This window comes from Dipodomys merriami, unplaced genomic scaffold, assembly GCF_024711535.1.
Source record: "Dipodomys merriami isolate MVZ:Mamm:240054 unplaced genomic scaffold, mDipMer1.0.p SCAF_4, whole genome shotgun sequence".
Taxonomy (NCBI): Eukaryota; Metazoa; Chordata; class Mammalia; order Rodentia; family Heteromyidae; genus Dipodomys; species Dipodomys merriami.
In genome coordinates this window covers 63,833,241-64,947,219 of record NW_027205603.1, presented here as the reverse complement: position 1 = coordinate 64,947,219, position 1,113,979 = coordinate 63,833,241, and the positions used below count along the sequence as shown (strand labels likewise).

At 38.0% G+C, this 1,113,979-nt stretch overlaps 10 protein-coding genes, 1 long non-coding RNA gene, 1 other non-coding gene and 2 pseudogenes across 26 annotated transcripts; 8 read left to right on the top strand and 6 right to left on the bottom strand.

The window, feature by feature from the left end:
* Positions 1–3,755: 3,755 nt before the first annotated feature.
* LOC138806155 (putative uncharacterized protein NEXN-AS1) lies at positions 3,756–17,902 on the bottom strand. Its single transcript, XM_069991707.1, has 4 exons — positions 17,814–17,902; positions 17,686–17,693; positions 4,489–4,687; positions 3,756–4,218 (listed from the first exon to the last, which is right to left on the bottom strand). Exons 1-4 carry the CDS (start codon positions 17,900–17,902, stop codon positions 3,756–3,758), a joined length of 759 nt encoding a protein of 252 aa, XP_069847808.1.
* A 1,402-nt stretch (positions 17,903–19,304) lies between these two features.
* On the top strand, positions 19,305–28,158 carry Ankrd46 (ankyrin repeat domain 46). The gene is made up of 3 exons (XM_069991148.1): positions 19,305–19,615; positions 20,720–20,878; positions 25,870–28,158. Exons 1-3 carry the CDS (start codon positions 19,305–19,307, stop codon positions 26,084–26,086), a joined length of 687 nt encoding a protein of 228 aa, XP_069847249.1. The 3' UTR covers positions 26,087–28,158.
* A 176,234-nt stretch (positions 28,159–204,392) lies between these two features.
* On the top strand, positions 204,393–252,922 carry Rnf19a (ring finger protein 19A, RBR E3 ubiquitin protein ligase). The gene is made up of 10 exons (XM_069991147.1): positions 204,393–204,640; positions 216,499–217,265; positions 229,540–229,748; positions 236,926–237,070; positions 237,672–237,834; positions 241,893–242,007; positions 242,674–242,835; positions 247,222–247,435; positions 249,381–249,524; positions 250,718–252,922. The coding sequence occupies exons 2-10, from the start codon at positions 216,670–216,672 to the stop codon at positions 251,406–251,408; spliced, it is 2,439 nt and encodes an 812-aa protein (XP_069847248.1). The 5' UTR covers positions 204,393–204,640; positions 216,499–216,669; the 3' UTR covers positions 251,409–252,922.
* A 7,264-nt stretch (positions 252,923–260,186) lies between these two features.
* On the bottom strand, positions 260,187–322,237 carry Spag1 (sperm associated antigen 1). Of its 2 annotated transcripts, XM_069991144.1 has the most exons (19): positions 322,222–322,237; positions 318,590–318,731; positions 315,994–316,153; positions 313,415–313,543; positions 307,318–307,382; positions 305,008–305,117; positions 302,659–302,764; positions 298,742–298,872; positions 297,476–297,582; positions 290,184–290,343; positions 285,292–285,648; positions 284,855–284,954; positions 279,586–279,738; positions 273,595–273,761; positions 272,258–272,390; positions 269,773–269,899; positions 263,000–263,164; positions 261,225–261,593; positions 260,187–261,123 (listed from the first exon to the last, which is right to left on the bottom strand). In XM_069991144.1, the coding sequence occupies exons 2-19, from the start codon at positions 318,727–318,729 to the stop codon at positions 260,992–260,994; spliced, it is 2,811 nt and encodes a 936-aa protein (XP_069847245.1). In that variant the 5' UTR covers positions 318,730–318,731; positions 322,222–322,237; the 3' UTR covers positions 260,187–260,991. The 2 variants fall into 2 exon arrangements, with proteins under 2 accessions (XP_069847245.1, XP_069847246.1); XM_069991145.1 differs by lacking the exons at positions 305,008–305,117; positions 318,590–318,731; positions 322,222–322,237 and having other exon boundaries at positions 315,994–316,080.
* A 2,125-nt stretch (positions 322,238–324,362) lies between these two features.
* On the bottom strand, positions 324,363–327,910 carry Polr2k (RNA polymerase II, I and III subunit K). Its single transcript, XM_069991143.1, has 5 exons — positions 327,773–327,910; positions 326,834–326,938; positions 326,440–326,509; positions 326,027–326,119; positions 324,363–324,621 (listed from the first exon to the last, which is right to left on the bottom strand). The coding sequence occupies exons 1-5, from the start codon at positions 327,803–327,805 to the stop codon at positions 324,599–324,601; spliced, it is 324 nt and encodes a 107-aa protein (XP_069847244.1). The 5' UTR covers positions 327,806–327,910; the 3' UTR covers positions 324,363–324,598.
* A 2,313-nt stretch (positions 327,911–330,223) lies between these two features.
* On the top strand, positions 330,224–453,493 carry LOC138805896 (regulator of G-protein signaling 22-like). Of its 7 annotated transcripts, XM_069991139.1 has the most exons (31): positions 330,260–330,622; positions 333,146–333,205; positions 334,583–334,610; positions 337,898–338,000; positions 344,149–344,352; positions 367,946–368,008; positions 379,992–380,213; positions 381,825–381,910; positions 382,467–382,635; positions 385,471–385,588; positions 387,944–388,550; positions 389,812–389,973; positions 391,573–391,747; positions 397,195–397,325; positions 401,776–401,890; positions 404,379–404,504; positions 405,374–405,475; positions 422,791–422,985; positions 425,738–425,830; positions 427,015–427,187; positions 428,081–428,243; positions 431,244–431,402; positions 433,248–433,316; positions 436,605–436,766; positions 440,053–440,232; positions 444,891–445,046; positions 449,581–449,670; positions 452,210–452,303; positions 452,420–452,514; positions 452,617–452,661; positions 453,414–453,493. In XM_069991139.1, the coding sequence occupies exons 2-30, from the start codon at positions 333,163–333,165 to the stop codon at positions 452,635–452,637; spliced, it is 4,104 nt and encodes a 1,367-aa protein (XP_069847240.1). In that variant the 5' UTR covers positions 330,260–330,622; positions 333,146–333,162; the 3' UTR covers positions 452,638–452,661; positions 453,414–453,493. The 7 variants fall into 7 exon arrangements, with proteins under 7 accessions (XP_069847239.1, XP_069847236.1, XP_069847238.1 ...); XM_069991135.1 differs by having other exon boundaries at positions 330,225–330,622; positions 333,146–334,610; XM_069991137.1 differs by having other exon boundaries at positions 330,227–330,622; positions 333,146–334,610; positions 452,420–452,503.
* Positions 423,821–423,927, top strand: LOC138806412 (U6 spliceosomal RNA). Its single transcript, XR_011365855.1, has one exon. It is a non-coding gene; the product is annotated as a U6 spliceosomal RNA (small nuclear RNA).
* LOC138806395 (small nucleolar RNA SNORA40) lies at positions 447,541–447,652 on the bottom strand (annotated as a pseudogene).
* A 27,076-nt stretch (positions 453,494–480,569) lies between the features above and the next one.
* Cox6c (cytochrome c oxidase subunit 6C) lies at positions 480,570–487,379 on the top strand. Its single transcript, XM_069991134.1, has 4 exons — positions 480,570–480,671; positions 481,565–481,691; positions 485,072–485,200; positions 487,280–487,379. Exons 2-3 carry the CDS (start codon positions 481,578–481,580, stop codon positions 485,183–485,185), a joined length of 228 nt encoding a protein of 75 aa, XP_069847235.1. The 5' UTR covers positions 480,570–480,671; positions 481,565–481,577; the 3' UTR covers positions 485,186–485,200; positions 487,280–487,379.
* An 822-nt stretch (positions 487,380–488,201) lies between these two features.
* On the bottom strand, positions 488,202–1,003,779 carry Vps13b (vacuolar protein sorting 13 homolog B). Of its 4 annotated transcripts, none has more exons than XM_069991130.1 (62): positions 1,003,308–1,003,779; positions 1,002,726–1,002,901; positions 996,529–996,672; positions 983,452–983,572; positions 975,294–975,461; positions 970,393–970,574; positions 965,773–965,947; positions 963,817–964,085; positions 952,124–952,219; positions 951,577–951,699; positions 950,964–951,101; positions 949,473–949,560; positions 944,240–944,431; positions 937,482–937,651; positions 937,184–937,378; positions 936,154–936,278; positions 920,570–920,751; positions 866,120–866,254; positions 864,623–864,796; positions 812,737–812,846; positions 806,283–806,430; positions 798,624–798,751; positions 790,087–790,321; positions 773,728–773,948; positions 764,656–764,859; positions 750,348–750,519; positions 749,733–749,847; positions 747,648–747,789; positions 744,352–744,760; positions 735,611–735,722; positions 714,039–714,242; positions 709,036–709,162; positions 705,552–705,695; positions 660,117–660,804; positions 644,964–645,101; positions 631,423–631,830; positions 613,564–613,766; positions 610,976–611,183; positions 610,538–610,722; positions 578,804–579,000; positions 576,190–576,371; positions 574,484–574,833; positions 569,385–569,546; positions 547,743–547,898; positions 539,541–539,804; positions 538,848–538,931; positions 538,494–538,669; positions 535,820–535,990; positions 535,285–535,486; positions 534,027–534,215; positions 530,494–530,640; positions 528,210–528,493; positions 527,126–527,253; positions 526,565–526,764; positions 514,913–515,031; positions 509,768–510,573; positions 505,321–505,497; positions 502,838–503,008; positions 495,891–496,067; positions 493,904–494,006; positions 493,037–493,286; positions 488,202–489,651 (listed from the first exon to the last, which is right to left on the bottom strand). In XM_069991130.1, exons 2-62 carry the CDS (start codon positions 1,002,870–1,002,872, stop codon positions 489,403–489,405), a joined length of 12,069 nt encoding a protein of 4,022 aa, XP_069847231.1. In that variant the 5' UTR covers positions 1,002,873–1,002,901; positions 1,003,308–1,003,779; the 3' UTR covers positions 488,202–489,402. The 4 variants fall into 4 exon arrangements, with proteins under 4 accessions (XP_069847231.1, XP_069847233.1, XP_069847232.1 ...); XM_069991132.1 differs by having other exon boundaries at positions 806,283–806,427; XM_069991131.1 differs by lacking the exon at positions 1,003,308–1,003,779 and adding an exon at positions 1,003,085–1,003,209.
* On the top strand, positions 771,664–772,054 carry LOC138806303 (large ribosomal subunit protein eL42). The gene has a single exon (XM_069991820.1). It carries the CDS (start codon positions 771,694–771,696, stop codon positions 772,012–772,014), a length of 321 nt encoding a protein of 106 aa, XP_069847921.1. The 5' UTR covers positions 771,664–771,693; the 3' UTR covers positions 772,015–772,054.
* On the top strand, positions 924,019–925,358 carry LOC138805527 (heterogeneous nuclear ribonucleoproteins A2/B1-like; annotated as a pseudogene).
* Positions 1,003,780–1,047,781: 44,002 nt separating the features above from the next.
* Positions 1,047,782–1,051,920, top strand: LOC138806302 (uncharacterized). Its single transcript, XR_011365773.1, has 3 exons — positions 1,047,782–1,048,036; positions 1,048,474–1,048,619; positions 1,051,770–1,051,920. It is a non-coding gene; the product is annotated as an uncharacterized lncRNA (long non-coding RNA).
* A 15,457-nt stretch (positions 1,051,921–1,067,377) lies between these two features.
* Positions 1,067,378–1,075,151, bottom strand: Osr2 (odd-skipped related transciption factor 2). Of its 5 annotated transcripts, none has more exons than XM_069991815.1 (4): positions 1,074,785–1,075,151; positions 1,070,050–1,070,845; positions 1,068,745–1,068,844; positions 1,067,378–1,067,959 (listed from the first exon to the last, which is right to left on the bottom strand). In XM_069991815.1, exons 2-4 carry the CDS (start codon positions 1,070,703–1,070,705, stop codon positions 1,067,777–1,067,779), a joined length of 939 nt encoding a protein of 312 aa, XP_069847916.1. In that variant the 5' UTR covers positions 1,070,706–1,070,845; positions 1,074,785–1,075,151; the 3' UTR covers positions 1,067,378–1,067,776. The 5 variants fall into 5 exon arrangements, with proteins under 5 accessions (XP_069847916.1, XP_069847917.1, XP_069847918.1 ...); XM_069991816.1 differs by having other exon boundaries at positions 1,067,378–1,067,877; XM_069991817.1 differs by having other exon boundaries at positions 1,070,050–1,070,630.
* Positions 1,075,152–1,113,979: the final 38,828 nt, after the last annotated feature.

Genomic DNA, 1,113,979 nt, shown 5'->3' with positions numbered 1-1,113,979 from the left:
ATGCAGCCATTGTGGAAATGCAGGGGATTCAGTGATGTACATCGACCCTCTGACATCACTGTTCACATGACTTCATATTGTCTCCTCTATCTAGAATACTTCCCTTGTTCCCTGAACAATTGACTTCTCTGATTATATACACACATATTTAAAGTGACAACCAAATTGTCTGTCCTTGTGGCATTCTTTCTCTTTAAAACTCTTCTGGTTGTAATCCAGTAACTCTCTCTACTGGAATCTCATGAGTAGAACTGGAGACCAAATAGATTTTTGATGAAGACAAAAACAGCAGATTTACCTGAAGAGAAGAAAGCATAAGCTTCAAGGCCCCTGCAAAAGGCTAGATAATAGTCCCTTAAAGATGTTCATGCCCTAGGACCAGGCAGGGGCATGCATGCCTATAACCTCAGCTATGCTGGAGGCAGAAATTGGGAGGATGGTAGTTTGAGGCCAACAGGACAAAAAAGTTAGCAAGATCCCATCTCAATCAATAAGCTAGACATGGTGGTGGTCATCTGTCCTTCCAGCCACACAGGAGGCTTAGATAGAAGGATTAACTGTCTGAGATCAGCATCAGAATAAAACATGAAATTCTATTCAGAAAATAACTAGACCAAAAGGATCTGAGGGTATGACCCAAGTGGTCAAGTTTCTACATAGCAAGAATGAGGCCTCAAATTCAGACTCTAGTATCACCTCCAAAAAAAAAAAGTCCATGAAATCCCAGAACCAGTGGATTTGTTAGTCAGCATGGCAAAGGGGCTTTGCAAATATGATTAAGTAAAGGTGTTGAGAATGAGAGAGTACTCTGAATTACCCACGTAGGTCCCCTGTGAGGCCTTACAGGGAGAAGAGTCAAAGTTAGAGAAGATGCACAGATGGAAGGCAGAGTCCAGAGAAGAGAAATGGGCCCTGCAGCTCCACTGGGAGATGGAGGAAGGCTCTCAGCCAGGTGATACAGGAGACCTTCAGAAGCTCGATTCTCCTGAGAGCCTCTAGAAAGAACACAGCACTTTGTCCATTTGGATTGTAGCCCAGTGGAAAGATTGTGGGCTTCTGATCTAACCAGTAACATAAATACGTTTTAAGTCATTAGAATTGTGGCAGAAACTAATGTACAGTCTTCTCTGAACACATCCCTTTCAAGATTCTCAGTGGGACTCCAGAAATGTGTTCACAGAACCATAATTTTTGTAAACTTTGCACAATTAAATATTTCAATTAGCACTAAGTGAAACTCATTTTGTGTGAGCAGCATTGGGTGGCTACAGGCAGAAAAGTAGTTGGAGATACTTTGGTTTACATTCTTGTGGCCCACCGTCACTTCCAGGCAGCTGCAAGATGTTGCTTGAGTGTAAAATATCATTTCCTTGAAGACCCCTAGGGTCCACTGGGTTCAAGTCCCCAGGGAAGGGAGAGCAGTCACAGACTGGGTGTCATGCAGTCACCCCCCCTTCATCTCATCAGAGAAGAAATAAGTGTCCTCACAGTTCATGATGTTTTCAGATTGGACAAACGCAGTCATTCATGAAGTAGAGATAAATTTAAATATAACAATGAATAGACTCTCCGGTTATTTGATAAGCCCACTAAGAAAGAATGAACATATTATATGCACACACTGGGGTAAAGTTGCAGCCGTTTACTGGTACCAGAGAAGATCATCTAAACTCAGTACCCACCTCCAAGAAGGCATTAATGACAAACTGAAAGAGTGCCATGGCTTCAGAATGATATTTATGATATATCACCAACCATGAAAATGTGCGATGCTCTAAGGTATTTATTTATGTATTTAGTGCTGGTGATCAAACCTGGTTCTTTTGCATTGCAGATAAGTGTTCTACCATACTTAGCCAAGTCCCCAGCTTGCCCTGAGTGGTTAGGATTCTTCTGAGAAAGAAATATGGTACACACAGACTGGGCACCGGTGGCTCAGGCCTGTAATCCTAGCTACTCAGGAGCCTGAGATCTGAGGATCGAGGTTCAGAGCAAGCCCTGGCAGGAAAGTCTGTGAGACTTTTATCTCTAAGCACCAGAAAACTGGAGGTGCACCACCTCAAAGTAGTAGAGCACTAGTCTTGAGCTGAAGAGCTCAGGGACAGTGCCCAGGAGCTCAGGGACAGTTCCCAGGCCGAGTTCAACCCCCACAACCAACAGAGAAAAAAAAAAAGGATAAAAGAAATATGGTACACAAAAATGGAGGGACAAACAGAGAGCAAAATGCAGCAGTGGTATTCTGTAGACACTTTCTTGAAAATGAACTATACAACTTGTGTGGGGACAGGAGGGTATGATGATTCCCCCAAAAGAATATAAAATGTGAAATTAGAAACAGAACAAAATGATTATTAAAAATAGGGCCAAACTTAAAAGGCAGGATCTCCCTGTAGAAAACAAACAAACAAACTCAAGGCTAGTCATTAAAAGGAAAAATTCCAAAGATAAAGGCTGGAAGTAAATTAGTGAGTTAAACAGCAAGTTAGTGGAATTCAGGAAGGAGTAGTAAAACAATCAGTATCAGTCATGGGGACTCTCCAGGCCAGGGGCGACACAGAAGGTATAGTGATCTGAATAACCAGAATCAAGCCTGACCTCTGCAGAATCTGAGAAATGGGTGAGAGGGAAATCAAGCATAATTACTAAATTCCTGCTAACTGCACAATTCTTGCTCTGTACCCCCAGCTGGCTTGCTCTTGCCTATTGCCCAAAAACCACCTACGTGTGGCTTGTGTCCTTAAGTACCCATTAGATGTGCATATTGGGGGCTGCATTCTTAAGATCTACAAGCTGGATGCAGAAGCCACTGTGTGACAATAAAGCCTCCTAGCCTAATTGACCGAGTGTTGGGGTGTCTTGTTGGGAAACCAGGGTACTACAGAGGGAAAAACTGGGAAGGAGCAAGGGAAGAGGTGACATTATCCTGCCTAATGCAACTGTAACCTTCCTATATATTACTTTTATAATAACAAAGAGAAAAACAAAACAACAACAAAAAATATGGAAGAGGTTTCCTCAAGCTTGACCATCATCCTAACACCTACAGGACATTGTCAAGAGCAAGCTAGTGACGGTAGATGGTCCCTGAAAGGGTGGGCCCCAGGCATCCTGGAGAGTGACTTGGTTGGGTGAATGGTGCTAAAACTCAGGGAGAAATGGGTCCAATGCCATGGTGGTGAGGCGGAGTCATGTTGGCTCTAGGACCCTACTAGATAAACTAATAAAACATTTTGCATGAAAGAAATAATTTAGTAAATGGACTTCTGACTTCATGTTTAATTGTGGCTCTGTGTGTGAGAGATACAGAGACTGACACAGACAGACAGATAGTTAGTAAGCCTGGGAATTTCACAAAGCCAGCTGTGAACTATAGTGTGTTTTTAAAAGAAAAAACCCAGGGTCATATTTCAAAGCAGTCAGCCAATCTTGCTTTTGCAAATGTGGGTTTGGATTCCATGAACACCTGCAGCTATTAATTGATGCTTAATAGCATCTAATAAAACGGTCCTTGTCCTTTGAAGCTTCCACTTAGCGGAAGGGATGGGCCGGATATTTAGACAGAGAGGTGGAAGTGTAAAATCCTCGGGGTGTGTGTGTGGGGTGGGGTGCAGATCACATAAACTCTGTCTGTCTGGGTGGTCTGCAGTTGGGTGAATTCAGAGCAGGCCAAGCCGCGGGGCGGGCCTCCCATCTGCAGGGGGCGCTCGGACTCCGCGGGGCTCGGCCGCTCTGGCCCGGCGGAGGTCCCGCCTGCCTCAGTGGTCCTCCCCACCAGCGGTCGCTGAGGAGCCGCCGCCGCCCGCCGCTTGGGTCGCAGGTACTTGGGCCGGGGCGGAGGGCAGCACCTGGGCGGGAGCCGCTGACGCCTCGCACCTGCCCTGAGGGCCGTGACGGCCTGCGGAGCCCGGCCTGGGGCTGAGGCCGAGGATGCGACGCCGGCGCCGGCACCTGGGCAGGCCGGCCGGCGCGGGCCCGAGGGGGCGTCCTGGCGGCGGGGGCGGGGGCTCCGGGCCGGGGAGGGAGGCCAGGAGGCCGGGCCTTTTCAGAACGAAGCGACGCTGTCCGCGGGGCGGCGCCGGTGGGAAGCCCCGCGCGACCCCAGCTCGACCTCTCCCCGGGAGGACGGGGCGCGCGGACGCGTTCGCGCCGTCGGCGTCGTCAGCTGGGCAGAACCTGCGCGTCAGGAGCCCACCTGTGCGGCAGACGTGGCCCGTGGCGCTGGGGGGCGTCCATTCCACGAGGCCTTCCTTGGGGGGTGCTGGGCCTCCGTGCTGTCCCCGAGCCGTTTCCGCTCCAGGCTGGGCCACAGCTCCATCCCTCACCCCCCCTTTTTTTTTTTTTTTTGCTGGTTAATTGGAGAGGAGTCTCTTGGCCTTACCTGCCCGGACTGGCTTCGATCCACAAATCTCAGCCCCCTGAGTCGCTAGGATTACAGGCGTGAGGCCCTGGCGTGAGGCCCGGCCACCACCTAGGCCTTTTGGTTTTAACCTGCAGTGCGGGGAAGAAGCCAGCCGCGTTCTCCCCACGTTTCCCAGCGAGGAGCTCAAGGAAAAGGTCTTTAGGTTTTCTGCAGAACCGTCTGGCTGCACGGCGTTGAGAGTTGACTGCAGATCATCAGGAGGTAAAAATCGAGTAGTAACCCATCTCTTCAGAACATGGGTGTCCAGGAGCTTCTTAAAGAGCTGTACTGTGGGGTGGTGAGGATATTTATGACAGGGTCAACTGTCTGCAGTGTGTATTTCCTATCAGACATTTGCCAACTGATTTAAAATGCTTGCAACTGTATTTGACTCTTGGCACAACCTTGATAAGTACCATCTCAATTTACATATAAGGAAACTTAGGCACAAAGAGTCTCGGTTGGCCAAGGTCAGTTTGGCAAAGGATAGTGGGATGTTAGCCTCAGTAAGATTTTTGTTTCATTTTGGTTTGTAGTCCACTAATTTCTCTCAGAGTTAGTGTCGTGGCAATATGTGAAAGCCCTGTTCTAAGCATCTTTTTAGTTTAAAAGGAGTTTAGTGAGAAAAATGTTTGCTCATTAAGGATTATAGTGATAATAAAATTAAGCATGTAGGAGATACTACATTGAGTACATTATGATTTGAAATAAATGAATGTTTGGTTAACACATTTCATTGGTTTTATGTGTTTCTGGACCCATTTTAGTGAGTTTGCTTTGCCTTTTCAAGATTATGGTAACAGTGCCAAAAGGTATCCAAGATTTTCCAAGACTGTAAGTTAATGTTTACAGGAGGTAGGAAAGTCATCCTGCAATCATGATGAGGTAGATGTAGGGCATGTTATTTAGCACAAATTGAATTACTTTACTATGAAAGATAAGAGATTTTCACAGTTTCTGACACTATTAGAATGGAAATTGTTATTTACCATTGTGGAAAGAGGTTGGATATAATATGGTTCCAATTCTCCTAGCCTTTTTTGGATTTAAGGGTTTGCCTATTCAACTAGGGTCTGGTGGTTCATCCCTGTAACTGTAGCTACTCAAGAGGCTAAGATCTGAGGAGCCAGGTCAGGCAGACAATCTCTTTGAAGACTCTTTGAAGAGTCTTTGGAGACTCTTCAAATAACCAGCAAAAAGCTGAAAGTAGAGTGTGGCTCAAGTGGTACAACATCAGCCACAGGCAAAAAAAGTCAAGAATGAGTGCCAAAAAAGCAAAGAACAATGAATTTACATATTCAGTTGAGCATGGCTCAAGCAAACAGCTGAAAGAAGAGTATGGCTCAAGTGGTAGGGCACCAGCCGTGAGCAAAAAAGCCAAGGGTGAGTACCAAAAAACCACGAAAAGACAAGAGAGAGGGATTACATATTCATCAGAGTATGGTGGCTCAAGCCTGTAACCCTGGCTTTCTGGGAGGCAGAGATTGGAACCTGCAACCTGTGCATAACAGTTTGAAAGACTATTTTAAACAATGGCTGAATACTGTGGCACATGCCTGTTACCTCCCGTGACATGAGGCAGTGCAAATGGGTCAGTTGCAACCCAGACTGACCTGGTACAGGCAGTACCCTAGTCCAAAAATAACCAGTGCAGGCTGGGAAGGTGGCTCAGTGGTAGAGTGCTTGCCTTGCATGCATGAGACCTTGGGTTCGATTCTTCAGCACCACATAAGCAGAAAAAGCCAGAAGTGCCGCTGTGGCTCAAGTGGTAGAGTGCTAGTCTTGAGCTGAAGAGCTCAGGGACAGCGCCCAGGCCCAGAGTTCAGGCCTCATAACTGACAAAAAAAAAAAAGGCTAAGGGTGTGGCTGTAATGATAGAGTGCCTGCCTTGCAAGCAAAAAACCAGAGTTTAATCTTCAACACTGACAATACCCACAAAAATTTACCTATACAGTATTCATTCAACAAGTATGTAAATGCACAGATTGTCTTTTATGCTCAGGTGCTGTTCTAAGTGACCAAAACAAAGTCCTTGTCTTTTAGGGAAAACATGGGCACCATAAACAAAATAAAATATTACAGTTAAAATATAGCCAGCTAGGTGGTAATGATTACTGAGAAATAAAAACAAAGCAGTGAGGGGGCCAGGAATGAGGGAAGGAGCAGAACACGTAAGTGAAACTGGCAGAGTGCTGGACAGCCATGCAGCCATCAAGAATAGGGCTGAAGCCCAGAAACTACCAGTCCGAGCAGAGAGAGGGAATGAGGTTAGACACCTCAGGGCCCTAGTAAAGCTGTTGAGTTTTACTCCAAATGAGGACAGAGGTCATCAGGGGATTTGAGCAGAGAAACAAAGAGATCTGACTTCATGTTTTTGAAGGATCACATGACTGCAGTGTTCAGAATTGACTGGAAGGGCAAAGATGAAAGCAGAGAGACAGGTAGGAGGTTGGTGCCGTAATCAAGTGTGATGATGGTGGCTCAGACAGGTGCTAGAAATGGAGGTACCATCATCACTCCCTCACAAGACCCCCAGTGCATGCCCGAACCCTGTAATAGTACATAACCTGTGTATAGTACACTATGCTTTTCCTTATATACACAGACCTAGGACAAAACTTACTTTACAAATTAGGCCCAGAGATGAATAGCAACAATAAGAACTGTTCTTTATAATAGTACATGTTATGTGACTATTATCTCTCTTAATACATCTTCTACTGTACTTAACCTTCTTGCAGTGGAAGCAGATACTTCAGAGCCTACACGATGAGGTAAAGACCTGAACATAAACACCACAGTGCTGGTCCTGCCACACTTGGTCACTTGATCTGACAACCAAGAAGGCTACTAACTGCCTAAAAGGCTAGTAGCAGAGAGGATACACAGGACAAAGAAGTGATTCACGTCTAAGTTAGAACAGAGCTAGATAGCTTGAGATTACATCACCCTGTTCAGACTGGCACACATTCTAAAACTTTCTACAACTTTCCATTTAATATTTTGACCAGTATTGACCATCGGTGACTGGGGACTACTGCAGTAAAACCAGGATTACTGTAATATTCTAGGTATAGCTAACAAATTCACTGGTGAATTAAATATGAAATGTAAGAAAGAAGGAAAGAATGAAGTGTGAAGGTACTGGTAGCTCATGTCTGTAATCTTGGCTACTTGGGAGGCTGAGATCCATGTAGGGTCACAATTTGAAGCCAGCCCAGGCAGAAAAGTCTGAGACCTCATATCTGAAGTAACTAGAAGAAAGCCAGGCTGGTGGCATGGCTCATGTTGTAGAAAAACAGCCAAACAAGCAAGCCCAGTAATCACAAAGTCCTGAGTTCAAACCAAGATAGCAAAAAAAAAAAAAAAGAGTAAAATGTGACTACTGCTTTTGGCCTGAGTTATGAGAAGGATATAGTTGCTATTCACAGAAATGTCCACTAAGGTATAATTAAAAACCAAAATTTGGTTCTGACAAGACAGAAAATAATTGGTATAGAAGGATATCATATTGGATGATGATATTTTAGATCTACTTGAATTAGCACCACTGAAGGAGACATACTAAAATACAGTGGTTAATTAATTAATTCTGGTCCTGGGGCTTGAACTCTGGGCTTGGGTGTTGTCCCTGAACTCCTTGTGCTCATGACTAGCACTCTACCATTTGAGCCACAGCACCACTTCTGGCTCATTCAGTGATTAATTGGAAATAAGAGTATCATAGTTGGGCTCTGGTGGCTCACGCTTGCAATCCTAACTACTCAGGAGGCTGAGATCTGAGCATCACGGTCCAAAGCCAGTCCCAGTCCAAAGCCAGTCCCGGCAGGAAAGTCCATGAGACTCTTATTTCCAGTTAACCACCAGAAAACCAGAAGTGGCACTGTGGCTCAAAGTGATAGAGCACTAGCCTTGAGCTGACGAGCTGAGGGACAGTGCCTAGGCCCAGAGTTCAAGCCCCACAACTGAAAAAAAAAAAAAAAAAAAAAAAAAGAGTATCCCAGGCTGACTTTGAACAGCAATCCTCAGATCTTAGCCTCCTGTGTAACTAGAGTGTGTTTCTGGCACCAGCATGGTAACTGCAAATACATCCATTGAACCTAGGTTTGTCTTTGCTTTCCTATCTGTCATTTTATAATTCACCATGCACTTCAGGTTATATAGAACTTCTAAAAAAAATAGACATTTTACCATGTTATTTCCAGTGCCTTAGTGTTTGTCATAAAGCAAATGGCAAAATATTAACTAGTTTTGAGATTGAGAATAAGAATTAGAGGGAAAAATTAGGTTAATCAAAACTAGCAAGCAGTTTTTTCTTTTTCTTTTTCTTTCTTTTTTTTTTTTGTTGGTCGTGGGGCTTGAACTAAGCAAGCAGTTTTTTATTGATAGTGTTCAGAACAAACCCAAACAACTATTTGCTGGAAAGACATTTTCTGCAGAACAGCAAGAGTGAAAGAGCCATGTTGCTGTTAGAGCTTAAGATCCTTAGTCACTGTTCCCACAATGGCTGGGTAGATCTCTGAGCAGTTTGTAGAAACAGTTTCATGGGCTAGTACCAGTGGTTCATGCCTGCCATCCTACCTACTCAGGAGGCTAAGATCAGGGACCTGATTTCAAATCAGACAGGGCAAGGAAGTCCATGAAACTCAATTCTAGTTAGCTACCAAAACATCAGAAGAAGTGGAGCTGTGGTTGGGCATCAGCATTGAGTGATAGAGCTAAGGGACAGTGCCCAGGCCCTGACTGAGTTCAAGCTCTATTACTGGAACAAAAAAGAAAATAAGACAGTTCCTTAGCAGGCGGACAGATTTGTCACCCTGTGCTCCTATTTCTGAAAGATTCACCAGACTCCGAATATGTAGACATAAATGGAGCTGACTTGTCTATCTGCCATTTTAGTAGGAGAGGCTGTGTGTAGGAGCCAGCCCTCATTCATAACTCATATTATACTGAAGAAGCAATTAGTTGTGCTAGTTCAGCTCTGCCTTAGAATATTGACATTTCCCTCTCATCCCATCACTGAGAGGCAGCAAGAGGAAAGTTCTAGCTTTCCCCTTCCCAATATGCAAGTTCTACCTGTAACCCTTATTTTTATCCTTATAGGCTGGGCTAGGAAACTACAGGGGGGAAATCTGTTCATTTCCTCCAACCTAGAGCCATTTCTAAGCATATACTCCCTGTCCTTGGGTGTCAGAAGGTACTCCTCCCAAGTAGTTTACCAAAATAGATTACCCAGATCCCAAAGCAGGAAAAGAGCCAAAGGTTCCCTTAAAGCATCAAATACTCCTTGGCTCTTAGATATGAAGCCATTTATTCCCTTGCCTCAGAGTTATTTAATTTTTCCTGTCTAGTGGGGAAAAAGGAAATACCGAATACTCCATTGGTGAGCCATTCTTCCATTGCTCTGTCATTTTGTATACATGCCATTTAAAAAGGACATTTGATTAAACTGGTCTTTCATTAGCTCTTGGGTTGTTACTGTATGTACTCCTTGCTTACTAGGACTTCTAGAGGTTGGAGTAGGATCTGAGTTCATTAAGGACATCTAAGGAGTTCCTGAATTTTAAGAGTCTCTGTAGGCATAAATGTAATAGTAGACTAGAGTGATTGTGCAGTTTCCAAAGCACAGACACAACTCAGAGAAGTCTACTAGATCCTCTCTGAGGTGTGTGGTCCAGGAGGAAGACTGTCACTCTATATCACTAGAGTGGATTCTTGGCCCAACGGATGCTCTACATTAAAGCCCCATGTAGCACACAGTGTAAAATGTGGAAGGAGACCCATTATAGTAGAGCTGTGAGGATTAAACCATTACATTGAAAGTGATGTATGTTACATTCTCACCACAGGTCAGGACTAGGAATAAACTGAAGTGACAGTTCTCCGATTCTCTGGGCTAGACTATGATCCTAGATGGCATGAATAGCTCTACGATTTTCATGAAAGCCTTTTCTTTAAAAACAAAGCTATTTTGTGGACAGTTTAGAAAATAAGGAATATTTTGCAGATATTTTGCTCCTAATTTATTTTGGGCCTTGAGAGCTTGTTTGGAGGTTCTAGCAGAGGAACGCAGCTACTTGTATACCCTTGACCGAAGACCAGTCCTCCTCTATTGAGAATGGTCATCCCATTAGACCAAGCGCACAACTTTGGGAAGGACACACATGGAGCCGTATGGGAGGAAGGGGACACCCGCCTAGCCAGCCAGATCAGTAGAATCAACCCTGGAGATCAATGGGGTGACAGATGTTGCAGCCAAATCACCCTCACATCCTGCTCTTTTATTTTGAAACAAGATTGAACAAATAAATATGCTCTAAAATTAAGCTTTTTAAGATGGGATCTAATGAGGTTTAGATTTCAGAATAGGCCTGGAATCACATTTGTGCCATTAATTTTCTTTTTAAACTTTTTTTTTCCCCCTTTGCTATTCTGGGGTTTGGAATTCAAGGTCTTGCCCTTGCAAGGCAGGCTCTCCTACTTGAGCCACTCCTCTACCTTTTTGCTTTTAGTTCGTCTCAATAGGGTCTTCCTGTTGCCGGGAATATGGCTTAGTGGTAGAGTGCTTGCCTAGCATGCATCTAGCATGCATGAAGCTCTAGGTTTGATTCCTCAGTACCACATAAACAGAGAAAGCTGGAAGTAGTGCCATGGCTTAAATGGTAGAGTGCTAGCCTTGAGCAAAAAGAAGCCCAGGGACAGTGCTGCCCAAGCCTGAGTTCAAGCCCCAGACCCTCCTCCTCCCACCCCCCACCCCCAAAATAGGGCCTTGTATTTATGCTCTGGGACTGCTTGGACCAGGACTTTATATTTGCTTAAGTTTCCCATATAGCTAGGATGATGATATGTGCCACTGTGCCCAGATTTTTGTTGGTTGAGATGGGGTCTTCCATACTGCTCAGGCTGGCCAGGAGACACAATCTTCCCACTCTGTACTTCCCGAGTTGCAGGGATTACAAGTGTAAGCCGCTATACCTGGCTGATGAACATTTTTTTTGTGTGTGTCTGGTCGTGGGGCCTGAACTCTGGGCCTGGGCGCTGTCCCTCAGCTCTTCAGCTCAAGGCTAGTGCTTTACCACTTGAGCCACAGCGCCACTTCTGGCTTTTTTCTTTTTGCTTTTGTGGTGCTGAGGAATCGAACCCAGGGCCTCATGCATGCAAGGCAAGTGTTCTACCACTGAGCCACCTTCCCAGTGCTGATGACCATTTTTTAAAGGAGAAATTAAACTTTATTTCAACTTTGAATTCCAAATAGTCATAGAATTATGATATTAAGGAACTGAAATGAAGCAAAGAAACTACAGAGGCACTCTTGCTGTATACCTTTACCAGATGCTAAAGTTGCACTATAAGAAATAGGGCCACATGGTGGTGCTATTGTGCCATATGAACGTTGTTGTAGCGAAAACAAATAGTTGTGTTATTTGTTTTAAAATCAGGTAACATTGTCACTTATGTGTACTGAAAAGACTGACACAGCAGTGTTCATGTAATATTTTCATTATATAGTTATAGGTTATAAACTGGAAATTTCTTAGGGAGAAAACTTTTTGCTAAGAATTTAAAATATGGCCAAATTACATATAAAGACTCTGTAAGATAATGAAAAATATTAGAATAAAAATAAAACATCCTAAGCAACCAGTATTACTTTTGTGAATAATTTTGATTTATTTTAGGCCAATATCTTTTTTTTCTTTTGTGCTGGTATTGGGGCTTGAACTCAGGACCTCTTGCTTGGCTTTTTTGTTCAAGGCTGATCCCACTCTTACACTTCCTGGAATGGCTTTGAACCTTGATCTTCAGATTTCAGTCTCCTGAATAGCTAGGATTTTAGGCATGAGCCATTGGCACTCAGCATTAAATGTTTTTCCTAAAAGTTGAATTATAGGTAGACTATGATTCAAACAAGTAATAGCTCAGTAATATAAATATTTCCAGAAATATATCAGGCATCCTTGTTTTGGGTCTTATATTTTCTAACCTAGAAAGAAAACAGATGAGGATTTTCTTGTTAACCCAGAAGTAAGAAATATTTGAAAATAACAAGTCCAGGAATTTAGTCACTTCCTGTGAAGTAAGAAGACATTTCTAAACATTTTATTGTTTTCCCACAAAAGTTTGCCTTGTATGAGATGATTAGAGTCGCCTCTGCATGTGTGTGCTGGATTTGTTTCCTCTAAAGTAAGAAACACAACCAGAATTTATTGTTTTTCTGAAGCTTAAAAAGTTCATTTTAAATGAAATGCTTATAATCAGTTAAGTTGCAATGTGAACACTAGATTAATATTTCCCCTAATTTCCTTTTATGAAAGCTTTGCTAAAGTAATTCATTGTGTATAAAAGAATCCTAAGAAACAAACAGTAATTCAGTTTTCTTACTCATCTAGTGAAGATAGTTTTTGTTTTTGTTGTTTAGTTTCAGTGAGGATGAAGAATTGCAGGAATTCAGTAAATTTAGTAAATATAAGTATTATGCACCTCATATTGTAGCACTTATGTGCCTAACAGGAGAAAAATAAACATGAATTTGTTCTTTTCATTAAACTTAGTTCTTTAAGAACATCTACTAAGAAATATCTGATTAACCTAGTTTAATTGGCACATGCACTTACACATAATCAACTGGGCTTTTAAAAAATCACTCAGTTATTCACATATTTCAAATTAGCTTTCTTTACTGTGTTAAAGAAGTTTTAAACTGTTAATTAATTGGTAGCCTTGCATTGAAGAAATCACAAAATTAAGAATTTTGAGCACAACCAAATTAGACTCATCATATTGGAAAGAGCACAAAATATGAACTCCCTACAAATTGAGATATAGAGTAAAAATGTATCAGGGTTGTGAATCATGATTTATCTCAGATTTGCTCTTGTTGAACTTGTATTGTTTTTAGCATTGGAAGTAATGTTTAGAAGATTCTATTTAAAATCTTCCAAGGCTCATCGCAATTCTGGGGTATCCTGAAAGGATGTTATTCGCACGTCCTTTTTTAATTTTCTTGTACTTTCAAAAATAGGACAGCTGTTTTCCTTTTTTAAGAACCCCAAATAACAATTTGTATATTTTGCCGTTATTTAGGACAGTTCACTCAAAAGATTAGAAATTTGAACCTTAGCCATATGATTGATAGAAATTGACTTCACAGGCCCCTCTAATTCAATATTCCAAAAAGTAAGTAACTAAAGATGTTAAATCAAGCTTAGTTTGAGATGAACTATAGACTCAAATTTTGGAACTTTTATAGAAAACTTTTATAGGAAGTTTTAAAGAATGCACTGTGTCACGATGGTTGACAAAAGGAAACTGTTGACCTGTCAGGAGTCCTGAGGAACAGGAGGCCAAGTTTCCTGGCCACTCAGCATATCGGCCACATCTGCTTACATCCAATACCTGAGAACCTGCTAGGATATTCAGAAAGGGGAAGAAGAGAAAGGAAGAAAACATGTGCACAAATGTTTGTAGAAGCTTAAATGTAAGAACTGGAGACAGCCAGATGTCCTCTAGTAAGTGAACTATTAAACAGCCAACATCCATGTGATGGATTACTACCCAGAAATAGAAAGGGACAAATAATTGATCTAAAAGCCTGGATGAATCTCTGAAGAGTTGTGCTGAATGGAACAGGCCAATCCTTTGCAAAGGCTCTGTGTAGGGTACCATATTGTCTATTTATGCATCATTCTTGAAGTGCCAGAACTTGAGAAATAGAAGACAGAGTAATGATTTCAGGTGTTGGGAGAGGGTAAGAGGCAAGTAGAACAGCTGTGACAAAAATGTCCTGTATCTTCGCTGTGTCCATGTCAAGATCCTGACTGTAATGTACTAGAAATTTGCAACATGTTACCATTTGGGGGAAACTAAGTAAAGTCCTCAGGACCTTTCTATATTTTATCTTACATGTGAATCTACAGTGATCTAAAGAAATAAAAGGTTCACATGATATTCAGTATATACTCTGTGCAAATGAACTATATAATTTGTGGATAGAGACAGAGGGGAAAACTGGAAAGCAAAGGAAGGGCTGACATTGTCCAAAAATGAAATGTACTTATTACTTGACTATGCAACACCTTAATAACAAATTATATTAAATAAGTAAAAGGTTTACTTAAAAATCTCTAGTTCTTTTTATCCCTTGAACAATAGTTAATACACATTCTGAGTTTTATTTACTTCATGACTTGGGAAAGTTTAGATTTTTAGTGATCAAGATCTGATGGAGGTTGTGGAAATTTCTTTTGACTTAGTTTCTAATTTAGTCTAATGCATTTGTATAATATTAAATAAGAAGGAATTACAGAATTCTGTAATTTGATCAAGTGTGTTTTGTGACCAGGCCTCTGCATATCAAAAGAAAAGGGCAGAAGCATAGTTTTTCTTGTGGAAAGCAGAACATTAGGAATATGTCATTATTAGGAATACATGGGGATGTAACTATACGGTATCCGTACTCATGTCCAAATACAAAGGAGAGCTTTTCATTATGTGAATTCTGTTGGCCTTCACATAACCCCTTCGCTCTCTTTTTAACATTGAAATTGAGGCCATTTCATGTTGCCCTAGCTGTAAAGACTCGCTATGGTGGTCAGGGTAAGAGGTGGACAAGGACTCTCCTTTAGATAAACTCAGAATATTTGTCCAAGAACATTGAATTTAGAGAATCCATGATGAGAAGTTTGTCTAGATTGCTGTTACAGAACCAGGAGGCAGCTGAGGAGAGGTGTTTTATGTGCCATCACGTCTTTGCCTTAGGCACTGGTTCAGTTGTGGGCATAGACCTTAACATCCAGTGTCTCAGCCACCCCCCCACCCTCTCCCCCAGGTCCAGTGTAGCCCCAGAGCTCCCTAGGGTGCCTCATAAGGTGCCAGTAGTCATTTCCCTGTGTAAACTAAATGTATTTGATAACTGACAATGAATGACCAGTAAAAGGTCAACATGCATCTCAACCTGACCATGAATTTTAGAGTTTGTACTTTATATCCCACTCCTTAGCGTGGCACATTTGAGGCAGGCACACAGTAAATGTTTGTTTAATGACTTAGTGTTGCTTTGTTGTGACTCATGCTTCCTGGTGTGACCTCTTTGCACAGTGCCTCCAGACAAGAGTCGAGTGGGTGTGCAGGGTGTTCTTGTGGTCTCCAGGGCATAAAGGGCCAACCCACGTGGGCCCCATAGGTGCGTGAGCCTGGGGTGACAGACACACTGTGTAGGAGTGACACGGGCGAGGTGGAGAAAACTACAACTAGATTGGGCCTGATTTTCTTCCACACTGAAAAGATAGGGGAGAGATTTAAGTATTTGTGTTCCAGACAGATTAGAAACATTTTTATTTAAACAAATCCTCTTTTGTTTTAATATAAGTTATGGCTGATTTTGGCACCAACCCTCCTCATTTTTGTCTTTTCTTTGTCTTTCCTTCCTTCCTCCCTCTCCCCCTCCCCCTTTCCCTCTCCCCATGTTCCTCCCCTTCTCTTTCCCCCTCCCTCTCCCTCCTTCCATTATTTGCCAACACTGGAGCTTGAACTCATGGCCTTATGCTCTTGCTTGGCTTTTTCACACATGGCCAGTTCTCTACAACTTGAGCCATGCCTCCAATTCCCAGTATTTTATTTCTAAAAATGCTTTTGTGAGAGGCTGGGGGTGTGATTCCATAGTAAAGCACTTGAATAGCATGTGGAAGGCCCTGGGTTTGATCTCTACCACTGCTCAATAAATAAATACAATAAAATGCTTTCGTAGACTAATTTGGCGGCGGGCCTCCATGTACCTTGTGAAGAATTATGCATTGGGAATTCCAAACAGTGACTGAAAATGATCTTCAGAGCCTTGTTTGTTCCTTACTGGTGGCACATAATTTGGCTCTTTACTTCCCTCCTGCTGCTCCTGCTTTGCCATTTGTGGCTCATATCAAGCCCTCTGCTCTCTTCACGATCACAAGTCACTTCCTTGGCCTAGGTGTCTAGAGACCGCGCACAGGCCCCACTGGCCTGCCCTGTGTAACAGAACAGCTCGTTCTTTACGCCACACCTTGGTTGTAACTGATTTTTTTTAAATTGTAGATCCTTGCTGGTACATTACTGGATATTTTTGTTGCACCTTGTTAAGAATTGAGCTGGCTGGCTGAGTGACCACTGAAGTGCAAAGATCTAATCTTGCAGCCCACGTGAGTATTTGCTACTGTGGACTCCTCAGTGTGGGAGACTTACAGCTTTGATGGAGAGGAGTTCCGTCTGCCACTGTGCTCATTAAATGTGGGGTGAGGTTGGCAGTTCCTCAAGGACAGAGAAACTGACAAGATTTACCACACATACTCTCACTCAATAAGCAGACAAGAAAGGCTTGTGGTCATACTGAGCTGACATTTACAAAATCCCAGTCGGCCAACCACAAGAATTCTTACAGCACTTGAATAAAAACTTCAAGAAGGCTGCTTTTTAATGTCTCTTCTTACGGAATCTAGAATCTATTCTAATTACAAAATCACTTGGTATGTGGTATTTTATTTTTTTAAATGTTGTCCCTTTTTTGGTGCAATCCAGTGAATACTATAGTGGAACATAAGGAGATTATCCTCAAGAAAAGTTCTTAACTGATTTATTGAGGTGAGTTTTGTTGTTGTTTTTTCCTTCTAGTACTGAGAGCTCTTGCTTGCTCACAGCTGGCGTTCTACTACTTGAGCCACCTGGCTTCTTTTTTTTTTTTTCTGGTCTTGGGACTTGAACTGAGGGCCTAGGTACTGTCCCTGAGCCTCTGTGTTCAAGGCTAGTGCTGTACCACTTGAGCCACAGCTCGACTTCCAGCTTTTCTGAGTAGTTTATTGGCGATAAGAGGCCCACAGACTTCTTGCCCAGGCTGACTTCAAAGTGCGATCCTCATGTATCAGCCTCCTGAGTAGCTAGGATGACAGGTGTGAGCCATAAACATTTGACAACCATCTGGTTTTTTTGCTGGTTAATTGGAGATAAGAATCTCATGGGCTTTTCAGCCCAAGATAGCTCCAAAACACAATCTTTAAAATTTTACCCTCCCAAGTAGATAGGATAATAGGTGTGAACCACCAGCACCAGGGAATAATTAGAGATTTATTATTATTATTATTATTATTATTATTATTATTATTATTTTTAATCTAGATCCAGGTATGAGAGAACATGCCTGTCATCTAGCAGTTGGAAGGCTGCAGCAGGAGGATCATGAGTTTGAGGCCAGTTGATGTTACATAGGGAGACCCTGTTACAAAGCAATCATTATTTAATTGAGAATCTACACTTTATTTTACCTTGACCTCTGTAATTGGTAATTAGGGGCATGATTTACTTCACATGGGATTGGCCTGAACAGCTCCTGCTCACCCTTCACTTCCACTGAGCCATAATGTGCTCTGCGTCCCTCACAGGCCATCCCTACCTGCTGCTGTTCGAGATCAGCTTCTCATCTGTTCTTGCGTAGACTGTACCACCGACCTGCTGTTGGATGTCTCCTGTCCAACCCTCCATATTGCCTCACATCTTTCTAATTGACTAATGGGATCATCCATGTCCTTGGCTTAAAATCCTACAGTGACCTTCACTGAAATTCCAGAATAATAAACTTTACCTTGCTCAGAGGATTCATAAAAAGCCTCTATTAAATGTCTGGCTCAGAACAGGCCCTCAGAATATGCAACACCCCTCCTCCCCCAACCTGAGAATCCATGACAGTAGCAGAGAGAGCTCTGGTGTGAGGCAGTCCAGGGCTAGAGGCCTAAGACTGTGGTGTAAAATCAGACTGAAAAGAGAAAGGACCCCAGAGCATTGCAGTCTCTGGAGCCATGGTTCTGCTTTCTTGAATCCCATGGAAGTTAGGCATAAGAATATTAGTCCAACACCCAATTCCATTAATGTTCCAGAAAGAAGACCACTTAAAAAGCTAAGCTGACTTGCCTGCCTGTGACTAAGCTTTTTTAACCTTAGAGTCAGAGAGGCAGCCTATAAATGCATCAATCTCTCCCTGTCCCTTTGTGTTTGCTCTTCCGTTTCCTAGTGAGAATTCCTGTAACAGGCTTTACCTTTTTCTTAAATGAACCGAGGGGAAGAATATCAGAGCTTTTGTTTGCACATTGGTAAAACAGAATGTCCTGAGGCACACTAGTGGCCAGAAGTATAGTGAAAGGGATAAAGATGAACACATGAGCAGGAGAGGTGGAGTATACAGTGCACACCATTGTCCTGTTCCGGACCCCAAGCAGACCTCTTCCTCATCTCACAGTCTGCAGACAGTGGGAGTCTGCCAAAAATCATATATTGGGATGAACATAAAAGAATAGGGTTAATACTATAAAAAAGAAGAATTAACATTGATTTAATGATATTTCCCATTTTTAAAATTCAGTTTACTTTTTTCTTTTTACAAAATCCTATTGAGTGTCAAATAAGGCAGGTGATATGTGCAGGTAGTTTCAGTTGCCATATGGAATATCTCAAATATGAGAAGAAGCAAATAAATCAAAGAAAATTACTTTGTATTAAAATTTGAATGTCTGCCAGCAGTAGCATTTACACACACACACACACACACTCACAAACCCACACCACAAACAGTTCTTTAAAGATTGTATATCCTGTCTTCTGATAGTGTAATAAACTTAAGTCTCTCAATCTTTTTACATAAGATGAAATAAAATAGTTTTATAGCATTTTAATCTTGACCCAACAGATGTGAAGAAAATAAAATATTTTAATGGAAAATAAAATGTAATTGATAACTTCGCTATTATTCCTGTTTAGGAAGGTAATTTATTATAGAGGAATAAGAAATAGAACTTTTCTTGTTTACTTCATTGTCTTGGCTTCCTTTGGCTTAATCAGATCTTACCTTATATTTTTATTACAGGTTTATTTCCCCCACTGCGTCACAGCAATGTCCTACGTTTTTGTAAATGATTCTTCTCAGACTAATGTGCCCTTGCTACAAGCCTGTATTGATGGTGACTTTAACTACTCCAAGCGGCTTTTGGAAAGTGGCTTTGACCCAAATATTCGTGATAGCAGGGGCAGGACAGGCCTTCACCTCGCCGCAGCCCGGGGGAATGTAGACATCTGCCAGCTGCTGCATAAATTTGGTGCTGATCTGCTGGCCACAGATTATCAGGGAAACACAGCTCTTCACCTCTGTGGCCATGTGGATACCATACAGTTTTTAGTTTCCAATGGACTGAAAATTGATATTTGGTAAGTTCTTTGTCGATTTTGAAATCTAGGTCTTTCTTCTCATTAGTCTTTCATTCCGTGATCTAATCTCAGAGACTACTCATTGTTTCCTCATTGATCAATTGAAATGACAAGTTCAGAAAGGCGTGGAAGACAGTGAAATCTTGTTAGGTGAGTGCAGGAGCTAGAGGCTGACTTCCAGATCTATGCTGAGGTAGTGCAATTCTTTCCTATAAGAATAGTAACTAGTTTAGTGTGAGACAATAAAGAAACAAAGAACTAACATTTGTTGAAAATATACTTCAAGCTAGACCATGCTTACTTACGTTAGTTTATTTTATTCACACAGTAAATAGCTTTTGCTATAGTTGTTGTCTTTATTTTGTGCATGAGATCTTTGAGAAAGAAGTCACACAGTTAATAAAGGACAGAGCTAGAGTTTGAACCTGGTTTCACTGACTCCAGAGTTTGTGTGCCTTCTGCCACATAACAGGCCAATGGCATAATTTCTCTGGGGTCCAAAGTCCTTTATTGACTAAACAGTGTGAGGAAGTCATGGGGTTTTTTTGTTTGATTTGGTGAGATCCAATTTCTTGAAAAATGTCACGCTACCTTTAAAATTGAGCTCAACCTATAAACAGCAGTTATATATTGCCTGGTTTATTGTCTCTAATGCACCTGAGTCTGAAAAAGAAAGTAAAAGATTTGACTATTACAGGATAGAATGGGGCAGAAATTGACTGTAGGACTTGATATGAGGGGTTTTGTCCTGTTATGAATGCTAAGTAGCTAGGTAAACCGAAGCAATTTTCTTTTAAATTCTTAGATTTCTTTATTAAAGAGGGAATCTAGAACTAGATTTCTCTAATTAATCTCCATGATGGTCTTATTTTCCTTGCTTGCTATTATTTATTCATTCTTTGACCTTTTATTTTCTTTTTCCTTGTCCCTGGAAAGAAAAGAAATACATTAATTCAGAAGTCAGCTTCTGGCTTGATTTTTGGCTCTGCTTCTACTTCTCGTTTTGTGCTATTGGTCCCATCCTCTCTGCTGAGATCTACACTAACAAGTATAATTGCTGTACACCTGCATCGTGACCTCTTTATGTTTGTGTTTGTTTTTAAGCAATCATCAAGGCGCTACCCCTTTAGTTCTGGCGAAGCGCAGGGGCGTGAATAAAGATGTTATCCGATTGTTAGAGTCCCTGGAAGAGCAGGAGGTAAAAGGATTTAACAGAGGAACTCACTCAAAACTGGAGACTATGCAAACAGCTGAGAGTGAAAGGTACTCAAGATACTATTTTTAAGGGTATACATACATGAATTTTTATTTTAAAATGAAAATACTCATTTTCAGAATATTCTAGATTAAATATATTCAAAATGTAAACCCACTTAAGAGTGAGATATCATCTTATTCATGGTAGACTAATTGTTAGAACATAGACAAAAATAACAAATGCTGGCAAAATATAGAAGTAAAAATCTTTTAAACATTGTGGGATTAAAGATTACTAAGTCCATTATAGAGAATTACTAAGTCCATTATAGAGAACTTACTCAAAACGGAAATTAGATATATGATACAGCAAACTCATATCTGAGTATATACCCCAAGAAAATGAAATAAAAATATCAAAGAAATAACTACATACCCTTGTTTACTACTTACTACATTATTGTAAATGGTTGAGACATATATATTCTTCTGGGTTTTTTCCCCTTTACACCACTGTATTCTTTTTTAAATATGTATTTTTTTATTGTAAAGATACTGTATAGAGGGGTTAGTTACATGAGTAAGGTAATGAGTACATTTCCTACATTGTTACCCCCTCCTTTGTTTTTCCCCTACCATCCCTTTCCTCCCCACCTCTCCAACTCCTATCCTCCACCCAAAATTGTAAAGTTCATTTTTAACATTGTGTCTTGTTCAAGATACTATTTTTGAAGGGGCAGGCCACTAAGTACTTGAATATTTTGTGGTTACCTTGGAAACTTTTTATTCCTTTGTTCTTAAGTGCAAGGTTTTGATACTGTCTTTGAATTCCATTAAAGGTCTCTAGGGTTCCAGATTACAGTTGGGAAACTATCGACAGAAGTACTGTGTGAGCCCAGGCACGTAGTACTGTTAGTCTTCCGCTGTACAGCAGGAGAGGGAGTTACCCTCTGAATATGAGGGAAGGGACAGTGCTTGAGAAGTTTAAGTACAGGTCACAGAAAAAATGGAATTTCAGAAAAGGAGGGAAATGAATGAGAAATCAGATAATACTAGCAAGATGGAAAAGGTGGTTGCAAGGGTAGAAAACTGTAGTGTTGGGAAATAAACACAAGAGGGGAAGCTAAGAGTACCATATGAGTGAAATCACTCATTGAAAATGACTTTCACATCAAGTTGAACTAGTGAAATTTAGGCTCTAAATATTTTATCACTTTCATCTGGAAGCAGCAGAAAAAACACTTCAGAGGGCTCCAGAAAGGTGCCAGCTATCTTTTCTCCTGGCTTCTCTGGCTCAACAGGTAAAGTCAGTAGGGCTGACCTAGTTTGTCATAGCATAGAATTTGGTGGCCTGCCATGGACTTTCAGCCTCCAAGTTATGCAGTGAGATGAGAAGCATGATGTACTTACCGTGAATAGTAGAATATAGACGAAAGAAACAAGGACCCACATGAGCTGTTAATCAAGCATCGGGGAGATCAGGACTCAGATTTAGGATCACGTAGACCACTGGGATGGTTAGTTCTGTGAGTTTGAAATGGAATGGCTTTTATAGCTCACCTTTCATCCGATTCCTTTGTTCTGGTGAGAGCCTTCCTTCTTCATGTGCTGGTTGGTGTATTCCTGAGCACTAAGCTTAGGGCTTGAGCCGGCTCCCCTTCAAGCTTAGATTTGTTTTGCTTAGCTACTTTAAAGCACTTATATTATCTTAAGCAGATGGAAGGGTTTTACTCTAAAATGGTGCACTCTTCTTAGGACTTAGGATTGGGAGCTGGCAAATACATGAAGTAAATAGAAGTCAGACTCATCCGCAAACCTTTCCTCCCACCTGTGTACATCAGGCTTCTGACCAACAGTCAGAGAGCCACAAGCAGTTGAACATCTTGGAGTTAACTCTTCTTCGTAAAGACTATGCTCCTTCAAAACAACTTGTTTTCATCTTTCTATCGAATTATGTGAACTTAAGTTTTGTGTTTATGTGTGTGTACACTTGTTCTCAGGTACTTATGCTCTTACCTCAGCCTTTTTACTCATGATTGGCCCTTTGCCACTTGAACTATCCCTCAAATTCTGGCTTTTTCTTAGGTAATTGAGGATAAGAGTCTTACAGATTTGTCAGCTTGGGCTGGTTTCACACCACCTCAGTCCTCAAATATCAACCTCCTGAGTAGCTAGTATCACAGGTGTGAGCCAATGACAGTCAGCTACTCTAAGCCTCCTTTTTGTTTGAACTATGAAAAATGTCCAAGAATGTGTTTTTTCTTAGTGTAGTTTGGAGACTTACTTTGTTAGTAGCCAGTTTCTTGATCCCTCTTTTATCAGAAATATACTTTTGCTATGTTTCAGTCATGTTTACTTATTAGCTAAAAAGTGACTCCTTGTTTGAGTAGTCCAGTATCAAGTATTTATTATTCCTACTTTTTTCCCACATACTTATCATTTCACTTCAACATGAAATTTTTTTTGCTTATAGCTTTGTATGAAGCTACTTCTTCAAAAATTCAATTACTAGAGTTGGAGATCTGGCTCAGGTGGTAGAGGTAGGGTGTTAATTAGCCACTGAACGAAAGTATCAGACATGGAGTTTGGTTCTGGTCTTGGACAAAAAATAAAATAGATTATTAATACATCTATTACCTGGTTTTCTGATCTTGATGTTACCCGTTAGTGTCATGGTTCAGCATAGTAGATGATGCTTAAATTAAATTTAAAGACATCTTTAAGAAAACCCAAACCAAATGGATTATCACTTCACAGATGGTAGGATAGCTGTAATCCAAAAGATAGGATGAGAATGTGGCTCGGTCATGGAGCCTTTGCCTGACATGCATGAGGCTCTGAATTTAATCCCCAGCATTGCAAGTGGAAAAAAACAACAAAACAATGACAAAAAAGACAGATAGCAAGACCCTCAACCATTGCTGGAGGATATAATGCAGTGCAGCCATTTTGGAAAATAGCCTGACATTTCCTCCAAAGGTTACACATGGAGCCACCATCTGACCTACAATTTTATTTCTAGGTACACACCAAACAAAACTGAAACACTGTGTTCACATGAAGACTTCTGCCCAGATGTTCACAGGACCATTGTTCATATAGTCCAAATGTGGAAACTGCCCAAATGTCCATCAGCTAATGAAAGAATTGACAATTATTCCACCTTAAAAGGGCTGAAATACTGATGGATATTGAAAACATGCCACATGAGAGAAGCCAGTCTCAAAATGCCACACAACTGTGCTTATGAAGGTCCAGAGTAGGCAAATTGAGAGACAAAGTAGATATAGAGGTTTCTGGTGGTGGGGGGGATGCATGGGGCAGAGGAGTGCCTTATGGTATAGACTTTCTTATAAGAAATGATAAAAGTGTGTTGGAATTAGTGGAGCTGGCTTACAACTTTATGATCACTAAAACCCACTACATTTCATAGTATAGAAAGATCAGTTTTATGACATGGATCATATCCGTAAAACAAGTAGAGCAAAAACCATAAAGGGTTTGGTTAGCACATGGAATGGCTTAACTGTGTGACGGGCTTTTATAGAGCAGAAGATAAGGCAAGGTCTTCAATGTATGAGCTACAATGCTTTCCTTAGAATTCCCTAAGTTGTAGCATAATTTCTGTGTGAAAAATATTTCCCCACTCCTGCATGTTATCTTAAGTTTAATTTAGCTTTTTAAAAAAATTATGTCGACATGGGATGATAAAGACAGTGAGGATAATACAGGTTTAATACACACACCCAGAAGCACCCCCACCACTACCTCTAAACCGGAGTGAGCTGTGCCCTGAACAATAGGAAGTGTTTTACTGGATGAAATTGCTGTCCAGAATTTTGATTAGCAGAGCTCATAAAGCTCCTAGAGAATGCTTGCGGAATTCTTGTTTTATACCTATCATCTGAGTGTAATGAGAGCATGTCAGCATTGCAGAGTCAGTACATTTCATACAGCTCAAAAGAAACCTGTCTTGCACCCCCGTATTCACTTACCATCTATCTTATTCTGGACTTTTCTATATTATTGTATATTGCCACATTATTCTCTTACTCAGAATAGACATTTTTTAGTGTGAAAAGAACATGGATGTTAATTTCATTGTGCACACCGAGGGTTGGCGGAAAATGAAGAGGTTTCAGAAGGGTGGTTAATGAGCTTGTATAACCAATGGATAGTTGATACATATGATTATGGTCTTTGTGGCTTTAATTTAAATGATACCCTATTGTTGGACCTGCCTGTTGTGACATAACTGAGTGCTAATCCCTTAAGGCTTCCAGTCTATGACCATGTGTCCTTCCAAATACCGAAGTCAGACATCTTATTTGTCTCTTTCTGGTGGTTATAATTCTATTGATAATATTCGGAAAACCAAAATCATCATCTTATAATGTTTATACTACTATATTTTCAGCTAGATTCAATCTTTATGCAGAAAAGAAATAACTCATTCTGAATTATTGTATAACAGAAATAAAGCCAGTAGGGGAAAACTCTTTAGAATTCTCAATGTCTAGACCAGTCCATGTGTACAATGAATGAGGAATAAGCTTCCACTATACTTAAAGAATCCCTCAGATTATTAAACTTATAAAAATTCCTCTTTTACTTCTACATTTTTTAATGATTTCTAAAATGTACAGCTGTTTTCATTTATATAAATTCTTGAATTTTATTTTGAATCTCCTAAGTTTAAAATAAAATATATTTGGCTTAGTATATTGACAGAAACTGCTCATTTGACCTATTTTAAAACTTCTGTGTGGAGCTTCTTGAGTACCATTTTTAATTCTAATTTGACTGCTGGATACTAAATGAGGGTCCATCATTATTATGGTTTTATCAGTTTATTGTTTAAGGTAGATTGTCCCATTACCTGTGGATCTCTAAATGGGCACCTAGGTGAGTGAGAGCATCATTATAAGCCAATTTTCTTCTTGTAAGTGTTGCATTGTAAGATCAGCCTTTTCTAAGTAATATAACGGCTCTCGTTTCATGGTTTTGAAGTGGTAAAGTATGCCTTTTCATGTCCTTCTCTTCTCTCTCTCCTACAGTGCCATGGAAAGCCATTCTCTACTCAACCCCAACCTACAACAAGGTGAAGGAGTTCTTTCCAGCTTTCGAACCACATGGCAGGAGTTTGTAGAGGATCTGGGCTTCTGGAGGGTCTTGCTTTTGATCTTTGTCATTGCATTGCTGTCTCTGGGCATTGCTTACTATGTTAGTGGGGTGCTGCCCTTTGTGGAAAACCAGCCTGAACTGGTACATTGAAGGAGTTCATGGGAGATGAAGAAAAGACCTGTTTCCTGGCTCCCAAAATTAGTTCTGTTTCTCAGAATTTTTCTTAGTTTAAGGCAGTGAGGACTGTACATTTTTGTTTTTGCATTTTTATTTACTATGACCCTGTGTAAAAGAGGGTTGTTCATTTGAACTTCAAGTGTGAGTCAAGTTTATAGTCAAGTATACTGCATCCTCATGTTACCTCTGGAGGAAAGTTCCCCGTAGCCTTGCTTGATGTAATCGTAGTAACCAGTAGCTGAAGAGTAGTGACCATACCCTAATGTAGGACCAGTTGACATACCCAAAAAACAAGAGTTTCTTGGATGATTCAGGTTTGGTTTTAGTTTTGTTCAATTTTTGCAAGAACCTCTTTTCTCTTTATTTACTTTCTATATAGCAAATTAGTATCATTAAACTATTTGGTTTGTTCTAATATTAATAATTTAATTAAATATTTCTTTTTGTCAGTTGTGGAGCTTGAACTCAGAGCCTGGGCACTGTCCCTGAGCTTTTTTCTTGCTCCAGTCTAGCGCTCTACCATTTTGAGCGACCATGCCACTTCTGGTTTTCAATTGGAGATAAGAGTTTCACAGACTTTCCTGCCTGGGCTGACTTCATACTTAGATCCTCAAATCTCAACCTTCTGAGTAGCTAAAATTACAGGCACGAGCCACTGGTGCCCGGCAATCATTTAATGTTCTAATATTTTCGAATTGATGCACAAACCCTTTGAAAATAAGCTATTTTTTGTAGTTTTAGGGTAATTTTGACTTGTTGCAAACTGCTTTGTTAGTATCTGTGAAAAATCAGCTGAGAAGTTTGCTTCAGTCACTTCTCCATTTCCCCTTGTGTTTATTTTAGAGGCATCCTATTCATCAAAAATAGTCAGGAATATACTTTTTGTACTGAATAATTTGCAGGGAAAAATCATTCTGATATTTAACCGTCAGCTTAATTCTTCAGTACTATTGCAGTTCAAGAATCAGTTCTCTAAGCTGGCTGTGTTGTCACAGCTTCATCTTATTTATTTCATGTGCAGCCCTGCTGAGAGGCTGGAAGAGCTTCTGCCCATGCATATTAGTAATCTTTGACAGCAGGAGTGGTTGAAGTGTTTTTGAGCTACCTGCCTGAGCAGCACTGTGCTGGGTATCATAAACTCTACAAATGGTAACATTATGTAAGTTGGAATCTGGCCCCAAACTGTACTGCAGCTCTCAGCAGTGTGCTTGAAGGCCTTTTTGTTAATGACTCTATCATGTATAAATAGTGTTCTTAGGTTATTAGAAAAGAATATTTAAACTTAATAATTGTTCGTTGAATAAAGTCTGAAAATTAGAGTGAAATTTTGTGTTTTTTTAGAACAAAGTCATCTAACCCACTGCTAATAGGTTTGTTGCTAGAATTAGAAATCATAGAGTACAAGTGGTATTTCTGTGATTCTTTTTTGCTTCTTGATCTTTTTCTCCTTTGTATCTAGTGTCTGATACTGAGGCTTTTTTCTTCCATGTGGTTTTATTGTATCTTAAAGAGATGTTTTAAGGTATCTGACTAACTGCTTCAGGGTCAGCTTGCATAGTCTTGCTTTTAGGTTAAATGCACAAAATCAATCATGCTTGGTGTGAATACAGAATGAATAAGTGAATAAACAAATATATATGGTTTTAGAGTGGAGAACACTGGGACAGAAGTTCAAAGTACACTTTGTAATTAGCTTTGTAAATCTAAACAGATGCATGATTGGCCATTTTTTAAAGATTAGTTTTTTCTTTAAATTCTTTTTTTTTGGGGGGGGGTCCAGTCATGGGGTCTGAACTCGGCCTGGGCGCTGTCCCTCAGCTCTTCAGCTCAAGGCTAGCGCTCTACCACTTTGAGCCACAGCGCTACTTCCAGCTTTTTTCTTTTTGCTTATGTGGTGCTGAGGAATCGAACCCAGGGCCTCATATGCCTACAAGGCAAGTGCTCTACCACTGAGCCACCTTCCCTAAATTCTCATTTCTTTGTATTTTATTCTCTGCATGCATCATTCAGTAATATCACCAATAAATGTATTTATAAATCCTGAATCACAATCTATTTCCTTAGTGTATTTTTTGATGGTACTAGGATTTGAACTCAGGGCCTTGTATACTTGCTAGTAAGGTACTCTACCACTTGAGTATGCTACCAGCTAGCCCTTTTTTTGCTCTGGTTATTTTTGAGATAGGTTCTCAGCCTTTGCCCTGATTGGCCTATACCACAAACCTACTTATACTTCTCACTGTAGCTAGGATGATAGCAATGCATCACTCCGCCTGGATTTTTCTACTGAGATGAGGGCTGATGAATTGGAGCCATCTCAGCCTCCCCATCTTAGTCACGATGCCTACCTGTTGGCTGAAGATGCGGTCTCACAAACTTTTTGCCCAGGCCTATCTAGGAGCAACTGCTGCTCAACAACTAGAATTATAGTTCTGAGCCACTGCTACCTGGCTCTTAATGCCTTTTAATTTCAGGATTTATAATGGATTACAGTTGACTATTTTTTTTAAAAAAATCCAACTTTGATGTAATAGATACACAGATTTGCATGTATGAGTGCCTCACAAATACTGTGAACCTAATTTGGGTGAATTGTTTTTGTAGATTTAAAAGTGCCACCAAGTATTGTGGTTAAGCACCTCCCAATTAGGCAAGTCACTAACAAGCCTCTCTCATTGCATCCTTGCATGGCCTAGGGCATGCCTGTCCCTATTTTATAAAATGCGAAAACTGACATGGGCTCAGGGAGGGATCAGTGACTCATCACACACGTAGGCTGAGGAGGGGTGTTTTCAGGTCGAGGCTCTCCCCCCAGTTACGTTTGCTCTTTCCTCCCTCCCCGCTGTTTGTCACGAAATTGTCCGTGGTACTCTTATCTAGAGCTTCGCCAGCTGCCTTCTCAGCAGGCGTTACTGAATCTTCCATTCCTGTCCCGATGGTCTTTCCTCTTCCTTTATTGCACCATGTTTACACATTTCCCTTTAGTAGAACCCTTCAAGTTCAAGCTCAAACCCTGGCATGCTCAGACCTTCCCTAGTTGATTGTGGACTGCCCCCTTGTTTCTGCCACTTTATACAAACTCTTGATTCTATTCATTTTACAGTTCTTGATGTGTTTCTGTACAAGCTTGTAATTTATTTGTCTCTAATGAGAAGCTTCATGAAAGCAGGGCCTTAGCGTCTATTTTTACAGTTGCAACTATCTGTCAAAAGTGCATCGTGTACGCTCTTTGGACATAAACACTGATAACATCACTTGCTTACCTGTGACTGCATTTTAAAAGTTTCAGATTAAATAGCTTTTTGCTTTCATGTATTGTCCCCTGGCCAGCTGCATGGGTGCATGTGTGTTGGTCTATGTCACACAGCGTGTTGGCCATTCGGTGGATAAACGGTTTAGGCTGGTACCATGTTGCTCCTTTTTTAAGTCACACACAGGTTTCTACCAGCATCTCCTGCCTCAACTTTCCGCTCAGTGTAGAAGCCCAGGAGCAATAGCCACCTTTTCTTGTTACTTCAGTTTTGGTTTTTGTTTAAAATTGGCCTCTGCCTTTGACTTGTGACATTTTTTTTATATATGTATCAAAGTACTTACAGCTGCAGGAAACAATTCCAAATCAAAGCAGCTTCAACCACAGAAAATGTATCAGTTTATGTCATTGAAGTCCAATAGTAAGGTAGAGACTCTAAGGGTGTACTCCAAGGACTTTAGTGTTTCCAGGCTTTGGACTCTGCCATCCTGTCATCTGCATTTCCCACCTAGTTCTGAAAATGTTCAGGCATTATATCCACATAAAACCATGTAAAGAAGAATCCATTTCCCCAGGAGGCTTTGCTGTGAAACCTCTAGCAAAACTTTTGTTGGCATTACATTACGTACCATTTCTCAACCACCCAGTTCTGTGGACCAGTTGGCTTAGGCCAGGATTGCAGGGTTAGTGAGCTAGTTATTGGTGGGGGTGGTAGCGTTCATGACTACTTGGACCGGTGGTTTTGAAAGTAATTGGCAGTAGGCAGAGATCATAGATGTTTTATGTCCCACAGCACTTGGAGACAGCTCAGTACAACAAAGAATTGTTCCTCATCCCACATGATTCTTGAGTGTTCTGCTGGACATTCATGTATTAAGAAAAAAAATTCACCAGGCTCCAGTGGCTCATGCCTGCAATCCTAGCTAATTAGGCAGAGACTGGAAGGATTACTGTTCCAGGTCAGTCCTGGCAGAAAAAATTGGGGAGACTCAAAAATTACCAGCAAAAATATGGCTGGAGACATGTCTAAAGTGATAGAGCACCAACCTATCAAGTGTGAGGATCTGAGTTCAAACTCCAGTACTGCCAAAAAAGAAAAAAACCTTTTGCAGTTATCTAAAACTAATCTCCAATTTACTTTTTTTTTTTTTTTTGACCAGTCCTGAGGCTTGAACTCAGGCTATCCCTGAGCTTCTTTTGCTCAAGGCTAGTGCTCTATAACTTGAGCCACAGCTCCACTTGCAGCTTTTTTGGTAATTTGTGGGAGATAAGAGTCTCACAGACTTTTCTGTCTTAGCTTGCTTTGAACCGTGATCTTCAGATCTCCACCTCTAGAGTAGCTAGGATTATAGACATGAGCCACCGGCGCCTGGCTCCATGTTGCATTTTAAAACAAGATAAGTTTTGGTATAATTTTAATGTACCATGAATTTTCTAAGAGTAAAAGCACCAGATAGTTAAGGAAAGAGTTCAAGAATTCTATCTGTTTTAATCAGTTGCAATCCTATTAATGGTAAGTAAGTCACCACATCACTGTATTACAGGCATGGATAACTTTTTCTGACACAGTACCTAAGCATTCACAACGTGTAATACACATGTCCCTTTTTCTGCCTATATATCACATGCTTTGTGTGAAATCATCATATTGATTTCAAAAATGACCCTCTCTTTTATCTGGGTCCCATGCTTATCTTATTTAGTCATCATGGTGTCCTTTACCAAGTAGTTTACCTTGGAGGCTATACCAGGAAATAGTTTTCCCCAAAGTTAATAGAACACTGAGAGGAAAGAGGCCAGCATCTGGTTAAACTGCCCTTTAAGATTGTTCAGGCTGCACCCCATTCCTTTGTGTCTTAGAGTGGATTCCAATCAAGTTTTCTAGGAGGATGTTGGTCTTGCCATGGATACCTTTCCTTGGCATCCCTCAAAGTACACAGGTCATCCTGGACTTCCTACATCACAACTGACAGCCACAGCCCAAGTCCCAGTGGTCACCATTCACCACACTCAAGGACTGTGATCTGGAGTTTCTCTTTACCTAGAATTCATCCAAAACTTAGCTGATAACACTATTTAGAGATGCTGCTTGGAGAATATGAAAATTAGCATCGTCCAATAAAAACTTGCAGTGGCAGTATTTTCTATCTGTGCTGCTCAGTGTAGTAGTCACTTACCACTTTTGGCCATTAAAATGAAATACAAGTTCAATTTTTTATTCACATTAATCACATTTTTAGTGATTAGTAGCTATCAGTGGCAATTGTATGAGATAGTATAGAAGAACATTTCCATTTTGCAAAAAGTTCTATTGATCTTTAAGAAAGAAAAGAGAAGGAAGAGGGAAAAGGGGAAGGAGGGAGAAAGAACAAGGGAGGGAGGGAAATTCATTGACCTTTTACAATTGGAAACAGTACTTTGTTGCCTCCTATTCGAAATGCAATTATGGTTTCAAGTTCAGTTTGCCTTCTTTATGTGTCTTTCTTTGTTCCAAAAAAGAATTTAAATTCAGCTGAACAAGCAGGTATTCTAAACTGTGGAAATCAAATATCCTTGGTTATTCTAACATACTGATGAATCATTTGAGTAAGTAAGCCTGGAAAATACACATTAACAAAGTTATTGTAATCATGGAATTTTAGGGTTAGAGGGACATTAGAAATTACACATGAGGCAGGGAAGGGACCAAGAGGAAATGAACGCATGTGGCCCCACAGTTAAGAAAAGAACATTGTTTGGATCCAGACTTAGTCCATCACAATTCCCTTTTCCATGCTGTGCTTTCCATATTTCATTTGTCCCTTCCCAATAAACGGTTCTAAATACTAAAGTATTAAGTATCTGGTATTAGCTACATAAAGGTAGACTTCCATGCCATTTGTTTTCTGGGTACTGTAATAGCCTGGAGGACTTTTTTCCCAAACTGATAGCCTTAAAAGCCATGGATATAGATTTCTCCATTTATAGATTTCTCCCATTTATCAGTAGTAGACTCACCACAAACCTGTCATCTCTTGATAAGCAGTTTGAGGGGGAGGGGAGGAGGTACTGGGGCTTGAACTCAGACCTTGGGTGCTGTCCTTGAGATTTTTTTTGCTGAAGCCTAGTGCACTACCACTTACACCACAGCTGCACTTCCAGCCTTTTGGTGGTGGCAATATGGGTCTTATGGATGGTCCCTGTCTGGGCTGGCTTTGAACCGCAATTCTCAGATCTCAGCCTCTTAGCCAGTGCCTGACTCCTTAAGCAATTTCTCTTAAACATTTCTGAAAATCCATATTACTTTCTCTACATAACACATTCCACCATGGAAATGTTTTAGAGAATGCTAAGCAGACATCTCCAGAGTTTCCTATAATGCAGAGATACTGATTCATCCCCATGCTGTTTGTCCTGTGTGTCCTCCCCACATCTTTACAAGCTTCTTCCCAAAGTCAATGAATGAGATACTACTGGAGACAGAATAACCCACAACCAAGGTAAAACTCCCTACATCTGTTTAGAAATCATATTTCAAGGTGGTCAATAGATTTGCCATCTTTTTGTCTCACAAAGATGGATGATTAGCCGGGTGCCACTGTTGGCTTATTCCTAGAAGCCTAGCTACTCAGGAAGTAGAGATCTGAAGATTGAGGTTCCAAATTTAGCCAGGGTAGGAAAAGTCCACGAAACTCTTACCTCTAACCAGTAAAAAAGCAGAAGTGGAGCTGTGGCTCACATGGTTGAGCACTTGCCTTGAGCAAAGTAAGCTTAGAAACATGCTCAGGTCCTGAGCTCAAGCCCCAGGACCAGCACCCAAAAAAGGGGGGGAGGGCTGGGAAGTTGGCTCAGTGGTAGAGTGTTTGCCTCACATGCATGAGGCCCTGGGTTCGATTCCTCAGCACCACATAGGCAGAAAAAGCTCTGTGGCTCAAGTGATAGAGTGACCTGAAGAGCTGAGGGACAGCGCCCAGGCCCAGAGTTCAAGCCCCATGACCGAAAAAAAAAAAATTATTGTTTTGCTGTTGTTAATCTAGGTTAGGTTTTATATTCTTTTTTCTTTTTTCTTTTTTTTTTGTCTACATTAGTTTAAGGATCAATTTAAAAGCAATCTCTTTCCAAGGGAAATTCTGACTTGAAATTCATGGCAAGTATGACTTCTATTTTGAATATACATATATATATATATATATATATACATATAAATACATATAAATCATTTACTGAAATCATTATAAAATAATGTATGTATGTATTATTTTATGAGTAGATGTAGGTCAGCAAATTTCAATTGTTTTCCTTTCTTATTCACAATATCCCTTTACATGTGTTTAATATTTCATGATCTGCAAATTTAGCTCTGCAGAATATTATGTGTTTGTGCCAATAAGCCCAATCCTCTGTGAAACTCAAGAGTTATTGTCAGCCTAATCCTAATACCAATTGCAAATATTTAGAAATGTGGCATTGCTGCGTTAGTTATTTCCACCTATCATTGGGCTTGGAGAAGGTTGTTTTCTGACATAATCATTTGCTCTCTTTCTTGGACGTCTATTTCTGAATTTGCAGAGCCTGGGTCAGAGTTGTGTATACTGTGTCTCACTGAGATTTCAGCTCCTACGAAGTAAAAATAAGTTTTGAAATAGTTTCTAGGTCCCTGGCAGAGAAAACTGGCAAAGACCATAACTTAGTTTGGATAGTTCTGGTCAGTAAAATGCCATCAGCACAGGATGTTCTTTGAGATTGTGATTCAAGTTTAAGAAAAATAAAATGTTGGGATCCCCAGACATCACCCTAGCCCAGAAAGCCCTTCTGTGTCCTTACTCTAAGCATAGGCATGGGCAAGTCTCTTACGTTAGTAGATCTCCTGACTCAGAAGGAGAGGCCTGTATAACCAGAGATCACCTCCAGGTTTCACCTGTTGAATAATCTGCAGTTTATTTTTTTTTATTTTGGGATTTCCAATTTTAGATGAGACAGCTGTGGGTATGTGCAGAACATGCAGACTCAATGCGAACAGTTCCCAGCTTTACCTGATGTGAACCCACCTTGGTCAAATAGTGGTCAGGTTTCTGAACTTCTGTTTTCATGTGTAAAACAGAGAGTATACTGACCTCCCAGATTCATTAAACTTAATAAAAATAACTACTTTACTTCAGCCCTACAAAGAGCTATAATTATATAAGCTGTTATTATCCCCATAAAGAAAATGAGTCAAGTTTTTCAAACCAGAATCTGTTTAACTCTGGTGATCTTGTGCTTAACCCTCTGCATGAGACCTCATCTGAACGCACCTGGCCCATGGATAGGAACCCAGTGTATGTTTACCTCTCTCTGCCACAACAGGTTTAATGGACTGAACTCTGGCTTTTTATGCTTAACTCTCTACATGCTACAAATCTCTGACCTGTTGAGGAAATTTTACTAACTGCTCTATTATTTACAAACTCTGTGGCCTTTTAAGGGCCCACAGAACCTTTTAGGTGCCATTTCCTTAACTAGATCAGTTTTTCCTTACAAAAAAAAGCCATAGCTCAGAGATCAAGTGACTGAAAGAAAATTCCTGAACTCTAGTCAGGTGCTTGTGGCTCATGCCTATAACCCTAATACTCAGGAAGCTGAGATCTGAGGATCAGGTTTGAGGCCAGTCCAAGCAGACAAATCCCAGAGACTTTTATCTCCAATTAATTAGCCAGAAGTAGAACTGTGGCTCAAATGATAGAGGGCCAGCTTTGAGTGAAAAGGCTAAGGGACAGTGACCAGACCCTGACTTCAAGCCCCAATACTGTCACACACACACAAAAATTCCCAACTCATAACCCCAATCTCATGTTTACATTGAGCAAGGAAGTGTATACCTTTTTAATCAACTGTGAAGTTTTAAAATGCGGTATGCGGCTGGTAGAGTGGCTCGAGAGCACCTGCCTAGCAAGCATGAGACACTGAGTTCAAACCGAAGTACTGCCATAGAAGACTGAATGCTCACCCTGTCAGACCAGAGAGGATGATTCACTTGAGTTCCCTCAGAGATAATCCAGGTGTCCATGTCACATTTGCTACAATGGTCGTCTAATAGAATCAAGCATAGCACTAGCAGAACAAGTGAGAATATTGGAAGCTGGAATTTCCTTTGTGGTTGAATTTTTTTCTGTCTAGTAGGATTTATTTCTTCATATATATATATATTCATATATATACATATATATGTACATATATATGTATATGTATATATACATATATATATATACATATATATATATATATGTATATATATGGTCAGTCATGGAGCTTGAACTCAATACCTGGGTGCTGTCCCTGAGCTTTTTTGCTCAAGGCTCACACTCTACCACTTTGAGCCACAGCACCACTTTTAGTTTTCTGGTGGTTTATTGGAGATAAGAGTCTCACAGACTTTGCTGCCCTGGCTGGCTTTAAAGCAGCGATCCTCAGATCTCAGCCTCCTGAGTAGCTAGGATTACAGATGTGATTTACCGGCACCTTGCAAGAATCATCCTGTCTTGATGAACTCAGGACCCTATTTGTCCTTGGACATCTATCTGCAGTGGCTGAATCTGAACATCTACGAAGTTGGTGAGCTTGAGGCGTCTGTGGTGGTGGCTGGGCCTCAGCTTGCTCACATTCTAGGTCATCTTGTGGCCCTTGTTGAGGTCTGTGTCCCAGGGCCAATGCAGAGCTGTGGCTGCTGCGGTGGACAACAGGGATCTCCCTCTTTTGTTCTTTCTTTTTTTCCTTCCTACCCTTTTCCCCTGGTGCTGGAACTTGGGCTGAAACTCAGGGCCTAGGCACTGTCCCTTAGCTTCTTTTTGCTCAAGGCTAGCACTCTACCACTTGTAGCTCTACTACTTGAGCTACAGCGCCACTTCTGGTTTTCTGGTGTTTTATTGGAGATGAGAGTCTCACGGACATTCTTGCTTGGGCTGGCTTTGAACCATGATCCTCAGATCTCAGCCTTCTGAGTAGCTAGGATTACAGGCATGAGCCACCGGCACCTGGCCCTTCATAATTTTTATATGGCGATACTATAAGATATGAGAGCTGTGGTGACCTCAGCTTGCCACATGATAATATTTTAATAGCTGAGCTAAGATGCCCACCATAATTGTTATGATCTTCAGAAAGTATGTGTTGGTCACATGAAATGGAAATACATTACATCCTCAATCAACCCACTTTCAGTCTTTGTCAGGTCACCTATGGAATTCCCATTCTGGAAGTAGCAGCTTTAGTCCCCAAAACAGAGTTGCTGCTTGACACATCCTAGTCTTGAGCTATAGTTGGAAGAGAGACTTCTTCAGAGGTGACCAGTTACCTGTTCCCTTCCTGCCCCTTACTCAAAGAAGGCTATAAGAGAGTTGAGAGTAAGACATCCTCGCTCTCAACAACTGTTATCATCCTTTTACAGATAAAATCACCTGACCATTATTAGAATATAGTTTCTGTGTCTGCATGTGTGTGTGTGTGAGTGCATGCACTTTCACCAGTATTGGAGCTTGAACTCAGAACCTCATGTTCTCTCTTGTTCTCTACCACTTAATTAAGCCACTCTTCCACTTGTGACTTTTTGTTGGTTAATTGGAGACAAGAGTTGTTTGGATTTGTCTGCCCAGGCTAGCTTTGAACCAAGATCCTTGGACTTCAGCCTCTTAAGTACCAAGGATTATAGGCATGAGCCAGTGGCGCCACCCAGAATATAGCTTCCAGTAAATTAGAAAGTTCATGCTTAGTAGAAAGAAATAATTCCAATTCCAGGGTTCTGTGGCTGAGTCCCTTTTTTCCTGCTGATCGAAATTCTTTGTCTTTAATAGAATCCCAATGACTCAGACAGCAGCCCAAGTTTAGTCTATTGGTTTACAGCTGCTCAAATACCATTCCCAGATGTGGAATAAATATAGACAATCAACTTAATTCACTGTCAGCCTTTTGGAAAAGATGTCATTTTTGTTGGTCATTGGATTTGGGTAAATAAGAGTGTCAACATAGTGCTTCCGAGTTAACAGAATAAGAGAACCAATAAGATAAGTGCTCACGTTTAGCCCTCAAGGAAACACACACACACAGACACACAGACACACACACACACATACACACGCACCCTTACCTCAGTCTATTGTCTTATTTACAAGACCTGTGTGAAAACACACACACACACACACCCTTACCTCAGTCTATTGTCTTATTTACAAGACCTGTGTGAAAACACACACACACACACACACACACACACACACTTACCTCAGTCTGTTGTCTTATTTACAAGACCTGTGTGAAAACCAAGCACAGGAGGCACTTTTCACAGACACTGCACTTGGGTCTTGGGTCAGAACGCATAGGCTTTGGAGTCAGACGAGCCTGAATCTGGATATCAAGCCTCCAGTTACTGATAGAGTGGCACTGGGCAGGTTGCTTCAGGCTCATTATCTGTTAAATGGGAGTATCAGTGTTCACTAGATCAACTGAGATCTAGTGTATGAAACAGTCAGTGAGTTACACTAATAATTAGTTCTCTGCTTGGAACACCACTAGTTAGAACACTGGCATTTATTTGTAGGACAGGACAACTTCTGTTCTATAGTAGATCAGGCCTATAAATCCTGGCTGATTGAGCTCCCAGGTGGCCTTAGCTCTTCTTTGAGTTTCCATTAAATACTTAAATACTGTAATCATTAGCTCAAGAGAACATTAAACACAATCCCTGCTAGCCTTCCCAAATCTTCCTTGCCAAGTACTTATGAGCAGGTCCAGAACCCTTTACTGTTGAAGTCGAGAGAGAGAGCTGAGGGTAGGAGGAGGGTAAGTAAGCTTGTGCTTTCTACTTGTATCTGTCTTACCTGATTCTGGCATATCTCTGCAGGATAGCAGGATTGGTTCTTACCAGAAGCTGAGCTAGGCAAGACAGAAGCTGAACCCAGGCCATGTGACCTCCAGGTCAGTGTTGTCTGTACCTGGCTGCTGTCACTGGATCCTTACAGGCTGAGAGGTGAGGGGCGCTAAACTCGTCATTGGGACATGGGGTGGACTTCTGCCACAGAGCATCATCTCCAGCTCTGCAGGTGTTGGAGAGGAAGCAGAGGGACCTCCCTCGCAGTGCTGCCCTGCAGGTGGCTGCACCTGCTGTCCACCTCACTTGTTTTCCTGGTCCTACTCTGCCCAGGCAGAATGCCAGCTCCACAAGGCAGATCACACTCATTTGATCTTAAACAAAAGGCTAGATGGTGTCTGAAATGACAGCTCCCAGGCAAGTGATGTCATGCTGTTTTGTTTGTCTCCAAGGACAGTGGGGATCCAATTTCAGTTGCGAAGAAAATGATCTGGGGGGGAAAAAGGTTACTTCATTTGGAAAATTCCGCAAAGCTATAAATACAGCATGCAGCCAATGGAAGCACACTGGGCCAGAGGATGGCTCTGGGGTAGAGGCAGAGAACTCTGTCCATGGAGGCTGACCCCCGTCACCACCCTACCCAACCCCTACCAGAACACCTTGGCCTGCTTTTCCCAGCAGATGGATTATATGTATGGTTCTGGCAAGATCTGGAACATTCCCTCTCCCTGAGGAGCCTGTCCATAATTAAGTCTGAAGATGTGTTTTCCCTGGTTCTCATCCTAACTTGGCTCTGGCCCACAGTCCACCCCTGGAACAGCACCATGAGCAACCACTGCCATTTCTCACTCCCTGTCCAGCCCTGCCATCTCTCACAGATACTTTTTTGTTTTGCTTATTCCTTTCTCCTCACTGCCCCACCCTACCCCCTCCTACACAATGACAAAGAGGCAGAAACTAGAGGGTAAATTCTATCATACTTTTCATGAGAAACTCAAGAGGACAACGCCAAGCCCAGATCTTTTTTTCTTTTTCGTTTTTTTTTTTTTTTTTTCAGTTGTGGGGCTTGAGCTCAGGACCTGGGCACTGTCCCTGAGCTCTTTTGCTCAAGGCTAGTGCTCTACTACTTGAGCCACAGCACCACTTCCAGTTTTTGAGTTGTTAATTGGAGATAAGAGTCTCACAGGAACTTTTCTGCACAAGCTGGCTTTGAACCGCAGTTCTCAGATCTCAGCCTCTTAAGTAGCTAAGATTATAGGCACAAGCCATCAGCACCGGGCTACACTATTATTTATGTATGTGAGAGCTCACCAAAAGCATGATCCAAGGAGGCAGAAAGCTGGGCTAGCATTCCATCTTAACTGCTGGTAGGGACAGAAAGGCACTGCTGAGAAAACAAATGACTTCTGAAAAGAGGGTCCTTAGGAGACTAGGAAGTGTGATTGTTTTATGACAATGTCCATTTAGATGACTTCTTATCTAGGTGCTAACACGTATGAAGACATCTCTGGCTATAACTCCAGGGGAAGGGATGTATGATTGCCGAATTCTTTGGGCAAGAAGATCAGTAAAAGTCTCTCTGCCTGCTGACTGCCAAATATCTTCAGCCCAAAAGAATCCTATGGCACTGGGGCACATGCTGACCCCTTCAGGTGCAGCAGGCCTACCCTGCAGAAGCCTCCAGGAGACCAGCAGCAGCTATGTTACAGGTCTGAGCCCACTTGTTCCCCCTTCCCTGTGCCTGGCTCTGTGAGGCTGGGTAGGTGACCCTCCACATCTCATGCTAAGTGGGAACGTGGAGAAGGGAAGCTGAGCTGGCCGTGTTTATCTCTCAATCATCCTTCTAACCCAGTTCCTGATGGCGTGATGTGAGAGCTGCGCGCATGGATGCCTGTGCACCAAATAGAGGAGGGGTTCTGCCCTGGGCTGAGGCGCACTGGATGATATGAGCATAAAAATAAAACTAAAAGCATTTTTTAAAGTACCATCAAGCCAGGAAGTTAAATCCTGAAGGGCTTTTATCTTAATGGATTTTGACTGTCTCAATATTACTTGAAATAAAGAAGCAGTCAGTTGGATTTAGGAAACATGGATTTACAAGGCCTTGGGATTTGATTTCTAGATGTGAGCATGTAATTCAAACCACTTGGGTCACCTGAATTTTCTAGTAGTCACATTAAAAGAGTCACAGATGAACTTAATTTTAGTTGTGTTTTATTTAATACAAGATAATCAAGAAATGGTATCATGTCAACATGTAGCTAGTATTAAAACCTGTTTTGCTTTCTTTTTTGCATTGTCTTTAAATGCTTCCTCTTTGTGCATCTCAATTCAGAGTGGCTACATTTCAAGGGCTCAGTGGCCACATGTTGCTAATGTTTATTTATATGCTGGACAGTGCAATTGTAGAGCCAAACCATCCACATGAGTACTCCTGGAATGCACATGAATCACAGGGTGGTGTCTCAGAATACAGCTACAGCCTGGCCAGCCAAAGGCCCCATAGGGTACCAAAAAACATCCTAAAGCAGTCACCTCTTCCATATCCACCTGTTCTTAGTTGTCTCTTGGATCAGTTGGAACCAAACCTGGGCTTAGAGGCTAGTGGTGGGAAGTTTGTTCCCTCCTGCTGAGACATCATGAATGCTACCAGGCTGTCCTAGGACTTGGCATACATCCAGGAACAGAGCAGATTGCTTAGTGAACAAAATAGACCAGCAAACTGAACAATATACTATAAGATGGTGCAGGCTATGCAAGTCAAGACAAGGTAAGACTGAGCCGTACTAGGGGAAATTTATATTAAATTGCACTTAAGGTCAGAACTGATTAACACCTCCCCTCCCCCTGCAAGCAGGTGTAGGTGTGACCCAGCAGAAGCCCTTGGTACTCAAAGCAGAGACAGCTCTCTCTCACTCTTGAGCACTTACATCTTGTACCTCCTCAGCCCCTCATCCACTGGATTTGAGTGCAGAATGTGGAATCACAAGGCTGAGGAAGAGACCAGATTTTCCTTTGAATGGGAAAGGGCTGGATACCTGTCTCAGGGAGCTGGGGCAGCTGGGTTCCTCTGGTGGGAACTGCGGGGGCTGAGGGTCCATGGGGGAGGATTCAGGGGAAGGAAGTAGCAGATGGAAATCCTTGGCTCCAACTCAGAATCCAGAACAGCAGGCCCTGTGTTTCTCCTGTCTCGTTGGTGGGAGGATAGAACTAAGAGGACATGGTCCAGGCTCTGGCCCCAGCCTGGGGCTCCAGGCAGAGGAAAGTCTGAATACCAGGACATGAGACTCAGGTTAAGAAACTCAGACCTGCTGTAAAAGTGGCAGTAGGGATTCCTGGAAAAAATAGATACTGTGTGGGGCTTTGGCCACTATATCCGGCCTCCACTCCCACTCCCATCCATAGTCCCAAATCTCCTTGAGTGTGTGTGTGTGTGTGTGTGTGTGTGTGTGTGTGTGTGTGTGTGTGTGTGAGAGAGAGAGAGAGAGAGAGAGAGAGAGAGAGAGAGAGAGAGAGAGAGAGACAGAGCATGCACATGCATACATGCATGCATGCTTGCTTGCTTGCATGCTGGTACTGGGGCTTGACCTCAAAGCCTGGGCGCTATCCCTGAGCTTTTTTCCCCTGGCATTCTACCACTAGAGCCACAGTTCCACTTCCATCTATTTTGGTGGTTAAATGGAGACAAGAGTCTCATAGACCTTTCTGTCCAGGTTGGCTTCAAAGCACGATTCTCAGATCTCAGCCTGGCAAGTAGCTAGGATTACAGATGTGAGCCACTTTCACCTTGCCCAGACACCTATCTGATCTCCAGCTGGGGAACTCTGGCCCGAGCAGACCAACTCAGTGGAGAGTGGCTGTGCGGAGGTGGCATATCCTGGCATGGAGATGGTCTCCAGGCATGTATTTTGCAGAAGCCAGTGTCTACGCAAATGTATATATTTGTATATGAATCAATCCACACCTCACAGGGACAACAGCAAAACTGTCACCACTGAAAGGAAGGAGGTAAATTCCCTCCCATTCAGAGAAAGACCTCTCACTTCTCACCCGGCTGCCCACGGGTTTCTCATCGAGATAGTAAGGCATTGTACAAGGAAAGGAACTTACCATGCGGAAATCCCCACTTCCTCCAGAGAACAGCGGGTGCAGTGTTAACCTTGCTGAGCAAAAGAGTGCCCCTCCCCCACACGCCCCTAGCAGCAGCTTTGCTGAAGACCCAAACTCTGAGCCCAAATCTGAAAAGTGACCTAGAACAGCATCTCCCTATTCTGACATCAACTCTTTAAGTTTTCAGCTTTTCTGCCTCCCTGTTTGTCAGCTTACATGGAACAGGCCTGGTCCATCATGGTCTCTCCAGAGGGACCTTAGGGCTGGGCCATGACCCAGGCCCATTCAGTTCCATTACTTTAGCAGGTGAGCCGGATGGGAGTGTGCAGGGCAGACTCAAGTCTCCTGTCTGAGCAAAGCTGATGCTAAAGACAATGGTAGCTTCCTGAATGCAACCCAGGGGCTCCTGGGTCCAGCTGGTCTTTGTAGTTACAAGCAAATTCTTTTCTTTCCATTCCCTCCCTCTCTCCTTTTCATTCCTTCATTCTTCTGTTAAATACAATTTATAGGAAGTTGCTAATTTGAGTTGAAACCCTGTCCTAGAAGAGACCAAACCAAATGCTAAATTCCATGTCACCAACCTAAAAACCAACTTGTTTATGTAACCTTCTGAGAACCCAGTCAAGAGAGATAATGGCCAAATCCCCAAATAGGCTAGGTTTAGCTGACAGGGTAAGGGAATCCCCTCTGCTTCAGTCCTAATGAGGAAAGTAACCCACGGGGCCTGAGCTAAGCTGTGTGCTTTTTGTTTTGGTTCTACTTCAGCCCTCTTTGCCTATAAAGGAGACCTCTGTTCAGGTCATCGCAACACAAATTTTAGAAATCTGAACACTCTCTCTCTCTCTCTCTCTCTCTCTCTCTCTCTCTCTCTCTCTCTCTCTCTCTCTCTCTCTCTCTCTCTCTCTGGCTTTGAACTTGGGGCCTTGTACTTGCTAGGCAGGCACTCTGCCTTCTCCATTCTCCTTTCTTTTGTCTTTCCTCCTTCCCTCCCTCCCTTCCTTCCTCCATTTCTTCCTTCCTTACTTTCTTCCCTCTTCCTTCCTACCCTTCCTCTCTCCCTCCCTCTCTTCCTCTCTTCTGTTTATTGTGCCTAAAGACAGATTGGATTTTGTTTTTGCCTTTTGCACTAAAATTGTTCCAACAAATACCCTAGTGACACTGTCACCTCCTGTGCCTATACGTCCCCCAACACTCTCAAATGTTGGCATGCCGCAAGGCTATTGAATCATCCCAACCCACAGCCTCTTTTGTTCCCTCAAGTATAAAATAAGAACATTTTAAAAAATTAAATACATGTATGTTTCTGTTATGTAAGTTATACAAATATTTATTTTTAAATTAGAGAAAGGAAAAGTGACTCAGAAGCCTTTTGTAAGCCTGTTAAATTATTTCCCAACAAATGTTTCTCCATAATATTTACAAAGTAATAAACTCCCATGCATACAAAATGCATGCTGCTTTATTACCATCATCATCATGGTTGTCGTCATCCATTGGGCATTGTCGTCATTAGCAGTTCTCTCCCTCCCCCCTCTCGCTCTCTGGTTTTTCTCTCTCTCCTCCATTTTCAGCAGCTTCTCCACCCACTGGGGGTGGGTAGGGAAATAGAAATGGAGGTGCTCTGAGATAGGAACTAAGTAAACACCTCAATGTAAGTTCCCTAGTTAGGTGGAACACTGATTGCAGTTAACTATTCTCATGTGGTTTCCAACCACCTGGACTTGGTTATTTTTGGTGTTTGTACTGATGCCTGAGCCCATGCCAGAGATTCTGACTCAGTCAAGGGGGTTCCAACAAGCTTATCTTTCAGAGTAGCTCCCAAGCCCCAGCCTGACCAGTCCCAGTGTGAAGAAATAATTTACTGCTCAGAGTGAAGTAAGCACATTCAAGTCTGAGAAGCCCAGATAGGTAATTCCTAACTTTCCATGTAAAAATCATTTACTAAATACCAAGCCACGCACCTGCTGTTGGCCGGAAGCCTACATGTTTCTTTTTTTTTTTTTTTTTTTTGGGTCCGGTTGTGGGGCCTGAACTCTGGGCCTGGGCGCTGTCCCTCAGCTCTTCAGCTCAAGGCTAGCACTCTACCACTTGAGCCACAGCGCCACTTCCGGCTTTTTCCTTTTTGCTTATGTGGTGCTGAGGAATCGAACCCAGGGCCTCATGCATGCAAGGCAAGCGCTCTACCACTGAGCCACCTTCCCAGCCCAGCCTACATGTTTCTTGAGTCCCAGCTTCCATCGAGTCTGTGAGCCACAGCTTCATCCCTAAGACTGTGGGAACCCCCCGGGCAGTCAGCCACACCGGAGAGACCAGGTTCTTCCACCGTCCTTTATGTGATCAGGGTGGAAGGTGGGCTGCTGGGAGCTGTAGCCTTCACAGTTTAGTTTTGTACTGAGTGAATGCTGGGGACTATATTAAGGGATTCAATACTCAAGAGAACAAAACATGGTTTCTGAGCTCAAAATAAACAAATGCTACATAGCCCGTGAGAGAATGAGAGTGGAGAAAGGTACAGGCTACCCCAGGAGCATACACAATCTGAGGAACTGGGGAGAAACCCTGGAAGCAGCCAGGTAGGGACAGGTAAGCAAAGAAAGGTGGGGAGAGCATCTTTGCAAAAGGAACAGAGAGGCAAAGGTACTGTATTTGGACTGCAGTGAAGAATGGGCTGGAGATGGAGGCGTGGTCCGGGCAGGACAACTCTACTGAAAGCAGAATGTGAAGCCTCAGGTAGGTCCTCACACCTATTATGGAGACAGCACAGGGCCCCCGTCACAGGTCAGCACAGCCCCATAACCATAAGTGGGATAGCTGTTGGGACAAGATTGAAGAGTTTCAATCAGTGGGGAAAAAATCTAAGTAGAACTGCTTGGTTTCTCTGGTTTCTCATTGTTTCACTTAAACATAGCACCTTTGGTGGGCACTTCTCCAAGGTCAGCACATAAATACCTAGCAACCCAGAGGTCCTATCAGTAGCTCTTATACTTGGAGCTATATATTTGCCTAAGGCCAGGATGATGGATTGGTTTGAGTTGTTAATAATGGAGAGCCCAAATAGCAATGATTTAAATAAAATAAAGGCATTATTTTCTTGGAAAACCACTCAAGGTTTATACGATGGCCCCATGATCAAAGTTAGGCCCTTGTGGCATTCTAGCCACTTCCACGAGAGCTTTGCTATTTAAGCTGGGAGCAGGGGTGCCACTAGGAACTTGTTAGAATACAGGATGGGTGCCATTCCAGCACTATGGAACCATGATCTGCATTTTAACAAATCCCTATAGTTGAACAAATTGGCCCTGGTACTTATTAAGGTGAAGGAGGCATACAGCATCTAACCATGGCCCATTTCAGTAAAAGGGTATTTGAAAGGATTTGATTAGATCCATTCAAGGAGTATCCAAGGAGAGGAGAATTTGCTCTGAGTTAGTTGCTCTCAGGAAACAGTTCCATGATAGGATGTCGTAGTAAATCTCATCATTCTGAAGGCAATCAGATCAAGGCTGAAGTTGTAGGAGGCAGCAGCAGGAGATAGTTAATGTTTTGTGATTGTGTTTTTGCCTGTGCTTAGACAAAGTTATGAACTGGTCTGTTTCTACTTCCTTTGTCACAGTTGCAGAGTGACCTTGTCTGGTGGTGGTTTGCAAAGCTTATGTTCAGCACAATAACCAGGCAAGTTTCTAAAGAGGCTAAAAAGTGGCAGGCCAATTCCCCAGTGACAGGGTCAGGTAGCTTTCCTGATTGAGAGTCAATGTTTTAATTTTTTTTTTTACTTCCTTTTTCAAGATCCTTCCTGGTTCAATATAGTTGCGAGAGCTCTAGCAAGTACATTAATGTTGGATGTGGATAATAGAAAGCACATTTCCCAGATTCCTTTCAAAAGCTTCTAGGAATACTTCTCCCCACACCCACAACAACTTGCATTTATACCTTACTGGCTGTTCCTAGTTTTCAGATAATTGAGAAATAGTCTTTTAGTTGGATGTATTTGCTGCCATTTTCCAAAAAATAAAAATGAAAAAAAAAGCAATACTTTTGGTAAGGCCGAAAGGGAAATTGGGTATAGGGCAGGCAATTGACAATCACTAAGATAAGAAAGTCAAGGTTCAGGAATGGGGAAATTCCCAGTCCTTACAAGCTGCTAAGATTTTATCTGTTTTTCCTTATCAGCACTTAACATTCCTACAACTACAAACATTCTTGTGAGGTAGAACCTGCTTCTCAGGTATTCCGGACATGGGCGGGGACTCAGGAGAGATATAAATACAAAAGCCTGTGGGGCCCCACAACTGTGGATGGGACAGCTATCGATCAGAAAAGGTGGTGACCGGAAGAGCTGGCCTGCTTTTTCTGGGTTTGTTTTACCCTTAAGGTTCCGGGTGGAAGGAGCACTCCTGAGAGCAATGTGGTCAGTGCGAGCTGGCCATGGTTATCTGTTCCACAGCCCAGGACTGCGGCTGGTCTCTACCTGGTATATAGAACACCCAATTCCATGGCTTCTTCCACCCACCCATGCCACACACAGCCCAGCAGTGCCTCGTTCCCTTCACTGTGCCACCATCCTCCAAGAGCTTCCAAATGGACACCCCACAGGCACCTGGCTCCCTGCCTGGTTCAAATGCATTTACTGAACACTCTCTGGATACCCAGGTCCTGTGCTGATGATGAAAATTCTCTCACTGGCCGAACTCTGCACAGGGTGGGGCCTGTGCACTCTTCTCCAAGGAGGCCTGAGGTTTGGGTTTCCATACTCAGATCTGCATTGCCCAGTTTTAATAAGCATCTTGCCAAGTCAGTGCCAGAGCACCCACCACCTGCAGTATCACTCCTGTAGGTGATGTCTATCAAATTGAGACGATGGAGCCCCATTGGGTGGCTTTAGTCACACAACTCCCCTCTCCCTCAAGTTCCTTCTCAGCAACTTCCCCTGTGGATTCATGATCCACGTCCTAACATGCAGCACCTGGGCAGGTGGCAATGCAGCAGAGGCAGCAATGTATCTCTGATCTCTAACCCTCCTGTAAGATGCTTACAGAAGAATTTTCTGACCTTCAGAACAGGCTTCAGAACACCTCCTCCCTGGACCCAGAGCAAAGGCATGAAGAAACAGACCCAAAGAAGAAGAATCTGGACAAAAGGCCTAGTTCATTACCATGAGGTCATTCTTTTCTGACCTCCACTTATACCCCCACAAAACTGTCCATAAATTTATTTGACTTTTTTGTTTCTTTGATCTCCATTTCTGAAGGTTACTGTATCATTATAAAATTTGCATGAAGTTAATTTGTGTTCTTTTGTTAATCTGTTTTTGTTGTTGTTAGTTTTTTGGTTCTTTTCCTTTTCCCTCTTTTTTGGCCTAGGAGATTCACTTGTGGACCTTAGGATGGATGAGAGAAGCAGTTCTACAGACAGTGGTTTCCAGCCTGCTCTGCAGCAGGAGGAAAGCACTTTGTGGCTTCAGTCCCGCACCCTCCCTTGCCACTGAGTGTCCCCCACCAAGGGGTTGAACTCCCCCACATCTCCTCATTAAATGAGGGTACTGATGCCTGACCAAGGGGCTCCTTGGAGGAAATGAAACTCCACATACAAATCCCCAGCTGGGGAAGACACAGTGGAGTATGCAGCGGGGACTTCACAAATGTCAGTGTGGCTGGATCTCTGTCTTCACGGTGGAGTAGGCATGAGGGCACTTGGTTCAACTTTTTGTGAGTTTGTTGTCACCATAAGGCCTCCTACGTGGGGTCCCTGTGCTGAGCTCTGGGTTCTGGGCCTGACATTCTACTGGGCTATGTTCCCTATGGTCCCTGAAGAGCCCTGATTTACAGGAGAAGAAACTGGCTGTGGAGGTTGAGTAAATAGCTCAAGGTCACAGAGGTGCTAAGAAGGAGAGAGAGAAGGTTTGTCCTAAGTGTGTAATGTCCCTGACACAGTGGGGCCTTGGCCCAGTGAGCGAACTAGGCCACTCAGAGTCTGGAACCCAGCTTTGTCATTTTCTACCTAGAGGGCAGAAAGGCCACCTCCTATTGCCCATGTAAGGGTTGGGGTAGGGCAGAAGAGACTAAAGGATGAAAGTTTAAAAATAATCATTTACATGACAGTCAATTACATTTTAAATGTAAGCTTAAAAAGAAAAAAGTATGACTAAGGAAAGTGTTCTCTTTCACCAATTTATGTCTATTTCCCCGAATTCAGACAACTCGAGTGTAAGAAAGCGTTCAGAGCTGTGGCAAGAGCACAAAACTCATTACGGAGAATCATTCTTTTGAGTTGATGAGGATTTTCTAGAAGTCACATGTTTTCACTTTCGCCTACTAAAATCAAAACTTACATCCAGCGCTTTATAAAGCAGGCACCAGGCTGGGCCCACTGCCCTGGGGAAGTTCAGGCTGGCTAGCCAGCTCCAGGCCTGCTCTCAGACCTGAACTCATTTGGAAAGAGAGAGGGGTTGCAAAAGACCAACCGGAAACAATCTATGTCAGTCACGGTTTCCACTCACTTTTGGCTTGGGGGTTGTGGCAGCTCTCAGAGCTCGGTGAGGAGGAGGGCAAAACCAGAGGGAAATGGTTTCAGGGATGATACTCCTGTCATACCTGCATCGCTGCCCTCCGGGCCCTGCACAGATGCTGCAGGAGTCGCCTGCAAGGGGCATGTGCCATGCTCTTTGAGCGTTCTGCAACAGCTGCTTTTGCCGTGGTGGATGTGCCTGTGGCCAGGCCCTCGGCAACCTGGCCACCAAATGAGTGGGCTTGTGTTTCCACTCCCTGAATTCAGAGAAGGCCAGACTGAGGGCATGTGTGTGCATGTGTACATATTTTGGGGGGAAAAGATTTGCATAGCACAGATTCCACTACGGACAAACAGGAAGTCTCAGAACCCAAGCCTTTTGCTTTCGATCTGAATCAGCAGCCACTTTCTTCTCATGGGGAAGAGATGACAATCACTTGGTCCACGACCAGGAAGACAGGTGAACAGCACAGGTGCTTGGAAGGCACCTTCTCCCAGAAGGGCTTCTGGGCTGCCCAGCCCAACCCTCTCACTCCATCGGGCATGACTTTTGCCTGCCCCACTGCTTCAGGTGTTTCCAGAAATGCTTGGATCGCAGCCTTCCACACATCAGCAAAACAGTCTTCAGCCAGTCAACATATGTGACACTAATGCCAGAAAGGAGGCCCAGCCAGGAGCCTTGCAGGGTCCCACCCCCTAGTTCTTTGCCAAGACTTGTGTCACAAAGAGGCACTGCAGAGTAGATAGAACCCAGCCCTACATTTGACAGATTCCTACAAATAGAGGGACAGGCTTTGAGATACTTGAGTTTCAGTTCCAGCCTCATGAGTCCTGGCTCTGAGATCTTGGGGTTGCTTATATAACTTATCCAAGACTTCATTTCCTTATCTGCAAAATGGAAACGGGAAGACTATCTTCCTGCAGATCTACTGGGGATGGTAAATGCGGCTGGGGCATAGCATGGAGCACTATGTCTGGCTCACAGGATGTGAACCAGTCTTACATCACCTCTTCCTCTACCCTGCATCTTCCCACCCCAGCCGCTGCCAGGACCCCCATGAGGGCTAGCACCTGCTTGAGCCATACAAAGGCTTCCTAATTCACATAAATAACAAATAGATGTTCCTGGTTTATAGTTGGAGCTAAAGAAAAATACAGCTATACAAGTATAAGTGTATGTGTGAGCAGTGGGCCAAACATGCCCCTTTTGAAATGTTCAGAAGCAAGGACAGAATGATCACAAACATCACGGACTTGGAAGCAGTGTGATCTGGTTTGTCTTCTAGCTCTGCATTGGCCTAGCACTTTAGCTTCTCTTGGTCTTGCTGTCTTCATCTGTAAAATGGACATCACGGGAACCCACCTGAACTGGTTGTCTTAGATTTAAAGGAGATGAGCAGTGAAACTATGTCCATGTGTCATAACCATGTGGAGAATGTAGCAGAGGAATTCCTGCCTCCACACCCCCTCTGGACCTCAGGTGACTGTCCACAGACTTTGTTTCTTCTTCCAAAGGGACAAGTCATGGACTGATGCCCCATTTCTCTTGCTTTCTTTTTCCAGTGGAATCCCTCTAGTGGTGGTTATGTTGTTGAAGTGCCTGTGTCCCTACCCCATGGACTCCCATCCAGGACAGTGAGTTCCTCCCGCTGGCCCCACCCTGCCTTCACGGAGTATGGGACACCAGAGACTGGTCTTGGTTTGAGGAAGGCAGCCTGCTTGTCCAGATACTGATTCTCCTCGTGTCTCTGCCTGAGTCTGGCTCAGCCTGTCCTGCAAATGAGCTTAGGATGCTGTGGAAACACAGGCCGGTACAGAGGTCAGTGTGGGAGGAGCTCTGTCACTTACAAGGTAGTAGATAACTAACTCTGCTAACTTCACTTGGCAAGGTGTGTGGTGCCTGGCAATGCTGTAAATCTTCCAACACATCAGCCACTATTTGTAGTGTTTTCACGTGGAGCCCACATCATTCAGTTCCTAGTCCAGGGCCCAGTGGAGGGATGTTCTGAGAAGGAGGTAACTCAAAAGAGATTTGGGTTTGTTCTCCTGGATGCTAAGGTTCACCTCCCCTTCTTGTCTCTCTGTGCTCACTACAAAATCACAAAAATTCTTGGAATGGAAGGTAGCGGGGAGTGTGGTCTCATGGGTCCAACATGAAGCAGTAGAATCCTACATTACCTGAGGATGGAAGCTGTTTTCCCCACGAACACTCTGCAAATCTTTAGCACTCCATGTGAGAACCAAATACGTAATATCCCAGTCACAGAGCGCCTGTGTACAGTACCAGCTAAGTGGCATGAAGCTACCACAGCATACAATGGGCCCCTGGGGATGTCACTATGCATGCAGTATTGGACAGGTTCTGTCAGGGTCCCAAGGTTCTTTTTCTCCTGCTGCTGCTACTCCTTGGACCAGTTCTTGAAGAAGGCTTCTCTGGACCCCCAGGGATGGAGGAACCATAGGCTCTGCCTCAGTTCTGCTTCTGCATCCCAGCAATGCAAAGGCCAGAACTGTTAAGGACACTAGACTCACTGGACCGAGATCCTAGGTCACCTCTGTCCCTAGGCAGAGCCTGCTGGAGTCCAAATCTGCTGAGGCAGGCCAGCTGGTCACGCTGCCTGGGCCATGGCAGGCTGCTCACCCCCATTGTGATGATGAAAAGCGGCCATCTCTCTCCTGAGGCCACGGCAGAACTAGCAGCCAGACCACGCAGCTGTGACTCCTCCCTGGGCATCGCATACAGGTGGTAGCCCCACTGGAAGCCACCCAATGAGGTCTCTTCACTGGCCTGAAAAATGCCACTAAGTGACTGCTGCCCATCCAAGCCAGATGACAGGGCACACACCAAGATGGCATTTGCTGGTGTCTGCTTTTTCAGCAAATATGTCTGTTTGTTTTCTCATTTTGGACCTGTAGTCTTTGTGAACAGAAGCCAGCAGGAAACCACCGAAGCTCATTGGGGCATCTTTCTATGTTGTGATGAGAAGACTGCTGGTTCTTGTCTATAAATGATGTTCGCTCTCTGTCAGGAATTTAAACAAACATGCTGCCTTTTGTTTATTCCTTGTCAAAACTTCTGGGGAAGGGATGATAGCGATGTATGTCATATTCAGTAAGCATTAATTACTACAATGATTATTTATTATCATTAAGCATTGCAAGCACTGTCTTATAACTAGTATTGCATGTATTTCCTCCAGGGTCCTCTGATGGAGTAAGAACTGCTATCATCTGTTGCACAGATGACTAGGGGGACCCTGTCACCCCCAACTGGATTGCTGCCTCTGGTGTGTGAGCTTCCTTCTTGCTCATTCCTGTGTCCTGTGTTAGCCCTGCTTTGTCTCCCACATGGGCAGGCAAAGGCCAGGGCTGCTGGTGACCTTTATCTGACATATTGGACAGCAGAATTAGCCTTCAGTATGCAAACCCACCTGGCTTCCTGGCAGCTGGAAATTCTGGGATTGGGCATTCAACCAGCTTCGTATCCTGGGCCTCTGCAGCCATTGCAGATTCAAGTTAACACTCCCATTAGCACAAATCAGGATGACTTAATGTGTGTGTGCTTGTGCAGTCCATGTTACAACTGATGAGCCAAGAGTAAAAACAGTTCTGTGAACTAAACTCTGTGGTTTATCTTGAGACTCACCCATGGTGGTATTTTGTTCCAGGTATAATGGCATGTATTCACTGCCTGGATATCACCAAGTTCCTGGTACTACATTGTTGCATTTCTGAATTCTGTGTGCTTCATTTCTTTATCTTCCCTAACTGGTGTTGTTCTTCCTGAATTACTTTTTCCTCTTGTTAACATGCTAACTTGGGAAATCACACTATTCATATTTTATTAACAGAGCAGGGGGCAGTGTCCTAAAAATCCTATACATAGACACGCCTCTTTCCAATCAGTAGGTGCTTTTACCACCTGAAAATAATGCAGGTAAGATGTTTTAGTAGCTTGATAGCTCATCTTCTTTTTTTCTTTTTATCATAAAGTAACATTTCATTATATAGATGTACCACTATTTATCCACTCTGCTACTGAAGGCAAACTTGGTTGCTTCTATATTTTGGCAATTTATGAATGAAGCTTCTGCCGACATTTTTTGTGAAGACATGCTTTCAATTTGTTTGGATAGAATCAAGGAGTTTGGTTGCTGGAGTGTATGGTAACCCCATGTTTGGCTCTACAAATAGTTACTTTAAACTTAATTTTATTAAGGGTAGTTTGTGTTTTAATGTGATTGCTTGTTCTAGGGCTTGTTCTAACCCTCTCAATCACATATTTACAAAGGCCTAACAGCCTAGCATTTCCTCCAGTCCCTTCCTCTCAGCTCTTCTCTCCTCCCCAGTTCCTAACTGTGGCCACATCTGCTCACAGACCGTCTAATTTAAGATTCTATGCAAACCTCACAGTCTACACCTTCTCCAAGATGGGAGAGTCATTGCCTGGGGTTTAAAGCCAATTGAGTTCTGGTTCTTGCAGAGTCAACACCAAGATCTCATTTACATCAGGCTAAATATCAATGAAACTTTAAAATAAGATTTTGGACTAATCCTTGAATATAATTAAACTCATTGTATATATATGATCAGAGCCCAGAATTTTAATATATTTTCTTTCTCTTGTCCAAATGCTGTTTTTCTACTGAATTACTTTCTCCTTTTCTCAGCATACATACCTCTGACCTGGAAAATCACATTTATGTTTTATTAAAAGAGCTGAGAGGGTTGGGAATGTGGCTTAGTGGTAGAGTGCTTGCCTATCATATATGCAGCCCTGGGCTAGATCCCCCAGTACTACATAAACAGAAAAAAAGCCAGAAGTGGTTCTGTGGCTCATGTGGTAGAGTACTAGCCTTGAGCAAAAGAAGCTCAGGGACAGTGCTCCGGTCCTGAGTTCAAGCCCCGGGACTGGCAAAAAGAGTGTGTGTAGGGGGGTAGGGAACAAGACTTGTCTTTGTAATACCTAAGAAAAAAATTAATTGAATGAATGCTTTAGAGAGAAATTACATAAAAATATCATGATAAAACTCATTATTTTGTACAATTAATATATGCTATTGAAAATCACCAGAGAGAGTGAGAGCGAAGAGCGAGAGCGAGAGCGAGAAGAGAGACAGACAGACAGACAGACAGACAGACAGACAGACAGAGACAGAGAGAGACAGAGAGGAGAGACTAGTATCTTGTCCCCCGCCCCCTTTGGTTTGACAGTGCTCATGTATGTAAAGGTCTGTTACTTCCCTAGATCTTAGAATCTTGGGGAATATACTAAGTGCATATAATAAGGGGTGTGTCCTGGGATTTTTGACTCTCCTCCTGTGCAGAGGTAAGCCTGCTGCAACTCTCATGTCCTCTATGTGTCACTCTTTGGGCCCTCCCTGCTCCCTACACAACTGAGGCCCTCTGCATTCACAGGGTACTGTCACCATGGTCCTTCCATCATTTCTTTGCCTTGGTTCCCAGGTCCTGTACTATTCTGTATGGTGCCAATCTTGTTGGATTCTCCATTCTTACCAAGCTCCTCATGGGAAAGCCATTGTTGTTGGCTCCTCTGGTGCCCACCATTGAAGGAAAAGACCCAAGACTCCAGAGTACCTTTTGAACAACGCAGCACATTCTGAGTCTCCTTGTCACATAGATGTGGTCCATGAAGGGCCCTGCTTAGGGAGGCTATCCTTCCACCTCAGAGGAGGGACAGCCCATCCTTCCCTGCGTTGTCCTGAGCCTTGCCTAAGCTCCCAGCTCCTCTTCACCTTCCTTCTCAGGACCCTTGGGTTGAGCTCTCATGAAGACCAGGTTTCTGCAGACCTCCTTCCCAATCCAGAGTTGCCATGGTGGGCATGGTAAGTCGGTTCTGCTTAGCTTATAGTAGACTATACCACAGTAAAAATCAGTCCCAAAGTGCACTGACTGGTCACAAAAGAGGTAGGTTTGTTTGTTTTGTTTTTCATATTTTTAGTTGATGTGACATTGCAGGATGGACATTCTAGTTCGCAGGTAGTTATACACTGTGTGCCAGTTCACTGACCTGAGTTACTTCCAGCTGTGGCACCATCATCTCTCCAAAGCCTCAGAGTGGAAGAGGAGCAAGAATGTAGACTAGGTTTGCTACTGTCCCAAAGAATCCTCACTCAGCATTGGCTGGAATTCAGTCTTGTGGTCCACCTCTAACTGCAAGAGGGGTTAGAGAATATTGGCTAGCTTTGTCTGACTCAACAAGAAGTGGAGAGTAAGTTTTAATGCCAAGCCTACAGCTTCTGCCTCAGATACCATTCCTTTCCCTAATTCTACCTCTCTTTACCTCCTATCTATTCCATTTGTCACCCTTGCAATGTCACGTACTGGGAATTTTATAAATCCAGGTTTAGCAAAATCAAGAGATAACCACTTTCTGCTTCTAAGAAGTTGGTAATAGAATCTGCTTGTCCAAGAGTAATCATTGCTGCCTTAGAAATGTGTGCCATGCCCCACCACAGATGAATGGATCCAAAAATTGTGGTATCTATACACAATGGAATATTATGCAGCCATTAGAAATGACAAAATAATGGCATTTGCAGGGAAATGGATGGAGCTAGACGAAATCATGTTGAGCAAGGTAAGCCAAGAGCAAAGAGACAAACGGTACATAGTCTCCCTGATAAGTGGATATTAAATCCAAAATGTTAGGTGATATGACAAAATTAACAGGACTTAAGAAACAAAGGACTTCCACTCATCTGGTCAAATCACTACGAAATAACCCCATGCTACTGATCACATGTATGGTATATATGTGTACACCGGAGGGGAACCAGGAAGATGACAAAGAACTAGAGGGAATCAGGGAAAAACATACAACAGTGGGACCCATCGGCTGCACTGGACATTGACCAAAATGAACTAAGCAATTTAATGGCAGTGATGGAAGGGAAGGAACAAGTGGGAAAGAGGGAACAGCTGATGCTATGCAAAACAAAAGAAATGTACATACCACCCAATGTGGAAGAAATAACTGTATTGCAAAGCTCATAGAACTCATAAATGTTATAGACCACGATAGACAATTTGCTCCAGGAAAGTTAGAATGTGTTTGTGACTATCACTATCCCACAATACTGTGAAATTTGGGAAACTATGTAACCACTTAATCACAATAAAAAATTTGAAAAAAAAAAAAAGAGAAAGAAATGTGTGCCAAAGTGGTGCTGTGGCTCAAGTGGCAGAGCATAAGCCTTGAGCTGAAGAGCTGAGGGACATTGCCCAGGCCCAGAGTTCAAGCTCCATGGCCGACAAAAACACGACAAAACAAAATTAAAAAAAATACACAGTGATGCCCAAGGGAAGGGGTAACAATGCTCAACAAGAAATGTACTCATTGCCTTACTCATGTAAATGTAACCCCTCTTTTCAAAAAATAAAATAAATGTGTACCACATTCTGACACTGAGCTGCATTAGTGTTCTTGGAGTTTTTATTTGCTTTAAAAATGTATTGTACATGCTGTTATTCATTATGGCCAGGCCTCACTGATGCATACCAGTTCCAAGGGAAATAAGAGCCAAGCATTACCAAGCATCTCCCCTGAGCACAAATACATCTCAGAACTTCCAGCTCAGTATCAGTCTTGTGATATAAACCTTTGGATATGCTGTTTGGATCCCATAACACATTTGCCTTAATGATAATAGCATTAGACTTGTGGGACAGCCCTTGCCCTGAGGATCCTGGGGCCTCCACCCCTACCCCAGATGCGACTGGTCCTGTCCATCTGTCAAGAAACAAGAGAAGCCCAGTTGATTTAGGGGGGGGGCATTGTATATTTGTTAATTGCCTTGTGAAATAATGGGGTACTATGGGTTTGGAGATGGGGAAGAGAAAGGAAAAGAGGGATCAAAGGTGGCATCCCTAGAACGTGCATGCTGGTCTACAGCAGTGGCTGTCTGTTTGGAGTGCAAGATTCTGCATTTTTTGTCTCTTCAGGTTCTCTCTTTCTAATTATTCTAATTCTGAGTGTTCCCCCAATAGATTCTGTTACCACCCCGCTCCCAATACTTTGTTCCTTACAGAACTCATCCTGTCTTGTAATTCTTGTGATTACTTTTATATCTAGGTTTCCCAAATCAATGTTGCCTACCTCATACTCCCTGTTTCTAGGTGGGCAAAGTCCAGTGAGATGCCTCCAGGACCATAACCCATGATCACATCAGATACAGTGTGTCCAAAACCAAACCAAACTGTGACATTCACCCTGGGTTCCCAGTGTTTCCATGGCGACATCTTCTTATTCCCAGAAAGCTGGTGTGGCTTGACCAAGTCTTGCTGTGGGCTGGACCCATGGACTTGTGACACTCATTCCAACACATGGAATGCATCTTTCCTTCTCACCTACTGACTGTTGCTCACATGTAGTCGCTGATGTGTTTTGTCCTCTCATGCTGCCTCTTGTGTTCTCCTCTCCTCCATTCCTACTGCTGCATCCGGCATGGACTGCCATGTCATTGGCCCCACACCCCAAATGTTATCCCACACCAGCTTCCTCACAAGTTTAATTTCATCATCCCACAGGAGGGTTGTTTCTTGAGAAAGGATCCTAAGAAAGAGATGACAGCTGTCTGGCTGAGGCATGTGGGAGCCTGAGCAATGGTGATTGCTAAAGAAAGGGGAAGAGGCCAGGAGGACAGCTGTGCTGACAGGCTGTGTGGAGAAGAGCCGTTGATAGCCACATCAATCATGGTAGTCACAATGGCCTCAAAGTCAGGCTGAATCCTGGCTGTCTCTCTCACTGTTTAAAGGCATGATATGGTGGGAGGCTATGACACCAGAAACTCCTCGGCAGCGGTGGCATATGTCATGATATGGCAGTTATTTCCACTGGAGTTTCCCATCCTTTTGGCTGCAATCCAGTCTCCTTGATTTAGTAGACAAGACCCTTTGTAATCTACCTTATCCATCTTCCCTCTATGAACCTGGGACTCTAGTCACCAATGGAAACTTCCCGAGCACTTCATCTCTATCTATCTGTCCTGCTTGGTTTCTGAGCTGATCCTGACCACTGCTGCTACTAAGACATTAGGACTCCTCTGTCCTGTTTTAAGTGTCCAGAGCTATTATTGCTATAGGCTTCCTTGAGTCTTCTGAGTTACAGCCATTTCCCCCCTTCTCCTTTGGAGAAGCCTCTGTGACAAAATATTTGAGAAAAATAAAAGAAATAAGATTTATTTTGGCTCCTGGTTTCAGAGTTTCAATCCATGGTTGTTTGGCTCCATTGGTCACAGGCCTGTGACAAGGCAGAAATATCATAGCAGAAGGGCATGTGGAGGAAAGCTACTTACCTCATGATAACCAGGAAGCAGAGAGAGACAGAGAGGGAGAAGATGTGTCATTTAGAGGGAAACTCCAACTAGGCCCATTTTTCTACTTTCCACCCCACCCCTGCAATAATGTCCACAAAATGGTGCATTCTTCAGTGGATTATTAATCCATTAGGTCAGAGTCCTCAGGATCTAAATACCTCTCAATGATTGGTCCACTAGCCAAGGACCATGTGCTCAACCCAAAAGCCTTTTGCCGGGGGTACTTCATATACAAACCATAATAGGAATGGACTTCAGCTTTGGCCTTCCCCTTAAGAATTCACTTTGACCCCAAAACCAGGCCCACAGATAACAGTTGCACTTTGGCTCTCTTTGGCCAGCTTCTGGCCAGAACTTGGTTCAACAAAGCTGTGCCCACAGCAGCTGAATCTTGGCTCTTAGTGGAGATTATACCCTCCCACCCCCAGTGAAATGCTGTTTACTCAAAAACTAGACTGTCAGCATCCCAGCCTTGCTTCTGAGCCTTTCTACCTCCTTCAGGTTCTCTTGCCACATTTACCACCCAGATCTATCCTGATCAGGCCCAGTGTTCTGCAGTTAGCCCAGTGCCTCGCTTCTGCTGTCGACACCCCTCTCCCAGGGCTTAGGACCTTGCTGATGCTGACGTATGTCTTTGTATTCCATCTCCCACATCCTTGGAGGTTTCCTGCCTGTGACTCTACTTCAAGCTCTCTGTAAGAACCTCCTACTGACACTCCTGACCCCAGATTGGGCCCACATGGGTCCCTAGTACCTGGACTGTTTTCTGTACGCAGAGATCTGAGGAGCTGGGTCCCTACGGGTGCCTCTCTTCTCTTCCCTGGCCTCTTCCTCCATCAGACCCTTTTTCTTGCCCTTCCCTGGTCCTCACCAGCCAAGGAACTCCTGAGTGCTGCCTAGCCAGGAGCACACAGGTTGGGAGGGCCACTCTGGTCTAACTTTCCTTATTGTTTCCCTGTCTGGAATTCCCATCTGTTCCTCTCTGCTTAGACTCATCTTACCCTCCAAGGCTGGGTTTATCAGCATATGCACCTCTGATGAGCTGGCTGTGGATTTCTTGAGTCCCATCTGCGCAGTTCTGTCAGGTTGGGGTTGCTATTATCAGTCCCAGATGAATAGACCTGAAGCAGTTTTTCAGCAGCATAAAACTGCTAGGATTCAAAGGGAATAGAATCAAATGACGTGGCTTCATCATGCCAAAGGAGTGAACTGCCTCTTCTGATTAGTTCACAGAAGCTTTTGACCACAGAGGGGTTTCACCTTGTCCCTGCAATGGTGGAAGATGAGTCTTGTGACTGTGGCAAAAATAAAAGAATGTGTAGGGTTAGGATGGGTGGGAATGTTGAAAGGGGTGACATTGATCAAGATATATTCATAAACTGCTTTGTTAAATGGAAACTCTTTTGTACAACTACTTAAAGATCATTTTAAACCGAAGAATTAATTAATTAAAATTTAAAATAGTCACTTCCTTTGTTTTGTGGATATAATGTGGCTTTAAGAGGCTTGGATAAAATTTTGACCCCAGATGTTTCTAGAGGAAAAGTTTCTCCAATGTGAATCTGGGACCACTCATACCAGAGCCACCAATGTTACTTGTTAAAATGTAAATTACTAGGCTGGGTGCTGTGGTTCATGTCTGTAATCCAAGCTACTCTTGAGGCAGTAATTGGGAGGATAGTGGTTTGAGGCCAGAAGAGACAAAAGCTATCAAGAGACAAAAAAAGCTCTCAACCAATAAGCTGGGTATGGTGCTTGAACCTGTGATCCCAGATATACCAGAGACATAGATAGGCTTGCTGTCCATCCAAGGCTGGCCACGGGCAAAAGTGTGAGACCCTATCTGAAAAATAACAGAAGCCAAAAGAGGCTAGAGCGTGGCTCAAGTGGTAAAGCACATACTTCACAAGTGAGAGACCTTGTGTTCAAAACCCCAGTATTGCCATAATAAAATTGATTCCCAATCTCTCAACAGACCTACTGAGCTAGAACCCCAGAAGGTGGAGCCTTTGTCCTCATCAGATACTGTCTTATTGGTCCAGGTGTGGTCACTGTTTAGCACAGCAGCAAGCCCTGGGGGTCCTGGGGCCCTGTGCCTCAGAAGCAGAGGTCTGATGGGCCCAGCACAGGGCTCCAGGCCAGAGAGTTCATGAATGGCTTGGGCAATTTGTTGCGTACCATTTTGCCTAAGAGGGCATTCTGTAAATATGTGCTGAGCTGAATTGGTAACCTTGAGGGCAGGGCCTTTTCCCCCACTATTTCTTTGGGGTTACCTACTAGCTCACCAAATAATCAGCCCCTGATCATTCCCAGAATGCATCTACAAAAGGAAAAGGAGGCAGACGCTTTAGTTAATGCCCATCCTGTCCTCTCCTCGGTCATTTCTAGAGGAAGAAGCTGTTTGGTTCTGTTCACAGCTCACAGATCCTCAGCTGGGCTGAGGTGCCCTTGGCATGACTCAGGAAAGGCAGACCTCAGAGCAGGTGAATTTCCTGAGAAAGATCCCATATCAATGCAACCACGAAGTTAACCTTGAAGTCAGACAGACACATCTTCTACAACTTGGGGTTTTGTTCTTGGAATAAGAATCACGTTACAGTCCTTCCTGTGCTTCCTGAGCGGCTGGCAAACTATCCAAGAGGTTCTGACAGGAGAGGCCAGGCCTTATGAAAGGTCACAGATACATCTTAACATTATGATTGGCAGTTCCCTGTTGTCCTGCTTCTGGGGGGATCCTGGAAGCTCCTGACCTATGCTGGCCCTCAGAACCTCTAGCTTCCAGTTCAGAAGGGGACTAGGGTCTCAACCACTACCTCTCAACTTCTCCAGCATCTGGCACAGAGCATGCTTATAAACGTCAGCAGGAATGAAGGTATTCCTTCTGGCTCACATGTCTAGATGGAAAGGCCCTGATGCTGTGGACACAGAGGTCCCATACTCAAGGTAATATAAAAGCCAGAATAGATTAGGGCTACAGCAGTATATGCTGGATGGACCAGATCACATTGAACCCTAGTGCTATGTCCCTTAAGATTGGACTCTAGAACTTTGTAAGGTGTTCCACAGACAATCAGCTCCACTATTCCTCTGGACACATTCATTGCTTGCTTCAACTTCCCTATTGTCCTGACCATGGCCCTTGGGTACAAGAGTTTGGAGTCCAACTTTGCTGTATCTTCCTGGTGGTCTGTGGCTGGCTCTCTAGACATTGATTAACTTTTCAGGGAAACACAATCATTAGTGAAATTCCATCCACCTATCAAGAAAATATAAACATAAGCAAACATTAACCCAGATCCATGGCTTGACAAGTGCCAGCTGCCCTGGTGCACACTGGCAGTGCCTATTTGCCCTTCTGTCCAGATAGCCGCTTGGTGAAAGGAAATGAACCTCACAGTAACGAACTTTCAGTCTATGGCCACATGTTTGGAACATGACCCCTGGAATGTGGACTTAGGCATCACCGAGGTTTATGAATCGGCAAGAAACACAAACACTCATACCTCCCAAGGCTATAGTCTATCACAAGCTATGTGTGTTTATACCTGACATGGCTAAACTGTTGAAATTATTTACACAAAAACTTGCAAGCCACTGGAACGTTCATGCAGGCAAGGGAATGCAGTCTCCCTGAGCTGAGAGTTGGGCTAAGGAGAAATTCTGCTCAGAACATTTTTTGGCCACAAGCTTGGACATTTTCTGGGGTGTCCTCTTGCTGTGTGGTTGAGGTAGAGTGGGTGGAGGAGGTTTCTGTGAATTTCTGTTGGATAGTAAAGGGTGGAAACAGGCTGGGTCATCTAGTCAACCCTCAAGAGCATGCATGCCATTGAGACTGGAAATGCCAGGGTGATATGGAACTAACTCTTACATGAAGTCCCCTGGGCTACCTCCACTCTGTTTAGGTGTCTAACTGCTGGTGATTAGACATTCTGGAATTTGCCATCAAAGGCCTGGTGCCACTCCCTTTCTGCAGAGTTTTGGATTGGATCCTTTCTATATACTTTCAAGGATGTTCTCTCCCATATTTCTCCAAGAAGCTTCTTCTATTCTCCCTGCCTCCTATCCTCCCTGCTCTGCACCTGGAAACTTCTCCTCACTCTGTCACTTCCTGCACTAGAGTCTTGTGCACACCAGCATCATGAGCAGAGGAGAAAGGTCTCCAAAAGGATAAGAACCAGGGCTGGGAAGGTGGCTCAGTGGTAGAGCGCTTCCCTTGCATGCATGAGGCCCTGGGTTCGATTCCTCAGCACCACATAAGCACAAAGAAAAAAGCTGGGAGTGGCACTGTGGCTCAAGTGATAGAGTGCTAGCCTTGAGCTGAAGAGCTGAGGGACAGCACCCAGGCCCAGAGTTCAAGCCCCATGACCAGACGCCCCCCCCCAAAAAAGGATAAGAACCATACGGTTGCATGTGGCGTGCCACATAATTAGTGTTGCTTATAAAACTTGAATTTGTCTTCTCTGTCGACAAGCCTCACTTGACAGGCATTTTAGGGTCACTCTTACATGAACTTTGAGTCAGATAGACTAGGTTAGTGTTGGTTGTATAATTAATCAACAGTAGGCCATTGAGCAAGCCAGTCTACCTTGCTCCTTGGTCTCCTATCTGTAAAACGAAGTAACAATGATACTTAACCTTCCAGAGTTATTATAAGAATGAAATGAGATCATGCATGGAAAAGGCTTAACAATGCCTGTGTGTATACCAGGCCATCAATAAACATCAGCTATTGTTGTTATTGACAATGATAAGATTGTAGGTAAAAGAACAACACACAGAAACTTTGACTAGAAAATGCTGGCAAATCAACCACTATATGTACACTTCATCCTGCTTTCAGAGTAGATGGAGATGGATGAAGAAGGTTTCCAAGTGTACCTGGGCAGTATAGCCATATAGGGTTGGGATTCTGGAACCCTAATCCTAAAGGCCTGAGTCTGTACATAAAGTCAGGAGGCGGATCATATCTTGAACCTCTATTATTTCATTGTAAATCTAGCCTGACATATTTCAATCTATACTGTTTCAAGGGAGTTTTCCCCAGAAAGGGGCTGAACCATCAAATTTCATAGTTTAAGACTGGAAAAAACTATATAAAGAGCATGTGAATCAGGGAAGAGCTTTGACTCACTGAGCCAGCAGCTTGATGGGGTCAAAAGCTACTTCCCATATGTCTCAAGCCAGAGCCTTCAAAGCAAAAACTATTTAGGAAGGAACCATCCAGGGCTGAGGTAACTACAAACAGATCCAACTGGTTTTTGTGGTGGGCCGTATTTATTTAACATTATATCCAGATGTCTAGATGGTAAGACACATACCATTAGGGTCAAACAGTGTTTATAAAATTCTTAGTTGAATTCCACACTGCGTTAGGGGCTGGGAAAAATAAAATTGAAACCAAATAGTAGGTCTCATTCTTGAAAGGCAGGGCTGATCATATGTTCCCCATCTCCCTCCCCCAAAAAGGTAAGAAACTGACATACTGAAATCATATAAACAAGAAGGACTTTCCCAATGTTCTCAGCTGTCTTCCAGCAGCAGAAAAATGCTGTCATAAACATGGCAAAGTAATCAGAGGTGTTGTTAAGGTCTGATTTCCTGGGGAGCTGAGGGTAAGGATCCCCACTTGCCCCTGCTATTCCTCCCTCCCCAGGAGCAGGTGGCTGGTTTCCATGGCCAAGCAGTAAATGAGTTTCCATTCCCTTCTATGAGCATGGGAGGTGAGCACTCCACTCCCCCAGAAAACTACGCAGGCCATGCTGGCCTGCCTTTTCCTGGCCTTTGTGTGAAACACACATTTATATCCATTATTTAAGGATGACTTCCTGTTCTGGCAAAGAAGTAACTTTTTTTTTTAAAGTACTGATGTTGGCTATTACCTCAAGTTTGTATTTTTAGGTTTGACTTTGGGTAGCAGGATAGAACAGAAAGGAGACCAAGCTACCCTTCAATATCAAATCAGCTCAGGCTAACATTCACTTCGCTTCTAGGCGGTGCTTTCATGAATTGTTCTAAGAAATGAACTGTCTTCATGATTATTCTTGCAAAAAGGAAAAGAAAGTGAAGATAAGAAACTTTCAGATAGAAACTTCTATCAGCGACTCATTTGTATCAAAGTCCAACTGTCATTTGGGCCACAGAACACTGACAAAAAGGCTTTCTACGAACATCATGTTCACATGCTTACCTGGTCTGAAAATCCATTTATTCTGTTCATTATCAAAGAACTCCATGGCTGAGGAACATATGTTATCTTTAAAGTATTTTATAAACTTGATTCTTACTTTGATAGATAGTGGGTAAAAGAATTAGAAACTAGAAAGAGAAATCTACCTCACTATCATTTCCTACCTGTGTTTGAATTACTCAGGTGAACTTTCTTCAGCAAAATGAAGATAAGTCTGAAATAGCTAAAGTGACTGTGACAAAGTTTTTCCTGCTGATACATTAAAGCAAATCATCAAATATGAAACTTTTACCACTAAAGTATCTTGGCAATGTATAACTTTTGGCTAAAAGATAAAATTTACATTCTATTGAATGAGAGAATTGAATGAGAGAATTTTCTAGAGATAACTGAGTTGTTTTTTTTAAGTTGCATTTGGTGGGTCACTAGTGGCTCACACCTGTAATCCCAACTACTCAGAAGGCTGAGATCTGAGGATCTGGGTTTGAGGCCAGTCTGGAAAGGAAAGTCTGTGAGACTCATGTCCAATTAATCATCAAAAGGACAAAAGTGGAGCGGTGGTTCAAGTAGTAAAATGCTAGCTTTGAACAAAAGCTCAGGGTATCCAGGTCAAGTTTAAACCCTAAGACCAGAACAACAACAACAAAAAGTTGTATCTGTAGCTAGGCATAGTAACACTCAACCATAATCATAGCAATAGGGAGGCTGAGGTAGGATTGTGAGTTTGAGGCCAACCTGCACTATAAGGTGAGGTTTTTATATCAAGAAAAATATTGCATTGTGCTGTTTAAGGTGTAGGAGTATCTAGTCCTTGGGCTGGGATATAGCTCAGTGGCAAAGCATTTGACTAGCAAGTTCAATGTCCTAGGTTCAATCCCCAGTACTAGAAAAGAAAAGGCAGAAGAAAAAGAATTATCATGTGATCAAAGGACACCTCTCCATTTTGTTCCCTATCCCACAGTACCAGGCAAGAGAGAGATGCCATCCCAAAACTGAGCACCTTCCCCCCCCCAACCCCTTCAGCTTGTTCTCAAGGGGCAGAAGCTTTGTAACAGGGCCACCCATTCAATAGGACTCAAGATGTAGTGGTCCACAGTGGCAGCATTAGTGGCCTCCAGGCTGTGGCACCTTTCTGGGTGGTTGGCCCTGAACCAAGCCATGAAGTTCTTTGGTAGGGCTGCTGGTCTTTCCCATTCCTCTCTGTATATCTTTCCCCATAGCATCTCTCTGGGAAAAGACCACAGTAAATACCTCTTTACCTTAGAATTCTGCAGCATTTGGAGGCCCCTCGGTGTTCTGGGACCTGTGGCAGAGATTTAGCATTGGGGAATGCTCCTAGGAACCAGCAAGAGAACTGGTACCAGAATCCAGTTCCAGTGCTAGGACCAACTTCTCCATTCCCTGCTTCTCTCCCACCACACAGAGGGCCTCTGGCTCAAGGATGTTTGCATTTTAAGACTGTGGCAAGCTGGTCACCCTTGAGCTGTCATGATAACAATTGCTGAGAATAAGCTCAGTGTTTCCCAGGATGTCACACGCTGGGAATGGTCCAGTGAGCAGCGGGGCAGCCTTGCACCTGCGCCTTCAGGATACCTGACACCCTCGGGCCACAGCCAGAGGAAGTCAGTCTGTGGCTTGGAAGTGTCGCCCCTCAGAGGCGACAGTGAGAAGGCTTGTCACTGACCCTTGGGGATATGCTAGACTTTCTGTCCTATTGGCCAATCTTATTTTCAATTCCCAATCCTCTCAGTTAGCAAAATGTGTACTAGAGGAGGACCATCTATAGGATTTCAAGCATCCCCCTTTCTAAACAAGTGATTGAGTACAACAGTCCTTAAAGCTCTTTCTAGCCAAGCCAGGAGAGTCCCTGAGGAGGAGGTACTCTGGCTGAAGAGCCACTTGCAAACACATCACGAAGGAAGGTTCCATCAGGGCTTCGAAGCTTGTAGGCTGGGAACTCATCTGAATTCTAATGAGAGCCTGAAATGGGGCCAACAGTCACGACTTTGACACCAACAGCTGAGATGCTCAGATGACAGCACTGGTTTATTTATTGCATTAGGAGAAGCCATTCCCAGACTCCGTGGGCACAGGCATAGCAGTCTCATGCTGCTCAGCTCTCTCTACCATTCAACAGCCAGCGGAGCTAAGAGCAAAGCCCAGGGCTGCCATGGCCTTGGGACAAACTGGCCTGCTGCCCTCAGCGTCCTCACTGCCATCACCCAGTGAACTAATGCTGCAAGGAATAATAGCTTTTAAAAAAATAATATTTTTTTTTAGATAAAAGTCTAGCCAAGCCGTCTAGACTGGCCTCGACCTCTTGAACATGAAGATTATTGGTAGGTGCTACCAGATCCAAATAAGCTTTGAATCTGATCATAAATGTTCATGTATGCAAAATTATATATGGCTCTCTTAAAGCTGTGGGCTACATAGTCCTACCCCATAAATTAAGATGAATCAGTCCATGTAAAACATTGGCAAGACCTCATCTTGACAAATAAGCTGGGCACACATCTGTAATCTCAGCTATATGGAATGCATTGGTAAGAACAGGTCAGGTCAGACAAAAAGCACAGGATCTGCTTTCCTAACAAATATGAGGCCCTGAGTTTAAAACAAAACAACAACAAAAATAAACAACATAGTACATGACAGTCCACCTAAAGAAAGGCAATGTGAAATAACTTAAGTCCTTTTATTTGTACTTCTTGGCCATCACAAAAGGCATACGCTTGTCTGTTGGTGCCTACAAGGGGTGATGCCAGAATGCCTCCTACTCCTTGCACACACTGAAAGCCAAGAAGGTTTAAGTCTTCATATAAAATAGCATATTAAATGCAACCTACTTACCCCTTCCCATATACTTTAAAATGTGGAGATTACTTGAAAGACTTAATACAATATAAATGCTATGTCAATAACAGTTATACTGAATGGCTTAGGGAATAAAGACAAGGCCCCTCCCCCCCCAAAAAGAGAAAAAAAGCCCGTACATGTTCAGTATGAATGTCATTTTTGCTCTTGAATGATTTCAGTCTGGGGGTGGTTGAACCTGTTAGAGGCTCAACCTGTGGGTATAGGGGGTGACTCTACACCCCAGCTCATTGACCTGCTTCTTCCTTCCATTTGCAACTTCTTACCCCACAAATGCTCTGGCTCCTTCCTGCATTCTGACAACTTGAGGGAATTCTTTCAGTACTAGTTTAAGTGTGGCTTGTTCTTCTACCTCCTTGGATTTCTGCATCATCAAAGCTCTTGAGAGCTGAGGTAGCAACACAGAACCCTGGGGAGAGGCAGAAGGTCAGCACTCATATGGTAGGACAGCTGCTCAGAAGCAAGACCAAATAGCCACAGAAGCAGATAGATGATCAGCCAACATACATGCAAATTATCATCTTTTGAATGCACTCGCAGTATCACTTGAAAACCATATGCTTAGAAATGTCTAATTTTGATGTAGCACCTCATGTAAAGAATAGAAGGCAGTGTTTGGGACACAGGTAGAAGAAACAGTAATTTCTAGGAAAGAAAGCTCTGTGGGTTATTGAGCATTACTGATGTGAAGAAAGAAAAGGAGAATGGTAATGACTGACTAGTCGGTCTGCATATGTCATACTGAAGTGGGCCCAGGAAGTAATACTGAAAATTAATATTAATGTTTACCATATCAATTATGTGCCAGATCTGTTACACAGGATGTTCTGTTTATTCCCCAGAACAACTCTGTGAGGGGATCTCTGACTCTTAGACAGTGGGTTTCAAGTGGGTTTAAATGGGTTTAAACCATTTTCTTAAGGATCTCGGCTTGTCCTTAATGACAGAGTTGGGATTTGAACCTGAACACTGACTCAAAGACTGTGCTTTTTTTCTTCTACCCATGCTGACAGCCTCCTCACAAGGAGAGGCTCCATTTGTGAGGGTGGAGAGAGACACACAGAGGAAACAAGACCACAGAGAATGTGGGTGGGGCGGGTGCTCTCTACACAAAGAGAGGAACTGGGAAAACATCGCTGTGCTGACGCGCTGCTGGGGGCCCATTTTGGTCAACGTAGGCTAACTGCTGTGCTGAATAACCCTACAGCTAAACCCAGAAGCTTAGTTCTTATGGACATAAACTCAGACATTCCTCAGGCAGCCTTTCCCTCCCCCTCCCCCTTCCTTGCCCTCACTCCCACACTGGATTCCTCCTCCACACAGTGAGTCAGAGATCCGGGCCCCTGTCCCTTAGGTGACATAAGGTGGGGGAGAAATGTTGGTCACTTGGCTACTGAATCCCAAAATAATATCACTTAGGCTTAATTTTAATGAGGGTTAAGGAGAAATGATGAGTTAAAGGGAAAATATAGTTCCTGGCTAATCAACTGCTTCTAAATAGCATCTACTCCGGAGATGAAGAGTCAATTAGACATTTCTATCACGAGCACATTAGAGAAGGAGAAAGGGTCACACACACACACACACACACACACACACACACACACACACACACACACAGAGGCCACATGATAGACATGATAGAGACAGAAGATACATAACAGATAGGCAAACGCTGGTGAGTGGCACACAAATTTCAGGCTATAGAGGTGGCATTAGAAAGGAAAAGCTCCAAAGGTTTAGTCTGGGTGTCCTCTTCTTAAAGTGGATCCTGGAGATCCAGTCTATTCCCCAGACCTTATAGAGAGCCCTAGCCTACAGCTCAGTGTCTCACTGAATCTGATCCCAAGTTCAGCCCTACAAAAGACCTGTTCTCTGAGGACCAGACCATCCTTCCTATGGCTTTTAGAATTAGTTATGTCTGGTCACAGGACTTCCTGAGGTTTTTTAAAAAGCTGACTGCAGGGAGTTCAGGCAAGAAGTATTGAGTCCCAGGGTTATAATTTGCAGACTACAGATATTTAAAGTAAGAACAAGAATAAGCGTGGCTGTCTGAATAGAAAGAGGGCCAGAAAAAAGGGTGGATAGATTCTGAGGGAAATAAAAACCAACAACAACAACAACAAAAAAAACCCAGGCTGTTCTCTGAATCATATTTCAAATTCCAAGTTTTATGTTTGTCTTTTTCCAAATTGTTATTAATTATGGATTGTGTGTCCCTTGGAAATTTGTTAATAGTATTAGTTTTGGAATGGAATTTCCTGCTCCTTTTCCATATGTGGATATTTATTTAGTCAGCTGGTTTTCATTTCTTAGTGTATGTTCCATGGTCCAGCTAAAGGATAATGGGCCGAGATGTCTCCAAGAAAACTCAAATGAATACAGGACATTGATTCCTGTTTTTCAGGAGTGGATGGAGAAAGAATTGGTCTATTGGGATCAACCTGGCCCCTCCTTAGGAAAATGTCCCTAAATGGAAATCATAGTGAATTTTAAAACAGTTAAGCTGCACATTTTCTGAAGGGCCAGTTCCTCTGGAACTCTGATGCTCTGGACTGGGAAACTTGGTCTGTAACTCTTCTCCAAAATACTTTTCAGAGGAAAACTACAAGATTTCCCCCGCTTTGTTTTCCAGATGAAGAAGCAAAATGGAAAGACCATCATGTCTCCCATAGGAAGGAGAACATAGATCTCCCCTTTTCCTGGACAACCTCACCTTTGTGTAGCCACTTTCCCCATTGCTCAGACAATAGGACTGCAGGGCAGGCTTGCAACCATCAAGTTGCTATTAGACAACTTTGAGGACGAGTGTATGAGTTTCTCTTTGGCATCGCTGTTCCTGTCCTTGTATTCTAAACAAACCAGTGAGAAGCCTCTTGAAAGCCAACTCTGACCTTCCTGTGTGTACCTACCTGCCTGCTCTCCTTTACCAGGAACCCCCCCATATCTCTCAGGCCAGTACCCCAGTTTCCTCGATTATCTTCCCAAGGCTACCACAGCCTCTCCAGTCTACCTTCCCCGCCTCTCTCTGCATAAGCACAGCCAGCCTGAGGGTGTGGGTTTAGTCCAAGTGGTCTCAGAGCCCAGACCTATGCGTGCTTTAGCCCAGATGTGGTCTGTGTGGGCCAGACCAGTGGCTGCAGTAAGTAGGCCAGTGGCACACAGCTGAGGCCAGCATGACGGAGGTCATGACCTGGATGCAGGATGGCTGGATCTCAGCCTGAGTTGGTGTCAGCGCAGCTGTAAGACAGACCCAGATGTGCTGTCATGGGCAGTGGCACTCTGGATAGGAAGTCAGAGACCATGATCAAGAGCAGGTGGTGGCATCTAGAGAGGACCTCATGCTGCAACATAGCATGGTGTGTGGTAGTGCACAGCAGGTGCACATGCTCAAGCAGAGGGCAGTCTACTGGGAAGAGACCAACACGCCAGAGGTAACCTTGCTTTGGAATAACCATTCTCACAGTGATGCCTTCAGTCCCATGACACCCAATGCACTGCAGAGAGATGCTCAAGAAAGTCATGACTCCACTTGTGTGGAGGCCCGTGACCTAATCACTGCCCAACATTGTTGCATGGAGGAATTAAGAAGCATCGCCATAAGTTTTGCTGGAGCCAACCCCCAATGGAAGCCAGGCAGGAGGTTAACACAGTGATAGGCAAAGCTTGCCTAGTACTCAGCCTCTCCTGATGTTCTGAGCCTTTTGCAACATGAACTCACCATGCTGTAGGGTTACCATCTTCAGCTCAGCATGCAGCTGAAGCAGAAACTCAAAGAATGTTCCTCCCTTCTCCCAGCCATCACAGAAGTGACTGAGCTGCTATTTGAACCCAAGCAGTCATAAGTTGCAAGTTTTGTCAAGCTCCGAGCTCAGTGTTGAAGTTTAAGAGGCTTGAGATGGAGGGTGGACAGGAAGGGGACTCAGCAAAAGGTAAGGTCAGAGGGCCACCTGTGGAATGTCAGGCTGAACAGAAGAATGAGAAGATGTTCAGACAGAGCAAGTGGGAGATCAAAGTTTAAACCAGTCCAGCTCTCAGCTTCATTGCCTGTTCTTCCAGGAAGTCTTCTTTGATCATGAAGGATTGAATCAGGTGGTCCTTCTCTTCCGTGTGTCTCCCCGCATGTGGACCAGACGCTAATGACACTGAACTGAAATTAAACTTGCTTACTCTCCCCATTGTGGGCCCAGAGGTGAGTGTGATCTGTGCAGCTTTCTGTCCTCCAAACCTGGTATCCAACCTAACATAGAGTAGGTCTTAGTAGCCATTCTTGAGTGAGTGAATGGAACAAAAAGCTCAAACATATCTGAGCAGCAATAACTCTACCTCTAGTCCAAATACTTCAATTCTCACAGCAGTGAATCCAACTGGGAAAAGGCTGACCCTGTTGTTATTCCTACTCCATACCTGAGTGACTGGGGGTAATGGATCTGGAGGGGTCTGTGGAGATTAAAAAAAAAAAACAACACACCTAGACCACAGCAGCGCCTAAAGGATGGGTTGTGGATGCACAAGCGCATGCGCACACACGTCTCTACCACTGGCAGCCCAGATCTTGTCAGTCCCTGGAGAATGAGACTTAACTCTACAAAGCACCTGGGTATGAAACTAGAAAACTGGGGAGCAGACCAGGAGGAGGTTTCAGTGAGAGCCCTGACCCCCACCCATCTTGTCTAAAGAGGGATCCCAGTCATGGGGCTTGAACTTGGGGCCTGGGCGCTGTCCCTGAGCCCTTTCACCCAAGGCTAGCACTCTACCACTTTGAGCTACAGCACTACTTCTGGTTTTGTCATGGTGAATTAGAGATAAGAGTCTCATGGACTTTCTGGCACTGGCTGACTTTGAACCACTATCCTCAGATCTCAGCTTCCTGAGTAGTTAGGATTACAGACATGAGCCCCCAGCCCCTGGTTCCACGGAAACTCTTTGGGTTTTGTGGGGGATTTTTTGTTGTTATTGTTGTTTGGTTTGTCATAGGGCTTGAACTCTGGGCCTGGGCGCTATTTCTCAGCTCTTCAGAGGTAGGCTAGTGCTCTACCACTTGAGCCACAGCACCATTTCCAGTTTTCTGGTGGTTAATTGGAGATGAATCTCATGGACTTTCCTGCCTGGGCTGGCTTTGAACCTCGATCCTCAGATCTCAGCCTCCTGAGCAGTTAGGAGTACAGGCGTGAGCCACCAGTGCCCAGCTCCACAAAAACTTTTAACTAATAAGTTTTCTTCCCAATAAGGCAAGGACTCTAAGGTCACCTGCCCATCACCATGGGGCCATCTCTAGGGCCCTCTTGGAGGGAGCTGCTCTTTCAGGGGACACCCTAGAAGAAGCTTCAGGGGAATTCCAAGCCCCACCGACTGCCTGCAATCAGAACTTGGCTTCTCCAACAGTTGCTCAAGAACACTGGCATGCAGACTGGGAGGCTCAGCACAAAATGCCTTGATCTGCTTCGTTTTCTTTCCCTAGTGCTGTGGGCCCAGCCAACCCTCAGGACTTAAAAATGTGCCTGATTGCCTAAGCAGGAAACAGGCAGGCCAAGATGTAAGAGGCATGGGCCCAAAGTGTAAAATCAATGTATAATCTTAACAGGCTCAAGGTCATTTTGTTGTTGTTGTTTAATTTGCAGCTCCCTGGCGCCTAACTACTTCTATCCATCAAAGCCAGGCAAAGCCCCAGTTGCCGCTGGGGCCTTGGGCATGATTGCTAGACTTCATCCACTTCACTGGGAACACGCTGGGCTTGAGACTTGAATCTCTGACCTATACTCACACTTCCTTTCCTGGATGGAAGGCACAGCAAGAAACTCAGGTCAATAGCCAGGGTGCCGATGGAGGTTCAGGTGACACTGGTTACCTAAAATGAAGGACTGCCTGCTAATCTATTTACTGGAAAATGCAGATCATGGAACGTTCCAGGCAGCCCACAAAACTTTTCCACACTGAAATTGCTAGTGTGGGATATATGAAAAAATATAGCCAAAGGTTGGCTGAGGCTGTCTATGTGGACTGAGTTTGGTGAACGCATGGCCTGTCTTCATAATCCTTGACCCAGAGTTCTTGGTCCATCCAGTCAGGCTGTAGATCCACCTGTGTTGTCAACTGCCTTCTTGACAGGACCTGAGGACAGTGGGGCAGGCTGCCATTCAGAAAACTTAGAGCCCAGCCCCAGTTCTACTTCCAAGACCTCAGCAAGACACTGAATTAAGTAAATGAAAGAGGTTTAAAGCAAGTGGCAAAGCACAGGACAGCGTGCTGGCTATTTGGCTAGTGTTTTTCATCTCTAAACCTCCCTCTGCTCAGGCTTGCAGGGACTGATCCCCTGCTAACCACCATCCTCCCTTGCCAGCTGGCACTTATGACACCCTGAGCAATAGTAGCAGGACTAGAGTGCTAAGTTAGGCAAAGTTGCGCCAGTGTGAAAGTCATGGATGGGAAGCCCAACTCTCAGGTCTGGGACCTGGCCCTGGAACAAGCCCCTGCCATGCCTGCAAGACTAAATGCTGTCTCTGTCTATAAGTACAAATGTGAGCCTAGTTCATCCACATATGCAGAATCCCTTCCTAAATATTCCAAGATAGTTGTTTTAATGAGCTAAGTCTTTTCCCTTCTCCAAGAGCAATAGACAAGTAATCTTTAATGACTGAAGGAGTATTCAGGGTTTGTTATGTTGAACAATGTATCTTAGGGAAATGGGAATGGGAGTCTTAGCTTTCTATCCCTAATGCTGGTGAGCCTTGGCTGAATGAAAGGGAGACAAAATGATCCACATGGCCCAGATTTATTGTTTTTGATGCTGTTTATACACCTACATCTAATTTGGACTGACCAGCCTGAAGATGGGAAGATAAACCAAAGGAGAAATGAGCAGCCAGCAGAGGTGGGCTTAGAAGCAAGAATGAAAAAAGAATGTAAATTGCTGACGGGAAAAGAAAAGTCCAGAACTGTTCACCAGAAGCAATCAGCAATTCACGTGGCCTTGTCATCTTCAGCTCCAGTGAAATTATGATTCCATCTGGCTGAAGGAAAAACAAAATCTATAGTGTTTAATGATTTTGTTCCCTTAATAACACTAAGTGAACAAACAACGTCTTTAGCTCTGCTTGGAGCACAGCACAAACCATTCTAATGGGGGTGGTGTTTAAACATAAACTCCCTCTGATTCACCTCTGCCTCACTCACCTCAGACCTACTGCTGTAACCTGTATTGACGTACCAAATGCTAAGCCATTAAGCTGTTGCTATTCTGCTCAGAGGCATCTTAGCTACACAGCCACAAAATCGAGTGTCTGTTTTCTACCTAAGGACTACTTCAGGCTAGCCAGAGCTCACAGATGGCAGCTCAGGGGACAGAACAGGCAATTGGTTATTTTTCCTAACTCTGCAAGAAAAAACCATAGACACAAACACTGTAGTATTCTGAAACATTTCTTACCTTGCACTGCTTAATGTGTGATTTAGAAATAAACTCTTTCTGTTAGGAATGCTACATTAAATTTCTCAGAGTTGCCTTAAGGGAGTATGTAGTCTGGTTAGCTTAAACAACAGACATTTATTTTTTCATAATTCTGGACCTGGAGGCTGGAAATCGAACATCTATGTGTAGGCCCTGTTGTTTTCTTTTGGGCTCTCTCTCCTTGGCTTGTGGGTGTTTACATCATTCTGTGTTTCCACAAGGCCTTCTGTCAATGTATGTCTCTGTCCCACTCTCCTCATCTAAGAAAGACACTAACTCTATGAAGTTAGGGCCTCTCCCCACTAACCTTATTTTACCTTTCTTACCTCTTCAACAAAATAAATCACGTTCTAAGGCCATGGAGTTTTGGACTTCCACATATTTACTTTGAGGGTCAAGGTACAATTTAGCCCATAATAAGCTTACAGTGATGACAATTGCAATGATAGCTAACATTTTCTGAAGACTTGCTATGTATTTGGAATTGGATTAAATACTCAGCCTGAAAACTGTCCTATGCTGGGCACATGTGGACTCCTAGCTACTTGAGAGCGTGAATGGGGAGAATCACAGTTCCTGACCAGCCTGGGGAAACAGCATGACACTCAATCTAAAAACAAGAAAATAACTCAAGCAAACAGGGCAGAGCTCAGATGGTAGAGCATTTGTCTAACAAGTTTGAGGCTCTGAGTTCAAGTCTTAGCTCAGAACAAAAAACCTAACCCAATAGAGTAGGTAGCACCATCCTCTCCTTATATAGATTAGTGATGAAAGCTTTCAGAGGTTCAGTGGCTGGTCTGTGGCTATACAACTATGAAGAAGAGGGCTGGAAATACAAAGAATGGTATAATGTGAGCCCACGTCTGTCCAACTCTAAAGCGAATCCGGGCATTAGAGGATCCTGCAGCTATTTCCTTTCCCAGCAAATTAATAACAGCAACGCACTCAACACAAATCCATTGAGGATAATGAGGAAAAATAACTTCAGAAAAAATGCCTTAGATAACTCAAAATTTAAAGCCTGAATATGCTATGCGACCTGTTGGGTGATACCTACTTTTGAAATTAGGCAGCGCTTTTTTTTTTTTTTTTTTTTTTTTTGCTGGTCATGGAGCTTGAACTCTGGGCCTGGGCACTGTTCTGAGCTCTTCAGCTCAAGGCTAGCACTTTACCACTTGAGCCATAGCACCCACTTCCAGCTTCTTCTGTGTATGTGGTACTGAGGAATGGAACCCAGGGCCTCATGCATGCAAGGCAAGCACTCTACCACTGAGCCACCTTCCCAGCCCCTAGGCGGCGCTTTTTTAAAGACAAGACTAAGGAAAAAGAAAAGCAATGAATAATTAATCCTTATTTATTGATGTTCTTGGCACTGCTTTAGAAAAACAATGATGATGATCCATTCTCGAGAAAACTCCAGATCTAAAGAACACATTATGTACTATGAAATCGGAACTTTACCCAAAGACTGGAACATGAGGTAAACTGAATAGGTTAAAAAAAATCATCAAATGAGCTGGTGGCTCATGCCTGTAATCCTAGCTACTCAGGAGACTAAGAGCTGAGGATCGCAGTTCAAAACCAGCCCGGGCAGGAAAATCTGTGGGACTCTTAATCTCCAATAAACCACTAGAAAACCGGAAGTGGCACTGTGGCTAAAGCGGTAGCGTGCTCGCCTTGAGCTGAAGAGCTGAGGGACAACACCCAGGCCCAGAGTTCAAGCCCCACAACCGACAAAAAAAAAAAAAATCATCAAATGCTTGTTTTTCTCTACCTTAAACATAAAATTACATTGTTTATTTGATTGAAAAGACCTATGACAAGATTATCTGATCTAATTTCTTCATTTTCCTTAGCTATATGAAAAATTCCTATTTATTTGAAAGTTTATCAAGAGCTAATTGTGTCACTTTTCATTTAGTGTTATTTTACTTGCCTGTCCTTTCCTCTCTACCCTTGTTACTCCATGCACTCTAGCCAGATAATCTTAAAAGGAAAAATATGTACAACTATGATTTGAAATAATTCTTGAATTAATATTCTCTAAAAATCCAGATAAACATGAACTGACATTCTCTGACATACTAGAAGGACCCAACAAATGTGGTTTGTGTTTAAATTAGTGGTTAGCCATAGTCCTTCAACCAGTATAGCAACAGATGTGTCATTATTATCACAGAAAGGTGTACTTCCATGCTGGGAGCTGGTGGCTCACACCTGTAATCACAGCTACTCAAGAGTCTGCGATCTGAGGATCTCAGTTCACAGCCAGCTCAGGCAAGAAAGTGTGAGACTCCTATCTCCAATTAAGCACCCCAAAAAGCCAGAAATCAAGCTGTGGTTCAAGTGGTAGAACAACAGCCTTGGGCAAAATAGCTCAGGGACAGTTTTCAGGACTGAGTTCAAGCCCCAGGACCAGCACGTATGCACATGCATGCATGCATGCACGCACGCACACACACACACACACACACACACACACACACACACACACACACACACACACACACTATAAATGTACTTCCAATATCTTCCATACATGATTTTTTGAAAGTTACAATGAAATGCCAGCTGGAAAGGTTCAGATTATGGCATTAAAGAGGCAGTATTATAAAATCAATCATCTACTTTATATATACTCTGCTTAAAAAACACTTTATAGGCATAAATTGACATTAACCTGCTAACCTTGAATTTAATCATAGAGCGTCTCAAAACAACTAGAGAAAAATCTGAATCTACTTATCATTGACATTATACCGAACACCTAATGCATAGTAGCTAATAAAAATCATTGATAGTGATTGAAGTCACTAGCGGCTACACTGAGAAATGAATGAATGTCAATCAACAAATTCTCCAAGGCCAAGGAGTTTCTTTATCATAAAAGGCAATGCTACTTTAAAAAATCAGAAGTAATGCAAAGCAGGGCCAATGTCAACAGTGGACGTCTCGCAGAAAAACACAGGTTCACCACTGTAATAACAAAAATACCAGACCAGGCCCAGTTTGTACTGGTAGTACTGGTAGGGGAAGGAGGTGAGCTACCTCAGCTGAGCCCCTGGGGAATGCTGCATGCCCCCCCCCAGCAACCTCATCTTCCTCAGGCACATTCTCATCTCTAGGCTCCTTCTCTCTTACCTCAATTTGTCCCTCTATGTCTGCGATTCCCAAACACTCACTGTATTTACTTTTCCCACAGCACTTGGGATTAACTTCCTATCCCCTCATTGCCACACTATAAGCAATAGGAAGACAATTAGCAAACTTGTCGTTAACTCTTCTAGTTACAAAGTCTACTACAGCAGTCATTGCATAATTGTTTTTTTCAAAAATAGATAATTATGTTTAGTTGCCTTTGTTTTTAAATTTGTAGGTGATGTCCAATCCTTCCAATCTGTTGTTTAAAAGAACACATCTTTGTGTTTATATGTGATTTCTTTCCTGGTAATAAAACATTCCTAATGTCTAAGTTGATTTTCTCAAAATGCATTCTCTTTGTTGATAAAAGGATCAGGTAGTTTAATGAATATCAACCTGGCTTGTCATAATAAGTCTAATTAGAGTATAATTAGACATTTTTAAATAATCTTGAGCAATCAACTCTCTATAGTATCTAACGAAACATTCACGACCAACAAGTAAGTGTTCTTTGTGATTTTTTTTTTTTTGAAGAAGAGGGTTTTTTTTTTTGGAGAAGCTTACTGAGCAATTAGTCTGGTATCCTCCTATATGACTCAGATTTCAGGAGCAGTATGACAGAGTGAGAGCAAGACTGTCATCTGGAAGTCCCCAAAATGGATACTTGTGGTCAACCTATCTCAAAACTCCACAGTGTGGCGTAGATCTGTTGCTAGGCAACCCTGATGATGGGACCCATGATTATGCCTCAACAAAGCTCTTGGCCAGCCCGAATAAACAACCCTGCTGCTTTAAGCAAACAAAAAGCTGTCAACAGAACATTTTCACTTAGCTCTGGAAATTATTTTCAGCATTGGAAGGTACACATTGCTCTCTTGCTAAGAAGAATCTTCTACTTAAAATAAGACAGATGTACTTTAAAGATAGGAGACCACAGACCATCTGACTCTCAAGGCTAAATGTTCAGAAAATAGGATTATCATTTTGTGTTTGAGTATTTGTTTTTCTCATGCTTAAGTAAGGAATACTGAATGCAAGTGTCTACATTTTCATATATGCCATCCACAATGCAATTCTGTTTTCCTGGGGCATTAGCTTCCTGGGTTTCTGTTAAACAAGAGACCTATTTGCATCTACTTACCCTAAAAGAGATGCACTTCTCAAATAGCTGCTTTTAACTTAGAACCATGCTCAGAACTTAAAACCCTAACTCTGTACCAGAGCATTAAGAGGGAAAGATAGAAGTGAGACACCATGATCAAACCTTTTCCATGCTTTCTTTTCTCCACCAACATCCTAAGGAATAGGTTGCCTATTTAAACCAATGAATTGTCACATTGTCAGGGCTTCCATAGCTGTTGAGTAATTCTCCAAGAAGTCTAGAAGCTCTAATTCTTCATCTTCTCTCTGTCTCTGACACAAACACCATATCTTTTCTCTGTCTCTGACACACACACACCACTTTTTCTGTCTTTGAGTCTGTATTTCTTAATGATGTTTTTCATAAAATAAGTCTGAATTTTCTGTTACTTAGATGGAATTCAGGTCTACTGAGGATTAGGAAGTAGCTCAGTAAACACCTGTCATAGTGTTGTGTGGTAATTTAAAAATAAGACCATAATTCTTTGATACAGCTTTTTTTAAAAAGCTAAATGGCCATTCCCCCTTCTTCTTGAGTATAGCTAAATGTAGTGACTTGTTTCCAATGACTAGAATGTTGTTAAGATGATACTCCAAAATTAAGTCATAAAATTGGAAACTTCTTCCTCGATTACTCTGGGATCAGTTGCTATGGAGGAAGCCAATTGCCATGTTATCAGGGCACTCTAGAAATCTGAGGGAGATGGCCTAAGTAGAGTAGCACTGAACTTTGTGCCAAGGGCTACTGTCAAATTGCCAGTCATGTGAATAATACATATTAGGAATTAATCTAGCCCCACTCAAGCCTTCAGGTAATTGTGGTCCCACCTAACATTTTGAGTATAACTTCATAAGAGGTTCTGAGCTAAAGCTATCCAAACAATCCCCATACTCTTGACCCATAGAGGTTGGGAGAAATAGTAAATATGTGTTGTAGTTTCAAGCAATTAAGGTTCAGGATTATTCAGTACAGAGCAATAGGTACACATTATCGCCTCTTCCTTCTGTGCCCCAAACAAACAACACCAGTGAATTATGGAGTCATAGCTCCTGAGCATGAACTTGATTCTATGAACTTCACCTGTTATATTAGGAAGCTACCAAAAGAGATGAAATGCAGCACAGATCTAAAGGGCCAACTGCAACACTCAACCAAACGTGTTAGGTGACTCTAATTGTCAATGCAGATTAACTTTAGCAGCAATATCTATGTTAGTCATTTTGCACAGGTAAAAGCGTGGCTTATGGGGGCTGGTTCTTTTACTTGACTCTGGTTTGTTTTCTATAACTTTTTAACTTATTCCATAAAGTAAATGCCAAGTATCATCTTCTTCAAGAATTCAAAGTGGGCTTTGTGTCAGATCCCCAGGTCACGACAATAAAGAGATAAAAAACAATGTCACTACCAAACTATAGCTTGGAGTAATATCAGCAAAATGACAGTGTATCCGGCTCCAGGCTCAAACTCCCAAGAAAACACCAAAGAACAAGCAGAAACTGTCAGAACTCTGGAAAACAGCCACAGGTTTATAGCAACCACATGAAGGCAGAGTCAAGAGAAAGTAAGGGATGGTAAGGGGAAACAAAGGAGGAGGCAACAATGCTTGATAAGAAATGTGCTCATTACCTTGCTCATGTAATTGTAACCCCTCTGTATGGTATTTTCACAATAAAAAAAAAAACGAAAAAAAGAGAGAAAGTAAGGTAGGAATGCTATTAGAAGGTGGGCTATTAGAAGGTAGCAGGTACAGGTCACAGGGGAGCATTCCTTTGAAGGGTGTATCTTGTCTCTTGCCCTTCCTGCCTCACTGGCTACTTCTGGGTCACCATGAAGTAAGCTGTTCTCATTTGCTGTGTGTCTTTGCCTTAATGTTTCAGGCTGTCCTCAGATGTACAGCAATGGAGTCAGCAGATCCTAAACTGAAACCATGAGCATATTTCTCTCTCTCTCTCTCTCTCTCTCTCTCTCTCTCTCTCTCTCTCTCTCTCTCTCTCTCTCTCTCTCTCTCTCTCTCTCTCACTCATATCTATCTATATATTTTCTCCCTTGAGTAGCTTTTCTCAGATATTTGGTCACAGCAATGACACAAAACTAAACACAGCTGAAAAGTAACACAGCTGATAAACAACAACTGAGGAAATTTATTACCACTCCACCAGCTCTACAAGAATTGCTAAAGGGACTTCTTCAGCTTGAAATGAAACATGAGATACTATGAAAAAATAAAGATCATCCCACAAAGAAGTTGGACCCTTACTTTATACTATATACCAAAAAAAACAAAAAACAAAAAAAACCCTCAAAATGGATCAAAGCTCTAAGCTTAGGAGTTAAAAGTATAAAAGTTTTCAGAGAAAACAATGGGAAAATTTTTTATGACATTGTATTTGGCCACAATTTTATGGGCAGAACTCCAAAAACACAGGCAATAAAAAATAGAAAAATGGAGCTTAAAAATTAAGAACATTTGTGTTGCAAAGGACACTCTCAGGGAAATAAAAATAGAAAATGTCCACAAGTCATTTTTATAAGAAATTAATGTCCAGAATACATATAGAACTCCAATAACAATAACAACAAAATTGAAAAATTATAAAAGATTAAATAAATATTTCCCCAAAGAAGGTACACAAGTGGCCAACAAACATGAAAATATGCTCACTATCTTTAGTTTGGTAAATGAGAATCTAAATCTCGATGAGATACAAGTTCACATCCACTGGAATCACTATAATAATTTTTAAAAAGCAGATAATAGTTGGGTGCTGGTGGCTCACGCCTGTAATCCTAGCTTCTCAGGAGGCTAAGATCTGAGGATCATGGTTCAAAGCCAGGCAGGAAAGTCTGTGAGACTCCTATCTCCAAGAAACCACCAGAAAACTGGAAGTGGCACTGTGGCTCAAGTGGTAGAGCACTTGCCTTGAGCTGAAGACCTGAGGGACTGCGCCCAGGCCCAGAGTTCAAGCCCCACGACTGACAAAAAAAAAAATAGCCCACATATTTTGCTGGTAGGTGTGTAAATATACAATGCATTTTATTTACAGAAAAACCTTGTTTTCCCAATAATGGACCCCTTCTTTGAGCTATTTTGAATAGTGATGCAGTCAATATTGGTGCCAAGTATCTCTTTGAGTTCTGTCATTAATTATTTGGGACATATATTTCTTGGTGTAATTGTTGGGTTACAAGGTAATCCTGTTTGTGACTTTTTGAGGTACTACCAAACTATTTTCCATGGTAGCTGAAGCCTACTGTTGAGATACAAGAAAGAATGAAGTTTGAACACAAACTACCACATGGATGAACCTTGAAAATAGTATGCTAAATGAAATAAGCAAAACCCAAAGGATAAGTCTCATAAGATTCTTATTGCATGAAATATCCCAAATAGGTGAATTTATTTGGACAGGAAGTCAATTAAGATTGTCAGTGGCTAAAGACAGGAGAATGGGAAGTGAGTCCTTGATAGTTACAGAGCTTCTTTGAGAGGTGATAAAATGTTTTGAAATATAATACAGAGAGATGGTTACATATTAACAGTGTCAATAACACTACAGAATTGTATACTGAAAATGGTTAAATGATACATTTTATGTTATAGGTGTTTTAGCATGATTATTAAAATGAATAGATGTTTTAGCATGATTTTAGCATGATTATTAAAATGAATTTTCCAAAGAGTAGAGCTGGTACAACACTAGCCTAGCATGAGAGGGGCCCTGAGTTCAAGCCAGAAACAATGAAAAAAACATCAGAAGTCCATTTTCAGTGTCTGATGCCTCGAAATTTCAGCCTCAGGATCAAGACTGAGATTTGGGTGATGTTAGTTTTGTGCAGGCAGGAAAGCTCATGAGATTTCCTTCTCAACAGAGAGCTTGCTGCAGTGGCTCATGCCTGCTATCCTAACTACTATGGGAAGCCCAGATCCCAGCCCAGGCATGTGCCAAAGTTGGAAGGGAGATTAGTTAAAAAATAACCAGCAGAAAAAGTATAGAGGCATGGTTCCAGAAGCCTTGTTTTCAAACACCAGTGTTACCAAAAAGAGAGCGAGAGAAGGGCAATTGCTTGTTTTACCCAATTACATCCTAGGCACCAGAGCATTGATTGGTCAGAATTAGGTTAAAGATAACTATTTGACATGACCATTGACTAAGGCCACAAAGAAAACCTGATAGACGAAAACAAGACAGTCATTTATCTATCAACCAACTAGTCAGCCGCAACCCCCTCCCCCTGCCCCACCTCCCAGAATACCTTGCCCCTGCCAGGTCCAGTTCCCAGGCTATCTGACTATGCAGTAATAAATCTAAGTTACTTTCTCCTTGGTAGAGCTAACATCCCTTAGAGAGATGGCTCAGGTGTGCTCAGGTGGTATTACCTGTACCTCCTGTACAACACATGTTTCTCTTCTTTTCTCCTTACAAGGTAGATGCCTTGATAGGTGACTACACCAATACACCACTAACTGCTTCCCATTTTTTAGTGCCTCGCTCTTCAGAGAGCCAGTAATAACTCCTGAGAACAGAGATGGGGAAGATCCATTCTTCTTCCTCACATACACTTTGTTATAAGATGGACTGAGTGCAGTTCTCAAAGTTTAATAGATTTTAGAACATGGCTTTTCCATTTGGTCACTCCCTCCTCTCTTCTTTGGCATGGAGACTCAGGGAACAAAGCAAAAGAATTGGCGGAGGGGGCAGTCTATGTGACTAGCATAGTACTTGGGGTTCAGAAACATCTGTCCTCCCTAGTTTTTTTTAATGTATTTATTTATTTATATTTTTAAAAATATTTTTATTGTTGTTATAAAGGTGATGTACAGAGGGGTAACAGTTACATAAGTCAGGTAAAGAGTACATTTCTCTTCTAGTTCCTCCCCAATTTTAATCCACTGCTCTTGATAAAACTTGGGGACTTCACTCTCTTCCTTTGGCACAAATTCTGTCCTAGAAGAGCCTCAATCATCATGGCAAATAGCCACTGTAGTCCAGCCCCTCCACATTCCAGATTTGCAGGGTATCCTGCTGATTATTAATCTCTAAGTACCATGTGCAGAAATGAAAGCTTTCAGATAGGCACATTTCCCTTTTTTTAGATGAAAAAAAAATCTTATGATAGTCATGACCCCTGCATGTTTTGGAAATTTATTAATGTACCAAAAATTATGTATGATTAAGACTTGCCCTCAATCTTGTTGCTTATTACTTCATGTAACCCTCTTCATAATCCAGTGAGGAAGACTTGTCTGTGGTCCAGACAAAGATAGCTGAGCTTAAAAAAGGTTAATGACCTTGTCCAAGAATACCCACAAGAAATGGATTTGCCCCGAAAGAGTCAGAGCTCCTTCCATTGGCATACTACTATGCTATCGTTAAGGCAGGAAAGAGTTAACCCCCAAAGCTGGTGGGGGCCAGTTATTTTGTGTTTTCTAAATTCTACAATGGTTGTTGTTTTTGCTATTTTAATCTATCTCACCAGTCCTAGGGTTTTTCCAACTTTCTTATACCTGGGGGCTTACAAGTTTCTCTGAATCATGGGTATTAAGGCCCACAAGGAAACCCCTAATTTATCTTTGTGATGAATTCCTTCCCTAGATCATTTAGAATCTTCTTAGGTTCCCATTAGTGTTTGTGTGAATCACTTACAAAAAAAGTGCTAGGTTTCTTCTGCTAGTGAGATATGTTGGCTTTGGGTATACCCAGTCAAGAGCTTCAGAAATGCTCTACCTTATGTATTTTCTTCCACAGTCTTCAAAGTCCCCTGCTAAGATGAGAAGGAAAAGATGGTTTTCCATTTAAAAGTCACCCTCCAAAGTTGATTTCTCTTGCCTGTGTCAAATTCACAGCGTCACCAAGAGAAAAAGGCAGCCCTCGCAGCTTCAGGTTGAATACACACCCACCCACTCCTTCCGCAACACTGCACCCGTCTCTGACTAATCTTCACCTTATTGATGACTCACACACAAAGCTGCTCAATGCAGACCTACTGCCTCTACAACTCGAGTTCTCGTCTACTACCAGGGCCACCACTTTCCATCCCACATCCTGCTTCTTTCTCCCTCCCTTCTCAGGGCTTAGACAGGCTAGCACACTGGGGATAGCATCTCCAGATCCTCTCAATAAGAGTCACTGGTGCCAAAAGACAGTAGGGTAAATGGTGCAGAACAAGGGCCTTGGAATTAGATAGGCCATGAGACAGGAAATAGGTTTGGGTTCCTTTACTTACAGGCTATACAGCCGTAGAGATGTTCATTAATTTTTCCTACCCTTGCTTTTCTCATCTCTAAAATGTCAGTGTAACTACTTCAAGAGGATTGAATAATGTGGGACAGAAGAAACCTGTAGCATCTAGAAGGTACCTTGTAGGAAGTAATGATTATTGTCACTAGTATCATCATTATTAAATATTCCAAGACTCAAAAGCTCTCAGAAGCATTGGTAGTAAGCAACCTCAGACTTGTACCCAATGATCTGTTTCTGCTCCTCTGTACCCCATCCCCTTCACTCACTCTGTCCAGAAAATGGCTAGAGTACACCACACCTGACTTGGTGACTTGGTACTGGAGCTTAGAATCCTCTCCTCTCCCAATACACCCTTTCCCCTTTGTTTGGCCATCTCCCAAGGAAGCCTAGTGGAGCCAGTCTACACCGGACTAACTTCCCTCTTAATTTTTTCAAATGCCATGGCCGTTTGGCATACTCTCCGCAATTACAAATACGTCACTATAGTTGTTTAAATATTATTAGATATCTACTGTAAGCTCCATGATGATTGGAGTTGTATGGACTGTGGTGACCTTGTTGCCTAGGAATTGGCTTGGTACATATGTGAACAAATGAGGGGAAAGAAGGAAGGAAGGAAAAAAGGAAAGAAGGAAAGAGGGTGTGAGGGAGGAAAGGAAAGAGAAAGGAAGGAAAAGGGGGAAAAGAGAAACTGATTTGGGTTTCTGTATGGACCATCTCAGTCATACCATTCTATGCCTCGTCTTAGTGCAGAGAACTCAACTTCTGCATCTACCTGCCTGCATCGCTTGAGACTTGATTTTAGGTCCCAGCCAGCTTTGTGGAGCCCAACACTGGACCAAACTCCTCTCAATCCTTTCTTGGAGGAGTAGATGTTTTCTCTGTACCCACCAGGCCCTGCCTGAGGTCCTGCCAGACATGAGCTTAACTTTGTGAATTCTTGGTCCTGAACTAGGCTCCATAACTGACTACATTAAACACACAGGTCCCCCCTGATGTAGGGCCCAGGTTTCTCTGGTGCTGAGTGACCAAAATCCCAGAAGGCCTCAGGAGACACCACAGGAGACAGGGGCAGGCTACCATTGGTATTTCTAGGATGGTCTTAGTGTGGTGTCCTGGAATTATTTCTCACCAGCTTCCCACAGAATATCATAGGAACATGACATTTCTACAAACTGTTTAAAGAACTAATTTAAGTTTTGTTTAAATACTACTTTTCCATGAGGTTTCTTACTTGCTTAAGGTCTACCTAACACAACCACATTAAATAGCCCGATACTATCACCCTTGACCCCTCCCAATACATACATATTTAAATCTTTCCCTGCCTGTGCTAATCACCAGGTATAAGTGTTCCTGTGGGAAAATGCTCACCCAGATCCAATCCACCCACATTGAGAATCCACTGAGAATCTTGGGATTCTCAGTCTAGAATGGAAGCCCTGGTTTCTGTTCCCATTCTCTGACATATCAAGAAAGTGATGAAGGAAGCAAGGAATTCTGAAGGATTACCTGCATCCATGGAAATGTCTATTTCACTAGTGTTGGAGGAGCCAGGTGCTTTCTAGGAAAACATACCCTGTGAGTTTGCCCAGCTCAGAGCTAAGTTGTCAGGGGTGATAGGTAGGGAAAAATCAGAGAAGCCAGGAGAAGCCCACGTTACCCTCAATAAAAGAAGCTGAAGGAGATACAGCTGAAGGATTCTTCTGTGTTGGGAGAGCCTGTGTGGCTCCCACACAGATGTGAGCAAGGAGGAAGCAGCCACAGTCAAGTGAAACTGTTCTGTGAAATGCTATATGCCCTCCTCCTTGCATTCCTTGGAGAGCTTTCAGTAAACTCAGCTCTGCTTCTTAACCTGTGTGGAGTTTTTCGTTCTGCAAGGTGACAGGTGCAGGGTTTCTCTCAGTGGGTGCAGGGCAAATAAGCAGACTCCCAAGGAATTACAGCTCGTGTGTGTGTGTGTGTGTGTGTGTGTGTGTGCGCGCGCGCGCGCGCGTGCGCACGCGCGTGTGTGCTCGTTTCTTTGTTTGTCTGAAGGCGTGGTGGTTCTTTTTTTTTTTATTTAATTTTATTTTATTTGAGAACATACTGTACAGAGGGGTTACAATTACATGGGCAGGATAATGCATACATTTCTTACCAAGCATTGCAGCCTCCTCCTTTGTTTACCCTTCACCTCCCTTCCCAGCCTCCCCCCGTGGTGGTTCTTTACTAGCACAAAGACTAAAGATGTAAAATATGATTGATCAAGATGGGGAATAAAATGTTACGTAGAGTGACACTAGGTGAGTACTATTTCTCCTTACTTTTTTCAAATTCGGACTAAACTAAGGAATGACAAGTAATGAGCTAGGGCCAGGGGAAGACCTTGGAGACAAAGGAGAATCCTGGTGTTTGCCAACCCATGTCATTTATCTATGGGCTTTGCTGTTCCCGGCTGCAAGGCTCAACAGGAAAAGCCTAAGAGATCCAGCAGTTCTGAAAAAAAAAATGTTCCTCTGTGCCCGAGGGGTCAGGGGGCACCGGCCTTCGTGGGAGAGCGCCGAGGACCAGCCGCCTCGCCCTGTGGGTTGCATTCCATCCTCACACTTATAATTTAATTCAAGACACTGTAGCTCCAAGCCAAGAGCAACAGCTTGTGATTTGTGGGTGTCAAACCTGCCAGAAAATGGCCAGAGTGTTATAGGCAAACAGATGGGAGGGGAAGGCACTCCTAGGCTGTGGTGGAGGAGGAAGGCTGAGGGCCTCTTCCATTTTGGAGCATGTGGCTTTCTCTGCTGAGAACGGATACCCAACCAAACCAGGAAAAGTCTGAGTTTACAAGGCCTCCCAGCCTGAAGGTCAACCATAGTCATGTTAAAAATAAACTCCGTGACTATAATCCTTGCTGAGCATGTGCATTTGTGGCCTTGGATCATAGACATTGGCTGTGGCTAAGAGTTGGATTCACCAAAAATAGTGATTCAAGCATCTGGGAATCATATTGGGAAGGAAGAGCGAAGTTTAATGTGGCACTCTCTTGCTGTGTCCTTCTTCAGAAGACCAAGCAAATCAACTCAGCCCTTGTTACTTTCATTCAATACAAGGTTATTGAGGACCCTTTATGTGCAGAACCTTAAGACGTAAGTGTGAATGAGCTAGACACAGGCCCTGCTCTCAAAGATGATGACGTCTTGTTGAGTGTCTTCTATTTTCACGGGACTGTTCTAATAAGCCACTAAGTAAATGGATCACTTAAAATAACAGATTTATTTTTTTCCTTTCAAATAGTTTTGGAGTCAAGAAGTTTGAAATCTTGTTGCTGGGCAATTCTTGGCATGCCTCCATCTTGCATTTCTGTTTGTGTGCCCAAATGTCCCTCTTTAAATATACAGGTTGTTGGACTTAGGACCCACCCAAATCCAGTATGACTTCATCTTTATTGTTTCTGTCCAAGAAAAGGGGGTGTGTGATATTCTGAGGTTTCTGGTGAACATCAGCACAGGTGTCAATTGGTGGACCTATAACCCCACAAGTAAATGGATATGAGGCTGAATTATATGGCAATAGTTAATCTGAATGTTTACTGAATATTTCTGTATCTATGCTCCTCCTTACTGGTACACCAGGTCAAGACATACCACAGCAGGAAAGAAGATGGAAAGAAATACCCCTCAGGATCCTTCAGGAAGATGCTGGGGAAATGTGGTTTGCTGAGGCTGCAACTAGAGAATCCAGGCCTCGTTTCCGGAGAGCATGCAAAGACACTGGGACAATAAGAACAAGGAAGTAGAGAGAAGGAAGGGTCTCCACAAAGGGAAGGGAAAGGGTTTGGAGGGGCTGTCCTGGAGTGGGCCACTTCCTAACACACACACACACACACACACACACACACACACACACACACACTAGCATATTTAGGATGCCTGTCAAGGTTCCTAGGTACTGGTCACTCCCTCTGTGGAGAGGGGGCAGTAGATGGAATTGAACAAAACCAAAGGGATTTTCTTCTGAGCTGGGACCATGGTAGAGACCACCACCCCTGTGCTATGTCATGGGGGATAGTAATAAGACAAACACGTATACTGGCTGGAAGTAACAGGGAGAGGGGGAACTTCCACTGAGGCTGAGGAAGGAGGAGTTCCCTGAAGAAGTGATGGCTGATGGGTGATGTGCAGAGGGACAAGGTGGGGGCACTTGAAAGCAAAGGGAACAGAGCTGGCAGGTCTCAAATGGGAATCTGGAAGAGAAATCAACATTATGGAATTATTGCATCTGGTGTGTGTGTGTGTGTGTGTGTGTGTGTGTGTGTGTGTGTGTGTGTGTGTGTGTGTGTGTGTGTGTGTGTGTGTGTGTGTGTGTGTGTGTGTAGGGTCAGGGTCTGGATAAAGAAGAGCCACGTGAAAATAGAGAATAACAACAATGACTCAGTAGATGGAAATAAGAGAAGCGTTTATTTATTTGGGGTCTCTTCCAGATAGTCATGTGGAAAATCTCCTTTGGCTGTTGAGTGGTTAGATCTGTCCCAGGGAGAAATCAGGACTTCTGACATTAATGTAGGAGTTCTGTCAGGGGAACTCACAAGGGGTTCATGCCTCAAAATCTGTAAACCAGAGAGGAGAGAGTGATAGGTTTTAGTTTTAGTAAGATGTAGACATTTTCTCCTAAAAACAGAAGCAAATTCATTGCAACAGTATTGGAAATTAATCTCAGCAACAAGGGTAAAAATGGAAATATTTGCACAGGGAAATGTACTAGAAACACATCTCTCTGTCAATATAAATGCTGCAAAACAGTGTTTCCTAGCTGAAAGTTTCCATTATGTGAACAGTCAATTTGGTCCCTCTAACCCCCCCCCCATTATCAGCAACCCTGAGACCAGCACCCTTGTCAGCCTGTGTACATTCTTTAGCTATTTCTATGAGACAAATGTCCATAAAATCAAATGGTTTTTATTTCATTGTCTTTTGATCATTGTTACCCTCCAAAACAGTTGGGCCTCTTCATGAAGCTGCAGGTGTGGTTGGATTATGAAGGGCACTCAGGGAAGTTCCTGCCCATTCCCTACCCTGCCCAGAGAGTGGGGCAAATCCTTGGAGCTGGGGGGTGAGGGTGGCAGAGAATAGTCTCAAAGGACAGTGCACAAGTCTGAATGTGGAGTTTTTAAGCACCAGGATGTTCCCAGGAGTGACATCAGAAGCAGAGCTGGTCTGCTTAGGAAAGTCAGGGCTACCAGATGAATGGCACTTACCTTACCAAAGCATGTGGCCTGCACCCAGAGGTCCAAGGTGAGAGAGGGCTATCTTAGTCAATATACCATCTTTCAGAGTCTCTTGGCCTCAATGATTTCTTAGTTCAGTCTCTTTGGAAGGGCAGCGACTTAGCACCATGTTGGAGACAGTCAGCATCATACAGGTGCAATCTGACTGCACTTCACCTTGGCCTCTGACACCCCAGTGTAGGAGGAAACAGAAACCTGTTTGGAGCTCAGCCAGTGTCCTGAGACACTTGAAGTACCTCCTTGTGATCTAGGGCAAGGCCAGTTGGATTATGCATCTTTGTAATAGCCTTGCTACAGCTCTCTATGCCTCCAATACATGGGACCCTGCTTCTTAGCAAAGCATTCATTTCTATGTTGTGTTAAGCTTTTCTTTGTAGAGAATCTAGACTAAACGTTCTCATTTGTGACCTGAGGAAAATGCACAAACCCTCATGTTCTCATCTCCAAAATAGAGGAAAATAGGAGCATTGACTGTGGTAGGTGGCCTAATAGTCCCCTCATATCATCCATATCCTAAGCCTTGGAATTTGTAAATGTGTGACTTTCATGGCAAAGGGAAATCAGAGTTGCAGGTGAAATTAAAGTTGTTAGCTGATCTGAAAATAGGAAGATTATCCTGGATACTGGCCCCCATGTATCAAAGACTTCTTAAAAGTGTGGGTGTGAAGTCAGTTAGATTAGAAAGATAGCGATGGGACCACAGAAGAAAGACCTAAATAGATGTAACGCTGCTGCCTTTGAAGATCCCATAAACCAAGGAATGTGGGCAGCCTCTGAAAGATAGAAACAGGCCCCAAACAAATTCTCCCATAGAGCTTCCAGAAAGGAATCGACCCTGCTGACACCTTGTTTTTAGCGTAGTGAGGCTTGTGCCAGACTTCTGACTGTAATAATACTTATATGTTATTTTAAACTACTGAGTTTATGGTAATTTGTTTTACCAACAATGGAAAAAGAATATAGCTACCTCATGGTCTACTGTGACAATTTTATGAGATAATATGTTTAAAGTACTGAACTCAAGGTCTAGCACATAGGAAATAAGTTATTACTGATGTTACTATTTTGGCAATACTCTGAGAATGCTTGCCTAACACAAGGTGCAGACACCTGGAGTCCCACCTCTAGTGATTCAGAAGTCTGGGAATGGGAAGGAAAATTACAGCCTTGAAGAGTTACCCACATGATCTTCCTGTTCAGCTACGCCTTTGATCCAAAATGATAACATGGTGGACAGGAGTATTATCATCTGACCCCATCTGTCAGCCCTAAGTCAGGCTGCTCAGGCACCTGAAATAGCAGCCACATTTCTTGATCAAAAGATACTTGTACCTGCCAGATTGATCTTTGTGTCTGGCAGCCTCATTAATGGTGACAGTTTAAAGGCCTCATTCTACCTTGAACACATAAAGATACTGTTTCCTTTAAGGCATCATCAACTTACCAGGCAGGCCATGTTCTCCAGGTGGCATTCTTGGACCAACAATATCAGCCCACCTTGAACTTGTTGGAAATGCACAGTCCCTGCGCCATACCATCCCTATAGTCAAAACTTCTGGGGGCAGGGGCCAGCAAGCTGCCTTTTCCCAGGATTTCCAGGGGATCCTTTGTACCTGGCCTTTGTCCTGGGGGGACTTTGTCCAAATGCGGGGGGCGGTGGGGTTAGCCCTTTTCAATGGGCCATTCAGTATCTTGTCTATTCTTATCACCCCCTGGGGATGGCTACACAGAATATATGGCTTATTAATTTAGCAAGTAAAATGGAGTATTTATGGTATTCCAGGTATTGGACCAAAAGATAGGAAGAATTCTGAAGAAGTCAGGAGGGACCTGACCTCGTGGGGCTAATAGAGAGGACAGACATTGAGCAGCCCATGGCCAGTGACCTTGCAAGGTAGGGCTTGCAGCTGTAACCCAATGCTGCTGAATCATTCATTGGCATGGAGATTCCCTGGAGCTTGTGAAGGTACAGTTTCTGCTTCAGGGACATCATGGGCTCCATCATGGAGGTCACTGGTAGTTGCCCCACACTGAGCAGCACCACTGCAAACCTCCTTGGGTAATTCTGTGTCCGTAACCCATAGTTACAAGACCTAGTGGCAAGAACTATTTTCCCCACTGCAGGTGAAAAACAAACAAGCAAACAACCCAATGTCCTATTAAGTGTTCTATTAAGGCTTACCATCCCCACCCCCAGCTCCTTGGACCTCTCCCACTTTATCAAGAAGCACAGCAGGGGCCAGGGACAGAGGTGGCTCACTGATTAACTTCTGAATCTGTTTTATCACAGAACCAGAGCTCTCCTGCACCCACCCTTGCTACGTGAGAGACTGCAGGTTGGTTCCTCCTTGGGTCCAGAACTGTGATAAGAAAATGTGAAGTTGCAAGGCCTCAAGGTCTAACACGTTCTCCTGCCAGCACTGCATGAAAAGTAAGACACACTCCCACCTCACTGAAGGGGAGAGAAATAATAGTGGATGTCTGCAGCTCCCCTCACCCCACACCTATTTTAAACATAAAGGTCTTCCATTCTCTTACAGCCAAGGGGAAATGGGAAGCTGGCATTTCTTGGCTTCTTTCCAGTCCAGGCATCTGGAATCTATTGGACGTGTTCAAACAGTTACCCTCCACTGAGCTAGGCGGGTTAGGGGAAAGTGGGTGTTATATTCATGAACATTCTGTCCCCTTTTTGGCCTCCCACCTCAAGGTAAGGGATGCCTCTCCAAGGCTACTTTTACCTCTGACACTCTGGCTGTGGTTCTGTTTCATGTCCACACTGGGCTTTCTCAAAACTCCTGAAAGTGATAAGATTTGACCCTCAGAATGCTGAGGCAGGAGAGCTGTGAGTTCAAGACCAGCCTGAGGTACATAATGAAACTCTCAAAAAAAAAGTTCCTTTTGGAGACTCTACCCCAACATCAAATTGAATATATGTTTGGACAATTAACTAAAGATAACACAAATATAATTTTTTTTCAATTAATGTTTTTTTTAATATTTTATTTTATTTTATTTGAGAACATACTGTACAGAGGGGTTACAATTACATGGGCAGGATAATGCATACATTTCTTACCAAGCATTGCAGCCTCCTCCTTTGTTTACCCTTCACCTCCCTTCCCAGCCTCTCCCCTCCCCCCCACCCAATCATACCCCCCTCCCCCCCCACTCCGACATTGTAAAGCTGGTTTTGACATGACATTTTGTACTTCTCATTGTTGCAACAGGTCCACCTGAATCCTTAAACGACTTGTTTGTCCCCATCTCCTCCACATGTTATACTGACATCAAATATAGTGAAAGCGGGGGTTACACTGTGGGGGAGGGACATACAAAGCAACAAAGAAATAATCTTATAAATGCGTTAGAAACACATGCATGAAAGAAACGAAAACATTAAAATACATATTTAAGGGTTCGTTTTCCTAACATCACATTATCTGACCTTTTCCACTTGACTCATACCTATACTAGATATTGCAAATAAGGGAAACCATGGGACCTATGCTTCTTTGGGCCTGGCTTACTTCACTTAATATAATTTTTTCCAAGCCTTTCCATTTCCTAACAAATGGGGAAATGTCATTCTTTCTGATGAAGGCATAGAATTCCATTGTGTATATATACCACATTTTCTTGATCCATTCATCTACTGAGGGGCATCTGGGTTGGTTCCATATCTTAGCTATGGTAAATAATGCTGTAATAAACATAGTTGTGCTGGTAGCTTTAGTGTGGTCTTGTTTGTAGACATTTGGGTAAATGCCCAAAAGTGGGATTGCTGGATCATAGGGGAGATCTATGTGAAGTCTTTTGAGGAACCTCCATACTGCTTTCCAAAGTGGTTGAACAAGTTTACATTCCCACCAACAATGAAGTAAGGTTCCTTTCTGTCCACATCCCCTCCAGCATCTGTTGTTGTTAGAGTTCTTGATTTTTGCTGTTCTAACTGGAGTGAGGTGATATCTCAATGTTGTTTTGATTTGCATTTCTTTTATGGCTAGAGATGTTGAACATTTCTTCATGTGTCTATTGGCCATCCTTCTTTCTTCTTCAGAGAAGTTTCTCTTTAAGTCTTTCGCCCACTTATTTATTGGGCAGTTGTTTCTTTGAGGATTTGTTGTTGGGTGGTTTAATTTTTTGAGTTCCAAGTATATTTTAGATATGAGACCCTTGTCCGTTGTATGGCTAGTAAAGATCTTCTCCCAATCGGTGGGCTTTCTATTGATCTTGCTAGCTATGTCATTTGCCCTGCAGAAGCTCTGCAACCATATGCAATCCCATTTGTCCAACCTTTCTTTGATTTGTTGTGTTTCCGGGTCTCTATTCAGAAAATTTCGGCCTGAGCCAAGGAGACCTAGGGTTTCTCCTATTCCATCCTGTAATGTTTTCAGAGTGTCTGCTTTGAGTTCAAGGTCTTTGATCCATTTGGAGTTGATTCTGGTGCAGGGTGATATATAAGGATCTAGCTTTAGTTTTCTACATGTAGTTAACCAATTTTGCCAGTACCATTTACTGAAGAGGCTGTCTTTCTTCCATTCTATTGTTTTAGCTTCCTTATCGAAGATTAGATGGCTATAGGTCTGTAGGTTCATTTCTGGGTTTTCAATTCTATTCCATTGGTCCTGAGGTCTGTTCTTATGCCAATACCAAGCTGTTTTGATTACTATGGCTTTATAGTAGAGTTTGAAATTTGGTATTGATATTCCTCCAGCAGTGTTCTTTCCGTTGAGGAGCGTTTTTGCTATTCGGGGTCTTTTATTGTTCCATATGAATTTTTGGATTGCCTCTTCTATTTCCTTGAAGAATGAGGGTGGAATTTTGATAGGTATCGCATTGAATTTGTAGATAGCCTTGGGAAGTATTGCCATTTTCACGATGTTAATCTTGCCAATCCAGAAGCATGGGAGGTTTTGCCATTTTTTAAGTTCTGTGTTGATACAAATATAATTTTAAAAGATTTTTTAAAAACCAATCACATATTATGTAGTAAGCAGTTAATTGGCCAATGTGAGCAAGTAAAATTTGTTCATATTCTGGCTGTAAAAACTGTGGTATGACTTTTATAATTCTGCTTTTGACATAATTCGCCTACAATGAGTATATTTAATTTGTGATGGGCTGTGATTTTTCTGTGATCACTATGCAAGCTAGAAAAATCTTTGCAAAGTAAGAAAAAAGCAAGTCTTATTGTTTTTAAGCATCATGAATTTTTTATGAACTCCCAACTTATTCATGAAATTAACATGCCATTTTTACAAATCAGACCTACTTTAATTTCAGTCATGCAGTTTTCTTTTCTTACTTTGGAGCTCCCTACATTTTTTTTTAGGAGGACTTTCAACATTACTGTAGGCCCAAGAGGGCATTAAAAGGCTACACAGGCCTTGGCTGGGTGGTGAAGAGACAGTGAGACACGGCCAGGGTGGGCACCTGAGAGAGCATGTTCCAGCTTTAGCAGTCTTCACAGCACTTTGCTTCCTTCCTGCATTTTCTTACCTCCTGGGATCCAATTTCAGCCAAGAATCGGGTTGCTATGGTGATGGGGAATGTCAAGCTGGGGAAAACTAGGCAGAAACATCAGGTCCATGGGCTTTGTTCAAACTGACTAAATTTTAATTACAAAAAGTGTGGTGAGCTGTGGGGAAAGGGAGTAGAATTATGCTGAGTGGAGAAGGTGTGTGTGTGTGTGTGTGTGTGTGTGTGTGTGTGTGTGTGTGTGTGTGTGTGTTAGAGAGAGAGAGAGAGAGAGAGAGAGAGAGAGAGAGAGAGAAAGAGAGAGAGAGAGAGAGAGAGAGAGAGAGAGAGCATGCACCATATGTGACCAGGAAAGTCTCAAATGCCTCTACTCTTCATAGCTCCATATCAGGTGACCCTGATATAATATAAGGCAGACAAATCTCTGTGCCTGCCTTTCATTCATATGCTAGGACAATAGCAATAATGTCTGCCTCCCATAACAGCTGCAAAACTGAACTACTGCAGAATATTATATTCCTGTATCTGTATACATGCTTGTGTTTATTGAATTCTATCAAAATAATAGATATTATTTTATAATTGAAAGCATATAGTATGATGGGACTCCAATCCGCAGGGAGAAAAGGCTTTGAGGATGATGCCAGTACATCTTAAGGCCCCCAGACTATGTAGCTCACATACAGAGCCAGTGGCAAACATAATGGAGAAGACAGTCTCTAGAGGTAAGGTAATCAGACTGTATTTGTAAGCCACCAAAGAAATCTCAAGTCAAGTGTCCATGCTGTAAGCAAAGGCATTGATTAGAAGAAAATGTTTGGGGTTTGAGATTCTCCTAACTGGCATGTACCTAAGTAGCATCCCCACTCACGCCCACCAGAGACCTCTACAGATGCTGGCATCCAGATAGGGAGTAGAGGGAAATGACTGGAGAGTTATTATGATCTAGGCTTGGAAGTGACAGGAATTTCTTCCATCCTTACCTCATACATTAGCCAGAACCAGTCATGCCATTTCTGAGTGTTAGAGACTGAGAAATGGATCCAGCCAGAGTCCAGCGAAAACCAGCCAGCAACAACTAAAATGGGCAATTTTGATGCACAATTGTGTTGAAAAAAAAACCAGCAAAAAAAAATACAACCAACTTCTATCCTGGGGTGAAAAGGAAAGAAATTGAAGCATTAAAAAAAAAACAACCACCTAAAGAAAGACACAGAGGAAGCAAAGAAAATGATGTGTTCTAGTGAAAGAGAGGCTGCAGTTTCCATGGACTGTCCCGCACGCAGTGTGGGTGCCAACTTACCCTTCCAGGTCCTCCCACTTCACCTTGTCCAGGCCTCTGTTCCCCACCTATCCCACTCCTGTGTTCTGTGGTCTGCTTCCAGACAAGGATTTCCACTTACTCATCTCCGAATCCCAACTGCCTGACACAGCACTTATAGCCTAATGGAGTAATTACTCGTTGATTTCAGTTAAATAAGAGCTAAATGGAAAAGAAGAAATGAGGACTGAGAAGTAAGGTCTCCATGGCTAAGAATTCAGCTTTTGCCTCTGAGTAGCTAGATGACCTTGGACAGGTCCCTTAACCTACCAGTGTCTTGGTTTCCTTGTTTGTAAAATAGAATTCATAATTGCATTGACCTGAAATGCTTGTTGTGAGGGTTTGTGAGTCATGAAAGTCAATGTGCTTAGAAGAGTGCCTCATTCATCATAGGTCTGAGGAAGTATTGTGGCTATTTTTGTTAAAAGACAGTAAGAATGCTACCATTGAGAGGTGGCAGATGGCAGAAATGAGCAAGCACACAAGAAGCTCCCACTGCCCACAGAATTGTGTAAGTTGAGGGGAAGGGAGAAAGATGTCTGCGATAGGTAAATTTTCCCATGTATCTTGCCCAAAGACTTCAAAGTAAGTAAACATCAGAGGGTGACATTTAACATGGAACTTCACCATGCTAGCCCTGTGCAGGCTGGGACAGGAAATGGGGGGGGGGGAGGGTTGAGGGAGGAGGAAGAGGAGGAATAGAGTAGGAATTAATTTCTCAAGCTATCAGAGATTTACTTGATATCTGACACTGGCCTCAAGCAACAAATGATGGCATTTTTGCTGTAAAGCTCATAATTTTTAAAAGATATATTGTGGTAGGTAGCTGCATGGTAAAACTTTAATGATTCGGAGGAGATCATGATGTTTTAGGGGGGAAAACCCAAAGGCCCTGCATGATAAAACTAAGAGGGTGAGAGTGCAATGAATGTCTGCTTCAGCACCCAAAGTTTAGTTTCTTGCTCATGGAAATGAAACAGGCCACTATTAAGGACACCAAGATTGAGGGCCTAACCTGGATGCTACCTCTCTTTCTGTACTAGTACCCCTCTCAGAAAACTCAAATGTAATGAAATTGAGGGAAATCCATGTAGCCTGCTCTCCAAGAGAGCCTGGGGTAGTGGTGGATTCAGACTCTTGGGGAACTCAAGGATCCCACCCTTCTGCTGTTAAGCCCCCTAAATTTCCAGTCTTGCCTGTGGCCTTGCAGCGGCACTGTTATCCCAGCATCAGAAAACGGTCCCAGGTGTCTGCTCAGCTTCCTTTGAGGCAAATCTGAGCTATTGGTGACATGGCACACAGTGGAGAGAAAAGTCCTTCATTAAAGAAAGTAGTCCACCAAGTCACACCTACCTCCTTGCCAGCACCAACAATGCCATCATCAGATAACCAGTCAAAGTGACTGCTATCCTGACATACAACCCCAAGACTCTTCTACCATGGACTCTGATGAATGAAAGTGACCTTAGAAATCTATGAGTCTGAGGAGAGGGACTGAGTATTTTGGAGGACGAAGGAGTCAGTATATAGCATCTTGGAGAGGGGTGAAATGGAGCCCAGAGTTGCCCAAATCTAACCTCACATCTCCATTCTGCAACTCTCTGATACCACTAGGATGACACACTGTTCATGATCTCAATCTCTTGGGAATTCCATCTCATCTTTTTTTTTTAAGTACTAGTTCTGGGGCTTGAACTGAGGGCCTTGGTGCTGTGCCTTAGCTTTTTGCTCAAAACCGGTGCCCTACCACTTGAGCCACAGCTACACTTCCAGCGTTTTAGAGATAAGAATCTCATGGACTTTCCTGCCTTGGGCTGGCTTTGAACCATGATCCTTACATCTCAGTGTCCTGATTAGGTAGGATTATAGATTTGAGCCCTGGCCTCTACATCATCTCTCACCGTTTCCTGTTCACTACCTGATAGTTGCTATGGCCCCTGGAGGGTGCTAAGCTCTCCTGACCCTTGCCTAGCTCTGCCTGAAAACTGTTCCTGTTATTTCTCACAGAACCTTTCCCTAGGGTTCCTCTTTTATTAGAGGAAGGATATTTTCACCATCAGAAGGAATCTTGCTATCTTGGAAGGCATTGTACCCAGCCAGCCAGAAGGTGTAGGCTCCACTGAAACAGATGTTGAATGAAGGGACTTGTTTGAAGTTGGTTGGGCAAGCCCCGTAACTTGGTTCCCGGCAGGATGAGACCAGGTGAGTGGGCTGAGTTTCTATTAAAGTCTCCTCATTAGGTTCCAGTTTTGGTGAAACTGTATTTGCAGGCACAAATGAGTGTATTTGACACTCTGATTCATGCTCTTGATTAACCCATGGACCACATGTGAAGGATCCACGGAAGAACCTGACCTGCTGTCACTGTTCATTTCCTCCAGCCTTAGGGACAGTGGGAGCCATGGTAGTCAGAAATTGTAAGAAAGTGGACTTGTGAACATGGTCAGGAAGTTTTATTTTTAGGATTAGAGTGATCCTTGACTAATACCTCTATTGTTCTATTGCATTGGGAGTCCAAATTAAAGCCTGAGAATTGAAGAGTGAAATGAGCATAAGAAAGCAACTTAACCCCACATAGAGAAGTGTTTCCCTCTCTTTGGACCTAGAAGGGCCTCCTGTCATTTATTCTCTGGAAGTAGAAGGGGGATCTGCCTCCCCAGGGAAGAAAATGCAAACAAGGCTGGGAGTGTAGCTCAGTGGTTGAATGCTTGTGTGACATGCATAAATGCTGATTCTCAGCACTGTAAAAACAAAACAAAACAACACAGATGATCCTGGTATAAGATGTATGACACTCAGGATGATTCTCTTACAAGTTCTGCAACATTAAGATCACAGTAAGCCTGATGAAAGGAACTATAACAGGTACCAAGAGGAGCCCAAACCACACAGAATTTTTATAATGCTTTTATTTTTCATATATGTGAATATATTAGAATAAGAATATATGAGAAGATTTCTCTGTGATTATTTGTGAAAGACAGGGAGTAATTTTGTGGGGGTTTTTTTCCTTAGCTGATTTTTTTTGTGACACTGGCGTTTGAACTGAGGGCCTTCTACTTTCTAGGCAGGCATTCTACCACTTGAGTCATGACTCCAGCCCTTTCTGGTTTTGTTGTTTTTTGGGGGGTAAGGTTCTCGTTTTTGTCAGGGGCAGCCTAGACTATGATCCTCATATCTACACCTCTCACGTAGCTGGGATTACAAATTCATACCATCACATCCAGCTTATTGGTTGAGATAGCGTCTCACTAATTTTTCTTGGGCTGGACTCAGTACTGCTGACCTCTGCTTCCAAGTAGCTAAGATGAGAGTATGAGCCACCATATTAGGCCTTTAGCTGAAAAAAAAATTAAGTTTTTTTTAACGGACATACTTTACTTTTGTTAAAAAAAAAAAAATTTATGTTTTGTGGAGATGGGGATTAGAACCCAGAGCCTCACATGTGCTCACTGAGTGCCACCAAAGTATACTCTTATCCAATTAAAGAAAAAATTAACAAAATATCATAGAATTACAGGATTGGAAAAATTATTCAAAGTGCATGTGTATATAAGGGTATATTTATGATTTTTTTGATTGCATTTGAAAATGTATTTCATCAAAGTCACTTTGCATGCATTTTCAATCTACAGGATATTATTCTAACATGTGAACAATACAATAGCTACTAAAATACTGTAGTTTGACTTTTACTTGTGTAAAAGTCATGAACATGAGAACATACATGTTCCCTCAATGCAAGTTTAGATTTCATAGCAATGGGAAGCCACTGACAAATTTTAAGCAGCTGAATGACAAAATCAAGTTTTGATTTGGGAAAGATCTTGTGACTCAACATGGAAATCCATGGTTGGGGTGAGATGGAATGGAGGCAAACTGAGCTAGGGTTCAAACTATACTCTTCTAACCTCCTGCCACAGAAATCCACACTTCTGATTCTTGCCTTCCTTCAAAGTTTTGAGCACAATGGAAATTTTGAGGCCCAACGTTCCCATTTTACTGATAGTCAAATAGGGCTTAGAGCTTTAAGTGACTTTTAAGATCATATAAAGAGTAGTAAAGCTTTGTATTCAAACATAAGGCTTCTGATTTTAGTGTTATGTTCTTTCCTATAATTAAATCTTTAGATATGTATCACTGTGTTAAATTGAAGAGGGGCTTATCATTTTGCGTAGAGGGGATTCTTGGTGACGGTGGAATAATGGTGGTAGTGTATATAGAGGTGGTGGAGATGACAGTGGGGATGATGGAGATGGTGGTGTGGTACTGGTGAGGCTAGTGAAGGTGGTTGTAGTAGTGAAGGTGTGGTGGTGATGGTGGTAATGGCGGTGGTATGAGGGTGGTGATAGTGGTGATATGGTAATAGTGGTGTGACAGTGTTGGGGCAATGGTGGTAGAGGTTCTGGTGATGATGGTGGTAATAGTGAGAATGGCGATGGTGGTGGTAGTGATATGATAATAATGGTGATGGTGTTGGGTGTAATAATGGTGGTGATTCTTTACGAAGAAAGCATTTCACCAACTATGAGCTTATTTGATTTTAAAATAACTAAAAAACAGCGGCCATAACTTATTATCAAGTAAGGTATCATGAGAGAGGTCTTATTTACATTTTTTCATTTAATGGCGATCACAGTCTTATGCGGTTGGTATCATTATTTTTTCCCATTTTAAACCCGAAGAGCCTGTGTCTGGGGGAGGTAAACTGTCTGTCACTTACACACATAAGGAAGCTGGGATGAGAGCTCATTTCACCTGTGAAATTTTATTGACTTATTTTTTCCAGGATTAATCATTCCGACAAGACCTTCTTCCAGCAGGCAGTCTGATCAAACTGCCAGAGGGAGGCTGGTTGCTGACCTGCCCAGGTCCATGTCTGTTGAGAAGTTGGCCAGTCCTTCCAAAGATGCCGTTACTATTACACAACCACAAGACAGAGAAGAGCTCCACACAACAGTCTCCAGGAATAAAAAGCAATGCAGATCCTGTGGACCTTATTATTAAGAATGCCATCTTCCTCAAAGATGACTAGCACATGAGCTATCACAGGAACAGAACTATCTTTCAACCTTGAAATTTTCTAAACACTGATTGCATCTCACAAGCTTCTATTGGAGGTGCAGGCAACAGCAATCATGGGCTGACAAGACTGTCCACTGCAATTGTGCTTCCAAAAATGGGCCAGCAAATACTCATTGTTATGTTGTTTGAATGTGAATCTTATTTGGACCAACTGTCTCTGGTTGGGGTATATAAATGCAGATGACCACTAATTTACATGATTAGTTTATGGGAGAAATTCGTGACACCGGGAGGAATAAAAGTCATATTTGTTTTTATTTCCTTGCCCATCAAATCCTAAGTTTTGTAGTCTAAAAACTACTGTGCCTGAGACATTTGTCCTCCTATCAGAATGAGATGGATAGAAAAGTATGATGATTGCCAAAAGTACTGTCAAATGAGGAAAAGAGGTCCCTTCTCCAGAAGTAAAGCAAAATAAAACGCAAACTCATTCAATGAAGGAGACAGGACCTCCTCAAGGAGTTGTCTATATTTCAAGTTAATCCTTTTTACAAACTAGAAATTGGTTTTGCTGTCTATGGCAAAGAATTTTCTCACTCTAGCTCACCCTCCTGTCCTCCAGGTCATAATTTAAATGTGCCTTCTTCATAGTACCCTCCCTAACATTACACATTACACACTTCCCCCCATACTACCTGTGTCTCTTTCCTGCTTTTTAGCTTCCTAACAATTGCTGCTGCTGTTTTGCCTATTCTATATACTATTTATGTATCTTTTAGTGGTTATTTCCCCCATTCAAACATAAACTGTATGAGAGGAGTGATTGTTCCTTTTTTGTTCTCCTGTTTTCTTAAATGAACAGTGTCTGGCACATAGTTGGCTCTGAATATTTGTTGAACAGATGAAGGGATGAATAAATGAGTAATTGCATTTCTTCAATATAGTGGAGAACTTAGCCAGAGTGTTAGAGGAAACACATCATTTGTTTAATCTCTAATATCAACTAGATACAGAATAAGTGGGTTTCATGTCTAAGAGAGAACATGGAGGTATTATTTTTAAACAAGTTGTACCTGTTTGCTCTAGAGCGTGAAGACAGAATTCATCCTGGAAAGCAAGATCCTCTGCTGAAAGACACTTGGCTGTGCAAAAATGAGGTGAAGATGAGGTGAGTTTGCTTTTCATAAATGAAGTAACATCTTGACTATAACTTCCGTAAGCAGAATTTTGGGTTGCTTCTCTGAAGGGATTGTCAGGCTTTTTTCCCCCTAACAATCATAAAATACAGAAGTTTTGGTCTGAGTGGAGTGGGGAGGAATTTTAGATCTGAGAGTGAAAACAGAGTTGAGAAAGAACTTGGTTCTGAAGAAAGAACCCCCAGTCTGCAGGCCAACTGGTGACCAAAAAGAAAGACCACCCATGAGGCAGTCCTTCTAATGGGGGTACAACTGAGACCCCCACAGTGATACTGGAGATCTACTTTTAAGTTGTCCAGGAATGTGCCTAGTCCTTCAATGAATCTGTCATAGATGGCTGTTTGATAGGCAGCTACTCTCTGGATAGCTACACTATTAAAATATCAAGGATTTCCCCATTCTAAGCTGGGTACCAGTAGCTCACACCTGTAATCTGGCTCCTCAGAAGACTGAGATCTGAGGATCATGATTCAATGCCAACCCAGGCAGAAAAGTCCCTGAGGCCCTATAGTTAACCACCAAAATGCTGGACTAGAGAGAAGCCTCAAGTGATAGAGTTCCAACCATGAACAAAAAAGCCAAGTAAGGTGTGAGGTCCAGAGTTCAAGTTTTAGCAGCACACACACACACACACACACACACACACACACACACACACACACACACAAATGAAGGTATTTCATACTAATTAGCAAATAACTTCTGTGCTGAGGCCTTTTCTCCTAGTTCTCTCATCATGACCTTGAGGACCCTCAGCCCATACCAGGACCCTTTCCCCTCCGAATCAATGGAAGCCTTACCTCTACCACAGCAGGGCCCATCCAGACTCATGCTTATTCCCTGGACCATCAGTTGTCACATATTTACTCTCAACTGTTTTGCTGTATACATGGCAGCTTGGTTTGGAAGGCAAAGGTGTGAGAGTAGGGGATAAAGGAGGAGGTTGTATGCACAGTTGAGATGAAGTGGGGCAGAGAGAGGGTAGGAGCATGAAAAAGACTGAGGGAAGCAATAGACAGAGGAGAAAATGTGGTGGCTGCTTGGTGGGATTGATAAGCACCATCCAGAACATCTTTTGAGCCATCTGGAAGACACCGATGTCCTGCAGTCATGTAGAGCAAGGGGTTCAGGCTATGAACTTGGGATATTAAAAGAAATGAGCTGGCAGAGTGCTGAGGAACTCGGAGCTGTGAGATTATGTATTAGGCAGACAGAAAGAAAACATGCCCTTCCCACTGAGGACCTGCTAATTCTGATAGATTCCGTTTGATCCCAAAGAATAGCTTGTGTTCACAGAGAACAGGCTGACAGAAGACAGCATAATTCCCTTTGTGTTAAATCAGATGTTCAGCTACACAGGGGGTATGCACACGCTGGCCCCCCCATACCCACTTCAAAATCTGGCACATTCCACAGGCATGAGCATCTAGGGAGGAACATGGGGCACCTGCTGCGTTTATTGGGCTCCCTGCTCAGTCCTTTTCCTGTTTTCTGCGTATCAGAGAAATTTCAGGGAAACTATGAAGCAGAAAGGAAAGCAACCATTCCCTTCCTTCCTTCCTTCCTTCCTTCCTTCCTACCTTCCTTCCTTCCTTCCTTTCTTTCTTTCTTTCTTTCTTTCTTTCTTTCTTTCTTTCTTTCTTTCTTTCTTTCTTTCTTTCTTTCTTTCTTTCTTTCTTTCTTTCTTTGTTATTGGTTGTGGGGCTTGAACTCTGTGCCTGGGCACTGTCCCTCAGCTCTTCAGCTCAAGGCTAGCACTCTGCCACTTGAGCCACAGCATCACTTCCAATTTTCTGAGTGGCTTATTGGAGATAAGAATCTCACAGACTTATCTGCCCCATCTGGCTTTGAACCGTGATCCTCAGATCTCAGCTTCCTGAGTAGCTAGGATTACAGGTGTGAGCCGTTGGCGCCTGGCTAAAGCAACCATTTTTCAAGAGGCCCCAGGCAAGCATTGGTGGGGGCTGAGGTCTGATATCATCTTTTCTTTGTGACTCCCATTTTCTGGGACCTCTTCATCCTAGAGCCTTCTAACTTCCCAGTGTCAACTTGGTCTTTCCTCTTCTGTTCACACTTGCCTTTTGAGCTTTGTTGAACAGATTTACAGCTCACTTACTGACAACATGGTGAGACCCTGCTCCGAGCTTACCAAAGGGAGAAATACCCAAGAAGCTGGGAAATGAAAATGGATTCAAGACCATTGAAGTCCATGAAGAAGAAGTGGGCTGCCCTACAGGATGGTGCTAAGGATCCAGGAAATGCAGACATTCCCTATAGATAATTCTCTCATGTTTGCTCTTTCCTTTTTGTTGCTCCCCATCACATCCTCTATCTCTAAAGCGTATTCCCTGCTTCATCAGAGTCTCCCACAAACTGTCCAGATGCTCTGTGGGGGTGTATTCTGTTCTGCAGAATATAGAGCATATTTTCTGCAGGCCATACTCCCCTCATGCTTAATCTCCGAACAAAGTCCAGACACTTGGGGCAGACCACAAGATGGAATATGCAGAGTGGAAGTACAATGAATGAGAATTCTTATGCTAGAACAATATTTTCAACCTAGCAGGGACCCATGAAGTACCTTCCGATGATGTCCATTCATCGTCAGCATTGCACAAGTATGTAAGGAAGGCCCACACGACCCTGCAGGTCAAGCCCTGTCATAGGGGATGAAACCCAGCCATTGACAAAAAATAAGCAGCAAAATGCTTTACCCTTATGCATATTCTGGCAGGAGAAAATCATGAGGAAATAAATGTAGAATGTGTTATAGGGTGGTAAATGCACATAGGAAAGCAGTATGGTTTGTGAGGGCAGTCATCACAAAGACCCATAAAGTAGTTAAAACAACAGAAATGTTACCTTGGAGACTGGGCATGATAGAGCTCTCTTGCTATCTCAGCCCCTCCAGGGACAGAGGTAGGGAGATCAGGTTCAAGGTCAGCCTTGGCAAAAGTACAAGACCTTATCTGGAAAACAAACTAAGAGCAAAAGTTGCAGGAATATGGCTCAAATGGTAGAGTGCCTGCCTACTATGTGGAAGGCCCTGAGTTCAAATCTCCACACTGCCAAAAAATAAGCTGAAATTCTGAAATCAAAGAGTTAGTAGAATTGGCTTTTTCTCTCCTTGGCTTGTAGATATCTGTCTTCTTCCTGTGTAAGTGGATCAGATGTTACTTATCATGAAAGTTTACACACACAGTTAAAAGTTGAAAACAAGCAAAACCCACATTTACCGTTCCCTTTTTGCTTGTTTGTTTTCTTCTTTTGGTTGTTTTATTTATGGCTAGAGTGCATATTTTGAAGAGATTCCAGGATCATCTCATTTCAGACTTAAACACAGATCTCCAAAAATGATGTTTTCCTCATACAACTGTAATATCATTACCCTACCTATCAAAATTAACAGAAATTCTCAGTTACTGTTTAATGCCAAAGTGTGGTCAATTTTTTTCAATTATTCAAAATTATTTTCACAATTATTTGTACCAATCAAGCTCTAAACAATATGTTCCTTTCTTGTGCTTGGCTGTTCCATCTTACCTCATCGCTAAATCTCTTTGAACCTAGAAGAGCCCTCTAGGCATTTTTCTTACTAGTTAACTTGGAGGAGCCCAGTTAATTTCTCCAAAATAACCCACATCTTATTTTTCACTGATGCCTTTAATGTGACAATTTAGCATGTTCATTTTCCCCATCTTCTCTAAAAGTAATGGTTTGGTTCAGGTTCAATTGTTCCCCAAGCATGCTTCATTTATTGTCTTGTACTGCATCATATCTGGAGACACAGAGCCTCTGGGTGCATTTTTTGTCAGGCTAAGATGAAACAGTAATTTCACATAAGTGAGAACCTGATCTCTCTGTTGTAAAATTCTTCATCAACAAGAGCATAGGATGTTTATCTTTATCCTCCATTGATAACTAACTACCTGTTCTCCTTCCTCATGGAGGGGGGAGCTACAAAATGATTCTTTTCTAATATTATCACTTCCTATTATTCAGAGAGAAATTTCAAACTCTAATCAAACTGTATTGATTCAACTTCTAATCAGCTGTATTTTAAATGACATAAGGCAATGGTCCATGCTTGGTTTTAGGTCACTGAAGAACAAATGATATTGCTCATGACAGTCTGGTGGAGACTCTAAAGTCATCTCATGAAAGATGCTTACCTTTGTTGTATGTGTGTGGTGCTGGAGATGGAACCTGGGACTTCATGCATGCTCTTTCCTACTTTCAATCTACTACCAAGCTACTGGGCTACACTTCCGTTCCCAGAGGCTTACTTTTTTTGGGGGGAGGGGTGCCAATCCTGGGGCTTCAACTTAGGGCCTGGACTCTGTCCTTGATCTATTGTGCTCAAAGTTAGTGATCTACCAGTTGAGACACAGCTCCACTTTCAGCTTTCTAGTGATTAATAGGAGATATGAGAATCATAAACTTTCCTGCCCAGATTGACTTCAAACTGCAATCCTCAGATTTCAGTCTTCTGAGTAGCTAGGATTACAGGTGTGAGCCACTAATGTCTTTCTTCTTCCCAGTAGTGGAGATTCAACCTAGGGTGTCAAGCATGCTAAGAAAGTACTCTACCACTGAGCTCCCCTAGCCCAAATCCAGGTGGGTCTCAAAGCACATCTGGAGTGAATCAGACTGTCTAATAATAATAGCTACTAGTTATACAGGTCTTCCAATGTTCTAAATGATGGGCTAAGCTCTTGACACATATTTGTTTCCCATCTACTTATGGGGACTCAAGTCCAATCCTACCCCTTTGAGAGTCCAGCCAAGAACCTGTATCGCAGGTAATAAAGGGCCTGTCAAACAAGCCCAGCCCAGCCTCCTAGTACACAGTATCAGTGAGCTGCCCTAGTCTCCTAAAGTAATCTCCCCACTCCCCAGCCACCCAGGAGAGCACTCAGCCCCCACTGCTTGGAGACCTGTGACAGTAGTCTGCATTGTGTTCCATTTTCTGTGTCATGAACCAAAGAACACAAAATCCTGGCAATACAGCTGACAGGCAGGCGTGTCTCATTCTGAGTTGACAGATTTCATGTCTGTGTCAGCCTGTCTTTCCTTTTTTAGGAATCATCACGGCTCTAGTTTTTCCTTCTAGATAATACATACACATCCATCCCATGCCTTGAGCCAGATATTTGTGGCTACCCAAACCCCACTCTCCCCCACATTCTTTTATAGTCTCTGAGTCATCATCCTCACACAAGCCCCAAGCTACCCCACCTGATGAGGCCTCCTTTCTGGCTTCTTGCCAAGGCTGCTCTTCTCCTGTGTTCATGTTCTTTAGCATCCTCCACCCCCATCCCTTTCCCTTGTGTTCTGTTCTGCTCTTGCTCTGCCACCCACTCAGGCAGAGCTCAAGAGCTGTGAAAAAATGAGCAGAGCTTAGAAAATGGGAGGGGGTGCCACCTGGAAACCCTTCATGCCAAGTTTAGGGCAGCCCCTGTTAGGCAAGCAATAAAGAAATGGCAATTTACGCAATTTAGAAGCAAACAGGCCTTTGATCTGGAGAGGCTGTCTAATAAAAAGCACACTCGTGCCAGGGAGGGGAGTAGGCTCCAGGGAGGAGAGCCCGCCTGCTGCAGCCCAGAAAAGGCCGCCTGGCTGCCCTGCCTCTCATAAAAGCAGCTGGAGGCAGAGAGAATGAGCAGAAAATCGCCTGGTGGATGCAAGATTAAATTTTATGCTTTTGTGTCTGGTGAATGTTCACTTCCAGGGGGTCTACTCTGGGCTCAGCTGCAGGAAGGCAGAAAGTCAGAGCATCAGTTATTGCCTGCCGCCTGGGCGATGGATCAAAAGGGCCAATAAGAGACATTTGATAGCAGCACTCCATCACTGGAATGGTGTCCAAGGATGAGATTGGAGACTGGTTGTCATCAGGAAAAACAAAAACAAAAACAAAAACAACCTTTATCAGCCTGATGGCCACATGAGCCAACTTTCCCTCTCTTCCACGTGGGGTGGTTCGGACAAAGCTAGGTCATTGCCATTCATGCGTGTGCTTCAGGGACCACGTTAGCAATGGAATTGCCTGAGCTTCACAGAAAATGCAGACTGTAGGGTCTAACAACAAAGCTAGTGGGTCACTTTGCATTTTAACTGCTACTATCCTGTGGAATTCTGGGTCACTGGCTGAGTGTGTGTGTGTGTGTGTGTGTGTGTGTGTGTGTGTGTGTGTGTGTGTGTGTGTGCGTGCGCGCGCGTGCATGTGCACGCATGCATGCAAGCACACAAGCAGGGTGGGGGAGCTCCAGACCTCCCTCTAGCTTGAGAGGATACAGGTGCAATAAGGAGACAGAAGAAAGAGGTCACAAACATGGAGGCACAGCCACTTTCTTCTGTGGGCCACAAATAGAGAAAGTGCCTGTGAGTCACACAGCCACTCTTCTTGCCTATGGGGAACTTTCAGCACTGAGTCATACCCCTCATTCCGTTCTAAGTCCCACCAGATCCCTCCTTCCTCCTTTCAGCCAGGCAAAACTCCAGAGTACGTATAATAGATTCCACTCTTTAACTGTGCAAAACTGCCTCTTCTCTTCCACTGGTCACAAACCAGGTCTGTCGAGCATTCATGGAACCTCTGAGTGCATTGAAATAAGCGGGTCCAGCCCTCTCTGGAGGTGCTGAGAGCAGAGCTGTCTTCAGCTCTCTGGGATCAGTCAGTTTTAACTACCAGGACTCCTAGCAAGTTTCCCCAGTGGGCAGCATTTACTGCTTCCTATATCATCCCCCAACCTCCATGCCACATGCTGAAAGCAGAGAAAGATTCTATTACAAAATTTACTTGAAAGGAAATCCTTCCAAGTTGTCTTTTTTTAAATCTTGCAAGTATTTTGAGAATGTATGTGCTGTGGCGACCAGGCAGGGTGTCTACCTCAGCATCATTAAAAGAAAAAAGTCCTCAGCTTTAGGAAGGTGGGAAGAAGAGCATATCCAGGAAAGGATGGGTTTCTCCCTGCAACAAATGACTGTGGCACGTTCACCCCCCATGGCACTGAGCCTGGCCTAGCACCAGGTCCTTCAGCCCTGTCTACCCACCACCCCTCCTACCCCCCGCTTTGCTTTGGGGAAGCCATCAAGATGGGAGTGTTCACTTCTTTGGGCAAAGCTGTGTTGAACTGGCTCTTTTAAAGTTGATAATAAGAAACTTGTGTACCCGTTGATCTTCAAGTAGCTGCTAACTCACTAAATGTGGTCATTTTCAAGTATTAGGTATTTATAGAGTTTGACAGAAAATTGAGTGTGTCCTAGGAAATGATGTTGAGGGCATGAATTTCCCCAGCCAGAATAGTGCTGGCCATATTGAAGAATGCAGGAGTTTTATGTTTATGTGTGATCATTTCAGTCTAGGAAATGGGCTGGAACGAGATGGCAATGGAGGAAAGAGAGGACATGTTTAACATGCAGGAGGGCCCCAGGAAGTACCATGACTCAGACGAGGTCTGGACTGCTGATACATTTGAACCTACAGAAAGAAACATGGAGGACCAGGCATGGTACTGCACACCTGTAGTCCAGCTACCTGGAAGGCAGAGTCAGTAGAATCTTGGTTCAAAGCTAGACTGCAAAAAAGTTAAGAGTTGCCAGGTACCAGTGGTTCACACCTGTAATTCTAGCTACTCAAGAAGCTGAGATCTGAGGATTATGGTCAAAGCCATCCTAGGCAGAGAAGTCTGTGAGTCTCATCTCCAATTAACCACCAGAAAAATGGAAATAGAGCTGTGGCTCAAAGTGGTGGAGCGCTAGCCTTGAGCAAAAAAAAAAAAAACCCTCAGGAATAGCACCCAGGCCCTGAGTTCAAGCCCCATGACTAACACCACCAACAACAAAAGAACTAAAGGACTATAGGCATGGATCTAAGTGCTGGAGTACTTTCCTTGCAAGAATTTCAAGGCCATGAGTTCAAATCTCAGTATCATAAAATAAGAGAGATGTGGAGACAGGTTACAGGCACCAAAAAGAGGCTGATAAGCACCCCAGATAACAGCCATCGATCAGGTCACATCTGATCATCTCTGCTGAGCCAAGTGTCAGAGCCCTCATCCTCCATCTCTTCTTCCTATAAAAAAAGGTTTCCCAGATGGGGACTTAGGATAGCAAAGCCTGTGCCTGCACCTGCTTTTAACTAGTGTGGATAGATACACATTCCTTCCTTTAAAAGGATAGCTTTTTAGAGACATTCCTGTTTCTGCAGGCAGAGCCTCTGTATAATCAATTCAAATTATGCTAGAGAAATCTATTTGGCCGTAGCTGTTTTGACTTCCCTGGTAAGCACTGTGGAAGTGTCGGTGGGCAAAGGAGAAAAGGAATGAATAAACAGCAGGCCTGCAGGCATCAGTGTTTCAGAGGACTGCAAGATGGTGCCAGCACCCCGAAAGACTCTGCATAACCAAATATGAATTGAGAGTGAAAACAGAACAATGAAGATTTGGGGGAGAGTGAACCCCTAACAGTTCTCAGTTACCTTGGCTTGCCAACCTTGTAGTGAGTGTCTTCTTCTATTGCTAGGGATTTAAGCTGGAGTCAGGAGTCACAGGCCAGGTATAGATCAGAGTGTGCTGAAAGGAGAGGGGAGCAAGATGGACAGGCTGTGCGTTGCTGCCCCAAGCTCAACAATACCACACAGTTGATCCCACCATGAAACAAGGGGCCATCAGTGGTCACTCACTGAGCCAGGACAGCAGGTAGAAGGGAATGGAGACCAAGTGCAGTCCACTAGCCATACAAGGGTGAAGCTCACTGGCAACTCCTACTGCCCTGTCAAGGTTCACTTCAGCACACAGCTGGTCCACCAGTCAAGCCTGGGTAATAAATAATATGTAAGTTGATTTTTGTCTGTATCATTTAGGAAAGAGTTTTACCAGCTGTCTCAACCCTGATCCCCTCCAATTGTTCTGTGTTATTTCCTGTCTCACTTACCACCTTCCAACTTGCTAATGATGTATCTATTTATACCAGTTCATAATTGATTTATTATCTCTGCTTCTACACTGGAGAATGTAAGTTCTACAAGGTCAAATAGTTTTACATACCTGATATATCCTGAGAATAGTATCTGACATGTCTGTAAGTACCTTATAAAGTACTGCATAAATATTTGTAGGCTATAAGAGTACTCTGAAGAGCATATTCTTTATGGCTGTTGCTCAGAGACTTTTGGGATTGTGTTTTAGGAGCAATGCAATTACATGTTGGACATGGGGGAACACAGAGCCCTGTGATTCTGACTTTGTATTCAAGAATAACCTGGGGGAGAGAGGGTAGGCCAATGAAGTGAAGAGGCAGGGGAGAATCATAATATTCAATGCATAATCTAAGAAACTAAGAAAATTGAAGGGAGGGGATGGCCTGGAAGGGATGAAGGAGAATGAGGAAAGGGGTGCAAGATGCATTGGACATTGGACTTACAAACTGAGTTGTTGAATGGTAACTCCTTTGTACCACTACTTAAAGATGATGATGATGATGATGATGATGATGATGATGATGATGATGATGATGATTTAAAAAACATCCAGGGATCTTGTTAAAAATGTGATTCTTGGGCTGGGAAGGTGGCTCAGTGGTAGAGCGCTTGCCTTGCATGCTCAAGACCCTGGGTTCGATTCCTCAGCACCACATAAGAAAAAAGAAAAAAGCCGGAAGTGGCACTGTGGCTCAAGTGGCAGAGCGCTAGCCTTGAGCTGAAGAGCTGAGGGACAGCGCCCAGGCCCAGAGTTCAGGCCCCACGACTGGACCCAAAAGAAAAAAACAAAAAAAAAATGTGATTCTTGGCCCCCTAACCCAGATTCATATTCAGTAGGTCTGGAAAGAGCCCACGAATGCACTTCAAAACAAATAAAAACAACAGCAACAAAAAGTCTGTAACTGTTGGTTTTGAGGTAGGTGACCCAGGACACATACTTTAGGAAACACTGACAGAATTGGAAACAGTAGCTTAGTTACAAGCTGATGAGCCACGGAGCTGGGGTAGACCGGGCTCTTCCCACCTCCAAGCAGCACATTTTCCATTCACAGTCTCTCTTAATATATGTTTATAAGCTCTGCACGTATGCTTGTTACCATGGGAACCTGATGAAATCCTACCATCGTAGCTGGGCTTGACGGCACAGGTTGATCGCTATCTTTAGAAAACTTCTGCTTCACATTTTATTCTGGCGCTTATTGCCTCTATTTTTCCTGTAGATTTTTTTCTTTTAAATTTTTTAATACGTTTTGTGATGCACTGATGTCATAATCATTTGTCAGGAGGGAACTCGCTGTGAGCCAGGAACTTGGTCAACAATGTATATGTGGATTATGGGTTGTATTGAAAAGAGATGGGGAAGTTATACTGGGAAAACTATGGAATAATGTAGTATGATTTAATGCTGGAGAAAATCTCCAGGGAGCATGTTAACTGATTAGAAATCAGTGCGCAGAAATTTCTAAGTCTGAATGAATGAATGAATAAAGTAAGTTTGCTTAAAGATATTGTAATAAGGAAATGAATAAAATTTTATCGAGTATGAATTGTCTAATGAAGAACACAGTATCCTTAGAAGGAATGTATTGAGGGTGGGTGTTTAATCCCAAAGTGTATGCTCAAAGAAGAAAGTTAATTGATAAGCTATTTTCCAAGAGAAGTCCTTGAAAAGAAAACTATATTATAGGTTAAATAACCTTTATCTAAAAATTAGAAAATCAAAATATTCTCTAAGCTCCAAAACTTTGGGGGCACCAACATGATATCATGAATGAAAAAGTCTACATCCAAACTTTGTGTTTTATGTATAAAATTATTTAAAATATTGTGAAAATTACCTCAAAGGTAGGTTTAAGATTTATATGAAACATGAATTTGGTGTTTGGACTTTGATCCTCATGGTCAAGCCTTTTTAGTGTATGTACTCACATATATACATGCAATATATAATATATAATTATATATACTATATAATATGATGTAATAATTCTCAAATCTGAAACACTTGGGGCCCCAAGCATTTCTGACATGTGTACATGGTACTTATTGTGTGTCAGGCTGCGCTTGAAGTTTTATATATCATCTCACTGGATCTTCATATCAATGTTTGAAGTTGTGTACTAGTGTCCCCAGAACAGAGAAGTTAAGTCAGTTGTCTAAATTTGAGCTAGGATTTGGTCTGAGCTATTTGGGTCCTGAGTCTCTACTTTTAACCAGCCACTACTTTTCAGCACATCTGAAATACGAGGCAAGACTTTGATTTCTGGAGCATTGCCAGGGAGGTTGATGAACCATTTCAAAATGGTAGTTATCACCCGTCTGAATTACTTGACAGTTTGGCAGAGGTGAGTGTCAGGAGGCCAGGGAGACATATGCATCAGGTGGAATGCCGATTATAGGACCTAAATTCTCTCCTTTTTGAAGTATTCAGAAATCTACCATGTTTACTCTGGCCTTTTCCAAGTGAACTCTTTTCTGCAGAAGGTCCTGGAAGCATTCAACAAATGCTTCCTGAGCTTCTACTAGGACTTGGGATATAACTGTGAATGGAACAGATTGCTGGGTTAACAAAAGTAGGCTAGCAAATTGAACAGTGTACTTCAAGGTGGTGCAGGCTATGCAAACCAGTGAAACCAGGGCAAGGTAAGACAATAAATAAGAAGTGCTGGGGTGGGGTAGTCTACATTAAATTTTAAGGTTAGAACTGAGAGACCCCTGGAAGCAGGTGTTATGTGGAGCCATCAACAGAAGTCCTCAGAACTCAAAAGCAGAGGCCCCTCTCTCTCTGTCTCTCTCTGTCTCTCTGTCTGACTCTGTCTCTGTCTCTGTCTCTGTCTCTGTCTCTCTCTCTCTCTCTCTCTCTCTCTCTCTCTCTCTCTCTCTCTCTCTCTCTCACACACACACACACACACACACACACACACACACACACACTTCCAGGAAGGCTATTGGAAGGCAGCATAGAGTAAGCCTCTGGGTGAAGAAGAGGAGGAGCTCCAGAAAGGCTGAACCTGTGAATCTAGAGGGGAAGGAGGCCACTACTACTACAGGACTATCAGTATTTCATTGAGTCCTTCTTAGAGCATTAGTCTTTTCCATGTGCCCTCTCAATGTGGTCGGACACAAGCCTGCACTAGAAACAGGATGTTCTGGGAGAAAGGCTCAATGCAGCCAAGACCCTCTCCAACTCTTTGCCACTCTCTCCCTAGACTTGAGAAGAGAATAACATTCAAAGTCTCATGTGACTGTAGGTTTTTTGGTACCCAGAGCAAAGTCTGAGGCTATTTCAGTTACACAGAAAACACATTAAAAATAAATGTTTCTGCCTATTTTACCATGCAAATCATGTTTCCTAATCCTTTTCAGTCTATGCATATTTCATACATTCTTCAGGGAAATGAATATACCTTGGTAAACAGTCATTTCAATGTCCTTCAGACCCAAACTGTATACTGCCATGATCTCTCATCTGGGGGACTATTTCTGGCTTGTCACATTTGACATGCCATCATCCTAGCCCATTGCTCACAATCATCTGCCATGAACTGGCGAGCAGCAACTCTGGATCCTTCCCATGGTTACTTGTGCACTTTGGGCACAAATAATAGGGTTTCTTTATTGTTTTTCTAAGTTCTCAGTTTACTTTGAAAAAGCAAGATTGATTTTCTCACACAGCATGACACTGAGGCTTTGGGAAGGGGCTGGGTATGGGAAATGCATCACTATAATAAAGGGGTTTATTGAACTTGGTGGTTTCCAGGGCTGTGCTTCATGTTGGTGTTAACAGTGGTCATATGGGGTTTTGGAGGGCCAGGTTTGGTGCTAGACAAGAGTCAGGGAACCAGCATCCTCTTGGGCCTCTGCCCTCTGTGACCTCTACATTCTGTGGATGCTTGATTTCGGCCTCCTTGCCTCATTTCTCACTTTCTCAAGTGACCTCTTAAGCTAAAGTCCATGGTTCAGAGGGACATTGCCCAGACTGAAAACTCCAGTTCACCCCCAGTGATTCTCACCCCCAGTGACCTGTGAATTACTTTCAGACCAAAGAAATACTCAGACTTCAAGAGTTGTGGAGGAACCAGGTCATTTGTGCCACCCCCTAAATTCCTGTCAAGACACCCCCCTTTATGGTAGCATCATCACCCACATCATCAAAATTATCCCCCACCCCCAGTTTCTTTCTCTTTCTCCTCTCTCCTTGACTAGATTAATGAATACCAAAGTGACTTGCATGTGTTTTGGCTAATGTCGCTGCTTGATTTCACCTTGATCTTTTCATTCCTGCATTTGTCTAGGTTGCTAATCCTTAGCTGGGCTCAGATTCTTGTATTCTTGCCACTCAGCCACCCCCTCAACATCACTAATGCCCATGTGTGATGCCCTATTTTGGAAACAATGCTGCAAGCAACATCCTCAGGCTTTGTCATTCTGTTCCACGGTGGCCCAGCCAAAGACTCCTATCTCCCTCCCATTCACCCAAACAACAGACGCTTTCAGATCCTCCCATGAACACTGTGTTTCACCAGCCATCACTCAGTCATTTTAGTGATAAGCAGGGTTGACAGATTTAGCAAGGAAAACAACAGCCAACTAATCAATTTTCAATTTGTGATAAGCAATGACTAAATTCTCACTATATGTCCCCAGCAGCATTTGGAACATGCTTTGTGATTTAAAAAAATTAGTCACTATTTATTTGCATTTCAAAATGGCTGGATGTCCTCTATTTTATCTGACAACTGACTTTCCAAACCACACAATAACAGGCAACTTACTGACTTAGGTAACTGAGAAGTTAGAGGCTGCAGCAGCTCTAGGATGGCTCAACATGGAAGTCAGAATGATGTCACAAGAACAAGATTTCAGCTTTCTCCTCTGCCCAGGCCGCACTCCTCTGGGTTGGCTACATTTAAAGAGAGGGTTCAGTCCTGAAGCCACATAGTGAACGTTCCATCTCATTGTTTTTAATATTCTGGTGTGTTTTTTAAAGTGTTTGTCTCTTCCTCCCCCCCAAAGGCTCCACAGAACTTTTAAGATTCACTCCAAATGGATCAGCTTTGGTTACTTACTGACTGCTAAGCTCAACCTTGAGGCTAAGGAAATAAGATGACATTCAGGCCAGGGTGGTTGCCCACCACTGGGGTAATTGAGGCACCCCCCTCCCCCGCCCTGAGCACGTGGAAGGAGAGAGGCCACACGTGATGGCCAGAAAGGCAGGCAATGCACATTCTCCACTCAGGCTAAGCTACCAAAGGCACTGGGGCAGCCTTGGTAGTTTCTCTGGCCTCGAGAGAAGGCACAATGTTGGAGAAATGAAGTACAATGCCTAGAAAGAAGTAAGTAGCTTAGGAAGTGCCATCCAGCAGCTGCCATCATTTTGCCTATAGCTTGTGGATTCACTCTCCCTGGCCCCTTTCCTGTTGCCTGGCTTCTCAGCATGTGCCTCGTTTGTAGCAACCTGGGAGACTGTTTATCCATGCAGCCGAGATTCAACAGTTATTTCTTAATACTGATAAAAGAGGTTTGTAAAATGGTCAATGACCTAGAGATGTGTGATCCACCAGATGGCTTTTCTGTGTATCTGTCTGTTTGAAGGGGCAAATAGCCTAGAACAATGTTAATGTTTAACCCATCTTATTCATGTGCTTCAAGTATTTTTCAATGATACTGTCTAAAGGTTTTAAAAACTCACTACCTCCATTTCAAATGGAGAAAAAATAAAAAAAAATTAGGTCCCCAGCATGATAGTGTATACCTATAATCCCAGCTGTTCAAGAGACAGTAGGAGGATCAGACAGAGGTAAGCCTGAGTTTAAGTGTGATACACGCACAATCTGAAAAACAAACAAAGCAAAAGGACTGTAAGCATGAGTCGACTGATAGCAGCTGCCTAGCAAGCAGATGAATCCACAGGACCATCAGAAAAAATATTTAAAGACTAAAGGCCTAAGACATAAAAGCTTATCTCTCTTTCCAATAGAAAGAAAAGTGTACAGGGAGATATTTGAGATGAAGTAGAGTTATCGGAGGACGATCCTTCTCACTGCTCTTTCATTCTTACACAGACTATTGTAGGGCTTCAGATGACTGCTCGAGTTCCAGCCACTAAATCTACATCATAGCTCACAGAAAGGAGGGGAGAGCAAAGCATATATTTTGCCTTCTAAGGACATTTCCTTACATTTATACATTCTATTGGACAGGACTTAATTATATATTCATATAGATCTGCAAAGGAGCTGGGAAATTCAGACTAGTAACCTTTGCCCTCTTGAAAATTGGGGGTTTTGTAAAAAATAACCAGAAAGGATAGATGTTAGGGACAAATAGAAATCTTGGCACCACAGATAATTATAAAACTTTATATTGCATTGAGAGTGAAATATTGAAATGTTTTCACAAGAAAGATTTTTTAAAAGACATAGAATAGAGATATCAGACATAAACTAATGAACATTTAGACCTGAGCATTTTATATTTCAAATTTTCTTCTAATATGTTACATCATATCATTGTGACCAATGTCTATGTCTTACTTTAATTATACTGGATATAAACATTACCGTATTTGGCCATAATTTATTTATTTGTAGTTTCAAATATTTGTTTGATATTCATTTAGCATCTTTTTAAACCATGGAAGAAGGGAACAGTATGAAGTCACAATGGCAAAATGTTGATGAGCATTGCATTGGTGAATTCTTTACAATTGTTGAAGTTAGTTGTTGTATTATCTCTATTTTGAAAAGACTTCTTTATGCCTATATTACAGTTTCCTAACTTTTCTTTTTGTAGTCAGATAAAGGAATAAAGGAAGACAGAAGAAATTTCTTCCATCTTCCTCTTGAGCAAAATAAGTTTCATTCACAAGACAGATCTCATCTAAGACTGCTTTGTTTAAGCACAGTGGTGCTATATTCGTTTGGGAGGGTGGGTTTCAATTTATGACTCTAATCTTTCATAATTTTACTTTGTAAAAGAGTCATTGTCTGTAGAGAGGCATTGCACAAAATTCTTTCTTTCCCCTAGACCTAGACCCCTGATCTCCAACATATATTGAGAATCTATTCAGAGTGGTTCTGGGGTGAACAGAGGAGGAGTCTGCTGCTGGGATTCCTTTGGGAGACGTGAGACCATGGCAGGATGCTGAGAGAGCTGTGTGCAGCATATCCACTCTACAAAACATACTCAGGGAATAGAATGGCTATGAAACAATGCATCTAAAGATGTCTTCTTCATCAAAAGCAACTTGAATGTATGCAGACTATGACCCCACTTACATAAATTACAGAGATGCTTTAAAATGAATGGAATTTACAAATGTTAATACATTCCATGAAGCTTAAATGGTACTATAACTTGACTACAAATTCCTCAGTTTTAATCACAGAAATGTGATATTTAATGAAGAAAAGCCGTTCAAGGATCTCATACAAGGTAAGTTATTATGTAACCTGCTGTTCAAGTTCATGGAAAACAATTTTTTAAAAAGATGATGACTTACATAAATCGTCAAATAAGCCACTTTGGATACAGCCATTGCTGTACTTTCTATGCCACAGATATTTTTTTTTTTTTTTCGGTCGTGGGGCCTGAACTCTGGGCCTGGGCGCTGTCTCTCAGCTCTTCAGCTCAAGGCTAGCGCTCTACCACTTGAGCCACCACGCCACTTCCGGCTTTTTTTCTTTTTGCTTATGTGGTGCTGAGGAATCGAACCCAGGGCCTCAGGCATGCAAGGCAAGCACTCTACCACTGAGCCACCTTCCCAGCCCGCCACAGATATTTTTGAATGAATGAGTTATTCAGTCAGATTTAGTGACACCACTTGGAATCTAGTCTGTCTTAGATTGGCCACAAAGTAACCAAGGGCTGTAGGCACTTTACTGGAACCTCCCTGGGGTTTCTTCTTCTTCTTTTTTTTTTAATCCATGAAAACCAAGGGTTTCAAATGTTATTTACACATCAACATTTGTTCAAATAAATATAGTACTATTTGAAATGCAACATATAGGAGGGAACTAACTAGAAGTATGTGTGTGCATGTGTGTAGGTATGTGAGAGAGGGAAAGAAATAGAGAGAGGGAGAGAGAGGAGAGAGAGTATGTGTATGTGTGTGCATGTGTGTATGCACATTTGCACTCGTGTGTATTGCATGACTGGTCTATGATCTTGGTCCATTCCCATTCTCAAGTTCCCACCTAGAGTTACCTTCTCCAAAGAACAGTGTGGCACCTACTAATCTGGAGAAGACTGGGGCCATTTCTACCTCTCCCATGGAATGATCTTGTTATTGCAAGTCATGCAGCCATAGAACACTCACTGAGGAAATGTCAATAAACAAAACAAAACAAAAACCTTTAGTCTATCTACAGGAAGAGAAGGCTTAAAAATGGGACATTTTGATCATATTTGATAGTGTCTGTGAGGCCAGAAACAAAAAACTGAACAGGTTACCCCCCCACCCCCATTCTCTTTTAGATTAGCTTCCTAGACAGAGAGAATATAAATGAGCTTAGGTCCAGAGTCAGGCTTTCCAGAAGAATCCATGGGAGCAATATAACCAGGAAAAGAGATTGGCTTTTCTCATTCTTCTCTGTTTAATGCTTTCAGCCACTGTCTCAAAGGGAACTCTGTGTCTGCTCACATACAGCCTGACCTACTGGTAATAGATGTGGTTGTGACAGGAGCAGGAACATATTTCCCCAATGTGAAACCTCAAGTACATTTTCCATCATCTGTAACAAACCAACACTAGTTCAGGGTGGATGCTTTTCTTGCTCACTGATGGGCACTACCTCAAGGAAAACCTGAGGCTCACGCCTATAATCCTAGCTACTCAGTAGGCTAAGACCTGAGGTTCACAGTTCAAAGCTAGCCTGAGCAGAAAAAGTCCCCATGAGACTCTTATCTCCAATTAACCACTCAAAAACCAGAAGTGGTGCTGGGGCTCAAAGTGGCAGAGCACTAGCCTTGAATGAAAGAGCTCAGGGACAGTGCTCAGACCCTGAGTTCAAGCCCCATGACTGACAAATCAAACAACAACCACAAACAGCTGAAGCCTCCACCAGCAAGAGCCAGTAGGATCTTGTAGGAACTGCTTATGGGTCTTGGCTATAATGCCATTTTGTTTAGACAAGGCTTCCCTGAGATACAAGTACACATTACTCTGAGAAATGCTCCAAAAACTAGAGCCTTCTCAGTCTTATGACTTACACCTCAGCCAAAACCACCTCCATAACACTCAGCCACGAACTTTACTGGTCAAGATCTTGCGTTAGTACAAAACCACACACCATCTGGAAACAGCCTTGAGAAACTCACACAGTGAAAGCTCCAGCTCCCCCGACCAAAACATTACCTTCCTAGAGCCAAGCAACCCACAACTGATCACTTTCTCAACCCTTACAGCTTTCCTGGAAAGGAGACTGAGAAATAAGTAGGTGAGGACTGCAAAACAAGACAACGCGGAAGGTCTCCACTGAGGCCTGGCTTCCCATCTTGTACTTAATAAACAAAGCCAGCAACTTCTCTGTACCAGCTTATTTCTCTAGCCTGGGGGAAGAAACCATGGTCAACAATGTGCATTTTATAGACACAAATTCCAAACCACAGAACATTTAATTTTTTTCCTCCACATAGCCCTTGGTGTTGAAAGACGATATTTGTCTCTCAAAAGGGCATTTATATCCTTCATTGGAGCTTCTAGCAGGAAGGGAGCTGATTTTCCAATGGATCTGTATTTACTAAGATGTTTGTCATGATCATCTTGTCCTCTGAGCTTGATCGCATCAGCTCTTGTCCTTTCTGGTGGTAGTACGAAGTCATTGGTAGGCAGCTAGTTACACAGGAAAGCTCTTATTTAGATTGGGTTAAAGTCTTTGAACACTTAAGCTTTCCCATGTCTTTGCCCAAATTCCTGAGGTTGGAGTTTCCCAGCTAGTCTAGGTCTAGTCTATGTCAACTAGAAATGCTTCCAGTCACCCAAAAGGGCCTCTTTGAAATATTGTGTCATCTGGCTGGAAGGCCACATTGACAGTCTGATCCATATTTTGTTATGATATATGATATACATGTGAACACTGAAAGGAAATGCCTCAAGATTGCTAACTAGTGTCTTTCTCGGGAGGGTCAAAGTCTGGATGATTTTTTTTCTTCCTGATTTTGAACTTTCCAGAATTTCTGCAATAAACAAACATTGCTCTCCTAGAAAAAAAACAGTGTGTGTATGTGTGTATGTGTGCCTGTGCGCGTGTGTATGTGTAGTTTGATATGGTTTAATCAACAGTTTATTCTTTGGAGAGGTCAAGCTCCCAACACCTAGACTGTTTACTGAATTTTCTAGACATTCTTAGCTGCCATCTTCCTGTTATGCAGAATATTCTATCAACTTCCTGCTTTATGAGAGTTATGAAGATAGCTTGAAAACATTGTCAAATTTTTCAATTTCTCAAATGTTCACATTAGTTAATAGAACCAGTTGAAAATGGTGGGAGCCTAAGCCAGTAGCAATTCTTAAAAATGTTATCTTTATAAATGCTTATGTTAAATTGGTTCTAAAATATGCTAATCATTGTAGATGATTGTTCTTAATACTTTCATACATTTTTTTTCTTCCACTGAGTCAATGCTGAAAGTTATCATACTGGGCATATATTTACAGGGTAGGGAGGGGAACACCAAGAACATGACTCTGAAATTCTGGGCCTCGCAGGTTTCTCTTCCTGTTGTCTAGGCTGGATCTTAAATGACACTCTCACTACACCCATGGAGACAGGAAAGGACCTGCATGATTTTGTTCCTTTTAACTCAATGGAAAAGTTTATTTAAATAAGCTGTCTAAATATCTATCATTGTGCACAGATTCTGGCTGTTCAGAGATCAATAAAATGGTTTGGAGACAAAATATGAACAAATAATCAAGGCATAACTTGCAGAATCCTTTGATAGATCCAAGCTAAGATTAGCCAACAATATCTCAGAAAGATAAGGGGAAAAACACAGCAGAGGGAACCCTGGGCAGCCTTCACAGGGCATTCCTGGGTTCTTCTAGCTGTTGAGTTATGAACCTTGACTTCTAGAAGCAATTGGCTCAGACCCCGAAGCAAGTTGTACCACTTACTTGCTGTAAGCAACAACAACAACAAAAACAAAAAAAAAAACTTTTGAAAGCTTATCAAGCTTTAGTTAGGCCTACCTTCTTAACAGGGACACTGACAGAATGATTTGAAATAAGGTCAAGACCTTAGCCTCCGTGAGCACTCCTGAGGGCCAATGAAATGACCACAGGGACCTCCTTCCTGCTGCTGCATGCTGACACCACGCCCCGCAGACCCTGGAGTACATTGTAATCCCTAGAAAGGAGAATTTCACTTGAATAGGGAGCCACTCCTGCAGGATGGATGGAGGAGGGAGTGGATGGCTCCAAACTCTTATCTGCTTCTTCTGGGCACAGCCTGAAGAGGAAGAGGCTGAGATCAATGAGGGCACGGTTTTGAGCACTGCTGCTCAGGAATGGAAGGTACCTGACTTCTGCCTCTGTTGCAAACGAGGCAAGAGCAGGGGCAAAGCACACATTGCCAGGGGCATTACTAAGGCCAAGTGTACCATTTCGTTCATCACCTTCATCTCATCTGGACATCTACCCCCTCTTAGTGGTTGTGTTATTGGTGTCTCAGGAGATCCACATGGCATCCTGTGAGGTGTGTAGGAAGCAAGCTTCCTGAGACAGACACTGCAGATGCTGATGTAAACAAAGCTACCACAGACTGAACTTTATCTAATCACCACTAAAGGCTATTTGCCCAATACTTGCTTACACAGTTGTCTCAATGAGACAGAGCTGTGTCAAGATCCTGGAAATCCTCTAAAAGGCACTGAGAGTACACTATGTGGACTTGAAGTACTTAAGCCAATATATTTTATTCCCAAGGCCTGGCTTAGACCATTGTGACTTTCCTGCATGGAGCAGAGATTCCATGTTTCCTCTGGGATGTGAGTGACTTTTATCTCATTGTCTCACAATGGTGATCACTGATAGCAACAGCTCAGTTTTGACTGGGTCCTAGTTTTCCTCCCTGATTCTCTATAATACCTCATCTATCCCTATAGCAAGATTTACAATCTGATGCAGAGAGGATGATTGTTAGCCCCAATTCTAAGGATAAAAAAGATTGACCATAAGTCCCAATACTAGAAATGAAGAAACAAATTTGTAACTCAAATTTAAGGTAGACCAGGTGTAGCTCAATTTTATGTTTGAGGACAGAATCCTTTAGTGACTAAAGTGTACTTGATAGTTAACTGGAAAGAAATTCTTTGGAAAATCCACAAACATGTTCAAAAGTAAAAATATGTTATTTTTTCCCATTTCTAGAAAAACAAATCTGGAAACTTATTTTTGTCATGAGACTGGTGACACATAAAGCACTTTTAAAAAGTGAGATCCAGCCAGGTTCCCGTAGCTTGCACCTGTAATCCTAGCCAGTTAGGAGGCTGAGATCTGAGGACAGAGGCCAGGCCAGCCAGACAAATCTAAGAGACTCTTTTTTTTTGGGGGGGGGGGGGGGAGGTCCAGTTGTGGAGCCTGAACTCTGGGCCTGGGCACTGTTCCTCAGCTCTTCAGCTCAAGGCTAGTGCTCTACCACTTGAGCCACAGCACCACTTCCGGCTTTTTTTTTCCTGCTTATGTGGTGCTGAGGAATCGAACCCAGGGCCTCATGCATGAAAGGCAAGCGCTCTACCACTGAGCCACCTTCCCAGCCCAGAGACTCTTTTCTCTAATTAACCAGTGAAAAACCAGAAATGGAGATGTGGCTCAAGTGGTAGAGCACTAGCCTTGAGTAAAAAAGCTAACAGAGAGTATGAGTCCCTGAGTTCAAGCCCCAGTATTAGCACCAAAACACAAACAACAACAAAAATCCTGAGATTTTAATACTCACATTATTTCTCTCCTACTTTCGAGGCCTCATCTCAGCTTATTGACCAAGAGTGGAAACCAATCTGGGATGTTATCATTAAGAGTTCTGCTGGATCCAAAAACACTTAAAATGTTTTAAAGAAGTGGATTCTTTCCCAGGAATATCCATTAGGGCATTTCAGAAGAGATGGATTTGGGCACTTTAGGACATCCAGGCCCACCCTAATGATAAAGAGCAGCTCACAGTGAGTTGGGGCAGACAATCTCAGAGGCACAGCCAGGAAACCAAGACTCTGGAAAGTGAAAAGACTTCAAAAAACAAGAATTGAATTTCCATCTGGATATTTCAAAGTTTATTTTTGTAAAATAAATTTGGAAAAAAATGTGTTTTCATAATGTCCTCCTTCATGTAAATAGGGAAAGATAAAAACATAATTTTTTTACCATATGAATATAAATAGGGAAAAGGGCTGGGGTGATATCACAGGAGATAGAATACTTGTCAAGCAAAGGTAAAACCCTGAATTCAACCCAAATACCACAAAAATAAAAATATTTCATATTTTCATATTTTTTGTGACTAAGGACTATGTTTATTAGGTTTAAAAACTGGGTATTCATCAGAATTTTTTCCATTAGAGTTATTATCTTTTCTATAAGACATCCACAATGCTTGGCTATTAGCCAGTTGTTATGAAATCTATGTGCTTGTTATTGTTTTCTACTATTCAATTATGGAGGTATGCATACATGAAGAGGTTGTCTTTGGTTCCTAAACCCTTATCTGTTTTATCCCCACTGGATCCTAATAGAGTGTAACCTTGGAATAAGTGCGCAAGTTTTCCTCAGCATTTCAGAAATCATAGACACAAGTATCAAATCCCCTAAACAAAAACAATGATAAAGAGGCAGACACAGGAACAGACAAAACAAAAATATGACAGGGTATCAGAAGACGATGTGGGCAGACATTCTCTAAATCTTTTGCAAGCCAAAGAAAAGGGAGGCCTTTTTTTCTAATTTGCTTTATTTTTGTTTTAGAGGTGATATATGGAGGGGTTACATTTACATACATCAGATAATATGTGTATTTCCTTTTGCAAAGTGTCATCTATTCCCTCATTCTCTCTCATTCCCTCCTTCCCATCTCTACCCACAAGCTGCATAAATCACCTTCATCAATGTCCAGTGTGCTCCATTGTTGCACTTTTTCACCCTTTTTCTCTCTTTCTGTGCCCTTCTCCCACTCTCCCAAAGATGTGCACATGAATACACCATATATAAGGTAGAGAACATAAAGTCATCAGAAAAAGAAAAAAATTAAGAAAAACTCTTTATTACCATATCTTTGGAGTTCATTTCAGTATGTTTATTATTTTGTATATGTATGAAGAGGTGCTTGGATATTTCATCTTTGTGATTCTCCAAAGGGAGATCTTTTATTACTCTAATTTTCATCTCCTTCCCTCCAGTCCTTCTCCTCCTATGCCTGCTCCTCTTCCTTTACTTCCTCCTCCTCGTTTTCTTTTTGGTGGTACATAGGATTGAACCAAGAATGTGGCTTAAGTCATAGAGCACTTGCCTACCATGAACCACTTAAGTCATGCCCTTGTGCCCCAGTCCTTTAGTTTTATCTTCTTTGGGGACTAGGTCTAAATAATTTTGCCCAAGATGGCCTCCTCCCACCTCCATCTCCCTGATTATGATATTTTCTAGTACTGATGGGTCTAAATTGATTCATTCATACAGTTTTGTTTCTTTTTTGACTAAGGACTATGTTTGTAAGATGCCTGTCTGACATAGTGATGGAGGAAGGGAAGGGGAAGGTAAAGATTCAAGAGTCGGGAGCCCCAAACAAATAGAGAACAGGAGCACATATTATCTAGATGTTGGCCATCTGACCAAGCAGATGTGCATGGACCAGAAGAAGAAATCTTGCATTTTTTGTAGTCACTTGGGCAGAGGTGAAGGTTAGAAAGGAACATGTTTTAGAAGAGCATGCACGACAGTACAAGGTCTTGGGCTAGTTGTCATGGAATCGAGTCCTGTCAATTCCTAAGAGCTGAAACCAAGCTTCCTTAAGTGTTCTACTGCTTCCCATATCTCATCTGCACCATTGGGATCATAGCACTTCCTGCCTTGCTGACTCAGACTCCATATTATGTTTCATATTATGCTTGAGTTCATCTCAGAACAAACTGAAAACGCAAGTAATATCCTTCCTATTCTATAGATAGAGACATTGAAGTCAGGTGCTGGTGGCTCACGCCTGTAATCCTGGCTGCTCAGGAGGCTGAGAGCTGAGGATCACAGTTCAAATCCAGCCTAGGCAGGAAAGTCTGTGAGACTCTTATCTCCAATTACCTACCAGAAAATTGGAAGTGGTACTGTGGTTCAAAGTGGTAGAGTGTAGAGCACTAGATTTGAGCAAAAAGAGCTCAGGGACAGCACCTAGGCCCTGAGTTCAAGTCCCAGAACTGCCAAAAAGAAACATTGAGCCTCAGAAAGTTAAGAAAAATTGATCAGATGTATACAGGTAAGTAGCCCATCTAGAAAGTATCACATCTATGTATGTTTGCCCCCAAACTGTATTAAACATCATGGTTGCCCCCAGCCTACTTGGGCTGCTATTTTATAAACTTCTGTAATGTAGTTTAGAACATTGCAGTTCTAATCAATATTATTGCTGAGAAAATTATTCCTCGCTCTAAAAAGATTTAACTACCTCATCCAAAATTAATCAGCAATATTAGACAAATGTTTTATACATCTGAAACTGAGTCACTCCAGAGTCCCTTAGCAGAAAGCCCTATCTGAGTATAGCTGGAGAAAGGAAAACATTTCTTTCTTCCTTCCTACACTCTTTGACTGGACAGGAAGGGCCAGCAAATGCACAGATGCCTCTCAGCACAGACACAAAGCCCAGTGCAGTGTCTTTCCTGAGCTGGCAGTGATCTGCTGGTTCCATCACCAAGTAGTCATGTTCTCTCCCAGGCTTGCCTTCCCAGCCTCAAAGCTCTCCGGAAGCTGGGAGCAGGACTTTCCTTACCAATAGCATTCAAGGCAGGAAGCAGATTTTCCTTCAGGCTGTCCTGTTCTGCTTCCTGGTCATGCAAGAAGGCGAGTAAAGAACAAACAAGAACAAAAACACTGATTAGAAAAAAACACAACAAGCAGTAGTGTTGAGATAGCATCATGATTTAAAATCTGAGTTCAAAAGAAGTCAAGCCCTGGTACTTGTGTTTAAATGATATATCTAAGAATTCATTGCAATACATGGTCAAGAAGGATGATGCCTTTATGGTTTTTCAGAGTTCTATAGTTTAGATCACACATCCATACATGGCATAAAGTAAAGGCACTCCATTGCATGTGATTATATACTTGTCCCAGAGTAAAACCTTGGCTGAAAGCACCAGTGTCCTCCACCTCCCTTGACTGTCTAAGAAACCTAGTCAAAAAACATTTGACAAGCCAGGCAGGGTAGTGCATGAATATACTTTCAGCGCTCAGGTGGATGAAGTAGGAAGATCTTGAGCTTGAGGGCGTCCTGGACTTCATATGAGTTCAAGAGCAGCATGGGTGAGATCTTGTCTCAGAAATAAAAACAATTAACTATAAATGTTAAGAGTTGTTTCTAGGGGCTGAGGAATTCTGATATATTCCTATAATCCCAGCTACTCAAAAGGGAGATTCACAGGGTTCTGGTTCAAGACCAGCCCAAGCAAAACACTAGTGAGATCCTCTCTCACCACATCCTGACATGGTAGTTTGAATTTGCAATCCCAGCTATTTAGGAGGCTTGTGTCTGAGGCTAGCCTCTGGCAAAAGTACAAGGCCCTATCTAAAAATAAAGCCAAAAAGTGGTGGTAGAGGGAGGAGTTTGGCCAAGTGATAGAGTATCTGCCTAGACAGCACAAGACCCTGAGCTCAACCCCCAGAACCAGAATTTTAAAAAGGAGTTTATTTCTAGGACTCTCAGTTCTATTATATTTATCTATGTGCCTATTCTAATGCCAGCAGAACATTGCTATTACATTGCACCTTTGTAGTACAATTTGGAATTGGAAAAAATGGAACACTTCCATCTTTTCTTTTCAAAATTGTTTTGGCCCTTCAGGTCCCTTTGAATTAGCATATGAATTTTAGGACCAGACTGACATTATCTTCAAAAAGGCAACTAGGAATTTGATAGAATTTGTATTAAATAATCAATTGGTAGTATTCAATATATTTGTGGGTTTTGTTTTTGTTTTTGTTTTGGGTAGATGCTCATAAACAGAGATATTTGGGAGGTAGAGATAAGAGGATAAGAATCTTAGAACAGCCTGAGCAAAAGTGTGAAACCCTATCTGAAAACAAACTAAAGCAAAACAGGCTGGGGTATAGAGCACTTACCAACCGGTGTGAGGTCCTGAGTTCAATCCTAAGTATTTCTGAAAAATTGAATAAAATAATTGTATAGTTTTTTGTTATATAAATGCTCTTTTGATCTAATCAATTGGTGAACTTAAGTTCCCGAGATTTTATGTTAGCTTGTTATACTGGAAATCCCATTAAACTTGAATATTTCATTACAATATGTGTCATATTACTTTGAATCTCCATAGGAATGGGAAATCACTGTAGGTCATTGTTTTTGGAAGCAATTTGATTATTTGGAATGGTTTGGAGTCAAGTATGATGTTTCAGGGATGGCAATGGTTGGTCTGGGTAATGCTTTTTTTTTCAAGACTGAAGTGTTCCATACCACTCAATAATGGTGTTGTTATAACATTTCCTGTCAGAATGTATGCGCTTAAATGAGAATTGTACTATGAAGAAGTCCTGGACCAGAGAATTTATCTACGTATGAAATGATAAGCTAAGAAAATTCTGAGTCTTGTTTCTGCCTATGATAAGAATTGTCTCCTCCTTCCCCTCCCTCACTCCCAGCCCACCTTCCAAGCTTGACACTACTGATATTCTGGGCTAGATAATTCATTGCTATTACAGCCAGCACATTTGTTACAGATATTTAACATCATTCCTGGTATTTCCCCACTAGATTACAGTCCCACCACAATCAAAAATGCCTCCCATGTTTCCTAACATGCTCCAGCCGTCAAAATCATCCTTTAACAGCAATGAGTTCTTGGGCCTTCTTGCTCCAAGAAATAGGCTTTGTTGCTGCTGTTGTTTGCCAGTCCTGGGGCTTGGCCTCAGCCTGAGTGCTTACTGTCCCAGAGCTTCTTTTGCTCAATGTTAGCACTCTACCACTTGAGTCACAGAGCCACTTCCAGCTTTTGCTGAGTAGTTTTTTGGAGATGAGTCTCACTGACATTCCTGCCTAGGCTGGCTTTCAACTGTGATGCTCAGATCTCAGCCTCTTGAGTAGCTAGGATTACAGGTATGAGCCACCCGCTCTTAGCTAAGAAATAGTTTGGTTTTGGTTTTGTTGTTGTTGTTGTTTATTTTCAAACATCTAGGCTAAAGATCTAAATGGCAAAGGCAGATCAGGTTGATGAGATGTGAAAAAAACGCAATTGATATAGATATGAGATATATGCCATTTTCCTATTTATTGTGAGATAAGAAAGAAAACAAGTGTGATTAATAGAAGCAGTGAATGGTCACCCTCAGTTTAAGGAGCAGTAAGGGTCGGTTAAGATTATGGTGAAGAACCACCTCACAGGAGAAGCCACTAGTCCATTTCAGCCAGCACTGTTCTTTGGGGCATGTGGCCTCGTAGCCAGACATTTTGATTTTGAAAGGTGGGGGAGGAAGAGAATCAAAAACTCAGATTTTGTTTGTGAAGCTTCCCAGTTTTTAATACACTGTCATTTCATTCAGCATGTTTAAAGCCTTGCCTCTGACCATGTGCCTGACCATGCCTCGCGTTTGCCATTCCTGGTTGAGACACAGAATTTGGATGCCCTGAGGGAACCAAATTCAGAAGCTATGAGAAAAAGAAAGAGAAAGTCTGGTGTTCCCCAAAGCACATAGACTCCCCCAAACTGGGCTCTGCAGAGGTGGGGTCCATCCCCTCCCACATGGTGTGGCTGCAGGATATCTGGGGATGGGGAGAATCAGTGAAAGTCTCTGCAGTCAAGTTCGATGCAGAAATTATGGATGTCATGAGTCCTGGCCTTCACAGGAGCAAAGTAGCTCTGCCAATGAGCATCCTGATTCTGACCAAGGTTGATTCAAGACCAGAGATCTTTTCTCAGGTTTCCTGGATAGCACCAACTTTCTGATTCTCACGATATCTTAGCAGAGAAGGAAGAACTGTCACTTCTAGTACCAGCCTCCTGTAATCTTGACTGTGTGGTATAATCAAGATTGGATAACCCATGTAGCCTGCTGTCATCTTGGCTCTAAGTTGTTCTAGAACAGTTCAGTCCAGACAATGGAGATAAGTTTTATCCTTAATTCTAGGGCCAGTTAACTGACATTTGAAGTATCTGAACTAGGATTGACACTACAAGGGAGTTTTTTACCCTTTAAAACACTCTAATAAAAACTCATATTTCCTTTGTCTCAGAACATCACAGGCTTTGTTAATTGGCAGAATGGATGTGGAAAAGGGTTGCTCTTTGGAGAAATGATTGGTGAGCAAACTGTGGACCACCTAGAAATATATAGAGGCTTGCTGCGTTGTGCCTTTGCATGTACCCTCCAACATTGCACCCACCACAGGACTTTTCCCTGCTTTGGTCACATCATTGGAGACACCAAGCAGGTTATCTGACTCATAAAAGATCACCAGGTCCACCTCAGGGGAAACTTCCAGGCTAGCTACTTTCAAATGTCTTAAAGTCAGAAATCAGATTTTCAGCAAGCCTGAAAAATGAAATCTATGCCTGTTTTTGTACCTGCTTGGTCATCAGTGCCAGGGCATGAAATCCATTCATTGTAAGGAGAAAGTGTGATTGTGGCTGTCATTTGCTTTCACCGTCAAAGATTGTTAATAGCTACCAAGAAGGATCAGTAGTTGAAAATCTCCAAACTGCAATCAGTTCATCACATCTGCCAACCCTGATCAGTGGAGGAAGAGTCAGATTTCATTTGGTTTTGAAAATTAAGAGAACATGATACTTCTTTCACCTGCAATGCCCATGATCATAGTGATTACGCCCTTATTCCAGGGACCTTGTCCATGCTAACACTTGGAGGTTCTCCTTACCGTCATTGCTGAACGGTGTCACCATTCCATTGCCTCAGCTCTTCTCTATAGTAGTTCCTCACTGAAACACTTATGCATACGTGGTTGTGCTCACCCTCCCCCACTTTCCCACACTAGGCTTTAAAGATGCACTAACACACTCAGCTCATGTTTTTCCCTTTTCTTTAAATCTAAAAAAAAAAAAAAAGACTAGAGATAAAGTAGCCTTCCTGCCCTAAATAAGTTTCTCCTAAAGATGATCTTTCTGCCTTAGATAAACATAGCCTAATAAGAAAGTGAGCCTCTGCCCTAAACAAATACGTCCTAAAAGGAAACACCTGGCAGATTTTCAAGCATATATCAACTACGTAAGCTAAAGACACTCCCTGGCCTCTGAGAATCTCAAAATTACCAGTTCTAAGGACATAAACTGCAATGCAAGAAGGTTTGTCACAACAAGTGAGTAATCCTCCAGGTGGTCAAAAGGAAGAAGCTTGCTCAAAGATAAGGACCCACAGACCCCTAGACAAACTTAATCTTGTAAATATGCCAGACACAAAAGATGGCATTTCTCCAGCCAAATGGGATATGCTTGGCTTCCTGCTTTGCTGAGTACAACTTCTATAAACTTACTTCTTGCCAAATGACTCTCATCCTCAAACTGTTTTCTGTGATGACTTCACAAACTTGGTCAGCATCTGTGCCACAAACCAGCCACCCCATGTCACAAGCTAAGAACTCCAGACTTCCCTACTTTAAAACTGGCCCTTGCTTTAGGAACTCACTTTCTCTGAGCTAATGTTCTACTAGCCTCATGAGGATAAGAGATGGGAATTACATTCTAAGCCACTGACTTTATCATCTGGCCAGATAGAAATACATGCAAACATCCAGTCTGTAACACAAACCAGAATATGACTATGTCCCAGTGAGACAAGTACCATGTGAGGAGAGCTCTGACTGATGGGAGTAAGGCTTCATGGGGAGCCTGTGGCCAGCTGTGGGGAATGAGATGTTTGGTGGAGAATGAGGAGAATGCTCCACGTATAAGTCCCAGAGGCAGGAAGCTCCAGTATGTGCAGGGAAAACAGAAAGAAGACTTGGAACCCTTCCAACCACAGTTTGTAGCTGAGATGAAGGAATTCTGCTACATGGTTTAGTGGGAGACAAAACCCAGTCCTGTAGCCATGCCTTAAGCAGCAGCCAAAACTCAAAATCCCACAAAGACCCCATGGCCTAGTGGAGCCTTATTTGTGATGGTCTTGAATGGCAATCCAGGGACTCTGGGCTTTGTTCTGTAGCCAGTGGGAATCTTTGAGGATTTTTGAGGTTTGAGAGCTTTAGAAAATAACGTGAATAAGAAAAATAATAACACAATGGATTTGAACACCCTTTCCTTTGTTTTTTTCCTCTGCTTCAGAAATATTCTTCCGCATTCACAAAGGCCTCCAAAAGGTAACTTTTTCTATCAATCAATTGTATAACAGTTGGGTGGATCCAGCTCAGATCAGATGCAGATCTGTATTCTCAGACTAAAACTCTCCATGTTCAGGATTTGTGACATTATACTTCTGAATGGAATATATGCACTATTTGCTGAATGTTTGGATAAAGGGGGAAAGAGAACAAGAACACACACACACACACATACACACACACACACACACACACACACACACACACACACACACACACACACACACACACAGGACAGCACAGCACAATCTAAGAGTGAAGAAGGAACTCATGTTTCACCTTGATTTTATTTGCTTGATTTTTTGAGACAAGCCTGTATCCCAGGCTGACCTTGAACTCACAATCCTTACTTCTCAGCCTCCTGAGACCTAGGATTATATGTATTTACCACCATTTCTGGAATCTTCTTGATTTCTTAAACATTCTCCATCTTTCCACTTATAACAAGAGAAAAAAAGATAAAATTAAGACAGCAGTAGATAATTTATCCAAGTAAGTTCTAGATCATGAGCAATTATATCAACCAAACTTTACCCTTGCATACTCTTGCCATTATACCTGGTTTGATGTTAAGATAACATTTACACCCCCAAAAAAGAAGATAACAGTTACCCAATAGTCCTATGTGGAAATATTTGGCTTTAAGAATCCATTAAGAAGAGATTAACGAAAGTCTTGGAAAAAAATTATATTTAATTAAGTAAGCCAGGCCCAAGGAAATATAGGCCCCATGGTTTCCCTTATCTGCAATAACTATATATGTCTAGGACAAGCAGAAAAAGTGAAAAGCTATGTACATATGACCATATAAGATGATGCCAAGCGAAATGAATCCCAAGATCGGAACACAGAGGTTTTATTTTTGTTGCTGTTGTTTTTAATGTAGTTATAATGTACTACGTGATTTTTTTTTGTTTCTCTTGTGTGTTCTCCTGTGGTATAACCCTTGTTTTCACTGTATTTGATTCTGGTGCCCTGCATCGTGTATATACATGTTTCTAATTTGGGGAGGGGAAGGGAAATAACAAAATGCTGAAACAAGGATAGACGTCACTCATTGTAACAATGAGAAGTACAAGATACTATGTTGAAAAAAAAACTTTACTACTTGGTGGGGGGAGGAGTTGAGGAGGTGAGGAGGGAAGGGATGGTAGGGGAAAAACAGAGGAGGGAGTAACAATGCTTGATAGGAAATGTACTCATTACTTTACGCATGTAACTGTAACCCCTCTGCACAGTATCTTTACAATAAAAAATATACATTAAAAAAAGAGATTAATGAAGTGTAAATGCTGCCAGCAAGCCACCCTGGTGGTATCTACCCACTGCCATTGGACAGTCAACATTGGTACATTGACACCAGCCATGCCCTTCCTATTCTTTATGCTTTTACCTGACTCCAGTCCATAGATGCTCACATTTTCAGCTTCCCTGGAAGTTAAAAAAGATCATATGACAGTTATACATAGAAAGTTTTTGCTTTTCTGATGAAAGAAGGAAAAGTTGACATTGTGACCTCCTTTTCTCGTCTTTGAAGATGGTATGGTGCCTGGAGCTACAAGCAGACTTCTTGTAACCATCATTGTTACAATACCATTTATTGTTACAATAAAGAAAGTCCAAAAGAACTTCAAAGATGTTCATATTAACATTGTATCATTGAGCTGATGAATAAACTCCATTGACTGCCTGTTTCTAGCTTTCATGTTGTTTTAGAGATATAAACCTTTATTCATTGAAGTTGCCTTTAGTTTGGTTTCTGTATCTCAACTAATGCAACCAATTATGGAAAATTTTTTATTACTCATGCATCCTCTAATTTAGTAAGATGTATCTACTATGTGTGTGTGTGTGTGTGTGTGTGTGTGTGTGTGTGTGTGTGTGTGTGTGTGTGTGTGTGTGTGTGTGTGTGTACCAGTCCTGGGTCTTGAACTCAGAATCTGGGTGTTATCCCTAATCCTTTTTTGCTCAAGGCTTGCACTCTACCCTTTGGCTTCTTTTTCTGGTTAAGTGGAGATTAGAATTTTATAGACTTTCCTGTCTGGGCTGACTTCGAACTATAATCCTCAGATACCAGCTGCCTGAGTACCTAGGATTACAGGTATGAGACTTGGGTGACTGACTCAATCTATTGATTTTAATCTACCATTTCTCTCTTTTCCCTCTCCTGTGTATGTCAGTACTGTCTGAAGCCTGCTTTTTTTTTTTTTTAATCTCCATGATCGTATCATGGAAACTTAATTGTTTTACATTTGGGGAAAATACTAAATTCATTTTCAAAGAAATACATTTGTACTTTTCATTTTCAAAATCTAATCTATATCACTCTATGTAGATAGAAGTGTTTCCTTGGGCAACTGCCACCCACACATGGTAGGACCCGTTGATGTGGGAGAAGGAAAGGGAAACTGTGACTGTGTCTCAAAGTACAAAGCCATTGGATGACAGACCAGATTGTGCATGAAGACAATACTTAAAAAGAAAACCATAACCTTTAGCAAACTCAACTGTCAAGACCAGAGTATGAAATAACTACCACAGAAAACATGGGAGACTTTTTGTCAATCTTTAGTACACTAACTCACCTTAATATACTAGAGAGAAAAAGAAATATATGCTTTTAATATTGTTGTTTTTAAAAATCAATTCCTTACAATATGCTTTCAGTCTCTTTAGTTGTGGTTGAGCAATGGACATTGCTTTGGTCTGTCAAAGATAGGGTCCATCATATCTTGTAGTTTCCTGTTTATGAGGATGTTGAGGAAATATTCCTGGCTGCCCATCGAACTTGAATATTTATATCTGGGTAATAAGCTTATTTTTATCTCATGGATATGGCCAATAGGCCACTGATTTTTGTTTAAACAACAAAAGAAGTTATCTAAAAAGGCACACAAGTCTCATAACATTTGTTTTTTACTTCAGAAAAGAATAAGTTGGTCAGGTTCTCACTTGATGCCTAAAAGTGTAAAGGAACAATAATACATTCTTGCCATCTCTCAGTGTTTCTAGCATTGACATTAGTGTTAACTAACATCATGTCCACTTTCATATTTTTCATTGTTATTACTAGTTTAAAAGGTGCTCACTAAAATGACAAGAAATAGAGTTTAAGTTTAATTAGGATAAACCAATAATATAAAAAATATACTGGGGGTGGAGATAGGAGGGCAGGGATGGTAAGGGAAACAAAGGAGGAGGCTACAATGCTTGATAAGAAATGTACTCATTATCTTGCCCCTGTAATTGTAACCCCTCTGAACAGTATTTTCACAATAAAAAAATTCTTTAAAATAAAAAGAAGAACCTTGCTCATGTAATTGTAACCCCTCTGTATGGTATTTTCACAATAAAAACAACTTATTAATAATAAAAATATATGCTTGCTTTCATATAACAACTGAATTTTATTTTCTACTCAGAGTAATCAAGTCTAAAATGGGAATTCCTGATCAGCCTATAGCTCCTTGAAAATCAGGTCTCTGTCATCTTGAATCTGTAGCTTTCAAGATAACTCTATTTCTCTGCACTAAGCCTAATAGAAGAGGGAGGGCCATGGAGGGTAGAGCGTTTGTTAGTGTTTCCTATATTTCATTGGCTCACACTCAGTCACATGTCCCACAGTAACTGCAAGGGAAGCTGGATTAAGTCTAGCTCTGTGCCCAAGAAGTGGAGGAAAGTTTTGATGAAGACCTAGCCAATCTCTTCAACAATGAAAGAGATAATAAAGTATAAGAAAATCTGTTTTACAATCTAAAGAAGAATGGAAAATTCAATTAACAAAAAGATAGGCTATACAACCAAGGTAAACGCTACAGAGTTTTATTCACTTAAAGCATGTGTTTAAAAGTGAAAGATACTATGATTTAAAAAAATAGGATAAGGGTGAAAGTTTAAAGTTACTCTGAGGACAGATACTTGTGGTGACACAACAGGCAGAAGCTCAGATAAAGCCATCCTGGAAAAACTCCCAGTATTTCATATCTAACTGATAATCAGTGTAGCAGTTCCAACTAACTCAAGCTAGTCTGAAATGACTTCCTGCTTCCCGTGACAGGTAAAAGTGACTTTCCATGGAAAAGGTAAAGAAAACAGATACTGAAAGCAGTCTAACTCATTGGATTATGACTTGTTATGTTATGTCTTAGTCAGGAAAATGAACCCTTAGATGTGTATTTTAAGGTTTTTTTCTTTCATGCATGTGTTTCTAACGCATTTATAAGATTAGCTCTTTGTTGCTTTGTATGTCCCTACCCCACAGTATAACCCTTGCTTTCACTATATTTGATGTCAGTATAACTTGAGGAGGAGATGGGGAAAAACCAGTTGTTTAAGGATACAGGTGGACCTGTTGCAACAATGAGAAGTACAAGTTGTCATGTCCAAAACAAGCTTTACAACGTCGGTGGGGGGGGGGGGGGGAGAAGGGGGGGAAGGAGAAGGATTGGGATTGGGGGGGAGGGGGGAGGCTGGGAATGTATGTGAAGGGTAAACACAGGAGGAGGCTGCAATGCTTGGTAAGAAATGTACGCAAAATTGTAACTCCTCTGTACAGTATGTTCACAAATAAAATAAAATTAAATTTAAAAAAAAAAGAAGTAAGTTTGTTAGACGTTCTGATCAGTTTGACTTAAAAAGTTTGAGCCGGGCGCCGGTGGCTCACACCCGTAATCCTAGCTACTCTGGAGGCTGCGATCTGAGGATCACGGTTCAAAGACAGACTGGGCAGGAAAGTCCCTGAGACTCTTATCTCCAATAAACCACTAGAAAACCAGAAGTGGCGCTGTGGCTCAAGTGGTAGAGCACTCGCCTTGAGCTGAAGAGTGCAGGGACAGCACCCAGGCCCGGAGTTCAAGCCCCATGACCAACCAAAAAAAAAAAAAAAAAAAGTGTGAAATGTTTCAGAGAATCTAACATGGTCACCTTGTGGTTTCATTCTAAATTAATAAATTGAATGGTCAAGAAAACTTAATTTACTCCAGGCACCAGTGGCTCATGCCTGTAAGGCTAGCTAGGAGGCTAGGAGGCTGAGCTCTGAAGGTTATATTTAGAATCTAGCTTGAACTGACAAAACTAAGAGACTCTTATTTCCAGTTATCTAGGCAAAGGATAGTATAGCTTAAGTGGTAGAGTGCCAGTTTTGAGCACAACAGCTAGGCAAGATCACCAGCCCCAGTATCAGCACAAAAGGGGAGAGGAGGAATGTAACATTGATAAGTTCCTTTTATTATTGGAGTTAATTGAGATATAGAAAGGTTTTTCTTTCTAGGTTTATGTATTTTGCCACATTAGCCATTGGATTTGTAAAAACAGTTGCAACTATCTTAGAAATTTAGCTCCAGATATCTGTTGCACTGTTCCCTCTGCATCATAGCATGGATGGATGCTCTTCTCTTGAAATGCCAATCCTCACCTTGCCTGTGAAACTTCTCCATATCTTTCAAGACTCATCTCAATATTATGTGGATTTCTCTCCTTTCCTTTGATAGGAAAAACTATCAATAATGCTGTGTGCCTCTCACTTGAGATTCTATTTTATGGTACCACTGTATTATTTTTATAATTTTATTCCTGCCTTACACATAGCAAGTTGTGTGCAAAACAGAAACTCTGCTTATTCATAAATATAATCTCTACTGCCCTATTCAAGTCTTACTTAAGACACACACTTAATGATTTGTGGAACTGAATGAACATCAGAGCAATACCAACGAAACTCATTAATGATCAGCTCATTTGAGATCTTACTGCTCAATGTCTCCCATATCCTGAAATTATTGAAACAAAGCCCTTGGCAGTTGTTGAGGTCAAGCAGAGATACTATCTTGTATATTTGTTGTCTCTTACTAAATGTTTGATCTTTAATATCAGGAATTATGTTTGGAACTTACTGTTAATTTCCTTTCCTCTCTCCAAATTCCTCCCCTCAGCTCATAACCAGTAATTATTAGCTCAATATCACACTCACTGAATTACTTTTAATACTCCATTATTTAATTTAATTTAATTTAATTTTGTTTTTCTTTGTTTTTGGTCAGTTGTGGGGCTTGAACTCAGGGCCTAGGCACTGTCCCTGAGCTTTTACACTCAAGGCTAGTGCTCTACCACTTTGTGCCACAGTGCCACTTCCTATTTTATTTTATTTTATTTTAAAAAGTATCTTTAACTTTCCCAGCTCTCTCTCTTTCACAACTCTTTTTCCCAGCTCTCTCTTCTCTTTCCCAGCTCTCTTCTCTTTCCCAGCTTTTTCCCAGCTCCCTCTCTTTCTCAGCTCTCTTTCCCAGGCCTTTCCCAGGCACATGGAGGGCCAACATGGCCTGGTGCCAGCCAAAACGATGAATAAACCTACCCCTTACCTGAATACCATGTGCGTGGTGCTGTTCTTACTCGATCTACCTCTTTTTAAAAACCTAACATAAATGGTGCTGTTTGAACCCAGGAAAGGCTTAAAGTCAGGATAGGTGGGATTCCTCTCCGTTTTTTTCCCTCTTTTTTCTTTTTTTGTTTGTTTTTCCCTTTTTTGCTCTGAGGAATATCCACAGTTCTGACAGCCTTTTACGAATCGGTCTGTCTGCTGCGGACACAGCGCATTGATACCATTGCTGGCCTTCATATCCACGTCCACACCACTTCTCTACTCTGGTGAATGAAACTATTCTCTACGGCTCTCTGTTGCTCAGTCTCTGTCCAGACGTAGCCCACACCAGAGAGCTCCTCGGGCCTTTAGCTGAAAAGCTGGTCACCTCTGAAGCCGAGGATGCTTGGCTTTGGGGGCTTGGCCATTTCTCTCTAGAGGGCTCTGGGGGAAGTCAGGACACCACTTCTGCCTGGTCAGCTCTACTTCACTCACCAGACTGACTCTCCTACTCATTTAATGTGGTGCTGCGAATCATGCCCGAGCGGTGAAACCCCTTTGAAATGCCTCCTGTGCTCCCTGGAAAGCCAGAGAGCCTAATTTTATGCCATTCTCAGATGTAGACAGTTTTTGCCACTGCAATGGTAAAAGGTCAGAAGTCTATTTACTTTCAGGCTCTCTTTGCTCTCTCTCTCTCTGCCATTCATGTCCAACTTTCCCTATCTCTCCCTTTCTCTTTTCTACAACATTTTGGCTTGTGCCCTGAAGAATGCGGTGCAGGCTGGGTCTCAGGGACCCCCCTTTAGGTTCCCTCTCAAAGGCTAGCCAATGTAGGCTTCATCTATTTGTTCAGGGTTTCTTTGCATTCTTTCAGAAATTCGCCATCTTGAGTTTGCCATCTTGGCCACATGGTGGGTTAAGGGTTTGGCCCCATCTGGCCCTTTACCTTCCACCAAGCTTACTACTCCCTCCATTTATTCTAAGGTGCCTTGCTAACAAGTTGCTCTTTTCACAGGCCCTGGTAAATGAGGCCCAACCATGTGATGTGCTTTGTTAGCAAAGATGTCTAAACATTGTCAAAAATTTTAGGTTTTGAGTTTTTCCTTTTTTGCTTTTTGTTGTGTATTTTGGTACTGACTACGTGACTCTAAAATATTGGGCATCTAATGAGTTTTTTCATTTGAGAATATTTGTTGGCAATTTTTGATAAGGACCAGGCAAACTCTACTTATTCTATTTGATCTCCTTGTTGCTTTAATTGGAAATAACAAAGGGTTTTTTTTTTTGGCAAAGTTTGCAGTTCAAAGCCAGCCCAGGCCGAAAAATCCCTAAGTCTACATCTCCCAACTAACCTGCAAAGAGCCAGGCTGGAAGCATGGCTCAAGACTCTTATCTCTAACCAGCCAAACACTGGAAGTGGTACTGCAACTCAGTGTGGTAGAGCACTAGCCTTGAGCAGAAGTGCTCAGGAACAGTGCCCAGGCCTTGAGTTCAAACTTCCATGAATACTAACTGGGAAAAGCCATCCCAGCAATGGGTACCTAGACTCAGCCAGTCTGGGGAACAAGGGACTATGGAAAGAAGTAAGAGGAGATGATGTCATATCAGCAACTTTGTGCCTGCCCTTTCAATATTAACCAGAGCTGGGAGGTCAATAGAAGTAAGAAGCCTGCCCATCTAGTGTCCACAGGAATTTATAGTCTTGCCTTTGTTACCTGACTTCTCTACTAATCACCAGATGTCAGAAGTAGCTAGGGACATTTCTACCAACATTTTTCAGCCCCAAGTCCTTCCTCTTGCTATTTATTTGCTCTCTAGTATTTTTCAGCCCCTCAATGCCTCATGAGACTTCTCCAGACTTCATCTAAGGACTCGCGCCACCAAGGCACAGCTGCTGCTCACTGTCTTCTCTGGGAGGGGACCAAATTCCAGCCTTTTACCCTTAACGTTGACGCCCCTTGTCAGCAGGAAGTAGCCAGAGAGAATCTGAGCTCTATTTCATGATTATTAAAAGGCTGGAATGTAAGGTCCGCTCCTGGATGGCTAGCAGACTGCACCCCCTTGCAGTAAAGTCTCCACCCAGTACCTGCGCTACCTAGGCAACTGGGACACCTGGAAGAGGTCACATCTGCATCTGCTGAGGTCACATCTGAATTTGATGTGACACCTTTGGCCACACCTTTCTCTGCCCATACCCTAGATAAGGCCTAGCCCAGGCCCAGATGCTCTCTTTCCCAACTCTTTTTCCCTTCTCCCTCTCTTTCCAAGCTCTCTTTCCCAGGCCTTTCCCAGGTGCTTGGAGGGCCAACATGGCCTGGTGCCAGCCAGAATGATGAATAAACCTACCCCTTACCTGAAAAAAAATTAAAATATTATATTTTTAAAAAGTATCTTTAAGCACTTGTACAAAGGGATTTCAATCCAACATGTCAGCTTATGAGCACAATCATTCTCATAACATCCCCCCTTCATCATTCTCCCCCATTCCTCCCAATCCCACCCATCCCTTCTCAAATACTTCTTGAAGTAATGAATGGATAAAATCACGTTTTCTTTTCCAAACATTAGTTTTTCTTTTCCATTTTCAGGGCTACTATTTGGTCAGATGCTGCTCATTTCTTTGTTCTATTGCTTAAGCCTCGTTCATCAAAGATTACTCCAGCTCTTCCCAGAGCTCTCAGAACCCCAATAACCAGGGAAAAATTAAGTAATCCAGTCTTCCTTTAGTCTCCATATAATAAAATGTTGGTGAGATTCTATAAAGCTCCAGGGTCTGATTTTTTAATTATTAAGTAGTTGTACAAAGGGTTTATAATTCCATATCAGGTTATGAGTACAATGCTTCTTGATCAAGTCACCTCTTCCTTCATTCCCCCCCCCATCCCAATTAACCCCCTCCCTTCCCTACTGTCAAGTTACCTTTTTTACATAATGTACATTGAATATAATGGCTGCATTTGCTTACCCTTCCTCCTTCCATTTGTGTGCTTCTCCCCTTATTCTTAAAGGGTGTGAATACAGCATAGAGCTTTTAGATATTTGCATGGATTTTTTTTTCCTTGCTAGCAGGCCAACAAGTATGATGCTCTGAGGTCAGCACTCCAAGATAAGGAAAGTTTCCATAGCAAGTCAAGGTTTGTTCTTGCCTTTGGTTTTTTTGTTGTTGTTTTTTTTTTTTTTTAGTAGGAATTTATCCTATCACTTTCCAAATTGGAATTAAGGCTGATTAACATCTGTTCATGGTCAGATTTCCAGCTCACAAAACATCCTTAGGGAATAGGGAGTTGGGAATGGTGCCCAGATCAGCTGCTTCTGCAGAAGGCTCTGGAGTTGAGAGACTTCCCATCAGTAATGCTAAATGGGAGGATTTCTGTTCTAAAGATCCCACTGTTTCCAAACACAGCTTTCTCTGTGTCCTCACTCTGGTAGCCCTCTTTGATGATATATTGTCCAATTCCACACAGTGGATGCACATCCTAGAATATAGTCTCATTACTTTAAAAGCCTCCCATGAACTATTGCAGACTTTGTAACTCCCATCAGAATTACACTTTTTTGCATTAAGTTTTTTAATTATCTGGAAGTCATTGTACAAAGCAGAATTACTTTTTATTTTCATTTTTCAATCCAGACCAACCAAGCCTCCTTCACCTAATTTTTTTCTGTCACTGAGGAATAAAGGATCCACTCTCTAGGTCTGTGAATCATGCCTGCATTCAGGCAAGGCTACACTTCACACAGGCTTGGGATTCAAATGGTGATCCTCCCCTGGTTTCTTCTCACATAAATTCCCCTCATCCCCTGCCCCACTCTTGTTTTTGAACTGTGTTAGTCAGCTTACTGGTATTGTACCAAATACCCGAGCTAGATCAACTTATGAAGAGGAAAGGTTTGTTTTGACTCACAGTCTTAACATTTCTGTCAGTTGAGTGTTGTCAACTGAGAGCGTGACAGCACATCACAATAGGGGAAGATTGTGTGGAGGAATAAGATGCTCACCCCTTGGTGGCCAGGAAGTGAAAAGAGGAAGAAAGAGAGACTGGAGTCCCACAAGCCCCTTCAAGGTCTTGGAAAAGTTCTACTACCTCCCAATAGTGCCAAACAAAGAACCAAGACTAACATATGAGCTTTTAGACATTCCAGATGTCAATTACAGAATGAACCTCCAGTCAGCATCCCTGATCTCCCTGTCCTCTTACTCTTCTGCTTTTGCAGTTCTAAAGACCACTTCACAGCAGGCATTCAACCTGCATCAAATCACAGTAAGACCAAGGTGCCAACCCTCAAGAGAAGGGGCTTACAATTTCTCCCTCTACTTCTCTCTCTCTCTCTCTCTCTTTCTCTCTCCCTCTCTCTCTCTCTCTCTCTCTCTCTCTCTCTCTCTCTCTCTCTCTCTCTCTCTCTCTCTCTCTCTCTGTATCCCTTCTTTCCTTCCTTCCCTCTTTTTTTGAGATAGGACCTCACTGTTGCACAGGGCTGATCTGGATGATTGTCCTCCTATTTTATGCTTCCCTCATTACTGGAACAAGAGGCACATGCTATCATACCCAGATTTCACTGTTGAGTTAGGATCTTGCAAACGTTCTACCTGAGTTAGAACTGTAGTACTCTTGATCGGAGCCTCTTAACTAGCTAAGATTACATGCATGAATCACCAGAGCTGAGATTCCCTTTTTCTTTTTTATATACTTGGTATTTCCCCAATTGTTTGTCTACATGTGTGTAACATTTTCTGGGAATGGCCATGTTTATCAAGGATGAGGGTTACACACATGGTCCTAGTATTATTGAGCAGGCAAAAGATGCTCAGATGAATGCTCATCAGAGGAAAATGTATTTCTCTCATACCTTTTCCATACTCTGACAATTTTGTGCTCATGATGCCTTAATTGGATTTTTTTTCTTATATACTGCTGGAGAGTTCAGAGAAAGAGAGAGGAGTCCACTTTATTGCTTTGAAAAAAATGAAACCTGGGTTGAGAGCATATGAACCACTCCTATTTAAATTACTTAAATGCAATTTTCCAATTGTCTTTCATAATTAGCTGGTAAATTTTAAAAAAGGTCCACCATCAGGAATGAGATTACTGGAATATCAGTTGTCCTAAGAAAACCAAGGCAGAGCAGATAGGAAAAACACTATGAAAATACAAATCTGTAGAAGGTTGTATTTGCTTCGCTTTCCTCTCCCCTTCTTTCCCCAGCCCAAATACTACCTCAAGTTGATTCCCTATCTCTGACTCAGGACAGGGATGTCTTTACTCTCCTCTAGAAGATAATAATGACACCTTGGAAAGTCTATCATTATGAGCCACATCCTTGCCACAATTCTTCCCCATGGGGACCTTTTCAGGAAATATTGTCATTATGATCAGCCTTGAGCACTAGGCTAACATTTGGGCCTTGTTATGCTTCAAAAGTGACTCTCTTCTTTTTGATTTTGAGTTCCTTTACCAAAAAAAAAGCCTCTTCTCACACACACAACATAAGGTGGAAACCATTCCTGATTAATTCTTCAGGGCCTTTCCCCATCAATGGCAGAACCACACGGGAGGGACAAGGAGCCATCCAGGATGCCCACCCACCCATTCCCAAGTGAGAACTAACAGTTCAGTGTTCTCACTTTCCAGGCTAGGTACCATGACAATCACTTTACATGCACCATGTCATTTATTTTTCCCAGTAACTACAAGGGAAATACTGGAGCCTAGTTCAAACCTGGGCAACTTGCCTCATCACCCTGGCACGGAAACCTGCTTTTTCAAACAACCCTGAGCAAACTGGAAGGCAAGAGGCCAGTGTCACATGTGGAACATTTAGACCCCAAAGGAACGATTTCTTCCTGAATTGCTTTCAGATATTTTGATTTTGTGGGAGGTGTTTCCCAAGGCCACAAAGAATATGGGGGAGAAAAATGAGATCAGCTTCTTCTAAAAGAAACTCGTGAGGAATAAATGACTCTCAGTTAGGCTCAACATCCTGGCAGGAAACATCTAACACTGCCTGCAGCGAGCACAAGGGACTTAAGAGGGAAGAAGTGCTCGTCTTTGTCTGTCATTTGGTTTCCTGTTTTGCTCTTTTAAAATCTGCATCTATAAAAAATGCTTGTAGCAAAAGTTTTGTCTTCCTTTGTTTTGTTCTTGTCTTTTCCCAAAGATAAGGTTTGTATCGATCAGTAAGCAGCCCGGGACTGGCATGGAATCCACCAACTTACATGGTCTAACCTGGAGCCCGTTTTGTGCCTTCTCACATGCTCCCCGCCGTGCCCCAGCTGATTCCTGTGGCATTCAGTAAAGTTTGCTTGTGTAGATGCCTCAATCTCTACCAGACCCTCAGCTCCCTGGAGACAGGAACTATGTCTGACTCCTCTGTTTACCCTGGTGTTTCCATAGCGCCCAGCCCACAGCTGCCACTCAGGAAACTAATCGAATCAATGAGCAATGGAGTGATCGCTGACTGCTGCAGGCGATCAGTGCTGAGTGAGTCTCTACATAAGGACAAACAGCAAGCCACTGGCTTACACCCACATCTCATTTAATGCCCAGGACCCTACTGGGCAGGTCCACCTATTCCTCAGTTTCAGATGATAGAATAGGCTCAGGGAGCTCTGTGAGTCACCCAGCATCATACATATAGTAAACACTTGGCACCAGGAGTCAAGCCCAAGTATTCCTTCCCAGTATACCTTTGCCTTCTCCTTTAAATTTGGCAGAAGAGAGCAGTCAGCTACTCAGAGGGTTGCTGATCTTTACAGGTTCTGGCCAGTTTTCCAAAGCTGACTCCTATTTGGCCTGGGAAACCTTATTTGGGTTGACTGCAGCAGAATGAGGCTATGGAGACAGAAATGGCCCTGATTTTCTGAGATCTCTTAGAAGAGGCAGGATGGAGTAGGAAAAGAAGGAGGTTGGGAATCAGCCAGGCCCGGGTTGAATCCTGGTCCTGTCAGCTGTATGACAAACACAGCACCCAATAGTTTGGTGTGTCTTCTAGAAGTCATTTCTACATAAAATTAGTAAGTCGGATATTGCAGGTGGGGCGCCTGGCACCCAGTGAGTACTTCATCCAGGGTAGTGTTTTGAATGTAAGGAGGCATCTGTGCTGCTGCTGCTGCTGCTGCTGTGTCAGTGACCTCTTCCCATTTTAGCAAGCCCAAAGCACTGTGCAAAGCTGTCACTTCATGCTGGGATTCCCTTTAGGTAGAGGGAATCCCTCTACTAGGCCTCATCTACCTGGCTGACAAGAATCTCCACAGGACACCTACCCTGAACTCCTTCAGCCCTGCTGTCTGGTATGTCTGTTGCTTCTTTATTTGGTGGTCATTTAGTTGGTTGATAATAAGTGAGATCAGAGATCCACAATGACCTATAAGCTACATGAAACTTCCTGATCCCATTTTTATGGCTCACAAAATATGAATTTTTTTACATTTTTACATAATTGAAAGTTTAAAAATACTATTTTATAACAGATGGAAATTACACAATTATATAAAAATCAAAATTCAGTGTTATGTAGAGGGTTAAATTTCTTATTATCATTAGTATTAATATTTGTACAGTACAGGATTTTGAGCTCAGAACCTCATGATTGCTAGGATGAAGCAATGCCTCCAGCCCTTAAATGAGGTTTTATTGGAACACATTCATTTACATATCATCTACATCTGCTTTCTTATGACAATGACAGTGCTGTGTATTTACAGTAAAGATCTACAGAACAAAAAGCATACATAATTCCTATTTAGCCTTTTAAGAAGAAAACTTTGCCAACCCCAGAACAAGCAAATAAGAGAAGATTCTTCTCACAGAATTACCCTGCCAGGCCCCTCACCCTTTCCCCTTTTTTGTCCCATTGCCAAATATAGTTTTAAGTCAGAAATTCTTTGGGGAGGTGGGCATGGTGGTATAGAACTATAGCACACAGTGGGGAGCTAGAGATGGCTTGCAGTCCGAAGCCTCCTGGGAAAAAGGAAGAGACCCAACTTGAAACACAAGTTAAGAAAAAAAAGGACTGAGTATGTCTCAAGTGATAGAGCACAAGACTCTGACTTAAGTCCCCCCATGTTGAAAAAAGATATTCTTTTGGATTAACAAACTGTAAATTCTTCTAGTGAACTTTGCAGGTGCAAATCATTCCTCACACTTCATTTTCATTTGGTTTAATCACACCTTGACCCAGAAAGGAAAAGGAGGGAGATGGAAGAAAGTATGGAAAGGGAAAAAAACCATGAAAGAAGAGAAAAAGGGAGGCAATGGGAAACAGGCAAAATCATAAGTAAACAAATAAGCAAGTTCATTTAAAAAAACCCTCAAAACAGGAAAAGATTCACAGAAATCTACAGATACTCTTGCCATTAATACAATCAGATCATCCCTTTCTCCAGAAAAAGTGTCACCGTTTTGACAGAATGGCAGCAGAAGACAATAGCATCTGCTAACCATGGCTGATCAAGCAATTATTATTGAAAAATGTTTTACATATTTACTCAACTTTAGGAACTGACCAGTAACAATGATGAACCCAAACCTCTCAGTAAACTTTATTTGTCTTGGTAAAGTAAGCTTAAAGGGCTAGAAACATCTAAAAGTAGTTGATGCTGGGCATGGAGGAACATGTTTGTAATCCCAGCTGAGGTGGGAGGATTGGGAGTCTGGGGCCATTTTGAGTTATATAATAAGACCTTGTCTCAAAGAAAGAAATAAGCAAAGAAACCTCTGAATTCGTTGGTGAAGAAAGAAAAATCTGTTTAGTATTTAATCTGTAATGCTGAAAGACTTAAAACCAGGAAAGTACTAGGAGAAATAATAAAAAGATAAAGATGCTTATTTTAACAATAAAAATTAAAAGTCTGCCTTTTCACTTGATTAACATAGGACTTATTTTATTGATAGAAAGAAAAGTCCCAGTGGTGATAATACAAGACTTGGAGGAAAAAAAAAAGAAAACTTTTGTGTCTCGGGCCCTCACAGCAATATTTATAGATTCAGAAATAGGGGTTGGTAAAATACCAGAATAAGCCTAGCAAACCATTCCTCCATTTTAAGACAAGGAACAGAGATGAAGACCACAAGAGCCCCAGTGTTTGCCTGAGACAAGTCCCAATGGACTTATTTTTAAGTATGCTCTTGATCCAGAAGAGAGATTTGATGCAGGCAGCACTCACCAAGGGATGTGAAAAGTGGGAAACTCAGAAGAACAAACTGCAGAGCAGTAAGAGCAAAGGAAGGATGAAATATTTGCAAAGCTGTCTGTACTCTCATTCATTTACTGATTCCATGTTTCTGTCTCTCCGGTTTCAGGGAGTTGACCTTTCACATGCAGAGTTTACACATAACTTTTGTACAAAGGGACCTCCAATGGTTTACCAGTTCTCCACAGGTCTTTGCCACAAATTAGATAACAAAAGGGTAAAATTATCAAGAGATCATGCTAACCAGCACTCCTCACAACTGTCAAGGTAATGAAAAACAAAGCAAGGCTTAGAAATTGTCACAGCCAAAGGAAGCCTATGAAGGTTAAATGTTAAGTGGTCTCCTAGATGGGACCCTGAGATAGAAAAGAGATATTAGGTAAACACTGAAGAGAGCTAAATAAAGCACTGGTTAATAACACTGAAGCATTCATTGGGACAAATATGCCATACTCATACAAGGTACTGCTATGGGGAGATGAGGAATCATAATGTAGAACAATGTGCCAAGCTTTGTAAATGTTCTCTAAATTTAAAAGGGGGCTGGAATATAGCTCAGGGATTCGCTATAGTTCCAGTGGCAAAGCACTTGCCTAGCAAGTGCAATGTTCTGGCTTCAATTCCCAGTACCAAAAAAGAAAAGACAAAAAAAATTACAGTTAAAAAAATCTCAAAACTAAAAGTAGGCTAGGAATATAGTTCAGTGGGTGAAGTCTTTGATGTGCATAAGGCCCTGATTTGAACCCTAGCCTCACCCCCAAACTATTCTTTGTGGGAGGCATTGGTCCAAGTTGCTGTTATCCACAATGAATAAATTTAGTTTAGTAGTTGAATGCATAGCATGATAACTATAGTTAATACTATAACACAGGTCATTGAAAATTTGTCAGATAGTATATTTCAGGTATTCTTACCATCCTAACATGAAAGGGAGTGGAAGGAGATAGAGGAAGGGAGGACAGGAAAGAAGGGAACGGAAGAAGAAAAGCCAGGCACCAGTGGCTCATGCCTGCAATCCTAACTACTCGGGTGACTGAGTTCTGAAAATAGTGGTTTGAAGCCAGCCTGGGTAGGAAAGTCCATGAGACCCTTTATCTCCAATTAAACACACAAAAAAAGCTGTACCATCCTAGCTTTGAGCAGAAAAGCTTAGGGACAGCACTATGGCCCTGAGTTCAAGCCCTAGGGCTGGCAAAGGAAAAGAAGCTGTAAGGAGAAGGTTATATATTAATCTGCTTGACTGTAGCAATTATTTCAGTATGTATATCAAAATACTGTGTTGTATACTTATAATTAAATCTTTATAATTCAATACTGTGCTTAATATATATAATTAAACCTTCCAATTTAAAGACTCATTCATTCAGGAAACATTTAGTGAGTGCCTACGTATCTGTCAGGGCTGTGCCAATAGCCACACATGGAACCTGGCACATGGAGCGCCTGATGCCCAGCCAGTCAGTAGCATCACTTCAACTAAAGCTAAGGAAGCAATGACCACATTCCCAGCCAGTCAGTCGCATCACTTCAACTAAAGCTAAGGAATAAACAGCCACATCAGTGTTTACCAAAACAAAGTTCACTGTGAAATATCATCAGTGTTAAGGTTTTTTTTTATAAGGTAAAAAGGGGGAATAAAGAGAAGGGTCTTGGGTTGTAAAACATTCAGAAAAAGTAGACTGAAACAAGTTGTGATGCTGTATATTACTGGATCCATCTGTCTTTGCTATGCTTTGGTACACTATGACCATCCAGAAGGAGCTGTAGAGAACAGCATTTTTCTAAGCTTATATGATTATGAAGAGTTTTCAGTACTTTGGCTATGTTTCCCTGGAAGATACTTGGGAACCTTTTTTTTTTTTTTTTCTGGTTGTGGGGCTTGAACTCTGGGTCTGGGCGTTGTCCCTCAGCTCTTCAGCTCAAGGTGAGCACTCTACCACTTGAGCCACAGCACCACTTCTGGTTTTCTGAATCGTTTATTGGAGATAAGAGTCTCACAGACTTTCCTGCCCAGGCTGTCTTTGAACTGCGACCTCAGATCTCAGCCTCCTGAGTAGCTAGGATTACAGGTGTGAGCCACTGGTGCCCAGCTTGGGAAACTTTTTTTTGTCAGTTGTGGGGCCTGAACTCTGGGCTTGGGCACTGTCCCTCAGCTCTTCAGTTCAACGCTAGCACCCTACCACTTGAGCCATAGCACCACTTCTGTTTTTCTTTTTTTTTTTTGCTTATGTGGTGCTGAGGAATCTAACCCAGGGCCTCATAAATGCAAGGCAAGCATTCTACCACTGAGCCACCTTCCCAGTCCCCTTGGGAAACTTTAATTTAAAAAAAAAGTGCTGTGCTTTAGTACTGGCCCCAAACACAGTTTCAGTAGATAGGTAAAGTCTTCAACATGCTATTTTGATATATATCAAAATGATTCTTATGGTCAATAAAATTAGTGTATTCATATTCTTCTCAAGATTATCTTTTTTTTTTCTGGTGGTGTGGTAGTAAAAGCACCTGAAAGAGGTAGTACTGGAGGAAAGGCCTAATAAAATAAAGTGCAAAGAAATACAATGGAAACAACTGAATTTACCATTGCTGCTTTTTACAGCTGATTACTTGGTTGCTTCAGGAATCTCAGAAACAAGAAATTCTGCCAAATTAATTGCTGACAAAGTCTCATTTGATGTCCAGCTCCTCAAACAAGAGCTTAATGGACTGCACATCTTATTTAATATAAATGAGCAAGAAAACTATTAGGCTCACTTGAGGTCTTCATTGCTCAACAAAAGGCCCTTTTGAAAGCCCTTTGAAAAGTTACACAACTTTGGGGTTGAACAATGAATATTGGGTAGAGATTAGTTAATTCAGAGATGACCATACCCTCCTTATCCTGAAGAACAAAGACAATTCAGTTTGCAAATAAATGAAGACACTTGAGCCACTCTTGAATGGCTGGAAAATTTAGAAGCCATATATGAGAAATTGCACATTTTATTCCTTTTGACATGCAGCTTCTCAAGTCTAAATTGCATTTTGATTTAATCATTTTGGAAAATCGTAGCTCTTCTGCTGAGATTAAAATATCAGTCTCAGAACAGGCAGGGTTGTCTTGAAAATTTGTTTCAAAATAAAGCAAATGACAAGGAATGTGTTGGAATATTGACAACACAGCTTTGTATGGGACACAAGGAGAATTTTTTATCAACCACTGACTACTTTCAACACAATTTCTTGAGGAACTGGAAAAAATCTTGCTTGATATTCATTTAAAGTAACAGAGAAATAATTATTGAGAATACAGAAGACCTGTGAGAGAAAGAAGACAGGCTTTGGCAGGTAACTGATCAAAAGAATTGCAATTCTAAATTCATCCCTTCAAAGCCAAGTAATCTTGAGCAAGTTACTTTTGGAAGCACTTCTTTCTCATCTAAAATGAGGTTAATATCAGCTTTTGTTAAAAGGAGGTTCTAAAGTGCCAGCCTCCGGTGGTTCATACCTACAATCTTAACTACTTGGGAGGCTGAGAACTGGAGGATCTTGGTTTGAGGTAAGACTTGGCAGAAAAGTTCAAAGACCCTTCTCAACCCACAGCTGGACATGTGGGTACACTGTTGTCATCCTAAGCTATGTTGAGAGACTGAGACTGGTAGGAACATGGTTCAAAGAATTCAACTCCACAAGACCCCCATCTCATTGGAAGAAGCTCATTGTAGTGGGGCATGCCTGTCATCCACCTATTACAAGAAACCTACAATAGGTAGATTTTTTCCAGGTATGTACCTGAGGAGGAAGCAAAACTGTATCTCAAAAATAACTAGCACAAAAAAAAAGAAGTGTAGCTCTTTGGTAGAGTGCCAGCCTGTAAAATGCAAAGCACTGAGTTCAAATCCCAGTATTTCCAAAAAAAGGTGCTTATAAGTAATAGAGACATTTGCAAAGTGTCCTTTAAGAACTACTAGACACACACTAACACAAGTACTGGCAGAGTTGTACTGTATCTCAGTAAATGGTTATTGTAATAACTGTGCAATTGCCAATCTTAAAAGGAAGTTGTAGCAAGGTATGAGCAAATGTTGGAATGTCACCATAAGAAAATTTCACACAGTTTATAAGAAATAGAGGAAGAAAAATAATTAAGGCAGCTAAAAGTAAATGCTTTATAGAATGAATAGCTTTATTTGCATCAACAGAAAGGAAGTGAAACCAAGACACTTCTCTCCTTTCAATATAATTACATTCAGTTACAATAGTTCTGCTAAAGTCAAGTTTGTGAGGACTACCCAGAAATAATCAGAGCAAAGTCTTCCAAAACTAGTAAATTCTTAGACTCCATTGAGAAAACCATTGGCCATTAGGAATGAATAAGGAGGGCTGAGAATGTGGCTTAGTGGTAGAGTTTTTGCCTAGCATGCATGAAGCCCTGGGTTTGATTCCTCAGTACCACATAAATAGAAAAAGCCAGAAGTGGCACTGTGGCCCAAGTGGTAGAATGCCAGCCTTGAGCAAAAGAAGCTCAGGGACAGTGCTCAGGGTCTGAGCACAAGCCCCAGGACTAGCAAAATTAATTAATTAATTAATTGAGGAGGAAGAGGAGGAGGAGAAGGAGGAGCAGGAGCAGGAGGAGGAGGGGGAGGGGGAGGGGAAGTGGGGGAGGGGGAGGAGAAGAAAAGAAAGAAAAATTAACAAGGAAATGTTTCCCAAAGTTCATTGTGGATGCTACTCAGAAACAAGGTCCCTGAGCCACCATGGTGCCAGGACTATAACCAAGAAGAAAACAAGTGCCCCTGGGCTGGGATGTAGCTCAATGGTAAAGCGCTTGCCTAGCAAGTGCAACGTCCTGGGTTCGATTCCCAGTACCAAAAAAGAAAAGACAAAAAATATACAGTTTAAAAAACAAACAAACAAAAAAACAAACAAACAAACAAACAAAAGAAACCGAGTGCCCATTAGTACATGGCACTGTAAGATGGCAGTAGAGGAAGGAACTTTGCCTTTGAAGGGAGGTCACTTTAACCAATATATGGCATAATAGTCTTTGCCTCCATTCTACTGAGACCAAGAAATAGCTCTGAAAATATAATCATCGTGAACCAGCGGGCAAACAAGTTAAAAAGAATTTAACAGTGTCCTTGTATAGCTTGAAGTCTGATAAGATTTTAAACATCATAGATAATGGGGGGGGGGGGAACTCCTAATTGCTCATATTTGGATAGGTGAAGAAATTAGATCAAAAGGATTGCCAGCTGTGGTCCCGGGACAGAATGTAGCTAAACTTAAAAACTGGCAAGATATACACATTCAAATGGCTACCATGTATCTACTCACATAGTTTGAAACATTTACAAATTATATTGGCTTTCTACTTGCTTCTGAAACAAAGTACCAGGACCTTCGTGATTTGTACAATACAAATGTATTATTTGAAGGTCAAAAGTCCAAAAAGGACCTCACTGGGCTAACATCACAGAACGTTAGCAGGGCTGTGTCCCTTACACAAGCTAGGATTAGACCCATGTTCTCTGTCTTTTCCAACTTCTAGAGACTGCCCTTATCTTGAAACACGGTCACCTTCCCCATCTCCAAAATCAGAAGCAGCAGGTCAACTGTCTCCTATCACATCACTTTAGCCAAATTTCTGTTGACACACCCCCTTCTCTAACTCTGACTACTGTTCTGCCACAATCTCATATTTAAAGAACCCTTTTGACTGTATCACCCAAATGGATGATTCAGGGAAAAAAGCCCTATCTTGAAGTCAGCTAATTAACATTTCCCTCTCTTAGATGTCCCATATTTAATAGGCCCAGGGATTAGGACATGAACATCATTGGGAGAGACATTATTCTGCCTGTCACACAAATTAAGAACTTAAAGACAACATCATTACTTGCTCTCAAACCACTGCAAAACAACTAGCATTTGAAACACTGATAATCAATTATATGAAATACATCAAATGTTTATGTCAAGTGTCTAAGGTTTAATGTTTCAAATGTTCGAGACAGTTTATGTAGATAAAGATAGGTAATTCTCTGGAAGCTAATCCTTATTCAATAAATTTAATGTCTTAAGAAATCAGGTTAACATTTTCTTCTTTCTTTTCTTTTCCCTTTTTCTTTTTCTTCCTTTTCTTCCTTCCTTCTCCTCCTCTCCCCCCAGTACTAGGGATTGAACTCAAGTACTCACCTCTGCTAAGCAAGTGCTCTTCCACTTGAACCATACCTGCAGTCCAGTTTAACATTTTTCAGATGGGTCATTTATCTTTTAACAACTCAAGAATGTTTTCACATGGCTTAGTTTCCATTGTATGTTCTCAGCAACAGCACAATTATATACAATGAAACCACAGCAAACATCAGTCATTACATCTTAGTGTTGGTGTGTGTCTATGAGCTGCTTTCAAAGATGTGGACAAGGAAAGGTAACAGATGAATTACGGGTCTTCTTTTATCTCTCTTCCAGCCCCAGGTCTCAGTTTCATCACTGTCTTTCCAACACATTCCTCACATCTGTTCTGTACTCCACCACCTCTGTGCCTCAGCACACACCACCTAGACCCACAGAGACATCATCTACTCCCAGCCTGACCTCCACCCCCATTACCCCGACAAACATATTCCTTTTTTTTCTTTAGCTCTCCACAGAACCCACTTAATTCCAGGATATTCTGATCAATTACCTTGTAATTATTCACTTGATAAGTTCATTCAGTTCATAGCCATTACTTTAGAACAAAAACTACATACCAAACATGCCAAAATAACCTCTAAAGGATTATTTCCTTGAAACAGTTTTCTAATTTTGACAATGATCATGTATATTTCCATGGCAACTATGCCTCATTCTCTCTCTTGTTACTAAATAGGAATATATCTGGGTGATCATGAATACTCTAAGACATAAAACTAGCACTAGGTTGTTTTTATTTGGGGGAGCGGGGGATGATACCAGGGTTTGAACTCCAGGCCTTGTGCTTGCCAGGCAGGTGCTCTACCACTGGAGACATATTTCCAACCCTTTTTTAAAATTATTTTTAAAAATAAAGACTTGAATTTTTATGCCCTGACCGGCTTGGATCACGATCCTCCTATTTAGGTTTCCCATGTTACTGGAATGATAGGTGTCTGCCGCCTTGCGTTTTATTGGTTGAGATGGGAATTTTAGAAAATATGTGCCTTGAGTGGGCTGACTTTGAACCTCAATCCTTCCCATCTCTACCTCCCAAGTAACTAGGATTACAGGCATGAGCTACCATGGTTGGCCAGTACTTAACAATTTCTTGCTAACCTACTGAGAGGCTGAGACTACAAGAGGCTGGGACAGCTATTCTTAGCTACACCTCAGAAAACAAAAGTGAACATACTCTATTTCACGTTTCTGAGCCACTCTAATCCACCTGAATTTTGATCCATCTGCCTTCTTCCTCCATTTCCTCTCCAATATGACCATGCATATTTACCTACAAGAAGTAATCATGTAGCCCATTCAACTTTTGCCAAAGGCAGAAGCACTTGGTCCCCAAATCCTAATGCATCACCTACAAGGCTGCTCATTAACTGAGTTGAGCTGAAATCTCAGATACAGTGGACAAGGAGAAAATACTGGAGCTATCTTGGGAAGCCATAACTTGAAGGTCTTGTGTCCTCATCTTAAGATGGAAATGCTGGAACTAGCCTGCAAAGGTTCCTGTGAGGATGAAAGAAGAGATTGCATAAGAAGGTGCTTTAAACCACAAAAGCTTACAAAAAGTATTGAAGAGCCACCTCTTCAGCTTTTCTCTGGTTCACTTACTGCCTTTGAAGAAGTACCATGAAGCCTTTCTAAAACTAATTCCACACTAATTATTCAGAACTTCAGTCTGTCCTTTTGATAGTAGAATTTTAAGTCAAAATTCACAAAAGAAAACCATCACTTTGTAATCAGTTATACCTCAACCTCCTGAAATTTTCCTTCCTTCTCAGAAGTCTAATGAAGCTCTACCGTAGAAGATCATGTGTGAACTTAATTTGCCCACTCCAAGGGATTTTCTTCCTTGGTAGTCCATGAATCCTGTAAGAATATTGACTATTTTCTTTCTCCAGTCCTGTGACATAGCAACAACTCCACAGATACCTTCCCAATACGATGCCTATACTTCTTCCTTCTACCTCCTGATTGCAGCACTTCCCAATGTAATGCCTGACATTTTCCTCTTTCCCTCCCTATTCTTCCCTTGTAGACTGACCCCACTTGTGACATCAGTAGATGAGCTTCACTTTAGCTTTAGACCTAATCTCTTCCTGGACTGTTGCATGCTCCCACACAGGCAGCCTATCAGCAAATAGATATTTTCACGTCTAAAACAAAACTTACCATTTCTCCTTCAGACTGGCTCTTCTTTCTGCTTTTTCTTTCCGTATCCCCCGTTCATAGTTACACATTTCTGGCAGTTCTCTTTTGCAATATCTTGTCTTGTCCAAGTACTAATTACTTCATAGAGAGCTATCATACTAGCTTGGCAAGTATTTTGGATACCAAATGAGTTTTTCACATTTGTAAGCTTTGACTTGTAATTAAATTATATAATAGCTTTCAACTTGGTGGAAAATTTCTCAGTTACAAATTTCTGGTAAGCATTTTGTATAATGTCTAGGAAGGAGTGTTTGAGTTTACTATTTGACAATAAAAAAAAGCACAATAGGTGTATCTCAGACCAACTAATTGAGGATATTTGGTGTGTATGTGTGTGTGTGTATGTATGAGTTTTATTGGTACAGTTTTGCCAGTTTGGCAAACTCTGCTCAATCCAAATTGATCCTTCCTTCAAAGTAAGTCACTAGATAGCCAAGTTTTTAAGATAGGGTTTTCTCTACTTCTAAGTGTCTGGGGACCAGGGAGCTTCCTCAACAATTGATGCCCATCTTCCTCTCTTACCTACACACCCAAATACCCCTGCCTAGTGAACACATGAACCCCCACTGAATGTTTCTTTTTTTTCTGTCATGCATAACCTAATTATTTTCTCTTCTGTGTTGCTGCAACACCTTCCACTTGTCACTATTGCTATCAAATCCCTGCCTTCTGCCCTAGTGAGAAGAAATACACCTGTAGTGACATTTAGGGACTATAACTTAGAGTATCTCCAAAGAATATAGAATGCAGTCATATGGTCATTTTAAGTCTGGGGGGGTTGTACTATCTGTATTTTAACATTTGCCACTTTTTATAGCCAAAAAGGTAAATCATACCGCCTCTCTTTATTGCTGAATGTGTCTGGTAGGTGATGTCATCCCATCTCAATGTCTCCCACCCTTAGTGCCCTATCCTGACCTCAAGATGTCTCACCATTCTTGATGGAAAGGCCAGGCCAGGCCTTCAACCCTGCCTGAAATTGGGTGAGGCTTCTTTTCACAGTCATGTTATTTGACTTGGGGTACCATGTTTTCCTCTCCTTGAAGGGAAAAATTTACTCCACTCCCTCTCAAATTAACTCCGTGACTCTCCCATCTACTGCTTCTTCTGTTTACCAAGAGGACTTTCCTAAGCTCAGTGAGCAAATTCAGCCCGTCACATTGGCCCCTCCTGCTTTTAACATTTCTCATTACAGTTGCACAAAAAGCTTTGCTAACAAAATCATGACAAAAGAAAAATGTCCCAGTTCTCAAATTCATTTGCTCTAGTAGGTCTCTCCAGCAAGCTGACTCTGTTTAAATAGGGATGTCTTTCTATGATGTATATTCTTCAACTACTAGTCCATCATAGTCAATACCCTTGTGCTGGCTTTTCATTTAAAATTGCAATCCTAGCTGCCAAACAACAAGGATATTGAGAAATAATTTATCAGGCAGCAACAAAGGAGGCTCCTAGGAAGGTTAGAGGACCAATCCAGAAAGAAGAAAGGACTGTACACAGACTTGCCCCACTTCCAGAGCTGTCTGAATCAGAATAGACAAGCACAAAACTGGGAACTAGGACACTGACAGGACTAGTCTCCTTCCATATTAATTCACAAAAAAATATTTATGCCCCAGTTACCACTGGAAACATTTTCTTATATTGGGACCTATGAATCCTATGGCCTAGTTTTCAGTTTAACCTCTCCTACCTGGCCTGCAAGGCTCCTCATTCAAATGGACATGAAGTAATTCTATTTTATTCCAAGCAGAAGTGGTCTTTCAGGACCAGTTCTGAGTACAAACCAGGACTAGCTGGTGGCTCACGCCTGTAATCCTAGCTACTCAGGAGGCTGAGATCTGAAGATCGTGGTTCAAAGTCAGCCCGGGCAGGAAGGACCGTGAGACTCTTATCTCCAATAAACCACCAGAAAACCGGAAGTGGTGCTGTAGCTCAAGTGGTAGAGCGCTCGCCTTGAGCTGAAGAGCTGAGGGACAGCGCTCAGGCCCAGAGTTCAAGCCCCATGACCGACAAAAAAAAAAAAAAAAAAAGAAAAAGAAATATATCTCTGGCTGGCTTTGAACTGTGATCTTCAAATCTCATTCTCCTGAATAGCTAATATATGCATGAGCCACTGGTGCCTGCCGTTTCATAGTTTGGGGTACAGTATTTCTGCTTTTCCAACCAAAATATAACTTTCTTGGATATAGTCAATGTGAACTGTCATGCTTATTGCTTTGGCACATAGCATTGTAGTTGACTAAATGAATGATTAAATGAGCCCTACGACTCTAGGCAACTCATGAAGTTATTTATATGAGTGAGGGTTCTCCAGAGATACTGAACCAATAGGAGTGAGAGGAAGGTGGGAGGAAAGGAGGGATGGAGAAAAAGAAAATGTAATTGGCTGACATGAATATGGAGGCTGAGGAGGCTGAACCAGCCAAAATTGGAAGCTGGAGAACCAGGGAGGTTCTCCCAGGAACCAGTGTCTGAAGCAAGAGCAGGTGGACTGCAGCTCAACAACTAAGACAATTCACTGTTCCTATGCCTCTTTGTTCTACTCAGGCCCCCTGTGGATTACAGTTGCCCACCTACATTAGTGAGGGTGATTATCTTTACTCAGCACCATTTCTTCTGTAAACACCCTCATAGACAGACCCAGAAATATTTTACCACCTAGATAGGCATTTGTTGCCCAGTTAAGCTGACACATAAAATTCACCATCACTGCGACTATTTTTCTTAGGTTCTATCCAGCTCAAAGCTACTAGAGTACATAAATTCTATTACTTATATTTTATTTAATCCTTCTCCTGGGGTAGGACAGAGTTGCCTTTGAAGGTCTGCTATCATTCCTTTGTACCTCCTCTGCTCATGATTCTCTGTACATCCTGAATATGTTTAATAATTATTCTCTTATAGTAGATAGATAGGTAGATAGATAGGTAGATAGATTGATTGATACTCTAGAAAACCCCACTAATATATTCTAGAAAGCATATGCCAGAGTTGGAGGTGTGGCTCAGTTGGTAGAGTGCTAACCAATGAACAAATGCATCAGGTACCAAGTTCCAGTCCCAGTCTTAGACCTAAAGAAAAGATATAGAAAGCCTACCTCTACACAGGTTATTAAGCATGATTAATTTCACTTTAACAGTGGATAATGATATCAGAGCTTTGAAAATTATTCTTTCTAATTTTTAACATAATAGTATAAGTTTTATAATATCAAAAATTAATATTAGATTATTTCCTAAGACTTCTATTTCTCTTTTCATATCTTCAACTTAAGAACCTGTTGTTTTTAACAATGTAACATGTTACTGTAAACAATTTCATAAAATTTTCACAAGACTGTTAAGATCTTCCCCATTAAAAGATTACTTATTTCATGTTTGATATTGTCCAACATATAAAAATCATAGTATTTCTCTAGAAATTTTATTGACATTAATGATCCAGATATATTCTCTAAGAATGTAAGAGGGTAACAGATTTTTGTTTCCATTGATTTCCTGGAATCTAATTGCAAATCTTGGGTGATTTTGGATCAAAGTGTAATGTCATCAAATGGATGGGTAGCTTAGATACTGCTGTTGTCACAAATAATAAATTCACTTATTCCAAGAATTAAGGTAATGCCTTTTGTAATTCAGAGTAAAGTAAAAATAGAGGCATACTAAATACACAAATTAATTATAAAATCATATTATAGCATACTTCTAAATACAAAATTATAAGAAGCTAAACAGACCACCTCTCCTACATAAAAATTAGTATGGTAAATAACCATAATAAATTAGGATTTCATTTGACTTCACAGAATACATGGTGCAGAACAAATATCTCTGCTCTGGCAATTCACAATTATACTCCCAAATAACATTCTCAATCCTCTCTCATTGTTCATTATGTGAATATACCCTTAGCTTTTCAGAGAATGCTTGACAACAGTTTAAGCAAATGTATTGAAACTAGAACACAAATATGGGTTAATAAAATACTTATTAATATAACTCATCTTCTTGAATTCTAGACAAGTATTTGCTCCAAATCTTATTTGATAAAATAAATGAATTGTACCAATTTGTTACCAAATACAATTCCTGTGAGGCTTTCTTATTCCTGAGAACAAGTGGAGAAAAACTCTTGGTTTATTGAACAGAATGATGAAATCACATGATGGCAAAATTATAGGAAGCAAGCAAATGGTAAAGATACATGGGTAAGAAAGGTTATGAGTTTTCACCATGCAACTGAACTATAAAGGAAAATTCTCTCAGGAACCCCCATGAGTCACTTTGTTCAACAGCAGTGATTTACTTTCTGTTCAGTAGGGATTTAAAGTTTAGGGGTAGAGAGAGTTTTATGATCTATGGCTCTCAGCATCAGTTACGACTGGAGAAAGGCTGTTGATAGAATAATTCTGACTCAGATAATAAGATCCTTAGCTTCTAATAGCATCTAATAGCTTCACAGGAAATTTTAGGATGGAAGCCAGCCAGCAAACCCATCTTCATTTTCTCTTTCCTTATAGTTGGCACAAACAGTAGACATTTATTTCTCTTCAAAAATAATTCTCCTTAAAATTTTTAATGGCCGTATTTCATAGGACAGTCCAGCATACATTTCAGACTGGGTGAAAAGTTTTAAAATAACTACACTTCTTGCTGGCTTATTCCATTCTATCCTTGTCTTTGTTGTGTCATGCTGGGCAGTGTCATGACTACAGAGGGTGAAGGAAGTGTAGGAGAGAAATCTGGATCAATATGGAGAAGGGTCTGGTGTGCCAAATGAAAAACAGGCAATAGCAAGCCACAGATATTCTCCAATTAGGAGTAGGGCATGATCCGATCAGGTGACTCTATCTGGAAATAAAAATCATTCTGGTGACAATATTGAGGACTGATTGGAAAGAAAGAACAATGAACTTGGCATTATCACCTGGAAGGTTCTAGAAATAGACGGAAGGTAAAAAAGCAAAATACCTCTGGAGATGGAGAAGAAAACAGGTTCAGCTCTTAGTCACCAGGTCCTGTTCTTTATCTCTCTGAAACTTCTTTACTGCTTTAGTCAGATGTCTCCATGATGTTCTTTATAGCATTTATGTTTTCCTCAAGTCCAGGTTCCAGTCCTGAATCACATATTGTATTTGCTTTTGTTTGTTTGTTTGTTTGTTTCTCTCTCTCTCTCTCTCTCTCTCTCTCTCTCTCTCTCTCTCTCTCTCTCTCTCTCTCTCTCTCTCTCTCTCTTTCTCTCTCTCTCTCTCTCTTTCTCTCTCTCTTTCTCTCTCTCTCTCTCTCTTTCTCTCTCTCTTTCTCTCTTTCTTTCTTTCTTTCTCTCTTTCTTTCTTTCTTTCTTTCTTTCTTTCTTTCTTTCTTTCTTTCTTTCTTTCTTTCTTTCTTTCTTTCTTTCTTTCTTTCTTTCCTTCTTTCTTTCCTTCTTTCTTTTTTGTCAGTCATGGGGCTTGAATTCTGGGCCTGGGCACTAACCCTCAGCTCTTCAGCTCAAGGCGAGTACTCTACCACTTGAGCCAGAACACCACTTCCGGTTTTCTGAGTGGTTTATTGGAGATAAGAGTCTCTCAGACTTTCCTGCCCAGGCTGGCTTTGAACCGAAATCCTCAGATCTCAGCCCCCTGAGTAGCTAGGATTACAGGGTGAGCCACTGGAACCTGGCTGATTATGTTTCTTTAGTCTAGAATATGTTTCTTTAGTCTAGAATAATTCAACTTTTCATTATCTTTCATGACACTGACATTTTTGAAAAGCAGAAATCCATTGTTTTATATTGTTTCTTATCTGATGTTTTCTTGTGATTATTTTCAGATTGTGCATTTCTAGAGGGAACAGCACATAAGTCTTTGGGTCCTTTTTAGGGTCACATCTGGCAGCTACAAGAAGCCCCCCTGCTCCTCACTGGCTATGTTAATCTTGCTTATCCAATCAGGAAGTCCTCTAGTTTCTCCTCTGTACAGTTAATATCTCCCCCTTTTCTCTATCAACAAACAAACTGGAGAAATAACTATAAGACCACATAAATATTCTGCTCTTAAAGGAAAGAAATGTAATCATCTCCTGATGTGGAAGAAGTAATTTGTATTGTCAAAGCTCATAGAATTCAAACTTTATAGATCATGACAATGACAATTTGCCTTGTGAAGGTTAAAATGTGTTTGTGACTTTAACTAAGTATCACTATTCCACAATACTGTGAAATATGTGAAATTTATGTAATCACCTAATCTAAATTTTTTTAAAAAGTGAGAGAAAGGATGGGTTAGGAGTGAGGGGTAACCATGTTGTTAGACACCTTGTACTCATATACTGTTTTGTAGAATGGGAACTTCTTTGTGCAACTACTTAAAGATATAATAATAAAAAATGTAAAAAAATATTCTGCTCTTTAAGAAGCTTTTCTCCTTAGATTAGCATTCTCTAAAGATTCTTATCTAAGTTAATCATTACCATAGAGGTTTTCCAAACCTACCATCTCCCAAATTCCCATTTTAAACACATAACCAAAACAGTAGCAGCCCATCGATACCCAGTTACCTCCCCAAAGTTTTAGCTCTACCTCCCCAAAGTTTTAGCTCTTGATACTGTTGCACTGGGAATTAAATTTCTAAAACATGAGCTTTGGGAGACACATTCAAACCATTCCATAATCTAAAATAAGCTACCATATGTCCCAGGCTATTTGTAGTTTTCGTACTAAATTCTAATAGAAGTGTCTGTGAGACTTTCAAGAAATTTATTTAAAAGCATAAAGTTCAGATATGGTATGCACACTTGTAACCCAGGCATTTGGGAGGGTGAGACAGGATGATTCAAAATATAAGGTTAGCCTACACTACATATTGAGACCTAGTATCAAAAACAAGCAATTAGCTTGGCAGGATGGTAAACATTTGCAATTTTAGCTATGGGAGGTAGAGGTAGGAGAATCACTGGCTGCATAGCAGACTGACAAATACTGATAAGCAACAAGGGCTGGGAGCTTGACTCAAGTGCTAGGCCCTGAATATAAACTCCAGTATCAAAGAAGAAAAAAAAAGCATTCAAGAGGAGAAAAGGAGAAGCACTCTTTTCCCAGACTAGAAAGAACATGATAAAAGAAAAGAAAAGGCCCTAAGAGACAGTGAAAGTGTTCTGGATAACTAAAAACCAGAGTGACCAGTACAAAGTTGGTGAAAAATCAAAGAAGAAGACAGAGTAGTGCCTCTAAAATCAAGAAAAGGAAGAAATTGAAGGAAAACAGAATGAACAACTTAAGTACTAAAAGCATATTAAATGAAATAAGAGCTGAACAGACGCCATTAAATTTTGCCATGAAGAGATCTTTGGCAGCTCACCAACAGGAATTTAATTAAAATGGAGGGGGAAAAATCCCTGAACTTCAGCAAATTAAGAGATAAACAGAAGATACACAAAAATTGCTAGAAAAGGAAAGGAATAGGATTAGACTATAATTAATTCTCAGACTGTACATTAAAGGCAAACTATCTTGCTTAGCTTTAATATCTAGTGATGAATGTAGGCTTGACACAGTAAACAATGAATAAATATCAGCTGCATGAAAAGTAGACAGAAAATAAAACCCTCCTGTGGAGACTTCATGCTCAAGTAAATAACTGGATAGAGTAGAATGCTAGAGTAGAATGCATGGTTGAGGGATGGGTTTATTTTTCATATACAAGTTTATGTTTATTATTATTATAATAGACTATTTTAATCATCTTCAAAAGTTCCTTTTCATCCCCTTCCTTTAACTCCAGTCCCTGGCAACCACTGATTTGATTTCTGTTCCTACAGCTCTGACTTTTTCTAAATGTTATGTAAATGACATTCAAATAGGAATCTGTTTGACAACCAAACCAGAGCCTTTTGTTCTTGGTTTATTTCATTTTGCATGATGCTTTTGAGATTTATCCAACTTGTTTGTTACATGTAGTAATTCCTTACTTTGGATTGGTAAGATATATTCCATTGCGTGGTGAGGTAAAAATTTGTCTGTTTCTCAGTTACAGTATTTGGATTGTTTCTAGTTTGAGACAATTATAAGTGAATTGCATACAGGTCTTTGTATGAGCATACCTTTTCATTTCTCTTAGTAAATCTTTGGAGGTAAGGTTGCTAGTATAAGAAACCTTATCAAACAATTCCCCAAGTGGTATGCCAGTTTGTATGACATCAGTGTGTAAGGTTCCTGTTGCTTTACATTTTCTCACAAATTTTATATTGTCTGATTTTTCTATAAGTTTAACTACTGTTATATGAGTACAGATTGTCACTGACTTACAATAATTCAACTTATGATTTTTTCACATTCAGTAGAAACGGGACTTTGAATTCTGAAGTTTGGTCTTCCGGGCTGGTAAAAATGTGGTGTGACAATTCTCTGATGATGCTGAGATAGGGCAGGGTGCCACAACTACACTCAGTTACATGACCACAAGGAAATCCACCATTCTGTACTGTGTGACATTCCTGGAGTTTTCTGGATATACTAAAGCATTGGGTATCCTGTACTTTATTATAAAATGATTTTGTGTGTTTAAATACTTTTGCCCAACAGTAAGCAAATGCAAGTGTTCTAAGAATATTTGAGGTAGGTTTGGCTAAGTTATGGCATTTGATAGGTTAGGTATGTTAAATCCACTTACACTATTTTGTTGGAATATAATCCCAGTGATCTATCATTGTAGTTTTGACTTCCATTTCAAACTGCATTTGCTTTGTGCTAATTACATTGAGCATTCTTTCTGTGTTTGTCTGTAACTTATATTTCTTCTTTGGTATAGTATACATTCATATCTTTTGCTCATGTTAAACACTGCATTGTTTGAATCATGAAAATCTTTATATATTTGGGACTAAAATACTTCACCAGATTTTTTTTCTGCATTTTCCTCCAAGTCTGTGGCTTGTCTTCTCATTTTCTCATGTCTTTTGAAGAACAGAGTCTTAAGTTTTGATGGAGTTGATTCTGTGCATTTTTTCTTGTGTTTCATCCTTTAACATTCTATTGAAGAAATCTTTGAAGAAATCTTTTATACTTTGTGTATAGGTCTTTGGGATAGTTTGAATTATGTTTTGATGTAATGATTGTAGAAGAGAATAATTAAAGTTAGAGAGAACAACTGAAGATAAGCAGTGTAGCATGATTGCCAAAGCAGAAGAAGATTGAAACAGGGATTCATGATGACAGAAATTAATCCCTTCTCCCATTAAAATAAAAAGGAAGCCGGGCACCAGTGGCTCACGCCTGTAATCTTAGCTACTCAGGAGGCTGAGATCTGAGGATCTCGGTTCAAAGCCAGCCCGAGCAGGAAAGTCCGTGAAACTCTTATCTCCAATAAACCACCAGAAAACCGGAAGTGGAGCTGTGGCTCAAGTGGTAGAGTGCTAGCCTTGAGCAAAAGAAGCTCAGGGACAGCGTCCAGGCCCTGAGTTCAATTCCCAGGACTGGCAAAAAAAAAAAATACAATATAAGCTAAATGATGTTAAGCTAAATGACAAATCCGAGAACCTTGAATTTATAATTGGTCCAATTGCTCAGTTATTGATCAATTGCTTAGTTATTGATCAATATCACTACAGAAGTGATGAAGACCAACAGAGGAAGGGCTTGGCAGAGGACAAAGCGGATGAATTCATTTTGAGGTAGATAAGAAGTTAAAATCATGATTAGGCAAAAAAGTGAGAAGCTGGGTGCTAATGGTTCATGCCTATAATCCTAGCTTTTCAGGAGGGGATCCAAAGATTGTGGTTCAAAGCTAGCCAGGGTAGGAAAATCTGTAAGATTCCAATAAACTACCAAAAAGCCAGAAGTGAAGCTGTAGGTCAAGTAATAGAGTGCTAGCCTTGAGCAAGAAAAGCCCTGGCCCTAAATTCAAGCCCTAGGATGGGCACACAAGAAAGAATGAGGCTGGGAAAGCCTGATAGGTTGAAACAAGAAAAGGCAATGGGAACTAGAGGTCTGGATTAAATTGAAGAGCAAACCTCAAATCCAATAATTATTCTATACATCTAGTTCATATATATCCTCCACATATATGGGGAGAGAAATGGCTTATCTAAATAAAAGTGACCTAAATGACAGAGGTTTGTTTGGGCTTTGGCTTTTGTCCATTTTTGTGTTTCTTCCATAACAAGAAGACTAGAAGTAGTAAGTTCTGGGGACGGTTAAGTAAATAGCACAACTACATCTAGATTCTCAGATAGTATTTCTGCTATTGCCTTGATTTACACACAATTAGAAAATGGCTATCAGGACCCCAAACATTTTATGTTTTGTAATGGTCATATTCAAAGGTAAGAAAGGAGAAAAGTGGTTCTCCCTTTTTTTGTGTCACTCTCTTATGAAGAAAAGAGATCTTTCTAGAAGTCTTCTTACTAGATTTTTCCCAGTTCCCATATGACTGAGTCATATGCTCATACTACATTTTATGGAAGATTAAAAAAGCAAGTTTCTAGTTTTTCTGGCTGTGTCTTACTAGAGTAGATGACAGCTTTGCCAGCAAGGACAGAGGTCCACTGTTGGCATATCATGTTTTTAGAACACTTGCATGACCTTAATATGACAAAAACCTGAAACCAAGAAAGGTACTTCAGATAAAATTCCTTGTCTTCCAGATAGGTCATACCTTAGTCACATGACTTGTCATGTTCATGTCTAGAGCTAGAAGTATAACTCGGTGGCAAAGTCTTTCCCTAACACATTCAAGGTTCTAAGTTCTATCCCAAGCACCAAGGAGGGAAGGAAGGAAGGAAGGAAGGAAGGAAGGAAGGAAGGAAGGAAGGAAGGAAGGAAGGAAGGAAATAGGTCATTCTTGAAACAGCTACTTTTCTTTTTTTTTTTTGTCGGTCATGCGCCTGAACTCTGGGCTTGGGTGCTGTCCCTCAGCTCTTCAGCTCAAAGCTAGCACTCTACCACTTGAACCACAGCGCCATTTCCAGCTTTTTGTTGAGGAATATGGTGTTGAGGAATCTCACCCAGGGCCTCATGAATGCAAGGCAAGCCCCCTACCACTAAGCTACCTTCCCAGCCTGAAACAGCTACTTTTAATGTGGCAAGATAAGTTATAGAGGTAAGACTGTGGATCAATGCCCATGTAATTGTAACCCCTCTGTACAGTATTTTCACACACACACAAAAAAAAAGAATGTGGATCAACAGGGCTACAGAGATGTGTAGGTGTCTCACCCAGCTAAATAATCTGGGCACCAATGACTCATGCCTGTAATACTAGCTACCCAGGAGGCTGAGATCTGAGGATTTCAGTTTGAAGCCAGCCAGGGAAGAAAAGTCCATGAAACTCTTATCTCCAATAAACTATTCAGAGAAGGCTGGAAGTGGCACTGTGACTTAAGTGGTAGAGCATTAGCCTTGTGCACAAAGAGGCTCGGGGTTAGCACCCAGGCCCAGAGTTCAAGCCCCAGGATCAGCAGTAAAAACAAGAGCTAAATAAAGTAGCAAGAAGGGTAAAATTAATTCTGTAGACAATGGGGGCTATTGCAGATGCTTAAGAAGCAAATTGATTAATATATATAATTTTAATATAAATCATTTTTAATATAAATCACTTTAAATTGACCATCTGACTGGAGGCTATTTGTAGAGACAGATAAATGAGACTTTTGGATGGTTATAATTAAAGAGTAGGAGCACAGATGTGGGCAATGGCAGTAAGAAGGAAAAGAAGATGATGAATTCAGAAAACACTTCAGAGGTAATGCAAGGAAAGAATCCTAAAAAAATACTAGCAAAAGATGCTATGCTGTTTAACCCCAGGGAAGTTTTGCTCCAGAGAATGCTCTCACTGGCTGTTCCCCCTCCAAGCACATGGTTTTTGTCTTTAAAAGCTTGATGCAAGCTTGATTCTTGGCTGCAGGTGTTTGAGACAGGAGCCCACCTGCAGTCACTGGCTTTCTAATAAAAACTCCCAAATTGAAAAAAAAAATACTAGCAAAGGATTCCAAACTTTATAAAATGCTACACGTAAGCTGAACTTTGGGATACAGGTCAAGGAAGGATTGTGCTGCAGTTAGCATATATTTCCCCTAATGACAATGAGAGCCATGTTCTGCTAACCGCAGTAACAGTGAGAGCAGTCTATGAAAGCAGAAAGTCATTTTTCCATAGAGCATAGTAAAACTACCATTTGTTTTACCATAGTAAAAATTATCTTTTTAAGTACCTATATGTATCACTTACTGTGCTCATATGTCATGGGTTTTTTTCCAACCAAGAATAATTTTCCCATTTGTCACATGTGGAAAACAAAGTACATTAACATGAAATAATTTGCCAGAGTTATCTTCATGAAGTTCAAAGTTTGAACTTCCTGAGTTCAAAGCCCTTCGCCTAATGGAGAATATGATGAAAATGTACAAACTTTCTTTTAACTAGTTACTAGAATATTTGCCTTTTCAAGATAGCAAAACTTCTCAATCTTTTCCTTTGGTTTTAAAAATGTCTTCTATCTTTCTGACTATTATACATACAAATACAGTGAAATTATTCCTAAACGAAAACAATTTCAGCCATAAGCTTTTCATGTACTTGACTTCCTGGACAATCATGTGTTAAATGATATTCCTAAATTGTCTTCATATGCTAAACTTGGATCTTCTGTATTTCAGCTAAGCCCAAGTATTTGAGGTTAATGAGTAGAGCTACCTGTAAGCAATAGATGTCCATATTTCTCTGCCTCACACAGTTTGGGCAACTATTTGATATTTTTTATTTTTTATTTTATTTTTTTGTCAGTTGTAGGGCTGAACTCTGGGCCTGGGTGCTGTCCCTCAGCTCTTCAGCTCAAGGCTAGTGCTCTACCACTTGAGCCACAGCACCACTTCCGGCTTTTTCTGCTTATGTGGTGCTGACGAATCGAACCCAATGCCTCATGCATGCAAAGCAAGCACTCTACCACTGAGCCACTTTCCCAGCCCACTGTCTGATGTTTTGAGGGTGCATTTTGCCATTATTTACATAGTACAAACAGAATTGGTTTTTATAAAATTAACACAAGTGCAACAGGAAGTAGAGAATCTTTAGTCTCCTCAGATACTGTTTAGATGGAAAGTGGCCAATTTTTGTTCTGCTGTGATGAAAAATGAATATGGATCTAGAACTATATTGTCAAATTTATTCCTAAAGAAATTACATAAATATATACACATACAGCTATGTGTGCATCAACATGTGTGTATGTATGTATGTATTTTATATGTTCATGCATTTTTCCTTCAAAAGTTCATGTGCTAGAAACTTAGTTCCTAATATGGAGAATTAATGACTGTTAAGAGGTGAGGCCTAGTGGAAAGTTAGTAGGTCACAGGGATTTCACCTCATGCATGGATTAATACTATCTTATGGAGAGGGTTAGGTCTTGCACAATCAGATTAGTTCCTGAGAAATAGACATTACAAAAGAGATAACTTGGCCCCTCCATACTCGCTTGCTTTCTCCTGCTACAGGACAGGTTGTGTGGGCACTCTCTCCCTGTCTCCCTCTCACTTCTAGGCACTTTGAATGAGCGTGTTTTAAAAGCTAAATCATTGTACTACTTTTGGATATTTAGAGTATCTAAAATTGACAGGTACTAAAGTAGGAACTATCAGGTTTGCCAAAAGGAGACCTCCACATGGTTAAAGCAGAAAAGAGTTTATTGTGTGGAGCAAACTGCTGGCCCACACAAGAGAGAAGAAAAAAAAGGGGGCTGTTCTCCCAGGCAGACCTAACATTCCAGTCTTTTGATAGTTATAAAGAGGCTCTGACTCTGCTGACAAGGGGCATCGGGTTTAGGGGTAAAAGATGGAGATGTCTGGTCTAGGAAAAGGCAGCAGTAACAGTTCTTTGGTGGTGCATGCAGGTATGGATGAAATTTGAAAGAAGTCTATGAGGCAGGGGCTGAACAATAACAAAAATATTGGTAGAGGGCACACAAACAGCAGAAGGAAGGGCAGCCATCCATTCAGGGTGGAAAAGAAAACCCTGGATGACTTGGCTAGTGTTCCAGGTAGTTCTGGGGTTGGTGGATCATGTCCCTAACTACTTCTGACTGATTAATATCTGGTGACTGGGTATGGAAGAGCATGGTAGACTGTTTAAGAGTAGCTATCAGAAGGTAGGGCTGGATGGGGCTGGGAAATTGATTTAGTGCTAGAGTGCTTGCCTAGCCTGCATGAAGCCCTGGATTCAATTCCTTGGTACTACATAAACAGAAAAAGCCAGATATAGCACTGTGGCTCAAGTAGTAGAGTGCTAGTCTTGCACTAAAAAAGCTCAGGGACAGTGCCCCAGGACTATCAAGAAGAAGAAACAAGCCACAGCAGCAACTGGGGCTGGAATGGAGTGCTTAAAGGCCAGGTAGAAGGCCTTGAACACTTACTGTGACTACGCTATAGATGTCTGGTCTATAGAATATGGATGGGTGACCCATAGCAGGTAATAGTTAGAAGGTAGACAAGTATGAATATTAGATAGGCATGCTTATTAACTATTTTCTTTTTTATATTTTTATTGTAAAAATACTGTACAAAGGGGTTACAGTTACATGAGTGAGGTAATGAGTACACTTCCTGTCGAGCATTGTTACCTGCTCCTTTGTTTTCCTCTTACCATCCCTTCCCTCCCCACTCCCTCACTTTTCCCTCTCCCCTCCTGAAGCTGTAAAGTTCATTTTCAACATAGTGTCTTGTACATCTCATTGTTACAATGGGTCAACCTCTAGCCTTATTTCAGCGTTTTGTTTTTTCCCTTTCCCTCCCCAAATTAGAAAAATGTATATACAAGATGCAGGACACCCGAATCAAATACAGTGAAAACAGGGGTTATACAATGGGGGAAGAACATACAAAAGAAACAAAAAGAATCACATAGCACATTATAAGTACATTAAAAATAACAACAACAAAGATGAAACCTCTTGTGTCCCTATCTTGGGGTTCATTTCATTTAGCATCATCTTGATGGTCATATATACATAGCTTTTGACCTTTTCTGCTTGTCTCAGACATATACTAGTTATTGCAAATAAGGGAAAACATGGGACCTATGTTTCTTTAGGCCTGGCCTACTTCACTTAATATGAATTTTTCCAAGTCTTTCTATTTCCTAACAAATGGGGCAGTGTCATTATTTCTGATGGAGGCATAGAATTCATAGATAGATAGATAGATAGGTAGGTAGGTAGGTAGATAGATAGATAGATAGATAGATAGATAGATAGATAGATAGATAGATAGATAGATAGATAGATAGATAATGTATATATCACATTTTCTTGATCCATTCATCTACCAAAAGGCATCTGGTTTGGTTCCATATCTTAGCTATGGTGATAGCTGGTAGGTTTAGTATGGCCTTGTTTGTGATCCTTTGGATAAATGCCCAAAAGTGGGAATGCTGGGTCATAGTTGTGCTGGTAGGTTTAGTATGGCCTTGTTTGTGATCCTTTGGATAAATGCCCAAAAGTGGGAATGCTGGGTCATAGGGGAGCTCTATATGGAGTTTTTGAGGAACCTCCATACTGCTTTCCAAAGTGGTTGAACTAGTTTACACTCCCACTAACAATGCAGTAGGGTTCCCTTTTGGCCACATCCCCTCCAGCATCTGTTGTTATTAGAGTTCTTAGTTATAGTCATTCTAACTGGGGTCAGGTGGAATCTCAATGTTGTTTTGATTTGCATTTCTTTTACTAGAGAAGTTGAGCATTTCTTCATGTGTCTATTCACCATTCTTATTTCCTCTTCAGAGAAATCTCTCTTTAAGTCTTTAGCCCACTTACAAATCGAGCAGTTGTTTCTTTGAGGATTTGTGGTTGGGGGATTTAATTTTTTGCGTTCCAGGTATATTTTAGATATGAGACCCTTGTCCATTGTATGGCTAGTGAAGATCTTCTCCAAATATGTGAACTTTCTATTGATCTTGATAGCTACATCCTTTGCCATGCAGAAGCTCTGCAGTTTCATGCAATCCCATTTGTCCAAACTTTCATTGATTCGTTGTGTTTCTGGGTGTCTAATAAGAAAATTTTGGCCTGTGCCAAGGAGTCCTATAGTTTCTCCTATTCTTTCCTGTAATGTTTTCAGGGTGTCTGCTTTTATTTCAAGGTCTTTGATCCATTTGGAATTGATTCTGGTACAGGGTGATAAATATGGATCTAGCTTTAGTTTTCTACAGGTGTTTAACTAGTTTTGCCAGTACCATTTACTGAAGAGGCTGTCTTTCTTCCATTCTATTATTTTTAGCCCCCCTATCAAAGATTAGGTGGCTATAGGTCTGTGGGTTCATTTCTGGGTCTTCAGTTCTATTCCATTGGTCCTGAGGTCTGTTCTTGTGCCAGTACCAAGCTATTTTGATTACTATCGCTTTGTAGTAGAGTTTGAAATTTGTATTTATATTCCTCCAGCACTGTTCTTTCTGCTCTTGTTTTTGCTATTCAGGGTCTTTTATTGTTATAAACTATTTTCTTTTAATCTCCCAGCTCTGGTTAGTTTTGAAAGGATAACTGCAAAGTAACTATTTAGGATCTGACACCATCCCCTCTTATTCCTCTCCATGATCCTTCATTGCTAGGACTAGCTTTGTCCTAGGTGCTCATTGCCAGGGTGGCTTGTCCTATTTGGTGTTTTTGGTAGTAGCTGGGATGGCATGTCCTAGTTGGCTGATGGCATGACCCACATTGGAGGGGGCAGAGTGACAGATCAAATCAGAGTGACAGTTTTATGCCATAAGACCATTTTTAAGTTTCCAATTAAAGCAACAAGGAGATCAATAGAAATAGTTTTAAAGCAGGGCTTACCTGGGTATTAGAAGTTTGACCAATAAATACTTGTAAGAGTTATTTGTCCCTCTGTGGATCTGACTAAATGCTGCAGAGGATAAAATCTTTCATTACAACCCGGTCACTGGAGGCTTATGCCTGTAATCCAAGCTACACATGAGGCTGAGATCTGAGTATCACAGTTTAAAACAGCTTGGGCAGGAAATTCCCCCTGAGACTTATCTCTAATTAACCACCAGAAAACCAGAAGTGGCTCTATGGCTCAATGTAATAGAGTGTTTTCCTTGAGCTGAAGAGCTCAGGGACAGCACCCAAGGCCTAGAGTTCAATCACTACTACTGACCAAAACAAAACAAACAAACAAAAAAAACCCTTTAATTACAAAACTGTCTGCTATTGGGTTTTAAAACAGCAACTAATTAAACATGTGTATTTTCTTAATTTTAACTAAATATAGCACTTTAGGATATTAATTGAGATCACTGTTACTAAGTCAAACCTTCATGCTCTGTATCCAAGGCAACTCACCTCCTTGGGAAACAGACATCAGACAGCAAAAATAGAGTTTTTCTTTGAAAGACCTTGATATAAGCACATTACTTAAGTGAACTTTGGTAGTCTTAATTTTCCCTTTTCTCCACTTTCAAACAGATTAGAACAATTCTTCTCAAATTCTTCTCTTCTCAAACAATTCTTCTCAAACAAATTCTTCTCTTCTCTTTTTATCTTTTAGATAAAAAGCTACTCTCTACTAACATCTCCTTTTTGCTCCATACTCCCTTTGCTTTTACTCACATTTAAAATAACCCTTAGAAAAACCTCTTAACTAAAGTTCCTCTTTAATGCAATGTTATAATCCTTTGAAACAGTTGGTAATGCTGACATCGGATAACTTTATTTGTAGGTCAACTTGTTTTTGTTTTTGTTTTTGTTGTTGTTTTTTTTATTGGTTGTTCTTGGGGCTTGAGCTCTGGGCCTGGGTGCTGTCCCTGAGTTCTTCAGCTTTAGGCCAGGGCACTACCACTTGAGCCACAGCACCACTTCTGGTTTGCTGCCTCAGCTAACTTTGAACCGCAATCCTCAGATCTCAACCTCCTGAGTAGCTAGGATTATAGGTCTGAGCCACAAGCACCCGGCTTGTAGTTCAAGTTTAACACTGCCCATTTTTTTAACCTTGGCTGCTGGTCATAAGCAGCACATTTACTAGCTACAATTCAAGTTAAAAGTAAATAATTTCAGGGAATATCAATACCAAAAATATCAGAAGCACCTTAGTTTTGTAGAAAAGAACTTTTCTCATACCATGATGACAGTGTTATGTATTAAAATGCTGTTATTTTAAACACATTCACACATGCACTCACACACTTGTACACAAAAGCTTTAGGCGCTTAGATTTAAAAATGAAAATGAAAATCAGCTGTAGGGGCTGGGAAGGTAGCTTGGTGGTAGAGTGCTTGCCTTGCTTTCATGAGGCCCTGGGTTTGAGTCCTCAGCAACACATATGCAGAAAAAGCCAGAAGTGGTGTTGTGACTCAAGTGGTAGATCTCTAGCCTTGAGCTGAAGAGCTGAGGAACAGCACCCAGGCCCAGAGTTCAGGCCCCAAGACAGCCAAATAAATAAATAAGCTGTACGTTTTCTGGAATTCCAATGGCAAAAGACATTTTGCACATTGCATGATAGAACCACATGATCAATGCTAGAAAAACAGGCAACACCAAGAAAAATGCAAGGCAAAACTCAAGGCACAAAACTTTTGTCAATAACAAACAAAATTTCTTATGAATAACCAAGACCTAGATAGCCCAAGAACAGAGTATGTTTAGACATCTTTGCTAGCAAAGCACATTAGATGGGTGGACCTGTTTCCAGAGCCTGGGAAGAGAGGTGGCAACTTTGTTAGCAAGGCACATTAGCACATGGATTGATCATTGAATACTTCCTGGATGGGTAGAGGCTTAAGCTTGTTGAAAGGTTTGGGTGGTTGGAGGCTAAACCCTTGTAATCCACCATGTGGCCAAGATGACAAATTTCTGAGCAAGTTATGATGGTAAGAAAACTTGGTGGAGCTTTATTAAGTAAGCAAGCGGATAAACAGACCAAAAGCAAACAGACAAGAATAAAGGAAGGGGCATACTCTAACAGAGTATGGGTGCTCTCAAGGAGAGACAGGGAGAGATGGACAGTTTTAGCTAAGAGAACTCAAGCCCAGGATGGCTAGCCTTTAAGAAAGAACCTAGAGGGGGTCCCTGGGATGCAGTGTGTATATCATTCTCAAGGGCACAAACCAAAGGGCTGTTGGCTATAATGGAGGCAATCCAATGGCAAATGATCTCCAATCTGGAGGTCATGAGAGAGACAGACAGACAGAAAGAGACAGAGAGACTGAACTTCAGAGAGACTGAACTTCAAGACAACAAAGTTACCTTTCTAGAGGAGATGGCTGGGAGACAAAGGTGAAGGTCAACAGATGGACTTTGCTTAGAGACAGAGAGGACAAGAAAAGAAAGGTGTCTGGGGTCCCTCTGGTGTGGTACCACATCGAAAAGACAGAGGGCCCGTAGGCAGAAGTCACTCACCAGACATAAAGAGGAGATGGTCTTGTGGATGCGGAGCCAGCAACTGTAAAGGGGAGAAGCCTGAGGGGAGGGGAGGAGGGAGGTAGGAGGCTGACTGACCCTCAGAGAGAGAAGAGGAGAGGATCCAGAGATTCCTACGAGTATCCCCTCCCGGGTTTTCAGCACTAGGTGTAAAAGCAGACTGCCACGTGGTTCAGGTAGAAAAGTTTATTGTGTGGATAGCAAACTGCCGGCCCATAGGAGACAGAAATAAAAAGGGGGCTGTTCTCCCGGGCAGACCTAACAGGAACATCAGTTGTCTACTTTAGCAATCAGATAAACACACTTTGGATTCTACTTTTTATTAGCATCTGCAGATTAATAAACAGCAAATGTAATTATCTTCTTAAAAGCCATTTCTTTTTTAAATAGGCTCCATCATACTTAACCAATCATAATATACAATGAGTATTAAAGGACTAATTTTCTCTTTTCACTGTGTGTGTATATGTGTGTGTGTGCATGTTCCTGTGTGCATATGTGGGATGCTGGGAATTAAACCTACAGCCTTGAATACTAAGCAAAATCTCTACCTCTGAGATCATTCCCAGCCCTGATCTTCTAGAGAACACTGGATATTATTCTTTTTAGGAATAGTTTCATTAGAGATACAAATGTAAAATTATTTCAATCTTAATAATCAGAGTCTGGCACATTTAGAAAAGACTAAAAGTAAAGAAATATATTGAATTTCAAGTAGTGTATGTGATTTCCTACTCTTAGGGACATGGTCAAATATTTTCTTAGACCGTGGTAGACCTCAATCCATAACTCTTAATTTATCATAAATAATTAGGCAGTCATTTGTTATATCATAATGTGTATGTATGGATGGGCCTTAGAGTTAAAAAAAACAAAGCAAGATCAGACTGAAAGTTCACAGAGTTTATAGTGAGAATCTGTGGATTTTGAAACACTAATATACCACATTTAGTTGATATTATCTCTCCATCTCCCAAATCCTATGGATAAAGTAAGGAAAAAGTGTCATACAAAATACAAGATTTAGAAGGAGATGATTTCAGCTTTTATTTGGTACAGATATATGACTACAGAATGAGTCTGTTTTCTAGCTACAAACATTACTAAATTCAGAACATTAATTTTAAGTTCAATCATGTATTAGAAAATATTCTGTGAAACTGTTTACTACCAAATGCTACTACAAATAGGGAAACATTTAATTTGCAATTTATTAAAGGTTTTTTAGTAGAACTTTCTTGTCATGGTTTAGGAGAAACGTTTTGCCTAATACTGAATATTTATGATGGCTAACCTTGACTGTCAACTTGACAGTCAAGATGCCTAGGAGATTAGTAAAGCACACTTCCTGGATATCCACAAGGACATTTCCAGAAACAATTGATCTAGGGGACATCAACTGAGGAAGGAGGTAGGAAAGCCCTGTCCCAAATGAAGTCAGCGGTTGCAGGCTTTCTCCCTCCCCCCTCCCCTCCCCTCTCTCTCCCTGCTCACAGTGGCCATGGGATGAGCAGCATCCTCTGCCACACTCTCTTAGCACTGAGATGTTCTGCTTCACCATAGGCCCATTGCAACAGAGCTGACTGACCACAGACTGAAACTTTGAAATCTGGAGTGGAACCAAAATGAATCTTCTCATTTTAAGTTGTTCATGTTAAGTGTTTTGTCACAGTAAGGAAAAGTTGACTAGAACAGTATCTTTAAAGAAAATTAATAACAAATTCGTCCACATGTCGTTGAAGAAAAGGAATCATGATAGAAAGGAGTAAATGAGGGCTGGGAAGGTGGCTCAGTGGTAGAGTGCTTGCCTTGCATGCATGAAGCCCTGGGTTCGATTCCTCAGCACCACATAAGCAAAAAGAAAAAAGCCGGTAGTGACGCTATGGCTCAAGTGGTAGAGCGCTAGCTTTGAGCTGAAGAGCTGAGGGACAGCGCCCAGGCCCAGAGTTCAGGCCCCACGACCGGACCCCCCCCCAAAAAAAAGGAGTAAATGAACAAATCACCCCTATATTTACAAAGATTTTTTTGGTCAAGACAGAATCTCTGTGTAGATGAAATGTGAAGTTTAGAATGGTTTTTCATTGAAATGTCAAAAATGGCTCCTAACTATGTTAATACAAATAAAGTCTTTATGATGTTTTGTTTTAATAAGGACTAAGGGTTCACAAACAAAACTGAATGATGAGAAATGACAGAAAAGAAGTGAAGGGACAAATTGCCTTTAATATTTTTTTGTGTTTTTACATGAACAAAAACAAAGATAATTATTGATTAGGCTAGATAATCAAATACCAGATAATCACAGGTAATAGCATCAACGATTTTCTTTATTTTTAGCAGGGACTTCAGATACTGAAGAATGACACAGAAGATGAGAAGAAAATATGTAATAAGGGCTGGGAATGTGGCTCAGTGGTAGAGTGCTTGCCTTGCATGCATGAAGCCCTATAGGTTCGATTCCTCAGTACCACAGAAACAGAAAAAGCCAGAAGTGTCACTATGGCTCAAGTGGTAGAGCGCTAGCCTTGAGCCAAAGCTCAGGAACAGTGCCCAGGCCCTAAGTTCAAGCCCCAGAACTGGAAAAAAAAAACATACAATAATACATCACCTATCACAACTCAAACATTTAGAAGTTACACATTGGTCAAATTTCCAGCTATCTTTCCTGCCAGAAACTGCCCTGAAATTCTGCCTACCTATAGATTGAAAGGTCATTCCTTATTATTAGGGTCCTGCACTGCTATCTGACCAGTTAATCTGACCAGGGACAGACATTACACTCAAATTAAGTCAGAGACAGATTCTCTCAAAGACATGGTGGCTGAAGTCAGATGGTATTGACTTCGAAATTGCAAGGTTATTCAGATTTATCCAGTCCAATAATGTGCCAGGCCAAAGCTATGTGTCAGCCCATGCTATGAGGGAGATATAGAAGTGCAGAATAGACCAGCAAAAGGCAAATGGAACAAATATGAAATAGGGCAAAGAGAGGTTAGGAAAACAAGCAGAGATTAGAGATAATGAGAAAGAGGCAGCTAACTAATCATACTTTCTTCAGTTGTGTTCTACTTTCTATTTACTACTACTACTCCTACTACTAAGAGGTTTCAGTCAACATGTTGGTTTCTCAGTAAAATGACTTTTAGGATTTTTTTTTTTTTTTGCCAGTCTTCAGGCTTGAACTCAGGTCCTGGGTGCTGTCCCTGAGTCTCTTTGTGCTCAAGGCTAGTGTTCTACCACTTGAGCCACAGTGGTACTTCCAGTTTTTCTGAGTAGTTTACTGGAAATAAGAGTTTCACAGATTTTTCTGCCTGGGCTGGCTTTGAACCACAAGCCTCAGATCTCAACCCCCTGAGTAGCTAGGATTACAGATGTGAACCACCAATGCCCAGCTGGAAATTTTAAAATTGATCTCTTTCCCTTGCTTGTGCTGGCTCCAGTGTGTTTTGATTCCTTAGAACCAAAAGATACTTTAGGAAGACATTCGCCACTTGGATTATAGCCAAAGGCTAAAGAGTAATCAAGCTGAGCTGTACAATTGTATTTTCAAAATACTACATATGAGACCTCTCATGACACCAAAAATCCTTTTATTATTTAATTTTTATAACACCAATATTGAGATAATTTATGTACTAGAAAAATCTACCTTTCTCTCATTGCTGTTTACTTTTAATTTTTTAATCTCATCATGCTTCTGGATCCAATGTCCAAGCCAATGAACAGATTTGTTAATAAAGAGTGTGGCCAGCTGAGGCAAGCACACTACAACAATAAAAGTGATAGTTGGCAGCCTAGTACAGAGGAAACAAAAACTATAAATAGGAGCACAGTAATTCCAAGGAGAAAAAGCAATCTGGGGTCATTTAGAGTGCTTTTCTAAGACGCTTGTGATTCTGAGGAACTGCTCAAATTGCATCTCATGTTAGGGGAAGGCTTTATAAGTAAGAAAGAAAACGGATCTCTGCCCCCACCAGGCCTCATGGGAAACCTAAGCAAGGCCAAAGCACCAAGCCTTGATAAGAACAGGAGCTTCATCAGCCAGACCTCAGGAAGACCAGGACTTCATCGGGAATCCAAGGTTACCCCAGACTTAGCTAAGTGGCAGCTCTTGACCTATTTCAACATGCAAACTCATTATGTTTGGCCTGTTGGTGTCTAGAATTCCAAAGTCTCTGGGCATGGCATAAACTTGGCAGTCTTTTGTTCTTGGCCACACCCCATTACTTCCCCCACTTTCTGTTCTCTTCTCTCATTTACTTTGCCTGCCCGCTTGCAGAAGGAATTTGACTTGACCTCTGTTTCATGTTTCTTTTCTATCTCATAACTTATGTTTATGTGGTTTCTCATAACTTACATATATAGAAATATATTAGCACCCACAGCTAAAACTTGTCATTCCTACTTTCCAAGCCCAAAGAGAGAAGCTTTCCCTACTTGTTCATATAATAGGAAGCTGGCCAGCCTATGGCATAGCTGCTTTAGATCACATGTTTGTTCTGCCCAATCACTGTGACTGAGGAGTGACAAGGCCCACATGTAACACAGGTGGTCAGCTAAGGCTGAGCTTCACCTACAACTTTGCATGATATAGTTATTTATAGAGAGGCTAAGAGAAAGGCAACCACTACAAATGTCCAGTGCAGTGCTTGAGAGAGACACAATGTTATAAACTTTCCTGAAAAGGCCTTAGAGAACCAGTCTCCATCTCAATTCTCCATACAATTAGCATCTGTGATACTAGCACTGAGTCCTTTAGAAATGGTTAAATTATTCTCAATTTCTCTCTTTTAAGGGAGCAATAATGTATATATTTTGAAATAACTTCCACTGAAAATGATAAAAAGTAAAAATTGAAAGGCTATAGTACATGCTCAGAGAGTGGCGGATTCTTGGATTTTTTTCAATCTTATTTTCTTTTGAAATAGGATTAATCCTAGACAGAAAAAAATTACAACTTTTGAATGTTTTCTAATTTTAGCTCTGTCATTAATCAGCCAGAAAACTTTTTAGTGGGCTGGGAAGGTGGCTCAGTGGTAGAGTGCTTGCCTTGCATGCCTGAGGCCCTGGGTTCAATTCCCCAGCACCACATAAGCAAAAAGAAAAAAAAGCCAGAAGTGGCACTGTGGCTCAAGTGGTAGAGCACTAGCCTTGAGCTGAAGAGCTGAGGGACAGTGCCCAGGCCCAGAGTTCAGGCCCCATGACTGGACCCGAAAAAAAAACACTTTTTAGTAATTGGGCTCCACAATTATCTATAAGCTGAGAATGATAATACCTTTCTTGCAGAGTGGTCAGAGTAAATGAGAATATACAAATAAAACAATCAGAACAGATACATGGCTCATAGTTAAGTACTAAATTATTAGTATCACTGCTGCCTTTGTTGTTTTCTTATTCTATAAAAAGGGAGCTATGTACTAATGCCTTAAAAAATTATAATGCTTGCTATTTTCCTATTTGTACATAATCTCTTTTGTTCTAATCCTGTCCTACAAGTTGTTGTTCCAAACAAACAAACTGCTTAATCAGACTGCTTCACTGTATAACAATAGTGTCTCTTTTTGGAGACCTGAGCTTGTTTTTGCCTTGGAACTGGTCTGTCTAACCATTCAGTGATCTTGGTGGGGAGACAGAAAGGCAACCTTCAGAACAGCTTCCAGTGCAGACAGTTGTCAGTTTGAAAGTAAATACCTTTGAAAACTAACAAAGGCTGTAGCCAATTCCAAAGCACTGATCTACAGACAGTCTCTTTGGAGTCTCTGGCCAATTCTAGGATAACTTCCTGCCTGGAAATCAGACAGGAAAGTGCTGACTGGGTATCTGCCAAAGGGCTGGACCTGAATGGAGTAGGTGTCTGGGGAGCCATAAGAACTGTGTAGGGTACTTTAGAAAACATACCAAGACTGGTCTCAGAGTAGACCCAGGTCACACTAAGGCTCAGAGGTGGGACAGGGAACATGAAAAGACAAGCAATCCTGGTTTTTAAAGACCTCCCAGTTGCTTCTAAAGGGCTGCCTGGGTTTAACATTCACCTCCAACTCCCTTATCCCCTTCTAGGGCTTCCTTTAATTTGCTTCTGTCACTGGGAACTCAGGCAAATATGGAGGAAAGGACAGACATTGTTCTAAAACTTACCTACCATACAGCTTACCACGCCTTGTTTTCTGCTCTAAACTTTGCAGAAACTGAACAGAAGATGAGAAGATGAAAGTTAATGCTGCCTGCCTTCACAGGGCAGAGTTGGGGAGTTTAAATTAGCACAAGACATGGTTGCAGAACCATGAAGCATTAGGTTGTGGCTCTGATTAAAAACGCATGCGCTAAGAGTTCAGCTAGGGGCAAGGACAGAGTCAGCCTGAAAATGAGTAGGATTTAGGCACAAGGGAAGTATGATCAACACATTACAAGAGCAGGGAGAAGCAAGATGCTAGTGGCTCAGGCCTGTAATCCTAGCTACTCAGGAGGCTGAGATCTGAGGTTGGAGGTTCCAAGCCAGCACAGGCAGAAAAGTCCATGAGACTCTTATCTCCAATTAACCACCAGAAAACCGGAAGTGGCACTGTGGCTCAAGTGGTAGAGAGCTAGTCTTGAGCTGAAGAGCTGAGGGCCAGTGCCCAGATCCAGAGTTCAAGACCCATGACTGACTATAATAATAATAGTAATAGGAAGGAAAAAGGTAGTCATGATGAGGTACAAAGGAAGACAAGACACTAGGGTGAGACGATGTTGGACAGCCGAGAAATGCACTGAATAATGACACTAGGATGAGACCAAATTACAGAGTGTGCTAAACTGAATAATTTCAACATTGTGCAACAGAAACTAGGAAGTCACTGTAAGGTCTTAAGTAAAGATAGATGGGTTTTTAAGAAATGTGACAAAATAGTGAAAGAAACTGAACCAGATAAGAGACTGTCACCAGAAGGCCTATTTGGTCACAGTAAAAATAGATAAGCAAGAAAACTTGACTCCTAGAGATAGATTTATAGTCTTTTGTGTGTTATTTTGGTTTTTGATGTTTGGGGTTTTGTTGGTGGTGGTGGTAGTCTGGGGCCTGAACTCTGGGCCTGGGCACTGTCCTTCAGCTCTTCAGCTCCAGACTAGTGCTTTACCACTTGAACCATAGTGCCACTTCCAGGGTTTTCTGCATATATGGTGCTGAGGAATCAAACCTAGGGCCTCATGCATGCAAGGCAAGCACACTACCACTGAGCCACCTTCCCAGGCCTGGTTTTTGAGGGTTTTTTAAATGTGCAATATGTGAACATTATAAAATTGGAGAAGTCATGGACAAGTTAAAGGAAGGAGGAAAAATATGCACAATCTCTGAAACACAAGTAGCTATTTCTTTCTAGTTTTTAATATATTTTATGTAGCTGTGATCTTACTGTACAAGCAATTTTGTAACTTGCCTTTAATGTAACCATGTGAGCTTGTTCTCACATAATTTACAGTTTCAAACTTTGTTTCTTATAGCCATGTGACCTTCCTTGGTCTGAATAGGCTGTAATTTACTCATAGGAAAACAGCTTTTAATGTTCCCCTGCCGAAAACAGTACTGTGTAGCACATATCTATATATTTATCTTTGTCCACTTTGAAGATTACAGCCATAAGATGGATTCCTAGAAATGCTATTACTAAATAAAGATGAACAAATTAAAATCTCTTGCTACTTACCAAGAAATTGTTTTCCAGAAGTATTGATCCAATTTGCACTGCTTCTGAGAGAGCACAGACTAACAATACTGCTTCCCTCACTTCTTAATTTGATACAATAACAAATTAAATCAAACTTACATTTTACTATTGTGAAAGTAATTTTTTGATATATGATGGAGTGCAGGATTATAATCATACACCACACTTGCTAAGGTTAAACTTTTTTGGGAGGGGGGGGAGGCAGGTTGGTAGTGGGGCTTGAACTCTGAGCCTGGGCATTGTCCCCAGGCTCTTCAGCTCAAGGTGAACACTCTACCACTTGAGCTGCAGTGCCACTTCTGGTTTTCTGGTAGTTTATTGGAGATAAGAGTTTCATGGACCTTCCTATCTGGGCTGGCTTTGAACTGCAATCCTCAGGTCTCAGCCTCTTGAGTAGCTAGGATTACAGGCATGAGCCACTGGTGCCCGGCTAAGGTTAAACTTTGTATGTGCATATTAGACTCATCTATTTCCTAAATGGCTTGTTTAGTTTCTTTTCCTCATTATTGGAATAGTAAGAGGGAACAAAAAATTTAAACTTGGGAAGAAATAGAAGAAAGTGTGATGTTCTTAGAAAATATAAACACATTTAAGCAAAAAGAAAGCTCTTAAAAACAAAATATTAAATAGCAATCTAGAAAAAGAATTGCAACACACATTGCAGAAAGAAGCTAATTTCCATAAAATTAGCTTATAACAATCAATAAAGGTCACTAATTTTTTTTAAGTGGGTCAGAGACATGAACAAATAGTTCTAGAAAAGTAAGCAAATCAAGGGAGTTTTAAGACAAAAAGATACTAATTTCAGTCACAACAAAATGTGTAATTTAAAATGAAAATGAGATGTTTTCAGCTACAGATTTGTAAACACCAAAATGTTTAACTATATACTTGGTTTAAGAGGATGTTAGAAAACAGGTACTTTGATAGGAATGCTGATCTTATCACAAAGGACTTGCAAGATCACTGGCGACAAAAGTTAAATTAAAGAAATGAATAGGGAAAATGAACATATATGAAACACAAACTGTACAATTTAGGCGGGGAGGAGGGAGAAGGAAGGGAAAGGAGTGTAGTTGTGGAGGTGGGAGGGAAGGGAGAGTAGGGGAAAAACAAAGGAGGAGGTAACAATGCTTGATAGGAAATGTTCTCATTACCTTGCTCATGTAACTGTAACCCCTCTGTACAGTATTTTTACAATAAAAAAATTAAATTAAAATAAAATAATAAAAAAGAATATGAACATATACTTTGATTCAGCAATTCTACATCTAGAAATATATTCTACAGATAATTTAAAATGTATTTGAAAGATATACAAACTGGATAATGCTTGCAAATAATGTTTGTAAGGTATAATATTGGGAACACCCGAGGCATATTAATAGGAAATTGTTTAGGTAATATATGGTATATCTGTATACATATCAGTCAGTCAAAAGAAAAATGTACATTGTAAGTACTTAAAATTTTTCTCTATGATATATTCTTGAGTGAAAATGTATAATGCAAAGGCAAGCACTGGTTTGTTTGTTTTTTTAAAAAAAGGTGGATAGGGCTGGAAAGGATGTGTGTGTGTGTGTGTGTGTGTGTGTGTGTGTGTGTGTGTGTGTGTGTGTGTGTGTGTGTATGTTTGTGTGTGTGTACATAATGCTGTTACTGGGGCTTGAACTCTTAGATAACTACCAGGATTCTAATCTAAACAGTAGAAAAAATGAAGAAACCACAGATAAAAATGGGCAGATTAATTTGAAAAGTCTTAGAGACAAAAGCATTTCAGAATGAAAAAGATTTCTTGAAAAAAAAAATCATTTCAGCCTTAGTTGAGGACAAGCTCAGAGCCTGAGTCATTTAGTCTCTTTCACACTAGTGTGTCTACAACAAAAAATGTCAAGAGGTCTGTGGAGGGAAATGAAGCTGAAGAGGTAGGCAGGGACCTAGTTTCAATGGAAAGGAAAATGAGAGTTAGAAACTGAATGGACATACTATTCAGTTAACTTTGGCTTCAAGAAATAGTCATCAACATCCGAAGGGGAATTTATTGGCCTGTGTGATAGGGAAGTCTAGAGACTCAACAATCAGGATATTGTTTCTCCTTCCTACCCCCCACACTTGTCTTTCTGTATTAGTTTCACTCCCTTGCAGACTCTTCACACACTAGCTGCTAGCAACTCTACCTTTACCATTAATAAGTACTCTCAATAGTGCCCAATAGAGACAGTAAAAATCTTAGAACTAACTCATATTGGGTAGCTTGAGCCACATCCCCATCTCTGAAGTGATCATGGTGTGAAATATTTGTAGGCAGGCAAGCCTCATGTGACACCCACACAGCTTGTAAGCTTAATCTTATGAACCAAGAACTGAACGGAACCTTGGAGGCCAACTCTCCCAACTCTCCTATTTGAAGCCCTATCTTCACCCCCAAACACACAAATTAGGGTCCCCTACATAACTATTCAAACACTGCTTGAACATATTTGGTAATAGCTCATGGGTTCAGAAAATATTTAATTTTATTGTCATACAAATCTAACACTAAATTACCTGCTTTCCATTGAGGTATTTTTAGTTTTTAGTTTGCCCTTGGGATAAACAAACCAAAAATTGACTTCTTTCTTCACAATATTTTATGTGTTGAAAGACACTTCATTACTGTCCTGGTTTTTTCTCTAGCAGCAAAGTACAACCAATTCATTTGACCATCTATCTGGTAACATAGTTTCCAGAGTTTCTATGGATTCGTTATTCTGCTCAGGATTCATGCTGCTTTATCTGAGTCTCCAATTTAAATATATTAAGATGGAATCTTGCAGATTAAGACTTGACCTCTGCTAACTTCCTTTGGTGAGATCACTAACTCAGCTCATCTGGACACTATAGTTCGTTAATGTAACCGGGGATTTCATTGCCTGGTTTTCTTTTTCAGTGCAATAACGCAACTCACTCATTTTGAGCATGTGACCAACAAAATCCCCAGGTCCTTCTTCTCACGGATGAATGCCAAGTCAGGCCTTTGATAATTATACAAGTGGTATATTTTGAGCCAAATGCATAGTACTTCCTTTTTAAAAAAAAACATTTTATTTCTCTTCTTGTTTCTTTCAGACTATTACTCGTCCTGCCAAAATGTGACACTTTATCAACAGGTGGCACAAAGCCTGTAGACAGTGCTGTAAATCCAGGGAACCCTGCTGCATTCCATTAGCTCAATTGGTCTTTGGGCTTCTACATTAACTTTCATGCCTGATTCCTGAATAAGTCCTTCGTCATGTGTTTCAGCCTCTCCAGCCAGCAGCTCGCTGATGTGAGCTTTGACCTGTGATTTCAAGTTAGTCTTCATAAACCTTTACTCCCACTTTGTCCCAGTTCCAGTTCTGGAACAAAGACACTATAAGTTGTGCTGTAAGTTGTTCTACCCTCATCAATAGCAACTTAAAGGTAGCAGTCAGGACAGCTCTAGAAGCATTTGGAATTAGTCACACCTGCCTTGCGCTTTACAAGGTAGTGTTTTCAGAGTACTAAGTAACCAAACTGATGAGCCTTTCACCCAAATTCCAGATTGCTCAATGCCTCCCCTCACACTTTTACTAGAAGTGAAGCTCTCAGCACTGTTACCACTGCATCATCTGGGGGCCTGGTAATCTTCTGACTCCCTAAGTTTGTTTATAGAAGACCCTTTCTTTGGGGGGTATAATTTGCTACCATAGTTTGGAAATTTGGAGTTTATGAAGTAGTAGATTTGTACAACCAACTGTCATCTTGAAATACAAATACCTATATCCTCAGAAGCCTTTTCTTACCCAATGTTGAAGGCTCATGCCTATAATCCTAGCTATATTCAAGAGGCTGAGATCTGGAGGACAGCAGTTTGAAGTCAGCTGGGGCAGAAAAGTCTGTGAAACTCTTTGTCTAAAACAATCAGCAGCAGCTGGGAATGTGGCTTAGTACTTGCCTAGCATGCATGAAGCCCTGGGTTCAATTCCTCTACTTGCCTAGCATGCATGACGCCCTGGGTTCAATTCCTCAGCACCACATAAGCAGAATAAACCAGAAATGGCACTGTGGCTCAAGTGATAGTGCTAGCCTTGAGCACAGAGAGGCTCAGGGACAGTGCCCAGGCCCTGAGTTCAAGCCCCAGGATTGGCAAAAAATCATCAAAAAGCCAGTCTGGTGGTGTGGCTCCAGTGGTAGAGCACCAACAGAGTAAGTTAGCCAACTGAGTGGAAGGCTTTGAGTTCAAATCCTAGAACCGGGAACCCGGGTGGCGAGGGAGGGCGGGCAGGAAAGAGGAGTGAAACCTCTTCCCTGACACCAAGAAACAGAGGAGCATCCTGCCTGTGGTAGATAACCTTTGCCCTTTCACCCTGCCTTCTGTAACACATGCCTTTAAGACAGAAGAGTCTTACAAAAGAACAGAGCTCTCATCCTCTCACTGTGCTGTCCGACTCAGACCTCAACCATTTGCAAGGCTTCTCTGTTTGCTAGAATTGATTGCTGAGTTTCCTCACAAGACTCTACAATTGCTCATTGTCACATGGCATCAACAGCCATAAAGACATGATATATTTGTGCTTTTCACTCACATATTCTGAGTCCCTGAAGAAGAAACACTGTCTTGAGAGCAATAGCAAAGCAGAACTGTCTCAGTTGATTTCAGCAGCTTCCCAGGGCCTGTTTTGTGTGATACCCTTTTTGTATTATTTTAAAAAGAGGAACCAGATGTCTGCCTAAGGGGGAATTTCTTAACACTGCCTTTCTGAAAAATAAGATACTGAGGGACCATCCATACAGATTCCCCAACTAAAAATCATAATCAAGCACCGATGACATCACTTATGGGAAAGAGTGCTTGATGTATAAGAAGGAACTATTATAAGAAGGAATTATTGACTCTAACAGAACATTTGATAAGGATTCTTGACTACTTGCCAGCCCCAAATTAGTAAGTCAGAAAATGAAAGCAATTTTTCTTGTATTTTTCTTACCAAGATTAAGGTTAAAAACTAAAAGCCCAAGCCTGGATATATGGGACTTTTACAGAGCAAAATAGAAAGTACCTGGAAGACAACCCAAATAAAAATCATTTAAAAAGAAATAATGCTCACACATTTTCTGAGGAACTGTTCATCAGAATGTGTAATCCAAGTCCAAGAATGCCAATCTATTGGATCCCATCCTGGTCAATGAAGGATAGAACACAAATTTCAAAAGGATTAAAAATATAAAAGAGCACTCAAAAAGCTGCCAAATTGTAGAAGGTTTTTTTGGTTTTGCTTTTGGGGTTGTTTTGGTGGGTTGTGGGGCTTGAACTCTGGGCCTGGGCGCTGTTCCCCAGCTCTTCAGTTCAAGGCTAGCACTCTACCACTTGAGCCACAGCGCCACTTCTGGCTTTTTCTGTTTATGTGGTGCTGAGGAATCGAACCCAGGGCCTCATGCATGCAAGGCAAGCGCTCTACCACTGAGCAACCTTCCCAGCCCCAGAGCTACCAAATTGTAATATGATATTAGAATTTCTTTCATCAATGAGTCAAAATACAGATTTGTGTTTAATACAGAATGTTAAAAGGATATAAGATAAATAAAATACCAAGTATTTCAGAATTAAAGAAAATATTAATATCCATAAGGAAGAAGAACTTGGGAGAGGAAAGAAAATACAACTTGCATTCCCTCTGGAATAGGAAGAAAGATAAACTTGAAGAGGAGGCATAGAGACATGGCATGGAGAAAGGGCTGTGGACAAATGGCCACCTCTCCTTTCACTGGATATTTTCAGTCAAGCAGAAGTGGTGAAGGAGCTGTCGCCCTCAGTAGATTATTAGGTCTGTGAGTGCAATGTTATGCTTTAGATCAGAGTCCTCCAAAGGCCCATGTATGAAAGATAGGGTCCCATGTGGTGCTATTGGGAGATAGTGGGATGTTTAAGAGGCGTGGCCTAGTGGGAGATTCCTAGGTTAGTGGGGATATGCCTCTCCCACCTCTCCTTTCTCTCTCTTCTTGGCCATGAAATAAGCAGTTTTAATTACCAGAGACTTCCTCCATGATATGTTGTCTCACCACAGGCCCAAAGAACAGGGCCAAATAATTGTGAACTGGAACCTCCAAAACTGTGAGTCAAAAGAAAGCTTTTCTTTTTGTGAGTTCTTTATTGAAGGTATTTTGTGGTAGTAACAGAAAGCTAACACAGGCCGGGACTAGATCCATTTTGTTCCATATTGTAGTACTTACTGCCTAGCACAGTTCATGGCATAATGTCATTCTCAATTAGTACGTGTTGAATGAAAGGAGTAAAAGAGTGTGTGTGTTAACAGGTTGGAAGAGTGGGAGATGCTGGGAATGGCTATGGTAAAAAATTGTGGACTAGAATCAAAAGATATGAATAATAGGGCTGCTGTTAGGTGGTGGTATACATCGGAAGATAATTGAGTCACTCTTTTCCTGAAGTTCAAAACAAGAACAGAAAAGGCAATGAGGAAGATATTGGTTCTGACCAGCACAGTTGAATGAAAGGGATAAAAAGTTTATGCACTGGATGATTGAAATGAAGTCAAGGGACAGAGCAGTGACAGACAGGCAAGGTCATATTTCAGTATATCAGGGGACTTTAGGACACTATAGCATAGAGTTTTGTAGAAAATGGATTTGTAAACTGATAAGCATCAAATTTAAATTGAATGTGCTCAAACAGTATCTGATTTGTTTTCTCTTATAGCTTGATTAATTAAATGAATTAATAAAAGGGAGAAGGAAAACAAAGACATAGTTTATGTGTTATGGCTATTAAAATTTATGAGCTACAGTATTCAGACTTTTGTGAATGTAAAAGTATATTAATATGTGAATCTGTATTTATATAACACACACAGGTCTGGGAAGGTGACTCGTGGTAGAGTGCTTGCCTTGCATGCATGAGGCCCTGGGTTCACTTCCTCAGCACCACATAAGCAGAAAAAGCCAGAAATGGAGCTATGGCTCAAGTGGTAGAGTGCTTGTCTTGAGCTAAAGAGCTGAAGGGCAGCACCCAGGCCCAGAGTTCAGGCCCCAGGACTGACAAAAAAAAAATCTGTATTTATATAAAACACACACAAATGATTATTCCACCAGTAAATATCCACAGATATTTTTCTGCAATGTTGGAGTTAACAATGATTTAGAAATCTGTCATTTAACTAAATTGTACTCTATCTGTTATGTGTGTTCTCTGAGTTATGAGATGGGGTCAAGATCAAGTGAATATAAACTGAAGACCCAGGGCTGGGGTTGGGTGAGCTGAAGAGCTGAAGCTGGATAAAGGCCAAGTATCAAATTCCTGGCCATTGAAAGCTGAAACATCTTGTCCAGGACTTAGTTATTGAAAGGAAAGGAGACAGAAATGGCACAAACTGACCAGGATTATAGACCACAGCAATGGCCAGGTCTAATGGAGGAACAAACTAATAGGTAGAAATGAAAGCAGATACAGAATTACTACTGTGGTTTTTCCTCTTTGGATGATCTCAAAGTCAAACCCTCCTCCTCCTCCTCCTCCTCCTCCTCCTCCTCCTCCTCCTCCTCCTCCTCCTCCTCCTCCTCCTCCTCCTCCTCCTCCTCCTCCTCCTCCTCCTCTTCCTCCTCCTCCTCCTCTTCCTCCTCCTCCTTCTCTTCCTCCTCCTTCTCCTCCTCCTCCTCCTCCTCTTCTTCTTCTTCTTCTCTTCTTTTTTGTTGGTCATGGGTCTTGAACTCTGGGCCTGGGCACTATCCCTTAGCTCTTCAGCTCAAGGTAAGTGCTCTACTGCTTGAGCCACAGCACCACTTCCGGTTTTCTAGAGGTTTATTGGAGATAAGAGTCTCACGCACTTTCCTTCCCAGCCTGGCTTTGAACCGTGATCCTCAGATCTCAGCCTTCTGAGTAGCTAGGATTACAAGTGTGAGCCACCGGCACCCAGCTCAAACCCTCTTCTAAGGCTCTTATGTCTTCCAAGTGCTCTGTCTTCAAAGTCAAATGTGTTTCCCTTTGTAATATTTTTATATCTTATAAGAAAATCCTTTGGATTCATTTTCCTATTACCTCTTGTAGAAATGAAGTTTTGCATATGTGCTTTGGCTTATTTTTAAGCAAACACATCAACTTATATATTTAGTTTTCTCAGGTTGGAAATTCTTTGCTTGTGGAAAATCAGTAAGAAGACAGTAACTCAGTGTTAAATGGGGTGAGATGAGAATAGGGATTTGGAGGCCAGAGAAGGAAATGAATCTCCTCTACTCTCCTTCAAATGTCCTAAGTCTTCAAAATGTACTATTTCAAGGGAATCTATTATTTACATTAAGGAAAGCAAAACTGTCACACTGTTTTCTGATTGGGTCTATAACTCAGTAAAATATGAAGGTGATCTGGGTACCAGTGGTTCACCTGTAATCCCAGCTACTCAGGAGCCTGAGATCTGAGGATCATGGTTCAAAGCCAGCAGCAGCAGGTAGGCCTGTGAAACAATTACGTCCCATAAACTACCACAAAAAGCCAGAAGTGGAGCAGTGGCTCAAGTGGTAGAGTGCTAGTTGCCAGCAGAAAAGCTCAGATACAGTGCCCCAGCCCTGTGTGTGTGTGTGTCTGTGTCTGTGTGTGTATGTGTGTCTGTCTCTCTGTCTGTGAAAATAAAAGGCATACTTCTTTATGATCAATCATCTACGTCAGTCATCCTTGAATTTTTGTTATAGATTTGTCCTTTTGAAAATAGAATGTCTCAAGTATGGTTTCTAAATTCCCAAATGCTTACTACAGAAATATCTTGCTTCGAGTTGACATTGAGCATAAAGAAGATAACTAAGCAGAGCTCAAATGATGCATGGAACTAACATAACAAAATCTACATTGAGCTCCCTTCTCTTTGGGGATCATGGGGGATTAAAGCTGGGGGATCATGGTTCAAAGGCCAGCATGGGCATAAAAGTTCATGAACCTCCATATCAACCAATGGCTGGACCCAGTGGTGTACTCCTGTTACCCCAGGTACCAGAGAAGCATAATGGCTGGATGCAGACAGATATACCAGTCACCTCTAGTGACACAGGAAAGCAACAAGTAGTAGAATATCAGCCTGGGCAGATCTGGGCATAAAGTGATACCCAACTTTAAAAATAACCAGTGTAAAAAGGGGCTGAAGATGTAGTTTAGAGGGGTAGAGCTCCTGCCTAGCAAGCATGAGGCCCTGAGTTAAATCCCTTAAGAAAAAAACAAAACAAAACAAAGCCAGGCACAGTGTCTCATACCTGTAATCCTAGCTACTTAGGAGGCTGAGATGTAACGATAACAGTTTAAAGCCAGCCCTAGCAGGAAAGTCCATGAGACTCTTACCTCAAATTAACTCCCAAAAAGCCAGACTTAGAGGTGTGGTCAAAGTGGTAGAGCACTAGCCTTGAGCAAAAAAGCTCAGGAACAATGCTCAGGCCTTGAGTTCAAGTCCTAGAATTGGCCCAACTTTAAAAAAAATACAAAGCAAACCAAAAAATAAATTATAGTAGTAACTTTCATGTGGGGAAATTTTTTATTTAAACAAAACTATCACAAAATTGTAACTCTGTAGTTGAGATTTCCTTTCATGTCCTTGGGTTATATTGTAAAGTTTTACTTTTACCACAGGATATTAAACCCCTAGAAACAATTTGAAATTGAATACAGATCTCTGGCCCCAAAACTTCAGATACTTCTGTCTCTTGTATAGTTATCCAACTATTTAAAAATCTTATTCTCTTTGATCTTTGATAGGAATGTTGGCTTGGCATTGTCATTTTAGCTCCAAACTTATGTGTTTTTTTTTTAAACTCCCAAGTATGAATTTCAACAAGCTAATAAAGAGCTCTAAATCCCCTTTCCCTACCCAGCCCTAAATATGTCCACTGATGCATTCCCTTGCTATCTTTTTATATCACACAGACTTTCAATTAGCCATTTTAGATTCTGACCACATTTGCTAAGAAGTAACTATTCAAATGTGTCTTCCTCAAACACATTTTTAATGGAATTCCCCTGGCAAAGGTAAATGGGATTTTTTTAATTGGAACCATACTATGAACAGAATTGTTTTTGGTAATTGCCGATGAGTTTTTCTGGCTAGCATATATGGAGCCAAAGTGACAGTTCTATTGAAGAGAAAGGATGGCAGGAAAACAAGGGCGAAAGCCTTACAAAAACAAGCTTTCCTGCTCTAACTCCAGCAGGGGACATTTTCAACTTAGCTGCCTCTACTATTTTTCTCTCTCCTTATATGCCTGTTTTCTTTGTACTGTTTCAGTGTTGAGATTTTGCCAAAAATACTAAACACAATTTGAAAGGAAAACATAAAGAAAGAACTCCTAAAAAATGATACTGCTTGGAGGAATAAACCTTCCTTTTTCTGTAAAAACTTTCTATGATATGCTATCTTCAAGCAAAAGCCATTGAATCTAACATTTACCATTTACAATAACACTATTGGTAGTGTTATCATATTTATAATATTATAATACTACAATCAAATGTAATATTTATTGCACTATTATTAAGTGCCAGGCATTGTGTTAGATGCTTTATATTACTTCCCCTAATCTTCGCCTAAACCTATAAAGAAGGTATTTTATTGTCTTAATTATAAAGATGAGGAGACAGGCCTGAAGGATCTTGATATACAGGTTCTCATCTCCCTGTATTCAAACTTTTAGACTTAGCTGGGTGCCGGGGGCTCACGCCTGTAATCCTATCTACTCAGGAGGCTGAGATCTGAGAATCGAGGTTCAAAAGCCAGCCTAGGGGGCTGGGAAGGTGGCTCAGTGGTAGAGCACTTGCCTTGCATGCCTGAGGCCCTGGGTTCGATTCCTCAGCACCACATAAGCAAAAAGAAAAAAGCCGGAAGTGGTGCTGTGGCTCAAGTGGTAGAGTGCTAGCCTTGAGCTGAAGAGCTGAGGGACAGCGCCCAGACCCAGAGTTCAGGCCCCACAACCGGACCCAAAAAAAAAAAAAGCCAGCCTGGGTAGAAAAAATCCATGAGACTCTTATCTCCAATAAACCACCAGAAAACTGGAAGTGGCACTTTGTCTCAAGTGCTAGAGCACTTGCCTTGAGCTGAAGAGCTCAGGGACAGAGCCCAGACCCAGAGTTCAGGTCCCATGACTGAAAAAAAAACACCAAAATTTAGACTTGCCACTGGAAGAGTTCTGACAATCAAAATGCACACAGTTTTTCTTACCTAGTTAATGTTGACACCTATAAATATAATTATAGTATATGCTGGAGAAGAGTACAGTGTTTTCAAACTTTGAAAACAATAGATCTTCATTAAATTTGGGTCTGATAGAGCAAATCTCCTGCATATGCATAAAGGCATACATAAGAATGCTCTTTTAGCATGATGTCAGTGGCTCAGATATGTAATCCTAGCTACTAAAGAAGTTGGGATATGAGGATCATGGTTCCAAGCCTGCCCAATCAGGAAAGAAAGAGAGACTCTTATCTCCAATTAACTAGCAAAAAGTGGAGCTGTGGTTTGCCCCAGGACACACACACACACACACACACACACACACACACACACACACACACACACACACACACACAATGTCCTGACATTAAGTTCATGCCCCAGGACACACACACACACACACACACACACACACACACACCTCATTTATTTAGCAGTTTAAATGTCTGAACTAGATATCCATTTCTATTTTAAGGGTTTTCTTTCCTTTGTTTTGTTTTTAAGTTATAGAATGGTACAGGAACTATGTGAGATTATTTTGTCATTCTCTGGAAGGTTTTGTATTAAAAAAAAAAAAATACAGCCGGGCGCTGGTGGCTCACGCCTGTAATCCTAGCTACTCAGGAGGCTGAGATCTGAGGATCGCGGTTCAAAGCCAACCCCGGCAGGAGAGACCGTGAGACTCCGATCTCCAATAAACCACCAGAAAACTGGAAGTGGCGCTGTAGCTCAAGTGGTAGAGTGCTTGCCTTGAGCTGAAGAGCTGAGGGACAGCGCCCAGGCCCAGAATTCAAGCCCCACAGCCGACAAAAAAAAAAAAAAAAATACATCCACTGGGCACCTATGACTCACACCTGTAATACTAGCTACTCAAAAGGCTAAGATCTGAGTATTAAAGAATTCAAAGCCAGCCCAGACAGGAAAGTCGGTGAGACTCATATCTCCAATTAACCACCAGAAAATCAGAAGTGGTGCTGTGGCTCAAGTGGTAGAGCACTAGCTTTGAGCTGAAGAGCTCAGGGACAGTGCCCAAGCCCCATAACCGACCAAAAAAAAAAATCCACCTACCCTAAGAAAAATAAGATAGGCATATTCATGCTGGGGAAATGAAACAAAACAAGAATTACCATACAGAGTTTTAACAATGTTTTAATAAAGATTATCATTTAGTATCAGGAGTCTGGGTCCTATCTAAAGGTGTTTCACTTGTAAATTAATCTAATCTCTTGTTTGCTTTTGTTTGGAATCTTTTCACTTTGGATAATGTTGTAGTTAAAAACTCCTAAAACTAGCATTGAAGTGATATTTGTTTGTTGAGGGTATATTTTGTAAGTGAGGAATTATCCATTGTATGCACTTAAGTATAATCCCTTTCAGCTATTTAATTAGCCAACAGTACTAGTTTGTGGATATATATAGACATTATTTTATTATGTTTATATTAATATTTTATTATATTTTATGCTATATTTATAGCATACATGATATTAACATCAATTGATAATTGATGGTATGATTAAAATATTTATTGTTTATATATATACATATATGCACATATAAAACCTGCCTTCTATATATATATATGCTTATACATTTTAAACCTGCCTTGTTCAAAAAATGATAAAAGATCAATTATAAATATATCATATAGCACCAGAAATTAAATCTGAACTTGTAAAGAAATGGGAACTAAGCAGGAGTGAGGCAAGTATATAAAACACATCCTGTTACATCTTGTACATAGCCGGAAGGAGACCACGTATATAGCTCTAAGCTTCCTCACAGGCAAGGGAAATATTGTCATGTCCACAATGAGGCACTCACAAAACAAAAACAAATGTAGACAATAAAAGAGGGAAACATAACTATACCAGGTGTTAAACCACAGAAAAATATTTCCAGATATTGTCAGAGAGACTAAATATAGCAACAAGTTATGACTCTTTCTTATAAAAGCTCTGAATCTCCATTCATATCTTCTACAATACTATACAAAAGTGGATTCATTAAGAAAATTTGGAGCCAGGTTCTGGTAGCTGACATCTATAATCCTAGCTACTCAGGAGGTTGAGATCTGAGAATCTTGGTTCGAAGCCAGCTCTGACAGTAAAGTCCGTAAGATTCATCTCCAATTAACCACTAAAAAGCTGGAGGTGGAGCTGTGGCTCAAGTGGCAGAACATTAGCCTTGAACAAACAAAAAGCACAGAGAAAATGTCCAGGCCCTGAGTTCAAGCCACAAGATCAGCTTATATATGTGGGCGCGTGTGCACACACACACATTTGAAGCTAGAGGAGCCATATCATGAGATTGGGTGGGAGTAGAAGACTAATCAGTGAAAGCATAATCCTTGACATAAGTTCATTACCAGGATGGTCATGATATTTGTTGTCTAATCTAGAACCTGTGAGAGTAGAGGGGATAAGTCCCCACAACAGAGATAAGTCATGAATATCTTGAGCAACCTGGGACATAATTTTACTCTAAGTTATTGTTCCTCATCCACTGTAATTCTGCTTCATTGCAACATGTCACTGTGAACTCATCCGATCCACCATAAAATATGCCTAACTTGTTTTGCTCTAGTTATAGGGCATCCTGGGAATTTCTGGTTCAAGTCACCAGTACGGAGTGAGCTTGTCCATGACTCACTGAAGGTAACTGAGAAAGACTGGTAATTGAGTAAGAAATTTGGAACACTGGCCTGAGGATCTAATTCACATCAAGAAAAGATTAGAGGAGATGTGGTATAAATTACCTGAAGAACTTGCTTAAAACTAAATCCTAGGCTCCCCAGTCTGAAAAATAATGATTCTTTTTGGCTGAGATGGAACCCAGGTATATATTTAAGCAAGTATGCCACAAAACATAATTTTAGCTTGTACTTTGAGAAACATCACCCTAATAATTGCTTAAACATACCTTCACAAAGTCTAACCTATCTCTAAGAAAGAACAGCTTGGGCCAGCATTAGTGAAGAGTCCAATGCTGGTTCTCTCTGTGGAATGTGGGAGGTGAAGGAGAACAGAGTTCAGCCTTTAGCCACCTGGACTTTTCCATTGAAGAACCTATTCTCCATTTTGAAAAGGCCTCTCCTACTCAGATTCCCTGTATGGTACTAACAAGAAAATCACCCAAGCAGTTACATTAGTGACACAATATTAGAAATCTCAGCTGGAATAATTCCCTCTCTAGTGAGAGTTTTTTGTTTGTTTTTATCTAGTAAGAGTGGCTAACATTTATTGATGCTTTACTCCAAGCCAATCCTTTAGGCATGTACCTTTATCATTTGGTCTTGTGACCCAATAGGTGATACTATTTTTGCCTTCCATTTTATGTCTGAGCACAGTAACCAGGGATACCATGATGACTATTCACTGAGCACTGGGAACAGTGTGGTCTGTGTACATGGCACCCCCTCTAGTAATTCAGGATACCTTCATAGCCATTCACACTAGTCCTGAAATTGTGGATCCCAGAAATTCCACAACTTTCTCAGGATCCCATAACACTGAAACTCTGAAACCTCATACATAGAAAATGGAAGAAATTGTAAGAAGGAATCTCTGTGCCCCTGCTGGAAAGGGAACTGAGCCAATTTGGAAATCAGTGTTAGCAGTCACATAAAGATAAACAAGGGTGAAAGGTCAAGAAGTAGCACATTCTGTGACAAATTGTGCCAAATGAGATTCTCCAAGTCTTCTTTGATAAGAAAGGCTCAGTATGTCCTCCTCATGCCAAGTTAATGGCAATAGAGAATAAAGCCCTAAGCTGCCATTCCTGACTTCATTTTCCTGCAATGAAAACAATGCTAAGGCCAAGTTTCTTGCCTTTGTTGACCTCAGACAGAATTTATGGTACTCTGATACAGTTCTAACTGCTTGCACCTCACATTTGGCCCTTATATTAGAGTGACTTTCTATGAGTTAGTTTCTCTGTGAGGTTTATAAGTTAATTGAGGGCAGGGAGCATGTTTTACCCTATTTTTTTCTTCCAGTGCTGAAAAGGCATGTCATGTGTCTGAAGCGAGGTTGCCTGCTTTCTTCTGTTCCATAAGTGTAGGCATTAAAGCTCCCTGCCTTCAAAGCTTGGTGGGAAAGACCTACAAATAGTGATAATATAGTGCTTTGAAGAAAGAATTATAGTGGATAGAACAGGCTTTCTAAGAAGCCAGATAGGCTTGACGTAGCCAGTGAGGACCAGTAAAAATGAGTAAACAAGCCATGTACAGAAGAGGGAAGGGGACATTCTAGGCAGAGTGATACATGGGGGAGAAACCAAAATGGGGGAGAGAGAAAAGGTAGAAGAGCAGAAAAAGGAAGGATTTGTGGTGCTGGAAGCTTAGTGTGGCTAAAGAAAATTTCACTTTGTGGCATCAAAAAAGGAATTATGAGGCACGTGTGGGAGAAAGGTATGAACTCTAGAGCCAGGCTGCCTGGATTGTTCAAATCCCAGCTCTGTCACTTGCCATCTATGTAACAGAGCAAATTACCTAACCTCTGGAGCTGTAGATACTAATTTGTTAATTGGCTAACAACAAAACCTACCATTGGGAACTCATAATTAAATGGCTTAATACTAATAAATAGAACAGAGCCTATCAGGTAGCATGTACTCAATAAGGAGCACTCAATGTAATCCCATTGTTTCCTCTAGTGTCCCACTTCCCCCTTCCCCCCCCCCCCCCCCCCCGTCATGGGGTTTGAACTCTGGGCCTGGGCACTGTCCCTCAGCTCTTCAGCTCAAGGTTAGTGCTCTACCACTTGAGCCACAGTGCCACTTCTGGTTTTCTGGTGGTTTATTGAAGAGTTTCATGGCCTTTCCTACTTGGGCTGGCTTCAAACCATGATCTTCAGATCTCAGACTCCTGAGTTGCTAGGATTACAGGCATGAGCCACTGGCACCTGGCTAGTGTCCCACTTTTACTCCATTTGTTCACCTATTTCTACCTATTTCCTCCAGTGCCCTGGATCGAATGCAGGACCTTGTTTATATGGAGCAAGTGGTCTACCATTGAGCCCCAAGCCATGACTCCTTTATGGGATTCCTTCAATAGCCTAATTGGTCTTTCTGCCTCATCTCTTGGTATACCATAATTTGGAATAACCAATTGCCTATTGGTTTATGACATACCATACCAATTATTCAAAGTCACCTTCCATGACCGAGGTCTTAAATAAGCTGGCTCCCTCCTATCTTCTCTAGCCCTCCCATACTCCTGTATGCTTCAGCCTGTGTTTGCTTTGAACTTGACACATTTTTCTTGTTAGGACATTGAACTTGCTATTTCTTCTGCTTTTTCCACCCGCTAAACTTATTTGCTTCCTTCTTGCCTTGCAGAACCCAACTCAAATATCAGAGGCGTTTACCTTAGTTTGAGAGATCGAAATTAAATAACCTTCCTGATTTCTATATACTACTCTGGGAAGTTAATTTATGTTTCTTTTTTCTTTTTTCCTTCATGCCCCATCCACCATCCTCAGTTCCAGGAGAACAGACATATGGGTTGGGTTTTTGATTGATGTATTTTCAATAGCATTCGCTCATTGACACTGAAGGAATTCCAAGAGCATAGAGAAATGAGAACGCGCAAAAATGAAGGCACCAGGCTAGTTTGGGTGAGGGGGTTATTTTTCATTAATCCAGTGAGAAATCACAACATCCTAGTAGTTTTTCAACTTTGGCTATGCATTAGAATCACTCAGGGTCTTAAAACACTGATGCTGGGCACCACTCTCAGAAATTCTAATGAACCGATGTGTGTGGCCTGAGCACCAGAATTTTTTTTGGCGGGGGTTCGGGGGGGGGGGGGGGAGGATGAGCTGGGGCTTGAATTCTGCCCCATACTTGCTAGGCAGATGATTTAAAACTTGAGACAAGCTTCCAGTCCTTTTTTGCTTTGTTTCTTGTATGGATCTCACTTTTTTTCAGGCCTCCAACTGAAATCCTCTAATCTCTGCCTCCCCAGTAGCTATGATTATAGACATGAGCCACCACAGGCAGCCTGGAATATAAAAGCTCCCCCAGGAGATTCCAATGTGCACTCAAACTTGAAAACACTGCTTTAAAGATACAGGAGGATGTAGAAGAGGTAGTACAGGAGGGCATAATAAACAGTAGAGTGTGTAATAAACAGCATGTGGTAGAAGTTATAGAAATTCTTTGAGAAAAATCCAGTTTGGGGCCTGGATAATGACAGCAGCAAAATTTAAGAGAAGTAGAGAGCTGGGCATGGTGGTACATACACCCGTAATCTATTTCCCAAGAGGCTAGAGCATCCAGAGTTCAAGGCTAGCATGAGCAGTTAGCTAGACCCTATCACAAAACAAACAAAAGGCCTGGTGGTATGGCCTAAGTGGTAGAATCTTGGATCTTGGATAGGCTGAGTTCGAGACCATCTGAAAGTGATCCAGTAGAGGTGTTCAATAGTTTTTGTAGTGTTGTTGTTGTTTTAGTAGTACTAAAGTTTGAACTCAGGGCTTCACTTGCTAGGCAGGTGCTCCACTTAAGCCACACTTTTTATTTTTGAGACAGGGTCTCACTTTTTGCTAAGGCAGGTGTGGACTGCTATCCCCTACTACTTATGCTTCCTAAATGTAGATAGAATGCCAGGCACTTGTTAATGCATCCAGCTATTGGTGGAAATTGGATCTTTCTGTAGGTAACTTTTTATCCAGGCCCACTTGGAACCTCAATCCTTCCAATCTCTACTTCTGGAGTAAATACAGAGCTGCATTGCTTAATAGGTTCCTCTTGGTCTAACTGAAGAGAAGGAAATTCCTCTAGTTTCAGGAAGACAAGTAATGGGAATCTCTGGAAATTGTGACAGCTATGCAGAATACAAGAGCATTTTTGTTCTGTATTAAAACCAACCAACTTCCAAGCTCCTCATGCTGCAATGTTTAACATGATTTATTTTCAAGAATTATGTGTGAGTACTATTCCTTGTATGTAACTCACCAGTGAACTTTTGTAGGCTTAAAGTATTCCATTGATTATATCGCTGGCAGCCTTCAAGCTGTATTTAAAGCTACATTCAACACTTCTAAAATTTCCAATAAATGAAAAACATATCCACAATTGCTTCAAGGTTTGTGGTTAAAGACACTTAGACCTGAACTGCCTAGCTTATTTGGTTTTCTAATTGGTAAACATTTACTGGGTTACCAAAGATACCAACTACAGTCTGAAAAGACACAGCTCTTCAGTTTGTTCCAAATTTAAATTAGACACACTAAAATAAGGATCGAAAGGTTGATATATTTAGCTAAGTAACAGATGGCGGGTGGACATTTTGTCCAACATTTATCACATGTATTCCAAGGAAAAAACGATGTAAATCTCTGAAGGGAAACAATCTAGGAGAGAAGGGATGAGGATTAGAATGAATTTGCTATTCAACTACGAATTTATACCCAGTCCTGTGTAGGCTAAAACACCCTCCCCCCACACACATACACATTAGAAATTAGAAGATCTAAGGATGAGACAGATAAAGCTGAATTAAAGTATTTTGGAATGTATGGGATTGATTAAGGACTGAACCAATCCGAGATCTGAGGGCCATGGTTCGAAGCCAGGCGGGACAGCAAAGTCCGAGGGAGACTCTTATCTCTAAGCACCCAAAAGCCGGAAGTGGAGCTATAGTGAAAACGGTAGAGCGCTAGCACGTCGGGGCGGGGCAAACTGAGGGGCAGCGCCGGGCCGAGCTCAGGCGCCAGGACCGGCACACGCACAACAGGAAGGAAATGCGCGGACTGGGGGGCGGCCAGGGCCGGGCCAGCCCGGCTCGGCGCTCCCGGCCGCTCAATGCAGCAGGTGCGCCGCGAGAACACAAAGGAAAGAACAACTCCGGCTCCGCGAACCGCCCGGCGTCCCGCACAAGTCCGCAGGTCCCGCGATCGCCCTTCCCCTGGGCCTCGGCTCCAGACACCCCGAGCGGTCCACGGAGGAAACTCCGTCGCGGCCACCGGGGCCCCACTGTGTGGCCGGCGGCTCCGGGCGATGCTCAGACGACTGGCTGAGGCGCCGGGCGAACAGGCACCAGCGAACCGCCGAGTCCCAGAGGCGCCCGCGGCGAGCCGGGGTGGGCGTGACGCCATGACGCCAGGCACGCGGGCGGTGCGTCGGGGAGGGGCGGGGCCGAGGGCGGGGATGGGGGCAGGGAGGGAGGGGTGCGGGAGAGGGGGAGGAGACGGGGGTGTGTGGGGCGGGGGGAGAATGGCAGTTGCGGCGCTGCTTCTCCGGAGCCGCCGTCGAGCCGGAGCTGCGGAGGAGGAGGAGTTCGGGGAAGCTGCGGTGGGGACACTCGCCCTCCGCTACCCGCGCCCCAGCCGACAGGAGCCGTGGCGGGGCTGAAGGGGCCTCCTTCGCCTTTCCTCCGGCTTCTCCCTCCGCGGCGGGGACATGGGCCTGCTCGCCCGCCGCCAGGCGCCTCTGCAGCTCTGAGGAGTTAAAGGTACCACCGGCACCCGCAGGAGGTTGCGCCCGGGACGGGAGGCCAGGGGCGGCTCCCACGTCCGGACCCGAGGAGCACTGGCCGGGCACTGCCACCGCGCGTCCCCCAGGCTGGGACATGGATTCGGAACTCCCTAGGGGAGGCGCCGCTGGGTGCCCCGCGCGGGCGGCCGGTGTGAGGTGGGGCGGGGGGGGGGTCATAGGCCTCGAGCTGGGCCCGGGTCCCCCCTCTGGCTCGGGGGTCCCCCCCCCCCCGCGCTTCCCCAGGATCGCGGGCGGAGGCGGGGCGTGGGATCCGCCCCGAGCCTGGCCCTGGCCCGGCCGGCTGCTGGGCGGGCGGCGGCCCCGCTGTGTTGTGACGGGCCGAAGCCGCGCTCCCCGGAGCACTCCCCCCAGCCCGGCCCGGCCCGGCCCTACCCGGCCCGGGAAGCCGGCGGGACCCGAGGGCGGCTGCCGCGGGGAGGCGGCGGGGGCGGAGCGCATTCCTGACGGGTGAAATCGGCTCTAACGGGACGGTTTCCGGGCGTCGTTGCACGTTCGGAGCCGGGGACTTCGCCCCGCAACCCGGGCTGCCGGAGGCCCTTAGAGAAGGGAGAGCCTTGTTCCGGGGAAGAATTACCACCGTTTCCAAAGCGAAGATCGCACCCCACAGACGCACACACCGGAAAAATGGAGTAGCCTTGGGGTAGAGTACGTGTTGCTGATGGGGGTCTCTCGGGGTGTCTGACCCTGGCTTAAACCTTCTAGTTGTCCCCAGCCCTCGCCCGGCCGGCAGTGCCACTACTTGTTCCTGTCTAGTTTTTCCTCCGATCGGAATTCTACTCTGCCACCTTCCTCCTCCTCCCTCCTCACCCCCGTTTCATTAATTTGGGAAGGAAAAGTAGTTTGGGGTTGGTTCATTAGCCCCAAGATAAGCGCGGCGAGTAAAAGAGGTTCGAGGTAGTTAGGGTTCTGCATGAGAGAGAGGAAGGTTTAATTTTGGCCATCGATCCCGGGCAGAAATAGACGAGTGATGCTTTACTCGGCTTAAGATTTACTCCTCTAGGTGTTTTGTTAGGTTGATGTTAGGGAGGACCGCCCTATTTAAGTGCTGCTGCTGTTTTCAAACCCAGGTGTTGGCTGGAAAGGCTATTTTTAAGTCAACAGTAGAAGGTATAAAGCAGTCATTCCCCTGGTCCGTTGCTTCAAAATGTTTGTGATCTTTTCCATTCTACCTCTTTGTTTTGAAGAATATGGCTGTCTTTTTTTTTTGTTATTGTTGTTGATGATGATGTTTCTTTTTCTAACCTGGATACATTGACCCTTTTGAGTGTCTGAAGTCTAGCCAGTATGCTCAAGTTTTATTTTCAGTTTTGCCATTAACAACCTTAGTGCACATTTTACCACTTCTGTTTATAATTCCAGCCCTTACCAAATTTGCGTGCTTAGCCAACTCTTAACACTGAGCTGTCTGAATTGAATTAAAATGTAAATACTTTATTTAGAAAATGGCGATGACCTTATTTCCAGATGTTCTTTCCTTGCTACATGTAATTCCAGGGTAAGGATTTAGAATTAAATCTTGGGATTTAGTAAACCAAATTATGCAATAACAAAACACTTTTTTGTTACTACTGTGCCTAATGCTCTTTAAAAATTACTGTATACACTATATTTGAAGATGAATTTTATGTTTTAATGGGAAATATTTTAAGGTCTTCAAAAGACCTCAGGAAAATTACATTTGGCAATTAATGACATGTTTTTAAGTGCTGGTAAGATTAATTATTATTATTTGTTGTTGTTGGTCGTGGGGCTTGAACCCTGGGCTTGGGCACTGTCCCTCAGCTCTTCAGCTGAAGGCTAGCGCTCTACCACTTGAAGCACAGCACCACTTCTGGTTTTCTAGTGGTTTATTGGAGATAAGAATCTCACGGACTTTCCCGCTCAGGCTGGCTTTGAACCGTCATCCTCAGATCTCAGCCTCCTGAGTAGCTAGGATTCCAGGCGTGAGCCACCAGTGCCCGGCAAGATTAATTTTTAAAAATATAAGTATATTTTAGAAGTTGGAACACAACCAAATAGTGGCTGCTTTAACTATTGTCTCCTTCCAGAGATGCTTCCAGCTGACCAGTTAGAATTGATATAAAGAATTGCCCATTTTACTGTTATCCCACTACTGTCTGAATTTATTCTTCCTAAATATTACTGGCAATTTGTTAATTTTTTTGGTACTTTGGTACTGACTAAATGAAACCAGATTATTTTCTACCTAAGTGCTTTTAAAGATACTTAAGCATCTTAATGGAAAGTAAGTGAACTTCCACGTTTGAACATGGATAAAGTAATAGAGTAGCATTTTTGCAACTGTGATTACAACATATTTGGGGGTCACTTATCATTAATGAGATCAGATGAAAGTGTACACTATTTGTTATGGTGTTAGGTGAAAATGAATGTGGATAATTTGGCAAACCTTAACATTTGAAAGAGTCTCCTGTATTATGGAAGGTTCAGAATTTATCTTAAATCTTTATATGGATTTAACACAGAAAGTCTTTGATTCCCCTGACCCCAATGTATTTTTCTTTCTGGACATGGTGGTACCTTGTAATCCTAGCTGTTTTACAAGTTGAAGTGGAAGGTTGGAAATCATTTGGGGCACTTTGAGACCCTGTTTCAAAAATTATTTTTTTAATTTAAAAATATTAAGGACTGGGAAATGTAGTTTTATGAAATTTCCAAGAAGGCAAAAAAAGTTTCTGATGACATAAACATTCCTAGTCAGGTGTTTGTTTGGCACAGAGTAAACTGGTGGTATATTTTGTTATATTTACATCATAATTGGTCACTTGTATCTTCTCTACTCAGGTAATGTAGAAAATGTTAAGAGAACTGTTATTTTTTTTTTATTTTTTGATGCTACTAATAGGTGACCATTGTCAAATGCCAGCTAGTTCTTACTAAGCTATGTTGTTTAAAAAATCAATTTTTATTGTTGAGGCCCAGATAAAAATTTGGACAGTTTGGGCTGAAGGCAAAAGTGAAACTGACCTTCTAAATTTGAAGTTAAATTTCTAAATTTATATTTGATTGCATATTTCACTGTATTTGTCAAGCTAGCTCATCATAGCTAAGTAGTAATTTAATGACTGTCTGAAAGAACCTCTTATCATATATGGTGTTATTTTCACTCCATATTTAGTAAAATGTTAATCTGATTACTTACAGAAAATAGCTAAAGTTTTCATACCTTGGCAGTTTTTTTCCCTCCTACTAGGAATGACATTTCTTGTTTTTCCTCCCTCTTTTCCTTTATCAAGTCATTGTTAGCTGACAGAGATGTATCATTGAAACAACTCATGTATATAAGCACACTTGCACAGCTACAGACCAACAGATAATACCCATTTGCTAAACACATTTGTGTTTCAACTAAATTCTCAACAGCAATCATGTCTTATATCTGCTGTGAAGTGAAAAAATTAGTACATTTTTATAAAATCACTTTTAAAATAGTATTTACTGTATTGGTTTCTTTGTTGCTGTCAGTACCAGAATTATTTTTATTATTCATACTATTTTGAAGGGTATGCTATTGGCCTTACAACCATTAATAATTTTGGTCCTATTAATATTACCTGGTATTTTATTTTAAAAGTCAAATCTAAATTGGGTGGCTATAATCCTGGCTACTCAGGAAGCTGAGATCTGAGGATCAGTTTGAAACCACGTAGGCAGGAAAGTCTGTGAGACTGTTTATCTCCAATTAACGTCCAAAAAGCTGGAAGAGGAGCTGCCACTCAAGTGGTAGAGTGGTATCCTTGAGTTAAAAACGCTGAGGGACAGTGCCCAGGCCCTGCGTTCAAAGCTCCAAGACCAGCACTAATGCAAACGTGTGCACCCACACCCACAGAGTCAATTCTAGTTGTACCAGACAATTCTAGTTGTTACTTTGTCTCATTTGGGAAGGTTTTGTTATATGAAAGTCTTAGTAGCACAGAACTGATGAGGAATTGTTTTAGCCTACAAATAGAGTTGTTCATTGAATTATGAAGCAAAATCTTCCTTATAAACTACTCTTCTTTGTTTGAATTCCAAAGAAACTCCAGAACTGTTTCCTTGGTTCACAGAGCTGGTGTAGTCACCTTAAAATTATATAGTCTTCACATTTTCAAATCCAATCCCACTCTGGATACCCCAATCCCATAGTAAAAATAGCCCTGTTGTAATGTGAGTAGATAACAAGTTGTCAGTTAAAAAAGAACTTTTCTAGAAGTGAGCCAAAAGGAAGAAGCAGGAAACCAGGACAAACTATTGGGAATGTGATACAACTAGACTTTTGAATAAGTGTTATATAGCATATTAATATAAATATAACATCACAAAAATAGTCATTAGTCTTAATCTATGGATTTATGTTTTGTGATTTCTAAATCAAGTATTTATATCTGCCTCCTAAAGTGAGATAGCGTTGCAGATAATGCAAATTCTATTATCACAGGAGCATTCCTTGATTAACTGTAAAAGTTTCAACACTTGGCATAAACCTATACAATAGGTGTTGAATAAGCATTTGCTAACTAACTAAAGGATGTACAATGTAATGTATCTATTTCATAACTTTTTCTACAGCAGTACGGTCCAGTAAAAATACAATGTAAGCCACAAAGGTAAGGATTTCTTAGACTTTTAACATGCATTCGCAAGTAACTTTACATTTTTTATTCATACTAAATGGTACAATTCTAGGGATATTTTGTATGAAATGTTCCTTTCCACAGAGATTCATTTTCTTCCACCTTTTCTCCCTGTCCTTTCCTTTCCCCTCCCTGCCTTCTTTTTTTTTTAATATTAAAAAAACATTTTGCTGGGTGCCAGTGGCTCACACCTGTAGTGCTAGCTATTTAGGAGGTTGAGAGCTGAGGATCATAGTTCAAAGCCAGCACACGCAGAAATGTCCATGATATTTGTATCTCTAATAAACAACTCAGAAAAAGCTGGAAATGGCTCTGTGGCTCAAATAGTAGAATGCTAGCCTTGAGCACTAAGATGCTCAAAGACACAGTGCCTAAGCCCCAGGCCTGGCAAAAAATAAGTTGTTTTTTTTTTTTTTAATACCCATACTGGAGTTTGAATGCAGAGTCTTGAACTCTTACTTGACTTTTTTTCCTCAAGACTGGTGCTCTACCACTTGCACACTCCACTTCTGGGTTTTTGTTGGTTAATTGAAGATGAGAGTCTCACAAATTTGTTTGGCCAGGCTATCTTTAAGCCACAATCCTCAGATCTCAGCCTCCGAAAAGTGGCTAGGATTACAGGTGTGAGCCACTGGTGCCTGGTAGATTCATTGTGTTTTAATAGTATTTTTCTAAATGATCAATATGTCTTTTGAAGTGAAATACAGAATTGTATGTGCCATTTATTATACAGGAATTATTGAGTTTAATTCAAAGTCATGATACCTGTCTTCTCTCTTTTACAACTGTCCCAAAATGACTGTGCCTTACCCTTTTTCCCAATCTATAAAATAAAGGAGAATATGCTGTCCCCTTGTACATTTGAAATACTCTGAACCATTCAGATAAGATGGTTACAAAAGAAATCTTTTATTATTAGTAAGTTGCAGTGACTAGTCCCTCTGCCTTGAATGTTCTTTCACCAGATTTTCACATGGCTCTTTTACTTTGGACCTTGGTGTAAATGTCACTTTTTCAGTGAGACACATGACCATGTTTAAAACGCATTCTTGGTTTTAAAGAATTCTATTTAACTTTTTCCTACCTTCTATCAATCACCTAAAATATTTAGATGAAATATTTAGAAAATATTAAACTTTATATTAAAGCAAAGAACATTTTAGTATTAGTTATAATTACTGAATTTAAATTGTTTATGAAGAACAAGGAAAGGAGTAAGACTTTAGAATGTCAAAAAAGATGGAAAAGAATATTTTATGTAGAATCCAAGGCACAATAAAAATCATGGAAGTGAAATTATGTGTATTTTGTTAAGATAACGTTACAAATATTGGGCCTTTTTTGTGGTGGTATTGGAGTTCAGGACCTTGAACCTGCTAGGCTGGCACTCATACCACTTTAACCGTACCTTCATCCTTGCATTTTACCAGTTATTTTAGAAATGTCATCTCATAGACTTTTTTGACCTAGGTGACTTTGAACTTCAGTCTTCCAGATCTCAGCTTCCTGAGTAACTAGCATTACAAGTGTGACCCATGTACAATGGGGTAAATAAAGGATTTTTGTTGAGAGACTCAGACTTTTTTAAGTTATACTGGGGGTAGAGAGAGGGACTTTGAATGCTATGTTAAGTTGAAATTTTTCAGTTTCTGTGGGAGACCAATAGAAATTTGTAAGTAGACCTTAACAAGAGAGGCTAGGTGATTAATAAAACGCTATATAAGAAGGATGGTAGCAGAAAGAGTACAGAGAATTTGTCTCTGCCATATTTACTGTATAGATAAATCATGTACTCTGTAGATGAATGCTATCCAGTAGAACTTTCTGTGATGAAAGTATGTTCTTAAATCTGTGATGAAGGTATGTTCTAACAAATCGCTGCTGCACATATGGCCAAAGACTATTTGAAATGCATCTGAGGGACTGAAAATGAATAATTTTATGTAGCTAGTGATGATATATTGGACTGGGTATCTCTAGACTTCATTTTTTTTTTTTACAAACTATAAAGATTAAAATATTAGTGTCACCGGGTGCTGGTGGCTCACTCCTATAATCCTATCTACTAAGGCTGAGATCTGAGGATCACTGTTCAAAGCCAGCCCCCACAGGATGAGGCCCTGGGTTCAATTCCTCAGCACCACATAAGCAGAAAAAGTGGTAGAGCGCTAGCCTTGAGCTGAAGAGCTGAGGTACAGTGCCCAAGCCCAGAGTTCAAGCACCACGACCGACCAAAAAAAAAAAAAAAAAAATCCTCCCTCTTCCCCAGTCTTCTAACAAGATTGGTGCTGAGAAGAGCCAAGGGTCTGGGGCCAAGGTCTGATTGTCAGAGACTGGACTGAGGCTAGTTGTTGGTATGAATGTATGGAAGACCATTTCTGCTTCGTGTATTTCCACTGCCTTATACATTATAGCTGCATTATCTCAATAATTGTTTCACTAAATTAGTGAATGCATAACCATTTAAGTAGTAATGATTCTGTACAGTATTATTACATGCATTATATTGTCAGAGCATTTAGCCCAGTATGTATATGATTAACATGTAAAATAGTTGTTGCATGGTGTTTTTGCAGGCAATCAATATTTTTTTTAATTTATTTTTTACAAGTCCTGGGGCTCAAACTGAGGGCCTAGGCATTATCTCTGAGCTTCTTTTTGCTCAAGGCTGGCGCTCTACCACTTGAGCCACAGCACCACTTTTGGCTTTTTCTGTGTATGTTACTGAGCAATCAAACCTGGGGCTTCATGCATGCTAGGTAAGCACTCTACCATGGAGCCACATTCCCAGCCCATGCAACCAATATATTTAAGAAATGTCTTTATGTAGTTTGTGTTCAATAAATGTTGATAGTATTGAATTTGCAGTTTTAGAATTTAAAGAAAATTTCCTAGTATTGTGCAAGCCTATGAAATTTAGACCCTCATGAATCTTCTAGATAGTGGTATATGCTATTAAGCTTATAAAATTGAAGTCTGAAATATTTTTTATGAGAGGAATGGGAAATTCTGGAGATCTTTGTTTTATTTTCATATGTATTCTCTATATGAATAGTTTCAAAGAAATACATCATTGAATAGTGTGTTATAACTTGGGAAAAGTTAATGAGGAAAATATTAATTATTTGAAAATGAAAAAAAAATCTTTCCTCTTGAGAAAGTGAGAGATTCCAGGGTCTCTACAATACATCATATACAATATCCAGCTTATAATAAGCAATTACTAGGAGCATTAATAAAAGCTTATTTTTTACTCTATCCAAAAAAAAATGGTAGGTAGCAAAGTTAGCAGATAGAATTTTAAAAGCAACACTAGTATTTTAAAGACTTAAGGAGAGATAAATAACTGAACAGTTGGATAATATCAGTGAGGAAATGGAAACTAAAAAGGAATAGTTACTCTAGTAATGAGAAGTACACTGTCTAAAATGAATTTTTTCCTGGATGGATTTAACAGTAGAGTCCAGATAGCAGAAGAAAAAGTAAAACTGAAGACAGATCAGTAAAAATTTGTTAAGCTAAGAATGAGGAAAACATTACACAAAATGAACACAGAACTATTGATGTAATGAAGGGTGTTGGTGAGAATTGTGAGACATAAATACTTTTATGTCGGTTGGTACAAATTGGAAGAAAACAATTGGAAGCCCGTATCAGGGGCTGGGAAGATGGTTCAGTGGTAGAATGCTTGCCTTGCATGCGTGAGGTCCTAGGTTCGATTCCTCAGCACCACATAAGCAGAAGAAAATGGAAGTGGTGCTGTGGCTCAAGTGGTAGAGCGCTAGCCTTGAACTGAAGAGCTGAGGGACAGCGCCCAGGTTCAGACTTCAGGCCCCAAGACCAACAAAAAAATAATAAAATAAATAAATAAATAACATCAGAAGCCTGTATCATTTAGGTCATAGGAGATTAATCCACTAAGAAATTGTATCGAATCAGTGAAGATAGGGTGGAGATCATTATTCAGTAACTATGGTACAGATAACTCATAAATGGCTAATTCTTTAGAAGTCAATATTTAATCCTTTTTTTTTTTTTTTTTTTTTTTTTGCTGAACTCTGGGCCTAGCTGTAGTCCCTGAGTTTTTGTGCTATGGCTAGCATTCTGCCATTGATCCACAGCTCCACTTCTGGCTTTTTTTTTTTTTTTTTTTTGTAGTTAATTGCCTACATGAATCTGAATCACAGACTGCTAGCTTTAAACCACAATCTTCAGATCTCAGCCTCCTCTCTGAATTAAGCTGGAAAGACCAGCAGTCCCTGGTGGGTTTTTTTTGTTGTTGTTGTTGTTTGTTTGTTTGTTTTTGTTTTTCTCTTTTAAAACAAGTCTTACTATGTATTCCAAGCTGGCTTTAGACTTCCTGTGTGACCCAGATTGGCCTTGAACTCATGATTCTTCTTCCTCAGTCTCTTGAGTGCTTGAATTAAATGTGTCCATTCATACCCAGCAGATCTCTACTTTTTCCCCCATAGTACTGGAATTTGAACTTGTTAGTCAAGAACTCTACCACTTGAGCCATTCCAATAACTCTCTCTGCTTTATTTTTCAGGTAGAGTCTCATATTTTTCTCAGGCTTGCCTCAGACTATAATTGTTCCTCCCGAGTAGGATTACAGGCTTGTCACCATGCCCTCTTTATTTGTTGAGAGGAGTATCTCACCACACCAACTTGAACCCCTGCTGGCCTTAAACCATGATTCTCCAGATCTCTACCTCTTGTTTTCTTTCTTGCTGTGTGTCTGTGTTTACACGTGTGCATACATGTGTATGTTTGTACTGGGGCTTGAACTCAACCTTGTGCATTCTCTGAGCTCTTTTTGCTCAGAAGTGGTACTCTACCACTTGAGCTATACCTCCAGTTCTGGCTTTTTGCTGGTTAATTGGGGAAGGGAGTCTCGAGAAATTGTCTTCCTGGCTTAAACCTCAGACCTCAGATCTCAACTTTCTGAATAGCTACGATTACAGGTGTGAGCTTCGGTGCCTGATAGATGGATAGCCTCTTTCTTTTTCTTTTCCTTCTTTAATTTCCTTCCCTATCCTTCCATCTCTTTCTTTTCATATTGTGGTGTAACATGTATCAAAAAAGTACATTAGGAATTTGTAGATCAGTGACAACACAGAATTACCTTTGTAATTCCTCATACACATGTTAAAAAAGCTCCTATTTTACCATCACCCCAAGGTTGTGACTTCTAACATTGTAGATTAGTTCTGCCTGTTTTGAATTTTACATGAGTGACATTTTATAGCACACCTTCTTTTATGTGGCATTCGTTACTTCATATGTAGCAGTGTTTTCATTTTATGATATGCCTTAGTGCAAATATACCACAACTTGTTAATCTGCTCTACTCTTGATGGAAATGTGGGCTTTTTCTCTATTGACTATTATAACTAATACTGGTGGGAACATTGTTATATGTGCACCATCGGATACCTTCATGCATGCGTTATTAGAAAATAATATAGAAGAGAACTTCTGTACTCCTATCTAGAAGTGGTAATAAGAGTGAATGTTCATATTTGGTAGATATTCTTAACAGATTTCCAAAGTATAGATGGGCTATTTTATGTACCATTTTATATTCCTAACACCAGTATGAGAGAGTTCCCATTCTTCCATATCCTTGTGAACAACTGCAGATACCAATTTTTAAATTTTAACTATCTATTAAGTATATAGTAACTTCTCAGTGTGGCTTTAATTTTTTCTCCCTTATGACTAATGATGTTGATCATTTTCTTACAACTTTAAGTGCCTCTTAAGTCCTCTTCCCATTTTTCTGTTGGGTTTGTCTATTTTTATTGATTTGTAACTTTTTATGTATTTAGGGTACCATTCCCTTATTAGTTATATATACCATAATTCTTCTCCAAACCCTTAGTGTACTGTCCCTTACTTTTATTATAGATCAATATATCAATCTTTTCTTTTATGATTATCAATAATGTTCTGTTTAAGGACATCTTTTTATTGAAAATATTTCAGTTTCTTCTGTTTCCTAAAAGTGTCATAGTTTTATTGTTTACATTTAGATCTATGAATCACTTGGAGTTTAATGGTATTGATTTTTTTGGTATTTTAATGACACTAATGACACTTTTTCAACAGTATTTTTTACTGGAATTTATTAGTATTATTTTTTGACAGTACTGGGTTTGAACTCTGTGCTTTGCATTTGCTGAGTAGGTACTATACCTCTGTGTCACATCTTTTACCCTTTTCTGCACTGGTTTTTATGAGACAGAACCTCACTTTTTGCCGAGGCCTATGCTGTGTACTGTGTACTGTGTACTGTGTACCTCAAGCCACCTATTTTATGCTTTGTGTTATAACTGGGATGATAGGCACATGCTACCACACCTAGCTGCTTCTGTTGAGATGGAGTCTCATGGACTTTTCTACTTGAACTGACTTGGAAGTGCTATCCTCTCAATCTTAGCCTTCTACATAGCTAGGATAACAAATGTGCATCACTCCATCCAGCTATCGGTTGGATAGAGGTAGTCTCACATGTCTGCCTGGGCTATCCTTGAACTATAATCTCCCAGTCTCAGCCTCTGAAGTTTATAGGATTATAGGCACGATCCACCAGTACCTACTTTAATTTTTCAGATAGGATCTCACATTTTTGCCCAGCAAAATAAAGACTGTGATCATCTTAATTATACTTCTCCTATAGCAAGGGTAACAGATAAATATAGGATCTCACTAACTTTTTACCACAAACCTCTTGATCACCACTTCCCAAATAGCTGAGGTTACAGATGTAAGCCACTATATTTGGCCTTTGGAATTGATTTTTATACATGAGGTGAGCTATAGGTTAAACTTGTTTTATTTTCTCAAATGAAAAACCAGTCAACACTGTAATTTTTTAAGGCCATTCTCAGTACTAAGAATGCTACCTTAGTCATAATTCAAATATCATACATATGGAACATTTTTCTATCCTATGCTATGTCAGTTCAAATATAGAGAATCTTTTGTTAAGATTGAAGAATGTTCTCACTGCTATTTCAGAATTAATTTTATATTCACCTATAGGCTGTTAGTATTTTTAATCTAATGGATTAAAGAACACACTTGTTTGAAATTGCACAGAGAATTTGTTTATAAAAACATACAAACTAAAATTACAATTAAATGGTCTTGAGTTGTTTTTATTTTTGTTTTTCAGGACATCCATGATATAGTCTTCTATAAACTGAACTTTTTCAAGAATTCTCTGAGGGCGCCATGTTGGATTTTGTTACATCATGACTTAATCTGAATGCAAGAACAAGAAATAAGTTTTACTTCTAAATATAATGAAGGGCTTTGTATAACCACTGGCCCTGACTAAATTCTGATGAGCATTTTAGACATGAGTTTACATCGGCAAATGGGTTCAGATCGTGATCTTCAGTCTTCTGCTTCATCTGTGAGCTTGCCTTCAGTCAAAAAGGCACCGAAAAAAAGAAGAATTTCAATAGGCTCTCTGTTTCGGAGGAAAAAGGATACTAAACGTAAATCAAGGGAGCTAAATGGAGGGGTGGATGGAATTGCGAGTATTGAAAGTATACATTCTGAAATGTGTACTGATAAGAACTCCATTTTCTCTACAAATACCTCTTCTGACAATGGACTAACTTTGATCAGCAAACAAATTGGAGACTTTATAGAGTGCCCTTTGTGCCTTTTGCGGCATTCTAAAGACAGATTTCCTGATATAATGACCTGTCATCACAGATCTTGTGTGGATTGCTTACGACAGTATCTAAGGATAGAAATCTCTGAAAGTAGAGTGAATATTAGTTGCCCAGAGTGTACTGAACGGTTCAATCCCCATGACATTCGTTTGATACTAAGTGATGATGTCCTAATGGAAAAATATGAAGAATTTATGCTTAGACGGTGGCTTGTTGCAGATCCTGACTGTAGGTGGTGTCCAGCTCCTGATTGTGGGTAAGAAGATTTTGACTTTTCTGAGTTAATTGGTTGTTCCCTGGAGATAAGAATTTGCTTACTGTTACTGAAAAAAACAGTCTTAACATGCAAGACAACTTATTTGTTTAAAGACTAAACTGAGCATATATCATGTGAGGCACTATATTCGTTGTTAATGTCAAGAATCATAACTTGTTTTTATTTTGTCTCTTTATTCAATTCCATATTTGGAAGGAAGGAATAAGATAGTGAGAACAGGATTTACCTGTATACAATACTGAACTTTCCTGTCCAGTTGGAGAACTTTTATTTGGGACTAACAAAATGATCAGGATTATTGGTGATGGCAGTTATTTTTGGATATAAATAAATGATCCTTTTGAAAAATATCATAATTGCAGAATAATGTGCTCAAGTTTGTATATGTAAGAGTTTCTAGTCTCAAGATGTGCTACATATAGTGTTGTACTATTTCATTTACTTCAAGTTTTTAAATTATAAATACCATTTAATCACCACTAAAGTTTTTTATGTTAACATTATCCACTGTTCATAGTGCAGTTATTATGTTCATTTGTCAGAACTAAGAAAAAAGTCATATATCGTTCAGGAATAGAGAAAGCCATAAACAGTAAGACTTACTTATATAAATAAAACAAATATAAGTAAGAGCTTATGAAAACCTGGAATTTCCAGGTTATAGAGTCTCAGGCATCACTGGAATATGAATTTATCAAATTACAATTTTGGAGGCAGGCATGGTGATGCACACAGGAGGATCATGAATTTGGGGCCAGAGTAGGATACATAGGAGATTGTCTTCAAAAAAAAGAAAAATACAATTTTAGGATTCATCATCTGAATTGGATGCTTATTGATTAATAAATTTTAATATTGTATTTTATAATTTAAAATAAGGAAAGTTGTATTTCTAGTGTGTACACATAAGTCTTGGTTTTCTCTGGTATGAGTAGCACTAAAGACCTATTAAGGATTTCAGTAAAAATTTTATCAGTTATTTATGAATTCATGAATTTATTAATTATGGGTAGGACAAAGTGGGCTGTAGTGAGCTAGGTTTCCAGGGACAATGATATAACCAACCTCTAAGAAAATACTGTTCAATAATGGACAGTAAGTATCTTCAAATGATGTGATATGATTGTATTACTCTTTTTTGTGGTGTAGAGTTTGAACTCAGGGTTTTGAATTTTCTAGGCAAGTATGCAGCTAATTGAACCATAGCCTGTTGTTTGCTTTAATTATTTTAAAGAAAGGATCTCACATTTTTACCCAAATCTGGCTTTGAACCTTGATCTTCCTACCCTAGTCTCCAAGGAAGCTGGGATTCTAGATGTATGCTACCAGCTTATTGGTTGATATGAGGTCTTGCCAATGTTTTGCCTGGGCTAGCCATAAACTGTAATCTCCCTGATCTCTGTCTCTCAGGTAGTTGGGATTATAGGCCTGAATTATTCATGCTTAGCCTCTTATTCTCTCCTACCTCTCCACTACCCCAAGACCATAATTCAAACTCAGTACCTGATGCTTTTGCTCATTGGCTTGTTTTCTACCATGTGAGCCACACCTCCAACCCCCTGTTATTATTCTTTATAAACTCTTGGATGTATGATATTTCAGAAACTAATACTTTGGTGGTATTTTTGCTGGTACTGGAGTTTGAACCTGGCCTTGTGCTTACCCAACTGGCACTTTACCACTTGAGCCATGCCCCCAGGTCAGCTTTTTGCTGGTTATTTTGTAAATGGAGTCTCACAGACTTTACTGCCTATGCTATCTTTGAGCTACAGTCCTTCAGATCTCAGCCTACTGAGTAGCTAGGATTACAGATTTGAGCCCTGGATGCCCAGCTACTTTGCTATAGTTTTGAAATTTTTTCTTTCATTGAGACTTTAATTTTCAAAAGTAAAATGTTTCATTATGTTAAATATTTTGAAGAAGATAAATGTTAATGTCTAGTTAAATAGTAACTATTATGAAAACAATCAGGCTTAATATGTAAGCTTAATATGGAATTGCCCTTCATTAATTTGACTAAATTAATTTTTGATTAATTACTCTTTACTGATTTTTGGTGTTGATGGTTGTCAATAATTTTACCCACAGAGGCAGAGAAAACATGTTACACATACACATTTTTGGTTTATACTGGCTCTCTAGTTAAGAACATATATTTCATGTATTTGATCACATTGTAAGTTTTATGTTAGTATTAATGTAGAAAATATCCACTAACATTAAGCTTGTATGTGTATTTTGAAGACATTATACTAGACAAGCCTTATTTGAAGTTACAGTATTGTTTATTATGAACATGTATAAATTTTGGATTCCTATCCTATCATGTTACAAGGATTAGGATGAATTTTGTTGTTGTTGTTGTTGGGTATGAAACCCAGAGTCAGGGAAGTATTCTGCCACTAAACTTTGTACTCCACCCCTGTGAAGTTGATTTTTAATCCTACACAGTAAACTTCTCATAGCTCTCACTTATTATTCCTCATCTTCATTTCCTAAGTATCTGGTTTGGTTTGGTTTTTGTAGTACCGGAGCTTGACCTGTGGCTTTGTACATGCTAGGCAAGTGATCTATCACTCAACTCTACCTAGTCCCCATTTTAACACTCAAATATTTAATGTACCATGTGTTAGGTAGTAGAGATTTAATAACAAAAGACAAAATGGCTTGCCCTCATAACTAATTAAAACCTTTTAATATGGAAGAAGCATCCTGATGCATACTTAAAATCCCTGCACTAGGGAGAATGAGGCAAGAAGATTTAGAGTTCTGGGCCAGTGTGGGCTGCAGAGTAAGTCCCATTTCAGAAAATAGAGATAATAGGAGCAGGGAGAAAATTTTAGAACTCAAAAGAAGGACGTTTTAAATTAAAATTCCATTTACTTAAGTCTCACATTAAAAAATATTGGTAAATGCCTGAACATTACCAAATCATTCATAGAAATCTGTATCCACAGTGCTAGGACCATTACTATTTACATAGCATTTAACCTCCTTCACTGTACACATGAAAGATTTCCCCCTTCCCAGAAATGATAAGAAATTAGGAATTTTTCCTTTTTCGTTGGCCATTTTCTTTATCTGGCATTAATTTTGTTTAAACATGCCTAATACACTGTCTTAGAGTAAGAAAGACTACTGACTTAGCATGTATTGGAGATCTCTTGAGATTTCTGACCTAATACTGTTTTCATAGAAGACAGATGAAATTTGTTTAAAGGAAATTGTTTCCAAAAATTTGCCTTAAGAAAAGGCTTAGGCAGAAAGATCTGAGTGTTGTGCTATGATTTAACCAAAGTAAGAGTTTTTTGCTGGCCTGTTTGTAGGACATAGCAGTCCTTGCAGTTTCAGAGAAAACTTTCGTTATGGCTAGGAAAAAGAATAGGGTTAGGAAATTATAAGACGAGGAGAGGAGAACCTGTCTCAGATAAAAAATACCAGATTACTTTCTGCTTTGGTGCCTTCATTTGCATGTTTTAGGCAGATAACAGAAAGTTGACTTTTTAGCCAGGAGCTGGTTGGCTCACACATGTAATACCAGCTACTTAAAGTGTCTGAGATCTGAGGATCACAGTTCAAAGCTAGCCTAGTCAGAAAAGTCCATGAGACCCTTATCTCTGATTAACTAGCAAAAGCCAGGAGTACCACTGTGGCCCAAATGCTTGAGTGCCTGGCTGCCAAGCACAAGGCTCTGTGTTCAAGCTCAAGTACCAGCATATGCGCGCGCACTCTCTCTCTCTCTCTCTCTCTCTCTCTCTCTCTCTCTCTCTCTCTCTCTCTCTCTCTCTCTCTCTCTCTCCCATTTTAATTTTTCTTTTTTTTTTTGATGGGGAGTAGGGGCCATAGAGGATTTGAACTCAGGGCCTTGTGCTTAGTAGGTAGGCACTCCAGCACTTTTAAACACTTTCTTTCTTTTGTGGTTACAAATCAATTATTGAATGAACTAATCTGACTCTGTCCTTTACACAAAAACGTAAGTCCTCTTACCCTATACAAGGACATAAGAAGTTCATACTACCCTATACTTTATTTAGTGTAATATAATAAACTATAAATTACGTAGTATCAAACTGGTTTTTTAGAACATATAAATGGCATTCAGTGATAACACTAGTTGAGAAGAGGATACTGTTTTTAATGGATTAAGAAAAATGAGGCCATTAGTTTGGGATAGAATTAAAAATGTATATGTCCTGTTTTATATCTTATTCAGCAAAGAATTCCATAACTTGACAATTATTTGACATACTAGAAATACTTTTATAGGTTAACCTTTAAAATATTTGCACAGGCCAAAGACCTAACTTTTTCTCCAGAGGTGAAAAGTGTTACTTCTTACATGTACTTGGAAGAAAGTAACTAGTACTTGGAAAACAGGTCTTGTATATAAGGATCCATAATGTTTCAGTACTTGTAATTGATGATTAGTGATTCAACAGACATTCATAAAAATATTCTGAGAGTTAATGGTTTGAACTGAGTTTGTTCTTTTTTAATTTTATTTATATTTTTATTATTATCTTCAAGTAGTTGTACAAAAAAGTTCCCATTCTACAAAACAGTATATGAATATATGAATACAAAGTGTCTGACAACATTGTCACCCATCGCTCCTAACCCTGAGTTTGTTCTTACTAATTTAGTTTTCTTCCTAACCATAAAATTAGACCAGATACATTTTAACATAATTCAATTTATACTACTTATACATTATTAATTGTTATTACAATTCTTGGTATGCTTTAGGGAGTTGGTTAAGAAGTAACATTTTTCACCTTACACCCTTATTCAGAACATATTAACATATGACACAGAGACACTTATTTTTCTTTTACTATGTAGTTGACTAAAGAAAATACTTTTCTAGATATTCAGGTAAAATACCAATCCTCAATCCTAAATTTGACAGGCTTCTCCAGTTAGTCTCAGGTAGTCTGAGCATCTATAAGCTTCTCTTGCAGCTTGCAGTAAAGCTGAACAGAATGCTTCCTTTCTGAAGGATGCATATCCTAAGAGGGAATCAGGAGATGAGCTTTACTTTTTTTTTTTAATTTTACTGTAAAGGTAATGTACAGAGGGGGTTATAATTACATAAGTAAGGTAATGAGTACATTTCTTGTCTTACTTTCATCTAGATATTCCAGAGATAGTAATCAAGTTAGTCACTGCTTTTCCATTGGAATGACAGAAATTCCTGAAATAGAAGCATGAGCCTCTTGATTCTTGTATAAAACTTGACTTTTCTCATTAACTGAATCAAATAATTTTGATACTGTGGTTATATTTTCTTTGTTCTTTAAAGGTAGTCAGTTGAAAGCCTTATGCGTTTGTAAAACTTAACTTGTACTCCCGCTTAATTATTTTTTCCAGTATTGGGTTTGAACTCAAGGACTCACACTTAGTTGGCTTGCTTGCTCATAGCTGGCACTCTACTCCTTAAGTCATGACTCAAGTCTGGCATTTTAATGATTAAATGGAGAGTAGTTTCTCGGATTTTTCTTCCTAGGCTGGCATCAAACCTCTATTCTCCAGATCTCAGCCTTCTGAGTAGCTAAGATTACAGGTGTGAGCCACAGATGCATGGCTTTTTTCATTTTCTTATCAAAACATTTATTAAGACCATAATATCTTCTTAAGATTACATTTGGTTGGCTGTTTTTTCCTCCTTTCTTGTTCCTTCAAAAGGAAATTGTAGAATATACCATCCTAGTTGCTAATCCCAATTCCTCAGTGTTATCAATAGTATAATATGTAAAAGGCTAATACCCTCTCCCACAAAACAAAAATCAAGGCCAAATAAATTCAGGAAATAAAACGTTCTATTTATTGTGTTAAAAATTATTTTAGTGGAAGTGGCGCTGTAGCTCAAGTGGTAGAGTGCTCGCCTTGAGCTGAAGAGCTGAGGGACAGCGCCCAGGCCCAGAGTTCAAGCCCCACGACCGACACAAAAAATAAATAAATAAATAAAATTATTTTAGTAAGGGGGAAGAGAAAGTGATAAAGGGGGTAAGACTGATTGGAATATATTGTGAATATGTAAAAATCTAACTGTGAAACCCCCTATATAACTAATGCAAGCTGATTTAAAAATTCTTCAGCAAAATCTAGTATAAAATAGAAAATAGGCTTATTAACATTTCCATAACTTGACCATTGAATCTTTTCTTGGTACACCTCTTAATAATAATGGAAAATACTTCAAGAAAGATTGCCTTTTGCATTCTCTTCCCATTTTTCCCACTTTCTTCCTATCTCTCCTACTCCACAGCAGGGTTAAGTTTTTCAAGTAGCTGAAGCCTTTTAGCCGAAGGTATCTATCCCACTGTTTAAATACTGCCTTATTTAAATCTCACACACTTTATTTTTAAGATTATTTTACTTTTTTGAGACAGGATCTCATTGTTTTTCATTTGGCTTAATTCCTGATCTCAACTGATGGGCTTCCTGCCTCAGCCTCCCAAGAGGCTTGGACTATCTATGTATGCTACTATATCTGACTTAAATATTAATTTTTGAGATGCATCAAGCCCATATTTTGACCAAATGATGAATGGGTAGATCTTAAGGCTAAATAAAGATCTTAAGTCAGTATTAAATGTTTGACATCATAATGTAGGAATGATAATTTTCCTACACAGTCAACTATTGTTTTGCCCTGATAATTATAACTCGTATTTTAATAGTTGTATGTAAGCAGTCACTTTAATAATGTCAGTACTTTTGTTCATAGCAAAATAGGTAAATTCAGGATAAAGTTTTATAATAATGTATTTTATAAGGCAGTACACTTTTAGATACAAAGTTTGGATAAATCTGAAATCTTGTCCATTTGTAAGTCATTTTCTTTCTTTCTTTTTTAAACTTGTGCCGGTCCTGGGGCTTGAACTTAGGGTCTGGGCACTGTCCCTGAGCTGCTTTTGCTCAAGGCTAGTGTTCTACCACTTTTGCCACAGTACCACTTCTGGCTTTCCACTTCTGGAAATCATCTTAAAAGAAGGTTGGAAGTTGGTTGTGGAGAAGCGTGTTTCACATTTTCTGTTTTCTTGCCATACGGATTCCATAATTTTATGGATATTGTACCAGATTTGGGGCTATCCATGTCATGAAATTTGGAAGGTCATACTTGACAGTCTGCTTTTAATTCTCCTTGTCAGTATATGAAGAACTTGCCTAAAAGACTTTTTCTTGAAAGACATAGAGTCTAAATCATCAGTTAAAAAATTGTTAGTCCTAGCTGGGTGCCAGTGGCTCACCCCTGTAATTCTAGCTACTCAAGAAGCTGAGATCTGAAGATCACGGTTCAGGGCAGGAACATCCATGAGACTTTTATAAACTCCAATTAACCACCAGAAAACTGGAAGTGACCCTGTGGCTCAAGTGGTAGAATGCTAGCCTTGAGCTGAAGATCAGGGACAGTGCCCAAGCCCAGAGTTCAAGCCCCACAACCGATGGGCCATTGCAACAATGATGCCCACAAGACAGTATATTGGAAATGAACTTTATAACTTCGGTGGGGGGGACGGCGAGGGCGAGGAGTGAGGAAGGAAAGGGATAGTGGAGAACAAGGGAAGGGGTAACAATGCTTGAGAAGAAATGTACTCGTTGCCTTATTCATGTAACTGCAACCCCTCTGTACAGCATATTTACAATAAAATAAAATAAATTTTAAAAAATTGTTAGTCCTAGCCAAGCACTGTTGGCTCACAACTGTAATCCTAGCTATTCAGGAGACCCAGGTAAACAAAGAAAGAAGCAAACAAAAGCCAGAAGCGGAGCTGTAGCTCAAGTGGTAGAGCATTAGCCTTGAGCAAAAAAGCTCAGGGACAGTACCCAGACCCTGAACATTTCAAGCCTCAAGACTGGCGCGCGCATGCGCACACACACACACACACACACACACACACACACACACACATTGTTACACACACACACACACACACACGCACACACACAAATTGTTAACTCTTGCCAGGTGCCTGTGGGTTATGCCTATAATCTTAGTTTCTCAGTAAGCTGACATCGGAGGATTCCAATTTGAAGCCAGCCAGGACTGGAAAGCCTGTGAGATTCTTAGCTCCAGTTAACCACCAAAAAATCAGAAGTGGAGCCATGACTCAAGTGGTAGAACCATAGCCTTGAGCAAAAAAACCTCAGGGGTAGTGCCCAGGCCCTGTGCTTAAGTCCCAGGACGTGTGTGTGTGTGTGTGTGTGTGTGTGTGTGTGTGTGTGTGTGTGTGTGTGTGTGTGTGTGTGTGTGTGTGTGTGTGTGTGTGTGTGTGTGTGTGTGTGTGTGTGTGTGTGTGTGTGTGTGTGTGTGTGTGGTGTGTGTGTGTGTGTGTGTGTGTGTGTGTGTGTGTATTATTCCATGGTAAATTGAAACCCCTTTATACAAGTCCCAGAACACGTGTGTGTGTGTGTGTGTGTGTGTGTGTGTGTGTGTGTGTATTATTCCATGGTAAATTGAAACCCCTTTATACAACCACTTAAAGATCATTTTAAATATATAATAAAGACAAAAATGCTCTTGAAAATTTTGTTTAGTGATATGAACACAATCTTCTACAAAAGTTATAATTACAATATATAACTTAATTTGAATTAATCTACTTTTATAAATATATACTCAATATTTTTTTGAAATTTATTGAAAACTTTCAGTATTCATATTAACTGTATTATTTTCTTATTTATTTTAAAGCTAAATTTGAACTTAATTTGTTTTTTCAATCATCTTTAAAGATTATAGTATTTTACTCTTGTAACATAATGTACTTTTTTTTCCCCCAGTTCTGGAGCTTGAACTCAGGGCCAGGACACTATCCCTGAGCTTCTTTTGCTCAAGGCTAGTACTTTACCACTTAAGCCACAGTGCCATATCTGGCTTTTTCTGTTTATGTGGTACTGAGGGCTTCATGCATGCTAGGCAAGCACTCTACCACTAAGCCACATTCTCAGCCCATAACATGTTTTTTGTTGTTGTTGTTGTTTTTTGCCAGTCCTGGCACTTCAGCTCAGGGCCTGGGCTAGCACTCTACCACTTGAGCCACAGTGCCACTACCAGTATTTTCTGTTTATGTGGTACTGAGGAATCAAACCCATTCATGCAAGGCAAGCAGTCTACCACTAAGCCACATTCCCAGCCCACATAATGTACATTTATACTTTAGTATCTACTAAAATTGTAAAGGATTTCTACTGCCATGTCTACAATGCACACCAATACTTGTTTTTTTAAGATAATCATATTCAATCTATGTTATTGTTGTTATTATTGTATTATGTTTTTGAAACAGAGTCTCAACTCTGTTGATTAGTATGGTCTGTGGAACTCTTCATCCTCCTGCCTCAGATTTAAAAGTGCTGGAATGATTACAAGGCAGTCACTGTCAGCTGTTAAGTTTTTGATGTAAAAATGATAATAACTTTTACAATCACATAATCCTTAATGAATCACAATTACAAAAATACTAGAATTTTTATTGAAGCATTCGTTTGCTTATGAGGCCAAACTCTAAGCTAATTCTGATTTGAACTGAATACTCAGTTTATGACATTATATTTTATGTGTGGAAGACTTGGTTAAGGAGAGATTAGATTGGTGGAATTTTCATCAGCTAGCTTAAACCTCTCTCTGGCTTTGTAAATTGTGACTGTAAAGACTATACTTTAAATCATAGACATTTTAGATTCTTAACTAATAGAAAACAAAGTACAGGGTATTTTTTCTGGAATTAAAGTAAGTTATCTTAAGCTTAGCTTTAACAACTTATTTTAGTGATTTAAAATTGTGCTTAATTCTATATTGTTTAAACATGGTAGCTAATGGTAGATAATTCTATAAGAAGTGAAGTAGAATTTAAGATGAAAGTTTAAAGCGTGAAGTACCTACTTAGGGAACAGCATATCAAAAATAAAAGAACTTCCTGTCTCGTAAAAGCTTGCATAATTTTATAGATTATCTTGAAACCTGATATAATCTCAGTTACCATTATTATTCAGCTTTTAGTGCCAGTAACAAGAAGAGCCCAGAAAACTCCCGTATATTTCCAGGCAGAAGGAAATGTTTGTTGTTTTTTTTTTAAAGCAACTCTTAAATATAATTAGTACTTGTTTGTTTTCCACTTTTCTTAAAAAAACAAAACAGGAAGTGGCGTTGTGGCTCAAGTGGTAGAGCGCTAGCCTTAGGCTGAAGAGCTGAGGGGCAGCGCCCATGCCCAGAGTTCAAGCCCCATGATCCGCCCCCCCCCACACACAAACTAGAAACATTTAGAAATTCTGTAATTGAAAGTTTTTCTGCTATAGTTATACATGCAGTTATGAGAAGTAATAGATTCTGCATACTCTTCACACTGTTTGACAAAGCTGTACAACAATTTGACAGTATAATTATCACTTATATAAGAATATTGGCATAAAGTGGGGCAACAATCCCACACACCTGTAATCCTAGCTACTCAGGAGGCTGATATCTGAGGATCATGGTTCAAAGCCAGCCCGGTCAGAAAAGTCTGTGAGGCTCTTACACCACTCAGAAAATCAGAAGTGGCTCTGTGGCTCAAGTGGTAGATTGCTAGCCCTCAGTTGAAGAGCTCAAGCCCAGAGTTCAAGCCCCACGACCAACCAAAAAAAAAAAAAAAAGAACATGGGCATAGATAAAATCTAGTCATTTTATCCACATTTTCCCATTTGTACTAATTTGTGTATGGATGTGTATTATCATGTGTAGGTTTATATAACTATCACCAAAGTATCATAACAAAGATCATGTTTTTGTTTTGGTTTGGTTTTTTCCAGTCCTGGGGCTTGAACTCAGGTCTTGGGCACTATCCCTAAACTGCTTTTGCTCAAGGCTAGCATTCTACCACTTGAGCGACAGCACCACTTCTGGGTTTTTTCTGTTTATGTGGTACTGAGGAATCGAACCCAGGGCTTCATGCATGCTAGGGAAGCACTCTTCCACTAAGCCATATTTCCAGCCTGATCATGTTCTTTTGCAAGAAGATTAACTTCCTTCCAATGCTTTCCCAGCAGCCACTAATCAATTTTTGCATTTCTTAAATTTTGTCACCGAAGCATATAGTTTTAACTTTTGAGCTTGACTTTTCATTTAGCATAATTCCCCACAAGTTCATCCAAGTTACTTGTGTTAGTAATTTTTTTAATTGTTGAGCAATAGTCCATGATGTACATTTATGCACCATACTTTTATTGTTTACTTGTTAGAGGATATCTGCACTCTTTCCAGTTTGGGGATATTATGAATAAAGCTGCTAAGAATATTCATATCAAAAAACTTCTATTTCTGTAGGACAAATTCTTAACAGTTCCCTGAATTTAAATCTTAAAATTTTAAGTACCAAAAATATTGATACAAGAGAACGGGAATTGAGGCTCTCTACCATTCTTAGTCACCTTATTTGAAAGCAAAAGCACCCAATCTACTTCCCAGTTAAAGAATTTCAGTTTGTATACTTTTTGGTAGAAGACTAATACCAATGATCATTTCACCATGCAGTTTAGAAATTAAAGTGTGAAAATGACAGGGTGTCAGTGATTCACACCTGTAATTCTAACTACTTAGAAGGTTCAGTATACTGCGATCTAGGATTGTAATTCAAACTTAAAGCTACCCATGGCAGGAAAAGTCCATGAGACACTTATCTCCCATTAACCAGCAGAAAGTAGGAAATGAAGACTTAAGCCTTGAGTGAAGAAGTTAAGGGACAATGCCCACACCCTTCAAACCCTAGTACCAGCATGCACATACACACAAAGAAAAAATTAATACATAAATTACAAGGTAATCACAAAATTTATGTTAGTGCAATATGCCATTAGCTGAGAGATATATCTGATTCAGATTCATTACATTTTTAATCATTATCTTTTAATTTTTCTGATTTTAAAAATAATTGTGGAAAATAAGAAATAAATAAGAAAATTAATATTCCAACACCAGAAAGACCAAACACCAAGGCTTCTTGGTGTATATATGCTACTAAAACAATTTTAAAACATTTATAGTTGTACTTGTAAAAGTAAAATTTGAGCTTTAAGAATGCTTTAAGGTTACTTGGGTGTCTTCATTTGTGGACTGTTCATTTTTCTCTCATTTTCATATTGGTGAGATAATGTTAAGGTCTATGACGGTTTGCCTAATGCCAAAGAAAATTTCAGGAATAATACCTTTTTTACATTACTTTTAGCTCTTGTTTTATGTCACATTTTAAATCATTTTCTTTGTTCTTTCAAGATATGCTGTGATAGCATTTGGATGTGCCAGCTGTCCAAAATTAACTTGTGGGCGAGAAGGCTGTGGAACAGAGTTCTGCTACCACTGTAAGCAAATTTGGCATCCAAACCAGACCTGCGATGCCGCTCGGCAGGAGAGAGCCCAGAGTTTACGTCTAAGGACTATCCGTTCTTCATCTATTAGCTATAGTCAAGAGTCTGGAGCAGCAGGTATTTAGTTTTCTTTTTTTCTAATAAGATATCTGACACATACAGAATACCTAGTAATTTAGTGTAAAAAGGAGTATTCAATTACTCTCATCAGCTGTGCTCCCTTTGCTTTTTCTTTTTTTTTCCGATCGTGGGGCTTGAACTCTGGGCTTGGGCACTGTTCCTGCACTCTTCAGCTCAAGGCGAGTGCTCTAACGCTTGAGCCACAGTGCCACTTCCGGTTTTCTAGTGGTTTATTGGAGATAAGAGTCTCACGGACTTTTCTGCCTGGGCTGGCTTTGAACCGCAATCCTCAGATCTCAGCCTCCTGAGTAGCTGGGATTACAGGCGTGAGCCACCAGCGCCTGGCATTCCCTTTGCTTTTTAAGAAGTGTCTTATATTTTAAGTGGTTTTCTGTCGCAGGAGCACTTGTTCTTCCTGTAAGAAAGTGCTGTTAGACTGGTAAGATTTTATTGTCCTAAAAACAAAAAAATGTCATGATTATGTATAAAGATATTCAGAACCAGTTGTTTATAAAGGCATCACAGGCCAACCTTAGCAGATATTTCTAATATTAACTTTGAATCTATCACCTGTAGATTTCTCCTGGTTTTGTAAATAGCACAAATTAATTGTTTTAAAGATTTAAAACAACATTTATTTTTGGAATCATTTTTGTTTCAATATTTTTGGCAATATATTTTTTAAATTTGTTATTGTAAAGGTGACATACAGAAGGAATTACAGTTACATAAGCCATATAAAGAGTACATTTCAGCCAGAAGTGGCACTGTGGTTCAAGTGGTAGAGTGCTAGCCTTGAGCTGAAGAGCTGAGGGAAAGTGCCCAGGTCCAGAGTTCAGGCCCCACAACCGACAAAAAAAAAAAAAAAAGAGTACATTTCTTTTTATCTCTCTCTCTTTTTTGCCAGTCCTGGGGCTTGAACTCTGGGCCTGGGCATCATACCTGAGCTTCTTTTGCTCAAGGCTAGCACTCTACCACTTGAGCCATAGCACCACTTTTGGCTTTTTCTGTTTATGTGGTACTGAGGAATGGAACCCAGGGCTTCATGCATGCTGGGCAAACACTCTACCACTAAGCCATATTCCCAGCCCTACATTTCTTTTTGAACAATGTCACTCCTTCCCCTCGCTCTCCAGTTTTTCCCTCCTGTCCCCACCCACAAAATAGTTCATTTTCAACACTGTCACTGCTGCATTTGTTCATCCTTTGTCCTACCATTTCTGTGCCCTCCACTTACTTTCCTAAAGACAGATAACTGAACAAACAAGACAAAAAGTGCAGAAAACAAAAACAGGAACAAATAGAAAACAAAAACCTCTTGTTTCCACTTCTGGAATTCATTTTGATACATTTTTTTTATATGGTCAGATGCACATGGTTATCCTGCCTATGTGATCCTCTCCTAAGAATATCCTCCTTTGGTCTCTATGTGAATGCCTAGAAACCTGTATAATTTATCATGTCCCACTGTATTTTTTTTTATCCTTTTGCCATGCAGTGTGTTTACTTGGAGCTTTATAGGCCCGTTCTAGTACCACAAATGAGGGAAATCATGCAACCTGTGTTTCTTTGGTTCTGGCTTACTTTACTTAATATTATTTTTTCCAAGCCTTTCCATTTCCTTACATATGATATAATATTCTTTCTGATGGATGCATAGAATTCCATTGTGTTTTATATACACCACATTTGTTTGATCCATCTGTTCTCTGAGGGGCATTCGGTTGATTACATATCTTGGCTATGGTAAACAATGCTTCAATGAACACAGTTGTGTTGGTAGCTTTAGTGTATCCTTGTTTGTGTTCTGTTAGATAAATACCCAGGAATAAAATTGCTGGGTCAGAGAAATTTCTGTGTTTAGTCTTTTGAGGTGCCTCCATAATGTTTTCCATAGTTACTGAACAGGTTCACACACCCACCAACAATGTAGTAAAGTTCTCTTTGGCCACATCCCTGCCAACATTTGTTATTTTTAGTTTTCTTGATAATGGCCATTCTAACTGGGGTGAGGTGGGATCTCAATGTTGTTTTGATTTGCATTTATTTTATAGCCAGAGATGTTGAATATCGTGTCTATTGGCCATTCTCACTACTACTACTGAGAAGTCTCTCTTTAAATCTTTAGCACACTTATTAACTGGGTTGTTGTTTCTTTGAGTTTATTTGGGGGGGGTAATTTTTTTAACTCCAATATATTTTTGATATGAGGCCTTTGTCTAATGTATAGCTGATAATAATCTCCCATTCTGTGGATCTTCTATTTTCTGTTTATCTTGCTGTGTTCTTTGCCGTGCAGAAACTCTTCAGTTTGATAGAATCCCATTTATCCTGTCTTTGATTTGTTGTGATTCTGGATCTTTACTTAGGAAGTTTCCTCCTGTGCCTCGGAGTCCTACTGCTTTTTCCTACCCCTGCTTCCGTAATATTCTCATGGTATCTGGGCTTATATTGAGGTCTTTGATCTGTTTAGAATTGATTCTGATACAGGGTGATATGTAGGAGGTCTAGTTTCAGTTTTCTACACATGGATAGCCAATTTGCCAGCCCCATGTCTTTCTTTCAACCTGTATTTTTGACTTATCAAATATTAGGTGGTGGAGATCTGTGGGTTTGGTTCTGGGTCTTATATTCTGTTCCATTGATCCTCAAGCCTATACTTATGTCATTACCAAGTTGTTTTTATTGCTATGGCTTTGTAATAGAGTTTGAAATTTTGTATTGATAATCTTCCAACACTGATCTTCCTGCTAAGGATTGTTTTTGCTCTTTGGGGTCTTTATTATTCCAAATGAATTCTTGGATTGCTTTCTCTATGAAATACATTTTTTCTTTACTTTTTTTAAAGTACATCTCTCACATTTAATCCAGGAATAAGAATATAAATCAGACTTTAGTTAGACATTAAGAATTTTAAGGTATCTTTGGCCAGGAATTCAATATTCTTTAAATATTCAAAAAATAAATTTTCTATGAACATATCTTTCCTTGCTCATTGAAATTGCAGTGCTGGGCTGGGAAGGTGGCTCAGTGGTAGAATGCTTGTCTCCCATGCATGAAGCCCTGGGTTCGATTCCTCAGCACCACATAAGCTGAAATTGCAGTGCTTAGAAAATATTTTCCTTGATTTTGACTGGAAAAAAACTTGGAGATACAGAAATTTGTAATGAAAGTAATACATATTCCACCAGTAATATATTCTGATTTTCATATACTTGATGTGATTAGAGAAAAGGTTTTATTTAAGCTTCCTGGAAATTTTAATGTTTAATATTATATAGAGTATATCTGGATTTTCATTCTTGTTTGCTTACTAATTTGTTTCTGTTTCATAAAGATTTGAGTGAAACTCAAAGTTATTAATAATAATTTGTGGGTATGTGTTCAGAAGCAATTAACAGAGGAACAGAATATATCTGAACTATTCCCTAAAGAGTCAGCAGTAATCATTAGGTAGTTCACATAAAAGTGATATTCTCTTCTGAACTAGGATATTTATTGACCACAGGACATCAAACATATAGAGTAAAAGAGAATAGACTCTGCAGTTTGAATTCTTGGATTTAAATCTGGGATTTTCTGCTTCTTCTAATGTGGCCTAGTCTTATCTTTAAAATATAGATACTAACAAAGCTTATGTCTATTGAGTTCAACTGTTCTTAGCTCACAGTAAGTGCTTCTGGGATAAGAGACAGGCAAATGTTAGAACCAGAGTTATCTGCTGGGGATTTGAGCATGTCTCATCATTAAATTAAAAAATCATAGAGGTGGCTTTTGTTATATTTTAATGAACATTATGAACAAGTATTGGTCTTCCTCAAAGTAGTCATCATTTCAGCTCTGCTACAATGGAATGCTTTACTGGCACAACATTGAAATTCAGTAAATTCAGAGCCAGTTTAATTTGACAGTGTAGTGGGAATGACCAACAGTTCTTTTAGAGTAACAATAAGAGTATCATACCAGGTTGAATCGTGAAAATTGATTTAGAGTGAACTATATGATATTCAGAGAGATTTTTTTAAAAATAGAGTTTGGAATGCAGTTCTGAAGAACTTCCCAACTGATTTGAGCAAAATAGTATAAATATAGCCTCTCAAGATGATTATTTAATAAAATAAATTTTATTTTGAATTTGTACCATTTAAATTTTTTCCTTATAGTTTTGAAAATTTAATATAGTACATGCATTTTTGCATGTACTATAGAATTTCAAAAATCAAAGTTCAGAGTACATGATCCTGTTGTGTACACTTTTCTTTCTTTCTTTTTTCTGGGGGGGGGGGCGGGGGGTCCGGTCATGGTGCCTGAACTCTGGGCCTGGGCGCTGTCCCTCAGCTCTTCAGCTCAAGGCTAGCACTCTAACACTTGAGCCACAGCACCACTTCCAGCTTTTTTTTTCTTTTTGCTTATGTGGTGCTGAGGAATCGAACCCAGGGCCTCAGGCATGCAAGGCAAGCGCTCTACCATTGAGCCACCTTCCCCGCCCTCTTTTTTTTTTTTTTTTTTGGTCGGTTGTGGGGCCTGATCTCTGGGCCTGGGTGCTGTCCCTCAGCTCTTCAGTTCAAGGCTAGCACTCTACCACTTGAGCCACAGCACCACTTCTGGCATTTTCTGCTTATGTGATGCTGAGGAATCAAATCCAGGGCCTCATGCATGCAAGGCAAGCACTCCACCACTGAGCCACCTTCCCAGCCCGTGTGTTCACTTTTTTAATATGTAATCTATAAAAAAAAAAAAACTAAAAATTTGAACTTAGCTTCTCAAGAAAAGGGAAAAGGGAAAGAGAACTACTTGCATTATGAGACTATTTTGAAAGAATTTTTCATTATGTCATGTTCATGCTAAATTCATTTTCTAAAATTTGTCAGTTTGAAGAAAGAGACAGCAGCACACCAAACAGTCTTTCATAGATAAATATGTACACAGAATGTAAAAGTGGTTACAGCTATAAGAAGAGACCTATGAAAAATACATTGCTTATGGTGTTGATGGAGGGCCTTTACTCCTACTTCTAATTGAGATGTCAGTACTATTGAGTATAGACTGGTGTGAGGAAGCCTATCAGTTTACACACTGCTTACACATACAGGATTAGTATTTCTTTTGATATATGAAATGTTATATCAAATTTTAAAATCTTTTTATGCCCTAGTGTTCGCAAAATTTTAATACAGACTATGTTCTTTGTATCATTTAATGACTTACAATTTTTGTACATTTTATTATCTTTAAGTAGTTGCACAAAAGAGTTGCCATTGAACAAAACAGTTTATGAATACAATATATCTTGATCATTCTTACCTGTCCCTCCTCTATCCACCCCCCCCTTACTCATCTTAATTTTGTAGGATATGCGTTGGATTCTTGACTCATTCTCCCCCTCTTCATTTGTCTACCCTTTTCCCCTTGACCCCAACTCTACCCATTTCACCTACACACTTCCTATTGTTTTATTTTGTTGAACTTTAACTTTGTTTCTCTAAGGAATTATCCTGTTTGAGTTTTCCCTTGAATCTACCATATTTCAGTTAATACATTTGTATATACTTACATACCACCCACAGTTTATAAGCCAAATCTAGCTTTTACATGTAAGGGAAAACATTCTTCCTATGTCCCTCTGGGTCTGACTGACTTCACTTAACATCATTTTTTCCAGGTCTTTCCATTTTTTTTTACAAATGGAACAATATCATTCTTTCTAATAGATGAGTAATAAAATTCTGCTGTGCATATAATATCTACATTTTTTTGATTCATTTGTCCATTGAGGAGCATCTGGACTGATTCCATGCCTTGGCTATGATGAATGGCGCTGCAGTGCTGCAGTAAACATGGATGTGCTAGTGTCTTTACTGTATCTTGGTTTATAATCTTTTGGGTAAAATGCCCAGTAATGGAATTGCTGGATCATAGGGAAGTTCTATGTTTAATTTTTTGAAGAACCTCTACATTTTTTCCCAGAGTGATTAAACAAGTTTACATTTTCACCAACAGTATATTAGGGTTTCCCTTTAGCTACTTTTTTACCAGCCTCTATTATCATTTGTTTATTTAATAATGGCCATTCTAACTGAGGTGAGATTTTAAAATTTTTGTATTCTAGTTATTATCATTTGTCTTGGTCTGGCTGCTAGAGTTAGTAGTTTGCTCAAAATTTATTACATTGTTGAAACATTGTGTTGTTCTAGTTCTTAAGTTAAAATCCATTTTAGCCCTAGAAAAAAAGCACTAAGAAGACCTGAATTCACTGATAAGCACAAGTAAAATTTAGTCATAAAACTTGTAGAAGGGAAAATAGGATATAGCTTAGTGCTTAAAATATTAAAAAAAATTGGAACAAATTCATTGTTTAACATTATAAATATCTTTGCTAAACTATGAGTGCATAATTGGAAACTAAGCTACCCACTAGTAAAATAACTATAGGTTACTATTTAAATAACTGCTAAAGTTCCAAATAGTATGTAACTTACTCTATCATCAGTTCTCAAAGTTATCTATCACTTGATTATAGTTGACACCATAATTACACATTGTGTAATTTAACCATATAAGGAGCATGCACTGACATTTGAATAAATGAATAGAAAAGACAGACAGCAAATGAAAAACAGTCATGAGCTTAACTAACAATGGTTGCTTTTATGCTGAAATTGCTTTCCCTGTTTACAGTAACCCTTCGTTAATCTTTTACTTCTTGAACCCTTTATTGTGAGTATTGACTCTGCAGACTGTCATATGAAGTAAAATATAGGGAAAATCTGCTTTCTCAAGGGTATCTGAGTATTATTTTTATAGTACATATAGTTCATTTATTTAGAAGAGAAAAATGAACAGTGCTTTATATATAGTGCCTCAGAGTATACCACTTAAGAGAAAGCAGCTTTGGTATCTGGACTAGACAAATTTAGTGAAGTTCGGAATTTGCCTTGATTCTCTTTTCTTTTTTATTCTTCTGTTACTAGTTTGAAAATGTGTTTGAAAATGTTCACCTGTCTAAGAAAGGAAGAAGAGAAACTTTATATACTATTGTCAGTTAATGAATTATGCATACTAAGATTTCTTTTGTCAGTATTACAATTGATAATCTACTGAAAATTATTTTTAGATCAGTTTTATATACTTAGCAGATGTCTGTCTATTCATGATGTCTCTCTGTTTCTAATAGCTGATGATATAAAGCCATGTCCACGATGTGCTGCTTATATAATAAAGATGAATGATGGGAGCTGTAATCACATGACATGTGCTGTCTGTGGTTGTGAGTTTTGTTGGTTGTGCATGAAAGAAATCTCTGATTTACATTATCTAAGGTAAGCTTATAGCAGGTGTTACTTATAAATGCATATGATTTTATATTGCACTGTAAAAGTACTTTTCAGAAAAAAAAACTAGGCATATTTTTAAGTAGGAATTTAAAAGGATGGATTTTATTTTAGTTTCATAAATTTAAAAGTTGGTATCCAATTATTACATCAGTCATTTTGAATTTATAACTAGTCAAAATAGGAAATGGAAACTCCTATGTTTGTTTTTGTTGAAATAGAATGCTTGTATGTAATGTCCTTTGTATTACACTATGTCTTAATTTTCTCATATATGAATTTGCTTATTTAAGCCATAAACTGAAGTTATATTATAATCACATAATTGCATGCCTAAAACAGAGCTTAAGTGTGCATTTATTTAGTTTTCAGGTTTTAAGGTTTTGAGCATTATGGAGGAATAGGGATAAATTTTGAATTTCATATAGCAATATCCTATTAATTCAGTTTATAGTTAATATACTGTATGTTATCTTTTAGCTTTAGTGAATTCAAAATGCAAAAAAAAAAGTGGGAGGGGAAGAACTAAGTATAAAAAACTGAATAAAGTTTTTTACTAGTTATTTTACATTACAATTTTTCCCTTTAGTCCATCAGGTTGTACTTTTTGGGGAAAGAAACCCTGGAGCCGAAAGAAGAAAATCTTATGGCAGCTGGGAACCCTTGTTGGTGCCCCCGTAGGAATTGCTTTAATAGCTGGCATTGCTATTCCCGCAATGATTATTGGCATTCCTGTGTATGTAGGCCGGAAGGTAAAAATGCATACTTCGTTGCTAGCATGTTAGAAACCTTTTGGTTTGTCTTTTTTATTGATGGGTTTGTTGTTGTTTTGCTTATTTTTAGACAACAGTTTTTTCATTATAAAAGAACTTTCATAATTTTAGTGTTTATAATCTAATATATACATATTGATTTTATACAAAAGCAATCTGAATATAAAATCTTAAGTCTATTTGCAGTATAAAACCAACTTTGAATGGAAGGTGAATTAAGGAGGATCACAGTTCAAAGACAGCCCAAACTAATGGTAGACACTACTTCATAAGCAAGTCTGATGTTGTAATGCATGCCTGTAAACCTGGCTATTGGGGAAGTGAAGGTAATATTGCTATCTGAGTCTAGGCCAGGCAAAATATCTCAGGACCCTATCTGAAGAGTAAACTAAAACAAGAAGGTCTATAGGTGCGGCGTAAGTAGTAGAGAGGAAGAGACAAAATAACTTTTAAGCATCAAGTAATGAAGAGTATACACTTGACATTCTTCATATGGGTATATCACTGTAAAAACAGGTATATGAGATTGTTTTAAAATTACAGTTAATAACTAATTAATGCACGCCCGGAGACAGAGAATAGTTAGCCAATTCTTTAATTTTTTCCACTTTACTTGAAAGTCCTGCTATTAGTAAATATGCTTATAGTATATTCTCAGATTGTAACTAGTACTTACTATTAATTATTACTGCTCTGTGATTGCTGAATTATATTTTATTAGTAGAACAAATCTTCTTTTTGAAGAGTCAGTGGCTAGTAAGTGGATACACTCCCTTTGTCAACTACAACAAAAATGACTTGTTAGAACATTTTCGTGTTGAGTCAGAATGTTTCCCTTTCAATTATTTCCTTTTATTCTATGTCTGATTTCTAGGGACAAATTCAGTAAGGTTGATCTTCTTCTATATAATAGATAGCATTTTTTTAATTGAAGACATTTTATAGTAAAACATTTTAAATTTTTATTTGAATTTATATTATATATTCTATAATTTCCATATAATATTTAAATTTATATTATATTTATAGTAAGGCATATTTTAAAATAACAACATGTGTACTAGTTTTTTTTTAATTACTTTTAGGGGGTTGGGATGCAGCTCAGTGGTAGATCACTTGCAGAGTATGCAGCTCTGACACTACAAAAAACAAAAAACAAAACTAACTAATTCTGAGACTGATGGTAACAGATATTTGTAAGCTAAATGTTTCAGAAGATGTTTATTTGTTTGCTTATACTGGTTCTAGGACTTGAACTTAGGGTCTGGGTGTTCAGAAAATCTAAATTTAAAAAAAAATCTCCAAATAGAGACTGGATATAATTTTAATGTAATTAACCAAAACAGGGTTTTGCTGAAAACTATTTATTTGCATACTTCTAAATAGAAGTATAAATGAAATAGAAAAACTATTATACTGCACATTCTTATAAGAAGAGGTTATTTATTGCCCTGTGTTAGGTACCATACAGCTGGAAATAGAAGAATTTATTTTCCATTCTGTTCTGTGTTTAGGGATCTAAACCAGACAGGAAAACCTATTGTCAACGAATTACTAAAAAGTAGAGCCTTCATTTATAATAAAAAAAAAAAAAAGTAGGAAATGTGGCAAGAAATAGCAAAACCAAACAATTACATTGAACCAGAAATAGTGTATAATGGGATGGATCACTGTAATTGAACATTGATTTTTAAGGTACAAGCCTCCTTTACCAAGATTTTGTAGCTTTTGTGTTAGGTCTGCTTTAGTATTATTTTTCATAGGAGTACAAGTAAAAAAGAGCAAGAATTAACTTCATACTGAAGGATATGAAAAGGACTTTGAGAAGATGTTCCATTTCTGCCTCCATGAACTTTATATAGACAATTATTTCCTTGAACTACAGTCAGTAATGGGAAACAGAATTTTGACTAGGATCTAGAAATGTTCCTTGTCTCATACATGCCTAGCCCAGCACCCACCCCAGCCTGTTTCATCTTTCATACAAGACTAATAGTATTTTATAGCCTTTCAAATAACCACCAATGATCTTTTATTATGCTTTGTCTTAATATTCTTTGCAAGTAAAATACTTTATGCTAGAATATTTTTGAGGCTGTTTGGAATGTATCTTAAAACAGAGAAAAATGTTCTATATTAGCATTAGCCCTTGAAAACCTTAAGAACAAAGCTACTGCTAAGCCCCATTGGCTTATGCCTATAATCGTACCTAGTCAAGAAGCTGAGGTCTGAGGATCTCATTCAAAGCTAGGCCAGGCAGGAAAGTCCTTAAGGCTATTATCTCCAACTAACCACCAAAAAGCCAGGAATGGAGCTGTTATTCAAGTGGTAGAGGGCTACCCTTGAGTGAAAAACTTGAGTTCAGGTCCCAGAACTGACACCAAAAAACAGCTACTGAGCTATTTCCAAGTTATATAAAACCTCATAAGCCAATTTTGTGGTGATATTAAACTCTATTTGTTAATAGCAAAACTGTATAAAGATGTTAAGTACATATGCTTCTTATCTGGTAGTCATTATTCTCTCTCTCTCTCTCTCTCTCTCTCTCTCTCTCTCTCTCTCTCTCTCTCTCTCTCTCTCTCTCTCTCTCTCTCTCTCCCTCTCCCTCTCCCTCCCTCCCTCCCTCCCTCCCTCCCTCCCTCCCTCCCTCCCCTGGGCTTGAACTCAGGGCCTGGGCACTGTCCCTGAATCTCTACTACTTGAGCCAAAGTGCTGCTTCCAACTTTTTCTGGGTTGTTTATTAGAGATAAAAGTCTCATGGACTTTTCAGCCCAGGCTGGCTTTGAATCACAATCCTCAGGTCTGAGCCTCCTGAGTAACTAGGATTACAAGCATGAACCACTGGTTCCCAGCTTACTCTCTACCTCTTGAAGAAAGAATTTTGAATCATCTATGTTTGTTTCTTTGACAAAAATGTTCTTGAGAAAAACCCTAGTTGTGTATTTGTTTTATTATGCTACTTTTTTCAGTTAACTTTTTTATTGTGAAAATACTGTACAAAGGGGTTACAGTTAAATGAGCAAGGTAATGAGTACATTTCTTATCCAGCATTGTTGCCTCCTCCTTTGTTTTTCCCCTACCATCCTTTCCCTTCCCCTTCCTCAGCTACAACCCCCCCCCATTCTCCACTACTTTTTTTTTTTAATTTAATTTTATTTTATTTGAGAACATACTGTACAGAGGGGCTACAATTACATGGGCAGGATAATGCATACATTTCTTACCAAGCATTGCAGCCTCCTCCTTTGTTTACCCTTCACCTCCCTTCCCCGCCTCCCCCCTCCCCCCATCCACTACTTTTTAAGTTCAAATTTTAAAAAATTGGAGCTGGGTGTTGTTGGTTCATCCCTGTAATCCTTACTCAGTAGGCTGAGATCTGAGGATCATGGTTCGAAGCCAGAGAGGGCAGGAAAGTCCATAAGACTTACCTTCAGTTAACAGCAGAAAACCAGAACTGGCACTGTAGCACTAGCCTTGAGCAAAAATCAGAGAATCTTACATAGAAAGAAACTTATAGAGTGCTAAAGTTCCTGTTAGTGAAATAACCCACTAACAACTGTGTTGAAATAATATTCTTACTTCTTTTCTAAATACACAATTGTACTACTCAAAATTATCATTAAATAGTTGTAGAAAAGGGTTTCAATTCAACATATCAGTTTATATATACAATGCATTTTGATCAGTGCCACCCTTCCATCATTTTCCCCCTCCTCCTATTTATCCCAGTCTTACCCATCCCCTCAGGTTTCTTAGTTCCATTTTCACATATATGCATCGGGTATTATGATTATATTTTCCCACCATTCCTACTTTAACAGAAAACACAAAATCTATTGAATCACTGTCTGTACTTAAGCAAATTACTGTTAAAGGGCAAATTACTTGTGAAATAAGGCTTAAGAACAGTGATTTTACTTTGACACTCATTTGAAATTGTAAAATCAGTTTAAGTTCCTTACATATGTAGATCTGTTTAAGTATGTAATGTATTTTCTGTTTAATCTTCCACTCTTGATTTATATTTTTAATTCAAGATTCATAATCGATATGAAGGCAAGGACGTTTCAAAGCATAAGCGGAATCTGGCAATAGCAGGTGGTGTGACATTGTCTGTAATTGTGTCTCCAGTAGTAGCTGCAGTGACTGTAGGTAAGAGAATGCTTCAAAATACTGTTTGCCTCAAGTTTTATGGAGTTGTGGAAAATTTTTGTTTAGGGATTTGTTTTGTTTTTTAAGAAGTATTGATAATGAAGGTTACTTTTTAAATTTAAGGATGGTTTAAATTAGGCCAACAGAATGTCTCTTAGTGACTTTACGATTAAATATATTACAAAGTAAACTCATTACCTGACTTATAATCATAATCCTTTTGTATAACACCATAATCCTTTTATATAACACCTTTAATAATAACAATGAAATTATATTTTTAAAAAGCGTTATAGATTTAAGAAGCTAACTTCAGGGTATCAACCTCCCCCCTACTATTAGATTCTACACCTGACACTTAAAAAGAAAAGGATTTTAGGTGTTATCTTTTTATATTCCCTCTCATATGAATCAGCCAAAAGGCAGGCAGGTTGTATCCTTTCATTTGTTTGTGTCCTTTCTTTAAAGAGCTTGGTGAATCTGCTTTTGGTACATGCTTCACTTTTCTTTTCTACCTTCTCTTAAAAAGATTTCCTTAACCTTATATTTCTAAGATTTTATTTATTTTTAATACATATTTTTATTGTAAAGATATTGTACAGAGGGGTTACAGTTTCTAAGATATTATGTTTGGGGCTTATATTGACTAATTTAATTCCTCTTTAGGTATTGGTGTTCCTATAATGTTAGCTTATGTCTATGGCGTAGTTCCAATTTCACTCTGTCGAAGTGGAGGTTGTGGAGTGTCAGCAGGCAATGGAAAAGGAGTCCGGATTGAATTTGATGATGAAAATGATATAAATGTTGGTGGAACTAACACAGCTGTAGGTAAGTCCTTTAAGAAAAGGAAGAAAGTGTGCGTATTAATAGTTTGGGGGGGAGGGGACATATATACCATGCAAATCAGAATTTCTGTTGTCTTCTTTTAAGCCTAGTAGTGTTCATCCAGTATGTCAGTGAAATGAACTGTCAAGGAAGTATGTATGGATGAAAAAGAGTAGAATGATTCTAAGTGAAATCTGAAGCTTTTTATTGTTATATTTTGCTTTAACACATTGAAAATTAAGAAAGGATGTAAGGGAAAATGCAGTTAAAAGAACAGGTGTTCAATAAATCCAAAATATCTTTAGCAAAACATTATTTAAAAACTATGAGTTAGCCAGGAGCTGGTGGTTTACACCTATAATCCTAGCTTCTCAGGAGGCTGAGATCTGAGAATTGCAGTTCAAAGCCAGCCCAGGCAGGAAAGTCCATGAGGCTCTTATCTCCAATAAACAACTTAGAAAAAGCCAGAAGTGGGGCTATGGCTCAAGTGGTAGAATGCTAGACTTGAACAAAAAGAGCTCAGAGATAGATCCCAGACCCTGAGTTCAAGCCCCAGGACAGAAAAAACAAAACTATGAATTAGGACAATAATTTGCTGAAATTAAGTAGAACTTATAATTAATGTTAGAAATAGCTGAGAATGTTGAGGTGTCATGTAAGAATAAAGACACCAAATCAAAAGGAACTCACCAAGGCAAAGTTGACTTCTGCAGAAGAGTGAGCCATCAGCCAAAAGTCTGGCAAGCAAGCAGGCCTAACACAGCAGGGCCTACCCCTCTGCTCTTATTGACTGAGCTCAGGTTTACAATTTGCAAAAGGATGTGGCTTAATTAACAGCCTAAAACTAAAATTCAAGAAGCTTCTTTTTTGGGGGGGGGCGGGGGTGTTCCAGTCTTGGGTTCTGAACTCTGGGCCTGGGCGCTGTCCCTCAGCTCTTCAGCTCAAGGCTAGCGCTCTACCACTTGAGCCATAGTGCCACTTCCGGCTTTTTTCTTTTTGCTTATGTGGTGCTGAGGAATCGAACCCAGGGCCTCATGCATGCAAGGCAAGCGCTCTACCACTGAGCCACCTTCCCAGCCCTAAAATTCAAGAAGCTTCTAACTGATACCTTAAGTGCTCAGGAAAGGAGTGTATGTAACTACTCACAAGGTTAATAAAAAGGAAGCAAACCACCTTAATAGAAAAGGCACTTTTCTCACATTAAAAAGCTTTTTTTTTTTTTTTTGGTCAGTTTGGGACTTGAACTTAGGGACTGGATGCTGTCCCTGAGCCTCTTAGTGCTCAAAGCACTGTAGTGTTCTACCACTTCAGCCACAGGGCCACTTCCAGTTTTTGAATGGTTTATTGGAAATAAGAGTCTCATGGGGACTTTTCTACACAGGCTGGCATCGAACCACGATCCTCAGATCTCAGCCTCCTTAGTAGATAGGATTACAAGCATGAGCCACCCAAGCTTTATTTTTTAAAGTGCATGTTTTATATTCTAGCAGCTTTTATTCTATTTCTTTTTCTAATTTTTCAAAAATGAAATATTACCATTGATTATATTTCGTAAAGATAAAATTAGAAAATATGTAAGAAATAAGGCCCCCTTGTTTCCTTTGTTCTCTCTTTTTTTTTTTTTTGGCGGTTGTGGGGCTTGAACTCTGGGCCTGGGTGCTGTCCCTCAGCTCTTCAGCTCAAGGCGAGCGCTCTACCACTTGAGCTACAGCGCCACTTCCGGTTTTCTGGTGGTTTATTGGAGATAGGAGTCTCATGGTCTCTCCTGCCCGGGCTGGCTTTGAACCGCGATCCTCAGATCTCAGCCTCCTGAGTAGCTAGGATTACAGGCGTGAGCCACCGGCGCCCGGCTTTCCTTTGTTCTCTCTTGACCTTAATACAATCAGATTTTTGTCCCTTCTACTCCAGAATTTACCTCCACAATTCTACTAAATTAGAGGTCACCCATGGCTTCCATGTTACCAAACACAGTAGTCCATTCTAGCCTCATCTTAACAGCATACCTCATACCTAATGTGATAAACTGGATCCTCCTTGAAACACTTGTTTACTTGTCTTTCTGTAAGTGACTTCTAATCATATCTGCTAGTCATTCTTTCTAAATTTGTTTTGAAGGTTCATTTTCTTCTCCTAACCTGTTTTAGTTTCCTAGGGCCCAGTTCTCACACTTCTCCTCTTACTTATCTATATTCACTCCCTAGGTAATTTCATCTATTAATGTATAGGATCTATTAATGTATATTATATATTAGTGTGTGTGCTGTACAGTATATAGTGTATATTAATAGATTAAATAGACTGACAGCTGGGCTCATAACTGTAATTATAGCTCTTAGAAATGTGCAAGACCCCTTCCCAGCCAGTATTTGGATTCAGTGATGCACATCTGTCAAGCTACATAGGAAGTTTCAATAGGGAGAATTGTGGTTCCAGGCCAGTCTGAGTAGAGTCTGAGAGACACCATCTCACCAGAGACAGTGGGCATAATGGCACACATTTGTTATCCCAGCTATAATGAAAAGCCTACAATAGATGGATTGTGGTATAGGCACTGCAATAGCCAGTGCAAGAATGTTTTAGAGGCATGCCTCATTGGTATAAACACCTGCCTAACCAAGTACAAAGCTCTGAGCTCAAACCCTAGTACTGTAGATCACATATACAAACACAGAGATATACATACATACATACATACATACATACATACATACATACATACATATACATATACATATAGACACTGATAGCCCTATAAGTTTTTATTTAGTTTAGAACTCTCTCCTGAGCCTCAAACTTGAATATCTAACTTTTTCTTGAACCTACACTTTGATTTCAAACAAGAATTTCAAAGTTAACTTCTCCACAACCAAACTCTTTATTCTAAAACTTGTTCTTCCTTCCATTATTCTGACCTCAGTAAATAACTTCTCTTATTTGTGTTGTTTGGGTCAAAAACGTTCTCACTGTAAGGGTGATAACTCTAACTCTATCTAAATCTAATGTCAAGGGAGCAGTGTAGTAGGTACTTACTTGAAAATTATCACAACTCTGAGAGGCTATTACTACTCCCATTTTACAGATTACCCAAAGCAAAACTACAATGATATTAACTGATTGCAGACTTGTTAAATTTAGAAAATCAACCAAAATGTAGTTTCACCCAACTCAGAGTTCCCCTATTACCTTCTATTGTCTCTTCCATAAAGGGGCATGGACTAGAGAGAAGCTCCTTTTTGTTTATCACAGTCCTAGCTCCAAGAATAATGCCTGACAAATGCTAGTCATGCAATAAATGTTGCGAAAAAAGTGAAATAAAACTCTTCTATCATGACCCCCTTTCCTCCTCACACCCTATAACTGATTTATCAGCACATTCTGCTGCTTCTTTCAGTCCGTGGCAACAGGTCAACTACTTGTTACCTCTCCACTGCTTCTGCACTAATCCACACTACTATTTTCTTTCCTCTGCTATTATAATAGCCTCACAACTGATATATCACCTTTTCAGTTTCCACCCACTGTTCTGAAGTACAGCCATGGTCATACCTTGAAAACATTGGTCAGATCATGTCTTATACTAAACTTCCTCAGTGACTTCTAACTTTATTTTGAGGGAGGTCCAAAATTCTTATGGCTATGATCTGTTCCAAGTACCTCATCCTCCTCTTCTATACCATTCTCCTCTTAATTTTTGAGTATGCTAATCATGTTTCTGTTCCTAGGCTTTAAACTTAACACTTCCCTCCACATTCTCTTCGTCCAGATAATTTCTTAGCTTACTCCTTTACTTTTCCTAGATTCTCTGTAAGAGTTATCCAAGAGGCCTCCTAATCATAATATATAAAATGGTGTGCAGGCATTACATGCAGGGCTGGTCATTTCTCACTCCCTCACTTTTATTTTTCTCATAACTTATATTACCTTGAGTATATAAAATACTGACATGAATAAGTGAATCCCTCAAAACAAAGCTTACCATAAGATTTAGAATATAGTGTTATCAAGTCTTGCAATAGTTTGTAGACAATTAGAACTGTGACATATCTAGGAACCATTTTTAGCCCATTTTAATTGACCTAGAGTTACAAGCTCTTCATATGATACTTATTGAAGATTTGCCCATACTTTTCATCTAAAATCAATTAAAATTTCAATAATTTATTCAGTATAAAATTCTTTACTCTTCTGGATCTTGTTTAAAATTAGTTTCTGATCCAACTATACTTTCTGCGATACTTCCCTTTGCTCTTACCCTGTTGTTCAAACATCTTTCTGTTCCTGTGTGTTTTGAGCTTTGTTTAATAAAAAGGTCTATCTGAAATTATAAAGCTGTTAAAGAAGGGAGAAATTAAAATCATGCCTTAATTTCTTTGAATCATTTGCTTTTAGATACAACATCAGTAGCAGAAGCAAGACACAATCCTAGCATAGGAGAGGGAAGTGTTGGTGGTCTGACGGGCAGTTTGAGTGCAAGTGGAAGCCACATGGATCGAATAGGAGCCATTAGAGACAACCTGAGTGAAACGGCAAGCACCATGGCTCTGGCTGGAGCTAGTATAACGGGGAGTCTGTCAGGAAGTGCCATGGTAAACTGTTTTAACAGGTAAGAAATAGTGTGATTGTGATTTATTTGGTTTCTGCCTTATGTTAAAAAAATTTTTTAGTGAGACTTTTGACTAGAACATGTTTAGCCTCTAACAAATGAAATTTAGTTGTAGATCAGATTTGTTTTTACTGATTAAATTTCCTATCAAAATATGCTATGTTGTGGTAATAACTAAATTGAGAAATAACACTCTGCCAGTTTGTCATTACACTTGTCACATTTGATAGGAGAAATTGGTGCTGGAGCTGCTTCAGTGTACACTGAAAGTAATGCTTAGCTTAGTCCTTCATTCTGGGGTCAGAAAACGGCTGGATATTGGGAAATGAGACTTTACCTGGGCTTGGTAACAAGTGGAGTCAAGACATCCAAGAGTACATGAACTTGGGTCAGGATAATCAGTCTAGGTCCTGTGGAGTTAATGGTCACTTCTCACCAAGTCTTATACTAATACTCATATAGATAAGTAGGAGAAATTAACATGTTTTTTAATCTTCTCATGTTTCTTCTTTTTGATTCACTATGCTTCATTTCTATTAATGTTTTTATGTAAAGGGAAAACATGAATCAAAAGATAAATCAGGCCAGGTGCTGGTGGCTTACACCTGTAATCCTAGCTATTGCAGGAGGCTGAGATCTGAGGATTGCAGTTCAAAGCCAGCCTGGGCAGGAAAGACTATGAGACTCTTACCTCCCGTTAACCACTAGAAAACTGGAAGTGGCACTGTGGCTCAAGTGGTAGAGAGCTAGCCTTGAGCTGAAGAGCTGAGGGACAGTGCCCAGGACCAGAGTTCAAACCCCACAACTAACCCCTTAAAAAAAAAAAGTTAAATCAGTTGCATTTGTCTTATTTTTAGGTAGATTGTGCTTGAACAGAAACTTTTTTTTTTTTTTGGTCAGTTGTAGGGCCTGAACTCTGGGCCTGGGCACTGTCCCTCAGCTCTTCAGCTCAAGGCTAGCCCTCTACCACTTGAGCCACAGCGCCAACTCCCAGCTTTTTCTGCTTATGTGGTGCTGCGGAATCAAACTCAGGGCCTCATGCAAGGCAAGCTTTCTACCACTGAGCCATCTTCCCAGACCTTGAACAGAAACTTTTAAGTTATAATTGTTATTTGAACAGAAGTTCTTTAAGTTATAGTTGTGTATATTATTGTTTCTTAAAAGTCAGATATGGGCTGGGGACATAGGTCAGTATCTCATATGCACAAGGTCCTCTGAGTTTGATCCCTAACACTACTGAAAAAGAAAAAAAGTCAGAATGCTCTTCATAGAACCTATTTTCTGTTCCAGTTCTGGGGCTTAAACTCATGGCCTGGGCACTATCCCTGAGCTTTTTTGCTTAAGGCTAGTGCTCCACCACTTAAGGCTCTATTTCTGGGGTTTTGTTTTGTTTTGTCTTTGTCCTTGTTGTTGTGGTGCTTAATTGGAGATGAGTCTCATGGACTTTCCTGCCCAGGCTGGCTTTGAACAGCTATCCTCAGATCTCCGCCTCCTGCATAGCTAGGATTACAGGCTTGAGCCAACAGCACCAAGCTTAGAACCAATTTTAATGCAGAATTTTTTTGACTCACTGATCTGTCATGTGTAATGGTTAGTTATATATTTTGATGTTGTGTTTTGCACTGAAGCATGACAGAGTGCCACATCCTAAGTGAAAGTAGTGGAGCTTATTTAAGTTAAAAGCCCATTGTTTTATTTTTGTGGTGTTCTTTCTGCCTTACTTGGCTAATTTTTCCCATTGCTTCTGGATGACTGGAACTGACTATTCAGTGTACTACAATAGAATTTGAGTGATCAAGTAAGTAGAAACTGAAAAAAAATAATGGTATCTAAAATTAGCTTCTCACTACTAAAGTTCTTAACTGAATTATTTAACATTAACATGGCATCGCAGTACTGAATTATAAATAATTTTGGCTTTTTATCTGATACCCTCCCCTTTAAGGTTGGAAGTACAAGCAGATGTACAGAAAGAACGGTACAGTCTAAGTGGAGAATCTGGTACAGTCAGCTTGGGAACAGTTAGTGATAATGCCAGCACCAAAGCAATGGCAGGATCCATTCTGAATTCCTACATCCCAATGGACAAGTAAGGAAAACATTGTTATAAAGCCACAAGTAGTTTTGAATTAAATTTAAAGGGATTATCTTTATCACCAAGCCAAAATAAACCAGTGAATAATAGTGACCAACTGTTAAGTACTTTGGGAAAAGAAATGGTGAGATATTCAAAGTAGACAAATCTAATAGTAGATTCCTGATTGCTGGAGCTCCTGGGAGGAAAGAATGGGAACTGATTGTTACAGGGTGTAGGGTTTCTTTGGGGGATGAAAAGACTAAAAATCACTAAATTATATATGGTAAATTATATACTGGTAAATTTAATCACATTTAAATTATACTTCACCTGGGGCTGGGAATGTGGTTTAGTGGTAGAGTGCTTGCCTAGCATGCATGAAGCCCTGGGTTCCATTCCTCAGTACCACATAAACAGAAAAGGCTGGAAGTGGCACTGTGGCTCAGTGGTAGCCTTGAGCAAAAAGAAGCTCAGGGACAGTGCTCAGGCCCTGAGTTCAAGCCCCAGGATTGGCAAAATTAAACAAACAAAACTTCACCAAAGCTGTTTTTTAAAAGATGTGGGGAGAGTTTACAGGAGATACAAACATACCTGTAATCCCAGCTGTATGGGAGGTGAGATTTTCAAAAGAATTGCAGTTTGAGACCAGCCTACTCAAAATTAGACTCTATCTTAAAAAACAAGCTGGGCATGGAGCATATGCCTATAATCACAATTACATGGGAGGTAAAGGTAGGAGTGATGCAGTTCATGGCAAAGCCATGCAAACAAAGTAAAGCTCCAGACAAAATTATAAGACCCTACCTGAAAAAATTAACAAAGCACAAAAAAGTATCTAGAACAGCATAAGAAGTAATTATATCTACTACTATTTTTAAAAACTGAAGCCCTCTTCTTTCAATTAGTTTTATGTGTGAAAGCCATGCAAACAAAGTAAAGCTCCAGACAAAATTATAAGACCCTACCTGAAAAAATTAACAAAGCACAAAAAAGTATCTAGAACAGCATAAGAAGTAATTATATCTACTACTATTTTTAAAAACTGAAGCCCTCTTCTTTCAATTAGTTTTATGTGTGAATATGTTCTGACAGCTTCTATATTATAGCCTTTTGATTATTCTTTAAAAAAAAAAAAAACCTGCCCCTTTGCTATCAGCTGAATAAAACCAAAGCCAGAAATTATATTTGTTACTCCTGTGTTCCAGAGAGGGCAACAGCCTGGAAGTGCAAGTAGACATTGAGTCGAAGCCATCCAAGTTGAGACACCACAGCGGAAGCAGCAGTGTGGATGATGGCAGCACTCCCCGAAGCCATCCTGGCACTTCATCTTGCAGCCTGCCAGAAGGTAAATCCAGTGCAGCCAAATGGTCCAAAGAAGCTGCCGCAGGAAAGAAATCCAAGAGCAGCAAGTTGAGGAAAAAGGGGAACATGAAGATCAATGAGACCAGAGAGGACATGGATGCACAGCTGTTAGAACAACAAAGCACGAACTCGAGCGAATTTGAGGCTCCATCCCTCAGTGACAGTATGCCATCTGTAGCAGATTCACACTCTAGTCATTTTTCTGAATTCAGCTGTTCTGACCTTGAAAGCATGAAAACATCTTGTAGTCATGGGTCCAGTGATTATCATGCCCGCTTTGCTACTGTCAGCATTCTTCCTGAGGTAGAAAATGACCGTCTGGAAAACTCCCCCTATCAGTGTAGCATTTCTCTGCTCACCAAAACTGCTTCATGTTCAGAAGTTCCACAGCAGAATCCTATCACTGAAGAACACGGTAACGGTGGAATAAAACCTAATGCTGATCTATATTTTGGTGATTCACTAAAAGAAACAAACAACAACCACTCACATAAGACAATGGAATTAAAAGTTGCAATTCAGACTGAAATTTAGGCCTATAAATGCTGCAAAATCATTACCACTGAACAACCTTGTTTGGAGCTGGTTAACTGTATGTGACTACTTTTTCACGTTACCAGCAAAAGCCAGGTTTCATCAAAATGCAGATACCTTTTCTGTGTTCAGCAAACCATTGTGTTTCATGTGGATCTTAATCACCAAACTATGAAATGAAGGCTTTAAAGTGCATTGTTAGGAAAATAGTACATCTTAAGAGTAAAGCATGTTTTGTGTGCTCACAAAACATTCTTGATACTATAGCTGTGTATGTAGATAGAAATGTGGCTTAATTTATAATAAGTACAAAATACTAATGCAGCTCTACAGCATTCTTACAAAGAAAACTTGAGGCTTTGAGATAAGTGGTTAGTGACATTTTATTGAAACCACTAAGGGATGTTATTCAAAATAACCAGGCAGGTTACTCAATATGTGATATTCTCTGCAACATTTCTATTCATAACTGGGCTTAAATTTCATTTTCTTCATATGTAATGTGGATATATAAAGCTTGGCAGCCTATTTGCAACCATTTGGATATATAAGATACTTTGAGCAAGATTGTGGCAGTTTTTGCACAACTTTGAAATAGAAATACCTGGTACTATATATATATATATGATATATATATATATGATATATATATATGATATATATGATATATATATCATATTGTTGATGCTGTTTTAGAAGAAAAATGTAAAAGCTAATTAAATATATTGACAGCAACAAATAAATAAAACTATAAAGTCCCATTAGGTTGTAAGTATTACCAAAAAAAAAAAAACAAAGTCATCTTTTACTAAGGGGAAATTTGTACCCGTTGATTCTTGGTGCCTTTTGGGATAGTTTGGGTTTTAAGAGCCTAGTCATTGGAGGATTTTGCTGTATTGTGCACAGTGTCCTCTCTTACCACCTTGAATTATATAGAAAAATACAGGAACTAGATAAACATGAATGTGATTAATAACAATGCTGAAAAAGTATTAGCCTACCAAAGACAACTCAGGCTTTAGTAAATTTAACTTAATGTAACCTCAGTTTTAAACACATATGTATCTTTTCCAACCATAAAATCAAAGGCACCATTCCAAGCTCATATGTGCCGAGTGCAAAAGGTCTGCATATGGTTGGCTTTAGAAGTTGGCCAAAATACTACCTGTATTGTTAACTTCCTATGTAGGTCACTTATATAAAGCAGGTTAATCTCAATGACAGCAGTTAAAATGTTCCTTCTATGTTTAAGTACTACCATTATGGTGCTACTGAGCATTTTCTTTTGATTAAAAAAAGAAGAAAAAAAAAAGAAAAATGTCATGGGCTGCAGTCTACTTCCATCACCAAGTCTTTCTTTCACCAAGTCCATTAATATGCTTATAACACTAGTGCCAGTTATTTTATTTGATCATGCTTATTATGATATTTGTATATTTGTTTGCATTCCAGTTTTGTTCAATAATGAGTGTGTAAACTGCATATGTGAAATAAATGTAAATACTTTTGCTGCATTTTGATGTGTGGACAGGTATTTTTTTAAGTTTTATTTTTATAAAGGAGACACAAATCAGGTAGAGTACATTTTAGACAGGTTATTTTTGAAAGATACATTTTTTAAGGAATTTTCACTTGCTGTGTGATAATAGTCATCAGTATTACAAGCCATTAAAATTATCTTACTTCTGGCCTCAGTCACAAAGGAAGCATTTGCTGAATTTTCCAACAAATAATGTTAGAAATTCCATTTTTCATGTCTCAGTCCTGCCTTTACTGCAGAAGAAAGATACTTTGTTAAAATAATTTAATTCATAAAAGTAAGTTAGGGACTGGGGATTTAGTTCAGTGGAAGTGTGCTTGCTTATCATATGCAAGCCCCTGGGTTTGATCCCCAGCACCACACACACACACACACAGAAGTCAGTTGTTTGAATTTAAATTGCGTAAATAGGTCTATAATTAGGTTTGATATTATTGCAAAGTGCCATTTTAGCAAAAGTAAAAAGTATTTTAGAAGACTGAAAAGAATGTGTTGTAGCAATGTTAGATTATGAAGATGGAGCCTTTTAAATTCAAGCTAATAGTAACCCAACTGCTTTCATTTTTATAGCATCTATAAAATGCACAGGTGTTTTTTCTGTAGTACATAGTTAATGAAAATTAGTTAACTTCATGAAAATGTTGGCTGTCTTCTTTACATTTCTATCAAAGGCTGAAATATAAAAATGAGTTGTTAAGCCAGATGACTAATGCAGGAATATAGTAATGTGGCATCATATAAGAGACCAGTGCATTCAGTTTACCTCACCCTCTACCCTTGTCACTGCCACCTCACCTTAAAAATGGTCCACCTGGCCGGGCGCTGGTGGCTCACGCCTGTAATCCTAGCTACTCAGGAGGCTGAGATCTGAGGATCGCGGTTCAAAGCCAGCCCGGGCAGGAGAGACCGTGAGAACTCCTATCTCCAATAAACCACCAGAAAACTGGAAGTGGCGCTGTAGCTCAAGTGGTAGAGCGCTTGCCTTGAGCTGAAGAGCTGAGGGACAGCGCCCAAGCCCAGAGTTCAAGCCCCACAACCGACAAAAAGAAAAAAAAAAGAAAAAAAAATGGTCCACCTGCCAGGTACCAGTGACTCACACCTGTAATCCTAGCTACTCAGGAAGCTGAGATCTGAGGATTGCAGTATGAAGCCAGCCTAGGCAGGAAAGTCTGGGAGACTCTTATTTCCAGTTACCCAACAAAAAAAGCCAGAATTGGAGCTATGGCTTAAGGGGTAGAGTTCTAACCTTGGGCACAAAAGCTTCAGGAACAGTGCACAGGCCATGAGTTCAAGCCCCAAGACTAGTGCACATGCACACAGGCGTGCTTGTACACACACACACACACACATCCTTTCAGATGACTTCAAAAGCTCCTTCATATTTGGATCCTTCAGGTGTGAATCATATAGGATCCAAGCCAGATTTCCTTGGAGCTCAACTCTGGTCTAGACTCAAACAAGAGAATATACTGCCAGAGTATTTAAAACAAGCCTTAACTCACTGAAATTTCAAGCACTCTACCACTTGAGCCACAGCTCTACTTCTGGTTTTTTGCTGATTAATTGGAGATAATTACAGACTTTACTGCTAAGGCAAGCTTTGAACCATGATCCTCAGATCTCAGCCTCCTGAGAACCAAAATTACAGCTGTGAGCCATGGGCACCTGGCTCACTGAAATCTTTTTAAACCTGCTTTCTTCAAGGCCTGGAAGAAAAGATCACATGGTAGTGTGAGAAAAAAATACTATAATATACCCTACTGATGATTATGTAACGCAGTCTAATTGGATTCTCTTAAATGTACAAATTTTCAGCTTCAGAGTACCAAATCAGTTAAATGCCAAATGTGCATGATATATTACTTTTAATTTTGTTGGAAATTGGGGAAATGTAGACATATGTAAGATTTTCCAAAGCATATTATCTAAATACAGACTTGGATCACCAAAGAATATGTTGAAAGCCATCAGCTATTTGTTCCTATATGGCATGAGCAAAATAACTGCAGTTACATAGATTGTTTTGCTTTTCCATTCAGAATCAAGTGTGTCAAGACAGGAGACTTCAACTCCCATTTCCTGCCAAGGAATTGTTTTCTATTTCTCCCTTTTTTACTCCATTATACTAAAATCTTTATTAAAAACTTTAAAAACCCAGGCTCTAGTGGCTCATGCCTGTAATTCTAGCTACTCAGGAGGTTGTAATCCTGAAAATCACAGTTTGAAGCCAGTCCAGGTAGGAAGTCCATGAGACTATAAACTTCAGTTAACTACCAGGAAGCTGGAAGTGAAGCTATGGCTCAAGTAGTAGTAGAGTGCTGGCCTTGAGCACAAAAGCCCTGAGTTCAAGTCCTAGAACTGACAAACACACAAAAAGCTGCCCACGTTTTTATGTGGTTCCTTTTAATAATTCTCTATTGCATTTATTTTCATAACTGTGAGAAGCCACTATTAAAGGCTAATGTTGACTCCCAATGGCTGGTGTTGAATGCCAAAAATAGTATAAATTGAAAAGCTTTATTATTTGAATGCCATTGATTAATAGACATAAGTTTGCAGTTTTAAATTTAGTTGAGATAGAATCACTATACCTTCTCATGCTAGTTAGGGATTTTTGTGTTTGCTACCTATTCATTTATTCAACACAGTAATAAAGGTGATGTTGGAAATACAGTGTAATACTAAATAAATAATCTGACCTCAGAGATTGTATTACAGTTGGGAGAAAGTAAAAAAATAGGTAAACATACACATACAGCTTAATGTCAGATGATGATTGCTATGGAAATGCAAGTTGGAAGTAAGTCTGACTTTCTGGGATATTGGGAAGATATTTTCTGAGTATTAGGAAAGCTCCCTACTTTGAGAACACTTGAAGGAAAGGACCATGTAGGCATAACTTGGTGGATGAGTACTAATGAGAACTAATGGACAGTCTTGGAATTTGAAATCTAATAGGTAAGTCTGCCATCCTAGTTTCTCTTGGAGAGTATCTTCCACAAATTCACAAAAAATTAAAACTAGGAACAATCCAAATGCCTAGTGAATGTGTGTATGCCATCTTATGAATAGACGAATGAAATGTGATATGTCCCTATATATATATCCATGCATATACATACAATATGTGCCCTTTCATGACTGAATTTAGCATGTTTTAAATTTCATCACTTTGTAAATTCAGTCATAAAAGGACACATATTTTATGATATATCTTAAATATAGAGAGAAGCAAACCTGCAAAGACCTGGGTAGTATAGTGTTTGTCTAGAGCTAAGGGGATTGTGTAAAAATGAGAATGCTCATGGTATGAAGGGTTTTGGGTTGGTTGGTTGGGGTTTTTTTGGGGGGTGGGGGTTGTAGTGAAGTTTGAACTCAGCACTTTGTACTTGCTAGACAAGTGTTCTACTTCAGCCATACTCAGCCCTGGAGTTTCTTTTGAAGCGAATATTCTAAAATGTATTGTGGTTTTGTATGTACAATTCTGTGTATATACTAAAAGCCAATACATTTTACACTTTATAAATTATGTGAACTATATCTTGGTAAAATTTAATTTGTTTTTGAGATGAGCCGTTGCAAAAGCTTGTACTGAGCTGGGTGCCTGTGGCTCACCCCTGTAATCCTTGATATTCAGGAGGCTGAGATCTGAGGATCGAGATTCAAAGCCAGCCTGGGCATGTCCATGAGACTGTTATCTCCAATTAACCACCAGAAAACCAGAAGTGGCGCTGTGGCTCAAGTGGTAGAGTGCTAGTCTTGAGCTGAAGAGTTCAGGACAGTGCTCAGACACAGAGTTCAAGCCCCACGACCACCACCACCAACAACAACAACAAAGCTTGTACTAAACTTCTGTGATCATTCTGCTTTAGTCTCCTGAAAAGCTGGGACTAACCATGCTCAGCCATAGTTGATTGGGTTAGTTTTAATGACTTAGTATGTCCACAGAATTTCATGAAAAAGAATGAAAACTGCAAAGACAAAGATCACCTGTAAAAGCAGTAAAAGTGCAACTGATATTTCAATTGGCTATTATATCCTTATTTTGGTTACCTTTTCATTGTCTATTTGAAAGAGATCTTTGTATGTTGTATATTATAGCTGTTGACAGTTTGACTCATATTTTTCTTTAGCAGGCATTTTGATGTGCAGCCTTTAATTTTGAAACTTTTGTCAGTTTGGGGCTTGAACTCTGGGCCTGGGCGCTGTCCCTCAGCTTTTCACTTCAAGGCTAGTGCTCTACTGCTTGAGCCATAGCGCCGCTTCTGGTTTTCTGGTGGTTTATTGGAGATAAAGAGTCTTATAGACTTTCCTGCCCAGGCTGGCTTTGAACTGCGATCCTCAGATCTTAGTCTCCGGAGTAGCTAGGATTATAGGCATGAGCCACCAGTGTCTGGCTCTAATTCTAAAACTTTTTGTTTTGGATGTACAGAGAAATTGCAAAGGTAGTTCATAGTTCAGAATGTTTATGTATATTTGGTATATATGTGTATATATATTTTTATTACTATACATATTACATATGAAAGCTATATTGTTAACGTGCTTAATTTTTAACATCCAGGCCTTCAGGCTATAATAGTTAAGATCTCCCCTGGTCCTAAATTGTACTTAGTCTTCTAGATTTCCTATGAGACTTTTTAATATATTTCATTTGCTTTCATGTCTGGAATTTATCCTATCATTTCATCTTACAGATAAAAAGCCATTTGTGTTCAAACTATTTGTTCCTATTTTCTTTTCCTACTGACTTGAATATACTACCTCAATACTAGAATCCATTTCTAGTTTCTACCAAAGCTCAGGTAAGGTATTATTCACACATTTTTTTCTTTTATGACAGTACTAAGGTACCTTGTCTCTTAGTCTCTGCTAGCCACTAATTTACTTTTGAAATCTATAGATTTGTCCATTCTCAACATTCCATATAAATGAAATCATAAGATATGGCTTTGTTTATCCTCTTTTTCTTAATGCTTTCAAAGTCATCTATCAAACAGCAGTATCTCATTCTTCTGTGGCTGAATTATGTATTTCGACATTTGGATGGTTTCTATTCATCTGTTAGGAAAAATGCTCCTGTGTTTCTGAATTTTTGTGTAAACATTTCTTGCAGTTTTTCTATAGTGTTTTGGAATTGTTAGGCAAATGACAACTCAAGTTTTTGAGAAACTGACACACTTTTCCTAAGTAGCTGCACAATTTCATACTGGCACCAGCAATACATGTGATTTGTACTTTCTCCACATTTTTGCCATATTTTTGTCTTTTTTACTTATGTGGCTCCTAATATTTGCCCTTGTTTTAGTACAGATGTAGGCTGGAGTTAAGATTGTGTTTATTGGAACAGTCTTCTTAACCAGCTGCTTCATTACAGAAAATAGTTAGTTGGTAGTGTTTTAAAAGTAAGACTGATAAAACCTGGGTACTGGTGACTAATGCCTGTAATCTTAGCAACTTAAGAAGCTGAGAACTGATGACTGCAGTTTGAAGTCAGCCCAGGTAGAAAAGTCCATGCAATTCTTATCTCCAATTAACCAGCAAAAAGCTGGAAGTTGAATATGGCTCAAATGGTAGTGCACTGGCCTTCAAGCAAAAAGGCTAAGGAAAAGAGTGAGGCCTGAGTTCAAACCCCACTACTAGAAAAAATATTGATACATGTGGAAGGTAGTTAAATCTAGCTGAATTGAAGTTATTCCGTTAGACTTCTGTGTGGCTTGGGCCTCTGCGGTGACACCCCTGGAAGGGCAATGTTGAAATGTTTCATTCTACACCAAAGCCTTTAAATTCTCCTGAGCACTTCTCATTTACCTATTTCAAAATCTGGCTTGGATTTTAGAAAACGTTCCCCCTCCTCTTAATACCTGTGGGCCCTTGAACTTTGAAACTATGCTTTCAAAGTATCTTGTACAAAGACCTCCCATATTCCCATATTCTCAGTGTTTTACAAAGTACCTATAAGCTCAAACAAGGTAAAGGCTATCTATCTCTCCTACTGCTTTATTCAGTCATGAATAGTTTAGTTCACCCCAATGCTTGTGCCATTTAGTATTAATTACAGGCTTCTTTCGGGCTTTGGGTCATAGGTCCTTATCTTTCTGAAAAATCACAAAGCTAAGATTCTGAATGCTCTGGGCTTTTAAGGTTTCCAAGTAACTGTGAAAATACTCCCAAGAATGACTGCGAATTCAATGCTACTGTAAACTTCTCAATAGTAGGAACTTGTCTAATCTGAACTCTGGAAATGAATACTGTTTAAGGCAAAATCTTCTGATTCGTTCAGTGAACATTTATGTAGCATTTCGAAGCCTGTGCCAAACTCTGAATGTACAATAGTTTACATGTTGACTACCTTTTAAAACAAAGGGAAATTGAGAAGGGAGACATGCTAGCTATTACAAATAGGCTTGCCCAGCTGCACTTGTGGGGTTTCTTGGCTGCTGTAATGTGACTAATTTCCAGGAGATGGCACCAGAGCGCTCCAGAGCCAGCCACTTGTCTAGCCAGCCATTTGTCTGGCTATGATGTTCTTATTGGAGGGGTCAGGTGTCTCCATATGTATCTGTTATTCAAATAAATATGGTTGGTTTTAGTGTTCTTATTCTTTTCCAACAACATTGATGCAATCATTTTACTTACAGGAAAAAAGCAATTGGTCATTCGTGGCCTGATAACTGGGATACATTTTGGGAAACACATCAGGTTAAGTGACTATTGTGCAAATATTGAAGTGTACTTTCACAAACTAAGCTCCCACGTCTTAGGCAATACAATATTATGAATCATTTATATTTGTATATAAGTCATCATTTACTATTAGAAAAAGCACATGGAAAAAAGAGAAATCTGTATTTTTGTTTGAAGACTCAAGTCCCCATTCCCGACTTTAACAACAAGGAAAAAACAGTTTAGAAGAAAAACAGCAGTTTGAAAGGTACCATTTACCCTTAAATACAGTCTCTATAGTCCAGGCAGGCCTTGAACTCAGCTATGTTGCTCACTCCAGCCTTGAATTTGAAATTCTCTTGGCTTTGTAATCCTAAGGCTAGGATTACAAGCATACACCATATAACTGGCCCACCCATGATGATTTTTTAAAGTGTTCTATAATTATAAAAGACCAGAAAAAATAATGGATATCAGGATAATGAAAATGATATGATCATCTTCACTTTTAAATGAGTAAAAAAATAATTCTAAATAAAGGAATTTAGACTGCAGGAATAATTGACAATACATTGAGATTTAAATATTTTATTGTTAAGAAATACCCTCTTAACAAAGGAGCTTTCCCTTTTGCAGAAATAAATATAAAGCAGAAAACAAAAGGTGGGGATATTTAAATTTGAGAAAATAAAGGGGTAACAATTCAAACACAAATACAGGCTGGGTTTCTTTTATATAGTGACTTTATTGCTTATATAAGCAATATATAAAGGAAAGATACATTTTAAAACCTAGTAAAAAGTGGTCACAATTTTTGGCAATTTTCTTAATTATTAGGCAATACTTTATATTAGAAAAATAAGTTCCTAGCTCTAAATAAACTAATAACAGACACCAGTGTTGTGTTTCATTTTAACAGACTCCACTAACAGTATAAAATTGGATTTATGTTATCTTCATAGGATACTAAGTGATAAATAATCACTGTTAAGACTCCATTTTTCAAAAGAACTTTAAAGCAATTCATTCAAATAGCCCAAAGAAAACTGCTTAAATCAAAAATTTAACAGGTTGAGTTATTAAAAGAAAACATGTACTATAAATTAAAGTTCCACATATACTATTTAAATATAAAGATGTTGGCTCTGGTACATAAGAAATATTTACAACTAATAAAAAGAATTTGTAGAGTACATTTTTGTATATTGTAGAATATACATGTTCTGTATATAAAAATAACTAAAATGTTTTACAGCCCATACCTAAGTATCTTTTCCAAGCCAGGTTTTATCCAAGCAACTCTATTTTAATACCATCTCATTAAGCAATACTGGAACTTGTACATGCGTGGAAAAAAATCTAGCAATGATCTTGAGTTTAAAGCTCATACTGCTCTTTTAGGGACTGTACATCTTCCAAAGTAAAGTGGTTGGTTTGTGCATGTGAAAGGTCATCAAATAGCTGTTTAGTTTGCTCCTTTTGGTCTTTGCTAATTAGTGTCAACATCATCTGAAAAAAAGGAAAAAGTTACATTAGCATTAAAAACATTTTTAAAATTTTGGAAACGCTAAAAAACTCAATCTCTATTAATAAAATATGTTCCTGCTTACCTTAAACCTTTCTGCTGTGCTCAAATGCAAAAGATGCTGATACACCAAGAAGGGATCCTTCCTGATGAGGTGATTTTTCAGAGACTGAATAAGGAGGAGGAATGTATCCCCTTCAAGTTTATTACTCAGGAACATTGGCAGATCTTCTGGTGCAATGATGCCTAAAAGGTGTGCACAAGCCTCTTCATCTTTCCTAGTATTTATAGCATTTAGAACCTGACCAAATTCATAGGCGTTATTAGGCTTGGAGATGGGAAGTAGCTCAGAGCGTTCTGGAGGCCCATTACTTTCATCCCCCTTCTCATATGTCAGGCAGTCCATGGAGACCTCTGAGGTTCCTTCAGGCTCCTCTTCATTGCCTTCGCTCACCTTCACAGGGAAAAAACGTACATTGTGACCCTAAGCAACAGTCACCACATGCATCCTAAGTCATGCTTGTCAAGTAGGCATTAATAACCACAATTTCTAAATGAAAAATTTGTAGATTTTCCAATATATTACAAAGTGTATGATTTCTTTATAGACATTTATGCTATAAGAATCCAAATAGTAGGAGTAATTCTTTGAGTTTTTAAAAACCGTTTCCTCATTGAAAATGTACCAAATGTTACTTTTATGACTTTCTGCAAATAACGGTATATAAATTGAAAACATATATCAATTTTCTTTCATAAAAAATTTTTTTTGGCCAGTCCTGGGGCTTGAACTCACAAGGGCCTGGCCTCTGTCCTTGAACCTCTCTATGCTCAAGGCTAGTTATCTACCAGTTGAGCACAGCGCCACTTTTGGCTTTTTCTGCTTATGTGGTGCTGAGAAATCGAACCCAAAGCCTCATGCATGTAAGGTAAGCGCTCTGCCATTAACCCACCTTCCTGGCCCCATCCTTGTTTCCTTTTAACAGTACATTTTGATCATTCTATTTTCTACTTAAAGCATTAAAAAAAAAACTCCCTAGCTTCTCTCGCCTATTAGCCTCTTATTCTAAATGGAGATGTCAGATAAATAAGAGGCTATTCATGAATGAATATATAATGACTTGTGACCTGACATTCCTCATTAATGGCAAAGCAAAATGTTTGAGTTACTATAAATCACAAAGATAGGTTTGATCCTGAGGTAGTCGAAGGTCTCTGATGAGCTCGTATTATTTCAGAGTACTGAAAAAGCTGAGTCAATTTCAAATATCTTCATGGGGTGTGGCTTTCAAGGGGCCCTGAAACTGAAGTCAGCCCTGTCAGGATTTCCAGGTAGATCCTGAAACAAAACTGGAGGGCCAGGCTGGGAATGTGGCTTAGTAGTAAAATGCTTGCTTAGCATGCATGAAGCCCTGGGTTCGATTCCTTAGTACCACATACACAGAAAAAGGTTGCAGTGGCGCTGTGGCTCAAGCTGTAGAACACTAGCTGTGAGCAAAAGAAACTCAGGGACGGTGCCAAGGCCTTGAGTTCAAGCCCCAGGACAGACAAAAACAAAACAAAACAAGAGGGCCAAGGGCTCCCATGCACCATAAGTAGAAATAGTACAAATGAAAAGCTTACATGGAGGTGGCAGGGAAAGCAAGTAAGGTGGAGATGCTGATACCCGCTCTGTACCCACACGGAGAAATACTGGGGCCAATCATGATGGCAAAGGACAGGCTTTGTCTTTATAACTGGTTAAGTTTTGTCAATGACCATCAGAATAAACTGAATTGTGTAGAATCCATAGGAACTGCCTTTGGAATTCCGCAGATCTCCAGAAGAATATTTTCCAAAAAAATAATGAAATGTAAATACCTCTTGAATTTCAATTTTCTTTCTCTCCTTTTCTTTGCTGAATGTTGCTGTGTTGTCCTTAATACTAAGCAATCTGGTTACCTCTTCCAGTTCCATCTTTGCCTCAACAATATTTGGATCTAGTAGGAGAACTTTATTGAGGTCAGATAAGCTTTCCTGAAAATTCTGAAAGTGGGAAGACAGAATAAGACAGGGCCTAGATTAGCATGAGTGAAAAAATTGTATTGCAGGGTGATGGTTCCATTCTTACTGCAGCTGAAAGGATATCTCATAGTACAGCATAGTACATCTATCGAAAAAGCCCACTGTCCAGAGTTAGCAAGCCCAAATTTCACTCTCACAGCCATTGGTGGTTAATTGAAGATAAGAATCTCATGTAGTGGGAGAAAAGAAGGGAAGAAATGTACTCATTCCCTTACTTCTGTCACTGTAGCCCTTCTGAACATCACCTTTACAATAAAATAAAAAAAAATTAAAGAATCTCATGGACTTTGCTGCCTGAACTGGCTTTGTACCTTGATCCTCAGATCTCAGCCTCCTGAGTAGCTAGGATTACAGGCGTGAGCCACCAGCGCCCAGCAACCTTCCTTGTATTAAATGCATGATAGGCACATGTGCTGAATGAATAAATAAAAGACTTGACATCCTTTTATTAGCCTTTCATCACTAGCACAATAGTAATGAAACAAGACCCAAGCCAGGCATGATGGCTCACATGCACCTGTAGTTCCAACTACTTAAAGAGACTGAGGCAGTAGAAAAAGTTGGAGCTTAAGATATCTCTGGGCGATGAAGTGAGATGAGCTTCAGTTTTCTCATCTTTAAAATAAACAAACTAATTTTTGTGAGTTTTTACTAAAGAATTGATAAAACTATTTTAAACATATAAAGGGCTGTAGAAATGGCTACTATTATTTGAATGTTCTTGTTTTATAAAAACCAAAGTTGTTCACTGTTCAAAACAGGACATAGCAAACCTTTTTCTTCTTCCTCCTCCTCTTTTTTTTTTTTTTTTTTTTTTTTTGTGCCAGTAATGGGGCTTGAACTCAGAGCCTCAAGCTCTTACTTGTCTTTTTCGCTGAAGGCTGGTGCTCTACCCCAGTCACAGCTCTACTTCTGGCTTTTTGGAGATAGAAGTCTCACAGACTTTTCTACCCAAAGTTGGCTCTGAACTGTGATCTCAGGTCTCAGCCTTTTGAGATTACAGGGGTGAGCCACCAGCAGCTAGCAGCCTTGGATCTCACCTGAGAGTCAGACAATGCACTGGAGAAAGGGGTGGGGTGGGGGGAGAGAGGGGAAGGGTGATAAAAAAAGATGTGGCCATTGAATTTAGTATCAAAGACAAATATCACAAAATCAGTCTGCTGTGACAGGTCACATTCTATAACTACAAACTAGACCTATATTTCGATTAAGCCCAATTGTGAGGAAGCAGGGAGCTGTAGTATTTTACATAGTCGTGCTGTGGTAACAGCTGCACTGGGGCTGAGCCACAGATACACTAAACTAGGGGTTCTGTGACATTCCCAAGAGACTAGCTATCATGTCACCTCCCTTCTTCCCATCAGCAACACACCAGAGCAAGAGTGACATAATAACCTTACCTCTGGTTTGGGTTTTGGGGTTTTTGGTTGTTTGGGTGTTTTTTTAGGGGGGGAGGGGGGCTGGTGCTGGTCCTGGGGCTTGAACTCAGGGCTTGAGTACTGTCCCTGAGCTTATTTTTGCTCAAGGCTAGTGCTCTACTACACAAGCCATAGCTCTACTTCCAGTTGGTTTTTATTTTTTATTTTGTTTTTTTTAGGGGGGGGAATGGGGGTAATATTAAATAGAAGTCAGAGTCTCCAGACCTTCCTGCTTGGGCAGACTTTGAACCACAATCCTCAGATCTCAGCTAAGATTACAGGTGTGAGCCATCAGTACCTGGCTAATAAATCTGTTTTAACTTACTAAAAAGGCAAATTATTTACAAACTTAATATCCTATACACAACTCTCCACATACTACCATATAATAGTATGTATAATAAAAACTACTGTATAAGAATAATGCTTCATAATAACATAGAGCCAACTAAAAAAATAGTGGCATTCTATTCCTACCCTATCCCTAGGTGGGGAACCACAGGTGAAAGGCAAGAATCTGGCAAAAGGCAAGTTGATCAAGCGATAACAGTTAACATCCCATCCTAAGGATTTTACAGGTATTCCTTTACTCTTACAATATCCCCTATAAATATTAGCTTTTGCTGTATTAAAAGTAAGATATAAAAGCAGCAGCTTTGGGATGAGCCAGCAGCCAGGCCCAAAAGATGCATGACAGTTCAGTGTGACGTCTGAAATCAGACCTGTGAACCGCAACCTGGCAATGGAAGTCCAACACATCGTGGATCCCTTTGTTCTCAGCACTTGATGAAGTACGTCTGGAAGTGCAAACAGCATCAGGGCAAGTGAGAGGAGAGGGACCAGAACAGTAAGGGCAGGGCAGCAGAGCTGGGGCTACAGTGACAGGAAGGGCAAGCTTGTTCTTTTTGGATTTTTTTTTTTTTTGGCTAGTCCTAGGGCTTGAACTTGGGACCTGGGCGCTGTCTCTTGAGCTTCTTTTGTTCAAGGCTAGTTCTTAAGCCACAACACCACTTCTGGCTTTTTCTGAGTAGTTTATTGGCAATAAGAATCTTACAGACTTTCCTGCCCAGGCTGGCTTTGAACTACAATCATCAAGATCTCAGTCTCCTGAGTAGCGAGGATTACAGGCATGAGCCATCGGCACCCAGCTAGGGCAGGCTTGTTCTTACATAAGCTTATTATATCCCATGAGAGGAAGCACTTCTTAAAAAAAAAAAAAAAAAGAGGGCTGGGAAGGTGGCTCAGTGGTAGAGTGCTTGCCTTGCATGCATGAGGCCCTGGGTTCAATTCCTCAGCACCACATAAGCAGAAAAAGCCAGAAGTAGCGCTGTGGCTCAAGTGGTAGAGTGCTAGCCTTGAGCTGAAGAGCTGAGGGACAGTGCCCAGGCCCAGAATTCAGGCCCCACAACCAGCAAAAAAAAAATAAAAAAAGATAATTACAGTGAAAGCATGGCTGGCTCCAGCTTGCCTTGCAAGCACAAAAGCCCTGAGTTCAAACCCCAATACTGCCAAAGTAAAAAAGGAGAAATGCGAAGTTTGAGATGAATACAAAGGAGGAATCTTCCTTTGCTACTGTGAGAAAGTCAGGACCTGAAGGGAGCAGGCACACAGCAGGAAAGTAATTATTTTGTAAGGTGTTACTCTTTTTTAATCTTCTGGCTTTGGTATCATTCCCTGTTGCTGTAAATTCCTTAAGTGGATATCATGTCTCATTCACCTTTACACTAACAACCCTAGCATACAACTAGCACTCAATAGGAGAAATGTAAAAACAAAATATTTATACCTTTTCTCTTTGTTGTTGTTGTTGTTGTTGTTGGTAGTGGGGCCTGAACTCTGGGCCAGGGTGCTGTCCCTGAGCTCGTCAGCTCAAGGCTAGCACTCTACTTTTTCTGCTTATGTGGTGCTGAGGAATTGAACCCAGGGCCTCATGCATGCAAGGCAAGTGCTCTACCACTGAGCCACCTTCCCATCCCTATACCTTTTCTTTCAGTCCATATTTTTGGACACACGTACATACACACACACACTTTCTCTCTCCCTCTCTACTACTACTACTACTACTACTACTACTACTACTATACTGCTATTACTACTAACTACTAAACCAGCTTAGAAAACAAGATCTGAGAAGGCAGGACTCAACTGCAGGCAGACAGAGGCACCTGCTACCAAAGGGACCTCCCCCTCCCCCATGCCACTCCTCATTATAGTTGCTCTTTAAAAATTGACCCAGATGTGAATTCTGATGCATTTTACAAGCAGCTGTGGCCTTTGACAGGCCTGACATTAAATTCTTCTGGCACATGCCTCAGCCTACTGGACCTACTTCATTTTCTACATCAAGCTATAAAAAGTCAAACCAGAAAAACAAGATACCAGTGTCATAATCTAGTGAGTTAGGGTTACTCAAATTGGGGATTATCTTTCTACATCATAATAGAATTTCTAGAATTCATTCTAAGAAGTATACAATCCCCATCCTTTAGTAGGTACACCTTCGGCTCTTTAGTCAGCTAAACAGGTTCCAAAGGCCAATATGACGTGGAATAGCTCTAAGAGTCTGGGCACATGTAATTCATGAGTCATGCACATCCACCTTCCTTGGCTAAATCCATTTGCTTCAATAGTTGAGCAAGTCATCTGACTCAGGGTGCCACATGCCATGCCACCTACAAAATCTATACAGCTTTACAATTACTAGCACAGTCAGTAGGAGGGGAGAGGGCAGGAGATAAAGAAGGTCACAATGACACAATCTAAATACAGTGCGGCCGAATGGTTTTCTCGGGTGGTGGCATCTGTGTCCTGGTGCGGGGCTAGCTCTACTGCAGCCTAAGGGGGTCTGTGATCTAGAAAAGCCTCAGCATTCAGGGCACACATATGGTCCTCGTTTGACACAGTATACAAACAACATGACCTAAATGCTGCCCCTTCAGTGATAGACCTGGATCAAGTATCTCAAAACTAAGCAGGTCAAAACCACTCTTCCTCAGGAGCCTGTCCCCACTCCTGTGCACCCTCCATCGCCACCCTGCATCCCGCAGCCACGAGGCCTCTCCTGCCCCCAGTCACTTCCACGGCTATTTTCTGCCAACCCATCCCACACAACCTTGAATGAATTCCTGTCCTTCCATTATGATTTGAATTTTGTTTGTACCACCCCCAAATTCAAACGTGGACATTTAAACAATACCTTAGAATATAATATACTTGGGCAGAGGGTCTTGAAAGAGGTAATCAAGTTAAAATTAGCTCATTAGAGGATAGGCCCTAGTGCAATATGACTGGTATCCTTATAAGTGTTAAGTGTGGACAGGGACACATACCCAGAGGCAAGACTGTGAAGACTGTGGCCTGAGGAGAAACCAATCTGCCTCAACCTCAGACTTTGAATCTTGAGAAATGCCACCTAAATGGCCTCTCATCTTCCTACTCTATGGGAGATGCCTTTCTGATCTTTGTTCATGCCTTCCCTGAAACAACTATCATGTCATCATTTCCTTTCTCCCCCTTTGGTGGCTCCCATCACCTCCAGGATAGACCAGCCTCCTCCGCAAGGCCTCCCAACCTCAACTGGACCTGATCATCTCTCTCCATTCCCACATCCTACACACACCTGGTCTCCTACTGCAAGATACACACACAAGTCCATTAAAAAAAGTCTAAGAATATCAAAGAAGCTTTATTTATAACAGTTCCAGGCTGAACGCAAGCTAAAGGACTGTTGAATGCATGACTATAGAGACTGGTATATTTGTACAACTCAGTAATAAAAAGGAATAATCACATCCATACAGTATGGATGAATCTTATATAGTACTGACTGAAAAAACTCACAGAGTGGTCGTTTTATAATAGTACTAAAAAGCAGCAAAACTATAGTGACAAATCAGATGAATGCTTGCCTAGATGGGTGGGGAGGGTGATATTGCCAAAGGACACAGGGAACTTGCAAAAGTCAGTGATCACCACAATTACAAAGTGAGAGCACGGAAATGGAGGGACGAGGGGTGAACCAATGCAGCAATGGTACTCACTAGACACTATGTTGAAAATGAATGTTAAGACTGTGGCTGGGGATAAGAGGGAAAAACTGGAAGAGAGCGAGGAAAGGGGTGACATTGTCCAAAGAGGAATGAGCTCATTAACTGACTTAAGTAACTGTAGCCCCTCTGTACATAAACTTTTTAATGACAATGAAAAAAATAAAATTTTGACAGGAAGGGAAGAGAAGAGAATGAAGTCACAATATTCAATACATATCCAATGAAACTAGGAAAACTCAGTGGAAGACCTGGACTGGGAGAGATGGTGGAGAATGATGAAAGGCAGAGAGACACAAAGAATGATCAAGATGCAATGTATTCACAAACTGATTTATTGAATAGGAACCTCTGTACAACTATCTGTACAACTACTTTATAAAAATATACTTTTAAAAGTAAAAACATATTTTTTGTTAAATCTTAATAAGTTTTTTTAAATGTTTCAGGAAATATATTTTCCAATGTTTTCTGGGTTTCCTGATGTTGATATTTTCTACATACGTGAATACTCACTGACTAAGAGTTCCATGCAGAAAACCAGTATAAGGATAATTATGCAACACCCTCTTTCTTTGAAAAGAATGGTGCAGTTTTATTTATTATTATTGTTATTATTATTAATCTTTAGTAGTTATACAAAGAGGTTTCAATAGTTTCTTGGGGAAAAAAGTCCTTCTGTAGTCCCTCACTGACTTACTCCAGCTAAGGCTCAGGTCACTACAAGCTTCCAAATCCCTTATCTGTCTCTACCAACTGGCGCTGGATGGTCCAGGCTCCATCCAGATCCTTTCCCTCATGCCCTCTCCATTGCGTTACTTGAGGATTTTAGCAATACATTGACAAACCTTCTTGTGTGTTAAAGTAAACCAATGGTAATACACTCTCCTTAGAAGACTAGAGAATGAGTCTGAATTTTGAACTGGAACCATCTTTAAAAGTATCTGCTCCACATGTATAGTTAAGGGAGAAATTGGAAGTTGACTGAAGTTTTAGGACAGGTTGGTGTAGTGCTAGGATTTAATCAACATTCCATGATCCTGAGACTTACTTATGTGGTTTGTTCAGGGCTGAAATTTACCCAGGAAAAGGCAGATGTCCTCACCTTGAGTCCTTTCTGAGCGAGCGCTCGCCTATAGCACGCTTTCACATTATCACCATCGATGTGAAGCGCCTGGTCACAGTCCTGCTTTGCCTCTTCAAACTGGCCCAGCTTCAAGTAACAGAGAGCTCTAGCATAATACAGTAGGGAATGCAGGATTAGCAGCGCTAAAGATAGCAGTGAAAATCAAACAACTCAATAAGTCTTTTATACCACAAAAAGTGAGAATGATGTGTTGCCAAGGCTCTGGGCTGAGGAGGTGAGGAATAAAAAGCAGGACACAGACCTATGGCAGAACAGCACAGCACTATAGATGAGTTCAGAAAATCCAGCCTGGCGCCTGTGGCTCACGCCTGTAATCTTAACTATTCAGGAGGCTGAGATCTGAGGATCTTGGTTCAAAACCAGCCTGGGCAGGAAAGTCCATGAAACTATTATCTCCATTTAATCACAGAAAAAGCCAGAAGTGGCACTGTGGCTCAAGTGATAGAATGCTAGCCTTGAGCAAAAGTTGCTCAGGGACAGTGCCCAGGTCCAGAGTTCAAGCCCCAGGACTGACCAAAAAAAAAAAAAACAACAAAAACCCCTGCATGGCTGGAGTGCAGGCACGGGGCTGGGAGGACAGGCCAGATCATAAAGGTATTTGTACATCATGGCTGAGGCTGGGCTGTATTCTGAGTCTAACTGAGGTCCTCTGAAAGGTTTGTAATAGGGGCTGACATGCCCGCCGTGTCTTAGAAAGATCACTGCAGCTACAAGGTGGAGAATGAAATGAGGGAAGAACATGCAGGGGTACCGTGGAGGTATTGCAGACATCTTGCAGGAGGTGACATTGGCCCATAGCAGGAGTGATGGGGAGGGGGCAGACTGGTCATGCTGAAGGAATGTTTAGAAGATAGGCCTGTCCCAGCTTGCTGGGAGATTGAGGCCAGAGGCTGAAGTGGGGGGTCCCAACTAGAATTCAGAAGCTAGAGAGGTGGGAGGTAACATGACTAGGTAGAAATGATGCTGGGTAAGGGGCGGGATGCCATGGCCTCCAGAGCGCATGGAACAGATCAGGGCTCGAGACCTGTACCCTGAGATAACTGGAGTCAGAAAAGTCTGCAGAGAGAAGAGAGTTGCAGTCAGGGAGAAGGGAACTTAGGGAACAGTGGCCCAGAGGCTGCCCTCTGCCAGAGGCTGGAGGAGAAGGAAAGAAAAACATCTGCTACTGTCAATGATGATATTTTTTGGCAAAAAGAAGAAAAAGTTGCCACCAGAGGAAAATATGTACAAAAAACTTGGTGAGGGGCTGGGAAGGTGGCTCAGTGGTAGAGTGCTTGCCTTGCATGCCTGAGGCCCTGGGTTCGATTCCTCAGCACCACATAAGCAAAAAGAAAAAAAAGCCAGAAGTGGCGCTGTGGCTCAAGTGGTAGAGCGCTAGCCTTGAGCTGAAGAGCTGAGGGACAGCGCCCAGGCCCAGAGTTCAGTCCCCACGACCGGACCCAAAAAAAAGAAAAAAGAAAAAAAACTTGGTGAGCAATTATGTCAAGACCTTATCTGAAATATTCTCAGAAAACATCAGGAAGCTAGCCTTCATTCTTCCTGTCAAAGAGACTCTACTCATGCCTAAAAGACTCTAAATCACCACATTTTAGAGGCATCTTTCACCATTTGTGGTGAAGATGACACCAAAGCAGCATTCTAAAACGCTCTGTTCCTGTTCTTGCTGTACATTATGAAAGATGTTGGTCCTTCCCCTCAACCCCTCAGATTTTAAAAAGAAGAACATTGCCAATCAGCAGGAGTGGCTCACACCTGTAATCCTAAGTACTCAGAAGACAGAGATCAGAAGAGCTGTAGTTCAAATCCAGCAGGGTCAAGAAGCCAGGGAGATCCCATCTCAAGTAACTGAAAGCTGAATATGGTGGCACATGTCTGTCATCCCAGCTATATGGGATCAGACTGCCCCAGACATAAATTTGAGATTCTATTCGAAAAGTAAAGAAAGCAAAAAAAAGCAGAGGGTAGAACACCTGTTAGGAAGCACAAGTTCCTGAGTTTGAACCCCAGTACCACTCAAAAAAGGGGTGAGAGCATTGATCCCTAAAACACTATTTTGAAAAGCCATTGGTTCCCACTCTTGCCTGGCTTGCTATAGCAAGAGGACAGTCAGCCACAAAGTGCTGAGTGAATGCGGCACCAACTCAAGCAAAACACAGCTCACAGGAACCCGGAAACAGGTATCAGACCCTAATCCATCCCACACTTCAGCTCCCCAACCCCTCCACAGCGCCCAAGGCCCACCTCTCTCACAAAAACTCACTAGAACAACTTGCCAAATGGATTCCTAGAACCATATAAAAGAAAAAAAAGCTTTGGCAATTAAGTGTATTAATATAATTTAATTATTAATTGTACTATAATTTAATAATTGTATTAAGTATTAAAGATTATTTTTAGAATAACTGAAATTATGAACGTAAGACATATAAAATTACAAACTTGCCTGTTTGTATATATGGCACATTCTTGGTTGTTAATCTTCAAGCACTCACTGTATTTACTAAGAGCACCTTTGTAGTCCTTGTCCTTTACATACTGATTTCCTTCTTCCTTTAGGGCTTTAAACTTTGTTTCATCTATGGGAGAGAAGGAAAAAGAAGCAAGGAGGGAAAAGAGGTAAGGATGGAGAGAGAAAGAGAGAAAGAGAAGAGATAATGAATTATCTCTTCAAAATCTGAAGTACCACTTCAGTGCACAACATTTACAGAACAAATCCAAATGGAGCAAAAGCTTTATATACAGAGTAAAAGACAACATGGCTATAAGTAAAAGTAATTATATAATTGCAGCACTATCATTTTCCTTCTTTTTTGGGGGGGCAGGGGGGGTCCAGTCGTGGGGCCTGAACTCTGGGCCTGGGCGCTGTCCCTCAACTCTTCAGCTAGAGGCTAGTGCTCTACCACTTGAGCCACAGCCCCATTTCCGGCTTTTTCTGCTTATGTGGTGCTGAGGAATCGAACCCAGGGCTTCTTGCATGCAAGGCAAGCACTCTCCCACTGAGCCACCTTCCCAGCCCCAACCACTAACGTTTTTGAAGTAGAAAATAAAATATGAGAAATTATGCCATGTTATCTATAATGGCACATCTTGTTTTTAGAGATGGGAGAATCAAATAAAGCTCCAGGACACAGAGGACTACAGGAGAAGAGGTGGAGTCTCAAACATGGCTGCTCCTGTGAATTCACAAGCACCACCACAGTGATTCCTATGGCCTCAACGCAAAGCACGCTGCCTGGAACAGCATTGTGACAAGAGTACATGAGGCACTTTGTACCTTTCACTAAGCTACAGGTATAGTGGGATTGGTGTAGGAAACAGGGATCCAAGTATCTCCAGCCTCTGGCTCAGTAACTATTTCATGAATATTGTCAAGCAAACCCTAAAGCTTCAAGTGGATGCCAGCTCTGCTCCCTAATTTGCCTGCTATATATTTTAGTGTTTTACACACACCAATCTCTATCTGCTTGCTACCTCTGTCACGTGCGCAGCCTACTAGGGCACATAACATACATTATTATCTCCATTTATTCCTGAGAACTGTCTGCTAAAATATTACTCCTGTTCTCCCCTTTCCTCATATTAAGACATGGGAGGGGGAAAGCAACTTAAGAGTGGGTAAAGAAAGGGAGAAGGAGGGGAGGCATCCCAGGGGAGGGAGGGGGGGTGTCAGCCAGATCTGGTTCCAGAGTTCCAGGCTCTTCTCTGCTTTACTCAGGAAATGTGCACAGGACTCCAGAAGCCCCCGGAAATAGAGAATGGAGGTCCCCTCCCCCAACACACCTGGAATGCTTGGTGGGGGATGGCCGCTGGGCTCAACTGCTTGATCTGGGGTCATCTCTGCTGCCGGACACCAAGCTCGAAATGGCTCAGAAGTAGGCACAGTAGGAATGGGTGGCAGCTTCTCTCGCCAATTTGGTCCATCTAGTTCTATTAATATTTTTGTTATTCTAAAAAGGAAATGAGTTTTCTCTATTAATCAAGATTTGCTTTTTATACTTTTGAAGGTCAGATCAAGATAGCAGGTGCCATACCTAAGTATACTTCCTTGTAGAAAACACAGTTTTGAGCTAGTTTTGAAATTACTGTAAAAAGTTGTCTTTAATGATGTAACCATTGTCTCTTCATTGTTGTAGCTCTATTTTACTTTGAGACAGACTACTTTGCTGTGTTGTCCAGACTAGACTCCAACCAGTGCTCCTCCTGCCTCAGCATCCCAAATAGTTGGGATTAGTGGATGCATACAACCATGCCTACTAGACCATTTTCTCATCAAAAGAAAATATTAAGACCTTTTCATTGCTTTTTTATTTAAAAAATGCAATATATGCTCAATAAAATTCAATTTTTGAAGAAGTGACACATGAAATTAAAATGTAGGAGGCCTAAAAGAAACGTCCTTCATATTCTTTAATGCTTACTAAATTCATAAGGCATTCCTCTTGGGAATAATCAGAAGTCCCATGAGATTTCAATGCACCAACTGGGGGAAACTGGAGCTAACAGCAGGTGAGGACCAGCTTCTTCTTTAATCATTCCCATGTGGTTAAGCTACTCCTCCTTGGTACTTTTTCCTTTCTAAAACTGCTCATCTATTTTCTTTCATATGAATAAACATGAAAAGTAAGATACTGGAGCCTACCTCCAGAGAATTTATCCTAATGACATTTAGTAATTACCAGCATAAAACTCAGATTTATGTCCTTGATTATCCTATCATTATTATTTTAAACATATACAATGCCACACTTAGATTTAAAAACAAAATTGAATTATGTCCTGTGATGAATCTGACTTAAAACAGCATTTCCCAAGACTGAACAAGTTAACTAGTAATTAGTACAATGCATTTAGCTGACATCTATAATCTCATATACTATTTGTGTGAAATTATAGTTATATACAGACAACTTTAGTATACATACTTTCCTCCCATTTATTCAACTGAAATTTCAATGGTAAACTTTGTCTGTTATAACTATATCTCATTTTAGTGTAAAAGGGTAAATTTGAAAATTAATGTATAACCACCCATCATCACAGAAGAAAAAAGTAGATTTTGGAAAAAAAAAAAAAAAAGGAAATTTTAAACAAAACTTGTATTACCAGTAGAGAGGAAGGAAGAAGCAGCTGAAAAGAGATGATGTATTTGTTGCCAGGGAGGAAATAAGGATATGCAGGGGAATTTAACATATTAAGATTCCTGGAGAAGAAGAAAGGAATATGGTTAATGGAAGACAGAAATAAAATAAGCACAGATGTCTAAATTAAAATAAAAAGAAATTGCTGATGTCAAGTTTTCCATAATGGACTGAAATAGATGGAAAAGGAAATAAACATGGAATTCACAAAGGAATGATGAAACTTTTAAAATATTTTATCTAAAAATATAGGGCAAAACCAAAACCTCCTCATCTGCCTTATAGAATAACACACCAACAGAGACCATTCAACTACAAAATGACCATCTGTTTTTGCAGAGGGGGGAGGGCAGTACAAGGGTTTAAAACAACTCAGGGCCTCTTACTTGCTAAGTAGGAACTCTCTTACTTAAACCATGCCCTCAGCCCTAAAAATGCCTGTCTTAAAAGTTGGTATGAAAGAACTTTTTTGAGTACATATACATGATCTAATACAAACCTCAAAAAGTTGGGCTGGGAAGGTGGCTCAGTGGTAGAGTGCTTGCCTCACATGCATGAGGCCCTGGGTTCGATTCCTCAGCACCACATAAGCAAAAAAAGCCGGAAGTAGCACTGTGGCTCAAGTGGTAGAGCGCTAGCCTTGAGCTGAAGAGCTGAGAGACAGTGCCCAGGCCCAGAGTTCAGGACTCATGACTGACCAAAAAAAAAAAAAAAAACCTCAAAAAGTTAAACACAGAATTACTATGTAGTCAACAACTCTACTGCTTTGTATATAGCAAAAGGAACTGAAACAGGTATGCAAACAAACACCCATGATTCTCAGCACACTATTCACAACAGCCAGTCGAAAGTATTTATCCACTAATGAATGGACAAACATGTTGTGACATATCATGTATGTGATGGATTCAACTATAAAAATAAATGAAATGAGCAGAAAAAATCATAAACTATGCACATATGACCATATAAGATGATGCTAAACAAAATGAACCCCAAGATAGGGACACAAGAAGTTTTATCTTGTTGCTGTTGTTTTTAATGTACTTATCATATACTATGTGATTTTTTGGGGGGGGTCCGGTCGTGGGGCCTGAACTCTGGGCCTGGGTGCTGTCTGTCCCTCAGTTCTTCAGCTCAAGGCTAGCACTCTACCACTTGAGCCACAGCGCCACTTCCAGCTTTTTTTTCTTTTTGATGGGGTGCTGAGGAATCGAACCCAGGGCCTCGTGCATGCAAGGCAGGCGCTCTAGCACTGAGCCACCTTCCCAGCCCCCTATGTGATTTTTTTTTGTCAGTCATGGGGCTTGAACTCTGGGCCTGGGCGTTGTCCCTCAGCTCTTCAGCTCAAGGTGAGCGCTCTACCACTTGAGCTACGGCGCCACTTCCTTTTTGTTTCTTTTCTACGTTCTTCCCCCATGATATAACCCATTTTCCCTGTATTTGATTCTGGTGCCCTGTATCTTGTACATACATTTTACATTTTTCTAATTTGGGGAAGAGAAGGGAAATAAAATGCTGAAATAAGGATACAGGTTGACCCACTGTAACAATGAGATGTACAAGACACTAAGTTGAAAATTAACTTTACAACGTTGGTGTGGTGAGGGGAGGGGGAGTTGAGAATGTGGGGAGGGACGGGATGGTAGGGGAAAAAAACAAAGGAGGGGGTAAGAAAGCTCAATAGGAAATGTCCTCACTACCTTACTCATGTAACTGTAACCCCTCTGTACAGTATCTTTACAATAAAATACATATTAAATTTAAAAAAATAAAAATAAATGAAATACTGATACTTGCCACACCACGGATAAAGCTTGAGAGAACATTATGCTGAGTAAGTTAAACATGAAGTCACATAGTTGATGACTCTATTTATAGGAAATATCCAGAACGGATAAATCCACAGAAAACAAGATAGTGGTTGTCAAGAGTATGGGGGTTGGGGGGAGCAGAATGGGAAGCTGAATGAGGTAGAGGGTTTCCTTTGGAGTGATGAAAATGTGTTGGAATGAGGTGATTATTACACAATACTGGCTTACTAAATACCACTAAGCATAAGCAGGAAGTTGAAAAAGTAGCGTAATCGTGGTCTCAAGATACACTTTGCCCTTCATACCAGCTACTACAAACATTTAGCCTCTACTTGGTTTCCTGAATCTCCTGTGATAAGGCCATTCCTCTCTACCAGCTTCCCAGGTATCTCAGTATCTTCAGGCCTCCTGTTCTGGAGGAGATCCTGCTTTTTCTCCAATTGCCAGGCCGTGGGGCAAGCTCAAAGCAAAGTACACTCTGCTTTCCCTGTGGGAGAACACTTCAGTCAACGCATTTCCATTGAGGTACTGCAGCCAGGAAGATGGATTTACTGCAGTTCCTAACATCAAGAAGTGCCCAAGTTTGTCTGATCTGGGGAAGGGAAGGAGGATAACAAAATAGCGAGACAAAGGACGAAGGGTGAACCAATGCAACAGTGATGCTCGAAAGACACCATGTTGGAAATGAACTGTACAACTTGGCAGGGAGGGGAGTCAAGGGGGGAGGGAAAGAGGGAGAAAAGGAGGGAGGGGGGTAACAATGTTCCACAAGAAATGTACTCAATACCACACACACATGTAACTGTAACACCACTGTACATCACCTTTACAAGAAAATTAAAAAAGAAAAAAAAGTGCCCAATAAAATAGCAGGGCAAGAATGGGACAAAATGATGTGGAGAAAGGGAGAAAGTACAAACCTTATGTATGGGTAAGGCAAAGTGGCCAGGGTTATGGGGCTCTGAGTAATGGTTTAAGGTGGAGGGGTGGGAGACAGAAGAGCTGCAGAGCAGGGAAAGGCAGTGCCCACAGGAAAGCAAGTCTTCTCCAGAAGGAGTACATGGGGATTGGGCCTCAGGCACGTAGTAAGCATCAGGTAACAGGCAGCCTGGGAGGGCTGGGGGGCTGGGCAGTACCAGGGGAGACTTCCTCCTGACCCCCCCCCCCCCGTTCCATGCCACTTCACCACAGATGACCAACACAGGCAGAAATCCCCTATTTTTAAAGTGCTTGGGATTCAAAAGAGTTTCCGATTTTAGATTTTTTTCTTCAGCTTTTAGAATTATTTGCAAAGGTACAAAGAGATGACTTAGGAGGAGACTGAGTCTAAACCTGACTTGTGTCAAATATACCTTCTAAACATGGCCTAAAAGTCATCTTCTACGATACTTTTTGTGTGCCTGCTTTCTGACCATGACCTATCAACATGGGGTCAGGTGTGGAGTTTTACTCGTGGTGTAGTGCAGGCATTTCAGAGATTTCAAATTTTGGAGCACTCGAAGACTTCAGATTTTCAGAATTAGGGATGTCCAACTTGCCTATGTCTTTCTTCTCCTCAGACTGGGATCAGATAGGTTCTGCACGACTACCAAGCCGAAGCTCCAGGGAATAGCTGTCAGTTCTGCGCACACATTGGGAGCACGGGGGAAGGCAGACCATGACTTTAAAACGAATGCACATGACATACACTGCTCTCATTTTCTATCATTGTCTTAAGGTTTTCTGGGGTCCCCACTGCACCCTTCCAACACCATGCCACCACAGAGCAGCTTGACCATACCCACACGTGGCTTCGCCTCTCTTCAATCCCCAACCTCACTATCTAACACACTGTCCTACGTGGGGTAGCTGCCTAACACTGTGTTCCCTCAACTATATTCTACTTTGCTGAAAGGTGGAGATTACACATTGAACCCACACGGGCACAGCACGGCCCATAAATACTTGAGAAGTTACACTTTGACAAATGAGATCAGGAAATAGGTTGTACAACTGGGAATGTTTTATCCAACCCTATGTAATGTGTCTATGTCATTTCATCTGGAGGCAATTTATGATGTCTGCGACTTTTTTCACGTATATTCAGGTTGCTGGGGATGGAAGCCAGAACCTCGGATATGTGTGCTACCACTGGGCTACATGTCTCAGCCCTCCAGTCTGAAACTTGCAGCCTTCCCATTCTCAGGAGGTAAGTTAAGCATGATATAAATTAAGATCCAAACTCTGCTAGCCCACCATTATAAATAATACTCCCAGGTGAGGGTCTATTTCCCAAAGCCAAATAAAACATCTGAGTGGTTTCATGAAGACACTGGAACAGATATGTTTCCACCACTTACATACCCTGCAGGAAGGTTCAGCATGGCAGTTCTCACTACATTTCCAGACCTTGGCCTACACTCAGTCCTGATTTACACCATCTCTGAAAACACCTTGCTAGCAGCATAGATATTTAAGCAGCATGTGTGAGCTGCATGCATGTTAGTAAACAAAATCTACTACACAGTAATAAAAGGACCAAAAAACAAATATGGAAGTGTAAAGGTATAAAAGTTGCTTATTCTATAAGCAAATATAAAAGTATAAAAGTAGCTCACTCTGTAAGTTAACCCATAAGCTACCCCATATGATGGGCTAGTTGGAAATTAAGTTAGGGAGAGGAGAGCAGAGGTCTTAATGAGTAAAAGAAGACAGTCATTCATAAGAAATGAGTATCTGCCAACGCAGTTGCGCAGGGACCCAGTTCTTGAATGAGAGGGAAGGGGAAAAAAATGAATCCATCATAGACAATTAGATACTAACTAGCTGGTATAAATTACCTGTTAATACTGTCATTTGCTAGCTGGATGCCATAGTCTATTTGCAGCACTGTTTTGTAATCCACATACGCTTTCCCATACTGCTCTAAAGTTTCATAGGCCATTGCTCGTCGCAGGAGAGGTTTCATGGAAAATGGATGGAGCTCCAGAGCCCTACACAAAAAACAATAGTATTGCATATGATTGATCTTGGAAACCATTTTCTTTTAATTCTCAACTGATTATATATATACTGCATCACCAGATTCTCAAGTATCTACATATTGGAGATTTCATCCCAGAGACCTGGCAACACAGCAAACAGGAGAGTTAACCAAGTAACAGTGCAAAAACAAAAAAACAAAAAAAACAAAAAAACAAAAAACAGATCAAGCAATCAAGTTCATATTAGTTCCGTTGAGCCCAGTATGAAAGCAAGTTTCCAACTGGTTCATATTATTGTAAGATTAAAAGGAACATTTTTACTTGCATCCATGTATTTAAGAAGGCATCTCAGTACAGAACCACAGAAACATTTTGAAAATCACTTCTCTAGAAAGGTGTTAAAAGTACTATATGCATAAATTGTGTTTTAATGCTGTTTCATATCAGCATTTTAAATTTGGTTCATGTCCTCAATTCTGGCAAAAACTTAACCACTGTTAATTAAAATAAAACCTTGTTGTATATGATACAGCATCATTTTTGCCTTCTCTCCTTTTCCACCCTTTCTCCTTTATTTTTTCCTATCAGGGCCAACTTCGTACATTTTGTAACATGGTAATAAACATAACTCATATTTTTTCCAAAAAAGTCTCAAAATAGAACAGAAGGAGATTAAGGAACTAAACATATGCTGATTTCTTAGAAGTCATGAAATTTTGTGCGTTTGTATCTTTGGAGTGCTTTCCATATCACTGAAGATACATACAGCTTGAGGTTATATTCTGGTTTTGTTTGTTTTGGTGGTTCTAAATTTTAAACGCAGGACTTCACGCTTGCCAGACAAGCACTCTACTATTTAAGTCAATGGGCCCAGACCTTGTTTTTTTCTTTTTCTTCCTTTAGTTATTTTTCAGGTAGAATCTCATTTTGCCCAAGGCTAGCCCCAGATCTAGATCCTTTCTACCTATGCAACCCATGTAGTTGGGATTATTACAGAGGCAAGCAGCACGCACGCACACACATGCACACACATGTGCGCGCACACAAAGGTTTGCTGAGATGGGATCTAGAGAAACCTTTTGCCAGAGTTGGCCTCCAATCTCAATCCTTCCAATGTCCACCTTCTATGTAGCTGGAATGACAGGAATGCACTATCACATTCAGCCTTGAAGTAACTGTTTAGAGCTACTTTAATACTATCTGAAATAAACATGCAACCAAAAGACTATTTATAGGGCTCATGCCTGTAATCTAAACTAGTGAGGAAAACCACTTAGACTCATCTCCAATTAACCACCAAAAAGCAGGAAGTAGAGCTATGGCCCAAGAGGTAGAACACTAGCCTTGAGCAAAAAGAAAGTTTAAGGACAGTACCTAGGCCCTGAGTTCAAGGCCCTGGACGAGCAAAAAAAAAATAGACTTTATGTGTGAAAACTAATAAGCTTTTTGTTGAACAAAATGATGTGAAGAAGTAGAGAGGTCCTTCATGAAGAAACCCGTAAGAGTCCATGGCCTCTATACCTCACAGCGCACTGTCCATGTCAGAGATTGCAGGTTTGCCTTTTACTAACCTGTATAACATTAGCTGTTTATATATAATTTACTAACTTGCCTGGGTAAAAACAAGAAAGAGCAAGGGGAGAGAGGAGAGAGAGAATAGAGAGAGGAAAGAGAGGAGAGGGAGAAGAGAGAGACAGAGACAGAGACAGAGTCAGAAAGACAGAGACAAGAGAAAGAAAGAAAGAAAGAAAGAAAGAAAGAAAGAAAGAAAGAAAGAAAGAAAGAAAGAAAGAAAGAAAGAAAGAAAGAAAGAAAAGAAAAGAAAAGAAAGAAAAGAAAGAAAGAAAAGAAAGACACCAAGAGAAAGAGGAGAGTAAGAGAGAAAGAGACAGAGAGAGTGGGCAAGCTGTTACTTTCCAGGCAGCAAAGTCTCTTGCCACTCAGGTAAGTATTAATCGGTTTATCATGCAGGTGAGGTTACTCAGGTTTCTGTAACATGCAACCTGTCAGGTCTTTTGAACAGAAGCTTCCTGTAGGCCAAGTTCATTGCCTGTCCTGAGCATCATTAATTAGCCAGGTTCCCAGCCCTACATTAACACCTTGCCATGTGAGACTCAGGAAACACCTATGAGGGAGCCCTCGGAGCTGCATTCTTCCTACCTCCTACTACTCACAAGCACACAAGCACACACGCCGCCCATGAAGAAACTGAGTCACCTGCCACTCCTTCCCAGATCTCCACATCACCTTCAGCTGAGATCTGGACTCTGTACCTCAGAAATGACTCCAGGGTTGCCACTAAACTGAAGTGGCTTCATTGCTTTGGAAAACAACCAGTTTCGCTGTGCCCAAGTTATAAGCATTGTGAGTTATCTCAACAATCCCCATTTGTGTTATGCTGGCTTTTTACATTTTGTTTTCTCTCATGGGCATGTGTTACTTTGGTAATTAAAGTTCTTATGAAAATGAAGTTAAAAATCAACTAAGTCAAAGCACTAGACACTGGATGCCTGGACATCTGGATGAATTGTCACATCACGGCCTTAAAGCCAGCGTGGGTTACTGCTGAGGACAGTGTAACTACACAAATACCTCCAGATCATGCACACTTCCAATACTCAAGGTGCCCTTTATCCAACCAAAATGGCCCCAACTACATTGGGATCTAAACTTCATGAAGTGGGATGCTTAATTTTTTTGCACTTCTTAGCACAGTAAATCCAACAGTTATTGCATCTTTTTTCCCTTAATCTTGAAAATGAATATGAGATTTTGAATTTAAATTCTATTAAAGAAAAAAAATACACCCAATCATAAAAACAGACACAGACAACTTTTCAACCAGAACTTACTCAAGACCTAACAAGTCTCCCAATTTCATGGCTTCTCTGGCATTAAAATAACTTTTGAGAATCCCAACTTTGGATAACATCACCACCCTTTGGGCTCCCTGCCCATCCTGCTGGGCCTCATTTGCCTGCTATCAAGGAGACATTTAAGTAGGTCGGCCTGTGTGCAAGTCAACACTGACCAGCACAGCAAGATTCCTTGGCCCAGCACACAGCTGTTACCTAAGGATAGCTATCTAAACTGATGCCCAGCCTCCCTCTCTCACCTCCCTCCTGTCCTCTCGCCCAGAACCAACCCTACATCTAGCTTCCCTGGATATCAGCCTGCAGTCTCATCTTTTATTTCATCCCAATTGACACTGAAACACAATTTTAGCCAGAATATGATAGCTCCTTAAGCAATTTCACTTAAGGTCAAAGTAAAGCTACTTCAGTCCTAACTTTAGAGGTCTCAAGTGTTAAGATTTGTTTTTAATTCAGAGTCTTGCTAGGTGGCCCAGGCTGGCCTGGAACTCAAAATTCTCCTGCCACAACCTTCTCTGTGCTAGAATTATAGCTGTGCAGCACCATGCTCGGCTAGAGGTCTCAAGTTTATGTGATTTTGTGTGTGTGTGTGCATATGCACACGCTGCTCCTGGGCTTGAACTCAGGGCCTGGGCATAGTAACAAGATTCTTTTTCTCAAGGCTAGTACTCTACCATTTGAGCCATAGCATTACTTCCGACTTTTTCTGAGTGGCTTATTGGAGATACAAGCCTCAAGGACTTTCCTACTCAGGTTAGCTTTGAACTCTGATCCTTAGATCTCAGCCTCCTGTGTAGCTAGTATACAGACATGAGCCACCAGTGCATGGCAGAGGTCTCAAGTTTTAAGTAAGGAGTCCTGACTTCACTCAATACAGGTCCTGAAACCAGTCTGTGGATAATGTATTAGAAATAGATACTTGAGCTGTAAGACTGTTGGCTACCATCTTAATGTGCCTGATATCTAACAAGTCTTGTCAGTTAATTATAGGTAGTGGTAGAGGTTTAACAAGCTTTCAGATAAAAGGGAAAAGGAAAAGCGCCCAGATTTGTGGCAGGTGCCAGTTTTCTTGGGATCAGCACTTGTGCCACGGCAGATTTCAAACTACCAACTTGACACCAACCAGTTCATAAAGCCTAAAAAAACAGAACAAATCACTAACATGCGCCAGCATCACTGTAGATGGGATCCAGTCAAAATATAAACATGATTTGTGTTAAATATGTATATGTAAGACTAGCCAAAAAATAACCCAAGTTCCTCAAGTTTTCATTTTATACTGTAGGCACAGATCTATACAAAATTTACCCACACCAAGTAAACTGGTAATGCCAATGACAGAAATATGTTGTTAATGTAAGCTAATAAATAAATAGTTCCTCTTAGAAACAGAGTATCCACATAATTCACTGTCTGGTCTAGGGCTTCTGCAGTGTACTGGGGTGATCGTTAGGTAATTACATTAAAAAAAACAAAAAACAAACAGGAGAAAACCATGGCTGTATTAGTCACACCAGGACACAACTTCTTATTTTTTCAGAAGCACTAATAGTCACTTCTTGTCAAAGGGATTCTGTGGCAGGCTCATCACTTAATGACTAAAGAAAACAGTATGTTCTATTCATGCACCACTCACTCACCCTGTCGGGTAACTTACTGAGCACCAACAACAGTCCTGCCCTGTGAGGAGCTGAAATCCACTGCAGTGGATGGTATGAGGACCTCTAGGTGTGACCCAGTGTCATCACAGCCCTGCGGATGGCCGGGGAGCCTGAGGAGAGCAGGCAGGCAGGGATTGCTAAAGGCATTCCAGGCTTTGAGTTCAGGGTGAGCAAAGGCCTGGACAGCAGGGAGGGGAGGGGAAGGAAGTGGTCCAGAAAACTCGTTTGGGGAGCCAGCTGGTGCCAGCATCGTTTACAGTGATCTCGAAGACTATACTGAGCCATTAGGTACCCTCTGGAAAGGATCCGAGGAAAGCATGCTTCCAAGATAAGCCATTCCGGACTTACAACCGGATTAGCTTCTCTAGAAGCCCAGAATGATAAGACGGAGCAAGAATCAGGGAGGGGCAGTGCCTGCACTCTGGGGAGTGAAGCTGACAGATTTTTAATTTATCAATCAACTAACACACCTCTCCAAACTGTCTTTAAGAAGTTAGGCCCCCTAGGCAGGAAATTCAGATTATCATCAGCCCTGCCTTAGTCACTGGAAATTGTAAGGATCTCTGACAAAGCCAAAAGCCTGCAGCTTACCTGTTACAGTCTTGAATGCAATCGCCGCAGTTTCCTTCCTTTAGGTAACAGGCTGCTCTATTTGAATACAAGATACTTAGGGCATCTGCACTCTCACTTCCTAAAAATCACAATGTAATACAGTTAAAGCCAGTAGCCGAATCACAGAAATCACCCGCGGACTGCGACAGCGGTCGGGGTGGCACTGCAGTCCCGCAGCCTTGCTGGGCACTGCGGAGCCCCGCGGGTGCGCGGGGGCCCTGCCTGGGTCGCGCCGATCCTCGCCGGGGCCCTGGTCCCCGGCTGGGCCGCCCCCCCGCCCCCCGCCCCGCGAGCGAGCTGCGTTCCCGGGTGTTGCCACCGGGCTCGGGTCACCAGGTGCCCCCGGTGACCGGGAAGGCAGGCGCGGGGGTGCCCGGCAGGCCGCGGGGTGCGCAGGGCGCTCGGGGCTCACCCACCTGCGGGCTCCAGCTGCTCGATGGCCGCCGCGTACCTGCGGGCCGCCTCGGCGAACTGCCCGTTCTTGAACAGCTCGTTGCCCTGGTTCTTCAGGCCGGCGGGGTCCGCCGGGGCGCCGGGGCCGGGGTCGGGGCTGGGGAGCGCGCGGGCCCCCGCGGGGTCCCCGCCGCCCCGCCCGCTGCCCGGGTGCCCGTTGGCGTCGCCGGCGGCCGTGGAGGTCGCCCTCGGCCCGTCCCGCTCGCCCGCGCCCGGCCCCGGCGCCCGGCCCCGCCGCGGGGCGCCCCTGGCCGGCCGCCGGCCGCCCTCGCCTTTGCCCGACAGCTTCTTCTGGATGTTGCCCATGGCGCGCGGGGCCGCTGCGAGGAAGCGGATGCGGGAAGTCAGCGGCGGCATCACCCGCACCGACTACCGCGGAGGCCGTGGGCCGGCGCAGAGGGGCGGGACCGCGGGGAAACCGAGCGGCCGCCTGCCCGCCCCGGGGCGGAGCCCGGGGTTCCCCGGCCTCCCGCGCTCCCGCCCCGGCCGCCCCAGGACACCGCGCCCGCCCGGCAGCGACGCGCGGCTCGGGAGGCGGTCCCCCCACCTCCACTCACAGCAGAGCAAGGCCGGGTCACTAGAATCCAGCCCTCGTTGGTTCGCACCCGACGCCAGGGCACCTCCCCAGTTTAAAGGACCGGGTGAAACACGGGCATTAGAATGAAAACTAAAAACCAAGGTGACTTTGAATTCACAAAGTGAATGTGTCAAAGAAGTTGCATAAGATATGCACCCAGCATTTGAAAGTTAAAGAAAGTATTAAGAAGACCATTTTCCACTCCCGCCTTGTTCAAACTAAAAATCTGAATTTGTTTCCAAGATCTCAGGTATTGATAGCCTTAAGAAGGGTGCACGGTTTGGCTGCGGTTGTGTCTTGTTTTCTCCAGGGGCCTGGAGGGTGAACTCTGGGCACCCGCTGGATAGGCAAGCCCTCGACCAATTGAGCTCCACCTCCGGCCCTATTTAAGCTTTTGTTATTTTCTAGATAGAGCCTCGGGTTCAATAGGAATCACCCTCCAGCTACCACCACACCCATATCCTTTTATTTACAACTTACTACAGGCCTAAATCCTTAGACACAGCACCCCATTGATTTCATGGCAAGTAGTATCTTTCCTACTTTACCAGTCAAGAGAGACACTGGAAGACACTAAGGAATTTGTCCAAGTCCAGAGAACAAGAAGCCAGCCTAATTGGGATTTGAACTAAAGACTGAAGTATTCCTGAGCAACTTACAAGGAGAGGGAAGCAGGCTGGAACATGAAGGACCCACGAGTCTCGCTGGATAATGACTTACTCATGCCCCAATGCAGAGGGGCTGTTCAAGGGATGGCTCTCTATATAGATCAGAGGATGGCCTGAAAGTTCATGAAAGGTTTTCTGTAAATGGGTCACCCTCCAAAGGAGAAATACTCTTAAAGGATGAGAATAGAATCTCCATTGTAGATGGAAGAATGCCTAGGAATGAGAGAAACCATAAGGATCTGTTGCCCTAGAAACTGAGTGTGGTGGTAAAAAAAAAAAAAAAGAGTCAACAATAATGAATATTGAAAGAACAATAGTGGAACCTTAGGATAGTATGAGCAATCAGTAGATTTGAAAATCTCAACAAAATACTAAGAAGCTACAGTGTATTAAAAAGGATTGTGTACCTTGGTCAAGCAGGAATTCATCTCAGGTGGGAAGAGGTAGCTCCAACATAAAATATTAACAGGATAAATAAAAATGATCATAATAACTGATGCTGGGTGAAAAAAATGACAGTAGAGAGACCAATGCAGGAAGATCTAAAATTCTAGGCTACCCTTGAGCTACCTGGAGCAAGATCCCATAAAAAGAAGAGAAGGGAAGGGGGAAAAGGAGAAAGGGAAGGGAAGGATACAAGGGGGGAAGGGAGAGAGCTGTGTGGCCAAAGTGGTAGAGCATCTCCTAGCAAGTGTAAAGTCTTGAGTTCAAATCCCAGGAGGGGGAAAAGGAGAGAGGAGCAGGGAAGGGTTAGAGGTGGAAGGGGATGGAAAGGAGGAGGGGGGAGGGGAGAGGGGGAGAGGAGTGCAGAAAGAAAGGAGGCAGGAGAGAATGGGGAAGGGGAAAGAAAGGAAGGGAAAAAAAAGGAAGAGTAAACAACAAAAAGACCAACAAGCACATAAAATGATAGTCCACATAGTCATTAAGCAAATGGAAAACCAAACCAAAGGGGACACCACCTCATCACCCACTAGGATGCCTATAATGACCGAGAGAAACACAAATGTTGGGAAGAATTTGGAGAAAGTGAAACCTTCATACAAGGCTGGTGTGGTCCCTTGGGAAAACAGTCTGCAGCTACTCAAGAAGTTACACATATAGCTATCGCACAGCCCAGCAATTCTACCTTCAAGAGTACACCCCAGAAAATTTGAAACATCAGTTCATACCACTGTATATAAATGTTCACAACAACATTTGTTCTTTTGTATCCAAAAAAAAAAGAAACAATTCAAATGTCCATCAAGTGATAAAACATGGTGTTAGCCATACAATGGAATGTTTCTACATAAAAAGGAATGGAGTACTGATACATGCTGTACCATGGATGAATCTGGAGAACATTTTGCTGAGTGACAGACAACAGATACAAAAAGGTACATTTTGCATAATTCCACTATCTGTGCAAGTATATAAAAACATAGTCTCAAAATACACCTTCAGCCAGAGTACAATTATTTTTGATGAATAGCATCAGTTACATAATCTTTTTCAGAAAACAAGTGAAGGAAGTACTTCTGTTTTCTGAAAAACTCTACTGAGGCTAGCATTGTCCTAATACTAAAATCACACAAACATGGAAATAAATAAATGAATGTAAGGAAGAAAAGGAAGAAAGAAAAAGAGAGAGGGAGAAAGAGGGAGGAGGAGGAAAAAAGGAGGGAGGAAAGCAGATTGAAGTCTAGCTGGGCACTGGTAGCTAAGGCCTGTACTTCTAGCTATGCAGAAGGCTGAGAGCTGAGGATCACCATTCAAAGCCAGTCTGGACAGAAAAGTCCATGAGACTCTTAACTCCAATAAACCACTCGGAAAACCAGAAATGGTGCTGTGGCACTAGCCTTGAGCTGAAGAGCTGAGGGACAGTGCCCAGGCCCAGAGTTCAAGCCCCACAATCGACAAAAAGAAAAACAAGACTGAAGTCTATTATCTCTCATGGGCATAGATACAAAAATCTTCTACAAGGTATCAGCAAAATAAGACTCACTAATCATTTTTTTTTTTTTTTTGGTTGCCCAGAGTTCAAGCCCCATGACTGACAAAAAAAAAAAAAAAAGCCAAAACAGAGGTACATCTCAAGTAGTAGAGAGCTAGTCTTGAGCAAAAAAAGCTCAGGATCAGTGCCCAGGCCCTGCGTTCAAGCCTCAAGATTAGCACACAAAAGAAATCAAAACAACCATAGAGAAATCAAAAGCTACTTCCTAAAAGAATCTACCAAAAACCAATAAGGTCAAAGTTATGGAGGAAGACTCTATGTTAGCCCTCTGAGACTAAACAAGTAACAAAACCACTCTCCCCATTCCATCATACTCCCTCGTCACTGAAGTCAGTCAAGGGGATCAAAACAGATGCACCAAAGGGAAATGAAAAAGAGAACCATCCTTACTGGCAGACAACATAACTAAAAAAGAAACAACATAACTATAAAAGAAATTACAAATAATTTATACACAGGATCCTTGAAAGCATAAGTGAATTAGCAACGTACAAGAAAATCATGTTTCTAAAGGCTGATAATGATCAATGAATGGCATCTTTGAAAAATTTGAGAGGTAGCCTCGTTTTTAAAATGTCAAAGCTGGGATTGGGAAGGTGGCTCAGTGGTAGAGCGCTAGCCTTGCATGCATGAGGCCCTAGGTTTGATTCTTCTGCACCACACAAGCAGGAAAAGCCAAAGTGGCACTGTGGCTCAAGAGGTAGAGCGCTAGCCTTGAGCTGAAGAGCTGAGGGACAGCACCCAGGCCCAGAGTTCAGGCCCCATGACTGACAAAAAACAAAACAAAACAAAAAACAAACATAAAATGTTAAAGCTGTGGTCATTGGTAACTTATGCCTGTAATCCTAGCTATGCAAGAGGCTGAGATCTGAGGATTGTGGTTGGAAGACAGCCTGAGTTGGAAAGTCCATGAGATTCTTTTTTTTTTGGGGGGGGGGGGTGGGTGTCCAGTATGCTTAGTAACTGTCCAACAATGTATTCAATTTAAGAATATAAATGGAGCCATCTCTGGGCCCCTATTTGAGTAAAATGAAACTAATTTGTTTGTATCCAAGTGATATACAAAATCATCTGTGAGATTTAAGGAGTTAACTTGCTAATAATTGGTGCCGCACAGAAACACATTTACATTAACATGTGATATTCATGAATTCAACTGAGCACTAGAAAAAGGTTCTAGACTAAGAAGAAAAAGAAGAGTTAGGAGACTGTATTACTCTATACTGAGAAAAAGATTAATTAAATGTATTTGTAACTTGACAAGGTAAAGCTAGAAAAAGGTTAGTAAACTAACAATTCCACTATAAGTAGAAGCACGCATGGCGGTACCTTCCTGTAAACCAAGCACTTGAGAAGGTGAGGAAAGATGTTCATGAATTTAAAGCCAGTCTTGGCAACATAGGGAGTTCCAGACCAGCCTATACTACGGAAGGGAAGGAGGGAGGGAGGGAGGGAGGGAGGGAGGGAGGGAGGGAGGACGGAAGGAAGGAAGGAAGGAAGGAAGGAAGGAAGGAAGGAAGGAAGGAAGGAAGGAAGGAAGGAAGGAAGGAAATCTGGCCTAGCACATTGTATGAAACGGTAGTTTTTTGCATAACTGAAATAGAAAAGGCATTTTACTCTGATCTCCACTGCCATCTTCTTGTGTTACTCTTCTCTCCTTTCCATTATCATATTCTGAGTTTTCTACTTCTTCGATGACCATCCTTCTTCCCTTGGTCTGTGTTTTTGATGCAGGTTCAGAATTTTTCAGATCTCGTTCAACCTCAGACAAGGTTTTCTGCAACATAATCACCATACCAATAAACATGGTTTCCTTTAATGAAAAAGTGATCTTACAGATAAGAATATGCAGATGTTTTCAAGTGGAGATAACATAAGGCTCTTATGGTAGTCTAATTTCTTTTTCTTCAAAAAATTATCTGATTATAATTATACATTTACTTTTAAAAAAAGGCCTTTGGGTGACAAATACAAAAAGGAAAGAGAAAAATCTACCCCAAATCCTGCCACTCAGATAACACTACCAACATTTTGGTGATTTTTCCCATATGTTTCCATACATATAAACATATAGACGTTTAAACAAATAAAACCATGCTACACATCGTTCCCTTAAAAGTACTTGAAAGTCCTGAAATTCTTTATGCCAACTAGAATAAACATTTAGCTGGGCATTGGTGGTTCACACCTGTAATCCTAGCTTCTAAGCAGGCTGAGATCTAAGGATCAAGGTTTTTGAAGCCAGCACAGGCAAGAAAGCTCCTGAGACTCCTATCTCTGATAAACTACTCAGAAAAAGCCAAAAGTGGGGCTGGGAAGATGGCTCAGTGGTAGAGTGTTTGCCTTGCGTGCATGAGGCCCTGGGTTCGATTCCTCAGAACCACATAAGCAAAAAGAAAAAAGCCGGAAGTGGTGCTGTTGCTCAAGTGGTAGAGTGCTAGCCTTGAGCTGAAGAGCTGAGGGACAGCGCCCAGGCCCAGAGTTCAAGCCCCATGACCGGACCCTCCCAAAAAAAAGAAAAAAGAAAAAGAAAAAGCCAAAAGTGGTGCTGTGACTCAAGTTGTAGAGCACTAGCCTTGAGCAAAAAGAGGCTCAGGAACAAAATTCAGGCCCCAAGTTCAAGCCCCAGGGCTTGGCAAAAATAAATAAATAAATAAATAAATAAATAAATAAATAAATAAATAAATAAATAAATGAAAAATAGAATGTTTATATCAAACCATCCCTCCATCTTTAAAATGTTCATGAAGGATAAATGACAAGAAGTGCACATACTTAAAATGTACAAGTTGATAGGGTATTAAAATAAAACATATCTATCACTCCCCAAAGTTTCTTCCACTCCCCTACCCCTCCCTGCAACCACTGTTCTGTTGTGACAGGCTAGTTTGCATTCTAGATCTTCATATAGACAGAATCATGTTCTCGTTTCTGCCTGGCTGCTTGCACTCAGCACAATCACTTAGAACCATCTGTGCTGTTCTGTGTCTCAATAGCACATTCCGTTGCACTGTGGGTAAAGTCCATAGTGTGGATATAACATTCACCTGCCAATGGACATTTTAGACTATCCTATTTTATTATATAGTGGTTATGAGTATTCAAGAATAGGTCTTTGTATGGATATATGATTTCATTTTTCTTGTGTAAATACCTAAAAGTGGAATGGAATGACTAGAGCATATGACAGGTATATTTTATGTTTAACTTTTTATGATACTGCCAAATTATTTTCCAAACAAGTGGTCACTATTTTACATTCCCAGGAATTTCATTTCCTCCACATCTTCACCAACAATTGGTACAGTAAGTCCTTTCATCTCACTTTTGAATTTATATTTCCCTAACATTAATAACATTTGAACATCTTTTCATGTGCTTATTTTCCATCTTTATATGTCTTCTGATAAACTGTCAGATCAAATATTTTGTTTGGTCTGAAAGTGATAGAGCAATTGCCTTGCCTGTACAAGGCTTGGGTTTGATCCCGAGCACTACCAAATTATATGCATGCGAATGTGTGCATATATGCAAATGTATTTGCTTATTTCCTATTTAGCCTTTTGTTTTCTTATTAAGTTTTGACAGTTTTTGATACAAGTCTTCAGTTGATTTGCAAACATTTTCTTCAGTCTATGGCTTATCCTCCTATTCTTCTAATAGTGTCGTTCAAGAAAGCAGACCTTTTTAATCTTGATGAAGTTGAATTTATCAATTTTTTCTTTTATAGACTATATTTTCCAGGTCATATGAAGAAAATATTCATTTCAATAAAAGTCACTGGGGCTGGGAATGTGGCTTTGGTGGTAGAGTGCTTGCCTAGCATGGGTTTCATTCCTCAGTACCACAGAAAAAGAAAAAGCCAGAAGTGGAGCTGTGGCTCAAGTGGTAGAGTGCTAGCCTTGAGCAAAAGAAGCTCAGGGACAGCGCCCAGGCCTGAGTTCAAGCCCCAAGACTAGCCAAAAAAAAAAAAAAAAAAAAAAAAAAATCATGAGCTGGGCGCTGGTGGTTCACGCCTGTAATCCTAGCTACTCAGGAGGCTGAGATCTGAGGATCGCGGTTCAAAGCCAGCCCGGGCAGGAGAGACCGTGAGACTTCTATCTCAAATAAACCACCAGAAAACCGGAAGTGGCGCTGTAGCTCAAGTGGTAGAGCGCTTGCCTTGAGCTGAAGAGCTGAAGGACAGCGCCCAGGCCCAGAGTTCAAGCCCCACGACCGACAAAAAAAAAAAAAAAAAAAAAAAAAATCATGGGCTGGGAAGGTGGCTCAGTGGTAGAGTGCTTGCCTTGCATGCATGAGGCCTTGGGTTTGATACCTCAGCACCACATAAGCAGAAAAAGCCAGAAGTGGCACTATGGCTCAAGTGGTAGGCGCCATGACCAGCCAAAAACAAACAAATAAACAAAAATCACCAGGTTTTTAATTGCTGTTATAAAGGTGATATACAGAGGGGTTACAGTTATATAAGGTAATTAGTACATTTCTTTTTTCTTTTTCTTTTTTGTCAGTCCTGGGGCTTGAACTCTGGGTCTGGGCACTGTCCCTCAGCTCTTCAGCTCAAGGCTAGCACTCTACCATTTTAAGCCACAGTGCCACCCTGGCTTTTTCTGCTTATGTGGTGCTGAGGAATCAAACCCAGGGCCTCATGCATACAAGGCAAGCATTCTTACACTGAGCCACCTTCCCAGCCCCATGAGTACATTTCTTTATAGGACGATGTCAACCCTTCCTCTTGCCTTTCCCAGTTTTTTCCTCCTGTCTCAACCCACAGATTGTATAATTCATTTACAGCATAGTATCTAATGAATACTACTGCTGCATTTGTTTACCCTTTGTCCCTTCATTTCTGTATCTCCCCCCACCCCCGCCTTACCCTCTTAAAGGCAGATAAATGAACAAACAAGACAAAAAGAGGATAAAACAAAAACAGCAATGAATGGCCATGTAACAGTGGCTCAAGCCTGTAATCCTAACTACTCAAGAAGCTGAGATTTAAGGATCGTGGTTCAAAATCAGCCCAGGCAGGAAGTCAATGAGACTTATCTCCAATTAACCACCTGAAAACTAGAAACAGTGCTGTGGCTCAAGTGGTAGAGCTCTGTCCTTGATCTGAAAAGCTCAGGGACAGAGCCCAAGCCTGGAGTTTAAGCTCCTTGACCATAACAACAATAACAACAACAACAACAACAACAAAACAGCAATGAAGAGAAATTCTTTTTGTTTTTTTTCTGTTCGTGGTGCTTGAACTCAGGGCCTGGGTGCTGTCCCCTGAGCTTTTGTGCACAAGGCTAGTGTTCTACCACTTGAACCACAGCTCCATTTTCAGCTTTTTTTTTTTTGTGCTTAACTGGAGATCAGAATCTCACAGATTTTCTTGCCTTCGGATGACTTTAAACTGTAACCTCAGATCTCAGCCTCCTGAATAACTAGGAGTGTGGGCAGCCAGTGCCTGGCTTACTATGTTTTCTTCTAGAACTTTTATTTTAGGTTTTACATTAGGGTATATTATCCATTTTGAGTTCATCTTTTCATATGGTTAAGCTAAAAATGCATTTGGAGAATGCTTAAAAGTTAATATTTGAACATAAAATTATTGTTGTAAAATGAAAGTGGCTTCTCTTGTTCCAACATTTTTCTCTTATAATACTGTTACATTAACACTTAATGTCTATAAGCATCATATAAAGGACATCCAGAGAAAGTGTGATATATAAACCAGTAGGCACCGAAGTTAGTGGAAACTTAGGTACAGTTTATCAATGAAAGACAGCTGTTTACGAGCTTCTCCAATTCTGCCCATATTTTGAGTGGGGACACTGACCTAGGACTATCTTTAAGGATGTTTGTACCAAGAATAGCCTTGGGAAGCATAAGTAGCATTTCCTGTAGGGAACAGGGCAAGTATTTTGCTCTCCAGTATAATAAAGATGGTAATTCCCTCTGGAGCAGAGGTTGGGCAGATTTGCTAATAACCCATCATAAAAGATGGGGTTTTTTTTCTTTTTCTTTTTTAAATTTTATTGTAAGGATGCTGTACAGAGGGGTTACAGTTACATGAGTAAGGCAGTGAGTACATTACTTGTGGATCATTGTTAACCCTTCCCTTCCTTGTTCTCCCGCTATCTCTTCCCTCCCCTACCTTCCACACTCCTCCCCACACCCCACACCATTCTCCCCCCACCCCCCAAAGTTGTAAAGTTCATTTCCAATATAGTGTCCTGTGAGTATCCTTGTTGCAATGGGTCATCCTGTGTCCTTGTTTCAGTGTTTTGTTATTCCCCTTCCTCTCCCCAGATTAGGGTGTGTGTGTGTGTGTGTGTGTGTGTGTGTGTGTGTGTGTGTGTGTGTGTGTGTGTGTGTGTGTGTGTGTGTGTGTGTGTGTGTGTGTGTGTGTGTGTGTGTGTGTGTGTGTGTGTGTGTGTGTGTGTGTGTGTGTGTGTGTGGTGTGTGTGTCAACTCAAGGCTTGGGCACTGTCCCTGATTTTGGGGTTTTTGTTGTTGTTGTTGTTGGTCATGGGACCTGAACTCTGGGACTGGGTGCTGTACCTCAGCTCTAGCTCAGGGCTAGCACTCTACCACTTGAGACACGCTGCCACTTCCGGCTTTTTCTGCTTATGTGGTGCTGAGGAATCAAACCTAGGGCCTCATGCATGCTAGGCAAGCACTCTACTACTGAGCCACCTTCCCAGCCCCCTGAACTTGTTTTTGCTCAAGGCTAGCACTCTACCACTTGAGCCACAGTGCCACTTCCTGAAGTATAGACTCCCTAGCTATCACACAAATGTACAGAGTGGTAACATCCACCTGGGTCACTCTGCATAACTCCTCCAGTTATTGGGAACAAGGGAACTGACATGAATGTGAAGCTCATCTGTCTGACATGCCATGAGTGACCAAGTCCTTTGTGTCTGATGTAGGCTATCTGCTGTGTAACTACTTCCTTCCTTCCTTCCTTCTTTCCTTCCTTCCTTTCTTCCTTCCTTTCTTCTTTATTTTCTTTTACCTTTTTTTTGTGCTAGTCCTGGGGCTTGAACTCAAGACCTGGTACTGTTCCAAAGCTTTTGCACTCAAGTCTAGCATTCTACCTCTTCTGGAGTCACAGCTTTACTTCCCTAAGTCCCTTTCTTTTATATTTTTAGTTTTTTATTTTTTATTTTTATTATAAAGGTGATTTACAGAGTGCTTCCAGTTACATATCTCAGGTAAAGAGTACATTTTTTTTTTTTTGTCGGTCATGGGGCTTGAACTCTGGGCCTGGGCGCTGTCCCTCAGCTCTTCAGCTCAAGGCGAGCGCTCTACCACTTGAGCTACAGCGCCACTTCCGGTTTTCTGGTGGTTTATTGGAGATAGGAGTCTCACGGTCTCTCCTGCCCGGGCTGGCTTTGAACCGCGATCCTCAGATCTCAGCCTCCTGAGTAGCTAGGATTACAGGCGTGAGCCACCGGCGCCCGGCAAGAGTACATTTCTTTTTGGACAATGTCACCCTTCCCTCGTTCTCAGTTTTTCCCTCACATCCATACCCAGAAGTTGTGTAGTTCATTTTCAACCAAGTGTCTGGTGAGTACCACTGCTGCATGTTCACCCTGTCTCCCTCCCCAAAGATACATAAATGAACAAACAGAACAAAAGGAAAACTTTTGTCTTCATTTCCTGGAGTTTATTTCAATAAATATATTGTATTGATTGGATGCACATGGGCATTACATCCTCCTTGTTCGCGCTGTGTGTGAATGCCTAGAGACCTGGATAATTTATTATGCCCTGTATTTTAGATCTAGCTTCCACGTATGAGAGAAGGCATATGCCAAGGAGGGTAAAATCTTAGACTTCTCACTTACCTCTTACCACTTATCTCTACAATTTTCTTTTTGTAGTGCTTGAGATTGAATTAAGGGACTCATGCTTGCTAAGCTGATGTTTTGCAATTTGAGCCATGCTTCCAGCCATTTTTTAATTATTTTCTAGGTAGAATCTCACTTTATGCTCAGGCCTGTATTGCCATCTTCCTAGTTTGTGTGTGTGTGTGTGTGTGTGTGTGTGTGTGTGTGTGTGTGTGTGTGTGTGTGTGTGTGTGTGTGTGTGTGCTGGGACTGGGGCTTGAACTCGGGGCTGTCCTTTAGCTTTTCCTCTCAAGGTTGGCACTCTACCACTTTAGCAATACCTCCACTTCCAGCTTTTTGCTGGTTAATTGGAAATGAGTCTCATTGGCTTTCCTGTGATTTGAATTGTGATCCTCATATCTCAGCCATCTGAGTAGTGAGGATTACAGACATGAGCAATGGATGCCTAGCTTTGTGATCTTACCCTGTGTCACTATGGATGACAAGTGTGTACCACTGCACCCAGCCATTGAGTGGGACAGAGTCTTGTAAACTTATGTCCAGGTTGGCCTCAAACGACCTCCACAACAGCTTGGATTACAAGCTTCAGCCACCATGGTTGACCTTACCTCTACTCTTTAGGCCTTAATATAGAGCCCCTTAATTCATATCTGAGTTAATCCACTCAGTTGGGTAGTGTGTGCTATCAATGATGCTATACTTACCATGCTAGAAGCCAGCCAAAGCCTCTTCTATGGCCATGAAACTCATCAGTAATACCTAGAAACTTGTATGCCACTCTGCATAATAAATTGGGATTTGTTTGGAGAAAAGCAATGCTTGCAGCACTATAAGTGACAAAAATTAGCTGGCATTGAATGATAGGTTTCTACTTGGGAATACTTTATTTTTCTTAAAAGCCTGTGTTCTTTCCCATCAGAAGGATGTTCAACATTTTTTGTATCTGGAATATATCTGCATTGCAAAGCTCTGACTATCCCTTTAACATCGCTGATTTGGCAAGAATGTTACCATTGTAACGTAAATTCAGAAACAGCATTGAGAGACAAGTCCATGTTCTGTACTTACCTTGGCCAGTTCGTTATCAGGCTCAACATCTAGAACTTTAGTCAAATCTTCTAGAGCTTCCTGGAACTTGTTTTGATGCTTATACGTAGTGGCCCGACGCAGAAGAGCTGAAAATTTACCAAAATAAATGTTGGATGTTGGACAGCTGCCCTGATGGTTAGAACAGACTTTGCAAGTGGGAAAATACAAGCAGTAGGGGAGATCAGGATGGAAAACTTAAATTACCCACTTTCATTTGTTGATCCCAGGGAAAACAAACCTGTAGTAAACAAGCAAGAGAGGATATACCAGGCAGCTACCTCAGCTGCCATCCTGGCCTCGGCAGCCAGGCACACCAGCTCCTCCCAGGGCTGAGGGTTGCCATAGCAACCTTCCAAACAGATGTATGTGCCCCCCACAACACTGCAGCATTGGGAAGCTTTCCTTCTTATCATCATTCTAGAAACTTAGAAAAGCTGTATGAAAATTAATAAACTATTGACCAGCATCTAGCTTAGACTATGGCATATCCATGAAAGCTATTTATCCAATGTTCAAATGTTTAGAGACAGTATTGCAATCATGAAGTCAGTTAAGCTAAAAAATGGAGCACTTGTGTTAGATTCTTCAGTAGTTTCAGTGTATATGTTATAATTAATACTGACAATGAATCTTTCAGCCCCACCCCTTTATCCATCCTATAAAGAGAGGACTTTGTGTGATAAAATTGGTACTTTGAAAAATATCAGGCTTCTTATTTATGAGAAGAAGTTTCTATCTGAAACACCTGACCTGTTTTTAAATATAGCTGTAAGATTAACCTGCTGGTTTTCGTTTCAGCCCTCTAGGAATGCTATGGAGATCTCAAGAGCAAGCCATTCTGTGATCAATTACTCCAACTTGAGATACTGCCTACACTTTCCCATCACCATTGCTGGTCAGATTCCCAAGGGAACATGGGTCCATGCAGATGTGTTCATGATAGAACAATTGTCTGTAATGTTTTTTATTATTTGGAATGACTTGAGAGTTACAGAAAAGTTGCAAAGATAGTACGGAGAGTTCCAAGGTCCCTTCATTCAACTTCATCTAATGCTAACATTTTAATCATTCTTTCAGGATTATGAGCTAGCCCAGTACAATCAGGGACTTCAATTCCAAATAGGTGGTTGGAGCACATGTAGAAATTGGGGTTTTGCTGAAATAGCTTTATGTAAATATATTTAGTATCTACAGACAATCTAACGGGTCCTGCTGTAACTTTCAAAGTGCTCAGTGAACATTTACCCTTGATGTTTCCAGGCTCCAACTCCAAGACCTTTTCACAGTCCTGGAAAGCACTATTCCAGTTCTGCAGTTTGATTTCCGCTTGGGCTCGATTGTTATAGGCAGCCACAGTAGGAAGGGCTGAGAGGCTCCTAAAAAGAAATACTTATTGGCAACATACAGGCCCAAGATAAAATTGTAAATAAAAAAAATCATACTACATGTATGGGCTGAACAATGTCCCTCGAGAACTTAATGTTAGCTGGGTAAGTTAGTACATGACTATAATCACAGCATTTGGCAGGATAAAGCAGAAGGATCATGAGTACCATTTCAGTCTGGGCTTATATGGAACAAGGAAAGAACTTGTCTCAAAGAACAAACGAAAAAGTATATGTTGAAGTCCTGACCCCGCAGTGTCTTAGAAAATGAATATGGTTGGAGATAGGAATTTAAAAGTGGTAATGAAGTTAAAATAAAGTCACTGATGTGAGCTTTAATGCAGTAAAAACTAGCACCTGAGGGGAAATTGAAGCTACGTGCTGGTGGTTCATACCTGTAATCCTAGCTACTCAGGAGGCTGGGATCTAAGGATCATGGTTTGAAGCCAGCCTGGACAGAAAAATCCTCATGAGACTATTATCTCCAGTTAACTACTCAAAACCCGGAAGTGGAGCTGTGGTTTTAAGGGTAGAGTGCTAGCCTTGAGCACAAAGAGGCTTAGGGACAGTGCCCAAGCCCTGAATTCAAGCCCCAAACCAAAAACCAAAAGAAAAAAAAAAAGAGGAAAAATTGGAGCTCTGATGTCTGACACACCCTGTGAGCACAGGGGGAAAAGATGGTCACTTGCCAACCAAGAAGAGAAGCCTCAGAAGAAATCATCCCCACCTAGACCTGGATCTCTCAGACTTACAGCCTCCAAAAATGTGAGAGGTTGTTTTTCCTGTTTAAGCTACTCAGTTTGTAATATGTTGTGATGGCAGCCTGAGCAAAATAATATATCCTGTATCACTCAAAGTAATAAGACATAAACCTACATATAAAACTTACATTTAGGCAGATGCTTCACTAACCAGTAATAGGCTAAAGTTAATTCAGATTTTTGAAGTGATATAGAAATGAAGATATATATAAATCTCTCAACAAAACAAAACAGGTTAGTTCATATTAAATAGCAAACTTTTTTACTCCTTAGGATCAATTTCCTAGTACACACACAAAAAATGGAGTGATCAATCCCAATTAATAGCCTTTCTTCAGTTGTCAGCATGGTAACTGAAACAAATGAGTCTGCAATGTAAAAGTAGATTCTAAGATTCTAAGAAAATAATCCAAAAGTAATTTAATCAAAGAAATTCAATTGAAGGGAACAGAAGAAAGTCAGTAGGATGAAGAATATCAAAAACAATGTTGCTCCATGAAAGAGATAAGTACATGAAATGAATGAAAAGAACTTCAACATCAACCTTATTGTTGATTTGGAATGCTGTGAAATAATACCCAGATATAAGAAATACAAGGTTATCAGTGCACTGCATTTATAAAACCCACAACAGAAGATGGAAACAGGAAAGTAGTGAGCAGGATCAATTTATCAGATCATGAAAGATGAATGGGAGGAACGGCACGGCTGGGTAGAGAGATGTGCAGAACACCTGTCAGTAAACAACTGGAACAGTTGATCCTAAGCATTCCTGCCACTGTGTGCCATTGGCCAGGGACTAAGGCCTTCACCCACAGAGCTCACTTCCTCATTTCCAGGCATGGAGGAAGAATCATTGTTCTTTTCATTACACAGATGAGAAAGCAGGTGCTCGTGTTGTGCCCACAGCTAATAAATGACAGGAAAGAGAGAAAGCCAGTCTTCTATGGTTACTACCATGTCCTCCCACTTTGAGTAACATTGTCTAGATCAGGCCTCATGACAGCACTCATCTGCGCTATGACAGCTTATAACACTGAGGAAACAGGCACAGGAGATAAGGAGTCTTCCAGGGTCAGAAGGAAGCAGGTCTTTACCCCCATACCACATCATACCATACATACAACATAGAACACATATCTTTCTCCATAGACAAGAAGAGAGAAAACGATGTCAGCCCTGAACACAAGAGACTGCCCTGACTGAATGATCCATCCAGTATCTGTCCTGTGTTCCCTTAAACTGTCAAAGACAACAAAGTTCTTTTTTATTTTCTTCTTTGGTAGTACGGGGGCTTGAACTCGGGGCCTCTTATTTGCTCAAGCTGGCACTCTACTGCTAAGTTATACAGGCACTTCCGGCCTTGTTTTTCCCTGGTTATTGTCAGGGTAGAGAGAGTCTCACTTTCCCTGGGCTCACACCTGCATTTATTTAGATTATTTTAGATTCTCATAGTCACTAGGGTCTCAACACCCACCATCGCACCCAGCTTTCCTCCATAGAGGTGGAGTCTCATGGACTTTTGTGTCCAGGCTGACCTTGATCTGTCATCCTCCCAATCTCAATCTCTCATACAGCTTGGGATGACAGGTATAAACCACTACATCCATCCATGGGTTGAAAATGAGGGTCTTGAAAATGTTCCTTCCTAGGCTATGGTTGAAACTTGATCCACCCATTCCCAGCCTCCCAAGTAGCTAGCGTTACAGGGATGAGCCACAAGTGCTCAGCTATAGACAACTTCCTTAGAGACACAACCTTCGTATACCGAGTTTAATTCTAAGGTGGCATTAGTGATTCTATAAGCTCAATTTAGGAACTTCTTTTCACAGACTGTAAAAACTTCAAAAGTTCCTATCAGCACCTATTGAACCTCTGCTATGAACCAGGCCTTTTCCTGGATTCTGAGGACGTAAGGATATAAAAACAAAACAACAACAACAAAAACAAAACAAAACCAAAAATACCTGGGCAAGTATTTAGAGATGGCATTGCAGTTAGTACGGCATCAAACAAACTGTGTCTTTGACAAATGCTAGAAAGAATTGATAAGGCTGTGGTAAGAGCCTATAAACTGCAGTGCAGAGGTGTAGAGATGGATGAAGGCTGGGAGGCCAGGAAGAGTTCGACATAGAAGACAAGACAAGTTCTAAAGGATGAGTTAGAATTAAGTAGAGGCTGAAAGAGCATTCTAGGGTATAAAGGCACTGAGGAGAGGGGAGATGCTTAAGTATCAGAATGAAATAGGGCCAACAATCTGACTGCAGAACTCAAATTCTTTTTTTTTTTTGGCGTCCAGTCATAGGGCCTGAACTCTGGGACTGGGCACTGTCCCTCAGCTCTTCAGCTCAAGGCTAGCGCTCTACCACTTGAGAACTCAAATTCTTAATCTTTACGCTATGTGAGTTCTGTCAAGTTTCTTTCAGATGATTTCAGTTTTTTTTTCTGTAAAATGGGGAAGTTTAGATTCTGCTAAATACAGAGTAGAGTAGGAACTTAGAAGTCTGAGAAAAGTTTTTTTGTTTATTTTTTAATCGAGACAGTGTTAGGGATGTAGCCCAGCAAAATAAGACCTTGGTTTCACACCACACACTAGCCGAAAAAAGACAAAAAAAAGGGAAAAATGAAATATAAAAGCACAAGTGGAGCCAGGCACTGGTGGCTCACACCTGTACTTGCAGCTAATAAGGAGGCTGAGATCTGTGGGTTCAAAGTCAGCCTGGGCAGAAAAGTCTAAGGGAGAGTCTTATCACCAAAAACCCAGAAGTGGATATACAGCTCAAATCGTAGAGCACTTGTCTTGAGTGAACAAGCCAAACAATAGCGAGGACCTAAATTCAAGCCCTAGTACTGGCACCAAAGAAAAGAAAAGAAAAGAAAAGAGCACCAGTGAGTTCATGATAAATCACAAGCATAACTTAAGTGAGCCTGATAGACTACTGAGCTATGGTTCCAGCAACTAGTCCATTAGAGCTTTATTTAAATAAAAAAGTTTGAACAACAGAAGCCTGCTCACCTAGTGTAATACATCACCGCCTCTTCATAATCTTTTGAGTTGAAAGCCTCATTTCCCTTTTCCTTTTCACGAGTGGCAAGAACTCCCCTTTCCTTCTCCGTTAGGCCTAAAAATAAATATCTGATTTATAGAAACACATAACTAGATAGATAGATAGATAGATAGATAGATAGATAGATAGATAGATAGATAGATAGATAGATATAAAAAGTTCAAATCCAAGAGAGCTTTTTTTTCAGTTTCCTGAAAATCTTCACATCAGGCAATTACGTACCACTGAGCGCCACTCTCTCATACACTTCTGTGTATTATAGCTTAAGTAGAAAACAACAAACTAAACCAAAGAAATGAAAGGTTTCCTAAGCTTAGGGGTTTTTATTTTCTTTACCATTCACAACTTTTAAGAATTTCAATTTTTTAAAATTGATTTTACCGCTATCTTTTTGTTGCAAAGAAAAAAAGATAAAGGGTTAGGAATGTGGCATAGTGGTAGAGTGCTTGCCTAGCATGCATGAAATCCTCAGTTCAATTCCTCAGAATCCACATACACAGAAAAAGCTGGAGGTGGGGCTGTGGCTCAAGTGGTAGAATGCTAGCCTTGAGCAAAAGAAGCTCAGGGATAGTGCCCAGGCCCTGAGTTCAAGCCCCAGGAATGGCCAAAAAAAAAAAAAAAATGAGGAATTTGTAGGAAAGAGAAAATTGGGAAAAAATTACAGCAAGAATAATGGGTTTATACTCTTTTTCTTGGTATTTTTTTAATTTAATTTTATTTTATTTGAGAACATACTGTACAGAGGGGCTACAATTACATGGGCAGGATAATGCATACATTTCTTACCAAGCATTGCAGCTCTTTTTCTTGGTATTGTTGTTGTTGTTGGTGGTGGTGGTGGTGGTGGGACCTGAACTCTGGGTCTGGGCTCTGTCCCTCAGCTCTTTAGCTCAAGGTGAGTGCTCTACCACTTGAGACACAGCACCACTTCCAGCTTTTTCTGCTTATGTGGTGCTGAGGAATCGAACCCAGGACCTCGTGCATGCAAGGCAACCACTCTACCACTGAGCCACGCTCCCAGCCTCTGGGTTTATATCCTTAAGTCTTACATATTTGATTATTGTAACTATTATTCATATAAAAATAAATAGTTAAAGATATATGAAGTCAGGCGATGGTGGCTCACACCTATAATTCTAGCTACTCAGGAAGCTGAGATGTGATTCAAAGATCAGCTGGGGCAGGAAAGTCTGTGAGACTCTTATTGCCAATAAAGTACAAAAAAGCTGGAAGTGGAGGTGTGGCTAAAGCGGTAGAGCACTAGCCTTGAACACAAAATCTCAAGAACAGCATCTAGGACCTCATTTCAAGCCTGAGGACCAGCAGTAGGAAAAAAACAAAAGATGAAAAAGGAAAATGAATTTGTTAGAAGTGAACTTTGGTATGACCCAGCAATCCCACTTTTGGGCATTTACCCAAATGTTCACAAACAAGACCACACTAAAGCTACCAGCACAACTATGTTTATTGCAGAATTTTTTACTATAGCTAAGATATGGAACCAACCCAGATGCCCCTCAGTAGATGAATGGATCAAGAAAATGTGGTATATATACACAATGGAATTCTATGCCTCCATCAGAAAGAATGACATTGCCCCATTTGTTAGGAAATGGAAAGACTTGAAAAAAATTATATTAAGTGAAGTAAGCCAGCCCAAAGAAACATAGGTCCTATGGTTTCCCTTATTTGAAATAACTAGTATATATCTGAGTCAAGCAGAAAAGGTCAGATAAGTTGATAAGGGAACCCTAAGATATGTATTCAAATGTTATTTTCTTTCATATGATTGTTTCTAACACATTTATAAGATTATTTCTTTGTTGCTTTGTATGTCCCTCCCCCATGGTATAACCCCTGCTTTCAGTGTATTTGATGTTGGTATAATTTGTGGAGGGGAAGGGAAAAAACAAATCGTTTAAATAGGGATACAGGTGAACCCATTGCAACAATGAGATGTACAAGTCGTTATGTCGAAAACGAACTTTATAACTTTGGTGGGAAGAGGAATTGGGGGGGGGGAATGGGGAGGGTGGGAAGGGATGGGAAGGGTAAACAAAGGAGGAGGCTACAATGCTTGATAAGAAATGTACTCATTATCTTGCCCTTGTAATTGTAACCCCTCTGTACAGTATTTTCACAATAAAAAAAAATGAACTTTGGGAGAAAATCTACACTCTTCTAATGGAAATCTTACACTTATAGATGATGTTTCCTAGGTTGACAAATTTTAATATAATTAAACATGTTGCAGACTATTAATTAATCCATGATTCTTATCCATGATCCCCTCTCACCTGATATATCTAGTCTTGTCTCAATTTTAGACAAATGAGCCTTGTTGTCCACTGTAGTCTTTTCTTTGGAATCCTCGTCAATTTTTGAGCATTCCTTTTCCACATCAAATCTTAAGTGGAAGAAAAATAAAACTGAAAATATTTTTAATACAAGTAAGGAAATAAAATTTATTGCCAGGCAACCATGGCTCACATCTGTAATCTTAGCTACTCAGGAGGCTGACATTTGAGGATCATGGTTCAAAGGCAGCCCATGCTGGAAAAGCTGTGAAACTCTTATCTCAAAAAAAAAAAAATACCAGAAAAAAATGGAAGTGGCATTGTGGATCAAGAGGTAGAGTGCTAGCTTTGAGCTGAAGAGCTGAGGGACAGCACTCAGGACCAGAGTTCAAGCCCCATGACTGACAAAAAAAAGAAAATTTACTATTGCTATTCTTATATTTGTATAACAGGTTGTATATCTTACTCTTTTATGTGTGTGTGTGACAGTACTGGGTTTGAATTCACACTCTAACTCAGCTTACATAGCTAGGGCTCTATAACTTTGAGCCATACCTCCAGACTGGCATTTTGTTGGTTAATTGGAGTCTCTTGGACTTTTTGGTCTGGGCTTGCTTTGACCCATAACCCTCTGAGTCTCAGTTTCTTAAGTAACTAGGATTATAAACATGGCTTGCTTTGGTTATTTTTCAGATAGGGTCTATTCTTTTTGGCCTAGATCATTCTCAGATCATGACACCTCCTGCCTAGCTGTAATTACCGAGATAAGCCCAAGCTGCAATCCTCCTACCTTTTTCTCCCAAATATCTGAGATTATAGGCATAAGCCAGACCACAGGCTCAGTATCTCCTAATCTAAAATTCTTGATTAAGAAGTATTGGGGATTTCAGATTTTTTTTTCAGATTTTGGAGTATTTGCATAAACATGAGATACCTTGGGGATGGAACCCAAGTTAAAATACATAATTTATTTATGTTTTCTATGCCCCTTATACACATAACCTGAACATAATACTTTAAATAGTCATGTGCATGAAACAAAGTTTGATAGTATGAAATTTGAAATAGTAGGATAAAATCATTTTAGAAGTTTAAGCATTTCAGATTTCTTTTCAGAAAGTTACAGATGTTCAACCTTTATTGTACCTTTGAATATAGTCTCAAAACTTGCATCATAAGTGTGTTTTCCACATCACTTGCATCCTTTTTTGTCATTTGCATTCTTTCTTAAGAAAATATGTAATTAAGTGAGGATTTAAGTGTTAATCAGATTCAACCTGCTCCAAACAGTGTCATTAAATTGTGACTAATTTCTCTTCATTTAAAACGTTTGTACTTTTTACTTTGGACAAGTATAACAATGGTTATTTTTATAAAATAAAAATTTGGTTATTTTTTTCAAATTTCATTTTTTTTCAAATTTCATTTTTGTAAATTTTTATTTTATAACAATAACTAGTGTTATCCATATATTTACAAAATATATATTTTGACAGGTACTAGTGGCTCATGCCTGTAATCCTAGCTACTCAGGAGGCTGAGATCACAGTTCAAAGCCAGCCGGGGCAGGAAAGTTAGTGATACTTTTATCTCCAATTAACCACCAGAAAACCGGAAGTGGCACTGTGGCCACAAGTTGTAGAGTCCTAGCCTTGAGCTGAAGAGGTTGGGGACAGCGTCCAAGCCCAGAGTTCAAGCCTCGTGACTGATAAAAAGATGTAGCTGTTTTGTTCAATCAAGATAAAACTTCTTATATAAACTAGGCATGATGGTACATGCTTATAATACCAGCAATGTGGGAAGTTAAGAAGCGGCAGGATTGTAGTTCGATGAAAGCCGGGCAAGAAAGTAGGAAGACTCCATACCAACAAGCAAGCCAGGTGTGGTGGTACATGCTATAACACTACCTTCTTGAAACACAGTGGTAGGAGAATCAAAGTTTCATGCTGGGCTAGGCAAAATGTTCAAGACCATCTAAAAATTTAAGTGGGGGAGGTGTAGCCTCAGTGATAGGGATCTTCCTTACTAAGTTTGATTCCCTGAGTTCAAACACCAGACCCACTTACTTCCACATAAGTGTTTATACTACTTTTGTATTTTACTAAAAGCAATTTGGTCCACCTTTTGAGCTCTTGTTCTTGTGCTCTGTTCACAAACTCAGAGCTGATGCTCTACTTCTTGAGCCATGACTCTAGTTCCATATATTTTGTGCCAGTACTGGGTTTATAATATGTACAAAAAGTTATCATAGTATTTAATGGTGCAGAATTTTTCAGTAACAAAGATTGTATAAAGGAATATAAAACATACTTATCCCATTCTGAATAATCCCTTGGAACTTTCTTCTTAGCTGGTCTACTTTTAGAATGTTTTCCCTGAAAGAATAAAAATCATATCTTATAAGATATATTTAATCTAAAATTAGCAGGTTTTACTGTAAATGCAATGTAAACTATTGAGTCAAAATATACAAATGTCAATTGTTCAGAAAATAGATGATTTTCAGGTTATAACAACTTCAAAACTATAATACAATAATATACAACAGGTAACAGAAAGGATTTTAAATTTGTAGTTACTTCTGGGGACAGTCCAGAGGTTTTAAAATATATATAGATATATATTTATTTATTCATATATAAAATTTGAAAACTCAGTGTGATTATTAATGATTTTTTTGGCAAGTCCTGGGGCTTGAACTCAGGGCCTGGGCACCATCCCTGAGCTTCTTTTGCTCAAGGCTGGCACTCTACCACTTGAACCACAGTACCACTTCTGGCCTTTTCTGTTTATGTGGTACTGAGGCTTCATGCATGCCAGGCAAGCATTCTACCAGTAAGCCACCTTCTCAGCCCAGTGTTTTTTTTTTTTTTAAATAAGAAAAGAGAGGGCTGAGAAGATGGCTCAGTGGTAGAGCGCTTGCCTTGCATGCATGAGGCCCTGGGTTCGATTCCTCAGCACCACATAAGCAAAAAGAAAAAAGCAGGAAGTGGTGCTGTGGCTCAAGTGGTAGAGTGCTAGCCTTGAGCTGAAGAGCTGAGGGACAGTGCCCAGGCCCTGAGTTCAGGCCCCATGACCGGACCCCCAAAAAAAAGAAAAGAAAAGAAAAGAGTACTAAATAAATTCATTCTGTGTGTGTGTGTGTGGGGGGGGGGGTTGGCAGTACTGAGGCCTAAACTCAGGGACTTGGGGACTCTTCTTCTTCTTGTACTCTGTTTGCAAACTCAGAGCTGATGCTCTACCATTTGAACGATGCCTCCAGTTCCACATTTTTGTGCCAGTACTAGGGCTTGAACTCAGGGCCTGGGCACTGTCTCTAAGCTTTTTCTCCCAAGGATAGCACTCTCCTACTTTAACCACAGCTCTACTTTTGGCTTTTTGGAAATTAATTCAAGAAAAGAGTCTCTTGGATTTTCTTGCTAGGCCTGGCTTGGAACAATCCTCAGATCTCAGCCTCCTGCATGAACCACCAGTATCCAGCATCCAGTTCCTAAGTTTGCTGATTAATTGGAGATGAAGTCCCAAAGACTTTTCTACCAGGGCTGGTTAGAATTACAGGATTGAGCCACTGGCACCCAGCTCCAAATTTTTTTTTTTTTTTTTAAGCTCCAGGCATTAGAGAAACAAGAATAACTACTCTGCAGAATTAGTCACAGCTGTTTTGTTTGCAATGACAGATACCCATCTTGTATTAATTTCATTTAAAAAGAAGAAATCACTAGCTGACAAACAAGCCGAGGTACTGCCAGCTCAAGGGTTTCTTAGGCCCTTCCCCAGCTCCTCTCTCCCAAAGCCACGTACTCCCTCTGCCTGTGATTTACATCTTCCTTTAGGGCTATTTGCTTTCTCTTGTGGGAGGAGACATGGTCCTGGAAGCCTGCATTATAACCTTACAGGTTTTCTCATCAGAGTGGAAAAGACTGAATTTCTCTTCACCTCCAGTTAGGGAAATCCCAGGGAAGGGCTCTGAGTGGTTTAGAATAAAGTGCTCCATACTAGGTCCAAGATCTCCTGCTGGTGATGGGGTAGAGGAGAGGTTCTACACCAGAAGAAAATAGGAAAAATGTACATAAAATCCATTGTTGCTCATAAATAATCTCCCAGAGCAAGTAGTACTTTGTAATGCTAGACATATACTAGGGAATGGTACCTAAATTTTGCCTATCTATACAGTCTAATGAAAGAGAATAGAGTAGAATTTAGGGTAAAATGTAGTAGGCACTGATTTTTTTTTTTTTTTAACTCGGCCTGGGCACTGTCCCTCAGCTCTTCATCTCAAGGCTAGCGCTCTACACTTGAGGCACAGCACCACTTCTGGTTTTCTGGTGATTTATTGGAGATAAGTCTCATGGACTTTCCTGCGTAGGCTGGCTTTTAACTGTGATCCTCAGATCTCGGCCTCCTGAGTAGCTAGGATTACAGGAGTGAGCCCCCCGAGCCCAGTTTGCACTGATTGTCTCTAAACCATTGAAATGTCTTTGATGTCATTTAAGTTTGCCAACAGATGACTCAGCAATTCTAGTATTATGGTTTGAAGCTCCTGGTTTTCATCTTGTTTTTGGTGCAGTCCTGAGGCTTGAACTCAGGGCCTGGACACTATCCGGCTTCTGGTTTGAATGTTTGGTTCCCAACTGGTGGCCCAATTTTGGAGGGCTCTTAAAACTTTAGGAGGTTGAACCTCCTTGGAGGAAATAGGTCACTGGGGGTGGATCCCTTGGGACATCCACCTACTGGGGTCCCTTCCTGTCCTTCTCTGCTTCCTGGCTGCCATGATGTTAATGGTCTATGCAATGTGCTTCTTATGTTAGTGATGCAGTGTCTCACTACACTGACTATGGACTGAAGCCTTGGAAACTGTGAGCCAAGATCAGTAATTCCCTCTTTTAGTTGTTTATGTCAGGCCTTCTGTCACAGTGATGTAACTAATTCAACTAGCAACTCTAGAAGGCACACAGGAGTACTGTGCACTCCTTATCGCTTCCTAGGTAGTCTTCCATGCTTGCACTCTTCTTCATGCTTAGAAAGACAGGTTCTCAATGCTAAGACTGTGGTTTGGGTTAAATGTGTTTTCTAAAAAGATATAGGGAATTCTTAATTCTTGATATCCATGAATGAAACCCCATTTGGGAATAGAATCTGTGTAGAGGCAAACAAGGTAAGGTCATTAGAATGGGCCTTTGTCTAATATGACTGACATTCTTATATAAAAAAGAGAGAAGTCTGGCACTTGGGAAGACGTGGGTAGAGGCTGGAGTTAGACTACCACAAGTCAAGGAATGCTTGGCACTTCTAGAAATGAAAGAATAAAGAGGGATACTCCCTCAGGTTCCAAGGGATTATCACCTTGACAATCCCTTAAATTCAGGACATGTGGCCTCCAGCACAGGGAAAGAATACCTTTCTCTTGTCTTAAGCCTACCAGTTTGTGTACCTTTTGTTAGTAGCCCCAGAAAACTATATAGGTGGTACAACTTAGTTTTAAAAGGTACTAATTAGGGGTTCCGAGTGGGGCTCAGTGGTAGAGTGCTTGCCTTGCATGAATGAATCCCTGAGTTCAATTCCACATAAGCAGAAAAAGCTGGATGTGGTGCTGTGGCTCAAGTGGTAAAGCGCTAGCCTTGAGCTGAAGAGCTGAGGGACAGCGCCCAGGCCCAGAGTTCAGGCCCCATGACCAACAACAACAACAAAAAGGTACTAATTGAAAATGAGGAATGTTTAAATCCATATGTGGCACTCCAATATCTAATTATGACAAAGAATATTCTCTTTGAGTACGTAAAAAAAGAAGAATATGAGTTGGTTTGATTGTAATAATTATCTCACACTGCATGTATATATAACCATCAAGTTAAATATATAATTTGCACTTGTTAATTTTACTCAATAAAGAAATGTTTTTTATAAATAAAATGAATGTGCAATAAAAAGTCTCAAGATATGAATGAGGGGAGGAGTTGGGAAAGAAAGGAAAGGGATGGTAGGGGAAAAACAAAGGAGGGGGTAACAATGCTCACTAGGAAACGTACTTATTCCCTTACTCATGTAACTGTAACCCCTCTGTACACTATCTTTACAATAAAATATATATTAAAAAAAGATATGGACGAGGCACACAGAATACACTGATCAATACACTTAGCCCACAGTGTTTTCCTTGAAATAACAAATCATTCTCATTAGTCAATATGGTGCATTCTGCATACTTCCTACTGTGTCATACAAAACATTAAAAAGATATATTTGTGGGGTTCAATATTTAATAAAGTCAAGATTTTACTATTTCATCAAAATTATTTTTATACATTTTTTTTCTGTTCCTGGGACTTGAAATCAGGGCCTGGGAGTTGATTGTGCTTTTGTGCTTAAGGCTACTATTCTACCACTTGAGCAACAGGTCCACTTCCAACTTTTTTGGTTTCATGGACTCTCCTGCCTGGGTTGGCTTCAGATCATGATTCTCAGGATCTAAGTCTCCAGAGAAATTAGGATTATGAGTGTGAGCCAACAGCACCTGTCTATAGGTACCTAAGAACAAGAAATTTTCCTTGACTTTGAAAACTTTCCATACATCCCCACAATACCCCTGATCATTGTCCTAATCCACAGCAGACTATGTCAGTGTGGTGCACACTCTTTGGTGTTAGGACATTTTTATACTTCTGAAAAGTGCATTTGCATATCTTCCCCAATATTCATATATCTGATTATATAATTAAAATGTCATATCCTAACCAGCCCCTTAGCTCTTCAAGTTTTTCAAGTATGCTAATAAAATGATAGGAGGCTGTTCATTTCAAATGATCTTGTTCACTGGGCTCCAATACACCAAAATGGAATCACTCATTCTTAAGATCCCCATCGCCAAACAGGCCAATGTGCTGGCAGAAAATGCATGTCCCTAGGCTTTAACTCATATGAGGACAGTAACCTAGTGGTATCCACCTGCTTTTTAGAGTCCCTGCTTTCACTTTAAAACACTTAATATGCTGAGCACCAGTGGGTCATGTCTATAATCCTAGCTACTCAGGAGGCTAAGTTCGGAGGATCATGGTTCTTCAAAGACAGCCTGGACAGGAAAGCCTGTGTGACTCTTATCTCCATTAAAAACTACTCCCAAAAAGCTGGAAGTGGAGCTGTGGCTTAAGTAGTAGAACACTAGCTTTGAACAAAGCCCAGGCCCCAAGTTCAAGGCCTAGTACAACAACTGACACACACAAAAAGACACCTAACATAAGCCAATGACTCTGCCATGCCAGTGGAAGATCTTTCTTGGAGTATTATTTCTTGTTCATTTTTAAGGCACAGACTTTGCCCATTGTGCCCAGCTAATAAATATGAATTAATTGATTACAGCATACCTAGGCAGGAAGCAAGATCCTAACTCATAAATAACCAGCACAGGGGCTGGGACATTGGCCCAGTGGTACAGTGCTTGCCTCACATGCATGAGTCCCTGGGTTGGATTCCTCAGCACCACATAAGCAGAAAAAAGCCGGAAGTGGTGGTGTGGTTCAAGAGGTAGGGCACTAGCCTTGAGCTGAAGAGCTGAGGGCCAGCACCCAGGCCCAGAGTTCAAGACCCATGACCATAAAAACAAAAACAAAAACAAAAAAAAGCACCAAGGGGGCTAGAGGAATGACTCAGCAGTATCAAACACCCTAGCAAACATGAGGCTCTGAGTTCAAATCCCAGTTCAAAACAAAAAGGGAGCCGGGCGCGGGTGGCTCACACCTATAATCCTAGCTGAGGTCTGAGGATCACGGTTCAAAGCCAGCCTGGGCAAGGAAAGTCTGCGAGACTATTATCTCTAATAAACCACTAGAAAACTGGAAGTGGTGCTGTGGCTCAAGTGGTAGAGCACTCGCCTTGAGCTGAAGAGCTGAGGGACAGCGCCCAAGCCGAGTTCAAGCCCCACGACTGACAAAAAAACAAAAAGGGAAAAATCTAGAAAGATACCGATGGAAAAAAACAAACACAAAAGCACAATGCACTAAATACAAAAATGACACCTGTAGGGGCTTGGGAGCATTTTTTTTTTTTTACCATTTTTTAATCTGTAGGTACTTAATTAAATGAAACACATCTTCTGTATCTCAACTGGATATATATGTTTCTTGAAATTTGCGTGCACACTGATGGGGACCTTATGTGCTCATCAAAACTGGTCAGAGTAGAAGAGACTAGATAGTAAAAGGAAAAAGGGAAAAGAAGTGAAACCAGGCTTTCAAAGGCTGGTGCTGCTTCATTTCCACCTCCAGGTGATGAGACACAGCTAATTGAAAACATACATCTCCAGTTCTATTAGAGTACAACACATTGGCTACCCTGATTATAACTGAGATATCCCCTTAAAGCCACAGCTACCACCCTCCCCCAACCAACCCCAAACCATATCACAAAGGCCTACTTTGCTGACATGGGGATGGCTATTTGAGCCACGAACTGGAGGCAAATGATCTTCTTCGAAATTGGGATGTATTTCTGTGTGGTAAGAATGCATTGTATTTTCTTCATTTTTAATGTCCAACATCCAACTCTGAGAAGAATGAAGAAAAAGAAGGTAAATACATAGGTTGAAATAACCTATTGAATAATGAGACAGACTCAAGAAATATCTGTAAATCATAGTTTGCTATGAGTGACTTTTGAGGTGACAATTTGATCATGACAGGTAACACTCCACCTACTTTTTTTTTTAACTGGTGCTAGTCTTGGGGCCTGAACTAAGAGCCTGGGTGCTGTCCCTAGGCCTTTTTATTTTTTGCTCAAGGCTAGCAGTTTACCACTTGAGCTACAGCTCCATTTCTGACTTTTGTTTGTAGTTAATTGGAGATAAGAGTCATGGACTTCTCTGCCAAGGCTGGCATTGAACCATGTTCCTTAGATCTCGGCTTCCTGAGTAGCTAGGATTATTGACATGAGTCACTGATGCCCAGCTCCTACTGTTTCCTTTTAGTTGTGGAAAAATACCTATTACATAAAATTTACCTTCCATGATGGTTCATCTGGGTTGTGGATTGGATTCAATGCCTAAGAATTAGTAAAGCACACTTCTGGTGTGTCTGTGAGGAGCACTCCAGAGCTGGTTAACTAAGGAGGGAATCCTTGCTGAATGTGCATTGAGCCATCCCATAGGATGCAGGCCTGGACGAGCTAACCTCAGAGAAAAGAGGAAACCAGAACTAGAGACATTCTTTCTCCACTTCCGGGCTGCTGTAATATGAGCTGCCACCAGAAATAACTGCAGCTTTTGAATACCTGAGCCAAAATAAATCTTTCCTCCTCTAATTTTTAGTGGGCATTTTGTCACAGTGAGGAAAGACTAATTAATACACTTTCTGTAGCCATTTTTAGTGTACAATTCAGTGTTGGTAAGCATTTTTATGTTGGCTGGGTAAAATAACTCACACCTGTAATCACAGCTGCTTGGGAGCAAAGGATCAAGAGATTCACAGGTTGAGGTCAACCAAGAGACCTCTCAACTAATGAGTCAAGTATGGTGGTGCCTGTAATTCTGGCTACATGGGAGACATAGGTAGGAAGGCAGAGGTTGAGGGCAAGCTCCTGGCAAAAATTCAAGATCCCATTAGAAAAATAACTAAATCAATGAAGGACTGTGAATAATAGTAGAATGCTTGCTTAGCAAGTATGAAGCCTGGGGCTGGGAAGGTGGCTCAGTGGTAGAGTGCTTGCCTTGCATGTCTGAGGCCCTGGGTTCGATTCCTCAGCACCACATAAGCAAAAAGAAAAAAGCCGGAAGTGGCGCTGTGGCTCAAGTGGTAGAGTGCTAGCCTTGAGCTGAAGAGCTGAGGGACAGCGCCCAGGCCCCGAGTTCAGGCCCCACGACTGGACCCCCCCAAAAAAAAACAAAAAAAAAAAAAAAAAAGCAAGTATGAAGCCTGAGTTTAAGCCCCGGTACCATTCACACCCAAAAGATATTCATCATGTTGTTGTCTTATTTTTACTTGTCATGCAATGTCTTATTAACTGTGCCTTTCAGTAAGTTTTCCTGAACTTCCTACCTAGTAAGTGAAAATGCACTTCCTGGGCACACGAGCATAAAACATTTTAGTTATCTGTTCATTGTCAGTCTCTCTCCTCATACTACAAATTCCCTGGGGGCAAGACTTATGTCTTAACATCATCTTTGCAATTCTGTGTCTGGCATACATTAGGTTCTTAATAATGTTTATTAAACTGAATTATCACAGATACCAAAAAATATTGAGTAAGGTCTCTTCCTCCCTTCCTCCTCCCTCCTTTCCTTTCCTTCCTTCCTTTCTTCCTTCTTCCTGCTCTTTCTTTCTCTCCTTTCTTTCCTTCTTTCTTTCTTCCTTTCTCTTTCTTTTTTCTTTTCTTTTCTTCCTATCTCAATATCACCAGGCGCCAGTGGCTCATGCTTATAATCTTAGCTAGTCAGGAGGCTGAGATTTGAGGATCGTGGTTCAAATCCAGCCTGGGCAGGAAAGTCTGTGAGACTCTTATCTCCAATAAACCACTCACAAAACTGCAAGTGGTGCGGTGGCTCAAGTGGTAGAGCACTAGCCTTGAGCTGAAGAGCTGAGGGACAGTGCCCAGGCCCAGAGTTCAAACCACACGACTGACCAAAAAAAAAAAAAAGATGCTCAATATCATTAGTCACTGGAGATAGACAACTTAAAATCACAGTGAATCAAATCCTAGTACAAAAAAATGCCAGGGATAAGTTTGTGCCAGCAACCTAACTCCTTGGGGGACAGAGATTGAGAGGATCATGGTCAGAGGTCCATCCAGGCAGAAAAGTCTGTGAGACTCCATCTCCAATATAACCAGCAAAATCAGGAGTAAAGGTGTGACTCAAGTGGTAGAGCACCAAGCATGCTGGAGTCTCAGTTCAAAACCCAGCTCCACCAGAAAACAAAGCAATGAATACTTTCTAAGTAATCACCTCTCAGTCCTATATTGAGAAACAAGAAGCCCAGGTATCAGATAAATGTTATTCTCTACCTTTAAATCATTGTCAATTGTTTCCCATTCTTCTTTTGTAAAACTGGATGGTGTTGCTGCAGGTTTATCCTTTCTCAAAGCTCTGCTTCCAGGAGCCAAGCCTGTAAGACGCTTCTCACAAAACTCTGTAAGTTCAGGATAATATCCTTCCTCACCAGACCTTAAAAAATGTTTATAATTTCAGAGTTTACCCCTTATATAGAGCACCCTGAAGGAGCCCCAAAGTTCTATAGAGATCTCAAGGGCTACCCAAGGCTGAATGCTGGGCTTCTGGCTCCACTAGCACAATCTCCTTATGTATCTGTTAATCTATGGGGTGACATAATGATGAAAAAATTCCTAAAGAAACCAACTTCCTGGGCTGGGAATGTGACTTTGTGGCAGAGTGCTATGGAGCATGCATGAAGCCCTGGGTTCAATTCCTCAGTACCACATAAACAGAAAAGGCTGGAAGTAGTCCTGTGGCTCACATGGTAGAGTGCTAGCCTTGAGCAAAAAGTAGCTCAGGGATAGTGCCCAGGCCCTTAGTTCAAGCTCCAGGACTGGCAAGAAGAAAAGAAAACAAAGAAAAGAAGAAAGAAAGAAACCGAATTCTACAAGATTTTCCAAATTGAGCCGGGTACTAGAGCTCACGCCTGTAATCCTAGCTACTCAGGAGGCTGAGATATGAGGATTACGATTCAAAGCCAGCCTGGCCAAGAAACTCCTTGAGACTCTTATCTCCAATAAACCACTAGAAAACCAGAAGTGGCATTGTGGCTCAAGTGGTAGAGTGCTTACCTTGAGCTGAAAAGCTGAGGGACAGTGCCCAAGCCCAGAGTTCAAGCCCCATGACCAATCAAAAAAAAAAAAAAAAGATTTTCCAAATTGAATAAGTAGCATGTTCTCTCCTATATAAAAGGTATATATTCATTTTGGACATGAAGCAGTTTTATAAACACATCCTGGAAATTCAGTATTATAGATAGAGAAAAAATATGGGCTTTATTTTCAACAAGGGGTTTCTGTTCAAAGTTCAATTAAAAAGCGGAATTGGAACAAATGGCAGAGAACAATTTAGAAAAATACCCCCAAAATTCTATCACTCAAGAACTAGGATCCCTTTTTGGAGGAGCTAAATAGAGGCATCTGGTTTCTTTATTTTTAAGGAAAATAAATTGTTTCCCATCCCCATGTAAGTTTACTCTCAAAATAAAAATTCAATTTACAAGTTAAATTTTATACAACAATCCTTAGTCAACACAATATAATTTAATTATATAAGTTATTGGAACCAACATTACAATTGTGGTTTTTAAGCTCTTCAACTCCTAAGCTTCTCATTTTTTATCAGTCCTTGGCCAAATATTCATGACAATATTCTGCTGGAAAAAAATTAAAGAGGAAAATAATGACAGGGCTTTTCATCTTCCCATCCCAGAAATGATGAGGTTATAATGCCAACTCTGGGACAAAGGACAGGAGGCTAAATAGAGGTGATGAGGAGAAAAAGGTCTCGATCACCAGGAGAGGGTCAGAGGAAAGAAATACAAGAACTGCTGGGGCCACAGGAATCCTAGTGCTCCTGGAAAGGAAGCCTCATGCTCCACAGTGCATCAGCACTTTGTCCCCCAAATGAAAACAGCTCAAGGAACCCAAAAGAGGTATCTAGTTTGGTACTCTATAGGGCAGTGTTTCTCATTCAAGTGGGTTCCTTCACAGACATAGGCACAGACAGACAGACAGACAGACAGACAGACACACACACACACACACACACACACACATACATATACACACACACACACACACACACACACACATACACAAAAGCAAACCTAACAATCAGTTGGAGTATTAAAAGCACATTTCTGGGCACACCCCAGATTTCCTGAAGCAAAAATCACAGAAAAATGGCCCTCAAATATGCATTTTTAGCCACCAATATTATGCAAATGAATGTATATAATATATACATCTATTATATAGACATATATAGGATCATAAATTACATACTATTAAATATTAAAATCTATTATATATATGTTTGACATTCACCACTATGGGGCTGTACTTTAGGAAAGCCCTAATTTCTTGCCTTCAAGCCTCCCACCATTCAGACTAGCGAGATAACTAACCTTCCTCCCTGACAACTGCTTTAACACCTGTTTCACCTGGTCCTAGAAAACTGAAGGAAGGGCTGGGAATGAGGCGTGGTGGTGGAGTGCTTGCCTACCATGCATGAAGCCCTAGGTTCAGTTCCATACAGAAAAAGCCAGAAGTGACACTGTGGCTCAAGTGGCAGAGTAAAAAAGAAGCTCAGGGACAGTGCCCAGACCCTGAGTTCAAACCCCAGAACTGGCCAAAACAAACAAACAAAAAAATGAATGAAGCAGGAAAAATGTCCTCTTGGGTACTAATTGGTCTAAGTCTAATGCTGAAAGTAAACCTAGTCAGACCCTCCAAGCTAACCATAGAGTCAAAACTACTCTTTTGGAACCCACTATGGGCAAAAAAAAAATCTTAGTATTTGAAAATCTTCTCCAAAAGTTCTATTGTTATTTCAACTTTACGAAGTCAACAACATAATTAAAACAGCCATATTTTAAATGCTTACCTCAGCACACAAAGAATTTTTTCCAAGTGTTTAATGTCTGAACACTTTTCAATATATTTGAAATCCAAGTGTTCAATAGGAATTTTAAATTTTTTTGTTGTTCCAAAGCTCCACAAAGAAGGACAATCTTTGGCAGTCATGGCTGAAATATAGTACAGGAAACAGATATGAAACTCATCTATACAATAATGTTCAATTAGGATAGTGGAGATCATCTGAGTCAAGTGTTTTTTCCAAGGAGGAAGGCTCATTGTGGACTCGACACTCCCAGATAACAAGTTAACATAGGCAGACATTCCTATTCACACAATCTTCGCTTAAGCAAAGCTACAAGAAAATGACAAAGTAGATTCTACTGATCCAACTACTTTTTATCTCTTAATGTTGATTTTGAATGACCTTTGACTTTAAATGCTTATTAACATCCCAATCATCCTTTGTAGTTCAGCTCATGTATCTCTTTCCAAGCTTTTCTTTGTTTTTCCATTTCTTGTGACCACTTGCCCAGTCAGTGAACAATTCCCAGGATAATGTTCTAAAGCAATGTGCTCATACCTCATAAAACACCAACTTCAATTCTTCCTAGATTGAGAGATATTATTTTATTCATCCTCATGATTCCAAGACTAGCTAACATAGTAAGTAGGACTTTGACTTTATACCACTTAAGAAGTATTCGCTGAGTTGCATTAAGAATGAGTCCTTAGACCTTTTTCACTCTGATTACATTGCTATTAATGGTGATAAGAGTAATGGCAAATACTTATGTATTTTATTTTAGTTTTGTCGGTGTGGGGCTTGAGGTTGTAGGGCTTGAACTCAGGGCCTGGGTACTGTCCCTGAGCCTCTTTGTGCTCAAGACTAGCATTCTGCCACTTGAGCCACAGAGCCACTCCCAATTTTTGAATGATTAATTGGAGATAAGAGTCTCATGGGGACTTTCCTGCCTGTGCTGGCTTCACCATGATCCTCATATCTTAGCCTCTAGAGTAACTAGGATTATAGGCATGAGCCACCAGTGTCCGTCCGGCTACTTATGTGTGCTGGGCATCATTCTAAGTACATGTTGTACTTTACATAACTTAATGCACTTAATTCTTTCAAGTATTATGTCAGGTACTGTTTTATGCTAAGAGTAATAATAACAGTTAATATTGATGGAGATAAATTGCCATTCACCATGATTATTTCAATCCTAAAAATCGCTCTCCAGATTGGCATTAATTACTCCTAGGGTTAAAGGTATATAAAGCTCACTGGTAGAGTGTTTGCCTAGTATGCACAACACCCTGGATTCAACTCTAGCAACACTACAAATAGTAACTTCCATTTTATAAAAAAGTAAGCTAACTAGTAAACTGAGGATATAACTCTAAGGCTAACTACAAAGTCCATCTATTTTGTGTGTGTGTGTGTGTGTGTGTGTGTGTGTGTGTGTGTATGTGTGTGTATGTGCGCGCACGTGCACGCGCGCCAGTCCTGGGGCTTGAACTCAAGATCTGGTTGTTGTCCTTGAGTCTTTGTACTCAAAGCTAGTGCTCTACCACTTAAGTCACAGCTCCACTTCCCACCAGAGTCCATCCACTGAACCACCCTTTAGTGTTCTTCAAATTTCAGGTAGCAACTTGTGAATAGCAATTAGCACTGTTTTATAACAAGATAGAATTGAATTTAAACACTACCTGGCATGTACAAGTCTTATAAAGAACTCTTCAATTATTGCCTGTATGAATGGAAATTGTGTGTATAAACACATGGCTACAATGTGAAATGTATTTTATCTTGGGGGCCACTTTTTAAAAACCATCACACTAAAACCTATTCTATGATCATTTTAAAAACAAGAAGCATTAGATCTAATTCACTTAAGTATTTTTTTTTTGGGGGGGGCGGTCAGGTCGTGGGGCCTGAACTCGGCCTGGGCACTGTCCCTCAGCTCTTCAGCTCAAGGCTAGCACTCTACCACTTGAGCCACAGCGCCACTTCTTGCTTTTTTCTTTTTGCTTATGTGGTGCTGAGGAATCGAACCCAGGGCCTCTGGCATGCAAGGCAAGTGCTCTACCACTGAGCCACCTTCCCAGCCCTTAAGTATTTCTTTCAGTATCACTGCCCTCTGAGTGCCTGAGTATATAATCTGTGCAGAGGATACTCTGTCAGCTTTCCCTCCATATTTCTGCTGAGTTTGACAAGGGGTATAGAATAAAAATGACAGTTCTTTGGCTTTGAGATGATATCCAACCAAAAATTTAGATTGTGGTGTTCTCACCATGCCTGCAGGTCCCAGAACAATCAATAGCTCTCAACACAGGATAATTTGAAGAGGGTAAATTACAGGAAAGAGGGGTGAGGTGTAGCTCCATAAGGAAAGTGCTTAAGCACAAGTCCCTTCGATCAAACCTCCAACCACTACCACTACCACCACTGAAAAACTTTACATTTTTTACATTGTGGAAAAAAGAATGAGTCGCCTTGGGAAGACATTTTCCAAAGAACTAGAGAACTTTTGTGGGGCAGAATTGAGCAACTGGCAGTACTAACACAGGTTACTGTAAACTGAAACTTACCTTGCCGTTGTTGAGTTTGATTTGCATAAAGCATAATTCAGAATGTGAAATTAATATATAAATAAAATTAAGATAATCTCTTACCTATTCAAACGATATTCATTCTGAATACTCTTAAATAATTGCTCAGAGAATCCATTTTGCAAACTACTTTTTGTTTTGGGGGGGTCCGGTCGTGGGACCTGAACTCTGGGCCTGGGCGCTGTCCCTCAGCTCTTCAGCTCAAGGCTAGCACTCTACCACTTGAGCCACAGTGCCACTTCCGGCTTTTTTCTTTTTTGCTTATGTGGTGCTGAGGAATCGAACCCAGGGCCTCATGCATGCAAGGCAAGCGCTCTACCACTGAGCCACCTTCCCAGCCCCAACGAACTACTTTTTTATTTTGTATACATTTAGATTTACTAAATGTTAATTAGCAAGTTCCAAGAAGTTAGACTTCTTTTGCTCTCTTAAGGACTCTTCCATAATTCTTTGCAAAGTCTTTGTCTCTGATTAGGAAAATGTTTAGTCTTCACTGTATTTTTCTCCATCATCCTGACCCACATCCACTTTCGATATCTCCTAATCAGCTTATCAGTAATACTTTCAGTGGAAGCTACCATGGACCTGAAAACAACGTGAAAAACAGGGGCTTCTCGCGTCGTGGCACCTTCTTCCACAGCATCCACAGGGCCGAGCGCCCTCTGCAGCCGGAAAGGAAATGGCATCCTCCAGCATGGCAACGGTTACTATGTACAGCACGACCCGAGAGGACCGCTCCGCTAGGGACTGGCTCAGAAGCTCTACAAGCCAGTTTGCCGCAACTGCCACTCTTCAGACACAGGATTTGGCCAGCAGGGCTGGTGCCTCTGGCTGACCCCGCCCCAACTTCCAGCAGTCCCGGGCCATGCATTTTCTCTCCACCAACACCACCCGTGTGTTTCCCCAGATCACCAGGAAAGATGTTCATCCCTTAGCATGCCCCTTCTCATTCCAATGCTTCTCCGCCTCTGCCGTTCGCCCCTTCTCCCACAGGGATGGTAATGAAGGCACGCTGCCTCAGGCGGGCAGGTACACATCAGCACTTACCTGGTGCTCGGATCCCCACCAGGAGGAGGGCTCAGTGTGTGGGCAGGCAGAAGGGCGAGTCACCCCAGCCCATGAGGGCGGAGACTAGACACTCTGCAGCGTGATTGGCTAACCTCCACCTGCCAAACCGATGATTGGCCCCATCTTCCCTGCCCTCACGCGGACAAAAGGACCAGATGATTAGAATTGAAGGGTGTAGATTCTTTCCCTACCTTTGAGTTTTAAAGTAGATTAAAAGATTGTTGTTTCCTCCTCCTCCCTCCTCCCTCCTCTCTCCTACTATCTGAGGCTTGAACTCAGGGGCTGAGTTTTTGTACTCAAAGCTACTTCTCTACCACTTTGAACCACAGCACCACTTCCGGCTTTCTGGTAGTTAACTGGAGATGAGAGTCTCAGACTTTCCTGCCCTAGACTGGCTTTGAACCATGATTCTCAGCTCTCAGCCTCTTGAGTAGCTATGATTACAGGCGTGAGCCTTCGCCCCTTCCTCTTCAAATAAATGAAACAAGTTTCCCTCTTCTTTTATATCCATCCCACATTTTCTAGATGCTGGTTATGATCCAAATACTCCACTGTGTTGGAGATACAAAAGTGAATGAGATAAACCTAAGTGAGATAAGACACTGTAGCTCATTTATGAACACATTAATTTTAGATCAGTTTCATACTCCATTTCTTAAATGGAGAATGAGCAAAGCAAGCTTTGAGCAAGTTTATATGTAATACTACTTTTACATGGTTAAGAGTCCAGCAAATTCTTTCTCTTCTCTTTTTGCGCTTATAGCTCTACAATCTGTTTGCAGGAACTGCTGGTGACAAAAATTCTAATGCTCAATTTACAGTACTATCTCCACTGCCAGTGCTAAAAAACACTGAACTTGAATGTTCACATACATAAGACTCAAACTTTAGGCTAACTAAATTCCATGTTATGGGGAAACAGTTGTCACATCTCACTCCAGCTAGCAAACTCCTTCCAACATTATGCCCTAAATTGCAAACATTTAGCCATTGTAACTTTTCATTGTATCTCCAGTAAAGAAACCTTTTAACTATGGGGAATGATAGTAATTCCACATGCCTTCTAATTTTATTTTTACTCAGTTTTCTTCTGGTTATAATAGTGTATACATTTATATTGAACTAATAGGATAAAATAACTTGAAGGAAATATTGTAGGGAAGTGAATTTTAATTTACCACTAGATAAAATACTGCACCAAAAATGAACACCCTCATATATATAATTATATTACAAATGTATATATATGTAAGCATATATATAATATGTAAATACTTCCCATGCTCTTTCACAGCTGCTACTGTCCTGGCCCAGCCATTGGTTCAGATGACCCCCAAGTGTTTTCTCTGCTACCATCTGTCCATTTACATACAGTTCTCAAACAGCCTGAATGACTTTTTTTTTTGTCGGATGTGGGGCTTGAACTCTGGGCCTGGGCTGTGTCCCTCAGCTCTTCAGCTCAAGGCTAGAGCTCTAGCAATTGAGCCACAGTACCACTTCCGGTTTTCTGAGTGATTAATTGGAGCTAAGACTCAGACTTTCCTGCCTGGGCTGATTTTGAACTGCGATCCTCAGATCCCAGCCTCCTGAGTAGCTAGGATTACAGGCGTGAGCCACCATACCTGGCTCAGCCTGAATAACTTTTTAAGTCTTTAAATCTTGTTACTCTCCTGCTTACTGTCCAATCATCCTACAAGTGAGCTAGCCACTTTCAACTACCTCACCATTCATAAGCTTCATTCTGAAATGAAATTAAGTTCACATGCTACCCGGTTCCCCTATTACTAGCTCCTTCTCATCAGTCAACAATGATCGAGTATCCACTCCACTTTAACTTATTTGGTACACAGAAATTATTTCAGAAGAGAGGATGTATGTATACCTGTATATGCCACACATCAACTTGTTTTAACACCTCGGTCATTTTAATACCTTCTCAGTCCTCTATACTATCAGTTCTGGTTTCCTTTATTTTTCTATCAGTTTACACTAATAGCAACTACAATGGTATACTTTGTACCAAATAATGCTAGAGAGTTGACAAACAGTTGTAGACACAAACTTTGGAAGTTTCTAGAAAACTGAGTTTTAAACAAGACTTTGATGAAAAGTTTGGCTTGAAGACATAATTTTAATTGTCATTGTGAGTCAGAACACACAAGTCATATAATTGAACAAATTCTTTATACAAAGAAAGTATTGATATCTAAATACAATCTTGTTTTTAACATGAAATAAAATCATATGTACAGTTTCATACTCATAAGGAAAGTATACTAACTTAAGTTATACAACAATAAGAATTATTAATGGAGCAAAGTCAAGTAAAATGAAGATACTGCTGTATTTCCATAATTCACCGAGCATCAAATACCACCACTATTAAATTGAGTTAAGGACAAAAAAAGCACTTAAAATTATATAAAATTTATGTTTTCTGAGTCACTTTCTAATAAGTCATTCTGTTAATACAAAATGAACAAAAAAATGGAACTCACTATGACAATTGGAGATTATCTAAAAAATACACAACTTTAATTTTTACTACAATCTCGTCTGTGACACAAAAGATCAATGCTCAAGACACAGTTGAAAAGGGTTGGGAGGGATGGGGGAGAATGATGAAAGGAGAGACATCAACCAAGAAGCATTGTATTTATAAACTCATTTGTTGAGTAGTAACTCCTTTGTAAAAAAAATATTGAAGTCACATTAAAGATGATAATTTGTTGAGTTTTAAGAATTTGTTAGTTACAATGTAACAATATATTCTTGGTGTTTGCTACATTTTCCATTAGGTAGTGTATATAATATTTGTATTTCTCCTATAATTTAGTCTTTCATGAGCAGAAGGTAAGAAAATCAAGCACAGGGGCTGGGAATGTGGCTTAGTGGTAGAATACTTGCCTAGCATACGTGAAGCTCTGGGTTCAATTCCTCAGCATCACATAAACAGAAAAAGCTGGAAATGGTTCAAATGGTAAGAGTGCTAGCCTTGAACAAAAGAAACTCAGAGACAGTGACCAGGCCCTGAGTTCAGCCCAGAACTGGCCAAAAAACAAACAAGAAGTACATCCATAAATACAGATTCTCTGAAAGTGTTTTTTTTTTTTTTTTTTTTTTTGCCAGCCCTGGGGTTTGAACTCAGTGCCTGAGCGGTGTCCCTAACCTTCATTTTGCTCAAGGCTAGCATTCTACCACTAGAGGCACAGCTCCACCTTTGGATTTTTGTTTTAGTAGTGTTCATTGTTGATAAGTTTCATGGATATTCCTGCCCATTCTGGCTTTGAACCCTGATCTTCAGATCTCAACCTTCTGAGTAGCTAGGATTGCAGATGTGAGCCACCAGTGCTCACCTGAAAAATATAAATCCCAAATCAACAAATGTTTAAATTACGGCAAGACAACACACTGGTACATGAAAACACTGATTATATTTCTTCTTTCAAAGGCAGGTAAAATTAATCAGCAAAAAAAACTCCAACTGGAAGCACGGCTTAAATGGGAGAGCACCAACTGTGAACAAATGAGCCTACCAAGAGCACAAGGCCCTGAGTTTAAGCCCCAGTACTGACATTAAACAAAACTGTAATCCAGGGCTGTGGTCAGGGCCCAGGTGGAAGAATGCCTGTCTACTTCCAGGCCTTGGGTTCAAACCCCAGTATTGGCAAAAAAAAAATTTTTTTTAATCCAAGTCATTATTTTTTCAGGACTTAAGTTTGTACCAACCCAAATGTTATGCTTCATTTCCCCCTCATATTTAGAAAGTATAGTAAAAGGATACATCTTTTAGTCCTTTTCTTGTACATTATTCTGTATCCACATTCTCTGCATCTGATTGGATCTCTGGATTTTATTTCACTTTCTGTGTGACACTCTAGAAAAGAAAACACATTTTTTTCAATGCCTAAAAGGAAAATTACTTTAGCCGTATTAATTCAAGGTAACCCAAAGCACTAAAATGTACTCCATCTCTAGGATATTCTAGTATTAAATGTAAACAGTACAGAACAAAAATTGTGAGCAGTGTACTTTTTCAAGATCAAAGAAAAGTGAAGTTTAAACGAGCTTTTTTTTAAAGAATGCTAAAGTAATTCTGTCTCATAAATTGGCAGATCAGTGCTAATTGAAGGAACTTAGACGCAATGATTTCCAAAAGCTTAAGTAAAACGCTCTGGCTTTACGGGCTACTCTTACCTCCGCAGATGTAGATCATGGGCTGCTGCTTCGGGGGCTGAACGTCCTTCTGGGTGTCCATTGCGAGGCCCTGAAATCACACTCAAATACTCAGTATTTCAAAGCGGCTTTCTCACAAAACCAGAGACAATCTTAACCCCAAGTCTTTCCTAGTTTTGACCAAAATATCCGGCTAAAATCTCAAGTGTCAACGCCCCCACGTACGCAGTGCAAGGAGAAGAACTTCAGGCCGCCAAGCGCCGAGACCCTTGAAGTTCGCCGATCCCCAGCCCGGTCGCGGCGTGGCAACCGTGGCTAAGGACTTCCGGTGCGGACGTATGACGCACAACCCATATCCCCGCCCCTTCCGCCTGGTGTTTCCTCTCCTCCCGTACTCCCGCCCCCAACTCCGTACTATGCAAAGGGATAGATCCGGTTCCTGTAATCCTAGTCCAGAGGCTGAGCTTTGAGGATCGCGGTTCGTAGCCAGCCCGGGCAGGGAAGTCCGCGGGACCCTTATCTGCAATAAACCACAAAAAAGGGCCGGAACTGGAGCTGTGGCTCAAAAGGTAGAACACTAGCCTTGAAGTTAAACAAAAACAAACTCAGAGGCAGAATGCAGGCTCTTAGTTCAAGCCCAAGAATCAGCACACACACAAAAAAAAGTGAAAATGAGAGTTAGAATGAGAGGAGAGAAAGCGGGGGTGGGGGGTTGGGGAGGATGAATGAATGAATGAATAACACTTGTGGAAGATCCAAGAATGAGAACTGAAGCAGAGGTGACCAGTGGAAACCTGAACTAACAGCTGCTTAGACTGCATTGAACAAGCCACATAGAAAACACCTTATACTTTATGCATGTCCAATTATTTGATGCCTGTACTGGGGTAGTGCAGCAACTGCCTCCTGTCCCCTGGCTTCAGTTTTTTTTCTTTGTAGCCTTTTCTCCCCAGGCTCTTGTCATCTTTCTCTTCCACACCTTTTATTCATCTTAAAACAAAGGCAGCCTCACCCATTATTCCTACCCACTTCAGGGACTTGGGTAGCTCTCCCTTTCCTCCTGTCCTCCCTTTGTTCCTTGTATTCAGCCTTAAAAGAACAAAATGACCTGTTCCTTACAGATAGACTCTTCCAAAGATCAAAATTTCAAGGTGGGTCAGAACATTCTACATTGCCTTCTTTCACAACAGACACTTTACTCACACTAGAATGAGGGTAGAAAAAAAATGTATTCAAATAAAAATTCATTTTCTTTTTTATTAGTTTATATGAGTTACACAGGTGATAAGTTTTTATAAGTATTATAAATTTAAATCAAAGATGCAGGATTGATTTCTCTTGACAGGTATTGTACCTTACTAAGCAGCTTTAGTTTCCAGTTCCCCATCTGCCCCTGTAGTATTCTGAGCTTCACCTTTCATTTCCAGGAGTTCAAACTGAAGTCGACTCTCCACAGACTAGCTTGAAAGATTTAACTTAATCTTTTCAGTCTTCCTAAAAACCAATTAAAAAAAATTTCCAAGACTGTGGGTGTAGCTCCAGTAGTAGAACTGGCCTAGGGGGCAATTAATATAAAAAGAATTATCCAGAGAAACAGTAGTTTCTTGTTTCTTCCACCATACACAAAATAACACACATATTTTGTCTATTAGTCCTGTTACAAAGTACCTTTTCTCTCAAAGAAAATCGAGTAATTCAAGAGGCACAATAGGTTTATCTACAAGAAATGTCTTAGATTAAAAAATCATAGTGGCACTGTGGCTCAAGTGGTAGAGCGCTTGCCTTGAGCTGAAGAGTGTAAGGACCAGTGTCTAGAACCAGAGTTCAAGCCCCACAACCAGAAAAAAAAAATCCTTGTAGCCTGAGCTTTAGTGGCTCAAATCTGTAACCCAAGCTAATCAGGAGGCTGGGACTTGGAGGATTTCATTTTGAGCCAGCCCTGTCAGAAAGGTCCACAAAACTACATATCCAATTAATCAGCAAAATGCTGCACTAGAGGTGTGGCTCAAGGGATAGAGCACCAGCTATGAGTAAGAAAGTTATTTAAAAGCTTGAGCTCCAAGCTGTTTTAACTATAACTAATTAAAGCTCTTCTTAATGAGCCAGACTCTGCTCTTGCATATTTTTGAGTTAGAACCTCCATGTTGCCTGCCTTTTAAATTTTGCTTCTTTACTATTAAAACCTACTTCATAGTCTGGTCATTAGGAATTCAGTAGCTTTAGTTGGTCCCTCTTCTTCTCCAGTAGCATTAGTTGGTCCCGCTTCTTTTGTGTCACAGCTGTTCTGTTGTAACATTTGTTACTGTACAACAAGCCTTTACCAGAGTAACTGTGTCATACTCATCTGTGTATTCCCAGTATCTAGCCAAGTAATTAGCATGTGGTTTGAGCTTAACTGCAAGTTTGAGTTTGAATACATTGAACTTAATATATTGACTAAGGGGACCCACGTAGAAAAATGTCCTCAGAGGAGAGTGGTGGTAGTGGTTGTCACTGGAGAGTGGTGGTAGTGGTTGTCACTGGAGAGTGGTGGTAGTGGTTGTCACTGGTTTAAAAGCAATCATTCAGGTTCTGAATCATGTAAGAAAGTGGTGAGATGGGATATTTTGTTTAAAGAGAATGAGTAGAAAGAGCGGCTCTATAAGAAGACCAGGAAGAAGCCATCAGGCCAGCACGACTGTGTCTGACATATAATTTGAGCCCATCAAATGTTTTGGGGGCTGGGATGTAGCTCAGTGGCAAAGCGCTTGCCTAGCAAGTGCAACGTCCTGGGTTCGATCCCCAGTACCAAAAAAGAAAAGACAAAAATAAATAATTTTAAAAAACCTAAACAAATGTTTTGGGATGAAAATTAGTATTAAAATGATGCCATTTGGTTGTGAAGTCATGGGTGTTTGTGGTGCCTAAGAAGGGATGTTTGTAAACCATAAAGACATGCCATTCTTGTTCATTCCTAACTTTTTTCTAATTACAAGATATATACTCATTTTTAGAAATACGAAAATACAAACAGACACTAAGTAGCAAGCACCATTTTGTCCAAGCCATTCATTCATCCCTTGCAGTTTATACCCTGTGGGTACTTGTACCTTTAACCTGAGACTTGCTCTTACACCTGAAAACTTTGGAAAGTGATTAAACCACCCAGTTCTCAGAATGGCATGCATGCGCAGTGCAGGACACATTCGCCTTTAAAAACAGCTTCCAAAGTGAGTTTGGGGTGCAAGCGCTCCAGGGAGGCTACTGCAGAACCGGCGCGGTGAGCCGGAGAGCCGGGGGCGGGACCTTCCGGGAGGCGGAGAAGAGGCGGAGCAAAAGGGCAGCAAAGGGACGCGCAGAAGGCGGGGCCTTTCCGGAAGGCGGAGAAGGGGTGGGGCCAAAAGCTAGCAAAGGAGCGCGATAGGAAGCCGGGCCTTTCCGGAAGGCGGGGTGAGGGGCGGGCCCTTCAGTACGGGGGCGGAGCTAGCGGAGCTTCAACGCTGGGGTTGCTCCGGCGGGCAGTTCAAACCGAAGGAAGGGAGAGGCGGCGTCCTCACGTGAAGGTGGCGTGGGGGTTGCCTCAGCCCGCACCCCCAGGGGGCGAGGCGGGACTCCCCTGGCGGGCTTAGCTGCGGTCGCCAATCCCCTGCGGGCTCCGCCGTCTTGCCCCCCACCCACCCCCACCGGCCTCCAGGTGGGCAGGAGCTGGGCCCCAGGTGCGGCCCACTAGGCGGCCCGAGGCGCGTCTCCAGTCCCCACCACCCAGCCCTGCGTTTCCGGCTCCCGGAGCGTCGGCGACGCCGGCGGCGGCGGTCTGACCCCGGCTCAGGAGGTGCGGGAGGCCGCGCGGGCGGCGACGCACCAGAGAAACCGTTACTCGCCCGCCCACCTGGGGGGGGGGTGCGGCGCTCAGCTCCCACCGCGTCCTCACTCCCGGGTAGGGAAGGGCTCCCATTTCTAAGACTACCTGCGGAAAACCAGGATGAGAAGAGTCCTGCTGTCCGTAGAGCTGGAGGAAATGTAAAAAACGATTCAGGCCTTTGCCAAGTGTGGGGGTTAACCCAGCCTTAAAGTGACTTATGCTCAGTTTTAGCGCCCGCTGGGATCGTTCGAACGGTTTTCTCCAAGAGGTGTTTCTTTGGCATGGCTTTTAAAAAGCAAAGATGAGTTTCTTATTTGGAAGCCAACCTAACTTTGACAATTAAGAGCTCAAGATTTACTGGTGGTAAGATTTTTTTTTTCCGTTTTAGCAAAGAATATTTGATTTTTCACATAGTTGTAAAAAGTACTTCATACTCTTGAGTTTATTAAAGCCCTTGGAGATAGGCTGAGCCCTACATTCGGAGGCCTGGTTTTAAAAAAAATGATATCATAAAAGCTCGTTTGGTCCCGAAAATTAAGTTAATGGGCATTTTATGATTTTTCGTGAATACTTTTAAACCTAAGTCTTGAAGAATAAGTTTTCAGCCAGATGTCCTGAGGTAGTAGAAAGATGAAAAGGAGGCCGGCAGAGAAAACTTTTTCTTTTCTTTTTGGAGAAAGTAATGTTACAATGCCACTCCATTTTCCAAATCTTAGCATGGTGAGACACCTAGTGGTAAAAGTAGCAGAATAACATTTTAAGACGTCTAATTTTACTAAATGGAGTGAAAACTGTTACTTAACAAAAGAATCCTAAGGATTAAAGATTAATAGGCGAAGATGCCATTTAAAGACACATTAGGATGGGCTGGGATGTAGCTCAGTGGCAAAGCGCTTGCTTAGCAAGTGCAACGTCCTGGGTTCGATCCCCAGTACCAAAAAAGAAAAGACAAAAAAAAAAAAAAATAAAGACACATTAGGAAGTAGAGCTGTGGCAAAATGTGGTAGAGCACTAACCCTGGTCAAAAAAGCTTAGGAAAAGCGCCAAAGCCCTGAATTCAAGCCCAGCTATTGACAACTTTTTAAAAGACATTATATGATTAATGTTTGGAAGACAAAAATGTTTTCAAACATGAAATTTGTTGAAAGTTTGATAATCTTCACTCCTAAGCAGGTGCAGTGAACATATGTGACATATCAAAAGGGAGTACAGTGGGGCTGGGAATGTGGCTTAGTGGTAGAGTATTTGCTTAGGATGCATGAAGCCCTGGGTTCAGTTACTCAGTACCACATAAACAGATAAAGACAGAAGTGGTGCTGTGGCTCAAGAGGTAGAGTGCTAGCATTGAGCAAAAGAAGCTCAGGGACAGTGTCCAGACCTTAAGTTCAAGCCCCAGGACTGGCAAGCAAAAAAAAAAAAAAAAAGGAGTACAGGTTTGGTGCTAAACCAGAACAATGGTTCATACCTGTAATCCTAGCTACTCAGGAGGAACAGATCTAGATGACTGAAGTTCAGTTACTTTAGGCACAAAGTTAATGATATTCCTCTCTCAACCACCAGTAAGTTGGATGTAGTGATGTGTGTCTGACATCCTGACTACAAGGGAAGTGTGCATAATACTGAGTTCCAGAGAAGCCTGGGCAAAATCATGAGACCCTATCTGAAAATTAACTACAAGCAAAAGGAGCTGGGGGTGTGGCTCCAGTGGTAATGCAAGACCTTGAGTTCAAATCCTAATTCCACCAAAAATAATAAATGAATAAACAAGTGATTAGATCTTTTCTCAGTATGATGTTCTAGTAAGTAATCACTATATTTTACCATCTTTGTGTTTAGTATAGCAACTTGCTTTTGTACCATGCATATTCATTTAACTGATATAACATAGACATATGTAGATTATATTTCTATCCCATTAAAGTCATCTAAAATTTATCTTCCTAAGATCCTTTATTTTTAAGGGGGGAGAGGCTGAACTTAGGGCCTTGTACTTGCTAGGCAGACACTCTACTTCAGCTATGTCCCAGACCTTTTTGCTTTATTTTGTGAATAGCATGTTGTGATTTTGCTTAGATAGACCTAGGCCGAGATCCTCTTATTTATGCTTCCTACATAGCTGAGATGGCAGACACAAACCATTTCTCTAGAACTTTTTACTCTGGTTAGCCTGGAAGTGCAGTCCTAATGTCTGCCTTCCAGGTAGCCCCACCCATAGAATGTTTTTATACAGAAAAATTGTGTTTTTTGTCTGCAGAAAGTTTTGAAGGAAACATAATTCTCTTAGTATCCTTTGAGTAGTTGAGAGAATTATAAAGAAGAACATTAACTCTTTTTGTTTGGTTGGTTTTTTTTGGGTCCGGTCGTGGGGCCTGAACTCTGGGCCTGGGCACTGTCCCTCAACTCTTCAGCTCAAGGCGAGCGCTCTACCACTTGAGCCACAGCACCACTTCCGGCTTTTTTCTTTTTACTGATGTGGTGCTGAGGAATTGAACTCAGGGCCTCATGCATGCAAGGCAAGCGCTCTACCACTGAGCCATCTTCCCAGCCTCATTAACTCTTTTATATTAGCTTCTTTTGAGTTAAGATTCAACTCAAAAGCCAGACATGATAGTGCACAATGTAATCCCAGCAAAAAATGAAAACATTTAGGCATGATGTTTGGCTTGTGGTTACTTAGGTAATCTGAATATTTAGAATTGAAAATTTTGATTTTTGTATCAATAAATTATTTGAACTAGGATGCATATCAGTCTGTTGCTTTTTATATTTATATTTGCTTTTAAAGTAACTTTAAAATCATACAAGTTTCCATGAAATGATGTATTTTGGCATAAGGTACCTGATTATTCATTTCAAAGGAAGAACACATTTGTTTTCACATCCTAGAAACAGAGAGTTTGAAGATGTTACAGAGGCATTCAAGTCAAGATATCCCTGGATCAGGAGGTAAAGTAGACTCTCCTACTGTCAACATCAAGTGCTCCCGCCTTGAAGAACTTTCTACATCTTCCTTCCACGATAGTGGCCATCATGAGTTGTTAAAATCATACAGTTTTAATAATACATTATTTATTGAAAAGAAAGAAGAAGACCCAACCTTAATCCATGAGCAACTCAAAACTTCAATCCTAGACTTAACAAATCCCTTTGAATCTCCCACTCAAAGAAAGAAATTTGTCTTCCCTAAGAAGGAAAATAATACAACTCCAGAACTTTGTGAGACTCCTAAAGTCAGTGGGAAAAAATGTTTACTCCGGAGAAGATTGGATGTATCTTTCTCTCTTCTAAAGGGGAAATTTGGATCACAAAACAGTTCTGTAGAAAGTAGTGTAAGTCAAGGTCTCAACTTAGAAAGATATATTCCCAGCAGTGATTTTAGTTTTCCAAGGCAAAGTAATTTTAGCCCATTAGTCACTAGCACTATAAAGACAGAAGAAGTGACTTCCAGCAGTCAGAATTTAAGACTAAATTTTTCTCAGCATAAGACTTCTACAATTGATGGTTCCAAAGATGATTGTGGCCTATTTGAAGCTGAGTGTATATCCCCCATTCAGGGCAATGATTTTAAAGATTCTATCACACATGACTTTAGTGATAGCAGTCTAAGTGTTAATGATGAAAATGTGCATCCTGAACTTCTGAGCTCCTCTGGTGGTAGAACAACTTTTGAGACAGATGGGAACATATTTGTGACTCCGGTAAACCATCTTGCAAAAAACATTAACTTTAATGCAAGTCTGATTGAAGCAAGGAACAATATTTCAACACCTGAAGACAGTGGTTTTAACTCACTTAGTTTGGATAAGTCAGAAGATTCCCTGTCTGACCAGGAGGGCTCGTTTCAAGAACTACTTCAGAGGCATAAGGGAACTCTTAAATTAGGGGACACTATAAGAAAATCAAGATGTCTTGGGAGATCAAGAAGACTATCTACTCTCCGGGAGCAAGGATCCCAGTCAGAGACAGAAGAGGAAAAGCAGGTCATCCACTCCACATCTGAAGCAAGACCTGTGGCTGCTTCAAACACCTCAGAGCATCAGCTGAGCAATGACAATAAGAGTGGGGATTTGACTTTCACCTTTAAGAATCTGTCAAATACTCCAGCCTTGCAATTAGTGCAAGAGCTCTTTATGAAAAGCAAAAGGAAAAGATTTCAGCAAGTGGATGACTGTGGATTCTTAGAAGAAAGGAATGAGGGGAAGATAGCTGTATTGCAATGTGTTCTTGCAGGACTAATTGGCAAGAAGATGGGTATAGAACAATTGGATATCTTAACTGAATTGAAATATAGAAACCTAAAGCATGTTCTTTCTATGGTTTTAGATTCCTTGACTCCAGAGAGCTTATACAGGTAAGAAATAGATGTTTCTTGTGGAAAAAGTTTACTTAAAAAAATCATTTTCTAAGTTGAAAAGTTTTTCTATGACTTGAATGACTGCCTCTGCTTTTTGTTTGTTTTTATTATTTTAGTCTTTTGTTGTCTGACATTGTATATAAAAGAGTATTTAAATGATCTTCCTGATAAAGTTTGATAGTGTACTTGTTTAAAAACAAGTGTACTTCTTTAGAAACAACAGTATTGGTCTGGGAATGTGGCTTAGTGGTAGAGTGATTGCCTAGCATGAATGAAGCCCTGAGTTCGATTCCTTAGTACCACATAAACAGAAAAAGCCAGAAGTGGAGTGTGCTCAAATGGTAGAGTGCTAACCTTGAGCAAACGAAACTCAGGGACAGTGCCCAGGTCCTGAGTTCAAACCTAGGACTGGCAAAAAAAAGTAAAAAAAGAGAAAAAGAAACAACAATATTGTCTTTTTCTGGACAAAACTCTCATTATTCTCTTTTGGAAAGAGTTTCTAAGTGGTGCACTTTACATTTTCAAGAAGGTAAACTTTTTTTCCATAAGCTATGTAATGATTCATTTGAGTGCTCACATTCTGTTGTTGGGTACAAAGTGAATTAAAGTTAGCATACTTGGTCAGAAAAATAAGAAGCACAGTGGTTACTAAGAAGTGACTTCATATAATGAATACTATTAGTTAATACAAGTTCTAGAATCCAAGAAAAAAGGTTGGTTCTTGTTTTAGGGTTTGGTCTTTCCAGAGATGAAAGAAATAAATTGGTTTTATTGCTAACACAGCAGAAAAATGCAATTACTTTTGTGACTTAGAAACTGAAGAATTTGTGTTTACATATACTCCAGTAGATAAGTACTGCTGCATAAAAATAAACTAAGTCATTTATGAATATTGAAGATGGGAACTAGAATTACAAAGACCAAAACAAGAGTCTTCATGCTGGCAATACAGAGCTATTGCAGGAATATCAGAAGACAGGGCCTTCACATTGTCATGGCCAGGAAGAAGAAAAGTAATATTGGAATGAGGTTTCTGCAAATAGCTAGCTTGGTGAATATGCAGAGATTTATTAATTTCTTTTTTGATAGGAATAGAGTTTAGTTTATATAATCCTTGCTGTTTTTATGACTGCTACTTCTAAAGATCTTCACCTTTCCCCCATATATTAATGACAGACTTGTAACTTATTGCATTTGATACCTGAAAGTCCCCAGAGGTATCTAAGATAACAATATGCAGATTGGGAAATAGCCCCAGAGTTGAGTGATCTGGCAGCAAGTCATGCCAGGAGTGGGGAGTATTCTGATTTAAGGCATTTCAGAAAAGATTGGTAGATAATTCATTGGTATAATCCTAAGTGATAAACATGTTGGTGCACTTATATGTGTGTGGCTTTTTAAAAGCACTCAAATGAAAATAAGATAGCCAAGATACAGAATTTTTTTGTTGTTGTTGTTGTTGGTTGTGGGGCTTGAACTCTGGGCCTGGGTGCTGTCCCTCAGCTCTTCGGCTCAAGGCAAGCACTCTACCACTTGAGCTACAGCGCCACTTCCGGTTTTCTGGTGGTTTATTGGAGATAGGAGTCTCACAGTCTCTTCTGCCCGGGCTGGCTTTGAACCACGATCCTCAGATCTCAGCCTCCTGAGTAGCTAGGATTACAGGCGTGAGCCACCAGTGCCCGGCTTACAGAAATGTTTTTTATATATGCTGAAATACTTGAATATGGGCCAATTAAAAATTGGATTACAGTACACTGTAGAATGCTTACTTGGTATTCAGTCGTATTGCAACAATGACTTCTGCCTACTCTCCAGACTGCAGAATGTGTATTTGTGACCTTAGCAGTGCTATTCTGGTGATATGAGGGATGATGGTCAGTTAAGGTAGCTGTAGAGAATATTCAGTTGTATCATTTGTTTCTCTATAAATGAGTGATTTCTTCCCTTCTCTCTTATGACTGATATAAGGTACATGTATTGGATTAGAAAGAGGCAGTGGCAACTGAATGGCCATGGTAATATAAAAATAGTAATGTTAACAAGTGGGCCCTCCAAATGGAGTGACTTCTTCAGTCTTCTCACATTGTTCTCATTAAGTGATTTGTAAATTACAACAATTTAAAAGATCAGATTAACAGTTGAAGGATTTCTTTTTATTTAATAATATAATTGAAATTATTAATGAATAATCACTGTATGAAGATTGTTCCTTAGTCGCTTCACTGTCATAAACTTTGATGGATAAAATAGTATCTGTTATGAGCATTATTAGTTCCAATGAAGGGTACTTATTCCTATGATTTAGCAAAATAAAAATAAAAAATATGTATATATATAAACTTCAAAACCAGACTTTAAGGGGCTGGGAAGGTGGCTCAGTGGTAGAGTGCTTGCCTTGCATGCATGAGGTCATGGGTTTGATTCCTCAGTACCACATAAGCGAAAAAGAAAAGCTGGAAGTGGCTCTGTGGCTCAAGTGGTAGAGCACTAGCCTTGAGCTGAAGAGCTGAGGAAAGTGCCCAGGCCCAGAGTTCAGGGCCCATGACTGGCAAAAAAAAAAAAAAAAAAAAAAAAGACCTCAAGTCCTCAAAGGATACAGATTTATGATGCTTCACAGGTACAACTCTGCCTCCACTTCAGCATTTTGCTAGTTAACTGAAGATAACATTTTGAAAACTTTTCTGGCCAGGCTAGCTGCCTCTTGAATAGCTGGAAATATAGATGTGAGATAGTAGAGACAGGCTCAAAATTTTTAATCTTATATCTTAATAATCCAGTGGGACTCCTGTTGGTTTATATGGCTGTTTATGAAATAATTATCAAAATAATGCCAACATATATTTAATATTTTAATAGTAATAATTTTGTGCTCCTTCATTATTAATCTCTTTCATATGGTAAATAATCTAGATCAATGATATTGATCAAGTCATATTCTTAATGTAAATCTTTAGCTTAAATTTATTATCTAAAATCTTTATTATTTTTTTTGGGGGGGGAGTCCGTTCGTGGGGCCTGAACTCTGGCCTGGGCCCTGTCCCTCAGCTCTTCAGCTCAAGGCTAGCACTCTACCATTTATGCCTCAGCATCACTTCCGGCTTTTTTCTTTTTACTTATGTGGTGCTGAGGAATCAAACCCAGGGCCTCATGCATGCAAGGCAAGCACTCTACCACTGAGCCACCTTCCCAGCCCCTAAAAACAATTTTTTCTTATGAATTGTCTTACCAAAAATGACAATCTTCTTGAAATACAAACAATAAAAAGACTTATCTTTCTGTTTTAGTGTTTGGAGAGTCAGCAGAAATTGGCGTGAAATTGTTGCTCAAGATAAAAAAGCAAATCGAAGGAGGAAAATTTATATCACACAACTGAAAGCAAATTCGGAGGTAATACTTTTCTGAAATAGATTTATGTAAATATCTATTTCTATACTCCTGGCTGAGCTAATTTAGTTTTTTCACTATCATTTAGCTTTTTCCGTTTAGCAATCATTTGTTAATAATTTCTTCACTTTTTCCAAGTGCTGTTTCCACCTAGTCTTTAAAAGTGGAGTAGACTATTCTGCACCAAGGACATCTTGTTGTGTTTTTGTTGCTATAATTATGCAAAGTTGGGGCTGGAACTGTGGCTTTGTGGGAGAGTGCTTGCCTAGCATGCAAGAAACTATGGGCTCAATTCCTCAATACCATATAAACAGAAAAAGCCAGAAGTGGTGCTGTGGCTCAAGTGGTAGAATGCTCGCCTTGAGCAAAAGGAGCTCAAGGATAGTGCCCAGGCCCTCAGTTCAAGCCCCAAGCCTGGCCAAATAAAAAAAAGAAAGAAAAAAAGGAAGTAAATTATGCAAAGTTGCTGTTGATAGCATTGAATACTAATAATCTATTGATTTTCATTCATTACTAGCTAGTTTCTTAACATTTATAAAGTCCAGATTTTTTTCTTCTGCTTCTTTTTGATACTTTTTTTAGCCCCGCCCCTCTTTTTGATACTTTTTGAACTCAGGGTCTTGTCTTGATCAGCTGATGCTTTACTACTTGAGCCATATCTCCTGCCCTGTTTTTTGCTATTTTAAAGATGGAGTATAGGGAATTTTTCTGCCTGGGTATGCCTTCAAATTGCAATTCTTCGGATCCCAGTCTTCTGAATAGCTAGGATTACAGGAATGAGCCACTACTACTTGGCTGCCAGCTCAGGCTTTTGAGTGCCAATCCCATGCCAGTAACTATGCCAGTTGCTCAGATTACAATGATGGCTGTTTCTGACATGGATTTAGAGCTCATGTCATGGAGTGACACAAGTAAACAGGTAACTACAATGCAGGTGTGTTAGAGAAAGCCAATAATTTTATTGGACATTTAAAAATAATTTTTTTAAAAAAATAAACATTTTATTGGACTAATACTTGGGAATCAAAAAGAAGAGCATCTCAGCTTAGACTCAATGAAGATAGGGTAAAGTCAGCAGAGGGAACAGCATATGTAGAGCTTGGAGGTGAAGTGAATGAGCTAGGTAGAGTTGTACCTGTGAAGCATCATAAATCTGTATCCTTTGAGGACTTGAGGTCTTTTTTTTTTTTGCCAGTCATGGGCCCTGAACTCTGGGCCTGGGCACTTTCCTCAGCTCTTCAGCTCAAGGCTAGTGCTCTACCACTTGAGCCACAGCGCCACTTCTAGCTTTTCTTTTCTGCTTATGTGGTACTGAGGAATCAAACCCATGACCTCATGCATGCGAGGCAAGCACTCTACCACTGAGCCAACTTCCCAGTCCCTTAAGGTCTGGTTTTGAAGTTACAAGAAAAGTTGATGAGTTCTTCCCAGGGACACTACTTTGTGTAACGGGCATCTGATGACTAACACCCATGTTTGATTGTAGATTCACTTTTTTTCCTAAGGCATCAATAAAAGAAAATTAAAGTTTGATATCTTATTCTTGTCCTAATAAAATATTTTTAAAATATAAGTACATTTCTAATTAAATAGAAAAATTGAAATGAAGCATGACACAAACAAATGTGAACAATGAAATATAAATTGGTGGGTTTCCCATTTCAGTAATAAAAGAAATCCTGCTAACTAAAAGCTTGACTTTGAAGAAAAATTTCACTTTCTCACCTGTGATATTGCCATGACTTACTGAGTTTTTTGCTACTGCTACAGCTGCCAGCTCTAGGAACCTCTGTGAAAAAAACTGCCTTCTTAACATATCTTTTTAGAGTATTGCCCTACATTGTAGAGATAGACTTAATTTAAAAAGCCATTATTGTTAAGCAAGTGCCTTTTAATATTTAAAATTTTGGTGCCACATAATACTTAACCTCTCTAGTAAGAAATCTTGCATATTATCAACCTCTCAGCTAATTTTGGATAGAATTCCTCATGCACTAACAATCACTTTTTGGTTTCTTTTTTTTTTGGGTCCAGTCGTGGGGCCTGAACTCTGGGCCTGGGCGCTGTCCCTCAGCTCTTCAGCTCAAGGCTAGCGCTCTACCACTTGAGCCACAGTGCTACTTCTGGCTTTTTTCTTTTTGCTTATGTGGTGCTGAGGAATCGAACCCAGGGCCTCATGCATGTAAGGCAAGCGCTCTACCACTGAGCCACCTTCCCAGCCCCCACTTTTTGGTTTCTTAAAGGAGTATATTTTTTCCTTGAATTTTTTGTTTTGCTTTCTCTCGCAAACCCTTTAAAAAATAACAGGTCTATGTTTTTTAAAGTGAAATTGGACCACGAAGGTTATAACACACTCATCCATCTGTCTATTCTTGTCCCATCAAGGCAGTTCCTTTGAATTCTTTAGTTGTTTCTTGTAGCCTATACCCCCATATTTCTTTTTTATATATTTTATTGTGAAAATACTGTACAGAGGAGTTACAATTACATGGGCAAGATGAGTACATTTCTTTTTTTTTTTTTTTGGGTCCGGTTGTGGGGCCTGAACTCTGGGCCTGGGCGCTGTCCCTCAGCTCTTCAGCTCAAGGCTAGCGCTCTACCACTTGAGCCACAGCGCCACTTCCAGTTTTTCTTTTTGCTTATGTGGTGCTGAGGAATCGAACCCAGGGCCTCGAGCATGCAAGGCAAGTGCTCTACCACTGAGCCACCTTCCCAGCCCCAAGATGAGTACATTTCTTTTCAAGCATTGTAGCCTCCTCCTTTGTTTCCCCTTCCCATCCTTTCCCAGCCTCCTCCCACCTCCCCCCAATCCTCCCCCCCATATACCCCCATATTTCTAAGTAATATGCTTTGAGCACTTTTTAAAAAATCATTTTTATCTGTAAAAGGATTAGGTTTTTAGCCTTTCATCAATACTACCATCTAACTTTTTCTGTCTGAATTCCGTTCTCCCTTACTCCTCTTTTTCTGACTATATTTATACCATCAGACTTAGGAGGTGCTGACATCATTGAGACTGTATTGAGAATATTTATGACTTATATACTAACAGAATATTTTTTCCTGTGTAACTATTTTTCTGAAGTTAATAACTGTATAGTTTCTCTTTCTTTTTTCTTAGTGTTTCTCTGTAGACAGCCTGCCTGTAGCCCTTTGGCTTCTTATTCCAATATGGACAGGTTGTTTTGTGCCTAAACGATCCTAATGCATCACTATCTTAAAGTTCCTGTAAACAGAAACATTATAAAACAGAGTTGTTTGATGATTTCTCTCATCCTTGTAATAATGCCACTGAAAGTGCTAGTGAATGAAAATTAGAAAGCATAGATCAGGCACATGTAAGAGGAGCTCAGTTTTATCCCTTTGCTTTTTAAATAGAATGAGCTTTGAAATTAGAATACCACTCTTTTCCATTGGATTTCTTAATTTATGCTTCACTGTTTTTCTCATATTTTTAAAAGTAAATACCACTAAATGACTCCACTCTCACATATTTAAATCTTTTCTGGTTATATAATGACAACTGTGTTTTGAAAAATAATAGTACTTAATGAATGTGTGCCCCTTGTTATTCAATAATAGGCTTCATTGTAAGCTCCAGGAGGATTAGCCTGTTTTCCTCACTTGCCACCTATTAGGTATCCTAGAAATATTTATTAAATGAACATTTTTTCCCCTGTGGCTGAAATTGCTTCAACAACATGTCTGTTCATTTTTGGGGATGCAGACACACTACATTGAAATCCAGTGGTGTTTTCATTGGTGTTCTGTTTGTGTGCTCTTGGGTCATACGCTGTAGCCTAGGCTGCAAATCATTTACGCAAATGTAATATGAAACTGAGCGCTGGTGGCTCACACCTGTAATCCTTGTAATCCTAGCTACTCCAGAAGATCACAGTTTTGGGGGAGGGGAGTTGCAGGAAACTGTCAGACTCTTATCTCCAACAAACTACTCAGAAAAAGTCAGAAGTGACACTGTAGCTCAAGTGGTAGAGAACTAGTCTTGAGCAAAAGAAGTTCAAGAATAGCATGTAGGGGGCTGGGAAGGTGGCTCAGTGGTAGAACGCTTGCCTTGCATGCCTGAGGCCCTTGGTTCGATTCCTCAGCACCACATAAGCAAAAAGAAAAAAAGCTGGAAGTGGCGCTGTGGCTCAAGTGGTAGAGCGCTAGCCTTGAGCTGAAGAGCTGAGGGACAGCGCCCAGGCCCAGAATTCAGGCCCCACGACTGGACCGCCCCCCCCCCAAAAAAAAAGAACAGCATATAGGCCTGAGTTCAAACCCCACTGGCACAAAAAAATATAATATGAAAGATGTGTTGAATCCTTGCATTAATTTTATGAAGGCTAACATTTGTTTATTATTTTTAGGAACATATCTTTAAGCTGTTAAATAATTTTTCATGCCCAGTAACTTAATTTGCTGTACTTATCCCACTGTAACTTCCCATATTTTAGCTTTCCTTACAGTTAGAAACCAGTTTTGGAAGTTATACTATCAAGGAAGAGAAAGCACAATTACAGTTTTGGCATAAGGAAATCCATCTATTGGTTAAAAATGTAAACTTCTTTAAAAAAACTTATTTTTTCCATTATCAATCTGAACAGAATAGAAGGCTGTAAAATTACTTGTTTAAGATGTGTTTGTTTTTAATATTTTTCCAGCCTTATAAAGGTATTATTGACAAATCAAATTGCATATTTTAAAGGTATGAAAACTGATTAACATATTTCTTCACTGAGTATGTAGGAACCTAGTTCAAATGAAGGATTATTTTTGTTCCTTTTAAAATGTCATAGCTGGGGCTGGGAAGGTGGCTCTCTATCAAGTGCTTCCTTCACATGCCTGAGGCCCTGGGTTCAATTCCTCAGCACCACATAAGCAGAAAAAGCCAGAAGTGGCGCTGTGGCCCAAGTGGTAGAGCGCTAGACTACAGCTGAAGAGCTGAGGGACAGTGCTGAGGCCCAGAGTCGAAGCCCCCTGACCAACAAAAATAAATGAATAAAAATAACTAAATGAATAAAGTAAAAAAAAAATAAAACGTCAGAGCTGCCAGGTACCAGTAACTCATTTCCTGTAATCCTAGCTTCTCAGGAAGATTATAGTCTAAAGCTAGCCTGGGCAGGAAAGTCTATGAGACTCTTATCTCCAATAAACCACCAAAAAGTCGGGGCTGGGGGTTTAGCCCAGTGGAAGGGTGCCTGCCTGGCGTGCGCAAGGCCCTGGGTTCGATTCTCAGCCCTGGAAAAAAAACAACACCAAAAAGTCAAAAGTGGAGCTGTGGCTCAAGCTGTTAAAAGGTCAAGGTTGTTTAAGATTTATGTGTAAAAATGAATTAGTTCCAGCTATTTGCACAAATCAGCCAAAGACATGAGTTCTGTGGCCAACCAGTCCCATTGTTGTTCAACATATGACTAAGGTAAGAAATCTTCAAGGAATTCCATAGCAAACTTTCAAAAAATTTACCTCTTCTTAGACTTCTTTGGTGTAAAATGAATTATAAACTACAGTCTGAGCTAAATCCTGTTCATCATCTATTTTTTTTGGGGGGGGGAGGTCCGGTCATGAGGCCTGAAATCTGGGCCTGGGCACTGTCCCTCAGCTCTTCAGCTCAAGGCTAGCGCTCTACCACTTGAGCCACAGCGCCACTTCTGGCTTTTTTCTTTTTTGCTTATGTGGTGCTGAGGAATCGAACCCAGGGCCTCATGCATGCCAGGCAAGCGCGCTCTACCACTGAGCCACCTTCCCAGCCCTCATCATCTATTTCTTAAAGAAAGTTTTTCTAGGACATAGCCGCGCTCTTGAAATTACTATTTGTCCATAGCTGCTTTCTCTATAAGCCACAGATGAATAACTGCAAGTATATGGTCTGCCAAGATGAAAATATAAACTACTTGGACCTTCACAGGAAAAGCTTGCTAAACAAGGGTTATTACAATAAAAGAAGAAATAACTGAACATGCAAACTGAAAGTATAGTTATTATTGTCTTTTTATATTTCATTGACTTTTAGGTGTGAAGTAAGAAAATATTTTTCCTATAAAGAAAGAGTCCAGGAAGAATATTCTGATGGTATGAGCTTCTTGTACATCAGGAAGGTGTCCTGGAACTGTCTTCATAGTTCAGTGTTGATTTCTCTTGCCTTTTACTATAGGAGGCTGTGTTAAGTGTTGAGGATGCTGCCACTCGACTCCATCTTCTAAATCGCTCAGCTTTAAGATCAGTGCAGGCACAGGCTCAGACACCCAGTACTCAGAAAGAGCAAGTTCCAACTCTGTCTCCTTGGGGAGAAATTTTGACGCCTATAGCAAGCTCTTCAGTTACTCCCTTAAATAGTAAACAGGAAGAGTATTTTAAGGTAAGTGTTATAAGTTATTAGAAATAAAGAGTTACAGAATTTGGAATAAAGTGATTGGCTGGATGATACGGGAAGATTTAATATGTGTGCTATCACTGCAGGTTGCCAAAACACTTTTTACTGATGAAGCATTAAAGCCTTGCCCAAGGTGCCAATCCCCTGCTAAGTACCAGCCATATAAGAAAAGGGGACTGTGTAGCCGCACAGCCTGTGGTTTTGACTTTTGCGTGTTGTGTCTATGTGCTTATCATGGGTCTGAAGAATGTAGTAGAGGAACAGCAAAGCCAAGAAATAGAAAAGATGCTCTTCCAGGAAGTGCCCAGAGTAAACGGAACTTAAAACGCCTCTAAAGAGACTACCTATAAAACAAGCACACGCCCATGCAGTTTTGACTTGAAATTATGACTATTTTGAGTGCATGAAAATCTTCCCATTAATGACAGATGATGATTTTTGTTCCTATTTTATATATAATACTCTTATGTCATTATATGTTATCTTTAATGTGTTTTGAAAATTTTTGCTGTTATTTTTACCCATTTTATTAACTTGGTGTTTTAAATAAAGAATTTTCAGTGTTATCATATATATATATATGTATTTTACTGTTTTATGTAACATGCTAAATTTGTGCATTTTGTCACTCTGTGATGAAATGTTCACCAGTCATTTTCATAAAATATTTTTCTAAATAATAGTAAACAATTTGACCTTGAGAACAATTGCCTCATAGATTTAGAAAGCAAATGTTTGACTTAAATGAAATATAAATAAAATGTTTATAGTCCTGTTGATTTTACTCCATAATTTAAATCTTTCTCTTATTTAGCTTATTTTATTAAATTTTTTTGCAAATTCTTTATTGTGATTAAGTGATTACATAATTTCCAAAATTTCATAGTATTGTGGGATAGTGATGCTTAGTTAAAGTCACAAACACATTCTAACTTTCATGGGGCAAATTGTCTATTGTGGTCTATAAAATTTATGATTTCTATGAGCTTTGACTATACAGTTATTTCTTCCACATTGGGTGGTATGTACATTTCTTTCCTTTTGCATAGCATCAGCTGTTCCCTCTTTCTCGCTCATTCCCTCCCTCCCATCGCTGCCATTGAGTTGCTTAGTTCGTTTTGATCAGTGTCCAGTGCAGCTGATGGGTCCCACTGTTGTATGTTTTTCCCTGGATCCCTCTAGTTCTGTGTCCTCCTCCTAGTTTCCCTCCGGTGTGCACATATGTACCATATATGTGATCAGCAGCATGGGGTTATTTAGTAGTGATTCGACCAGATGAGTGGAGGTCCTTTGTTTCTCAAGTCTTGTTAACTTTGTTGTATCACCTTATGTTTTGGATTTAACATCCACTTATCAGGGAGACCATGTGCAATTTGTCTCTTTGCTCTTGGCTTACCTCACTCAACATGATTTCTTCTAGTTCCATCCATTTCCCTGCAAATTCCATTATTTTGTCCTTTCTAATGGCTGCATAATATTCCATTGTGTATAGATACCACAATTTTTGGATCCATTCATCTGTGGTGGGGCATCTGGGTTGTTTCCATATCCTGGCTATTGTGAACAGTGCTAGCATAATTTCTTTTAATTAATTTTTTTTTGCTTCTAGTCCTGGAGCTTGAATTTAGGGGTTGGGTACTGTCCTTGAGCTTTCGTACTCAAGGGTCATGCTCTACCACTTGAGCCACAGCTCAGTTCCAGGTTTTTTGGTCCATAACTGGAGATAAAAGTCTCACAGACTTTCCTACTCAGGCTGGCTTCAAACTGTGGTCCTTAGATTGGAACCTCATGAGTAGCTAGAATTTCAGGCATGAGCCACTGGTGCCTGGCAGAAAAACAGTTTTTTAATAAGAAATTACCAAGATAATCTATGTTATACTTGGCATAAATTTATAATGATATACCTATTTTCAAAAAATATTTGAGCTTGATGCATGTTTCATGTATGTAGATCAGCAAAAAAAGAGGTGAGTTTTATTGTTAAATGATTAAAATTGAGGAAATTTAATAGTAGTTTTCATAATTTTTGTGTTTAGGTATTGCTGTATCTGTGTTCACACTCTACAAATATTTACATATAACTCTTAATCATTTGTATTTTTTGGCAATACTGAGGCTTGAACTCATAGCTTTACCCTTGCTGGAGAAACACTTCAGACTTGGGCCACACCTCTATCCCTTTTTCCTCTAGGATCATAAACTTACCTGTTCTTTCTCTCTCTCTCTCTCTCTCTCTCTCTCTCTCTCTCTCTCTCTCTCTCTCTCTTTCCTTTCTTTCTTTCTTTCTCTCTCTCTCTTTCCTTCCTTTCTTCCTTCCTTCCTTTCTTCCTTCCTTCCTTCCTTCCTTCCTTCCTTCCTTTCCTTCCTTCCTTCCTTCCTTTCCTTCCTTCCTTCTTTCTTTCCCTTTCTTTCTTTCTTTCTTTCTTTCTTTCTTTCTTTCTTTCTTTCTTTCTTTCTTTCTTTCTTTCTTTCTTTCTTTCTTTCTTTCTTTCTCTCTTTCTTTCTTTCTTTCTTTCTTTTTCTTTCTTTCTTTCTTTCTACAGTTTTTTGTAATTAATTGAAGAGTCTTCTCACAGGCTTTCCTGCCTGGGCTGGCTTCGAACCATGACCTCCTGTTCTGAGACATCCTGAGTAATTAGGATTACAGGTGTGAACTACCTATGCCAGGCAGGATTGCCTTTTTTGTTTTTAAATTGTATCTTGAAATTTTACTCTGATCAGCCTATACTTTAATCATTCTATTTATGCCTTCTATAATGCCCACTACATGATTTTAATAAAATTATTTAACATGTTAATTAGATTCAATAGATTTGGAAAATATGTCAAATATGTTTTACTGTATGTTTAACTTTGTATACGTATATATTTGTCAGTCATGGGGCTTGAACTCTGGGCCTAGGCACTGTCCCTCAGCTCTTCAGCTCAAGGCTAGTGCTCTACCACTTGAGCTACAGCGACACTTCTGGTTTTCTGGTGGTTCATTGGAGATGAATCAGAGTCTCATGGACTTTCCTGCCTGGTCTGGCTTTGAACTGCGATCCTCAGATCTCAGCCTCCTGAGTGGCTAGGAGTATAGGCGTGAGCCACCAGCACCTGGCTGCTATAAAATTTTTATTAGTTGCTAATAGTAAATTTTAACAATTTCCTTTCTAATTTAAGAGACAAAACATGAGTATGAGCAATACATTAGTTGTATTTAATGAATTTAAATTTTGTATACTTTATGACTTACTTGAATGTTTCTAAATTTAATTTCCTGAGACATTTTCCACATCAGGATCAGTTTGGTTAATTTTTCTCACTTCAAGCTTATCATTTATTGTTCATCAGAAAAATTTGTTTTTAAGAAAATTTCAGTCCTTTGTTAAGATATAAGGTCACTTCTTTGATTTATTTAGTCCATTTACTTATGTTTGACTTTTCTGTGGCTTAATTCAAGTCAAAGTCATATCTTCATTTGATATGTGAATATTTTTTTGCAATATATGCTCTTGATTTTTTTCCTGATATAAATGCCATTGCCAAACTGACTCTTTAGATCTTCAAATTATAGGCTGGAAATGTGGCTTAGTGGTAGAGTGCTTGTCTAGCACTCATGAAACCCTGGGTTTGATTCCTCAGTACCACATACACAGAAAAAAGCTGGAAGTGGCTCTGTGGCCTTGAGCACAGAGAGGCTCAGGGATAGTGTCCAGGTTCTGAGTTCAAGCCCAGGACTGGCAGAAAAGAAAAAGAAAAAAGAAATCTTTAAAACATAGATCCTATTCTTTGATGTGGTGTGAGTTTTTAAATTTTTATTTTATTTTTTATTTTTTTATTTTATTTTTTGTCGGTCGTGGGGCTTGAACTCTGGGCCTGGGAGCTGTCCCTCAGCTCTTCAGCTCAAGGTGAGCGCTCTACCACTTGAGCTACAGCGCCACTTCCAGTTTTCTGGTGGTTTATTGGAGATAGGAGTCTCACGGTCTCTCCTGCCCGGGCTGGCTTTGAACCGCGATCCTCAGATCTCAGCCTCCTGAGTAGCTAGGATTACAGGCGTGAGCCACCAGCGCCCGGCTTTTATTTTATTTTTTTTTTATGCTAGTGCTCGAACTCAGAATCTGGACTCTGTGCTGGTCCTGGGGTTTAAACTCAGAACCTGGGCACTGTTCTTGAGCTCTTTTTGCTCAAGGTTTGTACTATACCATTTGAACTACAGCTCCACTTCAAGCTTTTTTTTTTTTTCCTTTTGGTAGTTAATTGGAGATGAGAGTCTCCCTTGGTTGGCTTCAAATCTTGATCCCCACATCTCAGCCTTCTGAGTAGCAAGGATTATAGGCGTGAGCCACCAGCACCTAGCTCTTTGATATGTTTTTAAAAATTAAATACAATATCATCTAATGTATCCCACTTAAATTTCTTAGTATCTAATGAATTTTATTGTTTTAGTATAAAATAATGTGAAAGGAAAATAAATGTTCACCTGTGAACACCATGCAACTTAACCATTGTGAGGCTTTTGGTGTTGTCTTGTGTATCCTATGCAGCCAGTGTCTTCACAGTGTGAGCACATCTATCTCTGTTGTTATCCAATGTTTTCTCTCTTGATTGAGAAAAAGTAGATTTTACCATATTTTATTTAAGAAAGAAACTATAATATGTTATTCTCTTAAAATTTTTTTACTGTAAAGGTGATGTATAGGGGAGTTACAGTTACATGTCAGATAATAAATACATTTCTTTTTGAACAGTGTCAACTTCTACCTTGTTTTCTCCCAGTTTTCCCCCTGCTGACCCCCCTCTCTCCCTCCAAAGTTCATTTGGAGTTCATTTCCAACATAATGTCTAGTGAGTATCACTGCTGAATTGGTTCACCCTTTGTCCCACTATTTCTGTGCTTCCCTTCCCCTCCCCAAATCAGATAAACTTATATACAAGACAAAGGATACAGAAATAAAAAACAGCAACAAAAGGGAATAAAACAAAGAAAAAAGAAAAAAAGAACCGCAAACATTACAATAAAAAACCTCTTGTTTCCATTTCTTGGAGTTCATTTTGATAAAAGCACCATTTTATATGATCATATACACATAGCCATTGAGCCCTTTTGATACCTTCCTAAGAATATCTTCCCTTGTTCTCATTGTGTTAATGTTTAGGGTGCTGTTTAATTATGTTCAAGTGTAATTATTTGTCTCTTACTATCCATTGACTTTACTAGTAGATTTATAGGCACATTCTAATTATTACAAATAATTTTTTTGGATATGGCTCACTTTTCTCAATATAATTTTTCCATGTCTTTCTGTTTCCTTACAAATGGGGCCAATGCTATTCTTTCTGTTGGAAGCATAGAATTCCATTGTGTATCTATACCACATTTTCTTGGTCCATTTGCCCTCTGAGGGGCATCTGAGTCGCTCCAAATCTTAGCTATGGTAAACAATACTTCAATGGACATGGTTGTGCTGGTGGCTTTAGTGTGGCCTTGTTTGTGGTCAATTAGATAAATGACCAGGAGTGGGATTGCTGAGTCATACAGAAGGTCTAAGTCATGTTTTTCTCTACTGCAGATACTCTTAACATTAGAAGCTGAAGAGTTTTATTTGTTGTTTTAAATATTTTTGGTTTTACTTGAGTTTAAGTAATTTGACCAACAAGGAATGAAGGAATCAGTATAAAGATAACATGTTTTACTGATTTTTATAACAGCATTTCCTGAAGAAAAGAGATCAGAATAGGAATTCAAAAAGTTTCTTCTTAGGCTGCGAAGGTGGCTCAGTGGTAGATTGCCCGTCTTGCCTGCATAAGGCAAGATTCTTCAGCACCACATAAGCAGAAAAAGCCATAAATGAGCACTGTGGCTTGAATGATAGAGTGCTAGCCTTGAGCTGAAGAGCTGAGGGACAGCACCCAGGCCCAGAGTTCAAGCCCCATGACTGACAAAAAAAAAAAAGTTTCTTCTTGGTAAGTTTTATATTTGTAATGGGGGCAAGATATAGATAAGTTAATGAGAAGAATAATCAGCATACACATTAAACTTCCTTAAATGCTCAAATATCCATAACATTGGCATTATTTTAATTATGAGTTATATATTGTCATAACTGACTGGAATAGTTCCCCAGGCCTACTTCCATGGCATTCCTGTCTTCTAAAAAAGCACTTCATTGTTTTAGTAATTTATTTGCTTTCTTCTCCTGAAGTTCTATGAAGTCTTAGACCATATCATGTCTGACTTAAATAATTATATCTTCAGTATCTAGCAAAGTGCCACATCAAGAAAGTGCTTGATAAATATTTATTCAATATGAGTGGATTGTTTTAGTGATACTGGTAATTTTTATCTTCATTATTTTTACACAATAATGAAGAAACAGTTTCATAGTAATTTCAATTTTTTAATGTTTGATTTCACTGATTAATGCTTCAGTGCTCCAAAAGAGTAAAAGTTAAATAATGCCTTAAATTCTATTTAAACAAATAATCAGTAACTTTGTGTGGTCTGTTCATTCTTTATCTGATTTCTTAGAACCAAAGAGGATATAATGGAAAGAGCACTAGGCTAGGAGTCAAAAAGCTTGGTTGCTGTTCTTAACTGCTTACTGCTTGTGCATTTATGCAAGTCGCACATTATTTCAAAGACTATTTCCTTGATCGATAAATGAAGTTTTAAAAACCTGATATACTGTGAATTCACTCATGAAATGATTTTTTACTATATGGCAGAATATAAATATAAAAAAAATAGCATTTGTGAATGTAGAAGATATAATTTTGATATCATTTGCTTTATCTGAATGAATCTATAAAGTCAACTTCTAACATGCTTGCAAAAAATGTTTGGCAGAAAATAATTTGACACACCATCAACTGAGCAGTTGTTATACACAGGTACAGCGGTAACTCATTTATTCTTCATGATGATTCTTTAAAGAACCTATTATCTTATTCTTTTTTCTTTTTTTTTTTTTTTTGGGTCCGGTCATGGGGCCTGAACTCTGGGCCTGGGCGCTGTCCCTCAGCTCTTCAGCTCAAGGCTAGCGCTCTACCACTTGAGTCACAGCGCCACTTCCCGCTTTTTTCTTTTTGCTTATGTGGTGCTGAGGAATCGAACCCATGGCCTCATGCATGCAAGGCAAGCGCTCTACCACTGAGCCACCTTCCCAGCCCCATCCCCCCATTATCTTATTCTTTTTGGTAAATCCAGAAACTTGAGGGCCAGAAACACAGGCAAAATGCTAGCTGAGGCATTCTTTTTTTTTTTTTTTGTCGGTCGAGGGGCCTGAACTCTGGGCCTGGGCGCTGTCCTTCAGCTCTTCAGCTCAAGGCTAGTTCTCTACCACTTGAGTCTCAGCCTCGCTTCCAGCTTTTTCTGCTTATGTGGTGCTGAGGAATCGAACCGAGGTCCTCATGCAATCAAAGCAAGCATTCTATCACTGAACCACCTTCCCAGTCCCATGAGGCATTCTTTTATCAGTACATGACAAAACTGTTAGCACACTCTGTTAAGTGAAATCAGTATGGTATACATATAATTACAACACTGTAAGTGGAAAATTGTTACTTATTTTTGCCAGTCCTGCGGCTTTGAACTCAGGGCCTGGGCACTGTCCTTGAGCTTCTTTTATTCAAGGCTGGCACTTTTACTGCTTGAACTAAAGTGCCACTTCTGGCTTTTTCTGTTTATGTGGTACTGAGTAATTGAACCCAGGGCTTCATGCATGCTAGGCAAGCACTCTACCACTAAGCCACATTCCCAGCCCCAAGACTGTTACTTAAGAAAAATTTCTTGGTTCACCAGGAAAAACCCAATTTAGAATAATGTTGCTTGAGCAGAGAAGTTCTGTAGCTTGAGAATGATTCAAACAACGTTATCACTTAAAATAAATGAGTAGTCTTATCTGGTATAGCATTGAAATGTAGAGACTGTCATTGTTCCAATCCCAAGGTCTTTATCTAAAAACACAGTGTGTAATGAGAAGAATATTACCACATTCTTGTTATTGTTCACTTCTGGTCAGTTTTTGATCATTGGGTGAGATAGAGCAGTATGAAAGATTCTTCAACATTTGATAGATATACTTGTGTTCCCAAGGAATGATTACACTTGGCATTTTATTTTCATATTTAAGGACACGAGGGAACAGAATCAGTATTGATAAAACAGAAAACCCAACGGATACTTTATCTTTTACCTATTTATAAGAAACTCTCAATCTCTGACTCTGATGGCCTGTCTCCTTGACAGCCTTTCTAACTATGGACAGAAACATTCTATTAGGTTTTTAGCTCCAAGAAAAATGTGTTTCACAATTTTATCTCCTGCCTTGGGAAAATGGCTAAAACTGTGGCAAATATAAAAGAGAAACAATAACACAATTGGATCATTTTATACTAGATTTCCAATGTGAATAGGATGTTTAAATTCATTCTAGCTGTTTAAAGATTTAATCTTCTTATGGATTTCTTAAGAATTGAATTGATATTTTGCTAGTCCTAGGGCTTGGGCACTGTCCCTGAGCTCCTTTACTACTTGAGCCATAGCATCACTTCAGCTTATTCTGACATTAATTGGCGGTAAGAGTCTCATGGACTTTACTGCCTGGGTTTTCTTCAAACCATGATCCTCAGATCTCAGCCTCATGAATAGCTAGAATTACAGGTGTGAGCCACCAGCACCTGGTTTGAATTGCTAGTTTGAAACCATTTTTTATATGTATTTGGCTTTGTATAAAGCTAAGTTTGTGTGTGTGTGTGTGTGTGTGTTGTTGTTGTTGCTTTATTTTTTGCTGGTTGTGGGGCCTGAACTCTGTGCCTGAGTGATGTCCCTCAGCTCTTCAGCTCGAGGCTAGCACTCTACCACTTGAGCCATAGCGCCACTTCCGGCTTTTTCTGCTTATGTGGTGCTGAGGAATCGAACCCAGGTCCTCATGAATGCAAGGCAAGCACTCTATCACTGAGCCACCTTCCCAGCCCCTAAAGCTAAGTTTTTCCATTACCTTTATTTATGACACAAACATTTAGTGATCATTTTTGGCATATAAAATATTACATTCCTGTTATCTATTATCTATTATCAATTTATTCTAAATTATTTCAGAATAAAATAGTGTATATATGCAATGTTTACATTTTTTTAAAAAAAGATATAATTCATAATGTTTTTGTATGGAGGAGGGTGAATATTTCAGAGACTATGCAAAAACATTCCACAAGAGGGCACCAAAGACTCACAGTGATTTGGGCCTTTAAAAAAGTAAATTTCAGGGGTGAGGGAAAAAAAGAAAAGTAAATTTCAGCAGTTATGTAATTGACATTGACATGTTGTAACACACTACCAAATAGGGAATGTGTTCCTTCATAATATGTAGGATAAATTTGGGGAATAGATACTACACAGAATTGGTAAAAAAAAAAATATTTTATCTGGATTGCAAGTATATAGTTTTCCCCAGATGCTTTCTAATAGCATACCTTGTTGGTAGGCCTTAGTTTCTGTGTTGGCCATCTGCATTTACTTGCCCAAGGGCTCTGTATTCGTGGATCCCTTATCCTAGATGATGGAGCCCATGAGAGAGATCAGTGGAGCAGTGGAAACAAATGAGTACTGGTTACAAAAATGGAGTCCTACTACCAGTGATTTCCCCCAGGCATTCTCAGTCCTGCAGCATTCACATCTTACTAGATAATGAAGAATGCCTCCCAATCCCAACAGGTGTCTTCTACTGACTTCCTGTGTAACTACCCATTTCATCTCCTGCCATATTAAATTCTATTAAAATGTAGCCAATCCTTGTTTACAGTTTATATGAATTATTGTCTGATCTCTCCAAAATGAAAATTTTACCTTCTTAGAATCTAGCAATTATTCCGTAGAGTATTTTTGACATGTCTTATTTGTACTAAGTTCTTGTTCTTCACCATCGCATCAAGGGCAACACTAGTTTTACCTCTCTACCTCCTTTAAAGTGTCTTGTACATGCTAGAGTATGCAAAAAGGATTAATTGAATTGCTGGTTTCTGTATAATAAACTTGATCCAGACCTCAGGTTCCATTATTTAGCAAGTAGCATAAAGAAACTTTTAATTAGATTGATTCATTTTTGAGAGGGCTTTATTGACACGTCTGCCTTTGCTTCAGTATTTCCACTACTTTCTGTTTCCCATCTTTTCTTGCTGTGCCTCCATCCTATGTGCCTTTGAATTTTCGGCTCAAGGGTCACCAGGGCTGATCTCCTCCCTTGTGTCCAGGGCTGGTTGTCCCACTCCTCCTTCATGCAGCTGGAGACTGGTTTGTACTGTGTTATCTCCACATGTATCAGAGCTTTGAAGTTTTCCTCCTGAGCCAGTTCCTCTGACCTTACTCTGTGAACCCAGAAGCCTTTCCTGCCATGCCTTTCCTCTGCCTAGTTTGGGTCAGGCATACACAGAGTGCAGTAGGGCAGGGAGGAGCTCACGGCTGAGTTAAATGGTTCTTCAGCATTATTTAGAAGTGAGGGGATGTCAAGACCACAGACACAAAAGTTCTCCTTTATTTTCCTATGCTGCCAGGCAACATAGGTTGCTGGCTCCCTTTTTCCATACACAAGTATTTGTGATTTGTCCTCACATTCAAGCAACGTTCCAATGCCTATGGCTAGGGCTTTTTTTTTTTTTTTTTTTTTTAACCTCCCTCTAGTGTACCAGAGTCTGCTATTCTAAGCCCACAGATACACTGAGAATGATGACTAAGATTGGTGGGATCTGAAGTCAGTGATTCCACTTTAATGTGCCTATCTTTATTTTTGGTGCTTAATTTTTACTTTGGCCAAGCAGTATAGATATAATCTCATGTTTTAAGAGCAGCCCTAATGAAGGATGTGCCATTATCATCTGTACATTTTTTTCCAGGTAAGAAATAAGGTTTAGATGAGTTTAAAAACATATCCCACCCACATTAGTATTTAAAGCTACGTTTAAAATGGTGGACGTTTGATGCTAAATATTTATTCTTAGCTTATTACCTGCTCTTGTTGTAGCTGGCCAGTTTCTGTATTATTGAGCTTTGGGTATGCTGCTCTCTATTTTATTAGAGAACTACTTGCTCCTGGTTTGGCCTCAGATAAGCAAGTGGTAAGAAATTCAAGCTATTGAACCTTTTACTTTTCTTTTTTCTTTCTAACTGGGGGATAAAATTTTGAGATCATTTATTTGACCAATAATGTTCTTTATGTTAGCATTATTTTTGTTTCCTTATCAAATAGGATCAATGTATCTAACATTTATTGAGCATGTACAATGCCAGGCTTTGTTTTAGAGACATCTAGAACAAAGAGACATCAATGGATGTTTAAAAAAAAAAAGTCCCTTAGAGCTCAAAATCATTTTTTTAAAAGGGAAAAGCGTAGGAGAAGAAAAACAGGAGATAGAGGAAGAAAAAGAAGAAAGTATTCTTGTAAAAATCACAACACCCTAGAGAAATGGTTAGAGTTTTCAAACTAGGGAAGGGTTAAAAGTGAATTATCTCAACAGAGTGTGTAAGAGAAACAAAGCAACGGAATGGGATATATTGACAATTAAGAGTAAATCTAAACCAGAAGGCCCAGATGGTAGTTATCTTGAATAAATTAAGAAATTGCCTAATGAATATATTAAACTAATTATGTTCTTCAAAAATTATGAACTGTTAAGTTAGAAAGTAGGAAAAAATGCTGTTTTCTAGTTAAATGTAATACGGATGTGGGTAGTTGTTTTACAATATAGATAAGAAGCATAATCTAACAGAAAGAAAAGATAATGATCAAAAAGAGAATGGAAATAAGTGATATGTAAATTTTATGGTTCCTGTTTCTAAATTTTCTAAATCAACCTGCAGATACTTTAGGAACAGCAAGGAAGGATGGTATCTCACACTCTTACATGTTGACCTGCCAGTAGCTCTTAGGAAAAAAATTCAAATGCACTTACCTCTAATTCTGATCCACTTATGTATAAAAATTAAAAATATAGTTTACCTATATGGAAATAAATGAAGACAACACAAATCATAGTCTATTTATTCAGAGCTTACTAGAACAGGGTAGTCAGCCCCATAGCTTGTATTTTTCAGACAGTTGTAGGCAGGTAAGAGAGCTAAAAGTAAAATCTAAACATCAGTGAATGCACATTAAAAAAACACAAGCCAGCTGCTGGTGGCTCACACCTGTAATTCTAGCTACTCAGGAGGCTACTAGCTACTCAGGGGTTCAAAGCCAGCCCAGGCAGGAAAGTCTGTGAGACTCTTCATCTCAAATTAGCCACCAGAAAACCGGAAGTGGCACTGTGGCTCAAGTGGTAGAGTGTTCACCTTGAGCTGTAAGAACTCAGGGACAGTGCCCAGCCCAGAGTTCAAGCCCCATGACTGACAAAAACAAAATAAGACAAAACACCCAAACAAAAACAAAAACCACAAACAGATACTGTTTTATGCCCAAAATGTCTAAACAATAGCAGATGATTAAAAAGCAGGTGATTAAGTATTGGCCAGGATATGAAGAAATCAAAACTTGCATGTTTTGCTAGTAAGAGGGTAAAATGGTGTAGCCAATTTGGAAACTGCTCTATCAGTTCTTCAAGAGATTAAGCAAAGTTATTTTTTGACCCACTTTTTCCTAGGTAGATACCTAAGAGAAATGAAAACATACATATATGCACAAAGATTTGTACACAAATGTTCATAGAATCATTCACTAATGGTCAAAAGTAGAAACTCAAATACCCATTGTTAACAAAATGTGATATAGCTATATAATGCAATATATGATACACCCATAAAAGGAAAGAATTACTTATCCATAATATTGATGAACCTTGAAAACATTATGCTACATGAAAAAAGCTATACATCCACAGCATGTGTGAAATGTTCAGAATAATAGAGAGGTAGCTTAATGGTTGCTTAGGGAGGGAAGAAAGGAGATAGTTAACATGCAAGCAAATGAAAGTTTTAAAATTATGCTGATGGTTGCACAATTTTGAACACATTAAAAGCCACTGAGTTCTGCACTTTAAATGGGTGAATTGAGTAACATATTCTGAATTACACACCTCAATAAAGTTGTTACAAAAAATCAGCAGTGCATAATGAATAGTTACAACCCAGGCATTTGTGTTTGTTACTGTCTTTGTGATTGTTAATTTTTAATCCTGTGGGGGGGGGGGAGAGAAAAGCCACATAACAGAGTTGCTAAAGGGCAAAAGCTTTGGGATCTGACAACCGAACAACATGTGGCTTCAACACTATCAAGCTGTGTATCTGTGTAAATTATCTCACCACTCTCTAGGTCTCCAGAGAAGTTGTAAGCTATCAAGAATACTGATCTCTTCAGGCTCTTGTTAGAGATTCCTATAAAGAGTAATGTTTAGCTGCTGTTTATGTTAAAACAGATTGACTTGTCAATATGGCTATCTCACACAGAAATGTACAACTTTTGTGAACAAAACACAGTGCAGAATAATTGCAATGGAGATGAACTCCAAGAATTCATTTAAACGAAGAGCTACTACACAGTGGTCCTCAAGAGTAGGTGTGTGGGCAGGGAAGGTGACTCAGTAGTGGAGTACTCACCTTGCATGCATGAGATTCGATTCCTCAACACCGCATAAACAGAAAAAGTCTGAAGGGGCTGGCTCAGTGGTAGGGTGCTTGCCTTGCATGCATGAGGCCCGCCCCCCCAAAAAAAGAGAGAGAAAAAGCCAGAAGTGGCGCTGTAGCTCAAGTGGGTAGATAGCTAGGCCTGAGCTGAAGAGCTGAGGGACAGCACCCAGGCCGAGTTCAAGCCCCGACCACCACCACCACTACCAACAAAAGAGTAGATGTGATATGGAGGGAGAAGGGGGGTTAAATAAAATGAACCTTTCAAATTTGTCCACTAGGGTCAGGTGAAGGGTCTGCCTTCTTGCTATTGGTCCTTTCAATATCAATATAGGATGTTGTCTGGATAGCACCCAGAGTGGTCATTTTCACAGAAAAGGCAAATCATGCTGCTTCTCTATTTAAACTCTGTCATCTACCTGTTACTCAAAATAAAAGCCAGTTTTTGCCAGGGCCACTAGGCTCCTGTGATTGATTCTCCATAGTTCTCCTTACCTCTAGCTCTCTTCTGCTTTCTTGTTTTTATTTGACTCTCTGATTTTTGTCTGCTTAAGGCTTTTGACTTTTTTCTGGGCCATATTAAAAACAACCCAAAACAACAAAAAATGACATGGCAGATGCCCTGCATTTGTGCAGTGCAGTCTCCTAATACTCCTTGCTTAAGCATTCACATACCTGTTGACCCCTAGTGGGACAGATGTGGAAGCATTGTAAGTTTTAGTAACATTGAGTTTGTGCTTAATAGACGATTCTGCTTTCAGCATGGATAATGGGTTTAGGGGGAACTCCACTTGCAGCAAAGGCCCAAAGAGAGAGAAGTTAGGGAGGTTTCACAACAGATCGGCTGGGAGCCTGCCCTGTGGTTGCTAGTGGAAGTGGAGAGGAATCCCAGCAATACTTTAAGGTAGAATGACAGGACCCAGTGCTCAAGTGAATATGGGGATTTGGAGAGGATCTTTTAGGGGGAGACTCCAGCTTTCTGGTTGAGTCGCTGGTAGGTGAAGGAGCTCACTGTGGTGATCATGAGAGTTATGTCAGAAGATGGATGCAGTTGAAGACAGAATGGGCCATGTGTGTGTCCTCTTGGAGTTTTCATTGAGCATTGCCCTTACAGCAGGCGTCGCGTTCAGGGTTGCTTTGAGGTCCAGGGAAAAGGTTAAGACTGGACATTTGAGTTATACATGGCTTTTTCTGAAAATGTACTTATTTCCCAGTTTTTGTTGTTTGTCAAATGCACCCTTCATACGTAACCTCTTCCGTTGTTAGCTTTTTCCTGTGGTGATCTCGGCTGATGTCACCTCTTCGATCCTAAAGCTTAGCCAAGGTGAAAGACCATCCGGCCTCACCCATCGGAGGGAAGACCCAGCTCCTGAAGCCCAGGGGCAGTTCCCTCGTTCCCGCTGGCGTCAGGAGCTGCGTGGGGAGGGCTGGGGAGGGCCGGGAAGGAGGCGGGGGCCGTATCCATCCAGATTCACTGTCCTTACCACCCGTTTGTTGACTGGCACCCCCTCCGTCCAGCTACCTAGGGATAATAAATGCAATGAACAAAGCCCAAGGCCCGCTGGCCGTTTCTGTCGGGCACGGTAGGAGGGAGAGCGCCAACGGGCTCCCGGTGGCCTCAGCCCGAGCCCGGCTCAGCGTTGAAGACGCCGCGTTCGGGGCCTGCAGGGGCCCCTCGTGGGGTGGGGTGGAGGAAAGCCGGGGGCGGCGGGGGAGGGCCCCCGGCTCGCCGGGACCGCCGCAGCTCGGCGCTGCGCGAGCCGGCGCCCGCATTGTTCTGGCTCCATAGCAACTCGGCCACGCGGGCGGAGGAGGGGACGGCAGCCGGGCGGCGCCGGGCGTCCGTACGGCCCGCGGGCCCGCACCGGAGGCGGCATGCCCGAGAGGCGGCTCTCCGCGGGTAGGTGCCCGCCGTCCGGGCTCGCACTCGGGGGCTCCCACCCGCCCGACCCCGGAGGAGGCCTCGGGGGCCTTGGACGAAGGCTCCCCCTGACCCAGGCCGCCGCCGCCGCCTCGCCGTGCGCCGGGCCCGCTGCAGCTGCCGTGCACGGAGCCTGGCCGCCCCGTTAACCCCTCCACCGGAGGTCCCAGCGTGCCGGCGGTGTGCACGGAACACGCCGACAGTGCGCACGGAACCCACCGACAGTGTGCAGGGAACCGACTGACCACGCAGGGAACCGACGGACAATGCAGAGAACCGATGGACAGTGTGCAGGGACAGTGTGCAGGGAACCCACAGTGTGCAGGGAACCGACAGGGCCCCAGAAATGTCCTGAGCAAGGCCAGATCACCTCATTTATCTAAGAGGAAATCGGATTCCTGTGAGATAATGTCATGTTTTATCTCGTTTCAGAGCCACCAGTTATTACTGAAGAAGACTTTGTAAGTACAATTTAGAGAGGATACTTATTTTTTCCCTTTATTAAAAAATAGCAAATATTAGATCATAGAAGAAAGCTCTGTGTTTTTCCTTGTGTTAAAATGAGTAAAAGATGTGTAGGAGGCCTTCACACACTCTTTAAAGGTACATTTTTAGGTAGGGGGCAATTGATTTATATGGTAGATTTTCATCATTGTTACCGTTCTATCAACAGATCTCACTTACTGCGTCTTCCAAACTCATGGCCTCCATGCCAGATAGGTTTATCTCCATGGTTTTGTTGTGGCAAGGCCACGTTCCAGTTCCTGGTTGCAGTAAACATTCGTAGATTGCATTAATAGTGAGTGGTTTGTGGTTCATTTACAATTACTTTATATTCTTTTCTGTACATTGTTCTCAGTTCAGGCTTCTACAGGTATTTTGTCACATATACACATCATTCTTAGGTGTGTTACCTTTAGAGTGGGTTCTGTTTTACACTCCCCCTGTCTATGTAAGGAACTCATACCAGATCCCAGACAGGAAGTAATGGTGCCTAGGCCTACTAAAGTCCCAGGAGAATTCTAGGAGCTTAGAAGCATTTTGTTGTTTACTTATGTGCTCCAGCACTTGTTCCTCCTCTTGCTGATTATGTGATTTTGCTTTTGCCTTTTGTTCAACAAAAAGAATGAATGTGTATTCAGAGAGCAGTCTTGGATGCTGAGGGTCTCAAGAAGTTAACAGTCTACCAAGGGCAGAGAGAGAGGGAAGAAAGAGAGACAGAGACAGCGACAAATACAAGAGAGAGAGGAGAGGGACAGAGAGAGACAGAGAGAGAAATAGAAAGGGAATGGAGGAGGAGGAAGAGGAGAGGAGAGAGAGGAGAGGAAAGAAGAGAGAGGAGAGGAGAGGAAAAAAGAGGAGAGGAGAGGAAAGAGAGGGAGAGAATTAGATCCATCTTTATAGACAGCTTCCAATTTCACTTTTCCAGACTGTTCTACTGCTGGGAAAGAAAGATATGAGATAAGAGATATATGAGGTATGTGGTATGTGAATGTGCGTGTGCTTCTTCTGGTTGTGTTGATAAAGGTCTGTTTCATGAGAAATTTCTTTGAGTGGTCCTAGGACTTAAGTTTAGGTTTAGCAATACACCTCTTATTGGTTGCAATTGCTACTGTTTCATTTGACCTTATCAGCAAACTCATGATAGCTGGGCAACTCTATTAGCCTGTCTTTCTTGGTTTCTTTAATATTACTATCTCCATCTCATTTTTATTCCCCTCTTCTGCTTTCTTTCTTTTCCCATGAAATTATCAATCTTGTCCAGTTTTCTGTTTTACAAGATTTCTGTAGGTGAGCTCCTCTTTGTGCCTCTAACTTCAGCCACCCCCATTTCATAAGAATTCCAAATCGACCACTTATAGCCCAGATATCACCTTTGATGCCACTTGTGCCTTTCTAGTGGATTCCTAACCATTGTCATTAGCATGCCTCTGTTTCACCCTCCCACTGAACTTCTTTTTTCCCTCTCCTACCTCTAATGCTGCTTTCCTTCACTTTCTCTTATTTTGGTTAATGATGGCACTAGCTACTCGATTACCCAAGCCAGAGCTTTTCTTCCTTTTCTATTTCCCATGTGCAAACATTTTAGAAGTTCCTTTCTTAGTAAGCTTTTTTTAGGCCCTGACATGGTGGCTTATGCCTATAATCCTAGCAATTAAAGAAACACAGATTGGGAGGATCTCAAGTCAAGGCAAGCCCAGGCAAAACATTTCTAAATACTCCAGGTGTAATTGTGCACACCTATAATCCCAGCATTGGGAAGACATAGCTAGAAGGATCATGTCTGAAGCCAGTCCTAAGCAAAAACAGGAGGCCTTATCCAAAAAATTAAGGCAGAAAGAGCCAAGGATATGGATGAGGTAATAGAGGGCCTTCCTAGCAAATGTTAGGCACCAAAGTTCAAACCTAAATCCTAGAACCTCAAAAAAAATTTTTCTTTCTACATCCTTGCAGCTACTCTCTTATTTCAAGCCCCTCTTTCTGGGCTTGTACTTTGGCAATAGTTCTCATATTCTTGTCTTCAATATTTCCTCTGCCAACTCTAAGTTTCTGTGCATCAGTTCATTAGATCACATGTGGTTGTTTTGCTCAGTCTACCTTGAGATTTTTCCTTTTCTGGTCATCCTAGCTATCAGGATTTCAAAAATAATCATATTAAGCCAGAAGTGGTGTTGTATATATTACGTCTTATAGATACCTGGAATCCCAGCTGTAGTCTCTGTAATCTCTGCCTGGAGACAGAGATAGGAGAATTGCAGTTTGAGAACACTTAGGGCAAAAGCACAGATTATTGAAAAGCAAACTAAAAGCAAAAGGATTTGGGAGCACGACTCAAGTGATAAGAGCACTTGATTAGCAAGCCTGGGGCTCTAAGTTCGATTCCTAGTAATTCCAAAATTATCTATTCATCTATCTATCTGCCCATCAGTAACTTGACTGAATAGAGCTTATATTAATAGCTAGGATTTAGTAAATGTTGACTACATACTAATATTCAATCTCAAAACAACCCTAAGAGGTGGTTATTTTTTTTACAGGTAAGGAAGTCAAAGTTCACAGAGCTTAACAACTGGACTTGAGATCCAACTGGACTTCTGTAGAGCCATTCAAACTTTTCCAGAATGTTTCATTCTTTAGCTTGCTGCCTCAATACTTTCTCTGTGATAAATACAACATCCATCCTGTTTTGGGCTTATAAAGTACTTCCACATGCCTTCTGCTCCAGCCAAACTACCCTGCTTGGCTCCTGCCTTTGCTGTCGAGTTTTGTCCCAGTTGCCCTTCCTCATCCATTTCACAATCTTGCACATTTTTCCAGGCCTAGCTCATCTCCTCCACAAAACCTTTCCAACCTAACATCATCCAGACTGCCTTGGCGCTCTGAGCAGCTTCCTTCAGAGACTAGTTTGTGACCCGACCCAAAAATTACACCCTCCACTTTGAAAAACAGTCCTCCAAATCTCAGTCTCTTGAGTTGTTAGCATTGCAGGCATGGGCCACGGCACCTGGTTAATCAGCTTTAATTTTTCTTTTTATTGTACCTGTACTAGATTTGAACTCAAGGACTTTTTACTCTTTCACTGATAGCTAGTGCTCTGCCATTAGAGCCACAGCTCCACTTTTGACTTATTGTCAGTTAACTAGAGATGAATGTCTCATGGACTTTTCTACCTGGGCTGGCTTCAAACTGCAATCCTCAGTAGTCTCCTGAGTAGCTAGGATTATAGGTGTTAGCCAGTGGTACCTGGCTTTCAACTTTTTTTTTAATGCATCTAAAAAATAAGTTATAAACATTGATATTACTCCATAATACTTCATTGAGTATCATGAGCTAATGTTCAATATCAGTTGGTTATTTTGTTGATGTAAAATGTATGTACAGTGAACTACAAATATTTTTGAAAATATCATTTGATAAATTTTGACAAATGTATGCATCTATGTAATCCAAATTTTTGTCCTCATACAAAACATTTCTATGATTCTAGAAAATTCCTTCAGGTTCCCATCCAGTTGATTTTTGCTTTCATTTCCAAGACAACTATCCTATGCTTGTCTCTCTGACCTGTGTTCATACATTTTGCTCTATACTCTGTATAGATTTTTGTATTTGTAAATATAGAATTGGAGGTCATTTGAACACATTTCAAATGCCATTTTCACGTTTCCATTGTCTCTTCTTTCTGCCAGATAATTCCTTTCCTTCCCTTGGAGAAAACTTTATATTCTAATTTTCTTGTAGTATATACTATATTCTTTCTTGGAATGTGTTTTTTTGTATTTATTTTATTTCCTCTTCCTTGTTTGTAAGATCTTTGTTGTATATCTTACATCTTCTAGAATTGTGAAGAAATTGAGCCGGGCGCCAGTGGCTCACGCTTGTAATCCTAGCTACTCAGGAGGCTGAGATCTGAGGATCACAGTTCAAAGCCAGCCCAGGCAAGGAAAGTCTGTGAGACTCTTATCTCCAATAAACCACTAGAACTGGAAATGGCATTGTGGCTCAAGTGGTAGAGCGCTTGCCTTGTGCTGAAGAGCTGAAGGATAGCACCCAAGCCCAGAGTTCAAGCCCCACGACCGACCAAAAAAAAAAAAAAAAAAAGAATTGTGAAGAAATTGTGTAACAAAATAAGCCAGCCAATTTAAACTAAACTGCCATAATTAGTGAAAGTATATAAACTATTTTGCCTAACCCTCTTTCAGTAAGAAATTTAAGAAGTTTGGACTGAAAATGGAAAAGCTGACTTCACTTTCACAGACCGCACACCTGTAATACATGAAAAACCAGGTTTCAAGAATATATTCAATTCTGAAGATGTGTCCCACCTTCCATTGCATCATTCAGCAGAGAATATGTGTTGCAAATTTTGCACTCAAGTTTACAGAATGACATAATGGAGGAACTGACTGTAACTCAATTTTCTCGATTATACCTTTCACCATCCACAGTTTGTTGGTTATTTGGAAATAATAAACCTGAGTATGGGTTATTCATTTCAAGTGTCCTAGCCATTGGATTGTGGAAAGTTAATGAGAATAACTGAGTTACTTTTTCAGATCAAAATCTTTAACATAGCTTTTCTTTTTTAAAAAAATATGACGTGCTTTGAGAATAAAGGGTTTATCAAATATTGGTTGGTTTGCAAGATTGTCTGCCTATTGATGTGACAAGGTATTTGAACACATTGCTGTAGTAACTGCAGTGAAAAATTCTCATTTAGAGAAGTTTGGGCCTACCTTCCTGCTGAAATGCCCAGAGGATTCTACACTTATTTACTGTGATGGAACTGCTCAAGCCAACGGAACTGGCAGTGTTTCATATTGAGAGAAATTAAAATACAATTCTAGAAAAGAAATATCCATTGTGATGTATTGAAATAATAAAGTAGGTCCCTATGGTTGTATGTAAGTATAAGCCTGAAGATGAGTAAATGCCAGGAACTGGCAAATCAACAAGGGGTTAGGATCAAAGGCTACTAGTGCCACATTAGAACCCATTAGCCCTTGGAAAGATGAGCTCAGAAATTGAGAGTGAACATTTGTAAACTATAGCAATTGTACAGGGTAGGTTTATTGAATTTTTTTTTTTTTTTGTCAGTTGTGGGGCTTGAACTCTGGGCCTGGGCGCTGTCCCTCAGCTCTTTAACTCAAGATTAGCACTCTACCACTTGAGCCATAGTGCCCCTTCCAGTTTTCTCGTGGTTTATTGGAGACAAGAGTCTCACGGACTTTCCTGCCTGGGCTGGCTCTGAACCACGATCCTCAAATCTTAGTTTCTCGAGTAGCTAGGATTATAGGCATGAGCCATGGGAGCCTGGTCACGTTTATTAAATTTAACAATAAAAATGGATTTGTGATGTATGTCCTTTATTTCACTTCCTAGTAATTATTCTTAGTGTTTTTCATTAAAGTTTATATTGACTAAAGAAAAAGCCCTCCCCCCCAAAAAAACCCCTCAAGCAGGTGCTTTATCATATATACTTCATTGACTTTGAGTCTCTTGGGAGTGTAAAGCATCTGGAGATGGATGTATGAGTCTGAGGGTCCTCTAGAAAATTTTGTCAATGTGGCTGGTCAAATTCCAGGGAGTATTTGGACCTACAGGTTCTATGAAATGCACATTGTACATGATGTTAAAATTAAAAATAAGGTAGGTGCCGGTGGCTCACGCCTGTAATCCTAGCTACTCCTACTACTCCTACTCAGGAGGCTGAGATCTGAGGATCACAGTTCAAAGCCAGCCCAGGCAGGAAAGTCCTTGATATTCTTATCTCCAATTAACCATGAGAAAGCCGGAAGTGGTAGAGCAGTAGAGTGCTCTACTTGAGCTGAAGAGCTGAGGGACAGCACCCAGGTCCAGAGTTCAAGCCCCACAACTGACAAAAAAAAATTTTAAAAATTAATTAATAAAAATACATATTTTACAAAAACTAAGAAGGACTGGGTGCTAGGGGCTCACAATTGTAATCCTACCCACTCAGGAGGCTGAGATCTGAGGATTGCGGTTCAAAACCATCACAAGCCAGGTTGTCCATGAGACTTTTAGCTCCAATAAACTACTCAGAAAAAGCCACAAGTGTCACTGTGGCTCAAGTGGTAGAGTACTAGCCTTAAGAAAAAGAAACTCAAGGACAGTGGGCCAAGGCCCTGAGTTTTAGCCCCAGGACCTGCACTAAAAGCAAGAGCCTAAGAAGGGATTTCCTCCCCTACTACTGTTATTTTCAAATATGTACCCTACCCTTCCCATCTTCAGACTTTTGATCCCTTAGCCAGTACTGTAAAATTTGGCTCCTCTATTGTAACGCAATGCTTTCTATTTTAGAGATACTACAAATATTTATTAAATTCAGATGTTTTCTTGTAAGAGTTAGCAGAAACTGGGTACCTCACAAAAGATAGTCCAGAGACTTAAAGTAACTTTGAAAGGTAAATAGCCTCATGGTTTGCACAGAATATCTGTCTTCTTCTGATTAGATCTTTGCCAATCAGAACTTTATTTGAGCATATATTCCTAAGGTAGTGTTAGATTTATTAAATTCTTAGTTTGTATTGTTTCCAACATTTGACATTTTTAGTAAGCCAAACCCTGTGTTGGTCAGTTGAGAGTTTTAGTTGAGTTCCTTTTATAAATCCTGTGTTTATAGTTCTCTTCTTCTGACACTGCAGTTACTTAAAATTTCTGTGAAAATATATTTTCCAAGGTAGGTATACATTTACAATAGTATGTTCTATATAGCACTATACTTTAATAATTTTTTAAAAAAATTGGCCAGTATTTGTAAAAAGGAAGTCTCCAGCCATATGGAAATAATAGCATTGTGTCATGTTGTCAACTTTTGTGTTAGATTTGCAAAACTGAAGTATAATTATGAATAACAAAATAATCACATATACTATGCAAGAGAGTGTGCTATGATGTGCTTTTGACACAATGGAAACAGTGACTAATAAAATAAGGTGTTGTATGATTTGGAAGAGAGATTTTGTTCTTGGCAGTGGCTTTTCGATTTTGCCAGTTGTAAAAGTGGCTATGCTTGTGGATGAGATAGTTATGGAAAAAATGTATACAATCTATGCTTAGAACACATACTGGCAACATTTCCTTTTACAAAAAGGAAGCAGGACTCAGATTATGAAAACTGTATCTCATTCCTAAGGGGAATGAGCAATTAAGAAGTTCATATTTTCACCTTTCTTTTAACTTCCACCAAAGTGTCTGCCTTTATTGACTTTGCCTCATTTTTATGAATACACATATCTTCCAGATATTATCTTGTGTTTGTTGAAGTTTCATTTCGGTGTTGTGCTACATTTTTCATGTGTTTGGTTTTCTGGTTAACGATGCCAGCAAAGTCTCTTATGAGTATGTTCTATTCTGTTTTCTAATTCCTTCCTTCCAGAGGCTGTATCCCTTGTGTTAGGTTTATAATGAAGATTCAAAGTTGGCTAGAAAATCTTTGAAGATCTACATGATAACACATCAATAGAAGAATTAGAGAACAATAGTCATTAAAAAACAAATCTTAGCTTGATTATAAAATTGTGATTTTATATTTTTTACAGGAAGATTGTTTGGCAACAGATGACTTCCTTGTGGACTACTTTAATGAATTCCTAAGCCTTCCAGTGAGTGTATTAGTATGTTCTATTAAATATATTATCAAATCAAAATATTATAATCACTTAAATTACCTTATAAGGCCAGGTGCCAGAGGCTCACACCTGTAAACTTAGCTACTCAGGAGACTAAGATCTGAGGATCGTGGTTCAAAGCCAGCCCAGACAGGAAAGTCCACGAGACTCTTATCTCCAATTAACCATCAGAAAACTGGGACAGGAAAGTCCACGAGACTCTTATCTCCAATTAACCATCAGAAAACTGGAAGTGGCATTGTGGCTCAAAGTGGTAGAACACTTGCCTTGAGCTGATGAGCTAAGGGACATGGCCCAGACCCAGAGTTCAAGCCCTATGAACAATCAAAAAAATTACCTTATGAGACAAATTTATCAGGAATAATATAATTTTTCTAAAAGATTGCTTGAGGAATTTTGGTAAATTTATAACTTTTTATAGAATTTTTCATTTGGAGCCGGGCACTGGTGGCTCACACCTGTAATCCTAGCTATCCAGGAGGCTGAGATCTGAGGATTGTGGTTCAAAGCCAGCCTGGGCAGGAAAAGTCTGTGAGACTCTTATCTCCAATAAACCACTAGAAAACTGGAAGTGGAGCTGTGGCTTAAGCCGTAGAGGGCTCGCCTTGAGCTGAAGAGCTGAGGGACAGCGCTCAAGCCCCATGACCTAACCCCCCCCCAAAAAAATAATTTTTCATTTGAGTTTGAATCTCATTTAGAACTGTCATCCTCTTGAATTGACATTAAAGGAGAATTTGTATTTAGAGGAATTAGGGTTTGTATTGATGACAAATAAGATTCAGAACATTGTTGTTTATATAGCATAGGTAGATGCCACTTAATAAAGTTTGTGCCTTAGCAGTGATGGCTAGAATATTAAAGAGTAGTTTGGGAAACATCAGGGTTTATAAAAGGGCTTATATTGTTGTGTTGTATATAAATTATAAGCTAATCAGAAATGGCAGTTAAGGAAAAGAAAACATTTTTATTACATGTTATAAAAACATGAAAACCTTTCTCAATAAAAGTTTTACTAGGGCCAGGCACTGAGGCCAATGATTGTAATAAAGAGTTACTTGGAGGTAGAGATTGAGAGGATTGTGGTTTGAGACTAGTACTGGCAAAAGGATAGTGAGACCCTATTTCAACCGAAAAAAGCTAGCATTTCCCAGGCATCAATGGTTCATGCCTATAATCTTAGCTACTCTGGAGGCTGAGATCTGAGGATCATGGTTGAAAAACAGCCTGGGCAAGAAAGTTTGTGAGATTCTAATCTCTAGTTAACCACCAGAAAACTGGAAGTGGCACTGTGGCTCAAGTGGTAGAGCACTAGCTTTGAGCAGAAGAGATGAGGGACAGTGCCCAGGCCCAGAGTTCAAGCTCCATATCCAACCAAAAAGAAAGCTAATCGTGGTGGCGTACATCTGTTTTCTTATCTGCGTGGGAAACATAAAATAGGAGAGTCATGGTCCAAGCTGGTCTGTACACAAACATGAAATTCTCTTTGAAAAATAATTAGAATACAATGACTTGGGCATGACTGAAACCGTAGAGCACCTACCTGGCAAATACAAAGTCCTGAGTTCAAACTCCTCCTATATTGCCATCCATTTGGAATATAAAAAAGCCATAAATAATTTTTAAAGGAGTAGACCATAAAATGTTAATCTTTTAACAGTGTCTTTTGAAGGGTGAGTACTATCCTGTACTTTCTTGCCTATTAGTTTTTGCATACACATATGTGCACATGTATGGTGATTTTTCTTTCCTAAAGAAATTATACTTTCTCTTCCATTTTGCACAGCTAAGCTGGTCATTATAAGGATTAGATTGATACCAAGCCACCTCCTCTGTTTCCAGATACAGATCTGAGGGACACTACAGGATATTCAGGATTCTTATCGGGTTTGACTCTTAACTTCCAATATTCCGTTTTTTTAAAAAACAAACAAACCTGGAAGTGCCAGATGCCATTGGCTCATACCTACAATCCTAGATAATCAGGAGACTGAAATCTAAGGATCACAGTTCAATGCCAGCTTGGGCAGAAAAGTCCATGAGACTCCTAGCTCCAATTAACTAGCAAAAATCTGGAAGTGGAGCTGTGCCTTAAGTGGTAGAGTGTTAGCTTTGAGTACAAAACTCAAGAATACAAGGATAGCCAGGCCCTGATACACAGGATACACACACACACACACACACACACACACACACACACACACACACACACACACACACTCACACACACACACTCACACACACACAATCTCAAAATTGCCAGAGCTTTTCTTTTCCAAATTATACAACCTTCTTTAGTTCTGGAAGATCCACTATTCCTCCCTAAGAAGTATATTTTGTAAATGTTTAAAAAGAAAAATCTATATATCAGTCTAAAATTTCAGTATGTCCACATTTAAATTTCAGTGTTTCAAGATTTGAAATTATCTCAAGTTGGTATGATTTGCTCCAGAAAATATATACCCTACCTTTCTTTTTCAAGTATCTATTTTAAATTATTGAAATAATATAATAGTAACAACATTTACAAAAACTATGTGAAAAATTCAGCCATAATCTTACCAACCAGTCAAAACAGGCATTACTATTTTTGTTTATTTTCTTCCAGGCTTTAGATCAAGCCGCAGTGAGATATTGTTGAACCCTATGGAGTCATGGTTCTTATTTCCCCCCAACACACACTCACAGTTTGGCTCTTTCATGCATCCCCTGCAGCCCCTCCAGGCTCTTTTCTATCTCTTCAACTCCTGTCTTTATCCCCCTTCCTCTCCTTTTATTTTTAGTTCTCTTTGTATCTACATTCATTTGCATCTACTATGTAGCCAACCTATTATTCATTCTCCATACCACTAGACAGGAAAAAGGAAAATATTGTCAAGGGCTTTCAAAAAAGAAACTGGGGCAACAGGGTACTGGTGGCTCACACCTGTAATCCTGGCTACTGAGGAGACTGAGATCGGAAGATCGTGCTTGAGAGCCAAGCCTGGGTGTGAAAATCTGTGAGACGCTTATCTCCAATTAACCACCAAAAAGCAGGAAGTGTAGCTCTGGCTCAAGTGATAGAACACTAGCCTTTATAGCCTTTAACAAAAATACTCAGGGACATGCCCAGGCTGAGTTCAAGGTCTAGAACTGGTATACACACACACACACACACACACACACACACACACACACACACACACACACACACACACACACACACACACACACACACACACACACACACACACACACACACACACACACACACACACACACACACACACACACACACAAATTAGGGGCAAAGAGAAGAAATGATGAATTCTCAAAGCAAGTATCTGGCTCAATTTTGAAACATATTTGTAATGTTTGGTTTATGAGCACTTAGTGAAGAATTAGAAGCCAGAATGGGTTTACGGAGAACAAATGTGCCAAACTAAGCTCTCTCTTTGGATAGTTATAAACTGGCATATTAGAGTATTGTAAATTTAGTGTATTATGATTTCAATAAAGAATTATAAAAATAATAAATTGAGTCATGTTACTTCCTGCTGTGCTCAAAACCCTCTCATTATACTAAAGATAAATTCCAGGATCCAATATGATCTGGCTCTTGCCATCTCATGATCTTTATTTCCCGTTTCCTTTGTTAATTCTTTTCTTAACTAGCCTTCTTCATGTTTCTGAAAAATGAGTATGCCAAGTATATTCAATGTTTTCAGCCTGGAATGTCTTCTGTAAAATATTTGTATCACTTTCCCTCTGACTTAGATCACTTCTGTTCAGAAAACCTTTCCCCAACCCTATCTAAAATAATATCCCCAACACATGCTTTGCTTATATTGCTTTTTTTTGTCCCCAAAGCCCTTATCATTATCTGTGAAATTCATTTTCAAATATTTGAACTGGTTCACTAACTATAACCAGTAGGGGTTGATTCTTAATAGCCTACAGATTGAACTCCGCATTCCTTTGTATGGAATTTAAGACCCTCTGCAATTTGGCCTCAACATAACCTTTCTAGTTTGATCTGTGGCTTCATACTCTTTATGTCACTCTGCAAACTCTTTTCAGTCTCTTCTAACCCACCTAGCCCACCTTGACCACATTTGGAGCTCCTATGTTTATCCCTAACTATGTCATAGTAACCAGGAGTAAGACAAAACTGTATTTGATTCTGGACCTTCCACTCAGTAGCCATGTGATTTTTAGAATCATCACTCACTTAAATCTTCTACTTCATTCTATATGAAAACAATGTACCTTACAAAATTGTTATGAAGTGAGGTAATACTACCAACTAGTGTTTCTTTTTCCTTTCCCTTCACTAACTAGACCATCTCATCTTTCATTCCTGAAACATAACTGGCAATCATTCTTTAATTGCATTGGTGGATGGTTGTCAATCTAGAGGATAATGTTCTGTGCTACACAAGTGTCTCATTGACTTTAAAAATTATTTTTATTAGACTTGCATGAAAAATTCTAAGAAAACCAGTATTTTTCCAGTTTAGGGTCACTCAGTAAATGGTAGGGTCCACCTAGGGCTGCTTGGCTCAGAAAGTTGATTGTCCCATTGTACTTACGGATGTCTACAAAACTAGCAACAGAGGAGGAAAGTGATAACTACTCTGGTCTCATTTTAATCCTGATATGTATTATGAAGTGAGCTAAACCAAACAAAGCTGATATATTTTTAGGGTATATTAATAGAGTTGTATGGTCAAGATCAAGAAAAGTATTAACCTAGAGCATAGAAAACATTCTGTTCTTGGTGCCATATGTTAAGAATTACTCTGCCAGGGCTGGGAAGGTGGCTCAGTGGTAGAGCACTTGCCTTACATACATGAGGCCCTGGGTTCGATTCCTCAGCACCACATAAACAACAACAACAAAAAGCCAGAAGTGGCGCTGTGACTCAAATGGTAGAGCGCTAGCCTTGAGCTGAAGAGCTGAGGGACAGCGCCCAGGCCCAGAGTTCAGGCCCACAACCGGACCCCCCCCCCAAAAAAAAAAAAGAATTGCTCTGCTAAAGCAGATTCAGGGAGCTTCAGCCTGGGAACACTCAGGAAACCATGTCAGATGAGGAAGGGTTGAAAGAAGTATAGGTGTTGAGCCTGGTGTGGGACTGGATGGCAGGGAGTAGCCTTTTGAAATAATTTGAGGACTTGATTGAGGGAGATTGGTTAACATATTATGTGAATGTAGAAGGCAGAACTGGGACCACATTTATGATTTTTAAGATAGCTTTCAAACTATAAGATGGGCTGGTTTATAAAAAGGTAAATAGCATGTGATTGGAGATATTCACATAGAGAGTAGGAAATCACCTTACAAGAATATTTTATGAGGAAGATTATCTATTTGTCCACTCGTCTGTGTCTATTATCTTTCTACCTATCTCTAGTGCAGAAATTGAACTAAGCAAAGAAATTTTGATTACTTTTTTGTTTATTGTCTGCTCAGAGTTACATTATAAATTTCTTGAGCAAACACAGATCTTTTTTTCTGCACCTCCCCTAAATTATAGAACAATTTCCCTTTTTGTTTTCACATTTTCCATGTAAGTTCCTTGAAATAACCAAAAAAGCATTCTAATCTTTTCACCTGCTTCCTCTCTTCTCCAACCTCCACCTCCCACCAGAACTATTTTCAATGTAAACTTGAGAATGTAGACATAAAATATAGGCTATCTAGATTTCTGAGGATTCAGAAAACTTTTCCACATCTGTAGTGACAAGGGATGTGGTAAAAAATGGGCTTAGGAATCGGACTTTCTGGCTTCTACTCTATTTCTTTCCATTACATGATCACACCCTTGGGACACACTGTAAGATCCAGAAACTGATGGCTGGTAGCCTGCCTCCACGTTATTTTTTGATGAGGGGAATCCAGGACAGTTGCCGTTATTATAAATGATTATGGCACTTTCCAAATCCTAGCTTTCGTAACTTCATTCTGTTTGTTCTTGTGCCAAGTTCACATTCAGATATTGTTTTCATTTGGTGTCTGGGAGGTTTTTTTTTTTTTTCCTGTCAACTCTTTATGGACAAGTGCTTGCTTATTAAGTTTTCTTCTGTGCTATAGTGTGAAAATATTTTTTCCTTTTGGTTTTGTTTTGTGTGTTTTATGCTCAGTGACTGTTGTGGGATTGAGTAGAGGAGCCCACATAGATTTAGGTTGGTCCTCTGTGGGTGGTTTCAAATGTTTGTGACATTTATAGTTTGCAGAAGCTGAAGGGGTGGCCTGTTCTATACCCTCCTTGCAAGGATAGGTATGTCATGTGTTTGCCAGGCCATGCTTAGCTATGTTCTTCTGGAATTTTACCATAACTTCTTTTTTGGGACTGATTCTCCACACTTTTTTTTAAATCTGTAAACTGTTATAATTTCTTGCAGCTTTATGAAAGAGTTATATGTTATATGGATTGTGGGATGTGAGAGAGTTGGAGGGAAGAGAGAAAGAGAGGCACGAGACAGAGGGAAAGAGGAGAGAGAAATGGGGGAAACGAGTGAGATGGGGAAAAGATATGGAGGGCTTGATAGTCCCTTGCCAAATTTCAAATAGTCAGAGATGTACAGAGATTGATTTTTAGAGGTGTTGATGGAGTTCTAGGTAACTCTTAGTATTGTTATATAGGATGTTTTGATACATCTTGTACTTCCAACATAAAACACTCAAATTACCTAACATAACTCATTTTATTAACTAAGGACATTTTCTATACATTTTATGTGGCACATTGTTCCTTCCATCTCATTGGTGGCTGCCTACTAAACAGTTACAGTTAAACATCTAAAATGACAATAAACACAGATTAAAAGAAGTTGTTATTGGTAACTGACTCGTTATATTTAACTAGTCAGATGGTTTTTATTCACTGACAAGGATGTATGTTTAAAATATAGATTTGGAGCTCAATTAGTAAAGACAGAGCTAGAGTGGAGATGAACATGTATTAAATTAACCTAGTCATTAGTTTTTAATTTAAATACTGTTCAACTAAATAATTTGGCACCCAGTAAGTTTCAGTGTAGCTGGGCTGGCAGTTTAAACACATCACTAATTATTCACAGGTTTTTTCCCTCCTCTTTTCAAAGAAATGTGGAACCAGCAATTTATTGTGGTAAAAATATTTTCATGCACTTGCTTTTTCTGTGAAAATATTTTTCGCACATGGATGACTAGTACTACAAAGTTAGCTTTCACCACCTTCAGCCAATTCATTTTAGAACATTTGGAAAATGATACCCTTGAAATAAGAAATTAAGTAAGAGAAAGGGCAGGCTGCAACATATTGAAGAGGGAGGGGTGGGTTTAGGCGCAAACTGAAGATTTTCCCCCCATCATATGATTAAAACCTGAGCATTGTTTAAATCAGCCTACTCAGCTTTGGGGAGAAAATAGTTCCTATTATTCAGTTCTGTCTCCCTCCCCCCTGTCTTTTATTTAGAAGTTTGGTGAAGGGTAAAACCAAAGGATTTGATGGTAGGAGATACTCTTCTGAAGCAGGCAACAGGAATTTACATCATAATGAAAGGGCAGGGTCTTTCTCCCAAGTTTGGAACATAGATGGACATCTGCTTATATACCATGAGTACACAGGACAGTCAGCATGAGGGAGTAGATGGAATGTGGACTTTGGAGCTTGTCTCAATGTGGATTCTCCTCTCTTTAGCTAATAATTCCTCACCATCATTCTAAAGCAATGAATCTCAACTGTTAAGTGTGCATTAGAATTAATTACAGCTTGTTAAAGTTGAGAATGCTACGCCCCATCCAGTTTCTGATTGGGGGGAAGGCCATAAGAGTTGATATGTCTTAAAAGTTCCTAGGTGATGGTGATGTGAACACTGAGACCACTGGCTCAAGAGAATGTACTGAGAGTGTGGAATGCCAGGTCTGTGTTGAACCAGTCCCGTGCCTTTCTCTTTAAGCTTGTATCTTTTCCTCTCACATATTAAAATTTAATAGTGACATTATATTTATAAATTGACATGTTGAAATGAAACCCCTCTATACAAGTACTTACATATAAGAAAAATTAAAACAATTAATGCCAGACTGTTTACAGTTCACTAAAATGTCCCATTGCAATGGCAATTTCTTTTGCTGCATTTCTTTCTCTCCCTTATCTAACTGATAAATATTCATTCTTTATCAACCAACTTCAACCTCCTACTTTCTCTATTCTTCTTCCTTAATTTCTTCTTCTCTCCCTCCTCCTCCTCCGGCCCCTCCCTGCCCTGGCAGGGATTAAGGTCTTACCTTAAGATACTTGATTCACTTTGCATACTGGTATTAGAACTAAATGACAGAGAGACATTCAATTTCAATATTGTGTAGATATCCAGTTTTCCCTGAACTACTTGTTGAAAATATTACTTTTGACAGATATTATAACTGCATAGATTTATTTCTAGATCTTTTATTCTGTTGGTCTTCATGTCTGTTTTTGTTGGCACCATGCTGTTTTCATTACTATGGTTCTGGGCTATAATTTGAAGTGGGGCATTGTGAAACCTTCAGCATTGGTAAGCCTTTGCTTCTTAAATGGTGTATAAACCGCTATAGGATGGTCCTATCTATCTTAACCTATTTCAAGTCTTTCTCCTCTGTTAAACTCTTCTATCTATAGCTATTCTAGTTTGATTCAACTGCATTGAACTTACATGAGTTACCCATAGACGCCACATTTCTGCCTCTGTGCCTTTACTAGAAAAATCTGAATTAATGAGAGTGTAGCCTTTGAAATAAAAACACTGTATGTTTGAATCTCTGCTCTCCACTAACTTCATGGAGTTGATACTTTAGCACAAGGCCTAGCATAAACTGTTCAGTACATGCACATTAGTTTTCTTATATGTGAGGCAATATAATGAAGCAGGGATGAGCTGTCTTTTGGACAAGACAGACTCATTTCTAGAGCCCTTATCTAGCACGTCATGGCTCTAAATCCATAGCTTATTACTTGGCCATCTCAAGCATTCATTTTCTGTAGAAAACTACCTTAGGAAGGTAGTGCATTTAAGGTGCCAATCACATACCCAGCCCATGGCAGATGTTCCATAAGCTAGTTATTGTCTCCTGTCATTTCTGCCAACTGTATCTGAACTAATTAATACCACAAAATAGTTATATATTCATTTTATAGGGGCTCAGAATAAATATTATAGTCTGTCTAATTTTTTTAATCTAAGTATTTTTTACTTGATTAGTAGGATATTTTTTCTTTTTCCATTGAATTGTTAGTGGACATTCATTGCTTTGGATTATCACAACTTTGTGTTCCATTGGCTACCATATTTAAGGGTAGGAGGCACAAGAAAAAGAAAGGAAAATAACAAATTAAAGGTGAAACTGGCTCACTTGTTCTGTAGATTCTCAGAACTAAAAGAAATCAGTTCCAGATGGCCATTTACATTATAGTGCTTCCTTCCCCCCCACCCTATTAATATTTGATATACATTTTCTGCCACATTTAATTTATTTCCTTTTCCCAAACCAGATAAATTTGGTCTCTGAGAGCAGTACTCTTTTATCTCTTTAGTCTAGTAGTAGTATAGTTTGGGGATATTTATGAAGTTTAGATGCCTGTTTGAGTTCCATATTTAGCAGACAGATACAGGAGACAAAAAAATCTACTTATTAAAGACAACTACACAATTTATAGATAATTATTCATACTTAATCATTGAACTCTACTTTTAATTTGGGGGCAAGTAAGTCTTAGCTCTGGGGTTTCTATGGAGATACTCATCTCAAGCTCTGTGAATTTGATTGAGTGATTGTTGGTACCAGGGCTTGAACTCAGTCTTTCTGTTCTCAGTCAACTTTTATACTCATGACTAGTGCTCTTACCACTTGAGCCATGCCTCCAATCTAACTTTTTTTGTTGGTCATGGGGCTTGAACTCTGGGCCTGAGCACTGTCCCTCAGCTCTTCAGCTCAAGACTAGAGCTCTACCACTTGAGCTACAGTGCCACTTCTGGTTTTCTGGTAGCTTATTGAAGATAAGAGTTTCTTGGCTTTTCCTGCCTGGGCTGGCTTTGAACCGTGATCCTCAGATCTCAGCTCCTGAGTAGCTAGGATTACAGGTTGGGAGCCAATGGCACCCGGCTTTCTAGCTATTTTCTTTCTTCTTTTTCTTATTTTACTCTTGGTGCCAGTCCTGGGGCTTGAACTCAGGGCCTGGGCACTGTCTCTGAGCTTTTGTGTTCAAGGCTAGTGCTCTGCCACTTGAGCCACAGCTCCACTTCCAGGTTTTTAGTGGTTAATTGGTTTCATGCGCTTCTCTACCTGAGCTGGCTTTGAACTGCAATTCTCAGATCTCAGCCTCCTGAGTAGCTAGGATTATAGGTGTGAGCCACTAGAGCCTGGATCCAGTCTAGCTTTTTATGGTGATTAATTGCAGATAAATCCTGTCCGCCTTTTTTTTTTTTATTGTCCTGGTTGGCTTAGAATGAGTAGCTATGAATACAGGCTTGACCACTGGCCTTGGCCTGTCCATGTATTTTAAATGCCTTAGAAAGGCAGACAGATTTTAGAGATTATTTCGATATATTAATTCAAATACATTTTTATATATTTCTAGCTCCATCTTACAGTGACATCCTGCCATTTATTATAACTGTCGTGTATCTAGAAATCCCTTAATAAAACTTGAAAGAAGCAATGAACACCCATAGAGAAGTGTTTGATCTTGTCTACCATTTGATTAAACATATATGAATTATATGAATGAGTGGTCTGTTCACTTGGTACTCTAAAATAAGTGAATATTTTGGAAAAGGGGCCTGATTGTGGATTAGGAACATTAACTTCTTTGTTTGATTTTCATGCTGGTATTGGAGCTTGAACTCAGGGCCTGAATACTTAACCCTTAGCTTTTTCATTCAGGGATGGCATTCTACCATTTCAGCCATGGTTCTACTTCTGGCTTTTTGCTGATTAATTGGAGATGAGAGTCTCACAGACTTTCTTATCCAGATTGGCTTTGAACTGTGAAGTTCAGTCTTCTGAGCAGATAGGTTTACAGGAGTGAGCCACTGGTGCCTAGCTCACCAATTAGGTCTTAAGCAGATTAAATGCCTAAAGGTAGGGCTGGGAAGGTAGCTCAGTGCTGGAATGCTTGCCTCACCAGCATGGGGCCCTGGGTTCGATTCCTCAGCACAACATAAGCAGAAAAAAACGGAAGTGGTGCTGTGGCTCAAGTGGTAGGGTACTAGCCTTGAGCTGAAGAGCTGATGGACAGTGCCCAGGCCCAGAGTTCAAGCCCCATGACCGACAAAAACAAAACAAAACAAAAAAGCCTACAGGTGTTCAATGATTGACCTGAAGTCAAAGATCTATTTATTAACAGACTGGAATTTATTAACAGGCTGAAGACTCCTGACTGTTGTATACTATCTAGTTAGCATTAAATAAAAGTTGGCAGCATTTAGTAATTACTGAGAAAAGCTCAGACATATTATTCTCTTGCAGTCCTTTTTGTCACAGTATGAGGAATGGTGTTGAAATAGTTTTAAATGAAGAACATATTGTGCTTAGTTTTCTCCTTTTGGGGAAAAGAAATTGTTTGCTTTCATGATTCTTGGGAATAAAGCAGATAATGGGAGTATTATTTCTTTGTTCATTCTTCCCTAGTAATCCACTTCTTCTACTGACAAGATGGTAGCATGGTTTCATAAAAACAAGGTTTATATTTTTCTCTAGATTCAAAGAATCACAGAGGTAAGATGTTTATACAAAAGAAACTTTTTCTTTAGCTTATATTGACACCTTATGGTATAAATTCACTGATGGGGAAAGAGTGATTGGATCTAACATACCTCTAGCCAAGGGATTTCAGAGCTTCTAAAAAAGAGGAAATGACTAAGCATACAAAAGTAAAAATGTGTGTGCATATATAAAATCGTCTTCCTTAGAGATAGTGGATTTGAGTTTAAAATTTCTTTCAATTATTATCTTACAGACATTTTCAGAAGCAATTAGATTTAATATGGATTATGGAGTCTTTGAAATAATTAACGAGGCCCCACAACTTTTAGAAAAACAACTGAAAAAAATTCTTCTAAACCAGCAACCTCGAAATCCCATCTATGATGTTATAAGGAAAGGAAAGAATGAGGTTAAACCTCTTCAAATGCATGTCCACAGAGAAGAGGAGACCATCAATGTCAACTACAATATTATGGTAAGAAAATATAGTTGAGTTTATATTTTGCAAAATAGAGAAAGCATCTGATGAAATTAATGTGAAAGTCCTTGGGCTTCTCTTTCCAAAGATTAGGTATATTATTGTGCTGTACTTACTACTTACTACCTTAGTTCATAATTAATAGCCAAATTGGATCTAGAAGTTTTCTTTGATTGGTTGGTGAGAACAAGTGGATGCTTTTGATGGGCCAGAGGAAACTATTATGTGCCCAGTTTTCCAACAGTAGGAGACTAGTGTCTTTGTGCCACATGGTACGCCTTTTGAACCTTTGTAAACACCATCTTACCAGATGCTATAGCATTGTTGTGTGACCACTCACTTTTCTCACTGGGATCTGCCATGATCTGTGTGTTGACTCTAATGCCACTGTCACAACACAACTCTTCATGTAGCAGTTGGTCTATGGAAGCCATGTAAATGCAGACACATTTACCTACCTGAAATATGTATTTTGTTGGTTGTTTTTACTTGTTAGTAGCATTTATCTAGGTTCTGACTTTTTTTAAATCTAGGGAAAGTGAATATAAGGAAGAAAATAGTGTCAATATTAAGGTGAATGTTTTAGGTATCTTCATAAACACTTAATAACTTTGTACTGGATGCATAACCACAGGTAAAATCTAAATTCCTTAATTTTTTTCCCTACAATGAGATTCCTGCCTACTTCTTCAACCTTCCTCCTTCCATTCCTCAGATACATCCTGAGATAAAAAATACTAGATTTTTTTTTCCCTCTACTCACGCCTGTGCCTCTACCTTGCTAGTCATGTTTTAGGTCAGATCAGGGCATGATCTATAGAAAACTCTTCTTGGTTTGGAGTCCCCAAAAACCTACACTATGATGCCTCTACTGTAGATTAACCTCGATATCTCCAGGAGAGTGCTGGGGGATGTTAAATATTTAACAAAAAAAAATCTAAAACTAGAATAGGGTCCTTCAGTGGCCTTGGTGAGCTGAGTTTTCTTGGTGATTCTCTTTCTGTTTCTGATTATTCTTTACTCATTTTATAGCAGCAAAAACACTAATGCTAGCTAGGAACCGGTGGCTCATGCTTGTAATCCTACTAACTCAGGAGGCTGAGATCTGAGGATTGAGGTTTGAAGCCAGTCCAGTCAGGAAAGTTTGTGAGACTTTTATCTTCAGTTAACCACCCAAAAGCTGGAAGTGGAGCTTTGGCTCAAGTAATAAAGTGCTAGCCTTGAGCAAAAAAGCCCAGTCTCTGAGTTGAAGTTCCAGGACTGGCATGCGCGCATGCACACACACACACACACACACACACACACACACACACACACACACACACAATACTAAAGCTGAATTCTTCCCCTGCATTTCTCCTTTTTCATAAGTTACAAAATTTTCTGAATTCAATTTGCTAATCTGTAAGTTGGTAGTGATAGTTGACCCAGAGATGGAGAGAGGTTTTAGGGGCAAGAATGCCCTGACTCATATTTGAAGCTCAGCATCGTTGTTGTCTCTTGTAGAAATAGAAGTTCCTAGTGATAGAGATCATGGTTAGGCATCAATTGTCCTGAAAGATGATTTTCTTTGACTCTCTTTTTCTTTTTTTCATTTTCTCCCAATAGTGTCTTAATCGTGAACAAGGTATCAAATGGATCAAAAAAGAAAGACTTCCAGCTTTTCTGGAAAGTGATTGCTATTTTGAATACAGGTATTGTAGTTTCATCAATATACATATTTTTCCATGTATGTTTTTCTTTCACCTAAAGCTATTTTTCTGTGATTTCTTAGCAAAATTCTATTTCAGCTATACCTCTTTCATCACTGTACTTTTAAATCTACCTTTAAATTATCTTCAAATTAAGTTACTAATATTATAATGATAGTGGTACTATCAATGATAGTGTCTATCAATGATAGTGTCTATCAATGAGTAAAGTATTTGTTAATGTGATGCCAAAAAGAATGTCAGCACAGGGCTGAGGTTTTTCTTTATGTACCATAGCTTTTAAAGTATAAGTGAGTATGTTCTCAAATTTTACCAAAGTTTAAACTTTCTTAGAATATGCATTTTTTCAATTATAATAAACTAAAAATGATTAATCAATGAATAACTATTCATTGTTACTTTAGCAGAGCCTAAGGGAATCATTCTACAGAGTTAGGAGAGAGTTGCTTACATCTACAAATTCAAACTTTAGCTTTTGTTCTCCTAAGTTCTACCATACCTAAAACTTATTATAAAATTTGTGATTTCTGAAATGCAGGTTAGCCAAACTGGTCTCACAAGTAAGATGGAGCAAGTCAGGTATGAATTTTACAATAGGTGCGAATTTTGCTCCCTGGCTCCTAAGAAAAATACCCAGTCCACAGCCTTCCCTCACTGACGAAGATGATCTGATAATTATGAAAAAGTTCTACATTTCTCTTGGTGAGGTAAAGTGTTATTATCTTTTTCATAACTTGGCACGTCAATGAAACATCATTTCAGAGGTATGAATTTCATTTGTAGCTCTTAAACAAGGAAAACAATGTAAAATACTTCTCAGACACAATTAGGAATTATTCTGTAATAGGAATATAGTTATGCTGACATATTTGCTCTGTACTGTTTCATCTGAAATACAATTAGAAGTATTATTCTCATGTCTGAAGTAACAGAAGCAAGATTGAAGAACATACTCAGAATCACCCAAGATACAAGGATAATCTGTTTTATTCCAAAATCATTGCTATTTGGGTTCAATTAATTTTGTACAGAAAGATGGCAAATTGAGTTTTCTGTGTTGTTTAGATAATTACTTAGTAGTAAAATTCATTAGAGTAATAAAAGACTATAAGATAAATTTGTCCTCTGTGATGCACAAATGTTGGGTCATACAAGTACATTTGGATAGATGTGACCTAGAGCCAATGGTCTTTCTTGGTTGTCATAGTATAGTGAAGCCGTTACCTTCACTGTACTGTGGTTCCACTCTAACTCAGAAGTCCTTGAGATCTACTCATGAAAGTCACTCCAAGGTGTCTCACAAAGAAAAGAATCTCACAAGGTGAAAGTTTTAGCAAGGATTTATTTTAGTGTGGCAAGTTTGAAGTAGAGAAAAATAGAAAAGGAGAGAGAAACATTTGCTTCTTCCCAGGCTGGAAATGGAGATAAAGACTCCACAACATATTCCTAATAGATGAGTGTATATGAAATAAGCAGTGACAAATATGTGGCCTGTATGCTGTTAGTCTTAGTCTCCATCCGTGACAGACCATCTTTCTGCTGAGCTAGGGCATGGCTCCAAATTCTTTTTAACAGAATACTGCAGACAGCTGATCAAATATGTCATACAAGAGGAAACCTCTTTTCTATCTGTATTAGAATGGATACTCTTAGATTACTTGAACTGTTTTTTCTTTTTGTTTTGTAGTTCCTAATCAGTGTGAGCAATAGGTGTTTTGATAATATTCATCAAAAGTGTTAAAATATTTTACCATTTCCATTATTTCTGCTGAATAATTTTTAGTGAGGTACTAAAGGGATTTTTTCCTTCTGTCTTATACTTTTTTTTTAAATCTGTTTTTTATTGTAAAAATACTGTACAGAGGGGTTACAGTTACATGAGCAAGGTACTGAGTACATTTCTTATCAAGCATTGTTGCCTCCTCCTTTGTTTTTTTCCCCTACTATCCCTTCCCTCCCACCTCCACAACTACACTCCCCCTCTCCCCACCCTCCTTCTTATACTTATTTTTAAGTATTATTTTTCTCTTAATTTATACCCTCTATAATTGTCAGGAATGTCATAAAAATATGTACTGATGGTTAGGACCAATAAACATGTCAAGGGAAGATCAATCCGGGGAATTAGTTCTGGCTGCTTACATGTGAAGTTAATAAAACAGTAAAAAAAAAAAAAAAAGACAATTGTGAATCTGGGAAGCAGAGTTTTGTGCTCTGCTTTGGTCAGCAATAGCCCAAGAGTTGGAGTAGAGAAGTACTTCATGGTTATGTGACATACTTCTTTCTTTGTGATCAATTAAAAAGTCTAGATTAAAATTTTCTTCCTAATATTCCTTTAGCCAATACACATTTCAGTGCAATTTTCTTTTTTCTATAAAATAATTTTCTTTTACATATTGTGTAGCATTAACTAGTGTTATAAAGGTTTATCTGTTTTGTGACTGGAGGAATACTATAAATCTTTTATTTTTAGCTTTAAGTAGTTGTACAAAGAAGTTGCCATTCAACAAAGTAGTATATGAATACAATGAATATTGATCAATGTCATCCATTTCATCATTCTCCTCCATCCCTCCTAACCTCACTCCTTCATTCGATTTTCTTAATTTTGTAAAATATTCATTGATTTTTTTTTTTTTTTTTTTTTTTTTGTCAGTCATTGGGCTTGAACTCTGGGCCTGGGCGCTGTCCCTCAGCTCTTCAGCTCAAGGCTGCCTCTCTACCACTTGAGCCACAGCACCACTTCACCACTTCCAGTTTTCTGGTGGTTAATTGGAGATAAGAATCTCACAAACTGCCGAGGGCCGGTGGCTCACACCTGTAATCCTAGCTACTCGGAAGGCTGAGATCTGAGGATCATGGTTCAAAGCCAGCCCGAGCAGGAAAGTCCATGAAACTAATCTCCAATAAACCACCAGAAAACCGGAAGTGGCGCTGTAGCTCAAGTGGTAGAGTGCTAGCCTTGAGCTGAAGAGCTGAGGGACAGCGCCCAGGCCCAGAGTTCAAGCCCCATGACCCACCCCTCCAAAACAACAACAACAACAAAAAGAATCTCACAAACTTTCCTGCCTGGGTTGGCTTTGAACTGCAATCCTCAGTTCTCAGCCTCCTAAGTAGCTAGGATTACAGGAGTGAGCCCCAGGGGCTGGCTGCATTGAATATTTTTTTCTGGTCTTGGGGCTTAAACTCAGGGCCTGGTTACTGTCCCTGTGCCTCTCTTTGCCCAAGGCTAGCGCTCTAGCACTTGAGCCTCAATGCCCACTTCCAGCTTTTTCTGTGTATGTGGTACTGAGGAGTCCAACCCAGGGCTTCACGTATGCTAGGCAAGCACTCTACCACTAAGCCACAGTCCCAGCCTGTATTGTATTTTATGAGAGTATTTCCACTCCTTTCCTCTCTTCATTCATCTGGTCTCTTCCCTTGATCCCACCATATTTCTGTTAACATACTTATGTATACTTGGCTACCACCCCAAAGTGTATATGATTTATTTTTAGATTAATTCTATCTTTTGTTAAACTAATACGACTCTTTCTCCCTAGGCCTCCTACACTCAAACAAAAGATTGGTTTTCACTAGCAAAGCAATGTCAGCAAACAGTCTCCACCTTTGCCTTACCCTGTTCTATGTCCCACAGCAAAGTCACTCCATCTGTTTCCGGTAAGCGAAAGATAGGCCAAAAATGACTTCAGAGCTCTTCTTCGAGTCCTTTGTTTGGTCTAATCTGTCAAGACAGAATAGTTGGGGAGAAAAAAAAATCATCCACATAACCCCTGACTCTATTTTGCCACCTGCTATTCTGTTCTTGACAAGAAGGTCTGCTACATGGCCGAGGCTAGCCACAAAGTCACTGTGCTCTTCTTGCCTCAACATCAGAGTGCTGAGAGTATAAGCTTGCACCACCACACTGGGCTCACTTACTACTACTCTTGGAGAAGCAACTTGATAGAGCGAAAATGAGGTGGGGTTAAAATCCCAGTGAAACATTTATTATCTCTGTGATTTTTTTGGGGGGGGTTCAGTTGTGGGGCCTGAACTCTGGGCCTGGGTGCTGTCCTTCAGCTCTTCAGCTCAAGGCTAGCACTCTACCACTTGAGCCACAGCGCCGCTCCTGGCGTTTTTTCTTTTTGCTTATGTGGTGCTGAGGAATCGAACCCAGAGCCTCAAGCATGCCAGGCAAGCGCTCTACCACTGAGCCACCTTCCCAGCCCTCTCTGTGATTTTTTTAAAAGCATTTTTCTACTTGGAGTCTCTCTCTCTCTGTCTCTCTCTCTGTCTCTCTCTCTCTCTGTCTCTCTGCTAGATATGGGGCTTGAACTCAGGGCCTAGGTGCTGTACCTGAGCTTTTTAAATTTTTTTGGTCAGTCGTGGGGCTTTAACTCAGGGCCTGGGCACCGAACTCTTAAGCTCAAGGCCAGCACTCTATCACTTACGCCACAGCACCACTTCTGGTGTTTTGGTAGTTAATTAGAGATAAGAGTCTCACAGACTGTCCTTCCTGGGCTGGCTTAGAACCACCGTATCCTCAGATCTCAGTCTTCTGAGTAGTTAGCATTACAGACATGAACCACTAGCACTTGGCTCACTGTTGTTAGTTTTTAGGTTACGTATTGATTTATTCATTGCCATTTAACAAATGCATCTCGATGTCATCACTTCAACATCCTCACCGCCCTTCCATCCACCCCTTCCCTTATATTTCTCAATTCTGTGGTATATGCAATGAATTCTTGCCTGCATTCTCTCTGTGTGCCCTCTTTATTCTTCTACTCCTCTCTCCTTGCCCCGACCCTTCCCTCTTGCAAGTACCCATTCCCTGGTACTTATTTTGTTGGGCTTTGATCTAGTCTTTTTAAAGAATTATACTATCTGCACTCTACATAGACTATATTATATTTCAGTTAATTCATTTGTAACCCCTTGCTTACCATCCAGGGTGTTTACTTGTACGTATAGAGGCCCATTTTAGCTACCACAAATGAGAGAAACCTTGCAACCTGTGTTTCTCTGGGTCTGGCTTTTTTTTTTTAATCAGTCCTAGGCCTGGAACTCAGGGCCTGGGCACTGTCTCTGAGCTTCATTTGCTCAAGGCTAGCACTCTACCACTTGAGCCACAGTGCCACTTCAAGCCTTTTCTGTTTATGTGGTACTGAGGGATCGAACCCAGGGCTTTATGCATGCTAGGCAAACACTCTATCACTGAGCCACATTCCCAGCCCCCTTACTTTGTTTTATTTAAGCTGACTATTTTGAAAAGCAGATAAACTTCTGTTTGGGAAGCTTTTATTGGTGAGTCAAGCTCTGCATTAAAACAGAAGGAACATACTAGAAATAGAAATCATCAACTATGATATTGCTAATGAAAAACATCTAAATATTACTCAGAAGATTTCAGCTTAACAGTTTTAACTCTAATCACTGTGAAAGGCATTGGGAACCTCTGGGGAAGATAAGTTTGAATGCTCTATAATTGAACCTAAATCTAAGTGATGAGGGAGAAAAAAAACCCTCCCTAATGGAAAATAGCTACATAATTGTGTCCCTTGCTTTTTCAAAATATTAAAGTAGAAGGTAGAGAGTAAAAAGCACACACAAAGAGAAAGGGTAGCAAGGTGGTGATGAGTGGAAATGCCTGCCTTGGCCTCTACTCCAGCTTCCCTCTTGTTTGGAGGATCCTGTGTCCCCTTCACAGGTTCACAAAGGCTCTCTTTTGGAGAAATTTGGTATTCCTATTTTCAATAACTGTTCAGTCATTTACCACCCATCCCTCATGCTGTGTCCAGGGAAGACAACTAATGAATCCTGGCAGTTATTTCCCTTCTGGTTCCAAATGTGTCCGCAGAATCTTTCTGAAGATAATAGTCAATGCAGTCATTCTCCACGATAAACCCATATGGCAATGCTCTAGGTAGCATCTATTATATATATATATATATATATATATATATATATACATATATATATTATAAAAATTGTATTCCTATCTAACTAATAGCATTTTATGATTTAATGCAGAAAGTTTTATCTTTGATGATGGAGTTCACCCCAGGACAAAAAATAGACCATCTAACTTAATTTCACTGGAAGAAGAAGAAGAAGGGTCTGTTTGTGTAAAAGACACTGCTTCTCAAGCTCTTCTGAGAATATACCTTGAAAAGCAACAGAGTGAGATTGAGGAACACCTGGAATTACATTTCTCAACATGTGAAGAATTTTTAAACTCCTTTGTGGTCTTTGTTTTGAATTCAGCCATTCAGAAAATTACTGGGTTAGTTTTGGAAAACCCAGACTTTATAGACTTCACCCATGTAACACAAGTGTCATTTGATGATTGTTTTGAGTCTGCCCTTTGTCAAAAGTTAGTAGGTAGAGGAGTTCCAACTACAGATGAAAACCTAGAAGACAAACTAGGAAAAATAAGTCTAAGTTCAGCAAGTGAGAGCATTGGACCTGAGAGCAGGGCTGACTGGTGTGTTTCTCACAGAACTTATGACATTGGTAATAGAAAGGAATTTGAAAGATTTAAGAAATTTATAAAGGGCACATTAGGAGAAAGGTATTGGTGGCTCTGGATGGATATCGAGAGGTTAAAAGTTCTTAAGGAGCCTGGAAGACATCAAAGGTATTTCTATTTTTTATTTCTTAATAGTTTTAAAAACAAATCATAGAATGTCTGTTTAGGTTTTTAAAGCATTGGCAAAAAGCTTAAAATAAACATAAAGGTATATAATTTATATTTTGAATGAACAATAATAATAAAGTATTTTTATAATAAATTTTGATTCTGCAAGCTTTCTGATTTTATGGCTTCTGGGTAATAATTTTAATTATTTGGGTTTGCATATTTCATTCTGTTAACTTTAGAACTGCTCAAAAATCATTCTATGTAAGCTTTGTAATATTCCAATGATATAGAACTCTGCTAGAAAAAAAATTACCTGGTATGTAACCATGCTTGCATAAGATAGACACTTATGCTAATTTAAGGACTTTTTCCTTAGTAATCTACTTGGTTAACAAATTTAATAATCTTTGGTTAGATGCCACATACCTGGATATCTGAACAAGTTTTTCTGCTAGAGCACTCCCAGGGCTTCAATGGGCTCAGATCTTCCATTAGCCAGCTCCATATGTTTTAGGTTAATGTAAGTCTAAGAATCTTAAGAGGACACTACTTTAGGAAGTTCTTACTTTTGTCTATAATTTCCTGATCTGCTTTAAAGTGGATCATTGTAATAGACTGTAATTCTCAGAGACAGGTTTGTCCTAGTTATTTTAATGATATACAAATCACAGAACTTAATAGTTACAAGATCAACCAAGTTACTAAACAGGTGATTATGATTGATCATGGGATGGTTACTACCAGGGACATTTTTTTCAAGAAACCTTAGAGTTTTTTTGAGAATCAATATTATAGTTTCTATTATTGGTATAATAAGTGAACACGAACTTAGTGGCCTAAATAAACTGTTCTGGAGGTCCAAAGGATTTAGGTAACAAGTTTACAAATTCTGAGATTAGGATGTGGGGCTTTGAAGACTACTCAGCTTAATTAGAAAACAACTTGAGAAATATTTTACCTCCACAGAGACTTAAAACTCCTATAAAGCAATGCTAATTTTGAGATAGTTTATTACTTATTTGAAACATTACTTTTTTATTGTGAAAATACCATACAGAGGGGTTACAATTACATGGGCAAGATAATGAATACATTTCTTATCAAGCATTGTTGCCTCCTCCTTTGTTTCCCCTTCCCATCCCTTCCCATCCCCGCCCCCCACCAAGTTGTAAAGTTCGTTTACAAGTCGTTATGTCGAAACATTACATTTGACTGGTGGAGTATTCTACCGTGTGTGTGCTGTGTAATTTTATTTCAGACATCTTGAGAAGATGAAAAAATGCTATCTTGTGAGCAGTGGAGAGTGCTACCTTTCTCCAGAAATCTTATCAAAACTGAAACTATTAGATGGAGCTCAGTGGACTGATGACCATTTAAAAAATATTCAAGTTGAGGTTGTAAAACCTTTACTTCTATATTGGTAAGAAAAACAATGAGAGTCAAATTTACTTCCATTTTTTTCTTATCCACCTATGAATAATGCCTTTATCTCTATATATTATCTATATGTAGACCAATCTATCTAGATCTAGATCTATCTATCTGTCTGTCTGTCTATCTATCTTTCTTTCTATCTAAATTTAAAATGAAAAGATTAATTATATCTTTGGCCTTTTCTAATATACTTATCTTTTAGATGATAAGTACATTAGATAAGTACATTTTAGATAATGATAATATTTGGGTGTCTTTAATGTGGTTGAACAGTACTTAAGTTCCCTTTTAATCTTGTGAGCACATCCTTCTATATATTACATGTTTAAACACTATCTCATAAGGTGTGTGTGTGTGTGTGTGTGTGTGTGTGTGTGTGTGTGTGTACATACATGTAGTTATAGGTGCAGGTTTATTATCTCAATAAACATTTCTTGAACAATTATAGGACAACTGCTGTGCTAATGATAAAAGGTAAAACCTAGTCATGTTAACAGGTCATAGTCTGGTGAGAGGAATGCACAAGTGAAATTAACATCCTAAAATGTGTGGTGATCCACAAGGTACACAGTGGAGGTCGCATTTCTCCTGGGAAAAGAGAATGACACCATAGGGAACACATGTGCCATTTGATGATCAGTGACTATGTACGCCCCATCTGATTTGTCATTTCTCTGCTGTAAAAATCATTGATGGCCCTAAAAGTTTTAGTATAAAGTTGAGGTTTTTGAAATTATCAAGTAAGGTAATCATACTCTGGTCCTTGCCTACTTCCCTGACATCAGCTCCCACTAGGAATTCTACATTCCTTATGCAATTTGTGTTCTTTTATATACAGTGAATTGTTCTTTTTCATGAAAATTATTTTATATTTAAGATATACAAAAAGATACAAGGTATTTCTATAGTGGTCCTATGTATACAAATTATATACATTTATTATTGTCATTGTAAAGGTGATATACTTTTAAAAATCATCACAGTACATTTTATTCTATTTTACTAGAAACGACAGTTTCTTTTAAATTTTCTTTCATCAATAGATTTACATTTCTTTTTTTTTTTTTTTTTGTCGGTCGTGGGGCTTGAACTCTGGGCCTGGGCGCTGTCCCTCAGCTCTTCAGCTCAAGGGAGTGCTCTACCACTTGAGCTACAGTGCCACTTCAGGTTTTCTGGTGGTTTATTGGAGATAGGAGTCTCACAGTCTCTCCTACCTGGGCTGGCTTTGAACCGCGATCCTCAGATCTCAGCCTCCTGAGTAGCTAGGATTACAGGTGTGAGCCACCAGCGCCCAGCTTAGATTTCCATTTCTTATCAATCAGATAATAATTTTGAATGTAATTGTATGATTTTTCCCTCTAATACATATTATCTTTTATATGAATGAAGAGGTTGCAGACAGTGACATAAAGAAAATATTTTTTAAGTGTAGGTAGCAGAAAAAGAAACAGAAATGACTAGAAATGAGGTTTAGCAAGATTGATAATTATGAGCTCAGCTATTATATTACTTACAGGCTTTGAGTTCTGATTGTCTTATTTAATCATAATATCTTTTTTTCTTAAACTTGTTTTTCCTGTGAAAGGGCACCAAGATTCTGCGTCACTCATTCAACCTCCACAAAACATGCTAGTGCTGAACTGAAATTCTGGCGCCTCCGGCAGGAGAAACCAAGGATGGATATTGACCCTTTCCCACAAATGGCAACCCTCTTGCCACTAAGACCTAAGTCTTGCATCCCACAGATACCTGACGTCCAGGTAGGGTGTAAAGTTGATGCTGTGATCTCCTATTAAGTTTATAGTTAGATGGCCATGAAAGTTCATCACTATATTTGCTTTGTTGTTGTTGTACTAATGAATTTGCTACCATACCACAGCTAGGAAAAAGAAGATCACAACTACCAATCAATGTAATCTTTTTAAAATATATGGTAATGGCACCTACCTGCTCAAAATTCAACAGTGGCTTCCTCTTCCACTCAGGATAGAATCCAGTGTTTACATAGCTGTACAGTTCCTGTCAGACTCCTGCCACTCTTCTCTTACTCTACCTCAGCTACACTAATTCTTTATGATTATTTTATTATTATTTTTATTATCTTTAAGTAGTTATACAAAAGTGGTACCATATAGCAAAGCAGTTCATGAATACAATGCATCTATTTTTTTTTGGGTCTATTATGGGGCTTGAACTCTGGGCCTGGACACTGTCCCTCAGCTCTTCAACTCAAGGTTAGTGCTCTACCACTTGAGCCACAGCACCACTTCAGGTTTTCTGGTGGTTAAGTGGACATAAAAGTCTCACAGACTTCTCTGCCTAGGCTAGCTTTGAACCACAATCCTTAGATCTCAGCTTCCTGAGTAGCTAAAATAACAGGCGTGAGCCACCGGTGCCCGGCCTTCAATGCATCTTGATCAATGTCATGTCCTTCAACATTCTCAACGCCTTCAATCTACCCCTTCCTTATTTTTCTTAATTTTTGGTATATATAATGAATTCTTGACTGCATTCTCTTCACTTTCTCCCCTTCATTAGTTTATACCTCTCCTCTTCTCCCTGCCCCTCCTCTTGGATATACTTATTTCCTGGTGTTTATTTTGTTGGGCTTTGACCAAGATGGTGATTCCTCAAAAAAAGTAAATTTTTGACCCAGCAATCCCAGCCTGGACATTTATCCAAAAGAACAGAAACAAGATTACAGTAAAGTCAGCAGTACACTAATTCTTTGCTACTCTTTGAACACATTCACACACACACACACACACACACACACACACACACACACACACACACACACACACACACACACAGAGGACTTTGAATTTGTTGTTCTCTTACTTAGAACATTTTTTCCTCCAGATATTTACCTGGGTTGCTCCTCACTTCCTTTAAGTAACTGCTCAAGTATCACTTTGGAGCACTAGCTTGACTCTTCTATATAAGCATACTTGCATAGAATAGCACACCCCTTCCATCTTTATCTGTGCCCTTTATTCTGCTCTATTTTGCTTTATTGTGTTTATGATTACCATGTAATTTACCTGCTTATTGTCCCATATTTCCTACTAGAATGTAAGGATGTTTTCTTTGGTTAATTAGTTGTCCCTATTATATATAACAGTTCCTGGCACATAGTAATAGCTTAGTAAATATATATTAAATGGATGTGTAAGAACTAGAAATAACAGAATTACAAAAAGTGATCTTCCATTACATGGGAAAGAATAAAAGGATAAAAAAGGATAAGGGAATAAATCAGAAAAGATAAAAAAGTTAATTGACTTTATATAGATTAAATAAGCAATAAATACTTTTAGAGATATAGTAACCTGCATTTAAGACCCTCATTAATCTTACTAGCCTTAAAGGCATTGCAAAATATTAATTACTATTGGCCATAGTGACATAAAACTTCTTTAAATGATAGCTCTGTGTTCAAGCTGTTTTATTCCCCAGATCTCAGCCTCCTGAGTAGCTAGCAAGATATCTTATTTTAGGACAGGAAGGTATATAATGCAATTAAAAAAATTTATTTTCTAAGTAGTGTTTTAGAGCTGGAAATACTACAGTTATTCTTGGTCTGTTTTTCTTTTAAACCTAGATTTAGATGGAGAACTTTAAAAGTGTACCAAATGCTTGTGTACCTCCATCAGAGAATCCTTATTTAGTTGTTTTTTTTTTTTTTTTTTTTGAGTCACAACTTGCTTCCTGCTTTTTTTTTTTTTTTTTTTTTTTTTTTTTTTTTTTTTTTTTTAATTTGAGAACATACTGTACAGAGGGGCTACAATTACATGGGCAGGATAATGCATACATTTCTTACCAACCATTGCAGCCTCCTCCTTTGTTTACCCTTCACCTCCCTTCCCCGCCTCCCCCCTCCCCCCACCCAATTATACCTCCCTCCCCCCCCACACCGACATTGTAAAGCTGGTTTTGACATGACATTTTGTACTTCTCATTGTTGCAACAGGTCCACGTGAATCCTTAAACGACTTGTTTGTCCCCATCTCCTCCACATGTTATACTGACATCAAATATAGTGAAAGCGGGGGTTACACTGTGGGGGAGGGACATACAAAGCAACAAAGAAATAATCTTATAAATGCGTTAGAAACACATGCATGAAAGAAACGAAAACATTAAAATACATATTTAAGGGTTCATTTTCCTAACATCACATTATCTGACCTTTTCCGCTTGACTCATACCTATACTATATATTGCAAATAAGGGAAACCATGGGACCTATGCTTCTTTGGGCCTGGCTTACTTCACTTAATATAATTTTTTCCAATCCTTTCCATTTCCTAACAAATGGGGAAATGTCATTCTTTCTGATGGAGGCATAGAATTCCATTGTGTATATATACCACATTTTCTTGATCCATTCATCTACTGAGGGGCATCTGGGTTGGTTCCATATCTTAGCTATGGTAAATAAACAAGACCACACTAAAGCTACCAGCACAACCTTATTTAGTTGTTTTGAAAAGAGTTAGGGTCCTGAAATTCAGGGAGTTGGCTTTTTGTGACAATCCTGGAGCTTGACTTGGGACCTGGGCATTGTACTTGAGCTCTTTTGCTTAAGGCTAGCATTCTACCACTTGAGCCACAGCTCTACTTCCAGCTGTGTGTGTGTGTGTGTGTATATGTGTGTGTATGTGTGTGTGTGTGTGTGTGTGTGTGTGTGTGTGTGTGTGTGTGTGTGTGTTTAATTCAAAATAAGAATTTCATGAACTTTCCTGCATGGACTGGCTTCCAACTGTGATCCTCATATCTCAGCCTCTTACATAGCTAAGATTATAGGCATAAAGCCACTGGTGCTGGACTTCCAACATTCTTAACAATGCCTGAAATTTGAGTGATGACTTATGGATGATGCACTGCTACTCAAGCTTTAGCATTACTAATGTGTCACCCAAAGACTGTGTTCAAAGAGAGATCTCTGGACTCCCCAGAGTTTGGGAATTTGGTACCTTACTGCACCAGTGGTCCTTGTCATTATTTTGACTTCTTTCTGATCTCATTTATGCCTCGTGTCCATATTGTATGCCGCTCTGCTGATTAATCTTAGTTTCTTGATTAGCAGTGTGGCCAGTGACCCAGACATAAGGTATGAAGAACCATCTTTGAGGCATCGTTCAGGGAGCATAAGCATGATATCTAACGTGGAACATTTGATAAACATTATCTAGCTGAGAGGTGAGGAAGAAGAAAAAAATAAGTGATGTGGTTAAGCAAAGGGCTTGAGTAAGTGAACAGTGCCAAAGGGAGAAATGAATTTGTGTAAACATGATGGAAACATGACTTTTCTGTGCCTTCCTCAGTTGCTCCCTATGCTGTTTTTGTCTAGCTGGGCAGTGCACCCTTAGCTCACTCCATCTCTCCTTGGTAGAAAATATTCTGAGGAATATAATTTGATGCTGGTTTACTTTTTAAATTAAAAAATAAAGAATAATGTCTATACAAAAAACATGCCTTTCCAGTACAGTCCCACCAATTGAGGCAAATGTACGCACTAGGCATTCACCATCTTAGTGATGACAGAACAGGTCCTTGGTTCTCCCTGCCTGGATCTTGTGCCATATTTTCCTCCATTGTTCATGCTCTGACTTTTCCCTTACAGCTATCACGCAAGCTTGCAAGCCCCAAGCTCTAACTTATGCTCATCTCTATACGACACTTAAAAATTAATATTTTTTAATTTAAGAATTTGTGTATGTGTATGTGATGGGGGAAGGGAGGATCCTGGGGATTGTACCCATGGCCTTATGAATTCTAAATATAAACTATCACTGAAGTATACCCCTAGCCTAAGTATACCCATAACCTAAAAAATATTGTGGTTAAAAAAAAAGTGTGAAATGTACCATCTTGACCACACCATTGTGCAGTCAAGCTCCAGAACTTTTTCATCTTATCCATTTAATCATAATCATTAAGCAACTACTCCCTTTTCCCCTTCATTCCACACCATTCTGTTGTCTCTTCCTATAGATCTGACTACTTTTGTAAGATGTATGTGTAATTGTAAGCTCAGGCTCCCGTGGTACCTCTCATTTATTGAGTGTTAACATCATGCTGTGTTCTGAATTACTAAAACAGAAAAGAGTAGGTTCCAGCTCTGAAACTAGAGAGTTATATAGAGAGCTTACTGGAATAATTAGTTTTATTTATAGAATTCTTAAGAGGCAATTAGCAGTTATAAGGTATGCAAGGAGTACATAAGATTTTTATTGTTTTTTTTCTGGATAAAAAACACCACAAATACAATTCTTACTTGTTAGCCATGTATATAATATTCCAGTGGAAGTTGAACATATTAGGAAATCTTTTTATGTTTGCTTTTCAAATTATGAAAACTACTGCAAATTCAAAAGTAGACAAATCACTTCTGAACAAGTACTTATTTTTTCTTTCTTTCTTTCTTTCTTTTTTTTTTTTTTCTGGTCGTGGGCCTGAATTCTGAGCCTGGGCGCTGTCCCTCAGCTCTTCAGCTCAAGGCTCCCTCTCTACCACTTTAGCCACAGCACCACTTCTGGCTTTTTCTGCTTATGTGGTGCTGAGGAATGGAAACCAGGCCTTATGCATGTAAGGCAAGCACTCTACCACTGAGCCACCTTCCCAGCCCCCTTAAGCTTCTTCTATGTTTTTATTTTAATGTACTCTTTTCTCTGACAATTGTTTCTTCCCCCTCTGTTTTGGACTTGTTTTGCATTTTGAATTTGAATTGTTAAATTTTGACATGAAGAAGTTTTAAGAATGGGAAACATGACAATGAAATTTAAAATATCCCCAAATGGAAGGAAGTAGTGTTCTTAGGTACAGTGTTCTTAGAGACCAACAATGTCTTTGCTTCATCCCCTTCTTTCCTCCCCCCTGCTTCTAACCATTCAAGTTATAGGAAGAATAGTTTCTACCAAGTTCACTCTCTAGGAAACAGCTAGCTTTCTGAATAGTGGAAGTCAGGACATATAAGTGTTTGTCTCTTCTCTTCTTATGATGTAAATTGCTGTTTGATTTTATTCTGCTTGTTGTAGGAAACTGGATTTAGAGAAAGATAAAATTCCCATTTTGGTCAGTGAAGTAGAAATCCTATAGTGATCACATAAATCAGAAATCAAATGCATGAGCAGAACTATGATTTATTCTTTTTTTCATTTTGCTCACTTTTTATTTAATTTATTATCTTCTTGCTTTTTAGAAAGAGGAAGTGAGTTTAACACAACCTCCAAAATCTCCCAGAAAACCAGACAGAGTAAAAACAGCAATTCATAAGTCTTGGAAGGGCGAGTCTTTGAATCCTCCTGCTAAGGATGATGGGATTGAGAAAGGGTAAGTCCAACTCTTTGTGTATTCATTGCTGTTTTGAAATGATGAGTTTTTGTTAAGAATTTAAAAATTAAATAAATACTGAAAGCAACTATACTGATTTTTCATGTAGGTTTTTATATCCCAATGATATGTATTACAGACTTAAATATACCATGCAAACACCATGTTAAGAGTAGAAATCCAACTATTACTACTTTTAAAAAGAGGCTAAGCTAATCATGGTAGTATATACCTTTAGCCCCAGCTAGTCAGAAGGCATGATTAGGAGGATTGTAGTTTGAGGCTGACCTTGGGCAAAAAAACATGAGAACTTACCTGGGGAAAAAGAAAAGGGCTGGTTAGGGCGTAGCTCCAGTGGTAAAGTATTAGATTACCAAAGGCAAGACTCCAAAGAGGAGAGAGGAGAGAGAGAGAGAGAGAGAGAGAGAGGATCACATCTAGGTGTCTCATGCACTGAGCACAACCAAAACTTCCCTGTGAAAAATGCCTTCTAATATTTACTGGGTCTATCCAAATAATATAATTTAAATATAATTCAGTATTTCTCAAGTTGGAGAACTCATGAGGACTGTCAAGAGTATTATCATCCTTTAACATAGTATATTATTTTATTAATTTATGTTTCCCTACATAGTTATCTATTATATTGTTCTGTATTTCTAATAGGATTTTTCCCTTTAAGAATGCCTTTTGTATTAACTTTGAATGAATCCTTTTTAACAATCTATTAGTTGGTATTCATTTCTTTCATTGTTGTTGTTCTAGTACTAGATGTTGAACCCAGGGACTTGCACTCTCACTTAGCTTTTTAGCTCGCTCTGTACCATTTAAGCCACATCTCAAGTCCACATTATACTTTTATTGAAATAGAACGTTATAAATATGTCATATTCAATACATTCAGTATATTAATTATATAATATAGAGTTCACGACTTAAATCATCTTTTTTTTACTTAAATCATCTTGAAATGTAGGATATGTACAATTTTTAGTATATTCTCCAAGTTGTCCAACCATCACCATTATGATTCCTGAACATTTCCTCATGCCAGGAAGAAGGTCTCACCTGCTGGCTGTTACTCACATTTGCTCCTAACACATGCCACCACTCTTCTGTTTGTACATTTGCCTCTTGTGGGTGTCACATGTGAGTTGAATCCTATAGCTTTGCAGCTTTTGTGTATGATGATTTTTTTTTTTTTTGGTAGGTCATGGGGCTTGAATCTGGGCCTGGGTAGTAGCACGCTACCACTTAAGCCACAGCACTACTTCTGGGTTTCTGGTGGTTTATTGGAGATAAGAGTCTCACGGACTTTCCTGCCCAGGCTGGCTTTGAACTGTGATCCTCAGATCTCAGCCTCCTGAGTAGCTAGGATTATAGGCATGGGCCAGCAGCATCAGGCTATATGATGATTTTTGCATATAATGTTTTAAAGGTTCTTCATGTTCTGTTCATTTTCATCCTTAATTTTTTTTTGCAGAGTATAGAATTAGACATGGGGAATTATTTTCTTTCAGTACTTTGATGATATTGTCCTATTGTTCTCTGGCTTTCAATGCTTCTGTGGAGAGATTAGCCTTCAGGCTAATTATTGTCTTTTGAAGATAATGCATTTTTTCTACTTGCTTTAGAAGTATATTTGTTTTTTTAAAATCTTTTCAGTTTTACTCTGGTGTGTTTGGGTGTGGGTTTTATTTTATGTAGCCAACCCACTGTTGTTAGACCTGTGGTTTTGAAATCTTTCATCAATTTTGCAAAGTTCTCAGCTGTTCTCATATTGTTTCTCACCGATATTTCTTCTCCTTTTATCCTAGGATGCTGATGAAATACAAGTTTGACCTTCTCAATTTATCCCCTAACAATCTGCCTTCTGTATGTCATCCTGTCACATTTGCTTTGTTCTAGATAGTCATCTTCAAGTTCACCATTTCTCTCTTTGACTGCAGTTAAGTTTGACTGCATCAAGTTGCATCTTTTGAGTTTCCCAGTTTCAATTACTATATTTCTAACTTCTTTGATTGTTCCTTGGTTCATTTGTCAAAATGTTTTATGTTTTATTTTTCAAATACTTGCTGAAACTCTTCTTTTTCTATTTCATCTCTTAGGACAGTTGGTTAAAGTCTGTGTGTGGTAATTTTAGTATCTGGAATTCCAATGTCTCTTTTCATTGTTGTATTGGCTTTTTTGTTTGTTTGGTTTTATTACCTTTCTTTGCTCTTATGTTTTATTTTTGCTCATTTTATACTAGCTTTTGTTTGAAAAACTAGAATACATCATATTTCACATTACTAGTGAGTTTACTAGTCCTTAAATATATATCCACTTTCAGTGATAAAATGATTTTGTTTCCTCACAAGCAATTAAGAAATTAAATAGAAAATACCTATTGGGTTGATGTGAGATCAATTTTTAATAATTCAAGACTAGCAGAATACTTTTATCATTTTTTTCATAAAATCATTTGTAAAGAGTAGTAGTGATGAAAGTAATTGAGAGCCAGGTGCTTGGTAGCTCATGTCTATAATCGTAGCTACCCCGAAGGCTGAGATCTGAGGATCACGATTCAGAGCCAGCCTGGGCAGGAAAGTCCATTAGACTCCATCTCCATTTAACCATCAAAAAACCATAGTAGAGTTGTGGCTCAAAGTTGTAAGACTGCTAGCCTTGAGCAAAAGAGCTCAGTGACAGTCCTCAAGTCCTGAGTTCAAGTCCTACAACTGACAAAAAACAAAAAATGATTGAGAAATTTGTCTAAAAGGAATGAAAAAAAAAAACAACAGAAAAAAAGGCTAGAGGCTTGACTAAAGCAGTAAAGCATCTGCCTAGTAGGCATAAAGCCTGAGTTCAAAACCTAGAACCATAAAAAAGAAACAAAAAAAGGAATCTAAAAGAAACTTTGGACATAAAGATGTGTAATGATTCAGAACAGTAATTAAAAGTCACTGAAGGGGGCTGGGAAGTTGGCTCAGTGGTAGAGTGCTTGCCTCTCATGCATGAGGCCCTGGGTTCGATTCATCAGCACCATATAAGCAGAAAAAGGCTGGAAGTGGTGCTGTGGCTCAAATGGTAGGGTGCTAGCCTTGAGCTGATGAGCTGAGGGACAGAGCCCAGGCCTAGAGTTTAGAGGAGAGTTTTTGTTTTGTTTTTGGTGGTACTTGGCTTTGGTGGTACTAGACCTGGTGCTTGCTAGGCCGGAATTCTACCACTCGAGTCATGCCTCCAAGCCTTTTTTGTCTTTGTTATATTTCAAATAAGATCTTGCTTTCTTCCCTGGCTGGCCTGAATAGTGATCCTCCTATTTATGCTTCCCATGTAGCTGATATGATAAGAGTGTACAACTGTGCCCAGGTTTTTATTGATTGAGGTATTGTGAACTTTTTGCCTGGTCTGGCCTCAAACCTCACTCCTCCCAATCTCAGCCTGCAAGTGGCTATGATTACAAGAATCAGCCATTGTATCCAGCTGAGATATTATTATCAAAGGCACATAGGCATTGAACCTTTGTGTTATTCCTATGTTAATTTCATTTTAAAATTATTTGTTGCTAAGTACAAGAAATATAATTTTCTATTTTTATCTTGCGTATCTTTTGTATGTTTATCTGTGCTCTAACTAAACTTACTCTAGTACTATATTAGTGGATTCCATATATTTACTGAGAATAATTACCTTAAAAAAATGGTTAAGGATGGGGAAGTGTGTCAGTGGTAGAGTGCTTGCCTAACATGCATGAGGCCCTGGGTTCAATACCTCAGTACCACATAAGCAGAAAAATCCAGAAGTGGAACTTTGGCTCAAATAGTAGGATGCTAGCCTTGAGCTGAAGAGCTGAGGGACAGCGCCCAAGCCCAGAGTTCAGGCCCCACGACTGACACACACACACACACACACACACACACACACACACACACACACACACACACACACACACACACACACACACACACACACACACACAGAAAAAAAGGTGATTTTTTTTCTTCTTGTTCTTTTTTTTGGGGGGAGGGGGGAAATCAGTTGTGGGGCTTGATTCTGGGCCTGGGTGCTGTTCCTGAGTTCTTCAGCTCAAGGCTAGTGGTCTATCACTTGAGCCACAGCTCCACTTCCAGTTTTCTGGTGGTTTATTGGAAATAAGAGTCTCACAGACTTTCCTGCCTGGGCTGGCTTCGAACCAAGTTCCTCAGTAGCTAGGATTACAGGTGTGAGCCACTGGCTACATGGTTAATTCTTTTAAATCAGGATATCTTTAATCTCTTTTCCTTGCCCAATTGCCTCAGCTAGAAGCTCCAGTAAAATGCTGTTTTGTTGATAATTTTAGGGGAAAACATCCTTTTGCCATTAAGTATAATGTTACTATTTGTTTCTCACAGATTCTCTGTCACTTTGAAGAAGTTCTTTGGTGCTTTCATTTATTTGTTGATCAATTTGTTCCATGTCTCTAATTTAGGTCAAGGTACATTTCAGAAAGAAGCAAAGTGATTCATTTAACATCATTCACTGACATTTCTGAATGTCTGAAGCCCCAGCTGGAGAGAAGATATATTTATACAGAAAAGCCTAATGTAAGTGTTTTGAAGCCTGAATAACCTTATTCTTCACATAACTGATCTTTTTCTCTGATTTTATAAAACTTGGATTGATTCATTATAGTGTTTTTTCTCTACTAAGGAGAATATTTAAATATTTCTTGCAGAAGGAATCTTACACCAAATTTCCCCGTGTTTCCTTTTCTAATATCATGTGTCTATGTCCTATAAAAATTTCTGTTTAGAAAAATACCTATAGCTAGTCACCAGTGATTTCCAGCAGTAATCCTAGCTGCTTAGAAGGTTAAGATTAGGAGGACTGAAGTTTGATGTCATTCCAGGCAGAAAAGTTTGTGACCTTTCAACAAATGGCTTGGTAAAGTGGCACATAACTGTTGGTCTAGTTGTGTGGGAAGATCACTGTTCCAGACCAGCCCCAGCAGCAAAGTCTGCAAGATGCAGTCTTAATAGAAGTTGGGCATGGTGGTACATGTCTGTCATCCCAATTATGGGATCTTAATCCAGGTGTGTGCTTAGGCAAGAAGCAAGACTTACCTCAAAAATCATCAACACAAAAAAGGTGTGGAGGCCTGGCTTGCCAGTAGAGCACTTGCCTAACAAGCTTAAGACTCAAGTTTAAACCCTCTAACTATAAAAACTGAAAACAAGAAATCAGGGCCAGTGGTTTGCACCCCTAATCTTAGCAACTTGAGAGACCAAGATTGGGAAGATTGAAGTTTGAGGCCACCATGTGTAGAAAAGTCCATTAGTCCCCTTCTCTACTGAAAACTGGGCACAGTGGATCTGCCTATTGTCCTAACTGTGAAGGGAAGCCAAAAATTATGCAGATCACTACCCACATGCACACTAGAACACAAAGCACAACCCACTCTCATAAACAACCAGTACATGGGGTTGGAGGCGTGGCCCAGGTGATAGAGCCCCAGCCAATGAGTGAAAGCATCAGAACCTGAGTTTGAATCCTGGTCCCAGACCAAACTACTACAACAAAACCCAGCACAGAAAGGACTGGAAGTGTGACTTAGTAGACTGGCTACCTTAATACTCCCCAAATCTCCCAGAAAACCATTTGTTCTGACTTGCATATAATGGTACCTCAGATACAAAATAAGATCTTCTTTTGTCCTTGTTAATATTTTTAATTTATGTTGTAATGCTGGTACTGGGACTTGAACTCAAGGCTTTTTTGCTCGCAGATGCCAAGCTACCACTTGAGGCCATGCTTCTAGTTCTGGCTTTTTGTTGTTATAGTTGGAGATAAGAGTCTCTTGTATTTGTCTGTCTAGGCTGCCTTCAAACTGTGATCCTCATTTTTCAGAGCCCTGTGTAGCCAGGATTACAGGCACGAGCCATGTGTGCCTGGCAATCTTTGTTAAATTTTAAAATAAAATTTGATGTTATGTTTTGGAAATCTAGAAACTTTGCAAAGGCAAGCTATTTCCAGAGTGCAGGGAAGATCATCATATGAATTTGATGCGGTTGTTCTAGATGAAAGTTTCACAACACGTTTCTTACAGATACGCCGCAAGTGGAAATTTCTCAGTCCCACCAGTCTCAACACCTAACTGTGGTTTTATACAATTGCTTATTTTATTCTAGGCGAATAGCTCTCCTTTTCTTCTAACTAGGATTTTTTTAAAGTTTAGAATGCTGATAGTTCAACATCATAAAAAAATCTTCAGTTCTCATTTCAGAATTTGTTAGGAGGCAGCTAAGAGAGAGGCAGAGAAGACTTCATGTCCAAGAACACAAAAGCCTTACTTGAACCCTGTTTATGCCACGCTTGTTTTAAGATTACAAAGAAATCTGAGTTCAACAAAACAACATGGAGTTCATGTGAACAGTTCAGATACCCTTTCATATTCTGGAGTCACTCTTGAACTTGGAGAAAGAGCCAGCTCTCTGTTTCAAGGATGGTATTAAGAGTTGCTAACACTGTTGGCAGAGAAGCCATAAACAGCAGATTTTATGAGAACTTATACTGCCATTTACACTCTGAAGGCCATGACCTATGTGGATGAGACTGTCCAAAGAGGGACCTCCTAGGGATAGTTAATGAGCAGCACTGAGAGGCCTTGAAGATAGCTCTTTTTATAACCCTCTTGTAGCTATAATACCAGCACCTCAAGGCTAAAATAACAGTAAATATGTAGGAAACAGGCCACCAACAGAGATTGGAAGACTCCTCAAATAGTATCACTGTGCTTGAAATGTGAAAATAATTGAGGTCAGGGAGTTGCTTTAGCATTGTTTGAAACCAGACTGATTTATTTGATAGAAGGAATAGAATGAATTCTGCTGCTATAATTGAGTTTCATAAATGAATCTTATATGATGATCAGATGCAAACAGACTGCATTAATTACATATATGGTACGAAACTAAAATAAAATAGTCTAGTAGGAAAATGACAGCCCAGCAGAATTTATGAAACTCACTTGTACAATGCTATAAAAATTACAATGTTTTTGGGAGGATAATGGACTTCTGTTTTGTTATCTAGGTTAAAAATATATCAGATGTTGGTGCCTTGGGAGGATATGACATGGAAAATTTGTTGCAATCTTTGTATGTAGAAAATAGAGCTGGATTCTTCTTTACTAAATTCTGTGAGGATTCAGGGAACAAGGTAGAAAATATTATTCCAACTCTAATATAATTCCAACTCCTTTATAATTTCACTTTATTTGAAGATACATGGTATTGAAGTAAATCAATGCTCTAGTACCTATATTTGATGCTAAAATTCCTATCTCTGGTAAAATAAAAAAAGTCTATATGTTGTGTTTAGTAAAAATTGAAAGATCTCAATTACTAATCATTCTACTAAAATTACTAAGAAAAGTAAAGTATACTAACAATAGTTTGTTTTCATGTAATTTTATATCAGCATAATTATATGTTGAATGTGCAGTTGATTTCTGTCTACGTTCTACTTTTTAATAATCCTAACAGTTACTAATCATAATCAACAGAGAACACTTATTTTCAGTGCTTTTAAAAGTTCAAGCAGTATTACTTTGACCTCAATGAGAAGTGGATAATTGTCGGAATAATTGGAGTAATAATATACATTTGCCCTTTTATACCAAAACCTTAAGATTTTCTTTTTATGCCAGAAATACTCTTTAAGTATTGATTGTGGTGCTAGGATTGAGCCAAGTTCTTTGTACATGCGAGGCAAACCTTCTACCACCAGCCTTCAATAACCATAACCATTAACTAGAATGCTTACTATTTTATGATTTTTCATTAGTTTTGAACATTTCCATTTTAATAACCAATTATACAAGCACACATGCAGAAATGTAATGTTCTAATGACGATACCCATAAATATTTTGCATATTGCCAGTTTGTGATAAAAGATCAAAACTATCTTAAATCGAACCTGATTTATGGTAACAGAAACTAAACAATTATTTATATCTGAATTTAGAGCTTTGAAGAGTTTTAATAATTGGCCAGTAATAATTTACATGCTTTTTTCCATCTGTAGTTGTGGAAGAACAGTGTGTACTTTTGGTTTGACCTCCAGGCTTATCATCAGCTGTTCTACCAAGAAACACTTCAGCCTTTTAAAGTATGCAAGCAAGCACAAGTAAGTAGTAAATAATATTGGCTTTGTGTGGTGCTCTCAGAACACCGAGAGATGAAAATTGGCCAGCCCCAAATAAGAGAAATCTGGAATTGTAGGCAAAAAGACAGCAATTAAATTGTTGCCATGGGATTGCTTTATTTAAATGTCAGCAGAATATTGTTTTATAATTTGATTTGTGGATTTTTCAGTTTTATCTGTTTTATTTGGTTTGCACTATTTTCTCTTTTCAACCAACTACTTTTTCTTTCAGTGAAGAATCTCTCTCTTTCCTTCCTCCCTCCCTTACCTCCCTTTCTCCCTCCCTTTCCTCCCTCCCTCCCTCCATCCCTTCCTCCCTCCCTCCCTTCCTTCCTTCCTTCCTTCCTTCCTTCCTTCCTCTCCTCTCCTCTCCTCGCCTTTCCTTTCCTCCTCGCTCTTTCTCTTTTTTGTTTGACTATGGGTGATCTAAAAGAGAACCCTGAGAGTAGACTCCTAGTGAATAGCTGAATGGCTGGGAGCAATGGCAGTGACCAGTGTTGTCTGAGCTTCCTGTAGACATCAGCTGTTGGCTATGCCAGGCTGCTGTATGTGTTCAGGCCCCATGTTGGTGCTTGGCTTCTGTGTTACACAGCATATGAGACAGAAACTCAAAGAGTAGAGGAGAGAACATTTCAAGACCACCCTGAAGCAAAATAGAGAAGAATTTTTTTTAAAAGCAGAGGAGGAACAGAAGATTCTTTGCAAATGGGGACACCGAGAGAGTGGCCTCTCTTGGTGGGAGGAAGGAAAGAGAACAGAATTATGACTTGAGCTGACTTATCTTTTTGGTTTTTTTATTCTTAGACTCTCTGATCTTTTATGGAGAGAGGTATCCAAGACTGGAAAACTGCTAATCACTTCTCTATCTGTTTGTTGATCGCTTAAGGGATTCTTGTAGCCCTGAATAACCCCTTCCCAGGGGGCTCCCCCCACCCAAACACTGCTGAGGAAACTAGATTCATAATTTTATTTATTATTTTATTAATCTTATTCAGGACATCAGAGCATACTGCTGGCTATCTGTTGTTCCACCACCCTGACTCTGGCACAAATAATTATGTCTTATAAATCAGTGACAGAGCTTTGTACTTTTTACCGTGAGAAATAAGGACTTCAGCTCCTACATAGCCCAGATGTCTCCATGAAATTAATCTCTAATTTACCAGTGCCATTTTCTGAGACCACACAGTTGACTGTTTTGCTTGTTAATCCTTTACCTGTAATTCACTGTTTATCCTCCTCCTTCTAACCTATTGCCCTTGTCTGCTACAGTACCATCCGTTATTTTTATTATGTTTTCACTACTACAAAGAGTATGTCTCTAAAACTCCTCAGCTGCTCAATGAAGTAGGATTTCTTTTGTTAATAATTAATCAGGCTTCCATGTACTTATAAGGAAGGACACTCTACTTGGTAGACAGAATTAATTCTTAGTTATGGTATTATTACTTGACTAGCTATAAATGGTTGTAAAACACAGGGTATAGAGAGTTTAGGTTATTCAGAAGTAGATGATTCTTTTGGGAGATTCTCACAGCCTTTAAGGTTTTTGCCCTAAGTTTTCTTTTGGTGGGAGAAGAGGAGCAATAGAGATATTTACTTTTAGGAATAAAGGGAGAAATAAGGGGAAGAAATTCATGTGAGTTTTGAATGTATTTGAAAATACATGTCCAACTATATTTACTTTAAAAAATCTTAACTGGTTTAAGTTTTAATTGTCCAATATTTCTGTGTCTCCAGATAGAGGAATTGCCTATAATATCAATAGCCTATAGGCTTTTTTCACAGCATGAAATATCATTAATTTCTTTGCAATAAAAATACCATATGTTTTCAAGGATGCATTTACAATATAGATCTTTGGATTGATAATGTTACTGGCAAGAATATAGTTAATCGACACTGCATGTTAAAGCTATTTTGGAAGCTGGGTGCCAATGACTCATGCCTGTGTTCCTAGCTACTCAGAATCCTGAGATCTGAGGAATGTGGTTCAAAGCCAGACCAGGCAGGAAAGTCCATGAGACTCTTATCACTAATAAACTACCTCCTAACAAAGCCAGAGGTGGAGCTGTGGCTAAAGTGGTAGAGCACTAGCCTTAAGCTCAAGGACAACACCCAAACCCTGAATTCAAGCCCCAAAATGGGGCACACATGTACATGCGCGCACGCACGCACACACACACACACACACACACACACACACACACGTGTGTGTGTGCTACTATTGGGTGTGGATTTAATACATTTGCCAAGTTAAAGGTTAAGATAACAAGAGTTGAATCCAAGAGACATTTTTTTCTGTGTATATACCTCAAAGTTTTATTCTCCCATGAAATATTATAGAAATATCTTATGGCAGAACAGATCGGGGAGGACCAGTAACAATGATTTAACATGACTGAAGAGTCTTGTGGTTTCATTGCAGGACCTCAAGGCAGCATAGTACATAATTTTATAGTCTTGGCAAGGAGAAAGATAATCACTGTCATTGTTTACAGAGAGATCTTTAAAAAAATCAAAACAAAAACAAAAAACAGAACTCTGTCTAGCACCAGTTTGCCAGGGGATCCTATACCACTGTAAAAATTTGAAAACTAGGTTCTACACCTTTTTTTTTAATTTGCAATTATATACTTGCTTCAGTGGAAGAGCATAGCCATAGAATTAAACAGATTCAGGCACCATTGCTTTCTCAAACAAGCCATGTGTTTAAACAGAATTCACCACTCTTCTTCTTCTTCTTTTTAATTTTTAATTTTTGGTCGGTCATAGGACTTGAACTCTGGGCCTGGGCGCTGTCCCTGAGCTCTTCAGCTCAAGGTGAGTGCCCTACCACTTGAGCCTCCGTGCCAGTTCAGGTTTCCTGATGGTTTCTTGGAGATAAGAGTCTCATGGACTTTGCTGCCAGGCTGGCTTTGAATTGTGATCCTCAGATCTCAGCCTCCTGAGTAGCTAGGATGACAGGCATAAACCACCAGCACCTGACTAGAATCCACCACTCTTTTTAAATAGTGACATATACCATATATATAATATTATATATTATATAATTATGTAATATATAAGTATATATTATGCTATATTATATATTATACTATCTATTATATATTATATATACTATATATGTAATATAGTATATAATAAAATTATATATAATATATAGTATATAATTAAATTACATTAAATAATGAAATATACTACATAGAGAGAGACAGTCACAACATTTAAAAAAATAAGAAATGGGAACTGTCCTGTTTTGCACAATTATATGCTACTGTATCAATAAACATGGTAGTTCACATTTGTACCACTACTCAGGAGACAGAGGTAAGAGAATTGTGGAATTTTTCTGCTTAGTGTTTTACTATTTTTTTCTTTCTTTCTTTTGGTGGTGGTGGTGTTAGAGTTCAATCTCAGGGCTTCATGCTTACTAAGTGGACATTCTACCACGTGAGCCACTCTGCCAGTCCCTTTTTCATTGCTTATTTTCAATACGATCTCGCTTTATGCCCTGGCTGGCCTGGACTGCTCTCCTATTTGTTCTTCCTGGTATGACAATTCTGTACACCCATGCCCAACCATTGAAGTGAAGTCTTGTAAACTTTTATGCTCCCTCCTGGCCTCTAACTGCCATACCCCAGTCTCTACCTCCAAGGAAGCAGGAATTACAGGTTAGAGCCACCAAACCCACTCTAGTTTTCATATTTTTCATATCTGTGCTGTATGTTGTAAATTTAAAAAGATCAAATCTCTTTGACCTATTTGCCAATTTGTATATTATTTCTTCGGCAGACTTAATTCTGCTGTTCAACCTCACCTACTGATCATTTTAGGAATTATATATTTTTATTGTTAAACATTATATATTCTTGGTGTTTTTTCCTTTTGTCTTTTTTCCTCATGTTTAAAATTTTTCTTTTGTATCTTTTAATTATTTTAAGCATGGTTTATAATCTGCAGCAGTGATATCTTTTCTGCATAAAAATAGCACTACAAATGATGTGGGTTAAAACAGCATGCGTTTATTATCTCCTGTTTATATGGGTCAAGATTCTGGACACAGCTTTGCTAGTCCTCAGCAAGGACACAGTCAGGGTTGGGTTAGTTTTTCATGTGGACCTCCACTGGGAAAGCATCTGCACTGGTGTTCACATGACCGGTGGCAACATTTTAGTTCCTAGCACACTGCCAAATTGAGGGCCTCCGGTTTTGGCTGGCTGTGCGCTCTGGGCCCCCTCAGAGCTGTGCCGTGTGGCCCTCTCCCCATAGCTGCTCACAACATGGCACTTCTCCAAGCCAGTCAAGGAGAGCATCACCTCGCAGAATGGGCATTACCCGTGTTAGCAGCGTGATCTCGAATGCGTAATCGCACACCTGTCATCACCATTGCTGAATTCTGCTGGTTAGCAGCAGCAGCACGTGTTATGCCCATACTGTGGGGAGAAATGATGAGAGGACACGGATAGATACCAGGAGCCACTGTGTTTACGGGGGCCACCTTGAGCCTGACTGCCACGCTAGTCAATAATTCTATGATTAGTAGTTCTTGGAAGAATTAATTATTAGTTCTGCTGACATAGTAGATTCTTTCCTTGTGTGTTTTGTAATTTTGAATTATGAGTTCTTTGAATTAGTGGGGATTTGTATGTACTTCTGCTAAACATAGTTTCAGTGCTACTTTCTTATCTTGGAAAGATGTGGAATTAGACAAGTGTGAATTTGAAAACCAAACCCACATGAGGGGAAACATGATTGCAAATTCTCAGGAAATGTATTTTTTTCCTCTTACATAGAATCCAGGCCAAGACAAGCGCCCTCGTTTTATTCCCTAGGTTAGGTGGGTATAATAAGCCTGTTGTTATGGTGTTGTTTATGAATACTAAGAAAATATGTGACTGCTTCTCCCAGAGACTTTATTTTCTGGTAGCTTTCCAGATTACTTGAGAACTCTTCCTCTATAAAAAAAATTATAGAAATACTGAATAAAACAAATATCCGTCTAAATACATGACTGAGATAGAAAAGGAACTCACTTGAGACAGAATTAAGGACTGTACTGAAAGCTAGTATGAAAAGCATGAGCTAGGAAAAGTGGTAGTGCTGTGGGAAACCGGGAACTATGGGCTCAGGAGCCTAGGCCTCAAATCCTCAAGAAGTGAAGAAGTTTCACTGAGATCCTTATAGATACAAACATCTTAAAGGGCTATGCACAAATGAAATGTAGAGTGGAAAAATATTTTTTGTATACATTAAAATATATTTTAACATTAAAATTTCAAGTACCTATTTTTCCACTGTACATTTCACTTTATGTACAACCCATAATAATTACATGTTATTTGTATAGATAAAAAGCAACTATATCTTTGACCTGTTAACCTTGTCAAGGTCACATCACTAGGGACAAAATGAGGCTCATTCATCAACAGCATTAAGAATAAGCCATCAATTCCGTAAATATTTAAATACCTAATGTGTCATGACAGAGATATCCCATGGAAGACAAGATTAACATGGGTTTTGACAGCAGGACGCTTACAGCATAGTGCAAGAGACCAGTGTTATGCAAAATCACATGCAAACAAATATAGAATTGCCAACTGATGAATTAAAAAAAAACCAAAACTAAACAAAAAGGGCTGGAATGTGGCTTAGTGGTAGAGCACTTGCCTAGCATACATGAAGCCCTGGGTTCGATTCCTCAGTACCACACAAACAGAAAAAGCTGGAAGTGGCACACTAGCCTACCACCTGGGACAGTGCCCCAGCCCTGAGTTCAAGCCCCAGGACTGGCAAACAAACAAAAACCAAACAAACAAAAGAAGAAACTACCATCTTAAAAGAGTCACAGGCATGTGCATGGGGGAGGGCGGTAAGGATGGGTGCATTTGGAAAGTCATGAAATTCTTTATTGCTTTGTGGTAAATTCCAGTGCCTTCATAATTAAGCTATTTCTTGAGTGCCAGGCTGATATTATTCAAGCTTTGTTACATTATTTGTTTTTGTTACCCGAGAGATGGTATCTCAATGGACACCCTGAATCACTGCACACAGAATCAGCAGGATTTTGGTCTCACATCCCATTTGGTTGTGTTTGCTAATGAAGTGGATTCAATAAGAACCTATACAGCACCCAGCTTTCTGGCTTATAGTACCCAGTTCTATTACTGATGTCTATGCCAGCTCTCTAAATTCAGTGACATGATTCTAAATACTATAGAATTATGAAACAAAAAAGGATCTTCAAATATCCTCTTTTAAAGCTGTTATCTTCAGAAAGGCCAACCCCTGAATGTTTCTGAATAATATCACTATGTGTGACAGTTATTTAATGTTACTGCCTTAGGTTTTGTTATAATAACAATTATTATATAAGACTCTTACAATAATCAAGATGGATATTTTTATTCCTGACAGTTGTAGGATATAGATATTATTATCCCCATTCTAGAGATTAGGAAGACATTCATTAAGTTAACAATGAACTTGGAATTAGAACCAAGTATTCTGACTCCAGACTCTACAGTATTAACTTTTAAATTGTTGCTTTACTGTTATTAATTTCCTCTTCAAAAGTATTTATTACCATGTTTAATCTTTAACTTTAATATTTGACTATATCTTTATAAACATATGTGAAATTCTACCCTCAATATTTTCCATACTAGACTTTTGAGTTCATGAAGATAACCCATTACAATGTATGTTCAGAATTGGAATGGCTTGCGAAAGATCTAACAATTACACTTTAATCATTGATTATTTGACTATAATGTAAGCCAGGTGTTTTTTTCTTCTTTCTAAAACAACTTTTTTATTTTTGTGAAAATAGTTTAATGAGCTCTTATATACCCATCACCCAAATGCATTCTGGTTTTTTAGACATTTACACCTGCATTCCAAGTTAGTTCCTAACATAGAGCTCTTAATAAATTGGCCTAGAGTAACAATGAAACCTATTCTAAATTGGTTTTTGAAACATGAACTATGAAACCAACATGATATCATCAAAACAGATAGGAGCCATTTTCTTAATGCTTTTTTTTAAATTTTATTTTCATTTTTATTTTTATTTTTTTATTGTGAGGATACCGTACAGAGGAGTTACAATTACAAGAACAAGATAATGAGTACATTTCTTATCAAGCATTGTTTCCCCTTCCCATCCCTTCCCATACTTCTCCCCTCCCCCCACCCAGCCCTCCCTCCACCCCTCACCAAAGTTGTTAAGTTCGTTTTTGACATAACGACTTGTACATCTCATTGTTGCAATGGGTCCACCTGTATCCCTAGTTAAATGATTTGGTTTTTTTTTTTCCCTTCCCCTCCAAACTATACCAACATCAACTACAGTGAAAGTATAGGTTATACTGTGGGGGAGGTACATACAAAGCAACATAGAAATCATCTTATAAATATGATAGAAACAATTGCATGAAAGGAAAAAACCAAAAAACATTTGAATACATATCTTGGGGTTCATTCCACTAACATCAACTTATCTGACCTTTTCTGCTTGACTCAGACATATACTAGTTATGGGACCTATGTTTCTTTGGGCCTGGCTTATTTCACTTAATATCATTTTTTCCATTTCCTAACAAATGGGGCAATATCATTCTTTCTGATGGAGGCATAGAATTCCATTGTGTATATATACCACATTTTCTTGATCTATTCATCTACTGAGGGGCATCTGGGTTGGTTCCTTATCTAAGCTATGGTAAATAATGCTGCAATAAACATAGTCGTGCTGGTAGCTTTAGTGTGGTCTTGTTTGTGATCATTTGGGTAAATGCCCAAAAGTGGGATTGCTGGAGTCTTTTGAGGAACCTCCTACTGCTTTCCAAAGTGGTTGAACAAGTTTACACTCCTACCAACAATGCAGTAAGGTTCCCTAGGAGCCATTTTCTAAAGACAACTAGCTTGCAGAATTTACAATGAAGATACCAGAACATCTGACAACCAAATGTTCTAGTCAAGATAAGTTGATCAGCATCCCAGAAAGAGACAACTCACAGAGGGAGATCTTGTTTGTTCTTAAACCATTGTTTTGAGATGTCTTCTCCCCTAGGCCTCTGGTCAACCTGACACATCTTGATGTAGAGAACATTCACAGGGATCATACAGTTAATGACCCCTCTTGTGACTTCAGGCAACCTGCAACATGAAAGCTTGTTTTCTGAGGTGTAGTATACCAGTTAATGTCGCATAATTTTCTCGTCGTTATTTCATGCTCCAGCTTTACATATCAAGTCTTTTGTTCTTTGTTAGCATAGATAGCTTAGATGGGTTTTTATTTGAACTAAAAATGTTAGTATAATTGTACTTTACTCTTTCAATTATTCCTTGTTCATTGATTTCTAAGAAATTACTAGAGGTTAAAACCATTAAATACTCACCTTGCTTTTGTTAAGGGATCAAACACCTATTTCTTGGATTGCCTTAGACTGCTTATCTAATTTATTTTATCGTGTACTTGATTGATTCTGCAGCAATGTCCCAAGTTAGTCTTAAAAATCTAGTCTATTTTGTCCCCTGAGTTTATAGTTTGCTTTGGGCTTTACTTAACATGTTCTGTTTCTCCCTTCCGATTTTTTGTTCTGTCCAAAATGATTCAAGTTTATTTTATTGTTTTATCCTATTGGCATTTTCCTAGGTTCTTTTGCTTTGACTTCTCCTTCACAGTGTCTGTGCCACTGGCAGAAATTGTTTGATTGTCATCACATTATCTTTTTTGTGCAATTCCATCTTGTGTTGATCTCTGCAGTAGTTTGCCTTTCAGTACCGGGATGTTGCAATCCCTAGATCTCATCTTTAAGATTCCTATTGAAAAGCCTAAGGTTCTTCACATGAAAATCCATTTTGTGGAAAAGCTCCATCTGTAATTTATTCCCTCTCGGCAAAGTTCCTCAGTAATGTGTTTTGAGCTCCTAATGGGATATGAGAAGTCATTAAAAATAATCATTTTTTCCTTCTCCAGAAAAAAAGTGTTGGATTGCTGAACTTGCTCATTATTTTCATTTTCTGCCTCACATGAACTCAGATAATAATGTTCTGTGCCCACTGGAGCTGTGAACAGTTATGAAAACAGACTTGTCTTTTTGCAGAAGTAAATATTTTGAAATTTCTGAAAGCATCCTGTATTATGGCATTTATATTCCTTTTAGAAATATCTCTAGAGACTCTTGTGCCTTTAGCTTTTTGGAGCACAAGTTCATCTCATTGTTTTATATAAATTCCAAGGATAGAGTTATTGAGCCTAGTTGAAAGGATCGCATGTTAGCTTGCTATCGGCCTTCAAGTACAGCAATATGGTTTTGTTGTTTCACAGAGTAATGACATGTGCTTTGTTGTGTTTAAGATTATCTGTGACGTGATTTGGGTTGCCTTAGGGTCCAGATATTGAATGAAGACCCAGTAATACCAATTTTATTTCTCTTTCTTTGTGCTTTCTTAAGAGGACTGATTCACTTATTAAACTTAGCTTGAATTTAACATTTAAAGTTTAGCATCACTCTTTTTTATTGTTCACAATGTAGAGACAAATTTAAAGATAAGCTTCTTGACAACCCCTCCCTCCCCCCTCCCTTATGCTCCACACCTTTAAAGTAACTATTAAAAGGAACATTACTATTCTCCCTCCCCTTTTTTTGTGCTGGTCAAGGCCTAGGTACTGTTGAGCACTCTTCATCTTGAGCCATAACTGAACTTCTAGATTTTTGCTTGTTAATTGGAGATAAGAATCTCATGAACTTTTACTGCCCAGGCTGGCTTTCAGTCTTGATCCTCAGATCTCAACCATCTGAGTAGCTAGGATTACAGGTGTGAGCCAGCACAGGGCTCTCTTTTAAACAAAAATTTTATAGATGGATGTTAATCACACAGAATTTATTTTTTAAAAACTCATTAACTGTCATATTCTGTGAATTGCTATATTCTAGCATTATGGCTTCACCTTCAGGAAATATATGAATTTAGCTAGTATCATTCACCTTTTTCCTACTTGGTTTCTCTTTCTTTAGTGATCATGATAGGAAGGGTGAACTATGTTTACCTTGTAATCAGTGATGTGGTAAATATTTAAAAGGAAGCCCCCTGAATCTGATAGCTGGGTGTAAGTGTTCTCAACATGCTTGATTTCAACCTGCCATGGTGTTGGCACTGGATGAAGAATTAGAGAGGTTCAGTAACACACCATCATGCAATATTTCCACCATACAGGTCCAACAGAGGTAAATAAAGGAAAGTTCATGAAGAATAGTAAAACAATAGAGTCATAAGGAAGCAACGAGGTCTTGAATATTCATTTTTAGTTTAAAATGTACAATTTATTTAAGCTTAACAATTGATTCACAGAATTCCTGAATATTGAATGAATTGACTCTTGAAAGCAGTGATGAGCTAACATATGGTTGATTATAGTGAGAAGAGAGAGATAATGACAAGAAAAGTATCAGTCTGATCTCCATTTAAAATTTCTGAAATATTAGAGCTGGAAACCCTGACCCACCACCTTCAGGACTGTCTGTCTTTTAGAGACTGCTTAAGAGGCCCCAGCTTACATCTACAAAGAAAACTTGCTTTGCTCTAAAATGATCAGTTCCTGTTGATTGTTTACTATGAACTTGAAGAAAATGCTTTGCATATGTCAGTAGCTGGAGGATTTTTTACAGCATCTGAAGAACTGTCTATGTCTATGAAGAACGGTGGGGTGTCTGTCTCTCTTTCCAGGTCTTTGTTGATTCTGCCCTGTCAGATCATTAGGTAGAACCCCAGCTATCTACCCATAGGTAGAAGGAAACAGCAATGGCAAGCAGGCAGCTTTTAATTTCCTATACTCCCTTGGTGAGCATCACTAGAAGAATGTGCAACATGCATATTAAGATGCCTTCTGCTATAGAAATGGTTCTAAGAAAAGTGGACTTGTTAATAGCATAAAATGCTGAAGCATGAATGTTCTTTCCCAATGTCTGGATTATTTTAATAAGCTATATTGAAAACCTATGGTTAGCCATGTGCTGGTGGCTCACGCCTGTAATCCTAGCTGCTCAGGAGGCTCAGATCTGAGGACTACGGTTCAGACAGCCCATGGAGGAAAGTCCATGAGACTCTTATCTCCAATAAACCACCAGAAAATCAGAAGTGGCGCTATGGCTCAAGTGGTAGAGTGCCAGCCTTGAGCTGAAGAGCTGAGGGACAGAGCCCAGGCCCAGAGTTCAAGCCCCACAACTGACAAAATAAAAAGAAAAGAAAAGAAAAAGAAAACCTATTGTTTAAGTTAATTTTTAAAATTAACACATAGTTGTGCATATTTATGGAGTATAGTGTGGTAACTTGATACATGTATACCTTCTATAATGAACAAAACAAGAAATTAACTGTATGATTACATTTATCATATCTTCATGGTTAGACCATTCAAAAGAAAATGTACTTAGTGGCCTCAGTTTCAATTAACTTGGTATTGTGATCTGCTAGATGTCCAATTAGCTAGTGTTAAGGTCTCATAGCACACTATAGGTTTGTCCATAGTGTACTTAGGGGCTCACTTTAAGTCATATCGTTCCAAAGTTATGTTTCTTTTCTTACTTCCAGTCATGGCCTGGTGGTGACAGCAAAACATCATGCAATCGGTGTTACCAGGCAATCATAGAAAGATCCATACACATGATCATTACAATAAATAAATCAAGGGGAAATATGCGAAACTATTTCATTAACATAACTAACAGCTGAAATGGAACATAACAAATCAACACATGTGCTACAACATTTAGTATTATACTTGACTTTGCCTTTTAAGGCTGTACAGAAATTGTTCTTGTTTTCATTGGAACACAGGCAAGTGTCAAGCTGCAGCTCATCAAAAAGCCCCTACTTATAAAAAAGCTGCCTTCCCAAGACTCTGCTCACCTTTAGCACAGGAAGAGTGCATTTCTGGCTATTTCATCTATAGAGCCAAAACCCATAGCTGCCAGTCTTTGGTTCAAAGACAAACCTAAATAGTGTAAACAGTTGTAGAAAGTATTTCATTATCATTATTATTTGCACTCTCTCTCTCTCTCTTTCTCATTCTGTGTGTGTGTGTGTGTGTGTGTGTGTGTGTGTGTGTGTGTGTGTGTGCCAGTCCTGGGGCTTGGGCCAGGGCATTCTCCCTGGCATGGCTCAAAGCTAGTACTCTCCCATTTGAACCACGCTCCACTTTTGACCTTTTTGGTAGTTAATTGGAGATGAGTCTCACAGCTTTGGTTGACTTTGAACCACGATCTTCAGAGCTCAATTTACTGAGTAGCTAGGATTATAGGCATGAGTCATTGGTGCCCAGCTGCTTTTGAAATTTAAAATATATATAATTTTATTGCTATTAATGAAGTGTTGTACAGAAGGCTTACCATTTTATAAGTAAGGTTATGAGTACTTTTTTTGGACAATGTCGCTTCTTTCTTTACTTTCCCCTTGTGATTTTGACATTTTAAAAAACAATTTCATTTCTGTAGGCCTTATGTATCAGAAAGGATTAGAAAAGATGTAAATTACAATGGTAAAGGTCATTATTTATCTCTTGAGTAGTGCAGAAAAAAGTATATTATCTTTAGAATATCTCTAATGAAGTCTCTGAAATTTCCTTGAAGAGGCATATATATAGAAACATTTTCCCTGCATATAATGAAAATCAAATAGCATTCTTTTTGTTGTTGTTATTGTTGGTCATGGGGCATGAACTCTGGGCCTGGGCACTGTCTCTGAGATATTCAGCTCAAAGCAAGCACTCTACTACTTGAGTCACAGTGCCACTGCCAGTTTTCTGGTGGTTAATTAGAGGTAAGAGTCTCATGGACTTTCCTGCCTGGGCTGGCTGTGAACAGAGATCCTCACATCTCAGCCTCCTGAATAGCTAGGATTACAGGCGTGAGTCACTGGCACCTGGCTAGCATTCATATTTTAATACCTATTAGAAAGTTGAATATTTATCAAAACATTGTTTTTTACAATTTTAGTGGAACTCTAAATTAATGCAGCTAATGATAGATTTAAAAAAAAATAAAAATAGCATTAACATATGGTCTTGTTTTACCAACTCTGGGTATATGTATATGAAGAATGTCAGTCAACATACAATAGAAATATCTGCACATTTGTGTTTATTGTGGTGTAAGTCACAATAGCAAGTTAATGTCATCAACAAATAAATTAATGGAAAAGGAAATCATGTTATTTGCGTAATAAAAGATGGAACTTTAGATCATCATGTTAAGTTAAATAAGCAGACCCAGACAAATATCACATGTTTTCTTTCATATATAGAATCTTCAGTTTTTAAATAAATCCTATACTGTATACAATTTGCAGTAATAAAAATGCCATAATGGAATATTATTTTGTACAACTGATATGTATTATTTTAAAAAAACATTTTCCCTCTCCCACCCCCTTTATGTTATTTTTGGTCTTCATTTCTTCCAATTTATTTCCCCATCCTTTTTTCCCCCTCTAATTCAGCACTTCCTCCTCTCCGAACAATATAGATCCTACATCTTTTTTCTTGCTAGTCTTGTTAAAAATCAGATAGTCTTAAGAGCTTAGTGAAAATGAACTCTAAGAATTTCAAGACCATAAAAGACTTTTTTTTTCGGGAGAGGAGTTGCTCTCCCCTCCCGTTTTTGAGAGTTGCCAAGAAAGTGAGTCACAGGCACAGGTGTAGAGGGGTGCAGGCAGGCCGCCCAGCGTGTGTTTCCTGATTACATAACCTTTGAGCGTCTCCAGGAGAGATGGAGTTCAGAGCCATGTTGTGTGCAGTGCCAGGCAGTCTGATCACAGACAGGCCATGCTTGTGTCCCTTCTGGAAATGTTTCCTGCTGGGCTGTTAAAGCATGGAAGGTTAATGTTTAAGTTGGAATCCTGTCAGCCACAGCTGTGTATGAGTGAATCTCTGCATTACTGTGAATGAGAGTGGCTGGCTGGAATATGAAGGGAGCCTTTTCACTGTTTCTCTTCACCATGAGCTGCATTGTTATTCACTCTGTGTTTGAAACTGGAAGAGCTGGGTGGCCAATAAAGCAGCAAATGACCCAGGATATTGAAACATAGATAATCAGACTGTATATATAATCTTTGTATTTCATCATTAAATCAGTTTAGTTCAATGTAGTGATTTTTAACATATTTTTGTATGTCTTTTATTGTAAAAATGCTGTGCAGGAGGGTTACAGTTAAATGAGCAAGGTAACGAGTACATTTCCTATTGAGCATTGTTGTCACCTCCTTTGTTTTCCCCCTAACATCCCTTCCCTCCCACCTCCACAACTACCCTCCCCCTCAGCCAAAGTTGTAAAGTTCATTTTCAACTTGGTGTTTTGTACATCTCACTGTTACAATGGGTTAACCTGTATCCTTTTTTAAGCATTTTGTTTTATAAAGATTTTAAGATTCAATTTTTTCTTACGTACTTATGTGTAGCTCTTGTGTTTGGTATATATAGTCATTTATCCACTTGAAGATTGACACTTGATTGTTAGAGAGATTAAAGTGCTGTATGTCAGTTGAATGCACTATAAATTTACTCTGTAGCCTGACGAGGAATTGAGAATTGAATTCTCTGTCTTTGTCTTTAAGTCCTTATCTACCTTTGTCCCCAGTGCCTTGAGGTGAGTAGTGTAAAAACTCAGTCCCTGTGGAAGTCAGTAAATATATTATTAAGGATTTTGCTTGTTATCATACTGGAGGATGATGCTTGAAGAAACAGTATTCTGATCTACTGCCAGTGAGGAAGGAAAATAAATAAGTAAATGAAAGTAGGAGGACAAATAAATTACCTGCATTTTTGTGCAATTGTCTGCCATTCAGCATTCTAGAACAAGTTCAAGGCCAAAAACAGTAACAACCAAAAGAAAAAGGAAAGAAAGAAGGAAGGAAGGAAGGAAGGAAGGAAGGAAGGAAGGAAGGAAGGAAGGAAGGAAGGAAGGAAGGATAGAAGGAAGGAAGAAGGAGTGAGAGGGAAGGGGAGGGGAAGGAAGGAGACTCAGGAGTTTGCTATGCTGGGGAATGAACCCAAGTCCTCACATATGCTTGGCACATTCTGCCACTGAGCTGCACCTTCAGCTCAAGAAACATTTTAAAATGTTAGTTTGGTAATTTTAATTTTTAGTTTCTTAATTTACCTAAATTTGATAGTTTGACTTATGTACTTTAAAGCTTAAAACTATGACAATGTTTAAGAATGGACTTGAATCTGATACAATCCCAGCTTGTTAGATTTACAAATCATTATCTCCAGTTAATTCCAAGATTAGAAAACTTTGTCACATACAGTGGGGGGGAGGGGACAATTTCACTTTAAATATTATCAAGTCATTTGGTAAATGGTTCACTTTGTAGTTTTCTTCCCAGCAGATTATGTAACAGTGTTTTAAGGAGGAAGTCTCCAGTCCTCACAATCATAAAATTCTAGATTACCTAGTTAAACAGGATATCTAAAATAACTCTTGTGTTTCCCTCCTCTGAACACTATTTTGTGCTGCTGTTCAACATTGTGCTCTTTCAAACAGTTTAAAACTGAAATCTGTGAATGAGAGTGGCTAGACATCTCTACTATATAAAACTTTAAAATAAAATGCTACTAAATTGCTTCACATGTATAAACAATTGAATGACAAAACAGATGAATAACATTGGGTAGACATTGTGGAAGATTTTTGAAGTTCTGTGTGTACCATCCATTTATTATTAGTATTTTTATTTTTGTGTGTGTGTGCGCGCGTGCGCACACACGCATGCGTGTGCCCAGGTCTAGTACTGGGACTTAAACTTGAGCCATACCTCTTCAGCTCAAGGCTAGCGCTCTACCACTTGAGCCACAGCGCCACTTCCAGCTTTTTCTGCTTATGTGGTGCTGAGGACTCGAACCCAGGGCCTCATGCATGGAAGGCAAGCACTCTAACACTGAGCCACCTTCCCAGCCCCTTGGAGCCTTTTCTACTCAGACTGATTTCAAACTTCTATCCTCACATTTTCAGCTAGGATTACAGGCTTGAGCCACCAGTGCTTAGTCATTTCCATTTATTCTTATCACCTTCTGTATACCTTCCATAGTCCAGGATGGATGGAGACATTTTAGGACAAAGAAGGACAATTAGTAAGAGTCTTAGAACTCTAATTCATTTAGGTAGGGCAATGGTCTGGTGTATACACTAGACGACCAATGACCAGATTTCCAACCCTACTGTGTTCTTGCCTCTGATTTCCACAAAGTACACACATTTTTGGTGAAGGTAAGAGAACAAGGATATTTGTAATCTCCGATTGACCATAATAATTGTATACCTTTAGCATTTTGTCATCTGTGAAAAAAAATGACCAAATGCTACTTACATGAGAAAGTAGACAAAGATAAGCAAAACTAGTTTTTATATTTCAAAAAGCTGCTTTGCCTTAAGTAGTTTACCCATATTTTCAAGAAAAAAAAGCAACATGGAGGTTCCACAAAAAATTAAACATTCAAGTACTCTATGATTCAGCAATTCTACTCCTGGGCATTTATCCCAAAGATTACAAACCAGGCTACAATAAAGCTAAGTTCATTGCAGCACTGTTCGCCATATCCAAGGTATGGAATCAGCCCAGATACTCCTCAATGGATGAATGGATCAATAAAAAATATATATATGCACACATATATAATGGAATTTTTCTCATTCATTAGAATGATATTGGATTATTTGTAAAGAAATGAAAAGACCTGAAAAAAACTATGTCAAGTGAAGTAAGTCAGGTCCAGAGAAACAAAGGGTGTATGTTTTTCCTTAGCTATAGAAGCTAAATTTGGCTTATTAACCTATAAGTAAATGCATTGGGTGGTATAGAAATGAATTAAATGCAGTAGATTCAAGAGAGAACTCTGTAATTGCTTAGAGAGACAGTCGAAGTTCAACAAAATAAACACTGGAAATGGGTACTTAAAAGGAGTGGGGTGAGGTAGACCAAAGAAGAGGAAAAGAGGAGGGAAACGCAGTCAAGAACACAACGTATATCCTACAAATTAAGAAGAGTGGGGGAAGGGTGGGTAGGGGAGGTGATGGGTGAGAATGTTGAAAGGGTGACATTGATCCCGATATAGTAAAAAACTGCTTTGTTAAATGGAAACTCCCTTGTACAACTACTTAAAGATAATCTTTAAAAATAAAAAAGCTTGTTTGCCTTTTCTCACTAGTTTACAAATGCCCTCGCTGAGGACTCTGATGGGCTAACTTCTGTGGTTTCTCCCAATCTCTCCCCCTCCCCCTCCCCCCTCTTAGTATCTTTTTGCCACCTACGTTGCGCCATCAGCCACTTTTGATATTGGACTTGAACAGGAAAAGAAAAAAGAAATTTATATGAAAATACAACCACCATTTGAAGACCTTTTTGACACAGCAGAGGAGTATATTCTTCTCATCCTGCTGGAGCCCTGGTCAAAGATGGTGAAGTCAGACCAAGTTACCTACAGAAAGGTATGATGACACTAAGGAATGGTGGGAGCTTTTCACCAGGCTGCTCACAGGAGAAACTCACAGGAGAAAAATGGAAAAAAGGTCCTCAGGCACCTGGGCTGTAGAATTAAGATTTGAGAAGATTCCACTTAAGCAAGGAAAATATTTATTTTTGTTTCTGGACAGTTTCTCTATTGTCTCCTAAAAGAAGATGTAAATCCCTGTCTTTTTTTGTTTTTGGTTCTCTGTACAAATAATGTCAGAAGAAGGAAACCCGAGTTTTGATTTTCTGTGACCCAGCAAAGTATGCCATGAAAATATACTGTTTTTGTCCTTTCCTGACATTTCTCAGCAGTAGTCTTAATGCTGATTAATGGGGAAAAAAAACCATTTCGTTTTATGCTGGGTGGGTTACAGTAAATATTACACCCATGGAAAATATAAATGCTTCCTATGTATTATGAAAGGCAATGCTCTGACTTCAGTGCTTCTATTTTAAAGTACACCCAGATGTTCAGACTGCTTGATTGGATGAAAGTTTCAGTGCTTTTTTTTTTTTTCATTCCAAAAGAGGTCATTTAAAGCCCTGGTGCTTGAATATTTTCATTATTCTTATTGCTTTGAATCACAAATTAAAACTGTCCTTGGGTATTTTTTAATGTATGCACCCTAAACATGAAGTCATTTCAGACAGAATTCTGCTGTCTATATTGCTACTCTTCTTGCATATCTACCCACCTATTTGCTGGTCACATCTTGTACCAGGAAGATAATTATATGACTAAGATAGAGTTAATACCTAAACAACTAAGAGGGGAGTTATTTTACTCGATTGTGACTGAAACAACTTACGACTGTGCTGGCTTCAGCAGCACATATGCTAAAATTGGAATGATACAGAGAAGATTAGCATGGCCCCTGCGCAAGGATGACAAGCAAATTCGTGAAGCGTTCCATATTTTAAGTGAAGTAAGCCAGGCCCAAAGAAACATAGGTCCCATAGTTTCCCTTATTTGCAATATCTAGTATATGTCTGAGTCAAGCAGAAACTGTCAGATAAGGTGATGTTAGGGAAATGAACCCTAAGATATGTATTCAAATGTTTTTTTCTTTCATGTGATTGCTTCTAACATATTTATAAGATTATTTCTTTGTTGCTATGTATGTCCCTCCCCCACAGTATAACCTGCTTTCACTGTATTTAATGTCGGTATAATTTGTGGAGAGGAAGGGGAAAAACAAACCGTTTAAATAGGGATACAGGTGGACCCATTGCAACAATGAGATGTACAAGTCGTTATGTCAAAAACGAACTTTACAACTTTGATGGGGGGACGGGGGGGGGGGGGGTGGGGGGAGAGCAGGGAGGATTGGGTGGGGGGCGGGGGGAGGATGGGAAGGGATGGGAAGGGTAAACAAAGGAGGAGGCTACAATGCTTGATAAGAAATGTACTCATCTTGCCCATGTAATTGTAACCCCTCTGTATAGTATTTTCCAATTAAAAAAAAAAACAAACTTATGACTTACTTAACTCAATGACCAAACTAGTGAGATTTTTATTCCTAAATTCTCTTTATTCTGGTAAAAGTAGTGTAATGTCTTTTTTTTTTAAAAAAAAATTTTTATTGTGAAAATACTGTACAGAGGGGTTATAATTACATGGGCAAGATAATGAGTACATTTCTTATCAAGCATTGTAGCCTCCTCCTTAGTTTCCCCTTCCCATCCCTTCCCATTGTAATGTCTTTTCTACTAATGAAATGTTCATGTGAATACACATGAAAATTTCATCCCTACCCACATAAAAAATATATTGCATTGCATAAAAGAAATGCAAAGTATATGGTATCTGCAGTGCCATTAAAGGGTTAGAATTGTAACTAACTTCCCTAGACAAATAAAAAATATTGTCATTAGCTATGATTATTATGAAAGGCTTTATTGACTATTTTTATTAGGAGGAAAAACAAATCTTTCTTAGTTCTAAAACTTCCTTAAATTCAAGGTTGAGGACTTCTCTAAAAGACCAGCTGGTTGTATCATGTAGACTTTCCCCAAAAGGATACCTAAGCAGACTAGCAGAGCCAGCTGTTAAATACAGAAAGTTCTCGAGCAGTTAGCCAGCCAAACTGGGTTTTCCTTGTAATAGAGAATTCGAGAGTGGTCTTGTTCTTCTAACAATATAAAATAATGGATTGCATATTCCAAAGACTGAGTCCTTCTATGAAGATTACTTTGATGACAGACTCCTCTTAGGTTATAGCAATAAATCCTTTTATCCTCGACTAATAACAATATGAAACCTTTTCTTGTTCTGAATGATTTTGTCCCTGAATCCAGCAGTGACTACCTTCATGACTATCATGACTGAATAGAAATTGAAAATATAATCCACATTTGGCTTATTAGTTTACATTGGGTGTCCAGAAAGAAGTGGTCATTGGTGGCAAATTATCATTACACAGAAATGTATACATTTTAATTGTATACTTTGAAGTCTGACCTTTCTACATTTAGTCTTTTTAACTAAGTTAGATTTTTTAGTTTTGCCTCCAAAAGAATCGCTGGGGGGCTGGGGGCTTAGCTCAGCGGAAGGACGCCCGCCTGGCAAGCGCAAGGCCCTGGGTTCGGTCCTCCGCCCTGGAAAAAAAAAAAAAAAAAGCTAGAAGAATCGCTGGTGCAAGCCCACTATTTTAGTCAATTGTGAATTCGTTTCTCTACTCTTTCATAGTGTATATACTATTGATGTTACAAGCATTTTCATTATTTTAGGTGGAATTGGAGCAAGAAACTCGGCAGTTAGACTCTACATACTTCAGAAAGCTACAAGCTTTGCATAAAGAGACATTTTCCAAGAAAGCTGAGGTAAGACAACTTTCTACTTACAAAAACAACCTTTTTATGCTAGAGAAGATGATCACTTTTCTACTGGTGGTGAGATCTCACATTGAGGAGATCATGTGTTTTTAATATAGGGAATAGGCAGTGTCTGTTCCTTTGCCTAGCATACCACATTTGACAGATATGTTACAGTCACACATTTAACAACAGAAAAATATTCACCAAAATGTTACAGATAGTTCTGAGTGGTAAGATTTCAGAAGACTTTTTTTTTAAACATTCTTCTTTGTACTTCTCTGAAAATTTTCTTATGCAATGAAGTTTTACAAAAACAGTATTTTAAAAACTGTAACCTTTTGTGCCTTGTGAACCCAGAAGCTATTTGTTTAACATGCCATTAATTAATATCTTGGAAAGGATATAAAAATCCGTAAGGGTAGTATGTTGAAAAGTTGGATCAAAACTTAATGAACTAAATAAAATTTATAACATTCTCTATACCCTTCTATATAAGGAAAATTCACTTTTAAATATTGGTAACTTATGATGAGACTTTTTAAAAAACAGAGAATTAATTCATTATGTAAGGAATTATCTAAGGAAGGACATTTCAAGGAGTAAGCCTATTCCTTATAAAATGTCCACAAAATATCAAAGGGCTGAAAAGTTACCTTGTACATGAGAATTACATTAAGGAATGAACTATTAGACAAGTATCCTATATGACTTTTAATTATAGGGTAATGGTTTGTGTTCATGATGTATTGTTAACAAAACTATATGTAGGTGCGTAATTCTATCTTCATTTTTGAAGATAGATATAAAGACTAGAAGACACGTATATATTTTATTATATATAATATGCTTATATATAATATGTTATCTCTGTATTGTAGTATTACATATACTTGCAATTTCTTCCTTTTTACTACAGACATATTACTGCTTTACAAGAAGTAGAATAAAATTAGTATTTTAAAACAAATGCTTTAAATGTTTGCTAAATGTTTATAAGAGGAGGGTGGGGTAAAAGGAAAGGAATTTGACATGAATTAAATCTGAGCCACCTAGATTCTTTATTTAGTTCTGCAACTGAATTGTTTAACAGTCTTAGCTTAATAGTTAATTTTTCTTGTGATTTTTCTATTTAAAATTGTAAATGATTTGTTGCATTTAAGAGATTTTTATGAAAAGTATTATGTCATTAGGGTACCACTGATGAAATTGGAACTAGTATTTTATCACTCGCTAATGTCTCTAAACAAACAGAATATTGGAATAATGTTCCTGAAGAATACAAGCATTTTACTTTTAATGATCTGCTTAACAACAAATTGGAATTTGAACATTTTCGTCAGTTTCTTGAATCTCATTCTTCAAGGTGAGAAACACATTTATTTTAAAATGTATTGCTTACTTAAAGTATTATTTTTGATACTTTACTTAGGTACTGGTTTTGATTCAGTATATTATAATCTTGCTTGGTGCTAGATATTTTTTTAAACATTGTTAGTAAAAACTCATGTGCATAATCATGTGAAATTAGTAGAATTACTTTTTTGTTGCAATGCAGTTGTTTTATAGCAACCTTCAAATGTTTTAAGTGGTTACATGATTTTTGTTGATACTTAACACTGGCTGACTTAAAACACCAGTGTACTGTTTTTATTTCCTTTTCCTACTATTTCTCTATTTTATGTTTTTTTTTTTACTAACTATAGGAAATAAATATCTCCTAGATTACTGAAAAGATTGTAATATAATGAAATAATATGAGTTTGTACAGAGTCTTGGAATTTTACATGTATCCAATATAAACTGAAATATGGTCATATTTTTTCTTTCAAGTTGACAGAAACTGGTTGACCTTTTCTAGGTAGTTTCCCCTCATTGTGATTGGGATTTTTCTAAATCTTGTCTGTTATCAAATGGACATGCTGTGTGGATCTTTTCTCATATTTGAAATTGATGGAACTAGTCCATCATTAAAGGAAGAACCCAGAGACAGCACCAATAATGATAAATTATTTTTCTGGTTCCAGTTCCTAGCCATCAGTCATTTGACTGGAATTTGGATTATAACAGAGTCAAAACTAACTGGCGGAGTATAGAATCAGAAACCACATCATACTCATTAGTTCTGATGTAAGAAGATGTGCTAACTGGCCCAGTCAGCCACTTCCTGAGTTTTGTCAAAAACAGTAATTTGTTAGTGTTAAGTAGAGTTTACAGAAATAAATAAGGGCTATATTTTTTCCTTTGTTTTTATTTTAGCATGGACCTTATGTGCTGGATAGACATTGAACAGTTTCGAAGAATAGTTTTCAAAGATCGAAATCAAAGAGAGGCAAAATCAATATACATTAAAAACAAATACCTTAATAAAAGGTATTTCTTTGGACCCAAAAGTCCAGCTTCTATATATCAGCAGAATGAGGTATCAGCATAAACCTATTTTCTACTTGAAGTCTAAATGAGAGTAATTTATTTCTTTTTGCCAATGATATGAAAGTTTCCCTTTTTCTTTTGCTTTGCTTATATGACTTAGATACTACACCTTTGTGATATTTTATTTAAGTATTCACAGTATATAAATGTGTTTAAAGTTTACTCCAGTGTAACATACATGACTTTAGAAGTAATTTATGGGAGAAAAATAAATTATTCATCTGGGTCTATATTAAGGGCAATTTCAATAAACTTGAGGGTATAATCATGGCTTTATACATATTGTGCTTGAATTAGTCACTTAGAGATATCAGACACTGTTCTAGAGATAAACAGACAAAGTCCCTTGTACCTTTCAACCATTGAACCTAATCTTCTTTCTCTTCATCTTTTAACCCTTCCCCCCCCCCCCCCCCCCCCCCCCCGCCTTTGCTTCTTAGTTACTCCCTAATGATGGGCTTCCTGTTTACAATGTCATTAATCTCAGGAACCATATTCATTAATGAGGAATGTGGGTTTGACCATTTTGTTATACCAAAGTCTTATAGCAGCTTAATTATTATTAATAACAATCATGCCATCTGATTTATAGTCCCCTATAAGCAGATTAGGATCAGCAGTAGATTTGAGAGTTCTTGTGACACTTTCATTTCATGGATTATGTTTTTTTACTACAGAGTTAAGGACTATAATTTATTTAATTTAGAGTCAAATGCATAGTATGTGATTTTTTTTTAATTTTAGGAGCTTAAAAGCACACATACCTTAAAGGCATACATTTATAAAACACAAATTTCAATGCTAAATTTAGTATATTAAAAATTCAAGAGACATTCATGAATATAACAAATCAAATAATTAAATTGTATCTCTGGCCTGGGAAGAAATAAACATTAATCTTTGGGATTAAGGGGGGAGAAGCAATCCTAGAATTAAATATTTTAAGATTATTCTAGAACTAAATGACAAAAATGCCTTCCCATTACTTGCCTGAGATACAAATCTGGGACACATTAGCAAAAGTGGCTGGGTTTTCAATAAGCACAAGTATGAAATAAACACATGGAGAGCATTTGTTTTCTGTTTGGCTTGTGCTACATTGCGTGAGGTTTCATGGTATCTGATGCTACTGTCTGAACCCTCTGGAGTGCATGCAGCATGTTGATGGGAAAACTCGCCCATCACTATGATAGCAAATGCTTGTGCTTGCTTCAGAATTTCCCACTGACTTTTTAAAAAAGATAATTTTATTGCTATTTATATTAAAGAGTTGGATTGGAGGGGTTACAATTCCATACATCAAGTAACGAATATAATCCTTCTTGAACAATGTCACCCCTTCCCACTGACACTTTTTCCTGTCATCCCTTGAGGATGTCCATATCACATTACATTTTATAAGGATTGTGCTAATTTTTTTTTAAGGATTGTGTTAATCTTAATTTCAGTTGTATAGCCAGTTTGCTCTTGTATATACCAAGGTTGCCAAGAACAATATTACTAATTATTCACTTGACTATTATTATTCTAGAGGATTGAAAATAGGACCTTTTTTTTACACAGTGTCTTTCATAGTATTTTATTAATAAGTTAAAGGAGAATTAAATGAGGGTGATTGTTCTGGTGAGCAATCTAGAAAAACTGAATAGTGTACACAGAAACAGATAGAAAACAATGATTTACAGCAGGAAACATGTATCAGTAGCTTGTTGAGGTCAGTAATTATTCAGAAAGAAGATTTGGGTCATAAAAATGTGTGTTTAAAATGCACACAAGTTGAACTACTTGACCTTTCTCTAGTTCTTGATGCCTCTATTTTCTAGTTAGAAATAGTTGGGAAAACTCTACACCACTATTCCTGCTGTCATCCCATCATCTCCATCCCAACATTAGTTGATGATGTCATATATATTTATGATAGCTAAGTCAAGGTTGTCTTTTTTTTTTGGTCAGTTGTGGGGCTTGAACTCTGGGCCTGGGTGTTGTCCCTCAGCTCTTCAGCTCAAGGCAAGCGCTCTACCACTTGAGCCACAGCACCACTTCCGGTTTTCTAGTGGTTTATTGGAGATAAGAGTCTCACAGACTTTCCTGCCTGGGCTGGCATTGAACCATGATCCTCAGATCTCAGTCTCCTGAGTAGCTAGGATTACAGGCGTGAGCCACCTGAGTAGCCACCGGTGCCCGGCTAAGGTTGTCTTTTTTTGTCCTGGGGCTTGAACTTAGAGTGTGAGATTTTTTTGCTCAACACTAGCACTCTATCACTTGAGCCGCAGCTCTACTTCAGGCTTTTTGGTTGTTAATTGAAAAGAGTCTTACAGACTGGCTTAAAACTGCAATCCTCAGATCTCAGTTTCCTGTGTAGCTAGGATTATAAGAGTGAGCAATTGGTGCCTGGCTTTCAAGGTTTTCTTTTAAGTAATTGATGCCTCATTTTCCTCACGTACAAAAACAAAAACAAAAACATGCTTTCTCCAATGGACCAATTTGATGAGAGTCATACAGAACAAAATGCTATTAAGATTACTTAGGAAAAAAAATCAATTGATTAATGCTCTCATTTTATAATTGAAGATACTGAGTCAATGAAGAAAAATGCCTTGCTTGTTATTCATGCTGGATTCCTGGGGGCCAGGATGTAGCTCAGTGGTAGAGCAATGCCTAGCATGCATAAAGCATTGGATTTCATCTGAACACGAGCTCACAAATACACAAATCCCACACCTATACTTTTCAATATTTCATAGCAAGCAAAGTCATACATCGAGAACAACTGCCACAAAACTCACAGTTTGTTGTTGTTTATGTTGGGTAAGTTGTCTGTGGTTTCTATAGACAATATAATCAGAAGATGTTATATGAGGAATGAAAATTGTGACAACTGTCAGTTACTCTGTAAATGGTGGTTTGTTTGTTTTTTGGAGTAAATGAATATTAGTGTTTCTTTAACTAAATACAAACTTGTATTTCTGGTTCACTTCTATTTTCTTAGATAATGCGTTTAAGTGGTGGCTGGGGGAAGATTCTGCATGAACAGCTGGATGCACCTGTTCTAGTTGAAGTTCAGAAACATGTCCTGAACAGGCTAGAAAACGTGTGGCTGCCATTGTTTCTTGCAAATGAACAGTTTGCAGCACGTCAAAAGATAAAGGTATATAAATGTGTAATCTTTTAATAGCAGTAGAGATGCCTATCAATCAACCAGGAAAAACATCCTGAAGAATCTACTTCTTAGAAATGGGTTTGGACAGGGAGAGGATTTTTACTTTTTACTTTGTAAAATGGGTTTTTGTTTTGCTTTTTTAAAAAAAAATTAAAACAAATATTGCATCATTCAAATGTCCCTAGTATAGCTAAAAACAGGAAAGTCTAATCCATCAGAAAACTGGTAACTTTGGATCTTAAAGACAAATGCCTTTAATGGTAACTAGGAACTAGTTGAAATGATTTCGCTTTTCAGATACAATGAAATCAATTGATCAAACACTTTGAGACCTACAGAATTGGACATATCCTTAGTCTTTTGAGCTGAATAACTTAAGGGAAAACAGAATTTTTAGCATGGAGAAAAGCTCACTTGTTTTAGGCAAAATGTTTCTGTAAATAATCTCTCAAATCTCTTTATTCCTTTTCTTTAGGGCAATTCCAGTTCTCTTTCCAAAGCCAATTACATCGACATTGGGCCTACTAATAGTATTTACCACATGTTCTCATTATGTTTACCACAGCAATTTTATTGTAACTTGTAGTTATTTCCTGACTTAGCATTCTTTGGGTGATCAGCAAAATAATCTAATTCTGGAGACCTTAAACAAAAAAACAAAAGGAGTGGTATAAACTATTATATTATGGTCTTGGAGTATCTTATACACGACACATAGGAGAAGCAGTAACACCCTAGCTTTAGATAAGATATAGGCCAGGACAGCCATGGGAACTCAGCAAGAATTCTTAGATCATTGTTCTGAGCTGTGATTATCAAGAAAACTTAATGGTGGGGCTAAAACTGATTATTACACAATCATGTCTAGCATACATAAGGCCCTGGGTTTGACCCACAGCATTTGTTTAAAAAGAAAAAAAAAGATTCTGCCCTTGTGATCCTAATCCTTCTCCTCTCGATCATTTCTATGTGTTTTGGATAAGGAAGTAGAGACTTAGCATAGATTTGGCAAGAGTTATTCTCTAAGATAAAATATTATATATTATTATATATAAGCAGAAACCCCAACAAATACAGTCATCTCTTGATGTTTATGGAGCACCTCTGTGGATACCAAAACTCTGAAGATGCTCAAATTCCTCATGTAAAATCTTATAATATTGGCATATAACCCTCTCACATCCTTCCTTCCATATATTTTAAATCATTTCAGGATAACTTGTAAAACTAATGCAATACAAATGTTGATTGAATAGCTGTTATACTGTATTGTCTATGGTATAAAGACAAGAAAAAGGTCCATGGATATTCAGAGTAGGTGCAAATTTTTATTTTAATATTTTCATCTCAGCCTGGTTGAATTCACAGATGCACCAATGGATATTGACCGTCAACGGTATCTTCTGTTTGTTTCTTTCTGCTGAATGTTTCTTTGGGGGAAAAAGTTAGTAGAGGGAAAATATGCAGCTAGAGAAGTAGAGTGCTTGCTTAATAAATGCCAGACCATTAATTTAATCTCCAATATGAAAATGGCACAAAACTCTGAGCAGTTATCAGATCACTCTAGAGTCATGTAAGTGAGCCAAAGTGAAACTGTGATGGTTAATTTGGAGCAGAGCAGTTGGGTACTAATACTGTTAGCAAATGAGGACCCTGGGTTCCAAGAATGAGTAACTCAGAGTCCTGACTCAGGGCTTCAATTTCTCTAATTCTTTTTGTGAATGGCACTCTCTTTCAGTCTAACCTACATCTCACTTTATAAGCTACAAATCAATAATTTCAAAACCCTGAACATTCTGATTAAGTGGATGAAATAATTGGTTTTGCTCTTAGATACAGATGAAAGACATAGCAGATGAGCTTTTACAACAGAAGCATGAAAGGAAAATCGGGGTCTGGAAGGCAAGTAATTATTATACTCTTCCTCTTTTAAGTTCCAGTTTGTCAAAAGTATTATTTTTCCTTTCCCTTCTTGTTCAAAGACCTTCCCTGATTTCTAAACCACCAACTGACTACCCATAGCATTCTTCCTTGGCAGATGGAATTTGAGGGAATGTGTGATTCTGTCAGAACTCTGTTCTGAAGTACTCCTTGAACTGCTCAATGGTAGAAGTGTGATTGGTCTTCATGTACATTTCTGCATCAGACTTTGATTGGATCCCCGGCTCAAAACAAAACAAAAAAAAACCCCAAACCCCAAAACATTTGTTTTGCTTATGATGGGTTTATTGAGACAAGCTGTTCTCACCAGTGTCTGGTAGCTTATTTATCACTGAGAGTGGATTACACAAAAAGAATGCACACAGCAGAATCAGCAGGTTAATTCATGTTACAACTGTTTCCTTTATTTACAATTACAGTTTAACTTTAAAAGAATTATGACTATTATTTTAATGATTATTAAAATCACTATAATATGATACTTTGCTATTTGCCTATTTTACTTTTTAACAAACATGAGGCACACAACCTTTTTTTTTTTTTTCTGAACCTACATGATGGAATGTCGTACGAGACTCAAGTAAACTCTTGCAAACTAATAAAAATAAAAATGGGCTGGGAAGGTGGCTCAGTGGTAGAGTGCTTGCCTTGTATGCATGAAGCCCTGGGTTCAATTCCTCAGCACCACATAAGCAGAAAAAGCCATTGGTGCTGTGGCTCAAATGGTAGAGCACTAGCCTTGAGCTGAAGAGCTTAGGGACAGCGCCCAGGCAGAGTTCAGGCCCCACAACCGGCAATAATAATAATAATAATAATAATAAATGTATCAGAAAGTTAGTGGAGTGCATGTAGTAGTTAGGGTATAGAGTCTATTTTGATATTTTCCTTTTGAAAGAAGTAATTTTTAATGACTTTTTAATTATTTTTTAATTGGAATACTAAATAGAATGAGCTTGTATTTTATGTTGTTGTACATTATATATTGTATTATGCTCAATTGAGTTAAATTATAGGTTTTAGTCAAATTACTAAGTTTTACTATCTTAAGAAGCAGGTCTTAAAACATTATTTGTTGAGTGGGTTTTAAATAAACATCCCAGTCTAACTTATAGTTGTTTCTATTTATAAGGCTATCATTGTAATATGGACCAGATGTTAAGGGTCTTAAGTTTTAGTCCACAGAACATGGCATGTGCCTCAATAAATAGTGATAGACATCTCGGCACTTTATCTGGGTTAATGCCACGGCACTCATCCGGACTGCGCAGAGTTGCCTTCGCTTTGCAGTTCCAACTCACTGTCACCTTGGAGGCCCTTCCCTTTCCAGGCAGAATCAGTCACTCTTGCCTTTGCGTTCCTGTAGCACTTTTGAAATAATTCCCTTAAACAGTTCTAATGGTGGTCACATATGATTTCTTTCAAGGAATTTATTTAATGCATTGTCAACAATAGATATTTTTCATGTAATTTAATCATTAGTATAATTTGTAAGTAAGTCATCTAAACTGTTGCCTTTGGAGTGATATATCCTTACAGGGTTGTATGCGAAAGTCAGCTTTGGAAAACTTCAATAAAATTGAAAGCTATTTGCTAAATTCAATAAAATCTTTTTTATGTTGTTAAATCTGAGAAGGTAAAGGAAATTGTATGGTTTTTAAATGGGCAAAGAAAAATTAAAATGGGCAAAGAATAAAAAGGAAACATTTCAAAATGGTGAAGATATAATAGGAGTAGATTACAGTACTTTTCAGTTTAGGAAAATACCACAGATACTTCTAGATTTTATGATATGTGAAACAAATCCTCAATCATTTTTTAAAAATCTATTGCTACCACTGGAGCTGTAGCTCAATGACAGAGTACTTTCCTAGCATGTGTAAGATCCTGGATTTGATTCCCAGCACCACAAAATTAATTACCACTTATATGCTTATATTATACCTATTAATAATTACTAAAACAATTTAAAGATGTTCATGTGAAAACATGATATTTCCAGGATAGAATTACAATGTAGCTTAGTAAAATTTCCATGTAAATTATATAGAATTGATTTTTTAAAACAAATTTTAAAATTGTTTAAATATTTAACTGCTTGCACTTTTTTAAACGTAGGAATGTTTTTCCATGCCTAACCTAGTACCTGTGACTGAGGCAGGAAGATGAGAAATTCAAGGATAACTTGACTGCATACTGAAATTCCCTCTCAAAATCAAATCAAATCAAATAAATAAGCCAGGTGCCAGACTATAGTCCTAGTTATTTGAAAGTCTGAGATTGGAAGGCTCACAGTTAGAGGGCAGCTGAGGCAGAAAAGTTCAGCCCAGAGCTGAGTGCAGTGATATGCACCTGTTAAACTGTGACAGAAAGCCTAAAACAGGCACATGGTAGCTCAAACCTGTAACCAGGTGGCTGGACACATGGCTCTGTGGTAAGAACATGTGCCCAGCAAGCACAGGCCTTGAGTTCAGAGCTCAGTAGTGCCATATAAAATAAATAAATAAACAAACAATAATTTCTAATAATGCAAAATTGAAAAATAAAAATAGATAAACAAAACATGAATGATAATGAGACATGAATATAAAAGGGAGGCAGTTCATCTGAGAGTCAGCAGGAGAGAGAGAGAGGAGGATGCTGAGAGGTGAAATACTGTACTTATATGTATGTGAACACAGCGTATAATGAACCTCATGAAACACTTTGAAAAGGGAGAGAGGAAGAAGGGCACTTTAGTGGATGGTGTGAACTTGCTCAAAGCACAACTATACACATAGATAGAATTGTCCCCATGAACCCCATCATAGTATTGATGTATACTAATTCAAAAGTAAAATTAAAAACAAAAATAAACAGCCCAATAGATATGTGAATCCTTATGATTTACTTTCTTTTCTTTCCAGAATTCACACATGTACTTAAAAGTCATTTTTCCCAGTGGTCCCAAACTGATCTATTAGCATTCTTAAACAATGTACTCATATGTTGTAAATTATCAGTCACTCTTTTTCTACTTTCTAAGGAAGTCTCTTTTAATTTACTTTTAAAAATTGTCATAAATAATAAAAATGACAAGAGGGAGGAGATCAGAGGGAAAAAAGCTGCCAAATTCTATTGTATTCATGCTATAAATTTCAGTGACTAACATTAAAGGGATAAAAGTTGATCATTTTAGTCTAATCAATGACTTTATTATTATTATTATTGAGAACATAGCTCATTTTCTGTATTTTTTTTTGTTTTGGACAGCCTGTGGAGAGCAAGTGGATATCTTCATCTTGTGAAATTATTGCTTTTCGTAAAGCATTATTGAATCCAATTACTTCAAGACAGTTTCAACGTTTTGTGGCTCTAAAAGGAGATTTATTAGAAAATGGAGTACTTTTTTGGCAAGAAGTACAAAAATATAAGGTATTGTATTAGAGAAAACCACTTTTGAGAAAATCTTTCATGAAAAAATGTGTATAAAATACCTTAATCTGGCCATCTTCTCTATACCAGCATTTAAGTATCAAGATGTTTATTGTCCATTTTCTAGTTACACTTACTATTTACAATGAAAAGTAAGAGTGAGCCCTAAAATGATAGTACTGAGACTTTTTTTTAACATATTAATATACATTATGTTTCTTGTTGTTTTGTGCTGGTACTGGGGCTTGAACCTAGGGCCTCATGCTCTTGCTTAGCTTTCTTGTTCACAGTATTATGCCACTTGAGCCACGCTTCTACTCTGGCATTTTGCAGGCCAATTGGAGATGAAGTATTGCATATTTATCTTCCCAGGCTAGCTTTGAATTTCAGTTCTCCAGATCTCAGCCACCTTGAGTAGCTAGGATCACAGGTGTGAGTCACTAGTGTGCAATGTAATATGCATTTTCACCAAATAAGTACCTTCCTGAAGAGATAGAATCTGTTTTATAAAAAAAAGTATGGCTTTAAATTTTTCTTTAGGTAGTTGTACCAAGGGTGCTATACAACAAAGCAGTTAATGAATGCAGTGTCACTTGATCAATGTCACACTTTTCAACATTCTCACCCACCCCATCCCACCCCACCCCTTCTCTCACTTTTCTTAATTTTTAGGTTATGTGTTGAATTTTTGTTACCATTTAACAAACTAATTTATGTATACAATACCATCTTGAACATTGCTATCCCTTCAACCACTTTACTCTCCCTTCAACTGCTTTACTCCCCTTCTTACCCACTCGTTCCCTTATTTTTCTCAGTTCTTGTCTGCATTCTACTCATATCCCCCATTCATTCTTTTACCCATCACCTCTTGTCTTCACCCCCGTTCCCCCCCCAAGTACACACTTCCTAGTACTCATTTTGTACTCATTTTTGATGTCGCCAAAAGGGAACTCTACTACACTGTTGGTGGGAGTGTAAACTTGTCAACCACTCTGGAAAGAAGAATGAAGGTTTCTCAAAAGACTAAACATAAAGCTTCCCTATGACCCAGCAATTCCACTTCTGGGCATTTACCCAACAGAGCACAAAGAGGGATACACTAAAGTCATCACCCAACCATGTTTATTGCAGCACTATTTTCTATAACCAAGACATGGAATTAGCCAAGAATGGATCTTTTGTTTGTTTTGTACCAGTACTGGGGCTTGAATTAAGGACCTTGTGCTTTTGCTTAGCTTTTCTGCTCAAGGCTGACTCTCTACAACTTTTTTCTCGTGGTTAATTTAAAAATAAGAGTCTCAGTGATTTTTTTTCTGCTCAGGCTAGCTTTGAACTTTGATCCTCAGATATCAGCCTTTTGATGCTAGGATTACAGGTATAAACCACCAATACCTGCTCTGATGAAATTAGTTTTCACTTTGTTTTCAACTCACATATCTACTAATGTACCATCCACACTTCCCCCCAAGACGAGGATTCTTTAGCCACAAAGCTATGCTGCTCCCAGTTAATAACTGTGGCAATATGCAAAGATGTGATTGGTGTTCATTGTAGTGGAGCCTTCTTCTTGACTTTCAAAAATCAGACAGATTCAGATATACAATGAAACATTGGTTACTTAATTATAATGTTTCTTTTAACTGAATATTCTTCAGTAAATAAGAAAAGTATGTCGTAGGAGAAAAATCAATGATAGAAAATATGCTTATATTTTTATTTCTTTAAACCAGGTACTAGAAAGCAGTATTATTTAATCTAAAATATATGTTCCTGTGTACATCCATAGAGAAAAAAAATTGTGAGGGCCAGGCTGAATCCTCAGGATACAACAATAATTAAAACAGTCCTCTTCTTAGAGCTTATGGTGTCAAGGGAGGGACATAGGATTGGTAAACAAGGCAGCGGTCAGCCTGGGATGAGGACCACACAGTAGAAAGCCTAGGATGCTAGGAAAATGGTAAGATGGACTTCTCTCCTAGACTGAAAGAATCACAGAAAATTTGTACTATTTGTCCTGTATATAAATTTATCTGATTTGGGGAGGGGAAAAGGAAACACAGAAAGAGTGGGACGAAGGGTGAACTAATTCAGTATACTATACTAGACACTATGTTGGAAATGAACTATACAACTTGTGAGGAGAGGTGTTGGGAGGGAAAAAAACTGGGAGAAAATGAGGGAGGGGTGACATTGTTAAAAATATATATACTCATTACCTGACTTACATAACTGCAACCCCTCTAGACATCATCTTTACAATACAAAAATAAAATAAAAAACTTACTAGAAGGAAGCTGGATGCCAGTGGATCATGCCTGTAATCCTAGCTACTTGGGAGGTTGAGATTTGAAGATCACAGTTTATAGAAAGCCTAGGTAGGAAAGTTGTGAGACTACTTCCAATAAATAGCAAAAAGCTAGGCTAGAAGCATAGCTTAAGTGGTAGAACAAGCCCAGTACCAGAACACACAGACTTGCATACAAAGTTACCTCATTTCTGTCTTAGAAATGAGGAGTTTCCAAATTTTACTATTAACTGATTTAAGAACCTATCTTTAACATAAAAATGCTATAATTCAAGCTAATCTATCTCTTTATTAAGAAAAAGGAAAAATAACCTTATATCTGTGACTTTAAAACTGGCTCATGCTAATGCAGAGCTTTTATTTTTACATTTTTTAATAGAGAGGATAGTGTGAGGCGATAGCTGAAACAATATTGATACCAAACAATCTATAAAGACACCTATTAACCACCAAGCTCACTTCTGTTGCTAGCCTTCTCAAGGAGCAGTGCACATGGGAAAACTTGTGCACACTCCTGTAGAACCCACCAGATTTAGTGCCTCAAGTCAGCATTTCTCCTACAGCCCTCAATGAGATCTGTCTACGTAACACGTATTTGCTATCCTAAGTCTTAGGAAAGTGTCCCAGAATTCTCTTGCATAGAGATTGAACCCTTTAAGGGCACAGATGGTATCTGGAGGCTCAACTCAGTGTCAGGCATGGAGCAGGTACTCAATATATAGTGATTAAGTAAATCAGAATAGGCACTAAAGCTGTTTGTTCCTTTGCGTAGGGGAAATAGGTGATCAGGATTAAGTGAAAGGTATTCTACCACATGAACCATGCCCCCAGCCCCAAATATTGTGTTTTTTAAAAGACAATCCTGACATGTCCCAGTACCTGATGTAAACCTTTATTACCTGAAACATGGACAAGCTTGGTAAAGAGTTCTAGTAATACACTAATCATTCTGTTCTGTCTTTCTCCCTTCTTATTCAGGATTTGTGCCACTCCCATTGTAGTGAGTCTGTCATCCAACAGAAGATCACAACAATCATCAACTGCTTCATTAACTCCTGTATTCCACCAGCCTTACAAATTGACATTCCCATAGAGCAAGCCCAGAAGATTATTGAACACAGGAAAGAGTTAGGGCCATATATATTCAGAGAGGCACAGGTAAGAGATCAGGACATGTGGCTACGCATATTTCAAGTGGGTTGGCAATCAAGATACTCTTTAAAAAAACTTATTCATATTTAGTAAGAGTTTAGTCCTCCAAATGCTGGGATGTATTCTGCTTCATTTAAATAATCTTTGCATATGCCATGAAAAGATAAGAAATTAGTAACTTCAATGTCATTTTGTTGATAATATGCAGCAATAAAATTAAAATGTACTTTGACTTTCAAGAATTACCATTTTTGTTTCCAGATTATTAAAAAAATATTCCAGCTAATTCTTTCTTCCTTTCCCACCATTCAGATTTCCTTTTAAAAAATCTACCACCACAAAAAAATGTGTAAAATATTTGTGTCCTAAAATTTGTATATTTTTAAAGGTTGGAATATCCACGTAGCTTATAAAATAAGTGAGAGGAGATTTAAGTACTCAATCAACACAGAGTACACAGACTCATGCAAGGAAAATCATGACTGCTGACCTGCTCAAATTACTTCTTTTTAAGATAAATAATAGCAAACATTGACTTAGTGAACATAATTTATATGCATTTTGAAAAGCCTTTTAGTGATGTTGTTCCTAAAAAATGATTAAGAAAAATAAATTATAATAGGGGCAGTAGGGAAGGCCATGTCATGAATTGATAGGAAACAGATTTAGAGTAGGATTGCCCCGGAGCATGGAACAGCATTACTCCTTAACATTCCTTTGCAAACCAGCTGTGTTCAAAGTTCCTCTAAGGGATCCAAAGTGAACTCAACATGCTACATTATTCACTAAAACAGGCAAAAATACAGAGGAATGATTGAGGATGTGCTATGAGCAATAGATAAAACATGGCGCCTATGAGCAATAGATAAAACATGGCGCCATGTAGCATCTCTTGATGAAAAGATCCAAAAGATAAGTTAGTCTCACCCCAAGCACTGATGAACTAGACTAGGACTTTACCCATCGATGTCAAAGACCTTGAGTCTGAAAGGAGATGTCTGGAACTGCCCATCCAACTGACTCTGTCACTCTTTCAGGAACTGCAGCCTCTAGTTGTAGAACTCATATTCTCTAGCATCTGACTTCACTTGATTTTCTAAAATGAAGTCCTAGCTTAAATAAAGACTTTAGAGCATCAGAAAAGACAGACTATTTAAGGATCACATCCCTCCAAATCTATTATTCTCCCTGTTTTCCTAAAGGAAACTTAGAGAATAGTGTCATTCCTACCCCTGTATACAAGACAGAGATCCTGTTTCCACCTTCATGCCTTCCACCCCCTTTATTCCCTTACTCCACTTATCAGTTCCTAATTTTTACCAATTTTTCTCCTTTTTGTGTCATTCTATCCACTTTTCTCCAGCCATTATCCACTATACCACTATCTCACTTCAGGTCTGCAACATGACTCACATGAATTACTAAAACTCCCAACTCTCTCCATATTAACTGTACACAGCGCACACTGCTTTAAAATGTGTACCTGTCACTTCTCTGCTGAAAACAATCCTTAAAACAATCAGGTATTGTTTTTTAGGTATTCCTACATACCTATGAAGCTGCATCTCTTTTTACTTCCTGCTGTCTCTCCAGGTCTCACTGAAATATCTGTAGTTCCACAGTTTTCCTCCTAAGCATTATTGTGTTTATCCGTGTCATAAGACTTATCACACGAAATTGAAAGCCACTTTCCTCTGTCTATCTCATTGCATTGTAAAGATTTTGAGGACAGGGAATGTTTCTTATTTAATTTTGTGGCCCAAATGCCTGGCAAAGGGTAGGCATTTTTGGCCACATGGATGAGTTATGTGAGATGAATGATGTGAGAAAAAAGAGTGAGATTAAATTGGAAATGAGCAAGTTGAACAAAAGAGATGAATAGTAAATGAAAAATTAGCTTTGTTTCAGTGTAGCCTCTAACTCCCACACTCACTGCCAATAGTCTAAAAACCATATTTTCACAGGTCCCTTTACACATTAAAACCATTACTCATCTGCTGGCAGTAAGCAAAGCAGTCTGTATTTATTAAAAATATTTTCTAGCTGAGCATGGTGGCTCATGCTTATAATCTTAGCTACTTGGGAGGCAGAGATCAGAAGGATTGTGGTTTGAGGCCAGCCCAAACAAAAAGTTCATGAGACTCCATCACAACCACTACCACTACCACCAGCAACAGCAGCAGCAACAACAATAATAATAGCTGGGAACAGCATGCGATCCTAAATTTAAATCCCAGTACTGAAAACAAATAAACAAACACTGAGTACAGTGGCAAGTAACTGTCATTCCAGCTATGTGGTAAGTATAAATAGAAGGATCATGAACCAGGGACAGGGCATAAAGAAACATAACACAAACGACAGGAGTTGAAGGTAGGCTTCAGTGGTAGTGTACTGGGCAGCAGGCCTTGAATTCAAATCACAGTATTGCCTTTGTTTATTGTGCAGGTTCAGGGGCTTGAACTCAAAGCCTGGGCACTGTCCCCGAGCTTTTTAGTTCAAGGCTAGTGCATACCATTGAATCACAGCTCCACTTCTGGCTTGCTGGCTTTTTGGTAAAGAATTTTACAGACTTTCTTGACTAAGCTGGCTTTGAACTATAATCCTCAGATCTCAACCTCCTGAATAGCTAGGATTACAGGTGTGAGCCTCTAGTGCTCAACTTCATTCTTTTTCCCAACCAACAATTTGGTAATGTTTTAAAGTCAGAGAGGCACAGAGTAATGTGAAGCATTTTTTGTGGTGGTGGTGGGGCTGGTATTTGAACTCAGAATCTTACTCTTGCTAGGTTGGAGCTCTACCACATGATCCAGGCTTCATATCCTGTTTCTTTTGCCAGTTATTATTGAGAATAGGGTCTCACTCTCTGTTCTGGCTATGTCTGAGCTGTAGTTTTCTGACTTTTGGCTTCCTGTTGTTTCTTGGATCACAATTATGCATCACCACCATGTCCAGCTTCCATACATGGAGATAGAGTCTTGGAGACATTCATTCCCAGGGTTGGCCTAAAACTGTAATCCTCTCAATCTCAGCCATGGGTATAGCTTTGGAGGGTAGGTGCATGGTATTGTGCAAAGCTATGGGTTCAGAAAGGACCTCAATAACTTTTCTGCCCCATCAGGCCTCAAACCCAGATCCTTCCATCCTTAACCTCCCAAGTAGCAAGGGAAATAGGCATGAGCCACAATGCCTGGCCAGGGTCATGTTTATTAATAATAGATATAACCTAAAACCCCTATTACAATTTTGGGGAGTATAGTGGTTTTATGCCTTTTATTAAAGTTCATAATAACTGCTGTGTCCACTGAACATTAGAACAGGAAATTACTTCATTCAATGTATATCAAGTAAAGGTGCATTTCATCAAACGAAGTATCTTAGGTTCTCTCCATATTCCCAAGCAGCTATAGAATTCAATAACACAACTATGTTTTGTATTTGGCCATTGTTTTATTTATTGATTTTTCAACTTGGGAAATTATCTTTAGTTAAACAAAGGAATTGCCACTTAACAAAGCAGTTTATGAATATAATACATCTTGATCAATGTCACCCCTTTCAACATTCTCACTCAGCCCTCCTTTATCCATCCCTTCCCTCACCCTTTTTAATTTTGCAGGATATACATTGGATTCTTGACTGCATTCTCCCCCTCTTCTCCAAATACAATTATTTTTAAAGGAGTGAATAATTTTAGAATTACTAATAACATTCATGCATGGAAAAGAGGGATAGTGAAGTATGCTGACTCAGGACTGTGCCTTACCACAGTGTTTCCTTAAAAACAAACAAACCAAAAAATCCCAAAATTTCTCTTTTCCCCCAAAAGTTGGCTAGTAGCCTAATGGGATGGTTCATTTTTCTTCACAGCATTAGGTAAAGGCTGTTCCTTGCTGTTGGCCTTGATCTAGTGTGGCAAATAAGTTCTAACTCCTGGAAGTAATGTACACTTCTGGAACTAATGGAAAAACTTAGCCTGGGAATTCCAGCAACCATTCTTATCTCTATAAATATCATAATTAATCATTTAACGTAAAGTATCCTCATAGAAAGCATTTGTCTAGGATACCATTCTGTGTTTTAAATGTTACTTTTCTTGCTTTCACATAAAAGAGAGATTATATCATTTTAAAGTTACTCAAGATTTATTCTTAGATCTGCAGCTTTGTTTAAGAGCTTTTCCAGAGGCAAAATGGTATTTCCTTTCTCTAAAAGAAAGGGGTAGGGGAAATGTCCCTCGATGAACTGAATACTTGGAATACTTGCATAAAACAGCAGTGTGTGGTACACCAACTAGGATGTTTTAAAAGAAAACATAAATTTCTTATTTAAAAAGACCTAATGGATTCTTTATTAATACAATCAATTGGTTAGGGAAACATGAAGAATAAGGTTACTTTTAAGTGTGTTTGGTATGTGTGTGTGTGAGAGAGAGTGTGTGTGAGTGAGTTAAAGAAAGACTTATCGTTGGTTATAAAAAAAACATTGATGATAAGCATGTGCTGAGCTAAACTGTATTGGGAAGTCTGGAGACAATAAATTGAAGGAAACATGGTGTGTATTAAAGATAGAATAGCTAATCCATTATTATAGTGAGTTAGAGTTTAAATCAGTACATTTATATAGAACTGCAATCTGAGACATATTATGCTTTTTTTACACAGATGACAATTTTTGGGGTTCTGTTTAAATATTGGCCACAGTTTTGTGAGTTTAGCAAGAATTTAACTGATGAAAAAATTATGAGTGTTTTAGAGAGAAGACAGGAATATAAACAGAAAAAGAAAACATCACTCTTCGATGAAGAGAAATTTGGAAAGGTAAGACAAGACTCGATTTGGAGCCAAGTACACTTTTTTAAAGATAGATGATATGCACTAATTTGTAGAATTGGGGCTGGGGAATTTACAGAGTAGTTAAACATATAGATTTCAGTGACATTTAAGCCTTTATTCAGAGGTTTGGGGGCACTTTTGAATTCTCAGAATTCATTTTGTAATGGCTGACCTCTGGGGGTTTCACTATGTCACATTTGGCCACACACCCCAAAGCAAGCAAGCAATGTAATGGTTAGTGGGAAGGAAAGGAATGATCATTTAGAGAAGACAGAAATCAAACATTTAAGCCCACTGCTGGGTATGGACAAGAAGTTTAGGTTTAAATAGAAGAAGAAGTCAAGGGGTAAGGAGAGCATGTCTTTAAGCAGTCCTGGTGGCACTGTGATCTGATCATTATCAGAGTTCTGGTTCTGGAAAGTGGCCTTAGGAGAGTCTTGGTGGATGGGAGGACATCTAGCTCCCATGAAGTGATCATCCTGTTTGAGGGTGATCTCATCATGGGGTCATCTGTCTGTGAACCTCTGCCATTCCTGGAATCATCAGGATAGGAAAACAACTGGAGACTTACTTCTGGGATCTAAAACAGGACGTCATAAACACTGGCAGTAGATTCCTCCATTTATCTTTGTATCTTCAGCATCGATGGGGATGGGATGGGTGTCAGCAGGTTTTACATTCTTGAATGATTAACATGCCCACAATCAGCGTGAAACACAAGTCTGACCCATTGTAAGAGAGACACAAAATGAAGGCGGAAATGTCAGGGTTTTTCCTCCTTTTAGTTATATCGTGGGCCCAAATGCTTTTTAGAAACAGCTTCTAAGCACCAGATACAATTTCTTGGGCCAAGTCTCTACTCGAGGCTTCCTTGGCTCTCTCTCCTGGGCAGCATTGGCTGCTTGCACCTGCTGCTATGATGCTCCGCCTTAGAAAGCACACTGCTGTTGTCCCACAGCCAGGGTTTTCCATCTGCCATGTGAGCGTGATGGAGAGACTCAAAAACAGCCTATGATGTATTGCAGAAGCATTTATACTTCTCCCTAGCACATGACCAGTAATTAATCACTAATAAATCAGGGATTGAATAAATAGGTAACGAATTCCTGAGTGGCATATCCAATATTAAAATTGCAGAATGACACACTGAGAATATTGGCTAGATTACTTCCATTTCTACAGAGAATCCTGGATTATGTTTATAGCACGTACCTTGTGCTTGGGCATGGAAATGTAATGTCCTTAATTGATGTTCTCATTGGTTCCTGTAACTTAACTGGCAGAGCACAGATATTGACAACTGAAAAGAAACTCTTGTAGAATGGATACTCTAAAGAAAAAATGGAATTCTACTTTGAGTACTTTTTTTTTTTAAACTCAGAGCCTCAGTATGCAGTGACCCAAACTAGCCTTATTCTTGCAGTCATCCTGCCCCTGGCTCCCAAGTGCTGGAGTCACACCTGGCTGCTTTTTGTTTGTTTGTTTGTTTGTTTTATTGGTAATACTAGGGGTTGAATTCAAGATGGATACTCTACCACTTGAGCCCTGCACCTAGCCCTTTTTGCTCTGGTTACTTTCGATTAAGTTCTCACTGTTTGCCCAGGCTGGCCTGAACTAGCTGGCCCGCCAAAGGTGGACGGACAGGCAGCTCTCACTACGTACAGCATTTTCTGTTGCTATAGGTCTTGGGAACTATTTTGCCTGCACTGGTATAGAACTGCAATCCTGATCTCAGCCTGCAGATACTTTTCATTCCTTTCCTCTTTCCCATTTCCCCTTTCCCCTTTCCTTTCCCTTTCTTTTTTCTTTCCTTCCCTTCCCTTTTCTTTCCTTTCTGTTTTTAAATGGAGTCTTACTGTTTCCCAGGCTGGTCTCAAGCTTAAGCAATCCTCTTGCCTCAGCCTCTCAAGTGGCTGAGATGATAGGTGTATGTCGCTGTAGCCAACTGCTTTTAAATACTCTTATTTTATACAATATACACACTGGCATCACTTACTAGCAACTGCAGATTTTACAAATGTCATTTATTTTAATGTGGAAAAAGTAAAGAAGACTAATGTAGTAGCGGATGCTCATTCCATGGAAAGTAAATGCTAGAAAAATGAATGTAAGAAACCAATTGTTGTTGTTGTTTGGAACATACCTGCAAAGCAATGCATTGAGTTCAACCCTCTGTACCACCAAAAACAAAAAAATGGGAAGAAAAGAACAAGAGAAAAGGAAAGGAGGGAAGGGAGGAAGGAAATGTGTTTGTAAACCATGAGATTTCTTGAGGTAATTCTGAGCATGATTCTTAACTTTGAACCTCAATTTCATATAGCAACCAATAGTGAAATTATTAATGATTTGAGAGGATTAATTGACATTATATATGCAAACTATTTTACTATATATATTTTTTTACTTTGTACATCAACTTTATTCTCAGGGCAACCTGTGTGTGTTAACAAACCCTCAAATTGCCAACTCTTATAGGAAACATATTCCTTCTTACAGGTACCAAAATCTCATATTCAGCAATGAGTTCTGAGTTGCAAAAGAGGATTTACTGTTTGCACCTGTCTGTAATTTATTACATAATTTTAAGTGCTCTTTGGGTTTTGCTTTGCTTTGTTTTATTGTTGCTGGTACCACGGTTTGAGCCATGCGTCTAGCCTGGCTTTTTGGAGATGGAGTCTCTCAGATCTTTCTGTCTGGACTGGTTTTGAACATGATCCTCTAGATACTAGTCTCCTGAGTCACTAGGATTACAGATGTGAACTCCAGCCCAGCTAGAGCTTCATATTCTGAAGGAAGTTATAGTAGGAGAAAGAATCCCATGAAAAAGTTTCACTTAGTTCAGTATCACGTACTTGATCAGTATAAAATTCATTAACAACGGATGACAATGATTTAACTAATAAAAGTTCTAAACTTTTAAATGGCAAAAATAAACAAGACTAGAAGACAAATTGGGAAACGTAATGTATGATGTAAGTTGTAAAAATAAATCTGAGGAAAGATAAACACTCTTAACAGGAATTTGGGCAAGAAGTACTAACAAGCAGTTTGCAAAAGGAATACAAATGACTAAAAACATTAAAAGGTATTTAACCTTGCTAGTAACCAAAGATATGAAGACTAGCAAAGAAGAAAATGTTGGCAAGGCCTACTTTGGGAAAAAATGTATATAAACTCATATATCATAGGAGAAAATAAGAAGTAGTACTTTCTTTTCCTTTTCCTCCCTCCCTTCCTCCCGTCCTTCCTTTCTCCCTCTCGCTCTCCCTCCCTCCTTCCCTTCCTTCTTTCCTTCCTACTTTCCTTCCTTCCTTCCTTCCTTTTTTTTTTCTTTTTCTGGGCTTGACATGTGACTTGTGCTTGCTGGACTGGCACTCTACTTCTTGAACTACTCCTCCAGTGAAGCTTTTTGCTGGTTATTTTGGAGATGGGAGATGAAATCTAAGAGACCTTTTTCCCTAGGCTGGCTTCAAACCATGATCTCTAGATGCTAGTTCAATAGCTAGAACTAAAGATTGAGCTCCACTGGTTCTTTTTAAACATCAGTTGATGACATACATTGTTTAAAATATGTGTTGTGGGACTTGAACTCTGAGCCTGGGTGCTGTCCCTCAGCTCTTCAGCTCAAGGCTAGCACTCCACCACTTGAGCCACAGCGCCACTTCCAGCTTTTTCTGTTTATGTGGTGCTGAGGAATCAAACCTAGGGCCTCATGCATGCAAGGCAAGCTTTCTACCACTGAGCCAAATTCCCAGCATGATCTTTTTTTAAAAATTGACAAACACACTTTAAGAAATTATTATAAAAGAGAAAAGTAGTACAACTACACAGAGATGTACATGCGACATCATCTATAGTAGTTTTAAAATATAGTTAGAGATGATGGAAGTTTCTCATCAGAGGCATTAGGCAGATCAGTTACAGGTAAAAAATGATGATCCAGCATTTATAAAACCATTTAACCATTGAAAGTGATTATGCAATTTCTTCATGCCATCATCCTCCAAAGGCTTTATTGCCCTCTATGTGACAAATATCACATGCTGGTGAGCAGTAAAATGCCTGCTTGCATTCCTGCTCTGTATCTCTCTACATACAACATATTTACATGAGAAAAAAAACAGATCTGAATAGAGCACATAGAGTTTAATTCAATTTGTATGAAGTTCATGCTATAAACTAGAAATGTTTATTAAAATTACAGATTATACATCTATGTATTTTTCCTAATGAGATGTCTGGAGGGATGTTTATGAAAATATTTACTGTGGTTTTTCTTGGTTGTGAGAACTTGGGAAGGACTTTAACATTCAACTTCATCATTTATCTCATTCATTTTAAAGTGCTTTTGTATTCCTCTGAAAGAAAATTAAAGATCAAAGTGATGGTGACTTGGTAAAATCTCAAATGTAGCACCCACTGTGTATTGTTTTGTATGATGCTATGATTGCCTAACTGAAAGTTTAAATTAACATAACATTATCCTTTCTTGGAATAATCTAATCTAATTTAATTATAGATTGGAGCCAAACCAAGTACCATAGCGTCTGCTCCCAAAACTGTGTTACCCAGTGAATCTAGCTTAGGTCTGCAAGCATATGGCCGACAGGTAAGCATATGAGGGAACAACTTTAACTACCTCTCTAGAGTGATGCACTTCCTGAACAACACTAGAAGTGTGCTTATTTGAAAGCAGCGCTAAACTTACAATAGAGGGATTGGAAGAGGATGTCCTTGAGCCTTTATTGGGCATTAAAATTTCAACTGACTGTGGATAATATAATCAAGAAAATTAACTCTTTGAAATACCAGAAAATTTAAGTTGTAGACATTGAAATGACAATTATATTGAAAAGGATCACTAAGCTATAATAGAACAAGATAGACTAAATAGATTCTGTATTCTTATGTTAAGGGATGACAGAAGAGTATCAAATGCTTAGTCTCAATTCCTTTTTATTTTTTTGCTTGAACTCAGGGCTTGGGCACTGTCCCTGAGCCTCTTTTGTTCAAGGCTAGCACTCTACCACTTGAGCCACAGCACCACTTTGCACTTTTTCTGTGTACATGGTATTGAGGAATCAAACCCAGGACTTCATGCGTGCTAGGCAAACACTCTACCTCTAAACCACATTCTCAATCCAAGTCTCAATTTCCTAATTCTTTGAAGTGGTCATAAAATTGCCTGATACATAACCATCAACTAGGTCATTTACAATTTTTATGTTTACATTTCTGTTAGCATACATTATCAATGCAAGGGGGGTGTTCTTTGTGATAATTCAATGGATAAATATATTTTGATTGACTCTATAGCCTCTCTTAATACTCATTCTCAAACAGTATTTGGTAGGTTTTATTTCAATAAATACATATGTACACTTAAACAAGTATACATGTGTACACATGTATATGTATATATTCATATGCATATATGTGCATTTATACACACATAATATATCTATGTGCGTCTACACATCTATATGTAGGCACATATAAATACATATGTGCTTGTATATATTTATACATTGTGTGAGTGTGTGTGCTGTGTGAGCCTGCTTACTTACCTGACAAAAAAGGAAAAAGGGAAATGATGACAATAAAGGTGCTGATGCCAACGATGATGATGATGATGATGATGATGATGATGATGAGCACACTGAGAATAATCAAGACTTAGATAGTTCAAGATTTTTGAAGAAAACTGAAATACTTGGGCATTTGATAAACAGAATAATTATTATACTATGATTATATTTATTATTATAATTTTGTACTTAAAATACACATAGTCTAGCAATTTGTAAAATAACCATATACTACCATTTACAAATGTACCTCCCTGCTATTATACGAATTTGTTTCAGGTAGATTTTGCACATTAATAAAACTGGCTGAGAGGTTCAAGTGAGAGCTTCTGCTCAGCAAATATAAGGCCCTGATATCACCACACATACACACAAAGAATTCTAATTAATCCTGCACATTAAGAATTCTAATTGCTGGGTACTGGTGGCTCACACCTGTAATCCTAGCTACTAAGGAGGCTGAGACCTGAGGACTGCAGTCTGAAGCCAGCCCAGTCAGGAAAGTCTGTGAAACTGTTGTCTATGATAAAGTGCTCAGAAAAAAAAAGCTGGAAGTGGTTCTGTGGCTCAAGTGGTAGAGCACTAGCCTTGAGCAAAAGTAACTCAGGAACACAGCTCAGGCCTTGAGTTCAAGCCCTAGGACTGGCGCTAAAGGAAGAGAGAGACAGAGACAGACAGAAAGGGAGAGAGGGAGGGAGAAAGGTAGAAAGAGAGGAAGGAAGGAAGAAAAGGAAGGAAGGAAGGAAGGAAGGAAGGAAGGAAGGAAGGAAGGAAGGAAGGGAAAGAATTCAAATTAACATGATTAATTATAATTCATCCAAATGCAAAATTATCTTCCCTTAAAAAGACTTTAATCTTTCATAAGAACCTACATTCATAAGTAAGTTTATGTAAAGCTGACTGAATAACCATCAAGACATCTGCAAAGCTTTGTGAGGACGAGTCGCTGAGGATGATGGGTGCTGCCATCCTCCCAGCTCAGTGTCTCATCAGGGTTGAGGCCAAGGATATAGGCAAAGGTACCTTCACTTCATCACATTCTTATGACAGTGGGTAAGGGAGATTGAGGATGATTTGTAGTACCCAGTTAAAGGTAAATTCAGTTTTTGAAAATCCATACTACTACAGTTTGTGTTAGGTGCACTTTTTTCCCTTTCTTTTTCTCTGGATTCAGGGCCTCTCCTTGCCAGGAGGCCCTGTACCATTGAGCCATGTCCCCACCTTTTGTTGTGCGTTGGTTATTCTTGAGAGAAGACCTTGCTTCCTACCTGGGCGTGATCTGCCTATTTTAGGCTTTCCTACTAAAATAATAGTTGGGGAGGGTTGAGAAAGAGATCCTGAGAACTTTTCTGCCCAGGCTGCCCACAAACTATGATCCTCACAGATCTTAGCCTCCCACGTAACTAGGATTAACAACATCCAGCTCAATGCACTTTTCTTTAATATGTCATATGTTAATTTTAAATTTTAAACAAAGGGACTGATAATAAGTGGTTTTACCTTCAGTTTATTTCTTGAGGGAAAAGATTCCAGAATTAACATAAGAAATTCTTCTCCTAGCCAACCTGGTGCTACTCAAAGTACATAGAAGCATTGGAACAGGAAAGAATTCTTCTTAAAATCCAAGAGGAGCTGGAAAGGAAGATGTTCACAGGTAACTTTTGCTCTTTGTATGTGCAAGCACAGTTGTTTTGTTATCTTCCATCACAGATTAATTTTATTAATTTTCTCATGATTATCTTCCTGCTTTTCTAATTTATCTTTGTGCAGGTACAACATCTCTCACAAATTTTTTGAAGTCTACTGGTTCACCTATGAATTTGAAGAAGAATGTGTCTCTCCATTCCTTCCAGAGTGAGTTTCCAGTGAGAGTCCATTTTCATTTCTATCTTTCTTATGCCTCTAACTTTCTTTCTTCTGTCAAGGACAAGCTAAGATATGTAACTGGCATCTCCTCTCTTTTCTAGAGTAACCATATGTTACTGTGATCACATCCACTTCTGATCCCCAAGGTAAGTCCTAGGCTGAGATTTGTTCAGCCCTCTGCACACATATCCTTCTACACATTCACACATCTGCACATATACTACATGTACAAGTACCCCTTCACACCCACACACACCCACACTACCCCCCCACACACACAGAGCAAATCAGTGGGCAGAAACAGCTCGCTTTCCTTCTGAGAGCTAAGCCCTCTGGACAAACAATCCCTTCCCAGAGGAATCATTGTTTGCTTCTATTCATTTATTAGCAATTATTTTCTCTCACAAAGAACATGCCAGAAGTTTTTCTAAACCTGAGGGAATGAAGATTCAAGCCAGAACTAAACTCCCACACAGATATTCATGTGCTTCTAGAGTTTTGATTGTATATTAATCTTCAAGTTTAACAAGGCCTTTCTAGTGGTGCGATGTACTGTGTGAAGCCCATTGGCAGGTACTTGAAGAAAGCCATAGAAGGTCCTTCTTAACTCCTGTATTGCAGATTAGTTTTGGATGTCTCAGAACATGTGGTTTTCTGCTTTGGGGAGGTAGACCTCAATGTTCTCAGTCTGTTCATTCGTTTTTTCCTCTCCTCTACTTTAGTCTAGACACTAGACTCTAGGCATCTCCTAATTCCCCCACCCTCTTTCTTAGACCTTATAATGACCCCAACATTTAGGATAGTGCTTTTTTGATGCCATGAAAACTATTTTATTTGTCATCATTGTTTACATTTTGTATACATGTTTATGTTTCACTCGTGTGTTTTTCTTTTACAGGAATTCTTTCACTGACACGAGAAGCTCAAGTGGTTGATTTTTATGGCCTGTATTACTCTAGAATAAAATGATTGCCATGAGCTTTTAGTGTAATGTGATATTATGCCCCTCAGTAATATTTCTTGAACATTTACTATATCTGACTAGTAGGTAAGTTCAGCAGGTGATAAGGAGATGTGAATATTCTTAATGATAAATTGATCCAAAACATAAAGGGAACAGCCTTCCAAACCAAGGCCCCTCTGGGAAAGAACTATATTGAAGCAGTGGTTCTCACACTTCTGTGTCCAGTGGACTTACCTGCGACATTGGCTGACCTCCTTCCTTACTCCACTCCCAGAAGATCTCATGCAAGTGTTCTACACATCTTTCTTTGACACACACTGTTAGGTTAGCAAGGAAGTACTTGTAAATTGCAGGAGAATTTGTGAAAAAAAAAAAAGAGAACCTTCCCATACTTGTTCCTGGAGGAAATGGAGAATGTGGAAATTACCTTAGCAGGGGCATCCATGGACCTCATACCACCAAAGACACCCAACTTTGCCAGACTAAAGTCAATGACCTTCCAGTCTTATAACATCCCATGTCTTCAAGCTGCAACTGCCATTCCAAATAGGAGTTTGACGTTTTATGTTTTGTTTTGAGAAGGGTTCTTGTGAGGTAGCTCAGGCTGGCTTAGAACTCATAATCATCCATTCTTTGCCTCTGAAATACTGGGATTACTGGTGTGCACCATCAGGCCAGGCAGGAGTTAGACATTTTAAGTGGGGAAGGTATCAGAAGACATACTTGAGAGATCATCTTCCTTGTAAATCCATGGCTTTGGAATACCTCTTGAAGTCATTGGAATGGCATATTCCCCATGCTTCCCATAGAACCCCATGGGGTTCCTGACTGGTTTCGATTCACTTCCTTGTCTTCCATCTTTCTTCATTTTGTCTTTCGTTTTTCATTTGTCTTCTATTCTTGTTTCACCACCTCTGGTTTGGAGCATTTTATGTGCTTGTATTTTTCTCCTATCAGTGCAGCAGTGATACTTCTTTTTAAAGGTATTGCTTTCCCCAGAGTTTTCAGTATACATTCCAAGTCATAGAAATTCACTTAAAAAGAGCGTGATAGCTGCTGCCAGGCGGCACATGTACTTCATACCCACGTGCTGCCAATTGCTTTGCAGTCACACTGCCACAGTCATCTCACCTACCCAGCCATAGTTCCCAAATGTTATTATTCTGAGCAAACCAGTATCTGTTAACCAAGAAGAAAAAAACAAACATATACGTATTTCTTCTCAAATTCTCTTCAGCTTCATAAATCTGAGTTTCTAACAAAATTTTTCTTCTCTCTGAAGACCTTCTTTGAACATTTCTTACTAGACAGTATACTTGAATTCCTCCCATTTTTGTTTGGCTTAGAAAGTTCTTATTTTTCCTTTCCTTTTGAAGGATCACTTCAAGATGCAGAACTTGAGGTTAGCAGGTGGTTGTTTTTGCTTGTTCAGTGCTGAAACTATTCATTCCACTCTCTCCCTGGCTACGTGTTTCTGAAGATAAGCTAAATGTTATTCTTCCAGTAAGCTTCATAATTTCTTCTGAGCTTCTTTTAATATTTTCCTTGTCTTTGATTTTCTTGCATTGGAATGTGGATTTTTGCACACTTATCCTGTTTGGTGGTGGTTTCATTTTTGGATCTATGTTTGAGGCCATTAATTTGGGAAAATTTTGTCATTATAACTGTCATTCTTCTTTCCCTTCTACTATTTCTATTACACGGATTGACGCCTTTTGTTTTTGTCTCACAGGTCATGGATATTCTACTCTTTTTCATTCATTTTCCTTTTGGCATCTAGGTTTTGGCCGTTTCCACTGATCTCTTTTCAAGCTCACTAGTTATGACCGCAGCAGTTTCTAGGCTGCTGAGCTCATCAAAGATGCTCTTATTTCTATTTTAGTAGTTTTTTAAAAAAACACTACGCATATGTTCTTGAATATTGACTGATTTTTTTTTTTTTTTTTGTCGGTCGTGGGGCTTGAACTCTGGGCCTGGGCGCTGTCCCTCAGCTCTTCAGCTCAAGGCGAGCGCTCTACCACTTGAGCTACAGCGCCACTTATTGACTGATTTTTAAGATTAAAGCCTTGACATATTAATCAGTTGTTTTAAATTTCTCACCTGATAATGTCAACATCTCTGCATATGAGTCTGCTTCCAATGCTTACTATATTTCTTCAGACTGTGTTTTGCCTTTTCACTTGGCTTGTGATTTTTTTCTTATTAAAAAAATACATAATATATCAGGTGAAGGAAACTGATAGCCCCTTAGTGTGAGGTTTTGTGTTTACCTGATATTGGGTTGGCTGTGGTGGTTGAGCCCAAATTTTTCTCTATATCCTTATGTCTTCTCTGCCGTTTGCTTGAAGCTCTTAAAGCTCATCTCCATTCAGATTTGATAGTTAGGAAATATTTCTTAGTTGCATGACTAGTTCTTTTTTTAAATTGTTATACAGAGGTGTTATAGGTATGTAAGTCAGGTAAAGAGTACATTTCTTTTTGGACAATGTCACCCCTTCCCTTGCTCTCCCCCAGGTTTCCCCCCCACACGTTGTATAGTTAATTTTCAATATAGTGTCCAGTGAGTACCACTGCTACATTTGTTTTTCCTTTGTCCCTCCATTTCTGTACCACCCCCTCCATGAGTAGTTCTGAGCGTTGTGGTGAGCCTCAGCTGGGCGGGTTGCTTGAGCTTTGGTGCAACCCTCCTTTGTTAGCCAGTAGGATCATCCCCTTTGAGGGCAGGCCTTGTTAAGAAAAACTGAGAACTCAGAGTATATTTTTAAATGGTTACTTTACTCCTCCCTCTACCAAGCAGGAGAGGCTTTTTCTCTGGTCGCCACGGAAAAACATGATAGAATTCATACAGTTTCTATCAAGGAAATGTGGGGGCTCCCCTAAGACTGGTCCCTCAGAAGTGTTCATTCTCAAACCAGCCTTCATTCAGCCTCGAGCAATTCATTATTTGTAGTTTTATGTTCCTATGACATTGGCAGTAGATGCTGGTGTGATTCTGTTTCAGCTGTCTCTCTCTCTCTAGTTCTTTTGGATCCAAGAAGAATTGTTAGTTTGGTCCAGCTTTTTCTTTTTTTGTTTTTTGTTTTTTATCAGTTGTGGGGCTTGAACTCTGGGCCTGGACGCTGTCCTCAGCTCTTCAGCTCAAGGCTAGCACTCTACCACTTGAGCCACAGTGCCACTTCTGGCTTTTTCTGTTTATGAGGTGCTGAGGAATCGAACCCAGGGCCTCATGCATGCTAGGACAAGCGCTCTACCACTGAGCCACCTTCCCAGCCCTGGTCCAGCTTTTGTTGTGAGAATGTTCATGATGACTTTACATGTTAGAATGTGGCCTGACATCTGTATTTAAAAGTCCTGAGTAGTCAGTTTTGTTCTTAAAATTTAAGGAAGGCTAAGTTATTAATTGAAGGGTTTATTTTGAAACATATTTAGTTGATGGTAATTGTTACATGATTAATATTTATATATTCATTACTGCTTTACCTTCAAAGCTTCTTAAGGCACAAACTCATCTCTATTTCTTGCTGCTAGAGGAAATTTTCTTACATTAGTGTCTTTTGATTGCAGCTCTACTGGTTTGTATATTTTTTTTTTTGGTTCTTCTCCTCTACTTCCCTCTTTATGATTGAATGATTACATTATTCCAAACCCTTATTATCTTGGATCTAGGCCTACTATACATCTCTTCTCTGGTCCGGCCGCTCTCCATCCATCTTCAGAATGATCCTTCTAAGGTTCACAGATGATGTTTCCATCTAAATGTTTATTCAGACAATTGGTAAGCCTGTTATTGTGTGTGTGTGTGTGTGTGAGAGAGAGAGAGAGAGAGAGAGAGAGAAAGGAGAGAAAGAGGAGACAGAGAGATCTTTATTAAATGTGACATACGTGTAAGGCACTCCAGTCTTGTCATATGAACATTTGGAGCATTCTTGCTCCTCTGGGATATTCTCTTACCCCAGGGTGCCAAAGGGTGACTGGCATTATTACTCCTCCTTTCTTCTACCCTGTACTCTGCTCATCATGCCATAGCAGCATTAGCTACACAGATTGTATTTTATTTACATGTTCAGCTGGGTGTCAGTGGTGACTCACGCATGTAAGTCTATCTACTCAGGAGGCTGAGATCTGAGCATCACTGAAGAGTCCATGAGACTATCATATCCAATTAACCACTCCAAAAGTAGAAGTGGCTCAAGTGGTAGAGCAGTAGCCTTGAGTACAAAGAGGCGCAGGGACAGCACCCAGGCCTTGAGTTCAAGCCCCACAACTGACAAACAAAAAAACAAAAATGAAATTCATATTTCATTAAATATTTGTTGAAAAATTAGAGAGTTATCTCCACTATAAAATCCCTAGAAGATAAAATTCACTGCCTGCCTAAAAAAACTTTCAATATAATGGCATTCACAACAATCTATCACTAGTAATTCTTAGAATTCTTAGAATTATAAATATATAGATGTGGCAATTTTATGTGAAGTACAAATCTGTGTTCTAGCCACATGATCTTTTGTACTTCTAAAAGTCCACCTGTAGGTGGTCTCCAGAGAAGAAATGAATGCTTATTAAATCACAATAACTCACTTTGGGCCGAGGTTTCTGAAGCCCGGTGTGATGAGCATTTTTAGCGGGATAATTCTTCGCCATGCAGGGCTGTCCTGGGTGGGGTGATGGTGTCCCTGGGCCTCCACACACTTATGTGCTAGCACCGCCTCACTTGTAGCGACTCAAGTTTCTTTAAATGTTTGTCAAATCATCCTTGTTGAGAACCAGTGCTTTAGACTAGGACATTTTTACTTTCATTTTTGGAAATTTCTGGTTACAATAGGAGCTATGAACAATAGTTTCATAACATTTTAAAGTTTTATACCTGTTCCTCAAAATCATACCTTCTAACCAGTGATAACTCATTGGATATAGTGAATACCTGTCTATCTGAATCATTCCTTCTCTCCTCAGAATCACCAGAAGCGGAGTGCCTGAAGGAGTTGCTCAGCCAATGTTTTCTGGATTAATAAAACTTAAATTCTTTGCTTAGTGTAGCATATATTTCAGTGTCCTTAACACTGACCTGGATATGTATAAATAAATTCTAATCATGTTCAATTTTTTTCATTTGATGTGGGTCTTGGTTTATTAAGTCTCTTAAAGAGAATAAAGCTCACTTCTAAAGAGTCATAGCTTTTAAAAAATCACACAAATTCACAGTGTCCACTTATACACTTCAAAACATGGGAAAGTTGAGCTCATTTAATTATTGTTTGAGATAAATAGATTTTGAAATAAAATTGTAAAGTAACCTCAAAGTAATTTGGCCAATTGGGTCAGATTAAGTCTTATATAGAAGTAAATTTGGTACTAAAAATACTAGTTTGTTATATTTTTTTTAAAAATGTATCTTTTATTTGCCATATAATTGAAAAATACACCACAAAACTTATGAGTTTTACATTCTTATCACATGCTCTTTAACATTATGTGAAATTTCTGCTTCAAAAATACATCAATTGGTATGTATGTTTCAGCAGAAATTGTTTCCAGGTCTGTAACTGTTGCTGCCATTCTGACTTGGGGCCATGGATTTAATCTCTTTGAAACTCAGTTTACTTATGTGTAGAGAACTCAGATTAATATTCCTAGAACGACTTCTATGAATTTATGACAGTGAAACAGTTTAATGTGTAACTGCCTCAATGAGAAATTATGTCTGTAAGTTAAATTAGAACCTTTCATCAAAAGATGAAATTTCAGTATGCATACTAATCCCTTGGCATACTTCCTGGCTTCAAACTAGTGGCATTTTTTTTTTTTTTGGTCAGTTGTGGTTTTGAACTCGGGGCCTGGATGCTTGTCCCTGAGTTTCTTTTGCTAGCACTCTACCACCTGAGCCACAGTGCCACTTCTGTGGCACTTCTGTGATTAACGGGAGATCCTCAGATCTCAGCCTCCAAGTAGCTAGGAGTCACCAGCGCCCAGCAGCACCTCCTTCATTGTTACGCTGAGATGGACTGCGAGGACCCTGCCGTCCCCACGGGTATTTGGCTGCAGGTTGTGTTGTTAGGAAATGTTCCCTGGGAGATACTAAGGTATCTCTTTAAGGTTTTTCCTTTTAAAAGACTGCGGCTGTCGGGCCCTGGCAGTTTGGCGGCTTGGACCCTTTCCTGAGCATCACCCAGCAACGCGCCCATCCGGGCAGGGCCAAGACCTAGTGGACAATGCTGCGGCCATGCAGGTGATTCCAACCCTGATGCCTAGCCACATGGCTGCAGCTGGTAAGGTCCAGGGGACAGGGTGGCCACAACCGCAGCCCCGTGGATTTCCAGGGAGCCCGGGGAGCAATCAGTGGAGCGTTCGTTCCTTCCCTGCGGCAGCCGTGGCTGCCTCAAGAATGCGCTACACATAGAGCTCCCCTATGACCCAGCAATCCCACTTCTGGGCACTTACCCAAAGGATCACAAACAAGACCACACTAAAGCTACCAGCACAACTATGTTTATCGCAGCATTATTCACCATAGCTAAGATGTGGAACCAACCCAGATGCCCCTCAGTAGATGAATGGATCAAGAAAATGTGAAAAAAAAAAAAAAAGGTCAAAAGCACTGCACATATAACCTGATGCTAAGCGAAATAAACCCCAAGGGAGAAACTCAAGAGGTTTTATCTTTCTTGCTGTTGTTTCTAATGTACTTACAATATACTGTGCGATTTGTTTCTTTTGTATGTTCTTGCCCATGGTATAACCTGTTTTCAATGTATTTGATTGTGGTACCCTGCATTTTGTATGCACATTTTTCTAATTTGGGAAGGGAAAGGGAAATAACAAAATGCTGAAATAAGGATACAGGTTGATCCATTGTAACAATGAGATGTACAGACACTATGTTGAAAATGAACTTTACAACTTGGGAAAGGAAAGGGAAGAGTTGGGGAGGTGGGAAGGGAAGGGATGGTATGGGAAAAACAAAGGAGGGTAACAATGCTCGATAGGAAATGTCCTCATTACCTTACTCATGTAATGTAACCCCTCTGTACAATATCTATCTATATACATATTTTTAAAAAAACGTTAAAGAATGTGCAATCCAACTGCAACCCCGCACCCGGAGGCTGAGGCGGGCGGTGCACTGTAAGTTCAAAGCCAGTCTGAGTAAGACCTGTCTGAAAGGAAGAAATTCCTCCCGAAGAACCCCCAGTACACTCAGGAGACTGATCCAGCCGTCCACACCCAGAGAAGACTTCAGTCCAGCCGTTGAGCGCCGTTGAAGGGTCTAGACTCAGAAACCAACCACAGCAACCACGGCTGCAGCACCTAACACGCGTTGCTGGGGGGAAACCGCTGCCGTCAGAGCCACTGCAGATCCCCGCCGCGGCTCAAGAGACTGGTGTCATAACCAGGGGGACCCAAGGATCAGCGTGGCCGTGGCCGGCTGCTGGAGGGGGCGGGGCATCACGAGGCGAGCCACACCGCTCCGCAGACCTGGCTATGGGGCGGGGCATCGAGAGGCTGACGTCACCGCCCAGTGGTCGAGCTGCCGGAGGGGCGGGGCATGCCGCCGAAGGGGGCGGAGCGTACAGCTGGAGGGGGTGGGGCGTCGAGCCCCAGGTGGTAAACTGTCAAGAAGTGATCTATCTATCTATCTATAGTGGGCAGCTTGGGGGAGGGGCATGAGCGGGTTAGACCTGTTGGAGTGGGGGAGGGGCGCAGCCTATAGATAGGCTGCAGGTTCTGAGGGGGGGTAGAGAGAGAGGGGAGATGGGAAAGAGAGAGAGAGAGACAGCAGGGAAAGCCTGCTGGAGTAGAGCAGGCCTGTGAGGGCAGGGCAAGTCTCCCCAGGGGTCACCGGGGCCTCCTTGAGGGGTCATCGGGGGGCCTCCTCCGGAGAGGCCCGTGGAGAGGCGCCCACCGGCGCAGAGCAGGGCAGGCCGGTGGAGGGCAGAGGGGCCTGCAGAGGAGGAGGAGGGGAAGGAAGGAACCGCCCTCGGAGCGTGGCAGGTTTGCAGACCCCCTAACAGGTCGGGGCTGCCCATGGAGGCTTGGTGGTGGAGGCTGCCCTGGGTTCTGGGTATGCAGCCCAGGACAAGGCCGTCCCAGGACCCCTTCTGGTGTCAATAGTGTAAATAAAATGCTTTTGTCACCTTTAGCCACGCCTCCATCGATTGTCTCGCTCTTTAGAGGTCATCATTCTGGCGAGGCCGGTTCAGATAACCTTAGAAGACCCTACGTGTAGTGACCCCAGAGCAGTCTTCATTCTGGTCAAGAAGGAAAACCTCCCCGCGCATGTGCGCGTGTGGCGGGCGTGGAGGATGCTCTTCTCACGGTCCCGGGGGCACTCTGGAGACCTGCTCCTGGGCACACGTTTCGGGGCTGCAGTCTAGGCCTCAATAAAGTCTCATTCAAGCGTTTGGTTTCCAAGACATAGAGAGACATGGTTGAGCTAGTAATAGAGAATACAGACACGGGCTGAAGAGTCCAGAGGGGCTGGGAGCAGAGACTGCAGAGACTGCCGCGTGCTTGTATTGCTATCGGGCCTGCTCGAACCATAACTGAGGCCAAGGAATGCTTTACAAGCTCAATGCAGGAGGCCAGTCCAAGGAGAGCATTCTGCGGGTCCACGAAACGTCCATCAGGGCTGGGCGCTGGTGGCTCCCGCCTGTAATCCTAGCCACTCAGGAGGCTGAGATCTGAGGATAGCGGTTCAAAACCAGTCTTGGCAGGAAAGTCCATGAGACTTTTTTTTTTTTTTTTTTTTGGGTCCAGTCATGGGGCCTGAACTCTGGGCCTGGGCGCTGTCCCTCAGCTCTTCAGCTCAAGGCTAGCGCTCTACCACTGGAGCCACAGCGCCACTTCCGGCTTTTTTCTTTTTGCTTATATGGTGCTGAGGAATCGAACCCAGGGCCTCAGGCATGCAAGGCAAGCGCTCTATCACTGAGCCACCTTCCCAGCCCATCCATGAGACTCTTATCTCCAATTAAGCACTCAGAAAACTGGAAGTGGCTTGTGGTTCAAGTGGTTTAGCGCTCACCTTGAGCTGAAGAGCTGAGGGACAGTACACAGGCCCAGAGTTCAAGCTCCATGACCAACAGACAGAAAAAAGAAAAAAAGAAAAAAGCAAGGAAGGAAGGAAAGAACGAAGGAAGGAAGGAAGGAAGGAAGGAAGGAAGAGAGGGAGGGAGGGAGGAAGAAGGGAGGGAAGGAAGGAAGGAAAAGAAGGAAGGACAAAAGAAAAAAGGAAGGAAAGGAAAGAAAACTATGATAGCGAGATAAGTGTATTTTTTCATACAATTTATTTTAAAAATCTGATAGCTCAAAACACATTTCAAAGAGTGTGCTTTTAATGGAAGTGGATTTTTTTGTCCATTAAGACTATTATGGGCAAAGCCCTTTCATGCCATATGTGTTTGAAATTCTCATCCTGCCAGAAATATAATTTTTTTCAAATCGAGAGAATTATCTCTTCTTAGAAAAATATTCTTGTACCCAGAAAAGCAATCATCTCATAGCTAAAATGTGAACTGAGACAAATGACAGGCCAAACAAGGAACAAACACATTGTCACACAGGAAGAATGTGCTTGCGTGCAAGAGCTTATGCATTACTGCTGTTGAGACAAATAATTTGATTTATCAACAAAATGTAACATACTGTGTAAAATCTTTTGTAAATGTGGGGTGTGTGCGTATTTGGAGGACGGCTCTTCTGGGTAAGACTTCGTTATTATATTTCAACGCAAAGAGAATGACTTTTAATTCAGATACAATTCAGCAAAGACCACGGTGTAATCATTATAGCCATCAGCAAACTGACTCATGCGCAGGTGGTCCAACAATTTCAAAAGCTGTTTCTGAGTTCTTGTTTGTACCCACCATTTTAAGATTACATCAGAATTAAAGCATGCAGGACTTGAACTGACTTCAAAGACTAAACTTAGACCTCTTACTAGTTGAGCTTTTTTCTTTTATTGGTTTATGTTTTCCATTTGGCTTCCATATCCTGTTCTAGCTTGATGCCCCTTCTAGAATTTCATTTACAGACCTTACAGCTTTGGTTGGTGAAACACACTAATTAATACTGTTGTGGAGGCTGAGGATTTTAGCAATCTCATGCCTCCTGCTGGGAAAAAATAGCTGCGGTTTTTTAAACCATGTCTAGCACCATATCAAACAGGGCAAAATGCATCTTACACGGACCTCTCAATGCACTCAATCAAAACATATTTAATCAAAATGCATTTAGAGAGAACTGTTGACACTCTTATCTGTTGCCAATACTATTAATCACTAAGCTCAGAATTTTCAGTGTGACAGAAATATGAGATCTATTTTTTTCAAGTAAAATAATAAAGTAAAAACGCCATTTATGAATTCTAAAAGTCTCCAAATAATTCTGAAAACAACAGCATTCTAGTTGGAAAGCAGGTAGTTTGACATGCTGTAGATCTCTAATGGCAATATTAAGTCATACTAATTTAAGGAACAGACTCCAGTTCCATAGGTTTTTGTTCTGCCTGGGAACCCTTATGGGAACAATCAACTCAGATTTGTCACTTGATGTGTGAAGAAGCTGTGACTAACTTCTTAATAAATCTAAGTTAGTGGTATGAAATATCACATTTTGGCTGAAATTTAAAAAGCCTAAAATTACTACTGTTAATTTGCCTGCCCAGCTTTTAGCAGATCTATAAGTGCTACATATCTCATGCTAAGATCAGCTTACCTGCATGCCATTTTGTACTGCCATCAGTAGATGTCAATTTAGGATGTTTTGAGCAGCATGTAGGATCCAAACTTTTAGCAAGTGTAAAACTTTGAAGGAATAAATAGGTGATTTTTATAATCCCTGTCATTTGTAGATCATGAGGTTATGATTCCATTTCCAGGCTCTTGGCTTTCTCTAACACTACTCTAATGGTAAAGAGGAAAAGACAAACCCCTCTTGAAGCCCAAAATTCATTGAACCTGGAACATAAGCCTTTTGTTATGTTCACATAACATAGCTCACTTGGCTATGTCAGTTGGCCGTCTACAAACCGAAGAAGATGGGAAGGATGCTTCGTGAATCCATGCTGTAGATTTAGCAACCTACACTGCCAAGTTCCGAGCTCTGTTTGCCAGAATCTCTTACTGTCCAAATCCTGGAGTATTTGAAAGGTTTATGTGTCCCTTGAGATCTTCTTATGAATATGATTCCCACATACTTCCAAGAACCTGGGGATCCATAATTAGCTAGTGAAAAGATAATTTATACTACATTTACCTTGAACGCTGATTGGCAGCTGTTAATATAACCCTTGTATTTTGTGCAAGCAAACACAAAAGAATGACCAGTTGGTTCCAAAACAATTTTTAAAAGTATGAGAACAAAACCTGCATGTGGCTCATGGGAGGCTATTTTCCTCATAATTTTAAGATACCTTTTCCAAGATGTCATGTACTGATTTTTCTAACATTTAATTGAAAGTTTATTTTTTTAAAAATACTTTTCTCTGACTTCTCCTTTTTTTTTTTTTTTTTTTTTGGTCAGCTTGAACTCAGGGCCTGGTGCTGTCCTGGAGATTTTTTGTGCTCAAGGCTAGTGCTCCATCACTTGCGCCACTTCTGGGTTTTGAGTGGTTAATTGGAGATAAGAGTCTCATGGGGACTTCTCTGCTCAGGCTGGCTTCAAACCGTGATACTCAGATCTCAGTCTCCTGAGTAGCTAGGATTACCGGCTTGAGCCACCAGCGCCTGTCCTCTGACTTTTACTAAAACACCACAATTTTCAGGTGCTTCAACATATGTGTCACTGATAGTGAGATTCCTATTATACTAAAGATGTGGGAGAAAGGCCTCACATGAGGCAGTGTATGTTCACATTTTCTCTTCCTTCCTTCCTTCCTTCCTTCCTTCCTTCCTTCCTTCCTTCCTTCCTTCCTTCCTTTCTTCCTTCCTTGCTTCCTTTCTTCTCCTCCTCCTCCTTCTCCTTCTTTTTTGGTGGTACCTAGACTTCAACTTACAATCTCAGTCTTGCTTGGCTGGTGTTCTACCACTTGAACTGTGGCTCTAGCCCTGCTTTTTGGCTGGTTATTTTGGGAGATGGAGTCTTGAAGACTTTTCTACCCAAGGCTGAGATCCTGAGATCCTCTGGATGGATCTAAGCCTCCTGAGCTGCAAGGATTACAGGCATGTGCTATGAGTAGTAGGCTCTTTCTCTACTTCTTATGCAAAGTGAATGACAAAACCGTGGTCACAACTAATGACATCTAGATCTTACTAACATGATGATAATACTGGTGATGCTGTTCAGATTTACTAAGTGATTTTTATATATCCTATTGTTCTATGAATATATAATGCCAGCAAAAGTTATTATTTTGAATGTGATATAACTGGATCATAAGGAGTTATTAGTCCATGCTTATAATGCTTCTGCTTATATCATAAAAACATGGTGCCTTCCACCCTTAATTCCCTCTGATTCCCAAAGACCAGCTCAGATTGTTGCTGCAGTATCAGAGAAAATTAAAATCGAATTCTTATATTAAGCAAATTGTTTTTCTCAGTTGATATTTATATTAGCATTGCCTATTTTCTGTAGGAAATAGAGTGAATAATCTCTTTAGAAGTTTGTTTTTTTCCTAAGATAGTACTTCAACTAAAGATAGATTTACTTTGAATACATGGTTTTTTTCTTGGTTAAGATGCTATTTGATAATATGATATTTATGGGTGTAGTTTAGTATTGCTAGTCAAATAAGAATTGATCAGTCTCTAATTCTCAAAGTATATGGTGAGAAAGTCAACCTTTTAAATGCAGAAGTTATTTTCTGAATAATCACTAAAATTTACTGTAATGGCATGGTTAAGTAAATATGTATGGGTATGTGTGAGATCTTACCTCCAAAATAACTAGTGAAAGACTGGGTGCTGGTGTCTTATGCTTATAATCCTAGCTACTCAGGTGGCTGAGATCTGAGGCTCACAGTTCAAAGCCAGCCTGGCTGGAAAGTCCTTGAGAGTCTTATCTCCAATTAACAACAAAGAAGCCAATGTAAGCAAGAACTCCTGAGTTCAAGCTCAAGGATATACACACAAGCTCAGGGATACACACACAAAACAGTGAAAACATCGGCGGAAGGGGTGACTCAAGTGGCAGAGCACCAGCTTAGCCAGCATGGAGGCCTGAGTTCAAACCTAGTATTGGGGGAAAAAAGAAGTTAGGTATGAAAAAGAGCCAAAAGAAGAATTCATCTGGATTGAAGAGAATTAGAGACATGGTAACTAAATATATGTGCAACCTGAATTGGATCCTAGACTTCAAATAAACATTAGAACAGCAGTTATGGAAAAGAGGAGATTCTTCAAAAAATTTAAACTGAAACTACCACATGATCTTGGAATTTAGGAGGGGGGGGGTCAACATATTGACGAAATATGTATGCACTCATTGTTTATAATAGCCAAGCTGTAGGATCAGCTTAATTCCATTGATGGATGGATGGATGAAGAAAATGTGGTATATATGTATATATACATACATTGAATAGAACACTATTCAGCCTTTAAAAAGAATGCTATCCTGTCATTTGCAACAGCACAGATAAATTTGGAAGACATTATACTAAACAAAACTAAGCTGGGCACATCATGTGATCTCCCATAGAATCTAAAAAATAGCTTTCAGAAGCAGGGTATAATGGCGGTATCTGCAGAGCTGAGAAGGGGGAAGAGATGTAAGTCCATAGGTACAAAGTTTTATTTTGAGAGGAGGAATAAGTTCTTTTTTTTATTGTGAAAATATCATACAGAAGGGTTACAATTACATGGGCAAAATAATGAGTACATTTCTTATCAAGCATTGTTGGAGAGGAGTTCTATACAGCATAGTGACTATCAGTAATAATGCATTGGACACTTGAAAATTGCTAACACAACATATCTAAAAGTTCTCCACACACAAAAAAAGTGGTATGTAAGGTAATAGCTATGTTAATTAGTTTTATCTAGTTACCTCATAATGTAGACATATTTCAAAGCATCACGTTACCCAACCCCACCCCCCTTTTTTTTGTCAGTCGTGGGGCTTGAACTCCGGGCCTGGGTGCTGTCCCTGTGCTCTTCAGCTCAAGGCGAGCGCTCTACTGCTTGAGCTACAATGCCACTTCCAGTTTTCTAGTGGTTTATTGGAAATAAGAGTCTCACAGACTTTCCTGCCTGGGCTGGCTTTGAACTGTGATCCTCAGATCTCAGCCTCCTGAGTAGCTAGGATTATAGGCGTGAGCCACCAGCGCCCAGCCACATTACCCCTTTCATATGTATACTTTTTATGTTTTATGTATCTGTTAAAAATGAACTTTTGCTGGACACCGGTAGCTTATGCCTATAATCATAGCTAGTCAGGAGGCTGAGATCTGAAGATTGTGATTGAATGCCAACCCGGGCAAGAAAGTCTGTGAGACTCTATCTCCAATTAACGACCAGAAAACTGGAAGTGGTGTTTTCACTCAAATGGGAGAGTGCTAGCCTTGAGCTGAAGAGCTGAGGGATAGCCCCGAGGCCCAAAGTTCAAGCCCCACGACCAACAAAATAAAAAGAATTTGATTTTTGTGTGTGTGCTGGTCTTGGGGCTTGAACTCAGGGCTTGGGCACTGTCCCTGAGCTTCATTTGCTTGAGTCTAGCACTCTACCACCTGAGTCACAGCTTCACTTATGGCTTTTCTGTGTGTGATTAATTACAGATAAGAGTCTCCTGGATGTTTCTTGCCTGGGCTGGCTTGAACTGTGATCCTCAGATCTCAGCCTCCTGAGTAGCTAGGATTATAGGCGTGAGCCATTGGCACTCAGCTTGAATTTGATTTTAAGTGATCACATTGTACACTATAGAGACATATAACTTAAATTCATCAGTTCAGCATGGGTAAAGCTGGGAGGGAGGTAAAAAGAACTTTATTAAGAAAATCAGTCAAATCTAAGTGGAATCTGTGGATTTGGTGAGTGTTTTGTCACTGTGAATTCACTAAGTCTGGTTTATCCTACCTGCAACTTACTTTCAAATGGTTCAAACACTGTGTGTGTGTGTGTGTGTGTGTGTGTGTGTGTGTGTGTGTTATATAAACCCTTTGAGAGGCAGAGCGATTAAGCAAATATGGCAAAATGTTAACTATTAATATGCCACCAATAAGAGGATAGTTCGGAGTTGTTTGGGCCACTCCTGTGACTTTTCTGTAAGCTTCAAAGTTAAAAGTTAAAAAGTTAAAAAAGCCTCAGAAAACTGAGGGCTAAATTTAGACATTTTAAGGCAAACCAATGTGGAGAGACTTGGCTGGCACTAGCTCTGCACCACAGGAAATACTGAGGAAGTTCTCAGGGCTGAACAGAAACGATCCCAGATGGGAGCCTGCAATGCAGGAAGAAGAAGAGAGCAGGAAATGGCAAAAGTCCTAAACTACACTCTCTCACTGGTAATTCAATATGGAGGATTAAGCACATGTGTGTAGCTACTCTGCTTCCCAACTCTCAAAAATTACTGTAAAGGCTAAAGTTATAAACCCACAAAAATAAACAGAGGGCATCAGTTGACCAGAGAAACTGGGACAAATTTCTGAAGATTGAAAATGGGTGATGGTGCCAGTACTGAATGGGGAGCAGCGAGGAAATCTCAGTGAACTGACGCGAGGTGGCTGGTAGAACGGAGGAAACGGCACAGCTCCCAAGCTCAGGGCTCAGAAATTCCAGAGCCTGCAGCAAAAGCAAAAATATGAGGCTAGAAATAGAGGAGTTCCTGCAGAGTCTGTAGGCGGAATATTCAATACAGACACCTCTCTGCACTTCAGAGAATGCCATGCTAGCTCCAAAGAAAAGCAAAGACAGGGAGACAGAGACAGAGACAGGGGCAGAGAGACAGAGGCAGAAGAGCTCACCGTTCAGTCCTCTATGCTGGGGCAGTAACCCTACATCTTGTTTTTCCCAATCCTCCTTTCTTCTTTTCCTTTACTCTGTCAACAGCACTTAGACTGCATTCTGGGAACTGGGAACTTCAAGTGTCAGCCACTGACCAGCCAGCTGGGATTCCCTGTTCTAAGGCCAGCCCAGGAGGACCGCTGCTTCCACCTCAACTCAACTGAAGCCTAAGAACTAGTCCACTGGTTTGGGACGTGTCCTCTGGAGTTCCTTGAGATGACTTAGTCATTAGGAATAACAGAGAATTATCAAAGGTCAAGGAGAGGTGCCATCCCCATTGAGAAAAACTTATGTTTTTTTTATTTTATTATTGTCACTTTAAGGGCTTTTAAATTTTATTTATTTATTGGTCAGTTGTGGGGCTTGAACTTAGAGCCTGGGAGTTGTCCTTGAGCTCTTTTGCTCGGGGCTAGCTTTATTAGTTATTGGGGTTAAGGAGCTATGTCTTATAGATCTTTATCTTTTCCTGGCACAGATACAGGGAAATAGAAACTATTCAGTAAATATATTTACAGTGAGAGGATTTTGGGGGGACAGAGGGAGTCGGTATTGAGGTTTGAATTCAGGTCCTCAAGATGGCTAGGTAATTGCATTACTAGGTGAGTCATTCTACTTGTCCCTTTCTATGCTAATTGCTTCTCAGATAGGATCTCATTTTATGCCCGGGTGGTCCTGGACTTCAATTCTCCTATTTATGCTTCCTTTTGATGTTAGAATGATGGGCATATGCCAGTGTACCCAACTATTGTGTTTTCCCAGTAGCTTGAGATACAAGAGCACCTCACAGTGCTCACCAATTAGTTGAGATGGAGTCTCATAAATTTTTACGTCTAAGCTGGCCTCAATTTGAGATCCCCTGATCTCTACTTCCCAAGTAGCTAGGATTATAGATTTGAGTCACCATGAACCAGCTGGTTTAGCTTATTCTTGAAAATGAAGTTTAAAATATCACACATGGAAAGGCTCATCCTTCATGTGCTGTAATCTAGTGCAGAGAAGGCTAAAGGCAAATGTGGAAAGGATGGTGGACAGAGGGGCTAGATCTACTCATTTTTCTGGGTCCAGTGGGTGACATGGTCCTTCCTGTAAGGTTCTCTTGGGGTCCCAAGGTTTGTTTTTGGTTTTGTTTTGTTTTATTTTGTTTTTGATCAGTCATGGGCTTGAACTCTGGACCTGGGCACTGTCTCTGAGCTCTTTTGGTATTACTTTGAGCTACAGCTCCACTTCTGATTTTCTGGCGGCTAATTGGAGATGAGTCTCACGGTCTTTCCTTCCTGTCCAGGCTGGCTTTGAACTATGATTCTCAGATCTCTGCCTCTTGAGTAGCTAAGATTACAGGTGTGAGCCACCAGGCCAACAGGCCCCAAGTTTTAAATGTGGCACACAGGCTTTAAACAGCTGTGTCTTCCTGGCGGCCACTCCCTACCTACTCTACAGATCATTTGGAAGCTGAAGATACCCGCATTTATTCCATCCAATTCATTCACCGTGTCCATATATTAAAATAAACACACTTCAAAGTAGGATACTGAGTAACTACCCAGAGACCCATTGTTTTTGCAAATCTAAGAGCCATTATCAAGTGTCTTAGATAATTTATATCTTTTGGCTTTATTGTATCCTCTTGGGAACTAAAGTATAGAATTTCCTCCCCTATCTCCTAGTTGTTTATTCTCATCTAAGAAACTTTGATTCATTTGCTCTCTGCATATTCTTAATGCAGCTGAGTTTTAACATGATTCTTTCATTTAACTTCACAAAGCTTCATTCTCCTAAGAGCCGGTATCAGGCCAGGACATCTCTATGATTGAAATCAGCCTGGTTCTGGGAAAACTGTTTCAATTACTACTGGCTCTGAAATGCCTGAAGGATCACCAGCCCTCCTCAGTATTAGTCTGAGGACATAACCTCTTGGAGTATGTAAGCAGGATCTAGGAGAAATCATTCTCCTAAAATAAACGGAAGCAGGAACTCGTTGGGCAGTGTCCCTTGGGGCTCCTGGAGCAGACCCTTTCTGTCACTGCGGACAGCAGAGCTGATGGTAAGTAGATGCTTGAAGAAGCACCAGGGGTCACAATGAGGTGTCCTTTGGGGGTAGACTTGTACTTCCAGAGGGGATCTCCACAACCCCTCATATTGTTCTAGATTCTAATACCAAAGCATTTTTTTTTCTCTACTACAGCCCTAGGTTATCTAAAAATTAGGAATCTTTGCTCATGTCATGGGATGATTGAGAAAGCAAAATGAAAACATACATGACAACGTGTTGCACACTACTAGGCACTACGTACGGTTTGCAAAGTAATAATGCAGCCACTTGGTCCCTGGAGAAGTTAGAAAACATTGCCTGGTCCACACTCAAGCTACAGTGTCCATCCATCGGCTCCTAAACACAATATTCCATCTGAAGTGGTGAAGGTATTGATGATGTCTTAGGCGTGTAAAAGTACACAAACATTTAGAGATCCCTTAGGACAGCCGCTGGACAATTCTTTTTTGTTGTTGGTTGTGGGGCTTGAACTCTGGGCCTGGGCACTGTCTCTGAGCTCTTCAGCTCAAGGCAAGCACTCTACCACTTGAACCGCAGTGCCACTTCTGGTTTTCTGGTGGTTAGTTGGAGATAAGAGTCTGACGGACTTTCGTGCCTGGGCTGGCTTTGAACTGTGATCCTCAGATTTTAGCCTCCTGAGCCACTGGTGCCTGGCTGGACAATTCTTAAAATACAACTCTATTTGAAGACTTGGGGCATCTTCACAGCTTCTTTAAAGGTTAGAGCTAGAAATGCAGCTAACCCAGAAAGTCAGGGCCTCCCCACTTCCTCTTGGCCTTCGACTTACAATATATGGTGGGGATCAATATAGTTTAGTTCCCATGCCACCTTAATATCCTCACTTTCTTTTCACGTTTTTTTGTTATTTCTATTACTCATTTTATGTCTCAACATTCATATACAGATATTCCTAAAACAGGTATCTTATTTTAAAAAAAATTCTGTGCCAGTCAGGATGCACCAAGTGGAACTGCATTAGTTAGTTTTCTTCCACTGTCACAAAATACCCAAGGAAATCAAGTTTTGTTTTTTGTTTTTTGTTTTTTTTAATTTTTTTTTTATTGTAGAGATACTATACAGAGGGTTACAGTTACATGAGTGAGGTAATGAGTACACTTCCACTTCCTCTTGAACATTGTTACCCCCTCCATTGTTTTCCCCCTACCGGAAATCAAGTTTTAAAAGAGAAGATTTACTTTTTTATTGCAACTCAGTCTGTGGTCATTTGGCCCTCTTGCTGGTGGGCCTTGGTGAGGCGGTGCATATTGTGCATATTGTGCATATTGTGCTGTTCCCAGCCAGCACAGGCTACTTGGGAAGACTTTGCTCATTGCAGTCTCTCAGACTCCATCGATCACACAGAGGACATGAGGAGTCACAAGCTTATAAAACTTCTCCTTAGAAGATACCTTGTCACTTCTACTCATATTGCATCAAGGTAAGTCAGATGACTCTTTTTATCTTTGGCAGGAGCTATAAGGGCTGGGAGTAGAACTCAGTGGTAGAACATTTGCCTACCAGTGTGACTTCCTAGGTTTAATCCTCACCACTGAAGAAAAGTACTTTTGAGGAGACAAAGGAAGACATGCAGGGGAGTAAATTCTGCTGTGTTACTGAAAGGAGAATCAGAGTGTTTGTGACACTGTGCTGATCTCGACCACATCTTCATGGGGAATGCAGAATGGCAATCCTTCAAAAATGTCTATTTATTAATACCTGAATTATACCATGTTATGTGACAAAGATTAATTCCATGTAGAATTACAGTTGTTCATCAAGTGATGTTAAAATAGCAAGCATATCCAGGTAGACCCTATGTAACCACAAGCATGGAGGTTGAAGGAGGAAGGTGAGAGGTGGAATAGGTTGGGAGCTGGCTTTGAAGGCAGAGAGGTGGCTGCTGCTGCTATGATTGGATATGCTTTGTTCTCCAGCACTCATGCACTTTGGAAGCTTGCTTCTAGAGAGGCTATCGTAAGGAATGGTGGGGCTTTTCAGAGGTAGAGCCTAATAAAAAGTCATGGGCCGAGGAATGGCTCTCAGAAAAAATTAATATAGTTCCCAGGGAGTCTAATTAGTTCTCATAAGGGAGTAGTTAGAAAGGAATAAATATGTTTCTGCACAGCCAAGGACATAGCCAACAAGCTAAAAAGAAAGCCTACACAATGGGAGATTTTTTTTGACAGCTACACATCAGACAAGGGCATAATATCCAGAAATACAGAGAACTTAAAAAATTAAAAAATTAAAAAAAATCAACAACCGACTAATGCATATCCTACTAAGGTGTGATCAGGATCATCATGGTATCACAGCACCACTAATGACAGTCTTTACAGAAGAAGGAGTACAAATGGCCAATAGACACATCTCTGGCATCAAGGAAATCAAAACAACATTGCAATTCCTGTTCGAATGGCCATTATTAAGAAAACAGATGTGGCTCAGAAGGACCCCTAATATACACTGCTGGTAGGAATGTAAACTTGTTCAACCACTCTGGAAGGCAGTATGGAGGTTCATCAAAAAATTAAACATAGGAGTACTCTGTGATCCAGCATTTATCCTAGGCATTTATCCTAAAGATTATAACCCAGGCTACAGTAAAGCCACCAGCACAAACATGTTCATTGCAGCACTATTCACCACAGTCAGGGTATGGAATCAGCTTAGATGTCCCTCAATGGAAAAATGGGCCAAGAAAACGTGGCATTTGTGCACAATGGAATTTTACTTATCCATTAGAAAAATGGTACATCCACATCATACCATTTGTAAAGAAATGGAAAGACATGAAAAAAATTGTTAAGTGAAGTAAGTCAGACCAGAGACATAGGATTAATATTTTCTCTTATATGTGGAAACTAGACTTAGCTTATAAACTTATTAGTAGATATTTGAATGATACATAATAGTATACAAATGTATTAATTGAAATAAGAACTCTAGGGAGAGCTCAAATAGTATAGTTCCTTAGAAAGGCAAAGTCAAAGTTCAGCAAAATAAACACCACAAAGTGGGTACTTGAAGGGGGTGGTATGGAGTCAAGGGAAAAGGAGTAAATGAGTGAGAAGGAGAAGAAAGTGAGAATTCAGTGAAGAATTCAATGTATATCCTACAAAATTAAGAAGAGAGAGGGAAGGGGTGGGTAGAGGAGGAATGGGTGAGAATGTTGAAAGGGGTGACGATCAATTCCTTTGTACCGCCACTTAAAGATAGCAAAAATAAATATTTAATTAAAAGAAAACAGTAACTAGACCCCTGGGTCCCGCTCTAGCCATTGTATCATCAACTGATTGGCTTCATCTGTGCTCCCACTATACATTCTCTGTTGACACAACCAAGGGGACCTCATCAAAGCTGAACTAATGCTTGTGCTATGTCCTTTTTTTACCCCTCAGATCTCAGCCTCCTGAATAACTAAGATTACAAGTGTGAACCACCAGCGCCTCTCCCTCCCCCACCCCTCTCTCTGAAAAACATTAATCTATATTGCTGATTCTTGATGTGCTCTTGCTAGGCGCCAAACAGTAAATTAATTACATACTTTACAGGAATACAAAAATAATCAAATTCTATCACCAATCTGCTCAAAATTCTCTCTGCACTTGTGGCAGGATGGAGTAGCAGACAAATATGTTGTTCATTACAAGGTAGTAGAGAGTGAAAACAACTTGCCCCTTGTATTCTGGTTTACTCCTTTAGATACCTATCCAAAATCAGATAAGTTGATGTTAGGGAAATGAGCCCTAAGATATGTATTCAAATGATTGTTTCTAACACATTTATAAGATTATTTCTTTGTTGCTTTGTATGTCCCTCCCCCATGGTATAACCCCTGCTTTCACTGTATTTGAGGTTGGTATAATTTGTGGGGGGAATGGAAAAAACAAATCGTTTAAATAGGGATACAGGTGGACCCACTCAACAATGAGATGTACAAGTTGTTATGTCGAAAAACAAACTTTACAACTTTGCAGGGGTGGGGGGGGAGGATTGGGTGGGGGGAGGATGGGAAGGGATGGGAAGGGGAAACAAAGGAGGAGGCTACAATGCTTGATAAGAAATGTACTCATTATCTTGCCCATGTAATTGTAACCCCTCTGTACAGTATTTTCACAATAAAAAAAACAAAATCTGTAAGTACATCATTATTAAACACAAACTTATCCTGACTTACTGTTTTGCATTGTCTGCGTTTTATAATGGTTTGCAAAGGTTTATAATGCAGTTTTGTAGTGGTTTGTACGTCCTTTATCTCCTTTTCCAATCCAAGCATTGCCCTCCCCCACTTCCTGAAGAAGGTGGCCTATAGAGGTCTCAATTTGCCAAGCCTTTGCTAAGGCGTAGGATGAAGGATGTTTGTGGCTCTGTGTGTGTGTGTGTGCGTGTGTGTGTGTGTGTGTGTGTGTGTGTGTGTGTGTGCATTATCTCACTTTGTTCCAAGGCCAAAGATACAAATGACTTTTAGATTGTCCCTTGTTTTGTATTATCCATGCCTCTGCCCTTCAGTAGTGCAAATAATCAAGAGTTCATTCTTGTGTAATGAATTATACAGCCAGGGCTGAGAGCCAATGTCCTTGGGCTCTGTCCTTGAAATTCTAAACCTGTCAGCTAACTAAATCTTGTTTCTTTATAAAGAACTAGTAGCAGGTATTTCATTACAGTCACTGAAGATAGACTAGGAACTAACAGGAGCCAAGAAATGCAGTCTCCCTTATAGCATGCAGAAGGTATGTAGCCCTGTCAGCACAATGATATTAGTTCATTGAGACCTGGGTCAGGCTTTTGAACTACGTTACACTAAAATAGGGAGTTTTTGTTGTTTAAAGGTAATACATGTGTGGTGATTCATTAGGAAATGAATATGCCTTACCCTTTTTTTTCTAGCCATAAAATATATGATCAAATTTGGACCAAATAACATCAGAAAAATGAGATATCAAAACAAAGTGCAAGTTTTTGGTATATGCTGTTTCACTATTACTTCCAACATGTAAATACATATGTGTATATATGTGCACATGTTACACAATTACATCCCACAGCATAATATTGGGGCCTTCCTTCTCAGCAATGGCTCATGAACATTTTCCCATGACTAAACTGTTCTAGCTGTACTGTCCAAAGCAATCACATGTGGCTATTTAGAACTGGAAATGTGGCTAAGTCTAAAGTAAGAAGCACTATAAGTAAAAAACACACAACAGATTTCAAAGATTTTTGTATGGAAAAAAGTAAACTATCTGATAAATTTTAGACTAATTATATATTGAAACAATAATATTTTGGTTTTGAAGCTCAAAGGCAGGTGCTTGTGTGAAGTCCTGGGTTCCATCCCAAGAGCCCACAAAACACACAGCAAAGCCAATAAGATTTTGGTTTTGTTGGGTTAAATATATTGTTAACAATGATTTTGTTCCTTTTTGCTTTTTAGTGTGGCTACTAGAAAATTCACATGATCTATATGGCTAGCTTTAGACTGCACAGCACTATTTTCACAAGCAAGATTTCTATATGCAAAAGGTTTCTCTCTGCACATGTTGGGACTCCGTGTGTCTCTTACTTAGGTGTACCTTTGAGAAAAGCACTAAGTTTTCTTTGAGCTGCCTCTATTGTTTCTCATATGCTGCAGCTAAGCAGTTTCATCTTCAACTGCCCTGTGTCCTCCATGGCTGTCCAGGCTCGATGCATCAGTATCAGAAAGAATCTCTCCTGCAGAAGAAATCACACTTTGGTGTGTGTGTGGTGGTGGTGGTGGGGCTGGTCATGGGGCTTGAACTCAGGGCCTGGGTGTTGTCCCTGACCTTTTTTTGCTCAAGGCTAGCTCTCTACCGCTTAAGCCACAGCTCACTTCCTGCTTTCATGGATGGTTAATTGGAGATATGAGACTCAGGTATATCCTGCTGGGGCTGGCTTTGAGCCATCATCCTCAGATCTCAGCTAAATAGCTAGGCTTACAGGTATCAGCCACTAGAGTTGGACATCTATCTATCTATCTATCTATCTATCTATCTATCTATCTATCTATCTATCTATTATCTATCTATTATCTATCTCCATAAGTCATATGTGCATATATATGTATATATGTATATATGTATATATACACATATATATCTCATCCCCTAAAAATTTCCTTAGATCTTTTTTTTTGGTCGTGGGGCTTGAACTCTGGGCATGGGTGCTCTCCCTCAGCTCTTCAACTCAAGACTAGCACTCTACCACTGGAGCCACAGTGCCACTTCTGGTTTTCTGAGTGACTTACTGGAGATAAGAATCTCATGGACTTTCTGGCCTGGGCTGGCTTTGAACTGCGATCCTCAGATCTCAGCCTCCTGAGGATTACAGGCATTAGCCACCAGTGCCTAGCTTCCTTAGATCTTTATCAACAAAAAAAAATTACAGTTACATTCTGAGAAAAGTGCCCATTCCAAGCTTTGCAATGGTCCTTATCTTCTGTTTTTCTGTAGAACACAATTTCCAGGGAAGTTTTCATATATATGCTTTGCAATGTCAGGTGGGTTTTTCTGGAGAACCTCCTGGGACTTTCTCATCAGTGGGTATTCTTTTTGTATCTGCATCTCTGAAAGCTTGTATTTTCCTTAAGTCTTAACCCTAAGATATAACTTGAACTCATTATATTTTATTGTTAAATATGAAAGTATCTGTAAAATATAGGCTAAAGAGTCAATAGATCTACCCACATGGTTTGCCAAATGCTGGAATTGTTGCTATTTCACCTTATATTGAGATGGTTTTTGTTGTTGCTGTGGTTGATCTTCGGAGGTGGTAGTGGTACTGGGGTTGGAGCCTAGAACTTCATATTTGCTAGGGAGATGTTTTATTGCTTGAGCTTTGCCTTTACTCCTTTTTGCTCTGGTTATTTTTGAGATATGGCCTTGCTTTTTTTTGTCCTAAGGCTTGACCTCAGGGCCTGGGCCTGAGTTTGGGTGTTCAAGGTTTGCACTCTACAGCAGTACCACATCTGGCTTTTGGGCAGTTAATTGGAAATAAATGTCTCACGGACTTTTCTTCCTGGGCTGGCTTTAAACTGCAATCCTCAGATCTCAGCCTCCTGAGTAACTAGGATAAGAGAGGTGAGCCACATATGCCAGGGTCTTGCTTTTTGCCTGGGTGGTCTGTACCATAATCCTTCTATTTATAATTTCTACTGTAGCTTGGATAACAAGCACATGCCAACATACCCAGCCTTTTAAGTTATTTTTTTTTTTCTATTGAGATGGAGTCTTAAGAACTTTTGACCTGGGCTACCCTGGAACCATGATCCACCCAGTCTCCATCTTCTGCATAGCTTGGGATACAGGCGGGAGCCACAGGTAGGTGCCCTGATATTAATCTTGCTTTTTAACTTTTTAGCCCTCACATTTCTAAACCCACCAAAGTACTCATTACTTTTCCTATTGATTTATATTATGATAGAAAGGACTGAAGTTTTTTTAAGGGAATATTACTGCATAATTTGTTTCAGAGTCAATTTTATTTCTTTCAGCTTTTAGTGTTATAATTTGTTATGGTGTAGGTTTGGGACATATACTGCAAGGGTGTGACTCAGGGAAGATGATTCCTCTCAGGACACTGAGAGTAGCAATATAGGAGCCAGAACAGTGGGTTCCCTACTACCTAGCAAAACAGTGACATCTTTTCCACAATTTTTAAGATAACACATTGATTTGGTGATTGTCAAGGCCAGGAGAAAAAGACACAGAGGAAAGAAGACCATTGCTTTATCTATTTATCAATTAAGGGATTCTATCTCCCACAGTTAGATATGTCCTCTGGTTGAAGATCACTTTGAAGGGGAACTGAGTTCTAACCATTGTGAATACTTACGTGAAATATAACTCCCAATAGCCTAGCCATCCTAGTTTATTTCATGGAGACATGTAGAATAAATCCAGTCTTCCCACTCATCCAGGTTTTATTCTAGAGTAACTTATATCAGACTTAAATCGAGGACTTAAATCAGATTATCAAAATCTTTTTCATCCTTGCAATATAAAAAGATCCTTCTAAACAGACTTTCTTTATGCCTACGTTACTTAACTTTTTCCATTGCTCTTACATCCATCTGATATATTTTTGTTTATTATTTGACTCACTCACCTGCATATAAGCTTCACAAGGGCAGGTTTTGAATGTCATTAATTCCTGGAAACAACACACATGGCAAGCACAGAATACACCCTGGCCTTACATTATTGCAGATCTGCAAGACCTCTTCTCCATCCCACTATAAATTTCCTTTTCCCCTCTCCCCAAAGTGATCCTTTCTAGTAGTTTCCACAGAAGTTGTAGGGTAGAGTTTTATTGACTTTACCAGTGTTCTTTGGTCAAAGGCATGGATGGCACTGTTTGGTCACTCTGGAATTATATTCTCAATTGGAGTAGGATTTGGTTTATCTATAACCACATAGCTCCCAGTGGGGAAGGGTTGATTCTTTGAAAGGCTATCAGGCACTTCTACTAGAAGGAAAGAAGAAGGGCAGAACTGGTAAAAGGACAGGGGGAGAGATACATATTCAGAATGTCTACCTACCAAGCACAATCCCATTTAATTTGCACCACAACCAAGAGAGGGTACCATGTTAGAGGCGAAAGCCGACTTAAAATCGAATTAAGACAATTTGCTAGCTAGAATGGTGCTGAGCTGAGACTCAAATCCAGTTCTATTCGGCTCTAGACCAGAACTCATGCAAACTCCTTTCTAGTTAATTTCTCTTCATTCATTCACCATGAGTTTACTGTGATTGGCTCTGCCATTTCTAAAGAGCCACTCCACTCCATCCAGAAAAGGCTCCTAGAGTCATCAAGATTTGCCACATTCTTGCACATGGTTGGGTCAATCCTTTGGTTCAGGATAATTTTTTCTGCATTTGTAGAGTACAGAAAAGTACTTTTTCCTTCACATATTAAATACCTTGAATTTCTCAATAAACTCATACTCTGTGTGAGCAAGGTTATCATTTCTAACTTATGAGAGAACTCTATCTGTGGAACTGCACAAGGTGGAGGCTGCCCAGTGTCAAGGTATTTCAACTATGACCTACAGGGCGCACACCACAAGCCTTTTGGACTTGTTCGGCTACCGTCGTCACGTGCTCGGCCCGCATCTTCCTTCTGCGCCTGCGCGCTGCGGGTCCGCAGTCCATTTCTCCGGCCGCGGGGAAGGACGTTGGTGTGGAGGTGAGGCCGGGCGGCGTTGGAGGCCGCGTTCGCGTTTCCACGGCGCCGGAGTGGCCCGGGGTGGCGGAGCGACACTACGAGACCGTCGTGGCGGAGCCTTGGGTTTCTTTCCGCCACAGCTCCCTTTCGGCCCCTCGGCGGCTTCGGGAGGGCGGGGGGCCGCGGGGGGCCGCGGGGGGCTGCGGGGGGCTGAGGCGGGCCGCGGGGGGCTGCGGGGGGCCGCGAGGGGCCGCGGGGGGCTGAGGCGGGCCGCGGGGGGCCGCGGCGGCCCTGGGCCTGGCTCGGCCGTGGGGCGTCCGGGCGCCTGCGCGCTCGCGGCCTCCCCCGGCGCCGTGCGCCCTGTCGGGTCGGTGTGACCTTGCCTGGGTCACCTAGCCGCCCTGCCTCCGCGGGGGCTTGCGGGAGCCGGGCGGGGCGGTGGCGGCGGCCTCGGCGGCAGCCCGCGGGCCTCGGCCCCCCACCCACCCCCACCGCGGGGGCCTGCCGGCGGGGACCCCCGCCCGCCCCCACCCACCCCCACCGCGGGGGCCTGCCGGCGGGGACCCCCGCCCGCCCCCACCCACCCCCACCGCGGGGGCCTGCCGGCGGGGACCCCCGCCCGCCCCCCCGCCTCGGCCGGAAACGGGCGCCGCACCGCGCTCGCACCTGTGTACGGTTGGGAAGATATTTTTGTCAGGTGTGCTCTCTGGTTGCTTGGCTGTTGCCCGGTTACCAGGTTGTTTGGAATAGTAGTTGAGCGCCGGAGAGAAGAGATGAAGTGGGTGAAGCCACCGCTCACCTTTGCTCTGTGCGCGCAGCCAGTCACTAGCTGTTAAAATGCCTCGTTATGGGTGCGAGATCTTCAGGTGTCTTACTGTGTCCTGAAACGTTCTTTTGTCTCTTTATCTATTAAGGATTGTTGCTACCATGGCTTCTGGTACATTGGCAAAACCTCAGTTGCGGGGTCTTCTGGCCAAGCGTCTGCGGATTCATATTGTTGGAGCATTCATTGTCTCTTTGGGGGTCTCAGCTCTCTATAAGGTATGTATATTAGTTTATTGTTTTGTGTTTAAGGTAATGGAGTGTGTATTTTAAAACGATTTTTAGATTAGTTAAGGAGTATTTAGGTATTGGGGCTTGAACCTGGGACCTCCAAAAAACTCCCTCTTGGGGGTGGGGGCAAGCTCTAGTAGTAGCGTTTAATCCCCTCCACAAAAAGAGGTGGAGAGCAGGAGAGGAAAGAAGGAAGGAAGGAATTCTTATCTTTCCTGAACTTCAATGGGATGGTAACTTCATGGATAGCTTACCTTCCATCTTTAGATGGAGTTGTGTCATTTTGCTAGGCCTGCCAAAACCAAAGTGGTAGATAGAATTAGATGACAGGTTTTTTTTTTTTCTCTCATAGTTCTGAATACTTGAAATCTGTAGATAGGTTTGATTTCTTCTGAGACTCTTCTTTCTACATGGTTCTTTGTAGGGTCGCCTGGCAGTGGCTTAATTTCCTCCTGAAAAAACACAACTGATACTGGACTCACTCCAAAAGCTTCATTTTAAGCATTAATTAATTTAAAGACATATTTTCAAGTAGTTATATTCTCAATATTAGAAATTCAGACTTTAACACATGAATTTTGGGAGAACAAAGTTCTTCTCTCAATAAATGGTACATAACAATGCAGAGGTGTAGGAAAAGCAGTAATTCTGTTGGGCACCTTGAAAAGTTATCTTTTTTTTTTTTTTTCTGTCGTGGGGCCTGCACTCTGGGCCTTGGCTCTGTCACTGAGCTCTTCACTCAAGGCTAGTGCTACCACTTGAGCCACAGCACCACTTTTGGTTTTCTGAGTGGTTTATTGGAGATAAGAGTCTCAGGGACTTTCCTGCCCAGGCTGGCTTTGAACCACAATCCTCAGATCTCAGCCTCCTGAGTAGCTAGGATTACAGGTGTGGAGCCACTGGCACTCAGCAGAATTCAGATTTTTTAAATTCTTCCTACTTAGAATTTTTTTGTCTATATTCTAGCTATGCTGTGAGCTTTATTAAGGGAAGTATCTTTTTTTTTTTTTTTTGTCCTGAGGCTTGAACTCAGCCTGTATGCTGTCCCTGAGCTCTTTTGGTCAAGCTAGTGCTCTACCATTTGAGTCACAGATCAGCTTTCGGGTTTTTTTGTAGTTAAATGGAGATGTGTCTCAGACTTTTCCTGCCGGGCTGGCTTCACCCTCAATCCTAAGCTCTGGTACCCAGCCATATCTTTGATTTTTATGGTGCCACCCCATTGCCTGAAACACAGATGTTTAAAGATATTTGTTGATAAGAGGGAGTATCTAAAATTCAGTAGTTCCAAGTGTTTTGGAGGAAACAAAAGGTAGGACTAAAGCTCCTTGAGAGCTTAAATATTAGATGTTGAAAGATAGAATCAAAAGTGGTTTGGGGAAAAGGATATTTTGAGTCAGAGTTCTTTATTACAGGGAGTGGAATTTGAACTTGTAAGGTTTTGGAGAATTTGGAGAGCAAAGAGGAATAACACTGAACACAAGCAGTAAATGGGTGCATGCTCTGGGACCCTTTGAAAGAGTCAGGCATAAAAATATTTTTGCCTACCGTGTAGTGAACATGAAATGAATGGAAGGAGGACTGGATGAGAGAGTAATTATTATATTCCTTGATTCTCTCATTGTCAGCGATCAAGTCTGACCTATAACTTCTTGTATGATTCTTATCACTTCTAACTGGTGGTCCCCAGACTAGATCTGTTAATTTTTTTGGGTTATCATCCTTCAATGTGTAGAAGTTTTAAAATTTGATCTACAGTAAAAATATATTCTTGCATTGTGACTCAGTTAACTTATTATATATGTGTATGTATGTATAGAGAAATTATAAATGTATATTGCATATTTACAAAACAGTTTGATGGGACAAAATATGTAATGCACTCTTAATTTCTATTTTATCTTTTTGAAGTGTTGGCTGTAGCCTTCTACATTGGTTTCTTGCCCTACTGATGAGTAGTGGATTAAATTATCATTATCCCTATCATTTATAATATAGTAGCTCTTCAGGAGTATTTGCTATTACTGAATTCCCTTTCCCATGCTTATGAGCATATAAGAAACTTTTTTAAAAGTCTCATTTCCTGGCAGATTCTTTAAAAGTATAATGACAAGTTTTGTCTGTTTCTCTAGATAGGTTAGTTGTGGTCTACAGAGCCAGCAGACTGGCATTTTGTACTAGGCTGTTATATAGATCTCAGTACTTTGTATTTTCTGTCTGTATTAAGAAATGGGATAGTGCCAGACACTTGATAGAGGGCTCTTACTGAGTTCTTCATCAAGTAGCATGATTCTACATTCTGTAATGCACACACTGATATTGATTAGCATTTGAATTATACTGTTTTCTAAAATTAGGTATTAGATTTGAGTTTGGTATATAAACCAAACAAACCCACTAAGCATTCATCAAGTTGCTTAATTCCACTTCAGTAAAAGAATCTTCATTCTTTGTTCATCTCTCCCATTTGTATGCAAAAAACAAAACCCCAGCAAGGTGAGCTCCCTCTTATCCTTTCCTTTGATGATTCTTCACTTGTAGCAGTTTCAAGACTTTCTGTCAGTGATTAGTAGTGGTCCTCTTGAGTCTATTCCATCATTTGTTGCACTGCCAACTCCTAGAACCTGTGTTGAAATGCAAATCACCCCAAATTATTATTATTTTTTGCTGGTCCTGGGGCTTGAACTCAGGGCCTGGGCTCTGTCCTGATCCTCTCTTGTGTTCAAGGATAGCACTGTACCACTTGAGCCACAGCACCACTTCCAGCTTTTTCTGAGTAGTTCGTTGGAGGTAAGAGTCTCACGGACTTCTGCTCAGGCTAGCTTTGAATGGCAATTCTCAGGTCTCAGCCTCCTAAGTAGCTAGGATTATAGTTATGAGCCACCTGTGCCAGGCTGACCCCAAACTATTTTTTTATCACATTGAAAATTTTCTTGGTCATTCAGATGTAGACACCTAACAAATCAGTGTTATATTCCTTTAAAATCCATACTGTGGCTAAAAGTGAACCTAACTGTTTTTAGTATGTCTCAACCATGAATATAGAAATACGGATTTGCTGGAGGGAAGACTACTCCCTGATGTCTTTTACCTTTTTTGGTTGTACTCTGGCTCTTACCAGTCTGTGCCTTTGTTTTACCAGACATGCATACAAACATTCCTACACACTACCCACCTAAGAAAAGGTGTTATCTGTTCATAGACAAAGAGCACCCCCACTTGCTTGTAATTTTCCATGAGACAACTTTCTTGTATCTGTATCTCCTCTTCTACCCCTTAGGAAATGCAGGGCTCTGATGAAAGAATATACATAAACATAAACTTTGTCTTTCAAATAATCTGTAAGATGTCCCTCAATGTTTCTTTTTTAGTTTGGTGTGGCTGAACCAAGAAAGAAGGCATATGCAGATTTCTACAGAAATTATGATTCCATGAGAGATTTTGAGGAGATGAGGAAGGCTGGTATCTTTCAGAGTGCAAAATGAATTTGGAACGTAAAGGTAATTGTTCTCTGTTCTCATTTGTCCTATAAATTTACATGTCATTATTACACTTTGTTTTCATCATGGAACTTGAACTCAGGGCCTGGGCACTGTCCCTGAGCTCTTTTGCTCAAGGCTAGTACTCTACCATTGTGAGCCACAGCTCTACTTCTGTTTTTTTTTTTTTTGTCGGTTGTGGGTCTTGAACTCTGGGCCTGGGCGCTGTCCCTCAGCTCTTCAGCTCAAGGCGAGCGCTCTACCACTTGAGCTACAGCGCCACTTCCGGTTTTCTGGTGATTTATTGGAGATAGGAGTCTCACGGTCTTTCTTGCCCGGGCTGGCTTTGAACCGCGATCCTCAGATCTCAGCCTCCTGAGTAGCTAGGATTACAGGCGTGAGCCACCAGCGCCCGGCTACTTCTGGTTTTTGAGTGGTTAGTTGGAGATGAGTCTTATAGGGACTCCTCTGCCCCAGCTGGCTTCAAACCACGACCCTCAGATCTCAGCCTCCTGAGTAGCTAGGATTACATTTTCTTCACTGAAGTTTTGTACCAAGTTTTTTTCTTTTTCTGCCAAAAAATGATGTGGGAAATTTTTCTGTGTTTGTGTGCTGGTACTGGATCTTTTCAGGGCCTTGCACTACTCTTACTTGGCTTTTTCTCTTACTGCTGGTTTTCTACCTCCTGAGCCATATCTAGTCATATTTTTGCAGGTTACAGACGTTTGTCTGGGCTGGCTTTGATCTCAGCTTCTAGAGTAGATAGGATTACAGGCATGAGCCATTAGAATATTAAACATTGCAGTAAATGAACATTTCTGAAATGTCTTTTATTTGTATCATTCATTTCTCTCAGTGGTATTTTGTAGTTTTCCATGTATTTGTTCATATTCTTTCATTCCTAATGTTTTGTTCTTTTTGAAATGTCATGGGACTTGAACTTCGGGCCTGGGTGCTGTCTCTGAGCTCTTCAGCTCAAGGCTAGCATCTACTACATGAGCCACAGCGCCACTTCCAGTTTTCTGATGGTTAATTGGAGATAAGAGTCTCACAGACTGTCCCTGCCTGGGCAGGCTTTGAACCGCAATCCTCAGATCTCAAGTCTCCTGAGTAGCTAGGATTATAGGCGTTAGAAACTGATTTCATTATGTTCATTTTGGCTTCTGCAACTTTGCTTTCATTTTTTTCTATGCTTTTTTTTCTTTTTTTTTTTCCAATCCCTTCTCATTTTCTGTACATTTTTGTATATGGAATTGTTAGTGTTGTTTCTTTTTCCTCTTTGGATTCCTTTTGTTTTTTTCATACTGTATTGATTAGAAGGTGGCCAGGAACAAGCACATTTGCCTTGTTTCTAATTCTAATTACAGGAAAAGTTTTCAAGTTATCTTCCTTTTGGTTTGACATAATTTATGAGCTCATCATGTTTTATATTTATTTTTTAGTACCAGTACTAAGGCTTGAGGTCAGGGCCTGTCTCTTGGCTTGTTTGCTTTTGTCTAGTGCTATACCACTTGAGCCACAGCTCCACTTTGGGCTTTTTGATGGTTAATTGGAGATAATTGTCTTGACTTTCTTGTCCTGATTTGCATGGAACTGTGATCCTCAGATCTCAGCCTCCTGAGTAGCTATTATAAGTACATTGCACTTCAGTATCTAATTGTTTTTATTATGAAAAGGTGTTTTGTCAAGATGTCTTCTCTGTATGTTTATGTGGTTTCTGTTACTGTGTTACTGTGATGCATCGTATTTTAATAGTGTGTGTTGAACCATCCTGCATTCTAGGAATTAGTTTCTTGGCCCTCAATTATAATCCATATAATACGCTATTAAATTTGGTTGCCTAGGAATCTTTACTCCCATTTTTACATGGTGAAAGTGTCTCTGCTCCTCTTCCCCCCTTTCTCCTTTATGAGTAAGGAAGAAAAAGGTAGTGTATTAGGAGCTTGAAAAGAAGCTTGGAAAATGAGTCTCCAGATCATACAGCCTGAACTGGGCTTCTGCTGGGTGAAAGTGAGTAGTCAAAGTATAGGGTTCATTAATAGGAATATATGCCAACCTCATTTTTTGTCATTAACTTAGCCCTTGTGTTTCTCTTCACAGAATTTCTTTGGATTGACCTGTGTTCCTGAACTATGAAACATAAAAATATGTGGGCTGATAAGTAGTTTCTCTTATAAATAAACAAATACTGTGGACCGAAGTCTGTTCAGTTATTCATATTGATAATTCAGGGCATTAAAAAGCATCATACTTGGTTGGAAATTTTTAAGTTACTTATAACAACATTGTAAAGATAAATTATCTCAGTATTTTTTCTTTAATATTTAGTTGCTCTGATTTTTTTTTTTCCTATTGTACTAAAGATAATTCTGGCTGCCATTGCTCCGGCTTTGAAGGAGTGTCTGGGAGCCCATATGAGGTGTCTGTACTATGGGCTTTCAGAAGGGTTAGACAGTGAGTCCAATAAAATCTGTCCTTGGGGCCTCATTTTCATTATGGGATAGCCTTGCTGTCACCAAAGATAATTAAAATGCAATTACTGAGGAGTACTTAGAATTTGCTTTGCTAAAGAGTAAAGTTTGTAGAGTTGGAATATGTAATTTAGAAAAACAAGTGCTGGAATTGAGTAATATTTGCTGATGATTCAGCAGTGTGGTAGCTTTTTTGGAATATGTTATTGCTGATATTACAGCAAGTATCAAAAGTTAGGTTTATTAACACTGGTTTTAATCACAGTCCCTTAATAAACTGTATTTTACTCTTTTTAACTCATCAGTAAGATACTTGAATCCTGGTGATAGGAACTGACTCAGTGAAAAACTTCAATGTAAAAAGCTCCTTTGGTGATGTGACCTTTAATACACTATCAGTGAAAGACACAATATAAAAAGTCCATTTAGCTGGGTGCTGGTGGCTCACACTTGTAATCCTAGCTACTCAGGAAGCAGATTTGAAGATTGTGGTTCAAAGCTAGCCCAGGCAGAAAGTATGAGACTCATCTCCAGTTACCCATCATAAAACCAGAAGTGACACTGTGGCTCAAAGTGGTAGAGTGCTAGCCTTGAGCAAAAAGAGCTCAGGGACCATGCCCTCAGTTAAAGCCCCATGACTACCCCCAGATAAAAAGTCCATTTAACAGTAGATGTTTACATAGTAATCCAGGACATTTTATTTTAAATAATTTTATAATACTTGAGAGTATGCAAAATACATAAAACATACACATACAAGAGTTAGTACATATTCACATCCTTAAAAATATCCTTGAGGTTGACCAAAAGTCACTTTCCTAAATCAAAGGCATTTTTCATATTCAGCTTGAATGTCCGTTAGCCTGTTTTTCCACTAACCACGTTATAATGGTGACATGCCAATAACCTCTGAGTTAAATCAGAGAGCTTTCATAATAGCATTTTTACCCTGACAATTGGTAGCAAAAAGTTGTAGGGCCAAATACGAATGCAGTCAGTGGGCATGTTTAAATTAATTGGACCATGAGATATTTACCAAGCATTTTAAGATCCAGTGACCTCAGATCTTTGAGTTAAACCCATTTGTAGATGCCAAATAATATTTGCCAGACGTGTTCATTGCTTTGTCAAGTCAGATATTATCATTGGGGTTCTTAATTCCTGAGATTACCTGAGCACTTCATGTCTTTTCATAGAAAAAAATGTACTATTTAGCTTGTCTACTAAGACTTTATAAAATTACCTTGACAGTTAAGAGTTAAGTTCAGTAAAATGCAGACCTTGAAGGCAATATACAAGGCAGCTATCACTCAAAGCACTGCATTGCAAATTTCAACAAATCCGAGAAGTTGAACTAAGTCCTAAGCATTTCATTTCCAGAATCTGAACCTTGGCAGATACAGGATAAGTAGTGATATCATCCCTGTTCCAGAACAGATGCATTCTAAATCTGAATCACATTTTGCTGTAGAGCTGAACAATAATAGATCCACATATTGGAAATTTGCAAGTGGCACTCTGGAGCAAAAAAAAGGAATGTTTTCTATGTGCAGTAGAAATAGAACATGTTTAAGATTTTGTTGAAAAATGGATTTTTAAAAATCCATCTTGTTTTAGGGAGAAAATTTCAGAAATGTCTAGAAAATTGGTATACTTGTAACTAGAAAAGTGTTGGCCCCATGTCCATGTTGACTTGCAACTAGCTCTGGAGTTTTTGTCTAAAAAAGCAGTAAGTAACTCCTTATACCAGATTTAGGGGAATCCTTTCCTCAGGGCTTTATTTTTCACCATGGTAAATTTACTAATAAAGACCTGAGCAAAATGTGGGTCAGCCAGATAGTTGTATGTTTTAACAGTGGAAGGGGGTGGTTCCACAGCGGTTACAGGGCATGGTACTTGAATGGAAGAGCAGCTGGGGGCCATGTGACAAGATGTCTTTGCAATGTAGTCCACAAGTCTGTTGTACTGTTGTTCTGACAGTCTCTCTCGAACTCCATCCACCTAGGGTCCAAAAATGATGACTCATTAGTTGCCAAACCTCTTATAAGGAGTCTTCTGTAACAAACTGACTTCTTTTCCTTCATACATTTGTACATTATACTTGATAACTGGTAAGTCATTTTGTCTAAAACCTTGTTATACCTTTTATTTTCCCTCTGATACATGGCAGTGACAACAGTAGTTTCAGGCCAAAAAGAGCTTTGCATGAAAATATCAGGTATAAGGACCCCACCAGTGTAACATAAAATTCCCATCTTGGAAGATGATAACATTTTACTATATTAAAATTTTTACTCTATTAAAACATCTGTATTTACCAAGAAGCCCAGGAACAGAAAATAAAGATGTCTTTTCCTGAGCTCAAATCTTAGCTAACGTTAAACTCAGCATGGTAAAAATAAAAGCTGTTAGCCTGGCTCCCAAAACCACTTTAGATAGAACTTCACTTTGACAGAAAGTGAAGAGCACCTCATTCGAACCGGTGGCTCTGGGTAGAGCATTAAAAACTATTAAAGCGTAACTTTTTCTGTCAAGATTTAAAGCCAGAGAAAATAGAAAAAGTGGGCAAAGGAAGGGGAAATTTTTATAGAAAAAAGGGAGGATGCAGAGTACATTTATGGTTCATAAAAGTCTGGCTCATCTTCAGTGGAACTCAAATGAGCTGAGATATACTACCTAGGTTCTTAAGTGAGATTTTCTGAGAAAGCACCATCAAAGGCAGTTGTAGCTATAAATTCTTCCCACTCTGAAGTCCTGTAAGCTATCTAGGGTGTAGATCAAGCAGAGGGAATTTTTCAGTGCAAGCTCCAGGTCTGAGAATTAAGTAGCCACTGACCCTGCAGTAGTTTTTACCTACTGAGTGTCTCTCAAAGGATTATAAACATTTTAATAACAGATTTTTAAGTTCTGAAGTAGTGGAATTGTAAAGAGTTACTTTATAATGTGGTATAGAGTCCAGAAACAGTGTAGTCTAGTGTCTTAAAAAGCTGAAAAAAGCCAGTGAGATAGTATAGAGATACCAAAGGGGCCTGTCTGGAGTAGGACATCCATTAAGAGTTCAGGTCTCATACTTTTGAGCTTGGGAAACAAAGGCCCCCAAGATTCACTGACAGTTGAAAGCTGTTCACTACCAGGCCAACACCAGAGCTCTGATGATATCATCTGATGGGGCCAGGATTCAGCTGGAAAGCTTTGAATACACAAAAAGGTTTAATTGCTCCTCCTGAACAGCAGCGCAGGAAACCCATGTTGTGAAAGGAGCCTGGCCAAGGAATAAATTGACCTTCTGACTCATTTTGAGCCTCTCAAAAGGGATTTCAGTAATGTGCCAGGCATATTAAGCAATTACCCCTTAAATGGCTGCATTTAACCAAGAAAAGCAAATGCTAATTTTAAAAAATTTGAAACCTGCCATATTTGAATATACTGGGTGATGTCATCTACAAATTAATTCCTTCCAAAATTCAAAGGAGCTGTGTTTCCTAGCCCTGGAGGCAAAAGCAATAAACCTGAAAGGTCATTTCATATAAAGAGCTTAAAATGCTGCTCTTGGTTCTCATTAGAAGGTAGGCTTCCTAACCACGCTTTGTCTCTGGGCTGTTTGAGAAAGCAGAATGTGGAGGAACTGTATATCTGCCACTGCCAAGTGCAGGTGTGTGGAATTAGGTGCTGCTTGTTAATGGTTGTCCTGCAGTATTACTCTTAATGTTTCCTGCCTCTGTTACAGCCATTCTTTAATCTCAACCTCCTTTCACCTCTGGATATCAGGGAAGACCAGTACTAAATTGTCCAGAGCTCTGGTGCTTCTTATAACCTGGTGATTTCATGGTCTGAGCCTTGATAACTAAGGATGCTGACTCCCACTACCATCTCAACAGCCTCTGGAGAAACAGCTTTCTTCCCCTCCAACTATGGTAATCCTCTGCACACTCTTCTTAAATGCAAAATAGGAGAGCCAAGATTGAAGACAGTGTAACAGAAAAAGATCAGTCTTCGCTTAGAACAGTTTAAGATCTAAAGCATTTCCCAAGCCAGAAAAAGAAAAATGACAGTGGCCGATATTCTTAGGGTCTTCTTGTCTTGTTAGGGACTAAGGACTAAGATAATGCTACTATCCTCTGCCAAGTCTTGTAGCTAGATCACTGCTGCTTTATTGTCAACTGGATCAGAAGATTTTTGGCAGATCTAACAAAGCCTGGACATCTGACCTCTGTTTATTCCCAGAAAGTCATCAACTCAAAGCAGCAGTGTAGTCCTGGTGCCAAGCCTCAGCATAAAGCTTGACTGATTGTGATCCAAAAAACTAAAGAAATCTTAAGAGTTGTTGTGGTTGGCTGTTTTCCATCTGCTCTCATAATTGTACCCAAACATTGGTGTGAGGGAGAAATAGGCTCTCATATCAAGAAGAAAATGAGGAAGGAAGGAATCAGGAAGGACCTGCTGGGGACAGGCTTGTGTCCTTTTCTAAGATCACTTAATCTTCAGTAGGCTCTAGCTTGCTACTAATTACCTTTGTCTTGCAATATGGAAAAAAGAGGTACATTCCATAGGTGAACAATCAGGGTCCATGGAATGGCGGTCACTTGGGAGGTAGAGGCAGAGTACCTTTTCCCATTGGTTGTACCTGCTTACTCTAGGCTAGACTGCAGGCAGCTGAGGCCATTCTGATCAGGGTTCATGTCTGACCCTTGACATTCCCCATGCTCCCCCTGAGCATACATTCCACTTGGATTGTTTGCAGGAGCCTAAGCTGTCTCCAGAAGGTACCAGACAGGAAATTACCCCCATGGAACAGGGAAAACAGTGCCACAGGATACAAAGTTGTGGGTAGGAGAGAAACCTATTCACAAACTTAGTACTCCCCAGTTCTTGTGTTGGGCATAGAGGTGAGCAGAGGGAGGATGTTAAACTCCCTGGTTTGTCAGCTTGCAAAGGTCTTGCCTTCTGCTCTTACCTTGTTTGGTTTTGTCAGCACACCCATTCTTCTGAAGCAGTTTTCTGTACCCACAGCCTCTCCCAGGTGGCATGGGGGCCAGGGAGCCTCCTTTGTGAGGTAACTGTCAAGAACTGCTGTCACGCACCTCACCCTCACTGTTTTGAAACTCCACTGTACTGTCTCTGGCACCCCCCAACACCGTAACAGCCTTGTTTGAATCATAGGACAGGTGACCCTCAGGCTGTTGGTCCTGACTACCTACTGGGCTTTCTGCACGTTTTACTTGCACAGCTTAGTGGGGTCTTCCCAGTCCCTCTGTACATTCACCCCACCTCCTCCACAATTTTCCTGTGTAGCAGCTCCCCTGGTCTCCAGCAGCCACTCCTGAGACCCATAAATGCCTGCCTGGGCAGGCAGCTTGCCCCAATCACCCTGTTTTCTGGACTGTACCTCCATATCACAGGCCACTCTTGTTTGCTTGAGTTGCACGGTGAGGATGTTGCTTTGCTTGCTGTCCTGGGCACAGTCTATCTCGGTGACAGGAAAGGCCTGCTGCTGTGTGTCCTCGCTGATGCTCACCACAAAGAGCACTTCTGTTGTCAGCAGCAAGCACCCTTCATGCTCCTGGCCGGAGCCCCTCACCAGAACCACATCCAGGGCCATGTGGAGTTCTGGTCTGCCCAGAGACTGAAGCATTTTCCTGTTTAAAAGAAGGTAAGTGAGGCCAAGAGCTAGCTATGAAGACAGCCACTTAACTTGTATACACTGATTATTGTAAGTAATCCCGTTATTTTACCTATAAATTCGAATTACTAGTTCTCTCATTGTGGTGAACAGAACCTGGTAAAGATATCTTTGAATCTATTTAGCTCTTTAAGTATTTTTCTCATTTAAAATGATAACCCTGATTAGAGCTCCAGTTCCCACAGGGAATCTGAGACCTTTCTGCAGGCCCAGGGTTCTCGACCCATGTACCAACCTTCCTTGAGGGGTCAGTGTTGAGAAGAGTTTTATTTATTTATTTATTTGTTTATTGGACATGGAGTCTCCCTGTGTAGCTCAGGCTGGATTTGAATTTGCAATCCTTCTGCTTCAGTCTTCTGAGTGTAGGGATTACAGGTGTGAGCCATCACACCCAAGCTGTAGAGAAGAGTTCTAAAGCCTTAAACCTGTGAGTAGCAGCCTTTCCTTAGTCTTCTAGTGCACTCTAGCACATCAACTTCTCCTCTTGTGCTCCCCAGAAAACATGGACTGTTAGCCTGAGAACAAGCCAGGAGCTATCACATACAAGTAAAGGAAGTGTCTTAGTGATTTTACCAGACGTATTTGACATGGCTGTTTGGAGCCTTGTCAGCATGCAGGTCACTTGGCTGATAGCGCTGTTTGGGAAGTTGAGAAAGTCCAGCTCCATGTAAAATACCTGTGGGGTAAGAGAAGTAAAGGAGCTTTACTAGTTTTCTGGGAAACAGTTTCATGCTACAGTGATGTCACCTGCTTAGAGCCATCCATAAAATGTTACAGAACAGACCCAAAAATGATCTCCTGGATGCGAATGCAGAGACAGTCATTACACATTACACTGCCGTGAACTCCAGTGATCTTATGTTAGCTACAAACTAAAATAGGAATATGCTCCAGTCCAAAAACACAAGCATTTGGAGGAAGCACAATGCTCCTGAGAGCAACTGGTCATGAACAATAGCTCACACATCATTTACAATTATGTGTTAAAAAGTCAAGATTAATAGTCAACTTCCCTGCTTACTTAATACTGTGTCACTACTTTTGTATCTATGCTATGGCTGGCCAAATTAGAAAAAAACACAGATATACATATATAGAGACACATGGTTTGCCTAGATACAATATTTAAATGGTAAGTGCCTTAATCCAGCTGTTAAATGCAATTCCATATACATTTATGAGTGCTTTTGGGGCTCTGGTTTATTGCATGCTCTCCCGGGTGCCAGCACCAAATGAGGGCACCCAGCAGCAGCCACACAGGCCTCCAAAGAGCCTCTCTAGAACCAAAGATGGTACAGCATGTATGCTTTCTGAGGGCTTGTAAATGTTTATAAATGAGGCAGAGTCATTAGACTAAGAGTTAGTGGTTTGTAAAACCTTCAGTGTGGTAATAAAAGTTTTACAAGAGTGATGGAAACCAAAAAGGCCATGTGAAGCCCGGCTCTGAGCTGCTCTTACATAAGGCAGAATCCTCAGCTCTGGGAAACACACTATTAGGGACAATGGCATTTTCAAACCATTTGTGAAATATGAGTTCTTTTTACCTCACTGGAGTCTGTAGCAAAAGGAATAGTGTTTTTATTCACAGGGAAGGCCTAAGCAGTTGATGGGGGTGAGTTACATTTTTTAAATTTTTAAGTTGTAGCTTTTCCCGTGAGGGAACATGTCATCCATGGCAGAGAGGAAAGTAGAGAGGGAGCGGGAGGGAGGTGCATCGCTCTGCCTGTGTGGTCTCTCCCAGGATGCTCTGGATGGCTGCCTGGAGTGTGCACCGTCTTCTACTCCATCCTGTTCAGACTGTCTTGATGCCCTGGTCTGGCTCCATCCTGTCAGAGCTCCTGAGCTAGAGGATGCGTGCAGTGAAATGTAAGCTGCAGATGATCTGGCCAGATGCAGACAATGCTCAGTGTGTCCTCCTGGGGTTTGAGATGCCAGCTAGTGGCCTTCCTCCTGGCCAACGTGAATAAAAGCATAGGAAGAGATGCTTCCATTCATACCACTTGTTCACATGTGCAGGGAAGGCCTGCCATGAGTGCCAGGTCTCCGCAGGACTGCTTAGGGAAGGGGCTTTTCTTGCAGACCATTTGCCTTTGCTTCCATTGCCTAAGAGACTGCCTGCCTACGGGGGAGCAGGACAGCATCTACAGGTGAAAAAGGAACTGCAACCCTGAAGAGCTATGTGCACCTGCATCCCCCACACAAAACCATCACGTACAGCCTTCTTCCTATCTTGCTTTCCAAATTGGGAAAAAGTAATCATTCTTTTCTCTGTTGCTCTCAACATCTAACTGATTACTTTTTATTGAATGCTGTGACGTGTATTCTCAGAAATATTCTGTATTAATATTAGTATGAAATTACTGAGATCAGTAACTGATTTCCTGGTTCTACAATTAAAGTATCATTCTTTGTATAAATAAATAAGCACAGGGAGACAGAAAATATTGCTCTTCATCATTTTCTCTTCACCCTTCCCTGGCTCACTGCAGGGAGCTCTGGGGAGCTGATGCAAATACATCACAAGGTCTCAGTTGGCCTGAGTGGTTTTCCACTCACTTACCATAGCCAGTCTGTGAAACAAGCTCGGCAGCTCCCCCGATGGGTTTTGTGAACACTCCCATTATTCCTTTCCCCACACCGGAGATGACACCCTTGGCCTTGTGTCCTGCTGAAGCCTGGGCCTCTGATGTTTTCTGGAAGTTCTGCATTGGCTGATCAACTATACCAGCAATTGCACCTGAAAGAGCAAAAAACTTCAATAAGGACAGAAGCTTAAAATCATCAGAAAATAAAAACTTCAATACGAATGCAGTTTTGAAAATGAATCCCTAGCCACGTGTAGTGTTATACATCTGCAATCCCAGTACTTGGGAGGTTGCCCAAGTAGAAGGATTGTAAGTTTGAGTCCAGCCCGGTAAGACTCTGCCTCTAAAATTTTAATTTAAAACAGCAGCTAACAGCTGGTTGCTGGTGGTTCCTATCTGTAATACTGGCAACTCAGTAGGTTGAGTTCTGGAAGATCAAGGTTTGAAGCAAGCCCAGGGAAATATCCAGATAACTCTCTTCAAAATAACTAGCAAAAAGCTGGGTTGGAGGCATGGCTCAAGTGGCAGAGTATCAGCTATAAGCAAGAAAGTTAAGTGAGCACCAGGCCCTGAATTCAAGCCTTAGTACTACCAAGAAACAAATAAAACAACAACAAAGAAATCCCTCTTCAAAAACAAAATAAACAACGACAAAAAAGAATCTCTGGCCTCATTATCCATTTATAAGTACCTTTAGGGCTGTTTAGGTTAAATACTCTTCATCAAAAAAAGTTAGACACAGTCTAGGATTCAATAAACTTATCAGACTGTTCTGAAGTGACACCCATGTGCCTTTCCTCAGATATAAGGAAACAGTTCAGGGAGAAGACAAGACTTAAGAGGAGAGTGTACCTGCACAATCTAATAAAAACTTGCCCAACCAGGTGTGAGAAAACCTCAAGGGAGAGCCATCTGTCCCTGCTTTTAATAATTATTTAACAATTGAGTATTGTCAATATATTAATAATTACCTAATAAGAATAATCATAGATAGTTATTATTTCAAATAGCTAATCTATCTTTCATGCTTCTAGATGCTAGGGACTGTGTGAAGCACTTTATCTATATTAGATCATTTAGCCTCATATTTTGTGAGTTGGACACCATCTTTTTATTATTTTCCAGAAGAGGACACTGAAGTGCAGAGAGGTTAAGGACTTTCCCCAAGGTTACACAGCTATTAAGTGGCTGGACCTAACTTTGAGGTTGAGATCTTAGCTACCAACTAATTCACTTATCCTGTTTCTAAAGCAGATTCTTTTATTTGCCAATTTAGAAAAACTCTTCTTTTTCACTTCAACTGAGGTCTGGCTAATTAGTCTTCAATGCTTGGCACAGCTTGCCACAAGGCCATCACACTAGAGCTTGAGGCTGGCCATGAACAGAAGATATCATGGCCACTACTAGATTCATTCTTCTTGCCCCTTTTAATTCCAGAGCCAAGGGTGAGATCTAGCGAAGTCTTGCCAGTCCTGACTTTTCTTTTCTTTTTGTCAGTTGTGGGGCTGGGTGCTGTCCCTGAACATTTCAGCTCAAAACGAGTGTTCTACCACTTGAGGCACAGCGTCACTTCTGGTTTTCTGGTGGTTAATTGGAGATAAGAGTCTCATGGACTTTCCTTGCCCAGGCTGGCTTTGAACCATAAGCCTCAGATCTCAGCCTCCTGAGTAGCTAGGATTACAGGCGTGAGCCACTGGCACCTGGCTCTGACTTTTTATATGATGTTGTGGCAGTTTCCTTAAAGTAGAAGTAAAACTTTCTTTATATTTCTGGACAGAATTACATGCTTTAAACTCAAATCTGGTAAGATTAATGAAAATGCAGTCCCCCTGGTAGAAATTATAGAACACGTCAAATCCCATTATTCTACATGCCACTAATTCAAAGTCCCTTTGGGTAAATAGATTTGCAGGACTCAGTTAATGACCTGCTAATTTTTAGCAACATTCTGAAATTGAGCAAAATCCAGTAAAACAAAAGGCTACTTCCTTCATGGATTCCAGTCAACTGGGTTTGACAGAGTCATTTAAATTTATAAATCAATAGATTAAGAAATATCGAAGGTGACAGGTCTGCTTCCCAGGCTAGAGTAATGCCATCCAAACCTTGCAAAGAAATGACAGGGGTGAGGGGAGGGAGCTGTTCCTTGCTGGCTCAGGCGGCTCTGGCTTGGGGGCTGTGGGTCACTATTTTATCCAGGAACCAGTGTTTCCCTTGGCTACAGCTCTCCTCACTTTGTCAGAGACCTAGGAGGCCTGTCAGAGGCCTGACACGCTCTCCGCCTATAAGACTAGGGAGCCACATGGGGGAGGAGGAGGCCCAGCCGTGCAATGGAGACGCAGGACTCGAGCCTTCTCTTCCAGCTATTTCATAACAGATAGCTCAAAGGGAAAAATACCAAGAACATAGCTTTAGTGCTTGCATTATCTGACTCTCTGAAGGCTTCCATGCTTTAGAGTACAAAAATAAGTAAATGATTACAAATACAACAACCGACTAAATTACTGCCAGAGTTTCTGGTAGAAATGTTTTCTCTCAAGTGTGGCTTTCATTAAAGCTATTAAAACTGAGATGGAGGCAGGTGGCTGCCTCATTTAGAATCTTCTCCTACTTCCCTTTCATGTGCCAGCCCTGATCTGAGCAAGGAGCGTGGAGCCCTGAGCAGCTGTGACATCCACACAGGGTGCTAACTTTGGTCTGCTTAAGTGCAAACAGGTATCACAGTGAAATTCCCCTTTGATCTTCCACTTTCCCCAGCCACTGGCCACACAAAGGCTCCAGTTACTAAGGCTTTGATAGATAAACTCTTGGGGCAGCCAGAAAAGTGGGAAGCCCGAGTCCTATGACAAGGTGTTAGATTCCATGAGCTGGAGAAGAAACTGTCAGGTCACATGGCTTCAGCTCAGCCCCAGACTGTGCAAAGGGGAAAAGCAGCAGCTTCTCACTGGGAACCAGGTGTCACTAGCTCCCTTTGTGCTAACAAGCTGGAGAACAGAGAGGCCAAGATTATCTAAAAGTTATTCCCTGGTCTTTGCAAGACTGCCTGGAGGGAGACAGCTCCTCGGAGGGCTTTCCGAAGGCCTCTTCCTGAGGATAATCCAGCTAAGTCCACAACGGGTAAATTATTTACTGTCATACTCAAACTCTGCTCTAAGGCTTTAAGTGGTGGAAGCTGATCCCAAGACTTGTCTGTTGGCGATGGGCCCATGGGGTGGGCGGCCACATGGAAAGGGCTGTGATGTGATGAAGCAAGGCATGGAGGGAAGAGCGCGCTGGGATCGGGAGGGGTTCTGGTGGACTCCAGACTCCAAGTGCTGAGCTGAGCTGTGGAGCCACCTTTTCTTCACCCTCAGCGCTAGGATGAGGCCTTTCTCACAGAAGCAAGGAACTGTAGTGGTTCCCTTTACCGCTCCTATGACTTGTTCCCAGCACAAGGCAGGAATGCTTGGTTACCGATCTATTTTGATGCTACTGATCAAATGGTGTGTGGTTTCATTTCAGGGTGTGTGTGTGTGTGTGTGTGTGTGTGTGTGTGTGTGTGTGTGTGTGTGTGTGTGTGTGTGTGTGTGTGTGTGTGTGTGTGTGTGTGTGTGTGTGTGTGTGTGTGTGTGTGTGTGTGTGTGTGTGTTGGTTACCGATCTATTTTGATGCTACTGATCAAATGGTGTGTGGTTTCATTTCAGGGTGTGTGTGTGTGTGTGTGTGTGTGTGTGTGTGTGTTGGTTACCGATCTATTTTGATGCTACTGATCAAATGGTGTGTGGTTTCATTTCAGGGTGTGTGTGTGTGTGTGTGTGTGTGTGTGTGTGTGTGTGTGTGTGTGTGTGTGTGTGTGTGTGTGTGTGTGTGTGTGTGTGTGTGTGTGTGTGTGTGTGTGTGTGTGTGTGTGTGTGTGTGTGTGTGTGTGTGTGTGTGTGTCCTGGGGGCTTGAACTCAGGGCCTGGGCTCTGTCCCTGAGCTGCTTCTTTGCTCAAGGCTAATGCTCTACCACTTGAGCTGTAACTGCACTTCCAGATTATTTTTTTGTAGTTTAGTGTAGCTGGGATTTACAGGTATGAGCTACTGGTGCTTAGCTGTGGGTCTTTTTTTTTTTGGTTACAATAGCAGAGGAAGAGGTGCAGGCGGGGATTCTAAGTTGCAGGTCACCACTGCAGACAATGAAACCACACAGCAGACATTCCAACTCAAAGCCAGCTTTTTTGGTCAGAAGAGATGAGCAAACTGAAAAGCAGGCACTTAATGCAAACCCAATTGCTGATGTCAGTTGTTTCAAGTGCTGTTTCTTGATATGCGTAGCAGCTCCATCTCTCACTGGAGGGGAACACCCAATCTACCTATCACAGGCCTGTCTTGTTGAATTCTGAAAGATACCCAGAGAGTGACCAGGAAATAGAGATTATGAGGCCTATGGAAATCCGAGTAGGACCTGGATTGGTGCTCTCCAGTTGTCCAGGCTCCAGGGAAGAGAAGCAAGTGTGACTATTTAAGGAAGTGGATTTGGTAAATGTGGGCAAAGTTAACGACAGTTTTGCAGGCCAAATGGTTTTCCCCCATCTTTTACTTTGGAAACAGTTATAGAGCTCATCCCAATGCCCTGGTAGCCCCTCCCAGCTGGCAAAGCTTTACCCTTGCTGACCTGGGACAGTGTGGTTGAGTTTTAGGTGCTTCACAGCAATCACACAATCCCCAAGAGAAGCATGAAACCCACAAAACCCAGACACATCCTACCCTGGAACTTTCAACTATTAGATAGATAGTCCTACCCCCTGCAGGTTTCCAGGCCAGGAGGCCCTGGGGTAGGCCCAGATTTCTGTCCTTGCCAGAGGAAGAATGCTCTGGGCAGTGACTTCATCTATGCCTTGGGGTGTCAGGATCAGGTAAGATGACATACGGAAACATGCTTTCTCAAGCCCATCGGTCAGTTTTCATATTTTTAGTAACTGGGTAATTAAAATTTCAGCCTTATAAAGGAAGAAATTGAACAAGGAGAATATCAATTTCCTTACCAGGGGTTTCAAATCATTACATAGTAATAGCTCTGAGTTAAATTTGGTATTTCATTGTGCATGGCAATTTTAAACACCATTTCCAGTGATGAATAAAATGACAATCTATACATTTCAACTTCTGCTTCTCCTTTCTTTTTCTTCCCACACATCTGGTAGCTCTGGGGCCAGGTGTTCAAATAACCCAGAGGTTCTGAGACACCGGCTTTGAACCTTTGGACAAAAGGACACTGCTCTGGTCAGGCTGGAGATACCGAGGAGTCAGAAGTACCCAGTGGTGGCAGGTATGACAGACGCCCATGGGGAAGTTATGTCACCCTCAGAACTCAAGGGTTTCTAGAAATTACCAGACTCAGAAGTACCACATGAGCTCTCAGACTCAGAACAAAGTATATGAATGATAGTCTACAATCATTAGCATTAAAAGGTCCCAAAGTACCAAAATGATGACGTGGAGGCCCCCAAGATAACCTCTTCTAGCTATAGTGATTTACTCCATTACATTAAACTAGTGCAAGAATGAGCCTGCCATGTTAAAGCGCTCTCTGTTGGAACACTAGCTGAAACCAGGCAGCACTTAAGAGTTTGTTTGCTGCCAGAATATAATGCTGACAAGTGCTGCAGGCCAGTGTGGACTCTATGCCTCACCTGGCTGCCCATCATTATTTCTGCAAACAGTATTACCAGCTCTACTTTATAAAACAGACAGCAAGGATCAGAGAAGCTAAGAGCTTGCTTGATGTCATACATACAGGACTTTGATCATCTCTTTTTGAGTCTGTCTGTATACCTGAGGAATATGGTCAACCCACTGCACCATACCACCTTTCGAAGAAGCCCACCACCTTTGAGTTGCTTGGCTAAGTTGGGAATGCTCCTCTAGATTACTCATCACTGGTCATTAGCTTCCCACTGTCCTTGGCATTAGCACATGACAGTGATGTAGACCACTGGTTGCTGTTACCTAAATAATTTCTAATAACTTAACCTGCCCTTGTAACATTTTATTGTTTCCTCTCTCAGCCTGGGCTGGCGGTGCGGGGGGCTGAGGAGCTGCAGGAGAACTTGAAGCGTTTCAGGCTCCTCTCTTCTCCCCTGTGCTCTGCACTACTTTGGTCCCTTTGATCTCTGTGAGGCTCTCCTCCCTCAGACATGGAGAAGGCAGGGTGCCAAGCAGTACAGTCTTAAATTCCTTCGCAAGCAAATAAACAAAAATGCCCTTGAAAACCCTGTGCTGCACACTCTCATCTCTGAAGCTTCCTTTTCAGATTTTTCCAGAGCAACTTCTTTTCAAACATTTGTAATACTTTGAAATAACTATAGCAATCTTCACCTCAAACTATACCATCTGGCTTCTCAACAAATAATAATTGCTCTGAGTCAGACTGATCTATATAAATAAATAAACAGAAGAAGCCAGCTCCTCACCAAAGTTTATACGCATGTGCACGTCACTGGAGAGCTGTTCAAAGGCAAGCGTCTGCAGTGTGTGGAGTAGCCGAGCCAGCGCTTCACAGAGCTGCTTCAAACAGCGAACAGTTGTCTACTGCTCTCCTGTGTGGACACCTCTGTGCTCAGAGGGTGTCCTATGCAACTATCCTTGTTTGGAGGTGTGGCAGGCTCAAGCCAAGCCAGGCTCAGGCATGGTATAGTACAGGCCAGCTTCTTCCCCCAGCAGGTCCTGGGATAGTCCCTGTCAAAGCCACACAATGGCTCTGGAAGTGGGGTCCTGACCCAGTGCCCCACAGATGTACCACAGAGGCATACCTATCCTATCCTCTCTAACCCACAGCTTTGCCTACAGAAAGGAGGTGAATTCATGGCCACCCTCCAAGAAGAAAGAGCTGCCAATCCTGGGAAGAGCCTGACCCCAACCTGCAGAGGTGGAGTGCAGAGGGAAGTGCCCAGCCCCTTACCAAGTAGGCTGATTCCCAGCCGGGATAGGCCCTGTCGCAACCCCTCGCCCAGACTCTCTGGGAGCTGTCGCCGCCACTCTTCCTGCCGGTGGAAGTGCTCTTCATCCAGTGAGAGCCGGTCCATGTTTCGGGCCAGGCTGGTGGCCAGGTTGGTGATGGAGGTCAGGGTACCTGAGGGCACAAGAGATGGGGTTGGCTTCCTTGTCACATGTCCAGTGGGCCCCGGATGTGGTCCTTGAGGGCTAGGTAGTTGGGCTGAGGAGAAAGGCGGTGGCAGCACCTTGTCCCTCCTGGACATGCCCAGTGGGGAACAATGGTGCTCTGGGGCCGGGCCATTTGCAGCAGGGCTTCAAATGAGCTTCCTCGAGTATCCTGTCACTCTTTAAGGGACTTGAGTAGGAATCTCTAACCTGAGGCTGAAAAAAATGCAGTATCTTTCCAATCAATGTATTGCCAAACTTGGTTAGTTTTGAAGTCCTCAATGAAACCCAGTTTTGAAGGCTATTAATTCGCCTGCTCTGATTTTATTTTTTATTTTTATTTTTTTCAATTTAATTTTATTTTATTTGTGAACATACTGTACAGAGGAGTTACAATTACATGGGCAGGATAATGCATACATTTCTTACCAAGCATTGCAGCCTCCTCCTTTGTTTACCCTTCACATCCCTTCCCAGCCTCCCCCCTCCCCCCCAATCCCAATCCTTCTCCTTCCCCGCCCCCCCCCCCCCCACCGACATTGTAAAGCCCGTTTTGGACCTGCTCTGATTTTAAAGGTAAAGGTTCTGTTGGATTATCGATGGATTGTAAAGCAGCATTTCCACTTTAGGAATAAATTTTGTATCCTTATTATGACTTCATTCTTATTTTTTTGAGACATAATCTTGCTGTGTAGCCCAGGCTGGCTTTGAACTTAGGATCTTGCCTCAAACTCCTGAGTGCTGGGATTATAGGTATGCACCACTATATACATCCAGCTCTGTCTTCATTTTAAATGTTTTCAGCTGATATTCTGAGGCAATAATTATTGCACCACTGAGACTACATCTACTTTTGATGTTCAGGATATTAATGAAAAAAAAAGGTGAGGACAACAAGGAAAGAAAAGCTATGGTTTTTCTAAGAAAAATAACTTCAGCCACTTGCTGAAAGCAGGCCCAACACCTCTAAATCAGCTCATTTGCTAATCAGGTATTTGGAGAATAGCAGATATTGTTCCATAGCATCTTTACTAGTGGTATGAAAAGAAACACACACACACACACACACACACACACACACACACACACACACACACACACACACACACACACACACACACACACACACACACACACACACACACACACACACACACACACACACACACACACACACACACACACACACACACACCCAAACCAACACACCAAACAAGTTAGAGAACAAGTGTAAAAGACATTCAATGAGTCAGGATGCTAAAACTACCACTGAAATTCAAGTTAGCAGGTGTTGGTTGTCGTATTTTAAAATAAAAACAAAAAGCACAGAGATTCCAGTGTCAGAAGCGAGAAAGCCGCCAGGGGCTCATCTGCGAGTCTGCAGCTCAGGCCCTGGCCTCCCGTGCTTTGGAGCAGGGGAGGGCCCTCCTCCTTGTCCCTGGAGTTTGTTTTTACTGCTCCTGCTGTTCCCTTGCCAGCCCCTTTTCTATGGATCATACATTCTCATATTTCTAGTTCAAGTTTTCTTTTAAGGCCTGCTAGAGACTCCCCCAATCTGTCCGCTTATAATGGAGTTTTGGGACTATCTACAGTACAATGCCTTTTATAGGGAAGAAGGCCTTTGCCTGTTTTCCCTGCCTCCTGCTGAGAAGAAAAGGGGACTCAGATGGCCCTTGTTAGTCCCTCAGTCCCTGCCAACCTGACCAAAACATCCAGCAAACACACAGGGATGAAACGAAAACATTCTTGTGGGAAGCAGTTTGGTCTTCCTGCCCTGTGGCCTACGTGAACCACCAGATGGCACTGTTTACGTGTCATGCTACAGCAAAACTGGCTGTTCACCTCCAAATCAGCATCCATGTCAAAATGTATCCACATCCTTCAGGAAGTTATGACAACTGTTTCTACGCTTAAAAAAAATATAGTGAGGCACCCAGTGTAGGATTTCTGATGTTTAGCAGAAATCTTGAGCACCTTTAATATTTCTGCATTTATCACATAGAATAGTGCTTGGCCAATCCTTGTTTTTCCAATAGGAGGTTTAAGATCTTAAAATTTCTGAAACATCTGCACACACTTCAGGCAAGCACCGATCTGTTTAAAACATAAGGCATTATATATGTGAGCTATGTTCCAAGTCTGACTTTTGCTGCAAGCTACCAAGACAAACAAAGTTGGAGACAATGTAAATGTATTTAAAACTTTTAACATGTTCTTTATAAATGAGGAGGATAGGAAGGAACCGAAGTTAAGGCATTATTATCACAGGAACTGAGTAGCTACCTTTAGAAATGTGCTTCACAAATGATGTTGTGCCTCTGGAAACTCCGCTCACAAAGGCTCCTGGGCCTCGAGTCAGCCCCTCGTAGGGAAGCCTGAAGAAGTCCGAGATCCCATTTCCTATGCTTCTCACCAAGCTTGCTGGGCTGCCGAGGATTTCCAGAGACCCCACCACCCAGCCTGCAAAGCACCAAGGGGAAAGGGTTACTGAAACCTGGAGTATAATACTTTCAACGTTTGTGAAAATGTGGCACCTTCCCTGCAATCCATTTTTCACAGTAGAACTGAGAACGTAATAAGTTTTTTTGGAGCAAAGTATGGGAAATAACTCATTCACTGTGAATTCATAAATAGCGAACTTTCATACTTCATAAATCAAAGTGGTCCTCTGGCAGCCTCACAAATGGCTTTAGTATGACTTCCTCGCCTGAGTTTCCTCAACTCCTATAAGAGATGCGTGTGCAGGGGACACACTCCCGCCTGCCCAGGAAGGTGCTCTCAGGGTTGCAGGTGCTGAGGCTGGGCAGGCTCTCCAGACCCCATGGGCAGCCACGCAACAGGAGTAGGAGCAGCTGCCTGCCTGGTGGGGGAGGCCAGTACTAAATGGGGTGTTGTGAAGGGGATGCAAACTTCCGACAAGGATGGAGGAGTTACTTTTAATCTTTCCCAATCCTACCAAGTTGAGTGCTTCCCTTTGGAACTGAGCTAGAGCCAGACAAATGTCTCCCCTTTAGCCCTAACTTCGGTTGTGTAAATATCAGTGACAGGGACACACTGATTAGGTTAGTGAGAGGGGAGTGTTCTGTGCCTCAGTCTCGGGAGAGTAGCTCTGGATCTGGTTTCCTATTTAAGCCGGAGCTTGCCAGGAGCTGGTCTTCTCAGCGGCCTGCACACTGTCTACTGCCTCTTGGGAATGGGGCAGTGATGCAGTCTGTAGTGGCTGCCCTTCAGGGCTGTGAGCTCAGAAGACTGCAGGGGCAGGCAAGGGCCAAAGTGAGGAGAGGAGGAATCTGAAAAGACAACTTCCTTCCCTGGGAAGGCTCTGGGGACAGTCTGGGGAGCCATGCCTCCCTCAGCAGCACGGCCTGGGAGGACAAGCCTGTGACGGAGCCTGAGGCAGGGCACCAATCCATGAAGACCACGAAGGTGTGAGTGAGTGCACAAGGCAAGCCAGGGTCATAGGGATTTCCATCAATGTGGGGCCTGTCTTTCCCCTGGAACATTAGAATGTGACACCAGGATTGAAGTCAAAGGAGAGAGTAATTGATAAGACGAATATGCAAATGGAAGGTCTGTGGAGGTGGGGCTTTAGTTCTCCCGCACCTGTGCCACAACAATATCATCATTTCTCTTCAGCTATGCCCAGGTTAATTTACGGGGAAGGCTGCCCTTGGCATGAGAGGCACAGGCGAATTCAACAGGGTGTTACCATGTGCCCAGTCTCACAGTGAGGGAGCAAAGGAAGACATCAATCGCACATCTCCACTGATGAAACACAGGAGCTAGCTTTCCATTCCAGGTTTACCTCATTCCCAGACCCCCACCTCCCACAAGCCCAGGCTGCACAGAGCAAAAGATCAAGGAGGATGCCGTTAAAGGCTGTGAATATGCTCCCTTGGAGAATAAAGAAATAGCAGAAGAGCTATTACTCTCAGCCTGGAATGGTCAAAAGTTTCCCTCCCCAGTCGGGTCTATAGCTACCATAACTTCCCATCTCTTCAAGGACTCAGTATTTGAAGATAGAAGCTGGCTTCTGCCAAGCAGAGAGACCTCTCTGTGACAAGCCTATTCAGGTGAGTGAAGGAGGAGGGGGGTGTAAAGGGAATGGTGGGGAGGACACTGGAGAAAGCTCCAGTCTCCTCATTCAGCCCCCACCCATTTCGATAGAAATTGCAGAAGAGAGGCCTTTTGTAATTCTCAGACGCATGGGACTGGGATCTCCAAAGTTATATAACCCATGGAGGCCTGAAACCACTGCCTAAAGTGAGGGCCCACTTGTGGGAGTGATAGTACATACTGAATGACACTTGAGTTAGCCAGAAAATAACAAGAAGTATCCAAGGATACTTACTCCTTGTTTACCAATTCTCCTCTAAAAACAGTCACCCCTCAGATACTAAAATCCAAGGATACTCGACACCTTGTATAAAATGGTGCAGTACTTGCATATAACCTGTGCAAATCCTCTCCTATACTTTAAATGGTCTATAGATAACTTGTAACATCTAATACAACGTAAATTCTATAATGTAAATTCTAAAAATCTTAGGAAATAATGACAAGAAGAACAGTACAAATGCAATTCTTTTTTTGGAGATATTTTCAATGTGTAATTGCTTGGATATACATATGTGGAATTCAAAGACAGAAGGCCAGCTGCATATCTTTTGCTTAGCTGTTAGGAAATGTTGTTGATAAAGACAGTCTACCTGGCTTTGTATCAAATTGAGACTTTGGAGGTAGACAAGGACCTCAGGAAATTCTCAAGCTCACATTCTTTCCTTCAAGTAGGGTTACTCATTTCTAGTTACCATTTATTTATTTTTAAAACTTCTTTAAGTGACTCACTGCAGATTTCCCTAGAAATGAGGTCAGGGTGTTTTTCTGGTCATTAGAACCAGGAAACTTCTACTGTCCAATGGGTAAAAGTTGACCCAAGTGAGTGGTGGAAGCAGTGTGCTCTCAGGCCAGTTTTCTCCCACTCTGTGCTCCGTTGCTATTCTACCTGGGGCGTGGTAGCCTCCAGCTGCCTTTCCATTTTGAGCTTCTTCAAGCACTTCTTTTTTTCAATCCATTTTAGACCAGAGGCTTTTAGGGACAGAGTTTTCCATAGGCTCTAAAAAAATTGGCCCTTTGTATTAGAATTTCTTGTCTTGGTATAGAGTGAACCTGGCACATTAAGAAGATTTTTAGGTGGATTACAAAAAATTCTAAACAGAATGTTTTTGTGAGAGCTCATTAAAAACACAACACAAAACAAAGAGATAGATCACTTTAGCGTACAGGCTGCAGGGGACACAGGTGGAGCCTCTTCTCTGGTGCATTTACCAGATGGACACTTCAAGTATCTCATGATCACCCGATGTCAATGTGAAGCTGCTTTCTTCCCTAGCCTCAGCTCAGAGCTGAGTAATGCACATGGCTGTTTCTCGTGTTAAATGCACAACGGAGAGAATACGTTTTAGAATGGTTTGTAAACATTTCATTTGAAAAGCTGATTCTTTTTTATGACGTCTTAGCAAGAGGGAAATATTTTCTTCACTGTTATGCAAGCTATCAAAATAATAGGTTTGGTAGGGCCCTGTCTCTGATAATTGTCTTTTTTTAAAATGTCTGGTTAGCTCTGTTAATTTCTATGACAATTTTGTTGTGGAAGAGATGTAATCTTACCAGTATATTACAATTACTGGCATTTGACCAATGCTACAATCTGAATCTTCAACGGTAATGCATTCAGCAAGCACAAGGTCACAAAGAGCCTTCATTATTTTCAGAAAGCCAGACTTCTGCTCTCTTTACTGGAGGGGGCCTGACAAGGCCAAACTGGGATGCTGTTCTGGGCTTGAATCATTAGGACCATGAGGAGACGATCAAGCAAGCTGCCTGATTAACCTTGGCTCAGGAACATCTGCTTCAGTGCCGAGTACTGTATTCTGAGACCAAATGGTCCTCAAGATAATCTGTAGCACAATACTTCCCATATAAGATTCTGCACACATACCAAACACTCTTTGAAGGCTTTCCCAACTAAACCGAAAACAGAAGCTTTATCACTCCCTCTGGGCCCCTGAGGAAAGCACAACCCACCTAAAAGTACTAGGGCATACCACCTATTTGGTGCCAGAAGGTGGTAAGGATGAAGGAGAGCATTCTTCCTACCTGGGCTCAAGTATGTGGAGTGGCTATGACACCAACAGCCTTCACTTTGCTGTGTGTACACTGACTCTGGAGAGGCAGAGCTTGTGCATCACATGCAGAGCACACAAGTGCTCAAATCTCTCAACGACAAGCATTTACTAGCAGTGACCACCTAGAACCAGGCTCCTTTTGGTCCCAGCAGCTGAAGGTGGGCTAATTTTCTGGCTGTGCTAGTATGTTGAGAAAGGGTCAGATGCTGAAAGTTTCTAATTTTTTTTTTGCTAAATTGAACTAAAATCTAAGTCATGCAACAGTGAAAAATATGGCAACTATTGTCAGAATATTTACCAAATGTAAAGTAAAATGTTGAGTACTTGACATAATTATATTTGCTCCTCCCCACAAGAAAACACTTTATAGATGAGGAAATGAAGATTTAAGGAGGTTTAACAACTTGCCCAAAGGGCTTAAACAAGTGGAGTCCAGACTTCCATCTAGTTTGGTTTCATTGCAAAACCCTACTTTTCAACTATTGCTTTCCATAGTTTTGGCCCAGGCACTAACTTATCATAGACCTTTAGCTTCTCCTCACCTGCTCTGAACAGAGCCCCAGCAGCGTAGTGCATGGCCAGGGCGTGGACCAGCTGTCTTGCGGTGGTGAAGATGGGTCCTCTTTCAAACACTGAGAAGGAGAGAGGAGTGTGGTCGGAGGCTATGTACAGCTTGAGGGAAGCGTGGATGCTGACAAGCAGGTTCACTGGCTGGATGACCAGCTTCCGTAGCTTCACCGGGTTCACTAAGGCCCTGGCATGCTGTCTCACCTGTAGAGGCAGCACTTGTCTCTCCCCAGAGAGCTGTGTGGCACGGCTAGCCAGTCTGCTGTGAGGAAGGTAAGTCTCAAACAAGGTTTTAATGTAGTACACAAATGTGTCCTCCACATATAACCGGGCAGGCTTCAGTTCGAAACTGAACTCATGGACATCAAGCAGGAAGCTGCTGCCATCAGTTACTGTGATGTGAAGTTTGATGAAGCAATTCTCCTTGTATTCTTCCAAATCCCTGCTGGAGACAAGGAGACTCTGCATTTTGGAACACTGAATATGTTCTGTTTTCTCTCCTTGGCAGACCAAAACAGCGAAGTGGAAATTGGACTTGTTGTAAAGCTGGTTGTCCAGCTGCAGGTCCCCACAGAAGACTTCCACAGAGTAAAGCTGGAAGAGAGTGGCCGCAGGCTCTTCCCCAGAGAGGGCACTGGCTATAGGGGCCACGTGAAGAAAAACATTGTCTAGTGTGAGCCTCAGAAGTTCAGACGATGCTCTGGGGTGAGTGAGGTCATCAGATATTGCCAGGCTCAACTGAGTGACAAACATTTTAAAGGTAATCATCTTTTCCAGAGTTCTAGAGGAGAAAAGGAAACATTATTCTCCCCAATTTTCCTTCTTTTTAAAATTACTGTCTTATTAAACACCTCCTAATAGGACATGAGATTCTCATAAGAGACAAATAAGAACTCAGCTGTCAGTACATTGTGTGTAGACAGAGCCAGCCACACTAGAAGAGTATTGGGAAATGCTCCCAATGGGACTATTACAAGTTCTTGTCATGTTTCTGTATGTGTTTCTCTTATCAACACCAGATTTTTACTCCAGAATCCCATTAGCTTTTGTCATGATGAGAACAAGACAAAAAGATGAATAAAATAACTAAGAACCTTAAATTGAAAAAGTGAGGCAAACAGAAGAAAGCTCAGCATTTGCAGCATGCTGCCTTCCCTGTGCCCCTAAGGTGTACCTCAGGATTCTGCACTCATTGCTCAAGGTCATCACTCGCGCAATGCATCCTGTTCTAGATTACTTTTCTTTTACTTGCCAATAGCTCATAAACATGCTGTTATTTTTCTCCTTTTAGATAAACCCTTATGACTCCACTTCCTTCTCTACTTAACACTCATTTCTCTGAAACCCTTTATAGAAAAATTCTGAAGCATTTGCTATACATTGTCTCCTATTCTTCTTCTCTGTTCTATGAGTGTGCTGCTATCTGAATTATATATCATAGTTTGACAAAACAACTCTTTTCAAAGTCACCAGTGACTTCCATTTGGCCAAAGCAATGATGGACTTCATTTTATGCTTACTCAAATTACTCATGACGTTTGACATTACTGGGAACTTTCTCTCCCATCACACACTAGTTTTTAACTGTCTTTTCTGAGATCTTCTCTCTGGTCACTCTTTTGCTTAGTTGTCTACATGAATCCTTCCTTCTCTTCTAGCAGACCTCTTAAGTTAATGGTCTCTAGGACTCAAGCCATGGTCCCACTTTTCTTCCCCATCACCACTGATTCTTTGGGAATCTTAGCCAGTCTCATGTCTTGAAGTACCACTACTATGTGGATGCCTAGAATTCCAATCTGCCTGTCCATATAGTCATACTGAGAAGGCTAACTGATGTCTCAAACTCAGTTGATCATGACATCTGTGTATTCAAATCTTGTTCTTACACCCTCAACTCTCACGCAGCCTTTTCTATTCAGTTAATGGTATTCATAACCTACCAACTGATCACACCAACTTTTTTTTAAATCACTCTTGATGTCTCTATTTTTAAATCTGTATCTAACATATACGGGACATCTCACTGGCTTTTCTGAAAAATATATCCCCAAATCTTCCCACCCACTTCCACTAATATTACTGTGGTCTAAGCCACCAGTATCTCTTGGATGATTACATATAACAGCCTTCAAACTGTAGGAGTGTCCTGATTGGTTGGATTTTCTTTTCTCTAGAGCCTGCTTCAACTGAACAGCCATTTATCTAAAAATTTAAGCCACAGGTTCTCTATTCCAAATGTTCTAATGATGTCCTCATTTCACTTAGAATTAAAAAGCAGGGGCTGGGAAGGTGGCTCAGTGGTAGAGTTCTTGCCTTGTGTGCATGAGGCCCTGGATTCAATTCCTCAGTACCACATAAACAAACAAACAAACAAAATTCAGAAGTGGCACTATGGCTTAAGTGCTAGAGAGCTTGCCTTGAGCTGAAGAGCTGAGGGAGAGCTCCCAGGCCCAGAGTTCAGGCCCCATGACCACCACCACCACCACCACCACCACCACCACCAACGGCAGCTCTTAACAATGGCCTATGGGCCCCTTCCAGCCCTGAGCTCCATGGCTTTATGCATTACTACTTTTACCTCCCCCACTCCACTGGCCTCTGGCCTGCCCTCCGTGATGCCAGGGCACAGGTGCATGATGTGCCCGGGTCTAGCAAACATGTCTTTCAGAAAACCACATTAATAACCACTTTCCTTTTCAAGACTATGCTCACATGCCAGATTTGTGGATTGGCTTTTTTTTTTTTTGCTGGTCCTGGGCCTTGAACTCAGGGCCTGGGCTCTGTCCCCGAGCCTCTCTGTGCTCAACGCTAGTGCTCTAGTGCTTGAGCCATAGCGCCAGTTCTGGCTTTTTCTGCTTATGTGGTACTAAGGAATCGAACCCAGGGCTTCATGCATGCTAGGCAAGCACTCTACCACTAAGCCACATTTCCAGCCTTGGATTGGCTTTCTATAAGAACTGCTTAAAAAGTCCATTCTCCCTTTTCCCAGGTTCTGTCACTTATGGCTGCTCTAACTGGGTTGTTTTATACCTGTAGCATGCTGGCAATGTACCATATCATAAAATATCCCTTTGGTTATGTTTCTTTTCTCCCCATTTCTTCCTAATCTGATAATGTCCATGAGAATGTACTCTCAAGGGCAAGAGCTTTATTGTCTTTTACTCACTGATGCAACTATGTCCTCAGAAAAGCACCTGGAATATAGTAAGCACTGAAACTATTTGTTGGATAAATGAATCAAACAAGTGCAAGTTATAGATATTTATACTGTCTTATTTCCTTTGTGGCTTGTCATGAACAATTATACCCTATGAGGAATGTTTCTAAAACTGTTGTATAGGCTTGAAGTTTATACAATTTAAATTTTAGCCTCTGATTCTGTCACACTATTAATGTTCTACATACTTTTGAGCAATAATAAAAAATTCTATCAAATGTGAGTGAAACAGCAGGCCCAAATTAATGAGTTCTTTAAAAAATGCTATTAAGAAATTAAAATACAGAAAATTATTAACTAAGCACTTATGACGCTAAATCTACCATTTATTAGCAGTCATGATTATTTCTTTTCACTTTTTTTCCTTTGGTGGTACTTTGGGGTTGAACTCAGGGCCTTACGTTTGCTAAGAAGGTGTCCTATCACTTGAACTACTTGCCAGCCTTTTAGTATTGGCTCTTTTTGAAAGGGAATCTCATTTTATGCTCAGGCCAACCAAGACTACAATCCAACTATTTGCATTTGTGATTATTCTCATAATTGGGTGTGCACCACTGCACCCAGCCATTGGCTGTGAAGGAGTATCCCAAACATGTTTTTGCCTGGGCTGGACTTGAATGGTAATCTCCTAATCCCCACCTCCCAAGTAGTTAGTATTATAGGCTTAAGCCACCATACCCTAGCTTTCTTCAACCACCTCCCCTCCTAATACTGAAGTTTGAATTCATAGCCTTGTGCTTCTTACGCAAGTGTTCTGTCACTTATTTGAGTCATGACCACATTATCTTTTGCTTTACTTATTTTTCAGGTAGGGTTCAGGATACTGTAAACTTTCGCCTGAGCTGGACTTGGGCAGTATCTTATTATTTCTCCCACTAGGAGCTGTAATTCTAGCTAACATACTCCTATCCTCCCCTCTCAGGAGACTGAAATCTGGAGGATTATGGTTCAAAGCCAGCCTGTGTAGAAAATTTCACTAGACTCCTTCTTTAGAATAATCAGCAAAAAAAGGGCTGGAGGTATGGCTTAAGTGGTAGAACACCAGTTTAGAAAACATGGAAATATGATGCTTCAAGCTCAAACTTCAGTATAGCCAAAAGAACATGACATAACCATATGTGTGCGTATATATACTGTCAATATGTACAGGTGATATATAACTATTACATATATTTTTCTGTATCTATAGTCTGCTTGCTATACTTTCTATCATAGAAATTTTCCTGTTATGTCAAAATCCTATTTTTGCAAAATGTTATTTCTGATTCTACTGACAATAGGCATTTTGGTACAATAGAATTTTGCTATTATAATTAGCAATGTTAGAAACATCCCTTTGTACATATCTATGTCCATTTCCTTACTCTTTTTTAACTCTTTAAATCTTTAAAAGTGGAATTTCTAAGCCAAAGAGATTTCAAAGCTCTTAAAACATTGATAAAGTACGTTTAAGAAAATGATACCAATTTATACTTCTATCAGGACCCCTTTGAACAAGTATTTCAAAATATATAAAAATATTTTTTTAAAAAAAGAAACAAAGGAGGAGGCTACAATGCTTGATAAGAAATGTACTCATTATCTTGCCCATGTAATTGTAACCCCTCTGTACAGTATTTTCACAATAAAAAAAAAGAAACATTGTTTTAGGCAAAAAATAATTGTATAATTTAAGATGTCTTAGTTTGTAAATCAGGTTGTCAAACTTACAACAGAAGGATGAAAAGACTGAAAAAAGATAATATATTGTATGATTTAATGCTAGTAACTAGATCTTACATATCATACATAATTAACTAGAAGCGTCAGGGTTATACAGAGGTAACAAAGAATGACAAATGATAGGCTACATATTTATAATGGTAAATCTTAACTATATTACTGGAAAAATAATTAGATATACCTGTTGCTATTGGTTAAAATAAATCCTGCTTTTCCTTCAGGGACCATAGTGATGAAGATTGTGCCACACTGATGCACAATGTCCACGTACACATAGCCAAAACCAGTGAGGAATACAACCTGCAAGGAAATATTCACAATCTCATTACACAGCACTAAGAATGCTACTGAAATGGCCAATTTTGAATATCTAAGTTCTGATTCAATACCAAAAACACTTTCTGCTTATATTTCTTTATATCCACGTGTACAGGCTATTCAGTTGACTTGAAATGAAAAAAAAATCAAATCCAGATTTTTCAATATCCAGCTGTACCGTTGTTCACAGAAGAGAAGTGATGGATGATAGGGCATGAGTATCTTCATTCTCTGCTTCTTTGGAACTGACAAATACCTCTGTATGTGCTGGAGGCCAGCCCTGGGCCAGTTTTATGTGTACATATGAATCTCCATGGGGGGAAAACACCCTAAAACTGAGGACTTGAACAGCAATGTGTGAAACATCTTCAGACTGTTGAGAGCTGACTTACTACTACAAGGGTAGCTTCACATGCTGGGCACAACTCCCCCCCCGCCCCCTCAAAGCCCATCCCTCACAAACTCATAAGAATTTTAGGTAAATTAATTTGCTTAGGGTCAAAATTGATTTTTATACCATAAGAAGATGAACTAAGACTAAAAACGAAAAACTGTTCAATGTCAGAATACAGGTGCCAGGGCAGCAGAACAGATGTCCTGTCAACATTAAATAACAATGCTGCTTACATGAATAACTATTTGAAAACAGAACAGAACTCTGTGGAAAAACAACCCCAAGAACATCATGTTCACAGCCAGGATTACCTGAAGGCAGGGGCAAGAACCTCCTGTGCTTGGGAATGTTCATTCTAATGACCTGCAAACCATTTTACTCCAAATCTGGACCTCTATTATTAGGACAGGAAATAATAGAAAAATCCCTGACAATTCTTGAAGGAAGAAACAAAGCTAGGTGCTTACTTGCCAAGTGATGAATGCATTCTAAATTTGACTAAATGAAGAACTACAGAGAGTATACATAAATGCACAGGAGAGGACCACAGACTCATGTTGAGAAATAACCCAAAGGTACTGGGCTTCTTTCTTTTGTAGTGGTTTCTCTCTTAGAAACTCTGACCATATTCAGCCTGGCCACCTGGTTGCCATCTTTGCCTCCTTCTCTCCTAAGCTTATCTGCGATTCATCTTCTAGTTCTGCTCAGTTATTGCTCTAGCCTAGGCCCTTGTCTTATCATTTCCCATTCCCTGTACCTAAAACATATTGTACTCCATACAAATCCTTACTGGAAGACTGGGATTATTCACTTGGCACAAACCTTTTTAAGGTTTAATTGTCCAGGGGGAGTTTTGAAAGAAGGCAAATTAATCTAAACTTCAAATCCATATCTGCTAGTCAAAAACCTAGACTATGGAGAGACTGCTGGGTGTACCTTTTGTCCCTGTGGACAACGAAAGAAATGGTCTTAAATCCTGGCCCATCTCCTTGTTGTCTTTCACATGTTAGAATAAAAGCTCACAACTCCAAGCCTTTGTATATGCAGCTATAAACGTAAAGGAAATCCTTGTTCGGGACTGATGGTTGGATCATTCAATCAGTTTACCCATTTTCTGATACATACTTACAGGGCCTTACCCACAAAAAAACTGGTTATCGGAGTAGATAAAAAGATATGCACCAGTTGTTCACAGCTCAAGTGGCAACAAGGCAAACTACACAAATACTGAGACAAAACTAACATTCCAGAGCAGAGGTATATACAACACTTCTCTTCTTCTGTAGTAACCACCCTCATCTCTCTGTGAGCTCCACCAAAGCAAAGGCATTTTGTCTATTTTCTTCAGTAACTATACCGAGGGCCTGGTCCTCAGGGAAGATCAGTAGGTGACTGGAATAGCCAACTTTGAACAGTGGCTGCTGTGGTGGTATCTATCTCCCCTCTCCCACAGGATTAGACTGCAGCCATGTGACTACTTTTTGCCAATGGGCTATGGGCATAATTGACACGTGATACTTTTGAGTTACAGTATAGAAGAGTCATCTTTTTGTTCCCTGCTGCAGAGAATAGGTAAGGGCTTTCTGTTTCAGATCAGACATGGGCTAAAGAACATATTGTTTCTAATAAATGAGTTGAGAGGCTGTGACAGAGTCTGTACAGGTTGAAAAGCCCCAAAATACATTTTGGACTGTAAAGGAAGCTGCTGCCTTCTATTTTTTGTACCAATGGTAGATGAATGAAATACATCAATGAGTTTTTGCATCTGAGTATACATGTTCTGTGTAGCTCCTTCCTAAATGGACATAAGAGCTTGGCTATATGACTTTCTTTAGATAACAGGGCATCAGCAAAACAACCAAAAAACCAAACCCCAAATAACTTGCTTATGGGGGTGAATAAACCTGGTCTGGCCTGCTCAAGCAGGAAAGACCACATGGCGAGAGAGTTGTCCAGAATTCCTAGCTCAATCCATTCCTCAGCCAACTCCTGCCAAATGCAGTATGTATGTAGTCCAAGATTCACCCAGCAGAAAATTCACTCACAACTTCTTAGAAGCATAAAACATTTTTTTTTGTCAGTCATGGGGCTTGAACTCTGAGCCTGGGCACTGTCTCTCAGCTCTTCAGCTCAAGGCTAGCACTCTACCGCTTGAGCTACAACACCACTTCCGGGTTTTCTGGTTTATTGGAGATAAGAGCCTCACAGTCTTTCCTGCCTGGGCTGGCTTTGAACTGCAATCCTCAGATCTCAGCCTCCTGAGTATCTAGGATTACAGGCATAAGCCACTGGCACCTGGCCTCATAAAACACTCTTAATCATTATTTTAAGTCTCTGGGTTTGGGAGTGGTTTGTTACAGTGGAGCAGATTCAAGATGGAGCACATAGCATACACAAAAACTGAACCTGGGATAATTATGATGATGATGATAGGCAGCACAACCTAGTTTAACTTTCTAAGACGGACCAAAATCATCATATTCATTATTAAAACTTTTAAATGTTAAAGTGACTAAGAATGTAACTCATATTTCCTACAGAAGCTCTCTTAAATCCAGAAAGAGGTAAAAGGAAGCAGGACAACAAAAGAATGTTTTAGTAAGGACCAGGAATGCCAGTGCTGATGCTTTAAACATGTAATCCTGCTACTCAAGATTAGAGTATCTGGACAGAGGTTTGAAGCCAGCCCACGCAGAAAAGTTCACCAAATCTCTTCTTAACTGATAACTAGGTACAGGTGGTTCATGCCTCTAATCATAAGCTCTAGGGAGAGTGTAGGCTAGATTCCAGCTCAATGGAAAAGCTAAGTGTAGTGGTAAGTGCCTGTCATCTCAGCTAGAACAGGAAGCCTAATGTAGGTGGATCTAGGTCTATGGGCAGGAAGTAAGATTATATATAAAAAACAACCAGTACAAAAAAGGGCTGGAGGTATGGCTCACAGGGTAGAGCATATGTTTAGCTAAGATTATATATAAAAAACAACCAGTACAAAAAAGGGCTGGAGGTATGGCTCACAGGGTAGAGCACATGTTTAGCAAGTATGTAGCCTGACCTCAAATCTTAGTACTATCAAAGGAAAAAAATCTCCCAGACTATCCAGCTGGGAAAAAAAAAAAAGGTAAGAACACTCCTAAAAGTAGAAACAGGCTTCACTTCTTCTACATTCATGAGAGTAGTATACAGAAAAGAATATCAAGTAGATAAGCTATGATATGAAAGAATTTCAGGCATTGTCTTTGAAGGCTGGGAAGAAGACATTTACACCTGTGCTAAGGGACTAATCCCTAACCTATAAAGGGAAGACAAAGGTAAGATGTAGCCTGGTCCCAGAGCTGATCTGCTTTAGGCATTCTAGTGGACTAGAGAGCTGCCTCTGGACTAATAATAATAAAAGTAATAATAAAACATGTTTTATTAGGTACTTTGGTAGTTGTTGTGGACACAGACTAGAGTGGACAGGTTAACTATAGAGAGATCTTTTAAGAGGCTACTGCTAAAATCTTGGATTGAGATAACGAACCAAAGGCTTGAAGACAAGTCTGGTTATGGAGCGAAGGGACAGATTCCAGGCATTTATGAGGTATTTCTGAGAGAACACAGATTTACTGGGTGTCTGGGGCAAGAGAGAACAGGAAGGTACTTGGATGCAGCAGAAAGCTTGTAAGCCAGACAATTCTGGGTGTGAATCCCAGGCCCACTAGTCCTGTGCAAGATCACCTCTCTGAGCTTCAGGTAGCATCTTCCTTTAAGGGATGTGACAGACCAGTGAAAATAGCTTTAGAGCACTTTGAAATAAAACAGGCATTCAATACAAATTTACAGTAGTATTATTTAAGCCTGTATTCTAGGGAAATTATGACGACATTAACTGAAACAGAGATTCTGGGAAAAGCTGGTTTGGGGTCTGAAAAATGATCATCTTGATTTTAGAGACACACTGAGTTTGAAATACCCATAGATCTGTCAAACTGAGATATTTGGTGGGTAGCAGGAAACAGAGATTTGGAGCTCAGAAGGGTCAGAGCCAGAGATATCTGGTAGTAATTGGGTGATAGACAGTACCTACAGTTATCAGATGAATTAGATATTCCAGAAAGAAAAAGGAGATGAATTTCTAAGGTGATTGAAGTAGAAAAGGTTGGAAATAGATGAAAAGCAAACAGTAGATATTCTGGATGTAATTTTTCCCTGTATATGATTCTGAAAGACATTTCAGAGAAATTTCCTACTCCTGAGTATCTGTGGAAACAGTTGTGATTCAACCAGAACCAACAGTAAACGCATAGGAGATTCTAGACCAGAGTACTTGCTGATGTGCAGAAGTAGGTGCCAATCTGTTGTTAATCTGTGCTGGCCTTAGAATGGGTGTGGAGGAAGCTGAGAAAAATAAGCAAGAAGCCAAAACACCTGAACCAGATATTTTCTAGATATTCACTTAGATTACAAACTTTTCTTCTATGTAAGAATTCCTGGATGGCAGCTAGAGGTATCTGAAATCCCTAGCTGTTGCTCCAAGCATTAGTGTGGAGGGTAGTCTGGGACCTGCACCAAATGGACAGATCAGACATCCAAATTCTGGTTCATCAAGGCTTGAAGTGTTTCATGACAGTTTTGTAGATGTGGAATAGGCACAGTATTGTTTAAAAGTGCCTTTCTACACATTTTCTCCTGTATTTAGATGACAGTAGAGTTTGATGTGGTACTAGCTGACTGAACCTAGTCATGGCTGAAGTGTTCAGTGATCCTCACAGTATGGAGACCTGGGATTTGTGCTGCTCAACATATTTATTAACTTCTTGGAAGAACATGTAGAATGCATACTCACCACATCTATAGATCACATAAAGCTATCATGGATACTTAATGTGTAAGATGACAGCATCACAAAAATTTTTAAGTAATTTCACAATCTATATGAAGCCAATAGCAACAAGATTTAATTTATTAGGAAAAATTGCAACATTTTGTCATTGGGCTTAAAAATCCAACTGCTTAGCAAATCATATAATAAAAAACCTGGGGGATGTGGTTGACCACAAATTCAATAACAAGAAATAGTCTGAACTTGTTAATAAAAAGCTAATTCAACCTTCTACTTTATTAATGGAACCATAGGGAGGTAATAGCTGGTTAGACCACATTTGGAATACTGCATGTAATTCCAGCTGCCAGATTTTAAAAAGGGAATATAACACACTGGTGTCTTCATGCAAGGGTAACTGTGGTGATGTGTCTGGAAATTGCATTTACTAAAGGAGTGACTCAAAGTGCCAGCATTTTTTGGCGAGAATAAGAAAACAGAGAAGATGGGGAAGCTGCCACTGTAAAAACTGTAGTGTGGGTGTACCCAATGGGAAGTAAATAATCTGAGATAATCTGGAGAATAAACAAGTGGATGCTACCAAGGGACAGTAGTGAGATCAGTGAAAACGTTTCTGGGCCTGGTATGATGACATACACCTATAATCCCAGGTATATGGAAGGTATTGATTAGGAGGATCATAGTTTCTGGCCAGCCTGGACAAAAAGTTATTGATTCCAGCTGAATGGAGTGAAAGTATTGGCAGGAAGATCATCATCTGATGCTGGCCTAGGCAAAATGCAAGACACCCTGAAAAATAAAGCAAAAGAGATTGGTCTCATGGCTCAGGTGGTAGAGTGCTTGCTTAGCAATTACAAGGCCCTGAGTTAAACCCCAGTACTTCCAAAAATAAAAATAAAAAAGCCAGTGGCTCATGCCTGTAACCCTAGCCTACAACTCAGGATGCTGAGATCAGGAGGACTGAAAAGTTTGAAGTCATCTAGGCAGAAAAATCTACATTTCCTCTTCAAAATAACCAGAAAAAAAAAAACAAGCTAAAAGTGTGACTGAAGTGGCAGAGTGCCAGTTGAGCAAGAGATCTAGCAAGTGTGAGACTCTGAGTTCAAACCCCAGCACTAATCTAAAATTTAAAAAAAAGTTTCACAAAGTCACCACTGAAATGAACTACAACTCTGACACTGGGACCTTCTAAAACAACATGTCACGGAAGGGACTCTCATACTAATTAAAGGGAGAAGTTGGAAAACTTTTCTGATCTGGTTTGATAAACTTTCAGGCAGCAGTATCTGTAGTCAAGGTAGACTTCAGAGGTCAGCGTGGTGTAGAAAAAACAAACAAGACTGGGAGATTGCATGGGCAGATTTAGGTCTCAACCTGACTCTGGATAGAAGCAAGCCATAGAAGTGAAACCTCTTTAAGCCCGAAACGTCTCAGTGGAAAATCAATATAAAAATTGTGCTATCTAGCTGGGCGCTGGTGGCTCATGCCTGTAATCCTAGCTATTCAGGAGGCTGAGATCTGAGGATCACGGTTCAAAGCCAGCCCAGGCAGAAAGTCCGTGAGACTCTTATATCCAATAAACCACCAGAAAACCGGAAGTGGTGCTCTGGCTCAAGTGTTAGAGTGCTATAGCCTTGAGCCGAAGAGCTGCGGGACAGCACCCAGGCCCAAAGTTCAAGCCCCATAACTGAAAAAAAAAAAAAAAAAAAAAAAAAGTCCCATCTAAGAAGCTTTTCAATGACCAATGGCTCTGTCTTAGTATCTATCTTACCACATTACTCCATTTATTTAGGTGGGAATTATACCTTATTTGAGAAGAAGGGTTTAGCACTTGATAGATCTTCAATAAAATGTTTTGAACAAATGAATGAAAGAATGGAAGCACTTTGTAGATGGTACTAAGCTATACACACATGAACTGGTGTCTCCTAAATACAAACACATTGAGAATAGCAGTGAGGTTGACTGTACTAAACACTTCTATTAAGAACCAAAGATCATGAGAATTAAAAACCAAAGATCATGAGAATTTACGGGTCCTTTTAGAAGGAAATTCAGCCATAATGGGATAATTAACTAATCATTCCCCTTCAGTGGCTCAGAATGTACTTTTCATAAACAATCTGATGATTTCCTGTGACTCAAGATAAAAGCCAATCCTTACAGAATACCAAGGGCTTGCTAGAGTTCTTCTCTGCCTCACAGGTCTCCTCTCTTCCTGTCTTTTATCAGACAGGACAGCCATACTGATGTGTTTTGTGCCCTAAAAAGAACATGCCCCTACTTGAGCCCTGAAACATTAACATGTTGCTTGTTCTGACTAGAAAATTCGGCCACCCTCTTTCTAGAGGCCTGTTTGTCTGTAAAGACACAGACAGATTCCAGGTCTCTCAACTAGAGACACACTTCTTTGCTCTCCAATGGCTGACTGTTCTCTCTTTCAGATGCCTGCTAATTCCTTCGCAGCTCCTGTAGTTTGCAATAATATAAGTCTCATATTATTATCATCAGGGACATAGCTCCTTCTCTCTCCAGTGATTTATATGCCTGGAGTATTATTGAGGAGTAGATGTTGGTGAGGGTCTGAAACACATCTTCCAGAGGAGGAAGTACACCATAGTCTGCAGGACATATGGCATAGAGCTCCTCAAAGATTAATGGGACCATAAGCCTCTGCTGGGTCCTCTGTCCACAGATGATAAGAGGAATGTTGGAAAGTGCACCCCTCCTGGGCTTTGAAGTATCTCTGACTACCAATGTCTGAGGAAACTTAAGAGTGAATAGGAACTCCCCAAATATAGCTTGGGAGGCAAGATGCCTATTGTAAAGAAGTGTCTAGTGATAAAAATAAGCAAGTTTTCAACCCAGTGCAGGGGAGTCCAGGAACACTTGAGAAGCTTACAGTATTTATTTTGTAAATTAACAAGACTAGGGACATTTCTCAACGCTGCACAGACCCAGCAGATTTTCAATGACCATCATATGAGCACTGCTGTGGAAATGATATGCTGGGCAGACTGTCTACTTCAAAAGCAGGCTTTCATTCCCTCCCTCTTTCCTTACTTTAGCAGATTATTCATTCTCCACTTTAAAAATAAACTCCAGGGGCTGGGACTGTGCTTGCCTAGCATGCATCAAACACTGGGTTCCATACCTCAGTACCACATAAACAGAAAAAGCCAGAAATGGTGCTGTGGCTCAAGTGGTAGAGCGCTAGCCTTGAGCAAAAGAAGCTCAGGGACAGTGCCCAAGCCCTGAGTTCAAGACCCAGAACTGGCATAAATAAACACCAGGCTACTGAGAACCAAGTCACTGAATTTCCTACCCCTATCTCTCTCCATACATCTATCTGCAGCTGTGCTCATCCTTGTCGTCTTTCCTCTGTCAGAGACATGGGAGTGACTCTTTCTTCTTGACTGACTCTATTTTTTTTTTTTTTTCCTGCTCTTGTCTGGCCCTTTCCCATTACCATGTAGAGAACTTCCTCCACACTGATCTCATTTTCTTATGGTCACATTCCTTAAAAGAACAATTTAAACTTGCCCCTCCATTCTCTCATTTCAGCTCATTCTGCACTTACAATTTCTCATCATTATCTTGATTAGTCTCTCAATGTTTCTCCTCTTCCTATCCAGCCCTCCTCTTATCATTTAGGTGCTTTTCCTCATCTATTTTGCTGCTTTATGTTTGCAAGCTGAAGTTTCTCTAGGTATCTGTGACCCTCTTGCTCTTCTTTATAGACTTTTAGCAATCTCATCTTATTTAATTACTCACCACTAAGCTATGGATAAATATGGTTAACCACTTCCAGGAATCTTGATGTAGTAGAAGATAATCTAAAGAAGTACAGTTATAAGCATGTAATCTCAGCTACTAGGGAAACAGAAGTAGAAAGATCACAAATTCAAGGTCAGACTGGACAAAGTTAAGAGAGACAATATACAAACAATACACAAGCAAAGGGGCTGTGGGCATGGCTCCAATGGTAGAGTGCTAGCTTGGCAATTGTGAATCCCTGGGTTAATCCCCAATGCTGAAAAAAAAGATAATTAAAGGTACAAATGTTATATGAACATACAGAGATGGTTACAGGGGCTTTAGCTACATCTTGAGATAAGAAAGAATATGCTGGAGGACAAGGAAAGAGAAGGGCCAAGGATTCCAGTGTCTTAGAGAATGGGTGCTGGATGCAGGAAGATTGAGATCCACCTTAGACCTTTCTCATACAGTTCATGGGAATTCTAACTTACATGACTATTATCAAACTTAGAGGAGACTGAATTTAGCACAGCTAGCACAAAATCTGGCACAGAGTGATTACTAAATGATAATCAATGCTTATTATTATTTTTAGTATGACTAATATGTGATTTATAGCATTATAACATTGGACTCTATTTCATAAGCTTATTGTGAAGACTATGTGAATGTATGTGAAATAACTTTTTAAAAGTATAGCACAATATTATTCAGGCATAAAATGACTAACTTTAAGACACATGCAGTGAGCCTTTAACATAATTTAGAAAGTAAAAAAAGCCTCAGATACAAAGGTACAAATACTTTATTATTTCTCTTATCTGAGATGCTTAGAAGTAAGCAAATTTAGTGACAGAAAGCACATAGAGTCTACTAGGATTGAGGAAGGAGAGGGTGTGTTTAGAGTTTCTGTTTAGAATAATAAAATGGATAGTGGCTATTAATGGTTTAGATTTTAAAAAATGGCTCCAAAACTTCATGTGTTGAAATCTTGGTCTGCACATGGTGGAACTATTGAGAAGTAATTGGATCTTAAGGGCACTTACTTCATGAATGGATTAACCCATTGGTAAAATAGCTCATAGCTGAACGCGTTATTAGGGGATGGGAACTACTTGGAGGAAGTAGGACACTGGGGGCTATCTTTGAAGGGTGTCCCTTCCTGCCATGATGTGAGCAGGTTTCCTTAGCCATGCCCTTCCCCCATAATGCTTCTGCTTGCCACAATTAGAGAATGGGGACAGTTCACTGTAGACTGAAACATTATTTTTTATTTAACAATTTATTATTTAAAGATAAATCTTTCTTCCTTTGAGCTAAGTTTCTCAGGTACCTTTGTCACAGAGATGGAAAACTGACTAACCTAATAGTGATGGTTAGGCAAAATTAAATATTAACAGTAAACATATTTAATGATACTGAATTGTCATTAAATTGCCATTGAAATTTACAAGTAGTAATCATTAAAATTTATAAGTAGTAAATTTTAAGTACAGCAAAAAAAATACTAGATTAATGTGCATTTTTTTTCAACAAAAGCAATACTAGTAACTCAGTGACATAGAAACCAATTTAGCTTTTTAAGATTATATTTGAAGGGTTTTATGGATTACTAGAACAGATATTTTAAAATTGTTATGCTTTCAGAACAGGGAATTAATCTAGGGTTGATATAATTATTCTAAAATCTGGACAGCTGGACTACCTTTTATATAAAGAAGTCTGACAAGTGTGTGTGTGTGTGTGTGTGTGTGTGTGTGTATGTGTGCGCGCGCACACACGTGCGCGTGTGCGCTAGTCATAGGACTTGAACTCAGGATCTGGGCCTTGTCCCTTAGATTTTTTGCTCAAGGTTAGTGCTCTGCCACTTGAGCCACAGCTCCACTTCCAGTTTTTTTTGGTGGTTAATTGGAGATTATGAATTTTATGGACTTTTTTGCTTGGGCTGTCTTCAAACACAGACCTTAGATCTCAGCCTCCTTAGCAGCTAGGATTATAGGCATGAACTACTAAGTGTAACAATTTTGTTTCACTTTTGATGTCTACTAGATTTGAAATGGTTTCATTTTTCCGAGTGCTGCTTTCTGACAGAGACAAGTTCAGCCTTAATATAATATTAATATATTTTTATGTATATTATACATATATAAATTATATATATATATATAAATATATATATATATATATATATATATAATATTAAGCTGGGTGCTGGTGGCTCACACCTGTAATCCTAGCTTCTCAGGAGGCTGAGATCTGAGTCACGGTTCAAAGCCAGCCCTGGCAGAAAAGTCTGTGAGACTCTCATCTCCAATTATCTACCAGAAAACCAGAAGTGGTGCTGTGGCTCAAGTGGTAGAGTGTTCACCTTGAACTGAAAAGTTCAGGGACAGTGCTCAGGTCCAGAGTTCAAGCCTCATGACAGGCCAAATAAATAATAATAATAATAATAATAATAATAATAATACTTAAACAATCAATGAGAATGTAGAAAAAGGAATTATTCTTTGGTTTAGCAGGAACCCATGTGGTTCACTAACCTGTGTTCCCTGACTGTTGATATCAATGGCGTCACTCCATTCAGTTGTTATTTCTTCCAGCAATTCTACTCTCAAACGAAGACTAGGAAGTAAATCTTTGGTCCTACAATCTGGATAACTGGAAATATGATGATATAGCTCATGATGAATTGAGCTCTCAAAAGGAATTTTTCTGCAATAAACTTCAAACTTTGGAGTATCTGAAATGTAAAAAATGCATATGTGAAACAGACTACTCAGAAAAGGATGCATATTCTTTTTTGTGTGTGCTGGTCTTGGGTTCATTGAACTCAAGGCTAGTACTGTACCACTTGAGCAACTTCTGGCTTTCTGGTGGCTAATTGGAGAGAAGAGCCTCATGGACTTTCCTGCCTGGGCTGCTTTGAACCATGATCCTCAGATCTCAGCTTTCTGAGTAGTTAGGATGACAGGTGTCAGCCACTGAGGCCCAGATACAAACTTTTATTTAAACATTCTTTACAGGATCACAAGGATCTACTAAATTGAGAACCTCAAGAAAGAATAGGTTTTTATATTCCTCAAATTCAGTTCCATAAATACCTTTAATATTTTCCTTTATAAGCAATGTTACTGGACATCTGTTGTGAAAAATTACTCGAGGACTGGGGTCTTCTGAGAGGGTTAAATAAATCACTCCAAAGTGTTCTTGGTATGTCAGTGCTATAGCCCTGGAACAGAATCAAATCAAATGGTAGGCATAGTTTAGAAAAAAAAATACATCTTTACTTGGGTTTGTATATTCTTAACTCTAAATATCTCCCTTTTATTATGATTCAGAAAATATTTTCCAGTAATGGAGGCTTTCTCCTTATTTATTAGTTATCATATGTGAACTGTGAGTTTATTGATTTTTAACAATAATAGTAATATGTATTTCTCTCAAAACATATAATGATAAAATTATTTCAAAGATAAAACCATAACTCAAGCAATGGGAGCAAACAATAGCTGACTTAAAACTACCTTGCCTGTTGTTCTTTTGCCTCAAACTCTTCAGACACATACGTTCCTTCCCCCCCCCCCCCCCCAACGTACTTGGTAAATCTGGATAACGAAGAACCTGAACTGCTTTTATATGGACATGTAGAGAATTTGGGTTCTTGTTCTCTTTTCATTCTAACCATATACATAATGCTTATTGCTAACTTTCACAATATGATCATACTTTACAGTATCACATTTTTCCATAAAGAGTAAAGCTGTATTACTTGTAGTTAAATAATTGCATGGGCATAAAAGAAAAATTCACTCTAAATTACACATACAGATTGTCAAAACTAACATACGTTAGCCTTTACATGTCACTATTTTACAAAAGAACTCCTAAAAATGAAGGTGAGTCCTCTCATTACAATGTACTGCTGCTACAACAGTATGAGCACCATCATTTCCCCCTAGCATAGAGGTGGAAAAGGAACAAATCTTATAAGCAGTACACTGGAACACACTATTTGTGATCATGGCATGCAACCAACTGTACACAATATCCAGAAGTCATTAGAGATAAAGGAAAGCCTAGCATTACATCTATGGCGCATTGCAGCCATCCTCCTGCTTCTTTTGGCCTGAGGATGAACACTGACTTCAACAATCAAAGAAGGGCATTCACATTTATGTCAAATACCTGGAACAGAATCCATTTTCCCTTAAGTTCCCAAAGGGCACTGCCACGCTTTGTCTGGGAAACTCTTGTTTAACTATAGCTGGTAGGCTCCAGCACTGCGAGCTGTCAGCATCTGCAGTAGGGCAAAAGCCCAGCAAGATCTGTTTCTGAAGCAGGGATACATCCCACACTGATGACCCAATGTCAGGCATGAAATCCCAACAAGGAAGAGAGCTGCATTTCATAGCAGACTGCTCCTCACCCGGGGAAATACTGAAAGTAGCACTGTCTGGAACATGAAAATACTGGAAAAAAAAAAAAGATAAGTAAGAGGGAGCATATTTACTACCACAATGCAGATGCAGGAAATTGAACTTCATATTTTTCCCTTCAATACTGGGGATGGAACCTATGGTCTCATGAATGTTTAGCAAGCTTTCTACCATTTAACTCACAACTCCAGCCCACAGTGTGTTTTTTCTGGGCATACTAATAGAGCTAGGATGTTTTAAAACACTAGGCACAGTGGCTCACACCTGTAATCCTAGCTACTCAAGAGGTAGAGGTCTAGAGACTGGAGTTTGGTGAAATCCCAAATCCATGAACAGAAAAACTGGTTTTGGGCTGCGCTTTGCCACTTACTGTTTTGTGATTTGGATTATATCCTCTCCTGTACATTGTATTTCTAACCCTCTGGCATCAGTAGTTTTGAAAATAAAGGGGTAAAATAAAAACCTTTGAACCCAGCCTTTCATTTTCAGGAGGGTCTGGAGTAGGGACAAGCAGGAAAATTACTAGAGCACATGCCAATTCTTTTGTCTCGTCCTCACCTACAATGTAGAAGGTTACTGACCTATTTCCATCTGGACAATCAATGTTTATTTTTATTGATATTTCAGTAATCCAGAATAAAATTCTGGATTTTGTAAATACCACACCGGTTTCAAGGCAAAAAATATAAAACTTTAATCCTATTTGATTATTCTACTATAATTTTTAAGACCTAAAAATATGAGACATAATAACTGCAGACAAAGGCACAGAAAGACAATACTTTCCTATATGATAGTTTGTGTGTCATTTTTTTTTTTTTTGTCGGTCTTAGGGCCTGAACTCTGGGCCTGGGTGCTGTCCCTCAGCTCTTCAGCTCAAGGCAGGTGCTCTACCACTTGAGTCACAGCGCCACTTCTGGCTTTTTTCTTTTTGCTTATGTGGTGCTGAGGAATCTAACCCAGGGCCTCATGCATGCAAGGCAAGAGCTCTACCACTGAGCCACCTTCCCAGCCACTCCTTCTTTTTTTCTAGTCAGTTATAGGGCCTGAACTCTGGGCCTGGGCGCTGTCCCTCAGCTCTTCAGCTCAAGGCTAGCACTCTACCACTTGAGCCATAGCGCCACTTCCAGCTTCTTCTGCCTATGTAGTGCTAAGGAATTAAACCCATGCATGCAAGGCAAGCGCTCTACCACTGAGCCACCTTCCCAGCCCTCCTATATGACAGTTTGATAGCATGAAACAGTAGCATTCCATTTTCTCTTAAATATAACTATTCATTTTAATTGCACAAAAAAACCAAGTAAAAAATCCTTGTGAATACTGATCAATGTATATCCTGTCACTGAGATGTCAAGATAAATGAGCTGGTACATTTTCACATTATAACTCTCATGGACATAAAGCTGGCAGACTGGGGTTCAGTTCAGTCCTAACGCTTGGTCCACTTGGCTCCTCAAGTCCTGTGGCTTCTAATTTGCATGAAAAACATCTGCCTTGCAAGCCAAAGGACTTGAGGTTTAGAGAATCTTCTAGAGTAACAAAAAGTTAATGCTAGCCAGGTGCTGGTGACGCATGCTTGTAATCCTACTCAAGAGGCTGAGGATTGAAGTCAGCCCAGGCATGAAAGTCGGTGAGACTCTTCAATTAACCACAAAAAAACCAGAAGTGGTGCTGTGGCTCAAGTGGTAGAGCACTAGCCTTGAACTGAAGAGCTGAAAGACAGCACCTAGGCCCATAGTTCAAGCCCATGACCAAAAAAAAAAAAAGGTTAATGCTAGATAATGTAAGCAGATGCAGTGGTGACAGAACTAATCTAACAATGTGTCAGGATCTGCTGCCTACTAGGATTTCTGCTCATTAATTACCTGGAGGCACTGGCCAGGCCATACATGGTTTGAATTACAGCATCTAATTACTAACACTAAATTACCTATACTGTGTTCACTTTGTTCTTTGCACTAGACCAAAAAAGTTAATTCTATTTGTTGATTTATAAAAATATAGACAAAACAACCATATTATGAATGGCTTACCTCCTTTCCAGAATGGGGATTAGAGACAGATAACTGTGGTTTATAAAATATTTGATATGGTGTATTATTGATGATTGTAGTCTTGTCTTCAATCTGAATAATTTGTATACCTTGCTGTATCATGGAGGAAATACAGAACTGACACAACTACAAGAATGAGGAAAGAAAGAGCAATTTTTACATAATGATAATGATATGTAACATATACAAATCTCTTAAATTTATTTTATCTGGTTTGTTCAGGATAGCATCAACTTTATTGTCCAGTGTACTTAACAGCCTTCCCTTTCAGTCTCAAAAATGTCTTGGCCAATGCAAGGGGACAGAATTTACTCTTCAGCAAGCCAGTTACTTTTGTTATTATTGTGTAGTGATAGAGATTTTCAGATTAGTTTGTAAATTAACTCACACAATATTTATAAAGCACTTATATGTAAGCAACTAACACATATCTTACTCAACAGGATTCAACCAAGCATATCTACTCCTCAAGTTCTTTAAACTAGTGATCTTACAAAATGCCTCTTATGAAACAAGGAGAGTTCTGACAGTTTTAAACAATGATGATGAGAACAGAGAAAAAATAATGATTGACCCTCATATACTGCAATATTGTGTTACCCACTGATTTTAAATACTTTAGCACATTACTGATTTTTGCAATCTTCTTTTCAATCTTGGTAATTTATATGTCTTCTTGTATTACAGAGGAAATACAGAGCTGAAACATCATAATACCTAATTGAAACATCATAATATCTACATAGGTAGTTATTATTGGTTCCACTGTTCAACTTGGCAAGATCTACTTGGGCTTGGGATCCATGCCGCCTGGCTCTATTGCATTGCTATTCACGACTACATTCATCATTCCATTGCCTTATTGTATTATTTGAGGAACATTAGCTCAGAGGAAATGCTACCTACCCATTTAGTAACTGGTGAGCTCAAGATAGCAGTTCTCAGAGGGTGGCCTGGGAACACATAGCGGGGGGGGGGTGGTCTCTGAGCAAGCTGGGAGTGTCATAAAGTGAAAATGATTTTTTGTTGTTGTTGGTAGTGGTGGTGGGGCTTGAACTCTGTATTTCCTCCATGATACAGGGCCTGGGCACTGTCCCTGAACTCTTTTGCTCTAGGCTAGGACACTATCACTTTGAGCTACAATTTCATTTCTGGTTTTTGAGTGGTTAATTGGAGATAAGAGTCCCACAGGGACTTTTCTTCCTGGACTGGCTTCGAACTACAATCCTCAGATCTTGGCCACCAGAGTAGAGAGGATTACAGGTATAAGCCTCCAGTGCCCTGTGCAAAAAATGTTTTAAAAACAGTAATAAGACACTATTTTTTCACTCTAATTTCCTCATGAGTGTACAGTGGACTCTCCCACAGGCAATGTAACATATCATTTAATGGCTTATGGAATATATTAAAATTCTTATATGCTTTAAACATTTCTACCTTAATTTAAAATGGTAATAACTGATAAAACTCTCAGAAATAAAAGATTTAGGTAGTCTTCAATAACTTTTAAGAGTGTAAAGGAATTCCTGAGACTCAAAAGTCTGAGTTATTACTAAAGAGCAATAGGTAAGCAGTATATTTACCAACAGCTCCTTCATTCACAAACAGTTATTAGCACTTGCTGTGGTGACTTTGTGAGGGGTTAGGGTATTGTTTCTTTGTCTGTACCTTGTAACAGACTTTCCAGGTTTTGAAGGTAGTTCTGAACTTACAACTATTCAACTTTTGGAACTCATGCTTACAGGTCATTGCTGTTTAACCCATGTTATAGTACTTTGGCCTGTAGAACATAAACATGTGTTGCTCAGACAATTTTGAGGAAATTGATACCACCTTGAATACTGAAGAAAAACTGATTTCTTGTTTTAGAGAAATTTGTTTTTTAAAAAGTGACCAAATGAGGGCTCGGAAGGTGGCTCAGTGGTAGAGCGCTTGCCTTGCATGCCTGAGGCCCTGGGTTCGATTCCTCAGCAACACATAAGCAAAAAGAAAAAAGCCGGAAGTGGAGCTATGGCTCAAGTGGTAGAGCTCTAGCCTTGAGCTGAAGAGCTGAGGGACAGCGCCCAGGCCCAGAGTTCATTCAGGCCCCACGACCGGACCCCCCCCCCAAAAAAAAAAAAAGTGACCAAATGAGCCAGGTATCATTGACTTGTCCTGTAATCCTAGCTACTTAGGAGGCTAAGGCACAAGGACTGCAGTTCAATGCCAAGGCCAGGCAGGAAAGTTCATGAGACTGTTTTTCTTGTTTTTTTGTTTTTGTCGGTTGTGGTGCCTGAACTCTGGGCCTGGGCGTTGTCCCTCAGCTCTTCAGATCAAGGCTAGCACTCTACCACTTGAGCCACAGCGCCACTTCGACAGGCATATGCTTGTGGACATACACACACACACACACACACACACACACACACACACACACACAGACACACACACACACACACACACACACGACCAAATGACTCTGAATTCTCTCAAAAGAATCTTCAGAGAGGGGCATAAAAAATCCAATTTCTTCTCAGAGTAATGTCATTGTGAATTCTACTAATCTGTGAACTATCTTTTCTTTTTCTCATTTAGGACAGCCAAAATAATGAATATAGGATATAAGAAGAACAGGAGACTTAATATTATTATACACAACTTTTTTACATACAGTTTAATATGATTGGTTACTAGATTATAATTTATTATTATTGTTGTTGGTTTTCAAAGGTTTTAGATTTATACAGACAAACATTAAAAATGAATATATCTTTTAATATATTCAGTTGTATCTAAAAAGAGCATATCTAAAATCTTATCTCTAAAACACATGAAACTGGTCCACTCTTAAAAAATGCAGTTCCCTCTTATAACAACTGACTCTGAATAAGACAATCAGTTGGTCTCCATTGTTATATTCAGGATGTCCATTTCAGAAGACTTCCCTTGCTGTAGGAATCTTTGTTTTTTCACCAAATACTTACAATGCTAGCTACTTAATATTTCCTGTTTTTTTAAAAAAAATTTTGCCAGTCATGGGGTCTGAACTCTGGGTCTGGGCGCTGTCCCTCAGCTCTTCAGCTCAAGGCTAGCACTCTACCACTTGAGCTAAAGTGCCACATCTGGCTGGTGCTGAGGAACAGAACCCAGGGCTTCATGCATGTAAGGCAAGCACTCCACCATTGAGCCACCTTCCCAGGCTCTAATATTTCCTATTTTAAAGAATCAGGACAAGTACAGTTTGTGGGTATTTTGGAGTAAGTTCATTTACATACTATAAATCAAGTGACTGCTCAGTAATCTGAAAGAAGAGTAGCTACTGGATAAATTATGTGACACAGCTTTTGTCACTAGTAAAGGGGAAAAGATCCACTGTAAAACAGAGGTCTAAGTTAAGAAATCAAGCATTTCACTGCTATAAATTACTTTGAATAAGTAATACTGAAAAGATTACAAAAGAAAAACCACACTCATTTCAACAGTTTACAAAGGTGTCATGCTATTTCCCCAGTCCACATCAACTCTGATCTTACCTTCTGATGTCCTGGGAAAGCACCAAGTCTTATTTCTGCATCAACAAATGCTTCTTCATCCAATATCACAACTTCACCATTGACTCCATCTTTCCACTTTGGAGATGTCAGGTTATGAACCAATTTAATTGCTACTGACTTGTGGACAGTGTTTGTATTTGCCCAATATATTCCAATTTGAAAAGCCTCCTGAAAAATAATTCCTCAGTTATTTTTCATAACTCTGGTATTTTTAACATCAACCTACAGGACCTTAAAATACTATGTAATAAATCTATTAAAGCAGCCAAATATCTTCCTATTTTTTTGTAATGACAATATATATTCAATCTTGGTTTCCATTGTCTTTACAACTGATTTATAACTGATATCTACATTTATAAATGGGGGAAAACACACTCAAGATGTGACTACGAAAGGCTTAAAAACTGAAAGGTTTCATCTCATTTGACAAGAGAATAATATGCAACTTTAGGTCCAAATAGGTCAACATTCCAATTCTATAAGGTAACAGCATTTGATTTTTTTTTGAAGGAAAAATGCAATTGAATAAAGATGTTTGTGGACTAAAACTAAAAAAAAAAACAACAACTCTGATACTTTGTTCTATCAGGAAAATATTTTTCTTATGATTTTTTACTCTATTTTCTTTTCCCTCCTTCCTACCCTTCCTTTGTGTTCTCTTTCTCCCTTCCTTCCTTCCTTCCTTCCTTCCTTCTTTCCTTCCTTCCTTCCTTCCTTCCTTCCTTCCTTCCTTCCTTCCTTCCTTCCTTCCTTCCTTCCTTCCTTCCTTCCTTCCTTCTTTCCTTCCTTCCTTCCTCCCTCCCTCCCTTCCCTTCCCTTCCCTTCCCTTCCCTTCCCTTCCTTCCTCTCTCCTTAGTACCATTCAGATTTCAGAGAATTTTCAGAACTGAAAAGAATATGAAGGGAGTGGATTAGGACATAATATGGCTTTGTATCCTTAACACCTTGAGAAGACAAACCCTGATATTGTCAAATGTTCTGTATGCAATGGAAATGAGAATGTAACTAGTAAAACTTACCACATTTAATGACAAATCAACCATGAATACTGCTGATGAGGAAAAAATACATCTGAAAAGTCTGAATATCAAAGAACATTCCACACCCCTTACGTATGCACCTACCAGGACAGTCCATAGATGATTCACTCTGTTAAGATCATAAAGGCAATCTCAGAATAAAATCTGGTTGTTAAGACAAAAGATTTATGTTCATTTAAAAAGTTAATTAATACCTGAAAATTAGGAGGGATAATAATTTTGCCAGCAGGAACCTGCAGAACAATCTTCTCGCCTTCAAATAGCCAGAGGTCCCACTTGGACTGATTGATAAGCAGGGCCCAGGGTAGAAGTTCTATCAACAATGTTCTAACATATGGCTTCCAGATTGACAGCTTCACTCGCATTGGGCTATCCCACTGACTCAGCTGTTCATTCCTGTTCCAAATACCACATCCAAGAGACTCGATGAAATATGATGACTTAAGTATTCATGAAATATGTTTAAGGATTCCAGACACACAGTGCTCCTGTATGATAACTCTTCATATCAGACTCATTCAATGTGCAAGCAGGAGAAAACAACTTTTCATGCACTTATGTTCTATATTATGAGTTAAAAAATACTATAAAATATACCTAACTAGATGATGAAAGATCGGAATATGCCAGATACATGTAAATCCCACCCCTTCCCACCACCATTTTACAGTATCTAGTATTCCTAATGTTTACAAGTATGTACAGAAAAAGATCACTAAGGAATGGTACCTGTCAGAATCCTTCTTGTTATAGGGCCATGTGGGGACAAGGAACTTTTCAGGCCCATAGAAATCATCAAGGATTTGATTAACTGTGCCTCCAGGGTGGATTTTAGTGGCTATTTGCCTAATAAGTGCTGTTGAAATGGGAACAGCACAATCTGAAGGATCATATTCTTCCCTAGGAAACAAAAAGAAAAAACAGATAAATTTCTAAAGTGGTCTATAATTTATTAAGAAAAATATAACTACAAATAGAATATAGATTAATACTTTTATATAAGACTGAGCCTATTTTTTGTGATTTAGGAATTTATGACACAGTTTTGGGATGCTCTGGGTGCTGACTTTTCCTTCTCATCTGTCCATGTTTGGATGAGAATTCTAGTCACATTTTCAACTACAACATAATGTGTCAATTAAATATAAATTATACACACATACACACACACACACACACACACACACACACACACACACACACACACACACACACACGGAGATATATAGTCATGGGGCTTGAACTCAGGGCCTGGGCACTATCCCTGAGCTCTTTTGCTTAAGGCTAGAGTTCTACCACTTTGAGCCATAGTGCCACTTCCAGTTTTCTGGTGGTTTACTGAAGAGTCTCACAGACTTTCTTATCCAGGCTGGCTTCAAACCACAATCCTCAGATGTCAGTCTCCTGAATAGCTAAGATTACAGGCATGAGCCACTGGCATCCAGCAAATTATATTTTTTGATTACTACTCTTGGTTCTTTTTTTTGGGTGTGTAGTATTGGGGATTACACTCAAGGGCTTATGCTTGTACTCTACCATTTGCAACAACTTGCTTTTCATATAGGATCCTGCACTAACTTTTGGCATAGACTGTCCTCAAATCACAACTCTCTTTTCTCTGCTTCTCAAGGAGCTGGAATATATAAGTGAACCACCACACCCATCTCCCCTCTTAGTAATTTCTAAGCTTAATGAGAAAGGCTGAGTTTTATGTAAATCCTTAGAAAAGAATAAGAGAATACTAGTCAGGGCAACTTAAAAGATAATTTTCTCCTAAAATAAGAAATCATACAATAAACCCCATCCATCTTTCCTCCTCTTCCAATAGTACCAGGTTTCTTTTCAATTGAATTGTTTTTAGGAAAACACAAAAATATAACGTACATAATGGGTGCTGGCAGAATTGGCTATACACATGTAGAAAACTGAAGTTAGATCCAGAATCAATGACCTTGAAGTAAGAGCAAATATCCTGAAAATATTACAGGAAGGGATAGGGCATATACTAGGGCTCCAAACACAACAAATCAAAGAAAGCCTGGATAGCTGTGATTGCATTAAACTGCAGAACTTCTGCAGGACAAAGGACATAGTTATCAAGATAAACAGAAAGCCCTCAGATTGGGAGAAGATCTTTACGAGTTATATAACAGACAAGGGCATCATATAAAAAATACACTAGAGCTAAAAAACAACAACAACAACAACAACAACAAAAACCCTAACAACAAATCCACAAAGAAAGAACTACCCCATTAATAAGTGGACTAAAGAATTAAAAAGAGACTTCTCTGAAGAGGAAATAAAAATAACCAATAGACACACGAAGAATGTTCAACATCTCTGACCATAAAAGACATGTAAATCAAAACTACATTGAGATTCCACCTCACTGCAATTAGTATCGCCATTCTCAAGACAACAAATAATAACAGATGCTGGCAGGAATGTGGCCAGAAGAAAATGATACTACACTGTTGGTGGGAATGTAAACTTGTTCAACCACCCTAGAAAGCAGTATGGAGGTTATTCTAAAGACTAAACATAAAGCTCTCCTATGATCCAGCAATCTCAATCTTAGGCATTTATCCAAATGATCACAAACAAGGCCATACTAAAGCTACCAGCACAACTATGTCCACTGCAGTATTATTTATCTAGCCAAGATATGAAATCAACCTAGATGACCCTCAGTAGATGAATGGATCAAGAAAATGTGGTATATAAAGACAAAGGAATTCTATGCTTCCATCCAAAAGAATGACATAGCCCCATTCATAAGGAAATGGAAAGATTTAGAAAAAATAATATTAAGCAAAATAAGCCAGACCCAAAGAAACACAGGCTCCATGGTTTCCCTCATTTGTACTAATTAGTATATATCTAGGACAGTCCTAGCAAAGGATCACAATAGCTCGATAGCTATGTATGTACATATGACCATATAAAAGGATGTTAATTGAAATGAACTCCAAGATATAGAAACAATGTTGTTGTTTTTTTAATGAACTGTGAGATGTTATTTCTTTTTCTTTCTTTTTTTTTTCCTTTGGTTTATCCCCTGTTGTCAATGTTTTTGATTTTGGTACCCCAGGTCTTGTATATACATTTATCTGTTTTGGGGAAGCACAGGGGAATAACAAAATGGTGAGACAAAGGACAAAGGGTGAACCAATTCAACAATGTTACACTCAAGACACTGTTGTAAATGAACTTGGTGAGATGGGGAGCTGGCGGGGATGGGAAAGTGGGAGAAAATGAGAAAGGGGGTAACACTGACAAGAAACATACTCATTACCTTACTTATGTAACTATAACCCCTGTATACATTGTGTATACATAGTGTTAAATTTAAAATATAATTAAATTAAAAATTAAATAAAAAAATATACTTAGCCAATACCTTGCTTGAAATGTTAGGTGATGTACAAGGTCAGGTTCTATGTTCTGCAGTGGTTTTTCCTGTCCTTTTCCTGGAATAATCTGTGTTTCACTCAATCCCAGACTCCTTTTCTCCAAATGTATGATAATGGGATCTGGAAGATGACTCCTCATGATAAAAAGAGGGCTGAACACAATCTATAAAAATAAAAGGACAGAACAACTTTCATATTTGCTTTGTTGCAGTATTCCAGCTGCTTGATGCTGAAACAAACTTGCAATAAATCTCTTCCTTGGGTCACTCTGACCTTAATTTATTTCAGAGCAGAAAAGGTCAGAGCCACATACCATATTTCAGGGTTGGGAAAGCACTCACCATTCGTTGTTGCACTTGAGAGTTGGGTTCCAAAGTCAAAACTGTGCACCAGACATAAATAATAGAACTGTCTGAAGCTGGCACCTGCAAATGAGATGGAAAAGGGTCCTATTAGATACTAACTAGTCTACTAATTGATCAAAATAAGACATACATTATTAGTTTGGATGATAAAAATGTTTAATGTTATATAAAAAAGCCACTCACAAAACAACTAAACAAAATCAGATTTTATCATGGCAAAAGTGGATGGCTGTTTCCATAAAGATGAAGGGTTTTGCAATGGAGAGTGGAAAAGAAGCCAGTGTGAGAGTGGAAGAGATGATTTGTTCTTTATGGGAATAAAAATGATGATGGTGAAGACTGAGGGAGAGATTAAAAAAAACTAACCATCACAAAAGTCCTCAAGTATAGAGGCTGCCACCCTGTATGTCCTGCCACCCCCCTCAGGCTTGGTATGTCAGAATCTTTTTCAAGGTTCCAGGAAGAATAGAGATGGGAGGGCAACCATTTGAGAAGCACTTTCCAAAGCTTTTCTAGATTCTTTTCAGATTTCTCCCCTTTTGTACATATTACTTAGTAATAAGATTAAAAAGTAGTATTTTAATAGACTAGGTTCTATATCAAGTAAAAAGCATATTGTGAAAATATCCCTTGCTACTACTCTCTTTGAGATTGTACCACTTCTCATACCTGAATGACAATGCTGTCCTCAGAAGCTTTGGGATCCAGGCACACATCTCTTGACCAATCTTCATCTCCTTTGGCCTTAACACACAACTCTGTCAATTCATTGTTTTCTAATATGTATGAAGGTAATTTCTGTTTTGCGGTGAGGCAGTCAAAATGTTCTCGAACTACAGCTTGACCATCTTGACCAATGTAATGCTGAACGACTTTCAGTTCTATGCTTTGAGACAAATAACTACAGATGATCTGTCTTCCACAGATGATAATCTAAAAGACAATGTAAGATTTCATCAGTTTGGGCTTTATTAACAATAAGTATATAATAATTCAGACAGACATGTTGGTGTTCATTAAAAATGTACTTAGGAAACAGAGCTTCAAGAAAATAACTCAACAATCATACTAAGTTGCAATATTCAAAGGAGATGAAGAGGCAGTGCCCAGTTAGAAGTATTGGTCAGGTGCTTGAAAGAGAAGATGGAGCTGGGGATAAAGACTTGTGGAATAAATGCAAATAGCACCAACAGAGGGGAAAGTGGAAGCTCAAACCTACAAAGTGACCAAAACTGTAGGCAGACTTAGGGTGAGAAACCATAGTAGGGCTGGAAAAAAATGTGTGTGTGTGTGTGTGTGTGTGTGTGTGTGTGTGTGTGTGTGTGTGTGTGTGTGTGTGTGTGTGTGTGTGTGTGTGTGTGTGTGTGTGTGTGTGTGTGTGTGTGTGTGTGTGTGTGTGTGTGTGTGTGTGTGTGTGTGTGTGTGTGTGTGTGTGTGTGTGTGTGTATCCATCCATCCACACACAGTCAAACCTGTGTGTTATAACTGTAACTTTTTAGGGAGATGAGGGGGACAGGAAGAAGGAAGGATAATAGAGGTAGGTGAAGGGATGAGGAAAAGAGAGCAATAGATAAGCTTAACTTGACTAAATTATAATATATTCACATATGAAATACTACTGTGAAATCCTTTTGTGAAATTAATAACACTAAAAGTAATGAAAAAAGCATTAACTGGAAAGTAAAATAGGCTCTGTTGGGGGCAGATAACAATGGGAGGAAGAGTTCCAACTGAGCAAGTGAATGAGGGTGACTATGCTCAAAGTACTTCATATGCATGTATCAAAGTAAAACAATGAAACTTGTTAAAAGGAGAGAATGAGGGACAGTGATGGTAGAGCAAGTTTAGAGTACATTGTATGCATGTATGAAAATGTAACAAAACTCTTTTTGGGTAAGTAATGCTTTAAAATATCATAAATAACAAAAGAAATGTTTCTTATATCGGTTACAATTGAAAGTGTATTTTTCCCATTTGGCCACATCCCTGCCAGCATCTCTTCTTATATACTGTTGGTGGGAATATAAACTTGTCAAACCACTCACCACAGTAGAGATTTCTCAAAAGACTAAATGTAGAGCTTCCCTATGACCCAGCAATCCCACACCTGGGCATTTATCCGATTGACCATAAACTAGGCCACTCTAAAGCCACTAGCACAACCATGTTCATTGCAGCATTGTTTACCATAATCAAAATATGGAATCAACCCAGATGCCCCTCAGTGTCATGGATCAAGAAAATGTGGCAAATATAAACAATGGCATTCTAAGCTTCCATCAGAAAGAATGATATTGCCCCATTCATAAGAAAATAGAAAGACTTGAAAAAATTTTATTAAGCAAAGTAAGCCAGACCTAAAGAAACATAGGTTGCATGGTTTCTCTCATTTGTAATAATCAGAATGTGCCTATAAATCTACAAGTAAACCAAATGGATAGTAAAAGACAAAAAATTACACTTGGACATGATACATTAAACAGGATTCTAAACATTCACACAGTGAGACCAAAGGAGGCTATTCTTTAGGAGAGGATCACAAGGGCTCAACAGCTATGTGCATATGATCATATAAAATGATGTTTATCAAAATGAACTCCAAGAAATGGAAACAAGAGGTTTTCAATGTTACTTTTTGTGTTTTTTTTTTCTTTCTGTTTTTGTCCTTTTGCCACTGGTTTTGTAATTTCCGTACCTCTTGTCTTGTATGTAAGTTTATCTGATTTGGGTAGGGGAAGGGGAAACACAGTATGGTGGGACAAAGGGTGAATTAATTCAGCAGTGATACTCACTAGACACTACGTTAAAAATAAACCATATAACTTTTTGGGGTTAGGGGTGGGGTGTCGGGAGAGAAAAAACAAAGGAAGAGGTGACACTGTTCGAAAAGAAATGTACTCAATACCTGACTTATATAACTGCATATATCTGTATATCACCTTTACAATAAATAAAGTATATTGCAAGTGTACTCTCTTATGTAGGAAACATTTTAAAAAAGTAAATCCTTCTATAACATGAATATGTATAACATACTAACATGCTGTACATATTATTTTTTTTGGGGGGGGGGGTCGGGTCATGGGGCCTGAACTCTGGGCCTGGGTGCTGTCCCTCAGCTCTTCAGCTCAAGGCTAGCGCTCCATCACTTGAGCCACAGCGCCACTTCCGGCTTTTTTCTGTTTTCTTATGTGGTGCTGAGGAATCGAACCCAGGGCCTCACGCATGCAAGGCAAGCACTCTACCACTGAGCCACCTTCCCAGCCCCCATATTATTATTTTATAATGTGAGAAATATTAAAAGTAAGAAATATAACCTAGCATTACTGGCTTATAATTGTAATCCTAGCTATTCAAGAGGTTGAGATCTTAATATTGCGGTTCAAAGCCAGCCCAGGCAGAAAAGTTTGTGAGAGTCTTACCTCCAATCAAACACCAAAAAAGCTGGAAGTAGATTTGTGGTTGAGTGCTGACCTTGAGCCCAAAAGCTCAGGGACAGCACAAGCTGTCCCCCCCCCCCCCCCGCCCGCCAAAAGAAGAAATGCAGTTTTGTAAAGCAAGCTTTATAATTTAAAGCTGAAACTATCCTAGTAGATACATTTCTATGCCATTATGACATGGTTATGCTGTACCATGATTTTTTAAATCAACTATTAGTTACACAAATAGATAAATCACTAATTTTTAATGGATTCTTTATTCATTACAAACAAATCTACTAGACTGATAGACCTCAAATTAAATGTCATTGTTGTTTTGTTTGTTTGAAGAGTGGGATTCAGCATTTTTTTAATCATTTGAATTTCTCTAGAAGGAGCACATGTATAAAACAAGCTATGCTTCATTACTATACTTTTTCCAGGAATTAGAATCTTTTAAAAACTATGCTTTCAGAAGAACAAACCACAAAAGTCAGCTAAACTAGAGTCCTAAACTGACAAGCTTTTCTTTATCATGTGCTAAGGATTACTAAACAATGTTAAATCTTACGATGTCATAGCAGCAGATAACTTTAAATAAACATTTGAAAGTGTTGAGGCAGTATTTGACTCTGTTTTTATTCTTGGTATGCCCAGGCCTAGCAATACATGTGCAGGACTTCACAACCTTTGGACCTCAGGAGATTCAGAAGAGAGTATTTGTCTTTCACAGAAACCACAGACTCTGCAGCCATCTGGGACTCACTTCATTTAGAGACAAAGATTCCCTTGGTGAATTTTTATATAGTCCCATTTTCAACTAAAAAGCCTGCTAAATAGGTTTTCCAATTTGATTAAAAAAGAAAAAGAAAATTATGAAAAGTGGCCAGGGAAGGAAGACTGCTGAGATGAAGGAAAATTCAAAATGGCTACTCATTTGAATGCTGCTCTTTCACGGTGGCAGGTTCAGAGGAGTTGTCTGCTTTTCTTCAAAGTGGCTTTTAAGTGTCTTGAATTTGAAAATTATGATTGGAATTTCAAGATTAATTTATCAGTTGAAGACAGCTACCTAATTTTTTAAAATGTAAGGTTTCTCTTTAAAACACGTTTTCAGGTTTCACACTAATTCCTCTCTTTTCCCCAAGCCACAAAGATGTGTATTGAAGATTTCCACATATGATTTTACTTAGCAGGTTTCAGAACTCTTATTAAATCAGTGCCAAGAAGAATAGTGATATTAAAGAACAACTCCAGAGCACCAGATGCACTGAAAATGATATCTTAGCCATGATTAAAAGTGTATGTATAAAGATACAAATATATATACATCCAGTGGTAAAGGTTTCTTCAATGAAGAAATGGGAAACACAAAAGCAAGTAAGTATACATGAGTGTTATATAATGTACTAAGTTCCTGGGAGATTTGGTATGTGGTCAATTTTCATTGGGGAAATGAGAGAGTACAGGAAAGGCAGAACACTCACAAACAAATATCAAGGTTGAAAAGAGCTTTAGCCAATTTTCTATCATCCGGGGGCATATTAATGCAGTTAAGGCACAATGGGGATCTGCATATACTCACCTCCTCAAATGAGCCTTGGTAATTAGGCAGCTGCAGTTTATTGCAAATTTCCAGGCCCAGGTGGAGTAGAAGGAAAAAAGCCAAGACACAAGGGAGGCAAGAATCTATGAAGCTTTTCTGAAAGCCTAGTTCCTTTCTTCCTTCCTATAACCTCACCAACTGAGGAAATCTCTCTGATGTGCTTTAACTACACCAAATCTGATTATAGGTTAAACTACCTGGCTAATGCAAATTAAATCTAATTTAAAAAGATACTTCAAACTTTTGCTTGTTTGTGTGACTGAGAAGATGGAGAGGAGAGAGGTTAAAACTTTCTGAGACATTCCTCGAACAACCTTTCTCTGACATTTGATACACTGTTGTAATGTATAATACATCATTCCTTGAAAATACATATCCATGGAAAAATGAGGCACTATCTAGTCTCACCTAAAAAGGCCATGTAGTGTTGCTCATGCCTGAGAATATTTTATTATAGTAAATCTATCTGAAGTTTATTGGACTATGACTGTAGGCTAGACACACATTAGCATTTTGTGTACACAAAATCATTTAATCCTAACTTCTTGAAGAAGGCAAAATAACTACCCTCGATAAATAGAGAAACTGATTCACAGCCAGGCACATTGCTTCTAATTCTTGCTACTTGGTAGGCAGAGATTGGAGAACTGTGCTTTGAGAAGAGCTGGAGCATTAAAGTAGTTCATGGGACTCCATCTTATAAGCCAATGACTGGGCATGGTGGTAAGCACCTGTCATTCACAGTGACAAGGGGAAGCACAGTAGAATAACCCAAGTTTAAGGTGGCCTAAACATAAAGCAAGAGCCTACTTTGAAAATAACCAAGGCAAAAAGGGCTGGAGGTGTAGCTCAAATAGTAGAGTGCCTGCCAAATAAGCTCACTTCCAAGAACTGCCAAAAAACAGATAAAGATGGAGAGGGAGATAGGGAGAGGGAAAGGGAAAAGTAGAGAGGAGAATAGGGGAAGAGAGACAGGGAGACAGAAACTGTTTTACAAAGAGGTTTATAGCTTGCTGGAAATCACATAGCTAGTAGCAAGGGAATATTGGTTGATAGGTTTGTCAGTGATCTTACCTATGACGGAAGATCCTGCAATTTTACTCATGGGTGAGTGTTCTAGAAAATCAAACGCAACAGTTGTACAAACTGGAAAAGTTTAGTTCAGAGCTATGACAACCAAAGTATGGCCCCTGGACCAGCATTACCAGTATCACTGGGAACTTTTTAGAAATGCAAACTTTCAGGACACTAGAAGAATTTTCTGTACCTGAAACTTTGGAGGTAAGGCCCAGCAGTACATGCTCCAATAAGACCTGTAGGGATTCTGATCATATTGGCTATATCCTTATGTTTATTCTTTTCTTTTAGACTTTATTTATTTTATTTTTTTACTTGTCGGTTGTGGGGCTTGAACTCTGGGCCTGGGCGTTGTCCCTCAGCTCTTCAGCTCAAGGCGAGCACTCTACCACTTGAGCCACAGCGCCACTTCCAGTTTTCTGAGTGGTTTATTGGAGATAAGAGTCTCACGTACTTTCCTGCCCGGTTGGTTTTGAACCATGATCCTCAGATCTCAGCCTCCTGAGTTGCCAGGATTACAGGTGTGAGCTACTGGCGCTTTTAGACTTTAAAAACATCATTTTTTTATTGTGGCAACTGTATATTATAAAATTTTCAGTTTTTTTTAAAGAAAAAGTTATGTTACTTTAAGTCAGGCTCAGAGAGACAAAGGGCATGTTTTCTCTCATATATAGAAGTTAGAAACCTAAAATACAAACATACAGGAAAGCATATACTGGGCCATATGCATATATCCACAATCAAACTAAAGTATAGTATCTGCAGGGGTAGATTCCCATGCTGTAACTCCTTTGAACAACTGACAGTTTAAGAAAATGATTATCAGGAAGCTGAGGAAGGAGACTTAAGGGGAGGAGGACAGAGGAATTGAGAGAAGCAGAGTGTGCAAACGTAGTCCCAATACTCAATATACAGGTGTGAAAAAGGAACTTGGAAGCTTGAGGGGATGAAGGACTGTAAAAAAAGGACTGGTAAAGTCCTCATAAAGGTTGTGTGTCCCTCACAGCTTTGGAGGACAATAAAAGCTGGTGGGAATGATGAGATTTCAAGTCGCATTTCAGAGACAACATCCTGCTAGCTGGTAGAAATAACAATAGAAAGGGCTACATGTGAGGGAATGGGCTTCTTGTTTGAACTATTCCAATAGAAGCTGAAGGATCATTTCTCAGAAATTTTAGTGGATGGAAAGGTGGATGAGGCATTTCCAACAAACCATGACTGATAGAATCAGAAAGCCAATATATATTTGTCAGGTAGGTATTTACTGAGAACTCATGCGTGTATGAGTCTGAGGGAAGTTGTGAGTCAGTGACACTTCAGTGTCTTAGGACTATACTTGAGGCTGGTCCCTTCACTAATAAGATTTACTTATCCGATGTGTGTAGTTTTGTCTATGCTATCCTACCTGCTTTGAACATTAATTCAAATTTTATACATTTTCAAAATTCTATACATTTTTTTCAAGCTGCTTAATGAAGCCTCTAAATTCCCTTCAGACTTATTGTCAGTGGCTAGATTTATTGTCTGTGGCTAGATTTACATAAATTTGCAACTTAAGAGCAAAGACTGTGTCACATACTTGGTGTCTTCCATTTTATTGTGTGTTCATCTGTAGGCAACCAGTTAGTTAAACAGAATGAACAGTTTATGGGAAAGACTTCCACACTTCTTGTCTGAATCTTCTGCTACAGTTCTCTTTTGATTTCTGTTGCAAACAACAGTGAAAACAGAGGCCAAGTCTCTGATAAGGTGTGGACCAAGAGCATCTATGCTACCGCCCTGCATCCTTTGCCTGTTGCTTCTTGCTTGTTTCTTAGCATAGGGTAATAGAAGAGTTGCTGGTTGGTGAGAGGAGTTCCAGCTTTTCAGGGACTGAGTGCTGCTCCTATTACTCAGTGCCCACAAGCTCTGGATTGACTGTCATAATCCAGGTGCAGATGTGTATGTTAAAACTCTCAGGACAAATCCAGTTTCTTTGTGTACCATGAAGCCAGTTTTCAGATTTTAATACTTCCCTTTTTTCCTTTCTACCTTATCATGTGCTCCATGTTTGAAAAACATCCCTTAGAAACCACATTTTCAGTTCTTAAGAATACACAAAAAAAGTGTCAGATACTTTTTCCCTTTTGCAGTCTTAGAACTTCAAAAACAGCCAAAAGGAAGTTTTATAAAATATATAAAAATATGTGCTGAGAGCTGAGGTTTTATATGCCAGGAGTTAGACTGCAGTGAATTTTTACTGCAGTTAATATTAACTCCTATGAAAAGAGAAGCTTGCAGGAGACCCAGGCACTCCCTTCTTCACAGGAGAGTACTGCAACACTTTCACACAGATTATTCTCATATGCAGGAGGAGAACAACTCCTGGTTATCCACTGGTGGATTATCCAGGGTCTCCACCACCCTTTGCTTCTTTTCCTTCTCAGGAAAGGCCCTTTGGCTATTTCACAGCTCATTAGCACCTCTACCAGAAGGTAGGTGGTGACAGGGAGAAGAGGTGAAACTAACATCAGTAAATTTTACTGCTCGTTAGCAGCTCTTGTAAAAGATGTGGGACAAAGGGACTGAAACTACCATCACTACCACCACCATCATCATCAGGGAGATCAACAAGCACTTGTTTAATGCTCACAGGCACAGCAGTAGTAGGCATAACTATGCATAACCATTTGTGATGTTTTCATTACCAGTTATTTACACTTCTTTTGAGTTTCATCTTCATTATGCCAAATATTTAGAAGTTGCCTCGCTCATGAACCCAACGAGACTTACCTGCTTTTGTACTCCACTGAGTTGTTGAACCTTGATGATGAGGGAAGCAGTTCGGCCCTTGTACTGAATTGTTCTAATGAATGTCCCAGCATGGTCCACACTGAAGGGCTCAGACCAACGCCAATTGCCCCAACCTTCAATACAGATGTGTAACAGCTGGACAGAAAAACAATAATCATCACAATGCCAAACATGCCAACAAAAATCTTGTTCTGAAATGAAAGTCTCATTGTTGGAAGACGCTCCTATTTGCACATCTAGCATCTGTTTTCTTTCTAACCTGTATTATTCATCCACTTCCAGCTTATTTCACCAGGCTAAGAATAGCAAATGTGCCACATACAGTCAATGTCATTTTTCAGATCACATTTTAAGCCTGGTAAAACATAATGGTCCTATGAAATGGTTAAAAGTCTGTTGAACATTTAAGAGAAGACCATTTTGTTAATTTGAAGGACAAGATTTTAAAGTGAAGTCAAAGAATGCTAGTTAGGGCTGATAATTTATTTCTTCTTATGACTAGACAGGAATTAAAGCTAATTTTTTTTACGTTAAATTGCCTTATTTTTTCTTTCAATAAAGAACATAGGCGAAGATGCAATTCACTGAACATATTCTTTTTAAGATATTGCAGTATCAAATCAAATGTTTTGATGTAAAATGTTTTGTTCTTTTCCTTTTTATTGCATTATATATTTATTGTAATGTTTACAGTTTAATCTCTTGATTTGTATTTTATTTATTCATACATTATTGCTACTGTTGGAAATACCTGGATTTCTTTTGTGGTTATTAAAATGTACTAGTTTCAATACTACCTATCAACTGAATCTGAGAAAACCAAATTACATAGGAATATAAAAAAAGCAACAACAAACAAACAAACCACCCCATAATAATTAGTACTTCTTTAGGCTTTACAGTTAAATGAAAATAATGTTCTTTATGCTTATAGGGAGAGGGAACCTTTTCTTTGCCAAGAGCCACTTGGATATTTATAACATTGTTTTCCATTCAAAATTATTAGTGTAGGCAGCTGGGCAAGAAGCATAAAAGAAGCACACATATCTGAACTATCATGTACCAAATAATTTCTTATTCTTATATAGCCCATGGGCCAAATGTTCTCCACCTCTGAAAGGAAAGAAAACTCACAAAACACTCCCAACTGACAGATTATCATAATAGATACACTAATGATTTACATGAGCACTGCCATAATAATAATGTCTTGTTGAAAGATTATTTTCTCGTTTTAGTCTTTGGAGGAACCTATGACAACATGCTCCTGTTTTAGAATTCCCAAGCTAGGTAGAACTTAAAAGAAACATAGGCTCCATGGTTTCCCTCATTTGTAATAATTAGTATATGTCTAGTATATGTCCTAGCAGAGGATCACAATAGTTCAATAGCTATGTACATATGACCATATAAGATGATGCTAATAGTAATGAACTCCAAGATATGAAAACAAGAGGTTTTTCTTTGTTGTTATTTTTAATGTACTATGTGTAATTCTTTCTTTTTTCTTTCCTTTTGGTTTATCTTCTGTTATCACTGTATTTGATTTTGGTACCCTATACTTTGTGTATGTGTTTTTCTGATTTGGGGAAGGGCAGGAGAACAACAACATGGTCAGACAAAGGACAAAGGGTAAACCAATGCAACAGCGATAATCACAAGATACTATGTTGGAAATGAACTTTACAACTTGGTTGCGGGGGTGAGGGTTCGGTGAAGGGAAAGTGGGAGAAAAACGAGGGAGGGGTAACTATGTTTGACAAGATACTCATTGCCTAACATACATAAACCCTTTGTACATTATCTTGACAATAAAATTTTAAAAAGAATAAATATCTAAAGAAAGCATTCAAAGGCTACTAATAAGATACCTTCTAAAAAAGAAAACTAGCTGATAAAAAAATAAAAAAAAACTTAGATAGCAAATATCTTAAGGGGAAAATATGCATACCCCTTATAAAATAAAAGTACCAGTGTGTCTTTGAAGTTTGAATATTAGTTACAGGAAAAAAGAAAAAACAATAGCAGTGTTTGGAACCATTTCAGTTTTTTTTTTAATAGCAGCAACTAGGAATAAAGCTGAGTGCACACACAAAACTTTAAGAAACAAAAAATGTTTACTTTGGAGAGACAGGTAGCTGGAAATGACAAAAAATTAATGAAGATCAAAAAGTAATTAAGATCATGCTATATTTTTTCTGAATATCCCAAAGAGTCTAGAGAAAGCTTTAATATCCACATGCAAAATTTTAAGTAAGGATGAGCTCACTTTTAAAAAGCTGCTTTCTATGCATAAAGTTTTTAATGATCAAATTTCACGTTTTGATAGGCAGCAATTTTTTCTAACAATCTTGGCACAGATTTTTTTTGAATTATTAAAAAAATCAGATATTGTTGGGCTTAGTTCACACAGAAAAGTTGGCAAAAATACTAATAACACTTTCTCCATGTGCATCATCAATTTATTATTTGTAATGTTTTGGTCTACTGTCAAAAAACATTTAAATATCAGCTGGTGTCCATGGCTTATGTCTATAATCCTAGCAACTCAAAAGACTATGGATTGTGGTTTCAAGTCAGCCCAGTAAGAAAAGTCCTTGAGATTCCATCTCCAGCAAAAAGTGGGACTAAAGGCAAGACTCAAGTTCCAGTTGAGCAAGATATTGGCAAACAAACAATTTAAACGTCAATTAAAAGGCAATTTAAGACATATAGCTTTTTTTGGAAATCAATTATATTCTTAAGAGAATCAAGGAGGTCCAGGAACATCTTAGGCCTCTGTCCCATGATGTAATCTACTAGGCCTGGGAAACTTGTGGCACTGGATTTGGCACCTGGATAGCAATGCCTAGATGCCCATAGACAGCATGCCCAAGTTGGAGGTACTGTTATTGTTGGACTCAATAACTACATTTCACTGCTATGGGTAATGAAAATCTCTATTTAATAACATTTTTTTTGTAGTATTGAGGATTGAACCTTGTGCTTATTAGGCACGCATTCTATCACTTGAGCTCATACTGATTTTCATTTGTAGATGGAAAGAAATGTGAAATCAGGCTTAGACTCTCTCTCTCTCTGTGTCTCTCTCTCTGTCTCTTTGTCTGTCTCTCTCTCTCTCCATAAGATGTGTGTTAGAGTATCTGATTTTACAGCAATTCCTTTCCACAATTCATCCATTACATTTTCATTTCTTAGGCCCTAAAAGGGTAGCAACATGTTGAACACCATAGAAGGAATAAGAAGGTACAATGAATTCTTTATCCCACCAGGAGTATATGATCTTCTAGGGAAAAAAAGGCAAGAGTGAATAACCAACAGGAGGTGGGGAAAGGTGCAGAGCCTTTGAAAGCCTAGTGGAGGGACAGCCTTCCTCAAGCTGCAATGATTAAGAAAGCTTCACGAACCATTGGGACTCCCCTGGGGTAGGATTTCAACTGGAACGCATGACAGTTTATTCCCATGCTAAACAAAGAATCTAGGATGCGAAAGTAGAAACCATGCTTAAGACAAAGTCAACAAAAGGAAAAATGGAAAATGATGGGAGAAAGGGTGTGGGATAAAGTCAGACAGGTAGAGCTACATGGTGGCTGGCTCTAATGATTTGTGAAGCTAAAAAATTTGTGCTCTATTCAGAAATGAATAGGTTGTCACTGAAGCCTCTGGTGAAGTGAGCATTGTGCTCAGAGAGGGTAAGACTGGTGAGTGTACTAGAAGCAATTGGGAAAGAGAAAAGCAATGGGCTTAACCCTTCTTCCTGGAATCCAGGATTTTTTTTTTTTTTTTTTTTTTTTTTTTTTGCCAGTTATAGGGGCTAAACTCTGGACCTGGGTGCTATTCCTCAGCTCTTCAGCTCAAGGTTAACATTCTACCACTTGAGCCACAATGTCACTTCTGGCTTTTTTCTGCTAATGTGGTATGGACGAATTGAACCCAGGGCCTTATGCCTGTGACGCATGTACTATACCACTGAGCCAACTTCCCAGCCTGAGTCTAGAAATTTTTATGTTGCCTTATCAGCTTACAAGTTTTCTTTCACCTCTTTTAAGCATTAGCCTTACTAACTCACTTTCTCTATCATCTTCCCATCAATTTTATTCATTTTGGCCTTTTTAACTAGTGTCTAATATTTTCTACTGGTAGGAGGAAGCAAGGAAGCAAAACAAATCTTTCTTGTTGGAATTTTTCAATGATAACCTAAAGGAATCATTAGACACAGAATATACTGGCTAAAATTGTTGGGAAGTCCCAAAAGGCTACATTATTTTTTTTCCTCAGCAGAATCTCTCCCATGTAGTTCTTCACTGGCAGCCAAAGTAAATTTGTAATTTCACTAGTGAAGACTTCAGATGGGAGCATATATAGCTTTTTACTAATTTTTTTTTCAATACAAAATAAAACTTAAAACAGAATCTGTATTCAGGGAGTTAGAAATAGGTTCTTCAGACCACCCACAGTCATGTCCAAAGAGAGAATTTTGAATTGATATATTCAGGAGGAAAGAAAAATAAAATAAAATCTTTGAAAATAGAGTACATCAATGAAGACAAAAAGATAGTTAAGTAGAAATTTGAAACTATGTCTTAATGCACAACTGATAGGTAACAAATACTTTTCTGTGAACTTTTGTATTTCATTATTCATTTAGAAACTTAGGAGTTTTTCTAACTTAATAACCAAGTAAAACTTTTCTTCACACTCATTCCCAGTTCCTTTTGCATTTTATTATAATTTACTCTATAGTGATACATGATGTTCTTTTCTTTTTTTCTCTTTTTTTCTTTTTTTTGTTTTGTAGATCATGGGTCTTGAACTCTGGGCTTGGGTACTGTCCCTGTGCTCTTCAGCTCAAGGCGAGCACTCTACCACTTGAGTCACAGTGCCACTTCCGGTTTTCTAGTGGTTTGTTGGAGATGGAGTCTCACGGACTTTCCTTCCTGGGCTGGCTTTGAACCGTGATCCTCAGATCTCAGCCTCCTGAGTAGCTAGGATTACAGGCGTGAGCCACCAGCGCTGGCTTGATACATGATTTTCTAAAGAAAAACTAAATATTTAAACAACTTCAAACGATTCCCTAATTAATTTAAATGTAAGGAAAATCATTAACAAGCAAACCAAGGAAAATAAAGTACTGAATGTATATTGGTTCATTTATATATTCACAAAAATTTTAATTATTAGTATATCAAAATTTAGGTATTGGGCTGGGAAGGTGGCTCAGTGGTGCAGCTCCTGTCTTGCATGCATGAGGTCCTGGATTCGATTCCTCAGCACCACATACACAGAAAAAGCCAGAAATGGTGCTGTGGCTCAAATGGTAGAGTACTAGCCTTTAATAAAAGCAGCTAATGGACGGCAACCAGGCCCTGAGTTCAAGCTCCAGGACTAGCAATAAATAATAAATAAATAAGTACATATATTTGTTAAATTTTAAAATCATTACTGTAAGAGTCTATGTGGAGTAGGCATTTAATAAGTTGTTAAATAACAATTAAATTTAATTAAAATAACTGAAATTAAATATTCAAAAAATTTAGTGGTAATATTTATATGTAATTTTTTTTTACAATATAAGTATTAAAATACTTAAGATATATTTCTTATTTTGAATGATCATTCACACAGGAACTATGTCTCACACAAATAATGATGTTAAACTACAAATTAATGTAATCACTTATGTCCATAATTCAAATATTTTAATATTGTTATTAAAGCATCAAGTAGCTAAAAATAAGATAGGTGAGCAGATAAATAAAAATTAAGTGTAAATATTAAAAGACAGCATAAATAATATCTGGAAAGTAAATTAAATCATTAATAAAATTGCTTGTTTGAAATGAATAACTACAAGTGATGTCACATAAGTTAGCATAAAATAAGTGAAATATGTTGCTCATTAGGACTCTTTCAAGGCAGTTAAATTTCAGGATGTGATGGGAATGTAAAATAATGCTAAGAACCTAGAAGAAAAGTTTCTACATAAATGCTAATGTGTGATGTTATTACAATCAATATTGAAACATTTTCTTGATCCATTCATCTACTAAGGGGCATCTGGGTTGGTTCCATATCTTAGCTATGGTAAATGAGGCTGCAATAAACATAGTTGTGCTGGTAGCTTAAGTATGGCCTTGTTTGTGATCATATGTGTAAATGCCCCAAAGTGGCATTACTGGGTCATAGGGGAGCTCTATGTGTAGTCTTTTGAACCTCCATACTGCTTTCCAGAGCAGTTGAACAAGTTTACACTCCTAGCAACAATGCAGTAGGGTTCCCTTTTGGCCACATCTCCAGCATCTGTTATTAGATTTCTTGACTATAGCCATTCTAACTGGGGAGAGGTGGAAACTCAATGCTGTTTTGATTTGCATTTCTTTTATGGCTATAGAAGTTGAGCATTTCTTCATATGTTTACTGGCCATTCTTATTTCCTCTTCAGAGATGTCTTTCTTTAAATCTTTAGGCCACTTAATAATCGGGTGATTGTTTTTATGGGGTTAATTCTTTTACCAAAAATTTTAGTGTCAAACAGAATTGTTTCACCAATCCTATGAATGTATTTATCCTAGGTTAATGTCATATATGTGTACATATATGTATATGTCTGTTTCAGCACTGTTTTAATAATAATAATCTGGTACTACTGAGAATTGGCCAAATAAAATACAGTAAAAATAATTACACTTAACATTTATTATATGCTTGGAAACATGCTTTTTCTTTCGCAAGTTCTAGGGATGAACTCGGGTCCTCATTCTTGCTCTGCTTTTTTGCTCAAGGAGGCACTCTACTACTTGAGCTATGTCTGGTCCAGCTTTTTCTTTTCTTTTCTTCTGTTTAATTAGAGAAAGAATCTCAAGCTATTCTGCTTACATTGGCCTTGAAACATGATCCTTACATCTTAGCTTCCTGAGTAGCTAGAATGAGGAACTGAGCAATGAGTTCCCCTCTTGAAGTGTTTTCTGGATATTTTGGAGGAGAGGAGCCTCTGGCCCATGGACCTATACAAGGCCCTGAAAATCATTTGGTACATGATAGAAATGAACATCTGCTTCTTGTTGGCTGCCTGCAACTGCTAGCCTGTATTGATAATTTTGTATACTCTGAAATGATGCTATAAATACCCAAAGGGGCCTACATAGAAAAAATATTTCATCAGGATGACAATGCTGGGGGGTAAGGAGGTTTATGATCTGAACATATACTAACTCGGAGTCTCTGTTCTCCCTGAACTCATAACATATAGTCCTCCTGAACTTTGAAATCTTTTATAGGATGAAAACAATGTTAACACTAGCAGATGACAGTTGATTTATTAAAAAACAAAACAATTAACCCTACAAAAAGGTAAATTCCATTTTTGTAAAAGAAACAAAACATACAAATGGTAGGATTTTTAACAGTGATTATCTTATGGATTCTGGGGTTATAGTTTTTAAGTTTCTGTTTTTCATGTGTTTTACGTGTGTGTGTGTGTGTGTGTGTGTGTGTGTGTGTGTGTGTGTGTGTGTGTGTGTGTGTGTGTGTGTGTGTGTGTGTGTGTGTGTGTGTGTGTGTTCATTGTGCCTTTGTGTTCTTCCATTAAGAGTATTCTGTGGCTAAAGTGGTAGAGCACTAGCCTTGACCAAAAACAGTACCCAGGTACTGTTTTATTTTTGTGTGAATACCAGTCCTGGGGTTTGAATTCAGGGCCTGGGCATTGTTGTCCCTGATTATTTTTGCTCAAGGCTAGATGGGGAAGCTTTGACTTGGACTAGGACATCTGCACTACTGGCACTTTGCTGAGGGTGACCTGAGCTTTATCACTGTAGCCTTCACAGCTCTGTGCATAAGGCCTAACTTGCTATAGTATACCATCACAGTTTAATGAATAATGATACAGTTTAATGTAATTGTATGAGGATCTTGTGTAATTTTGCAAATATTTTAGGGATCTACAGTTATCAGATATTTACCATCAAGAATGAGGCACTTCATTCATGCTAGAAATGCTCACAATAATAATGGGATAAACAGATCCTGAACAAAAATTGTGCTGCAAAATCTTATTACAGAATAAGTAAGAGAAAAACTGTTGTAGGACTCCAGTGGTGTTTTGTTGGGGGAAAATAAACATTTGATCAAAAGATTTATTTTAGTTAACTGGAGAAATAACATGAAAAGAGGTTGAAATGGAATAAAATAAGCAAAATCAGGCAACAGTTTAATTTGCCATTGACAACCTGGGACAGAGGGGTTCTTACTGTACAAAATTCACGTCTATAAAGCATACTAAGTACATTAAAACAAAGACAAGGAATAAAAGTAGCAGGCTATGGCTTCAAATTAATTGCACAAACAACTTCTGGTTACATTTATTGCAATGTTAATTTGAAAAATTAACTTTATATTATGAGCTCCTCAGTTTCCTGTCATCTAATAGTTTTGGTCATGACCCAACTGAATATTAATCCTCGGAAACAGAATCATACTGGAATAAAAATCATTGTTTTAGGTCAAGTCTCACTCTCAGCAGCCAAGAGACATGTGTATAGTTCACTGGGGATGTGGAAAGGTGAAGATCAGGGAAAGGCCACGAGTGTGGAAAAGGCAGGGTGAAGAGGCAGTGAGCTTTTAGGTCAGTAATGGGTATTTTTCCCTTGGAGCATCAATCATCAATACACACAAGGGATTGATACACGAATGAAAGTGTAACAAAGAATGTTCTTACTTGGCTATTTGAAACAAGGTTATTCATATAGTCTATCTATATACTTCAAAATGTCCAAACAGTGCATTATTTTTTTTTTTTTTTTTTTTTTTTTTGTCGGCCGTGGGGCTTGAACTCTGGGCCTGGGCGCTGTCCCTCAGCTCTTCAGCTCAAGGCGAGCGCTCTACCACTTGAGCTACAGCGCCACTTCCGGTTTTCTGGTGGTTTATTGGAGATAGGAGTCTCACAGTCTCTCCTGCCCGGGCTGGCTTTGAACTGCGATCCTCAGATCTCAGCCTCCTGAGTAGCTAGGATTACAGGCATGAGCCACCAGCGCCCGGCTAACAGTGCATTATTTTATTTCATAATATAGTTCATAATAGTCATTTAAATTTCCATGGATAAGCTACCAAATGTCATACATTTCTCGCAAACAGAATTAATCAATGCTTTAACATATCTATAACCAAGGACTATGTTTTGTAATCATTGTTTTCACAAATAATAATAAACAGAACTCTAATTTCAAGAATTTGTTCATGGACTTTCACTGAATAGGCATTAGTCTGTTTAGTCTCTGGCTGAAGTTATATACTTATAGTAAATAAGTTTAAAAAAGAGAGCAGAGCCAGGAGCTAGTGACTCATGCATATAATCCTACCTACTCAGGAGGCTTGGATACAGAGGATCGAAGTTCAAGGCCAGCCCAGGCAAAAACATCTGTAAGACTCCAGTTCAAAAACAACCAATAAAAAGTCAGGCTGGATGTATGGCTGAAGTGGTAGAGTACCAATGAGCAAAGAAGATGAGTATGAGAGACCCAGCATCATTAAACAAACAACCTTGCCACCCCCAACAATAACAATAAACAGGGTAAATAGTTATGGCATTTTTGATTTATATATTATATATTAGCTGCTAGACAATGGGATGAGTCATGGGTATTGTCTATTATTTTAATTATCTAAATCTAACTTATCTAAATGAAGGAAAGTGATTTACTTAAAAATCTTTGCAAAAAGATTTAATAAGCAAGTTGTCTCATATTAAAAATATTTTAGTTAGAAATTTTATTTATGGCTCAAAGCATTTCCATCATTAAATCAGATATACATTTACACGGTGAAAGAAAGTATGAAATGATATATAGGCTTGTTTAAATGAGGTAATTCCAACATTACATGTATCTATATAAAATTAATGTTTCTAAGAGGCATGAGTTTTCCTATAGTTAAGCAATATATAACTAAAAGCTATGAGTGATGATATTAACAGCTGATCTTAAGTTCAGAGTTGTGTGGTTATCTGTGTGTCCTTAATTCACTGCAAAGTGCTGAAAAATGAAATGTCAAAAGCCTCTGATATATATGTACATGTGTGTACAGAGAGGAGGATAATTCTTACCTTCTCTTTAAATTAATAACTAAAACAAACACCAACTTCCTCTTTGCTTGTGCTAAGAGTTCAAAGATTCTAGTGTTGTGTAGACATACTCTCCATGGTAAGACAATAGTTATCATGTACTTTGTTGGACATAAATCTTTAGCAGAGCATTTAGACCATATTTGCTGAAATAATAAAAGAATACTATAGGTGAGCAGAGAAACAGAAGCCATTAAGGTGAGTGAAGACACCATCAGATAATCATTCAGATTTGGGTAAGTATTCTGGGTTTGTGAGTCAATGGTCAGGTATTGGTTTGAAACTTGATTTTTTACTAAATATAAGCATAAATATTAGTGAAACATTCTTAAACTCTGAATTAAAATTCTCTTTCATATTGTTCTCAAATGTATCATACATTGTTTAGCAAAATTTAGTTTAATTTTGAAGATATGCCACTACATATCCTAAGAAAAAAATCAAATCATTTGAGATTGTAAATTTATTTTTCGCTATCATGGAAATTTAGACAATTATAATCCTTATCTTTAATTTTTAATTAGAGGGAAAAGAAAGAAGTCAAGTGATAGATATAAAAGAAATCCAAAATTCCTAGATATTTATTTTCATTCAACTAAACTGTCTTGCCATACTAAGAAAACATTTTTGTAAAGGTTAAACAAAGTATTTCATGGAAACTGCTGCTTCATAGTGCCTGTATAACAAGAAACATGAGCTAGCCAAAGTTGTGCAAGTTGGTTTTCCTTCCCAGTGAGGGAATGTGGTATCTAAGACCTTGTCCTAACTCATTTTATCCCCAAGTGTAAGTCAAGCAAGTCAAACATGAACTAATGCCTGAAGGGAAGTCTCTGACTCCAAAAGTATGGATTATTTCACATTTATCTTAAAATCTGCTCTCAGAGTTCTTAAAATTCACTAACTTGGCAAGTCAAGAATTATCATGAGAAATGAAATAATTTCATAACTATGAAGTCATCTAACATTCCATGCATTTGACACTCACTGGGCTTGGCCATGTCTTGGGCATTACTCTGACCTTTAAATAATAAGTTCTTCAATATCCTGGAAATAATTAAAAGCATGGAAACAGTACAATAAGCATGGCATTGTCTTTCTAATGCTTTTGTTATATAGACTCATGGAAATAGGTTATGATTAAAGACAATTATATTATGTATGCTGAGATCTTTATAACATTCTCAATCAGTATTTTCCATAACTTAAAAATAGCAAAAGAAACCCCAACCCATGCTTTAATAACCTTTCTCCAAGCACTCTGCATTAAAATTCACATTTAAAATTAATTCAGTGTAGAATCTTTATGTTTGGACATTAAGAATTCACATTTGCAGAGCAAAAGGCTTACAAAAAGGTTTTGAGTGTCTTGTAAAAAGCTTAAGGAATCTCCATTATGTTTTCTCCAGAGTTGTGTTTCAGTATCTCAAATTTATTGCCAGGAGGAGGACAGAAAGACCATTAGCAATACCAGAAGTCATTCCTCTGGCTGCTTTGCAGTTCAAATGATCTTCAGGCAACCCCTTTCATGCAGGTTTGTAGAAAACTCCAGAAATCAAGGCTTGGGAATGTAGAAAGCACCCTGCAACAATCCCATCTTAGCTATCTATTGTGAAAGACTTTAAAAATTTTGAAATAGGTCATATTGCACATGTTGTTTTTTTTTAACAAAGAAACCCTAAAATATACAGCAAAAGAAATTTCAATCTCAAGTTCTGTCTCTAATTTAAGTAGAATAAATATATCTCCCAACAGAAAACGAGGAAATTCCAAATATGCTCTTTGCATTAGATATTTAATGACCAAAATTGCTTGGGGCCCATTTACTCCTACTGGTGAGTTCAGAAAGCAGTGTAAGGTCCCATAGAGAATGTGAATTTCTTGGAATCTCTGACCTGATGAAACTAAAAATATTTTAGAGAAAGATGAAGGAACTGAGCCTACAGTCCATTTTTTTTGATGTTTTGATTGTTGTTTAAGACTAAAATAAAAAAATGCAATTGATGGCAAATGTACCACAGTAGTTCTGGGTACTGAAATGGAATCAGTGTTTACAGAATATTTTGGATTAAAATCCTTGCCAGATGGTCACAAGAAGTGTTTACCTCATTGCTCATTTCAGCTATCTTAATGTCAGCAACAATAAAAAGAAGCTTGTTACTGCCACTGGGGAGCAAAGGCATAAAATCCTTCCTCCCCAAATGGAATTGCTAGTTGCAGACAGCTGTGTCCTACACAACAATAAGATTGTGTAGAACTCAAGTAGAAATTACTTCTATCAATAGAAAAAGAGACAAAATATGTGGCATATTCACAATAAAGTATCTTTTATTTAATATTCAGTAACTGTACTTTTGGCTCATGATAAATAATAAGAACTTTAAAAGAACACAAAAGATTGAAATAGGAGAAGTTAGATATGCACATGGTCTTGAAAGTTGGTTTCATCTGAATTATACTGGTCACCTCCATCTACAGCACTTTCCTGTTTTATGAGTGACCATTAATGAGAGGCTATAGTAGGGAGGCCAAAGATGCAGAGATGAGGTGGACTAGGAGTTAGTCTTAATTAAGGTACTATTTTAAAGATATTAATATAATTTATTAATGAATAATTATTAATATTGTAACTAAGATATTATAATGAAGATATTCCTAATTAAGATTTACTGAAAATATATTAAGCTTACAAAAACCATCTGACAAAATGCAAAATTTGTGTTTATAACTTAACTACTGTTGAAACAACTAAGATTTAAAATCTTCATTCTTGAAAAAAAGCATAGTTATGAGGAATCCCCATATTTATCTATTCAGTGTACATATATTACAAGCTAGACACAGGAATACATATTGTGGAAACATCACTTCATTAAAGCTTCCTATTTCTTCTCTCCTTTTTCATTTTCAGTAAATTCCCACTATAATTCTTTCTGTGCTTCCATTCAACCTCCTACCTCAGAGTAGGAGGAAGCACTTGTGATTAATTGTGAATAGCCATAAATTCTCGGCAGCAATTCCCCTCAAGATCTAGCTCCCTATCCTATGGATTTGGCCCAAATGGGACTTGCTCTACATTGTACACTGTGGAAGAATGACTCTATGCAAGCTTAAACTTAGGTTCAAGAGCACTGCCTTTCTTCTGGTTGAGCTGGGACAGTTTTGCCTTGTGAAGAAGCTTGGGCTAGCTTACAGAAGAGGTCACATGAAAGAGAACCAAGGCACCTGGCCAACAGCCTGCCAAGTGCCAAGTAGGTTGGCCACGGACGGCCTATCAGCAAACTGCAGCCTCTGTGTGTACCCAGGTAAGATCAATAGACCAACTTCCCAGGTTAGAATCATCCACTTAAACAATGCTCCCTGAAATGCCAAACAGAAATTTTAGACATAGGCAATTATTCAAGTTTGGGGGTAATTTGCTATATAGTAATGGGTGACAGATACCGATTTTAGCATCTGTAAATGGAGTACTACTTAACAGAAGACTAAATTGAAGGAGGGCTTATAGGCCAGGAAAGTGAGTCAAAACCTGAAAGACCCAAAGACAGTGTTAGTGAATGGCAAAAAGTGCTTCAAAGAGATGGTGATGGCCTTAGTGAAGACTGTCAATGAGGAAGTAAGAAAAGTGTTACTGTAAGTGGGGGAAAGGAAATCCTTGTCATCTAGTGTCTGGAAGTTTGGCAGAACCACTGACATGAAAGCAGAAAATAGGCTTAATAAATAAACTATGTGCTCTAAGATATCCTGTCAGTGCCAAAGTACCTCCTGGCTTTTACCTGCTGCTTACATAAAAATTAGAGAGGAAGGATTGTTAGGTAAAAAGGGTCCAGGACATGCTAGTTCTTAAAGTTCCTCGCTTTATCAGGTGAAAAATGATGCTAAAATCAGTAAATTCCTTCTAGGCAAAGATCAAATCCAAGACATGGGCAGGAAAGCTGAGACTAGAGATGTCACAAAGTGTGTGATTGTAAAATTTTTGTTAAGACCATAGAAATATCTAAATTGGTGGCTCACAGAACTATTAAAAAAGAGCCCTATGTCTCATATCTAAAATGTACCTGGAACTCAAAAAATTAAATCCCCCTACAACAAATCTTCAAAGAAACAACTGCCCAATAAATAAGTGGGCTAAAGACTTAAAGAGAAACTTCTCTGAAGAGGAAAGAAGGATGGCCAATAGACACATGAAGAAATGCTCAACCTCTCTAGCCATAAAAGAAATGCAAATCAAAACAACATTGAGATACCACCTCACCCCAGTTAGAATGGCTATAATCAAGAACTCTAAAAACAACAGATGCTGGAGGGGATGTGGACAGAAGGGAACCTTACTGCATTGTTGGTGGGAGTGTAAACTTGTTCAACTACTTTGGAAAGCAGTATGGAGGTTCCTCAAAAGACTTCACATAGAACTCTCCTATGACCCAGCAATCCCACTTTTGGGCATTTACCCAAATGTTCACAAACAAGACTACACTAAAGCTACCAGCACGACTATGTTTATTGCAGCCTCATTTACCATAGCTAAGATATGGAACCAACCCAGATGCCCCTCAGTAGATGAATGGATCAAGAAAATGTGGTATATATACACAATGGAATTCTATGCCTCCATCAGAAAGAATGACATTGCCCCATTTGTGAGGAAATGGAGACTTGGAAAAATGATATTAAGTGACGTAAGCCAGCCCAAAGAAACATAGGTCCCATGGTTTCCCTTATTTGCAATAACTAGTATATGTCTGAGTCAAGCAGAAAAGGTCAGTTAAGTTGATGTTAGGGAAATGAACCCTAAGATATGTATTCAAATGTTTTTTTCTTTCAGGCGATTGTTTCTAACACATTTATAAGATTATTTCTTTGTTGCTTTGTATGTCCCTCCCCCCATGGTATAACCCCTGCTTTCACTGTATTTGATGTTGTTATAATTTGTAGAGGGGAAGGGAAAAAACAAATCATTTAAATAGGGATTCAGGTGGACCCATTGCAACAATGAGATGTACAAGTCGTTATGTCGAAAACGAACTTTACAACTTTGGGTGGGTGGAGGAGGGTTGGGTGGGGGAAACAAAGGAGGAGGCTACAATGCTTGATAAGAAATGTACTCATTATCTTGCCCATGTAATTGTAACCTCTCTGTACAGCATTTTCACAATAAAAAAAATCTAAACATGAAAAAAAAAGAGCCCTAAGACACTGAAGAGTAATATCCCTCAGCAGTGTTATCAGAATCTTGAAGTAGACAAAATCTTATCTAGAAGAGATCTGTAGGTTTGACTTTAATAGAGTGAACCTCAATAAAAATTAATGAGACCCACAATGTTGTTTAAAGAATTATAATGACAGAAATCTTGCTAACTTAGACTGAAAGAAACAAATACAAAATAAGGGCTTAAACTTCTACTAGCATAAAGCAAGCTAAGAAAATTACAAGGTGTAAATAACACTACTTTTCATAGAAAATGATGGATGACTCAGAAGCTAGAGGCTTCCCTAACAGGAAGAATACTGGATACTAATCAAGAACCCAATAATTATCTGGTTGGATTTCAGAGTTTCTGTGGACTAGTGGCACCTCTATGACTCTGTTTCATGAATAAGAATATTTATAGGAGTTATCCTATCCTTGTATCACCACTGAACCCTGTCCAATAGCAGTCGATACTGAATAAGGCTTTTAGCAGTCTCTTTTTCAGAAGTCTTATCTACTTCCACTGTTGCCAAAGTACTGATAGGTGACAGGCAATATTATTCTGTTGAGCTCCAAGATGCATACATCCATGTTTTACATCTATACATTTATATCTATATCTATATCTGTATCTATATCTACATATCTACCTGGATAGCCAGTTGGGAAGGGAAGAAAATTTTCATTATAGAAAGCCAAATTCTCCTCTAAGATGTTTATAAATATTTTTCATGAAATATCCATAATAACCTCTTCATTATTTCAAAAGAGAACTCCTTGAAAAAAAAAAAAACTATCAAATTTTCTTTTTTTGTCAGTCCTGGGGTGTGAACTCAGGACCTGGGCACTGTCCTTGAGCTTCTTTTCCTCAAGGCTAACACTCTACTACTTAAGCCATAGCACCATTTCTGCCTTTTTCTGGCTAGTTCATTGGATTTTCCTGCCTGTGTGGTTTCGAACCACAATCCTCAGATCCCAGCCGCCTGAGTAGCTAGAATTACAGGCGTGAGCCACCAGCGCATGGTGAAACTATCTAATTTTAAACAAACTTTAGGTGTGATATTCTGGTTTATGGCTTCAAGGTTTTTCTTACATATTATCCTTCCTGCACACAGAACATCCTAAAACTCAGTGTATCCAAATGCTTTAAGGATTATTCTAATGTACTTCCATCTCTAAAATGCTGTCTTGGGAGATAGCAACACTGCCAACTTGTCATGTCTAATCCTAAAGCTTCAGAATAAAATCTTGGTTATTTTACTAAATTTCCACTTACCTTACCTTTTACCAACGTTAACTTTCCTCCAGCACTTTAAAGATGAAATTCCACAATGTTTTGTCCTCCTTATAGAAAGAAATCTATACCACTGTTGTTCTCTGTGGCTAGTGTTTTCCTCTGGCTGCTTTACAAATATTCTCTGATTTGGGTTTTAGTAGTTGATTATAATATACCTGGATGTGAGTTCTTTGAATTTACCGCATTTGGAGTTTTTCTGAGGTATCTGGTTTTATGAGTTCCTATCTTGCATAAAATTTGGGAAATTTTGTGGAATTATTTAATTGCTTTTCCACATCTCTTCTCATTCTGGAATTACAATTAGTCATCTGTTGAACATTTTTAAAATCTCCAAGATGTCCCTGGGGTGGTATTCATATTATTTTAATCTTTTTTTCTTTCTTTTTCACACTGGATGATTTCTAGTGATATCTTCTGTCATGCTATATTGTATTTCCAAAATTGAATAACAAAATAGTGCAAATTTAGTAGCTTAAAATAATATATATTTACTCTCTCATGGCTTCTGTGGGTCAAGAGTCTAAGCAAGGTTCAGGTTCTTACAAGACTGCAAATGAAGTGTTGGCTCGGCTGTGTTCTCATCTTGGGAAAAAATTCTAAGCCTGCTCAGATTGTTGGCACATTTATTCTTTTTTTTTTTTTTTGGGGGGGGGGGGTCCTGTCGTGAGGCCTGAACTCTGGGCCTGAGCGCTATCCCTCAGCATTTCAGCTCAAGGCTAGCGCTCTACCATTTGAGCCACAGCGCCACTTCCGGCTTTTTTTCTTTTTGCTTATGTGGTGCTGAGGAATCGAACCCAGGGCCTCAGGCATGCAAGGCAAGTGCTCTACCACTGAGCCACCTTCCCAGCCCTGTTGGCACATTTATTCTTTGTTGCTTTATGATAAGTGCCTTAGCTTTATACTGACTAGTGCCAGAAGCCACCTTCAGGTCCAGGAGGTGCCTACAGTTCACACCCTATGACCTGCCTCACAGGCTACTCAGACCTGACAGTTTGCTTCAAGGTCAGCACAAGTATATTTGCCTATCTATATTCATACAAGTTCTAATCCTTTCTTAAGGATCTTATTGATTAAATGAGACCTTATCTCATGTTCTGTTTCTTTGATTAACTAAAATCATTTGATTTAGGACTCTATTACATCTATAAAATCATTCACCTTTAACAGATACCAAAATTAAGTTACTGGTAACCAGAATTCTCTAATTCTAAAAATACTGTGTAATTCATAAATTGTCCATGCCAAGGATTAAGAAAAACCAAGTGTGAAGTCTTACATAAAATATATAGACATTCCTATTCTAAGAGATGTATAGCAGAAGTTGATGGCTCAAGCCTTTAATTCTAGGAGCCTCTCAGGAGACGGAGAGCTAAGAACCATGGTTCAAAGCCAGCCTGGGCAGAAAAGTCTGTTTGACTCTTATCTCCAATTAATTACTAAAAACCAAGTGGAGCTGTGGCTCAAGTGGTAGAGGAGGCCAAGCCCCAGAATTGGTAAACACACATATGCATGCACAAGCACACATGTGTACTCTGTCTCTGTCTCTGTGTGTGTGTGTGTCTCTCTCTCTCACACACACAGTTGTTTAATTTTCTGGAAAGGAATGTAACTTCAACAGCTCATACACAAATCTTATTAGTTGGAGGAAGTGTCACTGAATGTGGTTTGGCTAAATCATATAAAGCTTCTCTTCATTCTTAGCTTCATATACTGTTCATCTTGGAAAAGATTCCATAAATTCGTATTTCCCTAAATTCAACTGCATAATGTAAAACACTTCATTCAAGACCAACCTTTGACTGGTTACTGCTACATTCAACATCCTGATCTGAAGTCCACAAAACTGGGATATTTATTTTTGCCAGTTCCTGGTGCTTGAATTCTGGGCCTGGACTTTTGTTCCTGAGCTCCTTTTGTTCAAGATTAGCACTCCATCACTTGAGCTACAGTGCCACTTACAGCTTTTTCTGTGACTAATTGGGGATAAGAGTCACACAGACTTTCCTGTCCAGGCCAGAGAACTGAGGTATTTAAAGGCCCTTTGTGGTGGTATATGTGATTTTGTGCAGCTGAACATAACATATTCAGTTATTCCCTAGGAAATAGTTTTCTTCTTCCTTTGTTTGTTTAGGCAAGAAATTATTGTGGAATATCCAGCATTTTAAGTAATTTTGCTTCAAAGCATGTGTCAGAAAGAATATAGGGAGTTTATGACTTCTCAGTTCTAAATGGTTTCTCAGCTTTGGGTTTCGAGAATTGGTTGTGTATGTGTTTCTTCCCCTCTTCCTGGGACTTAATGTTGTTAGCAACCTCTTGTGTGGTTCTAAGATATACTGACTACTTTGAAACTTTTCCAGGTGTCATTGACACTTTCGTGATCTCTGCAATATAAGCTACATTGTTTAGTGGAGTTATATGAACTTTAGAAATCCTCCTTGAGACTATGAATTGACTAACACCCAAGGTAGCATAAACATGCAGACAGAAATGTTCCTAAAACCAATCTTGCTGGGCAATTCAGGATATGACTTAAGAGTCTGGAAAAAGGAACGTTTTGCTCACTTGCCTATCTATGAATAGCTCCAGGTACAGCTTGAAGCTAAGTGGCTAGTTTTTTGATTCTCAGCTATAACCTCCCATTAGGACACAACAGAATCTGCAATCGTAGATGTAAGAAATTCCGTGAAGACCCTCTGGGCCTATTAAGGCTTCTGGCTTCAGAGGGTCTTAAAACACAGTTACTTTAGCACACACAGATACAGTAAAGAGGCCTGATTATCCTATCTCTGATCTAAGTTTTAGACCAAAGATTATAGCAACTATGGCTATAAAAGTTGCACCAAGAGAATGATGTTACAAATTTAAAAGAAAAGAAAAATGCTTAACAGATACCTGGGTATCTTTCCAATTTATCATTAAAAGATTTGTTAATACAATTAGGACATTGAAGACAAAGAATTAGGCCTCTGAAGATAAAGAATCCTACATTAATCTACCTTTAGACTTACATGGTCTAATGTATAAGAGATTTCTCAGCCCTTCCATAAAACTTCCAGCTATGTTATTTATTCTAATAGACAAATCACACTGCCAAAATAGGGGAGTGAGATAATGCTGTGGAAAAATAATTCTACTTACATAGAAAATTAAAGCAGTCTACTTATCTATTAAATATGAATAACAATAAATTATGTAGGGATGTTGTAAAAATAAACTAGTAATACATACAAAAAAGCCTTGGAAGTGTACCAATAGGTATAAATATGAAAGGTATAGTGAGGACAGTGGCCATGCATTCTTCTCTTTTTTTTTTTGTTGGTCATGGGGCTTGAACTCTGGGCCTGAGCACCGTTCCTCAGCTCTTCAGCTCAAGGTTAGTGCTCTACCACTTGAGCCATAGCGCCACTTCCGGTTTTCTGGTGGTTTATTGGAGATAAGAGTTTCATGGACTTTCCTGCCTGGGCTGGCTTTGAACTAAGACCCTCAGATCTCAGCCTCCTGAGTAGCTAGGATTACAGGCGTGAGCCACCGGCACCCAGCTCCATGTATTCTTCTTGTCCATTCATTTCCAGTGTCCAAGGAGCTCTACTAGCTCCACATGACTATATAAAGGGTAAAGCTTTCTCATCTTTACTTTCTGTGGGAAACCTTCAGAACATCTATATGGCTACACAGCCAGTTTTTCAGAGACTACAGATATGTGGGCTTTTTATTTTGGTCTAAATATCTGTATGCAATCAATTAGAAAAAATTATTAGAAAAATTAGAAAAAATAACAAAAGAAACTTATTTTTTAAATAAACTCTTTTAAGTATAGGGCAAACAACTTAAAAACTATATCACATGGAAAAATTTCATGAGGAAAATAAAAATAAGAGCATATGATTCACCCTAAAATAAGGCACTATCACACTGTACAAGGAACTTTTATAAGACTTTGTATTTAAAAAGATTTTTGTAGTTTCAATGTCTTATTGGATTATTTGAATTTAATAAATATATTTAAATAAGAAATATTACATTGTATGCACTTTTTCAAATTTTGTAACAGCAGTGTGGCAATTTGATTAAGAAACCAGAATCTCACTGCTGGGTAGGAGAAGAAGAAGGAAAATGGAGCCTGAGGGTATATAGCATGTTCTGAAGCTGGTCTGTAGAAAACTTTTCCACATGGAAAAGTTGCTCTCTAATCTAATGACTTTCTTTTAATCACAAGCAGAAAGTAGTTTCCTTATTAACCAGTGTTTTAGAAATACATTATTCTTGAAACTACTTCCTAGGATTTCTTTCACTCATTTAAAGGCCACATCTTTGTATTTAATTTATCCTTATATTATCCCTGCAGGGAACACCTCTCTAATTATTTCCATGTAAAATGACAGCAAAATAGGATTATACTACAACCTTTGGTATGTCTTTTCTTGGTATTCCCTTTGGCATAGTTTGTCATTGTGCTCACTGAGTCACAGACTGAGCTGTCTGCAGAGTCAGACTGAGACTTTCCTGTCTTTGCATTTCCAATGCCTAGCAGGTACCTGGTATGGAAAACAAAATAAATAGAAGAAATCCTGGACACATGAGTGAATAACAGTACCCAACACAAAATTGTTAATATATACCAAGCACTACTCTACGTACCTTAATACATATTAGTTCACTTAGTCCTTACAACTCTGAGGAACAGATACTATTTTTATTCCCATTCTCATATAAAACACTGGAGCACAAAAAGGTTAGGTTCCACAAAGCCAGGATCCAGACCTACATGCTTTGGCTCTAGAGTCTAATCTGTACCACCCCACTTACTGCTGTGCTAAGACTGAGGCTCAGCAAGAACTGCTCACTTCAGGAAAAACACAGGTGCACTGGGCTCTACCTCTGGGTTTCTGTCAGATGGAACTACATGGTGTGGTTCCTTGGGAGAGTAACACTGGAAAATAACTGGACACGGGCACACAAATGCAGAATAAATGAATTCCAACCTTAACAATTGCTGAATTTGAAAGGCTGTTTCTCAAATACCTGTGGGGATTTGTGAGAGCGCCAGCTGTACTGGTGACTATGGAGACTTGCCAGCAGAATATTTTCATCACTATCCACCTGGCCAAACCGCAGTGTCTCCTGTGTGTCATTACAGATCACAAAGTGGCTGAAGACCAACTCCTCTACCTCAGGGCATTTGTTCTGAAAGAAAAAGAACATGAAAGCCAACGTGTATCAGATTAATTGCAAGATGTTTGGCAGCTGTCTGCCCAGTGGCCATTGTTACAACCCAGAAACCCTAAAGGATCTGTTGTCATTAGCTCTGGTATACAAGGCATTTCATACTTCCAGGATAATCACATGAAAATACCTTAAAGAGATCATAAATGTTCCAAGAGTATGTTTTGACTTATACTCCAACAAAATAAATCATATGCACAGAAGAGTAAAAGAACAATGAGATCCCACAAACTTTTTACATTTCTCAAAATGAATTAACATGCCTTGAAGAATGCTTTACTGGGAAGAGTAAGTTTTGAACAGAGTACAAGAGGCTAGAATTACCATGTTCCTGGCCCTCTACACTTAACAATCAAGACCAATTACCAAAGCCACAGTTTGTACCCTACAGAAAGTAAGGATCATTTAGGTAATACATTCCCAGATCTCTTAAGGGGGAGTGTGTGTGTGTGTGTGTGTGTGTGTGTGTGTGTGTGTGTGTGTGTGTGTACATGCACACACACACACACACACACACACATAAATCTCCCTCTATTGTTAGGAGGCTGAACACACAAAACAGATCAACTCAAGAGCAAGTTTAAGTCAAGATGGTTTTCTAGAAGAATAGTGTTAGCTGAAAAACAGTAGTACCTGTGTCACCTAATAGTCATCAATTTGTTAACATCCTTAATAAATCAGCTAAGGCTCAGCAAATTAATATTATGTTCCTGTATGGATTACTCTTTCTCAACCTCATGGGCTCTCCATTATAGCAAAATACTAATGAAGTAATACAGTAATTCTAGGCTTATATTTTTATCAGTCTGGTTAGGCTACAGCCTAAAAACAATAAACATGACGTTGATATGCTGAAAGCATAGTCGAATAAATGATCAACTTCAAGATATCAGAAAAAAATAACTTGGGTAATCAGTTTGTAAAATATGGGAGATCATATATAATGAATATTCTACAAATGGCCTCTATTTCCTGACTGTGGATGTATGGCCAAACTCTATATTTTGAAGGGAGGAAGATTAAAAGGTGATACAACCCAGAAGTACAGTAATTCAAAGGACTAAGAGGTACGAAGCCAAAGAGATTATGAATGGTGTAACTGGAATCCAACTAGTATGGAGACCAGTCTTAGAATTTTATCAGGGAACAGAGAACAGAGTAATCTTTGGAAACAGAATACAGTCTTCGACATGCCAAAAACCTCTGATGTGGGAGGCAATGCTCCCTGGTGAGGATGCCATGACAGGATGCAGTCTTCCAGAGCCCTCAAGGAGTTCTAGGCCCTCTTTTTGTCATCCATTCATTGCTGCTGAATTCAACTCTTAAACAGCTGAACCTTGCTGGACAGCTAAACTAGTCACCAAAAAGAATCTGGCTGAGACCAAAGTGCTTATAACCAATTACTACTTGCTGTCTACTATAGTGCTCTCTGCTTTTACTTATTAGCCATGAGTTCGAATTTTGCTTGCTGTTGGGTTTCAGATATTCCAGTCTGACTTGGCTGCTGCCTACAGCTCTGGCTATATTTAAATCCTCTCCCCATTTGCTGAGAAAACCCTCAGCTCTTCCAACACATCCTACATCTTTTAATTCCTCCAAAATGGCAAACTGCTTCCTTTAGTGGCATCCCACTGCTAGGACCTCTTTCTTTCAACCTCTTTCCCTTTGTAGGCTATTTCCCACGTGATACTTGATATTTCCCCTTCAGACTAATTGTTAGTCTGTATCATCATTAGACTGTTGCAACAGGTATGGATCAGACTTATATTATTTACAATTTTATCTCTGGCATTCAACCTAATGCTTGACACATGAGTACTCAACAAACACTTAGGAAATAAAAACCAGGAAGATTGTTTTTGATAGTACTAAGAACTGAATCCAGGGCTTTGTATATATCAAGCAAGCACTTTACCATTGAGCTTCAATCCCAGTCAAATGAAAAAAAAAACTTACAATAACAATATATGTTTACTATACAAAAATTAGAAAATATAGGAAGAGTATTTTTAACTTTATATTTAATTGCAATTGCTATTAACATTTTGATGAATTTTCTTCAAGTAGTTTTTCTCTTCTGAATCTCCTGTTACTAAAGTCTGCTGTATCCAGTCCTATCTTAAATATCTACAAACTTTTAATCAAACGGAAATCATAGTGTATAATTACTTTTGGTGTGACTTTTCCATTTACTACTATATAATCAACTGTTCTCCTTATAAACATTTTTTCTCCTTTCCATCTATGAGTACAAATGTGAAGGAAAGGATAGGATTCCAATTATTTCCTGAGATTTAAGTAGTTAAAATAGTTACCCATCATAAGATTAAAATTCAGTTTTCATAATAAATTTGGATCAATCTCAACCCAGAAGTAAAGTTACTGGATGAGAATTGAGTATTAAAAAATTCTATTTCTTCTATTATATCTAAAAAACTGACTTTTAATAAATGATAAACATTTTAAGAAAAATGTAAATTGAAGGACACAAGGGATTTGTTTACATATTTCTAAAGACTACTCAAAGTCCTTAGGGAATTGTTTCTCTATTCTTCCTTCATCTATGGAGTTTATTGTAGCTAATAAGTGTTAATACTTCTTGGAATGTTTTATTTCATTTTTTTAAAAACCTCTCATACATAGTTAATGTATACTTAATCCCAGAATGCTTTTGAGAATCTGTAGGTAAAAGATGGCTTATTTATATTACAATTTCATGGCATGTAATACAGGCATTTGCAAATCAGTAGAAATACTGTTTTGGTATAAGGGAAGACATATGAATATAACCTTGGTTTATAAAACAATCCTTTAAAATGTTATTTTAAATAAATCTATGACATAGAATTATAAACCTAACTGGAAGTGGCATTTTGGATCCTTAAGCCTAATCCGTGGTCATCACTTATAAGAGAGAAAAAAAATTACTATAGAGAAATCAATCACTTATGAGAAATTGGTTAATTTTGAACTCATGATCCAAAGGTGAAAGACCAAATTATTTCATATCTCAAATATCTGATCTATCTATACTGGGTAAAATGACTAAAGAGGATAAACTATATTCTGATATATTAGAAGTAGTGAACTTAATAAACTATCAGCCCGTTTCAATATCAAATGTGTTACAGTTTCAAAGTAGTATACTTCATATTTACTTTAGAGTACACAGGATTAGATGCCTACACCACATTAAAACTTGGTGGCAAGTACCCTTGACATGGGAGGAAACAAGAAAATTACAGCAACAATTACAGAAGTATATCCTCTTGTGGCTCATGTTAACATTCCCAAATCCCTGTATAAATCAGAATCAACTATTCATAGAATGTACCTGTCAGCAATATGCTATGTGACATATGGCTCTACTTAATCAAATATACAATGCTTAAAAAAAAAACTCAAAATATTCCTTCAAGGCACTGTTAGCCAGTCAGTCACTCACACTGTGATGTGGTTTAAAACATTTAAATATTTATGTACTATATTTTATTTATATATATAGCTATGTATAAAAGAACTTTCTTTTTACCCTAGAAGGAAACTGATATTTTTGAAGGCCATTTTTCAGTAGTTGCTACATATGAGTCCTCTTATAATGGCCCTGATACCAAGACAAAAATATCCTAGGTTTAAATGCTCTATCAATGACTCTTTTATATTTTCTAGGTTTGTTTTCTATTAAATGCATTGTTCAAAATATGACAAAAAAACAGAAATTGGAGCCATGGGGTTTTTTTTTTTTCACATTGCTATTTGAACCAGCTGCAAAGATTTAGATCACACTAGCTCTTATTTTACGCATGTCCTTTGCAACAAGAAAACCATGGAATGCCCTTAAAAAAGACTTTTAAAATATAAAACAGATGTGTTATCTTCTTTCCTTTTGCTATTATAGTACCATGTTAGGTAATTAATTCCTTAGTCTTGCATAGGTCTTCATGCATATAAAAAACATTAAATTTTATTTCCATAAAATTGGATTCTTATAAAAATTCTTAGGTTAGAAAACTAAAACTTGTTTAAAAATTATTTATTTTATAAAATCTACTTCCACAAAATTTTTTATTCTCATAAAAGTCCCCCAAAGTCTGTTAGCTTATTCCCACAAAAATTTATAAGTTACAAAAATAAGAGTCTCCTCCTCCATTCTCTGCTGAGCATCTCAAAACAAGGTCGCTGTAGGAGGAAAACCCATTCTTTCTGGGGACTAGCCACACACATGGGTCTGCAACATGCACAAAACATGGATAAGTGTCTCAGCCCAAATAACAGCCAAACTGATGGAAATACAATAGAACATTTAAAGTAAGTAGAGAAGCAGTTCTGATTTGTTGTTAAATTGCTGAATCTATCATCATCCAAACATTTTGTCATATCAGCTTTCCCATTTAGGACAGACTTACACTTCATCTCTTTTTTGATTAAAATACTTTGTCATATGAGGTACAAATAAAATATTACTAATCAAGAGTTCCTAACTGATCCTAAAATGCATTATGCATTGCTTTTTAGTAAAGAATGGTTATTATCAGAAAGGCTCATACAGGTTCTTTATTTCTGAAAAAAAAACACTAAGTTTAATACATAGTTAAGTTGAAATTTTAGCAAAATAATGTTACTTGAAAATTTTTTCTGGGAATATGTTATTTTCCACATTAGTCATAAAAATGTGGGCACGACCTCTAATGAATGTATATAGAATCTATGTTCTCCAAAGTTCTTAAAATATATAGATCACTTTGTCAAAACAGGGAACATCTCACATACTATGGTCCCTATCAAGTCTGTATTCTTTTACATTTTGCTTGTCTTTTAACTTATAATTAGTAGTAATACATAGCACCAAATAAAAGATCACATACATCCAAATTGTAAACGTTCTGGAGTGTGCATACCTGTTGCCAAGCCTGTAGAGCAGTATTTAGAGAATGAACTACGTGCTGTCCAAAGTTTACAAACACCGAGTCCACCGTCATGGTACAATCAAGCATCTTATTCACTGCATCACTGGAAAGCTCAATTTGTCCAAAGACGCTGAAAGGTTTCACCACACTTTGCATTGTGACATTTCTACACTCTAGAAGCTTACAATCCACTTGAGCTGAGAACTGGATTTCCTGGCAGACAGAACTACTACTCCACTGTCGAAGATACATCTGTGGTTCTCTGAAGGAAATGATCATATATTCTAGTTCAGATGGCACATTTTTATCAGAAATAAATGGCTTTAGAAACTGTGGTGAAGCTGTTGAGAAAACAAATGTATTTGTTTTTGTTACTGACTTTAATATTTAGTATTTAATAAATTCAAAATTCTCGTAAAGATACTAAAATATTTGAGTTGCTATTTGATATTTACAACTGTTTTGTTCAATCAGGTCTTTTACATGTATAGTGACCAAAGGTTACTTTCACTTTGACAGACAAAAATATTTAATTACAGAAGACAGAAGAAACAACTATCTAGGTCTGCATCTACCAACAAAATTTCAACAATAACAACATGACTCAAAGGTTAGAAAGGCAGGTTTAAACACTATTTTTGCTGAAAAAGCAAGATACTGAACAGTAAGTATGCTTGGTTTTAATCTGCATTTCTTTCTCTTTTTCCATTATGTGTAGTTCAATACCTAAATTCAAAATCTGTTAACTAAACAAAGTTTGGTATAGAATATAATGCTTTAGAAATAGTTATTCAAGTAACATTAGCAAATTTATAAAAGGCCACTTTGGGTATGTTTCTATCTAAACTTGCATAAATATGATTTTTTAAAATTAATTGAGAATATGCCTATCATTCATATTTATTGAAATCAATATATATTATATAATATTCAATATTTATTTATTTAGATTATTCATTGATTATATGTAAACTTTAAAATTATATAATTTAAAATTATTGATTCAATATATATTTAATGAAATCAAGCAATATCAAACACTTTGGAGTCTATGCCACTAATATCATATATATAACAAAAACATGTGCTTCTTTAAAAAAGATAATAAACTTATATTTTTTAAGCTTTTCTTAAAACATCTCATTAGGAAGCAGGGGAAATGTCATTTAAATACCATTGGTAAATAGTGCATAAGCTCATTCAGAAATTAAATGGGAGTAGGGTGTCGGTAGCTTATGCATGTAATCCTTGCTACTTAGGAGGCTGAGATCTGAGAATCTGTTTGAAATCAGTCCTGGCAGACAAATGAGACTTTTATCTCTAATTTACCAGTAAAAATGTAGAAATGAAGGTAGGGCTCAAGTGGTGGAGCACCAGCTGTGAGTAAAAAAGTCCAGTGAGATCCCAAGTCTTGGAGTTCAAGTTTAAGTAGTAGGGAGCATCTGTGCATCCATGTTTGTGTGAGTGTGTCCATGCATGTGAACACACACACACGAACACACAAACACATACACACACACACACACACACACACACACACACACACACAGTTAAAGGGGTACTCTAGATACTTCAGAATCACTTTGCTCATTTCATAACTTCCTGAAAATAAATTAGCTGGTAAAAATTGCTAGACAGTGTCCCGAGAACACACAAAAGAAAATAGTATTAAGTCGATGATACCCTAAAAGGAATACCTGTGCCTAGTTGATCAAGGTGATGACAAAGATGGAACTCCATGTGAGTGAACTGAAAGGACATGCAAAGAGATGGGACAAACCATGGGGAAAAACAAGAGTCAACTCTAGTACAGGCGGCCAGGGCTGTTGGAGTAACAAGTTGATCACAAGTGCTTTGAGAACCAGATTCACTTGCAGAGCTATGGGGGAAAAAATAAAACAAGGTCAATAACCTAAACGTCCCCAAATCACGTAAGTACAATGACATTCTTTAAAAGCTTTTAAAGCTAGAACTCAAAACCCTGTATAGTTAATCATCAAGTGTACACAAATTCACACACATTGATATTCTTCTTAAATTCAGTTCATGTTGAATATGCCATATAGATTGCTGACAAAAAAAAATCTTTCAAAACATTCCTTAGTCATTAGGTCATATTGACTTACTTCTAACCCAATTTTCTTCCATACACACCTCACAAAACTTCTGAACAATTGGGTCTCATTAAGGCCAACACAAATCACAATGTGTCTCTGCTGCTAAAAAATTCAGTATTTTTAGTATCAATATAAACACTTCACTTTTGTTTTATTTCTTCTGATTGTCCAAACACTAATTCCCATGAGTTAATCAATATTATATACTGAATACACCAAAATATTAATTATTTTATAGTTACAGTATATGCAAAGAATGAGGATCTCACTGAAAATTACACTTCATGGGTTTTCATTTAACTTGCTTGTCCTTTTAACACTATTTTATGTAAGTGTGATTAAAATAAAAAGTGAAGGTATCAAAAGGTTAAAAAAAACAGGACAATCACAAAGTAATTTGATAAAAATATCAGATACAGAGGAATTAACCTTGTCTTGAATGCTTCTTTCAGTGATGAAAATGAACTCTTCCAAAATTAAAATCAAGAAATGATTTCTAACTTACAGATGAAAAAAATCAACTTTATTATCTATTTTATTTTTTGAGATGTCCTGATTTCTAATGAGACAATCTATAAGTAGAAAAAAATCTGGCTATCTGTTGATCCCTGTAGAATCGATGTTCTTTATTTTTATCACTATAATACGGTAACAATCAAGATCATGATGGTCTAACATATTTTCACTAATATTAGATTACCAGATAGTGTACTAGGAAGACAATTATTATTTTTAAAGAGCCCAGATGGCCATGAAATGGAGTTGATAAAGTATAAACACATTGCTACTCTTGCACATACCAATTATCATTGAAGAACTCTAAGGCTAGACCAAAATGTTAACAGGAGTTATTTCACTGTGATATGGTTACAGACGATATTATTTACTTTTCAAATGTTTTCAATAAATATATACAATTCATAAACAATAACTTTACAAGAAAAAGCATCTGCGATTTAATTAATATATCAATTCTTTATTATTTAATTTATTTGGCAGTTTTATGGGCTAAACTCAGGGCCTCACATTTGCTAGGCAGAAGTTCTACCACTTCAGCTGTACCTCCAGACCTTTTTGATTTGTATTTTTTTCAAAGAGGGTATTGTTTATTTTGTTTTGGCCCAAGATGAGCCTTGGACTGAAATCCTCCTACCTATGCTTGTTGTCTGGCTGTGATGCAGACATATTCCACTAATCCCAGCCTTCTAATTTATTTTCAATATAAAGTAGGAACCAATACGAAGTTGTACACTATGATTATAATATGTGAGGTCGTATATATATTTATATAGAAAAAAACAAAAAAGAGATTTACTTTTTATGACAAAGGCTTTTGTCTTTTTTTTTTTTTTTTTGGGTCCGGTCGTGGGGCCTGAATTCTGGGCCTGGGCGCTGTCCCTCAGCTCTTCAGCTCAAGACTAGCGCTCTACCACTTGAGCCACCGAGCCACTTCCGGCTTTTTTCTTTTTGCTTATGTGGTGCTGGGGAATCGAACCCAGGGCCTCATGCATGCAAGGCAAACGCTCTACCACTGAGCCACCTTCCCAACCCCGCTTTTGTCTTTTTTTTTTATATTTATGTTTTTTATTGTGAAAATACTGTACAGAGGGGTTACAATTACATGAGCAAGGTAATGAGTACAGTTCTTATCAAGCATTGTTTCCTCCTCCTTTGCTTTCGCTTTTGTCTTTTTTAAAGACAAAAAGATGACTTCACTTTTAATGTCCCAGGGTTACATTATATATATGATTTACTATATCAGAGTCTATTGAGGTATAGATAAATCTATTTCTATATTTTTGGATTCAGTATAATAGATTTGTTTTGCTTTCCTTTTATGTATCTTTTAAAACATTTGAGGGAAGACTTTCTGTAGCTTTTTTTTCCCCCCTTTTTTCCCCCAGGGCTGAGGACCCAACCCAGGGCCTTGCGCGCTCCGGGCAGGTGCCCTTCCACTGGGCTAAACCTCCAGCCCCTGAGGGAAGACTTTCTAAGTGAGTACTTAAAGGGCTGAAATATGAGTAAAACACAGGACTTCAAGTATACAAACTGAAAAATCTTGGTTCTCTTCTGTAGTTCAGGCACATTCAGGTACGGGACAGACAAGCTATAGGTAACTGGTAAGAGAAATTTATTTGGTAATTATTTTCTAATGCAATGTTATCATCTTTCTCATTTTTTTTTTCTGAGTTACCTTTGATCATCAGCTCCATTTTGATTATTGTTCAAGACAATTCGCCAAAGATCGGAGGATACCAGTTTCTTCTGATCATTTACAAGATTGATATCTGGCAACTGCAGATCACAAACTTTGCTTTCAGATAGACTAAATTCTCGATACGCAACAAAAACCTTCTGAAGTTCATCCCAGTATTCCAAACTACAAGGAACCTAAATTAAAATAAAGTTGTAAATGTCAACTATGCCTTGTACTTGTTGAAATACAAATTAAATTTTCACAAACATTTTAATATTAAGGCTTTTAAAGGAAAATTTGCTTATAAAATACAATGGGGTAGGATTTTTTCAAGTTATATTTACTTTGTATACCTTAAAAGACTTACTCAAAGATGTGCATGTGGTATATACCTGTAATGCTAGCCCTCAGATGCCAAGACAGGAGGACTGTGAGTTCAAAGTCAGTCTAAACTACTAGCTCAACTCTATCTCAAAACAGAAAAGAGATCCACTCAACAGCAATATATAAAAACAACCAACTTTCTATAAAAAGAAATAATTGGAACAAATTTAACAACTGTTAACTACATACGTTCCAAAGAACCAAAATGACAAAGGCTAACAAAGTGAAAGCATAAGAGGAAAGAAAGCTGGCATGTTTTTATTTTATAAAAGGAGAATATTTCTATATATTCAAAGAAACACGTGAATGGGGAATAAACTTTCAAATGATAAAAAAGGAACTTAAAGAAACAAGCTAGGATAAAAATATTAATGACAAATTAAGAGCTACTTTCCTGATAGCAGAGCTTTTGTAAATTGTTGAGAATGAACAAGTAAACATATGAAGGTATGTACACTTGCTGTAAATGAGCTACCCTTGTCAAGTTCCAAAGTCCTCAATAGTGCCAAACATCTACTGAATGCATAATAACTCCTATGGCCTTTCTGCCTAACTTTGTGTTACTTGGGGCACTGAGGACCAATGCAGCTACATTTATGCTGTTGCTGTGCTATTAGCAATGGAGTTCTTGCTTTTTTGTCCATCAGTCTTATGTCTTCTCCTAGCATCAATGAAACACTAACGTTCAAACTAACTTCAAGTGGAAATAAGTTTCTCATCTGGAAAAAGTAACTTGAACATTCAAGATTGAAAAGATAAAAGATGGACTAAAGGAGAAGAAACAAAAATGCCTAATGGTGTGATGAAACAGAGACAGGAGTTCTCAGTATTGGTAAGTAACATGTTCACAGTATGGACTTTTAGCTACCACTTCTTGAAATTCTTTTTTTTTTCTTTTCTGTTTTTGCTATCCATAGCAGAATTTTCTAGGTCATGATTTCTATATTCTCTTTCAGCCTGAAATACTGGTATATTCCTCTTTCTTTCTCATTGTCCATGCCTAAATCCTTCCCATCTGTCTAGAACCAACTCAAATGCTACCTTTCTCTGAACCTTTTCACCTCTCCAGATGGAAAAACCCTCTTTCTTTTCTGAATGCCATTAGAATGTTTTTAAGGAAACCTGTTTTTATAGCTCTTATCACTGTATACTTCATGCTATAGTTATTTCTATTCATGACATCTTCCATGGTAGAAACATTCTTTGAGGGAATGATTTCCATTTGGCTAAGCTTTGGATTTTCACAGCACGTGGCAGATTACATATAGAAAATGTTAAAAAGAATAGTTGGTGAATGAATGAATGAATAATTCACAGATGAAAGAAGGGAATCAGCTGGTATCTGGCACATTACTGATTCTCCTCAAAGAAATATAGAAGATAAAATCATAAATATTGGAATTAAACCTATTAGGACTCCAATCCTAGCTCCATTAGGCATTTAAATCTTCCAAGGATTTGAATTACAGGTCCACTTAATTTGAGGAAACTAAGATTTTTAACCTTAGATCCTATATTTCTAAAAATTAGATAACAGAGCTAATTTCTTTTTTTTTTGTGGGGGGGGGGTCAGTTGTGGGGCTTGAATTCTGGGCCTGGGTGCTGTCCCTGAGCTCTTCAGCTCAAGGCTAGTGCTCTACCACTTTTAGTCACAGGGCCACTTCCAGGATCCTGGGGTTAATTAGATATAAGAGTCTCACAGACTTTCCTGCAGGCTGGCTTTGAACCTCAATTCTCAGATCTCAACCTCCTGAGTAGCTAGGATTTCAGGCGTAAGCCACTAGCACCCAGCATCTCAAAAATTTTTGTAGGAACTCATCTTCCTAATGCTCTAAGAACAGTTCTGAAGCTTCTGTGTTATGGCTGGAAACCTCTAAGCGTTCTGTTTATTAGATTTCTTTACAATGGATTGGGCTTGTACAGAGAAAATAAACCTGGAACCTGTATATTCAGGAACACTGTAACCACAGTTCAACATTATTTTCTGCTGTGTAACTGGCTAACACTGGACCTTTATATATACTATTACTTAGGAGAAAAAGGCTGATTGCTTAGCTCCTCTTTTGACTGTAAGTTGAGCTTACCTTTTGGTTTAAGAGACTTTTTTTTGCCAGTCATGGGGCCTGAACTCTGGGCTTGGGCACTGTCCCTAAGCTCTTCAGCTCAAGACTAGTGCCACTTGAGCCACAGCGCCACTTCCAGCTTTTTCTGCTTATGTGGCGCTGAGGAATTGAACCCAGGGCCACATGCATGCAAGACAAACACTCAACCACTTAGCCACCTTCCCAGCCCCTAAGAGACTTTTTACCAAGGGTAGAAGAGATGAAAATGAGGTAAGAATGCTACAGTCACATAAGAATCTCGATGGAAGAAGCAAAGGAGGTGAGTAAAAGCATAGTAGCATACTTATTTTTTTGTGTGACATAAATAATGGAATGCTATATTCAACGTAATATTGGTGAAGATGTTATACAGAAAATAAGGTGGAAAATTGTTTCTAGCATTGTTCCCAAAATTCTACACTGCAGTTAATGTACAATAACTAATGAAAATTAGCTGTCATACTGGAAAGCTGAGTAAAACTGTAAGGAAAAAAAGTATGAACATGCTTTAATTATGAGTGCATATTAATAGTGTATACAATTAAATGTTGTTGCAGCCAGCATGTAATATTAGGAAGTCCAACCTAGGAGCCACTGTGGGAACTATTTGTTAGTTGTTAGGTAAGGGGCAAGAAAAGTTTGTGAAACTTATATCTTCAATTAACCAGCAAAATCAGGAAGTGGAAGTGTGGTTTAAGTGGTAGAATGCCAGCTTTGAGAGAGAGAGTAAACACTAAGACTGGGGAAAAGAATAATTATGCAAGTGAAAAAAAACCCAAGAAAATAAAAAATACAAAAGAAATAAATATGGAGGAAAGCCAAAAAAAACTTTTAGTTCACAACTTGTAGAAGACTCAATTGAGGTTACATACCTCAACTGGAACATTCCAGGCTACTCTGAAAACTCAGAAACAACAGAAAACTACAAAAACATATCTCAATACATTCCAGTTATGTGTTTGTCAGAACTTTATTTTATGTACCCTATTTTTATTGCTTAAGATAAAGGTATTAATACATTGGCTCCAAATGACCTCTCTGCTGAGAAAAGGTAAAATTGTATGACTGTATGTAAATTTTACAAAAGTCACACATTTATCCTTTTTTCCCATTGTAAGAATATTTGTATTCAATATTTCAAAAAAAAAAGCTAACAATGACCATAATATATTAAGATAATTTTACACAGTTGTCCATTTAAATGTACATTGGGCCATGAACTTATAAAAGAAAAGGCATATAGATATTAATCTTCATATTACCTTATTTCCACCCCTCAAAAAAGCCTTCCTAATGTCCCATTTGGGATAAAAGTCTGCTGGCCTTGTAACATAAATAATTGCTCTATGACCTTAGACAATTAGATGACTATAAGCCATACTTCTCTCATTTGTAAAATGGAAGTACTAAAACTTACATTACTTTTAGGACAAATGAAGGATTTTAGACTTTACTATCAATGATATACTTTCAAGGTATTTTAAACAATCAATGCTATAATCAAATTTATCTTTAATATATTTTTGAACTGTGGGGAATGGGGAGTAAGTATTGATAAAGTAAATCCAGTTAGGAGGTCTAAGGTAAAAATAATGATCTTGGAGTATGGCTGGGGAGAACTGGAATATTCTGTGGAAGATTCCTTAACAATTAACCACATCTGAGAAGTGAGATGGAACTGTCAAGGCTGAATCCCAGGTGGCTGATCTGAGCAACTGTGCAGATTCTGACATCACTTCCGGGAATGGATAAGTTTGTCTCTCCTGGGAGTTGATTTTATGGTGTTCATGGAGTAGAGGGGAGATGTTTGAGTTCATTTTAATCTGAGTTGGAAGCACTAAGAGCCACTCCAGTGAAACTATTGAACAAGGGTACTCAGACAGCACAGAGGGAGTTGTGTTGAATAACTACAGGGTTCGTTGTTGGGAGCATTTAGTAGGACATAACGAATGAAGTTTAGAATATTTATTTATTTATATGTGTGGGGGGGGCAGTTACTGGGGCTTGATCTCAGGGTCTCATGTTATAGTTTTTTTTTCCTCTTTCCCTCAAAGCTGGCACTCTACCACTTAAGCCACACTTCCACTTCCTGATTTTGCTGGTTAATTGAAGATAGGAGTTTCACAAACTTTTCTGCCCAGACTGGCCTTGAACCAGATCCTCAAATCTCAGTCTCCTGAGTAGTTAGGATTACAGGCTTGAGCCACTGGTGCCTGCTTGTGAGAGGGTATTTTTTTGTAAATATTAAAAATTGTTATTATAAAGGAATGTTCAGAAGGTTTACAGTTATATAAGTCAGGTAAAGAATACATTTCTTTTTGGAAAATTTCGTCATTTCCCTGGCTTGTGAGAGGGTATTTTAAAGGTTGAGTTAAGAATATAAAATTTTAAAAGGATAAGAAAACAGTGTAAGCTCCTAGATAAGGAGAATGACTAGTTGTTCGGTAAGAAGGCTTTGAAAGGCTTGTGAGACTCTAAAGGAGATTTAAGAGATAGGGATTTTGGGAAGATGACAAGATCCAGGGCTTCTATGAGAGTGAGTAGGTAGGCAGAGTGAAGGAGATCACTTGAGAGATGAGATGAACGTACAGTATTGGCTGGGTCATTCATATAGATGCTGAGGGAAATGAAAAAGGATGGAAGCTATGAGCTAAAAACTTTTGAGAATGAAAAGAGATACTCAAAAATTAGTAAAAGGCAACAACAAAGACATAATTAGATAGAAGCAGTATGAAAGAAACAGAGAGATCTGATAGGAAGGAAGAGAAGCAAAAGAGATACAAATCAGTAGGAAGGAATAAACCTTACAATTTGAGTGGTGACTACAAGCATATGTTGGAACTGACATGAAGAGATCAGAAAAATGGTTGGTTTTAAAAATAGCCTGGTGCTACTTCTTTAAATCTAGCTCTCATGCTATGGGTTCTTACATGAATATTCTTAAGGAAGTATAACCATTTCAAAAACAAACTCATAGTAGAGGGTCAATATATACTCTATTTCTTAATTAGTTTTAAACTAATGAATAGAGGTTGGGGTGTGGCTGAGGGCGAGCATTTACTAAGCATGAGGAAGGCCCTGGGTTCACTCCCCCACACTGACCCTCAATAATAATTAGTTAATAAACATAGAGGCTGAAACAAAAAACCCAATCTGTTAACAATAAGACTTCTTTTCTGGGGCTGGGAAGGTGGCTCAGTGGTAGAGCGCTTGCCTTGCATGCCTGAGGCCCTGGGTTCGATTCCTCAGCACCACATAAGCAAAAAGAAAAAAGCCTGAAGTGGTGCTGTGGTTCAAGTGGTAGAGCACTAGCCTTGAGCTGAAAAGCTGAGGGACAGTGCCTAGGCCCAGAGTTCAGGCCCCATGACTGGACCCCCTCCCCCCAAAAAAAAGACTTCTTTTCTTTAATTTATTTATTTTTGCCGGTCCTAGAGGTTGAACTCAGGTCTTGGGTGTTATCTCTGAATTTTTGCTTGAAGCTTAAGCTCTACCACTTGAGCCACAGCACCACTTCCAGCTTTTTCAGTGATTAATTGGAGATAAGAGTCTCACAAACTTTCCTGTCCTGGCTAGCTTCAAATACTCTGATCTCAGCCTCATGAGTAGCTAAGTTTACAGGTATGAGCCACTGGTGCGCAGATTAAAAAGTTCTTTTAGATACTAGTTCTTCCACTCAAATTATTTTGCCATTATGTCTTGTTGAATCAACTTTCCTTTCACTTACTAATCTTCCTTTGTCTTAGTTAGAAGTTGACATTGCTCAGCTAATCTCTACATTAGTAGTGACATAATTAAATTAAAAACATAATGTGACCATATTGTGCTTACAGCTTCATATGGTAGCAATTAATTATTCTCAAGGAAAACTATAGATTCTGTTTTATGTGATCTTTCTAAAGTAATTTTATTATGTTTAGGTTTGAAAAAGATGATGTGAATGATCCTTAGTTACACAGCTATAACTGGGGATTTATTACTAATGCCCATACTGAGTAACTTGAAGGAACAATGACTATTCCAAGAAAGTTGGGATGCCAAAAAATCATTTAGAAGGCCTCAGTATCTAGTATTTGAGTCATGGGAAGTGGGAACAAGCAAATTGGTTTCACTGGAAAACATTCCACATGTAACACATGGTACATTTCAAATCACTGTCAAGATAATATATTTTTATTACATTTTGTTTTCTTATTCATTATTTGACAGGATCTAAAAAAATTAGCCAGCCATACATAATAAACTGTACTCTAAGCATATGTAGTCTCTGCATAAGAATGTATTTTAGGTTGTATATCTGCCAGTTAGTAAGAGCACATCTATTTTTGCATTTAAAATATTATCCCACAATTTGTTCCCAGTTGATGGCTAATTTGGGAAGATTTGCATGTATTTGGCCATTTAAAAATATTTTTGGTACAAAGAATATTTTGGCACTTAATTTGTTTTTATTACTTAATAGTACTGCCAAAACTATTAGCAGGGTCACAACTGCCCATCTGTTCTCATGGATGAACAGCTCTAACTTCTTTGTGAAGAGGTTGTAGATGCTGGGCAATTACCCCTTTGTCCAGTCCTTAGTAAATCATCTAATCAAAGAATACAAGGGAAGTGTCTTTCCTGTTTATATATATATATATATATATATATATATATATATATAACTAAATGCTGGTAGGTAGCAGTAATACATCTTATCAGTTTCAACTGTCCTATCCTTTGTGTTAAAACAAAACAGGCTAGCTTACATGTAGGTCTATTTAATAAAAGCAAAGGCAGAGCTTCCATTCTGGACTTGATTATTGAAGGCTGATTAAAGGCAGGATATTTCTTATCTCTCTTGCTCCTCCCTACCACATTTCTAGTTTTCCCACCATGCCAAGTCAATGGTGATTAGAATAGAGGGAAGAGTATAGCAGCTGTGCAGAGAAGACACTACATTTACTCAGTGGAATATTTTGTCTGTAAATCCTGTGCTTCTGTGGCTTAATTATCTTCAAAGAAGGAAAAAATAGACTCATGATATATAGTTTCTAGTTCCAGTTTCTTTAAAGTGGATTTTAGGAAGCAAACTAAATGCAGAATACACTTAAAATTTTATATTTTATCTCAGCTGTTTTGTAACTTATCTGTTATTTCATACTAAGTATTTTCCCCCAATAGTTTGACTCGGTCATCTCACTGTTTTCTGGAGTTGCCAAGGTTCTATTCATATTTCTTCATTCTTTTATCTTTCTGTTATTCAGACTCAATTATCTCAACTGACTCATCTTCACTCACTGGTTCTTTCTTTGTCAAGGTAGCTACCAAGCTACCTTTAGTGAAATTTTCAGTTATTATACTTTTCAACTCTCAAATTTTATTTGTTTTTACAAATTCTAATAGGTTGAGCATCTCTAATCTGAAAACCCAAAATGCTCCACAATCTGAAATTTTCAAGTGCTGAAATTCTACCCGAGAGTGCCCATTTCACTCCTGGGTTAGGTTCCAGTAAGAATACAGGCATACAACACAGTGCCCAAAAATTAATAATACTGCATAAAATTACCTTCAGGAAATGTATACATAAATCAATTTCATGTTTAAATATGAGTTCCATTCTCAAGACAATTCATACCTATGCAAAGGTTCCTGTATCAAAAAATATCTCACATTGGAAACCTTGATTCTAAACATTTGATCAAGGGATATTCAACCTGTATTTCTCTTCATCAGTACCAGTGAGACATTATTCTTAATACCTTTCTTTAGTTCCTTTGGATGCATTAAGATTGGTAGCAAAGTGTTTAGTAACTCTCACATATGGGCTTCCTTATGGATAGTTTCTGTTGACTTTCTTTTTCTATTTATGATCCATACTTGGTTTCTCTGAATTCCATAACTTTTTGTTGAAACAATAAAATGATAATTATAAATTATTAATAAATAATGGCATTGTAAAATCCATTTTTTGCAGGGTTTACTGTCATTGCCTTTAGTTGTTATTTTGTGACACAGATGAACAAACTATAATGTTTGTAATTTTTATCATTGCTATGATGAAGATGCTGTCTGTCACATACAACGAATCACAAACAATTTGTGACATATTCAAGCCTGTCTCCAGCATGGTGATGTGGCGCTGGTGAATGATTAAGAAGTTAAGATCTATTAGTAGACACTGGGAATGTGTCGTTTTAAGGGATAAAAGGTATTTTTGTGAGGCCCTGGTTAGTTCTCACAAGGATGCAGACTGCTCTCTTCAATCTCCCAGGCTACCCATATTGAGAAGTGATCATCGGTTCCCATGTCTGCTTCTGTCATTACTATTAACCTTGATGTGACAGAGCTGAGAGGACCCTCAACAGAATGGAGCCAATGCTAGTGCTATGTCTTTGAACTTCCAAAACTGTGAGCTAAGTAACTTTCTTTTTTATATGTAGCCTTCCTCTGGTATTTTGTTACAGTAATTCAAAACTGACTAAAAGAACTGTATAGCCAACCAAGTCTCTACTTGGTTACTTAATGATTACACAGAGAGCTCTAAAGGTCTGGTAACAATAAGGCTTCAAGTCTTTGCTAACGGCCCTTTTGAGTCTGTTTAGGCATGAATTTAACTTTGTCTTGGCTTTTACTTTCTGCTTGCCTAGCTTTCTAGTAATGTAGTAGGGCTTTTAAAAAATGTCTGTGAACTTCTTATTTCTAGATTTTTCTTTTAAACATTCTGGTCAGTCTATTGTTTACACTGCTTTCTATTTCATCAAGCAATTATAATATTAACTAATTTCCTCTAATTGTTTTTAGATATACATATCCAGGGGTGAGGGTGGGGTGACTTTTTATAACACAAAGCTTTTAGTAACCATTAAATGAATAATCATTATTAAACTCTTACTTTGATCAGTAAATTTTTACCTCATTAATGAAGTAAAAGCACATATCTCCCTTAAACCATTATCAAAGGGGGTAATATGGAGAATGCAACATAAAGATCAGAGAAATAGACAGGTAGAAGAGTTCTTAATTGATGATTAGAAGACAGTTTAAGTGGATAATTGAAAAATATAAAGTGAGATCTGAGCATGAAACAGACATTTCCAGTGACTGAAAAAGACGGTGCATATATAGAAACAGGGGTGAGTGATTAATACAGATTAAACCTTTAATGAATTTTTTAAAAAAAGCAGCTTTGGCTTTGTTTCCATACGATTATGTCAGATACGATTATGTTTTTTTAAATAGAAAAACAATTTCTTTCTCTTTTTTTTTTTTGGGGGGGGGGTCCAGTCGTGGGCCTGAACTCTGGGCCTGGGTGCTGTCCCTCAGGTCTTCAACTCAAGGCTAGCGCTCTACCACTTGAGTCATAGCGCCACTTCCGGCTTTTTTTTCTTCTGCTTATGTGGTGCTGAGGAATAGAACCCAGGGCCTCATGCATACAAGGCAAATGCTCTACCACTGAGCCACCTTCCCAGCCGCAGAAAGACAATTTCTTGCAATCAGTAACTTATAATATACAGTAAGAGGAAACATACATTCATCACTTAGAACAAATGCAAACCGAATAGACATTTCAATTGCTAATAATTAAAAACAAAGTGTATTTTGACTATAGAATCTGAATATTTTCTGTTTCTACACTGTAAAAAAATCTACCATTTAATGGAAAAAATATTTTAAATCTCTAATGTTATGTTTATATTTCTTATATGTATCTGCTTTTTAGTAAGTTTTGAAGAAAGAAAAGAGTTTCTATACATCTTCAACTAATAGAAGTCATACAGGAAAAAAAAAAACCCTTATAACATTGGAACCAATTGAGAAACCACAAGTATTCAAATGCAGGAAATCATGATTTTATAACATTTTAATGTGATCTACTCTTGGGAAACAAAGTTAACCAAACTCTATTTCTGTACAGGAAATATTCCAGTGCACAGTTGTAATACATTGTGGTGAAGGGTACAGCTGCAGATTTTTCACCTGTAATGCCCCATTGGTATTGTGGCTTACTGCATTGCATCAAGACTGCCTTCCTGTCCGGAAAACTCTCTAAGTACAAACAAGACTCTAAGTCCAGATTTTATTTTCCCTTGGTATCAGAATATGGTAATTTAAGAGCCCTGAGAAACACTTTTGAGCCTTTAAAAGGAAATGTGTAACATTCTTTTATTAGGATCTATGTTTGGGCTGTTTTTTAAAAAAATTAACATATGACCCAGTTATCTTATCAACTTATCAAGCTACCAGGTTTCAAGTAAATGCAGGTGTGTAATATGACATCCTTCAAGATCATATTTTTTCTTAAAGAGAAATAATAAAAACACATTAAGAGCTTCTGCATTAAAACAAATTTAGAACAACCTTACTATTTCAGAGTTTCTTTTAATGAGATTTATATAAACTAAACTCCAAAGTAGTTTGGTTTCATCTCTAAATATTTCAGGTAGTGTGCTTATTTGTATTAAATAAAGTTAGGTGTATATGGTGCTCTTTTAAACTAAATAACAGCCAGGCAGCAGTGTCTCACACCTAATCACAGCTGCTCAGGAGACTGAAGTCTGAGGTTAGAAGCCAGCCAAGGAAGAAAAGTCTTTGAGATTCTATCTCGAATTAACCAGCAAAAAAGCTAGACAGGAGGAGTGGCTCAGGTGGTAGAACATCAGCCATGAGCAAAAAAATAAAAATAAAAAAAAATAGCGGAGAGCTTGAGGCACTGAGTCTAAGGCCAGGTACCAGTATGTGTACACACACAAATACACACATTCACATACACATTAACTTGACAGATCACAAATAACATAAAACATACTTTGAATGATATTTAATTATGTATGCACTTCACTGAACAGATACTTTTATATGTATACCATATATCATATGAAAATGTCTGCATAATATGTACTAATTAGACTGATTATTCTGAAAATATATACATATATGTTTGTGCATATATACATACACATATATGCAAGCATAATCAGCTTCTGAATAAGGGGAAGACTGAATGGTGCGGTTTGAAAAGTAATAACTTTGATTGATCTTTGGTAATTTGGATGTGTACTGAGAACAAATCTTAGAACTGCCAAATAGAATTATGTGCAAGTTCCTAAGGAATTAGACACTAATTCTGACCCCTACTTCTTTCTCTAGACAAGTCCTTCACTTTTATACCACATATACTTTTTATGGCTATCAGTATGTTTCTGTAAGTGTTTCTTAAAATGTCCTACCTTTCAAAAACACCCACTGTACCACCTCCCAGAAAAACAAAAATAAAGCCAGCCAGGCAAAAAGTTTGCAAGACTACTTCAATGGAAGAAGCTGTGCATGGTGGTGCTTTCCAGTCAGAGTAACTATGATGGGAAGTGAAAAATAGAAAAATTGTGGTCCAGGCACATGTCCAGGCATGAAGTAAGACTCTATTACTTGGTCTTCAGTCTACTCTTTCACCAGGCTTCATATTCACCAAAGAGACACTATGTGGAGCCTAGACTATAATGAATATGCAAATAGGGCCTTACTTTGTTGATGACCTTTAGCAAACATCAGAGTAATCTACTTTCTCTTTAACATTCCACTCAATCACAGTCAACACCAACTGAGCACTATTAGGCAAAAAGATAAATATCATATACTATAAACTCTCTTTGTAAGGAGTTGAAACAGAGAATGGGCTCAGTAACACAAACAGGTCTAGGGTAACATGAATATCATAATGAAGCACAGCTTTGCTAGTTTTGTTGGAGATTCATAGGTAAAAAGAGAGTTCATAAACATACAATATGTGCTTGATCTTTCAATATAAGACCTTGCCTATCTTAGAAATACTGCATCATGAAAGAATACGAAACATACCATTTAAATTAGACATTCATAGGTCTAAATGGCAAGAAATGACAATTTAACTGGCACAATTCCACTTTGTGTAAATGAATAAGATTCATTTGGATGGTACTGAATGAAAACTTAATTAAAATAGTTGTTCAAATATGATAAAGTAAACATGAATAAAGAATTAGTTCCCTAAGAAAATCATACCTATAAACAGCCACTTCCATATTGCAACCCCAAAGTAGAAGCAAAAACAGTGGATATACATGATGCATACTGTTACAAAGAAACAGGAATGAGTTTAGCATTGATCATGATTCTTGCCCAGTTTTCTCTCATGTCATGTCAAATTTTCCTGAAATAGTGACTTACAATAATTTCGTGACCATCATTCTCAATCTTATACTCCCTTAATTTGCCCTAAGAGCAACATACCAACTCACATCAAACTACAGCTCTATTCATTTAGAACTTGTTTGTCAAATTTTAGGTAACAAAGAATGCTCTCATAGTTATCTCTAATTCTGTAAAAATCATCTCTCAAGAAAATCTAAAGATAGAGAAATTATCTGGGCTAGAATGACTGGCTATTTCTTCATGAATTGTAGATAAAATTTCTGACTGTACTGACTGCCATTATTTGGTGAAACTTATGTCCTCTTAAATTGATCATCATGTAAGAAAGAATGCAATTTGAAAAAGATGAATTTTGGGAATTCTGATTTTTAAACAATTTAGTCAAATCAGTAACATACCATAGGCTAACCCAAAAGATACAGATGCCTAATTTTCTATTTAGGAATACAAAAACAGACTTAATGTGGAAAAGTTTTCTTCTAAAACTCATGGAAATTTTAAAAAAAGTGTTCAGTAGAAAACTAATAGTATGGATAGTGATAATAACAAAACAAAACAAAATTAAATTTAAAAAATGTCCAACAACCTATTCATAGTCCTTTTCACATTTCCACAGAACATCAGAACCTTCTGGGTTGTCAACCACTCCAGTACTCTTCCCCAACCTGCTGCCCATGAGAAAAAATAATTGGGGTAAATTTTGCTGAGAAAGAAAAATCCCACCTTCCTGAGCCCACAACAAAACAAAAACAAACACAACAACAATAACAACAAAAATCTCACAAAGAAAAAATTCTGCCTAATATAACCAATTCTTAAATATTTTGTACGCAATCAAAATAAGTTGCATTAATTTTAGATACTTTAGCCTAATAAAAAACAAACAAGTTTCATTTATTAATTTAAAAGATAAACATGCTATATCTTACATAATTTTCAGTATTTTAAAATATCTGATAATTCTTTTAATTCTTGATATACCAAAACTGACAGTTCCAAAGAATGGTTTTATTCCTAAGTAAAAAAATATAGGATTATAGATTCTCTAAAAGGTACAATCTGTAGCGGATCTGAAGAACTGAGCGGTGGTTGGTATTCACTTGAATGTCATGAATTATGATTTTTTCAAGAAAAGTTATGACCCTCTACCACAGGACATTGCCATACTTCAACTATATATTATAGGTTAATAGTTTGATCTTAGTATTAACTTTTTTTCCTGGCTAAAAGCCAAATTCAGGGCTTTTTTTTTTTTTTTTTTTTGGTACAATAACATATCTATTTCTAACTTCTGGCATTCTTTTCTCTTTGGATCCCATCCCTGACAGACATCTGTATTTTGTAACTTTCTTACATTCTGGCTCTGAAGCTACACTAGTTCTGGACTAACAATTCTTTTCTGTTTGAATTCATTAGTGTGAGAATCAGGACTGAAAGGACTTTGGGAGGTCATATAGACATCAGCTAGCTGCTCTGAACAAGTTAAACTCCAAACTATAAAACCAAATGGTGTTTAAAGACTTGTAGAAAATGTTTTGTGATAGTTTTTCATTTTATGAAAAGGATATTTACTGGATATTAAGGTTTTCTATAAAATGAAATATGATATGGCTTATATGTTGACTTCATTAAAGAGACATTTAACAACAAAATGAATCATTTGCTCTAATGGTACAGAATTGGGACAAGGTAAATACTAAGCTTATATGACATAAGCACTGCTCTATTGATAATACAACTACTATCGATGTCATACTTACTTAGTTTAGACTTAGTTTACTCTATCTTAATAATTTCTCAGGTAATATCTCCTCAGTTAATTTTTCATTAAAAGCAACTCCCAAGCCTGTATAACTATGTTCATTTATTTGTTATATTTCTTTTAGCAAATTAATCTCTTAGTGGTTTTCAGACCTATCAAAGTACAGTGATATATAGGATGCACAAGATTTGGGGAAGAGAAAAGTAAATAACATAGCTAAAGTGCCAATCAGACTTTCTGGCACATAGAAATTGCTCAAAAAATTAAATGAAACATTTAATATTACATTAAATATTTAAAATTAATTTTAATCTCGTTTGTCTGAAACTTCAGACAAACCTAGTGAACATCATTGCATGCTAAAACCACCACCAATTTAAAGGTTTGATGGGTGACCTGCAATGAAGGACTAGAGTGGTAATGACATTGCTGACTTCTTGTACCTACTGTTAGACAAGAAACTTTGCTAACCAAGGGATAGGACCTCTACTTGCATGGAACTTAGAATCCATTGAGGATGCCAAACAACTGAGCAAGCACAGATTACAAATGAAGAAGAACTATTCCAGGGGAAAGGCTCAATTATTATGGTTCTTTCCAGATCAAGTGTGACCTTGAAGTTGCCAACTTTACTGCTTGCTCTTTCCCCTCAAATCCTCAATATACTTTGTAGACATTATACCACTGAGCTTACAATGTTTCCAGAAATTTTCATTGTGCCTGGGCTTCTCTGACACTGGTCTTCTTTTGATCACTTCCTCTTTGATTTCTAGGTTAGTTTCTTTGGGTTTGCATAGCAAATTATCATATACTTAGTGTCTTCAAACAGCAGAAATTTTCTTTTTATAGCTCTGGAAGCCAGAAACGCAAAATTAGTGTGACAGCAGGGGCAAGCTCCTCTGAAGTCTCTAGGGAAGACTCTTTCCTTCCTTCTTCCTTATTGCTGGCAGTTCCTAATTCTTGGTGTTCCCTGGCTTATACCTGAATCATTCCAATATCTGTCTCTATCTGCTCATGGTCTTTCCCTATGTGTCTCTGTCCAAATGTCTTTGCCTTATAAAGATAGTAGTAGTTACTGGGTTATAGTCCACTCTAATTCAGTATGGCTTCATCATAACTTAATTACATTGACAAAGACTATTTCCAAATAAAGTCAGACCTTGATCTTGCAGATGGCAATAATTTGGGAAGGACACTATTTAACCCACACCTCATAATCTAGTATTTATTTGTAGATGTAGTAAATATTCTATCCTTATTTCTCTTGTGTTTGAACTCTTCACATTCTCTGAGTGACTTCCATTTTACTTGTATGACTTCAATATTAACGTCTATCAGTATGATACTCAAATGTAAAATAGAACAACTGAGTCTCTCTGAGTTGTCAGCCTATATTTTCAACTGTATGGTAGGCATTTTAATGTGATTATACTCTAAGACCTTAAATTATAAGTGGTTAGTGTAGAACTTATGATCTCTTCCATATTCCCAACTGCTCTATTTTTCCTGACATTTCCAGTTCCCATTAATGGTAGTGTTCTATCCATTTAGTCACCTAGAATAGACCCATAAAGTCATTTTTAATTTTCCTCTCCCATTACTGGTCATTTTCAGGCATTAAAATCTGTTTTTTCTGTCTCCAGATGTCTCTACATTCATTTTCTTCTTCCCATTCCAATGTCATTCTTATTTCAGAGTAATTGCAATGTGCTCAAAGCAGATCTCCATGCATTAAACTCCATGTATTCTGTAGTTGAAATTCCCTGTGTAATTGGCCATTGCTGTTGTTCAGCTCAATAACCATTTAATAGACTACACTCACGAAATAAAAGTACTTATGGAAAAAGCCAAAATATCTCAGTGGATCTTGCTTTAAGCCTACTTTTTCAAGCTCATCCATCATTTGAACTTCCTTCTCTGCATTGATTATAATACTATGTATCTTTTGTGACAATTGTTGCCAATGTACTATATTGTAAGCTTTTTGAGATGATCATTAACACCTTCCCCTCAAGTTTGTAGGACAGTAGAGTCTAAGTAAAAAAAAATAAGAACACAAAAATTACAAACCCTCAAAATGTTCTTCTACTGGGTAAGTATAACTAATGTATCAATAAAATGAAACACTATTTTACAACAAAAATATGTAACTTGGGGCTAGGAAGGTGGCTCAGTGGTAGAACGCTTGCTTTGCATGCATGAGGCCCTGGGTTCAATTCCTCAGTACCACATAAGCAAAAAGAAAAAAGCCGGAAGTGGCACTGTGCCTCAAGTGGTAGAGAGCTAGCCTTGCGCTAAAGAGCTGAGGGACAGCGCCCAGGCCCAGAGTTCAGGCCCCACAACTGGACCCAAAAAATAAAAATAAAAAAATATGTAATTTTCCATGGTACAATATGGATTAACTGAAACACTGTGCTAAATGACAGAAGCCAGTTACCAAGACCACATATTACTTGACTCCATTTACACAATAAGCGGATGTATTCAAACAGAAAATAAATATAGTCACCTAGAGCTAGGGGACAGATCAGAAAGTAAAAGCTAACTTTTAGGGCAAAAAGTTTCTTTTTCAGGATGAAAATGTTCTAAACATAATTCTGGTAAAGATTATACAACTCAATGAATATACTAAAAACTACTACACAGCCGTAACTATTTATTTATTTATTTATTTATTGTACTGAGACTTGTAACATAGGGCATGGGTGTTGAGCCACAGTTCCATTTTTACCTTTTTTGGTGGTTAACTGAAGGTAAGAGTTTCACAAACTTTCCTGCCTGGGCTTGCTTCAAACCATGCTCCTCAAATCTCTTTTATCCTGAGTAGCTGACAAGGTAGAACCACCAGCACTCAGCTCAGTTACACCTTTTATATGGGTTAACTGGATGATCTTATGTTGCATCTCAATAAAGATATTAAAAAAGTACTAACAACTGAAAAGAAACAAGATGTAGTATTTAAAGACATTGCTTCAAAATACGTAAAATAATCAAGTTTGATTTTTTTAAGTTTGATAAAAAATAACAAGGCAGATATATTTGAAAATATGACAAAATGAAAATGTCATACCAATGTCTTTGTTATAAGCATAGGTAAAGGGGGAAAATAAAATCTGAAGTTCACAGTAAAAACTCATTTGTCTTCCAACCTTCAAAACGTAAATCAGAATAAGAGGCACACTGGGTATCTGGATATGGTAAGCCTTTACTTCTGTACTAATGCCTTGTTAGTTAGTGACGTGTGAGCTATTATCTCTAATTTCAGATAGGGGAGCTAAATAAAAAGACTTTATATAATCAAAATGCAGTCACCAGCTGACCTAGGATTTGGTGGTGGAAATTTTAGCTCTGGAATCTGTGTTCTGTAAGCCTTTTTGAAGTTGCTTCTTGTTCTGTTTGTTGTTCTCATACAATGTAGTTTCTTAATGAATAATGGTTCTTATTGGAATCACATACAGGGAAATATTTCTTTTCAGTGGCTATCAATACACAGACCATCCATTCATATTTATTATTGTTTCATTTCATTTTCAAACATCCCAAACATTTTTATACTGAACAGCAAACATCAAGCACACTCTGACTGCTAAGCATAGTTCTTTGCCAAAAGAAATGTTCCCTCCTTTTATATGCAAGAGTATTTAATAGGAAGAGAAATAAGCTAATAAAATTTCTACCCACAAATAAAGTGACAGAACAAAAAATGACTCCAGTATTCTTTTACTTTGCAAATGTTTTCCATTTACTTTAAAAGCACATTTTACTGACAGATCATTCCCCACTTCTTACTCTTTTGAAGGGTAAGAAATGCTAACATTTCAAACTATTTTTTCAAAAATCTCATTTACTTCTTAAATATTTTTGTCCTTTAGCTGATCTTTCAGTAAATAAAACACATCACTGTTCCATAGACTTCATGACACATTGCATGATCAGACAGAAGTGAGTTGTAGGAATCACTTTACAACAGAGGTTGAACACAGGTCCTCAGGAGTTATGGCTATGATGCCAGCAAGGAATGTTCTTATTCTCATCTCTCTTCTTCCTTTTCTCCTCAGCAAATGAGTCCTAATACCCCTTTTATCTACATATTCCCAAATAACGCAATCCTGGACTCTGGGATGTAGGCAGCACATAGCACAGGGTGTGGGTTCTAAGAAATATTCTTAAAGGGAAGACATGTGCTTCTTTCAATCCTTCCCTTTTCCTATTGCTTGAAGCCAATGCAGCCATCTTGGACCATGAAGGAAAATTAACCATTGGAGACAGCAGAGCAGATGAAGCTAGAAGATGCCTGAACTCTCAGGACTTTGTAGAGATAACTTGCAGCCTAGGTCTACCTTCATACTGCTCTTGGGTTTGAGAGAAAATAAATTTGTTATCTTTAAGATACTGGTACTTTATATCTTTTTATCTTTTCAATATAAGCCTATTCTTAATTGATTGAGAACTGAACAGCTACATGTGTATGTCTTGTATTATTGGGATTTTTTTTGGCTAAATTTTCCTGCAAAGTTTATAGCTTACAGGAATCCAAAAATGCTTCCTGAAATTATTAAATTTTGTATTGTTTCATGCAGTTTTCTGAGAGAGGTCCATGAAAACTCAAAACCTTTTCAGATCTTTGGACCCTTTTCTCTAATGAGGACATCACTCCCTCTGGCTCAGGGTCCATCTGCAGTGCCTCACAAAGTGAACCACAATCAGCGTAACAGGTACTCCTTATTTCCACAATTGTGTAACTGCTCTTATACCTTACTTCATGGGTTATAATGAAGATAGAAGAGACATGACATATCAAATGACAAGTTTGGTGCCTTATACATACTAGGTGCTCAATAACCTTTTCCTTTCTCTCCACAGAATGGACACAGATTTACAAGCCACACTTTCAGTCCCATACTTGCCTAACTTTTCTTAGGGAAACAAGATTATTTTCCAGTTCTTCCAATGATACATAGTACTTTCTCTATTCAATATTGAATTTTTGTTCATATTGATTTTTTCACATATTCTTTGCCTCTGCTTTATCTCTTCAAATTCTACTTATCCCCTCAATGAAGCTTTGTTTTCAAAAATCCAATCAGCTGTGAAATCCCTTTCTGTAAAATGTCACAATTTATGTTATTTCCATGGCACGACACAATTGTACCTTGTTTTATGTGCTTGTTGTTCCTGAAAAGCCACCTGTAGTGTCTGCCTTATATTATCCATAGCACCTAGCCAGGTCTTTTCATCCTGTGTTTTACTGAGGTGACCTCAAAATTCACAGGCAGCACTGTTTAAGTATGTACCTAGAAAATCTTTCTTTCATACTTTTATAATACTGTGAAGACAGAATGGTTAAAAGTGTATTCAGGGAATATTCTATTTTAGATTTCCTGACCTTGTCCAAAAAAGGAGGCAATAGCTTCTGTATATAAAACACTTAGTAGTTGATCCAGCACTGTTACCCATCATTCAAAAACATTTATTATTTTGTTCATTGGGCACACACACAAATTTTTCCTTTCCTTTATTTTCTAAGAGTTTGGCTCAGCCTCCTACTTTCCCAAGGCCCTTCAGACTTCTTTTGTATTTCAAGAACAATGAATCTCATATCTGGCATTGAGAACTCCACCTAAAAATGACGGATAGGAGCAAAGCCTTCTGGGACACATTAGTACAGCTGCCAGTGGGCAGGAGGTGCTTATAAAACAAAAAGCTCAAGATTCTGGGAACATATGTGTAGCAATAAGTGAACTTCCCAACCCCTCTGAAAAGCAACACCCCAGAATACTTCCTTTTATTCTTTTTAAGCTGTGTATGAAAGAGGGAAATCATATTACATTGCAAATAACTTTCTGAAGGATTCTCTTTCTATAGTGCTACCATGTGCTAGTATGGTAAACTTTGCTTATCAGGTCCATGTGCTTTAGAATGGTAGGAAGCTTGTAAAGTCGAGTTTAAAGTAGCAAAAGTCTATTTGCTAATTTATTGGATAATATCAAGTATAACTGTCTGGAATATTCTCCACAATATGAAACAAAAACAAATCTGCTTATCTATAAGACTTAATGAAGCTTTAACTCATTCTGTGGACAAATAGTAGATAAAACATTTTTTAAAACTAAATGAAATAGCCACTAAACTACACATATTAAAACACCTCATTGTGAACCCAAGTTAAAAAAATCCAAACAACTTTTTTGCTGATATTGGGGTTTGAATTCAGGACATTGTGCTCACTTGGCTTGCATTCTCATCTGGCGTTCTTATTACTTGATCTATACCTTCAGCCTGGCTTTTTGCAATTTATTTTGGAGCTAGAATCACATGGAATTTTCTCATGGTGCCTACTTTGAGCCTCTGAATCTCAGCTTCCTAAGTAGCTAGGATTATAGGTGTGAGCTACTGGCATCCAGCTATAAAACCAAATTTTAAAACTAGGTAAGTATATGTAAAGCTCTCATACCTCACTAGAGCTGGCAACAAATACATATAGAGAATCTGTGAGATTGAATTAAAAAGGAAGCAGTGGCTGAGAAAGATACTGATTTTAAGCATACTGGAACAAGAAATCATCTCATGTGTCTTATGTGTCTTGTATGCCACAGGGCTTTGCTTAACCCATATTTTGAGGACGCTAGGGAAGGATGTTCTGAGGATTTAAAAAGTGATATTAAGCTTTTCTCCAGATGCAGATAACCTTTGATGTACATAGAGAAATAGCTTTGCCAGGTATCTATAAGGGGAAAAACTGTAAAAACTATAGCAAAAAGGAGCCTTAAAAAAAAAAAGTTTTAATCTTGTGGATGCAGGTGACTCACGCCTGTAATGCTAGCTACTCAGGAGGCTGAGATCCGAGGATCGTAGTTCAAAGCCAGCCCGGGCAGGAAAGTCTGTGAGACTCTTATCTCCAATAAAACCACCAGAAAACTGGAAGTGGCACTGTGGCTCAAGTGGTAGGGTGCTAGCCTTGAGCTGAAGAGCTAATGGACAGTGCACAGGCCCAGAGTTCAATCCCTTGACCAACACACTCCCTCCCCCCCAAAAAAAGTTTTAGTCTCTAAAGACTTTCTGCTGGCTGGGTGCTGGTGGCTCACGCCTGTAATCCTAGCTACACAGGAGGCTAAGATCTGAGGATCATGGTTCAAAGACAGCCAGGGCAGGAAAGTCCATGAGACTCTTTATCTCCAATAAATCACTAGAAAACTGGAAGTGGTGTTGTGGCTAGGCAGTAGAGTGCCTGCCTTGAGCTGAAGAGTTCAGGGACAGTGCCCAAGCCCAGAGTTCAAGCCCCATGACTGACAAAAAAAAAAAAAAAAAAAAGACTTTCTGCCAATGGTGATCCTTTCTCCAAAGCCCTATAGGAGGGCTGAAAGGAGCAGAATATTATATTGTAGAGTCAGACTGGAAAGCAGTGCTGACTTTGCACAGTCAGAAAGTATGAGTTTCATTTTTTAAAATTTATTTTTATTGTAAAGGTGATGTACCGGGGTGGGGGGTGGTGGTTACAGTTACATAAGTCTGGTAATGAGTACATTTTGAACAGTGTCCATTTTCTCCCAGTTTTTTCCCACTCGACACCCTTCCCCCACAAGTTGTATAGTTCATTTTCAACACAGTGTCTCGTGAGTATCCCTGCTACATTAGTTTACCCTTTGTCCCTCCATTTCTGTGCTTCCCCTTACCCTCCCTCAAATGGAGAAACATACATATGCATCACAAAGGCTCAACAGCTATGTGCATATGAACTCCAAGAAATGGAAGCAACAGAGCTTTTTCTTGGTCATTTTACTTTTCTCTCCTTGGTTGCTGGTTTTGATTTCTGTACTTTTTGTCTTGTATGTTAAGTTTATCCACTATATCTTAATTCCCTCTGTTTGGCTTAATTTAGTGGTGGTGGGTTTGTTACCTGCAACTTACAGAAGTGTAACTACCACAGCAGCCACTGTGTTCCTGTGAGAAAGGTCTTAAGTATCTCTTCGGGTAGAAACTCTGTCAGCAAAAGTGTTTCATTCATTCATTCATTCATGGCAATGGGGCTTGAACTCATGGCTTCAGGGCTTTCTAGACAAGTGCTCTACAGCTGTCATTCTTTTTTTTTTGGTCGGTCATGGGGCTTGAACTCTGGGCCTGAGCGCTGTCCCTCAGCTCTTCAGCTCAAGGCTAGCACTCTACCACTTGAGCTACAGCGCCACTTCCAGTTTTTCTGGTGGTTTATTGGAGATAAGAGTATCATGGACTTTCCTGCCCAGGCTGGCTTTGAACTGAGATCTTCAGATCTCAGCCTCCTGAGTAGCTAGGATTACAGGTGAGAGCTACCAGCCCATACAAGTGCTCTACAGCTAAGCCACACTTCCAGTCCTTTTTGACATCTTATTTCTACTTCCTGCCTAGGTGTGTGTCTGGACCAAGATCCACCTGTTTTATGCTTCCTATTGTAGCTGGTGTGGCAGGTATGTTCTGCTATATCCAGTTTATTTGGTTGAGATCGAGTCCTGGACTTTTCTGTCCAAAGCTAGTCTACAATTTCTGTACTAATTTCAGCCTCCCACGAAGCTAGGATGACATTCATGTACCACGGTGCCCAGCTCTGAATTGAGAAGGATTCTACATTTCTGCCTGGAACCACAGTCTTGGTACTGCTCTCAGCCTATCAATTAGCTAGAATTATATGTATGGGTCATCAGTACCCAGCTTCCATTTATTTAGGTTATACAGAACCAGAATTTCTCAAAATTATTAGGATATTGACAAACTATAAACACAAATGTCCTTAGAAAATGGGGATTTTTTGGTCTAACATAGAAGGATCCAGGTTTTTTTAATCAGTTAATAGAATGATGATGATGATGATGATGATGATGATGATGATGATGATGATAATCATAACTATTACCACTGGCTGTCTTATTAACTTACTAAGCCTTTAATACCAAAGATAGATAGATGATGCCCATTTTATTTGCTAGCTGTTGTACATATATTATCCTTTCTCTTTACAACTCTTGAAGATAATAACAGTATAGGTTTATATGGAAAGGTTTGTTACTTATTGAACTAAAGATATACCCCTTAGGAAAGTCCAGCCTGCTGGGAAATTAGGTAGTGAGGAGGGCACTGAATATGATTCAAGTTCTACCTTTTGGTCTTGTAGTGTCAAAGAATTTCAGCAGTAAAATTAGTAATCAATTTAGGAATCCTGACTCATGCTAACAAAGTTCACTGGAGCCTGATGTGTGTATATACACACATACATATATATATCTGTATATATATATATATATATGTACACACACACACACACACACACACACACATATATATATATGTACACACATACATATGCTAAATTACTAATTTACCATGAGATCTATAATCACTAAGCAGCCTGGATATGCAGATGATATTCTCTGTGGTTGGACTGCATTGGGAACCAAACTATTAGGAGTTTGTTTAGGTGGTTATGTGATTTGAAGGCTGTTCATAGAATTTGACAGCTGCTACATTCATTCCCATAAAGAGGACTTAGTTACCAGGTGAATCAGACATTTGGGCACCATTTCTTTGGAGAATGCCAGAAAGGCCTCTGTCAATAAATGTCTCTATGATCCTCCTAGTCCTCCAGAGCTGACCTGTTCTCCTTCAAAAGGAAACATTCTTTCTTATATATTGTAATGTATATACAACCTATTTGACATGTCCTTTTATTGATTGAAGGGTACTTTCAATACCCTTGAGATAATTATTTCATGATTTAATAAAGTAAAAGGATAATTTTATTTCCCTTTTCCACATTTCCCAAATGGCTGGCTCATTGTTACCTTAGTATATCATCTAAAATTATATCCTACCTTTTTACGTATAAGGGAAAGTGCTCAGGTCTGACAGGTCTGAGAGTAAGAAAGACTGGATGAAGCCTGATTACTTCATAAACTCTATGATTCAAAACAGTGAATAAACTTCTCTTGGTTTCTTCACAGGTAAAATGGGGGTGGAACATTTTTTTTATCAATTATTCTTTCAATGTGCTATCACTCACTCTTACAATCATATTATTGTCACTTTGAAAACTAACGTTCTTGGCTGAGTACCAATGGCTCATGCCTGTACTCCCAGCTGCTCAAAAGACTGAGATCTGAAGATCATGGTTTGAAATCAGCCTGGGCAAGAACATCTATGAGACTCTTATCTCCATTAACTACCAAAAAGCCAAAACTGGAGCTGTGGTTTAACTGGTAGGGCACTGCCATGAGTATAAAAGCTTAGTGATAGTGCACAGGCCCTGAGTTTAAGCCCCAGGATGAGCACAAAAACAACAAGAACAACAACCAAAAATAACCTTCTTGAATTTTGAATTAGATAAACAAGAGTGAACTGGGCACAAGTGCATTGTTTTCTTTAGTTTAGCCTCTTCCTACCAGATATAAACAAGTGACACAGCATGCTTTTCGTTTCTCTTTTTCTGTTATTCTTGTAAAGATATCTTTCACAAACTATAGTTATGGTTTATTCATCAAAATCTGTTATATTTTGAAAATTTTATATGGTAGAAATAACTTAATTTGGGGTAATTCTTATATCTGAAGGGTAACAATTAATTGGGAAAAAGAAAAAAGTATTACTAAAGTAAAATTTCATATCACATTCTTGATTAAAGAAAGCATTTTCAAGCACCAGAGGTTGTTCTTGTCCCCCTGCAATATTGTATTCTACTTGTTTTCACACTGTTTTCATTTATATTTTACACTAAATTTTCATATATCTTCACCTGGCATGTGACAACAGACCAAACTAAATATCATCTTTCCCTAAGGGAAATTAATGTAAACATCATAATGGGTTTACATAAGAATTAAAACATATATTTCCAATCTTATTACAAAAGGATGGGCTAAAAATTAATTTTATACTGACACTGGGGCTTGAGCTCAGGGCCTGGTGTTCTGGCTTAACTTCTTGCTCAAAACTTGTGAATCTTGCTCCAATCCAGCACTTTTCTAGTTATTTGGAGATACAGTCTCACAGCCTTTTCTGCCTCACAATCTTCCAGGTCTCAGCCTCCTGAGTAGGATTACAGGTGTGAGTCACTTAGACTTAACTGGACTAAAACTTTTAACTCTGGATTATGGATATTTCTAAAATGGAATCCTTAATATAGTATATATAGTAAAATATGGACAGAGGAAAGCCTTTTATATTCCACTTCCAGATATGAGGTCAGAAAGTTTTTATATTTAGGTTCATTGAAATCCTCAGCACTCCACTTAAGTTCAGTGGCATTATTTTACTATATAATTTCTAATTTTACCTTCTAGAGTAATTTTGTTCACTTAGAAGCTTAATACTATGGCTATCTTTCCCATATTCTTTATCAAGTTCCAAAATAAATTCCATAAGGTAACATGGAGATTTAGTTTATAAATATCATTAGCAATGAGATTTATTACCAAAGGTGAAATACAAACAGACAAACCTAAAGGTTCTATAGTACAATTGAACTCTATGAGGTCCATTTTTAAAAAAAATGAACTAATGGTGCTGAAGGAAAAAGCAATGTCAACTCAACTACGATTTTAGGACTTCTGCCAAAGAGATTATTTTATCTTGGTATTTAAGAAGTAAGCTTTGTTTAGGGGACAAAAGCAGACTAGGCAATGATCTCACCGAGAGTTTGTGTGCAGAAATGACATTAGACTGTGCCTTTGTGGTAGATGACACTAATGAAGGAGAGAAACCAAATTAAACTCAATTAGGCTCATAAAATAGTGATAATGTAATATTTTTGAGTAATATGAAATAGGAACATACAGTCATGTATTCATTTTTACATTCAGTATATTTACTGAGCATTTCTGTTGCATGAGGACACTGTAAAGCTCATGATAAATTAGATATGATCCTTCCTCTAGAGGCCTACAATCTAGGATGAAGTCTAGACACAGAAAAGTAAGATTAAATGTAAGGAGTTAGGTGAAAATGATCATAAAAGGTGGCCTAAATGCTTCAGATTTCTTAGGAGGGCTTAGACATGATGTCCAGGAAAACCTTCATGGAATAGACATCATTTTACCTATCTAAGATGTGGATAGAATTTCAATTCACACAAAAAAGAGAAAGAGTCAAAGAAGAGGAAGTGGAATGTTAAACAGGCTGGGTTGGAAAATGCCAAATAAGTCAGATTAAATAAAGCACCTGTCATGTGCTGTAAGGCTGTCAAAGTCAGAATGGTAAGATGATTGGGCCAATTATTCAATCCATCTGTCTTATAAGACCACTGGAAGCAAGAGAGATTGAAGGCTGGAATTGCATTTAGGAGTCTGTTTTAATAGTCTAGGCATTTGTGTAAATGGAGTAGCTATAATACCTCATTAAATTTAATATCCAAAAACAATTGTGAAAAACAGGTAACATTAACTGTAATGTTTAGTTTAAGAAACAGAAGCTCAAAGACATCAATGGGTTGCTTAAGGTTATTCTCCAAAGCCCAAGATATTTGTACAACACCATAGTGACAAAGGGCATTCATCTCATAAGCTCCCTCCATTCAGGATCAGCTGTTCAGCGTCATTGTGTCTCCAGTATAGATATACAATCACAGGACAACAGACATGTTGGTCATCCTTGAAAGCTGAAAAAGGGAGACTTTTCTATCTCCAACTACCACAAAAGCCTTCTTGTAAGACTGGGTTTCCAACATGTAGACAGTATCTCATCTGTCTCTTGATCCTCAAGAGCTAGCCCAGGGTCTGGTACTATAGGAGCATAAGAAAAAGCTGCTGATTTGAGTTAAATATGTGAATCATAATACAGGTTTATTTTCTTTCTCCAGGAGAAGCTCCAAAGAAACAAAATAGTGTACATGGTTCTAATACTGCTCCTACCACTGAGATTCATCCCAGGTACAGGGTTAAATTCTGCCTAGTCCACAGTACAGAATCAGGGCAGTTTCTTTGCCTGTTTTGCTATGCTCCTTAATCCACGATGTTCATTCTGGATCAACTTCTCTTTCAGTTGCCAGTAGCTGCAACCATGTTCTGTTACCTAGGCTAATATCTTTATTTTTGAACTTTGCTTATCTCTCTATTCCCTATTTCTCTAAAAAACTATGAAACAAGGGGCGCTGTGGCTCAAGTGGTAGAGCGCTCGCCTTGAGCTGAAGAGCGGAGGGGCAGCGCCCAGGCCTAGAGTTCAAGTCCCACGGCCAGAAAAAAAAAAAAAAAGAGAGTGAATTTTAAAGCCGGGAGCTGTTGGCTCACGCCTGTAATCCTAGCTATTCAGGAGGCTGAGATCTGAGGATCGCGGTTCAAAGCCAGCCCGGGCAGGAAAGACCGTGAGACTCATCTCCAATAAACCACCAGAAAACCGGAAGTGGCGCTGTAGCTCAAGTGGTAGAGCGCTCGCCTTGAGCTGAAGAGCTGAGGGACAGCGCCCAGGCCCAGAGTTCAAGCCCCACGATCGACAAAAAACAAAAACAAAAACAAAAACAACAAAAAAACCCTATGAAACAGGACCTGACTTTTCAAACTGTCTGCCAGACTTCTGCTTATATACCAAGTCTACTGCCTAGACCCTGGTGATTATCCCATATATGAACTAATGTAGCTGGTGTACAGTCATCCACCAGATTCCAGTTCTTCCTACTATAGCCTATGCTTCTCTAGATGAAGAGGTTTGATAACAGTCATCAAAGTTCTAAGACTCATAGGTAATACTTGCCATGTGGCAGGCACTGTTCTATGTGTTCTCTAAATACTAATGTTTGCAATCATATCAGTATACCATTGTATTGTTTTTTAAAATTTAATTTTATTGTCAAAGTAATGTACAGAGGAGTTATAGTTATATAGGTAAGGTAGTGAGTACATTTCTTGTCAAACGTTGTTACCCCATCCCTCATTTTCCTCCCACTTTCCCTCTCTCCTAATACTGCCCCAAGTTGTAAAGTTCATTTCCAACATGTTGTCTTTGTGTTGTTAAAAAAAACCCAACTGAAAGATAACTCACTTGTCTTATTGTTTTCAAACTGGCAAAGCCAGAATTTGAAAGCATTATGCTATAGTTCATTTTCCTAATAACTAAGACCTCCTCTCTCTCTTTAAAGGCAATGAGAAGAAAGAAAATATTCAGTTAGTAAATGTACTTACTATGTTATATGTTAGATGCTTCACTTAATATAATTCACATAATGATGCCACTAAAATTAGTTATTTGCTCTTTTAAACAAATACATTAACATTCATCTATAAATTTACATCTAAAATCCATTTGGAAAGAAGCTCTTACAATGATGCTAAAACTTTAATATAGAATATTTTCATTTGGATTGAAAATCTACAGATTCTATATTTAGGCAAGTAGAACTCATAGACATTACTATTTTAGTAAAAATAATCCCAGAATATGGGCAGAAAACATAATAATGAACATATTTTGTTAAGAGAGGACACAAATCTGAGAAGACTGGAGAATCTAAGAAGAGCCAGGTGCCTATGGCTCACACCTATAATTCTAGCTACTTAGGAAGCTAAGATCTGAGGATTGTGGTTCAAAGTCAGAATGGACAAGAAAGTCTGTGAGACTCTCGTCTCCAATTAATCACACCCACACACACACCCACACACACAAAGTGGAGCATGTGGTAGAACACTAGCCTAGAGCAAAAAAGCTCAGTGATAGCCACCAGGCACTGAGTTCAAGCCCCCAGACCAGCAAAAAAACCCGAAAACAAAACAAAACAAAATCCAAAGAAATAGTTAACTTCCTGGCAGTCTAAATTATTCTAAAAATTCTAAATCACTTGACAAAAATAACAACACATTTCATTTTTATTAGTTCAGAAGATAAACATGACTAAATATAAGGAAGATTTTAAATAAGAATATAATAAGCTGGGCACTGGTGGCTCACGCCTGTAATCCTAGCTACTCAGGAGGCTGAGATCCGAGGAGATAAAGAGTCTCTCGGACTTTCCTGCCCGGGGTTGGCTTTGAATGGTGATCCTCAGATCTCAGCCTCCTGAGTAGCTAGGATTATAGGCGTGAGCCACCGTGCCTGGCTACTGTGAGATTCTTATCTCCAATAAACCACCAGAAAACAGCAAGTGGCACTGTGGCTCAAGTGGTAGAACACTCCCCTTGAGCTGAAGAGCTGAGGGACAGTGCCCATGCCCAGAGTTCAAGTCCCATGACAAAAAAACCCCAAACAACAACAACAAGAATATAATAATATGCATATTAATATGCATCTTGGATTCCTCTGTTTTGTACTATTACTCTAATTTTTAAAGTGTAGAGTAGTCACTAAAAGGTTTTGGTGGGCAGCTGTATATGCCAGGATACGGGGAGATTAAGTAATTAGGAAAACAGAAGTAGCTTATTTTCTAACAGAAGAAAGAGAATAAACATAAGGAAGTAAACAAATACATAAAGATATCTTTAAAAATCAATGATAGCAGATCAGAGAGACAAACAGTGCATGTTCTCCTTGATATGTGGAAGATCTAAAATGCACCGGGATATGACAAATTATGCAGGATGCTAAATACTCACATACAGTGAGACCTAAAGAGGACAGTCTTAGGAGAGAATTACAAATGTGCAATGCCTAAGTGCCTCTTCATCTTTATAGAAAATACAAATTCAAAGACATGAAAACAAAATATTTTTTAAATTTGATTTTTCTTTTTGTGATGACTATATTCTTTACCTTATATACAGTGTATTCACATGCACATCTGTGGGAGGGTGGAAAGAGGGCACAGAATCTGAGGAAAAAGGGTGAAAAAGTGCAGCAGTGGAGTACTCTGATGAAAGTAAACTGTTCAACTTGTGGGTGGAGATGGGAGGGAGAGAATGTGAGAGAATGAGGGAACAGATGACATTGTACAAAAGGAAATATATCCATTACCTGATGCATATAAATGTAACCCCTCTGTAGATAACCTCTATAATAACAGTAATGTAAATTCTAAAAAAAAATTAATGACATCTTTGAAGAAAATAAAGCAAGAATTATAGGCATGAGCTACCAGTGCTCGGCTCCAAACATTTTTCTTTTTTTAACTTACTTTTATTGTCAAGGTGATATACAGAGGGGTTACAGTTACATATGTAAGGTAATTAGTACATTTCTTGTCGAACAGTGTTACCCCTCCCTTGTTTTTCTCCCACTTTCCCTCCCACTCGTTATAAAATTCATTTCCAACATATTGTTGTGTGTCCTTTATCTCACCATTTTGTTGTTCTCTTTCTCTTCCCCAAATCAGATAAATGTATATAGAAGACACAGGGTACCAAAATCAAATACAGTGACAACAGGGGATGAACCAAAGGTAAAGAAAGAACGAAAGAACTTGACACAGTACATTTAAAAACAACAACAACAAAGAAAAACCTCTTGTTTCCATATCTTGGAGTTCATTTTGATTAGCATCATCTTATATGGTCATATGTACATAGCTATTGAGTTATTATGATCCTCTGCTGGGACTATCCTAGACATACTAATTAGTACAAATGAGGGAAACCATGTAGTCTATGTTTCTTTGGGTCTGGCTTACTTCACTTAATATGATTTTTTCCCCAAGTCTTTCTATTTCCTTATGAATGGGGTGATGTCACCATGCACCAGAATCAATTCCAAATGGATCAAAGACCTCGAGGTAAGAATAGATACCCTGAAAACATTACAGGAAGGAATAGGAGAAACACGAGGGTTCCTTGGCACAGGTCAAAACTTTCTTAACAAAGACCCAGAAACACAACAAATCAAAGAAAGATTAGACAAAGAGGATTGCATTAAACTTCAGAGCTTCTGCAGGGCAAAGGACATAGCTAGAAAGCTAAATAGAAAGCCTGTAGATTGGGAGAAGATCTTCACTAGCCTTATAACAGACAAGGACCTCATATCTAAAATACACGTAGAGCTCAAAAAATTACCACTGCCCCAAAAAACAAATCCTTAAAAAAACAAGCACCCCATTAGCAAGTGGACCAAAGACTTAAAGAGAGACTTCTCTGAAAAGGAAATAAGAATGCTCAAAAGACACATGAAGAAATGCTCAACCTCTCTGGCCATAAAAGAAATGTAAATCAAAACAACATTAAAATTCCACCTCATCCCAGTTAGAATGTCTATAATCAAGAAAACTAATAAAAACAGATGCTGGAGGGGATGTGGCCAAAAGGGAATGTAATTACACTGTTGGTGGGAGTATAAACTTGTTCAACATTCTGGAAAGCAGTATGGAGGTTCCTCAAAAGACTAAACATTTTTATTAATAAATGATTGATGCTTAACATTCTTATTTTAAAAAGAATAGTCATTACATACCTGTAGCACATCACCTAGGTCTGCTGTGCTGATATCTGGATCCTCTGTGGTGTTGAAAGGCACAGGAGTTATTCTTACCAGGGTAAGCACTCGAGGTTCTGGATATCTCCATAACATCATCCCTGGGTTATCGTCTGTTTCATTATAAAACAAGACTTCATAGACACCAGGCAGCTTCAGAGGTTCTAACAAAGGAGAATATAATTTATGTATACTTTCAAAAGTGAACATGTTTATTGCTTAGAGCAAGAATAAAATCTAGTTTATAGTTTTTTATAACTTGAGACAAAAACAATTTAAGAATTTCTCTTAGACCAAATTGTAACATAATATTTTTGAACTGCAAATACAAGCTTTTCAAGTGATCTTTATGTGCTATCATTTAGAGGACATAAATTTGTTAACACACATATACATATACTAACAACTGGTACTTACCAGCATCTTGTATATACTGGAAGAGACCTGTTCGTAGGTCGTCTGAACTTTGCTCACTTTTAAAGTTCTGATTTTTTTCCACAGAAGATGGCATTTGAGATGCTGGTTCGCAAACTTGCACTTCAAACTTTCCCTCCTCATTAAGATATCCACTGAACAATTCATGTAGAAGAACTAAACAATTCAAATGTTCTTGACCCCAAAAGACCTTTAAAACAAAACAAAAATTTCTGGTGGTCTTTAAATACAAATATTTCTTGAGTACAATTAGGTACAATCATATCTGAATTAACAAGAAACTATAATTATGTTCAGTTTACTTAATGATAACAAACTAAAGTTCTAATATGTAATACAATAGGATATCAATTGCAGAATACATTGTGTGACTAACAATAACTTTTAAATGTTTGATTGGTGATGAAATAACACTGATATGAAGTAATATATGAATTCATTTAGCTAAAAGGACAAAAAGCATATATTAAAATCCATGATTAACAAAAGTAGATCTTCAAGGCCAAATGCTAATAAATAATCCTAAATATGAGGTCCTTTTCTTTGCACTTTTACTCTTCAGAGACAGAGACAAAGAAATCTGCTTCATGGACTTGATATTAGAAGGCTACCAGCTTCTGGGCTTAGTGAGAAAGTACAAACACACAGGATTCCTTGGCCCCTTCCTGCAATCACCACTTTATAAAGCTTTCAGAGCACAAGGGTACAAGGACATAGACTTTCTTTGAATGGAATTAAGTTTTATTTTCCTGCTATTAAGCAATATATTGTAACAGATGTATGACCAAACATATCATAATGATTAACATTAAAGGAGTAAAGTTTTTAAAAATGTGAATTTGTCTGAATATATTGAGTGAAAGCCACAAAACTACTAATTCTAGGGGAGCTAGTCAATACTGAAAAGAAAAAGACATATATGAAGGTATTAAAGAGTAATCTTATTCCTGGAAGTTTTGAATCTTTGGCCTAATTTCTACTTTCCAGAATTACAGCATTCTAGAAATCAAACAAAGAAATACAGTACTAAGTCTACTTTGAGTCTCATCAACATTATCTTTATTGGATGTTAAGAAACAATAGATGAAAAGTCTACATGGATAGTCTTACACTATACATTCTAGCCTTTCAGTTAAGGGATAGTCAGTAACTATATGATGTATGCTGTTTTTGCCTTTTTTTTGTCAGTCATGTGACTGGAACTCTAGGCCTGGATGCTGTCCCTCAGCTCTTCAGCTCAAGCCACAGGCTGTATCACTTGAGCTACAGCACCACTTCTGGTTTTTGAGTGGTTTTTATTGAAGATAAGAGCCTCATAGACTTTCCTGTCCGAGCTGCCTTTGAACCATGATCCTCAGATCTCAGCCTCTTTAGTAGCTAGGAGTATAGGCATAAACCACCAGCACCAGGCTTCTTATTGTTATTTTTAATGTGTGGTTATTCTGCTGTTTTGAAAAAGAGGTAATACAACTAATATTCTCCATAAAGCAACACACACAAAATCATATGCTTCTTATTAAATAGAAACTGAAAGTCTCAAAAGCAACGTAGAGCAATTTTGCTCTATGTTAGGATACTAGTGAAAAGTTGAGGTGATTTAGTTGAAAATAAGGAATTCACATTTAATATGCCTCCTTTATGGATGAGTTGGTCATTTCAATTTTCCATCATTGTAAATCTCATAAGCTTTCAGAATTCATATCAAGTTGGCAGGAAATCAAATCATGCAAGATTAGATTCAAATCTATATTAATGTTATAAAGAAATAAGGTGTATACTCTCACACATTCCATACTTGGCTAAAAGGCAAATTTGTAAGAGGATGTAATGTGACATAATCAGACATTATAATATCAAAGGCTTGATACCACTAAAAGGTTATTATATATTGCCAATGACACTGCTTGAGCAAGGTCAATTATTTGCAATTAGAAAATATTAAGAACAATTTGACCCAGCATTCCCATTCCTAGCTATATAGGCAGGAAATATGCTGCACAAAAACTTGCATGCAGGGGCTGGGAAGGTGACTGAGTGGTAGAGTGTTTGCCTTGCATGCATAAGGCCCTGGGTTTGATTCCTTAGTACTACATAAGCAGAAAAGGCCGGAAGTGGCACTGTGGCTCAAGTGGTAGGCTGCTAGCCTTGAGCTGAAGAGCTGAGGGGCAGCACCCAGGCCCAGACTTCAGCCCCATGACCGACCAAAACAAAACAAAACAACTTGCATGCAAATGTGCATAGCAGCATTAATCATAACAGAAAGAAGAAGATGCTAGAAAGAAGGAGATCACTCATCTGATGAATGAGTGATAAAGAAAATGTTCTAAAATTTACTGTGGTAATGATCACACAACTCTGAATATACTCATACAAAGCAATAAAGAATATTCTCAACAGATGAATTGTGTGGTATATAAATTATGCTTCAATAATATGGCTAAAATTTTAGTAATACAGCAATATGATAATACCTTTTTTTGCTACATAAAGATTTAAAATTTAGTGAGACAGTTAAAAAATAAGGGTTATTTAAAAACTTATTGGAAAAAATATGGTCAATCCCTACAGACCTGGAGTAGACCACCTCTTAAATCGATGGATATTTTTGGTATGGATTGTTCTGGGCCTGGATTGCTACTGTGTTTACACCATTTGGCCTCCAGACTGGAAGTAGCACAAAATGGCCCTATCAGACTCCGACTTCTTTCTCTGAGACTTGTTTTAAGGAGAAAATCATTTATGTCGAGTAGAAATGACACTCCAAGAATTACACCTAAGAAAGAAAAAACAGAGAGGGTGTATAATTCGTCCTTCACCAAAAAAAGTTTCGGAGGCATTATTTTTAAAGAGTGTTAACTGACTCTTTGTCAGTCTTTTTCAGTTAGCTTTCTACCAGTTTCATGCCATTTATACAGAACTCTACTCATGAAGCAGGCATACCTCATTCACATCCCTAACAAAGCAATATTTGCCAAAACATTATGACTTTTTCCATGTGTGAGCATTTAAAATTTTATGAGTAGAGGCATTTTCATTAAATTGTGCAAGTTTTTCAAGCAACTACATTAAAAACAAGAACAGCTGCTTCATTTGTCTTTTGTTAACATGATGTGAAAGGGTAATTTTCTATGATTTCTTACCATGAATATAGTACAGTATATTACTTTACTAGATACTCAAAGTTTTTGACTAGCCTATGGTAAAATTCAAATCAATCAAAATATATAACATGTGTTTTGTAAAAAAAATTTAGTTTAATCCAAACTTCACACATCATAACCACTTGAAGTTTACAAAGTCTTAAAAACAGATAGTGGCAGGTTAGATTTATGAGGAAAACTATATGCTATAGTTCAAAGTAAATATAACCAGAAAAGGAATATACTTTAAAATGAAGCTTTTCTTTTGAACTTAAAGTAAGATTGTGGATCAAAACCTTTTCATAAAAGCAACAGCACATTTAAAGATATTTAGATGGAGTTAAGAATGGTGAGTTCACTTTCCTCCCAAGAAGCTCATATTCTAAATTGTCATTGTGAATATTGAATTTCAGCAGACCACATTTGTAATGCTCAGAGCTTATTTTTCTAATGCTATTTGAGCCTTCAAAAAGATGAAAGATTAAAAAACACCTTAGACCCACAGTAAACACATGTTTTAAAGTAATACCCACATTGACTTTTCAATTCTGTGGAGATTTGAAAAGTGCATATATGTTGAATGTTCTAGAGCAGAAATAAGCTATACAACTTTTAATCCTCACAGAAGGGAGGATTGATCCTCCCATATCTGCAAAACTGCTAGCACTGATTTTTATTTTAAAAATTATGATAGAAATTCATTTTTGTCATGGAAATCAATTTGTGTCACTGAAACTTCCACTTCACTTCTACAATTAATTCAAAGGTAAGTTTCATTTAATTACAGAACAGAAGTGACCACCACCACAGATAAGCTAAAAAAAAAATCAAAACATACCTTTATTAATGGAGTCTTTCATCTATGTCATAACTCCCTACACCAGTGCATTAGAATTCCTGTTAACCATTAAATATTTGCTAAACAAAAAATACTAATTCATCCTAGAAATTATAATAATGGTATTACAAAAACAGGCTTAATTCAGTATAACTATGTAGAAAATGATAATTTTCTAGATTCCCCCCCCCACCCTTTTTTGTGCCTGTGCTTGGGCTTGAACTCATGGCCTTATATTCTTACTCAGCTTCTTTGCTCACAACTGGCACTCTACTCCGTTCTGAACCATGCCTCCAGTCCAGTATTTTGGTAGTTAATTAGAGATGGAGTGTCTAACACTTTTCTTTTGGGGCTGGCTTTGAACACAATCCTACAGATCACAGCCTTCTTAAAAGCTAAGATTACAGGCATAAACCACTAGTGCCTCTTCCTCTCCTTCCCTTCTTTCCTCCCCTTCTTCCCTTCTTTCCTCCTCTCCTCTCCTTCCTTCCTTCCTTCCTTCCTTCCTTCGTCTTTTTTGTCTTTCTTTTCTTTCTCCCTCTTTTGACCTCCCCCCTCCTTGCCCTCTCTTTTTCAGCCCTAGGGATTACAAAGCCCAGGGCTTTGTATATGCTAAGAAAACACTCTCTCTCCAGAGGCACATTTGAGCCCTTTTGTTTGAATTTTGCTTCTCAGATCATGTTTCATTGCCCACACACCTTAAACTTTTGACACTTCTCCCCCCATCTCTTCTTCTGAGAAGCTGGAATGACAGGCATGTGTCAATCATACCCAGATAAAAATTTTCTATTTTGAAATAACTTTGGATTTATATAAAAGTAGAAAAAATACTGTGTTCTCATATGCCCTTCACGTAGCTATGTGACTAGAATAGAAACAGTGCAATCATGCTGATATGCCATCTCTGTCCATTGATATATATCTGTATGTTTATATGCACACACATACACATATATATGTATGTGTATGTCTATATATACATAACACATATTACTGTTAAGTAAAGATCTTAGAGACTTTTGAATAGTCCACTTCAATTAGTCTGCAAAGCCTTTGTCAATTTGGGTTTATCTGATGCTTTCTCATGAGTAAAATAAAGTTATGTATTTTTGGCAAGGGTACCAAAACAGTAATTCTCTTAATTCATAACAATGGGGTGTGGGATGCTGTTGTTTTATTGCTTATAATATTTTATACTGTAAAGTTACTATTTTTCTTCAATAAATAATAAACTCCTTAGGGGTGTGTGTGTGTGTGTGTGTGTGTGTGTGTGTGTGTGTGTGTGTGTGTGTGTGTGTGTGTGTGTGTGTGTGTGTGTGTGTGTGTGTGTGTGTGTGTGTGTGTGTGTGTGTGTGTGTGTGAGAGAGAGAGAGAGAATATCTTTGGAGATTAAGCCAAATAGTCTAATTTTCACCAAACTTTAACCCATTCAGTTATGTGTGATAATGATGGCTTCCTATTTTTCTTATTAGAACTGTGGATCAGCTCACTTACTAGCTCTACTTCTTATTTATATTAATTTAGGATCTTAAATATTCATTTATGAGTCATAATCCAATGCTATCACTATTTACTTTGCTTCTTAAACATTACTAGAAGTAAACATTTCTGTTGCCTTTGGACACTGGTGGCCCATGCCTGTAATACTAGTTACTCAGAAGGCCAAGATCAGAGGATTGATATTCAAAGCTAGCCTGGGAGGAAAGTCTGTGACACTCTTATCTTCAATTAAACACCCAAAAAGATGGACATGGAACTGTAGCTCAAGTGGTAGAGTGCCAGCCTTGAGTAACAAAGCTGGCCTAGAGTTCAAGCCCCAGTACTAGTACTCCCCCTCCCCCACAAAAAAAAAGAAAAGAAGAAAGAAAAAAAGAAAGAAAAGAAAGAAACCCAAAACAACAACAACAAAAACAAGATATAGGGCTTCACTTGTTATCTGAAGCACACTGATAAATGAAATTACTTTTTTCATTTTATCAGCGTTTATCTATAAAATAATATTTGTAAGCATATGCTAAAAGCTGTTCTCGATAAAACTTATACATGCAAATTATTTTTACTTGTTTCTACTATATAGAAAGTACTTCAAAATACTCACAATACACTAGCTAAATTAGTTTGAGGTTTTTGTCTAAAAATCAAGAACCAAAATGATAAAATTATAGAATTGAATTTTTACTAAACAAATAAATAACTCTTGACAACCTTTGTGATCCTGTAAGCAGTACTGAACTCATGAACATTTCTTCCTTATCATACAGTTTTGTTTTTTGTTTTTATTTTTGTTTTTTGGCTTGGGCAGAGAGAAGGGAAACTGGAAATCTCAGGAGACAAAACATAGTTCTGCATTACTATAGCAAGATATCAAATATAATCAACTTATAAAAATAAAAGATTTATCTAGGCTTACACTTGGAGGTTCTAGACTGCTTAGCCTCATTCTTTTGGACCTATGGTGGGCAGCACATCATAGTGGGAGCAAATTGTGAAGCAAAACTGCTCTCCTCATAAACAACAAGCAAAGAGAATGAGCAAGAGTTTGGGAATTCATGATTCTCTTTAAAATCATGATCCTATGACTTATACACATTTCACAAGGCCATAGATCCTAAAGATCCACTGTACAATAGTGTCATGCTGGGGACTAAACCTTTAACCAACATAGACTTGGGAGATATTCAAACTATGGCAGGTAGGAGCTGCAATCTTGAGGAAAGTGGCATAGAATTAGGTAGAACTTTGGGAGTTTGGAACAAGAAGAAGGAAGCGGGCCAGCTTCAAGTGAGCAAGGAGGGCAGGAAGATGCACAAGATTCAGAGAGCTTGCAACTGAGCTACCCATGGATGGGCATGAGATTCAAGAAAAACTTTTGGGAAATAGATCTTTCTTTCTCCTTGGTCTTCAAGTTAAGAACAGGAAGGCCCTTGTCCTGCTAGAAGCTACCAGTAGAGCTTGAGGCTGATGCTAGTAACACATAAAGAGAGACCTAACGGCTTCTGCCATGCCTAACAACAGGTTTTCATCGTAACTGCTCAACCCATTTGAGGTGTTTTATGGCCACTTGAAACCCAAAGTGTGCCAAATGATTCACACCTGCCAAGATATGAGACCTGTCTCCTTCCCCCCACCTTTCTCCTAGGTCTCTCTCTCTTTTTTTTTTTTTTTTGGTGAGTTTGAACCCAGGGCCTTGCTGTGTGCTCACTAGAGAGGCATCCTCCCACCTGAGCTATGACATCAGCCCTTTGTGCTTTAGTTATTTTTAAGGTAGGGTCCATCATGAATCACCAAACCTGACTTGCTTGTTGACATGGGGTCTCTAAAATTTTACCTGAAATGTCCACATTTCCAGCTCAGGTGTTTTGCTGGTTTATTAGGGATAGATTCTTGCCAACTTTTTTGCTTGGGCTGGCTTTGAAACACCCTCCTCACGATTCAGCCTCCTGAGTAGATACTACTATTACAGGTATGATCCACTGGTCATCCAGTTGTTTTTTGATTTTTTTTTTTTCAATGCCAGTCCTGGGGCTTGAAAAGGTCTGGGTGCTGTCCCTGAGCTTTTGTGCTAAGGCTAGCACTCTAACACGAGTAATAGCTCCACTTCTGGCTTTTTGGTGGTTAATTGAAAAGTTTCACAAATTTTCCTGCCTGCACTGTCTTTGAACCGTGATACTTAGATCTCAGCTGACTGAGTAACTAGAATTAGAAGTGTGAGCTACCCCTGCTTGTTTTTTTTGTTTTTGTTTTTTTTTTAATTTTTGAAACAGCATCTCACTATGAAGCTCAGGGTGGGCTCAACTTGCAATGCTTCTATCCTGGCCTTTTCTTTTTTTCTTTTTTTTTTTTTAGGTCCGGTGGTGGGGCCTGAACTCTGGGCCTGGGCGCTGTCCCTCAGCTCTTCAGCTCAAGGCTAGTGCTCTACCACTTGAGCCACAGCACCACTTCCAGCTTTTTTTCCTGCTTATGTGGTGCTGGAATCAAACCCATGGCCTCAAGCATGCAAGGCAAGTGCTCTACCACTGAGCCACTTCCCAGCCCCTATCCTGGCCTTTCTTATGCTGGGTTTACAGGTGTTCCCCAGCCATACTCTACTCAAATTATTTCTAAGAACTTCAAATTTTGAAATAAAATTTAGATTTCAGCAAACTTAATATTTTCTACCCAGTTTTTCTTTTTTGTGATGGTCCTGGGGCTTGATTCAGAGCCTGGGTGCTGTTCCTGAGCTTTTGTACTCAAGGCTAGTGATCTGTCACTTTGAGCCACAGTTGCCACTTCCAGATTTTTGAGACTTTATATTAGAGATGAGTTTTATGAGCTTTTCTGCCCAGGTTGGCTTTGAACAACATTATCCTCAGATCTCAGCTTCCTGAGTAGACAGGATTATAGGCTTGAGCCACTTGTGCCAGGCCTCTATCCAGTTTTTCTTAATATTAATAATTTATGTACAATGAGTAAAATTGTCAACAAATACTAAATTAACATTATATACTACTACTATTTTAAAGACCTTTTTGAGTTTCATTATTTTGTGTTTAGTGTCTTTTTTCCTATACAGGGACCAACGTTGCATTTAGTAAATGTGTTTCTACTTTTTTTTAAGTGAATGCTTTCTTGCTGGTTTTTTCTATTATTGACTTCTTTCAAAAATGTGTGTTTACATTTTTTAATTTAAGCTTCGGTAAATTAATGGAAGACATTTAATTAGACTAAATGAAGTGTAGCAACACTGAGAAATAATTTCAGAAACAACTGGTGTGATAAGAAGATCTTGCTTTGTTTGCATACTGAGATACTTCTCATTGAATATAAAAACTTAGTTCAAAGAACAAATAGTTTCATGACCTTTAAAATACTTCTTCAGAAGACTAATAAATGCAAACCATTTGTTTTGGAAAACATTTACAAAATACTGCCAGCCCATCATCATCAGTATCTATTAGACTCCAAGTAGAGCTCCTGCTCTGTACATGCTGACTGAGCAAAATGCAATCTAGATCAAGCTTCTGTATATCATTAGAAGCAGTACTCCATGATGACATGTGCTAGGAAAGCATAATCAGTTCTTTTTTTTTTAATGCAGCTGGAAGTAATCTTAGGCTACTAGAAAATCAGGAAGCATATGTTAAGAAACACCCAGAAGCCAACCTGTGTTAAGAGTGAAACATTGGGATGATTCAAATAGGTACAGAGAAAAAAAAAAAAAACACTTTAAAAAGTATCGTCCATAAACAAATCAGCAGATTTTCAAAGGAACTAAAAATTTCAATTTCTTGTTCCTTCATCTAATTCAATCTGGAAAGGCTGACAATACTCCTCAATATAGTAACAACAATCTAGTCATAAAATGAGAGTCCAAATGGGTGGCCCATCCACCAGCATGTATCTCTTTTAAGAACCTTCTGACTTTTTTGGGGGGGTGGGGGGTCTGATTATAGGGCCTGAACTCTGGGCCTGGGCGCTGTCCCTCAGCTCTTCAGCTCAAGGCTAGCGCTCTACCACTTGAGCCACAGCGCTACTTCTGGCTTTTTTCTTTTTTCTTATGTGGTGCTGAGGAATCGAACCCAGGACCTCAGGCATGCAAGGCAAGCACTCTACCACTGAGCCACCTTCCCAGCCTCCTTCTGACTTTTTATATGCAGAACTTTATGGATTCTTATCCAGTCCTCACGAGGACTAAAAGTTGGATCTTTCATCTAACTCCAGCCCTATATTTTGAACATAAGAAAACAGAAAAATAACAAGAGACAAAAAGAGGAATTTTTAAAACACTAACATGGATATTCCTTATGAAAGGTTAAATATCTACCAAATTGGCCACTTATACTTGGCCCTTAACTAAGAATGAAGTATGTGTGTGTGTGTGTCTGTGTGTATGTTAAGTGTTTAAAAACATGATGCCAGAAAACAAAAACTACCAAAGGGTAACAGGATATGCTTTACCTCTTTCTTTCCCACCATTCTATGCTGTTTTTACAGTTATGCCAGTTTATTCAAATAATAAACTTGATTAAATCACCTGGCTATGATAAAAATAGATCTGCACACCCAAATGCAAACTGAAACCTGTTACAGAGGGAAATAATGGTAAACATACTTAAAAATAGCAGAAAAAGGATCTTCTGCTATACCAATTGTATTAGTTGTTTACAAAAATGGAAAATGGGTATAAACTCAATGGTCAAAGCAAAATGAGGTCAGGCATTGTACATCTGATTACAAGTGTAATCAAGACCTGACTGATTACAGTCATGGCTATGTAATCCTAGATGCTTGAAAGGCTGAGATCAGGGGGATGGTGGTACCAGGTCAGCAGGATAAAAACTTTGTAAGAACCCATCTCATCAGACATAGCTGGGTATGGAAGATATGTGTCTATAATCCCAACTACAGTGGGAGGTATAATTTATGCTGAAGTCTAGGCTGTCTGGACAAAAAATGATGCTCACCTAATCCCGAAAATAAGTGGAAGTAAAAGGAATGTAGGTATGCCTAAAGTGGTAGAACATTTACCTAGAAAGCATGAAGCCCTAAAATCAATACTGCCACTGCCAACAACAACAAAAGGAAAGCAAAATGAGTTGCTAAGTCATTTACTGCAATGGCTTAGAAACAAGTCCTAATCTATACATTCCAGGCTTGTTTTCTTTTTAGTTTGTGCTGGTATGGGGCCTTGCACTAAAGGCCTCATGCTCTCACTTGGCATTTTACCTAAGGCTGGTGCTCTACTTCTTGAGTTACTCCTTCACTTTCAGCCTTTGATGCTTAATTGGAGATATGAGTCTCATGGACTTTTCTAGCTGGCTTCAAAGTATGATCCTCACATCTCAACTTCTTGAGTAGGCAAAAGCCACCAGCACCCTCTGTAATCTAAGTTTGTAAAGACAGATATAATAGAAAGACAAATGGCCATGAGAAATTCACTCTATCTGACTAACCCTGGGCAAATAACTTTAACACCTTCATACTTTACTCTAGGAGGCATTTAAAACTAGCTTAGAGGACTTCAACCCAAGGTACCTTGACATTTACGGAATCTTATATAGTAATGATGATCTATGAGATAATTACAGTACCTTAAAGAACCTACAAGGTCATAGAGCTGATTGTAACAGGGTTGGAGATATATCAATTTTTTTTAACTTACTATGATATTACACTGGTGTTGTTACCTGTTTTAGTCTCAAATGTAAGGTATTTATATAATAGTATCTATAGGGAAAAGGGTAAAAAGGGCTCTTTGGCTGGGAAGGTGGCTCAGTGGTAGAATGCTTGCCTCATATGCATGAGGTAGGCCCTGGGTTTGATTCCTCAGAACCACATAAACAGAAAAAGCTGGACAAGTGCTAGCCTTGAGCTGCATTGCTGAGGGACAACGCCCAGGCCCAGAGGTCAAGCCCCATGGCCAGCAAAAAAAAAAAAAAACAAAAAAAAACAGCTCTTGAAAAAAAGAAAATAAAGAAAATAAAGTCATAAAGATTTATGACTTCAGCATTCAAGTGATGTGATTCTGTTGAGAAATGGAGGGAAACAAGATATGAGGATTTGTATTAACTGAGAGTACTCAGTTTGTATCAAGCAATTTGTAAGGTACTCTGTGTGATTATGTCATCTAGTCCTCCAGACAGTACTGTGGATTATTCTTGCCTTCATTTGGGAGATAAGATATGGGAGTAGATTTTGCCATAATTAGCTGGCCAATATGCTGCAGGGCTGTGATGCAGATTTTGCCAGCTTCCTTCAAGCACTACATTGTTTTATATTTTTGCAGAATTGGAAGACCTTGTACAACTACTTAAATATAAAAATAAAAAAACTTGGTTATATAGTAAATAATTAAGAGGAAGAATGAGAAAAGACAAATATTTGGATCTTCACTGATGGATTCCTAAAATATTATATTGGTTTAATTCCTTAGAGATACAAGTCATTTCTTTACATAACTTGGGGAAAGTTTTAGAAATTCAAAATGAACAATGATGGTAAAGTTTTTAAAAATGTTTGTTATATTTTCAATAAAACGTATTTTGAGAAGTTAATAATGATAGTAAAAATGCATCATGACTGCACTTTTATTATATATTATTTAAAAAGCTACCACTATTAGTTAGGTCTTAGGAATTTCATTTTCCAATTAGTAACAGGGTTTTAAATAAATGCCTCTGCCCTGTTCAATTGTACAGCTTTGGCATGTCATGTCATCATAGCCATAGATCCAGAGGACCAGCTAGAGTATAAAAGAATGTCTGAGATGTGTTTTCAGTCACTCATTACAGCCAGGGTTGCTTTGCCAGACACATTCCTAATATACAGCCTACTGGCAATATATGGATAACAGGGGAATCTACTGTGATCACAGGCGAACTAAATGCTGTCAGAAACTCAACAGAGGGGGCAAGATTTACTTCTAACCTTCTCTACTTCTATAGTCATAGGCGGGCTCTGAAAATTAATGTCCATTTCCTGGAGTACTAACCTCATAGACAGCTAAGAAAAAAACACCTGTAGGAATTAACTACTCAGGCAAGAACTTTTTCACAGTATCACTTTTCTCAGTGAGACAACTTTATGTTAATTGATAGCATTGCTGTTGCAAAGGCTCCCTTTTCTCCTGTCCAAAGAACACTGTTTAGGGCTGAGTAGGTGGCTCAGTGATAGAGTGCTTGCCTTGCATTCATGCCCTGGGTTCGATTCCCCAGCACCACATAAGCAGAAAAAGCCAGAAGTGGCGCTGTGGCTCAAGTGGTAGAGCGCTAGCCTTGAGCTGAAGAGCTAAGGGACAGTGCCCAGGCCCAGAGTTCAAGCCCCATAACTGACCAAAAAAGAAAAAAAAAACTCATAAAGAACACTGTTTAGATATAAGAATATATGAAGCTCCTATTGGTTTGTCTTTTTCTGAATGAACTTAAACCTTGAGAAATGGCTCTTTATCATATCTTTGTTAGAGCTAGAATAAAGAAGCACTGATCATTTCCCCTATCATACATAGGTTGATACACAGTGCTAATATTATAAGAAAACATTCTAAAATATATAACCTGAGGTTAGATTACATTAAGTCTGGAAATTGGTAACTAAAACTGAAAGCAAGAAAGAAACTAACAGAGACAAGATTCAAAGGTGAATTTTCATGGAACATTATAATAACTGCACTGGATTTCTCATTAGAAGGGAGCAGAATCTTACGAAGACTTCATATTCCCCAGGAGGACCATATTTATACAATTAAGAATTGTTTTTTTTTTTAAAAAAAGCTTTTCATTATTGCATGTGGACACATGTGGGCTGTGTAAAATACAGAGATGTGTAACACACGGTAAACAGAAAGTAATGATCTTAAACAGGCCAAATCCTTGAACTCGTCATTAATAAATGTCTCTCCTACATTCTGCTACCCCGGCTGCTGGGAGCCTGTTTTCTTCAAGTACTTCAAACACTGAAATCCAGGAACATTTATTATTTTAATCCATTACAGGCAGTGCTTGATTTAACTTTATTGGTTGTGGTGGTGGTAGTGGTTATAAGTGGGGGTACAGCAATGTTCTTTTACACATCGTTTCAAAGGGGCTTAATTATATTTTATAGTTTGAGCCAGGAATTCTGCTTGTTTTTTGTCTAACAAGGTTCAAATGGAGTTCAGGTCAGTGATGAATCAGAAGAAAAAGTCAGAGATGGTTATCTATCTCTCTGATGTGAGCTCATCTCCCTCTAGAAAGACTGGGCAGGTACATCATGTTCTCTACACCCAGCTCAGAAGATTGCTCTGATAGCTCAAGTTTGTTGCTTGTTAGAAAGTTTTCATTTTTCATGTAGTCTTGAAATTAATACAGCAAGGTTGCAACCCAATGGTTACCTTCTATATCTCTGGAGTTGCTATCCTAGTTTAAAAGCTTTCTGCTGAAATATAAAATAGCTACAGTAAAGCACTAGAACTAAAAATGTACCTAAACAACTATAATCATATAACAGACATTATAAGAAATGGAAAAGCCCTCTACCACAGAAAAGTGAATATATGTCACATAATAAAAGATGTAGTAGTCAGCTGTGGCTGCACAATTGTAGCATTCAGGAGATGGAAGCACAAAAGTGAATCATGTTTGGGACCAGCCTGAGCTATGCAGTAAGAATCACTCTTTAAAAAACTATATGTACATATACTATATATAATATATATTTTTATCTCCTATCCACTTTTTAGAACTTTCTATTTTGCTGTTTTTAATGTCTTGATAGTTAATCAGAATATAGAGAAAAATAATTACCAGAGGTGGAAAAAAAAATCAGTAATCTACAGGTAACCTAAAGGAGTTCCACGTCAGCTCATCAGTAGCAACTTTGAACGTTGTTATAAAGTAATAGGAGGGAATCTAACCAGGATTAATAGTAGTACTCTGTCCTGGGATGAGGGGGTATTAGATTTCACAAATTCTAGGCCATCTGTTATGCCTGCCCACATTTTACTTTTGCAAAACCATAAACATACCTCTACCTCAGGGACTATAGAAAGGTATTAGAATTCTTCTGCTTTTCATTATCACAATATTCAGTAACTCATTTCATTGTCAAGATAATCCCTTTTTACTCTTTCTTTTGCGCTTGCCAGGTATGCCAAAATGACAAATAAAATCCCAGATGTTACAGATCCAATGAGATCTCTGCTTTTCTTTGAGTGTTAGGTTTAAGCTAGTTGGGACACAGTGTCAAAAGTGACAGGACTTTGATGCCCACACCCAATATTCATTAAGGTTTGTTAGTAATTTGTATAACTTTCTACAAGCAGTACTTCCACTTCAGTCCTTAGTGGCTGCTTAAAAGTTAAGTTTGTTCTCTGGCTTTTACTGTCAGAAATTCATTTCCAGTTGTTCAAGCACTAGAGAGATGCTATTTCTTCTAAAAAATTAACAAGCATCTTTGGGGTGTTGTAAATGGCATATTATTGCAACATATTATTTTAAGAAGTCATATCTAATTGAATGTTTTATTTCCCCCAAGGCTAATGTGCATCTCTGCAGCATCCAAAGGGTATGAGGATATCTTAAGGGATTTCCCTCAGGAAACATAGTTAACTAGGAATGAAAAGCTAGAGCTCCATTTCATATCAATTAGTGATCAGGTTTCACTTTTCAGTACATGAAAAGGAATTTTAGGTTCTTTATATTTTATTAGTCTTGAATTTGGTGCACATGAGAAGATGCATTTTATATACACAGAAAATAATGTGGCAGTGCTTTCTTTCTCTCATTTTGTTTATATACAAAGATAAGTACATCTGGATGACAGCAGCAGGGCAGTGAAAGTTACTTAAACACAGTTCTTGGGACTAAATAAAAGGAGCTCAACCTACTGCTTGGTGACTGAGTGGAAAGTCCCTGATCACCTTATGAAGAGGAGGGTCCAACTTTTCTCAAAATGGCCCAGCATTTTAGAGTTTAGGCTCTTTTCCTCTGTGTCATTAACTTTTTCATATCCGAATTCCCTCTTCCCTGTTGAGGTGGAAGTTGCCAATGTAAGTATCCCAGAGGAAGAGCAAAGCAGCTTCAGCTCAGCCATTTCGTACTCTTGTTTGCTGAAATATAAGGAGCTTTGCCTAACAGAACCATAATTTACTCTGATGAAGAGCTAAAGTATTCAGTTTACTTCCTACCCTGCCTGTGGAAAGAGATGTGCCACAAACTCAGAATTTATGATTATATGCTTAGGGTTTCTACAGAATAATACTTCAAATTACACTCCCCTCCCCAAATTACATTGTGGATATCATTGATGGCTCATGCTTGTAATTCTACTCAGAAGGCAGAGATCTAAGAACCATGGTTCAAAGCCAGCCTGGGAACAAAAGTCTACAAGACTCTTCTCTAAATGACCACCAAAATGCCAGAAGTGGAGCTGTGGCTCAAGTGGTAGAGCACTAACTTTGAGCAAAACATCTCAGGGATCATGCCTAGGTCTTGAGTTTAAGTCTCAGAACCAAATCATAAAAAAAGATTTGGTAGAATGAGATGATGATGTTAATGGACAGAAAAAGAATATCATCTACCTTAAAGTATTTCAAAATATAAGACAATTTCTAGATGAGATTCATTTTGTTATTGAAAATTCACTCACAGGATTTAATGAAATATTATATATGTTAATTTAAGGATATGAGCATTACATCTACTAAAATCAGAACTTTACTCAGACACATGGGAAAACGTAAGTATTCTAGCAGAAATATGAGTTCAGTTATTGTAAGTCACTGCTACATAAGCATCTGCAGAGTGGAGTTAAAAAAAAAAGAATTAAGTCCCTTGAAATGTTCAGTGTAGGGTCGCAAAATAATACAGGAAGCTTAGAAGAACTGGAGGATTTTTTTTTTTGTTAATGGAAAACATTTAACTATTTCATTTTGTTCCACATTATGGAATCAGGTATTCTTTTAACCATTTCAGTAAATAATTTGTAAATATTTAGTTTAAAAAATTAATAAGCTGGGTGCTGTGACTCTTGCTTATAATCCTAGCTACTCAGAAGGCTAAGATCTTAGGATTTCAGTTCGATAGGCAGGAAAGTCCGTGAGACTCTTAGCTCCAATAAACTACCAAAAAGCTGGAAATAGAGCTGTGGCTCAGGTGGTAGTGTTAGCCTTGAGAAAAAGCAGCTCAGGAGCCCTACCCAGGCTGAGTTCAAGCCCCAGGACTGACACATATATACAAAAATATTAGTTAGTAAACATGAAAACATTTCAGATTATTTAAATGTATTGAAAATGTTTAGAGAAAAACATTAATGTTCTTATTCATTACTTTGTTATTCCCTTTCTTACATTTCTTAAATTTCCATAAGCTTATGAAAGTTTAGATGATAAAAAATACAATACTTAGGCAAGCTCACAGTATTTTTTTGTACCTCTGACAAGTGAGAGAACATGCCTGTAACACGGTCCCAGTGGAGTTTCTCTAAATATTACTTAGCACATAGGATTCCTCTAGCATTACAAATCTATTTCAGCCCCTAAATTAACATTCATCTGGAAAGGACCATTTTTCCCTGTTTATATAACATTGTCACATAAAGAGTGTTAAAAAAATATTTCACTAAAAATAGCTTGCGTAAGTTAGGGATTAGAGTAGTTTCTGCTGCTATAATTGTTCCTTTGTAGTTTTTTCCATGATGTTTTTTGCACAGTGTTTTTGACTATGTTTATTAAAGTCAGCACATCAAAAAGGATCAAAGAGAAAGTGAGTGAGAACCAAAGAAACCCCAACTGTGTTGTCTCATTGGGGAGCTATGCAGATTTGAATAAACAAGTGCAAATTGTTGAGGTTTTAATGAAAATTTTTCTACAATTATTTTATCTTAAGTCATTCTATACAATAACATCTGTATAGCAGATGGCTATACTGTACCAAAGCAATGCTCCCTTTTCTTTCTCTGTTTAATAGTACATCTGAGATGACTACTTTTGTCACTGTGCTCAATTTGGTCCAGCAAATAATTTGAAAAGTGCAGCTGTTGCAGATGGCCACAATAGTTATATAAACTGTAAAATCAAAGACACAGTTAAGTATTTCTGTATTAGATTCAGCCTATAAAAATCTGACATTAACCGCATCGAGCTCAAAGACGTACTATAAAAATTTGGTTGAATGCAGAATGATGTTATTTGAAAACTACAAAACGAAATATGACTACTGGTAAAAGGGTTTTGTGTATGTGGACTGGTGTTGGATATTTTAAAATCACTTATCAAAATTGTACCTATACCTGAATACATATACAACTGCCTATGTTTTATACAACCTGGAAAGTGTGTAATTTTAAGACACTTAACTACATAATGAAAATTAATGTCTGAAGCTTACATTCATTTTTATTTAAAAATAGTTTAAAAGCTATGTAAGCCAGTACCAGTGACTCAGACTGTAATCCTAGCTACTCAGGAGGCTGAGGGTTTGAAGCCATCCTGGGCAGGAAAGTCTGAGACTTTCATCTCAAATTAACCACCACAAAGCTGGAAGTGGAGCTGTGGCTCAAGTGATAAGAGTATTAACTTTGAGCAAAAAAGCTCAGGGATTGTGCCCAGGCTTTGAGTTCAAGCCCCAGGACTAGCACAGGCACACAGATGCATATGAACACAAAGCTACATAATAATCTCTTACCGTAATTTTCCTAGAAACCAGTCTTCAGTAATAACTAGAACTTGGTACAATCCTATTTGACTTAATTATGTAACTACTTTGCTAATTTTATCTTCTAAGATGTTTTGGGCATGCTGTCACATAAAGTGGAAATGTAGAAAAATATCTGGCATTTGTAATGGTCTCATAATAAAATTTTTCCTATTAAATGGCTGACTTCAATTTTTATTTAATGTAATACAAACTTTTTAGAATGTTTGTTGAATACTTCTCAGAAGGATTATACCAAGTATGTCTTAGTCAAGGCTATAGTTTTTTATTTTTGTGTTTAACTAGACCTAGAACATAACTGTATAAGAAAAAAAAGGGCATGTAGTCTTTCTAGTATGAAGAAAAGTTACAAAAAACGAATAGAAGGAATCTAAAAAGTTTGTCTGGCTCAATGCCAGAGAAAGATTTTAAATTATATTTTGGATGAAAACATTTAGCAAGGGTAGTCACCAATAGAAGTTTATAAAATATGAGTAGAAAATAATTTTTAAAGCAATGAGGATAAAAGAAAAGGACTTTGAATATAGTTTGCTTAAGTTCTTCCACTTTGAGCTCTACTTAGGGCACTCTATGCTCTAATTAAGGTACAAGGAAAAGGCATAGAAGCCAGCTCAATGCTGCCTAAGCTGCAGTTTATTCCTGGATATTTAGTAGATTCTGCAGTGTATTTCTGCAGTATATTTTGGTATTTAATGTCTTTCAGGTCCCAGGAACCTTATATTTTTCAGTTCAAACTTTAAAGATGATAAAAAACTACAGAGCTTTTTAGCTGGCTTGGTCACAAATATTTCTGGTGAGAACGAAATAAATCATCTATGCTTGGCTTAAAATTAATACTTCTCAACTATAAAGCATTTTCTTTTATCTCTTAAACTACTGTACCCAAATTGACTTTATGAAATGAAATTATATAGACTCCAGCTGCCCCTTATTTACTTGTTGATAAGCAACTAAACTGCACATAATTTTAGCATTTTATCCCCTGCACTACCTCTTTTCTTTCATGTATTTCCCTCTACAAATTAAAGTGGAAAAGATGGTTTGCTTTTACCACTTTTATTTTTAGAGCAAAATTTCTGGGATTTTCCTGTCACTTTTACAGTAGCAGTTGCTATGATTGAAAACTTTTATTTATTTATTTATTATTTATTTATTTTTTGTCGGTTGTGGGGCTTGAAGTCTGGGCTTGGGCGCTATCTCTTAGCTCTTCAGCTCAAGGTGAGTGCTCTACCGCTTGAGCCACAGGGCCACTTCCTGATTGAAAACTTTTATTTGTCACCTGTGTTGCCCTTTTCTGCCCCTCCTCCCATTCCTTATGTCCAACCCTTTCTGACAGTGTAAAAGAAGTGCCTAACAACTTACGAGTACCAGAAGAGAAAAATGTAGATGTCACTACCAGTTAGCTTCTAACCTTTCCACCCATCAATGACATTCAGTTGCAGCTGGCTAGGCCTCTTTTCTGGGCTAGGTACAGAAGCACAGTTTTTTTTTTTCCTTGCCAGGTGTTACTAACTGATAAAATGCTTCAATGGCATTCTTGCAGAGTTGAACTTTGGCTTCTGTTATACTTGATATAGCATATCTGCCACCCCAGCAATTTTTCTTTTTTAAATAAATTGTTACCAGTTATTTAATGCAGTGTATCAGAATCACCTGTAGGGCTTACTGAAATACACACTGCTGGGCTCTATGCCCAGAGTCTGACTCTTTCAGCTGGGGTGGGGTATAAGAATATGTATTACCAGTGAAGTCCCAGGTGAAACTGCTGTGGATACTGAGATCTCACTTTGAAAACTACTATTCTAATGAGTCACAAAAACCTGAAACACAAAAGTGTAGCTGTGGCTCAAGTGGTAAAGCGTTCACCTTGAGGTTAAGACTGCACCCAGGCTGAGTCCAAGCCCCATGACTGACAAAAAACAAACAAACAAAAGCCCTAAATCACCTTTGTTCCACAATAGCCCCTTGAGATAAAAAGAAGTTAGGAACTGAAAGTTATAAAGACACTGGTAGGAATATGCCTCAAGAGGTGAATAGAAGCATTTTAGAAGGGCACTGAAATAATAGGCTCAAAGGACTTGTTACAAAACTATCTGTGCCATAAGGTCACAAACCAGAAACACCCCCATCTCTAATGGCTTTTAAACCTTTCATTTCTCTTTAACATAAATCTTCAAAATAATACATTTTTCAGATGTTTAGCAACATCTGAAAAATAGATATTGCTTTGTCTTTCTCCTCTATCCTCAGCCCTACCCCTTCCCTTCGTTATCTGTAACTTACCAGGCGCTTTTTGCGCTGCTCTGACATTAAGGCTTCCACTGAGGTTGGATAGGGATGCTAACAGACATGGTTTATCAGCATGGGGGACAGTTTCCATAGAGACCACAATCTGAGTAGTGTGGACAGAAATTTTTTGAAAGCAGGAAATTGTATTCCACATGTTTTCTTGAAATGAAATCTTCTCTATTCCATAACCATGAATTTTAGGTGTAGACAATTTTCCACGGTAATATTTGGATACTGGATGCTCCTCTTTGTTCAATGTAGTATCTGACACAATTGAGGTCTCTTCACTAGGTGCAAAGCTGTGTGCATTTCTTATCTTCTTCAAAAACTGATTTATCTGATCCAGTTTGGTAAAACTCAGGTTTGCTTTCAAAGGCTTTGATATATCCAAGTTGATGTCAGCTATAAAAACAAAAAAGGCAGGAAAATTACCCGAGTGTTCTTTTAAGATATGCATTCTGAGCCAGAATGTTGTATTTCTTTTACTAACTATTCTTTTCATGTAGTTACTTGAAGAAAAGTTCTCTTTGGATCCATCAGGCTACATTATTGCTACTCACTGTGATTGTTCCTAATACATGGAGGGCTGCACACAGATATCAAGGCCATCATTTCCACTTTTGCTTCTGCTTTTCCCCTTAGGCAAAATGAAGCAGACATTACAGTTTTTACTGTTACTTACCCGAAACTGGCATTCTCTCTCCAATGGAAAAAAAAAAGGGACTTCTATTACTGGATAGAACAATGTTTGAAAAAAATACAGGTATCCATTAATCTTGATCCATCTGACTGAAGTATACTCCCTTATTATTCTCTAGGCAAGTTTATGCACAGAATGTTTGCTTCTACCTCGTGACCTGATGCTAACCTCCTTTGTCAATTTTTGCCTTCATTCTGCATTGACAGAGTAGAAACATCTCATTCAATTTAACAGAAAATTATTAAAACCTAGTTTTATTTTTAATGTGTCATGTATCAGAGGTTGTTATTATTGTTCTTTAAACTGACATTTCTGTTTTAATTTTTATATTTCATTTTATGTCATCATTTTGTAAATGTCATCTATAAGATATTAGACTACAAATGTCATAAAGGCTAGGCATGTCATACATTTTTATAACTAGTACCTAGAACACAGAGTGTATCCCATACCTACATGTCCAATAAAAGTTGGTGCTTAATAGAACCTAACAAATATTCATTTCATTGGAGATAAAAGCCTTATGGACTTTTTGGATAAGGTTGGCTTTGAACCTCTATCCTCAGACCTAAGCCTCCTGAGTAGCTAGGATTACAAGCCTGAGACACAGCACCATTAGTTCCCTGTAACTAAACGTATATTTAATACTGAAAAAGGAAAAATGAATACAAAAGTCTGTCGACCTTTCTGCTGAACTCCTATGGAATTATGAAATCCATTCATCCAAAACAATCCATTAACTCCTTTTATATATTCTGTTTCTCTCTCTCTCAGTTAATGGTTCTTTTATGGACCACATGCTCATGTCAGCAATCTGACTTTGACTCACTGAATTACCTTTTTCCCTGTCCAATACAAACATGAATATGTTTTGTCAATTTTACCTCCATGAATCCCATTTCCTTTTCTCCTATATTCCAGCCACTCCTTGTTTTCTCCTTTTCTAAGTTTTGGATATTGTTCAGCTATTACAAGGTCTTGCATTTATCTGCAGCCATTGCCTAACTCATCAGAACCCACTTCTGCCAACCAATTTATATGATACCACCAAGTTTGCTCATGTACTTAATGAACTCTTTCTGTGTCTAACTTCTAATCCTCAAGATATTACATTCTCTGTAAGAAATTAGTTCACATGTATCCCTATTTAAATGATTTGCTTTTCCTCTTCCCCTTCACTGAGATGTACAAGTTGTTACGTCAAAAATGAACTTTACAACTTTGGTGGGGAGGGGGAGGGGGTCAGGAGGATTGGGGGGTGGGGGGAGGATGGGAAGGGGAAACAAAGGAGGAGGCTACAATGCTTGATAAGAAATGTACTCATTATCTTGCCCATGTAATTGTAACCCCTCTGTACAGTATTTTCACAATTAAAAAAAAAAAAGAAATTGGCTCACAGCTTAGTCTCTCCTTGGGGGCTGGAAAGTGGAAAATCAGAGTTGAAATACAAGGCAATATTGCAATACTAGGTATTCCTTTCTAAAATATCAGGTCTACCAAGAACTGGAATTGCATGCCAGAATGAGAAAAGTCCACAAATTAAAAGTTCTAGCCTTGAGCACAAAAGCTGAGAGTGCTAAGGCCCTGAGTTCAAGCTCTAATGCTAATACACACACACACATATTCTTTGTTGGTATATAAATGACACTAAAATGTATAATCACTGTCACATCTGACATCAATAAATTTGCAAGGCTACTAAACATTAAATAATTATTACATGTTATATATTTATTATATGTTTATATATATACATATACATACATATATATATATATATATATATATATATATATATATATATATAAAATTTGCTGGGAATTTTTGGTCATACTGGTGACACACTTTTTGGTCACACTTAAGCCAAATCTCTACTTCCAGATTACTGTTGCTTAATTGGAGATGAGAGTCTTTTGTTCTTAAGCCTTAATTCCCAGACCTCAGCCTACTGATTAGCTAGAATGATATCTGTGAGCCATTGGTACCCAATTTGTACTGACACTTTTAGTACCCAGTATCAATAGATTTTCTATCCTTGAACTAGCTAGGGGCTCTTTTTTTTAGTTAAAAAAAAAAAAATCAGAGCTTTAGCCAGGAGCCAGTGGTTAACATCTGTAATCGTAGCTACTTAGGAGGCTGAGATCTGAGGATTGCGGTTCAAAGCCAGCCCGGGCAGGGAAAGTCTGTGAGACTCTTACCTCCAATAAACCCCCAGAAAACCAAAGTGGTGCTGTGGTTCATACAGTAGAACGCTCACTTTGAGCTGAAGAGCTGAGGGACAGCGCCCAAGCCCAGAGTTCAAGTGCCATGACCGACCTATCCCCCACCCCCCCCAAAAAAGTAGACCTTTCATTTGAATATTTTTCAGTCTCATAGTACAGGAAATTATTCTTAGAAACAACAAAAAAAAGTGCAAAAAAAGTTTGCCCTCTCTTTTTGTGCCAGTCATGGGACTTGAACTCAGGGGCTGGGTCTGTCCCTGAGCTTTCTAGCTTAAGGTTAGCACTCTACCACTTGAGCCGCACTTCCATTTCTGGCTTTTTGGTGGTTAATTGGAGGTGAGAGTTGAGGACTGTCCTTCTTAGGCTGGCTTTGTTTCTTGATCCTCAGAACTCAGCTTCCTGAATAGGTAGCATCACAGGTGGGAACCACCAGTGCCTGGCTAAGTTTGGCATTTTTAAACACAGAAAATAAAAATCGGGCAGTTTACATTTTTGGACCATCATAGTTTAACAAGTTGATGAAACAGAGTAACTGTCATTAAAATAAAAATATTAAAAAAATAGACTATGATTTTTTTCCATAGAGACACAATGAAAATTATATAGAATAATGCTTTGCAAGAACTAAAAACACACTGGAAAAAAACTCAAGCATCAATTTTTTTTTTTTTTTTTTGTCGGTCGTGGGGCTTGAACTCTGGGCCTGGGCGCTGTCCCTCAGCTCTTCAGCTCAAGGCGAGCGCTCTACCACTTGAGCTACAGCGCCACTTCCGGTTTTCTGGTGGTTTATTGGAGATAGGAGTCTCACGGTCTTTCCTGCCCGGGCTGGCTTTGAACCGCGATCCTCAGATCTCAGCCTCCTGAGTAGCTAGGATTACAGGCGTGCGCCACCGGCGCCTGGCTCAAGCATCAATTATTAACGTGGGTTTCATTCCAATTATTGTCAGACTCTTGTATATAAGAGTTTTATTTTTTCCAAGTCTTTCCATTTCCTAACAAATGAGGTGATTCTTTCTGATGGAGGCATAGTATTCCATTATATATATATTCATTCCACATTTTCTTGATCCATTCATCTACTGAGGGGCATCTGGGTTGGTTCCATGGTAAATAATGCAATAAACATAGTTGTGCTGGTAGCTTTAGTATGGTCTTGTTTTTGATCATTTGGGTAAATGCCTAAACGTGGGATTGCTGGGTCATAGGAGAGCTCTAAGTGGAGTCTTGAGGAACCTCCATACTACTTTCCAAAGTGGTTGAACAAGTTTACACGCCCACCAACAATGCAGTGGAGTTCCCTTCTGGCCACATCCCCTCCAGTATCTGTTATGTGAAGTAAGCCAGGCCCAAAGAAATATAGTTCCCATGGTTTCCCTTATTTTTAATAACTAGTATATGTCTGGGACAAGCAGAAAAGGTCCAGATAAGGTGACATTAAGCGAAATGAACCCGAAGATAGGGACCCAAGTGTTTTTTTCCCCTTTCTTGCTATTGTTTCTAACTTATTTATAAGGTACCATGTGATTTTTTTGTTGCTTTGTAAGTCCCTCCCCCACGGTATAACCCCTGTTTTCACTGTATTTGATGTTGCTATAATTTGGAAAGGGGAAGGGAAAAATAAAATGTTTAAATAGGGATACAGGTTGACCCACTACAACAATGAGATCTATAAGACACTATGTTGAAAAATGAACTTTACAATTGAGGTGGGGCAGGGGGAGGGGAGTGTAGTTGAGGAGGTGGGAGGGAAGGGATGGTAGGGAAAAAAACAAAGGAGGAGGCAACAATGCTTGATAAGAAATGTACACATTACCTTTCTCATGTAACCCCTCTGTAGAGTATTTTCACAATAAAAAACTTACTAAAAAAGAGTTTTAATGGTTTATAAATCCTCAATGAATTTAATAAATGGACTATTTTCAAAGTTCAGATTTTAGAAATATGCAGTAATTGAGACTCTCCCAGCTGAGTCATATTTTCTGCCACATCTAATTTCTTACCATCCCTGGAACATATTCTGTATCTTTAAGTTACCAAGTAAACCCATGACTGTCAATTGTTAGATTCTAATTACCCTTCAAAACTTTATGAACAGCTACCAGGAAACAGAATGATGGAACAACTATTGAGTTAAAAGGAGATTAGACATACACAAATTATAGTTATTTTTATGCTTCCATCACCCTAGAAGGTGACTTAAAAGTGAAAAGAAAAGAATCATTTTGCTATAATGAAATCAGAGAGGGAACTTAAGCCCCAGAGGTGATTCCCGTAAGTTTATGTTAATATACACCTTGTGGGGGACCAAACATCAGTTGGAAAACTTTCTTGAAAACTGTTCCAGCTATTTTCTTATTTAAAATGTTCCGACTTTATTTGACCCATTAGTCATCATATTACTTATATTATGATGTATTATGAAATCTTTTACCAAAAACCCAATGGGTTCAATATGGCTTAAACTCAAATCATAACTTATGAAAGAAAACTTTTTGTTAACTGTTTCTTCCTTTGGAAGTTTGTTTTCAAAAGACATTTTTAAAAAAAGGCCAGGAAGGCCTACTAGGAAAATATTCAGTGTTTACATGCATAGCTATGTATAGACACAAAAATGGTAGGATTTTCATTCCCTACCTTAGAGAGGTAAATGCAAAGAGAACAAATCTACAAGTGAATTTGATTTTCCAGATTATAATAACTTCAATAAAATTTTTTGTCCTAAGGTCATAATCCATTTTTCTCTTTGGAATTCAGACTTTTGTTACAGTATCCAAGGAAAGGTATTCATGACAAAGAACCATGAAGAATGAGTATTCTTGGGTGTAAGGGGGAAAACCTATAAAGCTGCCAAAGCAATGAGACTGGCATGTTTGGGGGAAAGACATGGCATGTCTTCCTTAATTAAGGTATACCAAGGGGAACCAAATATGTTCTGTCTGGTGTGCTGTGAGGAACTGGACACATACTATTTCATATACTGTGAGGATGCACTGGCGAGGAACTGGATGACGAGGAATTGGATACAGGCTATCCAATAAACTGTGAGAAGAAACTGGATACATGCTGTCCCATACACTGTAAGGAAGAAGCGGGTATGTCCTGTGTGCTGTGAGGAAGGATTACATGCATGGTGATAGGGGGCAATTCAATTATATGGATAGACCAACACAAGCTTTGACCTGCCAGTAGAAATTCACAATGCTTTTTAATGAGACCTGGAATTACCACTACTAGCAAAATCACTCAATACACATCTGATCAAATACTTACTTTGTAACATTGTTTTTCCAAAAGTATATGTTATAATTATAGAATTACATTAATTTTTATATGAATATATTTCAATATTTCAATTTCTAGTTCACTAGACTCCCAAATGAGGTCTCTATTCTGGGTAATGACTAAATGAGACCAAATAAAATCCCATGTCCAATACTTTTGGCAGATTTTAAAAACTGTATTTTTAAACCTCTTTTCTTTTCTGGTACTGGAAATTGAACCCAGGTTGTTGTACTTTGCTAGGCAAGCACTCTGCCACTGAGCAAGTGGCCAAGTGGCAGATTTTTGGTGCCTATGGCTTTTGTTTTGCTATTTCAATGGAGACAATGGATATAATTTTGGTAAGGGCCAAATATTATTTTGAGAAGGTTAGTGAAAAATGGTATTAAAAAGTGAAGAGATAAACGTCAACAGATTAAACAGAAATGAAAAAATATTGCTGAAGGAAATGGTATTTAGGCTAAGGAATTTAATAACAGCTTAGATTTAAGAGTGGACAGAGAAAAGGGAAGAAAGAATTCTAGACTTAAGAAGTAACCAGAGTCAATATGCAGAGAAGCCAAATTACAGAGGCTCTCATTACCAACAATAAGCAAACTGAGCATTATTAAAAATATAATTAGTTTTAAATAATACTAAACAACATTAATTAACTGGCCACTATTAGGATATACTAGAAAACTATGCCATTTTTGAAAGCATGTAAATAAAGGGAAATAAGCCTTTATCATTGTTTTGGGTGTAAAATCTTCAATGAATTTGGGCATTGAGTGTCAATAGCTGGTAAGACCATAAAAAGAGCATTACATGCTCAGACACTACGTGCCTCCTGATGGAACACAAAACTTCTTAGAAAACAGCTTTGCTCTAAAAAGAAAAAAACAAAACAAAACAAAACAAACTTGAATGGGATTAAGTCAAAACCCAATGTATTTGTTGCAAATATTGAGGGCAAGGCACCAAGGAAAGTGTTTTCTTGATGAATGGAGGGAAATGGGTGGTCAAAATTCATGAGTTAAGCAGAAGAGTCTAATATTGCAGGGTCATGGGGATACAGTTGTTAAGAAAAAAAAAGAATCTAGTTAGGGCTATCAGTAAACAGAATGAGGAAGCAATGAAGGCATACATCATCTACACCAGGGAGGTAGTAACTATATGGAGGACTTCTTCAAAGGCAAAACTGAAAGGACTGAATACAAGGGAGAATTAATCAGAGATGCTGTTATAGAATACGGCTGCTACCTCTAACAGTTTTAAAGTTTGAACACTGGGCTGAAAGCTAGCTCAATGGCAGAGCACATGGGTGGCATGCCACAAAGCTCTGAGTTCAATTCTCAGAACTAAAAAGGAAAAGAAGTGAGCATTATAGGAAGAGAATGAGTGAACAAGATGAAAGAAAAAAATGGTCTAATTTAAGGAAATTGACATAGAGAGTAAGTCAAAACTATAGCTAGACATTTGGAAATTGTTAGCATAAAAGAGATGGCTGAGGCTACAGTACAGAGATAAGACTAGAAGGCTCCCTACTGTGCCCTTGGGAAGGGCAGGGTTAGAGTATTAGGGGAAAAAGAGCAGCATGCAAAAGCAGAAGTTTGGAGAAGCCAGTTAATATTCTTTTTCTATTTCACCTTAACCTATTCCATATTCCTAGAAAGGTATCCCCCTACTCATTCTCATTCTTTTCTGTAGAGGAAAGAATTCTTCTGTCAGAATTTGGCTCTATGAAGAAGTAAAATGTCTAAGTAACTACTGCTCAACAAGGTTCACTAGTGCTGACCCTTTTTACCTGGCCACTCTGACTAGCTGCTATGATGTTTGGCTTTCTATAAAGACAAGTAACAGAGAAGTATTGTCCCCTGGAGGTATCATTGTTTGCTATAACATTAAAGAAGATTTAAGCCCCTTCATTTTATAGTGTGAGTAAGTAATTAATACAGCTTACTGATTCGGAGAGAAAAGTTGGTGTTAGAATAAGACTGTTTTCTGGATGGAGTTTATTTTAAAAAAATCAATGTGCTAAATATCATCCTTTTTTCTTTCATTTCTTCCTGTAAGACAAGTTAGGGTTGAAAAACCCAAGCTGAAATAACAAAAGCTTTCTTGTATTTTAAATACTTTGTCCATTTCAACATCAAATTTACTGTTTCATTTGGATACACCACAGAGAAAATAAACTATGATAATACAATGCTGACAAGAAAGTGAAACCCATAAATCTTAGGAATAAGATGTAACATTGATCAAGAGGCACTATATTCATAGACTGCTTTGGTGAATGACAACTACTTAAAGATAATAAAAATAAAAAAAACTTAGAAAGTGTAAAAGTCAAGGTTCTTACACTAGTTTATTCACTAGTTTTTAAATGTAGATGATAACAGACTGGTAAGGCTGAAAAACTGGATTAACATAGAGGCAGGTCTCAAGTATGGCCTAATTTTCTTTTAAAAAGGTAAAAAAGTATCAGGTCAATGTTAACAGAAATAATTTTAATTTAGCTTAAGATCTTTTCTTTCATTTTGAATGTTCTTGCCTTTAAGGAAGTGGTGCTGTGGCTAAAATGATAGCATGTTATCCTTGAGCAAAAAAGCTCAGGTCCAGCACCAGGCCCTGAGTTCAAGCTCCATGACTGGTGGGAGGGTGGGGAGAGAGGGGGAATGTTGGGCTGGGAATGTGGCTTAGCAGTAGAGTGCTTGCCTAGCATGCATGAAGCCCTGGGTTTGATTCCTCAGTACCACATAAACAAAAAAAGCCATAAGTGGTGCTATGGCTCAAGAGATAGAGCACTAGCCTTGAGCAAAAGCAGCTCAGGGACAATGTCCAGGCCCTGTGTTCAAGCTCAGACTGGCAAAAATAAAATAAAATAAAAATAAAAAATAAAAATATTAACTAGACATTGATGACTACAACAATCCTATGGTTTATATATACAATCCTAGGATTATATAATCCTAGCTTCTTAGGAGGCTGAGATTGTTGAAATCTTTTTTCTAAGACTAGCCTGGGCAGAACAAAGTTCAAGAAACTTCCTGTTCTCAGTGAGAGCTGAAAACAGAAAACCTAACAGGTGGATTTACACAGGCACACACCTGGGAAGGAAGCAAGACTCTATCTCAAAATAATAAGCAAAAATCAGGACCGAAGGTGTGGCTTAGCAATGAATGCATGGTTAGCAAGTATGAGGGCCTGACTTCAAACCCCAGAACCACCATTAAAAATACAAAACAACAACAACAAAAAATCCTCTTTATTTTCCTTCTCTGGAAAATGTTAGAAGTCTACTTGGGTTAATTTTCTCAGTTATTTTAATTCCCTTGAATTAATCACCTTTAAAATACATCTAAATTACTTCCAACTAAGTTAAAATTTAATAATAATAAGACTTTATCAAGGTAAACATTTAAAATTATATATATGATATAAACAACTTAAAATTCGTACCTTATATCCATATACACAACTAAATGGCATTATTGTAACTAAGAAATCTTTTAGTATTGTATAGCATACTTTCATTCAAATCAAAGAGGCTTGTAGAACGCCAATAATTTTGGATTGGAGTTAAAATCATTGTAATACACAAAACAGTAAGTTAACATTAAATATTAAAAATGTTCAAAATGGAAATATAACCAATTAAATTTAAATCGATTATTAAAACTAAAATGAAATAAAACCAGAAATGAAACCAGTCCAAAGTTAAAATAAATTTAGGACAATAAAAAAACTATATGGTGAATAATTTAAACAAGATGGGACTAAAGTCATTTTAAATTTATGAGAAAAGAACATCAGTGGATATGTATTTCAACTACAGACACTATGTACTTTAAAATAAATGTAGAATTGCATTTGTAACTGTTGGGATAAGCATGTTATTTAAATTATATAATCAATGAAGTATCGAAATCAATAATTTATAATAAACCAGAAATGACTTGGGAATCTTATCCTAACTTAATACTTTTTTTCATTGCGGTCATTTAAATGTCATCTCATGGCTAGAATGAAATAGTTTAACTTTTTTTGTCCATAAGGACAATGAAAAAACAAAAGATCAGGGAATAAAAATGTTTTTGCAAATGACCCTCAGTTAATTAGAAAAATCTGTACCCTTACCAGTTCTTATGTGTCAGCTCTCATTAAAAAAAAAAAATCATTTCAAAGAAAGCCTGTAGTTAACAAAACTTTAAACTGGGATCAAGTGAGCGTATTCCTACATTTCTATATGATGTCATACCAAACATTTCACAGCTGAACCTGAATTTACAAGAAGTATGAATGATTTTTCAATAGAAGAGGTATCTGATCTAATTTTTTTCTCTGTAGGCTAACTGTGCTGGGAACAGGTGGCCCTGCTTTCAATTATGGAGGGTCTAGCATGCCAGTGTGAGGCCTGGATTAGTTCACCTTCTCACGGGGAATTTTCCTCGGTTGGGAATGGATTTATTATGGCTTCACACATGGAATAGAGCTCATGTCAGCTGAGGGCAGTGACACATCATATGATTCAAATTAACCTGCTGCGGACTGTTCCGCAGGGCTTAAATTGTGTATTAAAATGACGACATTTTAAAAACAGCTTGAAAGAAACCAGGATTGCTGAACTGCAATGGTTCCAATTTGTTCCAACTAATCTATCACCTGCTGGAGATATTATTCTAGGGGGTTTCTAGTAGCTGCTGTTTTCCAGGTTTTTCCAAGCCACTGACCTTGCTAATGGGTAGAATTGTTGCCTCCCAAGGCAGGAGGTGGAGGTTGGGAGAGCTTTGACGGTGGTTTTTGTGTAGAAGTCAGAACTTAAATTTGCTTAAGGTACTACTAAATGAACAGAGGAAATAAAGAATATTCAAGAATTGTTTTTGAATTGAATTTTTTTCCTAGTGAAATGCTAACATGCAGCATTGCTGCTAAGGAGAAGTTTGTTTGTTTGTTTTTAAAAGAAAACATCCTCTAAAATATTAATCTGAAAGGCTAAATTCAAGACCTTTTACACACACATCTTTTTATAGAAAATTTAAGATTAGACAGGGATAACCACTATTTCCTCTTCTTTTTAGGTCGTAAGTTTTATTGTTACTGTAATCTAAATTCAAGAGCATGAAAAGAACAGATGGAAATACAGAACTTTAGGAGAGCTAGCAATAAGACAGTCTTTGGATGATAAATAGATGTGCATACAGATTAAAAAACGAATAGCAGAAAAGACCTTAATACTAACACTTGATGAAAACATAGCATAAAAACTAGAAGTTTCATTTATAATAGGAACTGAAGTTTGTTACTCTAGTCTCAGAATAAATTGTCTCCTAGTATCCTATTACCTAAAACCTGGGAAAAAAATTCTGAGTTGCCAAAAATACAAAATAATAAATTCATATGTCAAAAATATTTCAGTGTGTCTTGTTATTCTCATTTAACCAATCTTGTTATTTGTTATAGCTTTTTAATTTCTAAATTAATATGAGATGACAACATGGTGATGTGGTAAGAAGATGTAATTATTCTGTGGAATAGTATCTACTCTGTACTGTGCCAGACAAATTGTTTACAGTAGACAAAAGTTTCCTTTTGTCTAAAAGCAATTTTTGAACTGATTCAAAGCTGTTGGATTGGTGTTTCAGAAAAAGTTTCCACAAAGCTAATATATCACTTAAAATTAATACATCCTCAAATTCAAAGAACATAAAAGTACTGTTGGTTGAAATGTTTTGAAGAACTTCATTGTACAACATATTTGATTTTCCAGAAAAAAAAGCACCACTCTAAAAACCACTCATCTTTGTGTTATTCTCCTCGTCTCCTGTTCCCTTGAATATCTGCAGTTTGGCCATCAAAGATTGTGACTGATATTCTTAGAAAAATCATATATAATAGAAGTAATATATATGTGCATATTTGTTCATAATCTTTTACAAAAAATTTTAGTAAAAGTCATGTAAAACCTTGTTACAAATAGACTAATAGAATACACTTCACCTGTGAGCTTGTTAGAAATATACTTTCAAGCCTATGTTCTAGAGTTATTAAAATCATCATTTGCATTTTAACACATTTCACTAAAATCCTTCAAATGCAGACTCAATGAGAGAAGCACTGATAAATAATGACTTCAAATCAATTATTTAAATGTTTGAATTTTACCATTCATCCCCAATCTCCTGAAATCTAGCCTCCCCAAACAAGATAAACTTAAGCTTCTTGATATTATTATTATGTAACTATTTTAATCGTTCAAAGTAGTTACACCATGGGAATTCACCCCTGCACTTGAAGGTGATGTAAAGAATTGGATAAACGGGAAGGGAGAGTGATGGAAGGTTTGAAACAAAGCAAGATAAATTGTGTTCAAAATAGACATTTTGAACTGACACCTCTTTTTAATACAATATAGAGACAAGAAAAAATTTTCTTAAAAGTTTGACTTTCCAAGTATACTATCACTATTATTGAATGACAGGAAATCAGAAATGGTATATATGTAATTCCTAATTCTGAAAAGTATCCTAAGAAACACATAAATACAATTACTTAAAAATCATATTTCTACTAGTCATATTGATTGCTATAATTAAATGCTTCTCATTCAAATACTGATATTGTCTTAAATTTCCGTTGTTTGGTTGGCTTGAAAATACAGTGCTTAATCTTCATTGGCTTGTAAATCTCACCCTTAAGTAAAGAAATCAATGAAGTATAAACTAAAAGATAATAGCCTAGGCACACTGAAGGAATGCCAAAGGATAACAACAACAACAACAACCCCCAAAACCTCCAGTTCTGAAAATGAGAAGTAAACTTAGGCAGGCTCCAGTGGTTCACACCTGTAATTCTAGCTATTCAGGAGGCTGAATTTAAGGATGGAGGTTCCAATACAGCCAGGGCAGGAAAGTCCATGACATTCTTATCTCCAATTAATCAGAAAAAAAGCCAGAATTGGAACCGTGGTTCAAGTGGTAGAGTACCATCCTTGAACAAAAAAGGTGAGATAGACTGCCCAGGGAGAGTTCAAGACCTAGGGCTCACACACCCACATCTCTTTCACATACAAATAAATAAATCACTAAGTTGATTAATAGAAAAGATAGAAAAAATTAATTTCCAATCACCTTTTCTTCAATTGATAACCAATTTTGTCAGATTAGAGGTAATTTTTCATGCATATCCATTTGTGTTTTGATTTCTATCTTGGTCACTCTGAAGAGAATATACTTTGAGAAACCAAATGAATTATTCATTTTCGGCAATAATGTCAAAACCCACTAACAGACACCATATACATGCTCATACAGTCCCACAGAAAAATACATACTTTTGAATGATGGCTTTCTTACCTGGACCATTAAGGAAGTCTTTAATTTGTAGAGTTACAAGGGAAGGTGGAATACCACTTTTGCTGTCTATTTCTCCAGGCACTGTCTGCAACCACACAGTACTGTAATCAAGGGCTTCAGGCAGAGTCTTCCCAGGATCTGAAGCAACAAAATGAAAATTAAAAACAGAGATTACATTACCAACAACTAATTTTGGTGTTTGAGCCTGAGTTGGTCAACAAGAGAAAAACTGGTTAATTATATGGAATCATTACAGTTTCATTTATTTGTACATACAAGTACAAAAGTCTTGTACTAAAAAAAGATAAGCCATATCTGAATGAGGGATGATGATGTTTTCCAGAGTAAGCCAAAGAGGAAAAGACATTACAAGTCTAAACCCACATGATATGAATAAAGGAAAAAAATGTGTACTCTGAGCTACTTACAGATTAATGGTTGAACTGGGGGGGAGGGAGGTGGCAACAGTGGTGAGGATTGAACTCTTAGCTTCATGCTTGTTAGGCAGGAATTCTACCACTTGAGTCATAATTCTAGTCCCTTTTTGCCTTGGTTATTTCAATGTATGGTCTTGCTTTATACTTGGGTTGCCCGTGGTTGTAGTGTACACCATTTTGCCCAGCCATTGGATGAGATATAATACTGAGAATGTTTTTGTACAGGCTGGCCTCAAACTGTGATCTCCCCATCTCTACCTCCTAACTGCATAGGCCTAATAGGTGAATATTAAAAAATAACGTGATACTGGAAACAAATTAATACTGGAAACATAGGGAAGATTTGTCAGCTGAGGAAAAGGTACGTGTTTAAAGATGCATATTAGTACCACTTAAGGGTTATTTAATGTATTTCAGAGTTTTACTAATATGACATCTACTTCTTACTACTAAGCTTTGGAAGTTAACTTCAGTAGCTTTTCTGTAACATATTTTAATGATAAAAGTTGGTTAACCTTTTAGTACCTTCAATTATAACAAAATTCAGTTTTTAGTTTTTACTTTTTTCTGTTACACACACACACACACACACACACACACTTTTGGTTAACATGTATTTTTAACATTTTGTCTAATGGTGAGAATAATTTGCTTTTAATGCTTAGAAATAATAGTATTTACTAAAATAGCTCCTTAAAATAATTGCTACATATTGGCATATAATGTAGTAGGCTTCAAAAAAAAACTTCTAAAAACAGTTTTTCTTGAGTTTCATGATTGTTTTACTCTCTGTGTTTTAATGGTTTTCAAATGTCAATTTTATAGGGATGTTCTTGCCATGAAGTCCATCTATTTCTTTTTCAGTCTATTTTTAATGTGTTATTTATTTTAGGTTTTATTGACTGGACTGCTTTCAAGGATAGCATTTACATACAGTGTATAATATTCAACATATGGTTGTATACTATTACTGTCATATGTGAACTGTGCATATAAATTCTGGCTGGAATTTGTATTTCTTGACCTTATCATGTGATCCTCATGAAATTTGGCACATATGAACCTTTATGTGATTTCAAAGAAAATATTGAAAGCAATTGATTGTGACGTGAGATCTATGTGGTAAAGATCAAACACTTATGGCATTCTTCCCTTTTTACATGATCAGTGAATTTAAGCTGTGAGATAATGCATAGTAGACCTGTTACACAGAAACTCTACACTATTTTGTCTTTGAAATACAATGGCCAGTACCTGCAAAAGGATGACAGAAATCTGTTGTTGGTAGTTCAATACACAGCACGGGGGAGTTATCTAACCCATCAGGTTCTAAGTGTCTAGTTAGGGTCTCACACATTTAGATATTATCAAAAGCAATTTTATCAACTAAATGAAACTTGAGAAGACATGAAGTTTCATGAGAAGACATGAAATTTCATTTTGAAGAGAAATTTATTGCAAGAAAATAATTATTTTAAAGGGAAAACAAAGGTAATATAAGTAACAATGAACAAAGATGAATTAAAAATGAAGAGGAAATTAAAGTTGATGTAAAAACATGAACATGATGCATAAAAATTTAGCAAGTAAACTTAGAATAAGTGCAACAAAATAACAGGAATGGCATATTTCAACTTGTATAATGAGGACTGAGAAAAATTGCCAGTAGTGGAATGTGTGTGTGTGCACATGCACACATAAACATATACAAGTTATAGATGTGTAATCTATTTTCCATACTTATCTAGGATAAAGATTCTAAGTAGAGCAGTGCCTACTATGGGACTGTAAGAACATTAACTATCACATTATACATAATCAACAACAACAATATATTAGACCATTTAAAACAATATAATCACATTAAATTTCTGTCAATGGACACGATGAATAAAAGGTCAAATAAGAATGCAAAATTGCAACTGTATGACTGATAATAAAAGATATCATTAGGGGCTGGGAAGGTGGCTCAGTGGTAGAGTGCCTGCCTTGCATGCAAGACCCTGGGTTCGATTCCTCAGCACCACATAAGCAAAAAGAAAAAAAAAAGCTGGAAGTGGTGCTGTGGCTCAAGTGGGTAGAGTGCTATCCTTGAGCTGAAGAGCTGAGGGACAGTGCCCAGGCCCAGAGTTCAGGCCCCACGACCGGACCAAAAAAAAAAAAATCATTTATGCATACAAAGCTCACAGAACCAATATAGCAGATATCATAAGACTAAGATGGACAATTTTACCTGTAAGACAAAGTCTAAAAAATTTTGCAATGTCTATTCTCTAACAGTGGGTAATTTTGGAGAGTAATTTTATAATCACAGGACAAATTTTAAATGTGTGCATCATTTTGTCTATTAAATTAACTTCTAGGAATTTATTCCAAATACAAAATCAGATAATGTAAACTCTATCTTTCTCTTTCTCTGTAGAATTATTCTTTTTCTACTGGATTCTCTTACTACTTTATAGGAGCAAGCATTTCCTCTTGCTATTTTAGTTGAACTGTATTGTAATGCCTTTTGCATGTATACTTTTTATGAATGTGAAAAGATCTATTTGCTTTCACTTTATAAATTTATTACTATGTAATTATATATTCTGGTATTCCTTCCCTCTTTCCTTTTCCTGCCTGCTAAATGATAACAAAAATCATTTTCCCTCCCTCTTAACTTTCCCTCCATGCTCTTCTGGTGATACCAGGGATTCAATTTAAGTGCTAAGCCTTCTGGCTCTTGAGCTATGCCTCAGTGCTTGCTGTTGGTTTTGAGATAAGATCATGTGCTTCTGCCCAAAGTAGGCTGTAGTTTAGACTGAAAACCTCCTGATCTCCACCTCCCAAATTTGAAAAGGAATGTATTTAATAGTTATTTTTCCTGGCAGTTCCAATTTTTTATTCTTGTTCTTGCTGCTTGTTGTTGTAGTAGGTGCAAGTAACTACTGTCTTTCCTAATGATAACCTTGTCTTACGTGTCTGTTGAAATAAGGGCAATCTGAAATATTAAGTTCTATTATAACCCCTAAATTTTCTTTACAGTAGAAAATGCTTGTAAACTTGTGCTACTGAAAAAAAGACTAAATTATCCTCTTGAATAACTGTACTTCATTTTTTATTTGTTTTGGAGCTGTCTCCAAAGTGAACTCTTAGACTCAAGTAATCCTATCTCAACCTCCAGAGAAGCTGGAACATACCACCCCACCCAACTTAACTATTTCTCTATTCAGCAAGCAGGTAGCCTATCCCTCTGCTCTTGGCATTTGCCTCTCACTGTATTAATCAGATCTTGCTGCTACTTGTAATGCTCGGTAACCAACATCTTGCTCATTATTATCTAATCTGGAACTATGCCATGTTTTAATTACAAATCTTTTATGTGAATGCTAATAATCTTGATATCTATCTATCTATCTATCTATCTATCTATCTATCTATCTATCTATCTATCTATCTGTCAAACAATGGGTGTTTTCCTAAATTATCATTTGGTAGATCCAAATTTTATTAACTTGTTTTGGAGTCATTGCCTTGACTGAATTTTCTCTCTGATAATAGCACATGATTAAAATCATATACTTGTGTTATAAAATACTATAGATTGTCTCAATATTTACTTATGCCTCCATTGTATCACTTCCACCAAGTCCAGGGGATTGTGAGTTTTTTGTCAGTCGTGGGGCTTGAACTCTGGGCCTGGGCACTGTCCCTCAGCTCTTCAGCTCAAGGCAAGTGCTCTACTACTTGAGCCACGGTGCCATTTCTGGTTTTCTGGTGGTTAATTGGAGATAAGAGTCTCATGGACTTTCCTGCCCGTGCTGGCTGGCTTTGCACTGTGATCCTCAGATCTCAGCCTCCTTAGTAGCTAGGATTACAGGCATGAGCTACCAGCGCCTGGCTGTGAGTTTTTGAAAGAAGTAACAGGTTATATATTTTTGTTATAATTTTTTTCTTTTCCTTTTTTTTTTCTTGTGCTGAACTTAGGTCTGGGCCTGGGCATTGTCCCTGAACTTGTGCCCAAGGCTAGTGCTCTAATAGCTCTACTTCTGTTTTTCTGTTAATTGGAGATAAGAGTCTCATAGACTGGCTTTGAACCATGATCCTCAGATCTTAGCCTCCTGAGTAGCTAGCATTACAGGTGTGAGCCACTGGCCCCTGTACTTATTTATTTCTATAAAGGTTCCACTGAATTGTTATGTAGGTTAAGCATGCTCTAGTTCACCACAGCTAATGAGCTAGGCCAGTCTCACACTGCCACAGAACCAAGGTGGAGTCTATATCTGCTCACATTTGTCTTTGGTCTTTAGTTACACTAATGTTTCATGTTGATGAAACAGCATTTAAACAACTTGATGTATTGTTAACTAGAAGTTAATATGGTACAGTCCTAAAGAAGAGTGTTGAGAAATAGTTACTGACCTAAGACTACATTCATGAAGCTTTCTCCAGGACAAAGAAGAGTTCTCTATGGGTTTATCATGTAGGATAAAATATGGGGTAATAAAAGAAACAAAGACTTTGGAGGTAACCAGATCTGTTTATAAGTCCTCATCTTCTAAAAAAATCTCATGAATTTTATTTATGTACTTTTGATTCAAATGTTATTGATATTATTATATAACTCATTATTATTATGATGATTATTAACAAATATGAACCAAGAAATGAGCTCTTTTGGGACAACCAGCAGAAGGGTACCTCAAAACCAACAGGGCTCCTTCATGCTGCCAACACACCAACCTCTACAACTAATACTTTACAGCCAAGGCTGCACCTCATAACAGGGGATGAGAAGGGCAAGAAGAGATTTCTTGACTTGAAACTCCAGGTCTGCAGCACACAGGGAGAGGAAGATGAAGAAATTTAAGTGGCTACCAGTATATTTGAACAGAGTCACTGGCTCTGACTTTTAGAAACATGTCTACTATATCTTGCTGGAAAGAAATGGTTTCTTTTTATTTAGCAATGCTAACTAGTAATAACGTGTGAAATATCCAGTTAATGAATTATTTTTATTTTCTGTATTTTGTAAAATTCTGATCTCTACTGTTCGTTCATTTTCATGTTAAATTATAATATAGATTTTATGTATTTTAAGGAAAACAACAAGCAAGTCTGAGTCTATTCAGTGTCTTTCCATGATTTTCCCTTTTGGCTCTAAGTAAATGAAGGGAATCACACAAGACAGGACACTAATCATGTCCAAAATGAAGGCTATTAACTCCCTTTACTGCTAACAATAACAGAATTCTTGATTAACAGGTGAATAAAGTTTTATTTTTACAAAACATTTCCTATATATGATCACATTTGGAGCTCAAATTAAGCCATTAAAGCTCAAATTAAGCCATTAAAGCTCAAAGAGAAGTATTACTCTATAAATTATTAGAGACTGGGAAAATTAGAGCACCAGGAAATATAGTTTTCTGGATCAAAGAACTTAGAAATCAGTACCAAGAATAAAAGTCAAGTTTTCTGACTTCTTTTTCAATACATTTTTCCATATAACATTAATTCTCTTCTATTACTGGGTCATGTTTTCACTTTTGTGTGTGTGTGTGTGTGTGTGTGTGTGTGTGTGTGTGTGTGTGTGTGTGTGTGTGTGTGTGTGTGTGTGTGTGTGTGTGTGTGTGTGTGTGTGTGTGTGTGTGTGTGTGTGTGTGTGTGTGTGTGTGTGTGTGTGTGTGTGTGTGTGTGTGTGTGTGTGTGTGTGTGTGTGTGTGTGTGTGTGTGTGTGTGTGTGTGTGTGTGTGTGTGTAGGTGTGTGTTAGTCCTGGGGTCTGAACTCCCCTGTCCAAGATTCTTTTTTGCGGCCTAGCACTGTAGCACTTGAGCCACAGCGCCACTTCTGGCTTTTTCTGAGTAGTTTACTGGAGCTAAGAGTCTCAGTTTCCTGCCTTGGGCTGGCTCCAAAACCCGATCCTGAGATTTCAGTCTCCTGAGTAGCTAGGATTCTGGCCTGAGCCATGGGGGCACAGCTTGGGTTACTTCTTGTTTAACTTTCTCACTATTTTTCCACAGTGCAAGGCACTTCAGTATCTCTCATTTAAGACATCCATTTGCTGATGCTTGTGAAATTAATCATTGCATTTCACATTATTGACCAGCAAGCTAAAATTTCAGATAAACATTCAAGTTGTGATTATGACATTAAAGTCACAGATTAATTCTAAGCTTCTGCAGGCACATTAATACAAACTTTAATTCTAAAGAGACATGTAATTCAATCCTTTTCTTAAAGTCATGATAACACAGTAAAATTAAGAAATGATTTATGAGGTATAAAAAGCTAGTTTATGATTTTTTAACTATTGGTTTACTCAAATGCCTTTGGTACATTTTCTGTAATACTATTAATCAAGTGGGAAAAACAACCAATTATTATAACTGAATATTTTCAAACCACACACTAAATACAATTAAACTGAAATGATATATTTTTGGTAAATCATGATCACTATTTTAAAGTAGACTTAAACATATTAGCAATAGCTGAAGGCTCCTGCCTATAATCTTAGCTACTCAGGAGGCTGAGATCCAAGGATCATAGTTTGAAGTAAGCCCGGGAAGGAAAAATCCATGAAACTCTTATCTCCATCAAAACAACCAAAAACACTGGAAGTAGTGCTGTAGCATAAGTGGTAGGGTACTAGCCTGGAGCACAAAAATCTCAGGGACAGCACCCAGGCCTAGAGTTCAAGCTCCAGGACAAGAACACACACACACACACACACACACACACACACACACACACACACACACACACACACACACACACACACACACACACACACACACACACACACACACACACACACACACACACACACACACACACACACACGAAAAAAGCAATCATAATATTAGCATTCATTGAGCCTGTGCTGAACTCTTAGTTAAGAACATCATATATATAGTTTAACTCTCTAATAACCCTGGTACTAGAATATCCTGTATTATAGATAAGGAAACTGAGGCTCAGAGAAATCAAAAGTAACTTGCCAAAAATCGTATATTATAAATAGCAAGGTGGTATTAGAATTCAGGACTGATCATCTCTAAACAGGACTCCATTCCATGTTTGTCCCTCAAGTGGATCTTATATAGTATTTCTAAAACTTTAAAAATGCAGAAAACATTTCCCACAAGAGACACATCTTGGTTGTTACTGTCAAGCAAAGTATGGTATTATCTGCTTTTCTAGTATGATACTTCCAGTAAACTCTAAAGTTTGTATTTTAGTCTAGCTGTTTGAAAAATTACGATTAGATAAAGAAGTTATGGGGGAACAATTGTTTTCAACTGGTTTCTTTGTTCAATCCTAGTACACATTAATGAACAATAAGATACTGGACTAAATGTATAGTGTGGCAGTACTCCTTCACAATGGACCAGATGGCACAGTCATTTCTTCAAAAGCAAACAAAAAAGTCCTAAACAAGTAAGAAGAAAAATGACATTTTGAGGCTGCCTTGGGCTGCATAGCAAAGTTATGAGGCAATTTCAAATCTGGACTCTATTATGTTAAACAAAACAAATACCAAATTTTAAATATTTATAAACATAATTAATACGATTATGTTAAAAACAACTATATACATCTTTATTTAAATAAGAATTGCCAATTAAACAGCTGCTACATATAAAGGTGCTGGCAGAAGCACTCTTTTCTGTTAGAGGTTATTTCCAGGTGGGAAGGGCATGTATTTGAATAGTAATTAAAAAAGGAATTTAATTTGATAATTTAATCTTTAATCTGTCAAGTTTTTAAATTAAGGAAATAAAAATATAGTACTGTATGTACTTAGTTTCAGTTACAATAATTTAGGATTACTGAAAATAATTGCTATCATTTAATTTTGTTTCAGCTTTGTAGATACTGTATGGTTATAAATTTCACTTGTCACCTAGTCTAGGTAAAAGCTCACAGAATTTGTTACATATGTGTGTATGTGTGTGTGTTTGTATGTAAATATAAATAGTACACATGACTATAAGTGAGGCTGAAGCAAGAGAATTCAGTTCTAGGCCCAGATGGGCTAAATACTGAGATTGTGTGTCAGAAACCTATACAAAACCAGCCATGCCCCATGGTTTCCCTTATCTGCAATAAATAGTACGTCTAGGACAAGCAGAAAAGGTCAAAAGCTATGTACATTATGACCATATAAGATGATGCTAAGTGAAATGAACCCCAAGATAGGGACACAAGAGGGTTTACCTTTCTTGCTGTTGTTTTTAATATACTTATTATATACTATGTGATTTTTATTTGTTTCTTTTGTATGTTCTTGCCCCATGGTATAACCCCTGTTTTCACTGTATTTGATTCTGGTGCCCTGTATCTTGTATATTCAGTTTTCTAATTTGGGGAGGGGAAGGGAAATAACAAAATGCTGAAATAAGGATACAGGATGACCCATTGTAACAATGAGATGTACAAGAAACTATGTTGAAAATGAACTTTACAGCTTGGGGAGGGGGAGAGATCAGATGAGGAGGTAGGGAGGGAAGGGATGGTAAGGGAAAAACAAAGGAGGGGGTAACAATGCTAAATAGGAAATATACTCATTACCTTATTCATGTAACTATAACCCCTCTGTACAGTATCTATCTATCTATCTATCTATCTATCTATCTATCTATCTATCTAGCCATGTGCAGGTGGCTCATACCTCAAAATCCTAGCTACTAAGGAGCTCAAGATCTGAGGATTGCATTTCAAAGCCAGCCTGGGCAGAAAGTCTATAAGACTTATCTCCAATTAGCCACCAAATAAAAGCTGGAAGTGGAGCTGTGGCTCAAGGGTAGAGTATTAGCCTTGAGCTCAAAAGCTCAGAGGCAGCAATCAGGACCACTGTTCAAGCCCCCAGGATTGATACCAAAAATAAATAAATAAATAAATAAATAAATAAATAAATAAATAACCTAAACTGAAGAAAACATAGAAGGAATAAAAAGTGTTTGGACTTTTAGCTATTTAAGATAATATTAAAATTAACACTGATGTTCCAGAAAGAGAAAAGAAGTGATGTAAAAATATCAGAAGTAATAATGACAAAAGCCTCTAAATTACTAAAAAACAAAAATATAAATTACAGTCAAGAAGTTAAAAAAGTAATAAAGAGTAATTTAAAGAATCAATCCAGCTGGGTGCTGGTGACTCATGCCTGTAATCCTAGCTACTCAGAAGGCTGAGATCTGAGGATCACAGTTCAAAGCCAGCCCAGGCAGGAAAGTCAGTGAGACTCTTATCTCCAATTGAGCACCAGAAAACTGGAAGTGGCCCTGTGGCTCACGTGATAAGAGCACTGGCCTTGAGCTGAAGAGTGCAAGGACAGTGCCCAAGCCCAGAGTTCAAGCCCAATGACCTACTAAAACAAAACAAAACAAACAAAATCCAAGCCCAGACAATTCATAATCAACCTATAATAAAATAATAAAACCAAAATAATAATAATAAAACCAAAAGGGGAAAAAAACCATATATTGAGACCGTCTAGAGGAAACAACTTATCATATACATGGAATGATTATAATGAGCATGGATTTTTCATTTAAAAACCATGGAGGGCATGATGGCTCATGCCTCTATTCTCAGTTACTTATGGGGAGAATACCATGAGGACTGTAGCTCAAGGCCAACTCTGGGAAAATGTTAGCAAGAACTTCATCTTAACAAAGAAGCGAGGCGTGATAAAACATGTCTGCGATCCCAGCTATGTGGGAGGCTGGGAAAAAATGGGAGTCTCTATATGAAACACAACTTGCCTAGCAACTCCAAGTTACTAAGTTCTAACTCCAGCACCATCCCTCCCTCCCCCCACAAAAAAAATCCTGGATAGAATAACTACAACAGGATAGAAGAAACTACACTAGGTCTAAACTACTGAAAGAAATGTCAAACCAAAACTGTATGTTCAGCAAAAGTATTTTTCAAGAATGAGAGGGATAAAATGGTCTCAGATCAGGAAAACCTAAGAAAAAAATTACTTCTAGTGACCCTACTCTGAAAAAAAGTCAAATGCAAAAGACAAGTTCATCTTTTGTGTGCAGCTGGTCCTGGGGCTTAAACTCAGGGCATGGGTGCTGTCAGTGAGTTTTGTGCTCAAATCTAGCATTCTACCATCTGAGCCATGGCTCCATTGCTGGCTTTTTGGGTTAATTGGAGACTAAGGGTCTCATGGACTTTCTTGCCTGGTTTTGCTTCAGTGATTCTCAGATCTCAGCCTTCTGAATAGCTAGGATTATAGACATGAGACATTGCCACCTGGCCAAAAGCAAGTTCTTAATGCTGAAGAAAAGTAAACCAGGGGGAAATTTGGAACTAAAGCAATTTATGGAACACTGAACATGATAAGCACTTTAAAATCCAAAGGATTATTCTTTTGATCTTGTTTTTAAAAATATGTATGATTATTGAAATGATCAAATCTTTATCTAGCATTGTATATAGGTTCAATATATATGACAAAATATAGATGGGGGACAGTAAAGGATCCTATAAAATCGTATAAGGCCAGCTGGGCACCAGAACCTCATACATGTAATCTTATCTATAGTTCAAAACCAGCCTGGACAAAAATTCATAAGACTCCAGTTCAACCAATAGCTGGGTGTGTGCTTGTCTTCCTAGCTATGTGGTAAGTATAAATAGGAGGACTGTGGTCCATGGTAAGACTATTTGTAAAAGCAAAAAGGGCTCAGGGAGAGGCTCAAAAGGTAGATCAACTGTTTAGCAAATGCAAAGTGCTTTCAAACTGAAGTACCAGCAAAAATTAAAAAAGGCTGAAAGGATTGCAATGTTCCTATATTGTCCTTAAAATGATAATATTACCTCTAAATAGAAAGATTTTATGTATATTCTGGAAACTCCAGGACAACCATTGGAATATATTACAAAACTAAGCCCAAAAATAAATAAATAGAATATAGAAAATACTGAGTTGTGGCTACATTGAGAGTGCTACTAATAAAAATTTATTAGAGTGCAGTCCTCTGTAATCAAGCAGCTTTCTTTAAGTCATACAATATTTCTCATAGTGGTTTCTCAAAATTGCCATGCTAGAAAGAAATTTAATTTTATGCCAAATATTTCTATCTTTTTAGAATTATCTAAAAATTTAGCAATGAATAATGTTAATGATTAAGTGGTTCTTATCACTAAATGTCCTAAATGTCTGAATTCTAGAATTAAAATTCTTTGAGATAACTAAGTTTCTTGTGTATTAATTCTTTACACTCTTACAAATTACTCAGTAAAATCAATTAGAGATTAATTGATGAGTTAAATAAAATCTGACACACATTCTTTTCTTTTTTCTTTGGGTGCCAGTCTTGGGGCTTGAACTTAGGGCTTAGGTACTGTTCCAGAGCTTTTTTTGCTCAAGGCTAACAGTGTTACCACTTCCAGATGTTTGATGGCTAATTTGAGATAAGAGTCTCACAGTCATTGCTGCCTGGGCTAGCTTCAAACTGTGGACCCCAGATCTCAGTATCCTATATAGCTATAATTATAGGTGTAAGACACTGGCACCAACAGTATATAATCATTTTTTTGTATAATTAAGGTTTCTACATTTGAAATTTATTGTCTAAACTTAAAAGAGCCTTTTAAAGGATGATACAGACTTCTTGGTTTGCTTCATGTCCCACTTGATTTTCATATAAAGGAACATGAGCTCACTGCTCATTCATATTCATAGACATTTTATAAGCTACATTGTATGAGAATTCTTTTACAACCAAATATTTGTGATCACAACCAAACAAATCCCGTAGCACTCAAATAGCAAAGTTTGGGGGACAAATACGTCAAAAATGGCAATTATAGGCACAAGCAGATAATTTAGGTTAGAAGCACATAGAAATATAGATGCGACATGTTTCTTCTTTCATTTTTTATTTACGATGCTTTTGCCTATTTTTGTTGGCCTTTAATTAGAAGGTTAGTTTCTAAGTGATATCACACTTTACCCCTTCAATTAAAGGGCAACAATGACTGCTTTAGTTTAGCCACTTCCATCTCACTGCTGCCTCTCCTTCCTTCCAATGAATGTTCTTACCATAGCTACACATATTTTTCTCTTTTTCTTTCCCTATCAGTAAGATTACCATTTCAGGACTGTCAAAGACTATTGGAAATGAGACAGGAATTTCTTGGGGATCAATAAACTCTACATGGTCTTTCTAGATAACAAAATTGGTAATGGGACTTGGATAGTTCATCCAAGAGGATCAATTATAAAAAAAAAAAAAATTTCTCAAGTGAGTTTTTGAAAAACACTTCATTAAATTTTAATGAAATGTATTCATTCAAATATTGAAGAAACTAATCAGTTCTCTCTTAGAATGAGAAAGAAGATGTGTATCTTTAAAACAAGTCAAGGGTGATTTTTTTTTTTGGGGTCCGGTCATGGGGCCTGAACTCTGGGCCTGGGCACTGTCCCTCAGCTCTTCAGCTCAAGGCTAGCACTCTACCACTTGAGCCACAACGCCACTTCTGGCTTTTATCTTTTTGCTTATGTGGTGCTGAGGAATCGAACTCAGGGCCTCAGGCATGCAGGGCAAGTGCTCTACCACTGAGCCACCTTCCCAGGCCCCAAGGGTGATTTTTAATCTCATATTAGTGGCTTACAGATTTCAGCTCCCTGAAGCCAAAAGAGTATAGTTTAAATATTTTTTGGAAAAAGATAAATTCCAAATTAGAGAATAGTAAAAGTTCAGAATTAGAATGGTCCTTGGTGATACCTTTCTTTCTTTTTTTCCCCTTGGTGATATCTTGTATAATAATCATGTTTTCCAGATAAGGAGATAAATCCAAAGAACTCTTTAGCCTTATCAATTAATGAGATAATCAATAAAAAACATCTGCTTCCTATTTGGTAATTTTATACCATACAATAACCATAAAGCAGTAGTAGCAAACATGCATGATCTTCCTACTTACTAGGTACAATGCTCAGTACCTTAGAATTATTCATAATTCATAATTGACATACTCATATTCATAACTGACAAATATCCTGTGTCTGAGAATGTGGCTTTTGTGCTCAAGAGTAGTTAGTGCTCTTACTACTTGAGACATAGTTACAATTCTAGATTTTTTGGTGGTTACTTGGAGATAAGCACTATAGACTTTCCTGCTGGGCTGGTTTTGAAGTTACAGATTTTCCTTCTGGGCTGGTTTTGAACTACAATCTTCAGATCTCAACCTCCTAAATAGCCCCTGGTGCTGGGCACAATAACTAGTTTTAAAAGCTGAGAATATATAGACAGCATTCTTAGCAAAATGTCTTCTTTGATCTCTGCATACCAACAAATGAAAGCTTGAGAAGAGATCATAGTTGTTCATAACAGCCCATTTCCTTCCTCCTACTTTCCCTTTATTCCTACTATTTCATAGCAAGGTCATTGAAGCCACCGGCCTATAAAGTCAGTGTAGCTGAGTGAATGCAAGGAAGGGCTGAGGATTAGGATTCCATAATCTTACAACTAGTTTCAGTCAATGTTAAGATGACCTAAACAGGTATTGGATGTGGAGGTGAGACCTTAAATCATATGATATGTTCTACTATCACAGCACCATTCTCTATTTCTGAGAACATGTTTGAAGAAAGGACGCAGTGGATGCCAGAATGTTTAACAAATGACTCTTAGGACAGGAGAGATGATTGATAGCATTTGTCAATATCCATGATGAGCCCTGAAGAGAGTACTAGTAAAGAGTCTAGGGTGTGTCTCTAGGTTAACCACAGGAAGGAGACATGCCCTAAATAATAGAGCCTATAGCTCCTTTGATTCTACTTCCCTATGCTAAATTTTAACATACATATTTTCTGTCTACTGTCCAGAACAGTATAAAATAGTTCCAAATCCTAAGAATGAGTTTGTCTCATTCCCAGATAAGACCATTCTCCAAGCAAATGTTCACTACTGGTTTCCATCTGCTAGATCGATAGCAAGAAAGTGTCTGAATTATACCTGAACTCTACTTACTATATTCCTTTTCAACTACTTGAATGGTATAATTGGTTGACCCAATTATCCTCTCTAGACTTAGACTATATCTCTAATTCTACATTATTGATAAGGTCTCTCATATTTTCCTTGATCCTATTTCCACTAACCTTGTTACAACTCATATATCTTACATCTGAACATTTGCTCACTGAATATGTTACATAAAATTATTATAATATAGGATGCTCTCTGGTTATAAGAAAGATATAGATGGGCTGTAGGAGTTTAGTTGCCAATGTAATAGTTTTTTTTTGGTAGATACATAAAAAAAAATCTTTAAAAAAACCTTTAAATCATTCAGCTTTTTTTTTTAACACTTCTATATTAAAAAAGGAAATTCTTTTTCTTTTGTTTTCATTAACATAGTAGTATATCTATGGGCCATTAACATATATTTAAAAAGCTATGCTTCCTAAACACTGGAAATTATTAAGCATCTCTATAACTAAGAAAGAGTCTTTGTTTCAGTCAGCTCCCAGGTGGGGGGAGGGAAAGAATATTTAGAAGTACAGTAAGAATATTAAGGGTAAACTTTCAAACTTTACTTTAACATGATTCATCAGTGGGACATGTACTTTACATAATCTGTAGAGAAAAGAACACTTGTACAGTCTGCCAGATATCTTCTGTACAATCAATCTTGAATCTAGGGAATCAAAATGTATAACAAAGCAGTTATTCGCACTCCAATAAATTTGAAGGCTCTTACCTGTACATTTGTAATCAGAAGCTACCCCTTTAAGCACAGCATCAAAAATGGATATTTCCACTCGCTGCTTTCTGTGGTGACAACTCAGAAGCAAGGAAGGCTGGGACACAATGAAGTACAGAAATGGTTCTAGCTCCAAGTCACCATTTCCTCGTCGACCAGGCTGCCGAACAATTGTTATGCCAAGAGCTTGTCTAGCAGATGACCTTGTAGATGCACGGAGACTTTCAAGAGAAAGAACCCCTATTTTCTTCCCAGAAGGGAAAGAAGTGTTACTGCTTAAGAGATCTTCTGCTGTCACAGTGGAAATACATGCCTGATCAGGCTTAGCAGCATCTGAATCAACTTCTGGGAAATTCAATGAACTCTTGCCTGTTTTTTCACCTTCTTTCTGTTCTTGTGATTTCAATTTGGGTAAGGCTTTACAGGAATATGTCATTAGTGAGATTCTACTTGCAGTAATAAATATGTCAAAGGGAATAAAATTTAGATTTTTTACAATTGACGACTGGCGTGAGGGACGAGCAATGCGGTGCTGACTGGCACCACTGTGTGGCTCTATCTGCACTATTCTGATTTTAACGCTGTCACTGCCAATTCCACTGTCCTGGGCACCACTATACCGAGACCAGGTTTCAGCTATACCACCATCAAATGCATCCAGTTCTTTCTGTTCTTGTTTAGACATCTGTAGGAAAAACAAAGACACATTGCAAAGTAGTTACATAATGAGTGTTATTATGTAAATATGCTGTTTAAAGGAAAATTTTTAAATGAATCTAAAGTAACATAACAATGTTCATAAAGTAGGTCACTGAAAGAAAATAAAATGCCAAGAAATACTTGGGAAAAACCATCATATGTGCATTTCCTTCATTAAAATATACTTCTTTTGGGAGGGGTCATGGGGCTTGAACTCAAGGCTTGGGGGCTATCTCTGAGTTTCTGTGCTCAAGGCTAGTGCTCTACTACTTTGAGCCACAGCATTACCTCCTAAACTATACTTTTGACTATCAGAATTTCTTACTTTAGTTTGATACAGTATTTTTATTGCCTCCTCAAATAATTGCTTTGGTAAATATTCTTTACAAATAGTCTTTCAGGTAATACATTAAACTCTTTCCAAACTATATTCATCTTTGGTTGAGTTATGTTTTGTATGAGTACAGCCAATATTATATCGTTTACTCTGGTTATACAACTGATTTAAAGGTTTTTGGATAGTAGGAAAGTAGTTTTAAATTAGGAAGGACAAAGAACAATAAACTAAGATAACTGCATACCATTTCAAAAATGTTCATTTCTCCTAAAATAGAATAAATGTAAGTAACTGAGGAAAATCAATCCAGGAATTAAGTAATTAAAGCCTGTCAGGGTGGATAGATTTTTGTGTGTGTGCAACAAAGACTAGTTCTCAGTATTTTTCATTAATGACTTCCTAAGTAGAGAACAAACAAACAAACAAAAAACCTCGGTGGCAGGGGCAGTAGTAGATCCATCACCAAGGCAGCCAATCTACCAACCAGCTATTTGATATTTTCTTTACTTTTTCTTTGCAGTAATACGGGATCATCAAAATAATTATGGAAAAATCCTTAAGAATAGACAACTGCCCCTTTAATCATCTCCACTCCCACTGTATCAGTAAACACGACCATCAGTGATAATCAGCAATTTTTCCTTCCTCGGTACAGGTTCTACCCTATGAACACCCCTTTGTGTTTATAATCATACTATAGAGGCAAGTTTGTAAACCCTGTTTTTTATATGCTATTATGGTTTTTATAAATAGAAATTTTAAAGTTGCATAAAATATTATTTAATGTTGGAAATAGTATTTTTATTCCATTATAATCAGAATTCAAGTTTTCAATTTTTGCCAACCAATATATATGACAAATATATAGGAAAATCTTCTTTAGGACAGACTTCCAGAAGCAGAATTACAAAGTAAATGATAAGAAAATATTTAAAGTTGTTGAGTATTTCCAAATACCATTCTAAAAAGGCTGATGTGATTGAATAACTATTAGCAACAGAAAGATATCCTCAAAGTACTGGATAACTGGGTGATAATTTATTAGTTTCTATATTTTTTCATGCATTTTTATTATTTAAAAAGTGATGTATGGAAGTGTTACAGTTATAGATAAAAAGTATATTTCTTTTTGGACAATGTTATCCTTTCTGTCACTCTCCCCCAGGTTTTCCCTCCCATCCCTACTCACAAGCTGTATAGTTCATTTTCAACATTGTCTAGTGAATACCACTGTTGCATTTGTTTACCCTTTGTTCCACCATTTCTGTACCTCTTCTTACCCTCCCAAAGACAGATAATGAACAAACAAGACAAAAGGAAAAGAAAACAAAAACACCAACAAAGAAAGAGAAACCTCTTGTTTCCATTTCCTGGAGTTCATTTCCATAAATTTTTTATATGATCAGATGCACATAGGTATTATCTCTCTGTGATGATCATCTCCTAAGAATATCCTCCTTTGGTCTCACTGTGTGTAAATGCCTACAGACCTTCATAATTTATCATGTCCTAGTATATATATTTAACCATCCAGCGTGTTTACTTGTAAATTTAAAGGCACATTCTAGCTACCACAATGCTCTATACTCTTTCTTAATAGTCAAGGTAAAAAAAAAACATATGTTTGCTACTTGCTACTGTTACAAGCTTTGTGTCAATGGCTCATTATAAAATTATAAAAGAATATAAAATTATAAAAGAATATAAAATTATAAACAATAAATGATTAAGAAGAATGATATAGTTTTTACAAACAATATTTTTTATTAATTGATTTTACATTGATAAAGAAGGAAGACGTTGTTAAAAGAATTTAACATTAGTTATGTGAAACAAAAGAATTTAATCCTGATAGTGGAAGGTGTCATGTTTTAAATCATTGGATCTAGACTGTGCTTTTCCCCTGACTACAGCATTTCCTTGACCTTATAAGCCCTAGTTATTTGTCAAAACAAATGAAATTTTATTATTTATCAACTGAATTTTAGTTATCTACCAGAACAAATAAAACAGTCCCATGCTATTCCATATATTTTATCATTACTTTACTGTGCACTTTTCTTTTTTTTGCCTTCAGGTAATACAACATTTTGTTTATGAAATTCTTTAAATAAGTTTTTATTGTGAAAATACTGTACAGAGGGGTTACAGTTGCATAAGCAAGGTAATGAGTACATTTCTTATCAAGCATTGTTGCCTCCTCCTTTGTTTTTTCCTACCATCCCTTCCCTCCCACCTCCACAACTACACTCCCCCACACTGTGCATTTTTCTATTTTTGAAAAAGTTTACTGTAAAACAGTATTTTGTGTCCTGCTTACAATATCCACATACATCCTATGTTTACTTATATCTCTACATCATAACTATTATTTTCACTAGTGCTTGATTTCATCTCATGTCCAAAGACCAAAAGGATCACACACACAATATAACTAAAGTTGGTACAAGTGCATAATATTCATACAACTATGATATCACCTAGTAGTGCATTTCTCAAAAATACCTTCATCATTAATAATGCATGACCTCACATGTTTCAGAGTCAGACAGAACTAAAATCAAGTCTGGTAGTCTCTAATTATGTGATTTTGGACAAATTACAATTTTTTCCATGGCCTCATAATCATATGTAAAATAAGGCTAATTATTGCTAAGAGGCTGTCATGAGAATTTAGTCTACCTAGAAAAGTCAGCATAGAGCCTGTAGAAAATTCCCAATGATAGGCAGCTACTACATACCTATTTCTTTTACCAGATGCAAAACTGCCAGAGAGAATGGGACAAAGCATCCAGGTGTCCGGAGCAGTATAGGCCCTGGCACACTGAAAAGAATGTACTAATGTTGTATGATATGCTTATTTCTGATATAGTAATAAATGAAAAAAATGCATAGAAAATTAGAATTAAGATTAAAATGTAAATATATGTGGATGAAAACTTCCTCATATTGTTCCCTTTAAAGTCTTTCCCAGATGTATTTTTCGGAGACTTTCTTGATCACCATCCTTCACCTTTGTGCTGTATCCTCTTAATCTCCGTCCTTCCCTTCCTCCACTGGAGCATGAATAGGTAAGGTTGCTCAAAGTAGCCAATGAATGGTCAGATAAAAAAAATTCACCTTAGCCGGGCGCCCGTGGCTCACACCTGTAATCCTAGCTACTCAGGAGGCAGAGATCTGAGGACTGCGGTTCAAAGCAAGCCGGGGCAAGAAAGTTCGTGAGACTCTTATCTCCAATAAACCGCTAGAAAACCGGAAGTGGTGCTGTGGCTCAAGCAGTAGAGTGCTTGCCTTGAGCTGAAGAGCACAAGGACAGCGCCCAGGCCTAGAGTTCAGACCCCATGACCGACAAACCCCCTCCCCCACAAAAAAACAAAAAAACAAAAAATTCACCTTGTTAACACAGATGTCTGCAACCCTTCTAGGTATAGGTAGTCTTTTCTACTTCGATGTCTTTAAAATAACCTAGTTGTTATTATAGTATTTGTCACATTACTGTGACTCAAAGATACTGAACAACTAAAAGTTAAAATAGTGCGCTCTGTTCAAAAGGAAATGTACTCATTACCAGACTTTTCTAACTGTAACCCCTCTGTACATCATCTTTAAATAAAATTTTTAAAAATTAAAAAAAAAAGCTGGGGCTGGGAATGTGGCTTAGTGGGAGAGTGCTTGCCTAGCATGTATGAAGCTCTGGGTTCAATTCCTCAGTACCACATAAACAGAAAAAGCCGGAAGCAGTGCCATGGCTCAAGTGGTAGAGCACTAGTGGTATATATATACACACATAACAGAACTTTATGCCTCCATCAGAAAGAATGACATTGCCCCATTTATTAGTAAATGGAAAGACTTGGAAAAAATTATATTAAGTGAAGTAAGCTGGACCCAAAGAAACATAGGTCCCATGGTTTCCCTTATTTGCAATAACTAGTATATGTCTAGCACAAGCAGAAAAGGTCAAAAGTTATGTACATTATAACATGTGAAAAAGTAATATAATCAAGTATTTAAGAAGTCAAGGATTACTGCCCACATCTTGAGGCATCACCACTAAATATCTGAATGTAGTTAACGAAGAAGTCTTAGGTTGAGTTCCATGGAAAACTCAAATAAAAAATTCCCAAGTTTCCTAAACTATTTTTATTCTTTCAATTAGGAAAGTCAAGCATTGTTAACATCATAAGCATAGTGTCTATGCTCAAAATTCTTCTGATTTACAGATTTGTATTTTAAAAAAACCTAACCTCTCCTGTTTTAAAGTGAATTAAATGTTCCTATGGGTACTTACATGCATGGCAAAACAAGCCATCTGTAGAGAAAGTTAAAGAAGTTTAGTGTTATGTGTTGGATTGCTACATTAGACTCTAGTACATGTCAAACAGCATGACATTGAGATATAAATAATCAGGCAGCTATCAGCTTGGGACACATGGGTTAGACAACAACTAATTCTAGTCACACTGGGCAGAATGGAAGAAAACAAGAGTAACTCTCCCAATACTAGAAAACACAATTCTTGAAATGGGGTTGAAAGTTCGTATTTCTCCATTTTTCTAAGCACAAGTCCACTGCAGATTTATCTAGTTAACTGAATAGTATCTGGCTTACTATTGAGAAATATCTTATAATTAATTTGTGTACTGGCCCCGAAACTTGAGCACTGATTTTTAATCATTCCTTTAAGGATAACGAAATGCTCATATTATAATCACTCTGAAAATAACTGCTTTAGGATTGTCCAAGGATACTAATAATGAGTTGTCAGGAATAGCAGTAAGTTGCTTGCTATTGGTCGAGTGCAGTGTGTATCTCTGGGCCATGCTGTTATATCAGCTATCCCACTCTTTACCTAACTTATTTAAAGTGAACAATAAAAGTTTTCTTTAATTAGCTACTGGTGTGCATTAACATGATCATGATTAAACCATAAAAACCAACTGTACATTACTCTGGTCCCTTGTTCCATATGTTTTGAATTATTCTGTTTGAAAATGTACTTTGCGTCCCTTTTAAAAGTTCGACCTTCTGCTTTCAGAGAATTAAATGCATATTACTGTAGTGAAGAAGATAATGTTTCAGACCTCCAGGCATATATTAAACACACTGGCAGCACTTGAGACAAAATGCTTCACTTATTAGATACTTCCTATTCTAAACAGTGTCATCAAAGGCTAAAAACAAAATCCATATAAAAGCTGCACAATGCTTCCACACAGAACCAGTGCCAAAATCCCTGTACTTTCCAACTAATGAGGAAAGGATGTGTACTCTTAACATATGAATGTAAGATTTTCCAAGCATTCACTTTAGGAAACTAGGCTATTGATTCCATATGGGTTATGTTAAATGAAACTGTATTGGTAAAATAACCTTTAAGATATCTGGCATGATAACAATAATTAAACAATATTCAAAAGACTAAAACAAAAGGGAATTTGGTTCCACAATGGCTAATTAAAATAAAATGAAAAAACATAGCATGCCATCCATCAAGATAAATTGTTATTGTTTAAGAACTTTTTAAAATACTGTTAAAATATACTTTTAGATAAAATCTGAAAGGGCTGGAAAAATATTTGTGGCTTAAAAATGGATAGTTTGGTGAAGAAAAAAGTATAGAGCGCTGAAATTTTATGTGGAGATAACAGCTTTAAAGCCTTGAGCACAACCAGATGGTACTTAAATCAGAAGAATTCTACAGTTTCACTATCAATGGGTTTCAGTATGAGGTTTTCAATAGCTAGGAAAACATGTCAAGTTGATAGTTTACTTCTTAGATCATTTCCGTACATTTTCCCATCATGCTTTAGCAGCTATGTGGTACAGACACTAGCAACCATGGAGAGGTGCTGAAAGCTGTACTAACTAGTAGCTAGGAAACTGAAGCGAATTCCTCTTTTATTATTTTGAGATAGGTAAGTTTATTAGCTTACTCTAGAATTTAGTAAGGTCCACAGTGTCTTAGGTGTTGCAAACATCACCATACTTGAATAAGACAACAACAGTAAAGAATATATTAAAATGGTTTCTGATGATATTAATTGGATATTCTTCAGTAGCATTCTGGAATAGTGAAAGAAAGCTTGATTAAAATTTCTTATTGGTTGGGTCTGGGAAGGTGGCTCAGTGGTAGAGTGCTTGCCTTGCATGCATGAGGCCCTGGGTTTGATTCCTCAGCACCACTTCTTAAGCAGAGAAAGCCAGAAGTGGTACTGTGGATCAAGTGCTAGAGCACTAGCCTTGAGCTGAAGAGCTGAGGGACAGTGCTCAGACCCAGAATTGAGGCCCCATGACCGGCAAAATAAATAAATAAATTTCTTGTTGGATCATACCAATGTTTTATAAGCATATTCAGAAGTCATCCACATTAATAAAAATGTTGAAAATAAATGAATTTTGAAAATTTTAAAGAAAAAATCTATCTGTGCAAACCAATGGCTTATGAACTGAAAAGGACTAAAACAAATAATTTTTGCTTTAATCATCTCAAATAAAAGGAAAACCAGCATCTATTACAATAATTTAGTTTGTATTACTTGTTTAAATTGTTCTATCACCATGTACCAAAATGAACATAACCATAACTTTTTTAACCTTCTTATCAATAAATACTTATATAACAACAACATTGAAGTAATACTTCCAGCCAGCAACAGCTATACTTTAACCCTGATCAAAATATCTTGGATCTTTTTTTTTCACACTCATAAATTATAATGAGGTCAAGTGTAAAACCACAAAATCAAAGTGACAATTACCTCTGTGACATATATCCTAATTTTACTTCTGCTACTGCTAAAAGGCAGTACTGTTTCCAAACAAGTAAATGTCATATCTACCTTACAAGATCCAACACAGTAAAAATAATTGGTTAAGGTATTTTAATGGCTTTACATGTTGAAATTACAAATATGTTTATAAAGTTAAAAAAATATCTACTTCCTAAACATGTCAACTAGCTGTATCTTTTTAGGAGTTTGTGGGATCATGTGCTGGGAATGAAATTGTGTCTAGGAATCAAAGGCTTTTTACAAAGAGATGGTTTACACTGACGGTTTTATGTTGGTAGCAAACTATTATTTTAATCAAGGAAATAAGAAGTGTATATTTTATCTCAAATTTTCAATAGCATATTATACATCAAATGTTTATCACTTTATGGGTAACATTGATGTTTTTAAAAAGCATTAAAAAGAATAAATTGACTTCAGTTTTTTGAAACATTTCCTTCAGTACCACCAATCAATCTATTTAAAAGCCAAATATAAACTGCATGAACTTGGATACTATAGAACCAAGAGTGCTAAGGGGAAAAAAAAGATAAAAAGAAATATGTTCTTTTTCTGGACCAAATGTTATACAAGATGCCATTCTATATAATTGCCCCCAGTTGGATGACAAAAAAAGTTTTCACAATAGTGCTGTAATTATGCAAAAGAGCAGAACTAATGATTCCCATCATTGCTTAACAGATAGAATGCTAAAGAGTCCTGTAGTTTCAAAGGTTCTCTTTCATGAAGTTATTTTTCTAGTTCTTTGAAGCAGCAGTATGAGACCACTATTGCCTGTTAAGTACCAGTTCGAGTATTCACATTCCAAGATACTGCACTACTAAATGAAATAGAGATAGTTTAGTCAAGGTTGTATTTTACTAAAGCCTGTAAACTAATTTAAGTTGTAAATTATGAAAACAGACCAGGGCTAGTTTTAATTGATTACAATGTTTAGATCACTCTTAGTGCCTGTTTTAATATGATAAGGCAAAACAAACAAACAAAAAAGACAAGAAAAGAAAAATGTATGTTCAACAACCTACCCATATGGGTACAGGTAAATTGAAGGTCTCCCTATTGAAATTTCATTTGTTACTGAGTTTTAGACTTTTGTGCCTATCTGTCCCTTTATAATATGATGTCATGTTCTTAGCTTATATGCAGGGCTAACAGCCAGAAGTGGCGGCAGTGGCTTAAGTGGTAGAACACTAGCTTTGAGCAAAAAGATAGTGCCCAGGCCTGGAGTTCAAGGCCCAAGACCAGCATACCCCCCCACCTCCTCACCCCCCCCACAGCCCTGAAAAGAATAAGTTGTCCATTTTTGTTCAAGTATGGCTGTAATTGATTTAGATTATGTTCTAAGTTTGACATGTTTTCTGCTAGTAATGAATTCAGTTTTTAAAAAGGAAAAGTTGACACATTTTGGAAATCTTAATCAAAACTGATGTGTCTCTATCAGAAAGAACAACCTGGTTAAGAAACAGTCATGTATTAATTCTTTAGCAGTGGCTACTGTGTGTATAAGGTAACTACTCTTCATACTTATGAAATCTAAGGTTCATTCCACTGTCAATGTGGAAACCATTTTGTTCCATGGCTGCTTAAAGATTTTCAATAGGATTAAATCAACTGAAAGTCCTCATTATATCAGCCTTTACAATTGTGTCTGAGCTACAGTCTGTTTCTCATAGAATTTTACTCAAAGACTGACTAAGATTGGCTCCTCAGAGCTAGTCTGATTTTACTAGAAACAACTGTATCACATCAGCCACTCTCATAAACCTGCTTTAAGATTGAATCAGCCCTAACTGAAGCAGATGAAAGTTTACCAAGCCCATGTACTCTCTGAGAGAAGCAGAAAAGCTTGCATTTAGCTTCTCCAGCAGTGTAGAAACATACTGCTTATTAACTATTCCAGTGCATTTGTGCCTGGAAATGACGGACTTAATTTTTTCTCTCTTTTTTGAGCTGGTGCTGGGGCTTAAACTCAAGGCTAGGGTACTGTTCCTGAGGTTGTGCTCTAGGCAGCAGTATACCACTTGAGCCACAGCACCACTTCTGGTTTTTTGGTGATTAACTAGAAAGAAGAATCTAATGGGCTTTTCTGCCTGGTCTGGCTTTGAACCATGATTCTCAAATCTCAGCCTCCCAAGTAACTAGGATTACATGCATGAGTCACTAGCACTTGGCAGATGCTGAACTTGGAGAAATGTGTACTGATACACACAATTTCGTATTTGATAATATTATCTGTAAATCACATATATTCCTTTAAAGAAATTGTATAGGGAGTATGGAAATGAAGCAAGAAAACAGTATGCTTTTGAAATTATTTTCCCAATATTCAGTATAAGTTGAAAAAAATCCTGGAAATGGTTAAGTATATTCAACATTAACTATTTACTTAAAATACTGAAGTGATTTTCATTATTCAATTGTCTAGTTACTAAACTTGGTTCAGTTATCTCTAGAGTTTCTTCAAAGTAGCCCAAATTTCGGTGTTCTCTATTATCTTCCTGATTTTACTGTATTCAGAATTGAGGGTCATTTACAAATTTTATTGGCTATCTCCTTTAACTCTTGATGACAGATCAAATCCAAACTGAACTAAAGCCACATATTTTTTCTCAGTCATCTATTATCAATACCTTAAAATCTAATGATGAAAGTAATCCAGATGTTAGAAATATTTGTTTATGTCCTGCAGCCAATTCTTCTTCCATTAAAAAATCTTCCATTAGAAAAACTTGCTTTTTTCTGTTATTCCAAGAAAGCAGTCACTATGATCTTTCACACAAATGCTGAGATTGTATCAACCTCCTTCTTCAAATTTTGGAAACTTGGAAGTATTAGCTAAATCAGGTAAAAAAGTTTTGAGCCACAGCGCCACTTCTGGTTTTCTGGTGGTTAATTGGAGATAAGAGTCTCAAGGACTTTTTCTGCTGGGGCTAGCTTTAAACTGTAATCCTCAGATCTCAAACTCCTGAGTAGCTAGGATCACAGGTGTGATCCAACACCCAGCGTAACACTGTCAGTAAAATTTCATATTCTGCTATGTCTCAAGAAACACTGATAGTGGCACTGTGGCTCAAGTGGTAGAGTGTTGGCTTGAGCTGAACAGCTCAGGGACAGTGTTCAGGCCCAGAGTTCAAGTCCCACAACTGACAAAAAAAAAGAAAGGAAAGGAAGAAAGGAAGAAAGGAAGAAAGAGAGAGAGAGAGAGAGAGAGAGAGAGAGAGAGAGAGAGAGAGAGAGAGAGAGAGAGAGAGAGAGAGAGAAAGAGAGAAAGAGAGAAAGAGAAAGAAAGACTGATGTTTTAAGAACATCAATGCTTATGAAGGTATATGAAAAGTTTGGATATTTCTGATCATATAGGTCTGCTTGGATAACAATTTAAAAATTAGAAAGCAGCCAGGTACCACTGGCTCACTCCTATTATCTAAGCTACTCAGGAGCCTGAGACTGGAAGATCCTGTTTCAGGGCAGGCAGAGTCTCAAGACTCCATCTCCAATTAACCAGTAAAAGCCAGAACTGGAGGTTAAACTTAAAAGTGTAGCTAAAACAGCAGAGTGCTAGTCATGACCAAAAACGGCCAATAAGAGTGAAGGGCTTTGAGTTCAAGTCCCAATACCTGCACAAAAAAAAAAAGGAAGAAGAAAAAGGAGTAGGAAAAAAGGAAAAAAGAGGGAGGAAGAAAGAGAGAGGAGGATGGGAACAGGAGGAGGAAGAGGAAGAGAAAGAGGAAGGGGTGGGGAAAGGGAAGAAGGGGAGGAGGAGGAAGAGGAAGAAGGAGGAGATTAGATTTTTAGAAAATTTTAGAAAAAAATGGTAACTTCTAAGTCTAGAAATTCCAAAGAAGATGTCTCAAAAACTATGAATTATTCCTACAGCACTTTTAATCACGGCCTCAACTAGTATGAGATTGGAAAGCATCTCAGGAGTAAAACCCTTGCTCTCTCTGGAATGAAGGGAAAGAGTGTTCAAGGACCTTGTACTGTGCTTTTGACAAATGTTTCAGCTGCCTTTACTTTAAAACTTGAAATTCCACCTAGTATTTTTCATAGTTATTTTCATCCACATTAGAAAAGTTTTCATAAAATTGTCTAGAAGTCATTCACGTTCATTTTAGGAGTAGAGTAATTCACATTCTTCTTGAGTTTATTTTTGGTTATTGTTAAAATGACCCTTGTCCATGTCTATATGTCTCAAATACTTTTACATTTGCATGATAAATGCAGAAAAATTAAGAGTTCTCCTTCTTATGAAGAATCTAAAACAATCTGTGTGAATTAAAAATAATTTAAATCACATCTAGCATAGGATTACTAGCTAATCTTATCAGAATAGAGTGACCAAATTTACTAATAGTTTTCTAAATGATCTAGAAGTAAATGCCTTTAAAATTGTATTATTTTAAAGTTATACTGTTAATAATATTTCCAAATAGATTTGAATTTTGCAGCAAAGCTGTGATAATATTATTGGGTAAATATTCCCTGGGCTTCTTCATGTCAAAATTAAGCAAAATGTAGAATAAAATTTATCTCTACAGTTGTTGATTCATTCAACAAATCATTATTGTACATTGACTTTAGTAGGCACTATCTAGGAAGATAGTTTTAAAAAAACAGTTCTTGCTTCCATGGCATTAATGTTATAGGGAGATACTAGATAATTATATAATCCATACTGATGGAGTTGATATTGGATATTATAAAAACAGGAATCAGTAATATATAATTTTTATCTGAGCAGCTATGAGAATGTAGAAAGATTCTCTAGACTTTGGTAAGCAGGTTTTCTACCCTGATGGAATTGCAATGCTTTTATCATTTGTCCAAACTTTGCTTGTTTTGCTAAGAATTATAAATATTCACTCACTATTTGTACCCTGTGTGCGTGTGTGCGTGTGTGTGTGTGTGTGTGTGTGTGTGTGTGTGTGTGTGTGTGTGTGTGTGTGTGTGTGTGTGTGTGTGTGTGTGTGTGTGTGTGTGTGTGTGTGTGTGTGTGTGTGTGTGTGTGTGTGTGTGTGTGTGTGTGTGTGTGTGTGTGTGTGTGTGTGTGTGTGTGTGTGTGTTGCTTCTAGGGCCTGAACACAGGGACTGAGTGCTTTCCTTTAGCTTCTTTGTTCAAGGCCAGCACTCTATCACTTGAACCACAGTTGTACTCTCAGCTTTTTGGTGATAATTGGAGACAAGAGTCTCAAAGACTTTTCTGCCTAGGCAGGCTTCCAACACCTCAGGTCTCAGCCTCCTGAATAGTAAGGACTACAGGCATGAACCACCAGTGCCGTGTGTATTCACTTTGAAGGACTCCCTAATTGAAGTACGCTGTCTTTCTGCTCCCTCCAACTACATAAGTCAAACTCTTAATCAGAAAACAATTCTCCAAAACATACCATTTGAGATGGTTTTCTGGGTTGTTTATATGTTTCATTATTGGTAAATACTCAAAGATCAGGAAATATGGCTTAGATGATCCCTAGATCCCATGATCTCTAGAAAACTCAGTTAATAAGACATCAATTATTTCTTAGGAAAAAAATCTGGACCTATACATCAAGACTAATAAAACACAAAATATTTCTGAACTGAACTTATTGTGGCCTAGGTCACAATAAGATTTCTATCTTCCTTCCTCTTTTTCTTCCTCCTCCTCTTGTCTCTTCCTTTTCTCTCACTGGAATTACAAGTGCCTGGATCAATTTCTGTATTTCTAATTGCTACTTAGAAATGAATTTCTAATTCATTTCCATTTGGATGCACCATCACCAAAACCACAAACAACATATCCAAAATATCATGCATTTAAAAATGCCTTTTCCCCCAAATATTACTATGTACTTTAACACTTTATTTCCTTTTCAAAAGTCTCAGACATATTCTCATGACCTCCATCAATTACTGCTGATCATTCCTTTATTTAATTAATTGCTCTTTCTGCTTTTTTGTATTATCAGTGGCCTGTCCTATTCTACAAAAGCAAACTCTTTCACTCCTTCCTTCCTGTATCTTCCCCTCCCTCCTTCCCTTTGAAATAGGGTCTTGCTATGAGGACAAGTTGGCCTCAAAAGCACAGTTTTCCCACCTTATCTTGCAAAGTTGCTCTTACTAAAATTTCTTTCACTTGCCTTTTATTGCAATATGTCCTATTAGACTACCAAGGTAATCTCAAAATATCTTCCATGTTTACTTACAACATTTGTCCTACAAAAATGCATCCATGGGGGCTGGGAAGGTGGCTTAGTGGTAGAGTGCTTGCCTTGCATACATGAGGCCCTGGGTTCGATTCCCCAGCACCACATAAGCAAAAGGAAAAAAAGCCAGAAGTGGTGCTGTGGCTCAAGTGATTGAGCACTAGCCTTGAGCTGAAGAGCTGAGGGACAATGCCCAGGCCCAGAGTTCAGGCCCCACAACTGGACCCCCCCCCCCCCAAAAAAAAATGCATCCATGAAAACTGAACATTTGCCTGCGTTTTCCCCCTTACTTTATTACTTGCAACTAGAACAGGACTTGGTATATTTAATGATTGAATTATGAATCATTTGCAAAGTAATCATTAGTACCCTAGGTGAGGGAGTACCTATAAGGTCATTAAGCTTGGAGCCTGCCTTCTAGTTGGAGACATACTCATTTACTAAACAAATTTCCCAGATAAATGGGAACCGGGACTGAAGTCATGATCTAGACTTGTTGAAATGGCAATAGAGACCTGCAGGCTGAGAAAACTACACAAACAATTAAAAAAAAAAAAAAGACTTTCAGAGCATGAGTGAATGTGTGGGGAAAAAATGTTCCTTGTGGCTTACACGAATGTGTATCAATGGAAATAATAGGAGATGAGGCTGGAAAGGCAGGATAAAGCAAGAGGCTAGCTGGCAATTTGAAAAGCTTGGACTCTTGTGTATGTCCTTCTTTATCAAAACAGTGCTTCATAGCACTTCAGTCAACATTGCTGACAGCACTGGATAAAGCAATTTTTCAAGATCCCTGCCAGAAGAACTTTTCCTGAGAGTGAGATTCAGGCATCTGCACTTATAATAAATGCCTGATATTTCTAAAGAATGTTCAAGTTTGAGAAATACAAACTTACATTTGTTATGTACAATGAGAAAATATGAGAACTTTAAAGCAAATCCATGAAAATTGCTAAAGAAAAACTGTATTGACAAAAATGTACAGACAGGAGAGAGTGGTCATTAGAAACTAGAAATGATGATTTTGAGAATCTGAACAAATATATGAAGCAGTATGTCTCAGATAAATGGCAAGTCTTATTCTTATTTTGGTATTCAAGTTCAGAATATGGTCATGGCAGAACTCTGCCTTCTGAATAACCTAAGTACTATTTTGGGATCTCTTTTAACACAGCCCTCACTATTTTCTCTATTCAAATTCTCCCTTCTGGAACTTTATCCTCATCTTACCTTCACATTGTCATATATCTTGTCCTCCTTGCCTGGACTGTCCTTCTCTGAAAGGCTCTTTTTTTCTGCAAGGCCATCCTTTGCTCAGGCCACAGCAACTATTCTCTTGCCTACTATTCTATAGGAAATATTATAATTTATCTGTCACTTAGCATCTACTACAATTTTCATTTAATCCTTACTCTTTCTCTCTTAATTAGACCATAGGCTTCTGAGTCCAGGATCATGCCATATCCACTTTTGTAAAGTTCTGCACAAAGTAGATATACATGGCAGTTTTCTTCATATGGCAATGATGATAGTGATAAAGACAGTAACAATGATAACCTATTTCCCTGATATTCTCTAAAACAAAAGAGACAACAGTTGAGATATTTAATGTGCTACATATTTTTCTATCTGTATCATATACATTAATTCATTTAATCCTTAGAATAACTCTGTAGACACTATTATTTGCTTCATTTTAAGACAAAGAAACAGGCCCAGAAATGATAATCTGCAAAATAAAATTATACAGTAAATGGAGAGGCTGGACTTCAATAGATTTCATTTAAATCATAACTTACAGAGTCTATTTCCTAGATGTTTCTTTTAATAAGTTTTTCCTACAAATTACAAAACTTCATGCTTTTGTTGTTGTTAATGTCAATCTGTCTACTAGATGGTAAAAGAAATCCTTACAGGGATTAAGTGATTTTGTTCACTATTACACAGTGCTGGACATGGATGCTTGATTGGTAAGTGCTTTGTAATTAAATGAATAGAGGAAAAGGAATAGGATGATGAGTGAAGAAATGGATAAATCTGAATTATAAATATCTGAGTAAGAAAACGTTTTAAAAAATCACTTTAGATTCACACAGAAAGCCTTCAACACTACATTAATACACTTTGAAAGATGAAATTTAAAAAAAAAGACACCATTTGTGAGTACTGAGACCAGGTATCTCTATTATAGCAAATCACTATATTCAAGAATAGGAAGTAGGGCTTAGAATTAGAGCACTGTACTAGCAAGCTGAAGACCTGGCTAAGTTCCAAAGTTTCCACTAAGTCACACCTGTGTACAGTTATGTGGTGGGAAAACCATTTCTATTCACAGTTTGTCTTTTGCTGACCTGGAGTTAAAGTGGAATAAACTTGGCCAAACTCAAGTTCTCAATTCAATGCATCAGAATCATGCTTTATTAGAGCTGGAAGAGGTTCTGAGGATTATTGTTTCAAGAAATTTTCAAACCACTTTTTTTTTTCTTGGCCACAGTATCTTTTCTTCCGAGAAAATGCTATGGGGCAATGGGCTTGTGGTTGAGGGATGAGGAGGAGGGGAGATGCATAATCATATGTAAAACACACAACAGCAAGACTATACAGTGTATACAACTTGAGAACAACAAAGCTCACTTTCAACTATCCTTTCTATATTTCAGTCAACTATCCTTGCTATATTTATTATTATTATTGTTATTGTTGTTCTTGTTGGTGGTGGTCATGGGGGCTGAACCCTGGCCCTGGGCACTGTCCCTCAGCTCTCCAGCTCAAGACTAGTGCTCTACCACTTGAGCCACAGCACCACTTCCAGCTTTTTTTTCTGCTTATGTGGCGCTGAGGAATCGAACCCCTCATGCATGCAAAGCAAGCACCTTACCACTGAGTCAACTTCCCAGCCCTAATATTATTTTTGACTGATAAATCATAATTACAAACATTTATAGGACAGAATATGGTATTCTCATACATCTGCACAATATGGAATGATTAATTATCATTAATGATTAATTACCTTTCTTGTCTATCATTTTTTGTAGTAAGTCATTTGAAATTTACTCAGTTATTTTGGAATACATATTATTATTGACTATGTTACTTTTCTGTGAAGCAGATCTCATGTACCCTTTGATTAACTCCCCATTTCTTCTTCCCATAACTATCATTCTAGCATAACTATCATTTTATTCTCATAACTATCATTCTATTCTCTATGAGTTCACAGTTCACCTTCTTTTGATACTGGGGCTAGAATTTAGGGCCTTGTACTCTTACTTAGCTCTTTAACTCAAGGCTGGTACAATACTAATTGAGGCAAAACTCCACTGCTGTCTTTTGCTAGTTAATTGGAGATCAGTCTCTTGAATTTGTATGCCAAGGCTGGCTTCATACCTTGATTCTTAGATCTCAGCTTCCTGAGTAGCTAGGATTGTAAGCTTGAGCCACTGATGCCTGGCAAACTTGTAGATATAAGTCAGATTATTCAGTGCTAGTCATTCTGCACTTAGCTTATTTAAACCAATACAATGCATTTCAGATTTATTCATGTGTCACGAAAGGCAAGATATTCTTGCTTAGGGTTTAACACCATTCCATTATTTATAATTACAGTCATTCATATAATTTAAAGTACACACTTTATAGGGATAACATAATATGTAATCCTATTAAGGCATACAAAAGAGCAGTTTCAGCATATTCAGAGTTGTGTCACACGCCATAATCAATTTAGAAGTTCTATCATCATTAACAGTCACTTCATCTGGTCACTTTCCCAACTTCCTGTGAACTCTAGGTAACCGCTAATATTTTTATCTTCATTTTTCTAATACTGCCTCTAATATTATTAATATTCTCATTTCCCTAGCATGAAGGTTCCAGTTTTTCCATCTCCTCATTCATACTTGTTCACTGTGTTTATGGGTGCAACCACCATAATGCATATGAGGTGGTGTATCATTGATAGCCAATTATGTTGAGCAAGAGTACAATTACAGTATTACAGTAAAATGTCACATTTTTGATAACAAAAGAATCTCCCTTCCCTTGAAAGAGAGGCCTCCAGATCTAAGGCTGTAAGAAAAAAACAGGAAATTCTCTCATCTGTTTCATCACTTGCTTCTCAAGCCCAATCAGTATCTCAAATCTATCACATGCCAATAACTAATTCTGTCTCTTTCCTACACTCCCCTGGCCTAAATTCTCCATAGAATTAGAGACAGTATGGTTTGTATGGCATCTTCTGTGACTTATACTTTGGCACTCTTCTAAACATCATCAGGCCACAAACTCCATCTAAATCACATACTTTTATAAATTAAATAATTTAATGCTAAAAACTATCTAACTTACAATGACCTAATGTTTCTGTTCCAAGGAATAGATTATTTTACAGGAAAAACAAATTAGTGCTTTAACCCAAAGAACTGTGTTTGTCAGAGTACTAGAAGAAAACAAGAAACCAAATCAAACAAAGCAATCAAACCTGTACTGGCCACTATCTACAAGGCATATGAAACCAGTAACCTTTATTTGATATTGGGTCAATTAAACTCGATACCTTAAATCCAGCTATACCAAACCATACCCTGACTTCTGTGACTGCTACAAATATCTCTTACTTCTATCTTATAGGGCTCTTGTTGCTCAGTTGGCAGAATCAGCACAGTATCACCTTCTTGATAAAGTTGGAAATTCTTCACTTACAATTATTCATTAAATATATCCAACATTTATTCATTTAGTATATTGGTCCTAATTAAGCTCCAAGCACCCAGTAATTTAAGGCATGGTGAACATAATAGGGAAAAAGAAAACCAAACCAAACCCTGTCTTTGAGGAGGTATATTTTGAGAAGGTGGGAAGAAGTAATAGCTAAGTAACTTGTATGTTAGCAGATCACAGGTGCCATAAGAAAGATGAGGGGCTGGGAAGGAGGCTCAGTGGTAGAATGCTTGCCTTGCATGCATGAGGCCTGGGCTCGATTCCTCAGCACCACATAAGCAAAAAAAAAAAAAAAAAAAAAAGCCGGAAGTAGCTTGTGGCTCAAGTGGTAGGGCACTAGCCTTGAGCTGAAAAGCTGAGGGACAGCGCCCAGACCCAGAGCTCAGGCCCCACGACCGCCCACTAAATAAATAAATAAATAAATAAATAAATAAATAAATAAATAAATAAAAGGTAAGAATAGGCTATAGGAGGATCAGGAATTGTGAGAAAAGGTTTCAATTTTAAGTAAGGTAGTCATGGAAAGCTTCTAAGAGGAGACATTTGAGTAGATTTGCTGGAAAGAGTCCTTGCAGAGGTCTAGAAGCAGCAACCATACCAGGAATGGTCAAAGGAGAGCAAAGGGGCCAACAGAGAGTGTGTAGGAAGAGAGTTCAGACAGTGATGGAGGGCCTAATCTTATGAGCCTTAAAAACCATTATTGTAGGGCTGGGAAGGTGGCTCGGTGGTAGAGTGCTTGCCTTGCATGCAGGAAGCCCTGGGTTCAATTCCTCAGCACCACATAAGCAGAAAACATGGTGATGTAGCTCAAGAGGTAGAGCACTAGCCTTGAGCTGAAGAGCTAAGGGACAGTGCCCAGTCCCAGAGTTCAGGCCATGACTGACAAAATAAACAAAACAACAACAACAACAACAACAACAACAACAACAACAACAAAACAAACCCAAGCCAAAACCCAAAAAACCATCATTGTAAAAATCAGTTTTCTCTATAAGAAACTGGAAGCCTTGAGGAAAGCTTTGGAGACGACAAGGCCCAGTATTTGGAGACAGTCTAGTTTCTCATCAAATCTTAGCAAGTAAGCAGGAAAACTGCATGGGAATAATATCAAGTTTTAAGAACTATTTCTCAACTCTAGGTGACTAGAAGGCATATAGGGATCTGATAGGATCTTTCTTTCTCCAATACACTCTGAGACGCACATCACAATTGTTTATTAAGAGGAGTGCCATCTTATGTAAAGTGTGAGTTCTAAGGCTGGGAAAACTGGGACACATAGAAAACAGGGACTCAATAAAGGTCACCTTCCTGATTCTCCTATGTACAGCTTTCCCTTTCATTTCTTTAGTGCTACCTGCTATATATTTAGTAAGACCTCCTATGTGCTTCACTATCCTTATGTTACAGGCTGTTTACAAAAAAGTCAATTCAAGAAATTTTAAGGCAGAAAACTTGAGAACTTGCATTTCTCCATGAAAAAATGGAATACTGGTGACATAGGAGGAGAGTATCATTCTAGTGATTCTCCAGAAACATCATTTGCATTGAAGTCTTAAGAAGAATTTTGATTTCCATTCCCTTTCTTCCTCTTCTTCTCTGTCCTTGCCTTCTTCTCAATAGTGGGGTCTGAAACTTAGGATCCTGCATTTGCTATGCAAGTGCCCTCTCTTACTTTAATGATGCCTTCAGCACTTTTTGCTTTAGGTTATTTTTGTTGTTTTGTTTAAATTGTATTCCTTATTTAATTCCATTTCCTTTCAGTTTTTTTTTTTTTGCCACTCCTGGGGCTTGAACTTCCTTCCAATTTTGATAAGCATTTTATATATGAAGGTGGTGTATAATTTATTTACAATAGTTTTGGTAATTATTTCAGCATGCTACTTAATAGTAAATTGTTATAATACATTGAAATACATATGTCTCAAATTTTAAATATTTAAACTTATTATTTAGTACTGTTCTTTGATGTAAAATCAGCTACTTATTCAACTATGTATTTTCTATATACATAGCCTCATTTTTGAGATAATAAAAACATATGTGAAGTTTATATTTTACTATGTACGTTAAGAAATAATCTAAAGGTTATTTTTCAAGTCAAATGATCTTGAACCTAACAATTCTTAAAAGTCAGTGTACTGTGTCATTAGCATATAAAATCCTATATATGTCAGAAAGTTTGCTTTGTTTTTTATTCACTGTTCCTAATTTTTTGTTTTTGTAAAGGTAGTATACAGAGGAGTTACAGTTACATAAGCCAGGTAATAAGTACATTTCTTTTTGAACAGTGTCACCCTTTTTATGCTTTCTCCCATTCAAGCCCCATGACCGACCAAAAAAAAAAAAAATGTACTCATTATGCTTTCTCCCAGGTTTTCCCTCCTGACCACCTCCACCCCAAGTTGTATAATTCATTTTCAACATAAAGTCTAGCAAATATCATTGCTGCATTTGTTTGCCCTTTGTCTTACTATTTCTGTGCTCACCATTTACCCTCCTCAAAAAAGATAAACTTACATATAAGACAAAAGGAACAGAAAACAAAAACAGCAACAAAAACTAGGTAAACAGAAAGCCCACAGAATGGGAGAAGATTTTTACTAGTTATGCATCAGATAAGGGACTTATTTATCTAAAATATAATTAGAGCTCAAAAAAATTAACCCCCCAAAAAATAAAGCCTCAAAGAAACAACTACCCAATTAATAAAGAGCAACTTCTCAGAAGAAGTAAGAATGGCCAATAGACACATGAAGAAATGTACAAAATTTCTGACCATAAAGGAAATGCAAATCAAAACAACATTGAGATGCCACCTTACTGCAGTTAAAATGGCCATTATCAAGAAAACTAACGATAACAAATGCTGGTGGGGATGTGGCCAAAGGGAACTCTACTACAATGTAAGCTTGTTCAACCAGTCTGGAAAGTCGTATGGTGATGCCTCAAAAGACTAAACATAGAGCTTCCCTATGACCCAGCAATTCCACTCCTGGATATTTATCCAATAGACCACAAACAAGGCCACACTAAAGCTACCAGCACAACCATGTTCACCAGCACAACCATGTTCACTGCAGAATTATTTACCATAGCCATGACATGGAATCAACCCATATGCCCCCTCAATGGACAAATGAATCAAGAAAATGTGGTATATATACAAAATGGAATTCTAGTCATCCATTAGAAAGAATGATATTGTACCATTCATAAGGAAATGGAAAAACATGGAAATAATTATATTAAGTGAAATAAGCAAGACCCAAAGAACATAGGTTGCATGGTTTCCCTCATCTGTGGTACCTAGAATGTGCCTGTAAATCTACAAGTAAACACACTGGATAGTAAAAGACAAAAGAATATACCTGAACATGATAAATTATATAGGACTCTAGACATTCACAAAGTGAGACCAATGGAGTATGTTTTCTGGAGAGCTGTCCTTCAGCTTTTGTGCTCAAGGCTAGTGCTGTGGCTAACTAGCCACAGCACCACTTCCAGTTTGCTGGTGGTTAATTGGACATGAGTCTCCCAGTTTCTTGCCTGGCATGTTTTGAACCTTGATCTTCAGATGTCGACCTCCCCAGTAACTAGGATTATAGGTGTGAGCCATCAATGCCTGGCTTTTTTATCATTCTTAGAAACTTCCCTCTAATAGTCAACATGAAAAATTTCAAACTTTCAAAAATCAAAAGAATCATAGAGTAAGCATCTTTAAATTTACCACTTAGATTCTTTCATGGTTCCCTGTCCACTTGTTTTAATACTATCCAGGATGGCGCCGGGCGCCGGTAGCTCACACCTGTAATCCTAACTATTCAGGAGGCTGAGATCTGAGAATCACGGTTCAAAGCCAGCCCGGGCAGGAAGTCCATGAGACTCTTATCTACAATAAACCACTAGAAGACCGGAAGTGACGCTGTGGCTCAAGTGGTAGAGTGCTCGCCTTGAGCTGAAGAGCACAGGGATAGTGCCCAAGCCCAGAGTTCAGGCCTCACAACTGACCAAAAAAAAAAAAAAAAAAAAAAAAAAAAAAAAAAAATCAAAAACTATCCAGAATGGCATAGGCCTCAGGAAAAAAATAAACCAGACATCTTGTTTATAATTTAAAAAGAAAAAGTTTATAACAACTATTTGAGTGTTTCCTATGAGCTAAGTCTCTTACTATGTTTTACTATTTTTTTTGTTCTTTATTTTTTGGCCAGTACTGAAGCTTGAATTGAGGTCCTTGCGCTCTTGCTCAAGTCTGGTTTTCTACCACTTTCTATACACCTACCATCTCCAGCATTTTGCTAGTTAATTGGAGATAAAAGTCTAAGGATTTTTCGGTTTGGGTTGCTCCAAACCATGATCCTCAGATCTCATCCTCCTAAATAGGTAGGATTATAGGTGTGAACCATTGGTGTCTAACCATTATTATTTTTAATCCTTGCAAAATTCCCACAAAGAAACTGAGCCTTAGAGAAGAGTTAAGGAATCTATCTTTAACAAGAGTAGGCACTTCAATGCTAGTCTTTTACCAAAAGTATACCTTTTTTTTTCCCACTGTGGATCCCTTTTTATTTTTTTTTATTGTGAAAATACAGTACAGAGGGGTTACAATTACATGAGCAAAGTAATGAGTACATTTCTTATCAAGCATTGTTGCCGCCTCATTTGTATCCCCTTCCCATACCTTCCCTTCTCCCCCACCTGCCCTCCCCCGCCCCCCCCAAACAAAAGTTGTAAAGTTCGTTTTTTGACATAACGTCTTGTATATCTCACTGTTGCAATGGGTCCACCTGTATCCCTATTTAAACAATTTGTTTTTTCCCTTCCCCTCCACAAATTATACCAACATCAAATATAGTGAAACATTATTCCATAGTAAACTAAAAGTAAAAAGAAAGATAAGGCAAAACAAAATACTTGAACCAGACATCCTTGACAGGTAGTACTCTGCTCAGGTGTACTCTGCTTTACTTATCTGAGAGAAACCTCATTTTTCATAACATATTCCATCTTAGCCTTGGGTAAAGTTAGCACACACTTAGAATGCAAAGGTGCAAGGTTTAAGGTAATCTTCCTTTCCAGTAACTAATGTAATAGCCTGCTAGTTAGAATAGACACTGCTTCAATCAACAGAACTTAAACCAGGCATGAGCATGAGTTTCAAAGTGATCTACCAATTCTTGAAAAGGTTTTCTCAGGACTCCTAAGGAAGATGCTTCTTTATCCCTAGAAGATAGCTTTAGAAAGTAACTCTTGACACTATGAAGTTCAGAAATGTGGCCAGAAACTGAAGACATGGTGTTACCAGGAGGAAAACAGTCCAAAGATGGAACCAACATATAAAAGAAACCAAAGCAGAACAAGTGAAGAGCCAAGAAGCTATATTCATTTGAGACAACTCTGAATTCTCCCTTCCCTAGAGTGCAAGTTTTGAAAGCCAATATACTTCCATACTGTATAATTTACTCTGGGTTTTATCATCATAAGAAATGGCTAAGAAAACACAAAACATCACACAGAAAAAGGTAAAATTATTTCTCCTTTTTCTCTTATTCTTATTCTTTTCAGCTGTTTAGAGCATCATGCAGATAGAACAGAGTGCAGTCCTTCATGGAGTCATAATGTAAATATTGATCACACTGGAAATCAAAGCACAACTTATCAAAATTGGAAACTTTTTGGAAAATAAGGTATTAGGAAAAAACACAACAGTGGAGAGGTCATTGGTAAACTGCCATGGTTGGGAATGAGCTTTGTATCCTACAAGTGGATAGTAGAAAGGAATGGACAATACATTTCTTCTGCTGAACTGAGGCTGGCATTAATTATACACTCTTCCTTCTTTTTTTTTTTTCGTTTTTCTTTTTGTTGGTCATGGGTCTAGGGCACCGTCCCTGCGCTCTTTCACTCAAGGAGAGAGCTCTCCCACTTGAGCCACAGCACCACTTCCAGTTTTCTAGTGGTTTATTGGAGTGGTGAGGATTACAGGCATGAGCCACTGGCACCCAGCTACACTCTTCCTTCTTAAAACAATAAAGCTTAGCAGAAGCAATCAGAAAGTTGTTTATAAATTTTTCAATGTGATGGATGTTTAAGTACAGGCTCATATTGTGCTCTTGTTCCATAAAAAGTTATATGCAGCAAAGGAACTTGTGTGTTAAAAATCAATATTTTACTTACGCTGAGATCTGAGGATCAAGTTTGAAGCCAGCCCAGACTGGAAAGTTGTGAGACCCTTATCTCCAATTAACCACCCTCCATTCCCACCCCCATAGCCTTGAGCAAATAAGCTCAGAGACAGTGCCCAGTGGACAAGCACAGTAAATAAATAAATAAATAAATAAATAAATAGGATTTAATGTTTCAAAGCAGTATTGTTTGTAGTATTATTTGTATGTATCTCACAATCAAACATTTTTAGACTTAAAACAGAAACGACAGGAGAAATTATTTTTGAGATACTGAAGATATATAATTATTAACTCCGCAATTCAATCATATGAGTAGTTAAATCTTATGATTTTTCAATAGTTTTTATTTGACTGCTGGGTATAAAGTGAAAAAGAAGGCAGGGGCTAATTGACTTTCTATGGAAAATGTTAGTGCTGCTGTATAATAGTAAGGGTTATATGTCTGAAAATGAGGCTTTCAGTAAAAGAGCCTTATTCATTATATTATGATTGTCATAAATATAACTGTTTATTGACTACTTGTGTGTATCAAAAACTGTCCTGAATATTTTAGTTTCTTATTCATCTTCACCACAATCCCCACACAGACCTATGCAACTCAAAATGTTAAGAAAAGTGACAAACTGCATCTCATTCTCAGTTTATAGATGAGGCAATTGAAGTTTAAACAGTTTAGGTAAGTTGCTCTAGAATATGATTAGCAAGTTAGAAGCCCAGGATTTGAAACCAAGATTGCTAGTCTAATGAAAAAAAAAAAAAAGCAGTAAATCTAGATTGGAATCATGGCTGCAAACTGAACATTATATAATCTTGGGAAAATAACCTAAATATCTCTATGTTTTCAGTTTTGTCTTTTGAAACATGTAAATAAGAATCCTATATGTCTATATTTTATGGGAGTATAGAGAAAATACAGAAAAAAAAGGAAAATGGAGAGAATGCTTATTAAGTACTTTAGCTAACACAATTAGCTAATAATATATATGTATTATATGATATACAACAAATGAATGTCAGCATCATTGTTATTACTATTTTAGTTTCTGAGTTTGAAACTAAAATTTGAGATATAAACATGTTTTCCTCCATCCATACTCCTTCGGCAAATTTTCAATCAAGCCCATTCTCTGGAAGCATTATTTCTAGAAAGAATAAAACTTAAAAAAAAAAACATACAAAAGGCTAACAAACTTTATGGCTCATTTAAAAATATAAATTAAAGGGGCTGGGAAGGTGGCTCAGTGGTAGAGCACTTGCCTCGCATGCATGAGACCCTGGGTTCGATTCCTCAGCACCACGTAAATAGAAAAAGCCAGAAGTGGCACTGTGGGCTCAAGCAGTCGAGTGCTTGCCTTGAGCTGAAGAGCTGAGGACAGCGCCTAGGCCCAGAGTTCAGGTCCACGACCAGAAAAAAAAAAGGCTAGTAAACTTTATGGCTCATTTAAAAATATAAATTAAAGGGGCTGGGAAGGTGGCTCAGTGGTAGAGAGCATGCCTCGCATGCATGAGGCCCTGGGTTCGATTCCTTAGCACCACATAAGCAAAAAGGAAAAAAAGCCAGTAATGGCGCTGTGGCTCATGTGATAGAGCGCTTGCCTTGAGCAAAAAGAAGTTAAAGGACATTGCCCAGCCCTGTGTTCAAGCCCCAGGACTGGCAAAAAAAATTAAAGTCAGAGCATGCTAAGAGTTGATATAGAAAGCAAAATAAAACAATAACTGCTATCACAAAGACTACTTGATGATGGCTTAATAAGTAAAAGACTATTTTAGGTGACTCAATTATTCATATAATAAATATTACCACACTCAAAGTTTTAATTTTGCTTCTGCTTTTTCTGGGGGTCTTTTTGATTTTTTTTCTTAGAATAGTTATTTTTAAATGAGTATCTAACAATGAGATGATTCATGTAAGAACACAATTCATGGTAAGCAGTCATTCTGTTACTCACTATGTTCATCATGTTCACTATTACTACTATAAGTATTCAGAATTTTAAAATATTTAAGCAGGAACTTTGAAAGTCTTCACAAAAGTATAATATTTTTATATCACAAATAAGACAAAACAATTATTAGTAAAATGTATATTACTTATTTGGTATTAACTGTATTTTATATAAAAAGTTCCCTTGAAGACTTCTATATAACTAATCCATTCAACTGAACTTTTACAGCAATAAGAGGTTTTAGAACTAAGGCATATCTCATCTTAAAATATTTCTTTAAGCTGTTCAAATAATTCATTTCCCGTACAACACTGCTTAGGGGAAATTAACTTGAATTTTAGAATGTCAGCATTCATATCCAGTTTCTTAAACTGAACTTTTTTTATACCTATTTAAAAAGCCTAAAGATTACTGAAGATTATTCAATGTGACAGACAAATTAAGCCTATACTTTAGACATTTTCAAAGACATCATAATACTCCATTTACATTTTCTAGTAAAGTAGCCTCTAAGGACTTAAAGACATGGTTTCTAAGATAAACAAACTTATTGTTCATCATTAGACAAGTTAAAATGAATATCTAAAGTCCCTTCATTTTTAAAAACACGATAGAGATTACTAACTTTCTCAATTTCTTTATATTATATGACCATTGAAGGTAGTTCCAATTTTAAAAAAGAGGTCAAAACAATATTCTAACATAAAAAAATTTGTTTCCACTTAAAATGAGAAAACACTTTTCATTAATCTTAATACTTCTATAAAACATTTCTTTTTGGTTTTTTTTTTTTTTTTTTTTTGTGGCAGTACTGGAGATTGCATTTAGGTCCTGGGCCATTTCCTCATTCTACCAGGTGAGTCATAGCTCTACTTCCAGTTTTCTGGTGGTTAACTGCAGAGAAGACTCTCATGAACTTTCCTTCCCAGGCTGGCTTTGAACCATGATCTTCAGATCTCAGCCTCCTGAGTAGCTAGTTTTAAAGGTATGAACCATCAGGGCCTGACTGGAAATAGCACCAGCGAGTTTAGTGTTTGAGAACAACAACCGTCAAAGCATGAATGTTCCATAAACTTCAGGCCCCAAAATTTCACCAAGGACACCTTAATGTCAAAACTGGCTTCACAATAAATCCTAAGCCATCATTGTGATATTAGCAACATTGGCATTTCCACTGATGATACAGTAGTGATGGTAAGAAGAAGAGCATGAATAGTTTCTACCAGTAGAAACTATCTCCTGCTGCATCTATCCCTAACAATGTTTCACTGAAGAATATCTTAATGAAACAGCAAAAAGTTTTCATTTTATTTAGACTTGCCTTTTAAATGAACATCTTTTTACTATTTAGTGTGATGAAATGGAAAGTCTGCAAAAAGCATTTTTTTGTTAAAAAAGAGTAATTGTTTTTGAAAAAAGCAGATGTGCAACTCAATTATCTATAAAAGATTATTTATTAGAAACCATTTTAATTTGAAAGTAACTAGAATAATATATTTTCAGTTAGCATTTCATAAATATTTTCTCTGAAACAAAATGAACTAGTCACTTTAAAGAAAACAATATACATCATTTTTGCCAGTTGTAAAATTCAAACTTTCAAGCAAAAATATGTTTGTAGTCGTGAAGTTGATATACCTTCTTAGACTTTTCAGATGAAATTATAGTTATATTAACAAATATGAACCTTAATTTTGTATAACAAAATGGAAACACTACTTTCCCTCAAATCCCACATGGATCCAAAGACATTAATGGTTGGGGACTTTAACACACCACTTTCCCCATTAGATAGATCAACTCAGCAAAAACTCAACAGAGAGGGCTGGGAAGGTGGCTCAGTGGTAGAGCACTTGCCTTGCAAGCATGAGGCCCTGGGTTCGATTCCTCGGCACCACATAAGCAAAAAGAAAAAAGCCGGAAGTGGCGCTGTGGCTCAAGTAATAGAGTGCTAGCCTTGAGCTGAAGAGCTGAGGGGCAGCGCCCAGGTCCAGAGTTCAGGCCCCACTACTGGATCCAAAAAACAAAAAACAAAAAACAAAATAAAACAAAAAAAAACTCAACAGAGAAAACACAGATCTAAACAATTGCATAGATCAACTAGATTTAACAGACATCTACTGAATATTTCACCCAGCAGCATCAGAAAACACGTTTTTCTCAGCAGCACATGGAACATTTTCTAAAATAGACCACATGTTAGGCCACAAAGCAAACTTGTCCAAATTCAGAAACATTGAAGTTATACCTTGCACTTCTCTCAGACCACAAGGGAATAAAATTAGAACTCAACACCAAAAGCCACCAAAGAAAGTCCTGTAACACATGGAGGCTGAACAACACACTCCTGAATCACGAGTGGGTCATGGAAGAGATTAGAAAGGAAATTCAAATGTTCATGATATTCAACAAAAACAAGCACACAAATTACCAGCTCCTCTGGGGCACAGCAAAGGCAGTACTCAGGGACAAGTTTATAGCTCTGAGTTTCTACATCAACAAATTGGAAAGATCTGAAACCAACAATTTAATGAGATATCTGAACCTCCTTGAAAAAGAGCAGCAAGATAAACCCCAATCCAGTAGATGGAAAGAAATAATTAAAATTAAATCAGAATTAAATGAATTAGAATCCCCCCCAAAACATAGAAAGAATCAACAAAGAGTTGGTTCTTCAAAAAAGTTAACAAAATTGACAGACCCTTAGCAAATCTTATCAGAAAAACAAGAGAACACACCCAAATAAATAAACTCAGAGAATGGAAACATCACCACAGAAACAACAAGGATTCAGAACATTATAAGGGAATACTTCTCAAAAGTTTATGCTAATAAGTTTGAGAACTTGGCAGAAATGGACCTTTTCCTAGCAAATATTGACATGCCGAAACTAAATCAAGATGAGTGAAACCGTCTTAACAGGCCCATATTAAGCATTGAAATAGAAACAGCAATAAAAGACCTCCCATCTAAGAAAAGCCTAGGACCAGATGGCTTTACAGCGGAATTCTACAAGGCCTTCAAAGCAGAGCTCACACCAATACTCCTCCAACACTTCAATGAAATTGAAAGAGAAAGTTCACTACCGAACACATTCTATGAAGTCCTCATAACCCTCATCCCAAAACCAGGCAGGGACTCATCAAAGAAAGAGAACTATAGACCCATTTCTTTGATGAACATTGATGCAAAACTTCTCAACAAAATTCTGGGCAATTGATTTCAACAATTCATCCAAAAAATCATACACCACGATCAAACAGGATTCATTTCAGGGATGCAAAGCTGGTTCAATATATGCAAATCAATTAATATTATTCATTATGTCAACAGGAGCAAGGATAAAAACCACATGGTTATCTCAATAGATACAGAAAAAGCATTTGAGAAGATCCAACACCCCTTTATGATGAAGGTTCTAGAAAAATTAGGAATCCATGGAACATTCCTCAATACAATAAAAGCTGTATATGACAAACCTACAGCCAGCATTATACTTAATGGTGAAAACTAAAGCCATTTCCTCCTAACTCAGGAATAAGACAAGATGTCCACTCTCTCCACTTCTCTTCAATCTAGTATTAGAATGCCTAGCTACAACAATAAGACAAGATGCAAACATAAAGGGATCCAAATAGGGAAAGAAAAAGTAAAACTCTCCCTACTTAAAGATGACATGATCTTGTATTTAAAGAATCCCACAGATTCCACTTCCAAATTACTCAAGCTGATTCAAAATTTTGGCGAAGTATCAGGGTATAAAATTAACCCCCCAAAATCAATGGCTTTTCTGTATGCCAACAATGAGAACAGTGTGGCTGAAATTAGGAAAGCAACTCCATTCGTAATTGCCCCACGAAAAATAAAATACCTAGGAATTAACTTAACCAAACAAGTGAAGGACCTCTATGACGAAAACTTTGAAAACTTGAAAAAGGAAATCAAAACAGAACTTAGAAAGTGGCAAAAACTTCCATGCTCCTGGATGGGAAAGATCAACATCATGAAAATGGCAATACTTCCCAAGGCTACCTACAAATTCAATGTGATACCTATCAAAATACCAACCTCATTCTTCAAGAAAATAGAAGAGGCAATCCAAATATCCATATGAAACAATAAAAGACCCTGAATAGCAAAAACGATCCTCAACAGAAAGAACAGTGCTGGAGGAATATCAATACCAAATTTCAAACTCTACTATAAAGCCAAATAATCAAAACAGCTTGGTACTGGCACAAGAACAGACCTCAGGACCAATGGAATAGAATTGAAAACCCAGAAATGAACCCACAGACCTATAGCCATCTAATCTTTAATAAGGGAGCTAAAAAAATAGAATGGAAGAAAGACAGCCTCTTCAGTAAATGGTGCTGGCAAAATTGGTTAACTACTTGTAGAAAACTAAAGCTAGATCCTTATATATCACCCTGCACCAGAATCAACTCCAAATGAATCAAAGACCTCAGAGTCAAAGCAGACACTCTGAAAACATTACAGGATGGAATAGGAGAAACCCTAGGTCTCCTTGGCACAGGCTGAAATTTTCTTAATAGAGACCCAGAAACACAACAAATCAAAGAAAGGTTGGACAAATGGGATTGCATGAAATTGCAGAGCTTCTGCATGGCAAAGGACATAGCTAGCAAGATCAGTAGAAAGCCCACAGACTGTGAGAAGATCTTCACGAGCCATACATAGGACAAAGGTCTCATATCTAAATATACCTGGAACTCAAAAAATGACATACCCAAACAACAAATCTTCAAAGAAACAACTGCCCAATAAATAAGTGGGCTAAAGACTTAAAGAGAAACTTCTGTGAGGAGGAAAGAAGGATGTCCAATAGACACATGAAGAAATGCTCAACTTCCCTAGCCATAAAAGAAATGCAAATCAAAACAACATTGAGATACCACCTCACCCCAGTTAGAATAGCTAAAATCAAGAACTCTAATAACAACAGATGCTGGAGGGGATGTGGACAGAGGGAACCTTACTGCATTGTTGGTGGGAGTGTAAACTTGTTCAACCACTTTGGAAAGCAGTATAGAGGTTCCTCAAAAGATTTCACATAGAGCTCCCCCATGACCCAGCAATCCCACTTTTGGGCATTTACCCAAATGTTCACAAACAAGACCACACGAAAGCTACCAGCACAATTGTTTATTGTAGCATTATTTACTATAGCTAAGATCCAACCCAGATGCCCCTCAGTAGATGAATGGATCAAGAAAATGTGCTATATATACACAATGAAATTCTATGCCTCCATCAGAAAGAATGACATTGCCCCATTTGTTAGGAAATGGAAAGGCCTGGAAAAAATTATATTAAGTGAAGTAAGCCAGGCCCAAAGAAACATAGGTCCCATGGTTTCCCTTATTTGAAATATCTAGTATATGTATGAGTCAAGCAGAAAAGGTCAGATAAGGTGAAGTTGGGGAAATGAACCCTAAGATATGTATTCAAATTTTTTTTCTTTCATGTGATTGTTTCTAACAAATTTATAAGATAATTTCTTTGTTGCTTTGTATGTCCCTCTCCCACAGTATAACCCTTGCTTTCACTGTATTTGATGTCAGGATAATTTGTGGAGGGGAAGGGGAAAAACAAATCATTTAAATAGGGATACAGGTGGACTCATTGCAACAATGAGATGTACAAGTTGTTATGTTGAAAACGAACTACAACTTTGGTGGCGGGGGAGGAGGATTGGGTGGGAGGGGTGGGGGGTAAGATGGGAAGGGATGCGAAGGGGAAACAAAGGAGGAGGCTACAATGCTTGATAAGAAATGTACTCATTATCTTGCCCATGTAATTTTAACCCCTCTGTACAGTATTTTCACAATAAAAAAGCTGCTAAAAATACAAAATCATTTCATAAATACTATCAACTATCAGGATTTACTGCATTATAAATGTAAAATTATTTTATACGTGAAAATATTCTCTTGTCTAACTTTACAACTATGTGTTATATTTTATTCGGTACTTCAATTATAGTAACATTACAATAGCTTGGCTATAGAAACAAATATAGTGTTCTAGCTGCCTTCCATTAATCCATACTGAAAAGAAATTTAGAAAATTTTGGAAAATGCAATTACTTTTAATAAATTTATTGTTAGACATAAAAAGTTGTTTTAATATTTGTCAGTGAATACTTAAAATGTTTTAAGTTTTAATATGATAAATACTGATGGCTATAATTCTACATAAACAAAAGTTCTCTGTGTCTCTGAAATTTTTATATTGTAAAGAAATGCTTGCTGTGGTTAGAGAGAGACTTGACACAAGAAGAACATGAGTGTGCTGTGGCTTAAGTGGTAGAGCACTAGCCTTGAGCTGAAAAACTGAGGGACAGCTCCCAGGCCCAGGATTCAAGCCCCACATCCAACAATAAAAAAAGATGATCTAGGAGCTGGGAAGGTGGCTCAGTGGTAGAGTGCTTGCCTTGCATGCATGAGGCCCTGGGTTCGATTCCTCAGCACCACATAATCAGAAAAAGCTGGAAGTGGCACTGTGGCTCAAGTGGTAGAGTGCTAGCCTTGAGCTGAAGAGCTGAGGGACAGCGCCCAGGCCCAGAGTTCAGGCCCCACGACTGGCAAAAAAAAAAAAAGATGATCTAACATTGTTGGCACTGAAAATAGAAGGAGGTTATCATGGTTCACAGAATGCAAGAGATCTATCTAAAAGTTTGAAAAGGCAAGGAAATGAATTCCTCTCTAGGGCCTCTAGACACTAACACAACTATGTCAACATGTTATATTATTAGAGCTAGGGAGATGCATCAGACTTATGACACCAAGAGCTGCAAGACAGTAAACTTGTGATGTTCTTAGATACTATGTCTGTGGTAATTTGTAAGAGCAGTAATAGAAGAGCAATAGAGGGGTAATACCAGTTTTTTACCTTCAACTGGTTGAAGAAGATTTACCATAACATTAAGAAATGTAAGCTTTAAGGCCTCTTAATTGCCAAGGCAATTTTCAAGACCTTGATCCTAATTTTATATTTATACTTTGCATTCGTTTCAAAGACTGCATAGCCTAGAAAACCTAGCTCCATTTTCTGGAGAATTTTAAAAACAATGTTTGAATCATCCTTGGTAGGACAGAAAATTCCAACAAGTTCATAAATGCCTTCTAGGATTACTGAGAGGAAAAGTTGAGTTTTTATATGAATACGGCTCTATAAAAGGAAGATATGTCTGGGTAAAAAAGTAGAACAATGAGAAAATAACTGCAGAACTATTTTAGAGAAGTAAAATTAATGACTGCCAAAAACTCTACTAAATTATTGAGAGAAAATTATTCAGGCAGAAGAAAATATTACAAATTTTAGCAAAAATCAGAGTTGTCTACATATTGAATAAAAAAGCATTTATACTCAACTTCCCCTTTCAAAAGGGTCAAATTTCAGAAGGCACTTCACAAAAGTTCAGATTTTTTTTAAAACTAAGTAACAACAAATGATGAATGAGCTACTTTTTCTCATTTGCCTAGCTGGTCCAACTTAGTTTTTCAACAAATAGACATTAATTCTTAGACCACAGAATGAATTACCACTGGAGATCAAGTCTCAAAGGAGGAGGTAACAATGCTCTATAAGAAATGTATTCATTACCTTACTCATGTAACTACAACCCGTCTGTACACTATTTTTACAATAAAAACCATAAAAAAATCAGCAAAAGATTCACAAGAGAGGTGAAGACTAACAAGCATTGTTCAAATCTCTCATATTGCAGAAGACACAATAGTTATAAGAAACTTGGAAATGTATGGCATATGTTGTAATTCATATTTAATTTTTAAAAGTTCAAATGTTGTTTAAAATTTCTTTAAAATGCTTATATATTTTAACAGATGAATGTGAAAGAGTTCTGCATGATTTATGTAGGTACTCTTCTATCATTATCAGATAAATCCAAATTAATAGACTATTTGCAAAATACCTGACTAGTACTGCTCAAATTCTTCAAGGCCATCTAAAACAAGCAACAGATAAGAAATAGATAAGAAACAGATAAAAGTCACTGCCTAAGAGACACAGAAATTAAACATAAAGTAGTATTCTGAATGGGATCCTAGAACAGAAAAAGGACATTAGAATACCATTACCAATCCAAATAAAATTTGGACATCAGTTAATAGCACATAAACCTTGGTTCATTGGCTATGAAAAGTTTCACAATAATGGAAGTTGTTAATAAGAAAGAAAAGTAGTTACAGGATATAAGAAACATCCAAACACCTTAAAAACAAACAAAGTATCTATATATTCCCAACCTTAGCAAAACAAGCAATTGATGAGTACCTGAATATGTCTCTTCCTTGAGATGCCAGAAAGAACAAATTCAGAGGTTCAGGCCTGTGACCTGTGATTTATTCCTTTTATCTTATTTTTATAAGTATTGTATTCTGCTATTATTTGTACATATCTGTAGGTGCTGATCAATATTTCCAAGTAAATAGTATAAAAAGAACAAACAAGTCCTTGCCCCATTTCCAACCTCCTTGCTATTTCTTATTAGATGATTTTATATTTTATTCCCCATAGTGAAAATGAAAAAAAAATCATTAAATGGGCACCACTTAATAATTTATTAACCAAACTCTCAAATCTATTTATATCTGTCATCTTCATTTTTCTCTTCTGTTACATTAGAAATGTTCTCCATCTTATTATCTGTCATTTTAGGGGGGACACTTCTATTTTAGGAATATTATATTATCAGTTTTCCTTTATTTCAATATACTTCAAGCTTTCATTAAACTGAATCCACAAATTTGTATTTCAACATGTTTGCCTTTTTCATACTTAAAAATGAAACCAATAAACAAAAACAAGCTTCTCTTCAAACTTTAAGAAGACGAAATTCCATAGGGAACACAGAGCAAATACTGAGCTGGTCAAGAGTTCAAGAAGAGATATAAGTTGGCATGGTGGCTGCACATTCTCTAGAGTCAATTGAAACAGAAAATCACTTGAATCCAGCCTGAATAAGAAAGAGATCCTTTCTTTAAAAAAGTGTAAGGAAAAGGGAAAGACTAATTTGTGACTTGCCAAGCTTTGTTTAACTCCTGCTGTAACTCCCACATTCATGTAAGTTAAACCAGTGACCTAATATAGCACTTCTAGGTCAACTTTATTTTCAAATTTATGGGAATAGATGGGAGGGGGAAGAAAAGGACAAAGGAAAGACAGAGGCAGGGGTAAGGTACAGGGAGAGAAAGGCAAAAAGTCAGAGATAGATAGATATACGTTCAACAAATTGGAGAACTTACTTCTAATTCAGTTTCTATGCCCACAATTTTTTTTTGGGGGGGGGGCAGTCATGGGGCCTGAACTCTGGGCTTGGGTACTGTCCTCAGCTCTTCAGCTCAAGGCTAGTGCTCTACCACCTGAGCCACAGCGCCACTTCCGGCTTTTTTCTTTTTGTTTATGTGGTGCTGAGGAATCGAACCCAGGGCCTCACGCATGCAAGGCAAGCACTCTACCACTAAGCCAACTTCCCAGCCCATCAGTTTCCATGTCTACAGCACTTGAAAAACAGTCCTAAACTCAGAGGGTGTTTATAAGGATTAAAGAAATTAAGGTACGTAAAGACTTAGAACACTGTCTTACACATAGCTGAATAAGAATAAATGTTGCTGGTGTTACAGATTTGATAGCTGCAGTTAGAGACACTCAGGCAGGAACGGAAATCATGAATGCTAGTGTGCTTCTGTGTTCCTGGGTGGTCCAATATTTCTAACTCTAGGGCTAGGAATGTCCTTAGTGGTAGAGTGCTTCCCTAGCCTGCATGAATCCCTGGGTTTCATTCCGTAGGACCACATACTTAGAAAAAGCTGGAAATGGTGCTGTGGCTCAAATGCTAGAGTGCTAGCCTTGAGGAAAAGAAGCTCAGGGACAGTGCCCAGCCCTGAATTCAAGCCTCAGGACTGGCAAATGTCCCTCCCCCATGGTATAACCCCTGATTTCACTATATTTGATGTTGGTGGAGAGGAAGGGAAAAAAGATAAATTGTTTAAATAGGGATACAGGTGGACCCATTGCAACAATGAGATGCACAATTCGTTATGTCCAAAACGAACTTTACAACTTTGGTGGGGGGGGGGGGGGAAGGAGGAGAATTTGATGGGGGGGCGAGGGAAGGATGGGAAGGATGAGAAGGGGAAACAAAGGAGGAGGCTACAATTCTTGATAAGAAATGTACTCATTATCTTGCCCATGTAATTGTAACCCCTTTGTACAGTATTTTCACACATACAAAAAAAAGTTCCTAAGGTTGGGTTTACTCCAGTACAATTCACACTCTTGGTTGGATAGAGTTTTATAGATGCGCAGTTACAGCAATACCACCAACATTGTCAACTATTTCCATTTGCCTTTTATAATACATATTTTTATTGTAAAGATACTATACAGAGTGGTTACAGTTACATGAGTAAGGTAATGAGGACATTTCCTATAGTGTGGAGAGCTGCGGGAGCCGCGACCAAAGACGGCGCACCCGTAAGGCGCCACCGCAAAAGCAACATTGTAGCTCCTTGGAAAGATGGCACTGGCTCCCGCCTTCCGTCTTCCCGGTGACGAGTGCTCTCTGTAAAAACAACTCCTTATATGGCTATGACTTGGCTCCTAGTTTGCTTCCGTGTTTGCAACCCTATCGGTATATGCCACGTGGCGCTACGGGATTGGCCATCCAGGAGGCTTGGAGGGCGAGGCCGGCGGGCCAGAGGAAAAGAGAAGCAGGAAGAAGTGGGGCAGGAGAGAAGCAGGAGAGAAGAAGCTGTAAACAAGGTCCTGAATAAACCGCCTGAAAGAAGAACCTGTTGTCGTGTCATCCTTGCCGGTGGAGGCGGTCGGGACAATAGAGCATTGTTACCTCTTCCTTTGTTTTTCCCTTAGCATTCCTTCCCTTCCCACCTCCCCAACATAGTGTCTAATTGTTACAATGGGTCATCCTGTATCCTTATTTCAGCATTTTGTTATTTCCCTTCCCCTCCCCAAATTAGAAAAATGTATATACAAGATACAGGGCACCAGAATCAAATACAGTGAAAACAGGGTTTGTACCATGGAGGAAGAACATACAAAAGAAACAAACAAAAAAATCACAGAGCCAAATATAAGCGCATTAAAAACAACAGCAAGGGGCTGGGAAGGTGGCTCAGTGGTACAGCGTTTGCCTTGCATGCATGAGGCCCTGGGTTCAATTTCTCAGCACCACATAAGCAGAAAAAAAGAAGCCGGAAGTGGCACTGTGGCTCAAGTGGTACAGTGCTAGCCTTGAGCTGAAGAGCTAAGGGACAGCACCCAGGCCCAGAGTTCAGGCCCCACGACCAGACCCCCCCCCCAAAAAAAAAACCCAAAAATAAAAACAACAGCAAGAAATAAAACCTCTTGTGTCCCTATCTGGGGGTTCATTTCGTTTAGCATCATCTTATTTGGTCTTATGTACATAGCTTTTGACCTTTTCTGCTTGTCCTAGACATATACTAGTTATTTTTTGGGGGGTCCAGTCTTTTCCATTTCCCAACAAATGGGGTGGTGCCATTCTTTCTGATGGAGGCATAGAATTCCATTATATATATATATATATATATATACACACACACACACACACACATGTGTGTATATATACATATATACACATATATACGTATATATGTATACGTATACACACACATATATACGTATATATGTATACGTATACACACACACACACATATCACATTTTATTGATCCATTCATCTACTGGTTGGGTTGGTTCCATATCATAGCTATGGTGAATAATGCTGTGATAAGCATAGTTGTTCTGGTAGCTTTAGTAGGGCCTTGTCCATCTCCCTTTTGTAGCTTTGCATTTTTTTAAAGGCACACTACCAAATAGGGCAGACTTGAGATAGAATGGGGATGGAGCACATGTGGCATATTCTCTGAAATCCAGATCCTTTAAAAATGTATAAGGAAGATTGTTGGGTTAGGTATTGCTTTTATACTCTGGGAGGAATTTTAGTTTTTACTTTGGAAGACCTCTGAACTAAAGCTGTAGAAATAAGCCATCTAAAAATGGATAAAATCTTAAATGAGAATTATATACTTCGCAGGTTTCAGCTGCTAATATTTTATTTTTTATTTTTTTATTTTTTTGGGGGGAGTCCGGTCGTGGGGCCTGAACTCTGGACCTGGGCACTGTCCCTCAGCTTTTCAGCTCAAGGCTAGCGCTCTACCACTTGAGCCACAGCACCACTTCCGGCTTTTTTCTTTTTTGCTTATGTGGTGCTGAGGAATCGAACCCAGGGCCTCAGGCATGCAATGCAAGCACTCTACTACTGAGCCACCTTCCCAGCCCCTCAGCTGCTAAATATTTTCAAGTTGATTCTTTCGTACAAAAAGTCCACAAATTAAGGGCCAGGTGTAGGTGGCTCACACCTGTAATTCTAGTTACTCAGGAGGCTGAGATCTGAGGATCACAGTTCAAAGACAGCCAGCACCGGCAGTCAAGTCTATAAGACTCTTATCTCCAATAAACCACTCAGAAAAAGGGATGTGGCTCAAGTGGTAGAGTGCTTGCCTTGAGCTGAAGAGCTCAGGGACTGCACCCAGGCCCAGAGTCCAAGCCCTAGGACTGACCAAAAATAAGAAAAAGTTCACAAATTTGCTTGTTAGGAAAGTACAAACTGTCAGAGAGGTAACTAAGTAAACCATGCATCCTCTATCATCAATTTTGAGCAGCTACCTTATTTGTCACACTATTACTCAGAAGGGATAGTCACATCCTAATTATATACTATTTTCCTAGGGCTTTCTTTTTTAAATACAATTTTTTTTTTTTGGCATCACAAGAGCACGGTGTTAAAAGAAAGCACTGGGAATTCAAGAAAAACTGGTAAGGAAACTCAATTATTAAAGAGAATTAAGGATAAGAGAGAAACATATATTAGCATAGATAGGAAGGAATATAAACTACAGAGAAATAGATGGGAGAGGACTGGAGTGGGATGAAGAAAAGAATAGCCTTGGAAGGATAGGGGCTTAATGAGACAGTAGAGCAATTGTAGCATTCTTCAGGAAGCTTCAGAGAAGCTGAGTGCAATAAATAATAGAAAATCTGTAGAAACAAAAACCTTGCTTTAGGTGGAAATACTTTTTTATTTATTATTTTAGAGAGATTAAAAAACGTGGACTGCCTGGTGCTGGTGGCTCACGCCTGTAACCCAAGCTACTCAGGAAGCTGAGATCTGAGAATCGCGGTTCAAAGCCAGCCCAGGCAGGAGAGTTGGTGAGACTCTTATCTACAATAAACCACTCGAAAACCGGAAGTGGCGCTGTGGCTCAAGCAGTAGAGCACTCTCCTTGAGCTGAAGAACTGAGGGATAGCGCCCAAGCCCAGAGTTCAAGCTCCACGACCAACAACAACAAAAAAAAGTAAATAAATAAAAATGGACTAAGTGCTATTTTGTGACAGCTAAGTAACCTTTTTGAAAATAAGATTTTTTTTTCCTAAAAAGTACAATTTTACTAATCAAAGAGAGTACAGAAACAGGTACCAAGCATGTATTGGACAGGTTATCAAGTATAGAAATGCTGGGGCTGTATAGAAGGAAGAGCTAAGGAAGTACCTAAAACCAAGTGGTTAAGTGGTTAACTGGAGGAGGAGAAAGGGGAAAAGGCACAGGAAGGAATGCTCAATTAGGGTCTTCATTCTTCTTCAGGATATGTAGTATGTGGATCAAAGAACACCCACGACACATCACCAATGATGTGGTTCTAGTCTTCTTTGCCCTCTAAAAACATGGTTTATATTTTACTACAAAAGTTTTATTTACTTTAAAACACTGATTTGAAAATGAGCATGTGTTCCTCCTTATACCACTTCTGTAAGTAGGTTTAATAAGATAATTACTTGCTAATTCAGAAATAACATTAATTACCAAAGCCAAGTAAACATAATCCAGAGCAAACTGAGCCCTCTCCATCTATTTTAATACTGTGTTCACTGTATTAGAAAATAAGATTCAGTAACTGTAACATCTAGAGATACCAGGTGACAATACTACACAGTGCAGATATTTCCATTCCTTACTGAACTAATCAGACAATAGGTACTCCTTTATCTTACATTGGGAGAATATAACTATGATATCTATCTTTGAAGGCTTACATGCCTACATGAGTACTATCAAAATGTGAGAGGTATAGCTTTACATGAATGAATGCGAACTTCAAAGTGCAAATAAGTTATTCTCTAAGCATAACACATGCTTCACACCCTCTCTTTCAACGATGACTTATATAAAACATATAAATGAAATACATAAAACTCATCTCCATTAAAAATATATAAAAGTTGGACTCTACTGGTTCACACCTATAATCCTAGCTAATCAGGATGCTGAGATCTGAGGATTGTGGTTCTTAGCCAGCCCAGAAAAGAAAGCTCCAATGGACATTCAAAAAGTCAGAAGTGGAGCTGTGGCTCAAGTGGTAGAGCACTAGCCTTGAGAAAAACACAGGGACAGTGCATGAGCCTTCACTCAATTGTTGATCATTAAAAATTTATTTTAATGTTTATGTTGTATATATCTTTTCTATTTCCAAGAATAAACTAGAAAGTCTTATAAGCTGAAGAATCCATGTATTAATTCATTTAGCAAGTATTTACTCAGGATTAATTCCATGTGCTTAGTATTTCCCAGCGTTTTATCACCTCAGACTTCTTGAATAATGTTGGTCTTATGTAAAAGGAAGCCAAATATTAATAGCTCAAACTAATTTATGATTACTTTTCTCACATGACCTACAGTAACAGTTGATGCAACAACTCTGTTACTTCACTTATATCTCACTATCAACACATCTCATTCAATAACTGGGTCTGGAAGATGAAATATAATTGGGCATGTCTATAGGACATGGCTATTTGGTAATGGGAAACTCCACCAAAATTACATAGATTAAAAAACTGCTGTTTATACAAAGAAATAATTATAATTACCCCTAAGCTTTTATTTTAAATTACTCTTAGCAATTGTCCAGGTCTATTATAACTGCAAGAAATTATTAATTGGCACTAAAAGAAAAAATTCATCTTTTAAGTAATTTCAAAACAGTATTTCCAGGTTAAAACAGTAAGTAAAATTACAACCAAAATAACATCTACTATCACTTGTTATACATGTATTCAATCATAATACACAATGTCTACTGTGCTATTTTGTTCTATAATAAGCACTAAAATATATAGCAAGGCATAAAAATTCTATTTCAATATTTTCCTTGCTATTATACTGCTCTTCTATAGTAACTCAAAATGTTTAATATTTTAGTATGATGGAACAGATACTGACAAATTTGTGAGTTTATATTCATAGAACACATTATTTCCTTTATATATATGTTTCCATACTTTTCTTTTACATCAACTTCAAAATGTCATGTCAAAAAGAAGCTTTACAATGTCGGTTGGGGGGAATGGGGGGGGAAGGACTGGGTGGGGGGGGAGGGGGGAGGCTGGGAAGGGAGGTGAAGGGTAAACAAAGGAGGAGGCTGCAATGCTTGATAAGAAATATGCTCATTATCTTGCCCATGTAATTGTAACCCCTCTGTACAGTATGTTCACAAATAAAATAAAATTAAAAAAAAATCCGAATCTAATTTCACCTGGCTCATTTGTGCTAAGGTGGCAGTAGGATAGCAGAACTAGAGAACTAGAGAAACTAGAGAATGCAGAACAAGAACTTTAGGAAAATGTCTTCTAAATGTTTACTTTTCCAGTATACTTCATTTTTTTCTTTTAGAAGCAACATTTTATTATGTTTATTTTTACCTGACAAAAATATGCAAGTTGACAAACATGATATAGATCCATGGTATGAGTGGGGTATGGGATGGAAAGTAAAAAAATTGGGCACTAGTGGCTCACATTTGTAATCTTACTCAGGAGGCTGAGATCTGAAGATCACAGTTCAAAGCCAGTTTGTGCAAGAAAGTCTGTGAGACTCTTATTCCTTCTAACCTACCAAAAAAAAAAAGCCAGAAATAGAGCTCTAGTAGAGCATAACCCTTGATCAAAAGAAGCTCGGGGAGAGTGCCCAAGTCTTGAGTTCAAGCCTCAGGATTGGTGCAAAAAATAAAAATAGAAATGAAGTAAATAAATGTTGTCAAGACAGAACTATAATTCTATTATATTATCTCACTTAGAAATGAACAGTATTTACAAAGTCTTTAAAATAAAAACAATCTATATTGTTAATGGAAAAATAATATGCAAGAATATTAGAAAGATGGAGGCATAAAAAGGAATCACAAAAGAGATGGAACCCTCATTTGTGTTCAAAAGCAAATGCATTAAGAGACACCAGTTGATTCAAGTTATTCAGAAACATAGGTATAAATACCTATGAAGAAAACAGCTTATAGAGGTAAAAGGGCTTAATATAGAGAAGGATGAGAAGGGAGTATCAGGAGAGGAAGCTACTTTAATATATGTCATCAAACTATTTGATTATTAAAATTCATGTATTATACTTCCATAAAAATTAATCATTTCAAGTTAATGTTTAGTATTCATGATTTTATAGACTTTTTTGTTTTTCATCCTTTTAGTCTAAACCTCACAAAAGTTCAAAACTATATACCAATCATCGTTATGTGACTGTAATTGGAATAAAATGAAAAACACCTAAGATTTTGTTCATTTATCTGATTTTCTTATTTAAAAATGATAAATAGTTACATAAATTAGCACTCTTTAGCTTTATTCATTCTCATCATTATAATGTTTTCTTGAAACTTACTGAAAGATATATTTACTTCTTTTTGGCTTTTTTTCCCTGAGTACAAAGTTTTGACCTCAGGGCCTATTTTTGTCAGGTAAAAATAAACATAATAAAATGTTATTTCTAAAAGAAAAAATGAAGTATACTGGAAAAGTAAACATTTAGATGATATATAGAGCTTTATAATCTTCTAAAAATAGATACTGAATAAGTAGAAGTCATAAGGGGTAAATGGTTAGAGACTTTCATTATGAAAATTAAAAGCTTCATAATACTTAAATCTTTTAGAAACAAAAAAATGTTGAAAGAAAAATATAGTAGTGACAGTACATGATTGGTGGCAGAACAGAAAGGAACTGACTTGAAAATTCTAAATTTATGACATCAATGGAATATGTAAAAGGATGAACAAAACCAAAATAAGTTATATTTGTGAATAAAAACCAACTCACTGAAAGCTATTGAATAATAGAAGGTAGTGAGTATGGGGAAAATAAGAGTAAAGCAGAAGATCAATCTAATTAACACTGTGACCCTTTGAAAAATTAATATACATAAAAAATGAATGTCAGGAATGTACTACAGGTCCTATCTTCAGAAGTGAAGCGAGTGGGAGAGGTTAGAGTAAACAGAGAGTGGACGAGGGTGAACATGGTCAAAAGACTTTATGAGTGTGTATGTAAATAGAACAATGACCCTTGTTGGCTTGGCAAAGAGGGAAGAAGGAATGAAGAAAGGGATGCAGGAAGAGCATCTGAACAAGGAACAATGTCTGCATACAAAATAAAACCTGTAGTACTGATCAATGCTAATAAAACTATGATGAAAAAAGAAAAAAAACCCTCTAAATTCTAAATTCTCGGGTACCTTACATTTCAGCTAAATATGTATGTGTGACTTCACACAGGTCCCTTAATCTTTATGGCCCAAAGCCTCATCTGTAAAATGGGGATAATGTCCATGCACACTTCACTAGGATATTATATGCCTAAAGACATGGGACTTAGCATACATGAAACACTCCCTGATGTCAAGTGGAGGTCAGTAAATACCTATTCTTCTGTAATTTTTTATAAGCAGGACTTAAAAATGCTTCTGTATATTTCATAGCAAGAATAAAAGCAATACCTTTTTCACAGAAAATAGTTTCTTCATACAAGTTCTTTTGAAGATTTATTCTAAGTAAAACTGTGATATAAGAAGCATGGAAACAAAGAAAATACAATGCAAGGAGCATCTAACAAGCAGCATTCTTTGTTTTACACTGACATGCTTTGTGGCTTATAAAAGTTCTATCATTACCATTGGATCAAAATTAAAATTCTAGGCAGGCATCCAACTTTTATGATTATATTCATGAGCATGGGAAATGAACACTTTACAAATTACTCATTAAAATAGTCCCACAATCCTCTTACAAAGTTCATTTCCAAAAGAGGCCCTATCTAATCATGGAGTTGAGAAAGTAAAAACTATAACAGGTTTTTTGCATCACAATTTAGGACTTTCAGCAGGGTAATAAAACCTTGTCTTAACATAGGCCTCTCTGAGGTCAGTCCACAGCAATTTTGTGAAGTTACATGATAAATAATAAGAGAACAGACTAAACAAATTTCAAAAACATAGAACATCAACCCAAAATGATATATGACTGTATTTTGAATAGAATTATATAAAGAATAATTGGGGGAAGACATTTAGTTTAATTATATTTTTTCTGATTCCAACATTGGCACAAATTCAATAATCGTAATAAAAATCAGGTAATTGTTACCTCTGTGGCCTTGTTTGATGGTTCTAATCCAGTCATATTTGCTATCATTAACTGATGTAAGAGTTGAACTTGAGCCACATTTAGGAAGAAGTCCAGATTTGTGGTTATATTTACTTCCAAGGAATGGCCACACACTAAAATCTCCTGAAGGAAAGAAAAAGATTGAACACAGATAAAGAAATATGATAGCCTTCAGATAGTAATTTATCATTCTTACTTATTTGACTATTTCTACTTCCAAAGTCTACTGGTAATCAAGTTCATACTTTAAGGAGAAAAACAAAAATGGTGAGCACATCACTAGACATAGTTTAATGGATTAATTTATTAAATATTTATAAAGCTTTGCTATGTGACATACTGCCTTATATCAGGTAACTAGCAACAGAAACTTTTCGCATCCACTTGGCCTTTTCATACTTCAAACTTCCATCACTATTTATTACACAACAGTTAATCCTGTAGCAGAGTGAGGTTCTGTAGCAGAATCTCATTTATCAATTCAAATCAACAAATACTTTCTAAGAATCTCCTAAGTATAGTAGTATGCTAGACACCTCCCAAGGACTATTACAAAAATAAGTTTGGTCTTGAAATGCAACCTACTATTGAGGGCAGACAGATGTAAACCAGAGATAACAGGTGGGCAAGAACAATTGTATATGAACTTACAAATATATTTACATTTGTAAATAGTCATATAACTATTCTCCACTGGATAAAATAAAATGATTTATTACAAAGTAGAATGCTGAAGCCAAAGACAGCTAAACTAATTTCACTTCCTCAAATGGCTAAAATCTTGGCAGTATTAGGCAGATGTCCACTACTTAATTAGTGCTGTTTTGGACAACTCAGTCATTTGAATGTTTATCATTAGAAAACCACTTAGAGAAGGAAAACAAAAGAAAACGCAATCCAGAAGCTTCAGTTACTAAGCACAAGCCCTGCCTCTTGTTGTGAGGCACATGTGGATAATTTTCAAAGCTTGGAAACATCCAACAGATCTTTTCCTCATTAGTGTCTTCCAAGGGAATGGATTTAAGGATACTATAACAGCTCCAAACTCAAACTAGATAGCTTACAGCAAATTTAACAGAGTCAGAAAAGACAGCATGTCTGAAATGATTATCCTTTTTTTTTTGGTTAAATGAATTTTCTTCTACAAGTCCACTTATTATGTTGGGATTTTATTTTATTCTTCAAGTGATGCTGATGTAAAAAAGGCTCTGGTTCAAAAGATTTGTTTAAAATATCATTTTTATATTTCCTAAGTGGATGAATTTTTTTATTAAAATTAGCTTGATTTGTGGCATAAATCTTATAAAATGGCAAATTATTGATCTTTTACTAGTAGGTTAAATGATATGGATGTAATTGATACAATGGGTAGCTAATAGCATATATTTAAGAATAATTTTTTGGTTAGTTCGATCCTTAAGAATCAAGAGGCCAACTGGGATAAATGTCTGAGGCAGTAAAGGCATGTTTAGGGAAATGGGGAGGAAGGAATTTAAGAGAGACTGAAGCTGATATCCTAATTTTTGTGAATTCTTTGTCACCAAGTTTTGTGATCTCCTGCTGCATTCTCTTTAAAGTGGGAATGAGAGACTTTCTAATGATGTCTTCAAAAAGAAGATGAGGTAATTAAGCTGGAATGGTATTTTTATTATACTTTGCCATATTATTCTTATAATAGTTTCAGAATTTCATGATACTTAAGAATCCAAGGAAAGAGTTTTCAGGAGCCCAGGCAGAAGAAAGTCTGTAAAACTCTTATCTCCAATAAACTAACAAAAAGTCAGAAGTAGAGCTGTGGCTCAGGTTATAGAGTTCTATCTTGGAAAATTCAAGGACGGTATCCAGTTCTTGAGTTCATGCCCCAGGACATGCAAAAAAAAAAAAAAAAAAAAAAAAAAAGAATTAGAGAATTGGGTATGTAAGGTTTGTCTCACATTAATATACAAAAACTCCTTTATTTAACAATGAGAAAATAAATATTCAAGGGAGAAGCTTAAGGATAATGATTCAAGCCTAGCCTGGGCCAAAAGTTAATACAGCCCTATCTCAAACAAGAAGCAGGTATGTGACTGAACTTGTAATCCCAGATACTTGGGAGACAGATGTAGAAGGACCAAGGTCCAAAGCCTGTTCTAGGCAAAAGCACATATTTGATAAATAATCCTCCTTCCCAAAACCCAGACAGGGGTGGTATTCAAGTGGTGTAGTGTGAACCTATCAACTGTGGAACCCTGAATTCTAAACTCTAGCACTGTTTAAAAACAAACAAACAAACAACAACAACAACAAAGACAGCAATTTTTATGTATGTTTGGGGGAGGGGGCACAGTGTTGAGGCTTGAACTTGGCCTGAATACTGACCCTGAGATTCTTTTGCTCAAGCTAACACGCTACCATTTGAGCCACAGCTCCATTTCTGACTTTTTTTTGGTAGTTTATTGGAGGTAATGGTTTCACAGACTTTCCTGCCTGGGCTGGCTTTAAACCATGATCCTCAGATCTCAGTTTCCTGAGAGTGAGCCACTGGTGCCTGGTAACATATTGTAAGTCAAGAGTGCATTGAACATGGTGGTACAGAACTCTACGTAAAGAATTATAGGGAGGGGAGGCAGAAAGAGTGTGAATTCAAGTCCAGTCAATGTAAAGTAAGATCCTGTCTCAAAAGCAACAATGACAAATTTAGCACTTAATAAAACTAGCCTACCAACACTGTGGCTTAGGAACCCAGTCTACTACGGTGTATCAGTAATTTCCTTCATGATAACATGGCTAATTGACATTGAACCTCAATGCTACTATCCAGAATCCTAACGTAGTGTCATTTTCCAAGCCGCTAATCCATTAAAAATTTAAAAAATATAAATTGATCAGCTGAAAGTCAGGGCTGTACTTAAGTATTTAAACTATACATGATTTTTTCAAAATCTGTCATGATAAGGTCTGTAACTATGAAAAAAGTTTATAATTTGCTTTCATTTAAATTATGGTAAATCTCATTACTATTATTTTAAGAAGTATAAGTTGGACCCACTAATTTATACAGGTCAAGTGACTTAATCCTTTTATGAGTGTTTCCTCATTTATAATCTAAGGATGATAACAGGATCTAAGGTAGTCTGTGTGAGAACTATGTGTTACCTGTCAGCATTGTAATTATTTTCATTAGAAGCTGTAGAAACTGAGTAGAGAGGCTAGAACCAGACCAGCTGGGTTTGAACTCTGGCTCTGCTTTAGGGAAAATCTGGCCAACTAATTATCTTCTCTATGCCTTAGTTTCCTTACCTGTAAGATTTGGGTACTAGGAGCAACTGAGAGATTATTATGAGAATCAGTTGATTTAGTATCTAGACAGCAATAATAAACAGTACTAGTAAGTACTCAGTAAGTATGGTTAATTGTTATGATTGGTTAGTAATGTGACATCATGTGGGCTGAAACTGAAAATCCCCAAAATAAATCTAACCTCAATATGTAGATTTTCTGGAGAACTGATTTTGGTGAAAATAATGGCAGGTGCTGCAGTAATTCGAACAGAGAAGTCTGTCAAAATGGGGGTCAAAATAGCTCTCCTTTCTTGATGTCGCCGTATGCTGAAAGATAAAGTAAAACCTAAGTCATTACATTTTGTAAATGATAATTTTCATTGTTATATAAAACTTGGATGACAAATATGGATGACAAAATGCCATCATTATTTTGAGAGTTCCTATCTGTATATTTATACTTAGAACATCAGTTCCATAACATATGAAAGCAAAAATTCTTCAGAAATTCAGACATAATTAAGCAATTTCATATTATTATTATCATCCTAGGCTCTTTCAAACAAAGTATATTTTTAATTTTCTTCAACAATTATTTTCTGTTCACTCTTGTAAACAGTTTCATGTCTTCTGTTACCATGAATAACCTTACTACTTTTAGTTCTTCTGACTTTCTATCTTACAACTTCCAGCTTTCCAATCTTTTCAGTTGCTCATGAACATCTCTTCACCACTGAGCTTGTTTTTAACTCTATGAACCAGGCTTCCTTAAAATAAGCCTATATGGGATGCAAACATTATTATTACTTCCATAGTAGCAATAAGGAAACAAAGCTCATGGCTATTCAGAGAGCTAAAGTTCCAGAATTGGGTCTGGAGGGTAAAGCTGATACCAGAACAAACTCTGGACTCTAATTGTTCGTTTGTTTTTTTTAAAACACATTCTCACCCTTGACTAGTTATTTAGTATAATAGAAAAAAATGTTGAGAAACCATAGCTTGTGCTGGTACAAATCTTTAAAAAAACCACTATCTGTAACCTTAGCCTTCATTTTATAAAATAATGTATCACCATATTTGCATTTTATTATACTTCTGATTTTTTGCTCTACTTCCACATTTCCTTCAAAACCTTCATATTTTCTATAAATATATCATTCCTATTCCTTCACATTATAAAACGATAAAGTTGAAATCAGAGAATTGGCCTAAGTTACTTCACAAGAAAGCTGAGATAAAATTTCAGCATTTCTAGATCCTTTGTGTTTTGCTTTGTTTTAAATAGGAGTACCCTAGAGAGCATTGAAGTCTTTTGTTAAATTTGCAATGGGCAGAGCTTTGAATGGTATCTGCCAAAAAAGCAAATTGGATCATCTGGTTCTGTGACATAGAAGTATTGAATTTCAAGAAAGTCAATTTTAAAGAATTAAAAGATCTGGTAAGTAGAGAGCAACAGGAAGAAGTATTAAAATCTGTAACTATAGAGGAAGGATTTAGATCCTGAGAGACATCATAATTATGGCTTAATAGCTCAAATTCCATAAAATAACCAATGTGAGAAACATATAACATCTGATGTGCTCTCACAAGGGAGTGCTAAAACATATGATATATTAACAATACCTTAAAATGGAAAAGATGGCAAGGAACCAAATAAGAGCAAACATTAACTAAAACATGGATGGAAAAATGTACTTGTCAGTACTACATAATTTCCCTCATTTGTATGATGAATCAAATCAATGACACAAAATATTAAAGATCAATAGCCATAGAAATAATAAAGACAATCAAGCCAATAGTACTACAAAACTATTATTTTTGTTTTCCAGCACTAATCTTTCACTAGTGGTATCTTTGGGAAATATTTGAAGTAATGGTAAAATTAAAAACAACAACAACAACAAAAGCCCATAAAAATTGTGTAGGCCAAGTGTTTTCAAGGATGAATCAAAGAAAGAAAGGAATAAGGACTGGTCATGGTGGCACATGCCTGAATCCCAGCAACTCAGGAGGCAGAGATCTGGAGAAGTATGGTTGGTTCAAAGACAACCTGAGCAAGAACTTTGTAAGACCATCATCTTAATCACTAAGGTGTGTGTGGTGGTTTATATCTGTAACATAGCTTCTTTTGAGAGGCACAATAGGAGGAGTTGGGTCTGAGGTGGGCAGGGCAAAAACATGAAACCCTATCTAAAATATAACTAAAGCAGAAAAGAATGGGATGTAATTCAAGGGATGGTACCAAATACAAGATAATAAGTTCAAAATCCCATATAACAAAAATAAATAAATAGAAACACTGAAGAAATAACACAAATAAAAAAAATAAAGTTTTTTCCAGTATCTTACTAGAGATTATATAGACTATGGTTCAAGATTAAAAAGAAAGAACTAAATCTGTAAGTACTGAATGACCGAGTTTTTTAATAGCCTCAGGATCCCACTTAGGAAACCAGGGAAATAGATTGAGAAAATGTACATCTGAGGACCCTGAAAAGCCAAGGAAGCAGTTTTTCGGTGGAAAAAATAACAGAGATCTCCCTGGAAAATTAAAAACAATAGGAAATCTCCTTTGTGGCTGTAATTAATGATGTATATTTGGTATAGGAACACCAATTGTGAAATATACATAAAAATGACACCAGGCTTTTGATAAAGGCCTGGAATTCCAGCTATGTGGAAGGCTTAAGTAGGAGGAATGAGGTTCAAGGCTAACCCCGGCAAAAACAAAGCAACAACCTATAGCAGAAAAGTTTGGGACATAGGCTTACATAGTAAAACATTTGTCTAACGAGAGGAGAGAGACAGAGAGGAGAGAGGAGAGAGAGAGAAAGAGAACAGAAAGAGAGAAAGAGAAGAGACAGAGAGGGAGAAAAAGTGGACAAAGTAAGTAGAACCTTTGAATACTGCTGCTGGGGATTCAAATAGTTCTCCAGTTCTGCTCTGTGGAAAACAATCTGGTAGATCCTCAGAAAGGCTGAACATACAATTACCATGGCCCTGCCATTTTATTGTTAGGTATCTACTTATACTTAAATGTACTCAATCAGGTAATTCAAATTACATAGCTGCAAGGTGAAAATGGCCCAACTACCCACCAATGGAGAAACATATTATGATACATACATACAGTAGAATGTACATTAGTGGATGGCAAGAGTCTAGGAACAGAAGAATGATGAAGAGAAATTGCCGAACAGAAAAGGGGTTTTAAACATGAGGAAATCCAGGCACTGGTGGCTCATGCCTGTAATCCTAGTCACTCAGGAGGCTGAGATCTGAGGATCATGGTCCAAAGCCAGCCCAGGCAGGAAAGTCTGTGAGACTCTTATCTCCAATAAACTGCCAGAAACCAGAAGTGGCCCTGATCAAGTGGTAGAGCACTAGCCTTGAGCTGAAAAGCTGAGGGACAGCACTCATGCCCAGAGTTCAAGCCCCATGACTGACCAAAAAAAAAAAAAAAAAAAAAAAGAGGAAAATGTTTTGGAACCGGATAGAATTAGTGCTGTCGAATACTACGCAATACTAAATGGCATTGAAGAATAACCTAAAATAATTAATGTAACATGAATTTCATTTCAATTATTAAAACACAAACACAAGTCAGGTATCCAATACAGTTTGTTAAATATACTAAAGAATGAATATGAGAGGTATAACTGAGTTAAGGCTAGGTAACTGTAAGGTCCGCTCCTGGATGGCTAGCACTTCACCCTCCTCGCAGCAAAGTCTCCACCCAGTACCTGCGTTACCCAGGCAACTGGGACACCTGGAAGAGGTCACATCTGCATCACCTGAGGTCACATCTGAATTTGATGTGGCCACACCTTTCTCTGTCCATACCCTAGATAAGGCCTAGCCCAGGCCCAGACTTGCTCTCTCTGTTCCTCTCTGCTCTCTCTCTGCTCTCTCTGCTCTTTTCTAGCTCTTTCCTCTCTTTCCCAGTTCTCTCTCATTCCCAGGCCTTTCCCAGTCACGTGGAGTGCCAACCTTGCCTGGTCACAGCAGGTCTACTGAATAAACCTACCCCTTACGTGAATACCACGTGAGTGCTGCTGTTCTTACCTCTCTCTCTGCTCTTTCCTAGCTCTTTCCTCTCTCTTTCCTCTCTTCCCAGCTCTCTCTCATTCCCAGGCCTTTCCCAGCCACGTGGAGTGCCAACCTTGCCTGGTCCCAGCAGGTCTACTGAATAAACCTGCCCATTACCTGAATACCACGTACGTGGTGCAGTTCTTACTCAGCTACCTCTTTTTAAAAACCTAACAGTAAGTATGGGTCATTTATTGACCATAAATACTAGGACAACATAGAAAATAGGCTCATCTTTTTATTGATAATATAATTTGTGACTTTTTGAGACATGCTGTTTCATGAGATGATACCTGTTAAATTTGAAAACAAGGAAAAAGATAACTGAGGGGGCATCATGCTGGTTGACATTATTCAACTTCTAGAGATTAGGGTCCATGTACAGAATGCTGTGGTGTGTTACTCAGGCACTCCACTAAGGCTGAAAATATATGTTCCTCAGCTGTGATGAAAATTACCTACTGGTAGCTCAGTAGATGTTTGCCTACCCTGAAATTTATAATGGATGGCTATGCATGCTTCTACACAGAACTTTACACCTTAGTGGTTTGTTAGTAGAAAGCTATAATCTTGCAATATAAAATTAGCTTGAATTCCTATTACCTTCTTTCTAGTAAACCATTTCTTGAGTAAGATAGCAGTGGTTCTCTACAAATCATTTTCAGGACAAATTTTTAGACATGTTTTCTGTTAACATAGCTGCTTTGGTTAAAGAGAAAGAGAAAGCACAAAACTTTATATTGTATTTTTTACTTTTATCTTTTTTGAATTTTAAGTAGACCAGAAAAGCTAAAATAAATGATAAAAACCTGACCCCGAATATGACAGGTTTCATGTGAAAATACAAATGTATTTTTTTAACCTGAAGTGGATCTCTCCATCAAATATTAACATCAAAAAAAAATCTGACACAATTCAAAATGTGTAATTATTACAATGCAACACTGGTAGGACTAGTAAATTTCCAAGCAAAAGCATCCATTACAATTACAAAATATATTTTATCTTTGTAATAAAAATGGAAGGAATACTAAAACACTTAGGTATGTAAAGATCACCAATTGTTCTTACAATGAAACTAGAGTATGAAACTTTCTCAGTCATTTCCTACCTGCTGGCCATATTCCATTCAAGGGCTGGATTTTGAGAATTCCTTTCATTCTCTGTTAACACACCCCCTGTGACACTTTTTTTTTCTGGTTTTAGCTGATCCCATTGAGCAGTACCAATATTGATGGACTGCAGGTCTATTTGGTATTGTCTATCTTCAATTTCTGATCCAGGATCTCGAAGAATTCCTAAGTTCAAAGCTCTCCTGTAAAGGCAATTAAAATAAGCAGGTAAAAATCAACACTCTATGCTTATTTTGCTTACTAGTAAATACTGCTACCATTTCTAACGATTTCAAATTATGTTAGTCTACTGCACATTACTACTGTTTTCAAATGCCTGGGCAAAAACAAAAGGGAGTTATTTTGGATCACATGGCTCCAAGATACAGAGAAAGAAAATGTGCACTAATGTGCTCTCTCTAACCTATGTGATAGTGATGTTCACATTTGAAGGTCTTCTTTGAATTCTTTCTCTCTAGAAATGTATATCTCATAGATATATCCAGAGTTGAGCTTTACGAATCTAAAATTTCCAATTCAATGAAGTTGATAATCAAGATTAATGATTACTCAGATTAATAAAGTGGGTTAATTAGCTCTTTGAGACAGACATTAAAAGCTTATTATATATTATGATTTATAAGGGATTCAAAATTTATCAAGTATAATCTATATGAGGGTTTCTTATATTATTCCGGAACTTCACTCTTATTCTAAATACTTTTACTATGTTTTTTAATTGTAGAGATGATTTCAGGTTCTATATGAACATTTCTACCAAAGAGAAAACAATTCAGAGATGCTGAGAGATAGCAAAGCTATGCGTTTTGTTTTAATTTTTTTCCTTAAAATCCTTTCACAATACTAATCTTCTCCCTTCCTCTGGATTTCACTGTATTGTTAGAAAAGGGAATGAATGCACAGAACTTAAGGGATTGAGATTCAAATTTGATAAGAACAAAATTTCAATCTGGAAATCTGACAATCCTGTGAGATGACAATGGCTAAGGTAATAACAAATACTCTTGGAATGAGCTCCATTTCAACTTGAAGAATTTTCCCAGATTAGGCTCCATGTGAAATGGGACATTCATTCACAGACAAAATTTACAACTTACCCACATAGCATACTAAGGTATGATGAGTGAAACACAGCAAAAGTAGTAAGAATACATCCTCCAAGACTTTTAAATAGTACACTAGTAGATATAAAATTTTGTTCAAACAGTAAAATTATATTCTCAAAATAGGAAAAATGAAGATACAAGAACACAGAACAATGTAGAACTACAAATATAAGAATAGAATTAAATTGAAAACTCAAGCAGATTAAATTCAACTAAAGTAATGGCACACTAAAAGATTTGAAGGAATCCAAAATGCAATTAAAAGAAACAAAGGAATCTTGCACATTAATGTTAAAATAGAGAGAGAGTAAAGGGAGAAAGTTTTTAAAATGTCTAGTTAGATCTTGAGGGCAAAAATACAAAAACTAGGGGAAGAGGCCTTATATGAAGAGAGGAAGTCGGAGAATTATTCTGTAATTGTACAAAAATACCAAAAATTCTCGTAGCTAAACAGGCCAAAGAATACTCAGAAGTAGCAGTAAGAAATTGATAAATTTTTAACCAATAATACCTTCATCAGTAATAATTAAAATAATGTCTAAACTGAGAGAAGGGTAAAAACAAGACACTGATAATAAAGTATATAAACTTAAAAGAGAAGGTAATAGTATTGTTAGGAAGAAAAAAGATTAACTTCAGAATTTATTAACTAGCTAGGAACCTGGAAAATAACAGACACAGAAAATATAATTTTTAAATAAATAAAAAAATTAGGATGCAAGAAGAAAAACAAACTTGAACAATAGAAAGATGTAGTAAGAGTACATAAAGAATGCTTACATTATAATAATCAAGATACTCTAGTTAACAACTATTTGACTAGATTGAATAATGATTCAGTACAAATGAAAGTTAAGATAATTCCAGAACTAGAGTACATATATACCTCAGTAGTAGCATATGTGGTAAGCCCTCAATTTCATCCCAAACACTGAACACAATTCCAAATTTACTTCAAAATATTAACTTCAAAAAATTAACTTCAAAATATTTTTTTAAAAGAAGTGGCACTGTGGCTCAAGTGGTAGAGTGCTAGCCTTGAGCTGAAGAGCTCAGGGACAGCACCCAGACCCAAAGTTCAAGCCCCACAACTGTTAAATTAGTACAAAATATTTTTTTTAAATACTAAACCGGATAGCTGTACAGAAACAATGAATCTATCATCACCCATAGGAAATTTTAACCTATCCCTCTCAGTAATGGACTAAGCAAATTAAAAGAGTACAGATAATTTGAAAATCTAATTAACAACTTTGATAATATAGAACATATAACCTGACAACTGGAGAATATATATTTTTCTCCAATAAAAAGGAACATTTATAAAAGTTAATCATCAGTTAAGTAATAAAGTTAAGTTCAACATATTTTAGTGGATTAATATCTTATAGACTATATCCTCTGAGCACAAGGCAACTTAGATATTTTACTAGAAAATCAGTAGCAAAAATTGAAAGTCTGCTTTATTGAAGAACTTTGCTTCATACACTATGGTTTCAGAACATCAGAAATGAAAACATTATTCTAAAGAATAGTATCTTGCTAGGAATTTAATCCAAGGAAAAGAATCATAAGTAAGAGCTAGGATGCCTAATATTAACAATGGCTGGCTTTAAAATGCAATGTAAATAATTTACAATAAAAAGCATTGTATTAATCCTTCATTTCCTAATTAAATTCTTCCTAGAAATGTTGCTATCTAAAATCAGGATTGCAAATTCACATTGCTTCTAGAAGCTGTATGAACTCTCATCTGTCTCTTTATTTCAGCCTTTAAAACCTTTTTAGTAATTCAAATCAGAAGATAGGGTGAATTGAGAGGCTCATACTAACTTACATTGAACATGAAAAACTACTTTACTGACTAAAATGTAGGAGCTAAAGTTATAATTGCTTCCCTCTTCTGTCTTCTCTCAAACTATTTAAACCATTCAACAGGTGGTGTGGGAGGACAAACTAAAGTCTGCAATAGTTGGTCAATAATGTAATCATAAGGAACCAAAGACTTTAAGTGTATAACAGGAAACATAGCTTTAATGTTTTCCTTTTTTAAATTGATTTAGTCTGGGCAGGCCTTTTGTATGTTTACATAAGGAACAGCTCATGTTGAACCATTTACTGCTCACTGCTGAATAGGCATATCTCAGGAATTCACTGTAAAGGAGTCAAAATCATTCGCTGATAGCTCAATTTCGATCTGCAAAATGTTAAACAAGCCAGAAAATAGGAATGTAAGGCGTAAAGCTTTTGTGTCTTGATTAACCTATTAAATTTACTATCAATTCTTCATAGATGACAGTAATTTAGTAAGTGAATGGGATAGAAGATCAAATGGCAACCTATTAGACTGAAACCAATGCTGGGTTCAATGACAAGTGACTTAGGGCAGAATCTTTATCTTCATCCTGCAGAAGAATCACCTAAAAGCCTTTTAAAAAGTATTCTGCTCCTAATTAAGAATCTTCTAAAGATTCAGATTCAGAAGGTCTGGACTAAGAGGTGAGGCACGTACCTTTTGTCCTCCTTGCTTTTTACACAAATTAGCAACTCTATTGATTTTAAAACCGTAGTTGATACTTGAAGAATCACATCTTTTTGACTTGAGATATTTATATATCTGAATTTAGGTTAACACAGAAAAAGGACCAATAAAATGTAAAGATCTATATGAGACAAAGAAATTCATATTTGTCCTGATTCCTTCATCAAGCTATTTAGAAGTATCTCTTCTTCAAGGTTAGGGTCTCTGTTAATTCACTCCACTCTTGAAAGCTATGTTACATAGCATGAAATTCAATTAATAGGAGATATTCTTTACTCTTTTCATTTATTGTGGAAAAAAGATAAATTGCTTTTCTTTTCCTTTCCTGCAACTTTTGGCTTATGGCTAAAGAAATGCTCAAATAATTCTTCACACAGAAGAGAGACAAAAAGACACTTGCCATAAGAGCCGACAACCACTCTGGAGAAACTACCATCCTTTCTTCCACATTTCTGGAAGTAAGAATCTCATTAATTTGTATACCACCTATTTTCAGTAGTAAGTAAGCATAATCAAGTGTCACTAATAACTTCTCTGAAACTTTCCCGGAAAAGGTCCCCCGATGGATTTTCTAAAATTGCTCAGACCTCATGGGAAATTTTCAATCATTAACTCAGAAGAACACTACATAGCAATTCAATACAATAGAATTCAATTCAATTCAATAGAATACCAATACAGAATACTGGTGAGGAACAAAGACTGCAAAGTTTTTCTCCTTCAATCCATAATTTTAGTTATCCTATCTACCTCCTGGTGCCTTTGGGCAAAATGTGGTTCCAGTGCTTCATTTTACTCATCTTAAAGTCAAGTCATTAGAGACGTTAAATGAGTAAATTCATTCACAGCAATATGCAAAGCATTTTATTTTCATGATTTTGCTCATGAATTTTTATGTAATCACAATTATATTCAAATTTTGGTTCCACTACTTAACAAATTAGGCATCCCTAGGAAGTCTACTAAATATCACTATCAGTTTCTTCCACAGGGGGATAATAATACTTAATCTAATCCACATTTCTTTGGAACTGAATGTGGTCACTTTAAGAATGGAGGTATGTAAAAATGATGTTATTGTTACTATCAGTGAGAAACTGGACTGATTTGTAGCTGAATCTATATAATGATCTTATTATCATTATAAAACGTAAAAGGACACTAATGGCACAGAGACATCAATTTAAAGAAATGGGCTTTTAAATTACTTTTGGGGCTGAAACGAAGAATCTTTTCTCTTTATCTCTAACCAAGTGCTAAATTACTACTAAATTATTTGTCAAACATTTCACGTTATCAAAAGAAAGGAGAGGTACATAAAATAAAGTAATAAAAATATACCTAAAATTTATTTTTACTTAATAGAAAGCTTTTAATGAAGGGCCATGTTTAGCTTAACAGATGAATTTATTTTTGTCTAATAATAAATTTCATACATTTTCACTTACATTAATATTAACACATGTATAAACATATATGTATAATGACAATATAGTTTGCAGGATCCATTAAATCTTTTAGATAACTTGAGACTACTTCCCACTAGAATACAAATATGCATCTATTTCTAATACAGTCTCATTGCTTAAGCAAATAAATTAACAATCTACTTTGATGTGGTTTTTTAAATTTTTGTTTTTGCAGCTATCAGACATCATTTTGAACTAGCACATCCTCATTTTCCAACTAATTTTACTCATGGATTATACTGCCCCAATGATTCAAGAAGCTATGGTATATAAAAGATACAGTAAATGTGAAAGTGTGTAAACCTATACTCATTTTTTCACCTCCTGACTGACAATGAAAAATGTGTTGCTGCAATCAAAGAACCTATGCATGATCTAATAAATACAAAGTAAGAGGGTTATTAGGATGTAGATGGATCATTTTCTCATTTTCATAAAAAATATGACACTGTTCCTCAACAAAATTTATTTTCAGTTTTCTGCACACTTAACTTAGAACAAGATCTATTTTAACTTAGAACCAGATCTATTTTCTTTTCTGGTGGCAAAAATGAGAAAACAGCATTAACATTATAAGACTTGATATGATACAGATGTATAAAAGACTATGATAGAGAATAATAGAGACTTGAGAAAAACATTGCTAAATGGACTTGAACTTATTTAATTACTCTATTCAAATAATACCTATACAAGGTATGTCTCTAGTCACATGTTAGCATATATGGTTCAATTAAATAGTTTTTATAATTAATTTTACATAAAGTTGTCATGACATTTTCACAAGACAAAGTTGGCAATATGACTAATATAGTAAAAGAGGAAAAAAATCTAAGTTCCATGATATTTAAATGAGCTAATTAAAATAAATACAAAATTTAACAGCAGCAAATGCAAAATTCTATATAGCACAGATGAGTCTAATAACATGCAGTATGTGGAAAAGATAGCTTGGAAGCACTTCAATAGCATTGAAAGCACTGTTGAATATAACTGTAGCCTTTAAGCTTTTTATTTGCTCATTCTTCTTCCCTCCATTCCTGTGCCCCGTTTGCCTACCCACCAGAAGGTGTTTCCACTTCCTAGAATCCATTTTGATAAACAGTACTATTGTCTTTAATTTTTAAATAGCATAACATACATCACAAAATGCTCTAAAGTCTCACTAACAATCTTTTCCTCTAACAGGATAATTCTTAAATACCATTCTTTCATTTATGTTCAAATATCAAATTTTAGGATCAGTGAATAGTTTTAATTCATGTAATAATATAAAATTAGTCATTGACAATATAAGATAAAGAAAAAAATTGAGAACAATACAAAAATTTATTATGTGTATTTACATAGAATTGTTAGAGATTACTAGAACATGTACTTTGCATAAAAGTTAAATTCACAAATAATAGAATCCTGAATAGTAAAAAGTGCTGAAGTTAACTGTAATTGCCACATCAGTTATTTTGAAAGGCTAACTGTAAACTTAGTAGCTTTTCCTTAAGTTTCCTTAGGTTTCTAAAAACTGTAGTAAAATAAGCATAAGTAGTCTATGTGTTCTTATAACAGTCATGCCTCTGTTTGCACAATGTATCTTCAACATACTTCTTCTGCAAACTCTAACATAGCTACTGATTCTATTTTAGAAACATGAATCACCCAGACCTTTACTTAAACTAGAGTTATCCATATCTTTATAGAAAGTTTTACTGACTTATCTACACACTATTTTCAAATTCAAGTCAATTATACCATTGAGAATTCTGGAAAATTCTCCTAGTGTTTGTAACATTCTTCCTCTACTAAGCAATCATTAACCATTATTCTCTACTAATAATATCAACTAAGATAGTAATTACAACAGTACTTAACACCAACAGTACTTAAAATCAGTCCTCTAAAAAATGTTCTAAAACAATAACAAGAGCCAGAAGTATTCATGGTATTTAAGCAGAATAAGTAGGTTCTTAGTTTTCCAAATAATCTTTGTAGTGAAAACTCTATGAAAAGTATATATAAAAATCAAATTGCATATTCATAGGAGAGGAATACAAAGGCACAATGAGTTATCCATCTAATCATATAAAATAATATTTATCAAAATGAACTCCAGGAAGTGGAAACAAGAGGTTTATTTCTTTGTGGCTATTTTTCTTTTCTTTTTTTAATGTGGATATACTTTATGATGCATGGATTATAAACAATACCCAGATTTCCAGTAATAGATTTAAATCATAAGTTTAATATCATATATGACTACAGACAAGAACTGCAAGTACAATATGTTATCTAGGCTGTCAGGAATGAATAAATCACTATTTTACTTATGCAGTGAAATACTACTGTGTCATTCCTAATATAAAGATGCATTTAACCAAAATATTTAAATGATGCCCAATACACACACACACACACACACACACACACACACACACACACACACACACACACACTCATGCATACACACATGCATGCATGCACCAGGTTCAAGGACTAAATGACTGTTGGGTATGCTATTGGTAACCTATGAAAAGTTTTAAACGATCCTAACAGCCAGATATGTTTGGCTCGTGACTGTAATCCTAACTACTTAAGAGGCTAAAATCTGAGGATTGCAGTTTGAAGGCAGCACAGGTAGGAAAGTCCATGAGACTCATCTCCAATAAACTACTGAGAAAAGGCCAAAGTGGTGCTGTGGCTCAAGCAGTGGAGCATTAGCCTTGAGAATAAAGCAATATACATTGTCATATAAAGGGTAAATATTAAACAATAAAGAATCTATGATCATATATTGCAAACAGTAATTTTTTAAATCTTAAAAAGTGGAAAGACAATGGCAATTTTATTTCCATTATATATTTGAGGCTTTAGATATTATTTTATAACTTGTCTTTCTACTTTTTAAAACTGTAGTTATATCATTCAAATTTGTCTTTAAAAAATAAAGAAATGGAGCTGATTCTGGTGACTAATACCTGTAATCCTAATTACTCAGGAGACTGAGATCTGAAGATCATGGTTCAAAGCTATTCCAAGCAGAAAAGCCCTTGACACTCTTAAATCCAATTAACCACCAAAAAGACAGAAGTGGTGCTGTTCCTAAACAGATAGAGTGCTAATTTTGAGCAAAAACACTCAGGGACACAGCCCAGGACCTGAATTCAAGCTACAGGACAGGCACATGAATGCACATGCAAGCAAGTGCACATACACATGCACACACATATTCATAAAAACAAGAAACTATTATTCAGACACATATTCAAACAAGACTAATTTGAAATTTTACTGTGCAACTCATTCATTTTTCCATTTATATAGAAACATGTAAATAGGTCATACTGCCCATTCAGTTTGTAAAAGCTGTTATTCACTTACCAAATATTACCAAATATCTAAATCAAATTTCATGCCAACAGATACAATTTCAATGTAGGGACATTCCATTATTATATTAATCAATCCTTGATTTACATTTTAACAAGTCTGTGTCATTATAGTCAGTCATTGCTTAACCCACAGTAGCTTGCCATTTTACTGCTTTTGAACAGGGGAGTTGAGATTAAAGAAAGGGTATATTCATCACATTTTTTTCACTGAAGGTGTATTTTGCTAATAGCAACAGTAACAATGCTTATTTCCTGTAGGATTCATGTATCCACCAATACTGCCTGACAAAGCTAGCTTCCTCTTAAACTTTACATACTTACGGAGCATTATGGGAAGAAAACATTGATTTTAAAAATCAACTCTACAAGGAACAGTAGGGAGGATCTAAACAGCATGTGCCTACAGTAATCTTAGTACTGGCAGTCCCAAATACTGAATCATCTCTTTCATGATAATCACAGTCGCCAAGATGATTACTGAATTATGAAAAATAAATATTTTAATGAAAATAAGAGGTACTGTTTAAAAGAAAACAGTATCCTTAATTATAATAATGCTGCTAGGTATGGCTAATAACCCTATACATTAAAGAAGATCGAACTTTAATGACCTGGACCACATCAGGGTCACAATTGGTAGCAGAACATTGATCATCATATAAAAGCCACCAAACACATGAAAGGAATTACAGTATACCACACATCAAACACTTTGGCTTGGTTCTTCCTTCCTCTAATCCTACAGACAGGAAATATTCTACATTGCCTTTGAGGTGACCAGACAGATTTAAAAGTACTCCCTTTTTAAAGAAGCATTGGAATACTGCAGTTTTCTCTAAAAAGGAGAGAAACTGCAGCTCAGCATTATTGCCACTATTGCACTACATTTCCACTTGCAGCACAGAGGTGGAGCTCCAATGTTGAGGTACTGTAACTGCATAATTTCCTTTTCAAAGGTTTTGTTAAAAACTGTAGAGAATAAGTATGGAAAAGTATATTTTTACACTGTGGATGATTAAAAATCATCCATAAATAACATGGGGTTGTCTAAATACCATTGTAAGTAAATGTACTTTAACCTATACCATCTTATAAATCACCTGAATATTTTTAGGTCACCAGAGTAAAGGTTTAATCTGTTTTAGACATCACAATACTTTAATCTGACAATATACAAATGGTGCTGATATACTATTAAAATTTTTTTAAAGATGAGCATGTATTTTCAAATAAAATAATTGAATGAAAATGGATGAAAGAGAGATTTGAGTGGAAGGATACTTTGCCCAGGGAATTATCTATCATAACATTTCCTAGAATAAAAAATATAAAATTTGACTTGATTTTATTGTTTCATTTTACAATGTAAATGTTTATAGCATTTGATTGTATACCAGATAACAAGATATTAAAGGATTATTTTTCTGTGTACATCAATATCTCTTCTGGAACTAAATTTTACAAATGACATTATAATTTTATAAGCCTATGTGTTATATTTCTCTAGTTTTTGGACAATTCTTGAAAGTTTAGTGGTACTATACCTCAGTTTTATCAGGTGTTGTTTAAAATCACCTGGAAATACTGAGGTTGTGTTTCACTGAACATAAACTTCATGGATTCCACTCAGAATTTAAGTGACTAGGATTGCATTCAATTTCACCTGCTGTCCATAGCATGTTTGATAAGCTGACATGGGACAGGGGTTCTTTTCACTGTTACATCAGTTTATCAAGCCCATACCTGCACAACAGTCAATACAAGTAAAGGAAAACACAGCCGCAGAATGTAAGTAATTGTCTTATTTAGAGAAGCTCTGAACTCCACAATCAATATATAAATATGAATATGACAATTTTCACTAAATGACCATGGCAATAAATGACCTAGATTAACACTTGTCCAAAAAACTCGTGTAATGGCCACAGATTAAAAGATTAACACTAGGAATTTAGTTAATGAATGCTGACTTGATCTTTTAGCTATATTCAGATATTTACATGGAAAATATTATAGTGGATGATATATGTATAAAAGCATGAACATATATATAATATGTATATGATATATGTATTCTCTATATTTACATGTATAATTTTATTCTAGTATATTATAAACTGATGCTAAAAGGTATACTACAATTATGACTAAATATTTACATTTTAAATTGCATTACTTAACCTTGACTCAGAAACTATGTCAGGTAGATTTATAGATGACAAATTATGTTGAAAAAAAAGTCTTCACCATTCAAAATTTGACGCTAACATTTCGTTTACACTAAAACTAATCTATTGCTACAGTGGTCAGAACAGTGGTTAGATCTGGCATGCAGGTACTACCTGCTGAGACAGTAATGAAGGACTCTGGGATTGAATGTTATGTACAAGTGGTTATATACAAATGGTTAACATATTTTCCTAAAGTAAATTATGATTCAATAAAAAAAGATCTGAAAACTCTGTAAGCCAGAAAAAAATTAGCTGACACTATTTAACTTATTTTTATAACCATGCTTATACATTTTATCACCTTTGTCAATGTGGGATGTTTTTAAATTTATTTTTGTTTAAAGTTAAATATTAGAAGTGATGGGCAGCCATAGGTTTTCAGATTAAGCAATTATCTATCTTCAACAAGGCTATTAATCAGTGTAAGTATTGACAGTGAACAAACAGGTACCCAGTAGTTTATCCTAAGATAGTAAACTCAGTAGACACAGAAAAAACTAAAAGAAAGATAAGCATGTGTATTTAAGAGTTACTGATTGGTGTTTTAGAAAAATAATTACTGCTTTCACATAAAACCTACACGGTATCTTGGGCACAATATTTTACCTTACTAGTGGTTACCAAGTATTCTTACATAATATATATAGGTAAATTATTATTGCTCATGTAATATTAAATAAAAGGAAGATGGTTGCTTTCTAATTTTCTTTCTAATAAGCTTCTTTCCTAGTGGTAGAAATAGGGGTTCATGGCTAAGTATAGATACTAGTTAATACAGTAAAATGGATCTTTCTTAATCTTTCTTATATGAAGCTGTACCTCACATTTGTAAGTACTTAAATTCAAAATTTACCAAAATATTTTTATCTACCTACACAAACACACAACACACTCATCCATGAATAACTATAGGAGTAAATATACAATTCACTATTTAGCTTTTCAATCATTGTTATCAATGGGAAAATGTAATTTTTTTTATATCAGAAAGAGAGTAGTTTTAAGATCTGTCTTATATGTCAGTACAGTGAACAACTACTATATTCCTAAAATTTTAAACACTTTTTTCTTCTGTGCCAGTACTAGGGGTTAAACTCAGGGCCTATGTCTTAGAGGTTTTTGACCAAGTCTAGTACTCTACTTTTTGATCCATAGCTCCATTTACAGGTTTTTGGCAGTTAAGTACAGATAAGATTCTCAAGGACTTCCCTGCCTGGTCTGGCTTTGAACCTCAATGCTCAGATCTCAGCCTCCTGAGTATCTAGGATTACAGGGGTAAACCAATGGAACCTGCTTCATTTATATACTTTTAAGGCATATTTTAAAGACATGCTATGCTTCCTGTCATTTGTCTTCAAGCCCAGAAATATTTATATAACAAATACCTATAATATTAGTGCCTCAACAACAGTGCTCAATCAGGTACTAAGATAGTCTATGTATTGTTATAGTATAGTTTTATTTTCCAGTGTACTTAATATAAGCAAAATATTATGAAGGACTAAAAGACAGATTTCTACTACATTTTGTCATTTATTCTATAGTAGCTCTCTAATATGAAAATTCTAGGGAATAGCATAGAAATACCAATGAAAGAGTGAAATGTACTTAAAAACATTCAATAATTTATAAAACCAGAATTTATGATGATCCAACTCTATTATTGAGGTAGCTTTTGGCAGCAAACAGAAAATATATTAATGAAAACCTACATCATACTACAGGAAATCACAAAAGATAGAGCTACTTTGGTGAACAGAAAATGTAAATTCAAAGCCTTCAACCATATTGGCTAAAGTATGTAACAAGAAATGAAACCTCACTGATATTATTTTCAAACAAATGTTTGGCCACGTTAATTTAAATACCTACTAATCCCAAATCTCTCTGACTTGTGAAAAGGGGGTTATTTGTAACTAAACTAAGCACTATAGAATTAGGGTCATAATGCCACCAGATATGAAAAATACCTCTCCAAAAACTAACACAGTGAAACTTTGAGAAAATTTGTATATAAGGAGAATTAAGAAGAAATTATAGGCTGCAAGGAGGAAGGAGAACATTGTTTTCAAGAGATTTGTAGAATTTAATCTTTATATATGGAAAGCTTAGTATTAAGCCTGATGGTAAGCTAGGTTTTAGAAGAAAACATAAAAGCATAAAGGAAAATGGCAAAACCAGAGCTAAATTCACAAGTAATCAAGAAATGCTATGGTGAGCATTTCCATAAAAATGATTTTTCTATTCTTAAAGAAACATGATTTATTGAAGCACACAGACGTAACTGTTAATGATGTTAGGCTCATCAATGGAAGGACTTTACTCGCAACTATGAATTGCTATTGTTCCTGTTGAAGTATATATGTCATGAAAAATTAAGGAAATCTCTAGAATCAGGCTTGGTGGTTCATACCTACGATCCTAGCTAGTCAGGAGGTTGAGATGTGAGGACCTTGGTTTAAGGCTGTGCCTAAGCAGGAAAGTTCTTGAGACTCTTTATCTCCAATTAACCATCAAAAAGCCAAAGTGGAGGTGTGACTCAGGGTGTAGCCTTTAGCAAAAAAGCTAAAGGGTGGCCTCCAGGCCCTTAATTCAAATCCCATTTCAGGCACAAAAAAATTAAAGTAATCTCAACCATGCATTTTATTAGTCATATCAATCTAATGTTATTTCAAAAGCCCAGATGAGTGTTAGAAAATACACTGAAAATATACATAACAGTAGGAGGTTAAAACTTTCTTTATATTGTTAGGATGTTAATGTATAAAACAACTGTAGAGACTGAGAAGGTGGCTCAGTGGTAGAGTGCTTGCCTAGCATGCATGAGGCCCTGGGTTCAATTCCTCAACATCACATAAGCAGAAAAGGCTGGAAGTGGTAGAGTGCTAGCCTTGAGCTGAAGAGCTGAGGGGACAGTGCCCAGGCTCAGTTCAGGCCCCACGACCGGGAAAAAAAAAAAAAAAAAAAAAAAAACCACCAAAAAAAACCCAACAATTGTAGCATCTGAAAATATCCTTCAAGTTCATTAAGGGCTATGTATTTAAATCAGTTAAGATAGTTGACTCCATATTTTTAGCAAACTATGATTTTAAAAAATCAGAAAATTAATTATACATTAGAGTTCAGAAAATTAAGATACACTGTATGGTATCTCATCAAAGAATTTGTCAAGATCAATAAAATGGTAGAGTATTCATGCAGAAGCATCCATATTATGTTGAACATCTATGTCATGGAAATACTAGCCATGATGTAAGTTTTTGTAACAGTTGTATCGTCTTAATACAATTCTTACTGTGACTGCTGATGTAACATCAAGCACACAGAAAAAATCAGTCAGTAACCACTGTTGCAAAAATTGTCCACGTGGAAAGTGACAAGCAGATATAAAAATAAATACTGTATACCATTCTGAAAGAATTCTACCACAGTAAGTTTGAGTGAAAAATAAATCCATTATTCTTTTATTAAAAATGAAATTCAATAGACTAAATTGCCCTAGAACAAGACACACCTGTAAGAAATCTCACTTAAAAGTATCTTTGGGTTTGGCAAAACTAAAATGGTATTTTCATATATGTGTAGATATTTTTAAAAGAATGAAATTCTTTATGAAAAACTCATACTAATACCAGATTCAAATCTTGTAAGTAACGAATGTACTAGAACCTTTATAACACATGCTCAATTTTAATTTTGGCATATGGTAAATATATGTAAACAAGTAGCATAAAACTGTTTTAAGATGCATATTTTTCAATAAAACTTTCATTTGAGTATGAATACTTAGGATAAATAGGAAAATGAACAAAAAAAGTTTTAATTTGCTTTCTTTTATAATACTGAAAGAACTATTAAACTTTACTAAAGGAAATATAACCATTTACATGTTATAATGATTTTTAAATATCTCCTGTGAAATGCAAATCACAAAATATATTAATTTTATTAGATAAGCTTATGTTAATATTTATATCTGATCATAACTCACTTCAGCTTATAAAAATATGAGCAAAACCATGGGTTGAATGTTCAACTACACTTAAGGAACACAACAATTCTAAGTTGAGGATCTAGTTAGAATATTTTAAGAAACACAAGAAAAATACACAAAAAGATCACTCTTTCAAATAGTCTACACAAAGTTTGGAAGAACACTATCAGTAAAAAACCTAGTATATAAATAACAAAAATGTAATGAAATATGAATTTGAAACTTCAAAACTTAAGTTTCAAAGTTTCATCTATAGTTAGTTAAGCTAGAGGCAATAGGCCTTACAAGAAACACAGATAGAGCCATTAAGATATAATCCTATAAGAATAGGTAATAGAAGCTGACAATTATGTGTGACATGGGAAATTTTTTTCAATGTCTATATGTCTGGTTCTTTTAATCTATCAAATAGATAATAATTATAATGCTTACATCTAAAGATTGTTAAGTGCATAAAATAAGATATAAGCATTGCTCGGAAAGTTCATGTGGAATGAGAAAATCTTTGGTTCCAAGGAAGCATTCCATAGATGTTAAGTGCTGCTATGTGCTCCTACTGTGACATAATAGCAACCCAAAGGTTGTCAATCCTTGCTATGGATGTCTGAAGAAAGGCAACATTACCTCTAAGTAAAAGGAGCATAAAGTTTCAAAATAGCAGGATTTATTTCAGAAATTAAAAGATGTTATTCTCAAGAGTTTTTTAAATTAAAGCAATACTGAACAGCAAAGGAGAAGTCATTTTAAGGATCTATAACCAATCAATGTAAAGGTTTTCATAAGAAAAACTACTGAGCCAGGCAATAGTGGCTCACACTTGTAATTCTAGCTATGCAAAAGGTTGAAATCTGAGGATCATGGTTCAAAGCCAGACCAGGAAGGCAGATCTGAGAGACTATTGTCTTTAATTACCCACCAGAAGCTGGACTTGGAATGTGGCTCAAGCATTGAACAAAAAAGCTTAGTGATAGCACCCAGGCCCTGATTTCAAGGCACAATAGCAGTGCATACATGCATGTGCACACATGCACCAAAAAAGGCCAACAACAAAATAACCATGCTTGAAAGACTGAATAAAAACAAGCTAGATTTCAGGAAAGTTGAAAATGCATACATTAACTATAGCCACATAAAGAACACTAAACAATAGTGGATTAAACAAAATATTTAGTTTGAACAAGTATCTAATAAAGAAGCAATTCATGGTATGATTAAAAGTACAGAATGAAATCAGATTGGGGGACAAGGTGCATGCTTTAGTAAAAGACAGGGATTTTGTTACCATATACACTGAGCACTTTGAGAACTGGTATGATCAAGTAATATTTCAGAAGAGTACATTAAAGCTTAAACTCCTACAGTATCTGAATTCATACCATAGTGTTGAATTGTAAATCACTTAAGCTTTGTAATTCCTGTTAAGTGTGGATATGCATGTTCCTCAAGGACTGTCCCACTAGCTATTTCACTGAATGAAATAATTTGTGTTTTGCTTGTCACATTTTGTCATGTAAATAATGTCTAGAGGTCTGAAAAGGCTTAATCATAATACTCCAAACAAGACAAGCTTTAGGAAGGCTTTTTAATAGTGAAAAATATTTAATTGGTTCACAACAAAATGCAGTGTGTAGTGTTTCATAATCTTTTAGACACTATACTATCTAAACAGTTCAAAAACAAGCATTCTTGAATATGATCAAATCAGAGGATGACTACAATATATTAGTGAGTTCAAACAACTATAGAACACTAGTAGAGGAAATCTATTATTTAAGACAGACATATATACACATAGAAAAAGGAACTTAAAAAGTACTGCATTTTGCTTACTAACAATTTTAAACATCTTTATATGTTCTTATTGATCATTTTCATGTTTCAGTTATTAAGATTCTTTTCCCCTTTTACCTATTTGCTTATTATTTATGTATTTATTTACATTTTTGTCAGTTATGGAGCTTGACCTCTGTGCCTTATGCTCTTATTCAACTTGCTTCCTCATAGTTGGTGCTCTACCATTTGAACCATGTCTCCAGTCAGCTTTATGATAGTTAAGTAGAATTTGCCTAGGGTGACTTCAAACTGAGATCTTCTCATTCAGCATCCTGAGGAAACAGGACCACAGGCATGTGCCTAACTCACCTATTTTATTTATTTTTTTACTTTTCACAAGTACTGGAGTTTGAACTCAGAGCTTTGAACTCGCAAGTTTGGTTTGAGCCAAACCAAACATATTTTGTCCTTCTATACAGACAGAGCCTCATACTTTTGCCTGACAGCAGCCTAAGATCACAATTCTCCTTCTATTACTTATATAAATGAAAAAATAGACCTGAGCTACCACATTTGGCTTATTCTTTGAGACAAGGTCTGAGGAACTTTTTGCCTGGGCAGGCCTAGAATTGAAATCTTCCTATTTCTACTTCCTAAGTAGCTGAGATAATAGACATGAGCCAACATGCTCATACCTCAGCCCAGTTTTAAGTTGGGACTTGTTTCCATTTGTTACTTTGCATATTCTAGACACAATTCTGATTTTTATCTATATATTATATTATGTATAATTTCCAAGTATTTTCTCCTATTCTTTTGCATTTCCCCATTTTTGAAAAGGCAGAAAAATATGGCAAAGTATAATTTATCTAAATTTTTCTTTGTACCGTGTGTTTTGGTGTCATATTTAAGAAACCATTATTGAATTCCAAGTCAGAAATATTTACTCCTATTTGTTCTATAAATTTCAGGCTTTTGGTATATGGCAATGTAAGTAGTATTTATTGAAATGACTACAGTTTACTATTGATTTATTTTGGTCACTTCTATCAAAAATAAACTGATAGGAAATGAGACGCTCCATTTCTGACTCAAATCTATTCACTTTTCTATATGTCTATACAACACTATCATCATTACCTTTTCTTTGCCTTAAGTTTAAAACTCAAGAAATGTGAGCCATCTGACATATTTCCCTTTCAGGATAGTTTTGGCTGTTATTACTTTGTAATTCTAGAAAATTTTTTTATCGCCCAGAATAAATTCCATCCTCATTAGTATGATTCTTCATTTTCCTTTGTTCTCATTTCCTAGGAAACACTAATTCATATTTGTCTCTATTGTTCTATCTGCTTTGGAAATTTCATATGAATGGAATCATACAAAGGTGGCCTTTTAAAAAATATCCACTGAGATTTCATGGCTAAATACAATCATAAAAATAATAAGACCTAGAAAACAGGTTCTTTATAAGTTGCTGTATTCATTTTTATCCTAATTGAGCCACTCCTACTTTGATTACTTCATTTGTTGTGGTTTCTATTTCCTGCTATTTTTCCTCTGATGTTGATGACACAGAATTTCAATGAGAACTTAAAATTGCTTTGATGAATTCCTATGTAAATACCTTTTGTAGTTTAGGCTTGTATAAATGACTCTGGAACATGAACTTTCAGGGGAAAACTAGTAGGCACAGCATGTCATCTAGGATGCTAAAGATTATATTTTGATATTCTAACACATATCCCTAACCTTAGGCTAGAGGGGCCCTTCAAAGTTACTATACATTCTTGAAACTCAATTTTTCCTAAGCCTAAGCAGCTGATAGATTTACCCAAGAAGAAATGGGCAAAAACAAATAAAAGAAACACCCTGAGTGATACTAACATTAAAGAGGTTGTTAAGAAAGCAGATGTAAAGAAAACTGAAGTGTCAGAAAGAGACAGGGGAAAAAATGTATAAGTTCATTACTTGACTTATGTAATTGTAATCCCTCTGTATATCACCTCTATAATAACAACAAATTAATTTTTAAAAAAGAATAATTAGATCTGATCATATAAAATTATATTTGTCAAAATGAACTCCAGGAAATGAAAACAAGAGTTTTTTTTATTTCTTTTCTGTTGTTTTTGTCTTCATTCCTTTTTGTTCTGTTTGTTCATTTATATGTCTTTGGGAGTAAAAGGGAAAGCACAGAAATGGAGGGACAAAGGGTAGGGGGAAAAGCAGCAGAAGTACGCACTGGAAACTTTGTTGAAAATGAATTATACAACTAGTGGGTGAGGATGAGAGAGAAAAACTAGGAGACATCAAGGGAAAGAATGGCATTGTCCTAAAGGAAATATACTCTTTTCTTGAGTACTGCAGCAGTAACCTCTCCGTATGTCACCTTTATAAAAACAACAGAAAATTTAAAAAATTATTATAAACTATCTCACAAAAATACAAGCTGAGTTTAAAAAAGGTAATGATACTGAGCCAGGTGTTGATGCCTCTTATCTGTAATCCTAGCTACTCAGGAGGCTGAGATATGAGGATTTAAAGCCAGCCTAGGCAGGAAAGTCTGAAAGACTCTATCTCCAATTAACCACCAAAAGTGGAGGTGGGCTCAAGTGGCACAGTGCTAGCCTTGAGTGAAATCACTTAAGGACAACACTCAGACCCTGACTTCAAGCCCAAGGACTGATACAAACAACAGCAACAACAATAATAATAATGACACAATTAACAAAAGAGCTCAAAGTACAAAGGGTAGGGAAAGAAAGGAAATGTATCAGTGGTTTGCTTTTTTTTTAATGGTGACAAGGTATTTTATTTTATTTTATTTATTTTTTGGTCATGAGGCCTGAACTCTGGGCCTGGGCGCTGTCCCTCAGCTCTTCAGCTCAAGGCTAGCGTTCTACCACCTGAGCCACAGTGCCACTTCCAGCTTTTTCTGCTTATGTGGTGCTGAGGAATCAAACCCAGGACTTCATGCATCCAAGGCAAGCACTCTACAGCTGAGCCACCTTCCCCAGCCCAAGATATTTTAATATAGATTTTTTATGCCAAATAAGAAGTAAAACATTATATAAAGACCATTAACTCCTTAAGATGTAAAAAATAAATTCATGTGAAAGAATGAACTTTAGAAAACTTTAAGAATTTATGTTATAAATGAAATCCAAATTAGTTCTCTTAATAACTACTTAAATCCTACTGTGGTGCTAAAGCTTCCATCCCAGAACTCAGCATTGATTAGGTGAGCTATACCCCTGGCCTTAATGTCAGATATAAGAACTATAATGTTAACTGTATCACTAATGACTAATGACGACTACTCTTTTTGAATCCTCAGTTACATAATCTTCAAAATACTAAAGAAGCCTGTTGCAACAATGAGAAGTACAAGTTGTCATGTCCAAAACAAGCTTTACAACGTCGGTGAGGGGGGGGGGGTGTGAAAGGGGGGGGAAGGAGAAGGATTGGGATTGGGGGGGAGGGAGGAGGCTGGGAAGGGATGTGAAGGGTAAACAAAGGAGGAGGCTGCAATGCTTGGTAAGAAATGTACGCATTATCCTGCCCATGTAATTGTAACTCCTCTGTACAGTATGTTCACAAATAAAATTAAATTAAATTAAAAAAAAACAAAATACTAAAGAAGGTGGAATCATTAGATGATTCCTAAAAACTCCTTTAGCTCTGACATTCTAAGATTTTATCTAAGCCTTGCTAAATAAAAATTATTTAAACATGAATACCATATGTTATATATAAAAATTGGTATAAAGAAGTGATGAAGATACATAAGTTAAGGGAAAAAAGTGTCAACTCCCATATTAGAGCATTTTAGAAATATAATTTTTGAATATACAAATAAAAATAGAAGCTAGGCATGGTAGCCATGGTAATCCAAGAACTTGGGAGACTAAGTACAGACAATTGAAAGTGTTTTGCAAGATTGAGACCAGGCTGAGATATACAGTCAGACTATTTTTAAAAAATGTAATAGGGGCTGGGAAGGTAGCTCAGTGGTAGAGTGCTTGCTTGCCTTGCATTCATGAGGCCCTGGGTTCGATTCCCCAGCACCACATAAGCAGAAAAAGCCAGAAGTAGCACTGTGGCTCAAGTGGTAGAGTGCTAGCCTTGAGCTGAATTGCTGAGGGACAGTGCCCAGGCCCAGAGTTCAGGCCCCCATGACCAGCAAAAATAAAAAAAAATTAAAAAATGTAAGGATACATGTCATTTCTAGGTAGTAAGTGTATATAAAAAATTATAATCTTTTCATAGCTGTAACATTTACAGGAGAAATGTTTGAATATAGTTTTTAAAGAATGAGACTAAAACATGTGAAAAACAGACCAGCAAGGAAAAGACACTTACTTGTTCATCTGTATTTCTGTAAGTTTTCTCACTTGGTATTATTTGTAACATTGCTTTTATGTCTGCCATCAGTGCCAACTTCAGTACAATTATGTATTATTTTTATCATGTTGATTACACATGTTCTCCAGTTTAGTTGTCTATATATGCTTAGTGTGGTTTGCAAATGCTCAGCGACAAAATCCAGAACACGGCATTTTCACAGAAAGTGTTTACTATGAAATTTCTCCTTAGAAGTTTGCTTTTCTTTACAGCTTTGATCCATATGACATCCATAGTCCTATATTTCAAGTAATGGCTTACACTTAAATTAAGAAAATGCTTCACTTTGATACAACATGACTACGGTAGGATGTGGTGGTTCTACAGAGAACCTCATTTTCTTATGTGATTAGAGTTTTGGTCAAATTTGAAGCCTTCTAAAATTTTCCAAACTATGCTTCTTCAGTTTTATGGCATCTTGGTACTTACACTCTGTTATTCATCAACACTTCACAGAAATACTTGATTTGTCTGAATGAATTTAAAAACCCACAACTGAAGAAATCAGAAAAACCTGGTTTTAAATATCAAAAGATCCTGAATGTGAAGAATTTCTACAGGCCACACTAAGCAAGTTTTATTGATCACTGTACTTCTTGCAGGATGAAACTTGCAAGATTGAACATAAGAAAATAAACTTACTGGTAAATATCTTTTCTGAGGACAGACCTTCCAAGAGGATTGTCAGCTTGAGGAGCCATAGCAACAGAGCCTATCTTCAAAACCATGGTGTCTTCGAATGCTGCTGGAGTAACTGTTAAAAAAAAAAAAAAGTGACACAAAAACACAATGTGAATCTGTACGTAACTTCATACAAAGAAAAATGTTTGCAGGAATGGGATGGAGACAAATGATGGGAAACTTACAAGTATAGACACAAAAAAAAAAACCCAAAAATTATGTTGAAAGTAAAAATATGTAATACTTTTCCTAATTCTATTTCAAATTTTATTTCTGCTAAATACAAAATTAAATTAGCATTACAATAATCAGAAAATCTATACCGAAAAAGAGTATATGATATTCAGCATATTTATATAAGCATATAAAATCATGTTTAATTTCACAATCTTGCACAAATGTATATTTCTCCCACATGATTTTTAGTCCTAGTTTTTAAACATTACATTACTATCTACAAGCATTAAAAAAAAATCAACTAAGTTAGCAACAAACACTCAAAACGATACAAATCTGTATGATTAAAAGAAATATAAAACATATTGCCATACACACAGACATATAGTATAGCACATAAGTTCTCAAATGTCATAAAATTCAAGATAAATATAGCTGCAGTTACTAAAATTGCAAATAAAATAGTTAATTACAGAAGAGAAATGATGGCAAAAGAACAATAAGAACTTTTTTATGTACTTTTTAACTTTAATAATTTCTATGGGGAAACTGCTGGAGAAGCAGTTAACTTCACCCCTATTTAGAAATTCTACCTCCTAATAAAGTTTAAAAGTAAGGTGATAACAACAACAAAAAAGGTAAAAAGATGTATGAATCCTACCTTGTTTCTTTGTACTGAGTACAATAGCAGTTAACTCTAGGTTCTTATAAAGCTCAGCATTTTTCCTGTAACCCATTTTCTAACCAATGTCTTTTCTAAGGACTATTTGGGATGGATAGGGATTCTTAATGGAGAGGGATTCATTTAAATTTACTGTTTTATTTTCAAACAATAACTATTATTGTGGCTATTAAAACAATGTTTACAACTATTTAAAATTTGCTAAAAACATATAAGATTCTGAATCTTGAAGTAAATATGCAGTAAAATTTATAGGGATGGGTTATAGTTCAGCGGCAGGATGCTTGCCTAGCATGTGAGGATCGAGGAATGATTTTCAAGACTGGAAAAACACAAACAAAAACAAAATTCAAAATTCCTCAAGAACTATCATCTTCCACAAATAGAACAGAGAGGGACTGGCTGCAAGGAATATCCTGAACAGAACTTGCCTACAAAAGCATACAATCCATATTTCCCAAAATGTGGTATCCAAAGAATGTAAAATCTAGGAGATTATTTCCAGCTGCTTCAGCAATACAGTTAGTACGGTCTGACTTAGATTAGTCCATAAAAGAGAAAGTTGGAATGACAAAATTTGGAAAAATCAAGAAGAAAGATATTCAAAGAAGGAAAGCAGAATCCAAAAGAAGACAAAGGTAGAGGAAGGTAAAATGGAGGAGAAGTAGGAGGAGAGTAAGCAGAGAAAAGAAGGGGGGAAAAAGGGTGAAGTAACCTAACATAGTGTGCAAAACAACAACAACAAAACCACCAAAACCAGAGTGAAGACAACAGTTGCTAATGTTCACTGCAAAACAGATCAAACTACTACTCATGCAGCTGCACTATTTTTAAGTAACTAGAGTACTAGCTTGATTAAAGGTCCTTATATGATAAACACTGTTTACATTTCATAGATCTTGCATTTAATGCCAAACTTATCAAATACTTACATGTGGGAAAAATCTCTGATTAAGCAACAAGCATCAATTAAATCAACAAACAGTAAACTTAGGGAATAGGTTCTCTATCACCAAAGGGAAATTGTACAATTAGTATACTTGCTAACTGTTCTTCCAGGCTTACAACTTATCAGATGAAAGTTTGAACTGTAATAGAAACACTGCAACAAATGAGGTGCACATGGGAGAAAAATGATGTACTTTGTGTTACATACAAAGCCAGATCCAAGAAGAGAATTGTTTCTGTTAGAAGCAAAAGTGCTCTCAGTAGATTATATTCACTAGGAAGTTATAATATATAAAGAACTTAATGTACATCACTTGAAAACCAAATTAAAATAATAATTTTATTACAAAAGTTTTCAAGTTATCAAAAGATTCCACTGATATGTAAGCAAAGATAATAAAAATATGTATTTAAGTAAGATTGTACTTTGACTCATTTACTCAGTTACTTTTTTTCATTCGGCTGAAAAAACCCCAACATCCCTTTTGAGTTCATGTCACCTGCATTTAATAATTGGGGCATATGAGAAATGTTCTCTCTAAAAGCACTTCCAACATAAAAATGAATGTTTTCCCACTTTGCCTTAACTATATTTCAAAACTGAGCCTCATGAGAAACCCTGGAAGACTCAGACTAGATTAAAAAATTAAAATACTAGGTTAAAAATTAAAATTTTTAAATGTTAAATACATTACATTTTATCTTTAAATTTGATGTATGATTTAAAATTTATATTAGTTTAACTTAACCTGTAGCTCAATCAAGATTCATAAACTGATTTAATGAATGGTAACTCCTTTGCACAACCATTTAAAGATTATAAACATATAATTAAAAATTGTGCTAGTGTAACTTGAATTGTACTTCTGAAAGACTTTATCCATCTTGGAGCCAATAAGGCATGAATGTTTACATATGTATAATAAATGAAGAGAATTTAAGAAATTCTGGAATCAGGATCTTGCACCAACAACCAAAAAGTAAAAAAGAATAGAATTTTGATGCAATTCTCATAGAATATGAAACATGGTTTATGACTAAAATTTTAACATCAAATGTGAACTAAAACTGTAATTTCAACTTTCTTTCAAGATTCTCATTACAAATGCACTATAGTAAAATATCTAAAGCCAAAGGGTATTTGAGATTGTCACTGTGTAATATGAAATTTTATAAAACCATAACTATTATGAAAGCCCTACCCAAAGCTATCAACAAAAAGTTTTAATGAGCTATTGTCATGTTGGTAAAGACCAAAAGCATATTCAAAAAGTGTGGAACTTAATAACATTGAGTAAATGTTTATTTATAAATCATCTATGACACAGACTGTTCTATCATGACAAAAAGTGTTATCATATTTTAATAATGCTTCTGTGGAGAAGTTTGATGCCAAATGATTTAATATATTATTACTTAAGACAACTTATACATATTCTCAATTTAATTAACCTGATAAAATATTACTCCAACAAACTCTTCAAAGTTTTTCTAGAATGAAATTAAAATTGTGCTCATCTTACTAATTTACTACTTACCACTTGCATCTTACTAGAACATTTTTGATACTGAGGTGTTAGACAGTCTCCCACCTGAGAGGTAAGTGCTCTATCTAATGTCTGCAGCCTATATACTTTTTTAAAAAAATTTATTGTAATGGTGCTGTAACAGAGAGGTTACAGTTACACAAGTCAGGTAATGAGTACATTTTTTTTTTTAACGGTGTCACTGCCTTTCTCATTTTCCCCTCGTTATATGGCTGATTTCCAACATAGTATATGAGTATCACTGCTGTATTAGTTCACCCTTTGCCCCACTGCTTCTGTGCTTAATCTTTCCCTTTCCCAAATCAGATTAAGCTTACATATAAGACAAAGGGTATAGACATCAAAAACAGGGACAAGAGAAAAAAACAGAAAATCAAAGAACCACCAATAGTAACATAAAAAAACTCTTGCTTCCATTCTTGAACTTCATTTCAATAAGCATTATTTTATACGATCATATGTATATAAATATTGAGTCCTTGTGATCGATCCTCTCCTAAGAATAACCTCCTTTGGTCTCACTATGTAAATATTTAGAGTCTTATATAATTTATCATGTCTAAGTGCAATTTTTTTTATCTTTACTATCTACTTGGTTTATATGTAAACTCATAGGCACAATCTATTACTACAAATGAGGGAAACCAAGCAATCTATGGTTCTTTGGGCCTGGCTTTGCTTAATATAATTTTTTCTAAGTCTTTCCTTTTCCTTACAAATGCGGCAATGAATCCAGAAAATGTGGTATATATACAAAATGGATTTCTATGCTTCCATCAGAAATAATGACATTGTCCCATTCCTATTTATGTTTTACTTCATCTGTCCTTACCATATCTCTTTATTTTTATTTTGAATTTACAGATTAACACTTGCAAGACAGGCAACTCTACAGCTTGAGCCATACTGTAAGCCCTTTTTGCTGTTTTTCTGTGAAATAGGGTCTTTCTTGGCTCAGGTCAACTAGAACTCTGACCCTTCTATTTATACTTTCTTTAGAAGCTGCAAGAACAGAACTCATCACCCTGCTTGGTACAGTCTCATGAACTTTTTCCCCCTGGTTAACATAGAACTATAATCGTCCAGATGTCAGTCTCCTTAGTAGATAGGATTACAAACATGAGCCAAGGAAACCCAGAGAGAATTATCTTGTGCAAATGTACCTTTCTTCTTTTTTAATCTCTGTAATTTAATGTAACATAGATGACTTTACCCAAAACTTCATTATATATTCACATAATAAAAACAACAGCTTTCATGCATTTGTTTCTAAAGCATTTATATGATTATTTCTTTGTTGCTCTGTATGTCCCTCCCCCACAGTATAACCCCTGCTTTCACTGTATTTGATGTGGGTATAATTTGTGGAGGGGAAGGGGAAAAACAAGTCGTTTAAATAAGGATACAGGTGGACCCGTTGCAACAATGAGAAGTAAAAGTTGTCATGTCGAAAGAGAACTTTACAACTTTGGTGGGGGGGGTGGGGGAGGATAGGGTGGGGGAGGAGGCTTGGAAGGGATGGGAAGGGGAAACAAAGGAGGAGGCTACAATGCTTGATAAGAAATGTACTCATGATCTTGCCCATGTAATTGTAACCCCTCTGTACAGTTTTTTCACAATAAAAAATAAATAAATTTAAAAAAACAATAGCAAACATATAAAGGTTACTTTATCTGCAATATTCTGTTTTTACTTTCTGGCTAACAATCTGTGCCTTAAATCATTTGGAATTGCTCAAAAACAAGAGTTCCTAATTATTATTTTTACCATGCATGTGTTTCTATTAACTAACTGAACAGAAGAAAGCAAATGAGTAAAACTGACAGAATATAGCATATTCAGAAAATAATAATAATTTCACATCTCAAAGCAGATTCAACCTTAATACAGTCCCTGGCAAAAGTTAGATATAAAATGAAGAACCAGCATGCACTGAGTATCCGTAAGTAAGCTCATACTTTTAATCCTAGCTACTGAGGAGATTGAGACATGGACAATTATGGTTGGACGTCAACCCAGGCAAAAGCAAGATACCATTATAATTAACCAGAAAAATGCTGGAATATAGGTGTGGTTCAAATGGTAAAGGGCCAGTTACGAGCAAAGAAAGCCAAGCAATGGTTCCAGAGCCCAAGTTCAAGTCCTGATACCCACACAAAAAAAATCCATAAGGATAACATATTGAATAAAGCTCTAGACACCATGGCAATTAAAGTCTATAAAGCTCTGTGAACATCTTTTTAACTCTAAAATCAGTCTTTTAATAAACTTTAAAAATTAACAGAGGCAGAAAACCTTCCTCAATTACGATAATGCATTAATGGTAGGTAGAAACAACTATATTTTAAGAAGAAAGAAAATGAAGCCAGGTGCTTTTCCTTTGTAATTTATCATCATGAATATTCAAGGTCTTCCTCTCAAACTAATGATTTCAAGAACAAAATATGAAAACAATGCTACTTCATTTATGTGGTATAGATTATTACTTGACCTTCAAATAAACATACCTCAAATTTATAGGGTCTGAATTATTACCTTGCATATGCTATTATTTAAAATATACATGTCCCTCCCCAAATGTATATGTAAAAGCTAAAATTCCAAATTGATGGATTTAAGAAATGTGCTCTTTGGGAAATAATTGGGCCATAAGAACTCCATCCTCATATACAAAACATTAGTGAGTGGATTTATCCCTTTCTGCATTTCCAGTCTCTAGACATGTGAGGACACAGTGATAAGGTGCCAGCTCAGAATGAGAGAAATTCCCTCTTCGGACAGTGAATCTCATGGTACTTTTATCCAATGCAGAACTGTGTTAAATAAATTTTTATTGCTAATGAATTATCTAATCTGGGAAGCATTGTAAATTTTTTTTCATTATTTGTATGCTCACAGGAACAGGCTTATAATGAAAGACTTTATCTCAACTTCCTTTGTAGAAGAACCAAATGACAGGGTTAAAATTTGGCCAATGTGGTATATGTGATATCAAAATGTAAGATATTCGGAATTCTGGGCTGGGAAAGTGGCTCAGTGGTAGAGCACTTGCCTTGCATGCTTGAGCCCCTGGATTCGATTCCTCAGCACCACATAAGCAGAAAAAAAAAGCCGGAAGTGGCGCTGTGGCTCAAGTGGTATAGTGCTATCCTTGAGCTGAAGAGTTAAGGGACAGCACCCAGGCCCAGAGTTCAGGCCCCACAACTGGACCCCCCCCCCAAAAAGTTATTCAGAATTCTACTTTAATTTTAGGAGTATAACTTTGTCATTAGAATAACCACATTCATTTAGCATTCATTATGGGACTGTCACTATGCACCTAGACTCCAAGTGTCATTTAAAAAAGGTATTAATAAGCTTACTATTAGCTAGTAATTACAATTACTATTTTATTCATAGAATTTAGATTAACACTCTCTAGATTTCAAAATCATAAATGATAACATTAAGATCTGAACTCAAGCCTGAGTAAGTTCAAAGTCCATTTGATTAACAACTATTTCAATGTATAAGAAAAGAAAATGCTTGAAATCACTTTTCTAGGGAAAGAAACTGGTATTATCAACCCTAATCAAGTAAAAACAGAATAATTTCATAAACACTGAGAAGGCTGATGAGTAATCTGTTGAGTAACATTTTCTAATCCTCAGTCACCAGGTAAATATTTATCAGAGAACTTGCATGCTATTGGAGCACTATTTTATTTTAAACCAAATTTCAATTATCTTAATATATACAATCCAACAGTAAAATTTCTGGGTGTTGTGTTTTGTTGGAAATGGATTTTGAAATCAGGACCTGGTTTGCTAGTCAGGCTTTCAATCCCTTGAACCACTCTACTAGCCCAACTGAAAGTGTAAATTTTATGCTTAGCACCAGTGGCTCTTACCTGTAATTCTAGACAATCAGGAGGCTGAGATCTGAGGATCAGAATTCAAAGCCAGCCCATACAGACAAATGCAAGAGACTCTTACCTCCAATTAAAGAGACAGCAGTGCAGGTGTGAGTCAAGTGGTAAAGTATTAGATTTAAGTGAAAGGCTGAGTGCAAAGTCCTGAGTTCAAGAGCTGTGACCAAAAGGGAACCCTACTGCATTGTTGGTGGGAGTGTAAACTTGTTCAACCACTTTGGAAAGCCGTATGGAGGTTCCTCAAAAGCTCCCCTGTGACCCAGCAATCTCACTTCTGGGCATTTACCCAAATGATCACAAACAAGGCCATACTAAAACTACCAGCACAACTATATTTATCCCAGCATTATTCACCATAGCTAAGATATGGAACCAACCAAGATGCCCTTCAGTAGATGAATTATCAAGAAAATGTGATATATATATATGTATGTGATATATATAATTCCATAATTCCATATATATATATATATATATATATATATATATAATGGAATTCTCTGCCTCCATCAGAAAGAATGATAATGCCTCATTTGTTAGGAAATGGAAAACTTGGAAAAAATTATATTAAGTGAAGTAAGCCAAGCCCAAGAAATGTAGGTCCCATGGTTTCCCTTATTTGCAATAACTAATTATGTCTAGGACAAGCAGAAAAGGTCAAAAGCTTTGTATATATGACCATATAAGATGATGCTAAGTGAAATGAACCCCAAGATAGGGACACAAGAGGTTTTATCTTTCTTGCTGTTGTTTTTAATGTACTTACAATATACTATGTGATTTGTTTCTTTTGTATGTTCTTGCCCATGGTATAACCCGTTTTCAATGTATTTGATTGTGGTGCCCTGCATCTTGTATAATGCACATTTTTCTAATTTGGGAAGGGAAAGGAAAATAACAAAATGCTGAAATAAGGATACAGGTTGACCCATTGTAACAATGAGATGTACAAGACACTGTTAAAAACAAACTTCACAACTTCAGGGGACAGAGGAGGGAAGGGGTGAGGAAGTGGGGAGGGAAGATATGGTAGGGGAAAACAAAGGAGGAGGTAACAATGCTCGACAGGAAATGTCCTCATTACCTTACTCATGTAACTGTAACCCCTCTGTACAGTATCTTTACAATAAAAAACATATACTTTAAAAAAAGTACTGAGTTCAAGCCTCAGTAACAGAACATATACAGCAGCTGTAATAGTCAAAGTTAAGGTCAGATTTGTTACTCTTTTAATTACTGGAGCCAGATACTTAGTGTCTGGATATAATTTATACAGATTTGATTATAAAGTAACTGTTATGGTCCCTTTCTAAAACATTTCACTTTCTAAAGGTCTGCAAATAACCTCCTAGTAGTAAATAAACAACATCCAGAAAACTAAGATTTATGAAAAAGAAAGTATTTCAAGGCAAAACAGAAAAAGAACAAAAGACAATACCTCCAACAGTTGACTGTATTTCTTCTGTTTTGGGGAAAAAAATTCTGATTACACTTGTGTTTATATAAATCAAAGGTAAATTATGTGAAGTCAGTGTATGAGTCCTCATAGGCTGACCAGAAGACTTTCTTTTCTCTTTTTGGGTCCTTGGTAGTTTGGCTTGAAATATACTTGCAATGGCATTTAGTAGAGGAAAACAAAGGACAATATCAAAGGCTTGTGCTGAAAGAAGAATTTCATGAAGAAAATGAGGAGAACCATCTGTCAAACCTTCAGAGAACTTATGAAAACTTCTTCGCTCATTTCTTGATATTAATTTATGGCGGACATTTTTTGTTACGGCTTTTGTATATGTCAAAGATAGAAATCCATGCTGCTGATGAGTGCCATCTAGAAGTTTTGTAGTTGTCTGTTAAGAAAATGGAAATCACAATAGACAATTCATTCAAAAAAAGGAACTAAGTATTCAAAAGGAGAAAAGTTACTTTTATATTTTAACCTTATAATCTTACTCATTCCCCATTCTTTTTTACCTTTGCAGTACTGGAGATTGAATCCAGGACCTGGCACAGTTGAGCCACACTCCCAGTCCTGTTGGAATACTGTTTCTGAGCTAACGGCACCCTAACTTTGCTTGGCCTCACCTTACTTGTGATGAATCTATATCTGTAGTAGCTGGGATTATAGATGTATTTTTACCATGTCTGGCTCCATCCTATACTTCTTAATACGTGACTGATCAATTCAGCAAATATGGAGAAAAAAAAACTGTGATCATTAGAATAACCTGACAGGAATGCTCTTGTAAAGAAAATTTCAGGTCAAATTAGTGATAGAATTCTACTGCACAAATTACTCAATATAAAATTAAGAGTAGAACAAATATTTACTATTCCCACTCTAACTTCCCAATACCTGAAAAAAGTTTTATATTTATTAGGATATAATAAATGATTTTTTGAGAGTAACTAAAGTAGGAAAAAAGAAAACAATGTCATATATTCAGATCAACTGAATATAAGAAGTAACAAAGCCAGGATATTTCTGAGCCTGTAATCCCATCACTCCAAAACTTCCTTTTCTTCTACTTCCATTCTCTCATGTTGAAGAGTAAAACCAATGTCAGAGTAACCAAATGACAGTGTAAGTGGGAAAAAGTACACATCTCAGTTATCAATGTTTCTTTACATGTGGACATTACAATGAAGGAAAGTGAGAACAAAAATCCTTCTTAAAAGATCACTGTTTTGGGGCTGGAAATGAGGCTTAGTGCTACAGTACTTGCCTAGCATGCAAGAAGCCGTGGGTTCAATTCCTCAGTACCACATAAACAAAAAGGTGAAAGTGGCACTGTGGCTCAAGTGGTACAGTGCTAGCCTTGAGCTGAAGAAGTTCAGGGACAGTGCCCAGGCTCAGAGTTCAAGCCCCAGGACCGGCAAAATAAAAACATAAAAAAGTAAAAAAAAAAAAAAAATCATAGTTTCTTTTCAATTTAATGGTTTAATGATTAAAAATCCTTGCAATAGAATATTTTTCCTATAATGATTTACCCTCAGAATGCTTTTCATTATTTCCAATTTCACACTGTTTCAAACCTACGGGTTCTCATTTCTGTTTCACATGAAACAAAAAGAAGTACAGTAAAGCAAGAAAAATAACTACTACCGTTGCCACCATGTTGCTGGTTAGCAGGCAACAGCAGATGGAGGATGACGGTGGTATAGCCCCCGTTATGATGCCACAGTAATACCTCCCCTTTCTAAGTGTCTAAAGTGTACTTTGAAGAAAGAAGTACTAGTCACCAATAAGCTAAATAACCCAAAATACTTATGAATACTTGAGCCATGGAAACAGTACAAAACGTACATCAATGTATAAATATTTCAATTTAAGTATTTTAAACATAATGAGCTAGGAAGGTGGCTCAGTGGTAGAGCACTTGCCCTGCATGCCTGAGGCCCTGGGTTCGATTCCTCAGCACCACATAAGAAAAAGAAAAAAAGCCGGAAGTGGTGCTGTGGCTCAGGTGGTAGAGCGCTAGCCTTGAGCTGAAGAGCTGAGGGATAGTGCCCAGGCCCAGAGTTCAGGCCCCACGACCAGACCGCCAAAAAAAAAAAAAAAAGTATTTTAAACATATTAAATATAAGACTTGAAAAATAAGCTACATGAAGGTGTTCATTTTTAAATGGCTGCATCACTAACTCCTTCAATCTAAGGGAAGAAATAAACCCAGATCATTGATAGAATAAAAATTTTTACTTTTCATACAGTAATAATGTTTTCTGCTGTTTAAAATGAAAGGATTAAAACACTGATAATTAAAGAGAGCTTGATAAAACGTATTTGAGTTTTAAAATTTACAAGAAATCATAAAGGAATCTCTACAGGAATTAACAATGAGTTATGCTTTTTCCTCTAAAGATATTTAGATTGTTTTTCATAATCTTTAGTAACATAAAAAAGTAACCTAAACAGAACTCACATTGACAGATACATATTTTTCTAGTACAAAAAGAGGCTACAAGGAAAAGTCCAAAATCAAATGAGAAAAATAAATAACCCATTAAACATTAAAATTTGTTTTAAAAAGAAAATTATTTACAATATTTTTCATGTTAAAATATATGTTTTAAATCTTTTTCAAGGTATAAATAAGAAAAGAAATAGGTAATTGGAATACTGTAAACAAAGAAATGTTTCTAGTAATTTACTGAAAATTTTTGTGCTTTTTAATTACCTAAAATGTCACTTAAAATACTTATTTTAAGAACATGTGTTTTACCACTACAAAATGTTGGCTTTAAATTTCTAAGTCATGTTATAAAGGTCTGTATCAGTAAATGACATAATACCAATTTGTCTAAGAGAGCATTATATAAGATCCTGAATTAGTTGCAAGAAAAAGATAATGACATAATAGAAATAATTATAATTATAAAGCAATCTTAGCAAGAATCACAAAAGGAATGACAAATGCAGTTACCAGTCAACTCTTGATCATTCACTATATGTATAGTATTGAAAACATAATATTTAACATCTTATGTGATTTTCTTATGGTGATGGTAAAATTGTTCAGTGATGGTAAAAAATGATATTAGTATTTACAATTGATTCAGAAATAGATTGTAGTGGAAAACCAATTTATGATGTAAAAATACATTTTTTAGATCATTTCTGAAGTGAATGAAATGAAGGAAAATGATAACCAAGAGTTGACTATGTGGATAGTACAATTCTCTCTCTGGATTCCTGTTAGGGATGTTCTGTAGTATAATTTTAAAATGATTTCTTACAGAAGGAAAGATGCCAGAGCAATTACTGAAAGGGTCCTGCTTGCTGATGGGTCGAACCAACAAGGTGCGTCTGTTCAGCTTGTCAGTACAGGAAAGGAAGACACCTCCACATTGCCCCAAAGACCAACACTCTTCCCCAAGGCTTGAGGTGATGGACAGGAGCAAAGAAGGTGAAAAGACAAAAAGCAATAAAAGGCATAAGCAAAAAAAAAAATTGGATAGATTTTAATTCTGCTCAAGTTTGTACAGGTTTAGGTCTGAGCCATTACTAGATTTGGCCCTTTGTCTGAACCACCATCTGCAAAAGCATTGCGAATGGAAGTAAAGAAAAAAAATTGCTTTTAGTGTATATTACTTTTATTTAGTGGGAAAATACAATAAAACATAAACTCACTTGTAAAGGCAAAAATCTTTCAAAAAGTCACTATAACAATACACTGAATATAAAAGTTTACTAATAAAAGTCCTACCTTTGTGTTTTTGATAGATTTACTTAACTGCTATAAAGGAAGATGGTTACAAAACATGAGCAGATTAAAAGTAGCTTTAAATTTATAACAAATTATGGAAGGAGTAAAAAGAATTTATATGCTGAGGTCTAATTCTTTCTTGTAACCAATAGTTCTATTAGTGAAATAACAAAGACAAACAATTTAAAATGTACTTTTAACAATTGTAATTACTAAATGAGTCTCACCACAGGTTTTTCTTTGCACTGCAGAAATACTCCTTCAAAATGTCCTGACTGCCAACCTTCCCCTGGCCTGGAAAACATAAGTTTACCTTATCTGTTCTCTTCAGTTTCTCCAAGTTAAAAAATTGAGCATAAACAACTACTCAATAGTTCTAAAGTTTACAGTGCTATACTCAACTAAAACATGGATGAAACAATGCAATGGATAGAACCACTCAACATTAGCACCACCCACTGATAGTTCTGCATAGAAGCATTTCCCCTAATCATAAATTATAAATGATGTATGTGGTTAGTTGATAATTTCTATCACCTATTTCTAGCTCATTCATAAGCTTTTAAGGTCCATAAAGTAGAATTTATGCCTATTCACACTAATCCAGTGTGCTTACTATAGAGTTTGGCACATAATGTACACTCAAACTCAAAATTAACTATTTAAACCTTAATTTATAGTAAGCTTAGAACTTAAAAAAATTTATTGTAAAGATACTGTACAGAGGGATTACAGTTACGTGAGTAAGGTAATGAGTACACTTCCTGTCGAGCATTATTACCCCTCCTGTAAGCTTAGAACTTTAAACTTCAGTTCTAATACTGTATTTTTATATCACTTTAAAAGATAGTTTTGGTATAGATAACTATCACGGGAAAGAAACACAAGAGATAACCATCAAAATTCAATTAACTAATTTCCTATTTCTATAACAAAAAAAATCATACTCAGTAATATGAGAATATACATTTAGCAAAATATTTTCTACATGAAAGTTATGACATTTTTCAGTTTCAAAGACTTGGAAATTATTGGTATAAACAATGGGACATACATGATAACAAAATTTAGATAGTTTTAAATTAGAATTAGAAAATGTTTAGAAAAATATTTTTAGGCCACATGCAGAAACAAATGGGCCTCTGTAGCACATATTTGCATATAATCTACCTTAGATGAAAGTTTATTAGGGAAGGAACATTGCCATACTAGGAATATTCACCACATGAGTATCAATGGTACAAGAGTTGTTGGAGTGCTAAAGGATGTGAGAAGTTACTCTACCTTAGTGTAGATTATATAAGAAATGAATAGAGGTACACAACAGAACTGTTAAATAAGTTCCAGACATGACAGAAAATATATAATACATATAATAAGTTGTGTTAAGGTATCTACCTTATTTCATTCAATATGGCAAAGTTATTTATGTATATACATGTCCTCTTAAAAAACACAATATTATCATACCCCATATAAATATTAAGTAAAAATTAACAATTCATCTGTTAATAGCCCCCCTTTAAAAATAAAGTAATAAAAATTGCCAAACTTAAATAGAAAAATTCTTAGTCACTTTGTTCAAAGAACATATTTTTCTGTATTCCTTATTTACCTGCTTCTATAGTGATCAATATTGAAACTCTCTATTTTACATTTCACTTTGGTATATACATCCTGCACATCTATGGAGGCACTGAGATCTTCTAGCTCACTGACCATACAAACCTCTGCAAAAAGAAGAAAATACTGTATAAATATAGACTCTCATAACAAATAGTAAACTTCTTATTTCACATTGGCACATACATCCTTAATATCTACAGACGCAAGAGACTATATATATTTCTATAATCAAGCATATATCAATAAGCTTTAAAATTAAGCTAAGTCATCTATTTCAATATAGGAAAAAGTCAATCAATGTTTAAGGTGCTAAATCCAACATCAGTCAAGGATCTTTACAGTATTATTAATGATAGTGATATAATTACCCCATGGCTATTAGTGTACATCTTAATACAACAAGCAAACTGGAGGTACTATAAAATGAAAGAAAATATGTACTCATAAACCTTAGTTATCACCACAAATTGAAAAAATTTGAATTAGGCATAATGATGTGTCTAGTGAATTATAAATGACAATAAACAAATTTAAGTATATGGTTCTTATAAATGTAGTGCTTAATATTTTATAGTTCCAGTAGAGAAGAAAAGTTCTCCCCTACCTGTGTTTTTCTTTTCAGGGTCTGGAGCAAAGAGCTTTATGGTAATTTTAGGGAGCACCCACTGCATCCAGAGACTAACACGACCACTGGATCCACCAATGTTACTAGTAGTTTGTTCCAGTGTAACAGAATCTGAGAATGGTGAATCATCGCCTGCTTGGATAGAATCACCCTGAGGAAAAAAGGAGATGGGGATAAGATTTGTAGCTTAAGGAAAAGTAACTAAAAATTATATATATATATATATATATATATATATATATATATATATATATATATATATATATTTTGGTCAGTTGTAGGCCTGAATGTTGGCCCTGAGCTCTTCAGCAAAAGGTAAGCCACAGCACCACTTCCAGTTTTCTGGTGGTTTATTGGAGATAAGAGTCTCATGGACTTTCCTGCCCGGGCTGGCTTTGAACCACGATCCTCATTCAGATCTCAGCCTCCTGAGAAGCTAGGATTACAGGCGTGAGCCACCAGTGCCTGGCCACTAAAACTATAATTTTAAATTTATAATTTTAAATATTTTAACTTTCTACAATGTATGTAATTATATATATATATATATATATATATATATATATATATATATAAGGCACAAAGCTATCTACTCAAATGGTTTATATAGTAACAATGTACATATTTGATATTCAGTTTTCTCTAAAAGTCCAAAACACCTTGAATAACTTAGGATGCACACTAATAATAACTTTCTTACAGAACAAGGGTGTATAAACTATAGCCAAGGACCAAATTCAGTTGTCTTGGGGAATAAACTTTTAGAAGATCTCAGTTACATTCATTAGTTACTGTCTATGACTGCTTTTTGAACAGAGTCAAATAGCTAACACAGTAGCTGTAATGTATAAAGGCTACAATTTTTTACTATCTTTTATGAAAAAAAATGTTTACTTATAATGTAAAATATTTGTGAATGAATCTGTAATAACCATAGCAAAATTATTAGTATAACAAAACAATTAATAATGGCTTACTTTTGTGTGTGTGTCGGACGTGGGGCCTGAACTCTGGGCCTGGGCACCATCCCTCAGCTCTTCAGCTCAAGGCTAGTGCTCTACCACTGGAGCCACAGCGCCACTTCCAGCTTCTTCTGCTTATGTGGTGCTGAGGAATTGAACCCAGGGCCTCATGCATGCAAGGCAATCACTCTACCACTGAGGAACCTTCCCAGCCCATGGCTTACACATTGTAATATAAGGAAAGGAGACATTAATATTAAGTATAGTTGACAATGCTTAGTAAAATGTTCCACATGATTAAAACTTAGGAGAATAAAGCATGAATTCATTTGAGTCAATAATATTAACTTAAGATATGCATAGCTGACAGTGCTTACTAAAATGTTCCATATGATTAAAACTTAGGAAAATAAAGCATAAATTCATTTGAGTAAATATTAACTTAAAACATGTATAAGGACCTAATTTAGTGCTATCAAACATGGTGTCTAAGGTTTCTTGGTCTTTTTGATAGCTTTTAATAGTTCAGAGTAAAATAAACCATTTTATTTGAAGTCAAAACTATGGTTGAATAGCTTTAGTTTCAAATTCAGGTTGACAGTGCTAAAGACAGCGATCATTCCTTGATATGTTAAAATTAGCTATCAAGCATTTAGATTTTTTTTTAATTCCAAACTTTGCTGTTCTTTTATAATCTGAAAATAAACCCAAAAACTGCAAGACCAAATCAAATATAACAAAGGATATTAGTCTTAGCATTAGTTACACATATTTAATTAAGCTTAGACTAACAAGCAGTATGATTTGGTAGAATGAGACGCCAGCCATGTGATTTTATGCAAATAATTTAACTTCACAGTCCAATACCTTCTTTGAAATATGGTTCCCCTCCCCAAAGATGACTTTATTGAGATTAATTACATAAATTTCACAGTACTGTGGTGTGGTTATATTTAGCTAAAGTCACAAACACATTTTAACCTTCACAGGTTAATCATCGTCATTCTAATCTACAAAGCTTATGAACTATGTGAAAATTAACAATAAAACTATTTCTTCCAGATCAGGTGATACATACATTTCTTTCCTTCTGCTTAGTATCAGCTGTTTCCTCTTTCTCTCCCAATCCCTCTCTCCCATCACTGCTCTTGAATTGCTTAGTTCACTTTCATCAATGTCCAGTACAGCTGATGGGCCCCTCTACTGTACTTTTTCACCTGCTTTCCAATGACTCTGTGCCCTCCCCTCCCAGCTTCCTTCAGATGTGCATGAGTATACACCATATATGAGGTAAAGAATATATAGTCATCTAAAAATGATAAGGCAAATTAAAAAGATGTCCTTTGTTTTCTTTTGGGTTATAATATGGTTATAATAATGATATTTGTTTCTTAGTGTTAAGTTTGAAAAAGAGCATTATACTGAAGTGTAAAGTGAAAGAGAGAGAACAAGAGAGGTATATATTGACACATATAAAATTCAGTATTCCTGCTGTCTTTCTCATTTGGTCATCTAACTTCACAAATATTTCCATTTGGTATGTATCCTAGACTCTAATGGTTCCCTAGTTTTTTTTAATTAAATATTTTTATTATCTTTAAGTAGTTGCACAAAGGAGTTGCCATTCAACAAAGGTCACTGGTGTTTTAAGTATCTCAAACAAAATGTTCTTTGCTAAGTATTTATAACCAGTAGGCCAGAGTCAGAGGAAAATATTAGTCAAAATTTTAATAAGACATATAACAAGGTATGTATGCAATTTTCTATGAATAATTCATCAAAGAAGTTACTAATTTCATTAGCCTAAATAACCAAAAATAAGAAAAATAAATAATATGTACAAAATAACCCTGGCAAAGACATGCTATCTAGTCAAGAATAATATTCAGTTTAGGTATGACACTTTGGTTGTGGTCTTAAGTGTTTTTGTTTTTATTGATACAGTTTCTCACTATGTAGTCCAAGTTGGTTTTGAATTCTTTATCCTCCTAATCTGTCTCCCTAATACTAGTATTACAGGTGTGTGTCATCCCTTGTTAGACATCAGCATGTAACATGTTTCCAATCAGAAGAAAAGTTAAATTCCCTGAATCCCCAAAAAGAAACAGGACAAAATGAAGATTTCCAAAGAATGACATCTGTTTATTATAGGCACATGTAGACACAAAGTAAGTACTAGAGTCATGTAATTTACTATGCCAGAAAATTAGTTATGTGTGGTAGTATATGTCTAGAATCCCAGCCTTTAGGAGATAGAGACAGCAGAATATACAGTTCAAGGCTAGATTGGGCTATGAGACCAAAAGAAAAAAAAAAAATGAAGAGGGAGTGAGGGAGGAAAATGGGGGCAGGACCAGGTGAGTAATAGAGGGAGGGAAGGAAGAACAGAGATAGAGAGAGACCAGTAGTACATTCATTTCTTATCCCAGCTATATAAGTAAAACAAATAGCTTGATCTTTGTTGATGTTTCATATAAATGCTTCTCTAGAATAGGTAGTCCTCAATCTGCTATAATTGAAATTCCTAGAACTTGAGAAGATTAAAAAAAATATGGTTTTCATCTAATGAAAAAGTAATTCTAGAAAATGATTCTATTTTTAAATAAAAGGAAACAAAAGAAGGTATGAATACATTTCTTCACAGAGTCTCAGAGCAGAAGCATAAATAAATTATATTCTTTCAACAATTAGAGGAATATATGTCAAGTATGGAAAAACCTCAGAAAAAAACAACATCTCTGATCAACAAGACCTTAGGTTTTGGTGCTACCGGGTATATAAAATAAAATGCTAAGAAATATAGGTTTATATTTAATAAGCCCCATTGAAGTTTCATTTGTTGTATGTTAAACAGCTTTGTGTTCTCTTCCAAATCTATAGTAGAAATCAGGCCAGAAATGGAAATGAAAAACACTTTCCGACAACTTTCTGCTTAGTTCTAAAATAAACAGCTCATTCACCATTTTGTTGCAAATTGACCAAAATACTTAATTTCTTCTTCTAGGTGAATTTATCTTTGTTCATCAGTAAGAGCAAACACTGCAGCCCTTCATCCTTGCCCCTCTTAGGTCAGTACTGATCATAATTTCGACCATTACTATATTTTCTTATCAAAATAACTTCAGCATTTTTGTTGAATGGCATAATTTCCCCAAGGACTAAACACTTCCACCACTGTTTGTACTTAAATCAACAGTAACAAGTGGTCTGCCAGAACTTCCACTCCCTTTGCTCTTGCCATTTCATTGCAAGGATAGGGAGGTAGGGGAGATGATTGGCTGCTTTTAAGCTCAGTACTCAACTCTTTCTCACTCTACCATGACAAAATTTGAAATACAGGAAGCTGAAGTTGTTTGTATGTGTAGAAAAACACAGTGCTCACAATCAACCTGTCAGTATGAAAAGAATTAGTCATAAAATATAAATCATCTAGAGAACCATATAAATACATCAACATATACTTTTTTTACTTATAGAAATAATATTTTTTCCATGTAACACTAATTTTTGAGTCAAACAATTGTCAGAATGTGCTTTTCAAAACTATATTTACTTCTGGTAAACCCACCACATTCAAAAAATATAACAATAATATTTTTTACAAACATGAACAAAAAACAACTATTTAGATAGCAAAATACATTTAAAATTTATGATTTTTTAAATGGATATTTTAATTTGAAACGTATAAAAATGATACTTGCAATTTCAATGTGGACTTCAAATACATAATTAAAAGGTAAAGTTTATCCCTAAATATTGTGAAAAATTATCTAAATAAAAACACTAATTGAAATGTTTATTTCTAGAAAAAGATTTAAAATAAATTCAAAACATTCTTAAAATAATAAATAAAAATTTCAAGCAAAATCTATCATCTAAAGAGCTGTTTACATGTAAATCTGAGGAAAATTATGGGATAGGTTATTTACTTTTAAACACAAAAAATAGTAACAGTCGCTATCAATTTCTCAGTTCAATGTTAACTTTTCATCAGCATAGTGATGTTTTCAAAATTAATGTATTTTAAATAATTAAAAACATTAAGAAAGGAAGTAATTCACGCTTGATTTTTGCTGTCTTTTTCTTGTCGGTTGTGGGGCTTGAATTCAGGGCCTGGGAGCAGTTCCTGAGCCTGTTTTTCCTAAAGGCTCTACCACCTGAGCCACAGTGCCACTCGCACAATGATTTTTAACTAGGCTGCTAATTAGTAGTTTTAATCTTGGAATAATAAACATTGTTGGTCAAATTATCCCATGATGCTAAGCTTCTAAATATTTGTAAGTTAATATAAAAATTTCTACTTTAGGTAAAATGGTATTCTAAGCACTTCCTCAACATTTTTATAACCTACTTTCCCTCTTTCTCTCTTGTCTTTCTCTTTCCTTGTTTTGTATGCTATATGTGTATATATATATGTGTGTGTGTATATGTATATATGTGTGTACGCACATATGAAAATAACCAGAGTCTTTCTATGTACTCCAGGTAGCCTGGGAGTCTATTTAGCCAGGCTCCTCCAAACAGTTATTATTCTGCTTCAGTTTCCCAAGTAATAGAATTATAGACAGACACCGTGTCCCACACATTTTAGTTATTTCTCAAGCTTTGACCTTTTATTGTTGTACCATTACTGAATAATCAAAAACACTACACATACATACAAGGTAAATATTTTTAAGTTAAATTGACTTGTCTAAAATCACAACTGAACTGCAGAGATTTAATTTCATCAATATAACTATTGATAATAACTAGCCATTCATAATAACTATTCTTTCTAAATTATCTTCACCAATACTACTGAAAATTCAACAATTCAAAAACATCATTTTGTTTATAATAATATTCAGGCACATAGATTGTGAATTTATCATGTAAGGAATGTATGTAATTTTGTATATATTTGTGGGTGTGTTTTGGGGTTTTGAAAAGGAATAATCAAAATATTAAGTGTTTTTTAGTGGTGATTTGTTACATGTTTTAATGGTGTTTGGTAAAGGTTTCTGTAGTATCAAATTTATGAAATTTACAAAAATCATAGAATAAACTAAAAAAAAAACAAGGTAAGATCTATCCCAGTAGGAGTAAAATGTTCCCCTCATTATTTTAAATACAATTTAGCAGAGCTGAAAAGCTTAATCTCATGTTGCCCAAAGTTTCACCAAATACCTAACTATAAAATGAGAGTAAAAGAGTTCAAAGCTAGTGAAACCCTCTGGATTCTCTTATTTGATATATGTGTCATACATATATGTACATATATATATATATATATACACATATATATCAGGTCATCAGACTAATATTCAAAGTTTTATCAATACTGGGATAAAATTCAGCTTCCAGAAACATAGCAGTTCTATAGCTCTGTAGTTTTATAAAGGCTTCTTGTAAATATTTTACAAAAATTAGTGTCTTTTGTCCACTTCCTTCTTCCTGTTCTCTAATAATCTTTTAGGTTAAAAATTCTTGTCTATCTAAGCAATGCTTAACAACCCTCCAATTTAAGAATGTGTTATATTGAAATGCTTTTCAATGGAGATTTTTTTTTATTACAGTAGGTATATAGAATAATTAGAGATTTTTCACTTGAAAATCATACTTTTTGTAATGAAAAAGCAAAAGCTAACATTTTCCATGTATTCTATGAAGGCAATATTACCTTTATATCCAAATATGATAATGCTATTATTGTAAGAAAAAAAATCAAAGGCAGTATCACTTAGGATTATAGATTTTAAAAATCCTTAAAAAGGGAAATACAAATACAATCAAGTCAAGCTCATTACAGAAATGCAAGATCAGTTTAACATTTGAAAACTAATGTAATTAACAAAGAAGGGAGATTAAGTACATAGTAATATCCTCAACTGAGGAAAGTATCAAATACTGAGGAATAAATCTGGTATAAAACAAGCCATCCAATATACAAAGAGAAGCAAACTTTTACTGAAATTTTAAAAGACAAAAATAAATAAGGAAAATATTGTACTCATGGGATATAGGACATTTACCTATATAGGACATTTAAATAAACTTGTTATACTAACATATTGAGAAGAGTATTACTATTATTAAAATTTTACAGCTGATGCGGCTAAGTCTCAGAGGATATAATAATGAGATCATAAGTTACAGAAGTAAAAATCAAAGTTATGCAATTCCAGGTTCTTTTCCACAGAGTTAGAATACTTAGATCATGGTAATTAAATACAAGTTGGAGCAGTCCCTACCTTGTGCGGCACTAACTTCAAATCACTGTTTCTACTTTTGAATTAATAAAATGAAAATTTTACTTAAAAGAACCTTCTGACAATCACTATTAGCAATCCAGTTTTGTATATGGGCAGAACTGAGAGAGACATGTTTGTTCATGCAACAAGCTCTGCAAAACTACCATACCAAGGAAGAAGAGAGATTCCAATAAAGAATAGGAAAGTAACAGTAATCATTTAATAATTTTATCCAAGAGAAAAAAAAATACACCTTAGAGAAAATAAATTACTAACATTCTATTTTTTTGTTTGCAAGGTTACTATGGAAACCAAACACACTACTCTAATTTTCCCTTTTCCCCACTTTGGTATCTACATTTTCTGCCAAAACTTCAAAATATAATCGAACACATTCAGTATGTTCAGCACATATTAATTTCCACTATAATTTGAGACCATCCATGTTAGCATTAAGCAAATAATAAAGACAGGAAATTATTCTAACTTAGAATATGTAACAAATGAGTACTGAATAAAATACCTTTAAAGACATTTGGATTTACTTTCTTCCCTTTACTTCTTTTCATTCTCAATCTCCTGACTGTATCAAGCTCTGTCTAAACCAAGTAGATCAGAATTACCTAAAGGGAGATTTAAAACTGAGAAATTAAAAAAAGAATATTTGAGTAAAAAAAAAAAGAAAAACACAAACATAATGAAAACAGAATGGAAGGGAGATTGATTGTTAAGGAACATGGAGAAAGAGGATAAAAATAATAGAAAATACATAAAAAGGATAAAAATAATAGACAATTTGGGAACCATGTTGTATCAAGTGTTACATACACACATACACACAGAGTAGAAAAAACTCACAGGCAACAACTTATTAAAGTGATAAAGATTCACCAATGGATCAAGCTGTAAATTTCATGTAATAAAAATATTGTATACTCATGCCAGGGGCTGGTGACCTCATGTCTGTAATGCTAACTAATCAGAAAGCTGAAATCTGAGAATCGTGGTTCAAAGCCACTCAGGGCAGAAAAGTCCATGAGACTCTTATCTCTAATTTACCATCAAAAAAACCAGAAGTAGAGTTGTGGCTCAAAGTGGTAGACAGCTATCCTTGAGCAAAAGAGCTTAGGAACAGAACCTAGACCCTGAGTTCAATTCCCACAACCGACAAAAAATAAGAGGTATATAAGACTCTGGAGTACAGAAGTTTTAATTGTAGTTTTGCTAGTTAGTATTTCTGTCCTTTGAGTGAATTATTTACCCTCTCCTGCTACAAATTCCTTACTATAAAAAATTTAATTAAGCTGTACACCGGTGGCTCATGCATTGTAATCCTAGCTACTCAGGAAGCTGAGATCTAAGGATCACGGTTCAAAGCCAACCCTGGGCAGGAAAGTCCTGAGACCCTTATCTCCAATAAACCATCAGAAAATCAGAAGTGGCACTGTGGCTGAAGTGGTAGAGCACTCACCTTGAACTGAAGAGCTGAGGGACAGTATCCAGGCCCAGAGTTCAAACCCCATCACCAACAAAAATTAATTAATTAATTAATTAAACTATATTATCCATCTCATAACACTGGTTTGGGAATTAAAGGAGATACTAAATGTAAAATACTTAGTTTATCAAGTATTCCAAAATAGAAAGCTAATAGAAATTTACCTGATAAAATGTATTTTGTTTGGCCTGTGGTTCAGGAAAATTCTATACATAGTGTAAGTTAATCATTTTAAATTTAGTAGCTCTTAATGTTATGTTTGCAGTTTTTGAAAAGACAAGAGCACTGGTACTGACCCAGAACAGCCAAGTAGTCAATAATATACCATATGTAACTGATGAACAGCTTCTTTTGAAATTATGGTTGGATAATTAATAACTATGTTGTTTCTGCTTAATTTTTGATTTTATTTTTGGTCCTGGTTGTTTGAAGAAGGTTATGCCATGCTAATCTGATAGTGTACTGTCATATACCTGTGCTGTTATCTATCATAATATTTATCATAACAAGAAGAAAAGGGGCTATAATTATGAAAACAAAATAAATATAATAACTTCTGGTTTATTAACGTCTGCTAGTGAGGCAATAAGAAAAGTATAAAGAATATGTTTATCAAAAACAAACTATAACTCAGAAATTGCTTACTAGTGGGATATATCATAGCAATGTTAACACATTAACTTGCAAACCCTTAAGAGTTTTCACAGTGAGGCTTGGAGTAAATGACACTGAACAATCTGGAGCTTTTCTGATTACCCTACTCATCAATACCATTTTTTTATCTATGCCAAAAAATTTAAAAAGTTGGCAAGTAGTGATATAATTAACCCCAAACATGCACAATATATTTAAATCTATTTACAGGTAGCTCTGTTCATTACATGACAATTTTGCTAATAGAATGTCATCTTGTAATTAAAAGATCACTAGATAATGATGAGTACAAGAAGGGCTGGTAAAACTGTTTAGGAATGTCAAGTCCAAAAAGGCATAAAAGACTTTTGAGCCTATTCAAACAAAGTATGACTCTTATCTCTCCCTGGGAGACACATTTAAATATAAAGGCATGTTCTTCAAAATACTAAGCCATGTTTTAACATGATTATTCAAAGAAACACAACAAGATAGCTTGCCAAATAGAACTGAAAAATAAAAGAAAGGCAAGTTGCTAATATTATTCAGCATAGTTCTAGAAGTAAGAAAAGCAATAGGAAATGAGACATGAAAGTCTGGGTACAAAATGTACATTTTGGTAGAACTGAACAAGCACAGTTGAATCATAAAATATTTGTACACACTGGGAAAAATAACCATTATATTTTTGTATTAATCTTTATCAGCTAACTTTCAGAGTTAAGTTTAAACTTAGATGCATACAGAGATTTCAAATCACATATTTCTTTTATTGATCATAATTATATAGGCAAAAAACACACATTTGGAAAATGTTTGGTATTTCTCTATATAGATCTCAACCATAACACTTTGATCCTTTATTATTATTTTTTTTGTGCCAGTCCTGGGTATTGAACTCAGGGCTTGGGTTCTGTTGTTAAGATCTGTTTGTTTGTTCAAGGCTAGCACTCTATCATCTGACACATAGCTCCAAACTTTGGCTTTATTGGTGGTTAACTGAAAGATAAGACTTTCCTGCCCTGTCTAACTTTGAACTATGATCCTCAAATCTCAGACTCCTGAGCAGGCATAAGCCACTGGCACCTAGCCTGATAGCTTATTTTTAAAATTTAGTTAATTTTATTTTTTTTTCACTAAGTAGTTGTACTAAGGAGTTTCTGTGAGCTGTTTTACATGGTTTGTTTTGAATATTAACTTACAAAATTTTTATTGAGTCTTTAATAATTACTCCTTTGTCAAATAGATCAGCTTAATTCCATAGCCAGCACAAAACAAATCCACTATGAGTAAATTAATTATTGATCTTCAGATCACAATCAGAAAAAAAAAAAGCTACAGAGTTCTAATTTCAAATGAATTGCAGCCATGTAAAGATCCTATTAAAATCAGAATTAATTTGTCTTTTGTTTCTTTTGTGGTACATGGTTTATGCATGCTAGGCGAGCATTCTTCCACTAAGCTACCTAGCAAGTCCAGACTATGTTTCTTTAACTAAGCAACTTGCCCCTCCCATTTTTCATCCTATCTTAATCTTTCCCTTTAGTTCTTTTACTATTGCTGATGAAAACAACATTCTCCTAGTCTATTATACTGTAAACCTACTAAAGCAAAATTGTTACCTTGTCTTATTCACTTTTTAAAGAATTATAATGTCATTCTACAGAATCTCTACAAATCTTACAGATGAGTTCTATAAATGTAGAATGGATTTATTTCTGTAACATTTCACATTCAGTCTATCATGATATGTAGGATAGGTTGTACATTTTATAATTCTAAAGTCTCCCATTATCCAACTAACTGTATAGGGAAGTGAAATAAGTTCAAGTTCCCTAAATTCATTTGTTTGCCTTATTAGAATTCACTATTGTGTATACACATGCATACACACCCCACATCCCAACTAATTTTTTTGGCTTTGATGGACTGTTTCTTATTAATCTCAGATTCTTAGATACAAAAGTGAGCAGCACATGACACATGTTTCCTTCCAAGCCTTTGTCTCCCCATCTATAAAGGTTTTACGTTGTTGTGTCAAAGTGTGTATGTATGTATGTATGTATGTATGTATGTATGTATGTATGTATGTATGTATGTATAATTTTCATTCCTCTAATACTTGATGAAAAATTGTAAGCAATGTAATACATAACTTTCATAATTCAGTGAAAGGTTTTCTGATGTTTAGTAGACCTGGGGTCAGTCCCACCTCTGTTATTTAGTAGCTATACTTCCTTGGGCAATTAATTAACCTCCCCAGGAATTACTTTATCTCTACATATGGTTGACAATATTTACTTCATGGTGTCAGGAGTAATTAATGACGCATAGGTTGCACAGTCTTGAGGCAGCCATACACTAAATGGCCAACAAATATTAGCTAAACATAATAATCTTCAAAAATATAAGTGTTTGTGGTGGCATACTTTCTATCAAGTGGAAAATAAAAAGTTATTTTGAGATATAGACAGTTTGGCATTTGACAAAAAAATTATTACTATATCCACAAACTTTAAATTCTGATTTTAATCACTTGTATTCAATGCTTATCTATTGTCCCTGAGTGGGATAGTGTCTCATTAAAGTCCTGTGTGGAAAGGAAAAAAAACAAAGTATATCATTATACTATTCATATACTAACATTTAAATAGCAGTTCCTTACAACTATGATAATTTCTGTGACTCCTACACATGTAACAGTTTTTAAATGTCTTGTTCCAAAAGAATAATTTTAAAATAGAAAGTTAGGTTCAGCCTATCATTTCCTAAAAACAGGACTAGCAAACAAATGTTTAATGGAACACTTCCACTGTCTCCAGATTTAAGTTCATTTATCAATTTATCTTACAATTACCTTGTCTAGTAATTTATTATTTTATACTTTGCTTTGTACCAAATTTCATAAAGTACATTTTATATAGTATTAAAGATAGAAAATAATAAGAATTTGTAATTTTAAAAAATTTGCAGCTGCTGAATTCAATAAAGTTAAGCAGCTTTCTTTATTGTAAACTACTCAAAGCTTCTATATACCAATAAGATTGAGGATCACCAATTTTAAAAAAATTGCTGCCATTGCTCTAGAACAGGTATATTCCAATAATTTTATACGGTTCCTGAGATATGAACTTTGTACCTTTTACTCATTTGGAAAGGAAAAAGAAAACAAAAGAGAAAAGAAGAAATAACATCACTTAAGTCATTGTGTATATACAGAATATACAGAAGAGATAAGTTGTTTTGTAATATACAGAAGAGATAAGTTGTTTGTGCAAGGGGTTAAATATATCCACTCCAATATGTTTAAACACCTCATAGAAAGTGAAATATGCCCTTCAGAGCTAATTTGTTTTCATTGATTTTTAAAATAAAAAGTCAACATTCAGTTATTGTATTCAGTTATTCTGTACTTTCCCAATAACTTTGTTTCCAGAGGGAATGGTACCTTTATGAAAAAACAAAAACATACTATCTATCTCCAAATACTTCAGAATAGTAATCCACAGCAAGAAAATTGAGTAGTATTGGTTTTTCTCGACATGAATGAGGATGTTTTAGATTGACTTGATGATTTTATGTCACTATTGCAATTTAAGGGTTTAGAGTCAGAATTTACAATCAAGAATAAGATACTTTCACAAACAAATCACATAGGTACAAACTATTTACAAATATTTGAGCTGGGCTGGGAAGGTGGTCCAGTGGTAGAGTGCTTGCTTTACATGCATGAGGCCCTTGGTTTGATTTCTCAGTCCCACATAAGCAGAAAAAAACAGAAGTGGTGCTGTGGCTCAAGTGGTAGAGTGCTAGCCTTGAGCTGAAGAGCTGAGGGACTGCGCCCAGGCCTAGAGTGCAGGCCCCACATCCAGCAAAAAGAAAAAAAAAAAAATTGATCATAGACTTTCAAAAATCTAAAAACTTTTTCATTTTTGAATGAGTTTAATACTGAGTTTCATAATTGCAACCACTAAAGTAAAAGAATTAACTATGCTTTGTTCAAAAAGTTGTCATTGTTTCAGAAAAACATGCTAACAACAATAGCATTTGTGGTATTTAGTATTGACTTGGACGAATCTATTTGTAACCATCACATTCAGTCATTACATGTATTTGACTACTCCATTTTGTCTTCCAATGAAGTCAGGACAAAGCACTTTTATAATGCACATTACTGTATCTCATTTTCCTTTGTACACTATTTATTTCATATTTTAAAATTATATGTATAAGCCAGGAGCTGCTGGCTTATGCCTATAATCTTATCTACTAAGGAGGCTGAGATCTGAGGATCAGTGTGAAACCAGTCCAGGCAGAAAAGGCTATGGGGCTGTGGTTCAAGTTGTAGAGTGTTAGCCTTGCGCACAAAAGCTCAGGGACAGAAGCCAGGCCCAGAGTTCAAGAACCAGGACTGGCAAAAAAAAAAAAAAAAAAAAAAATGTGTGTGTTCTGTAATTTTTTTATTTTCATTTCATATTATATCTTTTGTTTTTACTGTAGGACAATAAAGTAAAGAAGCCATTATAAAATATTTGTTATATAAAAAAGCACTGGTATGCCAGATGAGGTTAGGGTGGTCACAGGGCTGAAAATTACTAAAGTAAACATAACAGTAATTTCCTGATTTTAAAAGGTGGCTTAGGCTCAGAGCCTCTTTTACACTCAGCTTCTATGTTTCTATACCCCTGAGGAAACACACCTTTACCATGTCCTAACTTTCTACCATTGCACAGACCCTGCATGATCTCAAACTACCTCACAACCTACTGTAAGTGATAAAAAATACTTGGACCTCAAAGGAACATATTACACAGTCACTGCTACCAGAACACTTCATGAGCCCTCTGAATCTGGCAGCTTCCACAGTGGTGAGGTCACCTTCACCCTCTATACTGATATGGAACTCTGTGTTATATATTACCCTACATTTAGTAACAGAATGTTGCAAAAACACTTACCTCAGTAGTAGTTCCAATGTCTCCAGATGGGCTGCATGTGCTAGTATCTGGAGGAGCTGTACCTACACTGCTTCGAACTGGAGAACTAGGAACAGGGCCTGCCACTGTCTCTGGGTAGACTGAAGATGGACTTAGGTTGCTTCTCTTCTGAATCTTATTCCAGACCTTATTCATGGTATCAGCTAGTTCATAAAAGAGTTGGACCTGAGCAGGAGAGAAAACAGTTTTCAACATCTAGACACAATCTATTAAAATGTAAACATAAGAAAATCCAACTGAAAAATAAAAGAATCAGCAAAACAAATATCTACCAACAGTTTTACTGTTGATGATTTATTCATACTTATAATCAGTGTCATACACACAACATATTTTATAATTAACCAATCACTTCTATGAATTAAAGCAATGATAGTAAGCACCACTAATTGAGATATCAATAATGAAACAAATGTACACATATACTATATACTCAGGATAGAATCAAACTTAGAAAACAAATATATAACACAAAATAATTAATGTATAAATTACAAAATGATTGCTATCCTTATTTCTGAATAATTTCCACATCTAAACATTCTTTAGTTTTTCTAAGCTATAAACTGTATTTCCCATATGGCAAAATAAGTTGTAAAAGAATGATATAAAGGAGGTGGTGCTGTAGCTCAAGTGGTAGGGCGTTAGCCCTCAGCTGAAGAGCTGAGGGACAGCGCTCAGGCCCATGACCAACAGCAAAAAAAAAAGAATGATATAAAATAGAATTGGAAAAGGAAAAGGTTACATATGAGACTTTTTTTTTTTTGTAAAGAACTTAGTCAATCTACTACTCCTCTGGGATGTGTACTTTCCATATTCTGAAAAAAACTATTTTACTTGCACATTGTTTGACTGAGTTCTAAGATATTTATATAAGATTTCATAAATAAACATTAATCATGGAATTTGTATGACAACATATTGCCATATACTGTATAAAAAAAGCTCAAGGAAAAATGCAAACATGATATATAAGCAAATCCACAGCTGGATACCATATTCTGTTTGCCATTTTTAAAAAGTGAAATTCTTATATTTATAAGACATTTCAGCTCCAGGACACATCCAGATGATGAAGCTGGCTTCTCATGTGGGCAGAACAGATGCATAAAAAAAAAGAGTGTCGATCCTTATTTGATATAAAACAGTACTTGGCTTTAGAGTATTCTCCTGTTTTTTGAGTACTGATGTTATAAAATCTCAGGTTATAGGTATTTTTCTTTAAAAATACTCTAATGTCTAGAAAATGCTAAACACCCGCACAAAGAAAATGCTAAACACCCGCATACACAAAACTTCTGAGTGGAATTTTAGTTCAACATTTCTTCTTCATAATGATAACTTTCCCACTAAAAAGAAGCAATTTTGTTGCAAAACAAGTATTTTAATACTGATTTCTTAAAAAGAACTTAGAATATGGAGAGTATAAACCAAAGAGAACAAGTTCTACATATATCTAAGAGCATGAGGTTTATTTATCTAAAATGCTGTTCTCTTGTTGCTACTTTTTTATTTTTTTGGTCGGTTGTGAGGCTTGAACTCTGGGTCTGGGCGCTGTCCCTAAGCTCTTCAGTTGAATGCTAACGCTCTACCACTTGAGCCACAGTGCCACTTCGATTTTCTAGTGGTTTTTTGGAGATAAGATTCTCATGGACTTTCTTGCCCAGGCTGGCTTTGAACCATGATCCTAAGATCTCAGCCTCCTGAGTAGCTAGGATTACAGGCATGAGCCACCAATGCTACTTTTAACTGTAATAATTAAAAAGCTGTAAATGAATGTCAACAAGTATATTTTCTTTAAAGTACTAAGCAAACTATGACATAAATTTTAAACATATTTTTATTTTCAAAGAAGCAGCTAACAAAAAATTCAGGTTCTTCTCTCTCTCCTAAAAAAAATTTACACAAATATTTGAGGATTCAATATTCAAATAAAATTGAAACACTCGGCCAATTAAAGCCATAATATTAGAATGTGTACAATTTAAAAACATAACCACTGCAATTATTAGCAAGGATACAGAACAACTTAACACTCATTCTCCTGGGATGACAATGTAAAATTTTCACTTTAATCATTTTAGAAAAGGTCAGTTATATTTACTATAAGATTCAGCCATTGTCCTCCTAAATATCCTCCCCTTCCTGTGAAAACCACTGTCTATAGAAAGACATGTATATAAATGTCTGTAACAGCAAAGGGGACAGGTAGAAAAATTGCCCTGTCTAACGATCACCTATTCTGTCCAGCATCATTTAAGGCTAGTTGCAACAATCTTGGGCTATGATTCACTTCAGCAGTATAGATTAGGTAGCAGGGTAGATTTTGGTCCTAACTAGGACTGGAATGTGAACCCAAGATGTGACACCACTTAGTAGCACTGAAGCCCATTAGCACATATGGGGACAAGTGGGACAGATGTGTTAGCAGTAACGATAAAGAAAGCTGAATATTATTGAAGTAATTTCTAACTAGGAAAATGGAATAAGGAAGCCTGTTGGGGGTACTATCTTTTAGGGTAAGAGGAGCAGAAAGTGTGGTTTAGGGGAATTAAATTGATTGAAATACAGAGTAAACATGTGAGGAGATGTAAGAATAAAAATTCCCCCTATGTAATTGATATAAGCTAATAATATATCTTTAAAAAGACCAATCCTTAAAGCAAAAATTATAGTAAGCTGGGCACTGGTGACTCATTCCTGGAATCCTAGCTACTCAGGAGGGAGGCTGAGATCTGAGAATCTTGGTTCAAAGGCAGCCTGGGCAGAAAAGTCCATGAGACTCTTACTTCCAATAAACCACCAGAAAACCGGAAGTAACGCTATGGCTCAACTAGTAGAGTGCTCGCCTTTAGCTGAAGAGCTGAGGGACAGCTTCAAGGGCCCAGAGTTCAAGCCTAATGACCAAACTATATATATATATATATATATATATATATATATATATATATATATATATATATATATATATATATATATATATGTATGTATGTAAGAATTAAAAACATGGCACTTCTATCATAAATGCAGCAGAAATATAAGAACAAATCTAATGAACAAAAGAATTGCAGATCATTCAGGTAAATGCCTAAAAGTGGGATTGCTGGGTCATAGGGGAGCTCTAGTATGTCCCTCCCCCTCCCCCATGGTATAGCCCCTGTTTTCACTATATTTGATGTTGGTATAATTTGTTGAGGGGAAGGGAAAAAACTAATTGTTTAAATAGGGATACAGGACCCATTGGAACAATGAGATGTACAAGACGTTATGTCAAAAAAAGAACTTTACAACTTTGGTGGGGGGCGGGGAATGGGAAGGGGAAACAAAGGAGGAGGCAACAATGCTTGATAAAAAATACACTCATTACCTTGCCCATCTAACTGTAACCCCTCTGTTTGGTATTTTCACAATTAAAAAAAAAATTTTAAAGAATTACAGAGCTTAGGGCTGGGAAGGTGGCTCAGTGGTAGAGTGCTTGCCTTGCATGCCTGAGGCCCTGGGTTCAATTCCTCAGCACCACATAAGCAAAAAGAAAAAAGCGAGAAGTGGAGCTGTGGCTGGAGTGGTAGAGCGCTAACCTTGAGCTGAAGAGCTGAAGGATAGCACCCAGGCCCAGAGTTCAGGCCCCACTACCGGACCCAAAAAAAAAAAAAAAAAAGAATTACAGAGCTTAAAGATGGCCTCTGAAAATATATAGTTGGAGGAGAGGAAAAACAAAGAATAATAGGAATCAAGAAGCCTTACAAGACCCTTGCAGTACTGGTAAGATGTCAAATATTTAGGTTAATGAGGCTTAAGAGGGCATTTAGAAAGCCATTGTTGTACAAAGATTTATTCAAGGAGACAGTAACATAAAACTCATCAAACCTGTGTTCAAGGATGTCTAATGTCAGCAGTCAAGAGGTCAAAAAATTTTGACATCGGGCTGGGAAGGTGGCTCAGTGGTAGAGCACTTGCCTTGCAATGCATGAGGCCCTGGGTTCGATTCCTCAGCACCACATAAGCAAAAAAAAAAAAATTGACATCAAGAGATATAGTCAAATAAGATGAATAATAGACATAAGGCAAGAAAAAAAAGTAACACTTAAGAGTGCTCAAAGGGTAAGCAAATGCAGTCATTATATTGTACATTATGAAAAATTTAACTTTTATGTAACTTGACGGTAGGGAAGGGAGGGGGAAATGGGTGAGAAGGATGGAAGGGGTGGCATTGTTCAAGATGCACTGTACAGTACATCTTATGGAATTGTAACTTCTTTGTACAACCACATAATACTAATAACAACAATAGTGTTCCAATTTGCCCAAGAGCATACTTGTCAGCAGAAACCTTAAAGACCAAAGGAGAATAGCACAAAATTTTTTACAGGACTGAAGGAAAAGATTGCCATCTATACTTAGCAAAGCTATAATTTAGAAATAAATAAAAGATAAATACATTTCCAGAGAAACAAAGGCTAAGAGACTGCATCTATACTAGAAAATTATTTTTTAAATGATCAATTATTCTGAGATAAAGAAATATGGCTTAGTGGTAGAGTGCTTGCCTAGCATGCATGAAGCCCTGGGTTCAATTCCTCAGTACCACATCAACAGAAAAGCCAGAAGTAGCATTATGATTCAAGTGGTAGAGTGCTACCTTGAGCAAAAGAAGCTCAGGCACAGTGCCAAGGCCCTGAGTTCAAGTCCCAGGACTCATGCAAAGATACCCGCAACAACACATAAATTAATAAGAACAAATCATCAGAAATCTATCAATGAACTGTAATTCTACAAATTAAGAATGTTTTAATATTAAGCACAGTATGTAAAATACTCATGTTTCACACACACACACACACATATATATATATATATACTCATGTTATATATACATATTTATGTATATGCACCTCAATGCAAGCATAAACCAAGCATTAATAGGTATAAAGGGGGAGAAAAATACTGATAAATATTCAGGAACTTTAACACACTACTTTCAGCAATGGAGAGATTTTCAGTCTACAAAGTTACAGAAAAACAATACAATAAAGTTACCTAACAAGCATATATATAATGTTCCATCTAATAATTGCAGAATATACATTCTTTCAATAGTATATGAAGGTTCTCCAAGATAGAAATCATATAAAGTATCTTTTCAGACTAAAATAAAACAAAACTGGAAAATAATAACCCAAACTTTGGAACATACATAAAAAAATGAATATTAAACAAGTTGCTATTGAATAACCAATAAAAGAAAGAAGAAATCAATTAAAATATTTCTGGAAATAAATGACAATGAAAACATGATCTCTCTCTCTCTCTCACTCTCTCTCTCTCTCTCTCTCTCTCACACACACACACACACACACACACACACACACACACACACACACACACCACACACATGTAATACTAAAAGGGAATTTCTTTAGCAATCGCAATTCCTGTATCAAACATCTTAAACAACCTATTAATTTATCTCAAGGAAGTTTAAAAAAAAGGAAGAAAACAAACAGAAAATCTGTAATAGGAAAACAATAATAATTCAGAGCAGAAGACTAGAGAGTAGAGAACTAATTCTGATATAAAACCAGATGAAAGCACAACAACAACAACAAAAAGCTAAAGGGCATAAATGCAGAAGTTTTCAAATAAACACTAGCATACTGATTATCAGAGCACACTGGAACCATTATTCACTATGACTGACCGGGGTTCATCTCATGGACATAAGGAAAATCCAACATAGGGAAGTCAGTAACTGAGATTCATTACATGATCATGTTAATAGATGAAGAAAAGCATCTTATGAAACTTAACACACTTCAATGACAAAAGTGAACAAACCAGGTCTAGAAGAAATATATTTCAATATAATAAAGGCAATGTATAATAAGCCAAAAGCCAGCATCCTAAGAAAGGAAGGAAAAAAAGGAGGTTATCTCCAAGGAATGAAAAAAAAAAAGAGTATTCATTTTCACCACTCTTCTTCAGCAAAGCACAAGAACTCCTACCTAAAGCAATCAAACATTCCAAATCACAAAGAAAAAAAGGAATTCAAACATTTACTGAAATGACATAGTTTTTAATAGATAAAAATCCTGATGTCTCTACTAATAAAGCATCAGAACTAATAACTAAATTCAAAAAACTTGCAGGACACAAAATCTATACACAGAGCCGGGTGCCAGTGGCTCATGCCTATAATCCTAGCTACTAAGGAGACTGAAATCTGAGGATCACAGTTCAAAACCAGCCCAAGGCAGGATTGTCCGTAAGATTCTTATCTCTAATTAACCATCAGAAAACTGGAAGTGGCACTGTAGTTCAAGTGGTAGAGCACTAGTCTTGAGCTGAAGTGCTCAGGACAGTGCCCAAGCTCAGAGTTCAATTCCCACGACTGACAAAAAAAATAATAAAAATATATATGTATATATATATATAAATATATTAAAAAAGAAATCAGTAGCATTTCTATAACTATCAGTCAATTACTTGAAATAGGAATCAAACCCATCCATAATAATAATGATGATGAAAAAAATGAAATACCTCTACAAAAAAACTACAAAAGTTGCCAGAAGAAACTGAAGACACACACATAAACAAGATAGCCTGTAATCAAGAATTAGAAAAAAATCAATATTAAATTTCCCATACTACCCAAAGCAACCTACATATTCAGTGCAATCCTCATCAAAATACCAATGATATTTTTCACTGAAATAGAAGAAATAATCCTAAAATAAGGCTGAAGCCACAGTAACAAAAAAGAATCCAAAAAAACAAAAATGAAAACACTCAGCAGCTGAAGCTGCACAGGGTGCAGAAGCTTTACAGAAAACAAGAAAAATGCAGGAGTCATTATAGTACCTGATTTAAAAATATACAACAAAAACCAAAATACAATGATTGTACTAGCATTAAAAACAGAACAATGAGACTTCCGCTCCCCTCAGAGCTGCGTGAGGCGCGTGTCGTGGTCTCCGGGTCTCCCGCTCTACTACAAAGATGGTCAACGTACCCAAAACCAGAAGGACTTTCTGTAAGAAATGTGGCAAGCATCAGCCTCACAAAGTGACCCAGTACAAGAAGGGCAAAGATTCTCTGTATGCCCAAGGGAAGAGGCGCTACGATCGGAAGCAAAGCGGCTATGGTGGGCAGACCAAGCCAATATTCCGAAAGAAGGCTAAAACCACCAAGAAGATTGTGCTGAGGCTTGAATGTGTTGAGCCTAACTGCAGATCCAAGAGGATGCTGGCCATCAAGAGATGCAAGCATTTTGAACTGGGAGGAGATAAGAAGAGAAAGGGCCAAGTGATCCAGTTCTAAACTTTGGGGGGAGGAGGGAGGTGGGGTCTTAATTTTGAGGGGAAGATCTTGAAGCTATAAAATTACCTGATGGAAAACTAATAAATCTCAGAAAATACCCCCCCCCAAAAAAAAAAACAGAACAATGAGACCTAGAAGTGAACACACAGATCTACAGTTTTTTTAAAGGTGCCAAGAAAAATACAATGGAGAAAGGACAATTCTTTCTGAATAAATGGTGCTTAAAAATGAAACCAAACTCTTCTATCCCTCACCAGCTACCAAAAAATGGGTTAAAGACTGCAGCTCTATCAGTTCTGCCATTGACATGCTACTCACTATGTGTCATCATATCACATTCTGCTTTTGTATTTAAATTTCTGCTTTTTATAAGGATGTGATTGATAATTTCATTTTAATTTGCTTACCTGTCATAACCTTATTACTACATATGGTCATATTCTAATATACAGGGGATAGGACATTTTTACAAGGAACACAATACTATCTATAAATTTCCATTCCTCTAGGAAACACCTCAAAGCAACCATTACTAGTAACACTCAGAGAGTAATCTATGAGATGGTAAATCAACTTATAATCACTCTCTTCTCTACCACTATGAGTCTTAATGACCATTAAACAGGACCATTTAATGTTATTCAAAAGCATTTACTAATGATTCTAAAAATGCCTTATAATTGGGGATATTCTGTTAAGTTTTTGTCAGGGTTGTTTTAACAGCTGTCTTATTTAGTGTTTACATTTTTAACTCTGACCCTTACTAACATAATAGATAATTCAATCTTTCCAAAGTAAACAAAAACACGTAAAAGTTAAACCAAACTGTATAGTATATGGAAGATGGAGAGGACCAAGAAAAAAGGAGAGGAAAAATAGTATTAAGTATGCTCTATAAGATATTCATTGATGACAAAAATTACCTAATAATACTCTGAAAATGAGCTAAAAAGTAGTAAAGACAGAATAGAGTACTTGTAAGGTCTAATAATATTCTAAAAAGAGTTGTTTTAAAAATCACAACAGTGATTATATGAAAAATATAGTTCAACCTACTTGAGTTTAATGAAGGAATTTACAAATTTTATGTAATTAATAATTTTCACAAACCCAAGTTATCTTAAGTCATATTAAAATATACATTTGAGGAAGTGGTGCTGTGGCTCAAGCGGTAGAGTGTTCGCCTTAAGCTTAAGAGCTGAGGGACAGCACCCATGCCCAGAGTTCAAGCCCCACGACTGACAAAAACAATAAAAAGAAAAAGAACATATGAGAAATAAAGTATGATTGGCTTATTTCAACTGAAAACAAATGGATTTGTGATACAGTATACAGTAGTATCATTTGTTTTCTTAAAATATATCAGGATAGGGAAGTTTGATTGAAAATTTTACTTGATCACTTCAATAGATCATTCTAGTCTAATAGTAAGATGTTCTTCACTGTTTAAAAACATCACATCTGCTGCTGATTTCATACCATTATCCAATAGAAGCATTTATTCTGAAATTGATATTGCTTTAGAAAAATTTATATTACAAATTCTGAAAGGCTTCCAAAGCAATTCTTAGTTTAACCACTCTTTGATAGTCTGGTTAAAATATAAATTAGAGTACTTAACAGAAGAAGCACTGTTCATAAAACAAAAGGATGATAATGGTTTTTAAAATATACTACTTTTTAACATTCCTTTCACAAGTCAATTATACCAACCTGGGGATTTGAGCATTTTATCTCTAGTGATTCTAGGTCAACATGGAGACAGACAACAAATGAATGTCTCACATCAGGTCCTGTAGGAAGTAGTTTCTGAGATGTTACAGCTAGAGTAGAGGTACAACCCATAGGTTCCACAAGACAAAGTGTCACTTGTTTTCCAAGAAGGGTATATATGCTGAAGTGATGTAAGTTGATGGTCCAAGGAAAAGCATCACCTGATAAAGGGAACAAAAGAGAGTAGGAGAGCAGAAAACAAACATACAGTTAACTGTCACATTATAGTAAATTATCAATTATTTATACTACAAAATCCTTAATATTGTATTAATACTGCAAAATATTTAATACTGCATCATAAGCAAAGAGAGTATCAAGACACTAAAGTGTCCAATAATTTACATGCTCTTTAAAAGCAATTATTTGTATTTATACTTACAATATACTTCAATTTTAATAATTATATACATTACAACAAATATGTGAATAAAAATGGATTTAAAATGGAAAATGTAAGTTTTCATATGCTCTTCTATCTACTATTGGGTTGCACAGTATAAATTGTTAGAGGCATATGAACCATATCATGGAGACTACTGAAAATAGATTAAATTAGGAAAATTCAACTTCTCATGGAAAATGACTTGACTTGGCTGTGGTATGAAATATAAGAATAATAAACAACTGACTATGTTTTGTTGCAGAACTTACATGAGAATTATGTGCTTACTTAAACCAGAGGTTTCTGGGCTCTAATTCATATTTACTTAGAATTTCTATTGGTAAGACCTACTATGTGTTTCAATATAACTCCCTAAGTGATTCATATGTGTAATATAATTTTTTCTAATATATACACTTAACAAAATTTAGCACTCATAATATGAAGTATTAAAAGTAAAGTAGCTTTTATTCTTTGATACTTTTTAACCTGTCAATAATTTATCTAGGATAGATTTGTTAATATAAGTTTGAGATAAAATTGCTCAGTTATTATTATGCCTACTATGCCTAATAGATTAAGTAACATAGTGAAATCATTTCTAAAAGCTCATTTATGGGCTAGTGAAGTTGTCACATAATCCTTGATTCTAAGTAGACACAGATAAGAGACTTCTGGTAAAAGGTTGACCTGGGCAAAACACTAAAGGCATAGCAAATGCAAGGCCCTTAATTCTATTTCAGTGTCACCAAAATAAAAGAAGCCCACTTACATTAGAATATTTGAAAATGCTTATTATTGTGATGTCATTTTGCTGAAAACATGTTCCTATCACATAGTCTGCCTTTGACATTAAACTAGCACATGTCAATATACATAGGATAGTATATGGTTCTTTTCAAATAATTTAATTATTTAAAATAGAGAACATTGGTTTATTTTCTCTTGAGAGAAGAGCTTACTGACACAGAAATAATTTAATATATTAAATATATAAATGAGATATCAAAACCAGTCATAAATGCACCTTCTGCACTGCCATTCACAATAAAATTATAAATATTTTCTATATTTTTCCCTTCTGGGTAGTGAAGTATCCAAACAAAAGACCAGGCTCACAGAGTTGTTATACTTCCATTTTTTAACCACTTAAGAAAAAAATATCAAGTGAATTACTAAGTAGAGTATGCTATATGTTTTTAAAAAATCAAAATGTGCTATGATACTACAGGTTCCACTGTATAGTAGATGATCATTAAGTGTACACATTCAAAACATCCTCACCAAACAGTAAAATTAAAAGCTAACAAACATTCAAATTGTCTCACTTGACTAGAACAATGAGAAATGAATAATAATATCTGGGCAGGACAGTGGTACTTAGCTTGCCTTGAACATAAAATATTTTGCCAACAAGAAATAATCAGGCAAAATATCTATTCAAGAGAAAGGCTAGAACAAAGTCTGCAAGCAAATGGCCTTCATAAATAGGCTAGAGTATCAATACTAATGTTAGATAAAACTTTTCAAATTAAAATTAGTCAAAGAAACAAAGAAGAACATTTCATATTAGTAAAAGAAACTATCAGGAAAACCTAAGAAATCTAAATATCTATGCTAGGGCAACCAAACTCATCAAATACTAATTGACCTAAAAAATATACATAGATCCAAATATATTAATTACTGATGACTTCAACACACTATTGTTGCCCATTGGATAGATCATTCAGGCAAAAACTTAGCAAAGACACTGCAGAATTAAATAATTGTATTGACCAGTTGGACTTAACAGACATCTACAGAATATTCCACCTAGCAGTATTAAAATACATATTCTCAGAAGCCCAGCGAATATTCTCCTAAACACACCATATCCTAGGGTTACAAAGCAAATCTCTGCAAATTCAAGAAAACTGAAATTATTCTCTGTATTCTGTCAGACCACACTGGAATAAAATTAGAGCTCAACACCAAACACCATTACAGAAAACTCTCAGACTCATGGCAACTGAACAAAACACTGCTGAATGATCAGTGAGTCATGGAAAAGATAAGAAGGGAAATCCAAAAGTTTTTGGAAATCAATGTAAACAAACATAACACCTACCAGAACTTCTGGTAGTATTAAAAGGATGTTTGTATCAATGGGCATATACTTAAACAAATTAGAGAAATTTCAAAACTTTAATGATGTGCCTCAAGCTCCCAGAAAAATAAGAACAAGCCAAACACAAAACCAGTAGATAGGAATAAATAACAAAAATTAGATCAGAAATAAATGAATTAAAGACCTCAGAGTCAACAAAACAAAATGTTGATTCTTTCAAAATATTTTAAAAAATTGGCAGGTCCTTAGCAAACCTGATTAACAGAAGAAATCACCTGGATAAATAAATTAGAAAGAAAAATGGGGATATCACATCAGATAATAAGCAAAATTCAGATTATAAGGAAAGAATTTGCAAACCCAATTGATGCCAATAAATTGATGAACTGGCAGAAATAATTATATCTAAATTGAACCAAGAAAACAAACCAATTAAATAGATCCATAACAAGTAATGAAATTGAAATTACAATAAAAGACTGATTGTCCAAGTAAAGTCCAGGACCTGATGTGTTTACAGCTGAATTTTACAAGGCCTTAAAGGAGAACACCAATACGCCTCACACTCTTTGGTGAAATAGAGAGGGATCACTAACAAACTCATTCTATGAGTTTCCCCAAAACCAGATATAGGAACCCATGAAAACTTAGAGCTATAGTTCCATCTTTTAGATGAGAAAAGATTCAAAACTTCTCAATAAAATATTGTTCAACTAAATTCAATTAGGATCACATGGGATTCACTCAAGGACTCAAAGCTGGTTCAACATACATAAATCAATAAATGTAATACAACACATCAACAGAAATAAAGATAAGAATCATGTGATCATCTCAATAGGTGTTGAAAAAGGTTTTGACAAGATGCAATATCCTTTTATAATAAATGTTTTGGGGAAGTGTTTTCTGCTAGAGGTCATTTGGATACTTATAACATCAAGTATAATAGGACTGCACAAAATTATCAAAACAAGCAGATGGCCTCAGACATCACACAAAAAATAGGAAAAGACTACAAGTCTGTTCTCTAATATACAATCCATTGATCCTTAATGAAACAATGTCAGCACATTATAAGCTCTGACAATAAGGGAGGAAAAAAGAAAGGCTTCTCAAGTCATTCTTTAGGAATACTGAAGACAAATATTCCTAATATGAATAAACCTATGTAGCACTTTATGAAAAGGATGGCACATTGAAACCAAATGGACAATTCTAGATGTACATTATATCCTTCATTAGTTATCTAATCATGCAAAATTACTTAATTTAAGGTTGGTCAATATATATAATAGCAGAAAAGTACAAAAAACTGATCATCTCAATAAATTTATAAAAGTATTTGACAAAATTTGAAAGCAACTTGTAATAAAAACTCTTCATAAACTATTAATAGAATGGATCATTCCCCAAGTAATGAAAAGCATCTATGAAAAGTCCACAGTACTGTATTTGAATGTGTGTGTGTGTGTGTGTGTGTGTGTGTGTGTGTGTGTGTGTGTGTGTGTGTGTGTGTGTGTGTGTGTGTGTGTGTGTGTGTGTGTGTGTGTGTGTGTGTGTGTGTGTGTGTGTGTGTGTGTGTGTGTGTTACTAGGAATTGAATTCAGGACTGCCTTTAGATCTCTACACTTGTCTGGCACTCTACTAGTTGAGCCACATACTAGCACATCTTTTTACTCGTTATTCTTGAGATGAAGTCGGCCTGACTTTTCTGCCTTACTTGGCTTTAAAACCACAATTCTCCAGATCTCAGTCTAGTAGGACTGTCTATTCTCACTAGTTCTATGCAACACTAGAAAAGAGAGTCTAGCTGATGTATTGTGGTAAAAAAGAAAACAGAACTAAATGCCATACAGATGATATTAATTTATTATTAATTAATAAATAATTTGATAACAGCATTATATAAAATAAGAGTAAATAAAATAAAGGAAGTATAAAACTTATATATTAAAATCTACAAAACAATGGTTAATAAATCCTAAGAAAATGATGAAACATTCTACATTCATGGATCCAAAGACTCAAAATGATCAAGATACCAAATTTCCTATTATCCAAAAAATTCAAAATAAGTCTTACCAAAATCCTAGCAAGTTCTTTCTGTAGAAATTATTAAGTAAATGTTAGTATGTTTATAAAAAGGAAAAATATATATAGAACAAACAAGAGTTTTTCAACAAAAAAGGAACTTTGATAACTTCTATGATCTAATTTTAAAACTTAAATTGATACTACAGTAATGAAAATTGTATGGTACTGTATGCCAGATAAGAACAGGCATGTAGATCAATGGATTAGGATTAAGAGTCTACAAAGGAATTTACATTAATAATTAACTAAATTTTAACAACTGTATCAAGACAACTTAACAGAGAATGTATGAATTTTTGAGAAAACAGTAATGAGCAAATGTAACATAAGTCACCTTAGACTCTTGCTTCACAGAATATACAAAACGATACCTGTAAGTAAGCTACATATTAAAATGTAGCTAACACTGAAATTAAAAAGAATGATTCAAACAAAACTGACAAAATAAATTCAGAACATTTAAATATTTATGCTTCAAAGAAACCATTTTGGAAATGAGTAAATAGGTCATCACCATAAGAACTACTAAATGATTTATGTGAAAAAAGTAATAGCATCTAGAATCCATTCTTGCAGAAGAATTCAAAAATATAAAAATGACTTAAATACATATTTTACTAGATACACAAATCATATTAAATTCATAAAACTATGTGCATAAAACAAAATGACTCATTATAAGTACACAAGTAAATATGACAATGAGATGCCACTACACACCTATTAGATTGGTTTATCTATCAAGGATAGGTATCTATCAAGGATATATAGAAAGTAAAACTCTAACGCATTGACAATGGAATTTAAAATAGTAAAACCACTTAGGAAGTACTCTGGCATTTTCTTGAAACATAACATAAGATTTTAATGGGAACCTAGTAATCTCACCTCAAGGATTCCATACATGATCAATTATAACATTCAACCATACAAGCTGATACAACATCATTACTCAGTAGACAAAACTGCTAGCAATACATATTAGTAAATCAATAAACAAAATGTGATCTAACTATTCAATGGAATATTCCCCAGAAGGTGAATGAGAAACTGTCCTAAGCAGCAAGGCTACATGTGATATGAATACAACTATATGACATCTAGGAAAGGTAAAAATGTGAAGATAGTAAAAGGATCGATGTGTGCCAGCAGCTACGTAGAAGAAGGGAAAGAGGGAAGAATAAAGGGAGCATACACCAAGCCCAGAGTTCAAGTCCCATGACCGACAACAACAATCACAACAACAAAAGGAACATGGAGAGTTTAAAAGCAATGTAGATTAAGATAATGATGACTATCATTGTGAAGATTAAAAGATCTTAAAAAAATATTTTTTTTAAAAACATATTTTCTTCAGGCCCTATCTAAATCTCCTGGAATAAAAAAAAAAAAAACTGACTTTGCCCAGGTAATTGTAAACCCCTCTGTATGGTATTTTCATAATAAAAAAAACTGAATTCAAGTAAAATATTAAAATTTAACTATAGAAGATATACATTTAGAAAGTTGACCATTTTTCCCTTCCAAATATGATGTATCCAAATTACTCGTCCCTAGCATTCAGAAGGCTAAGGCAGAGAGGATCACAAGTTTGAGGCCAGCATAAGCTTCACAGCAAAATCTTATCTAAAAACAAACAACAACAAAAAACAACTCTGTGTGTGTGTGTGTGTGTGTGTGTGTGTGTGTGTGTGTGTGTGTGTGTGTGTGTGTGTGTGTGTGTGTGTGTGTGTGTGTGTGTGTGTGTGTGTGTGTGTGTGTGTGTGTTTGCTTATCAAAACAGAAGAGTACTGATTCTGGAGAGGCACTCAGATTCATGTGAAGTGTGTTATTATCACGTTTTAATGCATACCTTGTCTTGTGTTTCTGCATAGTTATAAAAGCTTATACTGGCTTAAATTAACATATGCAGCCACTAACATGTGGAACTACCATAGGGTGACTGGACTTAAAATACTTAAAAAAAAAACAAAAAACCTAATCCTACTGGGGGAACTTCTAGTCTGCAGCAACCTAGTCACTTAGTATTAGGTTTGAAATTTTCTTTTACTTTGTTTGTCATGGTTTTTGTGCATCACCTGATTGGGATTCCTAAACTTTAATGTTTGATGGTCTTCAGAACCTCAATGTAGGAATGTCCATGTGTCATATGAACATTTACACAGTATAAATAAATAAAATGCTGATCATCTTTTGTTCCAAAAAAGAAGAATTTTTTTCCACTGCTACACTTTTTATCCTTTTCCCTCGAGTTCTGTATGTCCCCCTACCCTTTCAAAGATACACACGTAAATACAGAATACATGCATACAGAAATTCTAAGTTAATGAAAATTTTAAGATAATTTAATCTATAATGAAAATTATATATATGAAATTTGTCATTATTTCTCTAAACTCACAAAATGCCTATCACCACATGAAATTCTAAAATAAACACTTTGAGCAATATCATGCCAATGGAGGTTCATAAACTACAACTAATGTACCATTCTGAAAGCAGACATAGATAATGGGAAGACTATGCTGAAAGTATATACATATTTCTGAACTATCTTCTTAATTTTGCTGTGAATTTTCAATTATTATTTAAAAAATCAAATGTTTTGTATAATAGAAGTAATCTGGAAATACATGGTAACATATTAAATCAGTTACATGGAGTTTAGTTTTTTTTGTTTGTTTGTTTTGTTTTGTTTTGTTTTGTTTGTTGGTTATGGGGCTTAAACTCTGGGCCTGGGCACTATCCCTAAGCTCTTCAGCTCAAGGCTAGTGCTCTACCACTTGAGCCACAACGCCACTTCTGGTTTTCTGGTGTTTAATTGGAAGTAAGAGTCTCATGGAAATTCCTGCCCAGGCTGGCTTTGAACCACAATCCTCAGATCTCAACCTCCTGAGTAACTAGGATTATAGGCACGTGCCCCGGGCACCCAGCTTAGACTTCAGTTTTTATAATAAGTGTAAGCCAGCATAGTGGTTCATATCTATAATTCTAGCTATTGGGAAACAGAAATAGAGAGGATTGGGCTCAGTGGTAGAGCGCTTGCCTTGCATGCCTGAGGCCTGGGTTCGATTCCTCAGCACCACATAAGCAAAAAGAAAAAAGCTGGAAGTGGCGCTGTGGCTCAAGTGGTAGAGTGCTAGCCTTGAGCTGAAGAGCGCAGGGACAGTGCCCAGGCCCAGGGTTCAGGCCCCACGACCGGAACAACAACAACAAAAATTCGGGCTGGGAAGGTAGCTCAGTGGTAGAGAGGATCATGGTTCAAGGCCAGACCAGGGAAAAAAGTTCATGAGACCACATCTCTACCAAGAAAACGCTGAATGCACTGGTGAATGTCTTTCATCCCAGCTATCTGTGAAGCCTTAAGCCAGAAAAATATGGGCCTAGTCAGCTGCGCATAAATGTGAAACCCTATTTAAAAATAATAAAAACATAAAGTGTTGGGGTCATTGCTCAAATGGTTACAGAGCCTGCCAGACAAGTATGAGGCTCCAAGTATAAGCCCTAATACTGGCAAACAAAACAAAACAGAAGTATAAAATGTGTGAAAATATTAGGAATACAAATTTTTTAATGAGGAAATAGAAGTTTAAGGTTCCCTTTCAGCTTACTGTAATCCTTGGCATACTGTGCTTTGAAATCAGTGCCTTACTTAGGCACTGTAATCACTTGACCCAGATCTCCAGCCCTTCTTTATTTTTTTTGTGATATGGTGATGCCCAGGGGCAAGCCTAATTCTTAGAGCTTCATACCTACGTTTCCCACATATCTAAGATCAAAGGCGTCCATACTATGCCAGGCTTATTGGAAGAAATGGAGTCTTGCTAACCTTTTACCTATTTGGTGTCAAACAGCAACTCTATCCCCAGAGAATTTGAGATTATAGGCATAAGTCACTGAGCCCAATTCATTTCTTAGCAAAAGAACTTCCCTAGAGTCAATTTCCAATACAGAGAATGAGACAAAATAAATACAGAACAAATACAGAACAAAACAAAACAAACACTGAAGAATCTGTACGTAATAAAAGATGGAACAGATTGGTTATGAGCTACAAAGAAGACAATAAAGTCTTTAGCAATGTAACACTACATTTAGGTAGTTCAAAAGCTTAATTTCATTTGTAAAGCATACATGATTTTTCCAATACATTTATTTTTAAACTTCATCATCAAAAACAAATTTGAAGTTCCCTTCATAGCTTCCTTTTCTACCCAGAGTCCTAAACATAGTTTCAGGATTAAGGCAAGTAAACAGCAAGGGAAAATCAAAAACAAAACAAAATACTGTGACAGCACATTGCCATTTTTCAGAACAAGGGAAAATCATGAACATGAAACTGCAACCTAAAAAACCAAGCATGGAACAATACATACTAACCATTAAGATAAACAAGAACCTCACAGAAAAATGGTCCTCATTATTCATGGATGCAAAATAATTTTTCCCATTAGTTTCTACTGAAAACTTACTAAATCCAGCAACAGCAGTTTTAATTTATAAATGATCTCAATATTCCATTTCTGTCAAAATATTTTATTAAAGTCACAGGCAACTCTTTCAAAGAAGAAAAAACAAACCTCTGCTCTACATAGGGTAGAAGCCCATCTGCTCAGAGGTGTTGGCTGGATGTAGCAAATTACATCTGCAAGGCTCACTGCAAATGCTCCATAATGAAACTCAGGATGTTGATTTTGACCCAAACACCCTACACAGACTGGATCTGGCTACAGTAGAGATGATCTCTCTTTTCATGGCAATTGAAATCAGATGACACATTTCAACAAACAGTACTTCATTCTGAACTTTAGAAATCCAAGTTCAGTATATGAGTCTTCAATTTTTAAGAATTCTATTCATCCTATTAATCATTTTAAAACATTATTTACTAGTGATCAATAATTATTAAATTAAAAATTAAATTAAATTAAAACAAGCTAGAAGTTAACCTTTTAAATTTTAAATATTTTTTCTTTACAATCACCAAAAGAGATTAAGCTACAATCATGTCTGTAGTGTACAAATGGGCTATGATATGACAGTGTATGCTAATCTAAAACCCTTTGCTGGTTACTGTGGCTTGGAACTGGGCAACAGCATGCAGCAGGACAATGGTAGAAAGTAAGGCTAAAGGAATGGGTAGGGAAAACTCATACAAAATCACAGTCATGTTTAGGATTTTTAACATTTACCCTGGGATGGATAGTAAATCATGAAAGTAATTAAGGGCATTAAAAAGAAATTACTCTGAATAAGAAAGGGAGAAGAACTTGAAATTAATGAAATTAATTTGGTCAGGATATTAAAGAGAGAGAAATTGTAGTATTGTTTTACGAGTTAATTGGAGACTGAAACCCAAGACTTGTCTGCCCAGGCTGCCCTTAGTCTCATGAGTACCTACCATGAACCATCTAGCTTGTCCTATCTGATTCTAAGCAAAATTGCTAAAGAATTTTAAAGTACCAACAAGTATAGGAGTGACAGTCAGTTTAAAAGAATGACTTTTCCCCTATAATATCTACTTCATTCCTTAATACTATTGTGTTGAGTAGTGTCTGCAAGTGAATTAAAAGAAGTAGCTTTATGATGATCACAGCATTTCAGGAATATTGCAACAGCACCAATCAATCAAGGAAGGAAAAAAAGACTGGGAATGTGGCTTAGTGGTAGAGTGCTTGCTTAGCATGCATGAAGCCATGGGTTCAATTCCTTAATACCATATAAACAAAAAAAGCCAGAAGTGGTGCTGTGGCTTAAGTGGTAAGAGTGCTAGCCTTGAGGAAAAACAGCTCAAGGACAGTGCCTAGGTACTGAATTCAAGCCCAAGAACTGGTGAAAGAAGAAAGAAAGGAAGGGAAGGGAAGGGATATAGGGAAGAGAAGGGAGACAGAAGGGAAAAGAAGGGAAGGGAGATGGAAAGGGAAGAAAAGGGAAGGGAAGGGAGATGGGAAGGCAAGGGAGATGGGAAGGGAAGGGAGACAGGGAAGGGAAAGGAAGGGAAGGGAGACGGGAAGGGAAGGGAGATGGGAAGGCAAGGGAGATGGGAAAGGAAGGGAGACAGGGAAGGGAAGGGAGATGGGAAGGGAAGGGAAGGGGAGGGGAGGAGATTGGGAAGGAAGGAAAGGAAAACAGATGTGGGAAATAGCAGAGATTGGAAACCAGGCATTGGAACCTAGAAAGCCTCTTTCAGTATTATTAACTCTGATGGCTTTAACTAGAGCACTTACCACGTGAAAGACAGATACTATTAGTCCTCTTAATTGCCTCATTCAATAAAGCCTTCTGAAAAAGTCAAAGTGGAAAAAATAATACATGGAAAGAGACTACATGGAAAAAAATGACTAAGATGCTACATTATTCCTTCAATAGCTTATAAAATATAAGAGAGCAGCACCACATCTGTGTTGTTCAAGTCTATATTCTATGTCTAAAACATGGTCGGTGCATGATCATATTTTCCTGTGCCTGTTTTATGTTTCAGGCAAGAGCCACCAGCACCTGGTTATGTCTCAGTATACCGAAAAAGTTTTAAGGGTAGGAATAAAATGTCTCATTTTTTGTTCCTTCTGGTTACATTTATAATGATAATCCTGAATAATATTTAAATGAATAGAGTTTGTGCCATATTTTCCATATAAGTCAGAAATATAAACAATATTCTGAAAATATTATCATCAAAATAAAAGGTTAAAATATGTGACTTTTGTTGCATGGAAAACAACCTGCAGTACATTTCACTAGAAATTTATAAAACCTGTTTTCAGGAATTATGATTTTAACAGAAATTTAGAGCTACAGAAAATTTAGAGCTACAAAAATATAGAGAAAGATAATTTCTCAGAAAAGGAAAGGAAAAAAAAGCAAAAACCAAAAAAAGCTTTAATTAAACACTTTTAGAGTTACAAGGTGGAAATCAGGCAAGGCAGCACACACCTGCGATCCCAACTACTTGTCATGTTGAAACAGAGGGATTGTATTTCCAAGCTAGTCCAAGCAAATATAGCAAGACTCTATCTCCAAAACAAAATGGGATAGAGGAGGAAATGACTAAAGGGAAGGCATTAAGATATACTGTATTCACAAACTGATAAGTAGAATTTAAACCACTTTGTACAACTACTTAAATAGTTAACAACAACAAATGTAAAAAGAGGCTGAGTTGATGTGGTTCAAGTGAATTAATAATAAAATTTTAACTAATAAATGTCTTTTCCCTTCCACTCACATCCTCTCTTCCCTTCTTCCCTTCTCCTCCTTTTCTCTCTTTTCCACACTCTTTTTCTTCTGTTTAGTAACAGTAGTAGCATTTTGAATTCAGGGCTTTAAGCTTGCTAGCTAAGTGTTGTACCACTTGAGCTCCACTCTCATTCCAAAAGCAATATTTTATAGTACAATATATATCATTTATGAAGTTCCATTTTTATTTCTAATAACCTAACTCAATTTTTATGTGTTGCAATTGAAAATATAACTGTAAATATATGTGTATTTGGCAACTATATATATATAACTATACTACAATTTTTCTTCCTAAAAATTAATAATTTTTAAAAATGAATATTTGTTCTTCAGTTTCTATTTAGTATTTAAACCACCAAAATCTCACTTGAAGTAAGAGTAGTTTTCTGAAGTATTCTGATAAGAGAAACAACACCTAAAATTCTCAAATTCCATGACATGTTTTATTCCTTATCTTACTGAGCAACTCTACTGCAATTATAAAGAACCCAACCCTTGGTCTTTCATTAGATAACTTGTTCCCTTTACTTGAACTTTTATTTGTAATTTCCATCACCTGTTATTTTAGTCCTCCCATTTAATCTGTCATTATTTAATTGATTTACATGGTCTCATCATTTTTTTTGTTTTTTGCTTTAACTGATGGTTTCCTGCTACCTTTTGTATCTCAAACTAAGACCCCAGATAAGAGATCTGGATCCATATGTGCAGCAGCTCATTAGACCTATTTACTTGAGTACTCCATGGAGGACTTTACAGTATGCACCAAAAAATTCATGTATATCACCTTACGTGTCCAAACTTACCCTTCTTCTACTCTAACCATAATATTTACTATATAAATTTCTATTCGGACATCTAAGCTATGGAACATAAGTTATTCTTTAATTTTCTCCTTCACTATCCATAATTACATTAGCACTGTTTGGACAGAATTTTGTTAACTTCTTTAATATTCCTTGGTTCTATCCAAATCACTGTAACAATCACCACTTACAATGATTCTTTCATTTTAGAAAACTTGAATAACTAGCTAGAAAATATAAGAGCAATCTCACTGTGTCCAATTTTCTTTCCTTAAGCTATCTCCTCCCAATCCATTGTCTGTACTTAGCAAAAAACATTTACTAATCAGAAATGACCTGGACACAAAACAACAGATATCAAAGGAAAAGGGCACAATAGGAAAATTCAGTGAATTTACCTATTCCACATCTGAATATAACTGATTAGAAATGTTAGCAACATTTATCTATATTCTGCCACCAACAAAAATGACACTGTGGAATTGGGGGAGCATTATAAATCCAATGTCCATGAGAATAAGACAGAATAAGCTGGGTGACATAACTCATGCCTAACTGTTCAGGAAGCTATAATCTAAGGACTGCAATTCAGAAGCAGCCTAAGAAGAAAAACCCTTGAGACTCTTAATCTCCAATTAACCAGCAAAAAATTGGAAGTGGAGGTGTTGTTCATGTAGAGAGAGCCAGCAATGAGTGAAAAAGCTAGGTGATAGTATGAAGTCTTTGTGTTCAAACCTCAGTACCGGCACAAAATAATAAAAGAATAAGACAGGGTATAACAGAAAATAAGATTTACCAAAACTTTTTAAAAATCAGAAGTGACTTAGGAAAAGAAAGGCAAATTATTTTTAAAAGTATTTCAATATGCAAGTATAGCTGAAAAAGAATGCAAGAGTGATATTATAACCAGGAATACCACTTTAAAAACTGGTAAAACAAGTAAACAGTTCTTTATCTATGTATGTACAAGTAAAACAAAGAGTAAATAACTCAACATATATATACCAAATGGTTACACTAAAATTATAAACCCAATTTATAAAAATTACAAATTATACACTTTCCTAAATTTATTAATATACTTCCCCAAAAATGTAACTATTTAAAGCAAAGGATTAAAGAAAGCCAGAATTTCAAGATAAACAAATGTACTTCAGGATGGGTAGGATTGAACATCCATGTTCACAACGAAGGCTAACTGAAGATAAAGCCCAGAGCTGACTCAAAATAAAGGCATTATCAGCCCTGCACCATTGGCTTGTGCTTTTAATCCTAGATAGTTAGGAGGCATTCTTTAAAGGCCAGGTAGGCAGAAAAGTTGCTAGGTTCCATCTCATAAATAACCAGCAAAAAGCAAGACTGGAGGCATATCTCAATTGGCAGAACATCAGCCTAGGAAGCTCACAAGGCCTTTAGTTCAAATACCAGCATGGCAAAAAATAAAATAAGTAAAAAAAAATACATTATCAAATGAATAAAATTGAGAGTTCCTAATATCTGACCATCAGAAAAAATCAATTTTAAGTGATCTGAAAAGGAAGAAGTGTTACAAAAAGGAAAGATTAGCGAAACCCTAGTACAGGGGCCAGCAAAGAGGATGTAGGGCCAAATTTTTACTTCTATCAGATTTTGTAAATAAAATTTCATTGGAACATCATGCTGATTCATTAACATATTGTCTATAGATGCTTTGGGACTATGAAACACAGTTGAACACCTTCAAAAGAAATCATATAACTGATTTAAACAATATATTAATCATCTAAATCATTACTAAAAATTTCCTAATCTCTGCAAAATACATGCCAATCTAAACAATTATATCAGTATAAAATAAAAATGACATCTTAAGAAGTTTTTTTAAGTTAAAAGATGACAATAATCTGTAAATTTGGAAATGAAGATTAAAGTGCTTGAAGATTTGCATATTGTTCAAGAAGAGGATAATTGGTATGTCACATAATTTAACAAATTGACTATGTACCTTTATATTTCTAGAACTGTAGTTCACTTGATAAAGGCATATTGGTTTTGAAGATCAAAGAAATGAGCAATAATGAAGGGATACTTTGAGTAGGAGAAATAAGAAATAATAAGAAAGTAAAAAAGACAAACCATAGACAAGAAGATGTTTAGGAGATGAAAATGTTCTAAAAAATCTACAGGGAGATGAACAGGACTGTATAAACCTGTGGACATTCTAAAGATCACTAAACTGTTTCCTTTAAAAAGAATTTTATGACATATAAATTGTAGCTTAAGAAAATCATTATTTGACTATTAGTGGATTTGATTTTTAATGCCATTTTTTAGTTTTACAAAAATTATCTTAAAAAAAAAAAAAGCATAGCCAGACATCAGTGGTTCACATCTGTAATCCTAGCTAATCAGAAGGCTGAGATCTGAGGATGGTGGTTTGAAGCCAGCCTGGGAGGAAAGTCCTTGTGAGACTCTATCTCCAACTAAATACTAAAAAACTGGAAGTGGAGCTGTGGATCAAAGTGGTAGAGTGTTATCCTTGAATAAAAAAGCTCATGGATAGCTCCCGGGCTCTGAGTTCAAGGCCCCCATGACCAAAAACAAAACAAAAAATAGCATGCCATAATTCATTTTATGAGGATAAAATAACCTTGATATGTAACACAATAGCTGTTACAATAAAGAACTTCTAATAACCAAAAGCAAATAGGAAAGAATATCAAAGATGCTAAAGAAAGGATCCCTGAATTAAGACTACGTGAGAACTTCTTAAGTTTCCTCTAATACTTAGAATTCCATTATTTTTATCTTAATGGTATTCAAAATATTAAAGACCAATATTAACATCTGGTAGTAAAATATAGCTTCCAGTTAAAAAAAACTAACTAATTTTAATGGAAATGTCAGTACAGAAAAAGAGAAATCAATATCAAAGTTGGAGTCAAACATTTAAATCTATCTGCTGTTCTGTTATTTAGCAATCTAAATAAAAGAATTCATACACTTACATCCAAATAATATGAACAAGGTGTTGACCTATTTAGCACTGTCAAAAACATGAGGCTTGTTATTAAAATATAGATTCACATTACTTACGTTGTGACTTAAAACTTTTCTAGGTTCACAGTTTGTTTGAAAAGAGTATGTCAGAGTTCAAAAGGGAATGAATTCGCAACTGAAAACACCTCAGTATAAGAAATTAAATACATATTGGGAAAAGAATCATAGCTATAATGTTTGACAATTATTTACTTTGTATAAATAAGAAATCTAAAATATATTATGCTTGAGGTAAATAATATATTCCATTATTCTAGTATTTATGTTATTTATATGTAATATAATTCATAAGTCAATTGGCTTCAATTAAGATCAAACTACTTACCATTTCCTAATTCAGTATAATGAAATCAATTTTCTTTCAAATTAATTTTTCTTGCAATTACATTTTAGTGATTATATACATTTTAGTGATAATACCAAATAATATACATTCATTTAGGTTAATTAAAAGGTATTAATGACTATAATTTAAAGGTATAAATAACATTAAATTATACCAGTTCAGTTATTTGTCCATAGAAATCTTTCAATGAGTTGTCTTAACATGTGTACTAGAACATTAAAAAAACTAAAAATATCAGTTAAAAGTAATAGTCACAAGAAGAGTTTTTTTTTTAATGTACCTTCTTCAAGGATGGGCCGTGGGATAACAAAAGGGATTTCCTGCAGAGGTTCCATATATTTGTGACCAGCACTAATAACCTTTATTTGAGGTAGACAGAGGATAAGTGTTCCTGGCATGCTGCACTGGCCGTGGTACCAACTTCTTACTGTTCCAGGAATGTCACCAGATACAATTGTACTTGGGGAAGGCAGACTATCATTTGGAATGAACACACAACAAGATTGTAATTCAAGCTAGAAAAGAGAAAGATAATTAAAATATTTGGATCAGACTAAACACATATTTGAAAACCTTGACTAGTCATCATAATAAACATTCAAGCCAAGAATGAAAACATATCCTATCTATGACTTTATAACCTTCTCTACTAGAAACCTAATAAACCTTTAAAAATATTTTTTACTATCCCATTTTTAAATATTTTTATTTTCTTTCAGCAGTTGTACAAAGGAGTTGCCATTCAATAGAGCAGTTTATGAATACAGCATCTCCTGATCAGTGTCACTCCTTTTAACATTCTCACCCACCCTCCCACCGTTTCTCTCTTTTCTTAATTTTTGGGTTTTGTATTGAATTGTTTTGCCATTTAACAAAGCAATTATGTATACAATGCATCCCCCTTTCACCCATTCCTTCCATTGTTTTTCACAATTCTGTGGCATATACATTCTTGCCTCATTCTGCTCATTTCTCCCTGTCATTCTTTCACCCTGTTCCCCTTGCCCCCACCACTTGCAAGTATCCAAGTCCTAGAACTTATTTTGTTGGGCTTTGACTTAGTCTTTCTAAAGAATTACACTATTTGTGTTCTCCACAGAGTCTATTGTACTTCAGTTAATTCATTTACAACCCACTGTGCTTACTTCTAGGTTTATAAGCACATTCTAGAGTGATCCCATGCATGTGTTTCTCTAGGTCTAGCTTACTTTACTTAATATACTTTTTTTCCAAGTCTCTCCATTTCCTTATGAATGGTAAAATATCATTGTTTCTGATGGATTAGTAGAACTTCATCATGTATATATACCACATTTTCTTGATTCATTCGTCCATTGAGGAGCATCTGAGTTGTTTCCATACCTTGGCTATGATAAATAATAATACTGCAATAAACATGGCTGTGGTGGTGACTTTAGTGTATCCTTGTTTGTGCTCTGTTGGATAAATGCCCAGAAGGGGAATTGCTCAGTAATAGGGTAGTTCTTTTTTTTTTTTTTTAAGACCCTCATTACTGCTTTCCAGAGTGGTTGAACAAGCTTACATTCCCACCAATAGTTGTAGCTGTTAGTTTTCTTGATAATGGCCAATCTAACTAGGGTGAGGTAGAATCTCAGTGTTGTTTTCAGTTGCATTTCCTTTTTGGCCAGAGATGTTGAACATTTCTAAGAGAAGATTTTATAAATGCTGTAATCTTGATCAAAACCACTCACTGACACAAGATGAAAATATATTTGCCATCCCATGGTTCTATCCAAAAAATATAATTAAGTTAAAAAATATGCTAGCAAAAACAGGTGAGAAAAAAAACTTTCTTTTACAGTTTATTAAACTTTATTAAAATGGAACAGATAAGGCCTTACAACTGTTTACTTTTATCAAAAAATGTTTTCTATATGAATTTTGCTCTGAAGTATTTATTTTTAGATTTATAGAAAATACTTAACATGATACATTAGTTATGTTTGATGGCACAATTTAAAAGGAACAATACAGGCATATTCTCTATTGATTTAGACTAAAAGGTCAAAATATGAGTAATGGATTTAATACTTCACATAGACAGTAATGCTGTGTTGAAAAATGTTCTAAAAAAATGTGAAGGGCAGGGCTGGGAAGGTGGCTCAGTGGTAGAGCGCTTGCCTTGCATGCCTGAGGCCCTGGGTTCGATTCCTCAGCACCACATAAGCAAAAAGAAAAAAGCCGGAAATGGCGCTGTGGCTCAAGTGGTAGAGTGCTAGCCTTGAGCTGAAGAGCTGAGAAACAGTGCCCAGGCCCAGAGTTCAGGCCCCACGACCGGACCCAAAAAAAAAAAAAATGTGAAGGGATAGTTTGCTACATATGCAAATGTGTGTATAGATACAGATATATCTTTAGATACAAATTTTAATTGTGCCAAATCTCAGTTTCATAGTTAAGACATCTAAAATTTCACTAGTTCACACTGAATAAGGCATAAAGAATCATCAGTGAATGGGCCTGAGATGTGAAAACTCTGAAAGATAAATTTTCTAAAATATGATATATATTGGGAGGATTCCTTTAAAGATAAGAATATATATAAAATCTAACTTATTCAACTATTCAAAATTATTATAAAGTTATATTTTATATATACTGAGCCTATCACATAAATCTTTTTACACTTTTTAAATAACTGTTAAACTGTATGTCTAAAATTGTGGTTTTAACATAAAAAATGTTGAGTGATTTATATTACTGAATATAAATCTGCAGCAGTAAATTTTGCATTAATGTAAGGATCTGACAATCCAAGGGGAAGAAAATGAAGTAATCTGCCAGTAAGACGTCCTGAAGCTGGGGGTCAGTTCATGTTCATGGAAACCATCTGGTTGGGACCCTCTGAACCACACCAAACACAAGTGATCTTTTAAAAAAATATCCTATTCATTAATGCATCACAGCTGCACTGAGTGTTACTTCATTTTTCCATGGCAACATCCTTTCTGTTTCAAGGATCTTGTTTCAGTTTTGGTAGCAACGTATTCTTTTGCCAATATTGAACACATTCATGTGTTAAAGTAAAGGGATTATTACAAATTCTTGAAATAGAACCACCTCTATCTGGATTCCTATTAGATCAAGGGCTACACATCTAAGTCTCATACACTGAGAATAAACCAATACAGTAAAAATTGTTTACAATTCTTACTTTAATAAAAGAAATGACTGCAACTTAATTTTCTGAAGTTTCAAATGTATGTGTATTTTGAAAAAATATATGTCATTGTTCTTCCTTAACCTTGGTTTTACTGACTTATGTAGCCTATAATTATGATTGCAACTCAGTTAAAAGGAAGAGATGTGTATGCTGGTGGATCATGCCTGTAATCCTAGCTTTTAAGGAGGTTGAGAACTGAGGACTGGGGTTCAAAAACAGCTCAAGCAGAAAATCTAGGAGACTTCCATCTCCAAATAACCAGCAAAAAGTCAGAAATGGAGGTGTGGCTCAAGTGGTAGAGTGCCATCTTGAAGCAAAAAGATCCAAATGAGAGCACTAAGTCTTGATTTCATGCCCCAGTACTGAAATAGAGAAGGAGAAGAAGGAAGAGGGAGGAGGAGGAGGAGGAAGAAGATGAGGGGGAGGAGGAAGAGAAGGAAGAGGAAAAGGAGGCTATGTTTCATTTACATATTAAGCTGAAAATCTTAGCAAGTGGCCATTATATCAAACACTTGATATATAAAAACTGCCGTATTTTCACTTAATAACACTATCTCCTATTCTAAAATAACATGTTCCTATTTTTTTACACTTGAAACTTTAGAGATAATCAGATTGCATAAAATTTCTACATAATGACATTCCATATATGAATGCAGTAATCTTCATGAAAGCAAATTAAAAATAAAAGTGAATGCTAAAAATTGTATTTCGTTCATATTTCTCTTATTCATGAACTAAGCCAGAAGCTAGCAACAAAAACCCCCACAATCTTTCAAGTGCAATGCCTAAGAACATATATTAATATTAATATCCTCACAGAACACTCACTAGGATGTAAGCTCTATCAAATGAAATGCTGCCTGTTTATTTTCATTCTGTAGTACATGCTACAGTGTCTAGTATTTATTAGATATTCAATAAACAGTTAAATAAGTGAATATGATTTTTATTTACAGGTATTAAAATAACTACTTCTAAAATACTGTTCAAAATTTTATCCCATCACACTGGGCATAGGGGAGCATATTTACATTCACAGTGCTTCAGAGGGAAGGATCCTGGGTTTGAAGCCACAGCAGGCTATGCACATATACATATACAATATATAAAGTGACATATATATATATATATATATATATATATATATATATACACACACACACACACACACACTCACACCAAGCTTTAATCTATCCTAAACTATATATCATAGTAATACCCTGCATCACAAGCAACAGCAAAATGAAGTCATACCACCTAACTCTTCTAAAAGTAACTAAGCTAAGAAGTTCTGAAAAACAGGTTCTTATATGTGTGCATCACATATTTAATTTTCTTACTTTTAGCTCCCAAGAGGCAATAACAATTTTGGATCTAATTTTGCAGCTTTTAAACTAAATGTACATATATCCAAGGAGAAAAACAATTTTTTTGTTTTCCTGCAGGTTACTGTGTTTGATTCTGAAATTTTCATGGTAAAAAAAAAAAAATGAACAATTGGAACATCTTAGAAAGGAAACCAAGGTCCTTAACTGTATACTGTAAAGCCTTTACTCCAGTATGTAGATGATCTTAATCTGGGAAAGAAGGAGTATACAGGATCTTTCCACAAACGATAGAGGTCTAACAACAAAAAATAAAATATTCTAGATCTGCCATAATTCCAGAAATTCATCCTCCTGCCCCTGAAAGTAAAAGCCTTCTGCAAATTAGGACTATGTCAAAGAAATAGTTCAAAACTTACCTGCAAATAGCTTGCTCCTATAGGATTTAGATCCCTTACTGTGAAGTAACTAAGCCCAGTTATGAGGCAACCCATAATCTGATTGATAATACCAAATAAATGGGGTACCAAAAACAAAAAACCTCTCAAAACTTGAACTATTATTTACTACGCCCAAGAATTCCAGATTAGGTAAGTCACTCATTCTATATACAAAAGTTCTTAAATTATGAGGCCTACAGATTATTTATTGAAACTGTTAGATATTGTTATATCCAAAGACAGTCTTATATTCACATTTCAAGAATAAAACCTATTTCTTTTTAGGCCTTACAACAAAAACAGAAACAGCTACATTCAACAAGCACTATAAAAAATGTTATTCCTGTAAGTCATTAGAAGATTTAAAATCAACCAGTTCCCTCTGGAAGGTACTTAGTATGAAACAAAACCATTTTCTATAGAGGGTAACTGTTTCCCAACAATTACCATCTAAAATAGACAATAGACGGATCTAGGTTGCTATCTTTATAATAGCTTTCAATCTACTCTGTTGTTTTTGTAGAGGACAAGTATTTTCAGTATATTAAATCTTCATACTTCACATTACCTTAATGTCTTATGATTTCTTATGAATCTAACTAGGTTATACTGAAAACACTACTTTTAAAGCACTGTTTTCATTAATTTCTCTTTTACTAAAAGAATAACTTGATGTCTTCTGGTTTTTTGTTAAATGAATTTTCCATGTCATTTCCCAACTAAAACCAATGGTTTTGGTTCTCTTGCTAGGGAAGGGTATTAGTAACTTTCAACTCAGAAGTAACTACAGAAAATATGTCATCAATCCTTTAAAAGTATTGAAAAGATTTAAAAAGGGGACTGGGAAGGTGGCTCAGTGGTAATGTGCTTGCCTTGCATGCATGAGGCCCTGGGGTTGATTCCTCAGCACCACATGAGCAGAAAAGGCCAGAAGTGGCGCTGTGGCTCAAGTGGTAGAGCACTAGCCTTGAGCTGAAAAGCGGAGGGAAAGTGCCTAGGCCCAGAGTTCAGGCTCCATGACCAGCAAAAAAAAAAAAAGATTAAAAAGGACACAAGGTCATCTAGGGGAGGAATGAAATGGGATAGATGAAGAGACAAGGAATTTAAAAGTAGCAAATATTAAGGGGTACAGACTGGACTGTAAAACCAGGAAGGAAGTTAAAAGTGACATACCCAAACAACAAGTCTGCCTTTTACCACACATACTTTTTTTTTTTCTTTTGTTGGTCATGGGGCTTGAACTCTGGGTTTGGGCGCTGTCCCTGTGCTCTTTAGCTCAAGGCGAGCATTCTACCACTTGAGCCACAGCACCACTTCTGGTTTTCTGGTAGTTACTTAGAGGTAAGAGTCTCACAGATTTACCTGCCCAGACTAGATTTGAACCGTGATCCTCATATTTCAGGCTCCTGAGTAGCTAGGATTACAGGCATGAGCCACAGGCGCTGGCAGCCACACATACTTAAAACATTAAGTTACAAGAAGAGGAGCCATAAAAGGTGCTAATTGCATCAGACTTCTTCTTTGAGATATATAAAGGTGTAAACTCGTTACAAAGAGTAAAAAGACTAAAGGAAGTATGTGAAAATCTGTTGTCTCTCTGTTCTGAGTAGGCACAAACATATTCATGTTTTAGAATAGTAAACAGCATCCATAGGTAAGAGCTACTATTCTGAATCTTTACTCCCATTCTACATCAAGGGACAGAAGTCTCACTCCTTCTTTTCTCCCCCATTTGTACCTACTTATACCTAAATAAATCCCTGACAAAACATTTAAAAAATGCATTCCACAGAGAAAGGCTAATAGAATAATTAACAAACTTGACTTGACAGACAGATGTGATTAACCAAAATTTAAATCTTCAAATAAAACTGCAATCATAAATGTTAACTACTAACTACATAATTATTTAAATGAAAGTAGGTAGAACGTTATGCATCTTCTTTACTAAATTATCCAGTTATTAGCTTTATATTTAATAATAAATATAAAAGACATTTATTTCTAGAGAATTACTAATGTAACATATAACTTGATGTTGGGTAGTATTGATTAGTTCGAAAACAGTTTATTGGTGACTTAATGGGCACAAACTATGGGTTAAGTCAGTGAAACCAAAGGAAACACATCAACTAGACACTGGAAAAACACAAGGAATAAGCAAAAAGACGGTTTCTATTTATTCTCTATTTATAAACTGTTCATATTTATTATGTTATGAATAGAAGAGTTTCTCATTCCTAAGAATATTCTGTTATAAATAGAAGACTTTTCTCATTCCTAAGAGTAATGAGTTTTTCCTGATAAAGATTTTAGCAAAAGAAAAACTATGTGTAATAAAGCAAATAGATAGAAATGATTATCATAAAAAACAATGTGTTAAAGGGAACTGTAAAGAAGAAAGGTGAAGCAACCTAAGGAGTTATTAGAATAATATTAAAAGGCTGCCTATTGTCTAAGATTGGTGGGATTTAGGCAATGCTTATTAAAATGTATTGAGATTCTGCATCTAAAAGAAAGCTTATTTCACTTACAATATTTAATATTTTCCTGCAAATCACATATTTTTATTTCTGTTTATATTTAAATTAATCCTCCATTGTGTGTGCATAAATATGCACAAATAACATGTGTGTTTGTATATGTGTGCACGAGATAGAGACAGACAAAAAATATGATCTGTTTAATTCATTGGTCCACATATTAATTAGATTGTTGGCTCCTCTGAAGTTTAATTTTTGAGCTGCTGAGACATTCTGGTTAATAATGCATTCTTACATGAATAGCTGACAATAATTTTCTCTCATTCTGTAGGTACTCTCTTTATTCTAATTACTGTTTCTTTTCTTTGTAGAAGTATGTATTTTAAATTTTGATTCAATCCCACTTGTCAGTCTGTGCTCTTATTTGGTGAGCTATTAATAGTCCTATTTAGGAAGATATTGCCTGTGTCTACATATTTTATTTTTATGTTTCCTAAAGTTTTCCTAAGTAATTTCAAAATTTCCGATATTACATTAAGGTCATGGACCCATTTTAAATTTATTTTAGTACAGTATGAATGATAAGGATGTAATTCATCTTCTGCATGTGAATATCCAGTTTTCCCAGCCTCATTTGTTCAAAAGGCTGTCTTGCAACTATTCTATTGTGTTCCAGTGGTTTATGTTTGTTTCTATGCCATGATGTTTTTGTTAGTATGCTCTATAACATAATTTGACATAAGGTATTATGATACCTCCAGCACTGCTCTGTTTGCTATAAAGTACTTTTGCTATTTAAAGTCTTCTGTGCTTTTATAGATTATCTATAAATTTACTGTTATCACAGAAAAGGAATAAGCCCATCTTTACCATTTCACTAAATAAAGCTGTATCACCATGTTATAGGCAATGCTTTCTATGTAACCTTTAATGTTTAAAAACACATAACATAGTATTTAAAAACATATTAAACATATTAAACACATAACATAGATGGGGTTTTTTTTGGGAGGAGTGCCAGTTCTGGTACTTGAACTCAAGACCTGGGAGTAATGCCTGAGCTTTTGTGCTCAAGGTTGGCAGCACAGCTCCATTTTCAACTTTCTGGTAGTTTACTGGAGATAAGTTTCACAGATTATCCCTAGTCTGGCTTTGAACTGTGATTCTCAGATCTCAGCCGCCCAGGTAGCCAGGATTATAGGCATGAGCTATCAGCAACCAACTATAACATCTTTTTTTATAAGCAAAGCATACCAGTTCTTTTTAACGAAATTGTGGAAATGAAATAGTTTACATAAGTACTACTGAAGAGAAAAACTTTACCAATATTAAAATGCCAAAAGTTTTAAATATAAGAGGTATAATATTTCTAACTTTTATTTTACCTGTAGTGTGAGACTCTTCACTGCATTCCATACCATTCCAATGAATTCTTTCATTCTTTCTTCAGGACTTCTACAGCCTTCAGATATAGTCAACATGGCTTTTACAGGAACTGACAATGGTCGGGATTCTAAGTAGAAGAACACCAAATTATTTACAAGAAGCATAACTTATAATTTCTGAAAATACAGAAACTATTTTCAAGATTGTTTCTTTCCCTTCTTAAAATCATTACATCTACATAAGATTATACCATGTCACCTTGGATCATTCTCTATTGAATAACCACTGATTTTTTGCAATTACTCAAGAAATTGATGGTAGAGAGGTAGACTTACAAAGTGATGGTAATGCTTTGTATATTTATTAATTTCCCTTTGTAAAATTTCATTAAACTGTAACTTTTTCATTTCCCAATACAAAAGTTAATCAGTAAAAAAAATTTCTACAAAATACTTGATGAATTCTAAATTGATAGGGTATGCGTCTACTCATGGAAAGATATAGATTCTACTAATTTATAAGAATATACAAATTGAATATGCTTTAGTCTAAGAAACCTATTCATATTTATACATTTTATTTTAATGTTAGTATGATTTATTTATTTATACATTTATAATAGTATAAGTCAATCAAACCTTAGTAAATTAAGGTTAAATTAGCTCAGGATGCTCTCCAAAATAAGTGCTACCATGTAATCACCATAAAACTAATCACCATGTCCAATCACACTTCTTCTTCCAACTTTGTTCATATTTACTAGTTTTAAAATACATTAAGCAGGGGCCATGTCTGGTACCTCACAACTATACTCCTAGCTAACCAGAAGGAAGAGATTTGGAAGGTTGTAGCTAAAGGTCAGACGAGGCAAAAAGTTATGCAGTCTGCATCTCAACCAAAAGGCCATGTAGGGTGGCACATGTCTGTGATTCTGCTGGAAAATCTTGATCCAAAGCTTGTCCCAGGTAAAAACATGAGACCTTTTCCAAAAATACATAAAAATAACAATCTCAAAAAGGGTTGAGTGGTGGATCAAGTTGAAAAGCATCTAACCAGCAGGTAAGAGGAAGGTCCTAAATTTAACCCAACACTGCCAGAAATAAATAATAAACAAAATTCTTTTAAGGGTATGGAGCACAGACTTTTTTCATATTTATGTTCGCAATGACTATGAGAATGTATTTAAGAGATTCAAATAAATGCTTGTGAAAAAAACCAATTTAGAAGACAATCACACAGATATAAGACAGGTGAAGCAAAAGTTAGGAGTATGCTTGGGACTTTAAAGTAAGGTACAGAAGCAATGACTGCTTGAGCAAACTGAGCAAATGTAGAGCTGAAGTCAAAGCTTCATAGATGGCCAGATTATACAGAGCTTACGTAAGCTGTGGTAATGAGATATCTTTTCATTGACTAGAACATAATCATTAATTCTAAATACACACAAGGCATATAATCTAAAATAATTTCTCTGGCTGTCTAAAACAAAATGGACTATACAGATCAAGTGTTGAAACAGGAAAATTGGGGCAGCAATAGCAATGGCAAGAAGTGATGAAATTCTATATCCATTTTAGCCATATACCCAATGGGATTTACTGATGAATTAAATGTACTATAGAAGAGAAAGGAGAATCAAGGGTCACTCCAAGCTAAGTTTTAGGTTGGAGCAAAAGAATGGAATCAAAGGAAAAGAAGCTTCAAGAAGAAAAGTAGTTTCAGATATGACAAGTTCAGATTTCCATTAGACAGTGAAGTATCTCAGTGACTATGAATAAAAAAATAGCACTAAAAATGAGTTGCTTCTTCAAAGGTTTTTCAGAATATTTGTGATTGAGATGCAAAAACTAAACTGAAAAGCATATATTCTAGGCAAAAATGGCAAAGGAAGTAGGTAAATCCTATAAAGAGAAAGCAGAACTAGACAAATCTACGAAGTTAATTTATTCACACCTCTACAACAAGTCTTTCTTTTTAAGTTCTTCTCTGAAGTGTACAGTTACAGAGTATGATTCAAAAATAAACTGATCTAAGATCAAAAATCAAAACTCTGAATAAGTATGTCTTGCTTCTTTGAACTTATTTAACTTTGTTTTTCATAACTTCCACTAAAGAGTCTCTACACCCATCAATTCTTTCCTCTTACTGTTCTTATCCAAGTGAATTGCCATTCCTTGATCATTTCAAACCTTATTAAGGCCTAAGTCAAGTCATACCTCAATGAAAACTTTCTGTTCCTAAAGTCTTCTTTCAGGAAGACTTAGAAGAGGCTTCTGTCTCCAAATTTTCCTCAGTTCTACAAAGCCTACAGTACACATGGTTTTTCTCTCTCCAGTTATAGCCTGAATTCTGTCACATAGAAGCTATAACATGTACTTCTCTTAATTTCCCAAAGAGCTTATACTTAGCCCACAGTTCAAAACTCAAGATTATATTTATTGATTGCCTGATTAAGGTAAAATTTTACCTCAGTACTTTGGATTGCACTTTGACGATTCAGTATATTAAAACATAGCTACCTTTTTCTGCTGAAGCAGATTAGAGGCACCAACTGAAATCATACCAGAGTTAACTTCTGAGTGTTCAATAAATACCATTGGGAAACTGAACACAGATATAAAAAATTACAGTGTATTAATTTAATTAAAGGACAGGGGTGAAAGGGGATTAAAGAATATGATTGTTGCCAGGTGTTGGTGGTTCATGCCTGTAATCCTAGCTACTCAGGAGGCTGAGATCTAAGGATTGAAGTTCAAAGCCAACCCAGACAGGAAACTCCGTGACACTCTTATCTCCAATAAACCACCAGAAAACCAGAAGTGGCGAGATGGCTAAAAGTGGTAGAGCACTAGCCTTGAGCTAAAGAACTGAGAGACAGTGCCCAGGCCCAAAGCTCAAGCCCACAACAGACCAAAAGAAAAAAAATGAATGTGATTGTTACTCTCCTAAATAAAAAGAATGAGAAAAATATTTCATTCATTGCAGTAACACTATTTAACTTGCCCTTTAATATTCAAGACATCAAAAAATGTGATCTTTGAGTTGTGTTTTATGATTTTAAAGAAATTTCATGTGTTCTTTTGGGAATGTCTAATGACAGCAAAGCAAAAAAAAATGTTGGGTATATTTAATATTATCAAAAATAAAGATAAGGGTTGTCGGGTACTGTAATCCTAACTACTCAGGAAGCTGAGATCTAGGGATTGCAGTTCGAAGCCAGGCAGGACAGGAAAGTCCATGAGACTCTTATCTCCAATAAACTACTCAGAAAAAAACCAGAATGGCACTGTGACTGAAGTGGTAGAGTGCTAACCTTGAACAAAAGAAGCTCAGAGACAAGAAGAGCCCAGGTTCAGAGTTTAAACCCCAGGATCAGCAAAAAAAAAAAACAAAAAAAAAAGAAAAAAGAAAAAAGAAAAAAGATGAAGGTAGTTTAATGTGAGCTGAGGATAGGGTCAAATTAAGTTTTCTTGGTCGTTGGTCTACTGACATCTATAATTCTGTACCAATTCCTTTTTTTAAAAAAAGTTTTAAAATGATACTTAATAGATATAAATTATTTCACAAGCAATATCACATTTAATCATTACAAAATCTTCAGCCAAGTATTGTTTACCCTAATTTAAAAACTGCATCTACCAAGGCTTGATCTGTATTTTGTGTAACTTCATTTTGTGATATTAAGTAACAGAAAGTGATACATTATTTTTAAAATTTTAAAACTTAAGCAACTTGTCATAGAACTGTAAAACTGCCTAACACTTTACATCAAAATACAAACTACATTTGATATTATCACTCTTGAAACCCTCTGGGAAATAATGGCTTTTGGATTCTGCAATCAGCGTGACATGGCATGCAAAATTGCATCTCATGCTGAGCCAACCAGGAAAATATATGTCATCACTATATGACATTCAGAATTTCATCTGGAAACTATAATCTTGTTCTGATGGCTAAAAGAGGGTGAAGACACTGCATAAAAAACCATTTCACAGAGTTTCTGTTGAATTCTTCCAGTTTATATAAAAACTAGAACTAGGCATTTTTCTTCAAAACATTAATAAATGCACTTAGTAAATTCACAGTGTGTTCTTAAAATTTTCACAATTAACTGACAGTATAGTTCTAATGAATGAATTTCAGGGAACTTTTTCTTTTTAATGAACCAGATAAAACTGGAAAATAAATTGTGCTAAATGGAACTGAATTACTCAAAAATGGTGGCATAGAGAGGTGGAAGTGGGTGGATCATGAGGCCAGCCTTCAGCTATATAGAAAGTTCAAGGTCAGCCTAAACTACGTGGTCAAACTGTCAGATAAGAAAAGAAAATAGGAAGGGGAGGGAGGGAAGGAGAAAGGAGGAAAGGAAAAAAGCAAGTAAGCAAGCAAGCAAGCTGAGGATGATACTCAGTGGTGAAGTACAAGTCTAACATTTTCACAGCACTAGGTTCAATCTCCAGTGAGGGGAGAAAAACTTGTATTCAAACATCTCACGTCTCTCCTAGATTCTTCCTTCACCAATACCTAGTTCATGTGTCTACCATCAGAGTCAATTTATATCTTTTTCATTAAAACATAAATATGTGAAAGTAATTCAGTCCAAATGTTATACCTCAACTACATTTTGTGTCTTTGTAAAATAAAAAGTTAGTATACAAATGGGAATGCCTAACTCACAGAAATTAGAATGCCTAACTCTCAGATACCCTATAAGCCATGTTTCTGCTGTCTTTTTTCATTTTCTGGTACTATAACATACGAGAACATCACAACCTAATGTAAGATAGAAACTGGAAAAGAAAAAACTGATCGCTTTGGTCAGAGTCACTGTTCACGATGTGGGTACCTGATCCAAGGATTATCAATGAAAACATTCTTTGCATGGAGAAGAAAGAGAGGGTAAGGAGAGGTGAATATTATCTAAGTACTTTATATCTATACACAAAAAGATTCAATAATTAAACCTATTAAAAACTTCAAAAACATCCTTTTCCCTCAATTTGCTACTGACTTTTATTACTCATCTGATATTTTCTTCACTCAACAACAGTTTCTGACTTTCTCAGCCAATACTCTTCTCAGTTTAACTTGGCTCCTTGAGACCTACAAAAGTTTTCTGGATGGCCTTGGGCCAACCATGTATTCTCCTCATTGCTTTGTAGTTCACACTAATAAGGTAGAAGGTACAGGGTATGCAACATCCTGACATAGGGAAGGCCTAGCCAGAACAGCTCACTCTCTGTTCTCATCTTTCTTAGTACACTTCAACACTTGGCCTTGAAGTCCCATGGGTTCAGGATATAAAACCCAGGGAATGCTGCATTTCAGGGTCTCTCAGCAGTAGCTCAAGTGAGGCACAAATAATAATAAAATGAGAAACCAGCATTCCAGAGCCCCAAGGGCCTGGCTCACAATGAATCCTCAGTTGTTGTCACTTGCTGTCCATCTGTAAGCAATAAATCTACTTCATGTAACTCTGGCACATGAGTGTGTCCTATCTCTTCAGACAAGCTAGTAAACACTGCATACTATATCTGTTCACAGGATCCTCGTATGTGGTCCTATAGGAGAAGTTTTTTCCTAGGTAGCCAAAACTTCTAGGTTATAACAGTAAAATAACAATGTTCTCTAAAAGTATAGTATACAAAACTACAAGACATATCATAAGGGTTTGGGGGTGGGAATATGAGACTATCTACTCATGTTTACTTTAATCTAACTAGTATTTAAAAACATACAGTTTAGTGATACATCCTATCAGAAGGACACAGATAAAACTGTGCTAAGTATACTAAAGAAAGGGTGAATATTTGACAAGGAATAGTAATTGTTAAGACCTTTAATCATACATTTGTTCTAATAATTTTGTGGCATACTAAGTTTTCTATACACATGGTTAAGTAGACATACAAAGCTTATTATCTTATTTTTAACTACATTAATTCTCATGATTTGATTAGATCTTCACATTTAAAGAATTTCTGCAAAAAGCATATAGCCAAACATAAGAGTATAAGATAAAACTATTTGAACAAAACAAGAAACCCCTTTCCACTGAATAGAAATAAATCTCTTATATTTGGAAGATGAAAATTTAGTAGCCTAATGTTACTAAAAGTTTTCAAAATGGGTAAGACTGAAAATAAGAATCAAGAGTGAAGTCAATTTGTGCAGTTTTTTTTTCCTTTTGGATCTATGTATATCAGTAAGGTGGATTTTAACTTAATGGCAGCCATTAAAAACAACTACTGAAATAAACTGAATGAAACAATTTTTTTAAAAAATAAATATATTTTTTACTGAAATAATATCAATGTATAAAAGTTATAATATTCCTCAGGCTGAAATACTATTAATACTTTATTCAAATTCTACCAGAGCACACTTAAATGATAAAATTGTCTTTCATGCTTTATAATTTAACATAGTGATCCATGTATTAAATGAAGAAACCAAGAAATGATACAATTCAGATGTTTGCTCAAAAATAGTAATAGGAATAAATAAACAAAAAAAATTACATCAAGTGGCTGGGTGTGGTAGCTTATGCCAGCAATCTGGCTACTTGGGAAATAGAGATTGGTAAGATAGTAGCCAACCAGTGCAAAAACATTTAGTAAGACCTTTCTCAACTAAAATACATAAATCCAAAAGAATATATTTGGATGACTACTTAATAATAAAAATATAATTTAAAAATATACATTTGGATAGCTTAAGTATTTTTAAATAATTAAGTGTACTATTAGTCAGTAGCTGTCACATGATCATATCTACTCACTAAGGGTCCCAGGGAAGGGATTATGCCTTAATTTTTTTACCTCAATTTAACTTACAACAGTCATGCTCATAAAAACACTTAAAAAAATACTCTTCATGAACTGAAAATACAAAATCTTCATCAATATTGTAGGGTATATCTGATTTATAAGAAAAAGTACATGTAAGAAAATATAAAAAATACTCTAAAGAAAAAGTGGTTCCTAATAAAATGAGGTTAAAGAAAAAAACATGATTTACACGAAACGATACAGTACTTTTTTTTTTAACACAAATGGAAGTAAATCATTTTTGAAAGAATGCTTGTACTTTTTATCAATGACCTGGGTAAGAATGTGAGAGAGGAAAAAAAGAAGAACACAACAATAGAGAAGAAAAATACAATTCTCCATGAGTCTTGTGTGCTTCTGTTCACCTTGAAATTAGAGGCAGTGACTGCTTTTGTTTCCAACTGTATTTTCAAGGTATTTGTACAGCAAGTACCCCAGAAGATAGAAATGTCATTTGTGTTAAGAGCAAACAGCAAGTCTGCCTAGAGCTTTGCTTAAAAAGGAGCCATAGGGTCTTGCTCTAGAGCAAAGGGCAGACATGCTTTCTATTACAGAAGGTTCAAATGCCCTGTACACAAACGATGTCTTTCCTAGAACATATTCACTATATAAACATCACCTGTTCTGCTTCATACCACCCTAAGGGCACTAAAACCAAAAATGTTAATACTTGGGTTATTACTACTAATGTGGAACATAATAAAGTCCTTGGTATAAATACAGGAGTCTCATTCCTTCATAAAACATCAATGAAACTGTCAGACAAGCTCATTGGTTTACAAGTATACTAACACCCACAGACCAGTTACAGTTCTTGACACCTACCTGTTAATGTTTTTGTTTTCACAGGGCTGCTGGCATATTCAGAGGCCTGATATGACTGTTGCTTTGCTAAAGGTGCACTACCAACAGATAATTCATCCTCTTTCCTTCTGTTAACTGGCATAACAAGTGGGACAGTTACCACAGACTGCTGAAAGAGCCAAAATGGAAAAGCAAATTACTGCCTTTCTGCAGTATAAAGGTTAAACATGACAATACCAACAACAGTATTTTTCAAGTTAATGATAAGCCTATTATTTTATATCATTCTCCATTCCTCCATCCATCTTTCCCTCACAAATAGTATTCCTCCTGCCCCATACATATCCCAGGGGACAAGTGGCAAGACTCTCTCAGTGGATGTCTGACAATGGATTATACAAAGTATCATACAGTGTTAATCCTATATATTCACGGATCCTATATCTATGGACTCAGCCAACTGTGATCCAAATATATTCAGGGGAAAAAACTTTATCTGTATTGGTCTTTCTCTTAATATATAGCAATTATTTAAATACCTTTCACATTGTACCAGATATTACAAGTAAACTGGGGATGATTTAAACTATATGAGAAGAATGTGCACAGGTTATATGAAAGCACTATGCCATTTTATGTTGGTTTCTCAGGGAGGTTCCTGGAATCAATCACTCATAGTTACTAAATAACAATTATATTCTGTATATTCCTACTTACAGGTATCTAAATAAAGTTTAATTTACAAATCAAGCCTAAGATTAATAATAATAAGAGAACAATTATACTGCAATAAGGTTATCTAAAATGTATAAAATTTTTATTTCTGAAATTACCTATTTCTTATTTTCAGATCATGATTACCAATTTTATATGAAAAAACATAGAGATCTGAAAAGCACCCAGTTAATATAAATTGTAAAGGAGCATAAAGATAATATGAACAGGGCAAATAAAAAATGAAATTCTTTCTTCAACACCTAGAAAACAAATTTATCAATATAAAACTAATTTATATATTAATAAGGGTGTAACTTTTTGAAGAAGTGCTGAAATTCCTATACATTTTATGTGATGAAATAAAAATCATAAAATATTTGAAAGCATAGAAAAGTAACTCTAGCTAGAGAAAGCTGGAAAACATTACAATTTTATATTGAACGTATGAATGCTAAGATGAACAATAAAGCAGCTGTTTCATCTTTATTCACTGAAATAAAGTCTGATGTTACGATTGATGACACCCAATATAATACTGTCAAATTTTTGGCAAAAAAAAAAAGTATTTTTGATTAGGATCAAAGTTCAATGTTGAACTGTAAGGAAAAGAACCCTCAAATGTTGGGTTTGAGCCATAGCTGAGAATCAATGTGCAGCTTGGGAAGCAATATGTGATAGCTGTAGTACAGCTATGTCAGAAAGTGGATCTGACAGGAGCTAGCCATGCTGCAGTTTAATCAGTGTTACCCTCAATACCACAACATCCAATGTTGTACAGAAAATGTACAATGACAATGAGAGAATTAACTTGTAAGGTAACAGCTAGGCTGAACAAGAAAAGAAATCTGAAAATGAGAAAATGAAAATTTTATTTATACATTTAAATATAACAATATATTTAATATTTACTATATTTAACAATATATTTTTCATATATTGTTTTATATTATACATTATTATTTTTATAATATAGTTATGTATAGTATATATTGTTCATCTAAATATAGAACCTATTTTAAATATAGTTATATATAAATACCTGCCTTCATAGTGAATATTAAGTCAAACTGGTCATATGTATAAGAAATAAAAACAACAGTTTTTAAGACCCCCTTAGGTTTACCTGGGAGAACAGCCCCCTTCCTGAGCCCCCAACATAATCCCTGGTAGAAATACAGAAGTAGAGGGGATAAGGGGAAGAGGTCTGTTCTCCCAGGCAGACCTACAAGACCTAGAAGAGAAACAGAAATCATCGTAAGTTTTAATGGAAAGAGATTTTAGTTGTTGCTGCTGGCTTTTTCTTTTGGCTTGTTTGTTAATTTGTCTTTGGGAGGGTAAGAGGGGAGAGCACAGAAAAGGTGTGACAAAGGGAGAACAAATACAGCCCTGGTACTCTCAAGACACTATGTGGAAAATGAACTATACAACTTGTGGTGAGGAATAGGAGGGAAAAACTGGAGAGAGTGAGGGAAGGGGTTATAAGAAATGTACTCTTCATCTGACTCACTTAACTATAAGCCCTCTGTACATCACCTTTACAATAACAATCAAATATATTTTTTAAATCATAAGTTTTGATCATTTAAATTATCCCATCTATATAAAATGGGGGGGGGTTGAAATGTTTATTGGAAACCTGTTTCATGCTTCAATGGTTAGTGTCTTCATAATCACTTAAATTTTTGTCTACCATTTATATACCTGGAATACAAGCAAACACTGTAGGATTAAAACTAGTATATTAAGTAAGTAGCAAAACTGTATGTGTTGGGCTGGGAAGGTGGCTCCGTGGTAGAGTGCTTGCCTTGCAGGCATGAGGCCCTGGGTTCGATTCCTCAGCACCACATAAGCAAAAAAGAAAAAAAGCCGGAAGTGATGCTGTGGCTCAAGTGGTAGAGCGCTAACCTTGAGCTGAAGAGCTGAGGAACGGCGTCCAGGCCCAGAGTTCAAGCCCCACGACCGACAAAAAAAAAAAAAAAAAAAAAAAAAGATTATTGAATTCTAATTACTTCAAAAGAGAGTCCATGTGATTCTTATCTCCAATTAGCCACCAAAAAAACAGAAGTGGACCTGTGGTTCAAAGTGGTAGAGCACTAGCCTTGAGAGGAAAAACCTCAGGGACAACACCCAAGCCCTGAGTCAGGGCTCTGAGTGCCCTGACAGAGTCCAAGCAGTTGCATTGGTTAACCCTGTTTCTTTGTCTACCATTTTGTTGTGTCTCCTCTCTTCCCTTCCCTAAATCAGATAAACGTGTATATAAGACAAAGGGTACCAAAATCAAATACAGTGACAACAGGGGATAAACCAAAGGGGGTGGGGAGAAAAAAGAAATAACTTGATATAGAAGCCCATATCCACCTCTCTCTCACATGCTGTGTAATATCAAATATCTGACATATACTCTTCACTTAAAAAAAGAGCATATATGTCAATATTAACGATGAGAATGGAAATTAATAATAAATTTTGTTGACTTGGAGAATCACTATTCAAAGCCAGCCCAGACACAGAAATCCATTGGACCCCATCACCAATTAAAAACAACAACAAACAAACAAATTGAGAGTGCATATCCAATTAGCCATCAAAATGCCAGACTGGAGACCATGGCTCAAGTGGTAGAGCACCAGCCTAGAGCAAAAAAGGCCACACAAAGAATGTAAGGCCTAGAATTCAAATCTCTGCACAAATACTGACAATAATCATTGTTGTCTAAACTGTCAAAAATTAGTGAAAGACATGGTAGTTGTAATACTCAACAACAAACAAAACAAAAATCTTTGGTTGGCTGAAACTAAGTGCATTTACAGATATGTAACATGTTCAAAAGACCCATTGAGGACCTTATCAAGAACATGAGAGTTAGTATTCTACATGTTTTATTGCATTTAATACCTCAATAATAGCTGTTTAATGTCTTTTCATATTCATGTCAGATACATATTGATACAGGAGAAAGAATTAGATCAGCAATAACTAAGTAACCTCTCACTGTTCCACTTACCTCTCACTGTTCCATAATCTCTTTTCCTATAAAAGATGCTCTTTTTTAATTAATAAACTACAAATATAGAGAATTATAAAGAATAAAATAGTCATATTCCCATGATAGTGGACATGTTAATGGATATTAACATTTTGTTGCAGTTGTTTAAAAAAAGAGATGAATTAATTACAAAATTAGTATCCCTTTTGACTGACAATCTACTTATTATTTGTCCCATGCTCCAATTCAATCACTACTGGGATATGTGTAGAACACCAAATTCAGTGTTTTTTTTTAAGTAAGTATTTTTACTGTGAAAATACCATACAGAGGGGTTACAATTACATGAACAAGGTAATAAGTACATTTCTTATCAAGCATTGTTGCCTCCTCCTTTGTTTTTCCCCCTACCATCCCTGCCCTCCACACATATATGAACACACACATATTTAGCATTGGTCATTTTGAAAAATACATTTAACTGCTATCATATTGCATATAACCTTGGGAATCACCTTTTTCATTTCATAAAACCTTCAAATAGCATATTAAGGTCTATCACATAGATTCTCAATAAGTATGTTTTGTCACTTGACTGTGCCATGCTTTACTTCCTCATGGGCACCTAGGTTGTTTCAATTTTATAATACTATAATAATATAATATGATTCCATATGCTTATATAATAACATATCTACATTAAGAGGCAAAATTTAGGAACCATACTTTGTACATTTCACTTTTACTTGATATTTCAACCTTATCTTTTCCACTCACAATATATGAAACCACTATCAGCATTTTAACAATATTGTACATTAGCATTTTTTCACCAAGCAATTTTAAAATGATGGTCAATGAGTTATACTAAAAATAGGTGAACAATTCATATGGCTCAACTATACTATACTCTCATTTTCCATGAAAAAAATTTAAAATAGTACACAAAAGACAACTTAAAAGTATTCTTTTGCACATTTCTCAATTATGGTTTAAAAAAAGGGTAATTTTGCCAGGTTGTCAGTGGCTCATGTCTGTAATCATAGCTACTCAGGAGGCTGAGATGTGAGGATCACAGTTCAAAGCCAGCCTGGGCATGAAAGTTCATGAAACTCTTATCTCCAATAAACCACCAGAAAACAGAAAGTGGTACTGTGGCTCAAGTGATAGAGTGCTAGCCCTGAGGTGAAGGGCTGAGGGACAGCGCCCAGGCCCAGAGTTCAAGCCCCAAGATTGAAGAAAAAAAAAAAAAAGTAATTTTATGAACTGCCAGTGAAAATGTAAATTGTACATCAATTGGGAAGCAATCTGCCAATATAACCATCTCAAAATGTGCTTTAAAAGTACAAAAATACATGTCTACAGCTCCTAATTACACTTTAAAAATATATATTCTCAGTGAATAAAGAGGAATGCAAAGATTTAGCTTTTTGTATAATTATTCCAATTTCATTTGCAACTCTGAATGAGAGATTCCTCTCTCATGGTTTCTAAATTATCTTAATTTTATAGGTATGTATGTGTGTATGTGTGTGTATGTATGTATGTATGTATGTATTTCCTTTTTCTGTGGAACTGTAGTTTGTACTCAAGGCCTCACATTTGCTAGTACAAACTAGATAATTATAGTTTGTAGGATATGACAATGAAATTGCCTGCATCAGGATACTGAAATGTAACTCTGACAGTTCATTTTATTGCTGTCACTTTCAAGATGATAAAGTATTACTTATTAAAATTTATATACCTCAGTAATGCAACTAGTATATGGCAAAATTGCGACATTGAACTGTTCTTTGTCATTTACATGGTTGTGGTTTCCCAGTATACTATCAAAATAGATTTGCATGTGAAAAAAATTAATATAATTGGAAAGGAGGAAAAAAGCATGATTTTTATAATTCTATAAAATTTGTATTATTTTAAAAAGTAACTGAAATGTACAATCTAATGAATAGTTTATTAAGATTATCTAAGTTAGTTCAATTGATCTCTTTGCTTTATAAGCAATTACATACAAAGTTCCTTTTATCATCCATGGTAGCAGTAAGGAGGCTGAGCAGGAAATTCATGAATTCACCAGGTTCTGGTGGCTCATACCTTTAATCCCAGCTACTAAGGAGGCTGAGATCTGAGGACCATGGTTCAAAGCTAACTTAGGCAGTATGGTCTGTGAGACTCTTAACTCCAATTAACCACTTGAAAACCAGAAGTGGAAGTGAACTTTACAATTTCTGTGTGTGTGTGTGTGTGTGTGTGTGAGTGAGAGAGAGAGAGAGAGAGAGAGAGAGAGAGAGAGAGAGAGAGAGAGAGAGAGAGAGAAAGAGAGAGGGGGGAAGGGAATAATGGGAGAAAAATGGAGTGGGTAACATGTTCAACAAGAAATGTACTCATTACCTTACTTATGTGACTGTAACCCCTCTGTATACATATCACCTTTACAAATAAAAGAAAATTCTGGTTCAAAGTGGCAAAGCGCTAGCCTTAAGTTGGTAAGCTCTGGAACAGCTCCCAGACCCAGAGTTCAAGAGCAGGAAAAAAAAAAAAAAAAAAGGAGGGAGGGATGTTAATTATCCAAGAAAAGTTTATGTTAGGCTGCAACTATCTATAAATAAAACTCAAGAAACAGAATTCTTTGAATGGAGTGGAGAGGAGATAAATTCTTTTATGTAACTGAAAGAGAATAAAATAGTATTTGTAAGTATATGTATCTCTTCTGAATAGTTGAGAAAAGGATTTACTCATTAAGGAAAGAACACAGAAATCTCTCACCTGTTGCATGTGTCTACTTGTTCGTTTCTGAGGCTGGTAGATAAGCCATGTATGTAATATTGGGTCAAGATTAACTGCTAGTCCTTGAATACTACAAAGAAGTACAGCACCTAAAATACAAGATTCATTTTTTAATTCCTCATAAAATAAGCTTGATTGTACTTTGCAAGTAGGATAATTATAAGAAAGGTAACAAACAATAAGTGTTGTCAAAAATTAGTTCATACTCCTACAAACCGCTAGTAGAAAAGTAAAATGGGGCAACCACTTTGTAAAATCACATGGCATTTCCTAAAAAAAGTAAAAGTATAGTTATCATAGGATCCATTAATTCCATTCTCTAATACAAACCAAAGAGTAGAAAAAGTATACCTACATAAAAAACTTGCATTCAAATTTTTCTATCAGAATAATCTATACTACCTAAAAGGTAAAATACTACAAGTATCTATGAACAGATGTATTTAAACAAACAAAAAAATGCATTCACATAATAGAAAATTACCAACCCATAAAAACTAATAAACAACTAAATGGATAAACCCTGAAAACATGCTAAGTAAAGCAAATCATTAGGGTAAAAATAAAAATAAGAAAGGAAGGAAAAAGAAAAACATACCCTATTTTCCATAAAGGCAAAATGATAAGAACAGAAACAAAAAAAGCTCAGTTGCTGGAAGGCCTGGGCAGTAGCATAATTTGAAATCGCTAATAATAGATATGTGCTGTGCTTTTGGAGAGGGATGAAATGTTTTAAAAGTAGAAAATGGGATGTTTACATCACTGTAAATGCAATGTCCCCTGGCATCATAAGTGGTTTGATATAAAGACCCCACATGAATATCAAGATGTATGATATTCAAGTCATCTATATAAAATGCCTATGTGTGTTCTCCTGTACATTTTAAATCATCCCTATATTACTTGCAATACCTCATGTAACATAGAGTAATTATTACACTGCATTGATTAGTAATGCAGTATTAAAATAATGTGAGAATAAACAGTAGGCAGATTGTCATGGTCGCTGAAAAAAAAGTCTATATGCCTGAGTATGAGGTAGATTATACACAATGTAATTGGTATAAATACCATTTAAGATGCTTTATATCGAATACAATTTTAACCAATAAAACTGACATAAATAAAATCCTGTAAAAAGTGACCCACAGAGAGAATAAGTAGAAAAGAGATTTCATCTTTATTCATTTGCCCAGAATATTCAATTAAACAAAAGTTTCTATACATATGGTAGTGCCCAAAGGCTCATAATCAGAATAGATCTCTAGGCAGCACAGAAGACAACATAAACAATAACCCCTCCCATATACCAATGCCAATACTGGTAAGCAATGATTATTAACTCAAGGATAAGTAAAGAGAAGTTGGAAATGACTGCCATGAGAATTCAAAAGTAAAGTTAGTTGGAAAACTCTAATAAATTTTCTTTATTACATTGTAAATATCTCAATAAAGCAAATTCTTCAATCTTTCAAATACTACAAGTATATAGAAAAGGTTTCAAATTTAGAATAACTGATACCTAGTATGGATCAGATTTGTTAAGATTAATTCTGAATGTGTTTTATAGTATTGTGATTTAGTATTTTAATCTTGTTGGTTGCTATGAAATGATCCACATCTGGCTTAAATTTTAAATATAAAGTACAAAAATCATATACATATCTTTCTTTCTTTTTTTTTTTTTTTTTTTTTTTTTTTTGGTCCGGTCATGGGGCCTGAACTCTGGGCCTGGGTGCTGTCCCTCAGCTCTTCAGCTAAAGGCTAGCGCTCTACCACCTGAGCCACAGCGCCACTTCCGGCTTTTTTCTTTTTGCTTATGTGGTGCTGAGGAATCGAACCCAGGGCCTCAGGCATGCAAGGCAAGCGCTCTACCACTGAGCCAACTTCCCAGCCCCACATATCTTTCTTTTTATAGATTCAAGTAGAAAGTCAAATAAATGTTTTTATTATCGTTATTCTGTGAATGAACTGAAAAGTAAGTCTTTGTAGTTATCCACATTTCAAAGGTATTAATGCTTTTTTAAAAAATCTGTGCATTAGTAGATATCAGAAATGACTCTTTTGAAATTAATATTTAAAAGATTTAGTGGTTTATACCAAAATTTTATTATCAGAGCTGTGGCTCAAGTGGTAGAGTGCCAGTCTTAAACAAGAAAAGCTAAGGGACAGTACCTGAGTTCAAGCCGCAGTACTAGCACCAAAAAAGCAAATATATACATACATACTATTGGGATAGGAGGTGGGGGATGATGAAAGAGGTGACCTTGAACAAGATGAACTATACTCATACTGATCTTGAATTGAAACCCTTTTTGCAAGTACTTAAAGATTTTTTAAGTAAAAATAAATCCTTACTTCAAAATTAAATGCAGTGGTTTCTTGACCAATATTAGACAAGTATATATTTTCTTACATTTAACATCATTATTTCTCACTTTACCTGGGATCTAGAAATACAATTATAGATATCTAACATTGCTACTTCCAAGATACTACCCACATTCAATCAATGATACTACTCCAATTAAGTTTGTTTTCTTACTATTTCAGAAATTAAGGTTGCTTTTTAAGTATAAGAATAATAAAATCATCTCAGTTTAAAACATTACAAAATTCAGAAAACTGTGTTCTTCATATATCAAAACCAAACAAAGATAACTCCAACATTTAGATTTTTTGGAAAGTAACCAGAAATAAAATGGTTTCTCCAACTAGATTTGGTTTGTTTTTAAGGGGGGGAAAATCTATGGCTGACACATACAAATGTTCATGTTTAATGTGGTACTTTTAGTACTTTTTAGTGCTTTTAGTAAAAACATTTAAGGGTAATATAGACTATTACTGTTTCAAGCCACACAGAATACTCATATAGAATAGCATTGTTTGGAAACATGCCCAGGCTATATGTTACCCAACAATGATTCCAGTTTTTCTATCTTCTGTATATAACTAAACCAAAATAATCAAAATACATGTAAATTTAAAGAACATAGTACTAAATTTAGGAGAAAGTTCTTAAAGTTATAAACTTCATAATGGTATAAGGAAAAGTGATGAAATTAGAGGCTTCAAACTTCAAGGAGTTCTAATTTCTAATTTCTGGAAGGAATTACCAGTATTACCAGTCTTTCCAGGATACCAAAACTTTTTAGGGCAAAGCATACAAAAACAGAATGCAAAAAATCTGATGCATTATTTTTATGGCAATTAAAAACCAATCATGCCACGTACAAGTGGCTCATGCCACTATCCTAGCTACTTAGAAAGCTGAAGATGATCATAATTAGAAGTCAATTTGTGGCAGAAAATTCCATGAGACTCTTGGCTGGCATACTCCCACTTGAGCCACACCTCCAATCCCACTTTTTCCTGGATAATTGGATAGTCTCTTGAAAACTACCCTCTGGAGTAACTAGGACAAGAGTTGTGAGCCATCACTGTACAATTTATATTTCTTTAAATCAAACTAGCTTAAATACATTAGGTATATAGAGCAGTGTGGTCAAGTCACATTATTAGCCAAGAAGTTATACTATGTTGTGTTCCATAAGATACATTTTTTTCTAAGCTTGTAATGAAGTTAACAGTTTTGTCATAATTAGAAATAAATCTATTGCAATACATGCTAATAATGAAAAGCCTGAAAATCCCACAGTAGTGTTTTCTTTACATCCAAGTAGTAACTAATTCAGGGACTTTGAGAATACCTACACTCTCCATATGTTTAAACTATGTAAAGAAAATAGACTTCAGATTAATAAGATAGTAAGACATAATCACTCTATGCTGAAGACATAATCACTCTATGATGAAAAAAACTATATACCAATTCAAATTTTTTGTTCTGCTGAAACGAATCACTGTTTTAAATGTCCTTAATAATCTGCATCTGAAATTATGAGATATAGAACTAAATGCTATACTGATATTTGATATGGTTACAATTGCTAAAGAAAATTCATGCTATTATTTTTACTATATTATTATTTTGTTAGTACTCTACTTATAAGGTTCAAACCAGAGCATAACGTTCTCTATTTCCAAAGTTTTGAGTAATAACTGCTTGTAATCATGTTTCCTATAAAAAGCCCTCTAAACATGCTGAAATGACATAAAGATCTAAGAACAGTTCTATGTTTAGCTTTCCCATAATTCTAGAGGTGTCACGTGCCTGCACCAAAAGTTTGCTGAGTTTATATTAAGCTCAAGTAACAAACCTATGAAACAAACTACTAAGAGAAAAACAGGAAGACTGTTTCATACAGGGGAGGGAGGCTGTGTACGCATATTTAAAAAAATAAAATTGGTTATAATTAAAATGACAATCACAGGATGTACTTTAAACAAGGCTTTATAGGACATCCTTGAATAGATACGTATGTATATAATACATATGTACATGCCTATGTATATATGTGCACATGTGTATTCATGTGAGAGTGTATGTGTATACAATATATGCTTGCCTAAAGGAAACATGAAGTATCATACCTTTTCTGTACTTATGTCCTTAAGATAGCTGACAAGAGAGAAAACTGTTCTGCCCCAATTGTCACCAATTCCTCAACAAAGTAATTCTTCTACATACTAGTCTTCCAGTAGAAAGAGTAGGGAACTTTGTCTTATAAACCAAGTAGCCAAGATGACCATCCTAGATAGTATATTTCTACAAGAGGTATTTTAATCAAATTCATAAGTGCATTATACTTCCAGCAGTACATTTCTGATATTCCTCATTGATAGGAGATTCTCTCTCTGGTGAACTGTAGTCTTGTTTGCTATTTTACTTTCATATAAATTTACTCCAAGAAACTATACACACCCTACAAGTCAAAATCAGCCTGTCCCCAGTTTTATAAACTACAAACTAGAAATAGTTTATACATTTTTTAAAGCCCATTCTGGGGCTTGAACTCAGGGCATGGGCACTGTCCCTGAGCTTTTACTCTCAAGGATGATACTCTACAATTTGAGCTACAGCTCCACATCTGGCTTTTTGATGGAGATAAGAGTCTCACAGACTTTCCTGCCTGGGTTGACTTCAAACCCCAATCATGAGATCTCACCCTCCTGAGAAGCTAGGAGGATTACAGGTGTGAGCCACCAGCACCCAGTGGTTTATATGTTTTAAATCGTTGCAAATAAAACAAAAAATAAGGGTAGCTTATATATTTTGCTTTCAAGTCAAAAATCTAAAAATATTCAAAAGAAGAATAACATTAAAGAAACAAATGGATAAACCTAGAACAAATCATGCTAAATAAGGTAAGCCAAGCTCCCAGAGACAAAACAGCATATATTTTCTCTCAGATGTGGAAGCTAGATCTAAAATATAAGTGGACATAATAAACTATACAGTCTTCTAGGAATCCACAGTCAGACTAAAGGAAGATACCCTTAGGAGAAGAACACAAAGGTGTAACTTCTCTGAACAAATAAATACTATTTATTGAAAAGAACTCCAGGAAATGACCACGCGCCAATGGCTCACGCCTATAATCTTAGCTACTCATGAGGCTGAGATCTGAGGATCACGATTCAAAGTCAGCCCGGGCAGGAAAGTCCGTGAGACACTTATCTCCAATTAACTACCAGAAAAAACGGACGTGGTGCAGTGGCTCAAGTGGTAGAGCGCTCCCCTTGAGCTGAAAAGAGCAGGGACAGCACCCAAGCCCACAGTTCAAGCCCCAATACACCACCACCACCCCACCCCCAAAAAACAGGTATTGTTTCGGGCTGGGAATGTGGCTTAATGGTAGAGTGTTTGCCTACCATATATGAAGCCCTGAGTTCAATTCCTCAGTACCACATACACAGAAAAAGCCGGAAGTGGCGCTGTGGCTCAAGTGGTAGAGCGCTCACCTTGAGCTGAACAGCTGAGGGACAGCGCCCAGGCCCAGAGTTCAAGCCCCACTACCGACCAAGGTGGGGAAAAAAAAGGTTAGGATGAAGGGTGAACAAATGCAATCATTTTTCATTTTATAAAAATACAGTTTTCAAAATGAGTTTTTTATTTTATGACATTGAAATTCTGCTACGGAAAACATTAAAATTGTGTCTTAATTGTACTTTAATTAAATTGTATCTTAATTGTTTTAAGTCAATCTATTCATTATTGCAATAGCAGTTATGAAACAAACTTAGCAAATACAGCAGAAACATTAATTTCTGAAATAATTTTAAGATGACAAGATGTGTTTTACAATACATAACTAAAAACAGTCATATCTACTAGAGTAGTCAAAAATAGTATTCTAACCCTGCAAAAGCCATATTGGGGACTAGGGAAGTGGTTCAGGGCAAAGCTTTTGCCTAACATTCAGGAAGATTTCAATCTCTAGCACTAAAATATACTATTTTTAAAAAGAAAATGTTATCTTATTAAGTATGCTAAGAATCTGAAGTATTTAAACAAATTATCACTATGACAAGCAAGAAATTAAAATTCTTATGAAATTTTAGGTATTTGATTAAAATCCAGTGACCAAAACGTGCATATACACATTATTCAAAGATAATTTTCAAACTGAGATCTTACTGGTAATATCAGTATCTGTATAATAATGGTTTGGTTCAGGAGGCACCACAAGGTGGTGCTAATATCTTCTCCTAACTGAGAGGATAGACCACTGCTGTGATTCACATGTAGTCTAAAATGCGATTCACCAATCCTCAGAGTAAATATGAACTATAATATTCTCAACACTAAAAGAAAGAGCATTAAATTTTTAAAACTGTGATTACTGAAAGTAGAAAAGCAGAATTTATAATCTTCTATAATTAACACTTGGTTTATAATAATATACCCCCCTTATGTTTACAGTATTTTACATGTAAAGAAGATAACTCCATAAGCAACTTTTTTTACACTACCATCATGTGAAATCACTAATGTATAGTCAATACCATCAAATCCAAATCAAGACTCTTAATCAAAAGAATTCTTGTGAGACACTAGTACATTGATGATTTAAGTCTAATAGTGTGAAACTTATACTGAAGCTGCCAGTTGTTCCTCAGATTAACACAGCATATTTTCTCATGTTCTGAATGCAATAGTCACTTATGAAAACATGACAGTTTACCCACAATTCAAGTTCTGGAGTTAATAAGCCAACTGTTGGATTCATTACTTCCTCAGGGTGCTATCAGTCCCTCACAGACAAATTCATGAATGGATTGGTAGAGGGGTCATAGATGGGAGAGAAGGAGATAAATAAGAAAGGAAAAACAAGGACGGAGGGAGGACATTAGGACAACAGGGGGAAGAGGAAGGAAGGAAGGAAGGAAGGAAGGAAGGAAGGAAGGAAGGAAGGAAGGAAGGAAGGAAGGAAGGAAGGAAGGAAGGAAGGAAGGAAGGAAGGAATCTGGCTATATAAGAGTACATAAGAAAATCATATTTTAATAGAAAAAGTAATCCTCATTTTATCATTGCTGAATTAGACTTTAGACACAAAAAGTCAATTATGCAAAGGTAAAAAACAGCACAGTTTATCGAAAACAATACCTCCTTCCACTATGTCATAAAATAATGCTTTTGATATTAATAAAAATCATCAGTACTTACTGAGTGCTAACTTGTACCAAACAATGTTAAAAAGTGTCAAGCACTTCACACTCATGTCCTCATTAATCACACATGTATTCTAAAAGGCAAGGTCATTTTCTATGTTACAGATGAGGAAACTGAGGCACAAGGACACTGAATGACTTTCCCAACACTCTACAATTATTACAATGTAAATCTTGGATTCAAATTTCATTCACATGGTCACAATAAGAACACACCATTTACTACTTCACGATATATGATGCAACTCATAAAATACACAGCTATTTCCGTTTGGCGTAAAGTTAATGGTTATTTAATAACAAGTGAAAATATGAAAACCTATATCTCATCACATAAAAGAAATAAAAAGGCTGGCACAATACTGTGGGAAAAGATTCAAAGGATCTAAATAGAAATAATAGTTTGTTAACTTGAAAATTAAAGAGTGATAGTAAAAAAGCACTAATAGAAAAAAAAATAAATGACTAATCATTAATAGTTAAAAATCAAGGAATTATACATGATAAAATAAGATTAATTATAAATACTGACATGAGGATTAAAAAGCAGATATAGCAGGTTAGACAGTTATAATGGAAAGAAAAGATTTAACAATCTCTTTTGGATTTATAGATTCAAATAGGCAAAAAGGAGGCAGAAGGGAAGTTCTGAATTTAATAGATGAAGCTGGGCAGTGGTGACTCATACCTGTAATCCTAGCTACTCAGAAGGCTGAGATCTGAGGATTCAAAGTGAGCCCAGAAAGGAAAGTCCATGAGACTCTTATCTCTAATTAACCACCAGAAAACCAGATGAGATGTTGTGGCTCAAGTAGTAGGGTGCTTGCCATGAGCTGAAGAACTGAGGGACAATGCCCAAGCCCAGAGTTCAAGCTCAACCACCACCACCAACAACAACAACAAATAAAAATAATAATAATAGATGAGTGAAGGCGTTATGAGGAAGAGAACAAAACTGTGTTCAAGAACTGGCCAACTGGTTTGAACATCAGAGAATTTTAAATTAAAGTAAAAAATATAAATAAGGTTTACTCTTCTGTAGCTCCTCAAAGCATAGAAATGGAGGGGCTGGGAAGGTGGCTCAGTGGTAGAGCACTTGCCTTGCAATGCATGAGGCCCTGGGTTCGATTCCCCAGCACCACATAAGCAAAAAGAAAAAGCCGGAAGTGGTGCTGTGGCTCAAGTGGTAGAGTGCTAGCCTTGAGCTGAAGAGCTGAGGGACAGCACCCAGGCCCAGAGTTCAGGCCCCACAACCGGACCAAAAAACAAAAAAAAAAAAGCATAGAAATGGATACATACCCTATTTATCATAAATTATGAGGAAAAAAAGAGCAAACTAAACCAAAAATACTAGACTAAGATAGCAATGATTAGTGCAGAAATCAATGAATTAGAGGCTAAAAAAAACTACACGTGGAATCAATGAAACAAAAGGCTGGTATTTTGAAAACAAGAATAAAATGGACAAACCTCTAGCTAAGTTGACAAAAAACAACAAGCATCCAAGAAATCAAAAGATTATGAGAGACTTTCTGTTTTTAAATTTTATGTATGTATGTATGTATGTATGTATGTATGTACGTACGTATGTGTGTGTATGTGTGTGTGTGTGTGTGTGTGTGTGTGTGTGTGTGTGTGTGTGTGTGTGTATTTATGTGGTCCTGAAGAATTTAACCCAAGGCCTCATGCATGCTAGGACAGCACTCTGCCACTAAGCCACAATCCCAGCCCAAGGAACTACTTTAAAAACTTATGCTCAAATAAGATGGAAAATCAAGTAGAGATGAATAAATCTCTGGAGACATACAAGCCCCCTAAGCTGAACCAAGAAAATATAAACCACTTAAACAGACCTATAACAAGCAATGAGATCAAAGAAGTAATAGAGTCTTCCAAGAAGGATTTCTAGAAGACATTAAAGATGAACTAACACCAATACTCCTGAAATGGGAAGGATCACTACCAAACACATTTTATGAATCCAGTATTACACTTATTCCAAAACCAGGTAGGGATCCAACACCAAAAAAAGAGAACTGCAGATCAATCTCTTTAATGAATGTAGATAGATGTAAAGCTCCTCAATAAAATACTAACCAATAAAATTCAACAAGTAATCAAAAAATATATATACACATATACATACATACAAACACACACACAAACTCTCTCTCTCTCTCTCTCTCTCTCTCTCTCTCTCTCTCTCTCTCTCTCTCTCTCTCTCTCTCTCTCTCTCTCTCTCCCCCCCCTCTCTCACTATGACCAAGAGATGCAAGGCTGGTTTAATATAAGGAAATTAATAAATGTAATACTTCACATATGAAGCAAAAGACAGGAATCTCATGATCCTCTCAAAGCAGATGCAGAAAAAAGCCTTTGACAAAACCCAAGATCTGTTCATGTTAAAAGCTCTAGAGAAGCTAGGAATAGAAAGAACATATCTCAACACAATAAAGACTATATTATAGACTAATAGCCAGTATCATTCTAAATAGTGAAAAACTAAAAACATTTCCTCCAACATCAGGAACAAAGCAAGGATGTCTACTCTCTCTACTCCTTTTCTATAAAATAACAGAACTCTTACCCAAAGCAATAAGGCAAGACAACGACATATTAAGGGATTCACATAGGAAAATAAAACATCAAACTATCCCTACTTCCCTACTTGCAGATGACATGCTCATATGTCGAGACTCCACCCCCAAGGACCTAGAACTGATCAATAAACTTTTGCAAAGTAGGATACAAAATTAACCTACAAAAATTACTAGCTTTTCCGTATAACAACAACAGACAATCAGAGAAGGAAATCAGGAAAAAATTCAATTTCCAATAGCCTAAATATATTAATATATACACATTACATATATATATATATATATATGAGTAATACTAACCAATGAAGCAAAAGATTGTTATAGTGAAAACTATAAAAATCTGAAGAAAAAAACTGAAGATGACATCAGGAAATGGAAAGAGTTCCCATGTTTATGTTCCACACCTCCAAAGATGATCTAAAAATTCAACCCAGCTGGGCGCCAGTGGCTCATGCCTGTAATCCTAGCTACTCAGGAGGCTGAGATCTGGGGATTGCGGTTCAAAACCAGTCTGGACAGGAAAGTTCCTGAGACTCTTATCTCCAATAAACCACTAGAAAGCCGGAAGTGGCGCTGTAGCTCAAGTGGTAGAGCACTACACTAGCCTTGAGATAAAGAGCTGAGGGACAGTGCTCAGGCTCAGAGTTCAAGCCCCACAGCTGGCAAAAACAAAACAAAACAATGTGGTAATGGCACAAAAACAGACACAAAGATAAATGGGATAGACTTGAAGACCCAGAAATAAAGCCATATTCTTACCATCATCTGATATTTACAAGGAAGCCAAAAACATACAGTAGAAAAGACAGCCTCTTCAATCATTGGTGGTGGGAAAACTGAACATCCATATGGAAAAAACTTAAAGTGGATCTCTGTCACCATGCACTAATATCAACACAAACTAGATAAAAGACCTCAATATCAGACCTATACCTTTGAAACCAATGCAAGATAAAATAGGAGAAAAGAGTTCTACCAGGGACATAGCAAGTAGAAGAGACTTGACAAATGGGATTATATCAAACTAAAAAGTTTCTGGACAGCAAAAGATATAGCTATATAACTATAAAGATAGCTAACAGACTGGAAGTAGAACTTTACTAGCAATACATCCAACAAAGGACTAATGTATAAGAAAGGCCAAATATATAAGAAAGTAGCCCCCTAAAAGATGAATAAGTCAATCAATAAATGGACAAAGAACCTGAAGAGAGAATTCTCTGAAGAAGTAAAATAGCAAATAATCACATGAGGAAATGCTCAACATCTCTGGTCATAAAGGAAACACAAATCACAACCACTTCACTCTAGTAAGATTGGCCAGCATCAAGAATTCAAATAACAAATGCTGGCAGAAATGGACAGGGCAGGGGCCGGGGGGAGCAGGGAGAGAACACATAGCACTTCCCTATGACCCAGCCATACCACTACTCTTGGGTATCTCCACAGTACATTACAAGTCAGGACACAGTAAATGTTCTTTGCTGCATTTTTCACAATAGCCAAGTTATGAAAACAACTCAGATGCCTTATAATAGATGAGTGCATAAAAACTGTGGTACATATACACAGTGGAATTTTACTCATCCATTAGAAAGAATATCATTATGTCATTTGCTGGGGAATGGATAGGCCTACAATAAATCATGCTAAATGAAGTAAGCCAAGCTTAAAGAGACAAATGGTACATGTTTCCTCTCATATTTAGAACCCAGATCTATGATAACTTATATATGACATGAGAACTTATATATGGCTCTATGAGTTTACACATAAACAACCCACTAAAAGAACATACAATTAGGGGAGGAAGCCAAAGGCATAACTACTCTGAATATCTATAATACAATTTATCAAAACAAATTCCAAAAAAAGTAAAAAGTTTGTTATTGTTATTGTTGGTCTTTTTGTTTTTTTTTTAATTGTTGTTGTCTTTTTAGGGGGTAGAAAAAGAATGGAGGAAGGAAGACTAAACAAATACAATTATGGTATTCAATATCCACTATGTAAAAAATGAACTATGCAATTTATGGGCAGGAACAGGATGAGGAATATGTGGGAAAGCGAAGGAAGGGTGACATTATCCAAGAAGCATTGTGGTCCTTACCTGACTTAGGAAATTGTAACCCCTTTGTACAACTCTTTAATAATACCAATAAAAATTTAATATGGTTTACTCTTTTGTAGCTCCTAAAAGCACAGAAACAGAATATATCCATATTTCTTCAAAATTAATTATACTTTTTTTTTAAATTATTTTATTTTATTTGAGAACATACTGTACAGAGGGGCTACAATTACATGGGCAGGATAATGCATACATTTCTTACCAAGCATTGCAGCCTCCTCCTTTGTTTACCCTTCACCTCCCTTCCCAGCCTCCCCCCTCCCCACACCCAATTATACCCCCCTCCCCCCCCCACCGACATTGTAAAGCTGGTTTTGACATGACATTTTGTACTTCTCATTGTTGCAACAGGTCCACCTGAATCCTTAAACGACTTGTTTGCCCCCATCTCCTCCACATGTTATACTGACATCACATATAGTGAAAGCGGGGGTTACACTGTGGGGGAGGGACATACAAAGCAACAAAGAAATAATCTTATAAATGCATTGGAAACACATGCATGAAAGAAACGAAAACATTAAAATACATATTTAAGGGTTCATTTTCCTGACATCACATTATCTGACCTTTTCCGCTTGACTCATACCTATACTAGATATTGCAAATAAGGGAAACCATGGGACCTATGCTTCTTTGGGCCTGGCTTACTTCACTTAATATAATTTTTTCCAAGCCTTTCCATTTCCTAACAAATGGGGAAATGTCATTCTTTCTGATGGAGGCATAGAATTCCATTGTGTATATATACCACATTTTCTTGATCCATTCATCTACTGAGGGGCATCTGGGTTGGTTCCATATCTTAGCTATGGTAAATAATGCTGCAATAAACATAGTTGTGCTGGTAGCTTTAGTGTGGTCTTGTTTGTAAACATTTGGGTAAATGCCCAAAAGTGGGATTGCTGGATCATTATACAGAATTTCAGAAAGCTAAACAGAAATTAATTTAAGTTACATAAAAGAATAAATCAGCCAGGAACCAGTGCCTCCCACCTGTAATCCTAGCTACACAGGAGGCTGAGATCTGAGGATTACAGTTCAAAGAGAGCCTGGGAAGGAAGGTCTGCGAGATTTTTATCTCCAATTAACCACTAGAAAGCCAGAAGTGGTGCTGTGGCTCAAGAGGTATAGCAAGAGCCTTGAGCTGACAGCCAGGCCCACAGTTCAAGACTCATGGCTGACAAATAAAACAAAAAATAAAATCAAAAGAAGATTGAATAGCTTTGACAGACAGGAAAGGAATGGAGAAAAAATAACATCATTTGAGAGCTTCTTCATGGCAAAGGATATAGCCAGCAAGATCAATAGAAAGCCCACGGATTGGGAGATCTTCACTAGCCATACAACAGACAAGAGTCTCATATCTAAAATATACCTGGAACTCAAAAAATTAAATCACCCAACAACAAATCCTCAAAGAAACAACTGCCCAATAAATAAGTGGGCTAAAGACTTAAAGAGAAACTTCTCTGAAGAGGAAATAAGGATGGTCAATAGACACATGAAGAAATGCTCAACCTCTCCAGCCATAAAAAAAATGCAAATCAAAATAACATTGATATACCACCTCACCCCAGTTAGAATGGCTATAATCAAGAACTCTAGTAACAACAGATGCTGGAGGGGATGTGGACAGAAGAGAACCATACTGCATTGTTGGTGGGAGTGTAAACTTGTTCAACCACTTTGGAAAGTAGTATGGAGGTTCCTCAAAAGACTCCACATAGAGCTACCCTATGACCCAGCAATCCCACTTTTGGGCATTTACCCAAATGATCACAAACAAGACCATCCTAAAGCTACCAGCACAACTATGTTTACTGTAGCATTATTTACCATAGCTAAGATAGGGAACCAACCCAGATGCCCCTCAGTAATGAATGGATCAAGAAAATGTGGTATTTACACACAATGGAATTCTATGCCTCCATCAGAAAGAATGGCATTGCCCCATATGTTAGGAAATGGAAAGACTTGGAAAAAATTATATTAAGTGAAGTAAGCCAGGCCCAAAGAAACATGGTCCCATGGTTTCCCTTACTTGCAATAATATATCTGAGACAAGCAGAAAAGGCCAGATAAGTTGTTAAGTGAAAGAACGCCAAGGTAAGTACTCAAATGGTTTTTCTTTCTTGCTATTGTTTCTAACATATTTATAAGATGATTTCTCTGTTGCTTTGTATGTCCCTCCACCACAGTATAACCCCTGCTTTCATTGTATTTGATGTTGGTATAATTTGTGGAGGGGAAGAGAAAAAACAAATTGTTTAAATAGGGATACAAGTGGACCCACTGCAACAATGAAATGTACAAGATGTTATGTCAAAAAAATGAACTTTACAACTTTGGCGTGTGAAGGGGAGGGTTGGACAAAGGAGGAGGCAAGAATGCTTGATAAAAGAAGAAATGTACTCATTACCTTGCTCATGTAATTGTACCCCTCTGTATGGTATTTTCACAATAAAAAAAAAAAGAAAAGAAAAATTTTTAAAAAACACTTGGCCTTCCCAAGAACAAGATCTCTGACAAATACCAAATATTTTGACTCATTTACTATCATCTATGTTTTTAGATTTTCAGAAAAATGTTAAACAAGTTAAAAACTGCATGCTACAATAAATAAACACAACATAGAGGGTATAAAACATTCAGAACATTCCTTCCTCCCATCTAATCACTGGAAAAATCAACCACTAATATTTGCTGCATTTTCAGGTAGACATAAACTTAGTAATTAAAAATACAAATGCCCAGCCAAACTCAAATTTCAGACAGGCAATGAATATTTTTCACATGAAAATGTTTACATTACATATTAACATCTTGCCATTTGTTATAATTATGAAGGACGCACAAATGATGATGGTTTAAAAATAAAACTCATCTAAAAAAGAAGGCTACAAGTAAGGAGATACCTCACTGTTAAGTAATAAATCATGATTTAACTTTATTATTTCATAAAGATAAAAGGATTGTGACCTAAAATATAAATTACAATCCTAATAATCAAATTGTACTGATATTTATATAATTTTAAAGTACTGTAAGTCAGAAATATATCATGTAGCTTATGTCCATAACATTTAGCATTACTGAGGTAAAACAAATTAACTTTTCATGTCATCCTTCTTGATTTTATCTATAATCTGAAATGTGAGGTGCTAAGAATGAACTAGAACTTTATTTTGTTAACAGCTCAAAAACATAAGGCTTACTCTTTTTAGCAAACAGAAAAATCTTATAGTAGGCACCTAAGAAATGCTAAGGCTGGTTTCACCACCATTATAAAAATAAAATGACATTTGTGTAGTAAAGACAACAGCACCAATTCAGTCAATGCAAACTTTCTGCAACAGTGATAAATTACATTCTGTTCTAAAAAATATTTCTTAGCCAGGCACTAGTGACTCAGGCCTGTAATCCTAGCTACTCAAGAGGCTGAGATCTGAGGATGGCAGTTCAAAACCCACCCGGGCAGGAAAGGCTCTTATCTCCAATTAACTACCAGAGAACTGGAAGTGGCACTGTAAGTCAAAGTGGTAGAAGAGAAGGGACAGTGCCTAGGCCCCAAGTTCAAGCCCCACAACTGATAATATATATATATATATATATATATATATATATATATATATATCATATATATGTATATCTAAACTCACAAAGCAAGCTTCTCATAATTTATTCTCAAAAGTTTAAAAGATTATTAAGTCTTGTACATGTGTATGAATTTCCATTAGAGAACTCTGGTAGTTATTTTTAGTGGAAAAAATCTAAATAATTGCTGAGAGAAAAAAAACACTATAATATATTCACACAGTTCAAAAATACAAACAGAAACAAAGTAAATGAATGTAGTTATATAGTTACAAATCCTAAGTTGCTTTAATAAAATGGGAAAGAAAACAAATAAAACAAAACAAAAAACAAAAATTTTGTTATGTAACACAGCAAGCAAAATTCAGTGGCTTAAAACAATTATCATTTATTTAGCTTATTATTCTTCAGGTCGCCAATTTGGGATAGCCCCTTGAAAAAGACTTGTAGATAGACTTGATCATCACATAAAATAAAGGGAAATCCAGCAAATTTTCAATTAAAATCCTAATACAAATATTATGGATCTTGAAAACTTAAGTGTGAATGTGTGAATGAATAAAAAAAGACCCCATTTTTGCTATTCCACAAAATGCTGTAATATATATTGGTAGTTACTCTGTTGTAGAAAGCCCTTTTTCTACAAGATGATATACATGATATCAGTCCTCTGACAGTAGGGCAAAGATGATCATAGGTCAACTGGGACCTAACAAGAAAATTCTATTATGATCTGCCTAAAAAGAACTTAAGTGTTCGCATATGACTGAACAGGCCTCTAGCAATTTGTGAAAAAATATACATGGATATAGTAAGGTATCTGGTTGTCTAGAAGACCTTAGAATGACAGAAAACCGAACAGACCAAGATGTACCTGCATAGCCCTACAGATACTGTTATCTAGTTGGCCATAGTGTGGTACAACAACAGAATGACGCCCAAAATAGCCTTATCATTAACCCTCCAATATGATCACCTCACCAATCCCCAGTTCAGGGGAGAGAAAGACTTGTGCTGGCCCAGGACAAAACAAGAATGTGTATACTGTCTTGGCAACTGTGGATATAAACATAGTATGGGCTTCTAGAGATCTATAATGATTCCTCAGTTGATTCTGAAAAACTATTCATAGATGAGGGTTTTTTTTTTTTTCATTTTGCATTTACACCTATACACCAATAGTGGTAACCAGGTAGGAATAAATACTGGGAGTTGCGAGGCTGATACAATACCTGGCAATCCCAAGGAGTGAAAAGTGCCTCAAAGTGAGTGGTGTTTACCCAGGGTGAGATCCTGAAGAAAGAAAGTATCCTCATGGTACCAAGTGCTGTGAGCAAAACAACAGAATGTCCTGGGCTAAGTGTAGATGCCATCTCCTAACACTGGTACAATGACAATGTACAACATAGACATTGGAGTTATTGGCATTCTCTTATAACTACAATTGAAAAAATATGAGTATGTCAGGCTAAGAAAAACTAATGACAATCTGACATTAAAAATCAAGGATCACTCAGATTTTCATTGTCTTTATAGCATATTAAAACTAACCTTAACAACCAAACTCACATGTCAATAGTACCTTTATTCCTGTGGTAGAAACAGGTACTATGGCAGAGAAAGATGGCTAGTCTCTTGACAGCAAAGTGAGTCTGATCGGCAGTAAAACAGTCTTTCAACAGCTATGGCTAATCAAGCCTTGGATTATGGTTTTGGTGACAAGTATCAGTTCATAACAGCACTAAAACCTGAGGAAATTTACATTAACACTGAGTGGAACAATTAATCACAGATTATACAGGATATCATTTTACTGTCACGAACAATATCTATGGAATTAATAATAATAAGATCAGGTTAAAAGAAACCTGACATTGCTGGGTACAGTGGCCCACATTTGTTATACCAACCTGCTCAGGAGGCTGGGACTGAAAGAAATGTAGTTTGAGGCCAGCCCAAGCAACCTGCTTGTGACTATCCATCTCAACCAATTAAAACATAGGGTACGGTGGTTCACACATATGGTCCCAGGAAAGTCCAAGCAAAAACCAAGATCCTTTCGAAAAATTAATTAAAGCAAAAAGGGTTGGAATGTATTTGAAGTGATGGAATGTAATAATAAAGTTCCCCTCCAAGTTCAAACTCAACACAGGCAGGTAAAGAAATGAGATGAACCAGTCTACCCAGGGACATTATCAGTAATGCTTGGCAAATTATGACTCAATGAATTCTGGTATTGTATAAATATACACAAGATGGCCATTTATATGAATGGTATAGCTGACACAACCCCAGCAGAGACCATGAAAAATTCTGAAATACATAAATAACACACAATACACTTTCAACAGAATGATATCATGGACATTCTTCTGTTTTCTTTGGCATGCGTGCGTGTGTGCGTGTGTGCGTGTGTGCGTGCGTGTGTGTGTGTGTGTGTGTGTGTGTGTGTTTCACTGTTATACCAGAATTTTTTAAATACTACATTCAAAATTAGTAGCATTTTATTTTACTAAACTTATTCTTTTTTTTTTGGGGGGGGGGGGTCCGGTCTTGGGGCCTGAACTCTGGGCCTGGGCGCTGTCCCTCAGCTCTTCAGCTCAAGGCTAGTGCTCTACCACTTGAGCCACAGCACCACTTCCGGCTTTTTTTTTCTTTTTGCTTATGTGGTGCTGAGGAAGCGAACCCAGGGCCTCATGCATGCAAGGCAAACGCTCCACCACTGAGCCACCTTCCCAGCCCCTAAACTTATTCTTTAAAACAAGGTTTACTTTAATATATGAGAGCTATTTCAAATTAATTCAAATAGATTTTTTTTTTCAGAGCATTCTCTAGAAATGGCACCGATATAGAACAAAAAGAGCAACAGGGCCTTAGTTCAAGCCCCAGTACTGAGTCCAAGCCCCAGAGGAAGGAAGGGAGGGAGGGAGGGAGGGAGGGAGGGAGGGAATCAAATGAAAATACATGGTTCAAAACTTCTCAAAACAATGTCAACAACTAAAATTTCACTCAATGATTTTCACATAAAAACTAGAGAGAAAATACTATGAATAATAATTTTGAATATTTCAAAACTCTACAATCTAAGAATAAAACAATTGAGTGATATCTTAGATATAATCCAGTGACAGACTTTGCAAATATACAGGGATAAGCCAGGAAGTATTCAAGTAAATCTTAATATACAGCAATTTAAATCTACATTAACATACAGAAGTTATGTAAATTTTTAACTTAAATAAAGGGCAAAAATTAATTTTCCTCTATGTCTTATTTTAGAATAGAATGCCCAATGTAAATTTTTACTTTTATTCTACTGAAAGGAGATGGAAAGATTGAGAACTCCTCAAAATACATCCAAGAACATTTGATTTGATCTACAACCCTTCAATAGCTTAATAAAAAAAAAAGTAATGTCCATTATAAGACATTAATGTAGTAGCTATGTCTTTATTATTCCTATTTATATTTAATTTGAAAATGTGCCACTTGATAAAGCTAACCTTTTTCATGCAATCATCTCAAGTTTAAAATTTAGCTCTCTGGGTCTCTGCTGTAGTTCAGTGCTATAAGATATGCTTAGTATAATTTCAGCACCAAAAAAAATGTAGCCATCTTCTTTTATAAGACATCTATATCACCAAATTTAGATAGACTGAGGAATCAGGAGCTGTTAAACTTGCAGGTTATCCTTGCCTCCTCCAGTGCATATTCATTTTTCCATCTGCAATCCCTACTGACTTCACAACAGCAACTGAGGCAAAAAAAGCAATCACTTTAATAATACCTACAAGAGCTGGGGATGTACCTCATAGGTAAAGCACTTAGCTAGCACATGGAAGACTCCAGGGTTTTGTTCTCAAAATTTACCTAAAAGATATTGAAGAAGAACTTAAAATATCAAAATTTAGCAATTACTTTTCAAATCACTTATAATCTCTAAAACTAGAACTAATCCCACAAAAATGGTTACTTTTTAGTAACAAGATTTAAAATTAAGTTTAATCTATAATCATTTCACTTCCTTAGAATCTAAGAGTAAAGGCAATCCCATGTGCTCTGCATTTTAAATGTATAAAAATATATTTTTAAATTACTAACCTATTGAATAACAGCAAAACATATGGCTCACTAATGTTTTCAGGAGCAGAATCCTTTGTTGTTTTCTTTTCTTTTTTTTTTTTTCAAACAAAATATAATAGGGTAGTTGAACAAATGAATCAGAGGGGAAAAAAAATCTCTAAGAAATCTTGGGCTCTATAAAGTTTTAAAATAAAATTAAAAAGGAAAACAGGACATAGAGGTCATGTTGATCCAGTGAAATAAAATATGCACAGCTAATGCTTATATGGCAAATGCCACAGGCAACCCAATAGAAAGCTAAAAGAAAAAAAAAGCTAATAGTTTGAAGAAAGGACAGCTTGTAATTATTTGTTTGAACCATCTGAAAAACTAAAAGTTATTATGAGATTGTACTAGCTAAATTTTTAGTTTTTTTTCCACCTAGTTATTAAGCCTAAATTTCACACACACACACACACACACACACACACACACACACACACCCACCCACCCACCCACCCACCCACCCACCACCACCACCACCACCACCACCACCACCACCACCACCACCACCACCACCACCACCACCACCACCACCACCACCAGTTTGATCCATGATGGTTAAAGAGATCTTCTACTACTTTTATCTCTTAGTAACACTACTGTCTACAAAGACCTCCTCCAAAAAATCATAGATTATCAACTATACAAAATATTCGTTTCTGGTTGGTTTGTAACCTAGTTTACATTCATGACTTCAGTCCATTAACATTTCACACTGGTAGTCCTTTGCTAGTTTATGAGGCAAAACCACAAAATGTCAAGTTAACAAAATGTTCACACAATTTCTCCTTAAAATACTGCCTGTCAAGAACATGGTTCCTAGATATTAATAAAACATTAGCTCTATAAAGCAGATTACAAGTCAAAAAATGCAAGTTTTTGCTTGGGAACACAATCAAGATTAATCAAACACAAGCTGATTAAAGCGTGAAAAGATGCTATAGTAAGACTGCAAGTATACCTGGCATCTTATCTGGTTTTGGTTTTGGTTTTTGGTTTTTGGAGTTCTAGGGTTTTGGGGTTTGGGGTTTTTTTTGCAAGTCCTGGGGCTTGAACTCTGGGCCTAGGTGCTGTCCTTGAGCTTTGCACTCAAGCCTAGCTCTCTACAATTTGAGCAACAGCACCATTTCCAACTTTTTCTGAGTACAATAGTTTACTGGAGTTAAAAGTCTTATGGACTTTCCTGCCCAGGCTAGCTTTGAACCACAATCCTCATATCTAAACCTCCTAAATAGCTAGGATTACAGGTGTATGCCACCACTCCCAGCTCCTATTTGTTTTTACTGTACTTACAGTTATATTTCACTATAAACTCTGTATTTTTTCCTTTTCCAATCATTGAGATACTTGACTTTGAAACAGCATAATGCAGCATAGAGGTTTGGGGACATAGACTTACTGACTCAATTCCTGGATCTGCTACTTGCATGTCTTTGGGATGGTTAATAAAAAATGCTGTAATACCAAGCCTAAGCTTCTTTTCTCAGTGTAAAAATAATTCCTTGAGTATTGAAAGTGTGTTAGATAAAAGCATAGTCATATAGTTTAAAAAGCCAAGGTGAGTGTAAAAGGAAAAAACCAAAAATGAGAGTTGTGTATTATATACAAGAATGTGTGTGTGTGTGTGTGTGTGTGTGTGTGTATACACTAAATACAACCACTTACATTCCTTCTCTTGTTGAAAAAAAAAACTCACCTGCTAGCAAATGATCATGGCTATCTGTAATATTTGGCTTTTCTTGTGAAGTAACTTTTCTAAGGAAGTAACTCTAACAGAATAACCAATACTTGAATACATCTTATTGACCATGCCAAATACCTTCTGAAGACGCTTCAGAGTAAACTTAATGAACTGTCAAAAAAGACAGCAATTAACCCTAATGAATCATTAAAACTATCAGGACCTAAAAAGAATGGTCATTTTTCAATGGTAAGGCTGTCTCCCCAAAAGCAAAACAAGATAGGTTAAAAAACAAAAACAAAAGGTAGGCAATATGAAGGCAACAAATCAAGTAACTATCTGGGGATCAATATGAAAGTAGATCAAAGTCACACTGCCCAGATTTTTTTCCAAAAGGAAAGTTTAGTTCAACCTCTGAATCTGTTCTGAACTTTTCTGATAAAAATCATTTGGATAGGGTCATTCTAACAGTCTTTATGACTTAGTATATAATGAATAATACAAAGATAGAACTATCAAGGAGCTAAGATGAACATACTCAATAACTACTGATGGAAGTTTTCTTTGCATTGTTCTTTCTACCCTAATAATAATTCTAGTCCTTTTAATTAACTCCAGTTGCTCCAAATTCTTTTGCAACAGCAGATACCAAATCAGAACAAATAATGCTTTATAGAAAAATCTAAGCAGTTACATATTTTGTGCTTCCCACCTCTGGAGGAAAAAAAAAATTTAATGTAGAGGTGCAATACCTATGTGTATCTGATCCTATCAAATAATATTTATTGAAATGAACTCCAGAAAATAGAAACATGAGGTTTTTTTCTTTATTGCTGTTTTTGTTTTCTTTTCCTTTTGTTTTTCTGTCTTTGGTTTGGTAAGGAGCACAGAAACAGTGGAACAATGGGTGAACAAATGCAGCAGCGGTACTCACTAGACACTATACTATTTCAGCACTCCACAGGGGAGAGAAGTAGACAAATGAAAGGGGAAGGGCCTGAAAATGCAGTCAAGAATTCATCACATATCACAGAATTGAAAAAAATGAGAAGGGGTGGGTCAAGTGGAGTGAAAATGTCCAAGGGATGACACAGATCAAGATACAATGCTTACATAAACTATTTTGTTAAATGGCAAAAAAAAAAACACTTCAGTACATATGCTAAAAATTAAGAAAAGTAAGAGAAGGGAAGGGGTAGGGTAGAAGGGGTAGAAGAGAATATTGAAAAGGGTGACATTAATCACGACATACTATATTCATAAACTGTTTTGCTGAATGGCAACTCCTTTGTACACTATTAAAGATAATAAAAATGTTTTTAAATGGAAAAATGTTTTAAAAAATTAAAATCACTGAAAATCTTTAACAGATATGTAAGATTTCACTGACACTGTTCCCAATTCAACAATTAAATTAGCAACCATATGCTCAATGCCATATACAAAATTCTAAAAGAAAACTCATACTAAAACTAAACATTATAACTAGAGTTTATATTAGACTATTGTAATATGACTACAGAAGATGAACAATCTTCAATTTAAGTACTTTTTGTTTTTCCTATTCTATTAAGATTTAGAATTTTTTCCATAAGCAAAATTATATTTATATATGAAAAGCAACATATAGAGTAGCAGCAAATTCTTTGGTCCTCAAAAGCCCTGAAAATACTCCTAGTATCTATGCAGGGAAACACTGCTGTCCATAACTGAGTGAAAAAGTTGAACCGGTAAAACATAAATGAAATTATTCAATCTGACATTACAAACAGTATATTTTAATAAAGCACACATTTTAGAGATGCATAAACTCTCAAGAGTCCAACCCAAAAAAGATAACTACTTCATTATAGTTGTCAATAACAAATCGCTCTAAGAATGCAGTTACATGAAGAAAAATAAAAGTAAACAAATGGATTTTGTTGCACACATTGCAATCCCCATAGCTCAGGAGGCCCAAGAAAAAGGTCACAATAATAGCAAGGATTCTTATCAAAATGATGCAAGTATCAACTATCTTTTGACACAGGTGCAAGGTGTCTAATTGTATTGTGTGTGTGTGTGATTTGTTTAATCTTTATTGAAAAAGTGATGTGCAAGGGGGGTAACAGTTACATAAGTAAGGTAATGAGTATATTTGTTTTTAAACACTGTTACCCCATCCCTCATTTTCTCCTGTTTATCACTCCTTACTCCCCTCCTGCTAGGTTGCAGAGTTTCTTTTCCAACGTAGTGTCAAGTGAGTATCAATGTTGCATTAGTTCATCCTTTGTCCTACTGTTTCTGTGATTCCCTTTCCCTTGTACATAAACTTATATACAAGATATGAGGTACAGAAAACAGAGTTAAAAAAGAAGGGAAAGAAAGAACTACATACAGGACATAATAAGAACAACACCGCCGGGTGCCAGTGGCTCAGGCCTGTAATCCTAGCTACTCAGGAAGCTGAGATCTGAGGACGGAGGTTCAAAGCCAGCCCAGCAAGAGAGTCCATGAAACTCCTATCTCCAATAAACCACTAGAAAACCGGAAGTGGCGCTGTAGCACAAGTGGTAGAGAGCTCGCCTTGAGCTGAAGAGCTGAGGGACAGCGCTCAGGCCCAGAATTCAAGCTCCACAATGGACAAAAAAAATAAGAAAAAGAAGAACAACAACCCCCCCCCCGCGCCCCGCCCTTATCAAGTGGTTAAAAGACTTAAAGAAAACTTCTCTGAAGAGGAAATAAGAATGGCCAATATATACATGAAGAAATGCTCAACATCTCTGGCCACAAAAGAAACACAAATCAAAACAGTAAAATTCCAGTTAAAATGGCCATTATCAGAAGGGATAGTAGGAGAAAAACAAAGGAGTGGGTAACAATGTTCAACAAGAAATGTACTCATTACCTTACTCATGTAACTGTAACCCCTCTGTACTGCATCTTTACAATAAAATAAAATACCAAGAATGGCCATCATCATGAAATCTAACAACAACAGATGCTGGCAGGAATGTGGCCAAAAGGGAACTCTACTTTATTGTTGGTGGGAATGCAAACTTGTTCAGCCACTCTGGAAAGGACTGTAAAGGTTCTTCAAAAAACTAAACATAGAGCTCACTTATGAGCCAGAAATCCAACTCCTGGGCATTTACCCAAATGACCACAAACAAGGCCATACTAAAGCTACCAGCATAAGCATGTTCATTGCAGTATTATTTACCATAGCTAAGATATGGAACCAACCCAGATGCCTCTCAGTAGATGAATGGATCAAGAAGATGTGGTATATATACATAATGTAGTTCTATGCTTCCATCACAAAAAATGACATTGACCCCTACATAAGGAAATAGGAAGAAAGACCTAGAAAAAATTATATTAAGAGAAGCCAGACCCAAAGAAAAGTAGGTTGCATGGTTTCCCTCAATTGTAAGAACTAGAATATATCTTAACATTCTTAACCCAATTACTAAGTACATAGGACCATATATAATGAAGCATATCAACATGAACTCCAAGAATTGGAAACAAGAGGTTCTTATTAATATAAGAATAATAAGGGGCTGGGAAGTTGGCTCAGTGGTAGAGTGCTCGCCTTGCATGCTTAAGGCCCTGGGTTCGATTCTTCAGCACCTCATAAGCAGAAAAAAAAAAAGCCAGAAGTGGCACTGTGGCTCAAGTGGTAGAGTGCTAGCCTTGAGCTGAAGAGCTGAGGGACAGCACCAGGCCCAGAGTTCAGGCCCCACAACCGGACCCAAAAAAAAAAAAAAAGAAAGAAAAAAGAATAATAAGAATAATTAATATCATGGAATAGCCTGTTTAATATCCTGGGAATTTATTAAATACAAAAACTAGAGAATATGAATATCTTACCTTCTTTGCTGTGTACATAAAAAGCTAACTCTTGGGGAGAAGGATTGGATGGAGGGGCGGGGGGGGGGGGGTGGATGGGAAGGGCTGGGAGGGGGAAACAAAGGAGGAGGCTACAATGCTTGAAAAGAAATGTACTCATTATCTTGCCCATGTAATTGTAACCCCTTTGTACAGTATTTTCACAATAAAAAAATAAAATAGAATTTTAAAAAAGCTAACTCTTGAATCTCAAATTTTAAAGATATAGAAATGATATCCAATAATATGAATTGTGGATAAACTTAATCCTATTTTCATATAATAGGAATAAAATAAATTAAATGGTCCATAAGCTTATTATGCAAAGTAAATGTTACTTGCAACTAAAATCAAATTAGAAGTTGTAGGTTTTGAGGTATAGCTCAAACCAAGAACCTGCCTAGCAAGCATGAAGCTCTCAGTTCAAACTACAATCCCCAACAAACAAACAACAAAATTTATAAATAGTATTCAAATGGTATTTTAAAGCTACCCTCTCAGCCCAGGAAACTATACCACAATTATTTAAGCAAATACATAAAAAATAAAACAAAGAACCTTTAGTTTCCAAAATAACTTAAAGTCTGAGTTATAACTTGATAAGTTTTCACAAGTTTTATAGATTCCTGAATTTTAATTTGCTAAAACAGTCTGACAATAGTTACTAGTCTTGTGGAAATAACGTAATGCTTATTAAGGAAACGTTTGATTAAGTAAGATGAATGCTAAGCATAAAATATTTCAGCACACATGAGTTCAAAACTAAACTTAAATTCTAAATAGACAAGGGTCAAGGTCAAGCAAATTTGAAAAAGCAGCAACACCTGACAGAAGGTGATCTAGAGGAATAAAAGGAAGAGAAAGCTGTTAGAAAATTTTAGCTTTTCCATACTATAAACATACAAGTAATTATTTAAAGTTCTTCATAATCACATATTCTCATATGAATGGGAGTTAGCTGAGTTAATATCTTTTCTCATCCCTGTTACAGGGATGTAACACAGCTCTAGTAAGTTAACCAATTCTAAACCCAAGAAAATATTTATAAAGAGTAGAATACCACAGTTAACAAGACCTACACACCAAATACATTATATATTCAAAGACCTAAGAATTTTGCATGGTGCTATAGAGGGTCACAAGGACAGGGGTACTAACATGTAGGGGATAATACTTAGCTACTGTAAACAGGGAGGTTGAGAGAAGGGATAAAGAGAATGAAAGATGAGGCCCAGGGGAATGGAATGTGCAACTGAAGATACTCATTATACCTGTGCAGAGTGGAAATGAAAAATAGGAGTAATAAAGAAAGGGTGAAGTGGAATAGACTGCCAGAGAGGAACACAAGCAAACAATAATCAGTATTTCTTCTGCTTACTGGGCTTTATAAAATGGGTTGTTTTGTCTATCTTCTTCCCTTCTTTGGGAAATGGATAATATTGTGTTTTTATCCAGCTCAAGAAAGAAAGGAAACACACTAGTGGTCTCTGTTAGAGCCAGGCTTTGCCCTTCTCTGGTTGGTTATATGAATTCAGACTAAGGCACCGCCTTCATAAGGTTAATTACAGAGAGATCTTTAGCTGTCTTCTCGTTTGTATTGTAGGATCAACCACTATGGCCAGAGTTTCAGGGAAAATTATATGGAAGTTCCTCAGGGCAGGAATCGACAACTATGCTCACAGTAGCGACCCTACCATGACTGGGATGTGGTCTTACGTCCAGAGAAACCAGTTCATCCACACCCAGGGATGGGGCAGGTCACCAGCAAGTTCACCAGGGCAGCCAGGATCCAGCAGAATGATGTCTGTAGCCCACTCAATAACAAAGGAAGCCCACTCAATAACAAAGGAAGCACACTAAGTTTGAGTACTGTGTACTTAGTAAACACTAAATGTGCTTCCTGTAGAATTTCCTTCTAGATTTTCCTTGCATATCAGCCAGCATGTCATTTGTTTTTTGCCAGGGTCACTGTTCCAGACACTGGATTGTTCCAAAATTAACATTTTTCCAAACAGGAGCTGTTCCAATGGCAGTTCACTAGACTGGGTCTCACCAGGAAAAGAGTGAGGAAAGAATAGAAAGAAAGAAAAGAAAGAAAAGAAAAGAAAGAAAAAGAAAGGAAGGAAGGAAGGAAGGAAAGAAGGAACGAAGGAAGGAAGGAAGGAAGGAAGGAAGGAAGGAAGGAAGGAAGGAAGGAAGGAAGGAAGGAAGGAAGGAAGGAAGGAAGGAAGGAAAGGGCGGGCGGGCGGGCAGGCAGGCAGGCAGGCAGGCAGGCAGAGAATAGTCAAATCCAATAAAAGAAACCTCCACAAGAACAGGACAGAGGGAAAGGAAAGGGACCTTCCAATATCTAGCCTCTATGAGTAAATATCCCAGTCTCTCTAAAGCATAAAGTTTATTCCTTTATTCTTATCTGAAAGGTTTAAGATTCACTAGTTTTCCTTTCTACTAGTATCTATCTCTTTCTGCTTATACTTTTGCTTTTTTGCTTCACTTTTTTGGCATTTTCAATTAGTCTCATTTTCCCCTTAAATCTCACTACATTTAGTCTGAGAAGACAAAAGAAATGTCACTGTCAGCACTCATATCAATTTCTAACAATTTTTTAAAAAGTCAAACTATTTGAAAAGTTATTCTAAAATACAAGTTAAAAGGAAATGTGAAGCTTAAGCTAGTCTCCGAAGTCAAATTAACAGTCAAATTCAGAATACACATAAAACATTGATTGCTTTTCTTCATTGAGAGTAAAGATAATGTGATTAATTGATTAATTACTTTTGGATTTTTTCTTCAAGTAGTAGTGATCAAACTCAGGATCTTCCATATAGCTAGGCATGCACTCTATTACTGAACTATACAAGCCACAAAAATAAAATAAATGACTAATGCTTGTAAAAAACACACACATGAGAATATATATAACAGATAAATTTTAGTTGCCTTTAACGTTAACCAGGCTCAAAACCACAATTATCAGCACTAGATCCACTTCACATGTTTGATAGATGCAAAAGATAACCTACTTTTAAACATGAGCCAACAGTATTTAAGTAATTACAACCAAATCAAAAAGCTCAAACAGACCTCACACATTATTGAAAGCACATTCTGAAATCAAACCCTTCCCCCTTCCTCCCTTTTCTTAAGTTGGCCCTAGGAATGAAGTCAATAAATTGTCAATTAATAACATACTTAACTCATTGATTTACTATCATCCCACTTTTTTAGTAGAGTTCTGGGATTTCAAGTAAGATACCCCTTCCATGGGAAAACTTAGTTTTCTGCTGTAAATAAAACAAACTGGTTCATGATCATCCCACACTATACTGTGAGCACTGTACTGTAAGCACTCAACCAGTGAAAGTTCAATTTGTTCCGCCAATGGCACAAAAAGTACTCCAATTTATACACTAAATAAATCTGAGCACATTAGTCTCTTGTGTCTGGTAGGAAATAGGCTGCAACAGGTCCTGAATAGTTCTAAACTTTACTATCACTACAATTAACATAACCAGTATCCCACTACCAGAACCAAGAAACTCTACTAGCTATAGACTCTATCAGCATCTCATAGGAAGACACTGTGACCAAGGCCAACTCCATTCTCTTCCTACTTAAAAGTTAGTACACACTATGATAAAGCAGACCTAACCTCTATCACTCCAAACATCTCATCTGGGTGGTACAGCTCAAGACTGTAATCCTAACTACATGGTGAGGCCATAGATCAGGAGTTTACACTTCAAGACCATCCCAGGCAAAAAGTTCTTAAGACTGGATCTTTACCAACAGTTAGATGTGGTGGCACATACCCAACATTGGGGAAACACAATGGCTGGGCAAAGTGGTATACACTGTCACCCCCAGGAACATAGGGAAACAGAAGTAGGACGATCACAGACCACAACAACTCTAGTATAAAGTGTGACTTCACTTTGAAAATAACCAGTGCAAAAGGGAGCAGGAGGCATGACTAAAGCAGTAGAGTGCTATCCTAGCAAGCTCTTAGTTTTATCCATAGTGGGGCAGGAAGGACTTGCCCTAATCAAAGTAGAGAGGAGATCACTGACCATCAAATGCTGAGAAAGTGAAATCATGGAGGGAACATAGGTAGAATCTAGCAAACAGTGACTATTAAAAAAGAAAAATTCTGATATTCCATTGTACCATAGATTCACAATAGCCAACAATGATGTTTTGACTGTTTCACAAGAAGATAGGGTTGTAAAACTCACCACTGCAAAATATTTGCAGTGATGGTTATACTAATCATTCTAACTTGAATATTCTATAATGTATAAATGTAACAAAACATCATAATGTACCCAGTAAATATATACAATTATGTATGAGTAAAAAATAAAAAATATCCAATCACCAATTGTCAATGTAGATGACAATATTTTCGGACCATACTAAGATTGGAATTCAGGGTGTTGCATTTGCTTGGCAGGTAACTCTACCACTTGAACCATGACCCTTAGATATTTTTGCTTTAGTCATATGGTTTCACATTTTTGCCTGGGACCAGCCACTTTTTTATACCTCTTGAATAGAAGGAGTTACAGGAACATACCACCACTCGTTATTTGCTTATTTGTTGAGTCTTAGTAACATTTTGCCTAGACTAACCACAAACTATGATTCTTTTGAGCAGCTGAGAGTACAGGTGTGTACCACCACATCCAGCCAAATATCTTTTATAATAGAAAAAAATTAACATTAATTTTAAATAAATAGATCAAACAATAGCTTTTGTAATCACTAGCTACATGGTACCTTGCTTAATTTTACTTCCATCTTTTCAATATTGTTATAATAGGCTAATTTTCTGAGACTAGCTATTTACTACCAACTTCTGAAAACTCACTACAATAAATAATAAATAAAATTTGATTTGTTACATGAATGGTTACCTCTCTAAAGGAATGAACAATCAACTGTCTTCAGTGCTTGCTATTGGAATCATTTAATAGGTTAAGGAATAAACAAAGTGAGAACAACATATGTACATAAAGATTATATTCCAGAATTAGAGTTAGAATTCAAGAATAAGAGCCTTGAAACAAGGCTTTGTGGTCCAAGCAAGTACCCCAGCTACCGGGGGGAAAAAACCACTGGGAGGATCACATTTGAAGGACAACCTGGGCAAATAGTAAGACCTCAGTTCAACAAACTAGCATGGTGTTACATTTACAATTCCAGCTATGGGGAAGGGATCAGTAGGTAGATCATTGTATAAGGCCAGTCCTTGGGCATAAAGCACTGGATCTTATCCAAAAAATAACTAAAAAGTATATGCGTATGGCTCCAGTGGTAGAGCACTGACCTAGTAAGTACAAGGTCCTGAGTTCAAACTTAAGTAACAAAAATTACAAAGATCTAGAGACATTTATTTCCTTCATATACCATGAGTCTACTCTCAGCTATGATATGCATATTTATATGTATGTATGTAGTTTCTAAAATTCCTCTCTGCACCAGCCATCAGAAAATAGGACACATTTTAATTAGTTTTTTTGAGTGTTTATTAGTAGCTGTTATTCAAAATAAACTAATGTCTGTATTTTTGGAGAAAACTACAAAGGTTTGCACACAAAAGGAATAAAGTATAAACTCACTTCAGAACTGCAATATATAAAGCATACTGGGTAACTTTTAAAGGATAGTTTTAGCCTCCACTTCCATGAAAAAAGTTCTATCATTGTCTGGACTTACTTGATATAAGTATGAAAATACTAAGTGAAAATATTTAGGTTCATTAGTTTAAATTTTAGTTTTTAAGTATACAGTATCTTAAAATTTTTAAGCTACAAACTTCAGATTCAACAATCACTAAACATAATGGATAAAACTAGTCAATAATTAAACTGATCACATCTCCCTAAAGACCTTGCACATGACATCACAGCTCAACATTTCCCAGCTGCGGAAGAGCAAAAGCTTTCAATGTATGGATATATGCAGGCATCTTATTTTCCCAGGATTTCAAAGTCCACATGCAGGCTGCTGTTCAACTATTACAAATGAGTAATTCAAGTAGGGCATGACTGCTTCTTGTATTAACTTGATAAAGATGTTTCACTCCAAATGCATCAAAAGCTGTGTTAAGTCATCCCTTTCACAGGCTGAGGTTTACTTATGCCATGCTGTGTTAATAAGTCCAATAAGAAAAAAAATTTATTTGCTTCTGCATTTGTTTTTCTAAGGCTAAAAGTAATGTTCACTTAATAATGAACTCTGTTAAACTACATAACTAAATACGATCTAATGGCCTTAATATGTATTTTAGTGTAAAAGTATTTGCCATTAAAATAAAACAATAAGAAGTATTCTATATATTTTATAATTTATAATCATTTTATATTTTAAATATTTCTAATTATGGTTACTTGAAGATACTGAAATACTTCAGAGAGCAAACTACTTTTTCCTAAATATATTATCAAGCACACCTTATACTTTAATAAAAATATGGCCTTTAACTAAAAATAATTACTATTTAAAACTATACATATAAACAGCCTGGAGCAGATGTCTTACTCCTGTAATCCTAGCTACTCAAGAAGCTGAGATCTGAGGCTCATGGTGCAAAGCTAAGCACGTTAGGAAAGTCAGTGAAATTTGTATCTGATTACCAGCAGAAAGCTGGAAGTGGAGTTATCTCAAGTGGTAGAGGCTAGCCTTAAGCACAAAAGACAGGAACAGCACCTAACCACCCCCCCCCCCGCCACACACACACACACACACACAACCTAAGCAAACTGAAAATGTTTGCAATGCAAAAATAAAATTTTTCAACTCATGTTCAATATAAATCCTTGGTCCTTCTTCCATTCAAATGACTTCTTCCCTCTATTTTTCAGAAGCAGCATTATTCTCCCTATTACAGCAGTTTTAGACCCATAGTGGTTACGATCTTATACAGAATAACTTTTTATATCAACCTCTAGAAGTGAATTGCACACAGCTAGCAGAATATTATTTTGCATCCAAACTAAGTTCTATCTAAAATTGTTAATACTAAACTCTTAAGGAGAACAAGAAAAAAATATTACTAATTTTTAATATGGGTTTTTTTTTAATATGGGTTGAATATCTCCTTAAAACACATGCTGGAATTTTATTTCTATATGAACCTGGAGGCTGTGAAGAGGTCATAATGGTTCTGTTATTATAAATGGTTTACTACTCTAGTTTGGTAGTGTTCTGTGAAGCAGTTGCAAAGAAACAGAATAATTTTCTCTTTCACATATATGAACTCTTATCATATGATGCTTTCTTCTACTTTGTGATTCAACAAAAGGCACTTATTAGATATATCCCCTTGATTTCATAATTCTCCATCTCCAGAATCATGAGCCAAATAAACTTTTTTAAAAATGATTTTGGTGGAACTGGGGTTTGAACTCAGGGTTTGGGGTTTGCTAGGCAGTCATTCTGCTACTTGAACAATGACTCTAGCCCTATTAGCTTTAGTTGTATTTGGAGAATGAGGTCTAGGTTTTTTCCCCCCAGGCCAGCCTGGACCCATAATCTACAATTTATGCTTCCAATGTACCTTGGGTGCCTGCCTTTCAGGAACTTTTTGCCTGGGTTAGTATTGATTCATAATCCTTCCAACCTTTGCCTTCTTCCAATCTTTTCCTAGTAGATATTTATAATTTACCTTCGGTGCCGTATTCTGTTAAAGCAGCAGAAAATGAACTGAAACAATGAAACAAAATGTCCCCTACTGTAAGTAAAACTTAGTTCTTACTTCTCTGCTCCTCATCTTACTGAGAAGATCTTCTTTCTACCTCACTCTCCAAATCCTCATATTGAGTCCTTATCTACTACCTCATCTTCCTTAGACATCAAATTTGACTAGTCATCATTCCTCTTAATTCCAACATATTATTTATTATCCAACAAATGCAACGTTTTCCTACCTTTCTATCCTATTTCCCTTATCCTATACTTTCATCCACCTGGATGTACACTGCTGCCTGAGTCCATTTGAAATGCATAAAGATAACAAAGCCTTTTGATTTTTCCATTTAGTACTCTGTCCTCTTGCAAATGACTTTCAAGATTATGACCTTTTCATAATCTGAGGGTCCCTGCTAATTACTTTAGGCACAACTTTTCATTGCTTCCACCCAAATGTAAGCTTTGGTTCCAAAGAAATTATTTACAGTTTGCCTGAACTTGACCTACTGTTCCTCATCCAATTCATGAGGACTCATATTCTCTACAATACATTTCATAGATTCTTTCCCAAGTCACGGAGACTTCATTGTGAACTCACATTTTAAGTATTTTCTAAGTAACTGCTTACTTAGACATCTCCTCTCTAAATAAACTATAAAATTCCAAAAGAAGCAAAAAAGGTCTTTTTTTAAATCACAAGGTTCTAGCAATATATAAATCTGTACTGAATGAATGAAGACCCGAAATGGGCATTCAAGTCACCAAACATAATGAAAAGAAATCCTAGACTAGAATAGTTTACTATTGATTCACTAGCTGCTTAACTAACACTTGATCAACTTTAAAATGTCTGTTGTAGTCTTTTCTACTATACTTGCCCTAATCCTAAAAAATCCCCACTTTACAATTTTTTACACAGAATTACTAATTATTTTAATATTATGTTAAGGATGTTCAACATCAAATTGATTTTTAAAAGTTTTTACTCAATAACTATTAGTTTGATATTACTCATTCTTCTTTCCCTAGTTCCTTTCTGGTTAATGGCAGCACACCACCCTGTCAAGAGGGGGTTAGTCCCATAATCTCTATCTTACCCCAAGATTACATAACAAGCTTTACCAGCTTTCACCAACTATACAGCTCATTATTTTAGAAAGTCCTATGTTTATACACAGAAGTAATTCCTCTTCATAGTCTGAGTTTTCTCTTCCTATACCTCTATAAACTCTTAATCAGCTACCTGTAGGAAATTTTCTACTTCTTACCTTGAAAACAAAAGTTGTCTAAATCATAACTAATTATATTAAATCATGCTTGATTCAAGAGTAGAGGCTGGCACTGGAAGTATGAACTACCTGTAATCCTAGCTACTTGTGAGGCTGAGATATGAGGATCACAACTGGAAGCTAGCCAAGGTAGAAAAATACATGAGACTTATCTCCAATTATCCAGGAAAAAGCCATAAGCGGAACTGTGGCTCAAATGGGAGAACACAAGACATGAGTGAAAACTTCAAATGAAAACACAAGGCTCTGAGGTCAAGCCCCAGTATAGGCACTAAAACCACTACCACCACCACCAAAAAAAAAAAAAGGAGTAGAACTGATTTGAAATAAAGGTAAAAACAAAAAAGAGCTGCCATTTTAACCTCTAATGTCTTGGAAATACTGGTAAATACTTCTAAGTGCACATATAAAAGTTATTTTTTATTGTCTCATCCTCTTATTCCTTTTAACTAAAGTAGAAAATTTTAGATAGTATTCAAGTTTTCCAATTTTTAAACTCTACCTTAAAGTTATTACTTGAGAGTATTAATCCTAAGAGTTTTCATTAGGAGTACAGATACTTCTCAACTTATGATGGTATTATAGCCCAACAAACTCATTACAACCTGAGAATATTTTAAGTCAAGAGTGCATATGATACATTCAATTTATTAAACATCGTAAGTTGGCAACACAGTTTAGCTGTAGGGCATCAGTGGTTGATGCTACAGCCCAGCATCACAACACCACATCACAAGAAGAACCATACTACAAATTGTCATTCCAGGAAAAAACCCAAGCTTAAAATACAAATATGGGGCTGGGAAGGTGGCTCAGTGGTAGAGCGCTTGCCTTGCATGCATGAGGCCCTGGGTTCGATTCCTGAGCACCACATAAGCAAAAAGAAAAAAGCCAGAAGTGGCGCTGTGGCTCAAGTGGTAGAGCGCTAGCCTTGAGCTGAAGAGCTGAGGGACAGCGCCCAGGCCCAGAGTTCAGGCCCCACGACCAGACCCCCCCCCCCCGCAAAAAATACAATTATGAGTTTGCTAAATGCATATCATTTTATATGCATATATATATGCTTTATTATTATTATAAAGGTGATATACAGAGAGGTTACAGTCAGGTAATGAGTATATTTCTTTTGAACAGTGTCACTCCTTCCCTCATTCTCTCCTAGTTTTTCCCTCCCATCTGCACCCACAAGTTATATAGTTCATTTTCAACATAGTGTCTAGTGAGTATCACTGCTGTATTTATTCACACTTTGTCCCACCATTTCTGTGCCTTCTCTCACCTTTCCATAAACAGATACTTACAAACAAGACAAACAGTAAAGAAAACAAAAACAGCAACAAAGGAAAAAAAACTCCTGTTTCCATTTCTTGCAGTTCATTTCAATAAACATTATTTTATATGATCATATGCACATAGCTATTGAGCCTTTGTGATATTACCCTAAGAAAATACTCCTTTGGTCTCACTGTGTGAATGTCTAGAGACCTGCATAATTTATCATATCCCAGTCTATTTTTTTGTCTTTTACCATCCAGTATGTTACCTGTAGATTTATAAGCACATTCTAGTTACAACAAATGAGGGAAAACATGCAGCCTATGTTTCTTTGGGTCTGGTGTGTTTCATCTAATATAATTTTTTCCAATTAATAGGTGGGCTAAAGACTTAAAAAGAGACTTCTCAGAAGACGAAGAATAGGCAATAGACATAAAAGAAATACAAATCAAAACAACATTTAGATTCCATTTCACCCAGTTACAGTAGCCATTGTCTGGGCTGAGAAGGTGGCTCAGTGGTAGAGTGCTTGCCTTGGACGCATGAGATCCTGGGTTCGATTCTTCAGCATCACATAAGCAGAAAAAGCCAGAAGCAGCACTGTGACTCAAGTGATAAGAGCCCTAGCCTTGAGTTAAAAAGCTGAGGGACAGCACCCAATCCTAGAGTTCAGACCCCACAACAAACAAAAACAAAAACAAAACAAAAAAAAGAATCGCCACTATCCAAACAAGAACTAAAAAAAAAAAAAAACCTAACAATAACAGATGCTGGCAGGGATATGGCCAAAAGGAAACTTCTACTACACTGTAGGTGGGAATATAAACTTGTTCAACCACTCTGGAAAGCAGTATGAAGGTTTCTCAGAAGACTAAACATAAAGCTTCCCTATGATCCAGCAATTGCACTCCTGAGTAGTTATCCAATAGAATACAAGCAAGGCCAGACTAAAGCTACCAGCACAACTATGTGCACTACGGCAGTGTTTACCATAGTCAATATATGGAATTGACTCAGATGCCTCTCAGTAAATGAATGGATCAAGAACATGTGGTATATATACACAAGGGAATTTTACTTCATCAAAAAGAATGATATTGTACCATTTGTCAGGAAATAGAAAGACTTGGAAAAAATTACATTAAGTGATACATATCACTTTTGTAACATCATAAAAATAGTGCTGACCTATTATACGCCATGGCTCATATGTATTTCTACCTCACTGTAGAACAGAAAATTAATTTTAGGAGATAATCTTTAATTTTCATTACAAAAATATCTGTTCCTGTATAAAAATGTATTTGGCATTATTTTTTTATTTTTTTATTGTCAAGGTGATATACAGAGGGATTACAGTTACATAAGTAAGGTAAGTACATTTGTTGTCACACTTGTTAACTCTTCCCTCATTTCTCTCCTACCCTCTCAACCCCAAGTTATACAGATCATTTCCAACATATCACCTTGTGTTTATCACTGTTTCATTGGTTACGCCTTTGTCCTTTGTATCAAGCATTCTAAAGGCAATTTTTCAAATAAACAGAGATCACAACTTCACTAAATATTTTCTGTTTTGTACTGCAAGAGATAGTATACTAATAATAAAAGAAAAACTCTAACCATACTTCAAAAGGCAGAAGGCAGGCACACTGGAACACACCTGTAACCCCAGATATTCAGGAGGTAGAAAAAAGAGGTTAACAAGTTTGAAGCCAGATACAGCAATATTTGGGAGACATTAATTTTTTTAAAAAAAGTTTTGTAAACAAAAGAGAGCTAAGATTGTAGATCAAGTCATAGGATGTTTGCCTACAAGTGCCTGGCCCCAGGTTCAATCTCAACTACAAGAGTGTGAAGGCACAGACATTTTAGTTATAACTAGAAAACAAACTGGAGGGGAAAATTAAAGACATTTTAGCTATTAGTTGAAGTGAAACTGTTCATGAAAATTCAAAATTATGCTATCTTCAAATCTGTTATTTTGTTCAGGTATACCTACAAAACATCCTTAGAAACTGAGCTATAGATTGTGTGGCATTCAAGCACATATATTCTTTAAAAGTAAAACTTTAAAAATTAAAGGTAATGTAATGTAAGAATTGGTGCACAAGAATGCCTATTTGTGAAAAAATTGATCATACTGACATGAAAAATGTGGCTGAAAACAATTACTTTTGAAAGGAAACACTTATAATTGTATAATGCTAGCACAAAGTATCAAATACAATACTGACAACATATTGAATAGGAGATGATTTAAAATCTTTATCAAGAATTGGTAATAACAGAACATAATTTTCCTATGAATATAATACATGAATATATATGCATACATATAATTTATATGTGCATATAAAAGAATTCTTATGAAACTGAGATCATTAATGAGTATTTAAATACGGGGATTCTTGCAGACTAAACAAACACTTTACTGCAAAGCTATTCACCAGTTGTCAACATAGGTTTACACTGACATTTGTTTACACAAAAGTTCAATATTAACAATTTCCTAGACATAAAATACATTTATTGTTGGATTTCAAAGGATATTTTCTAAAATCTAATTTCTTTCATAATTTGTCTAACAATGGACAACAAAGATGCCTTATGATTAGCATAAACAACATGACAATCCTAACATCTGAAAATAAATACAAGTCAAAAATATAGCTTGAAACCGGGCGCTGGTGGCTCACGCCTGTAATCCTAGCTACTGAGGATGCTGAGATCTGAGGATCGTGGTTCAAAGCCAGCCCAGGCAGGAAAGTCCGTGAGACTCTTGTCTCCAATAAACCACTAGAAAACCGAAGTGGCGCTGTGGCTCAAGTGGTAGAGCGCTTGCCTTGAGCTGAAGAGCTGAGGGACAGCGCCCAAGCCCAGAGTTCAAGCCCCACAACCGACCAAAAAAAAAACATACATACATATATATATATATATATATATATATATATATATATATATGTATGTATGTATGTATGTATGTATGTATATGTTGGAAATATATATATAATCATATATATAGGATATATATATATATATATATATATATATATATATATATATATATATATATATATAGGATTAGTCCCTTAGTGTATAGTCTAGGAATTTGAGATTGTGAATGACCCCTTTTAAATTTTTTATAAATTCTGCTAAAGTGATTTATAGACACTGTGTTACCAACTCATACTCCTACCGAATTTAATCAAGTTGCTTATCTCATTATAAATTTCTCAGCTTTCAGTTTTATCTCTAATTCTAGCTACTCAGGAGGTAGAGGAAAGAGATTAGCCAGTTTGAAGCCAGCCACAGCAAAATTGGGAAGATACTACTTTTTTAAAAATCCCAAGTTTTAAAGTATTGGTCAATTTCACAACTAAAACAATTGTTCCTTAGGATTTTAATATAAATTTCTTTGACCACTTACAGGTTTTGTTTCTCATGTGTTTCTAATCATTGGAGTATCTACTTGTGTCTTCCGTGTCCATTTTCCTATGATGCATTTGTATTTTATTACCAAGTTATTATCTATAGTTGTGCTTTAACATTTCCAACTATATTCTTGATGATATTTCTTTCACGTTTGAAGGTAAATAAATGAGAATTTTATCTAATCAGAAGGGAGAAATTTTCATTTTACTATCTATACAAAGGCTTCTGATCATTTATGTCACACTTCATTTTTAATATTCACATGGAAAATATAGTAGAGTCAATCAACGGCTTAAATAAAAATGCATAATCAACAGAATGTTATTTCTGTGAAATGTGGAAACTCCTCTTTCATATGTGTGAAGATGAGAGAGTACCAAAAAAAAAAAAAAAGAGAGAGAGAGAGGGAGAGAGATGCAAAAGTTTTCTGTACAATCAAGATCCCTGCAGAGGAGTTAGAACAACTAAAAAAACAGATATGTTTTCATATCGGTCAAATGTGACTTTCATCCCTAGTGTTTATAAGAAAACTATTTCAAACTTTAGAGAAAATCACAAACCACATACAAAACCACAATATGAAAAACTAAAACTTACTTGGGTTTATATGACTTTCTAAAACAAATTTCTAAAATAAAAAATAAAAAGTAAATTAATAATGGTAGCATTTGAACCAAGTAAATGGATACTTAAATATTACATATTTTGTAATTTTGTTTATTTGTAGCTAATTTCTAACTGGTACATCCTTGAATAATAATTCACAATTTATTAATGAAACTAGTCTTTATTAGCTTTGAATATCAGTTTACTTTTAGTAAATAAATGGTAAAAGATGCCAAAATTTTGACCCTGTGCTATAAATGAGGGAAACAACTGGTTACCCAGAGGCTCATTGGATTTCTCCCTCTGGCTTTCATCCAGAATCCAAACTGTTCAAAGGAATAAGTAATTTCCTGTTGCTGTTGAAACTGCTCCTGACTCCTAGCATCATGAGTTAACCAAGGCATGTGAAGGATTCTCAAACTAGGTAAAAGATTTGATCCTCAGCTTAAAAACTCTGTACCCACAGGTTTACAAAGGTAACTTCAAAATAAAATTAAATTAGACAGATCAGCTGAGATACAGAAACAAGAAGCAAAAGAAAATACTTAGAGAAAAACGTTGTTATAAAAAAGCAATTCATATATGATACTATTTCAAAGCAAGTAATATAATTTACATTGTGCTTTCCTAGTTTACAATGTAGTTAAGGACATAGCATTAATCTTCACAACAATCAATTCTACTAATTCTACACTTTATTTTGAAAGATAGGAAACCAAAATGCAGAAAAGATGAGTTGTTCAAACTAATACAGTTTACAATGTATAAAAATAAAACAGAATATTTAAAAAAAAACAAAACTGATAAAGCCCCTTTATTTAGCAACCTCTCATTCACTCATTCTCCCATGGTTATTTACATATGTGTTCCTAATATGTAAGAAATTACAGTACAAACAGTTATACACCATTATATTTCTATACACAGAAAATGTACAATAAAGTATTTAATGGATAAGTAATGACTATACTAAAAAAACAAACAATAGAAATATGAGGAAAATATATATTAAACAGTAGTTACTAAATAAAGAAAAATTTGACAACTAAAACAGTAATTTTATTATCTAAAAAAGAATTTTAAGTGTGTATCTGTTTTATATATAGATAGATGTTAAAATATGTATGTTTGACATGAACATCAGTAAAGTCCCACTATTATTATTTTAGATAGAAATTTAAATTTAATTTATTGTCCTTTATATTATTGTGTTATTTGAAAGACAGTTATTAAAATTTTTCCAGAATTATAATCAAAATGTATATGGCAAGGATTTTGCAAAGACCCTTGATTGTATATATACTGACATTGAAATATATATTGTTAAGTAATTAGCAGGATAAAAACTTCAACTAAAAATGCAACATTCTCAATGAACTCTATCCAACAAATTATCATAATCCTTATGCTTAAATTTCACTTTGTTCATATATTCCCACAAATAGTTCATATGGTGAAAAGATTAGTAAATTTACTTTTTTGTATAACATCTTTAACATTTGCTCTTGTTTCTATGCTTGTGATTCAATGTAACATTTTGAAATCCCAAAGTTCTGAGAAAAACATAAATCCTTGTCTCACAGCTGCTGTTTGACTCTGAAAACACATGCATTTTCCTTTCAAGCATCTACCATCAAAACTCCCAAAGGGCTTGGGCTAGAGAACACCTGCATCTCTTCATTTAGTTCCAATAACAGAGCCCAAACTCCAAAATTACAAAAATAGATGCTCTGTTCAGCTGTAGTTACATCTTGCTCTTAATTCCCGTGAACAAAAATGCTAGAAGCATGAAATCATTCAGGCAAGCTCTGTCATCAAGAGGATAAGATTTTTTGCTCCAGAAGCCCAGTGGGAACATGATAGAAAACTGGCAACAATTACAGATAAAGTACATAGTAAAGTCCTCAGGGAGCCAAGAGGAAATGTAATAAGATAGATGGGTATAATTTTTACACATTTATCTCCAAACCACAAATGTGAATTGTCTTTAATTGCTACAATGAGTTCTGTCAAAAATACTAAAAACATAACTTCAAGGTAATTCACTTAATTCTACATTATGAAAACTTTCTTCTAAAAAAAATCATCCCCTATAACTTGAAACTTGCCATGTAAAATTCTGCCTCCATTCTTAAATCTCCTTAACAATTCATATTCTCAGGAGTAAACCAAATGATTTACTCCTCAATTTAACAAAATTTTCTGACTCTAAAACTATAATTATCACTTTCGATTAATGATTACCAAAAGTTTCCCATATTTGATTAGTAAAGGTAAGAATTTATGAAAAATCTAACAAAGTTTTTTTTTTAAAAAAAAACTAATCACACCAAAAGATACAAAGACTGGCTTAAAGTTTCATTACTTTTAAAGATTATTTTACCATGAATACTTATATTGTATTATTTTAGAATAATCACCTAATTTTACTTTTCTAATCTTAGGAAGAAAACGGTTTTCTAAGTTGTATATATTAAAAGAAAACAATGCCTCTAAGGTTGGTGGTGTATCTGTACAACACTAGAACTCAGGCAAGAATCTGCTTCTCCTCACTCCCCAAAATCTTGTCATTAGGCTTATACAGTAACTACAGTTCACTAGATACTTCAAAAGGTGTCTTCTTTATTAATGTGAGACCAAAATGAACTAGGTAAAATTCCACAGGAGCAGTTATAAGCCACTCCTTGTAGATCTATAAATGAATATCAGCAACAAATATGAAATTATCTCCACAATACTTCACGTAAAAAAAGACATATAATTGCCAAAACTGGGTACAAGTGGCTCATACCTGTAATCCTAACTACTCAGAAGGCTGCAACCTGAGGATTTTTCAGCCCAGGCAAGAAAATCCATGAGACTCTTTTCTCTAGTTAACTACCAAAAAAGGCCAGAAGTAAAGCTGTGGTTCAAATGGTAGAAGGCTACCTTTGCGTAAAAAAGGATCGGGGAAAGAAAGTATCCAGGGCCTACTTTAAGCCCCAAGACCAGCACCAAAAAATTAAAAACATGTAATCTTCAGTGGCAAACAACTAAGAACAAAGCAGGTAAAATTAAGTCCACCACATGAATCTAAGACATGTGCATAACATATAGTTTGTGTTATGCACAGTATTGTGTTAAGTTTTGGAGTACTATTTTATTTATTTTTTTTTGAATTTGTATTTTTGTACTATTTTAAAATAGACCTTTTTCAATCATGCAGTAGAAATAATCAATATGGCAATTAATCTGAATCATGAGAAATGACTTAAGTAATGCAATAATATTTAGACTGAGCTATTAAGTTATATGAAAAAAAAAAAACTATGGAATTGACAGAAGAGTAAGAAGGAGGAATTGAGCTTGTCCTGAAATCTTTAGCATTAAGAGAAAATGTAAGTAGCACCATTATTAAATATTATATCAAAAATTATTTTGTTATAATTATGCTATATTATTACCAGTAACACTACAAGTAATACTTAAGTAACAAATAATGCAGTTTACATTAGGTAAGAAAACTATGCTGGAAGTGGTGCTGTGACTCAAGTGGTAGAGTGCTCGCCTTGAGCTGAAGAGCCATGACCGGAAAAAATAAAAATAAAAAATAAATAAAAGAAAGAAAACTAGGGGATGGGAAGGTGGCTCAGTGGTAGAGCACTTGCCTTGCATGCATGAGGCCCTGGGTTCGATTCCTCTGTACCACATAAGCAAAAATAAAAAAGCCGGAAGTGGCACTGTGGCTCAAGTGGTAGAGCGCTAGCCTTGAGCTGAAGAGCTGAGAGTCAGCGCCTAGGCCCAGAGTTCAGGCCCCACAAATGGACCCAAAAAAAAAAAAAAGAAAAAAAGAAAACTATGCTGTTTATTTTTCAATGTCAGGCACCATTAAAATATCCTTAGGAAATGGCTAAGGAATGACCAAACCTGGAGTTTGGATCTCAAATGAAAGTAAAGTGATATCAATTTATGATTAGCTAGTAAAAGAAGTAGTATTAATTCAATCTTTCAAATATAAAGGAGAAGAGCAATAACATAACCTTAAAAATGACTGTTCGTCAACAAAAGACCTAGAATAGCCAAAACAATTCTAGGGGATAAAGACAATATGGGAGGGCTATCCATGCCGAACTTCAAACTCTACTACAGAGCTATAATAACAAAGACAGCATGGTACTGGCACAAAAACAGACCCGAAGACCAATGGAACAGAATAGAAGATCCAGAAATAAATCCACAGGCCTACAGCCAGCTGATATTCGACAAAGGAGCCAAAGACATACAATGGAAGAAACACAGCCTCTTCAACCGCTGGTGCTGGGAAAACTGGGCAGCCACATGCAGAAAACTAAAAGTGGACCCCAGCCTATCACCATGCACCAACATCAACTCAAAATGGATTAAAGACCTTAACATTAAACCTGAATCTCTGAAACTACTGCAGGACAGAGTAGGAGAGACACTTGAACTAATAGGCACAGGAAGAAACTTCCTGAACAGAGTCCCAGGGTCACAACAAGTTGGAGACTCGACAAATGGGACTACCTTAAAATAAAAAGCTTCTGCACAGATAAAGCTATCGCAACCAAGCTAGAAAGACAACCAACTAATTGGGAAAAAATATTTACCAGCAATATATCAGACAAGGGGTTAACATCCTGTATATACAGGGAACTCAAGAAACTAATCCCTCCCAAACCTAACAAACCAATTACTAAATGGGCAAGGGAACTAAAGAGGGACTTCTCAAATGAAGAAATAAAAATGGCAAAGAAACACATGAGGAAATGTTTATCATCCCTGGTGGTGAAGGAAATGCAAATAAAGACAACCCTGGGATACCACCTTACCCCAGTCAGAATGTCCCACATCCACAAATCAGCCAACGACAAATGCTGGAGGGGATGTGGAGAACGAGGAACGCTATTACACTGCTGGTGGGAATGTACACTCATACAACCACTTTGGAAAGCAGTCTGGAGAAAGCTAAAGATTGACCTCCCTTACGACCCAGTCATACCACTTCTAGGCATCTACCCTGAACAACAGGAACCAATATACAAGGACACGTGCACCTCCATGTTTATTGCAGCACTGTTCGCAATAGCTAGGATATGGAAACAACCTAGATGCCCCACCACAGATGAATGGATCCAAAAATCGTGGTATCTATACACAATGGAATATTATGCAGCCATTAGAAATGACAAAATAATGACATTTGCAGGGAAATGGATGGAGCTAGAAGGAATCATGTTGAGCGAGGTAAGCCAAGAACGAAGAGACAAACAGTACATGGTCTCCCTGATAAGTGGATGATAAATCCAAAATGTTAGGTGATATGACAAAACTAACAGGACTTAAGAAACAAAGAACTCCCACTCATCTGGTTGAACCACTACCAAATATCCCCATGCTGCTGATCACATATATGGTATATAACATGTGAGCACCGTTATATATTACAGACTGTGATAGACAATTTGCTCCAGGAAAGTTAGAATGAACTTGTGACTTTAAATGAGCATCATTATTCCACAATACTGTGAATTTCCGGAAATTAAGTAATCACTTAATCACAATCAAAAAAGAAAAAAAAAAGAACCTTGGGGAAGGGAGGGAGGGAGGGGATGGTAGGGGGAAAACAATGGAGGGGGTAACAATGTTCAAGAGGAAGTGTACTCATTGCCTCACTCATGTAACTGTAACCCTCTGTATGGTATCTTTACAATAAAAAATTTTTTTAAAAAATGACTGTTCGTTAAGGGCAGAAGGCTATTAAACAATATTACAGACCTTATAGAAAGTTTTCTCTCCACATATATAGAGGTCAAGAAAGATTATGGTTTTACTTGAAAAAATATGATCAAGTGTAAATGTCAGAAATTGAAGAAAATTGGGAAGTGCAGCTAACTGATTCAATTTGGTCAGGTTCATATACAGCTGAAATAAAATTTCATGTTGCTTATAAAACTAGACCAAAAACTTGAAGGCTAATAAATAAGATCTAATCATAATTAGAACTATTTAATAGAGGAAGAATATGGGACAGAGATTTTAAGACTGATCAAGAATAAACAGAGCAAGGATAGCTATGAGAAGAAAAAAATCATACGCAAAAGTAAAATGATGACTGAGGGGGGAAAAAAATCACCAGCACATCTAAAGCAAACAGAGGGAGCCATGTTAAAATAGATTCTTAATACTTAAAAATACAAATAATACTTTCCAAGTTCTTTTGATTCTAACTTGAATGTTCTCCTTGACTACTTTATATTCCTAATCAGATATACAAATTTAGTTATGTATTAATAGCATGACTGAAAAAGAACATTTTGACAAGCAGAACTTGTTATGCCAAGGACAAAATATAGCATAATAAGAAAAGCTAAAGTTTCTATTTAATAAAAAGAAATTGTTCAGAATCAATGCAAGAATACAAAATATATCATTCTGCATATACCAAAAACAAATAGATATATCAATTATAGTTAACAAGTTTGTCTATCTATAAAGGAAGTAGAGAAGCATTTATTTGATTTCTAATATCTATGTTAGTATCATTACATAGAATGCAAGTTGGTATACTGACTTCCCACAAGAACCCTCAACCCCTTCACTAAAATCAGAATCAGTCAAGTGCAGAATGCAGTCATGGGGGAAGGAGGGCAAATTGCAAGGGAGGTGCTAAGACTTCAAAGAGGAAGCAATGTCATGAAATCATGAAATGTAGCTGTTTAGACAGTGATTAACATAAACTAAGAAAGAAGATATTCACAAAGTTAAAGAACTTTTAAAGGCTGAAGGATGCTATGCCTTGCAACATGGATACTAAGGTTAAAAGACAAAATGCCAAAAAGCCTAGGATATGGAGTAATAGTATAATCTGAAAGCCCAAGTTTAGGTTCAAAGTCTGACTTGGTAGGCGTGGATAAGTCACTTAACTTTTAGCCTTTTTCTTCATCCACCATAAGACAAATAATATTTGTTTTCCTGAAAGTATTGTTTTATAAAAACTACTTTCTAAAAGTTACAATCACATCTAAAACTACTTTACAATGAGTTTCATTAATATCAATAATATTCCTTTTGGGTTTTTTTGGTCGGTCATGGGGCTTGAACTCTGGGCCTGGGTGCTGTCCTTCAGCTCTTCAGCTCAAGGCGAGCACTCTCCCACTTGAGCCACAGCACCACTTCCAGTTTCCTGGTGGTTTATTGGAGATAAGAGTCTCACCACAATTCTCAGATCTCAGCTTCCTGAGTAGCTAGGATTACAGGCGTGAGCCAATGGTACCCGGCTAGTAATATTCCTTTCTATCACATTAACTCCTATTTCCCATTATTATCCTGCCTATTCTCACATTCTGATATTAGAAAGTGATGCTACCTTACTGAGCTCCTCTTAAAACTCACTTCTTAGCTTACTTTTATATAACATCCAAAATACTTCAGGTTCTCAGCTTTAATGCTCTCTCCTTCAGTTGGAAGCATATACACCATAGCAGCTGTCTTCCACACATTATACCATGATCCTCTAAGCCAATTAGTATGATCATATTTCAAATTTATAAACCCATGGGAAAAGTTTATTAACAATGTCACCTAGACATCTGTTTCTGAGAATGACAAAATGGTTAACTTGTGCTCTCTTTAATTTTTCATCTCGAAGGAATTGAACTACCCAGAATGTTTGTTTTTAATATCAGAAAAGACTTCTTGTCTCATTTTCATTACATGTTCAAGCCTCAAAAAATGCAATCCTCACTCATTTTTTTCATTTGTTCACTAAATATTTACTTTCAGTGAGTTATTGGCCAATTATTGTTCTGAATAATGAAAATATAGCAAAAGAAAAAAATTGCAGCCCAAATAAAGAATAAAATTCAAATAGCAGGAAAAGAAAACAGCAAAATGAATCTAGAGTATATAATATAATAGACTGTGATAGAACTAAGAAAACCCAGTGAAAAGAAAATAATCAAGAAGTATGAGTTACTGTGTTTGTATGTGTAGTTGGGGGGGACTTAAGACACAGTAGCAAGAAAAATACTTGCTGAGAAACTGATATGATTCAGTAAAATCTCCAAAGACAGCTCACAGTTTGTAACTGTCTTTTATTTCTCTATACCATCTGTCATATACATACATACACATACCCAAACATATTTCATTAAAATCTGGTTACATGATCATACAATTAATAAAACATGTTAAAACTGGTTTATAAAAATATTTATGAAATCTCTAAACCATTATCATAAATATCTAAGCCATAAATGTGCATGGTAGTCCCAAAGCAGATAAAAACCTTAAATTTCAAAATGCTCTATAATAAAGTATGTGAACACACCTGAAGTAAAAACACATTATATTATAGGATTCAAACAATCAAAAGCAAAGTTTTCAAGGAACCAAATACATGATCACATTACAATTTTACATACAGATCTATCAACAACTCTAAACATGACATTAATGTTGAAGATTAGGTGAATTTCCTAAACAGCATGAAAAGTTGTAAAACTTTACCCTTTAAATATCATAGGTGTCACAGATAATATTTCCTATCCACCTTACTTTTAGAAAAGTTGAAAAGAAAATTAATGTGACCCTAGAAATAGATTCAACTTATGAACAGTAATATGAATATTAAAATAATAAATATTAAAATTATAAATATAGTTCACTCTTTAAGTATGTTTAGAGAAACATTAAAAGCTACAGAAGTCCAGCTGGAGAATATGTAACAGATTCAGATAAGATTAATACCTTCTTAGGTATCAGAACTGAAAATGGATGTCTGAATGCTGAAATGAATATCATAATAATCTCCTAATTTGAAAATAAAAACCTATCAAAAGTATTAATATGACTAGTTATATAAAAGAGGTTGTTAAACAGCATATTGAAGGAATTTGATTAAATAGTCATCAACAAAGCTATTTATTTGTGCCTCCCTGAAATAAAGGTATTGAAAAGAAAATGATCAAACCTGGTCCACTTTCTGTTCCAATAAATTTTAACTAGAATATCATCAAACACACACACACACACACACACACACACACACACACACACACACACACACACACACACACACAGAGTAGCTTTTTTTTTTTGGGGGGGGGGCTACAAGAGCAGAAGTAAACACATGAAACAAGACACCCTGGTCCACAAAGCCTAGATATTATCTATCTGCCTTTACTAAAGTATTTGTCAATCACTTCTTGAAAGACTGGCAAGAACCTCACCTGTAGGAACAGTTGTGGTTTGGATCTCAAATTCATCCTCATATCATTCTATCTTTAGGATTCCAAACCATTCTCATCAGACTAATGTATTTTTAATAATAATAAAATCAATACAATTCCTAAAATGAATTTATTTCTCATTTTTGTTGTATCAATGACACAAAGTAGTAAGTTTCATTGGTATTCCTTATCATGTTCTACTCTATTACTCTTCCTTAATACCTACTCTTCACTGTCCCGTTTTGCTTTCCACATCCCTAATCATCTCTTTTACTTTCATTTTTTCCTTCTTTGTTTTTTCTTACTAAATTCCATACATCAGATAAAACAAAGGACTTGTCAGAGATTGGCTTTGAATTCATTTAACATGATGATCTCCAGTGTTGTTTTCCTACAAATGACATAATTTTTTACTTCTTTATGGCTGAATAAACTAGTATAGGTACTTACATTGTTTTTATCTATCCACCCACTGATGGGCACCTAAGCCTAGACTAAATTCATAACTTAGTGACTGTGAATAGTGCTACAGTACACATGGCATGTAGTTATTTAATAACCTTTAAGAACATATGCAAGAGTATGGATCGATATGACAGTTCTGTTTGTTTGTTTGTATGGCTTATGTTGTTTGAGACAGGATCTTACTAGCCTGCAACGCTTCAGCCTATGCTGGCCTCTAACTTGCCATCCTCCTGCCTCAGCTTCCAGAGGAGAAGGTGTGAGCCAACATGTCATGCTAGTATTTCTATTTTTAAGTTTTTAGACAGCTCATAGAAGGTGGTACAATTTACATCACTACAACAGTGTGTAAGGGGCTCCCCCATCCTTGCCAATCTGGTTTTAGTCTTCTACATGAGAATATCCAGTGTAATCAGCACTACCTGCTAAAGATGCTGTCTTTTTTCTAATGTATGCTTTTGGTACCTTTGTCTTCTATTCCATTAGTTTACAAAGGTTTGTTTTTGTGCAGGTACCATGCTAATTTTGTTAGCATGTAACATTTTTTGAGGAATGTTCTCTTCAGAAGCATGATGTCAAGAAATCCTCAGACTAATTTCCCATTTTTAATGTGACTACCACTTAGGTAAAAATGGGAATACAGCAAAACTTTCAAAATGTGAGCTAGATGCTGGTGGTTCAGGCCTACTTCTAGCTACTCACAAGGTTAAGATACAATGATCACAAAAAGGCCTATCTCAAATATAACAAATAAAAAGCCAGGCTGGAGATATGGTTCAAGTGGCAGAGTAGCTACCAAGCAAGCAAGCCTACTGAGTGACAAGCCCTGAGTTCAAACCCTGGAATTGGCATTAAAAAAAAAAACTTCTTTATGTTCTTATATGTATTTACTTGTGCATTATTTTAATATTTACTTTAATTTAGTCTGCCTAATTAACACAAATCTTTTTGTTTCTACTTTGCACTTAGTAATACTAAACATAACTCCTATAAGTTATAACACTTAACTTACAATGATACTTTTATGCAGGTATTTCAAAATACTCACTGAAAAATAAACTATAGAGAAATCTTTTTTAGGAAATCCCTTTAAGAAATCTTATGTTGCTGTTTTATTACCTTCACTGACTGACAACCTACATTTTATTAATGATATATTGGCCAACTGAGCTCATAAGTGATACTCATCTACCTAACTTTTTTCCCTGATATCATCTTTCAACAAGCGAGGTATGGTTCTACTATTGTGGTAAATAAAATGAAACAATTTCTTTTTATGAAGCAAAGCAATAGTAGAAAAAATACAAACCTTAAAAATAGGATCTCAAATCTCTGTTTTTAACTTTTGCTTTTATTTTTATTGTTACTTCCACTGTTAAATCTTATCCTTTCTAAAAAAGTACAGAAAGCCTAAACATCTAATTTCAATATGACACACTGTGGGACACAGTCAAAGAGCTACTAAGTCAGGAAAATGTATGAAACATGACATGCGAAATTTCAGAATTCATCTGAACTTTATAAATATAAATCTCAGGCTAAATGCTACACAAATCTAAATCCCTTATATAAAAGCCATTATTATTTATAAAGACATTTAATTATTAAAGCTAACACAAAAATATTTTCTCTGAATTTTAGAAAAGCACAACTGTAGAGAATACCCAATCAACACAAATTGTTCTTCTTTCTTCTTAAAAAAAATTCCGATTTTAAAAGTAATTCTTGGAAAGAAAATGCAATAATTAGTATATGTCTAATATATGTCTAAATAGTATATGTCTAATGTTCTCAGATGAGCAGAAAAGCTCAAAATTTATATAAAATGATGCTAAGTGAAATGAACCCCAAGATATGGACACAAGAGGTCTTTCTTTGTTGTTGTTTTAAATGTACTATGCGATTTTTTTTGTTTCCTTTGTATGTTCTTCCCCCCTGTGGTATATCCCCTGTTCTCACTGTACTTGATTTTGGTACCCTGCGTTTTGTGTATATATGTATCTAATTTGAGGAGAAGAAGGGTAATAACAAAATGCTGAAACAAGAACACAAGATGACCCTTGCAACAATGATACTCACAAGACAACTTCAGGGGGGTGAATTGGCAGGGGAGAGTGAGGGAGGTGGGGGAAGGAAGGGGTAATAGGAGAAAAACAAAGAAGGGGGTAACAATGCTCAATAAGAAATGTACTCATTACCTTACTCATGTAACTGTAACCTCTATGTATAGCATCTTTACAAGAAAATAAAATTTTTTTAATAAAATAAAAATAAGGGAATAATGAAATGTTCAAACTTACCAGAACTGTGGCAGTAGTCCATATGTTGTGGAACTTGGATAGTGAAGGCTACCAAATCTGGAGCTAAAAGAGATTCTGGCTTTCTAGTCTCATTGAGCCACTTGGTACTATGAAGGTCTTTAGTGTCAGAGGGACCTTGAAGCAAAGGAACCAACTTCTCTTTTCCACTGTCTCCTGAGTAAAAATAGTTATTGAATGAAACAAAAATAAAAACTCTTCAGTAAAATGTAAGAATATCCTGGTGACACTTGATCTTAAAACATACGAATACAAAAACATTTCAATTAAATTTCTGAATTTTAAGGATACATTTAGTTGATAATTTGTAACTCTGACTGGTAAAACTACTTTTAAAATGTTCCTAATTTTGTTGTTGTAATTGTTATTGTTTTTCAGGGTACTGGCTTGCACTTAGTAGACAGGCACTCTAAAAATGAGCCATGACTCTGCTCTGTTTTACATAGACTTTAAAGTTTCACTTTTTTGCCTGGCACATTCAGGTACATGACCCACCGATTTTACTGTTCATAATATAGATGGGATGATTATACACCCAGCTATCAGTTGAAAAGTGGGTCTCTTCTGTGTGCTGAGTCTAGCTGAGAACAGAATCCTGAACCTAATTTACCAAAAAGCTAGGATTACAAGCCATGAGCCACCAGTGGCCCAGTCCATTGTTAATTCTTAAAATTATGTTTCAACTTTTGCTAATAAATGTAGGCTCGGTTCAATTTCTTTTATAATGGACTGTAATCCTAGCTGAGGGTCTGAGATCTGAGGACTGCAGTTCAAATCCAGCGGTGAGCATGAAAAAATCCATGAGACTCTTATCTCCAATTAAACACCAAAAAGTCAAAACTGGAGCTATGGCTCAAGTAGCAGAGCACTAGCCTTGAATAAGAAAGGTTAAGGGCAGTGTTCAGACTCTGAATTTAAGCTCTAGGACTAGCACTAAAAACATATATACAAATTTATATATATATATATATATATATATATATATATATATAAACACTCACTTTTTAAAAATTAAATGCAATAATTACAATTATAATCTTATCTTGAAATTTAGTCTGTACTGGAAATATTACAAATAATTTAAGGAAACCATTATAAAATACCAGTCAGTAAAGCAAAGTCAATTATAACTCTGAAAACATCCAGATTTTATTTAATCCTGCAATACTAATATTTTAATATTTAAATGTCACATATAACTCCGAATTTCCCAAAAAGTATCAGAAAAAATGTTATTTTTCCCCTTTGTAAGTATTCTTAAAGCTGCAAGGTTTGTTTCTTAAATAAAATTAATTTGTTAAAGTCAAGAAGTATCATCCTGGCACTATTAAAAAAATTTTAAGGCAAATTAAAAAAAATTAAAACCTCTGATTCATAGGAACAATGAGTAAATTCTTGTTTCAGTAACGCTCCTTGTAAAATGCAAGGCCAATTCTCCTATACAGGCAATAAAGTTTTACACGATCCAGCTGCACATACCTGGGGCTTTGGCACAAATTTTTATTGATCCCATGGTCCCAGAGGCACATTTGACCAATGATGTGCTGCAGTACTTCAATTCAAGATTCTGGATTGAGCCCTCAAGAGTTGGCAGGGGATTCTTAGATTTCACACCTAATAAAAGAAAACTGCAAATGTACTAGCCGATTGAATTTAAATAATTTTTATACTCCTTCACCAAGGCATTTAAACTTAATTATACTTTAATTATCTACCTCAGATGTTCTTATGGTATTTGTGTTAAGTTTCAGAGTTCAGTGTTTAAAAGGTGAAAGGATATAATTTTAAAATAAATGGGCTGAACTCTCATAACTATACTTATGCAGTCAGCTCTTCATTAATCAAGTTCAAGAAAAGAAAGCAAATGTACAAATATTTACCTTAAAAACAGAAGATTTTTAAATCATATTTGACTTTATAATTTTCTTTTTGAAGCATTATTTATTTTGGTGGAGATATTTATAGAGAAAGCTACCAGAGTAATAAAATGTATTGGTCACATGGAGTAAAGAGATATAAAATAACAAGGTTCTTAACTAAAAGCACATCTTATAAGCAAAAGAAACTAAAGGAATTTTATAAATTAACCAATTTCATCACATAACAAAAAAGGTAAATATTAATATATCTATTGCATACTACTTGGTAAAGGATAAAGGTAACAATTACCATAGAAATGGTTGATTTGAAAACTTGATCTGAAGGGTAAAGGCAGAGAAGCCTAAAGAACATTGTTCTGACAGTACTGGGGATTAATCATAACCATTAACATTATTATTATCATCATCATCATCATCATCATCATCATCATCATCTAATCAACATTAACTGAAAACTTACTATGTGTTATGCCTATAAAAATCACTCCATTCTCACAAAGGCCTCTAATATAGACATTATTATCTAAAAACATCTGTTGTGTATTAAGGCACTAGGTTTGTAGAAATTTATTAGAACACAAATAGAATACTAAAGTATCCTCAAGTCCAACAGTAACAACTAGTAGTATCTAAACATATGCAATAAAACATACAGAAACATACAGGCAAATATCTAAGGAGCTGAAAATAAAATGGTTGCTCTAAAAAACAGTGTTGGTTACAGGAAGGGTTACCCCTTTTGTTATAAGCTGTTCAAAATCGTAATTTACTAAAAACAAAGCAAAAGGTTATCCAGAACCATCTAGTAGCCAAAACCCATGAGAGTGTGTTAGTTTCTTGCAAAACATACTCTTGCCATATAATCTTCCAATTGTAGTATTTACCCAATTTAGTATTTACCCAAAGGAGTTAGAATTTAAACCCACACAAAACCCTACACACCAATATTTATAGCAGATTTATTCATAATTGCATGAGGCCCTGGGTACTATACCTAAAAAGGCAAGGAAGAAAGAGAGCGAGGGATCAAAACAGGCTATAGACTATAGGATTCTAAGTATATAACCTTCTAGAAAAAGTGAAGTATGAATACAATAAAAAGATTAGTAACTACCAGAGATTGGGAGCACTGAAGTCACAAATATTCAGAGCAGAGAGGATTTTTAGAGCTGTGAATACACTGTATGGGCCTGTAACCGTTAAGTATACACATTGTGCAAACCCACAGGATGCACAACACTATGAGTGAACCTAACATAACTATGGACTTGCATGATTATGTGCCAATGTCAGTTCATCAGTAAAACAAATGGAGAAGTTGGTATTGGGGGAGGCCATTATATGTGGGATGAGTCAGGGAAGGGAAAATGAGAAATCTTTGTACCTTCTTTTCAATTGTACTGTGACCAAAACTGTTCTTTTCAAACTGTCTTTTAAAAATGTAAACTAGTAATAACAACAACCTGCTCTTTTCCAAGCTTATTTACTTAAATTTGATCAGTCAACTCTATTATGATTCCATGTATAAAAAGGTGAACATATCTTGGGGTTCATTTCACTTAGCATCATCTTGTATGGACATAAGAGGTCTTTCTTTGTTGTTTTTAATGTACTATGTGATTTTTTTTGTTTCCTTCCCCCATTGTATATCACCTGTTGTCACTGTACTTGATTTTGGTACCCTGCATCTTGTCTATATATTTGTCTAATTTGGAGAGGGGAAGGGAAATAACAAAACGCTAAAACATGGACATAGGATGACCTGTTGCAACAATGATACCCACAAGACAGTATATTGGAAATGAACTTTACAATTTCGGGGGTGGGGAGAGGAGTGATGAAAGTGGGGGAGGGAAGGGCTAATGGGAGAACAACAAGGGAAGAGGTAACAATGCTCAACAAGGAATGTACTTGTTGCCTTACTCGTGTAACTGTAACCCCCCTCTGTACAGCATCTATACAAAAAATAATTTTTTAAAAGGTGAACACTTAGCTAGGCACTGGTGATTCACACCTATAATCCTAGCTACTCGGGAGGCTGAGATCTGAGGATCACAGTTCAAGCCAGCGTGCGCAAGAAAGTCTGTGAGACTCTTATTTCCAACAAACCACCAGAAAACAGGAAGTGGTGCTGTGGCTCAAGTGGTAGAGCCTTTGCCTTGAGCTGAAGAGCAGAGGAACAGCGCCCAGGACCAGAGTTCAAGCACCACAACACACACACACACACACACACACACACACACACACACACACACACACACCTTCAAGCACCACAACACACACACACACACACACACACACACACACACACACACACACACACACACACACACTTGTTAGCATATAGATGTAGCATGTCATTTACAACTCCTCCCTTCTGGTCCCCACCTCCTCTTGGTGATTAAAAGCCAAGTTCAGTGATTACACTGGCCATAGTAAACCATGCCAATGTACATATTAAGTGCCTGTTTTGCTCTCTGCTTTTGTTTTTCTTTCTTCTTACTACTCCTTCCTTTTCCTCCTTTCTTCTTTTTCCCTTCCCTCTTCATCTTCCTCTTCATCATCCTGTTCTTCAATTTTATTTTTTAGAACTAGTGCTATAAGTTTCCTATGTAAAAAGAGGTTATAAATGAATATTATCCTCCCTAAGATTCCATCCATGATAAATGAGGGAGCCACAGGATATGCAATGACATTGAACATATTGTGATACTGTATAGTAAACACTCTATTTCAGTTTTCTCATCTGCAAAATAAGTGTAAGTCACTAGCTGCCTTAAGAGTAATCACGAGGGGCTGGGAAGGTGGCTCAGTGGTAGAGCATTTGCCTTGCATGCATGAGGCCCTGGGTTCGATTCCTGAGCACCACATAAGCAAAAAGAAAAAAGCCGGAAGTGGTGCTGTGGCTCAAGTGGTAGAGCGCTAGCCTTGAGCTGAAGAGCTGAGGGCCAGCGCCCAGGCCCAGAGTTCAGGCCCCACGATCGGACCAAAAAAAACAAAAAGAGTAATCATGAAAGCTGGGTGCAGGTGGCTCACGCCTGTAATCCTAGCTACTCAGGAGGCTGAGATCTGAGGATCACGGTTCAAAGCCAGCCTGGGCAGGAAAGACCATGAGACTCCTATCTCCAATAAACCACTAGAAAACCAGAAATGGCGCTGTAGCTCAAGTGGTAGAGCGCTCGCCTTGAGCTGAAGAGCTGAGGGACAGCGCCCAGGCCCCATGACCAAAAAAAAAAAAAAAAAAAGAGTAATCACGAGCATTGACTGAAATGATAAGTGGACAGTGGCTAGTAGTGCATTTGGCATAAAAGCACTCAATAAATTTTACATACTATATTAAATTACTATTAATACAAACAAAGAAAACTTGAATTGGGGAAACTCAGTTCACATATGTGAAGAAGGAGTAATGAGAAACTGAAGTATAGTTTATTGACAGTGATTACACAGTCCTGGGTTCAATCCTCAGCACCACAAAGTAATAAGGTAGTTTATTGTGAGATACATGAACCAGTAGACCTTTATTCTAATATAAACTCTACCATCAAGAGCTGCATAATCTAGGATTTTAAAACTATGTGGTTCAGTTTTCTCACCTTAAATAAGTGAGGAATTAGATTTCGTGATGATTAAGATTATTTTCACTTCTAAAAGACATTGGTTATTAGCATCAGTGAGTGGGGGAAATAAAGCACTGTATCACAGAAAATAAAAAACAAAAGTAGATTTTTTGGATGAATTGTTGAAGTCGATTGGCCAAAATTTTGTTGAGAAGTTTTGCATCAATGTTCATCAAAGAAATGGGTCTATAGTTTTCTTTCTTTGATGAGTCCCTGCCTGGTTTTGGGATGAGGGTTATGATGGCTTCATAGAATGTGTTCGGTAGTGAGCTTTCTCTTTCAATTTCATTGAAGAGTTGGAGGAGTATTGGTGTGAGCTCTGCTTTGAAGGCCTTGTAAAATTCCGCTGTAAAACCATCTGGTCCTGGACTTTTCTTAGCTGGGAGGTCTCTTATTGCTGTTTCTATTTCAATGCTTGATATGGGCCTGTTAAGCTGGTTTAACTCATCTTGGTTTAGTTTTGGCATGTCAATATTTGCTAGGAAAAAGTCCATTTCTGTCAAGTTCTCAAACTTATTAGCATAAAGTTTTGAGAAGTATTCCCTTATAATGTTCGGAACCTTACTTCATTGTTGGTGGGAATGTAAACTTGTTCAACCACTTTGGAAAGCAGTATGGAGGTTCCTCAAAAGACTTCACATAGATCTCCCCTATGATCCAGCAATCCCACTTTTGGGCATTTACCCAAATGTTTACAAACAAGACCACACTAAAGCTACCAGCACAACTATGTTTATTGCAGCATTATTTACCATAGCTAAGATATGGAACCAACCCAGATGCCCCTCAGTAGATGAATGGATCAAGAAAATGTGGTATATATACACAATGGAATTCTATGCCTCCATCAGAAAGAATGACATTTCCCCATTTGTTAGGAAATGGAAAGGTTTGGAAAAAATTATATTAAGTGAAGTAAGCCAGGCCCAAAGAAGCATAGGTCCCATGGTTTCCCTTATTTGCAATATCTAGTATAGGTATGAGTCAAGCGGAAAAGGCCAGATAATGTGATGTTAGGAAAATGAAACCTTAAATATGTATTTTAATGTTTTCGTTTCTTTCATGCATGTGTTTCTAATGCATTTATAAGATTATTTCTTTGTTGCTTTGTATGTCCCTCCCCCATAGTGTAACCCCCGCTTTCACTATATTTGATGTTAGTATAACATGTGGAGGAGATGGGGACAAACAAGTCGTTTAAGGATTCAGGTGGACCTGTTGCAACAATGAGAAGTACAAAATGTCATGTCAAAACCAGCTTTACAATTTCGGTGTGGGGGGGGAGGGGGGTATAATTGGGTGGGGGGAGGGGGGTAAAATTGGGTGGGGGGAGGGGGGAGGCGGGGAAGGGAAGTGAAGGGTAAACAAAGGAGGAGGCTGCAATGCTTGGTAAGAAATGTATGCATTATCCTGCCCATGTAATTGTTGCCCCTCTGTACAGTATGTTCTCAAATAAAATAAAATACAATTAAAAAAAAAAAAAAAAAAAAAAAAGTAGAGTTTCAGATACAAATACTGTCATAAACTCCCAGTACTTTATTGTGAAGTAAAATTACAGTAAATAATAGCAGTAATTATGCTTTTTCAATATACACTAGAAAAATCTGGACTTGGGAAAATCAGTTCATGATGAGAGATGAGATAATATTACAAAGGAACAACTATGAATTTATTTACCAACTAATACTGCAAAAAAATTACAAAACAAATATCTCCACCTAACCTCGAGAACTCTAACACCAGGTACACAATAATTGCTGTTTATAATACCAAATATAAAGTAACAGAGGTTTATATTTTCCCTATATATGAAAGTTTTGGGTTGAAATGGTAATGCCTAAGGGCTAGTTATGATAACTTAGTAATAACCCCTTTTTATAAAGTAACAGAGGTTTATATTTTCCCTATATATAAAAGTGTTGGGGTTGAAATGGTAATGCCTAAGGGCTAGTTATGATAATTTAGTAATAACCCCTTATGTAACCTTCAAAAGTATACTACACAAGATGAGATATGAAAATAAAAATCCCAGATAAAAAGCCAAAAGGCCTACCTCTTGGATGAGGTAATTTTATAGCACTAAAGAAAAGGAAATAGAAGAAACTAAAGTTCTTAGTAAAACCACTGGTTTAAATATGTTTAAAAGGAATACTATGCAAAAGTTCTATTAAATTATACTCTATATTTGAACAGTTAATAGGGGGATGTAGACACATTTTTAAAAAACTATGTACATATTTTTAAAAAATCAGAACTCCTATGCAGGGTCTGTCTACAGAACATGTGAAATGTGACAAAGATCTTTTTAATTATCTTAACATAGAGAACAATGCTAAATGACTACCTGAAACAGTAAGAGAAATAATAATCATGGACAAAACTATCTCTGAGATTAGCAAAACATAATGTGTGCTAATGTGTTTAGAAAGAGTTGATAAAGGGCACATAAGAATAAAAATAAGTATAACATTAACTCACTTGACATAGGACAAGATCATTCTTCTTTCTAAATCCTGTTCTGCCAGTGGCATTCTGAATTCTACCACAAAGTACAACAGTTAGTCTACAAGTCTGGTTGTCCAACCATTATGAAAACTAGATGCCAGTAAGTTATTATTTTACTGTAAGAACTCTCATCGCATACAACTAGAATTCAATCTTGCCTCATCCACCACTGCTTTCCAATTCACATCAGTGATAAAAGCCTACTACCACAAATAACTCTAGACTATCTCTCAATATCTAGGGCAATCAGTTACCTTGGCTCAGTTTATCATCATGATCTGTAGAGCATCAGCTTTCAGAAAGAAATTTGCTTCTAAACTAGACTTTCAAAAACTAACTGATACAAATTTTATCTCTCTTGACTCATGGTTACCTACTAATAACTACACTGAATTTGACCCACATCTTCCATTCCTTTGCTCACTCATTCATTCAATAATTATTTATATTCTGGATTACAGGACTAGTAAAAAAGAGGTTTTGTTTGTTTTTCCTTTTTAAACTAACAGTAAAAAGAACAAAGACAATTAATATTTCATCTACTTTTAATCTTAGGAAAAACACTTCCTGCTTTTCAAAAACACCTACAAATTTCCATATCCTGACAATGTCGCCACTTGATATATTCATCTAGTCATCTTCCTTCAGATCCCTCCTTGTTATGTACACAAGTTGTCTCTCTCTCTCCCTGTCTGTCTCTCTGTTTCTGTCTCTCTTTGTCTCTGTCTCTCTGTCTGTCTGTCTGTCTCTGTCTCTGTCTGTCTGTCTCTCTCTCTCTCTCTCTCTCTCACACACACACACACACACACACACACACCAAGTTCTTAGTTCCTCTGTTCTATTTATAGCCCTATAGGTATGATAAAAATAAAAACAAACACACTACAACAAAAATAAGACAACACTCTTAAAATTTACAAACCACCTAGAAAATGTTCCAGGAATATTTACAAATTAATTGGGGTTTTTGTTCTTTCAAATGGTCAAAAAGATAAAGTTGAAATAATTTTACAGTGATTACTTGCATGTTCAGCCAAGTGCATGAAGCTCGTGCTTATAACCCTAGTCACCCAGGAGACTTAGACTGGAAGATCAAGGTTCAAAGCCAGCCCATACAGACAAATTTGAGAGATTCTAATCTCTAATTAACCAGCAAAGGCCAAAAATACAGATGTGGCTCAAGTGGTAGAGTGCTAGCCATGAGTGAAAAACTCCAGAGAGCTCATTGGACCCCGAGTTCAAGGCACAGAAAACACACACACACACACACACACACACACACACACACACACACACACACACACACACACACACACACACACACACACACACACACACACACACACACACACACACACACACACACTTCACTTATTTGACATACTATTAACAATAACAAAACTTAGCTATAAACTCAAAATTCTATCACCATCAGTCCTTTTGAAACTGAAAAATAATTTATCAAAGAAACCTACAAGAATCCATTATGTCTCAAACAGCTCCTGTAGTCTCACTGTGTTCTTGTATGTCTTGCTGAAGATAAGGTCAGAGCTCCTGACAATTACCACTAGCTCACTGGAATTGTAACAGGAGTTAAAATATATTTCTCTGCTATCTGTCTAGGTGGAAAAATTACTGAATTGCTCAGTTATGAAAACAGAGCCAATATGCTAGTAAAAACCTTATTTCCCAAAAATAATCACTGCAAATTCTTTCTCAGCTTTTCGGCAGTTTGATGAACCTAAGCTGTCAGAAGTCCAAAAAACAGTCAGAGTCATAAATGTAGACATAAAGAGAACATCTGGCCCAGTTCTCTACTATTTTAGCGCTTTGACTTGCTAGCATAATTTCACTTCCTACAACTGTAAGACCAACTAGATAGCAAGTTGTTTTTTGGACTTCCAGTTTGCCAAGCCTTAGTAACAAAATTTAAGCCTTAACATTTCAAATACAGAAGCTTGGAAATAGATGATTCAAAATAATTTCAGTTATAATTTATTTTTCTTTTTTGCTCAGCTCTACTTCTGAAATTCATCTTACTTAGAACTCTAGGTTGATCTATCTTATTTGATTATTTAATTTTTAATGACAAGTTATATAAACTAAAGAGTGATGTTTCATTACATGTATAAATTGTAGATTTGTTGCATCAAGCTAATTATGTATCATTTCAAATATTTATCATTCCTTTTTTGTAATTTATTTATTGGTATTGTAGAGATGATGTGTAGAGGTGTAACAGTTACATAAGTCAGGTAAAGAGTACACTTATTGTTTTAACAATGTCACCCCTTCCTTCACTTTCTCCCAGTTTTTCTCTCCTGTCCCCCACCTACAAGTTGTATAGTTCATTTTCAACTTAGTGTCTAACGAATACCACTGCTACATTTGTTCACTGTTTGTCCCACCATTTCTATGTTTCTCCTCACCCTCCCAAAGACAAGTAAATGAACAAACAAAAGGAAAAAAAAACAGAAATAACAAAGAAAAAAAACCTCTTGTTTCCATTTTCTGGAGTTCATCTTGATAAATACTATTTTATATGATCAGATGCACATAGCTATTGCACTTTTCTGATCCTCTCCTAAAATTTTCCTCCTTTGGGGAGGAATGGGCAAGAAATGTACTCATTACCTTACTTATGTAACTATAACCCCTCTGAATATCACCTTTACAATAAGATTTTTTTTTTTTATTTTAAATTCCTCCTTTGGTCTCACTCTATGTGAATGCCTAGAGTCCTAAACAATTTATCATGTCCCAGTGTTTTTTTTTTCTTTTACCATCAAGCGCATTTTTTTTAAATTTTTATTTTATTTTATTTGAGAACATACTGTACAGAGGGGTTACAATTACATGGGCAGGATAATGCATACATTTCTTACCAAGCATTGCAGCCTCCTCCTTTGTTTACCCTTCACCTCCCTTCCCAGCCTCCCCCCTCCCCACACCCAATTATACCCCCCTCCCCCCCCCACCGACATTGTAAAGCTGGTTTTGACATGACATTTTGTACTTCTCATTGTTGCAACAGGTCCACCTGAATCCTTAAACGACTTGTTTGTCCCCATCTCCTCCACATGTTATACTGACATCAAATATAGTGAAAGCGGGGGTTACACTGTGGGGGAGGGACATACAAAGCAACAAAGAAATAATCTTATAAATGCGTTAGAAACACATGCATGAAAGAAACGAAAACATTAAAATACATATTTAAGGGTTCATTTTCCTAACATCACATTAACTGACCTTTTCCGCTTGACTCATACCTATACTAGATATTGCAAATAAGGGAAACCATGGGACCTATGTTTCTTTGGGCCTGGCTTACTTCACTTAATATAATTTTTTCCAAACCTTTCCACTTCCTAACAAATGGGGAAATGTCATTCTTTCTGATGGAGGCATAGAATTCCATTGTGTATATATACCACATTTTCTTGATCCATTCATCTACTGAGGGGCATCTGGGTTGGTTCCATATCTTAGCTATGGTAAATAATGCTGCAATAAACATAGTTGTGCTGGTAGCTTTAGTGTGGTCTTGTTTGTAAACATTTGGGTAAATGCCCAAAAGTGGGATTGCTGGATCATAGGGGAGATCTATGTGAAGTCTTTTGAGGAACCTCCATACTGCCATCAAGCGCATTTTAAGGTAAGAAAATTAAAAATCCTTTCAGCTACTTTGAAATATACACTAGCAAAGAGCTTACTATACAATAGATTACTAGAATTTAATCTTTCTAGAAGACTGAAACTTTGTATACTTTAACATCCTTCCCTTTCCCTCTTTGATAATCAACATTCTACTCTACTGCATCACCATCCAACTAATCTGGATCCATAGGAAAGTAATACAGGATTTATCTCAATATGCCTTTTAAAAAAAAAAAGAGTTCGACAAGAAATGTACTCATTACCTTATGTAACTGTAACCCCTCTGCACAGCATCTTCACAATAAAATAAAATTTAAAAAAAGGACAGTGAGTGTGTGTGTTTCTCTATTTGTAAATTGATTGACTATTGGCTTGTTTCCATATCTTGGCTACTGTAAATAATACTGAAATAAACATGGAAATAAAGACAGCTCTATGAGATACTGATTTCAGTTCATTTGGACTATATGCCCCAAACTAGGATTTTTGCCTATTGCTTCTTTGAAACTGATTGTATAATTCTTTGCTTCTTAATAAAGATGTGTCTGTTGTTTGGATGTCAATTTGGCTTTGTGTTTGAGGCGCACTTAGGAATTATAATAGAACTTTATAATAGAACTATTGAAAATGGTATGGACATGTTTCTTAATAAGAACTGTACACATCAGGCACCAGTGGTTCACATATGTAATACTCAGGAGGCTGAGATCTAAAGATAGTAGTTTGAAGCCAGCCCTAGGAAGGAAAGTCTGTAAGACTCTTAAGTCTAATTAGCACCAAAGTCCAGAAGTAGAGCTGTGGTTCAAAAGTTAAGAGTGCTAGCCGGGCACCCGTGGCTCATGCCTGTAATCCTAGCTACTCAGGAGGCTGAGATCTGAGGATCATGGTTCAAAGCCAGCCTGGGCAGGAAAGTCCGTGAGACTCTTGTCTCCAATAAAACCACTAGAAAACCGGAAGTGGCGCTGTGGCTCAAGCAGTAGAGTGCTCACCTTCAGCTAAAGAGTGCAGAGACAGTGCCCAATCCCAGAGTTCAAGCCCCACAACTGACTAAAAAAACAAAAAAAATTAGAGTGCTAGACTTGAGCAAAATGGCTTAGGGATGGACAGACCTCAGGCCCAAGTTCAAGCCCCAAGACTAACTAGTGCATACACTCCTCTGTGCACATGCGCGCACACACACAAACACACACACACACACACACACACACACGCACACACACACATCACTATTCATTATTATCATCAAGTGGAGAACTACCATGGCAGATCCAAAGGAGGCAGCAGGCCTGGCTCCAGAAACATTCACATAGACTCCATGCCACAGCATACTCGAGGTAGTGCTTACCTGACAAATATAACAAAAACCTAACAAATCACTTAAGAAAACATTTAATATTTGTTGAATGAACCCATTTTTCAATGAGTAACTAGTGAAAAATACAAAAGCAAAGATAAAATGTAAGAACAGATGTCATGATAAGAAAGATCAATGGCAAGAAAGATCAATTTTAGCTGTGGCTCACACCTGTCATCCTAGCTACTCAGAAGGCTGTGATTTGAGAAGTTCATAACTAGCCTACACAAACAACATTGTGAGACCCTTAACTCCAATTAACCAACCAAAAAAACAGAAACTGTGGTTCAAATGATAGAGTGCCAACCTTGAACAAAAGAAAACCTAGCTTGGAGCCCTGAATTCTATCCCCAACAGCAGTGTACATACACACATATATACACACATATATACATATACACAAACACATTCAACTTTAATAACAAAATTCAAAAACAATCAACTTTAATATAAGTAAATTAAAGAAAACACATCATTTTGTATGTACCATATATTAACAATACTACTGAAACTTTAAAAAAATAGCATCCCAAGTTTCATTCATGGAATGGTATAGGAGAATAATTAGTACATATATGTGCTATTTTTATAGTTTATAATCTGTTACCAAGTTATTTCAGTTCTGGGGACTTACCCAAAAAAATAACTTTAAGAAAAAAAGTTTATATGACCATCACAGAAAGTCATAATAAACTTGATCAAAGATTCAGGTACATTATGAAATATTACTATCACATTATTTATAAAAGCCTATATTATTAGATACTTATATAAAAGCATGCAAAATGTACTTTTTAGAAAATGATTAAAAATTGAACACAAAATGGCGTAAGTACAATCATTTTAGCTGTCATGAAAACTACACAAAGAAAAAATAGTAGACATTATGCTAAAAGTTAGAAATTAGGTATAAGTTGCCTTTTACTATAGAAATCTAAAATTGTAATATAAAAATGACTAAATGTTGAAATTTTTAATAAAATTGAAGAAGTTTCACTGTAAAGCCTATGTCTAGTAAAAACATATACCTTCAAGAATGAAGGAGAATGGTTAACCCTTAAGTAAGAGGAAGGCTATTATAAAAGAGCTGAAACTAGTTGTCCAAATATAAAGTTAAGAATAACACAAGAAACTTTCTCATATTAGGAAGAAGAGAACATGATAAGCAAAAGATAAATAAGTAAAACATATAAGCTTTCTTCTTCCTCTTAAATTGTGTTTGCTGCTGAAGAACAAACAATACCTGGTATAGTTCTCAACATACATAGAAAATTATTTTAAACAACTATAATCAAGGGAGAGTAGAGAAAGACACAAAAAGAAAAACCTGTTTTCTATATACTGCACTTAAAGTAGAATAATGATGCCAGTAAACTACAATAAAGTAGATTAAAACACTTGGTGCATATACTCAAAAGCACCATACAAAAATAAAAATGAAATTTTAAATATTCTTGAGTAACCTACAACAAGTCAGGCAAAAGAAGCAAAGAAAAAAATGAACAACTCAAAAATAAAGGCAGACTTAAGACCTGACATGTGAGCAGTTATATTAACTATAAGTGGTATAAATATATCAAGTAAAAAATTAAGATTGGCTAAGCATGATGGTATATATGTCTATAATCCTAGCTAGTCAGGAAGTGTATAAGATGATCATGGGTCAAAGAAGCCTGGGCAAAAAATTAGCAAGATCCTTATCTCAAAACCTGGTAAGGTATGGTAGTCCACTAAAACCAGACAAACAAAAGCACAAAACCATATCTGGAAAATAAAGTGAAAGCAAGAAGATGGAATCATGGCTCAATTGGTAGAGAGCTTGCCTAGTAAACATGAAATCTCTAACCATTAGAATGCCAGAAGTAAAGTTGTGGCTCAATATTGTAATGCTAGCCTTGAGTAAAATGAAGTTAAGGGACAATGCTCAGGCTCTGAGTTCAAGGACCCAGTATGAGTACCGGGATGGGGTGGGGGGGGGGGGGGGTACTGAGGATGAATGTTACTAGTAGACATGAATTGTAGAACCTCCAAAGAATTACACAGAAAGAAAACAAAGCCACATATTAGAATTCTTTTCTTATGGTATATTCATAAAAAAGAAATTCTTAGAGACAGAAAGCAAGAGTCTATTAGATGATGTTAGAGAAGAAAGTTTAAAAAACTGGTAGTTGCTGGTCGGGCGCCGGTGGCTCATGCCTGTAATCCTAGCTACTCAGGAGGCTGAGATCTGAGGATCATGGTTCAAAGCCAGCCCGGGCAGCAAAGTCCGTGAGACTCTTCATCGCCAATAAACCACTAGAAAACCGGAAGTGGTGCTGTGGCTCAAGCGGTAGAGCGCTTGCCTTGAGCTGAAGAGTGCAGGGTCATCGCCCAGGCCCAGAGTTCAAGCCCCACAACCAACAACAAAAAAAAAAACTAGTATTTGCAAGCCAGGCACCAGTGGCTCATACCTGTAATCCTGTAATCCTCACAAGGCTGAGATCTTAGGGTTGAGGTTCAAAGCCAGCCAGGGCAAGAAAGTCCATGAGACTCTTGTCTCCAATAAACCACTAGAAAACCAGACGTGACACTGTGGCTCAAGCGGTAGAGCGCTCACCTTGAGCTGAAGAGATGAGGGCAGTGCCCAGGCCAAGTTCAAGCCCCATGACCAAAAACAAACAAACAAACAAACTGGTAGTTGTAAATTCTTGTGTAGTCATAAACCACCACAAAACTGTACATTTTAAAAATGAGCACACACCTGCAATCCTAACAGCTTACATTTGAGGACTGAGATTCAAAGCCAGCCCAGGCAAGAAAGTGTGGGAGACTCTTATTTCCAATGGCACTGTAGCTCAAATTTTAGAGTGCTAGCCTTGTTCAGAAAAGTTAAGGGACGGTGCCCAGGTCCTGAGTTCAAAACCCAGAACTGGCACAAAACAAAACAAAAAAGAGTGTATGACCAGGAAGCTGAAACATTGTTGGGGGGAGAAGGGTCCCAAGACGGGGAGACAAATGAAGAGAGGAAGTATGTGTGCTAATAGTCATTATACTCAATCTACATATTGGAAAATGAGGCTATGGATTTAGTTGGGTAAGAACAATGGAAAGGGTACACCATACTCATAATCTGATTTGTTAAATTGAAACACCTTTTTTGAAACATAAAGATAATAAATAAACAAACAAATATGTGAGTTTAAATCTAATTATAGAGCAGGAGAGAGGGAAGAGGGGTAGATGAGGAGGGGGCTAAGGAGGGAGAGGTGAAGAGAGGGAGGCAAAGAAACAGAGAGAAAGAGAAAAGCTCAAAGGAAAAAACACTAATCAGTGTCAGGCTTAAAAAGAAAACCCAATGTTCAATCACTTGAAGCCTAGAACAAATTTCAAAGTAACTATTGGGTAGCCTTTTAATTTCTCATCTATGCAAAAGAACATTCAATGTTGAAACATTCCATGTTTATCCAGTCACAATACCTATGAAATATTTTGTAGTTCCTTTAGAACAAAAGTTTAAAACTACAAGGAAATATACAAGGAAATATATATATATATATATATATATATATATATATATATATATATACACACACCATATATGTATCCTGAAAAGACAATTTAGGATGTAGTATTTTCTAGTCCTTAATAAAAATTAAAATTTTCGGGGCTGGGAAGGTGGCTCAGTGGTAGAGCGCTTGCCTCGCATGCGTGAGGCCCTGGGTTCGATTCCTCAGCACCACATAAGCAAAAAGAAAAAAGCCAGAAGTGGCACTGTGGCTCAAGTGGTAGAGCACTAGCCTTGAGCTGAAGAACTGAGGGACAGTGCCCAGGCCCAGAGTTCAGGCCCCACAACTGGACACACAAAAAAAAATTAAAATTTTCCTGATCCCTAAAATAAAGTTGCAAATTAATATATGTAGTATTACAGTGGTAATTATTACACTAAATAAATATTAATCATCAATCCATAATCATTACTGAAATGTTTACAAAAATACTATTAGCCTCTTTATCTAGTCAACCAATGAAAGAAGCTAAGTGTCTATACAAACCAATCATTTCACCAGCAGTTTTATATTTCTTTAAAGGCTCATATAAAAAGCACCTGCCTAACGTGAGTAATGGAGTTTTATATTCACTGCACTTAGGAACAGCGTATGTAACCTATTCCGTTTTCCTCCCTTGTGGAATATATTTCAGCTTATATTGCACAACATGTTACCGATGCATATAAAGACTCTCTGATCAGTCATTTGGACTGCCATCAGCAACCTGCCTACCTGCTTTTTTCCCCTTTGCCTGAAGCAGCATATTCACTTCATTTAGTAAGTCAAATGAAAAATATATCTTATGATCTTACTCTTTTAATAGGTATGTAGCATGTGTGTATATATTAAAGTTTATTTGGGATACAAATGCTAAGACATAATCCTGAAACTATAATTTGTACAGTTGTAGTTAAAATTTGCTGAGCACATCATTCTAATGGAATAAAACATAAGCTTATGTGAGGCACTTTATGTCTACATCCTTGAGCAATCTACAAGTTAAAAATTGCCACACAAGCAACAAAAGGTAAACTAATGTTGATCTACTAATAGCCAAGCTTTAATATTCAAATTGAATCAACCTCCTTTCTAATTAAACCACTGAGATATTTCAAAGCACAAATATCTCAGTGACTGAAGGTAGTTTCTAAAAGAGTAATAATGGTGAAAATGCAGTTCAGATAGATCTAAAAATTAAGTACCCATGGATAAGAAGCACAAAATGAAGATTGGAGGTAATTTTTAATAAAGAAAATGAAATTTGTATGATTATAAAATGACAGCAATACCATAAAATATTATAATACCCTTTTTACTATATTAGAGAAAAATGGGTTTTAAAGGGAAAAATAAAAATAAACAAATAAATAACCCAAAAATCTAATTATGTAAGGCAAAAGCTCCACACTGCCCCTTGCTGGAGCCCTCATAAAATAATATAAGGCCAGTAAGGATCAAATAATGAACTTAAACTCAACCAGGCAAATTAACTAACTAACTGTATCAGGTGTAGAGAAACTCAGAACTATAAGATATACTACTATAATTCAAATAGTTCACAATCCATGAGGCAAAAAATAAAAAGCCAATAAAAAAATCTATCTAATTTACTAATCGAGTAAACTGGATACTAACAAACACAAAATCCACAAATGTATAAAACTTGCATATTCAAAGCTCAAAAGTGGAGGGTTTTTTATAAATGGTGAAATAGTAAATGTATTAGGATTTACAAATATATAGTCTCTGTTAAACTCTGCCACTGTAGCATAAAAGATAATGGCTGCAAACAACCAAATAATGCTGATTATTTACATTCCATGTGAAAACAGATGATGAGATGGATCTGACCCAGAGGTAATACTTAGGCCATCTCAGACCATAAGCACTTGTTCTCCACTCTAGTTCCACATTAGATTAATGCAAGGAGATTTTTTTGTGTGTATATCTGCCAGGCACTGGTGGCTCACTCCTATAATCCTATCTACTTAGGGGCTGAGATCTGAGGATGGTGGTTCCAAGCTGGCAGAGCAGGAAAGTCCATAAGATTTTTATCTCCAACTAGCAAAAAGCATTAGAAAGATATGGCTCTAGAAGGACACCAGTGGCTCAGGCTTGTAATCCTAGCTACTCAGGAGGCTGAGATCTGAGGATAGCACTTCAAAGCCAGCCCTGCAGGAAAGTCTGTGAGACTCTTCTCTCCAATTCACTGCCAGAAAACAGGAAATGGCACTGTGGCTCGAGTTGTAGAGTGCTTGTCTTGAGCAGAAGAGCTCAGGGACATCATCCAGGCCCAGAGTTCAAGCCCCAAGACCAACAACAACAATAAAAAAGATATGGCGCAGTGGTAGAGAGCCAGCATTGTGCAAAAAAAGCTACGAGTTAGTACTTAAGCCCTGAGTTCAAGTCCAAGTACTGGCACACAAATGTTTGGGCAAATGGAGAAATGATCAGACCTCACATTAAAATAGGTTTACATCAAAAAATGAATGTGGCTTAGTGATAGAGTGCTTGCCTAGCATGCATGAAGCTCTGGGTTCAATTCTTCAGTACTACATACACAGAAAAAGCTGGAAGTGGTACTGTGGCTCAAGTGGTAGAGTGCTAGCCTTGGGCAAAAGAAGCTCAGGGACAGTGCCCAGGCCCTGAGGTCAAGCCACAGGACTGGCAAAAATAAAAACGAATATAAAACATATAAATAAAAAAACTAAAGAAACTCCCCCTCCCCACTCTCTCTCTGGTGCCAGTCCTGGGGCTTGAACTGAAGGTCTGGGCACTGTCCAAGAACCTTTGTGCACAAAGCTAGTATTCTACCACCGAAGCCACAGCTCTATTCTTGCTTTTTGGTGTTTAATTGGAGATAAGAGCCTCATGGCCTTTACTGCCCAGGCTGGCTTTGAATTGTGGTCCTCAGATCTCAGCCTCCTGAGTAGCTAGGATTACAGGAATGAGCCAACAGCACTCAACTGAAATTTTTGTTTTTTAAGAAACCAACATCTAAGCCTCATGCTCAAAGATTCCCAAACTATCAAGTCTGATGTAGGGCCTAGCTATCCATGTACTTCAGAAGTCTTTGATACTCCTCTAGAGGAAAACAAGTTTTGATATGAAGATAGTATATAATGCCCAGAGTTGATGAATTGTGCGTTTTTGAACCTATCAAATTTTGGCCTAAGAATGAAGAGGAACAAAGATGGATCAAGAAAAAAAGGCAAAAAAAAAAAGGCCACAGAGACATATATGTACAGAATAGACTGCCATTAAAAGTCAATGATATCTGAAAAATATAGAAATAAACAATAAATAAGGAAAAGAGGAATTAAAATATTCATATGCTTGTTTCTATACACAAAAAAATCATATGTACTCTAAAGTCAAGTTATTTAACAAAGGAAAGGTTGTTATAACTGAAAAAACTATTCTAAAATGGACTCTACAATTTATTATTTAAAATTCATTCGAATTAGTTACTGAGTTCCTATGGCATTCAAATCACAATTTTAAAAAATGCATAGGAAGAAGGTAGAAACAAGACAAAAAAATTCCTTTTACAACAGATATTTAAATTGTATTAGGTAATGGATAAAGCTTGATTATTTTAAAAAGCAGCAGGCAAGTGCTTTATAAAAATTTTAATACAATAAAAACAGTAATAAGATAAATAGCGTTACTAAAAGGGAGGATTCACTAGGTTTAGTAACTTGTCTAAAGTTACACAATAGCTAAAGTAGGACTTGAAGATTTGACAATGAAGACTATGATTTTAAATAACTATGTCATACGATCCATCAGCTATTAAAAATAACTACAATAATAAATTGTGAAACAGAGAAAACATGATAGTCAAAGAACAAAAGAGAATGAATTAGTCACATTCATTTACATATATAAATCAATTCTGTATCACAGACATAAATAATGGGAGACAAGCAACACAGACTACATTTTTTACTTATGTAACACACACATGCAAGCACTTTGACATTCATGTGCATGGACACATATTTTAAATATCTAAACATTCTATGTATGTATTTATTTGTATGTTACATATCTTCTTCAGTAGGTTTTTTTTCACTTTTAAGCACTCATAAAGCTAGTAAAATAAGGCCGGCCCTTCTTACTTTTTTGAAAGACAGTAAGGCTAATTCTGAGGTGTGATACTCTTCAGATTTAGGCCCTAGTAACATAAAAATTTATCAATTTTTGAGATACATGGCTAAAATGATGAATACTCTTAATGTTGTTATGAAAGAGCCTTCTAAATGTGACAATTTTACAAATATAGTCAGGTATCTTTCAGGGACACATTCCAATAGCTTCAAGGGAAAAAAATGGGAGGATACTTTTTTGAATGGAAATTTTTCTCTTTATGAGAATTTTTGTTTTATAACTATATTCTTATTGCTAAAGCAGGATATAACCGGCATATACTACCTTTAAAATCTATATTTCTTAAGCTTCAAGAGAAATACTATATAATATTTGATGAAAGAAATTCTAACATACACAAATTGACAATTCTTAAAACCAAAATTATTTATCATAAAATATGTACAATTTTTAATATCAGAAACTCTTAATGAAACTTGAAAATTGTATAATCTTGCATATTTCAAAGAATTATTGTATAACCTATTTAATTTGTGAGAAAATAGCTTATATAAATGCCAGTTGAACTTCTATGGAAAGACAAATGTAAATGTATTTAGTAATCTGATTTTCTCTTTCATCTTGTCTCCAGTTTCCATGTAGATTTATAATGTTCATTGTTTCCAATTTGAACAAATCACCTAATGGCAGAAAGGAAAATATGTGAACCTTGGAATTATTTGCAGTTGGAGAAATCCCTTTTGTCTGGCCCATACAAGGCCTGCAATCTGTTTTAAACACAGATTGTCTGTCTTTCGTCTGACAGCCACCAAGCTGCACAAATTACTTTCTGCCTGTTCACCTGTTTGCAGCTGCATCTGTAAGCTAAAGATTCTGCAGTCTGACTTGAGCAACAACTTCAGGATTGATGACATGTGCTGCTGATAAAGTGAGCAATTTGAAGAAATTACTGGCTATAGTTATTGAAAGACATCTGGGCATGAGCTGAGAACTAGAAGCCTTCAATCATGTGCTTGCAACCTGTAGTGGCGGCAATAGTGTTTGAAGTGATACCCTACTAAAGGCAGTTGGCCCTGGCACTAAATAACCAAGCAATATATGGAACATAATCTCTCAAATGAGTAATAAAAAGTTCTGGCTTTTAGCTGTAAAATGAAAGGTTCAGCCTGTCTTCAAAATATTCTAATGGAAATAATTTAAGGCAACAATTAAGCTTTCCTGAGGCAATCTTTTCCTGGATTAACTTGATACATATTTTTTATTTCCTCAGTAATGAACTATTTCTAACTGCTACTACTAATACTACTATTACTATTACTAGTGCTACTACTATAAAAGAAATAGCACTACACTCTGACCTTAGAACAACTTTTCTGTCCATTATTTTTACTTGTCAATATTAAAAATAGAATTACTATTTAATCTCTGAGGTGGAAAATTTTATCTAAAGTTCTAAGAAAGTAACGTCATACAACTATGAGGATCAAGACTAAGGTTTATCTGTAACCTGAGCAGTTTACTCAATTATTTTTTGTTGCTTTTCTGTCCTTTTTATGCGGAACTTTCTGTTTTTTATGTACTTTTTGTTATAAATTGTATACTGCCAGAAAAAAATCTATCACTCAGGTCAAATATTAGAAAATATGGTTTCTTTTCCATTGTTCTGTCTCATTGTACAGGCTTAATTCAGATTAAAATGTCAACATGCATTGGTAAACCTGCTTCAATCAAAATTTACTTTAAGACTGACACAAAGATGAAAATACAGACCCTTTTCACATTTACCGAAATCCAATGAAAGTTAGACTTAAAGTAACATTAAGTCAGAAAGAATACAAAATATGTGCCTTTTATGTTAAAATTGAGCCATATTTACTAGTGAAGGAAAAAAGAGACCATGACTATTAAAATAAAAATCTTTCTGAAACATTTGTCAGTTTGATGATTTTGCTAAGTGTATTAGAAAGGCATATAAATCAATGAACTATAAAATAAGAAACTATGATAGCAGAAGTCTATAAGCAAAAGACAATATAATTAAAACTTTATAATCTACGCTACTATCAGGAGGAATCAATTTATTTAGGTCTACAAATGTGAAATGTTAGTATGTTTCATATGCATAGCTAAGTAGATTACAGACTTTTTATAATATCCTTAAAATTTTCTAACATAAAAATGAGTAGATTTGGGGTAACAGAATTTCTTTCCTTTAGTAGCAAACACTCGTATATGATAAAATAGAATGAAGACCATGAAGATATTATAGAAAAACCAAAACTCAGATAAGCTGTTACTATGGTGAAAAGTGTAAAACATTCTACTTTATACATATTCCAAATATAATAAAAGTCAGTATTTTGAATATATCTAATCATATTATTACAAATCAACAATATACTGAAGAATTAATGTTAGCTAGCAAGCTATGGTAATTCTAAGGGAATGTGATTCTCTCTAATACAAATCAAGAAGAGATAAAAATATAAATTTAAGTCTTTTAAATTTTCAGTATAACAGATGAGTTGTCTATTTTAATAGTAATTTAAGTATCTATTTAATATAGATATTTAATCTTTAACAGATAGCAATTTTTTTAATGTCAGAGGGGTTACAATTATATAAGTAAGCTAATGAGTACATTTCTTGCCCAACATTATTACCCTCTCCTTTGTTATTTTTCCATTTTTCCCTTCCCCTGGTCTCCCTCCCCACACAAGGTGTAGAGTTCATTGCCAATACAGTGTCTTCTGAGTATCGCTGTTGCATCAGTTCACCCTTGATCTGTTGTCTCACCATTTTGTTATTACCCTTCCCTTCCCCAAATCAGATAAACATACCAAAACCAAAAACAGTGGCAACAGAGTATAAACCAAAGGGATAAAGAAAAAAAGAAATAATATCACATAGTACTTTAAATGCAACAGCGATACTCACAATAAGTTGGAAATGATCTATACAACTTGGTGGGGGAGGACGACTAGAGGGGCAAGTGGGAGAAAAATGAGGGAGACAGGTAACAAGTTTGACAAGAAATGTACTTATTATCTTACTTATGTAACTGTAACCCTTCTGTACAATAAAAAAAAGATTTAAAAACAAAAAAAAACTTTTGTTTCCATATCTTGTACTTCATTTCTATTAGCATTATGTGTACGTAGCTATTGAGCTATTGTGATTCTCTGCTAGGACTATCCTAGACATATACTAATTATTACAAATGAGGGAAAACAGAGCTTCTGCATGACAAAGGACATAGCTAACAAGATAAATAGAAAGACCACAGATTGGGAGAAGATCTTCACTAGCTATACAACAGACAAGGACCTCATATCAAAAACATACCTAAAGGGCTAGGAAGGTTGCTTAGTGATAGAGTGCTTGCCTAATATGCATGAAGCCCTGGGTTCAATTCCTCAGTACCAAAAAAAACTGGAAATGGTGCTGTGGTTCAAGTGGAAGAGTGCTAGCCTTGAGCAAAAGAAGCTCAGGAACAGTGCCCAGGCCCTGAGTTCAAGCCCCAGGACTGGCAAGAAAGAAAAACAAGGAAGCAAGGAAGCAAGGAAGGAAAGAAGGAAGGAGGGAAGGAAGGAAGGAAGGAAGGAAGGAAGGAAGGAAGGAAGGAAGGAAGGAAGGAAGGAAGGAAGGAGGGAGGGAAGGAAGGAAGGAAGGAAGGAACCTAGAGCTTAATAACCCTCCCAATAACAAATTCTCAAAGAAACAACCACTCCATTAATAAGTGGGTTAAAGAATTTAAAAGGAGACTTCTCTGAAGAGGAAATAAGAATAGCCAATAGACACATGAAGAAATGTTCAATATCTCATAAAAGAAATGTAAATCAAAACTACATTGAGATTCTACCTCACCCCAGGTAGAATGGCCATTATCAAGAAAACAAATAGTAACAGATGCTGGTGGGGACATGGCCAAAAGGGAATTCTACTACACAGTTGGTAGAAATGTATTCTGGTTCACCCACTCTGGAAAGCAGTATGGAGGTTCCTCAAAAGTCTAAACATAGAGCTCCCCTATGATCCAGCAAACCCACTCCTGGACATTTACCCAAATGATCACAAATAGGCCACACTAAAGCTACCAGCACAACTATGCTTATATTTATATACTATCGCTAAAATATGGAATCAACCCAGATGCCTCTCAGTAGATGAATGGATCAAGAAAATGTGGTTCACAAAAGAATTCAGAAAGAATTATATTACCCCATTTGTAAGTAAATGGAAAGACTTGGAAAAAATCATATTAAGTAAGCCAGACCCATAGAATCAAATCTTCTTCTTTAAGGTGAATACATTAAGTTAGACATGCTTCATTTGTTTAAAGGGAATATGTTAAAAGAAACAAAGAATATACTTATTTCAATGCTTCTATTGGCCAATTTTGGTTATAAATTTTCTATAGCTTTAGAAAATATTATTCCTAGTACTTATAACTTCTGGAATCTCAAAACAAATAATTCACTAATAAAACTGCAGTATCACTTCAAGTTACCAACACTAAGTATACTTGAAAAATAGAAAATTCAAAGCCTTCAAGTAGCTATAAAAGTTTGTCTTTCAAATTTCAATATTCATAAATTGTATTCAACAGAGAGCCAAATGACTCTCACTACAAGGGGGTATATATTATTAATGACTATAATAAATCAAAATTTTATTTATTTATCTAGTGATATAGCAATAACATTTCTACACACTAGGAAAATAGTTTTAAAATATCACCTAATGTCACTATCCTCTTTCCTAATCATGTCATGAGTTCATATTTTTAATAGCAGGTTTTATTTTAAAAGACCTAAGTCATGAGAACATTCATACCACTTCATAACTTTGACACAAAGTACATATAAAAAGATTAGACTTTATTTGGTATAAAATCAATTGGCAGTTTTACATCTGTGCATGCAACATAAATACACCAGCTGGCATCTCAAGCACACACACATATGGACTTCAAAACAGAAACTTCCTTATTTGCAGCACTGCCAGGGTAATTTTGTATCCTCTGCATACTACAGCTATTTGTCAGGACCCTGCAGGTGTGCACTGCACATAAACACACAGCTGTAGTCCAGCAAGTCAAGTGTTCCATCAAACACATAAAGGGAGACCTCAACAGTTGGATTAGTCATCCCTAGAACGGGTCCAGTGAGAACAATATGTGTTAGTATTTTTGGAAAAATCATGGATGGGAAATTTATGATTATGCTAGTCTTACCAAATAACTAGAGGATTGTGTCATTTTAAAGTAAAGTACACTTAAGTTCTTTTTATAATAGCTGGAGAAAAGTGAAATTTGTTCTTCGGTTGTAAATAAAACAATATAGCTTAATACATTAAATGCAAAATGTGCAAAGTTTTTCAAATTCATTTAAAGTTGTACAATTCTATAAGTTCACCATAATATTTACAAAATATACTCCACAATTGTAAATCAAACCCCTATCTTAAAACATTTGCCAGTTCCATATTTTATTTGACATTTACAATTTTTTTAATTATACCTTTGTATATACTTATGGTGGATGTCTCAATGTAATATGAAAATATAAATACAATTAAAATATTTATTTCCCAATTAAGAGATGAAAAAATTGTTTGCCTAAAACTAGCTAGAGAAATATACAAACACATAAGACAAAGTCACTTCATAATCACATGAAAGCCCTCAACAAAATTAAATGTGACCTTATTAATATTCTTTAATATATTCTTGTAAACACTTCAGGCAGTTGATAATTATGACTAATTACATTTCCCCCAAAATGCTCAGATTCCAACTGGCAGTTGACAAAACATTAAAGATAACTTAGAAAATGAGCTCAAATGCATTATGCCTAATATACTAATCTTCAGTGAACTTGAGGTCAAAGAGCTAGTAATCTAGAAACCTCAGTCTCTAACAACAAAGAATTCGTGTTTTTCCTATTTGGAATGCACAAAGGTGCTTAAAAATTACATTAGTCTGATATAAATGTCACCCTCCTAAAGCTTACTTAACCTTTTTAAGTACTGCTTTACTTTAACTGAGCTACCAAAATACCCTCTAAAGCAAAAAGAGAGGAGGAGGAGGAGGAGGAGAAGGGGGAGGGGGGGAGAGAGAAAGTTATTGAGGCAAACAGAATCAAAGCTTTATAATTATTTAAATTCCTTTAAAACAACTTAACTCAGATTTTTGTTTTGTCTAAATATAAACAGAAAATACTTATGTCAACTGGATTCCTGTATTACTGATGCAGCCCTTAGATATAATCCATGCCTTTTTAATGCTTCAGATTAGATTTGCCTGCATTCTTAACCTTAGGACCTCTAACTACCTGTAATTCTGTCTTAAGTGTTTATATCAGCATCCTTTGGCTCAAAATACTGTGGTTTAGAAATGTATCAATGGTAAGAATAGAGGTTACTTAACTTCCACAATAAAATACTTTTTATGCAAATTATATTTAACAGTAACTGTTTGAATTATTTGCTGCCTCTACCCCCAAATTTGATGGCTTGAAACAACAATCTGTGTGTGTGTGCACATGAATATGCTGTTTAAGTGTGTGTGTGTGTGTGTGTGTGTGTGTGTGTGTGTGTGTGTATGAGAGAGAGAGAGATTACAAGGCTTGTACTTAGAGCTTTGAGTGAGCTCTCCCTCAACTTTCTTGCTCACTGCTGATACTCTATCATATGACCCACAGCCTCTAGTCTGGTATTTTGCTGGTAAATCTGAGATGGAGTCTCAGTCTGGCAATTTGCTAATTAACTGGAGATGGAGTCTCACATATTTTACTATTCAAGCTGGCTCTGAACCACAATCCTCAGGGTCTCAGCCCTGAGTGGCTACAATTACATACATTAGACAATGGCTCCTAGCTAACCAATCTTTTTTTTTTTTTTTGCGGGGGCGGGAGGGGGGAAAGGGCGGGGGGAGCGGGGTCAGTCGGTCGTGGGCCTTGAACTCTGGGCTTGGGGACTGTCCCTGCACTGTTCAGCAAGGCAAGCGTTCTACCACTTGAGCCACAGGGCCACTGCTGGTCTTCTGGTGCTTTATTGGAGATAAGAGTCTCACGGACTTTTATGCCTGGGCTGAGTAGCTAGGATTACCAATCTATTTTTTATCTTACAGGTCTATGGATTTTCTAAACTTACCTAGATGGCTGTCATTTGGGTCTCTTACGGAACTCAGTCAAAATGGTGGCTGAGCTTGGAAACATCTAAAGTCTTAAGTGATTAGAGATCTAATATGTTTTCGCCACTCATGTTTGATGTTCAGCTAGAATGTGTCAACAGCTGAGAGTCAGATAAATATCTGTGTCTCTTCTTCCTTACATTAGCACATTCTGTGCATTTAGCTTGAGCTTCCTTATAATATCACAGTATCAGTGAACTTCATACTTGGTGTATGGCTTCTCCAAGAACCCATATTCAAAGAGATCCATGCAGAAACTGCAAGGTTTCTTATAACTTAGCTTTCATTAAACAGTACCACTTGCAGCCAAATCCACTGGTCAAAAGTATATCACAGGACCATTTCCACATTCAAGAAGAGAAGCCTAATGATGAACATAAACACTAAGAAGCTTAAATCATAGCAATTGTTTTAGACTCGTTCTGCAGTAGAGCAACAATAATTTTTAAAACCTACTTTTTGCTAATAATCTATTAATGATTCAGTATTTAAATTTTTTGATTCTTTCATTTTTAATAATATTAGTTTTCAATACTTGCAAATTACAATGATCAAGAAATAATGAGAGGGGGCTGGGATGGTGGCTCAGTGGTAGAGCGCTTGCCTTGCATGCCTGAGGCCCTGGGTTCGATTCCTCAGCACCACATAAGCAGAAAAAAAAAGCCGGAAGTGGCGCTGTTGCTCAAGTGGTAGAGCGCTAGACTTGAGCTGAAGAGCTGAAGGATAGCGCTCAGGCCCAGAGTTCAGGCCCATGACCCAACCCAAACAAAAAAATAGAAAGAATGAGAGCATTCATGTTTTTCATATTGGCTTCACTAACACCTTTGAAATTAAATCTATATATCCCAAACTAACAATATTCATATTTTAAAATAAGTAAATACTGGAACTTTGCCACAATCAATAAAAATGGTCAATCTTTAAGAATTTAAAATATTCATTTCCAAATATTGATCCTAAGAGGATCTAACTTAGTTATTCAAAAGTATTACACTTAGAAAATAATTACCAGAACTTGTAAAAAATCTCTTAAAGGAAATAAGTTGTGAATAAGACCCATTATAATGACAAAAACAGTCAGTTACTTTAAAAAAAAAAACTACAGGATAAACAACAATGGATGTATTGATCTTGTTTTTGGAAAGTCAAAAGCAGTTCCTTAAATAATTCTATGCATACCATAGGGCCATAATTTTATGTGATTTTTTTTCAACTAAATAAAGTATCACATACCTCATTATCCATACCATTCATGACCTAGATTGTTCCAAGAAGTCATAGTGAGTAGCTGGTTTGGTATACATCTCTTTTAGTTTTTCCAAACTACTACATTAGCTATCTGCCTACCTACTTATAGAACCATCTCTAAATAACATATGTAGATGGACATATACATGAATATATACATCCTTATTTCATAAAAGAAAGATGGACTGTTGTTACACTTACTAGTCAGTAACATTTTTATTACTTGGAACTTATCCATCTATCCTACATATATAACTAGTAAAATGCTGCATAGCAAAGATCAATATAACATCCATAAACCTTAGACAAATCACAAAAACATTACAGTGAGAGATGTCAGAAACAATATAGAGTATCTACTGGAGAGTTCTACTTAATGAATTAAAAAAAAAAAAAAACCCTACACTATAGGGACAGAAATTAGAACACAACCGTCTATAAGGATGAGAATCAGGATTGACTGCAAGCGCCACAAAGAGCTTTGTTAATATTAAGTCTAGAAAACAATCAAATGACTTCCAGTTCTAAGACACATAATAAAGCCATGTGTCAATAGAGCATTTAGAATCTTCTTTTGCTTTAAATGAAAACACTGACTCCCTCAAAATTCTAAGCTATTATTGTCCATATTTGGAAATAAATATTAGAGGAAAGTGGGGTATTGAGAGGTCGGTAACTTAACTAAAATCCCATGACTAACCAAACTCAAGCTTTCTCAATCTTTCCTCAGAGCTACTTTTCCATGCTACTTTTAATACTTTCCTTCCTATATTGTATTACGAATTCTATCTGAAGTGCTCAGCAGCTCTTGCTCAGCAAACTAAAAAAATAAAAACAAAGCTGCATTTTGTAAATGAGAATCTATAAATTATTAGTTTGAAACTAAAAAATCTTCTCTGCAAAATAGAACCAAATTTTAGAAACTTGTAACAATTATGTAATGAAGTACAAAGAAGCAGATAAAGAAAAAGAAGTAGAAAAATACTAATATACTAAGTTTGGTGGGAGACTTATTGATAATTTTTATTTTATTCTGTGCTTTCTAGCAATTTCCATTCTCTACAACCTGTTTTTATAATGGAAAGATATGCAATGTTAAATTTGTATAAGGGGTACATGAGACAGGAAGAAGTATCCTAACTGCACCATCAATAGAATTATTAAACAACTGTTCTTCCTCTTTTTAGGAGTATGCTTCATATATATATATATATATATATATATATATACATACACATGTATATATACATATGCATTTGCACATATGTCTATATACATATGTGTATATACATATATATTTACACAAACATATACATAGTTAGAAAAATATTAGTATGGCAGTAAGTGAAAAAAATAAGGTCAAGAATATACATAAGATCACAGAAATCCATATATGCATTTAATATATATGTTTGTCTCCATGTGAAGAAAATCAACTTTAAAACTATCTCATATTTGCACATGGGTTTCATATAAGACATATTATATGACAAAATAAAAAAATTAAAAATCAAAATAAATACCTAATCTTTGTATCTTATATAAGCAACATTTAATCAAAAACTCATCAAGCCAGGCACCAGTAGCCCATATCCATAATACGAGCTACGCAGGAGGCTGAGATCTGAATACTGCCAGTTAGAAGCCAGCCAGGGGTAGGAAGGTCCATGATACTCTTATCTCCAATTAACCACCAAAAAATCTCAAGTAGAGCTATAGTTCAAGGTAGAGCACTAACCCTGAGCAAAAAGAAGTTCAGGGACAGCACGAAGGCCCTGAGTTCAAGCCCCAAGAAAGATACAATAAAATTTTAAAAAATTAAAAAATATTGCTGGACACTGGTGGCTCATTCCTGTAATCCTAGCTACTCAGGAGGCTGAGATCTGAGTGTCTCAGTTCAAAGCCAACTAGGGCAGGAAAGTCTGTGACACTCTTATCTCCAATCAGCCACCAGAAAACTGGAAATAACACTGTGGCTCAAAGTGGTAGAGCATTAGCCTTCATTGAAAAACCTCAGGGACAGTGCCCAGGCCCTGAATCCACATCCCACTACTGATCCAAAAAGAAATTTAAATTTTTTTTCATTTTAAAAATCACCAGGCACCTGTAATCCTAGCTACTCAAGAGGCTGAGATCTAAGGATCCCGGTTCAAAGCCAGCCCAGGCAGAGAAGTCCCTATGAGATTCTTACCTGCAATTAACCACTCAAAAACCAGGAAGTGGTGCTGTGGTTCACACTAGCCTTCAGCACAAAGAGGCTCAGGGACAGCTTGAACTAGCCCCACAACCGACAAAAAAAAAAAAAAAAGGATTAAAAATCATCAAAATTAAAAAGAAAGCCAGTTCAAAGGAAAACCAGGACATTAACTACCATTTAACAAAATCCTTTGAATTGTTCATTCTAAATAGTAAGACAGAGCAGTTTACTATGAAGGTTATAAAATATTTAGTATTATTACACTGGTAGAATATCAGAAATACCAAAGTAAACTGTATAACAATAAGTACACATTGAAGATAGTAATTTCATTTATTGCCATTTCACATTTATACTAATAGTGTTGAAACTTGTTTAGAAAAAACAAAACTGTTTATGACATAGTTCATTCAGCAAAGTGTATAACCCATGATACGTAATCTGATTAATTCTATCAACTTCTACCTAAAGCTTTATATATTCAAGGTAATATCCCATCCAATGCAATTAAGAGTATACAAAATTCATGACAGAATATACATAATTGGTCAAAAGAATTTCAGAAAATATAGAATGTAATAGTACTGCCACTGAATAAGCAAGAGACCAAGAATCAGCTTGTATCAAAATTAGCTTAAAACCAGGCACCAGAGGCTTATGTAGGCTAAGAATGAGAGATCAGAGTTCAAAGTCAGCCTTGGCAGAAAAGTTCAAAAAACCTTTCTCAATCCATAGGTGGGCACAGCAGTACACACCTGGCATCCTAGCTTCATCAGAGGCTGAGATTTAGAAAATCTTGATTCCAGGCCAACTGTAGCCAGAAAGGCCTCAAGACTGCATCTCAATGGTGGGAGGATAGATATAATGAGTGCCTACCAACCCAGTTATGATAGAAAGCCTGTATTATATGGATAGGGTCCACTGCAAATAGGCAGTATTTATTCTTAATGAAATGAAAAAAAGGTTACAATTGTTTGCTACTATAGAAAAAAATCTGAGAGAAATTTTTGGTTTGGATTATTTTTTTCTGGTATCACCTTCTGTTGATAGCATATTGTTTTGTTGTGGTGATGGTGTTTGTTTACCTTGGTAGATATGGGATAGAACCCATGACCCTTCCTATATACTAACCTTATGCTTTATCAATGAGTTAAGCCCTAGGCCAAAAGTATGTGGTTTTAGCCTGTAGCTGGTGACTCATGCCTGTAATCTTATCTATTCAGGAAGCTGAAATCTGAGGATCATGGTTAAAAGATAGCAGTAAAGTCCAAGAGACTCATCTCCAACTTAACACCTGAAAAAGCTAGAAGTAGGGCTGCTTGTGTGAAACACAAACCTTGAGCAAAAAGTTCCAGGAACAGCTCCCAAGGCCCAGATTTTAAGCTCCAGTAAAGGCACAAAAAAGTACACAATTTTTATAACTTGATTTTATGAAAAACTGAAAAATAAACACTGTATGCACTGAGCTAGCAGAAACTCAACATGCAAAAATAATTTTCCATAGCAGTATTTTATGTAAATTATGTTGAAATGTACTTCAATTTTCAGTTTCCTTTGTTTAAGATAGATTTAATATATTTAAGAGGAAAATATTTGGCAACAGTTCAGATGTTGAAATTTGTAAGGAGATCTTTATAATCTACCTAAAATATATTCCAGTGAATTATTACTTTTTTAAAAACTTAGCTTCTGAAAAGTTTTAGGTAGAAACTGCAAGATTTTGCTGTTTCAAAACTCTTCAAAGTGTTTCATCATTTTAAGTAATTTGGGTAAAGTAATAACTACATTAGGCATCTAGACAAACATTAGTTTGGTATTTTACTAGATATGCATCTATATGTAAATTTGTATACTTATTTCCATGTAAAACATGCTGGCAAAAAACAAATTACCATTATCATAGAATAAATTATTAGAATATAAGGTAAATGTAAAATTTCACTTAAAAGTAATGTTTACTAAATATCCTGTTATATTTTAATATCACAGTTTAAAGTAAAATTTCTCAACTGCTGTCAGCTGCTAGATTATTTCTATAGTCCCTTGACAGCAAATTGTTATACTTAAAAGTGCTTAGTTCCAGCTGAAGCAAATGAGGAAATAGGATGGTGTGGGGCTATGATTCACCTTAAACTGCTTCCAAAGCATTTTGATTTCTGCATGTAATTCAATCTTAAGAGACGTGAAAACACCCAAATCTGACTTTATCTTGAGAGACTTGTGACAAAAAGAAATTAAATAACCAGAAAATAATAGAGTTTGAAAGTTTAAGTATTAATACATTAAAACTATTAAACTACTATATAAATTATACAGATTGGAGAGTCAATCTAACCTCTTTAAGTGTATTATATTTAAATGTTTAGAAACATTTTTTCACTGAGAAAAATCATACTTTCCTTAAAGTTATATAAATAATACAGCCACTTAATATGTATGTTAGCTATCAATCTTTGCCTTTGAAATAATTATTAATTTTGTACATGAAATTAGAAACTCCTACAAACACATAATTGTGGTACTTTTTTCTTGTAATACCAAATATTTATTCTCTAACTCATTGACAAAAATTTTAACATAGAAAACTCTATTCTTGGTTAGTTTTAGAAAGTTTATCTATAATTAAAACCTCATATTGAAATATTAACAATAAATCCAGTGGCATGCCTCATTTACATGTGTGAAGTTAGGCTATTAGATAAAATAGTAACCATTTTTATAAACAAAGTCAAGGATGCCAAAATGAAATGCACCTTTTTTCCTCTTCTATTTCTCCCTATTTTGTTCAACAGTACTATTTAGTACTAAACAAATCTTTGCTGGTCTTCTAAGAAAAAAAAGCCAGAAATTATACCAAAATGATGTCTCTGCTGTTCACCCTTTAAAAGATCTAGGCAGGAACTGAAGCTGAAGAAAAGATTTGATTGAATTTCCCAACTGATTTTTTTTGTTTTATTTTTTTGTCAGTCCTAGGGCTTGAACTCTGGGCCTGGATGCTGTCACTGAACTACTTTTGCTCAATACTAGAACTCTTCCACTTTGAGCCACAGCACCACTTTTTTGAGTAGTTTATTAGAGATAAAGAGTCTCACTGACTTTCCTACCTGGACTGGCTTGGAACCACGATCCTCAGATCTCAGCCTCCTCAGTGGTTAGGAATAAAGGCATGAGCTGGCACCCAGCTCAAACTGATTCTTACTTCTTTGTATAATTAATACTGTAATTAATAATTAATGGTGTCATTAATAATGACATTAAAAGTAACAACCCCAGGAGTAGTGGCATATGACTCCATTCCAGCTCCTCAGGAAACTGGGAGGATTTGAGCTCAAAATCAGCCTGGTCAATATAGCGACACACACACACACACACACACACACACACACACACACACACACACACACACACACACACACACACACACACACACACACACACACACACACACACACACACACACACACACACACACACACACACACACACACACACACACACACACACACACACACACACACACACACACGAAAAATAGCAGAAATATAGCAACTGCTATTTATAGAATGGTCTTGGTATGACAAATATTCTATATTATTTCACTTACTTCCCACTATAGGTCTATAAATCTTATGACTACCTGGTGTCCTCTGTGACAGAAAGGAAAAAACCAAGTGTTAAAGATGTAGAGAAACTTGCTTAAATCACATGGTTGATAAGTAGTGATGCCAAGGTTCAAACCTGACCACTGAGAAGACATTTCTCACAACTGAAACCTAATTTTCAGTAAACAATGAAAATTTTAAATAAGAGTCAGGATAATAAATTCATTCTGAATTACTCAGCATTGTAGTAAGGACATAGTCCTAAGATTTGCTGTGGGAGAAAGGGAACACTTTTGATCTCTAAAAAATAAAAAATAAATGGCTCTGGAAGTCAGCATTCTATATATGGATCCCTGTTATATTCAGGAAGCCTGGAATGTTAAAACTATGTCCTGTTCTATAGCAGGGAAGTACATAGATCTAGTAAAAGACTACTTAAAACTTTAAAGGCTCTCAAAACCTAAATAAAGGCTCTCAGAACCAAAATAAAGTTCCTAAACAGATATTTTCTTGCTTTGATTCTGAGCTAAAAAAAAAAAAAGACCAAATAAATATTCTATATACTCAACTAAAAATTAAAATTAACTTGCTTCTCTGAGTAACAAAGGAAAATAATTGATGTATTAATATTGTAATAAGGGAAATGTGAAATAAACTCTGATAATGGAACTGACACATGTATTTCCTGTAAATGTTATGCCATTACCAATGATATAAAGAATTCCCCCACTCATGTAACTGTAACCCCTCTGTACAGCTTCTTTACAATAAAATAATATTTTTAAAAATTCCCCCCCCAAAAAATTCCCCCAAGTAACTATATGCTATGTCAAATCAGAAGTCAAGACATATTTACATTAGAACTGCTAAATATAGAACCTGGTAAGCAGAAAGTTAAGAAACTTTCTACATCATAAATAAAATTGCATCATCCCTTTGGTTAAAACCTACCAATGACCTCCCCTGCAATTAAAATAAAATCTAAAGTCCTTTCTGGGGCTTACAAGGCTCTAGAATATGGTCCTGCCAAACATCTGACCTCATTTCCTTCCACACATTCTTAACGCATCACACACACACACACACACAGAGAGAGAGAGAGAGAGAGAGAGAGAGAGAGAGAGAGAGAGAGAGAGAGAGAGAGAGAGAGAGAGAAATCCTTTAGGTAAGCAAAGTGGCCTTTCTGCCTCTCCTTTAGGTCAAGCTCTTGCTCATAAAAGATCCTTTATACTGAATTTCTCTTCAGCTTGGAACATTCTTCTTCCATATCTTTTTTTTTTTTTTTTTTTTTTTTTTTTGGGTCAGTCGTGGGGCTTGAACTCTGGGCTTGGGCACTGTCCCTGCACTCTTCAGCTCAAGGCGAGCACTCTACAGCTTGAGCCATAGCGCCACTTTCCGGTTTTCTAGTGGTTTATTGGAGATAAAAGATTCTCATGGACTTTCCTGCCCGGACTGGCTTTGAACCATGATCCTCAGATCTCAGCCTCCTGAATAGCTAGGATTATAGGCGTGAGCCACCAGCGCCCAGCTTGGATGTTTCTTATACCTTCCATATCTTTGGTACATAAAAAAAAGGGATATGTCTACTAGGTAAACAGCTAATGGTATTTATTGACTCACTGATTTAACAAAATCAAATAGATGTGATCCTTTTATAACAAAGAACACACAATCTAGTTGAAATTAGCATGACTGACTAACATGCTCTTTCTGTCAGGTTCTATAATTTGCCTCAGCTTTCTAATCATAGGCATACTTCTCTTGGAGAAGCCAACAGTCAAAATCTTTGTGATGGGTGGTTGAAGTGCCTGTTTATTTCCACCAAGGCAGGAGTTTCCTATTTCATTGGCAGTCTTCTTAATGTGACCACCCTTATGTCTAATTCTGCCTCCTTCCTTTTTCTTTTCAGGTAGTTTGCGATCTAACTTTATCTTAGTGTCTGCTTCCTGAAGGACCCAGATAGTAGCATCCATTTTAAAATCACTTCTTACACCTAAAATAAAAATGACTACTTTTAACAGTGCATAAAGGATTAATTTTATATGAAAACTATAATTAGAAAATTACCACAAAAACCAACTCTCCACTACCTTACTATGTGGCTGACCCCTACCCTCTCTTTCAAATACACATGCACCCAACTACAAAGTATCAACTCTTCTATGAAGCCTTCAAATACAATCATCTGCTCTTTATTGTGGCTTCCTTTTCAACATACAGCAAGACTTACCATACTCAACTATGTGCTTATAATCAGTTTCCCTATTAAAGACGCAACTCAGCCCATCTCTGCCTGCTTCCAATTAATAATCTAAGTGCATTACAATTTACCTGGTATGAATAAGATGCTCTATAAATCTGCTGATGAAGAAAAGAAATACACTAATGTGAATAAATTTTTTAAAAGAACCTTTGAAAGCATGATATTCACACATAATTCATATATATTTTATCTCTGAGTTTGAATAACTGTGGCTGGCATATTTAAATCCCAAACATTCACATACTCTAAAAAGAAAGTAACTTCATTCTTCTTAGGGAATGAAATTCATGAAACTCATTTTTTTCAAAAAGAGGTAGTTATTAATATTAAAATTGAAGCTACTAGGTAATTTAAAGTTTTATTCATGTTGAGTCACTTAGCCCACTTCCTCAAAAATAACATGCTAGTTACCAAAGGAAAATGAAGCACTGGTTTTTACAACTCATTAAACTTCTATTCAACTTCATATAACTTGTCAATTCTCAATTACATGCTTCCAGGAAAAGAATCAGGCCAAGCATTCGTAATATATAAATATAAAACTAATCTGTTGAAAAACATGTACTCAAAAAGAATAGTGTCCACTAGAAAACCACTTTATAAATTACAGAATTTTAATTTTGAGAATTGCTTAACACCAGCAGTTAAACCACACTGGGTTTTTGTTGTTGTTTAATTCTGTGTGTAAAATGGAGTCAATAGTATTACTTCTCCACCTAGTAGTCTCAGAATAAGTGAACAATTTTAAAATCAAGAAGTTAAAGGGAAGGCTAAGCCTCCCATAGGAAATAAAAGTGGAAATGAGTCCAAGGGAGAAAATGGCTTGATTCCACACCCTTAAAATTGCCTACAGCAATGCATCAAAAAAATGAAACAAAATAAGCCCCCTGAGTCTGGGTCAGCAGCATAGTGTTACAACTTAAGCATTGGGTCATCAGTGGCAATAGTGGGCTGATTAATCACTGAGGTAATGTGTTTACTTACTGTAGTTTAAGAAACTATGTTAACAGTACCACCAACAGTACAAAGAGTTCTTATGTGGATGTCATGTGCAAAGAAACACCGTAACCATCTAGTTATATTAATACTCAATAAAAAACATTCCTGAACATGAATTTGAGAAAGGAATATATTATAAATACAAGTACTTCAACTCATTTATAAAAGAAAAAAACTAAAACTTATTGAGCAATCTATTAATTATATTTTCTAACAGAAAAAAACACCTCATTTGTATTACTATTAAAAATTAATCCTAGTTGAAATAATATTCCTCCAATCTAAGGTATTAAAAATAAAACATTATGTAACAGGGAGATTTTTCAAGTAATTAAACTACTCTCTAACATAAATAACAAAATATTTTAATCTTATGGCATTTATAGGTCAAAGATAACATTGACTTATCTTCATACTTCAAAGGCAGTTCCTCTTAATACAATAGAAATGTATGGTTTATGTTGTGGATATTATCATTCAAGGTTTCCTAAAATCCTTGAAAACTGGAGTCAACAGACTCCATCTTAATCAATGGATGGACACAGAAGCACACACTTGTCATCCCAAGCTACCTGTAATGTACAGTACAACCTAATAGTATGTGCTTGTCATCCCCAACAACCCAGGGAAACACAGTAGGAGCTCAAGCCAGCATGGGGCTAAATCAAGATCTTTCTACCAAAATAACCAATGCAATAAGAGCTAGACATATGGCTCAATTGGAAGAGTGCCTGCCTAGCAAGCACAAGGCCCTGAGTTCAATCCTCATTGTAGCCTTTTGCCTAAATTATAATGTCATATACTATAAACTTGGCATATAAAGTTAGTTAATATAATCTGGGTGCATAAAGGAACACCTAAATCAGGCTAAAGGACCTACAGTTTCAGCTATATCATAAAGGAAAAGAAGTTAAGCAAACAGAAAGACAAAAGGCAAGAAAAGTGTTCCAGACAGATACAACTACCTGCACAAAGAGGAGGTGGTATGGAAAGTCTTTTGTGTTGAGACACTATATGTTCAGTAGTAATTGAAAATAGCTAGAAAAGAGGCTTGAGGAAGTTTCTAGACATGAGTTCCAAAGGTCATGAAATGACCATATACTGACATAGAAAGAAGTCCCAGTTTTATCTTGGAGACAAATGAAATACACTGAAGGACTTAATTAGAATTTCATTTTAGAACGATCGGTGGGATTGTAACAGAGAGAAAAAAATTGCTACAGAACAAGAAAAGACTGAAAAGCATATGGGAGATACTACAGAAGTACCATTAAAACAAAGGATGGGAAACACAGTGTAAAGGTCCAGAACCAGGAATATTTAGGATGAAGAAATAACAGAATATGGTGACTCACAAGATAGACAAAAAGATAAGCTAAGGATAATTCCTAGTATTTTTGACTAAGACAATGGATGAAAAACTATCCATTATCTATGACTAGAGTATAAGTTTTATTTTAAACATAGGTTTTTCTTAGGATACATCAGCTTACCAAATAAATTTTAACAGTTCCAGGGAAAAGTTCTAAGCCAGAAAATGAAAGCAGTTGAAAGTTTTGGTGGTACCTAAACTCACATAGAAGGAAATACTCAAAGGTCTTCTTTAGGTCGAGGATAAATGACAAAAAGGAAGACCACAAATCAAGAAGAGGGTCCTGTATAAATTATATATGGAACACAAAGAGAATAAAACTCAAAAATGTATCTAAATTATTTAGAGGTAAAAGAGGAGGTAATAAAGTATATCATTTGTAGTCATTTGTAACAGGAAATATGTATATTGAGATTCTGACAAAATATTCTTTGTGCATTTTTTACAAGAAGTAATGAGATGATGCATACCTGTCAAAGAAAAAATTTAAAACATAACGTTATATAAAGAAAAATACAACATGCACAAACTAAATAAAATACACATAAGCATTTATGTTATGATGGAAATTAAAAGTAATCATATTTTCCCATTTGATTTCCTTTAATGTTGTACTATGCTTTTATAATTTTTAAATGAGTAAAAAGAAAATAACTACTCTATCCATGTTCCATCAATTAAAAAAATAACTTTAGATGTCCTTAGGAGTAGTAACAATTAAAAAAAATTCAATTCTAACTTTTAAAAATCATCTACTGTAATTCTAAAATGTGCCATCCTAAAGATGATCTAGTTGTTTCCAAACATCTCAGTACTATAAGACATCCCATGTCTCACTAAACTTGGAAAATATGAGGTAAATGATATTAACTTCAGCAATCATAAAAATGCTTAGAAAGTAAAAGGCTCATTTAACAACAACAAAAAAAAAAACCTTAGAAATGTTTCCATATGTTTCCATGAAGTATTCTTTTCCCAGTAAATGAGCACATTCAAGATTTTATTTTTGGCTTTATTTCAGAAAAAAAAAATCTACATAGTATAGCACTTACAAACACATCTCAGTTATGCAATAGCTATGTTACAGCTCATATATCAAATAAAAATCACATTCAAGCCCACAACCTCACAAACCAAAAATCTTCCTTCCTATTTAGAATATTCCTGAGAGCAATCTCATTGAATCTAGCTGCCAATGGCACATGACTTGTTAGGACTTTAAATCCTAAAACTAAAATATCAAATTGTTTTTAACAGTTATGAATGGCCCAAACAATTAATAGTTATAAATTATGAATATTTCCTTTTCACAGAAGCAAATACAAAAGTGATGAAAAATTCACTATCCCTCACCACGGTGACATTTTTCAAAAATAAAGTATTTCATTATGTCACAAATAATAAAATGGCTTTGTTTTATTACTTAAAATAACTGACAGATTTTTAATGCATTTCTCAGTTCCACATGGGCACACACAAATATATTCACTACAAGCTAGAAATATTTTATTATCTATAGTAGCTTTACAAACTTCATATATCTGTATTCCAACTTTACTATTACTAATACCATGTATTATTTGTTCTGTTTACCAGTTATGAATCAGAAGTACTTACTGCACAGAGCTTGATGCTGTTAAGATCACAGAGATTGAAACTTCAGCTCTGACAATCCATAACCAAAGGCATACCTGTTAATCTCTCCGTGCATAGAGAATATTGTATCTTCTTGTCAAAACTGAAAGCTAAAAACTCAATAGAGACAGCAAGCACCAAGAATGTTGGCAGAAGTTATGAAGTCAATAATTGATACCATCTTATTGTTTTTCCTTCACAAAAAAAATTTGATGATCAAATTTTTCTTTTGTCATCTTAATACTATCTGAATTCATGGATAAAATATGGAATATATTTTCAAATAAAAAAAAATAATTTTTTTGGCCAGTCATGGGGTCAGAACTCTGGGCCTGGGCGCTGTCCCTCAGCTCTTCAGCTCAAGGCTAGTGCTCTACTTGAGCCACAGAGCCACTTTCGACTTTTTCTGTGGTGCTGAGGGCCTCATGTATGCAAGGCAAGCATTCTACCACTGAGCCACATTTCCAGCCCCTAGATAATTTTTAAATTAAAAAGTTTCTCACATACTGCTAAAAATTATCAGCAATGATGTATACACCAATAATTTAATAAGGTGCTATGATTACAAAAGATTAATCTCCTTTAGGCCAGTTCCAGGTTAATGATCAGGAAAAAAAATTACAATGTTGAATTACTAAATCAAGACTCTTCCAATTGTCCTGCAAGAGCTAGATAATAAATATTTTAGGCTTCATGGCAACATATGATCTTTTTAATATTCTATTTTAAAAATTGAAGAGATTATTAGCTTTGTAGTGCAATAACAGGTCAGACTGAGTCTGCAAGCAAAGTCTGCCAACTCCAGGTTTATACTTATTCTGAAATGTGAAGATTTCACCTTGGGCATTCTTGGGTGTATTGAATTCTGCTTTCTCCTCTAAGAGCAACCCCCAACCAGCTTAATTGGTATAACTTCATGGCCACGTATCTGGAGGTTTCTTTTGTTACACCTTATTTTGATTTTGGTTTTGGTGGTAGTAGTCTGTGCTTTGGGTTTGACACTGACCCTCCTTATGAAGTCAAAACTGGTCTGGAACATGCTGTCTAGCCCAGCTTACTATGAACTTTCAATTGTACTCTCAGTCCAGGATTACAAGTATGAGCCACTTATCCAACTAGATTCTCTTATCAGATTCACCAGATTGTGAATCAAGAGAAAAGTGCCAGATAGTAAATGCTGCAAGCTTGGTGAGGCACTCGGTCTCTACTACAATTGTTCAACTCTACAATTATAGTACAAAAACAGCTGAAGCAAAAAACCTAACAAGTGGTACATTGACCTATGGCTGGAAGCAAGCCTAGCTGCTAACAAGATTAGCAGGCTTTATTTTCCTTACTAATTTAGAAACAATAACATGAACAGCCCTATTTGTATCCTAGTGGTATATACATAGAAAATGAGTCAATTCATCTACCTTTTATATATACACATATATATTTCATATACCTTGTTAAGGTTTATATATGAATGTTTCATATGTGTGTAGTTGCTCTGTATTTTGTGATTCAATACTGTTTACCAAAAATAAAAAACACATTGGGAGAGGATGATGAAGGGGTGACATTAAACAAGTTGTATAGTATTCATAAATTGGTTGAATAGCAACTCCATTGTACAACAAATTAAAGATAATAAAAATATATTTGTAAAAAATGAAAAAGACACAAAAACATGGACATATACTATAGGTAAAAAATATTAACTAAAAATTATACATTCCAAATTTGTTACGAATCAAAAATACTAACTGATTGCTTAATATGTGATAAGTCATCTGGCCAGGGATCTGAACATGTATTACCTCATTTAGTCCTATGAATCATATTCGTAGGTACCTAGCTTACCAGATATGATAAGATTAGATTAAACACACTGTGTCCTTGACTATGTTACTTAACACCACTGTCCCCAGTGGGTTATCCTTTGGATGAAGGACATAAAATGTTAACAACTGAGATAGTCTACATGGCTTAATATACATAAGGCACTTAGAACACTGACAGACACACAGTAAATACCTACATGGTAGCAAGGCAAGCGCTCTACCACTGAGCTACCTTCCCAGCCCCGTAACTGATACTTTTTCATCTTTGTTTAAATTGTACTGTTTTCAGTCAAGGGCTTTTTTCTTCAGTGCTCTTATCTATTTAACCTATTTTTTAAAGACAATTTATCCATATTCCAGCCTACTTACCAGTTATTTGAGAGTCTTCTTTAAACTGAAAATGCATTCTATGACAGGAGGTACTATATGCCATTTATTCTACTGTATATCCTTATCGATTAGTGTTTACTTTGTGGAATATCTAATGAGGCTGCTTTCCTGTTTTTAATTTTTATTTTTTACAGATTTGAGAATGTTAATACTTTACAATTTCTGCTAATTATTAAAGAGTATCTTTTTCTCCTTCCTCTGATACCATCTGTAGTATAGTAGATAGGAATCAGATCTACTTCTGTCAGTGAGTGAGCAAAGTTATCACTTATAATTAAATTATGGGAAGTAATTATTAGTAAGATAATTCTGTGATTTAAGTTACATGTGAAAAAAATATAAAACAGGATTAAATATGCATTTATGTATCTCAGGTCATTAAGACAACCCTTATATATATGGAATTTCTCTAGAGGACTTACATGGATTAATACATAGTAGTTTACATGGGCAAATTTTATTGTACCAATACAGTTGAGGCTTCATAGATCATGATGGGGAAAGATACAGGCACTGTCTCAAGAAATCCATGTACATTCTTATGTGTGCTCACTACCTTCTGTGAGGTGGTAAATTAGAATTTTCTCCTTTTTTTTTTAAAGTAGCAAAATACATAGTAATATTTGTAATAGTTCTGTTTGGGGAAGGTGTGTATGTATAGTTCTTAAATATTTCTTGACATATGTGTGTGTGTGTATGTATAATTCTTAACTGCTTCTTGACCTTACCTACTTTTTATTTTGTTAGAGAGGGATAAGGATTTTTAGTTGGCTATGTTTCTATCATAAAAAAAATTGAAATACTCTTAGGAACTAAGAAAGAAAGAGTGTTAGGTAGGCACTTTTCAATCCTGTTAAGATTTAGTTTTTCAGATCCTTTTGGGGAAAATTTCAATAACTGATGGGACACATCATATTCCCTAAGCTTAAACCACATTGTTCTACTTTCGTCCTCAAGAATACCAACCTTGTGTTCAGGGCTTTTACTGTGATGTCTTCTGTGTTTCACTTGATAAATTCCCCTACTTACCCTTTATGTTTCAATATGTAATTCATCTATCATATCTTACTGTCTTATTTCCCCATGTCTTTTACCTACTTCAGAAGTCACTTTTCAATTGTGTTAAGATTGCTTACATTTTTATTTTCAAGAGGAATTCAACTGTCATGCTAGCATATCTCATACATGAATGAATGCACAAATGAATTCAGTGGGAAAGGGCAGGTCAATGCTGGAGGAAAGATTAAAATTTGTGAGACATTTTTGAAAATCATAGTTCATAATTCAGAATTTTGTAGTCCAACACTTTAGCTGCTAGTCAAGGTAGCTATTGTGTACTTACATATGGCTAGTCCGACTTGAAAAGTAAATTAATAGAAAAAATCAATGTGAAATACCTAATTTTTAATATTTTTTCCTTGAATGTAGTAAATACCTACATGGTAGCCTGAGGCCCTGGGTTCGATTCCTCAGCACCACATAACCAAAAAAGAAAAAAGCCGGAAGTGGTGCTGTGGCTCAAGTGGTAGAGTGCTAGCCTTGAGCTGAAGAGCTGAGGGACAGCACCCAGGCCCAGAGTTCAGGCCCCAGGACCAGACCAAAAAAAAAAAAAAAAGTATCAGTTACTATAATCACCTAACTCTGTGTGTTTTGGATATCTTTTAAACTATTTTAAAATAAAAAATAAGTTAACTTTAAAGATTCTTAAAGTCTAAGACCTCCTTGTGTAATATTTGATTAAATAAATTAAAAAGTTACATGGAAAGCATATGAATACATGTTGTAATTTTTTCAAAATTTCTATAAATAAAAGTATAGCTTAAATATGTACCAAATGAAACTGCAAGGCTACAAACTATACATTATATACTCAACAAAACATAATAAGCCAGAAAATTAAAATTTGTGCAACTTATAGTCTCTATCACAACTACTCAACCACACCACCATAGGACAAAAGAAGCCATAAACAATATTGTGCATGTTTTTGCTCCAAATAAATTTGATTTGCAAAAACAAGTACTAACTCAGATTTACCAACCCTTGATCTTAACAATGAATGGTATATAAGGCAAAAGATGACAGAATGGTAGATCTGACACTGTTCTAACAAAAAGAAAAAGAAAAAAGAAATATCCTACCAGGTAAATGTAATGTAATCAATAATAACCTTTAAAATTATGTAATCAGCAAGTAGATGTCTTCAAATAGGTACAGGAGTAGTTAGTAGGTATTAGTAATAGGTATGGCAGTACAAGATCAAGAAGGTAGAAATTAAGGAAAAGATAGAACCCATAGGAATGAAGAAAGGAAAATTCATGACCTTAACCTTTAATGAGCTAAACAGGATACTAAATAGAGAATAAAGTCCAACAAAAGTAATAAGCATTTAAAAACTGAAATGGCAGCTTAAGATTGAAGTTTGGTAAACTCAAACAGAAGTATAATGCAATGAGCTAGGTACCAAGTCAAAACAGGACTAACTGCAAAGCCGATAGTTGATCCTGAGTTATAGAATACTGAATGTACATTCCTTAAATTACTCCCAGGTTTATGACAGGAGTGCTCACAGAGCCTGAAGCATGGCTAGAGCAGTAGGCTGAGATGAAGTGGTTCCAGATGTAGAAGAGTGAGGTGGGTGTGGAATATCAAGTGCATTTGAAGAGAAATGAAGACTTACTAAAAAATAATTGTTATAGATCTAAAACAGATCAAATCGGGTAGGAATTAAAGTGATTAGCCATTTTATTGATAAGTCCTGTTTTCCAACTTACAAATAATATTTACCAAATATCACATAAAATTTTAAATCTTTCTATTTGAAGTATAACAACACAGAAAAAAAATTTTAATTAAAACAAGTTAGAAATTCTCTGACTCCACTTCTCAGAGAGTGCTCATTCTCATATGTATCTCTTTCCTCAGACTTGCCAGCTTTCTGCAATGTGCTATAATTATATACAATAAAAAACAACAGTTGCAAACTCCAGACTCACACCATACTTTCCAGGGAAGAGAGGCTATTTCTCTGGTAGTGTTAGAAAGAAGCTTCTGATTTGCCTAAGCAAGATTCTTTTATTATCTCACTGGTCTCAAATTTTGACTCCCAACCAACATAAAGAAAAAAGAGTATTAAAGTAAGCATAAGGAATTTTTAGCAAAAGTGACTTCATTCTGGTAAGTGTTGTAGATGCCTGATACCAGTGTGGTAAAAGAACTACCAGAAAGTAAGAACTGGGAAGTGAGCTGAAATGTACAGAACAAGAAAGTAGGAACAAAAGGGAAATTCCTCAACCTAATATGAACCTAATAGTGAAGGGCCAAATTATTTCTACCATGATCAGTGAGAGGACAAATTTTCAAAATTGGTAAAAGTTCAAGTTCTAACCAGGTAATCTAGGCAATAAAAAGAAATAAAATGCATCCACATAAAATATTTGGCTTCAAATAAAGTATTACTTAACTTTAGTTACCCCAACAACATGTCTATCAAGGCAATTAAAACTCCCTAATGAAATTAGGAAAAACAAACAATGAACACTTCAAACAATAAAAGTAATGGCTGTGTAATTTTAATTAGCAAAGCAGAAAAGAAAAACTGTAATACTAATGTATGGTACACATTTTAAAAATTATAAAACTGGACAACTGAACTTTGAGTTCTCCAAATAATGGAGAACTAGCTTACTATTGATGATTAACTGCTAATATTATACCAATAATCACAATAATATGGTATCTTAACAGACAAGGCCCTCAACTTTCATGCAGTCTGAACACATTACACAAGGATATCTCTAAAATTAAATTTTTAGTCACAAAGTCCTCTTTGAATCTGATAATTAAATATAGCCACCTAATTCCCTCAGAAGCAATAATAGCAGATAGCATAAAGGAAGGAAAGGGTAATGATGTATGGAGATACTATAACAAGTCCTACACAAAGCAAAAGCTCCCCATTTTGCTGACAGCAAAGCCACAGTTACTAAGGTTCTACGCAATATTTAGCATATCTATATTTAACAAGAAAATCCCTTAGAAATACTGAATGCCAAGAGCCAGTAGCCTGCTAACACAGAGTATGACAATATGAGAAGATAGCCAACTAAATCCTCTTCCTTCCTTGTTTTTACTATTGTGCTCACTACTACCATATGGAAACCGAATAGAAGAGATGGAAGCAGTAAGCATGAATCTAGCCAGAGTAGATTTTGGGTTAAAAGAAGTGCAAGACAAAGCTGGGTGCCGGTGGCTCACACCTGTAATCCTAGCTACTCAGGTGGCTGAGATCTGAGGATAGCGATTCAAAACCAGCCCAGGCAGTAAAGTCTGTGAAACTCTTATCTCCAATAAAACACCAGAAAACCGAAAGTGGTGCTACTGTAGCTCAAGTGGTAGAGCACTAGCCTTGAGCTGAAGAGCTGAGGGACAGTGCTCAGGCCCAGAGTTCAAGGCCCACAACCCAAAAAATAAATAAATAAATAAAAGAAGTGCAAGGCAAAACCTCTGAGAATGTATTCAGATGTGAGTACAGTGATGGTCAGGTGATCTTCATGTCTTTTCTCTTGGTGGTACGAAAAAATACCTCCTGTCCCTGATTTTCAGCATCTCTTTACTGTAGAAACATTTCACATCTAGTAATTCACTTATAGTAATTCCTGCCCTAATAAACAGAAGATAGGTGGACACACAAAGGAGAATGACATGTGATAACAGTGACAGAGACTAGAGATGTATGTATCTGTAAGTCAAGGAACAGAAAGGATGGATAGCCACCAAAGAAGTAAGACAAGAAAAGATTCTTCCCTAGTGGAATTATATATAAATTGCTATTGTTTTTGGTTTGGTTTGGTTTGGGTTTTTTGGTCCATCATGGGGCTTGAACTCTGGGCCTGGTTGCTGTCCCTGAGCTCTTCAGCTCAAGGGCAAGAGCTCTATACTTGAGCCACAGCATCACTTCCAGTTTTCTGGTGGTTAATTGGAGATAAGAGTCTCATGGATTTTCCTGTCTGGGATGGCTTTGAACTGCAATCCTCAGACCTCAGCCTCCTGAGTAGCTAAAATTACAGATGTGAACCACCAGCACCCAGCTAATAAATTACTATTGTTTTAAACCACTCATTTTGTAGTACTTTGTTAGAAGTTCAAACTACATGATATAAAATTAACTCTATTTTAAAGTCATACTTGATAATAGCTAACACGAAAGCTTCTATATCCCTCACTGAAATCATGTCTATTTCTTGATACCTATCTGCTCCTAGAATGAAGCATACTACATAATAATTTTTTTTTTCTGTACTGGAATTTGAATTCAGGGTCTTGAGATTGAGTCAGGTGCTTTTAACACTGAGCCACACCTACAGCTTCATTTTTTTTTCCTGGTTACTCCCTTCCTAACCCTATACCCAGGCTTGAATTCAGGAGCCTCCACTTGCTCAGCTTAATTTGTTCATACTTGCTCAGCTTACTTTGCCAACTAGTTCAGTCTTGCCTTTAGCCCTGTTTTTTATTGGTTATTTGGGATTCAGAGTCATGGACATTTCTGACTGGGCTGGCTTCAAACCACAATCCACCTAGGATCAGCCTCCTGAACAACTAGAAATAAAAGTGTGAGATACCAGTGTTTGGCTGACAGTTACTTTTGAGATAAGTTCTTGCTTCCTGATGTGCATGTAGCTGGGCTGCGATCTGTCAATTTTAGGCTTCCCATTGATGGGATAACAATGCATGTGCAACCATGTCTAGCTGCCCTTCACTGATAGTCTAATGGATTTTATGCTTAAGCTGGCCTAGAACAAGGAGTCTCCCAATTTCAGCCTTCCACATAGCTTAGGATAACAGGAATGTGATACTATGCACAGTTATGGGTTGAGAATGGGTCTAGAGAAATTTTCTTCCCAAGGTGGCCTCAGAATATTATGTTCTCATTCTCTGCCTCCCAATTAGCTAATTTAAAACATGAGCCACAAATACTCAGACATGAAATGTAGTTTTTAAAGTTGTAAAGGAATATAATTCAAATATACTTTAAATTATAAACCAAAACAGCACATTAAATGCCAGCTTCAAAGTTTTCTTTTCCATATAAATTTAACTCATTCATCTCTTATCACATTATCAACATTACCTAATTGCATTTCCTTTAGTAGTAATATAGCATACTGAAAACATACAGTTCATTTTCAAAAGTTCACTGATATATGTTTTAATAACTTAAGTTACTGTATTTCTTTCAAATATACACAGTACACTCAAACTCTATGTAAAGTATTTTAGAAGAGGCAGGGAAAGATGATGGATTAGAATATCTACCATTTTCCCTCTGAGAATGAAAAGAATCCTGTGACACAGAAGCAACAAATTTCTGAGAAAGGGTAGTAGAAAGGCTGGGAAGGTGACTCAGTGGTAGAATGCTCACCCTACATGCATAAGGCACTGGGTTCAATTCCTCAGCACCACATAAGCAGAAAAAGCCGGAAGTGACACTGTGGCTCAAGTGGTAGAGCGCTAGCCTTGAGCTGAAGAGGTGAAGGACAGCACCCGGGCCCAGAGTTCAAGCCCCATGACCAACCAAAAAAAAAAAAAAAAAAGGTAGTAGAAGGAAGTAGAAAATCATAGGAAGGTTACAAGGACCAAGAAAGTTACATAAAAGCAATCACAGTAAAAGAAAAATGGCAAGTAGCTGCAGCCTGGATTTTCCAGCCAGAATGGGGAAATCAAAGATAACACCAGGTAAACTCAGATTAGTGTATCAAGGGATCACCAATTCAAGTGCAGAAAAATATAGATAACCCACAAGGTTTACTTAGCACAGAGTAAGAGAAGCAGTGACTAATCTGCTGTGACAGGCTAGACTGAAGAACTAAGGCATTTTGGGTCCTTCAAGCATTCTAGAAATTGACAGAGAGTCTGCATCTTGAGAAAGTTTCTCAGGGATCCCAATGACTAGGATCACAGCTTAACAACCTACAGGACATTTTGGCATACAACTTGGGTATAAATCTTATACAAATTATAATCTTATAAAACCTAAAAATGTTTTAAAAGGCATGTGAGGAAAGGGAATAATGGTTAACAGGGACCAACAGGAAATGTTAAGCTGCAGGAAGTTACAATGTAGCTTAGAAGCCAAGGCTGGAGACCGCCTACTTGAGGGTACCAGGAGACTAAGGATCAGGAGTTCCTACCAAGCCAGATAACAGAGAAAGGAAGCTATAGTTAGCAACCCAGAAAGAGTTGCCGCACCCCAGAAATTCACAATACCTGCAGAAAATAATGTCTTCAAATTCAAACATTACAAACATAATTGTAAAAGTCAAACATTCAAGATATTACTAATGTCTTAAAATTGTCAACATTACTATCTTATAACACAAACTGAAATATCAGGAAGTCTTGGCCAGTTGTTGTACACACCTCAAACTCAAGCACTAGGAAGGGTAAGAAAGAAGGATAACAATGCCATGACCAGGCTGGGCTATACAATGAAAACAAGTGAAAGAAAGAGAGGGGCTGGAAGCAAGAGAGAAAAGGAGAGAGGTAGAGAGAAGGTCTTATTGACAGTTCTAAATGCAAAGCTAATTATACCCATACTTATTTTTAAGGAAAGATAAATCCATAGCCATTGCTTCTACCTGGCCAAAAACAAATTATAGTTCAAACACATGTATCTTAGAACACATTAGAGATTATTTCAGATGTGACAGAGAAAAGAAGTTTGAAAACAGAGGTATCTTAAAAAAGCCCATCACTATGCTCAGTCTGTTTTGTAAATGGTTAAAAACTATTCAACAACTCCAAACTCCTTTTACTATGCACACCTGGGAAGAATACAGAATCTGTAACTTTGCCTTGGAGTTACACTGATGTGGTTTCATACCAGATGTTTAAATGTTACAGTATGTACATTTTCTTTCTCTCTTCTAAGACAGAAGTAAAGGAATATTTGACTTCACTCCACAAGAGACCTATTTAATAGTTTGGTGGTTATGTAAGTAAAGGTAGCTTGGCTAAGTCAATGTTGACGACATACAGAACGACATGATCCTAATGAGTTGGAAAATATTGGCTCTCAGGAGAACAGACCAGATGCTACTGAGCTGAGAAAGCTACTGTATTATTGAATTTCATTTTTATGAGGTAAAATTTATTATTCAACCATTAAGTTATCCCACATGAAATCTTGCATAAAATACTTTTACAGTTACCATTTCTGAAAAGTTTTTATTTTTAACATTAAGATGTCACTAAAATGAGAAATTCAAATGTCCATTTGACCATCTTTATAGAGATTTTTAAAACTGTTAATTCCCTGAAAATACCAGATCAGAGAACTAGAACATTGAAAAAATAATGAACTCTCTAAATAAGGAAAAGGTGGAAACAAAGGAAAGTCTCATGTGACTTTGCATTTTACCTTCTGGAAAAAAAACATAAAAGGTTAAACATGAGAAGATTTTACCACTATCAGAAGTATAAAACACATATATTAACAATCTCAGCAATACAAATTTAGCTCATATCTTAACTTTTGACTTTATCCTTTGCAATTTAGTATTTTAACTGAATTTCTAAAATTTGCTATAGTTTCATTAAATAATTTCTAGTGGATTCTCAAATTTTAATTATCTCATTGTATTGCAACTCTCATTTACCAGAAAAAAAGTAATTTGATACAAGAAAAGAGCAATAGCAGAAAGCTCCAAATACCTGACTGAAAAAAATGAATTAGTCAGTGAATAGCCATGAGATGTTATTTAAGAAAAACACAATATTGTTCTGAGCATAAATTTTCCCATCTGTAAAACAGAATATATTACCTGTCAACAATACTACTGGTATTATTAATGCTCTCTCTCTCTTTCTCTCTCTCTCTTGCACACACACACACACACAGTCTGTGTGTGTGTGTATGTATATATATATGTGTATATATATATATATATATATGCACACATTCACATTAAATACAAGCCTAAAATAGGTGACCAGTTCAGACTACTCAAATAAGTTTAATGTTATCTAGTCCCTATCTATGCAGCTTCATCCATAGAGAGGTCTATCAATGCACTCCACTTTGGAAATTGTGGAAGACCTGATAATGTATGTTTTGTCAGAAGTTACTGTGAGTCTAATATGTCCTCTGAAATCAGGTACACTGAAGAGGCACTAACGTGGACTTTCAACTCTAATATCAAGCAACTAGACATAACCAATGTTTTTTCTTTTTTGTCATTAACATCATTATTTACTATTCTAATTATTTTCTAGCATTAACTGTCACAGTTACTTTGGCCCTGTTTACTTCTAACAGGAGTGTTGTTACTCTCTAGTAACTTTACATCATAGAACCACTATTCCTATGGCTCCATGTCCAGGACAAGAACAACAAATCAACTCTAAAAATACCATTTAAAAAAATAATAGCCAGGCACCAGTGGCTCATGCCTATCATCCTAGCTACTCAGGAGGCTGAGATCTGAGGATCACAGTTCAAAGCCAGCCTGGGGCAGGAAAGTCCGTGAGACTCTTATCTCCAAAAAACCGCTCAAGCGGTAGAGTGCTTGCCTTGAGCTGAAGAGCGCAGAGACAGTGCCCAAGCCCAGAGTTCAAGCCCCACAACCGACCAAAAAAATAAATAAATCAAATAAAAAAATAATAATGCCATTTTGAGTATTCACAAGACTATATGAACACTATAAAGATATCATCATCATTTTGTAGATGAGAAAATTAACCAAATGAAATAAACTGACTTTCATTTAGTCATACTAGATGGAGTTGTGATATAGCTCAGGGAACAGAACTTGCCTTGCATGCTAGAGGCATGTGTTTGATCCACAGCACTACATAAAAAAAAAAAAAAATGAAATGCCAGGTGTCAGTGGCTTATCTGTAATTGTAGCTACTCATAATTGTGGTTCGAAGCCAAACAAATCAGAAAAGTGTATAACACTCTTACCTAAATTAACTACCAAAAAGCCAGAAATGAAGCTGTGGCTCAAGTGACAGAGTACCAGCCTCAAACGAAAAAGCTAAGGGAGAGTACCCAAGCCCTGAGTTCAAACCCAGTACCAGGATTAAACAAATAATAATTAAAATTAAGTATAGTCACTTAGAGTTTCTTCACATACCAATTCAGAGATGTCTCTTAAATATCAATACTTGAAAGTTAAAATAATTCTCTGACTGAGATAGAAGTCATTCACTGAACAGAATTAGCATAGACAGACATGTATATTCAAGCCTGAAATCTTAACTATTTGGGAAACAGAGACACTGGGAGTTCAGAGCCAGCCTAGTCCAAGTTAACTCCATCACAACCAATGGGTGGGAATAGTGTCATCCCAGAAGTATAGAGAAAAACAAATAGGAGGACTACAGTCCAGGCCAGCCTAATAAAAAACCAAGACTATGTCTTGAAAAAAACAAAAAACAAAAAGTGATCTGGTAGAGTGGCTCAAGTGTTAAAGCCCTGGGTTCAAACCTAAACCTAAATACTGTTAACAACAATAATAATAATGATAACACTTTGTTTCATAAGCATACTTTGCAAAACCTTCATTTTAATTTTTTTAATGTCTGTATTGTTATTGTAAAAGTGATGTACATAAATCACATAAAGACTAATTTTTTTTTTTTTTTTGCCAGTCCTGGGACTTGAACTGTGGGCCTGGGCTCTGTCTTCTGTCCTCTGTCCCTGAGCTTTTGATCAAGGCTAGTGCTCTACCACTTGAGCCACAGCGCCACTCCAGCTTTTTTTGAGTAGTTTATTGGAGGTAAGAGTCTCCTCAACTTTCCTGACCATAATGGTTTTAAACCAAGATTCTCAGATCTCTGCCTCCTGAGTAGCAAAAATTATATGCATGAGTCGTGACACCCAACTAAGAATACATTTCCTTTTCAACAATGTCACCCCTTCCCTTGCTCTCTCCAAGTTTTTCTTCCTATTTCCACACCCAAGTTGTATAGTTCATTTTCAACATAGTGTCTAATGAGTTTCACTGCTACATTTGTTTACCCTTTGTCCCACCATTTAAATGCTACTCCCTTACCATCCTAAAGACAGATAAACAAATGAACAGGACAAAAGGAAAAGAAAACAAAACTAGCAATGAAGAAAAATAATTCTTGTTTCTATTTCCTTGAGTTCATTTCAATAGATATTATTTTGTATGATCAGATGCTAATGTATCTTTGTGATCCTCTCCTAAGAATATCCTCGCTTGTTCTAACTCTGTGTGAATGCCTAGCGATCTTTATAATATATGATGTTCTAGTGTATTTTTTTCTTTACCATGCAGTGTATTTACTTATAGGTTTACAGGCACATTCTAGTTACCACAAATGGGGGAAAACATGCAACCTATGTTTCTCTGGCTTACTTTGCTTAATATAATTTTTCCAAGCATTTCCATTTCCTGACAAATGGTACAATATCATTCTTACTGATGGAGGCACAGACTTCCCTTGTGTATATATACCTCATTTTCTTGATCCATTTGTTCACTATTGGGCATGTGAGTTAATTCCATATATCAGTTATGGTAAACAATGCTGAAATGAACGTAGTATGTTATTAGCTTTAGTGTGGCCTTGTTTGTTTTCTATTGGATAAATATCCAGGGGTAGAATTGCTGGATCACAAGGGGGGGGGGGAGGAGGAGGAGGAGGAGGAGGAGGAGGAGGAAGAGGAGGAGGAGGAGGAGGAGGAGGAGGAAGGGGGGAGAGGGGGAGGAGGAAAGGGGAGAGGAAGGGGAAGAAGGAGGGGGAGGGGAGAGGGAGGGGGAAGAACTGGCTAATTTAAGAAGACTGTAATTACATAACAGACCCTATCAGAATTTGTGCTATATTCCCTACACTAAAGTCTCAAATCTTTAAGAAGCATTAGTGAAGAATTTAAAATAATTATTTAACAAGATAAATAAAGAATAATTACATTTAAAGTGTCTCATCTTTAAAAACTAGGGGTCACTTACAGATATGATTATTTTGAAGCTAAAATTGTAAAACCAAACCTATAAACTGTTTATATGCAAACTGAAGATGAAGAAATTAAATTAAGATCAGATCAAAACAGAAATTGTTTTTAGTAGTTAACTTTTCAAGATGTAATATTAATGATTTCACAAAAAAAATGCCTGCTATGCCTTACCAAATGTTATGAGTAATTATATTTCACTTTACCAGCATAATCAAACATACAGCATTCATACTTGGCTTGTTTATCTATTTAAACATGCATATTAACAATTCCATAGTTACCTATGTGAGGCCCACAGGCAAATTAAGTGAACCGTTGGTAAATAATAATACTAATAATGTCTTTTAAATAGAAAACAGATCCAGAAATTTGTTCTAGGAAACAAAACTGGATTGCTTAATCCTTACTAGTGACTTCAAACATAAGCTATAAATATCCACTTTCACAAGAAATAGATTATAATTTAGGTGGAACATGCTAAACATGCAGATCTGAATGACAGTAGTCAGCTCTAAAACATAATTTCCACATGACCATCAACAAAATTGCTCACTTACTTGTAGTTTGGAAGACTTCATTCATCAAAGCTTCATTCACTGCTAAAGAGTTCACATTTCCAATATGAGACCAACTTTGATAGATTGCCTGCAGCATAAGTGTCTGGGCTCTTGTACCTTGAACTGTAAGATTTGGAAGTTCAAATATACCTTCAGTAATGACAATCTGAGATTGTTTGGTCCTACATAATAAAACAGAATAAAAGTATGGTAAATAGAATTATAAACACCACACTGTTTTGTAAAGAAACACAGAAAAAGGTAAACATTCAAAATATTTTCAAACTAAATTAAATCAACTAGATTGCAATTCTCCAAATGTTTCAATATTTCAAAAAGTCTAACAAATAATGTAAAACACAAATACAAATTCTATATACTTGTAAGTTCTGTTGCATTAGTTATATTTTTCAAATTAATCACCCCAAATAAAAATGATAGTCATTGAGTTATAGAAGATTTACTAGTAGATCTGCACTGTTCTAAATGTCATGTTTTTTTAACACATTAAATTCTGTCATTGTAACTACTCCTTTTTCATATACAAAAGCCAGTAGACACACAGATAAAATTAAATACAAACTACTATCAAGCAGGATAGATAGCACCTGTCTGTAACCTCTGCTACTCAGGTAGATGAGATCAGGAGGGTTACTGTTAAAGGCCAGCCAGAGCAAAAAGTTCCTGAGACACATCTCAAGCTGGGCATGGTCATCTATACCAGTCATCCCAGCTACGGTAGTTAAGGTAAATAAGAGGATAGTGGTCCCAACCAGTCCAGACAAAAAGCAAGACCAAATTACAAAATAATCAGAGCAAAAGTGGTAGTTAAGGTAAATAAGAGGATAGTGGTCCCAACCAGTCCAGACAAAAAGCAAGACCAAATTACAAAATAATCAGAGCAAAAGTGCTAAAAGCCTAACAGGCTCAAAGGCCTGTATTTAAATTCCACTCGCGCGCGCGTGTGCGTGCGTGCATGCGTGCGTGCGTGCGTGTGTGCGTGTGTGTGTGTGTGTGTGTGTGTGTGTGTGTGTATATACACAATGCAATGTTATTCCAAGTGATCTGATCTAGGGACATTCACACTATCCTTCTTCCTACAAGTATTTATGAAACAGTCACAATATATTCACTTCCTATAACAATAACTAGGAATTTTTTTAATTTTTTAAATTCCCAAAATATCTATTTCACTGATACCTTATTCATCTGATTCTGTCTGTGATTAGTGTTAAATAAAACAAAATGATATGCCATCCTTATGAGTCACAAGGAAGAAAGATATTGCTTAAAGACTAACTGAAAATGGATCCTGAAGAATACAAAGTATTTCAACAAAAGCACTTCAAAAATTCTTTAAGGAAAAACAAAATATATCCAATTTTTTTAATGGCTAAAAGATCTGAATAGGAAACTCACAAGGATGAAACCAGGAATGACCAATAAATATGCTAGACCATAAACCATAGCTCTCAGTCTTTACCAGGTAAAAGGTCTCATTATGCTCAAAAGAAGGCTTACACAATGATAGGTTTCACAGTATTATATTATTAAACATGAGACAATCTCATTGTCAAATAAATTATGATACACTAACTTCATACAAAACTACTCAGACAATAAAAGAATAAAGGTTTATTAACATGCAAGATCATAAAATATGCTCAAGTAAAAATACAAAATTGTAAAATAAAGATTTCATATAATATGAAATGGTTATCTACACATAAAAGTTATTTCCAAATGTGTTAATATACTAAGATAAAAAGTTATGAGAACAATAAATAAGTTGTTCTTGAGAGTATGTGTGGGGTTGGGACAAATGGGAGGAAGGGGAATGATGGAAGGGTGACACAGATGAAGATGTCTTTTAAGCATCAATTGACATGTTGAACTGAAATCCCTTTACACCATTACTTAAAGATAATAAGTTAATTATTTTAACTGCAAAGGCCAGATATCAGTATAATCAATGTACCTATATGTTTGATATAAAATATGAACTTATAAAAATGCATACAGGGCTATACACGTATTTATATATAAAATCAAACTGACTAAAGTATGATATACACAGGGTTAGATTTCCATGGTATAACACTTTGGAACAATTAACAGACAATTTAACAAAATGAGTATCAGAAAGATGAAACATGCCTTGTATGAGAAGAGTAAGAATTAAGGGAAGAGAGTAGATGAATGAAGAGAAGAATGGTGGACAAATACAGTCTTAATACTTAGATGAATGAAGAGAAGAATGGTGGATAAATACAGTCTTAATACTCAATGTACCTAATACTCAATGTAAAATTGGAACTAGAAAACTTGAGGGCAAGGTGGGATTGGGATGGATGGAAGGGAGAATAATGAAAGGGGAGAAAATGATCAATATGAATTGTACACAAAATCGCCTGTTAAACTAAATCCCTTTTTACAATTATTAAAAGATCATTTTAAATATTTTAAAAGGTAAAGTCAAGATATCATTATCAATTAATCCAACTGCTCCTATTCCAATTTTATCAAATTTATTCCTCCTCTTTGAAACAAACCCCACCTCCCTAAGCCTTTTTTAGTGATGGGCAAAATGACAGAAAAGCCAAAAAGTCTCATGAAAGTTCCTCATAAAAGGAACAAAGAAACTAACCCAAATGTTAGGAATTGACCTTTTAAAAGCAATTTAAAACATTTATGAAAAGTATACTATCCATATTATACTCAAGGATGAAAGGCTGAAAGCTTTCTTACCAAAATCAGAAACTAAACAAGAATGTCTGTTCTTGCCCTGCTATTCAGCCCTATAAAGCCAGGTACAGTGGTGTGTCCCTGTGGCCCCAGAAACTTGGGAAAGAATGAGGGAGACTTGTCAGTCCCTATTCCAAGAAAAAAAATTTGAGAAGTTCCAAACAAGAAAAATGAGTAAGACATTCAAACTGCAGCATTAGAAATAAAACTATCACTACTAACATATTACAATATTTTTTTAAAACTTCGAGCTAATAAATGAATACAACAAAGTTGCAAATTACAAGATAAATCAATCTTACATTTATGTGATTATAACTTACAATCTAAAAATGACATTAAGTCTTAAAACAATTTCATTTCTATTACCATCAAAAAGAAAAAAGTTAAAGTCCTCAGAGAAAAATATAACAATGTTTTGTGTACTACAAACTACAAAGGATGATTGAAAGAATTAAAGATAACTTAAAGAAATGAAAAGACAATTCATGTTTATGGACCAAAAAACTTTTATTTTTAAGACAGCAATATTGATTCCATAAAGCAATCGATAGATAACCATTTCCCAATAAATAAAGAATCCCAGGTACCTATTTTAAAGAAATGAATATATCAATCTTAAAATTCACACAGAATTGCAAGGGATCTAGTGGCTAAACAATCTTGAAAACGAAAAAAAGTTGAATAGCAGCTGCGCCAGTACCATGTGGAGGACGCTGGACGGTGTTTCTCCAGCAGCTGCAGTTCTCATTACAGCACCAGAACGAGTTCTGTTCTTGTTCATCCACGGAGATCTCTTTCATCTCCCTCGGCTGCGGGAAATCAGACTGTGTGACTGAGTCCACGATGGCTTAAGCTTTGAAACCACAGAAAGAAGTTTGAGAAACTACTACGAGCAACGGGGAAAGCTCACAAACTGTGGTTATGAGAGATCCTGCAAGCAAAAGATCAGGAGGATTTGGTTTTGTAACTTTCTCATCCATGGCTGAGGTTGATGCTGCCATGGCTGCCAGGCCTCATTCAGTTGATGAGTGGTTGAGCCAAAAAAAAGAGGAGTCTGGAAGAAAACCAGGGGCTCCTGTGACAGTGATGAAGCTGTTTGTTGGTGGAATTAAAGATACTGAGGAACATCACCTTAGAGATTACTTTGAAGAACATGAAAAAACTGATACCATTAAAATAATTACTGATAGGCAGTCTGGAAAGAAAAGAGGCTTTGGCTTTGTTATTTTTGATGACCAAGATCCTGTGTATAAAACTGTATTGCAATAATGCCACACTTTTGGGCTGGGAATGTTGGCTTAGTGGTAGAGTGCCTGCCTAGCATGCATGAAGCCCTGAGTTCCATTCCTCAGTACCAATAAACAGTAAAAGCCAGATGTGGTTATGTGTAGAGTGCTAGCCTTGAATGCAGAGAATCAGGGTCAGAGCCTAGAGATGGAGTTCAAGCCCCAGGACTGTCAAACACACACACACACACACACACACACACACACACACACACACACACACACACACACACACACACACACACACTACCAATGGTCACAATGCATAAAAAAGGAAGGCACTGTCTAGACAAGAAATGCAAGAGGTCCAAAGTTCGAGGAGTAGAAGAGGAGGGAACTTTGGTTTGGGGAATTCTAGCCGTGGCAATGTAAAATTTGGACCAGGACCCGGAAGTAACTTTAGAGGAGGATCTGATGGATATGGAAGTGGTCGTGGATTTGGGGATGACCATCATGGGTATGGAGGAGGACTTGGAGGTAGCCCTGGTTATGGAGGAAGAAGAAGAAGAGGATATGGTAGTTGAAGTCATGGATATGGCAACCAGGGTGGGGGCTAAGGTTGTTAATACAGCTATAGAGGAGGAAATTGTGGAAGTGCAAATTAAAATGGTTTTGTAGATTACAACCAGCAACCTTCTAACTATGGTCCAATGAAGAGTGGTGGCAGAAACATGAGAAGACCATATGGTGGAGGAAACTATGATCCAGGAGGCAGTGGTAGAAGTGGTGGTTATGGTGGGAGCAGCCAATACTGAGCTTCTCCCTATTTTCCATAGAATTCATTGTATAAATAGGAGAGGATGAGAGCCCAGAGATAACAGAACAGTTCCTACTTATCAAAATAAAGAAGTTAAGAAAACTCTTATCTCAGTCATGAATAAATATACAATGGTATGGCAGAAGATGCCAGGGCATATGCAGAGAGCCATTTTGTGAATGGATTGGATTATTTAATAACCTTACTGTGGAGCCTTTGAGACAGTTTCTTAATTTTTTAATTGCTGTTTCTTTCTCCTGGTCTTTGTAAGAGTGTAAAAAGCATTCCTTCTGTGATAAAGTTAAGTTTGTAAGTTTCAGGTGACCTGTGAAAACTTTAAGATTTTTCTCAGAAGTTTTGAAAATATATAGCCAGGATCATGGTGTAATAAGACATAACATTTTTCCTTTAAAATTTTAAGTGTGTAGCTGGGTGCTTGGTGGCTCACATCTGTAATCCTAGCCACTCAAGAGGCTGAGATCTGAGGATCACAGTTCAAAACGATCATAGACTTCCCTGCTCAGGGAGTTAAACACCAGAAAACCGTAAATAGCACTGTGGTTCAGTGCCATTGAGCTCAAGAGCTCAGAAACAGCACCCAGGCCCAGAGTTAAAGCCCCACAATTGACAAGAAAAAAAAAGTGTGTGTATAGAGTTAAGAAGCTGTTGTACATTTATGATTTTAATAAAAAGAATTCTAAAGAATAAAGCTAGTAGGACTAGGCATTGTGGCACACACCAGGCATCCCTGCAATGTGGGAGGCAGAGATCAGGAGAATGATAATTCAAGGTCAATCTAGGCAAAACATTAACAAGATCTGATCTCAACAAACAATCCTGTCAAAGTTGTACGAAGTTTAATTCCAGCTATGCTATATAGGCATGTAGGAAGATTGAGGTCCAAATCCTACTCAAAGCAGAAAAGTGAGAATTACTTAACTAAATCAAAATTTCCTGGGGCATAGCTCAAATGATAAAGCCATATCTAGCAAGTTTGGGGACGCATGTTCAAACACTAGCACCAGAAAGAAAAAAAAAAAGACTCAAACTTTCTAACTTTAAAAGATATTACAAAGATACAGTAATCAAAATAGTATCATACTAGAATAAGAATAAACACATAGATTGATTCTTTACATCTGAGAGTCTAGAAATAAACCTCTTTATTTATGTTTAAAATATTTTAAATAAGGGTATTAAACCCAAGCAATGAAAAAAAAGCCTTACAGCAAGTTGTTAGAAGCTATTAAACATATGCATACCAAAGAACTAATATGGACTAATACCTCAAAGCAAAAAAACCTGAATTCACTATGAATCAGAGCTAAAACGATAAAGTTCTTAGAAGTAAACAAAGGCATGAATGTTCATGATCTTGAATAAGAAATAACGATTTCTAAATGTGGCACAAAAAGCAAAAGCAACAACAAACATAAGTTGGATTTCATCATAATTTAAAACTTTTGAGAATTAAGTGATATTTAAACAAAGTTAAACAATGTTATACAAAATATTAGAAATATTTCCAAATCATGTATCTGATAAAGGACAAGCTTCCAAAATGCATAAAAAAATTCCATAATTCAATAACAAAAAGATACAAAGCTCGATTTTAAGAGAAACATAAGACTAAAATAGACACTTGCACAAAAAAGATAAATAACCAATGATTATATGAAAGGCTACTCACAATCATTAATCATCAGAGAAATGGAAATTAAAACTAGGAAATACCACTTTACATGCAACGCAACAGCTATAATACATTAGACAAAAATGTGTTTTCAAAAAATAAGAAGAAATGGTTGTATGTATATTATAACACAATTTTGGAGTTTGTTAAGAGGTTATAACCCAATAATTATAATGACAGGTTGACACCCATAGGATATAAAACCACACTCATGAAAGTTCATACCAGAAGTATTCTTAACAGTCCAGAAGTGGAAACAAAAACTGATGAGTGGACAAAATATCATACATCAGAAAAATAAAATGCTGACCCATAAAATATAAATGAACTTTACAAATATTATGCTAAGTAAAAGAAGCCAAAAATGAAATGCCAGATATTATTATTCCATTCCATGAAATATTTAGCATCATTAAAACAGAACTTCTTTGTTTTTGTTTGTTAGCTATGGGGCTTGAACTCAGGATTTGGGCACTGTCCCTGTGTGGTTTTTTGGAGTGGGGGGCCCCAAGGCTAGTGCTCTACCACTTGGAGCCACCACTTCCGGTTTCCTAGTGCTTAATTGGAAATAAGAGTATCACAGACTTCCTTGCCTGGGCTGGCTTTTAACCCTGATTCTCAGATCTCCTGAGTAGTTTGGATTATAGGCATGAAGCACCAGCAGCCCAGCTGAACTTTGGTGAGATCTGAATTACAGAGGAGTGATAACAGCACAACATTGAAAATATTCAAAGCCACTAAATTAGACAGTTTAAAATAGCCAAAATGTGAATTTTATATTACATGGAATTTTGCTCAAATTTTTAAAAAAGCTCCCTATAGTATTCTTAGAAGTGGTCCAAGTAACCACTGCCTTTCCTCATTCAAAATATTTGAAGCAAGGCTACATATCTTCTCTTAACTAGCATAACAAATGATTTACACAATCACACAACTACCATATTGCCCAAAGAACTTTCACTATTTGATAGCAACACATGACTCTAAATTTACCCCTTGATTCACAACGCTGGCCACATATTGCCTTGAAAGACAAAGCACTGGGATGAATGGACCAGAAAATAAATATACACTTAAGATTTTTAACATCAAATAGGTAAAACAGATCAATATAGATAGGAGAATTTAAAAATTCACTCATTTATAAATTTGCATTTAACTGCAAATTTCCTTTTCCTTTTCCAACAATATCTGGACCATTTTCTAAATCTTAATACTCTTCTAGCTACCTTCTTTTTCTCCTCTTCCTCCTCCCTTCCTACTCCTCTTTTCCCTTTTAGTTTAAAAATGAACAGTTAACTATCTAATGCTCTCAAATTTCTGTTACTATCTTCAACCAAAAAATTTGTTATTAGTGAATAAGTGATGAAATATTTTAAGTACCTTCTACAAAATACAATTACAAAACAAAAGGCATTAATCCAGACACTATTTTCAGTCACATACTCTGACATTTGTGAAATTTTATGGTACAGCAAGAGTTATGTTCTTAAAACTATAGCATCATTCACAAGGCAAAATTATACATGTGAGTCTTTTTTACAAGTGAGTCTTTACTATTTGAGAATAAATTCTGCTACTGTACATATGAGTCTTTTAAACCTTCTTGGCACATAAAATTGTCCTCAAATAGCTAACTGGTTTGAATACAAACTTAAGCACATGCAAATTTAAAAGATTAATGTACTTTTACACTTTAATACTGCCCAAGGGTGAGTAATAATTTTCTTCTTCCAATATAATATCAAAGAAAATAGGAGTTTGGACAAAAGTCAGTATTCAATAAATTTTATAGACTCATGACATGTTTTTGTGGTTTTATTTTCACCTATAATGACCACAAATAGAAGTCTTTTTATCATACTTGTGTTAAACAATCAGGTAGCATATAAGCTAAAATGAGGAAATTTACAATGATTTAGTAATAGATATTATCTTATACAATATATGTAGTATTGTTACTGTAATACCAATGAATAGCATTTATTTCTCTTGCTTTTTGAAAATTTTTAAATGTCTAACAAGTATAGAAAATAATAAATGCTTACATACCTATTACCTAACCATTATCAAACTATTATCTAACCATTACATTAGGCCATACTTGCTTCACAAACTTTTTAAATACCAACAGCTTTTACAACCTGATTTAAATTATTTGGAACACTCATTAAAATGTGATTGAAAATGCAGAATAAAAGCATAATTCTCCCCGATGTATTTATTAAACCTTTTTAAAATAAGACAGTTCAATGTAAATTCATTCTAAAAAATACCTAACAACTTCTGGAGTTGTTCTGAACATTATTAAGGCTATTTTTTAATAGTTAAGTTTTGGAGTATAATTTATTTAGCATATGCCTATTTTTCATATCCAGAAATTCACATATGTTCATTTTACAGAACTGGTTTGAAAACTGTCAATTCAAATAATATTCTCTGGGGTAAAATAAATCCTAGTGTAACTAGGGGGATAAACAACTCATTAAAACAAAACTTGGACAAACTCCAGGATAAATTGAAGGAAACAGAAACAAGTAGGTCTTAATTGTGTAGTAGCAAAGACTGAAAAGGAGTATGCGTATGCCCTAAATAACAAATAATTTATAAAGATTCTGGTTGTACCATTTGATGGACAATTCTAATATAGAGCTGAGAAAATTTCTGCATCAAAGTTGCATTTCTATTTTTTTTAATCCTCTTTCAATGTTTTAAATAGAGTACTGGGATATAGCTTAGAATGTTTGCCCAGCATATGCAAGCCATAGGTTATTTCTACAGCACCAAAAAAGACAAGACAAAAATAAATTTAAAGAGAAAACACAAAACATGGTTGTTACAACTAGGTAAAAAGAAATTAAACAATCCATTTACCTTTATAGCAATATCATTAAATATTTGTACATAAGGAACAATCAATTCTTTTAAAAAAAACATACTTCATGGCAACTGAAATATTCTCACCAACAGCTGAATCTAAAGATTTATATGAAGTCCCCAAATGCAGTTTTAGCATACAAATTGGTTCCAAAAATGTATTTTATTACTCATATCCTGTACAGTAAAGATTACCTCACATTTTCCAAAATAAAAAATGTATAAAACTACACTAACTTATGAGAGCAGTTTTAAATATTTCTTTTCATGACAACTTATTTAACACATTATACTCAAAGAAAGTTTTAAATGTTTTAATTAAATGATAGATATAAAATAAAAGTAAAATATATTCTATATTTTCACTCAGCAATTTTATCACAGATAACCATTTTCTATGCACACCAAAAACCTCTGTATATTGATCTCATGGTTTCAAATATGACTGTAGTAATTTCAATGGGAATATATAAATATGTGTATAGCATTCTTTTTATGACTAAACCTTATAGCTTAGAAATCAAGATCCTTCTATATGAATATGTATGCTTCTACAGTGGTCTTTTAAATGCCAAGTATAAAATTACACTGAAATTTCATCCAAGTATATTTAATTATTTCCTTCTCAACACTGCAACTAGTGTTAGCCAGTACCATATATTTGCAATTACAATTATTTTAGTAACTTCTAGTTACTTTAAATATAAGTTTTATATGTTAGATCATTATGTTGACACAAATATATTTCATCATTTTTCAAATTTCTGAAATATTTGAATGTAAATGTTAGGTGACAGATGAGGACAGAAAATAAAAAGTCAACGTTATTTATTAGTAAAAGAAAAACATAAAAGAAAATGTTTTGATAACTGTAGTACAAAAAACGCAACATCTTACAATAAACTAAACAAAAGTAATTCTTATTCAAGCATAAGTAGATACACCAGAATATAAATTTGAAAGATGGCAAGATGAGTGATAATGCTTAATGTAGAACAATGTAAATAAGGTTAAGGCAATTGTATCTTAAATTTAAAATAGCTAAAGTATAATTTTATCTTATGTACACTTTACCACAATACAAACAGTAAAAATAATTTTTAAAAGCAATGCAGGACAGCTGAAAGAGTCTTAAACCAAGACAGACAAGATCAAACTGAAGCAGTGGTTAATTATACGGTCTTAGTTTTTTTCACTGTTGACAGAAAAAGGTTGTAATAAATGATGTCAATATTTGCTTTCAGTTCAAAACATTCTATAAAAGTACATCATAATACAAGCCTGAAGAACCAAAGCTGAAAATTAGGTTGATGCCACTAAAATGAGGATAATGAAATTAACACTCTTGTAAATTCTTAGGACTTTTAAAATACTCAATAAAAAAAAAAAGTTAATCACAAAAGCAGACAGAAGAATAAAAGCCAACATTGGAAATTAAGATACAAACAAGGTCTTTTTCCAGTAGCATTAAAAGCAATCAACTAGGTTTGAGCCTTCTACTCTGGTACAATTAATGGCAGGGCGGTTGAACAAACTAAGCCCTATGTGGTTACTTATTATTTATTTGCCTAACAAATATAGGCTTTTCTTATTTTTTTTTCTTTTTAAAGACAGCATCTGACTATGTATTTCTCAGGCTGCCTTCTAACATCTGGGCTCAAGGGATGCCTCAGCTTCTATTCACATTTAGACTTGAAGGTCTCAATTTCCATTAAATTTGAAAAGATTTTTTTTTACCCTGGTGATATTCTGAGCTAGGACAGAAAACAAGAGCTTCAGTTTCAGTTGTAGGGAGGCCAACTAATCAATCAGTACATGCCTCACTTGAACTTCAGATACTAGATCACACCATGAACAACTAGAACCAAGTTCAAAATCTTTTCATTAACACCAACTCAAAGACAGACTCCACTATAAGGATATCCCTCCTACAAGCAGACTGTTCAGCATTGTCGCTAGTTAAAATCAAGCTAGCTACTCAATATTAAAGAGAAATATATATTCTCATTTTTTAAGTATGACAATGACTTACTTATACTTTTAAGGTTATTGCTTATATGTCATAAGCTATTATCAATTAGCTTATGACATATAAGCAATAATAATGAAAGAGAAATATTCTCTTTTTTTTCTTTTGATCAGTCATGGGCTTGAATTCTGGGCCTGGGTGCTGCCCCTCAGCAGTTCAGCTCAAAGCTAGCACTCTACCACTTGAACCACAATGCCACTTCTGATTTTCTGTGTGGTTTATTGGAGATATGAGTCTCATAGTCTTTCCTGCCCAGGCTGGCTTTGAACCACAATCCTCAGATCTCAGCCTCCTGAGTAGCTAGGATTATAGGCATGAGCCACCAGCACCAGGCTTGAAAAAGAAATATTCTTAAACAGAAATTCAAGTATGTACTTTACATTAAATTTTTGATTCAATTTTTAAAAATTACTTTGAAGGACACTTCAGATTCACACCAAAGGGGGAAAAAAAGAAGGGAAGAAATTGCTGGGTTCTCAAGAGGCTGACATCTAAGGACTGCCACCCTAGGAATGAGACTCTTATTCCAATTAATCACCAAAAAGCCAGAAGTGGAGAATTAAGGGGGGGGGGTGGAGGGAAAGGGGGAGGGAAGAAAGAAGAGTGAAGGAGAGCGGGACTTAAAGCTGGGAAAATCTGACTGCCTTATTGAGTACATTCTTTAAATAAAATGTTCAACCAGTGGCAGATTATAAATTGTGCATGGTAAGACTCAGAAATTGAGAATGCCTAAAATTCTATCCAAATCAATATTCACTAATTCTATGAGATCAGTATTATAATCTCTACATACTATTGACTAATCCTAGCAAAGTTCATTTATCATCTTTAGTATTTATTAATCATTATTATAACTGGCCAGCACAAAAAGAAAAACATTGCAATTTAAATGAATTATTTCAAAGCACTAATACTATGTAAAGGACAATAAAAATATCACCAAAATAATGTAGCAGTGCTTTTAATTACTCCCAGCATTCTCAGATTTCACGCTTTTAGCATTTAGATTTTTTTAGATTTTAGATTTCTAATTTGACAATCTTTCTTTTTTTTTTTTTTTGGGTCCGGTCGTGGGGCCTGAACTCTGGGCCTGGGCGCTGTCCCTCAGCTCTTCAGCTCAAGGCTAGCGCTCTACCACTTGAGCCACAGCGCCACTTCTGGCTTTTTTCTTTTTGCTTATGTGGTGCTGGGAATCGAACCCAGGGCCTCAGGCATGCAAGACAAGCGCTCTACCACTGAGCCACCTTCCCAGCCCCAATTTGACAATCTTTCTATTTCTAGTAAGTCCTTTTTGAATATTTTTATTATTTTAGGGAATTGTACAAAGGAATTACCATTCAACAAAGCAGTTTATAAATACAGTGCATCCTGATGAATGGTCACCCCATTCAACATTCTTACTCACCCCTTCCAATCCTTCCCCAAATTTAGGTTACTTATGTATTAATTTTTTAATTGACTTTAGGTTACTTATGTATTCTTTTCCTTTTAACAAAGTAGTTCATGTACACAATCTATCTTGATCTGAGGCATCACTTCAACATCTTCATCCCCCTTCCCTTTTATTTCTCAATTCTGTGATATGTCCAATGAATTCTTGCCTGCATTCTCCCCACTTCGCCCTTCATGCTTTTACTCTTCTCTCCCTGCCCCTCCCTCACCTCTTGCAAGTGTTTGTTTTCTGGTACTTATTTTGTTGGGCTTTGGCTTAGTCTTTTTAAAGAATTGCACTATTTGTCCTCTCAAGAGAGTCTATCACATTTCAGTTAATTCATTTGCAACCTTTTGCTTATCACCTAGTATGTTTACTTGTGGATTTATAGACATATTCTAGCCTACCACAAATGAGGGAAACCATGCACCATGTTTTTCTGGGTCTGGCCTACTTGTTACAAGGTTTTCCAAGTCTTTCCATTCCATACAAATGATACAATATAATTCTTTCTGATGGATGAACAGAACATTGTATACATATACCATATTTTCTTAATCAGTTCATCCACTGAGGAATATCTGGGCTGATTTCATATCTTGGCTATGGTTAATAATATCCTTAAAACACATCTTATTTATTTTAGTGTTCAATTATTTATGTAAAGAATATAATTCATTTTAGAAATTTTGGCCTTAAAAATTGAGTTTTATATAGTAGACTACAGTATTTTACAGAGTAGAAATTATTTCTGTCTTATAAAAGAAAAACCAGAATATATCTAATATTTTTCAGAAATACTTATAAAGATTGAGAATAACAGAAGGTACTATAACAAATCTCATGGTATTTCTTAAGGGAAAGGAATGTAACCTTATAAAAGAAATACAGGATGGGAAGGGGAAACAAAGGAGGAGGCAACAATGCTTGATAAGAAATGTACTCATTACCTTGCTCATGTTATTGTAACCCCTCTGTACAGTATTTTCACAATAAAAAATAAAATAAAATAATTTTTAAAAATTAAATTAAATTTAAAAAAAGAAATACAAAACAAAGAAACAGGTTGACCCATTGTAACAATGAGATGTACAAGATACTATGTAGAAAACGAACTTTACAACTTGAGGGGGGAGGAAGGAGGTTGGGGAAGGGATGGTAGGGAAAAAACAAGGGGGAGGTAACAATGCTCCATAAGAAATGTACTCACTACCTTATTCATTTAACTGTAACCCCTCTGTACACTATTTTTACAATAAAAAACATTAAAAAAAAAAAAAAAGAAAGAAAGAAAGAAAGAAATACAGGCTGGGAGCCGGTGGCTGACACCTGTATTTCTAGCTACTCTGGAAACTGAAATCTGAGGATTGCAGCTTGAAGCCAACTTGGACAGGAAAAGTCTGTGAGACTCTTATCTCCAATTAACCACCAGAAAACTCAAAGTGGTGCTATGGGAAGAAAAAAGTTCAGGAACAGCACCCAGGCCGTGAGTTCAAGCCCCACAACCAACAAAAAATAAAGAAAAGAAATACAGAATATAAAATTTAGTTCAAATACAACATTTTATGTAAAGGCAAATAAAAGTTAAATCCCTCTTTTTATAGTAAGTGGCCTGCAAGGACTACAAATGAATAATTATAAAACAAAATCTGCCAACAGTAACTTTGAAATGGCTTACTTTTACAGAATTCCTTTTTTAAAAAAACTTCATTACAACTACTACTTTCAGTTAATTTTCTAGATCAACTGGTAAGTTTCCTAGAAATGTGGGAATTTGCCTTACAAATTTCATTTTATAAGTTATATATTATTAAAAGAACTGAAGTATTTAGATAAATTAACATTTACTTTTCTAGAAATCATGCTATTAATTAAAAAATAATAGAAAGCATATTCTACAAAAATAAGGTTACTAATTTAAATGACAAAACAAAGGCACATGCTAAATAATTGAAATAGTCTATATTTTAAAATGAATAAAGATTTTACTAGAAAATACTTTCATATTTAAACATTATTTCATCTACTTAAACAATGTACTTAAACCATTACATTTAATGAAAAATATACAAGCAGTAAGCATTGCCTTGTTTATAAATGTCTTTGAATTTAAGAAAACATCTCTAAATAAAACAAGAGATAATAAGCATTAAAATTCTACTTTAAAAAAAAGAAAAAGCTACTAAACTTGTCAAATATATTGTATCTAGCTGTATTATGATGAGAATACTAACTATAAAATAATAATAGGGGCTGGGAAGGTGGCTCAGTGATAAGAGTGCTTGCCTCACATGTATGAGAGTTCAATTCCTCAGCACCACATAAGCAGAAAAAGCTCGAAGTGGCACTGTGGCTCAAGTGGCAGAGTGCTAAGCTTGAGCTGAAGAACTGAGGGACAGTGCCCAGGCCCAAAGTTCAGGCCTCACAACTGACAAAAAAAATTTAATAGAAAAACATGTTGGCCTTCATAGTAACTGTAACTATTTATTAAATCATTATGGCTTTTAGAAAAAGGGCACTGTATTGATAGCTTCTGCTACTATCTGAAGCAGCAACATTTTATTATACCTCCACATTGGATTAACAGTTACTTCTCCATGCATAGTTATTACTATCACTAAAGATGCTGTGAGCTAACACATTTCACACATTATAAAGTTTTTTGCTAATTTTGTAGACATCTAATATATGGGCATAAAACAGATACATCTGGATTTTTCCTTTCTAAAATTATAAAAGGAAAATTGACATATAATACTAACCAGCAAGTGGGGAGTTTCAGGTGTTTACCATAAAGAGCAGTGCTGAAGGAGGGAATGATTTGGACGGGTAAGCAGTAAGAACCATTATAATCCAAAGATGTCAGTCCTGCCTGGAAACCAAATATCTGAAACAAAAGGAAAAGATTCAAATGTTCACAAATGTTTAACAAGCACAAAGATAAAAAACATCAGTTTCCGTTTGCTATAAAACACCTTCACAATAAATATGTTCCAATGTCTTTTTCCACGTCCCTATCAATACCTTTTATTCAATTAGATATTAGCTATATCAAAATCAAAAAAAGTTCGATCAAATCCTAAAAGTATGAAAACATACTATACCACATAAGTATCAAATATAAAATTAAATATTCAAGACAAGGACTCAAGCTTTTTTTTTTTTTTGCCGGTGGACCTGAACTCTGGGCCTGGGCGCTGTCCCTCAGCTCTTCAGCTCAAGGCGAGCTCTCTACCGCTTGAGCCACAGTACCACATCCCGCTTTTTCTGGTTATGTGGTGCTGAGGAATCGAACCCAGGGCCTCATGCATGCAAGGCAAGCACTCTACCACTGAGCCACCTTCCCAGCCCTCAAGCTTTATTTTTAAAACATTCAATACTCTATATACCAATGAAAGGTTTGTTACATATACTACCTTTCCTATATCAATGTTCCTTCAAAGAACTCATTAGTCTTTTAAAGTGCTCATATTAAAAGGGCTTTCACACTGCTTATAAATATCATTATCAATAATAAGTAAAATTTTCAAAAATTATAATTATCATTAACTTACAAGTATCAGTCATTTGGAATTATCCAAATATACTTTTAAATTAATATATTTGTTTTATTTAAATTATATTGGAGTCATAAAGAAAGCTTAATTTATTAGAATAAATTAGAAAGCTAAATTTATTAGAATTCTACTAATTATGTGAAATTACAACCTCCAACAACAAGGAAAAGTACTCGAAACTTTCAAAGCATTAATGAAAAAGGTATTAATGAAGAAAGAAATTCACTTTCCATACCTTAAGGTAGCAGTGTGCATAGCAGTAATGAAGCAGATTATCAGAAGCTTGAGGCAGGCTGCTGACCATGTGCACTAACTGTTCTGCATACATCGGGACAGAATGTTCCATATTAACTTTATCCACCAGTATCTGAATGGATGGCAAAGGCCGAAATGACTGGAAGTTTGTAGTATTCATGAAGTTACTTGAGTTCTGGAAAATAAAAGTGACCATTTTATATTTTAAGATTGCTATACATGTCCATTTATACAAACTTCAGACTTGTATATGTTGCAGTGATATATTACACATATACCTTTTCTCCCATAATGACAGGAAGCAAATGATCTAGCAAGTTAAACTCAGCCATAAAAATCGTGCAGGTACATTTAAGGAAAGTAACACTTGTATGTCGAGTAGGAATATATTCCTCCAGAGAAGCTACTTCTTCAGGATTCAGAATAGTTTGATTTTCATCTTTAATTTCTAAAATGAAAGTAACAAAAATATTTTAAAATAATTTTCTTAAATTGAAAAATGAGTTAATCATTTCCCCAAATTTTAAAGTCAAATTCCATTTCACTTTTGAGTAATGAAGCAGTTGCAAAATAAGCTACTTTAAAATGAAGTATATATTAATCTAAATATTGACGTTTTAGCCATATAAAAATTAAATAATTTATTTTTAAATATTTTGAAAAGGCCTTTCTTTTTTGAAGAATAATAACTTCCACCAAATAATAGCTTAGTCATGAAATATCATTTAGATCACGTTAAGGTGAGACACAGAGTAAGAGAAAAAATATTTGCCATCTATTTAAAGATGAAAAGATACACAAGCAGAGATCTCCACAAAGGACTTATATCCATAGCATATTTTAAAATATAAAAATGTATAGAAATCATTCAGAAATAGACAATGCAATAGAAAAACAGACACAAAAAAACACTTGATGAGCAAAAGAAAATATACCTAAATGACTAAAGGTTGTACCAAATGCTAGTCAACATTATTAGGCATGAGATATGTGTAAATAGTCAAATGTGATAAAGAACTACAGAAAGACTAGAAATATTAAAATGAAAAAGACAAAGAATACTAAGTTTCAAAATGCATGTAGAACAAAAGTCAGTAACATTTTCAGAGAAGAAACATAAAACATAGTTTTGTCTTTATAGGCTATATGTATGATACACTCCATCACAATTACTCGATGGTAACATTAAAACACAAAGACATATAAGCAAATACACACAGCAATTTTCAATGGTATAAGCCTGAAACCCTGGATTTAATCCATAGCACTGCAAATAAGCAAGTAAAATTTATTTAAGAAAAATCAAAAATAAATTTTGTGTAATTTTTTAATGAGGTACAACATAAATTTTTCTTATTTGTAATCATTTGTCTACAAGAAATACATCTCACTAACAAATGTTTGATTTAGGGTGAAAAGATGTAGACTTAGGGTAAAGGGATGGAAATTAAACAAGACATTATTGAATAACAAGTGAAAAAAATCAAATTGAAGAAAATTTTTCAAAAGAAAATCAAAAAGTTCCTGAAATCTAAAAATGGGACAAAATATACCAGAAAAGGAGGTGCTAATAGGAAATTTTATAGGTATGAGTGACTATATCAAAAAATCAGAGAGATCTCAAATAGCCTAATGATGTAGTTCAAACTTCTAGAAAAGCAGCAACGTAAGATAGGATTATACCCTGTGATATGGTTCAAACCCAAAATTAGCAAACAGAAAGAAAAATAAAGATTAGGACAGAAATTTATGAAAACTAAAAAATCCACACAAACAATCAAAGAAACAAAAAGTTGGCTCTTTGAAATTACTGAGACTAACAATGGCTCTAATAAAATTATGGATAAAAATATCTCTAATTAATAAACTTAGAGCTAAAAAAAAGAGAATGTCACAAAAATACCAATGACATATAAAAAGATCATGAGGGAATACTTTGAAAATCTGTACTAAAATAAACTGAAAAATGTAGAGGAAATAGATAAACATGTAGATACAGTTGACCTACCAAAATTGAATCAATCATTTAAAACATCTATAATATACAGGAAAGCCTGGGACCAGAAGGATTTACTGCTGAATGCTATCAAATCTATAAGAAAGAACATCAATAATTTTCAAAGTTTTCCATAAACAATACTGAGGCACACACACATACACACACACACACACACACACACACACACACACACACACACAAACAATAATAGACTAACATATTTGATGAACATCGATGCAAAAATTCTCAGTAAAATTTTGGCAAACCACCTAAAATACATTTTTAAGAATCATACACTATTATCAAGTTTGTTTTATGCCAGAGAGCAAGGCTACTTCAACATGTTTAAATGAACAAAAGTAATATATCAAAAAAAAAAATCAGATGATAGTCTTTTTTTTTTCTTTTGCCAGTACTGGGGCTTGAACTAAAGACCTGAGCACTGTCCCTGAGCTACTTGTGCTCAAAGGCTAATGTTCTACCACATGAGCCACAGCACCACTTCTGGCTCCTTCTGTTCAGTGGCACTGAGGAATTCAACCCAGGCTTCATGCATGCTAGGCAAGCACTCTACCACTATGCTACATTCCCAGGCCCAATAATCTCAACTGATACAGGAAAGGCCTCTGACAAAATACAACATCCTTTCATGACAAAAGCTCTAAAGACAGTAGAAACAAAAGAAGTGTACCTGGAATTAATATAGCTATCACCAACATCCTATAAAATAGGGTAAAAGTGAAATAATTTCCCCAAAAGTCAGGAATAGGACAGGGGTGTCAATTCTCCCCATTCTTATTTAATTTGGCACTTGAAATTCTAACCATAGCAACAGGGCAGGAAAAAGAAGAAAAAATTCAAGTAGGAAAGGAAGAAGTCAAATTATTTCTATTTGCAGATATGATTGTTTACTTAACAGAAACTAACAACACAACAAAAAAGATAGCAGGTTATAAAACCAACACTCAAAGTCCAGTAGCTTTTCTATATACTAACAATGAACACACTGAGAAAAAAAAAAATCAGGAACTTCAAAAACAATAGAAGACCTAGGTATTAACTCAAACAAGAAATGTGAAAGACCTCTATAATAAAAACAAGACAGTTTGAAAAAAAAATTTTTTTAAATCAGAAAGAAAGAACTCCCTCATTCATGGATAGGCAGAATTAATACTGTGACAAGGTCATACTACCAAAGCAATGTACAGGATCAATGCAATACCCAGAAAGTCCAAATGTCATTCTTCACAGAATAAAAAAAAAAAAAATCAATTAAAAAATTTATATGGGAATATAACAGAAGTAATCCTAAATAGCAAACGTAATGGCAGAAGTAATCCTAAATTAAAAAGAACAATGCTGAAGATATGTAACTGAGATATCTATAACTGAAGATATATATAACTGAGCTTCAAAATGTACTACGAAGGGCTGGGAAGGTGGCTCAGTGGTAGAGTGCTTGTCTTGCATGCCTGAGGCCCTGGGTTCGATTCCTCAGCACCACATAAGCAAGAAGAAAAAAGCCGGAAGTGGCACTGTGGCTCAAGTGTAGAACGCTAGCCTTGAGCTGAAGAGCTGAGGGACAGCGCCCAGGCCCAGAGTTCAGGCCCCACGACCGGACCCCCAAAAAAAAAAAATGTACTACAAAGCCAAAACATACAAAAAATAGAACTAAAGACCAATGCAACAAATCCGAAGACCCAGGTCAGGGCAGAAACAACCTCACAGGCCCGGCCATCTAATTTTGAAAAAAGGATCCAAAGCATATACTGGAAAAAGATGGTCCCTTCAACAAATGATATTGGCAAAACAGACATCTATTTTAATTAAAAAAAAAACTTCTAAATTAGAATTCTAGAACAATTCCAATTTTTCCCCTGACTATAAAGATTACTTTACGAAGTCTCTTTGGATTTGGGTTTGGTTTTCACAAGGTCTTTATAATGTAATCAAAGTCTCTCAATAATTCAAAATTCTCCTGTCTCCCAGGTGACAGAATGACAAGTGACACTATATCTAGCTGTATCATCATTTTTATATACCCAAATCACTATGCAACATAAGGATTTCCTGCATATTAAACTAAGGTCACCTAGCAGTGTCTTTATGTAAATCTATTTTTAGATAACCAAATGGCTTAAATAAAGATTTATTGCATAGTCCCAACACAGGAAAAGTTGCTGGCTACCTTGGTGCACTAAATGGCTCCTTTCATTTACCACTAAAATGCTCCGAATATCTGTGAGATGTATGGGCTTTTCTAGAGATTACCTTGAAGCTAGGTATGAGGACATTTCATAATAGGTTGACAGAGCTAAGTTATTAAAAGGAAACTACATGTCTATGATTTTTTCTTAGTCTACTTTATTGTATTCAAAATTGAGATAAATGGCTGGAGGTAAGGAATAGGGAAGGAGCTAAAGGAAGATTGGATAAGTTTCAAACCATAGTTAGATAGAATGAATGAGTTTTGGTATTCCATGGCTATAGTTCACAATAATAATAATAATCTGCTGCATATATAATGAAGATGTAGAAAAAAGGAGCTTGAAGGTTTTAAATAAAAAGAAAGAAGTAGAAAATGCCAATTACCCTGATTTGGTCAGTATATTCTATATGCATGTTTTGATATACCACAATCAGACATACATAGATTTGGGGGGGGGGGTTGTTTTTTTTATTTTATTTTGTTTTTTTGGTCAGTTGTAGGGCTTGAACTCTGGGCCTGGGCACTCTCCCTGAGCTCTTCAGCTCAAAGCTAGTGTTCTACCACTCAAGCCACAGCGCCACTTCTGGCTTTTTCTGTGTATGTGGTACTGAGAAATCAAAGGTGGGGCTTCATGCATGCTAAGCAAGCATCTACCACTAGGCCACATTCCCAGCCCACATACATAGATTTTTGACAAAGCTACATAACAAGTTCAATGGAGGAAGGATAGGTATTTCAACAATGATATTTGCTGAATCAAGAGAATTGAAAAAACAAACAAATTTCTACATAAACTTCAATCATCATAAAGAGAAATCAACTAAAAGCAAAAATCACAGATTATCACAGAAAATGAAAATAATACAAATTTTAGAAAAAAATCCAATTTAAAATGGGCAAAAGATTGAATAAATATTTCACTGGAGAAATAAAAATAAAAATATTAAAACAGCAAATAAGAAAAAAAGAGGTATTCTATATTAGTCAGTAAGGAAATACTATTTTAAACTACAAAAAGACAAGATTGCCAGTTAAAATTACAGATCTAATAGAGTGACTAAAAAAAAAAAAAAAAAACCTGGAGCACACATTCCTTGCTAATGGAAATATAAGTTCACAGGCATTACTAAAAAGAATTTTGGAATTTCTTTTTAAAAAATTAAATATCCAACCACTATATAACCTAGCAATTGCACACTTGAGCTTTAATTCCCAAGAAATGAAAATTTATGTTCACATAAAAAGTTTTATTATAATAGCCAAAGGCAAGATTCCTTCTAAATGTCCTTCATTGTGTGATTAACTTTACAAACTGTAGTACATACACACAATAAAACACTTCTCAACAATAAAAACAAAATGCTGGTGTAAACAACTTGGATAAACTTCCAGAGAATTACACATAGCAAAATAAGCCAATACTAAAATCTTATATTATAAATTATTCCACTTAATTAACATTTTTGAAATGGCCAAACTTTAGAAATGCAAGACTAATAATTTCTAAGTGTTAGGGGTAAAGGAAAAGAGAAGTACAAAGTAAGGAGATAAAAGTTTTACAGGAACAAAACCTTTACAGTGTTAGCGATACATTGATTTTTCAATGTGGTCAACAAAAATAGTGGTTAGTTCTTTGCACACAATTTGAGTCTAAAGGAACCTGATCTGACATCATGCTACCACAAGTCCTGAGATTTTAAGTTCTTTTTATCTTACTGCTCTGCTGCTATCCTTAACATACAGCTTTCAGTTCCAATTTCTGCCATTATTTCTGCTTTCTAGACAAAAGGAAGAGGAGAGAGGGATATGATCTTTTTGTTAGTCATGACTAAAATTCCAAAATTCAGTTCTCATCCCAGTAGCCAGAAGATAATCATATGAGTACATCTGAGATAGTCTTTATATTTGTTATAAAAATTTATATTTCAAGTCAGTCACTAATGGCTCACACATGTAATCCTCACTACTTAGGAAGCTGAGATCTGAGAAACATGGTTCAAAGCCAACCCAGGCAGGAAAGTCTAAGAGACTCTTATCTCAATTAACCACCAAAAAGCTAGAAGTTCAGCTGTGGCTCAAATGGTAGAATACAAACCTTGAGCACCAAATCTCAGGGACCGTGCCCAGACCTGAATTCCAGTCCTAGAATCAGGACTTTAAAAAAAATGTATTTCATATGAGAATAATGGATACTAAGGAGACAACTAGCCATCTGCTATAATTATATACCTTAATAGAGACAGAGAAAACAAAGTTACAAGATGTGAATTTCCTAAGGTTAACAGATGAAGGCAAATTCCAAGCCATAGTCTGACTCCATCAGCTGAGTTCTTAACTAATACCTATATTCTCTAATTATGCTATTCTCTTCTACACTAACCAAGAGTTGCCTAATTACATTAAAGAAATGTACTTTTTGAAACAATGAACACTTAACTTTTATACCATGTAAAAAAATAGTTTTATAGTAATTCTTTTTCATCAGTAGTACTTATTTTCTTGAATATTATATTTGTAAGTTTGGACCCATCACTTTATGAGGCTCTTTAAAAATCTATCAATGTAAAAATCATCAGAATTCACAAGTATACACTGAACAGAATACCAAAAACTATAACAAATGCTGGTAAATACAGTTCTTATGCAAAACATTTCCAGGCCATGACATCTCTTAGAACTTTCACACATTATATCAATTGACAAATGAGTACATTTAAATCTTTGCTAACAGGCAAAATACACTAAAGAGGGAAGATAAGGAAAACAAGACAAACTAGGTTGTATAATTATTCAAATCATCTGGTAATTAAGGAAGCTAAAAAACAAACCTGGTTTAAGCTTGCTATATGGTTCATATTCATGTTCCATAGCACAAACAATCATTTTCAAAATTCTATGTACTGCACTACTATCCAAGCGAAAATCAAGCGGACCTATAACAAGGCTTTTGGTAGATTTCTCTTGCACTGATCCCAAATCTTCACTTTTCCCTGAAGAAAACTCTGGTTGATTTGCAGAACCTACAAAAAGTCAAATTCTTTATCAGTATTTTAAGTATCACATATATTAAATAGAGAGATAGACGGATTCTTTTGTTATTCTTGTTTCACTTTTAGGGCTTTTTTGGATATTCTAATAACTTGAACAAAAATACTATTCATACAAATGAGTACAGTTAATCTTTAATGTCAATTGAATGGAAAAATGTATTTATATTTTCTAAACCAGATGACCCAAAAGCTAAAAAAGTTTTGTCTGTCAGAACAGAAAAAAAATCTATAAATACACACACTTAAATATCAAGTAAAACATATAAAATTAATGATACATTTTTCTGATATGTATAATACTGATTCCCAGTAACCATAAAGTATAATCATAAGGAATTATGAAAATTTAATAAGCTAATACGTTTTTTAAAATACTAAAGGGAGATTTATTGGAATATATTATAGCTATGTGTGAAATTTTAACAACAAAGTCCCTTGCTGTGTAAGTAAGGCTTAAAAAACAAACTACAACTCAGAGATTGGGGGAAAAAAAAAAAAAGCACCATGAGCTGGGTGCCAGTGACTCATGCCTGTAATCCTATCTACACAAGAGGCTGAGATCTTAAGATCAAGGTTCAAAGCCAGCCTGGTCAGAAAAGTCCCCACGAGACTCTTAACTCCAAGTACCACTCAAAAACCAGAAGTATGAGGGAAGGGGTAACAAATTCTACAAGAAATGTACTCACTATCTTACCCCTCTGAACTTCACCTCAACAATAAATTTTAAAACACACACACACACATAAAACCAGAAGTGGCACTGTGGCCCAAGTGGTAGAAGTCTAGCCTTGAGCACAACAAGGATCAAGGACAGCACCCAGACCCCTGAGTTCAAGCCCCATGACCAACAACAACAACAACAACAACAACAATAATAATAATAATAATAATAATAATAAGGCACCATGAACAATATATCCTAATAATAATTGTAAAAAAGTAAATTTAAGTTATTTGACCCAGAAGAAAACTCTTAGAAAAAAACTTTATATTTAAAGCTAATAAATATTAGCCATCACTAATATCACTACTATATAATGTAAATAAGATCCACAAGATAAACATTTGAACACAGCTACCTAAAAGCCAAAATCAAGTAAATAAAATGATTGCTTAGTTCTTAAAAGAACATGTTATGGTCACAGGTTAAATTAAGACAAAATACTATTTTCTCAAAAAACAAATCTTGCACAATTAAGAAAGCAGACACATAAGTGGTAAAACAAAAGCAAGAAAGTGATTGTTACAAATGTCAGTTTCTTCTAGTGACGGAGGAAATTGGTAGCACAGAAAGATTTTAGAAATTTACTAGTAGCAATGGCTAATTCACGTCTTCTGTGTAAAGACACTATAATTATTTTAAATTCTATAGATAAATACACACAATTTTTTGGTATATATGTTATATTCCAACATTTTGCTTAAAAAGAAATTACTAAAGTTATCTATGCTACAGTAGACTGCTCAAAAAATGCACAACAAAATTTATCTATCAAAAACTAAAAAACAAAAATTAAACTACTAGCTTCTCAATAACAAATATAAAAACGATCTAGGAAGCATACATCGTTTTTTATCTTTTAAAAACTACAGGAAAGCTGGGTGCCAGTGACTCACACCTGTAATCCTAGCTACTCAGGAGGCTGAGATCTGAGGATCACAGTTCAAAGCCAGCCCAGGCAGCAAAGTTCATGGTACCAGGGCTCTAACTCAGGGTCCTTCACTATTGCTTGACTTTCTTCTCACAGCTGATGCTCTACCAACCTGAACCATACCACTAATCTGGCATTTTTCTGGTCAAGAGGAAATAGAACCTTTTCCAGGGTTAACTTTAAACCATGATTTTTCAGATATTAATCACCTGAGAAGCTAGGATTATAGGCAGATGCCACCAATACTTAGCTTGACTCTATCTTTCTTAATAGTTATCAATACGCACCAAGTAATTAAAAGACCAGAATTTGGTAAAGTACTGAAATTCTAATTCTGAATAAAGTATTGGAAGTTTTTGAGCATCTTATGTAATACAGTTTCGATTATTGACAGAAGAGTGGAAGCAAGAAAGCTACTAAAATCTAGAGTTTATGGTATATTGCATGGGGATTAACAGTCAAGCTAATGAGAACAGGATTGTTTGAGATAGTTTTCTTTTTCAAAAAATGTAATTGTAAAGGTGATATACAGAGGGGTTATAGTTACATAAGTCAGGTAATGAGCACATTTTTTTTGAACAGTGGTACCCCCTCCCAGTTTTTGTCCCCTAACCCCCCAAGTTGTATAGTTCATTTCCAACACAGTGCCTAAGTATCACTGCTAAATTGGTTTGGCTTTTATCCCACCATTTCTGTGCATTCCTTTCCCCTCCCCAGATAAGATAAACTTAAATACAAGACAGAGTAGAGAAATCAAAAACAGCGACAAAAGGGAATACACCAAAGACAAAAAGAAAAAAAAAAGAACCACAAGCAATACAATTTTTTAAAAAAACCTCTTCTTTCCATTTCTTGGAGTTTATTTCAATAAGTATCATTTTATATGATCATTTGCACAATAGTTATTGAGTCCTTGTGATCCTCTCCTTCTCACTTTGTGAATGTCTAAAGTACTGTTTAATTAATCACACCCAAGTGTAACTATTTGTCTCTTACTATCCATTGGTACTATCCACTTGTAGACTTAAAGGTACATTCTAACTATTACAAATGAGGTAAAGCATATGTTTCTTTGGGTGTGGCTTACTTTGCTTAATACAACTTTTTCCAAGTCTTTCCATTTCCTTATGAATGGGGCAATGTCAGCCTTTCTGATGAAAGCATAGAATTTCATTGAGTACATACTTTTGAAAACAAAATTTGATAAAATATAATAATGTATGAATCCTAGGAACAGAATAGATAGTAAACATGGAGATAATAATTCTGAACCTAGTAAGTTCTTAGATATCTGTGACAAACCAATGTAAATATGTCGAGTACACATTACATATTTAATCCTGAGCCTCTAAAGAGTCTAAAGTAGAAATACAAATACAGGATTCAAAAACACATGAAGGCACAAGGCACTTAAATTCATGAAGAAAACATGATGTTGAATTAAGTAGTTTGTACAACTACTTAGAGATAATTCTTAGCCAGGCACCAGTGGTTCATACCTGTAATTCTAGATACTCTGGAGGCTGAGATCTGAGGATCACAGTTCAAAGCCAGCCCAGGCAGAAAAGTAAATGAGACTGTTTATCTCCAATAAGCTACTGAGAAAAAGCCAGAATTAGAGCTGTGGTTCAAGTGGTAAAGCACTAACCTTTAGCACAAAAGAGGCTCAGGGACAGTGTCCAGGCCCTGAGTTCAAACCCCATGATGGACCAAAAAATAAAAAAGGTAATTTTTAAAAATTTAATTAGTGCTTAAAAATAAATAAATCCAAGGAAATAAATGAGATCACATTGAAGGTGGCTCAGTGATAGAGTGCTTGCCTCGCATGCATGAAGCCCGGGGTTCGATTCAACCACACCACATACACAGAAAAGGCCGAAGTGGCACTGTGGCTCAAGTGGTAGAGCACTAGCCTTGAGCTGAAGAGCTGATGGACAGTGAGCAGGCCCGGAATTCAAACCCCATGACTGACCAAAAAAAAAAAAAATGAGCTTACCATAAAAGAGAATTTAGGGAAAGAGATGAATCTTACTGTCCAATGAAACCAAATACTAAAGGGAAAATACCAAAGGGAAAAGCAGAAAAGTAGTGCTCTTTTCTCCTCTCTGCCTTAAAAATGAAAAACAAAACAAAACAATCTTTCAAGATAATCCTCTGTGAAATATTTGGCACTTCAAATAAAAGCTATATTTCTTAACTGGATCTTTCCTACTCCCTATTTATACTACTGTTCTTAATATGTGGACATGTTTACATCCCTAGTTTAGCACTATCTGTTGGCTTCTTGAGAAACATACTGTCCTTTTTTGCATTCATATCACCAAGCATATCAATTACCACAAACTCACTGGGTCTTAGTGGTACTTACCTGTCACATAGAATTGTATATATGTGTGTATTGTTGTGTGTGTATTGTTGTGTGTGTGTGTATGTGTGTGTGTGTGTGTTTTACTGAGCATACAACCCAAGGCCTTGCATATTCTAAGCAAGTACTTGATCAGTGAGCTACATCTCTGGTCCTTGATTCTTTTGGGAAACAGCATCTCACTAGCCTAGGCTAATCTCAAATTTGAAATCCTCTTGCCTCCAAATTCCAAATGCTGAGATTTCAGGTATATACAATCATGCCAACCAGAAATCTTTAGTTTAATATGAAAAATAACAAAAAACATAACTTATCATTTTCAATATAAAAAAGATTGAAATAATTTCACCATATCTGAATGTATACATTAAATATTAATAAAAAATTTAAAAACAGTATTTGTTTCCTAACAAAATAAATTTTATGAACTGACATGTTGAATTAAAACTCCTTTAAACAACTATGTATCATTTTTTTAAAAAAAGAAATAAAATCTATAATCTCTGAAATTTACTCCTATTTTTCTGATTAAAACAAAAAACTCTTTCTTAATAGGACTATGTAGGCTTCAAAATGTTGGAAGTGGCACTGTGCATCAAAGTGGTAGAGTACTATCCTTAAGCAAAAGAGGTCAGGGACAATGCCTACACCCTGAGTTCAAGCCCCACAACCAACTAAAAAATATATATAAGTATACTTAATGCAGAAAAGAAAATGTCTCTTTTTAACAATGCAAAATAAAAACTGACCTATAAAAACGTTAATGTTAAATACATATGAATATTAATTCACAAACCTATTTTCAGTCAACTATAAAAGGAAAGGATTTAAAATGCTAAAAAGCCAGGAAAATTCTAATACAACATTAAAATTAAACCATTCCAAAAGTACAAAGGTGAATCTAACAGAGTACAAGCCATTCAGGAGCCAACTGACTTTAAGGAGTTATGGTTTTTCAAGGAAAGACAAACATAAGCCAAAAAGAAACTAATACCTTTGACACTAGTGTTTTCCATTGTATAGAGGTAATCCATATAAAAAGCTCCAAATCTTTGCATTCCAGCAATCTCAGTGTAAGTCTCCTGCCAACAAAGCAATGCAAGCACAATGTTTTAATATAAGAAACTGTTAAAACCTGTCAGGGCAGACACATATCCTTATATACATTGTATCAACTCAAAACAATGGCCAAAACAAAACTAGATACAGGTTATCCTATATTCTTTCTCAAGAAAGGTAATGGTATTTCTACCATTGTATGGAGCATACAAAAGGACACCCATAATTTTACAACATTTTGACTACTTTATCAATGTCTAGTAAATGATTATCTTTAATAAGAGTAGATAGTACACTCTTGACCTTTAACATCACCACAAAATACCTAATAATGTATACTTTAAATAGTGTTAGTTCTTAAAACTAGTTCTTTAACAAACTTATATGAAACAGTCCAAACACTGAACATTCACTAGTCTCAATGTTTGTTACTTAACAGTAATACTGAATTGTTTACTTTGAACTATGAACTGATTTGGGGGGGGGGGGGGGGGGAGACTAGTCCTGGGGCTTGAACTCAGGACCTGGGCACTGTCCCTGAGCTTCTTTTGCTCAAGGCGCACTATATCACTAGAGCCACAACACCACTTCTGGCTTTTCTGTGCCTGGTAGGCAAAGCACTCTACCACTGAGCCACCTTCCCAGCACATATAAACTATGCAAGTAAATCTCAATGAAAAGGTTAACATGTAAAATATACATTCTATTAAATCTTCAAGTAACATTTTCATTTTTTATTTATTCTATAAATTTATTAAAATTCCATAAATAGTATAATCTGAAGTAAAATTTTCAGACTATACTAAAAGGCATACATGGTATCAAGTCAAATTCTTTCCTTCTCATCAATCCCACACTCTGGGGTTTACATTAACTAATAAAGATAACTCTACATGTTCCTTTCTTGACTATTTGAACAGCAGAACATGAGTAAACAAACTATGTTTATATAAGACATATAACTAAACATTTTCTATGCATTTCTTAATCATTTCTATATGTAGATGAAACAGTCAAAAAATTTCAATAAGCAATTAGCATTTTTCTTTTTTTCTTTTCTTTTTTCTTTTTTTTTTTTTTTTTTGTTGGTCATGGGGCTTGAACTCTGGGCTTAAATGCTGTCCCTACACACTTCAGCTCAAGGTGAGCACTCTACCACTTGAGCCACGGGGCCACTTCTGGTTTTCTAGTGGTTTATTGGAGATAAGAGTCTCACGAACTTTTCTGCCCAGCCTGGCTTTGAACCGCAATCCTCAGATCTCAGCCTCCTGAGTAGCTAGGATTACAGGCGTGAGCCATGGGTGCCCAGCTGCAATTAGCATTTATGAAGACACTACTCCAGGACAAAGAAAGCAAAGACAAGTATTTCCACAATATGTCAACTCAATTGCTGCCTAGAATATGGCTCAAATATATATCATCTGACCTTATGATGAGTCGCATCCAAGATAAATTCTGCACGGGTACCATTATTTTCTGGGCTTCGATAATCAAATAATGAATTTGTAAGGTATGTCAAACCTTTTGTACTCAGATTTTCACCACAAATGAAGAAACATGCTTCCTGAAAACCAATATAAAATTTTGAACAGGAGTAAAATTCATTATTCTACTTTAGAAAATAAAGCCTTGGTTTTGTAACACCCATTCACCCAACACACATTATTATAACTTGAGATCTTATCAACAGATAAGGAATGCTGTCTCCATTTCAAGTGTATATTTCATTTCACCAAACCAAAAATAAACTCCTAGTAGTTGCCATAAACAAAAAAAAATTATGAACTAGAAAGTATTTGGAACTACTGTATAGGTACTAATTGCTGAGTTCTAGTTTCTTATAGAACACACACAAAAAAAAAAACCTCCTATCTCAAAACAAAGACAGGAAGTCTTTTTTATATGGTTGAGCAAATTCATTATTTCTGCATTCTAGTAAAAAAAAAAAAAAAGAAGAAAGGAAAGGGTTCTTTAAATTATCTTTAAATAGTTGTACAAAGAAGCTCCCATACAACAGGAAAGAAAAGTTTCTCACTTACAGTTTCACTTCTGTTCATATTTTCTTCAAAATCTTTAACCCCCATAATTCCTTTCAGACACATGGCTCTGCAACCTACAAACCCAATCTGGCAGTCAAAGAAAGGCTCTCCCATCATAAGAGCCTATAAGGAGAAGAGGAAGGTTAGAACTAGAATATGAATTTTAAAAAAATGTTACAGGCTTTCCTTGAAGAATTTATAAATTAGTCAAACATCTTTAGGGCTATGGCCTTTCCAAACATACTGTCCTTTGATCATAAACTCTATTAAAGAAACTGTTCTTGCCTGTGGATCTTCAGCCTTTGTATCTGTAATTATTGGCACTTCATGATTATAAATACACACCTAGTATTCACACACATACAAGTTAAATGAAATCAATTCTTGTTATATATTATAATAAAGTATTTGTTAAAGGAAACTTATCTTAACCAATAGTAGTTACTAAAACAGAAACATGAAACTATAAGAATATTTTAAATAAACTATTATGACAATGCATATTAACTTTATGAACATTCAAAACATTAAGATGTTGAAAGCTTACCTCAACTGTAGTTCCTTCTTGTTCCCAACACAATACTTCTTTAGATTTTACTTTTTGGGGACTGTAATAGCTACTTTCAGTTTGCATTTCAGTGAGCTAAGAAATATAGGAATATAAAGTAAATCAACACTACTCTTAAATGGCAATAAACTATCATTTTATGATGAATTGATGAAAACAGCCAATTTTAAGATTCAGGAAATTTAATTATTAAGCAGGAAAACAGGTGTAACAAAACAGGTGTAACAGATTTTCCATGGAATAGAGGTTGAATATGCTGGCCTAACTTATTTAAACCCCATTTAAGTCAGTACTGCTTTAAAAAGTGAAAGCTATATGCAGTAAGAGTGCCAATCATTAAATAAGTCAAAAATTTACATATCTTATAACCTTCATTTCACTTTCATAATATACTCAATATGTCTAAATTCAATCATTTCCAAGAATAAATTTTTAAAAGAAAGCTTTGAATAAATTCAATCAAATTTTCTAGGTTCCTCGAAGGGATGTAGGACCCATAGATGTTCACTGTCAAAAGAGATCTCATCCTATATCTTATTCAGTCATAAAGTACTTACTGAGTTCAGGCTATATAGGAAATACCTACTCAGGTATTTTTTGCTACCAGGAATTTTATAACATATATTTAGAAGTCTCAAACTTCAGATAATTTGAATTACTTTAAATGTGCTTCTCCAAATGCAATATGGCATCCCACTTTAGTATTAAAAAAAAAAATTATGGGGCTGGGAAGGTGTCTCAGTGGTAGAGCCTTGCATGCATGAAGCCCTGGGTTCGATTCCTCAGCACCACATAAGCAAAAAAGAAAAAAGCCGGAAGTGGTGCTGTGGCTCAAGTGGTAGAGTGCTAGCCTTGAGCTGAAAGCTGAGGGACAGCGCCCAGGCCCAGAGTTCAGGCCCCACTACTGGACCCAAAAAAAAAAAAAAATTATGAAAATCAGTCAAGTATTTAACAATAATGCACCAGTCTTGACTTGTAGTGTGGCAAATGCGTGAGTAGTGTAATGTACCATAACAACAGGAGAAACTGAGTAAGTTGTCCAAAGCCAGTCTGGACAGAAAAATCCATGTCCAATTAACCAGCAAAATGTCAGACTAGATATGTGGTTCAAGTAGTAAACAGCCAGCTATGAGCAAGAAAGTTGAGCAACAGGTTAGCTTCTAAATAATTCACATAGATCAGAGATTTCCTACACTGGTCTAGTTTTCCAACATATAATAGAATGACTGACTTCCAAATATATAGAGAGACAATTTTTAACTGACTGGTGATAATGATGATTTTACTAAATAATTAACAGCTCTACTCTTTGAACTGTGGCTCTCAGGCTTACGATTTAAAGGAATCTTAAGTAATTTTATGAATTAAGTAATCTAGTGACACATGAAAAAAAAGAGCTAAAAGGCTGACAAGAAATGTACTCAATACTTTACTTATGTAACTGAAACCTCTGTACATCACCTTGACAATAAGAGCTAAGCAAGAGGGCTGGGAAGGTGGCTCAGTGGTAGAGCGCTTGCCTTGCATGCCTGAGGCCCTGGGTTCGATTCCTTGGCACCATATAAGCAAAAAGAAAAAAGCCGGAGATGGCGCTATGGCTCAAGTGGTAGAGCATCAGCCTTGAGCTGAAGAGCTGAGGGACAGCACCCAGCCCCAGAGTTCAGGCTCCACAACCGGACCCCTCCCCCCCCAAAAAAGAACTAAGCAAGAGCTGAGGCCCTGAGTGTGTGTTACACACACACACACACACACACACACACACACTCCCTCTCTCTCTCTCAAAGATTAACTTTAGCTAAGTAAAAGTTGCTAAACCAAAATTAAAATTTTAAATGTTTTATATTTACATTGAGAACCAACTAATCATTCTCATTTTCTATATGTTATACTTCTCATATAATATAATCCCTTATTTCTTGGAGGTTTCTAGTACTGGAATAGTCAAAGTTGCTATTTTAAAGTGAAATTCTTAAACATAAAACATTGAAATAAGGTTCATTTTTTTTTAACTCAGCTGCCTACAATTACTGCAGAAAAAAAGCAATTAATTGATTAAAAGGACTGAAAGTTACAGGAACAATTTTAAACATTATTGGAAAAATGTTACATTTAATTTGGCATGATTCTTGTTGGACTGATATCAACTCTTCAAAATGCTAATGTAGAAACATGACCTTATTTTCTAACCAAAATATGAACCACAAATTAATTCCATACATTCTTCAAATCCAAGCCAAACAATGAATTCTAATGTTTTCCTCCTAAACATCAACATATTTCCCTTAGACAAATCTTTGAAAAACATAAATGCTTTAAAACTTTAAAAAGATATACTAACCAATAACAAATAGTACCCAAAACTCTATAAATGTTTTATATACATATACTTATCTTAGGATACTCAGATTAATACAATTCTTCCCATCAACAGATTAGGAGAAATGTACTTGAATAATTTCAAATTTAAAGTCAGCTAGTAAAATTCATCAGAAAAGATAGAACCTAATTAGCAATCATGGACTTTAATCAAAAACTTATGTTTGAAAAATCACAGCCTAGACTACTGAGACCAAAAGGTCTATGGGTAGCAGTAAAGCTCATAAGAAGTGACTTAACAGGTCAGCTGGCAGAATGCCAGAATGTATATGGTGAGAAAAAGATAAAAGTAATGTCAAAGTCTCAGTAATTAAGTGGATAATGTTGCAAAATTGAATAAATTGTAGAAACTTAAGGGGAAAGGAAGACTGCAGAGAAAAATCCAACATTTGTTTTATGTATGTTCAATATTAGTTATGCAAATAATGGCACAAAACAGGCAGTTGAATTCTAAAGCTTATGGTAAAGAGTGGAAACACACACTTGATATTCCATGAGTATATTTACATGATGATCAGATTACATCTATTTCAGGACAAGCAGATAAGATGATAGGAACAAAAACCAAACCTCAAATGCCAGCATTTAAAGGTCAAGCAGACTAAGAGCAAGAGCAAATGGTAAGAAAAATCACTTACTAAGTAAAAATCCTAACAAAATTTTTTAAGAAAGTGTTCATTTAGTCTTTATCTGATTAATATTATGTAGTACAAAATAGTATTCAATTGTTTATAGGAGCATTTTTCAAAACTTTCCACACTGAAAATTATAGGATAGGACCCACCAATCCTTCCTTGATGCAGTTATAATCAATCCCTAAGCCACTCTATTCATTCTATAAGTATTTTAGTCCTAGACTCTCTCCCACATTACCACTGATATAATTCTTGATGGTTTCAATATCCACAGAAATTGTCATTCCTAAAGTTTGGTCACTATTTATTCACTTCCTCTCCTCCAATGATCAAATCCACTTACTTCTTTTCATCGTTCATCTTTATTCAAGTGGTAGAATGAATAAATGACCAGAAAAAAAAAAACAAAACTCCAATGACTGGTATGTCTTATAAGCTCAGGATCACTTTTATCTACTAGACCATAGTATCCCTAATAAACATATGTACTACAGTCAAAAATCATGTACTTCGCATTTTCCCTAAGATAACAATATTCCTTCTCTTCTTTCCTCAAGCCTTTATCTTTCTCTCCCAACTTTATCCTGAGTTAAGAAAACTCATCAAAGATGAAAACAATTAAAAGATAATTTCTAAAAGCCTCTCTACCATCCCATCTACCTAACCACTTATATTCATGAATAATCATGGTTCCCATTTCTGTAACTCTTTTTATGATAAAAAATTATTAAAAGAATCTTTTCTGTTAACTCCTATAGTGTCATTTGCATTTTATAAATGCCTTATTTTGCATGGAAAAATATATAAAATTTGATAGTTTAACTACGTATCAGTGTACAATTCATAGGCATTATATACACTATGTTGTATAACACTTTACATTGTATTACATTGTCTCACCAGTTAGGCACTGACTCCCCACTCCCAATTCTCTTATTCTACATTCTGTCACTGTGAATTTTTCTTTTTTTGGGGGGGGGAGGGGGGGTCTGGTCGTGGGCCTGAACTCTGGGCCTGGGCACTGTCCCTCAGCTCTTCAGCTCAAGGCTAGTGCTCTACCACTTGAGCAACAGTGCTACTTCCGGCTTTTTTTTTCTGCTTATGTGGTGCTGAGGAATGGAACCCAGGGCCTCAAGCATGCAAGGCAAGCGCTCTACCACTGAGCCACCTTCCCAGCCCCTGAATTTTTCTCTTCTACATACTTTATAGAAGTATAATTATCCAATACTAGTCCTTTCACGTCAGGCTCATTTCACTTAGCAAAATATTCAAGCATTTATCAGAACTTCCTTTATGGCTCAATAATATTCTACCATATGTATAGCATTTAAATTGTTTATACTTTTGGCCATTTCAATTTGTGCTATTATGAAAATGAGTGCACATCTGTCTGTATCCCTTTTCCATTTCCTACATATTCACAAGACATCCTCCTTAACAAGCCATTTCTTAAAGATTTTCTTCCCTATAAGGCCTTTCCTGACCATCCAATTTTAAATTGCATAATCTTCCTGTTACTGATACACTCACTATTCTGCCCTTCATTTTTATTTTTATATTTTACTGTAAAAGTATGTACAGAGGAGTTACAGTTACATGAGTAAGGTCATGAGTACATATCCTATGGGGCATTGCTACCTCTTCCTTTGTTTTTCCCCTACCATCCCTTCCCAATCCACCTCTCCAACTCCTCCCCCTCACCAAGTTGTAAAGTTTGTTTTCAACATAATGTCTTGTGCATTTCATTGTTATAATGGGTCAACCTGTATCCTCATTTCGGCATTTTGTTATTTCCCTTCCCCTCCCAAATTTGAAATATATATATATATACAAGATGCAGGGCACTGACATCAAATACAGTGAAAACGGGGGCTATTCTGTGGAGGAAGAACATCCAAGAGAAAAAAAAATATATCACATAGTACATTTTAAATATGTTAAAAACAATAGCAAGAAAAATAACCACTTGTGTCCCTATCTTGGTGTTCATTTCACTTAACATCATCTTATATGGTCATATGTACATAGCTTTTTTTTCTTCAAATTTTTATTGTGATTAAGTGATTATATATTTTCCCAAATTTCACAGTATTGTGGGATAGTGATGCTTAGTTAAAGTCACAAACACATTCTAAATTTCATGGGGCAAATTGTCTATCAAGGTCTATAACATTTATGAGTTCTATGAGCTTTGACAATACAGCTATTTCTTCCGCATTGGGTGGTATGTACATTTCTTTTGCTTTGCATGGCATCAGCTGTTCCCTCTTCCCCACTCTTTCTCTCCCTCCCATCACTGCCATTGAGTTGCTTAGTTCATTTTGATCAATGTCCAGTGCAGCTGATGGGCTCCACTGTTGAATGTTTTTCCCTAATTCCCTCTAGTTCTGTGTCCTCCTCCTGGTTTCTCTCCGGTGTGCACATATATACCATATATGTGATCAGCAGCGTGGGGTTATTTAGTAGTGATTCAACCAGATGAGTGGAAGTCCTTTGTTTCTTACGCCTTGTTAATTTTGTCGTATCACCTTACTTTTCGGATTTAACATCCACTTATCAGGGAAACCATGTGCTGTTTGTCTCTTTGCTCTTGGCTTACCTCGCTCAACATGATTTCCCTGCAAATGCCATTATTTTGTCCTTTCTAATGGCTGCTTAATATTCCATTGTGTATAGATACCACAATTTTTTAATTCATTCATCTGTGGTGGGACATCTGGGTTGTTTCCATATCCTGGCTATTCTGAACAGTGCTGCAATAAACATGGAGGTGCATGTGTCCTTGTATCCTGGTTCCTGTTGTTCAGGATAGATGCCTAGAAGTGGTATGACTGGGTCATAAGGGAGGTCAATATTTAGCTTTCTAAAAACCCTCCAGACTGCTTTCCAAAGTGGTTGTATAACTGTACATTCCCCCACCAGCAGTGTAATGGGATTCCACTTTCTCCGCATCCCCTCCAGCATTTGTTGTTGGCTGACTTTAGGATGTGCACCATTCTGACTGGGTAAGGTAGTATCTCAGGATTCTTTACTTGCATTTCCTTTACAACCAGGGATGGTAAACATTTCCTCATGTGTTTCTTTGTCATTGTTATCTCTTCTTCTAAGAAGTCTCTCTTTAGGTCCTTTGCCCATTTAGTAATTGGTTTGTTAGGTTTGGGGGGGATTCGTTTCTTGAGTTCCCTGTATATACTGGATATTAACCCCTTGTCTGATATATTGCTGGTAAATACTTTTTCCCAGTTAGTTGGTTGTCTTTCTAGCTTGGTTGTTATAACTTTAGCTGTGCAGAAACTTTTTATCTTTAGGTAGTCCCATTTTTTAAGTCTCTCTCCAATTTGTTGTGACCCTGGAACTCTGTTCAGGAAGCTCCTGCCTGTGCCTATAAGTTCAAGTGTCTCTCCTACTCTATCCTGCAGTAGTTTCAGAGATTCAGGTTTGATGTTAAGGTCTTTAATCCATTTTGAGTTGATGGTGCATGGTGACAGACTGGGGTCGACTTTTAGTTTTTTGCATGTGGCCCCCCCAGTTTTCCCAGCAACAGTAGTTGAAGAGGCTGTGTTTTTTCCACTGTATATCTTTGGTTCCTTTGTCAAATATCAGCTGACTGTAGGTATGTGGTTTTATTTTGTATATAGCTTTTGACCTTTTCTGCTTGTCTTAGTCTTATACTAGTAATTGCAAATAAGAGAAACCATGGGACCTATGTTTCTTTGGGCCTGACTTATTTCACTTAATAATTTTTTCCAAGTCTTTCCATTTCCTAACAAATGGGGCAATGTCATTCTTTCTGATGGAAGCTTAGACTTCCATTGTATAAATATACCATGTATTCTTGATCCATTCACCTACTGAGGGGCACCTGGGTTGGTTCTCTAACTTAGCTATGGTAAATAATGCTGCAATAAACATAGGTCTGCTGGTAGCTTTAGTATAACCTTGTTTGTGATCTTTGGGGTAAATGCAGATCTATGTGGAGTCTTTTGAGGAACCTCCATACTGCTTTCCAAAGTGGCTGAACAAGTTTACACTCCCACCAACAATGCAGTAGGGTTCCCTTCTGGCTACATCCCCTCCGGCATCTGTTGTTATTAGATTTTTTTTTATTTATTTTTTATTGTGAAAATACTGTACAGAGGGGTTACATTTCTTGATTACAGCCATTCTAACTGGGGTGAGGTGGAATCTCAATGTTGTTTTGATTTTTATTCTTTTATGGCTAGAGAAGTTGAGCATTTCTTCATGTGACTATTGGCCATTCTTATTTCCTCTTCAGAGAAGTTTCTCTTTAAGTCTTTAGCCCACTTATTTATCGGGCAGTTGTTTCTTTGAGAATTTGTTGTTGGGGGATTTCGTTTTTTGAGTTCTAAGTATATTTTAGATGTAAGACCTTTGTCCACTGTATGGCTAGTGAAGATCTTCTCCCAATCTGTAGGCTTTCTATTGATCGTGCTAGCTATGTCCTTTGCCATGCAGAAACTGCGGTTTCATGCAATCCCATTTGTCCAAACACTTTTTTTATTTGTTGCATTTCTGGGTCTTTATCAAGAAAATTTCAGTCTGTGCCAAGATGCAGAGCTGGTTCAATATACGCAAATCAATTAATATAATTCACCACATCAACAAGAGCAAAGATAAGAGCCACATGATTATCTCAATTGATGCAGAAAAAGCATTTGACAAGATCCAACACCCCTTTATGATGAAGGCATTGGAAAAACTAGAAATCCATGGAACATTCCTCAATATAATAAAGGCTGTATATGACAAACCTACAGACAGCATTATACTTAATGGTGATAAGCTAAAGTCATTTCCTCTGAACTCAGGAACGAGACAAGGATGTCCACTCTCTCCACTTCTCTTCTATTTAGTATTAGAATGCCTAGCTACAGCAATAAGATGCAAACATAAAAGGGATCCAAATAGGGAAAGATGAGTAAAACTCTCCCTCTTTGCAGATGACATGATCTTGTATTTAAAGAATCCTATGGACTCCACTCCCAAATTACTCAAGCTGATTTGAAACTTTGGCAAAGTAGCAGGGTATAAAATTAACCCTCAAAAATCAATGGCTTTTCTATATGCCAATAATGACAACAGTGCAGCTGAAATCAGGAAAACAACTGCTTTTGTAATAGCTCCAAAAAAAAAAAAAAAAAAAACAACTTAGGAGTTAACTAAAGAAATGAAGAACCTCTACAATGAGAACTTTTAAAACCTAAAAATTAAAGCAGAACTTAGAAAGTGGAAAAACCTCCCATGCTCCTGGATTGGGAGGATTCTTCAAAATGGCAATACTTTCAACGGCTATGTACAAACTCAATTCGATATCTATAAATATTCCAACCTCATTTTTCAATGAAATAGGAGAAGCAACCCAAAAATTCATATGGAACAATAAAAGACCCCGAATAGCAAAAACAATCCTTAGCAGAAAGAAGAGTGCTGGAAGAATATCAATAGCAAATTCTAAACTCTACAAAGCCATACTGCTTGGTACTGGCACAAGAACAGACCTAAGGACCAATGGAATAGAACTGAAGACCCAGAAATGAATCCACAGACCAAAAGCCACCTAATCTTCGATAAGGGAGCTAAAAAAATAGAATGGAAGAAAGACAGCTTCGTCAGTAAATGGTGCTGGCAAAATTGGTTAAACACCTATAAAACTAAAGCTAGATCCTTATATATCATCCTGCACCAGAATCAACTCCAAATGGATCAAAAACCTCTAAGTCAAAGTAAACACCCTGAAAACATTACAGGAAGGAATAAGAGAAACTCCATTTTTATTTTTTTCTAATGCTTATCCTCAAAAGACATACTACACATTATATTTATAATAACAAGTTCTAATGGGCAAGGCTCAATTTGTATCTGTTCACTACTATTATCTCTAGATACAAAATACTAACTAGAACAAAAATAGAATTAACAAACAGATGTTGCACAAATTAAGATAGTATTTGGGAACAGGTGATATTTAAATTTTATTATGAAAACCCAGGGAATAACTCAGAATTAAAGTTAAGGTACATGTGGGAAGAAATGGCAAAAAACAAACACAAAAGGGGTGCCAAAAATATTTGTAAGTTTAAGCAAAAAAGTGTTCACCTCACTTTTCTTTGTAAACATGTATTTATATATTCTGAGTATTTTGCATGTATCTTAATGGAGGAAATGGTCAAAGTATGACAGAGTTAAAAAAGGACCTAGTTTAAACTGCCCAATAAATAAGTGGGCGAAAGACTTAAAGAGAAGCTTCTCTGAAGAAGAAAGAAGGATGGCCAATAGACACATGAAGAAATGTTCAACATCCCTAGCCATAAAAGAAATGCAAATCAAAACAACATTGAGATATCACCTCACTCCAGTTAGAACAGCAAAAATCAAGAAATCTAACAACAACAGATGCTGGAGGGGATGTGGACAGAAAGGAACCTTACTTCATTGTTGGTGGGAATGTAAACTTGTTCAACCACTTTGGAAAGCAGTATGGAGGTTCCTCAAAAGACTTCACATAGATCTCCCCTATGATCCAGCAATCCCACTTTTGGGCATTTACCCAAATGTTTACAAACAAGACCACACTAAAGCTACCAGCACAACTATGTTTATTGCAGCATTATTTACCATAGCTAAGATATGGAACCAACCCAGATGCCCCTCAGTAGATGAATGGATCAAGAAAATGTGGTATATATACACAATGGAATTCTATGCCTCCATCAGAAAGAATGACATTTCCCCATTTGTTAGGAAATGGAAAGGCTTGGAAAAAATTATATTAAGTGAAGTAAGCCAGGCCCAAAGAAGCATAGGTCCCATGGTTTCCCTTATTTGCAATATCTAGTATAGGTATGAGTCAAGCGGAAAAGGTCAGATAATGTGATGTCAGGAAATGAACCCTTAAATATGTATTTTAATGTTTTCGTTTCTTTCATGCATGTGTTTCTAATGCATTTATAAGATTATTTCTTTGTTGCTTTGTATGTCCCTCCCCCACAGTGTAACCCCCGCTTTCACTATATGTGATGTCAGTATAATATGTGGAGGAGATGGGGACAAACAAGTTGTTTAAGGATTCAGGTGGACCTGTTGCAACAATGAGAAGTACAAAATGTCATGTCAAAACCAGCTTTACAATTCGGGGTGGGGGGGGAGGGGGGTATAACTGGGTGGGGGGAGGGGGGAGGCTGGGAAGGGAGGTAAAGGGTAAACAAAGGAGGAGGCTGCAATGCTTGGTAAGAAATGTATGCATTATCCTGCCCATGTAATTGTAGCCCCTCTGTACAGTATGTTCTCAAATAAAATAAAATATTTAAAAAAAAAAAAAAAGGACCTAGTTTAGTAGTTGGTCTGTCTTTACCTTCAAGCCAAATTTGTTCCTTCCCACATTAAAAAAAGTTACACATAATTCTACAATATGGGTCCCTTCTCATACCATCTAACCCTCCAGAACCCCTTAGTCTTGTGTACCAGGATTCCATACAATTCTAATCCTATATTCAATTCAACTCTACTATGTCTCTGTGGATTCCTCATAATCTTCTGCCAGAACAAAGAATAAACACAAACATCTCTATGGCTTTACCCAGCTTGTAGCAGTTACAAGACATTCAGAGACATTACAGAGACATTCACTACAGTAAAACCAGGATTGGTTTGTTGTTCTGTCAGAAGAGAATATGGAGAGAAAAGTCTCCTTCATTTAGGAAGGCACAACAGACAGCAAACTATCCAGGGCTACACAGAATGTGAAAACCAACCAAGCATGTAAAATGGGCCAAATAAAATACAGAAGTAAAATCCAAGATGGTGAGATGTTCTCACATGCACCTATTTTAAATCATGTTCCCAAAAAAAATAAATAAGCATTCAGCAGGGCTACAAAAAATAAATAATAATTTGTGAAATCTCCACAAAAGCCTTCCCCCAACTCTATACTGATGCAGCAAAATCAACAGAAACATTATGCCCCTATGCTTAGCTGCTCACCATTTTTCTTTCATCATGTCCTAATAAATGGAAAGGAAGGGAAAGATAGTGGAGGAAAAGGAAAGCTAATTAAGTGGACTGTCTTAAGAGAGTACAACAGTGTTAAGAGGGGAATAAAAGTAACTGAATATAAATGACCTTTTAAATAAATTTTGTAAAAAATTCTAGTGAGCTGTGAAAGAAAAGGCTGGGCACTGGTGGCTCACACCTATAATTCTAGCTACTCAGAAGGCTGAAATCTGGGAATCACTATTCAAAGCCAGCACAGGCAGGAAAAGCTGTAAGACTATCTACAATTAAGCAACAAAAAAAGCTAGTAGAGTGCTAACCTTAAGCAAAAAAGCTCAGGGACAGTGGCTAGGCCCTGAGTTACAGCTGAGGACTGGCACAAAAAAAAAAAAAAAAAAAAACAGGAAAAAGGAAAAAGAGAAGGGAAGACAAAAGAAGAAAAGATGAGAAAACAAGACAAGAAAAAAGAAAAGTGGAAATGCTCTAAAGATAGGAAGAAATCAAACTTCAAATAATCTATCTGGGAGAGATCATACAATTTCATGAAAAAATTTTAAATTGTATGTTACATTCAATGAGTTAAGCTAGAATCTAATTAGTAATCAAAATGAAAATGTTAACAAATATTTTAATAGTAAAAGGAAAACCTACTTTGAAAGTCACAGTTGCCTTCGTACAGTAAAATCCTACAGAAACAATGGGATCCTTCAGAGTTTGTACTTTCTGTTGATGCATAGTTGGTGTAGAATCGTGCCCCAGGTAGTCTTCCTCGCCATCATCATAACTCACAATTGCAGGAACAAATGACCAAGCCCACGATACCCATCCCTGTGGCTGCTCATCATCTAGTTGTGAATACAACTCTTGGCCTTTGTACTGCGCAGGATACTGCATATCTATTCTTGTTTCATCTTCAGCACCTATCAATCACATTAAAGAATTTTAAATCAAGAAGAACTAAGAACATAAAATTCTTTAAAATGTTTTTTCTACATCATACTTTCTAATAAAAATATTAATAAATCATACATCAATTTGTTGAAATTGGTGGAAATAGTTTAGAATTATCATTCTCCAGCTCTATATATTATACGCTGTCAATCTGTTCCTGTGGGTTAGAGTTAATATTATGCGGTACATAACTTTAAATGTTTAATAAGTACAAAGAATAAGCTATTTCTTTAACATTTCATTATTTTTTAACCTAAAAAAAAATCCTGCCTCACAAAAATAAAGCTAATATTTTGAAAGAGTAATTTTGCTCTTGTCTAACTCATTAAAATAGAAGGTTGCCAGGAATAGTGACTCATGCTCGTAATCCTAGCTACTCAGAAAACAGATATGAAGGATTGAAGCTGGATGCCAGTCCAAACAGAAATATCTGAAAGACTCCATGTCCAGTTAATTAGCAAAAAGTCAGGCTAGAGGCATGGCTCAAATGATAGAGTGCCAGCCTACAGCAAGTACTAGTACTGACAAAAAAAAAAAAAAAAAAAAGAAGTGGGGAGAGTGAGGGGACAAGGGGAACAACTACTTCTTTGAAGAAATAAGAGCCACAAATGTCTGTTTTTTCAGATATTTAAAAAATATAAATATGCCAGTTAACCAGATACCAGATACCAGAGCTGGGTGCCAGTGGATAACACCTGTAAATCTAGCTACTTAGGAGGCTGAGATCTGATGATCATGGTTCAAAGTTAGCCCAAGCAGGAAAGTCTTATCTCCAGTTAATCAGTAAAAAGCTCTGTGGTTCAAGTGGTAGATCCTTAGTCTTGAGCACAAAAGCTCAGGAACAGAATTCAACCCACACCCACCCCCCAACACACATACAAAGACACCACAATACATTCATCAGAATGCAGGAAAAAAAAAACCATCGGGACAGTACTGCTTTTATAAAGATACAGAGCAACTGGAGCAATCATTCCTTGATGGGAATGTAAACCAGTAGAACTATTTGGGGGGGAGGGGGGCCGGAAAGGGTCAAAAGATGCTACTGAAGTAAGACAGGTAGATGAGGAGACAAAGGAATTAATATTTTTAACCAATAGCAAAAGGAGTAGACTTGGAAGCTGAAACAAAGAAGTAAACTGAAAAAACAAGCTCCCCTCCTACCATACCTTTTTTTAGATGCCAATTTACAAAACCAGGAGACTAAAGAGGGGACCTAATTCTGCCTTCTCCTTTGAAATGGTAAAAACCACAAAATTCTTCATAAAAGAGTAGAGACAGAAAGATAAAAGGCCTGGGAAAAGGAAGCTCTAAAACTCACTCATTTTCCCTATCTTTTAGGTAATGCTCACAGCCACCCCCAAACAATTCTTGGGGATTGCTAGAAGACTTAGACCAGTGTACTGCCAGTACACAAAGTATAAAAGCTACAGGCAAGAAGAGCTACCATTTTGAGTCCTTAACCTTCTTTACTTGCATGGGAAACAGGAAATGCTTCTCTCTCCTCCATTTTTCCTTACTTTAACCTGTTACACTGAACTAGTAGCAAACAACAAAATACATTTTAACATATTCATAAAGTATATAATTAGCCTACTGTATTTGTAAGAACTTTGTACGAGCAACAGTTCTAAATTAAGTTTTTGTTATACTTACCTGTAATGTTTCCTAACATGTCTTTACTGTGACAGGTAGGGTCCTCTGTTTCACAATCTCTAAAATTGCCTATTTCTCCATAGTAAAGAGCAATCCCAAGCTGCATTATACGGATAAACATAGGCAGCTGTTGATCTGTGATAGACAGTTTTAAACTCTCTACTAAAGTATGAATCTGTATATTGGAGAAACAAAAACACCAACAAAAAACATCTTATAGGAATCTTTTCAGATAAGTACATAAATTTTAAAAGTCTTAATATAAAGTATCAGAAAGCACTGATGCCCCAAACATTTGTCATAATTAAGTCAAAATAATATCTATGCTATAATCTTACAAATTGAGTAAATTTTACTGTATCAATAAACATTAGATAAAAATTAGAAAAAGTCAAATTACAGACACAAATAGAATACTTAGAAGATATATTCATATTAGATTCCCCAGATAATTATTCTAGAAAAATATATAACCAATTACTAAAGAATACAATAGCATTTCTATCTCACAATATAAATACACATGATATATCAAATCTAGTAATAAAGTTTAATGATATCATGTGAGTAAACGTTTGATCATTCTTACCAATTTTGTTAACTTAAAACAATATAATGCATCCTAAAATTATAAAAGGCTATAATACATGAGCACAGAAATAATAAAAGTGTTGTTTTCAAAAATATAAAATCATGATGCTGGTGCTCTGCACCTTGTATATGTATTTTTGTAATTTGGGAAAGGGAAGGGATATTGCAGAATGCTTAAATGGGGATTCAGGCTGACCCATTGTGACAACATGTACAGGACACTATACTGAAAATGAACTTTACAATGTCCAGGTCAGGGTAGGGAGACTGGAAGGCAGGAAGAGTAGGGGATGTAGGGAGGGAAGTGATGGTAGGAGGAAAATAAAGGAGGAGGTAACAATGCTTACTATGAAATGTACTCATTACCCTACTCATGTAACTGTAACCCTTCTGTACATTTTTACAATAAAAAAGAATATAAAATCAAATAAAATGTATTTTCAACAATTCTTCAAATTTTAAATAGATTTAAATGTAACAAAATTCACACTAAGAACAGTTTTTAAAAAATAAGATTTAATTACTACCAAATAGAATATACTGCATCCAAAGTTCTCGTTAAGCAAGAGACATCATGGAGTATAAACACAGCTTCAATGTAATGGCTTCCTGCTGTTATATAAACATGGAATAAAACCAATTAAGCCATAAAGTCAACTTTCTTAGAAGGTTTATTTTGACTAACTGGTATTTGAGTTTCTATGAAACATGAAAAAGAAATAATGGTAATCGTATTTTTAGGGCTTAAGGCAAAAAAAATTATATTATCAAGGGAAGAAAGATGTATATGTGAGAGGAAAATAAAACAACCACAAGTTTCATTAACTGACTTAAAAGTCATACTTTGAATAAACTATGTAGAGGTAAGAAAATGTGAGTAAAAGGAGTATGTAGTAGTAGCTAAGCTTTGGGACTTTGTCTTTTCTGAGACAGGGTCTTTGAAAGTAGCCTAAGCTGGCCTAATACTCATAATTATCCTGCTTGAGACTCCTCAATGCTAGAATTACAGGTAGATGCCACCACAGGTAGTTTAAGCTCTGTTACATCTTTTTAAATACTTTATTCCACCAACAGCATCTGTGATAAGCAGTTCTGAACAAAACCAGTGATACGAACCTATCCTTAACATGCTCATTAAAAGGGTTTTTCAAGACAATTAAAAAAGGTTAAGCCTCAGCAGACAAATGGAAAAAGAGCCAGAATGGACATTTCAATAATCAAATGGCAAGTGAACAATGTATTTTTAAAAGTCTAATAAATATTAGTTATTTCTTTTGATCAAAAGGCTGGCAATTTTAAAATATCATATTTAAAGCTAGTCAGTGTATAAGCAGCCCCATTACTATTCATGGGTGTATATTATAGCTAAAATCTTTCTTGGAACAATTTTGAAATAGGCTGTACTGGAGTTTAAACTGCTTAATAAGAAATTTACAAGAGGAAAATACTTCCTAAGTAATTCATGTGAGATGTGGCCAAAGTTTTAAGTGCATATTTTCATTTCCTGGAAAAAAAAAACATGCCAAGGATATTTTAAATATCAGGAAAATGTTATGTACCCATATGATCTGCATCTCATAAATGTCATTAAATTCAAAAAACACTTAAACATATGTGAAAAGCTTACGAAATAATAAAGTATCTAGAGCATTTTGAGAAAGCTTATGTAAGGTTATCAAGGAGATTAACCACATTTAACAATAGAACAATGATAAGCCTAACTTAAAAGGGCAAATCTTGTATTACAGTGTATTTCAAAAAATTTAAAAATAGATATTGGTTGAGCAAAACACAATGCATCTTATATGTAATAATTACAAGAGCCAAAAACCACAGAACAACCACCTTCTTTATGTTGACATTTTTCACAATGAAATATCATGGCTGATCAATTTTGAGAATACAGAGTTGTTTATATGTTTGTGCCAACAGCAATTTTTTTCAAGTTCATTTATTTTTAGACTAACTTCTAATTTAGTCAAATCCTAAAATAGATCATTGAATTGGCACTATATAGTTTTCCATGCTGAAATAGATTGTATCACTTGTTCAAGGCCAGTCTGGGCAACAGAGTATACCATGTCTCGATACACCAACACACAAACAAAATAAAACATGTTTTTATAATGTAAAACATGCCTATAATGGAGAGGTTGAGAGTGATCATAAACCAAGACCAACCTTGGTCAATCAGCAAGACTCTGCCTCATTCATGTATACATGTATGTATGTAAATATAACCACACATATATGTAATGATATATATGTTTATGTTTGCATGTGCATATTAAATCTGTGTGTTTACATATACATACATGTACATAAATATACAAATTTATATTCACAATGCCCAACCTTATAGCAGAGCCAAACCTAAGAAAATAAGCTCATTTTCCTAAAACAGTATATTATTACATGTCAATATTCTTCCAGGCTTTGCCAAAGAAATCCACTCAAAAGTAAAGGGAAAAAACAATAGATTTAAACAAACAAGTATGCATTATATATCAGTAGCAGGTAAAAGTAAAATACAGAAAACTGAGTACTACCAAGAACAAAACAAGTGGACTTTACATACAAATATAAAGTATAACAAGGCACCATAAAGTATTTTAATAAAATATAATGTGAAAATAACTGATTTTGGGGCTGGGAAGGTGGCTCAGTGGTAGAGCGCTTGCCTTGCATGCTCTGGGTTCAATTCCTCAGCACCACATAAGCAGAAAAAGAAGCCAGAAGTGATGCTGTTGCTCAAGTGGTAGAGCACTAGCCTTGAGCTGAAGAGCTAAGGGAACAGAGCCCAGGCCCAGAGTTCAGGCCCCACAACCGGACCCCCCCAAAAAAAACTGATTTTAATATTTTAATATTAAACTAACAATATACTCAAGACAAAATACCACTACCAGATACGAGGCAGCCCTTCTATAAGAGAATTTCATAGTCAGAAGCAAATAATTCAATAACAAAAATGTATTCCACATGAAAACTCACTACAACAGTTCATTCAAGAAGATAATACTATGAAAACTGTTAAAAACAAAAGATGATAGTATTTATGCTTCCATAAAATTATACTTATTAAGCTGGGCGCCAGTGGCTCACGCCTATAATCCTAGCTATTCAAGAGGCTGAGATCTGAGGATCACGATTCAAAGCCAGCCAAGCAGGAAAGTCCCTGAGACTCTTATCTCCAATAAACCACTTGAAAACCAGAAGTGGCGCTGTGACTCAAGTGGTGGAGCGCTCACCTTGAGCTGAAGAGAAGCAGGGACAGCGCCCAAGCCAAGTTCAAGCCCCACGACCAACCAAAAAAAAAAAAACAAAAAAAAAAACTATACTTATTAAGAAATATAAACCACTAACTTAGAAATCAGTAAATTTTCACATCCATCAAAAGACATATCCTATAAAACTCTCAAATACTATAAAAGTTTATTTTGAGACAATCAATCAAGAACTAAAAGTGTGTGTATGTGTGTGTTTCACAACTGACCTTCACTGTATAACCCAGGCTGGCCTAAAAACTCATGTGTCAGCTTCATGTGTCAGCCTTTCTATCAGATAAGTTACAGACATAAGCAATTGTGTCAGATTTCCAAAGCTAATACTTCTGAAACTAATAAGCTAACATATTAGAATAGCACATCAAAGTGATAGTTATCTAAGAAAAATAACCAGTTATCATGCTGAACAATTTATAAGGACTCAAACACAAATTACTGATACTCAGTTCACCGAGCATATAGAAATATTTTATAAGGGTATTGGAGACTGATCCAGGGCATTACGCTACTGTTTAATAACTCTACATGAAAAGAGAAACACCATTATTAAACATCTACACAAAATATCTATACTGGACCACATTATATACGCAGTCTAAAATATAAATACCTTAAAACTTTTATAAAAATAAATAACATATATTCATGAGGTTAATTTCTTCTTTGATTTTTTTATTAGTAGTATACACAGAGCCAATAAACAAAACAGACATGCAACTTAACTGCTAGACATATGAACACTTACTTTAATAATAGATGGCATCTTGGAATTTAGGTTATCATATGTGAAATGCAGGCGAGTTCTGAAGGAACATTTATATAATAAAGGATCCTGGTAAAATTCTATTTTACCACTGGCATTTCGTTTATCAAGACAAACTGTACAATCAGAAAAATTGATAACCTTTCTCAGCACCAGATCAGTTGCTAAAAAAAAGAAAAACATTTTAAGGAAAATCAGAAAAAATAATAAACTAATATTTATTGCTATAAGTAGTAACAAAAAAGTTGTAAAAAATTTACTACTATAAGTACTAAAAATAGTAATTACTATAGGTAGTAACAAAAAGTCATAGCAGAAAGTAAGATTCATAGAGCAGTTTTATGTCAGACTATATGCAAAAAACTTAGGTTTTACTTCCCTTAAACCTTATTCTTAAACCTATAATCTTATTAAACATTCACAACTGTCCTCATTTTTATATATGGTGAATCAAAGAGGCCTCCAATTTGCAAGTCAACTAGAAGGCAAAATGTATTAAAAAATTTACTAGTGATTTCCTTCAAGAAGATGATAAAATAATGAAGAGTTCACATTAAAAATAACTTAAAGCTGGTTGCCAGTGGCTCACACCTATAAGCCTAACTATTCAGAAGGCTGAAATCAATGAATCATGGTTCAAAGTAAGACTGAACAGGTTAAGTCCATGAAATTGTAATCTCCAATTGACCACCAAAAAACTGGAAATGGAGCTGTGGAGCACTAGCCATGAACAAAAACAGCTCAGATACAGTGCCTAGGCCCTAAGTTGAAGCCTCAGGACCAATACCAAAAAAATAAATAACTTTATATAACACATAATAAATAAAAGTTTATATAATAAATAATAATGTCACTATACTAAAAATTACATTACTCTAAATTTGATCTGTCCAATACACTGGCAATAGTCATTCCGTGCTATTTAAAGTGATATATACACAAAAATTCAGGTACTTGGTTGCATTAGCCACATTTTGAGTGCTTAGTCTCCATATGTACCTAATGCTACAAATTAGCCAGTGAAAATATAAAACCTTCCCAATATCGCAGGAAGTTCTAGGGGACAACACTACTATGAAAATAATGAAGAAATTACCAATAACAGGAACAAAAATAAGGTAATTGGTGGTAAGAAAACAAACTCTAAAAGAAAACCTTAAGTATGTAAGTAGTGTGTCTGTGTGTGTCTGTGTGTCTGTGTGTGTCTGTGTGTGTCTGTGTGTGTGTGTGTGTGTATGCCTTTAAGATAAGGTCTCACTGTTCAGCTCAAGCTGGCAGTCAACTTGTCATTTTCTGCCTCTGCTTCCCAAGTGCTGGAACTACAAGCATCTACCAACAGGCTGAGTGGTAACCAATTTTTTTTACAAGTTTTTTATTGTGAAAATACTGTACATAGGAGTTACAGTTACATGAGCAAGGTAATGAGTACATTTCTTATCAAGCATTGTTGCCTCCTCCACTGTTTTTCCCCTACCATTCCTTCCCTCCCACCTATACTACACCTCCCCACACACACCCATCCCCCACACCTTACCAAGATTGTAAAGTTCATTTTTCAACATAGTGTTTTGTACATCTCATTGTTACAATGGGTCAACCTGTATCCCTATTTAAACATTTTGTTTTTTCCCTTCCCCTCCCCAAATTATACGGACATCAAATACAGTGGAAATGGGGCTATACCATGGGGGAGGAACATACAAAGCAACAAAAAAATCACATGGTACCTTATAAATACGTTAGAAACAATAGCAAGAAAGAAAAAAACCACTTGTGTCCCTATCTTTTGTTTTCACTTTGGTTTGGTTTGGTTTGGTTTAGTTTGGTTTTTGGTTTTTGGTTTTAAAGGAGTGTGGAATGAGGGGGTTGCTATAATGAGGCAGGTACTATTACAGCTTGAGCATGCCTCCAGATAATTGGTACTCATTATTTTTGAGATAGGGTTTCACTCGAGCCCAGGACAAACCTGTGCCCCATATAACTACCTTAGATTTCTTGGTAGCTATGAGAACAAGTATATCTAGCTCTTCATTGAGACCAAATGGTTCCTGCTGAGGCTGGCTTCAAACCACAACTTCAACCATCTCAGACTACCAAGAAGCAAGGATTATAGTTGTGACCCACTGACACTTGCCTTTCTGGCCAGTGTTTTTGAAGTTACAATTATGTACATGCTATGGCCAAGAACTCTGTAAACCAGTAAAACATGTTTTAATCCATTCTATGCTATTTCTAAGTATACCCTGTCATCTTTAATAAATTCAATCTTTTAATTTTCTTTCATTTATATTTTTAAGAAGAAAAAACATCAAGAACATGCATATGTTGAAATAATTGTTTTATTAGCAGATAAATCCCTAATGTTTATTGATTTAAAAAACAATATTTGTGACATATGCACATGTAAACAAATTTAAGAAATTACAGTAAGTAATTTCTTCTAGATGTTTTCTTCCCAATCTTAATTAATATTGTTGTTTCCTCTTACATGCTAACTCTTATCCCTAATCTGTGACCCTGTTGTTGTTTTTTTTAAAAAAAAAAAAAGATATAAAAACAGCCAGGCGCAGGTGGCTCACGCCGGTATTCCTACCTACTCAGGAGGCTGAATCTGAGAATCGTAGTTTGAAGCCAGCTCAGGAAGGAAAGTCCATGATACTCTTATTTTCAATAAACTACTCAGAAAAAGCCAGAACTGGTGATGTGACTCAAATGATAGAGCAAAAGAAGTTAAGGGACAGCACCCAGGCCCACAGTTCAAGCCCCAGTAGCCAAAAACAAAAACAACAGCCTTTTTTATTCTTAATAAGTATTTCTAATATTTTTAGTGTGAAATCTAAAGCAAAGTGAAGGTAAAGGTAAGCAGTTGGTCAAATGTTACACCGTTTTTAAAGAGCAGAGGTATAATTTAAACTCTGGTCACCTTACTGAAGAGAGTATGTTCTTACCCACTATGTTAAAGGAATGTGATGATATTTCAAGAATATTCTAAATAGGGGCTGGGAAGGTGGCTCAGTGGTAGAGCACTTGCCTTGCATGCTCAAGGCCCTGGGTTCGATTCCTCAGCACCACATAAGAAAAAAGCCGGAAGTGGTGCTGTGGCTCAAGTGGTAGAGTGCTAGCCTTAAGCTGAAGAGCTGAGGGACAGCGCCCAGGCCGAGTTTAGGCCCCACGACCGGACCCAAAAAAAAAAAAAAAAAAAAAAAAAGAATATTCTAAATAATTATTCTTTCAAGGCACAATCTAGTTATACAATATATATCTGATTACAAATCAGAACTTTTTTTTACAATGTTTTCTTTTTTTTATTGTGAAAATACTGTACAGAGGGGTTACAATTACATGGGCAAGATAATGAGTACATTTCTTATCAAGCATTGTAGCCTCCTCCTTTGTTTCCCCTTCCCATCCCATCCTCTCCGGCCCCAGAAAATTCTTTCAGTGGGACAAAAATTATTGAGCTTTAAAAGTATTTTCCTTAAATACTAAAAGAAAGAGCAACTATCTTTTTAAAATTTAGTCAATTATCTACATTTTACTATATAGCAGTACTTTATTCTTTTTTTACAGAACTTTTTTAAGCATGAGTAATTAGATCTAATCCAATGTTTAAATCAAGGAGGAGCCGGGCGCTGGTGGCTCACGCCTGTAATCCTAGCTACTCAGGAGGCTGAGATCTGAGGATCGCAGTCAAAGCCAGCCTGGGCAGGAGAGACCGTGAGACTCCTATCTCCAATAAACCACCAGAAAACTGGAAGTGGCGCTGTAGCTCAAGTGGTAGAGCACTCGCCTTGATCTGAAGAGCTGAGGGACAGCGCCCAGGCCCAGAGTTCAAGCCCCACCACCGGAAAAAAAAAAAACAAAACAAGGAGGAGGCAAGAAAATAGATTAGAGAAATCACATGGGTTGGTATTAGTTGTTAACACTGCAGTTATTCAGACAAGAGGTACTCAACTATTTTGTAACAAGTATGTTACATTCCTTTGTAAATATAAAATGTTGCATTAAAAACAAATGAGAAAGCTGGGCCCAGGTGGGTCACGCCTGTAATCCTAGCTACTCAGGAGGCAAAAAACAAAAAAAGGATTCATTGTATGGGCTGGGAAGGTGTCTCAGTGGTAGAGTGCTTGCCTTGCATGCTCAAGGCCCTGGGTTCAATTCCTCAGCAACACATTAGCAGAAAAAGCCGTAAGTGGTACTGTGGTTCAAGTGGTAGAGCACTAGCCTTGAGCTGAAGAGCTGAGGGACAATACCCAGGCCAAAAGTTCAGGCTCCACAACTGACAAAAAAAAAAAAAAGGGGGCTGGGAAAGTGGCTCAGTCGTACAGTGCTTGCCTTGCATGCATGAGGCCCTGGGTTCGATTCCTCAGTACCACATAAGCAGAAAAAGCTGGCGCTGTGGCCCAAAGTGCCTAGCACTAGCCTTGAGCTGAAGAGCGCCCAGGCCCAGAGTTCAGGCCCCATGACTGGCAAAAAAAAAAAAAAAAAAAAAAAAAGAATTCATTGTATATACTACAAACTAAGAAAAGTTAGGAAAGGGGTGAATAGGAGGGCAGGGGAGATACTGAAATGGGTGACACTGATCAAGATGCATTATATTCATAAACTGCTTTGTTAAATGGTATCTATTTTGTACAGCTATTTTAAGATAATTTTTAAAAATTAATTTTTTTGTCTGTAGTTACTTAACCTAGAGTTCTATTAACCTTCAGTAAGTATATGCTAAATTTTGTATATATACATGTTTCTCATGCAGAAGACTTACAGCTATTAGATTTACCAAAAGGCCAAAGGCCTCTCCCACCAAAAAAAAAAAATTAAGAAATCAAAGGAATCATTTTATTTATGGAAAAATATATACTATTTTCTTGATATTTACTTACCAGAAATATCCATGAAAGCACGATCCCATAATTCACCCACTGTATAACATTCTGCAGAAGTAATGTTGACCGAAAGAACAATATCATCTTCAACATACTTTAGTATGAGATTATTTATAACAATGTTTACATTATTTACAACTCGTCTAATCAGACTCTGTACATACCCTATAAAACAGAAAAAAAAGGACTTCAATTAGCCACAAGTTTACCAATAATTATTTTCAAAAACACTATTGAACTTAGTATATGTGAAAGGTGGGCATTATTTAGTAGACTTTACAGAAGAAACCAAAGTTCAGATCATTTTTTGTAACTTGTCAAAGTAACACAATAAATAAGTAGCCAAACAAATCCTTTACCAGGAAGCTCTATAATTATTTACTAAAAGAAACAATAAATACCATAGTTATTTAATACCATTATACTACACAAGGTTCATGCTTTCAATCCTAACTACTCAGGAGACTAGAAAATCACAGTTTAAGGGCAGCCCAGACAGAAAAGTCGGTATGACTCCATCTGCAATTAACCAGAAAAATGCTGATCTGGAGGGAAGGCTCAAGTGACAGAGTACCAGACATGAGTAAGAAAGTTGAGAGCTGGCTGGGAAGGTGGCTCAGTGGTTGAGCGCTTGCCTTGCATGCTCAAGGCCCTGGGTTCGATTCCTCAGCACCACATAAGCAAAAAGAAAAAAGCCAGAAGTGGCGCTGTGACTCAAGTGGTAGAGCACTAGCCTTGAGCTGAAGAGCTGAGGGACAGGGCCTAGGCCCGGAGTTCAGGCCCCACAACCGGACCCCAAAAAAAAAAAAAAAAAAAAAAGAAAGTTGAGAGCTGCCTTTGGCCATGCACTTCTCCACCAGGAGCACAGTTTAGTAAATAAACTTCTTTTCCTGCCTGAATATCGTGTGGTGCTCTCTCCATTGGCTACGTAATTAAACCTACCTATTTAATTTATCTTACATATGTTACCATGACCTGGAGGGGTTTTTGCATCAGGAATGGCACAATTCCACTTTTTTCCATTCCTGACAACCCCCATTTCCACAAACCGAACTGCCATAAGATGCCAAGTAAGACTGTTCACCAATATTATTGCTGGCCTTCACATACACATCCACACCACTTCTCGCTCTACTCTGACCCTGGAAACTGAGGCCCAACTATCTAATGTGCTTTGTTACCAAAGGTGTCTAAACATATTGTTGTCAAAAACTTTGGGTTTTGAGTTTTGCCTTTTTTGTTTGCTGTTGCCTGTTCTAGCACTGACCATATGGTTCTAAAATATTGGGTAAAATAATATCATCTTCCTGCTGGAATTCCAAGAGCCTACAGCCATTATTCATTTTTGCATGCTGTAAAACTTAATGTGCACAGAATGTATGTGTGTGCACGCTTATGTGTGTATGTCTTTGTCTGTGTAAACTTATCTGGCATTGTAATCAAGTTATTTGGCTTAAATGGTCTGAGATACCTGAAGTTTGTTCAGTTTGGATTTGTAGTTCAGTGCCAGCCAGTCTACATGAAGTCTAGATGGAGTCTGTCTCTTCCAACCTGAAAGATGGCCTCACTCCTGCCTAGGCTATCCTGACTACTTCCACCATGGTAAAAGTAGACTGGACTACTGCTTGACTCCATCACATGCAGCTGATAGCTGGTGAAAGATTGATTTGGATTCACAAAGACTAAGACTCTTGTGTGGCATTCTTTCTGTAATATTAGATTTGTAAATCTTACCCAGCCTGACCTGGAAAAGGCCGGCAATTCTGTCCTTCTTATGCTAGTGAAACAGGAAAAGCCTCTTGTGAACTTTGGTTAATTTAGGCATCATTAGGGTCACCAGAAGTTAATACTATATGTGCTAAAAGTCTCATCACCAAAAAAAAAAAGAAGAAGAAAAAGAAAGTTGAGAGAGTGAAAGACTCTAAGTCCTGGAATAAGTGCAAAAAAAAAAAAATTAAAAGCTGGGAATGGTGGCTCACGCCTGTAATCCGGGCAGGAAAGTCCCTGATACTCTTATCTCCAATAAAACCACTAGAAAACCGGAAGTGGCACTGTGGCTCAAGCGGTACAGCGCTCGCCTTGAGCTGAAGAGCAGAGGGACAGCACCCAAGCCCAGAGTTCAAGCCCCATGACCGACAAAACAAAAAACAAAAAAATTAGAAACCTAATACTAGATCCATATAATAATTATCCTAATCAAATACTTTATTTTTCCATTTTAGAAATATTTTTTTTCTTTTGGGGGATGGTACTGGAGATTAAACTCAGCATCTGAAGCTTCCAAGCAGGTGCTCTATCACTTGAGCTATTCCTCTCACCCAGTTTTTGTCTTGGTTTCTGACCAAGACAGCCTAACCTATAATCCACTTTCCTGTGCATCCTTTGGAGTTGACAGATATGTACCAACACATGCAGCCTTTGTGCTTCTCTAGTTAGCTGGATACTAGCACACACATGGCACCAAGCCATTGGTTGAGGGAGTCTCATTAACTTTTTTGGCTGGGGTAGACTGGAACTGGGCTGGCCAGAAATCTTCCAATCACTGCTTCCTAAGTAGGCAACACACTGTGCCTGAACTCAAGCTTTTTTTTTTTTTTTTAAATACGCACAGTGCTCCAGACCTATAATCCCAGCTACTTGAAAGGATAGGAAGGAAGAATTGTAAGCTTGAAGCCGGCTTGGACAACACAGTGAGAACATGGCTCAAAAACTTAATTAATTATGGGGCTGGGAAGGTGGCTCAGTGGTAGAGCGCTTGCCTTACATGGCTGAGGCCCTGGGTTCGATTCCTCAGCACCACAAAAAGAAAAAAGTTGGAAGTGGTGCTGTGGCTCATGTGGTAGAGCTCTAGCCTTGAGCTGAAGAGCTGAGGGACAGTGCCCAGGCCCAGAGTTCAGGCTCCACGATTGGACCCAAAATAAATAAATAAAATTAAAAAAAAAAACTTAATTAATTAATTAAAAGGCTTAAATGCAGCAATGTTAGTATATGCCGATTACATCATATATCAGAATATTTAAAAGAAAAATAAATAATAGCCAGACACTGGTAGCTCATTCCTATAATCCTAGATACTCAGTAGGCTAAGATCTGTGAATCAAGGTCTGAAGCCAGCCCAGGCAAACAAATTGAGATACACACCACCAATTAATCAGCAAAAAGCTGTAAGTGGAGATGTGGCTAAAGTTGTAAGGCTCAAAGTTCAAGTTCCAGTACTGGCACAAATATGTATATATGTATATATTTATTTATATTTATATTTAATTATATATATATATATGTACATGTATGTGCATATGTCAGAAAAAAGTACAGAATGAAGGATTTGATTAAAAAAATCAAACCAGGGGGGAGGAGGATGGAGGGGGTAGGGGGGGATGAATGGGAAGGGATGGGAAGGGGAAACAAAGGAGGAGGCTACAATGCTTGATAAGAAATGTACTCATTATCTTGCCCATGTTATTGTAATCCCTCTGTATAGTATTTTCACAATAAAATAATTAAAAATAAAAAAATTAAACAAGGGAAATATAAAGCAAACTAAAAACAATGGCTTTTAAAATCTTAAAACAACAAAAGTAATAGATGAACATTCTTTTTTTTTTTTTTTTTTTTTTGTCAGTGGTGGGGCTTGAACTCTGGGCCTGGGCGCTATCCCTCAGCTCTCCAGCTCAAGGCGAGCGCTCTACCACTTGAGCTACAGCGCCACTTCCAGTTTTCTGGTGGTTTATTGGAGATAGGAGTCTCACGGTCTTTCCTGCCCGGGCTGGCTTTGAACCGCGATCCTCAGATCTCAGCCTCCTGAGTAGCTAGGATTACAGGCGTGAGCCACCAGCGCCCGGCTTAGATGAACATTCTTTATTTCCATGGTTTGCTTAGAATCACCCAAATTTGTCTTTTGATATCATACAGAATACTTTATAACCTCTCAATTTTTTTACATAAAGGAGATATGTATATCTGACTGAAAAACAACAGAAAATATAAATGAAAATACTTAAATGTAAACAATATTTTAAAAGACAACAAACATAGCTACTAAGGAGGCCAAGATTTGAAGATTGCCATTCAAAGGCAGAAAAGTCTCTGTTACTCTTATATACAGTTAACCAGCAAAAAGCTGTAGAATTGTGGCTCAAGTGATAGAGTCATGAACAAAAATGCTAAGAAACAATACCTGGGCCCTGATTTCAAGCCTTTGTACCAGCATACATATAATAATTTAAATAATGAAAAAAGATAAAACTTTTCACTTTACTCAAAAGCATTTTCCACTATAAAAGCTAATTAAAAGGCAACTAAAACTTTAGCTACTTCAAGAAATAATCACAGATATGTATTCTTTGAATCAGAACTTTCACTGGACAAAAATCAAAAACAACTTTTGTTGTTTTGTACTAAAGGTTTGCTACCATAACATGTTTGAAAAAATCATCTCCTCTGAATTGAAGATGTGGCTAAGTGATAGAGTACTTGCTTAACATGTACCAAGACCCAGGACTGAATCCTAACACCACACACAGACACACACACACAGACACACACACACACACACACACACACACACACACACACACACACACACACACACACACACACACACAAAGACACAAAGACACGGGAAGGGAAGGGAAGGGAAGGGAAGGGAGGGGAGGGGAGGGGAGGGGAGGGGAGGGAAGGGAAGGGAAGGGAAAAGAAAAGGAAAAGGAAAAGGAAAAGGAAAAGGAAAAGGAAGAAAAGAAAAGAAGACGGGAGGGGAGGGGAGTGGGGTGGAGGAGCGGGGAGGCGAGGAGGGGAGGCGAGGAGGGGAGGCGAGGAGGCGAGGCGAGGAGGAGAGGAGGAGGAGAGGAGGGGAGAGGAAGAGGAGGAGAAGAGAAAAGAGGAGAGGCGAAGAAAGGAGAGGAGAGGAGGGGAGGCGAGGAGAGGAGGAGGAGAGGAAGAGGAGAGGAGGAGGAGAGGAGGAGAGAGGAGGAGGAGAGAAGAGAGGAGAGGCAAAGAAAGGAGAGGAGCGGCGAGGAAAAGAGAGGAGAGGAGGAAGAGGGGGGAGAGGAGGAGGAGAGGAGAGGAGGAAGAGAGGAGGAGGAGAGGAGGAACATTGCCTTTCAGATCCATTTTCACAGAAAATATATAAGCAACCTAAAAATTACTGCTTCTTGTAATGTCCTTCAATAAATGTGAAAGGCTATATAATTTGGAAAACAGAGAACTGAAGTGAAACATGCTATCACTTTATACTGGCAGATAAAGTGCAGAGGATACAGATTAGTAGAATAGTTTAGTGGTAGAACACTTGCCTAGTAAATGTGAAGCCATGAGTTTGATTTCCAGCAAAGGAAAAAAAAGCAGGAAATATAGAGGAAAACATGAATGAATAAATAAATAAGATAGCAAACTTTCTATGTAGAAACATAAATAATCTTAGGGGAAAATGCTAACCTAATTACTAGAAGTAACTGAAGATCTTGGACTATAAATCATGAACTTAAAATGTGATTTTATACATATTTTATATATAACACAATGAAACTCACTAGACACTTTAAAAGGAGAGGAGAACATAGAGGAAAGAAAGTAATACAGGTAGGGTGCATTTGATCAAACTACTGTACATTATATATCTATATGTAAACAATCTCAATGAAACTTTCTACAATTCATCCTAACAAAATTTTTACACCAAAGCTTTTCATATCAAGAATAAAATATAAGGGCTGGGAAGGTGGCTCATGCATGAGGCCCTGGGTTCGATTCCTCAGCACCACATAAGCAGAAAAATGCCGCAAGTGGCGCTATGGCTCAAGTAGTAGTAGAGCACTCGCCTTGAGCTGAAGAGCTGAGGGACAGCGCCTAGTCCCAGAGTTCAGGGCCCACGACCAGCAAAAAATAAATAAATAAATAAATAATAAAATATAAATGCTTCTAGTCGAATTCAAATTTTTGATATCGCCAGTAAGAAATATTACATCAAATTTCTGCAAAAATTTCTTGAAATATCTTTTACTATATGTCATTCTGCTATAGAGGTTTTTTTCACTCTATACCATATATTGCTTAAATGCTTAGTATGACTCACTAATTTGTTTTAGAAATGCAGTAACTGATCAAGATCCATAGCCTGAAAAAGGCTGTTCTAGATACCAAGAAGAGAGAGTACAAAGAGGATGTTAGATATTAATTTGTATCCTCTTCTTGTTAGAAAGAAAGTTATCTATCAAAGGAATAAAACAAATGCCTATTTATTGACAACACCAAAATTTTTCTCAAAAATTTTTTGGCTCTATATAAATGTGTAAACATGAACTTCAAATTTGCAACCACACATCCTGGAAGAAAAAACCTTGCCATAGAAAATTTTGAAAATGAGAATTTATTTCTACCATGAAAGAACTTTAATACGATTCACAGGCAGAATAAGGTTGCCAAAAATAAGTCCTCTAATAGCTATATTGGTTACCCTTTAAATAAAATGATTTACCATTTATCCAAATGGATTCTCAAATTATCCCTCTTTTTCCTTTAGTAAAATTAAGCTTTAGCTGCTCTAATTCCCAGTATTTGTTCAATCCCCTAACTATGATTTATGTCTACAAAAAAAGGCTATAAGTCTTCCTATTAGGTAAAGTAGAAAAGCACATGCTAATCCAAAAGCTATCTAAGTAGCTCAATTAGAGCACAATTATGTTTTATGCCACTAAAAATAGGACAACTGTCATAATTCTATCAGTCTAATGCTAACACGGCTCTAAACTGTCATTAGAAGTATAGAATCTGTATTCAATACTGCAAATTAGCTTATAGGAGGTTTCTACCAATGAAACCAGTTAGTGACAACAGCTTTAAATTTTTATTAAGCAATATATTTCTCAGGAAAAACAAAATATGGAAGAGGAATCAACAATTAAACCCACAATTGACAAAAGGGAAGAGGTGTATGAGAAAATAAAAAAAGAAGAAAGAGAATAAGCAAGAAAATCACCAATGTCTCTTGACATGATCTAGTGTATTTTGAGGAGATTTGTGGTTAAATTTGGAGAAATGAAGATATTGCAAATTTAATAATTAACAATAAGCTACCACTTTAACTTATATTTTAATTTCCCACAAATTTTCCCCAAGGACTTGTTTGAAAAAAAAAAAAAGAAAACAAAACAGTGGAAATTTTTCTGGAACCACCAAACCAAGCAAAATTGAAAATAGTTTTTAAGAGAAGAACACCTTCTCCTACTTACAGAATTGATCTACCAAATTTTGTTAGGTACAATTAGAAAAAACACAAATCAGCACTAACATCACTAAAGCACAACTGAAAATGTTCACTTGAAAAGTAATAGTAACTTAGAATGAATATTTTAATGGAGGCAAGGTCTAACTTTAGTCTCTGACAACAGATCAATAGATGATGCCTGAAGACTGTCAAAAGATAACCAGCAGATAGCTTCAACCCTTGGGGGGAAGGGAGGAGTGGGCCCAGTGGTGAAGATATACCAATCTCGAACAAACCTCACAAAAAAGGCATAATTTACTAAAACAAATCTAAAAGCAGTGACTGATAATTCTAACTGTAAAAAGGCAATGATGAAATTTGTTGACTGAGCTAACATGTAATGTTTTGCATTCACTAAATACTTGCCAAGGGACTAATTTTGGCAAGCTATTATTGTCCCTGCTAGACAAAAACATCTGAAAGCCAGGTGCTATTGGCTCACACCTGTAAGACCTCAGGAGGCTGAGCTCTAAGGACTGCAGTTTGAAGCCAGCCCATGCAGCCCATGCAGCAAAGTCAATGAAACTCTTAACTCCAGTTAATTACCAGAGAAATGGAAGTGGAGTTGTGTGGCTCAAAGTGGTAGAGCTTTTCAGACTTTTCTCTATAATCAACAAAGACAGGGAACATAGAGACCATAGTTGCTACCAAGAGAAAGGCTATTAGAAAGAAACTCAGAGACTAACTTTACTACCAAAAAAGATCAAAATCTACTGAAAGGTATTTTGAGGGATCTGAACCTAACATGTTCTAAAATCAAATGGTAAATGCACATGTATATATAACCTACAAGTTTTACAACAGTAAAAACTAAAAAGGTACATTCTACTAGGCTAAAACAATGATCAGTAATAACTGAAATTCTAGCTTTTCAAATTCATTACAAGTTACCTGGTGGCAAATCAGGATCTGTAGGAGCAGACTGTTGAACTTTTCGAGGTTTTATTGATGATTTTGTGTTCTCTGAAGTACTACGGTTAGTAGAATTAGAACCACAGCTTTCATGGTCATCCTATTTTTATTTTAAAGAAAGAAAAACAAATCAATGACATTCAAGACCCAGAAAAATTTTATTTAATATGTGAAGTTTATGGATTGCTATGGAAGATAATTAGGTAGATTTTTAACTTTATTTTTTAGTGCTAAAAACGTACATTAGTTCAATATTTGCAGTCTCAAAAAACAGTATTGCATTTAAAAAACAGTAGTACTTGGGAGGAGTCCAAAGGTGTAACTCATCTGAACAACTAATGTACTGTTTAACAAAATGAATACCAGGATACTGAAACAGGTTTTGGGGGAGAGAGCAAAAGAGGGGGACATGAATGGAGGAAGGGTGAACAAATGTAGTCATTATATTCAATGTACATTATGTAAAAAATAAACTATGTAACTTGAGAGTAGGGATATAGGATGGGGGAAATGGAGGAAAATAATGAAGGAGTGATATTGATCAAGAAGCATTTGTACTCACAACCTGATTTAGGGAATTGTATCCTCTTTCTACAACTACTAATCAAGAAAAATACCTTTTAAAAAAACAAAAGAGCCAGACACCGGTGGCTCAAGCCTGTAATCCTAGCTACTGAGGAGGCTGAGATCTGAGGACCACGATTCAAAGCCAGCCCGAGCGGAAAAGTCTGTGAGACTCTTATCTCCAATTAACCACCAGAAAACTGGAAGTAGCACTGTGGCTCAAGCAGTAGAGCGCTCACCTTGAGCTGAAGAGCACAGGGACAGCATCCAAGCCCAGAGTTCAAACCACATGACCAACAAATAAATAAATAAATAAATAAATAAATAAATAAATAAATAAATAAATAAATAAATGAAAAAAAGTAATTTAAAACTAGATCTTCATCTAGTAGCTGGTATCAAAACAAACTCCTTGACAATATCCAAATATCCAATGAATTCTTATTTATGGCTTTAGCAAACGATATTAATACATATTAATTTAAATATATATATGCTACTTTTAAACAACTTCTATCTTGCCAGGAGCTGGTGACTCACACATACAATCCTAGCTACTCCGGAGTCTGAGATCTGAGGATCATAGTTTGAAGCCAGCCCAGGAGACTCTTATCTCCAATTAATCACCAAAAGTAGAGCTGTGGGTTGCCCAAGTGGTAGAGTACTAGCCTTGAGCAAAACATCTCAGGAACAGAGCTTGGGCCCTGAGTTCAAATCCCAAGACCGATATAATAATAATAATTATCATTTCCATCTCAACGCATGGAATTAAGCTTCTCCCATTTGTTTAAATTCCTCATAATATAGATTAAAGCTCACTTCTTAATCAACTTTAATGATTTGTGTGTTGGGGGGGGGTACTGAGGTTTGAATTCAGGGCCTTGTGCTTGCTAGGTAGATGCTCTACCACTTCAAGCCTTTTAAAGGTTAATTTTAAACATGTTTAGAATCTTTTGGATCTCATTTAACAATGATTCATTTTGATTTATACTAGATAGGATGTTCAACTGAGTTTTGATATGAGTAACATAGAAACTTAAATCAGGGAAGGCAGAAAACAGTGAATGTAGTCAAAGTACTTTATATGCACATCTGAAAAGAAAACAATTAAACCTGCTGAAACTGATCAATTTGACCAAGGGTGACTGTGCATATGCATGTATACACTATGTATGTACAAATGTGTGATTGGAAATGTCACAAGGAAACATACTTGTACCCTATTATATGCTAATAAATTTTTTAAAAAGAAGTATTTCTAAAACTAACTGATAAAAAGATATAAAGATGGCAAAAGTAGAAATGGAACTTGTTAATGTACCACTATTTATATTTGACCTTTAAATTATACTCATATTGATTAAAATAATGAGAAAGATAAAAAAGAAAAAAGAAACTTAAGTAACATATTTTTATAAAACTTATCCTCATTTATAAAATGCAAAGTTATCATTATTTTCCTATCCTGATTCAATTGATGATTTGCTAACTTGTAAGACCTGTGTTCAAGGATTTCAGAACATACCAAACACATTTATAACTATTTCTAAAACAATAACACTTGTTTATAATAGAGCACAGAGTTATTCATTAGAAAAACCAGATAGGTCAAGCCCTTCAAATACATTGAAGAAGGACAAGGAATAGTGGCTAATGCCTGAAAACCTAACTTCCCAGGAAGCAGAGATTGAGAGAATTGAGATTGGAACACAGTCTGTAACAAAAGTTCCTGATCCCTATCTCAATCAATAGCTGGGAGCAACAATACATGCCTATCATCCCACCTAAGACAAAAATAAAAAGGAAGATCACAGTTCAGGCCAGACTGGGTATAAATGAAAAACCTATACAAAGTAACTGAAGGAAAAAGAGCCAAAGGCATGGCTCAAGTGGTAGCAGGCCTATCTAGCAAATGTAAAGGCCTGAGTTCAAACCCCAGTACCACCAAAAATAACAAAAAAAAAACCATGATGTGACATAAGGGAGTATAATGTAGAACTTTAGTGGTAGAGCACTTGACTAGCATACACAATGCTCTGGGTTCAATTCACAGTTTCAAAGGAAAAGCAATTTGAATATAATGTTTCAGTTAAGGATGGACACTAAATGGGGGAAGAGCCATTAACAAAAGCAAACAGTATATTGCAAGGAAAGATGATTAGTAAACTAAGGCCAGATATGCAAGTATGGAAATATCCCAATGAAATCTCCCTTGTACAACTAATATATGTTTATTTAAATTTATTTTCAAAAAATATGGCCAGCGTAAAGATCAGATAATGTGATGTCAGGAAAATGAACCCTTAGATATGTATTTTAATGTTTTTTCTTTCATGCATGTGTTTCTAACGCATTTATAAGATTATCTCTTTGTTGCTTTGTATGTCCCTCCCCCACAGTATAACCCCTGCTTTCACTATATTTGATGTCAGTATAACTTGTGGAGGAGATGGGGAAAAACCAGTTGTTTAAGGATACAGGTGGACCTGTTGCAACAATGAGAAGTACAAGTTGTCATGTCCAAAATGAGCTTTACAACGTCGGTGTGGGGGGGGGGGGAGGAGAAGGATTGGGATTGGGGGGGAGGGGGGAGGCTGGGAAGGGATGTGAAGGGTAAACCAAAGGAGGAGGCTGCAATGCTTGGTAAGAAATGTACGCATTATCCTGCCCATGTAATTGTAACCCCTCTGTACAGTATGGTCACAAATACAATAAAATTAAATTTTAAAAAAAATATGGCCAGCGTATATGTAATATTTATGCTAACCAGAAATCTTCAAAAATATTCATGCTAATTAAAAATTTTTCAAAAACAAATAAATACACCAGAGTACACACAACAACAGAAGTTAAAGGCATGGAGTAGTTCAATAAAAACAGGGTACTAAGAATGATAGAGATATAGTCAGTCCTCAGTTGAACTGCTTCAGGATTTGGTAATTAGTAGGAGGCTGTTCATCAGCAAACTGTAAGAAAGGAGATCTAGTGATTCCAGTAGAAGGACAAAAACAAACAATATATGAGTAGCTCCAAAAGTAAATTCGAATTTAAACTGGAATTAACAAGCCTAGATTGTTCTTTAAAAAAAAAAACAAAAAAGAAGGCCGGGTGCCAGTGGCTCACACCAGATCTCAGGAGGCTGAGATCTCAGGATCACCGCAGTTCAAAGCCAGCCCAAGCTAGAAAGTCCATGAGACTCTTATCTCCAATTACCCACTAGAAAACTGTTAAGCTAAGTGGCACTGTGGCTCAAGTGGTAGAGCACTAGCCTTGAGCTGAAGAGCTGAGAGACAGTGCCCAGGCCCAGAGTTCAAGCACCATGACCAACAAAAAAAATTAAAAAAAAAAAACAACAAAAAAGGCATTAGGAGGCTAGGGATGTAGCTTGGTGGTAAGTGCTTGCCTAGCATACATAAAGCCCTGGATTCAATTCCTCAGTACCACATCAACAGAAAAAGCCAGAAGTAGTTCAAGTGGTAGAGCACTAGCCTTGAGCAAAAAAAGCTTGGGAATAATGCCCAGGCCCTGAGTTCAAGCCCAAGGACTGGCAAACACATACACACACACACACACACACACACACACACATACACACACACGCACACGCACACATGCACACACACACACACACGCACATATACAGAGACATTAGAAGAAAATGTATATAGGAGAGTAGTAAGTCTCACACACACACACACACACACACACACACACAGGCATTAGAAGAAAATATATATAGGAGAGTAGTAAATCACACACACACACACACACACACACACACAGGCATTAGAAGAAAATATATATAGGAGAGTAGTAAATCACACACACACACACACACACACACACACACACGCATTAGAAGAAAATGTACATAGGAGAGTAATAAGTAAAAGCACCTGGCAACTTCTGATGCCATTTTAAAGTAAAAAACAAAAACAAAAAACACAAAAACCTTTAACTTAAAAGAAAAATCATCACAAGAGCAAAGATACCAATAGGAAGGGTGAATGGTGGTACAATTTTATAATAGTATAATACTAGTGATAAACTTAGTTCATGCATTTCATCTATATGAACCAAAATTCCAAGAATAAAAATAATAATCACTACATCTGCCAATATGAGAGGGTACCAGAGACAAAAGCTATGGAAACCTCCTTTAGTAAAAATTTTTCAATATCACACTTTAGAGAATATATTAACAAAAAATGAAACTTTTATAAATCAGCTTAGCTTCAGATGTTAGTGATATAGTGGGGGGGGGGGAAATATTTGATTAAAAATTTTTAAACATTTGATGGGACTGGGAAGGTGGCTCAGTGGTAGAGTACTTGCCTTGCATGCATGAGGCCCTGGGTTCAATTCCTCAACACCACATAAGCAAAAAGAAAAAAAGCCAGAAGTGGCGCTGTGGCTCAAGTGGTAGAGTGCTAGCCTTGAGCTGCAGAGCTGAGGGACAGCGCCCCAGGCCCTGAGTTCAGGCCCCACGACCAGACCCAAAAAAAAAATTTTTTTTTTTAATGTTTGATACCGTAAACCAAAAGAACTTTGATTTGACTCCACAAAACAATCTTTATCACATTCTTTTGTTGTTGTTGTTGGTTGTGGGGCCTGAACTGAGGGTCTGGGCTCCATTCCTTGCTCAAGGCTGGCACTCTACCACTTGAACTACTTCTGGAACTACTGAGGAATTGAACCCAGAGTTTCATATATAGCACCATTTCTGGGTTTTGAGTGGATAATTGAAGATAAGAGTCTCATTTACTTCCCTGCCCACCTTGGCTTTGAACCATCATCCTCAGGTCTCAGTCTTCTGCATAGCTAGGATTATAGGCATGAGCAACCAGCAGCACCCAGCTAATCATTCATTCTTTACAATGGCATCTACTGTTATTTGGGGGGATGTTTTAAACTTTAAGTTCTAAAGGACTAATACTGAAAAGAAAGTCTGACTATAATTACTTTCACTTTAATTTATCTTCTTTAAAATGTCCAGTCATACATTACTGCAAAATATTAACATGAGAAGCACACTATTAATTTTTTTAAAATGTGGTTACCTCAGAAGTCCAGAAGTAAAACATGTTCATTAAAGATATGTGAAAAAGTTCCACACAAACTGCCAAAACTACCAATTATGAAAATATTTAACACTGAAATCACATACTAAATATAGATTACAATGATGTCATAAATAGCATCCCAGCCAAAATGTATTAAAACTACTGCAGTCCAATAAATCTGGTATACACATGACAAACAAGTTAAACCAAAGGAACAAATTACTTTTATTTTTGAAATTTTATTAGCAAAAAGAGAGTGAAACAAAGTAAGCTAAATATGTTTTCAAATAATTATACACATTCATACATTATCAACTCTTCCTTACGAACTATACTGATCACTAATCATGCTACTTTTTCTTAATTGTAATCATAAAAATTGTGATTATATACAAATATTAGAAAATAATTTTCATAATTTGAACTTGTTTTCACTTCAATGATATTTTAATTATGTCAATGACAAGACTTCCATGTAAATCTAGTCTCTATCAAATTAAATAAAAAATAAAGCAAAATAAGACTAAGAATAGGAAGCAAATTTAATATTTACCATTAAAAATGAAATTGGTTCCCTCATTTGTTTTGAGTTCATCATATACTTTTTTTAATATATTTTTATTGTGAAAATACAGAGGGGTTACAATTACATGGGTAAGATAATGAGCACATTTCTTATCAAACATTGTAGCCTCCTGCTTTGTTTCCCCTTCCCATCCCTTCATATCCATCCCCCCCACCCCCCACCAAAGTTGTAAAGTTGGTTTTTCAACATAACGACTTGTACATCTCATTGTTGCATTGGGTCCTCCTGTATTCCTGTTTTAACAATTTGTTTTTTCCCTTTTCCTCCACATATACCAACATCATATATAGTGAAAGCAGGGGTTATACCATGGGGGAGGGACATACAAAGAAACAAAGACATAATCTTATAAATACATCATATGCTTTTTAAGCATCACTTTATACTACTACACATCTTTACTTCATTGAAACCTCCAATTATGAACAAAAGAAACTGTTCTGAAAAATACTAGCTAAAATATTTTCAGATAACTTTTAATCCCAAACACATTACATTTACATCTTTATTTAAGATATAATTTTTCCAAAATGTCTAGTGAATATGTTTCATTGCAAAAGAATGTTTCCTCTTGAAGTCCACATAGTTATTTCTGAAAATACTGTCTTTTGCTCCTCATGAAACAAGCAAGAATATCATTGCCTTACTAAAGTTCTTAATAGAAGAAAAATATGACAATCACTGTTTGCAAATAAATCTATTACTTTCATGCTCCCAACTTCATGTTGCATGCATACTTACACACTTAACCTTTATAATTCTAGTCAGCTGAAAGTTGAAAACCATCAACTACCAGATAAACAAAGAGAGTAACACTGAGAACAAAACAAGAGGCAAATCAGAGGGCTGGTAGCTCACACCTATAATCCTAGCTACTCAAGAGGCTAAGATCTGAGGATCAAGTTTTGAAGCCAGGTAGAACAGGAAAGTCCTTGAGACTCTTCAATTAACCACCAGAAAACAGGAAGTGAAGCTGTGGTTCAAAGTGGTAAAGCACTAGCCTGGAGCAGCCCTAAATTAAAGCCCCACGACTGATTAAAAAAACAAAAAGAAAACTTTAAATAATTTTCCTTTTTGTGGCATTGGCATTTGTACTTCAAGTGGGAGAACATTCTTTACAGAGAACAATGGCATTAATTATTTTTCCTACAAAGCAAATATGACTGAAAGGCAAATATCATTTATTTCAATAAATAAGACACTGAAGTTAAAGATGGTCTCTAATTTGGACAAGATTTGGACAAGTTCAATCAAACAGTAATATATGCTAGCAAAGCTAAATAGCATATCATCGGAAAAATAAGGCAAGAAATAAGGACGAGTTCAACAGGCTGACCAGGACAAATAACCATCAAAACAAACTAATATTCACTCCTTAAAATTACTACATCTTCTAAAAACAAACACAAATTTAATTCTTCACAAAACATGAGTCTTACGGTATCTACAATCATCTCAAGCTAGCAAACCAAAAATTAAGATGCTAACATATTATTACAAAAGAATTGTTCAATTAGAATGATAAAGGAAGAAGCCAGATTTGAATAAGTCAAAGAATAAGTGGATGCTAAGAGAAGATTCTATTAAATATGAACATTTGAAAAGGAGACTAGAGGTGGGCACTGATGGCTCTCATCTGCAATCCTACTCAGGAGGCTGAGATCTGAGGATCATGGTTCAAAGCTAAACCCAGCAGGAAGTCTGTAAAACCCTCACCTCCAGTTAACTGGAAAAAATAAAAAGCTGGAGTGGAGCTGTCGCTCGTGTTTAGAGTGCTAGCCTTAAGCAAAAACAATCTTAGGGATGGTGCCCAGGCCTGAGTTCAAGCCCCAGGATGAGCACAATTAAAAGAAAAAAAATGAGCCTTGAGATAGTGGAACAGAGTCAAAGAAAAGCACCAGCCATATACTGAATACTTAATTAAAAATGCAATATCCATAAAATAAAAGTTGATAATACTAAAATAAGAAACTGACTTTTGAACGGTTATTCATAAAGCAAATTTTAAGTGATCATTACACATGTATCTATAGGTTAAATAAGTTCAAGAAAAATTATAAAGTCAAAGAAATATAACATTGATAATTTAATGGATATTAATCTCCAAATTATATAAACATCCTGGCAAAATTATATTTTTATTAACAATTATCACTGTTGCCATTAGAGAAATGACCTCCTATGATAGATTTAACTTATTCATGAAGAATTTTTTTAGGTGAGTAAATCTTACATTGCAAAAGTAACAGACTAAGTGATTATTATCACTGGCACAAGCAATGCAAGAAGTTCTACATTCACTACTCATAACTATCACAAATATCCTGAAAGATACTGTCATTCTCATTTAACAAATAAGAAAAATAGTTAAGTTAAATAGATTGTCTAAGTGACAGTTTTTTATGAATAATATTAGTTCACTGAGATGAGAAAGTTCAAAAACAGAAGCTAGATTATCTAAGTTGCAGTTTTTGATGAATACTATTAGTTCACTAAAGAGATTCAGAAACAGACTATTACTTTAAGCTATTGCTATCCTCTAACATGCTTTCATCCTCTAATAGTTTGCCATCTTTTTTTTATTCATTATTTTTTTTCAGTACTGGGATTTTGAACTGAGTGCCTTGAGTTAGCTAAGCAAGTGCTCTACAATTTGAGCCATGCTCCCAGTTCTTTTTAGTTACATTTCAGATAGAGTTCTGTGCTTTTACCAAACCAGCCTCTAACAGCTTCAAACAGCCTCAGACAGTAATCATCCTTCACAAGCCTACCAAAAATTAGTATTACGAGTATGTGGCATCACACTAGTTATCTTTTAAATAAAAAGTAGTCAGTGCTACTATTTCAAAAAGAAACCCTTGTACAAAAACAAATAAGCAGGAATAACCTCCAAGACTGAATCTAGAAATCAGCATTTTAAAGCAAAGACAGTAGCAAAGTTTTGGGAGGTTTTGCTGGTAACCAGGTTTGAACTCAGGCCTTCCTTACTTGCTCAGCTTTTTGCTGATTAATTGGAGATGTAGTCTCACAGACATTTCTACTTGGGCTAGCCTTGAAACACAATCTTCTAAATCTTAGTCTTGTGAATATTTAGAATTACAGCACCAGCTAGCCAAGAATTTCTCAAAGAAATAAAAACTAAAAGAATTTGTGGCAAAGGGCTGGGAAGGTGGCTCAGTGGTAGAGCGTTTGCCTTGCATGCATGAGGCCCTGGCTAGCACCACATAAGCAAAAAGAAAAAAGCCAGAAGTGGCACTGTGGCTCAAGTGGTAGAGCACTAGCCTTGAGCTGAAGAGCTGAGGGACAGTGCCCAGGCCCAGAGTTCAGGCCCCACGACCGGACCCAAAATAAAAAAAAAAAATTGTGGCAATATGAAAATGGACGATGAAAAACTATTAAAGGAAGTTTGTCAAGCTGAATAAAATGCTATTAGGTGAACCAGAAACCAGTGGCTCACACCTGTAACTCTAGCTACTCAGGAGGCTGAGATCTGAGGATCCTGATTCAAAGCCTTCTCAGGCAGGAAACTTATTTCCAATTAACCAGCAAAAAGTTGGAAGTAAAGCTGTGGCTCAAGTGGTAGAATGCCAGCCTTGAGCAAAGAAGCTGAGGGACTGCACCCAGTTCCTGAGTTCAAGCTCAATACTGGCACCAACAACAAAAAGAAAACAAAAAACAATTACTAAATGAAAACTTTTGATCTAAATAAATATTATCAAAAACAATCAGTTGAGTAAACATATTTTTCTTATAAGTTAATTGTTCTAAAAGGTAATATATTTTAATGTGTACCAAATATTGAAGAGTTATGACAATGTTATCACAAATGATGTATGGAACAAAGAGAAGTATAGTGTTTATATTGCTGTAAGCACACTAATGTAAGGGATGATCCATTACCTGTGAAGAGATATAATACTGAGAGTAGGCAGTGATAATTTATATGTATATATTCCATGGGTCTACAAAAAACAATAAAAGATAGAGCTAATAAAAATAATAAGTAAATGGAAGGCTAAAATATAACCATTCTCTTATGGAAAAGATATATTCCAGGGTCTTCAGGGAATGCCTGAAACTGTTCAGCTTTTTGCTGAGTAATTGGAAACATCGTTCTAAGTCGTGTGTGTGTGTGTGTGTGTGTGTGTGTGTGTGTGTGTGTGTGTGTGTGTGTGTGTGTGTGTGTGTGTGTGTGTGTGTGTGTGTGTGTGTGTGTGTGTGTACCTATACATATATAATTTTATAATTTCTAATAAAGCTTAATTTATAAATTATGCAGGGTAAAACTAACTTTTATAACAACAATAAGATAATTATAAATTGATATAATAAAATTTTCAGCAGCATCATTCTTGTTCTTTGGGGCCATTGTTAAAATACGATAATTTGAACACAAGCACTGCAAAAACAACAAAAACAGGCCATGTGATAACTGGTCATTACTAAGTGACTAAGCAGTAAGCAGCACTTATAACACATAGGTTGAACAAAGAAATAATTATTCATGCCCAGAGATTTCATAACCCTACTCAAAATGACTTGTAATATAAAAACTTATGACTACCTATTGCCAGAATTTTCCATTTAATATTTTAAAACCACAGCTGACCTCCAGTAACTAAAATCACAGAAAGCAAAACCACAGATATAACAGAATGACCACATAATCCAAAAGAAGACAAGGAAAAAAGGAACAAAATTCAGACCACAAAAAAAGACACTAGGCAATGTTTTAAAATGACATGAGGGGCTGGGAAGGTGGCTCAGTGGTAGAGTGCTTGCCTTGCATGCATGAGGCCCTGGGTTCGATTCCTCAGCAACAGATAAACAGAAAAAGCCCAAATGGCACTGTGGCTCAAGTGATAGAGCACTAGCCTTGAGCTGAAGAGCTAAAGGACAGCACCACAACTGACAAAAAATAAATAAAAAAGAAATAAAATGACATGAAATGTAAAACACTTAAATTAATAAGCAGAAATTGCCAGACTAATCAGGGCAAAATAAGCAAGTTCAAAGAAAAGAAAACAACAATCATCAAGCCTAAATCCAGAGAACTCTGGCAAACTGAGTTTGTGAATGAAGCACACACACACACTCTCTCTCTCTCTCTCTCTCTCTCTCTCTCTCTCTCTCTCTCTCTCTCTCTCTCTCTCTCTCTCTCCCCCCTCTCTCTCTCTCTGGAAGCTGTTATCAAATGTTTTTCATTATCTTTAATACCATGTAACAATTGGGATGGCATAAAACCAGCAGAAAAGAGAAAATTTGGAACCGCCAGCAAGCTGTAAACTCTCAAAACTAGATGATCTCTGCAAGATTTACACAAATAAATTGTAGTGTCCAACACACCGAATACTACAATTAAGGTTACACTGGCATTTCTATTACAACTCCGTATTTCTACTCATTCATAACATTGTAAGGAACTCCCTCATGAAACTAAAGGTTTCCTTACTTCTCTAGATACAAATGTTTACTTTCTTTTCTTTTTTTTAAATCCTTCCTGGGGCTTGAACTCAGGGCCTGGGCACTGTCCAAGAGCTCTCTTTTACTCAAAGGTAGTGCTCTAACACTTTGAGGCTCAGTGCCACTTCCGGTTTTGGAGTGGTTAATTGGAGATAAAAGTCTCATGGCGGGGCTGGGAAGGTGGCTCAGTGGTAGAGCGTTTCCCTTGCATGCATGAGGCCCTGGGTTCGAATCCTCAGCACCACATAAGCAAAAAGAAAAATGCTGGAAGTGGCACTGTGGCTCAAGTGGTAGAGCACTAGCCATGAGCTGAAGAGCTGAGGGACAGTGCCCAGGCCCAGAGTTCAGGCCCCACGACCGGACCCCCCCCCACAAAAAAAAAGTCTCATGGGGACTTTTCTGCCCAGGTTGGCTTTGAACCACAGTCCTTAGATCTCAGCCTCCTGAAAAGCTAGGACTACAGATGTGAGCCACCAGCGCCCAGCCAAATGTTTACTTTCTTAGCACTATGAAAAATAAAAATAATACATTTACAGCATAAAAAGTAATGGGAGGGAAAAAAAATGAAAAAAAAAAGTAATGGGAGGGATACAATCTCAAGGGTAAAACAAATATAACAGAATTTATAAGCTTCCAATAATGACAGCATTTTAAAATTTCCTCAATAAGTTGAAAAAAAAATTTTTTTCATCGAACTGTTTTATGCCATGTTTGGTATGCACAGTCCATAAATTTCAGGCTTATACATGACAAAAAGAGATACTATGGATTATATCAATATATGTTTTTTAAACCAAACCTTAATAATGTGTTATCTTCCAAACAACTAACTAAATTCTACTCTTTTGAATGACCAATAAGTCATCAAAAACCTAATGGGGGGGGGGGAATCTAAAAATTTCTAAGAGAAAATGAAAATACACCAAGACCTGTGGAATATAATGAAAGTAGTTGTAAGAAAGAAGAATATAGGTAGGTGCTGGTGGCTCATACCTGTAATCCTAGCTACTTAGGAAGGAGACTGTTATCTGAGGATCATAGTTCAAAGCCAGCCTGGGCAAGAAAGCCCGTGAGACTCATCTCCAATTGACCACTAGAAAATGGGAAGTAGAGCTGTGGCTCAAAATGAGAGAGTGTTAGCCTTGAGCAGAAAGGCTCAGCTCCTGAGTAGCTAGGATTACAGGCATAAGCCACCAGCACCCAACTAATACATTCTTTTTAGTGCTTCATCCAAACCTCTTCTGTAAATGATTATGTTGCTTTGTTAGTAAAAAGTATGTAGGTTTATATGACAGATGGCATATTAAAGTTAAGGAAGTGTCAAATATAATAACTATTAAAATTAGTTACCATAAACAATTAGATTCCATACTATCTTACCTGTATTCCATCTTTTAGTTTTAAAATGCATTCCATTGTATTGATGGTAATTACCACTGGCTCTGAACCCAGTTTTGTCCATGGTACATGAATCCTCAATTCATGAATGTGTCCACTTAAAAAGGTAAATGGTAATTTCAGTTCCTTAAAAGACAAAGCATAAATAAAAATTTGTAAGTGCTTAATATTTCTATTGTAATATTCAAATTCCTTTTTTAAAAGAATAATCTCACATTAAAAAAATTTTTGAGCCAGGCGCCAGTGGCTCACACCTGTAATCCTAGCCACTGAGGAGGCTGATATTTGAAGATCATGGTTCAAAGCCAGCTGGAGCAGGAAAGTCTGTGAGACTCTTATCTCCAAAAAAAACACCAGAAAACCAGAAGCGGTGCTATGGTTCAAGTGGTAGAATGCTCGCCGTAAGCTGAAAAGCTCAGGACAGCACTCAGGCCCCGAGTTCAAGCCCCACGAAATTTTTTGAGAATTACAGCTTATCAAACATAATCAAATAATAAATTATATTAAATAATTTGATCAATACAGTTTGATCAAACTCTATCACAATATTTATATGTAACTATAATATATACAAATAGTTTCATCTATAGTTTTATCAAATTATTTTATCAAACTTTTAGTTCAGTTCAAAGCCAGCCTGGGCAGGAAAGTCCAATAAACTACTCAGAAAAAGCCCAAAATGGTGCTGTGCCTCAAGTGGTAGAGTGCGAGCCCTGAGCACAGAGAGGCTCAAGGACAGCACTCAGGTCCTGAATTCAAGTCCCAGGACCAGAAAAAAAAAAAAACCTAAGAAGAAAGCAAAAATTGCATAGTTCCTAATTTCAAAACTTTCCACAAAGCTATAGTAGACAAAACAGTGTGATACTGGCATAAAGGAAAATATAGAGACCAGAAGAATTTTATTGGGAGTCCAGAAATAAACCTGTAACCAAATAATTTTCAGCAAAATAATCCTTTACACCCATGACCAAATAATTTTCAACAAGAATATAATGATCACTCAAGAACAAAAGGGTAGAAATTACTGACAAAGGCAGTAGTGAAAAAGTACTTTCAAATCATGTATCTAATAAGAGATTGATATATATATATATATAAAGAAATTGAGATATAAAGAATTCATACCTCAATGGTAGACTCAAAAATTGGACAATGGACGTGTTACAATGAAAACTCTGTCTCTCTGTACAATTATGTAATAATAATAAATTTTTAAAGGACAAAGAATTTAAATAGACATTTCTCTAAACATAATATTGAAATAATAAAATACATGAGAAGATTCCCAACATCACTTATCATAAGAGAAAAACAAATTAAAAATACAATGGGATACTACTTCATAACCATTACAATAGCTATCACGAAAATAGAAAATAGTAAGTGTTGGCAAGGATATAGAGTACCTGGAGTCCTTGTGCCCTGCTCAGAGGAATTGTAGATGGTACAATTACCGTGGAAAACAGTATCAGAGCCCCTCAAACAAACGTAAAATTACTATACAATTAACAATTTCATTTTTGGGTATGTATACAAGTAAGGTGAAAGCAAAATCTGAAAGATATTTTTACACATATGTTCATGTCAGCATTATTCACAATAATTATTCCCAATCAACCAAAAGATGGAAGCTAGCCAAGTATAATAAGATAAATGAATAAACAAAATGTGGTATTTCATAAAATGAAATATTCTTAATCCTTCAAAACAAATGCTGACACATACTACAATAAAGAGGAACCTGGAAGTCACAGTCTAGGGTGAAAGAAACAGGACACATTGGGTAGTGGTATATGCTTGTAATCCCAGCACTCAGTGCACTGAGGAAGGAGGATCAAGAGTTCTAAACAAGACAGACACCAGTGGCTCACACCTTTAATCCTAGTGACTCAGGAGGCTGAGATCAGACAACTAAGATTCAGAGGCAATGCAGGAAGATAAATCCTAGAGCTTCTGACCTCCAATAACTAGTGGAATACCAGAAGTGAAGATATGGCTCGAGTAGTAAAGCACCAGGCATGAGAATTGAGAGTAAAGGACCTAATTTTAAGAATAAATAAATGTAGTTCAAAATTAACCTAAGCTACACAGTGAGATCCCATGTCAAAGAATTAAAAAAAAAAAAAAAAAAGAATGAAAGAAAGAGGAGAGGGGAGAGGGGAAAGAGAAGAGAGAAGAGAAAGGGGAAAGGAGAAGGGAGAGAGGAGGGGAGAGGAGAGAGAAGAGAAATAAGCCAGTCACAAACAGGTAAATATGCAATGAGTTTGCCTATATGAGGTACCTAGAGTAGTCATATTTATAAAGATACAAAGTACAATTGTAGCTGCAAATGATTAGTAGAAGGTGGGGAGAATAGAGAGTTAAAGCTTAGTAGACACAGAGTTTCAGTTGAGAAAGACGAAAAAGTTCTGGGTATGGATAATAGTTATGGCTATATAACAATATGAATGTAATTAATGCCACAGAATTGTACATTTAAATTGGTTAAGGGGAATATGTTGTTCTACACATTTTTGTTTTTGTTTTTGTTTTTGTTTTTGGGGTCCGGTCATGGGGCCTGAACTCTAGGCCTGGGCACTGTCCCTCAGCTCTTCAGTTCAAGGCTAGCGCTCTACCACTTGAATCACAGCGCCACTTCCGACTTTTTTCTTTTTGCTTATGTGGTGCTGAGGAATCGAACCCAGGGCCTCAGGCATACAAGGCAAGCGCTCTATCACTGAGCCAACTTCCCAGCCCTGTTCTACATATTTTTGACAATAACATGAAAAACTAGTAATACCAATCATATATAATCTTTTCTATAAATTATAAAAAGATAATATTTCACAAATAATCTTTAAAAGATAACATATCTGATCATCAAAACTTAGTAAGGACCAGGCACAGGTGGCTCACATCTGTAAATCCTAGCTACTCAGGAGGCTAAGTTCTGAGGACTGCAGTTCAAAGCCAGCCGGGGCAAGAAAGTACATGAGATTCTCATCCCCAACTAAGCACCAAAAAAAGCCAGAAGTGGACCGTACAAGTGGTAGAGCAGTAGCTTTGAGCAAAACAGCTCAAGAACAACATCCAGGCCCTGAGTTCAAGTCCCAGGACAAGCAAACACATAATACACACACACACACACACACACACACACACACACACACACACACACACACACACACACACACTCACACACCACTTAGTAAGGAAGCTAGGTATGGGGGTATGGTGACTTTTGCCTATAATCCCACCTATTTGGAAGATAAGAGTTATGGAGGATCAATGATCAATGTTCCAGCAAAAAGTTAGCAAAATTCCATATCAACCAATAAAGCTGGACAGAGTAGCCATTCACCTATCATTCCAGCTATGCAGGAGGAATAAAAAAGAGAAGTGAATATAGGCTAGCTCAAGTAGGAATGCAAGACCCTATTCAAAAAAGTAATTAAAAGCAAAAAGGACTAGGGTGAATTATTCAAGTGGTAAAGTGTTTGCCTTAGAAACAATGCTAAATTCAAGTCCCAGTGTTTATACACACAAAATTAAACACTGGGTGTCGTGGGCACACACTGCTCCACCTGGACTGTGCTCCAGCAAAAAGTAAGACTTAAAGCAAAAGGGTTGAAAACATGGCTTAAGTGATACAGAACCTGAGCAGTAAGCATGAAGCCTTAAGTTCAAACCCCAGTACTGCCACAAGACAGAAATTAAATAAATCATAGGATTATATAATTTGCAAATATATTCAAATTATACAATGAAAATATTTCTATGCAGTAGAAATACATAAAATCTAATAAAATCCAACAATATATAAAAAGACTACTACATAGTAACTGAGGTTTAGCCCAGAAATGCAAAGAGTTTAACATTTTAAAAATCAACTTTCCCCATTAACAAAAAAGAAAAAACATTATGAACTTATTAAGTGTAATAGTTCATACAATTCAATGCCTATTCAATATTTTTTTTAAATTCATTAGAAAACTAGGGATAGAACAAAATGTCCCTAACCTAATAAAGGTTATTAACACCTAACACACTTTATAGTATAGTGTTTAACTCCAACTGAAGTTGAAAAAAAAATATTCAGCATTATATCAGAGGTAAATGAGATAATAGGAGAAAAAGAAATAAAAGGTAAATACATTGGATAGGAAAATGTCAAATTGATATCATTTACAGATGTTTACACAGACAATCCAAAAGAACCTATCAGAAAGTGTGTAAAAATAAAAAGGAAAAATCAAAACCTGAAAACCCTAACCATAAAGTAAAAGACTGACAAGCTTTGATAACATAATTATAAACTTGTGCTCATCAAGATACTTTTAAGAAAGTAAAGGACAAGCCACAAGGCTATGATGTGGCAAACAACACTTCAGATACTAGAAAGATCGCAGATATTAGAAAAAACTCCTGTTAGGAAACTAGTTCAGAGTTAAGGTAGATGGCAAGTCTCTGGGTTCAATCCCTAGACCCCAGAGGAGAAAGAAAAAAAAAAAAATACAAGTTGAAAAGAAAGAGCAAGTACAGAAAAACCAATTTTTTAAGAAGGCATAAAACAGAATTTAGAAAAGACATCTAAATAGTCAACTGGCATATCTGGCATATGAAAAGGTATTTATCATTAGTCATTAGACAAAAAGCAAATACAAATTACAAGAGGCCAGGCAAGGTAGATCAAATCTATAATCCTAGATACTCAGAAGGCTGACATTGAGAGAAATTGTGGTAACAGGCCACAATCCATATTCCATGTAATCATGAAATAGGAAAATCCTGAACTACAATCCTGGAAAAAAATCTAGACCCTAACTCAAAAATAACTAATGTACAAAGGCAGGAGATATGACTCAGAACTAGAGCACCTGTCTAATAGCAGGAAGGCCCTCAGTTCAACCCCCAATATGATAAAAAAGAAAGAATTATTAAAATGGAATATCACTATATACCTACCAGCAAAGTTAAAATTAAGATAACAAATATTGCTAACAGCAGTAAGAATGATACAATTACTGTGAAAAGCCACTTGGCAATATATATTAAAGCTGAACATATGCCTACCTCTTACACATATACATCAAAATATACATATAAGAATGTTCATTCAGAAGCGCTCTTCATAATAGTCAAAAATACAAACAGCCAAAGATCCACCAATAGGAAAGTAGATAAGTAAATTGTGGAATCTTGTACAATGGAATACAATAACAAAGAAATACTGCTCAAGCAGAATACGAGCTGATCACATCTATAACATGAAATGAAAAAAGCCAAAGAGAAATGATTCAAATTTGATGAGGCTCAAGAACAGGTAAGAGATATCTATCTTGATAGTAATCAAATTAGCAGTCTCCTATTTTACGAGAAGAGAGTATTGGTTACAAAAGTGCACAGAAGAGTCATTTAAGGTGCTAGGAAATACTTTGATCTAGATGGTAGATGCACAGATATGATAAATTTTAAAACTATGTTGTTACACTTAAGATTCATGCTCATTTAAAATTTTTAAATGAATATATTAAAACACTCACGTAACCTTGGGTAAAGAATGAGGAAGGAGCCAAGAGTTTTTGTTATTACCGCTAGATTATTCTGCAACAGGTGAAAATAGAACATAAACACTGGTAACAAAAACTATCAGATTAATTCTTCCCATACTTCCTAAAGAACATAGTTGATTTCTGACTCTTAAGAATTCACAGATTATCTCGAATCCTCAAACATAAGAGAATGATTTGGCATATGTTACTGGTAAATGTTCTACATGAGTTACTGAATGCATGAATTTTGCAAGTTACAGTTCATTAGTATCAAGTGATTCACATGTTAAAAGAAACTAAAAAGTGATGAATAAAGAAGTTTGCAACTTTACTGTCATTCTCAATCAGTGTCTAAAGAATTCTTTGAGAATGCCATGAGGAATGGATTCTTTCTTAGGGAAGGCAGAACTTTCCTCAAAATCTGACCTTAATCTCTCTGCCCCAAAATACACAAGTAATATTCTCCAGCTTCATAGGACATTTTGACAATGTGTATCAGCATAGAACACATTAGCAAGAAAATGACGTTTTTCTTGCTAAAAGCCAAAGCACGTCTAGTTTTTCTCTGCAGCAAGTCACAGCATGGGAAACGAACCGTGCCTAGAAGGACTGGAAATGTTTCCCGGCCATGACAGTTAGACAGCTTACCTGTTCCAGGACATCTAACTTTAACTCGAGTTTGCTGAGAACCACGTCTCCACCCCACAGAGAAAGCTGGAGGTCCGAAGGCTTTAAGTTCTTGATATAGCGATTCACGTAGCTCATTAAAATGGGCGTTACATAGGACTCCAGCATCTTGCAGGGTCGGGAGGCACAGGCGGACGCTGAAATGGGTAGAGACAGCAAGGCTGCGTGTCACTGAATCGCGAGTGCAGGGCGAAGAGACAAACATTAAAATTAAACAGCACGCCTCAGGGAGGAAAGGCCGAAACGCGGTCGCTGGCTTCCTCCCAGAAGCAGAAACGACGCGAGCGCTCCCCGGGCTCCACCAATTCTACGCGCCTCACCTGGCCAGGTGAGGTGGGAGAAGGAGGTGGCAGCCAGAGGCGAGCGGGGACCCCGGGGGTGGGAGACGGACCCGGCAGGCGCCACGGCCCTTCGCCAGCCCAGTCACCCCGCCAGACCCTCCGCCTTTCCGGAAAGCTACCGCGGCAGGGCTAGAGCTAGAGAGGTCCGGGCCCTTCCGCCGCGGCGACGCGGCCTCTGCCGACACGCGCGCTTGAGGCGTACCGTGGCGTCTCCTCCACCTCGCGGTACCTGGCGCGCGCGCCCGGCGGCGGGGGCGGTGGGGACGGCAGCGCCACTCCAGTACAGCGCGACTTCCGGGTGTGCCTGCCTCGGTGCTCAGGAAAAAACGGCCCGGCCGCCGCCGCAGCCGCTCCTCTCCCACTCCGAGGTCGCAATGGCTCACTCGGGCCCGAACGTCAACTCTTTGCGTCTCCTGGGAGCCGTCTCGCCCGACTAACCCACCGGCGCAACCTCGCCTGGACCACCACTCGGGGCTAATACGAAGCTCTTCGGAATTGCCCGGGGGAGGGGACGGACCGATAACGTGGAGACACCGGAGATCCGGAAGTGGCTCTCGGAGAAGTGAGTAGTGAGGCCTCCCACGGCCCTCCCCGCGGCGGCTCCTGAGGTGGCCGCCCTGGCGTGGGTGGCGAAGCTACGAATGCCACGGATCCGGGTGCGAATGAGAAAACGGTTCTAGTTCTTCCAAATCTGAAGAAAAAAAACAAGCGGTTTCTTGCTTCCCTTGCGCAATGAGCTGGGGAGAGGAACTTAGGTCCGTGGTGGTAGGCCACAGGTAGGAGGGGCGATGAATTTAGACCTGAGGTTGGTGAAAATGTCTTCACTTGCCAAGCAAAGGAGTTGAAACCGTGACTGTGAGTGTGAAGTTGTAAATAAAATTATAATTGTGGAAGCCCTCAGTAGTCTATACAAGAATCTCCAAGTCCTGTCATTTCTCTAGAGAAAACAGAAGGGCCTACTTTTCATTGTGTGACGTACTAATCAAAAGCTGGATAATTTAGATATTTAAAATAAGTAGGAGTGGGTATGTGACTGAGATGTTTAAAAAAAAGTGACATTTAAATGCTTGACATTTTTAATTCTATATGCCATTTTTCTCTTGCAGCCACACACAAAAAAAAAAAAAAAAAAAAAGTTGCCAAATTCCTGGCTTAGGGAAATTACCTGGCTGCTGGTTTGGGGCTCTTTTTCTTTTAAGTCTCAAAAATTAGTAGTTTTCAGCCTATATTCCATTGTGCAGTGCAAATAAATGTAATTCCTTTTTAATAATATAATACATTGCCTGTGCGTTTATGTGCTTATGTGCAGTACTAAGATTTGAACTTAGAACCTCACACTTACCAAAAGCCCTCTACCATTTGAACCATACCATCATCCCCAGAGCTTACATTACCTTACATGTTGCCTAGTAAATCAAAATACATGAGGCAAAGTGCAGTGTGGTAGCTCATGCCTGCAATCCCAGCTCCTTGGAAAACAAAAAATTAAAAGCATCAAAGTACAAGACCAGCAAATAAATTATGTGTGGTTGCATAAGCCTGTGATCCCAGCTAGGCCAGAGGTGTATCTAGGAGGATTGCAGTCCAAGGTCAGTCCCAAACAAAAACACAACTAAAAAGAGAACTGAAGATGTGACTTAAGTGGTATAATACCTACCTGCCTTGCAAGCATGAGGCCCTGTACCAGGGGCAAAAAAAAAAAAGTAAAACAGGCTGTGTGGAAGTACATGCTTGTAATTCCAGGTACTCAAGAGGCAGGGAAGAGCAAGGTTGCAGTCCAGCCCAGGCAAAAGCTTAACAAGACCTTATGTTAAAAAACAGACCCAGGAGTTGGAGTCATGGCTCAGGTGGTAGTATACTTGCCAAAAAGCAAAAGCTTTTGGATACTGAGTTCTAGTCCTCCTCTAGGACAAAAAGAGAAACAACAACAACCAAAAGAAAAAAGAAAGAAAAGACCAGCATGATGGAGCATGCCTGTAATCCTAGCTACTCGAGAGGTGGAAGTAGGTGGATGTGGTACCAGCTGGCCCAGGAAAAGTAAGAACCTCTTTGAAAAACAAGCAAAAGAACTGGAGACCTGGCTGAAGTGGTGGAGCTTGCTTACAAAGCAAGCCTGAGTTCAGAGAAGTGAAAGAGGAAGGAGAGAAAGGTAAAGACAAGACATTAAAGACGGTATAGGAGAAGGCAATAGAACCATAAAGGCAGCAACAAATGATGTAGCTTCAAGTCAAGGAATGCCAACAGTCACTACCAGCTGGAAAAGACAAAAAATATCTCTCCCAGACCTTTTAGAAGAAAATAGAACTATTATGTCTATAAGAAAGCAAAAGCAGGTGTTTATGAGTAGAAGGATTTAATAGTATGTCAGTAGTACCCAAAGCAATTCCCAGATTAACTGAATTTATCAAAATCCCATTTTTTGTTTGGTCTTTTAGTTGTTTGGGTTTTCCTTTTTTTTTCAGAAATGAGAAAACCCATCTTAAGATTTCTAGGAATGGGCTGGGAAGGTGGCTCAGTGGTAGAGCGCTTGCCTTGCATGCTCGAGGCCCTGGGTTCAATTCCTCAGCACCACATAAGCAAAAAGAAAAAAAAAGCCGGAAGTGGCGCTGTGGCTCAAGTGGTAGAGCGCTAGCCTTGAGCTGAAGAGCTGAGGGACAGCGCCCAGGCCCAGAGTTCAGGCCCCATGACCGGACCCAAAAAAAAAAAAAAAAAAGATTTCTAGGAATGGGGCTGGGAAGGTGGCTCAGTGGTAGAGCGCTTGCCTTGCATGCATGAGGCCCTGGGTTCAATTCCTCAGCACCACATAAGCAAAAAGAAAAAAGCGGGAAGTGGCACTGTGTCAAGTGGTAGAGCACTAGCCTTGAGCTGAAGAGCTGAGGGACAGTGCCCAGGCCCAGAGTTCAGCCCCACGACCGGACCCAAAAAAATAATAATAATAATAATTAAAAAACAAAAAGATTTCTAGGAATAAGACTTTCAACATAGTCAATGCAGTCTTGCAAAATAATTAAGTCAGAGATCTCTCATTTTTGTTTACAAAACTTGCTCTCAAACTACACTAATCAAAACTGTGACATTGGAATAACAACAGATAAATAAACCAGTAAGAAATTGAGAGCCAGAAATAAACCCTCTTATGTATGGTCAACTGATTTTTGACATATATGACAAGATCACTCAATGAGGAATGAACAAACTTTTCAACAATTAATACTGAGAAGACTGCAAAAGAATGGAATTGTACCTCATTTCCACACTATATACCAATGCTGCCCCAAAATTGATGAAAGGGCTAAACTTTAGAGAGCATAGACATATCTGTATGATTTTGGAGTTGATAATGGTCTAACAGCAAAAGGAAAAAAAATGAACATTTGAGTACACTATCAAGAGAGTCAAAAGACAATCCACAGAATAGAAAAAATATTGACAATATCTCTGAGAAGGGAATTATGTGAAGTTTTGACAAAAGTCAACCAACTTAACTGACAAAAAATATGAATAGACACTTTTTCAGAGAAGATAAAAGGCTAATAGGCATAAGATGCTGGATATTATTATTCATTGTTGGAATGCAAATCAAAGCCATAATAAATTACCACTTCATGCCAATTAAGGGTTCTGATTATTTAATAGGAAAATATTGGTGAGGATGTAGAAAAAAAATACCAATGGGAACATAAAATTGTGTAGCTGCTGTGGAAAACCATATCAAATTTCTCAAAACTTGCTAGAATTACCATATAACACACTAATTACACTAATAGGTAGATACTCCAAAGAACTGAAACAAAGACTAATACACTGGGCACTGAAACTACACCAGTATTCTTCACAATAGCAAAAAGGCAGAAGCAACCCAAATACTCATCAACCTAGGAACAAATAAAAAACATCATACCTATGTATGTAATGTTAGTCACCTATAAAAATGAAGTTATGATACTACAACATAGATGATCCTCAAAAACATTACGCAAAGTGAAAGACTACAACAGATCACATACGATTCCATTTACACAAAATCCAACATAGGCAAATCCTCAGACAAAAATCAGATTGTACTTGCTAGAGGCTTGGAGGAATTGAAAAGAGGGATGGAAGAGTGATTAATCATGGATGAAATATTTTCTTTTGAGGGTAATGAAAATGCTTGCAAATTAGATGGCATTTGCAGCATTGCTAGTATTCTTAGTGCTGAATTGTGTGTACTCTAAAATGTTTAATTTTAGCTGAGCATAGTGGTTTATGCCTGTAATCTCCCTCAACAGGTGGCTCATGCCTGTAATCCCAGCACTCTAGTCTTGAAACAGAAAGATCTCAAGTTTCAAATCAGCTTTGAAGGGGAGAAGGTTAATTTTATTATGTGAATATATGGTTTTCACTTTAATTAAAAATAATATAAAGGAAATGAAAAAACAACTTATGTTTAGCTTAATGTAGTTGGCAACATGAATATGTGGATGTCCATGGGCTGGTATATGTACATATTTCTTATCTCCATCAGTTTGAGAGGGCTAAAAGCAATGGCATAAGTAACAATGATCACATTAGTGACCAGCTCCTGATTTCTAATACCATTTCCAAATGAAACAACCCAAAGTTCCTTGGACACACAACTTATTTTAAGACTCAGGCAGGAAGTATGCAAGATGACTTTAGAGAACATTGTACAGGAAAGTAAGGAAATATTAAAAACAGTAATAAGAGCATGCCAATGAGACATAGTCAAGTGCAAGACCTTCCAAGGGCCAAAATGCTGTCAATTTGAACTATAAATAACTATAAATATTTTATGCCTTGTAATCCAAGGCATAAAATCAATATCATTGAGTCAATTCTGATTGTAATAAGTGAATAAATTAATGAAAGATGATATAATCTTCCTGTATATATGAACTCTAAATAATTTATGTATATGTTGTTCCTTGCAGAGATGAAACACAACTTTTCATTCTTTAAGTTTGGCATATAATGACTTCCAAAGAGTACCAAAATAACTTTATAGGAAAATATTAAAATTCTGATGAACACTGTCAGTTGTCAACATAGACCATAATAAGTTATTGATCGTATGTACTTTGCTTAAAATGACACTCACTTCTGTTACTTTTCAAAAACCCATAACAAATCTATTGATGAGAAAAACATCAGGCAAATCTTAATTGATAGACATTCTTCAAACTACCTAAACAGTCGTACTCAAAAATGTCAAGGTCAGAGCTGGGAAGGTGGCTCAGTGGTAGAGTGCTTGTCTTGCATGCATGAGGCCCTGGGTTCGATTCCTCAGCACCACATAAGCAAAAAAGAAAAAAACCAGAAGTGGCGCTGTGGCTCAAGTGGTAGACTGCTAGCCTGGAGCTGAAGAGCTGAGGGACAGTGCTCCGGCCCAGAGTTCAGGCCCCACTACTGGACCAAAAAATAAAAAAAAAAAATGTCAAGGTCAGTGAAAACAAGGAAACCTAAGAAGTTCTCATAGCCAAAAATATCATAAGAAGACCTGACAAATACATGTAATATTCTTTTGGGAATGGGATCCTAGAACAGAAAGGACAGTAACTATAAAGTAAGGAAATATGATTAAAGTATAGAATTTAGTTCATAATAATGGATTAATATTAGTTCATGGATCATTACAAAGATGACAAACTTGGATATGATGTTAATAATGGGAAATACGAATATGGGTATGTAAGAACTCACACTTGAACAGTTGTTCTAAAAGTATAGTGTTAAAAAATAATGTATATGAGCCGGGCACCAATGGCTCATGCCTATAATCCTAGCTACTCAGGAGACTGAGATCTGAGGATTGCAGTTCAAGTCCAGCCTGGGCAGGAAAGTCCATGAGACTCTTACCTCCAATAAATCACCAGAAAACTGAAAGTGGTACTATGGCTCAAGTGGTAGAGCACTCGCCTTGAGCTGAAGAGCTGAGGGACAGCTCTCAGACCCAGAGTTCAAACCCCATGACTAACAACAAAAAAAAAAAAGTATGCACAAATCAATGCTATTCACAAATTTATCACATTAAAATGAAAAATGTTTAGGTTTATTGTTTAGGACAATTTCATGCAGAGCACAAGCTCAATGAGCTTTTAAGTCTGAATCCCAAATCTGACTTTTCACATTTGCATCATTATCTCAGCCAGTCATTTACAATTTCTAGATATTTGTTTATCCACCTAAAATATCATAGAGAACTGGTCTCTTAAAATTTTTTAATATAATTTTATTATTATTATTGAGTTGTTGTACAGTGGGGTTACCATTTAATAATTCAGTTAATGAATCCATTTCTTTATGGACAATGCCACCCTTTCCTTCACTCCAATTTACTGTCTCCGGTCCCTGCCCACAAATTGCATAGTTCATTTTTGATATAGTGTCTAGTGAATGCCATGCCTGCATTTGTTCATCCTTCTCTCCTCCATTTATGCTCCACTTTTGTCCCCTGAAAGACAGAAAAAAAAAAAAGAACAAAAGCTAAAAGCAAAACCAATCACACACAAAAACTATGTTTCCCTTTCCTAGAATTCATTTCAATAAACAGTATTTCAAAAGTTCAGAGGCATTATGCCTCTGGGTTCCTCCCATAACAGTATCTTCCTTTAGTCTCACTGTTTGTGGTGAATGGCTAGAGTCCTGTTTACGATGGTCCTGTTTATCTTAGATCTACCTTCTGCATATGAGAAAAAACATGCACCATTTGTCTCTCTGAGCTGAGCTTACTTCATAAAGACAGAAGTTTTATGAAACTATAGTCCTATTTCTGCATTAGCTATACAATAACAAGAAACTTATGGAAACAAAGATGCATTCAAATCATTAATATTTATTAAAATTTCAGGTTCAACAATGAGAATATTTAAAAACACACTGAAATAATGCATGAATAATGAGATACTGTGATAACTCAAATACTATCATACAAAATTTATAAACTTTCCAAAATGAAGGTAGAACTCAATAAGTATACCACCAAAATGATTTTATTTTAAATATGTATTGTCTGTCATGTGTGTCATGTGTAGATAAAATTTTCCAAATATTTTGAAAACCTACAACATGATGTTATTTTACTCTCCCAGTGTTCAAATAATCTAAAGATACTTCATTAATATTAATATTCATTAAATGTCCCTGATCTTTCTAAAACAAATTTAAAAATTCTTTTTTTAAGGTTATCATTTCACCAAAATCATCTAACATATTAATCTTACAAGGATTAAAATATTTTAAAATGTTATAAAGTTTTTGTGAAGCAATAATCAAATTAGGGTAATTTTGTCTAAGAGCATCTATATAATCATTCTTTTTTTGGGGGTGGGGGTTCTGGTCGTGGGGCCTGAACTCTGGGCCTGGGCACTGTCCCTCAGCTCTTCAGCTCAAGGCTAGAGCTCTACCACTTGAGCCACAGCGCCACTTCCGGCTTTTTTCTTTTTGCTCATGTGGTGCTGAGGAATCGAACCCAGGGCCTCAGGCATACAAGGCAAGCACTCTACCACTGAGCCACCTTCCCAGCCCAATCATTACATTCTTGTAAGCTTGCCATAAACATGAAATTTTAAGAAGAAAACATTTTATATAATAATGCCAAAATTATTTTTAAATTTACAATAAAAAGTTATGAAACTTCAGTCCAGGAAGCTATTTGGCCTAAGTCTGACCTTACGAGATATCAATTGGGTACACATTAGATAAAATATTTGATTCATTCTTCATGCTGACAGTGATACAGTGTTAAACAACTCTGAGGCTTACGGTGGTCTGAAAGGTCAAAGTTATCATCTGCATAGTACAATGGTATTTACTAGAGGTTTTTTTGTTTTTAACATTTTATGTGAAAGGTAGATACAGAATGTCTTGTTTATGACATATCTACTACAGGAAAATAAAGAAACCAGAGATAACTATAAGCTTTATATACAACACTGACACTATGTATTTATTTATTTTTTTATTTATTAGTTTGTAGCATAGAAAAGGCGTTGTAAAACAGGGTGCTGGTGGCTCACACCTGTAATCCTAGATATACAGGAAGCTGAGATCTAAGGAATGCATTTTGAAGTCAGGGCAGACATGAAAGCCCAGGAAACCCTTATCTACAATTAGCTACCAAAAAAAAGCTGGAAGTGGAGATCTAGTGGTACAGTGCTAACCTTGAGCACAAAAATTTAGGGACACCACCCAGACCCTGAGTCCAAGCCCCAGGATTGGCACACACACAAAAGAAAAGGCTGTAAATAATACTATACCAGATATATTGAGGGAGAAAGGAAACACATCATATTCTATTATTTAACATGTAGACAAAATAATTGCTATTTGTTCACAATAAAACGTCCATGCTGGGCTGGGAAGGTGGCTCAGTGGTAGGGTGCTTGCCTTGCATGAATGAGGCCCTGGGTTCGATTCCTCAGTACCACATAAACAGAAAAGGCTGGAAGTGGTACCATGGCTCAAGTGTAGAGAGCTAACCTTGAGCTGAAGAGTTGAGGTACAGCGCCTAGGCCCAGAGTTCAGGCCCCACGATCGACAAAAAAAAAAAAAAAATGTTCATGCTGAGTGTGGTAGTGGATGCCTATAATCCCAATAGAAGCAGGAGGATAGTTGAGTTCAAGTATAGCTTGAGCGACACAACAAAATCCTTAAACTTTGAGGAAAAGAAGGGGAAATGAGGACAAGTGGAAAAGAAGATGAAAATGAGGAGTCTAAACCTTTGAATAAACATGTTAAAGCTCCTTAGATCAAAAGCCTTTAGTAGGTATGAACTACACTGCGTTTTTTTTTCCATAAACTTCTTCATTTAAAATACTAGTATTAGTAGCAGGGTATAAAATTAACCCTCAAAAAACAATGGCTTTTCTGTATGCCAATAATGAGAAAAGTGTGGCTGAAATTAGGAAAGCAACTCCATTCGTAATTGCCCCACGAAAAATAAAATACCTAGGAATTAACCAAAGAAGTGAAGGACCTCTATGATGAAAACTTTAAAAACTTGAAAAAGGAAATCAAAACAGAACTTAGAAAGTGGCAAAAACTCCCATGCTCCTGGATTGGAAAGATCAACATCGTGAAAATGGCAATACTTCCCAAGGCTATCTACAAATTCAATGCGATACCTATCAATATTCCAACCTCATTCTTCAAGGAAATAGAAGAGGCAATCCAAAAATTCATATGGAACAATAAATGACCCCGAATAGCAAAAACGATCCTCAACAGAAAGAACAGTGCTGTTGGAATATCGATACCAAATTTCAAACTCTACTACAAAGCCATAGTAATCAAGACAGCTTGGTACTGGCACAAGAACAGACCTCAGGACCAATGAAATAGAATTGAAAACCCAGAAATGAACCTACAGACCTATAGCCATCTAATCTTCGATAAGGGAGCTAAAAAAATAAAATGGAAGAAATACAGCCTCTTCAGTAAATGGTGCTGGCAAAATTGGTTAACCACTTGTAGAAAACTAAAGCTAGATCCTTATATATCACCCTGCACCAGAATCAACTCCAAATGGATCAAAGACCTCAGAGTCAAAGCAGACACTCTGAAAACATTACAGGATGGAATAGGAGAAACCCTAGGTCTCCTTGGCACATGCCGAAATTTTTTTTATTTTTTTGGGGGGGTCCGGTCGTGGGGCCTGAACTCTGGACCTGGGTGCTGTCCCTCAGCTCTTCAGCTCAAGGCTAGCGCTCTACCACTTGAGCCACAGCACCACTTCCAGCTTTTTTCTTTTTGTTTATGTGGTGCTGAGGAATGGAACCCAGGGCCTCAGGCATGCAAGTCAAGTGCTCTACCACTGAGCCACCTTCCCAGCCCCCGAAATTTTCTTAATAGAGACCCAGAAACACAACAAATCAAAGAAAGGTTGGACAAATGGGATTGCATGAAACTTCAGAGCTTCTGCATGGCAAAGGACATAACTAGCAAGATCAATAGAAAGCCCACGGATTGGGAGAAGATCTTCACTAGCCATACAACAGACAAGGGTCTCATATCTAAAATATACCTGGAGGGGCTGGGAAGGTGGCTCAGTGGTAGAGCGCTTGCTTTGCATGCATGAGGCCCTGGGTTCGATGCCTCAGCACTACATAAGCAAAAAAAAAAAACAAGCTGGAAGTGGCACTGTGGCTCAAGTGGTAGAACGCTAGCCTTGAGATGAAGAGCTGAGGGACAGTGCCCAGGCCCCAGAGTTCAGGCCCCACGACCAGACCCAAAAAATAAATAAATAAATAAATAAATAAATAAAATATACCTGGAACTCAAAAAATTAAATCCCCCAACAACAAATCTTCAAAGAAACAACTGCCCAATAAATAAGTGGGCTAAAGACTTAAAGAGAAACTTCTCTGAAGAGGAAATAAGGATGGCCAATAGAAGAGGAAATGCTCAACCTCTCTAGCCATAAAAGAAATGCAAATCAAAACAACATTGAGATACCACCTCACTCCAGTTAGAATGGCTATAATCAAGAACTCTAATAACAACAGATGCTAGAGGGGATGTGGACAGAAGGGAACCTTACTGCATTGTTGGTGGGAGTGTAAACTTGTTCAACCACTTTGGAAAGTAGTATGGAGGTTCCTCAAAAGACTCCACATAGAGCTCCCCTATGACCCAGCAATCCCATTTTTGGGCATTTACCCAAATGTTCACAAACAAGACCACACTAAAGCTACCAGCACGACTATGTTTATTGCAGCTTTATTTACCATAGCTAAGATATGGAACCAACCCAGATGCTCCTCAGTAGATGAATGGATCAAGAAAATGTGGTGTATATATATATATATATATATATATATATATATATATATATATATATATATACACAATGGAATTCTATGCCTCCATCAGAAAGAATGACATTCCCCTATTTGTTAGAAAATGGAAAGACTTGGGAAAAATTATATTAAATGAAGTAAGCCAGGCCCAAAGAAACATAAGTCCCATGGTTTCCCTTATTTGCAATAACTAGTATATGTCTGAGTCAAGCAGAAAAGGTCAAATAAGTTGATGTTAGGGAAATGAACCCTAAGATATATATTCAAATTTTTTTCATTCATACGATTGTTTCTAACACATTTATAAGATTATTTCTTTGTTGCTTTGTATGTCCCTCCCCCATGGTATAACCTCTGCTTTTACTGTATTTGATGTTGTTATAATTTGTGGAGGGGAAGGGAAAAAACAAATCGTTTAAATAAGGATACAGGTGGACCCATTGCAACAATGAGATGTACAAGTTGTATTTCAAAAACAAACTTCACAACTTTGGTAGCGAGGAGGTTTGGATGGGGGTGGGGAGAATGGGATGGGAAGGGGAAACTAAGGAGGAGGCTACAATGCTTGATATAAATGTACTCATTATCTTGCCCATGTAATTTTAACCCCTCTGTATTTTCACAATAAAAAAGTGATCTATTCAAACAAACAAAAAAAATACTAGTATTACTAGATTCTTTTTACCAAAAAAAAAAGACTGTTTTCTTTAGTATCTTCCAAATATTCTAATGGCAACTGATCTTTAAGTAAATATTTTTATTATCAAAAAGAAATATTGGGACTGGACATATGATTAGGGTGATAGTTTGTGCCTAGAAAACTTAAGGCCTGCGCTCAAACTCCAGGACCACCACAACCAAGAAGGAATCCTAGGACAGGATGTAGCTCAGTGGCAGGGATTCATTTAGCATGTACAAGGCCATACATGTTTCTTTTCTTTTTTCCTAAGACTGGGACTTGAATTCAGTATCTGACACTTTTGCTCCCTGACAGGCACTTTATCACCTGAGCCAAGTCTCCGACACCACATACATTTTTTAAAACGTTAATTTATAAAAGAGTTCTGGTAATACTTGTTTCAACTTTGCAACTTTCTTCACACTATTTGCTCTTATATTTCCTATGATTATCTTTATTTTTAGTGTCTTTTAAATGTTTTAAAAATGGTAGAAATGTTTATACATTAAATTTTTGAAGTATCCATTTTCTTACTCTACCAAAGGAAACTTCTGTCAAGAGTACTACATAGGAAAAATGGTTAGTGGAACAATAATATCTGACACCCTTCAAAGGTTCTTTGAACTTTGTTAGTTTAGTGTTAGTTATTGACAGCTTGAATTGGAGAATGCCTTGACTATAACAGTAACAAGCAGTCTAAATTACATAGTAACTTTAACACCAAAAACACATCATAAGAATCACTGTCATCATTTATTGGTAGAAAAGAAGACTGCACAGTGAGACAAAGTGTTCAATAGAGGTTGTGTTTGGTGAAAAGAAAATAAAAATTGCAAAAATAAGTCAACACTAAATCTAAAAAGAAGCATTCTTTCAAGAGGAGTTTAAAACTGCACTTCTTTCAGAATCTTTTCATCATTGTAAGTTCTTTTCTGGTTCAAAATAGTCTTTTTTACCCTTTTTTAAAAGTTATTCTTTAAAACATTAGGCTGGATGAGCTAATTTCAGATGGCTTATTTACCTGTGCATGGATTTATATGCCACCTGTTTTTGCTTTTTCTACAGATGCAAAGTCAACCTCTGGGGCAAAATCCCACCTTTCTCTTTCTGCCACACAAGTGGTAAATAACATTACCCAATAAATTTTAGCATTTCCCCAAATGTGTAGGATACAAAAAATGTATTCATTCGTGTGAGATATAAAAATGTACCCTCACACTTCTGAAATCAACAGCCAGCCATTTCACACTTGGTCCAAAGGCAAACAAACATAATTCTCACTGGCAGCTGGACAACATTCCAAGCTGCCACCACATTAATTAACTCACCTCAATCAGATTCCACTTCAACTTGCACAGCTTGCTGCCAAGACGCCTTGCAATAAATTGTTAGGTTAAATACTGAACAAGGTAAGGAAATACCATATGGTATGTTGTTATAGAGAGTGGGATATTCTTGTTTAACACTAGTAGCAGGAATTTCCATTTGCTTTTTGTTATTGTCTCATGTGGAAAAATAAGCATATGTTCTTGTTGAAAAACTATTTGCATGTCATTGTGAAGAGGAATGGGATGGTAACAAAAATGACAAAATACCTTTCTTCACAAATTTCTAGAGTTATTTCTGAAATTCATAGGCAACAGATTATTGCACAAGTACTGGGAGTTCATTCATGACAAAGTGTTGATATTAAGTCTTTGGGGAATAGAAAGAAACAAAAACTCAAATTTCCTTTTCATTGAGGTATATTCAGAATTCACAATTAAATATAAATAACATAGAATTGAAAAACTTCTAGGCTGATAGTCAAGATCTGATTCTGAGTCAAGATTCTGCTCTTCACTGGCTGCACCACTTTGGCTAAATCACTTATATTATTTTGTTTCCTATCATATGAAGGAATTTGACGAGGTGAGTGGTTCCCAAATCTTATTGCACATATCAATTTAAGAAGCTTGTTTAAAATGTAGATTCTTGGATTCCACACATAGAATTTGAAGTTGATTAGTTTTGATGTGAAACCCAAAGTCTACATTTGTAGTAAGCAAGAAATTATACTGCAAATACAGGAACACACTCAAAAATTACTGGATGTGGTATCTGATTCCTTTATCTCTGTGTTCATTTTACTTATAATTCTCTGTCATTGCTTTTATAACTTAGTGTGATTTTGTGAAATAGTGGTGTAACTGGGAGTTGTGACTCAGTTTTTAATCTGTATTATGCGATCTGCCTAGTGGACAAGGTAGAACATGACTTTACAAGTGCATGTATTTGCTTAGAGCTGTGGATGACAGGGTGACAGATGACTGGCTACTTTCTCCAGAAATTGTTTGTACATATAGGAAAATTCTAAATGTAGATTAAGAAAAATATCAAAAGCTATGCTACAAATTAACCTTATTCATATTTTTGTGATGCTTGAACCCAAGGCCTCATACATGCTATACAAATGCTTTTACAATGAGCTACATTTCCAATCAGTTATTCATGTTCTTGATTATATAGCAGTTGTTCTTTTTTGCTCTGAGAATATGGCAATGAATGCTCATTTTCTTCATATACATGCATATATATAATGCATGTATATGAAGAAAATGTATTTATGTATGTACATATTATATATATTGTGTATATATACATACACATATACACAGAGAATGCAGTTTTATTTTTAAATTCTAGAAAGAAGCCAGGTGTGGTAACATGCCTGTAACCCCAGGAGGAAGGGGCCTGCAGCCAGGGAATCTCAGGCTAAAGGCCATTCTAGGACATGATGAGATCCTGTCTCAGAATATTCCAGAATTTTTTAAATTGTACTTTTACTGGGCACAAGTGGCTCATGCCTATAACCCTTGATACTTAAAAAGCTGAGATCTGAGGGTCCAGGCTCAAAGCCAACCCAGACAGGAAAGTCCATGAGACTTATTTCCAGTTAACAACCAGAAAGTTGGAATTAGAGCTATGGTTCAAGTGGTAGAGCTCCAGCCTTGAGTGAAAAAGCTCAGGGACAGTACCCAAGCCTTGAGATAATGGCCCAGTTCTGGCACACGTGCACACACACACAATTTGTACTTGTATGTAAGAATATTAAAAGGCTAGGAACTTATGAAAAATTATTTTTCAGCTTCTAGGATATGTTTTAGTAAGAAAATGAAAATTATCTATTACTATATATTTTATTTCAAGTAGGTATTTATGAGTTTGTGCTATTCCTTGTATCTTCTTCCATCTGAGAAAAACAATTGTCTGGCCCAGCCTTGAATTAAGAAGGAATGAACATCCTTAACTGGTCTACATAAAATAAAGGACAACACAGGTTTTTCTCATCATATTATAAACCTCACAGACTTGAAACTTCCAACAGACTTATTTCATCTCTTCAAGCTGTGAAATCATCTTCGTTCTTAGTTTCTGTCACAGGAAATATAAAAGAACCCATTGGATGTTTTACTATTCTATTTGCAAAAAAAAAAAAAAAAGCCTGATAGAGATTGAATTGGTTCAAGTTACTATACTCATTACAAACATCTCCAAATTCTAATACTGTTTCTTAGAGTACAGGTGTGTGTGTGTGTGTGTGTGTGTGTGTGTGTGTGTGTTCCCTTATTGATCTTTGCATTTTCTTCAGCTGTTAAAATCAGGCTCTTAATTTAGTAGATGCTCAATAAAAGAATGTCGACGATATTCTGGCAAAGGTGTTGAAATCCTGTTGCACACTTCCTTGTCCCCTGCAGGTGGTGCTGGCAGATAGGTTCTCTATTAACTTATTTCATCGTAATTATTTGAGCTAGTAAAGGTATTCACAGTACCTGGTTTAAAGCTGTTGTAATTATCTAAATTTCTTCCTCTCCCTCACGTTACTGAGTCAAAGATAAAAAAAAATGCTGAAAACAGTGATTCAAGTGAAGAAAAAAAAGAGATATTAAGAAAACATGTTATCTCTCAGGTCCAGCAGTAACAGATGTTGTGGACCTTAGAGGAAGAGATTTTGTGTATTTTATGTTCAAAAGAAGACATATATTCAAATTATTCTACAGTACTCTCTGATCATCTCCACAAATATGCAATATTCACTACAGTGCTATATCTGCCACTTGTGCAATATTTCTAATTATGGTCACATATCATTATTCGTTACTGTTTGGAGCTTCATTGAAGATATCCTGTGTAACTCACAAGCACTCCCCTCCCCCAGGCCTGGGAGTCCCCTCCTCTTTTCTTCCAGATTAAAAAACATTATTTATTTAAATATCTAAAACTCCCCACTGGGTTGAGAGCTTCTACAAGGTAGAAACTTTATCTTTCTCATCTTTATATCATTAATGCCTAGTTGATTCTTAAAATGTGATAAACACCTAAAAACTAAATAAATAAAGCAACCAATATTGTCAGCCACATAGCTTTAGAATCTCCTGTGACCAAGTATGAATTTTGCATGTATTTTTTCTGCCCTAAGGCTTTCAGAAGCCCAAGTTGAGATAATTAAAGACAGTCATAAGACACTATTATTTTTTAGTTGACATAAAATTATCTTTTCCCAACCTAGATTTCTAGCCATCTGTCTCACTCACATCCCCCATATGAAACACAACTATTAAATTATTCTGTTTTCTCTTCCCTCTCTCCTTCTCCTCTTTCTCTTCTTTCCTTCCCCTCTCCCCTCTCCATGATATGCCTTGGGCTCTTCCACTTCTGAGATTACGCTAGCCCTCTATTTTTGCCTTCAATCTGTTTTAACCAGTGCTTCTCAAAGCAGTTCTTAGGAGGTCACAATATCTATGTCATAATATTGCTATGATCCTTTTTGCATCTTCACTCTGGTTCTCCTAGAAGTGTATTCCAGAGGCTTATGATATGATAACAAATACAGAGAGCAGGATCCAGTTGTCTTGTATTAACTTGTATGTTAAAACTCAAAATGGAAACCATTCCACTTTCTTGACAAAATACTTTTGAAGAAATAGTTTATTTTTCATTTTTTAAAAAATGCATTTGGGGCTGGGAAGTTGGCTCAGTGGTAGAGCGCTTGCCTTGCGTGTCTGAAGCCCTGGGTTTGATTCCTCAGCACCACATAAGCAAAAAGAAAAAAGCTGGAAGTGGCGCTGTGGCTCAAGTGGTAGAGTGCTAGCCTTGAGCTGAAGAGCTGAGGGACAGCACCCAGGCCCCGAGTCCAGGCCCCACAACCGGACCCCCCCCAAAAAAAAAAATAAAATAAAATAAAAATGCATGTTAACATATAATTTTCTTCTTGCAGTGCTGGGATTCAATTCAGGCTTCACATATGGTAGGGAATCACTCTTTCCTGAGTTACATGCACAGGTTAACATATAATTTATTTTCAATAAATGAAGATTGTAAATGTTTCTCTGTTTAAACTTGTAATATGGTAAAGCAAACGGATACAAAACTAAATGAAACTTCCTGGACCACCCCAATAACTGAAGAATGTTCTAACGGGATCCTAAAAATTCCAGTATTAAATGTATCTTTTTTTTTTCTTTTTTTGTGGGTCATAGAGCTTGAACTCTGGGTGTGGGAGCTGTTCCTCAGCTCAAGTGCTCTTACCACTTGAGTTATAGCACCACTTTCGGTTTTCTGGAGGTTTATTGGAGATGAGTCTCATGGACTTTCCTGCCCGGGCTGGCTGTGAACTAAGATCCTCACATCTCAGCCTCCTGAGTCGCTAGGATTACAGGTGTGATCCAATGTGCCCGGCTAAATCTGTATGTTTTAGGGGCCAAAGCAAAGCATTCTTCCTGGAAGAGCTCCTTGGCAACTAGAGAGGATCTCCCTCTTCTGTCTACTCTGAATGCCAAGGCACTTCCCTATACTTATGGTTGTTTTGCACCATTCACTTACTATAGACCTGTGTCAGATGGAATTAATAGTGTTATACTGTTAACAATGATAAGTGGAGTTTGTTGACAAATCACAAATAATCATTTTACTTTCCAATTTCTTATTATAGTCTTTCCAGCCTGAAAGGAAAAAGAAAGAATTGTCTTCTGCTTTTTTTTTTTTTTTTTTTTTTTTTTTTGGTCAGTCATGGGGCTTGAACTCTGGGCCTGGACAATGTCCCTGAGCACTTCAATTCAAGGCAAGTGCTCTACTACTTGAGTCACAGCACCACTTCCGGTTTTCTGGTGGTAATTGGAGATAAGAATTTCACGGAGTTTCCTTCCCTGGGCTGACTTTGAACTATGATCCTCAGATCTCAGCCTCCTGAGTAGTTAGGATTACAGTCACGAGCCACCATCACCCGGCTTTCTTCACTTTCCAACCTAAAGAAAATAACAAAGTTTTTTAAAAGTATATAATACTTTTGGAGAGCCAGGGTGGTACGGGAGTTTAAACTCAGGGTCTGGGTGCTGTCCTCAGGTTTGTCTCTTCAGGCTAGTGCTCTCCCACTTGGGCCATATCTCCACTTCCATTTGTGGTTTATTGCTTGTTGCTGAGATTAAAAGTCTCATGGACTCTTCTGCCTGGGCTGACTTTGAACCACAATCCTCAGATCTCTACCTCCTCAGGATTACAGGTGTGAGCCACTAGCATGTAGCCTAATTTTTTTATTTTAAACCTAAAAAGCATAAAATTTTAAAATGTGAATTAAAACTTAAAAGTCACCATAATGCCATCTAAGGTAATAATTAATAACAAAGAATATATCTCCAGTAAGCTAAATATATTTTTTACTAAATTTGTTATTAAACACACTATTATTTCTTTTATATGCTATTTTGTTAATTAAGATTTTTTTCTGTTTCTTTCACTTATTGCCATATGGTGTCACAACAGACTTAAAGGAATGAGTAACGTTCTTTTTGGTATTTGGGGAGACAGATATATGAGTGTTCATTTTATTTCTATTAATTAAATAATTTAATATTTCAATTAAATATATTTTTGTTCTTATATGAATAGCAATTATGTATTTAATCAATTTTGTAATGAATTTTTAAAATAATATATGGTGAACATTTTTCTATGTCATTAACTATTTGTTATCTTACGTTCTGAAACATTAAAATTCACTAACTTTTTTGAACTCCCAATTATTCTGGAACTTTATTATTAATAGGTTTTACATACATCTGTGATGGCTTCTTCAGAATAGTCTTGGAGGAGAACTATGTGGAAATGATATTTAAACAAACACGCATTTTAATTTAAAAATCCAGTCACCTTCTGATGTCATCTCTACTTTTCCAACAGTGACACATGAGAAAATGATGAGTTTAAATTTGTAAGGAGAAAGTGAGGAAGCAAATTAAAGAACTAAAACTCAGGGGAAACTGCCAAAGGGAAGAAAAGAGGAAGGAGAGAAAGAAGCATGAACAGAACAAAGAATGCCTAACAAAGAGTAAGTCAAAAACTGAAGAGTTTAGAGTCAGGTAGATTCAGACTTAAAATACCTTAAACAAGTTCTCTGGTCTCTGTTCTCATTAAACAGTTTTCAAGGTTAGAAATACACCCAATCAGCTTCAATAGTCATTATTTTGGCTGACCTTAGACCCTGAGGCTTACCCTTTACACTTGTGGTCGTGCATGTATGCACTCACACACACATTTTATCTTTCTCTTCTATCAAGCAAAGAAAAACAGTAACACCTACTGCTCTGTTTTCTGATACTTAACCTCTGGTCTTTAAGAATCTCCTTGACTTTCCTTAGCTGGACTAGAAGACTTGAGAAAACAGGTTGTCTTTTTCTCAGGAGATTTTTGGCACTTGATGTTTCTAATCATGCCAAGAAAGTATTCAGACATTTTATTTGGCTATTCCACTTGAAAAATATAAATTAAAACTGCCTGCCTGTCACCAAAAATATAATCTAACTTAAATAGAAAGCTTATCAAATATCAAATAAGTTCTGTTTATATTAATAAGACTTAAAACCGTTTTTTCTTGCCCTGAAACAATGCATTCTTATTGTTTTTAATGGCTAACTTAGTTTGAGAGTGATGGCATCATCACCCTTATGGATGGTGGAAAATTCACTTGAATTAGCTCCTGTATTTGATTACTCTTATCCTTTTGAACAGTGCTACAGATAATGGTGATAATGGCTTTTCACACAGTTAATTTTCCTTAGGCACCAGCCAAGAAACAATAAAATAGCACATGGAAAACATTTAATATTCTTTAACTGAGACAGTAATCTACAAAATATAATGATAACAAACCAATTAAACTGAAGAAAGAGGGACCAAAGTGATCTTAATTCCAATCTAACACTAAGTCTAACATTTAACAATCTAGCAATCTAAGTGAAGTAAAACCCAACCACATTTGTGGTATATTTTTTTAATTTAATTTTATTTGTGAACATACTGTACAGAGGAGTTACAATTACATGGGCAGGATAATGCGTACATTTCTTACCAAGCATTGCAGCCTCCTCCTTTGTTTACCCTTCACATCCCTTCCCAGCCTCCCCCCTCCCCCCCATCCCAATCCTATTCCTTCCCCCCCTCCCCCCCCCCCACTGCACCGACGTTGTAAAGCTCGTTTTGGACATGACAACTTGTGCTTCTCATTGTTGCAACAGGTCCACCTGTATCCTTATAGAACTGGTTTTTCCCCATCTCCTCCACTAGTTATACTGACATCAAATATATTGAAAGCAGGGGTTATACTGTGGGGGTCATTTGTGGTATATTCTAGACTGTTCAGACCATCTATTAATCTCAATTCCTCCCATTCAGCAGAAGAATATTACAAAAATTCTTTATGTTCTCCTCACTTGCCTAGTGTCTATTTTTCCATGACTCTCAAGTAATTGGACATTGAAATATCTAATTTTTTAACAGTTTAGTAAAAAAAAAAAAAAAGCCAATGCACACAGATTTCCTAAGTTAGTTATATTTATCTCATTCCTTCCTAATTTATTCCTGCCCTTTCCTTTTTGTAGTTCCTTTCATTCTTATCTCCAATGCACAAACGTGAACTTAATAGAATTAAGTGGTGATTAATATGGAAAATTTTCTGGCTCTTAGTTTTCAAAAACAACTCTCAGTCATTTTCAGCAAAGAAAAAGAATCGCCAAAATGTTACTCTATATTCAAATTCCTCATACAGAACAAGTATTACACAACATATTCTCTGTTATAGATTCCTAAGAACAATTATAGTATCCTTTTATTTTTTTTAATTGTGAAAATACCATACAGAGGGGTTACAATTACATGAGCAAGGTAATGAGTACATTTCTTATCAAGCATTGTTGCCTCCTCCTTTGTTTCCCCTTCCCATCCCTTCCCATCTCCCTCCCCTCCCCCACGCCAAAGTTGTAAAGTTCGTTTTTCAACATAACGTCTTGTACATCTCATTGTTGCAATGGGTCCACCTGTATCCCTATTTAAACAATTTGTTTTTTCCCTTCCCCTCCACAAATTATACCAACATCAAATACAGTGAAAACAGGAGTTATAACATGGGGGAGGGACATAAAAAGCAACAAAGAAATCATCTTATAAATATGTTAGAAACAATCACAAGAAAGAAAAACCATTTGAGTCCTTATCTTGGGGTTCATTTCGCCTAACAACTTATCTGACCATTTCTGCTTGTCTCAGACATATACTAGTTATTGCAAATAAGTGAAACCATGGGACCTATGTTTCTTTGGGCCTGGCTTACTTCACTTAATATAATTTTGCCCAAGTCTTTCCATTTCCTAACAAATGGGGCAATGTCATTCTTGCTGATGGCGGCATAGAATTCCATTGTGTATAAATACCACATTTTCTTGATCCATTCATCTACTGAGGAGCATCTGGGTTGGTTCCATATCTTAGCTATAGTAAATAATGCTGCCATAAACATAGTTGTGCTGGTAGCTTTAGGATGGTCTTGTTTGTGAGCATTCAGGTAAATGCCCCAAAGTGGGAATAGTATCCTTTTAAGATGACCGGTTGTCTCAAAATTCACATTTTTCCATCCATGAAGACATTTTTCATATTAAAGCATAGATCTCCTGGGTTGGGGATTTAACTCAGTGGAAGAGCATTTGCCTGGCAAGTGCAAGGCCCTGAGTTCAGTCCTCAGCTCTGCATAATTTTTTTTTAAAAGTGTACCTCCTAATAGGAACACTTATACAAAGTATAATGTAATTATGGATCAGCCAATTATGGGAATATTTTCACTCTACTCACATGTCTTGTTTAACAATTAAAAAAAAAAAACTACTGATATTATATAAACTAGACCTGCACTATATAACAGTTGCCACTAGTTGGCTGTTTAAATTTTAATAAATTGATTTTTTTGGAAGTACTGTTGTTTGAACTCAGAACTTCACTTTTGCTAAGCAGTTACTCTGCCACTTGAGCCACTCCATTAGCCCTTTTTTTTTATTATTATTATTTTTTATTTTTTATTCCGGTTGTGGGGCCTGAACTCTGGGCCTGGGCACTGTCCCTCAGCTCTTCAGCTCAAGGCTAGCGCTCTACCACTTGAGCCACAGTGGCACTTCCGGCTTTTTTCTTTTTGCTTATGTGGTGCTGAGGAATTGAACCCAGGGCCTCAGGCATGCAAAGCAAGCACTCTACCACTGAGCCACCTTCCCAGCCCAATATTTTCTTTTTCTTTCTTTCTTTCTTTTTTTTTTGTCGGCCATGGGGCTTGAACTCTGGGCCTGGGCGCTGTCCCTCAGCTCTTCAGCTCAAAGCGAGCGCTCTACCACTTGAGCTACAGCGCCACTTCCTCCATTAGCCCTTTTTGTACTGAATATAAATATTTTGGGTCCAAGACAAGAACTCAATACCTGATGCTTTTGCTTTGGTTGCATTCCACCAATTAAGCCACACCTCCAACAGGGGTTGGTTATTTTTTACTGGTTATTTTTGATACAATACCTCAATTACTACCCAGGCTGGCATGGACTGAAATCATATTTATGCTTCCCCGCATTGCTGGGATGGCATATATATACATCAGTGTGCCGAGCCATTGTGCTTCTCCTGTAGATGGAATGACTGGTGTGGACTACACTGAGCCCCTTGCCTGAACTGACCTTTAACCTTGATCCTCTATATCTCTTTCTCATAAGCAGCTAGGATTACAGCATGAGCCCCACACTGGATAAACTTTAATTTAAATGAAATCCAATTCTAAATTTGGTACCTCAGTCACCCTAGGCACATTGAACTACTCAGGTGTAACTATTAGCTACTCTACTGGATAACACAGGAATAGAATATTTACATCATCACAAAGTTTATGCTGGAGAATACTAGCCTGGATGAATCAAATATAGCATTTTTAATAGTCAATATAGTAATTAGCCAGTCATAACAAATTGTAGCTAAATCTAAACATTGTTTCTCTTGTACAGTAAAGTGGTAAGATGATTAATATGCTAATAAGGTTCATAAAAGAACTTAGGAAAAAAAAGAAATGGATTCAGAAGGCTGAGACCTGAGGATCTCAATTCCAAGCCAGCCATAAAATTCTTATCTCCAATTAACCACTGTGGAGCTGTGGCTCAAATGGTAGAGCGCTAGCCTTGAGCAAAAAAGCTCAGGGACCATCCAGGCCCTGGTTTCAAGCCGCACACACATGCACACACACAGAATGGAGAAGTTTTAAATCACATAAACTTTATATTTCCTTTGCCATTCTTGTAAATAAATTGGCAAGTGTATGTGTATCCTTCACAATGTATGTGAGCTTAATTCATAACTGTTTTAAATGCTTACTTTCCATAAATTATGGAAAAATTTTCCCGGAAAAATATGGGCACTGAGTCAAATTCTAAGAAAATAGGTTAAAGTACAGATTAGATTAGCATTAATACATTTGTGTCTGTTTAAATTCTATCATATAAAAAAATCAGCAGTTAAACTGCCTAGAAATGTAGCAAACTGGCTGAGGAAAGCAAATCTTTCCTATTATCATCTCTCCAATAAAGTGGATAATCAGTATTCTAATGTATTTCCTGCCAAAGACTTTTGGAGGATTGCTACAGAAATAGTTCTGGAACTAGAATCAGTTATATGTGGGTTTTTTTTTCTATTATTAACTTGCCTTGGGAAATACACACCTGCTATACAAAGCTTATCACTTCTAAAATGATTTGAGAATTTATTAGTAATACCAATAACTATCCAAGTCAGGCAGTTCCACAAAAGAAAAAGAAAATTTCCTTTGATCCAAATGGCAGAGCTCACTCTCACATCATGAAGGTATTTAGAATAGGAAAAACTTAAAAGATTATTGGATCAGCTGTCTTCTTTCAATAAAGCTATCAGGAACCTATAATGTGCTTTTGTGTTTGGCATAGTTTTCCATTTTGTCACCACCCTTGATAGCACATTCTTTGTTTTACATAGAGCTGTGAAATTTTCAGCTCTGCAAGTATTTTTTTAACAATGTTTTCTGCCACAAAGCCAACTGTGATTTGGCCCCTGCCCTTTAAGAGCTCTTTCTAACAGATACTAGCCATAGATAAACAGATAAGTTCTATGGTAGAGTTTAGCAAAGCCTGCAGTGGAAAATCAAAGGGGACAAGGTCACAGTAAGATTTCCTGGAAGGATATCTAAGCAGAGCCTTGAAAGATGAACAGCAGATAGGAAGATGAGGAAGAGAAAAGGATAAAATTCTAAGCAAAGAACCATGAGCCTAGCATGAAAATAACACTATAAATTCTGGACTCATGTGTATCCTCATTTTGCCGAAATAAATGTCAGTAACAGGAAGTGCAGGGTTTTTTTTCTGTAAATAATGGGGAACTATTTTTAATAGTAATGGAGAGTAATCAGTTGTTTGTGTTTTACATGTATAACTTTGTGAGATTCTGAAACCCATACCAATATGAAAACAAAGGATTTGAGAAACCTCAGAAAGAAAAGCATGTTCTATTGAAATTAAAAGAGCAGAGTTCTGGTGATTCTAACATATTTTGCTCCTTGGCTAACTACCACATACTGGGATAAGTCAAACCAGAGAAAAATTAAGTTTTGGAGGAAGTTAAGTTGGTTTTGGTCTTGTTTTGTAACAGCTAAATGGATATGTCTATCAGGCAACTTGATTTATAAGTCTTCACTGAGAGGAAATGTTGGCGTCAGATATATTTAAACATTATGCTTAAGGAGATGAAAATAGAAAGATCTATATGACAGGAACAAAAGTGATAGCGGGACCACTGAGAGCATGAAAGGCTAAAGGGAATGCCACAGTCACAAGAGTAAGACAGAAGTAATATAGCCAGTGAAAACTACTGAGGAAAAATGATGGAAAGGTAGGAGATACAGAATAAGTAGGAAAAAGTCTTGTTATATTCAGTTCTTAACAAAACAAATGCAGGAATTCAGAGAGCAAAGTTTAACAACAAAGCTATCCCTCCTCCCCTTTTTTTAAGTCCTGGGTTTCAAACTCTGGGCCTCCAGCTTGCTCAGCATACTTTTCTCTGCTGTATGCTATAACCTGAGTCATGCCTCCAGCCCTTTTTGCTGATTATTTTGAGGACAGAGTCTCACAGGCTTTTCTACTGAGGCTGGCTTCAAACTATGATCCTCCCCTTCTCAGCCTCCTGAGTAGGTAGGATTACAGACTTTTGAGTTTCCAGTGTCTTGCCCTTTCCTTCTTCCTTAGCCCTTTCTACGCCCTTCCTCAGATGCCACTCCAGAAGGTCCACAGCCTCTTCACCAATAGACTTGGAATTCTTTTCCTCACATTAATGTTAATTTATGCTCCAAGGCATAAGAGAAGGTAAAACAGTATTTTATTCACATACATTGGTAATATATAGTATATGACTTTTTTATTTGTGAAACAATAAAAAATGTAGAGAAGAGTAGTGTGTAATCTGGAAAACATATCAACAGATACCTGGAAGAGAATTATCTTTGTAGACAATCTAAGATGATGCCAACTAAACTAAGTGTTGTCTCAAAGTGAAATTTTATTTTTATGTCAATTTTGGGACTTGAATTCAGGGACTGGTGCTATTCCTGAGCTTTTTCACTCAAGGCCACTCTTTACCACTTGAGTCACAACTCCATTTCTGATTTTTTATTGGTTAATTGGAGATAAGAGTCTCACAAACTTACTTTCCTGCCCAGGCTGGCTTCAAAATACAGTTCTCAGATCTCAGCCTCCCGAGTAACTAGATTTCACAGGTGTGAGCCATTGGCATCTGGCTTGAAATTTATTTTTTAATCTCTCACCATGGATGGAGATGGCCATGGATGCCAAAGCAATTTTGATTCACTGGATAATTTAAAATTTCATATCATTCTGCATCTTTACCACCTCTATAACCAAAGGCTTTTTTTTGGGGGGGGGGGAGGTCCGGTCATGGGGCCTGAACTCTGAACTCTGAACTCTGAGCCTGGGTGCTGTCCCTCAGCTCTTCAGCTCAAGGCTAGCGCTTGAGCCACAGTGCCACTTCCGGCTTTTTTCTTTTTGCTTATGTGGTGCTGAGGAATCGAACCCAGGGCCTCAGGCATGCAAGGCAAGTGCTCTACCACTGAGCCACCTTCCCAGCCTCACCAAAGGCTTTTTAAAGACAAGAATGAATCCGCATAATATCAGAAACTATCAGATTTCCAATGATTATTTTTGCAAGTAATTTTTGAGAATAGAATGATTGAGAAATGAGAAACCTAAACATGAAGTCAGTCAAGATTTTTTCAGGCCCAGGAAGGTTTTTTTGTTTTTTGTTTTTTCCTGATTAGTGGGTTAAAGTGGTTTTAATTAGAAACTCTATAAATGATAGAGTAACTAGAGAACACTAATAGGAAAATAGAATATAAAACTTAGGTACAAATTATCACACAGAGAGAGAAAGAGAGAGAAAGGGGGAGAGAGAGAGAGAGAGAGAGAGAGAGAGAGAGAGAGAGAGAGAGAGAGAGAGAGAGAGAGAGAGAGAGAGAGAGAGAGAGAGATCCTGATAATGAATTGGAACAAACCAAAAACCAAGTACTAACTTGTACCAAGGAAAGCCTACACAGAATAGAGATTTTCGTTACTGATACAGAGCTGAATAGCAGACAGCAATTATCCTACTATAGTTAGTATACTGAAGGAAAAAGAAAAAAATCAGATGAAAAATTCACACCTTTTTAAGAAGCCAGCAAATAGGTAGGTAAAACATAACTCTGCCAGGCAGGTACTTCAAAGATAGGGTAAATTTTATTTGAGTTTTTAAAAATCAATAGAATTTCTTAAAATGGGATTCTCTGACTTCCTATAACACCATCTGTACCTTGAGAGTTTGGACAAGCATTTTTATGGCTTTTGTAGAGGTTCCAACAACTACAATATATCAGATGCATGCGCGCGCGCGCACACACACACACACACACACACACACACACACACACACCTTTGAAAAACTGCTTTAATTACATAGCCTTCCAAAATGAACAGATTAATGACAAAAAGAATGAAAGTAGTGTTGAATAGGAAACCCAACAACCAATTAAAAAAAAAAAAGTGCAGAAATTGGAAGCAAAACCTTTTCTTGGTGTGAAAACACAGCCAAAAAACTTTAACTGACGTTGGTCTATTGTGCAAGCAGTTTCTGACTCGTTCAGTAGAGAAACAAAAATTATAAATGCTTTCTATCCCTTTATCAACATTTAGGGAAAGGTTTCTGAATAAAGAAAAAAGAATATTACTTAAATCTCATACATACAATAGGAATACACTCTTTAAGAAGAATTAAACTACTTGATTAACTTCAATTATATACTTTTCTTTTGCAAAGCATGAATTATCATTGATGGTCAAAGTTAAGACTTTAAACATTTCCACTATAATAGAATCATGTGCATGCGCCAGCGCGTGTGCGCTAATCCTTGAACTCGGCCTGGATGCTGTCTCTGAGCTTTTCTGCTCTAGGCTGATGCTCTGCCACTGGAACCACAAATCCATTTCCTGCTTTTTTTGGTAGTTAATAGGAGATTAGAGTCTCCTAAACTTTCCTTCCCTGGCTGGCTTCAAGTTGTAATCCTCAGGTTTCAGCCTCTTGATAAGCTAGGATTAAAGCATGAGCTACAGACACCTGGTTTGGAATTACATTTTTATTTTAAAAAAAAAACAAAAATAAATGTTAGAGAAAAAATATTTTCCAAGCTTGAATATAAAAAGTTTGCTCAATATTGCTAGGAAGTCATAACAATATTGTAATTATGCAAAATAATTAGCTGTATAGCTTCTAACTTTTTACATTTAAACTGTTTTTGTATTATTTTTATCTTCAACTGACTAAAATGTTCATTTGTACATGCAGTATCTGTTGCTTCTAAAAAAAAACAATGTAGTGTAAAATTTATTTATAATGTAGCATAAAATTTAATCAAAATTTAAACTGCCATTATTCAAATAACTAAATGTCCTGTTATCACATGGTTAAATACTGAATAATCCAAATTGTCTTAATTCAAAATATGAAATCGAAAATATTTAATGCCAAAGGATAACTGTCAAATTTTTATTTTCTGAAATTTTTATTTTTGATTATAAATCTTAACAATTTTATATGCAAATTTTATTTTTTAAACATAGGTGTAGGAGATGAAAGAGTAGATTAGCTAGACTTGGTGGGGAAAATGTTTCTACTTGAGAGAACTACAGGAAATGGGTAACACAAAAAGATTTATTGAAAAATTAATACTATTAGACACTAAATTTTTTTAGTTATATTCATATTTTAAATCCATTCATCATTTACTTCACAATTTAAGTTAGACATTAAATTTTGAAAAGTGAAATATAAAATGACTAAAACTTATAAATATATGTGCATACTAAATAACATTAAAACAGCAACTAATTATCTAATCACTTTGTGTCAAGCACTGTGCTAGATAGTATATACAAACATCAATTCATGTATAGTTGTAATAATCATACCTGAGGGCCTCCCAAAACACCACTGAATTATAATTCTTATAATTACCTCATATTATCTTCATATTATATGATGAAATTTGAAAGTCAAAAGCAAATATTAAAATGAAAAATAAAAAGCAAAAAATAAAATAACAGATGCAATAAGAAAGTGAAAGAAGAGATTTAAATTACTCATAATCACTTATACTTTTAAAAAAGTGAACAGAATTACAAAGTTTTCTAACTGCTAATTCAGTATCCATTAAATAACATAAAATCAAAGTCCTAAATTTTTTAGGAAATGGACTTTAAAAATCAGCAAACATTCAAAGAGTTTTTGTATTGTATGACTCATATGAATTATTTGTGTAATATACAAAGGAAGAGAAGAAAAACTTCCTTAGAAAAGAAAATTTGGGGGCAGAATGGAAAAGAAAATTCCATTGAAGAAATTAACATAAAGCTGAGGAGAAAACAGTAATTTTTAGAAATATAAAATAGTATCCCACTAATTACAAAGCAATAGTTGTAATAACTACCTGAGGTAATTTAAATAATTTTGTTCCTGTCTTGTGATAACTTATGCATATTTTACTTGTTTGAATGAACCAAATCCCCTCAAATTTTATAGGACTAACCTAACTCTTTGTTTAAACAGAAAACTTATTTTACACCATTATTGTTACAAAGAAAAATGTCAACAGCTGGAAACTACCTGGGGAATCTTTCCAGAAATTTTTGTTCTAGTACTATTTGTCATATTAGAATTTTATTTGAGTTGAATTTATAAAGCCCAAAACTCACAAAATGCTATTCGTGGTCACTTATGCTTGTATCCCCACACTTAGGAAGCCAAAGCAGGGAAATTGAGAGACCAGGCCAGCCTAGGTTATCTAGTGAGACTCTGTCACACAAAAAGGAAATGTCCCCAAAACATCTATTTGTTGAAATGAAATTTTATTTATTAGTTACTGTACTTTAGTGCAGAAGGGAAAATTTGTATTATTAAAAGACCAAAAAAGAAGAATGTGCTTTATGGTATTTGGCTTACAGTACTGAAAGAATAATAAATAGTATTTAACTATAAAAGATAGATACAGATACTACTTTTTAGGAAATATAGCAACTGATACAAGTAAAGCTTCACATACACATACATATAAAAGCAGTTAATCTAAAGTCCTAGTTGTGATATGATAGGTTCAAGAAAAAATGATTAGAACAAATTCATTTTGTGAAGTCAATCTTAACTCTGAATTTAAAATAGTGTCAATACTTGATTCTATAACTGCTAGAACATTGTTAGGGTTTTTTTAAGTGTGTGCTGACCTTTAATTCTAATACCTGTTTCACTTTCTACTTACTAACAATGTTCTTCTGATCTCTTTCAACAGCTTCATTCAGCCTCTATAAACTTCACTGATATAATTATATTTCTAAAACAGTACAATTAAAACATTCAACAAACATTTCAATACACAGACTAATAAACTAGGGATAAAAGCTAAATAACACATGGTAACTGCTTTAGAAAGGAATTTAGCTCAAGTTTTTCAGATTACAGGTTACTACCCTTTAAAGTGTCAAGCAGTTTAGTGAATTTCTGACCAATGATTTTAAGACTAAAGTAAATTAGAACAGAATTTTAAAATCTGCATGCAGAGGAACTGTTCTAGTTCAAGAAGTTTTGTTGCCTTAAGTCTCTGAAGAGTCTGCATGAATTCCCAGAATGCTTCCAAACAGCCCTTCAAATAAATCTTTAGAAAGAAAAGCTTGATAAAAGAGAATTACTGTGAACCAGAGTTAAAAGGGTACATGCTGTGCATGGTTTTAAAAGAAGTCCTTTCCTGACATAGCTACCAGGGCATCTTGGTCTCAATTTCTGTTGTAACATCCACATAGAAGGGAAAACATATATCCTCTGTCCTTCTGAGCCTGGTTTATTTCACTCAATATTATATTCACTGAAGACATTCAGTGAATGTCTTCCAGATCAATCCATTTTCCTGTACATGATATTTCATTCTACTTTATGACTGAATGATATTCCATGTGTGTGTGTATATATATATATATGTATATATAGATCAATGTATATATCTGTACATGCATATATATAGATATATCCCTATACACACATCTTTCCTTGAACTATTCATCAGTTGTAGGGCATTTGTGCTATTTCCATAAATTGGCTATCGTTAATAGTGCTACAGTAAATATGGGTGTGCAGTGTCTGTACTATATTCTGACATATTAATCATATCAGGACTTATTTCTTGGTGTAATCTTGGCTTAAATTTTCATGTCTCACATGTAATTTGTACACAGAATAAAGTAAAATACTACATTGGGTTTTTTGTCTTTTTTTTGTTCATTTTTTTTGTCAGTCGTGGGCCATGGGGCCTGAACTCTGGGCCTGGGAGCTGTCTTTCAGGTCTTGATAGCGCTCTACCACTTGTGCCACAGCACCACTTCTGGCTTTTTCTGCTTATAGGATGCTGAGGAATCGAATTCTCATGCATGCAAGGTAAGCACTCTACCACTGAGACACCTTCCCAGCTCCTGGATAATTATTTTTTAAATCCATATGTAGAAGCTGAAAGTGTGGCTCAAGTGGAAAAGTGGCAGCTATGAGTGAAAAAAGGTCTGAGAGGGAGCTCAAGGCTCTGAGTTCAAGCCCCAGCACTGGCATGTTAAAAAAAATCTGCATGTATCACAGATATTAAGGTAATGAAAGTCTGTCTCATATCTCTTGCCTTTTTTTTTTCCTTCGGTCGTGGGGCTTGAACTCTGGACCTGGGTGCTTTTCCTGCGCTCTTCAGCTCAAGGCTAGTGCTCTACCGCTTGAGCCACAGCACCACTTCCGATTTTCTAGTGGTTTATTGGAGATAAGGGTCTCACGGAGTTTCCTGCCTGGGCTGGCTTTGAACCATGATCCTCAGATCTCAGCCTCCTGAGTAGCTAGAATTACAGGCGTGAGCCACCAGCGCCGGGCGCTCTCTTGCCTTTTGTTCATATATATGTATACTGTGTCACGATATGAAATTTATTCCATATTGTGGGTCACATTCAAAAGCTTGAAAAAGTTTTATTTATAGAGGTACCTACAAGAAAATTTCACACACTACATTGCAACAGTGATATTCAAGAGACAATATGTCAGAAATGATCTATATAACTTGGGAGAAGGGGAAGTAGGAGAAAAATGAGGGAAAGGGTAACGTTTGACAAGAAATGTACTTATTGCCTTACTTATGTAACTGTAACCCCTTTGTACATCACCTTGACAAAACAAAAATTGGGGGGAAATGATAGAAACATCAATGCAAAAAGAAAAAAAGAAAATTTCACACAATAGCTCTTCTATGAAGACAGTCATAAACTGGTAAGTTCAAACATTCTAATTTAAATTAACTGACAAGACTAAATATCTTACAGAACAAGTAGTCAAGCACCAACAATGTCTTTCTTTTGAAATATGTTATCATTATTTAGATCTCCTTTATTCAAATGTTCACCAGTCAATCAGAATGCTATGCAGTTGCAACTAAATAGTTTTACCATTAGTTAATACAACATAAAGAAAGATGGATATGATACTGCTCTAATATGCTGGGGACTTAAAACAGGGGGATTCAGGTACACTTACTATCCTCAATGAGAGTTGATTAGGAACAGTGTACTCTATAAAAAATCAACTCTGTTGACTGAAAAAACAAAAAACAAAAAAAAAATAAAAAATCAATTCTATTTATTTTTTTAAGTGCTAGTGCTAAGGCTTGAAATCAGGGTGTCATCACTGAGCTTTATTTTCCCTCAAGGCTAGCACTCTACTACTTGAGCCACAGCTCCCAGCTTTTTGGAAGGTAACTGGAGGTCAAAGTTTTCCTGCCTGAGCTGACTTTAAAGCATAATCCTCAGATCTCAGCCTCTTGCCTAGCTAGTTTTGCAGGTATGAACCAACAGCTGTGAGCTGCCTGTTTTATTCTTTTTTTTTTTTTTTTTTTGTCGGTCGTGGGGCTTGAACTCTGGGCCTGGGCGCTGTCCCTCAGCTCTTCAGCTCAAGGCGAGCGCTCTACCACTTGAGCTACAGTGCCACTTCCGGTTTTCTGGTGGTTTATTGGAGATAAGAGTCTCACAGTCTCTCCTGCCCGGGCTTTTGAACCACGATCCTCAGATCTCAGCCTCCTAAGTAGCTAGGATTACAGGCGTGAGCCACCAGCGCCCGGCTCTGCCTGTTTTATTCTGAGTTGACTTTTAAGGTCAAAAAAATTTCTTCAATGATGATAAACCACTTTCATAAAAACTAAGGAGTGTACAGTATCAAAATATTTACAGTATGAAATATAAAGTAATGTAAACAGACTCAGCAAAATGTTGAATAGACAGTCATACCACACTTTAAAGGCTGATCCATTCTAGAGAAACATACCTGCACTTGCTGTGTTTACTTAATTTCTTAACTAAACTCTTACTAAATCTTAAACAATCTAGCTACTCAGGAGGCTGAGATCTGAGGATTGTGGTTTAAGCCAGTCCAGGAGCGTCTATGAGACTCTTATGAGACACTTATCTCCAATAAACTAATCAGAAAAAGCCAGAAGTGGACCTGTGCTCAAGTGGTAGAACACTAACTAGCCTTGAGCACAAAGAGGCTCACGAACAGCACCCAAGCCCTGAGTTCATGTCCCAGGACCAGAAAAAAAAATGTGTATTGTTGCTATTGATTTATTTTATATTTTCATTTTACCAAACATCTACTCAATATGATTCATATATCTCTAGACAGATATATTTCCTAGAAAACCAAAATCCATGACCATTCCTTTGTGATCCTTAAATAATAAAAACCATTGAGTGTGACAGTTATTTTTGTCCTAGCAAATAGAAATACAAACCTAACTCACAGAATAGAAGGTCTAAAAATCACCTCACCTTGCCTCCTTTAAAAATGGAAATTGGATCTCAGAGAGGTTCAGTAATTTGTATAGAAATACTACATGAAAAGCACTCCATAGGTGATCTGTGGATTACAAAACTAAGACTGCTCTTGGAATAAAGGTCCTTTTTGTAATGAAAAAACATACATGAAAAAGTATCTAGAGGGGCTGGGAAGGTAGCTCAGTGGTAGAGCACTTGCCTTGCATGCATGAGGCCCTGGGTTCGATTCCTCAGCACCACATAAGCAGAAAAAGCCGGAAGTGGCGCTATGGCTCAAGGGATAGAGTCCTAGCCTTGAGCTGAAGAGCTGAGGGACAGTGCCCAGGCCCAGAGTTTAGGCCCCATGACTAGCAAAAAAAAAAAAAAAAAGAAAGAAAGAAAGGAAAGAAAAAAGAAAAAGCATCTAGACATTTATGGAGAATTAAGTTTTTGCAAATTACTATAACCTTTGAACACAAATGTTGTTGTCTCTGAAAAGTCATTCTTGACCTGTACAAACTAATATACTCTCTACCAAAGGTTGAAGAAAGAACACTAGGAGGCAACATGAAATCTGGATTCATGTTTTGGCTCAACCACTAACTATATGTTGAAAAAATGATTATTGAACTTCAGGTTCATTTGTAACATAGGGAGGGGGGACTAAGGTAAAGGCTCTTCAAAAAGTCCATTCCAAATCTAAGTACTGCCACCATAGTCATGCAGTCCATGTCAACTCTATCCATTAAACAAATCACTTCATGTACAGTACGTTGAAGAGTTATCCCCAATATTTATGGCAACTGTCCAGGACACTCACTTTCCTTTAATTCCTGTATTTTTTTTCAGTGTCCCCCTAGTTCCTTTTTGTGTCATCTCTAAATCTTTGTGACTTATCTTGGTTTCCCTGATTTTGACACTTTGTACACTCTAAAGGACTGGGCTTATGCAGACATCTGCCTCTTTCTTATGCCTAGACATGTTAGGAAAATACTCCCACATCATGTATCTCTGGCCTTTGCGATCTGAGTAGTTGCCAATTTTCAGGAACATCCAATAGAGACACCTTAACCCAAGTACTGGCAATTTTCCAAGTACTGATTTTATATTTCTATTGTTATTATACTGGTTATTTACATATCATCATTTAACTATTTGTATGTAATCCAAATCCACAATCTCCCTAACTCTTGAGGTCAGATGTATTTTGGAATACAGGATGTTTGACTTTCAAAAGATAAAACAGCATGCAGACCATGTAAAACAGAGCCACACAATAAAAACAATATATCTACAGTGAAACATATGGATATTCTCTTGAAATAAATTAAGATTATAAATAGCTTCACACCATTTCAAGTCAGACTTTACTGCCAGCTGGGTTTGTCTTACGTTATATTTTACTGCCAAATACATTAACTGTAAGAAATAAGTTTTCAAGAATTTCTAGATTTCAGAATACACATAAAGGATTGTGTATCTAACAAATGATGTAGACATCACTGATTGTCTTCTCAATAGACTGCATATGTCACAGGGACAAAAATCATATATCTTAATTCTTTATTATCTCAAGCAGAGTGCCTTGCCTAATACTCAGCAAAAAAAATACGTGGTGTTTATTTGAAGAATTCTTCATTAAGTGTGTACTTTGTGCCAAAACTATACTCAAGTTGTGAAGTGGGGGAATAAAAAAGGGAAAGATCTTATATGTTGGGGATATAGTTATTTTAGAGTACTTGCCTACCATATACAAGACTTTGTGTTCAATCCTCAGCACTATAAAACAAATAAATGAACCAGCAAAAATGCTATAATTGAAAGAACCTCATATCTCAATGACATTACAATCTCAAGGGGAGCAAAGGTTAAACAAATGTTAAAATGCACGTCCTGGTGCCAGGCAGGTGCTGTGGCTCAACATCTGTAATCCTAGCTAGTCAGGAGGCTGAGATCTGAGATCTGAGATCTGAGGATCATGGTTCAAAGCCAGCTGTGAATCTCTTATTTCCAATAAAGGACTCAGAAAACCAGAAGTGGCACTGTGGCTCAAGTGATAGAGTGCTAGCCTTGAGCTGAAGAGCTGAAGGACATCACTCAGACCCAGAGTTCAAGCCCCATGACCAACAACAACAACAAAAAAACACAAACAAACAAACAAACAACCCAGCCCTGTTAAGAAAGTCTATGAGACTCTGAACTCTAATAAATTACCAACAAATCTGCAAGCTGAAATGTACCTCAAGTGGTAGAGAGCTAGCCTTGAGCAAAAAAGCTCAGGGACAGCACCCAAGCCCTGAGTTCAAGATCCAGGATGAGAAAAAAAAAAAAAAAAAAAAGGCCTGGATGCTGTCCTTGAGCTTTTGTGCTCCAGGCTAGTGCTCTACCACTTGAGCCATAGCTCCATTTGCAGCTGGTGGTTAGTTGAAGATAAGAGTTTCACAGACTTTCCTGCCCAGGCTGGCAATATTCATCATTTTAAAGTATATGATTCACTGGTTTTGTTACATTCATAGTTGTGTAACTATTACTCCTACGTAATTCCAGAATATAACTTTTCTATAATTCCAAAAGTAAATCCCATAAGTATTTAAGTACTTTTTCTCCACTTTCATTTTTCCATAGACCTTGTCAATTATTCATCTTTTTGTCTCCATGGATTTACCTCTTCTAGACATTTCATCAAAATGAAATCATGCAACATGCAGAAACATGATCATGTTCTGAAAATAGTAGATCTTGGTAGAAATCAAAACCTTCTTATTTACTTTTATTTATTTGCCAGTTCTGGGGCTTGAACTCAGGGTACTATCCCTGAGCTTCTCTTGCTCAAGGCCTGCACTTTACCACTTGAGCCACAGCACCACTTCTGGCTTTTTCTGTTCATGTAGAACTGAAGAATCGAACCCAGGGCTTCATGCATGCTAGGCAAGCATTCTACCACTAGGCCAGAATCCCAGCCTCAATACATTTTTGAGCCAAGAATAAATTAGATAAAAATGAGAAACATTCATTCAGAACACACGTTGTTTGTTGTTTTGCTTTATTTTGTTTTGCTTTTGTGCTGATACTAGGGCCTGAACTCAGGACCTTACATTCTATTAGCATGTTTACTTGTGGCTGGCTTAAATTATGATTTGTCAGCTATTTCACTGGTCAATTGAAGATGGAGTCTCACTGACAAGCCACAGCTAGCTTTGAACTTCGATCCTCCATATCTCAGTAGCTAAAATTACAAGCGTGGGTCATGGTTATATTATTTGTAAATCACTAAGCAACTTCAAAAAAAGCTAAATGATTTAATAAGTGGTTATGCTATATTACATTTATTTTGACCATCAAACTCATCTGGCATATCTTCAAGTGTTAAATATTCATCAAAGATAATAAATATGAGTGTGCCAATTAATAGATAAAATTCTTGAGCCTATATTTGGATACTGAAAGACTAAAGGCCAATTAGATCATCAATTCACTAAAACAGGTCAAATACAAGAAATGTTAACTTCAGCTCTACTAACAACTACCAGTAACCAAACCTAGACAACAAAATTTGAAAATTCACTGACTTGCCATTTTCCCCAAATAAGAATAGCTACTTGTAGTCATCAGAGAAATCAAAATAATCACATTAATTTTTCCCATAAAAACACTTCCTAACTCTTGTTAGTTCTTTAAATTTCTAGAACAAAAGAAAAACCACATATGAGGTAAAAGAAAAATAAGATAAGAGATTAAAATCCATTCTGTTCTTACTCATTTGACACAGGATCTCACTGACTTTCCAAGGCTGGCTTCAAACTCAAGATGCTCTTACTTCAGCCTTCCAAATAGGCATGTTTACAGGCATGTATCACCCACCATGCCCCATATTGAAATATTTTCTACCTACTCTTAGAGCATAACATTCCCATATGAATTAAAAAACAGAGTAGTGATTTGTGTAAGATAAAACCTTCTTATTATACATTGAGTCCTTTAAGAAAGCTGAATTTGCAGGGTGTCAGTGGCTCACGCCTGTAATCCTAGCTACTCAGGACACTGAGATCTGAGGATCATGGTTCAAAGCCAGCCCAGGGAAGGAAACGCCGTGAAACTCTTATCTCCAATAAACCATCAGAAAACCGGAAGTGGCACTGTAGCTCAAGTGGCAGAGCGCTAGCCTTGAGCTGAAGAGCTGAGGGTTGGTACTCAGGCTCAGAGTTCAAGCCCAAGACCAACAAAAAAAAAAAAGCTGAATTCAATATCTGAGACCAAATGCCATGATGTATTTGAGAATATTTTATTCTATCAATTGAAGTAAGGAAATGAAATATCCTTGCTGTCTAAATGAGAAGGACAATCTGGCAAAGACTATTACTGGTTAAAAAAAAAAAATGAAAGGAAGCCTGTAAGTGATATCATATGACATTTTCTATGGGGCTATTTTGGTGGTGATATCATCTGACATCTTCTATAAGGTTATTTCGGGTGAGTGTGACATTTTCTTAATGAAAAGATTAGGAAGTTGCCCTAAAAGAGCCTTATATAATGTATAAGGCCAAGGAACATATGGATAAAGTGTTGCCAGAGAAGTGTAAATATGACTCTTGAAGTAGTAAATGAAGGTTAAACATAAACAGCTGGTCCAGGGGAAATGAAGAGATGGGGGAAGTGTCTGTTACAAACTACTATTGCACCACGTTACCTTTCTCTGTTAGTTATTTCAAAACACCTGACCAAAAGACATTGCATTTCAGGGTTTAAGGAAATAAACGTTTAAAGGTTGCTTTTGTTTAGTTAAAAAAATTCTAGCATTATCTTTTAAATTTACTCTGACTTTTGAGCTGCATAGACTTGTTTCCTTCTTAAGAAAGCAGAACTATTTTAGCTATGAACCTACCACACTACAACTTGTACTTTCATATTAAACCTTAAACTAGAAATACCATCTTTCTAATTACTCCACTTCAAAACTCTATCACAACTTCATATTCTCTAGCTCAAATATATTGCATTGGTTCAGGGACACCAATTCTTCTCTACAATTGCTATTTGAAAATCAAGGTTTGACCACTAGCTCCAATTGCATGGCAGAGTTACGTGAATTAAATAAAAAACCAAATGGCCCAAAAAACTTGAGTCTAAATATAGTGCTCATTCTACTGCGATATAAAATAAATTTCAAGGGTTTGTGGCATAGCTCGGATTGGTAGAGTGTTAGCCAATGAGCAAAAGCATCAGGTACTGAATTTGAGTACCAATCTCAAGACCTTTAAAAAAAAAAAAAGGAAGGGGTTGGGAAGGCAGCTTGCCTTGCATGCATGAGGCCCTGGGTTCCATTCCCACCACCACATAAGCAGAAAAAGCTGGAAGTGGCACTGTGGCTCAAGTGGTAGAGCACTAGCCTTGAGCTGAAGAGCTGAGGGACAGCGCACAGGCCCAGAGTTCAGGTGAAAGAAAGAAAGAAAGAAAGAAAGAAAGAAAGAAAGAAAGAAAGAAAGAAAGAAAGAAAGAAAGAAAGAAAGAAAGAAAGAAAGAAAGAAAGAAAGAAAGAAAGAAAGAAAGAAAGAAGGAAAGAAAGAAAGAAGGAAAGAAGGAAAGAAAGAAAGAAAGAAAGAAAGAAAGAAAGAAAGAAAGAAAGAGAAGGAAGAAAGAAAGAGAAGGAAGGAAAGAAAGAAAGAAGAGAGAAGAGAGAGGGAAGAAGGGAGATAAAGGAAAGAAGGAAGAGAGAGAAAGGAAGGAAGAAAGGAAGGAAGGAAGGAAGGAAGGGAGAGAGAGAAAGGAAGGAAGGAAGGAAGAAAGAAAGAAAGAAAGAAAGGAAAGAAAGAGAAAGAAAAAGAGAAAGAAAGAAAGAGAGAGAGGAAAAGAAAAATAAATTTATCTATCCCTGGTATAGCTCTGGTGAACGCTACATAAAGAACTGCCCACTAAGAAAACTAAAGCTAGATCCTTACATATCACCCTGTACCAGAATCAACTCCAAATGGATCAAAGACCTCGGAGTCAAAGCAGACACTCTGAAAACATTACAGGATGGAATAGGAGAAACCCTAGGTCTCCTTGGCACAGGCCGAAATTTTCTTAATAGAGACCCAGAAACACAATATATCAAAGAAAGGTTGGACAAATGGGATTGCATGAAATTGCAGAGCTTCTGCATGGCAAAGGACATAGCTAGCAAGATCAATAGAAAGCCCATGGACTGGGAGAAGATCTTCACTAGCCACACAACAGACAAGGGTCTCATACCTAAAATATACATGGAACTCAAAAAATTAAATCCAGAAAGACTTGGAAAAAACTATATTAAGCGAAGTAAGCCAGGCCCAAAGAAACATAGGCCCCATGGTTTCCCTTATTTGCAATATCTAGTATATGTATGAGTCAAGCGGAAAAGGTCAGATAATGTAATGTTAGGAAAATGAACCCTTAGATATGTATTTTAATGTTTTTTTCTTTCATGCATGTGTTTCTAACGCATTTATAAGATTATTTCTTTGTTGCTTTGTATGTCCCTCCCCCACAGTATAACCCCTGCTTTCACTATATTTGATGTCAGTATAACTTGTGGAGGAGATGGGGAAAAACAAGTCGTTTAAGGATACAGGTGGACCTGTTGCAACAATGAGAAGTACAAGTTGTCATGTCGAAAAGGAGCTTTACAATGTTGGTGGGGGGAGGGGAGGATTGGGACTGGGGGGGGGGAGGGGGGAGGCTGGCAAGGGATGTGAAGGATAAACAAAGGAGGAGGCTGCAATGCTTGGTAAGAAATGTATGCACTATCCTGCCCACGTAATTGTAACCCCTCTGTACAGTATGTACAACAACAAATCCTCAAAGTAACAACTGCCCAATAAATGAGTGGGCTATAAAGACTTACAGAGAAACTTCTCTGAAAAGGAAAGAAGGATGGCCAATAGACACATGAAGAAATACTCAACCTCTCTAGCCATAAAAGAAATGCAAATCAAAACAACATTGAGGGGCTGGGAAGTTGGCTCACTGGTAGAGCGCTTGCCTTGCATGCCTGAGGCCCTGGGTTCCATTCCTCAGCACCACATAAACAAAAAGAAAAAAGCCGGAAGTGGCGCTGTGGCTCAAGTGGTAGAGTGCTAGCCTTGAGCTGAAGAGCTGAGGGACAGCACTCAGGCCCAGAGTTCAGGCCCCACGACTGGACCCCGCCAAAAAACAACAACAACAACAACAACATTGAGATACCACCTCACCCCAGTTAGAAAGGCTATAATCAAGAACTCTAATAACAACAGATGCTAGAGGGGATGTGGACAGAAGGGAACTTTACTGCATTGTTGGTGGGAGTGTAAACTTGTTCAACCACTTTGGAAAGTAGTATGGAGGTTCCTCAAAAGATTCCACATAGAGCTCCCCTATGACCCAGCAATCCCATTTTGGGGCATTTACCCAAATGATCACAAACAAGACCATACTAAAGCTACCAGCACAACTATGTTTATTGCAGCATTATTTACCATAGCTAAGATACAGAACCAACCCAAATGCCCTTCAGTAGAAGAATGGATCAAGAAAATGTGGTATTTATACACAATGGAATTCTATGCCACCATCAGAAAAAATGACATTGCCCCATTTGTTAGGAAATGGAAAGACTTGGGAAAAATTATATTAAATGAAGTAAGCCAGGCCCAAAGAAACATAGGTCCCATGGTTTCCTTTATTTTCAATAACTAGTATATGTCTGAGACAAGCAGAAACGGTTAGATAAGTTGATGTTAGGCAAAATGAACCCCAAGATAAGGACTCAAATGGTTTTTCTTTCTTTCGATTGTTTCTAACATATTTATAAGATTATTTCTTTGTTGCTTGTTATGTCCCTCCCCCAAGTTATAACCCCTGTTTTCACTGTATTTGATGTTGGTATAATTTGTGGAGGGGAAGGGAAAAAACAAATGGTTTAAATAGGGATACAGGTGGACCCATTGCAACAATGAGATGTACAAGACGTTATGTTGAAAAACAAACTTTACAACTTTGGTGGGGGTGGTAGGTAGGAGGGGATGGTAAGGGAAACAAAGGAGGAGGCTACAATGCTTGATAAGAAATGTACTCATTACTTTGCTCATATAATCGTAACCCCTCAGTACAATATTTTCACAATAAAAAACTTATTAATAGAAAAGTAAAATAAATTTTATTCAATAAATGTATCTATCCCTAGTATAGCTCTGGTAGTATATAATATGTAAACTGAATGCTACATAAAGAACTGCCCACTAAGACCAAAGCTTACCAAAGTTAGTACATTTTGAAAGCAAAGTAAATAATTATAAAAGCCTCAATTTTTTTCTAGAAGTAAAAAAGAAAATTGCTTATGACTTGGCTGTTTAAATCTTGCCACTAAGTGGCTGATTTCTTTCTAGAGTTTAAAAAATTATTAATCAACTGTTAATCAGTCCTTTATCTCTGAAAAAACATTTGCAATGATCTTGTAATGACACCATAATTGTGTGTAATTTGGTAAATAGTAGCCACAGAAGCCCTATAACCTTTGCGATTAATGTTGAAAGTCAGAGTAAATATAATTCTAAATACCTGCTTTGTAAACTGAAGCAAAAATAATTGTAGACTACCCCAAATGAAGATTATTATGACCAATATGAATGTATGTTATTTTTAGCAAATTTATATTTTAGTTATAACTTTATAATAAGATCTTCCTATAAACTTTGAGCAAGGTATAATTCATATTGTAAATTTTGATTTTATTCACTTACTTGACATTAATAGAATATACAGTATGTTGAGTGATGTGTCTTCCCACAAGATTACATTTCAGAAGGTAAGATAAAATATGTCACAAGTAACTGTTACACAATTAGAGTGAATAAATGTTCTATATGCAAATTTAATACTGAGAGAAATTAGAAAAAAAATTCACAAAGGATTCAGTATTTGAATCAAGCTATGAGGGAGGAGTAAAATTTCCAGAGGTGGACATATAGGAGTATCATTTAATATTACATTTATCCTATCCCCTAAATTACAAGCATATGTAAGGTATTGATACTATATCTATTAACAAGATGTATAAGCATACTCTCTGCATTCTTGGAATGTGTAATCCAATGGGAGAACAATAAAATGGGTGATATTGATCAGGATACATTTTATTCATAATCTGGTGTATTGAATTGAAATCGCAAATCATAAAAAATTGATGATTATGTAACAGTAATCCCCCTGTACTTCACCTTTATAATCACAATTTTAAAAATTAAGAAGATAATAACTAATAAAATTTGATGAGGATGTTTAAGGTTTAAAGTCTATCATTTAAGAAGTAAATATATGAAAGAAGTTTTCAGGGCTGGGAATGTGGTTTAGTGGTAGAGTGCTTGCCTAGCATGCATGAAGCTCTGGGTTCAATTCCTCAGTACTACATAAACAGAAAAAGCTGGAAGTGGCACTGTGGCTTAAGTGGTAGAGTGCTAGCCTTGAGCAAAAAAGAAGCTTCGGGACAGTGCCCAGGCATTGAGTTCAAGCCCCAGAACTGGCAAAGCAAAAAAGAAAGAAATTTCCACTCATATGTGGGAGTTGAGTCTGAGCTCTATTCACAAAGTAGCTACATGAACTTGAGGCGACTGTTGTGAGCCTGTTTCCCTACCTACATCTTCTCCAGAAGGCTTACTGTGGGAATGTAGTAAGTCACAAATAGAATGCTACACAGATCTAAATAGACTAAGTGTATCTAGCTTCCTACATAACGTTACTCAGTAAAAGAGGCTATCTGAACTGCCAATCTATATGAGCTAATTCTTATCAGAAAAAGAAATTATTTAACAAGGTTTACTTTATACTTATTTATAAGTTAATCTGACCAAAGAAGACAGAATCCTACTATCAGCAACTTGGATCAAATTAATGCATTATATTTTAGCAAAACAGGATTGCCTAGTTAGATGACAATTAACATCTACTTGAATGATAACTATTCATGTAGATTTTAAGTTTTATGTCCTGAGGTCCTGAAATATTTGACTAGAACAGCGTCATTTCACATTACCATAAAACAAGTTGAAATCTTCTTCCAAATAGCCTTGTTTGAAAATTAGTTCTTTCATATATACATGTCTAAATATTAAAAAGTGTCTCTATTCCATGCACTATAGTCATTCTAGTCCATGTTAAATAATTTTCCAAAATGACATAAATCAGTTTTGAAAACCAAGTCCAGGGAGGGTGCCAGGAAACCTGTCTCTCAAGAGATTTAGAGCCGGTAAGATTCAGGCAGCATCATTTAATCCTTCCATAATCCCATCGTTTACAGAGAACTCAAGAGTCTAAACTGGCCAAATGTAGGGTGGGCTTCTGGATTTCCTATGAACTCTGAATAGAGTTTTCGGAAGTTTATCCACTTGCATGATTTGGTCCTACAGTTAAGTATGAGGATATATTAAGTAAGACATTTAATTTTTCATAATTACTCTGATCAAGGATGATTCATAAGTGATTTTTAGACTATCATGGGTTCACAAATCATACGATTTTTACTTTAGTAAAGGCCATCATAAGCTGCGTTAGGATAAATGTACTGGAATTACATATTGGAATTGCTTTGCCTTCTCTTACTGATAATGTGGTTTCCCAGACATCAAAATATCATCTCGTAAAAGTCTTTGTGTCGATAAGAGCAGTAGAAGTGGCCCTTATGAACTCATTGATCTTGTGGAACTGTATTGCTCAGCATCTTCAACGCATGTCATTAACAGGTGAGTCTTCTATTGAGAGTCAAGGACTCCAATTTCTGCCTCAGAATTTCCCTTTCAAGTGGCTAGGTCAGCACGTCTGAAAACTTCATTTCTACTGTTCAGGCTTTCGCTGGCTACATTGCATCGACCCCTTCAACCTGCATACCACACGGAAGCGCGCTTTCAAAGGGAGAGGATGGAGGTGCGGACATCCGCGAGGGCCCGAAGGTCACACGGAAGAGTGACCTGTGGCCAGATATTCAGTCTCCTCCCCTGTTGTCTCGTTGTTCGGCTTTTAATCCGTCCCCGCAGCGCCTCCTGCCGGTCGTGAGGGCGCGGCCGCGGGCTGCGCGGGCGAGGGCCGACACCCGGGGCCCGGCCTGGCCGCGCCACGCCGCCGTCCTCACCTCCTCCGGGAAGGAGGCGGAAGGCGGGAAAACGCTCCCGACCGAACCAGGGCCCCGCGGTCCGCCTTCTGGAGAGTGAGCGGGGTCCCTAGCCTGCCGTCCGCGCCCCGGTTACCCCAGAACTCCGCTCCGCCTCGGGCGCGCGTCCAGGACCGAGGGGCTCCGCGTGGCCTCCCCGCGTCCGCCGTCGCCAGGCTCCAGGCGGCCTCCGCCTCGCCGCGCCGCACCACTCCCGCCCAGGGCGCCCCGCAGGCGGCCGCGAGTGCTGGGCGCGTGGCCCCGCCGAGCTCCCGCCCGGGCCCGCGGGGGAGCGAGGCGCCTGCGCGCACCGCCGCCGCGGGCCGTCCACCGTCCTCACCGTCTCGGCCCCCACGACCGCTCCGCGGGGCCGCTGCTGTCTGAGCTCACCCACCCCGCCGTCCAACAAACCAAATGAACCGGGACGCGGGGAGGCCGCTCCCGGGGGCTTCCGACGAGATCCGGGGTCCGCGTCTTCCCTTTCCTTCGGAGTAGGGGCCCGGGAGCGGGGCCGACACCACGGCGCCGTGGGGGGCCTCGGGCGCGGCGTTCCGGGTTAGTGAGGCTGGGAGGCCGCAGAGGAAGGCCGACGGCAAAAGGGCCGACGGCCGGGGCTGGAACGCGCGCAGTGGGCGCCCCGACGCGCCGCGCGGTCTCCAGGGCAGCCCGGGTTTTCTAACGGAAGCCAGCAGCAAGGACGGGAGGCCCCGCTTCCCATCCCTCTGCCTGCCCGCCGTGCCCTAAGCCCCCTTCACCTCCGCCGGGCTCTCCGCTTTCCGCCCCTTTTCATTTCCCCCAAATGTACCACCTCCCCCCAGAACTCGCACCTCCTCCCCTCGCCTCCTCGGCTCACCCAGCTCCGCCCTGGGCCCGCTGCTGCTTTCCTTCGGTCTATGAGCTCTGGCTACCTCGTAGCCTAAACTTCTTAGTTTGCATGGAAGTAAGTGGTCCCCGATGGAAGGTAATTGCACCTTTTCCCCTTAAACCTACAGTACACACTAGTTTCTAGTACAGCAGCGGCGCGGCACATGCGATCAACTCGCAAAAACATCTCCACGCGAAGTTCCGCATCGCGGGTCAAATCCAAGGCCCGAGTCCAATCGCTGGTTGTAAAGACGACCAGCTGGTCACCTGGAAGGTCAGTGCGAGGGGCTGGGCCTCTTGCCAGCACGCCTGTTTGCGTCTGGAGACCGGGGTCGGGCTGTTAGCATCTGGGGACAGGGGCAGGTCTTGGAAAATGTCCCCCAGGGGCCTGAGTTGCCAGCCACCTGTCGCTCCCAACGCCGTGGCTCCAACGCTGTGAGCTGGCACCCGAACGTCAGCGCCAGCCCAGCTCTCCGCAGAGGACTTCTAGCAGCTTCTGGAAGCTGCCTGGTGCCAGGCACAGAAGGGCCCGCTTCCAGGTTGTGCTTCCGCCTGCTGCTCCCACAGGCTCGGCCTTGGCTTTCCCTCTAGGCGACAATTCGTTGTTTGGAAAAAGGCCTGAGAGAAACAGTGGCTATCCAGCGGGAGCCTGGGGTCCCTTGGCAACTTGTATTTACACTTCCCAAGTTCAGAATATTGAGAGCCAAGTCTGAGCGCTGAGTGTTGACCACGTGGCCTCCTTTTGCTCTTATCAGGTGTTAATCTTGTAAAATTTTTTAGATCATATAATATACATTATTTTACGAACTTGCATAGGCAATGTATTAGATGTGGCACAAGTAGATTCTCCAAGGAAAAACAGATTGCAAGTAGTGGAACTTGAAGGGAAACTTAGGAACTGTATAGGACTGTGGCTCTCCTTTGATAAAGCTGAAAGGTAAAGCAGGAGCCTCCTCTCCCTCTTCATTCCACCGTCTACTAAATAATAACAAGTAGTTAACTACTTAGGTCTTTCCAACTCAGAATTTCCTGGGTAAGGAGACTTCATTAACTTTTAAAGTCATTTGCTTTTCTTCTTTTGATCCCCTTTAAGTCTATTACATTCAGAAGGAGATGAGAAATAGCTTCAATAGAAAAAACAACAACAACAAACAACATTCAGGGAAGTCCAGAAGAGATTGCTCTTTTAAGACAATAATTGTAACAGAAATGTATCCAGTTTCCTCAATGAAAGGGAAACCTAACAGCCCTTTAGACCTCAGCGGGTGGTTCGAATTTATCCAGGAACTCTGAAACTCCAGTTTGTACAGGATACAATGTGTTTTCACCTCTTATTTACCCAATCACACCATCTTATCTCCCTAGCTGCTAAATGGAAAACGCTGGTGTTAAATGATTGCTATACATGAGGTGTCTGAAAGTAGTGTCAACGCTCTAAGGGTAGAGTCATAGAATCGGCAGTAAGTAAAGCCAAGAAAGGAATAGGGAACAAAGAAGTAAGGTTTAAGCAATCTCCAACAATAGTGCCACCATAACTCAAAGCTCTGTCTTTCCTTTAACTTCTTAGGTTTACACACAGGATGTAACCAGAGGCAGTACTATTCAAGAGTATTCTTGAATTCACTCTTTTATTAACCAGCCATCCTCGTCTGTTATGAGCTAGTATGCATGTTAGGTAAGGGCTGGGGATACTATGTAGTCTTCTGTGTCCAGTTTACAACTAGGAAATAAATACTATGAAAAATCTGTTACAGAGCAATACACTGGTGTCCTGGGAAGGTTAAGGAGAAATTCCAGGGTGAGGATCAAGGAAAATCTCTCCCAAGGAAAAGCTTTGAGCTAAGCTAAGCCTTTCAGAAAGTTGAATGATGAGGTGAAAGATGGGTGGGTATCCTGGGACATTTGAAATGGTCCAAGGACAAATATAGCTTCCTCTGGAAACATTCAAGTGATCCTTTAAAGCAGAAACAAATGAAAAAATTAAAGTAGTAGGAAATACAGCTAAAGTAGCTGAAAGGGACTGTATCTACACGTGCCTTATGTTCTGAATTTGAAGTTTATCCTGAAAGCTGTGGAAAGCTCTTGAAGGATTTTGAAGTAGGAAATACATGATATGGCTTGCTTTTTTTTTTCTTTTTCTTTTTTGGCAAGGTCTTGTTGACAGAAGTATTGAGGACAGATAGAAAGGTTGAGTTGATTGCGGGAAAACCAGTTAGAAGACTATTGCAATCATACCTGATAGAAGTGATGAGAGTCTAAATTCAGGCGGAGATGGTAGCTGTGGAAAAGAAACAGAGCACAGAGAGAGAGGGAGGGAGGGAGGGAGGGACTGATCCAAGAGATAATAAAAAGAGAGACTTGAAAGAACTTGATGACTAATTGAGTGTGTGAAGTGAGTGAGAAGTGGAGAAAGATTCCCAGACTCAGGTATCTGGACACTCAGTGAAGCCACTTGTTGAGAGAGAACTTGGGATTGGGACAGGATGATGTACTTCATTTGAGACATGTGGTTTGGTTGGGCTGAAGGTTCAGTGGCCAAAACCCTGGATTTCGATGAAGTCACTCGAGAAAAGGTTTAAGGAACAAATTTAGGAAACACCCATTTCACAAGCCATCACAGGAAGAAGCGTGTTTGAGGGACACTAAGAAGGAATGCCCAGACAGGCAGAAGGAAAACACAAGAACAAGTATCATTTGGGGGATACCTATTATCCTCCAGTCCGTGGTCCAGCTCCCCACGCGACATGTTCTACCAGTGAGCCACAGCCCCACCTCACCCCCAGGTTGTTTATATACTTAATTCATAGAATCATTCCCTACACTTAACGTTTAGCAACTCTAGATGGTAGATGTTTTCAAATAGAAAAACTAAAGTTCTGAAAAGTTAAGTAACAACTTACAGTATCTTCAGGCTGTGGATGAAGATGAAACCTAGTTCAAACTCCACCTCCTAATACTATGTGAGGTATCAGAAATACTTGATTTCTCTGAGTCTGTTTCCTCATCTGAGAAATTAATTAGTGGGATCTACCTCTGAGGGTTATTGTGAAGAGGAGATGAGATAGCATCAAAGAACATAATTATTAGTCATTATCCACATATGTTGTTTGTTTGTTTTGTGTGGGTCCTGGGCTTGAACTCAGGGCCTAGTCACTGTTATGTCCCTGAGCTTTTTCACTCAAGGCTAGCACTCCACCACTTTGATTCACAATGGCACTTCCATTTTTCTAAGGGTTAATTGCAGAGTCTCGCAGACTTTTCCTGCCTGGGCTGGCTTCAAACTATGGTCCTCAAATCTCAGCTTCCTGAGTAGCTAGGATTACAGGCATGAGCCAACAGTGCCTGGTTAGATTACAGGGGTTTGCTGTTATACTCAGTCCCAGATGAAACATATGAACTCTTCCTAATCTTTTCTGACCCTTAGGTGTTCTACTCAGAAGCTAACAATAATCCAAGTAAAACTATGAGACAGTATAACAAAAACAACCTACCAGACTGAAGAGAAAGATCTTTATGTCAGTATAATTGAGGAGAAAAACCACAGTATATTATCAAAATTAAAAGGCCTAAGCAGATATGGAAATTAATAAATTATTGGTTATTACACACTTGTTTGTTTTTAGTCCTCTAATGTATAAGGTATTTTAAAATACAGAGGATGGGAAGGGGAAACAAAGGAGGAGGCAACAATGCTTGATAAGAAATGTACTCATTACCTTGCTCATGTAATTGTAACCCCTCTATACGTATTTTCACAATAAAAATAAAAATAAAATAAAATACAGAGAATTTTGATCATGACTTTAGTACAATTCATAATACTGGTTCTTTAATTGTTTTCTTTGTACATGTTTCAAAGAATGTAGAGACATTTTCTATCCATGGGCTTCAGTCCATTTGCCTCCAAGGTGAGGATTCTATTCAGGTTTTTCCGGTGAACTGGTTAAGCAAGTGATTCCAATTCATTTCATTGATCCACAGCACCTGTTTTTCATAGGCACTTATTCTCTTCAGGTTAAGAATTTTAGTAGCATCTGTCAGATGGCAGTGGGTCTCCTCTCAAAGGTAAAGAAGAGTTATAGTCTGCCAGTATGGGGAAATCATGGTTTATAACTTGTGAATCAGATTTTTTTTTCCCTACCAGACTTCACAGAGACATTGTTAAGGTACATTGTAAGGTTTTCCATGTATGTGATGACAAAACCCTTCTCCTTGAAGTGTCGCAGGAGACTCGCACAATGGAAGATGCTTTAAGGAAAACTGATTTAACCTTACAATCTATTCTATACTTCCACTGGAGAAAATCCTGTGCATGCTCTCACAATTGATGAACCAACAATCATCTCTTTCAGTGAGTGCTCCTTAACACTGCCTTCCTCCCTCATTGTCTGGAAATTTCTATGTACTTCCATGGAAGCCTACACTAACTGGATCACACCATATTTATTTCTTTATTCACATGTTTCTTTTGGCATTTTTTTTTACCTCCCAAACATATTAGTTTATTGCTCAGCACATAGAAGTATTTAAATATCAACTGAATGGCTATCAAATAAATGAGAAATATTGGGGGGAAATATGAATTCAATCAGAGGAATGTCCCAGTTACCAATATACCCTAGAGTTTCTTAGAGGAACTCTAAGTGTGTAGAAAGATAAAAATACACCCCCCCCCCCACACACACACATTGACACACCCATCAGGCAAACACTTATTCCATGTTCTTTTTTTCCAGGAAGCCTTAATCATTGCCAAGAGCTCCTGTGAGTAGAAACATAGCCGTATAATTCTATTGGATTGTTTCCATAAGGTTTGAGCTCAAGGGAGAAAACATGACTCGGTAGTAGGAATCCTTAATTACATCTTAAAAATATGATCAAAAGCAACATTTAAGAAAAGTGTTTCCAGGGAAGAGCTGAGGATGACACTCCATTTGTAATGATTCACTTGCTTAGACCTCAGAGCATGTGATCAAAGCCCATACACATTATCTCAGGCTGGATACCCAGGTGACTCATTTTTTTCTTACCTTTTTTAAAGTTATTATTTTGATGAATAAATAGACAAGGATGTGCCTACCGGGCCAACCAGGTGTAGTCCCTAAGAATCTTGCTCCATGATTTGTAATTGTTCCTTTTCTTTCCCTTTCCTTTCTTTTTTAAATAAAGAAGCAGTGGCCTTCATTAACTTGGGGTGCTATCATCTCATCCAGGTCCCTTTGACTCACAATGGGAACCTAGCATGTTAGAACTTGCAAGAGGAGGACAATGAAACATCATGAAAGGTGGAGGAGTTTGTGATCAGATTAGTTATGAGGAAAATCAGGGTGATACGAGTTCTCTTGACAACCTATGTGCTCACCACTAGGATCATTCAGTTAATCTAGGCCAGAGAATTAGAAGACTCAGGCCAGCAAAACTTCAACTCAAACCAGTTAATCCTTCTTCCTACCACATCCCCAAAGGAGGAAATAAAACCATGAGCTTCTAATTCCTTCTCTCTCCTCCCATAAGGTGTGCTAATATTGATTTGTTGATAATTGTTGGCAGCTCTCCCAGGAAGAGTAAAATTATGCTTAATTCACATGAAAGAGAGGAAAACTTCCTAGTCCTGAATATAAAGGAAGGGAAAGAGGAATGTTTTTCTGAGAACCTAATGGTATAGTGATACCATTTCCTAATTCTCAACGTTTTTCAAAGTTCAACCCAAATATCTGTTTATAGAAAAAAAATCCTCTCTCCCTTCTTCCAGAAGAGCTTATAAAAAAGACAGACAGGATTGGGACCAATCATCAGAAAGTGTATCAAGTTGGAATGAGTATTGGAAAAGTACTTCAAATCTTCAGAATTCTGAGAGCTTCTTAGAGCTTCACAAACTAGCAGGGGCTCCTCTGGTTAGCAATACCATTTGAGAGACAGACAAGACATTTCTGAAGTTCCTTCTGATTCAGAAATAATGCTGTTATTAAGGTTTAATAAAGATCACAACTTTCATAATACACTAGCTATCTGGACTAGCAAGCCAGTAAACCATCAGCTATGTAACTCTTCTTTGGTAAGTAATGTTTCTTTATTTTCTTGTACTGAAGACCTGAGAGAGAGGTAGAGTTGGGGGGGGGAAGCAAACACAAAAAAAACTTCTGAGCAATGAAACTTATTGGTTGAGACAAGTTCTTGCTATGAAGTCCAGTCTGACCCCAACTGGGATTATAAGAATGAGTTACCACAGCTAGCTGCTGAAAAGACTTGAACTTAAAATATTTTCACAGAAAACTGGTCTCTGTTTCATATTGGAATCAATGTTCCTTAGAACCAAAATTGAGAGATGCCACTTACAAGCGGAATCATCACATTACTTCACAAAACCAATCTGTCAAATAACAGTTCCTTCTGAGAAGGAACTAAAATTTGACTCAATCTATATTTATTTTTCTGGTATTGGAGTTTGGCCCTCTGCTTACTTGGTTTGCTTACTTAGCTGGTGCTCTACAACCTAAACCATACCTCCAGCCTAGCTTTTTGCCTAGCAGACTTTTCTGCTCAGGCTGACTTCTAACTAAGAACCTCTAAATCTCAGCCTCCTGAATAACTAGGATTATAGACATGAGCCAATGGCACCGGGCTTGAAAACTGAATTTTTAATCTGATGCTTCTCAACTATGTTTTTTTAGATAGTAGCATATACCACTTATAATATCAAAGAATGGGACTTTTTAAACCTTAAATTGGCTCATATTTTAGGCATAAGAAATTATTTTAGGAATTAAACTGTATATTGCTATATGTGTATGTATATCTACATATCTATATATGCATAGAGAGTATACATACAAAGGTACTTGACTCCATCAATTCAACTTTATTTTTTTATCGTGTGTGTGTGTGTGTGTGTGTGTGTGTGTGTGTGTGTTCTTGTTTTGATTTGTTTTTTAGTGCCAGTCCTGAGGCTTAAACTCATGGCCTGCTTGGGCACTGTCCCTGCTGTCCCTGGGCTATTGTGCTCAAGGCTAGAGTTCTACCACTTGAGGCACAGCTCTGTTTCCAGCTTTTATATATATATATATATATATATATATATATATATATATATATATATATATATATAACATATATATGTTATATAAGTTGTATAATATATATAGCTAATTGGAGATAAAAGTCTCACAGACTTTCTTCAGGCTGGCTTTGAAGAGCAATCCTCAGATTTCAGCTGCCTGAGCAGCTAGGATTACAGGTATGAGCCACCAGTGCCAGGCTTATTGTTTTTTCTTAACACTTATTGGACACCTATTGTATATTAGTCACTGTGCTAAAAGCTTCCACATAATTAGTATTTGGATAAATATTCTAGGATTGTGAGTTAGCAGAGAAGATTAAATGATTAGTTGGTAAGAAGAAGGCTTCAGAGAATTGGTAAAACTAAATAGTGCATGTAACTATAGTTATAATGAATATTTATGGACAAATGCTTATCTATAAATTCACATATTTTATTCTTTTTCCTGTTTCACTGTTCTACATTTTTGTAGTAGCTTTAGTGAGGCTTAGTTTATATGAAACAACATTTACTAACTCTTAACTTTATTTTTAATAGAGAGAAATTACCAAAGAACAGAAAAAGCCTTAACTGTTAAACAAATTAGCTACTATTTAAGAGTTCATAGTTTATTACTGTTTAAATTTATGTTTTAAAGAAAAGATTGGGAGGAAGAAAATATTTGGAGGTAAAGTTAGAGATAAAGGTGAAGTTCAAAGAGAGGATGAAGACATATGGAAAAGAGCATTAAAAATATAAGTTTATGATATATACCTTATATGTCAAACAGGTGGAGAATGGGGACCCGGATATCAAATTTGATGAAGGTCAAGAGGGTGAATCTGGTTTTTCAGAGAGAATAGGAAAGATTAAGAGAATAGCCCAAGTTAATTTGGAAATAAGCCAGCTTCACATATAATAAACCAAAGAACTGTCCAGGAAGATAGGTAATTCAAAAAGGTGACCAAGGAATGTTTACTGCACAAGGAACAAAGATAAAGCAAAGAAAACTGATGTCTGAAGTTCAGCTCAAGGGGGTGGAAATAACCAGTTCTAAAAACAAAGACAAGCAGCAGATAGCCTATTAAACATTCACATTATGTTGTTGCATCTTGTTTGGACTTCAATTTCAAATGATTCACCAGGAAAACCACTTTGAAAATTTTCTTACTTCAATATATACGTCTGTTTTTTAAAGCCAAATGTAATTATAGGATCCAGTTAAAACATTCTCTCCAAATACCATGAAGAGAACAACTGTTTTTGAATTTAAAATACAACCTCTTAGATTTTTTTACCAAGTATCCCAAATATAAATGAAACTACAATTAATGTAATCATCAGGCTATTTGGAATTCATTTTAAAGATATTATTGGTGAGCTGGGCGCTGGTGGCTCACACCTGTAATCCTAGCTACTCAGGAGGCTGAGCTCTGAGGATCACTGTTCAAAACCAACCCCAGGCAGGAAAGTCTGTGAAACTCTTTATCTCCAATAAAGAACCAAAAAACTGGAAGTGGCACTATGGCTCAAGTGGTAGGGTGTTTGCCTTGAGCTGAAGAGCTAAGGGACAGTGCCCGAGCCCAGAGTTCAAGCCCCATGACTAACCAAAAAACAAATAATAATAATGGAAAATAGTGGTCTTTTCATATAAAAATTTGCATACTGTTTTGTGCCAAATGAAATTGCTGTTTATGCTCAGAGTATGTTAGAGTCACAACATAAATTAATTCATGACACTAGACTACAATAGAACATAATCAACTGGCCAAACAGAAACCCTATTATTGCTAAGTGGAATGGAAAAAAAATTAAGCCACTTTGGGTTTTTTTCCTGTTTCGTATCACCACAACATATTTTCACTTTTCAACCCAATTAATCTTTTTTTGTTATTTATGGTAAATAAACACATCATTTTTGGTAAACCTGATTAGATCCGAACATGCATATAGCTGAATTTAATCTAATAGTGTAGGTTACACAAGTTACCAAAATTCTGGTCCTTCATTAATATTTTAAAATAAGTACCCTTTAGCAGTTGTCTAAATGATATGTATACTATTGGTATCAGTTTTATATGTTTAGTAAAGAGAAATGTAAAACTTTGATTGGCTGTTTTATTTACAAAGTAAATAAAATAAGCCAACATTTATTAACTTTTTCTTAAAAACAAAGCTGAAAAGCTAATAAAGCTGCAGCTCCTTCTCTCCAGAAAAAGAAATAAATGTGTATATATACACATGACACACAGAGTTAATGGACTCTAAGAGCAGTCTATGGATCCACCAAGGTCCATGAACTCTAGGTTATGAACCTTTGCAAATAAACCTACACTTGGTTTGGCAAGATGGAAAACTTACTATTAGAATGTGTGTTTAACTTTCACTCTTCAGGGGGCATATCACTGAAAGGAAATTTTTAAAATTTTCCTATTCTAAGAAAAACTTTAGTTCAGTTATCCCTCCTGTTTAGCCTTAAAATGAGGACCAATTTCCTTTGGGTCAAACCCCAAACTCTTAGTGTCTTGACTTTCTTAAATGCTTGACAACTATAGACACTTTAATGAAATCCAAATGGGTGAAATTCAACACTTCATTCTGACGTTCTTTACAGATGTTCTTAATAAGGACACTGAAGAAGTCCTTACAAGGCTAGCTTCACACATCAACCAAGGAAAGAAAGAATTCATTGGAAAATGAAGATAATAAGCAATTCTGGAGTGTTCCTGTACAAGTCAATATTGGGCACTTACAACCTAAACCTATAATTAGCTCTGTCGGGAAATATATGTGTGCATGGTAGTAGAAATGTGTGATGGCTTCCTGGACAGTGATAGAATGATACCTGAAGTTGGATATTTAAATTCTGCTCAGAATATTTTTTTACTGTAAGGATTTTATTTTCACAAGTTACCATTTCTTTTCTAGTGAAATCAGAAAGAAAAAAAAGTGCTATAATGATTACCTTAAATTTTTAAAAATATAACAATTATTTTAATAGAATTGAAGATTATTACTTTAGTAGAAACCTTATAACTGGGGGCTGGGAAGGTGGCTCAATGGTAGAGCGCTTGCCTTGCATGCCTGAGGCCCTGGGTTCGATTCCTCAGCACCACATAAGCAAAAAGAGAAAAAAGCCGGAAGTGGCACTGTGGTTCAGGTAGTAGAGTTCTAGCCTTGAACTGAAGAGCTGAGGGACAGTGCCCAGGCCCAGAGTTCAGGCCCCACGACCGGACCCAAAAAAAAAAAAATTAAAAAAAAAATTAAAAAAAAAAAAAGAAACCTTATAACTGCTAGAATTTTGTAAGAAGAATGGCTGTCATAACACTAAGTAGATTGTGTCACTATAATCATTTTCTTCTTCTACCCCCTTTATTTGCCAACTGTGAGTAAAGCTCACCTGAAATCTTGCCTTCAGTTGCAGTCTGGGAAATGATTTCCCTTAAATGTTCTTTGAGACGAAAGGATTTGAACATTCTTTGAAACCATCTGGAGAGAAGAGTTTGCACACAAAACCATTTGTTAAACATAGTTACCACTGAATTTGCAACTTTGAATGTAAAAAAGTACACAAGTTATCTGGCAAGTATTTTGTGTTAAGGCAACTTTCAAAAGAGATGTATTGGCTTTATAGGAATATGTGGAAGTGAGGGAAGTACATTACCTGACAAAGAATATCACAGAGAAAGGAACTCAAGCTTTTGCACAAGGTCAGTCAAAGTCCTGAATTCTGATCTGGAAATCTGTCACTCTTCTTACCTGCACACCCTCAAGAAATTTATTCCACTCCATTGCTACTCCTCCACTGATCTCTTTCTTCATCCATGAAATGAGGATAATGCTGGCCTAATAATAAGGAGGTTATGTAAATTTTATGTCATGTCCAGAGTTCTCCAGTAAGTCTATGGCTATTTACATTTTAGCATTGGATAAATGTATATATTAGGCTGTATAACTTAAAGGGGGAGTAATGATATAAGTTAGACTGAAGGCATGTACTAAGTATTTTCAACAATTAATATAACATTGAGAAGATACTATACAGAAGAAAACAGAAGTTTGTAAAAAGAGAAGAAAGATAAGACTCTGGAACTTGGGCTTGAATCTTGGGGAAAGCATTTGGGGTTTTTGCTCCTCAATTTCCTTGTCCTGTTAACATCTTCTTTGACTTCTTTAAACTTTCCAAGGATGTTTTATACTTTCAATGTATTTATATAAACTGCATAAAATGTCTTCAAGCTACACATGTTGAATACTTAACATTCCACAACTTGCTCTTTTTTCCCCACACAATATTAAATGCTTAATTCATGTACTGCTGATCTGGTCATTTTAGTTACTGTAATGATATTCCATTGTGTGAATATTCATTATTTATTTATCTACTCTTCTGTTTATGAATATGCTTTTGAGTTTTACTTTTTTTTAAAGCAACACATAAGGTTCTGGGAAAGTAGCTCAGTGGTAGAGTATTGGCTTTGATCACCAGCACTGAACCTCCCCCCTCCCCCCCTCAATATTTTTTCCCTCTAAGTTGTAATACCTGACTCATTTGCTTATATTCAATCCTTTCCCCCAAGGGAGAAGAGTATTAGGATTTGAACTGAGGGCCTTGCTAGGTAGATGCTGAATCTCTTGAGTCATACCTTCAGCTTTTACTTCCTTTTGTAATATGGCTATTCACAGTATTTCTATTTCCTTTATTTTTTGGAAGAGTGTAGCAGGAAGTAAAGAGTTAAGAAGAGCATCATCTTTCTAGTTCTCACTTTTTCTATCTCTAAACAGATAGAAACGAGGCAGAATCCTTTTAGAAGTCAAGAAGAGTGACATAAAATAAAAAGCTTTCACATGGGACCAAATCAAAACCACATAAAAACATGGCCATGTCCTGTCATCACATTATAATATTTATGACATAGCACTGTCAATGTGATGTTGCAAAAACACAATGCCACGTGGTAAAGATTGCAGAGGCCTGTTAATAAGTCCCTTTGAGAGCTATGACTCTTTATGACCCAGTTCACCAAAGAAATACTTTTTAGAACAGAGAAGCACTGATCTTTTAGAACAAGGCACAATGGGAAATGTTTAATTCTGATCCATAATACCAGTTGAACTACTGTTTTAATGCTGTCCTTAAGTAGGCAAAATGTCTTTTAGTTTAACATGGTGTTTCAAGTGCTAGATCTTGTGCAACTCATTAAGCCTTGTATTTGGAAGGTCAGCTATGGGAAGAGTTTCTCAGTCTTGAACAGCTATTGTTTTCTCACTCAGTAAAAATTAAAATGGAACAGAAACTAGAAAAGAATATGAAGGCATTTATAATAGCTATCTTCTTAATGGAGTCTCCTTCTTCTAGATTATTTTTTTATTTGGATAAAAGATGTAGGGCATGACCAGTTTAGTTTCATTGGGAAGTGTATGTTCATAAAAAGACAGGAGCTATTACATTCTATCTTGTCAATGATCCATAGATAATGGGTCACCAGGGGATTTAAGAACTGTATCTTTCAGTTCTTGCCAGGGAGGTATATCAGTGTGCATTGATGTGAACCATAATATGACACACCTTGAAGAATTCTCAAAACCCTTCAGGCACTCTCTCAGCTGCCTTCATGTAAGATAAGAGTCTTGTCAGTTACAGATGGCATTTTGTTAATAATTTCAATAACAGAACTATTTTCCTATTTCTCTATGTTAAATTCTAAGACTAATCCTTAGGTTCAAAAGTGTTTGGTTTAGATTTTTTCCCCCTTTGTTACCTTAGAGGTAGATCTATGTGAGCTGATAGCAAAATTGAACCTGTACATACTGTTTTTCTGTTAAGGAGGAATGGAGAGAGTTGCAAAATAGTATGATCCTATTGTGTGTGTGTGGTCAAGTATACACTTCATATACGTACTCATTGCAAAATATCTCATAAGACATATAAAATATGTTCAGGACAGCAATCTTGGGTAGTGAAGTTGAGAGGATTCATTAGTTGGGGAAAGGTAGAAAAGATGATAAGACTTACTGTATACATTTCTATATTATTTGAGCTTTCTAACAATGTAAATAGGATTCTTGTCTTCTGAAAAAATACATTTACTTTTCAGTGTAAAAATATTATGTCAATCAACAATCTTTAGAATTTCAAAATTTTCAACAAATAGCAAATGGTATGTCATTCAAATAGAGATCACATTTCTTTTTATTGAGCTACAACTATTAGCTGACAGAAGTAATATCATTTCTTGTTATTTTCCAGCTTTTGGAAAGTCAACAATTACATGTTTCTAAAAGAGTGCTTACACGCTTATTAATGAGAATTCTAAAAACTATTATAAGCTAGAAAGCACATTATAAAGTGTGTAGTGTAAATTCTTATTTTATATGTGAGAAACTGACTTTTGGGAGGATTAAATGTCTTAAAACAAATTAAATACATCTTCTGACTTTATGTCCATGGCTTTATCACAAAATAGCTCTGAAATTTTTGTGACATTAATTTTTTTTAATTTTTGTGACATTTTAAAAGTGTAAGCTTAGTTCTAAACTTAAAACTAGTATACATTTCACACATCACTTCCTAAAGCAAATATTCCTCATAAAGATATTAAGAATCGATTTGGTGACTGTATTTCCATTAAATGAAAACTTATTGTTACTCTGTGTTTTTTCTTATTTTAATCAACTATTCCATTCTGCTTCCTTTTCTGCCTCTTTATATCAATGAGTGGGTGATGAGAACAAAGAACAAAGAAGTAAAATACTGAAGCCAAAAATGTCTGTTAAAAAGGAAAAAGTGAAATTTGGGACAGCAACAACAGCAACAATGTAGATGGGAGTTCCTATGGAAGAGCAGTAAGAATCCAAGCTGAGGAGAATTTGACAACTTCAAGGACAGTGAGTAAATAAGTAAAGAAAAGTGGGCTGAGGTTTGTTTTATGTTTATTACGGTAAGCACATAGTAAATGGCTGATGGATAAGATAAAGGGGATGATGGTGTCAAAGGCTAACTCAGAAGTTCTCCGTCTCTAATGCTCATAAGAACTACCTGAAGTGTTTGTTTGAAATACAGAGCTCTTTAGTCTTTATCACTAGAAATTCCAATTTATCCAGTGGGTTAGGGAGGGCCCTGAAGTAAGCACCTTGAGTAAAATTCTCATGCCCACAACCCAGGGGATTACTGAAGCTCTTTAAAAAATAAAAATCAAAAGTGAGAAAAGAGAAGCAGGAATTTTTAAAATCTAGAAAAGAAAAAAGAAAGGCAGCTAAGTTATTAAACAAAAATCGGGGGGGGGGGGGAGAAAAGGAAACAACTAGAAAGTAAACAGGTAACTGAAGTAAAAGAATGGCTTAGAAACAGCTTTAGGGTTTGTGTATGTGAAAAAAGACAAGCCAAGACAGGTCAGGAGTAATAAATCAAGATGAAAAAAAGTCAATACATTCAACAAATTAAGGCTTTCTCTTGGATTTTCAAAATAATATGCATTACATCTTTTTCTTTTTTATAGAATAACATGCTGTTGTGAGAGAAATGGAAGAAAAAGACAAAGAATAAGAAACTAACATTCGTTTATCCCTTATAAATATTTACTATTAATATTTTGGTGTATTTTTGCTAGTCTTTGTGCTTGCTTTGTTTTTTAAAGGTCTTACTTGGTTTGTGGTAGTTAAGAAAATTCTATATATGCCAGTAATTATGTTACATCTAACAGTACCTCCTCACATAAGGTTATTAATGGAAACTTTAATTGTTAATATTAACAATTAAATCTCTGCTAGCAAAGCTTAAGGTTTACACTCCCTCCTCTTCCCTCCCCCTAACCCCCACCCCCCTGCAGGTAGTCATGAGCTTCTGGGAAGGCTGCCTTCATTTCCATTCACAGAAGGTGATTCTTATGTAGCCTTAGCAAACTATAGTATAATTCTAGTCTCTTTGTCAGTAATTGGCTCACAAGACTTCCTTCTGACCAATAATATATAATGTCAAGATTACAGGTTGGATTTGTGAAAGAGCTCCTTCGTTCTTCAAAACCCACTTAAGGAAGATTTTTTTTTTTCCTACCTACCGAATTTATGTGAGAAGAAAATAGTAGGGCTGGTGTTTGGAGCTGGTGCAGCCATCTTGTGGTGATGAAGGGAGCCATAGTCTGCACACTAAAGATGGAAGAACTGGGCCCGAGATAATCTTTCACTCCAAGTAGTTAACAATCCCTAGACAAGGGATTGTTATGTGAGGAGATAAACCCCTTATTATTGAAGCCCCCCCTTAGTTAGGTATTGTTTCTTGAATTAGAAATCATCCTAACAGATATGATATTATAGTTTACTTTTTCTAAGCTGTTTAGATTACGTAGTTTTTCACTGTCAGTTTTTGTCTTTGAACAGTTTTGTCTTTTATCAGTTTTGTCTATGAACTGATAGCTTAGGTAATAATGTAATCTGAGGGAGAAAAATAATAAGCAATAAAAAGAAAGAAACAGGAATGAACTTGAAATACGCCAAGTCATCTAGGCCAAATAATTCTGAATCTCCACTCCCTTGATTGTTTACTGCTGTCAGCAGTGGTGGCTGTCAATGGCAAGTCACAATATAAAACACGTCACAATGGAAAAACTAAGAAATGTAGTCTCCATCTAACATACTATTAAAGACACAAATAACCCTCCAAAATACTAAAAGCCGTTTCTATTTGCAAAGTGCTACATGATTTAATCATTTTCCTCTTCTTTTAATACAATAATATTAATCTATTTGGTAATAAACACAACTCATTATGCCAATATTCTTCTTTTAGTAAAATGTTCTGTTATTTCTACACAGTTTAATATAAATGTATTGTCAGCCATGTCGATAGTATGCAGTAATTGTGTCTCAAGTGTTGTCCAGAGGTAGGCTGCCCACCCCTACCCCAATAAAAATGAGGGAAAGAGAATCTGATTGAACATTATTGAAGTGAAGAGGTCCAAATGTACATGCTAACATCTGGAAAATGAACAGAAATCCCCAGTATCTGCCTTTGGTTTGTCACTAAAGGTAATCAGGCCTCTTGATAATTTCAGACTTTAGATTTATTGGCTTTAAAAATATTTAGTTGTCCTAGAGTCAAATTTTAGAAAGGCTTCCTCCTGTTAAAAAAAAAAGTTCCTACACCTCTATCAAACAGCAATTTTAGTGACTATGATTGCAAACCACTAGAGCTACAATAATCTACATTTCAAGATTATCATCAGTAAGAGCATCTGACAAACCTCCACAGTTACCTAAATTATTATAATGAAATTCATTTTTTTTGGGTTTTTTTGGGGGGGTTCAGTTGTGGGGCCTCAACTCTGGGCCTGGGGGCTGTCCCTCAGCTCTTCAGCTCAAGGCTAGTGCTCTACCACTTGAGCCACAGTGCCACTTCCGGCTTTTTTCTTTTTGCTTATGTGGTGCTGAGGAATTGAACCCAGGGCCTCATGCATGCAAGGCAAGTGCTCTACCACTGAGCCACCTTCCCAGCCCAATGTAATTCATTTTTAGAAAGCATTTTTAAAAGCTCACACATAGACAATAATATTATAGTTGTAATTCAATGATAATTCTTAACTGTTGTTTGTGAAGTTCTTTAGTATCATGGTTATGATTTGTGGTATTACCTCCTCCTGCTCTTGCCAGGAGTATTGATTCATAAATTGACTATTGTGAGGGAGGGGTAAAGAAAACACAGGCTAAAACTCAAATAATAATTTTGAACAACAACAAAAAACCCCATCAGATCAATTTCTTAAAAGAGGAGTTAACATTGTCCCTATGATGTCTTGTAACTTTGCTCATATAAGATTCATTTCCTGTATACTTGAACATTCTAAAGAAGAAGAAAACAAAATCCAGAATTGAAGAGGTGACTACTTCAAAAGCTCACTTGAAATCATGAAAAATGTAGTCTACTCAGATAGAAGCTAGAGCTTACATTGACACTGGATTTAAGAACTATTAAACCCTATCACAGATGTTTAAATTAACTAGGTAGTCAGGATAATAAAAAAGTTTCTTTTAAGTCCTCCTAGATATAACAGGGCAGAACCACAAAAAAAAAAAAATCAGTGGAACCTGGCACAGGACTTAGGGCATGAAAAGCATATAATAAGCATTTGTTAAACTAATGAATAAAGAAATTAAAACTAGGCAAATTAACCAGAACTTTTGAAGCCATGTATGTATGGGAAGAGGAATCGCTTTCTTTTCTTTCTCTTCTGTTCTTCCTCTTTCACTCCCTGTCCTCCTTCTCTCAACAACATAAATGGGGAAAATAATATTCTAGTTATACACCTACAGAACCTCATGGTGGGGAACACAAGGATATGCCTGCAGCTGGATAGTGAGCAAGGGTCATTTTCAGTAATTCCCCTGAACTCTGTGAGATAGAACTGTGACACTTGTGGTCAGGAGGTGTGGGTGGGGCCAGAGACTGACTACATGGAAAAAGCTTTCAGGATTAGGGGGGCTCTAGGGACAGTCAATGTGTAACTCTGCCCTTAGGTATTCAAATCTGAGTCAAGCCAGGCAAGATCTTGACGCAGTAGGGGTAGAAGAGGTCACTGAGTTAATTCTGCACATACAAAAGAAATCAAAAACCTCTTAATTCCTCTAAATACCAAACACATGCATTCCACACCCCAACCCTACACCTTCTCCTAGTCAAGGTCTTTGGAGTCATCTCAGCTGGTGATATATTTGGTTGTAAGTTAGATTCCCAGACACCTTGTTGTCAAGAACCCATCTCCAGTGAAGCACAAAGGTGACTTCCAACTAAGTTCCTTAGGAATGGGGTCATCAGTAACTTGGAAACACTTTTTGAAACCTCCTAGTAAGTTATACTGAGCAAGGCACTGCTGAGACATTTTTAATCTAGTCTTCAAATCCTACCTACCTTATACCTAAGAACCTACCCTGTTCTAATGTATAAACAGAACATGTTGCTTGATATCACCCCAAAAGGTGAAATGTGACACACACACACACACACACACACACACACACACACACACGCATATGTTTAAAATGAGAATGTCTAATTTGTCCTATTATTTATTATTAAACACTTTGTGAGAACTACTGGGACACTAGGACATAGACATATGTCCTCTGCATAATATGCAGAGATGTATGTCTCTGCATAATATCTCTATCTGTTTATCTCTACCCTAAGCCAGAACACCCAAATCCTACACCAAACTTCAGGGATGTCATGATAGCATTTCCCTCCAGGAACCATTTGGGACAGACTGAAATGCCTAACAGGGTGAAAACACATTTGCCCTAAGTTCTCTATACATGAATAACTAGGAACATTTTCCCAACGACAAAACCTAGCTAATGACTTTACCTCACTCTGCTTTGTGGAGAAATCCTAACCTTCTGGCAGAAATGATCTCCACCCTTGGAAAGAAATACTATGTGCAAACATAGCTAAGTAGTTTCTCCTTCCACCTCTTCTTCCTCGTGTTCTTGAAGGCACTGTGTAGGATTTTAGACTTGTCCCCTGAGGGTAGGATAAAGTCTTTGTTTATAGTGATAAATCATAGTGTTCAAAGTCTAATGGTAAGAGAAGTTGCCCATCGTAAACTTTGACAGCAGGTCAAGGACTCGCAGAAAATGAATAGACAAGAAGCTCTCTTCTCTTCTCTTGCTCTGTGCTCTCTCCCCCACCCCCACCCAAGGAGGGCAGCCACTGGAGTCCATGTCATCAGTAATATTTCATATATTGTACTTACCTGAAAAAAATACTTAGGATTTTCATATCAAAAAACAAGAGACAGCTCAATTGTCCAATTCCAGAGTACCATTGTCCAAAAGCAGAAAGGGCTAAAGTTTCAGTAAGAGAACCAGCAGAAAATCCTATTTTTAAAATCTGGCAATAAATAATACTCTGCCCTCTTAAAATTTCCAGAGGCCTTCTACTCAGTGTCCCCAGGAAAACCAGCAGTTGAACCGCAAGACATTTTGTTTTGCAGCAGTGGTGAAACAAACGAGAGAAGTTTTATTTTGAAAATACAGTCTTTCAAGATAAATTTGGCTTCCATTTTTATCCACATTTAGGTGCATCGGACAAGATACAAAAACAACAACAAAAACAACAACACGAAGACCCACGACAATTATGTACAGAGCTCTAAAATGAGCTGTGAGTATCTACAAGAAACTAGCACGTGCGCTTGGTGAAGGGGGTGCAGTTCTAGTGTGGCTTTGTATATAGTTCTCAGTCCTCCCGAAGAACATTTTAACTCCCTGGAGCTGCAGGTGCGGCTGCAGCAAGGGCAGAGCTGGGGGTCAATGAAGGGTGTGGGGCGGGACCCTCGGGTGGGAGACGTAGCGAGGTGTCTGGGGAGGGGAGCAGGGCGGCGGGCGGGACATCCTGGGCCTCTCTAGCAGTCCTGCCGCGGGGTGTGAGTCAGGCTGTGGCGCCGCAGATCGCAGTTTCGCCTGAACACTTTGCCGCACCGCTCGCAGCTGTAGGGCTTGATGTCTGTATGGGTGAGAAGGTGAGTTTTCAGGTTACTTCTCTGATTAAAGGTTCTTCCACATGTGGGACATTTGTGTGGAGATTCCTGTTCAGATGCGAAGCAAGCAAAGGATTAATCCTTCACACCACCACCACACACCCTTCTCTCAATCGTTTCTGTCTTATCGGTATCTCAAGCCTTAACATAACAAGCGTGTGACTACAAAAGAGGGGACCTGCAGGAACAAATCTGTGCTGCTAATCCTCCAATCCTGAGGACACTCGGGCAGGCACACCGCGGAGGCCCGAGGACTCTCACGATCGTGGCCACCGCGGAGGCCTTTGTGTTTTCCAACTCTTCACATTTCATCTCCGTGTCACGGGCAGGAAAAGGGGGCAAGGAAAAAAAAAAACCACCTCTAATCCACTCTTAAGGAGCCACATTCTCCCGGCTAATAAAGCTCCTCTTCAAGCTGGAAAATTAAACTATTCCTCCATGTTCTGAAAGCTGCAAATTATGAGGCCCCTGGGAAAGACAGCATATGGGATTTCACCATGCCTCCATTATCAAAATTACCTTTATTTCCTCCCAAATGGGAAAGCTTTCAATGCAGGGCAGATCGGATTTGTTTTTTAAGTGTAATTCTAAAATTAGGACTTACTATAAACAGAGCCTGTTTGTTTATTAATACAAATATAAAATGGCTTGATGTTAAGATTAAGTTTATGTATTAAAAAAAAAAAGCCAAGAGGCTGCTTTTCCGAATGTAGAAAACAGATCTAAATAGAATCTTTTAAGAACAGACTACCTCCAACACCATTTATAAAGCAATAATGATTTTAAAAAACAACAATAATGAACACTGTCATTAAGCAAGAAAACAAACTTACCTGCATATGTAAAGTTTTGTGAACTGCTAGAGTTCTAGACTGACAAAATCCTTTGCCACACTCCTGACATTTGAAGGGTTTTTCTTTGGAATGGATATACCTGAAAATCAATATATAAGCTTTCATTGAAATAGCTTGCCCCTTTTGACAAATACCCAAGCAAAACCGTAGAAAGATAAAAGAAACCGAATTTCTATTCTATTTTTTAATGTATTTTTTTTTCTGTGTGATTCTGTTTATGGTTAACCTCAACTAACAGACTCTTCAAAACATTCACCCATTCGGCTGGCTTTATCTACCCTTGATCGCCCTCTCTGGCCTATTTTGGAGCTCGAAATCCTACAGAATGAGCCCGTCTTGGCCTCACGGTTTTTCTCTGAGACTTAAACTGCACAAATCAGGATATAAAGCAAGGGTGGAGTGTGGGAAAACTGATTTTTAAAATTATCTCTTGAAATCCCACCTCGGGGGAATCGCAGGTAGATTCCGGAGAAGGTTCTACCAACCCTCCTCCAGACCTGTTTACACCCTGCAAAAACACTTAAGTTAGGGTGTTTCTCCAGTTGTGGTTCATTAAAGCAGCGTTTAGGGAAGAAAGGTGGAAACTGACCTCAAGATTCCCTAAAACTGCAGCTGGGAAGGGTCCCCGAGGCAGGCTGGGGGTGGGGAGCGCACTACTGGGGGCGGGGAGGTGGGGGGGAGAGAGGGGCATCCAGTGGGCCAGAAACAGAGTTCTAGAAAAGGTCCCCAGAAAGCAGGACTGTGCGATCCCTTAGCTCTCGGCTTTTCGGTGCTCGTGTCCCGGCGCCAAGGAGAACCCACTGAGAGGAAATGGGATAACGAGCCAAGGCCAAGGCCAACACACCAGAATTTTTTTTTTCTGCCCAAGGATTGGAGGGGGGGGGGGGAAATGAAATAATAATACCAAAGAAAAACTCTCCCTCATTCCAAAGCGGCAGGAGCCAGCTGCACAAAAAAAGGAGAGAGAGAGAGAGAGAGAGAAAGAGAGAGAGAGAGAGAGAGAGAGAGAGAGAGAGAGAGGAAGGAAGAAAGGAAGGAAGGAAGGAAGGAAGGAAGGAAGGAGGGGAGGGACGGAGGAAAAGAAAGAGAAAAAGGAAAAGAAAAAGAAAAAAGGAAGGGGGAGTAAATATTGGGGGTTCGCTGAAGCCGGCTGGGAGTGTGGGGGCGCCGCGTGGGGTTTAGTCTAGATCAGCGGGCGTTTAAGTGGCATTTGGAGGGTCAGGCTCGGCTTTTCTGGGCCACGTTCACCCGCCCTCTCCCGCCCAACCTCCGGCCGGACCTCACCTGTGGTCCCGCAGGTGGTCTTGCCTCCGGAAGGCCTTGTGACAAATGTCGCAGGTGTACGGCCTCTCGTCCGTGTGGGTCCTCTCGTGGATGAGCAAATTGTAGGATTTGGTAAAGTGTCTGCCGCAAAACTTGCAGATAAATTCTTTTTTCGTTTTGGACGGTAACCTCCCTCGGGAAGGTTTTCTGTCCGGAGTCAATTTAGTGAGGCCGGAGATGGGGCTGCCCAGCCCGGGGCTCAGCTTGCTCAGATCTCCGATCTTAGGCGGATCTTCCTGCGTGGCGGCCACGGCCAGATTAGCAAAGTCAAAACGGGGCCGGTCTTTGTGCAGGGCAGGGAGGACGTGGGCAATGGCCCCCTGCTTGGGGTGGAACAGGTGAGTGGTAAAGGGCAGAGCCGGGAAAGGAAAGCGCGTGTCCACCAGGCCCTGGGCCGCCGCCATCTCGGTGATGGTGGAGCGGGTGATCTCGTGCACGTGGGGGTACCCCAACGTCCAGTGGTTCATGTGCATGGTCTGCACAGCGCTGAGGCCGTACAGGCCCTGCAGCTGGTCCACCGCGGCGGGGAAGGTGTTCACGGCCTGTAGGAAGGAGTAATTGGTGAGCTGCAGTGATGGGTGGAGCGGGATGGGCGCTGGCAAGGCTTTGCTCCCCATTTTCTTGGATGCTGGGGGGCGTAGTGAGACGCCCCTTTCTTCCAGGACTCACGGGCGGTGGGCGTAGGAGTCTCGGCACACACACACACCGAAAAACAAAACAAAACAAAAATCCCAGAAACAACAACGCAGAGAAAGCCCTAAAAAAATGGCAGGGGAAAGAGAGGGGGAGAGACGGTGGTTATTAAGCTGCCCAGCGCAGGTGGCATCTTCTCCTAGGTTCCCCGGCCACCACTCTCCTCCAAGACTCCCCAGAGGAACCGTGAGGGGGCCACGACTTAGCACCTGCCCGGAGGGAGGCCGCAGCCCAGGCCGGGCTCAGGGCTCGGCAGGTAGGGATTCCTGGTGGGTGGGGCGCCCATAGGAAGATGAGATTCCGGGCGCGCACCGAGAGGAAGACTTCAGTCCCAGGAGACTGATCCCCTCCGGTCTCCAGTCCGTCACCCGTGACCTCCCACCCCACCAACGCCAGCAGCCCCCCCCCCCCGGGCACAGCAGCTCCTCTGAGCCCCCGGGTTGGGAGGAGGTGGAGGTGGAACTGCAGGTTGTGGGTCCGATCTGGGGGTTCGAGTGCGCAGCGCGGGCCGCCCTTCCCGCGCTCCCCCAACTCGGGGGGCGGGGGACTCCCCGGGAGGGCATAAGGGGGCATGCTTTGTCCTTCTGGGCCTTCCGATATGCCCGGAGCTGACCTCGGAGGTGTTCTCTTTCCTTCCCCTGCCTCAGTGCCATTTATCAGCAGTGACGGGGCCGCAGGAAAGAAAAGTGACACCTCGGGAGGGAGGAAGGGGGAGCTGGGTTCGGCCTGGAATCCCCCCTCCTCCTTCCCAGGGGCTGCCTCTCCTCCCGTCCCCGACCAAGATCCCTTCCAGATGGTTCAGAATCAGGGAGGTGGAGGGGGGGGCGCAGAAAGGGGAAGAACATCCCAGAGGCCAAAACCTCTTTTCCCAGACTGAGCGCCAAGCTCTCAGGAGGCGGGAGCGGCCCATGCACAGGGGAGGAGGGGAGGGGAAAAGCCTGAGAGACTCGTGGGGGCGGGGGGGGGGAAGGCGAAGCGAGGTAGCCGCAGCAGGGCGGGCACAGTGAGTCTTTGTCGGCCTGGGGCACGTTGGTACAGCTGCCACCCTGAAGGTCGCCTGGGGTCTTCGGGCCTGCGCCTGAGCAGGGAGCTGCCTCAATCTATGCCCCCACCCCCCTCCGCTGGCAACGGAGAGGTCTGACTTGAGACCCCCGGTCCCCAGAGCACACATCTGTTCTCACTGTGGGCCCAGGGCTTCCTCGTGCCAACCCCTCTTCAGCGGGGCTGGGCGCCCAGTGCGGCATCTCAGTGCTGAGCGCTTTCCCACGAGACGGGCAGGCAGGCCATATGGCACCACCAAAGGCCCCACCTGAGGCTTTGGACCCCTGCAGGAAAGCGCAGAGCCTTGGCCAGGTTTCCGCACCTGAGTGTTCTTGCCCCAGTGCGTTGTGCAGTGGTGTCCGTGACTGTGTACCGGGCAGGAGTTAAGCGGCTGCGCTAATGACACAGCGCTTTGGCAAGGCAGAATCTGGCTGTCTCCGTGGGGCCCGCACCTTCCTCCTCTGTTTGGAACAGCTCGGAGACAGAGATTTATTAACGAACCGCTTCTGCCTGGTGGGTATGCGGTCTGGGAGTTCAGGCTGGGAGTTAATGAGAGGTGTACAACAGTCAGAGGGTCTCAGTCAGACCATTCAACCGAAACTGTAAACCCCCAGAAGTAATAAACTTTCCCACCACAAATCACTATTCACTTCTGTTCAGCCGCAGCCCTCAAACCCTCTCTCCTCCACAGTCAGGGAGTGGGGGGGGGGGGGGAGGGAGAAGAATCCATTAGCATTCCTGGCAATCTATCTGATTATTTCCCCTTCCATTAAAAATAATAAATTTAATCTTTATTTCCTTCTCCTTAGGAAATGAGGATTTCCCAGAGATTCAATGTATCCACCCTCCTCCCCCCAGTGTTGAAAAGCAGCTTCTCCTATATAGATAGGAAACTGAAATTAGTATTTGGGTATATTCCCAGACTAGGGTTCTTAGAAATAAACACGGGAATCAAAGCACAACTGCTACCACGGGCTGGAGTGCGGGGAGAACGGGGGCTATTGACTGCAAAACTAAAAGGATATGTGATGTTGAATTCCAAATTTACCTAGTGGACTTTGTGCCATCCAAGTTACAACACTCATTTTTGCTGGCAGAAAGTTGAATGCCATCTTCCTTCCCTTTCCTCTGAACATACAGAAGCTAATGGCTCTATTAAAACTCAGTTTCATGTTGGCACTGAAGCGCTACCTCATGCTATGTGTTCCTTTTCACTTGCAGGGCAAATTAAACTGTGTCTTCTCAGAGGACAGAAGACCCATTGGTACCTTCTGAAACCCTTTCACAAACCCTAAACGACTGCCAAACACTGCTGCCATAAATAATTAGGGAGTTTAGATGTGCATGTTCCTGTTGAGTTTCTGGAAACATATGTCAAATGATATTTTAAGTCAATGCTGAGATCTAAAGTACTTTCATTTTTGAGCCCACACTCAGGCAGTTCCAACGACTGCTGTCATCTCTCCACCATCCTGTTTCAAACCACTTGCTACTTTCAATTTTGCTAAGAAAGAAAGCTGAACCACTCTACAGGCATAAATAGCTCGGTGGAGTGGAGGCCACATTTCTTTCACCAGTCTTCTTCATAGGAATTTCCAGGCATGTTCAAAGTTTTGTAAAACTCAGTTCACTGGCTGTCAGCAAGGAAGATGTGTACATATTAATTTCAATCCAGTGAAGCTTTCAAACCATTGGGGAATGAAAGGTACATAGTAAGTTGGTAATGAGCCTCGACTTTTGGTAACGATGTTGTGGTGTTGTTACATTGAATAATGTAATTCTAGAAATAATGTAATTAAGAATCTTCTTCTAAAACGCCTCTATTGGATTCTGGAGGGGGAAAAAAAAGGAATGGTGGAAGGATAAACTCAATGAATTTCAGCCCAAAGCACAATAGAAATCCCTATGATTCAGAGATCAAAGATTATTTTTGAAACATGAGGAGAGAGACTTGATCAGGTGAATAGAGAAAAGGGCAGTGAAGTTCCTGCCCCTTTGCAGCGCCTTGGTCTTCCCAAGGAGTTAATTAAATTAAGATGCCTTCCGCATAATCTGGGTTTGTTTTTCTCTGCTCCCTCCATCTCCTGGCATATATATATATATATATATATACACATATATATGTATATATATACACTCTTGTTTTTCTACAAACTGCAGTTTGCTGAGCAGAGAAAGTAGCTGTCTGTGCTCTTTTGCTTCGGGAAACCCCAGCCCTCTTTTGTTCTCTTCTAACAGGTAGAGGGATCGAACCACCTCTGCCTCGGCCAACACCTTTTCCTCTCTCCTTTTTTTCCCCCTCCACTGCAAATTCCTTTCTCACTTATTTCTTCTGAATCCAAGCGTTTCAGCCCCTGGGGAGTTTGCCTTCTGCCCTCTCAGCCACAACTGAAGTGGGAAGAAAATCAAAAGGCCACCATAAGGTTGGTAAATTTACTTAGGACCGAACTAATCCATCTTGAAATTTGCCCTCGGAGCTGTAGGCTGGGCAGGCTCTACGTGTCCCAGCTCTTCGCCGCCCCGACGCGCTGCGCGGCAGCCGCGGCTCCAACAGAGTGGACCCAGACTTTCTTAGGGCCGGGACAGAAAAGCCGTGAGACTGGGCTTTGACTTCAACAGACGTCCATCTGCTTTTACAAGAAATCTTACCAAACGCTTAGATTTCTGAAATGTCCCAAAATGCACGAAAAAAAGTGTGTGTGTGTGTGTGTGTGTGTGTGTGTGTGTGTGTGTGTGTGTGTGTGTGTGTGTGTGTGTGCTGTTAGGTGTTAGCTGCGGTTATGTGCTCAGGATCCAAGCAAGTCCGAAATACAATGCCCCACCAGGGCAACCAGACGAGTCCTTTTTACAACCTCTAATCTTCAGGCACGCCAGACTGAGAAGCTAAGCACCTCTAGCACACCCAAACCTTTCCTTCCTTGGGGCGTCTGCAGGCAGCCCCCTTCCCAGAGCAGACACTCACCTCCGGCAGAAACGTCTGCCTGGATAACGCCGCTCACACCAGATCCAGGCAGCCAGGCGCACAGCTTGGCGAGGTCATTAGGTCCAAGCTGGGCAAACTTCTTTTTCCGCGCAGAGTCCTGAGAGCCGGGTACATATCTGGAGGACCCCGAGGAGCGGAAGGGAGTGCGGATCCTTGTTTTTGTCCGAGTCGGTGGACGCCCAGGGTGGTGGTGATCGGGGTGCTTAGGTTCTGCGATCAGTGCTGGCCCTGATCCTCGGGTTTCGGAGAGCCTTTCGCCTCCGACTCTGGGTGAGGAGGGAGCCCGCAGACTCGCAGGGCCATCACCCTCCAGCAGCCTGCGCGCCCAGCTCCTTCCCTGCCCGAGTCCCTCCCCAGGCTGCCTGGGGCCGAGAGTCCAAGGCTTTAGTAGCGGCCCCGCCTCCCCTTCGGGCGGGCTGCACCAGCTAGAGTGGGGCTTGGGACGCCCAGGCTCCGCCTCCCCACCCTGCGAGCCCGCTAATGGTCCGCTCTGTTTACTTGTGTTTGGATAGCAACTGAGTCTTAAAGGCGCAGGTTTGCTGGTGATTTCTCTGCTGCTTGAGACACTGAGCCCAAGGTGACTCAACTCAAAACTCACTCACAAAGACAACGCCCACCCTTTTCCTTCTCCTTGCCACTTTTCCCTCCACTCTTAGAAACTCAGCTTTTCAAAGATCCTGCAGAGAAGTCCAAAGGGGACACTTTATACTTTTGCTTGGAGAGCTCCCCGTCTTAATTTCCACATAATATGTCTAACACAACATTCATCTTCAAAGGGTAAAAGTGATCTAGATTTTGCTTTCCAGCCTATATCATCCTTCCCACGTTTTAAGTGGTTTTATGCACATTTTTGGACATAACTATCTGTGTAGTCTGTTTCTCTCTTCTTTAAAAAAACAAAGTTTATTCATAGAGGTGACAATTGACTAATTTCGCAATTACTGCAAATACATGTGGAATGTTGCAGGAGAAATTCCTTCCAGTATCTAAGCTTTAATCAGCTAATGAACAATTTCAAAAGCAGTTCACCAACTTGGTTAAGGGAGGGGGCATCTGCAGCCCATTGGCAAACAATAAAGAATCATCTGGAATGGGCGAAGAAAAATCATTTAAAAAATTTAGGAAAATACAATTTTCGCGTCTCAAAACACGTATTATCTTTATTCTCGGCAAAATTGAACTCATGGTTCAGGCGCCAGGAAAAGTAATCGAATTTGACGTGCAGTTATACATTTCCCCCCCTGAAGTTCTTCTAAAAGTTTAGTCTTGTGTGAGTGTAAACGCAGAACACACTTCAGTCGCTCTGGAATAGGGTGACGGAATGACAGAAAGAGAATGTCACCGACGCATTGGAAACAGCTTCTTTTCAGATGGCACCCGCCTGAGCAAGACTAAGCAAAAAACGCTTTTCGTCCCAGACGAGTCCCTGGAGATGTGCGTCAGTCCACAGCGAGCGGGGACTTGGATGAGCTCAGATCTTCTAAGGGGATGCACGGTTCCAGGTGTTCAGCTGAAAGATGCTTTTGGGTGAGCCTTCTCCAAGTGTAATGAAAACAGCCTCAATGTGCGGGGAGGCAATAACACATAAGAAAGCTAAAATAGCCGTCAGACAGTTACAGCGAATGGGGAGCCAGGCAGAAGCGACAAGACATGTTATTAAGATAAAATTGTCTTTTTTATGTATGTCAAAGCGGATAGAAATGTTCATTTCTTTGGTAAAAGATAATTCAGGAATAAGAAGATCTCCCTTTACGCTTTTCTTCAACGGTTTTCCGTTTGCAAAGATGAAAAAGTGAGCTAGGACCGAGAACAGAGTTTTAGTACCCTGCAGTACTCGACATGCTTCAGAAGCAAATCCGAGGAACAGCCTGGTAGTAGAATGCCTAAGAGCTGGGGTTTTCAGACCCCTTTCCTCCAGTAGCTTCCATTCGGGTGCTTTCATTTTAGCACCCAAGTGGGAGCCTCAGCTCTCGGGACGCCTGCGGTCCCCTGGTCAACCGCCCCAGGCTCTCCGCAGCTTTGGGGCATTGGGAATCTGGAGGGAATTTTTCCGTCGGCCTCTGCAGGACAGACGCGCTCGGCGTGGTGACCTTGTAGACCGCGGGGTTCTGGTGCTTTGGCCACGCCAACTCCCCTGCGGCGGGCTTCGCACCTTTCCCAAGTGAAGTGCGAGCAGGCGGCCCTGCGGCTCCGCCTGCGCTTCCCGCCGGCCACACAGCCGCGCCGGCCGCCCCGCCGCGGCGCCCCCCTTCCGCAAACCTCCCGAGCCCGAGTTTCTTCCAGGAGCAAGTTTACCTCGCCCACCCCAGCCTCCCAAGTTCCAAAATGGAGTCTGGGCCAACTGGGCCCTGGCATCGCCGTTGCTTAAAAGGTTAGAGTGGAATCGAGGATCCCTGGCTTGGGGGGGTGGGGGGCAGGCAGGGGAAGGGATCGGGCCCCGCCGAGCCCCAGCAGCACGCGGGCGCAGTAGCCCGTCCGCCGTGGGCAGGTGCGCGCGGGGCGAGGGGCACCAGCCTGAAGCCCGAAGCCACACCGGCCTCCTCCCCGCCCCGGGCCCCCTCCCCGCGCACCTAGGACGGACCCCCAGAGTTTCTCCGCACTCATCCGATCCGGTGAGTCCTAAAGACACCCCCGCCGGCCCCGCATCGTGGGAAGCCACCCACGAGCGGCTCACCCACCAGCCTCTCCCGGCCCTGAACCAGGGGTGCGATCCTGGTGTGCAGAAAGAGCAGCCCAGCTGCGCCCCCCAGACCTGAGTCTCCACGGGGCTGTCCCGCTCCGCACAACTCTCTTTGGCTCCAGTCCCGCCGATCCGATCACCCGCTGTCCTCGCGGCTCTGCGTTTTCCACACCCAGGACGCTCACAGAGAAATGGCTAACAGACTGGATCGGGGGCCGCGCCAGCAGATGCAGCCCGAACCCCGACAGCGGCGGGCTCGTGCCTCCCGAGGCGAGGGCGCTGGAGAGCGCGCGCCCCCGCCTTCGCGCTCCGCACCCCTCGGCCCACCCAGGAGGCTCTGCCTGGGGAGCTGGGAGGCAGGTGGCAGGCTCTGCCTCTCCCCGGGACCTGGTGCTGCTGACACCCTCAAAAACAAAACAAACATTTATTATTATTATTTTTTTTACCCATTAGGAAGGCTTATGTCTTCCCCTCAGACCCCGGCTGCCTCTGGGGGGCGGGGACCTTTTGTATTTGAACTTCCCGCACTGCTGTTGCTTTTTTAAAAACGTTCTCTTTCCCCGAACTCAAGAGTTCAGGAGAGCCTTCCCGGCCCTCGTGGCTGCGCTCTACGTCGTATCGGAGTGGCCAGGCGCGGAGAGGGGATGGCAGGCGTTAGACTCGGAGTCGGGGCTGCGCAGGTAGAAGGTACGAGGCTTCCGAACTGAATTAGCAGGACCGCGCGGCCGAGCTCCCAACCCGCTAAAAAGCCGCGGGTTTCAGCTCAGCGGCCGGAGGAAGGGCCGCAGCGCCCCCTGGAGGCCAAGGCCCGGCACTTCGTGGCGTGGACTCCCGGGTGTGAGTCTGTGGCCCCAGTAGAACTGTCGCCCCCACCCCCTGGCCCCCCGTAAGCAGCTGGATTCCCGTCCCCTGGGCCTTGCGCCCCTTTACAGCGGAGAGCAGGATGTGTCGCACATGTTCTGGGGAGAGGGCCTGTGCTGGTTAGTCAGGATCAACAGGCTGCTGAGCCATTAGAGGGGACCCTCCCCCTCCACGTGGGGGCCCCACTTGTCATTTCTCCTAGTGGGTTTCTGAGGTTTCCATGTGCCGCTCTGGTCACCCTCGTTGTGACCCAGTGCAGGGAGTTTGCTAGGTCCGCTCAGATTCCAACAGGTCCTAAGTCCTGAGATGCTGTCCTAGGTGGGAGGGGGGAAGGAGGGGAATTAGCAAGAAGGGACCCCTTCGGGGACCTTCTCAGCACAACACCGAACATTTGAAGCCTGGGTTCTCCTGAAGGCTGGGAGCTGGAAAAGGCTCTCCCTGAGCCTGAACACACACACACACACACACACACACACGCACGTACAGCCTGCCCAGCTGTCCAGTGCTCTAGCCACCTGCAGAGTGGGGCCTGACTGGCTAGTTCCAGGGGCCCTAGATTCGGCCCACCCCACCTACCCTTCCCACTGCAGAGCTGGGGAGGGGGGCGTGTTGCCCTGGCTCAGCTTTATTCTTTCTGCAGGAAGAGGCCGTGCCACCCACCAGGAATTTGGAGCTACGTAGGGGATCTTGGGGCTGAGTCGCAGGGAAAGCTGCTTGGCCAAGCCTGGAGGCAGAACCTTCCCAGAGTCCAAGTGTTTGGATTTTCCTAGTGAGAACCTGGGCCACAGTAGGGGAAAAAAATCCAGAGCAGATTCAAGGCCACTCCATGACCTGTCAGCAACTCACCATGTTTGTGAGCTGTCACTGCGACCCTGGAGGGTGACAGTGGCTGGCTTCTCTGCTATCTGGAGTACTGACAGGTCTCTGGGGACAAGAGCCCCCAGAGTGGCTTGCTGCTCTTTTGCAGATACTGGCTGTCTCATGGCTCCCAGGACAGCTTTGAACTCGCATACTTGCTAACCAATCCTGTCCATGTTCCCAGTAAAGAACAGACCGTGGAGGGAGAGACCCAGGCACATTCCAAGAGGGAGGGTATGCACCCAGAAAAGAACATCCTGAGGAAAGACTAGGGTTTGTAAACCTGTGTGTGTGTGTGTGTGTGTGTGTGTGTGTGTGTGTCCATGCTTTCCTGTTTGTGTGTGTGTGTTAACATACTTGATAATGCTTCAACAATGGGGAAATTTGAAGAGAAATCTTAATTTCCAGAGAGCTGTATTCCTCCTGGCTGAAGCCAGGCGACTCTGCTCTTCTGTCTCTGACTTCTGTTTTTAAAATGCTGGCTGAAGATTGCCTTGGAGGTTCCAATTCTCACCACAGACATTAGGATGCGTGTAGAGTTATCTGGAGCAGCGGTTCGCAAAGTGTGGTCCATGCGCTTCGGCTGGAACTTGTTAGAAAAGCAAGTTATAGGTCCCTACCTACTGAGTCAGAAACTGGGAGGGGACCCAAGAAACTGTTCAAACAAGTCCTCCAGGTGATTCTGATGCGCGATAAAGTTTGAGAATCATTGACCTAGATCAAATTGACATTTGGAGGCAATCGTGGATGCCTCGTTTGTTTTTTGGGTCCTCTTTCCCTTCCTCTTTTCCTCTTCTTTTCTTCCTCCTTTGTCTTCCTTCTTCCTTTCTTCCCAAGATTGTATGCATACACATCTGACCTGATTCTGACTTCCAACTTCCTTGGAAAGTGAGGCTACTCAGGTGAACTGGTCTCAAGCCCTCCTGCTTGAAGGGCAGGAGGGGGTGTGTGGGGCCAAGAGCAGGGGAGAACAAGCTAATTCTTATCATCTAACGCTAGTGGATCAGACTTCAAGAACTGTTGGAGCAAATGAATGTAGGGGAGCATCTCACCTTGTTTTAGAATTTCCAAGCTTTTGGGAGCTGGGCCTACTATCCTCCTCCAGGATGAAAACCATTCATCCTTCCTACGGATTCTATGTCCGTTGCACACCCACAGCCTGCCTACTCTCATAGCATTGGGTCATTGTGTATGTGGCCGGCAGGGAGAGGGTGTTACCATCCCCCCAACAGTGTATATGGACTAGGGCTGGGAGCCACTGTGCCTCTGTTACCCTGCAGTCCCCAGGACACTCACAGGACCACTAAAACCATCTGAGGCCTGCTCACCCTAGCTCCCCAAACTGCCCAGCTACTGGAGGGCAGACTCCAGAGAAGGCTAGATTCCAAAAACCTAGTTTGATTAGAAGCCTTTGGCCATCAGATATCTTCAGAATTAAAAAGAAGTTTGATTTAGTGAGAAGGGATGGGAACCACTGAAGACACCACCAAATGAATTCTCATACTGACCATAGGTATAAATTGTACACAGCAATTCCTCATTCTAAACCAAGAGTTGCTGTTTCAAAACGACTCTTTTTTTTTTTTTTTTTTTAAAGCTGGAACTGGTGTTTGAACTCAGGGCCTTGCTGTCTGTTGAACCTGAGGACTCTATCATTTGAGCCATGTCTCGACTTCTGGCTTTTTGACAGTTAATTGGAGAAAAGTCTCCGTGCTTCCCTGCTCAATCCTCAACTTTCAGCCTGTAGAGTAAACTAGGACCTGAGCCCCTGGCGCCTGTTGTACTTTTTCTTACAGGGAATTTCAAAATACAAAATGTATGACAGTCAGGAACATGATAATCTCTTTTCAACCAGTGATCATATTTCTTAACAGGATTTTGCTTCCCAGTGCAGATAGTTTGACATAGTAACATTTAAACCAGCCAGCACTTAGTTAGGAAGTGCCAAGGCCAATATTTGAATTCAGATACAAGTTTTAACAAAGGAAAAAAATATATCCTTGTAAGCTGTTTGCCTGTGAATATTCCCTCAGAGGATTATATACTATTCTTGAATGCAGTCCAAGCTACCAAACTAAAAAGTCGATGAGGTGCCAACTCATGAGGTACATACAATTCCTTTTCTATGAATATTTTGGAGTGTTAATTATGTACCATGTATCGGGCAATTGTGTTACTATTTGAAACCCTGAAAATTTTATCCTGACTTAGGGGGGAGAGTAAGGGTGAGGAAATTGGTTTTTTGTTGTTGTTGTTGTTCCCCCTGGTTTAAAACATTGTTTAAGTATTTGTACTTAACAGTAATCTTCAAAACATTTACTGAGCTCTCACATTTTTAGGTCAGTTTTACAAGTCAAGGAAAGAAAGTCAGTGTTTAAGCCAGCTCATTTATTGAGAACGAATGCCAGCACATGCTTAACTTTTGGCTTTCCAATTGGAAGACCGTATGTTATAATAATGTTATTTTATATCACACCAGGTGATAATTTAGTGGAAGATTCCTTATGATTGGTGATCATACTTCACTCAAGACTATTCTCACCTCCTGCCTCTGTAGGCAGCCCCAGGGAGAAAACAAATATTTCTCCTGGCATTCTGGCTGGAGGAGGAGTCAAGGAAGTGGGCGTGGTTAGATTAGCTCCATTCTCCTGGAACAAAATAAATGGGGTTCCAAGATCCAAAGAATCCAGGTCTTACTAGAATCTTGATCTTACCAGGTCTTACCGAAGCAATGAACTTTGCTTTGCTATCTTTACCTCTGAGCCCTAAACACAGCTAACTTTACTGGATCTGGAGACATAATGGTGTCAAAGGTTGAGAGGCCTATTTTTCTCTTACCCCATGCACTGTATCATAGTTGGGTGACCCTGCATGTGCTAGTTATATACTCTAAAAGTATTTTATAGGGGCTGGGAAGGTGGCTCAGTGGTAGAGCACTTGCCTTGCATGCCTGAGGCCCTGGGTTCGATTCCCCAGCACCACATAAGCAAAAAAAAAAAGAAAGAAAGAAAGAAAGAAAAAAAGCCAGAAGTGGCACTGTGGCTCAAGTGGTAGAGCACTAGCCTTGAGCTGAAGAGCTGAGGGACAGCGCCCAGGCCGAGTTCAGGCCCCACAACCGGATCAAAAAATAAAATAAAATAAAAGTATTTTACAGTCATCTCTCTCCTTTCATGTCCTCTGCCCCAACACCCTCCCTGGCGCATACTTGGCAACAGGCTTGCCTCCAGGAATCAGACTGGGTGGATGCTATGATGTCAGGACACCAGGCCGCAATGTTTCTAACATGTGTTAAGCCACGGTTGTCTTTTCCCTTCCCTGAAAAAAGTACACAAAATGCAAGTCTTTTCCCAGGCCTTGAGACACATCCAAATGCCCTATGTGGTGGGCCCACCCAGGCCCAAGAGAGTAGAAGAGAACAACAGTATGTCATATGGGTGTGCTCACTACTCCTGTTCCCCTCTGTCTTATCCTTAACCACATTATCTTGACAGGCCTGAGACCAACCTGGGATTTTGTTTTGTTTGAGTGGCACTGGGGTTTGAACTCAGGGCCTCAAGCTAGGCAGACGTTCCACTATTGAACACGGATCTAGTCCATGACCTGGAATACATAGAAAGGAACAATGGCAAATTGAGATTTGAAACTTGTTTATTTAATGTGAATTTATTGAGGATTCACTAGCTTTTACTCTAGGTTGTCATGGGCCCAGATAAATTACAAACTTCTATTATTAAAGAATAAGAGAATAGACGCAAGGAAGCAACCAGAAGTCTTGGCTATAGGATGTGTAGGATGTGGGTTTTGGCATATACAATCTCCCATGTAGGCACTATAATCACTACCATTGGTTCTGGATGGTTTTCCCTATCCACTTGCTACTTGTAGGGGTTTTAAGTGTTTTATGTATGTTTGAGCTCTACTTTTAAACTCTTGAACATATTGCCAGCCCTTGTCCCTTTCTTATTTACTCTTAGTTGTAGCTACTGGTAGTCAACTTTCTGCTTACCAGCCAGGAAGTATAAACAAAGAAGGTGAGTTAAGTGTGGAGAGAAAAGCTGGCTAGAAAAGCCTGGCTAGAAAGGTGTTGCTGTGGGTAGTGGGGGAAGGCCTCTGGTAGCACACAGCAGCTCTTCCTTTGTGAGAATGTACCACCCCAGGTGGCAGGTGGTTGTGTGCTTGGCCCTTTTGTAGGAGCTCTTCATTTTTTTCCCTTGGAATATGGAGTGAGAAAAGAGATTGACCAAGTTGAAAACTTCCTGTACTACAGCCCTGGTTTCTTCCTGGCCCTGGCACCATATAAAACAGACTTGGGGGGCGGGGGTGACTGCAAGAGTCAGGAACAGGATTTTATAAAAATCAATCTCCATAGCAGGAGAAAGGAAAAAGGAAATATGCAGCTCATGCTCCTCAGAAGGGCAGAGCAGAGACCTCACACACAGTGGGGAGGCCCCGCTCAGCTGGAGCCCAAGGACAAACTCAAAAGATAAGTGTAGAGAGACTTAATTACCATTTAAAGTTGTTCTGGCCTGACCTCTCTGCCTGTTGGGTTAACTCTGCTTGAGAGCCTTATCCTGTGTTAATACTTACAAGCTCTGGTCTCGCTTCCAAGCCTAGGATAGTCCTTAGTAACCCGATCGCCCAGGTGTAGACAGAGAGGGGTGGGGGTGGCAAGAGCCTGTTAGTCCCCAGCCTCACCTGCAGGCACTCTTCAGGACGTTGTTTGGCTCCAGGCACATCTGAGTATGACTATGGAGGTTCCTAGCAGAGCATTGATGCCAATGTGTGTGGGGAGAGATATTTTTTTTTCTGCTCAGAAACATCTGCAGTGACATTGAGGACATACTTATACACATTTACATGAGCCCCGGGGGATTCCCACGCCTGGGAGAACTGGCTAGATAGTTCCTATTACACATTTATTTCCTTAAAGGAGGTATTTTATATTCTACCCTGTAATTCAATTCTCTTGGCTCCCCACCCTGCTAAAAAGGAAAAGAACATACAGTCCAAACAATTTTTAAAACCCAGATTTTTTTCCCCTCTCTAAATAGTAAATGTGCAGTTTGTACAGATTTACACACATCTGTAAGTTATGACTTGTTTACACTAGCTTGTACAATATTTTAAAAATAAAGTATAATGTTTTTCAGTCTGTATACAATGGTATTTTCTTTTATCAACCCTCTCACATAAATGCACTTCCCCCTTTTAGGGTGTAATTACATGTCTAAATAGTAATGTATACAATTGATGTATAGGAAGGACATGTATGTTTTACAACAAACATACCAGAGGATGTAAGACACACATGTTGATTCTTTAAAGTACAGTATCTAATAACCTGCAGAATTAGGACAGGCCACCTAAGTTGGTCTGTGTGATAAGATTAGAGGATGATTCACCTTACTACAAATTTAGGATCAGGGAATGAAAAAGTACTTGAGAGACAATATTACTCATTCTTCTCATTCTCTCCTTATGTAGCCACAAAGACTAAAGGAAAATAACTTTCTCAGGCTCGTGATTTCTCCATAGCACAGATTTGGGACCCCTGGTTTCAGGAGAGAACTGTTTCTGGCATAGCTCACAAGCTCCTCTAGATTGAAGCTGGTATTTGGCTCTAGGAGAAGAACAGATGTTCACTTGATTTGCAGAGTATTGCAGTATACCAAGAGCCTGTGGGTACCAGGAACTTTAATCTTAGCTGTCTTCCAGGACTCAGCTTTTTCAAAGGATGGTCTGAGTGCTGGAGGACTAGTAAGGAATGGTTAGAAGTACAGCTGGTTCTACTGAAGGACAATCTGCATTTAAACAACATGGGCTCCACGGGGATTTGCCTATACATTTAATTTGGAAAGAACTGCTTCAGGCCACTGTATCCCTACTGCCAGCTTTCATCCTTAAAGACACTTTAAATCATTTTCTTCTAATACATTAAGAACATATAATGGCTTTCTATTACTTATCTGCTTCTATCCAAAACAGAAAGTTCAGTCACAATCCAGCGACTAAACTTTAGGAGTACTGTTTTCTTGGTAGTGTCAGACTTTCTCTAGCGCTAGTTCTGGGAGTCTTACCTGAAGCTAATTAGCCTTTGTTGGTCTCTAAATTGGTCAAGAACTATTGATCCAAAATGTTGTTCAGGAAGAATTAAGAATAGGTAAAGAATAGGAAAAACAACATGCCCTATTTCCTGCTGCCTTCTTTTCTCAGATGCCAAAACACCGAAGCTATTTTCCTACTGGTTATGTTTTCTCTCTTATTTATTTATTTACTTATTTTATTTTTATTGGCTCCCACTTGATCTTCCAATTTGAGAAGGTAAACTCCCAGTGATTCCCAAATTAACTCACCCACTCATCTCTGTTAATTATTATTACTAAAGGGAGTGAACTCCCCTGGAGGTCCATTTAGATCAATGGGAGAATCCCACACTATGTTGATTTGGCTTTGATATCTGACATTCCACTGCTGGTCAGGACCTACTTAGCTAAGCTGGTTTGCTTTCTGCAAGTCTCCACCTACCTCATCATTTCATTAAATTCCCTCCTGAAATGGGAAGAGTATTTCCAGAGTGAAAACAATAATGGCCTCCTTTTTCCTTTTCTTTTTCTTTTCCAAGTGTAAAAGAAAGTATACTTAATCACTATTCACAGCTCTTTACTTGCTCTAACAAATCCAGGAAAAAAAGACATTGTTCTGACCAGGCTTCTCTTCTACAAGGCAGTGATTTAGGGCGGGGCTAGTCAGCAAAGTGTTCTGTACTCCTAATAGGCTGTTAGGAAAAGCCAATGCTTCCTCTGGCTTTTCAGTTACCTCATTTCAGCAGTGATGTTATCTCTTGAGTATCTGGGTTTACCACACAGCAGAGGCCTGGACATTATTTGCTCAAATGGCTTTCCTCCTCTTCTTTTTTAAGTTAAATGTGTACAAGATGGATGGAGCTGGGTGGGGGTGGGGCAAGTACAATGTGTACTTTTTCAGCATTGTAATATTTCCATAAAGTAGATTTTTATGAGCTGTATGCTTGCATTTTTGTTTTCTGACTTATTGTTCTCTATCCTACAATTGTTCTATTAATTTGATAGTATATGGTTTCAGCCAAACATTTGTTCCAAATTCTGTCCGATTAGGGGGAAGTTTCCAGACAAAACCCTACCCAAGGGCCTTCCTAAAGCAAGCAGAACGTCTTCAGGCTAGCTCCTAGCTGTTCGTCCATCTTTAGGGCCTTTGGGAGCTGAGAGGGTCACTAGTTGGACCCAAGCACAGGCTATTTCAAGGATATCTGCTCTCTCTATGGCAAGTCACATCCACTGGCATTTATGGAACCAGGTCAGTGGCAGAAACATGGGTCACTCAGAAGCTGTGAGTTAGGAACTTGATCTGAGTGTTAAGAAATGAAGCTCAGATGCTTAAAGGGTCAGCTCCATCTTTGGGCTAAGTGTTTTCCTTTGAGCCATGCGCAGGCCATTCACCTCCAGATGACATTCACACCCACTCAAGTTGTCTGTTTTCCTAATTCCCTAGGGATTTCAGTAAGGATAGAGGTCACTGTCTCTGACAAGCTTTAAAGTTAATTCCCAAGATAAATAAAGCAAATTGACACCACTTTGGTTGTAATTTCAGTTGCTTCAAATTCTAGAAGACAACAGTGAGCCATCAGCTGCCAGACTTCATTCCTGGAAATTCAAGAAAGAGAGGCATTTCATTTTCTACCTTTCTAAATGAAGCAATTTAGGGCCATCAGAACCAACAAAATCCATGTAAACCTCCTAATTCTACAATTTTGCTTGCATTTCTACAAGGACAGAGAATCATTGTTTCCTTTTTTTTTTTTTTAAGCTACATAAGTAGTGGTTTCTGTTTAAACTGGAATGATAGAAGGTTGTAATCTTTTAAATTCAAACCTTGCAGCAGAAAAGCTGGGTTTACTTGTAAACTGTATTATTCAGTAACACACGCTGCATGGAACAGGGAAAGTAAATAACTGAACACATACTTTATAATTATACTCAGGGGCTGAGGGCGGTGGGTTTCAAAGCTACAGCACAGAGTATGGGGCTTGGGAGCTTGGGGGCTTGGGGCTGCAGCTGCAATTCCTGGCTTTTCCCTCTCAGGCTGAGGGAGGGATGGGAGAGAATAGGAATCTGAAGGTCTCAGAAGGACCCTAGGCCATGAGGGAGTTGAGATGAAGGATTTGTCTTCTAGGGGTCAGCTAGCAGAACATAATTAGGATTTACAGAATAAAATGTGAACCCTGCCAGGGACTTTAGGGAGATTTACTACACAGTTTTCTAGATAGTATTCAAGACACTTGAAGCTAATTTTGTTAAGGAAAAAAGTATCTTTTATCAAAGCATATTGAGAAAGGTTCTGAACTAGATCCTCCTAATAGAGAACTAAAATGCAAGTCCTTCAGTAAAGACATCTGTATTTCCCTCCCTCCTCTCTCTCTCTCTCTCTCTCTCTCTCTCTCTCTCTCTCTCTCTCTCTCTCTCTCTCTCTCTCTCTCTCTCTCTCGGCATTGTGTTTAGCAGGAAAGTATGTTATCATTTTGCTTTAGTTGTTTTGCAGATAGATGTTTCCCTCCGCGGCGCCCCCCCCATACCCCCATACACACAAGGATAGGCCTTGGATGTAGCTATCTTCCCATCTATTCCTTCCAAGTAGATGGGATTATGGGTGTGAGCCATCACTCCCAGTTCCTTCAAGCTATAATGTATTAAAGGATCTTGCTAGTCACTTTCTGCTTTTCAATCTAGTTTATTTGATTGTAGAGAAAATTATCATAGATAATTGAAATTTTAAAAATTGAGTTGTACTACACTCAAAAAATATGGAGGGTTATTTTCATTTTCATTGTCATTGCAGACGAAAAGGCTGGCATAATGTACCAAGGTGATTTTTTTTTTTTTTGTCAGTCGGGGGGTTTGAACTCTGGGCCTGGGTGCTGTCCCTGTGCTCTTCAGCTCAAGGCAAGCGCTCTACCGCTTGAGCCACAGCACTACTTTCAGTTCTAATGGTTTTTACTGGAGATAAGAATCTTACAGACTTTCCTGCCCGAGCTGTCTTTGAAACGTGATCCTCATATCTCAGCCTCCTGAGTAGCTAGGATTACAAGTGTGAGCCACTGGCATCCGGCTCCAAGGTGATCTTTATTCACAAGGCTATTATTATTATTATTTTTTAGATTTATATCTCCCGTGTTGGTCTTGAATCCCTAGGCTTCAGCAAACCTCTCTCCTCAGCCTTCTGAATTGCTGGGACTACAGGCTCATGCTACCTTACTTGATTCTAAGTATTGGTCTTTGAATCAGAAATCTTTTCTTTTGGACTGGGAAGGTGGCTCAGTGGTAGAGTGCTTGCCTTGCATGCATGAGGCCCTGGGTTTGATTCCTCAGCACCACATAAACAGAAAAAGCTGGAAGTGGTGATTTGGCTCAAGTGGTAGGGCACTAGCCTTAAGCTGAAGAGCTGAGGGACAGTGCTCAGGCCCAGAGTTCAGGCCCCATGACCGACAAAAAACAAAAAACAAAAAACAAAAAAACAGAAATCTTTTCTGGCCCTAACACTAGTCCCTAGGTAGGCATATGGATTAAAGATTCATCTCCTGGGAATCCAGTTATTAAACCCTTCCTCATTCATTTCTCCCCTAACTTGTTAGTAAGTTTAGGAAGTGCCTTTTGGCCCATAAAGCAGAGTTGTAGAGGAACTATTGCTTCTTCTTGAAAAAAATAAAAAAAACTCATAATAATTGTTTGAAGTAGAAAAGAAATACAAGTATTGCAGAATCTTTTGAAAACCAAGAAGAGCAGGACATTGTTTGGTTCTGAAGTTTACTACATGTCAGACATTGTTCTAGAAGTTTCAATTGTATTAACTCCAAGGCTGACCAACCACAGCCTCTTCTCGCAGCCCAGAAACCCAGAGAGAACATTTCAAACTAGTTAAATTGGAATAAGTGTTAATTTGCTCTAGCTACCAATGAAACCACCAATCACCCAACCTCTTAGAGGAGGCATGCAGGTATATTTTAAAGCACAAGCACTGCAGTTACCTTGTTTTTCACAGTTACAGAGGTGTGGCCCCTTTGTGTTCAACCAGTATTCTATGGGTCATTTGCAGTGTGCTATAAACCAGGCATTGATAAGGCAGATCAAACATTTTCGGCTGGTGAGGTGATAGCCCTGTATTGCTTTAACTTTAGACTTCTTTCCAGAGGCCAGGGTCTGAGTGTGTAGTGGGACAGTCAGTATGTTTACTTACTGATCATTGATCTCAAGGGTAACGGAAGGACAACATGGAATGACACAGTAGCATGTACAATCTGTCCTTAACACATCCTGATCCATTTCTCAGAAACTCTCAAGACACTCTAAAGCACCCACAGACAGACAAGCCTTCTTAGTCTGGACATACCTGTGTGCAGGTGACATAAACTAAACTCTAACTAGTTTAAGCAATAAAGGGAGTTACTGGCTCAAGTCATTGAAAGTCCTTGGTCAAGTTGTTAAAGCATACCTAGATCCAGGAACTCAATTCCTATCATGAGATCTTTCCTTCTCTTTACAATACACAACCTCACTCTCCTACACTGCAGACACCTTTCACCCTGTGGCCTGGGATGATATTTCCAGTTTGTCATCCTTATAGTCTGACAATCCCAGACCAAGAAAGTGTGACTTTCTCTACATGTGAGTAATACAGGCTGTGGGACAAGACTACACAGTTATTCAGGCTGCTTCTACCACCTACTTGTGTGATCTTGGACAGGTTACTCTAGCTTTGTTTCCATTCCTATATCTAAAAGGGGAGCTAATACTAGGATTAACTTATTAAGGTACATGAAAATCAAATGATTTATCTTAAGCATGTAGAGAAGTTATTAATAAACAATAAATGCTAAGAGTAGGAGACCTTCAACAGAAGCTTGCATGCTATGGCTATCTCTTGGTTCCTTAAGTCACATTTTTGCACTTGTAAATCGGGAGAATAATACCCAAACCATACTGAATAACAGAGAAGTTATCTCCCAAAGGATTGTAGGCAGACAAATAATATATATCTAGATTTGCATTTGACAGGTAGCCTTGGACCTGACCTCCTGTTATTTGGGATGAAGTTGGGTTGTTACATTCAGAGGTTGAACCTTGGGCCTAACAAAGCCTTAGCGTAGAAGCATCCAAACCCTTATTTCTTCAGATGGGCCCAACTCTACAGTTTGGTTCCAGCTCATAATCTATTTGGTTCCCTTGTCTAGAACTCCTGGCTCTGTATATAGTTGGAACACACTTCAACTTTATTTTTGTTTGATTATGGCCCTTCTACAATTTGGTCTGAAGTTTAGTCAAACTTTAATTCATATAACACGGACTAACCCACCCAACACCATCCAACATGGATCTTGCCTTACCCTCTGGTTTGGAGTAGCAGATACTGAATTACACTTCAGCTTGCTGTAAGACATTGTACCTTAGATATCCTACAGTCAATTTCCTCGTGATTTCACCTCTGTCCTGCCCTACTGTTCTTTGCTGCTCCAAATTCCAACATATGTTGGTCCCATTTACACAAAGCCAGGCTATGCTTCATTTCTCTAGAGCTTTGTTCTTACATCTCTGTTTGTCTTTTCCTTGCAGGTCATTCTTTCAGACCTTTAGTTCTTAAGTCAAAAACTTCTTCTATTTTCCCATTCATATTATGTGGTATATAATACAATATACTTACACATACTCACAGACACACGCATACACTTTCTCTTAAAGAAAGCATTTTTTTTTAAAATATATTTTATTGTTATTGTAAGAGTGATGTACAGAGGGGTTACAGTTACATGTCAGGTAAATTTTTAGCCATGTCACCCCTTCCCTCGCTCTCTCCCAGTTTTTTCCTGTTTCTTCCTTCCTTCCCTTCATTTCTTCCCTTCCCTTTCCTTCCCTTCTATTTCTGGGGCTTAAACTTAGAGCCTAGGCACTCTCCCTCATCTTTTGTGCTCTACCACTTGAGCCACAGCTCCACTTCTGGCCTTTTTGGGAGGAGGGAGACTTAATTGGAGATATGAATCTCACAGTTTTCTGCCCAGGCTGGCTTTGAATGGTGAACCTCAGATCTCAGCTTCCTGTGTAACTTGTATTACAAGCATGGGCCACTGGTGCCAGGCTAAGAAAGCATTATTTTCTATGCCTTAGGCCAGGATAACATGGGATGTGATAAACTTCTTGAGTCTCTATAAATGGCATCTTGAGCAGAGTGGAAAGTTCCAGATTCCAAATGTATGCATTAATGGACAACCGGCTTTCTAGCTGGCTAATAAATTACATATCTATGTCAGGGACTGGGTTTTTATATTACAATAAATGATTCCCCAAATCCAAGAACTTCTAAAGAGCAGATAAAAGCAGCTGCAAATGTGATCTAGGAACAAATATCCAGAAAGGAAACACAAGCAGCCTGCAGACTTCCAGCTGCTCCCCCAGCCCCCAGCGCTTATCACCATTCTATGGTCAGGAGGATTTTGAAGTGGAAGGCACATTTCCAACAGCTCTTCCCCTTGGACATGGTTCTTGAAATATAGCAGGCATTCTGGTTCCTATCAACCTAGTGGTCACTGTCACCAAAATTATCCACTTCCTCCTCATCCTCTGTTCTACCTCTGGGCCCCTTTTGGCATCGTTGTCTTCTATTCTGATGCTCAAGATGACAAATCCTGATTAGGGGAATCTTTGACAGTCCAGGCTTTAATGGGAGCTGAGCAGAGCCAAGGTTAGCCTGTGATTTATGTGGTGGTTTAAAAAAAATTTTTTTTAAACTAACCGGGGGCAAGTTAGGTTCTCTTAATCCCATACCTTCCATCCTTGCCTCCTCCAAACCAGTCACATTTCTATCTTATTGTTGCAGCTGCAGTGAGTTCCTTGAAACTAAGCTGCAGTTTTCCAGGGATGGTAATTCCATCTTCCTGAGCTGATTCAAAGATTAAACAGAACACTTTAGAGCTTGCATTCTTAGCAAGCAGCAAGGGCAATCAAAAATTGCTATTTGGGCCAACAAAAATACCAACTTCAGATGGAAACAGGGGCTGAAAAAATTAAAATTAGAGGCACTTGAATGAGTTTATACTCGACATTGAAGGCTACAGGCTGCTTTCTATATCATAACATGCTATGGAGTTTACTGCACTATTACCATAAAACCTTGTTTCTTTCTTTTTCTTTTTGGTTGGTTATGGGACTTGAACTTTGGGTCTGGGTGCTGTCCCTCAGCACTTCAGCTCAAGGCAAGTGCTCTATCACTTGAGCCACAGCACCACTTCCAGTTTTCTGAGTGGTTGTTGGAGATAAGAGTTTCATGGAGTTTCATGCCCAGGCTGGCTTTGAACGGTGACCCTCAGATCTCAGCCTCCTGAGTAGCTAGGATTACAGGCATGAGCCACCAGCCCCAGCAAAACCTTATTTCTTTAGTTGAAGAGTAGGTGAGGTATACAGTACAGAACAGTTTCTCCTCAGTTATTATTGTTTGTTTTGTGGCAGTACTGGGGATTGAACTCAAGGCCTTGAGTAAGCTCTGGTTTTTCACCCAAGGCTAGCACACTACACCATTTGAGCCATTCCTCTACTTTCAGCTTTTTTTTTTCTGGTTAATTAGACATAATAGTCCCACAGAATTTTCTGCCCAGACTGACTTCAAACCGTGTTCTTCAGATCTCAGCCTCCTGAGTAACTAGGATTACAGCTGTGAGCCACCAGCACCCAGCTGCTTGCCTTGTTTTTGTTTATGTCACCCAGGCTGGCTTAGATATTATAATTCTCCTGCCTCTGCCTCCCAAGTGCTGGGATTATAGCCCCATACCCTCATACCTAGCTCATCCCAGTTCTGTTGCCAGTCTGCTCTGTGGTGTTGGGAGGGCCAAAGAACATTTTGTTTGTGTGTGTGCAGAGCATTCACATAACCCTTGTTCAATTTTCTATATTTTTTCATTCTTTGTAATATTATATGTCTGAACACCTTATTTTATAGTTTTTAATTGAAAGATGAATATCCATTATTGTGAAGCATGAAGAAAATAAACTAAGGTTATTAAACCAAAAGAAGGATAACCAATTTGGCTTAGTAAATGTTAGGAGAGCTCTGAAAGCCAGGAGCATAGAGTGCTGGTCCCCAGAGATGAATGGATAGCCTGGGACAGCAGATGAGCCACAGAACACTGCTCCGTTCAGTCAAGAGGACCATGTTGTGGCTACCCTGGGGCAGGTTCAGACTCCAGCAACACCGCCTTCATTGCATGACTCTCACTTTGAATAATTGGTGTGAGTAGTTTCTCTCCTGCTCTCCTTCTTTGTCCCCATCATGTTAAAATTAGAGGATTTTATCCTCTTTTTTCTGATTGGTACCATACTGTGTTGCACACCAGCGACAACCCTGAGGCATTTTATGGGCAAACTGCCCAGACTCCACTCACATATGAAGAAAAAAAAAAAAGCTGGGTTCATCCACATTCCTCTGAACTCAGCCTCTCATCACACCTACCGCTTTCTGACACCTACCTTCTAATCCTTACTTTCCCTGCTGTCAGTTGTTTGACCTTGAGCCAGTAAATTAAACTCTCACTTCCTTAGTTCTGCTCTTTACAAAGAGTCTTGCCTATGGGTTATGACTTCAGGTTTTTATATCCAAGTACAATCCCCCATAGTATGTCCAAACTTTGGTGCTTTCTCCTGTTTGTTTTTTTTGTTTTCATTGTTGTTATTGTGGGGTGTTTTGTTTTTTTAATATAAAAAGTCTTGGAATGCAATTCGCTGGACCTTTACTAGATTGAGTCAAGATGGAAGTAATGAACTCATGAGCTATTGGGCCTTTAAATAAGGCAGAAGTTGAACAGGGGATAAGAAAGAATCCTCTAGAAATCAATGGCTCTGATTTCACAACTCTACCCAGGCCACCCACTCTACAACCTGGTCATTATTTTTTTCCTGTGTACATGAAGTCTTCATATAAGCAGCTAGGGTATGCAGAAACTCAATTTAGCAGGGGAGCAGAAGCAGATAATGTTTGTTCATTAACAAGAGAAGCAATCAACCTTTGTTCACTTATTAAACAGACAAGGCTTCTCTCTGTTGCCCAAACAAGAAGCAAGCGTGAGGAGGAGGCCTGCCAACCGAAGAAAGCTCTGCAGTGTTTTCAGAGGAAAAACCCAGATCCTTGTCCTTGTAGGCTTCTTCGCTCTCTTCATGGCTGAAGAAAGCAAAGTCTTCAAACCTACAGAGTCTCCCCGCAAGGGCCTGACAGCTCTTTCAGGGATGGTTTCAGTGCTAGCGTGTTTCCTTTTTCTTATATCATGGATCTAAACAATTTCCACAGGGGGAAAACATAAAGAGAACTAGCTGGCTTAACATAAAACAATTGACATGCTTCCAAATTTTCTCCCATTGCTGTCAGCACATACAACACACACACACACACACACACACACACACACACACACACACACACACACACACACACACACACATACACACACACACACTTTTTTAGTTTTCTGTCCTGCTTCTTTCACTTAATTTTACATATTTCCATGACTTGATGAGCATCCCAGGCTTTGAAATTTTTAATGGCTACAGAATTTTCAATCTTTTCATAGACCCAGGCTGCCCCACGCAGTTGGACCTCCTATTATGGGGCCTGTTGGTTGTCCCCACTTAGGGAGAATCCACCCCTCTGTGCTTAAGGGTATGGTGTGGGGTTTCTTGGCCTTTTTTTTTTTTATTTTACAAGTAGTTCTAAGTTTTAGGTTTGTTTGCGTGTTCCTTTTTCTTTATGATTTCTTCTGTCACAGTTCTCATTTTGTGTTTGTATGAGGATGTTATTTCTGGATCCGATTGCTTTAAGAAAAATATCATAATCATCTTTGCCAGCTATCAGGGCATTTGTTCTGAAATGCAATCAAGGCCCATTCGAAAAAGCAAACAATACAAGTGTTGCCACCTGTTGATGGAAAATTTATTACGCTTGTTTCACGTGGGCCTTGATGAAGAACAGCATGAAAGGAAAAGAGAAATTTCACCATAATTCGATCCCTAGACTTATTAACATAATATTTGCATTATTGCTGTTCTTTTCGTTATTTCAGACCTTTTGTAACATGGGTCATTGACTGTAAGCTAGTATAAATTTTGCTTCATTACAATTTGCATTAGATATATTTAAAGCCTTCCATTTGATCAAGGCTCCACATTTTTTTTTAATTTAAAAGTTTCAAACATCAAACATTTTGGAAACCCATGGATGGTATATATCCTAGTACTTTAAATGAAATGATGTCAGCGAACAGCCAGAGTCTGACAGTCTTCAGCGGAACCAATTTCAGCTAATTTCAAAGAAGAAAAATAGTTTCCATATTTTATAGAAAGGGTTCCGCTAATAAACATAATAGAGGACCTTAGAAGAACAGTTACTTTTGTTCAAGCTTCAAGAATGAATGAGTATGTATATATTAAGAAAATAAGCAAACAGCATGTACTTTGATAAACCATAACTTTATATAATTCAAAGAGTAAGAACCAAGAATTACAATAGTTTATAACCAATGTCTTACAAAAATAATAGTCCTAACATTTTCAACTAAGTAAACTCAACAGCCCTAACTCAGCAACCAGCCTTAAGTATTATAAGCTATCATTATAGCAGCTCAATAAATGAACCTCTGGATCTTTTTGTTTATATGTTTAGTTGTTCATGTATTCAATAATTCTTGGCTCTTACTACATGCCATGTACTGAGCTAGCTGCTTGGCAATAATGACTGAATAAAACACAATATTATTCTATCTATCTAATGTGGAAATAAGAATTAATGGAGTATTTAAAAGCAAGAAATAGAAAATCAAAGGAGACTGACTATGACTCAAACATTACAGATATTTATATTATCTTACTCAAGAAGAAAGCTAGAGGTAATTGGTTCCAGGGATGATTTGGTGAGTCAGTAATAGCAAAGGAGTCAGGCTATTTCCACGATTCTCTCCTATATTCCTTAGGTGTTACATTTTTCCTCATACTTGTCAATAGTAGTTGCAAGATGACTGTTACACTTGCTAACTTTACAGTCTGCATTCATTATTCACAACAATAAGGGCAACTCAGGAATGTTTCCTTTCTTTGAAAAAATATCAAATAACCAAGTATCTTCTCCCAACATCCCCCAAAAGATACCCTATTATGCATTATTGGACAAAATGGTATTAGTGACTACACTAGCTTCAAAGGGAACTTTCCAACCTCCATCATAGGAAAGAGAAAGGGAACATAGCTAACAGAGTCCAGTGTGGTCTGAAATGCCCAAGGTCCTCACAGGCTATACCAACTTGAAAAGTAAAGATTCCACACACTCATTCACGCATTAAGATTAATTTGAAGGTTGTTTTTTTTTTTTCTGGGCCAAATCTTGAAGATAGAGCTGTGAATATGACAGACACATACCCCTGTCCTTGAAGAACTTAGTGTCCCAAAGAAAAAAACAGAGAGCAGCAAAATAATTATAGTGAAACATGGTGAGTTTATCATAATCATATACTATTGATCCCATTTGGCTTTAACCCCATATCTAATCACACCAGCCTAACTGGCAGCTTAGAAACTCAGAAACTCAACTAGGTTATGATTTTTTTATTCTTTTTTTTATTGTGAAAATACTGTACAGAGGGGTTACAATTACATGAGCAAGATAATGAGTACATTTCTTATCAAGCATTGTAGCCTCCTCCTTTGCTTCCCCTTCCCATCCCTTTGCATCCTCCCCCCTCCCCCCCGCCCCCGTTCCCCCCACCAAAGTTGTAAAGTTCGTTTTTCGACATAACGACTTGTACATCTCATTGTTGCAATGGGTCCTCCTGTATCCCTGTTTTAATGATTTGTTTTTTCCCTTCCCCTCCACATATACCAACATCATATATAGTGAAAGCAAGGGTTATACCATGGGGGAGGGACATACAAAGCAACAAAGACATAATCTTATAAATATGTTAGACACAATCACATGAAAGATCTCTCTCTCTCTCTTTTTTTTTTTGTCATTCGTGGGGCTTGAGCTCTAGGCCTGGGAGCTGTCCCTGAGCAATTCAGCTCAAGGCTCATGCTCTATATGGGATTCTTTAAATACAAGATCATGTCATCTGCAAAGAGGGAGAGTTTTACTTCTTCTTTCCCTATTTGGATCCCCTTTATGTCTGCATCTTGTCTTATTGCTGTAGCTAGGCATTCTAATACTAGATTGAAGAGAAGTGGAGAGAGTGGACATCCTTGTCTCATTCCTGAGTTAAGAGGAAATGGCTTTAGTTTTTCACCATTAAGTATAATGCTGGCTGTATGTTTGTCATATACAGCCTTTATTGTATTGAGGAATGTTCCATGGATTCCTAATTTTTCCAGAACCTTCATCATAAAGGGGTGTTGGATCTTGTGAAATGCTTTTTCTGCATCTATTGAGATTACCATGTGGTTCTTTAGGTTATGATTTTAAAACATGAGATACTGCCACGCATCCACTCAACTAGCCAGCCAGCCAGCTAGCCAACCAACCAACCAATGGACCAACCAACCCATAATCTATTTCAAGGGTGTATTCAAACATAGGCTTTACAAGTAGGACTGTTCGCAGTTTCCCAAATTGTCTTAGTAATTGATTTTCATGTTTGGCTGGCATGTCCCCAGCTATTTCACTGGGAACCCAGTCACTGACAAGGCCTGCTGTTTCCAGGGTAAGGCTGTATCCCTAACATCAGTCTCTTTCCCGGCCTCTCCAGGGGCCAGAGGATGTGGCCAGGAAGCCCGCATGGCTACAGGCCAACACAGGAGCCTGGGGGCTTGCTCAGTGTATGTGGGTAACAGTTGGACAAACTGAAAAATCAGACAGCAAATCTGGAAAAATCAGACAGCAAAGTCTCAGCCCTGAGGAAGAAAAAAAAAACCCCAAAAACTCAATGGACTCAACTAGGCCCAAACAACGGCTGGGCCACTTGTGGCAACATAAAAGGCCAACATCCTGGCCATGAGTAATGTGCTCTTGGCAGCTGTTAAAAGGGGCCTAAAACCCCACTGGCTCACAGACCCAGCAGGATGGGCCAGGTGCAGGTTGACAGGAGAGCTGTGTTGATTCTAAAGGCCAGAGATGTTATTTTGAGGTTTGACTGTTTAGGTCTCATTACTGCTAATTTCTACGAGTTTGCAGGCCTTGTTCTGACCACCCCATCTCCTGGTGGAGAAATAAATCTTTGTACACAAGAAGGCTATTCAAGAACCTACCCTTTACCCCCCATTTTTTGTTTGCTGAGAATCATTTCTGGGAATACTACAATCTTCATGTGGAAGTTTCTTAAGCAATTTTAGTTTGGGTTTGTGGGTCTCTCTCTTCTGAAGTCTCTCACTGGGTATGAGCAGGGCTGGCTTGGGAAACATTTAAACCAAGTTTTACCTTCTAATTCTCCCTCCCCTTAGAATGGTTACTATTAAGACAGCGGTCTGTTGCAAATACATAAAAGTGTTAGCTTGCTGTTACAGTTGGAAAATTCAATGGGAAAAGATTCAGTTCTTAAGACTACCCTCCCTTTCCTCCTCTCCCCCCACCCCCCCACAAATACCCATATAATATTAAATTTGGCAAGAAGTGGGCAGGCAGCGAAGGGCTCTCCCTCTTTAGGCATTTTAGTCTGTGACTGATGGGATTCATACCTTCTTTCTGGTCTCTGGTCCTGTCTTGCTCTGGTCCTAAGTTTGTTTGTTTTTTTTATCCTGGAATATTCTAAACATCTGCAAAGGGAATAGAATAGTATGATGATCCTTCATGTATGCCATTTCTGTATCATTGGTTCCTTCATTGTAGTTTTTCTTAGAGATTTAAAAATTCACATACATTGAAATGCACAGCATTTGGCTGTACACATTTGATGAAGTGATGTACCACTTACTTTGAATTCCCATCACAATATAGCATTTCTCAGATAGGATAAAGTTCCTCTTAAATTTTCCTGGTCTAGTCCCTCAGAAACATTGTTCTGATATGTGTGTGTGTGTGTGTGTGTGTGTGTGTGTGTGTGTGTGTGTGTGTGTATGTATGTATGTATTTTTGTTGTTGTCATTGGTTGTGGGGCCTGAACTCTGGGCCTGAGCACTGACCCTCGGCTCTTCAGCTCAAGGCTAGTGCTCTACCACTTGAACAACAGCACCACTTCCAGCTTTTTCTGCTTATGTGGTACTGAGGAATCAAGCCCCTTATGAATGCAAAGCAAGCACTCTACCACTGAGCCACATTCCCAGATCTGTCCAATTATTTTTTGCTTGATTTAGGAGTGACAGATTTTTCTTATCTGTATCCTAGTTCTGAACTCTTATGCTCAGTTTCCTAGCACAAGAGCAGACTTACCTGATGAGACAATATATTCATCTACAAGTAAAGGTACTAATGGATGGATGGACAATGTTAGCCCTCTCAGGTTAGATCTTGGTCAGGTTGGTATTTGGGGCTCTAATTACTAGACTCCAAAGGGGAGACATTGAAGGGGCCCCCTCAACTCTTTTCTCTAGGGCTTCATGTATATGGTTTAGCCAGGAGAAATAGAGTGTTTAGTCCTGATACATAGACAGCTCTTGCTTGAGAAATCTTGGCTTATGAACATTTTGCTTCTTTTGCACATCATCAGAGCTTATTCTACGCTTCGGGCCCTCCTGCTGCAGCCAGCCCCCTAACTCTTTCCTCTGCTTGGCTGTGACCCTACTTCTGGGGTTGACAAAGTGGGCAGAGATGCCAGCTCTCTCCTTCTCATCCAGCTGTTAACCTCTCTGTGAGCTGTAGGTTTGCACACTGGAGAACACCAGCTCAATCAAGGATTTGGAATTTGTTATCCAACACTTAGACTTAATATCTAGTTGACTTCTCTGAGATAACTAAGCTGTGTGTGTGTGTGTGTGTGTGTGTGTGTGTGTGTGTGTGTGTGTGTGTGTGTGTGTGTGTGTGTGTGTGTGTGTGTGTGTGTGTGTGTGTGTGTGTGTGTGTGTCCTGGGGCTTGAACTCAGGGCCTGAATGCTGTCTCTAAACTTTTGTGCTTAAGTCTAGCACTCTACCACTTGAGCCACAGCTAGCTTTTTGGTGGTTAATTGGAGATCAGTCTCACAGACTGTCCTGCCTGAGCTGGCTTTGAAACATGATCCTCAGATCTTAGCCTCTTGAGTAGCTAAAATTACAGCCATGAGCTACCATTGCCTGGCCAATAAGCTACTTTTTAAAGTAACTGTGAGTCTCACCAGAAAGAATATTTGTTGAGTATGTATTATATCTGTATAGATAAGTTAGCTATCAGATGTCCCTAATAGCTGACTTCTATAAGTTGCTCAGCAGGGTGCTCCCATTGATCAGTAATTTTATCTACTCTAGCTTTTTTTTTTTTTTTCTCAGTCCTGGGGCTTGAACTCTCTCTTTGCCTGGGTGCTGTCCCTTAGTTCTTCAGCTCAAGGCTAGTGTTCTACCACTTGAACCACTTCACCACTTCCAGTTTTCCGAGTGGTTTATTGGAGATAAGAGTCTCATGGACTTCCTGCCTGGGCTGGCTTTCCACTGTGATCCTCAGATCTCAGCTTCCTGAGTAGCTAGGATTACAGGGATGAGCCACTGGTGCCCAGTGTAGCTTTTTTTTTTTTTTTTTTAAGACAGCATCTCAATGTTACTATACAATTTGTGGGTGGGGATGGAAGGGAAAAACTGGGAGAGAGCAAAGGAAAGGTTGACATTGTCCAAAAAAAAAGTACTATTTACCTGACCTAAGTGACTGTAACCCCTCTGTACATCACCATTATAATAATTTTTTTAAGACAGCATCTCATTGCAGCCCTGGCTGGCCTGGAACTCAAAATCCTGAGATGCATCATCACAGCCAGCTCCATTGAGTAAAATAGAAATTAGCTAAATTAATCTCCAGGGAGGAAAAAGGATGGGAAGCAAATATTTGTTGTGTAGCAATTAAATGCTTGACATTCTAGGTTGTGAAGTAAGCATTATCGTCTCCTCTTGAAGATTGAAAGTATTAATACATGTAAGCCTGGTCCATAGGAAGGAATACATAAACATGTATTTTTATTAGCAGAAGATATTCACTGCTCAAGGTTATATAGCTGGAAAGGAGCAGAGTATGGGCCTTAAACATCTGCTCTTCCCTCTACCACACTCCCCCAGGAGTCTGGCTTTCTGAGTCCTCAGACCCAGAAAATATGGTAGTATCTTTGGGCTCAGTTCCTGGTGTTGGATGGAATTTATGAGTGGGTAGGAGAAATTTCTGCCAAATTCTATTTAGGTTGCTATAATAGCACCCCATAACTGGTTGGTATATAAACAACAATAGAAATTTATTTTCTCAAAGCTATGGAGGCCTAAAAGCACAATTAAGGGACTAGCAGATTTAATGTCTAGTGAGGACCTATTTCCTGATGTGATCTCATGAAAGGGCAAAGGAATTCTTGTGACTTCCTTTAAAAAGGTCATCAATCAGCTAGACACTGGTGGCTTTCCCTATTTAGGAGCTATTTAGGAGGCTGAGATCTGAGGATCACAGCTCAAAGCCAGCCTGGGCAGGAAATCAACCACCATAATTAACCACCAAAAAGCTTGAGGTAGAGCTGTAGCTCAAGGGGTAGAGTATAGAAGCTTAAGAACAGCACTCAGGCCCTGATCTCAAGCCCCAGGACTGGCATACACAAAGAGGTCACTAATGACATTATAAGATTTTTTTTTTTTTGGTCGGTAATGGGGCTTGAACTGTGGGTCTAGGGGCAGTGTCCCTCAGTCCTTCAGCTCAAGGCTAGCACTCTACCACTTGAGCCACAGAGCCACTTCCGGTTTTCTGGTAGTTTATTAGAGATACAAGTCTCACAGACTTTCTTGCCTGGGCTGGCTTTGAACCATGATCCTCAGATCTCAGCCTCCTGAGTAGCTAGAATTACAGGTGTAAGCCACCAGCGCTTGGCTTCCTAAGTTCTTCACCCTTGTGATCTCGACCTGGGTCTTAATACCATCACACTGTGGGGTAACAATTTCAAGATATGAATGTTGGGGGCATACAAACATTCAGTCTATACAGCACAAGAAGCCTAATTGTGGATTTTGCTCCCTAGAATGCAATCTACTTAGCTATCCTCTTGTAAAAGACTATATCAGGCTAGATGTGGTGGTATACACCTGTAATCTTAGCTACTCTGGGCATGGAGATAGGCAGATTACAGTTTGAGTCCAGCCCAGGGAACAATCTAGTAACATCCTATCTGAAAAACAGCACAGGTCAGTTCTATGGTCCCAGCTACTCAAGAACTGGAGATAGCAAGGCCAGCCTGGACAAAGTTAACCTGAGATCTGATCTGAAAAACAAGTATGAAGCAGAAGGAGCCAGGTGCCAGTGGCTCATGCCTATAATCCTAGCTACTCTGGAGACAGAGATCTGAGGATCACGATTGGAAGCCAGCCCAGGCAGCAAAGTCTATGAGACTATCTCCAATCAACTGCCAGAAAACTAGAAGTGGTGCTGTGGCTCAAAGTGGTAAAGCTCTAGCTTTGAGCAAAAGATCTCAGGGACAGCATCCAGGCCTCAAGTTCAAGCCCTACAACCAACCGGGGAAAAAAAAAAAAAAAAGCAGGACTGTGGGGAGGGATGTGGCTCAAGTGGTAGCGCACATGCCTAGCAAATTTGGGCCTTGAGTTCATCCCTGGTACTGCAAAAGTACATTGGCATGTCTCTTAGTTGCTCAGAGCCCTGGTCAATTAGATTGCTATAAAATCACAGATAGACCCATGTGTTCTGACTATAGATACTCAATGAGCCTAAGTTCTTTTTAAGTGCCTATTCTATGTTGGGGCAATTCAACAGAATTGTGCAATCAGGAGGTCTTTGGAATACGCATTATTGTGCCCTCTCTGCCCTGGTGTGGGTCTGTTTTCTGACTTCATCTTCTACTCTCATTTGCTCACATGTTTCAGCCACAATGGACAACATCCTAGTCTGTTATTACCTCAAGTTCATATCCATCTCAGGAAGTACAGCTAACTCTCAGACTCAAGTGCTCTGCTCCCAAATCTACTCATGGCTGGTTCTTTCCATTCATCCAGGTCCACCACTCCCTACCACATCTTCAGAGAAGTCGGTCTGCCCTAGAACTGCTTTCCATTGATGTGTGTGTTTGTGTGTGTGTGTGTGTGTGTTATAGATTACAGAGCCCAGTTTATGTTTCATCATTACTAATCCCAACCCAAAATAGAATTAACATACAGTTACTTAGGAAGCTTCACAAGGGACAGAGACCTCAATCTGATTGTTCAATACTCTGTCCCCAGAGCCTAAAACAGTAATCTCAATATATTCTATATAATATATAATGATTATATTGCATATATTATATATAGATTATATGATACTATAATTATATAATATTATTATAGACTATATAATATATAACACATATATGCGATATAATATATAGTATATAATACATATAGAGTATACAACATATACTCTATATGTAATATGTAACATATATTACATATATATTATATATACATATATAAAATAATTCCTAAATATATAAAAATCATCCAGGTGCTTGCAGCTCACATCTGCAATCCTAGCTACTCAGGAGGCTGAGATCTGAGCATCACAGTTCAAAGCCAGCCCAGGCAAGAAAGTGTTTCTGTGAGACTCTTATCTCCAATAAACTAATCAGAAAAAGCTGAAGTGGTACTGTGGTTCAAGTGGTAGAGCATTAGCCTTGAGCACAAAGAGGCTCAGGGACAGCTTCCAGGCCCTGAGTCAAGCCTCAGGACTGGCAAAAATAAAATAGAAATTCATGATTGTTAAGAATAAACATAACACTTGGATAATGCTTTGTTGCTACTCCTTATGGGGTTGTCCCCAAAACCAAGAGGTGATGAGAGGTAGTCATAGTATGTTATGGAAAGAAAAACTGAGTCTCAAGTGTGGAGACAGACTCCAGACAGTGCTTGCTCCTTCATATACCTTTGCATCCATTTCTGCATGTCTAGCACTGAGCTGCAGCCACAGGCTTACACTCCTTTTCCTTAGCAGAAGCTTGCCTTCTAAGTCTTTCTCAGGCTTATTTATGCATTGGAAGCAGTGAGGGAAGGTTCCTTGCAAAGCTTTCTGCAGGAAAACATGTTGAGTGTGAGTACCACTGTAGGTCTTTGTAATGGAAATTATTTCTTTTACCTTTCATGGCTCTTGGAAAAACTGTCCTGAGATTGGAAGATGGGTAAAACAACCCTTCATTCCTTGCTTTCTGTCATTCCATAAAGAAGCATGAGATAAATGTATTGGCATGGCACGGTAAGAGGTTTTTCTTGGAGAACTGAATGGACATGTGGTCTGGGGCAGGTGGATATTTTCTCTCAGTGGGTGCCTGCAGGTGACTATGTCCTACCTCAGGATAATGTTTATTCAGATTTTAAAGTCACACATACATACACACACAAATTGTTGTTGAATGTTATTTGTTATTCAAATAATAATTTACCATCCAAGTAGCTTTTGAGTACATTAGATGCTAGGAAGCTACTTTTTTCTTTTTGGTCGGTTGTGGGGCTTGACCTCTGGGCTTGGGCGCTGTCCCTCAGCTCTTTAGCTCAAGGAGAGTGCTCTACTGCTTGAGCCACAGTACCACTTCTGGTTTTCTAGTGGTTTATTGGAGATAAGAGTCTCACGGAGTTTCTTGCCCAGGCTGGCTTTGAAGTGCTATCCTCAGATCTCAGCCTCCTGAGTAGCTAGGATTACAGGCGTGAGCCACTGGCGTCCGGCATGGCAGCTACTTTTATAGTCTCTTTCTTATTCAGTCCTCATAACAACTCTTCCCTGGAAATGAGTGTTTTTTTTTAGTGTTGTCTCCAAGCTAAAGCTTGGAGCAGGGCCCCGAACTTAACACTGTAAATGGCAGAGATCAGTTTGGAACTAAATCCAAGATTTTCTTCCCTAACTAGGGAATTGTACTTTCACACATAAAATGCAATTCTACTGAATGAAAGAGCTGTTTGTCTTCAATTTTTCAGGAATGTCCTCTTTACTCAACCACTGTCATTGTCCTTATGTCATATCTGTCTTTCAGTCTCACATTTAGAAATCAGCACATGTAGCTCTTAAATGCCCCCAAGCATATGATGCTGGCTCTATTACCCTGTTTGAGGACCTATGTGTAGAAATCTGTTCTGCTTAAAGAGCATTGAGGACAGTTTGAAAGGACAGAAAAACAACTGGAACAATTAACACGTCAATAGCGGCAATGTGAAACCCAAAGTTGAGCAATTTGGGCCTGTGTGAACAATGGAAATAATTTCAAGCCCTCCCTTTGGAAGGGGGAGAGAGAGGGAGACAGAGACAGAGAGACAGAGACAGACAGAGAGAACATGTGTGTACACGTGTGCTTGCACACAAGCCTAACTTGCAGATTCTTGAATTTGCTTTAACTGAGTGATCAGTCACTGAAATAATTTTCTCCTTAATTTATTGGAACCCTGAAAGGCTGTGTGGGTAGAAAGAAATTGAGGAAACAATTTCAAGGCAGTCAGCCTGATGGATTGGGCCTTTCCCTCCCTCCCTTCCTCCTTTCCTCCTTCATTTTCTCCTTTTCTCTCTTGTGGCACTGAGAGATGGAACTCAGGCCCTGGGACATGCTAGGCAATTGCTTCTCTACTATTGAGCTACACCCAGCCCCAGGTTCTGTTTGGAGATAAGAATTTAGGGGCTTAAGGAGGCCCACATCTTGTCAGTAAAGAGAGAGGAGACACACCTCCCCACCTTCTTCTCCCCTGGTACCTGGGCGAGGCTTAGCGTAGTTGCCTTAAAAGACTGTGTTTCTTTCTACGCCTGTATTCTGTTTCCTCCTGAGCAGATTTGGCCCTTGGACCCAATTTGAAAGAGTCTTTTCCTTGTTTTGGTCTCATTGTAATGTGGGGACTGAGTTGAGGCCTGAGTGGGCAAAGATGGCATAAAGGTTTGGACACTGAACTATCCATGTGAAAATCTCCTTACCTGGCAGCTTCTCTTGGATGGCGCTCAGGCACGTATGGAGACCTTGTCCCAGAGAGGCTGGAACGAGGCCAGGCGTGGTATGGAATCTGCAGTTCTGCTTCTGCTTCTCCAGGGACTCTCCTTGGAAGATTATGTAACTCCAGCTAAGAGGATGGGCTTTCCTCACTACCTTCACATGCTGGATTAACTGGGAAAAAACAAACAACACTATTCTCTTTCAGAAACATTTTTTCCCCTTCTGTTTCTGGCTATTATTGGACTTGTGTTGTGTTTTTTTTTTTCTGATTTTTGATTTAATTCACAAAGTACTTCTTCATAAACTTTGTGTTTGTTTTGCAAACTACAGGAATGATTTGGGGGGGAGGACATTTAGTTGACACCAGAAATTGTTAATCATTTTGTAGAAAAGTAGAGTCACAAGTATTGCTTGTAAGCATAGTGTCCAGGTCATCTAGCTGAAGTTTGTACCATTTAGTATCAGTGCCATTTAATATCAGTATAAGGTGGCTAGGACTCTTCTTTTTCTCTCATCTCATAGTTCTGAATAGACTTTCGTTAAAATAGCCACTAGGTCTCTTTACCCCTCCGTTTCCAGTTGCAAGAACTGGGTGGGTCTTGACTCAGTGCTTTACTTTCTGGGACCAGGTAGGTAAGTTCAGCTTGGGGATGAAGTCAACTGTCATTGTAGAACTCTAACTACATGCTCCAATCTAGCCATGCTAGTAACCTACATAAAGTTAGATAATCAGTTGTTTGACCTTTATGTGTATCTCTCAGTTCCTTTGAAACCCAGAAGGATAAAAACAGGGCTTAGCTCTCCAAAACCTCAACAGATATGTTATTTAGGAAAACTCATTTTGTGTGTGTGTGTGTGTGTGTGTGTGTGTGTGTGTGTGTGTGTGTGTGTGTGTGTGTGTGTGTGTGTGTGTGTGTGTGTGCGCCAGTCCTGGGGCTTGAACTTAGGGTCTCACTCTCTTACTTGGCTTCTTTTGGTCAAGTGGTGCTCTGCCACTTGAGCCACACCTCCTGATACCTTTTTTTTGATCAGTTGTGGGGCTTGAACTCTGGGCCTGGGCACTGTCCCTCAGCTCTTCAGCTCAAGGCTAGTGCTCTACTTCTTGAGCCACAGTACCAGTTCCAGTTTTCTGGTGGTTAATTGGAGAACAGAATCTCACCGAGGTTCCTGCCTGGGCTGGCTTTAAACTGCAATCCTCAGATCTCAGCCTCCTGAGTAGCTAGGATCACAGGTGTGAGCCACCGGTACCCGATGTACCTCCTAATTTCTAGACACTTAATGTTGCTCTATAGCCCATTTCTTTAGACTAGGTAATTTTTCATCAATATTTCAAAGATGTAAAGCATTGCTATAAACTTTAATAAGCATGCATCATTTAGGCATGAACTGTGTATTTTCTATTAGTTTTCATTAAAAATACATTCTCATTAAATGCAATTTTGACAATGGGAGAAAACTACCACTCCAAATACACTGAAACCACTATTTTGATGTATTTCCTTTGAGAATATTTTTTATGAGTTGCACATCTTTGTATGAAAGTCCAGGTCAGGCAAAGTAGAATAGTAGTTGCTTGGGCCTTGGGGGAGGGGTGGGATGATAGTGAGGCGATAGTTCTTTCCTCTGCCCTGTTTTTCCTGTCAGGCAATCCATTTGTTGAGTGGCCCTTTAGTGTCTTCTGCATCTGGAGTTTTGCTGATGAAATGACAGTAGTGTCATGTAGCATGTTTCTCGAGTTCTCGTTATTTCTTGGGAACTTGTAGTTCATTCACTTTCTATTTGTTGGGCAGCAGGACTGTTTCACAGGTGACACTGAAGGTGTCCATCAGCATTCAAGAAACACTGGTTGTCTTCCCTTTTTTTTTGTTTTTGGTCAGTTCTGGGGCTCGAACTCAGCACCTGCACACTGTCCTTGAGCCTCTTTGTGCTCTACCACTTGAGCCACAGAGCCACTTTGGTTTTTGAGTGGTTAGTTGGAGATAAGAGTCTCACGGGGACCTTCCTGCCCAATCAGCGATCCTCAGATTTCATCTGCCTAGAATGACAGACCGCTAGGATGATAGGTGTGAGCCACTGGTACCCAGCAGTTGTCTTCCTTTTGGTGATAACAATCATTAGTACATTATCTACTATTTCAGACGAGTACAAATTGTAATATTATAATTCTATCCTTGTTTGTTTATGATGTTAGGGATTGAACCCAGAACCTTATCCATGTTAAATGTATGGTCTACCACTGAGGTATATATGCTTACAGTCTCAATTTATTAGCTAGAATAATCATTTTCATTATCATCTTATTTACCCCAAGACCCAATCTTCAGGAAAGGCAGCATAAATGCTAATCTTCTCTATTAGTTTTCAGAATAGTGATTTGATATGATAACATCCATTAACGTGATTTAATGTATATATTTCATAAGTTATAAATTTAAGTTATTAAACTTAATACATAAATTTAGATATTTACTTATAAAATATATTTAAATAAATTTATCACCCAACTATAATTTATACTTTATAAATAAATTCATTTACTTTATAAATGTATGATTTATATGATAGATTTATATATTAATATATAACATTCATAAAGTATTTATTTATAAATTTATTTATATTCCCAGGATAAGTAAATAGATAAATATCCTTATAGTTTTTTTTAAATTAAATGAAGGTGTAGCAAAGAAGAATTTTTAAAAGTGGTATTTTCTATACATGTACTTTTGTATATGTATGTAAAACCATCTTAATGAGCTAAATTTTTTAAAAAGATAGTCAACTATTTTATTTTATTTTATTTTTTATTTTTATTTTTTTGGTCCGGTCGTGGGGTTTGAACTCTGGGCCTGGGCGCTGTCCCTCAGCTCTTCAGCTCATGGCTAGCGCTCTACCACTTGAGCCACAGGCCACTTCTGGCTTTTTTCTTTTTGCTTATGTGGTGCTGGGGAATCGAACTCAGGGCCTCATGCATGCAAGGCAAACGCTCTACCATTGAGCCACCTTCCCAGCTCCTCAACTATTTTATTTTGGGGGTTTTCATTGTGATAGTTCCTAAGTACTTTGACCAAAGTTAATTTTCATTGTTAAGTTTACATATTCTAGTTTTCTGTTGTCTGCTCTTAAATATTCAATTGGTTTAAATTTTTTGTTAGTATAATTTGGATTGAGTGATAGTCAAGTTGTTTGTATTTAAACATATATAATATGACAAAAGCAATTATACATTTCCACTCCATTTAATCTCATAGCCAGGTCATTTCCTGTTTAATGGTTGTGGAATACCAAGAATATGCCAGTGTGTGTGTCTTTGGACATTTGATTGTATCTTGTTTTTCCTGCTATAAATAATTCTGAGAAGCTGGGCACTGATGGCTCATGCCTATAATTCTAGCTACTCAGGAGGCTGAGATCTAAGGATCATGATTTGAAGTCAGCCTGAGCAGGAAAGTTCATGAGCTTCTTATCTCCAATAAAACCAAAAAGCCAGAAAGGGAACTGTGGCTCAAGTGGTAGAACACTAGTTATGAGTAAAAGAAGCTCAGGGATAGTGCCCAAGACTGGCCCAACTAATAATAATAGTAGCAATAATGCTGATATTAAGTATTTTTTATTTAAAAACATTTTGTTTTAAGTTTATAGCAGAATTCTTGAAGAATAATAAAAGGATGCTTTTAAGATAGAGGGTTATATATCTTTTAAGATTCTTGGGCTGAGAAGGTGGCTCAGTGGTAGAGTGCTTGCCTTGCATGCATGAGGCTCTGGGTTTGATTCCTCAGCACCACATAAGCAGAAAAAGGCCGGAAGTGGCACTGTGGCTCAAGTGGTAGGGCGTTAGCCTTGAGCTGAAGAGCAGAGGGACAGTGCCCAGGCCCAGAGTTCAAGCCCCACAACCGGCAAAAAAAAAACCCACAACAACAACAACAACAAACAAAAAAACAAGATTCTTGATACATATCAAATTGATTATTGATAAATTTTTCTCTTTTAGAATACTTTTTGTTTTGGGGGGATGGTATTGAGGTTTGAATTCAAGTCCTCACTCTAGTACTTTACCAATTGAGCCACCCATTATCACCAGCACTTTTGCTTTAGTTATTTTTCCCATGGATTCTTGCCATCCTTGGACCATAATCTTACCTCCTATTTACATAGCTGTGTTTACAGGCTCTTTCTACCATATCTGGCTTATTGTCTGAGATGAGCTTTGCTAACTTTTTTGACTAACTTTTTTGAACCTAACCATCCTAATCTCTACTGCTTGAGTAGTTGGGATTACAGTCTCAAGCTACCATTCCTAGTTTTAAAAAATACTTTTAATGATCATTTTCACTATCAAAATATACAAAGATCAATTTCACCATCAACATTAAGAAATTCCATTTATTTATTTTTATTTTGTATCTATTATGGTAGGTTGTAAAAGTGTATTTCATTTCATTTGCAGTTTATTGGTTTGGTAAGGGAGACCATGTCACCATTTATTTATTTTATTTCAATGTTGTTGTCAGTTGGTATCATTTATCTATTTATTGACTGGGGAATGTACTTGTTTTGCAATGAATGTGCATAAGTTATTTATCCACTAAGGATGAAACACAATTATTTATTAATTAGATCTTTTAATTTAATTTATTTTATCCTGGGGATTGAATATACTAAATTTTAGACATTCTCTGCCACAGCCCTATTTAACTAGTGGTAACTAAGCATCCACTAGTATGCTAAGCTCAGAGGAAAAAGTTATGGAAAAGGAATCAGAGTGTCTTTTTTTTGTGTGTCTTGATCTCAGGGTCTGATCACTGTCCCTGAGATTTTGTTTTCAAAGCTAGCACTTTACCACTTGTGCTACAGCTCTACTTCTAGCTTTTTGGTAGTTAGTGGGAGATAAGGGTCCCACAGACTTAACTGCCAGGCTGGCTTTGAATTGAGATCCTCAGATCTCATTCCCCCATTTCAGGCATGAGTCACTCACTTCATGAGTCACCCCTCATGAAGCTTATTTTTATGGGAAAGATAAACACTGAATAATCATACCTATATATAATTACTTTGATAAGTACAAGAAAAGAAAGTCCTGTAGGTAATGAGTAAGTGTGATGTAATGAAGCAATATAGATCAGTGATTAGGAAAGATTTTCTTGGTGAGAAAGTGATATGTTGAAGCCTGAAGGTTGAGGCTTTGGATTACTGAAAAGTGTTGAGGCAAAGGGAATCTCATGTGCAAAGGCCAAGACGCAGGAAGGAGCAAAAAGAATTAAGAGAATCGGGGCTGGGAAGGTGGCTCAGTGGTAGAGCGCTTGCCTTGCAATGCATGAGGCCCTGTGTTCGATTCCTCAGCACCACATAAGCAAAAAGAAAAAAGCCTGAAGTGGGCTGTGGCTCAAGCGGTAGAGTGCTAACCTTGAGCTGAAGAGCTGAGGGACAGCGCCCAGGCCCAGAGTTCAGGCCCCACAACCGGACCCAAACAAACAAACAAGAATTAGGAGTATTAAAAGTTCAGCATGGCTAGAACATAATGAGGGTTAGGACAGAGATGAGGGAGGAGATGGTGCTGGTAGACTGGGTGGAGGCCTGGTCACAAAATCTTTCAGACTAGGTTAGGGCATTTGGAGTGTGTGTGTGTGTGTGTGTGTGTGTGTGTGTGTGTGTGTGTGTGTGTGTGTGTGTGTGTGTGTGTGTGTGTGTGTGTGTGTGTGTGTGTGTGTGTGTGTGTGTGTGTGTGTGTGTGTGCGCGCGTGCGCGCGCGCGCACATGTGTATGCTAGTCCTGGGGCTTCTTTCTTGCTCAGTGCTACCGCTCTACCCCTTCAGGTACAGTTCCTCTTCCAGCATTTTTGGTGCCTAATTGGAAAGTCTCACAGACTTTCCTGCCCAGACTTGCTTTGAACTGCAGTGCTCAGATCTCAGCCTCCTAAGTCCCTAGGATTATAAGTGTGAGCCACTGGCACCCAGCCCTAGGATTTCATCTTCAATGAAAGATAGGATAGCAATAATTGAGAAGCCTTGGTTCTAGTTCTGTCCATTTGGGCAAATGACTTCCTCTCTCTGAGGCTCGTTTTTCCCTCTCTGTAGAGCAGGATGGCAGCTGCAGAGTTGGGAGGGCTGAGATCAAGTATGTATGCATTCCCAGCCAAGGACTTGATACATTAGCTTATTTAAAGTGCATTGCAGCCATGGAAGTGTTTTTTCATAGAAGAATGGCACAATGTCACTTACTGTGTTTGCAACTAATGTCAGAGTTCCCTGGGAAGGGCTCAGGTTGCTTTGCTAGCTGATTAATAATAAAAGAAAGCTTGGACATTTATCCCTTATGCAATGTCTTACCTCCCACCTAGAGATGTACTTTTACTTAGCTAATAAAATCACTGCTTACTCTTTGTAATGATTTTATTGTAACTGGAGCAAGCTAGGTGTTATATCCAAGGACTTGAGGAATACATGGAGCACCCCCAAACATGGGTCATACTAATATGGCTTTCAGGAAAGGGCACCCTGGCCGTTCCCTCCTCAGGAGGAGCTCCAGTGACTGTCTTGGGGTGTGCAGGTTCAGGGACATCATCAAGACAGACCTTCATGCTCAGAAAGAAGAGGGGAAGTTTTATAACACCAGACGCCAGGAGCTTTGTAAAGATAGAACCAAAAGCTGAGCACTGGTGGCTCATGCCTCTTATCCCAGCTACACAGGAGGCTAAGATTTGAGGATCATGGTTCGAAGCCAGCCCCCGAAGAAAAGACCCATGAAATTCTTATCTCCAATTAGCCACTCAAAAGCTAGAAGTGGTGCTCAAGTGGTAGAGAGCTAGCCTTGAGCATAAAGAGGCTCAAAAATGGAGCCCAGGCCCTGAGTTTAAGCCCTACAACAACAACAAAAAAGATAAAGGCAAAGGCAGTGGTGGTGATCCTCTACCTGGTGGGCATGATAGAATCGGAGGTGTCTCATAAGAATATAACTAAGATTTGAACTTTTGGAAGTACTTCTTGAAAATACCAACATTTTCAATACAGTGAGTCCCTAGAAGCATGTGTTTCCCCTAAATGTTGGGATCTCAACCTCTGTAATAAAAAAAAAAATAGAAACTTGATGGCAGTGACTCAGGTTTGTAATCCTAACTACTCAAGAGGCTGAGATCTGAGGATTAAAGTTTAAAGCCAGCCTAAGTAGAAAAATCTGAGAGATTTCATCTCCAATAAACCAGAAAAAAAGCTGCATAGGAGGTCTATCTCAAGTGATAGAGTGCCAGCCCTGAGAAAGAAAGCCAAGTGAGAGTGTAAGGCCCTGAGTTCAAGTCTTAGCATAAATAAATAATACATCAGTAAATGCTATGTACCTCCATGAGCCACCACAGCATCTCAGACATTGCCATCAATCATTTCTCTTGTTCCAAGCAGCCTTTCTATAGCTCTTTATGGAATCTAGCCATGCTGGTGCCACAACTGGCCAGAAAGTGAAGCCCTGCATCGCTTCTTGAACACAAGTTATTGGGGCTCAGGCTTGGGGGTTCAGTAGCAGAGAGTACATTCTGTTCCAAGAGTCATCAAATTCTTGTGATTTATGAGGAAAGGAAGGGAGGTGCAGAAGAGAGATAGTAGCAAGTATCTGATAATTAGCAGTCTTAAGAAACAACACATGTCGAAGCACCTTTGCCTTCTTGGAAGGCTTTGAGATCGCATGGCTTTCACTGTCATGCTTCTCATTGTC

Coding starts and splice junctions, on each gene's coding strand:
- LOC138806155 (XM_069991707.1), bottom strand. CDS start 17,902: ATGGAGGGTTGGACAGGAGACATCCAACAGCAGGTCGGTGGTACAGTC. Junction 4,219..4,488: donor GCTTCTTCCCCGCACTGCAG/GTTAAAACCAAA, acceptor GACGCCCCCCAG/CGCCACGGGCCACGTCTGCC.
- Ankrd46 (XM_069991148.1), top strand. CDS start 19,305: ATGTCCTACGTTTTTGTAAATGATTCTTCTCAGACTAATGTGCCCTTG. Junction 19,616..20,719: donor GGACTGAAAATTGATATTTG/GTAAGTTCTTTG, acceptor TTTGTTTTTAAG/CAATCATCAAGGCGCTACCC. Junction 20,879..25,869: donor CAAACAGCTGAGAGTGAAAG/GTACTCAAGATA, acceptor TCTCTCCTACAG/TGCCATGGAAAGCCATTCTC.
- Rnf19a (XM_069991147.1), top strand. CDS start 216,670: ATGAGCATTTTAGACATGAGTTTACATCGGCAAATGGGTTCAGATCGT. Junction 237,071..237,671: donor TCTGATTTACATTATCTAAG/GTAAGCTTATAG, acceptor TTTTCCCTTTAG/TCCATCAGGTTGTACTTTTT. Junction 237,835..241,892: donor CTGTGTATGTAGGCCGGAAG/GTAAAAATGCAT, acceptor TTTTAATTCAAG/ATTCATAATCGATATGAAGG.
- Spag1 (XM_069991144.1), bottom strand. CDS start 318,729: ATGACTGCCAAAGATTGTCCTTCTTTGTGGAGCTTTGGAACAACAAAA. Junction 273,762..279,585: donor GCAAATGACAGTATTAACAG/GTAATTTATACC, acceptor TTTCCTTTTTAG/AATAACAAAAATATTAATAG. Junction 272,391..273,594: donor TCCCCCACCAAGCATTCCAG/GTGTGTTGGGGG, acceptor TCTCTCCCATAG/ATGAAACAAAGTTTAAAGCC.
- Polr2k (XM_069991143.1), bottom strand. CDS start 327,805: ATGGGGAACTGGAAACTAAAGCTGCTTAGTAAG. Junction 326,939..327,772: donor AACTAAAGCTGCTTAGTAAG/GTACAATACCTG, acceptor GGTTTATTGCAG/ATAAGGGTCCCGCGGACTTC. Junction 326,510..326,833: donor CGGATCTATCCCTTTGCATA/GTACGGAGTTGG, acceptor GTGTGATTTCAG/GGCCTCGCAATGGACACCCA.
- LOC138805896 (XM_069991135.1), top strand. CDS start 333,163: ATGTTACAGAGGCATTCAAGTCAAGATATCCCTGGATCAGGAGGTAAA. Junction 389,974..391,572: donor AAACCTTTACTTCTATATTG/GTAAGAAAAACA, acceptor TTCCTGTGAAAG/GGCACCAAGATTCTGCGTCA. Junction 405,476..422,790: donor AAGTATGCAAGCAAGCACAA/GTAAGTAGTAAA, acceptor CCCCCCTCTTAG/TATCTTTTTGCCACCTACGT.
- Cox6c (XM_069991134.1), top strand. CDS start 481,578: ATGGCTTCTGGTACATTGGCAAAACCTCAGTTGCGGGGTCTTCTGGCC. Junction 481,692..485,071: donor GGGTCTCAGCTCTCTATAAG/GTATGTATATTA, acceptor TTTCTTTTTTAG/TTTGGTGTGGCTGAACCAAG.
- LOC138806303 (XM_069991820.1), top strand. CDS start 771,694: ATGGTCAACGTACCCAAAACCAGAAGGACTTTCTGTAAGAAATGTGGC.
- Vps13b (XM_069991130.1), bottom strand. CDS start 1,002,872: ATGCTGGAGTCCTATGTAACGCCCATTTTAATGAGCTACGTGAATCGC. Junction 964,086..965,772: donor CATGTTAGGAAACATTACAG/GTAAGTATAACA, acceptor TGTGATTGATAG/GTGCTGAAGATGAAACAAGA. Junction 705,696..709,035: donor CAGAAAATCTACATATTGAG/GTTAGATTTATT, acceptor TCTTTCCTTCAG/GAGATTTTAGTGTGTGGCCA.
- Osr2 (XM_069991815.1), bottom strand. CDS start 1,070,705: ATGGGGAGCAAAGCCTTGCCAGCGCCCATCCCGCTCCACCCATCACTG. Junction 1,068,845..1,070,049: donor GACCACCTGCGGGACCACAG/GTGAGGTCCGGC, acceptor ATTGATTTTCAG/GTATATCCATTCCAAAGAAA. Junction 1,067,960..1,068,744: donor ACAAAACTTTACATATGCAG/GTAAGTTTGTTT, acceptor GCATCTGAACAG/GAATCTCCACACAAATGTCC.